The sequence below is a fragment of the Penicillium daleae genome (genome assembly GCF_028827525.1).
Source record: "Penicillium daleae strain IBT 16125 chromosome Unknown utg000002l_segment0_segment0, whole genome shotgun sequence".
In the NCBI taxonomy this organism is placed as follows: Eukaryota; Fungi; Ascomycota; class Eurotiomycetes; order Eurotiales; family Aspergillaceae; genus Penicillium; species Penicillium daleae.
Window position 1 is genome coordinate 824,246 of NW_026623150.1, and position 1,069,756 is coordinate 1,894,001.

Consider the following 1,069,756-nt stretch of genomic DNA (forward strand, 5'->3'; position numbering starts at 1 on the left):
CACTTTCATTGGCGTGTCCAGATACGCTGTGGCTAGGTTGATCCGGTTCCGACTCTTTGACGCCATCTTTCCTTCTGACATTCCTAATGCGGCGGATCCAACGGGGGTTGTAGGCGTTTGGAGCCTGCATTTCAGCCTGGTTGGACCAACCAGACCACACGACCGTGAGATCACCGGTACTTTGGGAAGAGCAGTGCGACCACGGGATTGGGGACTTATTAAGTTCTCTGATAAGAGTGTTAAAAGAATCTTTATCTCTTTATGAGAACTACCACGACGGATCTGCTTCGGAAATTCTCGAGATATCGCTTTTGCCACTGTATCCTGTGATGGGATTGCTTGATCCAGAGATCTGATGGTACATATGGTCGTCTACTCTCAGCCAAGTGGATTGGATTGTCATACTCGTTCACTCGTTTATTCGGTTGGCGTCGCTTGGATCACGAAGGGATGGTGAATACGCCTACTTCTTCACCCGCCCGACTAACCCGACTTGACTCTCATGCATGCCTCTCAAAAGCATTTCGACTTGAACGTTCGGTATATTCTTCGATGGACTCGGTAACTTCGCAGATAAATCGCTCTGAATATGCGGGTTCTCCCAATTACCACCATCTTCACGATTTTGGCCACCTTGTTCGTGACGGTCCGTCTGTGGACGAGGTTCAGGATCGTGAAGAGCCCAGGATATGATGACTTGCTCATCTTTTTTGCATTGGTATGTCTGCATGTTCTCTCAGCAAGAGAGACACCGTCACTATCTTCCCTGTTCTGTTGTAGATATGGTGCTAAGTGTTTGATCTAGATATGCTCCATCGCCCTCTATGCCTTTATACTTCTCGGTAAGCCAACCCCAGCTCCCTGATTGATCAGCAACAAGCTAACAAGGTACAATGTAGAGCGTCATTATGGTCTCGGGAAACACAAGAAATATCTCTCTGACGAGGTCATCCAGGGTCAATTGCATGTATGTTCATCTTTATCCACGCTCAAGCAACTACCAAGTCCTGACCTTCCACCTCTCCATAGTACCTCTGGCTCTCCATCCCATTCTACAACCTCTCCCTCGTCCTCGCCAAACTATCCATCCTAGTCCTCTTCATACGCATCTTCCGATCCAGAAAGTTCTTGATATACACCTACACCACGATGGCCTTCCTCATCATTGCGGGACTGTGGATGGTCTTCAGTGGATTTCTCTTTTGCATTCCCGTCTCCGACTTTTGGAAACTGGACCGGGTCTCGAGACATTGTCTGCCCGAAGGACCGGTATGGTATGCCAATGCGGCTATGCAGATCATTACAGACGTGGTTATTTTGGTATTACCTATGCCTTTGCTGTCGAAGTTGCATTTGCCCCGGCGGCAGAAGGTGGGGACTATGCTGGTTTTTGGTGTCGGTATCTTGTAAGCCTTTCATTCTCACGGTAGAGATTTGTTTCATATACTGACCTGTGCTAGTGTGATTGCAACTAGTTCAGCACGACTCTATGAGCTGACCGAAATGATTGAAAGCCGCGACTTTACCAGTGAGTTACACATCCATCTATCAATTCCATTCCCTAAGTACTATCCACTAACAGAATCTGTTCAGAAAGAAACTCCGCAGCAGCAGTCTGGTCCTGCCTCGAAGCCAACGTCTCCATAATCTGCGCCTGCCTGGCCCCCCTCCACCCCCTTATATCCCGCATCTTCTCCTTCTGCTTCCGCCCACAACGTCTCAACTCCTCCCCAGCAACAAAAACCCACTCCACAATCGCCACCAATTTCACCTCCTCCCGCAAACACTCCATTTACGACCCTACCTCGCCCGACGGAGGAATCTTCTACAACGACTTCTTCGTCTCCGGCCCCGGCCTGTACACGACTAGTATATCCAGGACGAACACTAACGAGGACGAGACGCATCGCGAGGGCGAGGGTGAAGATGGGATTCGCGTTGTGAGGGAGCTGAGGATGGTTTCTGATACGGTCGAGCCGGGGGGTTTGGGGGGTGGATTTGATGGGTCTAGGCCGCTAGATCGCGATTTTGAGATGGAGATGGGTGTTAGGAGGGGGTCTGTTGCTACCAAGGGGTCTGGGGTGAATGGGGTCGGGAATACGAGTACTGAGTGGGATTTGGGGGATTGGGAGTTTCCGGATTATAAGGAACGGATGAATGCTCCTATTTGAAAGGGGGATATGGGGTTTTACTGATATAATTTGTATATATTAGCTGTGCATTGGGTGAGATGGGGATGCATGTACATGGAATTCACGAACACGAAGCCATGGTTGAACACTTGGACTGGAGTCATAATCTATGTAAGCCAGGCACCATGGATGCAGTAAATAGGAGTCGCCATGTTCAGGATGAAACGTCATGAGATGACTCTCAAAGATTCGACCGAGCAGCATCCCTCCACCGCACAGCCTGCTCAATCGCCTTCGCTACAGAAACGCATTTCTCCTCTCCAAAACGCCCACCCACAACCTGTAATCCCACAGGCATGCCATCAACAAGATCGAGATCATCTATTACCGTACCAAATTAACATACGTATCTCAACAAGTGTCCGCTGGGAGACTCACACTGCTCTTTATTAAACCTATCACCCGCATTACGCGGGACATGATCCAACCACTCCTGATCAGGCAGATCCTTCTCCCTGGATACACTTGTAGCAGGAACTGCCAAAGCGGCATACCCCAACAGGTTCCAGATACTAGTATATCCCACATAAGCGCTGGATCTTACCCATGTCCATGGCTTGTATCCGACCCAGGGAGTGTTGGGCATGATAAGGGCGTCTACGCCGGATGTATTCCAGCGGTCGAGATATTCACTCTCATAGAGATATTTGTCGGCGTTGAGCTGGTGGTAGTTAGCACGCGCGCACATCTCGAGAGCTGGGTATGATGAGGAGGTGACTGTACTTGATGAGTCTCGGATGTAGTCAGAATATTCTTCTCAGTTCCGACTAGCATACCCTCAATCAAAGGTTCCCCGGTCATCTCAATCTTCTTGCGACAGCCCTCGCCGCCGTCGGAGAGGATGGCCTTTTCCCAAAGTTGGTACGCATACCCATGTGATGAGGCATCCCATTCGAACACTGCATCCCCCCGTCAGATAATACTATAATGAAAATGATGCGATGGACATACCTTCATGACCAGCTGCCTTTAGTGCAGCAACAGCTTCACGAACTGCCCTTGCGATCGGGGGTTGAACCTTGACCACGCCGTCATCAACCAAGAATCCTATCCTTAGCCTCTTCGCTTTAAGCGAAGCCATGCTTCGCCGCCACGGCACTGGAGCGGTATGTTGATCAAGTTCCCAAGGCGCTGCACAGGGCAAAGCCTCCATATACCGCTCAATCGTCGCCAGACTACAACTCATCGGACCTGCGACCGAGCGGACAATGTCTTGACTGGGACTGTACCAAATTAGCATCTTTCAAGATGTGATTACTTTGTTGAGGTAGCTACTAACCTCCCGCGCTCATACGGATGCCGTCCCGGCGTAGGCGACAGTCCATAAAGTCCACACAAACTCGCCGGGATACGAATCGAACCACCTATATCGGTCCCAATACCAAGCGCACTTCCTCTCGCTGCAACAAGCGAGGACTCGCCGCCGGAACTACCGCCAGAAATCAAATTTCGATTCAATGGGTTGACGCATTGCCCGAAGACGTGGTTGTACGAGTCGGACATCATCATTGACTGGGGGAGATTGGTCTTTACATATAGCACCGCTCCGAGACGGCGCAGTGTTCGGGCCACGGATTTATCTGCAGGCGCAGGATTGTTGGTTAATCCGACCCATCCTGTAGACAAATATTAGTATAGTGACACTGCATGAGAGGGGCGAATTGAAGAATAGTATCCTACCAATCGACGTATCAACACCCTTCACCGAAAACAAATCCTTAATGGAGACAGGCAACCCATGCAAAGGCCCAATAATCGTCCCCGTCTTCGCAAGATACTCATCCATCTGTCTCGCCGTCGCAAAAGCCTCTTCAAAGAAAATCTCCGTACAACATATCGTCAGCTGGTGAGCCAGTGCAGCGCGCTTCGCAAACGCCCTCGTCAACTCTAGCGATGACAGTTCTGCGGAAGACAATTTTCGCAGAAGAACTGTGATATCCGTTTCTTCCGTGAGTGTGAGCTCTGCTGGTGTGAGTGTGCGCCGAACATATGCTAGAGCGTCGGGGTGCGATTCTACGGAGGGAACTGGGGAGAGTCGCCACTCGGGTGGGATGAGGGCGAGTTGGTTGGCGCGCTTTTCGGCGGCGCGTTCTTGGTAGGATGGGGTTGTGATTGTGGTTGTCATGATGCATGCAAAATCGCTATGAATGATATGAAAAGTAGGATAGAATCAAGCCGGGGTAATGGGATATTTATGTTGGGAGTTGGTCCTGTATAGATAAGCGATGCGGAGAAGTGGTAGATTACCTTCCGCATTGGGCAAGGAATCAAATGCACGCTAACACAGCCCAACATGCGGAGATGCCATCAACCTAGTGATTATTGAGTCGAACGCCATTTCTAAATACAACAACTGAACTAAGTGATAAGTCATTATCAGTTGCTAGATAATCCCTTTATCCCTCCATCTCCGCTCGCACTGTTCCTGACCATCCGGATATCTCGGAAAGTCGCACAACTGGCAATTCCGCCAATAACCCCGCACCACATCGCACTGATCACCGGTACTGGCGTGCATCCCCGTCAGATACGCAGACGTGGCCAGGTGCACGTAGAATCGGGATGAAGTAGGCATTCTGGATATCGCATCGCAGACTTTGTCCACCAGGGACGATATTACGTCTGCATGTATCGCGGCGCTCGGTGATAAGCTGCTTTCTGCTGCGCGAGCGAAAGAAACCATTGCGGCCGAACCTCGGTACGCGACGTCTGCGAGACTCGGATCTGTGGAGGCATTTGCATTCATACGTAGAACCTGTTGCATCGCGCGGGCGCTGAGGTCGAGGGGATCGACGTCGTGCTCGCCTTTGGCTAGGTATACGAATAGCTCGAATGTATCGGGTGGACAGCCCACCCAATCCAGAAAGTCCAGAGTCAAGATCTCGCGATGCCAGTTGTCAAAGATCAATTCGTTGTCGCCTCGATTCAAGGTGCCTGTAACATCGAACCAAACCAGGTAGGCGAGCACGTCTGCTAGTCCTGGTATTCGCCCCGTCAGGCTATCCAGCTCGGCCCTATTCGAACAATGAAGGTCGAGCAGTGAGCGTGCGCCATGTAGATGGCGCTGCCAGTTACCAAAGGACCCACAGCACACTTCAAACATGGCGAATGTGCCGATCCCGAACAATGCGATGGGATGAGCGGAGTCAATGACCCTGCTGAGATTGGTCAAAGCAACTAGATGCGATTGAATAGCATCATCGTCATTCGCACCTTGGAGGCGCAGGCGTGCATAACTCAAAGTCTGCGATATAAGTTGAATAGTTTCGTCTGGAAGCTCTTGCTTGCTGGACTGGATCTCTTGGTAGAAGTCAGAGAGAAGATCGATGAAGCCGTTGAGGTTAATGGGTATGTGCTTGTTGGATTGTACTCGAAGTTGTTGAGGTTCCTGTGGCGAAAGGTCTTGATCCTGCGACACAGGGGAACTCGATGATGGGGATTTCTTTGCGGTTGTTTGCTTCTTTTCTCTGCTTCCCATCCAGATGACTCTCTGCGGGTATTGGCACGCCGCTCCACTTTGTGCACATGGTTGACAGCGAGGGCGATTCAGATCACACTTGATACCATTAGCCCGACATTGCTCACAGTGTCGATCATGGCGAATGCCTCGGGGCTTCTTGACGCCCGCCATGAGGCTGCGGATTGTATGATGGAGTCTTACCTTCGTCGGTCAAATTGCCGAGAGATAAGAGTGCGGGGGAAGCGGCAGGTTCCCCTTTTGGCATTGGCCGGGAAATACTCGTCCTGGGATGACATCCAAAGTTGAGGACTCATACTTGCAAAATTGGGATCTTGATTTCACAAGAGACTGATGTGCTGATTGAAGGAGGGTAAAATTGGCAAATGCCACTTGGTGCAGCCGAGACTAATCTACCTAAACTACCTAATGGGAAAGCAGCGACATCACTATATACAGGGCAAAACGTGAACGCCGCAACAAAGCAATGCCTGCCAGGCAGCGCAGGGAAGGGCTGGTGCGCAGAGACTGAAAAAAATCAACAGCAGTGACAACACCCAAGAAGTGTAACAAACGCGAGAGCAGCGAAGAACATCTGAAGGAATGACAGGGTTACGATTAACCCCAACAAATGCAAGGTATATGTACAGCGATCATTGTATGACTGAGCAAGGCAACGCACGACTCGCGAGTCAACAAAAAAAAGGCGACAGAAATATATGCAATGATAAACACAAGACCAAGCACAAGGATGCTGAGACTTGCAACATAGACCAAAATGAGCGACGCGCTGCACAAAGTGACAAAGCCAAGAAAAAAGACATCCAACAAGGCATTGAAGCTGTCAATGACAAACCAAAGGAGGGCAAATGAGCTTCGCAAAACATGTTCCAATCTTTTCTCATCAACACAAAAGTCCGTTCCATGTCGCACCTCAGCGATGTGGGGCCTCATGCCCATTCTGCATGGCTGTCATGTGGGCAAAGCGACTTGGACTACCCGTATCCTTCTTGCCTCGATTCAATTTCTCACGACGTTCCCGTCTCTTGGTGGCAGAGTTTGGCTGTTCAGGCTTGGGCTCCTCGTTTGTCTTAGGTGCAGGCTTAGACTTGGCAGCCTTGTCAGCACGACGACGGCGATGACGAACCCGAACACGCTTTGAGGGAGCATGCACACTTGGTGCCCGTGGACGCGTTTTGGAATCTGACTTGAAGCCAGTGCGATGGAGCTGTCCAGGATCAAAGTTGGATGGTCGACGAATTTTGCCTTCAGCCATCAGCTGCCCGAGTCGCAGAACAGCCGCGGTGAGTGATCTGGTGGAAGCGATGCTCTCGTTGAGCACGGTCATTGCATCCTGAGAACCCTCCATTGGTGAAGGTTCCTGAATACGCGATTCCATCTCAGCGGCAGCATCAAAGCCGATCCGAGAGTTGGGGCTGGAGACATGGTCCACTCGGGGATCGGGGCTATCAACCCTTTTGGCCGGCGCTGGGATGGTCGTTTTCTCAGATGGTGGAACTGATCTCTCCGAATCTGCATCTGATCCAGATGATTGATGTTCTCCTTGAGGGAAACTCTTCTCGAACAGATCAGACCCGATGTGGGAACAGGTGCTTGCAATGTCTCGGGCCTTTTCCATGGCCGCGGGTGTTCGCATGACTGACGGCATCACATTGGAGGAGATGGCGGGCATCTGAAGCATATACATCCCAAGAAATGGACTTTGAACTGCTGCTTGGACAGGAAGTTGGCCCATGATGTTGATCGGCTGGACCACAGCTTGAACATCACAGTCTGCAGCCGGAGCAAAGAAAGCGCCAGGGCAGCTTCTGGTCTGGCTTGCGGCTGACTGTGGAGACTGCGAGTCCGAGTTCCGCTCGGAGGTGCTTTGATGCAAGGAATCCACGCTGCTGGAACAATGATGGCAGATCACATCGTACTCGCCCTCGCGTGGGATGAAGCTGAGAGAGACCGGTTGTAGAGCCGCGGTTGAGTCACGGCCAAAGTTGCCAATATGCAACCACGAGGGCAATTCATCGATGGGAATCAATGGAGCAGGGATACCACCAGGCCGAAAGATACAGAACCGAGGACGCGGCTGAATGTGGGAGTATGAAAGAGAAAAAGGTGCTTGGAACATAGTGATAGCCAAAACACGATAGTACAGGAGATGAAAGAGAGTGGAGGAGTGTGGAAAAAGGCTGCTGTGATAAAGAGCGTACTTTTGCTTTCAGAATGAACGATAATCGAGCTTTGAAGCTGGGAAGATGAAAGCAGATGGGGATGGAGAGAGGAAGAGAAGAGAAGAGAGGAAAAGGAGAAGAAGAGGGTTGTTGATTGTTGATTGTTTACATGGTCTATTGCTCCTGCCATCTGCAGTACTTGCTCTTCGTAACATAACGCCCGTAATGAGGGAAATAACAACAGAAAACACCCAGCAATTGGAAGGAACCCACTGCATCATTTTCATCCATCAAATCATGAAGGAACGAAGGTGCCATTCTTGCAGTCAAATCCGAGATGCGGGTTCAGCGCGGCAGTGGCCTCGATGCAGATCACCGTCGGCTCAACCATACTCTGTGGGATGACTTGAATGTTGCTCAATTCGAAGTTCTTGCAGGAAGTGTTGGTATTGCACTCAATGATGACTGCCTCGGTATGCTTCAGGTTGGGAAGTCCAACATTATACCAGCAAGGATCCGACGCACAAGATCCATCACCAGGTCGATAGGTATTGACCGAGCCCGTAAAGTCCGACCAGGTGAAGTTTTCCATTTCAACAGATGCATTGTTGACTCGTCCTGTGGTCACACCGTTGCCGAGCTGAGTCTGCGACGAGCCCTGGTTGAAGTAGCTCTGCGTCACGAAGATGGGGAAAGTAACATTATAGACGCGAATGTTCTTCCAGCTAACATTCTTGACGAGTCCCTGGCCACCGATCCAAGACTTGAATCGGGCAGCATAGACAGCATCAATTACTGTGACATCTTCGAAGCGGATGTTGGAAACATTGGCAAAAGCCGATTGATCCTGGCCCAAGGACCCAATGCTCATACCGTGACTCTGGTAGCCAATGGTGTTGTGCTCGAAGACCACATTGTGAGAGCCATCTTGCACAGCAATGGCATCATCACCATTATAAATCACACTGTCGGTAATTCGAATGTTTGTGCCAGTTACATCAAATCCGTCAGTGTTGAAGGGGAACGACCCGGTAGACTCGGCATCAATGAAAGCGTGGCTAACATCGATGTGGTCACCCTTCAGTTGCACATTCCAGGCGATGGGCTTCCGCGACTTGAAATACTTCAAAGTTCCATCGGTTGTTTTGAAACTCATCAGATGAGGCCGCGAGGCAATTCCAGTGCCATTGACGGGATTAGCATCCCACCAGGCTTGGCCATAGGAATTGATCCATCCATTGTTGACGTTGGATGAGCCGACGTAGTCAATATGAGGACCAGAAAAGGTGAACCAATACTGGCCATTTGAGTAAAGAGTCCCGCTCGTACCGTTGACAATGCGCTGGATCTCGGTGATACTCTGCGGCAAATGGAGATTTCCTTTCATTTGGATTTCAACGTTGCTGAGATTTGTTGCACTGATGGGTTTGAAGATGTTGTAGTCAACGCCTTCCTGGAAGACAATCACAGAGTCCGTAGCGCACTTGGCGAAGACTCCATTGACGGTTGCAGAGTCATCAGAGGTGGTGTTTGAAGCCGGAATAACGCATCGGCGAGGTCTACTGGAAGATCCCAGTGCGAGACCGGATAATAGAGCAAAGGCAACTGTGCTGGGAAGCAACATTTTGAACTGAACTTCAATGGCTGAATGAGCTTTTCCTGTGACCCTCCGACAAGGATTGAGCTTTATATGTAGTAATTTCTGGGGGTCCTTCCTGCATCATTGAAAATGCGATCTCCAAATTGCCGGACCAAATGAGGCAAGCCTTCTCCACATTGCGGGGACAATTCCTGGGGAAGAGCTTCGTGTGGATGGACTTTCATTTCGGCGGTTGCGGGGTTGCAAAACGATTGGTGGAATTATGTACTCCAGGGTCTACGAGATTCTCTAAGGATGCAATAATTTGAGCCAGGATACAGAGACAACAAAACATAAGCAATGAAAGGACCCTAGCGCGCTCGGCAGGTAACTATCAGCCGATATGTATCGCCCGTCACGCTATAGTGCGCTTGGATCCTCGCCGGCCAGCCAGACCTGCCATCAGCCTAAATGCTCCATCACTCGCTGTAACTTAGTCCGAGTTACACAATTCGCACAAGGAGCCTGCCTGGTCCTGCTCAATTATGTGTTCCAGTATGTCTCTAGGAAGGTCATTTTTTGAACAATCATGACAGGTGACAGGCTAGAGAGCTCTATTGCTCTCTGCCGAAACGGTCTCATCCGGCGCAGATTGGCCTCTACGCCTGCGAAGGCGTCGGCTACCTCCACCTGGATTACCACGGACCCTACGCAGAGCGAGCTCCCGTGTTGGAGCATCAATATCCCACTCCAGACCAAGTTCTCTGATACTCTGACAATCACTTTCCAGAGTCAACTTAGCAAGGGACTTGCGTCGCAGACGTACGTGAATATCAGCATTATGAGCCAGTAGGAGCCGGAACTCTGCAGCTTTTTTAAGTGTGACCGCTTCGAACAAAGCCAAACTAGACTGTCTGGCATCTGCTCCCGACTTCAACAAGACCTTGGTTAGGTCTAAACTCTCCTCGCGGAGCATAGCGAGCCGAAGTGGTGTATTTGGAGGCAGTTTCCATGCCGGTCGTTTCTCTTGATGAGGTGCGGAAATGTTTGGATCTGCGCCTCGAGCTAGTAAAAACTTAACAATTCTCAATGGCCTGGGCGCCGAGAACAGTGCGCCACACAGCGGTGTACATCGTTCTCCCTTTGGTCTGAAGTTGATATCAGCGCCCTTTGACAGAAAAGCGCGGACGCGTTTTTCGTTTCCTTCTTTTGCCGCATACAGAAGCATCCACTGAATGTCAACTTTGATGGTATGATCCAGCTTCATTGGAGAATAGTTGGCCAGCTCCTGGAGAAGATAATCGGCGATAATATGACCTTGAGAAGCAGCGCTTGAAACTGGTCGTTGATGAAATCTATCATAAGCAAGTTGGTTTGCGCCGAGAGAAATAAGCATTTGCACCAGGGCGAAATGGCCATGACGGGCTGCCAGGGCGAGAGGGCTTCGTCCGTCAGCATCTTTAAAGTTGATATCAACATCCTTTTCAATGAGCTTCCGCACGAACTCTCCGTGTCCATTAGCAGCTGCATAGCAGATAGGGTGGTCACGCTTTGTGTCTACCAACATCGATCTAATCCGGTACTGTCTGCTTCTCGGAAGAACTCTACTCATACGAGCTCGATACCATGATTTCCAGTGAAGGTCCACTCCTGCACCCAGAAACCGTTCGAGTGTGCCGATAGAGCCGACTTTTGCCGCCCACGCTACTGCGGAGGGTCCGTGGTCTGTCACGTTTCCCTGATAGAGGCAGCCAACAAGCACATGATAGAGTGATGAATGTGTCTGAAGAAGCGCATTCATGTCTCTGCGTTCAAGATGAGATGCGATGAGCAGGAGAAGCTCATTGGGAAGAAACAGAATTGACATGAGTGCGGAAACGGTTGGTGTTCATGTGGAATTGGGAGGAATCCTTGCCAAATGAATGAGGGTCGCTAGCTTGGCCTAGTGGTCTTATTGCCCCCCATTGCTTTCTTAATCATCATCTTAGGGGGGTGGGGCTTGGAGAAGCACGCGGAACGAATGACTGCAGCCTTGAAGCATACCCAGAGCGGACCTTGATGTGCAAGGGGGTTATTAGGGGAGATATTAGAGACAAAATGATAAATTGAAATTTGACCAAGGAGAGTGGGGGTAGCGTACAGTACGTCCCGAAGCTGGTGCAACCACCCACACTCTTCAATTGTTTTTCTAAACTTATTACAAATTCGAACTAGTACAGTGGTGGTTCAAAAGTCTGAAACCAGGGACCAAGAAAACAGGCCGTCAAAATATACCTTGATTTTAAGTTTTTAACAGATCTTTCTGAATGTCTTTTGAACCCTCTTTCTAGATATTCCCGGCATCTGTGTTTTAACTTGTCTTTCAAAGTATAGCTGATGAGGTGGGTTTGAACTTTTTCGGGTGTTGCAAACTTATGGAACACCACTGTACGTATTAGGGGGTTTTCCGTAGCATCCTTGGCCTTTGAGTACGGAGGAGGTGCCATATGAACCTAGAGGTAGAACTGAAATTATCACATTATGTCTTCCTATTCTACCTAGAGTGTAATCATTTTTGTTATGAGACGGTAAGTAAGCCTGGGCCTTCATGCAACAGTGTTCATCGAGGAAGGCTTGAGCGGCAACATTGCGGTGATGGCGCAAATCCGGCCAACGGTGTAGCTTTTTGGATTAGACGTTCAAAATGGCGGCCGTGGACCACGGTTCGATAGTCTTTGGAAAAGATCGTTGGTTTCATTGGCAGCGTGATGGACGATGTGGTGTAGAGCCACCAGCGAAGTTGTGCCGTAATGTAAAAGAGTCTTATAATACGCGGGAGAGAAGATGTGACGAAATACTAATCGTATTATCCTAGAGCACGACTAAGACGCTTAGAAGAAGTACTAGACACAATTTAAGCTAGATATACTATTAGCTACGCCTCGGTCGGCCCTCGACGAAAAGATATTCTATAGTAATTAGACGCTTAGATAAGGGTAGACTCGCTATAAAGGCAAAGACTTCGTCGGGAATAAGTCCTGGATTTTCACAAGCTTAGAGAACCCGGACCTCGTTTTTGACGAGATACAGCTAAAGGATTATCGAAGAATTTTATATGACCCTATATTCGCGAATAGCAGAGTAAGCCGGTAGTACAAAGAAGACCCTCCGCTTTCTTATATCATGCACAAAGATTGCTTAGAAATAATAGCACCTAGGTATATGGTACCTTCGCGTCCTTGAACGTGGCCGCAGTGTGACGACATGGACGCATAGGGGAGAACCGATTTGATGATAGGAACAAATAACGCCGAATTGGGATGATAAGAGAAGGAGTTTCTTATCGGGGGACATAATAAGCACATTCCACTAGATAGCCCACCAATGGCAGTGCAAGCAGCCAAGATGTATGATGGCATTATAGCACGGGAGAAGAACAGTAGATGCTAATTCCAAAGAAGGCGAGGCATAAGCCAAAGTATGATAGGGCGGACGCTGTAGTGGAATTGCTTCTTACCTGTTATATCGTATTCGCCTTTTTCTGAGAAATTCACTCGAGCTGCAATTTTCAGATCCCATTTGATTATGGGATAGAAATATGTGAGTTTTATTGATTCTCTCCGAATCCGAGGTAAGGGTGTGAAAATAGGGCGGTGGAAATGACAGTGGTTGCATTGAGCAACTCTAGCCTAGGTGTCATGACGCGCTTGGAAATAAGAACATAAGATGACGTCTTCATTCCCACAGAGTGTCCAGAACATATGCAAAACAAACAGATAATACTTGTATCATTTCGATACCCCTCTAGCATCCACCACCACCGGCACCCGCACATCCGCTGGCGGCAGCACCACCAAGGGAGCAGACGGGATTAGTATAAGTAGTGCCTCGGCCGGAAGGACTTTTTTCACGCTTCGTGTATGATGAATGGCATTCCTGGGACATTTGAAAGTCGCGAATATAACTGTTATAATCTTGGCGTTTCTTTGGGCGGCACGGAGGATATCTCTCTTGTACAAAAGAAGACGAGCGGAAGCACATTATGGATAAGGTTGGAGCATCTGCATTGGTTTGAAAGGGCCACCAGTTTTATAAGAGAATCAAAATATTATAGATCTAATGCATAATGTCGCGTGTGGTTCCTCAAAGAAAAGATCCATTTTATCAGACTGGGGCGCGATCAGACCTTTCTAAATAGCATAGCCACCGCCTGCGCAAGTTGAGTTGGCGTTCCGTCGTGAATGCTGGCGTCATAATGTTAGTTCAGAATTACAACCTGGGGGCCGTTCATTACTAAAATTAGAAATAGGACGGAGGTATCAAGAACTAAATCCTATATTTGGCTCGCGATCTAGCAATTAGCCGAGCACATATATTATACTAGTCAGACTTCGACAAGGCCCACATTAAAAGGGCCGGCCGCCCCTCCTGCATAGCCCAAATACAAGGAATGTACTGTATGAAGCTGGATGGCATAACTATTTCTCTGAAATATGTCCGCTATTCTCGGAGCACATTTCCATATTATGTCCAAGGCGCGGAATTATATGATCAAGGTTTACCACTGGCAAGAATCCAGTGTCCGCATTTCACTACACGTTAGAGGACCCAACGAACCAGAGATTCTTCGACGACAGGGACTCTAAGCATATCTACAAACTCACCGCTAACGAACAAGTTGTGTTTTCTTGTCAGGCTTTCGCTACGGTGGGTGCATCATCCTCAACATCATCACCATCAATATCTGCACCATCTGCAACATCCACTGCGTGCCAGTATAGAGATCGGATCAAATTGTGCATTTCAACGAAATCATCAAGACGAGGGAAAAAGAAAGAGGAACCTATCTAGTCAGGGGTTTCAGGGTAAATATTCAGGGTAAACCTCTTCCTATCCAAATTTGGTTATATTGTGTTTCCCTTCGGGCCCATGCATGTAGTGTCAACCATTTCGGGTCCTGATGGCTTAATCGTCACAGCATCTGCATTATCTGCATTATCTATATCACTTGATATCCATTTGGCCACCGACGAGTCTATACCAAAAGCTGGCGATCTGCCACAGATCCCGCACGTGCTTGGTCGTGTGAACCTGCGCTCATACACATATCCGAATTTGGGATATCTTTATCCCACAGCGAAAGAGGGGGTGCGGTGCGTATTGTAGGAGACAGGTAACTGACTGGGAAGAGGAGAAAGAGAAAGAGAACCAAGGGACACCGTCGATGTCTATTATATGGTATTGTTCCCTGACTTTCTGCCTGCTCTATGTTTCGCCGCGCCCGTCCCGCGTTCGTCTTTCTGCAAGCCTCGGAGTGCGTTCTTTCGCCTGCTCCTGATTGTTGCTTGTAAAGATCAAGGATATACGCGATGTCATTGCAGACAATATGCCACAGACGTACAGCGCCTGGCGCGCACCGATAATAGGAAATATATATGTGAAACGCCAAGATGTATCAAGTCGAATCTCGCACCAATTTACAGTCAGAGAGGCAGTAGAAATTCGGGGTAAAGTACATTAATGGTGTCTTGATCAACTTCATTTGGATCTCGGAGAACGTGGATGTCTACGGCAGAGCGGATGCGGGATAAGCTATTGTAGAGTTGGCCATAGGCGAAGACAGGGATGGTGAGATCTAAAACAACGTGGTCAAGGGTGAGCCCTTGGTAGCTGTTGAAGGTGGTGGCAGAAGCTAGGCGCAGGGGAAATTGTCGCCGTTGCACCGTCCAATACGCACAGTGAGGCCAGAACTCGAATGTGATCCGAGGCTGGTAGAACGTCGGCGACTAGGTGTTTGGCGTGCCTGCTAGTTGTAGTAACTGCATCTGCACCAGATTCTGTAGCTGAAGGTTTTGTAGTGTGAAGCTTCGAGTCTGGGTTATCATACGGAGCGAGGCAGGGATCCGCCGTCCCGTGACTAGAGTCTCTCGATGTTATGCTTTGCTGATGGAGTGGTAGGCTGCGATCAATGTTTCCGGATTAAAATTGTCATCCTGTGAGTGAAGAATTCATCGTCTTTTTCTTCATCAGAACCGAGACTTGCGGAATCAAAGCCATCAACATCAGGGCCAAATGACTCAGCGGAACCGTTTACGGACCGAGACATTTTTGCATCAGCCTGGCGGTCTTCCTTGGATTGCCGTAGGAGCTCGATGTTTCTTGCAAATTCTCAGTTGTGAAATGCGAGGGCTGGCTCAACGGCTGCCCATACTTGAATGAAGGAATCCCGTTTTGTCACGTAGCGTCTGAACAGGTTAGCTAAGTGATGCCGGGGAATGAAGAGTCCTAATAATCTTCGCCATGACATTCCTGACCACGGGCGTTTTCGGATGGCCTCCTGGAATCGCGTCTCCCGTGGCCTGAAATTCAGAGCTGTCCGTTGAAAGTCACCGTGGCCAATTGAGGTGCAGAAGTCCCTCACCAGCAACTCCCTGTATAAAAGTACATGCTATCCTACTCACCGCGCTACGAAGCAACGGCCTGCCAACGCGACTCGTAACCTTCTAAGAATATTACGCAGATACAGTATAAGTCGTAACTAGGCCAATAGTAGGTAGGCAGTCTCATTTACCCTGACTCCTCACCAAAGCGACATGCAGAATAAAGAAAGCTATATATTCGTATATATACTTGTAACTTAGGAAATATAGTGAGAGACTAGATAAAAAATAGAAAATAGAATCAAAATAACCAGTGATAATGCTTGTCTGCATCTGCCAAACGTTCCTTAGTCGGCTATGTATTAAGCATCAAGAACCTATTAAAGATATAGGCGTCAGTCAACTGGTATTAAACATAGTCTCACTTTATTTTTTTTTTCAATGCCAGAAGGCTACTTGGGAAAATATTATGGCTCACTCTAAATGATTTGAATGGCAGCATGCCATCTTGGGGGTAGTCATCCTTGACAGAATAACAGCCGTGGCCATCGAAAACTACTGGGTCTTGACAGTCATTGTTGAAGGATAGCTCGACTTTAAAAGGCCCAAAAATGGGAGACCCACGAACCGAACCCATGACAGAAGGGAGCTTGTGGCATTCTGGCTCAGCTTTGGAGTTGTAATACGTAGCTGTCTGATGGGACGCCTCGCAAGAATCGTTGGAATCAAATGTGAGGTTCCACCATTGCTTAGTGGTAGCAGCCGAGGCGACACAAAGTGGAAAAAGCAGAGTATTCAAGACATGCATATTGAATGATGGTAATGGAATTCTTCGTCTGGAAACACCCCAGGAGATATTATGAGAAGAGTTGAGAGAATATGTATGAAAAAAGGCCAAATCTGGTAAGGATATTTATATTTAAGAAAATTATTGAAAAAGGTGTACCTAAGGCTACACTTCGGAGGCTTTGGGATTGCTCGTTTTATGCATACTCAGCCCGGAGGCGATCATGGAAAGACTCTATTTGCCTTGCCAATTTGGGAAAGATGATGTAGGAAAGATGACATCCTAACATTTCCAGGGGCGTTGAAGGTGGGTTTCTAGTCCCAGAGCACTATAGGAGCAACCCGGCCCCCCGCATTCGAGAAGATCCCTGCCTAAAGACGAAATTTTACTGTCCCGTTATGCTTTGATCCTTGGGCTAAAATGCTTATTCTCAATGGCTGGATCTTGGCCTAGCGAATGCGCCTTGTCGCAGACACCCCCTGGATTTCGCCTTGCCAATCGCCTACCTGTTATGACTCCGCTTACCTGAGAGGCTGACCGGTTATAAGGGATTTTTAAGGATGGGAGCCTAAGAGTAACCAATGTCTTGGGCTGAGCTGGCGGGGCCTGACCTTGCACCGCCTGAAGTCCTAAAATAGTTTGAGTCTAGTTTCTTGCCGCAAACAAGGCACTCATAGCGCATGCTATTAGAGAATGGATGGCTTCACATGTTTATTAATGGAGTGTAGCAGCCCCCCCCCCCCGCCCCCCACCCAACAGCAAAGGCCAGTCTTGCAACACTCAGCATGGCAGCCACCCAGTCACAAACACTCCTATTCATCCTTACTGCCAATAGCTGGTTTTATGATGGTGGAACAGCATTTCTTCGTTTCTTTCAAAATGGTGAAGGGGAAGTAAGTATATCGATTGGCTGTGGGTATTCAAGACATGGTGCTGAAAACATGGCTACCACTAACACAACTCTAGATCTTTGATGGTGGAGAGCTGCACTATAAATTCGCGAAGCAGTTTGAATGGAAAACTCTCAATCTCGACGCTCTCGAGAAAACAGTCCGCATTCGTCAAGACATGAGCCCGCAAACTATAGCATATCTGAGTCTCGAAATCACCCTCACAGAACGCCTCCCAGATCAAGAATGCTGGCGAAAAGCGCTAAAAGAATTCAAAAACGAGAAATATCCTTTTACGGAAGACGCTTATCGGCCGCAGACATATACCGTGCGTCTTGAAAGCGGGCGCTTCGCGTTACCTTTTATGGTTGAACACTATCACCAAACCAGGTTCCCAGGCCACGCTGAATACGCTCTTCGGCTGGGGTTTGATAAGTCTCCGTATCATCAAAAAGTTCAGGATAATTGTCCGCGGGGCCGGAAAAATTCCACGGAAGAGACTCCCTATTATCATGCGGATTACAAAGAGTTTGTAGGGCATGAAATTGAAGGTAGTGACGGTAGTAATTGGCGGATTAGCAGGTGTATTGTTAATTAGGTTGCCAAGTAGAAATTGACGAGCAGAGAGCACGAGCCATAGGGAAAGATAAACGAATACTAGAGCCTACAAGTTCCATTAACTTTAGCTCCAAGAAAAGACCCCAATGAAACCGCGGAGCCAAAACCAGGTCTTGCTCTGTATTTTTCCGAATAGTCTTTTTGTTAAAGGTTACCTTCCACACTATCGAATAGTAGAGACAAGTGTGTGAAAGCTCATAATACAACATTTCCTGCCACCAAGTCTCAATAATATGTAGAAATAAAAACAGGTTTAGAAGGCTGGCAGATCCAAGCTCTCTATTCATACTAAAATGGTTTGCATCCGGGTATTTTGGTGTTGTGGTTACGGAGTGTCCACAGCGAGTGAGGATGAAGATGTGTAGTCGACGAGGCACTCAATGAATTTGATTCGAAATTCGCGATCTCGGACTAATAGCTACCAAGGCTTAGCGACACCCCGGGGGGCGCTTACGGTGATCTTCGAGAGTGGTAAATCTTCTGCTGAAGTTAAGAAGGGACGCGCAACGACCGTAGTCCGAACTGGATCTAAAACAGAGCATAAGTTCAAGGAGCGCTATGCTAATTGATTTACAATCTATTACCTATCATCTGTTACCAAAAACGCTTGCCGCAGCCAAGGCGGCAGGCAACGCGAGCCTGGTCAAGCAAATCGTGGATGCTTGTGCAAAACAGGGGGGTCGTCGCTTTGTCGAAATAATTGTCGATAGGGGTTCAATGGATCTGTTTCAAGAAATCCTATCTTGGGGAGTCACTCTCGATCCACTTGACCCCTTTTGTTGTAAGGCCTTGTTACAAGCTACATCGAGAGGACTTACCGAAATTGTTTCATATTTCCTTCAGCATGGCTTTGACGTCAATCGCAGCTATCGCACTGAAGCTCTTGGTTGTGAATTTGATAGCGATGATGATTATGATCCTTTCGACGATTTTAATCTGTAGCATAATACTATATTGCTCATCCATTGTGCAACTCCTTGGAATCGAGACGAGCCAGGATTCGAGATGTCAAAAACTATGGAGCTCCTTCTTGATCAAGGCGCCAAGGTGGATGCAGTTGGATTAAATGCCGAACCGCCTTGGCTGAGGTTGCTAAACGAGGGGGTGATATCTCATTAGCCACACTACTTATTGGGGTGCGGATCCTTTAAAGGGAGCAAGCGGATCCCAAAGTGCTTTGGAATGGGCCATCTTGGGAAACCATCCTCGTCTGGTCGAACTCTTTTTGGAAACCATAACGACTCGAGGGCTACAGTCCAAGGGTCTGATCCCTATCGTTCTCGATTTTCTGTCTGATCCCTATAGAGAAGAGATAGACCATACGATGGAGTGGCGTTGGTTCTTCGTTGTGAAAGCGTTGAGGCAATTTTACTGACGAACAAGGGATCCTGTCCCAGATTCATAGACGTTGTATTCAGACTTGCGCAATGGAAATGAGCGACCTTGGATGGATGATTTCTATGTAGACCGTGCATTCGAAATTGCAATTTAGTTTCTATCACGAGCTTCTTTTCATTATTTGCCTTTGCAAATGCGTGGTTCCTCATATACTTCATTGTCTCCACCAGAACTACCCCGATAAGACCAAGATAAACTATGGCCCCACCGATAAGGCCAGCTTTATCGGCTCGGATGCTACCAGCCTCCGAAAGTACGTAACCCAGCTAACCTCATCTTCCTGTTGCAATTGTCTCCACATGCTGACCTCCATCTCTTCTAGAAACCACATTGAATCAATATCCAGATCATTCTAGTCACAGTCACAGTCACGTCACAATGACCACCCTCGAAGACCCCACAAACTCCACGCGCCCAACCCCAGGCATCGCCGTCGCAGATGCAGTCTTCCAAATAGGCAGCTCCATCTTCATCGCTGCACCATCCACACGGGTTTGGGAAGTCCTGACCGACACATCAACATGGCCAGAATGGAATACGTTTATCCCGCGCGCGACTATCCGCGAACAAGCAGACAGCCAGAGCTCTGATCCAGCTACACTCTCCCCACTGCTGCGCAAGGGCACCAGAGTTACTTTCCACGTCCGCATGGATTCTACCGCGACGAAGCCCCAGGCTGCGCAGGATGTGTACCTCCTCATCACTGAATATACTGCGCCAAATCCAGAGACGAAGACGCCTGGGCGAATCGTGTGGGTTGTGGATCGGGAGGCGCCGGGCGCGATGCCCCCTTCTCTGTTGAATGCGGAGCGGGTACACGAGATTACTGATGTGGAGATTGGGGAGGGCGATAATTTGATCAAGGGTACGGAGGTGCGGAATTGGGAGTTGCAGGCTGGGTGGCTGGTTTATGCTGTCAAGTGGATGTATGGAGCGAAGTTGCGACAGAACTTTGAGTTGTGGGTTAGTGATTTGAAGAAGTTTGTTGAAGGGAAGGAGAGTGGGTCGAACTAGCTTGAGCATAGGGGAGAGAGATACAATTTGAAGATATGAATGTATTCAGCGAACAACTTATGGTCTTTTATGCACTCAAGAATATTGAATCTGAATCTGAGGGGTCGTAGATAAGAAGGACTTGAAGGTCTACCCAAGTCCCGGAGAATCTAAATATATGTCAAACATTCGGCTGCCAGCTATCAGAACAGCAAACATCGAGGCAATGCTGTGAAACTTTTATCGACCGGAGATCGGCAACCCCAGAGAAAGCTGCTCCAGAATATGGCTTTCTTGGCCAAGTCTTTTGGCCGACTCCAGACCCAGTAGGAAATTCCATATCCCGATTCCCCTTTCTCATCTTCGACATATGGGCAGGGTCACTCCTCGAGAGCCTCAGACTTGGGATTCCCTTATTCAACACGCAATCACAAAGTGCATTAACAAGGACGCTGCATTGAAATGAAACAGTCAGCGGGCATTAGAACATGACTACAATCCGGAGCGATGAAGGCGCAAAAGACATACCGCGAATCTTAGACACACCAAATTCCAGGCTATTGCCACGGCAAGGTTTTGCTACTTGGATGCCTAAAGAATTCCATCATGCCGAAAGCTTTGTATTCGTAATGACTAGCTCCATGCGCAACTCGTTATACTGCGACTCAATACCACTTGTCCGGGAGAGATGTAGTGACCCCTTTCGATATGCTCCTCCCCTTCTTTGTACCACTGGCACTAGTCCCTCCAAACAAACCATAGCGAACAGTAAAGCTGTTCTATCTTGCCCTTATGTAGTGCTGCACACTAACATTTCGTGCCGTCAGGTATTCCAACCCCATGGTGAGTAGAAGGATTGCAAGCTGGCTGCAGCCAGCCACTCTTCCATCTTTCTTTGTCTCTCTGCTCCTCCAATATCCTGCGAGATTGACGCGTTCATTGACGAAATTCCCCAAGGACCATGCGTACATGATGGCATGGTAGTATGCGGGCGGATCGTGGCTAGCTGTTTTGGCGCCTCTGTGTATCGTCCATCCGATTGATGACAACTTGAAACATCTCTGATCTCTAGCACTCTCTCAGGGCCCACGTCACGATAATGGAAATCTTTTACTTGCCTGATTCGGCTCGGCCGTTCCTCACACTCTTCGAGGATGATGCAGGAGGGGGAAGGTGTCTTGGGCTTGCGGGTGTACGTTGGGTTCTGATCTTGTCTAGTACACGTAGAGACAGTTGATGACGGAGAGGACAGGAGTGGAGATTTATATAAGGGTGAGGAGTGGAGAAAGAAGCAGAGAGAGTGTAATGTAACGGGAAACGGGTGCCTTTTATAGTGGATTTTAGGCAAAGGGGGCAATCTTGATTCATTGGTTAGGAGACAAATTGGTATTACTAGCACGGTGATTGCCATTGTATACCTTACAAACATGGAGACAGGATAAGTACTCCATGGAAACAAGCATGTTTGCGGGTAGGCAGTCCGCTAAATTTACAGTACTTGAGAGACCCATCCAGGCATAATCTACTTCTACTCAAAACCAAAAAAGCGAATTTGATTTCCAAATTTGATATATGTCAATTCATGAGAAAATGCATATTTGCAAGATGATCTATATCCAAAGTTGCAATCACGAGATATTTTCTCGACAACTCCATCTAGATTTCCGGGTATCTTATATATGCCAAGCGAGAGAATGGCCAAAACAAAACAAATGCTCCCAAAATGCAACTGTATCATGCCAAAGAAAGTGCAAGAAAAGGAAAGAAAAGAAAAGAGAAAATGTAAAAAGAAAAAGATGCCAAAAGAGAATGCAGTAAAAGGAACAATCAACGAATGTATGTTGTACAACATCGCAACATATCACACTAGAAACGGGTGAAATAAAGCAATGAATAGAAAGGTAAATACGGAAATGACCTCACAAAGAAGCCAAACCCATCCAGTCCCGAGTCAAAATGCGCTGCGCCGGATCCTTGACAACGGCCGGCTGAACGAGTTTCTCGACAAAGCCATTCCGCGGCACGCGACAGCCATTCGAACCAGCACGAGTAAACTCTAGAATTCGATGACCGTCCCGCGCCATGGCGAGACGTTGCATGTTGTTTGAGCCCGGGTAGAGAAGGAGATCCCCCGTTGCAGCGGCTATCAGGGTAGCCGCGAGGGAAAACACGTCGGACGATGGCGTTGGTGCAACGTCGCCGGATTTAATTGATGCGAGTGACAACAGTTCTGGTGCTGTGAAAGGGGGCGTGAATGCTGACATGGCGGCTTGATTCGTTTCCAGTCCTGGTGGACCGTCTTTTGGGATCTCAAAGGCGGAAGAGAAATCTGCCAGGAGTGGTTCATAGGGGAAAGCGCTGGCCTCGGCGGCAGGCTTGTCGGTGGGAATTTGACGGAGCAGGATATTGTGGGGCTTGATATCTCCATGGATAATCCCTGCCGTATCGTGCAGCCAGGTTAGACTGGTTATCAATTTGCGGGCCATGTCGCGCCAGGACTCGGGTCCTTGGACGGGATCAAACATTGTCGCCGTTGAAGGCTGTCTCTTGCGCAGATCGGCCTGGTCTTCGATGTAGGTAGATAATGATAATGGCACGGCGGACATGACCAGCGCAATGGAGTCGGACATAAACCCGTGGAAGGGGACGATGTGTCGTTCAAAGCCCGGAGTGAGATTGAGTCGGGTTAAGGTTAGAGCTTCGCTTTGTAGAACCTTGCGCGCATCACGGCGCAATGGCGCTTTCACAGCTAACACGCGAGTAATCGTGACCGGCGAACTGGGCGGAGTGTGGAGGGAACAGGTTGCAGCGTTGGTGCTTGAGCGCGCCTTGTATACTATACTCCAAGCGCCGCGACCAAACTCGACAGGGCGATCCTCGTCATCGCGACAGATTTCGAGCTCGTCCGTGAAGCCCAGTGGAGTGCTGATATTTCTCTTCACTTGCGCGGCTGTTTGCTCGGGGCTTCTCTCGTCTCGAGGACTTGGAATCGCGCGTTCGGCGTCGGCGGCTTCCTTCGCTATTGGGGTAACCGGGGGCGTCAGAGCCGAGGCCGATGTTGGAGTCTGCAGTGTGATGCCCTTTCCATCCTGCGCCGTACTAACCGACAAACGCAATGGCAAAGTCGTGGGAGTCATCACCGCGATGGGTGTAAAATGATTGCAGTCGCAGTTGCGATCGCAGTGGCAAGGCTGGCGGCTGCTTATTCCGACGGGCGTAAGCCGACGTAGTAATCGACAGATCCGATGTAGATATGACTCCGTAGATAAGTGATGGCCGAGTCACCCGAAAAAGCAAGTTAATTGCACTGGACCCTGCGATTCGCACGAGATAACACGTAGCGCGCAGAAGATAATGAAAAGAATAGATGTGACACACACTGCGCAACTGGACGCAGGTGTACTTAATTCAAGCCGATAGCAACGCCACCGGAGAAGCAAAAAAACGGAACCCGGCGCGTGTCTATTGCCTTCTCACCATCCACGGATTAGGGCTCGGGTATGACGTGGGGCAAAGCAGCGAGTTCGAACTGGGGAAAAACTCGGGGAACTCGGGATTCTTCGAAGACGAATTGGGGATTATATGAGCATCATGAAGAGGGGCAGCGTTCAAGAGGAAACAAAGAGGATCAAAAAGAGGAGGGAGAGGTCAAAGTGATGAAAGGTCGTGGCGGCGCGTCGCATTCAATGCTGGGTGTGATGGGGAGCAGAGGACTCAGGACTCAAGATGAGTGGGCGCAAGGACCGCCTGGGATTATCAAAGAGAAATACGAGAAAGAAATGGGAGACAAGTTCATGATTATTTCTATCAGGAGTAGGGTAAAACGGGCAAAGAGCAGAACCGCGTCTGGGGTCCGAGAAAGAAAAGAAACCCCGAAAAACAGTCGATCAAATCATGAATGATTCGAAACCCACTGGGATGGGGCGATTGCCCGGTCTGGACCAGCTGGGAAATGACAGCGTGACGAGCCAAACCGAAGAATCGGGACGATCGCTGTCAAACGAACGGTGATAGTCGAGGTTAACCGGGTTACTCCAGTGGTTAACAACAGTGGTTAACTACAGTAGTTACCTAGTGATAACTACTACTGTACTATGTCAAGGGGATGGTTACCACGCCTTGATACGACGGTAGTAACCGTGGGTTGTGGAAAAGGGAAATGAGGAAATGAGGAAATTACCGGACCAGCTGGGTGGTTCGTGTTGATCGATTGGCTTTGGGTTGGAAAACTGAACTTTACAGCCCTTTTTTTTTCTGGTTCTGGTTCTGGTTCTGGTTCGCCGGGTAAAATGAGTCAGTGAGAGGTTTGATTAGTTCTTGTTTTTGACCGTTTTTATCGTTTGTTTGTTCTTTTCATTATTCTTGCCGAGTCTGGATATTGGGTCTATATTTTCCCTGCTGTTCATGGCTTCCATCCATGTACTCCTTCCATTTACATTGTTCTCGAATCATGTACCCCAAAACGAGGCGTTGATCTAATGAATGGGAGGGTTGCGCCATGCGGCTCCACCGCATGCGTCTCTAACGGCTATTCTGGGGAATTCCAGCCACACTAAACAGAAGTTGAACGACAGACGGAAAAGATAATCCGACGGGACTGTAGTCGAAACTTACACTCGAAACGTACCGTACGGACAATCCCAAAGTATAATTGTGAACCACGCGGGTTCTTGCAGGATGTGCCGGGCCCGCCCTTGTCCCTGGGACCAATCGTTCGGCCTCGTGCAGCCCCGGCTCTGGTTGATAAGGGAAAAGGGTTGGTCCATGCTTTTTCGGGCGACAACGGGAGTCTGCAGTCTCTGGACAACTTTCTTGATTTCTCTGCAGGATCAATACCGGAAGTTAGGGGGACTTTGGGAGAATAGGATGGATGAAAAATGGTCGCGGTAGACGCTGACCAGTGACGTAGTATACACTGGAAAAACAGAACGGGCTAATCGTACAAGAGTCTAGTGACTAGTCTACAGTATAAAAGTACATGGTGGCGGAGATGGATGGAGACACGCGCGAGAGGACGAGCCTATGTGCAGGCTGGAAACCCAGAAACCCAGAAATCCGGGGTTTTAGTGCATGCGTTTCGGCACCACCATCAGATTGCGTCCGGCTCGGAACGAGGTCAGCGTGCCTCCGATCATGCGGCTGAATTGGATGGCAGTGATGCCCGGCGCGTGCTTCTGGTACTCCAGCAGGATATCCCACATCACTCCGCTGGGGATGCACCGGAGACGGATATCGCTGACATCGTAGTCGAGGTTCTCCTGGAAACAGGTATTCGAGTCCACAGTCGGATCGGCCAGTGGCACGGGCCCGTGGCCGGACTTGAGACGCTTCCTCACAAAGGGCGCGAGCGCAGGGACGGCCTTGATAATGTCATTCGTGGGACGGTCCAGGAACAAAATCTTAAACAGTTCGCCGACCGTGATGTGATTGCGGGGGCCAAACACGGACGACAAAGCCTCGAAAAGGCCCTCAATATGTTGCCGCTGCTCTCTCGATAAATGGCGGATCTTTTGAAGAAACTCGGGATTGGCGTCGGGTTCGAAGTACACGATGGTGCGTGGCTCGCGGGGGAATAGTTCGAATTTATCAATGAGCATTGGCTCCGATGGTCGTCGATCAAACAGCAGGACCGAGTCGTCAAAGTTGTCCGACGCATTCATCGTGCGGAAGTCATCCACAAGGCGATCCCAGCTTTTATACAGACGATGATGCAGGCTTGCGATTTCTTCGGCCAATGCATCCATTCGGGCGCCAACGTTGGCATCAAGCTGCTCAAGTTCCTCCGCCGTCTTATTCGGGTCTGCGGCTGCTCGGGACAGAATCTGTGACGCCTGGTCGATCCCAACCGCAGAACGGGCCAGCTCGTGTCGACTGTGCGCAATCGCATTCTCCTTGTGGAGAGCAGTTTGCGCTCTTTGTCGCGCGGTCTTCGCTTTCGATTTCCCGATAGGAATTTCAGGATCCTCTCGATCCCCGGCATCCATCTCGTCCAGGAGGGTTTGGTGTCGCACGGTGAAGATCCGAGGGCAATGAGGCACGTCGGATCTTTCGCGCTTAAGGGACACTGGAGCGACTTTCACGGGTGGAGGCTCGCGGCCAGCTGGAATGATAACATTCTGCGCAGCAGCTCTTTCGGCGACTCGCTCCCGGCCTTTCAGCGTCACTTCCAATGGTTTGATGGTCACCCAGGAGTCCTCTTCCTCGTAGCAGCCGGCTACTTCAAAGGCATGCGCCGCGATGGTCTCTGTCAAAAGGGCAGGCCGTCTGCGTTCGGCCACTGTCCGGGGAGGATACCTTCCACCTCTCCCGGTGGAAGGGATGCCAGGATTCGGACACTGCCGTATTTATGTACACCTCTCTGCTGCATACAGCTTTCCATCATTGCGCTCCACCACCGCTGCGGCGTATAGTGGTCTGCTTTCTGAGCCGGGACGGGCGGACTGGCCAGGATAAGGAGGGTATCATTCCTGGGGAGCGATTGACCGTCGACTTGTTTCTGATAAGAGCTCGGTTGCTCTGGGAGGTGTTCTTCAAACACATCCGACCAGTCTCGACGAGTGTAGATTTCCTCGGATATCAATTTATAACTGGGATCGCTGTCCACGAGTCGCTGTAGCCAAGGTTCAAAGGAAGGCAGTTCGGGCTCGACAAGAAGATGGCGACGAGGGCGGAGGTAATTGTGTATCGTTGAGGAAAGAACACCAGCATTGGGCCAAAGGTCAAGGATGTCGATGGGTGAGGTTTTACTCAGGTAAGGAGATACTCGTTGGAGGACATCAGCTGCGCGACAGACACGAGTCAGTGTATAAACTTTGGTCGCTAGTGAATGGCTCACAGTGAAGCTTCATACACACCACAGAGTTTGTCGCTCACAACGCTGGCCTGGAGAATGGTCCGTCGTTTAAGTTTCTTCAACACATGCGAGTTGAGAGCTTTTGTGATCGGGTATTGCTCTACTGGCAGCCACCGCTGCGCAAGTAGCTTCTTGGGTATAGACATGGTCCCAAATATAGACAGCTAGCGTAGCCGTCATGAAATGCACGTCGGAAAGTAAGTTTCACAAGCGTCAGCCATGGTTGGCTGTGGGGGTTGGAGTTGCGAAAGATTGAGACTTGCGCCGCGATTTTTTTTTGAGTCTGAGATTCTTGGGGAAGCGGAGAGACCTTGCGGGTTCCGCAGTCATCCCACCTCCACCTCCCTCGCCATCAACCCACCAAGCTTTCGCGTCTGCCTGCTACATATTCAAAACTGTGCCGCCTGTATGCGACATCTTTCTAAGCAATAGCAGCCTGGTGTATGTACCAGGTGTTGGAGCTATCCTCACTTTGTCCACGTCAACCATGCCCATTCGGACTCGTCATGCGTGAAGAGGGGTCGCGATCTTGAACATTCACTTCCTCTACCATCAACTCCGACTTCTTCAACCCCGGATCCTCGCTCATGGCGTCCCAAGTAAAGCCCCCCACCACTGGGGGGAGTCCTCCGCAGAGCGTGGAGAAGATCACTCGAATTGCCCAAGACTATCCATACAACCCTGCCATCGCACTACGATACTGGCTGCGGACTGCTTCCACCCTGATGCGAGAGGTTCGAAGCTCCTATGCAGATCACGCTTTACACGTTGAAGCAATGCTCTAACCTCCCCTCAAACTTATAGGCTCAAATCTACGAACGCGAGGGACACGACGAGCAAGCCTACCTCCTCCTCTTCCGACATGCCCAGTTGGTCCTGGTACACCTATCAAAGCATCCCGATGCCCAGAAAGATGACAAAGATCGACAGGCCTTGGTTAAAGCTGAGAAAGAAGTCGAGAAAAATCTCACCAAGTTGGAAGCCCTCAAACCGCGGATAAACAAGCGCTACGAACGGTACACGCAGCTCCTGCGAGAACGTCAGTCCAGGAAGCTGTCCTCAGAGTCGAGCGTACTGCCTGAGCCGAGCGAGCGAGTCACTGATCCCGCCTTGACTGGAGTTGCCGAACCGTTGGAAGCAGGCGAAAATCGCGATCTTGCGGTTCGGCTGGCGCACTCGGAGCTCAACCGAAGAGCGACCATTCGGAGTCGTCGTGCGGCTGGGGATTGGGGCGACTGGGAGAATGCCTATAAAACGGAGCCCCGGTCTGCTGATCAGGACTTGAGCCAGCGGATTCAAAACATCAGAAATAACCTAGATAATAAGGGTTCCATCAGCCAGTCGCACCGTCGACAGCAATCGACTCCGCGTGACTTATCCACTAGTTCGGAGTCGACATACAACTACCCCAGCGTACCGCGGCAGAAGGCGTTGGAGCCCATCATTTCCACTCCACAGATTGCTATTCGAGATAACAATGCCGAACGCCGTGCGCCTCCAATATTGCCGCCAAAACAACGTATTGAGCCAAGTCAGGCTTTGCTTGTTGACGGTGCGATAGCATCAAAGCTTCCGCCCATCCCATCAAAAGTTTCCCAGGGGCCTCAGTTGCCTGAGAAAGTTCGATCCTCTGAGGATACGATATCTGCGAAACCAGATCTGGACCCCGCCAGTTACACATTCAAGCCATCTGCCTACTTGGAAAATGGCACTCCTTTGCGCTCAGTATTCCTTCCCGCCAGTTTGCGTGCCCGGTTCCTTTCCCTGGCAGCATCGAACACTAAGAACAATCTTGAAACCTGTGGTATTCTGTGTGGTACTCTAGTTTCCAATGCACTGTTCATCTCGCGACTCGTCATCCCAGAACAGATCGCGACGTCTGACACTTGCGAGACCACAAACGAGTCCGCCTTGTTCGACTACTGCGACTCGGAAGATTTGATCATGCTAGGCTGGATCCATACCCATCCCACCCAGACATGCTTCATGAGCTCGCGCGATCTCCACACTCACTCTGGCTACCAGGTTATGCTCCCCGAAAGCATTGCCATTGTCTGCGCGCCTAGCAAGAACCCAGATTGGGGCGTTTTTCGTCTGACCGATCCTCCGGGTCTAAAGACGGTTCTGAACTGTACTCAGAAGGGCCTCTTCCACCCTCATGCAGAGGAGAATATCTACACGGGAGCTTTGCGACCAGGCCACGTCTTCGAAGTCAATGGACTGGAGTATGAAACTGTGGATTTACGTCCGAAGGGGCAACGGAATTGATTTACTTATGAATAGTCTATGTTATTCAATTGCATATGATACCCAATTTCGATCCTGCTATTTTCTGACCTGGTGATGTATCCATGTCGATATTCATTCTGTGTCGTCGGGTCTGCTACTCCTGGGGTTGATGCGAGTGTGCGTTCTTGACCGCGGTTCGTCTCTTCGACGCAGACCCTGAACTATCCTGCGCCTTGTTGGACGTAGTCGGCGAACGGCGTCTTTCCTGCTTATTACGGGTTGTCCGCGGATTCGTCTGCGTAATCATGTCTCAGTCACCTGTGATGGTACATCGGGATAGATAGAATATCACATACCATAGATTCATCAAAATCGGCGCCATCGTACTTGTGGCCATGCGAACGTCCTTTGCGCCCGACTTGGGTGATTTCCTCGACTGAATAGTCGCTGGCGATGCTGGTATTAACCATGATTTGTAGTTAATATGCAAATTCGATCGCAATCGTGATATGAGGTAAGTGACAGTCGAATTGAAGATCCAACTGCGATACAGCCCAGTGGTCGTGCAGATGTCTCGTGCGTTTTATACTACTCCCGTCCTCGATCCGCCACAGTTTCGTCATCCGCTTCCAAGAGGCAAAGGCGGGGCGAGAGTCCGTGTCAATTGAAAAAGAGATCCTCTTCGGCTTTGGGATTGAAACACAATAGCACAATAATTGACGTGGAAATAGAAATATGGCTGGTGTTGACCTAGAATGGCCAGATCAGCGTCGACTACGTGGCTTCCGAGCTCCCATCGTGGAGTTGTGGAATTCTCCTAGCGTTGTGCGACATGATCTCGCTAACCACTTCCATTTATTGTTTTCTAGGTATGATGCATCTGAACAGTCTACAAATAAGCAGTACAATGGCAGAAATCAAGCTTCGTAATCGCATCTGGCGCTGGCAGACCCCCCACATGATAAGTGACAAGTTGGCTTCGGTCTCATTTTTGACTTCGGCCCCATAGTTACCTCCGCTATCTACCTTCAACCTTCAACATTCCAGCTCCATCGCGTGCCTCAACACCCTCCGACCTTCTTCCGTCCGCAATCCTCATACAGTGTGTCCTCCAGCCATTCATTCCAATTGCCTGCATGTCGTCCTCATCACAAGGAGACCTCCCCTCCAATCCCCCCTCCACCACCACTACAACGTCCAGCTCCAGCTCCACCTCAAGGTCCGGCTCTCACACACCCAAGCAAAGCTCAGACGCCTCTTCCTACAGCCAATACTTCTCCTACCCAGTCAGCCACGTCGTCTCAGGTCTCTACCGGCGCCTGACAGACCCCAACATCCCTACTACCGCCATGCCCTCCGCCCTCCCCTGGTCGACCTCATCCTCCTCGTCCGAAGTATTCACGCCGCGCCGAACAGCCTCGCCTTTCCAACCTCCACCCCTCACACCCCTCACTCTCACAATCCCCCGAGGCGCAGACCTCCTTCAACAACAGCTCCTGACACGCGCACTCGGCGAGGAAATCCGCCTCCTGGTACCAGCCCGCCTCCAACTCGTCGACACCTGGCGTCTCGCCTACAGCCTCGATCGCGACGGCGCCTCCCTCTCCACCCTCTACGACCACTGCCAGCAATTCTCTCACCGCAGCCCGCGGGCGGGCTACGTCCTCGCCGTCCGCGACTCGTCTCCCTCCGGCGCCGTATTCGGCGCTTACATGACAGACGCGCCGCACCCAAACTCACAATTCTTCGGCACAGGCGAGTGCTTCCTCTGGCGCGCGAGCGTGCTACCACCTCCCGCAAGCCTGGGCCTTGCATTCTCAGGTGATGGTCCGCAGTCTGAGGAAGCGCTTGAGCGCGCGGGCCTGCCGCCCCCGCCTTCGGCGGATACTACCCACGCTGGACGTTGGAGTACTTTCCGCAGTGACTCGCGGTCCAAGGTGAAGAGGGAGGCTTCGCCGGCCCTTAATTTGAATATGAATATCAAGTCTAGTCTGGCTGCGGCTAGTGGCGGTGCGCTGGCGCCTCCGTCGCCTCCGTCGATTGATACCCCTTCACGCAGTGGGGCTAGTACGCCGGAGCGCATTCGTTTCAAGGCATTCCCGTATAGTGGGGTGAATGATTATATGATGTTTTGTGAGACTGGATTCTTGAGTCTTGGTGGCGGGTAAGCATTTTCTTGTATTGGGGGTTTGGATTGGCTCCTAAGCTGACCACTATTCCAGGGATGGACATTACGGTCTTTGGGTGGATTCTGGCCTTGAGAAGGGAGTTAGCGCGCATTGTCAGACATTCGGCAATGAACCTCTCTCCGATGAAGGGGAGAAGTTTGACGTCCTCGGTGTCGAGGTTTGGTATGTCGGATCTTAATCGAATCCACATGCTGCCCGGGAAATCAGCTATTCTCGATTACACTTGTGCGGGAATTTTGAAAGTATAAAATGAGTATATAAGCTGTGAACTGGGGATCCCAAGGAAAATAAAAGCGAAGGATGCCCGGTACACGAATCATCGTGGCCTGTTCGAGGGGAATCTCGTTTCTTTCCTGTTTTGTGGGCACTTCTTGTTAAGATTGCATTTCTTGTCAAATACCCGCTTAGCGATGCAACGACGAATAGTCAAGTTGTTTGACTCGACCCATCCCCCATGTTCTTCAATGCCGGGCCATCATTCGATTGACAATGTCGTGTTTACGCCCTACATTTCCTGGATGCCTAATATGATGCTCCAGTACTTAAGGCAAACCTGAATTATATACTGGACAATGCCCTCACTAGGCCTTCTAAAAACCAGAACCGTGGCTGCAGCGGTGTTTTAGTCGAGATACTATCCTAGCTTATCATTTGAAGCTCAAGCTACTATTTCCTAGGATTTGCATACATTCATTCTGCGAATTCATCCCTCTTCTAAAGTCTGGACTTGGTTGGAGAACCTCCACTGAAAGCATCCAAGAAACGATCCACTTCCTGAAGGAGCCGATCAATCGAGGCCTCGGTATGCATGAGATTCAAAGACAAAAAGCCACGCCTTCCAATAGCAATTCCATGATGGAGTAACGTGAAGTAGAGGCAATCAAGCAATGCACTAGCCTCACTACCAGTAAAATGAATGCCAATCGCACTACCGTATCCAGTAAAAGACATGCAATCGAACCGAGCATTCTGAATCAGAATATTAGCTTGTTCACGGAACCTATCACCAAGCCGATTCAACCGCTCTAGTTCCATGGGGGTAATCAACTTCGCTGCAGCGACAGCAGCAGTCATAGTGAAGATATTGTTGTTAAAAGTTCCGGAATGATGAATAGAGACAGTCTGGTCGGGTGAATCAAACCGATCCATGATCTTGGAGGATCCCCCAAACGCCCCGAAGGGAAATCCTCCTCCGATGTACTTTCCCACTGTGGTCATATCAGGCTTGATATTCATTGCTCCCTGGATACCGTGGTAGTGTAACCGGGACGTGACAACTTCGTCGAAGATTAAAACTGCTCCTATGGATGTTGCTGCTTCTCGGAGGAACCGTAGAAACTCGGGGTTTGCGAGGCGCATTCCACCTGCGGCTTGTAGTGGTTCAACTAAGATAGCGGCAATCTCGGTTGTCAGGAGAGGTCGAGATTCTTCAATGTTGTTGTACGTTGCAATGACGAATTCGTGGGGCAGATTCATTGCGTTTCCTGCTGGCCCAAAATTGATTGTTCCCCCATGATATCCGTTGTCAAAGACAACGATCTATACCAGGTGACAGGATTAGCGATTCTTCTATAAAGTTTTAACAGAGAGGATTTTCTCCAACCTTCTTCCGTTGCGTATACGCCACCGCCGTAGCAAGCGCAAATGTATTCGCTTCCGTGCCAGAATTACAGAAACGGACTTTCTCAAACGAGGGAAACCTCGTCGTCAAGATCTCAGCCAACTCGGTTTCTTTCTGCGTAATTCCTCCAAGGCTGAAGCCCGTCGCCAGGGCTTCCTGAACGGCGTGATGGACCACCGGGTGGGAATGTCCGTATATGCCAGCCGAGAAGTCGGAGACAAAGTCTTCAAATGTTGTGCCATCGATCGTGGTGAAATGGGCGCCTTGAGCAGATTTGATTACCAGTGGGAATGGCTCAGAGACAAGCACAGATCGAGTGCTCCCCGCTGGTAAGACATTCTTAGCTTTGTTGTAGGCCGCCTTGGAGCGGGGATGGGTACGCTCGTATTCATTCACGAGGGCGTTGAGCTTTTGGTTGACTGTCATCTTGTGCGGCGATGGGTTGGCTATGTTGAGGAGAGTGCTTCTGGTAGTTGAGTGATGAGAGGGGCCGTCGCCTTTGATGATATTGAGGTAAAGTTTCAAGAAGTTTGCCGAGAAAAGAGTTGACTTATGAACGCTGTAAAAAGAGGGGGTCTTATCGTATGTTGGTGGAACAGTACTTTTGGGAGTGGAGAAGCGCAACTATCCGTCGGCGCTTTTCGATGTTGTTGGATCCCACCCATAAAGTTTAGACCATCTAGTTGGCAATCTCGCAACCTGCAGGGTGTTGTGGAAGGATATATGCCACTTCGTGCTGTAAAAGCTAATTCCACAATTCTGGGGCTCGGGTAAAAGACGTAAACTAGAAATTCCCAAGTGATTCTAGCGCCATACAAAAATAATCTTCCATATCGGTGCTACAGTATGGATTACAGCTTCGCCTGGGGAATGACAACCTTTTCCACCTCCGCAAATTGATAATAAAAGTCAAGGCTTTCCGGGTTAAGAAGGGTACCAGACGGTTTGATCTTCTTACCAGACACTATCTGCTTCACAGGAAGCTCGACCCTTTTCAAGTTTACCGTAACCTAGGGGGAGGTTGTTAGTTCCACAAAACTTACCAAGGCTCAGTATTGTGAATAATACGTACCGGGATATCAGGGGTTTCAAAGATGTACTTGGGGACATGGCGTGCACTAAGAGACTTGCGGATGGCATCTTTGACTCGGACTATGAGTTGCTGATTAACCTTGAAGCCTGGTCGCATGAGAAGGAACAAGATGACTGATTCATCTGAATCTTTGGGCCGACGTTGTCCAACACAGACCGAATCAACAATCTCTTTGGTGAATTGGGTTTCGATAACGTTGTAGATCTCTGCAGATCCAAACCGAACACCAGAAGGATTCAAGACACCATCAGATCGCCCTAGGAAAAGAATTTGGCGTGAATTGGGATTGATTGCGATGAAGTCACCCTGCGTCCAGACATCTACGAAGACCTCGAGTCAGTCACAGCACATAGCAGAGGTGCCGATAGAGAAATTAAGATATCGCTTACTGTCATAACGTGCAAAGTACGCATTGAAGTACTTCTTGCCTCCTTCATCGCTCCAGAACTTGACAGGCATGTTTGGGAATGGAGCAGTCACAACAATTTCGCCCGGTTCGCCTGGTGCGGCTTCTGAACCCTTTGCTTGGCTCGTGTCTTCGTCAATCTGCTCATAGGCTGCGATGGGCATGCCTAGACTTGGGCCTTGGCATCCACCCACATATAGTGGCGAGATGGGATTCTCCAAGCCCAAGCATGAAGCCAAATCTGTTCCTCCTGATATATTGGCAAGGAGAGTGTGAGGTTCAAACCCTTCGTCGTAGAACCACTCGAAGAGTGACTCAGAGAGGACCATGCCGGTGCTAGTGACCCCCTTTATTCTATGAAGGTCTGCAATATTTCGGGGGCTGAGTTTGTTCTTTCTCATTTCGTGCATCCAGCGAGGGGATGTACCAAAGTGTGTGACCCTGTACCGCTTTATTAGAATAATTGCAATCAAGATAGGAGCTAGGGTAATAAAATAAAGGCAGAAATTGCTCGGATATACTCACTTATGTTTTTCAAGGAGCTTCACCAAGATTGTCGGGTCTGGCTGGAATGGACTTCCGTCGTATAGTATGGGCCTCGCACCAAAGAGGAGAGCCAAGACACAAGAGTTATACATGATCCATCCGGTAGTAGTATATTGTAGGATAATAGCATCCGCATTCATACTTCTGTTAAGACGACCCTCTTTGTTGCTGTTCATCAACACTCCTCCGACACAGTGAACAATGCATTTAGGCTCTCCAGTAGTACCGGACGAGAAAGCAATCAGGAACGGGTCCCTGAATCGAACGCGAACAAATTCTAACTCGTCGGATGAAGCTCCAGAAAGGAAGTTTGCCAGAGTACGGGTCCGTGGAATGTGTGAGATGTCCGCTGGTCGATCTCTGAACCGGGGAACAGAAATGACGCCCTGGAATTCCGGAATGATAGCCATACCCTCGACGACTTGTGCGATCTTAGGGCGAAGATCGACAGTTTTGCCGTTGTATACTGCAAAATCATCCATGAACACCCATCGAGGCTGGATTTGTCGGATGCGATCTAGTATACCCTTGACACCGGTATCCGTGGATGCAGACGAGAATATGGCCCCAAGTGCAGCTGTTGCTAGCACCACCGTGAGTGTATCAATGCTGTTACTAGCAACCACTGCGACTCGATCCCCTCGCTGGACACCGGCCGCTTTCATAGCTTGCGACCATCGGCCAGTACGTTGACGTAGCTCTCGCCAGGTCAAATTCACGTTTGGCTCTTGATCACCCTCTCGGACCTCGGTCACAGCGATCTTATTATCTTCTTTCCCAACTGTCGTCACAGTTGACGGTGTTTCGCCAGGAGCAGCCACAGTAAACAACAGGTTCTCGGCGTAATTGAGGCGGACTCCAGGGAACCAGTCAGGAATACTGTCGATTCGAGCGCTTTCATCCGTAACTCGATCGTATGTTCCCTCGTGGATGATGGGGAAGTACTTCCAGCAGAAATCCCAGAATTCGATACGGTTTTTAATGGACCATTGATACATCGAGTGATAGTCTGGCAGGGCCACACCTTTGTCTTTCTCGAGACTTCTCTTAAATGCTGCCATCTGGGTTGATTCGGGATCAGGGTGTTCCCAGAGCTTTCGTGGAAGCATTGAATGAGTAGACATTATGGCGGCCACTAGGGTTGGATCTCAAAGATCTATATGGTGTGAGGATATCTAGGCAGGAATTTGAGCAAGTCTCTGACCATTGGACTTTCCAAATTAAAAAGAGGAACAGCACGAATTATCGTTTCGTGCCTCATACTTAATGAGCTTGGTGTTTCGACCGCGGTCTAAGCTCGGGTAAACAGCTGGTAGGTAAATGCGGGGTTTGAATGCGAACCAGCCTACTGCTGTTCCGGACAGACCTCGGCGATCTAACAAAAGTACGTGATCCAATCCTATAGAACCGGTTCTCTGAGAGGCTGTGTACACGTTTCACTTGGCCAATCCTCAATAAGGAAGCAAAATTATCCAAGATGGGCGGTGTAGATCTTTCTACCTTTGATCCATCGTCACCTCTTTCAAGACAATATCCTTTCAGAGAGGTTAGGTATACTAGTCCCGAATTAATAGCCGCAGAAGAAATAATTCATCAATTCACTGTTTCACTATCTTACACAACTGCTGTTTCTTGCACGGTGGTGTTGCCAAACGCCCCTCGAGATAGTACACAAGGTCCTGAACTTTAATGCCAGTAATTTGGCACAGTACCTCTCACCAATGACCAGGCCTCCACCACGGCCTCAACAACTTCTTCAGGAAGCGGTCCCTTCTCCAGATCTTCCAGGTTAGAATCAAGATGGCTGACTCGACTTGCACCCACAATGATCGCATCGCCCAAATCTTGGCTCAGCTTCGAGTGATACTTCAGCCATCTCAGTGCAATCTCGGCATCGGTCAAAGCATGCTTCGTTGCAGTTGAGTGAATAGTTTCAAGTGCGTCAAAGTAGGCGTCATTCCAATAACGACCTCGAGCAACAGTTCCAGATAGGAGTTTCGGGTCAAAGCGAGAACCTTCTTCAAATTCCGTCTGATCTCTCTTATAACGTCCAGTGAGGAGTCCTCCCGCAAGAGGTTGGAAAGCGTAGAGTGAAATTCCGTATTTGCGAAGACAGGGAATGAGTTCGCCCTCAATGCTGCGCTGGAGGACATGATAGACTCCCTGGTAGACGGTCGGCATGACCCATTCGTTCTTTATGCAGATCTCGCATATTTGGGCTACCTCCCAGGCCATATAGTTGCTCAATCCCAGGCGAGAGAAATGACCCTGTTGGTATAGTTTGTTGACTTCGCGCAAGGTATCCTCAAAAGGTGTATTGCGGTCAGGTGCATGAAGGTAGAAGATATCGACTTTTTCTGTTTGTAGCGCTTTCAAGCTATTCATCAATCCGCGTCGAATGTCTTCGGGCTTGTGGGTATATCCATCCTCAAAGGCAGCGAAGCCTCCGGCGTTTGGGTACAGTTTTGTGTCCACGACGAGACCACGATCTTTCCATGCGAGGTTAGCGATCATCTCCTCGGAGGATCCGCCGCCATAGATCCGGGCTGTATCTATCTCGTTGTGACCATGGCGTTGGAATAGATCTAGGATCTCGGTGGCTGTAGCTATATCATGGACGCGAGAGCCGAGGGTGTCTTCACGGAGTTAGTCATTGTTATAATCTAGGCAGAATAATGTGATTGTACGAGACATACTCGGCTTTCCAAATGACATTGCCCCGAAAACAATCTTCATTTTCTCGTTGCTCGCCATTGTGATGGTATTGAATGCCAAAATCGGACTTCGAATTTGATGTTTCTACTGTGGTGATGGAGATTCGTATTTATACTTGCAAGTTTAGCGCAGCTGAAGTCGCCTGGAAAGTCCCATGCATGCTGCGCTCCGGGAGAGTTATTTCCGAGCCTAAACGCCGATCCATGGCTGACGGGTCTCCGCCTAACATCCCGCGAATGAGGATAAAGTCCGTGCTAACCGCCGAATCATGCTGGTGTAAAAGCACCAGGGCTGAGGAAGAGGCAACAAATTTTCATGTTATGCATTGCAGGTCGGGGCAGTTTAGACTAACTCCGCTGAGTGAGCAGAATAGGCTTCGCGCCGTTGATGACAGCATTTTATAAATCAGATCCAGCCACAAGGAATGATCTCGTAAACAGTGTTAAAATCGCCAAGACGTATTGTGAATATTAACTTATCCTGTGACATTTTTAAGGGTGAGAACAATATTCTATTTAACTATTCCATTTAGAGAGTGTAGAAGTACCTAGCTACCTACCTACGTATGAAATACAAGCCTGCAAGAAGGAGCAAAAGAGTATAACTGCGTAATGAAAGACTGAAGGCACTGCCAGCACAATCCTTCCTCGATCTGAAGAGATATCACAGAGGAAGTAGATAGAGAAGTAAGTAAAAAAAAGAAAGCAACAACAACAGGGGGTATGGGTAATGGTACAAAATCAAGAAAATCAAAAGAAATGAGATCCAAGGAAGGAGAAGAAAAAATCAGAGTCAACGAAACAGGCTAATACGGCGAGTTGACGATGTCGTTCTTTCCGAGGCGGTTGCTCCATCTGCCGCTTCTCGCACGGCTAGGGGTAACAGGCCCTGCGATGCTCTCGCGAGTGGGCTTCTGGAAGCTGCGCTTGGCGACCATGTTGACCTCGTTGGGGAGGGCGACGATCACGTTCTTGTCGGAACCAAAGCGGAAGTTGTCTGCCATGACATCCTCGGCGTAGCGCTTGATTGTGTAGGGGTCCTTGCGACCAGCGATAATCTTCTTGAGGCTCCAGGTAACGATGAAAGGACCCGTGGCAGTGATGATCGATGTCTCCGTGGAATCGACACCAGTGTTGAAACGAGCGGGCGTGAATGCCAATGGCTGCTTCGTCTCGTGCTGGAACTGGGCGACGTGCGCAGGCTGCAGACCGAGACGACGAGGCTGGGGTTTGGCATCCTTGGCGAATGACTTCTCAAATCCGAGCTTGCCCTCGTTCTTCCCTTCCTTCTGGAGCGAATCGATCAGGAGAAGATAAGTTCGGCAGGTAGCCAGAACCCAGCGGCCGTCGGCGGACACATCCAGACCGATGATCGGCTCACCAAGAGCAGGAATATGAGTCTTCGCGTTGATACCAAGACGATCGAACATGCGAATATCGCCCTTGTTGGAAGCCACAGCCAAATAGCCCTTCTCAGTTGTGGCCACCGCAGAGAAGTCGTTCTTGCTGGCGTACTGCTTAAGATCGGAATCGACAAGTTTGTTTCCAGCGAGACGGGGATCAACGCGGAACAACGCATTCTTAGATGCGCCAACAAATGTCTGGGCGGCGGTCATTTGAGCAAATTTCTGTCAACGGGATTAGTAACTTTCGCTAAGAATAAACCATATATTGAAAATCTGGAATGGAAACTCACGTTCTCTGGAGCAAAGGTATCCACAGGGATATCGTCGTGCACCTTCCACTCATCGACAACCTTTCCGTACTCCAAGTCCATCCGGAACAGGGAGTTGGGATCATCGCCGTTTTGGAGAATCAGGTTGCGATCCTCAGCGTGGAGCATGACCTTCTTGGGGCTGAAGAGCTTACCCCCCGGGGTCTCCACTTTGGAAATAGTCGTGGAAAACTCCAGGTTGTTGTTTGGGGTATGCTTGAACACGCCAATCTTCGATCCGCGGACCACAAAAGAGCGATCGTGCTTGTAGCCAACAGCCAATTGGGAATTCTTGTTGCCATCTTCATCGCGGACGTTGACGTCGTCTTCCTCTTCGTCACTGTCGTAGTGTTCACTGCGCTGGCCATCATCCTGCTCACTCTCATCCTCTTCTTCCTCGGGTTCGTCTTCTTCAGGCTTGTCATCAGCATCCTCCATGGTGAGATCTTGGAATGCGTCAAGAACATATTCTCTGTCATTTTCCTTGACCTTCTCCCACTTCATCTCGTTAAGCTGTTCCCACAAAGCCTGCATCAAGCCCTCCTGGAAACGCTCCTCAGAGGCCTGGTCTTTGAATCGCAACAGCCACGAGTAGGCAGAACCATCTTCAGCATAGTGATTGAAGATGAACGACAGGTACTCAAAATTGAAAACGGGGTTGATGTCGCCAACAACTGCCTGGCCCAGCCAATCCTTATCCTTGCCACTGATCTGCAGCCAATACTGCCAGTTGCCAATTTCCGAAACGGTCGCGACGATCTCAGGATCTTGAAGGACAAAAGTTCCAGAGGGAAAGTCAAACATGTGAAGTTCGGCTTTCTCCTTTGCGAGGATCTCCTTAGACTCGGGCTGAGCAGCAGAAGGCGGGGCAGTAGTCGGCTCCTCATCGGGTGCAGCTGACTTGACCTTCCCCTTCGACTGCGCGTACTTCACATCTCGTGCCATAGCGGCTGCGGAGTCACCTGACGTGACGACGCGCTCGGGTGACTTGGTGGTAGGAGAGGATATGGGGCTCGCAGATGGGATAGGCTTCTCCTCTTGATAAGCGAATTCTTGCAACTCGTCCTCAGTAGCCTTCTGGGCGCTGTGACGGAACTTGCGCTCGTATTGGCACTGCAGAGCGGCAAGCTCGAACGTGGCAACTTTGTCAGATGGGACGGAAGGGTCACAGATGAACTCGAAAAGATCACCCTCGTCGCCGCTGAGATCGTCCCAAGCGAGGATCTTGCCGCCCTCACGAACCTCGGAGCGGAAGTGCAGAGTCTGGTCGAGCAAGAACACTTTCTCGTCCTTATCCAAACTATCCGCCACACCCTGTTCGTCTTCGTCGTCCGCAAGCTCCTCCTCGCCCTCTTCGTAGGCTCGTTGGATCACGAGTTGGTACTGGAACTCTTGGCCAGTGCGTCGGATCGTCGCCGCGGCGTCCTTGAAAATAAGCTCCGAATAGCCCTTGGGAGACAGGGGTCGGACCAGATAGAGCTGGCCCTGGGGGATTTCGATAATAGACTCTTTGGAAGTATCACCGAAGAGAAACTTGCCCACTAAATGTTGTTAAATGCAATCTATTAGCTTGATTTGTTCGGCTGCGGCAAAAAATGAAGCTTGGTATGGAGGGGTTCGTGGCGGGGCAGGAGCGTGTTTGCGTACCGTTGCGGAGCATAAACATGGTTGCGAGGGGTAGCGACCAACGCAACAGGGGTGTAGAAAAGGTCAGAAGATGAAGGAGAGAGAGAAAAGGAAAAGGAATGTGATATAAGAACGACGGGAATACTTTATGACAAATGGAAAAGAAGCTATCTCTGCCACCGTCAGGAAGCAAAGAAATCAAAGAGAAGCTTGGAAAAAAAGAAAGAAAGATAACTGCATCATCAAAAATATCGCCTCCGTCATTGAGTGTGGCGTCAGTCCATGTGTGGCTAGTGGCTTATGTAATCAGACGGATGCCTCAGTTGTGTCATGTGATCGACTATAACTCAGAAAGTGCACAAAGGACGGTCTTCCAGATAGCGCGCTGTGGTCTTTGGTCACATTTGATTTAATCCAGAGCTGGATTAGAAAGTGTCAAAGCAAGCTCTCACTACCCGACATCTAAGAGTCGCATCTAATCTTTGTGAGGGCTAAGCTATTGCATATTCAATGTCTTGGAAGTTGCCGGACAGGCGCTGGGTTTGGGCCACTTCCACGATACATATCCAGTCAGAACCTATACTTCATCTCTCCCAGCTCCTTCACGGCACAGGTCACGTGTAGATTCTATTGAATTAAAAGAATGTTATGTCGCGGATTACCTATTTCACTGGAGTGGATAGAATTGGTACTTCAATGCCTTGCGTCATTGAGATAATGCTACATTACCTAGTCAATGGAATACGAGAGCACGACTAAATCTACTCTTAGAGGACCTTCGAACTGTGACGTGTTCCGGCCTCAGGGAGGCCAGGCCACACGTTGGTATGAATTGAGATATGTACTACTTCTCATGCTTCTCCTCCTTCATCATAATCACCCCCTTGTTCAGCTTCCATTTCATTTGCAATATCCTCAAGAGTTTGCTCTTGCTCTTGCTCGTCATCTGTAGCCTCTTCCGTGGCCTCATTGCCCTGCTGGTCCCTCAACTTGCCGCCCTTTCTCGGCGGAAGGACTTTCATGAAGGCCTCTCCCCAATCACCCAGCTCCAGCCACTTTAACATAATATCAACAACATGGTTGGTGGTCAGCACCTGACGAGAGGTCATCTGGATGTAGTCGCCAATGGGCAGCTTTGCGGTCTTAATTCCCTTCGCAACGGCTGACTTGTAACAGACGGCCTTGTGTCGATTCTTGTCCACAAGACCTCCAATGATATATGTGCTGTAAGGCTTCAGCTCTGTCAGAATATTCTCACTGTCGCTGCTGAGGTAGATGACCTCGCCATCTTCCGGCTTAGCATCGCTCTTTTCGGCGAAAGGTCCAACCAGCTTGCCGCCTTTAGGAGACGCCATTTGTTCCTGGGCCAGCTCGGAGGCATGCGCAAAATCCTCTTGAATGATCCGGATTCCCTTCCAATTGCGATGGGGCGCGAGCACCGTGTCGAATCGTTCCTTGAGTTGCTTATTGAACGAGCTGAACATCAGGTTCGAGCGCCAGATAGCGCGGGTGTTCTCCGAGTATGAGCGTGTGAGTTGACCAGCAAGCGAAATGCGCTCGTGGGGATTCATCAACTCGTCGTAGCCGCAATCAATCACAATCGATATGGGCAGCAGAGTCGACCGCCGAGACTTGGAACGGGTCGTCTCCCATTGCTTGCGCAGAGCCTTGACAGCTTCCTCGCCACCAGTTTCTCTTGCCTCATCGACCATATGTTGCCGGCGCTCCTTTTTCTTTGCCATTTGTTCCCGCCGCTTCTCTTTGCGCTGCTCGCGTCCCGCCTCCCATTGCTCTTTCTTTCTAAGTTTCCTGAGTTGGTTCTTTGAGAGCTTTGGAGGGGCATTTTCGGCGTCGGTGGTCTCAGGCAGTGCAGAGTCGCTGAATGGAATCGCATTGTCGGCATTCGGGAGCTCTGATTGCTCTGATTGTGCATTATCGATCGCTGGCGCAACGGTTTGCGGCGGCTCGTCGGCAGCTGCCACAGCGCCAGTCATTGCAGGGCCGAGTTCGTCGTGGATAGCTTGATCGTCATGTTCAAGCTTCGCAAGCTTCCTCGGTCTCTCTTCTTCGTCCATTGTGCCGGCCAGCAGTTTGTCTTCGCCTGCAGATAATCGAGTGGGCTGTCACGCAGTCATGTAGATCGCTGGGAAAAAAGCCCACTCACCGCCACCAGCCAATAGTAACTTCCGCAGCCCTCATTACTGTACACATCACGTGACATTCATCACCGACTTCTCCATCCAGCGACTCCTCGTTACATTCACGGAGCCTCCAAACCCCCCAAATACCGCCACCATGCCTCAGGATATGCCCCCAACGGGGGGATATGCCCAAGTCCAGTACAAGGTACGCAATTGATGAGGGCTGCCGGTGATCCAGACCCTCTCCGGCAATCGCACAGCGACAACAGCTAATCCTCGTTCGCTCGATCTCCAGCGGAACATCCCTGCCCGCGGCTTCAAGCCCTTCTACTACATGGTCGGCATGCACATGATCATGGCCTACGGTTTCTACAAGTACTTCCACGGTGTCCGCGAGCAACGGTACGTTTTGCGCAATGACGGAGGATCCCAGCTCCGATGATCCCGAGGCGATGGTCCCGAGGCGTCGGAATTGCAACTCGACAACGCGACCTACGGACTCAATCTCGACCAGAAACTGACGTTTACCCTCTTATAGTGAGCTTGCCCGTGAGAAGATGTGGGGTCGTCTCTACCTCACCCCTCTCCTCCAGGCTGAGGAGGACCGCGACCAGGTCCGCCGCTACTACGCCGAAAAGGCCCGTGAGAAGGAGTTGCTGGGCTCCGAGCAAAAGGTCTACCACTCTGACCGGTACGTATCGCTGACAAGACTCGACTGCAGATGCCCATGGGTTCGTCAGTGACACTAATACGTTTTCTATGCACAGCTTCGTCCGCCCTACCTTCGGCTACACTCCCTCCAAGGTTACCCAATAGACAAATCTATCAACGCATTCATCGATACCGTGCCGCAATTTGTTTCCGCTCCATTGTTGGCCACGGCATTGTTGTTTTATGGAAGCCCTCCTAGGGAAGAGGGTCGGAGTTCGATTCGGTAGACGATGCGGAGCGAGTGGAAAGATCATGGAGGCAAGAATTGTTTGCCTCAAGGAGCCAGGGGCTCATGGAAAACATTGTAGATATACCGTTACTACGAAGGGCCTAGTTTTGTTTTACAACAAGTCATTTTTCTTCTGTTAAACATCACGGTCGAATCATCCAGCCAAAAACCAGTAGACTAGCAGCGGATGATTGATCTACACCGGATTTCATCTTTGTGAAGTGCCTGAGCACGGTGATATTGGATTTTTAGCCATCTATAGATGTACAGAGGCTTGTCTATTCTGTTGGTCTCAAAGCGCCGCCGCCAGGGGTAGTCCGTAGGTCGCAAGCGAAGAAAAGAAACCCATGCCACAAGAAGTATGAAAAGAAAATGAACATCAAGAACGTACGCTCAGGATGCAGTTGAAAAAAACAGGCCACCAAACATATAGGTCATGTGAGATCAAGAAGATCTCACCCGAGCATCAACATCAGAATCGAGAATGTACTGATGTGTAGCTACAAACCAGCACACCAACAACAGGTTGTTGGAAAACAAACCATGCAAATCAGATCGCAAATGAAGTCCATGGATGAGAACAGTCAGGTTGAGGAAAGCGTCCCTCTAACCAAACATATCGGCAACACCAGAGAGGTCCGGACCATCATTGATGTCCACACGATTGCTCTCTTGCTGTGTCTCCATCTCGTTTGTCATGTACCGGTTTTGGATCGCTGTTCTCGCCTTGCGGCGCTCCTCCCTTGAGCCAAGGATTTTGCCTTGCTCAGCGATGCTCACACCTCGGAGGGGTTCAAGAAGCTCGAGAACTAGTGCTCGTTGCTGGCGGGGGGAAGTGCATCGCTGGAGCGCAGCTTCTGTCTGGGCAACCTTCTCTGGGTGAATACCCGGCAGGGAGACGAATACGGCTCGCGGCGTCTCGCTGCAAAAGCCGTAAAGAACCCAGATGGACGCAATGAGCTGCGCCAGATCCTTCTGCATATCGACGAAATAAGACTCATGAACGGAGGTAATACAAGCCTGCAAAACGTCTGTGCAGATAAATTCGCGGATGGTCACGATTGTTTGGCTGTTGTTTGGAGGTGCGAAGTCAGCCAAGATGGATCGAACCACGCGGGTAATAATGCTACAGCAACGCGTATCGCGCATCCGAAGAGCATGAGTGCAGAAAAGCATGACAGGTTCGAAGATTTCGGGCGAGGATAGAACAAAGTGACGGATTGAGTCGGAGAGCTCAGGGGTCGGCTGCGGCGCACCAGGGTCTGCCTCTGCTCGATCAGGATCTGGTGAAAGAACACTTGTTAGTAACTTATGTGAAGACAGTTGCGCTCACAAGGGCTTGCTCCAATATATACACCATTGTAAAGCGGGTGTGCGACAGTGATAGTGTTATGGAACTTACCTCCTCTCTGTGGGTCGAACAGGCTGGCAACCATAATGACCGCAGCGTACGTCAGTTGACGGAGAACACTTTCCGACTTCATCTCGTCAGTGAGGTCGCCATCCAATCCTCCACTCTTCCGCTGCTCAATCAGTTCCCACTCGGTTGTGATCTTGCGGTCGATGCTGCGGAAAAGAGTAGCAAGCATTGGGGGCAAGAATTGTGGTCGGTACTGAACAGGACAATCGTCAATCAGGCAGCGCGAGATATTGAGCAAGACCGAGAATTGGTGGGAGGATAGATGCTCCGCATCCTTGAAAAGCGCCTCGGACAACGGCCCTGGCAGCTCAGCGAATCCGTAGAACTGATGGCGCATTCGGCTCATACTGAAAAGCATCGAATAACCTGATTCACGAACGGCGCGAATTTTGCCACGAACAGAGGACGCGAACCCCTCGAGAGTCGATTTGGATGCTGTGATCTTGGCGTAGAAGTCATCGCGACTACCGCTGGAAATACCGGCTTGCCAGAATCGATCGGTCAAAATGCGTTCAACCACTGCTCGCATGTCGTCGCTCACAGCCCAATTGACAGGGTTATGGAAGGCATGAGCATGAGTGAGGAGCTGGACCAAGGTTGGAAGAATCTGCGGGGTTAGATCTTGCCACATATCACAGGCAACTTGATATGCAGGCGATGTTCTCTTCAGCTTGTCCGTTGAGACAGCAAGCATGGTTTTGGTGCCACGCAACGGTAGCATCTGGAATTTGCGAGTCATCTCTTCCTGGACAAGCTTTCCTTCATTGTCCAAGACGACAGAGGACCAGTCTTCGAGTTTGTGTGCCTGCTTGGCTTGCATGTATGATCCCACATTCTCTAGTCCAAGCATGGCGCAAAAGCCTTCGAAGGATGAACTCATACGGCGGAACTCCTCGTCCTGCCATGACTCTCGAATAGGGGCGAGGAACCCGGCCAGCCGGCTATGGCGGACATTGGGATCAAGGTTGCTGGCGCGTTGCATGATGATCAGCAGAATGGACGTTAGCTCCATCTGGAGTTTATCGTCCACACGGTTGGCTAATGTGATTTCGCGGATCTTCGGCTCGAGAAGATCGTAGAAAGTGGAGAAGTAGTCGGCATAGCGGATTGCGAGGCGACGGAGTTCGTGACTGGCCAGTCCATGGAGCTCCTTAACAGCTTCAGCGTAAACTGGGTACTCGGGCTGGTCCGGGAGGCGTGTCATGAGAATGTGCTCAAGGACCTTGAGTGCATATGCAGGATGGTTATCCAGTGCTTTGGAAGAGATGTCAACCACTAATTTGATGACTTTCTGCTTTATCATTGGATCCTGAAAGGTATGTTAGTTAGCTCGGGGTTCATTATTGTCCTGACAGGCTCACAAACCTCGAAGTTCCTTTGCATCAGCTTGGACGCCCAGCTCTCCACTGCAAACTCCAACTCTTTTCTCTCTTGCTCCTGTCATCAGTGTAAGCGACGAATCTTAAAATTTGATAAAAAACTTACATCTTGCTGAGGTGCCTTCCCATGAGCTTCAATCCACTTATTAAAGCCTTTGATGACTGCTTCAACAACAGCAAATTGAGCATCCGCGCGCATAAGCGGGATCGATGATTTGCTGTAATTATGCACTGTTTCTTCCGGTCAGCGCGCAAATTGGCCAGAAATTACATCGAGACATACTTTGGAATGGCTCAGCACCACTGTACAGATTGTCCAAGTTCTCATCAACTCGTCCAAGAATCTCGCGCACCGCCTCTTGAGCACGCTTTTGGGTAATGGTCTCAATAATTGACGAGCAGTATCGACGATAATTACCAAGGAATGCGTGACGTTCTGGAACTGTGTCGATATCCTCCACGAGGAACTGGATCGTTGGATCCTCTGATTCTGTTGAAAGGGACTCCCAGCGTATTAAACGCTGGGTACAGATGGTGAGAAAAGTCGGGGTCTGGTTCACTACGAATTCTGAAGTGCCAATTTTTTGAACACCCAGGAGCCTGGACCACAGGTGAAGACAAGGGATAGATACAGTCAGACTTTGGTGCTGCATGATGTTCAACATAAAGTTGAAGAATGGCGGGAGATCCAGCCGGTGCATGGTGTCTCGGAGGAACCTTTCGTCTTCCAGGCAACCAGCGATATAGGAGATCATCTATGGAAAGTTAGCTTTGTTATTTCCCTTAATAATCAGAGACTTTTGATACATACCTCTGAGAGCTTCTTAGAAATCAAGTACTTCGGCTCATCGGCATCCTCAGGACCGACAATGGACCACTGGTAAAGATTCTGAAGAGTGCCGAGATACTCGCTTTCAAAGATCAGACAGACTAGGCCGTGCGACTCATCATTTCCCATGTTATTCCGCCCGTAGAGTGAATGCAATGCCTCAACCGCGGCCTAGAAGAACATCATTCAGAATCAATTCGGCGGTACCTACAAATTTCACAACGCTCTCTTACCAGCAAAACTTGGTCATCTTGGCAGGTCAAGGCCCTGAAAACACTAGCGACGACCTGTCCGGCGATCACAGCTTTGTAAACTGACCAAGAGAGTGCAGATCTCAATGTCGTTAGAGCCTTGACGGCTGCATCGCGTGCTTCACTCGACGTAGAGGCGTTTTGAACGCAGTTGTCCAAAAACTCGCAGATCCGGACTAGCCAGCCCTCCTGCCCACACCGCAGCACAGCATTGGTGTTCTTATCGGGATTGATCTGCTCGACAATCGCGGCAGGTGTAAAGATCTCGACGAGCGCACGATTGAGCTCAGAGCCGCGCAACGAGGACACTGTATCCTCGCGGAAGAAGACATCTTCCGACAAGGTCTCCAGCACGGAAAGCACCAGCTCGTTATGTACTAGAGACACGCCCCAGAACTTGACAAGCGCTTCGTCCATATCCACCCAATCCAAACCCCAGCTCTTTTTAGCAGCTTCCGACCACAGCTGGGGGATCTTGTTTCGGAAATAGCTCGGGTCCTCGGGTCGAATATTCTCGGCGAGCTGAAGGATCATCGATCGGAGGTTTGTGGATTCCTCGGGATTGGTGAAGGACAAATGGCGCAAGACGTGGTCTAGCAGGGTCAGACCAAAGTACCGCACCACAGCAGCATGATCCGCGCGCGATGCCAATAGAAAGCCATTGCGGGCTGCCGCCTCATTGTCTTTCAACGCCTCGACAAAGGACAAAGCCTCTTTGCGGAGCTCATTGGTAGACGTCGGGCTGTGGATGACCTCCAAGGCACGAATGATGTCGGCCATTCCAGCCTCCGACAGCTCCTCGGCAGCCATATTGTCAGCGCAACACGTGCAGCTGGTTGTGAAACAGACGTGAGCGTATCTGAAAGGCGATCGACGCGGGGTGCTGTTTTAATTTCTGCGAGACAAGAACGTGAGCGGCGAGGCGCGGCCGAAAAGAGTCGTGCTTCTGCAATATAACACGGCAGACGCAGACGTCGTTTTCTCGAGGGCCTTAGTTGCCGAACTTAAGAGGATCTGTGCCCTGATTGATATGGCCGTTGACCCTGTCCGTGAGATGTTTAGCAGTCGGACACAGCAGCAACGGCCATTCAAAACCGAAAATCTCTCTGCGCGTGGTCAAGCAATGTATATCCGATATGCAGTTCGCGCGGGATTAGCGACAGGAGGAGTATCGAGGTGGCGGTTGAGGTTGAGAGGGAGGCTGGATTACGCGGGTTGGTCTTGCGGAGGAAGAGTTGCGGAAGGCAGGCGATTGGGGCAGTTTGGGAATTGCCGTGCCGGGCTGAGAATTTTCCATGGGCTGGTCCTTTTAGAGGTACACCGCTCCCTTTTCCTCGTAGGAGAAGGATAACAGATACAACGCCCTTTGTTCGATAATGCTCTGAAAGCTTTTGTAGTCAATGCCTCGACTTGGTTTCTCTCGACATATTATCTCTTCCAAGGGCTGACCGTCATCATAGCTGTGCCCCTCTTCGTCACCGGTTGTTTATCTTATCTCCCAGCACACGATCCATGGGTCCTTACTAGGCGGCTTAGCGCGCGCCTTTTACGCGATGAAGAAGCAACTTAGTATTGATTGATATGCAATAAGAAAAAGCCCTAGAATTCTGTAGAACATGAAAAAGGAAAAAAAGAAAAGAAAGCAATAGTCAATAGCGTCACATGACATTGCAATCACCCCTCTGGCACTGTTCCAGGTATGTCACGTCGTCTTCAGATGGGCTGGCAAACTCTCCTGCTTTGCGCTTGACTCCCTCGATCTTGATACTCTGCTCTCCTTCGGCGTGCCACCACCGTAATCGCTGGATCTTGATCGTCTTGATATCCTGGTAGTCAATTTCCCACTTGCCCCCGCTGACTGCGATAACAGTCCCGTTCTCCGGGAAGTGGAACTCGGGCAGGTAGATTTCTGTTGGAGCCTCGCACGGTGTAGCGACTTTCGCCGTCAAAGTCATGGTGAACGTACAGTTTCGAAGGTCAAAGACATAACTGTCCAAGGCCCCGTTGACATAGACTGGACTTGGGCGGAGAAAAGCCTCGGCAGCTCGGTGGCCCTTGGGAGTTTGAGAGCTGACACTGGAAATTGATGGATTCGTGAGGGCGCGCTTGAGGTTCCGGGGATCGACTTCCGGCTCGTCTCCACTGCTATGGCTTTCAGAGTACGCTGGAGACTGTGGATTGAGTGATGTGTACGTTGGTTTGGTCGGAAGTTCCAAGTCATCCTGGGAGTAGATCGACAGATCCTCCCCATTCCAAAGATCGCCCCATTCATGATTGTTCTGGATCAAAATTAGTACCAAAGAGCACTGCCTCGTATCAAGGCAAGGAAACTATGGAAAGACTCACCTCTGTCTGGTACAGCCACAGGGTAAATCCATTCGAGGTGCTGCCTTCCAGTGCAAAGTGATTGGCATCCATCGCGCTGGTTTGACTACTATAGTCTCCAGTCTCGTAGGCGTTCTTGTTGTCCATATCATAAGGAATGCCAATCTCTGTAAAGAGCAGTGGGTGATTTCCCATGTACTTCAAGCTCTCGTCCCGGAGGAATTTAAGTTGATCACGGAGGCAATTGCGGATGGCCGATTCCCCGACCTTCACAGCGAACGCCGGAGCCCAGTACTTGCCTCGAAGGACTCCGATAACATCCACATTGTAGAGGCGGTTCCAATGTTTAGTCAAAAGGGTGAGACCGTCATAGTAATGAACAGCATGAACCATATTCGGGTCATCGTCGTCAGTTCCCTTCAAGTCAGGAGGCACTTCCATCACAGGTGGCTGGCACAACAGTATGGCCGCAGGCCAGATGACCCGAATCGCATCTCTGTATTTTCGGTAGTGTTCCAAAAAGTAAGTGTTGGTGAAGACCTCGTAGTTCAGTGGTTCTCCAGTGCTAGGCACCTTTGAGAAATAGTCTTTCTGCAGAAGAGTATCCGTGTCCTGGTCCCAGACTCCATGTTGGGCCCAAATACACTCCCCGAGCTTCCAGCCGGAGTCTCGTTGCCAGCCGTATTTGCTATCATCATAGTCGACAGAGAGCCAGGCCGACTCTCCCTCTGGGTCCACAAGTTGTCTCCCAGTCTGGTAGGGCCCAAAGCTGCCGAAGGCCCAGGTAGTCTCCTCGCAAGCTCGCCCGGCGCCAGTTAGCATCGCTTGAAACGCCGTGGGTGACGTCCCAAGCTGAAGTTGCTGCTCTGGGGGAACGATAGAGATGTCCTGCACTCCAACGAGACCACGATGGGGCTCATTCATACTCTCCCAACCAATCACTACCTCATGTTCAATATCACCAGCGTCGTGGATTCGCTGCGCCAAGTGCTTGCATGCTGCAATAAAGTGAGTTTGTAGGTAGTCCTGAATATTCATGCCATCGATGATAGCTTTAGGTGCGAAGTCTCGACCCGCCCAAAACAGGGTGAACATGGTCTGGCACACAAGGCGGGTATAGTTCGTGCTCCATATCATTTTTGGAAACTCAGCGGGGTTATCATAGGTATTTTGAACTAGCGCAGCTTCCGTATTCTTGAACCCCCTGGGGTCCAGCCCTGCTGCATAGAGTGTCCACATCGGTGCGCCAGATCCTCCAGAAAGTCGAGACCACTATCAGGGTCAGTACAGTGGTATGAAAATGGAAGTCCAAAGAGTAACTGACCACGTCCTGATGAGGGTCCATGAAGACATAAAACTCATATTGCTTCGCTATTCTTAGAACTTCGATGGTAAATGTGATCCACTCCTCGTCGTAGACACCGGGACCGGCATGCTCGATTGCCTCCCATGTGAAGATATATCGGATCGCGTTATAGCCCCACTTGCGTAGTCTTCTGAAGTGGGTATGTGAGTCCTCCAACGAGAACGGGCGTCCTACAAACGAAACATCGTCTGCGTCGAAGAACTTCTCCGAAACAAACGAGGGAAGGTCGGGCTTTTTGGGACATTTGGCATCCCCCGCGACATTTATACCCCTCAACACAATCTCTCGATTCTGGGGATCTCGGAAGACCTTTCCATCGATGTGAAGACGTAGGAGACCCATCCTGGATTATGCGACGAGGGGATGGTGGTGTCAGACGCTTGGTCCGTCGCGCGACGGCGCTGGCAAAATAAGGGGACCTATGAATCACAATTTAAGGTGTACAAAGCACCAGAGACAGGAGAGCTGCAGCCAGAAGCAGGATGTTTCAGGACCCTAGCTCAACCACTTTGAAGCTCGAGCAATCTGCGCCAGGATAGTCAACTGCCGGGAAATCCGCGATCAGGCGGACATACGTATCTCGACTTCTTGCCCAGAGAAGCTCAGCGAGAACGATAACAATGTATGCAAACCCACTAAGCAGATTTGAAGGTGTGACCACAGACAAGGGTGTAGTTGCAAAGAGAGGAAGTGGTGATGTGATTCCCTGCAGCTGACCAAAGCTGGGGTCCCCGATAACCGATAAGGCCGTGACGTATCGGCGCTAACCGATCAAACCGCCTCTTCTCCACCACACCGAGAACCTCCCCGCTCCTCTATGCTGAGCGCGTACGGGGATCATGTCGAGCAAGGCCGCATTGAAAGCTGTCCGGACAGCTTTGGACGCCAAAGATTTTGGTGCTGCTGCTGAAAAGGCTAAGGCCGTGGTACAGAATGATCCCAAGAACTACCATGCGTGCGTGCCTCTGTCTATGCCCAATAATTTGACCCTAGCTAATCGTGCCTTTCCCTTTGCGCTAGCAACGTTTTCCTCGGACTTGCGAATGACAAATTGAATCAAAATGAGGCGGCGGAGGAAGCTTATTCTGCTGCGACGCGGATCAAAGATAATGATCGCACCGCTTGGCAGGGACTGATTGGCTTGTACGAGAAGCAAGGCGGGTCGAAGCTGGATGCATATCATGAAGCTGTTCTCAAGCTCGGGAAAATCTTCGCCGATAGGTATGAGATCACGAACTTCTACATCTTTCTGGAGACCAGAGACCGATACTGATCTGATTTTTCTCCCCAGTGACGAGAAGGAACGATGCCAGGATGTTGTCGACAAATACACAAAGCTCGCTCGAAAGAGCAACGACAAAGCCAAGTACAAGAAGGCCCTCGAATTACAACTTCCCAGCTCCCCTCTCTATGGCTTCCTTGAAGGTCGGCTACCACATCCATCCCTGACCTACCTCCGCATGATTGAGATCACCGAGGCCGAGGAGAAAGAATACATCAACCGAGAGATTGGCGAACGAAGAACTCGTCTTGGTGCAAGAAAAGAGAATGTCACCCTCGAGGTGAAACGTGACGCGTTCAGACAGAGCAAGCTGGAAGATCTGTACCGAGGCCTTATCGATTGGACGAATGATGATGCCGTTCGTCGTCAGTACGAGGAGAAGCTGCTCGAGCGTGCATGCGAGGAGCTCGAGTTTCTTGGCCAGGGCAAAAAGCCTGCGAAAAGAAAGGAGATTCTTCGCTCGGCGCAGGACATGGTCATTATCAAGCACCCGTTTGAACTTGCGTGGAACATCGTGCTCGAGTGGCAGGATATCGAAGAGTACTCCCAATGGGATGTGGGTGTCTTACGCGAGTACATCGAATTTTTTCCCGATACTGGATTAGCAAAGGTCCTCAAGGGATTTCTTACCAGCGAGTTGTCCCCATTCCCACAGGAGGACTTGGACTCTGAAGGCGACGCGGAGACGACGATCATCCGCAAAGACACCGAGACGTCCGAAACAACTGAGGCTACAGATTCTATCGAGCTCAATGATGTAGGTGCTGCAGATAGGTTGATTCTGATGACTGAAGGTCTGGATATGGCTCCGTCATCAATTATTGCGCATCGTATCATGGGAGACCTCTACCTTCTCCTCGAAGAGTACGAGAGCACTGTTGATGTGGCTCGGAAAGGACTCCGAAATGTGGCAGAATTTGTCAGGTACACTGGATGGAAATCCCAAAATACAACCGACGCGATAAACATTACCCTCGCCAATGCCTTGATTCCCTACCAGTCGCCTCGGTACCACCCGGAAGCAAAGACGATCTTTGAGAATATTCTCCAACAAAAACCCACATCTACTGTCTGTCTCCTGGGTATTGGTTTGGTCCTGAAAGTCGATCAAGATTATGACAATGCCGTCGAGTTTTTGGAACGTGCGCTAGAGCGCGACCCTACCAACATCAAGATTCGTGGTGAGCTTTACTGGTGCAAGGCGCTGAATGGCGACCTTCAGGCTGGGCTCGACGGCCTCCAGGATGCCCTCGAAGCTCTAAAAGCCGAACAGCCTCAAAACAAGTCGTTCAAGTCCGAGCTACTCTATCGGATTGGATACTGCCAATGGGAACTAGATCCATCCACAGCGGCTCGCAAAGACCGCAATGGGGCCTATGCAAGCTTCTTAGCTTCCATCAAGGCCAATATGAATTATGCGCCTGCGTATACAAGCCTTGGTTTCTACTATGCGGACTATAAGAAAGATAAGGCTAGAGCCCGCAGATGTTTCCATAAGGCCTTCGAATTATCATCATCGGAGACCGAGGCGGCGGAGCGCCTTGCCCGAGGGTTTGCAAACCAGAAAGAGTGGGATCTGGTTGAGGCTGTCGCACAGCGGGTTGTGGATTCCGGATATGCCAAACCTGCTCCCGGCTCCAAGCGTAAAGGGCACAGTTGGCCATATGCAGCTCTTGGAACGGTCCAGATCAACAAGCAACAATACTCAAAGAGTATCGTCTCGTTCCAGGCCTCGCTGCGGATAAGTCCCGGTGACTATCATTCCTGGGTTGGTCTAGCGGAAAGCTATCACCACTCTGGTCGATTCATTGCTGCAACCAAAGCATTTGAGCATGCACGGGAACTGGAGTGCAATCTTTTAGGCGAAGAAAAAGATCATATCTGGTTTGCGCGATACATGATGGCCAACGTGAAGCGGGAACTTGGCGTCTACGACGATGCGATTGCTAGTTACGAGGATGTTTTGGCCACTCGCCCCAATGATGTCGGCGTCACAATTGCGCTTCTCCAGACGTTGGCCGAAAGCTCCTGGAAGAGCATTGATTCGGGTCTGTTCAATGATGCCGCGGAACTTGCCTGCAAGGTCATCCAAGTAGCGGGATCGCTTGTGACTGTCCGAAATGACATCTTCAACCTATGGAAGTCGGTTGGAGACGCCTGCTCGAATCTCACCTACATTAAACAGAAGATCGGAAAAATTGCAGTCGCAGACTGCAAAGCTTTGCTGCTCTCTGGCGTCGACCCCATCGCCCTCGATCTCATGACCGAGGTAGATGGCGTGGGTCAAGCTTGGCTAGACGCAAGTGGTAGTGAAGAAAGCGTCTCTCCCGAGTTTTGCATTTTCATGTCCATTCTGGCGTATAAGCGTGCCATTCATGTTTCCACTCAAGATACCCACGCTCAAGCCGTTGCATGGTACAACCTTGGCTGGGCCGAATACAGGGCATACCGGAGTGTGCAACTTGGCTCCGGTACTAAGAGCAAGAGGCCCCGCAAGTTCCTGAAGGCTTCGATGCGATGCTTCAAGCGGGCCATTGAGCTTGAAGCGGGCAACTCAGAGTTCTGGAACTCGTTGGCCGTGGTGACTACGAGCATGAGTCCTAAGGTGGCGCAGCATGCTTTCGTGCGAAGCCTGCATCTGAATGATCGCAGTGCTCAAGTGTGGACGAATCTGGGTGCGCTGTATCTCTTGCACAATGACATTCACCTTGCCAACGAAGCGTTTACGCGAGCTCAATCAACGGATCCTGACTATGCTCAGGCCTGGGTTGGCCAGGGCTTCCTAGCGCTTCTCTATGGAGATTCTAATGAGGCGCGGGGTCTTTTCGAACATGCATTTGATATTTCCAACTCATCCGCGATGCTTCCGAAGCGACAATACACCCTCACCCTGTTTGACCACCTGCTAGGCGACTCCTCCACCTCGAATGAAGTTTCGCAACTGATCCAGCCATTCTTCGCTCTACACCAGCTCTGTGCTCAAGATCCATCCGATCTTCCATTTATGCATCTTTCTGCCTTGCTGGCCGAGAGAATGGGCGAAGTTGCTGATGCTGAGTCTAGCTTGGAGGTTGTTTGTTCAGGCGTGGAGGCGGAGTTCGAAGAAACCGAGTCTCCTGCATCGCTCTCGCGATTTGCCCAGGCCAATGCAGACATGGCTCGAGTGCTGCTCGCCAACCATCGCTATGAGGAAGCTGCAGAGAAGGCTGAAACTGCTATCACTCTGTCTGGGGAGGAAGATGCTGAGAAATTCGACCCCGAAGCATGTAGCAAGCTCCGTTTGTCGGCGCATCTCACAGCGGGTCTTGCCTACTACTTCACAAAGTCCATGGATCAGGCGATTGACATGTTCCGTGACGCCCTTCAGGAAGCCAACAACGCGCCTGATGTCGTGTGCCTCCTGGCCCAGGTCCTCTGGGCCAAGGGTGGCGATGAGGAACGCTCTGTTGCTCGCCAGCAGCTGTTTGACTGCGTGGAGAACCACCCCGATCACGTCGGAGCTGTGACGCTCCTCGGAGCCATAGCACTTCTTGACCAAGACCGAGATGCGATTGAAGCTGTGGAGGCTGATCTCCACAATATGATTACACGGGATGATATCGACATTCACGACCGCGGCAAGGTTCTGAAACTACTGGCTGCCATCTCGGCAATGGGATTCACCGACAAGGCCGATCTGCCCGAGGATCTCCGTCAGATTGGTGAAGCCACCGCTGCTGTCATGCTGTCTCCTGGACAGCCACAGGGCTGGATGGAGTTGTCCGCGGTGTCTGACAGCTCGTACCCAGCGGAAATGGCCATTCAACGGGCCCTCCGCAGCGTGCCCCCTCACAGCAATCTAGATGCCTCGGATCTTAGCCAAGCCTATGCACAAGCTGGCACAGCTACTGATGCCTTCAGGGCTATCATGGTGGCGCCGTGGAAGAAGGAGGGCTGGGAGGAGTTGAACCATGGTATCTCGGGCCTGGTTGCATAGTTAGTCAACAGGTGCATGAAATGGGATGTGGTCGAGTCATCTGCACGAGATCACCACAACTTGTTACGAGTACATATACACAAAATCTGCATACCTGTTACCTCGATTCTCTTCACTGTAGAGATCTTGTTTTGATCTTCAAGCCCCTCGTCGAGGTCTCCACAGGTAGCAAAACAAGCCTAACTTGCCACACTCATGACTGATCTTGAATCTGACAGACATTATGATTCAATCAGTCTGATTCGCCCCAGCCCCCATAGAATCAATCCTCTGTAAAAGCCTGGCCTTTCTTCCCTCCTTCCAAGGCTTATCCAAAACCTCAATCTTCCCGCCGAGCAACGTAGAACAAGTAGGATTCAATAGCACCATACCACGAGCCACAGTCGCATTGCGCAAGAGAATTTTCGCACCGATAGGCAGCTTCTCTAGCGAGATACCCTCAATACGCTGCATCTCAATCGCAACCGCCTTTGTGCCTTTGGCATCCTGTAGAATCAACCTGTGTGGTCCAGATCCACTGCTTCCAGATGCACTAGGAGCTCCAGCGGGGCCGGAATTATTCGAGCTGCCATTGTCTGTTCCTTCATTGTCATCACCAACGTTCACTGTGCGTACAATTTCCCGGCCTCGTATAGCTTCGCCGCGCTCGATGCGCTCAATTGCTTCGACCTGGCTCCAGAGACTCGTGCCGATGTCTTCGATGTCGAGGACTTGGACGGGGATTGGGCCAGGAATACGTCTTTCTTGTACAGCAGGATCGGAGATATCGTCTGGGAAGAGGGAAGTGGGGTTTGTTGCTAGAGACTCGCGAATGTCCGAGGCGAGAACGCGAAAAAGAGCTGTTTTGGTGAGTGCGGAGGCAGGGACGTTCCGTTGCGATGAGGCCAGGAACGCGTTGAGCCACGCGGACGAGACACAGAGGGATTTGGTGCTCAGTAGTTGAGCGGCGATCTGCTCTGCGTTGGCCATTGTTGAATCATGTCTCTGTGAACTGAGCGATCTAAGAATCGAGAATCATACGCTGAAGTTGGAGGTGGAACAGGTGCGAAGCTCCAAAGCTCCAAAAACATGCCAGCTCGGACCACCGCTTAACGCCGATGATCTGACAGTCTCCCGTGCCGTCAGTTGGCCTTCTCCTCCATCAACCACCACAATGTCCACGCTGTCTTCTCCACCTCCCTCCATTGCCTCTTCGCGTGCTCAATCTCCAACTCCGGCATCTTCTCGGCCATCCCTCGATGCGTTGAACACCAACATCCCCGGCGGGCTCAGTGCCTCGTCAACCCCATCCACCGCACGAGCGATCTCCCCCAACCCACGCCGTAATCGCTCCGCCCTACGAGACTACTACAATCTCAAGCCTCCCGGTGCAGACTCTGGCAGTCCCGGTGGGAATTTTCGGTCCCATAGCGTTCCCCGAAACACCGACGCAGGCGATATATCCAACCCATCTATCCTGGCCTCTGGCACCGAGCTAGACAATGCGGACTTCGACCCACAGCGCTACGTCGACCATCTCCTATCTACATCCTCTCTTGCTACAATTCTCAAAGCCGAGAACACTCTGGTTGGGGACATCCGCACCCTCGATGGCGAACGGAAGGCTTTGGTCTACGATAATTACTCCAAGTTAATCCGCGCCGTCGAGACAATTGGCAAGATGCGAAAGAGTATGGATGAGCGGGGTGCTCCTTTGACCATGACCAAGACACTGGGTCCGGCGATTGCGTTCGTTGCTGAGACTGCGGGTGGGTTGATCAAGGAGGGTGAGGAGCAAAGACGGCGGATCAAAGAGGAAAGGGAGGCGAAACCACCCCAGCCTAACAAGGCTGAGAAGGAGACCGTGAGGTGGGTACTAGCTGCACCTGAGCGTTTGGAGAAGCTTCTTGCAGAAGAGAAGCAGACGGAAGCAGAGAAGGACTGGGAGGAGGCTCGGCGCTTGCTCGACGCTTGGGGTGAGGTCAAGGGTGTTGCGGAGGTGCGGGCGGCTTGTGAGAAGGTCATGGAAAAGCCTAGCAACGACGACTGAGCTAGGTGTCGAAGAAGAAGAGGACCTTTATCTTTGGCAATCTCGCATACTGCGACCAAAACCCGACTTCCTGTCGGGCTCGAGCTGCCCTGCATCGCGAATTGCCAGAGACGGACATCGGCGAACCACCCATACTCCTGCGAAACGAGGCCGTTCTCGAGGGTTCGCTTACTCGGCTTGCCATGTTTATTCAGGACATGGGTGATGCAAACAGAATGCTCTTATTGAGCGCGTACATCTCCGCCGAGGGCAGCTCGGCGTCTGCATGCTCGGGCTACACATCAACTTGTACATATAAATAGATACCCCACACGTTATAGTATCCGATTCTCATTCAGCATTTCCTCATCATTACATAGCTCCAACTCAAACTTTCCCGGTCAAGATATCCTTGCTAGAGAACAAGCTCGCCTTCAGTCCATAGACATTGTTAGACTTGATGTCCAGATGGGTATAAGCATCACACTTGTAGTAAATCGGCCTCGCCTCTTCATCGACAAGCCCTTTCTCAACCAGAGTCGTCAACACCCGCTTCACATCCTCCATGTCACTAAAATCCTCCGTATAGACGCAAATCAGCCGCGCCTGGCCCGACCCATCCTCCGTCGCAACCTTGGCCGTATTCCCAAGTTCGCCCTTGTCAAGGGCCGTCACGACAGTCTTCCAAACGGAATCGACATAGTCCACCGACGGGAAAAACATCCACTTGCCAGATGTCACGCCAGTCTCTTTGGCCAAAGCAAAGATATTTTGCTCCAGCGTTCGGCGCAGCGGATTCAGTTTACGTGTTAGGGCCGCGGTGGTTTTTGCGCCAGACTTGTCGTGTGCGGCGCGGAGAGTAGAGGCTTCTTCGTCGTAGGTTTGGAGCAGCTCGTTGCCTCTCTTCAGTAGGGTCGCGATGTCGCCTTCTTGAACTTGGCATTTAGGTTTCCACATCCAAATCCATGGACCGACGTCGGAAATGGACGTTCTTGAAGGAGGGAGACGTGATGTGAATGCAGTGATGGACTCCCCAGGCCCGCGCTGGTCCCTTGGTCGGTATGTCGTCGGGAGTCCATCGTCCTCTTCCTGCTTGGCAAAGATACCGGGCTCTGCTTTAAGGGTCGGAGGCGGGGCGCTCAATTCATATTGAATTGTTGAGAGAAGTCCTGGATGTATTTCTGCCCAGAACGGTTCAGGGTCGTATGTGGCTGCTTGTTCCTCGAGCCGCGCTTGCTCATTCTCATCGCCTAGGATAGGTTAGTAGAACGTTCTGAGATGTTGGATGTGTAGAGGGTGTTACCGTAGAAACTAGAGTCATCTGAAAAGATCTCTTCGAGAGATGTATTGTTAGACGGCATGATCTCGTCTCTGAAATTTTGGTGTCTTGATGTAAGAAGAACAGTGGTGATGAGGTTGAAAGAAGCCCATAAGCGCGTGGGGAGCTCCTTAAAGCTACTTACAGTTGGTGTGGGGAAGGAACCTACAAGGACATCATGCATTACGCCCGACCGACACTTGCTTTAATAAATGCATTGCAACTTATGAGACATAATGTTTAAGCCGTATTCGTGGTATTCTATGCAGCTATCCGATACAGAGATTGGGGCAGTATTTTCTAAGTAGCTTGCTGAAAATGATCCAGCCCGGATTTCCCTCTCATATATTTGTTTTCTTTATTCTGAGCCGTCATCCACCCCAAATCAAAAGCTATCCATCTCGCTGGCAAAGACCTTAAGCAGACTCAAGAGATTCCTGGCCAGGCCTGTTCCACAAAAGTGGTCAAATCAGTCTTCAGAGCTTCGGGCTGCTCAAGCGCCGCAAAATGTCCACCCTAAGGTATAGCAGTTAGCCTTCGTCCTTCCAACTACTTTCCTATGAGAGATGTATCAAGATACCTTCTTATGGTGCCCCCAGAAAACTAGATTTCCTGTAGTCTCAACCCAAGAGCGAGGTAAAGGTGCCAGCTCTCTAGGGAAAAACGAGAAACCGAATGGCTTATGAATGTACCAGCGAGGGTCGTTGGTTGCTGGAACAGGCGGAGGGGGTAGTTCTGTAAACTTCAGTTAGAGTTGTTCAACATCAAATAACATGTTTGGCAGAGATGCTGACCTGGCGATAAGTGTAGATCGAGCGAGGGAATGTCTCTGTAAGCCAGTAGAGAGTGATTGACTCAAGGATATGCTCCGATGACAAGGCCTCATCGACCCATTCCAGCCATTTCTCTCCGATCCTGCTATGATGAGCGAAACGTTCGTTTCCAATCAGGTGTTCTACTTACCAAGCCAAAAGAGCGACCGGATTTGTTGCAAGAACGTGGCCAATGGTGCTTGGTCTAGTACCATGCTCAACAGCATACCCGGCGCCCATCATTCTGAACACTTCCATTCTCTGGATTCCTTCTCTCTCAGACACATCCAGATGTTCATCCGAGATGCCTTCAGGGCGGCCCATGAAGCAAACATTGAGATGGACAGCTTGAAAGCAGTCAGATATGACAGGGTACATACACGAGAGGGATGGCGAGCACTTACCTTTGCAGCTTTCATGGTCTACAGCTAGGCTTCGAGCAATTCGACTGCCAATATCGCCACCTTGGGCAACGTAGCCATTTTCAAATCCAAGATCCTTCATGAGCTGGTCCAGCACTCGGGCAATATCCGTGGTAGTAAAGTTGCGATCCAAAGGGGGACCGGATGAGAATGTATAGCCGGGCAAAGACGGTACAATTAAGTGATAAGGCAGTGTACTTGGTGTGTATTCCTTTCGGAAAATGTCAAGTATAGGAAGGAATTCCAAAAAGCTTCCTATTTCGGGCATTAGTACCAAACTTCCACATTATGTTTTGGATTATTACCAGGCCAGCCATGAATCAGTATAATTGGGATGGCATCTGGCTTCTCTGAGAAGAGGCCCACAAAATGAATGTCCAAGCCTTCCACCTCAGCCTTCCACTGGGGGAAGCTGTTGATTCGGTCTTCGGTGTTTTTCCTTTTACTGTCAATCATACATCCGTCGTTTGGGAGAAGGATTGATTACTTACCAATTGTATGATTTGAGCCACTGATCTTTCATGGTGACCAGCCAGTCTGTGGTGACACCATATCGCATATCTGGCTGCGAGTTCTCATAAGTTTGCGGCGCAAGCTTCGACAGCCTGATCAGGGTCTCCATATCAGTTAGATTCTCCTTTGGGATTGCGACCGTGAAAGGCTTGGGTGAAATCCTGGCCGCAGCCGGTAGTGTACTAAATGGCTGCACCATGCTGGGTATGTTGTTGACCGTAACTAATGGCGACACCAGCGTGAATTTCCAATGCAGGAGCGCTGTTGAAGAAAGGCAAACAGTATGAGAAGAGTCGTGAAATGCTAGGTAAGGCACAGGTTAGAAGTAGATTTAGTGCGGGGTCTGGGCACGTCATCGACCATTATTAATGCTTCTAGCTAGGCACCGATGCGACGCGTGAGTTTGCAGAGCCTTGTACCCTTAGTTGTGGCGCCTCGGCTGTACAGGGTCCATACTGTAGAAGGTAATAGTTGAGTTCATCTTCGAACCGGGCTAGGCATTGATCGCGAATACCAGAATGCCTGAGAGGTAGGCACCTAAAAGGTGCGTCATCTATACTAGAGATTATCGAGGGATATTTTCTAACAAATTGCAATAACGAGCCAAAGTATAGAAATCGTTCAAACCAGCATACCTTGTATGTATTTTACTCCGTGGAACCCGACTCGACAACTTCCAACACTGAGCAACCCAGTGGAATCTCATTTCACCGCCCCACTTACCAGCTTGGGGATTTTTCAGGTCCGCTGGATTCTATCTATCATCCATTGAATAGTCATGATCAATGCTCAACCCCGTTGCCCCGAAGGAGTTTCATAAGCGAGAAAGCTTTGTGAATGAATAGCACGAAGAGCCGACTCGACTATCTCCGTGATATCAACAGAAAATACCATTCGAGCCTAAACAACCACCCCTCCAACCCCACGGTGAATTGGGGGATTTTCCTAAACACCATGACAGAAATCCAGAAACCAAAGTCTGCAACGACAATCTTCTTAGACCAGCCACCCAGCTGTCTAGAATTTTGTCCCGAAATACCTGATCACTTTGTTGTGGGCACATACCTCCTCTCGGAAATCAAGAATGAAGAGGATGAGATTGAGCAAACAAAAACCGGCAGCGTGCAGCTGTGGAAATTAGATCCTAAAACAAACAACCTGTAAGTCAACAGCGTATCCATTCTTCTTAAATGGAGATAGCCTGCTAATAAACTCGCCACAGATCATTAGTACAAAAAATGTCCCTTCCATATGCAGTCTTCGATCTGCACTTTCACCCAAGAGATAAAAGCAAGTTCGCCATCGCAAGCAGTACAGGATGCATATCTCTTTTCAATGTCTCTGTCGCACAACCAGCCATTCAACAATTATGGACGAAACAGGTCCATGACGATTCTTCAATCCCAGCTCTCTTCTTTGCTTGGTCTCCGGAGAACTGGTTCTCTCAAAAGGACGCCGATGGATTCGCAGTGACGTTCTCGGATAGTCGGACGGCTGTCTTCGGGACAACCAAAGATATTACCGATGACAACGCCATTACTGAATGGGGTTCTTTCGATGCGCGGCAAATGATTGAAGTTTGGTTCGTTGCACTGGCTGCGATGCAGGTACCTGGGAATGATGAATCGAAGCCGGATACGATTCCACTCATGTTTACTGGAAATGATTTTGGGTCTCTACACACACGTCGATTCGAGTCTCATAATACAAAAGAGGAGGACGGTGATGAGCCACTCGCAAATTTACTACTTGAACACGATGATCGAGCCCGCCACCATACTGCTGGAGTCACTTCGATTCTTCCCTTGCCGGTGCCGTTTGTGGACGATGCTCCGATTCTGTTGACTGGTAGCTACGATGAAGGACTCCGCGTGTATCATGCTACTCGACGGGGCGAAGTACTTGCTGAGCAGGGTCTTGGCGGTGGTGTCTGGCGGTTGCAGCTGCTCAACACGAAGGAATCCGGCTCCGAGCGACAGTTCTTGGTGCTGGCAAGTTGTATGCATGCTGGCACGAGGATTGTGAGGATCACTCAGCAAGAGCAGGATCAGACTGCGGAATGGGAAATCGACGTGCTGGCCGAGTTTACAGAGCACGAGAGTATGAACTACGCGAGCGATGTGTGGAAGGGCTCGACAACATCTGACTTGCTTTGTGTTTCGAGTAGCTTCTACGATCGTCGGGTTTGCGTGTGGAGGGTAGTTGTATAATTTCTGGGAGTAGTCTACATGAATCTGATATCCCGAATCTCTCGGTACCATTGTTTTCGTTAACACGCTAGATCAAACCACAATGCAACCGGAAGGTATACAAGTACATCCGCACCACAGGAACAGGGACCGAGAGAAATTGTAAAGGTAATAGGGTGTAACCATTCATATCCAGTGGTGAAATAATAGCCACCATCTCCAGCACATCGTATTAAACAATCGTCTCCAGCTCCCGAGCATAGCCTAGTGTGTTCTCGATCACAGTGCCGCTGGCCACCAGGATATCCTTCTCCGATCTTGTGGCCGCCTCCGGCTCAACAGGGAAGTGTATCCGTCCATCTCGAAGAATCCAGCCGCGCTGCTGAGCAAACTCGATAACTGCGCCCTCAGACTCCAGGAAGAGGAGGTTCTTGGCGTTGGAAATAGGGAGAGGAGGGATAAGCCTTCTCGGAGCAGTCTGCGATCTCACTACGGATGGTGCCGATGAGAACCTGCAAGACGGTGATAAGTTAGTAATGCTAGAATTCACCATCGATACTTAAGCGGTTGTATCACTCACGTTGGAGAACAATCCAAAGTCCTCTGAAGGCACACGCTCCGACTTCGTTTCCCGCCACACCTTATCGTAGCTACCTTCCATCAGATTCCGCTCCAGCTCAACAGGATACTTGATATAAGCATCGTCCTCGATACGACCGCCCTTCAAACTAGCCTCCTCGACCAATCCCTCCAGCACGGTGTGGAAGTTTGCACTATCGCCCATGCTTAGCAGAAGGAGCAGGTAGAGTCCTGTGATCTTGCTACGCTGGCTAGTGCTAAAATCAACCTCAGATGAGCTCTGGCCGGGGACACCGGCGTGTCGCTCCAGATCGTAGAATGGCTGGAGCTGCTGATAGTATCTTGTGAAGGTCTGCGCGTCGGTTTGGCGAATGGAGGCAAGGGCGCCGAGTTCGAGGACTTGTCGGGCAAGGGCAACGAGCTGTGGCGGTGTGGAAGGGGTTGGGATCAGGGCGTTCTGAATGAGAAGAGCACGCTTGGCTTTGCTGAGCAGGTTGTTGGCGGCATCGAGCTGTTTGCGCTCAAGAGCGTTCTGAAGCTCCGAGACAAGGGACTTGAGGTCCGACATGGCGTGTTGCGTTGTAAGATGATGGTTTCCGGAGTTATGGTTTGAGAGGAGCCACACAGTCAGATTCAACAGACAACTTCAATCGCAGAAATGAAAGTACTAGACGGTGCTTGCTTGGATGATGAGTTGGCGAACGTCCGCCATGACGGAGCTACCGCGGCGGGCGGTCAGCTCATGTAATCACGTGAGAGTATGGCAAGCTGATACAGTCGAACAAGTCAAGCACCTTAGTTCTTCTCCCTTGCTGTTTGAGAGTCATACATACGCCTCCCGTGGACTTTTATTTCTTTAGTTTTACTAGGGTGTTAATATGATTTTCCTTTGTTAAATACAACATATTTCGTCCACGCCACCTGGTCACTCGTCAAGGCCAACTCGGCCAACGTCGGGAACCAAGGCGTCCCTAACCCAGTCACTGGGTCCCAGCCTTCCGTGGCATTCCAACTTGCATATGGGACAAAAGCACCTTTGGCACCGGAATCAGTCGTTCCAGTACAACCCCGGGAACCACCATGGACTATATCGGTGAATCCTGCTTGCTGGAGGCTGTATAGCCAGGGGTTCAAGAAGCCCATCCGAGGCTTGTCATTTGCGAGTCGAATCGCATTCAACTGAGAAACTATGCTAGCAAATACCGGCCCTGAAGCACTGTTAAATCTTAGCCTACGGCTTCTATCAATTGAGTGGATCAACAAACCTGGTACCGCTAATCTTCAAATAAGTTTCGTGGTCTCGAATGATGAAGCTCTTCGCTTGGGCGGCGACGTCAGGGATAGCCCTCCCATGACGGTTGTATAGACCGCTCCATTGATCACCTAGGCGATCAAAGTATCCGTTCACTGCCTGATCCTGGTATTCTGGGCGGCTGAAAATGTCGGAGAATCCGCCAGTAGAGAAATCAAGCGCGATTTCGGGATTAATTCCTTCCACCCCTCCAACTGCAGTGACAAATGGGCAAGAGGCTGGAAAAATTGGCTGGAACTTAGTTCGCCCTTTCCCATCGTTGCTGAGACATGTCTCGCCAACACCAGAGTCTCCGCTACTATATATGACTGACACACCCCGTGCACCCAGTTGCGCAAACAAGTTGCAGACTGATCTTGCATAGGACGGTGGCACACTCTGTTCGATCTCCCCGTATGATGTGGCGAGAACCGAGGGCAGCTCACTGTCCGGAAGATTGATGAGATAGTGAAGTTGATCCAGGAATGGCTCATTTTCTGAGTTGTCTAAATCCAGTTGCCCTGCGTCGGTGATCGAGGATGCTCGACCGCCAGTGGAATAGAACGTGACTGAGGCATTGTATGCCAATGCAGCTGCATACTGTATGTCCAGACTTGCTTCCGTGCTACTGGCAGGAGAATCCTCCAGGTTCATGTCTCCATCAATAGCCACCACGTCAAAGTTGGCGTCCGATGCGTCCGGAGAGAAGCGTTGCATGAAGTGATGAAAATCACTGTGACGGGCATACTGATCTAGGAATCCAGACACCCCTAGTCGATTCCGTGGATCAGGCTTTGCCCTTGCGTCGTGTAAACCATATAACTCTCGAAGACAAGCCGGCCTCATCACGGTGCCACATTCTGCAGTCAGATCTTCCGGCGTGGCGACGATTGGCTGGTCAACCGGTAAACCATGACGTGCACCCAGCCTCCGTTTTCCATACGTATCGAGCCTTCCGAATCTGGTGGTTGGTTGAATCACGTGGATATGTGGGTATATCTCACGAGGTAAGGAGTATCGAAGAGTTCTTATGAGGGTTGTTGGGCTATCATCGTGGTGATAGTAAAAGAACTCAGTCTTCAACATCTGCTCAGCCTGGGATACCGTTGCCCTAAAGCTGATCCAGTTGCCATACGATTCGACAGAGTCGTTGGTGACACCCTTCGACTTTAGCCAGGCCAGCAACTGATCAGAGACGGCGGTGGCTGGCCGCATGAGGTCTTCCACCTCTTCGCGCTTCATATGTTTTCCATATTGTGGATGGGCCGGAGTCGAGAGGTCAATGGTCAGTCTCTCCAGGTCGATACCACCTGGCGCGCGTAGTTCCAGCCGAAATCGGATAGGCGTTGTTGGTTGGGGCTTGATCCCTTTTGACCAGCCAGATGGTATGTCCTGTAGTTGCTCAACTATATCGTAGCAGCGGCCCAATACCGTAAACAGCTGCATGACCCATGCTGCGACAAGCAGAGCTCTTGAGAGCGTCAAATTTGTTCCCATGCTTGAGCCATCAGTCCCATCTCTATACGGCGTAGACGTTATTGTGAATGACTCGAGACTCGAAAGTATAACGAATTAAATGTTGTCAGCCTCGACCAAGTGTTTTCTCAAGTTGAATTATGTCAATTAATCAAGTCAAGAGCGAACAAGAATTGCAGACCTTCAGTCATAAGAAAATGGTCGAAATAAGTCTACTAAGCTAACCGGAAGTAGGGTTGAATAAAGCGCCAATGAGAATCGAAGCCTCACAGTGCCGCCGCTCGGAATTGTTCATGAGCCAGAATTTCTTTGTCTGCTGCGTCGAGATCCTCGACTAGACTACACAATGTCCGAAATTGCTCTCTGTAATTCTTCTCCGCTCAGGCTCACCACTTTTTGATTCCTAAATTGCTCATCTTTGATTGGGTATTCACCCCTTCGTTCGCAGCCAACGCTTCGAGCTCATTTCTACCACTACGGAAGATCGCGATTCGTGGCTATGAAGCATTTCTTCCTCTTTACTTGTTCCGTTCTTAACTAGGTTTCTGTCTGGCCTGTACATATCTACGAGACAAAAATATCACATCTGAATCTGGAGCAGAAATTGCATTGACTTGAGTGTAGCACCGTTGTTGTGGTATGGAATTAGTTTGGTGTTTGTGCAACTCCCCCGTCCACGTCGAGATTATTTTGGAATAAAAATGATATTTATACTAGAAACTCGATCGCTCGTCTGCAAGGGAAGAAAAACAAAGTACTCCAAGTTTTGAGTCTTTGATACGTAGTCCGAGTATATACGTTCATTGCCTTGTTGCCTGAGGAATGTTGGCGGATAATCTCCTGTTCCGAATTCCGAGAATGCGGGATGATCGACGTCACCGCGAATGAAGTGGAGGAATTGTCCGCGAACCCCATTGTATTGTGCCTCTTGTTCTCCACATTATTCAAAAGCAGTCTTGCTTGTTCTTCAGCAGTTACCGAAGATTCCCGCTGAACATTTTGTCGCTCTCACTCCCCTCCTCTACCATCAGCTCCGGACCATTGAAATTTCCGCTGTGGAAAGCTCTCCTCTTTAAGCTCTCGCGCTCGGAGCTTTTCCACAGTAGACCCCGCCTGTGCGTGGACATCATCCATTAGCTGAAAGCCTCTTGGCTGGAAGCCCCTCTGTTCTGCAACTTTTTCGCCCTGCCTTGACTCGGCAATCGACTGGAATCTGCCACTTCGACAGCAAATACAGCTCGCTACGGCTATTCTGTGAGGGTGGTATGATCCGCTTGAGATCGTACCGACGTCATTCCTACATTCCGTCAACCGCGTGATATACCCTCTGTGTTCTGGCCTCTCCAGGCTGACATTTTCATCTATCCCACACAATCACGACTGATATCACGACTGATTCATTATGGCCGAGCTGGAGCACCAGCAAGCTCGCCGATTTTCGGCTGATAACCAAATCATTTCGAAGGCCGAAATTCCATTGAAGGAACGATTCTTCCGCTACTTCCAGCATGAAATCACCGGTAAGGCTATATCGATGCTGGGCAAGCCTGTTGACTATCTTGGGCAAAAGGAGATATCATTGGCTAACTGTCAATGTTCTAGCTCTGCAGCAGCAGATGGATCGGCTTGCCGATACATCGCTCGTGGGTGGTGAGCGAGCTGATGCTACTGATCACTGCCTTGCCGGAATTGTGCGGCTATCCAATGAAGTCAAAGATGCAGCCAGCTACATCCCGACCTATGATCAGAGAGTCTATGCTGAGGTATGACAATACAAGATGCTCTTGGCTTCCCAATGCTAATACACGTGTAACAGGCGATCAAGGCCTTACAGGAGAAATTGAACGAAACCAGAGCGGCATTCGAGCCCCGAGCCAAGTTCAGTTTCAAGACCAAGAAGAACGCTTCAGCAATCTCTCTATCTGACGCTGCGGCACTCGCTGCGGAAGGCCGTCGCAGTATCCCTGGCTACCGCTCGCCTGGTGCTTCATCAGTCAGTTCTTCGGCCAACAATACTCCGAACTATCCATCAACCCCGTTGAATGAGCCGGATAAGCAGCATCAAGAGCGGCCGGAGATTGCACCAACTTCTTTCCCCACCACTTCTGATAGAGACATGGAGTCGAAGGCCCCAGCTCAGGGAAAGGCATCTCACGCTTTCGCGGCCCAGGGAATTTCCAACGTTTCCGTCGACGATCACTATGGTCTTCACATTATGCTGCCCGCCTCCGGCTCTACTTCCACAGTCCCTGCCTCAATCACCTCTCTACGACACTGTGTTGTGGACATGTCCATTCCGACCGCGGATGGCAAGCCCTATGCTAGCTTGACGGTGAAGAATATCGAGGAAAGCTTGTTGATCTGTGGACAAGTCAATGGACCAGCACATATTACTGGACTGGATCACAGTGTTATTGTCGTCTCGTGCCGACAATTCCGTATGCACAGCTGCAAAGATGTCGACGTCTACCTGAGCTGCTCGAGTAATCCCATCATTGAGGATTGCTCCAATATCCGGTTCACCCGGATACCTAAGGCTTATGTATGCTGTACCCCAACCTCTGCACTGCCAACACTCTATACTAACCGCATATCTAGGCCTTGGACCATGATCGCCTTGACCACGAAGATCGATGGAGTCAGGTGGAGGATTTCAAATGGATCAAACCAGAACCTAGCCCAAATTGGAGTCTCTTGGATGCAAGCGACGCGGTTCCCGAGGAAGTCTGGGCGGAAATTGTTCCCGGCGGGCCGGGCTGGTCTCTCGATGATATTTTGCATGCCATCAAGCTGGTGAAAGGATGAACAAGTATCTTGTTCTTGATTTACTTGCCCTGATATGGCGCGGCGTTTTATGTATTCGTAAGCAAAATACGGATGTGGCTTACTATGTTCCAAAATACTTTTTGTCTGCCTGCCTGTTGCCCATGATTTTTTTCTACAATATGTTCGGATATGTCACGTCTATCATGTTCAATTTATCTCCAGTGAAGCTGAGTTTAGGCAAATAAAACCAAATTGAAAGCTATGGGCTTATCTATCGCGTCACGAAAGCTATATACAAGAGAAAGTAATATGTCCAGCAAATGACCTCCTCTTTATCTCACATGCCGTCTCATCACACTCATAAAGCAACCTCATATACCGCAGCAACCCCACTTTTACGCAAGCTTCGAATCACGAGGAGCACTGTCCCTAGAGAACAAGAAGACCGTTTAGTCAATGATTTTTCAATTTCCAAAATGTGTGACAAGTCCAACTTGTCAGGGAGTCCATGGATATACACGAAAATGAAATGTACAAATGAACAGAAGTGTATAAAAACAAGAAAACAAAACTCCGATATCATAACCCATGCAAAGGAAGAGAAAATTTAAACGCTTACAGTTGCTTGAAGTACTCCTCAAAGTTCTCCTCCGCCACCTTGGTACAGTCGAAACCATAAATCTCACGCTGAACATCAGCATCAGCCCATTTATCCGGAACGGGACCCTTGCCCGCACGCAGAGCAGCGAACTGGCGATCACGCTCCTCCTTAGCGGCGCCATCGCCCAAGTGCAAAGCACGACCAGAGGCAGCGGCCATGTCGACCAGAGCCTCGGCGCGGCCCTTGCGGACCTTCTCGTAGATGCGGAGGGCCTTGTTGATGGACTCGGGAGTGGTATCGGGGAGACGGGAGAGGACGACGGCGATGACAGCGCCATCTTCAATCGCTTGGGCGGCACCCTGTGCCAAGTGAGGCAGAGTAGGGTGGCAAGCATCGCCGATCAGGGCGACGGTATCATAAATCCAGGTGGGCAGGGGTTCGTGGACGCGCAGCTTCCACTCGCAGACTTCACCCTCGGGCACGTAGTCCAGCATACGCTTAACCATAGGGCAGAAATCGTCGAAGACGTCCAACATGGCCTTCTTAGAGCCCTTGGTCGTGTATGTGGCGTTCGTCGCGGCGGCAAAGTTAGTGTCGGGCTGGGTAGTGGAGATGTTATAGATGGTGTTGTTGGAGACGGCGTAGGCGATAATGTGGCGCTTCGAGCCAATCCAGCGGGTGACGCGCGTGCTGTTGATGAGAGCCAGCAGCTCCGGGTCATCCTTGATCTGGTCCTTATGGATCATAATCCTGTAGGCGGCCTGGTTGGTATCCTGGACGCCGACATTGACATTCAACCGCTTGAGCATCTCCTGACGAGCCAGGGACTTGATTCCGTCAGCGGCGAGAATGATATCGCATTCAACACGGTAGGAAGGCTTGCCCTCATCGCGGGGCACGGCTGTGAAAGATGGGCGAGAGCCGAAATCGACATTATCGGCGTTGATGGCAAAGTGGAACTTGATAGCGGACTCTTTCTTACATCCCTCGTAGAGACCGCTGGCTAGAGAGGCACGGTGGCCAACCATGTGCTTGTAGCCGTAGGTCTTCTCGATATATCCCAACTCGACGTGTGCGAGCTCCTTGTCGGTGGCGCCCTCTGTTACAATGCCATGGTTAGCCATAAGCGTCTTCGAGAGGACCAACATCTCCTGTTTGGTTATATTTGCATACCTCGCACTGAAGTGTCGGAAATGTCAACAGCCTCGGCCTCGATGCCTCGCCACACGCCCAGACCATCGAGCACGCGAGCCATGTTCGGCGCGAGCTGGATACCAGCGCCCACGAAGCCGAGGTCGTGCGCATTCTCATATACATCAATGTTCTTGAATCCACGCTTCGCCAAGGCAAGAGCAGTGGTCAAACCGCCCATACCAGCGCCAATAATGGCAATTTGCAAATCCTGGGGAGCCTTTGCCATTGTGTCGGATATAAACGGAAATAAAGTATGGGGGGGGAGTTGGTTGTAGGGGTGGGAGGGGGGAGAAGGGGGGATAGTGATAGTCTCAAGGGCGCCAGGAAAAGAAGATACACGATCGATCAGAAAATCCGAAACGACGAGACGCGGCGATTCGTGATTCTTTAAATCTCTCCAATTCCTCACCGAGCGCGCGTGCCGTCGCAGTTTGGCCTGCTTCGATAGGACCGGAGCGGGTGAGATTTTTGCCGCGTTTCCCACAGCTCCCCACACGTCCGCGTTGAGAGTGGCATGTTGGAGAATTGGAGGGCATCCACCACTGGGGCTCGTTGACTGGTTCTTGTACCAAACGCTTTGTAAGCCGGTTGCAAAATTATCCGCTTGAGGATAGCGAGATTCTGATATTATGACATTCGCAGTGACGAAAGGATTAGCATTTAGCAACGAGGCCCTTTGTCGTACTGCAGCGGCTCTCCAGATCCAGCCAATCAGCGGCGTGGATTTCCAACTATACAAAAGATCTCGAACAGAAAGTGTCCTAACTATGGAGATTCAACCGTGCTATACAGGACTATGAGTTAAAAGGACTATCCCACACAATGTACCTCAAGGTATCATCCTTTATGGCAACAAAAAGACCAAACTGACTTCGTAGCCCTCTTTGGCCCAGTGCCCCCGCTCCCCAGACGCTTCCCCACATTCTGCTTCTCCCCGAACTGATTTCGAGTCTTTCGCCCGAAACACTCGGAGTAAATCTGTTTCCCGCGACCAGCCCAAACTGCCGAGTCGCCTTCCTTTTCGCCACTGCTGCTGCTCACCAGCCTAGTATCTATACGTACTCCACTTGCGCTATCAAATCATGGTGCAAACAAATAGGATCTCGGAGATTTAGGTGCCTACTATAAGGCATACTATATTGACAACTCATTACAATCCGGAGAAAGCTATCCATAACTCATCAGACAGATGTCCAGCCTATCAATATGAGCCCCATCCAGCCCCACTAGGACAGTCTGCAGGCAACGAAGTACCATATCACAGCCGTCCTGCGCCATCGCACAACAAGTACGTTGAATCTGCATCATAAACCATTTTCTCGCAGACCCTGGCTGGGATAGTCGACCACCGATGACCAAACACCAAATCAATGCGCCGGGAAGTGGGCCCCAGAATCCATCTACATCTGTCTGGTGCAGGAGATGTTTCAAGTGGGCAACGGCTTGAGCCAGACAAGGTTCGGCTTCGGATACCAGAGTTGACAAGTTGAGCAGCTGTCGCGCTTGATTGAGGGCAGGGATTCTTGAGTCGTTTGGATCTGGCTCCTGGTCGTGATCCGATGGCTCTATCGGCATGTGGGCTCTGATGGATCTTGTAAGGTGTTGATTATCTTGGGTTGCTTTTGCTGATGAAGCACGGGTCGCAAATTGCATAACCGATTGGTATAGATCTGTGAGTGGCTGACAGACTGTCTGAAGAACATCATCCTCATGCGTTCCGAGTGTGAAAACACTCATATCGATTTGGGCATATGGAAGGACAGCAAAGTCCCCAGGTGGGAAGGTCTCCCAACTATCGAGTGGACTCTTCACGATCCTCTGAAATTGTTCAATTCTAGAATAGTCAGCAGAAGAATTTGAGATGAAAGCGCGATTTCGAGGGTTTCTCATACAAAAGCAAGCTTTCACCCAATCGCCCTTCAAATCCTAGGTTTTGGACGCCCCCACGAGCGCTGATGATGCATTCAATGCCTGCTCTATCATTCTCAAATGCGCCAATATCAAAATTGATCAACTAGATTGAAGGCTCGTCAGTACTGATTGAGAGAAGGTTCCAGGGTCGTGGCTCGTACATCAAAAAGGAGAACCGCAATCAAAGCTGCTGTCGTCACGTCACTGAAACACTGTTCTCTGTTTGCTAGAGATTCATTCAATAACTGCCTGGTTATATGAGATTGCTGGAGCGTGATAGCACTAATATTCTCGGTCGCACTGAGATCATCCCAAGCTGATGCATTCAGAATCTTCGCACTCATAAGAGCCGGATGGGTAATCGCAGCGTATATAACTGTCGAGAAAAATCTGTGAAGGCCAGTGCCAGAATGCACATACTCAAACATAACTGATTCTGAGGGTTAATTCTGAGCTGATTTATTTTGCATAGACGCTCAAAATCAGGACTTACATCTTTGCATCCGGCTATAGCCAGGTATTGAGGGCGGCATCGGCGGTGCTTCTAGTATGAGACGAACGTCTTGCGGAACGGCGCTAAGTGCACGATGTAGCGCTAGAACTTGCTGCAATTGTCGAGAATTCGTATTTTGTAATCTCTTTTGCCCATGGTATCGCTTTGCCAGATGCGATCGTGCCTGGCTAAGCCGCGCACCTTGTCCTTGTCGGGGATCCCCGGTGATCACCACAAAGGCCTGATCTCGTTTGCCCCCAGCCATTATACCCTGAGATACATATGATCTGTTCCCAAAGAAGGAAGTACACTAGGGACTAGGGCGCTTTTGAAGAGAAACTATCTGGCAAACTCGAAAGATCAAGCAGATCTTCGCTGACGCAGTTGATTAAGGCTCAGCTTGCCCCACTCTAAGCCTCACGAGTCTAGTGTAGTTTCCATATTTGGTTTAGGTCTCTCTTGTATGGCTTCTGATTGGTTGCACAAAGCAGGGCAATTTGTATTCTATTTCAGAGATTGCCACCGTTGATGCCTTCAGTTAACATATAAAAGGAGGAGAGGATGTCGACTCTAAGTTCAGATTTGCTCTGCATTCGTACACTGCTCTTTTCAACGGTCGCTGCTTCTATCTACACTCAATCCTCATTTGCAAACTTCGACTGTTGAATAACAGTACAGCCACATCATGGCATCATCACTGCAAAAATTGGATACCAATGCTGTGTGGTTCGGTAAGAAATCTTTTACAACAAATTATCAATTGTCCATTCGCTCACTATATCTAGTGACTGGATGCTCGTCCGGTATTGGCAAATCCCTCGCAAAAACAATTTACAACGCTGGTCACTGCATCGTCGCTACCGCACGCGATGTGACATCTCTCTCCTATCTCCCCGATGGCCCAACAGTTCTCAAACTACATCTAGACGTAACACGTCAGGAGACAATTACTAAAGCAGTTGCCGAAGCTGTTGATAAATTCCACGGAATCGACGTCTTCATTAACAATGCCGGCTACAGTCTGATGGGCGATACGGAAGGAATCGTCGAAGCTGATGCACGACACCAGCTAGAGACGAACTTCTGGGGTCCAGTTCACGTTACTCGTGAGGCACTCCGAGTTTTTCGAGAAGTTAATAGTCCCGGTCGGGGTGGGACTGTTGTTCAAGTTTCTTCCATGGGAGGGTGGATTACTGCTCCGGGTCATTCGTTCTATCACGCCAGGTAAGAACGATATCTAAATCCTCGATGTCATATCGTACGGACTAACAACATTTCATCAGTAAATTTGCTCTGGAAGGCTTCACAGAATCAGTGGCCAAGGAAGTCGATCCCACCTGGAACATCAAATTCCTGATCGTCTCTCCCGGTGGTGTCCGGACAAATTTTGCGGGGTCCAGTCTCAAGCAAGCACCACGACATCCGGCATACGATGATCCAAACAGTTCATTCAGTCAATTGATCAAGTATGTCACAAACCCCGAGTCACAGTCGACCTGGAGTGATCCAGATATATGTTCTCGGGTTCTCTTCGAGGCGGTGGTTGGACAGAATGAGCGCCCGTTACCCACGCGTTTACTTATGGGGGTGGAGTCGATTCCTTTAATTAAGGATGATATCCAACGGACCTTGAAGGATATTGACACGTGGGAGAAGGAGACGGTGCGATGTTCACCAAATGGTGGTGCTGTACTCAGCATCTGAGGCTGGAATGCGGAGGTTTCCAAGTCTGGAACCCCTGACCAAACCTCAAACTGATCTCGTTAGACATGATTTGAAAGATAAGTTAGAAGATAATCACCTATATAGAAAGCGAAATGACCCAAACAAAACCCCACTTAAAACGATCTTTGCAAACGGAGTTGAAGCGTATGTAGTTGGATCTTTCCCTCATCTCGTGTGAGACAAGACAAGTTTAAAAACCAAGACGTTAGATAAGATTCGTTCATTTGTACTGACTATAGCAGATCCATGAAAGGATAGCAATCCCTGGTTCTTCATGGTGAGACATTAAAATCGATGCTTTCATGATCATGCTCGAAAAACTGCAGCCTCGAGAGTCGATGGATCCACTGTGGCCCTCCTTTTGGCGGCCATATGAGTTGAGGGTTTTTCCCCCTTTTCTTTAATACTAAACGTTAAATTGAGCCTTTCTCCAATGGTTAGACATGAAAATTTGTAGATCCACTTAGACAGTGGTGGTTTCCTTGTGCAAGAATGAAAAGAGTCAATTTCACAATATCACATGTCTCGGCATACACTCTCAGTCTCTTTATAGTTTGTGGGCGAACTATTGAACTATCATCCTACACGAGTCTCTTTAATAACTCTGCGCCTACTAGTTAAACCTTATCTACGGCGACCCATCCCATGCTTCGAGTACAAACTACTCGATAACTAGTATCTACCATCGTGAACAAAACAGCACTCACACAAACTAGACATTACGTAGTCATTCTTTCCAAACCATGTCAAAATTCTCAAAACTTCACGCTTTCACGTATAATAGGTACAGGGCGAATAGGTGACAAATAATAAAAAAGGGGAACTCCTCATGTTCAGTCGTTTTTGCATGCAGGAGCTCGATAGCCAAGCTATAGCAGCAGAACTCTCAATACACTTCAACAGAGAACCCATAGAAGCGAACGTTGAACTCCCTTCAAGGGTAACCAGAAGATTTAGCTCATTTACAGGAGACCGGCGGGGACGACGCTGCCGACGGTGCTGGTCAGGCTGGACAGGCCGAGCATGGACAGCAGACCGTTGGACAGCAAACCGGTGGCAGTGCCCTCAATCTTGACGAGGAGACCAGAGGTGCCGTCCTGGCCGAGGACACCGAAGAGCTGGGTTGGGTCGGCAGCGATGCCTGTGGCAGCAGAGGCGAGACCAGAGACAGCAGGGACCTCAGCGACGACGGTGCCGACGGAGCCCTGGATGGTGGACAGGTCGAGGCCACCGAGGAGGGAGAGGATGGTAGGCTCAACCTGGACAAGGAGGGGGTTACCAGCGAGGTCGGTGATGGTCATGACGTTGGAGAGGGGGTCACGCTTCAAGTTGCCAGTAGCGCCGGAGGCGACACCCTCAATGGTGCCAACCAGGGAGCCAACGAGCGAGCCAACATCGGGGAGGCCAAGGCCGGACAGGAGACCCTCAATAGTGGAGGTGAGCTTGATGAGAGCGACGGAGCCCTCGCTGGTGGCAACGGTCAGGAGACCACCGGTGGCACCGTTCAGGTTCAGGGCGCCAACGGTAGGGGCAACCTGGATGATCTGGCCAACGGACTGGGTGACGCTGCCCAGGTTAAGGCCGGACAGGAGACCAGCGAAAGTAGGCTCAAGCTCGACGAGGACGAGCTTGGAAGCCTGGTCAGTCACGGTCAGGACGTTGTGGACCTGGTTGGTGGCCTGGCCAGTGGAGAGCTGGGAGTCGGCAGCAGAAGAGGGAAGGCAGGTCGGGATGCCCGAGGGGATGGGGATGCCCGAGGGGATGATGCCAGAGGGCAGGCAGGAGGGAATGGCGCCTGGGAGGACACCAGAAGCAGCACCAGGGATGATGTTGGTGGGGAGAGCGGCGACGGTGGATGCCAGGATGGCAGCGATGGCGAAAGACTTCATCTTGATTGTTGGAGAGAGTGACTGGTGCTTGAAAAAGCTGTAAAGAGTGGACGGTATAGAACCGGAAAAGGAATGACTGGAGGTAGGAAACGAGGAAAACGCGAAGAGCTTCTTGATGAATAGAAAAGAATCTTGAAAGTCAAATGGTACCGGCTGCTCTTTATACACCGTTCATCATTGCTCAGGGGGGAGGGCAACGAGTCCCTTGGTTCAAGGCGTCCGCCAGACCTCCCCGTCTGCTTGACGTCGCGGAGGACAGTATACTCCACATCTGTCCAGGCAAGGTAACAGGGATGCTGGAGACCTGCCGACAGATGGGGAAGTGGCAGTCCAATAGAGAAGGAGCCAAGAGTCGAGCGTCCTGTCAAAATCTTCCAAATCCAGCGGAGATGACATCCACTCCTTTCAAGGAAGGTCCCAGAGACGGGAGCAGGGGAATTGGAGCCCGCGGATGTCTCTTAGTGCCCTCATAAGCTTCGTCGGAGGTTCATCTTCATTAGCCACTCCGCAGATCTTGACCAACTCTGCTGTTGGGCCTGAAAATTGCGGGCACTGCCCACGGCTTCCCCACGAGAAACGGCTGTTGGTGGAATTTTCCGGTCTTTGTCAGACACAAATCAATTTCCAGGAGCGTAATAATGCTTGTTTTCATGGGACTCTTTTTTTTTCACTGAAGCTGCCGTCAACATCAGGAACGCGGTTGTTGATGAGACTCGTGTGGGAGAGCCGCCAGGAACAAGATTTTGCCACATGGTTCGAGCTAAACATCACTGCCGAGGCGGTGTTCAGGGTCCTCGAGTCCAAGCACGCGTTGATACTGCAAGAGAACCCTTTCAGAACCTGCGTTCAGACCCTGACGATCGGCATAAGCACCGCTCGACTCCACCGGTGGTCACCAATGGGTGGAGACTGGAGAGGTGAGGAAAGGGGAAAGCGCTGAAGGCGTTCCAGGGATCTGCAGTGGTGTCCCGCTCCAAACACGTTTTGGGCACTGGACGACTGACTTGACGGACTACTTGACTCCCACTTTCAGCGGGAGCGTTGGACCCCACACACAAGGCAGGACTCATTTTGGCCCTTGGCCGTTTATCGCTAGGACGAGTAGCTAATGTCAAATAGTCGGACGGGTGGGCCTACACCCGTTTTGTTGCTGCGTGCAACGGGGCACTGTCAAATACTGAAGCCAATCCCCATTCCGACGTCCAGGAAGGAGCTCAGAGGTCATTATCATCATGATCAACGGCATTTGAGAGACTTGAAACAATAGAGGTGGTCAGCTCTCCACCGCTGAATTTCTTGAAAGGGGGCAAAAAGAGGACCCCTGACGATCCCAAAGAACCCATCGCCAGCGTCGAATCTTATTCGGGAAATGTCAAGTTCCCTCGAAACAAAGTTCGACGGGATAACCTTGTACGCGCGGGGAACCCTCCGCTAAGCACGCTTAGTCTTGCATCTTTGACCGTGGAAGACAATAGTCGTTGATAAGACAAGCCAAGGGCAAAGTACAGAATACGAACAGCCCTACCTACAGTGCACTAGCAGCATGCTTTGCTCGGAGGATATCTCGAAACAGTTAGAGTGCTTATTTCAACGTTTTCCACTCTCGACCCAAAAGAGTATCAAACGCTGACTGTCATTCTTCAATAGTGCCAAATAATGACAGCTCGTAGGAAATTACACAGGCTCGATACTACCTACTTCGGTATCCCGCGATAAATTAGTTAACTATACGAACTAAATACTCCCAAATTGCAAAAAACAAGGGTGGATTCCACCCCAATAGCTGTCCCCATCCTCGTCGTACGGGCGCGAGGCTTCTCTGCACGTTGGCTTCTCATAGTCCGCCACCGAGCCCATGGGCCAGATCGGGACCACGCAGATCTCATGGTTCTCGCAGCCACGGCACTCTTTCCAGCTCGTCCAGTCCAAATAGTCAATTAAAGCTTGAACGTTCTGCACTGCAGACTCGAGGTCTTCCTCGGTCCAGGCGGCCAGCAAAGTCGAGCAGACACGGTGTGCGACGCCGTGCACAGCTCGCGCTGCGAGCACATGCGAGTCCTGGGTTTCCAGGGGCAGGAACTGCGTGGCACATCTGTTGGCCTCGGATGTGGTGTCACGCTCGCTGTAGTCGATGAATGGGGACAGGAGGGTTTCGATGTGGTCGTGCAGACTCTTGATATCCGCGAAATCGCCTGATGCCAGGTAGGACAGTTCGTCGCTGTACCGCTTCACAATCATGTCTGTGATAGCTTGCCAGTTGCGTGAGGTCTCGGAGGCGTCGTGGGCCAGGATCAGTGCAGTCAGTTCCTTGCGAACAACGTCCAGTTCTGCATCGGGGACTTGTCCCAGGCGCGGTAGAGACGAGTTTTCCGCGAAGAGGTCCAGGTCGTACGCGTATGCAGTCACGAAATGCTCATAGTTGAGAGATACTCTGTCTCCTCCGATGCCTCCATACCGCGCAGTCACTGCACGCATCCACCGAGCCGAGCCCATACCGGGTGGTCCTCTTCTTGGTCCCTTGGGAGGACGACCCCTTCTCTTCCCGTCATCCTCGTCTTCTCTTGGGCTAGCATGTCCATCATGCATCTGACCCTTGCGAGGGCCATCCGCCCTCTCGTCTGACTTGACCTGAATAATCCGCACGGGGGTCAAGTCACGCTCGAATGCACACAAGATAACCTCAAAGCCAGCCTCCATACGGATCACACCATCGATACCACCAGCCCACTCATTCTCCGCCATCTCGCATGCCTTGGTTGCACGCTCGAATTCGCCCATGCGGCCCCGTTGGCCTTCCTTTGGCGAGTCATCCAGTGTATTGTTGAACAAAAGAATATCCTGCGAGTCGAGTGTGCCCTTGTTCGTTTTGGCTGCAGACATGCCATCAATGTACAACAGACGAAGATCCTTTGCGGCGGCATAGGTGTGAAGATACCCAGCCTCGTTCTCCGAAAAGGTCTCAAATGGCGGTGGGGGCCCGGGAGGATGATGCGGTGGTTCTCCAGGTGGTGAATGCGGTGGTGGTCCAGGAGGTTTATCACCTGGAGGATGATGCTGGCGGCGACGAAGCTCTTCATGGTGTCCACGCTCTTTCTCGTTATCATCACCGTCCTCGGGACGCTCACCATTCTCCGGGCGCCGAGGCCGCGGGCCCATATGAGGCCGCGCGAATACCATTGCATGCTCAGGCTCAAAAGCAAGCCATTCGGTACCGTTTACCGGAGTCGACTTCGAAGTACCGTGATATAGCTGTGTCCCCGCTGGAACATTGGCAAGGAAGAACGAAACGCCATTATGATGAAGCGACGAGCCCCATTGGCGCATGGAGTCGTGAATAACGTTGAAAATGTGGTTGGCATTTTCAATCACCGCTTCAGAGTCTGAAGATGCTGCAGTTCCACCCGATAAGCTCAGCAAAGAGCATATCGCGACTAGAGACTGCGACGAGCGCATGTTGGTTCAAAGATCGCTGTCGTTCGGGAGGTGATCACAATGGAAGATCAAACTTTGATATGAACAATTCATAAAATACTCTCTTCGCAGAAGAAAGGCTTCTGCCTTGATCAAGGTCGTTAGCGCCAGTCGTTATCTGATGGGCTTTGAGATTTTGGACTCGGATGCTGGAGACGCGTCATCACGCCAGACGCTAGCCACCTTTCGCTTTTCAGTAGTTTTCTCCGAGGGTGAATGGTAGATTCGACAATCGTGTGGCTTGTGTATGGCCAATTTCAGACACAATAATTGACGTGGCCATCGTCTGTGGCCCAAGTATGGGCCACTTGTGTGGGCCACTTCGTAGATGACGCAGGGAGGGAGAGGTCCGCGCTGCTATCAAAAGGGATTTAGTTTACGACTGGCTGTGGCTTAATTTGTCCGAGGCCAAGTGACCAAATCTTATTCAGGCTGCCTTCAGAAATAGCCGCGATACCCACATTATTCGATGTGTTTACTGCGCGTAGAGATCCCCTGGGTGTTTTGCTGGAATTGGATCTAATCAACGTTAGGTCCTGCTTCTCAGTATGTAGATTCATTGTGGGATGTCCGTCCGTCCGTCCGTCTATTTATTCAGGTTCTCGAAGTTCTCAACTATTTAACAACAAACCAGAAAGAAATATTTCAGAGAAATTTAGATCACTCAGATCTACTTCCCAGGGCCAGTTCTCCGAATGCTTTATAAATCTCTCCATTTAACTACACAAGCAGTCACTACGCCAGTGTATCATTCCCCGCAATGATGAGCCCAAGGGTGCGCCTTTCGGGAAAGCACCGAGCGAGATAAGATCGCGACCGCGTCCACTCCATAAAGTCAATCAACCTCCCTCCCCACCAAACAATAGTAATGCCCCCCGGCCCGCTATACACGAGTGCCCGCTCTATGATACAACGCTCCCCCCGCCGTCATCGAAGCCTCCTCATCACATTCGACGCCTTCGAGACCCTCTTCTACCCGCACCCGCCAGTGCCAGACCAATATGCGGCGATCGGCCACGACTTTGGGCTCTCCCGAACGACAGTGACACCAGACAAGCTCAAAGCCGCGTTCAAGGATGTGTACCGCGTCCAAACGAAACGATACCCCAACTACGGTCGTGCAGACGTGCTCAAGGGTCAATATGGAGGGCCCAAACAATGGTGGGAGGAGGTTATCCGGTGTAGTTTTGGACAAGTGCTAGCCGCAGAGAAGAATGGGGATTCTTCGCGGACAGAACCCCAGGAACACGGAGATGTCGATCTCCCCCGCGGTATGATCGAGACTCTGCTAAATCGGTTTGCGGGAGATGGAGGCTACACGTTATACGACGATGTGGCTCCGTTTTTCGCCCGCATGCGTGAGCTGAGGGCTTCCTCAGACACTACCCCCTTTGATCGGATCGTGCTGGGCGTGATCTCAAACTCTGATGACCGGGTTCCTGAAGTGCTCAAGGCGCTGGGTCTCCGTGTTGGAGATACACGAGCAGACGAGGATCGGTCAAGTATGGAGCTACCAGGTTTCGAAGAGCGAGGATCTAAACAAAGGCCCCAGCCACAGGGCCCGAATATTACGAACCAAAAGGACCAACTAGATGCAGACCTGGACCTGGTAATTACCAGTTACGAGGCTGGCGAGGAGAAACCGAATAAGCTGATCTTCGATGTTGCGAAGCGGCAGGCTCGATTACTAGTACGACAGGATGCGCATACACATGGTTCGGCTCCAGCTGGTCTGGATGACGCTGGTGAGTGGACTTGTATACATGTTGGGGACGATTATCAGAAAGACTATGTTGGTGCTATCGATGCAGGCTGGCAGAGCTATTTCCTTGAACGGGATGGTAGTGCAGAACGCCCTGCGCACACTATTCGGTCGCTGATGGACTTGTTCACCGAGATGAAGATTGGCTCGTAAGATTCAATGACACAGTCAATATTCAATACATCAATGCCTACGAACTGCAGCGAGACTTAATACCGAGATCACAAGCCATCATATCCTACGCAAGGCAGTACGTGGCCAGGCCAGCGGCGTGATGTCTTTCCAAACATGCCTGCCAATTTTATAATATATATGCAGATAGAAAGTATCATGGAAAGCTTCCCGGGTTGTACCCTTGATTCAATTGAATACATCTCGCAGTAGTTTAACAAAAATATAGACCCGAATCATATCCGTTGACCCGAACGCCGAGACATTAGAACGCTACCAGAATCGCAAGTGAAGAACGCCCAAAGATTTTCATGCTAACACAGTCTGTCCCAGGCGGGCCAGTCACTTAATCCCATTGTCCCTTGCCAGCGAGAGCACCCAGTCCATTGCCAGCATGCTTGCCCAGCAGCTTAGCAATATTAGCACCGCCATTGCGTTGCTTCATGCGGAGCTGCTTCTCGCGCTCCTTCTCACGGGCGGCAGTGTAGGAGTTGATGGCACCGCCCTTCTTGGGACCAGACGGGGCAGGCTGAGAAACACGGTTGGCGTTGGATGAAGTCGTGCTAGAGCTGGATGAAGAGGAGGAGCCCGTGTTCACGCGGCGCAGAAGCTGAGGTGGACGGAACCCGATGGGGTTATCCGACTTGCCACCGTTGTGGAAAGCAAACTTGGTATTGGCAGAGGGTCCAGTGGCGGAAGAAGCTGAGTTAGATGAGGCCTGGCGGAGGAGAGCAAGGCGATCAACGACAACGCCACGAGTACGTCGTGGATGGCTAGGCACAGCGAAGCCGTCTTTGGACTGAGATCCTGCATCTTCAGAGTACGCTTCGTCATTGCCAGTGCTCGAGTCATCGTTACCTTCGGCTGGCTCTTCCTCGTCAATGGAAGCGTCTTCGTGGAAGGAATCATATTCGGGGGTCTCGGTCAAGAATGAAAGTGTCTCCCGGATTTCGGCAAGAGTAGCTGGCTTCTTAGACATCGCACTGGCGGGTGTACGGCGAAGATGAGGTGGTGGGCGGTTGGTGACATCTTCAGCGGATGCCTCGAGGGGACGCCTGCGCTTCTTGCTGTCTTGTGCCGAGTCGTTCTGCTCCTGTGCAGCATCTTGGGAGGCCTCGTTCTGAGAGTCGCCCATCTTGTCTTCAAGGAACTCCAACTCAAAGTCATCCTCATTATCTCGGTCTTCAATGGCTTTGAAGAACGCAGCCTTCTTAGGGTCTTCAGCGAGTTGGCCGATCTTGTCATCCGCAAGAAGGGCACGGCGCATCTTTGCAAACTCGCGTTGCTTTTCACGCCGACGGGCTAGGCGTTCATCGTCCGAGTCTTCAAGATCAAAGTCATCATCACCACCACGGCGGCGACGCAAGGCTCCAGTCGTAATGTCTTTGTACAGCTTGGCAACATCTTTCTCGTCACGGTCTCGTTGGTGCATTCTGAGGTTGATATCGTTAGCAAGGCATCTAACTAATGGTAGCATCGAGGTCGACTTACGCGTTCATCGCGGCAAGCTGCTTCTCATCAACAACTTCTCCACTCTGATCGTTGATCATCTGCTGGTCGTAGGCATCCTCTTCACCTTCGCTGTCATCACTGGCACCTCCAAGACCAGCATATTCGTCTTCGGATTCCTCCGCAGCTTCATCCACAATATTCTTGGCATTGCTGTGCTTCTTGTCAAATGGAAGTGGTACTTTCTTCGCTGCCTTCTTCATGACGTTGAAGGCATTAGCATTGACCTCGAAGTCGCCCTCATTTTCATCTTCTTCGACCATGGATAAGTGTGCTGCGCGGCCCCGTCGGAGTTGTCGGCTCTTCCGTTCCGCAATGGGCGACTGACTCTGGCCGAGGAGAACTGTATCAACAGTTGAAACCGGCGGGGTTCCTCGGAAACGCTTAGACGGATCAAAGGGTGAATAAACAAAGCCTTGATCTTGGGTAGGGTCTGGTGGCTGCGAGTACTGAGAGAATTTGTGCGCAGCTGGCGATTCTGATACCCTGGTAACATTCTGGTTGTAACCGGTCATGAAGTCGGGCTCGAGAGATTGTTCCTGACTATCGCGGACGAGAATCTCCGAGTCCTCGGCACGAAGTCTGGGGACGGGGCGACCAGGATCCGGAAGGGAGAAAGGCATTGTAGAAGAGGCGGGCTGGCTAGCCCCATCATGGTCATCGGCTAACGTGCCAGCAAATGCTTGAGTAAGCCCCATAGACATGTCACCAGGTGTGTCCATACCAGGAAATACAGGTCGCTCCACTGACTGCGGGTCGTGGGAGGGTGGCCTAACTGGGGTGGAAGGCACTTGAGGTTCATCGTCATCGTCGTCATTGACCACACGAGCTCGTCGCTTTCGTCGGATACTAGGAGCTTCGACCAATGCGTCTACATCTGACAGTTCATCCTCAGCCTGTTCATCGGCAGACTCATCGTCGTCGTCTGCTTCATCGTCGAGGAATCCGGGGTTCTCGTTAACGATTTCCTCATCTTCATCATCTCCCTGCGATCCATCTTCGTCTGAGCCGGACAGGGCATAGTCGTCATCGTCTTCATCGTCATCCTCATCGAGACCTTGGGTCTTTTTCTTTTCGGCTTTTTCCTGTCGTGCAATCTCATCGGCTTCTTGGCGCGCCTTCTCCATCATATTTTCAATATCGTCTTCGAAGGCGGCACGCTCTTCAGCTGATTCAATCACGATACCCTTTGCACGGAGCTCTTCGATGCGCTCCCGTCGTTCTTTGGCAGCTTGCTGACGGGCTCTGTATAACAAGTTCGCAGAGAGTTCTGCCGAGTTCATTCCGGTGTGCTTGCGGCTTGGTGATGTCAAATGGGCCAATGCTTTCAGCGTGGTCATCGAGGAGGATTCTTGCAATTTCTTGGTAGGCAGATTTTCGAAAGCAGCAATGCGGCGAGCCTTGGGGGGGATGTAACAACCTCCAAATCATCATCGCTATCATGATCTTCTTTCTGGTGCCGAGCAACTTCTTGTCGGGAAAGGAGAACACGGACTGGGGGCTGGGTTGGCTTGCGGGGTGCTTTCTTTGCACCCGGAATGGTGAGGTCCTTCGGTATCTCGGAGGCGGGAACATTGACTTTCTCGAGTGTCGGTGTGCTGTTACCATTTACGTCGTGCTTGTCCAGGCCAGCCGGGACTTCAGCGACATCAATGGAAATGGGTTTGTCTGCATCAGAGGGACCGAGTACGGGTGATGTGTGCGGCGTCTCCTTGACATCCTTTGGACTTTCACCGTCAGAAGAATGTTGGGAGCCGGCAGTCGAAGACGAATTTGGAGCAGCAGATTCTGCGGTAGAAGGCGCCGGCTGCATGAAGTTGAACCTGGCGAAGAGGCTCTCCTTTGTGATCTTCTTCTTGGTCTGAGCCTGATGAGCCAGTTGCATGTTTCGGCTTAGGCGCTGCGTCTCCTGTCTCATCTCCTCGAGAGCCTTCTTGCTTGCCTTTCGAGGCTGGCGGGCTTTCTGGCTCAATGTCCGTGCAGATGTAGCCTCCTCTCTCCTCGCTTTCCTCTCCAGACATGATCTCGGAGCTAAAATGCTCCAATTGAGCGCGCCGGGCTGCCCTTTGTTCATCCTCGATGCGTTCACGCTCCTCACGCTCCTTGCGCTTTTGGGCGACGAGGGCGAGGAATCTCGCATTAGACTTGGGGTTGACATCGGAAAGGTCGTCTGTGGTGAGGTCTGAAGCGGTAGCATCGTTCTGCGGGGCTGCTGGAGAAGAGACAAACAAGGGCGAGAAAGAGCGTGCGCGAGAGGGTGACTTTGATGAATCATGACCCGCAGGAACAGGAGACTGGGCTGACTGAGCATTGGCCCTCCTCCGAGGGGCAGCTGTGGGCAGTTCGTCGTCGCTGGATTCGTCGACTGGCGAGGGGCTGCGACGTGTTGGCTTTTGTGTTTCTTCTTTTTCGGTACGCAAAGCCTTGGATAATCGAGAAAATGCAGAGTCTTCTTGGGGCTCCGAGGTATTTGTTGAAGTATTGGCATCGCCCTGCATGCGAGCAGCCATCCTGCCCTTGGGCCTCACGATCTCATCCGCATCCTCGGAGTCTTCTTCGGAGTTGTTTAGCTGTTCAGTTACGCGCATCGCAGTAGAAGTGTTCTTGCTTCCGAAGTCCAGCTTCGGTAGGGACAATTTGGAATTAGTAGGCCGTGAATCAGACTCAGAATCGCTGTCAAATTGAGCCATCATGGCTTTGATTTTCTGGCCTGGGGTCAGAATGCTTGGAGAATTATCGGCGGGCGACATGGAACGCGCTGAGCGCGTTGAACGCGGCGTAGAAGGTGTAGACATTGTGGGTTGGGGGGTATCAATCATGCAACATATAAGTTGGGAAGTCAAACCCAGATGTTTGTCATGACATGAAGTAGTCAATTGAGAATCAAGACGGGGTTGAAAGGGCTGGGTAGGTGGGTGTGCGGATTTCTCAAGGGCGCATAGTCAAGACGCGATACGCGTGCCTCGCGTTGCCCAGTCGCGCCCACGTGATGCTTATCTTATCGCCAACTCCACATTATTGAGAAGCTGGATTGATAGTGACCTCGACAGCTTTCATGGCTCTCACCTCAGGTTTTTCAAATGTTAGACTCTGTACCCAGGGACTATCTTTGGGACATTTCAATATCCGTGGGAAACACATTCTAAGGCATATCACTGAACACTGAAACAGATAACCCTCTATATCATACGGTGTCTTTAACTGTAACCCTGTAACCCAACACTCGGACATTTAATGATATAGACTATTTTCTAAATTTCTAAAATAGGTGGCGCTTGCACTACCCAAATAATTTCTTACTTGATCACAAGTACGGTTATATTAATTGATAATGACAGTCGTCTCCGCAGAATAACTTGATCGCCAGGCTGTCTTCGACGTAAGGTCCTCTTGTCCATCCTGCCTGGATCGCCCAGGCCCAGCGTTCCCAATCGGCCTTGCATAGAGCCGCCCCAAAAATATGGTTCATTTTCAATAAAAGTTTTCGGCATAACAGCATAGTGATCAGTGTCCCCTCTACCGCAAAGATTGCAACAACTCTTCTTCTTTTGCGCAGACTAGAGGCCCGAGGGACGAGGGGGTTCAAGTGGCCGAGTATCACCGTCGCATAAGCCATACCTTCCAAGCATTCAGCTAGGCAATTCAAGCACTTAATGGAAAAGTGCTGCTGTTGTTTTTATAGTCAACATGTACGTATGAAATTCTGACCAGTTAGGACCAACGCCGCAAAAGCTCAACCAGCTCGCAGATATAGATGATCACCTGGTCGTGAGACTTAGCGAACTTCAGCAGAGGGCGTTCGTATAAGTCTCCTCCTGAGAATATGCTTGCTTCCTCTTCATTTTGGGTCAACATATCACAGTGGTGTGAGAAGAACAGAAAGACTCATCGGCGCAGGGAAGTATATTCGCCGGTATAATCCGAATGACATTGCCAGCGTCGTAAATCTTGTGGTATCTTGCTATGACGAGATTGGGAAGTTTTGAATGGTGTAGATGAGTGATAACCTCCACCTCATCCATCCTCCAAAGAGCGATGAGAATGAGGCCCTCGCCATTGCCGAAAGACGATCGACGTGTTGGCTCATGGCCGTTCTATTGTAGCGAGCATGAGCTTCACGTGTGCATGGTCTCATGTAGACGGAGGAAGGACATGACAGATTGCTATCTTCGCTTGTCCCGTTGATACTCCTTGACAAAAACCGTAGAATCCATTAGTGGAAGCACACTGCAACGTCTTCTTTGAGACTAACCGAGTACACCGTGGGCAAGAACATGTGTTTGCAGATTAGGGCGAGGTGGCCGTGAAGTTCATGAGGAAAGATGATCTTTTCAGGGTTTGGTATACCGGGTCATATCTATTGAGCTGGGCTTTGAGCATCCAGCTTTGGGACACGAGCGAGTGAGTGTATATAGCCGTTTGAGGTATAGCAGCAAGTGCGGAGTTCAACACGCCCATAGAGGATATTTATACTCACGACCAGATACGAGAGAGGGGAAGAAGGAAATTGGTAGAAAGTAAAGCCAACGCAAGGTGTTATACAGCTCAGTCTCTCGGAAAAACCCAAGCCAGGCCTGTATTGCAGGGCTGGCTAGCAGGATTTGGCAATCTCCATGTTTATGAGGTTAGATCCAAAAGCAACAAGCATTTCGTGAAATTGAAAGTCTCGGTTAACTTCTTACAAGGTATTTCCTTTTGGACTTCTTCCTAACAATCGTCTATGTCCAGGTATAGTGAACTAAGCAGACCTGGAAACGCCGAAGCTGGGCCATCAACCGCAGACTCCGTATTTCTACGTTGTAATGCAACTAGAATACAATTACAGACTCGGGATCAGGCGTTCTTTGCGAAAGTTGTTTCACTGCACCTAGGTGCTGCTTATGCTCCATCTCCAGTGTGCTCATAATACAGATTGTTTGTCCCGTGGAAGTCTTGGGGGGAAACGCCGCAAAGATCCTGCGCCATACCGCGATAGAAGAAAACAGAAATGAAAGGGCAAAAAACAAAGACCATAGCGCATCATCTGCAGCCGCTGAGAGCTAGATTTTCTTATGTGTACATGATCGGTAAATCCCCGAGTCAGTGATTTCCGATCGGGTAGCATATCGTCCAACTGGACGAAATGCAGCAAGGAGAACAGATCATCTAGATCTCGATATCGATATCCAAATCCAGGGCAGCAATGTTCTCGTCATCTGTGTTGCGGTAGCTGATCATGAAACCGCTCTTGGGCTTCTTAGGCGTGACACCAGAGGTTACAGCTCGGGCGGGGCCATCAGTAGCAACCTTGGGTGACTCCTTGGGGGTGTCGGTAGGGGTGCCCTCTGTAGGGCTGGCATCCTTGGGCTTATCGGAGAGATCGTGATGCGTCTTGGCAACGGTGCGAACACGCATGAAGGGATCCGGGGCGGCCTCTCCGCGAGCGACGGCGGCGGCACTCTTGCGAGCAGCCTTCCGCTCTTCAAGCTGAGCACGGCGGACGTTCTCGTAGTTCAGTTTTTGGTTCCGGAGGTTGATCTGGTGGACACGTTCGGCTTCGGAGAGCTTCTTCTCGGAGCCTGCTTGTGTCTTGATAAGGGATGTGCCCCAGGATAGCTTGGGGTTCACGATATCATTCAGCTCCTTTTGCAGCGTCTCGGCTTTCTCCTCGTCGCCGCTGGCGCGGGCGAGCTTGATATCGCGCTCAAGATCAGCACGTCGGAGGATGTTCGTGTCCTCGTCCAGGACACCTTGTCTGCGCAACTTCCGGGTCATCTCCTCGGGGGTGAAGACGTGGTTGATGAGACGGTTGATGTCTGCAACCTTAGATGCCAGCTTGCTCTGTGTGGCCATCTTGCAGTCCTCAACTGCCAGGGTCTTACGGTAACGGTTGTATTCGGCCTGAATGAGCTGTTAGTCTCTGAAACTCGTGCGCCTCGAGAGTTTGAAGGGCGACATACCTCAGTGAATGGAGAGTCGGAGCAAGCAATGAAGGGGAAATCTCGCACAGCCTTGCCGTGGGCCAGCTTGGCATACTGGTCAGTGATGAAGGGACGGCCATTCTTGGCCTCCATGGCGTAGGGCTTTCCGGTGTTAAAGCCCTGGATCAAACAAAGGCGGTACTCGTTCACGCCAGTCTCGTGGTTGGGGCCGATGTTGACACGAGCATAGCAGCCGGTGATGGCTTCCTCAAATCCAGGGTAGAAGCAAACCTGAGCAAAGTTGCTGCGGCCGACGCGAGCGCGCTGAACGTCACGCAGCTCGGCGGGGGGTCGTCCTTGGGAATGGAAGGCGAACGGCGGTCTTCCAGCTCAAGGTCACTCTCAAGCTCAGCGTCTTCGTCTGAGATATCAGAGCCGCGAGAGCGAGAGCGACGGCGCGACTGTGTAGTATCTCGGCGACGTTGTTCATCACGCTTGCCCTTCTGCTCACGCTGGCGTTTGTAGGCTTCGATGGCGTCTGAGGCTTCTCCCACTTTGCGGCCGCCCAGGGTGGTCTTCTGTCGAGAACTCTTGCGCTGGGTATCATCGAGGCCGGCGGCTCCCGCTTTACGCTTGGCCTGCTTGGCGGCAGCACGCGCTTCTTCGCGCTCGCGAGAGGCTAGAAGACGGCGCAGAGCCAGATCTTGGTTGTGGCGATCGACCTGCTGAGCACGCTCCGAGAGCAACTCTTCACGTTGAATTTCAGGCATGGCCATAATCTCTTGCTTTTCCTTTGCAGAATAGTAAAGCTTGTCGTAAGGGAAGATGGGACGGTCCTCGTCGTCGGTGGCTTCTCCAGCTTCAGAGTCGGACTCGGACATGGGTGCAGATTGGAGGGAGTCATGGGACTCGGCTTCGGATCTGGCAAGTGAGGCAACATCAGTGAGAGGCTCCCACTCGCCGGTGCCTGGTGAGAGCAATAGGCAACTTACACTTCACCGTCCTCTTCGTCCCTCACAGGCTTCTTTCCTCGGCGTGAAGCCTTCGCAGTTCCTTTGCGCCCCATTGTTTCAGGTGATTGATCACGGTCTGGTGAGCGAGGAGAAGGAGAAGGCTCTGGAGAGTCATCTTTCTGGAGGGGAGGCGAATGTTCCTCCTCAGAGTCACCGGCCAGGGCCAGGAGCTCTGCATCCAAATCGTCCGCCATTGTGCCTGCCTAACGTGCCTTTGTGCCTGCTTCACCAATCCAGCAGTATATAATAGGCACCCAATGCCCTAAGAAGGGTCCTTCCCAATAGAACCTATCTTGGTGCCTCTGGAGGCTCCAGACGAAATTCCTCCTGACAAGGAGTCGCAAGTAACTCAGGACCCTCGAGTCGCGGAGTCAAATCACTCAGTTGACACCTTTCTATCAGTCAAGACAGAATTTGCGACCCCAGAAGGCAAACTGTACAAATGGCGACAAATGAGGGAGGCGAAGGGATGGACTGAAAAGCGCAAAGGTTCGTCGCAAGTTGGCCTTAGCCGTCGGTTCATGACGTCCGGGCGCCAAGACCGCAAGCGCGCGGCTGGCGCCAAGACCATTTTGCCTGGTGTCATGGGACTTGGATTCCAACAGCTACGAGCAATACCGTTTGGCTACAGACAATGGAGGCTCTACCTACATTACGAAGAAGTGCTCTGGCACAATTCCGACGCCCAGCGAGACTTTCCTCCCCAATTTATCTTGATTTCCTCGCTCCGACCACCGTCCAGTCCCAGCGCCGACCAGCTTCCGCTAGCGGATCTACCGGGACGTCTAAACCACGATATGTCCTCAGCAAGAAGCAGCGCGAGTACCTGGACAGTGCGCTCCGCGTCAACCAAGCCGGCGAACTCGCTGCGACCTTGATCTACAAAGCACAAACGCCGCAAGTCGTCCGATCTCACCCACACCTACGACCATTGATGAAACACATGTACGACCAAGAAGCCGGCCACCTGAAAGTGTTCAACAATCTTGTTGCCAAACACGAGATCCGTCCGACTGCAATGTATCCGATATGGGAAGTTGCGGCCACGTTTTTGGGGTGGTCAACTGCGGCCCTGGGTCGCGATGCGGCAATGGCATGCACTGAGGCAGTGGAAACCGAGATTGGAACACATTACAATGACCAAGTGAGGGAGATCTTATCATGGGAGGCAGAAGCGGAGCGGCGAGGGGAGGAACTTGATGATGAGCTCAAGGAGATGGTCGCAGTCTTCCGAAGAATTCGCGACGAGGAGCTGGAGCATCTGGATCACGCTGTAGCCAACGACTCCAAGGAGGCCAAGCCGTATGACCCACTGGTGGACGCTATTCGTTTAGGCTGCAGGACCGCCATTAAGATCAGCGAGAAGATCTAAGAGGCAAGAGTGTTCAGCCCACGAGGTGCCAGAGCGTCTTCTGGACTTCAAATCGAAACTTATAATGGATATGTACCATATCATGTGTAAATTATTCTCAAATACATTGGCTTTCATCCCTGATATGTCCTCAGATGCAATGTAATCTAACTTCCATTTTTATCCCAAAGGTGTCATTAAGTTCATCAAGCGTCGCGTCTCACCAAGAGCAGGGTATCAATGCAAGAACACTTCCCACCTTTTGGTCCAAGTCAAATATGTCCACACGGCCATTTATGGGACAGCAAATCTGTCGCATAGTCCATGGTTTACTCCTGGTTCTCCAGATAGTCAATAAATCCCTTGGAGAATCTGACGACCTGCTGGTAAACCTCCTCAAACCCGTTCGCGCCGCCGTAGTAAGGGTCTTCAACGACTTCGCCGCCGCCAACACGATCGTGCAGCTTCCCACCTTTGCCAAAGTCACCAAAGAGCCGCACCTCGGCGACTCGAGTGTCCTCGCTGTGCATGCCAATGGCCGCCTCAGAAGCTGCACGAGTGTTCTTCGCGGCGGACTTGGGATCAGCCTTGCGGCGCAGCGACGTGATAACCGACTCGCGCACATCCAGCAAATCACGCAGATTATACTTGTCCATGGCGAGTAAGTAGTCAAACTTTAGGAAATCGTCCTTGGTGACCTTGCGAGCGGCGTGAGCGTAGTTGGTAATTCCGTGGCGGCGCAGCGTGGACATGGTCCGACTATCGGGGCCTTGGCCGCTGTGATAAGCACCCGTGCCGGCGGAGTCGATTTCGCCAATGGTGGGATGGGCATCGGCGACATTCCGGAAGACACCCTCGGCCATGGTCGACCGGCCTGGAAGAGGTGAGCGTCAGCATGGAAGAGAAACTTGACTGGGACTGCCTTGGCGGCCGCAGCAGGGTTAGGTACAGATGTTGCCCAGGCAGACAAATAGAACGCTGACGGGGCGTTGTTTGGTTGAATTGGAGGACATGATTGGAGGGTGCTCGAGGGCGTGGAGGAAGAGAGTGACTGGTGTAGCCGAGAACTACAGGACAAACGGTACAATCTTCGGAGTTGGTCAAGATGCGGCGGGGCTGTTATCGATAGCTTATCGTCTTCACTGCCCTGGCCCGCGCCGTTGGAGTACAGGAGTGGGCAATGATTCATGGGTGACTATTGGGGAAGTAAAGCTGGGATTGGAAGGTCCATTTGCTCTCTTGATTTCAGGATAGAATAATTTTTTCAATATTTGAACCTAGTGATGGGACCACAGTGGTGTACCTAAAACCTTTGATTTTCAGTATTGTCCCTGGCTATAGGTCTGTGCAAATATATCCATCCCGTGGATCCATAAAGTCAGAGCATGCTGTCGAGGCACATCCTGGAAGACGATTATATATTCACTTCAATAAGTAGAGCATCAATTACCACCTAGTTAGTCGTCGTGAAATTGCCCCCAGGGTGACCTATGGTCCCTTTTGATCGTGGAAGAATCCGGGGTAGACTCTATTCATAGCCATGTGAGACAGTGACGTGCTGTCAAAAATAGGCAGCGATGTTCTTCCTGTACTTTACTCCGACCCTTTGACAAACCCCAAGTCCAGTAACGTTACGTTGCCTGTGGATAGTTCACTAGATTAGGTCTACTGTACTGCTGACTGTAGGTCGAGGCACCATCTCTGTGGCCCAACTAAAAAAAGAACAAGGACCGTAATAAGAATTTGCACTGCCAACCAGCCCTGCTCCTGCTGGTCCGACCCCGCCACAGTCAGGGGCGCAGTTGATGAACCGTGGCGGAAGTGTGGCGTCCGTGCCTCCCGTTGGCCCAGTGATGGCAGTGGACTCCATCCGGCCTGTGATGAGTTCAGGCCCACTACTCTCATCTCTGGCAACCCGTGGATCGTGCGTTTCAGTTGCGTTCAACGAGAGCCCACTGGGGCCTGTCTAACGGCTATCCAGAGCCCTCTCAATTGCTTCTGGTCTTTACCCTTCTTTTTCCAGTGTGGTGGGCTTTGAACTTACTCGTGTACGAACTACGAAGGGCCCTGCAACTCGGCGATTATCCACAGGGCAGTGCGGGTCTGCGCATGAAAGCCTATTCGCCTGCCTCACACTCCACCCATCATCGTTGTCATCAGCCTTGAAAGCGTCGTAAACACCAAATAAGAGAGGGAATCTTTTTCGTCTCGGCATTTCACCTTGTCCTCTTCATCTATTCAATCCGCCATACAGTACCTCCTCCAGCCCTATCGTGCGGCAAGGATTCAGCGTCGCCTTCGGATCTGTTTGGTCGTCTCATCAATTTCGCTTGGGGCTAATCGTCCATTCTGAAACGCCGCCGAGAGTTTGGGTCCGTCGGTCGGGCTAGGGACCCCCTTCACCACTCGACACAGAGCATTCCACTTGGACCTCCTGGCGCAATCTCCAGTTGACGAAAGCCCCCCTGCTAGCAGCCTTCGGGGCGGGATCTTTCTCTAAACGCAAAACCGAGGCTTAGGTGTTTGGCGCTATGGCATACAACCACGTTGGTAGGTCTCTTTCTGCTTCCTTCTCAATCTCTCAGTTGCGACGTGTTGCGCTTTGCACCAAAGAGAGAAACTGTACTGTGGTGCGGGCCATTGATAGTACATGGTTGCCGTGCGCAACTCGAACGGACCACGACCTGGCAATTGATTTTGTGCCTGAGAGCAACGTGGGAATAGACTCAAACTGACATGCCACCCCCAGACCCCTTTGGGGACGAGAACCGCTCGCCCATGATGGATCCTCACCACATGAACAGCTACAACAATCGCACACCATCCCCAGGGCGACCACTAGACAGCTATCAACTCCAAGACAATCCTTATGGACACCAGGGCCACCTGCCCATGCCGTCTAGTGATCGCCTCGCAGAGCAACCTACTGTGAGTTCCGTTGTCGTCATGCGCGCAAACGTCGAACACAATACTAACGAATGTGTTTAACCTTCTTAGTACTCTGTCGAGAATGTCCACAACTCCTACGGCCACCATGAAGCCTACGAAGGTCACGCTGCTCAACGGTCCTACGGGTTTCACCAAGATTATACGGTCGACCCCGAAGCCCACCATGACGCATACTATACACAACCCTACGAGCCGACGCATACACCTCATGATGATTACGACCTAGGCCAATACCCTGAGGGTAGCCGCACTCCTTTCGATGACAATGCGCCCATGTTACAGAACGACAATCCCTTCGGGCCGGACCCGTATGACGGACAGTACCGGGATGAGCCACGGCCTACTCCCAGCCCAGCTCCCCTCAAGCGGTGGAAGACGGTCAAGGAAGTCCAGCTGTTCAACGGTAACCTCGTTCTCGATTGTCCTATTGCGCCGAAACTGCTCAGCCAGGTGCCTCATGCGGAACCCCCTGGTCGTGACGAATTCACCCACATGCGCTATTCGGCTGCGACTTGCGACCCAGCGGACTTTTTCGAGGAGCGATTTACCCTGCGCCAGAAGCTTTTCGCAAAGCCTCGTCACACGGAGCTTTTCATCGTGGTGACCATGTACAACGAGGACGAGTTCTTGTTCGCGCGCACAATGTCTGGTGTGTTCAAGAACATCGATCACATGTGCTCGCGTACGAGCAGCAAGACCTGGGGCAAGGATGCATGGAAAAAGATTGTGGTTTGCGTCATCAGTGACGGTCGTGCGAAGATCAACCCTCGAACGCGTGCCGTGCTGGCTGGTCTGGGTGTGTATCAGGATGGAATCGCCAAACAGCAGGTTAACGGAAAGGACGTGACAGCGCATATTTACGAATACACCACCCAGGTTGGTTTGGAGGTTAAGGGTACCCAGGTCAATCTCAAGCCACGCACCGGCCCTCCTGTCCAGATGATTTTCTGTCTGAAGGAGAAGAACCAGAAGAAGATCAACTCGCATCGATGGTTCTTCCAGGCCTTTGGTCGCGTGCTGGACCCGAACATTTGCGTGCTGCTCGATGCCGGTACCAAACCCGGCAGAGACTCAATCTATCATCTGTGGAAGGCGTTCGACGTGGAGCCTATGTGTGGTGGTGCCTGTGGCGAGATCAAGGTTATGTTGTCACACGGCAAGAAGCTTCTCAATCCGCTGGTGGCTGGCCAGAACTTCGAGTACAAGCTGAGCAATATCCTTGACAAGCCCTTGGAATCGGCCTTTGGTTTCATCAGTGTGTTGCCTGGTGCTTTCTCTGCCTACCGTTTTGTTGCCCTGCAGAACGACAAGAACGGACAGGGTCCCCTTGAGCGGTATTTCCTGGGAGAGAAGATGCATGGCGCCAACGCTGGTATCTTCACTGCCAACATGTACTTGGCAGAGGATCGTATTCTCTGTTTCGAGATTGTGTCCAAACGCAAGTGTCGCTGGCTGCTACAGTACGTCAAATCATCTACCGGCGAGACTGATGTGCCCGACCGTATGGCCGAGTTCATTCTGCAGCGTCGTCGTTGGCTGAACGGTAGTTTCTTCGCTGCCGTCTACGCCATCACCCACTTCTACCAAATCTTCCGCAGCGACCACAGCTTCCTCCGCAAGTTCATGTTGATGATCGAGTTCATCTATCAAACGATTGCGATGATTTTCGCTTGGTTCGGAATTGGTAACTTCTTCCTGGTCTTCCACATTCTTACTACATACCTGGGCAGTGATGAACTCTTGGGTACTCCTGGTAAGGTTCTCGGTATCGTCTTCGAATGGCTCTATCTCGCTACGCTGGTCACCTGTTTCGTGCTTGCTCTGGGTAATCGCCCTGGTGGTTCGAATAAGTTCTACATGACCATGGTGTACTTTTGGATTTTCATCATGTTGTACCTGTCCTTTGCGGCAGTGTTCGTCACAGTGAAGTCCATTCAGACGGAGGTGCAACAGAATAGCTTCAGTGTTAGTGACCTCTTTACCAACAAGACATTCTTCTCGATCATTGTGTCACTTGGTTCGACCTATGTCATGTGGTTTGTCGCTTCGTTTATCTTCATGGACCCATGGCACATGTTCACCTCGGTATGCTTCCCTCTCCGCATGTCATTTCAAGACACTCGTGCTAATGCCAAAGTCTAGTTCATCCAATACATCCTCCTCACTCCGACCTACATCAACGTGCTCAACATTTACGCCTTCTGTAACACCCACGATATCACATGGGGTACCAAGGGTGACGACAAGGCCGAGAAGCTGCCTTCCGCAACTCTGAAGCCTGGTGGCAAGGTCGACGTCAACATCCCCCAGGATGATGGTGATCTGAACGCTCAGTACGAGGCCGAGTTGGCAAAATTCGCTACCAAAGCTCCCAAGGAAGTTCAGAATATTTCGGAAGAGGACCGCCAAGCAGACTATTACAAGGGATTCCGAAGTGCTGTCGTGTTAGCCTGGGTATTCTGCAATTTTGCCCTTGGCGCAGTCGTTCTGAGTGCCGCTGGTCTGGAGACCTTCGACAATACGTCGTCCACCAGCAGCAGCAACCAAGACTTTACTCAGACTGAGCGGTCCCTGATCTACATGGAGGTTGTTCTGTGGTCCGTGGCTGGACTTTCGATGTTCAAGTTTTTGGGTGCGATGTGGTTTTTGGTCGTTCGGATGGTGAGTCTTGTTAGCCACTATTCCTAAGGGTTCCACTTACTGACTGGCTATAGTTCCGCGGTGTTTAATTTTCGGCATTTGCCAAGTATGACGATTGTGCTTCGTTCAGCCTTGCTTCCATCTTGTCGTTTTCAATATATTCCCCCACCTTGAGTTGAAATGGAGCGTTGCGTTGCCTTGATACCACGGCGGGTCCGGTCTGGTATGGAAGATGAAGAATGGGAAATGGAGATGGAAATGGAAATGGACATGTAATATGTGTGTGATGAACTTCTTTACCCATGGGCAGTTTGTATCTTGGCCTGGTGGTTATGTATTTGGTATGATGTTTTGTTTTGTTTTTTTTTTTTTTTTTGGTTTGGCGTGTCCATGCATGGATGCATGAAGTACTGGAATGATCGCAGATCAATGTTTGTCTCTGTAGATATGAGTTGTTTGCGATTGGATTCGCTTGTCTTGTTCGTTCTTGTCTACTATGGGAGGTTGTTTCAATGGTCTTGGTATAGATGAATGAAAATGTTCGATGATCTTGCATTTAATTGTATTCAACTGCAGGAATTGGGAATCTCCGAGTCTATTATGTCCAGATGCTGCCTTTACCAATTAGACTGTCTGGTTCTTGGAATGCACACACAGTGCAATACCACCAAGGACCAGGACCAGGCCCAGCCAGGTCTCTTTGGCAACGACCTTGCGCTCGACATACCATTCTCCAAGTACCGTGAACAAAAAGGCACTCGAGTTGGCCAGAGGCACAGTAAGGGAGAGTTCTAACCAGGAAGGAGCAGTTAGCAAATAGCACTGATTAACAGCTAGCAGACAAAGCTATCGCTCAAGCAATGACATACCATGCTTCCCAACAAGCAAAAAGAACCAAATACTCCCCGTCAGATTTATCACCAACGGAATCGAGTACGCCGGCGTCCGAAGAAGATTCACAACAGTCCAAAAGATGGAGACAATCTTCGTCCGCACCCAAGACTGCTGCTGAGACGCAGATTGCAACCACACAGGCGCAGGCGTAGTATCCACATTCCCCTCCTGCCCCTCGCCAGCTGACCCTGGAGCTTCCTGGCGCTGTCGACTCCCACTCCTCCTCCGGACACCCTCACCCTCCTGCTCATACTGAGGAAGTAACACCTGCTCTTCCTCTCCACTATCCAGTGCGAAGTCAGCCTGTGGTTGTGGCTGCGACCGCCCGCGGTCGGAGGTTGCGCTGCCAGATGCTTTCTCCTGTCGCGCGTTGAAATCGGCGGCCGCGCGGCGGATAAAGGGGGTGGTGAAGCCCCATGCGACGCCGACGAGCAGGAAGGAGAGGACGTAGTTGAAGGGGGAGGGGGCGGGGTCCCCGGGGACACTGGCGTCTGGATCCATTGCGGCTGTGATTTGTGGAAAGGAGCTACTGACGGTCAGAGCTGTCTATCTGTTCTGCACGAAGTCCGTTCCTGAACAGCGCCAGGAGCACTGCCGTTGGCCCGAGCGTCCCGATAAGGTGATAAGGGCCGGAGATCGATCGGAGAACGGAGAGATTAGATGCCTTGACGGAGTTGGCTTTCTTGGGGCTTTACTACGAACCACACTATTACGCGTCTGCGCACTAATTACCATTATTGATCACACGGAGACTTTGCGAGCCTTATGGCGATATTCCCGTGCATTTGTCCGAGGCCGGGCTTACGCTCGTTGACCAGACACTTTAATTATTAATGCCGCGGTTGCTGACCAACGGCGTTGTGAACTAACTAACTAGTTGTCCGCACTGGCTTGTTTTGGTGTACAAGGCTTTGGGGGCCGAATCGGTTAAATTGACTGATACTCCGACTACATAAAGGACAGATACAACAGCAGGAAAGAACCAACAGATCTCAATCCATTCATCGCGAGAATCATAGAATCATCTCGATAATTTCGATACTCAACAACCCTCCTTCGCAATGGCAGCTCCCTCGGATCTGAAGTTGAATGGCTTCGATATCATTCAAACCAATTATAAGCACGTTGGCGACCATGGCATTCGTGCAGATATCTTGATCCCTCAAACTGAATATGCTGGCTCAAGGCCACTTATTGTTCGTGTCCATGGAGGTGGCCTCGTAAGTGAATTTCTCTCTATCCAATCCCCCCTCACTAAAGAAGCTACTTCTAATCAATCTCTAGATTATGGGTGACTCTCTATACATGGACTGGTGGCCACAATGGGTATCCGACCTCGCTCTGCAGAAAAATGCTATTATCATCAGCCCCAATTACCGCCTCCTGCCCGAGGCGACCAGCGCCGATATCTACGCCGACCTGGACGACTTCTGGACGTGGCTGCGCTCTCCAGCTCTCGACAGTCTCCTGGCCAACCACACAAAACCCACCAAGCTGGATCTCGACCGTATCTTTGTGACCGGTGAATCTGCTGGTGGTCTGATAAGCTTATACTTGACTCTTGCGCACCCGGAGGAGATCCGGGCTGCCTCGGCTGCATACCCCGGCTTGGCTCTTGATGCCGATGCGTTCACCAAGGAGCGCGAAAGCCCTCCTTTTGGAGCTCACGTTCCGATATCTGTTGTTGAGGAAAACTTCAAGTCGGCGGTCCTGGGGACTTCCAAGTCATCTATCACTTCGCTCGAGAGTTTGACGTTCATGCTTGGTGCTATCCAGCATGGATATCTCGCCAAGTTCTATCAGCGTGATGCCGAGGGAGTTGCACCAGAGGTCTTATATCCCATGGCTCGATTGGAGCAACCTGACTTTAAGATTCCTCGAGGCGGTATTGTGGTGCTTCATGGGCGTCAAGATAGTGTGGTGCCGCTGGGTGATGTTGAGAAGTTTGTTGAGCGGGCGAATGAGGTTCTCAAGGCTCGATCTGGGGAGGAGGGAGGTGTTACTCTGACGGTGAGAGAAGGCGAGCATGGCTTTGATGGGCCAGCTCGGCTGGAGGAGGAGTGGCTTCAGGACGCTATGGGCAAGGCGATTAGTGTCTGGTTAGAATAATTAATCGGCCTAATAAAGAATGAACAAGAAATAATATAAAAGCTTACGCTTCCCAGACCTTTTCCGAATGACATTAGGAAGTCGTAGATTTGTGGTTTAACTCGAGGTTTAGTTTTGCAAACTGTATTGTTTTAACAACTTGTGTCTATTGGCTAGCCTTCAAAGTTTCTCGAGAGAGCCCTTGAAGATTGTCAGGAATACCAAACTCCCAAAGCAAGGCCACCACGAACAGTAGCAAGTAAGAACCACCCTGCAGGTAGTTGCAAAATGACAGATCCTTCACACCTCAAACTCAAATTCCACCTCCACCTCATCCGCCTCATAAACGGGGTGGAACTCAACCTCCAAAGCCATCTTAGTATACTTTCCAGCTCTTGAAGGATGAGTCTTCTGAGCCTTAGCCAATTGGTTTGACTGAAGGCATGAATGGCCACGACAACTGTGGGAACGGCTAGTCCATACTGACGAGTCATGTAAGGGTACAAGGCCACCCGCGTGTTCGGTATGAATACTTGAAGAAACCCGAAGATGTCGATAGCCGCCAGCTCAATTGCCAGCTGCACCTTGATTATGTCGATAGTTTCCTCATCGGTGATTCTGAAATTGGCGAGATTTGAGCCGTAGATGAGGTCAACGTGAACGTCTTGGAGCCCGAGGCGTTGGAGCATATTGTTCAGAGCATCTCTCGCTGCATCAAGCTGGGGAGGGAGATAGTGGTGGTTATCTAGGTGGATACGGAGAAGCTTTTGAGGAGTGCGCTCAACCTGATTAGGGTAGCAAGGGTCGACTGTCTGGGTTATGAGATGTGTTGTCTTCTCGAGTATGTCAGGGAGTCCATGGGATCTCAGAGTGGAACGAATTTCGGGATTGAAACGAGTGATCTCCGTTGCAAGCTCTGGACATGGGCTCTCTACTGGGTGATGTGGCCAGTGAATCAGGGTGGTAGACGATAGAGGATCAGTTCTGACGATATATTCCGTTAGAGTCATATATCTGTCAAGGCTCAAAGACTCGCGGAATTGGCGACGTCTTTCGTAAAGACTAAATGAAACGCTTGGAGTTAGAACCTCATGTTCGATGAGCTCCATTGTGTAGATGGAACTGATGATGATGTGAAGGTTGGAAGACCCCGAACTGAATCTCGTGTAACGTGGGAGGTAGAAACAGAGATGTAGCTGCAGGAGGCACTTAAATATGCTAGGCAGTGTGCATGATATGACTCTGAAGAGCAAACAATATCTTTGTTCTTGAATTTCTAAGATGCATATTCTTCCAGTATCTAGACCCTTGCTGTGCATTCCAGAGCTCCATAGCGAATCCATTGTGTGCAAGTAAACAAGGCTTGAGGGTGATTTCCTATATGCTTTACAACAAGACGAGGACAGCAAATCCCACGAACTTTACCCAGTTACCTAAGTCTTTAGGAAGGAATGATGACTCTCGATAGACATGACATCAACTGGCGTAAGTAGGAGATTCATCGGCCCAGATCTACGAACCACATTATCGCCCCCAATGGCAGTCAATAACTCTGCACACACGCATTCTGGTCTATTGAATTCCTACCGTTCAGGGTTGGCTGTAGTAAGAATCAAATAATGTTGCGCAAACTTTACTTCTTTCTAGCCTCTTTTGGGGAAACCTAGTTTCTGGGAACACAACGTGTGATAGAGATGAGGGAGCCTTTTTCTACCGGTCGATGATGTTTTCACGTCGAATGTGGTAGCTGATAAAATACCCCATAAGCAATCAGTTCAGAAGGTCTCGAATATGTGAAGGGATAAAGCCCTTCTCGCAATGGGTTTTGAGCAATTCTATCGTTGGAGAGAGTTGGCTCTCAAAGTTTTGTGTGGACAGCGCCGCGGGAAACTGGCCCCTGATACTTAGGGCTAGCTCGTAATATTTCATGATTTCAACCCATCCTTTCATGCCTGTTGGCTGTCATGCTTCATTAAAATTAAATTACGGGTCCTTGACGCCGAGTTCGTGTTGATGGGGGCTGGCCATGCTGATCGATGATCTATCGGACTAGTGACCTCGTATTTTGCGTCTTCCCTTTTTAGCGCACAACTCTTACGAGCCTCAAAGAGTATTTAGGGGTCTCCTCCATCTTTTCGCAGATTTTGATCTTTCAAGAGTCTCTTCTTTGAACTTTCTCCCCATTATCTCTCCAACTACTACATTCCTTTACTGCTTCAGTTGAACCAGACGCCCATTATGGAATACAGCGCGCCCTACAGCTCACCCCGCAAGACCATCTCCAAGTGGTGGAGCATTGGTTTCTTCATTGCTGCTGTTATCTTCTTCATTATTGGCGGTGCCCTCGTCGGCTCCTACCTTTCTGCAGGATACAAGACCTGCACTTCTGCTCTATACTATGGCGACTATACCTATGACTACTCCTGCTTTGCGGGGAATATCGGCATGTACAATGGCGGCATCGCCATGCTTGTCCTCGGTGGTCTTTCCAAATTTATCGGTTGGGTCCTCCTAATCGTCTATTGCGTGCAGCGCCGCCGTTGAACTGGCTGTCACTGGGCTCCACCAATTATGACCTGCATGACACTGCAACGTCTATCTACTTCTACTTCTGCCTTCGGGCGACACCGGCGAACAAGCTGCCACAACAAAATCGCTTCTGCTGGAAAGGAACACACATGGAGATTCGATACCTGACAATGTTGGAATTATTTTTACTGTATCCTTTACTATCTTTGGAGAAAAGTGCGATATGATCAGCCTCTCCAGGCTATTCTGGGAGATGAGTCAAGATCTGGGTGTTGGAAGCACAATCATTTATGTAACTATCTTTTCGTTCCGTCAATTAATACTTAGATCTTTAACCTCGCTTGAAAGAATAGCCTATTCAATGCAAGGGACAATGTCCCTTTTTTGGACTGATTTGCAAAACACCATATCAAGACAACACATGGAACTGAGGAGTTTACCCACACGTACCAAAGGAATCACCGTCTTTATCTCATGTTCAGGCGGCTGAAAAATTAAAAAGGCGTAAGGGTCGTCTAGGCCATTGATTATTTTCTTATAATAGATATGGCCACTTTGCACCATATTCAGGCCAATTAACCTTTCCGGCACCAGTTCTTCGGAACTGACCCAAGGGAAACACGAGTCTGGCTGGTGGGTTTTCACGATACAAAAATCCACAATCTCGCACCATTATGCCAGTTCTAGCTAGTCCAAAACATTTATCCGGGGTATGCATGATTCGCACCTTTCCAATCATGACCTGAGGCGTCCATACCCCGTCACCCACTCATCATGAGGATGGCCCTCAATTCAGTCAGTACATGTATAAATAAACTGGTTTTTTAACCCTGTTTCTTCAAAATAAGATATGCAAAATCTTTTATTAAATTTCTAAAATGTCTAATCACTCATTGTGCAAAAACGAATGCTGCGCCAATCAATGCCGAGAAAGTGCAGATAAGAGTGTTGGCTAGAATACTAGAGCCAACAGCAGAGGTGGACGGGGCAGCACCCTTTGATGCTTTTGGTGATTGAGCACTCGCAGCCGATCCAGAGACGGTAGGGATATGGAAACCAGTACCCGTATGTGTGTAAGAAAGATGCCCTGTCAAAGTCACCGACGCGATTAGACCTGGTTCTTCTGGTCGACCTGTGGCCGTCTGCACAACACTGACCGAGGTCGCAACGCGCCAGGTTGGAGTAGCCGATGATCCGGAACCACCAATTTCCACGATATTTGTGACGTCGCTGTTGAAGGCAGTTGGGGCAATGGCGATCTCCTGACGGTCGAGATCATACACCACATATGCTGAGCGAAGGAAAGTGTCACCAAACAGGATTTGAGTATTGTCCTGGGTTGGCGCAAGTCCAAAATAGCATGCCGTGTTCCCGTTGTCAAACGACATTTGATTCCCACTATCATCCGTGTAGGGGTAGGATAACTCCGAGAAGGGAACTGAGATGACTGGTCCCCCGGAGCCAACAAAACCAAAGTCTAAAGTGCCCTTGTAGGCCTGCATTGCTTCACACTCAACAAGACCAGTGTCCATGCCATCAAAAGCCATGACATTGGCAAACGAGGCAACTTCATTGTACAGGTCAGCCGGAACATATGTGAGTGTCGTTCCCGAGTCGAGCACGGCTGGCAGCGCAAAGCTCTTTGAGGTGAGAGTCTGGATGCCTTGGGTAGGATCCGTAATCGATAAAGATGTCCAAGCAACAGTCATTGAAGTGATCTGACCAGATTGCGAATCTGGTTGAATGGGCATTGCAATCAGATCGCCCTTGAATTTACCCTTGTCATAACCGCCAAACAAGATACTTCCAGTTTCAGCCCCTAGAGTTAACAGGTTAGCTGTATTTGGGCCAGTCATTATTTTGCATGTGATTGTCGTCGAACATACCAACATCATTGAGCCACAGACTGTATGAACGAGAGTTGATGAGACCTTGTTCGACCATCATATCGACAAGGTTTTTGTAGGGTCTGCCACCGTTCCCCACTATCGACTCGCCTGAATCGAAGCCGATGCCCATAACGCCTGTAGTCGCATCCTGTACTTCTGTAGCAACCGCAAGCGTCATATCCTTGATGGTAATATCGCCGATCGCAAAGGTATCCGAGACATAGTCCCCAATCACACCGGAGTTATCGACATAGGAAATACTGAATCCACCACGGTCAATGACCTGGCCAGTTTTTGATTGTGAACCGTCGTCTTCAAAAAGCTATGAATCAGCCATCATTCTTGAAAGCCAAAACGGACAAGATCAGAGGTGAAAAGGCCAAAGCCTGTGGAACTCACAAAAGCCGCCAAGGCATCCTGAGTCAGTCTCGACGCATGAGCGTGCACCAAAAACCCAGATATCACTGCTTCCAGTGTCGATTTGGAGCTGGACCAGCTGCCCAGGCGTTCCCACGGTCGCATTTATCCAGAATAATCCATCGATATAGTCGTTCTCCAACGAGGCACTTCCATAATTACGCTTAATGATCGAGCGACGAGGGCTTCTGTGAAGAGGTAATGAGACGACGTTAGGCCCCGCATTTACAGATGCGAAAAGCGCGCAGTTGGCAATAATGAGCAGTTTCGTGAGGCTGCCTGGGGCAGTCAAGTTCCACCATGCCATCGTTCCCGAAATAGTTCCAGCACTCACCTGCTGCGAACGTGAGAAGTCAAAGGTTTAAAACTTTGGGAGCACGATCTGGCCCTTATGTCAGTGAACACGAAGATGAGGCTAAAAAGATCTACGAGGCAACAGAATTAAAAACATTAGGGGTTGTCCAGCTCAGATGGAGATCAACGACAGCCCCGGTCGGAAATACGAGAACTAGACAAGGTATGTGTTTGGGGCGTCCAATGAGAGCCATCGTTCACCGGAGGCTTGTCTCTCTTGGCGACTTTCTTTGATAATCAAGCCATTCAACCTCGTGTCCCTGGATATAAGTGGGTAAGGAGGGTCCAATATCGGTGGGTCGCATGAGACCCTAAGCTAGCGTGGAGCGTTGTGCCAACTGCGGTTCGGATTTCAATGAATCCCATTCAAAGGTAGTACAGCGAAATTTTACTGGTCACGTATTCCCCTCAATCGCACCGTGCACACCGCTATCATTCTCGACCCTGGTATTTTCCCCAGTAGATTATACTTACGATGGCCCATTTCTCACACATAGTAAACCAGCTTGATTGATAAAGGTCTTCTTCTGCCGGAGGACCATAGCTTGCAGAAGATAGAGGCAGCCCTTAGTGTGACAAGGCATCCTTGCGATTGAAGAAAAGGACGATGTACTGCACTGCAGGATATGGATAACGAAGAAGCCAAGGTATAGAAGGTGTCGCAAACAAAGATAAAGAAATTCCACACAGTGGATTCTAGAACACCCTGAGAAACTCCACGGTAAAATCATTATTATGAAATGAGTAATTGAGAATATAATATACATGGAGATTCTATGTATACGAAGTATAGTAGTAGTCGCAAATCCGGGAGACCCCTTTGCTCTTGGATCATATCATAGAATCACCATGCTGGCTAGGGGTATCTTACAAGAAGATTCCCAGAACAATGGCGCCGAGAATTCCACCAATGGAGATGCTGCCAGACGAAGAGGCACCGTTGAACACAGGAGAAGCCGAAGGAGAAGAACCAGACCCTGAGCCAGAAGAGCCAGAAGAGCCGGAACCAGAGCCGGAAGAGCCAGAACTGGAGCCAGAGGCCGTGCAGGAAGGCTTAGGATAAGGAGTCGAGCTCTTGACGGGGTTGGTGCTGCTAGGACGAACAGAAACGGGAGGAGTGACGCTCTTCACGGTAGAGATGGTCGAGCCGCTGGTAGTGGTGGTCTGCTGAGTAGGCTCGCTGTTGATAGTGGGCGGCGGGCTAACAGGAGGAACGGTAGGAGTCACGGTGGGAATAGTGATGGTGGGCATAGTATGGTACACGCCATCTCCGGCCTTCTGGCCAGGGCAGTTGTGGAAGAGAGGGCAACAGGCGGGAGAGTTGTCCGGGTTGATCCAGCAGTTGTCAGTGCCACTGCAGCCGATGATCTCGCCGTTGGGGGCAGCAGGGCAGCAAATATCCAGGGGACCGATGCAAGTCGAGCCACAGGCGGACAAAGGAGCCTCGCAGGTGGTTTCACGCTCCTGGAGAGGAGTGACCAGGCCGGCAAGAGCGGCGGGAGCGAGGAGGAGAAGGTGAGCAAGCTTATACATCTTGATAGATTGGAAACGAGTGGATAAGACTAGATATAGTCAGAACGAACGGATGGTTTTCTCGGATCGAGATTGAAAGGAATGAATGGTGTGAAGAGAATTAGGTCTGACGGGGAGCATCGTCTGCCATCCCTATATACTTATTGATCGAACGACCTTATGGGCCCGTTCCTGAATCTTCAAGGGCTTATTCCCGAAAGTGCTTAAAGTTAAATTTGTGTCTTAAGTTCTTCGTGTTTCCATCATCGTGAATGGTTCCTGGGGACCTCGAGCGGCTCTATCTCGTATTTCGCGGGGTGAACCATAGGTCAACAAAAGCCACCAAATGTACGCGAGAAGAGGCTTAATCTTTGGGAGCCCAATAGCAACGATTGCTTCAAGCTAAGCTATTCTCGAATAACATCCCACGTTTCTTACTGGACGAGCCCAAAGCTTATGCAAGTACCAGTCGCCCCGATCCGGTCGTATTCTGCGATGGGGTTTACGGGGCCTGAAGCGCAAGTTCTGTCATTTTACTCCATTTAGATCCTTGTCACCGGTCGACTATGTGACATCCCCAAAACCCTGGGCATTTTCCGACGGAAAAAGATCCGGAAGCTTACTGGAATTACCTGAAAGGAGGGTGTACCTGAATGACCAAACTTGACGTTGATATATGGCTTGGCTACAAGGTCAATTAACTTTACGAGGCTGAATGGAAGTCTGACAGTATACAAGAAGAACCTGGGCTTCATGTGCACGTCTGACTCACTTAATTGGGCAACGTCCAATTTCCCGATCACACAAGTATAGGTTTGTTTCTCGTATCTACTGTCTCCTGCCACCACTGCATCATTCAATTGAGAGTCTGGAAGATCTCTGCCCTCACCATGCCAGGGAGTATTGTGACTTTAATACCAAACCATTGGAAGATGAAGTTTGCAAAAGCAGGCATGCTCGGAAGGGACCCAGATCAAAGTTCCCCTCCGCTCGATCTCTGACCTGATTGAGAGACCATAGGGAAGATGAATAATGCTGGTGCAGCGATATTATTATATTTCACAGAAAAGTGCAACCTGGGACAGTTGTACCATTCTGGCCATCTTGACGACTGAACGTCTACTGAAACAGGGCAATTGATCGTTCCAGCTTTCCACAAAACTCTTCAAAACAACCCAAACAGCTCCTCCCAGACAATGAAGACGCAGGGTTCAATGAGCGGCAAGCATCCGCAAGATCGAACTGGGAATTGCCCTAATGATCTGCCACCCGAAGAAAGCCGAGTCGCGGGTTGCGGTCGTCTGGTAGTGAAGGGAACGTGGGGCAAGATCCGCCGCACCGAGAACTGTGTTGACAAGGGGAGCTGGATAATTCTCTCGGAGATACTCGGCCACCAAGTCATGGCCATTGGTGATACCGCCTCATTCAGGAGTCAGCGAGGATGAAAAAACAGAGCAAGTCAATCCTTACCGCTCATCCAAAGGTTTCCATCATGGGTAACCCGCATGGTATCATCCCAAAGTTTGGTGTCCGGGAAATGCTTCTTCAAGTATGGAATCAAAAATCGGGGCGAGGTGCTGACCTTGCCCTTGGTGATGCCTGCGTGTGCAGCAACCAATGCTCCGGTGCAGATAGTCATGATCGTCGTTCCCGCCGCATTGTGCTTCCGAACGAAGTCTAGGTACTCTTCCGCCGGCGGCATGACCCGGGGAGAGGGACCTGGCAGGAAAAGGATGTCCAACTTGCCTGGTGCAACGGCCAAGTCCTTCACTGAATTGGTGATGCGGATGGATAGTTCTGATGTGACGGAGGCCATCTTGTCAGGGCCATCACGAGCGATGTAGTGAATCTCGCACGGACGACCGAGATCAGCGAGGTGTTTTGGCATTCCAATATCTTCGAGCCATTCGGGACTGGCCATGTAAAGCAAGTCTAAGGCCGCGAGGTCCAGCAGTTGAACGCAATTGACAAGGAGAACGCCGATACGGAGAGGTTCAGATACCATTGTGTTGGTACTTTTTGCAGTCGAAGAATCCGAGGATTGAATTGAGGGAATAACAATAGGACTTGAATTGTAGTCTGAGGCGTCTGGGAGTACTAAACGAGGTAATTGAGCTGGAAATGGCCAGAAGGTACAGTTGCGTACGAGATTGTTTGCCCTGGAAGTTGCCGGAAGGTAGGAACGCGGAATCGAGAGTATGGCAGTCACTATGCAGGCCATTTTCTCTGTTGACCTGTTTCTTTGCTGGCTTTCATCAGACACAATTATTGGGAAATCCATGATAACCTTATATCCATTCAGGGACCACAAGCGAATCGTCAAGTAATTCGCGCAATTGAGCGCGCGGTACAAGCAATGAATTGTCGTACCATCGTAGCGGTGTAATCATGGACAACCCGGTACACAGAGACGTAATGTATGGGCTCAGTGGGCGGCGTGATACTGGAAAAAAGACAATAAAAGTCATACAGAATCAAGTGTTTTGCTCTAGTCAGCCCACATGTCTGCATGTTGATTATGACCGCCATCTTTCCGTCCTCCTCAATCCATCCACCCCTCTTGAACTTTCCTGCATAACGCACTTGCAGAGAGCCGCTCAAGTCGACATCTACGCTGTGACAGGTTTTAAAATTCAGTCTGATATCTACTACCTGCTGACCTCTCAAACAGGCAACTGGTTTAGAGAGTATCCAAAGATCGGAAGATCCCCGACCAAAGGAGAGGCAAGTGCCCAACTCGTGGGGGCTTCCCCATCTTCGGCCTTCCAGAGCCCCCCACAATATTGAAGGAGTACCCGCTCCACATCTCGGTGGCGTCCCGAGTCTATCGGGCCCTGGGCCGGGAGGTTCTGTTGTTGAGTTTGAAGGCCATCGCGGTCCTCTCTTCCATCACACCGATCTGGAAGGGAAATGGGGGTAGGTGGCGCCCCGGCATACGGTTACCGGCCGCCATGTACGACACCCGTGCAACAACCCGTGGCACGCTCGTCGTCTTCCTTGTTTAGGGGGATGTCCGGCGAGAAGATCAGCGGGCACGAGCCTTGCCACAAGAACCTTCCCCGCATCGGCTTCACCTTAAAATCAACTCGGCCCATTCAGCGAATGATCGTGTCACGATCATTCCTTCCCCAGTTTTTGTGCCGTCATGGTTGGCCGGAGCAGACACTTCCGCCACATACTTGCTCCGAGTCATGTTGATGGCCTTGAAACCTCGAAGCTGCGAAGTAAGATACGACAAAACGGAGTACTGTAGTCCTGTCGGCAACGCGGCCGACTCCAACTTTCTCTATCTTGTGATTTTTAAGGATAAGTATATAAAGGTCTTGGATACCCAAGATTGTAGTATCCGAAGGATCTGAGGTTCCAAGCGATCAACGAATTGATATCAGTATTGTCGATCATGGGTTCAGACCTGGGCAGTACGCCCAAAAGCGGCTTTGGCTTGATGATGCAGAATCCCTATCTCTGTGGAGTAGCTTCTGTAAGTCTTATATGCGACTGAGCTTGATCTCCTTACTCACACGAGAGACAGTTCTCGACTCTGGGTGGTCTATTGTTCGGCTATGACCAGGGGGTGATTAGTGGTGTGATCACCATGGAATCTTTTGGGGCTCGTTTCCCAGATGTCTTCTCTGACAGTGGATTCAAGGGATGGTTCGTGTCCACACTGCTACTAGGTGTGTTCCATTGCTATCAGACTTTTCTTACGAGGTTAGTGAAGCTAACTTGTTTACAGCTGCGTGGGCTGGGTCTTTGATAAACGGGCCTGTTGCTGATCGCATTGGACGGAAGCTATCGATCAATGTGGCCGTGGTGATCTTTGTCGTTGGATCTGCTATCCAGTGCGGTGCGGTCAATATTCCGATGCTTTTCACTGGTATGCACATTGTACATCTCGGAGGACAAGAGCCCGTCTGATATTCTCAAACTACAGGCCGAGCAATTGCTGGATTGGCCGTGGGCATGCTCACCATGGTTGTACCCTTGTATATCTCTGAGGTGAGTGTTCAATTGGACTCCACTAAGCTAAGGTGATAGCTGACCTAGACATAGGTCTCCATTCCAGAAATTCGTGGCGGCCTTGTTGTCGTGCAACAATGTCAGTTTCAATATCTAGGCGTTATGCTCGGAAACATTCTAACTTTCTGCATAGTATCTGTCACGATTGGCATTCTAGTCAGTTACTGGATTGACTACGGTACCAACTATATCGGCGGATCTCGATGCGCACCAAATGTCCCATATACTGGTGGCACGGCCTCCAAGCCCACCTTCGACCCATACCAGGATGTACCAGCTGGAGGCTGCACTGGCCAGTCTGAAGCATCGTGGCGACTCCCACTAGCCATTCAAATTGTTCCTGCGATCGTTCTAGGGATTGGCATGCTGTTCTTCCCAGATTCTCCAAGATGGCTTATGATGAAGGAACGTGACGATGACTCGCTGACTGCGCTCTCAAGACTTCGTCGGCAAGATCGCAGTAGCCGAGCACTTCAGAACGAATACCTCGAGATTCGCGCGTCGATCATGCTCGAGAACACATTCGCACGACAGCACTTCCCGGGCCTGTCGGGCCTCAAATTGCATGCTGCTCAGGTCTGTACCTGTTCTTAAGGCTTTCATTGATCTACACACTGACATGTGTGACAGTATATGTCGTTCCTGACTACCTGGGCCCGCTTCAAACGCTTGGCTATTGGGTGCTGTGTCATGTTCTTCCAGCAGTTCATGGGTTGCAATGGTTTGTCTTCCTTTTCTTTTCAAAGCATCGACCGTCATATTCTAATTCTTGGTAGCTATGATCTACTATGCTCCGACTATCTTTGGACAGCTTGGTCTCGATGGCAATACTACCTCCCTCCTTGCAACCGGCGTGTATGGCATCGTCAATTGCCTGAGCACCCTCCCGGCGCTGCTCTTCATCGACAAGGTCGGCCGTCGTGTATTGCTCATGGCTGGTGCCACCGGTACTTGTATCTCGCTGGTCATCGTGGGTGGCATCCTTGGAGGCTATGGGTCTCACCTGATGGACCACAAGTCGGCTGGTTGGGCTGGTATTGCCTTTATCTACATCTACGATATCAACTTTTCGTACTCGTTTGGTGAGTTACCCGATTCTATTGCTCAAGGCTCTAATTCTGACCACAATTTCTTCTCAAGCCCCCATCGGCTGGGTTCTTCCATCGGAGATCTTCAACCTCTCGATCCGTTCCAAGGCTATCTCAATCACTACATCAGCTACCTGGATGTGTAACTTGTAAGTATCCGTCCCCGTTATCCATCGCTGCAGTAATTTAACTTGAGTTCACCAGCATCATTGGCCTTGTCACCCCGGACATGCTCAACTCAATTACGTATGGGACTTACATCTTTTTCGCGGCGTTCTGTTTATTGGCCCTGGCGTTCACATTCTTCTGCATTCCCGAAACACGCGGAAAGGTACGTGGGACTCCAAGCTTGCAACTGTACAACCGACGAAATATGCTGATAAATTGACCTTTCACAGACTCTCGAGGATATGGACCTTATCTTCGGAGACACGGCCGCACACGAAGAGAAGGAGCGCATTAAGCATATAGAGGCCGAGTTGCGCGGAACGCAGCTTGGTGACCATGATGATCTGAAGCCGGCGGACCAGCATACGGAGCATGTCGACGCTGTTTGAAGTCAACGGCTTTTTGTCATTATTTCCAAAATGCTAATCATATTCTCTGCATGCGTCTGAGATCGTATTTCCTACATTTCTTGAAACTGGCAGTTGACCAGAACTGCGACCTTTGCCTAATTTCCACTTCCACTTTCGCATTCCAATATCTGTCCCGTACGATAGGAACTTACAATTAGATACCCCAGGTGTTTCTAGACAAAATTCGGCGATGCTAACTCGTCATGAAGCCTCTGAGACCAACCTGCTCTATGTTATTCTGCTCATTGATCAGATATCATAGCTGTTCAATGTATTTAAGAACAATACCGTTGATTAAGACCTTCTCGACCGGTATCCGCCCTAAATTTGAGCTCCATCCCTCTTGAGGGCAGTCATGGGCTGTTTCTTGGAACGATTACATTGCCAGCCATATTTTCAGCCAGGTTTCAAAATTATTCTCGTCCTTCTAATAAAGTGATGGTACGGTCAAATGAGCACCCTGTTTGCCATAGATGGAGATGGAGATTCCCCTATCTGCCTGATGATTGAGGCTCCAACGCCGACGGGTCTTTCCATTAGGAGCTTCATGATTGCTCTGGCGCTTCCTATAGACCGGCCTTTCCTTTCCCTTCTTCTATTGCTTCTTCTTTCTCTCTTTCTCACCGCACAATCTCTCTCCTCTTTATATTTTACTCACTTTGTTTCCAAATGGAGTGATGCTGGTGAGACTGGAGGATTTGCAGGTCTAGCAAAGTCGGGTCAGTTCAAGTATATCCAGAATGTTTGGCAATGCCTTTGGATTATAGCACGTGAAATTGAATGTCTTCAAAGAAATAAATTTCGTAGTCGAAAGTTGAATGGAGAGGATGATGAGGCTCAAGCCGACGAAAGTCGCCAGATCGTCGGGCTGTGGAGCGAGCCGCCTTATCAGCCCCCGATAACTCCACCTCAGCAACTTCCATCATTTCCACCTCCTCTCCACCATCACTGCAGTCCGCCATCACACTGCCGCCATGTCGTCGCAGAGAAAGTCCCCACCGGCGTACGTTTCCAACGGACAGGCTCTTTCAAGGTGCGTATTCCTGACTTGAGTTCATATCCTCATCGTGAGGCCCTTACTAACCCACGGCGACTCGCACAGCCCCCCGTTGTCCGTTCGCCTCAACCGCTTCACTGAGAACGTATACCTCTTCTTGGGCCTCTATTTCGTGAGCCTCTTCGCGGTACGTGTCCCATCCGAGTGATATATATCATCTTGTCGCATTCATGGCACCTATACCCTCTGTTCTCCAATGTACCAATATGCTGACGCCCCAGTCCACCCGCAGTTTGACTCCTACGCCTCCGCCCAGGGCTCACAGTACAACATCCACAACCGAAATACCGCATCTAGCTCTTCATCTGGCTGGGGTGCGCGTACCAGCTCCTCCAGTTCAAATATTCGTCGTGGAGGCAATGGGGGCGGAGGCCCACGCGTCGGCCGGGTAGACGATGTCCGAGGGCCCGAGTGCAAGAGCTGCAGCTGATGTACGGGATAGACGGCGACAGAATTGGACAATAAGCAGCTTAGGAGGACTTGGCGGAGCGAAGGCGCCATGATGGTCCCGATATATGATTCGACCTCATGCATTGATGGCCTGCACGATTGAATAGTGGGCGAGTACAGCCATTGCGATTCCATTTCATTACCTTTGGGTATATCTTTGCTATACCTCAGGCAAATTTCTGTCATTTGAATATATCTTGGGTCATATCTTTCACCTGAAGCGCTTCTCACGCGCGCAGATGCCCTCGTGCTTTCCGTATTCTATGCATTTGTTGATTGAAGTAAATTTTTAACTCCAGCATGCAATTGCCACTTTCTACCCACACTTCTAGTCCACTGCGCCACATACCATGGCAACCTTAGGTATCTGCAATGCATCGGTGAATTCACAATTCGTCACGATCATGAGGCTCAACATCTCACGTGACATGGACCCCTCATCCTAAATTGCGGATGCAACCTTCTCATCTTCACTGCGTGGAGGACTTGAAAGCAAAATATTCAAAGAGAAGGCCAGCATGTCGTCCATCCCATCCAACGACGCCGAGTGGGCCGCGGCAATTTCATTGTTGAAGGACCGCGGACCTGAAAGGCCATTGTCGCCGCCCGCATGCCCTTTGGGAATGCCGGCCATGATCGACCACACCTTGTTGAAAGAGCCAACCGAGCCGGAACAAATTGATGCGCTTTGCGAGGAAGCTCGAGAATACAAATTTGCGACTGTCTGCGTCCGACTGGGCTATGTGGCCCAAGCTGCTGCCAACCTCAAGGACACATCTGTCGGGGTGGCCTGTGTGGTGGGGTTCCCCGAGGGCACCCACGATACGCAAGACAAAGTGAAAGAAGCACGCGAGGCAGTCGAGCAAGGCGCCCGGGAATTGGATATGGTCATCAATTACCCGAAACTGAAAAACGGCGAATACACAGCCGTCTACGATGATATCCTGGCGGTGCGCACAGTCGCACCAGCGCCCGTTCTCCTCAAAACGATTATCGAAGCATCGGAACTCGACAAGGACGAGATCATTGCTGCTACCATTATAGCCTGCATGGCTGGAGTCGATTTTGTGAAGACTAGTACTGGGTATAAAGGTCCCGCAACTCTTGATTATATCATGACTATGCGGATTGCCCTTCGGGCGGCCGGCTACCCGAGTGTTGGAATCAAGGCGAGTGGTGGAATTAGGAATGCCACTGACAGTCTACGGATGGTGAAGGCTGGTGCAACGCGGATCGGAACCAGTGCGGGAGTCAACATCGTGCGCGAGTTTGAAAATGGAGAAATCTTGGAGCAAGAAGCTAGCCATGCTGCGTACTAGGTTTCCCTTCACGATAGCTATGTAAAGAGGAAATATATGGGACGGTATCAGTGATGCTACAGATGCAGACAGTTGTTGGCTGTCAAAGAAGTAAATGATGGCGTGGACCTGGAATGTGGCTTGAAGAGCATCTAGTCTGGTGGTCACTCCGCATAGGAGGTGGTCTGCTTATTAGCGACTTCGCAATACCATCAAGCATCGAACCTAACGAAAATCAAATAATATATCAAATGGAGTAGATTTGTATGTCTGCGGATTACAGGCCTACCTATATCCTCACTGGAATCAAATCGACCATCCAAGAACCTGTCAAGTCCATATGCCGCAATTCAAAGAGTTCATTCTCTCTGGGTTCGACATGGGTATTCAATATCAAACATACCAGTACTTTCAGTCCGTCACTCTTTTCCTACCATTTTCCAACTCGCGCTCCCGCCACCGCCATAACGCAGCTAACACAGCACCAGGTCCAACAACAACGCAAGTAATGAAGCTGTAAAACAGCATCACAAGTGGAGATTTCGTTGTCAAATTCACTCGGCGCATATCCCAAACCATGAAACAGCACCATGTGACCACCGAAATTGTCAGTGAGGCGAGCTGCACCACATCTAAGGATGGTGCCGTCACGGCCATGAACGCAGTAGACCCAGAATACAACACCAGTCTGGTGAAAAACACCAAATGTGAAATACTTGTCAAAGCCAGAATCATGCTAAAGAACTGAGAGAGGTATTTCATATCTCTTGTCGAGTATAGTAATTGTACGACAGTCAGTTTCGTAGCACCTGTTTGAAAGAATAGCTTTCCGAGATGGAGTATGATCGGCAGAGCTAAATGCCACAAAGAGAGACTCCATCGAGAATCTTTGACGATTTCTTGGGCACTTCTACTAGAAGACACCAACAATCGGAGTATGATGGGCGCGCAAGTGACCAATAAAGCTACCGGAAGTGCCTTTGCTGCCAGTGGATTGATGGTTCGAGGAGATGGGTGATAGAATGATCGACTGCCACTGAAGTAAATGTGGAAGGCGAAGTAGATCGGTAAAACTGCCTGCCACCCAAATTTAGTAGCAGCGAGGATGAATGGGATTGCACTGATTTTGTTAGTTAATTACTAAAGACCAACTCGAGGATATTTTTACCTCAACAAAGGTGACATCAGGAGACTTGAACGATACGACTCAACTGTCCAGATTCCATTAATTGAAATCGCAGTGATGAACAAATAAATTTGCAGCACTGTAGACGCTGTGGAATCTGGATTCGGCACAAGACTGAAATTTTGAGAAAGAAGTGGACCACACCATGCGATAGATAGCATTAAGCCCACCCACAGAGCAGTGGCTATAGCCGGTCGGTCATGGGGGTTCGCCTTCACTTCTTCGTCCAGAGATACTGCCCCACGTCTGAACTTCTTCGGTAGGTATTTCAAAGTGTGAGCTGAATTCGAAGCAGCTGCTAACATAGGACCCAGATGCTCTCCGCCAAGCTGAGTGGTAACTTTGAGCTGTAGAAACTCCAGTATAGGGTTCTCAAGGATTTCCATCTGTTGGACCTTTTTGGTTGCTTCCATAAGGCCAGTGGTCCTAGGGCATCTTTCCTCCTGAAATTCCAAGAAGATTCGTTGAAGTGTGTCATCATCTGGATGCGGGGTTTTGTCGAGTACGCCTTTTAAGAGATCGGCTAAGAAGCCAGCTGATTCAATCGCCGAGTTTCCTCCCTGGCCCAGAAGAGGATTCATCTGATGGGATGTTAGCTACGTCTAACAAAACAAATTTAGAGGGTCTTACCTTGTGGAATGAGTCGCCAATCAAAATTGCGCGCTTATAAAAGCATCGTTTTAACACAAACTCCTCAAGCGGCACAAGAACAGAGCCCATTCTACTATTGTATAAATCCTTGAAGGTGATATCAAGGAAGAGGGGGTCATCAGCAATTTCAGCCGCCAGATCTTCTTCATCCTGAGTTGTGTAGCGAGGAATGGAAGTATGGATGGTGAGGTCGGGGTTTTTGACAAAAGCAAACCAATAGAATTTCCCGTCCTTCCCACTGGAGGTTAAATAAGAGCGACCCCTGTGGTAGCATTTGAACGATTTGTTATCCGGAACACCCTCTGGGCGCTTCGATATGCCAAACATACATTTGTACTGGCATTGAATTGCTGTCTTGCCATTAGCGGTCCCACTCGAGGGTTGAGGAGTCCCGGTATAGATACTCACATCGACTCAGCTCCGAGACGGGGTAATCTGCTCTCTCAGACTCAGCGATTCTCCAGATCTCATTTCTCATCCGACTATGGACCCCATCTGCCCCGACTAAAATGTCTCCTTGTATGATAGATCCATCTTTGAGGGTGACTCGCACACCTTCATCTAGTTCTTCGATCTTGACGCATTCACTGTTGGTATGGATCTTGGATTTGTCTTTAAGACCGCCATACAAAGCTTGAAGTAACTGCTGACGGTCTAAAAACCGCATCCTATAGCCAAGTCTGTTCAAGTCTTGTCAGTTCCGTATTCTTTGCCAGTATGCTGGGGGTGACAACTAACAGATCTTCCATCAAATCCCCGAATGGCTCAGTTTTACCCAATACTACCGCATCCGGACCCAAAGCCTCAGATTCGTCCACAGGCATTGATATCTCATCCACCCGAGAGAATATCCCAAGCTGGTCGAGTATTCTGGCGCCGTGGGGAAGCGTCCCAACGCTCGCGCCAAGCTGGGGTGCTATTGTAGGATGTTTCTCCAGGACGACATAGTTTATACTGTACCGCTCAAGGATGTTTGCAAGAGTTAGACCAGCAATACTTCCTCCGACAACAACGACTTTGAATGTAGACATAATTGTCGAAGTACCAATGTAATGGATCTAGATGGTTAATGCACCCTGTCGGAGGGCGGGGTGGGAGAGCTTCATTAAATACACCCCAGTTCAGGTGGTGCTCATTCTGTGCCTCTCCGCTGCCATTCTGGCAAAATGGAGAGACGCTGACGTCTACCCCTTCATCATCCGTTTCGCGCCAATATGCTCATGGTGCGACGAAGGACCGACTGACCAACTATGCGAAGAAGCCTGCCGAGTAGTTAGTTAGGTTAACCAACTTACAGTTAGGTTCCGCTTATTAAGCGCAAGTGGCGTCCATATTTTCCCATCATTGGGGCTCAGCGCACACGGTATGCGTAAATGCCTTAATGTTGGTAACTTGGTACAGTGGCGTTCCATAAGTTTGCAACACTCGAAACAGTTCCAAACCATCATCAGCTATACTTTACGAGGCAAGTTGAACAAAGATGCCGGGGATATCTAGAAAGAGTGTTCAAAAAACATTCAGAAAGATCTGTTAAAAACATAAAATCGAGGCATATTTCGATAGCGTTTTTCTTGGTCCCTGGTTTCAGACTTTTTGAACTGCCACTGTACCTGACGCCTAGCTTTTGCACATTTCTTGCATATCGGTGATCGGGATCTCAACCCCGACTTGAGGTTATTTTTGTCTCGAGTCGGAGTCGGACCGTTGGATGCCGCCCCGGGCTGGGATCTCCCGGACGAAATCTCGGCGAAATCTGCTGAGCCGGGCTGGGCTATGTCAGCTTCGCTAGTTTGACTAGCAAGCTATTTATCATTCTGGAGAGAGAGTTGATCCCAACGTTGTTCTGACTAATATCGGAGATCGGAAAATTCTCTTCTTATCTCTAGTCCAATTGGGCAATAGAAAATTAAGGAGGCATTTGTTTATTTCCGATCTAAACAAAAGTTGATCTTGAACGGGGCTCTCACTGAAGGTTCTCAATCCCGCTGAGTCAGCGGGTGATTAGGTCCAACACCCGTCTTTGGAGCTCATCTTAATCCGGACGAAAATCTACGATGATCGACACACCAGTGCCTCGACCAGTCGGCTTCGGGGGACCCGAAGCCAATAAAGAGCCACCATTCAGGGCGCCCATGAGGTTCCACTGGCTTTTAATGGGGCTGCGGATGACCTAGTTTCCGGCTAAGATCTCTTTCCGGCCCCGAGATCTCCACCGTTTCAATAAACATGGCTGAAAACACTGGAACCCTACCCGAGTTGACGTAGTCGCGCAGATAGTCGCATCTCCATCCGGGAGCACGTTGTGTTCATTGAATTTAAAGTTTTTATTTGGTTCATAGGCCAAGGGGGCAATGGTACCTTACTATTTATTAGAGACCGCGACCCCCTAATTCTCCTCAGCGTACCACCCGAACTGTATACTCCTAGTTCAATCTCGCTTCTCGGTACCTGGCTTGGTATCTAGTGCCCTCCCTCTTTTCATTATGTCTTCGGACACAGTTAGCGAAGACAAGTCTGTGTATGAAGATGATCAGCCAACATATGAGCCTATCAATCACATTGATCAGAATGAGGTTGAAAATCTTACTCGCATTGCCACCCAACAATCTCGTCGACAATCAATCATCGCTCATCGACTAGCCTCCATCGCCGAACACGATGAATCCCTAAACCCCCAATCGCCAAAATTCGATCTTGCGAAATGGCTGAGGGCAGCCATGAACGATGTCGCTCGTGACGATCCTCGGGGCCAGAACATGGGTATTGTCTTCAAGAACATGAATATCTACGGATCAGGGGCAGCTCTACAATACCAAGGGACTGTCTCGGACCTCCTGGCTGGACCACTTCGACTGCCTCAGGCGATTCGCGAATCTCATTCCCCTCGCAGACGTATCCTCAAGGACTTCAACGGTCTTCTTAAAAAGTCTGAACTACTGTTGGTTCTGGGGCGACCTGGTGCTGGCTGCAGCACTTTCCTCAAGTCGCTATGTGGAGAGCTTCACGGCCTGGATCTTGATAATGAAAGCGTCATTCATTACAATGGTGAGTTCCAGTAATCAGGAAAACGTAACAAGCTCTCTCTCACTAACGTATGACCGTCACAGGTATCACCCAAGAGCGAATGACAAAGGAATTTAAAGGTGAATTGGTATACAATCAAGAGGTATGCCATTAGGACCACCCCATTGCTCATGTTGCGACGTTGCTAACTATTTCCTGTTCAGGTTGACCGTCACTTTCCTCATCTCACGGTTGGCCAAACGTTGGAATTTGCTGCCGCTACTCGTACTCCGTCCCATCGATTCCAGGGCATGTCGCGCTCGGAGTTTGCCAAATATATGGCCCAAGTCGTGATGGCAATCTTCGGGTTGAGCCATACCTACAATACCCGGGTCGGTGACGACTTCATCCGTGGAGTCTCTGGTGGTGAGAGAAAGCGTGTCAGTATCGCCGAGATGGCTCTCGCGGCTTCACCTATTGCTGCTTGGGACAATTCTACTCGAGGTTTGGACTCGGCCACCGCGTTGAAATTCGTGGAGAGTCTCCGCTTGTCGTCAGATCTCACTGGCTCTGCTCATGCCGTTGCTGCCTATCAAGCCAGTCAAAGCATCTATGATATTTTTGATAAGGTTGTTGTTCTGTACGAGGGACGGCAGGTCTTCTACGGGCCTGCTTCCAAGGCCAAGGCATACTTCGAGGAGCAAGGCTGGGAATGTCCACCACGCCAAACTACTGGAGATTTCTTGACATCTGTGACAAACCCCCAGGAACGTCAAGCTAAGCCGGGCATGCAGGGTCGTGTTCCACGTACACCTGAAGATTTCGAGAATGCGTGGCTTCAATCTGCCGAGTATCAACGGCTACAGCGCGAAATTGCCGCCTATGAGGAGCAATACCCGATGGGCAACGACCAGGCCGCGATTGAGTTCCAGGAGAGGAAGCGGGATAGACAAGCAAATCACACTCGACCAAAGTCTCCCTATATCATCAGCGTCCCGATGCAGATTAAGCTCAATACGGTCCGTGCCTACCAACGTCTGTGGAACGATGCTGCATCAACGGTATCCACTATTGTCAGCAACATCATCATGGCTCTAATCATTGGCTCGGTATTCTATGACTCGCCCAACACCACCTCGGGATTTACGTCCAAAGGTGCTACCCTGTTCTTCGCGGTCTTACTCAACGCGCTTACAGCAATGAGTGAGATCAACAGCCTCTATGCCCAACGCCCGATTATTGAAAAGCACAACTCCTATGCATTCTATCACCCGTCGACGGAAGCGATAGCGGGTGTGGTTGCCGACATACCCGTCAAGTTTGCTCTGGCAGTTGTGTTCAACATCATTCTTTACTTCATGGCTGGCCTCCGACGGGAACCAGGAAACTTCTTCCTCTACTTCTTGGTTACTTTCCTTATCACATTCGTGATGAGTGCTGTTTTCCGTACGTTGGCCGCCGTGACGAAGACTGTGTCCCAGGCTATGGGTCTGGCAGGTGTTATGATTCTAGCACTTATCGTTTATACAGGTAATTTTAACTCCTTCATCCGAACACACGTTATCTAGGAGAATTTGAGCTAACCTTCCATTAGGATTCGTGTTGCCCGTTCCGTCCATGCATCCCTGGTTCGAGTGGATTCATTATATAAACCCTATATACTATGCTTTCGAGATTTTGATCGCCAACGAGTTCCATGGAAGAGATTTCGCTTGCTCGCAATTTGTTCCTAGCTACGCTGATCTGTCAGGCCAATCATTTTCCTGCTCCGCTTCTGGTTCTGTCGCAGGCGAAACGACTGTCAACGGCGATCGATATATCATGCTCAACTACAGGTATAGCTACAGCCACGTGTGGCGAAATGTCGGCATCCTCTTCGCATTCCTCATTGGCTTCATGGTGATTTACTTCATCGCGTGTGAGGTGAATTCCTCAACAACCAGCATGGCAGAGGCTTTGGTTTTCCGTCGCGGTCATGAACCGGCACACGTGCGCCGTGGCCTCAAAAAGACAGAATCAGATGTGGAAAGCGCTGATACAGTGGCCGTGAGAGAATCCTCCGCCGACGAAGAAAATGGGAAAGGAATGGCTGCTATCCAACCTCAGACGGACATCTTCACCTGGCGTGATGTGTGCTACGATATCAAAATCAAGGGAGAACCCCGGCGACTTTTAGATCACGTTTCTGGATGGGTTAAACCCGGTACCCTTACAGCTCTTATGGGTGTTAGTGGAGCCGGAAAAACCACCCTGCTTGACGTACTGGCACACAGAACTTCTGTCGGTGTGGTGACCGGTGATATGTTTGTCAATGGTAAGGTGCTCGATGCTAGCTTCCAGCGGAAGACAGGGTATGTGCAGCAGCAAGACTTGCATCTCGAGACTGCTACTGTGCGCGAGTCCTTGCGATTCAGTGCCCTTCTGCGTCAGCCTGCAAGTGTTTCGATCAAGGAGAAATACGACTACGTTGAGGATGTGATTGGCATGCTTAATATGGAGTCCTTCGCTGAGGCCATTGTCGGTGTCCCCGGTGAAGGTCTGAATGTCGAGCAAAGAAAGTTGCTCACGATCGGCGTTGAACTTGCGGCAAAGCCTAAACTTCTCTTGTTCTTGGACGAACCGACCAGGTATGAGAAATTGACTGACTCAAAAGCAATTTATAAAGCTAACCAGTTTTTTTAGTGGTCTTGACTCGCAGAGTTCCTGGGCTATCTGCTCTTTCCTCCGCAAGCTCGCTGAGCACGGACAGGCTGTCCTTTGTACAGTTCACCAGCCGAGTGCTATCCTTTTCCAACAGTTCGACCAGCTCTTGTTCCTGGCCAGAGGCGGTAAGACTGTTTACTTCGGGCCGATTGGCGAACAGTCGCGAACTCTCTTGGACTACTTCGAATCCCACGGTGCACGCAAGTGTGGTGACAGTGAGAATCCTGCCGAATACATGCTAGATGTTGTGAATGCCCGCACCAACCCACAGGGAGAAGATTGGTTTGATGTGTGGAAACAGAGTAGGGAAAGCGGAATGATCCAGACTGAGATTGACCGGATTCATAAGGAGAAGGGAGGCGAGAGTTCTGGATCTGATGAGGATCTTTCTGTCACCCGTTCCGAGTTCGCTATGCCTTTCTGGTTCCAGCTCTATCAGGTCACCTATCGAGTGTTCCAGCAGTACTGGCGCATGCCTTCATACATTATCTCCAAGTGGGGACTTGGTATCGCCGCAGGTCTATTTATCGGTTTCTCTTTTTACCAGGCCAAGCCGTCACTTCAGGGAATGCAGACCATTATCTACTCGGTCTTCATGCTTTGCACAATTTTCACTTCTCTTGTTCAACAGGTTTGTCTCTTTGTCCTTCTCTATATTATTGCCATGACTAACTCCCGTAGTTGATGCCTCTCTTCGTGACACAACGCTCTCTGTACGAAGTTCGTGAACGTCCCTCAAAGGCTTACAGCTGGAAGGCTTTCTTGATCGCCAACGTCATTGTTGAGATCCCCTACATGATCGTGACCGGTATTCTCATCTACGCCTGTTACTTCTACGCAGTTGTCGGTATACCCAGCTCCGTCAGCCAGGTGACCGTTCTTCTGCTTTGCATCCAATTCTTCATCTACGCCGGTACATTCGCTCAGATGGTCATTGCCGCTCTCCCCGACGCCGAAACTGCCAGTGCAGTTGTCGTCCTTCTCTTCGCCATGTCCCTCACTTTCTGCGGTGTGATGCAACCTCCATCCGCTCTTCCTGGATTTTGGATTTTCATGTACCGCGTCTCTCCCTTCACGTACTGGACGGGCGCCATGGTCTCGACCCAAGTCCATAATCGTGATGTTGTTTGCTCTTCAGCCGAACTTTCTGTTTTCGATCCTCCTTCTGGCCAGACATGTGGACAGTATCTTGGAGAATACGTCAAGCTCGCAGGGGGTCAGTTGCTTGACTGGAATGCCACTTCAGACTGCAGCTACTGTGCTGTTCAAAAGGCGGATCAATACATTGCGCAGTCTGAGATCTACTTTTCACAAAGATGGCGGAACTTTGGCATTGTTTGGGCTTTTATTATATTCAACATCTTCGTTGCCACTGTGACTTACTACCTGTTCCGTGTGAAGCGCTGGGATCTCGAGAGCCTCAAGCAAAAGCTTCTTCCTTCGAGATTTACTAAGTCGAAGGAATAGAGGCTGTTGGAATCTCGGCCCCCTCCTTGTCTTTTGCCTTATTTCTTTTTGCCTTTTCTGCTGTTTTTTATTTGTTCGTCTGCACATACTGCAGTGACCACTTTGCACACTATTTTCCTTCTAATATGTTATATTATTTAACCTCCGATAGAGCGCAATACTTGTCAATATAGAGCTAGTTATTCATCAACGAGTACATTCGGGTAAATTCAAAGTATAAAGCTAAGGCCCTGCAGGGCTATGCAGAGGACGCCTGGGTTTGAGTACTGAGAATTCAAACAGTTCCCACCTCGAGATTCTTTTGGCCTAAGATGTAACGATTTGGCCGTGGTCTACTTATGGCAGTAGACTTCATTAAGTAAGAACAATTTCAAGGCCGCGCAACATCTCATCTCCGAAAGCGATCAGTCCAGAGATAGCGATATCCAAATGTTTGCCGTATCAGTGAAACTATTTCAAACCAGCTGCAGAGGTTGGTATGCAAGTCCTCCGAAGCCAGCAGGCAAGACTGGGGACAATAAATACAAGGCTTGATACGGGGAATTATAATGCCGACCCTGATGCAAGTCACGCCAACTTTTATGAAGATGGACAAACTGAGCAAGCTGAGGCTGAATAATCATAGCACCCAGCTCATTTTGACTTGAATCTAGCCCATCCGGATTTTTATACTTGGCCTAAATACCCTTGAAGATCTGTTGACCTTGGATCGTGGATCTCTTGAATGTTCAGAGCGACATCTTTAATCCTGAGAACGCTTTCTGTCTGTCTTCATAGCTAGATGCGAGAATGTGACGGTGGAATTGAATATTTCGAGAATGTCTACTGCAAATTTGGAGAGAGGGAATGGCCTACTCCTGCCTAGCTAACCAATTTGAAGGAGGAGGAGGAGAAGAAGAAGAAGAAGAAGGAGGAGGAGGAGGAGGAGGAGGAGGAGGAGGAGGAGGAATAACAATGAGATTAGCGAATATCCAGTGATGCAAATCCCTGGGTAACGAGTACATGTACCTAAGTCTCTTTATCAGGGCCACGGCAAGAGTGCCAGTAACCTGGAGAATCTTATAAACCATACCCTTCATATTGGAATCCTAAACGCGCCAAGTCTCGAGCTCCTCAAGTCTAATGTTTCCACAACAGCATCCCACCATAATCAGATCCTTCGGGAAGGGCAGGGAAACATTATTCGTCACAATCACGACCTAGCGAACTCTTCCCCTCCATTCAAGACATTACCACAGTGAAAGCCACAGCAAATCCTCGTCTTAATCAGATAACAGCCTCCATATATAGTACAACCATCAAACACTCTCTAGAGGACCCCTCTCAGTATCCTCCCGACCAATCCCACCCACACCCTCCAATCCAGAGCCACAACCACAGCCCTACCACACCGACGTCATCCACAGGTTCCCCCAATTCACAGAGGAAGCCAAATTAAACGTCGACGAACTTCTCCCAAAGAAACACCACACACACCCAATCCCCAGGGACGGAAGATCACCTCATTTCCTCTGTATACATTCCAGCCAGGGAGGCAGGGGCATTCTACATGCCGAGCAAGCTCTCGATCCTAGTGTTTGTCGCCTCGCCACTGGATTTTGCGCGATACAGACACGCAGCGCTGTACTTTGAGTTTGAAAAGACACACTCAAACGTTCAAATCGAGAAAACGGTTAGATTCAATGAGTCGGTTGCGGAAAGGGAAGATGATATCAAGTCCTCGGTGATGGAGGTGGTCGGGTCACCGGGGTTTTTAAGTTTTTATGAGCGGGTTAATACTGATTTGCCTGCTGCAGCGACTGGTAAGTAAATTCGACAGGCTGGATGAGGGTGTTTGAATTTTCCACTTTTTTTTTTACTTTCTCATGGCTTGATTTGTTTCTTTGGTCTTTCTGATGGGTGTCACAGGTCTTGCGAAGGCTGTCTTTGTATCTTCTATACCGGACACGGTACCTGTATCATCATTGCGGGCGATAGTATCAGAGACACCGGTCGATGATCTGGAAGGAGACTGGAATAGTCAGAACTGGGTTGGTGATGCGCTGGGGCGATTGGTTACCGCGGGCTATTTGGATGCCGCGGACAAGGAACGTGCGGTAGATGATATGGTGGATGTTATATTAGAAGCGAAGGACGAGGAGACTGCATAGGGCTTGCTGTACATCGAGCTGGTTCTGAATACTTCCTACTATATGTGTGTATATAATCATGGAGGCCACGGGGATGTAGGTCTTGGATATTTGTGTTGAATAATTTCTCCACTAAACATGCAGCTTCGCTTTGTAGCTCGAGGGAGAACATGAACTGCAAGTACCTTGGATGAACCATCCATAGATAACAATTTGGGACTTTAGAATTATGGAAAGATCAGAGAAAGCGAAAGATGAACGCTCGGACCATCCATGCAACGCGCTGCACACCACGCTAAGAAAACAGTCATCAAGGAAGGCCGGTCAGGAAGGAAGAAAGAAGGATAAGCTAGAGTTCAGAGTCGAAAGTCCAAGGACGGGTGTGGGAGATACACATCCGGGGACCAACTTGGTTTGAAAGAAGACGAGGGCTAAATGGAGAATAGAAAACGAAAGACCATGGAGCAAGAAAAATAAAAACGCCAAGTTCAGGTTTCATGCACACCACATGCGAGAAAGACATGCGAAAGGGAATTGCAACAACAAATTTCCCGGATAGTCATCGCGTTTCCTTTTTGAAGGGAGTTCGTAGCTTCGTAATCATCATCTGCGATTTTCGTTCGGTTCCCAATGGATCGGTTCGAAATCTTGATTTCGGAAATGTGCCTGGTTGTACGGCGAACTTTGATAGTAGAGTCAACGATTATATTCATAGCATCCCACTTCAACCCGGTTACTTACTTTTTAAACGGAGCCGTCACTGGCAGGTGGTTTAGATTCGGTTTCATCACCAATGGATTCAAGCGGATTTGTGGTCCATCCGACGACCGGCTCGGCAGAGAGGTCATCGGCGGGGGTGCCGCAGATGGGATAGCAGGCGTAGGCGAAGACACTGGTATGGACGGTACAGGTGCATGGGTCTGCATGGGTGACTGGTACATATCCTGGGTTGGAGATAGGCGGTACGGGCTTGTTGGGGTTGGCGAGACCGAGGCTATTGGCGACATGGGGGCACCGCCCATACCGAATGCAGGGTCGGCCATCAAGTTGGGAATGGACATCAAGTGGGAGTTGACGTCGAAGGAGAGAGCACCTTGGTCCCAGGGAGAATAGTTAGAAGTCATTGCGTATTGATAGTTGACCACGGGTGCCATATTCACAGTCTGTTCGGCGCGGTAGATGATATCATAGTGACCCCTATAAAAATTAGTCACGCGGATCTTCACAGGGAGGGTCGATAGTGATGAAGCGAGTTGTCTTACGGTCGGTACAGCAGACGAATCGTTGCATCGCTGGGACAGGTTGGCGATAGCTGATGCGGCGTCACGGCATCGCCCTCGCTTCGGTCGAGATACAGAATTTCGACTCCAAACCCAGCACCCTGAATTATACCGTCCACCAAGGCCTGCAGGCCGACTTCATCAATTTCGGTTCTCACTGTGTCAATCTCCGAGGCGCAGTATTGTTCCAACGGGACAGGCAGGAATGCTTGATAGCGTACTGGATTGAGCTTCATCCAAGCGCTGGTCAAAAGCTGCTGGTCTGTCAGCCATCAAATAGTCAGAATCATGCAAAGGTCGGCGTACTCTGAAGTGCATCAGGATGGAATTTGACTTGTATTCGTCGTTGAAGGCGTTAATCAGGAAAGACTCGTCTTGATCGCCATTCTGGATAGCCTCTGAAGTCTGCGCAAAGACCTCTTCCGTGGCATCGATGAACATCTCATACAGATGCTCTGCGTAGCCAACGCGATCCAGAGTGTAAGTGAGGGACTTGAGGCGAGCAAGTTCCTGCTCTACGCGCAGGATATCTCTAAGGGAAAAGAGGGTCTCAAAATAGCCAAAAGCCACGGCTGAAACAAGGGTTAGTAGTGTCATTTGTATGCTCGGGTGGTAAGGGCGTTTTGCTTTCGTACCTCGCCATCCACAGTTTCCATCACCCTTCATGACGCGAGTCATTGGGTGTGTGACGGCAAGTGCCTATAAAACATGAGAATTGAAAGTGCGACCGAAGCCGGAGGTATACTTACGGATGTTTTTGTAGCGAACGTGGGATCTGCATTGGCATAGTCCAAGGCAATGTGGTGACTTGATTGTTTCGGCGAGACCAATAGCCCCTGTGGCCATACTTAGCCTCACCTTTCCCCACGCAATCTCCAACAGGATCACCTACCGGTACATCTGGCTGAAATTCATTGGAGAGCTTCTGAAACCGCTGCATCTCGTCTGGGGAGAGCGCGTTCATGTTGCTGGAGTTGCTCATGGCGGGAGGTCCTGGGGCAAAAGCTGCCGATATTGACAAGCCTAGTGGGCGGAGAAAAGCTGACGGGTCAAGAGCGTCCTGGTAACAGCCGTGGAATTTCTGTTTTTCCGGGAATGGATGGTGAGGACCGATATGACTCCAGGAAAGTTTTGACAAGGACATCGCATACAACCGGGGGAGAATAACACGCGGGATGCTATGTGGGGCTTAGAAGCGTGGACTTGATATCCACACGGAAGATTCAATGTTCTTCGATGATCTGGATCTCTGGGTTAGGATGGAATACAACCGAACTCCACCTGAGAAGGAGGATATAGGATGAGATAATAAGACTCACCGGAAGTAAATTAACATCTCCCTATAGAACCCTTTCCTTCTGGAGCGGAACACGGAAGTGTACCCTGCGGTCGTTGTACAACCGCTGCAAGGGGACGACACTCTGGAACTAAAACATGTCAGTCGAAGCACGACGATGTCGAACACATGAAAAACGAAGAGAAAAAAAAAAGAGAATGCAGGCAATGTGATCATCCAGGGTAAATTCAACGAGAGCTTGTTGGAAATGGCGGTCTACCAATGAGAGTGGTATGTGGGGAAGCTAGATTTGAAGCCGCTGAGCCACGAAAATGAAGATGGTGGGCAGCCTTTTGCTCCTCCCAGGCCAACGAAGCACCCTCTGCACGGTGATTGGACCGAGCGCACTCAAATAATATTTTGTGATGAAGGGCCCAAGGCCCTCGTTCACGACACAGAGAAACGTGAAGTGGGGACGGGCTTGAAGAAATGAGGGGGATAAGATAGTCGGGATTGGGGACGGGGGATCAACAATCAGGGAATAATGGCAAGGAATATCAGATCGATTTTTCTTGATGATAGCGTGGCTCTAGGCCAGCTCCAGCCCGTGATAGTAACGATCATGAAATGATGTCAGCGTGGTCGAGCTGACGACTTCCAACGGCTACCGTGTGGTTGGTAGCGGCCGCGAGATCATCGCCCTCGGAAGGGTGCACGAACCACTCAACGATCATCTGCCCCTCAGTTTTAGGAGTGTGGACCGGGCATCCCAGGCAAAGCCGACAGAGGGCCAAAAGGGTAAGACCACGGAGAAGATTTCCGGGATCAAGAAGCCAGCAGCGGAGAGGGTGGGAGGCTGGGAAAGTGGACAGACAACAGACCATCAAATGGTGTCGACACCGGGTCGATGGGGGCGTCTTGGACGATGGAGAAGCCAAGAGCCGGTCGGAATAGAGCAGGGGGAATTGGATTACGCCAACAAAGAAAAGAAAACAGCGATCGGGGAGGAGAAAAAAAAACAGGGATCAGACCTTGGGGAATAGGATGTTTGGGCTTCCACGATCACTGGCCACACGTGGATGATCTAATCATGGAGGGGGCGGAGAAAGAGAGACAGAGAGACCTGGTAGTGGGAGGGAGGGTGGGGAAGATTGCAGAAGAAAGTAATAATCCAAGTAGTAGTCGTCGTAGTAGTAGTAGTATGGGACGGATTTGATGATGATTGAAGTATTCAAGGCGGGAGAGAAGAAGAGAGGAGGTAAAGTAGAAGAAAGAAAATATTGGCGGAGTTCGTGGGAGAGAAGAGGGGGAGGGCAGTTGTCAAGAGACTCCAGACCCAGCAGGTTGGTACTCCGTCCACAGCTTTGAGGGTCAAGCTGGGAGGTAAATGGATTGAGTTGTGACTAATATTTTTTTGGACTTTTTTTTGTGTTTTTAACTGGACGAGAGAATGATCCAAGTTGACGAAACACGAGGCGAAGCAGGAGAGTCACTGACAAGCGTCTCTGGGAGAGCCGGGAAGGACGGAAGGAGGAGTCCTGTACTCACGATGCCTCTGTCGGGCAATCTCAAGGCACGGAGATCTCCCGAGGGAATCGAAATGGGAGGGAGAAATGACAAGGACCAGGATTAGGCAAAAGAGAGAAGGAAAACAACACGGAGCAACGCAGTCGACGAGAGGGTTAACAAACCTATAAGAGGAGCAGGAAATATCAGGCCCTCCGTCAGGAACTAAGTAGTTCGGTAGCTGGTTCCGTACCCAACCCCAACTGCTCGAGGATAATGCTCAGGAAGTAGAGAGTGATGGACCAGCTAACGCGCAAGATAAAAAAAACGAAGCGGACCTTTCTCTCCCGTCTCAACTGCCCTCAAACGATGAAGTAACAATGCACCGTGCCCTCCGTGGCCTGACCATTCACATCAGTCCGATCGGAGACAGGAGGCCCCTCTCCCGGATCCCATTCAGCAGCATCAGATCCACGCCTGAAGATGCGGATCGAAAAGTGCCAGCACAACCCTACAGCACGCCCCTCTTTCGCAAACAAACTGCAGGGGGAGATTTGCGAGACCCTCCACATTGCCACGCCCGAGGTTATACTACAGTTCACCGTCTGTATCGACTGTACAATATGTACAGTAGTAACCAGACTAGATCTCTCTTTTCTCTATGCTATTTGACACTCTTCCCATACCCAGAGACTCTAGGTTCTATTAAACTATTTACCACCCCCAATTGTGGACCACAATCTACAGTAGTCACTGCCTAGCTACTACCCACTCTGTAAGCGTGGCTTCAGCGCGTATCCCATCCCAAAAATACAATACACAAAGTACACAGTATACAAAAAAAAGGACTCCAAAAACTGCCCGCCCCGCCAGCAGCCGGACCCCGATCGTTCCACTCTTGACTCTTGGCCTTAACCAAGTTAGCCAGCTAATGCCATCGAGAGAAACCCGCCAATCTATGGGATATCTCAATGCACCGGTCATAATCTCTGTGCCTTGTGATGATGAACCTTGACCTACTCAATTGTTTGCCATCCCGATCATCCTATATATCACAATCCCACAATATCAGAATCGGTCACTTTCTGGATCCCGCTCCAATACCTCCCATAATTATCCCATCCTATATCCCAAACCCATTATTACACTTTCTCCAGAAGTAGAGGGTCTAAATTCTACCTTCGGCTAGATCTTGGCCAGCCCCTCCAGGCATCCAGCCCCTTCCCTTCCCATTTACCCGTTCCAAAAAGCGGGGGTTTCGAATCTTCCAGCGTCTTAACCTGCACAATACTGCACCCTACAGTGCAAACCAAAAGACTCCACGATGAGGTGACAGCATGCCCGCTAGCCCCTCGTCTCGCCGCACCGAGTCGGTGCTAGCTCCCTAGGTGGGAAGGGAAAAAGCATGTTTGATCGGTTTCCAACGGGCGAGAGGCCCCGCTGCGATTCACGAATGATCGAGGGTCCCCATGCACCGGCAGAGTGGTCCCCGATGCGCCGTGAAAGGGTTTCGTTCGAATCAGGACCGGACTCCTCATCGAGATCGAGATCAAACTACTGGGGAAACTAGTGATAGCAAATAAACCAGCAGGAGCATGGGCGTGGCCAAGGGCATGAGCCCTCGATGATGATGCATCTTGCTCGGCTGGCCTCGCTAGGCTCGTTGCTAACAGGCTGTTGGTGTGGGTATGCCGATCTACAGTATTGTAACTACAGTAGCAAACCCCGAGATATCCGCATTGCTCCTCGTCGGCGTACTCTATCGTGATTCATTACTTTTTGCTAGGCGAGAGATACGTCCCAAAAGGACTTCAGATGATAATCGAATAAATCGCCCCCATGGCTATCATAGCCTATGACAGCCCGAATGCCAAATCCCAGATTCGAGGACTTGGGAAGCCCAGGATCGGGCCCACTCTGCATCACATCAGCTGTGGCATGAATTTAACTTCCTTCTTTGCTTGAAACTTAGTTCTTGACAGCACGGTTCTTGCGTCCCTTTCTTTTTCCCCCCTCACCTCTTCTTCTTTTCTTTTTCCCTATCCGCGTTCCAGGATCACCTGGCGCGGCGCTAGGACTTGATTGATAGGTGGAGAGTGTCTGATGTGATCGTAATCCGAGCCGGGGACGTGCGCCTGGGCAAGCCTACGAGTTTACAGTTGCTTTTTGCTATCGCCAACGGTTAGGGGTTTGAGAGGGTAAGCACCTCAGGTGGAGCTGATCGTGGTATAGATCGTGGTGGATGATATGAGTGTTCAGGCCTTATTCCTTCTCTTCAGCCTGGCTGTGAGCCTTCTTCAAGGTAGACTACAGTGTCTGGGATCAACCCTCCTTCCCCGGCTGCCCACCCTTGCCCCTATCTACCGTGAGGTGGGAGGCCTCTCTGATCACGCCGTGTTAAGAACATGGGTGCGGCTGCTCGTGCGGTGATCAGTGTGGTGCAATCAACGCAGTTGACAGGTCGCCTTTCCTTGTGTGTGTGGTGCTGAGCTGAAAAAACCACACACACCACACACCTTGGAACACTGAAGAAAACCCCGTGTCTAGGTTTTCAAAAACATCAAATTCCGGAAATAACTGCTGCTTTCCTACTTCTACTATCAAGTCAGTTAGCACAACGAATCGACTCTCCAGACTACTGTACGTGCTAAGCGATTGACTGTAAAGAAAAGACCATCTCCTTTCGTACCTGCTGCACTAGAGCAGCCCTCGACGGTGGATCACCGGACCTCGCAAACTCAGATAAGGTCCTTGTCAGCCCGATAATAGCATCATAGCCCCCCAATGAGATATCCAGACTCATGATTCAGGATCACCAGCCAGGAGGGGGACTATACTTTTTCTATATTTTCTAATTCTCTTGGCTACGCAGCCCCATCTCTTCTAAACTACGTTGTAATGATACATCATTTTACTCCGCACTACTACTCCATACATACTTTGCTTCTCCTATTGCTACAGTATTTCCAAGTTTTAACAACTTCACGTGCATTTCTCCCACACACGCACTAGCAACCAGCACCTAAAAGCGAATACGCCTCCGTTTTCCGCCCCCCGAGCCGAACGGGCCTAACAGGAACTAGCATCCTTCCCTAACGGACAACCAACTAGCAACTCGCAACTAATCAAACCCCCCCCCCTCCTTCCAACCTTGACCCCCCAGCCCTAGACCAAAACCCGAAACCCGCAAGACCCAGGTAACCCGCAGGTAGCCAGCATATCACGACATTATGAATCCGGCCGACGCACGATGAAACCGAGGTGCGTGTGCTGCACTGCGCTTCGTCATTTGTCGAAATGCCGTGCGGACTAGACTAGCGAGAGGGGGAAAAAGTCCCGGACATAGGTTGCATCGCTTCTAAGTGCCTAGCTCTGTACAATACATACATCCCGCTGCCTGTACGTACTTCGTAGGGAGAGGCATGGAGGTACGATACGATGTAGGGGTTATTTTTAGGGGGACTTTTTGCTTTTTGCCATGCGTCTAGACAAAGATACCGCTGTGGATATGCTAGATATATCACTTTGCACTATGCATATGTACTCGGAAGTCCGGCATGTGGAACCTCCTGTACCGGAGACATTTGCTTTTTTGAATAGGGATGGCATCATGGCAAGCAGTAGTACATAGACCCGGCAAAAAGAGCCGGCAATTGAAATGTGTTCACGAACTACGGTTTAGTAGTGCGGGATGAGAGCCCATGCACTGAGAGGAATTCGAGGATTTGCTTAGTTTTCTGGGCCAGACTTCTGAGCCGAGAAAGTCAATGTTCATCTTATCATAAGGATTTAGCGCCTATGTCACAGCAACTCTAAATTGCGGGGTCTGGTTCGGGTTATGGAACGACAAAAAGGGCTCTAGACGACGATAGCTTCAGCACAGACTCCCAGTCCTCGCTTTGTTTTGCTGCTCTTTGGCCGCTCCTAGTGTCAAGGTAGGACCCGGGGCTGTTGGTTTTCACAAGGCTGCGGGTAGCATAACAAAGAAAGAGAGAAAAGCGTGGTGTGAGATGTGACGACGCGCTCCGTCCAGACCATTTTCCACGTGGACAGTCCTCCAACTCGGCTCCTCGGATAGAAGCGATGGTGATCTGGTCAAATCAAGGATGTGCACCTCTGTCTACCCGGCCATTCACAGGATGCAAAGTGGTGAGGAGATGAGAAAATCGCGCGGCTCAACCGCGAGAGCGACATGAGAATCCCGCAGGTACCAGACACGTGCGGTTAGGGGGCAACGAAATTAGGAGGATATGCCGACGCTAGCGTGGGATGTGGCCCGGCTAAGGCCAGCTTACACCATGCCAGCCATCTTACCGAAGGCCCGGCCTCGGATTTCCCTTCGGCGCGCGTTCATCGCCCTGAGGGAACCAGGAGTATTGTCGCCAAAGGGTGGGGCAAACACGGCGCCGCTCTGGCCATGGCCACCCTCATCGGGACGGAAGCCTTCGCCATTGAGAGCGGTTTGCCAAAGGCTCTTCAGGGATGAGCTCCATTCGTCTAGGGCACCCAGTCGTTCCACATCGCTCGCGCTCTCGACAACGACCGTGCCGTTCTCCTGGTCGATCTTCGCGTTGAGCTTCTTGTCAAGAATTAGGAAGCTGAGGATCTCCAGAACCTCGTGCACGGATATCTTAATGTGCTTGGAGATAAACTGGAGCGAGAAGCGGGTGTACGGCGCGATCAGCTTCAAAATGGCCTTGGTGCGCATGTTGCGGCTGACCTCGTCGATGTTCTCCGCGATGAAAGGGTCGGCCAGCACGTCCGGGTGCTTGCTCAGGACAGCTTCGTAGGCGTGGATGTCGTCGCGCTGGAAAGCATCGACTAGGTCAGTCATGGCGGAGATCCGGGGATCATTCTTGTACGGCTTGGTCTCTTGCGAATCAAACGGGTTGATGTCGGACTTCATCAGCATGGTAGTCAGGACCAGATACTTGAGGACCTGGATCCGTTGCATAGAGCCAGCCTCGTCGTAGTTGCGGAACGACTCAAAAAAGTCACTCTGGGCCTCCTCCCAATTCTCCTCGCTCATATGCATCTTGCCGCCGCACTCGCGAATGATGCCCATGATCTTGGGGTGAGGGACGGCCGACCGAACACGCAATGCTCGCTGATAGAGTGCCTTGAGGCGCTTGTTGTTCTTCATCTCGGCGTACATCTGGATCTCTAGAGCGTACAGCTCAAGCAGATAAGTGCCCTTGCTGCTATCATCCGTCCCGTCCTCCCGCTGGCAAGCCCGGTGCAGTTCCTTCACCTTCTTAGCCAGCTGCGTATATTCTTTGCGATCTAGCCATAGCCGGGAGAGTTTGATGTTTGTCTTGAGCCACAGGCGTTCGTTATTCGTATTCTGGAAGGAGTCGAGGGTGAGGGAGTAGAACTGTTCCATGCATTGATAAGCTTGGGCGTCGTCCGAGCCCTTTTCGATGTAGTCGAGCATGTTATTGATAGACTTTTCAGAGTAGTTGCGAGTGACGGCAGATTTGACATATGTGAGGAGCTCTCGATAATGTTCAACGGCCTAAAAAGAATGGATAAGTGGGCAGCTCCGTCGGGGGACTTAGACCGAGATGCCTACATCACTGTATCGTCCAAGCTTGAACTCCAGCTTGATCGCTTGTTTCAACCCTTTAAATCCCCTGCAGTAGTGCACCCAGTCAGTAACTTGACACAATGGTTCCGCTGCTGCGACCGTCGTACCATTCGCTTTTATCCTGTTCCATCGGAGGCAGGCCGAGGAATTCATCCACGGCCTCCTCCGGATTGTCCACCTTCATCTGCTTCGCATTGTAGTATTTGTTTTCGATTCCAATATCGGCGGACTCGTCATCTTCATCGTCTTCGTATTCAAAGTCATAGCTGTGTCAGACAGTGTCAGCTCAGTCTCAGGGCCTTATGAGCGGAGACGGGGCGGGGGACTCCTACTCCTCGTCTGCCGAATCTTGCATGAAATCATCGTCGTCAGACATCTTGTCGAAGTATTTTTGGTGAGAGAAATTCTTAGAGAATGTAAGGAGAGAAAGTGGTCAGGAGGAAGAGAGAAGGAAGGCGGGTTGTCGCGGGGTGTTTGTGAGAGAGCTCTGGGGACGGGGAAAGATAAACTGAGGTCACTCCAGAGAGCTACGAGAGCCTCCGCCTTTGGATAACACTACTCCCCGCCTGAGGCCACCAATTGAGCCTCTCCCTTGTTGTTCGTGTTTGATTAGTTGGATCCTTTGCCTACAAAGAAAGTACTTCATTTCTATCTCAATCATATCGGTCGCCTGAATTGCGCAAGTTATTGCGTGCCTAGCAAGCTTCGAATGAAGTAACAACATTGGACAACTATCATGCCTCTACTATATACTGAACTCCGAGCGTGAAACTAGATTGTACCCAATCCAGAGGGCCAGCAGTTTCAATCTGTACTTGATTCTAATCTACTCCTCCGAAGACAATCAATGACACTCGAGGGGCAGCAAGTTGTCAATCAAACTAGCGATAAGCAAGCACTGTAGAATCATAAGATCGACTGATGGGTGACCCCTGTCCCCAACCCACCAAGACCCCGTCATAGAGACAACCGCATCAGACACAGAAATGCAAAGTCATCCAGGTGGTTTCGCCCCTGGAAAGTCCTGGAGAACAGTCCTCGGCAGGCGCGCAGAGTGGACCAGAAGGGGCTCGTGTGTGTGGAAGCAAAGTGGTGGGAGCTTATTCGCCGATCCCTTTCAGGGCGCGATGTCATCGACTCGGGCAGTGCTGGTGTAGGAATCCTCCTCCTCCTCCCCTCTTCCCCATTCCTCCGTGACCACGCGCTCGAGTTTACTCCTGTTATACGTATCCGACTCTTATATTCGACCTACAATTACAACGACCTTGACGATTTCCCCCCTCAACCACGCCAGTCGCAATGGAGCTGTGCGGACGTCAGAAGGTCGTCCAGCGCAAGATGGTGCTGCTGTCAGTTGGAACCTGGATCCTTTGCGCAGTAAACGCTGGTACTGACCGATATCTCCAACAGCGGCGACGGTGCCTGTGGCAAGACTTCTGCTCTGAATGTGTTTACAAGAGGGTGCGCAATCTCTAGACCCCCCTTCTCTCGTCTCTGTCGAACTTACTCCCATGTTGTCAAACAAGCGAGCTGACGTGTGTATAGATTTTTCCCAACGGTGTAGTAAGATCGTCCAATCCAGACTCACCAGCCACATACACCCTCGACCAGCTAGACTAACCGCTCTTTACTGTCGCGCAGCGAGCCCACGGTCTTTGGTATGCGCTTAATCCCCCAAGTTGCAGAGGTACAACTCAGTCGCTGACTACTATGTCTACAGAGAATTATGTCCACGGTACGGCCCTCGCCTAGTAACCCCTTCCAAAATACCCCCACACTCATGCGCGCAGATATCTTTGTCGATAATGTACATATGGAGTTATCGCTATGGGACACGGCCGGACAGGAGGAGTTCGATCGGTTACGTGCGTTGTCCTATGAGGATACGCACGTCCTGATGTTGTGTTTTAGTGTAAGGCACACGATACCAGAACACCGCCAGTGAATTGGGTGCAAAAACAGTGCTGATATCTGGATACAGGTCGACAGCCGCGACTCCTTCGAGAACGTCGGTTCCAAGTGGATCGCCGAAATCAATGAGAATTGCCCTGGTGTGCGAGTCGTGCTCACCGCGCTCAAGTGCGACTTGAGGAAAGACGATGAAATGAATGATAACCCGAATGCGATCACGTTCGAACAGGGTCTGGCCAAGGCCAAGGAGATTGGCGCTGTGAAGTACCTGGGTATGTGGGCCGCATTCTACGGAGTGTATTGCGCGGATTAGAGCTGACAGGTGGACAGAATGCTCGGCTGTTCAAAATCGTGGCATCAGAGAAAGCTTCTACGAGGCGGCCAAGGTTGCTCTGGAGGTCAAACCTGCTGGAGGCAAGGGCTCTGGCTCCTCGTGCGTCATCCTGTAAGGTGCTGTGCGCAGGATTTATCTCTCTCTCTTTTTTGGCTCGGGTCGTGTCTGAATCACCTATGCGTCTCCTACTGCCCAGCACACGCTGGGCAAGCTTTCGTTTCTTGTCCTCCTGCAACTGCTTCTTGCTATTGAGCTCGTTGATTCCCCTTTGCATTTCATACCGTCGATTATAGGGTTGTGACAACCATGACCACTTTCTTTTCAGGGTCCGGACACTCGGCTGTGTATCTGAGTGTCCAGTGTTTCCCCTTTTCCTTTGCATGGCTCCATCCTCTGGGTTGTCGAAGCATTTCAGCGAGGTTGGCTCTTTTCTTTCCCCTACTTTACTATCTTACCCTCCAGATACACCCATATAATACTATTTAATTGATTATCTTCGATCACATTATCGAGTAATCCTCGATGGCGCCGCCAACCGAGTTTCACACAGCAAACCCATCTAATTCTGAAATACAATTACAACTGTCATCACACCAAGCCCATCTCATCATCCATGGATCTCATAGCAGTAAATCCTCCTCCCTAACAGGGTACACCTCCTCAATCTTCTCCCCCCCCCCCCTTCTTACACGCAAAATCCTCATTCACCCTCTCAACAAACCTCTGCACAAAACCCGCCGCGACTTCATCAATCTCAAGCCCCCTCACACCCACCCCCTCCAAACTCGTCATCTCCTTCCCTTCAAGCCCACACGCCACAATCTGCCGAAAATACCACATCGGCTCCTCAGTAACATTCAACCCAATCCCAAAACTGCTAATATTCCGCCGTAAATGCACCCCCACCGCGGTTATCTTTTTCGGCGCCCCTGAACTAGAGTTGGCGTTTGCGTTCGCTTTGTCGAATACCCATACACCAGGGTCTTCTGTGGTGAACCCGTTAACCCCGTATTGCTTTAGCAGGTCGATGACGCTATTCTCTAGGACGCGGATGTGGCAGCGCGGGGTGAGATTGAGTCGTTTCAGGTCTAGGATTGTGTATGCGACCATCTGGCCCGGGCCGTGGAAGGTGGTTTGGCCGCCGCGCAGTGTGGGGTGGTACTCCGCTTTAGCAGGGGTTGACCCTGACGGTGTGAGTAGCGAGCGGATTGGTTCGAGGGGTGGTGGCAGTGAGAGATTTAATGGGTCTGGCGAGCACGTGTTGGATGGGGGGAGGTCGCGGCGGCCGGTGGTGTAGACGGGGTTTGGGGTGAAGGTGATGATTGTTGGGTCTGGGGGTGGTGAGGGTGTTTGGTGTGTCGTGTGTGATGTGCCATTGGGGTTCTGGGAGGATATGGAAGCTGGTGAGGCGAGCTTTTTGTGCGTGAGGAAGCGGGTTGTGAGGGCTTGTTGGAGCGCGGAGACTCGGGCGAAGGATGTGGTGTTTGGGAGGTGGAGGTGGGCGAGTCTCATTTTGTGGGAGTATTTTGGGAGGATATTGAGATGGCAGCGTTTGTAGTGAGTGGTTAATGGTGGTTTAGTAGGTGTCGTGGTTCATTGCTGAGTTGGAGATTGAGATTGAATAGTTTTCCTCGGAGATGTAAGGTCAGTGGACTTTTGGATTTGCGGAGAAGCTGGGAGCTCCGGGCTGATAAGGTTTGATAAGCACAATGCCCACCTTCTCTGTACAGTGCAATTGAACAGCTCATATTGCAATTGAGAGGACTTGGATTTACTGGATTTTTTTTTTTTTGTGTTACTTCATTGCTCATTACATATTCTTAATCGTTTAGTTCTGGCAATCGAATATTTGCAACACGAAAAGGCCACGAAACAGTTGACTTTTGCATTGAATCCTGCCAATTGACCCGAGTTCGTTTTTAAAATCGTACATGAATAGTTTGATTCCTTGGAAAGAAGATAGACAAGAAGGGCCGCTCATATCATATGAGACAAAAGGACCGATATTACTCAAGCATGCCATGGCGAGTCATCACATCTTGGAAATGTCCCGACTATACGCCATTGACTAGACCAGCCTGCTCATTCTCAGGCGGCAGCAAGACCCAGTCACGAACTCCACCCTTCCAGTCCGCAATACGGCCCTCGTGCACCCGCACCGTAACCACTCGTACATCGCCGTCGATGGACATACTCGGGCGGCGGACACTAGGATCATGCCGCTGCTGCTGCCCGAACAGGTTGATCTCCTCTTCCTCAAAGGTGTTGTTCTCCAGGTGGCGCTCCTTACACCAAGCCTCCTCTTCCGAACCCGGCTCAAGGAAGCGCGCCTGGCCGGTGATCGTGGTGGAGATGCTGGACAGCGCACTGGTGTTCAGGTTGAGCAGGAGGCTAGCGAGCGAGGAGCGGGTAGCCGCGGGAGGAGGAGATCCTTCCCGGTCTCCTTGGGCATTGGGTGCCCGGGTAGGTGGACGGTGAGATACCCAGTCGTGGACCAGGAGCGAAACGCGCGGGTTAGATAGGAGGTGGTTGGTCTTGCGGGATGCGGGGTTGGTAGTCATGATGATCGTTGGGTAGGGGTCGTAGGGAGTCGACGGGAGGTAGGTATAGGCCATGAGGGAGATGTGCGGGGTGAGGTTATCACATGTTGCCAGATGCAGCTGGGATTGTACCTCGAGTTAGCTTTTTGAGAATAAATAGATTTGGTCTTACGTCTTCAGCAACGGCGGGTCACATACGAAGCGGGAGTTCTTCAAGCAGGCCACCACCTCGGTGGGCAGGGAGGTTGCCTGGTGAGGATGAGTGGTGGTCGCTGAAGCCTCGTAGGAGAGGGGGGGATTGATAGAATCCGCCATGGTTGTGGAAGGAAGCATCAACAGGAGTCGCGAGACCAAATAACGGACATGAGGCCCCTCAGGTCGGGGCTCTGGACGTGGGATGATTAATTTGCCGGGCGGTGAGCACCGGGTACCGACGTCATGGATTGGTTCGTCAATGGCCTTAGGACGGAGCAGAGAACGTTTAGTTAGTACTCCGTACGGAGTAGTAGCTACTGTATAGTAGCTTACATGCCTTAACTGGTAAGAACAGCCATTACAGTAATTGCACGTCCGCAAGTAGCCGAGTCGAAGGTCTACTGTAGCTACTACTATATCGGTGTCCTTCACCTTGGACGGTTTCAATTGCCAGCCTGGGAATGTGGAGTCTGGCTGGATCCCATTCGTCATGATGGCGAAAAAGCGAGCGATACCAGGGACGATCATCCGTCCATCGGGGGGTCAGTTTAAGGACTCAGGGTGCGATCGATCCAGAGGATTAAATCGCCGATGTTCGCAGGTTTTCTTGTTTCCACGGCGGTACTGTACAAATACATAGAGTGGCTTGACAGGATGACTATCTGAATGGGCACTTGGGACAAGTCGGAAAGCTCAGCCACATGGATAGTTAGTTAGTTAGATACCGTCTTTCGATGTCATCATGACTGTGGCCCTTCCGTGCTCAGCAATGCTGGAGATCAACAAGCCTCTCATTCTTGCTACTTGGACAGAAAGCAGACCACTCCACCACTAACCCATCAACCTACCCAAGCGATAAAGCATACAGCTACAGTAGTCGAGTTAGTCAACCACTCTGGACCCCGAGTACTCCTCCAAATACCCGCAAGCTCCTTTCCCCGCACCAACTCCAGCTTTCTCCTCCTTCGGTCTTGCAGACCGACGATCAAATCAGTCCACTGCTCATAGTCAGCAATTCCAGCACCCAAGACGGAGATCTGCCCTCCGTGGCTGATTGTTCTTGATCGTTTTCCGCCGATACTTGTTTCCTGCCCCGGATTTCCCTCGGGGCACGCACTCTAGGCCCCGTCGCGTGCTGTGGGCCTGGAGCTTGTACTGTAGCTAGTTCCCCCCAGTCCAGTCACCCCTGCTCCTCTCGCGACACTAGCAATCACTGCCTCCTCTTTTCCATCCTCTTGCCCCTCTTTCCAATTCAACTTGTCCTCTGCTCTTCCTCTCTCCCTCTCTCCCTCTCTCCTTCAGTCCTTCAGTCCTTGAGTCATTTGGTTTCCACCTCCACAACAACCCCCCCGTCCTTGCCACCACTCGTCGACCTCCTCTCCCTTCCGTTTTCAACCCTAATCTTCTCCTTCTCCTTCTTCTCTCTCCTGTGTCTACCCTCCATCCTCTAAACTATCACCGTTCCCCTCCTTTCAATCCGAAATCCATCTCACCCTTCTCGTCGAGCACACCTCCACCATGCTGAGCCCGCGCTTGATCCGCCCGGCAACCAGCTCCCTGGTGCGGCCGTTCAGCTCCTCTGTCGCGGCCTACCGCGCCCCTTCCATCAGAGACCTCACAGCCGACTCGGCCGAGGACTTCAATCGTCGACAGAAAGAGTTTCGCGAGAACCTCGAGGAGGCTCGCAAGAGAAAGGAACTGCAAGAGAGTCAGTCTTTCGCTGCTTCTGCTTCTGCCCCCTCATCCTCCTCCTCTTCCATTTCCCGTGAGTCTGCTCCCACTGCTCCGCATGTGAGCAATGCGAGCACTTATGAACGAGTTCGCCCTGCCTATGATGCAGCTGAGACTCTTGACCATACGGCATTGGGCTCACTTGCGATGCACCGTTATCTAGGAGAAGAACAAACCGCGGAGTCTGGATCGAAACGAGGCCCTTTGTCCTCGCTGATTTACGGCACCAAGGAAGGTCAACATTTCGACAAGGACATCGAGCGCTCTTTCTCGCAGGTGCTTGCTCGCGGCAAGTACGTCCACTCCATCGTGTTCCATGAAGTCAAGCCCGACAAGGTCGACGAGTATGTGGAGCTGGTGGGCCAGTGGTACCCCCGCATGGCGGGCACCGAGGAAAACCGGGTCAACCTGGTGGGCAGTTGGCGCACGCAAGTGGGCGACAACGACACCTTTGGTAACTTTCTTTCCCCGTATACTCCTCCAGATGATTCTCGAATGGGTGACTAACATGGTCACTTCTGCTCTACTACAGTTCACATCTGGGAATACCAGCGGTACGAAGGCTATCATGCGTCCCTGCACAACATTGCCAGTCACCCCGAGTTCCCCGCGTTCGACCGCAAGCTCAAGAGCTTGATCAAGAGCAAGAAGACTTCCCTGATGCAAGAGTTCTCGTTCTGGCCTACGACTCCACCCCGCAAGCTGGGTGGCTTGTTTGAGCTTCGATCGTACACTCTGCACCCAGGTAATCTTCTGGAATGGGAGACGCACTGGCGTCGCGGTCTGCACGCCCGTCGCGAGGTTATGGAAGGAGTGGGCGCCTGGTTCGTGCAGATTGGCGACTTGAACACAGTCCACCACCTGTGGCAGTTTGCAAACCTGGAAGAGCGCAAGATTCGCCGGGAGCAGTCATGGGGAGTGGAAGGGTGGGCCGAGACGGTGCACAAGACGGTTCCTCTCATTCAAAGCATGCAGAGTCGAATCCTAGTTCCAATGCCCTGGAGCCCCGTTGGTTAAATGCGGGCAACATCCTAGGAACCACCGAAGAAGAGCCGGCGGAAGTTTTTCCGTGACCTTTTTTCTCCCCACATCCATATTGTTTCTCTGCGGTCGGTCCTCTCTCTGGATCTTTCTATTAGGATCTCCGAGGTTCTGCAGACCCCGGATTCTTGCGCGATGGCGGTGGCCCTCCCGCGCAAACGTGCAAAGTCTGTCGAGGATGTTGAGAAGTCTGGCGAAGCTATTCCCGCTGTAGGTCTATAGTTCTGTATCGTGTAACTAAGCATGGCGCATCAATCCAAGCATACACTACATCTCTCCAGTCCTCCGTCTTGGATCTCCTCCTCTTGCCATGTTGCCATCTTTCTCGCAACGGACCGTGGGAGTCTAACCGAAAGAGCAAAGGCCTCGGGTAACCCCACCTCTTGGACCTCTTGGACGGCCGATCAACGTCCCTGCGATGCCTCTCATTGGCACTGCGGCTGAGTACCACCACAGCGTGTCTCGTTGCTGCACGTGGGCTGCCGAGCGGTGGTGAAGGTATAATCCGGGGTTCCTCAGGGGTAAGCATGTAGAGACTAAATCTGATCTATATATAACTATCGGTGTAAGCCAGGGCAACAGTATGCAAGATCTTACCGGGTGAGAGACCACCGAAAAAAAAAAATCGAAACAGTTCAAACGTGAATGTCGTGGTGGCCTCTCCAAGCACGGAGAGAAAAGGCCTCCGCCGATCTCGACGTCGCCAGGGCCCCATCTTTTCCGGCCTGCGCTCCGCTCCCCGACAGCGGGGCCCTTTAATTTAGTTTGGCCGTCTCCTGCTTAGTCTTTTTTTTCTCTTTCCCTACCAGGGCCTTCACCTGCCTGACGCCGTCACGACTCGTCCTCCCTCCTGCGCCTTCCAAACAACCTTCCTCGTCCGCTTCGCTTCCCTTCGAACCACGCGTCCGCCGCTACGCCTTAGCTTGGCCCGCCGCCGAAGCTTGTTTGGCCCAAGACCCACGCCAGCGCTAGGGATACATGCGTTGAGGGAAAGGAAAACCGTTGGGTTACGGACGCGAGTTTCTTTTTATCCTTTTGAGGTACCTGGACTTGCAGTGGAATACACAGGACGACAAAGGACAGTCTTGGAGAGACCATCCGCGCTTCGCGAAAATGGTGTACATTCGGCAACATTTGTTGCAAAACTTGCGCAACTACAAGTATGCCGGTATCGACCACTCGTTGATCAGTCGCTACGTGTTGAAGCCGTTTTATAGCAAATGTGTTATCAATTTGTTCCCCATGAACATGGCGTGAGTGCTCCTGTTGTCCCTGTGCGAGGTCCATCTGGCGGAAGAGCTCGCTCCAAGCGTCAGGACAGCTGTCACCGGCTTCTGGCTTGGAGCTATCTGTTCCTGCGGCAGTCGTAATTCTTGGGACATGTCTGGCTAACGAGCTTTTTCCTCGATTTCTCGCGTGCAATAGACCCAATCTTGTAAGTGTCCTTCTCCACGCCTTGGTTTTTGCAATGGTCTTCCTCTTTACTTTTTTTTGGCAAGCCACTCTGCATACCATGAGAACCTTAATTAATGGCCGCTGTCTAGATTACCTTGACTGGATTCCTCTTCGTGGTACTTAATTTCCTAACCGTGATGTGGTACAACCCCGGCATGGACACCGACTGCCCGCCCTGGGTGTATGCGAGCTGCGCGATTGGCATGTTTTTGTATCAGACCTTTGATGCTGTGGACGGCATGCAGGCGTACGTTTCATCCGGTTTGACGGGAGTCGAAGTACTCATTGCTGATCTGATATAGGCGGAGGACGAGGCAGAGTGGGCCGCTGGGCGAGCTGTTCGATCACAGTATGTTGGCTGTTGGACTGCTTGCATGCAAGCGGTATAGACCAGGTGGATGAGGTCTGAGCTGACATGCTTTATGTAGGCGTTGACGCGTGTAACACTGCCTTGGGAGTGCTCATCTTCGCGGCCTCGATGAACCTTGGAAACTCTTGGATGACCATCTTGAGTCTTTTTGGGTGTAAGCTACGAGCCCCCGTTGGATACTCTGCGCTTTTCATCTAACACGCTTTGTTCAGCAACCATGACCTTCTACGTCCAGACCTGGGATGAATTCTACACCCAGGTGCTGACTCTAGGTATCATTTCGGGCCCCGTCGAGGGCGTCCTCACTCTCTGCCTGGTCTACGCTATCACCGCGTACATGGGTGGCGGTAGCTTCTGGCACCAGCCCATGCTCGAGACCCTCGGCGTCGCCAAGCCGAGCTTCATCTCAGATCAAATGTATGAGATGCCTTTCACGCAGTGGTACCTGATCTACGGCGCGTTCGTGCTCTTCTTCGCTACGGGCTCAAGCATCTGGCACGTTATGCAGGTCCGTCGCCAGCGCGGCCTCGACCCTATCACACCGCTCTATGGTCTGCTGCCCATGGTCGCCATCTGGACCCTGGTCCCGGCGTATTTGTACCTGCACCCCACGATCCTAGAGAACCATACCATTGCCTTTGGACTGTATGTCGGCTTGGTCAATGCGTACGCAGTTGGTCGCATGATTGTCGGTCACTTGGTGCAGTCTGGGTTCCCGTACCACAACATCCTGCTATACCCTCTGGCTCTCGGTGTGCTGGACAGCGCCGGAGCCGCGGTGGGTCTTTGGGCAAACCCCGTGCTTGGGCATGGGGCCAACCAAGTGATGTTTGTGTTTGGATGCCTAGGGTTGGCGATTGGCATCTATGGTAGCTTCGTGGTAAGTCTCGCTCCCTTTTACTGATCTCTGTGATTGGTTCTTTCTGATGTATTTGCTTAGTTTGATGTGATCACTACCATTTGCGACCACCTTGACATCTGGTGCTTGACCATCAAGCACCCGTACGTCGAGGAGACCGAGCGTAAGGACGGCGCGGCCATTAAGGCTTCCGTCGAGGGCACGGAGAAGAAGACCCTATAAGCAGTCATTACCAGACTGCGGTACAGTGCATTGATGGGAGCACAAATAATTGAGCTCGTGTGTGAAGAACAGTTCAACCTCGTTCACCACGAGACACAACAACAAAAACAAGCGTCTCGCCATAGAGGGCGAATTGCGGGGAAGACATCGAGACCAAGATCGAGGCGTTGAACTCGGGTCGGAACATTATTCGAGGAAGCGGCAAGACCAGTGGGGGTGGTTGTCCTAATGATTTGTTTTCAGCCAGTATATAAGCTTTTCAGCATCGGGTTGCTCCGTGTTATAGAATTTTTAAGTGTAATGTGAGACGTTTCAGACGAGTGCATGCGATGTGTTTGTATAGCAAGCATCCAGGTATAGAAAGCTTCGACCATACTTTGATTGTTGATAAGCACTTGACTGATTGCCCGATTGTCCAGGCAGACCCTTGGGACTGGCCGGCAAAACCAAGGCGGTGTGATATTGGCAGTATTATTGGCGGAAGCCCATCCACCACGCCTACCCGAAACGAGCAGTCAAGCGAGGGCACAAACCCTACCCCATCAAATCCTCTCAAACTTCTGCTACCCTCCATTCCGTGTTCACACAAGGCCATCGCCATCAGCGCCATTCATCAACTCCCTCGCTGATCAATAACCGTCAAGATGGTGAGTTCTGCACCTGCTCTATCTCGATACCTACTCGTCCGGCTCGATCACGATTTTCTCCCAACCCCTGGGGACAGTCCGAACGGCTGCATCGAGATTTTCCCCCCTTAGCCGTCAAACTCTTCATTTGCTAACGTGACCTCCTTGTTGATAGGTTCTCGCGGTCGACCTCCTCAACCCCACGCCTCAGGCTGAGGCTCGCAAGCACAAGCTGAAGGTACGATGAATCCGGATTCTGATGGAAATGGGAAATGAAGATTGGAGATGAATTCGGCAAATGATGGGGCGGACGCGGATGTGGAATCAGAGGGCCTCGGATGGGATTTACAACTCGACCTCCGAAGCATCGATTATCGACTCTCCTCCGACCACATGCCCGCCCATCATTTGCTGGAAAGAGATGGAAATTTGACGAACTGATGATGATGGAATACGGACAAACATTATGGAACGGAACAGTCTTGACTGACGGAACCACCTTCTCTCTACAGACCCTTGTGCCCCAGCCCCGCTCCTTCTTCATGGACGTCAAGTGCCCCGGCTGCTTCACCATCACCACCGTCTTCTCGCACGCCCAGACCGTCGTTATCTGCGCCGGCTGCTCGACCGTCCTCTGCCAGCCGACCGGTGGCAAGGCCCGTCTGACCGAGGGCTGCTCGTTCCGCCGGAAGTAAACGAGACGCGCAAATGAAATCTCTTTTTCTTTTTATGTCTTGTTGAAACGCACAGAGGATAGCATGGAGCAATTAGGATGAAAATACCAGTCCCGGGTTTTTGACCTCCGCTTCGGTTCGGTACTTACGGAGACCGCCCGTCAAAATGTCACATACCAAATCAACCTTTTCTCTTTACTCACACCTTTTGCCGATTTTCTTTTTCTTATTCACGGGATAACGATGGAGGAAGGGGGGAGAGAGGGGGAAAGCCACCTTGGAACGCCGATGAAGACAAAAACAAAAACCACCTTCGGTTTTCGATTCGAAAGATATCTGATTGAAGGGAGGTCTTTCTTTTTTGTTCCTTTCTCGAGGGTCCAAGGACTGGCTATGATATGTTATGATTCATACCACCTTTCCTTCTTTCTTTTCTGTTTCCCATGAAACACACCCCAAAAAATTTGATATGTGACACTTTTGACCAATTCCGCGCTCTCTCCCACTTCCTAATTGCTTTTTCTTGCCTTGCTTGATGGTGCTGTTTTTTACAGCGTTCGTTTTTTTATTATCTTTTATTCCTGGTTTTTCTCGGTTTCTTCTGTTGCGACTGGATGACAGATAGAAGATGGAATGACTCGCCCCCTGTCTCGCACCACCCCCCAAAAAGCATTCGACGGCATTTTGCTGAGGGAGTTCCGGATATCTGGCACAGAGGCACCTTGCTTGACTTGGTGCTGTGCTTTTGTTACTCTGTTTTGTGTTTTTATGTATTTGCATGTCTTTGTAAATGGCGTCATACTCGAATAGAGGTGTCCCCGATACTTGAGCTGCTTGCGTAGAAGACTAGAGTATGGAGTAGAGACTCTGCACTTGGGTAATAGTTGTAGACACTCCTATCTATTGTCGATTATAGATTCTTGGCTGTGATCGGTAGTCATCGCCTCTATTCTATACACTTGGGGCTAACTAGTTATGCCCTTGTGCCTAGGCCACACAAGTACAATACTAAATCTATCCTACTTACACAATCAGGACTCCGTAGTTCCAATAAGCAGGAAACAGTCCAGACAATGCACAGTATGTCCTTGTCTCTATTTCCCAAATACTCAACGTCATTCTACCCAAATACCCGGACGCCCTTCACCCCCTCAGGCTCCAACCCCCACAGCCGAGGACGTGCATTCCCCACCCGAACGACGTAAAACCGCGCACGGGTGAGAATCTTGGCCAGGCACAGCGTGTAGTGCCTTCGATGCATGACATCATGTTTAAGGGTACTCAATCGAAAACAATGGTTTATTCTGGTATATTCCAATGATGCAGTGCGAAATAGAATGGCGCAGAGGATGAAATTGGCGTTTCTAACAGAGTACGCGTCGCGCTGCTTTGCTCTCGTCCGGCCCGGTGATATTGCAGCACTGAAGTGAGTGTTGAAGGCTGTTAGGTACCGGGTAATATTTTCCAGTCTCTTGCTATCCGGGTGATATCATACGATGTAGAGGTACTACAGGGCTGGAAATATACTTTAGATCCACACGATGCAACAATCAACAACTTTTACTGTAATTACGCATGTGGATATACAGTGTTTGAGGTATGACGTTTTATATATTTGTTGGTCCATTTGAACGAAAGACATTGTCATCATGAAATAAAGATCGTGAAAGAACGGATGGAAAATCGAAATCGTCCTCAATCCCAGCGGAAATGACTGGTACTTTGCGCTTTCGACTTCGTAAGAAACCAAATTGTAGTGTACGAAATGGGAATCAAAGGGCTCCAAACGCTACCATGACAAAGGTTTATAGAACGCATGAGGTCGTCCTATCTTAAACTTCAGTCACCGCAGCGGCCTTGGCTTTGATGGTTGGTCCAAAGTCAATCGGGTTCGACGGGTCGCTGCCCGTCATCATGGCCAGTTTGCCCGAGGAATCGGTGAGCAGGACGCTGGCGAACTGGTTGCGGCCGACGACTTCTTGAACGGCCTCGCGGGCCTGGCGGTCACCTGAGGCGTACTTTGAGGCGTCGACTCTCTTCAGGGCGTTGTGGGTGTTTTTGATGAAGTCGAAGAGGAAAAAGGCCGTGGGGTGAGGGGTGGGAGGCTGAAGTTGCGGATGGGCTTCGAATGCTCTGTTTGGAAGAGTTGGTTATCATTAAGTCGTAGTTCTGGGGGTCTCTTGAGTAAGGGAATTGTGCCTTAAGAGTCTGGTGAATGCACAGCAATGTTTGGAGGGAATATCGTATGGCTGCTCGGGCTATGGGGAATGCGATGGTAGTTTTCAAGACTGGAGTGCGAGATGAACATACTCGATGAGCTCATTCATCTTGGCATCAAGGGCCTCAAGGTTGACATTGTTTTGCTGAGTCGACATGATGGATTTTGTATGTCAATGTGAAGTTGGATATACTTGGAAGAGAGAGGTTTGTTGATGTGACGAAATGGGACTGCAGGGACCAGCTTGAAAAGTGGGCGGGGACCAAACTCCGCCCAGTCTTATCACAACCTTATCTTATCGCTCCTTATCGAGTCTCCCCAATTCCTTCGCTGACTTTCCACGCCCATTCCCTTCTCTCTCCTTTCTATACTCCCCCTCCTTTTCTATGTCGAGAGTTGCTTCTCGCAGACTGTCGCTTTTATTGAACCATTCAAATCCATCTAGTCACTCCCTCACCACCATGGCTCCCAGTCCGTCAGCCTCGGCGCGCCAACCGCTGAAAATCCTCATGCTCCATGGCTACACCCAGTCTGGATCCCTGTTCCACGCAAAGAGCCGCGCCCTAGTCAAACACATCCAAAAGGCCTTTCCTCTGCACGAAGTCTCCGCAATCTACCCAACCGGGCCCCTCCGCCTAAAACCCAGCGATATCCCCGGCTACGAGCCGTCCGAGGGAGGCGGAGAACCAGAAGACGAAATTGAAGCATACGGGTGGTTCCGCCGATCCAATACAGCCACACCCCCTCTATACCAGGGCTTAGAAGACGGTCTCGCCGCCGTGGCCAAGGTTCTCTCAGAAGAGGGCCCCTTCGACGGCGTGATTGGATTCTCGCAAGGCGCCGCCATGGTGGGCATGATCGCGGGGTTGTTGGAGACTGGGCGGCAAGAGGCCTTTGCGAAGTTTGAGAAAGATGAGTCTGAGGGTGCGCCGGGGATACCCTTCCCAGCGTCCTTTGCTGCGCTCCAGCATCCGCCGTTCAAGTTTGCGATTGCGTATAGTGGGTTCCGGTCTCCGGGGGCGCGGTATCGTGGGTTCTACGAGAGTCCTCCTGTTCAGACGCCAGTGTTACATGTGCTGGGATCTTTGGATGCGGTTGTGGAGGAGTCAAGGAGTCGTGCGTTGATTGAGGCTTGTGCCGGTGAGCCGGAGAAGGATGGTTTGGTGGTTTGGCATCCCGGTGGTCATTTTTTGCCGAGTCAGCGGCCATACTTAGATGCTGCTGTGCGGTTCATTCGAGAACAATTGGAGAAGAGCGGTGGGGGGAAGAAGGCAGATGAGGAGGATGTTAACGACATGGATGTTCCTTTCTAGCGTGGAACGAGCATTGGTGTTCTGATCCATGGGTATATATATACACGTTGGGCGGGTGGCCCGCAGATCACATACACATATAGACAGCCTTTTACTACGCGCAATTATTACTCTTCCAGTTTTCCTTTTCAAATGTCATGATATAACTGTGTCAATAAAACCACATATCCAGTGGCTGGTTTCTTCATAGCAGGTCTACCGGCGATATTTTACACACGGAGCAGCATTCCCACGTCAACCAAAACCCTCTCGACTCAACGAGCCTTGGCCTTCTCGCCACGAGATGGCAGAATACGGGCCATCATCTCCTCCTTGGTGATCAGATGATCAATCCGCTCCAACAGACCCAACAGGCTCTTCATATCACTGCTCCACTCGTTGAGCACATCATCCGCATCCCGAGGCTTAGCAAAGTTGACTAGTCGGGCGGGTCGGTCAATCTTGGCATAGATGGTCTTCGACGTGACCAGCTCACTAATGTACTTCTCAGTCTCCTCCTCGGTCAGATCCAGCAGCTGGGTCAAGCGGGGCATCTGAATGCGTGTGTAGTACTTGGCCACGACACGCACGTTGTGTTCGATAACCCGCTTCCGCAGATCTTGCCATCTGCGGTGAGCCTGGTTATCAGCCGACTGCTGGGCCTGGGAGTCGAACACATCGGTCTCGCACAGATGAGGGCCAAACTGCTCGGCGACCATGGGCCAGCGCATCAACTCCGGGATGGTGAACAGCTTGACCAGGCGGGCCTCCACGGCCACTTGGGACAACCGGGGGTCTGATTGGATGCGGTGCAAAAGGTCTGACTGTTCGTTGTCATAGGGAGAGAGGACAATATAATAGACAATGCGCGCAAGGGACTGGAAAACGGAGAAATCATTAGCATATTCATAGAAGCACGCTCAACCAGGGCTAGACTCACCGCACGCAGCTGTGCGGGGCTCTTCTCGACCGCCTCAGTGTCCAAAACTTCTCGGTAGTGCTTGCAGACATCAAGGTACTTGTAATCGTGGTTGGCCAGAGTAATCTGCTGGTCATAGTAACGCAGCTTAAGATCGGTCACATCGTCATCCACCTCCATAGGAGCCTCATCCGGTCCACGGGTCTTCTCTCGCTCCTCCGCCTGCTTCTTGAGCTTCTCAATCTCTTCGGCACTCTTCTTTGGTTTCCGGGCAAAGTACCGCTTGTTAATCTTGCGGATGAGGATCGAGGCCTGTGTCCAGTCTCCACGCTCAATACACAGCCCAACCTGCTCCAGGATGAATTCGGTCTTTTCCCTTCGGGTCATAGATCCAAATGTCTCCACCTGCAACTCGCACAGGATGTCGGCCGCGGCATTGAGGTCGCCTTGTGACTTCTTGATATTCGACAGGATACGGGTGACGCGAGCTCGCTCAACTTCGACGAAAATCTTTGAAAGGCTGATGTCAGTGTCTGGCCTAGGCGAGGGTTCTCCAAACGAAATTGTTGGTATCTTACCTTGCCTTCAGTGACCGTTCGGAGAGTCTCGATTACCGAGAGCTTGACGTCGAGGTTTGGCGTATCATCCAAAAACTTCATCACCTCCTGCACCATCCGCGTCGTCGCCTGCTTAAGCTGAGCATGTTTCTTGGAGAGGACGAGCACTTGGTCGTTGAGAAGGCTCCAGTCACCGGAGTTCTTGCTAATGGTGACGATGGCAATCAGGAGGCGGGAGGTCGTGGCGAGATCAGAAGCCTATTGTTTAACACGACCGCGGTCAGCTTGGGATGAATTGGGGGGATGGGCGATGACGGGACAGCGTACCTGTCGGGCTTGCTTCTCCAACACCAACAACTTGTCGATCGCGCCTTGGACATCGGTCTGATTTTGGGCGAAGTTAGTATTTATAGTACAGCCATTGATGAGATCGGTGAGTCGCACCTTGGCAAGGGCCTCAGCTTCCGGGATCAGCTTGTCGGCGTCCTTGGTGAAGTCCTTCTCGGGCTTCAGCACGCCAGCGGACATGATGACGAATGTGAATGGGAGTCTCGTGGATCGGTTTACGGGCGAAGGAGGAAGGGAAAACGAGAGGAATTAGATAATGGTACTGCGAAGTACCAGCACGGCGATGGGAAGTACACGTAGAACAGGTGATGACGGATGACGGTGATGCTGGAGCTCTGGGGGGTCCGCCCTTGAGGCTTGGGCTTGGAAGCTGCAAGCTCCGCCTCACGTGATCCTATCAACACCCGCCCGTGGCCAACTGACATAAACTGCAACAAAATAACTAAGTTAACAGAGGATTGATTCATTATTTTGGACTTTCAAAGTATGATGCTTCCATGCTCCCTATCAAAGACATGGGGATTCAGAATATAAGTCATCTCAGAGAGTAATCAGCCAAGTGAGAACTCTAGTCCTCGTCGTTCGGACACTATCATCAATTAGGGGACTGCTAGGATGAATGGATTCGAGACCAACACTCATTCCTAAAGACTTCTAGAGCTTATACTAGAGTCTTTAGCGACTATTAAAGCCTGAAGATCGGTCTAGAGAGCCTCTTGTGCTTAGTGCAGACTGCCAACTGGAGGCCCCAGGAATGGGGATTAGGTAAGCGCATCGCAATCACGCAATTTGGCCCTAGGCCATTTCGGGATTTGCAGATGTATAGAAAAATTTCGGCCACAAAATTGACTAACAGTCTGTGAGAGGCACCTCGAGTCGATATTCGTATCTTCTTCTGAACTGGCGATCTTGCCGCCGTTTTCTTCCTTTTTGTCAAGTCGCCAGCTTGCATACTTTGCGCGGTGGCGTTGCGATTGCTCATCCGATAAAGTGACAGGGTCCTTATCAGCGGCTTATCACCAATCGTGACTGGCCATTTACTCAGTCCGGAGTAATTTCTCGATCTCCGCGGAAGTTGCAGCAGCCTGCATATACGGTTCCGGGCCTTTATCGGACTCCATTCCATATATCTGAGTATTCAGAGCCCATTCATATCATTCTGAGGTCTCTCTTTGCTCCCTCTGCCTTTACAGCAGCATCTATACCTTGTGTCTTGAAGCGCCACTATCTGGAGGGGTATCCCGCACTTTGCGGCACGGCACGACACCATGAAGGACACCTCCAACGGGGTTAACCCGGTGCCGTTAATGACAGCATGGAATGTTGAATCGCAAGTTCATTTGATTGTCGGAGCCAATCCTTTGGCTGCCGCTCGATGCGCCAAAAGTCTTGAAGCTGGCGCGAGGCCCATTATCATTGCGCCGGAGACGGCCGGCCTTCATTTTACTCTTGCAGACCAGATCTCCAATGGCTCGGCACAATGGGTGCGTCGCGAATTTCAAGATGATGACTTGACTAGTCTGGGTCGAGAGGAGGTGGATCGTGTGGTGGACACAGTCTTCGTCACCTTGGGTGGCAGTGATCCATTGAGTAAGTTTTTCGGTCGGTCAATGGCCTGAGATGGGAATATTGCTGACCATGGCTTGCTTAGGCGCAAATATCTCGAAGCTCTGCCGGCGCTTGCGAATCCCCGTCAACGTGTCTGATGCCCCGGAGTTGTGTTCGTTCACGCTACTTTCGACCTATTCCGATGGTCCACTGCATATTGGAATCACAACCTCTGGTCGTGGCTGCAAGCTTGCATCTCGTCTGCGCAGAGAGATTGCTGCTTTCCTTCCGGCCGACCTTGGATTGGCCATCGATCGACTTGGTAGTGTGCGCCGCAGGCTCTGGGAAGAAGATAATGACACCGGACTCGGCGAGTCGAATATGGACGGCGATGACGATGATGCTTCGGGCCAGAAACATACATTCAATACTCTCATAACGGAAGACGATGCATCTGCAGCAAAGACCCGTCGCATGCGTTGGTTGTCACAAATTTGCGAATACTGGCCTCTTCGAAAACTTGTTTCGATCACTGATGCGGATATCGATACTATTCTCAAAGCGTACTCATCTAGCAAAGACGCCGAGTCAGAGACCAACGGGGCCAATGGCGTGGCAAAGAAGGGCAAGATTGTGTTGGCTGGCTCTGGGCCGGGACACCCAGACATGCTTACTCGGGCCACATACAATGCCATTCAGACTGCCGACATCATTCTGGCCGATAAGCTCGTTCCGGCACCAGTGCTGGAACTCATCCCTCGCAGGACGGAAGTTCACATTGCACGCAAGTTTCCTGGCAATGCCGACCAAGCTCAAGAAGAGTTCTTGCAGATGGGTCTTGCATCCCTGCGGAAGGGACAGCAAGTCCTCCGCCTGAAACAAGGAGACCCATATCTTTATGGTCGCGGCGCCGAGGAATTCGAGTTCTTCCGGGATCAAGGCTACACTCCTGTTGTGCTTCCCGGTATTACTAGCGCTATGAGTGCGTCTCTGTTCGCCGATATTCCCGCTACCCACCGCGGCGTATCTGACCAGGTTCTGGTCTGCACGGGAACTGGCCGGAAGGGTGCTGCTCCAGAGCCTCCAGCATATGTGCCTACTCAGACTGTCGTATTCCTGATGGCTCTCCATCGACTGACCGCACTTGTTGAGTCTCTTACGACGCACTCTGCAGAAGACTCGACCCGGTCACGCACTCTCTGGCCGAAAGACACGCCCTGTGCGATCGTGGAGCGTGCTTCGTGTCCCGACCAGCGTGTTGTTCGTTCAACACTTGAGCATATCTGCCGTGCATTTGAAGAAGCAGGCTCTCGTCCCCCAGGCTTGCTCGTTGTCGGCGCCAGCTGCCATGTACTGCACAGGCCCGCGCAGGGTCAGAAGTGGGTTATCGAGGAGGGCTTCCACGGCCTGGATGGATTGAACAGTGATCTCGATGCGCCAATGTCCCTGGCTGAAGAGAAATAATTGGAAATGTTGCATAAAGAAGGCGAGCACGGCGATGGAGTTATGAAGGATTGTACATAGACAGGATTCAGATACCCACTTGAGCATTTTGAAGGCTAGAATAGGATGGGAATCATTTTGGTTATAGAATATTCCATGCATTTTTATTTTCAGTCATCCTATGTGTAAATAATTAATCTTAACTTGATAATAGGAATAACAATGTTCACTGTTGTTAACCCCCGCCATCTGGTTTGCCAACAGCGATGACGCCATACTGTGTAGCAACGACACCGCCTCCACTCTATATCCATCTCCACCACATCTTCTCAAGGCATTCAGAAAGTAAAGCATTGCAAAATGGCACCGGTATCCCATCTTCCTCTCTTTGGTGGAGCTCGGTATGTCGATTGTGATTCTTCATTCTCGAAGTCGTTATGGTCGTTATGAATGCTAACCAATTCCACTTACACGCAGAGCCTGGTCTCAAAACGACTGGACCGCCTCCGATGACCGTGTCCGCGGCGGCTCCTCTCAATCCGAACTGACCGGCTCTGCATCCTCATTGATCGCCAAGTTCCACGGAACCCTTGATATCAAGACCCTTGGTGGAGCCGGATTCGCATCGCAACGCACTCGAGGCGAAGACCGAACATGGAATCTCTCCGCGTACGACGGAATCGAATTGGTTATCGACAGCGCAGATGGCAAGCTCTACACGCTTACGTTGAAGGATGAGATTCTCCCCAAGCGCCCGGATGGCCGGGAGCAAAGCACCATAAGCTGGGAATTTGATTTCCGGGCGGAGGGGCGTCGGACGATCTGTATCAAGTGGAGCGATTTTAGGCCGACGTATCGTGGGAAGGATAAGTATGATGCCGAGCCGTTGGATTTGAAGAATATCAAGAGATTCGGAATTATGATTAGGAGGTGTGTGGTACTTTCCCTCTTTGGCTGCGTTGTGCAGGTATTGACTTTCGTATAGTTTCTTTGGAGAGCAGGAAGGCGCGTTCTCGCTGAATCTCGTATCTATTGCGGCGCTTCGGACGGAAAGATACCTCGATGAACCGGATGACGAGTACATTGATGAATTTCTGTATGAGAAGTCGGCTGCTGAGGCCAATTCTTCAGCGCAGATCAGTAGACGTGGAGGGTGGCTGAGCTGGTTGACTTCGTGCCTTCTCTAATGCCTATTCACTACGGGAAAAAAAAGACAAATCGCATCAGAACTGGAGTAAGCGCGGATATTGGTAGATATTTCGGTTTAAGTACAAACTTGACTACGTGCGGGAGAAAAGTCATATGTTCAATACAAATTCTCATGTACATTTCCCGTCCTGAACCCTCCAAGTCACTGAAAATCACTCGACACCTGGGTAATTAACCCATTCTGAAAAGTCCATGCCGCCTGGGCTAGGCATATGCTGTTCCACTGGGAATAGACTGCCTCCAAACCCGGGGTCACCAAACAACTGTTCTGGGAACGGCATGAAACCTTGCTGCGGCGGCTGTTGATGGAAGGGCTGTTGGGTGTTTTGTTGATGAGGTGGAAGGTTAGACATGATGCTTGGCGATGGGCCCAGAAGTCGGTTGATGACCTCATAGCATCGGAGAGCGAGTTGATTATTGCCAAGGGACGGGTGTGTCAGAAGGGCTTTTGTGGTCTCAATAACTTGCAGCCAGGTCGGAGCATCTGGATTTGAGGGATCGGTCATCAGAAGGACGATGGGGATAAGACCAGCTTGGAAAAGGAAGTAGCTGGTGGAGAATGGAAGTTAGCAAAGTATAGACGAGTGGCTGGCAGAAGGGAAGATGAGTGCTCGAAACTTACAGCATATACCACGCTCCAATTCTGGTGCACATGTAGTTTTCCATGTACTCGGAGATCGAGGAGATAGTGAGCCGTGCATTTTGGAAACAGCGTAAGCGGCATTCTGTCTCACAAGGATCTTCATGGCCACCTTCGGACGATGTAACGGATGATACATCAGAGACACCGCTGTGAGGACCCCAGCGACGAGCGGCCCACCGAAGCAGGATTGGGCGGTAGATGAGAATAGTCAGATTCCAGTTTCGCCATAAAATTCGGTTCCGAACGAGGGCAAGGTTGTCTGGATCTGGTTGTGTTGGATGCACGGCAAGAGGTTGTAGTGGATAGTGCATATATGATGGTAAATTGCTATACCACTCTTCCATGGGCTTCTGTAGGTTCAACGTTTCTTCGGGGGTGATGCTAGGGCTGGAGATCAAGCGCTGATACACGCTGTTGGTCAGGAGATGAAACTGGGCTTGTGCGATCAAGCCGGAATAGAGGGTGGGTCCAGCTGATTCGGGAGGCAGTGTAATTGTTTCCGGAGTTAAAGCCTAGGAGTTTCGATGTTAGCTTGAAGAACGTCTTGCATCTCGGAGCGGTAGTACTCACATCGTCATGAATATTCAAGACTTGTTTGCAGTCCATGACACACTCCTCTGGAAGAAGAATAGGGCGACCAAAGGTCTTTGCAGCACCACTGTCAAATATGAACACGCCCCACCATAGTCGGCGGCGGATCTCTCGCTGGAGAAGACTGATCTTCCATCCCGGGAACTCCTTATGTAAACCCAGACTCATAGCCATACGGACAGCCAGGCCCAGATAATTCCAACCAGTGTTAGGCTTGTTCCGTTTTTGAGCATAGTTACTCAGGAGTAACAATGCCTGGACCAACGTCAAGTTTCCAGTTTCGAAGACAGATGATTGCTGTAGACAGGCTCGGGCTTCCTGGTAGAAGGTTACATCGAGGTCTGAGCTGTCATCTCCAATACTCCATGCACCAAGTGCTAAAATGGTATTGAGTAGAATCTGCCAAGCAGTACCGTGAGGTCGAAGAGAGGGTTCATTGAACTGCGCTCGGAAGGTTGGTTCGTGAACAAACGGATAGCTCGTATGATAATTCAGGAAATATGCGTCGATGAACGCTTGTTCAATCAAGCCAGACGGAGCACTTTCAAGAAGTTGTGCTTTGAGTGGTACGCCACCAGATCTTGATGCGCGGACCGGTATGTTCAGGTCAAACCCATGGTCAAAAAGCGCTCTCAGCGGGACAACACTAGACGAAGCTCCTATTCAAACAATGAGACCTTTGCCGTAGAAATCACAAGGGCATAAACAAACCGAAATAGCCGGCTCCCTCCGGCTTAATGGACAATGCGGCCATTCCATCAGCCAGGTCCCCTAAGACAAGCTCCTTCTCGGCCCAGTCAAAGCCATCAGCTTGCTGAGGCAGGGCCTCGGGTGCAGGTTCAGTCCGCTCTGCCTCGGGCTTTGCTGGAGTCGAATGTCTCGAAGACGATTTTGAAGAGGGTGCCTTGGGAGCCTCTGGGTTCTGCAAAAGAGATCGAAGGGTGGCATCCAGGTCACCTCCAGGAAACAACCTGCCTAAAGCTGTTTCAAAAGCATGCAAGCGGTCTTCAACATAGGTCAAGTGCCTTCAGCGAATCGTTAGCCTTCTCTGTTTATCCTCTTGGAATGAGAGAAAGATGCTTACTGCCGCGTCAATGGACTCCGGGTGACCTTCGGACTGTACTTGCATTCCTTGTTCAATTGCTGACATTGCAAACAAACAGGCCTCTCTTTCGAACACTAAAGCCAGCATGAGCGCCATATTTACAGAGGGGGTCATACTTCGAATTGAATCTTACCCTCGACTTTCGGAGCCGGCACTCATCGCACTATTTTCACGTTAGTAATTTGCAATTTCCAGGAAGGAGATGCATCTTCGCCTCCTCAGCGAGTCAGGCACATACAGCGAACGAATGGGAATCACGAGTGCTTGCCATCTTTATCGAGACAAGTCGGATCGTTTGACTCGGTTGTTTAATGCGCTCTGATCATGACACAGCTCGGGAGTCATCTTCTCGGGGCTGTTAGCAAAGTAAGCTCCGAATATCGTGCATCAAAGTAGCTCCTGCAGGCAAGGTGGAGGGGCAGATGTATAGCGTAGCATGCTGACTTGGATGGAGTCACAAGATTTATAGATGCATACGGGTCCGAAACCACGCAAGCGGTATTTGAGCAACGGGATGTGGGTAACTCACGATCGGCGCTAGAGCAATCATTGATCAGCTAAGACCAGCCAGACTCACGATGCGATGGATGAGACATAAGACGCCGCATTCAACGGTCCCCTCGATAGTGGGGAAATACTGATCATGTGATGTGCTGAAAAAATCGCAGTGCTGCCTCAGGCATGAAAGCGCCTTGGGCATCGTTCTCCGCGGAAGGTTAATTTGACAAAGAGGCCTTATCAACGGTCAGATAATGATGATTAAAATAAGCAAAAACAAGCTAACTTGGATCCAGAGATTGTGGCTTACCCTCAAGTCAATACTAGCTATGTTTTGGGGGATTTTGTGTTGAGTGCAGAATTTTATGCCAGATAGGTCCCAGAAGTATATTTTGGAGACTGAATCTTGTCCATTGTACCCCGCATTCTTGTATGAAGTTTCTCATGAGGTCGGTATTGGATTAAAAATTAAGCAATAGGAAGCACCCATCCAGCATTTTAGTGCTATTTCAATCCTAATCGTATAGTAATGGAACCCAAAGTCCACTATAGAGTCGGCGCATTCAACACAGCAACACTTTGATACTCTTGGCACGGATGCCAAACCTAGCGGGCCAATCACATCACCACTTCATTTTTTTCCACTTCACCATCACCAGCATCACCACCTCAAGGAAGTGCTAGAAGAGTATCTCTATTGGAAATTCCAAGATATTTGGACAGATCAGATCTTGATTCAAGCAGCTAGACCACTGGAGCTTGGGCAAGCCGAGGCGCAATCATGCCCTCTCAACCCCCACTGCCACCCCTCCTCACAACCTATCTATCAAAGCAGCCCGAGTCTTCGCTCACGCTGATATCATCGATTCTGGGTGCAACATCCAACTGGCTCGTGCTTAGGTATCTGTATGCAGCTCTTGGTACATCTTCAAGCCCGAATGTCACCATTGGAAGTGATGAACTAGCCAACGGTGTGAAGAGGAAAGTGGTCCTCGTGAGCTTCCTACGGAGCTGGGAATTCTGGCGGGCAGAGGCAAAGCGATTGGTAAGTTTAGAACAATGAGATATATCCAGCGTAGTGCTCATCATAATCATTGTATTCGGATGGGCCCAACGAGCTTGGACGCCATCTCAAAACTCGTGTAATGCTGACAGCTCACTAGGGTCTGGATCTTGCACGCTTGGCAGATAAGCAACAGTTTGCGTTTGTGGACGGTCTATCAGAGCTATTCAACACTCCTAGCACTGCCTCTGGGGCACCGACAAACACAGGAAGCGCGGTGCGCACAACCCTTCCTCTCCGATCTCAGCCTGGCACAGTGCCGGGGCGGGGACCGCCCTCAACGGTAACGGCCGAGCGGCTTGGAAATGAAGGTCTTCGCCAGAGAGAACCTGGCACCGCTAAAAAATTGCATTTTACTGGGCACGGGGTTGCCGCCCTGGATGTGATGGAGAAGGACATTATCGCCGAGATCAATCGACAGAAGAGTTCCATGGCTGAAGGCGATGAGATGTTGTTGATCATAGATCAGCCTGATTTCCTTCTTGCTGCTACTGGTGCAAGCATGGGTATCGGAGCTACGGAGATGGCAGAGTGGGTAACAGGTCTACAGCAGGTATGGCATTAAAACTGATGCGGCCAGCTTTCATACGAGTACGAACTAACTTGCCGTGTAGCATGCGCATGCGACTGTCTTGACTCTGGCTGCTGACTCCCCATTGATACATAATGCGTCTACTAGTGGGATCCAGCAATCTTCGCCCATTGAGACAGAACATGCGGCCTTTGCCATCGGTATGGCCCACAGGGCCCGATCCGTGATGCAACTCCGTACGCTCGAAACCGGTGCCGCGAGGGATGTAAGTGGGGTGCTCAGGATCAGTCGGGGTGGCGGCTGGACTGGTGAGGCAGAAGACAACTTGGAAGAAAGAGAGTTGCTGTACTATATCCAACGAGATGGCGGAGTTCGAGTATTTGGGCGTGGCGAGTCATGAGTCCTTTCGGTTGCGGGATGTCCTAGAATAGTTATATGGCCTTGGTAGAATCTAAAAATTGAAGACCTGTGTTGAAGATTTGGTTCTTTCCCACAGAACGCGACTGCGCATCCAAGATAGAGACCCAGAGATAGAAGAGAGATATCTTCGCATTGTTATCTGTCACGACATGGGGATATTCGCCAGTCATAAACGAGGAAGAAATAAAGGAAATTCATGCATGCTTCCAAGACCGTAGTCTTGACTTTTATGCCACTTCGCCCTCCTCGTACAACTTTTCATCCCCTCGACCATTTGCTGTCCCCGAGACTATGTCCAAGTGACGCAACAAAGGACGAGATTGACGATCATAACCACACCAACTCCACGTGAAAAAGCGATATTTTTTTATTTCGGAATTGCCATTTGCATTTCGAGTAAATCTATCTCGCAATGCTAGGCCATGTCATGCCAGGATGTCCGACCCGTCCCTCATTTCTTTTCCAGCCTCTCCGAGCAACGAAAACGCGACGCCGAATGGGAGAATATTGTTGATTTACGAGCTCTGGGGGCCACGGGCACCCTTGGGGGTACCAGTCTGGAAGCCGTTCGTGAAGCGGCGGTGGACGTCGCGGAGGGAGCGCATGCGGCCGGAGCCAGTGGTCTTGCGGCGCTTGGCCTTCTCGCTCCAGTTGTCTGTTGTATCAAGAAATGCGGGTAAGCCGATGATCTGGGAGCCACGGTCGTATCCTCCACACTGCTATTCTGGCATCCAATCGAAGTTTTCATCTGAGAGAAGGGGGAGTATGCGTACACTTGCGGGTCTTAGCAGCAGGGTAGCCGCAGTTGGCGCAGGTCGACTTCTGGATGTGGAAGGACCGCTTGCCTGTCAAGTCGCAACAAAAGTCCGTCAGTAATTTGGCCCTAGATCATTGCATAGCGTCCACCCATCGTAGTCCGTTGTAGTCCATCACCGATTCCAAATCATATCACTCCTTGGAAAGAAAATTGCACACTTCGGACCGGATGGGTGGATCGAAAAGAATCGTGGGATCATGGGAAATACTGACCACAACGACGGCACAGAGTGTGAGTCTTGTTGTGGCGCTTGCCGAAGCTCGAAGTACCCTTGGCTGTTGGAGGTTGTCAGTTATTGAACGGATTCGATGTTGCCGACGATTGCGCGGAGCGAGATCTCGATATTCGACGTACTCATTTTGAATTAGGGGAACTGCCGGAGACAATATGATGTTAGTAAGTTGAAGGAGGAACAATATTCGTTGCAAGTCAAAGGGACAGCATGCAAGCGTACCTGGCAATTCCGTTGAAGGGCTGTTGTCGGGGTCGTCGTCGCTAGGCGTATCGAAACTTCCCTCGAGTGGTGATGGTGTCGGCTAAGCGAAACCTGTGGGCACGGCATGTCACGGGATCCAGGGCACAAGCCCTGACGATGGTAACGTGATATCAATCACATGATTTGAAGATGGCCCGTGCTGAATTATTAACATCACGTGACATTATACTTGCTGCCTGAGGAGCAACATCTGGATCTAAATGATCCGAGGCCCATAGAGGACTTTTACTCCACGATCTCTTTATATACGGCCCGCTTGAAGGCTGCAGACTACCCGAACGAAGCAAAAGTGTGGCAACCCTTAAAAATTTTTACACAAGGATTCATGTGAAGATCTTTTGTAATCGTAGGGAACATTGTAATGTACAAATTGTTCATCCAAACCATGGAGGGGTATTAGAAACCGAAACGCTCGGAAATGAGAAGCAAGAACAAGATCTCCTTCTGAATACGCTAATCAATGTCTTTCCCAATAAATTTTGCCATGGGATCTTCGGCAGCCAGGCGACTCCGCTTGTATGACTCCAGTTCTTCCTCTGTGATGCCGGCCTTGATCTCCTCCAACGTCCGCTTCTTCCTGTTATTTGCTGTTGATTCTTGGACCTCCTCCCTCTCGGACTCGCGAGTACCATTCGAGGATTCTAGAGCATCGCCATCGGCCTCACCATCTGCCTCTGGTAGCAACAACATCTTGCCTTCTTGCTGGAAGGCTTCTTTGCCATCTTCGCCCGTGCAGTAGCTGTTCTTCACAGTCGAGTAACAGCAAGCGTAGCCCCATTTGAATTCATACCACCAACTGCCCCAGACCGAAGTATGGTTATTGACCATGATGTCTTCAGGGTACTTCGACTTTGTAGCTTTCTTGGGAGCGCCCTTGATGGCACCGGACTCGTCGTATTCCACGAACCGCTCGTTCTCGACAACCATCGTGTCTCGCAAGGGAGTGGCGCCGAGATGCTCGTTGCCTCCATATTTCTCCATGAGGGCTTTGCGCTGGGCTTGGCGTTTGGCCTCCGTTTCCTCTTTCTCCTTCTTCCGCAGGAATTCCCCAGATGTTGGGTTGGCTTGCAAGTGGATCTGAGCCCTACCTGCTTCTTGTGCATCCCATGCGTATCGCTGAGCCTTCTCGAATTCGGCTGCATCGCCGGAAGCGCGAACAAAGTTTTCCTCTGCAACCAACGCAGAAGCCAGATCTTCTTGTGCACCCATATCCACCATTCGACGGGTCTTCGGATCATATTTGGCGGAGTCAAGGTCCAAGTTCAGAAGATATTTAGCGGTGTCTTCTCGGATGCGGAGGTTGCGCGTGGCGGTACTCTGTTGTCGGCCCATGTCGGACTCTTCGGTGTATCGGATGTCCTCGTCTTGTGCGTCTTCTCCTTCTTCTCCATCTTGTAGTTTTCGAAGATCGGCGCCCTCCTTCGCCGCTCGCTTCATCGACTCAAGCTCTTCATATTCATCAACGACCTGACGATATTCACTAGCATCGTAGCCGTTCCAGCGATCTCTCTTTGCATCCCATCCCATATCAACCTTCTGAATGGCCTCATCCGCCTGAATATCCTTGCCGGTCCACTTAGCACCTTGTTTCCTCGGTCGGCTAAGACATTCCTTGGTCTTGTGTGTCATTGCGCCGCAGTTCTCACATGCACCTTTGCGATATTTGGTAGCAGCTGGTCCGGTGCGCTTTCCTCGGTCGTACCATTTTGACTGATCTTGAGCTTTCTTTTGTAGACGCTGATGTTCAAGGTAGTCATCGTTGGATTCGTCGTCGACGTAGAAGGGCTTTTTCGAGATGAATGCCGGAATGTACTCGTTGCGCTCCTTCGACGCCACATCGGCTGGTTTTCGGGACGTCATGATGGCGAGACAAAGGCGCAGTATGTTACTGCAGTATTATGAATAACGGTCCCAAATGTAAACTGTGAGATGTACCCAAGCTGTCTGAAGAGAAGATGAGGCGAGGTTCAACAGAAGACCTGCCCCGATGTAGTGATCGACGGAGCTGGGATTTACCCGCACTCACGTGATCTGGCGTCCCTCTCGCGGTCCGTTTGCGCGTTTGTCATACATACTGCGGCATATCTCACGTCTCGCATTATTTATCGGCGAGTCGCGAATCATCCAACGAAGGGGTTGAATTCACATGGGAAGATAACTGTTCAGCGCTCCTTCGCACGATGTCGCTGACACCTCCTGGTGAAGCTATCTGAAATCGATGGAGCCCTTTCGCGTCCGCCTAAACTGCATCGATCACTACCAGGCGACCGCGTCAGAACTGGATCCCCCGTTACCATTTCGGGATGGAGTTTCAGAGAAGGATTACAGGGCTCGAGTGCCTGTGATCCGAGTGTTTGGAGCGACCGAAACTGGACAACGAATATGCGTCCATGTACATGGTGCATTCCCGTATCTGTACATCGAATACAATGGATCGTTGTCGCCCGAAGCTGGTGTGTTTAATAATAGACCGAACCCGATGTGCGATCGATCGTTCTTTGAGACTAATTATGTAGTGAGCTCGGCGATCCGTACTCTTCACCTTTCAATCGATCACGCCCTGGCAGTGAGCTATCGCCGCAATGCCTATGATAGGAAGACCGCATATGTCGCGCACATTACTCTTGTCAAAGGGATTCCATTTTATGGATATCATGTCGGCTATCGGACTTTCTTCAAGATCTATTTGCTCAATCCATTCTATATCACTCGCCTAGCGGACCTGCTACATCAGGGAGCAGTGATGAAACGACCACTCCAGCCGTACGAGAGCCACCTACAGTATGTACCACAATGGATGTGTGATTACAATTTATACGGTTGTGGGTACATGAATTGCAGCAAAGTCAAGTTTCGAGCACCGGTACCCGAGTACTTGGAACTCAGCAATCTGAACCATCGCTGGCATGACCGCTCCATCAGCCCAGAAAGCATCCTTGATGACCCTGCTCTACAGAAACAGAGCCACTGCCCTTTGGAAGTAGACGTTTGCGTGCAAGACATACTCAACCGATTTGACATCAAAGAACGTCCCTTGCATCACGACTTCACAGAGTTCTTGAGGCCGGCTGCGGTCAACGAGCGCCTTGTCCCCAGCGTGGCTGGGCTTTGGCAAGATGAGACGAGGAGACGCAAGAAACGACTGGGACTCACAGATCCAGACAGTACCCCATTTGGCCCCGAGGATTTGGTCTCCATGTCTGCCGACCCACGCAATCAAGCTAAGGGAGGCTGGGTCCACGAAGAGGAATTTCGCGAATTGGCACATCAAATCGCCGCGGATGAAGAGTCTGAACATAATGGGAGAGGTACATCCTTTGAAACATTTCTGGGTTCTGACACCGAGAAGACGAATATCAAAACAGCTTTGACTAGCGTTCAAGATTTCTATCCGGACAGATTGAATGACTCGACTTTGGACAATCACAATCGTGCCTCGCAGGCTTTTGACGAAACAAAGCCTGAGATATCTGTTGATGAAGACCTGGTTTTGTCCTCCCAGGCCGACCAAAACTATGCTTCTGAACCAGAATTCGACCGGTCAAGGACGGATGAGGACGGAGAGGAGGAGCTTCAGGATCAGCCGAATCTTCACGAGAATCCAGCCCTTGAAGAAAGCTTCTATGATGGCATTTTCGATGATATCCCCGAACCCAATGAAGCCCAATCAGGACCTGCGCACGAGTCCAACGTCTTCGGCTTGCATTCGACTGACAGCTTCCTCACGGCGCCCCCTGCTTTTGAATTGGGCCTCAAAGCCGATATACAAGCCCAGCGCGAGCTTAATGAGAGATCAAAGAATTCGAAACGACCACATACCGAACCCACCTGTGATGAAGTGCCATTAGTCAAGAAGCCGAGGTTCTGGAGCCTCACAGACGAGGAAGGTGCGCAGGAAAATTGCACCGAAGAAGCCCATTATGTAGAAACCACAAAGAGGGCAAATCGCTCTAGCCAGCATTTCGAAATATCGCAGTCATCGGAGTCTCGCTCGTCCTCATCCCAGAAGACAATTCGTCCATCCAAGACGACGGCGCAAGTACACAATAAAAGACTAAATTTCCCCGTCGTCAAGGACCCGAATGACCCTATGACCATCCTACGTTTCAGCCAAGATGATGGAAATCCATCATCGAAGAAAGATCGAGGAGCTCAGACTTTGCCGGGCTCGTTTCCGTCCGGATCAGCCACGAGCGCTCCGTCAGGCGATGCTAGTGGATCGTCTTCGCTCCTCCGCTCATCTTCCACAGTGCCAAAATCCTCCCTTGCACTCGATCCGCACATTGCCCGTCTCAAGTCAACAATTCATGATTCGTTTGACTTTCAGAAAGACGCGACTTTGGGTCTTTTCAAATTCGCTAGTCCCAGCACCAGGGAAGTAATATCAACCATGAATGACTTTGGCCGGCCTTCTGTCGTCTATCAAAAAGCGTTTTACAGCGACGATGTTGATGTTCCCGAAAGACCTCGGCTGTACGCTGGCCGGGAGTTTCGATTGGAAAGCGATACCATACACTTTCTTCCTGACTTCGATCCCTCGGGGAATATACCCGGAATTTTTGGCGAGCATCAACCCTCAACTCTCATTGATAGAGAGAAACAAGAGAGGATTGATCAGCAAATGCGCGAATCGTGTACTGCCAGGGTATGGGAGTTTGCACCAGCGCCCCCCAGTCGGTCTGAAGTGGTCGACTGGTTCGAGCACATCGAGGCATCGTCACACAAACCTAGTATTAATACAACCACACCAGTTAAACACAAACCCCGCAGCGTTAAGAATGTGGAAGCTCTATCACAGATTGAAGGCCCGACACAACAGAACCCTTACGGCTTCAAGTACTCTCAAAAAGCGAAGAGCACTAGCGTGGAACATCAAACCCAGTACATGAGCACGATGAGTTTGGAAGTCCATGTAAACACGCGTGGATCGCTTTTGGCTCATCCGGATGAGGATGAGATATCGTGCCTCTTCTGGTGTCTGCAATCCGACGACGAGGACATCGAGGTCAACGGTTATCTGCCAAACGTGCATGTTGGCATGGTCTACCAAGGTGAGGGGGATAGACCAGAAGCCAAGATCTCAAAAGCGCTCAGGATAGAGGTTGAGCATGAACCAACTGAACTTGACCTGATCAACCGATTGATTGACATCGTTCGCTACCACGACCCGGACATAATCACGGGTTATGAAGTCCATAATGGCTCATGGGGATACGTGATCGAGCGAGCGCGGAAGAAGTATGATTTTGATTTATGCGCGGAGTTGTCCAGAGTCAAGTCGCAAGCGAAATCGAAATTTGGCAAAGAGGATGACCGTTGGGGGTTTGAGCATGCCTCATCCATTCAAATGACAGGCCGGCACATGATTAATATCTGGCGTGCAATGAGAGGCGAGTTGAATCTCTTGCAGTATACCATGGAAAATGTTGTTTTTCATCTCCTGCAGCGCCGAATCCCGCACTACTCGGCCAAAGACCTTACGCAATGGCATCAAAGTGGGAAGCCTCGCAATATGTTGAAGGTTGTGGAGTATTTCACATCGCGAGTGCAAATGAATCTGGAAATCATCGAGGCCAATGAGTTGATTCCTCGAACCAGCGAGCAAGCGAGATTGTTGGGAATCGACTTTTACTCTGTCATTGCTCGCGGATCCCAATTCAAGGTTGAGTCTTTGATGTTCAGAATTGCCAAGCCAGAGAACTTCTTGCTTGTCTCCCCAAGTAGGAAACAAGTCGGACAGCAAAATGCCCTGGAATGCTTGCCTCTGGTCATGGAGCCGCAGAGCGACTTCTATACAAGTCCTCTTCTGGTTCTTGACTTCCAGTCTCTCTACCCAAGCGTGATGATTGCTTACAACTACTGTTACTCGACCTTTCTTGGCCGTGCTGTCCAGTGGCGTGGCAGAGATAAAATGGGGTTCATGGACTACAAGCGGGTACCGCGACTCTTGGAGCTTCTGAAGGACAAAATCAACATTGCACCTAATGGCATGATGTATGCAAATCAAGAGGTCCGCCAGTCACTGCTTGCCAAGATGCTTACGGAAATTCTTGAAACTCGAGTCATGGTCAAGACAGGAATGAAGGCCGACAAAGATGACAGGATTTTACAACGGCTGCTCAATAATCGACAGTTGGCCCTCAAGTTAATTGCCAACGTGACATACGGATACACCTCTGCCTCATTTTCTGGTCGGATGCCCTGCTCCGAGATCGCAGACAGCATCGTTCAATCTGGGCGGGAGACCTTGGAAAAAGCCATTGCCTTTATTCATTCTGTCGACAGATGGGGGGCCGAGGTTGTCTATGGAGACACCGACAGTCTGTTTGTCTATCTCAAGGGTCGCTCCCGAGACCAGGCCTTTGACATCGGCGAAGAAATCGCACAAGCAGTGACAGACATGAATCCCCGCCCCATCAAACTCAAATTCGAGAAAGTCTACCACCCCTGCGTCCTCTTAGCTAAGAAGCGTTATGTCGGATTCAAATACGAGCATCGCAAACAAACCGAGCCCGAGTTCGACGCCAAAGGTATTGAAACGGTGCGACGTGATGGAACCCCCGCAGAGCAGAAAATCGAAGAAAAGGCTCTAAAGCTTCTCTTCCGGACTGCAGACATTAGTCAAGTGAAATCTTACTTCCAAAGACAATGCAGCAAGATTATGCAGGGCCGTGTCTCGATTCAAGATTTCTGTTTTGCTCGGGAGGTTCGTTTGGGTACCTACAGTGAACGTGGCACCCTCCCCGCTGGGGCGATGATCAGTACCAAGCGCCTGCTGGAGGACCCTCGGTCGGAGCCGCAGTACGGCGAACGTGTCCCATATGTCGTCATTACTGGAGCACCTGGATCGAGACTCATCGACCGATGCGTGGCACCGGAGACACTTCTCCACGACGCACAACTTGACCTTGATGCCGAATACTACATCACCAAGAACCTCATCCCGCCCCTCGAGCGGATTTTCAATCTTGTTGGGGCAAACGTGCGGCAATGGTATGACGAAATGCCCAAGGTGCAACGAATTCGCCGAGTCGACGCATCAACTTCAGCCCTGTCTCGTTCGAACCGGGAGTTTGGTATTTCAAAGAAGACTCTGGAGTCTTATATGCGATCCTCGTCTTGCATCATCTGTCGAGCCAAGTTATCCGATGCTGCTGTACCTGTATGCTGTGAGTGTTTGCAGCAGCCGCACCACTCGCTCTTCTGGATGTTATTTCTCAGCTACAGCGGGCTGAGAAGCGCGTTCTCGACCTGGAGGCTGTGTGTCGTTCATGCATGGCCGTTCCGCCAGGCGACAGCGTTGTGTGCGATAGCATGGATTGTCCTGTCTTCTACTCCAGGACTAGAGGCGCAGCTGGTTTGCAACATACAAAGGCTGTGTTAGATCCTGTTGTAGAACTGCTAGAGAAGAAAGGGGATGAAGGCCTGGATTGGTAATCCTAAAGCCTTCTACACTGATCAAATCCATCCATTCTGGAGGTCTGAAGCTGGTTTGGTTTCATTGCTACTTCGATATGAATGACTGGTCATTGCGGAGGCGTTGGGTGCTGTTCAAATTCCTAAGGTGCATTTGGTTCGTCGGGCAAGAACATGGATATCAATTTCTTTCTTCTACAATAATGAAAACAAGATGAAGATTCGAATCTGATGGCAAGCGGCAGACAAGTAAACGCCGGTGCGAATAGCATCGCTTCAAATGTTTCCTCCTTGCCCCAAACGCCATAATTTGAGACCATTGTCATGAAGTCCTCGTTGGCGAAGCACACCATGCGCTCACCAGTCATCATCATCAGCATCGTAGTCGTCCCCTACCAATGTGATCAACTCGTCGATTGCGGAAGGCTTCACATCGCCTTCCCTCTCAATGATGTGAACGTCTCCGTCATCCTCATCGTCATCCTCACCCAGTGGTCCCTCAATAGCCCTCTCAACCTTCTCCTTGATACCCTCCCTATGTTCATTGGTCAGCAAGACCAACTCCGTTGCGGAGGCTCTTCCATCATTAGCAGTCACAACGACATCTCGGTCCTTTCCATCATCCTGTTTCATCTCTTCTTTTGGAACCGAAGAGAAACCACCGCCTCCTGTCTCTTGGTAGAGATCGTTCTCATAGAGGTCGCGATCTAACCCATGGTGTCCAAATTCTGCATCTGTCTCTGCAGGTGCCCTGGCCCCAGCTTCATCTCGAACGGTGAAATCAGTCTGGCCAACGATCTTCATGACCTCGGCATGAGTGAAGAATTTGGACGGGGCCTTTCTGGCATCGATGGCTTGCGCTTCAGCCAGTGCATTCTGCAACTCATCAACGGCGCTCCTGGCCACTGTGCACAGGACACTATAGAAGACCCAAGGATAGCTGATGAGAGGCAGTCTGGTGATCTCGATTTCCTGCTCGTCGGGTAAGTCGGGGACATCATCGTGGTCATCGTAGGCAACTTCGCCTCGCAGAGTTGCAAGGGCATCTTGGACCTCTTGATGAGTGACGCGATACATGGCGACTGCCAGCGGTGCAACGTGTCCAAAATCTCGCTTTCCTCCAAGATGTTTGTAGCATTGCTCTTGGATGCTCGATCGGAGGCCACTCGCAACCTTTCCCAGGTCTTCGTGCAGTTTGTAGTCCCTGGACATGGAATTGTGCTCAAGAACGAATGTTGTCCAGACCTCGAACTCGGTCTGGATTCCATACTGTGCCATAATCCGCCGCATTGATGTGTCATAGTTTACCTTTAGCTCACTAGCAAACTGCTCGAATTTCTTGCTTGCCTCCACCAGGCTGCATTCGAGGATCCGGGAGTCGAATGGGTTGCTCAACTTTGGCGAGAAATCCTCCGTCTTGACAGCATCATAAAGTTGGCCTAGGATTCTCTTGGAATGGTAAGACCTTTTGTTCTTTTTATCCATGAAGTGCGGCCAGACCCGTGGTTCAAGGCCTCTTTCCATGACAGCAGGGATCCCTGTCTTGTTGTAATCCACAGCATCCGAATGCAATTCGGCAAGGCGGACGCACTTCGGTTCGTATACACCATTTAAAAGATGGTCCCCATGTGCCATGTGAGCATGCGCAATTCGCGGCAGGCTGTCATTCTTCATGTACGTGACATAAAACGAGGTGATATCATTGATAGTCACTTGGCGGTCCAGATCTGGAGCCCTATTGCTGGAATAGATCAAGGGCTTTGCGAACCACTGTTTTGGAACAAGGTCCTGATCCCAGATGACCATATAGTCATCACCGTCGAGATCACCCCCAGAGCACATACTCGCGACATCCCGGTCACCGGTCTGCGGGAACACGATCACGTCGACCAAGTGCCTGAGCGCCTCACAATCCACAGCACGCACAACACGAATGTCACCTGGATGAAGCGACGGATTTCGAGCGACAATACATACTCCCTGGATGACTCTGGGACGGACACCTTTTTCCATGCTGCTGACTTGAATAAAGATCTCCGGGAGGGCTGCCAGCTTCTCTTCCTTGGTCATCCTTTTTTCGACACCGCGCGATTAAAGTAACCCCTGAGGGTGCCAGTTTCATCGAGAACTCCAAGAAGTGAAGCACCCTCTTCAACCAAGATTTTGGCTTTCTCTTTGAGGTATTTTTGATGCCAGGACTTCCATAGAGCCAACATGGAACTGACGAAAGGCTCATTCGTCCTTCGGAACCCGGCAGACACCATTTCCGCCAGCGCCAACGTCGTCCGGTTCGGGTCGATGAACTTTTCAAGCAATTCAATAGCCTGTTTGTCACTATCCATGGCATATCTGATGCTCTCTAACATGGTATTGAGCCTGTCATGAAAGACTTGTCCTTTGATGCCGAGAGCGGATAGAACTAAGATCAGCTGGCGATTGAGCGTAGCGGCGGAGAGTTGTGACCATCGAATGATCTCCAAGCGTTTATGTTCGGCCTCAAACTTGATTTGACTTGGGCGAATATGCACATCGTTTACGATCGGGTCAGACGAAACAGTTAACATGCCCTTGCACCCACCCAGCCGGAACTGGTAAGCTGATGGAGGCTCGCCATAGGGATTCAAGATACCCATTTCCACCGAGATTACTCTAGTCGTGAATCTCGAGATCTTTCCGATACCGTCAGAAAAATAGTACCCATTGCGGATGATATCGGGTATCTGTTTGACAGTGACGTTGCAGCCAGCAAGAGCTCGCGTCGTTGAGAAGCATTGCCCCAACCGTGCAGCATAACGAGCGACATTTCGGATATGATTGAATTGACCCATCCAAGCCCGAATGTGAGCAGCTGTCAGATTGGGAGTCGGAGCGAAGAAATATGCGCCATGTTCACGGAACTGAGAGTTACCAAAGGCCAAAAACTCATAGTGGCGATCCCCAATGGTGATACCATTTGTTAAGGTTCTCTTGATCCGAACGAAGATCTCGTCATTTGACTTGAAAGGCGATGAATAGATCCGACCTTGAGTCTTTTCGTCCGTGAATCGAACGCGAAGAAAGCGATCGAGGAACTCTTGGTAGTTGCGGGTCACCCGATTCGAGGTGTCGATCGTCGGAGTGTTGTAGTGAACAGTGGTTGGTGTCACACGTGCAGTACGCATGAAGCAGCAGTAGCTAGGAATGGCTGAATCAGAGATGCCCTTTGGGTATCTGATCTTGAAGATCTTCATTGGGTCAAGATACTGTTCTTTGTTCGTGGCAACGTGCTCCAGGAGTCTTACGGCCGAAGCAGCTCCCAGTTCCATGAGACGCACAATAAATTCACGCGACATCGTGAATTCAGAGAGATGCCTTTGAGAGAGACAAACCTCCAATTGGTACCGAATTTCGAATGGAAGATAGACATAATCATTATGAGCCATCTCTTCGAGCGTTGAACGAAACCGTGCTTTAGAGTCGGATATATCAATCCAGCGCCACACAGGCTCTGGGCGCTCCAAAACAGTTCTGAAATGCTTCCCATCGTCGATAGAGATATTGTGGTCCCTTAACATCCCTATGAAGAACTTGTAATCTTGCTCCAGGAGGTCTCTAGTGGAGAATGTAAACTTGAAAACATTCCATCTGCCTGTGAGGAGTATGGGATGTCAATAATTAGAGAACTAGATAACGTAGTCTTGAAGATGTAACATACCAAGATCAACAATCTGACCTGACCTGCGCAGACTGATTTTGGCCTGGTCCTGAGCCCCGAGATTGTGGGCAATGCATGTTTGACGCAGCCACAGATCCGTGTCTCGCCAACTACTTTGCGTATTGAAAGTGGCCAGAATATCTGTGGACTGTCTATGATACACAGGTGGAGAGTCCAGGATGACGATAAGAGACATTTCGTGGGATTCTGGGTCATGAACCTCCCACAGCTGTGCGAGCTGGAGGAAGGGTATCTTCACCCTGAAAGTGGACGGGTTGACCTCTGGTCCGCCAGGCGTAAATGGCCGAGTTTCATGTATGGTGACGCCGAAGTAGGCAAACAATGCCTTTGACGGGACATCCACCGCAATCATGGGTTTGGGTTCCTGCTGGAAAATGCGCATGGCACAAGTGGTGGATTCGTCCATGAGAATCCCAACATCAATCCTCTTGCACGGCAGGTTTTGCTGGGTTTTTGGGGACCATTAGTACTCCTATATCAATATATTAAACCCAATCTGGTATGGATTAACTTACACATTCCCTGGGATACAGTACATCCTCGCGGCTGGGGCTTCTTAGGAAGGGACTCGGCGGGGTCAGATCAAGCGAGACGACGAGTCTCGCAATGCGCCCGCTGGGTAGAAGGATATCATAATTCCCATTTTTCCAAAACGGATTTGATGGAGGTGGCCTAATTGAGCACCAAATTGATTAGCATCTAACAGCAACACAGCATGCAAGGATAGTGAATAACAAGGACTAAATGATATGGAGCCGCTTGAAAAATGTGCACATACTTGAAACGGATGCGGCCCTTTGAGCCTCGGTTTCCATGGCGGTCATCAAAGATATCGATGGAACAGACTTCGCCCTCCTTGGAGAAGGCTTCCCATAGGACCTGGGTAGTTGCCTCTGTTGGCACCTGAGATATATTGACACCAACAGTCTCCCACTTGTTCCAGGGTAGCCAAAGGGCCGGGCCCGAGGAGGTGAGTGTGATGCTGGTCGATCCAGACGAGGTCGACATTTTGGGCAATGTGAGGAGTGAAGAGCCGGAAGATAGAATAGGAAGATGGATGAGGAGTTATGTCGAGAGGAGAAGACGGAGATAGAAGCGTGTGATAGATACGTTGTAAATTGGAAACAACGAAAACCAGAGGAAACTGCCATTAGAGTGACAGGTTCGCGATGATTGCCTTCCGTAAGTGGGAATGGGCAAGTTGTATGATCTTGCGGAGGAACTTGTTTGGTATATATCTTGTTGAAGGCGTACGAAGCAGAGAGCCTGGACTTATGGTGGAAAGCTAGTTAACCCAGGCTAGGATCGCGAATCGTTGTGCTGCTTGAGAAGTTGAAAAGATACTGTATCCTTTTCTGAGGTCAACGTGATGAGGAAAGTAAGAGAGAATGGAAGTTTCCAAGACTGAGAACGACTTTGCTCAAAGGTAAATTCCTTGCACAGACGGCATAGCAGTTGCAGAGGCTGAGATGCTAGTTAGATGAAAAGATGCCTTTGAGTACGCATATAATGCTGACTGAAGGCTTTGGAATAACTGGGATGTAAGAATATTAGTATGTAGTGACTACTGGCCTAGTGTACAACTAATCAATTTAAGGTTAGAATAGCAGCGAAGCAGCAACGGAAGTGACGTGATATCAATAAGAAAAGTACAAGAGCCAGGGAAATTCATCGCTGTATGTGCATGAAACGGGTTATCAACTAGTGATTAGAAGCAGAGAATGCCGTGCTTGTGCAAAAGGAGTCCTTTGAGAACTCCAGATCCATGTCCAAGTCCAGATCCTGCAGTCGATTCTCGCCTATGTTGCCAGCCGAAGCCGCCTCGTATTGGCTCCCCTTAGACCCCAGACTGACTTGTGATTTGACAGGACTATTAGTACCCACTTCAATCAAAGGCTTTCTGGTACCTATTTTGGCGAGATTTGAATTGACCACCGAGCTGCCAGCTGCGGGGGTCTTGGGAGGGGGTGCTTGCAAAGGGTGGGTCGAGCACCCATTGCCTTTGGGCCGTTTTGGAGTAGGACCTTGTAAGTTGGATGCCAGAGATTCGAAAGATTCTGCGAGTTGTATATCGTCATCGTCGTCGTCATCGTCGTCGTATTTGGCTGATTGTTGCCGACTAGGAGTCGGGACAATATCAGCGTCTCTGCTCCGTTGCGATTTGGTTGAGCTTTTGTCATTTGGCTTTGCGGAGAAGCCCATAACATTCATAAGGCGGCCAATATGTTGCTGCGCCTCTGAAAACTCTCTAGCTTTGGTCGCTCTCTCATCGCGAAGAGATTGGATCTAGGAGATGTATATTAGAAAGGGAGCAGAAGGAGCAATAAAGCTTTCAAGAACGACTGCCTACCTTTTTCTCCAACTGATGAATGCGCTTTTCTTTGGACTGTATTTCCTTGGAAACTTCACTTCCAGCTGTCTGCATGGCTTTCTGCAGAAGACCGTTTTCTTCCTTTTGCTTGGTTATCTGTAGGTCTTTGTCAGCATAATTTGTCGCTTTCAAACCAATAAGATTTCCAAAAATGGCATACTTCAGAGGTAAGATTGGCAAGCTCTGCTTCCTTGTTGCGAGTAAGAGCTAGTATCTCATATTTTGCTTTTTCTTCTGCTTCTCGTAACGACGAGTAGAGTCGTTCAGTTTCTTGAGCTTGAACTTCCATCTGTAATTCTGGTGAGCAACTATCAAAAACTATGTGTGCTAAGGAGAGAGGACGACCTACCCTTGCTTGAACAGAGCCAAGCTCCGTCTGGAGACCATTATTCTCCGCCATAAGGCGTTTGAATTCATCTTCTTTTTGGCAATAGAGCGCCTTGCTTGCTTGTAATAGAGCCTGAACTTCAGTAATTTCGTGCCTCAATTCTGCGGTCGTCTCGGCGGAGGTGGCCCTCTCATGGGAGGATGCCTGAACTACCTGCTCAAGGTGTTTCTTCTGGGACTCCAGCTGACGGAGTGATTCTTGTAGCTCCTCTAGCTGATCATCCTTCTCGGTAGACGTTGCAATCAACTCTAGTTCTCTGCCTCGAGCTCTTTCTTGCTCCGCTCGGACTGCATCGTCTGAATGGAGCTGTTGGTCACGTAGTTCTTGTCGAGCCAACTCAAGCGCCTCCGACAGCTCCTCGGCACGACTAGTGGCAATCCCAGCATGCTCTTCAAGCCTGGCAAGATCCTGCTGAAGTGTGGAAATTGTTTGTGTTGAAAGGTCCAACTGCCGGGCCAAGTCCTCGTTTTGCTGTTTCAATTGCAGAGCCTCACACTTTTGTCTGTCCCGCTCTTCCTCAGCGGACCGCACAGGGCCTTCGATATCGTAACAACGACGTTCAAGATCAAAGCAAATGTCATCAACCTTCTTCATAATGGCATTGTGAGATGTCTCCGCATTTTGCACATGCAGTTCGGTGATCGCCGCGCGCCAATCTCGAGTCGGCTGGCGTTTCGAAGTGAACTCCTGCCTGTTACGTAGATACAGCGAACTGCGGTAAGCACTGTAGTCAGTTTGCGTGAAAGTACAATTGAAATGGCTAAGTGACTTTTCGGCCCGTTCCACGAAGGACTTCATGATAAGAATGTCAGTGGTATCACCACTAAGTGACAGAGCTGCAGTGAAGTAAACATTGAACAGGTTGAGCAAGATCCTGTTCTGCAAGGAGCTGTACGCACAGTGGCAGATCTGCGAACCGTGACATTGTAATTGAGCAGGCGCCGCTGGAAACTTTCCGAAAAGACCAGCGATGGTCTGTTTGGTAGAAGTTGACTTCAACAAAGATGTAATTATATGTTGGGACAGATTGGCCTGAAATCCTGAGATAAGGAGATCTGACACATGGAGATTGAACATAGAATCTCGTCCAGCACTGTCTTCTCTTAAGGCATCAACGGTGAACTGCATAAGCTCGTATACGACAGATTCATCATAGCCCTGCTTAGGAATGAGTCAAACTGTTTTGCACTAATAGAAAGAATACTAACCCCCAACGACTGTGTCATATGCGAAACAAGCTCTGGAGACATGGTTCCCAAGATTGCCCTACTGTCCTTGGAGACAAGGAGGCGGAGGCCAAGATCACCGATATGAGTAGGCAAAGACCCCAAATTTTGGAGAGAAAGCAGAAAGACGACGCCCTAAACAGGAGAAAGTGTGGACACGGTGGGTCAGCTAACGGATAGAGAAAAGGCTGGAAGAAATGTGCTTACCATAACCTGTATTTCCCTATCTAGATTCTCCCTAGAAACCTTCTCAGACAGCTTGGCAATCTTGGACGAGTTGCTCAAAATCCAGGATTGTTTCTGATCTGGCTCAACAGCCTTGGCAATGCCTATCGCAAGACGAATGCTTTCAGCAGCTTGGGCTGGTGTAAGATTGTTACAGTTCGAGGAGCAGGCCAGGATGACTCGCAAGACAACCAGATCCAATGTCTTCATGCCTCGCTTCGGGCCAAAGAAGTGCTGTATGTTGAGGAGCCAAGATGGGGTGCCTGTTCCAGGATGCTGGTCGAGCTGCTTTCGCTGGGTCATTGAGATCTGTGCAAAAGTTGCCAAGCCCAAGAGGTTACCCATATGGTCGTCGAGGTTGCGCAGCGTTTTAGTAAACTCCAGCTGCAGATTCGACATGACTTCTGTGGGTACGTCGTTGAGGAAGTTCGGCGATCCTTGAAGCCCGGTCATTAGGGTAAATAAGGGTGCTATTGTCTCAGCTCCGGGATTAGCCGCCATCGATGACACCAGCTTCGTGATGAAACCGGCGAGACGAGCTGGGGGTGCGAAGCCTTGCGGAAGTGGTGAAGAGAGCAATGCAATGCATGCTGGATCATACTGTGTTCCCTTTCAGTACATCTACGTAGGGAACATCACCACATAACGCACCTACCTCAGATTCTCCGGCAACGAGGGCTTGCTCGAGGAAAGCATCCAGGAGAATTGGCTGACGATCCAGCAACACATCTCTAAAACTTGTGATACGTGCTAATGCATTGTTACTACCAGTTAACATCCAGGTGGAGCGGCATCGGGTTACTTACCAAAAGCTGTGAGCAGTGGGAGCGCGACCCGCGATCGAGACAGACTCTCCACCAACATCTCGGCCAACAGGCCCACCTGGCAGGGCTTATGAAGAGCCCATAATTGGATTGTTGAAGGAGAGCTGGCCTGGATGAAGCTATACAGATCCTATGCACAGGTGTCAACTCTCGCTGCTTTCTATCCCCGGAATGTCACGTGTTACCTGGAGGGAGGGCACGTATGGGGCTGTCACGACGCGTTCCACCTCATGCATGAGGCGATTGAGTTCCTCGGTCATTATGGCAATCATACATCCAGGAAGGGCGAGATTTGACGCAATCGTTGTCTTCGTTCACGATTGTGGTGGCCGAGAATTGTGTTTGTCGTGGTTGCCCCCTCAACGGGCGGTGATATACTTCGACCAATTAGCATCGTCGCTCGAGTTTGTCCCATCGGAAATTCTACAATATCTCGTTCATCCAAGTCATGAAGAGGCTTTACAATTGAAAATAGATCCCTAACACCAAATATCATGAAATCACTCTGATTGCATTCTACGCTGTGATAGACTCCCCCACGCCCCCACGCGGAAATCACCCGCACGTCTCGGCCGAAGTCCGAAGCGGGGGAATCACCTCGCGCTGCTTTTTCCCGGGGCACACCATCCAAGCTCGTCATGTCGTGAACGCTTACGTTGCCGGGATCTGATTTTCCTTTCGTAAATAATTTCAAAGTTGATAGTCATGCAATAGCGCTTCTCGAGCCGCCTCCAAGTCCTCCTCCGATCTTTACATATAGCTCCCTCAGCATCATGCGAGTGCTGTTCTCAATCCCTCGTGGATTCCTCCCCACTCCCCGCTTGCCCCATTGCCGCCCCCGGATCTCGTCGTCTCGGAATTTTGTGGCCAGCAGGGCAATTCGGGTAAATTCCACGACCACTACGAATGGCAACCAGCGTCAGGATAGCTCCTCCAGCTCTAGCTCGACCAACTCCTCATCTTGGACCGCTACTCGCACCTTGCTCGTCTCCGCATTAGCTGCAGGTTTAGGCTATGGCTATGCCTCGTATGGACAGAAATCACCACGAGTGGCGAAGAAGCCACAGTATGGATCTACAAAGGATTTTGAGAAGGTACGGCAATCGCCTCCCCCAATCTCCCTAGGATCGTGAACTCACAATTCTAGGCCATTTCTGAACTAAGAGTGAAATTGGGCGAAGATGCCATTAGCACCGACGAGGATGATCTGCAGCAGCACGGTTACTCGGAATGGTCGAGCCTGAATGCCGACCGACTCCCCGTTGCGATCGCCTATCCTACCAACACCGAAGAAGTCGCCGAGATTGCCAAGGTCTGCCACAAGTACCGGATGCCCATGGTCCCCTACTCGGGTGGCTCGAGCTTGGAAGCCAATTTCTCCGCACCTTATGGCGGAATGACTATTGACTTTGCCTATATGAACAAAATCTTGGATATTCATCAGGATGATATGGACGTTGTTGTACAGCCTTCTATTCAGTGGATGGATCTGAATGAAAAGATCAAGCACACTGGTCTTTTCTTCCCCGTGGACCCCGGTCCATCCGCAATGATCGGTGGTATGGTCGGTACAAATTGCAGTGGAACGAATGCTGTACGGTATGGCACAATGAAAGACTCGGTTATCAACTTAACGGTCGTCTTGGCCAATGGCGATATCATTAAGACTCGCAGACGTCCTCGTAAGACCTCGGCTGGTTACAACCTCACAGGATTATTTGTGGGCTCGGAGGGAACTCTGGGAATGGTGACAGAAGCTACCTTGAAGCTAGTTCCCATTCCAGAGCTTACTCGGGTTGGAGTTGTTGCTTTCCCGACCGTCCGTGACTGTGCATCTACTGCTATGCAATTGATCAGGAAGGGTATCCAGGTTCAATGCATGGAGATCATGGACGAAGTTCAAATGGACGTTATCAATAAGGCAGGTGGGACCGGCAGAACTTGGGGCGTATCTCCCACGCTGTTTTTCAAGTTCAGTGGAACGACAGCAGGTGTTGCTGATAGCATTAACTTGACGAGACAACTTGCTAAGAATAATGTACGTCGCACGTGGGAAAAGGTTGAAACTGCCAAGATTACTGATTCAAATCGCAGAATGCCTTGGAATTCACATTTGCAAAGGATGATAAAGAAGCACATGACCTGTGGTCTGCGCGCAAACAGTCTCTGTGGAGTATGATGGCACTACGCAAGGAAGGTTCCGAAGTATGGTCAACGGACGTTGCAGTGCCGCTCTCCAGGTTGCCCGATATCATCGAGGTCTCGAAGAAGGAGCTGGACTCTCTGGGTCTATTTGCCAGTATCCTCGGGCATATCGGTGACGGCAACTTCCATGCGAGCATTATGTACGATCGTCAAGATCCAGCGGAGCGAGCCCGAGTTGAGAAAGTCGTCTATGATATGGTCGATCGTGCTCTTGAAATGGAGGGCTCTTGCACGGTATGACCAGGCATTCGGTGTCAACTTATAAGCGAGCATTACTAACAGTAATTTACAGGGCGAACACGGCGTCGGTCTGGGTAAGAAAGGATCTCTGCAGAAAGAGCTTGGCCCGGCTACAATTGACGTTATGCGGAGTCTTAAGCGCTCCCTTGACCCCCATTGGCTTTTGAATCCAGGAAAGATCTTCGACCTTGAAGAAGATCCATGAGCCAGCCAATTCCTTCCTTACTATAGGGACATATAGGTATGATGTGTACATAGCCCAAGGACATTTAACTATCCGTGATCAGGCGCTGTCAAATTTTGTTCGAATGCATCTCGGTGGTTGGCATATCTAAAGCCACGAGTTTTGCAAGTCATGCTCGGAATCTAATACTTGAAAGTATCTCTCAAATATTCCTGCACTCCATTGGCAGCCTGTTCCAGCGCTCGGAATATCCAAGCTCTGAGTAACATCTTCACCGTGCAAGACCTGCGAAACGACTTCCGGTTTACTGATCGATGTGCCCTGTACCGGAGTGTCTATATCCACGGTATCAAGGCGATTTGATTCACCATGATCAGAGTTAAAGCTGTCCACTCGTAGCGTCGCAAAGACACTAGGCTCTCTCTGCACCAGATCTCTGGCGTGTAAAGCCCGCGACCTCAGGTCCTCGATATTTCTCCAGCGGCGATCAAGACAGACATCGCTATGGGTCTTCCAATAGTCGTAGATTTCGCTAGCAGCGGCCCATGCCAAATGAACATCATCATCTACCGGAACCAGTGACAGATTGATGAACAGATAAGACAGGGCATCCCATTCAAGGTATGTCTGGAAAAGCCAAGTCCACTGCTTTCCCTTTTCATACTGGCGCAGCAAGCGCGCACGTTCCAAAGTCTCGACACAAGTCCTTCGGAAACTATGTTGCATGATAAGATGTTGATTTTGTCTCGTTCGGGGCTTTTTCACTGTAAGTTTGAGTTTGACGAGTATGAGGCGAATTGACGCTGCTGTAATGAAATCCAAAGGAATACTCTTGTCTAAATGAGACAAGTATTTTCGCTCTATCTGCTCCCTGAACTTGTTGATGGCCAAGCATTTCTCGGGAGCTGACAAAATTTCGTATGAATTCTCTTGACAAAACTTATCGGAGAAGACTAATCGGCGTGCGAAATTGCTCCCTTCAAATCTGACAAGAGTGAAGGACATCTCTGTTCTCCCAGGATTATCTTCAGGCATCTCGCTCATATCAGGGTGAAGGCTCGCGTCGTTGATATTGGAAGGATATCGCGTGGTGAAAGATGTCGAGAGGATATGTGGATCCGAGCCGTTGTCTTCGGCCGTTCGTACGTCCAAGATACAGATCTGCCACCACAAACGACGTCTGATTTCAACTTCAAAGGGAGAGATATTGAGCTCCAGGCCATCCCGATGTAAGTTATTCTGGAAAGCGATTTTGATCGCAACCTCCGTTAAGCGCCTAGTATCTGGACCTTGCTTGTCGCATCTCCCACAAACCTATTACAGGAATAGTTAGGTTCTCTTCATGTGTTGTACGGGAAAGCCGACTTACAATGTAGAGCACAAAAGCTTGGAGAACGGTCAGGTCAGATGTGTTAAGCAAGTCAGACCGTTCGAGGGACCTCTCCAGCTCGACTCGAAATCTTTCGCAGTAAGTAGGATACTTGGTACAATAGGCGCCGGAGAACTTACCTTTTCAAAGTTTCTCTTCTGGACTCCTGAAACTCCTCCCGACATTCTTCCCCTGACATTGTGATTACGGAGGTGTAGTATATGGAGAGTAGTAGAGTATGATGGGGGAAATCTAAATCGAAGCGGGATTTGTCTCGTGTAATGTTCAAAATATTCCGTTGCACAGTCGGCGCATGGGTTATTTTCAAAACTGGATCAACCCTCTCGAGATATCTTTGCCACATGAAAAACACAGCAGTGGGAGGTGGGTGAAGAGAGGCTAGAGATGCCGTGGAAGATAGTCTGAATGGTGGTTCTGTTCCATCATGGCTCGGTGGGAACCCCAATCCTGGATCAATTTGGAGATCATGAGCCGTGCTTGAGTTGTGTAAGTCGAAACCCGCCAATCCCTAACACCCAATCAGAATCAAAGAGCGAAGGAAGTCAGAATGGTCAAACATGCATGATCAGTGGTTCGCTCCGCTGGTAAGGATTGCCCGCCCACAAGTCGACACTCGAGACCCTGGTTGTCGTTCCCGCCAGAGCTTGAGGCTGCGTGACTCCGTCGCAACAATTCCCAGATTTGGGAAATACTATGGTCAAAGGATTGCAATGAGCTCTCGATTCCATCAATGCGAGCACTTAGAACTTCATTGCTTAAATTCGAGTTTCCACTTTTGTTTGGCGTCTTTGGCGCTGGGTAGCGGCATTTGATTTTGACCTTCACACAATACGAGCAAGGGATCGACTTGTCACACTTGATTTTGCGCCGACGACATTCAAGACATGATTTTGGTGCAGCGGCGTTTGTGGAATCATGACTCATTTTCTGTCACAAGCGAATCCTTGTCGCAAATGAAGTAAGCAATTTGATTGATAATGGAGCGATAGCGCGATGGATGAAATGTTGATTATTGGAAGCAGCTGTGCGCCTGGTTGGTAGGAGCGGACAAACGGAGAGGGATGACCGGATTTACAATGGCAAAGTTGCACCAGCGTTGTAAAGTGAGTGGGGCTCAATCAGGACTGAGCCAATATTATTGGACTATTGGGACAGGAAGCTGCACATCAGGCAAGAATGGCTTGCACTGATTGGTTATGGCGGGAAAGCGGCTTCGAAAGTCCGCATTGCTAATCACGTCCATCAGCACGTCCTCCCCCTGGATTTATTACATGTTCGTGGTAATTTCATGAAATTTCGTATCTGTTTTTTTCCTTCTGGAGGGTCAGCGCTTGCTGCTTTTGCGAGCCTCGTAAATTTAGGGCAAGCTTCGCGAAGTAGAGAAAGCTAATAGTCATCAGACACCCCAATAAAACGAAAGAGTCTAGAACTTGGTGAAAAGCGGGTACGGCTACCCGTATGTGTGATGAATCAATGTAGTTAGATAGTCCACATAGGAATTGGTCAACGAACTCGTGTATCCAAAGTAAGATTGACCTTCATTTTGTAAAGTTGCTTCAGTTGACTTGCAATTCTATTGATTTCCTCGAAGCTCATCCTCCGTAGAGAAAGGTCTTCATTAAATTCGTGTTCTCAATCCATCATGCCAACAGGTAGATACCGTAATGAGAATTTCATTATCATTGGTAAACTTCTGTCTAGGGAATTTCGTTCCATTACCTAAGATGATAGCCAAAAGCCGTCAGTCACATCATTAGTGGCCTCGATATTAAGACAGATAAAAGTGGTTGCTACCTCCATCAAGCTATTGCTATAGACTGCTAGAAGATGAATATTCATCCCTTCACAATTTGCTGCAACAGGTCACCCAACTGGTTTGGCATACTCAAGAACGGCGAATGGGAGCTTGGCAGCCGGTAAGTGTTCTCTGGTCCACCCATCTTAGAAGCAAACAACTCCTGGAATGGAGGAGGAAGAGCACGGTCTTGCTCGCACACGATATAAGAACATGGGATCTCTGTCCACGGCTCATATGTAGACTCTCCGGAAAATACCGCACGCGAAGTGTGGAGCGCCAGGGCGTTCCATTTTTCCTGGCTTTCAAGGGAAATATCCTGCCAACCAACGTCTCCAGCTCCGTCCGCGAGAACATAATCACCCTATCTCAAAATTAGCATCGAAATCGAAATGATATGACGTTACTTGCACCAATTCAATATGGTATGCTGATGGGCTCTCTTTAGCGCCTGATGGGCAGACGCTTGGTAAACTTACTTCAACCTTCATCCAGGGTAGATAGTTGCCTCCAAGCATGCCTAGCAGACTTTGTCCCTTATCCAAAGCAAAGGCAGCTAGGTACACGATCTTCACAATACCACCAGGCTTACCTGCCTGCATGCGAGCGGTTTTGCTCAATCCCTCTACGGCAGAAGAAGCGACGACACCACCATACGAGTGAGCCACAACGACCAAGTCTCGTCCCTCGTTGGCCAAAGCATTCAAGACACCACGCAGAGAAGAGATATCGTCAGCCAGCGTCTTGGTGGGTGGTTCAGCCCCAATTGAAGGATGCGCGGGGCATTCAGAAGGGAAGCCGAGGGTCTCCAGCCGGGAACGAGTAGCATCGAACACGGCTGGAACTACCCAGGCGCCGAGAGAGAAGACGAATGTCGGAGAGCTCATCTCAATAGACGAATTTGGTTCAAAATGGTAATGGATGTGCCTATATGAGCTCGGTTGTCTCCAGGATTTGTGACGATGAAGAAGTTCAGGGGAACGGAAGACTCGGCATCTAAGCCTTCCCTTCCTCGTGGAGCGATTCGAATAACCACCATAGTATTAACCACCAGTGTACCATTCAAAACAACTACCTCTCAATTTGGTATGAACTAGGACCCATAGCTTCCTCCCCGGGAGAAGCTAAACGGCCCGGAGTGGGTCATGGGGGCGGAATTATGCTCGGTAAGACACATCAGTCAATGAACACCGATCTAGTGAGCCACACCACTGCGCTAGAATTTAGTCTGTTCTTTGTACCTATCAGAACCTTGTTATGAAGCGTATGGTAGACTGTCGGGATTCGTCGTAGTTACCCTTGGAATCCTGCGCCATTGGGTCAACCGACCATGGAGGTTACACAATCTCGCTTGCGGTTCTTCAGCGGCGTGAACAACTGCTTTATCTCCCTGAAGAACCTCTAGCGATTGATTTCCCACCCCTGTCATATTTCAAATATGCTGTGAGAATGACATCTACCAGATCTGAGGAGTCTACTCAATCCAAGCAGCGTATCACGACGATCGTGCTGGCTATCTTGGCCATTATATTCTTGTTGCTTAGGCTCGTCGCCCGGCGCATGAAACGCATTGGCCTTGGAGTGGATGACTGGACCCTCATCGTGGGCTTGGTGGGTTTGGTGTTGATTCGGGAACCATCATGTCGAATGAAATTCTAACAACACCACCAGGTATTTGTTTTGGTTATTGCGGGTGTCAATCTTGCTTGTGAGACTCCAGATAGACACAATCGCTTGCATTGGATCGTCTGACAATATTTTAAGGCATTCAATATGGCATGGGGCGGCATACTGACACGATCCCTCTGGATGAATTGCCCACCTTTTTCAAGGTACGAGATTCCGTACACCTTCAACCGTATGAGCTGCAGAACGGCCGAAAATCTGACTAGACATGTCAATGAAGCTAAGCTACGCATTCGAGCCTCTCTATATTACGACCGTGGGCATCATCAAGCTATCTGTGCTACTAATGTACCATCGCATCTTTCCCGTCCGTCTTATCAAAATCGGTGGCTACATACTCGGCGGAATCACAATAGCTTGGGTTATCTCGGTTGATCTTGTGGCCATATTTCAGTGCACTCCTGTGGCCAAAGCATATGAACCGACGCTTCCCGGTCATTGCATACAATTGAAAGCGGCGCTGATTGGGAACGGAGTGCCCAATTTTGTGACCGATATTTTGATTCTAGCTTTACCAGCTAGACTCATCTGGCGCTTACAGGCAACCTTGTGGCAACGAGTATCAATCATTGGTGTTTTCTTGACAGGCAGCTTGTGCGTTATTCCCAATAAACTCCCAGCAGAGATAACCGCTGCATTGAATCCGGCTAAACTTTTTTCGAATACAGTGTCGTCTTTGCGAGCATCTATCGCTTCAGCCTTATTTTCATATTCAGCGAAAAAGACGTTGCATGGACTCTTGCCGATGCACAGACATGGTGTGTAGTCGAGACCGCAGCGGGAATTATTTCCGCATGTCTGCCTACGACTGCCCCCCTCGTTAAGACTTGTACCAAAGGATTCATCTCGACCGCACGCTCACTTTCCAAATCTAATTTCACACAGTCGGGAACGGGGACTTTCTCGAAAGACGATGGCGCCACGGCTTCAAACAGTGCAGGAAAGCAGATGACTGGACTCCGAGCCGAAGGTGCACATCGCAGCAACGGAAGTTATGGGCTATCAGAGCTAGGACCAGCAAGTCGGGAGAGTCCTCATTTGAAGGGGAAAGGGTGGACAATTATCAGCGCCGATGCAGAAAGTGACTAACCCATTATTCGTCGCGTTCTGCGCCGCAGCCTGGATCCAACCCAAAAAATAACTATACGAATATAAATGTGCACAAATCATTATTAAATTTTCCACGACTTTCTCGGACTTTCCATCTACTCAACATGGTTGACGACAAGTAGTTTTATTGTCGGCGAAGTCTGCCGGAATAGACATGTTGTATAGGCATTGCAGTAGGCACCAACTTGGCCCACCGAGAAGCCGATCATAACCAGACACAAAAAGGACAGCCTTGATCCTCATGGCGGGATGATTTGAGATTAAGGGTTATGTGATCTAAAACCTCTCTTTTGTCGCTGGAAATTCATTGGTAGAGCCAACTGGCTTATCAATCTAGCCTGTCCTTCTCGACCAAAGCCACTGAATGCCTTGCCTTGAACTCATGTTTGAGACCATGATATCGAAGGCCCTCGGGGCCGATTTATCTCATAGATGAAACAAATCGCCGATACAATAAGTCGTGTCGCAAATTCCTTATAAGGTCGATCAATTCTTACTGAGTATCTCAATCTAGCTCACCTCTTTTTCAAAGACCACTTGAAGAAATTCGATGACATCCTTTAACATGTAGTACAAATTTTTACTCTCTTTATTCTCTCTTGAAGGAACAATGGCTGGCCCGGACTCTGCAGCCGCTTTAGCGAAAAGATCTTGCACATCGTCTGATAGACAGTTTTGTTGTTCCGTGAAGGGCACCGCTGACAAGGAAATCCTCCCCAACCTCTCACGTAGTTGGAAATATCGGGGGAAGGGGACGATCGCAATATTGTAGCTCTGTTAGAGAACTGGAGCAGTCGAAAGATTCGAATTCCGGGGGCCTGGAGCCGTTTGTCAGCAGCGCCATCATTGAATAACTAACTAGCTGTAGTCTGTCACCAGCGCTAAAATGACAGAATATATGACAAGAACGCGATAACGCCGAGGTTCTAGTCCGTGGGAATTAAAGCAGCGATAGTAAGGGTGCCTGTTTGGAAAGTTACATTACGGTTTCAATACGAACGACTGTAAAATATCATTCCTTGTTGGTAATCCAAGGACTACTCGAGAATGAACGGTATAAATAAAGCCTTCCTGCTCTCATGGGGATTTGTTCAAACAGAAGACTAACACGACAAACAATTATAGAAGGCTCACAGATTCGATCATCTCAGATCACAATGGCACCCTTGAAGAATATCGCACTTGTTGGTGTATGTGACTCAGGTCCATTTGGCTTCTGATAAGTATTTTGCTAACCATTGACATATTTCTAGGCAAGCGGCGACATTGGCAAAATCATCCTTGGTGGCCTGGTTACCTCATCCAGTTTTGACATCACGGCAATTTCGCGCAAGGAAAGCAAAGCCGTCTTTCCCTCGGGCGTTGTTGTCCACAAGAGCGACTTCTCAGATGCGGATCTGGAGGCTGCCTTCAAGGGCAAAGATGCCGTGATTTCAGCACTAGGTGCAACTGGATTCGGCGAGCAAAAGAAACTTGTCGATGCAGCCATTCGTGCTGGGGTCAAGAGATTCATCCCATCTGAGTTCTCGGCGAATAGCCAGAATGATACGGTGATTCAGCTTCTGCCACTGTTTGGCCAGAAGAAAGAACTCATCGAATATCTGAAGAGCAAGGAAGTTGACGGATTGACCTGGACCGGCATTGCAACTTCTGGCTTGCTTGATTGGGTAAGTATGTTTTGAATACTGTATTGATCAGTGACTAATGCAAAGGGTACACTTCAACAGGGCCTGGAGAGAGGTTTTTGCAATTCCAGCTTGCCAGTCGCACGGCTACCATCTGGGATGGTGGCCACAAAAAATTCACCCTCATCAATGAGAAGCCCCTTGGTCAATCGGTTGTATCTGTTCTACAGAATCCCGAGCAAACTAAGAACAAGTATCTTCATGTCGCGTCTGTCGAGACCACTCAGCTAGATATCCTTGCGGCCCTCGAAAAGGCGACTGGAACCAAGTGGACGATCGAGGAAACCACAACGGAGGCCCAGCTCAGTGAGGCGGCAAAGAGACTCACTGCCGACGATTTCGAAGGCGCCTTCATTTTAGTTCGAGCGACAGTGTTCGGCAACAGCCCGGGGCTCAACGCGAACTATGTCAAGGAGACCGAACTGGCAAATGACGTTCTGGGACTGAAGCTGGAGAGTGTGGAGGAGACCGTCAATCGCGTTGTGAACAATTAGACCATCTCATGTACCGCAGACATAATATAGTTTCTAAATCCATATCGTCGGGTCCGATCCCCAGGAGAGACAGCCAACTTTCTCAATTATGGCAAAGTTAAAGTTCGGAGACAATCAGTCCAACTCCGGCGTCGACGGGTCTCCGAAATATGGGAATCAGCCAATCATATGGGAGCAAATTTTTTGCCTGGTCCAGGGGCGCTGAGTCAGCGCGGGGCAACGATAATTGGTTGCGATATCGCAGGTCAATCGGAGGTTGCCACGAGCAATTCATCTTCATCAACGCTTCAAAAAGGTGAGTTCGAAGTGTTTTTCTCTTTTTTGTATGCGATATTCCTACGTATGTGACTGCTACGAGATCAATGATGCAATTGAGCTTGCAGTGCGCTGTTATCCACTCGGCGGGGCAGTGGTCGGGGCCTTGACTCATAAGTTCTTCGTGGGAGGTGCTTCTCGATTCAATGCATCGAGAGACGCATTATACAGTATATCGCTGAGTTTAAGGGGTTTTTTTACAGATTAACTTAATTGACAGAAGCTGACTGCGACTCAAATAGTCACATCCTTGGCTTCCAGACACCCTGTACAAGATGGCAGCCTCATATCCCAAGAAGAAGTGCGGTAAGGCTTGAGCATCACCCCAGCTAATACTTCAGTATGTGCTGACGGACAGCTTTAGGTGTTCTGGGTGCCACCGGATCCGTGGGCCAGCGCTTCATCCTTCTTCTGGCCGATCACCCATTCCTAGAGCTTCAGGCCGTGGGTGCCTCCGAGCGCTCCGCCGACAAGAAGTACAAGGATGCCGTTCGGTGGAAGCAGTCTGCTCCCATGTCGGAGAAGCTTAGCAACCTCGTCCTTCGTGAGTGCAAGGCAGAACTATTCACAGACTGTGACCTGGTCTTCTCTGGACTGAACAGTGATATCGCTGGCGAGACTGGTAAGGGCCTTCAACCTGGCGTTTCTCCGTCACGATCAGAAGATGGAATGTTAACGTTCAAAACAGAGATGGCTTTCATCAAGGCAGAGATCCCGGTCTTCTCTAACGCGAAGAACTACCGCAAGGACCCCATCGTGCCTTTGGTAGTTCCCACTGTCAACCCTTCCCACATGGACCTGATTCCCCACCAGCGCAAGCACTTCGGTCTGAAGAAGGGCTTCTTGGTCTGTAACTCCAACTGTGCTGTCATCGGTGTTGTGATCCCCTTCGCCGCGCTACAAGCGAAGTTCGGTCCCGTTGAGGAGGTTGAGGTGTTCACTGAGCAGGCCATCTCGGGTGCTGGCTACCCTGGAGTTCCCAGCTTGGACATCGTCGACAACGTGATTCCGTTCATCAGCGGTGAGGAGGATAAGATGGAGAATGAGGCCCAGAAGATTCTCGGATCTTTGAATGCCGATGCCACTGCCTTCAATGAGCAGGCTGGTCTGCGCATCGGTGCTACTTGCACCCGTGTTGGTGTCACTGATGGCCACATGGCTTTCGTTTCGCTCCGCTTCAAGAACCGCCCGGCTCCCAAGGCTGAGGAGGTGGTTCAAGCCATGCGTGAGTATCAGTCCGAGGCCCAGAAGCTTGGCGCGCCCTCTGCGCCGGAGTTCGCCATCAAGGTGTTCGACGAGCCCGATCGCCCTCAACCTCGCCTTGACCGCGATATTTCCAAGGGGTACACTGTGAGCGTGGGTCGTGTTCGTGATGGTGCTGAGGGAGGCTACTTTGACATTCGTTTCGCTGCTCTGTCTCACAACACCGTCATCGGCGCCGCTGGGTCGTCTATCCTCAACGCTGAGGTCGCCGTCATTAAGGGCTACATCTAAGTGTAAACACGAAAGGAAAAGTGGACTTTTGAGCGATGTTAAATATTTTCATACCACTAAAAAAAATTAGAAATAGCACAACTATGATGAAAGATGTACGTCTTCTGAGGACCATGTATACCGCATGCACTTCTCGTCAACTACGCGACGAGTCAATAATTAGTTTCTGAACGGGGAGGCGATAAGCATCGATAACAGACGATAGCACGATAAGATAAGCGGGTCGCTGACTATCCCGTTTCGGACTAGTGCGGCTTAGGGCACAAACCCACAATCACCGAGCTAAGCGAATCGCCCTTGTTAATCTACGCTATCCGTTTCCTCACTCATCGCGACTCTTCGACAACTCACCTCCGGTCGACAAATCCATCATAATGGCTCGCGGACCGTAAGTTCCTTGCACACGAATCCTCTCGATCACTCGCATGCGCCGACACTGGCTTTCTTTTCTCGCATTGGGTCTCCAAATCGTCGCCTCTGCTGAGAGATCGAGAAAAAAATTTCTGATGTCGAAACAATACTGACTTCAATGCCCTCTACAGCAAGAAGCACCAGAAGCGCCTTAGCGCGCCCTCGCACTGGCTGCTGGACAAAATGTCCGGCACCTACGCGCCCAAGGCCTCCCCCGGTCCCCACAAGCTCCGTGACTGCCTGCCCCTGATTGTCTTCATCCGCAACCGGTACGATTCGAACACTCCTACGATGCACAGTCGATTTGTGTGAATTTTCGGAACAATGGACTAATCCTCTCTCGAACAGTCTGAAGTACGCCCTCAACGGTCGCGAGGTCAAGGCCATCATGATGCAGCGCCTGGTCAAGGTCGACGGCAAGGTCCGCACCGACACCACCTTCCCCGCTGGTTTCATGGACGTCATCTCTCTCGAGAAGACCGGCGAGCACTTCCGTCTCATCTACGACACCAAGGGCCGCTTCACCGTCCACCGCATCCAGGCCGAGGAGGCTGAGTTCAAGCTCTGCAAGGTCAAGCGTGTCCAGCTTGGCAAGGGCGGGATCCCATTCTTGGTTACGCACGATGCGCGAACGTGAGTGCAAACTCTCCATGAAGTTCCGTGTCATTCAGTCGTTGGACCAAGCTTTGGTTGATCAACGGAGGATGAATCGAACTTCTGTAAGATTGCAAACTGCGCAGGACAAAGGTTTGCTAATTCGAGCTTCTCTACAGCATCCGCTACCCCGACCCCGCCATCAAGGTCAACGACACCGTCAAGGTTGACATTGCCACTGGAAAGATCAGTGACTTCGTCCGCTTCGACACCGGTGTCGTCGCCATGGCCATCGGTGGTCGTAACATGGGTCGTGTCGGTGTCATCACCCACCGTGAGCGCCACGACGGAGGTTTCAACATCCTGCACATCAAGGATGCTATTGACAACACCTTCGCCACCCGTGAGTCCAACGTCTTCGTCATTGGCCAGGAGAAGCCCTGGATTTCTCTGCCCAAGGGCAAGGGTGTCAAGGTATGTTCTACTATATTGCTCTTGCTATTTCCACTTTAACATGTCACTAACCGTTCTCATAGCTCTCCATCTCTGAGGAGCGTGACCGCCGCCGTGCCCAGGCTCTCGCCAACTAAATGTCTAATGACATTGGCGAATAGCATGCTAGCTATTGTCAGTTTCTAACCTTCGGGCTGATGCTGAGGGTAACTAAGCAACCCCCCAAAAAATTAACCACAAAACAGCTGCTGGGAAACGGCGTCCTGTCTTGCTTTATGGGCTTGGATGGTGCTTCTTTCCGTAGATTCGAACCATAGCAAACAAATAAGGGACGGGGTCACCGTCCTGTTTCCAAGTGATATGATACCTATTTAACGTTGTGTTTTCTTGAATGATTCAATGACCGTACTTGATTCCCTGGGCCTGCTACCTCTGCCTCGATTGTCGAACCCTCCTCTACCTTGTGTTACTGCTTCCATGCCTCTTGGCTATCATTCTACCAAAGGATGCACTAAATTTGCTCAATTCCTCTCGCGTGTACGATTGTACCAGTCTCATAGGGCCCAGGGATTCATAGATCACTTTAACGGCTCTGAAGCAGCCGTTCATTTAAGTTATACGGCCTTCCATATGACATTGCTCCTCTTGTTAAGGCACGTATGAGGTTCCTCCCTCCACTCGGCCCTTGCGCCATGTCATGAGGCTGGTCCACAGCAGGTGGTCTTTATTCAGCATATCTTAGAGTCTACCGTTTTGAGAAGCGACCGCTTTCTCACATTCGACAAGGCCCACGAACGACCGCGGTCAAGATCAATCGTAGCACCCACTGAGCTGTCAAGGCACTCGAACTGGAAGGACGTATGGTTGCCCGTTGGATTCTCGATTATATATCTTGGCCCTCAACACAACCGGCGTCAACTGCACGTGATGACCCGAGTCTCAACGCCGCCAGGGAGTGTTGTTTACCCTTAACGCATTTCTCAAAAGTGTGTGATCGAGATGATAAAAACTACAGATTACACCATTGCCGAAGACTGATTTAATCAATATAGTGGCATTGGATCCAATCGAGTCTAGCTTTTGATAGCCCGTCACACAACATCTATACACCTACGTAGGTCTTCCAATCAGGTTTGGTACATATTTTACTATCATAGCCCCTGGATAGGTATGACAGGCGCAATTACCAAAGGGCGCCTCCCAATACCGCTTTGCTGTCTTTCACGGCATTAAGTAGAATCTCTAGGGCAAAATCTATGATATTTCAAATCAGTACACCCAGTATGCTGACCACTATCTCAATAGATAACGTTGGGCTACTCAGGCACCGAGGAGATGCATACAGAGAGGTCCAACCGCCATATTGCTGACCATGACTGGCTGTCATTAAGACAACATGCCTTGGGTAACCATCGCGCGTCTGAAGAGGGGAAAACGAATCGTGATAGACAGAGAAATGGGCCCATAGAACAGAATGAGCGGTGATGCCTGCGAGTAGAGGAAGTATACGAAGAGAAAGTGATGGGGACTTATAGAGAGTTTGAATAATCTTTCTGAGATCTCGTATTGGTATTTGCCTGACTGTCCTCGATCTACAACATAATCGATTCACCGACATTTGCTCAAGCCTGGGGTCCTTGTCTTAGGTCGCAGAAATGGTCTGCAAAAGAGGGTTACGGTGTCGATTAACGTCTATAACCATCAACCCCAATTGTAGGTGCTTACCATTGATATCTTAAAGCGTGAAACTCGCTGAATATGGTGAAGTAGCACGCCTAAATGGAATTCCAAATAATGAGGTCCCAAGGCACTGGTTCCTGGAGATAGAGTTTTCAGAAGCCCCTTGCATTGAAGTTACCGTTGAAGCGGTTCTTGGGGCAATCTGGGGCGCATGTTTATCTATAAATCATGGGGGCAGGATAGGGGCTACTCTAAGTGTTCTTTCTTCCTGCGTTATGAGAAATGTGCAAAACGCAAGAATTTGTTATGTACATGAATGCATATATCTAGTACACTGGTGACGCTCGGGCCGCACCAAGCTACTGTACCAATTATGTGTTTATCTTAGCTACTGACATTTCATGGCTGCCATCCTGTTGCAGTTGTTGCCAGAGCTATTAAAAGCAAATCTGTGGTAAAGGGGAACACTTCAGCCAAGCCTGTCAAACCCCAGGTCTTGGTAATTCAACCGTCCGAGAACGCTGACCTAGGACGCGCCTCATGGTCTAGAACATGGGCATCTCTCTATAAGCAACTCTATTTGATTTATATTTGATGAGGTATTTCTGTCATGATGAGCGATTAAGGAGACCATCTAAAAGGCCCCTTAGTTGTGGGGAACCGGAAAGTAGCTTGCTTGTTTTGAGGTTCATGGGGCAGATGTGTAACGGGATACGTGGGGATAGAGATCCCTCAGTGCGCCACTCGCAGCATACTAAAAAAAGAAAAAGAAAATAGTCCATTTGGAAGCTTTGATTGTAAAGGGAGGGAGAGGTTATTGCAAAGCTAATATTTACCCACTGGAAATTGAAATGGTCGTGCAAGGGAAGCAGTTCAGCTGCAGTCCTCTTAGGTACTTGGACACTCACCTTTGATAATCGTACAATGTCCTACAAAATCGGCATATGGCCATTTGGTTGGCTTTCCCCAAGAAATATTAGGGTTAGTCAGACCCACACTACGGAATACATCAGCGCAAGCCTCCGCTGCGGAGATGGCAAGTTGCCAACAGCGTCATCCGTCCCGTAACTATGTAGGGCCACAAAAACAAGCCAGCTGGGAGTAGGCAAGGACTAATGATACAAAAGGAAATGAAACCCGTCGCGCGCAAGATAAATTGTTCCCACCAGTCCCCTGGGCGGAGTCGTTGGTGCTAAAACGTCAAGGAAGACCCCCTTTACGTGGTCTTCCGTGCGAACTTCCACGCGAGGGCGGCCATCCTCGATCGTCCGATCGACGTATGGGAGGAGACGAAGGACAGCACTCTTGCCAAGACATCATCAGAGGCCTGACCAGTAACTAGTAACCAGTAATTTTCTTCAACTGATACTCCTGAAAATTCAACGATTCCTGCCAGCCACGCAGGTTCCTGGGGGACTATGTCGCCCTTGTGGAGTTGTGGATGCAATCTAGGGTCGGCCCTCTCCATAGCGAGACCCAGCAGTGTGCACCAATGCCAAATCACGAGGCGATTATCGATTATTCTACGCCATTGTTTTGTTTTTCTCCGATGGCGTATGATCGCGCTCGATCATTGGCTGTGCGCTAGAGAATCTGATGTATCAGTTCTTGGCCGGACCGACGCGCTCACTCGTCTCCACCAGGAAAATGTATCCAGATTCCGTGCCACCGTACCAGAATATGCACGACAACATCGCACTGGTGAAAATTCCACGGGATTTGGCCCATGTAACGTAGTCACTTGGCGTTGTAGCGGGGTTTCATGAGATTGATGGTCCTCTAGATAGGGACTAGACCCATATTTTTTTTGGCTATTTTGATGGTGTCAGGTTCTCTCGTTATGCATTCTGAGTGGCGGAATGCTTCTGCTGATTCCCTGGAACTGAAAATTCGTCCTAGTCTGCATTTCCTTCCTCTCTTCCATTAGATCCTTGGTTCAGCGGCGTAGGCGCAGCGCTTTAAATGCACCAGGGGGAACCGATCGACCACTGATAGAAGCAAATCTATAGGCCGAGATCAACGGAAAATATCTCAGGGTTCTTTTGTAAACCATCAGAGGTCTGAGGGAGGCCGCTTGCACCGTGGAAGGAGATCGTTGTTCTCATAGAAGCCACTTCGTCCTGGGGTCGGGCTGGCTAGCAGGATCAGAACATTCTCGCCTCGTAAGTATGACGAGGAGGAGCAGTAACTTTCCGAGTCACCTCCCCAGCTGCTTTGCTCGCTGCATATTCACATTTATCAATCCAATCGACTGAGAAATCGACCAGAAACGTTGATATAGAAATTGTATATCAAGCAACTGCCATGTTCTCTCAAGATCCACCCCAAGCTTTGGGACATGTGGATCAACCAAGATCCGGTTCCCAATGCCTTGGATCTGGGTTCCTGTAACCGCTCCCAGAGAATTCCTGAGATTCTAACGACATTCACGTGGCGGCAGAGTTTGAATGACGTTTTCTGCGCATCATGCGCCTGTGCAGAATGTATAGATGAGATTTCTCAATCACCAAGACATCTCCTTGTGGTACAGTATGTAAGGTGGCTCCATCAGTGGCGGGGCGAATCATCATGCAAGAATAGGACTTGGGATGGCATAATCTAAGCCAGCTTGTTCGATTCACGTCCTATTGACTGCGGGTCTTATCTATGATTAATTTATGAATTCCACTTCTGGCTTTATTGTCTCCATTTTTGATTTTGGATTAATCTTTGACCTCGAGTCAGATTGCTTAAGCAACTGCGGATTTCGGCGGTGTAGGAGTGCCGACTTGATGAGACGCAAACAATCTAGCGTGTAACTAGACAATCCACAGGCTTCTACAGAGTTTGGCGGAGCTGAAGCAAATTAGAAAAGCAGAAGCAGCAATAGAAATCTTCGAATTTGCGAATTTGCCACAATATTCCTTTGTACTTGTATATATTTGTCTAGTATCGGAAAAATACCCCATAGTACATACCCATGTAAGAATCTCTTAGTGATCAGCGTCCAGGGCCGAAGTCTAAGGGCCCGACTGCTCATATTTTTCAAAGCAAGTTGCATTTTCGGGGTCAACCTTACCCTCCCTCTTCCAGCAGTGGATCAGATCCTTGACCAGTACCCGCCTATCTCGTCCACACTTTCTGGCCCTCCAGACCGCAACAATCATCGCAGACGATCAAGCTTGGGTTGACGCAAAACTGCTGGGGTGCCGTTGGGCTGATGCGGATTGACTGGGGGAAACGACCAATGGCTATCTCCCTTGAAATCATCAGAAAAAAACAGCGATAGAAATATGAATTTCATACCCTTGCAACCACCTCACTCTTGACGACAGGTTCTCTACGTTGCTCCCGATTTGGATTCCATCATGATCGCCAGTTCCCGCCCCTCATAACGGCTTAGTGTTATGGGTCTAGTGCCCGCTCGGCTTCTATGAAATACTGTAATAATAATAATACTTCCAATCGACCGTCCCCAACCCGATTAGGATGGTGTGATTTAAATGGAAAACCTGTAATAAAGATTGTCGGTGGTCACAAAAAGGATTGGTTTACTTGAGACAAGCAGCGAGGAGAACGGAAATAACGCACATCTGTGGGGCATGCCTGAGCTACACAGACTGTACAACAGCATTTTAGTTACTTGATCCCAAGGAGGGGGGAAATAATTCGATTACTTTCATTTCATGAATAGCCTTCATAGGAAATAAATGCCCCGAGCTTCTCAAAATACTTCTAGAAAGTCAAACAATGGAATGGATCTGACCGCTTCCCAACCGATTTCTCCTTCGACCAAGGAATCTTCTGCAGCAGAGATGACGTTGAGTATAAACAATTCAAGAAACCAGTCATCATATTGTCAACTTGACTGCTTTACAGGCCCAACGGGTGCGCGGCATAGAAAAGCGGGAATGTGATTCGGACCAAGCGAGTCAGAACCTATGAACGCAACCATCGCGCCCAAGTAAATAAGTAGTTCGCCGGCAGGGGACCATTCTTTGCGGTGGAGACACGCAAGACCTCCCCGGCCGATCTGGAGCCACTCGAGGGAAGCATACCTGTTTTGAGACGGTCAATCATTTGCCCCTTTTCCCCTAGACTTTCCTGCCCATCGGGGTTTCCAGCAGGCTGGAACTAGGATTCGCGCCCCTCTCCGTTTTGAATGTGCCCAGTCCTCTTTTTTATGTCAGTGTTCCCATTATCTTCACCCTCGTGATATGTCTAACGTGGCAGCGCGGTGACCAGCAGGGATAAAAAGGGAATTGTCCTGCCCTTTGTTAAAATCCAATTACCTCGCCCCTTCCGAATGTTCCGATCTTAGGCCTTGTTAGATCTCTATTCGTCTCCAGAGACTCCGGAGTATTGCTACGGTCCCCCCATTTTCTACTTGACTCTCTTCCCCCCACCCATCTACATTGCTTGACTCTTTTTCTGAGCCCGCTCTATAGTCCCTTTTACTCTAGAGACTCTTAGCATCCTATTTTCCACCAGTGGATCTCGCCGGTCTTCAATTTCGTTTCTCAACTACACGCGCCGCGTCACATGCAGCACTACCTCTTGTCTTGACCCATGCGTTGGTCTTTAAGATCGAGCCTCGGAGGTGTGGTGAACGTATGAATGCAATCAATTTGTACTGAGGAATCCTGGCTTGACCAGCTTTCCAAGTTGCGTTCATCAAATTCCACAAACACTTCACCGTCGCAGCTGAGAACGCTCGAAATGTCACACGCTACACCACCTTGGACTGTGGCACCGGATTCCACCCAGCCCTCCTATCCGTCTCTGTTCCAGATCGGTGCAGAATTCCCACGATTTGTGGTCACCTATCGCTGGTGGGAGGATGAGGCTACTACTGTCCTGTGGGCGTTTAACATCCCCGAGATCCGTCAAGTGATCCGCTATGGACTGTTTCGAGATGAGAACTTTCCACGGAATTCACTTTTGAGTCGGAACGCAGATACAATCGACGCGTTTCTCGTGGCGCTGTCGGACCCACGTGAGCATCAACTTTTGGGCAGTCTTTCTCATGTGCAAAGAGTTGAAGAGATACTGCGCCGTTCGAGGATTGAGCCATTCCAGCCAGTGCCTTGGATGTGGTTCCCACCGCAGCCAGGCCATGGTCTAAAGTCTAGAGAAATTGCCGATGCAATCGAGGCAGAAAGCCATCACCAATTTCGCAAAATCTCATTCGAAGAGATTGTTCGTGCCTCTCTTGGGTATAATGCGGTCTCGGTCGAATGGTTTCTGCTACAACATACCGTGCTATACATTTATCTTTTTAACCATCTTCAAATTTATCCAGAGGAAATCTCTATCTATATAGAAGCGGAGAAGGTGAGTCTATATCCACCGTTAAATAGTCGAGATTCTCACTCTAATCCACTATCAAAGCATCTAAGGACTCAAAGTCCCTTCGCCCATCGAGCATTAATGCACTGCATTCGTGCCATACAGCCTGATGCAGCCCACGATAGGCCCCAGACATTTAGTTCAGGCTTTGAATTCATAGCAGGCCCCGTGCAAATGCTATTCAGAGACCAACCACCAAGCCTGACGACCATCCTCAAGATCTTTAGTGTCCTAGCGTTTCGATTTCGACGTCAATATATTCATACCGGCAAAATGGAGTGGCATGTGCCGTTAGATACCTCCATTCTATTCTTGGAGGACTGTTTGAATTCGACATCACCCAAGGACTTGGCTCGTACGATGACAGGAACCGATGAACTCGACTTCTCCGAATTATCCCAACAGAGCATTCTTGCAAACGACACTTTCGTGCAAGGGCTTTTGACCAATTGGCATGGTCTTAGTATTGCGGTGTGGGAATGCTGCGCGGCATTACCAGATATTGTCCCATTCCTACGAGAGTGCGCACAAGTGAGTATGTCCCCGTGCGATAGCTATAGCTCGAGGATTTTAACGGGAATCCATACAGGCTCTCCTTGATGCTAAAAATTATCATTCGCTGACGGCTCTCGCCCTGGGTCTACATCGATACAACACTGCTACGGCACGATCCCGGGGCTTGAATAGCACCGTTGGTGGAATGGTCGTGTTGGATCCTCTTCTCCCACCTGAAGTGGTCATCATAACCAATCCTGCTGAAAATTACGCGTCCTATCGGCAACAATACTGTGAACATCCCGGAATTCCATTTCTCATACCCCATCTTCGTGGTTACCAGCAACATGGGGAATCCGCCATCCAACCCTTGCTCCAATATCTGCAACATCAAATGTCGGCCAAGACATGAATGATTAGATCGACGCTAATTCATACCTTTCCTTGGCGTTCGGTGAGAGAAATGAAAACGACCTGCTTCTGATCTGTGTGTGGTTTAAGGTGGCTGCAGATGGTCATGCTCACTGGACCATGACATGGGGCTGTTTCAAAGTTTTTGTTTGTCTCTCAACCACGCTGTCCTGTTATGGCGCAGGGAGTATTACGGATGAAACTTGTTTGGGTGACTTGGCTTTGCTATTTTAGAATGCTTCAGATTTGAGGGAGCTGTGTACTTCTACGCTATACCCATGCTGACATCTGCAGCGCTGGGCGTCTGGCGTTGATGTATCTAGTCTATAAGACCGGTCTTCGTTTTTTCCCCTATCCTATTTCTTCCGTCATTTTGTTGATTTGCTCCACAGTAGAGGGGAGGGGGAGGGGGTATAACAAGCCTTGTTAAGACCAGGCAGTACGTAGTCTAGCCTGGCTGATTGGAGCAAATCGGGGCTGCATCTGCCATCAGGCAGCTCAGGCAACTATGAACTACTGAGACCCAGAATCAAAATGAAAAATGGGATAACGACCACTATGCCATGCTCGAGAAACCTACAAATCATGTCAAGTCCATCGCGCCCGAAGCGCCAAAATAAGCAGCTCCTTGAAGAAACGTCATTTCATTTACATACAATCTGTGAGCGAATAATAACACCCAATTATTGCAGGACTGGATGCCCAAAACTCGACCTTACAGTTCCAGCGCAGGTACTCAACAGAACAGCATCAATAATTTTATTCTCGTTTCCCTGCCACCTTAGGCGCTTTTGCAGTCCCGAATATGCCCAAGAAATATGCCAAACGATTGATAAAGAGAAATGCGGTCGCGCCGATGTTTCCCCAAGTCAGAGCATTCCAGGCGCCAACATCCGCAAATGCAGCCCAGCCCATCCCCATGTACGTGGCGTAGACATGACCGACGTCGGCAATGGCCAGGGCAATCATGTAATTACGCACTACCTTGGGCTCCGTGCTCGTATGCAACACGGCTACCCCGACGAGGAAAAGGAGGGAATATAGGTTGCCGAGTTGGTAGGCCAACGAGAGGCTGCTGGGATGGGCGGAGGGAGGGTCTGCCTGGGGGGTTTGGCCTGCGATGAAGCCGTTCAGGTCATACAGCGGGGCGAGGCTTCCGAGAACCCTGCAATGGAACGAGAATGAGCGACTGCCTTCATTGGATGAACGGAAGAGGACGGGTAGGAGTATAATTACAAAGAAAGAGGCTCAAGGACGCCGAATAGAAGGTGTGGCCAGGGTGGGAGGATGGTAGGCATCTTGTGTGTGAGATCTGTCAATGGTCAGTCCGGTTTAGCTGCGGTAGACCCCAAGGTCTGCTGGAGTAGTAGGTTGATTGAAGCTTTAGGGAAGCGTGGAACCTCCGCATGAAACCTCCGCGGAGAGGAGCGGGGAGGGCACTCACTAGGTGCCTCGCAACAACAAAGATGAGGGAAACGGGATGGAGTTGGATGAGTGACCTAGAATCCGCACACAGTTCCCTCACAACGGAGCAATAAGAGAATGAAAACAATTCAAAAGAATAAGAAGTCGGTGGATCTCGAGAGCCATCGCTGGCTGACGTATGCTCTGCGCCGATGGCCTTCCTCACCGCCCGTACAAAACCGTTATCTGGATGCGTTATCGAGATTCAACTTCGTCTCAGTTTCACGAAATGCAGTGGCCGCCTGGCACCCACATTATGGATGATCAAATCAAGAATCTATCCTTCGGGATACTCGCAGCATCCTAGCGGGGCTCTACCGTTGAATAAGCTGTGAAGATGGATCCTGCTGGGACTCTTCGCCCCCTCGACGAATCTTTACTCCGCGAGCTCCCTCAACTGCCCTTGCGTATCGCTCCTTTGCGAGAGCCTGTCTCTTCACGAACTCTCAGCATCCCCTCTCCCTTAGAACCAAATGCCAGTGGTACGAGGGACTCAAGTACTATCTCCAAGACTGCCCCAAGTGGTGGAACCCTGCCAAACACCAAAGCAGGTCTTCCAACAGTGAAGGAGTTCCTTAACGCAGCTCGAACTAAAAAGACCGAGCCCGCCACGACAGATCCCCAGTCGAACGTGGAACCGCCCCCGAAACCCATCCTCCCGGCATTTGTAAACCTTCGTGCTCTAGAACGCTTCCCTTTCTCGTCTTCTTTCGACGACGATGCCCTCCACGGACCGCGCAAGCGTCGGCGCTTAGACCTGCAGGCCGAGTCTTTCAGCGAACACTTGCAGTTGCCCATTCCTCAAGCCCAGAAAGAACAACGCCCGCCGCCATTTGGCCCTTTTGCTATTCTAAATGGACTGAATGAGCCGCCGCCAAATGCTGCTCTCCTGCCCCCAATTGAGGCGGGCTCCTCGATCTCCCAGCTTCTTACCAAGCCTTCTCAGCGGACTGGTGCGGCTATTGATGCTGGAAACTCGATAGCCAAGAATGGTACTATTGGCACCACTGTTGAAGGCCAGGCTGTAGAAAGAAGAGAGGCTAGAATTGAAGAGCTCCTTGATGCAACCCTTGATGATAAAACCAATGACGACGACCATGATCATGACAACGTGCAACAAGTCAATCAATATGATAATCCAGATGCTTCCAGACCAGAGCAGGAAACCGACCCCCTCCAGGAGAATGAGGCGCCCATGTCTCCCAAAACCCGTGGTCGATCTCGCAAAAACCTCAGGAAATGGACCGATGAAGAAACGACAGCTTTGCTCCGAGGTGTGGTCAAGTGTGGCATTGGCAACTGGACAGCAATTCTCGCCCAACCAGAACTCAAGTTTAACAAGAGGACGGCCTCGAATTTGAAAGACAGGTATATTCCACATGGTTGTTGCTGTTTCGATCCGCTGATTGACTTGGTCATAGATTCCGAGTATGTTGCCCCTGGGCATATCGGTAAGTTGGCAGCAATAGGTAGCCATACATCGCGCGGACTAACGAAGAACAAGAGCATCTGATCCCAACGAAGCGACAAAACAGTTGCGAGACCAACTTGCGAATGCCCTCCTCAAAGCCGAAGCAGACGGCTCTGTCATTAGGCCTGGAAAGATCCAGCTGCCGGACCAGAACCTTGTCACTACCGGCCCTGAACCGAGCTCAAGTCACGGAAGTACACCCGGTAGCTCGCACACTTCCTCCACATCTAGCATGTCCGCTGGCACGCCAGACACAGAGCAAGGAGGTCTCATAACCCCCCAGCAGGCATCTCCGTCAGAGAAGACTCCGCCAATAGCTTCTGATCAGTCCAAATCGACCATAGCATCCCTGGGCCTCCCAGAAGCACACGTCGCAACGAAAATCAAAAGACGCTCCCGCCGCCCATTCACAGCGGCCGAGGACGAGGCACTCCTCAAGGGCTATGCCGTCCACGGCTTTCAGTGGACTTTGATCCAACAAGACAAGCGATTGAATCTCAGTCATCGCAGAGCAACCGACCTGCGTGATCGCTTCCGTACAAAATTTCCGCATGCATATCGCCATGGAGGCTCGGTCAGTGGCAAGACTATCACCCCGCAAACTCAACCCCCAGTTCCAGCGGCGAGTACACCCGGGCCGTCATCGCAGACTCAGAATCTGAGTAACGAGTCAACCCCGACAAATGCCCAGCTTACAACCCATCGTCCACCGAAGTCACATAGCCGGCAACCATCCAGCATTTCAAATACCAATGTTGGACCATTGGATTCCGCATTCTTGCCCCCGCCACAGGGTTACTTGGAGCAATCTTCCAATATGGTGCCTGGCGCTCTTTCGTTCCCGTCTGATGACACTGCTGCAGGAGGACCCCCGTCACCTTGGGAAGATAATACGCTTGCCCCCATGGTTTGGGATGATCTCGGCTGACAAATCATTCCACAAAAGTAGTGTCCTTTCGGTTCCAATGTGTATTTCACGATTGATGATTCTGTTTCGCATGTCGGGTGTTGTTTGGTTCTTCTTCTTTATTCGCTTGATATCCCGCAGTATACGATGGCTCTCCTACGTTTGAAAAAGTTTATATCAAGACATAGATTCAATGTTTCAATCTGTTTCCATCTTTTGGCCGCAGCGTAGCTTTTTAGTTGCTGCTAGACAATGATTTCACATCATATCCATGTGCGGATGCGAGTCCTAATAATGATGCGGATAGTGGAGTAATGGAAAAAGCAATATGCAAAAGAGAAACCCTGCAGAAGACATAGACTACACTGGGCAAGGATAATAGATGCATAGGAAGGGATCAACTGTACCCGCCTGAAAGCCCGAGCTTATCCATCCTGGACAGAATAAAGGCTGAAGCCCATGTTATCTTTGATTGCTTCCAGTGACACCAGTATGATGAAACAGTAGACAAGTGCAGAACAAGATCGGATATCAAACTATGGAACAAAAGGCAAGGATGAGTGACCAAATAGCGTACACCTGTCAGTTCCTTTTGCGGAGACAACATTCCTGTTATTGGAACAGGAGAAACGACCTTACAAGAGAAAAACAAAACCTGAAAATGGCAGAAACGGCACCTCGCTCAAGTTGCTGAGTAGATGGAAAAGACAACATAATCACAAAGGAAAGTATGGAACCTAATGTACTGCACATCTACCATGCATTGCGGTCCCAGTTCGGATCTACAAAACACAAATATTAGCAATTTCCCACACCAGACTCGGAGCTTAAACATGCAGGGGGAAAAAGCATATGCACGCACCCTGTATGAAACTCGCCAACACCTTACTTCCCGTCTGCAGCAGCGGATGACCCGCAACAATCTGCAGGAACCGCTGAAGTCCCTCACGTCTGTGCTCAATGACATCGTCACTGAATCGGTTGGTAAAAACCTTGCCCGGCAGAGGGGGGATAGTCACGCGTGTGCTCTCACGCTCCAGAATATCACGGAAGTACTCGAAATCGGAGTAGCGGCGGCGCACGACGGAGTGCTTCAGCTTGAAGGCGGGTATGTTGGTTCGGCAGACGATCTCGTAGGAGGTGTACATGTTGCGGGATGTGCCATGGGTTTGAGGGTTGCGCACCTAAAGGAATCAGTTAGAGCAGGGGTATTGGAGTGGTGCTGTGTGTGTGGGTCTTGGAGATATAGCTTGAGCTTGGGTCGCGGGGTATACGGGAGGGGGTAAGCATGAAACAGCCCTGAAAGCTTGTTCTTTTGTGATATCAGATATCTAGTAGAGGTATGCGACGTACCTCAACCTCGAGGAAATTCTCTGGGGGGCCATAGATCTCCTCGAAGGTCTGCTGGCGTGACTCTGGGACGGACTGCATTGTGGGCGGGGTACTTCGGGGATGCTGCGAAGTTGGGTTGGACGGCTATCGAAGATGCGAGCACAGGTCGTGTTTGTCAGGCAGATAGCGAAACCAGACGTCCTCAATAGCAATTTGGCTAAACGTGAGCCAGTCTCCGCACCGCAGCGTCAAAGGAGCGGAGGAGCGGGGATCGAGCTCGGATCTTCCAGCGATGATGACGAGGCGGGAAAATGGTTGATCCGCTTGACGTGGTTATCAACGGGCCCAGCCGACATAATGATATTCGCACCTTTCACTCTACACAGAACTCTCGGGATCTCTTTGATTGAAGCTTTTTTTCTTTCTTATTCAGTATTAATATTAACTAGCTTTGTGTTCATACTGACCACCTACTAGGGTCTATCTAATTGCTGCTTGATTCAGTCCAGACAAATCGTTACGAAAGACATGATCACATCACTATCATCAAACACCTTCACATGACCCGACAAGAGGATGCCGATGGGCTTTCCTTGCTGGCATCCATCTGCGGAATTTGTGGTACTTCTTCTGAATAAGGTGGAGGTGGTGTAGCAGGGCGTCGCGTCGGCAGCAAGTCCTCCTCCCTGCTTTTGCGGATCGCCCGCCACAGCAAAAGGGCCAAGAGGATTACTGCGCCCACACATCCAAGAGGGATCCCGATGGTCATCCCCGTGGAGGTTTCGTAGCGAGTGTTGTTATCGTACACAGTTTGTGCAATTGAGGAGGTCAATGAGCTTCCAGAGCTTGAAGTTGATGACGTGCCGGTCTCATATGGATAAGAGCAATTTGTGGAATTGGCGGTAGGCCCCGGGACAGACGCAGCAGCGCACCACTTGTCGAGGGTATTCCTCACATCTATGGTGCAGGATCAGACGTTAGTCAAGGTATGGCGCACCGCGAAAGGGATGACTAACTCACAGCTGATATCCTCATCGCACATGTAAGCAATACAACAGCCGGTGTCAGAGAGGAAGTCCGGGGACTTGCACCAGCATGCGACGCTATCATCAGCGCATTCGTCGGTTATAACAGCAGTGCTGGTGCAGAATATCTAGATAAAACCATTTCGTTAGCCAGATGTTCACTCGACTATCGATGTCGATATACAATGTGGGTGAATCATTGAACTTACGGCGCAGTCATCTGAGAATGCAGAAGTGAGGTTGTATAGAGTATCTGCGTTAGCGACGGACACTAGTGTCGCTGCAAGCCATGCCAGAGCGAGCTTCATGGTGCTTGGCTGTGCGATGGGTAAGCGAAAGGGAAGATAGGCGGTGTGATGGAGATGTTGAAGTATTGATGAAGCTGGAATTATTGCTTGGGAAATAGCGAGGTTATGTTGTGGTTCTGCTCTCACAAGGCCGACTTCGTGGTGGCCATGAAAAGCCTCAAGCGCCCGAAGGCTTGCACGGCCCCGTCGGGCGACGCGCATTGAGAGGGCTGGATATCTGTGAAACGGGCACTACGCTGCCGAGACACGAGCAAAGAGCCGTGGACAACAGTTAAATGCCTCAGTTTCGCCGAGAAGATCTAAAAAATAATGCCGAGTAAACCGACTCCGATAGTGCGCGGCTTGTTCGTGGACTCTTTCATCATCCACTGCCCAACTAGACCCTGCGGATTGTTTGTTTGGAGCATAGGGCCCAATTATTTTTGGCACGCGGCGGCGGCAACCAAAGCATATGCTGGTTTCTCCAAAGCTTAATTGGACTGGTCAATACATCAGTCACCACGGCCCCTCCACACCACGCTGGCGAAAACGCCTCGAGGGGGCCAACATCTCCAATACGGCGGCTGTGTAGGCACGTGTGCATGAGTCAAAGATCTATGTTATTAGATCAAAAGATTTCTATGTTCATGGCAAGGAATAGATTCAAATTGATTATGAGGCTTTAAAGCATCCGATACGATGTGATGAACTAAAAAGAAACCCTAATTCGCGCCCCCAGCCTCTTCACAGAAAGTGCTTCCTGTTCGAGAGCATCGGAGGCTTGGAAAGCTTGATCCGATGGAATATGAGCGCAAAACCTTGAAATTATCTATCTTATCTCGAATATAGGTGAGTTGGATGAATCACTGGTCATGTAGCATAATCCCGACTTGCCCCCGAAGCTATTCAACATAGTATGAGGCCCTCCATTGATGAGCTTTCTGGGCCCTTCTGTCAGGTAGTGATCACCTTCATCAGAGCAGTTCTTGTATTTATCCCCGCAAATGCTTCTGTTCCCCGCGTTCCATTCATAGCTCGCGTGCGGGGATTATTGTACTCGGCAAATCGACCACTCTAACTGCAATCCGATGTGGCCCCGGATGGAAGTACAAAAGAAAATTAGCAGAGAACGCAGACACGCCAGTCTATCGCCAATGATACCGTCGGACATTGAAGTTTATCATGTCGGCTCTCGTTAGCTTTGGCGAGAGAATCTCCCCATACGCCTTTTTAGCGGTCGTTGCTGTATTGGTGCGTTGCTCTGAGATGGGATGGAGCCTCAGGGCCCCAGCAATTCCGTTAACATCATCTAGGTCATACTCCGTACCCTTTATAGAGCTTTGTTTAGTCCTTTATCCCGGATTCCCGGCCCATTCGCTGCAAAATTCTCTTCGTTATGGATCGTACATCAATGCCGAAATGCGAGGCGCTCCATGACACTTCTCCAGCAGCATGAAAAATATGGCTCGTTCGTCCGCATCGCCCCCAACCACGTCTCGATTTCTGATCGTTCGGCTTTGGAAACAATATATGGTCATCAGTCGGGTTTTATCAAGGGTCCCTTTTACGAAGATATGTCCCGTTTCTCTGTCGGACTTTGATGATCACGTCTGATTGGGCTGAGCCAGTTTACCCTTTCATCAGGTGGAGCCCGTCTTGTTCAATACTCGAGATACACGAGTTCACCAAAGGAAGAAAAAATACCTCAGTCCAGCATTCTCGGCGAAGAACTTGAGTGACTATGAGCCGCACATGTCTGCACAAATTGAGAAATTTATGACTTGCATGCATCGCCATACTCAAAATGATGGCGAATTTCAGCTCGACTTCAATGAGTACTGTAAGATTGCATACGTTTCTAAAGAGATTGGATGTATCAACTAAGTGTCCCAGCCAACTATCTTGCCTTTGATGTCATAGGTCTGTCCAACTTTCATTGACTATCCTCACTTTTCATCTAAATGACATTGCATACAGGCGATTATGCGTTTGGAAAGTCGTTCGGATTCCTCGACAAAGAAGAAGACCACCTCAATTTGATCACCACTATTGATGGACGAGGGGAGGTGCTCAATGCTCTAGGCCATCTCCCCAGTTCCCTAAGACCACTGATGAAGTATTTTTATCTAGACCCGTTCTGGCCGAAAGGTCTAAAGGCCACATCTGACCTGGCATCGATTGGCACAAACGCCTACTACCAACGCAAGGATCAGCAAGACAGCCGGAAAGACCTCTTGAGCTTTCTGTTTAAGGCCAAGGACCCCGATACCGGATCTCCCTTATCTGAAATGGAAATCATCGCCGAATCAATCTCATTCATTGTCGGCGGCAGTGATACCACGAGTTCGACTATGACCAATGTGGTCGATATCGTCTCGCGCTCGCCAGAAATTCAAGAGCCTCTCACCATGGAATTAGACAATGCGTTTCCTGGACGCATGTCTGCTGGTTGGGTCGCGGATTTTCAAACCGTCAATCAATTGCCTGTTTTGAATGCCGTCGTACGAGAAACAATGCGTTTTAAGCCGACTAGCTCCACGGGCTTAGAGCGTGTCACACCTGCAGGAGGCACGTTAATTGCAGGAAAATTCATTCCAGGAGGGGTGAGTATCTATTTTAACTCAAATGGTTCGCCAACTCCAGCCTCCATGCTCACGATTGGATAGACTTTGGTCAGCGTTCCAACGTTGAGTATCCATCATGACGAGACTGCCTTTACAGTACGTATGCCAAAGGATACCATCATAACAGATCTAATTGATCTACTCAGAATCCGGAAAATTTCGATATATCGCGTTGGTTGGATGGGAGTCCATCTGACCATCTCAATTCGTTCTTCCCTTTTTCTCTTGGACCACGGGCATGCATTGGGCGAAAGTAAGTTGTCCGGGTTGAAAGCTTAATGTTAGTTGTACTGACCTTCCCAAGTTTTGCCTGGATGGAAATGCTGAAAACATTGGGCACTATTTTCAAACTGTTTAGCATTGAAAGGGCAACCACGCTGGACACTGAAGTGCGCGAAGGATTCTTTATGAAGAATAGCGAGTGTAGAGTCAAGATCAAGAAGAGAGTACCGAACATGGGGAGTTGATGAGAAGAATTGAATGGATATCAGTAATGCTTGACCGTATCCGCTCCCTCTATTGACAAGCATGTCAAAGGTTATTCTTGTATTATTTGGCGCCACGCATCTTAATTAAAGAATTCGAGGCCCCACCTCGTTGCGGAGTTAAAAGGAGATAAGTAAGCCGATAGTCAGCGGGGCATGATCTCACAATCTCACTGGATCGGCGGAAGCAGCGGTGACTTTGGTATCACGCTATCGATAAGCCCCGACTCCTCATCTCACCTACAAACAACTCCCGCGCCTCATCATGGCCTCCCCAGGATTACCTTCCCAAGAGACAAGGGAACCCGCAGAGGACCAGTCTGTCTGGCATCCAGCGCAGGAGTGGCCCGACGAGGCCGATACTACGACTGAGCCTGATTACCAACCTAGCCTCTCAAGGTCCGAAGACGACGAATGGGAGGACGAGATGGATGACGACGACGAGGACATGGCTCTTGGTGGCTCTGAGGGTCATCAAAGTGATGGCAGTGAAACACCTACCCAAGACACGAATCCGCATCTCGACCTCGGCAGCATCCAAATCGAATTCGCAGACGATGGCGACGAGGATATCGATGTGGACGGAGATGATACCATCGTGATTGGTGAAAGCAATCATCCCAGACGTAAGTCCATGCAGATCTCTCCTTAGCTCTCGTTTCTGAAACCTCTTGTTCAATGAGTGCTCACCACTTGTTTACAGTCGCCACATCTCGGCTCTTCCAGTTACTAGCAACCACTGGTCTTCGAGAGATTCTCCGTGCCAATGGTTGGCCACCGGGCCCAGAGCCAGACGAAGACGAACTCGATGACTATGACGATGAGATCCTTTTCAACATGAGAACTAGAAGGGGAGGAAGATGCCGCCGACCGAACTTTGTGTGGCCCAAGGTCCCTAGCGAAGCGGGCACCAAGTTGATGGCTTCTGGTCACTTTGGAACCAACCCGTATTACGTCGATCGAATCAAGAAGCGCAAGCAGGCCTTTGCAACTAATCTCATGTGGCGGGAGCTCGGAGTCGACTCTCACGGAGTGCGGATGAGAGCTGATCAATCCATTTTCCAGGTAAGGACGGATAGCCGCACATGCCAACCCCGAAGACCCAACGTTATATGCAGTGTGGATACTAATTTTGGCATATTCTATGATGCAGAGCATGATTCCAGGATCTCAAGCAGACAAGATCATCCACTACGATTCCAGAAGTTATTCCGGTCAATTCTCCGATGACGGGAACTTCTTCTTCTGCTGCGAACAGGACTTCAAGGTTCGGATGTATGATACATCGAACCCGTACGAGTGGAAGTACTACAAGACGGTTGAGTATCCGTATGGTCAGTGGACTATTACAGATGCTTCGCTTAGCCCAGACAACCGATTCCTTGTCTACAGTTCGATCCGGAGCGCGGCTTACCTAGCGCCGACTGACCCGGAAGATGACTCGGACCCGAATGAGCTGGACTTCTCTCTTCTGCCGGGTCAGGCGCACCGACACAGTTGGGATTCATCTCGGTCACGGTTTGGCGTAAGTTTGGGCATCAATGCCTGTCCGTTCTAAAATTGACTGCAAGCTAACTCTGTGCTGACAGATCTGGTCACTTCGATTTTCTGGAGATGGGCGAGAGGTTGTCGCTGGTACATCAGAGGACTCCGTCATAGTCCTTGATCTCGAGACACGAACACCGGTTCTTAGTCTACGAGATCGTCACCAGCACCATGTGAATGCAGTCTGTTTCGGAGATACATCATCACCGCACATTCTGTACTCTGGATCTGATGACACCACTCTGCGTGTCTGGGACCGACGTTCAATGGCTGACGGACGTGAAGCGGGTGTGTTCATGGGCCATACCGAGGGATTGACATACATTGACAGCAAGGGTGATGGTCGCTATGTCCTGTCCAACAGCAAGGATCAAACGATGAAGCTTTGGGATTTGCGGAAGATGATGTCAGCTTCCAAAGCTGACGAAATTGATACCAGCGCCTACTCTACCGAGTTTGACTATCGTTTCGAAGATTATCCCGAAACTCATCGCGAGCCCCATCCCTGTGACCACTCTATTGTCACATTCCGTGGCCACAGCGTTCTTAAGACTCTCATCCGTTGCCATTTCTCCCCACCAGGCAGCACAAACTCACGCTATGTCTACACTGGTAGCGAGGATGGTCAGGTCTATGTTTACAATATGGATGCCACGTTGGCTGGTACAATTGATGTCAAATCGGCGACGATGAATTCCCGCCCCCGTGGGCCAGATACCCTGTCCAACGTGTGGGAGATGGGTGGAGACATGATGTGGAGGACCTGCGTTCGCGATGCAAGCTGGCATCCCAATGTTCCAATGGTAGCAGGTAAGCCAGACTGATAAGTCCTTCCAGTACACTGTACTTTTACTTGATCGCGTGAGCTAACACTCTCATCTTCTCAAGCAACCTCCTGGAATGGCTGGGGTCTGTCTAGTGGCACCTGCACTGTTCATTCATGGAACGATGGCGCCGATAATGATGAGGGTGATCCGCCAATTGGTCGAAGCTATGATCACAAATTGAGACCGCTGCCCGAATTCAACCACTACCACGACAATCCTCCACCCAGCCGCACGCATAGACGGACACGACGCCCACTTCGCAGCCAGCCTGTCCCTCGGATGGACGGAAATGACGAGGACGAGAGCGGATGGTGATCTGGGCCAGGGTTGGCTCCACCCGGGTCTGACTTGATATGCGAGAAAAGTGATTCTCTGGGATTGGTCTTCTGAGCGGGCATTTGATTCATAAAGGGCTCCCGCATGGGTTGTACTTAGTGACGACTTGACGAAGCTACAAATACGACCACGATTTGATTTAGTGAATTACCAGTAGATCATGGCATCACATATCTGACATGTGAAAAGATGAAGTTGGGTATGGAGGGTCGTTGATTGTTCAGAAATAGAAAAAAGTCCCCTATTGGTGGTACAATGTAAATGGTATGTGGTATCTCAAGGGTGGCGATGATGCACTCCCATCGCATCCCAAATTAAAAAAAAAGGTCGCCAATGATTGTAAACTCCGGACGACAGGGCAAAATAAACATAATCGAGCGTCTGGATGTGCTCCTCGACAGAGGGGTTTAATTCGCCACCTTTCCGTCCAACGCGCACGCGAGCATGAACATCTGCGCGATCCATCCAATCCGCTCGACAAATGCCCATCTCAGATGCACCGTGCGTTCCTCTTCCATCGCTCCGTTTCTCCTGAATTAAGTCGGTTCTCGGTTCGCCGAATTGTAAGGGTGCCTGTCATTTATGCGCCACCGACCAGGACCTGGTTGACGGGAATGTGGACTGGAAAAGAGAATTGAATGTCAGCGATATATCCAATACATTTGATGTCTCATCGTCGTAGCTATGTCTGCAGCGAGCACTCACTCAACTTGACGAAGTATCCAATGGCACCCTGGATGTCCATGTTAGCCAGAGTTCAACACAATGGTTCGTACCCCTCGAGGAGGACCCAGAACGATGGCAACAACATACCATAACCAAAAATCCCATGCCAACAGCTTGGCTGATCTTGATGAACTCGCGCTTGTCGGCTGAAAACAGTGTCAGCAATCTCTCCAGTCAGTCACGGGGGGATCGACAGTACGCTTGGTGCAGCGGCGAATGAAGAGGCTTCCCTCCCGGACAAAGTCCTTGGGGATATCAGCAAGCTCTTGGAAAGTGTCGGACATTGTGGATGGGTCTGGCGAAAGGCGAGTGAATTGGGAGAAGGAGAGTCTGGGGGAATTGGAACGGGGGAATTACCACTTAGCGGAAGCTGTTGGCGTGGCCTTTCTGGGGAGGCGGATCGGAACCGGAATAACTATATATCCGAGTGGAGCTTAGCAGCTCGTCGCGCCCTCGCTCTAACGCCCTCTCATCAATTATCTCGCATCTCGCGCTGCTCCAGTCAACCCGACGACATCGGGTCTTGTCTTATATTATAAACTGGGAGGGATTGACTGATTTCCTTTCTTTGGGGTTTTCAAGGCATAGTCCGGGGTCTCGTCGCCGCTATTTGCCGCTGCCTGTCTGTGGCCGGCGCGCGCTACTCTTTCTACCTGTATACGGAATCGTGATCTCAAGAGGGAATACACCTGTACGTGCCTCAGCCGCTGGTACTGCTCTTATTACTGCGAGGGGAAGAATTGTCCGCTTCGGATTGTACGTATCATTGAGTCTTTCTCCTGGTTGCTGTCACTTGAAAGTGCTATGCATTTATTATCCGGTTCTATTCCAGGTCAACTGGCCGCTTATGAGCATCAGCCCTGTTTTTCACATTACTCCTTCAATTCTCTTGTGGCTGAATGCTGGGAAAATCATTCTCCATGCTAATTGATCCTGTATCTACAGACATGTGCTCTTCTTGAATCCAAAAGCACTCAAACAGAGAGAGATTCAAAAAGACCTGTGTGTAATCCAACATCACATTAACCAAAGCGAACCATTGCCTCTCAAACCTGCGGTCCGTCGGCAAGAAGCAAGCATTCCAATTGTACAATGGCAACCGAAGACGATAATTTCGATATTGATATCTACGGGGATGGTGGAGGCTTCAATGCAACCGATCAGGGGGATTCGAAACAGGAAGGTGATGACATCGACCTAGATATTCCTGAGCCTGTAGCACAGGCAACGACAAACGACACGTCAACGCTCCAAACTTCTTCCTCTTCAAAATCTCAGACCGAACCTACCCATCTCACACATCCCCCTCTTCATCTACCCATCCTACCCACTCTACACACTCTACGAACGGTGACCAAAAAATGTCGCAAGATCAGCCCCCTACTCAAGATGCACCTCACGGTGTCAAGCGCAAGGAATACGAGGATCATCCCTCCGACCCTAATGCAACCACCGCGCTGGTCGTCTCAGACCTTTTCTGGTGGACCACCGACGACGACATCCGCGGCTGGGTGAACAAGGCCCAAGCTGAACTCGACCTCAAGGATGTGACTTTCAACGAGCACAAGGTGAATGGCAAGAGCAAAGGGTAAGTCTTATTATCTCTTAACAAGATGCGTCCTCTCAAAGTCAACAGCTAATCATGGGCGTTATCTTCACCTGACAGTCAAGCCTTTGTAGAGTTCACCACTACTCAGGCCGCAACGGCCACTAAGCACTACCTTGAGAGCACCACTGGCCGTAAGCAGACTGTCCAGTATGTCAGTGCGCACTTGAACCCGTTCAAGACCCACCCCAAGGACGGCCAGCAGCGCCGGGATGGCTCCCGCGGCTCGTCCTCCGGCTTCAGCTCCCCCGCCAGTCAGAACATGAACTTTGGCGGCGCCGGCGCCGGCACCGGCGGCAATATGAACATGGGCGGTTACCGTGGCGGCCGCGGTGGCTACAACAACAGCAACCGCGGAATGAACAACATGGGCGGTTACAACAACCGCAACAACTTCAACATGGGCGGCTTCCAGAATGGCGCTGGAGCCGCCGGCGGCAACATGATGGGCGGCTTCCAGGCCGGTCCTATGAACGGCATGCCGAACTACGGCTTCAACAACCGTGGCGGCATGATGAACAACATGCGCGGTGGCCCCAGTGGCATGCGTGGTGGCCGAGGCGGCAACATGGCCGGTGCCGGAATGATGATGTCCGGTATGAACCCGATGAACAGCGGCATGGGCATGAACCCCATGGCCGGCGGAATGAACTCCATGATGGGCAACATGGGTGGCAACATGGGAATGCAGGGTGAGTGATTCTATTTGAGTGATACTCTCGTTCTTCTGCTTCTTATGTTTAAAAGAACGGATTTACGCTAACTCGTAAATGCCAGGATTCCAAGGCCCTAACCCGGCATTCAACCAGAACTTCTTCGGGGCCAACCAGGGTGGCGACGGCACCTGGAATCCCCACGGCGCCAAGCGCAGCCGCCAGGAGTGAAGGACCGCGCCAAGGGCGTTTGTTTGAGTTATTTTGTTTTTCGTCTTTTCGCGGGTGCACGGTGCATGGTGCACAGGAACTGGTCACGGCGTCTACCAGTCTTTCCCCCTTCCCTTCCTTCATTTGATCCCTTCATTTTCTGAACTCTCCTCATCTGGTCCCTCAGTTTGACTCGACTAACCGTTGCTTCTGAACGGGGACCGAGGAGTGAAGAAAGAGAAGGGATCTAATTTCTTAGGGTATGTTTAGGCTCGAATGGGATTCGAGAATTCTCCTCTCTTTTCTCTGGTGTACTAGATGTAATTCCAAGGTGCTCATCCGCTTTTATGACATGTATTATATTCGACTTTGGAGTTTGGGGCTATTTGCTTGGGCGTTGTCATGTTACACACTGGGCATTTGGGCTTTAGGGTTTTTACTGGACTGTCGAGATTGTGTATTATATGCTCAATGGTGAACTGGGAGATCTTCCAACACTATCGACTATCGGAAACTATCTGTCGAATGCGAGTGCCTCTAGTGATGATGGAGATGCTCATGGCCCCCATGGGTTATTCTCATCCAGCGCTTTGTACACAACATCATCTTGGGATAGTCTTCAAAAGCCAAGTCCTGGAAACATAACGACCAATATTGAGACACAGCTCGATTCTTTGATGGCTCTCCCTCAAAGTCTGTCAGGCAAAGAGCGTCGCCATCAACTCAAGCAAAAACGTGGTGCATGCTTGCGTAATTTTGGAGTGAATCGCATAGATGGGTCACTTGGCGAAACTAGGACGCGGTTTGGAGATGTGGATTCTCGGTGATACTGGGAAGCTGGCAGGTTTGAAAGAGAGTAAGGACGGGACCCTATATCTCTGGAACGAAGAGGAATATCGAAGCTGTAAACGTCGTACCTGTGGATTGTCTGACCGAGTTGGTGCTTCATTCGTCCGTCGTCATTTTACTTTTTTACAGCAGGTTTACCGCAGCATGGCAAATTCAAAGGTGATACAATAAGAATGTGGTTTGATTTGATTTTGTAATACGTGGCGTTAACAAGCAAACTATATGGGCTTTAATCAGTCCGATCAAAATGTATTTCGTGATGCAATAGAACAGCACTCACTCCAAAGTTGGATGGCGCTAATGAACAGATCTCGTCTTATTTCTCAGGGACAGACTTGAACGTAACGGCCACCGAGCTCGTCACGTGAATATCCGGAGGACTAAGATCAAGTGTCTCGGACAGCTCTGGTGGATTAGGAGGAGCACCACTACCAAATCCACCACCAAATAGGCCTCCCCCTTCGCACTTCCAAACGCAACGGGAGCACCAGAGGGAGCACCAAAGGGAGCACCAAAAAGAGATCTTCCTGCTGGCGCATGCTGCGCGATAGTACTCTGCCCGCCGTCCATGATTTCCACCGGATAAACTTCCCTCCCAACCTCTCCAGCATAGTCATTGGCTTTATTGACAGCGTCTCGAATAGCCTCCTTGCGCATCTGCGAGCGCAGGGCTTTCTTGGTAGCGTCGCTCAAACTCCAGTCGATGGCGCTGATTTCGACATTAGAGTACGTCACAAGCTGGCCAATTACCTGGCTTAGCTTGGTGATATCGCGGAATACCACGCTCAAGGACATGGAGGCCTGATAAACCTTGGGCAAAGGCTTGTTATCTTTGTCGTAGGGTATATAGTTCCTTGTGCGGAGGAATGTAGAGGCGAATTTGGTTACCGCTGCGTCTGCGGTGGCAGTGCCGTCATTGGTTTTGGGAGAGAGTGTCTTGAAGAGCTCGCTGAGTTCGTTCGACCTCGAAATGACATTCTTGGATACGGTCTCGAGATCTGAACCCTCTGATTCCACCGTGAGTCGGAGAACACCTTGTTCAGCAAGACGGGTGATTCTCGACTCCCCGTTGACTTGGATTTTGAGCGGCTCCATGGTGTCGTGTAGATCGTCGAGGTTGATAGAATTGACTGCTTTCCTTGGCTTCGAGAACCCTTAAATAGTCGCTCGAAGGCGCCAGGCACCAAACACTTCCGGCAGGGCATCGCTCCGACGGTAACCTTGCCTAGGACTGAGTAAGGTTGGGTCCCATTGGCCAGTATGATGACTCATCAATCGTTGTTTGATGAACTAAGCTAAACCAGGATTAGCGCATCAAAGGCATTTTCTGGGAACCAAGTCAGAAACCAAGTCTCTTTTAAGCCCTTCAGAGTAAATTTTGGTACCAAAATAAGACTGCACAAGGACACGGAAGTATATGGACGAAGAAGCATATTATAAGAGCTCTATCAGGCTGTATGAAAGGAGAAGGCCTCGATTTAGCTATCGAAGGGAACCATTTTCGGGCTGTCTGTCTGTCTGTCTGTCCTAGAGATCATCAAAGCCGAAATCAAAAGTCGAGTTGCTGGGAGATGTACTCTACCAGTCTCATGTCGTGACTTTACACATGGTGATTCATCTCTATAGGGCCTTTGTAGCTTGTAACCTTAAGAAAAGGGTGTACTAAGCTAATCCAAATGCCTGTCAATTGCCTATATCCATGTGCATTGACGAACTTGATTGTTTAGTTCACTTGAAACTGCAGGATTGAACGAGAGACTGTTAGTCTTCTTTGTTTTTGATTGATGTTGCTGAACGAATGCTACACAGCATAAACGATGTCATTTTCACAAGTCACTCGATAGTCTCCATGCTCCTGTCAATCTGGAGCGTACGCAGTGCTTTGCCTCGCAGAATATCTCCAGAGAGTTACGCCAAGAGAGTTAAACATAATTCGAATAGATAAGTCAATTGGAGAACAATCTATTGAGCTTGCCTATATACATGGTAATTCTAATATCCAAGTATCTCCAAGTACACATTCTGGTCGGGCCGCACGGGCATCAGACCATCATCGCGGCTGCCCCACCACAATCACCCCCACTCATTTCGTCATCGAAGCCTTTCTCCAGATAACTAATCACCTTATTATCTCCAACCACGAGCCCCTTCCTTCTTTCTCCTTTCACAATCTCCCAACCACCAACTCTAACAACCCTTCTCTCCTCCAAACAAACTCCAACCAAGACCACCCACCAAAATGCCCGTCGAAGCCATCACCAGGTAACCTACTCACCCCCGCACCCCTCCCCAGCAAATCCACTCCTTACTCACACTCACACCATCCAGCCAACAAGAATTCCTCGACAAGATCCTCAACGCCGATGAGCCCGTCGTCCTCGACGCCTGGGCCGAATGGTGCGGCCCCTGCAAAGCGATCGCCCCCAAAGTCGAACAGTTCAGCACCCAATACCCACAAGCCAAGTTCTACAAAGTCGACGTAGACAAGGTGCCCGACGTTGCACAGGAGCTTGGCATTCGTGCCATGCCGACGATTCTGTTCTTCAATAAGGGGGAGAAGATTACGGAGGTTGTTGGGGCGAATCCGCATGCGATTGAGGAGGGGATTAAGGCTCTTGTTGCTTGAAGGGGGGGTGGGTTACTAGGAATGGGGATGGCATGTGTGATGCGGCTTGGTACGGTCAGTCGAGCGATAGTATCTTGATGAGCGGTGAATCATGAATTGAATGGATGATATTATCTTTTCTTATTTTTTTTATTCTGTCTGAGTCTAGATTTTCGTAATGTAATCCGTTGATCGACAATTAGCGGTGGCCCAGCTATGAGCCTACACCAACCCACGGTCAACGGGCGCCCATGCAGCTTGTTACACTTGATCCAGACTCTAAGCCCCAGCGAGACCCCCTCACAAGCTGCGCCCAAACTTAATATGGCGCTTCGTCACAAGAGAGGGTTACAGTCCTTGCTCTTTGACCCTTACGCTCACCTAAAGTTCGAGGCGGTGTCGAAAGATGGGTCGGTGGCTGAGGCTCGGCCCGGGTGGAGAGCTTGGATGCACTAAGAATCGGGGGATTTCTGTACGTGCTGTACTCTTTATACTGTACGTACGTGATAGCTCTAGTGGATCGCCCTTTGCACTGCCTCGATTCTAACCATTATCATTGTGTACATGACTCGCGCACCCAGAAGCCTTGCTGCGGAATGTATACACAGAGTTGCGCCGGGTTTACCCGGTCCCATGCGCTACACCGACTCTTTGGACGGAGGCTGTGCAGAGAGAGACGGATTGAGGCTCTATGGTTCTAAGGTCTGAGATTCCAATGGCGATCATTACTTTCTGGCGTGAAAATTTGGGATAATAGCTTTAATATTTTTTTAAAAAATTATCAACGCTATCTATCCGATCTTTTGCTCCAATGCCATCATAACCATGAGGCCGTAGCAACGTAGCGCGTAATGAATAAAGCCATAACTTCATAAACAGTGCAGCCTCCCTGTGATAAGTAACAGACAAAATCGAAGAATTGGGCAGAGAAGGGAAAGAAAGCGATAACAGGAAGAAAAGAACCTGCAAAGCCCACCAGGTCTACTAGATCTTGGTGATATACATACTGAAACATGCATGTACAGAATGTACAGAATGTACAGATCCCCCGAGGTAGTCAAAAACGTATAAGAGATAGATAAGGATGTAGTGTCTAGGTAAGACACCTGCCCACGGGTGGAGCGGGGACATGACTGGTGAGCCGCATCGAGAAGGTATTTTTTTGGGGGGCCCGAGTTTCGCCAGATGAAAAAGGGTAAAGGACGCGCAAGAAGACACAAGACGAAGTGAATCAGAAAGCCGCCCAAGATGACACTGAACAATACTTCATATCAGGGAAATCTGAAATGAGAGATTGCAGGGTAAATAGAAGGAGTGGAGAAGGAGTAGATCCAAAGAGAAAAGATAAAACACAGACAAGAAAAAGGAAGAGAGAGAAAAAAAAAAAAAAAAAATCACCAGGGAGTTGCGGGGTATCATAGTAACAATAACCAGCAAGTAATCCCCTCAAGATCGAGGAGACGGTTTTTTGCGCAAGCAAGGGTTGGGCTCGTAGTCTCTCGCGCGCGCCAGCGAGAACAAGACCCAGAGCAAGTATTTCATGAGGTACTCGAACACACGATCGGGGTCCAAGGTCGATCGCTCGGAGCAAAGAGTATCAGTCGACACTCCAGTCCACTCCGATAGCTTTTTGAGGGAGCCCTCCAGATCAAGATCAAACCGGAACTCCAACTCGTTCTCTTCTTCTTCGTAGAGCTCCACGTCCTGAATCGGCTCATCCTCACGGCAGGATGTCTCCTCTTCCCAGTCCCATTGGGAGGGCGAGCTGGGCCGTGATGAGGAAAACACGGTAAGGTCCGAGTAGGAGGAACTCCGCGAGCATGCAGGAGAAGAGAAGGTAGAGTTCGCGATGGATTCAACATCCGAGTCATCGGCCGAATCATCCAGGTCCACAATCTTGCCCTCCTCCTGGGTAGTAGTCTCGGAGGCCTCGAGAGTAGATTCCACGGCATCCTTGAGAGCAGCGTGAGCCTCCCTCTTGCCAGTCGCGGACTTTGCGGCGGAAGTCCTGAGTCTTAACATCTTGACGACGACTTGGATGCGGGTCCGGAGAGGATGGCCAGCATTCCTCTGTGCTGGCATCATCTTGAAGTTCATCTCGACTTTTCTTCCGGGGGCAATATCCACGCGACCGCGTCCAAAGTACGTTGTTTGGGATCTGCTGCGACAGGAGCATTGGCATCCGGAAGATGGCTTGATTGGACTCAGGAAAGGTGGGCCAAATGCCCGTCGAGTGACTAGTTCCATGCCTGTAACAATTAGCCAGTCTGTAATGAGATATCACAACGAAGTGATTGTTTCAGGGGTGAATGGGAAAGGAATAATATGCTTACCACCGGAAGGTATCGTTGCCACGCCAGTGAGGGGTCTCCGAAGACGTGGCAACGGGATTCTGAAGGGGAGGGCGACGACGACAGGATCGGCCTTCTGAGCATTCTTGATTTGCGATCGCGCCTTGAGGTCCAAGACAGAGGTCTCCATCTCAGACTCGGGTATGCCGCGCACAAGAACGTCAGTTACGGCACGAGCATGATAGGAGCGGTTACCCGGGCGGAAATTCGTGCGCGGCTCATAGTCTTCTTGCTGCCCATAATGCATATCACCCCGAGCATCCACGTTACCAGAAGGGCCCATAGGTATGCTTCCAGTGAGATCCGGGTAAGCTTGGGCATTGAGAATAGCCGGGTCGATATAACGGATAGTCTGTCTGGTCGGAGAGGTTTGAAAGAACGAGCCAACCATACGGGGATTATCCGCTTGTCCTGTGGCAGTATTTGGTGAGCGGCGGCAACGATGGCATCCCTCGTTGGATGGTGGATCGTTCTGGCACTGTTGACAGTCACTTCGACGAATCCGGCAATGCCCGCACAACCTTCGGCGAGAATCGTGCGCCGGCCGTTCTGGCCGGGGCCCAGAGGGCCTTCCTGACCGACTGACCCGTCCACCTACAGTGCGACGTGAAGTATTACGCACCGAGACGGGAGAAGTCGAGGGACGCAGAGTGATCTGGCGAGGCTGCGGCGGCATGGTGTTCAGTGTTGTAGCGACAGTGTCAAGCATGGATTGTGTACGTGCTAAAGATGCCACTGGATGATGGCTCGTCTCCGCGGCATGCGCCCCAGGGAACGACTGCCAGGGTGGATGTCCCATAGCATTGCCAAACACATTAGGCCCATGTCTATGCGATGATGGGCGTTCGCCACCACGATCATCCATGTACGACCCAACGCCGTTGCAACCAGCTTGACGAGATTCATCTCCAGGATCATCGTCAGGCTCATCGTCGGAATCATTACCATAATCATCTCCAGGGTCATCACCAAAGTCATGGCCAAAGTCATCACCGGGATAATCGCCAGGATCATCGCCAGGGTCGTTGCCAGGGTCGTTGCCACCTGTTCCTGAGCACGCGCCCAACGACTTGGGGTCGACGCATCGGTGTTTGGTATAGCAAGCCCACATTTGGCGCCAGCTTCCGATTGGTTTCTCACAGCCTGGGCATTTTTCAGGGTGAGGATAGGTTGTCTTCAACGGCTTGTTCTCGCCAGACTTCTTATTGTCTTCCCGATGCACGTTGTTCCAGTGCGTCTTTACTTTATCCTCTCTGAGGCTTTCGTAATCGCAGGGCTGGGACGGGCAGAAGTATTGCACTTCAAGGAAATGCCAAGTTCTGTTATGACGTTCGAAGGAGCTTTTGTAATTGTTCTTAAAGCCACAGTGCTCGCAATCCCAGTAGACCTTGCTGGGGTCGAAAGTCTTTTGGAAGTCGAGGGCGGCTGGGGCTGGGGCTGGGGTTGGGGCTGGGGGTCATTCCTGGCTCGACCGGAGAGACTTTGGAGGCATTGTTCAATGGAACGATGTTCCTCGCGGTCTGGATGCCTAGCGTACACTCCGCTCACCACCTGGCGTAGTAGTTCGAGATCCGTCTTCAGATCTGGGGGTGTGGGAGGTGCTGTCGACTGGGAGATTGCATTCCCGGGATTCTGGGTAGGCTGTTGCAAGTCCTCCGAGAGGATGTGCGTCGGTATCCCTGCAGGGACGGCGTGGTGCGCCAAGTCGGTTGGGATGTAAGAACAATCGATTTGGGGCCGAGGACCACCTCCTGGGTGGGAGTGGGAGGGAACTTGGGAGCCGGTAGAATGTCCCTCCGTTGAGGGCAAGCTTGGAGGCGAGTTGCCGGAGATGCCTGTATACAAGCTGGGAGGGTGGGAAGCCTCCGGGGTATTCTATCGCAGCGCCGCCATTAGCCATGATCCCTCACAGAGTTTTGGTTACCCTAGAAGTAAACTCTTGGCAGCACGGCCAATGAACCCATGCAAGCAGCAAATGGGCAGCGGCGAGGATGAAGTCGCTACTTACGGTGTGGGTCCCTAAGTATGGGACGGCAGCTGGGGCTGGGACCGACAGTCTTCCATGTCCTTGGCCATGTCCAACCACCGGCTGAGTCTTGTCTGTCGAGATCGAACTGATCGACGCGGAGAGCATATCATAGCTCTGGCTAGCATGGTGTGCTTGGTGATACTGGAGCTGTTCCTCTAGAGGCGGCTCCGGTCCAATCCAGAAGCTTGACGCGCCCCCATCAGAGTGGGAATGCATGATGAAAGAAGAATCAAAGGAAGGTGGTCAAGTCCGATCGGATCGGAATGACCGCCAAAGAGACAGGAAGGGAGGGGGAAGAGGAGAAGGAGCAGCGAGAAGCAAAACACGCAGGCAACGAGGCCGACTTTATACCCAAAGAGGTGGTTGCAGGAGAGGAATAGTAATAGATTTGGGAGAGGGAAAGGCCCAACGGAACCCGGGTTGAGAAGACAGAGGCCGAGGGTGCAAAAGGGTAATAAGAATAATATGAATATGAATAATACAAGCCGTTTAGGTAAGAGAGCAGACTGAGAAACTAACTTTTGGCACAACAACGTCCCAAAGAGGAGGGGGAACTGGGATTTGCGGAGGAGGAGGAGATGGGAGGTGATCGCAGAAAAGGTAGAAGAGCAAAGGGAAATCAAGAGCTTGGAACACACAATCGGGTGCCTGAAGAATAGACGCCCGCAGGACTATGGCATTCTCATGTTCTTATTCTTTGATGGGAGGCAAAATAAGGAAATAAAAGAAACAACAGAGGGAGGGCGTTGGCGGTGTTTTAGCTGGTTTAGCTGTCCTCGCCGGGATTCGCTGGACTCGTTGACTCGCTGAACAGCCTGAACAGCCTCACGGGAGATATTTCAGAAAATGGCCTGGCCCAATCGGGAGTGAGAAGAAACGGCCAAGAGGGATCCACGCAGGAAAGCAACGAGAGTGGTCGAGTCGAAGCCCCAGCTGGGGAGCTAGGGAGATGCAGTGAATAATAGGAACCCCGCGAATGGTAACTAAACCTGGCCGGGGGTTAAAAAAGGGTTGTCGAATGATTGCACGACCAGATCCGAAAAGCAGGCGAATGGGTCACAATACGAACGACCGACTGATTGGACCGTCCCCTAACTCTGTGTAGGTCATCACTCTCTCTCTCTCTCCCTCAGGCCTCCAAACTGGGCCGCAGTTTGGCGGAGGGGGCTTAGCCAGCGAGTCGAAACAGGAACAGTTCCTAATGCAGTAAACTCCAGACTAGTATACTACACACTAGTATACTACACACTAGTATACTACACACTAGTATACTACACACTAGTATACTACACACTAGTATACTACACACTAGTATACTACACACTAGTATACTACACACTAGTATACTACACACTAGTATACTACACACTAGTATACTACACACTAGTATACTACAGTATGTGCCAACTACTATCGTCCCTGTCGGACTGCAAATGATACAGCCGATTTTCACGGCGCCTGCGCCTCGTCCCCTCGTTGTCGCTACCTGATGGAGAGCCGCAATTATCACTCTCAGAGGATCGACGCCCAAAGGGGAGTCGTCGGAGCAGCCCAAAGATCCGAGGAATGTTACGGACTGTCTGGATCGTTTCCATTTCTCCCCTTGACTCCTCCTTACTCCCAGTTCTCTCGTCACCACTCACGTTTCCCACGCGTCCAAAATCTCGATCGGCACTGGACCCTTTCATCGACTCCCGGGGGGGGAGTGTATACGCAATGCACCGCATTACGTAGAGCGCCCGTGTCACGGTCTCGGAGACAGGGTCCAGAAAGAGAGCGAAAGTGGGAGAGAGAGTCGTTTGATTGTCCTCTTCTGCTCCCGGACCGACGGGCGGATGAACTGTACCGGAGACGACTCCCATCGGGTCCTCTCTTCCGACAGGGATTGAGAGAATCAATGCACCAGGAACCATGTCACGGCATTGACGTGATTCGTGAATTGCGACCGGCCAGACAGTGAAGCTCGCCCTCCCTCTCTGCTAGCGAGTCAGACGCACTTGCGCTGTGTCTTGATCGTCATTCACCCCCAATTTGCTCGCCTCGCGGGTGAACGGCAGAGCCACAAGCGAACGTTCAAGTCTGGTGACGGACAACGCATGCAATCGCTAATTCAACAAGGAGATAGCTCGTGGGGACCAGGACCAGCCACCCGCCCTAACCAGTATCAACGAGCCTGCCAACGGTCGATCTTTCTTCGGACGTGGCGTGAGGAGGTCTGAGCGAAGAGTCGAGCGCTACTGTCACTAGCGAATGCCATCCAACGGTGGGACAACTAAACTTCAAACCCCCAGTCACGAAGAAAATCAATGCGTGGATTATCCATCTCTCTGGAACCTACCGAACCGGTCTGACAGCGGACTTCGGCTGCGACCTGCGTTGGGAGACAGCGCCGCGTCAAAGGGGGAGGAACCTGCCCGTCGTGACTCTCGTCTCCGATGCAATGCGATTGCCAGCCAACCACTCCAAGCACCAATCAGTGACGGGGGGGGCATCCATGACATCAGGGAACTGATGGCGTGCGGCTACGTCGCTCCGATTGCCTCTCCCATGAAAATAATAGTCCAGGGTCTGACAAGATCGGGGCAGACGGAGGCTGGAATCGGCTCGATCGCAATCCCTGTGCCACTCCAGATCTCCTTCCCCCCTCATCTCAATCTCACTCTCATCTGAACTACTGCAAGCGCCGGGTGGAAATCCCCGTACCTGCACCATTCTATCGATCTAGGTTCCACAAGAGGTACGTTATCTATTATGCGCGTGCCCGGTCGGGTGCCCGACTACAGGACCACTATCTATGGAATAATCTTCGATGATTCCATGCCATGCAGCTTTCAATTCCCCGTATCGGCCAAGGCGCAACGCATGGCCCGGGGAATAAGGAAACCCTATCAACGGGGCATCCCTTGCGCCCAGTTTCATGGGCAGGATCTTAATCGGGCAAATCATCAGGTGGGGCGTCATGATGGGACGGATAGCTCTCCCCGGGGCGAGATAGCGTAGTGCAGGCCAGCGCAGGGTAGAGCAGGGCCGATCCGAGCAGAACAGTATGTTTTCCACCAAAAAAGGTGAGGCGAGCGTCCGAATGATCAAGGCGGGAGTTCGTGGAGGAGGAGAGAAGAGAGAGAAAGAAGCGGGGGAACCGAGTGAAGCCGACACTAATCGCCTCCCCCGATCTTCCACCTTCCCCAAATCTACTCCGTACGACTGATCCCCCAGATTTGCGCACAGAGTTACGCACACCGGACGTCCGAAAACGGGTTGCGCCAGAGTATCCAGACCGTCAGACAACGACGACAGACCCTCCCAAAAGCCTTAGACGCCCCCGAAAGCTTCCGCACTCCTCACGCGGGCGTGCACAATTGCGGGAGGGTACCGTAGACGATTGCAGAAAGCATCCCCCTCCCCGCACCGCAGGCGATAGGCAAAAAGTGGCGGCCCACCACGAATCAATCAGGGAAAAGGAAACTAAACCAGATCCAAGATACCTTGCTCCACCTGCTTGTGAGGTGTGGCAGGGCGTCCCCTTGCACAGAAACCCAATCAGCCGGTGACTCGGTGGAGATTCGGCGTTGGCAATCATAACTGCGTTTGCGTCCGGGCTCCTCTTGGCTGACACGAAGCGGGCCTCTTGGTGAGACGATCGACAATCCCACCATCCCACGGGCCCCTCTGAGGAGGCTTAAAATGGGCTTGGCGGGAGCGAGGGAGACGCGGCGGCCGGTGGGTGAAGTGCGTAGAGTACGAATCACGAAACCGAACCGCTGTACGGAGTCCACGGAAGGGTTTTGTTCTTTTTTTCTCTATCCTGCACGACCGGCTTTGACCTGCTCGATCGTCATCCAAGTTGGTTCTCGCGTGCAGACGACTGACGCGGAAAACAAGGGGCCGTACGCTCGACTCGTGGCCGGGAGGGATCTTGGTTACGGGAGGACGCAGAAAATGTGTGGAATTCTCCGTAGCAGGACCACCGAATAGCTGATTATCACTTACAAGTAAATACATCGCTAGGGTAGATAATAAAATTAATCTTTATGGTTTTGCCTCCTTCTTTTCTTCTGTTCCGGCTTTCCGGGGTCAACTAGCTCGAGCTGCTGCGTGGGGGGAGAAAAACAAAAAAAAAAAAAGTAAATCCACACAAACGCAGAAGCCTTCGAGGAGAAAAGGCTAATAAAACTAGGTATAATAAAAAAAAAGTTCGAACAAAACCCATTTTTTGCGCTGCTTTATCCCACCATTTTCGACCATTTCCCATTATCCACCACTTTGTACCCACTACACAGGAAGTAAAAAGTAAACAAAGTATACAAGCAGAGTTCCGTAGTACCGTGGGTCACCCACGATCTCAAGTCCGGTTCCCGTAACCTTGGGCCAACGTTGGCCATTTGGGCCCTGCAAATGCAGCAGGAATGGAAATCGGTCCACAGGCCATGCTAGTCTTGTAGTATCCATTGTCTCGGAGAAGGGGAGAGTATGACTACTGTAGAGCGAGGACGAAGAATAGTCCTGGCTCAGGGAAGATAGATACAGTACTAAGTAATTAGGAATTGGGATCAAACCGAAATGGCCGATCGGCATCAGCTGGCCTGATCAGAGAACGTACCATGATTACTACTGTAGAGTAACTAACGAGGGACATGTAGAATAATAGATAACCGTCCCTGGATGACTGACTACGGCTCCTCCTCTCTGATACTGCGTCAGAATCCCAAAAACCCCCTCCAAAAAAGGAAATCAGTTCGAGTTCACCGCCTACAAGGGCCTACTCCTTACGGAGAGTGTCATCCCATCCAAGTACCTAATTGGCCGTATCCACTGGTCTATCCGGGAGCCCTGACAGGTACGTATGTACAGGCCACGTTTAAGCCCCACGCAAGCAGCCCCTCCCCCGAAACACGACACACTGACAAAAAAGAATCCACAAATATGACAATATGAAATTGGAAGTCTTGAAAAATTTGCACGTCAGCTGGGAGGGGGGGCCAAAACGGTGCTAGCCAGGGTCCCAGGAGGGGATGGAGATCCCAATCAACCAAAGAGATGCGGCGGTGGTTCTTGATCTTCTGATTTGGCTGGGAGTTGGGTGGAGTGGGGAATCGTTTTTTTCCTTGGCTGGGCTAATTTGGCTAACGGTGCAGTGCTGCAGTGCTGCAGTGCTGCAGTGCTGCAGTGCTGCTTGTTCTGTAATTAGTTGTGGCTGCAGTATGGGATAATTGGATTATGTATGGGAGTATGGGAGTGTGGGTTGGGTTTTGCGGCAAGGACGGAGAATGGAGGATGGAGGAAGGTAGTGTAGTGTAGTGGCTGGGTCGCTTTCCTGCCCTGCTCATACCCAGGCATGATTTTTCCTATGGACTGTACTGCTTGTGCTTTGTTTAGTTTGTGGCTGCAGAATTGGATTATGGGATTGTTCTGGTCCCAATTGTGTTGGGCCTTTGCGTCCTGTCATTGTCATGGCTGGTGTCTTTCCCTGCTACTATCCGAGGATGATTTTTCCCTGTACTGCAAGTAGGCAGTGGTTGGAGATTTACTAAAAAATATTATGCACAATGACAAGGAGATATTGACGTCTGTCCGTCTCACGGCTGTCCTGGCTCTCTCTCGGGAGTTGCGTTGGGCTCAGCGAACGCTTTTTTTCTTGAATTTATTTTTCTTTTTTTTCCGGCTGACGAAAAAATTTTCTTCCTGCCGATTTCTTTGATTGAATTTCCTCGGTTGTTTCATAGGATACTGTTGTGCCTTGTCTTGACAGAGATTTCACAGCTGATGCCATTCCTGACTCGCGGAGGTCTGAGCACAGGAAATAGGCAATCTCTGCTGTTACTAGTGGAGTCAGTCATGGTCGGGCGAGGACTGTCAGGTGGTGGTTTAGCCTCATGGGAAGATGATCAAATTTTCATGTCTCATTTTATTTTCGATAGTAAGAATCAGAAAACTCAACGAAATTGCACAATTTTAATCAAGCTCTGAACTGATGATGGTAATTTCAAATGCATGAGCCGCGGTGTATGTTGTATGTCTATGTAAATTTTTTGAAAAAAAAAATACAACAAACTAGGAATGTAAAGACACACAAAAATCACTAAGAAAAACCACAAGCAACAAAACAGAAACATAAGAAATATAGCACAATCCCAAAGCAAAGTGGGTCCCCAATATCTTCAACTCCAGCTTATCGGCGGGACAGACTGACAGCGGGCCCCACCGATAGCCTAGCACATTTGGTGTGCCATATACGCCTGTAGATGAAGATCCCCCATTCCCAAGAACACCAATCCCAATCCTAGTCCCCATCCAAGAAAGACAATCCAAAGTGTAACTCCCAAGAGCCCTAGTCCGACAGTTCCGAAACCCCTCAAGCGCCCATATTGTCACATCACATCACAGTCATTCCTGGGGAACATGAAGCTCGCTCTGCCAGAAACGATTGAGCACCTGCAGGATAGGTGCTCGATGTGTACCGTAGCCGAAGCTACGATCATTTCTTGGGTTTGGAGATACCGAGGGGCGTCCACGGCTGGGATGCCTTTGGTGCGTCCAACCAGGCGGCGAGGGAGGGGGAGCCATTGGCAGGTCGATGGTTGGGAAAGAGATCCTCGTACTTGGGGTGGTCATTGATGGAGAGGAGATCGTAGTCCCGCCCGGTAATCTTGGGATCTTTGAATTGCGCACCAATGTGCATGAAGTCCTGTCTGCTAAAGAAAAAGAGAAGGGTCAGCGGGGTTGTAAGGAAGAAATATGCGTGAAGAGGGACGTTGAAGTATGGAATTCATGAGTTTCTGGGGTTTGGAACGGGAGTGAGGTGATATGGGTGGAGGTGGAGGTAGAAGTAGATATGAGGTGGACGACAGTGGTATTCCATAGCAACATGGAGGACGGTAGAGGTGGGAACAGTGGACTCGCCACCGCGGGGAGCTCGAGGTAGCTTACTTGGGAGAGCTCATCTTGGCGAACGGCAGAAAGCTGGTGATGTCTAGATGCAAGTGGAGAGCAGCGGTCTATATAAGGAGCATTAGCCAAGTAAAACCAGAGGGCAGGTGGAGATAGTCATCAACGACTTCCACGCGGGAGGGACAAGGCATACAGCAGGCTTCAGATGGTGAAAAGATGGCGCGGTGGTAAAGCGTCTTCTTCTTGCCTGCCCTGGTCGGGTCGACGACTTATATCCTCTCAGGTACATGATGGGCAAGTCAATCGTAGGCAGACAGACCAGAGTCCCACCCGGGTTTTGTTCTCATAAGAATAAATGAGAGTGGGCATGAAACAGGCAGGACTCGAGGGTCTGGGGGATTCCAGATGGAGGCCAACCCCCCAGAGACCATCGCAGTCGGGTTCGTGCGCCTGGGTCCCATGGCGGTGGATTTCTAGAAGATCGTCAGAACCCAGGTAAAGCAGGGTGCGATTGGCTGGAGGTATCGACGAAAAAAAAAATCAGAAAAAAAGGGTAATAATTAGGGCACAATATGAAGGTTAACGAGACAAAAGAGAGGTAATTCGGTGGGTTGAAGGAGGGAGAAAGGAAACCAAGATTCCAGAGGGAAACCAGCGTCTGTCTTTCCTTTCCTTCCCCTCTTCACCACTGCAGGGGTACATGCCGCTAGTACGGACTCGGTCTTTAGTATGGCTACGGCTGTACACTCAATACAGGAAATACCGGAGATTGTTCGCCCAGGGAACAGGAAACTGAATGATCTCATGTTCTTCTCGCCTCTGCCGTTGTAGACTCCATAGTTCGAGACTCTATTTCGTGACCCACTTTTTCCGACTGTCAAGTTCAACAGTCTCGACGTTCAATTTGAAAAGAACATGCAATGCAGCACTCTGCAGTGTGGTTGCCTGGATCGACCGGACATAATATGTTCTGCTTGACAGAGGGCTTATCATCCGCCAAATGTCGGTGAATCGTTGATCAGGTACGGTTCATGGGATCTAGATGCGGTGGCAAGGATCGTAGTCACTACAACCGGAAAATAGTTCAGACTAGACCTTGCTTCTAGCTTCCGATCCAACTTCATACCATCCGATACCATTCCATACTATCCACTCCTATCTTGTCTTATTCCGTCACATCTCATCCTATCACGTCACATCCCGTCCCATCCCGTCACATCTCGTCCCATACCCGCTCGGTACTTCATAATAATAGTCAAGGCACGACGAACCCGTGACCACGTCCGAACAAAACAGTCATTACAAGAATTAACGATCGTGACGAAAGCAATCAGACTCCAAATGACCCCTTCCACTGAGTGATTTCCAGATGGTTGCCTAATTATGCCTGGGTGCCACAGTGGCGCGGTGGATGGGATCTATAGACTGCATCTCCCAACGATGAGATCATGGTAAGTCCTTAGTACACAGGTATGATCGCCCGGGGAACACGCCCACGAACCCACTAGCCACCCCTCTGTACCCTGTAGTCGATCCATCATCGTCATAGGTGAATGGTCAATCCAGGACCCGATCCAACCTGGTCACAATTCCCCAGTCAGACTAACGTCTTGACCCACGAAACCCGCGCACCGAATTCGGGGTTGAGGTCGAACCCGAGCCCGAGTCCAAAATATGAGAAATCCTCTGTTTTTCGCATCGGTTACGTGGATACCCAAAATGGTAACTGCCCCAACCATTCCAAGCTACATCCTATACTTCGTAGTCCGTACTCCGTACGCCGTACGCCCAGTATCCCGACCAACCACCTTCCTTTCCACCACCCGATCCTGAAACACCAACACCTCGGCTCCGGGCAGGGGTTTCAATGCCGAGAGCTCGAGTCACCTTCCGTACAAGCAATCATCGCTGTCCACGTCGGCGCCGGGATCCACGACCCAGTGCTCGGGGATGTTTTCTCATGGATTCGCGCTTGTGGTCGTCCGCGCTAGTTGCAGCTTCCAGGGGAAATGAATGGAAAGGGGGGAACTGGTCAATCAGCTGATCAAAGATATTATTCGATCCAGATACCGAATACAGCTGCTTGCATTTGCTGCATGATTATGTGTTGAGGGACCAGCTGGGGATGAATGGATCGGTGCCTGGAGGCCCTGGAACCAGAGCACGGACGTGCCAGACAAGTGTACGGCAAAGGCCCTGGTCAGCTGATTGAGCAGTACCCATAATAACCCGGGAATATTAGATGCAGTCTCCGCTGGGTTTGTCTGTACGGTACCTGGGGCTAGGAGCTTGGAATCCGTGCTCCCGAGGTCAGAATGGTCTTTGATTTTTTTGCTTTTTGATTTTGCCCGGAGCAAGCTCAATAATAATAATCGAGTAATAATAACTCGACCGGTCGTCAGAGGCTGGTCTCCATTTTGGTTAGGGAGAGGCCAAAGCGTTGACTTCACGGAGGAGACCTGCCAGTGTCAGCACTGTAAGGCCCGCTCGTGGGTTTGTGTAACACTATTCCCTCGTGGGGCCTAGACAGAAAGAGAAAAAAGGGCGATTCAGATGACTTCATCGGCCAGAAAGAATATTTTAATTCCGAAATTGAGTTCAATCGCTGAGAATGAAGGCCAGACTGGTCAAGTCATGTACATAGTTATACCCCCGATTCTGCCCTAGGCCCCCCAAGTTCCAACTCCGAAGTGCTTAGTCGCCCAAGGCATTGCGACTCCACCAGCGTGGCGGTGAATGTGGCGCGGGCAGTCTTGTGGCTGGGCAATGTCCTCAGTCCTTGGAAAATTGGACAAACTACTGCTGCACCACGCCCCGTATTCGTTAATCCTCAACAATCTTGGCCAGCGTCCTAATCTCAGACCTCGCCGTCATCCCAACTATAGACATTCCAAACGGTGCTGCAACGCCAATCAGCGACACGAGCGTAAAATAGCGCACTTGCAGCCTGCCCAACCACCTCCGAAATATATTTGCTTTGTTCGCTTCGCCAAAGTTACCCCCCCAAGACCAACCCACGTAAACCCGCCTCTGACTTTGTCTTGTCTGAGTACATCCCTGAATATTCTGGAAAGAAGCCTTGACCATGATGTATACCGCGTACTGCTTCTCCCTGAGAAACTCAATAAAGCGCCGCAAACTTAATGCACAGGGACCCGCTGGAGTCAGCCTTACGAGCCCATCGCCCATCCTTGGATGCTTGCCATGTAACCAATACATAGTCACTCTTCAGAGTACGACCTCCACCATAACTGGCCCTGCGTATGTGTAACATCGTGAGGTCAGCACCCACCTCAGCAGGGAGATGGATGCTAATCCACATGGCCGAACCATCCGGTCTCATTTCTGGTATTCTGGTATTCTGGCACAGGCCGATCGCATGAAATTTCCGTTACGATAGCCCAAGGCGCCGGGTGATCCGAATCCGAGATATCCTGATGCCCGCCTCGGCGATTTTCTCTGAGCAAAGTATCACCATCTCACTGTATCACTCGATCCATTGCAGTACAGAGGACACGGACGCAGATTGCATCCCCCAAGCGGGCAGCTCGGGAGTCGCGTTGTCGCAGATTCGTAGTGCCGAAAACTAGCAAGTAAGTACTCCATGTCTGATTGGCTGCTGACCTTACCTGGAGCCTGGTGGAGTGCATATTCGGCTCTTGTCAAAACTCGCCTTTTCTACGCGATACCAGGTAGGTACATGGGGGATGGACGATTTGGAATCGTTAAAAGACTGTGAGACAATCTGCGGCACGGTCAGACGGATTTTGCTATTTTGCTTTGCTGCCCATCGACGCTGATCCTCGATTAGGACCTAGGAATTGAGGATTATTCTGTGTGTAAATTTGAATAATTAAATCCGATCATTATTATCGATCGTAATATATCCAGTCAGATTCGTCTGGGATATCGTGCCCTAAGTATAACATCCTTGCTAGTTGCCTTCCCCAACGATAATACCCGTTTTAGGATCAATGTGACAAGGGAACCCGAGTTCTTGTTCACGTCTTCTCGCATGGCTTTCCATCCTGGTTGAAGGAAATCAGCCTAGCCGCTTAGCGTCGCCGTACTTGTACTCGTAAACTGCTCTCCACTGTGATGCGTTGCTGATCGCCCACTACCTTGGTAGGTAGGTAGTCGCCTCAACACTCCAGCCCATGGCTAACCAATCCATACGAACCGAAAACAATTTACCCATTTGTGATTACCCTCATTCCGACACTCCCGTCGATTCCCAAGCATATTGCAGAATATTGTACAAAAGGGAGCCGTCGCACCCCGGGGGAAATTCCCAACGAGCGATGCTCAGACCCCGTCCATTAACCCCCGCCTGGTTATATCTTCGGGTTGCGAGGAGCCCAACCTGCCAGGGTAAGTAGGTCATACTTCGTAGGTGATACTCCGTAGTCTGCGGCGGCCTCAAGATGGGTTTTTGTCGTGGCGCAATTGCCGATCCCACCTGTTGCTGGGCCCTAGCAAGACTCTCGAGGGCCAAGGCACAAAGCAATTCTCTAGGATGTCATATTCTTATTCAGCAGGCCAGTACTACAGTAATACTCCGCAGCTGCAAGATGTAATGCGAACAGGATGCGGGGGTTGCCTGTGGCTGTGCTTGCGTACAATAGGTAAGTACGGAGTATGTGGAAGCAATACAATTCAGCCCAAGACGACTTTCTGGGCCCTTTCTGGATGGATGGGCGATGGCCAGCAGGATTGTCGTTCTAGACCATCGTCTTCATTGCTACCGTTCCTTCTTCCTGTCATGCTGGATCAGCCACTGCTGCGCTGGCTGGTGATCTACCTGTGGCGGTCTGGAGAGGCCCCTGTGCCCTTTCGGGCGTAATTCGAGTCTAGACCTTCTGATCTCCAATACAAGTTGGGGTGCATAGACGTGGGATTGTTTAAGCAACCGGATAAAGTCATGCGGATCGGTCGCATGAGGCTATCGGGCGGCATGTGAGCATGTAAGCATGTCAGGGCAATGGGCTTGGGCGATCATGTTCCCGACGAGGGCCAGAACGATCTAGACGTCTGTCAGGAAGCGATCCAAGTCTAGATTCTCAGCACTACAAACTACAACTTCAAACACAATGACTAGCCAGGGTCCAGGCCCAGTCCAAAGAGACGAGACGCAGTCCTGGCGCAGTTCATCGCTCGCCGACGAGCCTAGACTCGAGACCCATGGAAGAGACCAAAGCCATCCATACTAAGAAAATTCATGAACTCGGGAAATTTTTGATTTTGTTTCATTCAGGGGAATCTATGCAGAGGCTCGAGATTGTGCCAGGGCAATCGGAAACCCTTCACGCGTCGTCTCATGCAGCCAGAACGGTCCGACCTTTTCCATCCCACAAACTCGCGAGAGATGTGAAAAAGGCCAGCCAGAGTAAAAACCCAGTTTTGTAAAAAGAACAACACCAAAACAACCTCGCGCACCGAAACCCAGTCAAACCCCCAACAACGACCCGGGAAGAGCCGCTTAGATGTGGGTGTCGTAGGCGATGGGGACAACGGTCTCGGGGGCGTTGCCGGCGGCGGAGACGAGGTGGCCGTCACGGGGACCAACGGCCTGGCGCTTCAGGTGGACGTGGACACCCTTCTCCTTGGCCTCGCGCTTCTTGATGGCGTTCTCCTTGACGCGGTTGATGAACTCCTCACGGGAGCGGGAGTGCTGGACGTGCTCGATGCGGACGTTGATGCGCTTCTCGAGGTAGCGGTTGTTGACGCGCTTGTACAGGAGGACACCGACGGAGGACTTGGTCACGTTGTAGACGACACCGGTCTTACCGTGGTAGACCTTGTGAGGCATACTAATGAAGAGAAAGGCGTTTCAGTCAATATTCCTGTGCTGATTTCATAGGCATGTCGCAAAATTGGGTGGAAGCGGTTGGAAAGGGAAGATTCGTGCGAGGATTGCAAGGCAAAAAAATTTCTCGGATTGTACTGACCCCTTCTGGACGGCACCGTTAACCTTCAGGTCGACAATGTCACCGACACTGTAAAGAAAAATTCGTCAGAGTTCCATTATCCTTATAAATTCGAGTTTCGATATTCCGTCAAGGTTGTCGATCGTACCGGTAGGTCTTCATGTAAGTGGACAGGCGGATCATGCCATGTTCCTTGAAGCTGCGGCTGAAGGCATACTATTATTCCCATCTCGTCAGTATGCTTGTCTCTTTTCTCTCCGTTGTGCGGTTCTCCATGTACACCACCACCAAAGATAACGAGGTGAGGGGTCGTGAGACGGGGGAAATCGAAGAGCGAGGGATCGTAGACGTACCCGAGTGCCGGCGCGCAGACCGTACGAGTGAGGCATGACGGCGGTGTTGTGGTTTGGGCGTGTTGAAAAGTGTCGACAACGGGCTACCTCTAAAGCCGTAGAAGTTGAGGTGGCAGCGATTGTGGATGGGCTGCGGTGCTTACATAATAGCCCTAACCCTTCTTTCCACCAAGCTAGCCATTTCCGGACTAGTGCAATTCACGAAGCGAGTGTATCCTGCCAACCACTTCGGACGGCTTGTGCGATCTTTTTCCAGCTCGCTTTCGACAATCCCGCCAACCCAGGACACCCAGCAGCCATGGCTCCCGCTCCGTGAGTGAACAACGACCTCAATTCATGATATCGCATTATTCTAACCTGTTTCCCTGTACAGCCGTGTCTACACCAAGACCTACAAGGTCCCCCGTCGCCCTTTCGAGTCGGCCCGTCTGTTAGTACTCTCCGGCCACTGATTAGAAGCGTGCTTCTACTCATGTCGTGTGTTCCATATTAATTCACTGTTCATAGTGACTCGGAGCTGAAGATCGTCGGCGAGTACGGCCTGAGAAATAAGCGTGAGGTGTGGCGTGTCCAGCTCACCCTGTCCAAGATTCGTCGTGCTGCTCGGTAGGTTTATCCAAAAATTCCATGTTCGAAGGCTGTGAACTCCGCGCATCGAGACACAGTCATCCAGACGTGAAGAACCAAATCTAACTTGCTTTTCTCCCGTCAACAGTGAGCTCCTCACTCTCGACGAGAAGGACCCCAAGCGTCTGTTCGAGGGCAATGCTCTGATTCGCCGTCTCGTGCGCATCGGTGTGCTCGATGAGTCCCGCATGAAGCTCGATTACGTCCTGGCCCTCAAGGTCGAGGATTTCCTGGAGCGCCGTCTCCAGACCTGCGTGTACAAGCTCGGCCTCGCCAAGTCCATCCACCACGCCCGTGTCCTCATCAAGCAGCGCCACATCCGCGTCGGCAAGCAGATCGTCAACGTCCCCTCTTTCATGGTCCGCCTCGACTCCCAGAAGCACATCGACTTCGCCCTGACCTCGCCCTTCGGTGGCGGCCGCCCCGGCCGTGTTCGCCGCAAGAAGGCCGCTGCCGCCGCCGGTGGTGACGGTGACGCCGAGGAGGAGGATGAGGAGTAAATTACTCGCAACCACAAAAAGTAACTTGGGGAGTACGGTCGGGTTTCGCTTTGGGCAGCTCAAACACTCTGGGAGGTTCATGGTGACTGCAGCATAAAGCGTTTTTTCATGTTGTATGATCAAATCAAAATCAAGGAATCGAACAGCCATAATGGCTTCAATTCGGAACCCGAATCTCTCGGTTCATTTCGTACTACTTCTCGTAGGCTGGTCTGATGCCGCAACATAATCATATACACAGTAGTAATGTCAATCCATAACGCCATTCCCCCCCCCCCCCCCCACCAACAGCCCATTTGTCGCATAAATCATTGCCAAACGCCAGAACAGTAGCACTAGCACACAGCTAGCGCCTTCAGCCCTCCACACCTACTATCTCTTTCAACGTCTTCTCTGCACCTCTGTACCAGCGACCCATTTCCTCGAGTCCATCACTCTCTCCCTGCTGCTTCTTACGCTGGGCCTCGCGTGCTTGTGTAATCGCCTCGACTCTGCGCCGTTCTAGGACCGAGCACTCCCGTTCAACGGCCTCGGCTTCCCGAGTCTTCCGTGGTAGGGTGTTCTGCACAGCAGCGATTTGTCGGTTCAATGCGGCCAGCTCTACTTCTCGTTCTGATAGCAGTGCCAAGGTGGCAGGAAGTGGCAAGTTCTGGGAGGATCGAGGGTCGGAAGATGTCATACCGGCGACTTGTTTCGCACGCAGGCCTGCAATGGTAGACTCGAGGTTCTCGATCGAGTCGGGGAGGGTGGAGAGCTGCGTCATTTGGACTTCGACATTCTTGTAGCCTGTCACGGATAGAATTGACATTAGCCAGTGGAGCAGCAATCATAGCTCGGAGGGATGGACTCACGTCGCGCTAATTCTCGACCCATGGTCTCCATTTCCTCGATCATGAGACGGGCTTCTTCCTTTCGCGACTTGAGCTCGGCTTTGACTTCTGCCAGCTGCGTCTCCAGTTCGACGTTTTCATTGTGACCGACCACGAGTGGTGGTTCGCCTACGATTGCGCGCAGGAACTTCTCCTTAGTCACTTGTTCGAGGTAGGAGAATCGTAGTTTGGAGAAGAGTTCCTAGAAAATTGGCAGAGTCAGTCATTGTAAACACGCCATGCGATACTTGACATGGTTCCTCTCGTACCTTGTAGTGGGTAAGGTCGGCCTCGAGCGAGGCAGGCGTTGGATCATTCAAATTGGATATGGAGACATCGGAGCCACGCTTCGAGGGAGAGGGATTTGAGCCGCCGACATCAGAAATGGGCTCGCTGATTCGAATGATCGCAAGCTGCTTCTTCAGGTCGCCTTGCTCTTGCTCGAGTTGCTGGAGCACAGCATGTGGGTCATTTGTTCCAGCCATTGTAGGCAACCAACATAGGTCCGGGGCAGATGTTTGGAGAATTGATTGTGTTCGTGAAGAGAATCTAGTCGAAACAGCACGCGCTTTAATCAGGCGCGGGTACACAACTATCGCGACTGATAACAGCGGGGGGAAAGGCGGTCAAGGAAGATAGCCGCAATTTTGAAGGAGCAGTCTCGCCTTCCTTTTTCTACTACATTCGACTGGGAGAACCACTTTTTTGAATTGTCTTCAGGATACTCTAGCCTTGTCGGGATTTTTCTTCTCTCATCTTTCACACAGCCACAAGATACCCTTAAATTTGTCCCGGCATGTGAAGATTGCACTTCATCATGGACGACGACTACGTTGTGGAGGTGCTTGCCCGCGAGGCCCGCGACAGCTCTCAGAGATATCGGACGGATGGGCTCAGCGCATATATGCCGCAAAGGTTTGTTTATACCCTCAATCATATTTTTCTTCCCTACTCGTCACAAACTGACCTGACCTCCCCGTCAGACCTACTGGCAACGCACCCAAACCAAATACCCGATTCCTGCGACATCTGATCAAAGAGACAGACAGTCATAATACCTCCCTGAAGCGCAAGGAGGAGAGGGAGGCAAGAGATCGTCTACGCCATCTGAGGTCTCATCCTCAAGACCTGTCGACATCAAAGTCTACTCCGTCCACCCGCAGACCTGACCCTCGATCTAGTACGTCGGAGCTGGCAAGAAGCCATGGCGAGGAGCAGCGAGTCCGCTCGAGTCGAGATCAGCATGAGAGTCGTTCACGACGGAGACACCACGCACGTGATTTGTGTGCCGAGAGAGATCGGTCCATACGTCCCGACCTCCGAGATGAGTCGCGTGGCCGATCCTCGAGAGATCACCGTGCCCGTCGAGAACGCAGCCAAGACCGTCATGCGTCTCCTCAAAACCCCCGCTCCGGCCGAGGGAGACCTCGTTCACGCTCACGCAGCCGATCCCCTCGGCGGGACAGGAGTTCGGGGCATCGTAGCCATCCCAATACCCGCCGATCAAAGTCTCCATCGAACAAGCAGTCCCATTCACGACGGTCAAGGACAGAACGCCGATCAGAGGGTACCGAACGTCACAGAGATCGGCTACCTCTCAAATCACATTCCTCTTCGACTCGAACCTCAACCAATCCTCGCAAACAGACACAAGAGTCGCCGTCGATCTCCACCACCCCTTCAACTCTACGGCGTGACTATCCCGAAGACGATTCGGACCCTCTGGAAGATCTCGTTGGTCCGTTGCCTCCACATATTCATGGCGAGGGCGCTGCCCCTATTATTTCGCGTGGCCGGGGTGCATACAAGCCCAGCGCCAGCGCCATTGATGCCCACTTTGCTCCGGACTACGATCCTACAGACGATCTTCCATCTGATGATGACCGGGTTACGTCTCTAAACAAGAGTTCCCGCCGACCCGTTGCAGGTCTCATGACTGCAGATGACGATTGGGATATGGCGCTCGAGGCACTGCGCGACCGACAGCGCTGGAAACAAAAGGGGGAAGAGAGGCTACGTGCTGCGGGGATGAACGAGGTGACGATCGATCGGTGGAAGAACAATGCCGCGTTCACGGGGGCGGCCAGCAACGAGGACAATCCCGAGAATGTGCGTTGGGCAAAGAAGGGTGAAGGTCGAGAGTGGGATCGGGGGAAGGTGATGGATGAAGATGGGCATATTGATGTCCGAGCTGCATGGTGATCCTCAATATGCATATCTGATTACTGAGCGTGGCGTTGCATGGTCCTTGGCATTCTATTTTCTTGACTTTCTTCTTTTTCTTCGATACCATAGGTTCGGGGGTCATTTTGCGCTTGTGGCTTTGGGATACAGATACCAGTGATCAGGATGGACATATGACATATGTGTTATCAGACATCAATGCTTCGAAGCATCCAATTCAATATCCTGGACAGGCAGTATGGTTCCTTCTAACTTTAAAAGAGCTAAGTGTTAGAGGAGATCAGAATCTCTTTGGAGAGTGGGGATTTGAGTGCGGAATGACCCCGCACTGGAGGATGGCGATTCTTCAGCCAAACTGACGATATCAGTCATCACCCTACGTTGCTTAGAGATCAAATGGCGTTACCTCCATTTACCGTCAAAAGCCGCCCTGTGCCAACTGATTGATAAGGTTGATGGTCCTCCTCCTTTAAATCTCCAACATACCCTTGTCCTACCGTAAACCCATCCCCTCAACCCCGCACAGCTTCAATCAATCCCATTCCGAATCTACATCCCGAAAACCGCAACCCTCCACAGCAGTTACACAACAATGACAGACCAATTTGCCTTTTCCTATCCCTCTCCACTAGAGGGTTACGAAAACCTCGAGCCGCTCTCCGAGTGAGTGTCACGCGAGCCATCGCCACGATACGCAGCACAACCACAACCTACTGTATGACTACCAGACTAACTAACTATCCGGAAAACCCAGTGAGCGCGACGACGATGGCAAGTCCTTCAAGAATCCCCAACACGGCATCCTCAGCAAATCTTACGAGGAATTCCCCGATCCACTATGCAAAGGTCGCCGCGGTGGCTTCGACATTCACATCTACCATTACCAGGTCAAGCCTCCTCTTCTCTTCGACATACCTTGATCCTTGATCCATCCAAGTCCCGACTAACACCCCAACCAGACAAACCCCGATCAAGTCGCATACGCAAAAGCCCTATGGGAGCGTATCCGGCGCGAATGTAAGTGATCCCCCTCCCCATTCTCTTCAACAAATCCAATCCCAACCCAACTAACAACGCAACCAGTCCCCGAACTCCGCATCTACGCCTTCTTCGACAAACCGATCGGCCCACATCCAGTCGCCATGTTCGAAGTGAATCTATTCACGCCCGCGCAATTCGGCGCCTTTATCCCCTGGCTGGTGATTAATCGGGGACCGCTGAGTGCGCTGGTGCACCCGAATACGACGGAGGATGAGGAGGAGCGGAATCATACGCAGCGGGCGACGTGGTTGGGGGATCGTATTCCGTTGGATTTGAGGGTTTTTAAGTTGATGAAGGAGAAGGCGAAGAGGGAGGAGGAGGAGAAGGTGGAGGGGGGGGGGTTGTAGGTGGCTGTTGGTTAGTGTGGGTTGTGGAGGGGATGGGGGATTAGGTTGGGTTGTTATTTAGCGATAAAAGGTTCGAGTGTTAATTTATCCGCGTTGTGATCTTTAGTGAAGAGATTTGGAGAGGCGAAGTCTTGTCGAGGTGAACCTGTTCAGGCTGGTTATCCGGGCGGGCTGTTATTGGCCAGTTGTAAACTGCGAGAATCAGCTCGGACAGCCACAGGGACATGGAATCCCCAGCAGTCCCTGACAGGATCAGATGTAAATGACTAGAGCTGAGTTAACTGAGTTGATTGTAAATAATAAACACAATAAACCTTGAATCATACTCAACCCTCCATGTTAGCCCACAGTCTCTCTCCTTCTCTCGAATGACCCCGTCAGGAGCACCACCCCATCACCATATCACCAGATCCCAAGCACCACCCTCCTCCAAACTAAATCCAAACCCGCTAATCAACTCACACCCAATCAACCCAACCAGCCGCTAACCGTGTTCTATGCACATGCAGTCCAAAGAAATCAGATCTTCCCCCCGTCGAATCACCAGCTCCATCCCCCACCCCCCGCCCTGGCTCCTGCTCCTGTTCCTCAGCGATCATGTACATTCCAGCCCATCCCTTCGTTCCCCCACGTCCCCCATGAACATGGATATACACCGGAGGGTCGGGGCCGATGTTACCCTCTCAGGTTTATCCTCCTGCAGGTTCGAATGCGCCGTGTTCCCGCAGAGTGATTAGACTCGCTGCTATTGATTTAGCTTGGCTCCTCGGCTTGAATATCGCAGTCTTGCTGTTGGGTTAGGGTGTGATGTGACTTGTAGTCACCCCGAGAGCGAGTCCTTAAAGGGATGGAGTCCGGCTGAAGAGAACTGTGTCTTTTCTAAGTGTTCAATTAATCCTGAGGTAGTACTCTTTCCAAGTCACTCTCCGTAACCTGCAGTCCAGGTTCTCCTGGTGAACAGGCACCACGATCCCCCATCTTGTGACTATACCATGCTAATCCGCGTATAGATAAAGAGTCAACCAGGATAGCCCTCGCAGCTGGGAATTTCTGAACTATCATCCACAAATCAAGCTTTGTAAACTTACTGTACAACCTCTCCACATATCCATCGTTCAACCATGCGGCGCTTGATATCATACATGGCGGCGCTAGCCCCGCTACCAAGCCCTATAGCGCAAGCCACGGCAACCATTCCGTCCTATGTCTACGACTACGGTACGTATCAAAACGCTATCTCTTCCAACCCACGTAAATTCTGACCTTTCTAGCCCCTCTAGTCTGGCTACACAGCCAAGACGCATATCGACCCGGCGATTTACAGGCACTACTTGATCATACCACGCCAGAGGTTAATTGGACCGCCATTCAGGGTGCACCGTCACCCTTGACACTGGATAATCTCGATCAGCTGAATCAGCTGGGAAACACGAGTGTGTATTTGACATCCCATGAGGGTATCGCTGCTAGTCCGGAGCCAGCTTGGTTCCGGGGTATCGCGCCAGATGCAGAGGGACGGATTGGCGATGCCACTGGGTGTGCGGTTATCGTTGTGGACCATGGGAAAGGGAGTGTTGATGCGTTTTACTTTTATTTTTACCCGTGAGTTGAAGCGTTTAACTGATCTCATTGCGAGGGTATCTGTTGGTACTCGTCTAGATTGACTAACCGACCTCAGGTATAACAAGGGTGACATGGTACTAGGTATGGAATTTGGCGATCACGTCGGTGACTGGTACATCTATCCTGGAATCTTTATACTGTGTTATGTTAGCCATAGAGTTAAACTCACCATCCTCCTTAGGGAACACAACATGATCCGCTTCGCCAACGGCACCCCGCAAGCGATATGGTTCAGCCAACACGCCAGCGGCCAAGCCTTTACCTACAACGCCCTCGAAAAGAAAGGCAAACGACCCATCGCCTACTCCGGCAACGGGACACACGCCAACTACGCCGTAAAAGGGTTCGTCCGCACATATCCCTCCCTCCCTCCCACACTAGACTACCACACCCATACCATTATACCATCTCCAATCTAAACCCCCTTTCTCCTTTTTAGCCAACACGACCACACAATCCCAGGCCTAAATCTCCCCACGGGCTTCCTCCTCGACTACACAGACCGCGGCATCCTCTGGGATCCCACTCTCAACGCCTACGCCTACACGTACAACCCCGAAACGGGCGAGTTCACCCCGTCGGACCCGGACGTCCCCGTCGCCTGGTTGCAATTTAATGGCCGCTGGGGTGATGACCAGCCACCCGGGGAGCCGACGATTTTCGGGGAGGCTAAGTATGTTGCTGGACCGGATGGGCCGAGGTTCAAGGGGTTGGATCGGAAGTTGGTGTGTCCGTCGAAGCCGTGTGTTGTGTTGCCGTTTAGGATTTTTGCGGAGTAGAGGGGGAGGGAAAAGGGGGAGGGGATGAGGGGGGGGATTACAGTCCTCACTGGGTATGGATTTAGAGTGGTTGATGGGATCAGTGTGGCTTTTTGTGTTTTGGGTACAGTAAGGAGATTTGTATCTAGGTATAGGAAGAGATTTGGATGGCGAGGTTGTAGGTATACTACCTGTCTGGACATCAACACGGATATATATCACGGCGTTTTCCATCAAGTATAGCTTTAACCAGTCAAGTCACGATTAGACATCTTATCTATCCATAACTTGGGCACCTACTACGTACAGTACTCAATAAATATATATATTTATCTCGAGGATCTCCACCCTCGGTCTATCGCATTCATATAATTACTCCGTATACATTTCACTAAAGCATATGACTCCATCTACCAGTCACATCTTGACATCCCACAAACGCGACTAAACTCGAGCCAAGTAATTATACATACTCCTGTACAGTAACTCGGCAATTCCCATCCTTTCTCATCGCGCGAACTTAAGTCTAGCACTGCTGTGGCACGCGATGAAGTTCTGGACCCACCCGAAGCTCCATAAAAGCCGTGCACGGATTTTGCGAGAGCAGATTGCGATATGTATTATTCTTGGAGGTTCTGTTTATCTGAGGTTGGACTTGAGGTGAATGTCTTGTAGGAGCTCTTCTTGACTGTAAGATGGATATCGAGTTAGTGGTGTTGGTGTTGGTGTTGGTGCGTACGTGAGATGGTGGGTTTATACGTAGTTTTGGTTTTATGGAAGCTAGCCTACAGTAGTTCGCGGTGCTAGACGCGCCCCAAACGCGAAAGTTCCGTGGGTTGTGGGAAGGGTAAGCTTGCGCCACGGGGTTTCCTTTTCTTTTTCGTGTCATGGTTCTACAACAGGGTATTTGATTTAAGACTGTGGATGGTGGTGCTTGAGTTTTGTTAGATGAGTGGCAGAGCTAGCATCGATGTCTCCTAGGGTGGATGGATATATATTCTTGGGAATAATGAGGAGGAATACCTTAGTAACCTCATTCTGCGAGACGAGATATCTCCCCCTCTTGACATTGTAGAAAAATAGGAATGTTACATGCGACCATACCAAGTTAAATCTACCAGGTATATCGAATAGTATATCAATGGAATCCTTTGGCTAAGCAACGTGGTGTTCATGCAGGTTGGAGATCGTGGACATCCCACTTCCCTTCCACGTGCCGAATTTCTCGGGTGCCTCTAGATGCCCCTAGCTTGTTTGATGAGGCTCGTGGGGACCCAGTCTTTCTAGCGCCGAGAAATGGGCAAATTGGCAATCTTATTGGGCTCTTAGCTTCGGAGTTTGGGTACCGGTGAGTGCTAGCAGTTCCTGGCTATGAAAAAGTGTACCGAATGGTACTCCGTCCTTGACTTGGGCAAAGTGGGTTTGGGTTCTTAACTTATCTGACAGTCCTATCTGATCTGCCGGCTGCGACCGGGTTGGAATCCACCGAACGGTCAACACTGAACTGTTTTGGTGGTTCTTGGAGCTGGAGAGGGTGAGAACTAAGGACCTGTTCTTGATAGTCCACTCCCCTCTTTCCTAAATTAGAATTAGGATAATCTTGACCAAGGAAGGAAAGGAAGAAAAAGAAGAAAACCAAGACCAGAGGGCTGATCGCGCGGTGGAGACGTGCAAACGGTCCCGATGTGCACGTGCCAGCTGCCCTTCAGGGGGAACAAGTACAGAGGAAGGATGGTGAGAAAGTAGAAGTCTCCAAGGAGTGATAGTTATACAGGATGGAGTAGAGTCAGCTCCTCATCTCTGTATTCTGTATTCTGTATTCTGTACTCCGTACTCCGTACGAGGTGCAACAGCGTTTGGATGTATCCAGGCCGAACTCCGTCCTCTCGTGTAGATGCCAGCTGAGGATTACGGTATTCTTATTATTCTGACTGTCAGCTCTGGGATCTGGGATTCATCGACAAGCATGTTACCCCGTTCGGGTGTTAGCTGCCCGCCCGCGTGGAACGAACCGTCGTGCTGTCCATCCACACAGCAAGCTCCAAGTGGGGTTGGTCCTCGGGGCGGGGGGCTCTGGACCGCGCTGGGCAATGTTTTTTTTTCCCTCTGGTTTACCCCTGAATCTGAATCTGAATCTTGGGACCGAAACCTGAGACGAAGCCCCAGAAACGAGGCCGAAGAGAGCAATAATAGTAAAGGAGCTTTGGCAAGGAGAACGAGCGTTGGGCAATAATCATGCCCATGCAGTTTGACCCTCTGGAATCTGGATATATGGACTTGGAACCTATCACATTATGCGGTTGCAGTGCGGATGCCGATACCGTGAACATCCCATAATTAAACTTCAATGCGCCCTTGTCCTTCCGTAGTCCGCATCATAAACCTCGCAAGAGTCCACGGCCAATTTGAACTCTCGATTGGTCCGTTGGTGGGCGTCTTTTCTGGCCTGTTCCTCGTTCTCTGCTCGCCCTCATCTCTCCCTCCCTCTCCTTCTCTCTCTTTCTCCTCTATCCTACCCTCTCTCTCTCTTTTTTTTCTTCCATTCTTCCAATTTCTCTCCAAGCGCCGCGAGAATCGGACGCTGTGAGCAGGCCATTTCATCAATTCCCCCAGAAAATACAATACCGACCAAACAAAAAAAGAATACCGGGAAAGGGACAACGTTTGAATACGGAATTTCCCTCTTCAAAGCTCGCCCCTCTCTCCTTAATTTTCTCCCACTCGCCTCTCGTCCTCCAGTAGCGACGTGCCGCGGAACCGACAACCTCACACTGGCTGGGAGCAATTGTCACCTTTGGATCTCACTCTCGCTTTTGTTTTGATTTTTCCCCTGCTGCCGCAGTTGGGATCCCTCTTTTTTTTTTTTTTTTTTTTTTCGTTCGAGTCCGAACTCGAATTGCGACTTTGCGAACCTCTCCGACCTGTTGAAATCCCGCAATCGCATTTCGATCTTCGCCCTCCGCGACCACCAACTACCGGCGCGAGGTTCTTCTGCCCAGTTCGAATTGCGATAGCTTGTACATTTCGGACTATCCGCTCGTTTCCTTTACGTGTATCCTCGGACCCTAGGACATCGATATTGATATAGCGCTGGTATTGTCGCAATTGGCCGCCTAAGCTGGTGCATTCCACGTGAGTTGCCCCCTTACCTGGCGGGATCGGACTCAAGTCTCGGTCCGCACGCGGGGAAAGGTCCAAGATGCTGAATTCAAGTCGAACTGGCAGACTGGACATTTTATAGAGTGCGAGAGACTAACACGAATGGCCTGGGAAATTACAGTGTATCAGATATACAGCATCCCTGTCCCCACCCCCTGTATCAGTCCACGATTATACATTACTCGCCCATTCATTACAAGCAAACCAGCCTGAAACATCAAACGGTCGCACCTTCCCAAGAATGGCCACGCCCACGTCCAGCCGCGCGCCTTCCGATGCCCTGCCTGCCGAAAATGGCCAGGCCTCGCTCGCGGCGCGTCGCACCTCGCTCGGTTTCCTTCGTCGTTCTAAATCCACCGAGCCGCTCGGTGAACGCAAGCCATCCGGCAGCCGCAAGAAGATGTCCAAGACCCAAGCCATGGAAGAGGAACTCCGCCGTCAGCGTGAATCCTACGCCCCCAAGAACGCCCCTCGTTTGCCTGATCTCTCACCCACCCCCCAACTCGAGACCTTTGGAGGTGAAGAACGTGATACCCTCGCTCCCCCCGAGCCCCCTCTGCCTCGTCCCCAATCGGGAATTGTGCCCCCCACCGCGTCTATGAACTCGCCCACTGATGCCGTTGACCCGTACGCTCGCACCGAGAGCATGACCCATCGTGGCCGTTACAGCTATGCCAGCAGTGCGATCAGCACTGTCAACAGCCCCCGTCGGATTCGTCGTCGGAAGGATCCGACTCCCTACAAGTAAGTGGAGACATTTCACATCTTACAATTACCCCAGCAGATCGCTTGACGAGACCCCCATCACCCTAAAATGCAAAGCAAGGACTGATCAAAGTCCACGATAGTGTGCTGGTGGTTGGCGCCCGTAACTCCGGCAAGACCTCTTTCCTCAACTTCCTGCGCAAGGCCCTGACCATGCCCCCGCACAAACACCCCTCACGTAGCCCGGAAGAGCTGGAAGAGTTGGAGCGTCAAACCTCTGCCTATGAAGGATTCACCTCGCAATACTTGGAGACCGAGATTGATGGAGAGCGCGTTGGCCTCACCCTGTGGGATTCCACCGGTCTCGAGCGCAACATTGTGGACCTCCAGATGCGTGCGGTGACTGGCTTCCTGGAGAGCAAGTTTGAGGAGACCCTCGCGGAGGAGATGAAAGTGGTGCGCTCTCCCGGTGCTCGCGACACCCATATCCACTGTACCTTCCTGCTGCTGGATCCCGTTCACCTGGATGAGAACATTGCCGCTGCCGAGCGCATCGCCAATGGAACTCCCAAAGCTACCGATGTCCCCGTGGTCGGTGTCCTGGACCAGAACCTCGACCTGCAGGTGCTGCGCACCATCCTGGGCAAGACCACCATTGTCCCCGTCATCAGCAAGGCGGATACTATTACCTCTGCGCACATGGGATACCTTCGCAAGGCTGTGTGGAACAGCTTGAAGCAGGCCAACATCGACCCTCTGGAGATTCTGACATTGGAGGATCAGGAGGAGTACACTTCGTCGGAGAGTGCAGATGAGGAGGAATCCGTGCAAGGAGAGACCGCCGAGACCCCCGCCGAGCCTACCGAAAAAGCCAGCGAGTCCAAGGAAGACCAAACCGATGGCCCGACCGAGTCAAAGAGTTCAGAGCATCCACAGGAGTCCATCCCCCAGTCGCCCTCGCACCGCAGTCAGCATTCTGTTAGTGCTTCGCCCGCCAACCCGCACGTTCCCTTCTCCATCCTTTCCCCAGACCCGCACTCCTTGGCCTCTGGAGAAGAGCCGGTCGGACGTCGATTCCCCTGGGGTTTCGCCGACCCTTACGATCCCGAGCACTGCGACTTTGTGCGCCTGAAGGATTCAGTATTCAGTGAGTGGCGGGCTGAGCTGCGTGAAGCCAGCCGTGTGATCTGGTATGAGCGCTGGAGAACCAACCGCCTCAACCGTAATGGCCACCCCACGCCGCTGCCATCGAAAAAGTCATATGGAGGTCGCATGGGAGCTAATCACGACGGTCGCCGCACGCGATAAATCAATGAACTCGGCTGTCTTGACCCGGATTACTGACTCTGTTCTGACTCGGTCCACCCTGTGTATCTGATTTGCTTTTTTTTTGGTTTGATTCCTGACCCTCCTGCCTGTTCGCATAGCTTGCAGTTTTCCGCACATACCCCCCCCAATTCTTCTTTTTTATTCGTCTCCGTGGTCGTGTCTCTTCGACTGTGGACTTTCTTTCCATTCCCTTCGTGTCTTCATCTTTTTCTTTTCCCTCCATGTTGTCTACAACTACCACTACAACCACTTCCTGACCTTCCTTTCTGCCTCTTTACCTCTGTCCACTTGTATCTTCCTTTCTGGCAAAATGTGTCACCCTAATTCGGAGTGAACGAATTGTGTACTCAACGCCTTTGTTAAATGTTGCTTCTGTGCTTTGCTTGCGGTTGTCGGCTGTCTAGCTGGTGACTGGGTCTTTGTATTTGTATTCTGTATGTTGCTTGCGTATGATGGAGCCTTGGTGTAGATTGTTAGAGCGTAGTGGGGTTATTTTGTAGTGTTGATCCCGTTCTTGTCCTGTAGCTGGATTGATAACTTGATCTTTTGCGTATTGACTGGGTTGGCAGTCTCTTGTATTGATGAAAAAGATTGTATGTCAACCCTAACACCATTTTATGATCGTATCTTGGTTACGTCCAACAGCTGAACAGCGCCATGTCCCTCGACAGGACGATCGCAAGCCCATCATTTGCATCCAGCCAATCAAAAGACCAGACACGCGGCTATCTTTGGGGGCCATTCACAGCGTGCAGGCCCGTCTCATCGGGCTGGCCGAGCGCCTCGCTGCATGAGATTCCCCGCAGGTAGGGCAATACGAGCAGGCTCACCCAGTCAACTGGCTCCGCCCCTGCACTTACACTGGGGACCTTTCCTGTTTGTCTTTCTCTTTCCCTTTTTCTTACTCTTCCTTCCACAGAGCCTCGTCTCCAGTACCTTTCTCCCGGAGCAGCTTCATGTCTGCGCGATAGCTAAAACCAGCTCTATCGCGACGCAGGTGGGCCACTCCCCCAATTCCCGCGGGTTCCTTATCTTCCCCACCTCTCGCACAGATCGACAAGCGCCAGCCTTGGTCGCAATTTCCAATCAAGGAGGGAGAGAGAGAGCACGTTCTTTGTGTGCCGTAGTGAGGCTGACCCTCGGAGTTGGAGTCTCCAAGACCCTTTTCTACAGAATTCTATACACCCCCCCAAGAGAACCAAGAAGACTGCTATACTTCAGCACAACCCTGGTAAACACATCTCCAATTCCGGCGCGGCAACCACCCCCACTACAAGAGTCAAGAACCCTGGATCGGATCGGATCAGATCACAATGTCCCTCCAAGTCAACGATCCACGGTCGCGCACCCGCTCCAAATCCCCGGGCCGCAGCCGCGAACGGTCCCGATCTCGCGACTCGCGCGCTCCAGATCTGGACGCGAGCCTTGAACCACCACGCTCAAGAGCGCGCTCGCGCTCTCCAGCCGTGGAAATCGCCCCCAAGTCTTCGTTCTCGTCCTCGTCTAACGCCAGGGACTATAATGATGCCCCGCGCACGCGCTCGCCGGTTGAAATCGCGCCTCGCTCGTCGAGATCTGCTGTGGCGAGCCGGGGGTATGACGAGGATGACGAGGATGAGATTGATCGGAAGTATAAGCTGCTGAAGGAGGGGCGGGCGAGGGAGGAGAGGGATAGGGAGAACAATGGGAGGGATGTAATTGCTCGTGTGCCGAGGAGTTCGGGGAGATATGATGTTGAGAGGGAGGATGGCGGGGATGAGGAGTGGAGGCGCCGGAGAAGGAGGGAGGATGCGAGGTTTGAGCATTCGGATGAGGAGGAGGAGGATTTGAGATTGGTGAGGGTGAGGGATTCGCGGGATCCGCGGGATCCGAGGAGTTCGAAGGACTCGCTGAGAGACTCGCGGGATCTGAGGGGTTCAAAGGACTCTTTGAGGGATTCGCGCGATCCGAGGAGTTCGAAGGACTCGTTGAGAGAGTCGCGGGATCCAAGGGAATTGAGGGATTCTTTGAGAGACTCACGCGAGTATACGGGTCGATCGCATCAACGCCGGCCGTCGTCCCCTCCTGGCCGTGACAGTCGATTGGATGATTCGGACGGTGATTCGGACGATGATTCAGACGATGGGCTGGCATATGGCGATAGCCTGGGTAGTCACCCCAGCTATGCCCGTCCGAGTAAGTATCAATATACGCAGCCCACGCAGTTCCATCCATCTCAGTCCGGTGCGCCGCGCCAATCTGCCCATCCAGACCCCAAGTCGTCGGACTGGGCTCCAATTCCCGAGTGTGAGCGGCCGGGCTTTGTGCCGCCAGCTTCGCACCCTTCCTCGCAAGCTGGAGTGCCTTCTACTATGCCGGGTGGCTTCCCAACGGCCTCGACGTATGCGGACATCCCCGCGACGACGGCGCCCTCATTCCCGATGCCGCAATACGCAGGTTTCCCTTCCCAGCAGCAGATTCCATACTCACAAGCTTCGTCTGGTCCATACACCCCGTCGCATTACCGGACTGCTTCCGCTACAGATGCCAGTCATCCAATTCCAGGACAGTATGCGCAGCCGGTCCAGTATCAATATGCGAATGTCGATCCCAATATTCGATACACTTCGAAAGCAACCCCGGTACAACCTTATACTGCGTCACCGGAAGAACAGTTTGCGAAGCCGCATGAGCAGTTCACCAAGTCGCGCGAGTCCCAGCCTGTGTACCCGTACAGGTATAGCAATGAACCGCAGTTTGTAGACAAGCCGCCCCCGCAATCACAGCAGCAGCAACCCCAGCACCAGCAACTTCAGCCTCAGTATGGGCATGGGCATAGTCACCAACAACAGCCGCAGCAACTGGTGGAGATCACGCCTGGTAGAGGACGCGGCCGGCCGCATAGCCTGTCTGTCTCATCGGCGAACAATCTCGCGGTTGCAGGCACTCATAGTCTACACGCTGGCCATCCCCCGGCTAGTCCGCTGTTGGAGGCTTATCACGGCACCTACCAGTCGATCTCGCCCATGCCGTCTCCGATTGTCATGCCTGCACACGATGATGACATCTCTGACTTGGAGCCACTGGACGGAGGTACTTCCAACTCCGAATCAGGACGCCGTAAGAAACACACCCGGTCCAAATCCTCGATCAGCGAGAAGGAAACACGCCACCGCAGCAGCAAAGAGAAGATCAAGGAAAAAGAAAAGGACCGCGACGACCGCAGCAAGGATGACAAGCATCGTATCCGTCACGACCGCCACGACTCTACCACATCGATCGACCGTGACCGTGAGCGCGAAAACATAGTCGTCATCTCGCCCACGTCCGGCCGTAAGCGCGTCTCCTTCTACGACGCTGGCGCCGATGCCACCGACATGCAAAACGCACTTAACCACCGCACCATCGACAACAAGACGATCATCCAAATCCTCCCCCGCCTAACAAGCGACGAGGTCCTCCTCCTACGCGCCGAATACAAGAACCGCGTTAAAATGCACGGCAAGGGCATCAACCTGGCCAAACACCTCCGTCTGAAACTCGGCACCTCCTCATTCGGCAAAGTCGCCTACGCCACCGCCCTCGGCCGCTGGGAATCAGAAGCCTACTGGGCAAACTGCTACTACCAAGCTGGCACATCGCGCCGCGAGCTCCTCATCGAGTCCCTCATCGGCCGGTCTAACGCCGCCATCCGGGAAATCAAGTCCTGCTTCCGGGATACCCGGTACAATGACAGTCTGGAGCGGTGCATGCGATCTGAGCTCAAGGCTGATAAATTCCGGACGGCGGTGTTGTTGGCGCTCGAGGAGCGGAGACAAGATGAGAGGGAGCCCGTGGATGCGAGGTTGATTAAGCAGGATGTGGGGGATTTGCATCGGGCGCTTGTTTCGAAGGAAGGTGGGGAGACGGCTATGATTAATATCATTGTTTTGAGGAGTGATGCGCATCTGAGGGAGATGTTGCGCGAGTACGAGGCGGTTTATCGGGTGAATTTTGCCAGGGCGATGATTGCCAAGTCGAGGAATTTGGTGGTACGTTTTTCTTCTTTGCTACGCGGGGGGGTCTTTTTTCTCATTCCCTTCTCTTGTTCTTTGTCCTTTGTTCTCCTGGTTACTAATTCTCCTATTTTGTTGTTTCCTTGCAGGGCGAAACACTAGCCCACATCCTAAACGGCGCTATCAACCGCCCTATGCGCGACGCCCTCCTCCTCCACCAAGCCGTTCGCGAATCGCGGACTGGTCGCGAGCGCTCCGAGTTGCTGATTTCCCGGCTGGTGCGGTTGCATTGGGAGCCGCGGCATCTGGAGCAGGTTAAGGCTGAGTATCGGAGACGGTATGATGAGCGTCTGGAGGAGGCGATTGCTGAGGAGGTTATGAGTTCGACTGGGAGTAGTGAGTGGGGGGAGTTTTGTATTGAGTTGGCCAGGAGTTCGGCATGAGCTGGGGTGGAGAGTTGTTATAGTTGGGATGTGATATTGGGGGGTGTGGTATGGTTTCAGGGTCGGTGGGTTTATGGTTGTGGGTTAGAGATATGTCTAGTAGATCTGAAAGACTAGTCTGGCTGGGTGGGGTTGACACAGGATAGTTTGTATGTTGTATGTTCTTCATTGTATGTGATATTGATATGATGGTTATTGAATAGTATGGAGTGGAAGATGTAGACTATCTCAGAACCGCAGTACTCAATTGCATTAATCGGGGCAGTAAGTGTGAGTTCGATGAACGGCCTACTTTAGAGTAGAGGACCTCTGGCTAAAGTGATTACTGAGGGGGAAGATCAGTGGTTTGATATCGTAGCTAATTATCTTGGCTCACTGGCTAGTAGCTTGAAAAATAAATCTACGCGGTTTGTCGTAGGATGTCTTATGTACAGCTCTGCGGCTCTATACATGTCACTCTGGGCTGTGGTCTCTTCTATTTACATATCAACGAAGCCTTGCATATCGACCCTTTTCACTCATACTTCAGAGAGGACGCATAAAAGACGGTAAAGAGAGAAATAGAGTTGAGCAGAGCAAATCATCACCCTGATAGGAGCGGTGAGCATGAACTGTTGTTCTCCATAACTCCCAGACATGATCTACTCTTTCCGCTTTCTGCTTTTGCTCTGATACTTGAGGGCTTATTTCCTTGCAGCCGAAGATATGACAGAGAATCAATCCGTGGGTTCGAGTTAGTCGATAAAAAAGAAAAATTTTCTATCGTTTGCTCTCCAAAAAACTTAGGCATATGAGTATATAGCGAGTACTTTGCTTCTTGTCGTGCGCCACTTGGTGTTTAAACTCCCATGGGTCCTGGGTTCAGGCCTCCGGGGTATGCACGACGACCTATGACCTTCATGCACGAGGTCGGTGATCAACGAAGCCAAGACGAAGAGATCGACAGACGACATGGACAGTCTCGTGCCTTATGCTCGTGGGAAGAGAATGACAGAATGCAGATGAAGTGCATATGCTGTACAGTATTCCTTACACTGTGCTGATCGACCTCGCTGGCACACGGGCACGAGAATATCCACGTTCTGGGTACGCTCTCAACATGGCAAGCTGCAGTGGGCAAGGGGGAGGTCATTCGTTCAAACTTCACACTTCAAACTTCAGTGCTACCTCAGAAAAAGACAAATGGGATATGTGGAACTGCGGGGTTTGTGGGCATGCTGAGCGAGCTATGTGGGATTCATACTCCAGGACTCGGCAAGAACGGGGAATGGCTGGGCTAGCTTGGCTGGGGGGTTTGGTTTTGGGAGTAATATATTAGATTGCCGAGGGTGCTTTTTACTAAATTATTCCTGGTCAGTAGGAGAATAGATGTTTAGTAGCGAGTGCTACTGTGATATTGTATCACGGTTTAATATCGGTGCAAACACTTGATCCAGGGCTAGGAGGTCGATGTACGCCGGTGACCTGCAGATAGACTAGAGGCATATACTCTCGCATGGAGTTTTTGGTTGGCTAGTTGAATGCTCTAGAGACTCAAACTGATTACATCGCTTAATTAAAAGAACAAGCATCTAAAAACCACGGTGCAAAGCTACCGTATATACTCCGTACTCCGTTCCAAGACAGTCCCAGTGCCGCCCCCACCACACCGTACATGTTTAGGTGTTACATCGGTAGTCAGCCACATTTGCCGGTGCCGCCTCTTATTTAAACTCTGTACCAATGAAAAGTCTCAAGTTAACTCTCAAGGAACGCAATCTACGGAGTACCTGAAAGTAAACGGGATTGTTAATGAGGGGGAAAGGAGAGAGTCCACTACAACACTACTGGACTTGTCCCTGATTTCCCCTGAGCTGAGAAATTTGACCTATCATAAGTGATGCCAGTAAGGAGGTCTCAATAGTCTGATGGATCGGCGGTTAAGCACAGTACCGGATACTTGGGTAAGCGACGCAAGCTGGAGTGTAAGCTGAGGGGGACTGGCAAGTACCGAGTACTTGGGCTGCGGTTCTCCGATCGGCCTTCTCCCGAAGTGACGTTTGGCTGTGAAGTTCATCAGCTCATCCCTGCAAGGGGAGGCTTTGTGATTTGAACACTCGTGAGAGACCGTGCCACCGCTTATCTACACTGCTGGAGGTCCCCACGATCCCTGGTTTTGTGTCGCGATACGCGATTCATGTATACTTTGGCAGGCATGAATTCGGTGTGCAAGTCAAAGGCATTTCAAGCCCTCCGTAGCTGGGATATTAGTGGAGGAGGTTTATTGAACCTGATGGGATCATTCGGGCGCCTCTGCTGATCATTATTTCCCCGCAGACTCGGGCACTCAATATTGGACCCGATGGATTTGGGAAAGGAAATTAAGAAATGACCATGCTGAGTCCTTCAAGCCGACAGCCGAGGAGGACAGTAGAGTATGTCCAGTACCAATGTAGTAAATCTAATAGAGGGGGTCTATACAGTATGATAGGTGGAATGATCGTTGACTCTTGTTCTTCTTGTAGTTTGTTAAATTTCCGATGTTCTTATTGCCTAATAACCATGAGAGGGGGGTGTGCATGTGTATGGCGGCCGATTGCGACCACCAACCAAAAAACCCACTTTCGAGGCAGAAAACTGGCATGAATAACTACTGACTGATATTGACTAACTACTCCAACAGGATCTTAATTAACCATCTAATTTCGGTAAGTCAAATAACGACTAGGGCATCCATTTCTGCCTACATAAGCTTACACTTAAGATGGTTGAGAAGATGACTGAGATCACTGAGATGACTGAGAGGACTGAAAGGGGCGATATTCGTTGATACCTACGGTCGTTGGAGATCACACTGAATTACCTAACTAGGAAGTAGGATGCGTCTAGGCCTGAGGCATAGGTAAGGATGATCAATAGGGCAGTCAAATAATGTAGATGTCTAATAAGGGGCTTCTGGCCAGTGGCCGCAAAGTAAACGCCGTACCGGTGTCCGCCTGATGCTATCACGGAAGCCTCCCCAACGTGCTTTCCCTCGGATCGATATACAAAACCACAATACTCTCGCGAGCCAGAATGGAAACTATCAACATGGGATGGAAAGCGTATTGGGGGAGCGTGACTCTCCTCTTCTACCTCTCTTCTTCTTTTCCTTCCCTCCATCTTCAACTCCCTCCGCTTTTCCTCCCATCGCAATCGATCTGACTCACGCTCGTTCCTCCACAGGCTTATTTCTTTATTTCTTATTTGCGCCATCCCGTGGGCTTGCTCGCTCAGTCACCTGCAAGATTGCAGCCAAAGGCTAACCCTTCTCCAGTTCGTTGAGCGCCACTGGGTCGATCCCGCATGGGCCGCTGCTTGTTCCATGCGACCTGATGCCTCTTGCCCTGATTCAGTCTCCTCCTTGACCGCGATTCTAGTTCGGAGTTGACACTCGACTGGATTTGGATCTCTAGTTGGATGTGTCGGCCTTGTGAACGGTAATTCCCCGGGCATATTTCCCTTTCTGGTTGCTTCTTCTGTCCTGTGTTCTCTGACCTGCCTTGATCCTCCTCCCCCTTGTCATCCTGAGCCCTAACTGGCTGTCCTCCCTGTCCACATCCATGAGAAAAAAAAAGTGATATCCTCTCCACCTCCCTATTTCACCACCCCTCACATCTACCCTTTCCCTCCCTGGCCATATGGCCAAATTATCCGCAGGGTTCTCCATCTCGGTCTTCGGAGTGCTGGCGATGATCAGCCGACGTGCTCGCTCGGAACTTTCGCTGAACACATGCAGGTCTGCTGCTCGATGCAATCCCCATCTTCCACACGCTAAAACCCAATCTCGATTCTGGCTGTGGAGGGAGCATTCTGGCATGTGGGCCCGGATTGGTTTTGCTGGGCGCGACCCCCTCTCCTCCTGGTCTCGTTGATTTAAGGGCTCGACTATAAAAATGTCCCTGACATTCCAGTAAACACAACGTCGATCTTTTCCTCGCGACCCCCTCCGTCAAAGCCAGTCCACAGTCTAGCTTATCTTGGTAGCTCTCTTGTCTCTCCTTCCTCTGGACTCTCGACTTTCCTTTTTTTGCTGCTTCTTCTATCCTTCAGTTCAAGATTTTAGTTGACAATTGTATTCTTGCATCGAGCAGATGCTCCTGGGTTGATCGTTTCGATCCCGTCCAATCCTTTGTTTTGTTTTATTTTATTTTATTTTTTTCGTTTTCCTTGAACTACCGGCATGATGCAGCTGTGGCATCTGAGTGTGTTGGTATCGTCTTTCGTCGTCGCTATTGGGGCCCAGTCGACCTTTACACCGGCTCGACCTCCAGCCCTACCGTTGGCTGTCAAGTCACCATACCTGAGCACCTGGTTGAACGCTGGCAGTGATGGTGGAAATGGCGGATATCTGGCGGGCGAATGGCCCGTTTTCTGGCAGTATGTTCTATTGTATTGAAATCGCGGTTGTGGAGAAGTACTAACAATTGACAGGAACCAAATCACTGGATGGTGTGGTTTGATTCGCGTTGACGGCTCTACCTATACCTGGATGGGTCTGCCCGGCACGACCACTGTCACACAGACTGCTTTCGAGTATACATCAACAAAGAGTATCTTCACCATGGACGTCGGCGGCAAGGTTGAGATGAACATCACTTTCATGTCCCCGATTACTCCCGACGACTTCATGCGCCAATCTCTTGTGTTCTCCTACTTGAATGTTGAAGTGTCGTCATTGGATGGCAATGAACATGATGTGCAGGTCTATGCGGATATCTCTGCGGGTGAGTTTGCAAACAAGAAATCAAAAGAGACTGCAGCAGTGAAATGTTGAAAAGGTTTCTAACTTGATCTAGAATGGGTTTCCGGAGACCGCAGTACCACTGCGCAGTGGGACTATGGTACAGCCGACGGCGTTGCATACCACAGAGTGTACCGACAGACCCAGCTTGCGTTTTCCGAAATCAATCAGCAAGCTGAATGGGGTTACTGGTACTGGTCCACTGATGCCGCCGACGACATGACCCACCAGTCCGGTCAAGATACCGTTGTGCGGGGGCAGTTCTCGTCCAAAGGTGCTCTGACCAACGGAGCCGACACCAAATACCGTGCCATCAACAATGCCTGGCCCGTGTTTGGATTCTCATCCAACCTTGGCACTGTTGATTCGAACCCCGTCGGTACGCTGTTCTCCCTGGGATTAACTCAGGATGAGGCTATTCAATATGAAGGCTCCTCCGGCTATGCCCCTGTACCATCCCTCTGGAAGAGCTACTTCGACACCGATGTGGATGCAGTTACATTTTTCCATAATGATTTCAGCGAGTCCAGTTCTCTGGCAAGCTCATTCGATAGCAAGGTTGCGACGGACTCTCTGGCTGTCGCTGGCGAGGATTATCTCACGCTTACTTCCCTTTCAGCCCGACAAGCTTTCGGTGCGACCCAGCTTTGCGGTACAGAGAGCAAGACCTATCTGTTCCTGAAGGAGATCTCCTCTGATGGAAACATGAACACTGTCGACGTTGTCTTCCCTGCGTACCCCATCTTTTTGTACTCGAACCCAGAATTGTTGAAGCTAGTTCTTGACCCCCTGTTTGAGAACCAGGAAGCTGGTCATTATCCCCAAAGCTACGCCATGCACGATCTTGGCTCGAGCTACCCCAACGCGACGGGTCATAACGATGGTAATGATGAGGCCATGCCCCTAGAGGAGTGCGGAAACATGATCATTATGACCTTGGCGTACGCCCAGAAGGCCGGAGACACTGACTTCTTGGACACCCATTACACTCTTCTCAAGAAGTGGGTGAACTACCTGATTGATGAGGCGCTGTACCCGGCGAACCAAATCTCTACCGATGACTTTGCTGGATCTCTTGCGTGAGTACTCAAAGGCCCTCTTTTCTGTGATGATTTCGGCAACTGACCGACTGGATTAGCAACCAAACCAACCTGGCCCTGAAGGGAATGATCGGTATCCAGGCCATGTCCGTCATTGCTAAGGAGACTGGTCACGCGGCCGATGCTGCCAACTACTCTAGTATTGCCCATAATTACATCAACAAATGGCAGAGCCTGGCCATTAACAAGAACGTGACCCCGGCCCACACTACTCTGTCGTACGGAGATGAGAACAGTCACGGTAAGCTGCAGGCCCACGAGACACTCCCCGTGTTAGTCGGCTAAACATTTCACAGGTCTGCTTTACAACCTGTTCGCCGATGCCCAGCTTGGCCTGAACTTGGTACCCCAATATGTCTACCAGATGCAGAGCGATTTCTACCCGACTGTCGCTAACAAGTATGGTGTTCCTCTGGACACACGCCATACCTACACCAAGGGTGAGTCTAAACCCGGAATATCTACCCATGAACCAAGATGATATTAATGCGGAACTAGGTGACTGGGAGTGCTTTACAGCGGCTATTGCCTCGGCTGATACCCGGGACATGTTCATCAAGACCCTGGCCACATGGGTTAACGAGACCCCGACCAACCGGCCCCTGACTGATCTTTATGACACGGAAAGTGGAAAGTACGTCATATCGAAATACTTCCTCTTGAACTTCCATTGACAAATTTTTAGTTACCCGCCAACCACCTTCGTTGACCGCCCTGTGGTGGGTGGTACCTTCGCACCTCTTCTCGTCACCCAGTAAAACGGCCTTGCTTTCGCTTCTTGTGAATTCATTCTTATATAATATTCTTTTTAAACCGTCTCCGTGTTGGAACCTCCTGGAGAGCAGCACTCGTTTGTCTAGCTGGCTTGTTTCATTTTCAAGCTTCCCTGAGACTATGAGCCCAAGGAGGTTGAACTATGACGCGTTGGGCGTCATCCACTCGCTGTGCTGTGGTGTTACAAGCGTGTGATTCTGTTGCTTCGCGCCCTGATACCCATCTATAGTGCTGTTGTGCGTGTGTTGATGGTCCTGAGTTGCATTTTTTCTGTGTCGATGCCTTGCATGGTGAAGGTGGGTTGGAGATAAGGTTGTGAGGGTTTGTGTATACCCAACGTACCTACCTACCTTTCGCTTCGTTCCAATCAAGCCCTTTTCATTGTTATGACTCTGTAACAATAATGTAACTGGTACCATCGCGATGAAGACATGTGATTCGTCCGATATTGGGATGCGTGGGAAAGCTCGAGATGAAAGCTATGAGAAATGATAAATCTATGATATGATTCATGGGCTTGTTCATTTCCTATGGTGTTGTTATGTAGTTCATTCTGGTTGCATGATAGTCCAAAATAGCTTTATCAAATTCCCTGAACCGACCATGGCTTCTTGGGGTTCTAGCTTGTCACGATAGGGACATGGAACCTATCACCAAGTAGGCCAAATTTGACCAGCGTCGATTCCGCAAGTCTTTCTATATTGCAATGAAATGATCATGACATATATACGGTGACCAATATTCACAAGATGACTCAATAGTCAAGTGAATACACCGAAAATGGTCACTTTTTACGCAGACTCCTCGTCCCAATTATCAAAGGAGCGGATGAGATCTAGCCACGAAACATTGTTAACGAAAAAGCCTGCCTAGAATCGAGACTGATGAGAGAAATAAGCTTACCATAGTACAGCATCATACCCTCCAGATGCACATCCAAACGGATCCGCTCATCCACAGTGTGGATGTTCAGGGTCCCACCCTGGCGCGACGGGCTCCACCGGTAGATATTCTCCGAGAGAGACCAGTAGAAGCGCGTATCGGTGTTACCAGTCATAATATCACCCGTGACGACGACTGTCGGTGTAGATTCAGACTCAGAGCCAGTCTTGGAACTCAACGGGTTAGAGTGCGACTCGAAGACGCTGCGCGCCACGCCGGAGAATCGCGCCCAGGTCTTGGATGTCAGCGGGTCGGTTGGGGAGATGGGCGCGGGGCTCAGGGCCTCCATGAGCGGGGATAGAGTGAGGGTGCGGTCGCCGGATCCGCCGAATTCGTCGGCTGTGTTGGCGACGCCGGGGAAGTCGATGTGTAGGGTGATGTTGTGAGCGGCGGCGATGGGGCGGATGATACGGACGGCGCGCTCGCGGAGTTGGTCGGGTGTCATGTGCAGTGCCACGCGGTAGTTTACGACAGCGGAGATTTTCTCTGGCAGAGCGTTTGTCTTGACGCCGCCGTTGATGAGGTCGGCGGCTTGGGAGGTTTGCAGGGTGTAGCGGACGGCGGGACCGCGAGATGAGGCTACTGCTTCACCGAGGGATTCGGCGTCGCCCTCGGCCAGTTTGTCGGAGAGCCAGGACTCGACGAAGTTGGGCGAGTATCGGGCCTGGCACTCGAGCATACCGTACGAAGGGTGCGATGGGTCCAGACGAGGTGAGAAGAGCTCCTGTCGCTCCAGCTCGTAGATGATCTCGGCCATCATGCCAATGCCCGTGTGTGCGGGTGGAACAGAGCTGTGGCCTCCGGGGACGGCGAGTTCCAGGACGAGATCGAGACTGCCCTTCTCACCGACACCGGGCAGGGCATACAGAATCTCATTGTCATCACCGAGGTTCTGCAGACCCATACCACCCTCATCTAGGATGAACTCGAAACTATCCTTGCCGTATCGCTCCTCGAGAGCTGCAGCAATTGAACCAGCACCCAAGAAACCGTGCGACTCCTCGTCAAAGCCAAAGGCTAACAAGACAGTGCGCTGGGGCTTCCATTTTTGCGAGAGGAGATCCTCGACGATGGACAGCAGTCCGATCAGGACATTCTTGCAATCGCTCGAGCCACGGCCCCAGATCCACTCGCCGTCGAAAACGCCCGCGAAGGGCGGGTGCGTCCAGTCGGAGGGATCGTCAATGGGGACGACGTCTTGGTGTGCCATGAACAGAATGGGCTTGCGGGTGGTATCGGCACCCTGAAGCGTGAAGACCAGGCCGAGTCGGTTGATATGCTCGACCTTTGCCTTGGCGTGACTGGTTGGGGTATTGGATTAGTCTCGCTGCTCTTATGGGATAGTTTAGTCTGATTTGGTGGGCTGATTGCTTACACCAGAGGGAAGAGTTCTTCCAATAGTGCTTGGAATTCTACGATGGGCTCAAAGGACTCGTCGTATGGGTCCGTTGCGAAGTCGCCAACGGTGGTGGGCACCTGCACCGCCCGTGATAACCGCTTGGCCTGGCGGGCACGAAAGGCCTCATCTTTCAAGAAGGTCAAGGATGAATGGAGTCCGTCATTGGGAGAGGCTACTTTGGGTGCCTGTGGACAAGTCTCGCGAGCAGAGGGCACGAGGGCTTCGAGTCCGTGGGCGATGCTGCCAGGAAGCAGCACTTGTTGGGCGGGGATGCCCAATGCCAGTGCAGATGGCACCGAGGCCAGTCCGAGGAGAGCCAGTCCTTTCATGATTGTCAATTAAGCACTGAATTTATCTGTTGGAGTGTTCACCAGACTCGGCCAACTCTTGGAGAGTAGTTGAAGATCCAGGCGAGCAGAGTCGAGCGATGGCGTTATGTTAGCTTGCATATCGTTTTTATCGTCCTCTTTCTCCTCTTCGTCTTATCTTTCCCCCTCACGCTTTTCCCTCGGCCGAGCGGGCTCAGCCGCGTTTTTACCGCAACAGGAAGCGATCTCGTTGGAGGTTTGCCGACGTGGTCGGCAAGAGGATACGAAGATATGTGAGATCATCGTGGAAGTTCGCCTCGTTTTGCAGTCTTCTAACTTCCAGTTCAGATTGTGTCGCAAAGAACATCTTTGGCTGACCTTTCAGGCAGGGCACAGCATGGGCTGACTCGGCACAGCCCGAAATGGAGAAGCAACGGCCAAGCCGTGCCCAACCAGTGGAACCAAGCGGAAGAAGCGAAGAAAACAACGTGGATCCTCAGGAACCAGGGCTTGTCCCAGGGTTTGAACCGAGGCTGGTTCCAACGAATCATCATTCAAATCTCTCTTGAGAGCGCCATTGACTCATGATAGCCCTACTGAACACCCATGGGTTTGGTAACAAGCGTCAAGGGGCTTTTTTTCCTGCGCTACTAGTCATCTAATAATGAACCCCTTCGGAGCTCCTTGACTGGCCGATCATCAACAGGGCTGCCAATACAGGAGGAGGCCAGGAGGTGAAGCTCAAAAATGCAACACCTCGAAATCCCCACACTGCGCCACCCTCCCCGAACCAAACGAACGCACAAACAGCTTCCAGTGGTAAAGGGACCCTCTCCGGAGGTTGGGAGCTTCTGACGGGGTTTCAGGTTGAACCAATGATGATGACTTGTCAGGGGAACCCGTCAAGTCCCTGCCAAGATGCTACTCGAAACCAACGACATCCCCATCCACTCGTCCACTCTGGGGATGTCGATCGGAGCGATCAACGCCACCACGGCCAATGAGCCGTCGGCGCAGAGTTCAATAGAGCACCCGGTTAGTGTTTCAGAGTTGATTGCGCGGGTTCGCAATGACATCGTTCTCTGGTTATCATGCTGGTCTCCATAAAAATAATGGACCCTTGGAGGGTTCCCCGGGGGCCAAATGAACGAATCTGTCAGCGCCGGATTGCAGTCTCTTAAGTGAAACAATTCGGACCCTTTTCTGTCTCTCGTGTGTTTATTTCGGATTACCAACTCTCGCTCGTTGTTGGTTTCGCACTTTCACTGCGTCCTTCATTATTAACTTGCTCTCCATCTATCCTCGACATTCCTCTGTATGCGACTCTCTCAAAGACCAACCTCCAAGCTCGTCACTAGTCTATCCGAGCATTGATCCCCACACCTTCACCGAGAAGGAAAATACACACGCGACGTTGATTCCAATTTTTTCTCACTCAAACTTGTCCCTTCAATCGCCACTATGCGCACACAGCACATCCTCGCTACTCTCGCCCTTGCGCTGCCAGCCTTCGTGAGCGCATCCTCCGCCTACACCAAGCTTGGCTGCTATTCCGATGTCCCCGATCTAAAGGGCGACTCCACCAACAGCTACCAGGCCTATGGCGCATGCCTGAACTCGTGCTCCAAGGGTGGATACAAGATTGCCGTCCTGAGCAAGGGCAACCACTGCGCCTGCAGTAATGCCGTGCCACCAGACTCGGCCAAGGTCAGCGATGATAAGTGCAACACGGCCTGTCCCGGATATCCCACGGACTATTGTAAGTTTCTCCATGACATTGCGTGTGGCAGATCCACATACGTACAAGTATTTTTACCACAAGGCTAATCACTTCCTCGTAATAGGTGGCGGCGACGACGTCTACATGGTCCTCAGTACCGGCCAATATGTCGTCTCCGAGTCTGATGGCGGCGCAGCGACGACACCAACCGCTGCCACCGCTGCGGGTGGTATCATTGTTGCTGCGACAAACGTTAACCCCACCACCGTCCCGACGAGTATCCTGACGGCACCGGGTGCCATGATCACGAAGGCTGGTGTCAGCGGCGAAGCATCTAGCTCTGCAGCTGCCACGGCCGCTAGCTCCAGCGCCTCGGCCTCACCTACTAGCAACGCTGCTGTCTCTCTGCGCGGCGGGTCATCGATGGCTGGATTGCTAGTTGCTGGTCTGGGTCTGCTCCTGTAAAGGGCGGAGATTTGGATTTTCATTTGTACCGTTTCCAACCCCTTGTACTGAATACTCAATGATTCCCTTGTATGTCTTTTCGGTGATGGAAATATCGCTTATTAGGCACTGACGGCTCAGTGCAACCCGCGGGCGGGCCTCCAGATGGTTGTGGGATGGCTGCTTTGGTGATTAATTGGGCTTATACCTCCGTTTCTAACCCCAGTCGAATAATAGACTGCCTCGAATGGACTTCGATATCCTTCGGCATCAGATACTTAATTCAAAATCAATTCTCGAATATGAAAATTCTCGGAAACCGGAATACACGATAAACCAGTCTGGATCAAATTCATACCGGAGAAAGCCTCACATCTACTTATAACCCCGTCAAGATCACCTTCCTTATCAGTAGCCAGCATATCGGCATCATTGTGTAGATCCGAGGCGGACTGATATTCATCGATATTTTTTTAGAATTTCCCTCCCACGCCCCCTTTGTAAGCTCAGATCTGTCACCTCAAATCTGATATGAGATATTAGAATAAGCCTCGAAGAGATTGCCTTGAAGCTTGCGAAAGCACCTTTTTGACAGGGTTCACGAGGACTTGAGCCTTTCCACAACCCGCGCTTGGGCAGCATCGATCACAGTCGATGAAACGAGTTGACCATTCTTGGAAACAGCACGCAATAATCTTCTTGCATGCTTGAACTCGCCTTCGATATCGTTTCCTGTTGCTATATTGAATCAGGAAAAATCAATGGGAGAAGATAAGTGGGGATCATACCACCAGATTGATCTGGGATTTGTATACGCAAGTTGTTACAATACTTCAAGGAAATTGGTTCGGATCGCAGGTCTCGGCTTGATTGATTATGTGGTGATTAAGCCTGAACTCAGCGGGTAATGAAAATGTTATATATGTGCAATAGGAAACTCAAAGTATCAACATTGAAAGCGAAAAAAAAAATATGTGCATAAGCCGCTGGGAACGTTGAAAGGGTATACGAGCGAAAAATAGAGGAAAGAACAAAATGATCGACAGCAACATCATTACTCCGACACATCAAAAACGTGAACTCGGCAGAGGCCAAATTGAAGCGATCCGGAATTAAACCAAATCAGCCCGTGACGCGGTCGAAATTGAGTGGTAATGGTTGACCGCTCCTATTGGTGACTATGTTAGCTAGAATCATGGCAAGTGAGCAATCTGGGTAATAGTACCTAAGGTATTTTTGCTTGATATTCCGTGCGCGGTCCTTCATATTAACTTGGGTTCGACCAGTGAGCTGAGGCCCCCCATCAGAGGCAGGACAAATTGAATCCTGTCGCTGGATGGCCGCCCATTGAGTGCCGTGCCGCGCAACAAGCATGATAAGGCGTTCATCTTCTTCTGGGCTCCACCTTCTCCGACTGGCGTGGCCAGTAATCGAGATGATAGGTGGCTGAGGTGAAGGACGGGAGACAGAATTCTCCGCATGCCAACGAGACTCGCGGCGAGCCGTGGTGGGACTTGGAGCCTCTGGTCTTGCCTCCTGGAGCTGTTGTTGGCTGGCGGCCAAATCATCAAGTAGCTGTTCTGCCGGGCTAGAGTCCTCATTGGTGACGCGCTGCCGCTTTTCAGTTGGACGTGCTCGTTCGGGAATCTGGGCTCTGCGTTGGGAGATGTTATGGCTGCGGGTATCCCGATCAAAGTCATCGTCATCATCACTCGCCTCGTCGTCTGAGTCGCCACGGCCGCGCTTGCGAGATGGTCCCTGACTCGTAGGAGGTGGTGGCATGGTCGTTTGCTTGGCTGGCTCACGTGGTCTCTCTGCACTTTGAGACTCCTCAGAAACCCCGGGTGAGAAAACGACCCTCGAGGCATTCGCCTGCCGATCAAAGATAGAACGACGCGGGGATGAAGGCTTCGCCCGAGCCGCCGATGGACTATCAAAGAATCGACCCGGGTAGTGGCTGACTCTGTTAATTCGCTCAGAGCCGCGGGGGCTGGCAGACATGACCGCTTCACCTGGTTGATCAAATACCAGATCGTCATCAATCGGATTAAAGGCAGGTTCATCATCCCGTGTAGCTGAACCTATGTGTTGGGGGGACGTCGGCCGATGAGGGGAAGACTCGGGCTCGGGAGTTCCTGCGATTTCGTCGCGATCTGCAGTTACGCTCATGCCCCGAGGGGAATCTGGGAGGACAGCCGCTTTTCCTTTTCCAGCAGTGATGGGCTGTGATTCCAATGAAGCCAAGTCTGTCTGACGCCCGATGTTAAGGGTCTTCGCAAGGAAGTCCATGGCATCAGCGGTACGCCAAATACTAGGAAAAAAGGTCAGCAATGGCAGAGACAAGGATTCGAATCGTAAACATACCCTTTGGCGGATTTCCGCCTACTTGGAACTCGCTGGGGTGACGGCTTCGGTGCTGGCTCTTCAGGAGCTGGCCTTGCAGACTCTGCTTCTTGAGGGGCTGGTTCTTCATTATTGCCTTCTGGATAAGCTGGCCCTTCACCGGGGCTTTCGTCGTGTTCGGCTCTCCTGTCTTCCAACTCCTCGCCTGACCCTTCATTCAATGTGGCGGAAGGTTCTTCATGATCAGATTCTACAGGCATTGAACGGTCTGGTGATCCGGCAGCATTTGAGTCCGCCCGACGATTGATCGCTTTTATTACCAAGACTTGCACATCCTCGATCTTGGGCTGAGAGGCGATCGTGGCCTTGAACTCCTGCTCTCGTAGCTGGACGAAGCGTGCAACACGCAGACAGAACCGGCGCCAGCTAAAGATTGTCTTCAGACCCTTCAGATTGAAATTGTCGTCGTCATCGAAGAGAGAAGTCTCCAGCTCATCGATCCGTACACTAACCTCGTCATGCATACTATCGGGAAGACAGCCATTCTCATCTTCAAAGGTCCCGGGAAGGTTGAACCCCCGAAGAGAGCCAGGGTCAGGGGATGGGTCGTTTGAATCATCCAGCGCAAGGTCGTGGTAAAAAACAATTTTCAGGATGGTTTGAGGATTGAACCCTTTCTCGCTTTGACGTTTCTCAAGTTCTGCGATGAAGAACTGCGTTCGAATCTCAAGAGCCAGATCAACAGTGGCCCTCAGTGCGCAGCTTGCGCCACCAGTCAGTTTTTGTTTAGGCCGGAGCATTTGCCTCATGAAAGGAGCCGGGAATTGTCTATCGAGATTCTCGATTGCTTGCACCTGTGTTTGGGAGCCGATCGCGGCGGAAAGTGTGGTCAGTGCCAACCAAGCACAATTTGCTCGGTAAAGGTACGGCCGTGGATCCCATGGCTCGGGAGAGTCCTCGGTTCTGACAGATGGAATCAAGCCAGACACACTGGCTGCGTCTATGTAGCTTTCGCTGGTGAAAACCTTCATGCTATCCGCGAGCTTCTTGTAGACACGCTTGAATCGCTTATTGTCGGCATGAGCAGGGTTTGAAATACGCTTTGCAACCTCACAGATGCCCTTAGCATCAGACGAGCTTGTGCCCACTAGCTCTAGCAGGCGTGTGGACGCTTGTTGGAGATCTGGCAGTTCATCGGCCATGTCGATAGCATCGACACCGCCATCCTCAGAGTCCGAGGCATGGTCCGAGTCATGAGCCAAAAAGGTCGTGCCGGAGATGTTGGTACTCCCTTCCTCGTGGGCTGGTGTATCTGGCACTGCCGAGGAGCTCAACCGTGACGTTGGAGTTTGATGGGAGCTGATGGGAGATTGTTCAATCACCGGGGGTAGATCTGCACAAGTTAGAACGTTGTACCTTCTTGAAATGAAATTGAAACGGGCGAGTGCAAAGACGAATTAAGAGTAGCAAGTCATGGGCTGAACGAGCTCAAGGTACAGAGCTGGTTGTCATTGCAGTGTATCAAACTGGGGATACGGCGGCCCGCAAAACACGAGGGCCAATCATAACAAGGTCGACCATATACATGGTTGACTTGTCTGGGCTCCGATGTCAGGAAGGAGTAAACCATATAGCACTCACGTTTCACTTGGGCCCTACCCTGAACCCCATGTCGCTGGGCTGTCTTAGAAGATTGTTTTCCATAGTTCGGATCATCGAGTTCCCGACTCTGACTCCGAGTCACTCGCCGCTGGGGGGTGGCCATGCGGGCGGTGTGTACTCAGCTGCGTGTACCTAGGCGCAGGCGGTGAAGTCGCTGTCACGCGTTTGTTGATATTGGGACTCACACGCGTCACTGAGGTGCTCAGAACAATCAAGTCGTTCTCAGCAGTTACTGGATGCTTTTTACCATGTGTGGGAAGGCGAAAAGTGATTCTGACGCGAGGATGGTGTCGGGGGAAGATTGTTTGGCGTGGGCACTAGGGTTGTTGGGCTTATTGACGCGACGGATTCGGAGGATAGATGTTCCGTATAAGCTAATCCATTTTCGGATGGCAGTGACACCTTGGCACCTCAGCACTCAGGCAACAAGGCCCCACAAACCCTAAACCTGTCAGGCATTCATTACTTTCGATCGACATTTCGAGTCAAAATCCATGCTTATTATTACTCAAAATCTAAAATAATGACCCATCTTCATTATCTGACCCTTTATGGTTAATTCCTAGCTGTTTCATCAAGCTTTAACGTGTTGGTAGCGGTTTGAAATTTCAGGCACAAACCCTAACCCCCCCAAACCTTACGAAATATCTTCAGGCAGACATACGGCTTATGTAATTCCACGGGTACGTTGACTTGGAAAGCCATTCGATAAGCTCCAAGTTCAGCGGTCTTTCGACATCCTGGTGGGATGTTTATCATATCAGTCAGTAAGACCTGGATAGGCCAGCAACCTTAGACCTGTATCAGCTCGAATGGACCCGGGCTTGCAAGAGAGTCAAATAGCTGCAAACCCATTTCCTGCGCGATTGCTTGTTCTACTCTCTATTGGCTCCTATTTCAAGCGCCTGCAGATACGGTATTTGTAATCTACGACTCTTAATACTGTAGAACAATGCCCGACAATCTGATGGATTTATCGACAATCTACAACGGCGGAAATTCGCGCCACGTCTCTGCATAGAACCAGGCTCAAGATAACCTCGCTTACCGTTGTACACTACAAGTTTTCTGTTCTTGGTCTGTCAAGCCATGCTGGCCTTTCTAGACCAGACATGATTCAATTTATATCTGCAGCTCCTCTGTAGTATATTCAACAGGTCATTCGACACAAAATTGCTTCAGCGAGGCTAGGTTGTAGCAAACAGACGCGTTTTCTGGGGCCATAGGGCTCTTCGTGATGAACTGTGTCTTTTATGCCCATCTTCGTTGGGAAACGACTCATGAGAACTACAAATGTACATGACAAACTTTAGATGATTTACAAGGACAGACCTCTGGCAAACCATGCTATATTATATCATTAGTATTGAAATATTCTCACAAGACATGTCCGACTTTACACCGATGTAAAACGCCCAAACTCGAGAAAAACAAGGGACGTAGAAAATTCAACCGCCCAAATGCTGTGGCTTTAGTACATAGCCTCTATGAAGTAAATAATGCCGAAGATGAGGAAAGCCGTGGCACCGCCAAGAGTCACTGTGTTATAAGGGTTAGAATTTCGGAGAAACAAAACAGGACACTCATTTGAGAACTTACCGACACGCATGCTGACACGGCCGGCGATAGCTCGGCCACCGATGACAGCCGCGGCCGTGCAAATGGCATGGCCGGTAATCGCGCCAACGGTCACCCACCAGTAGTCTTGGCCAGCAGCCATGGCGATAGTGGCGATCTGGCTACGGTCACCCCATTCGCCGAGGAAGGTCATGACAAATGTCTGTACCCATGCTGGGCTGAGGAGAAGAGAGAAGAGATTGCTAACACCAACCATCATGTTGTTCAAACGCTGGCGAGGGTGGGGCGACGAGCCACGCGAGGAAGACGAGGAGATACTTTCCGGAGGGGAAGGCAGGCGGTTAGTAGAGCCGCGCGACTTGGGGCGGCCGCCAGCACGGCCGGCCTCGAGGGAGTGCGGAGTAATCGAGGAGCGACGACGGCCCATACGTCGCTGCTCCTGCTCCTTCTCCTCTAGCTCCATCTCGACCTCGCGCATTTCCTCTCCAACACCCTCATCCGGGGACATCTCACGACCTTCCTTCAACATCTTCACGCCGAAAACCAGGAAAAGGACAGCCGCCATCAGTTTCGTGAGCGACTTCGGGATCAGAGTAGGAACGGCGTGGCCGAGAACAGCGGACAGAACAGTCATGACAAACAAAGCACAGAAGGCAGAGGAGAACACAACCAATCGGGGGTGTCTCATCGCCATGAGTGCCGCGACAAGGAAGGTCTTGTCGCCAATCTCGGAGACGATGATCATGGTGAACGCAAAGATCAGAGAGTGCAAACCATCGCCGTCATCCGAGGGGACTTGAGTCGATGTTTTGTCGTAGGTAGATGAGCCGGAGTATGACCCCGAGCCAGCAGAGTCATGCTCTATAGCTAGAGGATCATCCTTAGCTTGAGAGGGGGACTTGGGGTGGGGGATATCGTGGGGCTTGGAAGGGAGATCGGCCGGTTTCTAGAGGAGAAAAAATTAGCTATGGCTGCCACAGAGCCCGTGAATAGGTAGCGCAATAGATCTTACCTCCAGCATTCCAAGTGTTCCAGCATCATCGGCGGTGCGACCGCCACTTCCCACGATCGCATCACTATCAGGCTGTTTCTGCTTCTCGCTATGCGGCAAAGGAGGAGCCTCCTTGGGACTTCCAGGCACTTTCTCGGCATTGAAGTGGCTGTCCTTCCCCTTCTCCGATACACCTCCCTCGGTGCCTCTAGTGCCTGCTTTGGGGCCAGCCCGATCTGGATCATCCATCACACCACCGTTGGAGTGCGGGATGATTTGCCCCTCTCCAGTGCCGAGGTGCTCCGACGAAGTTATTTTGAGGTCGTACTTCGTTGAGACCAGATCTATATCGTCACTGCCTTTGTTGCTCTTGCGATCCCGCTCCGCATTGGTTTCCACCCACGGGCCGGCATGTGGCCTGCCATCCTTGCCGTCTACCGGGGCGTCCAGCGACCCTTTGACAGTATTGGTGGACGCGATCGACTCGGGTTCAACATAGCGGGAGTTCAAATCGGATGACGCGCTGGAGAGGGCACTTGGTTTGAGGTCTGCCACCGCAGTTGCCAGAGCGGGAAGGAGAAGAAAGATCAAGGATGGGGAGAGTTGTATCTTCATTGTGAGGATTAGCGGTCACTACCGCGAAAAGGAATGACTCAGAAATAGTCGTCAGTCAATTATTGCAGAAAAGATGGGGAATTGGCGACCGTTCGGTCGAGAGAAGGTATAAGTTGGAATTGTAGGTGAGAAATGGAAGGACACGAGTGTCTAAAAACGGCTGCGGACGTGGTAAGGAATCGGCAATGGCCTCGAATGAAGCACTCTAGGCGCAAGTCCGGTGGCCAAATGTAAGGGGAATGTAATCAAGAAGTATATTAGAATCGTTAATGCAGAAAAAAAGAAGGCAGAACGAGGAAAGACACGACCTGGATGGCGGCGAGAAAAAACGACGTGTTTGTTGCTTCGGTCTGCAAAGGGGGCGATCCACGTGACCCCCCACCGCAAGCGGCCTCCAATGCCAATCGGCCAGCGTTGATTGATCGACTGATCGACTGATTAACGGACCCGTAAACAGCCAAGGCATTATGTAGGTATATTGAACTTATTCATGCCACTTGTATAGAATATCTGTTTTCTGGCTGTTTTTCTCTCTCGGGTTCTTCGCTTCAGCCATGGACTACCGTAAGGTAAGGGATACCGCGAGGGAATACCGCGAGGAGGACAACCGTAGTAGTTTTACATTAGCCATTCTGGACTTGGGGAAACTGGATATACATTATCTGATCCGAGAGATAGTTACGCTGATGTTGGGGACAATGAGATATGGTGTAGTGTACTCTTAAACCGTTTACGCATTCATTCCATCGATCAATTCGGCTGCTCACGATAATCTCGAGCAGAAAGTCGCTATCGGTGCAACGTGTAGTATGGTCAAGCGGCAGCAAAGATATGAAGGACTTTGGCTTGGACATATGCTTTTAGCCCTGCTCTCATACGCAGCTGGCTAACCTACCGGCCGAAGCGAGCTGGAGGATTGTTACAAATCATGGACTGCCTTAAAGATGGACGCACAGCAGTATAAAAACAGTAGATACCTTAATACAATGACCGTAGAACTATATACTCCAGAGGGTGCTGCACGGATAGAACTACGAAGAAACGTCTTGGAACTTGCTTGCACGTCAAATTAGTAAAAACGGTACTGTGGTGACACAACAAATGCCTCCAAGAAGGAAACATCGCTCCAGTCATGAGAGGCTCATTGACCAAAGTATTCCGAAATAGAATTGACCAACTAAATCTCCTCGTGTATCCCACATAGCCATTCAGAAGATAGGTCTTGATGTAACTCATTTCCTGTCTGGCCTGAGGAGTAGGATTGTGTTGACCATGGGGGCCAGGGGTCAGAGGCCAAAGGGGGCGATGAAAGGAGCATCGCGACCCCGAGGCCTACCTACACAAAGAAAATCTGCATCTGCGCTCAGCTTTCTGGGGCCGCCCGAAATCAACGCCACCAGGCACACCAGGCACAGGCTGGCCCCCGTCAGACCCTTCACTTCTTGGAATAGAGAATTGCAGTTATACGAGACATCTCGACAAAATAAATGCATATCTCAAGAGAAAGCGAGTAGTAAATATTCAACTAAAATAAGAATCTCTCCATTCTTCATGCAAGCAATGGTCTTCGTAACGGGACTCCACCAGGTGCAAAAAATAGCATCATGTCAGGAACGACCTGCCGCAGGTGGGGGCCACCTATTGGCCCCCGAGTCAGCGCCTCGGATTTGAGCCCCCCCGTTCGTACATCCCATCAAAGCCTCCGTTCCCGTGTTCGTGTTTTCCCACACCCTCGCGGTTTGCTTGCAAAGATGGTAGTAATCCGCCCCCAGGAACGACAATTTCCAGGGCTAAAATGAACTTCTTTGATCCACAAATAGAATCGTATCCGGATACAACTCTACTGCTTGACTCTGCAGCTTCGTAGCGATGATACTTGCGGGGCCAAATTGAACATAAAGCCCCATATGGGGGTATATAGAGCAGGTACTTGTCCTTTCGGCATTGTTGGATTGTTAGTTCTGTCTTTGTCTTCCTGTCCAAGCGTGCGGGTTCCTCTGCTGGTCATTCTCGAGCGGTTTTATAGAGTATCTGATAAGCGTGTCGTTGACAATACATCATGGGTCTGAAAAGCTTTGTGCTCTCCGCTGCGTTTGTTGCTTCGCTGCAAGGCGTTCGCGCGTCTATTTTTGCAGAGTCAACTCCAAAAGTCGCCGCCTACCTGAGTAAGAGGCTCTCACATCTCTTCTTGCAACTGGAGGTTCTAACATGGCGTAGATGGTGGTGGCCAGGGTCTCGCAACATTCTGTCAGAGTAAGTTTACTTCGCTGAGAACTGCTTCGGACTTGCATGACTGACATGAATCTCCAGATCCTAACGTTGATGTATGAAGCAGTCAGCTACCCGAGAACATAATATGGAAATCTAATACTCGTCTCTAGATCATTCAACTAGCATTCGTGGACCAACTCGATACCGAGCCTCTGTCTGCGTCTCTCTCAGGCATTCAAGGGTATGTATTCTACCGTCCCTCAGGCCACGGTCTATTCCCTTCCTAACACATCAGCAGTTGGGAGATTACACAATGTCAAAACCAAGGGAAAACCATCCTTGTCTCGCTCGGAGGAGCGACCTATCATCAATCCGATCGACAAGGAGGCTGGAGCACTCCCGAGCTAGCCTCGCAAATGGCCGATAAACTGTGGAATAAATATGGCCCCGGCGCTAACGGCCAAGGTCCCTTCGGCACCGCAGTAATCGACGGATTCGACTTCGATTTCGAAGTGCCCATGTCCAACCTACCCGCCTTCACAAACAGGCTGATCACGCTGAAAAACAGCCCGGGGTTGAAGAAGCCATTTTATCTCACTGCCGCCCCTCAGTGCCAATGGCCAGACAAGAACCTCCAAACCGTTCTGGACTCCAACATGGGCGCATTTGATGCTATCTTTGTTCAGTTCTACAACAACCCGGAGTGCGGAATTGGTGCTGGCTACCAGCGTCGCTCTCAAGGACTTTCTGCCCGTCGCTCTGGGCTGCTTGGCAACTTCAACCTGGCTAATTGGTTGACGCTGGCCTCGCAAAGCAATGGCGAGACGAACAATAACTGGAGAGTCGATGTTGCAACTGCTCCTGGTTCAGGTGCCAAGGCAAATAAGCCAAAGATCTTTGTCGGAGTTCCCGGTGGCACTGCGGGAACTGAGACTCCTAACAGTGGATATGTCGACGTTAATACGCTGAAGCAAGCCATTGAGTCGGTAACTGCAAACGGGCATGCGAACTTTGGCGGTGTCTCGATTTGGAGTCTTCAGGTTGCTATTAGCAATGGGAACTTCCTAGCCAATGTCAAGAATGTGTTGAAGAGTTGGACGTGATGAGTTTGATCAGGCTGGTTTTGACGATGGCGTTCCGGGAGTGAGTTATTATATCAATGGATAGATGATAAATGGCGTTCTTGAGTTTCTGTCATTATGTTTCATTGTCCTGTGTATGATGGATATTGATGACCGGGTTGCGTGAGGCTCCATTTGGAAACTGCCGGTAAAGAAATTTGTCCACGAAAGCGAAATGCAATAGAATGGATTTAGCTGTAGGCTCATGTCTTCGCAATGATAACATCTCTATCGCAAGAATGAGCAAAAAGATCATACTTCATCTTTGGCAGATAGCAAGAAATCATACCTACATCTTCTTTGCCTACGACCTCTCACTGTTGGTTTCTGACACATGCTGGCTTTTCCTAGCGTTTGAATGGTGACTTCTGTACTGTACAGCAAGATTATCGGGGCATGGACTCTACCTCGGCAGCTACAACATCACCTGTCTATACCGCACGATCTCCCACTATGTTTTGAACACAGCGCACACTTCATTCCTGTTTGATAATAGCACTACTCTCACTTCTGAAAACCGCCTCGTCTGCATATGGCTTCCTGGCCTAGATTCTCTTCGCACGCTGGTATGCGTGAAATCGAGGATTCTTTAACGCTTTACGCATTTCTGCAATATAAACCATGACTTCCTCTCTGGTCCAAGGCACCGGATCTCTATAGTTGGTAAGCAAGTACATGGAATAGCCCTCTATGCCCGCGAGCCAGTGCTGAATATTGACTAACCCAGCCTCCTTCAATGCTTTGTCTCTCGGCTATGCTCCGATGGGCCACTTCGCAGTCTTCTCGTGAAGCTCGACGAACCGAGCTTTCTCAATAGACGAGCGCATTTGATTGGTGATATCAAGGGTCTTTCCCATTTTTTTCCCGGCGGCAAAAAATCGGGGACCCTAAGTAAATAAAATACTATCCGCCGGTATACTGCCGTCGTTATATTCATAGCGAATATCCATCTCGATTTGCTCAAACTAGCCGCCAGGTTCAAGGTTGTCATAATATTGTTTGTAGAGGTAACCCTATTCGTCTGAAGTAAATACGCTAATACCGTGGCGGAGATGTATTAGGTCGAACTTTTCGCGCTAGGTCCATAGTTGCAATACATCGTCTACTTCAAAGATGCAATTTGGTGGAGTCTAGCTGACTAGTGGAGGAAACAGATCGACGCCTCGGACAACAGCCTTGGGAAACCTATCGGCTATATCAATAGCCTATGAGCCCTGCCCCGTCCCAATATCAAGCACATGCTTTGGCGCTGGGACTGGTGCTAGGTAAAGTGGGTTTAGTTTATCGATGTTTATGAGAAGGCATGCGAGATGTCCCACTTTATAAGTCTCAAACTGTTGTTCGTCTGATAGGCTGAAATATTTAGAAGGTCTTAGGGTTTGATATCGTCTCCCGTTTTGCATAACTCCTTTATAAAAGGAGGAGGCGATAGAGGTAGTCTCGGATTTCTAGTCTTTAGGGTCACATTCGTTCGATTTCGGTAAGTGCAGGCTTGGATCTGGTGTAATTACGGAGTCGGCTATAATAGGGATAACAATAGTGAAAGAACCGTTAATAGGGTGCACGCGCCCTCTCGGGCAAGTTGAGAATATTTTCGAACCCGCGTTTTATGTGACCTATAATAGACTAAGGTAGAAGACGTAGGCTGGCTTTTTCGAAGGGCAAGAAAGCAAGGGGAAGAGGATATGAGCTAAAAGTCAACACACGAGATACGTCCTGTGCGGCTCTGACCTAGTTATGATTTGTTGTCTGTTTTTGAGATTGTAAGCAATAGAAACTATGAGATGTACACCTTGTGTTCCTTGCTCAACGAATCATGAAGTGGAAAGGGGAAGGTGACTGACAGTAGAAACTTCAAGTTATGATTCCCCGGAAGCGCTGTGGTGGTGCTCCGTAAGTAGTGCCGTTTGTTAACCAATGACTCGCGAGGCACGGAGGGTATAATATGCGGGCGGTCGGTTTTGGCAGCTGTGGTCGTAAATATAGCAAAATGTCCTTTCCACCATCAGGTAACTGAAAATCTGCCGGCCATAACTGCCTCGAAATGGGCCCTCGAAACAGACATGCTATCCCTCAAGAGTAGTTTCTTGGAAGAAAGCCCGATTAATATTAGAACCCGGCGAAGATATTCTAGTCTGTTGGATATCGTCTGCAGTCATGGCGATTGATGGGTCTCGTTCCTGATTGTACACCGTACTGTAAATAGCGAACCTAGTCCAACCAGAAGTATCTTAGTAAGCAGAGCTCGTGTTCTTTGGTGCGACATCCGTGTGTGCGCTCCGCCTTTTGTCCTCTAATGAATAGTCGCAGTCAGCTAAGGAAGTCTCCGTGACCTGCTAAGATACAATCTCGTAGCCAGTTCCGAAATACCTTTCACTAACTCTTCCCTGTCGTTAGAAACGGCTCGGTGCAGCACCGTAGCTGGTAGTTTGTACATACTCGACTTCTCTTACAGTATACGCCTCATGGTGTTTGTTAGTTGGGGTGCCTGGGCATTTACGCTCATCAGCTCCGTTGTTGCCCGCGCGATATTGAGACGATATTGGACCTCGATCCGGGATATCCCTGGCCTACTGTTAGCTTCATTCTCGACTCTTTGGCAGGTTTTACAGATCTTGAAGGGCTATACGGAAGTAGAAACGATCAGATTACACAAAGAACATGGTAAGCTTTTCTGATCGATCCGACCGAGCTATAGCTCGGAAATTACGTATCTTACTTGACGTGTAATGTAAAGGATACTTTGTTCGCATCGCGCCGAATGAAGTTAGCGTTTCTCATCCGGATGCCGTCCGATAACTGCTGCAGGCCTAAATTGCAAAGGTATTGTGAGCTCCTTCCTTTGGGTATCGGAGCATCGTGCTAACTATGTCATAGGGTCCATGGTATGCAATCCTCAGCCTACCGGACTATCGATATGTCAACTAAATGTCGGAATTGGACCCCCAAGAGCATATCAGAAAACAGAGAAATATCTCGTCTAGCTATGCTCTCTCCAATATTATTCAGCATGAGCCGCATTTTGACGCAGTACTCCAGCTACTATCTACCCGCTTAGAAGACTTTTGCAACTCTGACTGTCCAGTTAAGTTAGACCAATGGTTTACTTTTTTCGCCTTTGACGCCGTAGGCGAGGTCATTTTCTCTAAGTCTTTTAGCTTTCTCGAACACGGTAAGGATATCAGAGACGCTATTGCTAATCAGAGACTACTAGCGCCTTATGCCGCGGTGATGGGCTATTATATATAGTTCTATAACCTTACTCTAGGGAATCCGCTTCTTAGCCGGTTAGGGATCCAGCCTTCTTCCCACATTTTTGAGACCTGTATTGAGGCTATTAATACCCGAAAGCAAAACCCCGCAACGCGAAATGATATAATATAGAAATGGCTGGATACTCGTGCTAAGTACCCGGATCGTATAGAGGAAATTGAGGTCTTTTCTATAGCTGTCGGGACGCTTGGCGCGGGTGGAGATACTATTAGCGCAACGATACAGGCGCTTTTCTACTTATTAATTCGTTATCCTTAATATATAGTTAGGCTGTAGGATAAGCTCGATGCAGCCGAGGCCCGCGGGTAGCTCTCGCGGATTATTTAGTATGCTGAAGCACAAAATCTACCTTTCCTCCAAGCTTATGTATGCTATATATCTCAACCCCTTAGACACAATTGGATGTTTACGCCGTCAAATAGATAAAGGAGATATATCGGTTCTATACAGTAGTTAGCCTCGGTCTTCCACGACTCGCCCTGCCCGGTAGAATAACTATTGCCGGCAGATTATTCACGGAAGGGGTAAAAGTCCCTAGGACAACTTTCTTTTATGTCGTTCGAGGTTGACTTGAAATACAGACTATCCTTAGTGTTAATCCCTGGGTCATTCACCGTAACCCTGACCTGTTCGGTGAGGACTGTGAGAGTTTCAACCCAGACCGTTGGTTCTAGAAGAAATCCAGAGATATGAACGCATTTTTAATTTACGTATATATACTCCTCAAGACTGATCATTATACGTCCCTTTTTTCCTTACTATCCTTTTTGGTATTGACCGGTTTGTTCTAATAGTGGGGGGTAGGGTATAACGCGTGCCCGGGCCGAAATTTCGCTTAATTTGAAATATTAAAGCTTGCCGCTACGCTGCTCCGGGACTTTGAATTCGACTAAGTAGACCCCGAGCAAGAGTGGATATGGCAAAATCATTTTATCTGCGTGCCTTATAAGTGGCTCTGCAAAATCCGACGCCGTTTGAACACCTGATTAAGGATTATCCCTTGTATAGCGGCACAAACGGACGATGCTTGCCATGTTTTGCCTAATGAGAGAAGGATAACATAAGTGGCACTATAGTAAGAGAAATGCATATTGAACTGGAATATAGATTATAAGATATCGTACCTACCTCTTCTTCGCCTATGTCCTATCACTGTTGGCTTACGGTAAATGCTAGATCTTTCTAGACTTTGAATGGTAACTGCTTTATCATGAAGATTTTAGAGGAAACAGATAGGAGGTCGTAATGGAAATCCGGGAGGCTACGCGGTCTAACCGCGACGTCATTACGCCCTGAAGAGTCTCGGGAGAATACTAGGCGGGCCGGTGCCTCGATACTCGACACCTTCGTAAAAATGGCTGAAGCTTCAAACCTATATCAGACACACGGATGATGATCAGTGTATATGGTTATATTAGTCGAGATCTAATACTCTACAGTATCCTTGACAACTCTTGCGATTTTGTAACAGAACTAACTGAAGATCTGCCCTTATTAGTGTCACAATTGAGCGATAGTCATTGCTATGAGCTTCTGTGTTGCTGTGTTTCCTTTCTTTTCATCTCGTCCAAAAAAGCTTCCTTTAGTAGACATAGTCTACATTGATAGATTATAAAACATATACCAGATAACATCATGAAAGCACTAGTGACTGACGCTGTAACGATTTGAATTATTGACCATGATAGGTTTCTTTTTATGTAAACGTTTATAAATGTATTAATAAAACCCGTGGCGGAATTTATGAGAACTAGTCTGTTCAAGATCAGTACACTGCGAACAATATTAATTTGATTTCTTAACCCCGACTTATAGAAATATTCTAGCTTGAACCTAAACAAAATTAGAGTTTTGCCTCCAAAGCTATATATAGCCACAACTACCGATTAGGCAAAAAGTAGCCGCAAAGGCTAAAAGAGGAATATTAAGAACAAGGTTATATGTAAATTCGCTAATCTTATTTTAAGCCACTGTAGACTGAATAGCCTTAGAAGTGCGAAGTGAATTAAATATGTTAGGAAAAACTAGGTATCCTGCAAGAAGAATCTATAAGAAAATACTAGCGAGGATATTATCTTTTAGCTTCGCATTCTGGTTTTCAAGAACCATCCGGGGATACTCCGCGGGAGAAGGAGAAACCCTTCCTTCTAGGAAAAGAATTTTGAGATCTTGCTATATCTTGCTTAGTATAACTTTAGTCTCGTAGAGGAGACTATTTTGATACGCGCTGATATTCATTTTGTTTCCGAGCTTTTAGTCTTTGCGCAGCTAGCTTCTGTTCTGCGAGAGAGTATTTAGAGTCTGGGAACTATTTAAGGGCGTTGTATATCTACTTATTACAGCTGCAAAGGTATGAGCTGCAGTTAGAGCCTACATAACCCTCTTATCGTTTATTTATAGTAATAACGCGGCGCTTATTGAAGGGCGGAATCGCAACTTTCGGTTGTGAAGGGTACAAATAATCACTATAACGTTTTGGTCTGTAAAGAGCTATTTTTGCCTGCGGTATATATACTAAAAGGCTAGGATAAATTTCCCTAACTCCGCAACTTTTTGACTTGTGCGGACCTGACGCCAATCCTAGTCCCTTTAAAGCGCGAGTTTAATACATACAACCACAGGCGCCCTCACTTATCTCGCTTCTGGATCCAAACTACCTTCATCGTCAAAAATAATATTCTGACCGCCCATAGGACCGCCAATGTGTCAGCTAACTAACTGGGGGTCTGCACGTCGATAAATCTAAATTTCTTATGTGATCATTTTCACAACCGAGTAGGAAGAAAATTGCGGGACATACGTCCCCGAGTTATCTGAGAAAGTCACACGACTGCATTCATTGGTGGTCCTTCGCTCACCAAGTTCGGTAGACCACGGTCAGTTGGGGGAGTTGAGTTGTGGATGTCAAATATTGCTTGAGGAAATGAATCTGAGTCCAGTCACTGTCTTACAGTACGTTGCGAAACCGGTGCAACCGCCTCCACTCTTCGAGTGACTCTCCAGGCTCACCGCCAGGAGACACTAGAATACTTTAGGAATAGCCCCGGAGTATCAATATTCCTGTACCAGTCTCGATACTATCATTTACTTTCATTAAATACAGCGCCGTGTTTCGTAACAGTATTGGCGATCCAACGGAACTAGAATTTTCCATGGAAATGCAAACATGCCAAACACTGGATCTGCGGATGCCTCGAGAACCTAGCAACCTGACACTTCCCTCCTGTGGCTAAGTGACGGGCTGGGGGCTTACTCGGCACCAGACCTTGCAAAATAGTGGCTTACATTACTTGCGTACTGTACCTCCAGAGTACTTATGAACCTGCTTATCATAATAATCAGCCTGTCAGCCACTGTCCTCTCTTCTTGACGCCCTGTAACACACTTGGTCGAAGCTAACACACAACCATGTTTAGAGACTCCTTAGTGGCATCTTCTGCCTCGGGGGGATGACTTACACTCCTTTCAACGATGATGATGATGATGCTGCTTACCGACCTGAACTGCCTAATCAATGGGAACGGACCCCCTCGTATGCCCACACCTGCTTACCCAAACCGCGAATAGACGCTATGAGTAATCTGCCTTTCACCTAATCCCGAGGACATCGTTGGTTAATGTACACCTTCCTTGCATTAACATCCGTCCGACCAGCAGGGTTTTGATTCCGTGGTTGAACGTGCAGATAGAAGTGCATAGGATGAACAATCTCCGGACCGTATCCACTACTAGATCGAGTGGAGGGTTAAATTGAACAATCGAGTTGTGGTCAAGGATACAAAATAGGACCTAACTCAACCGCCTAGATCCTACTGGGAACAGATAAAAGAGGACGCCTGTAATATTCTACGACGGAAGGCAGCCCGTAGCCGACGGGTGAGGCTAGATGATACTGACATAGTGTTATCGGTGAACTCCTAACGGAACATTGACAAACACTTTGAAGGTACTAGTGTTGATTCGACGGTGGTGGAGAAACAGCTACTAGCGTGGGCCTATCTATTCCGTCGTGGGAAGAAGATCCGGCTTTAGATATCGATCAACTACATAGAGGACAGTGGACCTCTTCCTTCTAGAACGGACAAGAGAGGAAAGGCATCGGTGACCACACGGATGCTCGCTGACCGAGACGCTCAGATTGACGCCGAGCAGGTCTCCGGCTAACATTCCGTCTGGCGTGATGTGTATCGTGTCATGCGATGTCCCGGGCCTCCATGTCGTCACGAAGGACAATATTGCTGGCAAGATCCGGAGGGAAAAAGGCACCATAGATTGCAAACACACCATCTGAGTCGTAGTGAATGATGAGTTGATCCCTTCGATGCATACATACCTTGGTATATAGTGCCGTATACTGGGTATAGATTCAGTTAGGGATCTGGAGATGTGGAAGAATTAGGGCTCAGTGCAGAGACAGTATCTGCAGGTAAGGGATCCAAGAAAGTCCCCAGGAAGACAGGGAGTTGAGTCGGTTGTGATTTAGCAGGCCCTAATCTCGAGGAAAGACAGAGCCACCATGGGGCGTCATGATTAGCCCCGGGTTGACAGATTTCAGGTCGACCCGAGACATAGGATATTCTCTTTTGCGGGATCCGATTGAACCCTTTTTCAGGCCGGGCCCTCGTCTACATACAGCTAAATTCGAAATCGGCTTCCATCTTTTTCACAGAGAAACTATCGCGGCCCTTGCCACTAGTCCAATTATGGATCCAATTCTACTACTTTTAGATCTGATGTGGGGCTCAAGGGCAATTTCTGCAGTTTCAATTGGATTAGCTTGCGTTGACCCCACCTTCTAGATCAAACATATCTGTGCAAACGATGGAAGCCGAATTTGAATATTGCTGTAGCTGAGACAAGTCGACTGTCATCTATATAGCACAGGAAGACCAAACGCTGTGTCTTGATTTCCTCGCTGATTGTCACTCTGACAGGGTCGATAGTTATAGCCACGCCTAGCTATGACACCGTAGTTTCGTCACTGGAACAACCCCATAGAGTACTATAATTCGTCTTTTTTCCATAATAGCCGCTGTCTCTGGTCCCATGCCTGCTGGTATAATAAACCAACTTGAGCAGCGCCCTCGGCCGCCAGATAGCAGTCTCGTAGCCGTCCTCCTATGATCTCAACATCACCAAGAGCATGTTCAAGGCTCTGCTTGATTAATGATCCGTCAAACCCACTCGTCAAAATAAACGCTTTATCAATTTTGGTAGGGATCATGTCATCCCGAATATCTCCGGTAGGATTGTCTACGCAAATGTCAGCCAACAATTTTACTCAGACCGCCCACTGGCAACGTACTCGCAGCAACGAGATAGTTATGAACATTCTGCGCAATGCTTTGAATGTATTTCATCTCTCCTGCTTCGACATCAACCCATGACAGCACAGCGGTGGCGTCGGGGTCCTTCAGATGCAGAGGGTATTCGTTATGGTGATGGTCCTGGTGGTCCTCGGCCCCCAGCACTTCGCGATCAATGTTATCTCGTATCAGCACACGCGCCTTCCGGACTTCTTCCTGCAAGGCGGCCTTGGATCCACCGAGCGAAAGCCAAGTCTGTAGGATTTCCGATCGTTCAATGGCTGAGCGGGTTATATCCCGATCGAGACCGGCACTTCCCCAGGGGTCCATGGGGAGGCGCCCATTTCGGGCCATTGGCCGAGGACTCGCATTGAGACTTTGCAGGTCCAGATAGTATTGTCCTAGGTCCATAATGAGATATTTCCCGTCCGCCTTTCGTGGAGTCCCATTGCTGCTATATGTTGATACGGCCATCCGGCTTATGGGCTCCACCAAAGGCGTGATGCCAACCTTCCGGCTCGCCTCGAGGAACAAATCCACCAGGGTTTGGTTGAAAAAGTCCGGGAGGGCGATGACCGCCGATTGCATATCAATGTTGTGCTTGGTGCGTGCCTCTTCCTGCAACCGCGTGAGGATATCGACAAACGCATCCTTCACATCATTCAGCGTGAACTCCCCTAGTTCTGACCTCTTGGCGCTGCGAAGCCGAGCCGTGATGCCGTGCCAAGCACTGCAGACGCACTGCCGTACCCAAGACAGGTTCGCTGTGTCATGGCTACAACAGGTCAAGGACGATACGAGCCTTGCAAACAGCTTTACCACAGCATTAGAAATGCCGGAGGTCCCTTCGTTCTTCCCGCCATATAGCGCGTCGAGCGTGCCGTCGCTCCATGATTCTAGTCGCAGCAGGAATAGATAGATGCTGAAGGGATTGCCTAGCTCAGGATTGATACAGGCTGGCAACGTCACATTATCACTGCTATACGCATGTGCGACAGTTCTAGGATTCTGGTCAATAGTCACCACAAGAGGGGAGGGGGGGGGGGGGGGGGGGTGGCGGCTTCATCAAAGCGATTTTCGACACGCACATCATCTCGGGCCCGAAATCAATGCCGATGGCCTGAGGGCGGGCTGCAAATATTGCGTCTACAAGGGATAAAACGAATCCTCCGCAGAGAACCCATCGCAGCAAACACACCATGTCGGATTGATTGGTATACCACACAGGTCAAGCAAGGGTTTCAGGCAAGGCGGAGGGAGTCATGATTTCCGTGTGAGTCTAAAAAATGCCAAGGGACATTCGGCGCTACTTCACATCCAGTGACACACCACCAATGAAGTGATGAGTTGCCAGTAAAAGTGAAATGAAGCCCCACCTCAGCTTCGCCTCTGGGTATCAGATATACTGATTTACAAGTGAATACATGACTGAAATTACTGTGTAACCTACGTACGAAAGAATACATACGCAACTCCCGGAAGAACTCTAAATACAGACTAGTGTGTTTCGGCCCAAGCCGCAGAAAAGTTAATCGGAGAGTGGATCAGTTGCACCGGTTTTGCGACGTACTGTAGCTCTCTTTTGACTTTCTCCTTCAAGATAGCTTTCGAGCCATCAATAAGCATCCGGTCTACCAGTGAGTGCATCAAAATGTGAAATGAAGAGGGATCGAAGGAAGTTACTGTACTGTATCAACCTTCGGCTACCTCCCTTGGTTTATTTGTTGTATTCGGACCCACCTCACTCTCTGAATGTTGGGAAGAACGATCCCCAACCTTAGTCGTGTTGGGCACCTACGGTAACTGACGTCTCATCAATTTTATCGGCGGATTCTGGATTACTGCCCGGTTTTCCCTGATGATCCAGGGAGCAGAATTACTCAAACATTTGTTCAACTAGCGCGGGTTCTTACAATACAGTACGTTGCGACACTGGTGCAACTGCCTCCACTCTTCGAGTGACTCTCTGGCCCCACCACCAAGAGATACTAGTCTGCATTAGGAATAAAACCGGATTATTAATATTCCTTTATCGGTTTCATTACTATGGCTTACAGTACTACTGTAGGTCTCATTAAAATTTGACCTACGTATGCTCTGCCTCGTCACTGCACTGGTGATCCCTAGGAACTACAATTTTCCATGAAAATGTAAACAAAGTCAAACACCAGTGCTGACGAGAGCCTTGAGAATCAGGCAAGTTGTCCCTTCCCTCTTGCCACTCCTGTGTCCCAAGTGACAAATCTGGGAGGCTTGGCTACTGGACGTCAGGCATTGTAAATAGAGGCTTGCATTACTCGCTTACCTGCAGACTAGGTACTCATGGACCCGCTTATTGTAGTCCATAGCTCATTAGCCACAGCTCTCTGTACTTGACGCTCTGTAACGCCCTCTGTGGAAGCTACAACAATTCACGACCATCTTGATAGACTCCTTAGTAGCATCTCCTGCCTTGAGGGGATGAGCGCCTTCAACGATGATGATACTATCTGACCTGTGCTTGATCTATGGGAACCAACTCCCTCGTATGCGCCCACCACCGAATATATAGACCGCGAATGGACGCCATCGGTAATCTGCCTTTCACCCGATCCCGAGGAAATAATCGGTGGATGATCAGCTTCCTTACGTCAACATCCGTCAGATCAGCCGATTTCTTAACCCGCGGTTAAACGTACAGATAGAAGTGTTTGGGATGAACAAACTCCAAAGTCCAGGTCATGTCCACTACCAGTCTACCAGATCGAGTAGAGGGTAAAATTGAACAATCAAGTTGTGATTAAGAATACAACACAAGACTGACTCAACCGCCTAGATCCTACTGGGAACAGATTAAAGAGAACGCTAATGATATTCTACGACTGGAGATAGCCCGTGGCTGACGGGTGAGTAACTGACATGGTGCTGTGGGTGAGCTCCCAGCGCACACTGATAAAACATTTTGAATGTAGTACTGTTGATGGGACAGCGGTGGGGAACCAGCTGCTTGTGACTCCATCTATTCCGTCGTTGCAAGAAGATCCGTCCTCAGATATCGATCAAGTATAGTAGAAATGATAACGAAAAAAGCTTGTTTTGCTGCCAAATAAACAAGACCCTCAATTGGCATGTAACTGTTATGTTATGCTTACAGTAACTCTTAACTGAGAACACCCCAGAAAAAGGCAGGTAGGATGGGATTAGAGGAGCACGCATTTGAAAAACTATGAATACTATTCGTCCGCTAGCCGAGACTCTAGGGATGGTCGGTGGATATGAGAGTACTCAAAATTAGAGAAAGGCTCCAACCCTACAGCAACCCGGTTCGTATTGACTTGGCGCTGCAGGTTTCCGAGTGCATAATTGTCCAGGTAGTTGTAGGTCTCAATGTCTGCAGGATCGTCTATTGGCGGAAGGAGCCGGAGAGCTAGACGTGAGCTTGACCCTTCGAAAGAATAGCCGCTGGACTTGATGACAAAATCGAGGAGACGAGGCAGGCGGCATAGTTTCCATAGTACATGTTGCCACGTTCCAGAGTCCAATTTAACTTGCCAGAGCTCGATATACCTGATTGAGTCCTGAGACTGGTAAATAATGGCAAGGAGGCTGTTGGATGAGATAGATATGCTATTCAGATAGAGACACCTGAGACGATTCTGGGATAAAGGCCGAGGGTCGAATGTCAAATGATCTGTGCTGCCTATTGCGAGTGATTCAAGATTGGTGGCAAGCTCGACCATTTTGAAAAGATGAAAGGCATTGGAGTTGTTTGGAAGAGCAGTATTTTCTGGCAAGACTGGCTGCCTAAAGTAGCGCTGGTCTTGAGTTCCTGTGTAATCACGCACATACAGTCCTAAATGCCGAAGCCGCCTAAGGATAGTCTCGATGGGTGCGCGTAGCGGACCAGCTTCGGCAGGAAAGAATTGTCGAAAATTGTCGGTAATAGGGAAGAAGAGTTCAAGTTCGACCAAATTTGGAAGCGGCACATATTGCAGTGCCCTGGTGGCTGTATTTATGTAGATCTGTCGGTGTTCTTGAGGAAGAGATAATGGAGGTTCGCCGAACACAATGGCCCTTAGATTCGGGAATCTGTGGAGGCAAGACAATAAAATCCCAGCTAGGTCTTCCACATATACTTTTACCTCCGCGGTGGATATCCCAATCTCGGAACACCCAAGATCGACCTGGCGTACATGGACGGCATTTGGGCCGTTGGAAATCTCACGAAGACGTACGAGTGGTGAAAGATTTCTTTTGAAACCAGCTCTAGCGGTTATATGTCGAAATAGGCGCACCGAGGCGCTATAACAAAAGCTCTTGTTGACTAGACGAAGAGTAGCCAGTCTTCCTCGTGCTTGATAATCCAAGATCCTGTAGCGCTGGGAATCGTGGGTCCAATTTTGGTATGCGACGTCACCGACACTCTCCAGGTGGGCCGTGATCTGCAAGAAGCATTTTAGTCTCTGGGTTTAGGCGAGATGTAATTACACCTTACACAATCATAAATCTCTGTGGGAAACCTCATTCTGGAACGATGCGTAGATTTTGTGCAATTTTCTTCCTGAGGAAATGGCGACGGACCCTTGGAACTAAGCCGTTCGACAAATTTTAGTGGAATGGAGTGCAGCCGCACGAGTTGGGAAGGCTGAGTGTTATGGAAAGAGGGGTCGCTTGTGTACTGTACGAAATTCACAAGCGAATACATGCCTGAGGCTATAACGTATTCTGTATACAAAGAAATACAGACCCAACTTAGGCTACTCCCGAAAGGACTCACAAGATCAGGTTGCTAGGTTCTCGAGGCTATCCATTGATCAACTGTTTGACATGTTTGCGTATCCACGGAAAATTCTGGTCCCCTTGGGTCGCTAATACAGTTACGACACAAGGCACCGTATTCTATGAAAATAAATGATAGTAACGAGACTGATCCAGAAATACTGATATTCCGGAACCATTCCTAATGTGTTCTAGCGTCTCTTAGCGGTGGGCCTGGAGAATCACTCGAAGAGTGTGAGGCGGTTGCACCGGTTTCGCAACGTACTGTATACCTAGTCTACACTCATCGCGGTTTTGTGGTGAGCCTGTTACAGTACGAATCATCTCGTCTCCTAATGTCAAGCTTAACGAGCCTGAGATTGCGACCATCGGTTGGGCCGTTTTGCGCGGCCTTGAATATTTGCACACTCAACTCAAGTTGGGCCATGGGAGCATCAATAGATCTCACGTCGTTTTGCTCTCTGACGGCACCGTTAAAATAGGTGAGTATTCAAGTCTCTCATTCTATAGACGAAAGCTAACGCCATCAGCCAACATCGGAGACGCAATGTTAGAAGCTTCCCAGACAAACTTTATTGACGATGGTGAAAGCCTTGCCTCTTTACTGCTTGGGCTTGCCTCATCAAATCCTCTCGCGTTGGGGGAAGAACAAACCCCCAAAGTCAATTTATCGAGATACAGTGCGTCCCGAAACTGGTGCAACCACCTGCACTCTCAGAGAGACTCTCTAGCCCCACTGCAAATAGACCTTAGTCTACATTGAGAATAGCTCCGGAATATCAATATTCCTGCAGAATTATCAATAAGTGATTTACCCTAATTAAAATACGATTGTTGTCTCATAGATGTATTAGCGACCCAAGGAATCTAGAATTTTCCATAGTTGTTCTCGAGCTTGCCTTGACCACTACACACTGAGACTCTCTCGGCCCCACTGCCAGGATCTTCGCGCAGATCATCAATCGGACTGCCCACAGTAATTTGAGGACCCTTAGGTAATAGATTCTTGTATGGTATCTCTCCCTGCAAGACAATAAATATATCGCACGCTGTGCATGTGGGATACACGTTGAGGGTCACTGTACCATTACAGCGGGCCGCAACTTTTTGTTGCCAGTCCAATGAATGATCTGCGCTAAGGTCTTGGCAGTGGGTCCCAGAAAGAGAGTCTCAGTGTGTATTGGTCAAGGCAATTTCGAGAATCACTGTTTGAACGCGCAGTAAGAGAAGTTTTAATTAAGAGGAATCAAGCGCTTGGCAGGGAAACTTGGTAGTTTCCGCGAATCAAACGTGAAGAACAGTACCTGTCCCGAAGCACAACCAATACATACGACCGATGGTGAGACCGCGGAAGTAAACCAGCCACGTGGCCGGTACTCAGGTGGTAACCAGAGCTGATTCTCAGAATTCCAAGTGATCCATGTACCATCGGAACTTATACAGAAACCCTCATATCGCGCGGCTCCCGGATCCATGCTGTTAGTCGGTCCCATATCTCCAAGTAAAGATAAAAGAAGGGTGCCATTACTAGTTTCAAGGTATGAGTTCGTAATGTCGAATAATCTCACAGAGCTGGTTATTCCAACGTTAAGAGTCTGTAGGCACTGGCCGTTGACAACATCCCAGACCTTGATGGTGCGATCCTGGGAAGATGACGCGAGGAACTTGGATTCACGTGAGAAAACGGTCGAGCGGACTAGGTCACTGTGACCTTTGAGGGTTTGTAGGCACAACCCGCTGTTGGCATCCCACACCTTCACGGTGCGGTCTCTTGAAGCTGAGGCGAGGAGCTTGGAATTATGAGAGAAAATTGCTGAGTTGACGACGTCGCTATGGCCCTGGAAGGTCTGTATGCATTGACCGCTGCTAATATCCCACACGTTGATGGTGCGATCGTCTGAGGCTAAGGCGAACAGCTTGGAATCATGTGAGTAGAGAGCCGAACTGGCTATATAGTTATGGCCCTTAAAGGTCTGTAAGCAATAGCCGCTGCCAGTATCCCATAGCTTGATGGTGCTATCCCATGAAGAGGAGGCGAGGATTTTGGAATTGCGAGAGAAGGCGACTGATTTGACTCCTTCCCTATGGCCCTCTAGGGTCTGTAGGCACTGACCGCTGCTGGTATCCCACACCTTGATAGTGCGATCGTCTGAGGCCGAGACGAGGTGCTTGGAATCATGTGAGAAGATAGCCGAGCTGACCATGTCGCTATGGCCCTCGAGGGTCTGTAGACAAACCCCGTTGCTGACATCCCATATCTTTGTAGTGCGATCCCATGAAGACGAGGCAAGGAGCTTGGAATCGTGGGAGAAGACGATTGAGTTGATAAGATCACTATGACAGTCGAGAGTCCCTCGGCACCCGCTGCTACAGACGTCCCACACCTTGATAGTGCGATCCCAGGAAGCTGAGGCGAGAAGCTTGGATTCATGGGAGAAGACGACCGATTTGACTCCTTCCCTATGGCCCTCGAGAGTCTGTATGCACTGGCCTCTGGCCGTATCCCACACCTTAATCGTGCGATCCCACGAGGACGACGCGAGGAGCTGAGAGTCATGGGAGAAAGCTGTCGAGCTGACCATGTCGTTATGGCCGTCTAAGGTCTGTAGACACTGCCCGCTATCGGCATCCCATACCTTGACGGTGCGATCGTATGAGGCTGAGGCGAGGAGCGTGGAATTATGAGAGAAGATGGCCCAGTGGACTAAGTTGCTATGACCGTCGAGAGTCTGTAGGCATTTACCGCTGCTCCTATCCCACACCTTGACAGTGCGATCTAGAGAAGCCGAGACGAGGAGCTTGGAATCATTGGAGAAAAAGGTAGAGCTGACCGTGTCGCTATGACCGTCGAGGGTCTGTAGGCATTGGCTGCTGTTGGTATCCCATATCTTGATAGTGCGATCGCTTGAAGCTGAGGCGAGGAGCTTGGAATCGTGGGAGAAGGCGGCTGACTCGACTATGTCGTTATGGCCCTGGAAGGTCTGTAGGCATTGCCCACTGCTGACATCCCATACCTTAACGGTGCGATCCCATGAAGCCGAGGCAACGAGCCGAGAATCATGGGAGAAGGTAGCCGTGTTGACCATTTCGCTATGGCCCTGGAATGTCTGTAGGCATCGGCCGTTACTGGTATCCCACAGCTTGATAGTGCGATCAGCTGAAGCGGAGGCGAGGAGATGGGAATCATGGGAAAAGACAACCGAGTTGACCCTGTCCTTATGACCCTCAAGGGTCTGTAGACATGCGCTCCAACCCTCTTCCATCGTGTTTTTTCGACTTATCCACGCTGGTCCTTGTTCTTGAAACTGCATCCTCGTTATGCTGCTAACCGGACAAAATACTAGTCCCGAAGCGTATGCTTGAAGTGGATAGCGCTCGATTGCCATTTTATGGTATAAGATAAACCGGCATGCATCTCGAACTCTATCAATAAGTTGTGAATTCATCTGTGTCATGTAAGGGAATATTATCAGAGTGGTGCTTTGAACTATACGAGTAGAAACAGACCTGGAGCAAATTTTCGAGCTTTAGTATCGAAGCTACTCCCCCTGATAAGTTCCGTGACAGGCTAAGAGCCTCGAGCCAATGAAGGTAGTGATTGCGGAAGAAAATGCCAACTGGGCCACTGTCCTGTAGGTCTCCTATCGTATTCTTATTTGGAGAGCATCTACAAAGGTGATCAACCCAGTAAATACACGCGTAATCTATTGCGGCTAGTGGATCTGGATCTGGCTGGTTGACCTGCTCGATTGGACAGCCTGGGTGGACGAGGCTATAGATGTCGCGTCGTAGTGTCCTCGCCATAGCGCGTAAAGACCTTGAAAAAATAGAATAGTGTACAATGTCTTCTCCGCCGGGAAAAATCTCTGCTTCTTGAAGGAGAAAGTCCTTGGCTGACTCGTGAACTAGAGAGATCGTGCGTCCTCGGATTGTTAGGAAAGAGCCACAAAGCCCTATGATTTCTTCTAGAGACTCATAGTCTTCTGCATAATCGTGTGCAACGTCTTCCGGTAAATCGATACAAGACATTAATTCGTCAAACGTGATAGGGCGGTAAACGGTCGTCATGACTCCAAGAAGAGACTTGCAGAGTTCAGCATCATCCAGTCCGCGGATTTGGTTCAACATTCGCTTGTAAAGCTCGTCAAGACCAGAAGGGAAATCTTGTAATTTCTTTCGAACGTGTCTCTTCGAGACATGAGTAAGCTCCTTGCAAACCAAGGCCACCCAGAGGAAGGTACCATGTGCGTTGGACGACAAATGTTGGAACACAGCATCACGATTTTCATTGTTATATTTCTTCTTTTCAGCCAACTTCTGAACCTTGTAATTAATGAAGATAGCGACAGCCTTAGCGACGGATGTCTCGTTCAATTCCAAACATAGCTTTGTCTTCTGTGAAAGCGTATCAAGTGTCTCTTCGATAGTTGGCCAATTGCGGCTCGAGACAATCCATTTGATATGTGGGTATGCCGATGATTTCTGGGCGACAAATTCAAGAAGTCGATATAAACCCATAGTGCATTCGTCGAGAGCGTCGATGATTAAATAGGTTGTCCGTAATAGTGGATCCTCGAGGATACTAGCAAGGATTTCCGACAAAGCTTCCCACGCATTAACATCTTCAAAGACCTGCTTCCCAGCCTTGTCATACTGTTTCCGTACATGGGAGATGAGGATTGGCTGCTGGTCGACCATCATAGATATAAGGCCTCGAAGGACCGAAGTCGCGTGGTTGATCCGCACGTCGGTGGCCTGACAGAAAAAGAAGGAGACAGCGTGCGTGTCAGGAGCGGACTTCGTGAGCTCGTCGATGATTCCACACAAGAGCATTGTTTTACCCTTCCCAGGGTCCCCTTTAATCCACAGCAGTTGACTGTGTTTCTGATAGCGCCATCGTATGAAATCAGCATGGTCGAGGATCCAAGTATATGCATCTTTGAGTAGTCCACCTTTGTCCGTCTCGATACGATACTTGTCATGACGAGGATTAGTCGTCTGCAAATCCCGTAGGCAGGCTAGGTTTGCTGATTTTTCAAGTTGCTCTGGGACAGAGATATCCAATTAGTGCGTATATCCCTAGCATGGCTTCGGGAAAACCTACCAGTTGGGGGGTGAAACTGTGCAGTGATATGGCCACTATTTTGTCCGATTTGAACTCCAGAGTTCGTTCCACTGATAGAGATAGACGCCATAGCCGTAGCGAGATAGGCGGGATAGCAGTGAGATGGATGTGGTAAAACAGACGGTGAAGCGCAAGCCAACAGTCTAGCCCCTCTAACAGGTAGCCCTTCATGCGAAGAAATCGGAAGTGGGAAAAAGAAATATTGTTGGCCGCGTCTCTCTGGTCAAGATCCGAGGAAAGAAGCTGCCTCCAAGAGAAGGGTTAATGAATGATTCAACTCAGCCCCGTGGAAGGTGGGGGTAGCCCATGGAAGGTGGGGTTAGGCAGTCCGCCAAATTGGGAGTCTACGAGACTACTCCTGATACGGCACGTGATTTCCATTCATAGAAAATGAAAGACCAGGTGTGAAGTATTTAGGTCAACTAACGAGATCTGTTTCAAACTTAGCTCAAGTAGCTGTACTACATTACCTCAATAGTCCGGCCTGCGTGCCGGAAGTAGCCCTCTGCACTCTTCTCCCTTGCACCGATGACATCAACACACTATTCGAGGAAGGTATCAAATCCTTAGTCGGGACTTTCTGAGTAGGAATACCAATTTCGCCGAATGAAGGCTTTCAACTCGGCAAAGAGCTCCTTAATAGGGTTCAAGTCAGGAGAGTATAGAGGTAAGTACACTAGCTTTACCCCGGCTTTCGAACACATCCTTTCTATTTAGTCAGAGTGATAAAAGGATGCATTGTCTATGACTAACACGGATTTTGGCTCTGGCCACCTCCTATAGTACTAGAGAAGCTGCTCTATAAAATCCTCAAAGATAGATTCATCGGTTGAGCCTTGGAATACTCGAGACAGAACAACACCATCTTAGGCATAGGCAGGTAGTATCTAATATCGCTGATCACGATGGAATTTAGATACTTGAACTAGCGCTATACCTAGTAGAGACCAACCAGTCCGCCTGAAGCCTATCCTCTTATCACATCTAGACTTATCCACAAAGACAAGGTGGTAAGACTTGAAGTCTGAGGTATAGTAAGAGTATTCGTCACGAAGCTCTAGGTTGCGCTCTTGAGCCTTAATACGGGCAGTCTTTTTTGACTAGCTTTTGGACGCAAGGGCACGGCTGATGCTCGATTTCGTTGCTTGAAGAGCGAATTCGTCCTATAGAAAGATCGTTATCTCGTCTAGGTATAAGGTAGGTTTTTCAAGCAGGTGATCGCATAAAGCCTCTAGCATGACTGGAGTGATGCTACGTGGCCGCCCGCCTTTATTAGGCGGTGCTTTGACGCTGCCAAACAGCTGTATATTGGAAGAGATTCTCAGGATGGTACTCCTGTGGCAACCAGCAGCCTCAGCCATCTCCGATACAGATAGTTCCCCACTGTGGATCATGTCATAGATAAGCTCATGCGTTGAAGGGGCTAGGTTTGGCGCCATCTTGGTTCGGCCGCTTGTGATTGAAGGTTAAAGATAGCCTCTCTTGGGAGGTTGTTTTCGTGGTGGGGTATGGATTATTTATAAGCGAATACATGCTTGAAAGTACCGTGTAATATACGTAAGTAGAAATACATGTCGGACTAACAGGGATACTCCGGAAAATACTAAATATAGATTAGTGTCTCTCAGCGGTGGGGCTCTAGAATCACTCGAAGAGTGTAGGTTGTTGCACCAGTTTCGGGACGTCCTGTACAATATGTTGGTGAAAAACTCCCGAAATCAATGAGCAAAAGCTTTGTGCTCTGCTACTGTATCAGCTATCAAGATAAATGCCTCCAAATTAACATCACAAGCTTTACTTAAGATGTTTGACTGTGTGCAAATTATGCAGTTGTGCAAAGCATATTCATCGCGGCCGCACACAATGGTCAAGTCGCTATATTTACAATCAAGTCAAATGCTGTATATTGTCAGGACTGATTAGGCCGAATAAAGACTTTGCTCACCTTGCTAAAGCATTGAGGAGTTCTACGCCTGGAATCTTGTTTTTAAGTCCCTGGACAGATCCTAGGAGCAATTCTGCGACAAGCCTTAAACAGGCTCTGAGTTTGTCTAAGAAGTGGTACACCATCCATGTAAATCCATGAAATTATGTATTTATGATAGCCTGCACATTAATTGCATAATTGTACAGTATTATGAGCCACAGACCGCTAGGCTAGATATGATTTCGTATTTCGGTGTAGTTGGTAGACCAACTTCGACAAGGGGTCAGGGTAAATGAACTACACACACACACACTGTATAGCAGAATTCTCAGTGAATTTTCCGAGCCTACTTCACTCTGATCTGCTATAGTATGTCCCCTGTCTTTCTTCTTTCATTTTCTAACTGGATTTCTATCTTTTTAAATTCCTTCTCTAGCTCCCGATTTTCTTGCTTTAGGGCCTCAATCTTGCTCATCAAGTCCTTAATATGCTGATAACACTTATGTTTGTGATTTTCGTACGATCTCAGTTTGAGTTCTTTTTGATAACTTTCGTTTTGCACTGCGGCATATTCTTCATGGATTTTTGATATGATCTCATTGATGTTTCTGGCGGGAATGTAACGACCTGAAGCATGTCAGTACTTAGCTATCATGATCAGAATTTCTATTCGCGACGGACACTAACAGTGAATATACGGTAGAATGGATTGATTGATATGGTTTTGGTTTCGGTTTCGGGTTGTTTTTTGTGGAGGCATCACGAGTACAATTCTTGGTTGTAGGTTGAGAAAAACGTCGATCCGTAGTTTGGTTGAAAATTGAGCAAAGTGCGGATTTGTTGGTTATTCAATCATTGAGTGAGGCAGAGGATTTGTCGTAGTCTTAGCATATATACTGCCGAAGTTTTGATAGCTACGTGGATTGGCCAATCAATTAATAAGTACATCAGAAGGCTAACGATCCCAGGAGCAGATATGATTGTGAATAATAGTGGTGAAACTGGCCATAAAATCCATATGTCTCATTCGAGGGTCGATTGAAGTGCTGTCGATGGTGAATTGAAAGCTTAAACGATCAAATCAAATCATACCTAACTCTGGAAGACACTACAGTAGTTTTCGAATTCAGTTAAACCTCAAAACTCTTGCAACTTCACTCCCGGAAAATAAATCCGCCATATGTGAGCTCTGATTAGATTAGGTCCTCCATTGTTCGTTTCAGACCGCTTTCTATAGTAGTCTCTGTATTTTACAATACCATTATCGTAATTCGTATCACGAATTGCCGCGGAATATCAATATTCCTTTGAAAGTATTCATTCATTATTCGTGCAATATCTGACAGGTGTCCTCATTACTGATACTGTAACCGTACGGGCTGTCCCTAACCTGCAAACTGTTCAAACAACAAGAGCGGGGTTAAAGGCTAGGCAAACCGTCATTCATTTTCTCAAACCATCCTGCAATAATTCCTTGATTTCCCAACCATATTAGCGTAAGCATCTTGGAACATCGCGAAGGATCCACTTGCCTGCTGGCCAGATCTATTGGCCCCATCCTCTCCGTTATGGCTCAGCCGTCAGCCGTAAAATTGTTCGATTTACCAACCGAAATACACCTACAGATTTTCAGTTATCTCGGCTATCCTTCATGTCTGACTTTGTCGCAAACCAATTCATTCTTCAGATCCATGCTTACGGTTGAAAAGCCTACAACACCAGAGCAAAAGTTAATGTTTTTATCTGCTGCGGAGAACTGGACTAGGTACGTACTATCCTTCGTAAGGCCTGCCTATCACCATGATCTACATACCCATTTAACTGAGTTCTAGATACAAGGGCTACTTTGCATGCAGTCTTTGTCTGAAACTCCGCTTACGGGGCGCCTTTGCTGATAAACAAGTAAAGGCAAAACGTAGAAAAGGGCATGCTGAGAGTGATCGTCGATTCTGCGTCGACTGTGGGATCAGAAAAAGAATGTATCAGCCGGGGCAGATTATCGACATTAACGGAATCACTCACTTTCTTTGCGGCTTGTGCCGGCAAATGTGTGGTTCAGGCCTCTATTGTACTCTTTGCGGGAGCTGTCAGCGCTGCCTTGAGAGACGAAGTACAATACGAAACTCTCACCTTAGGATCACCACGGAACCAGACCACGTGGAGCGCAAGTGTACACGTTGTTCGCGGCCTTACACAGACCTAGGGCAAGAATGCAATGACGCAAAACTAATGACCGTGCTGCAGAATCTACCTTTGACTTTGAAAATGGCCGAGTTCCAGGAAGACTTTGGGATGATGGCTAGTCCTGAGTGGTATGAAGAGGATATTGCGAAAGGAAATTTCTAGCTTTATAGGCCGAAATATACAGGGCTATCGAAAATTGTTATTGTAATCAGAATACTGTACTCCAGGACCACTCTTACCGCTCTGCTCAATAGTACCAGTGCTCTTTCTCAAGCGATGCTCCTTGGCACATATTTATTGCGATTCAACACACTATTCGAAGCATGAAAAATCCCAAATATCGGATCAAGTGCGATGGACGATGACTAATCTCTTGATGCCATTACTATTACGGTTCTGCCGAAATTATAGAGCGGTGAACTAAAATGGGTTAGCGCGATCAGGATTTATTTTCCGGGAATGAAGTCGCAAGAGTGTCAAGGTATAACTGATTTCGAAAACTACTGTAACGTCTTTTGGTTTCTGGAGATATCCACAGCATTATTTATGTCTGACTTCTTTCTGCATACGGGGCATGTTACGCAGCGATCAAGCCATGGAACAGCAAGAAAGATTATACAGTGACGTCGTCATTATCGGGGCAGGCTTATCAGGTATTGGTATGGCGTGCCAGCTCCAACGGAAATTAAATTTCACCGACTACGTTATCTACGACCGAGCAGCTGAGCTAGGAGGAGCAGACCAAGTTCATACTAACATAAAAACCGCGTACTCAGATATTAGCAACGGGCTTTCAATTTACACAATGGCAAGCGAATACGGTGATCGGTCGGCGAGGAAAGATATTGCAGCAACAATGGAATAACGCAGGAGGAGTTGGGGCATATAAGACCGTGGCAGTGAACGAGTTCCCTAACATATTCTATCTGTTAGGCCCTAATTCAGGCAGTGGCCACATATCCGTGCTCTTTCCGATAGAGTAGTGAGTCTTGTCTGGTTCGGCTGGATAAAATATTACTAAAGCTAATAGAAATATAGTGCAATCAATCTAATCATTAAAGTCGCTCGACCCGTTATTCAGAAACAGGCAGTTACTGTTGAGCCTTGCGAAGAAGCGGAGGTTAATTAGTGCGACTCCATACAGTCTGTTTTACGCAGAACAGTTTTGACTCAAAACTGCTCCAATATACGTCTTTATCTGATCGGATCGGTAAACAGAATGGTTTTTACTGATTTTGACTCCAGCAATATACAAATCCAAGAAGTGGATAGAATTTCTTTTCTTATCCCACAGCTCGCTCTAGTTTTGGGCAGATACACACTTTCCTAAGCTGAAGGATTGGGCAAACAAATAGCTACCGCTCTGATAAACCGTGGGTGCCTTCAACATTAACGTAGTTTCAGACACAGCGAGAAATGCAAGCTCCGCTCTACCGTCCAGTCGTTCTCTTGTTGATGCTTGCCTGGATACCAGGTCACGTTCATCTCTTCTTGCGTTGGCTTGCCCTTTGCTGTCCTGCCTAATCATCTACTTGGCACGCTTCGCAAGGTTCATTGTATATTGTGCTGTACTCCTCTTTGCCCGCTATTGCAGAAATCAACCTATGCCGGTGCTATCTCCTCGCCATAATGCTGTCATCCTGCCACACCATATTCTGCCTCTCCTATGTACCCTTATTTTGCATTCAAATTTTCGCATAGCTCTATATTTCTATTCAATTTCTACGCTTTTCTTCTACTGTAAAATTTGATGTCTTCTACACCGACTAGGTGCCTATTGAGACTTCGTGTATCTCAATGTGTTTCTCGTCTTTAATCCCTGTTTTGCACGTATTGATGTATCCTTTATCCTTTGTACGTCGCTGTGTCTTTTTCATGTCTACTTGTCTTCATATTTATAACCCCCAGCGCCCTGCCTGTTATACACGGTCTTTCCTTTAGAGATCTTTCAATTTCTCTTTTCATTACAGACTTGCGAGCAGACAGTGCCCCTTGTTGTGTTGACTACGATCTTGCTATTAGAACCACAAGCTTCGACGCCAGCTTGGGGAAGAAAGACAGTGCGGGCAGAAGAGAGAAAGGCGCGAGATGAGGCAGAAGAGCGACTGCTTAGACTTATATCCACTATGTGAGTTGAAGACCACTTGAAACTGTCGTCGTGTACTACAGTAATATTCGAAAACACTTTTACCCCAACACTCTTTTGACTTAATTCCCGAACCCTAAACTCTAGCCAACTAGTCTAAATATAGAATAGTCGCAGATCTCTGCCCCACCCTCTCCTAGCGGGCGGGGCCGCCGAATTTTACATAACACACCCGGGACATTACACATATGTATTTTACATGTATTGTTTTATACACACACCTGTGTGCCCCTCCATCAATCTTCTCATCTTCAACCACTTCACCACTTGAGCTTGTACTGGCAAGATGGCACCGAGACTTCCTGCGTCAAAGCTACAACTTATCTGTGATATGATAGGCAGCCAGTCACTAACAACGTCTCAAATGGCTGAAGAAGCTGAATGCAGCAAGGCTACGATCATCAATGTTCGCCGAAACTTGCGGCAGTTTGGCAGTGCCCACGCGCCGCCAACTCGAATAGGCCGAAGACGGACAGTGACACCACTCATGATCGAGGCCCTCTGCGACCATCTATCCGAAAAGCCGGGTCTCTACCTCGACGAGATGGCTGTCTTCCTCTGGGATGAGTTTCACACCATGATTACAACATCCAGCATCAGAAGAGCCCTCGTCGCTAAAGGTTGGTCTAAAAAGACTGCTCGGCAGCAAGCTAGGGAGCGAAATGCCGATTTGCGGGAATTTTATCTGCATAATTTAACGGATTTCTAGTCATATCACCTAGTTTACGTTGATGAATCTGGGTGTGATAAAAGGGTTAGGTTCCGGCGGACAGGCTGGTCACCACTTGGTGTAGCCCCATTGCAAGTATCGCAGTTCCACCGCGACCAGCGTTATCAGACACTGCCTGCGTACTCCCAGGATGGGATAGTTCTCTCGCGAATCTTCCGCGGTTCAACGGACGCTACTATGTTCGAGGACTTTATTGCTCAGCTTCTGCAGCACTGTGGACGGTGGCCGGAGCCTAAATCTGTCTTGGTCATGGATAATGCGTCCTTTCATCATTCAGAGCGGATTTCGCAGATGTGCACGGACGCGGGTGTGAAATTGGTTTATCTGCCGCCCTACTCGCCGGACTTGAATCCGATCGAGGAGTTTTTTGCTGAGCTGAAAAGCTTTATTAGGCGCAACTGGGGTCACTACGAAGCAGACCCTGACTAAGGATTTGATGCCTTCCTCACATGGTGTATTGATGTCGTTGGTGCAAAATCAGGTAGTGCTAGAGGCCATTTTCGGCACGCAGGCTTGGACATCGAAGAAGTCCCGGGAAGGTGCTAGGTACAGTATAGCTCGCTTGGTGTCAGGTTACGACCTCTCACTACGTAATGTCTCCTCGTTGTTAATAATTACTCATTAAGCACGAGGTCATTTAGAGCATGTCTAGCTGGTGCTCTTCTTAGATGGCTCAAAACACGATGACCTCCCGGTGATTTGGCCCTGACTAATCCTTCCAGCCCATTCGCTTGGCCAATAATTTCACAGCGTAAACTAGCCCCAGTAGCACAGGCACCTCTATCAAAGGCCCCACCGTAGCTGCAAGAGCCTGGTTGCTGTTTGCGCCGAATGCGGCGACGGCAACAACAATGGCCAGTTCAAAGTTGTTGTTGGCTGTAGTGAAGCTCTGGGTTGCCGCGAGCTTATAGCCAAAGCCCAATCTGTATGCGATGAAGAGCGTGGTGAAAAAGATAACGATAAAATAGACAATGAGAGCTGCTGCAACCCGGATGACGAAGATAATTTGGTGGACCACCTGATGGCCCTGTGAAGCCAGGGCAACCGCCTCCTCTGGATTAAAGGGGATCCTGGAAAGGGCAAGACGAAGCTCTCTCTTAAAATCAAGGAACCTAATATCTTCGTCATGCTCGTCTATCCACTCAACCCGTTCTGCTGCCTTAGCCAACTAGGCCGCGTAGATAGATCCCTTCGCCTCTAGAGAACTTAGCCTCATTATCCCTCTCTCTTCTCTCCTTCGTCCTCTAGATTCTAACAATAGCCTTCAGCAAAGATCCATTGATTTCGGCTGGCGTACATATAGCTAATGTTAAGGAAAACTGTTCCGATCGATATGTTAGGCTAACGGCACAATACTCGAAGTTTGCAAGGTATACAAACATACCAAACAGTAGCGTGGATCGGAAATCCCGGATTATAGTGTGCATTCAATAAGAGGCGAAATTTTGATCTATTACAAACCATACAAACACAGGGGCTAAACTCGGGAGTTCCGAGTCACCGCGCGCTTATTGGTTGAACCTCCTAATGAAAAGGCAAATCTTGCCTAATTCGTACGGTGCAAACTTACCAAACGGAAAAACCTTGATCGCCTTTAGTTTGCAGATTGTATGGATCATACTTTTAACACAAGAGTTCAAGGTATAAATACGCCTCGATTCCCAGATGAGAAGATCTATCGGACACAACAAAAATTTCTACCTAAACGTCAAAAACTTGGTAATCAAAGGTAAACTTCCATCCCTATCTACGCATTTAAATCTCCTTAGAGGGGTCTTTAAATGAGCATATTGCAGTCCACACTCCTTGTATTCCGATCAAACCATCTGTCCAAGATCAAGTCATCGAGTGGTGTCCTTTTTCCGGAGTTCGTCAGGCGTTTACTAATTCTCGGTCTCCAGAAGCTTGACGAAGGAAAGAGTCTTCCACACCCTACCATTTTATCAGAACGGAATCACTACATGTAAGTCAAAATTGGAGTCAGTTTTCTGTGAAAAAAAAGAAAAATAAAAAAAACTCACGTATCCTTCAAGCAACATAATGGCTCGCCCTCTCCTACAAAGGATGGATCGATTCGTTGAGTTCATCAATTCAGGCGATGAAATCATAGGACAAGAGGTAGTTTCCGAAGCAGCCGTGTTCCACGTTCCGTTTTCGGATACCCCACTGAAAGGGTTGCCTGGATACATGCAAATTCTCGGCATGATGCGCTCCGCCTACCCAGATATCCAGTGGACACTTGACGATACAATTATCGAGGGCGATAGAGTTGTAGCGCAGTTTACTCTGCGTGGAACTCACGAAGGCGAATTCTTTGGTGTTCCGGCTTCTGGAAAGAAAATCGAGGCACGAGCTATGAACATCTATCGATTCACAGATGGAATGATTGTGGAGGAGACTGGCTTGCCTGATCTGTTCGGGATAATGCTGCAAATTGGGGCTGTGAACCCCCCGGGTGCTCAGTAGGGAATTTCCACGGTGCCTTCAGAACGTCACCCCGAGATTCCAACAATTATCGTCGATCTTTTTAATGCATACCCTGTAGGTAGGCTGGATATAAATGACATTGGGAGATATATGGCTAGCATAAACAGAAATCCATTTTCAGGCCTATAATATAGGGGGCTGAGGGTAGATTGCGTGGCGAAGGGGATGTAAGAGTATCTGGGAGTTAAGGCATATAGTGAGTCAAGTTCTAATGTTTCAGATTCTTGTAGCTACAGTAAGAGGTGAGTGAGCGTGTGAGAAAAGTCATTCCGTATGGTCCCTCAAAAACCCCTATCAGTCAAGCCCTTCAGGGGTTCCAGCACTAAAATCTGGAACCTTACACCCCATTCCTCCACAACATGGTGCCAAGGCTTCCTCCGTTAAAGCTCGAGATGATACGTGATATTATCTTGGTTTATCCACAGTGTTCAGTTCCGTGCAATAAAGTATCCGGATTTGCGGATTTCTACGTGTTGCTCACAGGCACCTTCTCATTGGTCGCAATTCATCAGATGTTCACCCAATCATCATTCTAGGGTGACATAAGCTCTGGGCTCCTTAGATACGTCATTCAAAGCGGCTACAGTACGTTTAAGTCAATACTCTGTTTATGATGGATTGCATTGCTGCCGTCTTATTTTGGCTTTTGAACACGACACTGGCCTCTCTCAACGCAGAATTTGACTTTGAATACCACCCAGTTGCGCCTGCTATCCACTTGTCACCACACGTGCTATTCAAACTGTAAGCTACTCAGTCTTTCTGATGGCCATTCCATTGAGTTTAATCCGCCTTAGTTCATATATATGTGAACATCCAGTCCAAGTCCGTCGATAAGAACGTTTTAGTGATACCTGCGAATATTGAGTCCAGTCTTAAGAAGCGCCTCTTTTGTCGGGCTTCCACAAGCATTTGGCCAGTAAACAGAACCCCGGATACACAAACCAACGTTTGGAAAAAACTACTCGTTTCACTTACAACCCCGGTCAACGGCACTAGCATTGCTCAGATAATGCGATAAATCTCCCGAACGCCCATACGGTCCAATTCCAAACCCAGGTTGCTGCTAGATTATTTCATGAATCGGGATTGCTTTCTTCACGTCCTTGACCCATCGCTGAATGTCTTCCACGAACCGCCGAGCGATGCCCATCTTTATGCCCTTGCCTATGAAGAACTCCGGGTCTTGATCCTTGTAGACCTGCTCAAGATCGAGACCATTTTCGAGCATCACATCGCATACTTGTCGGAATGCAGTCTTAAGAGTGTCATCAGTGACCTGCGACACCTGCCACTCGCCATATTCCTTGACTGCTTCGTCCCTAGGCCCGGGGATATCAAGCGGGCCTAGACCCTTCGCGGCAGCAGTAGCTGGGGCCCCAGAAACATCCAATCTAGTGCCGGAAGGCTGCGAGGGCAGGACATTGATGTTGATGGGAGGATACGGTAATCCGTTTTCATGTCCGCCTTTGCGATTTTTCTTTGCCAGCCTCTCTTGCTCCTCCATATATAATTCTTCGCGTACCGTTTCTGGCACATCCCTATGGCCTTCCAGAATCCCGCCTTTTTCGACATGGGTGACTAGATGCCTCAGATGATGAGTCTTGAGCTGGAAGTGCTTCTTTCCCATTGGATCCACCCAACAGTAAGGGCCTAAATCAGTGATTAGTTTAATTTTTGAGAGTTTCATTGAGGGACCTGACATTATTGAGCTCCTGGGACTTGTGTACCACCGTGACAAGTGAAAGGGTAAGGTTTAGAGATATGGTTATATCCGCACCCTGGACAATTCATCTTGGCAAATAAGATAGCTTTCTGTGGGTTTATGATCTAATCATGATTGCTAGATTGTGATCCTGACGAACTAAGAGAAAAATTCGAATGTGGATGATGCATAAACTGATGTATACTATGTAGAGTCAACCGCTGTTCGCAAGGCGAAATGCCGTAGGCCCCCGAGAGTGGGAGAGGTATCTGACGCTACTATAGTTTCGTGGCGGTTAGTCTCTTGAAATATGAGCGAGGGGCTCTCCGCTTAAAGAAATTTTTTTTTTTTCACTTTCTTCCAATTCTCAGTCAGATCATCGCTTGTAAGAAATTGACCGCCTACAACCACCTACAATAGGTGAACTGCTTGAGAAAAGTTGTGTCGTATGCGGGTGGACACTTGACAAAGAAAAGCGGTGCTATTATACAAGCCACCTTAAACTCTTCTACGGCGCATCTACACGGGGTGTGTGGTCTATCGGATCAGATATAATTCTGAAAGACCGGCCTGACGAGGATCCAAAAGCAAAAGTTGAAGTCAAAACATTGAACTATTTAGCGACCTATACCGACATTCCTGTCCCGAAGGTTTTACGTGACTAGGTCGATCGAGATAGGAGGTACTTCGTTTTGAACGAACGTATCGGTGGTCAGACGCTCGAGGAGGCATAGACTTCTCTATCAGAGCCCCAAAAAATAGATGTCGCGGACCAAGTCGTGAAAGTGAGAAAGCAGCTTCGATCTGTCACGTCAACCTCTATTCAGTATATCGATCAAAGCCTATATTATCTAGGCTTATTATTTTTCGATCTTGAAGCCCGTGGACCGTTTCACTCTAACTAAGAGCTCTAGGATGCTCTGGCCCTTAACCTTCGCTACCTCCCTCGACAAGTTTTGGAGAACTTGAAGAAGCGCCTGCCGAAGTGCGAACCCTACGTGCTTACTCATTGCGATCTCAATTTGGGCAATATCATGGTCCAAGACGGAAAGGTTGTCGGTATACTTAACTGGGAATACGCTGCCTTCTTCCCTATTTGGTATAAGTATATTTCGGCCTCTTTTGGATTTACAGACATAGATGTGGAATAGAAAAAGTTATTCCGGAAGCGATTAGAGGTACATGGCGAGGCGCACGAAAATGCAAAGGTATTCTGGACAGATATATATAATCTACGACAGTACCCAAATCTAGACGAGAAAGGTCAAGAAACCTTTAAGAGACTATCCTAGACAATCTTGAACCAGTGAAAACTCGCGCTCTCCAGAATTTGTTATATTAGATCGCTTCTTTTTTGTGTTTGCGTTCTTTGCTGCCTTCTTCCTCATTTTCTTCTCCGCCCGAGCTTCCTTCTCGGCGATTTTTCATTAGTTTAGCTCTAGTCTTCGTTTCTATCTTGGATTTCATCTTTGCATCTTTCGCTGGTCTATTATGCGCCTTCTTCTTGCCCTTGGCCTTCTTCACGGACTGTGCTTCTGCCTCAACTTGAGCCTCTGTTTCTGCCTCTGGAAAATATGTTTTCAACACTAATGAATGATAATTGTTTACTACTGTAACGTAATTACCGACCGTCTCCTGAAGGATCATAGTAGATACTGGTCTTCAAGTCATTTTACATCAACGATAAGAGGACATTCCTACTAGACCGCGATTTATCGTTAACGCAATAGAACTGCTGATCTGGAATTTAGATTATGAGATTACTTACTTGCAATGACCAATATTACGTCTGTCCGGTGATATAGATATAAATTAATATCTTATCCACGTTGGTTACTCACTGTTCCGGGTATGTCATTTAAGGTCGCCATACGGACTAAGATACGAATATCCAAGACTACAATTAATCAGAACAAGCGACCCGCAGACAAACAGTGAACTTTTCATTATAGTTAACCACTATTGCTCTTTTCTAGTACTGCTAAGACATATCTCAATTTTACAATACTAAGGTACTGTCAATTTAAAATTAACTAGCCTGGATAAATACGATGATATATCTTTAAGTCAAATAGTTCTTTCCCTTATATAGGGATACCGACGTGACTACTCTATTACGACTTCTAATGTTTCCGTACGGATTTATGATTTGGCTAGCGAGGAAAAGAAAGTGTTACTTTATCGTAATAGTAGATAGAGGCTAACATTAGTCTCTATTAATCCTATATTAGGATATTTACCAACTATAGCCTTAAGAACCAAGGTTAGAGATAGGTTAAGTACCTTAATACTATATATCTAACAACTTATTATTTGATCTATAAATTCTAGGTCTAGGAGGCGGAGTTATCCTATTTTGTTCACGATATCTCTTAACGCCTGTCCCTTAGAGATTATTTTGCTTATTACGAGCTACTTTATATCGATTAAAGACTTGTTTTCTCTCCTACGCACAAACTATAAGCTATATAGTGTTCTCGTTACTATACTCTATAAGAAGAACATCAGATCGGATAGAGGGTCTGCAATTGTATAGTACGTAAAGCACGGGAACGAAGTTAGGGTACGAAAGATGCTAGCGGCGGGCGCGAACGTCTAGTTATAACTAACAGCACTTCTTGATACTATCGAGCACAAGAATATTTATATAGTACGAATCCTGCTTGAATATAGAGCTTTACCGGACGTATCAGACCTCTACTCTAAGAGGCCCTTAATATTAGCGACTAAAGGTCGTAGTAATATAGCTATTACTAAGTTGCTCTTAGACTATAGTACCAGCGTCAATTCTATTCTATTTGACAAACACTCTCTACTTCTTAAGGCTATCCGGTCGAACTAGGAATCTAAAGTTATACTACTACTACGATATAGTGCAGATCCACATACCTTAGACCGCCGAAACTTAACTAATCTTTTACACGTTGCAGCTATAAGCAATGCTGCTCCCAAAATCTTAAAGCTACTTATAGATACGGGCGTTGATATAAATTCCTAAGACAACCAGGGAAGGACCCCTCTTTAACTAGCAGCATCTTACTTATACACGCGCGCTGTACGTATATTACTCTCTTATAGGGCTAATATAGACTCGATAAATACGAACCAGAACTAGAACGGATAGATAGCTGTGAGATATAGGGCAGGATGTTATCAAGCCAGACCGCCATGCAGCATATACAAGCAAGATTCAATACAATCAACCAAGCTTCAGTCCTACTTTACTTTTCTCTCATCTTTATGATTCTAAGCCGAATTGAACTTATCCTTCCTATTCAATCAAGAGGAAGAAAGATCAATCGATCTTATTTAATCATCTTTAATTTATCTTCCTCTTTACCCAACCTGCGCAGCATCGCTTGCTCACAGGTTATGAGCCCGAATTGATCCTACTTCAATTCGGCTTATACCACTTCTTCAATCTTCTATCTTCAACGAAGAATCCTTTACTTTTAAGAGAAACTTCTCTCTCTTAAAGAGAAACAAAAAGCTCCTCCGACTTCTTATTTTCAAAAATTTATACTCGATTTTTACCGGTCGCGTCTACTTCTCTATACGAAAACTAAGAAATCTCAACTTTCTTGACAAAAACAATCATTTTTCAAATATTCAATCAAGTTTTTTGAACTCAAAATGATCAACAAACACAATATCGATCCTCTCAAAGGAGAAGGAAATTATGTTGCCTGGTCTATCCGAATCAAGGCAATTCTTGATCAAGAGAGACTGATCGATGCGATTCTACATGATTACACAAAGCTTCCTGCTATTCAGCAAGGCCAGATTCCTAATCAACACTGGTCTTATGAAAAAGCAATTGCTCTACCACCTGATCAACGATCACCTGATTGCAGAAATACTGCGATTTGGTCAGGAAGAAGATCTGGTAGACCTACAAGATCTACTAGCCCTGCTGAGATAGGCCAAAATGAGCTAGTTATTCCATCTGATAAATTCAAAACTATTGATCAGATGAATCGAGACGCTCTATCATCAATCAAGCTATCATGCAAAGATGGCCCACTCTTTTGGTTAGGAGATACCACATCGGCCTACCAAGCATGGGTTACCTTGGCTACCCAATATCGACCTAAAGGCTTTACTACCGAATTCCTTGTGTTGAAAAGCCTATTCAATAGTCAATTAGGCGATTTCGATAGCATGCATGATTATCTCACTGAGATAAGACGCCTGCTAATCGAACTGGCAAGCCTAGGAATCGATTTCCCAAAGCAAATCGTATTCGCATGGGTTCTCAACAATCTTGACCAATCATACGCACCGATTATTCAAAATATTATTCAATCTCTTCGCAGAGACTCTGATTCTTATACGATTGAATCGTTATTCGCCAATCTGATTGACGAATCGCGTGGTCATATTCAATCAAGCGAACAAATCTTCATAGCTGATAGCCATCAGCCTAATCGACAGAACAAATATCAGGCTCATCGCAAGCCTAATCATCAGGTAAAGCACTATTCAAAAAATCGTCAGGCTAATCAAAATCGTCGAATTAGCAAAAAACCATGGAAAAAATTGTCAAATTCTGGCAAATACTGTACGCATTGTAATATGCGAAGCCATACAGTAGCAGATTGCTGGTATCTGCATCCTTCTGGCAGACCAGCTAATTGGATACCTAGGGCAAATTGGCCTAGATCCAATCAAAATAATCAAAGATTTAATCAACAAAAGAAGATGATCACAGCAATGCTCAATGAGCAATCTGACGAGGAAGAAATCCACGTCACTAGTCATGTGACAGATTACCCCGCAGAAGCTGAACATCAAGAAACCTCGGCTAGCAACCTACTGCCTACTAGCCTATTGGCTAATGATCCAATTGATCTTGACGGTGATATCTGTTATACACCGATTAGTCCAATTGACTATCGATCAGATTATCAGATAGAATCTGATATACCCATGACAGAGGCACAGCCAATCAGGCATGGCCTACCAATCTTTGATGATCAAAACCTGATAAGAGACTACTCAAATCTGAGTAATGAATCTATGGTGAATACACCAAGAAGTCTCTCACTCTGCGATGAGTTCTCGCATGAAACCGATCAGGTAATTTATCTACCTATCAAAACAAACCAAGAAACCAATTCTGATATCACTATAGAAAGTGCATATAATCTGATAAATTCAGATCTTTCTACTACAAAAGTGATTTTCATTATTGATACAGCTGCCACTATATGTGCAGTATCTAAATTGGATTTGTTTGATAGTGTATATAAAACTAATAAAACTGTCATGTGGGGAAATGCACAAAGATTATCTATCGATCTTGCTGGAGATATTATCTTCCAGACAAATACCAATCTAGTCTATAAATTGACTAATGTGCTCTATGTCCCACAATTGGGAATCAATATATTAAGCACACATGCACTGAAAAATTCAGTATCTCTATTTAATAGAGAAAAGGCCACTATTTTCGATCAATATCGAAATATTATGCTGATTGGGCATAAGCAAGATAATCTATATCGAACTACCCTATATGTGATGCATACAAAGCCACATAAGGTAGATTCTGATCAAAAAATCGATCAAGATCAATCTATCCAAAGTACTAGCAATATTACTAGTTTAAAACTTTGGCATGATAGATTAGGCCATATAGGCCTAATACCACTACAAAGGCTACTAAGCCAGGCCGATATATCTCTATCTGATACTGAGATAAGAGATTATATGCAAGATATATGCGAAATATGCATACAGTCAAAATATGACAGGAAGATCAATAAATCTTCTACTTCTGCTGCCGAATACGGCATAGGCGAAAGAATACATAGCGATATTGGAGGGCCTATTAGCCCTAAGACCTATAATGGCTATCGCTACTACATCACGTTTCTTGATAAAACATCAAGATATCTACATATATCTCTACTTCGATCAAAAGACGAAGCTATTAAGAAATTTACCTTATATAAGCAATTGGTTGAAAACCAGCTTAATAAGAAGATCAAAGAGATATTTACCGATAACGGTACTGAATACGTGAATGATAACTTCCATATATTATTAGGAAGATACGGTATTATACACCGAACTACGCCTATCTATACAAAAGAGCCAAATGGCCTAATTGAGCGCATAAACCTGACACTTATGAACAAGGTCAGATGTTTATTAATCCAATCAGGATTAAAAGAAGATATGTGGGGAGAAGCCTTATTGGCTGCTACCTATCTATATAATATAACCCCACACAGTGCTCTAGGGTTCAAATCACCCTATGAGATATATCACAAGCGCTTACCTGCTATCAGGCATATAAAGACCTGGGGATCTATTGCCTACTATCATACAAACAAAAACCTGCCTAGCAAGCTATCGCCAAGAAAATCTATAGCTATTGTTATTGGCTATAGTGAGCAGAAGCACTATAAGCTATATGATCTGAAGCAGAAGAAGACAGTTTGGTCAAGAGACCCTACTATCTTAGAAGGTAGATTCCTGAAGAATCAATCTGATCTAGCCAATCAGGAACCAGGAATCAAGAAAAGATCTGCTAAACAAGCAGCAAACCCTATCAAAAAGAAGATTGCTAGATATACTAGCAAATCTACTAGCCTATCTACTAGCAAATCAGCTAGTAAAGAAACTAGCAAATCAGCTAGTAAGCCTACTAAGCAAACTGCTAGTAAGGAAGCTGCTATAGCAGCGGATCCGTCTCATAAGATAGAGATCCAAATCCCATCATTAAAATCTACCAAAGATAGCGAAGATATATATACTATATCAGATACGCTACTAGGAGATTTTATAAAGACTATTATCAACGATCAGCCTACCGATTATATATTATCGGCAGGAACTGATCAAGAACCCTCTACCTTTGATCAAGCTATGCAATCAGCTGAAAGGAATGAGTGGTATAGGGCCTGTCAGGACGAAAATCAAAGCCTGATAGATCAGGCAACCTATGAAATCGTTGATATACCCCCTGGTGTAACACCTATTAGGGGCAGATGGGTATTCAAAAAGAAGCCTATAAAGAATGCCACAGGCATCCAGGCTAATTATATTACTAATGCGAACAAAACGATTCGCTATAAGGCTAGATGGGTTATACAAGGATTTAATCAACGATTAGGTGTTGATTTCCTAGAAACCTTCTCTACTACTGCCAGAACAGAAACCTGGCATATATTGCTGATAATCGCGATGAATAAAAAATGGCATATCAGGCAATACGACGTTAAAAACGCATTCGTACATGCTGATATCGATAGTGATATATATACTATCTTGCCAACTGGCCTATATAGGCCAAAAGATCATCAAAATAAGTGCTGCTATCTAAAGAAGGCCCTATATGGCCTAAAGCAAGCACCAAGGCTTTGGTCTGAATTCTTTACAAAGGCTATCGCGAACCTCGGATTCGATAGAGTTCCTATCGACGAGGGAATATATATAAATGGCAAAACCCAGGCCATTATCATCACACATGTTGATGATATAATCATTATACACAAAGATCTAGCTTATATAAATAAGCTAGCTACTGCGGCTAGGCAGTATATCCAATTGGAAGAGATAGGCGAATTAGCCACCTTCCTAGGCAATAATATCAGCCTGAATTATCAAGATCAATCGATAACTATCGATCAAAATGATTATATATCAAAGATCTTGTCAAAATTTGCTACTACTAGCAAACGGCCAAAGAAAACGCCGGGTGAAGCAGGGATCCACCTAAGAAAAAATCAATCAAAAGCTTCAGAGCAAACTATTAATCTCTATCAAAAAGAGATTGGCTCATTACTTTATACCAGCCTAAAGACTAGGCCTGATATAGCCTATCCAGTTGCCTATTGCTCAAGATATATGAGCAATCCTGACCAATCACATATCTCTGAATTAAAGAAGATATGGCAATATCTACAATATCGGCCAAATCTAGGCCTACACTACGATTGCACAGGGAATGACCTATATATAAAAGGCTACTCTGATGCTGATTGGTCAGGCGATATCGATGGTAGAAAATCCACTACTGGCTATATATTTAGCCTATCTGGAGATCTAGCCACTAATAATATAGTGAGCTGGAATTCGATGCTACAAAAATCAGTAGCTCTATCTACCTGCGAGGCCGAATATATGGCTATGAAAGAAGCTATACGAGAAGCTATTTATCTAGCTAATCTCTTCAACTATCTAAACGATAGATTAGGCCTAGGCTATACGCCTAGCAAGCCTACTATATTAGTGGATAATAAGGCAGCTATTAAGCTAGCCGAAAACCCTGAATTTCACAAAAGGACGAAGCATATTGATATACAATATCACTATATCAGAGATCAGGTCAAACAAGAAAGGGTCGATGTTCAATACGTCCCCACTAAACTGCAATTAGCAGATTTCCTGACTAAAAATGTCAGAAGAGAAATATTTGAAGACCTGAAGAATCTAGCTAATCTCTATGAGATCTAGCTATATATATATCCAATTTGATATATAATATCATGGATACCTTCGAGTATGGTTTTCACCTAAATAGGTTTTTCCATACTCTATACGCGAATGCGGAAGGAACCACTTAACCCTGTGAGATTGAGATTTAGGAAGATATATATCTAGCTATCTTATAGCAGTATATATATATATCGATCCTATCTACTCTATACTAATCTCTATACTCTACTGCTATCTGCACTATAGTATAAAGATTACGGGGGGTGTGAGATATAGGGCAGGATGTTATCAAGCCAGACCGCCATGCAGCATATACAAGCAAGATTCAATACAATCAACCAAGCTTCAGTCCTACTTTACTTTTCTCTCATCTTTATGATTCTAAGCCGAATTGAACTTATCCTTCCTATTCAATCAAGAGGAAGAAAGATCAATCGATCTTATTTAATCATCTTTAATTTATCTTCCTCTTTACCCAACCTGCGCAGCATCGCTTGCTCACAATAGCCCTATTTTTCGCCGCAAAAAAGCCGCGAAATACTAAAGCCGACAACAAAACAATTATTAGAACCTTAGTACTATACGGTGCTAACGTAGAATCTAAAAATGCTGTGCAGCAGACACCTCTACTCTTCGCAATCTCCCAAGGAGCCGTTAAACCAGCGAAAGCCCTTCTAGAGAGCGGTGCTAATATCATAGCAAGAAATTCAAATAATGAATCTGTGCTTTATTTAGCTTTTTCATCAGGAAGACTAAGTCCTGATATAACAGGGTGGCTTGTAGATAGTGGAGCCAAAATTAACTAGGTCGGTAGCAAGAGAAACGAGATACCGATATTCTATACTATCAGGTCTCGCTATAGAGACGGTATTCGGTCCTTACTAGATCTTGGAGCCGATTTAAACTTCCGAAATATCGATGGGATAACGCTTCTTTCTATTGCTATGTGCATAGGCTATATAGGACTAACGAAGATGCTACTCGACTACAGAGCTCTTGTAAATATGAAAGACCTACAAGGAAGGGACCCTCTTCACTATACCTCTAGAATTAAATATTGGTCTATATTAATAGTTCCCCCGAAGGTCCATGAAATTGTCGCTCTTCTTATTCAACACGGAGCTAACGTGAATTCTCGAGATCATTTAGGATATACGCCACTGCACGAAGTAGTTACTAATAAAGGTGCTTAGGATGCGGCTCTAGAGCTTCTAAGGGCTAGAGCGGATCGATTAGCGATGTCCAACGATAGAAGGGTTCCTCATGATATAATCCCTGATAGACCATAGGCGGAAACAAAACGTCTTTTTATCCGCTCTTACCAATCTAGGAAACATAGTAGCTAGATCAACAGTCCGTAGCAACGATCATATATTTTAGGATCTTCTATGATAACAGAATTTGACAAGTTAGTTACTAATTGCGTTTCCGACGTAATATACTTAATACGACGCTATGCTTAGGATGCTATTCTCTGTCTTGTTGACGTAGCTTCGGATATCCTCCAAAGAATCTACGGGCATGACTATGAATCGTCATTATACCGCGCCGACACGCACTGTATATTACGAGTAAGGGAACCTAGTATCCTAGCAGGAAGAAGCAAGACTGTGGATACCTATTACCGACCGCTAGCGTCTAGAACATGTCCTAAGATCCATAATATCCTCACTCGACTCGCTCCTATGTCCTTACTGCCGTTACCCTCACAACAGTATCTGCTATAGCTCTAAAGCAATATCCTTTCCCTAAATCTGAGATGATAACGAATAAATTAAGGTTATATAGTAAAGGGTTTCCCTAACTCAAGTATAACAAATCATAAGTTTACCTTACTTAGCAATCTCGTTAGCAAAGAGCAAGCAAGATTTTAAAGCAGAGGATATAAATTAAAAAAGGATGTAAGCAAAAGGACTTATATAAAGGACTAGTAAGTAGGGGAGCTAGAATAATAGACGACTCGTAACAAGGTAGACTATAGCAGACAGACAACATAATAAGAAAGCAGCACTAGGATTATAGTAATAGCTAACAGGAAGGGTACCTAGCACAAAATTCGAGGATAAACCTTGCAAAGTATATATGCTGGTAGTAGGGCAGGCGAGGGAATAGACTAATAGACTAATAGAGACAACCAAACACGAGAAGGAACGTGACCTAAGATCCAACCAAGCACTAATAAGAGAGATGCTTAGCGGGAGAGTAGGGTGTATGTTTCTCGCTATGTTTTTAGCCGTGTCAATGTCGGCATCAGGCAGCCGTGGGGTTGGTAATCCTTCTACTCTGTTCCTTCGTTTCAGGGTAAATAAAATCATTATCACCGTCTGTAACAAGATAGTTACAGTATCCCTTAACACTTCGTTCTGCTAACTCAACCTAACTCACTATGAATTAATCACGTATTAGCCATTCCTAGTGTTGTATTGTAGATCTATTACGCAGGGCCTCTTGACAGTTTCAAATTTCCTTCCTTCCGAAGTCCGAAAATGTTGCTAAACTATGGGTTCCCTTGTATATGCTATTTGCCTGCCCGTTTTCGTACTCTCAAATTAATAACCTATACGCCCATGATTAGAGGCCGGAATTCATCTATGCCTCGGAATGCAAAAAGTCTATAACTTTCAACGGCAAAAAGAAAAGCTAGATACTCAAAGTCAGATTTAGAAATAGGCGATGTAAATAGTGTTCGGCTATAACGAATTTATGCTCTTGCGCACTATTTCTAGAAGACCTATTCACAAAGCATCTATAATCTTCCCGTGACCTTCTTATAATTGTCGGAGCTAACTAGGAAGTAATATAGCTCCTCGTGGTTTCCGGCTAGTCGAATCTGGCTTTCTCGGTGACCTAGTAGATTAAGTACCGCTGAACGAAACGGGGTGATCTATTAATTAAAATAAGTTAATCTCTTAAACTTAAGCTAATGAATCCAAGCAATTTGTGTAGTAATGAAAATCGGATCTCTTACCTTATCCTTTACCGTAGAAGGAGATAAATTTGAAGTCCTCGAGTTGTTCACGAAAAAGACCGTCAAGTTCCTTCAGAACTTATAGATTTTTAACTAGTATTTTCAAGCAACTACTCTGCGTTATATTAGCCGCAGAGTGGGGGGTACCGAAAAAGGTAATCCCTATCCTATATAGTTAGTAGTAGAAAACATTTATATATTAAGAAACCACTTACGTCGTATCCTTCACTTAAGAATAAACTCTGCTTGAAGAAGCGTTCACTAAAGCCTATCAATTTGATTAATTGCGAGACCGACGGGATATAGGCCACCCCTTGCTTACCTGTTTGATAAGCACGCCTCCCAAGCCCTGGCCTAGAAAAACAATTGGATTGTCTTTACTCTGTTGCTATAAGTCCTCGTTCTTAAATCGCTAATTAAAGGGTACGCACCTTAGGAGACCTATGCTGGCAGATTTGTTGCAAAAGGTTATCTGCTTGTCTTGAAACACCGTCGGTGCTCGTACAGAAAGTCCGGATTAAGTCAAAATTATAAACAAACAGCCGCACTTTAAGGAGGTTAGATTTTGTAGAAATCTCTCGAGCAGAAGCCTCTAGCTATCCTGCATTCTCTTGGTTGCTTAGGGGGCTATACCAAGAAGAACCCTCGTAACTACCTCTTGCATCGAAGAAGTCAAGTCCGTGCATAGCGATTATACTAGTAATATTTTTAGCGTATGCTGTTATGAAAACGAAATCAAACTTACTCTATAGTTCCCTTTCCCGAAGCCTTAACAATTATCTCGTTGTAGATCTGATAGAGAGACTAGTAGACTCCTGTTAGCTAGTGATTTTGCAAAATAGCCATAATATTAAGGCTTTAGAAATTCCCTTGCTATAATTATAGTGATATTCAATAGTATATCGTATATTTGAATCAATATGAAGAAGCATCGATAATAAATATGTTCTAGTAGAATTCGCTAGTTTTAAAGGCTGGGCTTGATTCCCAGAAATTCCCAGGTTCAATTAATGACTCATCTATACCAGACTCCTCCCAGGAACAACCGGACTATAGCTAAGTAGCCACCTAAAGGGCTTTCTCCTGGGAGCCTGCTAAATAACTAATTAGTTAATTGATATTATATAGGCTGTCATAGCCGAGGAAATTGCCTGATATTCCCGGGAAACTATTAGACTGCACATCATTTTGTGGACATTTGTAAGCTACCTTCACTAATTAGCTCTTAATTATACTTAATTAGGTTGCTAGGAACAATTTAGTTAACCAAAATTAACGGCCTGGGTTCTATCATAATCGACAAGCTGAAATCACTATAATTAGCGAGCAAAGATTGCCCTACCGATTTTCCCAAAATGCATATCTACAGACTATCCGACTTCACGCAAATTCATAATACTAATAGGCTACTTGAATTTAGGTAATCAAATCCGGGAGATCAATTCAACCGGTTATTCTAGGTCGCTAATTTCGACTAATGCCGATAGATTGGGCGGTTAATTTATGTAGCGATTAGTAGCTACTTGAAGTGGATTTGGTTGGACTAATTGAGATAAAATAGATTCACGACCGGATTCGATTTTAGTACGTCCCGAAACTAGTGCAACCTCCTACACTCTCCGAGAGATTTTCTAGCCCTACTCTAGATAAACACTAGTCTGTTTTACTATAGGAGTTATCCGAGGTACCCTATCAATTTGACGTGTGTTACGCCTGATATAGATTACAGATTACACATTAATTACAGGTATGTACTTATTTGTAAATCTAATATATCTGCACGTCTTTCCTTCCCTAAAGAGCCCTTCTCGGGAGGCATATAATAATAATCAGCCACAAGTGATCGAATCAAAGATAGTTCTATACTTATGGTAGGTTAGTTAGTCGATGTCATTTACGCTAACCCCTCGTAATGAAGCGATATACAGCATCTACTACTATATATATCTGCGTATATATAGTTGGAGTATTCTACTTCCTGAAAACGAACTTAGAGCCTCGTCGAGGCCTGCCGTAGCCTAATTGCCGTTCCTAATGTTAGGCTGCCCTCGTGGCGTGCGACTGCGGAATTGCTGTGACGCCTCTGCGAAGTCTAAGACGGTATTGACCGTCTTGCTCCGTGAGACGGTATCTGGTTTACCTTTCCTACCTTTAGTTAAGCCTCCTAGTAGACTCGATATACAATTAAACGTATCCCCAACTTCTCTCCTTAGTTCTCTTCGTAAGTCCCTTAACATCGGGCAGTCTACTAGAACGTAGGTAACTGTTTCTTGCGCACCGTATACGTAGTAGTCGTTATCGCGGAATCCGTAGGCTTTAGCGTAGGTAGAAAACTAATTATAGCCTATACGTAGCTATATAAGCAGGTACGCCCGTTTTCTCGGCAGACTACTATACAGCCTCCTTATATAGGTAGCCGGTAGTATATCGTTAACTCTTCGTAGATAACTACCTTTAGCGGTAGACTTCTATTCTTGTTCCTATTAAGCGAGGACGTTGCTTCGGATTAATGCCTTCTTCCTCGTGCGTAGGGGGCTAAAGGGGTGTATTTTACCTAGGCGTGCGGCGTCCTTAGCTAGTGGCTTAGCGGTAGGCCTAGAAAGAATGAGTGAGTGTAAATTAGTGAAGTTAGATTTGCACTTCTCTATAATGAGTAAACCCAGGAAACTAGATTATGCTATTCCCGGGGCCTACCGCCCGATCTTGCTAGTTAACACACTCGGTAAACTTCTCGAGGCGGTTATAGCGCGAAGACTGTCGTATCTTGTAGAGAAACATGGTCTGCTACCGGATACCTAATATAGTAGGAGACTAGGCAGGACTACCGAACAGGCCCTACTAGTTCTCTCTAACGCGATCGACCGGGCGTAGTACAAACAGAAGGTAGTAACCCTCGTAGCATTCGACCTGAAAGGAGCGTTCAACGGAGTTAACCAAGTAAGCCTCGATACCCGCCTCCGGGCTAAGAGAATCCCAACTATAGTCAGAAAATAAATCGCGAGCTTCATAAGCGACCGTTACGTAAGTATAGGATTTAACGACTTCCGCACCGAGACTATACTACTAGCGAATGTAGGCCTTGCGCAAGATTTACCTCTTTCTCCTATTCTATTTGCGTTCTTCAACTCCGATCTAGTTGATCAACCCGTTATATTCTACGGTAGTGTATTAGCCTTTATCGACGACTACTTCTGTTAGAGAGTAGGCCGCTTAGCCGAGAAGAACCTAGCAAATATTCAATTAGAGGATATCCCTCGTATCGAAGCCTAGGCCCGACGTACCGGGTTTTGCTTCGTAGCCGAGAAAACCGAGCTTATTCACCTTACTAGGAAGAAAAGTGAACAACTCTAGGGCTAAGTACTTATAACCGGGAACACGGTCGAGCTATCGCCTACGGCTAAGTTACTAGGCGTAGTCTTCGACTAAGCGCTACGGTAGAAGAAATATATACAACAAGCAATCAAACGCGTAACTAAGGTCGGTATTGCCTTAGGAGGACTATAGTATCTCCGCCCGGAGCAGATATAATAGCTCTACCAGGTATATATCACGCCGGTAGTAGACGATACGTCAACGGTCTAGCACGACCTATTACGAGATAAGATATACCTACGATACCTGAACATAGTCTAGAGGACGTCGCTGATCCGGATCTTGTCGGCGTTCAAGATAGTAGCTACTATAACCCTAGAAGTAGAAGTATATATCCTCCCTACCTACCTCCGTCTCTGCTAACGAGCCTAAAATACTATCGTAAGTCTCTACACTCTACCTCGAGAATACCCTATTTAGAGCGCTCTATCGCGAGCCTAGAAACGCAGGAACAATATCGGGTTATACTCTCGCTTCCTACTAGCGGAAGCGTTAAAGACTATAAACCTAGAGAGATTAAACGACCTAGAGATAATCGACCCGCGACTGCTACTACCGTGGCGAACCGAAGCTTTTACTAAGATTGAGATCGAGCTAGACTAAGAAACAGCAAAGGATCGGGCCGAGCCTATACGGTCTACGTCCGATATTGTCCTCTACTCGGATACCTCGGGACGCGAGGGTCACCTAGGTGCCGCCGTCGTAGCGATTAACGACAGCCTAGAGATTACCGAATCACAATAGGTCTAGATAGGACCGATAGACCGCTGGTCCGTCTACGTAGCAGAACTTATCAGTATCTTCTACGCGATTAGTATAGTATTCAAGATCGCCTACTAACACTCGAGAATAGCAGATAGGCAACCGACCGCGACGATCATGTACGATAGCCGGTCCGCCCTATAGGCGGTCCAAAGTGCGAGAAACAGATCAAGATAAAATATCGTTCACGCGATCCTCTAGGCTGCCACCGAGGTTCTAGCGGTGGGAATTATACTCCGCCTCTAATAGATCCTAGGCTATTATAACGACCCTGGAAACGACGCTACCGACTAACTAGCCAAGAATGCTGCTAGCCCGGGTAAAACCCACCCTTTCCGCCCGCTTCTCACGAGAGAGGGCGCTTATTCGCCAGAATATCTACGCTTAGTAGGAGCAAGAATAGAAATCGTCCACTAAGGGTGGCCCCCTATAGAAGGTCGATAATACACTACTAGCAACCTACACGAGAAGGCTATACGGAAATCTACCAAGGAACTACGCCTACCTCTTAACGTAGCTACGTACGGGCCACAATTAGCTATCCAGCTACCGCAAGAAGGTTAGCTACAGTAACGATAATAAGTGCGTATACAGCGCGTAATAAACAGTCACCTACGTACTAGTAGACTACCCGAATTTGAAGGAACCTTAAAGGGAGTTACTAAGAGAAGATAGAGACGCATTCAGTAGTATGCCGAGTCTGCTAGGAGGCTTAAAATAAGGTAAGAGAGGTAAACCAGACACCGTCTCGTGAGCCAGGACGGTCAATACCGTGTTAGACTTCGCTAAGGCGTCACAAAGGTTTCGCGGTCGCGCGCTAGGAGGGTAGCCTAATAATAGGACCGGCAATTAGGCCACGATAGGCCTTGACGAGGCTCTAGTTCGTTTTTAGGAAGTAGATCACTCTACATATACATACACGGATATATAGTTGTTGTATCCTGCATATCGTTCGCGAAGTTAAAACCCTGGATTGAGATACAAGTGTGATGATCATTCTCTAACTAGGTGAGTATGTACAGCTATTTGTAGTCACAGTAGCGGCCTTCTGCCTAGAGTAGTGGTGTCAGCCTAATAGGCTGCCACAATATTTATATATTACCTAATCTAGGATCTAACTCGCGAGGGGATAGGGTAAATGATTTCACACACACACACACACACACACACACACTGTAATGAGTAGTAGATCGTATATTTGGGCGTAAATTTTTGATAACGATCGACTTATCTTATTAATGCCTTGTTACTGGTTATTCGTGACTCGCTACTGGAGGATAAGGAGTGTCACTGAAAATAGTGATGCATTCAGACGACGTCTGAACTGTGACTGCCGTAATGATATAATTCGAATATTGGGATTTTCCGTCAAAAATTCATGGGACTAAAGTGATGGCTATCTTAATAGACGAAAAGAAATCTGTGGCTATCTACGAGGACGGCAATGATAGGAATTTAGCCTTTATTAGTAACAGGTAATAAGAGGGATCTCGCGAGAATTATTTCAAAATATGCTCCTACATTTCCGTCGCTCCTAGGAACTAAGACGATTCGCTATCTACAGCGAACGCGAAGTTTGTCCGTTCCAATATATAAATTCCTAGTATAGTCATCTGCTACTTCCTTAAAATCCAATTGAAAAAGCAGACTCTATTTAATACTCTACTAAATCTGCATTATGAAATACCGAACATCTTCTTTGGCACAGGCACTTACGGAAAAGCTTTAATATGCTTTAAACGATTCTTCTCTATCCTAAATACTAGTTAGGCTAAGTAAGGCGATATATTCGAACATCCTTAGAGCAGTATTCAACTATCAATTAACTAGAAAAACAGTCTGTACAAAATCCGGAAAACCCACGAAGGATCCTTGAAAAACAATGCCGTCGAGCCACCGTGAGTATATTCTATATTTACTAATTCTTTATTTCTAACTTGCCTAGTAATAAGTTATACTAACACGCCACTGCTTAACCTGAAATAGTCGTACTTACTAGGTTCTCCGACCGTCACGTAGTAACCTATATAGAAGGAACATCGTTGTTTAGCTTGGAATAAACTATACTAAGAAAGATGTATATATTGGCAGGATATTAGCTTTAAACAGGGAGATAGTATCTGAGAAATAAATATAGTACTTCTAAATAAGGCGTTACGTAAGGGTCGTGTCAACTTATGTGGGGTCTTCCCGCAGATGACTAAGCCGCCACCATCTTTTCCCCGGAAGATCACCTTCATGACCACTACATTGATTTATATTGATCCTCAACGATCTCGCATTGAACTGCCTATATTGGCCGGAGACTACTCAACACTCCAAGATAACCTCGGATATTCTTGATTTCTTCATGTGATATTTACTATGTACCTCGTGTTATAAATTCTGCCTGCTTTCCTAGCTAAATTGAACAAGTTTGACATCTCTTTTAACTCATGAGTAGATTTCTTTGGCATACCTGATCATACTCCTCTTTTGGTCAAATAAGCCGACCTCTATTTCTCTCATGATAGTCTTTCTTCACCTATTTATGACACACATACTCTTTTGTGTGCAATCGGATTTTATGACCACTATTTAAAATCTATCAGGTCGTAAGTATTTACGTGTAAAAAACAATATATAAGACTTGCGGTTATTGCAACAGAAAAGAAATTTTCTATAAGTATAGTCATTTCCCTATAAACACAGACGGTTTCTGATTTGCAAATACGGATTGATAATGGAATTCACGACCTTCTATACTATTGCGGCGGGGTTCCTACTAGGAACGCTCTTTCTTATTCGTATTCGCCCTTTCTTTGCGAACCTGCTTAAAGTCTTTTTATTTCTTGCAACAAAACACTTAACATATCTATACTTATAGGGTCGATATAGGCTGATTGCTCCTTGTACTCGAGCCGACGCCTTGTTATATATCGCTTACGCTATAATAAACGTCTTCTTTATTGCCTTCGATAATCCGTTAATAGTAACGGCAAGAAACCGTACTAGAACCCTGTCAGTGATTAATATGATTTTCCTGTTCTTGGTACACTATATAGGATTTCTCGCAAATGCTATAGGTGTTTCTTTGAAGACATATAAACGAATTCACCGGGTAGCGGGATGGATAACCGGTATTCTACTATCTTTATATATCATCATAACTATAATACTTGAGCAGAATCGCTAGAGTCTTCGTGAGACATCCAACCTGTCAGCCTATATATGTGTGTGTATGGCTATGTGAGGTTGGTTGACCAGCGGCCCGCCAGCCAACGGCCCGGACCGGACCATCGTTTTTCCCGCAGAAGGACCCCTCTGCATATACCTCTTCAACAGAGAGTTTTACCATGGCTAATTAGCTACCAATCGACCACGGATTCTAACATCCAGCTCCTTCCTAATCTGTCAATTGGTCAGATCATCGATATATGATCGAATCATCGATTAGATCATTGATTTGGCCTATTTCCTGCTGCCTAAACTGTCCCAACCGTGTACTTAAACACCCGTTCGCTCGCTAGTTTAGCAGTTCAGATTCAATGCACTTTTCAGTCTATCCTATTGATCTCGTTTGACCGTCATACCTAGAGAAGATCTTATGAACTCAAGGACCATCCGTCTTATCTTGGTCCTATTCGCTAGAAGAACTTCTATCTTGACTGGCCATCCTAACGTCCTATGTGGATCCTTTTTCATCGGATACACTAGGATCTGTTACAACCTCTCTGCGTTAATTGTTTGTCCTACTTCTTACTTATTTAAATCATGATTTTGTAGCACTAATCGTCCTTAGGCTATAGTAATTATCGCTGCACTTCTGTTCTTCTCCTCCCCTATTTTTCGGTATTTCTATAAGCTATTCCTTCGTTTACACTAAGCCCTCGCTATAGCTTGCATATATTTTGCATAGCGGTATCTACCATCGGATACTCTGCTGCCTCGTCTGTACGTTTATGTTCTGCTTGGAATAATGCTATTTGTACTTGTGGTCGAACTTTGTCTTTTTGTTTTTAGAAACGGTATCTGCCCCTCACGTGCCTATTCCCGTGCCTCTATCAGATGTGACTAAGTATAACAAGTATTAACGCAGGGTAAAGAAAAATCACCGCTCAAAATTAGGGTTGCACTTGCAAGGCCTCTATATGTCTAAGTAGGCTAGTATATTAATCTCTGGATACCTGCGGCAAGCCTCTCTTCCTAGGCCTAGGCACACCTATTTATAGTAACATCTTAGTCGCTAGAGAAGTAAGATGTCCTGGAGCTTTTTGTTCAACCTTAGAACGGGCTCACTAAGACCATTTATTATCGTACAGCCTTAGATAGCTATACGTCCTTAACAGCATTTGTGAGCGGGCCTTATAGAGTTAGTAAATCCGTGGACGACTACGAATGTGTCCTGGTAATTGCGACGAATTTCGGTATAGCAGGAGTTATCTCTTACCTAAAGAAGCTGCTCTACGGATATAACACTTATACCTTAAAGGTGCGCTAGGTGTATTTCGTGTGGGAAGTTTAAACATTAGGTAAGTTTAGCCTGTATACTTATAGTGCAAACGACAATGATACTTAATTTACTAGATATTACGGTTGCGGCCTAACTACTTCTGAATAGTCTGTTAAGCGACGATGTCTTAGACGACGGCTATGTGGGTTACCTTTTCTTCTGCGAATTTTCTCTCCGCTGATCACGTAAAGCAGATACTCGAAATGTCCTTTTATGTAGTATCGAACTAGATGATAGAACATAGCAAGCTATTTGGTCAACATCGCCGTGCTACCGTTTTCAATAGAAAGCCTCGATATAATTAGATGTTGGAAATGCGTCTGGTGCATAAAACCGTAGAAGAGATCGTTCGTGCACACTAATCTTAGTGCCACGATTATGGAAGAGAGACGAATCAAGATAGAACACGATCGGCTGGTCAGACAGAAGAATCAAGCAGTGGAAGGTTGATTCAGATGGTCTACTATGCCCGGTGATTCTACTTGAGATAGAAAAGATGTCAAACTTGTTTATTCTAACTAGGAATCAGGGTGCAATTTATAACATGGGGTACATGGCAAATATCACATGAGGAAATCAAGAACATTCGAGGTCATTTTGGGGTGTTACGTAGTCTCCTGCCTGGATAGGCAATGTTGATGCGATCGTTGAGGATCAATCTGATATATCAGGCGGGGTAAACATGATGATGTTTCACAGCAGTAAAGGTGCAGAAAAGGTGTATTGAAAGGAGGATGCAAGATAGTGTTTCTCCGCGGTAAAACAGGAGAGGTTGCTTAGTAAGCAGGCAGAATTCAAAATGGCAATCTGGGCCTAAGGCCCCATGTATGCCGACATTGGATTATATCAGAAGAGGCTTCCGGACAAAACATCAAACGCCTGGTAAATACACATAAAGCCCACGGTCAGGTTTTAGTGATAGGTAAGTCATATCTATGCCTTAACTAAATAATAGCGGCTTACTTCCTAGTATCCGTATCCTATAAGGTACGAGATCTCACGAGAGAACTAGTCCGAAAACATCTTGAATAGAGAGTTAGGTTGTATAAGACCGAGTTTCAACCTTTATAACAAGAATAGCTAATAATCTAATAATTGTGGAGACGGATAGGCGATCCAGCAAGAAACTAATTAACCACAGGAATAGATCTGATTCACTAATTCACTAATTTACCGCACTTCCGGTTCTCGCCATTTAACAGTTGTAGCTAACTAACCGTTCTTTGGCCCTAATTATACATACCTTCCAATTCATTATACTATTCTATAATAAACATAATACCCTATAAGAGGTATAGTTAGCTAGTTTATTCCCATTGCCAGCCTACTAACAGCCTTCAAGAGTGTACCGCTTACCTGTATTCACCTTATATACTTTATAGCACGATTCGAAAAGAGTAAGCTTCGTAAAGAGCACGGCTTGGAGGGAGCACGGTTTAGAAAGTGTATATCTTGTTCCGCCTACGGCGATGCTGTTGGCCTTACTATTTTATACGATTTTCTGTGGGCTAGGAAATCTTTGGCTATGTAGGGAAAACAGTAGCTAAATAGTGCGCGATTGTCCTCTTTTAGTCACTTACGACTCGGACGGGCTTTTTCTTTCCTAATTATATGTTCTGCCTATTTAGTATTTAATTAAATCCAGCAATCTCGAATTCATTATTTACTCCTTGTCACTCTTATTTTATTCTAATATAATCGCTAGAATTCTGTCCTTCCTTACCTAATTCATCTACGAAGACTAAGGGAAAGATTGTGCTCTGCTAGGATTCATAATAAGACTTTCATATTATAGTTATGCTTATAGTAGCTACTCTATGTCGTTTATCCGTAGTCGGGACTACTATACGTGAGCCTTATATATCCTAGGCGGGATTCTGCCTTATACTTATCTATCTATTATACATACCTGATATTTATTAGTTTTGTATCCTAATATACTTAATGACTAGCATTTGTCCGCCTATAAAAAGCCTAGCGGAAAAATAGAAGGATTGTTAGGTCCTAACACTCTTTAGTACTCGATATTAAGGTTCTATTTAGATGGCACGCCACCTTATATGCTTAGATTCTATTTCAACCTATATCATATTTAGCTGCGTAGGCTCTAAACGATAACCATTCGACATAATTCGGGCCACGGGCGTATAATAGCAACCTATAATATTCTTAATAAAGCGAACACCTACAGTTATAGGGAGATTGTTTTCTCTTATTTCTCGTAAGAATAGAACATTCTTACCGAGACTAAAACAGCCCGAGCGAGAAGCACTAACTCTCCTACCGATCGACTTTTCTTGCGAAAAAGCGGTTGCTTATAAAGGTTAGTAATATAATACCCCACGAGAGTCATAGCTACTCATTACCTCTTTCAAAGATTCAATAGACTTTATTGTCAAGATAGCGAGAAGAAACCCAAACGAATCAGAATCAATAGGCTAGCGTATCACATTATCTATTCTCACCATTCTATTATCTTTCACATATTTTTGCATAATTTCTATTGTAATAGACCCAAGTTTTTTAATATATATATTTTGTGCCTTATACGGTGGATATTCTACGTATATCTCTAAGTTAGCTTAAAGGGGTTAGAAAAACCTTGAAAAAGTAGGTAATGACAACCTACTAATTTTAATAACGCTATCTAGACTAAGAAGAATATTCTAGTACGTTAAAGCCTGATGTCTTAATCCTATATCTTTGAGATAGCATAGACCACACAAAATCTACATTGTTATGAGGCTATAGACTTAGATAGCTAAAGTATCAAAAGTCATATACCTGCTAAATCATCGAAGCAAGTTCCGTCTCGGTAGGATAGAGAGACCGGCACCCTATAAATTGTTCTAATATCAGTAGGAGGTTATCAATAAGTACATATATATATTCCTCGTGAATAAAGCATTCTCGGGCTGTTAGTATGTTATCGTGGTTAAGAATATTATATAGTCTTCGCATTTTAGCCACGTCTTCTTTAGCATACTCCCGAATAGCTACCGCTTGGAATAGACAGGAACGTCGAGCTGCAATATACACATTGCCTGCCAGGGTATATCTGAGTCTCCGACGATAAGTATCCCAAGAGGATTTATGCCTCACGATTAATCGGGAAGATATACTCTCCTCGTATATCTAAGGTAAGCTAAGGCTCTTGGTGCTTCCCCTCACAACTTTTCGTATACTTTCTCTATAGGGAGGTATATCTCTTTCTTCCGAGTTTGAATTACTGTTCAATTGTAGGGGTATATAAAGTACCGTCTATATACTCGAGGCTGCCTCTCGTGATAGACTATTCGTTAGCAGTTCTTAGCAGCCCGTGAAGTCAATCCTTGTATAGTGTTTATCTTGTTTCGATATATTCGTAGATATTTTAGAGGTTTAGAAAGGAAAAAAAAAGGGTAGAATGATAGGTATTTAGAGACGAAGAGGGCACTTTATATTGCTATTGTATTAACAAAATGATTTCTGTTTAAATAAATTGGTTACTAGGACGCTCGAGTTAGCAGAAAATAAGTAGGTCCTTACTTCCGTGAGCTACGACCTGTTGGATATACATAAACCTCGCATTTTCCGAGAAATCCTAATTATGCTTTATACTCTTGTTACTATTAATAGCAACCGGAGAAGCTGCAGATTACTAACTTACTAGTATACCGATAGCTTAGTACGTGGAGAGAAGTAGCTGGCTATACACTCATCACTAGCGAACCATCGTGAGGCTTATAGTAAGATTGAATTAATTATAGCATGAAGACACAGCTGTAGATTCTAGGAATTAAGAGAGAATAATTTGCGAAGAAAATAATAGTACGTGCCTCTGCTAACACGTGCATAGCACAGCTATAGAAGAATTTATGTATATAGATCCCGAGCTGCGAACCCTAAACGAAAGGTATCGGAAATACCAAGGAACAGCCAAGATAAATATTAGTTAGATCACTATCCCTCTATCTATCTCACAATATATAAATAAGAAGAATATAGAAAGGCTCTGTGGAATTTTTGAAAAAGAGGGTTGTCGGAGACTCGATAGCGATAACTATATAAGCGCTATTATGTCAATTCAGCATCTCTATAAGGCTCTTCAAGTAGCAGGAGCAACTACCGCTGACCTGCTGACCGATTAACCAAGTTGCTTTCCTTATCTCTATTTCCCTACTAGTTCTATAGAATGCCTTTATAGCTAACATCGATTAAAGGCCGGAGAACAGTTTTTACCATCGATCGACTAGTGGTAGGCCGTTGACCTGTATTTAGATAGTAAGCCAGAGATCTGTCGCATCCTCTTCTATACCCGACTCCTATTGACAGCCCAAAGATATTAGTCCAGATCTTCAAGCTAGCCTCGTTGACGAATATTACAATAAGAGGGTTCTAAGAGATGGTGAAATTTACGTTAAAGTCCGCCAGTATCGAAATCAAGTAAATGCACACTTCGAGAATCGATGGTTGTCGCGGCTGTCAGACAACAAAGCAAGACGGCTTCGCGGACTAGAGTCTTATCCGACCGTTCGAGCTGCTTTTGATTCGTTACTCCCCTTGCCCTCGTTGCTGATACACGGAATACAAATTGGGTTACTTCCTAAGCTCTTGCAATCGGCTGCGACGAGGTAGGATCATCCGACTCTCAAGACAAATGAGATGCTGATTCTAGCTATAGGAGATAGTTTATGTACTAACTCGGCTGCTACAATTCTGGTCTTCACTTGTGGGGCATGATCGTGCTAAAATGCTTAGAATTGACACGCATACCGTTGAAACACTTCAACTTCTAGCACCTGGAGTCTCCTCGAAGGATAGAACCGCTGTGAAAGGCTTCGTACATAGCGGCGAAGTCTTTTCAAATTTCACAGAATCAGAAAGATCATCAATTTGGAAACGATTGAAGAGGACAGATGGCATTATTCCCATCTCTTCGTACTTTCTTTAAAGATCTCCGGTACCTAGAATCATGCGCGAACTGCATCAAACGACTCGTCACACCTTCTAGATCTTTCCCAACGATCAGAAGTGCTATGAGCTCATCAAGGATATCAACATCAGTAGCCTGATCATTATCTCAGGGGTCAATGAAAGGGGGTAGTAACCTACTTTTACTGAAACATAGAAAGTTCAGGTTCTACCATGGTCAGTCGTTCATTAAAACTCATTTGAACGACTATACATAATTTGACTTTCCTTTATTTTCACCTTTCTCCCCGCCATTTCCATCGCAAACGATTTCTTACTTGGGCAAACCCCGGCTGGGCAGTCCCTCGATCTCGCCGGACGCGGAACGTCTAAGCTAGAGATTTATCTTCCGGGAGGTCGCATTTAGGAGGTCAATATACCAAGCACCGTGCTTTGCGTCTACTTCCTCATGGTCTCCTGTGGTGTTTGTTATTTCCGATAAATATTCTCCGCATGGTTTAAGTTCCAGCGGAAACTGGTCCTGTTTCAAATTAAAGCTTAATGCATGAGGTATATATCTGGAGCCGGCAGTTTGCCGATCGAAATCCTTGCCTCCCGGCGGCAACAGCGGCTCCTTTTCGACCCCTGTGCGACTCTGCAGCTCGTTCTGACTGTGATTGTCATGCTTGAATTAGCAGTTGCACTGCGGGGAAAAGGGTGTCATGTGACGAGGAAGTATGCATCAAGCCCATTCACAGCCATCGAAACTGTATTCCCAGCCCGCTTGAACTTAAATTGGCCGGTAGTCGGTATCGCGCATATCTAGTGCGGGCAGATCTACGTAGAACTTGGGACTACAGGTGACGCCATCAACTGGCTTTGAGCACATGGCGCGGAACAATTGCCAACAACCAGTGGATCTTGAGTTTCGAATACGACCGCTTCCCGGCATGCATGATGACCTCAGACTGCACCGGACGAGTCAGCTGAAAGACTCAAAGGGTAAATCATCTGAACAGCATAAGACAGCTCAAAGCCCGACAGTCTAGCCCGGTGAGACCATACAACAAAGACATCGCATGGCCGTGGCGTCGCGAAGCAGCTCCCAGATTCGAGTGCGTGCCAACGGGAATCCGGGGATGGCATACTCTGGTTTGGCCTCGTTTCAGGAATGGGCCGAATGCAGGCAACATGCGCCCCGCTTGAGCTCCTCGTGCGGGCAGTGCTGGAGGGAGTTTTAGTAGCTGAGTCGTAGCCGAGTAGATCCTGGGGCATTGGGAATGTGCGATCGGCTCTTATCTTGCGCCTGTTTGTGCCAGCAACAGCGATCGCCGCGTGAACGCCTTCTCGTGACTGGGCCAGTAAGACACCCACCGACGCCATTGTGCTTGGAGGAGGCAGGGCCGACCGAAAACGGGCACTCCTCGGACTCCGAGAGTGTGGATCGGTGGAGATAACGCCCAGTCACAACCATGTATGGGAGTACTTGAGGAGCCATGGCTTGATGGAGAGAGGTGAGGAAATAGGAGGGAGTCAACTCCTCCCCATTGCGAGGACAAGCATGATATGGGAAGATAGTGAAAAAAAGGAACTTGCATAGAAATCACAAAACTGCAGAACGGCAGGGATCCTCGCGACCGTTGGAGAAATGGAGAATTGGAGAGGAGAAAAGGAGTGGACTGAGTGGGTTGCGACGCTCACCGCTTATTGGATCCCCGCAGCCACATGGGGCGATCCCGTTGACTTTCCTTTTCGGACTCGACGTAACGACGTGCGGTCCTAAACGTCCTCCCGTCCTTATTTGCTTGACGCCCCTCCTTTCGAACTCATATATATGAAGGCCTTGTGGCTGTCTCCCCCTTTCTTTCCCTGAACTCTTCATCTACGATCAAGGTATGCCTGGGACAGGTGTCAGTCAGTTGCCGTTGCTCGGGTTCTACCGCAAGCGCTGATTTGCCCCCCCCCCCGGACATAACCCTGCCCCTTATCTGATCAGCTTATTGAAGAATCCGAGATCCCCGAGATCACGGGCCTGGATTCGAATCTGGGCGACATTGCTTTTTATCCTGTCCCTTTCGGAGCTTATCGAGGCTGTACCTGTGTCGGTTTGGATCCTTGCATTAGCTGGCGTTGACTGGGGATAGATGTGAGTTGCTTCCTTATATGAGCTTCTGGCTCTTCATGTCACAGCTTGGTTCAGCATGCTGGAATCGAGGACGAGCCGAGACTAATCATGTTCTTTTCACAGTTACGCACGTACTTTCATCGCTCCATACATCGCATACACTGGTTCTGGGGTTCGGCGGAAATGGAATCCTCGGAGGAATCGACGCCTTCTACAATGGCCGAACACAAAGAGAGGAAGCCGACCCCTCAGCAAAGCGTCCCCCGATGGAGACAGCTTTTTGGCAGAAGGTCGAAGGAGGATGATGAGACCGAGGAAGAGACCTACCGAGCCAGATCGACTCTGGGAATCCTGAGTGATAAACAGACAGATGAAGTACCTGGTGAGACTCGACATTTATTGATGGGGAAACAAATTCTATTGCAAAGGGTCCCTGCTGAACCTCAACCTTTCACTGTGCTACAGGAACGATCCTTCTGCTGTCCTCCAATCGCAATGAGCCTCTCGGAATGAGGCACCAGCCCCGCCGAACATCAACCTCATCAATCCATTCCTCCGCTCCTCCTTCCCGATCTTCCTCTCGATCTGCTGCTCCTCAGAAGAAACGAACTGCGGATGGGCAGATCGTTCTCGAACCACAACCGGACGACTCCGTGAACGACCCCCTCAATTGGCCAGTTTGGCAGCGAGACGCGGCACTGTTCTCCTTAGGATTCTACTGTTTGATGGGAGGAGGAATGACTACAATCCTGGCCGCTGGGTTTGATGATGTTGCTAAATCCTACGATGTGACAAAGCAGAAGGTGGCCTACACCACTGGATTGTACATGATGGGTCTTGGACTTGGATCCGTTATCATGTCTCCCACGGCCATTCTGTTCGGAAAGCGTCCCGTCTACCTTCTGGGTGCGGTGCTTTTCATTGTGTCTGGCGTCTGGTGTGCCCTTTCGCCGAACTATCCAAGTTTGGTCGTCGCTCGTATTTTCCAGGGAATCGCCGTGAGCCCGGTCGAGTGTCTTCCGTCTGCCACGATTGCAGAGATCTATTTCCTGCACGAGCGCGCGTACCGCGTCGGTATCTACACCCTCTTGCTACTCGGAGGGAAGAACTTGGTCCCACTGGCTAGCGCTGCTGTGATCGGCAGTTTAGGTTGGCGCTGGGTGTTTTGGATCGTCTCGACGATTGTCGGTGCTTGCTTCTTCTTGCTGTTTTTCTTCGTTCCAGAGACGTTCTGGGATCGCAACCCTCGGCCACGCAAGCACCACAAGCGCCCTCACATGGGCAGAACTGTGTCTGACCTTGTCTCTCATGGTTTCCGCGGTCGTCGCCCACATCTTGACCTCCCCCATGAGTCTACCGAGGCCAAAGGGGAAGCTGCAACGGATATGCCGGCGACCCCAAGAAAGGAGAAGCATGCGCATTTCACTTTTCCGGACGAAGGGGGTAACGAGACGCAGGCTCCTGAGATAGCAGAAGACCCTCAAACACCCGGCAACGCCGCGAGTCCCGTTGCCGATGACCAGATTGTCACGGATCCGTCTACCCCGGCCGTCGAGCGTAGCAATGGTTTTCTGCAGCCACCTGCCCCGGCTGTAGTGTCACCCCAGTCTCCAAGCGAGTTGGAGGCTGCATGGAGACCGGCGCCATCGCCTTCACGCAGCGAATCGCACTCGCCGGGAATGCACCTTCCCGCCACCCTGCAGTATACGAACAGACTTCGCGATCGCCCTAAGATTCCTTATTCTCAATTGCTGCAAGTGTGGAATGGTCGCATTGCCCACGACAAATGGACCAAAGTTGCTATGCGACCTTTCATCCTATTCGCTTATCCGGCCGTCCTCTGGTCGGCCGTGGTCTATGCCCTGTCGGTCGGCTGGTTGATTGTGCTTTCCGAATCCGTTGCAGTGATCTACGAAAGCTCCGACCACTACGGCTTTACCCCACTTCAGACCGGTTTGATCTATATTTCGCCATTTTTGGGTGGCCTGCTCGGCACGGCTGTCGCGGGAAAGGTATCTGATATCATTGTGCGCTTTATGACGCGCCGCAACGGTGGTATCTATGAGCCCGAGTTCCGTCTGGTCATGACAATTCCTATTGCGCTCTCTACGACCATCGGATTGATGGGCTTTGGCTGGAGCGCCCAGGCAATGGATGCATGGATCGTGCCTACGATCTTCTTTGGTCTCATTTCGTTTGGATGCTGTCTTGGCAGTACCACTGCCATCACATTCTGTGTCGACAGCTACCGCCAGTATGCTGGAGAGGCTCTCGTTACCCTGAACTTTAGTAAGAGTATGTCTTATCCCCCATTCTGCTGCTCAGTACAAATCCTAACATACAATTTAGATGTCCTCCACGGCCTTATCTTCTCTCTCTTCATTGTCAGTTGGCTCCAGTCTGATGGCTCCCGGACCGTATACCTAGCCATTGGTGGCATCCAGCTATTCTGTCTCCTGATGACGATTCCAATGTACATCTACGGCAAGCGGGCGCGCATGTGGACTGTGCGCAAGCGATTAATGGAGCGATTCTGATTTACATTGCTGATTTACTCAAGAGTTTGGCAAGAATTGCATTAATACAACGCATGTAGTATGACAAATGATTGAGATTTTTTTCACCAACTTGAGCACCCGTAATCCTGCCTGTAAGGAAATAAAGTGGATGCACTTTTGGAAAGGTTCAAAATCCCTCGGTGCTGTTTCATTTGACTCACATCCTCGTCGCTATCAGATCGGATGCTCATCATACCGAGCACCTTGTTCTCTCTGCGGAGCCGGCATTGCCATGTGGCACTACGCAACCAAATCCACTGGCTGGTCAATTTTCGGACCTCGTTACCATTCTAGGAATCAGCCGAGCCCAAGATAATTCCATAATATTCGATCAAGCCCGCCATCTTACTGGGATAAAGTTCTTGGCACGGATTCCAGAATTCTCCGACATTGCGCCGGCCTCCAAAAACTAAACCCAAACCTGCCATTCTACCACAGATTAGGTTAATGCGCCGGCCCAACCATCTAATCAGATCAAAACTCAGCCACGCCAAGACCCTGTGAGATGTGTGCGTTGGAGGTCTTACGTTTCTCATTGGAGGTGGTGAGTCTCTTCTCCAATTAAGGTTGTCGGACGATGGCCGTTATCTGATCTTACGATCCACTTGAGCAATTTTCTTCCCTTCTGGAGTTTTGCTCAGCGTGCGTTGGGTTCTGAATTTCCGTCGGCCAATCTCCCGTATAAGTAGCCATGACAGGCCGATTACTTCCGTACCCGAACCCTCTTTGCTCCCCCTTTTCCTTCCCCGTCCTGGAATAATCCATTCACAGCTTGACGTGATGGCAGGTAAAGAGACGGTTTCAAAGTCCATGCTGGATGTGGTGTCGACTCCTGCAGAGGAGGACCAGGACCGCAATGCACCGGTCGCCTTGGACTCAGAGTCAGCCAGTGAGTCCGATGACGGCAAGAAAGCACCGCCGCTACTGGCGAAGCTGTTCGCTGTACTGTTGATTTCCTGCATCAGCTTTGGGTCGCATTGGAGCTCGGGCGTGACGGGTGCTATGAAGAGCACGATTAAGAAGGAGATGCATATTAACAATGTGCAGTTCTCGCTCTTGGAAGCGAGCGAGGATTTTATGGCGACAGTTCTGCTTATTCCCAGTGGTTTGGTGACTGATAGGGTTGGAGGCGCTGGTGAGCTTCACCTGCATAACTTGTTTGCCGAAGAGGTTATCAGGGCTAACGCTGTGAGATTGAAGAAATGATCGTGTACGGAAACATTGTTTATACCATCGGGTCGATCCTGGTTGCTGCTGCTACCACTGTACGTTCCTTTAACTTCATGATCGGCGGAAGAGTCATCCTGGCGCTGGGGGATATCGCCACGCAGATCGCGCAATATAAGATGTTTTCTTCCTGGTTCGCTCCCAGTAATGGGTTTGCGTCGACGCTTGGGTTTGAATTGGCAATTGGGAAGGTATGGAGGAGCTTTGGTGACCTTGAATGAAGTACTTCTCGGCTGATATTTAGCTAGATTGGCGGGTTTGTTGGTACATCCACGGCCAACGTAATTGCAAAGGTCGGTTGATAGGCTTGCATTTGCAAACAGGCCCTCTCAAAGGTCGAGGCTAATGTTTGATAGAAAACTGGCAACTTCGCCTGGGTCTTCTGGACAGCCGTGTTCATGAATATTTTCACCAATGCAGCCACAGCCGTGTTCTGGTTGTTCAGTCGGTATTGCAGCCAGAATTACAACGGACGTCGCGATACTGCGACCAACGAAGAATTAACCGAGCGAAACAAGAAATTCGAGCTCCAGAAGGTCTTCCAGCTGCCGTGGATGTTCTGGGCTGTGTTGGCCTTCTCGTTGTTCCAGACGAGCACGGCTATAACTTTCACCCAGAATGCGACGGAGCTGGCGGAGCAGCGATTTGATGTCGACTCGATCAAGGCTGGATGGTACAGTTCCTTGTCGCAATATGCAGGTATGACAATGTGAAAAAAATGATTGTATTCTTGGCTACGGTTAATTGGAGTTTCAGGTTTCTTCCTCGTTCCTTGCATAGGTGTCTTCATTGATGTTCTCGGCCAACGTGCCTCTGTCTGTAAGTCGAAGATACAATCTCTCCGCCTTCTATTATGACCAGCAAAACTGACCGCTGTTAGTATTCACCTGCGGGTTGGGTATGTTGTTGAGTATGGTGCTTCTCAATTTCACACCGTCCCGAGCAGGCACCGGAGCATCCTTTGGCATATATGCGATCGCCCTGTCGATGGGCCCAGCGTCCATTATCGACAGTATCCGTACCACTCTCTGGCACCAATCTGTCTTTGGTTCTGCCTACTCGCTCAAAGTCACCATGAACAATGCGCAAGTCGCGTCCTGACGCCTGGCACAGTGAGAGATATCATCACTGACATGTCGCATAGCATGAACATCATCATTCGGATCATCACCGGTGCGCTGCAAGATGCAGATGATAACTCATACCGACGGGTGGTCCAGGTCTATCTCTTCCTCGCCGCTGCCTCCCTTGTTGTCGGCTCTGCAATCTTGCTGGGTTCTTTCTTGACGGACTATCTCGGCCTCTTACAATGGACGCGACACAAACGCCTAAGGTCGGGTGCTGTGATCATCAAGGGTCTCAAAGAGCACAGCCTTGTGGTGCATGCCCAGCGCACTCGGCGCGTGTCCATCGGATGCTTCACAGCCCTGCTGCTCCTGATAGTTGGAGGATGGGTGGCGTATATCTGGGGTGCCGTGACCGGCCACAACTCGTAGTTCACTGTGTGACAAGTGAGCGATGATTGTCTCTGTATACCACAGTCATCTGCCGGCCCTACCGTCATTTGAGTTATTTCGATGACGAACCACCATGGGAAATCGGAATATTACATGTCCTTATGAGTCCTTTGCACGTACCGTTACCCACAAGTAGGGAGGATGTTCCCCGTAGCTTCGGTACCAGTTCCGATGTATCGGTGTACTCCTCAAGTCCAGTAATTAGACGGACAGATCTTGCCACCGCCACCGCGTCACGGCTGGCATGCGCCACAGGCGCAGCCCTGCGAATGAAGATGGGCGTTGGAGCTGTAGGATGAAGCATCCTAACCTCTCAATGACGCCGATGGCTTGCGAAGTGGACGGTGGAATCAGACATGAACCGACTTGATCAATTTCGAGGCAGGTAAAAGTACATAGAGGGGTCCCCAAAAAAATCAACATATACACAAGCCCCCCTTTTTTCTGCCAGATTTTATATTACTAATAGACCACCTGATTAACTAACTAACTAACTACAGTAGGCGATCGATTTCCCCCATCTTCTCTATTATTCTATGACGTCTTTGTTTATATGACGTCATCTAAATCGTGTAGGGTAGGCGGAAGGGCAGATGGCAAGATTTGGCTGACCGCCCGATGTACAGGGTAGGCTTCAAGCCTTCATCAAGGGCAGATGTCAGCCACTGCGCCCACGTCGTTCAAGACTGGATGCACCATTTGAAGTGGAGTCCATCGTGCTCCACTTCCACTGGCAAAGTGGAAAAAGGAGCCTGAGGCCATTATCTCCAATCTGATTCGCATGGATCTCGTCGCCACTCCACGCCATCATGCCTCCCCTGCTCACCCTCCCACAGCATCCCATCCACTAACCAGCCCACTATCCATAATCCACTGCCATTCCACTACTGCCCCTTCACAGCTTCCACGCTCGGACTGTTGATCGCATCCTTCCCCTCCAATGGCGCCGCGCGGCCAGGGTCCAACTCTGTTGCTTCCACAATGCCCTATCGGGATAAGAGAGGCCCCGCTTCCAGGGCAGGGAGCCTCTAACTGATGGGAGCGGTGGGGAAAGGATGCACAACCGATCGAGTCACATTATTGCAAAGAGGTCCCTCATAAATCATCTTCTCTGGACTCATTCTCCCCTGGCTGGTCGCTGCCATGGTCAGTCCTGTCCCCACCTCACACTTGAGATCCCGTCGCCGCGTGCTTCAGCCCGAAACAACTCCCTTCTCTGGAATTTCCTTGGTTCCAGTCCCAGCGCTGCCCGCTGCTATTTTCTGATTCTCATGTTAGTCGGTGGGGTATACTTCGTCTGGGTTTGCCCACAAAATTCTTTTCCCACTTACACGATACACTGTCTTCTAAGCAGCCGATCTTCATTGCCCATCGCTCAAGGACTAGCCCACTCGTGTTGGCGCAAGTTGTCGGCTAACAACCTTTTTACAGTAGCCCACGACTTGCCTCTCTTTCCCTCTTGCCTTCAACTCAACTCCTTGTTGTCGTTGCAATTTTCGATCTCGGGCGCATACGAACGCCAATAATCGGGATCGTGATAGCCCCGCTCCTGTCTGATACCCAGGGACCCCGGGTCCAAGGATGTACAATCGTATCCTGACTTCTCCGGGGTTAGCGGTACACCATGGAGCCCTCTAGGACACATCGGAGTGTTGAGCACAAAGCGGATCGCAGGGTGAGAGAACTTTACCGCTACTACCAGCCTGCTGGCCCCTCTGGCCTGATTGCTTCTTGGCTGTCTAAAGGTGAAGATTTACCGTCCTCTGGCTCTGCAGGGACCCCAGGCACCCCAGCTGCTAGCGATGGCTCGACACACGGCAGCAGTAGTGCCACCACGCGTCCATCCACTGCGATAGGCCCAGAAGCACTCGTGCTGGGTTCGACAAACAATACATTGACCTCGTTTGCGCAACTTGCCGCGCTGCGCTTAAATGCGGAGCGTGCTTTCATTTGCGTCCTCGATCGAGATCGACAGTTTATTCTTGCGGAAGCTACCAAATCGGTCAATTTAAACGATAAATCTGTTCATGACCACAAGGATGACCTTTGGATTGGATCGACTGGCAGTTGTAGAGCATGGAGCTTGTGCCAGGTGAGTATCTGAGATTTGGTGATGCGCTGATATTTCTAGAGCGCTCTCTTTCCTTCAGAACCCCGTCTATACCAACCAGCAGTATTTTAACAACACGATATTATAGGAAACTGTCGCTTTACCTCCGTCCGATCGCGAGACGCCCCATTACGAATATATTGTAGTCAACGACTTGACTGAAAACGAGCGGTATAGCCAGCTACCATTCGTGGCGAATGAACCCAATTTTTGTTTTTACGCTGGGACGCCCTTGACGACGGACAATAATATCAACTTGGGATGCTTTTTTGTATTGGACAAATCTCCACGAAATGGCTTGACATCGTTGGAGAAGGATACCCTCGGATCGTTGTCCACATTGGTGATGGATTATATGAAAGTCTGTCGACAAGCGTCGGAGGGTCAACGAGCCGCACGCCTGTCAAAGGGGCTGAGCTTCTTTGTCGAAGGAAGCTCAAGCTTCATCGACAGTGTTGATCCGTCCCGCACAGACAGTTGTCCTCCGCACTCCGTAACGCCAGCGTCCACAAATAATCGTATTAGCATGTCCGGGGGTTCTCGTGGGAGTCACCACTCCGATCCTGCGTCCCATGAGGTATCGCACAGCCCACTAAACGACCGATCGCTGAGCAGCGATACTCGGTCCACGAGCTCCGGTGTTTCGGGTGCCTCATTCTCGAAAGAAAACACGGGCACCTCGGGCGCGGCTAGCTCACTCCCGGAATGGCTCACCAGCAGTAGCCGCAATCGACTCCCGCCTGACGATTCGCATGGTAACTCATGGTGTTTCCGTCGCGCAGCAAATCTGCTTCGCGAAAGTCTTGCTTTGGACAACGATGGTGGCGTTGTCTTCTACGAGGCAACCAATAACACGTTTATGGATGCCGATGGTGGAAGCGACTGTTCTGGTAGCGATACCGGTGGTCCTGCAACGATTTTGTCCATGTCAACCAACGAAGATCCGTTTTCCCCTCGAGCCGGATCTGTCGTCACATCTCCAGCAGCCAATCTGGATCGCTCGTTCCTGAGCCTGCTACTCCGGCGATACCCAAGAGGCAAATTGTGGTCTTTCCATCGTGATGGGATAATCTCCACCTCTGACGACGATGATCAAATGCCTCGCGACGGGGGAACGCCATCCATCAATCGCTCGCCTCGTGGGGCTCCGGCCATCGATATCACAAATCCAATTGGCAAAAAGAAGAAAGCTGTCGAGAATTCTTGGCTCAACCAGTACTTCCCCGGCGCAACACAGATCCTCTTTGTGCCATTGTGGAACGCAGTAAGCTCTCAGTGGTTTGGGGGTTGTTTCTGCTACACGACTATCGAAACTCAAGTGTTCTCATCTTCTGTTGAGCTGAGCTCCGTCCTTGGGTTCGGCTCGTCTGTTATGGCCGAGTATAGTCGTGTGGAATCTCTGATTGCCGATCGACAAAAGGGTGACTTTATCGGCAGTATATCGTACGTTGACTTCTTTGTAGCATCTCTGTTGTTGAACCTTGACTGACTTTGTGATTTAGTCACGAGCTTCGAAGTCCGCTTCACGGTATCCTGGCGGCAGCGGAATTTTTGAACGGCACCCATCTCAACGAATTCCAGGATTCCTTGCTTGAGACAGTCAATGCTTGTGGCCGAACACTGCTTGATACGATGAACCAAGTTCTGGATTTCAGCAAGGTAGTTTCTTTGGAACGAACCTGGCGCTCCCTGAAACGGAGGAAGGAATCGCCGCTGGATTTTAAGGGGAACGATAAGCTCGCATCTCATCTGGACTCATATGTCGACACAGATCTTGCCATCCTTGCCGAAGAAGTTGTGGAAGGGATCTGTCTCGGCCATGCTTATGGCCAGAGTTCAACCGCTTCTGCCGACCTTCCGGTTCTACAGTCTCACAACAACGCAAAGTATGCGGGTGCTCGCAATAATGTTGATGTATCAATTGATGTTCAACATCAGGACTGGGTTTACCGAACTCAACCGGGTGCTTTGCGTCGAATCATCATGAACATCTTCGGAAACGCAATGAAGTATACCGAAGAAGGCCGAGTCTCTCTGAGCCTGGAGGCTGTCAGCCATTCCGAGGGTCGCTCCCGCCGGCAGGGTCTGGAAGACATTGTTACCTTAACAGTGTCGGATACCGGAAGAGGTATCTCTGAGGAGTTCCTCCGAGGCAAGTTGTATACGCCATTTGCCCAGGAAGATTCTCTTGCGGTCGGCACGGGGTTGGGTCTTTCCATCGTACGTAGCCTTGTGAAAGCGCTGAATGGTCATATTCGTGTTCGCAGTCGCATCGGTGAAGGTACAATTGTTCGTGTGATTTTACCTTTGGCGAGACCTGTTGGCGAAGAAAGTCCACCGGTTGAGCCGCATACATACAACGTCCAGCAGCGTGAAATCTTGACCCAAACACTTATGCTGCGCGAAGGCTATCCTGGGAAACGGGCTGCCATTTGGGGAACTGACCCTAAGAGCATGGCCCAGAATGAAACCTGGGGTGGGATTGCCAAGTATCTTACCGATTGGTTTGGCATTGAAGTTGTTGCATGGCCTTGCGCGCTGCCTTTGGATATCTTGCTCATTAGAGAGGTTGATCTGCAAGATTTACGAAAGGTTGAGCTTTCAGCGACCCTTCCTTCCCTTTTGATCCTCTGCTCCAAACCGGTGGACTATAGCTTGGCGCAGTCTGAGTGGTTACCTCTTGCTTCGTCTGTGGACATCATCAGACGACCATGCGGCCCACACAAGCTGGCTCGGAGTGTGCTGAAGGGCTTGCAAAACTCTGGATCAGCCGTAGTCACGCCTGCGTCTGTGGTGAAAGATCCCATGGAATCTACGGATCTCGTTATTCGGGCTCCGCCGATGTCGTCTGCTCTCCCCTCTCCCACCACTCCCTGCCCGATTGACGAAACTCTTCCGAATTTCGACTCTGAAAAGACTGTCGGTACTGGCCCAACATCTCTGGGTGAGCTCCCTCCCGACGCTTCCTCTGTCATTTCCGCCCCACCAGAATCCATTGCTGCAGCTCCCCTTCCCCGACCATTGGTCCAAGGGGCCATCGAGGCCACGCGGCCCACACAGGTCCTTGTGGTCGATGACAATCGTATAAATCTCAACCTCATGATGACCTTCATGAAGAAGCGTCGTCTATCAGAATTGGTCTCGGCAGAGAATGGCAAGCTGGCCGTTGAGGCCGTTGAGCGGATGTCGACTGGCTTTGACATCATCTTCATGGATATTTCGATGCCCGTGATGAACGGTTTCGAAGCGACCCGAGCTATTCGCGCACTGGAGCGAGAGAGCGATGGCCGTAGACCGGCTATTATTATCGCGCTGACTGGACTGAGCAGCTCGCGGGATGAGTCCGAAGCTTTGGCTTCTGGTGTGGATTTCTTCCTGACCAAACCAGTATCTTTCCGGGAAGTGTCTCGCCTTCTGGATGAATGGGAAAGGGATGGGTTGCAAAAGGAACGGAAGAATGAAACATGAGACATTCGTTGCTTGATGGGCTGGGCTTGTTTACTCGTTCCGAGGCTAGTGTGTCTCTCTCATCGTCTCTCGCTTACTAGCACGTGGTTTCAATTTCTGGACGTCACGCCCGGGTATCTCTTCCTTCTTATCTACCTTGGGATCAGTTCCATGGGTTCACCCCTTCTCTCATTTCGGAGCCTCTTTTCTACGAGATTCTGCACCGGCATTGCTCTTCTTCGGCGATCAGCTTTGATCATGTTACCATAACGTTGTCAAATAGTCGCCGCAGACAATGCTACGGACTGTCTTATCTTTGACTCTCCCATCGCCTGATATATTGTCTCACATTTTCATGTCATATTTGATGTTTTGAAGCGTACGATACACGACTGGGCACATTGCATTGAGGTCGTCAGCTGGGTATACGGAAAGCTACGATCGGCGTTATCTTTGATTTCACAATTTCTCTTTCCGCTGGGTTATCGGTTGCGATATGGCGCTTGTACGTTACGGTCTTGTTGCCCCCTAAGGCTGTCCAGATGGACGTTCTCTCTTTTCTTTGGGGGCCTGACGTGATTCGGACTACACTCTGCTGAGTCTTCCATGTGTATACGATGAAATGGAATCAATGTGAATGGCTTATCCATGACGATTAACTGGTTAAAATATATACATAATGCACATATTGCTTTTGATGATTGTGAAATTGCTAAGGATAGTTTGGTAAAGACATTGACACGCAGAAAGATCCAACAGCAAAGAAGTTGAAACACATCTAGATCCGTTTTCGGTTCCTATCAGACTATCTCTCTCTTTACTGTGCTCTGTAGTATCTCCTCGACCACGTTAGAGTTTCTTTGGGTGGTCAGGCAACTAATCATGCAGTAGAACCACTGAGGCCGTCCACAGATCGCCAAATACAAAGGCACGACCCATCAGCTCAGCTCTTGCACTCAAAAGTCGCCTCCACGTCCACCTTGTCTTCCGCCCCCCTCTCTTTTTATATCGATCTTTTGTTTTCGAACGCGTCTTGATCTATTACAGCTCACTCATCATCCTCATCAATATCGACCCTCTTCACCCCATACCGGCCTTGTTCAGGCTGTGAATACCCTCTTACTACTACTACCTGGTAACAGCTCCAGTCGCTCATTCACGCAGCAAAATCTCTACGATGGCTTCACCAGAAACTGTGTCCACAATCCTTGCGCGAGCCTTGCCTGATCTGAAAGCCGACGGTGATCCCACTGACAGCAGCACGCTGCCTAGTGTCGATTTTGTTGCTGGCCTGAAGCCGTGGTCTGCCTTCAAATCCGACATTATCTCCGATTTTCAACTGCAGCAATGGAGTCAGACCGTACTGGGTTACTATAGCCAGGGGCCATTTTCTCTTGAAACAGAATCAGTGTTTGTTGCGACCGAGCGTGGGGTACGTGGACGCTCCAACCAAAGGATCGGTCATATGCTGGGCAGCGTCTTCAAAGAGCAGCAGATCGACCTTAGATTTGCGGATTTTAAGTACCAGCCACATGTGATGCCAGATGTCCGGGCACCAAACTCGATCATTATAACTCGCTCCGCCGAATTAGGAGTTGTGGGAGAAGTGAGAATGCCCTGGGTTGCGCAGTATGACCTAAAGGTCATGGTGGATCTTATGGATGCGGGAGATGACACGAAATTTCGGCATGGAATTGGTGAGTCTATCTCTTGCTCTTTCAAAAATGTTTCAAATTGGCTAAAGTTTCCATTCCAGGGCAGCTTGCACATTCCATGAAGGAACTGGACATCAAGTACGGCTTTCTTACCAACTACAATCAGACGGTATTTGTACGCCAAGTATTGTTGTCGGATGGGATGGGCCTCGAATAATCACCCGTCATTTATCACAATGAGACATATGATGCCTCCGGGGGCAAGATCAGCATAAGACAGGCATTCTTTTATGTTGCCACGTTAGTCGCGAATGACTGGCGTTTTGCTCTAGCATCCAAGCTGCCACCTCGCCAAGAGCAGCAGGCTTGGACCGAAATCAGGCGTGATGTTGATTAGGGATGGATGTGGGTTCAGTCCGTTGCCACTTCAGCTTCCATGATGCCTATCTACTAAAATAACTTTATCATGCCTAGAGAACTCTTCCTTTCAGCGATTCATTTACTTAAAAACGCTATCGAGTACTATTAGAAGTCCTGATTGTGTGTATGATGGAATGAAGTCAAAATGAACGACTGCTTCATGACGATACATTACTGAAAGTGTATACATAAGACATGCATTGCTTCCTGTCGGCCATTGGAGAGATTAGTGGGGATATTCCTGCATGAGAGTAGTACCAGTCATCGGCTCAGCAAAATCAAGGTGAGAGAAAATAGTACTCCAAGTGTGATCAAGGTCCACATTATTGCAATCCCCGAAGATGCTTTGAATTATTAGTATATCTATAGTGTCCAATGTTTATAGAAACTTCCTAGCACTCACCGATCATGAAAACCATTGACAGCCTCAGCGGTTAGCAAAGACGCATCGAAGTCTTGCAGGGAGTCCAAAGGATCAGCACAATCTGGGAATAAACCCCACTCGGTAAGCTCAAATAGCACCTCAGAGATCATTGTCTCCCCAAAACCCGTGGTAGAGAGGGATTGGAGGATCTTCAAACATTTGCATATATTATCAAATTGCTGCTGAGATTTTGTGAGCGCGAAAACGCAGATGAAAATCTGTAAGATATCCAACGCGTAATAAAAGTCCAGCGCAATTATGCTGGATTGAAGGTCATTGGCGACCATTATATGCATAATCTCCAGCATTTTCTCCGCAGAGTCGGTGCAGATATCTGTGAAATGGCTCACAGATAGGTGAAAATCAGTCTCTCGTTGCTTCTTCCAGCACAAGAGCTTGTATAGTAGGAACGGTCTGCCGACTAGAAGCCGCATGCTATGATATCTTAGATGGAGGACCGAGATCGCCCGCTGGAGGAGGAGTGCGTTTGGAGTCGAGATGTTCAGATGCAAGGGAAGTGAGCCGAGCCAGTCCTGCAGGGAATTGAGTATCCCTTTCATTACTCTCATCTTCGGACGATGATCTGGTAACAGAGGCTCTCTGTACATCTGTGCCCGGATGCCTTTTCCCAGTTGTCCGAGAGTGCTGCATGCGGCGAGATAACCAGGCGGACTATATGAACCAGAAGGTAGTATCTAGATGACCTGGTTAAGAGGATGCGAGGATCAATGTAGAACAAGAAAACATGAACGTACGGTTTCGGATGGCAGAGGAGGAGACTGCCAAGCGGATTCTGTTGCAGATGGCTTGCCGATTCTTAGTGATAAGTCTTGATCGAATACTACGAGGGACCACCAAACTCGTCGAGAGTGTTCTCTCTCGACGTTACCATGCGTGGAGGAATATTTATCGCAGTGTATCCCAAGTGAGCATGCGATCTGAATAGCGATACTGCTGTAGATATATGCAGGGTTCGAGAAGCCCTGAGATTGCATAGCTGTTGCCTGTTCGCGGCCACTCAGAGAGCTGATTGTGAATGTTTGGGCGAATAGCTTGAACTCACCAATAGAACCATCGATCGAACGCTCTCAAGACTACCTTCATCGCAAGCCTCAGGCACAAAAGATTTCGCATTCTTAAGATAGTCCTTTGCAGTTACGCTATCCTCGGGACTGGCCAATCCGAATTTTGCGATTGCCAGAATGGAGCAAAGAGAGCATCGCCATGAGGCGGTTAGCATCTCTTGCGAGACATGATATGTCTCCTCTAGTTGAGCGTGAAACCTTTCCGACGAATAGAGCCAGTAGAGACAGTGGACGTCTTCAAAGTATTTTGTGACAAGTTTCAGACAAGTCTCCCATGGTGGAAGGACCATGGGCTTTACCAGTGGGCGTGATATCGGTAGCGGCATTGTCACCGTCACCATTGCAGGAATTACATCAGGGCTCAACGGTGTTTGAAGACCGTTTCTCTTGAAGCAACGAATGGCCGTGTTAAACGGTAGACCTGATTCAGCCCCCATATAGCCTATGAATAATTAAGTAAAGCACATATCGACTAATAGCAGGAAGCTCACGGTATTCTCCCTGAGAATCTTCAAGAAGACATCCTAATTTGTGGTATAGCGAGAGCACCTGTTGCAGTAGATGGTCTTCTGCCTCCTCCTCGCTGCTCGGCGTAGCAATGATACTATCAAAGCACCCGTCCTGCAGCTCCGTTTCCCCTTCTTCATTAAGAATGGCGGTCATTGCAGGCGATAATGCGTTAGTCGCGTTTGGCTGGTCGGCAAATGTTCCCTTGGCTGTTTGGCAACTCCGAGCCAGGGATCGAAGGTTGTCCGGAGTCAGTTCGGTATCGGGTACGTAGTGCTTGAGAATGATCTGCATATTCCTGAACTCTTCTTCGGATACAAAATAATAGGGTCTCTGGCGTCGCTTGTCCGGGTCAATACGGCACTCGGCATTAATACTGCGACAGTAGTCACAGGGACCAGGAACTATGAAAATCAAATTAAATTAGTTGTTCTGGTTGAATACTCCCCACTCCTAAAACTCGAATTGTATAGGGAAGAGAAGTACCTGGATTCTTGCACTGTAGTCCTCGCCAATTGGTTAGAATGAAACGTGGTGGAGAATTGGGTCACGTACTTTCGTCTTTCGACCCCTGCAACGCTCGCAGCTCATCGCAGTCCGGCTTAGTCGAGTGTCTTTACGGTGACGGGCCATGATGAATGGTAGTAATGCGTTCAGGAGAACTAACTGGAGATCAACTTAAGCAGGGTTGTGGGGCTACTCGTCGAAATCTGGGAAAGGATGCGGGGTTTGCGGGGAACCAGGCTCTAGTGTTGTTGCTCGGATTGTGGGCAATGATACTCTGGCATTATGACGTGGCCTGTGACGCATACTTGTTGAGAGGCTTTCTTTGTTGAATAGCTTCTCCCCAACATTGGGACTACTGTACTTGAACATAAGAGGCTAGCTACATATAGAAACATGGGTTGGAATGAAAATCTTTATGTGTAGAACTAGCGGGATACGAGCTATGGTCTCACAAAGGACTACCACAATCTTTCATTTGTTCGAAATTAGTATGCCTGCCCAGAGGATGCACACGTCTCAAACTCCCCAGTCAGTAATAGTTCGCGCAGGTGGGGCACTGCTGGCTCCCTCGAGCCATTTTGGTGCTTGCATATCCTCTTCGGCTACTTCTTGTTCCGTGACAGGGTGCCTATAATGGAATGGAACCACACGAGTGTCAGGCCACAACGAGAAATCCTCAAGGAGCTCATCGGGGCCAAGTGGGTCTGCCGGGAACTGTTCCTTGAACAGGGGAACGAAGTTCTTTGCTTGTTTCCAACCCAATTCAAAAGATCCATGCCAGAAAGGATAATAACGAAGTCTGAGAATCTTCCACACACCATCCTGCAGAATGTATTCATTTTCATATACTCCACCTTCCCACCATTGGCGATATCCACCCGGGAAATCAGCTGAAATGGACTCGTGAGTACCTGCACTCATGAGGGCGCGAATCCGAGCCTTTGCCCTCCCGACCTTTGGATCAAAGTCAATTATATCTTGCGCCATGAGATGGTCAAGGAGCCATCCGTCGATTGGACCATTTCGACCACCGACGAATCTCTTCGCGAATCTCTCGATGTACAAGCGGTCGACGCCTTTCTTTCCGTTGAAGCGTCCGTTCAAGAATTGGACATATGTATCGGGATGGTCAGCGAAAAGCTGAGAAACCTGGGTTATATTACTCGTCAGTTTGAAATAATTCACAGTAAAATCCTCAGGACTGACCTCCTTGTATAAACACTTGTCAAGGTAGTAGCCATACTTGTGATGAAGTTTGCGTACGTCCGACTCCCCTAGTCGAGTTAGTACAGCGCGCAAACGAGGAGTATCTAATAGATATTACCAGTAAGTTTGACTAGCGCATTTGACAGCTTCTCAACCTGAGCTGCTAGTGTTGAGACATCGGACGCTTGGCAGTCGCTTGACATTGTAAATGTTGTATATCAGAGAATGGAAGATGTTCCGGAAACAAAACTCAATTGATGATAATGAAACAGCTAAGGGATGCCGAAATTGATTTATAGACAATTAATGCCTGGTTCAGAGATCCAGTAAAAGATACTGGCCATCGTCGATGGTTCCGATGCACCACTTCCGTCGGATGATTGGAGCCGATGTTATTCCCTCGCTATGTAGCCACAAAGCCACATGCAATGAGGATTACGAGTCTCCACGACATTCGGGGCTTCTCCTATCTGACCAGATACTATTTCTATCAGTAACAGCGCCCTTCTTGTGGGGCACCCACACTACCCTTCGCAAGCCTCGGCAAACTATGAGTTCATTGTCAATGTCGCGACCCACAAGCCCCGATGATGTTGGAGACATCTTTTCTCTGATCAGAGGCGAAAGAAGGATTATACTAATATCCATTTTTGTTGCTTTGGCTCAATTTCAGTATGGTTACGATTCTGCTGCGGTTTCTGGATTCCAAAGTATGGCTGGTTTTCTCGCCGTGTTTGGATATGTGGACGTAAGTACTACACCGTGACAAGAGTCAGAGCTCAACTAAGCATGTCTGAAGCCTACGAACGCTCTAGGATATGGTATTCGCACATCTGTACAAACTCTTATTCAGAGCCTTCTCCAGCTAGGCGGGCTCATCGCCTCCGTTTTCATTTTCAAATTTGGAACTCGCATCAGCAATAGAAGAGGACTGTGGATTGGGTGTGGTTTCTCCATTATTGCGATTATACTCCAAATGAGTAGCGTTCAATTCGCTACCCTGTATGCGGGAAGACTTCTTCTTGGAATATCAAATGGTTTCTATCTGACGTATTCGGCTACATATCTGGGAGAGATCGCGCCTACCCATCTACGTGGCTCTGCCGTGGGACTTGTTACATTTCAAACCTCATTCGGTGCCTTGATAGGTGTCCTGGTCGACAACTATACGACGAAGTATCAATCCCGTACTTCATATTTGATTCCATTAGGAGTCATGTTCTTCGTTCCGGTATTTTTATCGATCGGCCTGATATTTCTCCCAGAGAGTCCACGACACTATATACGCCTTGGATCAGATGTGAAGGCTGAACATGCACTACGAACCCTTCGAGGGATCAAAGATCATAGTCAGCTCATGGCTGAAGTTGCTGCCATACGTGAAGCGTGGATGTTGGAGAATGCGCACAGTGAGAACATTCGGCTTGTGGACGCATTCAGAGGGACCAACCTCAAGAGAACATTGCTTAGTCTCTGTTGCAGCATCGGCCAAACAGCAAGCGGTGTCATATTCTTTTCCTCCTTTTCTATCTACTTCTACGCTGAAGCAGGTGTCAAAAACGAGTTTGTATGGGTCATGATGAGTTTAGCAATCGCTCTGACGGGCAACATGGGCGCCTTTTTTGTCATGAGACTCATTGAGCGGCGTGTCCTCTTGAGTATATGCTCCATCGTTAACGCCTTAATCATGTTCGCTATTGCTGGCGTATATACGCGGCTGAGCACCGGATCCTACACAGCTGCGCAGGTCCTCGTCGCAATGGGAACATTGTTCACATGGGTCTATGGAATAGGGCAGGGTCCTGTGCTTTGGGCACTGACGGTAGAGTTGCCATCCCAGCGATTACGATCAAAAACCGTTGGTCTTGCAACAGGCTGCAACTACATATTTGCGTGGGTTGCAACATACTGCTCACCCTATTTCATCAACCCAACCGCGATGAATTGGGGGCCAAAATATTGCTATATCTGGGGGGCGAGCAATCTGGTCTTAGGAATGTGGGCCCTCCGAGTGATACCAGATGTCAAGGGCAAAAGTCTGGAGCAAATAACAGGCTCGATGATAGGTCAGCCTGAGAAGAATGCTGATGACACAGTGGCGGCCTCAGGATAGCGTCAAACATCTGGCATATGCCAGAGCCTTAGTCCGGTCTGTATGTAGCTTTTAATAGCCTCAGTGCAGCCACCGAGAGGTGATTAAAGCTCGAAAGTGGACACGTGAAGTTTGGCAACATGCTCAAAGACAGGAAATCAAGAGAAACAAATCACCGAACACTGGAATTCCTACACAGTAGAACTGGGCTGTTTTCCCCCATTTTGAACTTTCCAATCTCGCGCGAGTCTACAATTTGAAATAAGCCTGATTTGGTGCATAGAATATATGGAACACTAAAGCTAATTATGGCAACTCCGCCAGCTGGAAGTACTTTCTTCATACCTCCAATGGAAGTTGGAACAGCTTGATAGCGTTCTCTCTACCTATCATCTCTTTTGTCCCGGGCTCTATGTCGACACTTCTCCACCATGTCTGGGCCTCTTCAATTCTGTCATAGGGCGTATCTACTTAAAGGTCAACAAATTTCCCCATTGCCAAGAAGCGCTGAAGAGTCCTACCGATTGAATATAGGCACCGGTCTGCTCCGATCTCTTCAATGCAGAATTTCAGACCAGGAGTAGAAAAGTTTCCGGAAGTTGTGATGAAAACATTGTGCTGGAAATAGTATTTATAGTCATGCTGTGATGGGCGAGCTATCTTCTTGGTAGGCTTGTTGTACCAATGGGATGCTCTCCACAGATTGAATGGAATACTGTCAATGGGTCAGTAATTTGTCAATTTTTCTTTTGGTTATTCATAGGTCTGACTTCTCTCCCAGGTGGCCCACTACGATCTTGAGTCCAGGGAACCGATCGAAAACGCCTTTGCAGAATTGTTAGCGAAAATCCTTCGTAGGTACGGGCTAGCAGGAAGCGATACCAGATGAGCACATTGCATAGATATGAAAAGAAAGATCCAAGTGAAACTGAACCCCGGCTCCCAGTAAATGCATGCGAGAACTGTAAACAGAGCTCTTGCTTTGAAGCTCCTTCTCGGACGGGTAGCGAGGATGAAAATATACAGGCACATCAAGCTCCTGAACCTTTGTCCAGAATGGATCGTAGAAAGGGGTGTCATAATATCTTCTTTCCCTGCCATCTGTCCCAGTGAGTTGGTAATCATTCACGATCCCACCATAGAAACCCAACTCCTTCACTGCCCTTTCCAACTCAGATGCCGCTTGGTATGGGTCGTGCATGGAAATTGCCGCGAGTCCTCCGAAGCGGCTACGATTTTTTGACACCTCGCTTGCCAGCCAGTCATTGAATTCGGTGGCTGTTTTCTCAGCCAGTTTCTGACCAGGGATGCCTTGACATCCTGGTGATGTAAGGGATAGTAACATGTACTCGACCCCCTCGGCGTTCATCGAATCGAGTCGTGACCCATGAATATCCATTAGTCGCGCTTTATGGGTCTCGATGGCCTGTTTTCCTGTATCACCGGGTGTCAAAATTTGTTGAGACTCCTGGAGCAGCCATGCGGTATCAGGACTGATGACAGCTTCCTCAACTGCAATGGTTCCTTTGAAAGTCATCGTGCTCTTGGAGGTTAAACGGACAAATATTCACGATGGAAGTATGCGTATGATCACTATGGAACCTAGATTAAGCCTCCATGTACATAAATATTTAAGATGGGGAACAAGCTATTAAATTTCGGCATTTACATGGCTTGACGTTCCCGATTCTTGGTCGAATCTCGGGAACATTACGCCGACAGCCCAGTGAGGAGCAATCACGAAGCGTGGCTAACATCGGCGTCAAAAACCCGAGGAATCGTCAAATTTCTCGGATAAAAGGAAAATCTGTTAGATTTCAGAACCATCTAGTATGGAAGGGTAATTTGTGCTACTGTTCACAAGATGGCTCACATCTACGAGGTTGCTAACTTGGTTGAATACCCCTATGTCGACGGTCGGAAGAAGGGAGACCAAGTCAAGTTTCCCGACACTCCAGTTTTCCAAACTTTCAATGCACCCTCCCGACTTGAGGGCGACATCTTTGATCTTGAGATTGACGGAACTATTCCACCAGAAATCAATGGCACCTTCTATCGGATCCAGCCTGATCACAGATTTCCTCCCTTGTTTGAAGAAGATATTCATTTCAGTGGGGATGGCAGCATTACGGCAATTCGAATCCAAAACGGCCATGCGGACTTCAAACAGCGCTATGTAAAGACCGATAGATTTAGAGCAGAGACCGCTGCCAGAAAGAGTCTATTTGGCAAATACCGCAACCCGTACACTGATTCTGAGTCTGTGAAAGGTGTTATCCGAACAGTCGCCAATACCAACATTACTTTTTGGCGAGGGATGCTTTTAGCATCGAAGGAAGATGGCCCTCCATATGCGATGGACCCGACCACTTTGGAAACTATTGGTAGATACGATTTTGAGGGCCAAGTGCAGTCTCCTACCTTTACCGCCCATCCCAAATTTGACCCAGATACGGGTGAAATGATTTGCTTTGCCTATGAAGCGGGTGGGAATGGAAATGATGGGTCTTGCGATATTGTGGTCTACACCATTGACGCCAACGGAAAGAAGACAGAGGAGGCCTGGTACAAGTCTCCATTTTGTGGAATGATCCATGACTGTGGAATCTCGAAGAACTATGTAGTTCTTCCGTTGACACCTCTGAAATGTTCTATTGATCGACTGAAAAAAGGAGGCAATCACTGGGCATGGGACCCCAATGAAAGCCAATGGTATGGGATCGTGCCTAGAAGAGGAGGAAAACCGGAGGACATAGTCTGGCTACAATCCGATAACGGTGAGGATTTTTCCTCTGGGATGTGAAAAACTGGAGCTAATAATCTATGCAGGATTTCATGGACATGTCGCTGGCTGCTACGAAAACGAGGAAGGACAGGTGGTCTTCGACTTGACGGTTGCGGATGGGAACGTTTTCTTCTTCTTCCCGCCTGATGGACAAGATGCGAGTACATTGAACGCAAGAAACCGTCTACAGAGCATTACCCATCGTTGGGTGTTTGATCCCAAAGGCAAAACGGGATCTCATGTCAAGCCTGAAATCCGCTGGGACACCAGTGGTGAATTCTCCCGTATTGATGATCGATTCGTTACCAAAAAGTACAATCATTTTTGGCAGGCCAGGATTGATCCAACTCGAGAATATGACGCGGCTAAGTGTGGCTCGCCAGCTGGAGGCCTCTTCAATTGCCTGGGCCACTACACGTGGGATGAGAAGAGTGAAGATGTACTCTGGGCCGGGCCACGAGCGACATTTCAGGAACCAACATTTATTCCTAAAGATGGCGGCGGAGAGGGCGAAGGATGGATCATCGCCCTTGTTAACCGCTTAGACATTCTTCGAAATGATATAGTGATAGTGGATGCCAAGAACTTGAAAGGAGGACCGCTGGCAATTATACATCTTCCTCTGAAGTTACGGCTCGGTCTACACGGCAACTTTGTTGACCAGCGAGAGATTGAAGGCTGGCAGCGTCGTCGAGAACCCAATGGTGAGGTTGGCCCGGCTTGTCCAGCCCAGAAACCTCTTGCGTGGCAGTTGAATGATTTTGCCTAAACTGGATGGAGTGTTTTCATAAAGATGTCATTGATATAGATGATTAACGAGGGAGTGCGCGATGGCAGTCTGGGCGGAACAGACAGGTCGAGACACGAAAGAAGTGGGCGATTAGGAGGAGATTCGGGTGGTGAAAAGCCCCCTCGGCATGGCCGAAGAAGATGCACAGAAGGCCAAATCAAATAAGAGGTCAGGTTTTTGTGAAAGGGTCAATCGGATATCAAGAAATCAGTGTTCGAAGATGATGAGAAAGATTGAATAGAATTGATTCTCCAATGATGCGTATAAAGGAATGTGTATCAATCTATATATCCAAAGCGTATCCTCCTAAAGGGTTCTTCTTCCCATCTCATATGAGGCCATTCGCCGAAGTCCTCTGCATCAACAAGTCAAAGCAATCAAACGATGTAAACAAATCAAACAAGAGAACGACGCGATCAAATCACCAAAGCAAGTTCCGCCTAAGAAATCGGGCTACCAAGCACCCGTCATCAGTTCCCCCACTACAATAAGTACCTAAGCGTTGCTGTGGTATATCCTTTCCCTAGCCTAATTTGGAATAATGTTACGTACCATCTTAGAAGTAATATGATTCACTTCGCTATTTCGTTATGATCATTTGTTGGAAATATTTTCCTCTCGTTGGGGGCTATGGGATTGGCCAGAGTAGTTCAACTATTAGCGAGCGGGGTTCTGCTGTACTTTGGCTCCAATTTAGGTGGGGTCGGACTCATCGAACCGATGGAACGGGAGACCCCGAAGTTGGAATTGCCGTGTCTGGTGTGAAGATCCCTCGAAGTCACTTAGCACTCTCTTTTAAACCCCTCATCTTCGCGCTTGCCTTTGCTCCTACCAAGTGACTACATTCCCAGGGAGCAAGCACCACCCATGGGGACAAAGCAGGACCCGAGAGTCAAGTCTTTCGAGACACGACTATTCATTAATGGAAAGGTTTGTTTACAGCACTGTATTCGTCGGTCCTTTGATAGCAGCATCGATCCTAACCCTTGTCAAAGTTTGTAGAGTCTTCCGATGGGGGCAAGTTTGACCTGATATCCCCAACTACAAATGAGAAATTCACGGAGGGTGAGTTTGGTCTTGAACACACCCTTCCATGCATGACAGTGATATTTAATATGATTCATTACAGTCTCCGAAGCAACCGTGGAAGACGCGAATGCGGCTGTGGCCGCAGCGAAGGCAGCTTTCCCTGCCTGGTCCGCTCTCTCACCCACCGAACGCGGCGTCTACTTTAAGAAGCTTGCTGCTTTGATCATTGAATCTCACGATGAATTAGCTGAGCTTGAAGCTCTGTCCATGGGTCGCCCAGTCTCTCTTTATTTCGAGTCCCATGCAGCAGCGCAGTCACTAAATCATTACGCCGAATCTGGTTACCAGGCTCTCGGAACATCAAGCTTAAATACGCCTGGTTTTTTGAACATGACTTTGCGCCAGCCATATGGTGTCGTGGGTGCCATAATTCCTTGGAACGTACCGGTGCTTTTCTTGATAAACAAGTCTGCCCCTGCATTATTGGCAGGAAACACGGTAGTGGTGAAGAGCAGTGAGAAAGCCCCGCTTACAGTGAGTCTTGTGATGGTTTGAGAATAATGAGCGACTGCAGAAATGCTAAATACGTTTTCAGTCTGCCAAGATTGCGACTCTCGTGGAGAAGGCTGGCTTCCCCCCGGGCGTTTTCAACATCATTTCAGGCCATGGCCACATCTCAGGCAACGTACTATCGCATCATATGGATATACGCGTTATCAGCTTTACCGGTTCGGGTAGAACTGGCCGTCTCATTCAACAAGCAGCCGCTAAGTCTAACTTGAAGAACGTGATTTTGGAACTGGGAGGAAAGTCTCCAGCGATCATATTTCCAGATGCCAACCTTGAAAGAGCTGTGAGGGAAACCAAACACAGTATTCAGTGGAATTCTGGTCAGGTCTGCATGGCTAACTCACGCATTTATGTTCACGAGTCAATCGCTCCCAAGTTCATTGAGCTATTCCAGGAAAGCTTTGCCAGGATCAAAAGTGGGAACCCACTGCTACCAGAAACAGATCACGGCCCACAGGCCGATGGCATCCAGTACAAGCAGGTGCAGTCTTATATCGATGAAGGTAAGAAAGTCGGCAAGATGATATTGGGGTCAGAGCCGTCCGAGAACCAGGTTGGATTCTTCGTTCAGCCTACTATCTTCCTCGAGACACCGGAAGACTCAAAGATCATGAGAGAAGAAATCTTTGGACCAGTCGTGAACATCAATACATTCAAGGATGAAGACGAGGTTGTGGCCAAGGCGAATGACACTGAATACGGTCTCTATGCTGCGGTGTACACGAATGACGTCAACCGCGCTCTCCGCATGGCAAGAAAGCTTGATTCTGGCAGTGTTGGCGTGAATTGCACAAGTCCTACCGGTGCTCGTGACATGCCTTTTGGAGGCTACAAAGCGAGTGGCGTTGGCCGCGAGGGATGGACTGTCAGCATTGACAACTATTTGGAGGTCAAAAGTGTGCTTATCAGAGTTGATGAGGAATGAGCTTCTCGGATTGGAAGTGCAGCATTGTTACCTTAGCACCGTTATGTTACCTCTCAAATTTGCCCATCTTGGCGAGTCATCACCAGTTTGGGGGCCAGAAGAAAGTCTCGCCTTTTGTAACAATTCCGCTTCTCTCTACATTCACTCAAATGAATATTTCGGGCTCTCATACCTATACTTCTACCAGAATTCAATAGCCTCCATAATACGTCGCATTCTCTAGCTAAACTTTCGTTTTCGATCTGATCGATCAGACCTATATTATATCCTCCATATATATCTTCGTACAAACAAATAATTAAAGCTCGCCCGCGACCTGCGTCAAGATTGTTCACGTATTCTCAACAAATTCCCACTCGATAGGTTTCCCACTCGATAGGTACGTGCAGGATGGATTTGTTACAGCCTAGGCCGTCAAGATGATGACTTCACAACTGGTATCTCATATCCAGATGGATAGAGGTTGGAGAAATCATAGTACAGCTCGTAGACACCGGTCACATTGGTTTCCTTGGCGCGGAAAGAGTCCGACAACGAGCCATCATCATACTCCCACATCAAGTATGTGCCGTAGAAGATGAAATTCGTGGACACAGCATCGGAAGGCGTAACGACACCATTTCCAGTGAAACCAACCGGTAGGACCTCATCCGCGGTGGGACGAATGTAAAACAGTGTGTCGGAGTCCAGAGTCACACCGGAAGTAGTTGCAGTTGTGATCATTTCTGCGTCCTGAATGACGACTGAGGACCGAGTTAGCAAGTTATTATTGCGAATTGTGTGATAAAATTACTCATTGCGAGGAGGCGTAGAACAACTTACAGGTGACATCAGTGGTAACAGATCCATAGGTCCACTTCGATGAATCGCCAGCATAAGCGATCCCTAGAAAATCGTGATTAGATAACGGAGCTCATCCCAGACGTAAAATACACACCGTCCGAATAGAAAATATCAATCGCACTAGACTCGAGGCTATATGCCACGAGGCTGAAGGAACCACTTGGGTTGCGCTTCAGAAGCGGCTTGACGGTGCCTGGGGCAGCTAGCGTACAAGAGGCAAGAGCCAAAACTGAAGAGAAGGTGCCGAGCTTCATGATCGTGCAATACTATATTGTGATCTTGTTGTTGAAAATTGCTGGATAGTTCCCTTTGTTGAGTACTTATATACTCTTTCTTCAAGCTGATAACCTTATGTTCGGCAATACCCTAGTTTATGGACCCACCGAAGGATGACGTGGCCACAGGATTGTAAAATTGGCAGGAAGCTGGCATTGGTGCCGCTTGAGGTAGTAAGCACCCTGAAAACAATGATTATTGTTTTACAGAGCGAATAAACTCAAACTTCGTGCCTTTTCATTGATTGAATCGAGCCTCGATTGTTGCATCGCTACGAGACGATCGTCGGTATGTTTATATATGAGCTCACAGGAGATGCAGTTCTGATCTACCATAGATAAGATCTGAAAATACTGGAATTAAGTATAAGCTGCAACGCAAGAGGCCACAGGGACCGCACGTATGTTCGCAGGTTATCCGACCACGGGATCATCGTACCTACACTCGACGATCCAAGGATGAGTATTTCCAAGCGATTGGCCATGAACCAATTTTGTGTCAATTTGAAGCTCAAGGCGAGCTGGGTTGCAATGCTAAAACACTTGGCGAGCGGCTATAACCCGAATTGTGGACCACATCGGAAGTACCAACTACAACTAACGGACAGGGTATAGTGGCAGTTGTGAATGGGTAGACTGACCCTACGGTGCTGGTCGAAGTGGACAAGCTAGCTATATGAAGAAAAGAGGGAATTAGTCAATGATTACGGAGCTCCCAATACCCTTGGGCATCTCCAAATTTCGCTTCCTAGCCAAAAGGGAGCCTCCTTGACAATCAGTCGCAAGTGAGGGGGTTTCCGGCTTCCAGTGACTACCTGGATAGTGAGATCGAAATTGTCTTCTCGATGAGTATGAAACCAGCCTTTCTGGAGATTATGTATGTTATTGAGGCTTAAAGCATGGGAGAACGAGGGAGGAGATAAATTGTGGCCACTATGTCCGAAATTTAATAGCGTTCCAGCAGCCATAACCGACGCTCCTCGTCAACCATGCCCTGTATGCGCTTCGATTCCGCACGTTTGACACTAAGGTAATTCTGCACGAGTTCCTTGCCCAAAACGCTTTGCAGCTTTTCGTTCTCAGAAAGAGCAGTCATACTCTGGGCCAGAGACTGAGGAAGTGGGGTCGTAATCCCAAGCCTAGATCGCTGAGCAGAAGTTAAGTCCGAAGCATCCACTGTGAAGAATATTATTAACCAATCGTAAAAGATGCCTTCGAAGGTGGCTTGTGTGGTGCAAATCTTACCGGTACATTCCTTCATAGCCAGGGACAAATTCTCTTCCAGGCCAATCAACCCACCAGCAAGTAACGCAGCCACAGCAAGGTAGGGATTAGCAACGCCGTCAACAGACTTGAACTCCCAGTGACCGGGGCCAATTTTACGCACGGGCGCCTCGCGGTTCTGGAATCCCCATGCAACCCACTCGGATCCAGACCAGATACCCGAGCGCACGCGCTCGTAACTTGCGTCCTGGGACAATGTGAAGGCAACGATGGAAGGATAGTGTTTCAAAACACCGGCTAGGAATGCATCTTCGCGTGCGGCCGGAGTTATGGAAACGTGAGCGTGCGCAGCACTCCCTGCTCCGTTCGGGAAGGGACGTGGGTGCAGAGTCGCGCGAAGGCCGTGCCGCTCGGCCACGGCCGTGATGACTTGCCGGGTGGCGATGAGTGTATCGATAGCAGCGAGGGGGTTTACGGGTGGGAGAATGAATTCGAATTGTCCGGGCGCGGACTCAGCGTGGAATTGTTGTAAGTGAATATCCACGGACGCCAGCACCCGGTTAATTTCATCCAAAATTGGGATCATTTTCCGTATGTCAGCGGTCATTTGAGACCAGGAATGGTTTTTCGTTGCGGGCGCATAGCCTGTTACTTTGCCAGTTTGTTGGCTTATGATTGGCTTGAGGAACACGACCTCAATCTCGAAGCCGCAGAGAATGTCGATACTGTGCTGTCTGTGTAGTGTCCCAACAATCTTTTGAAGACTAGTCCGAGGACAGCCATCGAGGGGCTTACCCTCTTCTGATTGCCAGAAGCTCATAACAGTCGCGCTAGGAGCGGCTGAAGCTGCCAGGCTTCCATTACGGTAGAGGCTGGAAAGATCTGGCTCCATGTAGAATTGCCCAGTTGTAGTTCCTTCGGGAGTAAGAGTGTCATCTTGCAGCATCCACTGTACTGCTAGCGTGATGCCAATGCGCCGGTCCTTTCTGGCAATGCGAATAAATTCCCGAAGCGGGAGTATACGGACCCGGGTCGTGGCTGTATAGTCGATCCACTGCATCCAGATATACTCAATGTCGGGGTTGGTCTGAAGAAACGCATCTAGTGGATCTGACACCCGGGAAACTTGGGTGGCGCTGAGTTGGGATAACACCTGAACAGTCCCAGGGGTATACTGTGCTGTCTGTTTTAAGCCATACAACTTGTTCGAATTTTGAAAGAGAATGTCGGCAGCGACCGTCTTGGCCTGTGTAATGTTATAGTCGCCGTTTTGGACATAGTCAACAAGAACCTGTGCGGGGATCTGGTCAGCATAACTTGGAATAATTCACCACGCATTCATCACATACAATCTCCAAGGCCTGCCGAAACTGCTTATTGGCCAACCAAAATGTCTCTGGGAAGAAATGCCCATCCGTACTCCAAAGTAGACGGTTGGTCGGCGTGATCTCCAAGCTCTCACGCAATATCTTCTCTTCGGCCTCACGGCTCACCATCGGAAATACCTCACCGAGATCAAGATAGACATTAGGATAGACACAGGCGAGATATCCTGCATCTCTTGTATACGGATAGGCAGAGTGCAGCAGCACAATCGGCGCATCGGGGTATTGAATGATGAGCGGCTGCAGGTAAGCCGGGTTGGCTTTGACAAGATTGATATCATTATCACCCAACCCAGTATGAAATTGGAGCGGCTTCACCACGCCGGCTCGCTTCCGAAACGTGATGAGCTTAAGAGTCTGCTGAACAAGCCAGTCATTCAGCGGCTTTTCCTCGACTCGGTACCCCGACTTTCTCGTCCCTGAATCAAGGGTACGGTGAAGCGAGGCTGTCAGCAGATCTTCATCCGGCGAATACGGATCAACGTCTAGCCCGGTGCGGTAGCAGATCACGGATTTGAATCCAACGACGGCTGGATCCTCCATAGCGTGGTCAAGCGCGTCAAGGAACTTGGCGCGGAATGTGCTCCACACGCTCTCGCCAGGTTTGCGCTCGGCACTCATGATTTCGCGCAACAGGGAGGCGGCGACGGCCTCGATGCGAACGATGCGCTTTGTCGGCGAGGATGTGAACTGATCGTGCCATTCGTATGACTCGACATCCTCATCTGACAATAGATCGTCTAGTAGGAGGGTGTGCGTGCCTTGGAGACTGCGACGGATCAGCCCGTCGTAGTCCTCCTGGACCCAGCGCGTATGCGCCGCGAGCACGTCATCCCAGTTGGCGCAGGAAGTACCATAGAGCTCACCAAGCTGGTTCACAGCACGCAGTAATGGCAGGGCGGTACGAGCATTCTCCAGGGCGCGACCGTGGGCCTCGGAGGTGATCGACTCGAGCGGGTAGTTATCGTAGTCAGCTGCCACGTCGCACCTCAACAGATTGTGTGCGTGGTTGTCGATCAGCGGGTGATTTTGTATCAGATGGCGGAGGGAGTCGAGGGATTCCATGGTGGCACAGTGTAGAGGAGTGGAGTGGAAGAGATTCTATCTCATCGCAACCCTGAGAGGAGAGATAAGACGTGATCGGTCAGCCCGACGCGGCCTGGAAGACCCTAGTAGGCAGCGTGCGGCCAGCTGGGATTCCCCTGCACAGTCCAAGTCTTTCCCCACGGCCCGTTACTGTCTGGTCTTGCTCCCTTTTGTTGTTTATTGAATTTCTCGTCCCATTCTTTCATTCCTATTTCAGTCCCTGTTGTGTCTAACAAATCCGCGAATCTTGTAGCTGAATTAGCAGCCCGCCCAGATCACGCGTATAGTAGGCTCCACTCACTTTCATCGCCTCCTTCAAATAGGCGGGAATATACCTAACTCCACGATGTTTTTTTTACAAAATAGGGACTAGAAGAAGTAACTGAAAAATAAGTATTCTTGAACTGACCGTGTTTAATTTCGACATGTCTGGGCCAATACCCCCGATGCGTGATATTCATGCGTAACACTGCTCATTCCATTAAAGAACGTTCAATCCAACTGCCAGATATCATTACTTCAAACTCATCGTGCATACACCTATGAGTAACCGGAATTTGGTGGAGATTTGCCCTTTTCGGTATGCAGTGGACAGTGGACAAGTCCCGAGCGACCCCGCGGGGGAATTGCCCCTTCCCCACACTTAAGCTCTTCCCACTTGGCGTGATCAGACCATTTGGTCATAGAACAGGAGTAGATTAGATTAGATTGCTTCCTTTCTCTCATTTCTGCTAAAGGTCATTCCAATTCTTGGAAAACAGCAAGCCACCTCGTTGTAGGAGGACGTGATCATGGTCAAAATCCACACCGAGCTTCCTCTTTGATCCAGGTCGGCTAAACTAACAAATCCCTTACGCGGTCGCTAAGAACGAATCTGATTATAGCTCCCTCCTTGAGCCAGCGGAGCCGGAAGGCAAGTATCAGTACTTCCCTCAGTCGGACTGGACTGAGGGTGTTTATACCGATTACCGGGCTTTCGATAAGGAAGGAATTGAGCCTCAGTATGCATTCGGATACGGTCTTTCCTACACCATGTTCGACTTCTCCAACTTGAATGTCTCAAAGAAGTCCGCCTCGCCTTCTACCTACCCAGCCAAGGCAGCGATTCTTCCAGGTGGTAACCCTCGTCTCTTCGATGAGCTCGTTACGGTGACTGCTACCGTCAAGCACACTGGAAGCGTTGAGGGCAAGGAAGTGGCCCAACTTTATGTTGGCATTCCCAACGGTACCGGTTCGCCAGCTTCGTGGCTTTAACAAGGTTTTAATCAAATCTGGAAAGTCGACCACTGTTACCTTCAGCTTGACTCGTCGTGACTTGAGTACTTGGGATGTTGAGGCGCAGGAGTGGCTTCTCCAGCGGGGAACTTACAAGATCTATGTTGGGCGTAATAGCAGGGACTTGCCGCTTGAGGCCACGTTAACCTTCTAAATTGAGGGATATGGACTGGTTGTTTGGGAGTTGTATCCAATGTATTAGACTGAGCCACTGAATTTAATTCATTCAATCTCGATCACTTTCCATTGCTTTGGGCATAATTGATGTAGCGTTCGCGGACTTTTCAGAGACAGAACTACCAATATACAGTAGGGATTCATAAGTTTGAATCCCACAGAAAAAAAGTTCAAACTCATCTCATCAGTCATACGTAAAAGGTAAATTTAAGAATTATCTAGAAGACCATTCAATGGAAAGGCATTCGGAAAGACCTTTAAAGAAAGTTGGAGCGTATTTAGATGGATCTTTTTCTTTGTCTCTAGATTCAGACTTTTGAGCTACCAGATGCCTCCAGCTAGACCATTATTCGAGGTTCGGTCTAGACCCTTCCAGACAGTTGATCAATTTGAGAGCGTATTTAATAATGGAATGAACCAACCCCAGCGAGCGCCGACTGTGTCCCTGTCGCTACGAGCAGTAGTAGTGTAGAAGTCTGAACTAGGAGATTATTTTGAACCTTGTCTTTAAACAAGGCTTTGTCAATGTACGTTGATCGTCCTCTCTTACTAGTTTAGTATGTTCTCAGGGTTTATCCGTCAACTCATGCCAAAGCTACGTTCGAGGTTTTATTTAACTTCCAAACATATGGGACCCCACTGGGCTACTTCACGACCACTTATGTTTTATGACATACCATGTTGGATATGTAAATACCCTTCTTGCACCTATCCGTGTAAAAGAAATAGCCATACAGCAAGAAAATCCCCAGAAGCCTCCCTGAATGGCTGATTAAACACTTTGCCGATAATTGCTTAACTCGAGGGCTCACCAGGTTTGTCGGGCAATCTAGATTCACGAAGAAAATTAATGATCATACAAAACAATCACAGCGCACCATGGCTCGCCATGGCTCGCCAAGAATAATGACTTTGGAAACCCCCTGATGTTTGGTTTGAGAAGGGACTTGCCAAATCAGGCAATAAATCAACCCGCTTATGTCAGTGAGGAAGTGGATCCGAAAGGTCAGAAGCCGAAAAACTTTACCAGCTGGGCCCGAAGATAGATATTCCGAAACCTTATTCGACTGTTAGCCCGAATCGATCCCGGTTCGAATTCAACTTGTTTTCCGCGCCTTGACCCCTATGTAGGACACAAGTTATCTGCCTCGTGCGCCAATTTGAGACAAATATCAGAGAAAATCTCCGCGGGACACTAATTAAAGCTCGTGAACTGCGGGATCGATATCCAGTTTGACCGTGTGTAATGAAGTAAAGCTAAGTAATACGAAACAATGCGACCAGCGTAAAAGGAAGAGGTCACACAGACGTAGACGTAAAGCACATCTCTAGGAAACAAGCCAATGAAGTTCTCATGCTCGAGATTACTCAATGAGTGCATATACTATAATAATGTCAGTCGGAGGAGACCTGACAAATTTGTAGTCCCCCTGAATCCCAAAGGCTGGTCTGTACTACAAATCATAACAGAAAGAATTGTGCGAGAACGCTAAGCAGCGATCTAGCATTGACTAAACGAACAAAGCTGGTGCCTACAAGTGCAAGCCAGTCACAGAGCTAGACAGAAATACACAGTTCCAATTTATTAGTCCAGTGCGAGCTTATTTGAACTATACCACGGACTATATACCCGGTCGGGTCTAGTTAATCAACGGCAATGAGACCACGAGTCAGCATAGTTTGACCTCGGTAGTACTCAATATTGGCCCTCAATAGTCAAGGTTCCCGTTTTAGTCACCAGATACTCGTTCACGGCGACATCCTTTCCACTCTCCTTACCATAACCTGACTCCTTGATACCACCGAAGGGTGACTCGGCGGCAGATTGGTTTCCTAAATTTTTGTTAGCCGAGATCAAAGCATTTCCCCATGGACCTCGCAAGAATAGTAGAGTGAGTCATTTACCTGTGTTCATTCCAATCATACCAGCCTCCAAGTTCTCTAGCAAACGCCACATACGATCAATGTTCTTGGTGAATGCATAGCTAGCCAGGCCCATGCTAGTCGCGTTAGCCAACTTGACCGCCTCCTCCTCGCTCTCAAAGCGGTACAGTGCGGCGATGGGTGCGAATGACTCCTCGTGTGAGATTTGCATATCCTGCGTCATGCCGGACAAGATGGTTGGCTCGAAGAAGTAGCCCTTCTGCGAGGTCACCGGCTTACCGCCCAGAATGACCTGCGCGCCATGCTTGCGAGCATCCTCAACCTGGCTGATGGCCTTGTCGATGCTACGGGGCGTAGTCAATGGTCCCATAGTAGTATCAGCCGCAGCACCGTGGCCCACCTTCAGAGCACTCGTACGCTCCTTCAGCAACGAGGCAAAGCGATCGTAGATACCAGCTTGCACGTAGATGCGGTTAGCCGTAATGCAAGCCTGACCAGCATGGCGCCACTTAAGAGCCATAAGCTGGTCAAGGGCCTGGTCAAGATTGGCATCATCGAAAACGATGAAGGGGCAGTTACCACCCAGCTCGAGAGTGACCTTCTTCAAGCCCTGGGCACAATGTCCAGCGACCAGCTTGCCCACTCGAGTCGAGCCAGTGAAGGTCACCTTCTTGACGAGCGGGTGCTTGCATAGAGCCTCGCTCAGCGGCGGGGTATTCTCCAGATCCGTAGTCAACACGTTGAAGACACCAGCCGGGATACCAGCGCGCTGTGCCAGCTCCGCGAGCACCAACGCAGAAATCGGGGTCTCAGGACTAGGTTTCACTACCATTGTACATCCAGCTGCCATCGCAGCACCGACCTTTCGTAGCACCATAGCCACGGGGAAGTTCCACGGCACCAGCGCAGCGGCCACACCGATCGGCTGTTTAATCGTAAACAGACGGCGGTTAGGTGCCGCGGGGACCGACACGGTACCCTGAATACGCTCCGCCTCGCCTGCAAACCACCACAGGAACCCGAGGGAGTAATCGAGCTCGCCATATGCTTCTGCCAGCGGCTTTCCGGTCTCATGGGTGACAATTTGAGCCAGATCGTCCCGTGCCTGGGTGGTCAAGTCATACCACTTGAGTAGCCACTTGGCGCGCTGGCGCGGGCTCACTTTGCGAAACTCCTCAAAGGCAGCGTGGGAATTCTGGACCGCTGCGTCGACATCTTCGGCGCTGTTGTTGGGGCAGCTTGCCCATGCCTGATCGGTGCCGGGGTCTACAATCAGGCGAGTGTGTTAGTCAGGTATAGGCGCCGATATATATCTCAGGGAGGCGTGTACGATACCGAGTACTTCAAATCGCTTTCCACTTTTCGCAGTCACCCACTTGTTGCCGACAAACGAGTCGAATTGCAACAGACTTGGGTCATTGAGCTATATCGCATCAAAAACTCGTTAGCCCAGCTGTGATAATGTTCCTTCGCTATATCAAAGTTTCCTGTGCCACTCTGCCAAAACACCTCGGACATCTAGCCGAAAGCCCCACCACGTCCCGCCATTCCAGAAAAAGGCAGCGCAGAGAACAGGGTCTTGGAAGGCGAAGAGAAGGAAGTCATACCTTGAATGGTAGTTGATATTGCTGTGCCATGGTGGGCGATATACTCAGAAACAATTGAAGAAGAGAGAGGAAAGAAAGAGTAATGTTCGGCGGGCAAGTTCTTATGAGGGGAAGCTCAACACCGAGGTAGGACCCCTCATCGCGCGGCAACACTCCGTGGACCCAAACTCTACCGCGTCCTCACCGATTTATAAGGTTCAGGATTCGGCTGCATGGAGTGGAATCCCAGTGAAGTCCGAAGAAGGCATTATGCGTCATCTACCCATTACTAATTAATTTTGTACAGTGTTCAACCCTCCAATTCCCAGACCCCAAACCCGGAGGTGGAAACACCCTCGCACTACACAGCAGGCACGTCTACACCAGACTGTCCATGCTGGCATGCTTTCCATCTCGTGACCGTCCATCATCCGGCGTCACCTCACCCACGGTATACTTGACCGAGACATCGGTCGTCTTGACAATACCCGCAACCCCATCTTCACTGCCGGAGCTGATACTCGGACTATCCCCGCCACGGCGGTACTTGCGCATATCGAAGCGGCCAGTCCTGTCGTGGCCGATATCGACAGTATGCCCACCATTGGGATCAGCCATCTCGTATCCATCGTCTGCATTGGAGTGTAGCTGCGACTTGTTGGTCGCGAACAGCTTCGATCCGGGGAATCGTCCACGCGAGCCGCTGGTGCTGGCGCCGTAGCCATATTTTTCGCCGCGGGAGGTACCGAGGAGACGGGGGAGGTATCGGCTGGCAATGGCTTTCATAGAGGGGCCACAGGCGGTGACTACAGCGACGTTTACTTCGATGGCGGAACTGCAGAAGCCGATAGAGTAGGTTGGGTCCGGGTTGTAGGTGTGGGTGAGGAAAGCCTGGGCGAGGATGACGATACGCCAGACACCGATGGCGGTTGCACTGTGGTGAGAGGGTTAGAATTTGCGATTGATGGTGAGATGGACTAGGTCTCGAGGTGTGAGACACGTAGAGAACTTACATTCCACCGAGGCAGAGGATGAAGCACACGGCGATCTTTCGTCGTAGGGGCATCTGCAGGCTCCAAGTGATGATGATAGGGATTGACAGCACCACCATGTCCGTGAACAGATTGAGCGCGGCAGTCGACACGTAGAAGCCACCTTGGTCAATGCACTTGCCCCCTGGGATCGACATGTCGTAGACATAGGCGACGGGTCGACATTGGAAGATATCAACAAACAGCACGGCGACAAAGAGTCCGATGACGAAGGCCATGGCGCCCCAGATGAGGCCATTGACGATGCGCGACTGGGACTCCAGTCTACGCAGGAATACCAAGATAGATAGCTTGATGACGGTCAAGGTGGGATTGTAGAGAAGCTGGTTGGCATAGTTCCACTGGTCATAGTTGTTTGAGTCAGTTGGAGCATGGATGGGACACAGTCGCAAGAATACTGACGATTAACCCCTTCTTGACATCATAGTCTTTTGGAATATCCGCGTAATGAAAACCGACATAGTTGGTTTTGATATCTGATAGCGGTGGCCATTCATGTTAGTGAAATTCTGCGAGTCTCCTTTTCTTTTGCCTCTCTTTTCTGTCGGGGATACCCACAATACCAAGAGGTGACGGATTGGCCGATGGCAAGAACCTATGCCAGCAACGTTAGTATCCCCCATTCAACCCATCAAAGAAAGGAACGGCCCCATACATATCCTGCTATGATCAAGTAGTCATCTAAGTAGACTCGTCAGTAGTCTGTCGATCACTGGGGGTGCAGGATCCATACATACCACTGGAGAGTGCCGATCGCGATAACTGACGACTCCAGAGCCTCAAGAGGACCGCAATTCCACCCAGAATGGGGAACGCGATCACAATCCCCAGCGCAATATTCTGTTGGTGAGTATCAACCATCTTCCAGCATTTCCCAAAGGCCAACACAAGAAGAGGGGGGAAAGGGAGCGAGAGAGAAAAGGGTTCAGGCCAGCGTCTCGGGATTATAACTTTTGATGCACGAAAAACCACCCGCCGCAGGCAAAAGATTTCCAGTTACAGAACTACTTCCATTATCGTGTAGGAGAGTCCTTTTTTTTTTTTTTTCCCCCTCGTGCTTACCAGAATTTACCGGGGAATTGCCCAACTCGCACCAGAAGGCGCCAGTAGTCCGGGCCCCAATTGGCTGTCCATGGGCCTGGAAATTCCGACGACTAAACTGTGGATAGCGACGAGGCTACGAGAGTCTCCACGAAGGGCCATTGATGATTTGATATGAAAGAGGACGAAGAGCCCGTTCAGGGCTTGGAGGTCGTACTCCGGAAGAACTACGGGAGGTAGTCCTTGTGCACGGAGAAACCCCCAAACTCTATCGCTTACCAACCCAAGAAGAGGGGGGTCAAATTGCCCCAAAAAGCAGTTTCGAGTCTCGATCCATAAAATCCAGGTATCTGCATTGTAAGAAATGTCCCACCTTGGAACAAACTTCAGGTCTTTTTGCTGAATAAACACTCTTGTTTCTTCAGCGCAAGCCTTGCAGGAATTGAGCAGAAGAGGCGTACCTGGGGCCAAAGAAGAAGAAAGAAAAAAAAAAACATTTCCGGCTTCTTCTACGCCATCGCGTGAGATTAGTTAGTTAGTTAGTTGATACTTGGCACTAAGTAAGTGCCTTTCGCAGGCTAACCACAGCCGTACTGGCGTCGCTACATCTGAGACGGTCAATCTCGCTTTTTGGTGCTCACGACCGAATACGGCCACCCCACCTCCCCAGACCCAAAACTGCATAGCCATGCATGCGTCCTTGTACAATTTCAGACGCAGGCTATCTATGTTACTCTGTTAGCCTGTTAGCGAGGGGAGTGCATTTTCCCCTCGTCATATGTACCAATCAGAGACCTGCAAAATAAGATTTCGCCTTTCAAAGGATTCGTCTAGTACTCAACAACAAAGGCAATTGCTGGTGGAAAAGAAGGGACAGCCAAATATGGGGCATACCGTTGATTCTAGAATTTTTGGTAAGTTAACTACGGCCGAGTGGAGAAGATTCTGACATGGATCCGATGGAAAAAAGATGAGAGTAGACAATAGACCAGGATGGTGTCGGCCTAGGACTCGATTAGTATGTTTTGTTTTCTGAACGGTATGCACAAAATAATGAGAACAAATAGTCAAGCAAGTCTTCCAAAGTGCACGATCTGTCCAAGCGTCCTCTGATCTTTGTCAATCCGGCCGATTCGGAGAATTCCCCTTGTGGAGCAGGAATGTTTTTGGAAAGTGGGGGCCATTCAGAGCCGAAGGAGAAAGGGCACAGTACGGGGGTACTGTAACGGTAGTGACGTACAAGTCCCGGGGGCCAATCTTATGCGTACAACTCTGTCGTTATGTCAGTATGTCGTATTTTGTTGTGTTGGCTTTAGGCATTGTTCCATTCTCTCTTTAGCCGGGATACTGCGGAGTAGGTACGGAGTATGTACACATTCTCCGGAACTAATTTTACCAGCAGTATAATCGCTCAACGGTGCGTTCTCGAGGAAGCCTGGCCACGTTGCCAGTAACTCCTAAAAGGTGTAATAATATGAATGCCTTTCGGCAAAAATAAGTTCCAAAGTCCCAAGCGTGAGGATAGTGCCCATTTGTGGCGGTTTCGTTTCATTTCAATCGTTCCTCCAGGTTCCGAAGTCACCTCGCTGGTCTAACCTAACACCATACGTAGTGAGTTGGCCGTCCTCTGTAAGCGAGGACCGTATCTCCGCCCGAAATCATTGCACATTAGAAAACAATGATGCCGGACCCCCGCAGGGACCAAGTCGATGGACTCCATTTATGACTATAGTGTATACAGTAACACCGTTGGGAGTGGGGCTCCCTATCGGAAGATAAACAGAAGCGCGCCTCCACCGTTGCGGTAACAAGTCCGGGCCCAGCAGACGGTTGGACACTGGCCTAGAGCACTTGTCTGCACGTTGTGGCGTGTTCTGCTCATCTTGTTTGCGCGTAAGCGTCTGGATAGCGCTGCACTACGAGGGATTAGTCAATTCTGCAATGAGGGGGCAGCTCATAAAGGAGAGCCATTTTCGGTGTCTTGGACAAAGCAGTGGTTGGCGTGGGCAGCCCGACCTATGGAGATTGGTCGAATAGCCAGCTCCAGTGGAGCTTCATGAGGGCTTCGTAGAGGAGACTCCGAGTGGGCGGACAGTCTCCATTGGATTGTTCTTTTCCCCTTGCAGTGTCTTGCCCGATAAGGCATAGCCAACGCTCGCAAGCTCGCAAGCTCGCAAGCTCGCAGCCCACCTCGTGGCTCGTTGAGCTTGGCCACGTCCGGTATCTCCAAGTGCCGACCCGTTTGGCTGGGCTCCTTTCGCATCTTCGAACCGCTTTAAAGCACTTCGTTCCCACCCCTGGTTCGTTTTGGAAAACCTCCATCTCGTCGATCGTGAGAAGGATTGAACGATTGGAAGTGTTGGTCCTTGGTCTCTGGTCGACTCCATTGACACTCTATCTACCTTTGTTAATACCTTCGCCATGGCGCCCCGTTCCATGATTGCGGGTGCCTTCCTGGGTGCCCTCGCCCTCACAGCCCCGGTCACAGCTCAAGTGGTGGAACAGGTCTCGTCGGATTCACAAGCTGGTGTACCACTCTTCACGAGTGAGACCCTTCAATTGACCGCAGATGCTCTGGCGACCTTGAGCCAGAACCAGTCCACTCTGTTCCAGTTTGGAAACTCCTCCACCTTGTCTGCCCGCACTGTCGGCGGATGCAAGGTCTTCCCCGGTGACTTCTGGTGGCCCTCTTCATTGGTGTGGACGCTCTTTGACAAGGTCCTTGGTGGTGCGCTCATCAAGACTGTCCCTCTGGCGGCCTCTTGCTATTCCTCCTGGCCCGAGTATGATGCCGATACTTGCGCAACCATCACCGATGACTGGACCAACTCCAACCTCCAGTGAGTTTCAGAACGCAAACCCCTTTAAACTATCTTCAATGCACAGTTATCTAATTCATTTTTAACAGTGCCGCCGATTCTGCCTCGGTGATGTGGCCCCTCTTCGAGGGCAGAACTTGTCTGCCCACGACTAATGCCTCTGCAGCCTGCACGGTCGGTGGCTACAGCAGCTATGCTGTCAATGTCACCAATGTGGCTCAGATCCAGCTGGCTGTCAACTTTGCTCGTAATGCTGGTCTCCGTCTGGTCGTCAAGAACACCGGCCACGACTTCAGTGGCAAGTCCACCGGTGCTGGTGCTCTGGGTATCTGGACCCACCACCTTAAGGAGATTGACTACATTGCGAACTACAAGACTTCCAGCTACCAGGGCCCTGCTGTCAAGATGGGTGCTGGTGTGCAGGCTTTCGAGATCTACGAGAAGGCCAACGAGCTTGGCTTCAGTGTTGTTGGTGGCGAGGGCAAGGTAAGTCATGAATATTCAAATTTTTATTGCCATTCAGTCAGCTAATTGGCTTGTGTTTAGACTGTCGGTGTTGCTGGTGGTTACGTCCTCGGCGGTGGTCACTCGCCCCTGTCCAGTATCTATGGTCTGGCCGCTGATCAGGTCCTCGCCATGGAGGTTGTCCTTGCCAACGGTCGCTTCGTGACTGTGACTGAGGAGAGCGATCCCGATCTCTTCTGGGCCATCCGTGGTGGCGGTGGTGGTAAGTTTGATTCCTCATCAGATAAATTGGTCACTCCTGATCTAACAATTCACCTCAGGTACCTTCGGTATTGTCACCTCTGTCATTTCCCGCGTCCACCCCAAGGTTGGCGTGACTGTCTCTACCTTCAGCTTCTCCACTGGCGCCGACGTCTCTGCCGATACCTTCTGGGCCGGTGTCCGCGCCTACATGGAGCGCTTCCCCGCCCATGCCGACGCCGGTACCTACGCCTACTTCTGGATCCTGAACACCGGCACTGACTCGTTCGTGTTCCTGATGAACCCCTTCTTCGCCGTTAACCACACTCTGGCCGAGTACAACGCCCTCGTTCAGCCCTGGTATGACGAGCTCTCCGACCTGGGCATCTCCATCACTCCCAACTCGAACTACTACGACAACTTCTACGATGGCTGGAGCGCCGGTTTCCCCCTCGAGACCGTCGCCGCCTCCGTCATGCTGACCGGCTCGCGTCTCTTCCCCCGCGAGAACTTCGTCAACGAGACCCTATTCAACACTACCTTCGACACCCTCCGCTCCACCATCTCCGACGGCTACGCCATCCTCGCCTTCAACCTGAAGGCCGAGCTGGTCGACGGATACCCGGACAACGCCGCTAACCCGGCCTTCCGCAACACCCTCATGCACGCCATCACCTCCACCAGCTGGGACTCCGATGCCACCAACGCCGAGATCCTGGATACGATGGATTACTTCACCAACACCATCCTGGGCAAGTGGCGTGCTACCTGCCCCGACTCTGGCGCGTACATGTCCGAGTCGGATATCCAGGAGCCCAACTTCCAGCAGGCCTTCTACGGATCCAACTATGCTCGTCTGTATAAGTTGAAGCAGCTGTATGATCCTTCTTCGCTGTTCTATGCCCCTACCGCTGTTGGCAGTGAGAACTGGGTCGTGAACAGCCAGGATGGTCTTCCTGACCAGAATGGTCGTCTGTGCCGTGCTTAAGTGTCTGGTTGGTGGGGAGTTTGCATATTGACATCTTGAAAATGGGTGTATATATTGTACAGTAGTGGTGCTGGGATTTGCATTACGTTCATTACTTATAGACTTAATTGGACATTTCATTTTTCTTTTCTCGAGTTGACTTTCTAGAGTTGAACTGCTCTCTACGGCGGTTTCAGATGGACTAGATTTCTTATTCCGTCGGAGTTATTTCCCGCACGAGGTGACACTCTCAGTTACCAAACCTTCCTGAAACGAGCCTGCGTGTCCATGAGCCGTAATTGCCTCGTTCATATAGATGCAGCCTACCTACCAGCTTGGGATGAAATGGACCGAAGGATGAATCAAATTCGACGAAGATTTACTGCGGGGAGCGCAGCATAGATGGAGTTGGATTCTGTAAATGCCATACCCCGAATCATTAGCTTGCCTATATACCCCCTAGAGTGAAATCATTCCTCCTTGGGTTATTGATCCCAGACAGTTGTGATCTCTCCCGTCATAGGAATACAGATATAGCTTACAATTAAAGTTCTTGCAGCATTTGGGCGGTTCCTACACTCTGAAGGTGAAATAGACATCTATCCTTTATCTCTAGATCCATGATGCCGAAATGGCTAACAAACTAATACCATTCAGTGGTGCGTATACCACATGAATATCGGATATTCTAACCATTGTGTCTACGCATGATGAGTTCGGTAGTAGTAGGCTATTCCCACCAATCCTAATCCGGACGGAACATTTCAGCATGACTGTGATTGCGGTAATTCCATGGGCCTATGGAGGACTGGGCTTTTGAAAGGCTTACTTCATTAAGTATGCCGACCACTGAGGGAATAAAGAGTTGGCCACTGATCGGGCAATCACGGAGGGTCAGGTAGGGTTGGTCACTCATAATATGACTCTTCTTACGAGGTACTGAGCGCCCTCGTAAAAGCGGCGGCAGCCGAGACCCTCCCAGCTGGTACTAGCATGTCTATGTAGTACAGTAGGTGCTTACCTACGGCAGTCAGCCTTTCCGTGCATGTGAATATGTAGAAATGAGTGGCTGTAGAAAATAGGTAACTGAGGATAAATGCCGCAGCGTCTTGAGGAATCCCGAAAGAATCAAACAAGGTTTGGGTTGAAAGGAGACGTCTGTCAAATCGGAGGACTTTTACAAGAGCGACTGCTTTGTCCGTTAATACATTCATGGACCAATGGGACAACACTTGAATACATTGTAAAAGTTTGTCAGTCGTCAACCAATACCGGACAAGAATTCTCCTTGTCGGAAAAGTGTAATCTGCATTTGCCTTCCATCTATTCCACACTTCTCGTTCTCGCTCACTAATGAAATGGATTTGTACTCGCAGCAGGCGTGGCGTCTAACCAATAATTCCCTCGGATCTTCATTCTCCTTCCCCTTGGGGCTTTGCCTAGGGACCCTGGCCGTTCAACGGCGCCAGCATCGGCAGTTGTATCCGCTACGCCACATCGCATCCACGTGGTGATGGCCAATAAAAGAGCATACAGGGACAATGGACTTAAGCAGTGGCGTGGCTCCCCCTCTCTTCCCCAAACCTTCCAGAAGATTTTTATTAGCGAACCGTGGGACTGTCTTGTTTGAAGGTTTGGTTCACCAATACCGACTTTCGGGTGTTCGGAACGCCGGAATTGGCAATAAGTGGGGATTTTTTGCCATCCTCAGGGACAATGATACTAAAGTTTTCGCTACGACCAGGAACCAGGCACGAAACTATCGCCCCTGGCTTTAACCGTGTTTCTTGTGCTTCGGAGTTCGGAAAATGATGTAGCCACCAGGGGTTCAGGGGTTGAGAATGGATGTCATATGTAGGGAGTGCGCTTGAGGGTACAGTAGAGTAGAGTATCCACGACGAACACAAAAGAGTTTACTTCATTATTTAATTCACGAATTGAGAGCAGCCAGCATATACAAAATACAGTTGAGCTAGCTAGGCACCGCTCGAAACTGTCAACCGACGGTCTAGACCTACTCCCTCGAGGCAAGATGTCGATCCGAAGAACTGTAAAGACCGAAGAACTGTAAAGACGGTGGGGACTGAATGAAAGGCTTAGAAAATTGAACTTCGGAACACCAGACATGATAGGACCACAGTATGGGGAGGAGGTGGAAATGGTGGTGGGGAAGAGGAAATCTTCTACACCTACGTAGCGATTTCCCATTTTCGAAGTTTTTGTGGCCACGTTCAAACCACGGAACTCATCTCTTTGCTTAAGTCAGGAAGATAGCAATGTTGGGTATAAGTATCGATCACAGTTCCCCTCAAGTTCCTTTCTTCAGTCTCTATCCAAAGTCCACATTCCTTTCTTGGGCCATTCTATTCAGTCGTTCTCTTGACCAGTCATTCTTTCTGGCCTTTTTGACACTCATTGACATCAAGTCACTTTCTCTTCTCTACTATCTTTAAACATCATGATGTTCCAATCCACTGTCGCAGCGGGTCTGCTCTTCGCCCTCGGCGCCTCTGCCCAGTCCGTCATTTCCAGCGGCGAAGGCTTCGGCACATACTACTACGACATCGAGCAGGTCGATGCCTGCGGTACCACCTTCGAGTACCAGAACATGGGTGGAGTCATGTGCAGCTCCGAGACCCTGCTCTCTCTTAACCAGATGAACACCAACAACATCGTCGCCATGAACAACACCCAGCTGGGCGCCAACCCATCCCAGTACTGCGGCAAGAAGGTTGTCGTCTCTGTCAACGGACAGCAGTCAGACCTGGAGCTCTTCATCGGCGACGGCTGCCAGCGCTGCGGCACCGGCTCCTCATCCAGTGATACCTGGAACTCAGAGGGTGCTCCGGGCCTGGACTTCAGCTACTCAGTCCTGGACCAGCTGTCCGGAGGCAGCGCCTGTAACGACGGCCACATCGCCATCTCATGGGAGATCCTTGACGAGTCTGTTTACGATTTCGATGGCAGCTCTTCCGGCTTTGTCTCCGGTGCTCAGTCTGCGACTCCAACCACGATGGTGACTAGTGCATCCAACGCCCAATCTACTTCTTCGTAGATGCCTGGACCCCCCGTGTTACCTGCTCTCCTGGTGCGAGCTGCCAGGGCGGTTCCAACCCGTGCTGCCACTGAAGAACATGGTTTATTTTCTGGACCCTTGATGGGACACCAATCTGGATTGGTGGGAGTTTTTTGTTCATATCTTTTTTAGGAGAAGCTTCTTAGTTGCTTGAGGCGACTGGAGCGAGTCCCTGTCACTATTGGTCGTTTTCTTTTTCAGATTCTATCCCCGTTGTGGTGATAAAATTGAAATATAGATAGTTTGTGCTCAATCGTCTATTCTTCGTTCTTCCAAAAATATTCAAGATAAGATCTTTCGTAAGCATATCTCAGTATCTATGGGGACGTCGCATCGTTGAAAATGAGATATTCAACTGTGATTTTATGATGATCAGACTCCAGTAGCGCAAAGCCTGCTTTACTGCGTCGTGCTGAACTCGAGTATCTAACTGTAGAAGTCCGAAGTACAGCTCGCTGATTGGACAATTCTGGTGAGTAAGCAATCAGGTGACTGAGTGCGCATCACGGAGCGATACTGAGCAATCACATGACTCCAGTCTACACCGATCGGAGTATGAGCCCGTCTGTATACTATACTACTGTACGTGGACTTGGGGACCTCAATCTGAATAATCCGATCGCCCTTCATATCGAGATACATAGAATAAGAATAGCAGGAGGGTGCACATGGCACGAGCATCCCCACCGGGTGCTGCTTGGAAGATCATTGATTCGTTGGCTTAGAACGCACAGTGTGGTCATGAATCAAGCTTACAAGCCAAGCTATTGATGCCAATGCCGATCGCGGACTTGTCTTTTGAATTGAACTCTAATGGCCGAGTCGGATTAAGTTGCTTTGGATGAGGATACGAGCAGGCAACTGCCAATCCAAAGTGGTTGACTCGCGCCATCCACCAATCAGGGCCCGCCGATGACCACATGCCCGCGCTGCTGGCAACCAGCCCATCGAAAGGGCTTCGCAGGATCCAAAAGAGCCAAAGAAGTCCTGAACATGGCCAACTTTCTTCGACGCCTTGGCCTTTTAAACCTCAAGGGTCCTTCTCGCATGGCCTCAAATTCTCTGCGCTGACTCAGTCCTGTCAGGGGGAACACCTCCGATCACGATGAAGGTTGCTCGTCATGCGCTCCTGGCCGGACTGCTCTACGCTGCTCTGAGCGTCGCATTACCCTTCCAGCTCGTCTTGACCAGCGATACCCCGACAATTCGCTTCAAGGATAACGGGCTCCCCCGGAAGCGTCTTCCCGAGCCAATCCACGAGAATAAACCATCGTTCAAGCAGTACATCGACCAGGCTCGCGAAGACTCACAGCTACTTGCTGCTGCTGCTGCTACCCCGGACACCGAGTCCAGTGTATCCGAGAACAAACCAGAGCCCGTGGAGTCCCAGTCAGAGTCCGAGAACGATCGCGACCGCGCATTCCGAGACCACTACGGCACCGTCCTCGGTAAATTGGGCAAATTCATCTCCAACGAGGACATTGCGGACGCGCAGCCAGCCAAGCAGACGGAAAAGCAGCAACCCAAACATATCACCTCCACCTCTCGGATCATCACATACCTCAAACCCATCGATCTACTCGACATCATCGACCGACATGGCCCCGAGTGCGTCGCACTAGCCATCTTCGTCCTAGTCCCCATCGCCTACTTCCTCCTCGAACTGCTCGAACTCGCCATCGGATATTGTGTCCACGAGCGATATCCGCGTCGCGGACGGGATCGCGTGCGCCTCTTGGGCCCGGAGAGGCAATTGCGGGCGTGGAGTAATAAGCAGCGTGAACAATTCCTGGAGAGTGAGAAGCATTGGTGGCAGGTGCAGAGGACGCGCTATTAAAGTGGTTCTACGGAGCTTGGTGGATACTATCATCTCTCTTCTTTTTCTTTCTTTCTCTTTGATATCCTTTTTGGCTTACGATCATTCCTTTATTGATACCCATTATTCTAGCCCATCTTTCCAATGACATTTGATTTTCGTCATCGTAGTTCAGATTCCCAGATCAAGCATCTCATTCGCCCGGAGTAATCCCCGCCAAGACTGTCGGACAACCTTCAGGCGGCTAAACACAATGGTCTCAGCGCCGTAGCCTGAACCGTTCACCTCCCGTCGCCTTTTCCTGCTATCAAACAACAAAAACATACTCGATGACAGATAATACCACCCACGATGCGTAACGTATTCGCCAAGCTACCAAATGAGATTCTAAACCTCATACTCAACCACCTCGACCAAAAACATGATTGGCTGATGCTGACACTGTCCTGCCGCCTCCTCTATACCCGAATTAACCCCAAACTCTACGAATTTATCGAAACGCCCTGCTACTGCGTCGGCATCCACAAAACCCTAGTCTACACTTTCCTCGGTCACCCAGAACTATCAAGCTCAGTCCGCGGCCTGAAAATCGGACGACTGCCTTACGGAGCAAACCCAAAAGCGTACTCCAATCATCAACACGATCACCATGATAGACTAAACTCCAAACAAGGACTCTTTCAAGTCTTCGGAATCCACGGTCCAAAGACCTGGAAGCGCAGGCTTAACGACGTCATTGAGATCCTAGCAGACAGGAACTGGGAACGAACGCAATGGATGGAAGACCTCCAAAGCGGTACCCATCGCGACCCCTGGCTCGCCATATTGCTCTACCTCCTACCCAACCTCGAAACTATCGAACTCTTCTGGGGCGGCACCGGCACACGATATTCCTCATGGGTACTCTCCCGAATACCCCAGCGATACGCACCATTCGACCACCGCGCCCACTGGGCAAATCTCCATGCGGCAATAATCAAAATCCCCGAAGACGAAGGCGCAGACACCAATATCCACCGTATAATGCCGTTCTTTGTCATCCCCAGTATGCGCACCTTCAGGGGCCAATTATTAACAGACAAGTACCTGGAACCAACCCTCAACATCAAAACGTCACCAATCACCCACCTCGAATTCATCCAGTGTAGCAGTGTCCTAGGATTTAGCTACTTGATCAAACTGTGTCCCAACCTACAATCATTCAAATACACACAACAAGAAGACGATTGTATCCACCGATCACCGGGGTACAACAACATCTACTTCGACACGCTCCGCCCAACCGCCTTCAAAGACATCCTCTCCACAAAAAGACACACTCTGCAATCCGTCACCATAGACGTTTCCCGCCGCTGCTCGGATTACGGCGGTTTCTACTCTGACGATTGGATCGGGTGTATGGCTGATTTTAGCGAGTTGGGGTATTTGCAGATTCGCGCGAGCAATTTTATTGGGAGGGGGGAGGGGGGCGAGGTTGGATGTTGATCCTGAGCCCAGGGTTGCGTTGGTGGAGTTTCTTCCGGCGTCGATTGAGGAGCTTTGGATTTCGGGGATTGGGAAACGGGCTATGGGGACTGTGATGCGGGAGTTGGTGGGGCTGGTCTCCGTATCGAGGGAGCGATTTGTGGGGTTGAGGAAGATTGATGTTGAGGGGAGGAAATGGTTGGAGGAGAAGATGGAGGGGGAGGAGCAGACATGGAGGAAAATGTATCCGGATTATGGGGTGTTGCTGCAGGAGGATGTTTTGGTGGCGACGGAGGAGGTGAGGCGGGTCTGTTTGGAGACAGGGGTTGAGTTTCATGTTAGAGATACGAGTGTTGAGGCGACGTTTGAGGAGTATGATGATGTTTTTTTGTTTGCGAGGGATGAGGAGGAGGATGATTAGATCTTGATACTGGGGCTGCTATGGTGATGAATGACTCTATGAGTTCGATAGAACTCGTCATTCTGATATTTATCCAGGGAAATTCTCTGTGATTAGATGAATGATGATTTTGGAAGTAGATAAATCGGAATTATAGATATGGGGGTCAAAATGGAAAAGAAAAATCCACAACCAAATACATTCCCCTACAACAGTCTCACAACCCTCCCGAGAATAAAATTCACTCATCAGCGCTCTGTTGAGTAGTCTGCTGGACGCCATTCTGCATAGCATCCAGGTGAGCAAACTGGTAGGTATCCTCGCCCAGTGACCAGGCCATAACACCACCCAAATTCTTAGCCTGCATGATATCCGAGAATTTGCGAGCGATGAGGTCGGGTGTATCCCAAGTCCAGAAGAGGTTGGTCTCCTCGTCCCAGTAGTACTGACCGCCCTGCTGATCATCGGTCTGACCGTCCTGGGAAGCGCGGCGCCAAGAGTCGGTGATGGAGATGCCCTTGCAAGTACCGTAGTCGGATTGGCAGCCCGCCATGCAGAAGTCGTCGCCAGATCCGCTAGGAGAAGTTAGTACGTAGATTAAAGTGACATATCGTCGATGATAGTTCAAGGACTTACCAGTTACCGTAGGCGCTGCAGCATGACCCGCTTGGGCACTTGGTACCCTCGGAGTAGCCACACCTGCCGTTGTACGAAGTGGTCAAGTTGGCAGGAGGAGGATCCATATTGCCCTTCTCAAAGGTGAAAGCCCCAGACTTGCCATTATCACTACCATCATCGTTCTCGAGCTTGACCACCTGGCAACCAATCGGCTGCTCCTTGCAGTCAGAGTTAGGATCAGTGGTGAACCACTTCGCATAGTAAGCAAAGCCAAGGTTGACTTTCTCGGGCTCGAGACCCAAATCAAGATAAGCCTGGACAGTATCCAGAGATCCCTCGACACTAGTGTGGTGAGCGGTAACGTTGTCGCGGCGGTTCATCAGATCGTAGGTCATCACGTTGACCATGTCGACCGACTTGAAGATCTCAGGGCTTTGCTCTTCGGTAAAAGCAATCATGTCCTGTTTGCGGCCGGGGACGGCGATGGAAAGGGTCTTGTTGCCGATAGCCTCGCGGACAGCTGCGAGGAACTTGGGGTAGGTCTGGATCTCGTCGACCTTGTCCGAGTTGGGGACTTGCTTGTAGTCCTGGCCGTTACCGCCGGGGTACTCCCAGTCAATATCTATAAAACGGGTTAGAATCAAGAATTATTCAGGTACAAAATTTGGTACTCTGATTCTATCTTACCGACTCCATCGAAGTTGTTAGCGTCAAGCATGGCAGCGACGTTCTTCGCGAAGCGCTTGCGGCTGGTGTCATCCTTGGCTCCATCAGAGAAGCCTGCAGTGTCACCCCAGCCACCAATGGCAATCATAACCTTGGTGTCAGGGCCGAAGCGCTTGCGCATAGTGTCCACAGGCTCGAATGGCGTGAACGAAGGAGTGGAGTCAGAGTTGAACAGCTTTGTTGGCGCAAATGCCATGATCGCGTGATCAATTTGGCCGGTTTGGTCGCTTCCAGGGAGATCGACGGTGTGATATCTGGACCAAGTTAGACTCGGGTTGTAGTTCATCGCTCTTTGTAGAGTACATACTCATCAATGTACATAGCGAACCGCGCCGCAGCGGCGCTCTGGGCAGCCAGCAGGCCGAGAGCAATATTTTTCAACATGGTGAGTCCGTGTCACGCGACTGCTGATAGTAGGTAATATAAAATGGAATAAGAAACAGAGGTTAAATAAAAAAAAAAAACCCGGAGGAGTTACCCAGCTCACGGAAGGAAGAACGGACAGCACGAAGCTGCAAAAGCAAACACAGCAGACAGGATAAAAGAGAAGAAATGCAGGATACACTGGAATTAAGGCCTAATAAACTCCAGCAACCAGCATAACATACTGTAGCAAAATATGCCCAGAATGATCATCGGGTCCCAGAGTTTGGTCCACATCACGGCCGAAGAGGACAATGCCCTCAATATCCAGAAACGCACTCCACCAGCCAGTAAAATGTTGTACATGGGGTCATTTCACAACGAACATGTATTCCATCCCCGCGGCAACGTGGATCTCTACTGCTGCAGGCAACGGATCATCATCCCCAACAGTATGGGGAACGAGAGCTGAAGCTACCGCAAGAAAGACAGGGCGCTGGAATGTCCGGCACACCGGGTGGCGCCAGGCCTGATTACCTGGAAATCAGGTTGACTGGCCAGCAGGTCGCTTGGATTCATCTGCATGGCAAGTTAGTGAGATCTTAAAAAGTATAATTTGCTGAAGTGTAGCGCGGGAATCGAGGTCGTTGTGCTGCGGGAGGCTTGTCATAGATCGCGGTTTGGTGATGGCATGCCAGACCGGGAGTGCATTCATTCCCCTTCCAGTCGCATTCCGTTGGCGTCACGAAGTATTTAACACTGGGGGTAGACACGGATCATTTGTAGGGGCGGTAATTTGAGAGATTAAGCTACTGCAATAACTTTCAAGGCATTGGTCTGGCCAATTCCTTATGCTAGTACTCCTGGCATTGAATTGCTGCACTACATTGTCTTACTTCTCACGGCAGCATCATATAAAGGAAGATGAGAACACGGTGGTGAAGTCACTTTGAAGTACAATAATCTAGGGGTATAAGATGAAGGCTTTGAAACGCCCGGTCTATATGACAGTAGCGAAAATTATCGGCGGAGAAAGAAGAAAATGACAAAAAAGCTGATTAGCTTCAGTTCCAATGTCGTCGAATGATAGGACGTGCCGGATCCCAAGGACCAATGACCACATTCTTGTACTTCTGCAGACTGATCAACCACCAGCTGCACCCACCCATCGAAAGGGCAGTCAGAAGGCTCCCAAGGAAAGACCCGATAACGGCAGAAGCCCAGCCCCCACCGAGTGTCGTGCCAACAGCTCCTCCTGCAATGATAACCAGAGCAAGTGTCAGCAAGATATGGCCCGTCCAGGATTTCTGTCGGAGCTGGCGACGGAAAATCGGGAACAGGCCGAATACTTCCATAGAGAACAGCATTAGGCTGAACACGTGTGTAGTCGAAGGCAACCGGGAAGCAAGCACTGTAGATGCCATCACCGCGGCATTAGTGGAAAGAGAAGCCGGAAACTTGGTCGTGGCGCCAGCGCCCTCTCCGCTTCCGTAGTCGAAGGAGAATATGTTCATGATTAGAAGCCAGCAACTCATCGCCCAAATTGAGTCACTGGCGGTAGATTTGGTGAGCGATTTCAAGATGGGACTCAGCCCGAGCAAGGAAAAGTAGATCAGAAATGCCGACTTGACGGTCGATAAGCGCTGGCGATTCCGTGATGAAAATAGGGATGCCCGCTCATTATCTTGTACATCCGTACTGCCGAGGGCAACACTGGGCGTCGAAGAGGGAGCGCCAAGGCGCAACGCCGGATCTCCAAAGCCTTCAAGACTGCCATTTAACTCCGCAGTCAATTGTGACATTTGCTCTTTTGACCCATTCACAGACATTGTCAGGCCGAGACCGTGAATTGGACTTCCTTTCGTGCCATTCGGCCGCTGGTCATTGCCGGATGGATTCACCGCGCTGGCCAAGGAGCTTGAACTGGACCCGTCATATCCACCACTCGCAGCATTGAGGCTTTGCGCAAGCTCCGCTTGCTCTCGCCAAATCCAATTGTCCCATAGAAACCAGCCCATCGCGGTGCCGACACTGCCCCAGCAGACAATAGAAACGGGACTCACCCGGTCCTGAACGATGCCGACGAAACAGCAAACGAAGATGACGACAGAACAGACATGTTGAACAATGACAGTAGAGTCAGATACAAGAGGCCAGAAGTCGTAAGGTCGTACTCGAGGGTTTCGTTGTAGATGGTCTAGGAAGGTTTCGGTATCGGTATAGTTGTCCGGATCTATCATAACCCCGTTAGTCGCTTTGTCAAATTCGCTCACAAAAGCCGAGTTCCAAAGACATACAAGACTGTTTCACCCATAGCAGCTTCTTCCAGGCACCCTTCCGCCTCCGACGTGGCCCAGCAGCACCCAATTTCCTCCCGTCTTTGCGGGTCAAATCGGCGCCAAGCGTCCCCTGAGGCGGCCGCAACGTCGCAACACCCGAGGCATCACCAGTCAATGAGCGCAAGCTTTCCTCATAGTTCGCGGGGGCCGAGCGCACTCGGGACAGAGATGGCGCAAAATAAGCGTCCTCCGGCGCCAGGCGATCGGGGTCAGGGATGTGGTCTTGCTCAAGATGTTTGGGTCCTGAGGCCCGGTTTGGGTGCGTGTCGACAGGAATGGGCGGCGGAATTGGCGACAGCGATGAGGATGGTGGAGTCATCGAGCTGGGGTGGCTAGCATGGATACATGGCTGTTTGTGAAAGAAGAGTGACGGGGGTAGTGTCAAATGGCCGACGTCGTAGCTCGAAGAACGCGCAATCCCACGTGTCTGCGGCCTATGGTCATGTGACCACACCGAGCCCTGAGCTCGTTCTATATCATACTCTACAATTTACACATGAAAGGAGACATCATTGAGCTGTCGGACTTGGGATTTCGTTTGTGGTAAATAAAGATATATCAAATTTCTTTTTTGTCTTTGAGGACTAACGGCTGGAGTATTCACTCTTCAATCATGACTCAGGACCAGCATCGTATCCTTTCTCTCCTAAAGTGAACCAACTCGGGTCACTTCAATCACCAAATTTCGCCGATCACGAAGATCTAACTTCTCAATCTCTTCACAGATGAGTTCAAACTCTTTATTGCGCCCCTCTCTTATGCATCTCTCCTGTGGAATGCCTGGGATCTTCAGGAGAAGCACCACTCCACCAGCCGCTTCTGCTATATGATAAAATTCCCTTGCCTTCTAGACGAGGGTCTTCCCATTGCATCTAGCAATTAGAAAAACTCTTGTGACGCCAGTATTGCAGGTAAGCAGCTTGAACCGAGCTTTGGTCTCCATAGACAGCAGAGCATGGCCACCCGAAGAGGCAACGGGCGCGTGAGAGAAGTTGTCTTGCGTTTTGGTGTCTTTGCCACTGGGTTCTCCGTCCCGTGCAGATATGGCCCTGATGGGTTCAGCGAGTGCGTTACAAACGGGGGAGGACAATAAATATTCTTCTCGTGGAGAGCAGTCTCTACAAATGCCGGATCAAATTTCAAGCTCGGTGGTGCTCTGAATTGTACGGCACAGACTCCAGACTCAGAGTTATCCACTCCGAGCCAAGTGACGAAGTAATAGAAGTCCGAAACCGTCGACTCGTTTAATTTTGAATAAAAAGGCTTATGTACAAGTCGAATGCGCTAAGCCAACCGTGGCGGTACTTTCTCGGAGAAAGGAACGGCCACGTAACATACCTGGTTCATTGCATACGCGTCACACCCTCTGTAATTATCCACGACGGCATAGAATGAAACTTGCAATTCTCTCTCCATCCTTGCTAAAGATATGGTCCATCAGCGTCGTCGAAGATACCCAGCAAGGCGCAGTATCAAGAAACGTGATGTTAAAGAAAGGAGGAAGGAGACCTCGATGGATCTGCTCCCATTCCTGAATCATCCTCGCAAGATGATCCGGAAACGGGCGAATGGGGCCATGAATGAGTGAGAAAGACCAAGATGGTCCACGAGCGGAAGAAATTTCAAACAGCGCTTTCTGCGGGTCATTTTCAGCAAGCTGCACCTCTGTTAGGTAGCTAGATTCAACTGGAGAATTTGCAGCCGCATACGTGGGTGTCGATTTTTGAGCTACCCCTACTTGAGATGGGGGGAATGCATCCTCATCTTCGGTGTCAATATTGATCGCTTCAGGTATGGCTTTAGGTGGCTTGGGCTGTCTCGTAGGAGCCTTGGACTTCCGCCTAGGGGCCTTCGGCTGACGCGTATCAACTCCGCGTCTTGAATTTTGGCCCTTGCTAAGTCCCTTGGCCCGGGGAACAGTAGATTCACGCTTCCTCCTTAATCCTGCTGATGTGGGTTTGTGTTGCGGCAAAGTGGACTCGACATCGCACTGTTTCAGTAGCTAATGGAGAACGTCCTTGCTCCTTGACAGATTCAGAGCGTGGAAAAGACTCCTCTTTAACCTCTTCATCAGCCTCTTGACCCGGTGGCGATGTTTCTGTACAAGACCGTTCAAGTGAATCTATCTTAGTCTCGGACTTGATTGTCTTGAAACCATTTGACAGAGATTCCTCAGGTGATATTTGGTCGATGGAAAGTTCTTCGATGGGCTCAAGCTTCACAATCGCAGGCCTAGCAGAGGGCGATGGATAGTGAACGGACTCGGCATGTGGAGACTCGACCGTAGGTCTTGGTCTGGGGTTGTCATGAAGCCGAGTTGGTGTGAGAGACTCGTCTACAGACCGGGTGACTCCAGGTTTGGTGGAAAAGGTGGGTCGGCCATTTCGCCCTCATTCTGCATGTCTATGATACGTATGTAGCCATGTGCTAAGTTTCTGATGTCAATTGAAATGGAATGGGTGCAGAGACGATGGGGTATTATGCACAAACCTAGAAATCGATGATCAGAGAGGATTGTGAAGAAGAGTTGTGGTGTAGCGATGGGCTAACTCTGTACAAAGAAACGACCACCGCAGGTATTCCAGCTAGGTAACTCCATATTGAAGGAATAGCAAAGCACTGGTCAACCAAACACTCATACAGGATTGCTGTGGACAGGAAAGTAGAAGTGGTTTTAAAAAACGGTTTGAAAGAAAGTCCGTGTGGCAATTGCATGTGCAAGATTTCCCAAAAGAGTACTAATTAATACACTAACAGGCTGCCGGGATAAACCTCGCGTCCTGTTATCATTCTATCTGATGAATAGCTCCTCTAAAATGACATGTCGGGGCATGTCGGAGATCTCCAAAGGGTATATGATTGGAGGAAGACTTTTTTCCTGTGGTTCAATATGCGGTGTGTCCTTCTGTAAACTGGAGCAGAAGGGACATGTGATTATCGTGGATGGAAGAGCAGAGCTAGTCGAAGCTTATACTGCCAAGCCAAATTGCCATAGGAAGGTGTAGAACAGTCCCAGATTAGGCTTCAGGCAGTGGTTGCAGCAAGCTCGACTAGTCAAGTGAAGTGTACATTCCACGGGGTATCGGTTGTTCCTCCAGATTTGGAGGTGATGATTGAGAAGATGGTACTCTGACCATTTCTTATGACGACGTGGGAGAACCATTCTGTTCAGCATTCACAGAATTCTTGACGATATTTCGGACCGCCTGCGGTGCCACCACCTCGTCAATGCTGTTCCTGCGCCCCCAGTTCTGCGGCTGACGTCGGATGAAAGCACCGACAGCACCCAGGTAGCCCTCGTGGCGCAGGAAGTAGGCCTGTTTCTCGCCCTTTGACCAGAAGCGAATGGCGTAGGAGAGAGTGTTCATAGTCTGACGGTGGCCCCGTATGAACGATCCTCCAAAGTAAATATGTTTGACTTGATGCTTTTCTGACTGCAGGTAGGCAATTTGGCCGATATTGTTGCTGATTGGGAGATGAGTAGATATTTTTGCAAGACACGAATAACCAAGACATACCTGATAGCATATAGAAGACTCCGACTCATATCTTCATGTCGGAAGTTGACGCCTCCGTTGCTGCGCTCGAATTCCTCATCGTGGATTAAACCCTCGCCGTCCTCGGCACCGCGCTCAGCAGCATTCTTCAGCCGGAATACCTTGCCAAAGGTACTCGCGATGGCCGTGCTTTTGAGTCCAATCTTGGTGTAATCCATGCCGTATATATCCCCCACCAACATATCCACCCCGGCATTGTCCCCACGGTCCGCCATGGCCAGCATGTCGTCAAAGGTGCGGGCGCCGGTGAGCAGGGACATGATCCCCCAGAATGTACCTCCTCCAAGATGGGTTCCCCCTACACGTTCAAACTGTCTGGGGCCGGAGACCTTGATCATGGACACACCGGACCCTATATTGACCAGGAGGTAGGGGTAAACGTCCGGTCGGGCCTCGGCAAATTGCATCGGTTCGGAATCGGCATCGCTGTAAGTGAATACCTCGTTGGGAATTTCTGTGATAAAGAAATCGAGACCTGGTTGCAGGAAGAGAAAATGCGATTAGTGTGAATTCCCTCGAATTTTTGTCCATTTCCGGTCGTCCGAGCCACCTACCGATGATCAGGCATTCCATCTCCTCCTCTCGCAGAATATTGACGTCCAGCGCCTCCTTCAGCTTATCGTAGAACTTGAATGCACCGCCTCCAGTAGCTACGACGCACAAGTCATCAGGTACGGAGCCATTGCGCTTTTCGTGTTCCTCCTTGAGTTGCCGGATAAAGTTGATGCAGATGTCGATCCGGTGGGTTTCAAAGTTGATGAAATTGAGGCGACCGCCATTGTCAGCAGCGTCCAGTTCGCGTGTAAAGTAGACGAGTTTCGCCAATGAACCTCCGATCTAAAATCTCATCCATTTCGCAGTCAGTCTCATGTTATTCAGGGGACTGCTCGTGCTCAGTTGCCTCCCCGTCGGCGGGATTGCGGGGGACGGTCGCGGGTGCGGGGCAATAAGCAGCGACGAGCAAAAAAAAAAAAGAAAAGAAAAGCACTCCAGGAATGAAGACAACTCACATCGACGGCGACATGGCTCACGACCCCAGTGTGATGTGGCAGACGAATATCCTTGGTCTCGTAGTGAACGCCCTCGGCCTCGACGGGGCTGCGCGACCGAGGCTCGTCGTCGACGATAAAAGCGCCCTTGACGTTGATCTTAACGGCGCCGGGATTGGAAATGGCCTCCTCGATCCGTGGACCCTTGCGACGGACATCCGTCGTGGTATCTGAGGGAGCCATGGCGATTGCGGAGGGCAGCGGCAGGGGCAGTAGTGGGAGGGTGCAGGAGGTGAAGCACTTGAAGCTCTCTCGGTGGTTGATCCCGTGCCCACGGTTACGGCGTATATTTCCTTCTACCCGCACTGGGAAGTTGGAACACACTGGAACGGGGTTCCACTCGTCGCTTTTCCATGCTCCCAGTGGACCGCGTTGCATTTAAACCGATTTCCGGAGTATAGACGGGGGTACTACAGTACTACTGTAACTTATTTTTTTTACAAGACTTACAGTGGGTTGGCGTGGAAAGGGCCGAGGATCATTGCTTCCGAGGTTCAATGAGGATGGGAATCTTCCCGACCGATTGTCCGTTAAAAGCCGAGGACCTAACCAGGCCCGAACTGGGGACATTTGCATCAATTGAGGAATCAGGTGGACGTCGGTAGATACAGTAATAGTAGCTTTCCAATTCTCACAATTTCCACCTTAACCGTGCTCAATTAGACCCTCGTTCGGCTAGTGTCGGTGGAATGGAAGAGATATATATCTCAAGTGGACACTGCATCCTCCGTAGGAGGCACCCACTACCTCGACATCAATACATTCAAATTTCCAAATAAGGGCCATTGGAATCTTTTTAATAAGTTTATCTGTTCAACAAAATCATGTACGGGAGTACTCGGCCAATCTTGGATTATATGTGAGCCGTGGTCATATTTTGTCTGGTAGATATAGCTACCAGGCACCTCACAACTAGATGATAGGCATACCGGCTTGAATCCAGTTCAACTAACTGCCTCATGGCAAATAGGCAGTTCCAATAAAGACACTATGCTGAGGATTCTTGCTCAAGTTGTCCGAGTAGGTAGGTATTATTTGATTTTCCATACTAGATACCTACAATTGACGGTGGACCTTTGCCCCGGACTGCCTGGGAGCTTTCACTCGATGCCTCTTCCACGAACCCCCAGCAAACACCCAAATGCTGGAAAGCCCCTTTAGCGACATTTCCCAGTACTTGTCTTTGGGATCAACCAAACTCCGCCAGAGGAAACTGCCAAAAATGCAGCCCGCAAAGGAAGGCACGACTGCACCAGGCCTCTTTGTTTACCTTTCTCCTCTTCTCCCCTCCAGATCGCTTTTCTTTCCCTTCTCCTCTTCACCTCCAATCGTCTACCATCTTCGAGAATCCATCGAATCATCGATTCTGAGCATCATCCTCGTCTTGCATTCAATCATCATGGACTCTTACGACGAGATCCATGATGCCCTCCAGGATGTCACCAACAACCCTGATGAGATCGTCGCCGACGACGATGACGCCCAGTTTCCTGCCCAGGACAAGAAGCCAGCGTTTTTGAACCCCCAGGAGGCTGGCTGGTCGGAACCCGTTCCATTTACTTATGACCGCTTCGCTATCAAGGACTTCACTGACTGGGCTGGAATCGCGCCTCGGTACGAATGGAAGGAAGAATACGGTGAAGTAGGCCCTCGCAACGTGGAGCTGGAAAGGCAACTGTTCAACGCCGAGTTCGTTCCTAGAGCAGGCGAACGTTTCAATGAGTGGGTCTTGCAGGTTTCATTAACTATATTCCTTTGACATGGTGACTAATTTTGTACCCAAACCAGGCTGCAGCAAGCTGGCGAGCAGGCCCCGTACTCGGTCAATGTCGAGAGTGAATTAACTCTCGAGCCCATCACCACCGTAAGCCCTAACAAATCCTCCATTCCCAGCTGACTACTGACCATTCCTAGTTCGAAGAAGCTGGAATCCACCCGGCTATGATCGAAAATCTCCAACTTTGCAATTACGAATGGCCTACTGCCATTCAATGCTACACGATCCCTGCAATTCGGGAGGGCCGGGACGTGATTGGAATCGCTCAAACTGGTAAGCAATTCTCATTGGAGACTGTGCAGATCTCGATTTACTCACATACTTAGGTTCCGGAAAAACTGGTGCCTTCTTGATCCCCATCCTCTCCAAGCTCATGGGAAAGGCCAAGAAATTGGCAGCACCTCGACCCATCATTACGGAGGACTGGGATTCGAAGCGGCATGGAGTCCTTGCAGAGCCCCTGGTCTTGATCGTTTGTCCTACTCGAGAACTTGCCAACCAAATCTTTGATGAGGCACGCAGACTTTGCTATCGATCTATGCTTCGTCCCTGTGTGGCCTACGGTGGTGCTCCGCATAAATCCCAGCGCGAGGAGCTTCAAAAAGGTTGTGATATCCTCGTCGGTACTCCCGGACGTATCCTTGATTTCATGCGTCAGCCCAACACCTTGACGACCAAACGTGTTCGGTACGTGTACATCTTTAATATTCTAACATTTCTTATTCAGACTAACCATTCTCAAGATACACGGTGATTGATGAGGCCGACGAGCTCCTGCAAGCTGACTGGGAGATGGATTTCAAATACTTGATGTCTGGTGGAGGTACGCGGTGGCTTGGGCCCAATTCCCAATAGCAAAAATATATTGTTTATGATACTGATTCATATCCTCCAGACCAGAACGAAGATGCTGATCATCGTTATCTCATGTTTTCGGCTTCTTTCAATAAAGAGTGCCGAAAGCTGGCAGAGAATTATCTGAGCAAGGATCACGTTCGAATCCGAATCTCTCGCCCAGGGAGTGTTGTAAAGCATATCCGGCAAAACGTAATTGAAATGACTCTATTGCTTGATGCTTGATTCAAATTACTGACGTTTTGCTTACCACCTAGATTCACTGGATTCACAAGTCCGATAAGAAACAGGCTCTGTACGATCTTGTCCTGAGCTTGGCACCCACCCGCACCCTGATCTTCGTAAACAGCAAGTTGGAAGTGGACTATGTCGACGACTACCTGTATAACCACGGGCTTCCCACGACTTCCCTGCATGGAGATCGCACTCAGCCGGAGCGAGAGGATGCAATGTAAGGCCGCCCCCCTCCTCACTTCTATTATGACTTGTGTCGATCACGAACTAATATTTCTAGCCGTTCGTTCCGCACTGCCAAATGCCCAATAATGGTGACCACTGGGGTGTCCGCTCGTGGCCTGGACATCGTTAACGTCATGCATGTGATCAACTACGACCTTCCCCGTGCTTCTCAGGGTGGCATCACCGAGTATATGCACCGTATCGGTGGGTTTGATAGTTCTTGGTTGACAATTATTTTGTTTCTTGATGAAGCTTCCAGCTGATGAATTTGCACTGATCTTAGGTCGAACTGCTCGTATTGGTAACGTGGGACTGGCAACCTCGTTCTACAACGACAATGATGAAGACTTGGCCGCAGACCTCGTTAAACTGCTTATGGAGAATGATCAGGAGATCCCACCCTTTCTGGAACCCTACAAACCATCTGATGCGAATTTAACCTTTGGGGATGACTCCACCGATAGTGAGGCTGAGAAGGGACGAGGCGAAACTGGTGCCTGGGCGGCCGGTAGCGACGACGCCGAGGAGGAGAACGAGGGAGATGACAAGGGAGAAGACGGAGATTCTGCATGGGGCCAGGATGCTGAGGCTGCCGAGTCGACTCATGAGGAGCCTGTTGATGAGCAGCCAGCTGCGAAGCACACGAAGGGGAGAATGCCTGCCCCCGCTCGCCAGAACATAAACAAGGACGATGTTCTGTGGTGAGGAGAAGGTCTCAACGCTGACCACTTTTCAGCCCCTTTCGACTGTTGACGACTGTCCACAGTGTCGCATGGGGCGATGAGAGATTTCCTGTGCGATGAAAATGACTTGGTAACCCTTTGACAGTTCTTTGCTTCAAATCAACTCCAGCGTCTCCCATCATTCAAGGACTGACGGAATGTCTTGACGGCAATTTCTATCCGACCTGGAACTCATGGTGTCTGCTTCCTGGGCTTCTTGTTTTTGCAATTTCTTTGCGAAGATCTCGAGGTCCTATGGGCATGCTGTGAGGTGGGTCAAGAAAAAGCTATTGGATGTTCGCTGTCTTCTCTACGAATGGTGGTTGATTTTTGGATCGAAAATGCTGAATGCTTTTTAATTCGCCAGTTCGTTCAATTTGTAAAACGTAGGAAGTCTGTAAAGAACAGCAGCAGTGTGGAAAAGAAGCACTCACTGCATCGCACTTTCCAAGTCGGACTCCACTCCCATAACCCAACCCGACCTAAGTACGGCCATTTCAAATTCACAGGCAACATCACATTCTCTAATCATTTCTGCATACCGACCCATTATTCACTCTTTGATGCAGGTACACCATGCGATACTCCCTCCCTTTGATCACGCCAGCATTGGCCTTGACCTCAATTCTCCCGACGGCGACAAGTCTAGTCATTGGGCCCTTCGAGCAGCGTCCCTACGAGCAGCAACACTGGTTTGAAACTCGACAACAGAAGAGTCAACGTCCAGATACTTCAAGATTAGCAGCCTCGCTCGTTATCGACACCTTTCAAACTCCTCTACACAATGATCTTGGGTTCTGGCATGGCACCGGCGAGAACTTGACTTTCCAGCACGAGCCTGGGTCCATGCGCTTGTTTCCTACAGACCCGGACCAGAATTTCCACACGCAGTTCAACTCACATACGTGCTTCAGCTTGTCTCCCTGGAGGGACCAGTATCTGCATGTGGTGTTCGAGGGCAACGAGGACTTTACGGTGTCGTTGAATGAACACAATGCGGAGTGCAATCCGGCTCGAGCGCCTTTTCCTGGTGTGCCGGACAGCGTTCAGGCCTCGCGATACGTTATGAGAACTCGGTCGTGGGACCCGGATGATGGAAGTAACGACTGGGATGATGATTGGAAGCTGGGGAAGCAAAGACGGCCTCTCAAGCATCGACTCAAGAATGACACTAGGAATGGTGGCCGCCAGCGTCCTGCATGGTCGAAGAGGAGCGAGCTGTTCATTCCGTTGTCCCATTTCCGCGTCAACCACGAGCGGCTTGTCTCTGTCTCTTTCACTGGATTCTACACTGATGAGCCCCTTACTCTTTATCGGGTCGAGATCGTGCCGGATGTTCCTGGCCCATCCTCGTGGAATAATTACTTCCACGTTCCGAAGAAGCTTCCAACAGGACAATTGATCCTGCGGTGCAGTCGACCCAATTCATTCGCCTTTGGTATTGACGATGGTCAACCTGAATATGCGCAGGAGGTCATGCGAATTCTGGATGAGGAGAATGTGCGGGTGACGTTTTTTGCTGTTGCTACCGGACTCAGAGATAGAACGACCAATTTTACCAGGTTTTATCGGGAGATGCTGAGGAAGGGTCACCAGGTTGCTCTGCATTCGAACACTCATCCTAAGTGAGTCCTGTCAGACTGTGGTCTAATCACTCAAGGATCCATGACTGACAGTTTTCAAGGATGGAAGCACTGCCGACCTTGCGCGAAATTGATGAAGAGATCATCCAGTCCATACGAACCTTGCAGGATCAACTTGACATTCACTGTACTCATACCCCTTCAGTTCCTACGCTGAGAAACACACTAACATATCTTTGACAGCGAGATACTTCCGCCCACCCTTCGGTACCGTCGGAGTACGCCTGCGTCAGCAGCTGGCTCAGTACATCGACGACCCATACGTCGTGAACTGGAGTGTCGATGTCGAGGACTGGCTCTGGGAGAATTCCACCACGCCAGAACGACAGCTCGACGCATTCTACCGCGATGTCGCTAGAGGGGGTAACCTTGCGGTGATGCACTACCTGAATCCGATAACGGTTGGATACCTTCGGCATTTCATTCGGCATGTGAAAAGTCTTGGGCTCAACATTATGCGAGTCGATCAGTGTCTGGAGGATCCAAACAGCCCGGCGTTGTGAGAAGCTGAGGTCGATGCATTTTGTATAGACTTTGTGGCGCAACGTATTCTTCCTGTGTACTATATTCTTAGTGTGTAACTAGTTTATACTTTTTTTTTTGTTTTGCTCTTCAAGAGACGTGATAATCTTTTGATGTGAATTATTTTGATCTGTAGGACTCGGTAGGAAGCTTTCGCGTAGCATTTGATCTGTGCGGTTCTCAACGCCCCCACGCCCGGACGCCAGAATCGTACAGAAAAATCAATTGAGAAACAAGGCCAGTGACGTTCACTTGAACACAGTGTCGAACATTTCAGGCAGTAAGCAAGAGACACCAAGTAAACGTGATAAAACCAGGAGAAAGGAGAAACCCCGATGCTGATGCCATGCAGACAGACAGACAGACGCCCCTGCCAAGACCAACCCATTGCAAATGCACCAAAATAGTAAAAGAGCTTCATAACAAGGCCGTAGTCTAAAACCAGCAAGAATAAATAAACCAGACCTACAGCAAAAGGAGCACACAACACATTCGGTGTTTTTAACTCTATCCCTCCCCAAACTCGGGCGCCTTGCATATTCCACTCTTATCCATCTTCTTGCGGATACGATCCACCAGCCAACCCGACGAGGCATTAGCACTCGCCGAACCCAGCCGTGGATTCGAGCTTGTGAAGCAGGTATCATCGCGGAAGGAGAATTGTACACATTCTTTTTGTGATTCGCAGATATCGCGGCAGTCGTCGACAGACGACGCGTTAGGCTGGTCCTCGGCAGCCGCGTTGTCCCAATCCGTCCTTGAGGGCTGTGACGCGATTTCGGGGTAGAGGTATTCACGGAAGACGTCGCTGTGGAGGAGGATGCGCTTATTTTTCTGTTTGGGGGCGAGGGGCGTCAGTAATGGGGATCGTATTCGACTAGTCCATGAGGAGGCCCGAAGGCAGACAGGAGAGGGGGTAACTCACATCGCGCCAGCGCTTTTGCTCGAATTTCCAGAGGTCTTCGATATGGCGTGCGCTCAGGTGGTGGAATGCCACGGCAATAAAGCACCATGGCTGTCGGTACAATTCTGTCGTAAATTGGTCTAGCTCGCCCATGTTGGAGTTTTGTAGGATCGGCCAGGAGAAGTGTAGGTCGACGCCGGCGTCAGCCAAGACCTTGCCCAAGACACAGTCACCTGCCCAGTGTTCATTCGTATAATGGTGAAGCTCGGTGCGACGAGCGGCGTATTCGGCCGAGGCGAGTTGCAGGGCTGGGTTGGAGAGGATAAAGCCCGAACCGCCGTGCGCGAAGATGACGTCTGCGATTTGGGTCTCCGTGCCCAGATACCACGGCTTCTTGGCGTCGAAGTGTTTGAGCCAGGCCAGGAGAGTCGGCCAGGATACGTAAGTGTCGGCCTCCATGAAGACGAACCACTTGGCGTTGGGCTTGTGGCGCAATGCCTCTTGCACCATGGGCAAGAACTTCCATTTATCCAGTTTCCAGCCAGGGTTGTTTGGCTTGCCAATGGCGGAATTCGCCTCGTCCGCAAAGTCATCCTGCTCCAGACCCTTGCGCCCGAGCTTCTTAAGGCGACTGTAGATGTCAAAGTCGGGGATTTGCTCGATCACCTCAGAGTCCATACTGCGGAGCACATCATGGATCTTAACCCCGTCGATCTCCTCCTCGAAATCGGAGTAGATGACATAGTCCGGGATACAGCGCAACGTGCTCTGGAAATGAACCGGGACCTTCTCCTTGGCTTCGGTCACGCCCGTCTTCATCACAACCAGGACATCTTGGATCCCGGGGAGCGGGGGACACACTGGGGCGGGCTCGCTGGTATTCTCGGGGTCGGCGCGACCAGCGCTGCTCGGGATGGTTTGATGTCGGAGTTGGAAATCGGAGTGGAGGGTGAAGATGTGGTACAGGAACAGGAGGGCGAGGATGGAAGCCAGCGCAGCGAACCGGCGGCTGAAGCGGCGGCGGGGGGCCATCCTGGGGTCACAAGTGGAAAGCTGTCAATCGCCCGATGCGAGTGTTGAGAGCATCGTAGAGAAAGACAGGTCGCCTGCAGCTGGCAGCGGGCAGCGGGCAGCGGACAGCGGACAGCGAGGGAGGGCACGGGAGGGCACTAAAGGTCCCGATCGACGGCAGGCCCACGTTTTCCTGGTTTCCTGGCGGCTGACACAGCAGGACGCGTAGGCCTGTGCGCAGCCAGACTTGGCTGAGTTACAAGGGGCTGGGCTGGGCTCCAGGGCTTTATGGACTGAATATAACAATACTTGGCTGAGGAAATCTATATTGATATTAGGTCGTCCGAAATTCAGGCGAGAGAATTCGTGTTTATTGGACCAAGGCCAATACATGCGCCTGTCCAATAGTCAAAGAGTACAGTAAAGGAAGGGGTTCGAAAGATGTTGGAATAGTCATCAAGGGAGTTCTGTATAGTAGGCTAAGCGTTATGATGATGCTAATTGATCCAATTTACTTTGCCTAGTATGTAGGTTAGTACTAGTATGAAGAGGTAAATGTGAAGCTCGCCAGGTTACCAGGAGAAGAATCATTCGAATGGTATGAAAAGAGGAATTTAGAGATAAACTCTACCCCCCTACGGGAGCTAAGTGTTAGTCTTGCGACCCTAACATTACTGTCTGTGCGATACATAGTACTATCCCCTAGGGGATTCAGGCGTCTCGAAACTAGTGCACCCTCCTACATACTTCGAGAGATTCTCTAGCCCCACCGCCAAGATACACCAGTCTGGGTTAGGAATAGCCCCGTAATATCATTATTCCAGTATCAATCTCAATACCATACTGTAATCTGGTAAGTGGGTCATACTGGTGGACCAATAGTATATCAATGGGTCTGAATTGCTATCATGCCCCTAGCTTGCAATTGATCTCTCCGCTGTACGTGTGGGAAGAGGGAAAAGCCTGTGATGAGAACCCGCCAACCTGTACTGTATCCAATGCCTTATTGAGTGGCGTGTTAAACTCAACAACCAGGTTTATAGTGGATTCTGATTGCCTCCAACCATTAGCCAGCCAAGCCCACTACTAACCTTCACCTCAAACCGCTAACAATAGACCAAAAGAGAAATTCTACCCGAAGACATGCTAATTTTACAATATTTGATGAGAAATAGCTAAGCCGAGTGTAAAGAAGACCGGTATGTCAATTTTGCTGATGCTTCGCTGGGTTTTAGAGCACGTCCCCATTACAACTGCTTGCCAGGATTTGGGATATTCCCCAGTACTTTAATCAACACCCGAAGTATAGGATTCGCCTCCCCCAAGACAGCCTCTAGGCGACCTATTTCCTCCTCAACTTTATTCTTCAATTGAATGATCAAACTCCATGTCTCATGTATTGCTCCGGCCTTTTTCATGACCTCTAATATCAGTAGTTTGCTCTCGACCGACAGATTCGTGACTTCTGGTGTGTCTCTTCGGTGCAAGAGCCCGATCACGATGTCTTTGCGTACTGGATCTGTGCAGCATCGGACAATCGGATACGAAAACTTCCCCTCATCGAGGTCTTCACAGAAGCCTTTCCTCTTGGTATAACTTGCTTCCTGGAGGTTCAAATAATCGTCGCGTACTTGATACCATCGACCCAGAAGCTGCGCCAGGACGGCAAACTCCGTGTTTTGACTCAGGCATCCATCATCCTGCACAAGACTGAGCATCAGCCGAAGAAGCATGTGGAACATAGCGCCAGTTTTGTGGTCGACCATCTCCAAATATTCTTCTTCAGTGGGACACTGAACGGTGAACCTCCACTTTAGCTCCCAGCTTTGACCTAGGAAAAGTCTTTCCAGCTCCTCGAGCAGAACTGTCAACAGGGCAGGATTGGAAAGTGCATGGACCTTTCTTGCTACTCGGACAAACATGTATGTAGCACTATTGATGGACTGGGCTTCGCCAAAAATAGTATGCGTGGCTGCACTTCCGCGACGGAGCGATGATCCATCCTGGATATCATCGAGGATGAGGGACGAATTATGAAGATCATTCACAATCTCCTTGATTGTATTCAGCGCTAGATTTGGGAGGCCCAGCCATAGGTTGAATGCATCGATCAGTTGCAACCGCACGTTCTTTGAATCCAACGATTGAATATAGCGGATAGGGCCCTCCAACGCATTTCGGCCTAGCTTTGGTGCTGCAATGCTTGATAGGTTTCCGCTGTTCGTTTCGCTCGAACGCAGTTGCTCAGCTATGTGTAGCGTTGATGAATGTGTCAAAGTTGAACTTTTATCACACCCGCTTTCTAGACTTGTATTGTTGGATTTTGCATATGCAGACGGGTCCTGTAAACAATTATACCGGGGGCATAGGCAGCACCAGTAGTGGTAGCCACCGATTAAAGGTGAGAGGATATTCACCATCAGTTTCAGATGGGAGGAAGCTCGGGATGTGCCTGGCAGAAGCTTTCACGCATTTTCAAAAAAATGGATTCCTTCTCTAGGATATCCTGCTTCAATTGTACCACTGCTTCTTGTTCCGCCATCCCGGTATTCATGTAGAACAAGACAGCATTTGTAACCCTGGCATGAGGCTGGGCGCTCTCCTTTCTCCAGCTGTAAAAGTCATTTGTCAGTAAGGTTGGCCTAACGGTTGCTTTGAAGAGAGTCTCCATCATGTTGTAGTCGCTCTCGCTTAGGCGGATGCCCGCGCCGAAGGCAATCTGCCAGAAGGCCACACTATGACTAGTCAGTTAGTGTTTTCTGGTCAAAGATAGAACGTCTCTTACAGGGTGCCTGAATCTTTAATTCGATGTTCGAGATATTCGTCGAGGGTGGTAAATTGCGGTATCGGATGTGCGTCAACAACCTTTAGCCATTGATCTGAGAAGCTTTTCATCATATCTAGGCCAGATTGTAGATCAATATCAAGGCACTCGAGGATGACAGCCGAGTAGATCTTCTTCATAAGAAGAGACTTTATTGAACCATCCGGAGACCCGGTTCTAGAAGGATCCACGGCGTAATCAAGGCGCTCATGCACAGGAGCCAATGATGTGATATTTTCCGGCTCTGTGTAATCTTTAAATCGTTAGACAGGGCAAATACTTCTTGAAGATATTCTCTCTTACCATCATGTACAAATCCTAGCTCCGTTGTATAGGCGGTCAACTCCATCCGCTCGGGGAGAACTTCGGGGTACGCCAAGCTGGCCATGTGGCCGCCAGGGGAAACGAGGCAGGGGGCATAATTATGTCTCTGAAGATCAAACGCTCTCGAATAGTCATTAACCGCTCGTTTACTTCCAGCATTTGCAAATTCATCCCCAATATTGAGCCGTGCTTGAAAGGTCGTAAAGCAACCAGCTTCTCTCATAGCTTTCTGGCTCACGGCCAGCGAAGAAGTAAACGGCACCTCTGTGAATGGAATGTCTTGGTCATCCATCATTAAAAATGGGATTCAAAGGGAGAATAACGACGGCTTGAAAGTAATAGGCAAGTAAGTTCTTTTCGGGGATATGTCAGACTAGTTTATAAGTGACAGTTATCGTAAATATACTCCCTCCCTCTTTAAAGAGAAATCCTCCACTTTTCGAATCGTCATCTTACTGTTAGTTTTAGCATAAGGTGCAATCCGAAAGGCCGCATCGGTGTGATTCATGCATCTTGGACAAAATTTCTAAACGATCTAACCTTACGCAGTCGGGCTGAAAGAGCTAAAGAACTTAAACACGTAAAATTATAAAACTAAATATAATATCCAATCAGAACTCGCACACAGGATGTATTTTCCAGGAATCAAGTCCAAACAGCGTGAGGTCAAACTGAGTTCGAAAACTACGGTATTTTGCATAAAAGATTTGAGAGACTTCTAAAAGCGCGCCTCATTCCTACGACATTAACTAACATAGCTAGCCCTAACACACATTCGTAACGCCTGAAGGAAGGCCTCAAAATGTTACAGCCTATGTCTACTTTGCCCGCCTGAGCTATCAGGCTATTTCCCGCTGGAGATCACCGCTCCTACTAGTTATTTATCTGGTCATATGACCATTCCATCATCCGATCGGCCATCATCGCACTATGCCACCCTATATCGCATATACGAGGCTCTGTGTAACCCTCATTCATGATGATTATCCGAATCGCAACATTCAGGTACCCCTCTGTTATGGCTTTCCCTGCATGAAGCTATCCCCATGTTGCCTCAGGCTCATTGGCCTAAGGCCTCGGCGTCCCTTTTGGGATCGGCGGGCTTCCGGCGGTGAACCACCGCCCTTTCTGGCGCCTAACCCAGAGGAAGCCTTCTGCATATTCTTGTTACACCATCTCGTGTTGCCTTCTGATCTTCCTCGTCAAAGTATCCTCTACCTCTTCCTGTTTTACGAGAGAGATCAGTTATAAATATAGCTAGCGGAAGCAGCTTAGGAAGGGCAAGAAACAGTCTCTGTTCCCATCAGACTTAGTGCTTCATTCTCCTACCTAGTTGACAGGCTTACTACCCTGCAAGTAGTTAACATCATAACACGTAGGTAGTGTTTTTTGACTAGCCTTTAGACGTAAGGGCTCGGCTAATACTCGATTTCGTGGCGAGAAGAGCGAATTCGTCCTATAGAAAAACCGCTATCTACTTAAGGTATAAGGTAGGTTTCCAAGTAGGTAATCGTATAAAGCCTCGAGTATAACTAGAGTAATACTACGGGGTCGTCTACCTTTATTAGGCGGTGCTGTGATGCTGCTAAATATCCTTATATTAGAAGAGATTCTTTAGATAGTACTCCTGTTATAGCTAGTAGCCTCTACTATCTCCGATATAGATAGTTCTCTACTGAGGATTATATTATAGATAAGCTTATGCTTAGAAGGAGCTAGGTTTGGAGCTATCTTTAATTCGACTACTTATAATTAATTGTTAAGATGCGCCTCCCGAGGAAGGCTATTTTAGAGGAGGGGCACGGAGGTAGCAGATGAATTGAATTGAATAGCGAATATATGCTTGTAATTATGTGTAATCTATATAAGCAGCAATATACGTACACGTTGACAGGGGTACTCCGGAAAACTCCTAAAATAGATTAGTGTATCTTGGCGGTGGGTCTAGAGTATCTCTCGAAGAGTGTAGAAGGGTGCACCAGTTTCGAGACGCACTGTATCGGTCCTGGTCGTGCCAAAAAATAGCGTTCTGACATACTTGGTCTTTTGGTTTCAATTAGTGGGTCTGGGCGTATGTCGTAACACTGAGTGGGGTCGGAAATTAGGGAGCTACTGGTCCCTTCTAAGTTTAGGGTTGTCCCCCCTGAGCCGTAACTCGGACTGGTTGGAATGTAAGTATGCTATGTTTCGTTTAGAAAAGGACAGGCAAAACCTTCTAGAAAGAGTGTTATTCGAAGCGATTCATATATTATGTGCTTAAGCTGCCATTCCTCTGCATGGCTATAGATAGAGTAGACAGGGATTTCAGCAGAATATCTACTTCATGCAAACCTGTCTTTTCGGCCCCTTGAGCATAGCTGCCGATCCCACGGTCAATACCTTTCGAACCCCTGAAAACCTGGATGCGCACTTCAAAAAGCATGGAACTATGTGGGCGACGAGATAATTGTGGCTTTACCTGACTACCCAACCTTGAACCGTGCAATGCACCAAATGGAAGAAACGAGCTTCTTTATTTAGTTCACCTAAGAACGTGTCGAGTCTGGACAATACTTCCATATTATAAGTAGACACGTTCTGTACCTTGCAGGATTATTCTCCAGGCCATGCACCTGGAATCGACCGACTGGGCCCTTCCACCAGATCCCAAAACTCAGTAAAAGACTGATTCCATTCGTATATCCATACCAACCAGTCCTCGGGAGATGGACCATATGGAACCCGACCAATGTCCAATTCCGGCCATCCCAATCTCGCGACCATCCCCTCTGCATCAATAGCCATTCAATTCGGTCACTATCCCAAGCCTCTCTTTCTTTTCGGCCTAATTCGAGCAAGTCTATTCCTAGATCTTTGAGATCTCTCATCCATGACTGAATAACTGGGTTCCAATCTCTCGTCTCACTCCTATTAACCCACCAATGGATATACCCAATAAGAAATCAAACAAATGGTGTTGGATCGTCAAGGTTGATATCGGTGTTCACATCAGTGTCCAGCAGATCGTATAATAGCCGGTTCCAGTATTTATCAATTTCTAGTAATTCCAGAAGTGACTGCTCAATTGTGGAATTTCCTCAATCAAGAAATTATGTCGTTGGATCGCAGCCCGGCAGTTGCTTATTCGGGTCGCGACAGAATTCAATAAAGAGGTTCGAGCATCTGAACCCTTTAAGTCGGGAGTCGTTATTTCTCTAATATCCCCACCGAGCACGGTACGAATTGTCTGGGGTACGTAGATAGCATTATCACCTGCAACAATGGCGATATTCGCAGCCACTTCCATTCGAACCCAAGTGGGCAAGTCAAAGAACGAGGGACAAAACTGCTGTTGCAAAAGTAGAAAATCTTCTGATGTTCCACCGAAAAGTCTGAAAACACCCCCAGTCGCCACCCCCTCGGGGTCGTATAGTGAGTCGTCGGCCCTTGGCAGTAAGGCTCTCAATAATGGTTGCTCAAATAGACTCAAACTCACATCTAAAAGGCCACCGTATTGGAGGGCAGTCATTGTGAGGGCGGTTCCTACGATCAAGGGTCCCAACGTGGGATCACATCCTTGCTCTATGAGAATTCGATGACCTCCTGGCCAGACGACCTTGCAGAAGCATACTGAAAATGTTCCAACGTCAGCTACATTCAAAAGGCAAAGGAACCGATGAAACCTACGTGGAGTAATGTCATTTCACCCTGCAGATATCTGTCGTAGTGCAAATCACCAAGAAAGTTACTGACAGGTATACGATCCAATGGCGAGGCTTGTTTCGATGCGAAAATTTCTCGCAGCCCTACAATTTCATTTTTGATCACTATATCAACCACCTTTGATTGTCTTGGAATCAAGTTGTAGACTCGAATGTACCAGTTCCAGCCAGCAGGGACTCTTATCCCTGCTAAATCTAATGCTTTGGACGACATCCAAGAAGGAAGGGTCAAGCGCCATAGGTAACCTTTTTGCCGACGTTGAGGCTGCGTAGTGTTTTTTGAAACTGGGGTGTCATCGTATTGACATTTTGGTGAGTTTCTATTGATGGTCAGCGTGTTCAGTCTGAATTATTGAACAGACAGGTTGGTGTGGGTACCGCATGCTGGTTTCACAGGATGTGTTGGTGTTAATCGTGCAGCAATTAAATCAGGCTGAATCTGCAGTACTGCTCTGAAACACACGAGTCAAAATAACGTCTGAGACCAACGGATTGGAAAGCAACCTGGTATAACACTGTTGAGATAATTGTAGTAGTTGACCTGCGGTCTGGAGTCTCTGCTTGAGTCTTTCAATTTTGCCTCTCTGCAGAACAATTTTCACAGATGCATAAGACCTCTTCATACGACCAGGTGACGAGAATTCTGGAGCTAATTCCATTGTAATAGACTCTTAATCTTCAGCGGCCTGTTTGCAAAACCCGAGGCTCTTCGTGACATGTTTGTTTTTCGCCAAAGCGCATGCGACTTCTTCTTTGGCAAGGTCCTCCTCGATATCAGTAAGTATGAACCCGAACAATTCAAGTTCGTTCAAAAGGATTCGGAGATCGTGCGGTGCATCTTTTATTTGGCTGCAATAACTGTTGATGGTGATGATAGACTTGGTGAATTGAGCTACCACTATTGCGAAGGTGATAGCCCCCGATGCTATCCCGATGACTTCAGCCATGATGTTTTAAGTATCTTCCGGATTGTTCTTCAGTCAGACAGTGCAAAGCGAGCGGAGAAGAGGACCGGATATCGATGCTAAGAAGTAGGGACTTCATCTCCGTCTCCATGCGGCTGAGGCTTAGCGCCCTCTTCTGAGCCCCCCGCGGCTGTACGAATGCCATCATCTTATTGGAACAAAATCAATAAAATCAGAGTTAGCACTCGAAGCTGAGTGGCTCAAGGCGCGGGCCCAGATGTTAGATCCCCCTGTTCGTCCTCCGCACCCACTGTGTGTCCCGATGCCGTTGGCTGCCCAAGGTCGACTGATAGTCTGGCCGCTTACGCTGGGCGATAGGAAGAAAGATGCCCAACTTACAGCCACAGAGCGAGATTTGTCTGAATTCTTTCCGGTAAAATACAATTCTTAATCACGCATCAATTGAATGAAACTTCGCTTTTATTAAATTTTCATAGCTGAAACATGCACCTCGCCGGCAGACCATCCAGCACTGCTTCCATATAACGCATGTCCTTATGACGCATTTGTCTTCTTCTTGATCATATTTTCATGCAACTTGACCAATTCTGGGATGATGATAGTCTCAATTTCAATTTTATTGCCAGAGTGTTCTGACGGTGGCTGTTCTGCCTCCGCACTTGTCGCAGAACCACCCTTCTTGATCTCGGCAAGTCCAACTTGATCCTCCACGCCAGAAATACTCTTGCTGCGCCGAGCTTTGGGGACGCGAATCCATCGCTCATATGGCGGGTCTGGCGTAATGAAAACAACCTCCCACTTCCTCGTTGACAGCAGATTACCGATGACCAGGTGATGTGAGTACCGCTGGAGTGCGGTCTTGGCCTTATACACAAGCAGCGAAGGGTCTGTCTCCAGCTTGAATGATACGACCATGCTTCCCTCGGGGGCCCAGCCGTCGACAAGGCGGTGCAAGAACTTGGGGACAGGGTCGAGGTTGACGACCAGCTTCTTGCCGCTCTTGGGTGGTTCAGGTTCGTTCTCGCCGGTGTAGATATCGTCCGACGCAACGGCCTCGTCCGACGCAACGGCACTTTCATCTGAGAAGTTGGCTGGAATCTCAGAAGATTGGATTTTGTGCTCGGCCATGCGATGACGCGGAATGAAGAAATCACTAACTGCCGCCGCGAGGTAGAAGAGTGCATTGGGGCCAAGCGGCCGCATCAGCTTTGCTAATGACCGCAGCTCAAACATATATTCCGAAACGGTGGTGAAAGGCAACAAGAGGAGCAAGTTATTCTGCTTCGCATAACGATACTTGCGGAGCACATCGCGCATCTCATCCTGGTATTCGCTGCGGACAACGATACGGCCATGGTCGGGGTTTTCAGATTCGGAGGTAGGAGGAGCCTCGTCCATGAAATCCAAGAAACAATTCGTGGAGTGGCTGTAATGCCGCGAGTACGGCAGGAGACTGTACTGGCGGTGCAGGAAGATGACCGCATATCCTTGCTCGAGGAAGTACTCTGCGGAGGTAGCACCACGGGTACCGGCGGAGAAGTTGTCGATAAATCGCACTGTTTGCGCCTCCAGAGGTACCGTTGTTCCACCAGATGTCACCAGGACCACTCGCCGGTTAGCTTCGACATGGCGCTCGATAAAGGCGCGGGCCAGTGCTTCCAGATTGGGGAGGGTCTTGGGAGGTGGGTATTCATTGAAGTACGCGGACTCTGCCTCCGCGGGCTCCATGTCGCCGATTGAAGAGGTCATGCTGGATGTGTAGGTGACACAGAATGTCGCAGGTTTGAGATTGGGAGCTCGGTCACAAAGCACCGGCGTCGCAAGTTAGAAGCCGAGGGTGCCGCCGCAAATGGAGGGGTATAGGAAGGATGCGACCGCCGACCGGTGATGTCGTCGAGGAGAGCAGCGTCGCGCGATAGCCAATTAATCGTTCACATGTGACGCACGAGTCTGCGACTGTCACGAAGTTGTCACAACGCTGGTATTGATAGCTTTATAGCACCGCGTACCGCCTTGGGAATTTGTTGAAGCTTCCAGCAATCACGTTGAAGACCCCGCCAACAATTTGAAGGCGGCGAAGATCGGAGGTGCTATTTTGGTGCTAGCGTTGCCGCTGGTCCGATCCAAGACGGCGGGAGGATTTGGAGACCAGTTGAGAAGTCGGTTGAATCAACAGGCAAGCATAGCTGGTCGACTGGTGCGGTGACTGGTGGGCGGCGCCGATGCCGAGGCTCCTGCATCCGGCGGGGTCACGTGGGCTTCACCGTGGGAGGTCAAATACCGAGTACATCGCAGCACTCTTTCGGGCCTACGGATGTGAATGATACGAAAGGCAAGGTGTAAATTTTCAACTGTATTGATCCAAGGTGGGCATAGTGACAATTTATGTGTGTTGATGAAAATGCCGGAAAGGGTGCTGGTCAAATATGGCATTTTAGACTGGGATGAGGAGATATATTACCGCATTCGGAAATGCAAGTCGGAACTTTCATGATGCCAGCAACCAAGCCATTTAATTATCCTCGGAGGCGAGCTACCGCGGGGACACACGGAACGTAGATAAGATGAACTTGAGGGACTTATATACAAGAAAAGTGACCCTCATGATATTTCATTGCAAGTAGCGACTACGCAAAGCTTGGCTGATCGTACTCATACGACTAGCCATACCCCCATGCTGCATATTGCTCAGCAGGGCCTCTTCCAACGCAGACTGTGTAACGCTGGCGTCTAATGATGCTTCAATCAGCAACGAGAGCGCAAAAATTGTCAAGAATAGAAAACTCACCGTCCAGGTCGCTGAAGCTACTCCCCATGCTGGGGGTGCCATCGCTTGCGTCTCTTCCGGATGTAGTAGACTTGCGAGGGCTTTGGCGGGGAGCTTCCCCGGCGCGATGGGGACTTAGTGCAGAAGCAGGTTGACCGAGGCGTCGACTATCGCTGTTTGTCAAGCTCACTGGGGCACCGGAGCTCATGGAGCTGGTGGATGATTCAGTAGCTACGGGATGTCTATGGCCAGCTCTGTCGGCCATACGTCGCCGGGCTGCTGCAGCGCGCTCTGCGTCTAGGCGGAGAGTTGCGCTGAGCTCTTCACCGGGTCGATCTCGCGGCGTCTGGTCATTCTCTCGAGACAGAGGGAGGAACGCGGGAGTATCGTCTTCATCATCGTCTGCGTCGTCTTGCAGGCCAATGCGTTGGGTGGAAAATTTGCCGAACTTTCTGAACCGTGGCACTCTCCGTGTCTCTTCTACCTCGGAGTCGGACTCTGTGGAGCTGGAGCTGAGGTCCTCTTCTTCGAGGGTCGGCGACCGCATGAAAGAGGTAGTCTGTGGTTGCTCTCGTCTGGTTACCGATGGTCGTCGGACAAAGTTCTCCCATCGTTGTTCCTTGCCTTCTGTCGGGGTCTCGTTGCGAGAAGAGTCTCGAGAGTGGCGAGCTTGGTTGATGGTAGTCGTGGACGTAGAGCTCGTGCGACGGCCGCTGGGTGCTAAAGAGACTGTTAGCTTGCCTGGATAGCATTTTATGATGAGCCAAGATTTACCTCGCTGAGGAACATCCTTCTGTTGAGATACTGGCCGGGAAGGACCCCGGGGTCCTACGTATACACGATGAGCCAAGCAACAGACTAAGGATGGTGGGATGACATACCGGTTGGGGCAAGACCTTTTGGTGCATTCGCACTTAAAGCTGTACTCCCAGAGACCGATCCGGGTGCTGGCGAGGGCGAGCTCGACTGGACTGGAGGTACCCGGCGCATCTGCGCGCGTACCTGGGACAGCTGTCTGTCATATAGCCATGCCGCTTGCTGGAGCAAGAACTGTAGAGTGACATCAAAATGGTCTGCCCTATAGAAGACGTATTAGCCCCATCTGTTATGTGGACGCGGATTGTCAGGCCAAGGTATAGATACAGGGCTTTCCCTATTACGCTGTTAGCTATCAGGAACGTAGAAAGAACAAAGAGTATCGCCTCTTTAGGATGTTCGGGGGATACGTCGACATACAGTCTATACCATCTCCCTTCGACGGGCGGGAAAGAATGTCCCATAATGCCTGGTCTTTCGCCGCATTCCATTCCACCTGACGAGGTCAGTACATGAGGCAAGAGGTCGATGGTTTGCGCGGGTTTGGCCACATACGGGCGGAGGGTCAACAAAGTCTCCCCTAGGAAATGGCAGACGAATGAATACTGTGAAGTTGGTGTGGCTCGGATCCGTCTTGGTCGCCATGGCGGCTGCGGGTGCTGGTCGCCTGTGAAGCGGAGTCAATCCACGGACAGCTGGTGAGATTATGGAACTGCTGTCACTAAGTCAAGAACAGCTCCCAAAAGTATTCCCCTCCGAGACCGAGATATCGCTTTCTTCGGGTTACCGTTGAAGTCGTCCTTAATTTGAGATCTAGGGAAGAGCGACCATGAAAGGATGAGGTGCGAGCAGGTGATGAGGGAGAGTGACGACAGAGACTGCGGAGTCTGATTGGTGGGTGAGGTGCGTGTCTGCATCGTGGCTTTAAAGATAAGCTTTCCTTGAGGCCCGGGATATTAGACAGCAGGACTAATTCCACGACATCTGCATAATATTGACGCACCACTGGGAACACGACATGAAAGTAGATGATGTTGAAGTAGAAAGTAGGGACTGCAAAAGAAAGGCGAAAAGGGAACTTCCATTATTTTATCTATTTGAAGGAAAGAGGAATTCTCATGTGTCTGGCAGCCGAAAGAAAGACAAGCTGGGTAATTCCATTATCAGGCATCTCTAACACATACATTCTTATATCTTTTAGGTGGTACAGAGTTGGAGCTCATGTTCGTATACGATCAAGTGGGCCGCCGTTTCTTCCCTAGTATGCAAAGGAGCAATAGTCATATCTATGAAGTATAGCTAACCATACTGACAATGTATAGAGAGAATAGCTAGTTCTTCCACAAACATCCCCCCTTGGCAGGATCTGACCAGCTTCCAAGGATCCCACAACTATTATTGAATGTCCTTCTTCTTACTACACGCTCAACAATAGCCTCTTTGATTCAAGTTCTAGACAACATAATGCATTACGTGTTGCACGGGTGGGCTATCGTCGGTCAGGTTAGGCTTAATACCCCAGCGGCACTGGCCGCTGCAGAAGATCGGCATCCCGCACCCGGTCCTATTCTCAATGGGTCTGCCTCGGCTCAGTCCATTTGGTTAGAGGCAGCCATTCTTGGGTCCTTCGAGGCTCGAGCAGACCCCCTCTCTCCTCTTCACTCTCCAGTATCAACATGTTTTCTATCCTAACATATTGCTACCTCAAAACTCTCGCCATCCTACTACGGTCCATCACAGCACTGGGCAGCCGCATCGCAGGCCGTCCTGTACCCCGACCAGATGAAGTTCGGCGCATTGGATCGCGCGACCCATGGAGGACGATCACGATCCATGTGTATCGCGCGGCCAAACCCACCAAAGGGCCAAAGCCGGTACTGGTGAACTTCCACGGTAGCGGGTTCCTACTCCTTTGCACGGTAGCGATGTGGAATTCTGTCAAACGATCAGCCAAAACACCGAATACACTGTCTTGGATGTGCCGTATCGGCTGGCACCAGAGAACCCGTTCCCAGCAGCGCTAAATGATGTCGAAGATGCCATCAAATACGCCATGAGTCGGACTGAAGAGTTCGACTTGTCGCGAATCTCTCTCTCCGGATTCAGCGCCGGGGCAAACCTCGTGCTGGCAGCGTCAGCCACGCTCTTCCCTCCCAACACCTTCCGCTCGCTGATCGCGTTCTATCCTCCGGTAGATCTGGCCCCTGACGCGGCGACCAAGGTCGCTCCAGACCCTAGTGGACGCGTGATTCCCATCCCTGTCGCGCGTCTGTTCACACGCTGTTACGTACCTCCCGGCATGGACAAGCGGGACCCCCGGATCTCGCCCAAGTACGCTGATCTGCATCGATTCCCGCACCGATTGCTGGTGATTACCTGCGACGGTGACTCGCTGGCCCTTGAGGGAGAAGAGCTGGCGCAGAAACTCGAGAAACTGCCAGGGCGACATGTGGTCAGCGAGCGCATGGCTGGGTGCAACCACGCGTGGGACAAGCGCACGCGGGCGGGAACCCCGCAGCGAGAGGCTCGGGATCGGGCATATGCTCTGGCAGTGGACATGTTGAACGAGGCTTAACTGGGAATTTGCCTTTTTGTTGTTTCTTTTTTTTGACTCTGTGGCGGTGTATATTTTCCGATCCTGATGGTATATATCGGTTCTTATGCTTTGTACGGTAGTTCACATATGTCCATCCTTGCATCTTTATCTCTCCATGATTCAATTCCTGTCCCTGTCCCTGATCCGTTAGGCTCCTTCCATGGCTCTGGCTGGGGACCACTTGGAGCCTTGGAACTGGGAACTGGAGACCGCGGCTCCAGCCTCTGCAACCCTAAGTCCTGTCCATGTATTTTTTACGCACGGCATGTAGAAGGATGGCCCTATGCAATCTTATCTGAGTTGATCAGTGCAATTGCATGTATCTAGGGTCTTATTGTCAGTTGTATACTGCTTATGAATATTCATCTTATCCTGTAGAAAGCGCATCTCATGGGCTTTGTCTGTCACCGCGCTTATAGCGGCCCGGTGTCTCAACCCATTCGGCCCTGCCAACCCGCATCCAGTCGGCTTAGTAGTGGGGAGGTCAGCCCGCTGATGGCTAATATTTTGAGGATCCACCTGAAGCATGAGACATGGCAGGAAATCTTCAGGATTGCCCCGTGGGTCCGGTTTCATTAAACCGTAAAAACCACATGGCAGCGGAAAAAAAAAAAAAAAAAAAGGAGGAACCGAACGGTGGATCGGCGGCATCATGAGGACAGCTTGTTTCCTTGCTTTTTTATTTTCCCTCTTTCTCTCTCTTCTCCTAGATTCCTTGTTCATCGATCTTCTGTCCTTACCGTTGTCGACCGATCCACTGGCTGGAAATTTCAAGGTATTGACCACCCGTCGCCAGCCGGAGTTATCGTCCCCGTCATCCCACCTTTTACACTTACTCTTACCCTTTACGTTTTGCTGTCCCCCCACCCCCGTCATAACCACCAACCCCCCTGCATTGCGCTCGCTCCCTACAGCAAGAACCTTCTTCATCTTAATCGCATATATCCCCCCTTCCCCCCAAATCAGCTCGACAGTGGATGCTGTCATTGTGCGCCTCCTCGTCCACCGTTCCTGTGGTGCTGTGGACGAGTCCATTCGTTTCGCCCTCTGGTGAATCCCGTACCCACTTATTCTGTCCCTCTCCGCCGTCCGATCCAGTCCATGCGCGCCCGCTGGCCCGGCGCTCATCGCCAATATCGGTCCGGTATATAGAATCATGGACTCAACGACGACCGGGAGTCCTGTCCTCCTTGACCAAGACAAATACCGCGAAGAGGTCCTCGGCCTCTCTACAGAAGCTGAAAATGCGCGGGCGCAACAGCTTTTGGATGATGCGCGGGCGTTGGGTCTGAAGGTTCCGGAGATCGAAGCCTCGGCACCACTGGCCGCCTCGATCACCTCTGGAATGCTGGATCTCTCTTCGCCCGTGCTTTCATCCGGATCGTCAACCGATCGGAATTCCATCTGCGACGGGTCGATCACCCCATCTCACGAGCCCCTGTCTCCCTCCGGGCTCGACGAGGTCGTCTCGTCTTTATCGGAGATCACAATTGCCTCGGAGCGCATCAAGCTGGGAAGTACGAGATCGCTGGCGTCTCTATCCACACGGCCGACATCATACTGCTCTAGCGAGAGTCGAGCTGCGTTGGGCAGCTATGGAAACAATTATGGAGCGCTTTCGCCCACGCACCGAAACTCTGTATTAAGCGTTGCCTCGGCGGACAAGAAAGAGAAGCGCCGCCACAGTTTGAAAAATGCCATTGGACGGATATACTTTCGCAAGAAGCGCACACCGTCAAGCGTCGTGTTGCCTCCCAATGCGCAGATCACGGTCTCCAAGGGTGAGGGAGGAGTGGTGGATCATGTCTATTTGGAATCTCGGCGAGACCGGCCGCCAACCAGCCACGATGGAGATACAGTCTCGAGCACCACGGCAGAGTCTCTTCCGAGATTGGAAATTCCCATCTTTGATAAAGAAGCCGTTCAGCGGAGCTTGGATGATCCCGAATTGACCGAACTGCTGGAGCGGCATCGAATGGAGAGGAATAGGCACGTTGCGTTCCAAGAGGCGGCACTGAGCATCCTCCGGCAGCGACACCAGACGGCTGTTTTCGGGCAGCACTCTGATAATGAGCGCTTGGAGGATGAGAAGCGCGAGAAGGTATGTCTAAGCCGTTTCGCATCAGTACTGGTCGTGTTTCTCTAACATGACGATACAACAGAACATCGAGGACGCCATTCGTATGGAAGAGCGCCAGCTCGCCGTGGAAATGGAACAGCAGCGTGAATTCGACCGCGCAAAGCAGAACTCGCGCACGCGCATCAAGCATATGGAGGGATACTTCCGCAACGCCAGTCCCCCGCCTTCACCTGCACCAGCAGCGCAGCGCTCCTCTGATTCCTTCTCCGGGTCCGAGTCTACCACTCCGCCTGTGCGCCGTTTCACGCGACAGCAAAAGGAGCAGCTTGAACAACAGTACCACGACCACGAAACGATGGATGCCCTCCACAAGTCCCGGATCAAGGTCCTTCGGGATCGCCAGGAGCTCAGGCTGCAGGAAGCCATTGCACGCATGGAGCGCGAGCTGAACGATATGTGCGCTCAGCATAGCAAGAACGTCACTTCGTTGCAGGCTGAGCACCGCCTCGAGGAGACCTCTTTGATCCAAGCTTTGGACAATAAGAAACTTGAGCTGCGGCATCGCTGGGACCTGGAAGAAGCTATCTTGCGCAAACAACTTGAGGACCGCCATGGCCATCCGTACGGTCCATTGCCGCCTATTTCTTTCAGCGGCGTTAATAATGAGACTGTCGATTCGGCCGCCAGTCTGCCTGAACCTGCCTCGCTCTCTCCCCTTGAACCCCAGACCCCGCAGTGAAACCATACCAGCCGCATGGGTGTGGCTGGTTACCTGCATAATGTCTTATATACACGACTTTAATACTTGCATTGCGAGTCTCGCTTCCGACGATCGACCGATATCTGCCTAGTCCGAACATTCAAAGCGACTCTCGTCTTCTTTTACACCACCTGATGCCCACTACCCTTCTTGTAATCACCATTTTTTGCGCGTGGATATTTAAATGTTCATCATTGTCATTTTTTACCCTGTCTATACATTACGCATGGCGGCTTTTTGGTTTCCACCTGTGCATAGCATTCGATCTTGGGATACTACGACTCTGCGAAATAGATACCTTAAATTACTGCATTTATACTGAGATTCATTCCTCGGGTTATTAACTTGATCATTTCATTGAATTCATTGAGCAGGGGGGTATCACATATATCATCCTGCCATCCTAGCAAATATTAATCCAAAACACTCCATGACGATGCTCTGTCTATGCTGCGACGGCACCGCGCTCTTTCAATCGCTCGAGAAGAGTCTCCACCCTCCCTCCGCCGCCAGTCATCTCATCCTCAATCTGCTTATCTCGTCCATCGTCACCGATAACCACGGCTCTCTCCACGATACCTGCATTCGACAACTTGAACCGTCCAACCCGCCCATCCTCCCATTCCAACCGCACATACCGCGCCTCCACCGCAGTAGGCGCCAACGCCACAATCCCCCCTCTAGCCTCAGGCGACAACCGCTCCGAAGGATCAATCTGACCCTCCTCACTCAACCCCAGTTTCTCACGCAAAAGCTCCACAGCATCACCACGTAAATGCCACGCCATCAACTCACGACGCAATTCACGCACAAATCCACGTAGATCTTGTTTCCTCCCTTTCCTCCCACCTTTCCGCGCCTCACCCCCTCTTCCCCCTCCACATCAGAATCACCATCCAGATCACCACCCTTCCCAGCCCCAGGAAACGGCAGATAAACCCCCTCCACCCTCGCCATATCAATAAACGCCGGAACTGTATGCCGATGAACCCTCAGCCTCAGCTCCTTCTCCCCACGCATCCGCACCCGCCTCAGCAGTACATAATACGGCTTCGCAAATCGCCCACCCCGCACGCAGACGTCGATCCGCACGCCGAGGAGACTCTCGGCTGGCGCGGTGGGCGAGGGATCTTTGAATGGGAAGGCGGTTGTGCCGAAGGCGATGCGGTGGTGGTTTGAGTCGGAGTGTTTGCCTGCTGCGCGGACGAGGGGGGAGACTTCGTCGGTGATGGAAGAGAGCGTTGGCGTGGGCTTGCGGATGAGTTTTTGGATGGAGTCGGAGGAGAGGAGGCTGGAGGCGAGGAAGCGTTTGCGGCGTTGGAGGGTGCGGACTTGAAAATGTTAGTTTTCTTTTTGGGTTGCTTGATGATGTTGTGAGGGTGGGGAGGACGTACTCTCTGCGCGGATGGATTGGATGTCTGTGTCTAGTTGTTGCTCGTGCGGGTCTGGGGATGCGGAGGCACCGCGTGTGGGGAAGACCATTCTTGGGGGCAAAATGTGGATTGGCAATTGGGATCGTGGGGTTTGTGTATTTAATTTGGTGTCTGTGATAGTTTGGGGCTCGTGATTCCAATTGTCTTGTGGTTATTCGCAGTTGTGGCGATGCGCGGGGATTTGCTGTGTTTTTGTTTACATTGTCTGGCACGTGACCCTACATCACCGAGGGAGGATTCTTCCTATAGTTCCTTCACTTTCACGAGCCGAATATCATATTCTGATTGGATTCACTTAGTCCTGACTTTGCAATGCTCATTTTCAGACTCTAAACTAGCCTTCGAATCAGATAATGCTTCAGCGAGTTTAGTCACTTACTAACTAACCAAGGGCAAGATGTTAACCAAGACCCTTTACAACCCGAGTCGTATAGCTATCCTTGTCCATCAGCAGCCTGGTTGACAAGTTCTAAGACTGGCTTGGATATTTTAGTTGAATCACGAGACAATATCAGAATAAAGGAGTGACTTTTTAATACGAACTGATAAGAGAAATAGAGGTATAGGGACTTGCGACAACAGGAGAGACAATAAGAGAGCAAAAGACGTTTAAACCCTCGGTAAATTGAGAATCGCTGTCGTATAGGCGAGCATAAAAGGAACCCCCCACATGATGGAACCGATACATCGCGTCAATCAAGATCAGCAAACAGTTGGGTTTAGACACGCGGTATTCTCTGCCCAGCGTCAACCGTCCTTTACTATCATCATGGCCTGACTTAGTCCAGCGGTCACTAGGTACCACGGAAGCTTATAGCCATGGCCTATCAGGTAATCAACGTTTTGAGATGCATAACGGTCTATCTAAATACTCACCAAACTTTCTCTTGATTAATACGGTCTTTCTGGATATCTTTTTGAATTATCTTTTTAGATAGCCTGGACAATATCCAGTAATTTATCTTTCAAGTATGACTGATGAGATGGCGCTTGTCTGGGGGTCTTCAACTTCTTTAACCCTACTATTTCTATATACACAATATGGCCTTCCAAGTCATTCCAGAGCAGACATGCCCTACTGAAGACAGTTGCAAGTGGCCGTATACAGGACTCACAGACTCACAGACTAACGGTAGTTCGTCAGGACCCCACAGTCGGAGAAGTACCCGCAAAGGCCAGCTTGCCTCTCCGCGCCTGATCCGATCCGCGGGCGCGTCCCCAAATCTGGCCCAATCCCAAACTTTTTGGATTCTTCCATGCCTCTCGCGTCTGAAGGACCTGTCTCCCCCCCTCCTTCCCAGCCAATCTCCAGGCCTCCATGCATCGGTCACTCGTTTATATCTTCCCACGTATCACCGAAGTTGCCGTGGTAATTTCAAGCTACCCAAGCCACCTCTACCCAGTCTTCGTATCCTGATCTGGACACCTTCCCTTTGATCCCCTCCAGCACCTTACTTTCTCTCCTTCCGACTCTGTGACTTGGCCCAATTCCTCTTACGACACACCTCTGGCGGATTCTTTTCTACAATACACAACTACATCTCCCATCTACTGCGACTACACCTCCAGCACACACCTTCCCTCGCCATCTCCGCCACCCTGGCTCCCCTCTGTGACCGACTTCAATGACACGCAAGAACGCCACCCTCTCCAAACGCCGCTCAAAACCGAGCCTCAAAGTAGCAACCGGCCAAAACGGCTATGCGAATGGAAACGGGACCGGCAAAATGAACACCAATATCGAAATGCGCAAGCGCGACACCTCGACCGAGTCTTCCGCCGAGCGTACCTCACGCGTCCTTCAAAACCCCCACTTCTCCCTCGACAATGAACCTGCCGTCGTGCCTCAAACCCCCGTCCTCGCGACGACCAGCTTTCACAATCTCCCGCGCAATGATAAGCGGAACTTCCTCCTGCTATGCGTGTTATACTTTTTGCAAGGTGTGCCGATGGGTTTAGCGACAGGCTCCGTGCCCTTCCTGCTGAAGCCCTATCTGTCCTATGGGCAGATTGGCGTGTTCTCGCTAGCCTCGTACCCATACTCGCTCAAGTTGTTCTGGAGTCCCATCGTGGACGCTGTGTGGAGCCCGCGGTTCGGCCGCCGCAAGAGTTGGATCACCCCCCGTGCAGGTGATTGCGGGCCTGGCGATGATTTACTTGGGTAGTCATATTGGTGAGATGATGGAGCAGGCTGGTGCCAATGGCGGTGCGGGCGTCTGGAACTTTACCTATTGGTGGTTCCTGCTGGTGTTTTTCTGTGCCACGCAAGACATTGCTGTGGACGGGTGGGCGATTACACTCATGTCGCCGCCAAACATCTCCTACGCTTCCACCGCTCAGACAGTCGGTCTGACAGCTGGCCATTTCCTTTCGTATACCGTGTTCTTGGCATTCAATTCCAAGGACTTTGCCAATCGGTGGTTCCGCGCGGTTCCCGCTGAAGGTGGCTTGATGTCCCTGGGCGGGTACTTGACCTTCTGGGGGTGGACATATCTCATTGTAACATTGTGCTTGGCACTGCTCAAGAAGGAAGACCGCACCAAGGAGCGTGACAGCATCTTGGATGTGTACAAGAGCATGTGGAGTGTTCTCAAATTGAAGAACATCCAAACTATCATCTTGATTCACCTGATCGCCAAGATCGGCTTCCAGGCCAATGACGGCGTGACCAGCTTGAAATTGCTGGACAAGGGCTTTGGCCAAGATAACATGGCATTGGTCGTGTTGATCGATTTTCCCTTTGAGATCATGCTCGGCTATTACGCGGGCAAATGGTCCACCGAGTATACTCCGATGCGGCTTTGGGGCTGGGCCTTTGTCGGCCGCTTGGCAGCCGCGGTCTTGGCCCAATTCACCGTGATGATCTATCCCAGCGGCACAGATGTACCGTTCTGGTATCTGTTGACCGTTATTGTCGAGCATGTGGTCTCGACTTTTATGAACACAGTGATGTTCGTGGCCATCTCAGCGTTCCACGCTCGCATTGCCGATCCTGCCATTGGCGGCACTTACATGACTCTTCTCGCAACGTGAGTAACCCTCCTCCTATCTATATCAGATTCTAGCCTCTATTCCTCGAATACGAGCTAACTTTTTGTATTTAGCGTCTCTAACCTAGGCGGCACCTTCCCACGCTACTTCATCCTTAAGCTGGTCGACCTCTTCACCGAGGCCACCTGCATTCCACCCACCGTCGCCCCACCTGCCGACACTCTCAAAGATGCTCTCGTCACCACAGCCTTCTCCTGCGCCCTCGAGCCGGAGAAGAATCGCTGCATTAACGGTGGCGGCGTGTGCGAGGTCGGCCGCGACGGCTATTATATCACCAACATGCTGTGTGTGCTCATCGGCACAGTCACTTTCTTCATGTTCATCAAGCCTGCTGCCAAGAAGCTGCAGAGTCTGCCGCTACGAGCGTGGCGGCTGGGCAATGGCTCGGGTGGCCGCGAGTAATGGGTCCGAGGGCACCGTTGCTTGTGATGATCATTAACTCATGCTGGTTGCCTTGGACTTAGGTACTGTATTTGGCAAATGTATACTTGGTTGGGACAGCAATAGAGTGGTATTGAATAGAATAAAGATAATTGCATTGTTCAGTATGGTTCTTCGTTCATCTCTCCACCTTAATCCTCTCTCAGTCCTTCTATTTTTTTTATCGTTTTGCTATCGGCGAGCCGCTTTGCGTGTTTGTAACCACTAGCAGGAACTTGAAGCCCAATAGCGAATTTTCGCCTTCTTTGCTTCCATTATTGGTTTGGGCTGACTACGATAGAGGTTCTATTGCTTAAATGGTTCAGGTAGACCTACAGAATTCAGCAGAAGTTCGATATTGCAGAGGATGAAATCTTGAAGGCTTTAGAAGACACCATCCTGAGCCCTACTTGAGGATCACAAATCTATCTCTTGGAGGGGTGGTACGCTTTATAAACTTGAAGGGCGCCTTCCACCGATTGGATCGTACCAAAGAAGACAGTGAGTATCAATACTAAAGCAGCAATCCAGAATGTTGCCCACTGGACACGCCGCCTTCTGTCTGACCACCACTGAGTAACTGTTTTAGGCTCCGAGGCATCATATACGTTTTTCAATATTGCTAACCTTTCCCCCCAGTAGCGGAAGTGGGTAGTTGACCGCTGTGATAATTCCAAGGGCTTACAATTGGCTGCCTGGGGATCCACGGAATAGTCCATCAGTTGCAACTGGACCTTGAACCACGTCGCAGTCGCCGGATCATATTTGGGCAACAGCAGGGCGAGGGTTTGTAGAGTCTCTTCCACTAAACCATCAGGAAAATCTCGGACTTTCGATGATACTCCAGGAGCCTCACGTGGTGGAAAATTAGGAGCTGGTATGGGTGGTTGTCATCCGACGGGTCGTACAATCGCAGATGGTCGGGCAGATTGGAAGTCCAGATCACTCGGATCCCTCCAAAGCGCTCTAAATTACGAGCCTTGAAGGATTTCTCCAACTGTATCTGTTCTTCATGTGTATCCGTAGTGCTTCTGTGAAAATGGCTTTCCAATGCATGGGAAAGAGTCGAGTTGTCAGGCCAAGGGACAGAAATCTGTCCCTGCCGTGGCTCGCCCGGGAAATCACCAATTCGACACATCAGCCACACGCGAACGATGAATGTAAGAAGCGTGTTCACAGCCTCCTCCTTGCGTTCACTTCCATCAGGAACGCTGTAGAGGAGATCGGCAGTAATCTCACATCGGGTCTTTGTTTGGATTTGCCGAATAAGATCACTGATAATGTATGGGGTCAACTGGCTTCGAATATATGCACTGAACTCGGTGTTCTCGGCAAGACTCCTCGCAAGAAGGTAGTTGAAATAGAGGTGCCGAGAAGACTGGCATGTTGGATTACCAGTATCATTGAAGGTGCCGAAGAATGCATTGATGATGCTATACCCGACAGAAATGTCTGGCTCCATCGCGGTTAAACTTTAAAATTGTATAGGAGCCACTTTTGGATAAGCATCTATAAAGTTCCCCTTTGATCCACGATTTCGGCGACTTCATTTCCATTTGCCTGCGGGGTAGTTTCCCCACGTAACGACCATAGATTCGTATAAGAAGGGAACTTCGCTGGATTGTTGATTGCTCGTTCAGCAGTGACATCAACACTGGCATTATGTCCGACTACCCTTATCCTGGTCAGGACACCTCTTACCCTGGGTATTATGCTAGTCTTTACCCCATGAGGCAGCCAGCCTCGACCTTCCAACAGCCCCCTTATATTCCCCCTGTTAGACAACCAGGATATCCTATTCGGCCCCATCCCGCCTCACCACCCAGCCGAGTTCACCCATTCTCGCCAGATGTATCCCATGCTACATACCCCGAGACTCCTGATCTTCCATTTCCACTGCGCTGGTAGGAATGTCTGTCGTTGCCATTTGTCCAAAACTAAGATGCAATGATAGGCAAGCATTAAATCCCTCCAATGACGCGGCTGTTCAATTATACCACTCCGATGCCTCACCGGAGAACGAGAACAGGAGGTTTCGTCCTCGCATAAGAAATCTATTGCCCTGGAATCAGAAGGATGGCAACTTTACCAATGGCTACAAGCTATCCGCAGGAGAACGGTGTCCCAACAAAGTGGATGGCCGCTCATGCTGGGAGCCTTATTGGCAGCAACGTGGAAGCAACATTGAGAAAGACCTTTGCGCGCGCCTGTCAGACTTGCTTGAGCATTCGCGAGAAAGGTTGTTGAAAAAGCGCCAGTGTCTTCCAATCATGAGCTGTGGCATCTTTATGATCGGTTTCGATGAAGAGCAAGCACAAGCGCGATTTGTGATCAGCTGTAATGATCGTGAGATTTGCAAAGAGCTAAAAAAGATTTTCAAGACGCAGTCACTGGAAGTGGACTACATGGGCTTCAAGCCACTCATCAGCACAAATTTTCCTCGGAGCCAGATTCCCCTGCAGAGGTTGTCCGAACGGAGCTCCTCCTTTGCTGAGTCAAGCTCAAGCTCTGGTGTTGATGAATCATTTCCCTTTGTTGAACTGTCATCATTGGGCAAGTACAAGGTGTTCCTAAGGGAGCCTCTCCTACCGAATCAGGCGTTGGTCCTACCGGCATCGATTTCCATTGGATCTGTGGCTTCCTCGCATCAAGCGGTAATAAGTGGCTTGGTCACACTGCAGTCTCAGAATCGGACATTTGCCTTAACTATAGCTCATGCTATTACTCCTTCGGAAACAACCACTGTGGCAAAAACGGGAAGCTTTGATCTATCCACTTCAGATGGATCGAAAATAGGCTCAGTCATAAGATCATCTCAAGGCATGAGAGCTGGCCTAGACTGGGCATTGATTGAATTGGAGCACGACCTGGAGGTCTACACCCTAGCGCCATATCCAACTAGACTTGCCGACCCCACTGTCTCGGATAATATTGATGAGTATCGAGAAGTATATGTCAAAACCCCCAGGTCTTTGCTATCTGGTGTTCTACTTCCCAGTCTATACTACATACGACCAGAAGGTGAAGATAGGTTTATGGAAGTCTGGACGTTAGAGCTTAATGATCATATACGTAAGTTGATCCTTGCCCATATTTGGCCTATGTCTGGTACTGTTGTTGCTGATCAGTTCAAAGGGAATGGGGACTGTGGAGCCTGGGTAGTTGGAGCTGAAAACCAGGAGCTCTATGGCTATGTTGCCTTCGGTCATCCCGGCGACAAATATGCATACGTTATATCAGCGCGCTCGATCTTCCGACAAATCAGTGCTGAAGTCTCAGATTATGTCGCCATCTGCGCATCCGGACCGACTTTCAAGTTTCCTTTTGCTGCCAGGAATCACAGACAAAATCAGACACACCAAGGCCGCTGGAGCAGACAAAGGGATCCTCAGGAAAACTTTCACCACGGCTATGCTTCACCGCAAATGCCACCTTACGGTAATCCCTGGGGCTACCCAGGAGTCTATCCTCAAACATTCCAGCCATATACCGAACCCCCTACCGCGAGGGACAATCCTGGAGAACGCATATCTACATCGCCATCACCGGCACCAAATGCGGGAACAACCGCGGAAGAAGCAATTGCGCGTCTAGAGAAATTAATTTTAGACGATCGGCTTGAACGAGAAGCCAAAGAAGCTGCAAGAAATGCCGCCATTGAAAGTGAGGCCGCCGAAAAAGCAGCACGCGAAGTGCAGTTAGCACATGATCGGAAAATCGCCCAAGAAGCAGCGGCGATCGCTCGGGCTGATGCGGAAGTTCGAGCGGCTCAAGATGCAGCACTTGCCAAGGAGAAGGCAGAAGCAGCGGCCCAAGCCGCAGCAGCCGAGTCACAAGCTCGGATAGCTCGCTTAGAAGCAGTGAAGGAGGCTGAATTAAGATCAGCTTCGGGCAGGCTAAAGAAGAGATCCAATTGTGTTCTGCAGTGAGCTGAACATAGTATTGAGGGCCCTTATATGGTATTCCATGGCCATTCAGGGGTTCCCCTGTTTAAATGTATCATTCTGGGTTTCCAAGGAGGTGGGAAATTATTAATCTGTCGGGGGACCAGCTGTACTATGAGACGGCCAGTTACCGACCCTCACAAGTCATGTTAGAGCTATCAAGTTAAAACGCAGGTCGTCCATTCCAGGCTGGTTCACAACCGTTACGATCACACCGAGACATTTGTGGCTGGTGCCTTGGTGATATACTGTGTTTGAGTCAAATTGTTATAGAAATCGTGCACTGTAGCTCTCAACAATATAGGGACATGGCTGCCTGTTAAAGTAAGCTTCATTCGACTTTGCATTTTAATAAGATACGAAGCCGTTTCTAAGCATTCGATGTTTTCTAATATAGAATAAAACGCAGCTCGGCCTTATGTCATAATCAGACTAAAGCTCCCAGGCCTAATACAATATGTTATGGAAACAAAAAACTGTATTTGACGGATCTCACGACCCTATCTACATTGGATGGCACCTTAGGGATTCATGGGAATGCACTGATTCTCTCAGGTACTATTGCTTGGGCCTATATGGACAGCAAGTCCAACGTTCTCGTTTGCATTCACTTAATTTGGCAGATTGGCATGAGGTCGATCGAAACTTTTCAAATGCATCAATCGCACCACTCCACCCCAATCCCGTCTGAAGTTTCAACTCGTCTCAACTCGTGTCTGCAGAACCAATCCCCACACCAAGCACCCAACTCGAACTCCCATTCGCCAAGTTCCTGGCCGAAAGCAAATCGCATCCAATCGACCCCCTGGTCCCGGCCCATCTGACTCGTCGCCACGAAAAAGGGTCTCGCAACGAAGCCACACATCAGGGGCCCGGTCTCGAAGGGCCAATCGCGGGACTTGCTGTGGTGTTTGGATGGGGAAAGCCAAGAGCGTTTTATGCAGAACCCCCTCTTGTGGAAGAAGCATCTGGATGGAGAGTTGCATTGTCTGTTCTTGTTCATGGCTTAGGACTGGTCTGGAACGTTTTCTTGTGGTGGGCTGGGTTCGATTTCACGATCGGAGTGGACTCGATCGCGGCGGAGCCGCCGAGTGTGCCCAATTTCCTGCATTTACAGATGCATGGGCGTGTCAGAGCTGAGCTGAACAGGTGCAGATTTGGGCTATAAAGAGGGCTTGCCCTGGCATTGTAGTTTATTGTTTTCTGTTTCGTTTTGTCGGGCGTGCCATTCGTTTTTATTACTCTGTACATAGCCAGCCCGTCGTAATATTCTCTTTCAACCTCATATTCCAACTCGATCTACATCCAAAATGAGATTCCTCAGTGCCCCACTTGTCGGCGCCTTCGCGATGGCTGTGGCCGCCGTGCCGCATGTTCCCCGCGAGGTCCTCGCGTATAGGAGTGTAAGTTTACTCTATACAAGCTTCACCCTTTTAACTATATCCCAAAGACAATAGAAATCTAATTGACAACTGCCTGTGTATAGTGGGACTTGCGCCTCCTCAACACCGCTATCCCAACCTGCAACCCGAAGGACTCCAACCTCGACGCAAGCATTTACCATCGCTATGGCCGATATGATTCGACCTGCGAAACACTGGAGGCTGACTATAATGCCACAAATGTGAAGAGTGTGTCGTGGAAGAGTCCCAGTGAGGATGATTGGCACGACCTATGTATGTTTAGTACGGCGGATTGCTCTGGTGGCGAGAGTACGTTCTTGGGATCCATTACGGATGGTTGGGAGGTGTGCTATCCGTATAATGGGTTCCGGGGGTGGTCTGTTGTGTCGCATGGAACGGCTTGCGTTTAAGTTGTAATGGGGGGGAGGCTGTGATATTGGCAGTTCATTATGGGGAGTGGATGTGGGATGGTATACCGAGTAGTGATAGGGAAATGTAATAGGTATGGAGTTGGGATTGAGGTATACGATACATATGTATAAACTGGCATGGAACAGATGATCATGGGAAACTTCCAAACATCTTCAAGACAATCCTCGGTTCCCCTTCTCGTACTCATCCACCACTTCCCGAACTGCTAAATCAAGCAGCAACCGCGCATAACCCGCATGCAACCGCATCACCCAAGCGGGAATAATCTTCTGTCTCACGCCCTCCTCCTCGACAATCTCATAGTCATGTGCCCCCGCAAACCTCACATCCACGAACACACCCAGACCAGGGACATCATACGGCTTCGAGACACTCATCTCATGTCGACCCCCAGTCATTAAACGCCACGGATACCCCCAACGAGCAATCTTCTCGAAGAATAGCCGTGGTTCGTCAGCCATGTACCAAGCAATCAATAACCCTTGGCTATCAGCATCGGCTCCAGGGGTACGTTGTGTATAAAGTACCCCGTTAAGTAATTCCTGTGGCTTGCCGTCGTCGCTGGTCTTAAAGCCATGCTCGCCTATATCCCCGGGACTAAATGTCCGTCGAGTGAAGAGACCAACAATAGACCCTTCCGCTCGAAGCAACCAACTTCCAAGCATAGATCGAGCCCATGCTTCTTCGAGGGCGATGTGGTCTCGTTTGCTGGAGGGTTGAGTGCGCGTCTCGAGCGCTGATAGGGGGTACCCGCGCCGCGAAGATGTCAGTATACGCGCAACGCTGAGTCTGAGGGGTTGCAGGTATCAAGAGCGCTTTGCTTGCATTTCCTGAAGCTTGAAGGTTGGGGTATTTTTGTTCTAGGTGGGAGAGGCCGCGGTGGATACCGTACGATGTTGCGCCGATGGGGGCGGCGATGTAGAGCAGGCGGGTGATGGAGCGTTTCATGATTGGTGTCAGCAGTAGTGCGAAGAAGATATTGTGCTTTGATGGCTTTTGTCCAGTCTACCGACTGCCTATGAGACGGTTTGGATTTGATCTTGAGGAAGCTGTATGACAGGAGAGTGAGATTCCCGGCGGTCCAGTTTGGATTCTACCGTTCGAAGATGGGGGCCAAAATTAGCAGGTCCGAATATACGTGGGAAACCATGGAGGGTTGGACTCCGTCTAGAGCTGGAGTCAGCATAAGCGTAACCGCAAAGCTAAAGTGCCTCCTTTGTTTTCTGTCGTGATGTCCTTCAATTGTTGGGTTCTCAAGTCAAATGCACTCATAATAGCGGTGAGCGAGGAATCATAGGCTGATTCTGGTGCAGGCCCATAGCGTCCTTCGGGTAAAAAAAAACTCCTCTATTTTCCTACGATTAAAAACACTCGAATTGCGATAGATAGAGCGACGAAATGCCGTCCATGACCAAACAGGAATGTCTACAATAAGGTTTCCCTTTTTGCCGCATTCTCCAACATTTTGCGGGGCTGGCAATCGGCCCAACTCCGAAGGATATTCAAAAAGCCTGGCAGCGGGTAAGTTGACTCCAATCAATCCCTTTAGGACAGTGGAGAAGCGGCAGGGCACATCATCTTCATTGGAAGCAGGACAAGTTCCGACATCATCATCGGCGTGGGCAAGCTACCGTGAAGGTTTGTGGTTCCCCCACGCCTCCTCCACGCCTCCCCCGCTCGTGGAAGCACCTTAAATACCAAGCTTTTTTCCTGAAATTCGAGGTCGTCTCTCTAGAGGTCCATACAATATTACCCCTGATTCTACGCGTCCATTGCCTGAGCATTGGAACAAACCTGCAGTCTGTCCTACTTGCTAGAAACAAGACATCACTTGCTCGGAATGACCGCTGCATCCGTTCTAGTGGCTGCTCTAGCCCTTCTAGGGCCATCGCTCCTGTCTCAGGCCGATGGTAGCAGCCTCCCTGCACAAGCTCAAGTGATTGACCAAAAGTCATTCAATGTCCTCAATACAACTCAACCGCCAAGTGAATTCAACGCGGACAATGTGCGCGATCAAACATTCAAACATTCCTGGTTCCTGGATATGACTGACGCTCTCAACAGATTTTCGTGTCTCCGGGACACACGGAAGAAAGCCTTACCAAGCGTCCATTCCATGTGTACGACAAGGAGTTCCTGAACATCATCGGGAAAAATCCCACTCTGACGCGAATTGCGCACTCGCCAAAGGACCCTCTGTACCACGAGGCAGTTGTCTGGTACGCGATCCAAGCTTGATTATAGAAGGTATCTGAGTACTGACCTCCGACGCCTTTATTAGGTCCAAAGAGACGGAGGAAGTCTTCTTCGTCCAGAATGCAGGTGCTAAAAATTCCAGCACGGGGCTGCACAAGTCGGCCATCATTGAGAAGATCTCTCTGGCAGACGCAGCGGCCGTCTCCAACAAGAGTGATGCGGCCGGCCTCGTCAAGGTCACCGCAGTTCCCTCGTCGCCGATGGTGGTTAACCCGAATGGTGTGTCACAGCCCTCCCCTAGAGCATGCCCATAGTTCAATACTTACTCCCAACAACCAATAGGCGCAACCAATTATCGAGGACAGATCATCCTGACTGGTGAAGGTCAAGGCAACAACACCCCTCCTGCCTTGTGGGTCATGAATCCGCAAAAGCCATATAACACGACAGGTGCGTAGCCAAAAGGTTATGAGCACTATGAAGCACAGATTGCTGACGAGGTCTATCTAGTTCTCTTGAACAACTACTTCGGTCGTCAATTCAACTCTTTGAATGATGTATCCATTCACCCTAAGAACAAAGATGTCTACTTCACAGACACTATCTATGGCTACGTGCAAGATTTCCGCCCTGCTCCAGGTCTACAGGACCAAGTCTACCGGCTTAACCCGGACACCGGCGCTGTGACCGTCGTCGCGGATAGATTTGATCATCCCAACGGTATGTCCTTCAAGGAAGACTGCTGGGTTGTTAGCACGATGTTGACTTTCATTGCAAGGTTTTACATTCTCACCCGATGGAAAATACGCATATGTCACCGATACTGGCATCAATTATGGATTCTACGGAATGAACTTTACTCGCGCCGCTTCCATGTACGTTGATACAACAGATCTCTTTCTTAATGTAGCCCCGTGAAGAACAGACAATGCTAATGATGGTCTGGCAGCTATCGGTTCGACGTCAAGGAGGATGGTACCCTTGATAACCGCAAGGTTTTCGCCTTTGTTAGCCCCGGCGCGCCTGATGGTAAGCCAAGCCTTTCCCACTACTAAACATGCACCTAATTGAATTTGATATGCTAATCAATCCTGACGGCGAACAGGCATTCACTGTGATTCCGAGGGCAACGTGTACGCCGGATGTGGCGATGGTATCCAGGTATGGAATCCCTCTGGCAAGCTCCTTGGCAAGATTTACGTGGGATCTACCTCGGCAAATTTCAACTTTGCTGGGAAAGGGCGGATGGTTATTTGTGCAGAGACGGATCTTTACTATGTTACTGTGGCTGCCGAGGGGAACTTTGTTGAAAGTGAGATGTAGGATGTCTACCTTTTGTAACGGACTACCCCGGCTGGGAAAGTATCTAGCTGGTTGACTGGACACTATATAACTGGTTGTCATAACCCTGTCAAAGCTATGCAAATTCATAGTTCTGTTGGATGGATTTCATCTTCTCTAGCCTCCCGCTGGGGGCCAACAAGTACCTAAGTAGTTCTGGCAGATATATATTGACCTCAGAAATGTTCTTTACGTATTTCCAACGATATGTAATTATAGAATCCAAATCTTTCCTGATATCTAGACTATTAGAAAACTATTCTCAATTCAAACCCCCTGGTATGTAATCCCCTGATTACGATTCACTCCCTAAAAAATGTAGGGTCGGATGAGTGTTGGAGTGTCCGTAACAGGTCGGGCCATTTTATATCAGACTATGGCCTATCCATGTGAAGCTAGAACATATGCCAATCGTTGTCGAGTAAGAGATCCTAGAAGAAATTTACTAGAGATTAATAACTCCTGTAATTGAAGGCTCCTGAGATTTGCCTTTGGTCGTAGACTTCGATCCGATTCAGGGCCCGATTGTGGAGCCGCGATTCGCCTCTCGACTTTTTTTCTTGTCGCACCTCCCACCCATCAGCGTCATTCCAACATCACCTCTGGGTCGACCAAACTCCCCGGTAAAGGCGTTACCTTGATCAACCACTCAGGCGATGTCAAACTCACCCAAAACTGATTCCAGCTCTGCCCTTTCTGCTACACCATCACCCGCCACAACCATGAGCTCTACACACAGTGCTGCATACCCCGCAGTCGACAATTCGCTAGACGACATCTTTGGCTCTTCACCACCACCAGAGACCCAAGAGATGCCGTCCGATCTGCAAAATGACCGTACTTCTACGACTGAACCTTCCGATCTGCCTTCTCTACGTCGCCAACACGTTACCGCGGGGTACCGCGACGGAGTCTCGACATCGAAAGGCGAACACGTCCAACGCGGCTTCGATGCGGGATTCCCCGTCGGAGCGCAATTGGGTATGAGGGCTGGAACTATACTGGGTATTCTGGAGGGAATTACGAGAGGACTTGAGGACCGATCTGTTTCGGGCGTGGTTAAGAAACCCGTCGTGCGGGGAGTGTCCGGGCCATCGGCGCAGCGGTCGGACGAGGCGCGTTCGGCAGAGGCGGCAGAGTCGCGACGCCTGCTAAGAGAGAAGACTCTTAAGATATATTTGGAGGCCTCCAAAGCACTGGATGTGCAGGCAGTCTTCGCTGGCTCCAACGTAGAGGCTGGCTCGGGGTCCTCGGCGCAAAATGCAACGGATCGGCACGCAGGGGAACCTGCGGAAGCTCAACTTGGACGAAAGGGCGAGGCAGTGATCTCGAAGTGGGAGGATAAGGTGGCAGTACCGCAATGGGAGAAGAACATGGAGGCTCTTGAGATGAAAGAGAGCCAGGGAGACAACGAAGGGGACAAAGCTGCAATGGCCGAGCAGAGAAGGTTGAACTAACAGGACCAGTCAACCTGAATCTTCTACCCAGCCACAATGGGTGGACTTTTCCCCTCTGCACAAGCTATTTACCCAAAGAGGAGCTTTGCTTGCTGCATTCCTCGGGATGGACCTTCGCTGCTGCACACTGCAACCAGGCGGGGTACGCTGTACTGTATGTATGCGTCAGGCCCGCTGTCCGTCCCGAGACACTACACGATCGCCCTTCATCGACTTGAGTCCCAAGAGGGTTTCCTGCAGAAGCTGCAAGGAGGATATACTATATGTACTATAGCCTTGCGCAAGGCCGTTCCGGCGGGTGTTGTGTCTTAGAAAACGGCGTTTCATTCTCCGAGACACATGGTGGGGCACACGACTCCTTTCTTGTGCAGGGGAGACGTCGCTGTTGGCTTCAAAAAAGTATTTCAAACCATCAGAGTGGTTATAGAAAGGCAATCGAGTTATGTGGGATGGTGGATGGGCTCTGAATTGATGTATCATTTCGATCTCGACACGCGGGTCCACTCTCTGAGCTACGGTGTTTGCCCACTCTTCAAACCCGTGAAGGCAAACACACAACCCTGCTACTCGGATAACCGCGGCATTTTAACCGCCATGCGGGAATTGGGATACCTGCAGGGAACTTGGGTCCAGCAAACGCCGATAGATCTGAAACTACCCGCTCTTTGGGCCTACGGGAAGTTGTCCTGCAGCCGGGTTCATGGCGCCTTGCGTTTGCGGGCCGACAAGTCCGGCAAAGGGAGTTGGAACTTTTGGACTGCCGATTTGGCTCTGACACATGAAGATCAAAGGTTGGAGTTTAGTCATCGATTTGTCAGTTGAGGCATTTAAGTTAACTACAAAAAGGCACTTAACAACGAGGAATTGAAACTTGGAAATCTGATATCAAATCTATCTAATCGTCGTACATCACTAGGCTTATGAAAAATACATACCGTCTGCCACCCCCATTAAAAGCTGTTTCAAGGCTTTAATGCCCCTGGTCCCTGAAAGGCTGAACTGATGTAATCCATACATTCAAAAGTACAGCATGGCACAGGTCTCGAAGTCGAGGATGATGCAAGGGGCTTCTTAGCCTAAACTCATATTTGTCCAAGAATGGCAAACTAAAAACACGAGATGACAATCAGCTTCTCACGCGTCGCGAACCAAAATTTGGCACATAACTAGGCTAGGCATCATCATTCAAACAGTCTATCCAAGGTTCTTGAGAAAGAGATTCTTAGGGAAAGAAACCTTCAACCTATAGGCTACTAGTGATGTGACTCAAGTCTTCAAGGTTGAGCTTACTCGCCAACATCTCGAATCTACAACGAGAAGAGATATCAAGCACCGTTTTCAAACCCTAGAGTATTTCAGCCGAAAAGGGGAACTCATATCTTGTCCTCTCTTCTTCCATCCACAGTTTCAATCATCTTAATTCTCTCTCACAGTTAGGAGCACTAGGGAATCAATTTATGTGTCGTTTACGCTAGCCATATTCCACAGTCATTTGAGGAGACATTGTGATTATCTAACCTCGATGCGAGTTTTCAATCTTAATATTCGTAGGTCCCTCGTCAAATAGATGGCAGCTTAGCTTGCTACATCCATTAGGCAGAGATGTCTATAAGTTCATCAGTTTCTCAGTGGCTGGCTTTATGAGAGCGATAACTAACATAATACTAATGATTAGTGTCACTTACTCTTTCTCCTAATGGTGCGAGCCAAGGTAATCCTTGAAAAGAGAAGACCATGATCAAAACTCAAAGACACAATCTGTCAATATCTCTCACCCCCGTCCAACCCACAAACTCAAATCAAGCACTAGACGCACAGGAACCAGGCCCTGTAAACACAAGTACGAACTATTTGTCCTCACCCACACCCACACCCACACCCACACCCACACCCACGAGATTTTGCTCCTCCTCCTCTCTCTCACCAGGTCTAGAACCCTCCTCCCTTTTACCTATGCAGCAATATGCCAGATCCGACACATCCGCCGTACTTCTTCACAAAACCCAGTACCAAGGGTCATACCCCTGCATCTACAGGGGATGCGACGATCCCGGACTAAACACCACTCTACGCATCACACGACAAAAGGACCACCCGGGTGAAGATGCAGCGTACTTTTTCCCGCCCGGCCGCGGGATGTAAGATGTCCGCTTCTGCAGAATCTTAGACATGCGCCTAATTAATGGGAACTTGTTGAATAGGTTCATGTAGAACAGTTCCACTGTGGACTCGGGCTTGGATAGTATTAAATGATATCGAACCCCGTGCATACCGAGGACTGGGAGAGGGATCCCGAGTGAAACAATAATAACAATCCACCCATACAATGTGAAATAATGGTCAAAGAAGATTCTTGGTGTATTGGTACTTCTGCGTCGCATCGATGAATACCTCTGAAGTAGTAGTGTGGCTGGCCGTCAGGTTTCCCCGTAGGGCGGGAGTCTGGCATTCCAGGATCATCAAGACAATCCCCCAGACGACTAGGTAGCGGGGTATGGAAGAGAAAAAATAGATGGAAGTCATGTTTCATTGTCTGCATTTTTGAGCAGTGATAGTATTCGTCATTGTAATGTGTGAAAGCGTATGCTTTTGATGCGCCAAACTGAAAACCATGGAAGAATGAGATGCAATCTTGAGTAGCCGTACACCGTGTCCGTTTTCTACCATTATTTTGATGTCAGACAGATAGGAAAGAGGTAGAAACCTGAGAAGGTTGGTAAGGAGACAAATAGAAAGGACGTAAGACAAGAAAACCGCCAGGTTCAGGAAAGGCCGTTCAACACATTGTGACAAGACTGAGGCATAGCGATAGAATACAGCACAGACAACTGCGCAGGGAGATAAAAAGGTAAGAGACAATACATGTGGATAAACCAGATCAAATAAAACGAGCCCAAAGAGCAAACAATAAGGAAATCATAGCCAGGAGAGTTTGCTGGCAGAGTGGATCGTCCGTGACATTCGTTTTTGTATAGTCGCCGAGAACATTGGTAACATTGCCATCCGAGGAAAAGCAGCCTCGGGCAATCATTAAGATCGTTTTTCAGTCGGGTTAATCAAGCAACCCGGAAGCATCAAAGCGTAAAGCGAGTGTGGGACGTGTTCATCATCATTGAACACATGAGAATCAAAGAAAAAAAAAAAAAAAAAGGAAAACTCGTTATGAAAATCGTCGAATGCAAAGGCCGTGGTGATAGTTCTTGAAAGCAAAACGCCGGGTCCCCCATGTCCACCGGAACGCCCCGTAGCCAGCCGTAAGGGTATCAATCAGATTGTAGTCGTCGTCTTTGAAGCTGTCTTGTGGCAGCTCAATGACCGAAGAGAATCGAGAACCCGCTTGAAGAAGGGCCGTTGGTCGATTGCGTCCTCGAACGATGCGGGGGAATGTTGCTCGTAGCACATGGAGGTGAGCTTCTCCGTTTCCTCTTTGATGTACTCTGGTGAGTCGGAGTATTGACGACGCCGTGAGCGAGCTCGGACGGCGGCTGCAGTTGAGCGGTCAATGTGGGAATCACGCCGGTTGCCGTTGCTGTTGTTACGAGACCGGGGTTTGAGAAGGGAGGTAGTAGAAGGCGCGACGAGGCGGAGGGTTTGGAGAGGATGGTTCAACCGCATACCGTCTCGGCTGTTGCTGGGTCGGTCAAGGCTGACACCACGGTATGATTCAGGGACGGGTTGGCCAACTACATCGTCTGGCATGCACGGGAATTTCTCCGGGGCTTCATCGTCAAGCATCGCCTGGTGAAGCCGAGGTTGGGACTTGGCAGCACGAAGTTTGGCACGGCTGCGAACCTTGCGCAAGGTATCGATGGGCTTGCGAGATAAGGACTTGTGGCCAATGGACTCATTGTCAGAGTCGGATTCCCAGACGGAATGCTCGCAGTAGGCATCCATAGTGGACGTTGATGGCCGCTCCATGGATGTTGCTGTCCATTGGCGAGAGATGGGTGGGGAGCTAGCTGATGGACTAGGGATAGGACTAGGGCAGTCATTGGCAGGGATGAACAGAGCCTGTTCAAAATGTGTGGCATGTGGTTCCATGGTCACCGGGTTGATCAAGCTCGGGGGCGAGATCATGGATGGATCCAATGGAGGCCTTGTCCCGGGGCTGGATTGTTTCCTGCGGGAGATATGGGAGCTGGGCCGACGCGAGAGGTTGGGCAAGGTAGGGTGAGGTTTCCTTCGGCGCGATGACGAAGACATACTGGATGTCTCGTACTTCATTGTGCCGGTTGTAGTGGTGTTGTAGCTATCTGCAACAGGAGTAGTGGGTCGAGTGTGTGCCTTGGGGAGCGCAGGCACGGGAGGAGGTGGAGGTAGTTGCTTTGGAGGAGTAGAGGCAGGAAGGTAAAAAGCGCGCCGAGGTTCAGATTGAGCGCGCTTTGCGTGGTGGTACAGTTTCTCAGTCGCCTTGATGACGGCGTCTGGGCATGCAGCAGCCGAATACGTCGATGAGAAGGAGCTGCTGGGGGTGAGATTGGGGGTACTGCTATCGGTGTGTACCGAGCTAAAAGACTCGTGGCTGCTGTGAAGAGGCCTAGACTCTTCCTCGGTCGATGATGTATAACGATGGAATCTCAAATTGTTCTCCAGTTCCAATTGTGCGATGGTAGACCGATCTGGACCAATTTGGCGAGACGACTTGCGAAGATCTGATGAACTCCTCTCGTGTGTCAAAGACAATGTATAGTATTCCCTATTGTCGGTACTAAATCTCTCATCGCGCATTGCCGGAGTAAACGAGTCCCAAGTTGATGGTGTGGCAGCTAGTGACTGCTCGAGGTAGAATGGATCGGTGTTGGACTCTTCCAGCACCTTGGGCCCTGCTTTTGGGAGATATGTCGATGCTCGCTTTAGCGGGGATGGTGATGGCAAGCAGATCGTAGTTTCTGATCTATTCCAATCTGCGTGTAACGCGTCCAACTCGCTTGGACAGTGCTTTTCTCCGCGATCCATGGACTATGATGCCAACGCAGGGTATAGGATGGCGAAGGGAACTCGGACGCGGGGGCCTCAGAGACAATCGATCATGGAACACGAGAAAGATGGAGAGAAAGAGGGGAGGGTTGAACCGAGTCAGGGGATGGTTGCTAGATAGGAGGAAGAATGGAAGCAGGGTGAAGGGGATATGTTTATAGACAATCCCAAAAATAGGGCTTGGCAGATCCGAGCAGAGGCCAGTGGCTTGTCCGTAGTCGCCATCCCAGTGGCCGGGAATAACAGAGGCATGCCAATGCAGGTAAACAAAAGCACTGGACTCTCCGAGGAGCACAGACGATCATGACCTATCCGACCTTACATGACGTCCCCTTTCCGCTGTGTAGGGATGGGGTTGCAGCAAGGACCAGCTGCTGGGCGGTCCCAGCAAGGGCGGCGGAACGGGGATCCGGAGGGACAAAAGGACACAGTCAAAGAGTTTGGTGCTTTTGGAGGAGACAGTTATTGATGGCTTTGTTGTTGTGGCCGTTAAGCCAGAGTTTTGGAATTACGGAACTATGTCCAGAAGGTTCCTTCGTGGTTGTGTGGGAGATCAGGTGGTGAACACTTGACAGCACCTGACAACACCTGACTCGGCGGACTTGACTGCGAGGTTTTTTATTTCTTACGCCTCGCCAGGCACGTCATACCTTTTTTGTCCTCGTACAACATCTCATCTCAGCACGCGTTCACGTACGACCCGGTTAGCAGCCTCGCATTGGATGTACAATGCATCCCCGGGGATCGAAAACAGACCTCCCAAAAGTACCCATCGAGCCCATTTCCAATCCCACGCAGCTTACCAGCGTCACCAAAAACCCATGCAGAGGCTGGGCTCACGGGAGAATGTGAGATATCAGCCTTGCCCGTCTACTGGGACCGACCAGTCTCGCGGAGGCCCTTCCGGATCAGCCACTATGCTCATCGCGCCCCACCGATCGCCCTGGTCTGTGTGTTTGCTCGGCTTGGCCGGAGCCGTACGACTGGCCAGTTTGTGGCCAAGGCGCTGCTCCTCCGGACAGCAACAGGTACTCCTGGGCCACCAAAGGGTCCCCCCCCTTTGGTGTCAACTGCCATTCCTTCATCCCATTCCTGGGAACCGCGCAACGGCGTTGGACTCGGAGCTTCAGATGGCGCTTGACATGGCTTTGCAACGTTTCATCTCTGGAATCGTTGGGCTTTCCCCGCACTAGGATCAAATCCTACTGTCGTCATCGCAATGCCAAACGCGATTTCTCATCCTCATTTCCATCCTTCGCGATTGCTCCCGTCTGCTTGCTTTTTGCCCAGTGGCTAGCTCAACTCCCACGTTTACTTTTTCCATAATCCTTCGCCCCCTCGCCCGTCCTACAGTAAATAACACCAGCCAATTTCGCCCCTAGACCTGTCCCACTGTCCCACTTTGCGTGGGATGGGGTTTCAGCTGTTATGTGCCTATCTGTTCTGGACCCCTTTACTGGTTGAGCTTGAACTCGAGACCCCGTCTGTGCAGAACTCCCCTCCGGACCCTCTGCCCTAAGTGATCTCTGCCCACAAGTCGCCGGATCGGAGTTCCTAACTTTCGTAGTGCATCAAGGGCCTTGAGTTTGCCGCCTAGGCTGGTCTCTGTCCTCTTTGTTAGGACAGTGCTCTATACCTATTCGGGCGACTCGTACAGTCGTGACAGTCGACAAATCACATTTTACCAGCCGCGGATAGGGAAAGCCGCGCTGGGCGCTCTTGTTGGTTCTTTTTTGGAGCTTGTGACCGACTGGACCAATCGCATGTGGCGACTTAGGAACAAAAGCGAGCTTTAGAATTCTAAGCTGTCATCAACTCTAAGATTGTAGTGTCGTTGGCTGGATCGCAGCGTAGAGATCGTAGCCGATGGGCAAACATGTATATATGATATCACTCTGCCTTTCACGATGGCCATTGCCCCCGTCAATCTGAAAGTTGATCCCGATCTCGCATACGAGATTGACTCGGACGATTCGTAGACTGTCAGGCGGCGTTCAACAGGCACAGAATCCTCTGTATGCACTGGACTAGCTTATGGTGCCCGTCCGACTTCTCTTCCTTACTCTGTTTACTCAGAGGACACTTCTTCACCCCCATAAAGCCTCGCCCCACATTCCAATGAAAAGTTTGACGCGCATCGCATCCCGTTATACAGCAGCCGGAGCAGCCCGTCGCCCAGCACCGCCCGCATCGATGCATCCTGACTCGCTGCAGACCAGACGCGCCAGTCAAATGGAACTACTGTTTATATGTATATACATCTCTGGCCAGCGACTAAACCCCTGATCGGCAAATACTACGGCTTTCTATAAGCTTAACATCCTCAATTGATGCACTGGGCTGGCGGTTTGCCGAGCCAACGCTTTACTGCATCACCCTCGCTTTATTTCGATCACATTCTTGTTCATGCTGGATATATAATTGGGGTCGTAGTGCAGTGGACTATTCCTGATTATTCACACCCTCTGCCATGTTTGGCGGGATTTGAGACTGGGATCCTAAATTGTTCACCGTGGATAATTGTTATTTTCCTCCGCGATGGATCCTCGCTGCGTAGCCCTCGACTAAAAGGATGGATCCCAGATCCCTCCTGAAATAAATGATTCTCAAGGCGTAGGCGAGTGCCTTAGGCTATACTCTGCTATATGATCAGAGTCTTGAATTCAATGAGGTTACGAGTTACAATGAAGTATCATTACAAACTCCACACTAATTAACTAACCCGAGCGGCTATATTGAAAATGAAATTCAGAAATCCTCTCTGTCTACTCTCTCCCTTCATGCACCTATTAGTTTTTCGACGGCGACTAGGTCTGCGGGGTATGCCTAAATACCTATATAGGCTTAGAATCTCGTGGTTCTAATCGACATGGTAGTCAAGTCCTTAGAGGTGAAATTGTCGGGTTTGAATTCTATATAGTTTGGCGAGGCGGCGGAATATATACAAAGCAATCAGAAGACTCCACCATTTCCATTCAAAACCCCCTTTAGCTACGCCACCAAATGAATGATGACTCAGTCCGTACCGGAAGAATCTTCTGACCCCGTAGGGGCCTTAAGGCATTGGTATTGAAATAGGCCTATGGCGAAGATATCATGGCAAAAATCATCATCATCATCAGAAAGTATAGGTACGGAAACCCGCTTTTAGCTGGAGAGTAGCGAGGACAGCAATTGATTCTGTTAAGAAAAAGTAAGGTACCAGTTATGTATTCCTTCGCAATCACCTTGCTACATCAGAATCTGCTGTAATAAGATGGGCGGAATCACAATATTCAGAAGCTTGAAATGGTGGATTGCATCACAATGAGACTTGACGACACTAGCATCCAGCAAATCTTCGACAATATTAGATCCGTGGCTATTACGCTCCAGTGCCACAGCTTCACTACCGGGCAATTCAAAATATGAGAATACATGGCACGGAAGAAGATTTTGAGATCGTTGATTGTTAATGAAGCTAAGTGTTGAGATTAGACTCTCTCGAAGACCCCTGCACTTGTACTAACTATCGCTTCCCAGCTGAATGACTAGTTAGTTAGTGGGGTCCTCGGCGATGAGTAAACCCCCTCGTCCACTCGTCCAAGACCACATACAGTCCTCCGACGTATGGTTAGTTAGCTATATACTGTAGTGGTAATGGATAAAGTACGGAGTACTATTTATCTCTTTGCTCTTCTACGAGATAACTAAGATAGTTAGAATTTAACTCCTCTCTCCCCTTCGATTTCCTAGTGTTACCCCGACCATCCATCTCCTCTACAGCCCGTAGAAGAGCAGCACCGTAGAGACAACCAAGAGAAAGCAAACTAATTATCCATTTCCTGTTCTAAACCATGTCTTAATATCTACACTCCCCTTCTTCTCCCTCATTGGCGCGGACTAGATCCTGCACCCCCGACCCGACCCAGCGGCCAGACACAACGCAAAACACCTGAAACACCCCCGGAGCCCCCGACGGATATCGTTCCGCCCCGATCTCGCGATGCCCTGCATCATTCTGCAAGGCATGCGTGAAACCTACCTAGACATTGGTACGAACGGGTCCGATTCACGCCGACTTGCACATCTATATCTGCTAGTACTCGCACCTATGCCCATGCGCCTGCGTCTCCTTCTGCACCGCACTGTAAGAAAACCCAGCTCAGATCAGATCACCCTTTGCGGGAAGGGGGTCGTTGAATCCGTTCCTTTGCGTCCGCGATGCATCGGGTGCGACTTCCCCGCGTCCGGTCCCCTAGCTCGAGGCTCCTGGGTGGTGGGTGTATCTCCCACAAATGTTCCGATGATTCCTTGCAGGGGCTTGGTCGGGAGAGGGTCTAGACTGGGGGGCGCTTGGAGTAGGGGAGGATTTAGTATGTAGTATATAGATTGAGAGGTAGGACGTGGTTTGTCGCGTGTTGTTTGTTTTTAGGGAGGTGCTGCATGGGGTGGAGGGGGGCAACGGGTTTCTGGAGAGGAAGAGGATGGTTGTTGCTGGCGTGAAGTGGTACTTGCCTTGCCCCTTGAGCGAGGTCAATTGATGGTATTACTATTCAAAGAGAGTCTTCGGAGGACCAGAGTTGGCTTGATTTGAGTTCATTGACGCTGGAGTTACCCCCCTGATCCAAGTGAGACGTCGATCCAGGGTTTGCGTTGTGGGGTGCGGAGAAGTAGTGGTTCATCATTATCCAAGATAGCTTTACGTTGGATTTCCAGTGAGGTATTATCTCACAGGGACTGCTTCATATATCATGAATTATAGATGCAGGCGTGGATCTCTTCTCTTATAGCTTCCATTAGAGCATCGGCAGTTTCCTCATCGTCCGTGTCCTCCTGCAGTGGGGGTGGTTAATCTCCAAAGTGGGGAAGAGCCGAGCAGTTCGTCCCATCGTTCGATCGTTCCTGAAAGGCAGACCCAATGGAACGACTGGGCCCGATCCCAGTGGTTTTCGTGTTTGGGGGAAGTAATTCTTGAGTCCGACTGTGTTCTCTCCGTTCGCACAGCCTGGATAATTCTGAAAACCGAAAGTTAGGATGACTTGCCACGGAATGATTCGAGTCTTAGAGAGACTAGAATAGACTAAGCGGCTAAGACTGTGGCTACGTCGTTAGTGCCGGATTGCCAGCGCATCAGTTGATGATGTATCCTCCGAACAGGCTGTCAGGGTCAACTAGCCGAAGGCATTGCTGGATCCGAGGCCCTACGTACCAGAGAGAGGTACCGCGTGTAAAGTATACCATCTGTATACTCTGTATCTCCAGTGGCACATCTCATCAGTCATATTGTAAGATAACTAACAGGACCTATATCTCCTGAGCCGTCTAGAAAGACCTTTTAAAAAGACATCTAGGGAGATCTCGAAAGAAAGCACCTTGATGCCGTTAGCTGGACCTCGATCTTGTTCGTTAGATTCCGATTTCGAAATGCCACTTGTACCATCGCAACTAGCTGTATCCTTCGTGGACGCCCAACCGTGGCACTGGCAATGGAGTCCGAGATCTGCACTTTTCAATGGCTTAAACAGGCTCTGTAAAAAATCGGTTGGGGGGAAGTGAGATCACTAAAGTATTCTCATATATTGTCCTCCTTCGATGGAGCTAGTGATCATTAGTTGGTCAGTCGGCGCGTTGAGATCGGCCTGAGGATGTCGGCCTGAGGATGCTGTTCCAACTGTCGCTTCACTCTTCAGTACCCTTCAACTTGACTACCTTTTACCAAGATACTAGACCGTATACTTGACGACCTTGGAATTCTCCTTCCTATGAACTCCGACCTGATTATTTCCTCTTCCCCTATGACGACTCTTCCTGCGCCCGTTCTTCCATTTCCCGACCGTCCGCTGTACGACCGAGTCAGTTCCGGTGCAGGCAATTCTTGAGCTCGTGCTTTGCTTGCCCAACTGATTGCGCGACAGAATTACTGTCACTCAAGCTTTGCGTACTGACTGACGGTCGCTAACCCTCATTTTCTCTCTGATTTCTGTGCTGGGGCTGTCCGGGCGAAAGTGACACTCCTCCGAGGACAAGAGGGCCGCAGCATTCCAGCTGCAATCATCGCGGGATCTCCCCCGGACTTCAATTCCAATCATTCCACAGCCTCAGTCTATCACCCGATTCCTCCTCATCTGATTCTCATCTCTTTTCCATTCACTCGATTGCATCTCGGACTGGCTGGTTCTGCACTGCAGCGTGGGCGCTGGATGGTCCGCGCGACACGTTTGGTGCGCTGCAGCTCGGCGACCCCCAGCCATCTCAATTAAATCCAGCCACCACGACCTCGCACCGAACCACCACCTCCCTCCCCCCATTCCCTCTCCCTCCAGTCTCTAGTTCTTTAGGAGAAAGATCAAGCACAGCTTTCTGTTCCCCATCCTTGTTGTCTCTCAATTGCGCCAGGGTTGACACCACCGTTGTCGACAGCCTCACAGGCTACTTCCCAACCTTGCCTGGAATTGATTGACACCGTCATTGCGATTCACCTCCGGAGCTTAGAAACCTCCAACTCCCAAATTCCAGTCGACTCTCACATTGTCGTCAATTCACCCATTCCTCCAACCCGCACCAGAGGTGTCTCACCACACTCGCCGAGCATCTCACGAAGTCTACGACCGTCACGACCCATCTACACTTACGACCTTTGCGCAACAGCGCCAGCAGCCATCTTCCCCCCGTCCATCTTCCTCCCATTCAGTCGATTACCGCCCACCCTCGGCGACAGATTCGCACCGTCCCCTACGTCGAGTGCGCCGCTCACCCGACGTTCGCCAATTGCCACACCGTCGCACCGTCTCGCACGACGTATCGAGCAGACAGCCGCCTCAACCCCAGCCACCACAGCCGATCCCAGTCGCCGTCTATCCTAGTCTAGACAGCGGCGTTGCAGGAGTACCACCGGCACTCTCCGAAGCACAGACTGACGAGCACGGGTCGACTATCGACGATCCGTACGAGCTTCTCAACTCCTCATATTGGCCCCGGAGAACCACTGGCGTCTCGTCCCGAACCGCCTCGGCCATTCTCTTTGCTCTCGAAGAGGCCATTCGTCGCCCGTTCACCTTGACCACAGACTGGGAAGAAGCGAATGCTTCTATGTCCGATATGGTAGGCGTTGCTGGTCCCGCCGTGCCTGTGGGCAATGGCCGTTCTTCAAATGCTGGCTCGCGGGTGCCTCCAGGTGCCCCGGCTTCACAACCGCCGAGTGGTGTTCGCACCCCGACAGACATCATGAGACAACGTCGAGATCGGGAGGCTCGCCGCAAAGCAGAGCAGGAGGCCCGTGAGAGAGAACAGGAAGAGCTAGAAAGACAACAATTGGAGCAGGAGCAACAGGAGCAAGCTCAGGCCCAAAAGTATGCTGCTGGCGCTGGCGCTGATCCGGCTTCCCAGCGTCGCGCGCAGCCTCAACGAGCTCCGAGAGGCGCTCAAGCTCAAGTACCCCCGGAAATGGTAGCTGTGACCTCTCCAGGATCTGCTCCTGGCTATCGTCCGACCACCAGTGCCGGGCCGACAGCTCCCAGACAGGACTACCAGGCTCCAGCTCCAGCTCCAGCCCCCGCTGCAGCTGGTCATGATTTGTCTGGACAACCGCAACAAGCACCTTCATCGAGCCAGCAGCGTCTGGGGCCATCTACCCGGCATGCTCGCTCACAGAGCGCAGCCGCGGCAACGGGACCTCAAACAGGGCCAACTGCTTTCTCCAAGTCTGCACCAGCTCCCGCGAGCAGCCAACCTGGCGGTGCTCCTCAGACACTCCAACAGCCACGAAAAGCCGGCTTTCCACATGCCTTTGAACGGTGGGAGACTCTTTCTTCTCATTGGGAGGGTCTCACCAGCTACTGGATCCGCAAACTCGAGCAGCATAATGAGGACTTGGAACGTGATCCCCTCAGCCAGCAACTTGCTCGCCAGATCACCGATTTGTCCGCCGCAGGCGCGAACCTGTTCCATGCCGTCGTCGAATTGCAGCGACTGCGTGCTTCTTCAGAGCGCAAGTTCCAGCGCTGGTTCTTTGACACCCGCGCTGAGCAAGAACGCTCCAAGGAGGTTCAAGGAGAATTGGAACGTCAATTGAAAGCCGAACGGCAAGGCCGCACCGATGCCTTCGCCGCTGCTCAAACGGCCGAGCAGGATAAGACCCGTGCGGAAGATCTTCTCCGCGAGATGCGGCGCGAACTGCAGATCTCCAAAGAGGAAGCACGGCGCGCATGGGAAGAACTGGGCCGCCGCGAACAAGAAGAGCGCGACAGAACCAACTCTCTCCGCAACGGCGAGCCCACCCTCGTCGGCGGAGTCCAAGTCGTGCCCATGGTCCAGGGCGTCCCCAGCCGTCACGCAACCCGCCCACCAACCCGCGAGGGTCCTTACCCCGGCGGCCCGACGGCAACATCAATGGGCAAACCGACAGATCGCACATACTACGATGAAAACACGCCCATGTCCCCAACCGGGTCCGACCCCTTCATCGAGCCCAGGAAGACCGACCCCCCTGCCTCTAAAGCACCCTACCCACCCACCAGCCAACTATACCCGCACGAGCCCACCGCCGCACCATACCCGGCCCCAACCTCCGAGCCCGACGCCCACTCGTACGTCGGCAGCAGCGAGGTCGAGGAGGAATACACCGGCTACGCGCGCGACGACACCCACCCATTCAGCTACCCGGCCGCACCCCCCTCTGAGGGCAGCGACGAGTACGACCACCACCCAGACGAGCGCCACTACACCACGGACGGCGCCTACACGGGCGCCAGTAGCTCAGCACCCATCCACGCACCTTACCCGCCGACCACCGCCGACTACAGCGGAACAGGCTGGGGCGCCGGCACAGGGTGGGAATCCGTCACGCCGCGGCACCGTCACCCGACGCGACTGAGCGACGTACTCGAGGAGGATGAGCCGAGTCGCACGAGTCCCAGTCGTGCTAGCCAGGCTAGTCGGAGTGTGCAGTAAAGGCTACCTGGGTTTGACTTCTGAATGGAGTTAGTCAGTCGGACTTGGCTGAGGAGGAAGGGGTCGTGTTACTTCATCAGTTCCTTGCTTTCTTTGCGTCTGCATCTGCGTCTGTGTTTTCGAAACCTGCATGCATGCATCAGATTGGATCTGGATCGGGATTGGGATTGTGTTGTGTTGCCTTGAGTTGCGTACATAGAAAATGGCGAGATGGCGGCGAGTCTGGCTGCGTTTTCTTTTTCTTTTCATTTTCTTTTCTTCCTCTTTTGTCTCTATCTCTTGAAGTTTTCATTTCTCCTAGGCTTCCTATATCACGAACGAGCGTTTCTTTTTCTCTTTGCTTTTTCAAATTTGCGATTTCTTAGAAACGTTCAGCGAAATTAACTGGTTTCTATTTTGTTCCGTGGTGTTTTGAATTGATTTGTTTATGGCAGTTTCTTTCTTTTGTTTCTTCTGGTGATTTGCCTGGTTCGTTTCAATGATTATAATACATAATTTCCAATCCTTGGGGCTTTACGTACAAAATGAGTTCGCGACACGATTGTCAAGTGAGCTGTGGCTTCGAGTGGACAGTTAGTTTCATTCTATTTTGTGTGACTCTTAGCTTGACTGCATAGGTGTCTTCGTACCCTATCTATATCTACCTAATCTTAACTGCGTCTGAGTAATTCATTGACCCAGATTAGGAATATATACACTCACCGACCCTATACCTAACATGATCTTTTGAGACATACACCTGTAGCGAGTCATCGAAGTGCGCCATCCCATAAGTAGGTCACTCCTCCCTGGCACTTCCAGACTCAAGACCCTCACCACCTTCATCCCCGGGAACAACAGCACTGCTATCCCCTTCATCCCCCTCCTCCGGCGAATGATAATCCCGACTAGCAGTCCTCAACTCCCTCTCCAAAACCTCCGTTAACGCATTCAACAACCACTCAACCTCACTCTTCTCCCCCAACAACGGATTCTTCTTATCAATCCAACTCCAATCCAGGAATTGCTTCTGCCGTTTCACATCTTCCTTAGCCTGCGCTGTACTAGACTCAAATGCAGGCTTGTGCTGTCCCGAGATAAGACCCAGATAGTATTCCCACTCAAGATAGTCGAACTCCTTCGACAGGTTTTTGGAAGCGAGTTCCATCATTTTGCGAATCTCTTGGAAAAGTAGATAGTGGTAGTGGTGCACGTTTTCGGCCGCGATGTCGCCGCGGCGCCGGGCGGATTCTTCTTTCTTGTGTTCCTCGGCTTCGACGGCGTGGCGGTGCGCGTGGAAATTATTTCGATCAGTGTGGTCGCCCGTGTCGCTAACGTCATCTTGAGAGGCGTTCTTCTCGCCCACGGTTTCTTGGACCCATTTTTCTCTCCAAGAAATATGGAACAAAGCTTTGATCCGATCGTGGAAGGGTTCATCGCCAGGTAGAATCGTGATTTCACCGATGAATAGAGTAATATCCTTGACAAAGCGGATGAGGGTGTCGCTGATGTTGGAGATGAGAATTGTGATGGTTGGGACCGCAAGCAGAGACCAAAAGACGAAGAATGCTTTGCCTAGACTGCTGACTGGGTAGAAGTCGCCGAAACCGATGGTAAGCAGTGTCGTGTAGGCGAAATAGAGAGCTTCAAAGTAAGTCCAATGACGATGATCCTCGGAACGCCAAAAAATGGCTGCACCAATAAGCCATAATGCCATCCACACCACCAGAGACGTGATCAGCGAGATCCACTTGTGCTGCACTGTTGCTAGTTGTCGAACGCGCCGCATGGTAATGAACTCGCGCTTCTGTCTCTCGCGATCACTAAGCTCGTTGGTCTCATGTCCGTCAACGCGTAGATTCGGCACAAGGCGATTGCTGTGTTTGGAAAACGCCTGCTTAACCAAGAATTTGTGGGTGTGTGCGGTCAAAAGGTCGGCGATCCTTTGTCGTCCATGCTCCAACATGAGCGTTCGGATGGAGGAGATGATGAGACCAAGAATCACAATGCCCCCAACTGCATAAGGAAAGAGCAGCCCACGTCCTAGATGGGTAATTGGAACAAAGTTCCCGACACCAATTGTGAGGAGAGTGTAATCAGCCCAATACACCGCGTCCATGAACTTCCAGCCTTCGATTCTGGCGTAGACTGCTGAACCTCCTAGAAGGTAGATGAACAGGATGATGGTTTGTAGCATCAAAGTTCGTTGGCTGGTGGTCAACTTGTACTCCCGACTGTAATGGCCCTTGTGAGCACCCCACGCAGTGACCACCAGCAAGGATGCGATAATGAAGTAGAGCCCAGCAGCAAATGTCCCGTAGAAGTACGCTTGCGTATACACGTGTCCAGCATTTTCCGGTAGGTACATGAGCACTCCCAAGCCAATCAAGATGCCCAGTAGCAGAAAGGATGATATGTACCATCCGATAATAATAATCGGCTGGGCGACGCCGAATCGGATGCGTCGTGCCATGTTCAACGAAAGAGCCAGGTTTGCAATGAGCGCAAACACTAGAGAGACTGCATTGAGGGCGGTCACCCTAAAGACTCGACATTAGTATTTGTGCAAGACACATTTTATAGCGTTGCCGTACCATTTTGGATCAGTAATATCTCGCTCTCCACCACCGGGAAGTATTTCCATGCGCCATGTTTGTGATAGCGAGCAGATACTGAAGGCGCTGGACATTGGCCCGAATGTTCCCTGAAGACACGTCAGAACCGGGCACTCATTTTTACAAGGGGCCACTATAGCATACGGCGGCCAATGGGTATGCTGTACTCGCAAGCCACCATCGCGCTGCGTGCGGATGATGAGCGTCCACCTCCCGAGTATCATTCTCTTCATCATAGGATGTAGTATGATCGAGGGCGTTGGCCTCATCAGCGATGGCATCGTCGAGGCCGGGGTCATTCATGCTGTGTAGTAGTCCCGGATGAGATGTCCATAGAGACGGCTCGTTGCGCCACTAGAGAGAGAACATCACGAAGCAAGATCTGGGATCAAGGGAGAATGCATTGTTTAATGAGTAGCCCTCCTACCGGAAGTGGGGCGACCGTGCCTATATGAGAAGTAGTGGCGCTTGCCAGAATCACAGAATCAAGCTTTTTGTCCGGGCAAGCGTGGCCGTCATGATCGGCGCCGAGCGAGGAAATCGCGATGGGCCAGACTAGGCGGGAGTACAATTGGGACTGACGTCATGTCACGTGGAGAGCAGAGCTACAGTAGGAACAGTGTTCCATGGGCCGATGAAGGGTCAAGCAAGGAAATCCGCCGAGATTATCATACGGTTGAATGGTGAATGGATGCAGGAAAATTTGAAGACGAAAAGGAAGGGTATATATGTAGACTCGGGCATGGTAGATGACATATTACCCAGTGAAGTAAGTTGGACCAGGGAAAGGGAATTTGAATGCAGAAATCGCACGAAGCGCTTTTCGTGTTGGAAGAAATAAAGAAACAAGAGTAATGTAGCCAGTATGATATCGGTCTCTGTACATCATGTAAACCAACGTCTGTATATGTCGAGTATCGCAACAAGGGCAGAGAACCACTAGTACCTGCCGTGCCAAAACTCGATCCCAAAGCGACATTTGTGTAGGGCCCAGGATTGGCGAGAGGCCCGAGGTTGCAATGGAAGAAGCAAAGCAAAGGGAAAGAAATGAAAAAGAAACAAGACGGGGCCCATCAAGTAGTAACCTTAGACACCAAAAACTCCGCTCTCCAAAATGACCCGCATAGCCATAATGTCAAGGAGAAAATCACTGAAAATCACCAGTCGTTCCAAGAGAAAAGGGGGGGGGGGGGGGGGTGTTGGGAGAGCATTAAAAGGGGTATCGCAGAAAAGGTATGTCAAGGTCGGTGAGATCATCGAGAGAGCCAGGTGAAATGACTCGAATCATCAGACTAATTAGATGTTAGCGAGGGAATATGACTGGTTGCCTGCTATCGAGACTTACAGTGACCGCCCCCGGGGGTGAGAGCAGAAGGAACCGACGAGTTAGGTTGTGGTGAAGGGCGACGGGCAAAGCGTGGCTCCACGTCTTCATAGTAGTTGGTGGAAGCTTGGCCGGCACCAGCGTGAACGGGTGATGGAGAAGGGCGCGGCGCGAGGTTACGGTCGGGTTCCTGGTTACCCCATCCAGCACGGGCAGGGACGTAGGAGCTACGACTGAATATGTTAGCTGGGTTATAGCAAGGAGAACTAAGTACATGGGAGGTACTTACTCGGTATGGCTGTAGAGACTCGTCGGGCTCTCGAGAGGTGCAAGGGCCCCGTCCACGGATAGCGCATGGGGGTGAGACACATTGCTCATCGACGGATCCGACTCATGTGTGTCATGTCGGCGCATCTGAGGCTGCATCTCAATCGCTTGGCCTACATTGTCTGCAGACACAGCCATGCCAATTGGTCCCGGGGAGGGCTCATGCATTGGACCGCCCATCGCCATTCCAGGTTGATCATACGCATCATCCATGGGGCGGCCATATGAGTCGAAACTGCGATTCGGACCCGCCGAATAACCGGGAGCACCGCGAGCTCCGCCACGACCCGGCATCATCCCCCCACGACCACGCGGTGGCATCGGACCTCCCACATAACCACCGCGGCCACCAGGAGGACCTCGAGGTGGTCCCATATAAGGGCCGCCTCGTCCGTAGCCACCGCGAGGAGGATACCCTCGGCCGCGTGGGCCAAATCCAGGCGGACCTCCACCGCGTCGAGAACCCATGCTACCATCGGAATACTGGGGACGTAGTCTAGGATCGGAGGGGTTGCGCATCATCTGGGGATTACCATACGGACCCGCAGGAGGCATACCAGCTTCTTCCTGAGAGCGATAAGGTGACCCGTGGCGATTGGGAAAATCGGCACTTGGCACTGGAGGAACATCGTGCATTCCATTGGGATTGCGAGAGTTGAGGGGGTCCGGTCATCATCGCTAGTACGTGTCTCGGTGCGGAACGTAGCGAACGTCGGGCCTGATTCCGAAGTAGGAGAACCAGAAACCATGGCTTCCTTGGTTTCCGTTATAACCGGCTCAGCAGCGATAGCAGCTGCCGCCGCATTCTGTCGGTTGTAGTAATTCTCGCCGCTCATTTCCGCGTTCTCAGCAATGCGACGCTTTCGTGCCTTGCGACTGACCAGGGTGCGGCGCATGGCGCAAGTCAACACCCCGCATGAGACGAGGATAATGGTAGACGCCAGCACGATCCATCCACCCCATCGCAAGTGTGGCACGAAGAGCAGGATATCAACCAGGAATGCGAGAAGAGTCACCAGAAGGGTGGGCAGGAGTAGAATGAGGAGTGCGAGCAGGAAACGCGGCGAATGCGATGGGCCATGGAAGTGCGCGGCGGCGGCCAGGCAGAGGCAGACGAGAGTGAGGAAGGCTGCGACCGGGTGGACGATCAAGATTGACGAAAGGGATTTCCGAGTGCTGGAGGGAAGATTGAAGTCGCCGCCGGTGCTATCTATATTGTCTACAATGGTTGTTAGCCACGAAATAGCAGGCAGAAGCGATATCGCGCCAACAACTTACTGCCGGTGTATCCCACATGGATGTTGGTACACTGATCGCCTTGGCAGTAGCCAAATACACCGTAGTCGACATTCTTGAATGTTGCGAGTGGGATGCCCTTGATGATAGGGGTGGAGAGGCACGACAATAAGAGAAGGGCGAATGCGACGAACAGCAAGATGGTGAGAGGTGTCGCGGGTTTGAGCAACATGATGAGGGGATAGCGGCAGCTTGGCCTCGGAGACCTCGTCTCTCTCAAGCTGGACTAAAAAACGAGCGAGTTCCAGACTTGCAAGCGCGCACTGTCGATTAAGCGGGAGGCGATTTAGCGTAGCATGAGGCTCATTTGGGGTCTCCTGAGACCGCACTGAGGGGGAGATGATTGATTGGGGGGCGGGAATAGGAGGAGGAGGATCGCAGAGAGAGGATGAAAGGAGTGGAAAGGCACGGCGGATGGGAAAAGTGAGGGGAAGCGAAGCAGGGTAAAGGTTCTGGGCTAAGGCCAGCCAAGGCTTAAGGCTAAAAAGAGGGCAATTAAAAGAAGGACAAGAAGCGATAAGCCGGCGCCATCGCGGAGGCGAAGGAGAAGGAAACCGTGGGAGACACGGACTTGTGGAGGGACTGGACATGGAGGCCTGAGGCAGACTTTGACCTGGTGATGGTCATTGGATCACCCAACCTGAGATTCATCCTCGACGCCAATACATACTTCAACATTTTGACGCCTTCGCCGATGACTACGCTTGATCCCTACACTACCTGAAATCGATTGCTTCTTTTCTTCTAGAATCTCACCCTCCGGCCGATCGCCATGGCTCTCTTCGCTACAGAGACTGCAGCAGCACTGATCCCCTCTCCCACAGCGGGCGCATCCAGGACCGGAGCTCTCATTCGCTGTACCCCCAGACACGTCCTCTCGGGGCAATGGGGCCATTCCCATGGACCAGCCGAGCCAAGCCTCGCAGACAGCCGTTGGAGGGTTGAACCCATTTCTCCCAAAGGATGGCGCGACCGCACGGACGGAGTCCCCGACAAATTTCCTGGCAGCCATCACCGAGTTCAAATCAACCCCCACATTCTTTCTTCTCTGTTCAATGGAACGGCGGGCTTCCGTCGGAAGGACTTCTGACCAAGCCAGCCATACGCATCATCGATCAAAAGGATTGAAAAGACTTCTCTCTGCTGGTTGAACCCCTCTGTCGTCCCAGGAGAAGATCTGTCACGAAAGACAATGTCTCGGCTCTGACACTACTGCTCCAAATTACCACATATAATTTACCAGTGACAGATTCATCATTGGTGAAACAAGATCTGCGCAGTGGAAATGTATCTAAATGGTGTTGAGGGTAGTTGTGAATCAGGGATTCGAAAGCTCAAAAGCAAGTTTTAGCTGCGCTTCCTGGGTGGCTTCAAGCCTCAATTGACTAGTGAATGTAGCGCGCTCAATTCTTGATGAATGGATGATCTTTGCTAGCTCTGCGATATCGAGCATAAGTCTGGACCGGGTTGCGGTCTATCACCATGTCGGGTCCGCTGCTACAAGTCTACGTTTAAGATGAAACAAGCCGCGCTCCACTTTCCAAAGCTAGGCTTATTGACCTTAGTGCCCCTTAACTACCCTTCCGGCTGGGCTAGATAAGGGTTATCGTGATGGAGAAGCAGTTGAGCAAAAGGCCAGGGTAGCTGTTGCAGGCATCTGAGATCATTGAGTCCTTTCATTCCCTCAAAAGCACACGACCTTATCTTCATGAGTTCGGTGGTCGAGCCTAATTAAGCTTATGTGGGGAGCCTACCCGCTGAACAATACTCCGTGCAGGTAAGATAGCCAGAGTTGGTGTTGCTCTTTGTGTCGCCAAGCCAGAGTTTAAATGCCTCTATCTGGTTGAAATCAAGGATAGCAAACTCTAGTGGCACACAGACCCGAGAGTCTGTGGGTTACACGAACATTGGGACCGTTGCAATCTCGATGGAGGAGTTGGCAGAAGATTGAATTGCATTAGGGACACCTACCTACCCACCCTAGGGGATAGTCTAAGGGCTGAATGCTTTGAAGAGGAGGATATTGTCACCACAGTCCGGGGGTGCAGAGCCACCCACCTAAGATGGAATGATCGTAGATGCATCCTATGATTACTGCGTAACCCAATGGGAACGGTCCTTAGGACTTAAGTATAGATTTATTCCCCTTGCACGCACGTAGTCGCCATCAAACTCAATAGGAACAGCAAATGCCGCCGATCCATTTAGAGCGGCTGGAATAAGGATTGATCGTCACCATTCTACAATAGAACCATCCTTAGAGCTACCACGGGCTATTAATATGCGTTGCTTGTACCGACTCTGGCCCTGGGCTAAGCGGAAGAAGCCTACCGATGAAGAGAATTATTCACTACTACAAGGAAGGACCACCCTCATACAGCCCTGGGAAATGACCAGCAGAAGCGAAGAATTGCGCCAAAGGCCACCGTCAAAAACACAAGAAAGATATGTGAGGTTTGGTATTGGCGGAGCGGGGAACATGCGCAAGTCCTGCTCCCTTCTCATAAGGTCTAATGGCGTTGAAATGAAATTATCTTCCAGAAGGCATTCTGACTGAGTGTTTGCGGCAGAGTTGTTTCGCACAACGGCAATGTTATTCAAACGACCACACGATGATATCCGAGGACTTGGGTACTGCTATGAGTTTGGGGAACAGCCGTCAGACTGGTAGTTATTGCAAAACTGAAGCAACACGCCTTTCATTGATGTTGGTTGTAACGGAACGGCTCATGGTTCTCAAATATCCATCTCGCTCAGAGCTTTCCCAATACACCATCACTCCCTACCCTTCTTCTTTGACCTACTTCGAATGTAGCTGCACAAATTTCGATCGATGCGGCTCTTCTTTTTCGTGTGTCTGCTCAACTGCGTATACCCAATGAGCCTAAAATGCAATGCTTATTGAGGGTACTACTAGAGGAAGGAGTCTGATCCTGATTACGAGTATACGGACATTCGATAAGGGGCCTGGCCAGGTAGCAATGATGGCAACCACTAAAGTCCTAGCACAACGATGCATTTTAGTATCCTTAATATGGATAGATGACTTCTTGAATCTCATTCCATATATCTTTTTCAATACATAAACTCTTTAGCTATAGAGAAAAGGGCCTCCGCTTCGCTCAACCGTATCTAAGGCCCTTTCCATACGTGTTTCATTCCCATGTTCCGTTTGAGTCTATAGCTAAGTGACCACATTGAGAATTATCAGGACCAACTTCCCAACGATGAGTCAAGGGAAACCCAAAGCTGGCTTCTCAGAATACGGGTTTGTAACTTTGATGCCCGACAAACCTCAAATCATCTTATCAATAACTGATTGTATGATAAAGTTAGCGATGATGCCTAAGCCATGCAATTAAGAGAGAATAAGTTGCGGGTCACTCATTGAACTCTTTCACTATGCCACTGTAACAATAGCGTCTGAGGACTGCAAGTCGGTCTGAAATTCAAGCAATTTGCAACTGAGATTTTCTATAAGATTTGAACACTTCGAATCAGATCAGCCGGCTCCAGCTATGGCCTCGACGGACTGGATGGAATACCACTTCTAGTTCTAAAAGCTCCCTCATCCTACTTGATCATATAAGTAGGCGACACACTTCCCAACTTCGGATGAGTCCTACAAATTCAGATGAATTCCGTGGAATTACGATGTAATATTACGGTATGAGTCCGCTTCTAACCCCACGGGGGAGGCCCGTGTGCCGTAATACTACACTGTCGTTCGATCATAAGTTCACGTGGTCGGTCGACCGAAGGTTTGCGACTTTGTGCCAAGACGCGCTGACTAGAATCACTGATAGCCAGCCCCCTCCGCCGTGAGCTACCTTCCAATCTCCCTGATCATGAAATATGATCTCACACTCCCAGATCCCTGGCGCAGGTAGTCACCGACGGCCACAGTACCGCCGGTCGCGCAACGGATGCCTGACTTGTAAGAGGCGCAAAGTAAGGTGCAACGAGGAGAGGCCACGATGCTATCACTGTGATCGGTTGAGTCTTGAGTGTGTGTGGAAAGGTTCCGGGCTCCAGCACCTCCCTCCTGCAGGGGCAAGAGCAGAGGAGCCTCATGAAGCCGATCAGGCCTCTTTGTCAGCCGACATCTTCGACTTTGCACAGTCCATTGTGGACGGCACTGCCGATCTGTCAACATTCCAGGACATGTATTTCCCGCCATTGAACGATCTTCCAGTCCCAGTGGATGTCTTTCAGGATCGGGGGTTGTCTCCCAACTCAGAGAGTATGGGGTCAACGCCTGCGCCGTCGGGTTCCCCGGTTTCCAACGTCCATGTAGATGACTCGCTAAAACCAAATCTACCCCCAATCCTAGATCCGATTGAGAGCGGACCTAGAAGCACCTCGGCTAAGGAGTTGTTCCATAGCCTAGCAACCTCGTCCCCGATGGTTCGGTATGCGATTGCCGCGTTCACAATGATCCAGTCCTCGTCTACAGAGGGAATGGTCGACTATAAGCTATACTACGACAAAGCAGCACGCGAATTATCGGAATCAATTCAGAACCCCAATGGGCAACGAATGTCCAGTGGTCAAAAGCTTCAACCTATTCTGGCTACCATATTCTTCCTTACATATATCGATGTTTGTCTGCCCTCTAGAGAGACTCGATCTCGGTGTTTACTAACGTTTATCAAGCTGTTGACGGGTCACCTAAATTTGGCATATTTAAATCTGGAGAAGGCTCACAATGTACTCAGAGCGGCAGGTATCGGCGGTTTGGGTCCTATAGGTTCGATAAACGCGCGTTTCCCCAGAATCACGGTAATTCATGCTGAAACTTAGCTTCTTAGAACAGAGAATTGTCTCTTGGATTCGACTGCTCGACGCCCGAGCGGCGTCGGCTGGTGGGGATGGTCTTCTGGTCGATGACACATCTGATATTATCTACCAGTTGACCCCAAGGTCCCCTGGGTCCTCGTCCCAGAGCACTGACCCCCCAACCAACTCCGGTCCACACGAGGTTATTTACGAAATGCTTTGCCAGCCAGGGATTGCTTTCTACCAAGAAGTTCAAACCATCACGGTCCGTATCACCAGGATCGCGCACGCCCATCGCAGCCGGGGAAGCGTCGAGGACGAAACGGAGGTAATGGCCATCGCGGCAGATATTCTTAAGGACCTAAAGTCCCTACATGATCGCCGGCCCGCTTTGATGGAATACGCCGTCTCCGGGAGTATTGGAGAGGATACGCTCGCAAAACCCCTTGCGTCGGCTATTGTACGGTCGTTCCAGACGTACTTGGTGAACTTCTACGCCTGCTACGTCCACCTTCATCGAGTTGCACACCGCCATCTCGCTCGTTCAAAGTCTGTGACGATGGCAATACAAAGAATCAGAGAGATACTACATCTCATGGCCAGCACGAATGAACACATCCCGGTCAACGTGCTGTGGCCGTTGTTCCTGTGGGGTACTGAAGAAGATGACCAGGAGGAATGTCAATGGATACTGGCAACTATTCGCAGCCTCCATGATATTGCCTCGAATGCAAACATGGCCGCAAATGTTGTACAGGAGATCCAAATGAGACAACGAGAAGCTGGGTCGCGGGTCGACATTCGTTCTGTATGCTTGGAATTGTTTAACACTACGTTTGCAATTGTTTGAATTCCTTGCCTATATTTAACATTGGAAGCAACAATCAAATTTAATTCATTTGAATTGCCTAAATTGAGACTAATTCCCCCGCCTCACTGTCTGGCTATCGTGAAGACCACGACCGGCGGCTCGAATTTACCTAACAGCACGTCATGGGGCTGGTTTATCAGCATGAAACCTCTAGCCAGTCAGCGTCAACTTGAAGGAATATCAATTGATTGTCAAGGCCTTCATAGAAGATTGCGAACTTATCGTCACCGAGAGCGGTGATGGTAGAATAGCTCGTTGCTCCCGGGCTAAACACCTTGCCAGAAGACCAGGTATTTCCGTCATCACACGAATAACGTGCGGTGCCGTTCACCCGGGAGGTTTGGCTGTTCGCGTTGGTGAAAAGCAAGATCTTGGCCAATTTTGACCCTTGTTCGGCATCAGGGTACATTCGTGTGATCGCTCCATTGCATGCCGGGTCCGGTAGCTGAGTCTCCGTTCTTGGAGCCGAATAGGTAACACCTCCATCGTTGGACAGTGCGATTTTGCGATGTCCACTGCCATCACTCGGTCGTGAATTGAGCATGACCGTGCCATTGGACAACTCGACCACTTTGTTCTCATCCATACCCGTGCCCACGGGTATGCCCATCTGCCACGTGCTGCCGCTGTCATCGCTGTAGACAGTGTATGCTTGATAGGCGGTCGATCCATCAGACTGGATGATTCGTCCGAGGAACTGTTGAAGGAGGCGTCCAGCATATTGTCCGTACTGGAGCTGTATACCTTCACCAGAAGCAGAGAATGTTCCCATCACCCCACCTACGTTATTTATCCCATTGATTGTATTACCGATTGGCTTGGTGGAGGTTGTAATCAGGGGCAGCGCTCCCTTTTCACTTGATGCCACAGGCGGCAGGTAAGGTTGGTTGACCGGGTCAGTCGTCCAGCTAAGTCCTCCATCGGTAGACACAGACACTTCGTTGCTCAAAACGGCCAAGTTCGTGTCATTATTCCCCAGCACGCTGCCAGCAAAACCTTGGTTCTTCGAGAACACATGGAAATTGAACAGTTTTCCTGCCGTGCGGTCGATTACATAGCTTGGGTCACTGAATCCGTACTTTTGAACTCCTGTAGAGCCAGGACGTCCTTGCGCGATATAGGTCAGGTTACCCCAGGTCAGGCCATTGTCTGTACTGCGGCGTTGGAGGATTGAATTTGGCGACGGAGCGTCCCCTCCATCTGGGCGCCCATCAAAAGAGGCCAACAAAACACCATTGCCGAGGCTTGCTAAAGCCACGATCCGGTAGAATGGGTATGGCCTGTTGCCATTCTCTGCGAGTGTCTGATTGATAATTGCTGCACGCGAATGGGTGATGATAGAGAGGATTAAACAAATGCTAAGAGACTGGAGGAATGGGACCTGGCGTGCGCCCTGGATTATGAATTGGAACATTCTGTTGAATAACTACCGAGCTGGTAGTTATATATTGTAAAGGGCCGTTGATAAGCAGATATTCTTCCAGAAACATGGGCGGTATTGACGCAGATATATCTCCTTGACTGTGCGATCGGACGCTATTGTCTGAGTTGCCTAAATAAGTAATCGTGCAGCAGTTCTGCTACACTGCAAAGCAAGATTTAACATTTCAAGTAAAAGCCACATACCATGTGCATCAGTTGTGAAGGCAATGATGGGCAAGTCAGCATATGGATGGAGCGTTGGGCCGCGGGCTCCATCGGGAAGGACCCTGCGAGGACATTGTGGGGAGTCGGGGACACAAGATCGGATGCCGAAGATAGAGACACAGTGGGAGCCGACCCAAGCGACGAGAGTAGATCTGGCAATTCATCGCTCATACAACTAGTCACCACGCTTGGAGCCCTCTAATCTCCAGGACGGAATGGACGCTCATTCGCGAGCATTCTCATTGGACGCTTTCCAAGGAACAAGCGCGGACCCGACGAAGTGAGCTAAAGTTCCGCCACCAGGTCGGAAAACGCCGCGAGCGAATCGCTGAACGTCGGTTAGTTCCCGAAGGCGGAACTTATCAGAGACACGACTCCAGATGAGCGGGGGAATGACTGGATGGACTGGATGGCGGGGTCGTCGTACCCATGAAGGTCGCTGAGATACCGCGTATTTCCGTACAACCGTATGTACCTTTACAGAGTGCCATTACTCGTTGAGGCAAGAGAGAGATACTCGATCTTCTTCCCCGGATTCCTGCTGACCACACATGCACAGTACCCACTTGTATTGAGGATAAGCCGAAGACGATTCGGGGCACCCACCTGCGCTATTTGCCGTTTTGGGATTCTCCAAGCACAAGGTCGTGTGTGTTGTGTGTTCTATGCCCAGCACTCCGTGCCAGCCAGTGGATAGACTACTGGAGTCGTGATAGCGGATATATAAACATTCGATCGCCCCGCCCCGCAAGCTTCTCGCTCAATCATTACGCCCCAGAGATATCCCACCAATTCGTGTGCACGAAAGTATCGACTGATCATGGGTACTTCTGACATTGAGGCGGCCAGTGAAGCGAAACCCGTTGGATCCCCAGAGACCCACCCCCACAGTCAGGAGACGGGAGTAATGATGGAGATTACATCGAGTCTCACCGACGAACAGGTATGTTACTCCTACCTGTGTTAGGTAGGTCTGCGTGAATACAACAGCCGTTGACCTCTGCATACAGAATGCTCGGATTCGAAGAAAGACCGATCGGACGATCCTTGTTATCCTGACCTGGATCTACTTCTTGCAGGTAAAGTGATATAGTGATAGGCTCAGCTCCTGGTGTCAAATACTGACTCAATTGCGGGTTAGGTATTCGACAAAGCAGTGCTTAGCACCAGTGCACTCTTCGGCCTCCAAGAGGACACTCACCTCACGGGAAACCAGTATTCCCTCGTCGGCTCAATCTCCGCCATAGCCCAGCTCGCATGGCAGCCCTTCTCGGCCTGGCTGATCGTTAAGGTCCCTCCCCGCATCTTGATGCCCGCAATGATCCTGGGGTGGGGCATCGCCGAGGCCAGCATTGCGGGCTGTCATAGCTTTCCAACTCTGCTCACGGCGCGCTTCTTCTTGGGTCTTTTTGAAGCAGGTTGCCTCCCATTGTTTACTTATCTTACTGGAATTTGGTATCGGCGTTCCGAGCAGCCTCTCCGCATTGCTATCTGGAACGGCATGAACGGTATCTCGACCATAGCAGCCGCTGCGATTTCTTATGGTCTGGGTCATATCGAGTCCGAACTCCTGAGGCCCTGGCAAATGTCAGCAGTCCCCCAATCTACGAACATGAGATGGATATCTGACTCTTATTTTGTAGCATCTTTCTTTTCGCCGGTTTACTCACTATAGTCAGTGCGCCGATCGTGTACTGGAAATTGGACAACGACATCTCAGTCGCCCGCTTCTTGACTGAAGAGGAGCAGCTTCTGGGCATCGAGCGCCTTCGTGTTAACCAGACTGGCGAGATCAGCCACGAATTCAAGTGGTCTCATGTGATCGAAGTTGCACTGGAGCCCAAGTCCTGGCTTTGGGTGGGAATGGTGATCCTGCCGAACATGGGCTCTGGCATGACGGGCGTCTTCGGCACATTGATCATAAAAGGGTTTGGGTTCGACAAGTTCCAGACATCGTTGTTGAACATTCCATTTGGCGCCATGCAGACCATTGTTATCCTCCTGAGCTGCTGGGCTGCCACGAAGGCGAAATTGAAGTCAGTGGTGTTGATCGCCTTCACTATTCCGGCTATTGTGGGCACGGCAATGCTATACGGACTCAACCGTAGTGCGGCTGACCGTCCGGCGCTCCTCGTCGCGTACTACCTGTGTGCCTGTCTGTTTGCAGGGAACCCTCTCATTCTCGCGTGGGCAATCGGTAACACGGCCGGGGCAACAAAAAAGTCCACAATGCTCTCTTTCATCCAGGCCGGAGTGTCGGCTGGGGCGTTGTCAGGGCCATTGCTTTTCACTAGCGAGCAGGCACCAAAGTATCTCCCAGGTATCCGGGCTGTGCTCGGAATCTTTATTGCATTGATTGGTGCGGCTGTCATTCAGCTGTTGAATCTGATGTTCCTGAATAAGCAGCAAAGGAAGAAGCGGATTGCCAATGGAAAGAGCGGGGACGTTGTTGACGAGTCCATGCAAACCTCGGTCAATACGACAAGCAAAGGACAAATGCAAGCTTTAGAAGAGGTGGTTGCCCTGGACTTGACAGATCGTGAGAACGACCAATTTGTCTATCTCTACTGAAGGAGGGGGTTTTTGCAGTCTTTCTAGTTGACATGCGTATCGACGGGAATGTTCATTTTTACGGGATGGAGAATTTCTTCATGGTCTGGTTATCCGTATAAATACGAAAATGAAATTCAATTCTATGCAAAATGCTCCTTCGCTCATCGGATTTGTCCATTTACGGCATGCACTAGGAAAATATCAAGTGAAGGTAATTGGTGCTTTCTTTGTAGAAGTGGTATTGTTGATTTTCTTTTTCTTTATTCGCGTTCATTCTATCATCTAGGACAAACGAAATTATGAATCTTAGAGTTCTCTTAACCAGACGGCAACTAACGCGGAATATCAAACCTTGCTTAACATTTTATTGGAGAGGGGCGAGGAGCGCTAGCGTAGGCCCCATCTAAGGTGTTTATGTCAGAACAATAAAATGACCGTATAGACTAGGAATGTTGCCTATAGTGCATTGATGGTCTTGCGGCATTTCGGCTCATATTTCTTTGACATTCTCGAACTGTATATACGACATGAGATTAGGCAGACATTTCATATGAACACATTGCCAGAGAACAAAATTCAAATAAAAACTATGATCTGCCTAGGTTCACACTTCAAAATAAAGCTACAACTAGAAATGACCTTCGACTTCAACGGGCCTGTACGCTTCCTCGATGTACCTCTCTTCTTCCGAAGTCAGCTCCTTTCCGCGAGCAGACAGCGCCTCGTCGATCCGTCTAACGCTGCTGAAGCCAATAATAGGGCTAGCCACGCGCTTCTGCATCCACGCTAAGGTAACCTGGGACATAGTCCACCCTTTGCGCCTCGAAATTTCCTCAACTCGGTTGATGATCTCCGTCGTCTCGGGCCGGAGGGACGAAGCAGTCTCGCCGCCAGAGCGCGCCGTAGTTCCATGCGCCGTCAAAGGACGTGCAAGCCGCCCTTCTGCAAGAGGTCCCCACTAAAGAATGATTATTAGTAAAATTAAGCGACTGAACGGAGGTTCAGATTAACTAACCGGGATAACAGCAACGCCTGTTACATTGCAGAACCTGATCATTTCACGTTCTTCTTCACGGTATAGGAGATTATAGCGATTCTGTCGAAGGGGTTAGCAACACCAGCAATTAAGGACAGGCCGAATACCTACCTGCATAGCAATGAACTTTGTCCATCCGTTCTTTTCCGCACAGAATTGCATCATGGCAAACTCGTATGTCCACATTGAGGAGGCACCGATATAACGAATCTTGCCTGACGTCACCAGGTCGTGAAGAGCCCGCATGGTCTCTTCAATTGGTGTATATGGATCAAAACGATGAATCCAGAAAAGATCGATATAGTCCGTTTCAAGTCGCTGAAGAGAGTCCTCCACGGCCTTGAATAAAGCTTTCCGCGAGAGGCCTGTTCGCCCTGTTTAGCGTTCTGTATATATCTTCTTTTGGCATGCTACTTACCGAACTGGTTGACGTAGTCTTTGCTTCGGCGTAGTTCATCTAAAATAGAGTATGCATTGAACTGCTGCTCGCCAACGCAGCTATAGGCCTTGGTCATGAGAACCAGTTTGTGTCGCGGAATGTCATATTCCTTGATTGCCTGTGCAATCACTCTCTCGGAGTCTCCATTGGAATAAATATTGGCTGTATCCCACTATACCATGAACTACCGTCAATATCCAATGTGATGAGATTTCAGAATATCTGGGGTCGGAACGCGTACCGTATTGACTCCACGATCGTATGCGGCCTTGAGGAGTGGAAGAGCCTTGTCAGGCCCGACGACCCAATCCGCCCACTCTGGATTCCCAATGCTCATGCAGCCAATGATTGGAACTGACACCCTGAGGCCACTATTTCCGACTCGCACATAGTCGACTCCTGTTTCATCTAAAGACTTTTTGACACCGACTGGAAGGGCGACCATTGTTAGTGATTGGAAAAAGTTCTGGGACCTTGGAGAGGAGACTGCAGGTTTCTGGAGCCTGTCTTAAATGCTTAACAAGACTTCATATAATTTCTTTGTTGATTATTTGAATTACTAAACTCATCCAACTGTCCTGAATGAATTGTGGTTTCTATCGCCATCGCCTAGCTTGCCGATAATCCGACCGGATTTGGTTGATACGCGAATCGAGGTTCCCCGCTCACCCTAGGTCGAGCCGACTCGGCAAACAATCGCAAGTTTGCTCCATCTACCAGGGTCAGCGATCGGCTTGAGAATAAAAGATTAGATACTATTGGCTACACAATTTATATGATGTAATGCCAACTCTAATGCGTGTTGTAAGGTCGAAAGTCACCGAGGCTCCTGTATGCGATTCTGTCTTTGGTGACAACGTTCCAGCTTTCCTAAATAGGAAATTGGAGATTGCCGAATGAGGAAACCGAAAAACGAGGCGGTTGATCGGAATGCAGATTTCCTTTCAGAGTAAGAAAATAAGGGACAAGTCATAGAAATATTTAATAAATGCTCAGCATTCTCGCACAGTACCGCATGCACCCAACTCAAAATCGTTATTTTGGATTGAACCAACGCTCTGCATCATGGCTACTATGCAAAAGGTCTTTGCTGCCTACCAGGCTAGGCAACTCAGCCTTGCAACCAGCACCCATCCTTTTGCTCAGGGTGTAGCCTGGGTTGATGGGGAGCTTTTCCCACTCCACGAAGCCCGCATTCCCATACTCGACCAAGGTTTTATGCATAGCGATCTCACATATGATGTCCCCTCCGTTTGGGATGGCCGGTTCTTCCGCCTGGATGACCACATTGCGCGATTAGAAGCGAGTTGTACGAAGCTTCGCCTCGTGCTACCTCTTCCCCGTGAAGAGGTAAAACGTATTCTTGTCGATATGGTCGCCCAGTCGGGTATTCGTGATGCCTTTGTCGAGATTATTGTCACTCGGGGCCTTAAGGGTGTCCGCGGCAGCGACCCAAGAGATATCGTTAACCGTCTCTACATGTTTATTCAGCCCTACGTATGGGTTATGGAGCCAGAGATCCAACCTGTCGGTGGGAGTGCTATCATCGCCCGATCAGTACGTCGCACCCCACCAGGCTCAATGGACCCCACCGTGAAGAATTTGCAATGGGGCGACCTGGTCCGGGGATTGTTCGAGGCATCCGATCGCGGTGCCACTTATCCATTTCTGACCGACGGCGACACGAATCTGACAGAAGGATCTGGCTTTAACGTTGTTTTGGTGAAGGACGGTACCCTCTACACTCCTTCGCGCGGAGTCCTCGAAGGTATCACACGAAAGAGTGTTATCGATGCTGCTAAGATCAACGGGTTCGAAATAAACGTGCAGATTGTCCCAGTTCAAATGACTTACGACGCGGACGAGATTTTCATGTGCACAACGGCTGGTGGGATTATGCCAATCACTAGTCTGGATGGCCAGTTGGTGAATGGGGGAAAACTCGGACCTATCACAAAGAAGATTTGGGATACCTACTGGGCGATGCACTATGAACCTGCTTATAGCTTCCAAATTGCCTATCCAGAGGATTCCGGGAAACTGACGAACGGATGCGATCATTAGAGTCTGGGACTGTGTTTAGCCAGTTACAATTCGAGTAATGGACGCTTCATAGGTCGTACTTGAATCGAAACCATAAACATGCAAAGATTTTATCTAAGTGTATTTTGAATCATTCTGTAGACGTCAATCAATAGTTTGGAATTAATTTCGTAAGATGCAGTACCTCAGAAGCATAGCTGAAAATGACGTAAATTTGGCTCAAAGGAAAGGCTTCTATCATGCTTAGAGAACTTCGTTCTCATCGGCCATATGTTCGAATACTTTTGGATAAAGTGTAAAAGAAAACGGTTTCTAGAGAACTTGGACGGAATTTTATAGATAGAGGTCATTTATACATAGCGTTGACAAGGACGAAAAACCAGAAGTTTGATCACCCAACACAGCCTCGTCCTCTCTTCACGAACTCTCTCAGCACGTTCTCCGTCATTTTAGCTACATTGTTTTTGTAATCGTCCCAAGCGAGGCTGGAATACCAGTTGATACTACCTACCGAGAACACCGCACCCCCTGCTGCGGTGTCATAGTAGACAAGGTCGCTTCTAACTAGATCACAGGTTGAGCCTAAGGTGTTCACCATGGGAAACATTGAGTCCTCATTGAACAGCCCAAAGCTGTCATCATGCTGCAGACTTCTTGCCAGCAAGATCGCATTCATTGGGGTCCCAAGCGCAAAATCAAGCCGGTCGATCTCGTCGCCGCTAGCTCCTCCGCCGAACCCATGTTCACCAATCAGTTCAGTTGGGTCTATCCCCTCGAACATCCAGGAAAACCGAGGATCGAGGGCATACTTTGCATTGGCCTTGTAGGGCTTCCCTGGTCCGGTACCGAAGGCAGATGCGCCAATTCCCCAAAGGTAGTTTGGAGCACGACCGCGACTCCGCCAGAGCCCTCCCTGTGCTCCGGTAAGACTGTGCATTCGCTCGCCCGCGGAAAATGTCACAGAGCGGCAGCCCTGATCCCCCTTGCGAACCTCGAGACGGTGAGGCCGTGTGATGTCCACATCGGCGACCCAATAGAACCCGTTGCCGCCAAGATACATCATATTCCCTCCCGATCGAGAAAAGGCGTTGAACGCATTCAGGCTCTGGAGAGAGTGATATTCAGGATGGCAGCCCGTAATAAGAGTAGTGTATCGAGAGGAGACTTTTTGATTTGGGTCGTTCAGACAGTGGTCTGTGATAACATCATAGGGAAGCCCAGAACGTTCCAGGAAGTTTATCATAAGCAGATCAGCGCTGAATTCTCGAGGCCGACCGAGTGCCCAGTGCACGTATCCGGGTCTGAGGTTAAGAATCGGTCGAAGAGCACTAGAAAACGCACAAGGGGAGCCGTCTCGATGAACATCATAGGCCGACAAGCCTAAGTCCGGTCTTCGATCTAAGTTCTTGAAATACTCGTTGTTGCTCCCAACGTTGACACCGTCCGGGGTTGTCATTGCGGACGATCTGCTCTGGTCAAACATCCGCTCATTGGCATATGCAAGGTATGTGAAAGTAGTCATCACTAACGCGATCCGAGACTCTGAGCTGGGATGAGGGCGGACGAAGAACGTGATCATATCGGTTGTGCTGTCTGAACATTTGACTTCAACGGCATATGCACCTGACCTGGCGGTGGAGGGAATTGTGACAGAGAAATTTGTTGCCCATTTAGCATCATCTAGGTCATCCTCATGAAAATGGATTGCTCCATAGCCGTATTATGCTTTAGTCCAGTCTGGCTGAGAGCCATCCCAGTTGTATCCCTTGACAGCTCGTGTTGGTGCGTTGATCAATATTCCATTTCGGGCATTGCCAGAAACGTCTTCAATGGTATCAGAAGATATGTTTTTAGAGAAGTCGTATTTTGCGACAACTCGTCGTGGGGATTGTGACATTGCAAAGCACAGGGAGTCCAGTCGACCATTATAGAAACACGAGGGTTCGGAGCTCTTTTGGCCGACAGTGTCGAACATGCCAGCACCGAAAAGTAACTCATTCGACCCAAGAACCATAGGTGCGGACAGATATTTGGTCATCACTTGTCCCTTCGGGGCTTGCTCCGAGAGACGGATGAGCTGGTGGATGCTCACGGTAACCATCTTGTTGATGATGCTCAAGGAAATTTGAAGCCATCGCCAGCGGTTTACGAGAAGATGACTCTGAATCACTTCTACGTTATGTCCGGTACCAATCAGAATTCTGAAAGTCGAGTCCTTCAAAATGACTGCGAACCCAGTTCGAGAATCCGTATCCAGACACGAGAGCAGGGTTTGGCAACCAGAGTCATTTTCCAGCAAGTAGGGCTGGGCATAGAATTCTATATTGATGCCTTCTTCATCCTTGTATTCCACGCTGGCCCAGGATGGAACGACTGCATAAGACCCTGGGCAAGCGCTTTGAAAGCAACCATCGTCACGGTGGCCTGCGGGGACCTCAGTGATCTCCTCCATCGCCACGGGTGGGCCATGAGGACCACGATAGCCCTGGAGAAGACGTACTAGACGATGCCGGTATTCTTTTTCGGTGCTCGAGATCTAAAAAGTCAGGCTTTGCCAGTGTATTCAATTGAAAAAACAACGTACTTTGATGTCCACCGACTGTCCAGGGGAAACAATCCATGGTTGAGCATAACCGATAATTTGTGTGTCGTTCGAGGCCATGGCAAGAGCATTAAAATGTTCAAAAAGGAGTCAAAAGGCTGAAGAGAAAAAAACGCTGCCCGTCCTCTGAGCTTTTATAAAACGTCTGATATACCTTTCAGCTTCAGTGAATATCTTGGTATAGGCATTTCCTTCTATTGATACCTCTGGCATATCAGGAGACATGTTTCTTTACCTCTTATGTCTGTACTCTATGTGTTACATGCCACCCAAATACAATCTACTGGATCACTCCCAAATGTAATTTGTGTCCACGATATTTTCCTTGACTGATGCCCATCCGATATCCGATCGGGTATCTGGCCTTCCAATTGGTTGGTCCTTAGTTACCGACCGCCTCGGGTTACCAGCTTCGGAAGGTGAGCCTAGGACATTTTCCAAAGAACACCTGTAGCATGAGCGAATGTTAGAACTCATCAGCTATATGTATTCAATCCGGTAGTTTTTCCAGCTCTATAGGGCCTAGAAGCAGAGAAGATGCACCTAAAGGCGCTTTGACCTCTTGAGGACACTGCGGTTTACGTTACACTGTCTGACACAATCTGGGCCTGTAATTATGTTCCACGGCTCAATTCCATGCCTGTGTAAGCTAGATCAGTTCAACATTCCCCAGAAATTGACTGGCAAGCAATTCTCCGATTTTTCATCTGGTCTTGTTGGGAAACTAGTGAATGAGACAAGAATCGCCGTTTACTACTAGAAAATAGTTCATAGGTTATCATCTAAATCGAATTGTATTTTCACACGAATAGACTCAACGGATTTACTCACAATCCTAGATATCGCCAAGTCGTGATTAGGAAAGTATCTATTTTTCATTCCCCCGACAGCCCTATGTTTGCTAAACTCACTTGCAAAAATAAAGCCGGCATAACCTATCATCTTGCCGTTATTTGTTCAATGTCTCCCAATCCCTAATCATGCTATGAATACCTAAAGATAGGCTTTCACTAGGTCTAAACTCACGCGTACGGCAAGTTCTTCTCTAATTTATCGCTATTGATTGTGGAACTTTAGAAGAATATGGTTGTTGTATTTGACATGAGCTGAGACGCGTTTCTACGTCCCCTTTCATTTCTATTTACACATTTGAACAACCTAGTTGCTCCTCGGTCACAAGGAGAGGTGTAACTAAGCGCATCGCACGGTCCCGCTTCTCCTGATCTTCGAACCTGGGGATAGGTCGCCGACAATGCACACTTGTCTCCGGATACCCACGCGTCTTTGCAGTGATCCATTTCATGCCGCTAACGTCCGACGTGGCGATTCCTAGTTCCGGCTGAACTAGCTTTTTCTGCAACTGAGTGGCTTCTGCAATCTTTCCAGATTTGAAAAGATTGTAAATTTCAACCATAACCTTTGAAGTATGTAAGCTATTGTGTCCCAATTTACAAAACGTAATAGGCACTTACTTTCGGGAATACATTTGCCACGCCAGAAATACAGCCAGCACTTCCTGCTGCAAGGGCAGCGACAAGCCAGTCACTCATTCCTGAGAGAGAGGTAAATTGGGTGGGATCAAACTGTGCCGCTACTCTGGTCGCCTTTCCAACACCCCCACAAGTCAATTTGACGGCGTAGATGTTGGGGTGAGCGCCGAGTTCTTCCAACATAAAGGCATCGACGTCAATGCCGGACACAACGTTAGGGAAGTTGTAAATAACAATAGGAAGCGGGGAGCGGTCTCCAACTTCCTTAAAAAAATTGACAACAGCTTTGGAAGTCATGGACCAGTGGAAGACAGCAGGCACCAGAACCAGCGCAAAATCAGCGCCGTTCTTATGGCCCTCTTGAATTTGCGCGAGTACGTCTCTGGTGCAGCCAGCCAGGATTCCCAGTGTAATAGGGAAATCAGGCTTTCCCAATGAGACTGCAATTTCCCGAGTCCTTTTGACGAGCTGTCCTTTCTCGGCTACGGAAAGAGTGGCTGATTCGCCACTAGAGCCGGCCAAGACAACTGCGATTGAATCAGCGTAATTCATACAATTGATGATTCTGCTCAAGGCACGTACTTCCATGCAAATTCGAGATCATGAATTCTAGATGTTTGTCTTGGGTTGGCCAGTCAATGGCCTGTTCTTCACTATCCTCAAAGAAGGTGACAGAAGGCCCATGAATGCCTGGGGGATAAAACTCGAAGCGGCTGGTGGAAGGCATAGCTGGGGATCAGGTATCTGAGATTCGCAAATGGTAGATAGAAAGAGCAGGCTTTTCCTTGAGCGATATCATACACCATTAAGTACGAATTACATCGTATATTCAAATGGAATCATACGCGCGGATGCTTAGTGATATCAGGCTGGAACCGATTTCATTGGATTGTTATCCGCGTCGCGATCGGCTCGGCAAATTATCCATGCGATCGCTAGCCTCCCATGTGGGAAGCACCTTTGAAATCGGATATCTCTCGAACCCTTAGTTTGCATAGTGCATAGTAACCATTCTCATCCCTCAATTAAGGTACTCATCGGAGTAAGCCCCGATCAGCCGTTCCACATTATTATGCGCAAAGCGCCTAGGTTGTCCGGATATCATCGGTCCACAATATACTCTACAGTTTGATCGCATTAAGCAAAGTAACGCGTTTGGTTAAGGTTATGTGCTTGAAGTATCTGCTCTCTGATATGGGGTAAAGTTGAAAGGCCGCATATTTGACGTCTATCCCGTAGCTTAGCCTAATTACCAAATAAGATACAATAGCTTTTATTCACCGCAGTAGCTGTCTCAAATAAAGGTGGAAACTGGCAAATACACGTAAGGCTTTTCATTCCTTGCTCTATCCAAGTAGTAACTGTGTGCGTTCGTGTTCCTGGTTGGAGCTAGGAGGGGTCTGACTATCAATCACGGCTCCCCACCATTCTCCGGAGGCCCATATTTCATCAAGGAGTATAGGAACAGAATTGAACATGTTATAGTGACTCCTCTCACCCCAGTACACACAGTATTCTATCGCAAATTCACGAGTCTCTTTATCCGAGGCCCCGCTTCCAGCCAGAAAGACTGGAATCAGGAGCTGTTTTTGTATCAGAGACTTGCGTCGACAACATCGAATATTATCGATGGTCTTGCGCACTAACTGATGAATGCGGATTGGGCGGGGGTTCCGAGTCCTCTTGAACACAGTTTCAATGTAGAGAAGTAATGCCTGTCGCCATGTCTCAGCGCAGTGGTAACGATCTTGCCGCTCATGCATATCCTTTATTGCTGCCTCCTTTGTTGAGTAAGAGTCTTCATTGAGTATTGGAGTGATAATGTCATTGGTCCATTGAATTAGTTCATGCTCTATTTTTGTGACTGGTGCCATGTTGAAAGTCAGCCATTTCATCCTGGATGCGAGTTCACTCTGATAAGCGAGTTCTGCAAGTTGTGATAGGTAGACTAGCAAGTCTCTTGGACATCCAGTGAGATCAAAGAAGGACCATTCATCTTCGCTCTCCCATTTAATTAGAAAGTCTAAGTAGGCTTTGTCCATGAGTGGACTTTGCCGGGAGATCAATGCGAGTGTCGCGTCCCACCTAACCCTCGTCAGCTCAACATTGGTCATGACAAGGCACAATGTATTACCATATTAGCATGCCAACTTGTGCCCGCATTCGCGGAGTTATCAACGACTTCGATCCTCCAAGGGTCTGAAGCATTTCATATGCTCGCATTATCATAGTTGACCAAGCTCCGGTAGCAGAGAGGGTACACTAGACCATACTTTAGAATGAAAGGGCGCTGCCTGGATTGGCATATCACTTACATCTAGAGTAAAAAGAATTAATATAGGATCCAAGAGATTGAGAACAGGTCTGCTTTTTAATGCGTGTTCGAGCAATTGGAAAGCTTTTCTGCGATGCTCAGCAGCTTCACCAGAGCTTCTTTCTACAGAGCTCCTCCTATGTTGACAGCATAGCGCCAAAATAGCATGTACAAGAAGGCCCGATAGTGGAGATGATTGGCGATCGCAGCGAAATGGATTCACGGCCCCGGGGATATCTCCCGTGAGCGGAAGCACGCAGTATTCTGAATCATCTGTGCAGACAGTGTGAGCACCCAAGATAGGTATAGGGAATAGGATTAAGGAGAACACTTACAGATATGAAGAAGCTGTTCTTCGTCCAAATATGTGGCATAGGACGTTCTGGAATCTGTCCGACGGTGGGATGAGAATGCTTCTTGGAAGTTTTGTGGATCCGAATCACCTGGAATTGCACTTTGAGGCATGGGGTCCATATTTGGGATCTCTTCAACGGCCGGATCCGTATAGCTGTCCGTTGTAGTGAGTGGTGTCATTTTGAGCATGTCGATGAACCCTGGCGTCAACGTAATTGGGGTCCCGGTATCATGTGCTGGTGCAGTGACAACATTGGGAAATAGAGACGCAAATAAAGCGAGATTATCGGATAAAAATGCCTCTTGGGAATCTTTAAATCAACGAGTGAGTATAGTCCCAGACAGGGGTTGGTGAGCTTACCAAAATCAGCGAAGTCATCGCAATTCTGATGATGCCCGGGGTTTTCCAGTTCTTGTCCTGTCGCCCTCAACGAAATGTCTCTCGTGGCCGCTGACGGGTCTTCCTGGTCAGTCGACCGAGTTTTGGCCTCCTTTCGACGCCTCTTCTGGCTAGTGGCACCCTTTACAAATCGGAATTGCTTTGACGAACTTGAACATGCAGCAGATGCTACAGGACCAGATGTGGAGGAGAGAGAATTGACCATACGCCTAGCATCCCAGGAGAGAGCGGTTGCAAAGCCACCACAACATCGTGATTGATCAAGACATGTTGAGCATTGTGGTCTACGCCGGTCGCACTTATCGCCGAGGGAGGAACAAGTATGACAATCCGACCGGGCAAATCCAAGGGAATTGGTTCTCTTTCCCTGATCAGAAGTCATTGTGGCAGGTCATTCTAGACAGTATCCCCTTTCGGTACGGGAATGAGAACTAATGGTAGGGACTTTCTCAACATTTGAATACTACTACACAAGGAAGCCGAGACCCCATATCGGCTATAGCCGACCCGATCGTATATGTACGGCGTCCCAGGTTTGCTGGCGCGACTACAGCATGAGGTAACTAATGCCTCATACGGTTAGCGCAAGGTGTTGCAGCTGGCCCACATAAGAGCCTTACCTAACACACCCCCGTAGAGGCTCCGACGACTTTATTTTCCAGAGTAGAAAGTGCAGACCTCAGTCCTCATAAAAGGAAGTATATGAAGGGTACTGGAAGACTTGGCTGAAAGCCGTCAAGTTTGTGTTAATTTTGATGTAGATCCTCCAAATAAGAGCGATAGATGAGGCGTAAGAGGCAAGTCCCATAATTTTTCATAAAGGAGAATTATAGGCATAGCAATCTTGATGAATAATTCTATTATCATCACGTTATTTCTCACTTTCGAAGGCTGAGCCTGAATTTCCTAGGTTTCCTTCACTTGGCAGTGTTGCTGGATGCACCAGCATTGTGTGCAAGCGGATTGTCGCACTAGACATCATTCCGGTTACATTGCGAACTAGCTTAGGTATCTACGGCTGGCGGAGCTGGAGTCGCATATATAAATGCTGTATAATACGAAATGAAGGTAAAATGTCCTGCACAGTAAGCAAATTTGAACAGAGGAAAGTTATGTTGATGCTGTTGCCCACAGGGGAAACCAGCGGACTATCTACAGGAATAAACTTCATTTATTCGCCAACTGAGAACAATGTATCTTCTCGGATCCTGAGCCACTAGTACCCGTTGATCTTTCGTGGCAGTCCGAAAGGTGTCTGTGTACACAGATTTATCTCTTCACAATGTGACATTCGACACCTCGAACGTCTGCACTGCTCCGGTAGGGAAGTATGACCAGAACTTCGTCCCGTTCATATAAGTGTCGCTATAACTGGCGTATTGGGAACCAGATCCGACTTGAGTAATCCACCGAGGGACCAGGGCCCCACTGACCCCAGGCTTGCTGAAGCTGGAGAGATCAAAGTTGAGATACTGGGCAGCACCCCAGTTTGCAGCAACAACGACCAGTTTCTGTGCCGAGGAGTCGTATGCGGCAACAGTGTAGTTGCTCCCGCCATCTAGGATGCGCATACCAGGCCGAATGTGACGAGCGAACTGCGCCAGCGCAAAGTATTTCTGGCTAACAGCTCCGAGAGACAAGTTATCGTTGTCCCCATCAATCAGGCCCCATCCGCCACCATCAATCGCCTGCCAGTATACCCAGGCCGTCGGGTGGAGCCAGCGGAAGTCGAGAAGCAGGTTGGTGACGAGGCTTTGGCCTGTCGCGTCGCTCTCGCCGTACTCACTGTTCCAGAGCCTCTTGCCGGCGCCGGAGGCCAAACTGTATAGCGTGTCTCGCCTTCCTCCGGTATATTGATACCCGTGGACATTAATGCGGCCAACGTTGCTTGTCGCCGTACTGCCGAGGCTGTTCCACGTGGAAACTGCCAAGTCATAGGTATTTTCATCCGAGGCTGCGATCAGGGTCGAGCTGAGGCCCCGGTTGTTTAATTCTGTGCGGAGGTTCCCAATCACCGTCGCCTGGGTGCTGACGTCGAAGTGGCAGCCTTCTTGAGTTCCAGTCTGGCCGTTCCACCAGTCCGAGACCGGCTCATTGAAGGCTTCCACGGACTGGAAGGAGACACCCCAGTTACTCGCGGCGTATTCAGCGATGGTGGCGAGATAAACTGCATGTTGGTCATAGTTCCACGACTGCAAGTTGTCGCTGGAGCCGTCATTGGACCCGGAAGGATTATGGTTGAGACACATCCACCACGTGGGGGAGTTAGAAAATAGCTCGAAGGTGGTGGCGCCACGTGCTTTGGCCATCGACAGCATGTTGCGCTGGTTGGCGTCGACACTCCAGCTCCAGCTCGACGACGACGGGGAAGAGCTGGCCCAATCAAGCCAGTAGCTATCCACCTGCCGTGAGGCGATCATGTCGGGAGACACAACCATCGTGGTACCATTGATCGAGTTCGTGCTGCTGGCACCTGCGTTGTACCGTGCAATGGTGAGGCCAATTCCGGGAACACTCTGCCCATTGTATGTTGTCGACTTGGTGGAGAAGAAAATATCCGCCAAGTCACTCCGCGTGCCAAACGCCTTGGCCCACCATGCAAGAGACACACCAAACCCTTCCCATGTGCCCCAATTAGTTGTGGGACTGATTGTTGTCGTCAAGTCCGCGGCGGCAGTTTGTATTGTGGCGGCAGTCAACACAAGCCCGAGGAGCCATTCTCCATTAATCGTTTGCTTCATTGTGATATGATTAAGAGCAGGAGTCTCAGAAAGAAGTCGGATCACAAGGAGACCACATTCATTGGGCTGTGGGAGTCACAACCACGATGGGCTTCAGGAGCTTTATCTCCTCGCGCATGGTCCCTGCACTATGATACCTGATTCGGGTAAGCCTTCTCGGGGGTGTCGGGACCGGGGTAAATGCGGAGATTCTGCAGGCTTCTGCAGAGTTGCTCGCTAGCATTTGGCCCGTTGCCAAGTTGTTCTAGTTTAAGGTACCTGTATTTCATGTCGCATTCGCGGGGCCCCGCGACCCCGCCGGAGGAGATGATTGATGGAAACGAGTGCGACGCGGGATTATAGACAACCTTGACGTGACTCCATGTGACTCTTCCCCGCGAATTTCTGTATTCACCATCCGATATCCCCGGATGGAACCTTCCACGGGCGAAATTTTCCGAGAACAGCTTGGAGCACTCTTTTGACATGCCCCTGTAGGAGGAGCGGGGATACAGATGAAAATTGAAACAGTTTCTGGGAGCGTGCATCTTTAGCTCACCGAATTTTTTACCTACAACTGAACTCGATATTACAAGCTCTCAAGTACGCGAAAAAAAGGCGTATCATCGATTTTTTTTGCGGTGAAGAAAGAGGAGACTCATTGAGCGGTTTGTAGGGGATTTTTACTCTCAACTTCCGTATTGATAAACATATCAACTACCCTAGCTATTCTTCGAGCCCACTCTCGTTCCAGGTTATCTTCAACAACGTCGAGGCATTCTCAATCAAACTGATACTTTCCATGACACTGGGCGACGTCCCACCTCCAGGGATATGCGCCCATTGAGCCAACAGGTCATTGAGATGCGGCCCGATATCCACAACGGTAGACGACATGAGTCGTCGCAAGACACGAACACGAGATGCCGCTAATGTGATGAGTATCACCGATGCCATACTATGGATGATCCGTAAATATAGTGCCCAGATTGCATCTGAGTAGCGGAGAAACTTACGAAAGGGAGCAAATCCACGTATCCACCATGATGGTGTGAGGCAAACTGCGCAAGTTCTGCGCATGCATCCAACACGCCTCAAGACACAGCTTGGACCCCTCATAGACAATTGGAGGACACCTTTCCACAGCATCACCGTTGGACAAGGCCCAAGTGAGATATGGGCGATAAATGACGCTTTTGCAAGTCAAATATCGCTGGCGAAGAAATGCACCTTCCTCTGTGCGTGTAGGGTCCAAATTCACAGAGAATTGGAAGGACAAGGGTAAGAGGTCTTTCCACTCGTCTAATTGATAGGCCAGCTCCGAAACGACAGATGGGAATTGGTGGTTGTCAAAACCGACACCGGCATCACGAGCGTAGAGAAGATCATGAACGCGGTTGAGAAGTCGTCGCATAGATATACAGGCGAGGAAATAAAGTGACGATTGCTCTTGATCTTTTTCAGACTCTTGCGTGCAGTAATCGCCTGGTAAAGGAATTGATGATTCGATTTCTGCGATTCCTGTTTGAGGAAGGCCGGCTAGTTCGGCAAGAAAATCGCTAAACCATGAGTGTCAGTATTTTCTGGAAGATTCACACGAGAAGGGGAGGGCAGGGGGAGCCGAGCTCGTACCTCTCAAGAATATAGCACGACCAAAAGATTCGACGAAGACATTCCAACTGTTGGGGGCTCTGGTCCGGGACGTCATAGGATAAAAGAAGTCGGCATTTGGTTGCAGCTGCATTTATGAATGACCAGGCTTGCAGTGGCCTTTGCAAAAATGAAAAATACAATCTATTGTTTCAAGTTAGGAAACGCATCCATTGTGGGCTGGGAGGTTACTTACCCGGTAAAAAATAAACATTGCACTGCATCCGCGGTGAATCCTGCCTGGGCCAAGTAAATCTTCTTGAAGGCACTGTCAAAGTATAACTCTCCCATCAGCCGTCCCTGCCGTTGGCTATCAACATCGCTTGCATTGGATGTTTCCCGATGCGCGAAAGACCCAACCAGCTGACAGGAACAGCCCAGAGCCATCATCAACAAGGAGAGACATGAAGATGTGGTCTCTTCAAAAGTACCCGACAGTATATGTGCTGTCAACTCCTCCGTCCTAGCTCTCGCCATAGTCGGATACCAGAAATTGATACCACGCTCAAAGCTCCGGACCGTGCTCTCCACTTCTTGCTTGGGCATATAAGGCTGTACCGTGGAATGCCGAGGAGCAAGAGGCACGCGCATACTTTCAAGCCGGAAAACTGAGAAGCCGCGCTCTTTGATCAAGTTTCCAAATTCGGCGAATTGCGGCCATGACAGGATTGACTCGGTAGTGGATGCATGAAAAGGAGATAGTGTAGCATTGGATATATGGTCAGGGCGGCCTTCGCCGCGATAAGCATTGCTCACCGTGCTTGGTGAAATCACTCCATGGGGTGATATCGCCGCGGGAATCTGACTTGGACTGCGGCGGGCAGCCTATGTAGAGGTAACAATGTTATTTAAGGAATCGAATCATGGCATTGACCTGGTTCCATGCGATAGTGACGAACCAGTTGTGTAAACAATTCTTGCAGTAAATTTTCGGACCGAATGGCAACATCGAGGATTAAGTCGCTCTTGCTCTTGCTGCATGCGTCGGGTTAGCATTAATAGGCGAATGAAAGAGCCGGACTCGATGAGACGAACTTGATAGTCTCGGACCCATAAACACAGTCCGTCCCTATTTGCGCACATGTTGTGCAGGGTCGACGACCGTCACATCTAGCTCATGTCAACTTGCAGGTCTCAATTGGAGAGGGAGCAACTGGTGGAGACTAACTTCACTTTTCGATTCCGACAAGGATCACACTGTGGATCAAGTGTTAGCACGATGCCGGGTGATTAGTGTGCTGAATACCTGTTGGATACCGCTAAAGAAGTTCGTTTCCGCTTATGGGTCTCGTGGTGGTGCCCTGGGGACATCATTGTGGTCGATCGTGAAGCAGGCCAAGGAGGGTGAAAGGCGAGTCGGATAATTCATTTCGGGACTTCGCGTGGGGCCCCGCATGCAGGACGGGGATAGTTTACCCGAAGCCCATCCCAAGCCAATCATAGTTCTAGTGAAGGGACCGAAACTTAAGATTCAAGGCTCCCCTAAATGCACAACGATTTCAATTCTTTCAAGTTGATTGTTCAAAAGAGGAAAAATGCGGGGTATAGATGCCGGTTGTTTCAAAAAGAAGTTGGTCATTATCTAGCTTACTATGGATATATATCTAGACCTACTAGAGGAGGCTACCTAGGACGCGCCGTGGATGGTGGATTGCTAGCCCTGTTAGGCACTGCCCGCCCAGGCACCGCGTCATCCATTCTCAACCCGGCCTTAGATACATACATACAGGACTCTCAACCCAACATACACAATTAGACGTCCGCACGGGTGGTCTCAACCTCCGTAACCTCCAGTGTCCTCAGCACGGTGGAAATATCGCGAGGCTCCAGACTCTTGGCCACCGGATTCGGGGCCGAAAAGACCTCTTCCAGCTCCTCGAGCGTCCGCTCTTTGGTCTCCGGGAACCAGAAGTAGATCACAACTATTTCAATCAGGTCCCACACAATGAACACAGCATAGAAGTAGTACTTCAGCTTCTCAAAAGCGGGCCCAGAGCTGTAAGAAATTACCGCACTGCTGATATTGGACAGCAAGTTGCCCAGGGCAGTGCCTTTGGCGCGGGTATTGGTCGATAGCGTTTCGGCAATGTACATGCTTTGCAGAGGCGTCCAGCCAAAGGAGAAGACGATGCCAAATAGGTAGATAAACGCAACGGAGGTATTGGCAGCGCTAGAGTTGCTGGGATCATCAACGGATAATTTGGAAGTTCCCAGGATGATGGCAAAGGCAACAGAGCAGAAGAGAAGCGAGTAGATCATGAGAGGTCGGCGGCCAATACGGTCTGTGAGTCCAGCGCCAGAGACGGATGTGATCAAACAAAGAACAGGGTAGATGGCGTTAAGCATCAATTGGGTCTTGGTAGATCCAATACCGGCATTCTGGACCATGACGGGGAGATAGTAGCTAGTAAGACTGTTGCCAGAGAGTTGACCAAAACAAGCCATGCCGGCCACACAAATGAAACGGCGACGGGCAGAGTGAGTGTTGAAAAGCTCACGGTAGTCCCACCAGTTCTTGCTGGAGTTGGCAACACTGACAGTGATCTGATGCTGCATCTCCTTGATCTGAAGTGTGACCATTGGGTGCGAGGCATCACCTTCTCCGTGATAACGTGCCAGGACTTCGATGGCCTCATCCGTGCGGTCCTGCGCCATGAGCCACCGAGGGGATTCAGGCAAGAACCAGGTTCCAATTGCAACAATCACGGACGAGAGAAGCTGGCACCAAATAGGGATTCGGAAGCCATACGAGTGAGTAATGTTTTCGCAGCCATAGACGATCCAACTGGCGACAATGGACCCGATGTACCAGGTGCAGTTATACAAACCGGTTAAGGTTCCACGCCACACGGGATGGGCCATTTCCGAGACATAACATGGCGCACTGACACAGCAAAAGCTGACTCCAAATCCGAGAATGAACCGACCAGCGAGGAACATTCCATGGCTTGTAGCGGGTGCCTGAATGCAGGTGCCAATAATGATGATGGCAGCTCCAGTGAACATGCCCTTGCGGCGCCCAAAAATATCGTTGACGGGACCAGAGAGAATCACTGCTGGGATAGAGCCGATGTTATAGATGGCAAATACCAAGCCGGTGCCTGAAGATGCGGTTTTCCTAGAAGTGGCCCTCCGGGTTAGAGAACGCAGCTTCTCTCGTTTGGGGTAGACTCACATATGGAAGAAATTCTTATAACTCGTCATATCATTCAGTCCTCCCATCAGCGAACCGTCATAACCATTGAGACATCCACACAGATATGCGATGGTCAGACAGCCGTATAGGCGAAACATGCTGGCGGTCCATGGGCTGCACTTTATGGATTCAACTGCCTCGGCCAGCTGAATGGCGTCGCTAGTTTCCTGAAGGTCTTTCTCTTTGCCCTCCACCCCATCCTTGCCCACCTCGAGCTGCTCGAGGGTCGGCTTGGACTCGGTCGTCATCTTGGAGGAGGAATCTTAAGAAGGCAAAATTGGGCTCAATTAAAAAAGTTGATCCCAGGCCGTAGGTTGGAATGCAGAGCTCGAACGGGGCAGCGATGATCAGCGGTGCATGCTGGTATTTATGATCCTCTGGCGACTGACTAGTTGGCCAACATCTCCACTGCACAATTTAGAGAACGTTCAGAATCCGGGGTCGCATGGAGTTTAGCTCTGGCGTCGGCTCCAAATTGAAGTATTTCCCGGTGGCACGGCCGTACGCGTGTTCGGATTGGGCCGCCGAGTAAGGCGAGTTGAATTTAGGTTAGCACTTTGGTGCCAAGTTCGGGCTAGATGCTGCTTTCCCGCTTTTCCAATGCCTTCCTTCGTGGCCTCGAAAAAATTAAGTAAGGTTACGGGAGCTTCTAGCTTTCCGCTGTGAGCTTGGACGTGGCCGTCTCGGTTCCGATACCCCCGAAGCGTGAAATTCGAGACAACCGACTGTAGCCCGAGGATGGTCTCACGCGATTTCGGCTGCTCTTACCTGATCGGGGCAGGAGAATTTATCCGGGCCGGCAATAATTCCGGGATGAGTTGCAAGGAACCCTAAAAGTGGTCTCAATCATGGTCCCTCGCTTCCAACAACTGCCGTCTCAGACATCTGGAGTTTTGACATTTGCTCCGGTAAGCCTTCGGCCATCGTGCGTGGTGTTCGTATTCTCAACTTTGAAAATCCAAAGATCACCTCGTCAATCGTGACTCCACCACACCAACCGAGCGCTCAGACCAGGCTCCCTCAGCGCTCGGCTCCGTTACCCCCGGACCCACACTCCTCCAGGGTTGCGTCTGTGGAGGTGCATCTGTGAAGCAGATCCGAGCAAACACGGATCAAGCCAAGAAGGGTAGCTGTATCGGGTTCTTGGACCTATGACCTCCAGCGGTTTGTGATCGTTTACTGGGTGGATAGAATTCTCGCCCAACCAGGTTCTTCATCTCGTGCCACGTCCATGACTCCACGCAAGTGGGCCGATTTGAGATCCGTGGCTGTCCTCGGGGATACCGGGCCCGAAAACTGGGGATTCGGGATCAGCACTAAGCGGGGAAGGCACATTTGGACGTCCAGAGCTGGTGTATGCTCGGTACGGCGGGTCTGCATCTGCCTATACGCAGTAGGCTTGATCAGTCGCCTCCACAACGCGTATATTTCCTATATTCGCATTGGCAAGTCGCGCATTGAGCATCTCGGCGCACTCCACCGTACAACGGAGGTCGAAGTTCCATGACGCAAAAGAATTTGTTGGAGAGGGGCAGGTACAAGGGGCGTCGCGATCCCCGCTTCGAGAATGATTTTCTTTTCATCCCGTTGAACAGTCCTGTGTGATTCTCGTGGAAGAAACTGATTTTCTGTGACTCTACCAGCATGGGTGACCACAGGGAGACGATCACTCTGCCCACCCTCGAAACCGGCGTCAATGACTGGGAAAATCCGGGTGTCGTTCACCGGAACAAGCTCGCTCCTCGTGCATTCTTTCTCCCAGACACATCGCTGTCCCTGAATGGCCGTTGGGACTTTCATTATGCTCTGTCTCCTCTTCTAGCTCCAACAATCACCGCTGAAGGGAGCAGCGATCCCACTACTGGTCCCAATGAGTGGACAAGCATCACTGTTCCGGGACATTGGCAACTCCAAGGTCACGGAGAGCCGAATTACACCAATACCATTTTCCCTTTCCCCTGCGACCCGCCGCGCGTGCCCAGCCAGAATCCTACCGGTACATATCGCAGATCCTTTACAGTTCCATCAGACTGGGATCGCTCTTCCCAACTCCGTCTCCGATTCGATGGTGTTGACAGTGCGTATCATGTCTGGGTGAATGGAAGAGAAGTGGGATACGCACAAGGCAGTCGTAATCCAGCGGAGTTCGATATCACCAAGTTCATTCACCATGGTATCAAGAACGATTTGGTCGTGCGCGTGTATCAATGGTCGGATGGGTCATATATTGAGGACCAGGACCAGTGGTGGTTGTCAGGTAAGAATGACTACCCACGCTACTATTTTCTGATCGTTACTAATCGTGGCCCCTTTAGGTATTTTCCGGGACGTCACACTGCTTGCCTTTCCATCGGTAGCTCGGATCGAAGACTTCTTTGCACAGACCGAGTTTGACCAAGCCTACACGGATGCTATCCTGAAAGCTACAGTGAACGTGGTTGCCACAGAGTCTGTACTATTGGAAGTGGCATTACGCGATATACGGAGCTCGCAAGACACACTCGGATACGATAAGGTATCTGTCGCCGAGAATGGAACAGTCACCTTGACTATTCCGGTGAAGAGTCCCAAGAAATGGACCGCGGAGACACCGAATCTTTATGATCTCCAGATCACCTTGAGTTCTTCATCTGCTGGTGGCAAAGTACTGCAAAAAATCCACCATCGAATTGGTTTCCGCCAGGTTGAGATAAAAAACGGAAACATCACAGTCAATGGGTCTCCGGTGCAATTCCGTGGTGTCAACCGCCATGATCACCATCCGCTATTCGGTCGGGCCGTACCTCTGTCCTTTCTCCGAGAAGATCTGCTCCTCATGAAACGTTACAATATCAATTCTGTACGATGTTGCCACTATCCATCGCACTCAAAGCTCTATGAACTCTGTGACGAGCTTGGTTTATGGGTTATGGATGAAGCAGACCTAGAATGCCACGGATTCTATGACGCAGTGGCGCGCCCTCTCGATATCCCAGAGTCGATGGACTATGAAAAACGTAAGAAATTCACCTTTGAAAAGGCTGCTCAGTTTACCAGCAACAACCCAGAGTGGAAGGATGCATACGTTGATCGTGCGATTCAAATGGTCCAGCGGGACAAGAATCATGCTTGCGTTGTGATTTGGTCCCTTGGTAACGAAGCATTCTATGGCCAGAACCACCAGGCTATGTATGACTACATCAAGGCCACCGATCTCAGCAGACCGGTTCACTACGAGGGAGATCCGGAAGCCAAGTCGGCTGACATGTTCTCCTACATGTACCCCTCGGTGGACAGGATCAATAAGTTGGCTGTTGCAGAAGGTGACAACTTTGAGAAGCCTATCGTGCTCTGTGAATATGCTCATGCAATGGGCAATGCCCCTGGTGGCCTAGAAGAGTACATGGAGGCATTCCGAAAACATCGACGCCTACAAGGCGGGTGGATTTGGGAGTGGGCAAACCATGGTCTGTGGGATGAGGAGCGCAAGCTTTACGCTTATGGTGGAGACTTTGGTGACTATCCCAACGACGGCACGTTTGTCATGGATGGTCTTTGCTTCAGCAACCATACACCAACTCCTGGGCTGGTTGAACTGCGCAAGATCTATTCACCTGTTCATGCGTGGTACGCTGATGATACGATCTTCATCGAGAACCGGTATGACTTCACCGGTATAGAGCATTTGCACGCAATCTACCGCGTAGAAGTACTGGGCTCTGAGTAAGTGATACGATTACCGGTATTATATGCACATACTAACAACATCAGGTCCACTATCATTGCCAGTGGCAGTCTTCAACTCCCTCCCATTGAGGCTGGCAAGACCGGCCAGTTGCAATTTAAGCAAGATCTCCCTGCCATTGCGGACGGGGAGATCTGGCTGACCGTCAGCTTCCGGAATAATCAGGATACTGCTTGGGCTACTGGCGGACACGAAGTCGCTTGGTTCCAACACCCGCTTAAGGCTCTCTCCGCGGGACTCTGTCGTTCTCCTAGTCTCCCCGTTCGGGTCGAGTCTAGCAAAGCTGTGCATACAATCACTGGCTCGGATTTCAGTCTTACATTCTCACGTTCCACTGGCGGCTTGACCGGCTGGGTGGTGAAAGGTCATCAACTTCTTGACCCGGATTCTAAAAAGGACATGGCCCTAGTTCCAGGCTTCTGGCGTCCTCCAACTGATAATGACATGTCCTGGGCCCTTGGTGAGCGCCGCCGGTACGGATTGGAAGACATGCGAGTCCAGCTGCGAAGCATGAACGTTGCGCACGTCAACGATAGTTGCCTCCAGATTACCACAGTGTCCTGGCTGGGCCCACCAGTTCTCGCATGGGGCTTCGTGGCTACCACGACCTACACTATCAGCGGGGACGGCCATCTAGTTGTCTCAGTGCACCTCAACCCCCAAGGCCCAATTCCTGCAGACCTTCCTCGTATTGGCCTGGATTTGCGCCTGGCTGACGCATTCGACAATGCCAAATGGCTGGGCCTTGGTCCTGGAGAGTCCTACCCAGACAAGAAGCGTTCCCAAAAGATGGGTATCTACAAGGCTACCACAGCTCAGCTCCACACTCCCTATGAAGTGCCTCAAGAAGGTGGAAACCGATCTGACACCCGCTGGCTACAACTCAGCGACAACCGTGGTTGGGGTATCAAAATCTCCCGGAAATCGGTGAAGACGGATAAAGACACTGGTACTCATTTGCAATGGGTCGCAAGCCGGTACAGTGCACAGCAAATTGAGAGCGCTAAACACCCCTGTGACCTTATTCCTGGCAAGACGGTCCTTGTCCGGATGGATGTTGAGTCCAGCGGGGTGGGAACCGGTGCTTGTGGGCCCACGACTTTAGAAAAGTACCTGGTGGCTTGTGAGGAACGGGAATTCCAGTTTGAATTTACTCCTACTTTCGAGGAGGGGTATTAGTGTTGGGGAGTCTTAATCTCATGAGGGTTGATGGAATGCGGCAAGGTTATCACAGGAGTCTTGCTCCGTGCACGATGATAGGCTGTTAGCGCGAGATGGGGCTGACGTACGCGCTGCAAACGAGAAGAATAGCCAGAATCCTACGAAATAGAACTGACAGCTATCACATGATGAAGTATTATTGCTCGATGAGAACATAGATTTTTCATTCTTTTCTGTGATCTAACAACCCAGTATCATCCACGGGTGTGTGGTTGTCAGAAGAAAAAGCAGGACAACCGTTAAGAGCACGACAAAAATGTGATTGTCTTCGCGCTAGGGTCCCCATATGCTGCCAGAACTACATAGGAGGATACTCCAGCTGCAGACTACGAAGCCATTCTGTTTCTTTCTAGGTAAAGATAACCCCTGGTTTTGACAAGCCTCCAATGATTCTCTAATTATTTGTTTTGATTAACTACTACTGGTAGCCCCGTGTTTTCATAATGGATCTAGGTGTCCTCCCTACAGAGATCACCCAGCCACGTTAGATACTAGCAAGGGGATGTTAGCAATACGAATTTTCTAACCCAGTTAATGATGAACGAGCGAGCTAGCAAGGCGATAAGCAAGAACCCCTTTATATATTAAATATCTAGGATCATAGTCATCGACCTTGTTCGTGGACCTAGTCCCCTCCCTCTAATGAGGGCCATTGTTTGCATGGTTACACCTACACCGCAGGTTGGAGGTCCGGTCGGGAATATGGGCCATGATGGCTACACCGCTAGCTTAGTATTCAACTCGAATCAAAAGCAATTTTTAAACAAACACCAATCATTGAGGATCTGCGATTTCTGTAAATTGTAAGAAAAGAAACAAACCGAAGCTTCGGCATATCCATGGAATGGTAGGGGATCGGGCCGCGACACGCTTCACCCAACTCAATCAGCTCCACCACGACGACGTCAGGCCGATCGTATACCCGCCCTCTCTGATTCGCCGTGACGAGTGTGATTTATCGACATAAAGCAAAAATAAAACTGTCTGACTCGACAACCTCTCTTGTCTCAATTCTCCCTATTGGCCTGATGGTTGGGAGCTGCGGCGTGGGAGGCTGGGGGAGGCTGGGAGGAGTCCACCAGCACGACGCCATCCAAACAAAAGCCTGCTGGGCTGCAACTCTCGTCCATTCCATATTCTTATTGACTAGCCAAGCTCCAGTGCCTCCGTGAGGAATGCTTCCAGAGTAAAACTCTTCGAGACAGTCGAAGATTTACCCACATTCCGCGGCCGTCATGTCTGACTCTCCCACACCTCGCAATTTTAGTCTACGAAACGTGAACAGTATGTACAATCAACCCTGCCTTTAAGTATAGCGTGCTGGTCCGGTTTGAAAACAGTCAAAGAGCTTCAGTGTGACTATTCACTGACTCTCCCTCAGCAAGCACACCCCAAGTCCACCGGACAGAGTCGCGGCAATCTGTCGCTGCATCAGACGACTATTATTCATTCTCGGACCGAGCAGCGTCATCCAGTCCAGAAAGTCGTGTTACAGCAATGCGTTTTGATACGCCGGACTCACACCAATCCTCTCACGCATCATCTCCTACATTGCCTAGGACACAACAACCCCAACACCACGCAATGTCCGATTCAAATCAACACTACCAACAACAGCAACCATCTGCGCCAGAAGACCTCGGCTCACCTCGCCCAGGTACTGCAAGTACTGTGCGATTCGGTGACGATAGGGTGGCCCGCATCAGTCCCAGATCAGACGACACCGTCAGACGACTTGCAAGTGACTATGCTGGACCAGCACCGACTCCGGGCCTAGACGACTCGCCCTATGTTCGCTTCGCTATAGACCAGCTTACCCGCGATGAAGAAGTCGGAGGTCCTCGAAGACAGGATTCGGTCTCCACCAACCAAGACTATCCGACAGATCGCCTAGTTTGGGATCAGAGTCTGGGCTATTTTACTCGTGCTCGCACGCCTGCTCGCACGCCCATTCAACACACAGAGACACCACAACGACCAAACTTCAAATCGCCATCCCCTCAAGCACTGCCTCAAAGGCCGGATTCGATCGATCCCGAATCGTTTGTTGCAGTAGATCCTCCAGAGCAGAGTCTTCTATACCCACCCTTGGACTATCTTCCCATGGTCTTGCGACCCTTGGCTCTGCTTGGTCTGATCTTCAGCTGCCTCCTCATGATCGCTGGCGTGGTATTCTGCACCATCTGGTCCCACCGCCATGAGGGTCTCTGGGATTATAAAGGCCAAAGAGGCTCTCGGTACTTTGTCATGCAATTTCTTCCTCAGATCCTGGCAGCTCCCGTTATGATCTGGAGCTTTGTTGTCCAAGCTGCTGTTTATCGAATCTCTCCATTTGCGATGATGGCAGCAGAGCGAAAACGGGGATCCATCTTGCAAGGCCTGCCCATCCTCCCCAAGAACTTTGTCTTCCCAGATTTTTCCCATTTCCGTTACGGCGAACCTTTGTTTGGATTTTCGCTTTTCACGATCTGGCTGTCCAATTTCTTTGCTATGCCCCTTCTCAGTTGCATCTTCCAAGCGAAGTACTACGTCATTGATGGGCAAGGTGTGTGGAGATGGACTTCCGTGCAAGCTGTGGGTTGGACTCTGGTGGCATCTTATGGCCTCATGACCATTGGTTTACTGCTGCTTGTGATCAGATTTATCAAGGGTTGCACTGGTCTAATGTGGGACCCAATTTGTCTGGCTGACTTGATCTCTCTCATCCAAAGATCGAACATCCTTCATGATTATGAGCACTCGGAGACTGTTCCCTCAGTGAAACAGTCCCTGGATCCTCGAGTTCTCAGGCTGGGATACTGGAAGCTATCCATGAAGCCTGAGATCTTTTACGGCATCGGCGAAGTGGATGCCCCCATTCGTACGCCCTCCCTGCACCAGACTGAGAAGAATCGCGAGAGGCAGCCCCATGGAATGGCCAAAGTACGATTTGATCTCGAGCACAATGGTGCTTTTGCCAACGACCCCTTCGATCACCACCTATACTCACCCTTTACCCGATATCGCTGGACGCCCTGGTTCATCCGTAAACCGTCTGTCGTCGTATGGACAATCATCGTTTTCGCCTTGTTCATTGCATTTGTTACGGTCAGCTTCGTAAACCATGCGATCGAGGGCGGATTCCCACCAAAGCTACCAACTCTACCATCTATCAGTGCATTCTCGTCCTCCAACTTCCTCTATAGCTTCATACCGGCGTTGATTGGGAATGTGCTGTTCCTCGTCTGGCAGCCGATTGACATGTACTTCCGCGCCCTCCAACCCTTCGTCGAACTCTCTGCCCCTACCGGTGCATCCGCAGATAAGAGCCTTCTCCTCGACTATCCATCGTCCCTCCCCATTCAAGTGACCATCCAGGCCATCATCAATGGACACTTCAAGGTAGTCTGGATCTCATTGATGAGCCTCATCTCCCTCGCACTTCCCATCTTGGCTGGTGGTGTATTCATCGCCCTCTGGTATCCAGATCACGACGACGTCCGCATTTCCTCCCTAATGCCCGCGTTCTATGCCCTGATCGCATTCTGTGGCCTTTATGCCGTCTCCTTCCTGGCAATTTGGCCTGGTCGCCGTCGCTACCTTCCACATGATATTGCCACTCTCGCCGATCTTATGAGCTACCTCTACCAGTCCCCCTCCTTGCGGACAAGCTTCTCCGCGAACCTCGCAGCAAAACTGATCTTGTCACCCGTCTGATTATTGCGCCTCCTTCTGAGCGTATGCTGCCCGTGTATGGGTTCGGAATTTATGTCGGTCGTGATGGAAAGGAACATCTTGGTATTGATCGTTTCCATCGACCTGGCCGCACTGATATGTTGATTACGACTGGAACGATGAAAACGTGAGCTCGCTGCATTTTGCATTTTGCATTGTGCGTTACGCGTTCTCCTTCTGACATGATATATATGATCCCTATTACTTCGTTATGAGCGCTACGTTGATTGCATTTGTCCTGCTTTGGTTTGTATCTGGCAGTTGATGATTTGTACGGCCAGAATATGTTGATGATATGTTTGTCGTGATTTTGTTTCCGGTTTTGCTTGACTCGTGGCATTTCCGGCGTTATTTTTCTGTTCCAGTTTGAGATTATGTTGTCTCCATTTCCTAGCGACCTATACACCAGTGATAGAATAATGACCAAGAGAGCGAAAGAATTGTTTTTACGATTAACTACTTTCAAATTGCACGTGTAACATAGACAGATGTCTTCGCACGGGTATCTTGCGTTGTAATTTAACCGCAGTGTCTAACGAGAAAAGTCATTCTAAACGAGCGTCTCGTTGATTGGAGACATGGATAGGGAAAAGTCCATAAAACGTCAGACAATCAAAGATGCATAGAGAGATATGCACTGACTGCAGCATGATGCAATCAAGTAAATGTAGCAATCATGAACATTGAGAGACTCGAAAGAATGTATGCTAGATAGATAGAAGTTCGCGGAGTAAGCTGTGTTACCAGATTCCGCGGACGATTGAAGGTCTCGATTCCAGTAAAGACCACGAAGACTTGTGTGGGCTTGGAAGCAATTTCTTTATCACAGTACACGATCCCAAGAAAACGAATTGCATCAAAGGTTTGCTTTGGGCTTTTTGCTATCCTGAAGCTGTTCCCGAAGGTACCTCCTCAGAATCTTCCCACTAGGACTCTTCGGAATCTCCTTAACAAAACGAATTCCTCCACGAAGTCGTTTGTAATTAGCAACTCGGGGGTTGATCCAGGAGTGCATCTCAGTCACGGTTCTCGAACTAGATTCCTGGCTCGCCAAATCTGGATTCTTCAGAACGACAAATGCAACTGGGAGTTCAGTCGCTCGATCATCTGCCCATTGACCAACAACAGCCGCGTCCGCAATATCGGGGTGCTCGAGTAACAGTGCCTCCAGTTCACTTGGGATAACCTGCTGACCGTTATACTTGATCATCTCCTTTATACGATCGAATAGAGTGATGAAGCCCTCATCGTCGATGGTCCCAATATCTCCCGTTCGGAACCAAATCGTACCATCGGCATCCCTGTAGAATGCGGCTTTTGTTGCCTCGGGATTTTTGAAATACCCTGGAGTGATGTTAGGTCCACGAAGCAGAATCTCTCCCATCTGTGGCGAGTCTACATCCTCCATTGTCTCGTGGTTGACGATACGCAACTGCATGTTGGGGGCGAGGCGGCCAACATGGAGCTTCCTTTTATCTCTGCGATCGTTTGGAGTCCCTGAAGCTAGTGGAGACGTCTCCGTGAGACCCCATGCTTGGTAGCAAAACACTTTAGTTCCGAAGAGCTTTTTGAACTTTACTTCCAGTGCAGAAGCCAGTTCTCCACCGAGTGGTGCCGCCGCAGACAAAATTAATCTCACGCTGCGAAGATTGTAGTCTGCGAGCCGATCATCCTTGACCATCATTAATGCCACTGGTGGGACTATTGCTAATTCATCGGGCCGGTACTTTTCCACGCAGCTCAGAAACAAGTCAAGCTCGAATTTCGGCATGACTATGGTCGTAGTTCCCCATTGGATGCTCTGACAGAGATAAAGGCTCAGTCCGTAAGCATGGCTGAAAGGAAGGAAGGCGAGGGCGACTTGTCGTTTCGGCCGTTGAGAGGGAAGGCCAGTGTCCACCAGTAAAGATCGCATTTGCTGGAGGTTTGCAACCATATTGCGATGGGTGATCGTCACTCCTTTGGCTGGTCCAGATGTGCCTGAAGAGAAGCAGATAAATGCAATTTTTGAGGCTAGTTCGCTAGCAGGAACGTTGACCAAGTCGTTTGGTGGGAACGAAGCAGCCATAGACTCGCATGTCGGCTGGCCATCACTCCCAGTAGGACCATCCAGGACAATAATCTTGATAGTAGTATTTTGAACTGCCTTTTGTGCAATTGAGAGCAGTGACGAGTGAACAATAATGAAACGGGCGCGGCCTGTCAACAGTTGAGCGTGTAGCTCAGCGTCCGTCAAGGATGCGCTGATTGGCGCGACGGTCGCTCCGGAGCCAATAATGGCATGGCAGACAATGGCATAGTCTATCGTGTTGGGGCTGAATAAGGCAACTATCTCACCACTTTGCAGCTGAAACTTTTGTTGCAGACCATTTGCAAGAGACTTTGTTCGTTGGGATACGTCCTTGTAGGTGTATTGTTTTCCCGAGATTGCATCTATATACAACGGATGATTGGGGGCCGTGGCGGCAGGGTTGGAAAAGATATGAGTCAACAAATCCACTGATTTGATATCCAAGTCTGGATAGAAGGATGAGTAGATCTTGGTACTAGACATAGTGGATTTCCGAGCGGGTTGCTTGGCAAGATGTAGCTTTGGTGTCCTGGGAGAACAAAATAATGAACCACGATGGAGGAGTGGACGGGTCATAGATATAGTTTTTTAAGCAAGCCAATCACGAGACTCTGGCAACTCACTCTGGCAACTCACAGTGTGGGAGCTTGTCAGCCGCGCGGTCTCAGCTGTTAAGCTTTACCGGAGTTACGCTTACCTATTCTTGTGGGGCAACTTGTAACGTAATTCACAAGCGAGTGGCCCACACAAGCGAGTGGCCCACCCTTCCCATTACAATATTTTGAAGGCGAATATATCAACAGAAATGCATTAATTAATATTAAACTAGCGATTTTTACATTGATTAATCTTATGCCCAATCGTTCCACATCCACTACACCTTGGCGGAGCCCTCCTGCGTGGCTGATCCTGCTGAGTAGGTAAATCGCCCTGCTCATGCGATACTACCTCATCAGCTTCTACTGGCTGAATTGGCTGCTGAGCCAGCTGTAGGCCCTCTTCGATCGATAGGCCCCCTTCGTGAGCGATCTGCCTAGTCGATCGAGTGCGCTTTTGACGTTTCTTTTCATTCGCTGCGCGTAGATCGGCGTTCTCCTTCACTACTAGTGAAGTGTTATGCAGCGCAATTTCATAGCCCTTAAGAATCTGATCAACCACTAATTTCAACGGGCTTGGTGGGCTTTTTGACCGCTGATCTATTAGATCTCTCATCATTTTAGCCTGCTTTTGTAGCTGAACTACCGTTCTAGGCGTTTTCGGTGTGAATTAGCTAGATCTGCTGCTTGGTCGGCTTGATGGTGGTGAAGGCGTTCGAAGGGATATATTAAGCTTAGAAAGCACTCTTTCGGCACATACTGGTACGATACCAGTAGCTGCGAAGCTGCTTTGAACGATATTCGGCTGGAAAGCTTCTAGTCTTGCGCGAGGATAGTCTGCAAGAAAATCAAGCTTATCGATATAATTATAGCTAGTCCGCGCTAGATCGCTTACGAAGCGACCGTACGCGCGTTTAAGCACAGCAAAACACCCAACATCAAGCGGTTGTAGTAGATGCGACGAATGCGAAGGTATATAGAGTGGTATAATATCGTTTTCAGCGCAGATTCGATCGAATTGAGGTGTTAGGTGGCTACTATGCCCGTTAAGGATCAATAGCCGAAATCGCCCTCGTACGCGCGAATTAGTGCATGGAATAAAGAGATTTTGTAGCCAGCGTAGGCCAATTTCATCAGTAGTCCAGCCGTTATTCGATACCTCAATGCGCGAATTCGTAGGAAGATTTAACGATTCAAACCAACCAGCGATATAGACCTGGCCTTTGAATATAATACACGGCGGCAGCGAATAGCTATTAGCACATATCGTTTCGATCGTAGTAACCTATTCGCGATTTCCTGGCTGTAGGATTGATCGCCGACCGTAGTATTCTGCTCGCGTAATAACCTTCTGCGCTGATATAAGGCCTATTGCGAATCCAGTTTCATCGAAGTTATAGATATCCTCTGGTTGAATCCCGTTCTCCTCGATTACGTGTTGCACCGTCAAAAACCACTCTTTTATAGCCTTTGGATCCTCGTTAAGAGCGCGCTGATAATCATATCGTCTAGAGAAACGTGTTCGAAGCTCATCACGTCGTTTAACAAAGTTTGATACCCAATTAACACCAACGGTCGGAGGAGGGGTTGTTCCACGCGCTGCAAGGAGGATATTGGCCATTTCTCGTACAGTAGCAGGCCTAGGCGCTGCTCCACGCGCATCCATAGAGAAGATCCACTGAATAAGCGAGTCCTCTTCTAGTTGGGTCAATTTATGCGAATTTGCGCGTGTATCGACGCGTGAGATTGTTCCATTCGCCCGCCGCGATAGCGTTCTGGGGGGGATATCGTATAGCTTCGCGGCTGCACGAATAGATGCGATACGGCCATTTTTAATATCATTAAGGGCTAACAAGATCTTGCCCTCCTGATTGGCCGGTTTTTGCGAAGATTCAGTGCGAATTGGTGGCATAGTAGGTGGTTGAATTAGGTAGGTAGGTAGGAATGAGCGATTTCAGGTGGGGTGGGCCACTCGCTTGTGAATTACGTTAACGGACTTCCCGGCCGAGCGAGACATCCCAAAACACATAGTAAATACGATAAATTAATACTTCCAGTAATCTTCCTATGCTTTGCCAATAGGTTAAAAATACTATCTAGATCATGTACCTTTAATATCTTATCATAAACGGATATGGTTGTTGAGATATGAAGTGGTAATTTATCGCATTTACTATGTTATGTGTTTTGGGATGTCTCGCTCGACCGGGTGTCTCGCTCGGCCGGGAAGTACGTTATCGCTCCAGACTATGTCACCAGCCGGTTCAAGTTCAGCCGCGAGGGATCAACGAGCAAGACTTGGCGAGGCTCTTGTCAAACGACCGTTCTCTATTGTTAGGCGTTAGGCCCCAACATCAGCCGCCCGCTCTCTTTTTCGAAAAGTGGCTGGATAGCTGAATGGTCCTTTCAGCCCGACAAGGATTACGAATACAGAATCTACACAATGGTCTAGCTATTTTTCGGTTACAAGCGAGCAATGGTCCTCGATGTCGCCTCGCTGGGTATCATAGTAGGTCGTAATTCCGGGACATTTCAACTACGAAGTTCTGGTTGCATTGAGCCCGTTTCTACTTTGAGAGCATTTTGTGAATGCATAACGGAGCACAAATGCTCCATTGACTTTTCAAAGGGTTTGAAATCGACGACTTTGCCTAGAGACCGCTATCTTTCCACGAGAACAGTAGGAAAAGCGCCACGAGGCACAAGACACGCCTACTAGGGGGATTCAAGCAAGCCAAGTACTAGCAATGAACAAACTAGACGACAAAGAAGGATGTGCTTGCAACGCGTAATGGGAACTGGCGTGGGGGTAGCTCCTTTGTGAGTGCTGATCAGACTGGCCGCGAGAGCAAGAATATTATTCTCGGTTGCTGATCAACTTCAGTCAAAATCTTGCTGAAAATCTGTCAGTGTTGAAACTTGCCGACAATCCAGGAGAAGGCGTTCGGCTAGGTCCAGATCCTCGTGCCTCGCATCACCCCAGTCCCATGTGCGCTTGAACCGAAGTCCCTCTTGCAGTCTCCTTTGGAAGCCTTCTTCAGTCTCGGGCTCGTCAGGGGGACCTCGAAGAATGTGACAACCCCGGAAACCTAAAAGGTCCTTTTCAACTCGAATTCGGCTGCCGTCACCGATCTGGCAGTGGATCCCGGCCATCATCCTTATGATCTATGGTCCCTTCTTCTGTGTTCTGAGAGACGTCGGTATTAACCTGGCTTGATAAAGCTGCTGCGATTTCCTCCAGGGCTAATGGGCAGGTAGGAGTAGGAGCGCGCCGACGCTCACAGACATCGTTCTCATCGTGTATGGTGAAAGGTTGCAGAACAAGTGGAGTGGAAACTTGGAAAGATTTGGAAACTTGAAGGAAGATAGTAGGCTGAGGGAACAATCAAGAGCAAGTCTCCTTCGGCACTGCCTGGTCAAACTTGCTTCATCTGCATTCCTCTTCTCGCCCCTTCTTTTTCCTCAAACCACAATCGTCCACAGTCCTTCTCCTATCCACTTCCTTCTCTCCTTCCCTTTTCTTCATCACCCATCTCTCTATTCTCCTAGATCCCTATATTTATTTTCTATTACTTGTCTCTTCTCTATCACTACTCTCTACTCTATGACTATTCTCTACTCTATCACCACACACTCTCTCTCTTCTTTCTATCCAAGCCCTTCGATTTCCTCGGGAATCGCTCCCATATCCTCGACATTACGATTCGGTCAAGATGGCGCCACCGTATCGAGTTGAATACCAGCATCTTGACATCACAACAAGCCGCATGGCAGAAATTCTTCGTGAGAATGGTTTTAAACACGTTTTCTGTGGCGGTTTCGCCGCCGGCCTCATCGGTGCCCAACGTGTCACTACTGTACTGCGTTCCGATAGACTCACCAGACGTCATATACATACTACCATACGTCCAGGGAGTCGATGTGGTCACCGAAAAGAAACCCCGAGTTCGCTTTAGTGTCAATTCCGGAGTTCATTAAGATCGGAGTCAACGGTTACCATTACAGCTCCTGCGGCTTGGGTGTACAGGTCTACAGTGGCAGTTCAAGAGTCTGAAACCAGGGACCAAGAAAACAGGCCATCAGAATATGCCTCGATTTTATGTTTTTAACGGATCTCTCTGAATGTCTTTTGAACACTCTTTCTAGATATTCCCGGCATCTGTGTTTCAACTTGTCTTTCAAAGTATAGCTGATGAGATGGGTTTGAACTTTTTCGGGTGTTGCAAACTTATGGAACACCACTGTATTTCATTGAACATTCATCTGGTTGGGCCCCTCCATCGCCAGCCCAGACTGCTTTAACGTTCACTGCTATCCCCAAAGACCTCCCCGATCGTTCCGGCCAGGTTCCTAGTAAGTTCTGAATGACTCTCAACCAGACTATTGCTTACGAGATTCCGTAGTAAAACTCATGTGCCTTGCTATTCTGGTCCTGAACAAGCTGGGCCCCTGGTATAATGCCATTCTGGCCGGCAAACCAGGAAGCAAAATACGGGCGCAGTCCCACCTCATCGACATCATGGCAGCCCTCCAATAGCTTCGGGCAAAACGACATCGTCAAGCGCGCTCCCAAGAGGCTAGCAGATAAAAGCTTCCCTTACCTAGCTAAGCTTTACCAGGAACATGAGGCGGCAAGACCTCTTTTGGCTGAGGTTCTCTCCCCTGCCGAGCTGAGACGAGTTTTGAGCTGGTGATGTTGCTGTGCTTCGGAGGAACCACAGCAAATTTGGGGCTCTTGATGAATTTGGGGTCGTGAGAATTCGTTTAAAGACAATCTCCCACCGGCATCTTTGATTTGGAATTTTGGATTTTTATCTTGCAGTTTCAAATTGCTTTTCACTCGGTATTTGCCATGGACTTCGATTTTCAATAAGGACAACGGCTTGCCATCCCTAGGCTATTCAGTATCTAAGAGAACTGTGCATGAAAAAGTTTAGGTGTAAAGCAAAGTCAAAAACGCCCATGTGGGGCGATTTGTTAATTCATGTAGTGGTAATTTAACGAAATGAATCTATTTTTGGAAGTAAATGACCAATATTCTCTCCATCTGCTCTTTGAGCCAGACCTGCTGGGCTCCAGGCAGATTAAGATCAGCGCTCTGAAGGTTTCTCAAATAACCGAACATGTGCCAAGCACCGATCAGAGGTGCCGACTGCTTGTGCGTGAGAGTGACCGGCCTTGTTTCAGCGTATGGGTACTCGACAAGACCATATTTCATGCGAATAGATTCGCTTTGACTACCGAGGAAGAATGGTACGGTTGCACATATGTCATCCGCAATACCGCGGATTGTATCCTGAATTGCAGTGACCCGTCTGCAGCCGGGATCTTGCAAGTAGAGTATGCGCAGGCAACTGAGCATGATGGTTTGTAGAACAAGGCGACAGTCACGGAATGTATTCCATGTCGCTGCAATACACATACTCGAGTAGCAGTCACATCGGTTGTGCCAGATTCCCGCATTTCGAACACACTGGGGAATTATGGTTGCAGCGACTGGCATCCAGTGCGGTGGGACCTGGTATGACCACGAAATGAGCTTTATATCAAGTTCATTGGCTTTGCCAAGGATTGTAGTGGCTTCTTCTTCCATAGCTGGCTGGCTCATCATCCGCTCCCATGCGGATCGTAGATTGACGAGTTCCGATGCGGCAGAGGAAAGTAGAGCACGCGGCGAGGGAGGCATGCTAGCAGTCTGAGACAATGGCCAGACCTGTGGTGTTGGAACCATTGGGTTATCCAGACCTCGAGTGGTCTTGATCTATAGCTTGTTTGATTAGAGTTCGATATATGGTTTCGAGTATAGCAGGAAGACTTACGATTTGTGATTCCACGGCATCGTAGATTGTTGAAGATTGAGAATCCATTCTTTTAGTCCTTTTCTCGTTTATTAGAGCTATTGCGCCCCTCAGGTGAGCTTTAAGAGGCATTTCCCAGTCTTTGATGGCCACGAATTCCTATCATAGTCAATCAACCTTTCCGTTCCAAACGACATGTAAGTTACGAAAGAGTCTTACCTCATATGTGGATAGTAAAAGAATAGATACCAGAATATTATCAAACTCCGAGTCGTCGTTCGTGCGCAGAGCATCTCGAATTTTCGGCAAGGCCTTGGTGAAGTACCGCTCTGAAGCGCGCAGTAACGGGGCTTGCCCGGTCCATGCAGCCACCGTAAAGAACGCAACAGCCAAAGTGCTGGTATGAAGATATGATCCGGGCTGGGTATTTGAAAACATTCCGGGCAGAATTTCCATGAACCCATCGCGAATGTGAGGGTCTTTCGGCAAGTACAGATAGGAATTGAATAACAAGGGAACAATCGTGTCTTCCATAGGCTGATAGAGGTCTACCGGTCCCAATGGGGGCGGCCAGGAAGACACTGCTTTTATCGGCCTCGCAGGGGAATGATGCCTTGAAAGAGAAAGCGCCATGGTCTCTTCTGACGTTGATTCGTCAGACTCATTGCTTGGTTTAGGCGATTTGTCACTAGAGGTAGGCGAGGATCTCGCAGTTTTTATGAACGACGATGTCTGGTCTCGCAGGATTACATCGAATGGATGCAAATATCCAGGACATGTACGCCCTGTCCGGGTACATGCCCGACAATGTGGACGGGTCTCATCGCACTTGAACTCGTTAGCCTCAGCCTTGCCGGTTCATGCCGGGTTAGTTCGATGTGTACCTTAATATGCCGCTGCCGACAATTCCGACATCCTGTACTTGGCTTTCCACTATAGACCATAGCGGGAGGCGCAAAATGGGTTGAGCTAGCTCACAGTTCTCGCACTGCTCGGGTTGCTTCCTGTCCAGCCTCCGATGCGCCTACTATACATTCGGGCATGTCCAATATCGTCCGCGGGCTTGAACTTTGCCAAGAGTGAACATCGGTATAAGTGTGAGAATTCCCGCTCATATACCTACTGGATCATTTGTTCAGTCGCCAAGGGAAATGAGAATATGTAAATGTCGGTTGTCCACTCGGTTTCGCAGCCTAGATGTTCACGTGACCTGGATGGATGGCTCCGCCTCCGCAGATCTGCCGCGCCGTCGACATCTCTGGTTGAGGAAGCAAAGTCACTCCTTGCATTGTCCAACCTGACAAACACATTCTCTTGGGTGCTTCAACTTTACAGTTCCGGAGTCACTCGATTGCCTCACGATCCCTCTCGCGCACCAAGTCAATCCTCCCACTTCTGAGGAATCTCATCTCCGCAAACTCAGACATCTGTCCTGCCATTGCCTGTCACAATGCTTTCCTACTTCGGCTGGGGCTCCAGCTCCAAATCCAACACCGATGCATCAAACAATCAATCAAAAGAAACACCAAGCCCTGATCAACAGGCCCCAACGCCGCCCTCACCCGCAAATCCACCCTCCCCACCACAACAAATAGTCCAACAATCCACACCCTCCGATCGAACCAACCTCAAACTCTTCTGCGGCGGCATGGCCTTCTTCGCCCTCTCCGTTTACATCACACGTCGTGCCAACATCAGGAAACGCCTCGCCTGCATCCCTCCCTACTACTCCAGCTCGATATACTTCCAACCAAATGTCAACGGGGGGATGGAGGCGTTCGAGGCGCTCAACCTGGCTACACTCAATGTGATTTCATTCAGTATGATGGCTACAGGTGGTGTGATGTGCGCTCTGAATGTCAATGGGCTTGAGGATATGCGGAGGCTCATGCGGGGTTCTTTGGAGGGAGTGGCGGCTGGAAAGTCTGATGAACAGCTTGAGAAAGACGTCGCCGAGTGGGTGTCCAGTGTCCTTGGTGACCGATTTGATAAACAGCTGGAGAAGGAGAAGGCGAAGAAACGGGCGGCGGGTCAAAGCGAGGAGACTAATTGAGTCAATTGGGGGGACTGGTTTGTTTGGATACACTCTGCTCATGGATTTTATACGATACTACCCTGTACATCAATTTGCATTCTGATATACTGGAGCATGACCATCAGGCGTTGGCTGCTATACTGCAATACCATCATGACTGACAAGAGGGACTTTTCGTCTGTAGTGCTTTCCTGTTTGAGCTCATATCTTCATCGATTTGAGGATATCGTTATAGTACAAAGTTTTCGATCGGAGGCCGGGCTACGCCGGTTGAAGATCACTGATTCATCTGATCATAGCGTTGGCGGGCTGTCTCCTTGGTCTTCTCCAAGAATTCATCATATCGTCCTCTAGTATTTCGGCCCGCCTCTTCCACGGCATCGCCCAGTTTGCCTCCTTGTGCGCCTAAACCAACACCCTGTGCATAAACTTCCGTGGCGATAGGAGCCGTCACGCCGGTGCCCTGTGCACCTAGACCGGAGCCTGCTGACCAGCCCATCTTGCTCAGGAGAGAAGCACCCTTCGAGGCTGTCTGCAGTGGCGGTGCCTCCTCTTCCTTGGGTGCTGCTGGCTTTTGTCGAGTTCCGGTCTTGGTACGACCAAATGCTTGGCGGCGTTCTTTTGCACGGTCACGATATTCGGAAGACTGCTGAACGATTCCATGCTTGACAAGCTTAGCCATTCCTCGCGCTTTCGCCTCCTCGCTCTGTAGATTATCTTGGTGGAGCTGGCTAAGTCGTTCGTGACGATTAACATTGGCAGAACTCTTGAATTGCCGCATGCAAAGATAGCAGCAATTCCGGTTGAGATCGGCATATGACTGTGTAGGCGGTGCGTTTGCGTCAGTGGACAACCCCCCTTTCTCTGATTCACCCTCCGCAGGATTTTCATCACCGTCTTTTGCAATGCCGTGAAGCTCGGCATGGCGGTTACTCCAAAATTGCAGGTGCGACGGCATGGCAAGCTTCTTTGCACTCGCGCTTGCGGCTGCATCAGCCTTCCTTTTCTTGGCTTTTTCGGCATCTCTGGTGCTCTTGGTTTCATTCTGTTCTCGCTGGCTCGAAGGTTTCGCACCCTTCGCTTGATCTTGGCCCATATCGTCTTCGGCTGATGTTAGCATCAGCTCAGTGACATATCCTTCGTCATCCCAGTACATGAGTTTCACAGAAGGATTAGATAGCGGGCTGAATGTGAAGTGAGCCGTGCTGGGCTTCGGATCCATAACTGGCACGAAAACGCCTGCATGGATATAGCTGACCATGACAGGCCTGGACGAGATCGTGAATTTGTCAAATGAGTTCAACCGTGTCATTGCCGCTTGCGCATCCTGTATGGGGTCAGGTCAGCGAATGCCAAAAAGTATGTGAACTGATATCTGCATACCAATACATTGGCGAACTCAGCGAACCCAAAGCGCCAGCTTTCGTTCGTCTTCCGGTCGCGAACTAGAAGTACACGCCGGATGGAGCCTTCTCGGGCTCCAAGGTTGGCGTCTCCAGTCGTCGACGCAACTTTAGCCCCTTTCTTTTGAGTACTTGATGGAGTGCCATCATTGTTTCCGCCGGCGGGTCGATACAGCTTGGCAACACCTTTAGCTAGAAGCTCCTCTGTCACTGAAGACTCCAGACCTCGGAAAAGAAGGAATTGAGACGGTTGGTTTTCCGGGGCAGCATCGTTGTCACCATTGTTCACGACCTTCGGGGCTGGAACACCAGGTGGGCCAGGGGCACAACCTCTGCCGCTGTTTTTGTTAGATTAGGAATTGCACTACTGGGAAAGATAGAACATACCTGGACGAGGAGCATTACAGCGGAAACACTTTGGTCGAGTCGCGAAGTTGACGACAGCACACTGAATCCCGTTGTCAGCTCTCAATCCAGGTGCTGTGCTCAAGACGTGGCAATCTTACCATGCGACAGGTCCAATCGCCTTCGGCTTTTCCTCGATTCCTGTCTTCTCTCTCACGACTGTATGCTATGCGAACTTTTGTGCTCCGATCGTTATCTCCCGCGGACGGCCCATACAGATAAATGAAGGGGTGATTCTGTTCTAGGAAAGCCCTGGAGTCGTTGACAGAGTGAAATCGCAGGAATCCCAGCTGCCGTGACACCTCTACACATAACTTTTGATCAACAAAATGGACTTTAATGCCAAATATTGCAATCTCTTCACTCACTCGTTTGTCGATCTCGAATCACTCGAATTTCTTCCAAGCCACTAATTTGGTACGCGTTCTGAAGCTCGTCTCCGATCTAATTTACCAACGATGGTCAGCACATACTCGAGGCTCCATTTGTTCAGTAGCCTGCTATGGATTGGACTCACATCGTCTTCTGTCATATCCACAGGGAAGCCTTCCATCATAATCTCCCGGCTCTCCAGCCCTAATCCAGACTGTCCTCGACGCGGGCTGCGACTGCGACTGTAACTCCCACCGTGGGTATAATCCGGCGATAGATATCCCTCGCGATCTCGATCTCGATACCCTTGTCTTCCTCGCCGCGGAGGCGATCGCTGACGATAGTCAGCCCGATCCCGGTCGTCATAGTGGGATCCAGCATCTCTGTCCCTGGAGTACTCGTGCCTGCGATCTGCTGTTCGTTGGGGAGGCGAGCGAGAATGGTCTTCATTCCCCAAGACCGATGGAAGAATATTAGCGACAACTCTAAAGATTCAAAGGGAGGACTCGGGCTTTCTCCGAGTCCACTGGCCATGGCTCAAGCACCATTTCCATGCGGGGAGGAGCGAATACCGCCAGGCGAGCGTGAGCGAGAGCGATCATCGTACATGCGGCCGTCCCGATCGTCTCGAGGGGGGTAGCCTCGGCGGGACGGGCCTGAGTATGGTCGGCTATCGTCTGGGTAAGGAGGCGCCATCCTTAACGGCCATCAAAGGTGTTTGTTCATTGAAGAGAGCTCAAGCTTGGCCGATGCACGATAGCTCCCGGCAGAATGCTGACCGCCTCCATATCATTTGTTTGGTGCAGCTTCTACCTATCCGAGACTTTTGGTCTCACAAATCGATGAGTCTGGTCAAAACAGAGCTTTTTGCCTCAAACTGCAATGCTTCTTGAAAATATAGACTTATTGGAGTATCTTCACACTTCGAGCCGTACGATGATCGGCGGAAATGTATAGGGACCTCCATTGATCCAATCGCGTGTCTTTCAACACAACTCACTCCAGCGGGAATATACATTTACATTTCTAGAGTGGCTACCCGGTACAGACCCGCCAGTAAATTTGTTCAAGCTGTATAAAAAGATAGATAATGAATGCTAAATCAAGTCGGGGTTCACTCCTTCAAAAATTGAAAAGCCCTGCTCGGATCATTGATCCGTATCTGAGGCCGCTCTTCCTTGGGTGTTGCATCATCTCCGAGGATGACGGGCCCCGGTGGTGGGGACGATCCACCACATTCCTGAGCTCAGGACATATCATTAGTTCAAGCCCACAGCTCATGTTGCAGTCAAAATGACGGATGTACCTGATAGGCACAACCAGACCCAACTGATCAGCGCCAGATATCATCTATTTAGAGGCGATTCTCCACAAAGCCCCGCGGTGGGATGCAATGTGTGAGCTCTGATATGGGCGATTGGCTGCTGCCCTCCAGTCCCTGATACCACGGCCCTCGATTTACCCAGAGAGCTAACAACTAACCCCTCAGTTCAAATTTCAATCTTTCAAACCACTCCCGTCGGCTTTGAGACTCATTGACCCGCTACCATTCCTTTAGCAACATACCCTGATGTCGCCATCTGCGAACCGAAACCACCGTGCGTGGTGGAAAGAGTGCTCGGTGTATCAGATCTGGCCGGCATCATTCAAGGACTCGAACGATGATGGAATCGGGGACATTCCTGGAATTATCTCTCAGCTCGACTACATCAAGGACATTGGGGTCGACATTGTCTGGCTGTGCCCTTCATACAAGTCCCCGCAGGTCGATATGGGCTATGACATTGCCGATTACTACAGCATTGCCGACGAGTACGGCACGGTCGCAGATGTTGAGAAGCTGATCCAAGGATGTCATCAGCGTGGAATGAAGCTTCTCATGGATCTGGTGGTTAACCACACTAGCGACCAGCATGAGTGGTTCAAACAGTCCCGAAGCTCGCGAGATAGCGAATACCGTCAATGGTACATTTGGAAGCCTGCAAAGTACGATGAGCAAGGCAACCGCCATCCTCCAAATAACTGGGTTTCTCATTTCCAAGGTATGGAACGCTAGTTAATACCATGGATGACCGAAATAGGTGCTGACTACGGCCTTTTAGGTAGTGCTTGGCAGTATGATGAACTCACGGACGAGTATTACCTTCATCTGTATGCCACCGAGCAGCCAGATCTTAACTGGGAGCACCCCCCAGTGCGCAAGGCGGTCCACGATATTATCCGTTTCTGGCTGGACAAGGGATGCGATGGCTTCCGAATGGACGTCATCAACTTCATCAGTAAAGATCAACGATTCCCTGATGCACCCGTGAAAGACCCACGAACCCCTTGGCAATGGGGAGACAAATACTATGCCAACGGGCCTCGTCTGCACGAGTATTTGCAAGAAATTGGCAAGATTCTCAAAGAATACGATGCTTTCAGCGTCGGTGAAATGCCTTTTGTCAAAGATGAGACAGAAGTGCTTCGAGCTGTGCAGTTCGATCGCAACGAGATCAACATGATCTTCAACTTCGAGCATGTGGACATTGACCACGGAGAGTTCGATAAATTCGAACCTGGTAGTTGGAAGTTGACTGATCTGAAGGACTTTTTCCAGCGATGGCAGACCTTCATGTATGAGAATGATGGTTGGAATGCTCTCTATTGGGAGAATCATGATCAGCCACGGTCGATTGATCGATACACCAATGCCGATGAGAAGCACCGTGTTATCGCGGGCAAGATGTTAGCAGTTGCATTGGCCCTGCAGTCTGGCACACCGTTTATCTACCAAGGTCAAGAGCTAGGAATGCGGAACGTCCCTGCTAGATGGAGCATCGAAGAGTACAAGGACATTGACTGTCTCAACCATTGGAATAGGTGAGTTTTTCGAGGACTTTCACTTCTGCTAATGGTAGCTAAGAAATACTCCATAGATTGATCAAGAACAAGCACTTCGACACGAACGCCCAGCAAATTGCCCTTCAAGAGTATCGGAAAAAGTCCCGCGACAATGCACGCACTCCTGTTCAGTGGACTGATGCACCCAATGGTGGCTTCACAAGTCCCAAAGTTAGGCCTTGGATGTCCGTGAACGATGACTACGTTCGAGTCAATGCCGCAGCAGCAGTCAAAGATCCCAACTCCATCTACCACTTCTGGGCATCTGTGCTGAACCTGCGCAAGAAGCACCTGGACCTTTTTGTTTACGGAGACTGGAAGATCGTGGACGCCCCAAGTCAGGAGGTCTTTGCATATACTCGCCAGTACGAGGACCAGAAGGCTCTGATTCTGTGCAACTGGACTGAGAACAATGCCACTTGGGATGCGCTGAGCAATGGAATTTGTGCCGTCAAGAGCGTTCTGTTGAATAACTACGAGCGATCGGCTGAGGCATCGAAGCGTTTCTCTGGAGGGAAATATGCCCTCCGACCTTATGAGACGTTTGTGCTCCTTGTGTAGATACGATGGGTCATCAGTGGTACCATAGCGATATTTGAGAATGAAGCAAGGCTATATACACTGTAGAATGTTTTCCTAGAATTTCTAACAGAATCCCGTTCCGCCCTTCGGTGGACTCCGTCATGGCCGCGGCCGCACTTATCCACCAGTTCCCCGCAATCGATAAGAGACACTACGAAAGTGGGCAACAAACCGGTGAACTCGACTTGAACCTTGATCTACACACTTTCCCCCTCCATACACATGCACACACAATGACAACCGAAGGAGCCTCTCTCCCAGCACACCTGGACCCGTCCACCTACCCACGCACCCAGCACGATGCCACGCAAAACATCCACCTCACACTAACCTACTCCCCACTCGATGCCAACACCTACCTCGCGCAAACATCCTCCCCCCGCCGCAGGAGCAAATACCCTCTTCCTCGGCACCACACGCGATACCTTCGAAGGCCGCTCCGTCTCCCAGCTGAGCTATACCACATACCCACCCCTCGTGCTGAAGACGTTAACGGCGATCGCGGAGGCCGCCGTCACCAAGCACCAACTCAAGGGTGTGAGTATTGCGCACCGTCTGGGGGTTGTGCCTATCGGAGAGGCTTCTATTGCGATTGCCGTGAGTGCGGGACATCGTGCTGCGGCTTGGAGGGCGGGTGAGGAGATTTTGGAGGCTTGTAAGGAGAGGGCGGAGATTTGGAAGAGGGAGGAGTTTGTTGATGGGGGCATGGAGTGGAGGGCTAATGCGGATCGGGATGCGGAGGGGAATTTGATTAGGAAAGATGGCTCTTAAGGGGGATAAAGATGGTTGACTGGGCGGAGGGCTTGGCGAACTGGGGTGTTTTGCTTTTCCATTTGGGGACCTTACCGTGGTGAGGAGGGCGCTGATTTACATTGCATACCTACATGGACTTGGTATACGTGGGTTTGGCGAAAGAACTTTATACCATGAAGCATTGGGTAACTGTCGGACGGAGTCTAGTGAGCAGGGTATTGGTATTGGAGAGTGATATAATACAGTTTTCATACACAGCTCGAGGACAATTACTCAAGCTTCAAGGGCTTGCCTTCTCTCTTCCAGTCGCTGATGTGCTCAAGGATGACCTTGGAGGCAGACTCGGGGGTATCCTGTCGGCCGATGCACTCGACAAAATCGTTATCGGGATCTAGAGCGAACGGTCAGCAAATGTCAAATACGAGTCCAAGGCGAGGTCTTACCCATCAGGTAGAAGTAGATGCTGTGGTCCACAAGGTAATCCTCGCCAGGCTTCGCATCTTTAGGCGTGCTGAAGTACACGCGGTACTGCTTGCAAACGTTCTTGACCTGCTCATAGGTACCAGTCAAGCCCACAATGCCCGGATGGAACTCCTTCAGGTACTCGCGCAAGACCTCGGGTGTGTCACGGGCTGGATCACAGGTAATGAAGACCGGGAGGAAAAGTTTGTCGTCCTTGGTGGCCTCCCTGACCTTGTCAAAGATCTCAGCCATCTTGTCCAGCTCGTCAGGGCAGATATCGGGGCAGTGGGTGAAGCCAAAGTAGACCTAGTTTCGCGAGAAGAGCTATATTAGCACCAATCATTCCAACAATAATGCATGATTCGATACGAAACTCACAAAGCTGTATTTGCCCTTCAGATCCTCCTCGGTGAACTCCTTTCCATCCAGGTCCTTCAGGACGAACGGACCGCCAACCTTCGGTCTCCCGACACCCTTGCTCATCTCTGCAATACGCTTCCGCTCCAGACGTGCCTTCTCAACACGGAAGTAGATCATCATACCCGCGCCTGTGAGCACGAACAAGAGTGCAGCCTTCCACGAGAAAGGGCCAGTCGAGTTGCGCTGGCGCAGCTGACCCATTGTCTTCGCGCGAGCTCGGAATGCACTCGTAGAGAAGTTATTGCGTGCAGCGAATGCGCATTGGACATTCTGGTTGTACCGGGGTCGATGTGGTTGTGTATAGGCGCGGCATTGTGGTTGACAGGTGTTGCGGAGGGCAGGGAGGATGCGATGGGACGGGGCAGATTCAATGGTGACCAGGCTGCGGGTTGCTCGGCCGAGGATTCCGGTGGCCATTCGCAGTGAGGATGGCATCTTGATTGACGCTGGGGTGTCTGGGTCGGCGGAGGGAGACGTTGATGCTGGATGATGGCACGAGAATCTCCAGATCGATACCTGATCGGGACTAGCGCTTTCAAGCCTCAGGCATTTAACTGCCCCAGTGACGAACTATAAATGGAAGTTGAGATCCCGATTTCAGGAGAGAGTCAGTCGCAATGGTTGTTAAATTTAGGAAACTTGTATTTGAAAATATGGCAAGGCGCTTATTAGTGGTAAATCTAGTTATATGAAGATCAAAAACTCGCACAAGTTACATCGCAAGAACAAAGACAGCATTCACAATATTCCAAACCAGACTCATCCTCCGCCAAGAGAAACGAGAACAGCGATCAGGTAGTAATCATGAGAATCTTGTTCTCATACTCTTTTGTCTTCTTCAGAATGAGATTCTCTGAGATCCATCGTCCCGAATCCTCCCTTGAGATGAAATATCCAATCTCGGTAGACTCCCGACCAGTCTTGGGATCTTCGATACCCACACGGACGGTCTTTCTCGTCTCGCCATCATTCAGAATACTGCCACGAAGAATGGTGAATGTCTCTCCACTAGCAATGAATCGATCTTCCATGATCTTCTTGTCCTCATGGGCAGCCTTGAGCAGCCAAACATAGATCGGGAACATGGCCAAGGGATAATCGCGGCCAAATCGGGACATTCCAGTGGTGCTGAATGGCACAATGTAGGGACGGCCGATCGCTCCTTGGCTTCGAAGTTGGGCAATTGCTTCCAGGAGGACAGACGCGCCTTTGCGGCAGCACTCGGGGTCTTCGATGGTCATCTTGTACCAGATTGGTCGACTGCCGATGGTGGTGATGATCATGTCGACGAGGTTGCCATCCTCTGTGCGGATGCATTCAGTGACCGTGGTAATATCATGGGCGTCGCCTTTAATGATCTTGAGATTGTGCGTGGACCCCGCTGGGAAAATGGCCTCGAGCTTTGATGGAGTCCGGCAGAGCGCGGTGCATTGCAGGCCTGCTGCCACGCTATGCTTGAGAGCTGCAAGACCTACGCCAGTGCTAGCACCGAAGAAGGCTACTGTCTTGGTGTTGGAAGTCATGTTGTAAAGGTTGTTTTGGTGGGTAATCGAGAAGATCCGAGGATGAAAGGCTGGTCTGTGAAGATAATCTTTGAATTGTGTCTGGTATGCTCTTGAAATTGGGCGGGCGTCTCATGCCCTTTTATCTACATCGTGGCCGCCGAGTCAATCTTCGATACGAGCCGAACGTTGGCCGAGTATGCGGCCTGTGCCCAGGGAACTATTGTGGCTTGCTTCAGAGTACGAGGAGGCACAAAGTTAAGCTCGCGTCTTTCTCGCTCTTTGACTATTGCTTATCTAATATCCACGCTTTGGGACCGCCTTTGGCTCTTTTTTTGGCTTCCGGCTAGCCTCGCGTATTTCTCGGAGTGCGAGAAGCGCAATATTCCCACCCGCGAGGCTCGCACTGCCTGCCTCCTTGCCCGGACGAGTTAACTAATTGTTCTTTGGCCAGGCTTTGGCTTGAATTACCTAGATCACGCAAGCAAAGAAACCTCAGTCTGTATCATTTCTCTTTCCAGCGTGTTCATATCAATCTAAGTTTGTAGCTACCGCTTTGCGGGAAATACCTATAGCCCTGCCCAAGATAGAGACTTCTCTGGGTGATGCTGTCTATTCGGTCTATTTAGATTCACGAGTACGCTTCCCTAGATAACGAGGACGTATCAGTCCAAAGTGTGGTAATCTAGCGACATGGCCGAAATCCTGATCAAGGGAACTGGCAAAAGGTGTCAATGGATAACCACTGAACCAGTGTATTGGTGATTGCCACTAACCCAAAGGGGACCAAGCCGCCTTTGGGGAGCAGCGATGACCCGATGCCAACAAGCAGTAGCGCAATCACAACAGCAGCCTTGTCAGGATGAGCGACTGGCTAGCCTGAGCGATAATTTCAAAGCCAGCAGTAGTTCCAGCAGCGAGGACCTCCCAGGGGCGCATGGAGACGACGTTTTCGTCGTCGAGCGCAACGGTCGCGGGCGCCTTGGCCTCAAGTGCCGAGAAAAACGCGAGGTCGCCCGCAGTAAAGAGCGAACCGCCAGCATCCACACCGGGGGCCGGGCGCACCTCTAAACCACGGAGTTGTGTCGTATGTCGAAGCCGAAAGGTCCGCTGCGACAAGCAGTCACCTTGCTCCAACTGTCGCCGGGCAAATATTGCCTGTGTTGTCCCCTCTAAAGATCGTCCTCCAAGATGGGCCCGTCGCATCACGCAGCCGGCCCCGGAAGATGTCATGGAGCGATTAAGAACGCTTGAGAATCTCGTGAGAGACTTGAGTGGTCAACTGGAAGAAGCGAATGCTAGGGCGAATTCTGCTGGCGTTTCCTCTGCAGCTCAGTCGCCTGGAAGCTCTACCCGCGACCCGACGGGCACATCCTCGACACATTCCGACAATGTACAGAAGCAATTTGGGAGGTTGGTCCTTCGAGATGCTAACCAAAGTCGCTATATTGGGAGCGGCTTTTGGTCCCGTGTCACGGATGAGGTACACCCGATCCGCTGCTATACAAGGTTCGCTTGCTGACCTGTACAATAGTTGGATGAACTGAAGATGAACGCCGAAGGATTGGCTCAAGATGATTTCGATACCTCCGATGAGGACGAATGGTCCTCTGGGAAAACTCCATCGACACAAGAACTCGGTCGTACGCCTGAAGATCGAAATGCATTCATATTCCGCCATAACTTGATGCCTTCCACCCCAGACCTACGAGACTTTCACCCACTTCCCTCCCAGATCCCCTTTCTGTTAGATGTCTTCTCAGAGAACGTCAACGCATTTCTCCAGAGTGTTCATGTGCCAAGTGTCACAAAAATGATTCGAGATTTGCGCGGCGATATGACTAATCTGACACCAGCGAACGAGGCCCTCATGTTCTCGATCTACTATGCAGCAGTGACGTCCATGGAGGAGGAAGACGTGATGACGAACTTCGGTTCTACTAAGGCAGAACTGAATTTGAAGTATCGTCTAGGTCTTGAGCACGCTCTCGCCAAGGCCGATTTTCTCAATGTACCTGATCTTGTTCTCATCCAAGCTCTTGTTAACTTCTTGGCTCTTGCCCGCCGCCATGATAGCCCCAGATTTGTGTGGATGATGGTTGGCATCGCAATCAGAATGGCGATCTCGCTGGGGCTTCATCGGGATGGCTCTAACTTTGCAAATCTCCCTCCCTTTGAGATTGAGATGCGACGGCGCGTCTGGTGGGCCTTGTGCCTGTTTGATGTCAGGGCGTCAGAGGATCAAGGGACCGAGTTCACTATTGCCGTGGACAGCTTCGACACAAAGTTGCCGCTGAATATAAACAATAGCGACATACAACCCGATTCAAAACAAATGCCATCCGAACGTGAGGGGTTGACTGACTTGTCCATCTCACGTGTGTCGATCAAAACGTGCGAACTCTCAAAGCGAATGATGGTCCGTGGACCGAATGCACCTAGTTTGGAAGAGCAAGACCATATGCTGCAGAAGATATACCAAGAATTGGACGACGGCTTCCTCCGCTACTCGACAGAGCCTAATATATCTTATTGGGTTATTGTCACTGTCTCTCGTCTCCTGGTCGCCAAGATGACGTTGTTCATCTACTTACCAGTGCTGTTCTCTTCTCCAAGTGAACAACTGTCCGAGCAACTCAGAACGAAACTGCTTGTCGCCGCAATTGAAGTCGCTGAATATAACCACGCTCTTAACGCTGAGCAGGCCTGCCGACAATGGCGCTGGATCTTCCAGACTTATACGCATTGGCATGCCATTATCTATATTTTGATCGAGATTCATCGCCGACCCTGGTCTCCCCTTGTCGAAAGAGCCTGGACCGCTCTCCACAGTGTTTGGCTTATTCCAAACCAGTCCAAAATGCGCAAAGACTTGCGAGTGTGGTTCCCGTTGCGGAAGTTGATAGCCAAAGGCACAAAACATCGAGAGACCGAACTGGACAGACTCAGAAATGATACGTCAGATGCGGAGAAATTACTGAATGAATATTCGAACGCACCGCTACCTTCGAGTACTGGACATTTTCTGGCCGGATCTAATGCCGCCGGAATTTTCCTCGAACAATGGAAACAATTGGTTGATTTTCCGACCCAAGATATTTCGTCACGAACACAAGGGGTTAGTTCATGTGTTGCAGAGCCGTCGACAACCAGCATTTCTGGTGCATCACTTGGAGAGCTTCCCGGTATGGGTTTGAGTTCCAACAGCACGTCGATACCAAGTACTCAGGCATGGAATTACACGGTTGGAGCTGCTCATAATCCAGAGGCATCATTTTCTACGAATCTTGGCTTGTCTCTAAACGCGAGTGGCTACGAAGCAGAGCCATTTGAGTCACCTATGCCACCAGCTCTCGAGCACACAACCCCCGCATTTCTAGATAATATGCTCTCTACTCAGCCTGTTGGAGATGGAGTTATGTCTTCGCTGTGGAACGATGACTTTTTCGAACATGTGGAATTGGGCACACGTGATAACAATATGGATTTGGACAGTGAGATAGATTGGTATAACTGGGTTGAGTCTGCCAAGGGAATGGAATGGGACGCGGATCCCAAGGGTGCCACACAATGATGCCACACAATGACAATGTGCGGTTCTTGAACCTTCTGCAAAGCCCCCATAACTTCGATAGTTGTTTGCTTATGACCAAGTGGATGGCCCGAAGATCTTTCCTTCCGCGACTGTCTTTCGAATCGCAGTATAGAGGGAGTCCTTGTGAAATGACATTAGCATGATGAGCTCACTATAGGAGGTATTTTCCAGGGCAGGATATTTACCATAGTCTCGAAGGGAGCAGTATTTCCCCACCAGTTTGGCGCAGAAACACCGGGGAATGTGATGGCGAAGAAGATGACGATTGTTGATAAGATCAAACCTGTGTCAAGTCCTGCGGCTGTAAGGTAGTTATAATTTCTCCACCAACCTCCCCAGCGACGGTGGATCCAGTAATTGAAGATGAGCCCGAACATAACCCAAGATGAATAGCTCAAAGGTGTGGCACTGCTCCTGTTAGTATGTCATGTCGTGTAGAATATTGGTAAAGGGCACCTACGGAGGTAGCCAGGACATAGCACCGAGCATCCTAGCAAAGAAATCAGCGAGTTTCTGCCAAGTAGTCTTCTCTACTCACACTGGCGCATTGAGGAATCGGGCCTTGGAGCGTGGGAAAAGCCGCATCAAGATGTAAAATGCCACAGGTAGGAGAGCTCCGAGCAACCAGAAATACTGGATTGGTTTATAAATGCCGTCGGGTCCGAACATGCGATTGGGGCCGATTACACCTTTCAACATATGTTAACGGCATATTGATAAGTCTTTGGGCCTGCATTCACTTACCCCACACAATGCTGGAAGAGAAGAATGCCTTTCCGTTGGGGCAAGTAAAGTGAGCAGTTTGGGTGCTGTATGCAATCAGCCAAAGATCTTGCACAAGAGTATGATTTGATTTACGCACGTCGTGCAAACATTCTCGATGTTGCCCAATGTCCAGTTCATAACTGCAATCTGGACGAAACAAGCCCAAACTATCGCAACAATTTGGCACATAAAGGTAACACGGGGTGGGATCTTCATATAATGGCCAATCTGAAAAGGGAAATGGATTAGTGATAGGATTACATGGCCGGATTACCCTAAGGCTGACCTTTAGATCCTGGCAGAAGTATTGACTAGTATTTCGGTTAGATCCAGTGGCTTTTGGAGGATAGGGTAACTGACGCTTGTCCCAATGTGATAGTACTAAAAACTTTGAAGACCATGACTCCAATTGGCTTTCCGGGGATCATGAAGCCAGCCAAGAAAGGTGACAGGACATTAAGGGCTATATCCGTAAGTAAGCTCTGACCAATACATAGGGCATGTAGCAAGACATACACAATTGGATGTTGGTAATTCCGAGAATCATGCAGGTAGGGATCTTTCGACAGAAGTCAGCGAGCTCGTTCAAAATCCGAGGGCCGCACCGCACTTACAATGAATACTGCAGCAACAATGACTGACACGAAGAATCCCCACCCTGCTTCATTGTCAGTGATGCCTTTGTGAGAATTTCGCACCAAGTCCATCACGTACATGGAAGTTGTGAATCATATGCGAGAATGCCAGCCAAGCCCAAGGCGACGGAAGCCAGGAAGAGGAGAGCGTACCACCACTCCGGCACCTCCTTATATTTCTTCATCAAAGTCAAGTGAATGTCCGGCTCTTGATTTTGAGCAGCTCTGAATCGATGCCAGATCTCCTTCCGATGAAACAGAATGATGTGGACAAGGGCGGCTGTCAAAGCCGCAAACGATAGTCCGTAATTTATGGCAAAGGTCGGAGCAAGAAACATAGGCGAGTAGGCCTTGTACGCTTCCTCATCAAATGTGAAGCCCGGGCCGAGTATCTTGCTCACATTATACGGATTCTGTGTGTTGTCATAGGTCGACGAAGTATTGATAGGGAGATACTCTGAGTAACTGGAACATGGTCAGCCCTGAGACAGTGTTATCAGCATGGAACTTACAAGGCTCCAGTATATGCAATGCCAATTGTTGTAATCAATACAAAAACGACCAGCCCAATGAATGTATTCATGATTGCATGCACAGGCGAGAGTAGAGGATCAAGCAGATAGGCGGAAACGTAGCTGGGTGTGATCAGTTTTTTGGTCCCGATTTATGGATGAGAATAGCACCTACGTCCAATCGAATGTGATAGGAATCAACGACAATCCGGTGAACCCTCCAAAGAGCTGGTTAAGGACGACATTGTTTGGTTTGATCCCTGCATAGAGGTCAGCTATATCAAGCAGACGCTCATCATTCTGAACTTACAGGTGATAAATGCGAAAACAGAAAGTCCTTGCCAGATGACACCAGGTATCCTATTATGTCGTTAGTCAACTCGGAGGACAATTGCGTTGACGAATTAGACTCTTACCAGTACCAAATAAACGCCCCAATCATGACATACATAAAGTATCGGTACCGGGAGATCGTCCAGCCATCCGTCGTCGAGGGATCAGATCCACTCTTATCGTGGAGAGCGTAGAAGAGTGTCGTGTTTGCGAATTGTCCGGGCCATATCATAGCAGCGGGCCTATTCCAATGTCAGCAGGTGCCGAAATCAGGTAATGGGACATGAATAAGTTTGGTGCTGAGAACTAACCACACGAGGAATCGACGGAAAATTCCAGCAAGGGAAACCCCGATAACCTGACTGCTTATAGCAAACAGAAGCTGAAAGCCCCAGCCAATGTCGAGATTATACAACGCTATAAACTATTGTTAAGCCAAGAGCGCCCGCTAATTTGCAACGTACGTACGTTTTGCCTTCAATGCAAGAAGTGCATCTGTGCAATATGCATAGCCAATTGACACACTGTTCACGTCTTAGCAATTCGAACAAACGCCGACTAGAATGGACATACTTTGCCATAATCTATACAGAGTTAGTCAGGCTATTAAGTGACACGCACGATTCTCAAGTCTTACTGTAACAACTGTGTGCTCCTTGATGTTGAAAGGGCCCGTATTCAAAGTCCACTCCACTCCAAAGGTGTTGAATGTTCTGGTAGGCATATACTTGGCCCATAAACAGCCTATCGGATAGACGAGCAATTGCACTACTATGGCAGGAAACGAGATCGCAGGGCTCCTGTGTTATCGTTAGATGATCCGGATATACGAGGACTGCAAAGATAGAGGGACATACCTCATACTCAAGAACATGTTCAATCCACTTCCAACAGTCGTGAAGAACATTCCAAGTATCCATGCGCGCACCGTATTGGCGGGCTCTTCACCATCAGTATTTCGAACCGCTGCTCGCACTGATTCATATTGAGAGTCTTGCACAAATGACTTGTCTATCTCGGCAGCTTTTTCGTGATCACCTGTCTTCACGGCCTCGTGGATTTCATCGAGCTTCTCCTGGGGTAAGTTCGGATCCCATTGGTGAGAAAGTTCAATATTATGTAGATCCTGTATTTCATCAATAGGGCGCTTATCACTGTTCGAGGACATATCTTCTAGATTGTGAGTCCTGAAAGTTTTGTTGGGAAGGTATTTTGCAGTAAAAGGGTCTCGGTTCTAGTGGAGCTATCCTAACCTGGCCACACAACTCGATATATACTCTCCGAGGGCCACCCCCTCCACCTGTGGTAGTTTGCCCCACACGAGCTAAAAGATAAGCCATGGTCAAAAGCGATGTAACCTTTTACTCTCCCGGCCCGGTTCATTATCTCTGCCACGAAGCGGCACGAGGAGTTGGCCACTAGGTTTGATCGGCGTTGGTGTAGTCGCCCGCATTCCGATAGCAATCCCCGTTTTGGGTTAGAATGCGGAGTAACGCGCTACGCTATTTTGTAAGCTCCAGCCGGGCCGCAGCTGTGGAAGTCTCACCGACATAGTTGTACCCATTCGGATGACTTTGCGACAACTTGCTTATTGTCGGTTGAGTGTCCCGACATAATATCCTACCATGGCGTTCTTCGCCTATCGCTACGGGCCTAGCTCATAGTATTTAGCCTGCCAAAGTCCTATCTTGACTACTTGACTATCAATGACGACGCGTGTTTTCGGCACTTCCGATCAAGTTTCAAGGCCACCAAAAAGATACTCTCAGCCGAGGACGAAAAGAAGCCCATTCATCCGCCTATCATGGTTCTCTACACGTCTCCTCGGGGTGTTGCTATTCGACGTGCCCAGGCAGAATCCATTCGCGACAGGATTGAGCGTCTTACGGCAGATCTGAAGGAACTGAAGGCGTTTCTTCCCATCGAATTTTCACCAGGACGAAAACAGAGACTCCGAGAATTCCTTACCTCAGAGCTCAATTCTTTGCATGACCTGCCGTTTGAGCTCTATGAACAAGACGCAAAGGTTGACTATCTGCTTGTCAAAAATTACCTCGAAAGAGAACTTCGCGGATTGGAGCTCGAAGCCCAGCAAGATGAAAAGTCGACTCCGCTGTTACCATTCGCTACGACATTGGTGGATCTTTGCGAGGCTCGCGCATTGGTGATACCGATGCATCCAAAGGAGACTGCACAGAAATTATTCGAGTCTCAAGCGGCAATGGTTTCGGTGATAGAGAAAGTGAAGGCAAAGTCCGACGATGTCGCTGTCTCAAAAACCGCCGCCTTTCGAGCAGCAAACCATATATCTTCCCTACGAGTCCACTTGAAGGAGTGGTTCAGATTCTACACTGGCTATGATCCAACATTCGACTGGTGGGTGGCGCATCCGTATGGAGTGATTGACCAGAGCCTGCAAGACCTCGCGGCTATAATCAAAGAAATTCTGGTCGAAATAAAACCGGGGAATGACGATGCCATAGTTGGGCAGCCCATAGGACGCCAAGGCCTGCTCTTGGAACTGAGAGCCGAGATGATCCCATACACGCCAGAGGAGATTATTTCTATTGGTGAAAGACAGTTTGTCTGGTGCATTAATGAGATGAAAAAGGCTTCGCGGAGCATGGGATACAAGGACGACTGGAAGAAGGCCTTGGAAGAAGTCAAGAATGATTTTGTTGAGCCTGGCCAACAAACGCGACTTGTTCGGGATCTCGTATATGAAGCCGTGTCATTTGTTGAAGATCACGACCTCGTCACGGTCCCTGATATTGCCAAGGACAGTTGGCAAATGTTCATGATGTCCCCCGAGAGACAAAAAGTAAACCCATTCTTCCTGGGCGGCGACTGCATCATTGTATCCTACCCCACTGATGCGATGGACCACGAGGCCAAGATGATGAGCCTGCGTGGGAACAATATTCATTTCTCGCGAGCGACGGTCTTCCACGAAATGATTCCTGGTCATCACCTACAAATGTATATGAACGCAAGGCACAAGCCATACCGTCGCGTTTTCGACACGCCATTCTGGATTGAAGGGTGGTCCCTATACTGGGAATTCCTTCTCTGGAATGACGAGCGATGGATCAAGACGCCTCAGAACCGCATCGGAATGCTGTGGTGGCGTCTGCATCGATGCGCCCGGATAATTTTCTCTGTCAATTTTCATCTCGGTCGAATGTCGCCCAAAGAGTGTATCGATCTTCTGGTGGAAGATGTTGGACACGAACGTGCCACCGCCGAAGGCGAGGTAAGGCGGTCATTGAACGGGGATTATTCGCCACTTTACCAGGCTGGCTACATGTTGGGCGCATTGCAGATATTTGCATTGCGTGGGGAGATGGTTGACGCGCAAGGTATGCCAGAAAAAGAGTTCCATGACCGATTTCTGAAGGGGAACCGAATGCCGATCGAGATGGTTCGGGCGCTCATGCAAGACCAGCCCCTGTCTCCGAAATTTGAGTCGTCCTGGAGATTCTATCCCCTTTGAATTCAATTCGGATGATGAGTACCGCAATCTGCCATGTACTGTTCAGATAATAGTTAGTTCAAATGAAGCAAGAACCACTTCTGCAGCTGTGCGATGAGATAAATCAATAGAATATTGAGATTTGGGGTTCTCGCTGACCACAATCTTTCTTATGCACAGCTCATGATTGCAAAATAAGAATCTTGTCAGCAATGCATCATCATAAAAGTGGAGCCGCTAAACCATTTGCGGACTCCAGCTACTCGTGGTGATGACTGGCGATCCCTAATGCTTCCATAATCCAACACGGACCTTCTACAGCCCTCTAGAGAACCTAATGCATGCTTAAATACTTCGCTCCCACCCACTCGAGACCAAAAATCCCAATTTTTATCTACAACCATCAACAGGAAGACCTAGAAACGCCCACTTTCCTATCACAGCCCACTCAATCAGCCATGTCCGGTACTCTCGCCCACGCCAAGATTGCTCTCCGTCGCTCTGGCGAGCGCGGATATGCCGAACACGGCGGCTGGTTGAAATCCTTCCACACATTCAGCTTCGCTAGCTACTACGACCACAAATTCCAAAATTTTGGAAGTTTGCGAGTCTTGAATGAAGACCGTGTCGCACCCAGAAATGGATTCGGAACGCATCCCCACCGCGATGCAGAGATCTTCAGCTATATTCTCAGCGGAGAGCTCACACACCGCGACAGCATGATTAAAAAGGGAGCAGAGGGCGAGCAAGGGAAGGACTTCTATCGCATGAAGCGAGGAGACGTGCAGTTTACTACTGGTGGAACTGGTGAGCCTTTTTGAACCCGTTGATTGATTGAGCTGCGAACTGACAAACATATAGGCATCGCTCATTCTGAACAAAACGAATCAAACAAGCCAGTGCATTTCCTCCAGATCTGGGCACTGCCATGGAAACACGGTCTGAAGCCACAATATCATACTATGACCTTCGGCGAAGATGCTAAGCGCAAGGACTTCGTCCCCATTCTATCGCCACTCGCCGCCGGTCCCGAGGCCAAGCCAGCGGATGAAGACGCCGCTATCCCCAAGATCCCGGGGACCATTCCCATTCACGCCGATTTCGTGATGGGTGCCGGAATCATTGCCCCTTCCTCCACCTTCACGTGGAACGTGGGTGCTGGCGAGGTTGTCAGTTCCAAGAAGAAGCGCAATGTTTACATCCATCTTCCCATGACGAAGCAGGGCAAGATGAAGATCAAGCTCAACGGAAACGAAGATGCCGTTCTTGAGGAGGGAGATGGCGCTTTCATCACACAAGTCAATGCCGGCGACTCGCTGCGCGTGGAGAGTATTGGTGATGTTGAAGCAGAGGTCATTGTACTGGACAGCAACTGAGAATGATTGAAACGACTGATTGAATTGACATGTATATAATTAAACGGAGTTAGTGTGGATACCGCTCGCAATGGGAGTTAGATTATTGAGAATGTTCCGTCTTCACCAAGTTCCGCACCTTAAACTCCCATAATAACGTCGAAAATAGGATATATTTTGATTTTAGTATGTCAAACTTAACCTAGGCGACGGTAAAACTGCCGCCTCAAGAAGTGATCGGCTTCTGGGGCACAGGGTAAGTTAGTAACGTCTCCGCCCTGAGCGAGAGGACCCCTACTCGGGACGGTGTTCCAGTGGGCAATTCTGGAGCTTCACACCTCTCATGAGCCACAAATCAAGCCCAAAGGATGATACCAAAATAGGTCTTCAGCAGAACTCAATTAGGATGAAGGACGTATGTTCTGATTAGAATTCGTGAGATAAAGTTGACATATGCATAAATGGTCGACTATGTGGGAAAAGAACATGCGCTCAGCATTGGAGAATTATCGGAAATTGGTTTACTAGATGTGACAATAATGCCCGGCTGCATAGAGAAGTGGATGTTCTGTACGAAGATTAGGGGAAACCGAAGGGGGCAGAGGGAATGTATTAGCAGGCACTGCCAGGCTATAAGTATCAAATATTTAAAACATCGCCGCTACAAATCATCGTGGCATATCCCTCATCCGACTCGAGAGAAGGACCTTGTGATTGACATCAACTCTGTGTATGGATTCACTGCTGTGCTTTATGTGGCAACAGCATGCGCCAGTGCATAGCAAGCCAAAGTGAGGAGCCTGACTTCTGCTCACTTGTCGAATCAACTGGAAGCCTTATATGCTGTATTGGGTTAAAAAGGGTTTCCCGTGATCGACTATTTTCTCCTACTGTAGGGATTCCGCGTGGCTGGAGCGTGGGTCTTAGGCTTGAGCCTCCGCAAATGTTCAAATGTGCTGGATCAGCCGAGCACTTGAGAGGGTATTTGCTACACTAAGAGAACCTATTGATTATTACGAGAGGACACCTGTGCTCTTATCAGTTAAAGTTACCCACTTACTGACCAAAAATAAGAAAAGTTCGCCGATGCCCTTGGCCTTGATTCTTGAATCGGCTCACCTATGTCGATCGGCCTGGCCAGTTGGATTTGTGTAGAGCCGAGAGACATCCTGAAATAGCAAGGTCAGTCGCTTCGAGGCGACATTCAGCAATAAGCCAGTCCACATTCGATAAGATGGGGATTATATAGCCTTGCCCCTTCTTGTTCTTTTCCTTTCTCGGTTTGCATGGAAACTCTCGTGTTTACCTTTTTTTCTCTCGCAGTACCACTGATTCGGTATGATCTTCTGGTACTTGGCATGCTTGCTACACGCCGCCGCTGCTGACCAAAGGTTTCAATTTCGCAACGACGACTACATTCAATATCGAACGGTGAGCTTCAAGTCTCTTAGTGCGATTCATAGTAATACATATAGACTAATTATGCTCCAGTTACCAAATCGTCGCATCATAAAATTGAACATCACTTACTACGACCGTGCGGCAGTAGCACCGGGATAATGCTTCACTGCCCCTTATTGGCCACATGACGATGACCGATGGACAGACCAACGGGTGCCTTACCAAATTGGACCTCATATCTTCGACCAAAACGAAGTGTGTGACAGAGACTTCGCTACAGACTTTCCAGGTATGCTGATCGCAGCGTTCAGATTCTCGTGTGGGCTGGATCTGCCGAAAGCGATAACAGAAATGTCTTTGACTTCCGAAAAGTAGACATCGAGGTCCCTGGGGACCTAGGAGAATCAGCACAAATAAGACTATATATGGTTTAGATGCTCTGGCATGAGCCCTACGCCACGGGGACTAATGGCTCCGTCGTCATATACGATGATCACTACATTTCTACAAGCATTATCTCCATTCCGCACTACGAGATAGACACTCATGAGTTCAACGTGAAAGGTTCCAAAGTTTTGATCGTTCGGCTGTGGCACACTGTCGTGAACATGGCCTAATATGGGCGACCTGACTTGTCACATCCCGTGGATTTTAGTGGTTTTGCCGAATTAGACCTCATCACCGGGAACCAGACGTTTGAGTGAATGAGTGACGGCAAAGTGGCCTTAGACGAGACCTTCACCATGGACCCGAGGGCCGAAAATCCGAACCCAGATTTCTTGCATGCTAACTCGGTTGATAAGAATGAGTTTGGCGATTACCTGGTATCAGCCCGCCATACTAATACAATTTATCTCATCTCGGTCAAGATGGGCATATCTTATGGCGCTTGGGAAGCAAGAGGAACAGCTTTACTAAGGATTTCGAATTTTCCGGCCAGCATGACGCCAAATTCATCTCGGTCAACGAGACACATTATGTGATCTCCTTCCTGGACAACGGGGCAATTGACTCAATTGTGAACGAGCCAGTCTCCTCAGCTCTCTATGTATCCCTTGACGTGGTGGCTATGAAAGCCAGTCTTCCGTCGTTATATGCGGCCCGATGGGGATAGCACGAACTCCGAGGGAATATGCACACACTCTCTAATCAGAATGTCCTTGTCACTTGGTCTTGGGACGGTTATATGAGCGAGTTCTCACACGACGGTCGGCTCCTTTTGGAAGCAAAGTTCGCCTCTGACAGACTTGATACGTACAGAGCATAAAAATTCCCCTGGGTCGGCCGCCCGTTATACCCGCCGACCCTTGTGTGCGAATGCTATGGTTTCAATGGGTCGGAGCTGACAACGGTCTTCCCCGTTAGTTGGATGGAGTCACTGATATTGCATATTGGCGCTTCTATGCACGGGCTAATTCAAAGAGCGTCAGAACCGAAATTGGACTTGTCTCCAAGAATGACCTTGAGACGCTGTTTATCGCTCGAGGCTACATGGACTGGGTCTCTGTTGAAGCACTTAGCTCCGAAATGAGTGCTCTCGGAACATCCCCCGAACCCAGAACTCCTCCTCCTGCATACTGGGCTCTTGGTGAGGCTTTGCCTGAGCCAGATGACCCAGAGGCCTTCTCAGCGGATATTGACTCCGCGAGTCCAACTAACGATATCTCACATGCGTTGTTGTTCATTGCGGCCATTCTCTCGGGTGTTCTGATATGCGCATTATTATGATAAACGAAAATACTGAAGCAATTTCTATTTCTGTGTTATATGACAGTCACCTCAATGAACTGTTCAAAGCTTTCATCAGGTGACTCGAGTTGGTTAGATCACTCGGAAGACGAGATTGCGGAGCTGATTACCGAAAGTCGAATGACTGGCCACCAGTAAATTCATGTTCCTATGTTCTGTTACAATTTAACGTTTAATATTGGATATTTCCATGCGATCGATGACTATGCCAGATGTATGCAGACAAAGCATTTTGTAATATCGGTGACGGTAAGGCTACCAGGTCGGGAATCGATCGGCTCTCGGAGCACACGACGGGTTAGTCATCCGGCCGCCCTTGGCCTCTGAGCAATCCGGAGCTGCTCCCTGACAGATCCTGAGCGACCTGGGACGATCCGGATTGCTCCCTGAGCAAACCCGTTGTTCTACCGCACTGCTCTATTATTATCATCCGACAATAACCACACTGTTGCCTCTCGGCGTTCCTAGGAGCAACATTGGAGATAAACCTAGCCCTACTTCTTCCTAGCTCTTCTCTCTGTGTATGTTTACTCCAATGACTAATTTTCTACGAATCCCGCATTGGTCAATTTGACCCTTTCCTAGAACCTCACATTGTTCTGTCTCTTCCACCTATTCATAGCCGCTTGTTTCGACCTTCCTTTGGTGATGCTTAACCAAACCAAACTCCCGAAAATCTGCTGCTCTCGCACACGTTACTCATTTTTTTCCCCCAAAAACCCTTTAATCCTAGGATCGATATATACGTTAGTAAAGCCTTTTATTGCCTACAAAGGCCGCGAACGTATCACTGCGTCACCTATCAAGTGAGACTGGTCTAAGTTACCAGATCTGGAAAACTTTTGCATCACCTATCCGCCATGCTCTAGGTGGATCAAAAGCACTCCTAGGAGCTTAGTCCATTCATGACCAACTAGTAATTGTGGTGTCTTGATTTGCTGGAGCGAGGAATAGAAGTGCTTAACTATAAGGTAATTCCGTAGCATTACTTGTTGTTCTTATCGACCAGCCTAGATTCCACGCCGATTATTTATCAGTGCTGCGCTCTTCTATCCGAGGAGAGAATTAGTAAATAGTCAACGAAACTTAAATACCTCGAATTCCTCTCTACTTCACCGTCACTTGAACTATTTCGATACTCGTGGATTCATTATAGCAACACTCAATCATTAGAGATTTTGGTAACTGGTGCTAGAAATTTCGGAGAAATATTATTTAGCTAGTGTGTTACAGCCAGTCAGCAAGAGAAGGATCAATCCGGTGCATTCAACGAAGCAACTAAATCTAGAGGGAAGAGAAGGAGAAGTTCTATCTATCAAGCAGAAGGCCCTTTTGTTTACCACTAGAAGGAACCTTCCGGTCAATTGGCAAACCTGCTCAGCAAACTGCTGGGATCTCCCCTTTCCTCGACCTCGAGCATCAGTCTTCGATTGTCACAGTGTGTTGGTCATTGGAGGCCAGATGGGCTTCTGTGACAGTACTCAATACTTCCATCCAATTCCAAATGAAATAAATACATAGCATTATGTATGGCTCGAGATGTAGATTTCCAATGAAATGTATCTCTCACCGAGGCGAAAACCCGGGTTCTTTCTTGCCAGACTGTCTTAGATCCGTCCAAAATGCAATTTCAATTGTTATACCCACAGATATTTTGTTATTGATACAAGCCTCCAACTCCAATGCGCACCTCAAACCGCACATCAACACTTTGGGCAGCCAATTATAAAAGAATGTTGTGATTTCCAAGGGCTAGGTAACATCGTACTGCTCTCCATCCTCCAGTTCCTGGTGAATCGACACGGATGGAGGTATTGTCGAGCAATCCAACAGCCCTGCAATTTTCTTTGATAAGTTATCTCTCAGATCAGAGCTCATAGTTTGTGTCTCAAAAATACGATCTATTAGTCCCTTTAAAACCGCCTTGGCGCCGATATCCCTACAGTACTTGTCTGCCGATGCATCACTAGCAGGGCTGCAGAGTATCGAGTCCGCCAGTGCAGCTGCAATCTCACACATTTTGGCCTCCATTCCCGGCCCGTGAGCCTCGAATGCCTGCTTGGGGAATTTTTGGATGCCACGGAGCGTGTCGACTGCAATTTCCAGTGGGTAAGTGATTGAAAGAGCGCCAGACGAGGTCGAATTGGGTGACACATAGCCACACAGAACCGACAGTTTCCATGCAAGTGACCTGAACCAATGCTGGCTGACCACAATGTCCACAAGCTGGATATGATTTTTCGGTAACGAAGCTCGGATGTTGGCATCCTTATTGCCGCCCAAACCACTGATAGGTTGAGAATCTATATGGCCAGCTGCAAGTGGAAGAGATGCTTGAATGGCGTGCTGGATGAGCAGAAGCTGGTCTCTGCTGATGCTCCGACCACCACTATTGTTCGTCCACATACCGAAGAACGATTTGCCGGGTGTGCAAAAGAGAGTCACCAGATTGAAGAATCCCTGGACCACTTCTGGATATTGTTCCTCTCCTTCGAGCACGTTGGGCAGGCTTATGCTGTCTAGGACGGTCGGTAGCCCTTGTTGTATGCATAGATATCGTTCTGTCATGAATAGTAAGAAGTAAAGTCGTCGCATAACAGCCTGCTCGCGAGTCGTCCGGGATGGGTAGGTGTAGGTAGATTCATTGTGCAATCCAAGGAGCTGGGCAAAGGTAATGGCTTCCCGGATGTAGAAGGCAGCCATTTGTGTCCGCAAGGCTTGTCGGCCGTAATGCATATGGAGGAAATAGCTGGTTAGAATAGTGTTGAGCCCGACTGGGTCCATGTAATCAAATGTGGCCCGCACCCTGCGACTCTCAGCGACGAACGTCTCAGCAACCAAGGACTCTGGAGCCATGTCGTAGATGTCATAGTCACCATTCAGGTAACTTAACGTAGCCCCACAGAGCGCGGTGGCTAAGGCATATAATTCGGGGTCACTACTCTCGGTCTCGAGGCGAAACAGCAGGTCATCGACTCGTACCAATGGCCATATACCGTAGAGTTTCTCGCTGTACAAAAACAATACAGCCCTAAGTACTGGAAGCTCAATGCGATGTATATCCCACGGAAGAGGAAGTGCGAGATTGGTGTAATATGACTGCCCATCAACAGGTAAGTCAAATGAGGTTGTTGGGGAACTGGACGATTGAGATTCTGTTGGCCAAATACTGCTGTCCCAGGAGTCAAGTGGAGAAAGTTGCGTAAGTCGATGTTGTGGCTGTTGTTGCTGCTGCTTCAAGATCTTCGCCTTAGACTGGCGCAAGCTGCGTGGTCCGGATTTCTTGTGCTGTCGCACCGCTGTACAAGTGAAGCCAGCACCGACACACCGAGCGCACGGGTTCCTTCGATCGCATTTTATTTTGCGGATGTTGCATAAGTCGCACGCACGCACGCCTTCGGAAGGCATGTTGGCGACTTCGATAAGCCCAAAAGATATCTTATTGGAAGGTGAGAACTATGGTGGGTTGAGGAATAATCGCTGGAGAGGGTAGTCTGTAGAGTAGGTCGTAGCCTGTCAGATGGTACTGGGGTTTTAGGGGTCATGAAAAGGTGGGGTTTTGCGGGGAAGCCAAATTGGCAAACGGGGGGACTACACTAAGCCTGGTGTACAAGACCAGATCTAATACAAGGCAAAACGTCGATGATAAAAAAGTATCGCTATGGCCATTTAAGAGATAGTTCAACTTAACACGCTGAACTTCACATATCTCAACAGATCTCAGCAATATTTATTTGATCTACTACCAACCATTCCTACCTACGGCTTCTTCCAAACACCTCGGCTGGTTGCAAATTAGCCTTTTAGCCTATTTCCCTCCAATCTCTTGACAAAGATTTTTGTATCCTCGAAAGTCACCAGATATAAAGAGTGCGCAGCGCTGGTTTGGTACTCAATCTATCTTGCACCCGTGAGGTCAAAAAGGGAGTTTTAACGTTCTTCCATAGCGATTTTTAGCGGATTAATTTGATCTCCTGCCACAATGAGGCTGGCAAATTGCTTCGATCAACATCAAATATGTGGGGTAACACCATGCAAAGTCTTCCCGATTCCAATTCTGGAAACTCTTTGCTGATAATCTGCAACAACTCGTCGTACCATATTCTATATCCCTTGCCGGTGAAGTGTACTCCATCCGTCAACAAAGGCGATAATGCACTGCAGATCGTACTGCCTTCGCCTGGGAGAGGAGCCCCCTTCGTCCAGCCGGCTGTGCTCATAAAGCTATGCCGTAGATCAAGAAAAGGCACTCTACATTTCTCAGCAACATCCCTGGCGGCCAAGGTGTATTCTAAATTTCTCGCCGCGGTTTTGTCCTTGGGATCTTCGAGCCGAGCCTCGTCGACTGGTCCAAGCCCGACAATAATCACACGTTCGACATCTGTGTTTCTGGATGTCTCTACCATCCATGTGAGGTTTTGCCTATATCGGCTGGCCGGGACATGCTGCATCTCGTTCATGGCGGCGTCATTGGTTCCCACTTCAATTACAAGGAGCTTGATGCTCTCACCAGCAGCAGTCTCGGCGCGGATGGTAGGTATCAGGACATGTCGCAAGTGATCGGAGCTATAGCCGCCATATCCTCGAGCTATGACAGCAAGTTTCCGAAAATAATGATGTTGTAGTGCAGGCGTGAGAGAAACGTGAGCGTGAGGATGTCGCTGCTAAGCTCCTCAGAGAGTCCCCAAACAAGAGAATCTTGTCGTATATCACACGGCGAATATCTAGAGGCGATGGTTCCGCAGTCCTGTTGGTGGCCATGGCCTTGATAGTAATCTTGAGCAGCCGGTTGCTACAGTGAGCCACAATGCGGCTAGATGTCCTAAAGGCGTGCGAATTGGAGCAATCAGATGGCCGTCTGTCAAGTTTGCGCCAAGGTTAAATATTTGTGTTTAAGTGGAGGAATATTATTATCACATTACGAATACGGAGTACCATAGCTCGGAAAGATTTTCGGCAAGATTCGTGGCCAGGTTGCGGGGGTCGCGGGGCGCAGAGCTATGATTATTCACCCGACCATGTGGCTGGAACATTAGAAGAGACGGGAGAAGAAGATTGATCATTTCTGCCGTCGGATAATTACGCCTGCGGGTAATTACTATGCTGCTGTTCCTACTCGACCACTTTGCAGCGCAGCGTAGAGAGATGATTGGGATGCCCATGTCATTCTCCATAGCTCAACTCTGTGCTTGGCCGATCTTACCGATCTCCACGGCGATCACATCATCTGAGATTCGGTACGCGACGAAAAGAGTGTGAGTGTCCCCGGAGCAAGTCAGCTTCGACTTCACCATTGACTTTAGAGGCGGGGATGGAGAAGAGGTCCGAAATACAATTTTGCTTAAAGTCAAAAAATCTATTCTAGCCTTGCTGAATTGACGTCCAACAGCCATACTATCTAGATCTAGAATCTCACCTGGACCGTGTAGAAGTCCTTTCCATCGACTGAATTTATCTCTGTCAAATCCACCGTCAATAAACTTGGGTCATCGCCATTACTCTCGAGCCCAACTCTTCTTTCAATGACAGAAACCAGTTCCCCGTCTACCATAACCCTGGGCCTTGAGTCTGTGCTGCTTGCATGCAAAAGAATTCCCAGCTCACCGGCCAAGCGCACTTCAGTAACCACGCCATCTTCTTCAGTCCAGGTATTCTTGATGGCACTCAATCCTGCATACTTATCAACAAGACCGAGAACCGCGATTTTCATATTTCCAATGCGCCATAGCGGGGCTACCGTAACAATCTCCATCGTAGCTGGCGGTAGGGATACCGATAGGACAGCATTCATTCTCTCCGTGTCAAGGGCCAACGTCTCTTTGATGCCTTGTTCCATTTGAAACGAGGCAGCCCGATTGGCATTGCTCAACCATAGCGCGTATTCATTGTTGGAGACATTTCCTGGGCCCTTCACTACCTCGCCTAGCGTATCGATGATATCTCCCTTGAAAAGAATATCGGCCGTGTTATCACGAGCCCCTGTCCTCGCATTCCACAGAATAATTGCAGCTCCGTGTTTGCCAAATGGAGATGCAGCCTTAATACTGGGGCCAGGGCCATGATCCAGTGTCTTTTCCCAGATGTTCCGTGGCAATGGCCTGGCTGTCCGGATTCCCCGAACGACGGTGCATTCGCCCTTGGTATCCGGTGCAATCAGCTTCTTCACAACCTCGACGTCCCACGTTCCAGGCAAATCGGCCAAGAGCACGGGACCATGAGAGAAGAATGCGCGGAGAACGGCATGGTATTGAGGCCATTGAGCGCTCGTCATGAACATGTCCGCATCTGGGATACAAGACAGTTGATCCAGAAGCAGGGCGTTGTACAAGTTATAGTGTATGTGGTCTCTGTGCACATCTGGGCGATCGAGGCCAAAATCATCTGAGTTGCGAATGACGATCTTCTGGTTGTTAGTCGCAGCCCCGAGACCAATATCGCCGCTGAATATGCGCTCATAGTGTGCCATGCAGTGAATCACTCGGTGATGTCCAAAGGTCTGGTTGGCAGCCGTAAACATAGCATCCCAAAGCGCAACAAACTCTTGCCCGCCTTGAACACCCTCAAGGAACGAGCCATAGGCCTGGTTATCTACCTTGACAAAGTCGACCCCTGCAGCAGCGCAGGTACCAAAATAGTCGCTCCAGAACTCGGCCGCCCGCTCTGGTGGAGGAAGCAAGTAGTAGCGACCTTCAGCATCGTTGATAGTTCCTGATTGTTGGTTGTCAAAGTCCGGGAGCGTCCAATCCTGCCCAGGGACATTGGACCGTGCAATATTGTATCGAACCATGCCGTATTTCGTCTCTAGAGGCGACCCCGGTGCCACGCTGTTCCAGTAGCCTGTCAATGTCATCCAGACACCAACCTCTTTGACCGAGGTCAGTTCAGTCTTGATCATAGCAACTAGGTCGGCGAGGCTGCATCCCATACCATCCCAGGTATCAAAGCTCCAGAGTCCTCTTGCATTGGGATGACCATTGAGACCATGTCGAATGTCCTGCCAGCCATCATCAATAATGAAACTGCCCACAGGCACGTATTTGGCATCCTTCTTCAATAGCTGGGTCAGCTCGGTCATGTTGGTCTTGTTAAGTGGCACATTTTCACCGATGCTGCTCCAAGTGCAGAAGCCCAGCCTGTCGAACGGGCTCTTTCCAGCTGTCACTTCAAATCGTGTTGGGGTAAGACCATAAAGACGCCGCGCGAGCTGTACGGCATCATGAATCGCAGTCTCTTCGCCCTTTCTGGCTTTCAAGCTCCCAGTGACGTGAACAGCAATATCTTTGCCAACTGCACCGACTCTTCGGACACGCGCATACACACCTGGAGCCTCGTTGTCTCGAGGACCAGTCAGAGTAACAAACGCGTCGTTGGAGCTCGCTGGAAACACAGCCAAGACTGTCTCAGGCGCCAACTGCTCACCCTGTTTCGTATCGGATGGTCGCAGCAACAGGCAGTGTGTAAGTTTGTCCGGCGCTAGGGTAGAGAGACAAGTCACAAATTGGGCTTCAATCCACGTCGGTCGCATACGCTGCCAAGCCCATCCTTGCCAGGCCATGTCGTTCAGCCAGTCCAAGACCATGCTTGTGGTATCTTCAGATGCCGAAAGAGTGATGCTGGTGCTGAATTCGCGGTCGCTAGAAATCGTTGGGACGTCAATTAACGTTAAAATGTCCTGGCCGGAGCCCAAGTCTGAGATTGATTTGCCGTCGGCATGGCGCAGTCTAATGCATGCAGGAACCCTGTTAGGCTTGGGGATCGTGACTTTGTATGTGAGCAATCCCCCTACAGCTGGGGTATCGGTTTGCTCCAGAGGTATTGTTGTTCCATCCCCGAACTCGGCAACAAGGTTGACAGATTTCGGGCTCGTAGCAAAGAGTGACAATGTTGCTCCACTCAATCTAGAGACTCGTAAGGTTGTCCCAAGAGGTGGTGTGAAAATGATGCCAGCCGGTGAAGTCATGGTGGAAGAAGAAGAAGAGGGATGACAGGAGATATGTAGATGCGAGGGAAAGCAGAAATGAATAGACTTCGCAACAACCAAAGAAAGAGATTTGTTGCTATATTTATTGTAGTTTTAGGTGGTTTTATGGGGTAAATAGATCCTGTTATGCCAGTGGGTCTCATTGACTTTTTCATGTGTACCTACTTCCAAGGACGGAAACGCCGACTTGGGTGTATAGCGCCGATAATCTTGCCGATGTGAAGCAATGGCTTTCAAATTTCGGCATTAATATATCTCGGCATCAAAATATTAATGTCCAGGTGCCCGGCGCCATGACTAACACTGATGGTATGATACTAGTAGGTACCTGGAAGGTTGATGTTTCTAATACTAAATAATTGGTATACTTATTTCATCAAGTGCAGATAATTTCTATCTGTAGGCGGGTGTACAGGGGTTAAAACAATTCATCATACAGGCCCTCACTGTCTTTTCAAAGTGGTTCTATTCAAGCGATTCTTGTATAGGCAATACTGACAGAATACATTTCACCAATCGAAGAACTTATATTCATATAGCAAGACGGGTCGAAAGCTAACATATCCTTCTGGAGAAACTATTTCTTCGCTCCAACCACTGATATCGAATTACGGTAAGACGGTCAAATTTCAGCATCATCAACTATTTCATCGTCCAACTTGTAGGTCTTGAATTTCCGTGCAGGAACACCTCGCTCAAACATTATGTCTAGTTCCTCATAGGTCCTGCCCTTTGTTTCTGGCTGTAGTAGGTGTTAGCTGGATTTTCTCAAATGGGGTTGCTGAGATTTTGGCTGGGGCCTACCATTCTGAAGAAGCACCATATGAAGGAGCAGACGGAAATACCGCCGTACAAAAGTTCTATTTTGGCTCCAACTCCAGCCGCACCAGGGTTGAGTAGATATGGCCCAATGACAGAGGTCACCAACCCCGTGAGAGCGTCGATCATTGTCGCGATAGCAATCGTCTTGGACCTCAACTTGGTCGAGGGGGGTCTCGCACACCACAACGTAAGTTAGCGGGCCAAGTGTCATCTGCCAGATGAATTGCAACACAATAAGTAGCGTGGCCTGAGCCCATCGGTAGCTATTATTAGTCTTGTAGTCATGTGCAAAGCTGAGCAGGGCCACCGTGAAGAGTGTAGCGACCATAAAGCCAAGGGCGCACAGGTAGGCAGTACGGCGACCAAAATATATCAGCGGAATCGCGGAGAGGAGGGTGCCCACAAAGCCAACCCCGTTTAGCCCGACGCCCATATCAAATGCTTGCACACTGTTGAGCCCAATCTGCTCAAAAAAGTACGTTGCAAAGCCAACGGGATTACCACTCCAGTTCTGAACAACGAAGAGCAGGATGCAAATCTCCATTCGTCGTCGGTTCGACCCCTTCCAGCAGTCGGAATACTTGGTCCCAACTTCCATATCACGCTCTAGCAGGTCTGTCTTTACCATCATGGCAAGTGTCTCCTTGGTGTTGATGCCGGACGTCCTTTGCACAAGCTTTTGCAAGGACTGCTCTGCCTGATCCATCTTGTTTTGTCGGATCAACCACCACGGCGACTCGGGCGCAAAGGGGAGTCCAATGAGAAGAATGACAGGCCAGAACCATTGCAGTGCAAAAGGGATTCGGTAGGCCCACTGGTCTAGCCGAGTGATGAAGCCGCGCGTCACGCCGGTCTGGATAAACTGCCCCATCACGTAGCAGAGATTGATGTAGCCCGTTAGGAAGCCACGGAGACTCAAGGGCAGGACCTCAGAGGCGTACGTTGTCGCAATGACACAATAGCTGCCCCAGACGATACCGCTCAGATACATGCTTGCCACCAATACGCCTAGTGAGCTTGCGAAGACTTGCATAAAGGTCAAGACGCCCGTCATGGCGAGTGAAGCAGCAAGCGTCTTCTTGCGACCGAACCTTTCCATGGGAAACGTCACCAAGTACGCCCCGATAATCTGACCGACCAAGCTGCCCATGCTCATGGCCACCTGCCACTTGGCGGGAATCTGATAGCCGCCGTGGTCTTTGCCGTAGTCAACGCCATAGGCTCTCTGGAAGGCGGGCAAGGCATAGAAATTGCCACTGATTTCAATGTCGTACGCACGCATGATGATGCTAAGAGAGATGAACATAGACCAGAAGACGCCCTTCCGGTACAGCTTGAAGGCCTCCCAGTATCCCAGGCGATGTTCTGTCGCAGTGCCGCGGCTGGCCATGGCGGCGCTGATTTGGGCCTGTTTGTCGGGATAGCCTTCTGCATTGCTTGGGGCATGCTCCAGCGTCATGCCGATATCCTTTTCTTGTTCCATTTTCAAGGGATCTGGCGATTTTCCAGTCTGCTGTGCCATTGAATGATCTCTTCCGGGATCCATTCTCTAAACAGCGCTGGGACCGCTGTACTTATCCTGTGGGCTTCAGCCAGCATCGCGGGCCAGGGCCAGAATCACGGGGCCCCGTGGGGAAACATGCTAGCATGTTAATAGATACACTCCCCATTCACCATTCGGGGTAATTCGCGGGGGGTTGTGTTCGGATGAATCCGACCCACCTCACAGCCAATCCAGGCTGGTCGGCGGGACTTTAGACTTTCTTATGAAGCCACCGGCCCCGAAAGCACCCCCGCCGGGAAGTTGGAGAGTTGGAGACTGCCCGAGAATCTTGCCGCTTCATCCAATGATCACGTTTTGTTGGCGCCGAAGAAGTTTGACGTGACAGGAAAATAAAAAAGATGTCCTTTTAATGCGAAGCAGCTATGCGCGACTTGAAGCCTCGCAGACTGTCAACAGCTTGCAACGGAGTCGCCTCCTCGGTTCCAGTGTAACCGGCTGTCATCATCATGGCTTCAGACCGCGGTCTGTACTACAAAACTCCCTCCACCAATTTTTCAACCAGTCTTCCCCTCGGCAATGGCCGCCTTGCTGCTTCTGTCATGTCTTCCCCCGACCGTGAGTCACTACTTTTGAACGAGGTGACTTTTTGGTCTGGGGCACCGCATACCGCTGGCTCGGGCCTCATCTCACGACCGGCCGACCCCAAAGCAGAACTACGAACAACGCAGCGCTGCTTGCTAGATGGGAATTTCAACCAGGCAAAAGCACGAGTACAAAAATATCTCGAGAGCAAGAAGAGAAACTTTGGAACTAATCTGGGTGTGGGTCGTCTCGATATTGTGGTCCACGGTCGCGAAGATGTCAGCGAGTTTGAGAGAGAGTTGAACCTAAATGAAGCTCTCACGGAAACACGGTATAAGAAAGGGGGTCATGATTTTCGGAGACGATGTTTTGTGAGCCATCCGCATCAAGTGCTGGTGGTGAATTTCGTGACTTCTGATCCGGATGGACTGGAACTTGCCGTTTGTATGCAAGGAGAGGGGGACGCCTTCACATCCTGGGTCCAAGACGGAAGGCTTCACTTCGTTACCCAAGCACTTGAGAATGTCCACAGCGATGGAACATGCGGCGTTAAAGGCCACGGTATTATCGCTGCGGTTGTAGAGGATGGGAAGATTGAAGAACGCGACGGCAAACTGATAATCTCGGGCCAAGGCGGCATCACAATCCTGCTGGCCTTCAACACCAACTACCACGAGAGTGAGAGCGAATGGAAGAACAAGACATCCATACATATTGATCATGCTTCAAAACTATCTATGTCTAATCTGCTTGCTGCACATCTGGCAGATTATCAACTACTCTACCAAAAAGCTAGCCTCACACTGGGGAGCGGTTCAGAGGAAACTGCGAGTCTGCCTACAGACGAACGTCGGAGGAACCTGCAGGCTTCTAAATATACCGGAGATCCGGGCATGTTTGCACTGTACTTCCACTTCGCACGCTATCTCACCATTGCTGGTACACGCGCTGACTCCCCTTTGCCGTTGCACCTCCAAGGCCTATGGAATGATGGCGAGGCGTGTCGGATGGGCTGGAGCTGTGACTATCATCTTGATATCAATACACAGATGAACTATTTCCATGTCCTACCCATGGGTATCACTGAAGCCATGCAGCCCATGGTCGCTTACCTGACCTCCTCGCCACGGCGGGCCAAGGTGCTGCACGTGCATGTTACGGGTGCAATGGCTGGGTTGCTCATGTCTTTAGCAACGCATGGGGATTTGCAGATCCCGGCTGGGAGATGACGTACGGATTGAATGTGACAGGTGGACTGTGGATGGCAAGCCATCTGATTGAGATATACGAATACACATTGGACGACCAGTTTTTGCGAGACACGGCGTACCCCCTCTTAAAAGGCGCCGCAGAATTCTTCCTTGACTATATGATTGAGGATCTTACGACAGGATGGCTTTTGACTGCACCATCTATCAGTCCAGAAAACAGCTTTTTGGTGGACATACCAGGAAAACACAGAGAGGAGCACTGTATCCACCTCTCACCCACTCTCGATATTGTTTTGTTGCGTGATCTCTTCAACTTTTGTTTGTATGCTTCAAAAGTCCTCGAAACAGACACCACCTTTGCAGAAAAGATCAAAGCTACTACAGTCAAACTACCAACGTTTCAAGTTGGAAAACATGGACAGCTTCAAGAATGGCTCCAAGACTTTGATGAGGCACAGCCATATCACCGCCACCTTTCTCATACCATGGCTCTCTGCCGGTCCGCACAGGTCTCTGTGAGACACACTCCAGATCTCGCTCAAGCTATAAAAGTCTCACTGGAAAGAAGACAGGATTGTAGTGACTTGGAAGATATCGAGTTCACAGCTGCATTGTTTGGTCTGAACTATGCGCGCCTGGATGATGGAGAGAAAGCGCTGAGTGAGATTGGCCACTTGGTTAGCGACCTGAGCTTTGACAATCTTCTCAGCTATAGTAAGCCAGGGGTAGCTGGAGCTGAAGAAAACATTTTCGTCGTGGACGGCAACTTTGGAGGTGCTGCAGCCATCATGGAGATGCTGGTCCGTTCCTCGATGCCAATTCTTGAGGGCCCAGTTGAAGTGGACCTGCTTCCAGCCTTGCCAAAGACATGGACACAAGGTAGAGCAAGGGGCTTCCGACTCAGGGGTGGCTTGGAGATAGATTTAGAATGGTCACAAGGGGTATTGACAAAAGCATCGTTCAGGGCAATGTCATCTGGGACTATTGCAGTGTACTACGGTGGTCACTGCTTCAAGTCAGGGTATCAAGTAAGCGATATCATCGAGTTGGGGTCAGAGCTAGTGGTTTGTAGATAGACTGATTCGACTTTAATTCAAATATCAACATTTATAAGCAGTTATCAGTAACTACAATTGCATTCACAAGATCCTGCCTGTCCCAAATCACAAACATGGCATTATTGGTTCTTCGTTTCTTAAGCTTTGCTCAAATGCAATAACTGAGAAGCACCTTCTGTCAGCCAAGCTGAGTACGACGTGGAGACCGTGGTGGAGTTGCCCGCCCAGATGTCTGTAAACTTCCACGCTGAGCTCGCAATACCCAAGTCCTCTAGCGATACGGTAACTTTTTGGCTGCCATACAACTGAGTTCCAAAGCCTCCCTGTCCTTGGTCAGGTCCGTAGTTGACAACGAGAACATATGCTTCATCATTGCTATCTGAGGGTCCGCCGATCCAAGCCTGCAGCTGCTCGGCGAGGTTGTTTCCAGTGCCGGGATTGCGTGGTTGCATGGGATATTTGGCAAAGAAGTCAGCCGCAGCAATTGACTGGCTACTTGTGATCAACTTGTGACCCAATTCGTCGATTTGTGTCAGATCTGACCCGAGGACAAGATTCGCTGCAGCACCCAGCCAGTGGTTCATGACGGTAGTTCGAATGCTGTCATTCACACCGGTCAGGTTCTCTGAATTTCCCGTGAACAGGTTATCCATGTCTGGATAAATGGTAACTTCAACATTGCGCTGGACCTGTAGACCAATGTACTGGCGATAGTTGTTGATGGCTCGCTGCCCAACCTGCCAGGCCATGAACGTGTTGGTGCCGTAATTATCCAGATCTTGGTCCGTCCTCATGGAGTCGGCCAGTCCGCTCCATACGGGCAGCCAGGTTTCATTCCGACACAGTTTCCACGAGATATCCAGTCTCATCTGTTTCCCGGTCTTTTCAATGGCATTTTGGTAGGCTCTCACGGCGTCAGAGCTGTCACAAGCAAGGTTTGCTCCATTGGACGGGCTCCCCGGAGTTACAAAGTCCAGCTTAATCATGTCCACTCCCCATGAAGCCCATAGCTTAACGACTGAGTCATGCCACGTTTGTACGGCAGCCTTGCTGAAATCCCAATCGCAGAAGATCTGGTTATTGTTGCCGTCCAAAACATCTCCGATTTTAGTATTCGTTCCCAGGATGGTCTTGTTAGCGGCGCTGCACGGAACGCCGGGAGTTACATAGACACCGAACTTCAAGCCGCGCTCATGGAGCCACGATCCTAGCTCTGGGAAGTTAAATCGAGTGTCATTATAAAGAATTCGTCCATACTCATCCACGGCGGAGGCCTGCCAGCCCGAATCCAGGCTGCACAGGTCATACCCGGCGGCTGTGAAGGCCGCTTGACTGAGAACTGCACATTGAGTCTGGACGAACTTTTGGTTGAAGTTGAGCCCAGCTTGTCCAGCAAACGATGGGATCACTTCCGAGCCATTCTTTAGGGCCTGGATTCCGTACGTGTTCCAGCCCCGGCCCGAGGACGTAAAGCCATTCCTGGTCTTGGCCGTCTTGACAACTTTGAGAGGCCCTGCCACGGCCGGCGCCGGCTCTGGGTAGCATTCTGGAAGACCTGAATCGCGATTTTGGATGCAGAATGGCGCTGGATGGGTTGGGACGACGTCCGTACGGGTAGCATCGTTGGTATAGCACCCATTACCTGCGGCAATCCAGTACCACTGGTTGTCGCTATAGCCCCAGGTGCCGGTCGTCTGCCCACTCAGAATGCACAGATCTCGAATATCCTGGAATGCAATGTCGGCATCGTTGTTCTGGCTGGACCCGGTCGCTTGGAGATTGGCCTTCTGCTGCATATACACGTTTCCCGTGCCATCGTTGCAGTCTACCTGGCTCGGGTTGGCCTCGAATTGTCCAGCGCAATTGGCGATGGCCTCGTAACAGGCGAGGGTAAAATTGACGGTGCCGGGGGTGTAGAGGCTGCCTCCACAGTTGGTTTGGGCGACTGCCTGGTGGAGCCAGACGGTGAGCACGACGAACGGGGAACTGATTCCCCGTAAAATCAACATCGGGAATGCGGATAGAACAAGGGATGATCTAGTGATATGTTGTCTTGGATTGATGACCCTTTGACTGGACCATAGCCTCACTTTTATTCTTCCATGGAGCTGTCCTTCTCATCGGAGCACCGACAACCTCTAAACCTCTTACAAGCCCCTGCGCCGGATGACGGCCAGATTCACGGTCAAATGAGTCGGCAATACCAACACCCCTTTCCACTCAGCCATCATTTTCATCAGAGTTCCACTCCGACCACCTTCCAGGGTTGGAAAATGGTTTCCGCTGAGGTTCCCCCGCATTGCGCCGGGCCGCGTTCGGGCGAAATCTCGCATGAATTCATTTTGGCTGACAGCTTGGCCGTTTCGCCGGCTTATCGTGGGACCTTGTCGCAGATAGTAGGTTCGAGGAAGCTCGTGGGTGTCCTCCAATAATTATCATTCCTCAGGTACGCCAGGCCAGGAGTCCGATGCTAGGTCTCGGCTTTCCACTTCTGGTTTATTACTCACTGAGCACCGCTGTTACCCTCTGATCCACTCCGTGAGACTGACATGAGCGCTCTAATTTGCTCCCTGGGCTCTGCTTATGTGCGTACCTAGCCGTCTGACTTCATAAGGCATCTTAATAGTCTAATGAAGAGATGGATTGGACTTCTTCAGTCTCGGTAAACCGTACCGAGCCGCGCACGAAACCCCCACGATCTAGGAGCGAATCCCCTAAGCAAGCGCGATGGGCTAGTCAGGACGAATTAGACAAACGACGGACCGAAGGAATGTGCTTACGATGTGGAAGATCCGAACACTTCATTGCGAAGTGCGCACTCCTACCAGCTCAGCCACCGGATGGTACCCGTATTCGTATTACTACTGGCTCGGGCAAGAAAGGCCGCGAGCGTACTACCAACGTGAAGCAGGCAAGGCCTATGAGTGATAGGGAATCAGTCGCTACGGTCTCTGATGACGAAGATGTGACTACAGAGGACGATTCGGGAAAAGAGTAGCCCCTGTTCTAAGCCACGAGCAGGAGCAAAAGGGGGTCGAAAAGCTACTGGAACATGAGACATTACCGTTTATAGTCGATGCTAGAGTGAATGGAATTCAATTTGCACAAGCTCTCGTCGATAGCGGTTGCCGCTGCTATGCAACGGTAAACGAATCTCTAGTTCATTGGCTCGATCGACCGCGCATTTCCATACGCCCACGAATCCTTGATGGAGTAGTGCCGAATCAATACCGAATCACCCACGTTACGCATTTTGATCTTGATATTCACGGCCACCAACAGAGCCGCGTATTCGCGTATATTATCGGACCACAAGACGATAGTATAATACTCGGGGACCCCTGGCTACGCGAAGTGAACGGACGATACTCAGCTAGGAAAGGATACCTAGACATCTTCACGAGGTCTGGGGAGCGGATGAGATGTTGGAACCGTGAAGATCGCACGATTAGGCCTATAGGAGTGAAAGCACTACGCGTCGTGCAGGCCGAGATTTCATCAATCCGGCAACTTATACGTAGCGTATCGAGCCGAGATCGCTTGCGAACGTTAGCCTATTTGGATTAACGGGCGCCCCGGCGACGTTCCAAAGGAATATCAATCAGACTCTACGAGAATTCTTAGACGACTTCGTGTCAGGTGGACGATATAATTATCTACTCTAATGGGTCGCTATCGGATCACCGGCGAAAGGTCGGCGAAGTGCTACAAAAACTAGTGGACGCGAGGCTACAATGCGATATTGCGGTCGGAGTTCGAACAGGATTCTGTGAAGTACCTCGGTTTTATTATCCAAGCCGGAAAGGGTATCCAAATCGATCCAAAGAAGGTAGAAGATATCAGAGTATGGGAGACGCCCAAATCTATACGGGAAGTGAAAGTTTGAATAATAGACATCGTTCTCAGCCAGGACAGTAATCGAAGTAAGAGATACAAGACCCCAAAATTTTAAAGAAAGGTGGTAGTAATGAATGAAAGGAAAGAGGATTGGAAGAATAATTAATGCACTCGGAATATTTGTCTTAGTCCTCAGTGGTATAGACAGACATAGACAGCACGACTAAAGCGGAGAGAGACTCTTTATATACGTTTTTTTCAGGGATATGGATATCTGGCGATCGTTGAAGGGCCTTCCATTTTTATAGTGAGCGGCTACAAACGGAAAAAAAAAGAAGATCACATTGTACGCCACACATCACTACCTCTCCTGAGCACCCTGAGTGCTCGTGGAGCGCTCTTGGAGCGCACCGGTCGTAGTCCAAGAGTACTCTGGGAGTGCTCTTGGGGCTTTTCCCGGAGTACTCCGGGAGCACGTTGAACCACCTGGGTAGATAAAATCACATGGACGGTTTATGACTAAGGCTCTGGTAAAAAAGACGCCTAAAATGGCGACAAAGCTAGACATTTTCGGCCTCGATTTTACTGTCACTTAGCGTTGGGGTGTAATCTGAACTACAGGTTTGTGCGAGTTCGATACAGACGGATCCTGATTACAGCTCCTAACGGAGTGATCGGTTCAGGAACCATATTGAAGCCACTGAGAGAGACTGAGAATGGTTTTAATGAAGTATAAGAAACTCCATTTATACATAGATTCGACATTCAATCAATTAAAGAAGAATACTCATTCCCCTTGGGAGGTGAGAAAATGATGCAGCTTGTTGCCTGCATGGAAAGTGAACGAAAGTAAGTGAAAGAGAATGAAAGTAAGTGAAAGCGAATCAAACTGAGTGTTATAGAGAAGCAGAGTTAACCCATGGCTCAGGGACTTGAATCTACCTCCGTCCCACAAAAGCCTTGGTGATTCTAAGTTGAAGGAATGGCACCCCTGATCCGCCTTAAACGGTTATCCATTTACCCATCCAGGTTCTTGTGATTTGCTTGGCTTCGTCGACAAGACCCATCTCTGTCATAAAGTTAGAAGCGAGCAATAGCAAGATGACGATGGAAGGTTACTGTACCTAGTAGAAGTTGAACAGTTCCACGAACGGCAGACTCAAGACCGGAAGCGACTATATCGTGTTAATTTCTAAGTATGAAAGACACCTTCGACGGATCAACTTACTCCATGAATGGGTGTATGAAGTATGCTCGCCGATGAAAATTGTCTGTCAGGCGTTAGTAAGTATATCATAAGGGTGAATTGAATTCGCGGGGAAAACCTACGTTCTTCTCGGTGTTGAAGTAGGAGGGAATGTATAACTTGTGCTGGTCAACACTGGGGAAAGCCCAAGAGCCTCCCGCATTAGATTCATCCTCCAACCAACACTGACGGTTGAACCTTCCGGTGTATTGCTCGTAGACAATGTCGCCGTGAAGTTTAGCGAAAGCGTCCAGCACATATTGCGCATGTTCTTTCTCTGGTGTAGATATCCAGCGGTAGCCATAATCATCTTGGTTGTAACTGCCAAGAATAACCGCAGGACCTGTACCGTTAACATTAAAGCCGGGATAGCAAACACTTCCGATTCCAGGAACGTCTGTCTTGGTGTTGCAACTGCCAAAGATAGGGCGTTCCAGGTGCTCCCAGAATCTTGTCTTGAATTCCAATGCGACCTAACACACTGAGTCAGCACTGTCTCATTCAAGAAGAGTAAGTTGGCAACTCACCTTGCAGGCCGACTGGTAGCCTAGGTCGGCAATGGCGTGCGAAAGTGTTGTAGATTAGTCTGTTCCTCGTGATCAGCACTGTATTCATACGCCTAATCGGGGAAAGTACCTGGAAGTTGCCATTTCCGGGTAACTGTGAATGCGACAGCGACGAGGGCGTAGTCGTAAGTGACGCTTTCGAATTCACGGTCGGTGAACTTGTTCTTCCAAGAGACTCGAACCTTCTTGTCACATTCATCATACTCAAGCTTCTCAATCTTCCGGTTATACTTGAGGTCATCTTTGACCAGTGGCTTGAAAGCATTGGGAAGTCGACTCATTCCTAGTAGCAGGGTTAGTTACGCCGGGCGATCAATATTTTAGTGCAATCTAACCTTTGTCAATCGTCCTCCACACTGCGGATGAGAAAAAGAGATTGTCGTATCTAGGAATATTTAGTATAAGTTGCCAGATCATTATGTAAACGGAGACTGTATACTTACAGGCTGACCCAGAAAGGAGTAGCAGCTGTTATACTTTTGTCTATTTTTTATATGTTTATGTGATTGATATCTTTAACTTGTTGCAGGCTTTTGCTAATTTTCGAAGATTTTTTTGGGTTTTAAGTTCAAGCGATTGGAAGCATAAGTCGGCAACCGGGGGCATTCGGAAGTCACACATATCAAGGTCGCCGTCGCTCCAGCAGTTGACGAAGTAAAGCATGGCCGTACACAGAACCCAAAACGCAAAGGCAAAATATTTCGACCGGAAGTAGCCGAGATTAGGCTTTGGTGTCTGAAGGTATCACAAACAGGATCACATAAGGGAACTTAAAGGCGAAGGATTCTGTACAGCAGGTTGTCCCACTAGGGTGGAAGCCCCTACACGGTAGTGATACCCAATTCCGCGAGTGACCACCGACCTCCATCGCCAGAATGAGAGCTTTTATCCGTAACAGGACTCGCAAACTCCACCAAGAATCGTACCATCCATTGATCCATGCAGAAACTTGTACCTGCCGACTCTCTGCACGCTTTGTGAAATGCCATAAGTCGATCCATGCAGACGTCCATGGTTGCCCATAGGGCGCAGAGTTCCGTCAGTATACAAAAGTTCTTCTCCAGCCTCGCTTTTGCAAGAGCGAGATTTGTATCATTTGATTCAAATAAAAGGCTGTGAATCTGGATTGTTGACGCGATGACGAGCACATGACCTACCATATTATATTTCACATCACAGTTAGGTACTGTCTCCGATGAGTAGACAATATCGCATAATCTACCAGCGTGGTCCTTGCACTTATTGGCATAGTGCCGGCTGCGCGGAGTGGTCGACTGTGAGTCTTCGTGAAGAAAGCGGTAGAAAAGCATTTGTCCGAAGTGATAGTATCCCAGGTAGATTGCCAAAAACACACGACCGAGCCCCAGGGCAGCAAACCGTTCCAAGTTCTCGCGAGTATCACGTATATGGTCCGGTAGCTCATCAAGCCATCGGTCAAGCTGGGAGGAAAGATATTCCAAGTCGGTGAAGATAGCAACGGAATTGAGCTGGGACTCAGCGACTCGAATGTTGAAATCGTTGATTTGTTGCAAAATATGATTCAGGCGGACCATCTCAGCAAGGAGGGACGACTTTCTAGCCGTTTGAATGGTATTGTTGAAGCCGTTCTCGCGGCTCATGCCTAGAAAGACAACTTCGTCCATAGGTAACGGGACACCATCCCTTGGGGCGAGTAGCCTGGGTACTCGCACGCCAGCTGACGACCAAACATCTATCATGCACAAACTCCACCACGCTACCCAATGTAGAAAGTTAGTACCCGGGAGAAACCAAAAAAAAAAAAAATACTCAGTGCTGACAGGAAACACACTTCGAATATTAACCTCTTGCTCGACTCGACTCTCAGTCTTGCAGTTTGGAAGGTCTAACAGCTGGGCCATTCGGCCGGCAAGGGCGTAGTATACATTTTCAGTGGCCGAATTCCCCTCCGTGATTGCAATTGCACCGAGCAAGACACATGCTTGAATTGTTGTCAAGGAGATTTGATTCCAATCGAGTAGGCTCGTGCACTCCTTTGCGTAGGCCTTCCCCCTTAGACGAGGATCCGTGTTGCGAAAAGCTGTGTTTTTGGAGAATCTAAGATAGACGGATCTCATGAGCACGATCGAGATGAGGAAATGGCTGCATTGTTCACCTTGCGGAAAGGGCCATCATGCCATATAGCAAAATTCGGGGTGCCTTCCCTCGAGCCATGTCTTTTTCGAAACTTGGCTGATGGAAGAGCGTGTGAAATTGATCATGCACATAGTTAAAGTAGAGCCGTACCAATTCTGCACACAGAGATTGGTCTGGGGACTGGATGCTCTGTATTCCTTCTTTGTGAGAAATGGATAGCCCGCTCGTGGGCCCATCAGAAGAGGGCGATAGTCCATGCTCCACATCATGGGCATTTCCCACGGAAGGTGCGATTGAACACCGAAGCCGTCGAGCAATGCAGAACGTGCAGGGAGACCCTGATGCACGGATCTCGCATCTCCTCCGGCGTTCACTAAGGGTCTACCGGTTAAAAGGCCGTGCTAAACAAGGTGGGCAATGCCGAGAAAGGGGAACGGCATCGTATGACTTACCGGCAAGCTGCGCATGCCTTGGCCTTCCTCATCCTGGCGTAGTTTCTGGAGGAAGGTCTCTGTACATGGCCCAGAAATGCGGCGGGGGTTGCTACTTCCCCGAGGTTCTTGGCAAAATCGACGTCGTGGCGGGATCGGCGAGACTCCGGCCAATCGCACCCCGGAAAACCCGCCGCTAACCAGCTCCGCTCAGTCAACGCGATGCTTTGTCCTTCGAACTTTCTCCGCAACGTCGAACTGCACCTGCAGACCCCGCCTCAGAGGAAATCCGAAATTATGACCTACACTCGAGCTGTGCAAAGTGCCAACATTTTGCCGATTTTGCCGGCATCGGGTTGGCACGACTCCACCGCATTCTCCGAGGGGGCAAACATAAAAGAGCATGGAGAGTCTTCACGAGTCCCTTCTTTGCTTTTTCTACAAACATCACACATTGCCCCTGTCTCCGGTCGTGGCGAGAATGAGTCACATCATGCAAAAAACGATCGCGACCGCGAGCTTGATAGCCCTGTTCGGCTCAACGTCGACAGTGGCAGCTCAAGGCTCTTCTTCAAATGGTCAGTTTGCTATCCTGAGTATTCTTGCCAAGAACCTCTACTCATATCCCTTCTCCAGCGGTTGTCGTGGATGGCACCACCTTTGCCCTCAATGGTGACAACTTTTCGTACCGTTTTCATGTTCATAACGAGACCGGTGATCTTTGGTCAGACCACTTCGGTGCCAGCGTGACAGGAGACATTCCCTTTGAGAATGTACCCGCGGTGAACGGCTGGGTTGGGATGCCTGGTCGAGTCCGTCGGGAGTTTCCTGACCAAGGTCGAGGCGACTTCCGTATTCCTGCCATTCGCATCCGGCAGTCTAAAGGCTATACGGTCTCTGACCTACAGTACCAATCGTACGATGTGATTCAGGGCAAGCCGGAACTGCCAGGACTACCTGCCACCTTCGGTACAGACAAAGATGTGACCACCTTGGTCGTTCATCTTTATGATAACTATAGTGCTGTGGCAGCGGATTTGTCGTATTCCGTATTCCCCAAGTACGACGCAATCGTCCGCAGTGTGAACGTCACAAATAAAGGCGAAGGAAATATTACGATCGAAGCGCTGGCCAGCATGAGTGTCGATTTCCCTTATCAAGATTTGGACATGATCAGCTTGAGGGGCGACTGGGCCTGGGAAGCCCACCGTGAACGGCGGAGAGTGGAGTACGGAATGCAAGGGTAAGTCCAGAATTCATCCGATATCCCTACCAGGAGGTATTCAGGGTTAACACACTCTTTGTACTGGTTTTAGCTTCGGTAGCTCTACAGGATACTCGTCGCACCTTCACAACCCTTTCCTTGCGCTCGTGGATCCAACTGCCACTGAATCCAGTGGCGAGGCCTGGGGGTTCTCGCTAGTGTATACCGGTTCGTTCTCAGTTGATGTGGAAAAAGGCTCCCAGGGATTCACCCGTGCTCTCCTTGGACTCAATCCGAATCAACTCTCATGGAACCTCGGGCCAGGCGAAACACTGACGACGCCAGAATGTGCCTCTGTCTATTCCAAGAATGGCGTGGGTGGCATGTCTCGTTTGTTCCACGGACTGTATCGAAACCATCTTATCAAGAGCAAATTCGCTATGAAAGATCGCCCCGTACTTCTCAACAGCTGGGAAGGTCTTGGTTTCAACTACAACGAAAGCACTATCTATAATCTTGCTCAAGAATCGGCGGACTTAGGGATCAAACTCTTTGTGCTGGATGATGGATGGTTCGGTGACAAGTATCCTCGTCTGTCTGATAATGCCGGTCTAGGAGACTGGGTACCTAATCCTGACCGGTTTCCCGACGGCCTGGATCAGGCAGTCACCAGCATCACGGCTTTGAAAGCTGCAAACGCCTCGACAAACTTGCGCTTTGGTCTTTGGTTTGAGCCCGAGATGGTCAATCCTAATTCCAGCCTCTATCGCGAGCACCCTGACTGGGCCCTTCATGCGGGAGCCTACCCTCGCACGGAACGACGCAATCAGCTAGTTTTGAATGTAGCCCTTCCCCAGGTGCAAGACTTTATCATCAAGTCAGTGTCGAACATTCTCAGCAGCGCTGATATAACCTATGTCAAGTGGGACAACAATCGAGGTATGCACGAAATGCCCTCGCCGTCCACCGACCACGAGTATATGCTGGGAGTGTATCGAGTATTCAACAACTTGACTACTCAATTCCCCGATGTCCTATGGGAAGGCTGCGCTTCTGGAGGTGGTCGCTTTGATCCTGGTGTACTTCAGTACTTCCCCCAGATTTGGACCTCTGATGATACCGATGCTGTTGAGCGCATCACCATTCAGATGGGAACATCACTCGTATATCCCCCAAGCGCGATGGGTGCTCACTTGTCTGCTGTCCCGAACCAACAGACTGGTAGGTCCTTACCTGTTGCGTTCCGCGGGCACGTCGCTATGATGGGAGGTTCATTCGGCTTGGAACTGGACCCTGCGGAAATCCCCGAAGACGACAAGGCTGCTCTCCCTGATCTCATCGTACTCGCTGAGAAGGTCAACCCTATCATCTTGACCGGAGATATGTACCGATTGAGTCTGCCGGAAGACTCAAACTGGCCCGCCGTTCAGTTCATCTCTCAGGATGCGTCACAGGCCGTGCTTTTCTACTTCCAGATTAATCCCAACATCAACCATGCGCTTCCCTGGATCAAGCTGCAAGGACTGGATGCCACTGCTATGTACAGCATCGACGGTAACGCTACCTATTCGGGGTCGGCTTTGATGAATGTTGGTTTGCAGTTTGTGTTTGACACAGATTATGGTAGTCAAGTGGTCTTCCTTGAGAAGCAGTGAAGTCAAGGTTGCATGGATTTACATTATTGTCGTGCTACATAGATCTGCTGAGGCAGCCAGGCTCATGAATTATAGATGATGTCAGTCAACCCTTATCTTGAAGAGAGTTCAAACATACAATTGGTACCAGTAGATATGGCTAGAATGATCAAGAGGATCTGTGAGCCCTTGTGCAATTCCCCTGACATGATTGCTAGCCTCTATCGAGATGATGGCCATCTGACCACTACCAGAAATTTCCATAGCAGACCTACGTTTTTCTCGTCGTTTGCTTGCTCTTTGTCCTGTGTCTACATAAAACCATCCTGCTTCTCCGCCGGATTTGTTTGTTTCTTCTCGCTCCCTATATCCAAGATGGCGTCGCTAACGCCTATACCCTCGAGACTTTTCCTTCTATTATATACTCCCTTACTCATTATTGCCCTCGGGCATCATTGATTGCAAACATATTCACAGGTCGGAGAATGGACTTGCTGCACAACTTGTGCCCAGTCTGCCAGAGCCCGCGGCCCGAATACAATAAGACTGAATCGCTGAAGTCAGAGATCCTGGCAGTCTCGAACCATATGGCATGTCCCTCAAACTAGATCAGGATTATAAGCCAGTCGTACCAGACCAAATACAAGACTGAATGATTGGAGAGAGTACCAAGAACCTTTTATCAGCGCTGACACAAGTGGACAACTAACGAACGGCGAGAGTCAACCCTCTTCTGAGTTTGCTTTTCTGACTCACGTGTGTCCGTCATTTTCTCACTCTTCTTCACATCCTGTGAGCTGAATATGCATGAAAGCCCAGTCCATCAACCCGCTTACCTGGCGGGGCTTATAGACACGGGATTGGAACATGAGGCACGCTTGGCTCAAAGTGATGAGGTACTGCTTCGCCGGGGTTTTGTTGGCGACGCCAAAGTCCACCCCACAGGTGAGCAACGAGAGAGAGATGATCATATGCCAAGGCAGCCTTGCGCCGATTACCAGATTCCTGTGGAAGAGTCCGCAGCAAACGACGGTCACCTCCTATCTTACCAACCCCCGATCTAAAGCTTGGAATGGAATGGCAACTCCCATGGTGACACACCATCTCACCACAAAGCCACCGAAGCCTCTTAAGGGATCATCCGACACTTTGGATAGCTGACCTTCTTCACATGTTGTATTTGAAGACACAGCCGGGAATAGAGGAACGCTTTGCTGCTTCTAGCCGTATTATATGCGAGAAAAGAACTTGAAGCAGATATTCCAGCCATTAGGCTGTCCCTTCTAGTACGTGGTGCGCCCGAATTCAAAAGGAAACCTCTTTCCAGAATCGGCGTGGGAAACAAGCAATCTAGCTACGGTTATACGTATAAAGAGGGCGATTCACATAAGGTCCGAAATTGGCCAAAAAGGATCCCAGTCTCACGGCACAGGCCCGCGCTCCTTACCTCACCTATTCGGAAAGTCAGGTTCCCATGGTTCAGAATTTGTGTGACGCAGCGACGGCTTTTGACCACACGAACTAGCTACAATAGGCCCGAGAACGAGCTGAAATTCACTATTTGGGACTTACCATACACATAGGGTACGGCTGCAGGAGAGGACAAGTAGATGGTAGTCCTTCTGCAGCACAACTGTGGCTTCTGGTGCAAGAAATCGCTGTTACCATTGGCTCACAAAGCCTTGGAGGCCTAGGCTTTATAGTGGATGTGGATCCGTGGTATTTTCCTGGTTGGGTGGCCTGCCAGAAACAGACACGTTCACATAGAATTTACGATAGGTTTCTCAAAGACAAGTGCTTGCCTAACTCTACGGATTCTCTCAGTTCCCCATTGAATCCTAATATGGCAGACACAGACAGGTCAAACGGAAAAGAAAGTACAACCAGACTGAATTTAAAGTAGTTTATGTATAATCAGACCTGGATTCCAGCCCTCAAAAACGAGTCGTGTCTAGCAGTGCGTAAATGTAACTCCTTGTAAGTCATTTCCTAAGTCAAAGAACACACCGCTTAGCCCAAGCCTCCTTTTGCTAAGGTCATAAGCAGCTCAGCTGCATAGCTCACAATATCTGGCTTGTTTCTCTAACTTAAGAATCTCCAGCCGCAGAGGACGGAGTAGGGAATGCTGATGAAGAGCTTCCACTGGTGATAGTGGAAAATCTGACTCCTCCCTGCCCACCAGGGAAGCGCATTCCAGAAGATGGTGTTGGCTGTCCAGAAGGAGTCGACCAAGCTGATGCACTAGGATTTCCACCGGGGACATAGATTGATGATTGTGTTGCGAGCCAAGATGAATAGACTACCAATTCTGCTGACCAGATATTATCTACGTCATCCTGAAGCTGTTCTTGAGATGCTCCATTCGCCATGTCATCGTAGAGCTTCTGCTGGGCTTGTCTGATGGAATCTGGCACATCGGAAGGTGCACCAGACCCAGAGTCGCCAATGGCACTAGGTGTTGGGATTGGTCGACGGCTAGGTTGGGGAGTCCAGACTGGAGTAAAGCTTGGTGTAAGGCTGGGTGCTGTGCCTGGTTCGGTGAGATCGATGGTCATTGTTGGAAGGTCTCTTTGCCGTTGACGGTTGGGAGCATTGTGTCGGCCTGGCAAGGCGAGTGCGCAACCCACAAGTCCCAAGGCAGCCAGAGCAGTGAATCGCATATTGGATAGATATTTTGAGGAACCAATAGCTAAAGAGTGTCCTCCTTTGATGTTGATTGAACAGCTTGTTCCGAGAGTTGCAAGTATTTCAGGCCGCGAAGGATGTTGATAAAAGGTTATGGTTCACACAGTTGACTTACAATACGTGCAGACCACTGGACATTATTATACTCAGAGAGTACAAAGGGGCCAATTGTTCAGGAATCATGGTGGTGGAGCCTATGATCTCAAGCCTTTAGCCAAGAAGGTATACAGCGCCGATCCCTCGGGCGGGCCGTCGTATAGTTGCAAGGATGCTGCTGGGGCGATAGCCCGGTCAAGCGTTAATCGAGCAAGTATCAACATCCAAGCTGAAATATTGGGGCCAATCTCTGTAAGCAGATAATTCAAGTCAGCAATTTGCGCTTCTTATTCGTCTTGCAGATACGTTGGGTGTACGCGTACAGGGTCGCAGTCAATCTTCGAGGCCCCCGGAGGGGCTGGCCCCCAACTAGCCGAGCCACGAATCGATGCAGCTATTTTTGTTATACGGGAATGCAATCGTACTCCCCCACGTTGAGGCTGTCTATGTGGAGTTTCTCAACCGAATTCGCAGGACAGGGAGTTATACGATTCAGAAGACAGATTTTTGTCTCTTTTCGTAAGCTCTCAGCGCTGCAGATATCATCGCATTCAGGATCAAGACCCTTGGACCCCCGCCACGGAAGTCTTGTTTTTGCTACTCGGCGCAATCCTGCACGGGGGCCAGCATCAGATAGAGCTACGTCAAATGGGTCCATTAATGCGAAGTTGTGACGTGCACATGTCATGCAGGATCTTCACCCTTTTGTGATTCTTACCATCGCCCAATCAACTTTGTAACTGCCCCAGAGGCTGTTAATCCAGATTTCTTGAGAATCATCTCATAGCACGACATGGAGAAATGATGCCTCCAGCATTGAGCTGGTCTAGCAAAAATATCGTAGGAAGACGTGGTCATGCTCGGTGGAGGCTTGCATGGAAGTATGCCCTCTACTGGCAACGATTTCCGTAATTCTATATTTACATATCCCTTGAAACCAAACAGAATGTGCCGGTTGGCTTGGTTGACGGCCGACTCGCGGTTTCCGAAGTTTAGGCTTTAATATCATTGGCTAAGCTCATTTTCAACCTCTACTCGTATTTGTGCGATTCGTATTTAAGAATAGTCCGTATTCAAGTGTGGGCTTCGTAATCTTCAGATTATGCAAGGGCAAGACGCATACGCTCGCATTTAACAATTAATAGAACGTTTCAGTTGACTCAGTCGATCTTCTTTCAACGATCCAATAGCAGTATTATATTATTCATGACTGACTTTGAAGCAATGGCAATACTGGATCCCCGAGACCTGAAAAGGATGATCCGCAGTAAGTGTCGGTTTGCACGCCAAATCGCACGCACTCAATGACCATCATCGGATGTTGCGTCCACAACGAAAATTGCGTAAGTCGAAAAGTGATCACAATACGAAGAAAGCCCAATAGACAATTGAAATCATTACGAGACGAGCAGCGGGCAGCATCCAGGCCTGCCTAATATACCAGCAATCAAGAAATTGTCGGGATCAGGATCCCAATTTATACGGCCGTTGCGCAATCGAATCATTATATAAGTGAAAGAGATGTAATTACATTGTACGGCCGAGTTTAGGCATAATGAGCTGGTGTCTGAGTGTCGCTCGATGGCTGAGAATTGACATCCTTTTGGCCGTGGTACGCCGGATTCGGATATGTAGGAGCAGTGGCATAAGGAGGAGCCTGAGAGGAATAATGAGGCGAGTACTGAGTCGAGTATTGATTTCCAGGCGGGGGAGCGTAGTATGCGCCGTACGGTTGTTGGTTGAGATCCATCGGAGGAATAGTGTGATAGGTGGAAGCAAACTGTTGCTGGTTGTACCGGCGGCGCTGGATGCAGTGCAGGATGAGAAGAGTCCAGGCAATGAGCTTGAAGATAACGGCGACAACAAAGCATGCAAGAGCGGCGTAGTAAGTGCTATTTTTTTTGAGGCGCAATCGTTATAGTCGCTCCAGCTCTCGTCCAGGTTGGAGAAATAACTGTTGGCGCAGTTCGAGGCGTGGGAGTACCATGATCCAAAGAGCGCGCCGCCAGTGATGAACAATGCAATTGCGCCAACAAAGAAGATCAGGTACCACCAACGGGGTATGACCGTGGGTTGTTTGCTTTGACTCATTCTCCGGACTGGTGATGTCGCTATTTTAGAAAGGAGTGAAAATGAAGGAAAGAGAAGAACTCGTCCGCGAAATAGGCGAGAGTCTCGATTTTGTAAAATCTAAGACCCCCGAACCAACGCCAAACGCTTTGTGGCAAGGGCCCATGTCAGAGAGTAGGCTAAATATTACTTCCGGCCTATCACGATGTAGCGAACCAGCCGCTATCCGGGAGACGTGGCTACACTTGACTCATGGGATGGGTTTTTTCGCCCCAAATGCTTCAAAAGAGACTAGTAAGGGGTGGGCTAGGCCGTAAAGGGGTTTAGCCAGGGCCCTCTTTGAGATGAGGCTCAATCTCCACAATGAGGGACCAGTGTCAAATGAGGAGACACAGCAGGTGTATCTCACAAATGGAGGAAAGTCGGTCTTCGGCTGTCAGGCAGGCATCCAAGTAGAGTGGCAGTTCAAAAGTCTGAAACCAGGGACCAAGAAAACAGGCCGTCAAAATATGCCTCGATTTTATGTTTTTAACAGATCTTTCTGAATGTCTTTTGAATTCTTTTTCTAGATATTCCCGGCATCTGTGTTTCAACTTGTCTTTCAAAGTATAGCTGATGAGATGGGTTTGAACTTTTTCGGGTGTTGCAAACTTATGGAACACCACTGTAGAAGTGCAGCAAAGCGATCGTTAGGACTTGTCGCAATCATGGGGAGTGGTCGGTAAGTCTTCTCTCGAGGGCGAACAGCAAAATCCGCGTTCTTACCTTATCGACTCAGTCTAGTGGCTCTTCAGGAACGCAATTGTTTCCTCTGTCTCGACATTTTTTCTCCCATTTCGCATTTTACAGGATTCTCAATGCTTGAGTTACTCCCCAACACAAAACTAGCTGGGGAACGAAACCCCAATCGGCATGCATGTCCCAATTCGATCCACCACTACCATTCTTGGCCAATAAGAGCAACGGCAACGCTCCCCGATCGGCAAATTTGGGGTCAAGGGAAAGGAATTTTCTGGAGCAAAGCCGGCGGCATCTACAACCTTGAAGGATTCGGAGCTCATATTGCAAAGTGATTAGATTGGCCGGTAAGCCTGCAATCTCGTGGACGAGCTTCCAAGACCGTGCTCATAATCAAGTGTCTTTCCATTGGCTCATTGTGGTTCTTCTTGCGACAAACAAGTCCCGATGGCGTGACAAGAAACTAACTTTACCTCTCTAGATAAACTGGACAACCTGGATAATCACAGTCCTACAGAGCTCGGCCGAAAAACACAGGTCCCAGTGAAAAGGAGCTAGGCTTCAACTTTAACTCGGCGTTCTACCTGCACATTTAGATCCCATCTACAGTCTATCGCAGCTATGCAGTTGATCAAGAGCGTGGCTGTCATCGGGGCTGGCCCGGCTGGCGCCATTGCAGTGGATGCGCTGATGCAAGAAAAGGCATTTGAGGTAATTCGTGTTTTCGAACGCCAGGAAAAAGCAGGAGGCTGCTGGTATGTTCAATCCAATCCTGTACCCATGACTGTGTAGTCATGCTTACTTCCACCAGGGTTTCGAGGGATGATGATCCACCACGGAAGTTTGACTTGGACGCTCTAGCCGCGCGCACAGCGGATGCACCTTTGGAGATTCCGGAGCAGCTGCCCTGTAGGACACCAGTCGTGACTCAGGATCGTTTCACAGATTCTCCCGTTTACCCAGGCCTGGAAACCAATGTGGGTGTAAGCGCGATGTGCTATTCTCAAGAGCCCATACCTACGGTCCGTTCGAAATGGTCTATCGAACGTCATGGAGAAGATACTCCTTTCCGCCATCATTCGGTCATCAGGCAATACATAGAGGATCTCTTTACTCGAAAGGGGCACGACCGCATCGTTGAGTACAACACCACTGTTGAAAGAGCCGTGAAGGATTCCACCAGTCAAAAGTGGACCGTTACTCTCCGTCGCACGGAAATTTACAACGGGAACCCATCGGACTACTGGTGGACTGAGCTGTTCGATGCCGTTGTCGTAGCCTCGGGTCACTATGCTGTTCCTTACATTCCTACAATCCCTGGCTTGAAGGAGTTTGCCGCGCGATATCCCGGAAGCGTGGAGCATACAAAGCATTATCGGGGTCCGGAAAAGTATCAAGATAAGGTATTTGTTTTCCCCTTTGATGCTCATACCTGTTTGGCTAACAGTATAGTAGAAAGTCCTAACAGTTGGGGCCTCGGTTTCGGCAGCAGATACCGCGGTCAACCTTATTGACAGTGCCCAAACCCCCATTCACGCCGTCGTTCGTGGTCGGTATAATGTTTACTTTGGCGATGATGCGTTCAAGCACCCAAAGATTTTGCGACGTGCGCCCATCTCTCATATTACGAGTGATGACCGAACTGTTCATTTTGAAGACGGCACTTCGGAGACCGGGGTGGATAACATTATTTTTGGAACCGGTTTCACTTGGACGTTACCATTCTTGCCTCAAGTTCAGACTCGAAATAATCGTGTTCCTGATTTGTATCAACATGTGTTCTATCGATATGACCCAACACTGACTTTTGTCGGAGCTGTAAGTTCTCTGAAAGCCCATGAACAACTATCAAGACGATACTAATTCAACATGCCCATGTAGGTTGGTGCTGGTCTCACCTTCAAGGTCTTCGAGTGGCAAGCTGTTGCCGCTGCACGCGTGCTCGCAGGTCGGACAACTCTTCCTTCCATCCAAGAGCAGGAGGCGTGGGAGACCGATCGGATTGCATTGAGAGGCGACGGTCCTGCATTCACTGTCATCAACCCCGAATTCAAGGCTTACTTTGAAGAGCTTCGGCAACTTGCAGGAAAACCTGAACATGGCACACCGGGACGGCCACTACCGCCATTTGACCAGAAGTGGGTGGATGACTTTAATGCCGGACACGAACGACGTAAACGGATGTGGAGACGGGCGAACAGCGCCGCTGCCGCTAAATTATAGAGATTCGTTCCAGCGTGCATATATAGACACTTTCAAACTTTAGATATCAACGGCTGAAGAGTATCTTCTATTGTGACTTAGGATATCCTTCCTTGCTACAAGTATCTTGCGCCTGAGACTAAATTTCCGCCGCGTATGAGAGCGATATTCCGATTCCCCTGGTCGTGGCTCACTCAAAATCCCATGGTCCATTTTGAACAAGAAAATCCTCCCATGTTGTCAATGTATCCGCCGGCTCCAGCTGTGAGATGGTCCAATCCAGGTCTTGGGGGCCACTGGGGCCAAAATACCCGTACTTGACGAACAGAGGACCAGGGCGTAATACCTCCCGTTGCATAGGGTGAGTAATGAACTGTTCGGCTTCATTGCCGGTGGCCAGTCGCATGTTCTTGCCGCTCGCTCTGGACCAGGTATCCACGATCTCCTGGGCAGAGTAATGGGCAGTCGCTGAGACGAGCCTGGCACCATCGTATTTTGCAGGGTCTCGCAGGGCAGGTGCGAGATACTTCCCCGTATCGCTGACGTCGATCAAAGGTAGTCGCAGGTCCGGTGGCCAGGCAAATGGAAACAACACTGTGTCCACAGAGATCTGGGTTGAGTTAGTAATTACACGAGGCAGATCGCAAGGTCGAGGCGTCCTTACCATCTTCGGCTTGGGAACAAACCCGTGCCACACGTTCTGCATAAACCAGCCCGGCAGGTAGAACACGCTGCTGGGAAAATTGAGGCTTCGAATGTAATCTTCTACCTCGGCCTTGCTATCGAAATGGTGGACTGTGGTGAGTTCACCATTCGACATCTGCGTGACATTCGGCAGAGAAGACCATATAATCAGTGAGACGCCAGCCGCTCGTGATGCATCTGCAATAGCTTTGCCTTGAGTGATCTCGGCTTCAGCACTTGCTTTGTCCCAATCTATACCGGAGGTCAGCTATATTCTGCTGCTGTTTCAGCTTCTGGACATACAGTTCGTCATAGCAAATACAGCATAAGCTCCATCGACAGCTGGCCTTAGTGATGGAGGATCATTCATATCGGCCTGCGAAATTACTAGTCAGATATTTCAGATACGAAAGTTCTCATCTTGATAGCGTACTTCTATTAACTGGACCCCACGCTCCTTGAGCTTCACTGCTTCGGCCTTTGAAGCGTCTCGGGTTACTCCTCGTAGACGGAATTCCTTTGAGAAGGTCTCATGTTGAAGAATGAAATTGATCAAAGCGCCGCCCTGCTGGCCGGTGGCTCCAAATACAGTGAATATCTTGCTCATTTCGTTATTCTTTTCTGATGAGGTCCACGGTTTCCAAGGTTGGTATTCGAATTGAGCTGGTCGTTTTAGACATGTAGTATGTCCATGATTGGATTGAGCATCGAATTTGTCTAGATATTTATACTTCACGATTGCATCTCCGAATTCAAATACCGGACATTTATTGAAGATTATCATAGACACAACCTGCTTGTGTTTAGTAATGCTGAGACGGAATACATATTCCTAGGGGATTAAAAGAGACCCTAAACCCAATCGCCGACGGGATTCGGGGCGATATCGCGGTGAAAAGCAGGTTGCTACCGGTGTTGCTTTTTCGAACCCACCCTATTCATCCTCATATCGTGGATGAAACAGATCCATCGCCTTGGAGACCGATCGACATGTCAGTCGAGTACATGGGATAATGGTGCCGAGGTATCTCAGGTCCTTGAACAATATTTTTCATGTCACCTCGCCGGAACCGCCGACTATTGACAATGCCCAAGACCGAAAACTCATTCTCGCTACCTATGAAGCAAACACCTCTTCTCATGATTAATCCCGGGGATCGGATGTCCGTGTTTGCGGGTAGCCATGGGCCATAGAGTAACTTACCCTCCCCGCATATGCCACTGGAACAGCTAACTGGTCCTGTGCGCAGTGTCACTACTCGATCGCAATGTAACCCTTCCCCTCGCAAAATTACCCGCTCATAATAAGGATAACTTTCAAAGATGGCAAATACCCGATTACTCTTCATACCTCAACACCATGGAACGACCTTGACGTGTGACAGACTCAGCAATGACTCGACACAACGTCGGTCTCACCCCGCAGATGGGTAGATCTTAACTGTTATAAAATACCAGTCAGCCCGCAGCAGAAACATAATTCCAGTATCTCTCTTTTTCCCTCCGTCTCCAGTACTACATTTATATACTAAATATCCCCATATCAACGCGCATCAATGGATACCTTCCAAAACAAAGTCTACGCAGTAACAGGCCTAGCCGGCATCGGCCTCGCAGTTGCAAAACAATTACACGCCCAAGGCGCACGCCTCTCCCTCGCCGACATATCCCCTTCAACACTCGAATCCGCCATCCACAGCATTACTGCCTCGACCTCAACCCCCTCCACAATCCTAACAACAGTCCTCGACATCAGCTCCTCCACAGCCGTCAACGACTGGATCACCGCCACAGTGAAACACTTCGGCCGCCTCGATGGCGCAGCCAACATGGCCGGGACGATCGGGTCTCAGCACGGGGTGGGCAAGTTCGTGGATCTGGCAGATGAGGAGTGGGATATGCTCGTGCGGGTGAATTTGTCAGGGATGATGTATTGTCTGAGGGCAGAGGTACGGGCGATTATGGAGAGTGCGCCCGGTGGCAAGGGGAGTATTGTGAATGCGAGTAGTATACAGGGACTTCGGGGATTTGCGTTGCATGCGGCTTATTCAACGACGAAGCATGGGGTTGTGGGGTTGACAAGGTCTATTGCGAAGGAGGTTGGGCCTGAGATCAGGGTTAATGCTGTTGCGCCGTGAGTTGAGACTCTCATGTTTCTATTGGGAGGACCGATTGCTCTGCAGTCTAAAGTTGATTCACACTAATGAGTTTGTGAGTGAATAGGGGATCGATTCAAACGCCGCTTCTGGAAAAGGCGACTGCTATTCAGGGGGTGTTCCTCCTGCCCCTACAGTGATTCCTCGGATTGGGACGCCCGAGGAGGTGGCACACACAGTGGTGTTTTTGCTGAGTGATGCTGCATCGTATACTACCGGACAGGTGTACAGTGTTGACGGGGGGTGGGACCCTTGATCGTAGGGAGGGAACTGTAGTGTAGCACAATGGGGGTAAGCGGATTGGAGATGTTATAATACTTGCGAAGTGAACGGAAACAATTGATCTTGAGAATCTCGAATTGAAACGCTCGGAGGCTATCGCTCAAGTTGGAATATTTGCGGCAGAAAGGACAAAATTGCCATGCAAGAGGTATAACATCATCGTCGACGCAATGCCATGATCATCAAAGTGCTCGCTGAAATAACGAAAAAAAAGAATGGTACGAAACGCCGCCATGAGGTCTATAAATGTAATCGCTTGCAAAAAAAAACAGACGGGGAATCATCAAATCCACAATGAGTTGGACGGAGTCCTCGAGGGCTAAGCAACTATAACAACATGTATAGCCATAAACCTGTGAAAATATCGAATCAGCAAGGAAGGTCCCCGATTACAATGAAACCGGGACAGCGGTTAGGGTCCACCTACCGGACAGAATCATTAGAGACCACCAACCAGGCGAGCGGGAGATGATCGCAGCGCTGCTCTTAATATCGATCCCGTCCAAGACCACAGGCCACCCATTATCATATTTCAAATAATTGTAGCCCAGTTGCGCTTGCTGCAAGAGACAGTCAATACTCCGAATCGAAAATCCATCACCATCCAACAAAAAGAAAAGTCATGCACGTACCTCGTCCGCAAAGCCGATCGAAGTGTTCAGATAATGATAATAAAGTATATCCGGCGTGGACGAATTCCCGGGCATCACGCCAAGCCCGCCAGGGGCATAGACCGCCCCGTGGTTGGAGGCATAAACGATTGTCCCACCTCCATCGAGCAGTAACTTTCCATCGCGATCCACAAACGGACCTCGCACGGCCCGCGACCGACCAACGCGAATATTATACTCGTCGCCGCGCGCTGGGAACCCCCGCACATCAAAGCTGCAGCACTTGCCATGGCTGAACCACACGTAGTAATACCCATCGTGGTAACTCATCCACGAACCCTCCTCGGGACGGAACGTCTCGTGCGGAATAAAGCTCAATTGCACCGCGTCGGGTTTCGCAGGAGTCTCGATCGATAACCAGTCATCTGACAGTGGTACTTGCCAGATGTCCTGCCAGTAACTGCCATAGTTGAGGTATGCCTTGCCGGTGGCATTGTCGCGAATGAACGAGGCATCGATCGCATTGCTTATCGTGAAGGGCCACACGTCCGAGCCATTGCCTTGCCCCGTGCGAATCAGCGCGCCGTGATCGGTCCAAGGCGACCCGTCGAGTTTGGAACTTGTGGCGACGCCGATAGCGCTGTTGCGCGAGCCGTGCGTGCTCAGCGTGTAGAAGCAATAAAACGTCCCATTGCGCTCGATCGTCGTAGGCGCCCACGGCCGCGACCGATTACCCTGGTGGATAACACTTTCAACATCGAAAACTGTACCGACTTGCGTCCAGGGCCCGCTCATATTCGAGGCCTTGTAATACGGAATATGCCACCCGCCTTTGAAGAGGTAGTAATGGTCATCCCAGTAGACCACGTTCGGGTCGTGCACTTGCAAGTTGCCGACATTGGGCAGCGGTATCTTGTCGGTTGTCTCATATACTTGCGGGGGCGTGGGGGTTAATGATTGCGAGGCTGGCCGGGCTCCTACTAGGGCGACCAGCGCGGTTATCAACAGGAGGAGTAGGCTGCTGCGATGCATGGCGAGGTATATACTCGGTCGTGAGGTTGGCACAATGGCTGCCAATGTACAATGCAATAAGCCCCGCGCGGCAGGATTTACCAGTGCCCAATAAGAGGGTGAAGAGCGGGTGAGAAGGAGGTGTGGCCTATACGGCCATCAGAGGGGTGAATTGAGAATCGTTGGCTATCATGTCGCGCAGCACATGTCTGTAGTGAGGATGGAGATTGTCAAGGACGGAGAGGCTAATAAAACAATGCAATAGAAAGAAAAAGATCCAGGAGATGATCAAATGGTTAAGTAGCGTAAGGATTGGACAGGAAATAGAAAAAGAAAGAACAATTGCAAAATAAGCTAAAAAGAAAAAAAAATTTTAAGCACAGCCGAGGAGCCTTGTGCAGGGTCCGTCGATCGACTCTAAAACCAAAGCCAAGTGTTTTAGGCGGCCATATTATTTGCAGAGGATTTGGAGGGGGCCGAAACACTGCAACGAAGGTGCTGACCAAAGAAACAGACACACATCTACTCAGTCTCGTACCCGAACGATACCGGGGTTATTGGCAGTGAATCCACTGTTTAATTCCCCCATAGTCAATGATAGCTGTGCAAATTGGGGGACAGCCAGATCCAAAACAATTCTAATTTCTGTACGGAGGATGTACTTCCCCTCTCTCCCGTCTCGCATCTCCAATATCCCGCCAAGCTATATCCACCAGCCTGTCAGAAGACGAGATGCGCTCACGCAGGGGCGGCAAGTCCGACCGGTGATTGGGTCCAACAGGGTCCGAACGGGGTGACAGTCGAGAAAGTGCAAACGAGCGATTGGGTTGGAGCTCGTCTGGTCGTTATCTGTCCTCTCACGGAAGTCTGGTTCTTTTTATTTTGCTCCGTTGGTCTCCACCAATTACATTGTAGCTTCACTTATACTTGTCGTGTGTGGGCGGATATTCTTTTCCCTATTTAAACTTTTGAACTTCGAGTTCGCTTGCAGTAAAGTATATCGGAAGACCTTTGAGCGCCCTCAACACCCCGCAAATTGTAAATCCATCTGGTCTTTACATAGGCACTTCAGTACTCCATGCATTATCGTCTGAGCACATACTACTCTGACCGCAGCAGCCCCATTGCTGGCAGGGGCTGAACCTTCAGCAACTACCAACAAAAAAAAATGACCACAATCAGCCCCATATTTAGCGCCCCCACACCCTCTTTCTCATGTTCTGTAACCAACTAGTCCCACTTTCCAAGGCTTGGTTCTCGCGACCCCAACGCTAGACGAGAAGAGACGAGAATGCTCGCGCTAATATACCCATTTCCAACCATCAATCGCCAGGCTCTGCCCAAAATAGTGCATGAAGATCAAACTAACGCCCATAGTTCGGCGAATCGGTGGGCTCTGATTTGAAAGTGGCTCAGCGTATCCTGGGCCCTGAAGCGCCTGATCTACATGGCCCTTGCAGGGAATGACGGGATCTTCGCTGGGGCCGTGATATCATTGTGCCATGCGCTGTGTGATCAGAAGATATCCCCTACTTAAAGTGATTACATCATGTAATAATTATTGATGCTAGATGTGGATCTTGAATTCACGCTTGGGAGTGGAATGGGAATATGGTGATGTCGCTTTATTTCAGAAGCTGCAGGTAGTTCAAACAGGTATCACAGTAGGAAGTGACTGCTTTCTTGGTGGCTCGATAGCTTCCTGCTAGGTCCAGAGCGATCACCATATACCCTTAATATATGTACAATATGCGCAATTCCCCACTGCTCGCTGCTCCGACCAAGCTGGTGTACACGTATCAAATGCAGGATCATCTCCTGATCTATCTAGTTGCCGAGGGCAATCCCCGTCAAATCTTCCCAGTCGAACACATCCAAGAAAGGATCAAAATCGCCAGGCGGCTATAACAGAGAGGAAAAGCATCAGTCATTGCACGGGTTCAGGGATCTCCACCGGGAAATGTTTGAGCTTGGCTTACCGTAACACCGAGATTTGGAGGTGGAAGCATTCCGTCAAAGTCCGAGGTAAGTGCCGGCGCCATACCAGGAGTTGCGATAAACGAAGCAACCTAGAAGAGCACAAGACCATATAAGTATCCATCCATATAGTAAATCAGTTCAGACAAACCTGATTATTTTGGAAACTGCCCATCCCCGGCTTTCCCAGGTGCTCGCAGTTCGCATGCCGAGAGAAAAGCGTCTGCGCGAATGACAGGATTCGCTCGACTACTTGCTGTTTGTACATAACTGCCTGAGTAGGCCAGAGCTTGGCCTTGACCAGGGCCACGATGGTGGATAGAAAGAAGTAATCTTTTGCTCCCTTCACCACTAGCAGGAAGCGGCCTTCGAGGCAGATCAGTGCTGTCTCGACGAGAGAGAGAAGTGAGTCTGGAAGGCCGGGTAGAGTGTGCAGGAGGAATATGGAGGATGAAGGGTGTGAGGAAGGAGCTGTGAATAGTCAATTAGCCCATGTCAATTAATTTCCTGGCGAGGAGACAGCGTACAATTTTGATGATCTGAGGTATGGAGCACTTGACAGATTGATACGTAAGCCTGCAGTGTCCATTCGCCGAGCATGCATAATGATAATGGCTTTGAGGTATCATGAAGCCGCTTCTGGGTCGAGAGGATCATGGCCGCGGCATCTAGACGAGACCGTGCCGAGGGTGAGAAGAGCGGCTCTCGTCGTGATTCAATGGCAAATGGGGTGTGGATAGAGAGAAGACTTTGCGCCAACTTCGTCTCAATAGCGGCTTTCCACAGCGTGGTCTTATGCTGGGTAACGATATCATTTGGATCCGTGGAACTCCACTGAGGGATCCGAGAAAGCTGCCGATTTAATTCCCAATCTAAGCGCTGAATCTCTTCATATCGACAACTGATCCGAGGCGAGTGCATCAAGTGGCAGGCTTTGAGTCTGAGAGCAAGAGATCGACCCAGTGCACTCTGAAAAGATGAATCTGTGATGTCGCTCAGTGGTCGGTCGGCTGGAGTCTCAGCGGATCCTTCATGAATCTCGTCGTCGTCAATGTTCAGAGGAGGCAATGTATCGTAATCTAAAGTCTGCACCGAAGGCGGCATGCCTCGGTCAATGGCCACTTGCAAATCCAATTCCACAATAGTCATCCAGATGCGCCGGCGCATCTCCTTATTAAAGATCGATATCCGGGCATACTTGTCAGGATCCCTGTGGTAGCCGGAGAGCATTGCTTGCTTGACCAAGATGCTTGTGGAAAGCCACGCCTTACTGCGTTTCATGCCGAAGCAATTTTGTGCCATGATCAGTAGGATATAGAGCCGCAGAGAAGTAACATCGAGCCGCTTGATATGCGCATTGTCGATCCACTTTTCTGCATGCAACACCCATTCCACTGCAGTATAGCATTTGAGCGGCGTAGCGCTCTTTTCTTGTAGACTAGCCACATCGGCCAGATTCCAAGCACACGCAAGCACCAAGAGCAGTTGCACGACAAATCCGGCCGAGATGGCGCTGAGATTGTCCTTCAAATTCCAGAACTCGTCCACTTCTTGGAGGAATGTCGGGACATGAAAGATGCGATATGTGGACTCGATGTACGTCAAGTAGAACCCGATCAGCTCATCGGCTACTGGGCGTGCTGGCAGGAGCGAGACAAGAGAAGCAATCGTGGGTTCAGGAAAGGGCTCATTGAGCGGCTTGCGCTTCCACAGTCCCCGTTTTACCCTCTCCAGATCGGGTCGCACCCGTGAGAGGATTGGATTGGCCAAGCGAATTTCTTCGGCAAAGGCTCTGATGTCAGGAAACTGGAGTCATGGTGAGCAGAGCGGTACGAGAGCCATCCAAAAGTCGAACTACATACCTGAGCAACCACATTAGCATAAATGCCCGACCCACTGAAGCGAGTCTTGGTCTCACGACCTCTCATCATCATGCGGGGTGAAAGGTCCAACTGGTGCGACGGAGACAGAACATCTTCGACTTCTCCATCACCACCATCTCCACGGTCCATCGGCGTTGAGTAAGGCAGGGACTCTTCCGGTGCGGGACGTTTCGGCCGCTGCAAGAGGCCGGTATTCACGTACGGCTCCTGATTGACAGCTGCCTTGGGAGCGCCCAGAACCGTCTCGAGAAACCCCCTCTCCTTCCCCGAATGCCGTCCCCTGTGGTGTGGACCACCTTCTGGACGAGCAGTTGGGCCCGAATCGGGGGCAATGGTCGAAACGAGAGCTTCCGACCGAGTCGACGCTGCTCCGAGCCCCGAATCTGGGGGAGTCTCAATATTAATAAACTCCGTCTGCTCGGTCCGGGGAGGCATGGAGATGATAGAATTCCCATTTCCTCGATCCGAAGCGAATGCCGCTGCGGTCACGGTGGTGGGCTGCTGCCACAAGAAGCCATCTTCGTAGGTGCATTTAGTCGGGGTTCGGCTCTTCAAGCAACGGGTGCATGTTGGAAACTCGCGATCACAGCGCAGTTTGCGACTGCGACATTGCGTGCAGGCCATCGTGCGACGGCGCCTTTTGCGCGGCCGATCGGGCTGCGGCGCATTGGTTGCACTCTCTACATCGGCCATGTCAGTGTGAAGGGAAAGACCTGACATGAATATACAATGAAGAGTATACTTTGATGATGATCTTGTTACCCCCGAGCTGACCTGCTTAGGGAGTGTTCGAGCTTACGTGGTGGTGGTCCACGTTGCCTGGGATGAATTGCCAAATGCGGCAACTCTGTCCGAGGGATCCGTCCAACCGGAGATGCGTCCTCACGGTGGTGTCTAGCGAATGTTTTCTCTAGTTCTTTCGTGCTCTCTATCACAACCTACAAGGTCACTTTCACGCCTGGCCAAAGCCTGCAGTATATTATCCTTGCTGCTTGGGTTCATATACCTGATCAGACGGGAGTAAAAATAAATTCACACTGCTAAGCCTCGGTGCCTCCGGAGACACGGCCCACTCCCAAAACTGGTCAGCTACGGCGTGTTGTGCCCTTTTAGGGACTCCTCGTTTCCGAGTGTGTCAAGTCAATCTGCATTTGGAGTTTTCCGTTATACATGCCAAGAGAAGTTTGCATTGCTGGCGCTTGGACTCTCTAGCTGTGGCCTGGTCATGATGTACTGCACACATTTGGAAGATTACTGACGGGCCGGTGGACAACAGCTAGCCAAGACATGGTGTTGACCTGGATGCTGCACAGCATTTTCAATGACCCTTCAAGATTGTACCATTATTGACAGTCTAAAATCTACGGCTCGCATTCATCTCATTGCAAGATTTACGTGGTCTGTTTGTCTCACAGGGCTGGCTAACTGCTAATTTATCTCAATACTGTAATGCGGAAACATGCAACACCATGATCCCTGCTAATCAACCAGAGCCCGCAGAGTCGAAGGGCCGGTGATCCTTGTACATGTGGAGCAATTGCACTAACCTAAGTTATTGACATGGTTTGCACATCGCCAGCCTGACAAGCATTCAGCCCCCAATACTCACCTCCTATTCCCCTCCCCGTCCACTACACGACTCACAAGCTGAAAGGCACAGAAATCAAAGCCATCGGGGTTGCTGCCCATCGATACATGTTCATTATTATTACTTGCCCGTAAGTGGTTGCAATTGCCTTGGCATTGACCCATGAACGCGGTCCTCAGGCATCTCGAGGCCCTCTTCATTGGCCAGCGTATCGTCTGCCATTTTCTGTAGTCACAGCCCGAATCTGACAACCACCTGATGAGTGCACAAAAGCAGAGAAAATACTGCTCTCATTCGTCACACCCAGAAGTAATAAATCAGACGATGTAGATTTTGGCATCCCCGCAAGATTCTCGGTCGGGGGAAAGAGTCCACACATCGCCCAGGGAGGCTGTGTTCAGCCCTAGCGCATGCTAAATGCTAAAAATACACTCTCTTTGTGCAGGGTCTTGCAATCTTCATAGCCATCAAGGCTGGCTGCGTCGGCTCCATCCGTTTCGGATCCAGCCTTACCGTTCCTCATCCACCTAATGGCAGCTGGTCTGCCCCTTCGGCAATGACGACAGGCGGAGTCGGCCTCGGCAGTTAGATTGGTTTCGAACTGACTGATTTCATGTTCGTGCTGAACAACGATGCAGCCGTCAAGAAGTTCACTCAATCTAGCTTCATCGTGTTGGGCCATAACATCTGCATTGCACTGGGTCCCTTTGGGCGTAGTGCAGAGGTAATCGGTGCCGTGGGATCGAAGCGTATGATGGCTATTTTTACATACTCAAGACTAGAGATGGCTTTGGTGGGAGGCCTTTTGAACTCGAAGCAGTCCAGGTCTCCATATTACAACCTTTGCTAGAGCATCAGACAGAGTCTACACAATTGCCGACCGTATGGACAGTATCTATGAATTCCAAAAATAAGAATGAACAAAGATTTTCATTTATTGCCAGCCCAATGTCTCATGTTTTGAAGGGTATTGTCCTAGATTTCTCAAGAATTGACCCTTCGATGCAGTCCGTTGGTCATCTAGATGATTCTTTTCATTTATAGATTCGAGAAACCTTCGTAGTGTAGAGCAAATGAACAGTTTGCCTATGCCCCCAATAGCGGCCAAGGTTGACGTCAACCATATCACCTCTAGATGGGCATTTGCAGATGGCAAGATTAACTAGGCACTGCGTTCAATACATCTCGTTAAGTTAAGAAAACATTCAGGGGGGCATTTTGACATTTACTATGAAAGATAGTCGTAGGTGATCAATCCTCAAGGGTAAAGGTTGAGCTGAAGTCAGTGAATCCTTGACTATTTTCTACCAGGCGTGCGTCATAGATATAGCCATATAGAGAGATAAAGATATCCCGACGTATTGGTCACTGCGGAGCTAGCAGATATATATGGCGTGGTGTTATGCAGCGGTAAACAGTGGCCAACATCAACTTAATGGATGCATCTCAGACTGTCGCGGGAATGCCAAGCGCAGTCAGTTACAATGACTGCAGATATTATCACTTTGATAGGAGCGGGGCAAATCTTAGTCTGATGCCAAATGGCAACTGTGCCTGACAGCGCTAATGCTGGCGGACCCTTTCCTACCAAATCCGCCAGGATCGGGGCCTGGTCGGCTTTAACAGCTCGGGGAAAAGCATCTCGGAGATATTTCACTCAACGCGACTATATCAACCCAGGCAGCCACAAAGTTAACCCTGATCAGCATTGAGATTATCAACAAGCAACCAACTTGAGTTCTGAGCATCTTGAGGTTGGGTTACGCCAGGAAAATACACCACTTCGCGGTTGTCAGCGACCATGTTGCGGTCGTTACTGTCCCTCGCTCGCGGCTCCGAGCCCGACTATGTTTTCCCCAAAGTGAATCAAGACGAGGACGGGCCAGACTGTCTGAAGGATTGCGCGGATTGCACGATACAGTTCCCAGCGAAGGTGAAAGTGGAAAGTTCCATGCCGCTATATGGTCACATCAAGGAATTTCACTCGCACGTCCTGGTCGCGACGGGTCGGTCTGACTGGAAGGAGAAGGTCGGACAAGAGAGGGGCAGTCTAATGGAGGCCTTTGAGGATTCTTCAGCCAAGTCAAAACGAGGTGTATGTTCATGTTTTATCTCCCAAAATCGGGTCTTATTCTTTGGCTAACTGTATTTTCCAGCGCTATATGGTGTCCGCATCAAATATTCAACCACCAGACAACCACGGCAAGGAAATTGACGCGAACCAACCAACGACCGTTCTCATCTTGCCCTCATTCATGTTTGTGGACTCCGTCTCCCAGGCAGACGTCCCCAATTTGGTTCATCAATTTATCGATAGCCCTGGCGATGAAAAGAGCGGTCCTAGCCAACGTTGCAAAGAAACAGGCATGGCTGCACGGCCATGTGAGCTTGATTACGTGATTCTCCTCTGCTCGCATAAGCGACGGGACGCGCGCTGCGGCATCACAGCTCCTCTGATCAAGCGCGAGCTCGAGCGACATCTCCGTCCATTAGGACTAGATCGCGATGCTGATGACTCGCGCCCCGGTGGTACCGGTATCTTCTTCGTCTCCCATGTTGGCGGGCACAAGTTCTCTGCCAATGTGCTCATTTATCGGAAGAAGGATCAGCAGATGATATGGTTGGCACGTGTGAGACCCGAGCATTGCGAGGGTATTATAAAGTACACGATACTACAAGGGAAGGTGGTGCATCCCGAAACGCAACTGCGTGGTGGATTTGACCTTGCACGGGGGTTGACGAGCTGGTGATAGAGATCCTAAAATACATATTATGGTGTTGTATCAGCGAAGCAAAGATGGTAATTCAGAACTTGGCTTCTAGGTAAATGCCCAATAAACAATAAGAGATTCCATGCATCAAGATTCGCTCCTTTCAAACCAGATCTTCTCCCCTTCCAAGGCAGGTTCCAGGGCCAACCCGATCTTCTTGACGACCCCCGAGGAATCGATATAGAACTCCACAGCCACGGGTTCCATCACGGCAAGATTACTAGACTTCATCTTTGCGACGAAGAATTCACCACTAGCATGCGTAAGAGTCAAGTAGCCGGAAATTGCTCCTTGAGCTGCATCAATGCCCAAATTCCCATCATCCCCTAGAACAACAGGAACCCAATTGCCAGTAGAATGCCTATACGTTCCGACATACTTCTCCAGTGGGAAAGTATGAGGAACAGGAGGGTCGGCCAACGAGGGGAATATCTTTCGCTTGATTTCATCCATATCCTCAGGATGGTACTTGAGAGTCCTCTTCTTGATCTTATCATGCAGAGCATAGAACTCTTTCATCTTCTCTTCATGCAGTGGGTCATCAATTGGACCAAGTAGCTTATCCATGAGATGCACTGCCAGCCTGACGAGGAGGTATCGGGCAGAATTGGAGCTACCCATCAGCACAAAGCCGAACTTCTTCTCTGGCAAGAATCCCACATACGTCGAATATCCGGGCCAACCACCCGAATGCGAATAAAGGTGCTGGCCGCGGTAGTGATCGACGAACCAACCCAACGCATATCCGCGATATGGCGCGGGAAGATTGATATCGCCGTCCTCGAAAAGAAGGGTCCGCGGTTTGGTCAAGGAGTCGTGGCCCTTTAATGGCCCCGTACGATGAATCAATTCGCGGACCCAGCGTGAATAATCCAAAACATTGCTGACGTTGGCCCCACCGCCGGTATTCGGTCTCCAATTTGCCTCGGGTTCTTCGAACCAGTGTCCGCCAGTTTCTTCGGGGATCCATGTATACCCCTTGACAATCTTGGCAGCGCTGGACGGAAGTTTCTTGGCTTCTTCGGTAGAGAAGTAGGTCTCGTTCATACCGAGAGGACCCCATATCTTCTCTTTCAAATAGGATCCGAGTGGTTTCCCTGTATGCTGCTCTAGCAGGTGTGTCATCACAACAAACATGTGATTGGTATACTGAAATTTAGTACGCGGAGGGGCCGATAGTGGCATGTGTCTGAGCGAGCGAACACTTTCGCGCACTGTCGCATCTTTGTCTCCATAATTCACTGGCCATAGATGACCCGGGAAGCCAGATCGATGCGAGAGGGCGTCTTCGAGCGTAGTGTGCTTGGTAGCATAGTCATCCGATAGAACAAAGTCTTCTGGAATGATGGATGAGATCGGAGTATCCCAGTCAATTGGTGATGCGGTTCCTTTGCTGTCTTCAATGGCTATCGACGTAGCCGCTGCAGTGAATGCCTTGGTTGTGCTAGCAGCTAAGAATAGCGCGTCCGTGGTCATCTTCTTGTCGGGGAACTCGGCGAACCCGTAGGCCTGCAATGTGGTCAGTAAATCAATGGCAACAGGGATCTTTCAAGTCTCATTACCTTCGAGAATGTATCTTCATTGTCTACTACTGCGACAGATAGACCAGGAATCTTCCATTCTTCTAGGCCACCTTCAACTAGGGCGTCGAACGCGGCATCCAATGGAGACTGTGCGGTAGACATGGCCTTTCAATGCAGATATGCGATTGTGACTTATTCGGTTCATTCCCTGGCACCACCAAGGCACCAGCCGGGTATTTATAATTCTCCCTTGAGGTCGAGAGTCATGGAACGGCATATTGTTCCCCGCGTCAAGCCAACGCCACGAGGCTAGTAGTACGAAACCTCATTGGCGTTCCAGTTAGGCCACCAACAATCGGGGTCTAAATCTGTCAGCCTAGTTAACACATCAAGTGTCAGTTAATAAAAGACCACAGAAATGTATTAGTTTAGGCTGAAGTCATTGGTTCAATCCCAATGTCAGCAAGAGTAACTGGTAGGCTTCTCCGAAGTCCGAGATCCGTCCCTTGGGTCTTGGGTCTTGGGTAGAGTTGCGGGCCGAGCACGCGACGTCACCGCGTTAATTGATTTTCGCGTTTCGCGTCCATCCTTCCTCCCTTCATATGCGCCCGGCCGCATCTCCTGCAGCAATGGCCGACCACGTCCTCAATTCAAGCGCCGATGTTGCGTCGAGGGCTCTTGATCTTCGTGCAGACTTAAAAGCCTGGGAGAAAGAGTTTGCGTCCACACATGACGGTCGCAAAGCCGGTCGCGAGGATATCAAGAAACATCCTCTCATCGGTAGGTGATGGGTCGTTTCCCTAGGACCCTCAGCATATCGGATGAATATGAAGTCGCTAATATCTATGGACTATGGTTTCAGCCGCAAAATATAAGGAATATGGACGACTCAAGGCACTAGAGTCCTCTTTGAACCGGCGCGAGAACCGACAGGAATCCGCCGACGCCCAGTCCAAAAAACGAAAACATGGTTCTCCCACTGGACCAGACGCTGCGCAACCGCTTACGACGCCACGGAAGTCGGCCAAGGGCATCTTTGCGACACCATCTAACAATCGCAGCAAGCAGGCTCACCATGTCGACGAATTCGTTTCCCCTTCGACATTCCGCAAGTTATTCAGCCCTAGCGCGCATCGACAGAGTGCTCCAGCCCCATCGCCTCTCAAGGCTGCAATTGGACCGACACCGCAGCGTGATGGGAAAGCCCTGGGCCTATTCGACATGCTCTCGGAGTCGGGAGGAAGCAGCGCGACACCGTCAGCAAAGAAACAAAGAGACTTCTTAGCGGCAGGGTTCCAAACACCTTCCAAAGCAAAGACATTCGAACCTATAGCAGAAGTTCCAGAAGAGGAAGAAGAGAGTACACGACTTTCTCGCACGCCTGCATCCTCGACTAAGCAATTCTACCTGGCCAATCTGTTCGCAACACCCACTACCATGCGCTACGCTGCTATGGTCGAGAATGACGACAAGAAAATAGGACAAGAAAATGCCCCTCCGATAATGGAGGCTGCATCGCCAGAACCTAATACCTCTGAGACACCATCTTTCCTACGGCGATCGAACTTTACTAGACTTCCACCTCCCACTTCCAATGATCAGGGCGTAGGACTCAGTCCTATCGCCTCCCGCAAACCACTGCAATTCGCAGGAAAGGGACTCTCGCATTTGGTACAAGGCCTACGAGCGATGGAGGAAGAGCGTGATGATGACGAGTGGGACATGCTTCGGGAAATCGAAGCAGAGCATGAGGCAGCAAACCTCCAGGTCCCCCAGAGTCAAGCTGTACCGGAGAATCACCGGCTATATAAAAAGAAAGGACAGAAGCGAACCACGCGAAGAGTCATTATGCGGCCAGTTGCGCCTCGGCCGAAACCTCGATCGAATCCCACGCTGGCGCCTGTCGAGGAAGGCGCAGAGAGTGATGACGAGCTTGTTGCGGTTCCTGAAACTCAGCTCCCAGCGGGCTCCGAAGTGATTGACGACACGTATGAGAAGGAGGGAGACGCCGCCGACGATGTGGCCTCTTTACATACCATCTCTGATCCCGAATCTGATCCAGAACCCGATGTTGAGTCAGACGATGACCCGGAGTATGGCGAGACATCCAAGCCTTTGGCTCGGGCGAAGAGCTTCTCCGAGCGCATCAAGGAGGCTGTTTCCATGACCAAGCCTCAACCAAAGGAAGAGCCGGTGAAGGCACCGCCAGCTCCGGAGAAAGAAGAGAAGGCGCCCAAACCGCGGATGATCAAGGCCAACTCCCAGACTCATACGAACTACCGGAGTCTGAAGATCCATCACCGAGGCGGGGGCCGTGGACGGTTCCGCAGGAGATAGAGGCATCTTTGGGGTTGCTATAATGTTCACGAAGAAACGATTGCATTCATAATTAGCATCAACAGGTACTGGTCGGTCACAGCAATTAGATTATGCGTTCAAAAATATTGCGAAGTGGTCATTTGATGTCGTCTGGTTACTATGAAAATTCCCGTATAGTGTACACGGCCAGCTAGTCTTATACTATACTCTACTGTAACCTTTGTTAGTCGGGAATGTATCGATCTAGAAGATGCCGATTTCGCTCCGGCCACGGGGCACGTCGACCTGAGCCCCGACTCCTAGATACTGCCCCTCGTCCTGGGCTTGACTGAGAACTCTGGGGCCTTGAGACCCGGTCAAACAAGCTTCGATCGCGCTCATTAGCCGGCGATGCACTACGGGCACGAGCTGAGTCCCGACGGGTGGAGCCACGGCGATGATAGCTCGCATCTCGACTCTCCCTATCGCGGGACGGAGGCCTCGAAGTCGGGTATTGCACATGACGATCCCAGTCTTCTAACGAAATATAAGGGCTTCGTAGCCACGCCAGCAATTCATGAAGGAACAAACGAGCATTTTCCCTCCCCAGAAAATCGCGAAGCAACTCTTCTGCTTGCCCAGCACTACCTTTGATATCCACCGTCCGTAGAATGGCAACAACGTACTCGAGCAAGAACTCGGCATTGTTTGCCCTCCGTTGCTCCAATCGCTGCTGTCCAGAGCGAGGAACGGGGTCCCGCCTTTCTTCCGGTGCGTCCTCTGCCTCTGGATGCAAAAGCTAAACACCTGCAGTTCACGGCGGATCCATTTCCGAGCGCGCGAAACCAGTGCTTCGTCTCGGTTGAAATGCTCCGGTGTCACCTCGGTGTATTGGGAGAGTCGGTTCGACCCGACCCGGAGGGAGTATAGCTGATTGCGATAGACATTGCGACGGACAGAGAGCGGGTCGCTGGGTGCAGGCTGTGGTTGGTGCAGACGAGTTCTTTGACGACGGCGTTGTTGTCCTCTTAACCGGGTTTCATGCGGTAAAGGCGCGCGGACTGTAGTTCCGCGGGCGTTGACGGGAGGGACAGTGTATGTCTTTGGGCCTCGAGGTCCCTTCACGTCATACTGTACTGCTGTGAGATTGGCCTTGCCTGTATCGTATTCACAATCAGTCTCTTTCCCTCAAGCACGATCAAAGCGCACGTACATAAAGGACAATTTGGCTGCTGCTCTAGCCAACTAAGCAGGCATAGATAATCGAAGTTGGCATGGTGGCAGGGTACTCCGACACATGGCTCTGTGATGGTATCCAGACAAATGACGCAGGGATCAGCACCCTCGGCCTCCTCGTCCGCTACCTCCTGTAGGGTCTTCTGGAGGATTCGTTGCTGCAAATCTCCATTCTCTGCCATGAAGGCCGGGAGTGGAGAAGCGGAGGACAGGAAGGAGCTGTTGGGGAACATCTCTTATCGTACTTTCTTATCGCCAAGTCACGTTAGAGGAGGGACCGCCCGCGGCAAAAACCCTCGATCGAAGCTTCCCAAGCTGTCCTGGGCCGAGTCACTTGCAAGCTTCTCCAGACAGGGCAGATCATTTCAATCGATCGCAATCTCGAGGTCTGCGCGATCTTCGTGATATGAACTAACCTGGTAGCGAAAGGACTGTTTCCGCCACGTCAAGACGAAGACGCGCAATTGAGTCAGAGACATCTTGAGATAACGACGTGAAAACTCTCGATGCGATCAGCCAAGGCAGTTATCTCGGAGAAACTTGTGCGCTTGGGTACTTCAACTGCAGCGATGTCTTACGGCACCGCGACCTCCCAGCGGGGTCCCTCACATACCCTGACCTCGCTTAAGCGCTGGTCAGTCGCGACCAAAGACCTCCCAGGTGAGAGGGCTGGATGTGCCAGCGAGACTGTGGCCTCTTCTGTGAACTTGGAACTAACAGTTGCCTGTGGCTTAGCTGTCTCACAAATCAAGACCATCCATGTCTACGACTTTGACAATACTCGTGAGAATCATCGATCGTCTCGTCATCCAAGACCGCAGATCTGACTGAACCTGCTTCCTAGTGTTCCTGAGCCCCCTCCCCAACCCACAACTATGGAATGGTTCGACCATTGGATTCCTGCAGGCCTGGGAAAGTTTCGCAAATGGCGGGTGGTGGCACGACCCCAACATTTTGTCTTCTACTGGCAAGGGTATGGAGATTGAGGAGCCAAGAGCATGGAATGGATGGTGGAACGAACAAATTGTGGGACCCCCGGTGTTTTCCTCTGACTTGCCAGGTTGATCATAAGCTGACACTGTTAAAGCTGCGCTTGGTGAGATTGAGCATGGATCAAAAGGATGCGCTGACCGTGCTCCTCACGGGTCGAGGTGAAGCCAACTTCGCACCGATCATAAAGCGCATGGCAGCAAGCCAGCAATTGGACTTTGACCTCATCGGGCTAAAGCCAGAAGTCGGACCAAACGGTCAGCAATTTGCATCAACAATGATGTTTAAGCAAAAATTCCTCGAGGACCTTGTTTATACATACGACCAGGCTGACGAGATTCGCATCTATGAAGACCGTGTGAAGCAGTACGTTTTCTTTCCTCTGGGGAGTTTGGTGTCATAATACTTACATCAGTCTGCAGTGTCAAGGGCTTCCGAGACTTCTTTGGCACATTGAACCGGAGTTTGCAAGCTGGACATGGCCCAGTGCCTCGAAAATCCCTCAATGCTGAAGTTATCCAGGTAACCGAGGGGTGTACATATCTCGACCCCGTCATTGAAACTGCGGAAGTACAGCGAATGATAAATTCTCACAACCTTGCCCGCCGCAACCCATCTCTGGAAAAGGTCAAGTCCCGAAACACTCGGCTACGTATCAAACGAACGGTGTACTACACGGGATACCTTGTCTCGCAACAGGATTCACAACGCATAATTGACGAGATTTTGAGTCCAATGTTCCAACAGCAAGGACTTGCTGAGTCGACTGAGGTGAAGTACATGGCTAACAGCATTCTGATCACACCACGTCCTGCCACTGCATCCATTCTGAGTAAGGTTGGAGGCATGGGAAAGAAAATGAGCTGGCAAGTGACTGGACTGGGAGTGTTCGAGAACAAGGTTTGGGCCGCTCAAGTGGTGCCTATTCCCTCCATTGAACCCGTGCACACGGAGAACCCCTCACCACTCATCGTTCTGGCTTGTCGCAGAGGATCTCGTCCAGCCGATGCAGGCAAGATTCACAACTGGCAGCCCATTCCAGCCGGGATGGCCATGAAGATTGACACTGTCGTTGGCGAGAAAGTTGTCTTGCGAGTTGAGGAAGACAACCCGTACGAGGGCGAGTGGGATAGCCAATTTGCCAACCGAAGCCACAAGAGGCGCCATCAACAGGAACGCGATGAAGACATTCTTTATCCTCACGGGAGCCATGGCAGTGGAGGCTATGAGGCTATGAACCAAGCACAGTCACAGGGTTATCACCCATACCATCGTCCCGGTGGCGACCGGCACTCGAATGATGAAGCCTCCCGGCGAGGTTCTCACCGAGGTCGCGGTCGTGGAACTGGCCGTGGTCGAGGCTCTGCCCGTGGGGGTCGTGGTCGTGGTCGTGGGGGTCGCGAAGCTGGGTCAAACCCGTACTACAAGTCCCTTGATGACCAGGGGGTTGGTGGATATGACGGACCTCACGACAAAGGTGGCAATGGAAGTGGAGGATTTCCAATGGACTACTAAGGTCCAGAGTGCCTGTATGTTTAGTTTATTTATCGATTGGGGTGGTGTTGCTCTTTCCTATCACGTTTTTACGGCTTCTGTTGCATCGGTTATGGCGCACATCGGCTATGGAGCTGGCAAATCCGCAGACATTGTTACATTGTTGTCACTTAGGGAGTCCGTCTATCTTTATGAACATACTATTATAGATAGTCCATAGCAAAACAGAACCATCAAGTTTTCCATTACCCCGCATTCCTTCAGCTCTTAGTCCTCGACCATATCTGCCCATTTCACAATGGGAAGCTCAGTGACCATCTCCGGGCCGAGTTTTGAAATATTGTTTAACCAAGACACCCTATGACTGAAGAACTTTGACTTGAAGCTGAAAGAGCGTATTGATTGGTTTAGGTTATTTGATTTCCATTCACTGAGATTTAACTATCTAATACGGCATTCGACCAAACGTTGTAGACCAAATTTTATGCAGTAAACAAAACTGATAGATCAACCAGCCGAGGCTAGATCAATTCGATAATTCAGCACGGAGAAACATTGGTTTATACATGGGTAAAAATGAAACGCCTCAAACCCACAAGCAAAATTGAAAGGCGATAAAAAATACGGCAACCAGAACACCGGCCGCAAGGCTGTACAAGAAACTTTCACATCTGACGGTTCATGATATTCAATCAAAATCAGCTCGGCATATCCTGACGGTGGAAAAAGATAGCCCGTAAAGACCCATTGCATGCAAATGTCATGTAATGGGAGGATCCCTGATCCTCTGATATGTTCGTAGATACCCAGATTGTCCAAGTCCAACCATTTCCTGTTCCCAGATGGGAGTTGTCCTCCCAGATTTCATGTTCCATAGATTCCATTCCGTGTGTTGCAAGCCATGGTCGTTGGCTCGTAGATTCGGTATTATTCGTGTCCCGTGCGTGTCATTCGGTTATAAGGCGTTGAGGTATGTGTAGCGTGTCGAGAGGTAACATGTGCAAAACGTAACAAATAAATGAACAAATGATAAAAGCAAAAATCAACAGTCAACAACCATCTAGTCATCGTCTGTCAATTTCCTGAGCATGCTTATGCTGAGGATCATTATGAGGAGGCCGATGGTGACGATGACCAACAACACAAAACCGAACCAACCCAACACCATGGCAGAGGTACCAACGCCGCTCTTGACGACGCTGTTACCCATATCTTGGGCTATCGTACTGGCGGCAACGGACGCTGTGTGTTGCCATAATACTGATACCAGCACAAAGACGGAGGACACGAAGATCAAGGCAAGAGCAGTCTGGGACACGGGTCTTGAGGGGAAAGGCTTGACTTCCACGGCAGAGCCGGACTCATCAGGTTCCTCGTGCCAGCCAGGGAAGGTTGCGAGGAGGATGAAGCAGAAGAAGGCGAGGATGACAGCGACGATACTGGATGGAATTAGCTTGACTCACTGACATGGTAACAAAGTAACAACTTACAGAAGGTATGGGAACACAACTGCGTCCTTGAATGTTGACGCAACCCAGATCAAGTTGAGTGGATCGGCGTCGACATTAACAATCTCGGCGAGGGCAGTGGCATTGGCGTTACAGATGAACGAGCCTCCATCGGGCTGAACACAGATGCCAAAGTATCCCACGCGGACTTCCAACTCGGCACTACGCACAATGTTGGACATGGCCGTTACCACACCAGGGTCGACTTGCGCGAGGTCTAGAACCGGCTTGTACTTCTCATAGTACATAGAGATAAGGAAGATATTGGGGATCTGCGGGGAGGATGAGGAGCATCCGGCCAATAACAGTGCTGTAGATGGTTAGTACACATTCCAGTCGGGGAAAACGTGGGATAATGTGAAAGCAATGCCAACCATGACGTACATAATAAGATAATCGCAACTGCGATGAGAATCATCAACACATGGTGGTATCCCACCATGGGAATGAATCCTGCAGATTAGCATTAGCAAGTTTGTCTAGTAAAGTAATGATAGGAATCTGGGGGTTTGACGTACGGGTAACGCCCTGTGCAAACGGAATTGCCATTGTGACGGGTTATGGCGCACAAGCAGCTACCTCTTTCTAGATCGTCAAATAGACTCACTTCTCGGGGCTCCGAGAAGGAGTTTGAGAAGCTGAGTGTAGAGTCAGAACCTCCACTCAAACGCCCGCGGCGCTGCTATGAAGCTCGACGAGGATAGACGGCCGTCACTTGGCTTCGAAGATAAGATCGTTGGTATGGAATGTGGAGGAGAACGAGGAGGAATGTGGGAGATAAGATGCGAGATAGGTCGAAGATCGAATTGATTTCTGGCCGTCGAACTCGAAGTCGAATGCACACCAGATGACAATTGAGTAGAATAAGGCGTGTCTTCGGATCTGGGTCGCACCTAGATAACAGACTTGATACTGGTCAGAAGCTTCGAAGCCTTTCACAAAGCAGGAGTAAATCGATTTGTGTTAAAGGATAGGAATGTGTAGAAGGAATGGAAAGGGGGAGGGAAGGAGAGAGAGCGTAGCTGCAGTCCAGGAAAACCACTTCAGACTCAAAATTGTCACGATGCAGCCCTTTGGAGGCTGGGGATGGAGACGGATGTATGGGAATCTGGGAGGCTGGGCCAACCGTCATTGTTTACCTTCCCGCTTCCCGGGAAACCAGGCCTGACCGCTTTCTGTTTCAGATGTTCTGTCAGGGACAACCGGGCGCCAGCTGGATCACGCTAGTCCCGAATGGGGCTAGCGCTGGTCATCTTAAAGTTGGCCCCACCGCGGGTCGCCCCCCAGCCTCCAGTTTATTTGCCCAACCAACACAGCAATACTTGGATGGACATTACGCTGGAGCCTACGGAGTACAGAGACTAGAGCATCAAGTTTCAATCATGGGAAGTGCGACACAACCAAATTATGTTATTAGGATAGTAGAAATGCTTCGCCTAATCAACACAACAAATAAAACATAAAACACCATCAACTCCATGCCCGAATTGCCAGAGAGGGATCCCGCGGCCAGGAAAATGCACGCCAACAAAGACTCCAATCCAGTCCAGTACTCCATATCCCGAATTCAAATGCATGATGCCTAGTTCACCGCAAACGAGAAACGCTTCAGATCCAATGGGGTGGTCTGTGCAGAAATGCTATGATCCTCTTCGTCTTCTTCATCGCTGTCAGGAATAATCAGGTCTTCACTACCCTGCATGCCAGTGCTGGAGGCTCTGGGTGCAAGCAGGGACTCTCCATCGCTTCGTGAGTCCATGGAGTCGGCCTGGCGAAGCTTAGTTGGAAAGTTGATAGATTGAGACCGAGTTAGTGCTGCCTGCCCCATGCGCTGCAACGGGGTTAATCGCTGACGCTGTTGGGCACGGTTCTGAGCAGCCACTGAGGGCGTCCGGGGCGACGCAAGTGGTGTGGGTTTGTTGCCGGATTGAAAGACAGGGATCCTGGTCATTGGGGATCGATTAGACGAAGCCTTTGATCCCGCGTCAAAGGTGTATTTCGAAAGAGTTGCCGAGTTCTGTCGCTGAACGTGATAGTCTAGGGCTTGATCAAACTCGCAACTTTCAGATGGTTCATCCGCAGTTCGGGTTTCATCTTTCGGCAGTGCATCGCTGTCTTCAGATTGTGGAATAGATGGACTACCTTTCTCGCTCTCGACATCTGCCTCCAGTGCACTTTGGATTTTAACTGGTGTTTCCATGGCATCTTGCACATCTTGCACATCTTGCACATCTTGCTTAAAGTCAGGGTCGAGAATCCCAGAGAAAATATCTTCAGCCACCTCATCGGAGAAAACGTCCAGGTTCGACTTGCGTTGTTTCTTGGTTCGAGAGACTTTCTGACCACTAGGGCTTGCTTTGTCGGCATTGGGGGTAAAGAAGCGGCTCCGAAGGTCTGGACACGCCGGGAGCTGATCATCATCGGTTTCAGAGCATAGTCTCTGTCGCTTGACAGGCTGGAGAGTAGATGCCTTCGCGGTTTGTGCGAGGAATGAATTGCGCTCAACACTCCGAACCATAGGGCTGCGGCCCTGATCAGGCATGGCCCGGAAAGAGGATGATCTATTCAGAGCCGAGCGATAGGGAGAAAAGTTTGCTTGCCAGGAGTTGTTCGCATTCCGTTCCAGAATCAGTTGCTGGCTCGGGGACGGGGTGAGACTGTTCGGATCCAGCTCGCCCAGCGGCATCCGCTTTGGGGTCCAGGTCGAACTGATCGGCTTGCTTGGTTTCAGCTCGGAAGATGACCCCAGAGTCTGACGGCGCATAATCCCCGGGTGGAATTTACCTCTAGCCAACGGTTTCAACTCAATCAGCTCCTTGGTGGTCGGGTCCAAGTCACCGCAGGCCACGCCAGCCGCAACCTCTGCTGCCACGTCCGCGCCAATAAATGGCAGCTCATCAAGATTGATCCCATCTTCTGGCGCTGTGAGAGTCACCAGCTTCTTGGCATGCGGGCAAAACACCCGCTGGTAGAGGAAAGTAAGCTCCGCCTGCTGGAATTTCGCGTGGTAGTCAGCTGGGACTTGGATATGGTTCTCGAACTGCAACATGCGCAAGGTCTTCTCCACTGTTCGATGCTTGCGAATACTGCGATAGGCAGTCTTCAATCCCATCTTGGGAATATTGGCCAGATAGTCACACCCACTTAGAATGCACATCCGACGGAAATCTGCATCACTCCAGCCAACTAGGCTAACCTCACGACAAGCGGTGAAGTCTGCCCGATTAATTTCGATGCAATCTCCATGTTGGTCCATTTTGGACAATAGTCTCTTCGCACCGAAAACCAACAAATCCGAGTCCTCGGAAATGATCCCATGAATGAGACCATGCTGCTCCAAATACACAAGCTGAGCATCTGCTTCATATGGTGCCACAACATATTGAACATTCATCTTCTTCAATTCTTCAATCAACTGGCGGGCCATGTATGGCGTTACATCAACGGCCTTCTGGAACTCCTGGTAGGCTTCTGCCATACGACCCTTGCGTTGGAGGTCCAGTCCTAGTGCCTTGCTCTCCTGACGTCGTCGATATCGCTCTTGCTCCGTGCCGGCTTTACTGGGGAGGTTATCGCCGTCGAAGACAAGGTATGGGGTGACGCCGAAGAAGAGGAGCATGCGGACACGATTGAGGACGAAATCGAGATGTCTGTGATCCGCATGTTAGACCGATGGTGCATACGGCTCAAACTGGCCATGTAGGGTTCTTACTTTCTGGTAGGCCTATCCAGGACCAATTCCACGGAGCAGGCCACTGTACCACGGTGGAGCCATCCATAGGCATCGACGCCCAGGGTCTGCCCGGTAAACTTCTTCACATGACAGGGATTTTGTATGGACTTGAGAAGCCCATGAAGTCCTGTGTCCTGTCAGCTTATCCAAGGTCTGCCTTGACCCGACCGAGGCGACATGACATACCCTTGATACCCATGGTGGGCACCGTTTAAAGGGCAAGCGGGTCCTCGTATGTACTGACGAAAGCAGACCATGTATGTTCAGAAACAACCGATGTTCAAAGGGTTGAAGAACAAAAAAGTATGAACAAGACCAGACGGATGCAGAATCACCGAAGAAATCACCCCATGGCTGGTTGCTGGAATGTTTGTTTCCTGGTTTGTTCCCCTCGACGCGCAGACGCGATGCCTCGCGCATTTGGGAAGGCGGTGATGTCGTCGCGACTTCCATTGACCGCCTAATTCTGCAAGCCGCTCGAAAATAATTATCGCTGCCCGCTCCACTAGTTAGTTCAATAGTTCAAGCAATTCAAGCAATTTTACAAGCAAACAGCCACCATGCCAAGTGTCTCCCTTTCCAAGGTGCATAAGCACATTTCCAAGAAGCGCGGCGCTATGAACTCGATGCACGAGAATAGCCGTGACGCCAAACGTCTGCGCCGTGCGGGCTCCCGAGAGGAACGAGTGTCCCACCATGCGGGAATGACCCTCAAAGCTCGCCAGCCATACAGTGAGTACAATGGCTGAAAACTTGAATGCCATTGTGCGATCTAACCTTCAACTAGTGGAGCGCATTAAGTATTTCCACGATGTCGTTCAAACTGTCGAGGAACCCTTGTCCGATGCCCAGCTCGCCGAGATGATCCAGAAGTATGTGCACTATCACGGATTCTCTCTTCGAGACTCGAGACTAACGTGCTACAGGTGCATCCACCGAGACCAAGAAGAAATCGTACAGCTCAAGTCCGAGCGCCGAAAAGGTCGGCCACCCACCAGACGAGAGGAGCTTTTGAGCCAACGGACAGAAACGGAGGAGAAGGAATTCAAGACTGGGTTCTGGCTGCCCGACATGGGAGATGCAGATGTACTGCACGCTTTGAAGCACTGGAACGGCATTTGGGCCGGACTCAGCTCAGTGAAGTTCATTCGAATCACACAAGAAGGAGCCAAGCAGGCCTCAACCTTCCCACCCAAAGGCATGTCATGATTTCGGGATGTTTTCTTGTTAAGTGGGACAATTGGCGCATACGGAGTACATGGCCCTATTTCTCTCGTCGTATATAAAATTCTTGCATCTGCATTCAATATTGCACTGTTCATAATCATATTCTATATTGTTCCGAATCGCAAATAATTGATCAATCCCTTGATGCTGTCAAAAAGAAAAGTATTCGGCAGATCTGCAGGCCAAACTTGGGCGGTCCCAAAAAAAAAAGCGTGGGTCTTGGCGCTAGCATCATCGGTTGAGCTCGGCCGCGTCTTTTTCTCCTTCGAAGCTCTCTCCGTCCAACACATCCCCGGATTCGATTCATATCATCCACCGCCACAATGCTGTCGCTCCGTGCCTTGACTCGATCTGTCCCGCGCTTCTCGCGCTCCATCGCCCGCACTTCTCTGCGCCCGACCACCCTGGCCAAGCCCGCCATCGCGCAGCCCTGGAAGCAGACCATCAAGCCCGCCTATGCTGCTTTCTCGACTGCCAGTGTCTTCCGGGAGCCCGCTGGTGAAGGTAAGTGGACAAATTCAGTCCTTATCCAGCATCTAGCTCAGGGATACAAATCCGATGCGGGCGTGCGCTTTTTTCTGTAAACTAACGTCCTTTATGGGTTTTTCAGGTGACATTGAGCTCATCGCCAAGCTTGAGGAGGAGCTGAAGCACGAGAAGGCTTCTGGCCAGGAGGATGCCAAGGAGCAGCAGGCCAGCATTGACTACACTCTGGAGGCTGGTCAGTGGCAGGCTAAGGATGTCGAGGGTGAGCAGGAAGTCGTCCTGACCAAGACCTTCGGTAACGAGACGTGAGTTTTTCACAATCTCAGCACTCGGCCCATCCATGACTGACCGGTATTCATTCCCTAGCATCCGTGTCACCTTCACCGTCGCCGACATCAACAACCTCGCCGAGGACCCGATGGATGATCTCGCCGACGATGCTCTCGCCGACGAGGGCGACTACCAGAACAAGCCCGCCGAGAGCGAGGACGAGATCCTCCCCCCGACCTTCCCCGCCCGCATCAACGTCACCATTGAGAAGCCCGACAGCGGTGCTCTCCTGGTTCAGGCCGTCATCCAGGACGGTGACCTCCAGATCGAGGAGATCTCCCACTTCAAGAACGCTGAGATCGCCAACGCCCAGACTGCTGAGAAGGACTGGTCCCGCCAGAGCTTCTATGCTGGACCCCCTGCTGAAAACCTTGACCCTGAGCTCCTTGCTTTCTGGGGCCGCTACCTTGAGGAGCGTGGCCTGAACCTCGAGTTCCAGAACATGGTCACCGATTACATTGCCTTCAAGGAGCAGAAGGAGTACGTTCGCTGGCTGGAAAGTGAGTTTACATGCGCTACTACTATAAGCGAAACATTTACTAACACTATTTCATAGACGTCCGCAAGTTCGTTGCTGCTTAAATGATTCTTGGAATCTCAACCTTTCCCTTACCACCTCACCTCATGGAATTGTCGTCAACTACGTGAATTTGCGTGGAGGAACGTTCCAATCTGCCCACCCCGTGTTACTCTCCCCTTTCTCTGTGATAGCTCGCCTAGTGAATCGGTCTTCCTTGGCGCTACCAGCTCATACAGTCCGAACATGTACCAATAATTTCTTATCATATATGCACAATCGACCCTTTGAAGTTATCTTTCGTGTCTCTTATTCCAGGACAGTGTTCCACCCTATATTGACAACGTTAGCTTCAAAAATCCATCATGATCTGATCGATACTCGGCTCAAGAACACCGGATTAAACCTGTTTGTTTGCTCTAGACAGGTCAAGAGTTAATTCCAGTCAAACCCCGTCAAGAAGGCCCCGCGGTAACCTCGTAGTAGCATCTCGCCACTAGTCCGTACATCTCTGGCGAGTGGAAGATGTTCTAAACCGCTTAGTTTCAATGCACTCGTCTACTTAATGAATGCCGCTCCCGTCTCCCTACCTATTGATGATCGAGTTTAATTACCAGGTGGCCAGTAGGGCGGAGTTACTGGCCCTGAAACCTGTCTAGGCGGTGCGGTTCTCGAGAGGTCTTCTTTTTTTCTAATTTTTCCATCCGAGACGTTAGAGACACTCTTTATTATTAGAATACTTTTTAGATTTCATGTTGGCTTAAGTTGTGTGGCCAAAGTGGTACGGTGCCATCAAGTTGAACCTCAACCTTCCACAAACCTGTAGCCAATAATCGCGTCGCTAGGTATATATTTCATCATAATTGATTTGTAATAAAACACAGCCGTTTACAAAGGGTGATTTAAATTATTTGCCCCAATTCTTGGAGCTCGTCGAGCTGTATGTTTTGCACGTCGTAGTCGGAGGTAAAGGCTTAAGGTTCCTGCGTGAAATATATATCGCATAACGCGAACGGAAATTATCCTCCGTTAAGGTCATCCAGCGACAACCGAAATTGAAAAAGAAGTGGATATATAGACTTGGAACAATCTCCACCTTTATGTCTAAACAACAGATCAAGGAAGGAGTCTATGAAGCCCCGACCGAGGCAAAATTATCTTGATAGCTCCTAGAATTGGCCATGGATACACTCACCATTCAACCAATCGCGCATCGGATACGACACACACTCGGTGCCTTGGGCATCGAGTCCCAGAGAGCTAAGCCTCTCCACTGCACCCTGCTCTGGGACGGCGGATTCAACCTTTATAATACATTCGAGTTGACTTTCTAACAGCATTGCTCGGCGCTGGGCCCACCAGCAACGGTCTGCTGGTAGGAGACGACGGACCGCGCGGAAGAAGTGCAACAGGAGGAACAGGGCTCGTCGGGCGTGGGTGGCTACAAGTGATCGGAACGTGTGGCAGAAGTGAATAGGATAGGAAAAGAGGTATCGAATGATATCCGAGATTCGGACAGCAGGCCCACGGTCATGATTAGTGCCATTAGAAATGACTGGCTCGTCCTGGATGGCGACGGAAGAGAACATCAGGGCCAATATAGGCGCCAGTCGACCGGCCGACTCTGAATACGCCGCGAGGGCAATCGGGTCGTCAACAACACGATCTGGAGTCACTTGTGGTTCGGAGCTATCCGTGCTCTCCACAATTGATGAGCCATGAGAGTCGTATCCTCCCAGAAGATATGATTCCATACGACCTAAAGAGTTGTGCGGCTGTTGCTGTCGTTGCACGGCCTCGACAATGCGGACCCGGGGCCTCTCAAGTGCATAGGTATGGAAAGGGCTCTCACTATCTGTAGCAAGAGCACCCGTCTTCCAAAACAAATAGCGTAGGCCGACGGACAGATTCATCAGTGGATCAGATGAGAGATCTAATTCGCTTGCGAGCTCGCGAGAAATGGCTGGCGACTCTGATAAGGTGAGGGGAACGGCCGCTTGATCTATGCTAGACCACGCATAGTGGTACAGCAACAGCGATACGGCAATGAGCGCATCTCCAGGAGTACTTGAGATGGGATTGGACAAGGCATCTTGATAACCATGCAACGTCTTGGCCAGATAGTTACGCGCTGCATTGTGATACTGGCCCCGTTGCCGGTCTGTGGATGTCGCGAGGACAGACCGATGCGTTGCAGCAATCAGAAGAATGGCATTGTGGAGGTAGTCAACCTAAAAACAAAAACGCTGTGAGCATAGACCAGCATTACTTTGAAAGAGATGATGTAACTGCCCTATACATACCTGAAGGGATAAACGCAGCAACGGCCCTCGCCAGAGCTCTGGAGTAAAGACCAAGGTAGTGGCCGTATGTGTGACGAAATGATGCATCAATTCTCTCTGGAAGTCACACTCCTCCACCAGACATAATGCCTCTAAGCTGGGCCTTGTCGGAGGTGAGATCTCTCTCCGCCGAGGGTGCTTTCCTTGCGTCACTGGTGGAGATGATGGAGACGCACTTGAGGCTCGAGATGATTCTGGGTTTGACCGAACGCAATTTCCTTCTCTCTTCATGCAGTTACCACACTTTGGGACTGCTTCGTCGCACTATATATAACAAGGATCAGCGTTCCACTCATCAATTTCAAAGCGAGAGAGCCGAACGAACACTCACCTTGATTCGGCGCTGCTTGCAGGCTATACAACCATTGCGAGACTTGGTATGTCGACGTCGCAGCCGTGGACCTTCACGCAAGTTATGCACAAGATCTACCCGCTTCTGGTGGAGAGTACTGTGGGAAATGTTCACGAATCGCTCATCAGAAGAGCGATTAGTGGTCTTCCAGAATGCTGTAGATGACATTGAGACGGTGGGATATCCTTGCAGGAGATAATTCAATCTCGCTGTCAGTTTGGGGTAGCATACCCGAGTAAAATCAAGTCAAGGGTACGATCATTAGGCATCCGCAAATCTTTTGAAGGTGTCCGTGAGATATATGCGCCTATAAACACAGGATTTTGCCCACCGGGTGGGGCTATCCTGTCTGGGCTGCCGCCGCTTTAATGAGGGCGCTCAGGCTCAGCCTCACTGAGTAGATATCAGCAGGGGCTCATGCTCAGTGATCTGGTCAGTGCAGTCATGGGATCGCTCAATGATCGCTCAGCCACTGCTTACTCACCAGCACTCATTGTCCAGTCAGCGAGCCGTACTTCTTTTCTTCTAGCCCAAGCAGACTACACCTAAAATGGACATGTGCCGCAGGGTCATCTATTCTGTGAAGACTAGTGCGTAATGGTGCGTAGGAGGTCCCCCCTAATCTAGAGGTCTCCGGCTAGTCAAAAACCTGCGCTGTTAACCCTAAACAAAAATAAAATTAAGGCGGCCTGTCCTGTTCAAGATTATGTTTAAAGTGGCCTTTGCACAATATCACATTATATAATCTAAAATATAAAAGGAGACTGGAATGGAAGTTTGGAGGCTGCCTTGTCTAACGGTGAGGACGAGGAGATTCCTTTGGCCCTAGCAGAATCCTAGGCTTCAGAACCGTCTTGGACCTTTATTCCCGCTGTCTTGGGGTGGAATCCTAGATGGCTACGGTCTGAGGACGGTGGCCCGCGATCAGGCCGGAATCGGGAAGTAGGATTTAAGGCCCCTCCTTTGAGCCCTTTGTCTGAATCTCTTCAAGATTCAAGTTTGTGTTATCTATACAATCAGAATTGACTCATACTGTTCTACCTCCGGTACGCTATCTTTGTGTTACCAAACTCCCTACCTGATCAACTAGTATTATTCTACTAGAGAGCCTTTACCCTTACAATTTCTGAATCTTCTTCTTCAGTCACTTAAGGAAGATGGTTAATACAAGGGCTATACGTTCTACTAAGCCTACTTCTGCTTTTGCGGAACGAGAGAATATCCTCTCTTCTCTATCCTCTGAGCGAATAGGCAGCGTGTCTCCTACTATTCAGCCCTGACCCAAGGCCTTCTACCCTGCAAGTACATAACCCCTTTAAACCTCCTATCAGTACCTTACTGTGAAGGAAAATATAGGGAGTCTCCTGACAAGATTACTTTCTCTTCGAAAGTATCTTTTAATAAGGCCCCGTGGGGGACTGCTGGGTATATGGGCACCACGGGCGATGAAGCTGGCCAGGTATGAGCTCATCTCGAAGGCCTTTATCAAGGATGTCATGCGAACCTTTCACCAAACCATTAGAGGGCTTTTCAGAAAGCTTCTGCTTGCCGATTGATCCAGTCAACTACGTCATGCATTTAGAGGATCTTGAGACGATCCTCAAAATTCAGTTGAAGTTTGAATGCACACTCTAGTTACCACCTTTTCACTATCTAAATAACCCCTTTTCTATACTCGTGACTCTGTAGCCATTTCCCTCTACCTGACCCTCAGGTCTCTTCTTAATTTCGATTTGATTGAGAAAGTCCTACCCCTTACATTTATTCCATTAGTCGGATTAGCGAAGGTCTTATCTGGAGGAAGTATAGCTAAATTAATAGCAACTAGATCACTTGACAAGACAATTAAACTCTAGTATATCTGTAGGACTTGCCTTATAACACTAGTTACGCATGTCAACCAGGTACGAGTAATTATGTTCTATCCTAGAAGCAAATACCTTCTTTCTATGTCAGACGACAAGATATTGCGTTACTAGAACTTAAGCCAAGAAGAAAAATGCGTTAAGACGCGTAGTGATGCATATAAATTGGGTTCATCCCTTGTGTAAAATGGGCTCCTGGAGTAGTTATAGACATATCCACGGAGGCTACTCGTGCCTCCAGGGGACATACATCAGAAGGCACTGAGATTTTGAAGGATAAGGTAGCAGAGAAATATGTCATGTCTGATGTGCAGATCCGGCGCATTATCGCTATAAGTGACCTGGACTAGAAATTACAAATATTCGCGGGCTAATGATGAGTTGATGATTGTCCATGAGGACTTGATCTCTGCTCTTCTCATCGAGAAGGAAAATAATAGTAAAATATTCTACTCTCCCGACCTAGTTGGCTCCATTGTCCGTCGCACACGCCGGCAACCACCAAAAAGCCTCTAAATCGTACCATAAAATCTAACTAGAAGTTGCAAAATCTCTCTCTCAAACCAGAAAAAGCTGATGCGCAACTACCTTGACCTCTTTTCAGATCCCTGGTTTCAGACCTTTGAACTGCCACTGTATAATATACAAAATGCGAAGATAGACCCTATGTCCTACGCGTCGAATGTAGTGGTTTAGAGTGCACATTCGGCCTTGATAACCTGTCTGACTTTCACCAACCCGAATCAGAATAGGCCTCATGCCCGCAAAATGTGTCACATTTTCTCAACCTGGATGCTGGTGGGTACAGTAACCGTGCTGGTCATAACGCCAAGCTTCTCTACGGAGAGTCTTGTGACAATACTACCTGCGATGGAATCGTTTATCCCAACGTTAAACATTTATAAATTCTAGCTTTGTCAGTGTAAGAGAGCTCTTAACTTGGACTCGGCCTTGGACTCACTATTCAGGAGCGCAAAGTATGTGTGCGAGCTGCGTTAACATGGTCTGTGTCGTAATAAACAGCTCTTGTGAGACTCTACATCATGTTCTCAATCCGGTCCCTCCGATTGACCATCGATACGTCCGAGTGATATGCTGGCAAAGCGTCACGTCGGCCGAGCTAGGCACCTTTCCCCACTTGACCCGGGCCAACGCAATATGCAGCAGTCGACGCATTTTACGCTAAAGCAATGAATTAGTCTTCAAGTTGCATTGTGTTAAGGGCCGGGCTTTTTGCAGATAGACACACCTGATGTTCCGCAGGGGTGACGGAGATGACAGACTCTAATGCGCGGACAAACGTCTCTCCAGCGGCGCCGAGGCTGGAGTCAAGGTCTTGGCTGGAGGGTGACAAGGTCATGTATGCAATCGCGGAGCCCAGAAATAGAAACACGTCACAATATAGAGGGCTGAAGCTGAACTCAGACTCTAGTAAAAAGACGTCGCGAAGTGCCTCTGACGCTTGCACGACAGACATTGAGATATTCCGGTGAGTGGCCGTGTTCAAAAGAGCATCCCTGTCGACTCCTTCGACTGCGTCAGTCATATCCCATGTCGCTGAATTCAGCAAAAATAAGATGCGGACCAAGAGCCGCGCGTACGCTGGAAAGATCTCGGTCTTATAGGAGCAAGCAGTGAACGAGAATCCCCCATCGGAATTGTTTTGAGCGTTCCCGCTTGGTGGAGTGTCGAAACCCTGCGCGAGACGTTCAAGTTGCACACGAAAGTCGTCACCTGCAGTAATGTCCGAGTTCAATGGCTGGTAACCCGTCCTCCCTGCAAGCCTCCGTCGCATGAGGGATTGACGGTGATCAAGTAACGTCTCGAGTGCAAGACTAAACGGCACGAAGAAGCCGAAAATATCAGAAGGGGTGTTTGAATCCAGTGACGACGGCGGGCGACCACCAAACTGCGGCTCGTTACTATGGTCGGTCGTCGGAACGCCTTGCCAGGCCAACTCGCATATTGGCATCGACACCTCCTGGCATTCGAGGTTGGTGATGGATACTGGGACGTTGTGAGACAACGCCAGCTGTTTGTCCCATATATACAGGCTCCACCAAACTCGGCGACTTTCCTCCAACTCTTCCCTGGTTGCAAAGACAAAGCGATAATCGGACCCATCAATGACCTTGTTATCTCTCACCCCAATAGAAGACTCTTCGGTATCATTAGGGTCGGGAGATTTGAACGGGGAGTCGGCATAAACGATGCTTCCTGTCGATGGGACTGAGGACGGTTCCCCGTTGGGCGACGGCCGCTCCTGCACCCGCTGCGATGGTCCATGGCCCATGACATCTGCGTTTAGTCTGTATTCCTTGGCCAACTGAAAGGCAGTGTACCACCACCTCGTCGCAAAAGAACCGACCTCTGTCGTCATGGAGACTAGTGCAAGATGCATATAGGTGACGACCTCATCTACAAAGCGGTGTCTGCCGCTTGACATGGCAACAGATGAATGAGGTTCATACCGATCGCCCGAGTCAGTATTTTTGGTTGCCATGTGATCGGAATAACCCTCTGTAGTTCGGGAAACCAGGTGTCGAGGGTCGTGCAGGAAGTGGAGTGTCAGTTTAAAAAGACTGCGCAAGAGTCGGGCACGAGCAGTAGGAGAAGCGCCGAAGAAGGGCGATTCTGTCGTGGCAGCCGCGACCAGAAGCATACTTGATAACAGCGCGAGGGAACTTGGTCTCCCTTGGGTGGGAGATGTGAAGGAGGAACGCCGAAAGATATGGCACAACAGTAGAGGGGAGGCTGGAATGCATAGCCCTTCAGATTTATCGGCAAAATAAGAGTCCAGGAGATCACAAGCTAACTCAGACGAGATATCTTGGTCGAGGTAAGGGTACAGCGGTTCCAATACGGCGTATCTCCGCTTGATGGGCAAGCTCGATGGTGGTCGTTCCGCACAGTGCCTCTGTTCACCTGGGCGCGCACCCGGTGAGAGAATAGACAACTGTGGAGGCGGCCGGTGAGCGAGGTCATCATGGTCTGGGGGTTCCTCGGGGATGGCGTGGGGCAGGCGAGGGTTACCAGGCTGGTCGAGTTGGCTGTCGACGATAATCCGACTTCCATTCCAAACATCCACTAGCTCGTCAGGAAAAAGAGAGCGCTGACCGGCTGTTGTGTCGTTGGCAAGCTCGGCTCCCAGGAGATGGGCATGCCGTTCCCCTGGTCTTCGTTGCTGATGTCCGCTTCGGGTTGAGCTTGATCCGAGTCAACATTGTGCGCATGGCCAAGGTGGGCAACATCCGGAGGGAGCAGATCTAGGTCCCCCTGCAATACCTCTGCACCGCTCACAGTCCGGTCGAGAAAGCTGTTGTTGGTCAATATGTTTGGCCTTGGGGATAGCATGTCAGCTGAGAACAAGCTCTTCCTTGGGAGGCGACCGCGACGGCGGCTGGCCCGGTTATAGGTGCAGAATGTGGACGCATTCGCGCATCGGCCACAGGGCTGGCCAGTGTCACACTTTACGCGGGAAACATGGCAGCGATCACAGGCCTTGCTTGCGCGCACTCGCCACCGCTGTGTTCCTCCGTCAGGATCTGGGATTGCGTTGGCTTGGTGAGCCAATCCTTCGCCTCCGTTGTAACACAGTGTTGATTGTGGGAGGGAGCGAGTCGTTTGCATGTTATGGAGAGGCGCGGGATATATCCGCCTGTGGAAGGTACACGAAGACGTAAGAAACGAGGCAATTGCGAGATGGAAGGATGGTTGACAGAATCAGAGACGGCGAGAGACCACAGCCATTGAAAGAATGGTGTGCTCTTCCTGGTATAGGGTGTCTTCCCGCCCCCCGACCACACCGGTAAGGATGTAGCAGGGTTAGCAGAACCGGGAAAGTTGTAGGTATGGCCCTTGGAGAGGAAGTACCATAGAGTTAACGGCCGAGGAAGGTCTGTGGTCTGTGGTTTGGCGCTTTCATCTGGGGAACCATGCGGATGCGGGGAATGTGGGGAAGCTGAAGTTGATCGAGAATAATCCTTTGGCCACTTCACCACGTGGCCTCTGGCCACATGACACTGTAAATCCCTTGTTCAGATCAGGGCACACAAATCTTAGGTCCATGTCTTAGTGTTGGAGCACCAGAAAGTTAAGCATATGCTTAGCACATTGTAGTCGCTGGGTACAATATTGTACGGAATCATTTGAGTGCATATGCCTAACACGTGCCAAGTATATGCTAACTTTCTATAGCTTATGGCTAGGCAGTTGAATCAGAAGCCTTGACCGGGTCAGTAAGACTCGTAGCTACCAGATGCTGCTTTAAAATTTCACACTATTTATATAGAGATATCTCTTTGGCATTTGCGCATGCATAACTGCCTGCCTAATCCAGTGAAACTTGGGCTCCAGTCTCACCTCACCTAAGTTTCCCCATCCGCTGGGCCTAGCGAAGCACCGGTCGCATCGCACCAAGTTCCCCCTAACATCGACTCACTGCCACAATTCTAGGATTTAGTGCGCCTATGCCGTCACCTGCAGAGAGTGCTCTTTGTGCTGAAACACAGCCTGGTCGAGCTTCTCCTCAGCAACATGTTCGTCGATGTGCACTGTGACAAAAGAGTCTCCGAACACCTCATTGATCTCCTCAAGCGACTTTCCTTTTGTTTCGGGTACAAAGAACCAGACACAGGCTGCGGTGACGACGTTCATGACGATGAAAAAGATGTAGTATCTCCATCCAACATTCGTCAGGGCTGTTGGTGACGCCTGGGCCAAGATGACCTGGATGATAAAGGACCAGAAGGTTGCGATAGCTCCACCTGTTGTTCGGATCTGTGTGGGGAAGATCTCAGTGCAGTAGACAGGGCAACCTGAGTTCCAGCTGATGGAGAAGATGATGTCGAAGAGGAGGAGGAAGAGGATGCCAAACCCGTTGGCCACCTTGTTGGGCCCGCCGCTGAAGACAGCCACGATGATCATGACGATGGCAATATCTATTCCCATTCCAATAGAGCCCCAGAAAAGAATGGTGCGGCGCTTCACTCGGTCGATAATGAACGCGAGGCACAGCAGATTAGAAAGCGGCCCGAGGATGCCCCAGACGCCCGCGAGCGCCAGCACCGTGGGACCCTTGATCCCGAGTGACTTGTACATGATGGTCTGATAGTAGTTGATGGCCGATATACCGCAGATCTGCTGACCTATCTGAATTCCGCAACCCAGGATCAGCCGCCTTCGGTATGAAGGCTTGCGCAGGATGCCAATGAGGGACGATTCCTCGTTCTCCTGTTCCCAAACAATCTGGTCTCGTATTTGGACAAATTCCTTTTTGGTCAGTGCCAAATGTTCCGGCTTGCGAAGCTTCTGCAGCAATTTATACGCCTCCTCGTACTTCCCTTTCTCGATAAGGTACCGAGGTGATTCCGGTAAGAAAAATGTGCCGATGAAGAGGACGAGCGCCCAGAAGACCTGTAGACCAACAGGGAAACGATACTACACCTGGTGTCAGCAGCCAGTGATGTCATTAGCGCGAGCAACATACGGTAAATTGGCCATTTGCATAGTAGACGGCAAAACCAATCCAATTCGACAGGGCGTAGCCAAGGCCGATGAATTGTGCATGGAGGCCCACAATGCTCCCGCTGCAGATGAACCCGGTTAGTGACGCTGTAGCAAAACAGTGATCGGAGCGAGGTCGCAACTTTACTCACCGGTGCTCTGGAGGTGCAAGTTCAGATTGGTACTGAGGAATGGCGAAGTAGATGATTCCAATAGCGAGACCTGCGATCAGACGTCCAGCGATGAGCATCCCCACATCTTGCGCAGCAGTCTGCAATACAGTTCCGATGATTGCGACCACGGAGCCGATCCTAAGTGTACCGCAGCGACCGCTCCTTCTGCCAATTGGCCAGGATAGAAGACAGCCTATGGCACCGCCGGCGGTATACTAGAGTCCCCAGGTTTCGAGATCAGCCTTCTGATGGAGTGGGCAGAAACAGGTCTAACTCCGCATCTTACAGTCGAGATGATGGCACCAAGGATGGCCGTCGAGGGGTGGAAGAAGGTCGAAAAGTATTCTTGCGCCTGTGCCGTGCCGAAAATGCCTTGAGGTGGGCTGGTCAGTATCATGGCCCCAGGCTGGAGGAAGGCATGAGAAGAAGACTTGACCAACCAGAGTCGTATCCCCAAAGGAGTGAACCTATGCTCACAAAAATTGCTGGAACAGGAGTTAATAGCTGCTGTAGTTTCAATTCCGATCCATGTGCACCAATGCTTACTACAGAAGTAACTATACCCAGTTGCATAGTCTGAGATGATGCGATGAGACGACATGATGCTGGAAGATGAAACGGAATGTCGACGTGCTCAACATGGATCTGGTTGTGCCAGCTTAGAGGAGGCACAAAGATATATACTTTGTCCACAAAAGAAACAGGAGCGGACGACTGCATATCGAGCATAGCCTCTTTTATCCCGCTGTACGGCTGCCTGGTATCAGCTTAACGTCCAAACTTAGATTCTAGAGTAGATGGAGGATCTCTTGTTAAGGTTGATCCAATCATCCTGGGGCGGAAGTGGCGCGCCCTCAGCTGGCCAATGGACAGGAAGTTTTGATAGGCGATCGGGCCGATCCGGCAAAGATCACGAGGATAATATGGGGAAATAGCCGACGCCAATCATTGCTCCCGCCCACGGAGATCGATCGTGGAACTTGTGGGGAGCCGATGCCCGCACATCTCCTGATCTCCTGGCCGAGCATGGGAAAGGGCCGATTTCATAGCCGACGCTACTGTAATTTCCAATTCTATCGATCATAAAGCAGAGACTGGATACAGCACAAGTCATCATGCACTTCAATCCCCTTCATCCAGAGCCATTACCAACAACCTGGTGCTTCCATTCCATTGCTGACACTCCTTGACGTTGCTCACATCCACAACCATGGGCTCCGTTTCCCACAGCCCTGGCGATATAGTTATCCAGTGGCAGCCTCCAGGTCTCAGCCTTCAGATCTCGCTCGACGACCAACTGGCACCATGTATCGATCATGTACTGCCGGCTGGCCACGAGCCGCCAATCAATGTGTCCCCCCACTTTGCGTCGTCGAAGCTCCCATTGAACGGTGTCCGTGTGGCCGGGCAGGGCCACACCACGAATAAAACCGCCAAAGCCATGGTAGGAGGTGTTCTCTCCAGTCGTCTTCGCTATCAGCATCATGTGGAACGACAGGACGGCACCACCTTCACCCTCGCCATTGTCTCCTGTGATAACATCCTCGGCATCGAGGTGACACATACCTTCGTGGTCTTTGCCGGCATCCCTGTCCTTCGAAGCTGGTCTACACTGCGGAACCTATCCTCTGCCTTCATGACCATCATGCAGGCCTTGTCCCTATCCATTGGTGGATTGACCAGCGGCACAAGGAGCTGGTCGGAGAGCTATTCGGTCTGGACAGCCCACAACACCTGGTTTCGGGAGGCACAGTGGCAGGAGAGTAGCCTTCCTGATGTGGGCATTGATGATGTAGGCCTGTTGGAGCTGAATGATGGCCATCGAGCGACCATGGCTCGTTTCTCTGTTTCGAACCAGGGATCTCTGTCTACCGAGACTCATCTCCCCATGGGAGCTGTGGCACGGAAGGACGGGCTAGACACGTGGCTCTGGCAAATCGAGCACAATGGCTCCTGGCGTTGGGAGATTGGTGACTGGCAAGATGGGTTGTACGTGGCTGCTGGCGGACCGACCCAAGCGGATCACGCCTGGGAGGCGGTACTTCGCCCGGGTGAAACCTTCATGTCCGTGCCGGTTGCCCTTTGTCGTGTGGCGGACTCCTTGGAGGAAGCCTTCGCCACATTGACCGACTATCGCCGATGTCTCCTCCGTCCTCACGTGGATTATGAGCGCTTGCCAATCGTATTCAACGACTACATGAATTGCCTGATGGGTGATCCGACAGAGGAGAAGATCCACGCTCTTCTAGAGCCCGTGAGGGGATGTGGAGCGGAATACTTCGTCATCGATGCTGGCTGGTATGCGGATGACAGCAAGTGGTGGGACGATGTTGGAGCATGGGAGCCGTCCCAGAAGCGCTTCCCATCTGGATTCAAGGCCTTGTTGGACGGCATCAGAGCCAAGGGCTTGATACCCGGTCTGTGGCTCGAGCCAGAGGTGGTTGGGACACGGAGCGTCGTTGCGAAGCAGCTACCAAACTCTGCATTCTTCCAGCAACGCGGACAACGTCTCGAGGAACGAGGAAGATATCAACTCGATTTCAGCCAACGCGTTGTGTGCGAGCATTTGGACAGAGTCGTGGACCGCCTGGTCCGCGATTTCGGCGTTGGATATTTCAAGTTCGACTACAACATCGACGTCATGACCGGCACTGATGCCGACGTAACAAGGGGTGTTAGCACCGGCGCGGCACATCTCGCGCATCATCGTGCGTACCTGCAATGGGTCAAGGACCTGATGAGTCGCCATGATGGCCTGGTGATTGAGAACTGTTCTAGTGGCGCACAACGTATGGATTACGCCATGCTATCGGTTCACACCCTACAATCTACCAGTGATCAGCAGAACCCGTTGTTCTACGCGGCAATTGCTGCGGCGTGCCCGACTGCCGTGGTGCCAGAGCAAGGCGCGTCGTGGGCATACCCGCAGCGCCGGTGGAGCGACGAGATCAACGTCGTGACCATGATTAACTCCCTCTTAGGCCGAGTTCATCTGAGTGGAAGACCTGACGACTTGGAGCCCGCGCAGTATGAGCTAGTGAGGCAAGCCATGCAAGTATATCGCGACGTGATTCGCAAGAAGCTGCGCACTGCTCGGCCGTTTTGGCCACTGGGAATCCCGCGTTGGCACGACGAGTGGATCGCGCTCGGCTTGGCTTCTGCAGAAGGAACTCTGCTGCTCGCCGTTTGGCGAAGGTCCGGGTCCACCAAGTGTTCTCTCCCTCTGCCTCAGCAGTATAGAAACTTGCGTACAGTCTCCTTACTGTACCCTGCCAAATTCGAGGCCCAGATCGAATTAGAAGAGGGCGGATTAAGCATCGAGTTACCAGCAGTTCCATGTGCTCGCCTCCTCCAGATTTCGCCACAGCTCAATCAAGCAGCTGTATACGAGGAGGTATAGCGAGGTTGAGAAACTGATGGAACCCAGTAGCCTGGGTGCGATAGGGCTACACCTCGTAGAATCACATTTAAACCGCTTAACCAATAGAATTGTGTGGATCATTGGTGCTTCTAAAGGAGCCTCTCTTACAGCCGACCACTTCTCCCTAGGTGGTGTTCAGACATAGTAACCCAGAAAGGCGTGTTCCAAAGCATTTTAAAGCCCTAGGGGCCTCGGTTAAGACTGACAGCGGCCCATCTGGGTCATTTTACCCCTTTTAACAAGAGAAACCATGTGGAAATTTGTAAAGACCCATCCAACGTTGTCATATGATTGAAGACTGGATCCACAGAGTTGATGCGCGCCAAATACAGCACACTCCAACGGTACCCTGCTTTAGTACAGTATCCCAAGAGGTACGCCAGAGAGAACCCTTAAGATGACTCGGACCTTACAATATCAGGAATAAGTAGATTGGAAACTGGCTAAGTGCCCTCACCTTTCACTTTCCCATAGTAAAGACTGGCTCTCGGTATATCAGGGGGTGTGCGGTACGGCAACAATGTGGCATAACGAGGAAGCGGTAGATAATCGTATTCTAACGTAGAAGTCCTCAGTGAATCTTTTTAGAACCCTAGACCCATTTGTTTGCAAGACTGTAAATGAGTCGGAATTTCTTTTGCTTCAAAATGATCTATTGGTGGCTATCTCGACCTATCGAACATGAATGGTACTCTTGAGTGCATATGCGTCCCACCAAGCCACGTTGTGCTACTCGCATCATTGGCTGCATCATTCAGAATAATTTTTATTTCTTTTGTTTAGAAAGGTCCCTGATCAATCGAGTACGGCCTCCGATTGCGTTGATCTGGTGGAATGCCCGCCAAATACACAACGCTCTTCTGCGTGGGCGACATGGTCCGGTACGAGGTCCATTCGGCAGAATTGACAACGGTATCGTTGTACTCGTTATGAGAGTCACTTGGGGCGAAATTCGAAGCACAGTTGGCTATGGTATTGTTGCCTGTCGTGTAAGTTGGTTGCTCATTTCGATTGAGCCAGTTCCAAGATGTATCCAGAACCGAGTTGTTTACATAGTAAAAGCTGGAGCCTTCGTCAAGGTAATACCCTATTTATAGAGTTAGATATACGCATCCGTTCCTCGGGGATTTCATGTGTATGTACCATATGCCTGGGGGGACTTGACCCAGTTGTCGCTGAGGGTCGTATTGGGACTCGCCGACAGCGTGTATATACCACCGTCGTCTGAATGGAGCGTCCCAACGCTGTAAAGGAGATTTGCACTAATTCTCCCACCTTGCATTGTGGTCGGTGTATTGTAGACGGGCTGGTAGTTGTAGAGGCCGCGTAGTTGGTACTGCGGACTGCCCCCCGCATCGTTAGAACCCCATCCATAACCGTAGCAAATGCCGCTATATGGGACGTTGACAATATCATTGTGCACAATGTACGTGTCTTTGGCATAGCTGGCAAAGATGGGAACAGCCGAGTCAATTGTGTAGCCCAGGTCCGTAAAGATATTCTCAAGGATTCTTGTGTTCTGGTTGAGCATACGCGGGTCTGATGGGTGGTGTGCGTTTGCTTGAATACCTCCGAGGGTAATAGCATTGGCTCCCGTCTGGTGGAGAAGCATGCCACTAATCTCGACATCGGATGCCCCGAGGCCGACGCCGGTTGTATGTGCATTTGGATCATTTCCTATCCCAAATCCACCCATCAGGGCAACGATGCTGCCATTTTGAAACAAGATGTTCTGAGCCGCGCTCACTTGAATTGAACCAGGCACTTGCCACCAGAACGGTCGAGATGCTTCAAAATTAGTATAAGACTTGTTTGTACCAATATAACCACCTGTCTGCTGGTCGACATAGCCTACGTCTGTTGACATGTAGTCTACCTCCGTCAGCTTGGCGTTTATATGAGAGGTAATTTGGGGACTTACTCCAGGTAGTGTGCATGTAGTTGAAGCCTCTGAAGGTGAGATCATGGACAGGCTGGTCATATGTGCCACCTATCAAGAGCAAAGTCTCCAACTTGGCCAGAACGAGATACATGTTACTGGGGTCCTGGCCAGAAGGTGGCATGTAGTAGATGATATGACTCTCTGGATCCAAGTACCATTCGTTTGGATCCGTAAGGAGAGACAATGCGTTCTCCACGTACAGACCATGGTCGACATCTGGTTTATTAAAAGAGTCATACCCAATGATATTATTATTCCAAGCCGGTTGCGCCATGAAAATGGTGTCATTCGATGCCCCTGTAACAGGGTTGTAGCGAGACGTGAAGGAGTTATGAGCATGGAATTCGGCATGTTCCAATCCGGGCATGGTCAATATGTACTTGGCTGAGTCATTTACGACTTTCAAGCCAGTGGCAGTCTGGTTGACCCATGAGCGTTGTACTTGTGCCCGAGCTCGCTGCGCGTGAGCCTGGTTCGCGTAGAAGTGACGCGTGGTGAAGGCTGGAGCTTGAGCTTCATAGATGCCTTTACCGGCACTGGAGGCCTTCCACTTGGTGATGCGCACCCTGCGGCCAGCTATTAGCAACGCCCAATTCTTATAACATTGGGTGAGGATTGTTCCTTACCCGCCAGAGATGTTCACCCCTTTGATCATGTCTTGGGCCTGCCAGATGACGCGATGGCCGTGCTGACCCGAGTCCTCGCTAGTGAACTTCAACGGCTCATTGAGATAGTAGGTACCTGGACCCACGTAAACGTAAATATCAGACCTCATGCCCTTTGTTGACCTCTGGACAGCCGCCTGAGCCCTTTCCAATGTACGAAAAGGGGCCGTGGCCGAGCCAGGTCCAAAGTCATTGCCATTTACGGCCACGTAGTAATGACTCCAAACAGGCACGAGCAGCAAGGCCTGAAGGAGTAAAGTAGTTAAAAACATGACTTTTCCAAGTATTTTGCCCAGAAATCTGAGTGCTCTAAGCTACCGCACGCGCTGGATTGGAGTGCAGCAAGATGTTTATCTCAGGTCTTTCCCCAGTATTTTATGCCTAGCATACCCAAGGGACATATTGTCATTTCCCCAGACTTGTTAGCCTAAAAGGCACATATTCGGTTATCAGACATCTCTAACCATTTATGTCAATTCTGCCTAAACGTAGCTGCCGCTCAGGTTTGGGGTAGTAAGTGATTGCCATGGACGATTGCAGCATCATGTGTTACAATGGCGATGTTCAGCAATAGGCAAGATGTGTCTTAGCACGCACTCTCAGAAGTGTCTGTAAGTCGCGCAGAATGATTATCTACTATCTATCTACGTAGTTCTAAGAAAATTAATGAATCAATAGACGGATAACCTGGTAAGTCAACTAGTTACGGTACAGTCCGCAACGAAGCTATTCCAGATACTCACATGATAAAGTCGGCACATATAATGGCAAATCCTGTACCTAGAGAGAAATGATAACAAAGGAATCATACAAGAACAGATCCAGTACTTTCACATTTGTGACTCACTACAGCACGATGACTTACAATATTGACAAGCTACGTAACGGATCCAACACCCAGCACGAATATGGCAACACGGGACCTAGAATTCCACTATACAACATAATAGGCAATCAAAAACTTAGTATTATTCGCCAGCGTGTGATTACCTCTATCAATGAGCGCCTGAAAGCGGCTGGAGGAGCTCCTGTAGTCACGCTATCGTGCCACCAAACCGAAGATCACCGCCGTGAACCGGGGAATGTGCAGGCACGAAGTTCGGTTAAATCCTGTTCGCGGGGAAGCGGGGAGAGCTGTCGAACAATAAATACCCGTACCAACTACTGAAGAAATGTAACCCATGGAGCATTTTTGGTCAAGCGGGTAAATTGCTGAAATTTTCGTTAAAGGGCTATCTGTAGAGTCGAATATTATTGAGAGATTCAAGGAGTAATTGAACACTGTAAAGTACGGATTTAGAGACTTAAACGGTAAGTTCATAGGTATTAAACTGCTCAAAATTTTCTATCTGAAGTACGATTAGTGATAGAAAGACAGATTTATTCATTGTGCACTTACTTGCGCTCGATTAAAAACGTCCCCTTATGCAGTATATTTAGTCAAGTTCTAAAGGGTATCGGTGTAGGCCGCTATTGTTTAGATATATATCTGCATCAGAGTAGGCAGCAATAGTATCATGCTATACTTAGATGTAAGTTCCCGGGAACCTAGCAGAATATTTTAGCTGGAAGGATTATTTTTATTAGCTTAACTACCCCGCACAGAAAATACCGCCCTAGGGTATTCCTAGGAGTACCTTGACGGTCTTAGGAATAGTTGATTAGGCATATACGGCTTGTAGATCTATGGTTCCTTTTTGTATCCGCTAAATACAGCGAATATACCATGACGTCGGAACCCAAGAAGATCCTTGGCTATAGTGACCGTAAAAGGGTATGAAAAATTTCGCAGAGAGACCTGCAAAGTAGCAAGTAGAAATGCTCAGAACTAGTAGTCCATCTAGGAAATACACACCGTCATCTTTGCTTCCGCCAATGAATCAGGGGAAACGAATAATGCTCCTAGGAGCGTCTAATCTAAGATAAGGCACATTGTCGAATTCATGATTACCACGCTAACTTTTGTTGTTATGGTGGAAAATGATGATTGAAAGGAAAAAATTATGTAGGGGTTGGGCTAGCGTGTCATATTTTGTTGACCTTGCTCGGGTTCCAGCTCACACGTACCCAAAAAAAGTTCACACGGACCCAAAAAATTTCTGACTAATTTTGGGTACCCATGAGGTACCCGACCTCACACGTACCCAAACTATTTTGGGTCCTGATGAGCTCTTATACTTACTTTTATGCATATGATTAATAATTATGTAGGGGTTCAACTTTAGTTGAACCCCTACCTCACTAAAATATACTATCACTCTATACATCTCTTTACAACTCTATATAGAAGATTATACTATACTCTTAAAGACTCTATCTATTTTTTATTCATAATAATATAAAAGAGGTAGTCTTTCTTCTAGTAAATTACACGTGTTGAAAGAAAAATATAGTTTGTTTGGGGTCATGAATCAAAAGTGTCAACAAAGAAATGAGAGATATATCTTCAACACAAACACAACACCATTTTCTTCTTCTTCTTCCCTCACCACCCACTTTGTTTACCAAAGGTCAGAACACCTGTTTACTCTACTCCCTGACGCGTTTCTCCATATGTTTTGCATATGCTGAACACTTCCAGCTCATCAACATGTCGAATCTTGGACTCTTCCCTGGCCTGGGTCCAACCCGGGCTGAATTTGACAACACCACAGTCTTAAACGCGACCAACCCCGACCCTCTCCTGGGATATGCACATGGTATGTTTCCCAGATGCATATGCTGTTGATATGTTGACCATATGTAGGGCCCATTCCAGACAACAATCGTGGCTGGAAGCCAGCTGCGTATACGGCAGCTCTAGCTGCAGGCGCACGCCACTACGACATCAAGGCAGCTGATATCGCGGCGACCCCGCCTCCAAATCCGGCCGAGGTTCTCAACAAAGAGAACATAGGAGTGTACGTGGTGTCTGAATATACTGAGGGCATGGTTATCGTATGCTGACACTGAGAGGAACAGCTGTGATATTGTCGTCAACCCTCCGTCCCAAATGTGCGGTCTAGTCTTCTCAGAGGGACCTGCTCTGCGTCGACACATCCGCAATGAACATTCCGGAGCTGGCAAGTGTCTATTCGTTGGATATGTTGAACATATGCTAACAATATGACTACGATATAGTCGTCAACCCCAGCCGGCGAGCAAAGACCCAGCTGGAGATTATTGCGGGCCAAAACGCCATCAAGCGTTGGGTCCTGCAGGGTGGCTGGCGGGATGCTAGCTACCTCCATGAGCCTGGACGCGGCCCTGACAATGGATGGATTGGACACTGGGCCTCCGCTCTGGAGCGAATTGCGTAAGTACTCTGGGTACTCTACGTTTTGCACAAGATTGATATACTTGTTACATATGACTCTCATATGTTTAGCGTATGCTAACAATCCGTATAGAGCTACCGATGCACAGTTTGCCGCACAATACGGCACTCGTTTCCACCGCTGGCAGGCCCCAGCAACCCCGAGTTCTGGTCATCGCAGCCGCCGGGTAAGTCCCCTTTTTTTAAGAAATGATATGTTAAGCATATGCTAATAGTATGTAGCGTGGACCTGGCGTCCCTGGGAATCCTATTCCCTTCGCGGGTTTTGGCCCCACTGCCGGTAATGGAGACAATAGTGATGGAGGAGGTGGCCCACCTGCTCCCCATATGCAAGACTCGGAGGAGGAGGAGGAGGTAGAGGAGGAGGAGGTAGAGGAGGAGGAGGTAGAGGAGGAGGAGGTAGAGGAGGAGGAGGTAGAGGAGGAGGAGGAGGAGGAGGAGGAGGAGGAGGAGGAGGAGGAGGAGGAGGAGGAGGAGGAGGAGGTAGAGGTAGAGGTAGAGGTAGAGGACTCATCCTCTGATGCTTTTGAGTCCCTTTAGTTAGGCGTAGGTCTCTTTGTATGAATTTTCTGTTATTTGTCTATACGGAACATATGTTAAACTTATGCTCAAAGTAAATTCAAGATATTCTTAACTTATACCAAAGATTCGCCTGACTCTATACTCCGTAATAATTCCTCCTTCTTCCTTCGAAGGGCTAAGATCCTTTGCTTTCTCTCAAGTTCCGCAACTTCTTGCTGTAGCCGTGCCTCTTCATCATCGAATCCCTGAGTATAGCCTAACTGCTGAGAAATACTATCATGCGGCGCTATTCTAGACGATCCGTCAAGAACTGAACTACCCTGAGGGGTAGATAGCGGTGCAGATATAGATTGACCATATACTGAGCTTATGTCAGTTATCTCTGAAGTAGATATCGAAACTATGTCCGAAATATCTGGAAGCCCAGGTGGTTGCATCGTCGGGTTAAGGTCATCGTAAGGATTGATCACGTTCCAGGGCTGGTATGGTTTATTGATACGACGGTTGGCAGATTTTTTGTAGCGCTTGTCTGATATAAGGTTAGTATATGTGTAACATATGTTGAACATATGGAACAAACCCTTCTTGCGAACTTGTTTGGCAATACGATACACAGGGTTTTGAGATCGCCAAGTTGGGAAGAGACCTAGCTCTTCTGCAAGTTTATTCTTTTGGATCATCTCTTGTACATGTTTTTTGCATCTGTAATAAAGAGATTAGTAATATGCTCTATACATGATAAATCGGGTAATATACCGGAGAATTGCTGTTAACAAAGCTTGCTTTCGGCCTACTGCCTCGTTATCGTGAAAGTGACTACTTTCACTAATTCCAGTATGATGTGATGCATTCGTCCACCATTCAATAGGAATCTTAGATGCCTCTGGGGTTATTCCAGCAAGAATCCAATCAACCTTCTTATTCTGAAACCATTTTTCGGTCTCTGGCCACTTTTCTGCAACTTCATCCATAATTCGAATAACCTCTGCCTTTGAATTTGCATTCCAGATCATATCAATAGACGTAGTAGCTTCGTGACCAGGAAACCTTTTCCGAAAGGCTCGCTTAACGTGCGTTTGGCATAGGATCAATATATTTTGCAGATGTTCTGACCATGTCCAACGAGGATCTAGGCCAGCAAGATAATCTCCAAGCCCTAAATGAAAATAGAAAGTGAGTATAATTCAGGCATATGTTAAGCATATGGGAAGCGTACCAGGTGCTTGCTTCTTACACATGTCAACAGTAACCGTCCGAATTCCCTCACAAGAATCATCCCTTCCAAGCTGATACGCCCATCTAATTGGTTTTCGTCCAACATCCCCAAGAATCTTGAAGATTTTCTCAAAAAGAACCCGATAAGCTACTCGAGTTTCGAGATTCATGAAAGCATAGACATAGGTATTTAACCCTGAGAGTCAGCATATGGTTAGCATATGTTTAGCATATATAGAACACCAGAAAATCTTACTCTTTACCTGTTCATTCCACCCTGAAATTGTGAAAAGCTTGGTTGCTCCCTGAACCATCTTGAAAGCAAGATCCATTTCCAGATGTCGTACACTCTGAAAAAGCTTAGCTTGTTCGTATGTGCAGCATATGATCAGATAATGCTCCCGATTCTCGTCAAAGAAATAGACTTCACGAATCCATTGATCATCCACGTGTTTAGTTAGATCAAACTGGTATTCACGCCATACCCCAGCAAGATTCGTCCCTTCTGGATAATATAGTAGTCTCTGCTTATGAATCAAAGCAGTTACTCTATCCTCAATGTGTAAGCTCTTGTGGATATATCGAAGCGCAGAATCACCATGTTGACGTATAATCTTCGCAAAAGTAGGTGAGACCATCAATTTACGTGCAGTTAATCCTAGGATATCCTGCGTGTTGATTGCGTCAATGATTTCTTGACCAATATCATGTGGTAGCTTTGTAGGCGGTGGCGGCGCATGTGAATGAGATCCTCGACAAACGAGAAGGAAAAAAGGAAAACGATCCCATACGCAGGGGATATAAAGGTCAATCTTCACAGAGCAAACACTATATATCAGCTGACCAACACCATCTGCATGAATTGAGTCTAGGACAGGGTTAGCATATGTTCAGCATATCCAGAGCATATCTAGTGTAAAACATACCACAGTGGCGACGTCTAGCTGAACGATGCTCCACGAAGTAACAGTTCTTGGTTCCATATCCAGTATCTCGTAAGCCATCCTTATCGCAAAGAAGCTTTAGAAACGCGGTGTCTATCCTTGCAGCACTTCGTGGAACGTGCTGACAGTAGTGCCAACGCTGGGATCCGACCTGCGCGTTCGGACACCCAATAAAGGTGAACTACTTATAGTTAACAAATATTTAGTACATGATAATAATATGCACTTACTCCATCTCGAAGCCACACTGTTGGCTTTTGACCTCTGCATGTCCGCTCACTAGGTGCATAAATACATGGCCCTTCTATATCCCACGTCTTGAGAAATCCGAAGTAAAATCTATCTTAAGCGTAAGCTTAATAGAGGTTAAAGCTAGGGAGGGATATATCTTACTCTCTAGTTCGCTCCTGGATTTCCTGCGCAATAGTGTGATACACAGGCTTTGCAGCAAGAGCCTGAAGTTCGCGGAAAAGTGTTGGTTTAACACGGTTATAGCTTTCAGACGGGGTAATAAGATCAGGATGAGCTTGGTGGCAATGTTGAATCCCTGTACATTGAAAGGATCGATGCCATGATCTTGATTCTTTGTCTTTAGAGTCTTTCTGGAGGAGTTTCGTGAAGATTTTCTTGGCCGATTTGAGTTGTTTAATCGAGAATTGAACCTAGGATAATTAGTTATCATATATGCTAAGCATATGCTAGACATATGCTAGGATTATATCGAACATACCGACGACATAAGCTGTGAAGTAGCTTGGTTGACAGCAGTAACGGTGTCTTCCACATTTTCAAGTGGATTTTTGGAGGCATGAATGATATGTAAAATACCATTCTTGTCTGTATCAGGATACTCTGGGAGGATAAGGTGCTCCTGAACTTCGTAGGCGATCACAGCATCTCTAGAGCTAATGCTTACTTGGGTCCCGTCTGTTTCTATACCTGTTTGGTTTCGTTCCGTAAAAGGTGTAGAACATAGAGAGCTAGTATTTTCCTCATTATCCTCACAAGAATCGACATCAGATAACTCATATGTATTAGTGCAATCTTGGTACACTGAAGTTTCAGAGGCCGATCGTTGTCGCTGATATAAAATATAAGATTTATGTATGCTCTTATTTATAAAACGATCACTCACAGATGGAAGATTATAAAGAATTTGATTAATCTCTAATGCAGTACTAGTAGTAGATTGCGTAGAGATAAATATGTCAGAATCGGAATCCTCGAATAGCGATGGCGAGAGTAAAGACGCCGACATCTTGTGGAATTCGATACTTGGTAACAATCTTGAAAAGGGGTAAAATAAGGTGTTTAAAAAATTTTCTGCATTAAAAAATATTATATAATCTAGAGGTTTGGGTACGTGCGAGGTCGGGTACCTCATGGGTACCCAAAATTAGTCAGAATTTTTTGGGTCCGTGTGAACTTTTTTTGGGTACGCGTGAGCTGGGTGCCCGACCTTGCTTACTCAGGTCACTCCTCTCTGGGCGGACTTAGTAAGCAAATGGGGATATTTCCATAAGTTAGTTAACTAGATCAGGCTCAGTGAGTAATCAGGTCGATTACATGACGATCACTGACGAGCCCTGGCCGATCAGGGGCGTGCCAGTTCTAATCAGTGAGCAAAAGTCGCGAGTGGGCGAGCACTTGAACGGAAAGGGACCGCCAAGCGTTGTCGGACAAAATTCGGTCTATATGCCTTTGGTATGGGCTGGGGCTGTCAGCTAGCAGAAGTCGAACGGCGATTTGCTCACGAAGGCCTAGATCTAAGAACGCGCCAATCAAACTGTAATATTTTCGCCAACGCTAAGCCTGTTAGGGAATACGAAAAGGCAGAGCACAGAGAGTTTCAAAAGTACGGACACTCCTCACCTTTTGGGAATACGAATGCTGGGGACGAGGAACTCAACTGTCATCCAATTTTTGTGCTTCCAAAATAAGAATAGTACTAATCAGAAGATGGAACCTGGGCCCGTGATAGCATATCCAAGACTCAGTCGTTTTCCCAAAGGGGAGTACGAAATGGCGATAGCTACCTTGCCTAGGAGACACTATATAAACGTTAACTGAAAGGGCATCAGAACACCAGCACGAAGCAAATACCCTCTTTCCAATCCTCTCTTCAACGATACATATATGCAAAGTCCTATTTTGAATAGGCGCAAGTGAAAAACGTATTCTGGACAGATTATGGCTGAAACAGAGATTGATAAAGCTGCGGAGTGGAAGGCATGCTCTGATGAGGAGCGACAACGCATCCAATGCCAGACCCGCATGGCCAGGGAGGCCAAGTACGGATACTGGTCCCTCTATCGGTATGCGAGCGCACTCGAGGTCGCTGCCATGGTTCTTTGCACATCTTGTGCAGTAGGCGCCGGCGTGGTGACGCCTCTCATGACGGTAGCTATGCCCGCCTTGCCCATTCAAAGATGCAGTATTCAATTGGATCCAATTACAGTGGCGCTGAACAAAAGCAGATTGTGTTCGGCAATCTCTCAAGTTCCTTTGTTGGAATCGAGACCCAGTCGGTTGAGACCATCGAATATCAACATCTCCTCCGTCGCTATACACTCTATTTTGTATACCTCGGTAAGTTGCAACCCACCTTTGGGCGCCCGCGGATATGGATCAAAATGACGAAACTTACACCCTGACTTTCTCACTCCACACTAGGCATTGGCTCTCTGGCAGCAGTCACAGGCAGTACCTTCGGATTTGGCTATATTGGCTTCCGACTGACCTGTAAAATCCGTCAGGCCTACTTCGCCAGTGTCCTGCGCCAGAACATCGCGTTTTATGATCACACAGGCGCTGGTGAAATCGCCGCACGCATGACTGTCAACATCAACGCTATCCAAGAAGGCTTATCCGAGAAAGTTGGACTCACCATAACGGGACTGGCCACATTCGTTACTGCGCTGATCATTGCCTTTGCGCGGTCCTGGCGACTCGCACTGATCTTGCTTTCCGTCGTTGCCGCCATCATTCTCACCATGGGTGGTGTTGGTAAAGTTATGAAACGCTTCCAAGCCCAGGCGCTGGAAACATCCTCAGCCGGCAGCACGATTGCGCAGGAAGCCATGTCTTCAATGCGTGTCATTAGCGCGCTGAGTGCCCAGTCCCATTTTGAGGAAAAGTTCACGGCCAGCATGGCTACCAGCGATGGGTATGAGCTGAAGTGGCGGGCAGCGCTGGGAGTATTGGTCGCCATGATGATGTTTATCATGGTAACTCAGTATGCGCTCGCATTCTGGAAGGGCTATCAGTTCCTGCAGAACGGTGAAATCACTATCTCCAGGCTTCTCACTACCATCATGGCTTCTATGATTGCTGGTATCTCGTTTGGGCATATTGCGCCACACTTGGGTAGTTTTGGTGCCGCTGCAGAGGCCAGTGACAAGGTCTTCGGCCTCATTGACCGTGAATCGCCTATTGACCCGGGATCGATGCAGGGTCGGCGGTTGTCCCACGTCAATGGGAGCATCACCTTCCAGGATGTCACGCACTGGTACCCTGCTAGCCAAGAGGGACACCCCGTATTGAACCGCTTCTCATTGCACATCCCGGCGGGCAAGACCACCGCGGTGGTTGGCCCATCTGGATCAGGCAAGTCCACATTGGTTGCACTCCTGATGCGATTCTACCTACCTGCCAAAGGGGATATTCTGATAGATGGACATGACATTGAGAAGTTGAATGTCCGATGGTGGCGGCAACAGGTTGCTCTAGTTAGCCAAGAGCCAGTGCTATTCAGCACCACTATCTTCGACAATATCGCGTATGGACTGAAGGGTGATGAACATGACAAGGTGCGCACAAAGCCCCGTTGTTCGCGAAATGGAGAATCGAATGCTAACATGCCATCTAGCTGGACCATGAGTCACGACAGCAACAGGTGACCGATGCAGCCATCGCAGCCAACGCCCACGAGTTTATCTGCAGTCTCCCCAAAGGGTACGACACGTTAGTGGGAGAGGGCGGCATGCTACTCTCTGGTGGACAGAAGCAGCGAATTGCAATTGCGCGCGCTCTCGTCTCCAACCCTCGGATTCTGCTCCTGGACGAGGCCACTGCAGCACTGGACAGTATTTCGGAGCTGTCAGTGCAGTCTGCACTGGATACCATGGTCCGTGGCCGGACGACTATCGTCATTGCGCATCGTCTGTCAACTATCCAGAAGGCGGACCATATCGTCGTGATGGCTGATGGGCAGATCGTAGAGCAAGGAACGCACGAGGAACTTTCCATCCAGCGTGGCATGTACTTCAGCATGATCCAGGCCCAGCAATTACAGGAAGCCCAGAGTCAAGAGCTGGCCGAATCTGATCGACTGTCCGTGTCGCTATCTGGCAAAGAGGAGAGCAAGAAGGCTGATGAATTCCGTTCGTCCTTTCTGGAGACGCGCCTCAGCAGTAGCGACGAGAAAGCTGTTCACGAGGCGGAGAAGAAGCAGCCGAAGACGTCTCGGGGCCTGCTGTCTTTCATTTGGAGCATGAGCATGCCAGAGCTCTACATCACCCTGGGTGGCTTCGTGAGCGCGGCGTTCGCAGGATGCGTCTATCCAATCCTCGGCATCCTTTTTGGAAACGTGGTTTTTGCACTGACCCCAAGCAGTCACGGCAGTAGTTCCCACACCGTAACCTTCTGGTCGGGCATGCTTTTCATGCTAGGCATGATGGCGCTCGTCTTCTACACCCTACAAGGTGTAGCGTTTGCCATCACAGCCGCACGACTGATTAGTCGCAGTCGCAGTCGCGCCTTCTCTGCGGTGCTGCGACAAGATATCTCGTTCTTTGACAGCAATGCAGAGACTTCGGGTGCATTAGTGTCATTCGTGACAACGGACATCCAGGCCATCGCAGGAATAAGCGGCGCGACGCAGGGCGCCGTGGTCAACTTTGTCTGGACGCTAATTGCGTCGATCGTCATTGCCTGCTCGTTCGGCGGGAAACTAGCTGTTGTCTGCATATCAACCATGCCGTTACTTCTCTTCTGTGGCTTTCTCCGAACGTGGATTCTGACCCGGCTGGAGCGTCGCACGCGTCAGGGGACCACCGCCTCAGCACTAGCCTGTGAGGCCATCAACGCGATTCGGACAGTAGCCGCACTAGCACGAGAACCGGCCTTGTCGCAGTCATATCGTGAAACACTCTTGACGCAGGAACCGAAATATCTCCGGGACATGATCCAGTCGGCTTTCCTGTATGCGCTCTCCCAGTCGCTTTCGCTGTTCGCTATGGGTCTGGCTTTCTGGTACGGCGGAACTTTGATCGCGCACGGGGTGTACACGGTGAAGCAATTCTTCATTTGTTTTGTATCCGTCATTTGGGGCTCGCAGGCAGCGGCCGGGATATTCTCATTCGCCAATGAAATTGGAAGTGCGCGGCAGGCTGCAGAGCGGCTGCAAGAGCTGCTGTCTGGAACGCCCGCTATTGACTCCTGGTCGCCGGTTGGGCTGCAGGACGAGATACAGGGCGATATTGAGCTGCGCGAGGTTCACTTCAGATACCCAGGACGCCCAGAACAGCCAGTCCTGCGTGGAGTGAGCTTGAAGGCGAAGCTCGGTGAGTTGGTGGCCGTGGTGGGTGCCAGCGGCAGTGGGAAGAGTTCGATATTTGCTCTTTTGGAGCGATTTTACGACTCAGACTCGGGAACTGTGGCAGTTGACGGTCGCCCGGTATCGCAGTACCATCTTCAGCACTATCGTCGCCAAATTGGTCTAGTTAGCCAGGAAACAGTGCTCTTTTCAGGGACCATTTGGGATAACATCGTGGCTGGGTTGGACCAGGTCAATCGAGACGAGGTGATTCAAGTTTGCAAGGATGCGAATATACATGATTTCATTGTCAGTCATTGATGAGTTTGTGCGTTGTCGCTGGACCTGGCCTGCTAACGATATCCGTAAATAGATTTCGCTCCCAGAAGACTTCTCGACATTCGTCGGCGCCAAGGGCTGTCTGCTTTCCGGGGGTCAAAGACAAAGACTCGCCATTGCTCGCGCATTGCTGCGACGACCGAAAATCCTGTATGACCCGCTATAAAATACAATGTTATGTTGCATTCTTGACTTACACAATTCGGGGCCAATAGACTGCTAGACGAAGCAACTTCCGCGTTAGACTCGGAAACGGAGCTTGCAGTGCAACAAGCGATCGACCGCGCCGCTCATGGACGTACGACGATTGCCATTGCACATCGTCTCAGTACGATCCAACATGCGAACTGGATCTACGTCTTGGACCGTGGACGAGTGGTTGAAGAAGGTACCCACACGGAACTCATGCGGGCTCGAGGGAGATATTGGAACTTAGCTCAGGCAACAGCCACGTCTTCGTAAGATAATAATCGAATTAGAATCAATTCAGGCTCATGCAGAGACACCAAACGCCCAGAAAGCTACCTATCCACCTAAAAAGTACACGTATGAGATGAGTCTCATTTGTTGACAGGGCATAAGTTCATTAATCTCGATGATCTATTATGCGAGAAGAGACACTCTTCAGAACTCCATCGGATCAGCCTTGACCGGCGGAGCGGTCTCTTCGCGCTCTCGTTTGACCGCACGCTCTTCTTTGAGCAAATTTGCGATAAATGACCGGAAGAACTCAATGTACGGCTTCAGGCTGGTCTTCTCATAGTCTTGAAGTTTGCGAGAGCCCTTGATATCTGAGCCATTCACTGCGCTGCCCTCAACGTCAGGCATTTCCGCATCTTGAGTGGCAGCAGGATGCTTTGCATCGTATGCGTCGATTTCCCCTAACAATTCCATCACAGTAGGAACCGAGAGGGGGTCGAATTCATCTGCTTTGCGGGGGTCGATGGGCACACAAATGCGCCCTGTCCCGGGGTGGATGACAAAAGGACTCTTCAACAGGTGAATCATCTTCTTACTGACTTCAGCATCAAGGCGTGGATAGGTATATTCTAGAACGATATCTTGCTTGGCATCTCGCAGAGTGGTCGTGTTCAAAGTACTGCTCTTGCCAGTCTTGGCGAGGGCATCGATATCGGCCCATTTGCTAGTGCTGGGCCGATCTGGCGACGAGTCCCACTTTCTCTTCAAAGACTCATTTAATGACTTGTCTGGGAGCAAGGCCAAGAGTTTTTCCGCTTGCTCAGAGCTGGCGAATGTGTCTTGGTCAACGAGCGTAGTCTGGGCGAAGTAGTTCTTCAGAATATCCAGACTACGGGTAACGTGGGGGTGAAGGGGTCGCTTGATATTCACTCGCTTGCCGCTTTGCGACCCACCACGCAGAATCTCGAGATACCCAGCAATCGCCCTTCTTCGGTCATCTGGCAAGTTGCGCGCACGCGGATCGCAGACCCACGCGTGGGCACCACGACGACCAGAGTAGACCCACAGAATATGCTCAAAGCCAAAGTCTTCCCGAAGGGCGCTATCGATGACCTTGATAGCCATTGTCACGAATGTCCAGCACTTGTGGCAGATGTTGGCTTTCTGACAGCAAGTTCGAATATCGTCGTAATCTGTCATATCAATATCGAAGACCAGCTCTTTCGAGACTGGTTTCATCTGGCCGCCTCGAAGCGTTTTGCGATCGCGGGGGTTGGTGCTATACACGGGCCCAATTTCGAATCGGGAGGGGTTCATCTTCAGGATGTCTTTTCGGAACCTGTAATGGTACACATTAGTCGAGATCAACTTTACTGCACGCAGCTGAGCCGGGGATCGACTCACAAGTCTGCGGTCGGGTAGGACTGGTATCGAAGATATGCGTCATTCTGCAGGGTCAACGCAAACTCCCGATTGCCAAAATCTTTCGTGGGTACGACTCCGTGATTGAGCCATTGGAACAAGTATCGGAATGGGAACAGGCGTTGATAGAAGGCGAGCATGACATCGGTGTCGACTCCGGAAGGACCTGGTGCAGGGGCGCTATCGTGCCGCACTTGATTAGCATCACGAAGATCCTACGTTCTTGCAGAGATTCTGTGAAGCATACGCCGCAGGCTCTGGGGCCGGAGAAGACTCCATCTTCACATCTTGGGCGCTGGGCGCTGGGAACTCCTCGTCGTCATCATCGTTGAACATATCCTCCAGCTTGACCCCGCCATTCTCGGTCGTACTCTCCACAGGAGCATCTGGGAGCTCTTCATCGTCGCGACTAAGCGAAGCAGCAGGCGACACTGAGTGCGGCATGGCGGGCGATGGATCTTTGGAAATCGCAATAATGCAATGAAGGAGGGCCCGAACGGGAAGGAAGGAACGCGTCTTCACGCGTCGCGCCCTAACCCTACAGTCGACGTCACGTGATCGATATCATCTTCCCCGATTCGGACGAGTCTCTCGCTGCCAACTAACTACCTTGAGGTTTACCGCAAAGGACCCTCCGAAGAGTTACGAACTTTGAATCACGAAAGCAGGGCATGAAAATTGTGCTTGAGGCTTCTCATCTGTCCAGCACCAAACCGTCTCCATGTTCCTGGGCTCACAGAGTTTTCCCTCGCCGTTCGCGGCCAGCCTCAGTCGCAGAGGTTCCTGTGCCCTGCTGGGATCCTTGGATGACAGCATGACTTACCACTCGAAGAAAAAGCTAACAGTCCAGGAACAATCCTACCCACCACTTTCTCTTGGAATGTCTTGATGTCCACCAACCCTGGTTGGTAACGGAGGACAGGCCTCCTGGAATCCTGACAACTCCACCTCGTCTTGCGTGGAGACGTTGTCTGATCCGGCAATTAAAGCTCAATCTTGCTGTCATGGATATCCAGCCAATAACTCCATGAACTGCATCAAGCACGGTCTCAACCAAGTGGAACAAACCCGGTCACTGTTCGATGAGCGGTGTTCATCGCTGGGGAAGCTACCGATCCATCCCGCCCACATTCCTTTCGTCGGCAGCTACCAATAGCGGCATTATCCGCACTCAACCGTTATGATCTACATTCCTCAGTGTTGGGAGAAGCGCTCTGATTAGCAGTTCGAGCTTCTGACTGTCCTTGATCGCCCGGTCGTACTTCTTGTCGCATGGCTTCTCAGCCTTGGGAACATATCCCCGAAGCTCCTCTCGCCATGATTGGCAGGCAATCCATGTTCACTTTCGCCTGCAGATGATCGTCTTCATCTGTGCGGGGCTTTGTGTCTAAAATATCTCAAGGTGACCGTTCTGACAGCTTTGAATCCGACTTCCGGATTCGTCACCGTGCCTTTTTTTGCCGGTGTTCCGTGAAGATGTGTTCAATCAGTCAAGAGCATTCGGCTAATTTGCCCAGTGGCTTCACAGCCATTCCTTCCTATCTCTGGAAGACTAATCTTCGCTTGCAAGAATATCTCCATTCGATCTGCTTGGTTTGACACTGATCTGCGAACTCAAGCAGTCTCGTGTGCAACGTGTCTTGCAAATCGCAGATCGGATGCCTGTCATCGTATCTCCTGAAGCTCATCGCCGCATTAGGACTCTGAAGTGGACCCCCTAATGGACATTTCGCAGCAATGGTACTACAAGATGTCACGTTTGCATCGTATACCACCTCATAGATTTATGATGTCCCATAATTTCCCTCGTCTGTGGGCCCACTGATTCTCTTCACACCCGAGGTTTCACTGTCGTAGTCCCTGCATTCAGGTAAAGACAGCGAGTGGTGGAGCCAGGTCAACCTTTGCATCTCCTGGACACTACCATGGCAGCGCCATGTCCGTCATCAGTTACATGATCTCGCTTCTTTTCGAAACAGCATATAAACTTCGATCTCGCTCTCTGCCTTCGCAATTCTTTTTTCATCTCTCTTCAGTATCTTCACTCGTTTGAATTTCCCAAGTTTCTTGTTATCCAGCACCAAAAAAAACTTTCAATTCCTCAAAATGGTCAACGCTCTGACTCTTCTGGCTCTTGCCAGCCCTGCCTTCGCCGGTGTCATGCAGGCTCGTGGTGCTGATTTCATCCGCCCTTACTCTTCCAGCGTTGGCGAATGGGACCACGATGGTCAGGGCCACTCTTCCAGCGTTGGCGAATGGGACTACGATGGTCAGGGCCACTCTTCGTGGTCTACCCCGTGCACCACTTCGACTACCACTCACTCGACTACCACTCGCTCGACTAGCACTCGCTCGACTAGCACCACGCCCACCACCACCCCGTCGACTACCACTCGCTCGACTACCACTCGCTCGACTACCACTCGCTCGACTACCACTCGCTCGACTAGCACCACTCCCACCACCACCCCGTCGACTACCACTCGCTCGACCAGCACCAGGACCACTCACACTCCCGTGAACCCTGGTACTACCAAGACTATCACCATTGTGACCACGACCTGCCCTGGTAAGCTTATGGAAAGTCCTATCTGTCAATTGATCATTCTTACTGACCTTACCCAGTCACCTCGTCGGTTGTCACTGAGGGAACCACCACCTTCACCATCCCGATTACCCAGACCAGCACCATCACTCTGACCCAGACCACTGTCGAGGAGAAGGCTGTTACCTTCCAAAACTCCACTGTTCCTATCACCCCGGCTACCACTCCTGCCGTTGTGCCTCCTGCTCAGTCCAGCGTCCCCGCGTCCCAGGCTGCCGCGTCCCAGGCTGCTGCGTCCCAGGCTGCTGCGTCCCAGGCTGCTGCGTCCCAGCCTGCCGCGTCCCAGGCTGCTGCGTCCCAGGCTGCTGCGTCCCAGGCTGCTGCGTCCCAGGCTGCCGCGTCCCAGCCTGCTGCGTCCCAGGCTGCTGCGTCCCAGGCTGCTGCGTCCCAGGCTGCTGCGTCCCAGGCTGCTGCGTCCCAGCCTGCCGAGTCCCAGGCTGCTGCGTCCCAGGCTGCTGCGTCCCATGCTGCCGAGTCCCAGGCTGCTGCGTCCCAGGCTGCTGCGTCGTCCCAGGCTGCTGCGTCCCAGGCCCCCAAGGCCAGCTCTTCCAGCGTGCCCTTCACTGGTGCTGCCTCCAGCGTCAAGCCCGCTGCTGGCCTCCTGGCTGGTATCGTCGGTTTGATGGCTCTTCTGTAAACCAACAGTTGGCCATTTATGGATGCTGCAATCACCATGAACTTTTCTGGTGAATAGCCCATCCGAACGATCCGTTTCTGAGTTCCTCCTTGATCTTCGTGGTGCGGATCAGGGGAACCACAGTCTCGGCAAATGGTTTTTTTTTTTTGGGCTTTTCTGGCCACGAGTGCAGTCGATTCTAGACCCACTTGCCTATCTCCTCGCTGGACAGGGCAGGGGTGATAAAAGAGTTGCTTGGTCATTTCGAGATTTTGTTCGTTTTTCACTTGTATTAGGCCTCTATCTATAGTTAATAATAGTAATACATAGCTTTTGCTTGGGATCTTTCTTCTTGTCATATCCTCTTAACCTTAGTGTATATGGAGTACTATCAGTCAATGTGCAGCTTTGGTGACTTAAGTGTATTTCTGTTGAAGATCTTTGAAACAAATCTCATTTCCATGAGTATGAAGACCACCAACAAGACAACTCGGTACGAGGCTTATCTTCAACACTGCAAATTAGCGACTTTTCTACCGTGAGAAATCTTCGAACGCTTTTCCATTTCCTATGCCCGACGGAAAAGCCATACAATCGGAATCCAGACGGACAGTCGACCAGTCATCATTCAATGAAGTTTTGATTGGGAGTACCAAACCGAACCAGACTTCCATTTTTACTGGTCATTCCCAGAATTCAAAAGCATGGAAGAAGATTTCTTTGTTCAATGGGGCGGTGGGTATACTAGGTCTGTCGATATTTTCTGCGGCGACGGGGCTTTCTTTGATGATATTCTTTGACTGCCCAATCCGGAAAGGGGCGTCCAATTTTTAACACGAAGCTGAGTTCAAAGAATCGTAAAGCACTGCTCGCAATACCAGATATTTCCTTGGGTTGGGAAATAAAAGAGCTACATTTTTCGTTCTTGATTCTCATCATCTTCATCATCATCTTCTTCTTCTTCTTCCTACGAGGACACTCCAAACACCCCCTTCCGTGGGCGTTTCCTTTCCAGCAGCAGCTTATCAGCATCGACCATGCCTCGTCGCAAAGCAAAACAGGCAGATGATGATTCTGTCACCGATTCCGTACTAGAGTCTCCTCCAAAGAAAGCCAAAGCGGCACCGGCCTTGCCGCCAAGGATGAGCCGGGGTCCTTATCAAGCAGCGCAGGAGGCAAATAAAAAGGCCGAGAAGAAGAAAGGCAAAGAGAAGAAGAAAGAAGAAGAGCAGGAACAGGAACAAGATGCACTCGTACCCAAAGCCGATCCTCCCACCACCACAACCTCAGTATCGACAGTACGGTCGTCCCCACTCCCATCTCTCGAAGACATCAATCGCGAATACGAAGAAAGGTACAGTCCCTCCTCACCCCCTCTATAGAAAAACTACAAAACAAACCAAATCTGACCACATCACTATACAGAAGAAAACAAAACCAACCCAAACCACCCCAAGCCCCCATCGACCCAACAATCCGCATGCCCTCCCTCATCGAAATAGACATCGACGCATACAACAACCTCGACAAAGACCGCCATATAACCAACGACTCCGGCACACGATTCTCCCCGACCCAACACCGCCAGAGCTGTCTGCGAGGCCTGTACTACACACTCGGCCGCACTAGCGACCCGTATGACGATCTGCCGAATATAGTTGCCTTGCTGCATGCATACAGGTGTAGAAGGATGGTGTACCAGGAGGGCAGAGTGACGTATTGGTATAAAGGGGTGTGTATCGGTGGGCCGGGGGAGTATGATGCGGAGGAACATAAGAGACTGGCGCAGGCGCAGGAGGAGCCGAGGAAGGTTTGGGTTGAGGGGTTGAGTGTTTCGTTTTATTTGTGTTTGCGGATGTAGATTTGCGAAGAGTGTTTGTGAGGACTAGATCGCTGATGCATGATTAAGTTGAGTTGAAATGGTATTGTTTCCTTTTTATATTGGAATGGCCTATTCACTCGTTATCAAACCATGAACATCATGAATATTGTCATTCGCATCTCCTCCACCGAGAGATAAACATGACTACCTATGTGAAAAAAGACGTTTTTCCTTTCGTCCACAATCATATAAAAGGCCAAAATGAGTCTATATCAACACGAGACCAAGTAAATAATGAATTAATCTAACGCAGACCCTCCAGCTCCTGCTCAACCTCAGCCTTAACAATCTCACGCACACCCTCCCAGCCGGCACCACGAGGAACAGCCGTGACACGGCGCTCGCGCTGCTCAAGACCAACAAACTCCTCCGGGAGCACCTCGCTGAAGCTGTAACCATCCTCATTGCTCAGAGCCAGGTCAACTGCGCTAGCAAACTTGGCAGGGTGGGCAGTGGACAGCGAGATGTGGCTAACGCCGGGGTTACGCTGGATAGAGCGGCGCGAGGCAGCGACACCAACAGCAGTGTGGGGGTCGAGAATGTAGCCGCCGGTCTTGGAGCTCTTGGGGCTGCCAGCGGGGAGATCGGTAGGGAAGCAGGTCTTGTAGGTTTCGCGGATAGTGGTGATGGTCTCTTCGTTGCTGACGCGCTCGCTCTCGAACTCCGCCTTGGCGGCCTCAATGACGGCGGCGGGCACCTGGAAGCCGCCCTCGGTCTTGAGCTTGTTCAACCAGCCGGTGACGCTCTCGCAGGCGTGTTTGCGGCGCTCCTCGGCCGTGCTGGCCTTGTCGGTCTGGAAGGCGAAGAACCAGAGGAGGCGCTCGAAGTTGCTACTGACTAGAATGTCCATAGCAGGGCTGTGGGTCTCCTTGACGCCCTTGTCCGTCTCTGTACCTAGAGGCTTCTTGGTGTAGTGACCGTCAGTGCGGAAGAAGCGATCAAGAATGCTGTTTGAACGGGTCAGTGAGTATTCAAAAACAATACGTGCGGGGTTAACTTACTCGTTCTCATTCGTGGCCACAACGAGCTTAGCAACCGGGAGACCCATCTGCTTGGCAAACCATCCGGCGAGGATATCTCCAAAGTTTCCGGAGGGTACGACCATGCGTACCTGAGAGCCCTTAACATAGTTAGGAGACTTGGTGAGGGAGAGATATGAGTAGAAGTAGTAGGTGATCTAGAACCATAAACAATCAGTATATTTAGGGTCAAACCGTGGGGGCTGCGATAAATCGCATTTCAAGACTTACCTGCGCCAAAATTCTAGCCCAGTTAATCGAGTTAATGGCGCCAATGTTGTGAGTCTTATTGATATCAGGATCGGCAAACAAAGCCTTGACAATATCCTGGCAGTCGTCAAAGGATCCTTCGACAGTGAGATTGTGCACATTGGCATCAAGCACACTAGTCATCTGCGCCTCCTGAATAGGGCTAACCTTGCCCTTGGGGAAAAGGATGAACACAGAGACATCCTTCTTGCCACGGAGACCATAGATAGCAGCCGAACCAGTATCACCGGAGGTTGCGCCGACGATGGTCAAGTGGTGACGGTCCTTGCCAGTCTTTCCCTGGTTCTTGCGCACGAGGAAGTATTCGAAGAAGTTACCCAGACTTTGGAGGGCGACGTCCTTGAAAGCGAACGTTGGGCCGTGGAAGAGCTCCAACAGGTACAGGTTCTCCTTGGGGTCCAATGCGGCGATGGGGGTGCGCTCGGGGTGACGGAATGTAGAGTAGGACTTGTCGATGATGGTCTTGAGGTCCTCGGAGGGGATTTCGGAGGGGGAGATATACCTGTAATAGTAATTTTATTAGGAATGGCTCTGATGGCTATGATAAGACGTGCTTGGTCAACTTACAGCGACATAATACGGTGCGCCAATTCGGCGAAGGACAAGTCCCGCCATTCGGACTCCCACGAAGAAGGCAGAGACGGGATCTCCTCAGGAATGAACAGGCCACCATCGGAGGCAAGGCCCTTCATCACAACATCCTCAAAAGAACGCTAGACACTCCAGTGTTAGCCATGTACATAAGTGGCGGAAAGTGTATGTAGTGAGACGGGTAGGATACATACTCCAGACTCGCTACCGCGAGTGCTGATATAACGCTGGGACATGATGGCGTCTGTGACCGAGTCAATTGACTGAATCAATTGCGGGAAAAGAGTTGGATGCGACGGGGAGCGGGAGAAAGAGATCGGTCGATGAATCACGGCGGGGCCCGTGAATCATTTCAACTTTTGATTATATTCGCCGCGGGGGGACGTGCGCTAGTCCTGATCAGGCATAGTACCTCCGAAAGCGGCCTCACGTGGGCGGCATCGATTGGCCCTTGAACTTGCATGCTTCAAGGTAGATCATCCTATCGCAGGAAGGAATATTGGCTGAACTTTTCGATTCTATTTCTATCTCTATTCCCGTGGTACTATTCTATACATGTATTTCATCAATCATCAACTCATCCTGGCCTCTGGGCTTTACTCGTTGACCAGCACGTAGCGGGAGCGCGCCTTGCCCTCCTCCATATTCACAATGGTCTTGTTAGGATCCTTCATGGGGATCTCCTCGATCCATGGTTGGATGTTCTTCTCAGCGACCAGCTGGAAGATCTCACGGCTCTCGTTGGGGCTGCCAACCAGCGAGCTCTCAATCTTCAGGCGACGCATGAGGGTACGAACGGGAGTGTAGAGAGTGCCGTCCTCGGGTAGGCCGACCTGGACCAGACTGCCATCTGTGCGCAAAAGGCCCAAGTAATCGTTCATGGGCATCTAGTAGCCAGATGTCAGTGAAGCCCTCCCTATAAACGTCTCTTCTTACCTTGGTAGAAGAAACAGTGCACACAATCAAATCCAAAGACCGGGCATGCTTAGTCGCCCAATCCGGCTCATCCTTGGTAGCAATGTACAGATCCGCGCCCATCTTGATCGCATCCTCGCTCTTAGCAGTCTTGCGAGAAATTGCAACAACCTTGTCAGCGCCCATAGACTTGGCAAACATCACGCCAAAGTGACCAAGGCCGCCAACACCAATGATACCAACACGCTTGCCAGGACCACACCCATTATGCTTCAACGGGCTGTACAGCGTCACACCACTGCACAGCATAGGCACAGCTGCAGCCGAGGAAATCCCATCAGGAATCTTGATGGCGAAATGTGCGAGGACACGGTTATACAACGCATAACCACCGTAGGACTTGTCGCCATTCTGGTGAGTGCTGTTGTAGGTACCAGTCAACTTCTTGGAGCAATACTTCTCCAAGCCCATGGCACATTCCTCACAATCACCCTAGCGCCCCTGTCAGGAATCACCCTGGGCGCCGACACCAACCCGATCACCGATTTTGATGCCGTTGGTCACCTTGGATCCCACACGAACTGCTGTGCCGACAACCTCGTGACCAACACAGCATGGGTAGAGAGTGGGTCTCTATGGTTGAAAAGGTTAGAAACGCCATGCAGAAAAAAAGCAAATAGAATCTGATTATGCATGCTCACCCAGCCACTGCGCAGCGTGTGCAGGTCCGAACCACAGATACCACAGTGACTGATCTTGATATCGATATCGGTTTCCTCCCAGGTTTTTGGGCTCGAATTCCTGCCAGACCATGTTGCCCTGGCTAGGCGCTGGTGTCCAGGCCCATCCAGCCCTCGAACTTGTAGTAGGTCTCGGCCATTGCGATGTGTATAGAAGAGGGATCTAGGTATTTCGGAAGGGGAGTACGGCGAAAGCACTCCTCCCCGTCGGGGCCACCCTCCATTTATATCATTTCTTTAGGGGATCCAGGAACGAGCAGCGGGAACAGGAACAGAGTTCGGCTCGTTTTGATTGTTCTGGTTGGAGACTCTGGAAAATGCGGCACGTTATAGAGAAAAATTGGTAACCAGTGCCGGGTTTCCAGTGTGGATCGGGAAGTTGTGCCAGTCATTCGGAAGCTTAAAAGTGATCGGCCTGCCTTGGATTGTAGTTTCTATTACGAACTGTTTAATCTCAATCCTATATCCGAGGCTTGATCCCTTTTGCATGGATGACAAGTATAGTACTATCCTTTCAAACAGTGGGTGACTGCTACAATTCAGAGATCCAGTTACCATCGGAATTTCTTCGGTTGTTCAATTTCTTGATTATCGTGCTGGCCCTCATGAGGTTATCTCCCGAAGGACACACACACTGCTGGAGTGCTGACACGCCTAACGCCGAAAAGCTCACGGCGGACCCACTGTCAGACGCTTGATAGCACTTCGCACCATTCGGACTGACCCCACAATGGAAACCTCTCTTTTTGGGGGGGGGGGGGGGGGGGCAAATCTACATGGTGAATGACAGATTGTAGTCGGGAATCAATGGTTGTTTAAAAACGGGGAAAAAGGATGTACATGCAAAGGCCTTTTGGAAATCCGGCAAGACGAGAAATGGAAGGCCAGGAAAGAGAAATTAAACACGTAAAAGAAAAAAAAATGAAGAATAAGGAAAACCTTTCTATCTCGTTCTGTTCAGATCCTCGCTAGCGAAACACCTGGTTATAATAAACAGCCAGCCTGGAGCAAGTGGCCGGGAACGTTATACCGTAACACAATGCTCAGCTTTAAAGGAGATCCATGATATCTTGGCTGGATTTCTGGGGCTGAGAGTGTGCAGCGTTTCCAGAAAGATCGAGACCGGAGAAGCCATTCATCAAATCAGCTGCACCACCACCATTGGCGCCGCTGGATGAGGGCTGCGAAGGCCCAGAGTCGCCAAAGACCCCCAACAGATCGTCGAGATTGTTGCTAGCCTGTGGTGCGGGGGCGCCAGCTGCCGGAGATTGAACGCGGACGGGAGTACCTGCCAGACCTTCCAAGCCGGACATCTCGCCAGAGGGCTCCGTGTGGGCGGAAGCCGGGGCACCACCGTCGAAATCGATGTCCAGCAGATTCTCGACGTTGCTTTGCGCCTGCGCAGATGCGGTGCCGCTGACAGCGGCCGCGGCCGCCAAGGGGTTCTCACGAGCGTTTTGGAGTTGTTCCCTGTAATATTCTCATTAGTTTCGGTGATCGTGATATTAATTGAAAGAGCGTGACGTACTCAATAGCGGCCCGTTGAACAGCATCAGCACCAAAGCGACCTTGTCCAACGAATTGCTCTGGGGGCTTGTGGTATACGGAAGAAAGGGTAGAAAGTTCCTGGAGGAGTTGCTCCAAGAGAGCAGGCGGTAATGAGCTGATGGTGGTGACGATAGGAGGCTTCTCCGAAAGGACAATGTTCTTTGTGGCGTTCTGGTCGCTTGTGTTGGAGAGCAAACGCCAGTAGATATAGGCTCGGTCGCGGACATCAGGGTTATCGTTCTCGGCGGTGGCGGCCTGAAGCACCCGCTGGACGAGACCCTGAGCCTTATCAGGCCGCTTGAGGAACAGCTTGACAACTGCAGTGAGAATCTGCAATTGAGTTTGCGAGAACTCCTCATTGAAGCCATCAACGAAGCTACCCAGAATGTCACCAGCATTGCTGATCTTCTCGGCATATTCACCCACGATCCAGATCAGAGCAGCACGGGCATTGGGCTCGTCCAACTCGTCAATGCACTGGCACAGAGTGGGAATGATACCTTCGTAACCAGGATATTTCCGGAAAATATCCTTGATCACAACGATGGCTTCCTGGACAACATAGTTCACTTTGGTGTTGATCAAATCCAACAAGGTGTTGACGCATTTCTCGCTAGCAGTCTCAATCTTAATGGCAACCTGGCCAATCGCTTTGACGGCGCGACGGACAAAGTCCATGTCAACCTCGAGAGCATACTCCTTCAGCTCGGCCAGGAGCTGATCCACGTTGCGATCATTTGCTATCCGAACCATAATTTCCAATTTCTGGAACTTGACGTAGGGCGGGTCGTTGTACTTGCAGAAGAACACACGGAGTTCTTTGTTCAGAATGTCAGGTTGCTTCTGCAGCAAAAGGTCGATGTTTCGCAAGGCCACATATTGCACTTCAGGTGCCGAAGATACCAAGGTCACTAATATTCTGTTTAGCAACTTGGGCCAGCTTTGACAGAGAAAAGAAGGTATGACTTACCTAGCGGCGGAGCCATCTTCTTGAGATAATTCTTGGCCAGCTCTGGGCCAACATACTTCATGTGCAAAAAGACGACCTTGACAGCCGCAAGAACCACACCGGCGTTGACATGCTGGAATTGAGGCGCGACACGTTCGCAAATATGCTCCGACTCCTTCACATCGACTGCCCGGTATTCTGCCAAGGTCGAAAGGATGGTTACCCGACCCCACTCTGTGCACTCGTTCAAAGCCATGAGCATCTTCCGTAGCGTGTTGGCAGTCACTTGCAAGGCCTGTGTCTCGGGAGCCGTGTGGTGAATTTCCGATAACGCAGTCACGGAGTTGGCCACCACCATCGGGTTGGGGTCACCAATCATCTCCTGCAGCATCTCCAAGAATCCGTTTTCGAGGCACATTGCCGGGTTCAGATCGAACAACTTGGCAACACAGATAGCAGCCGTCTTGCGCACGTAGGGTGATTCGTCGTGAAGGGTCTTGCGCAGGGGTTCCTCCATGTAATCCACCATTTTGTCCACACGAATGCAGCCCATGGTGCGAATGGCCAGAGCTCGGATTAGCGGGTTCGGGTCTTCCGAGTCTTGGACGAAGGTATTGACGGCGAGAATGCAGAGATCCGGGTGTGATTTGGCGTAGTTCCTAGACAGAATCCACACGATTAACCAATGCGCCTCTCACCTTAACTCCCCGGAATACTCACATAAGGTACAAGTAGACGAGTTTCTTCTGCTCCAGGTCCGAGGTAGCAATATTCTTCAGGACATCGGGGAAAAGAGCCGAAACATCCTTGCCAAGGGTCATGGCCATGATCGTCTTCTGAATTGACTCTTTCCTATTCCAATCGTCAGCATCGCCACGTTGCTCCTTACTCTCATCGCCTGCATTGATTATGAGCTCCGCGAGCACCGACGTACCTTTCGTAGGCATACTGAGACCTATTCTCACAGTCAGCATCGTCAATCCTTCGTCGTGGCAGAATGGCCATTTGTTTCCAAGTGCGGAGGGGGGACATACACCAGGCCAGCTCGCAGTTCAAACGTCTCTCCTTTTCGGGGCACCGCAAAGGCACCGCGGATCTTGTTCATCGCCATGCCCGGGAATTATGAGCTTCAGCAACGACCTAGTCGTGCCTCCGCCAATGACAGTCGGAGAAGGGAGTGGACGTAAGTCGACTCAGTCGGGAGACTGCGGGGGAATCGAGAGCTGTCACGGTCGCGCGAACGGGGTTTAGGAGTTGAGGCAATGATCGGAGTCGAGAGTTAGACCATTCCCTTTCTCTCTCGGCGAGTTAAACAGCAAGAACAGGGGACCGTTGGTCAGTGGAAGTCGAGAGGGTGCGGAGGATGGGGTGGTCGAGAAGGAAAAGGGTGTTAGGGCGATTCAAAAGTTGTCCACAAATGGCGGGCTCTGGACCCTCCTCCCGGTCCGCTTTATGCTTTGGACCAACGACGTGATCTCACTTCCACCCCCTAAACTTGTCTTCCTACGCAACGTACCTGCTCCGCGCGCATTTACAATGGTTTGTATACAATCTCCGAAACTAGCAAGAAATGCACGAGAATGCCAAGACTGACAGCATCTGCAGGCCAATCTCCCCAACTTGCGCCGCCTCTTTGTCGAGGCCCGAACGGAGGTCGAGGAGAATGAGTACTCCCGAACAGCGGTATGGTGCCCATCCGTGATATCACTGCTCAACGCGATGCCTGACCAGTGGCAGTTCTACAACCTCGTCCTTTTCATCTCATCAGTCGCTGTCTTCAGCCTTGCTGCTCAGCGCATGAGCGGTCACAAGGCCGCCCGATGAGCGGAGGACTTTCTACTTTCTACGCTCTAAGCTTGAGATCGACAAAGGGCATGGATAGGGATATATTGCCATTATAAGAGGATGGCGATACCGAAACTGCTACGGAGACCCTGCAGACCATCGACTAAAGCTCAATCGGCGCATCCAGACATCAATCAGTCTCTTCTCCATCGCTTTCCAAAAACGCCAGCGCTCGACCTCCCCGCGCGGCGCGACGTGAAGGAGCAGCCTCGTCACTATCTTCGTCTCCACTGCCTGTCCCCCATTTCTTCGCACCTTGCTGGATCTGCTCAAGATCTGCCTTGAGTTCCCGCTCATCACGGATCTGCCGAGCTTTGTCCACGGAATATCGTCCCTTCATGCCCGCGTCTTCCAGCATCTGTTTGAGATGCCTAATCTTCGCCTTGGAAGTCTCATATGGCTGTAACTCCCGCCACCACATCTTGCGAATTCCACACTTGACAAGCCACCCTTGCAGCCGCTTGATCTCTGCTTGATCCGGGTCCAGTTCCTCATCTTTGCCTTTAGCGGCGACCTTCCTTTCTTTCTTCGGGGCTGCTTTCTTCGGAGCTGCTTTCTTCGAGGGGCCCTCGCTGCTTTTACGCTTTCTCTTAGGCTTAGGCTCTTCATCCAGCACGACGGACATTTCGCTCTCAGAATCATCCTTGGTCGCTTCCGTGGTATTGTTGGCGGTGGCCGCTTCCTCCTCTTCATTGTCGGAAATCTCCATGGCCTCGGGAGCAGGCTCTTTGGGTTTCTTAGACTTTGTCACTTGTGTTGCGCGCTTCTTGGGTCTTGTGACTTCCTCTTCAAGCCCGTCATCAGATGCCTTCGCTAGCTCATCCTCTTCATCCGAAACTGGGCTTTGTGTCTTTTGTCGCTTTCTGGGTTTCTGTGTGCTTGTGGCCTTGTACCGCTTATTCGTCGGGTTCTGACTCGGTTCAGTATGGGGTAATGGGGATGATGCGACTGGCTCAGGCTCAGCCTCTATCTCCGGCACAGTCGTTCGTAGAATCTCCTTAGAATCGCATTCTCGAGTCAGTTGTCAATGTTCCAAGTCACCCATAATGAATGGCATGTAAAGCCTCACAAATTGATCCTTGATCACATCCTCGCTTTTGGCCTTCCAGCCGCCCGTATTTTTGAAGAATCCCTGCTCCAGACCCAGCTTCTCCTCGACGGCGTGGCGCACGCGCTTCACGGTGAGTTCCTCGAAATTTTTCGCCTTGTACTTCGCCGTAACTTCCTTGCGCAATGCCTTTTCCAATGCTTCATAAGAGGGACTACCCGCTTCCACTTCCGATTCAGAGTCCGACAGTCTATATTTGGGCGCCATGGTTATACTGTGGCGTCAGTCGGGCGGGTGGGTCGTGTTCTTTGAGCGCGTGAGTAGCTTGGTATGGGGGGCTTGGTGAACGGTAAACAATAGCAGGAACGCGTAAATAAGACGCAGGTCTTTGATAGAGACGATTTACGGAAAGGAAACGCTTCGGGTGTGTCATAAACGCGCTCTCTGGAGTTGGGGTTGAAGTTGGCGAAGCTCCAGGCATCTCAAGATGGATGCCCGAGGCAAAAGGCTGACAAAGCTTAAGTGACTGGGGATGGGCGTGCGACCAAATCCACCAAATCCACCAAACATCAGATCTGCAAGTTGCCCTTGCAGCCACTTTCAGCACTCTGATATGACTATATCATGCAGTTTAAATACCATGGCTTAGACTACATAGTGAACTTTTTAGCTTTAGCCAATATTGAAGCAATAAAATGGTATTTACACAACCAACTGATGGTACGATTGTCTATCTATGGTCAACAGTGTGTAATGCTAGGGCCGTATATCATAGAGTTCCAGTTCATTTGGATATGGGATTTTTTATTCTCAACAGAAGGGCTTAGCATCACCTCACTGGCATTGTTCAAGTATTTAATTAGTCAATTTTGTCCCTGACAGCCAGCACTATACCAGTCTCAGGTAGACAACCATCTGAAAAAATGTTAAGCAGGTAGATCTATACGAATGTGGGTACCAAAAGGCTTCTCCCCCAACTACCCCGCCCTATGGCATGGTTTCAGCCTTTCAGGTTGAGGACGATAGACACTCTCTCTTTCCCTTGGGCTTACATCCTTTTTACCACTGTGCTCGCCTGAGTTTCTCATCTGGGTGTGTCAGGCTGACTTTCAGCCGCCAAGTTCACCACCATGGATCCAATTTCTATAACAGGGTTGATCATAGAAGTCAGCAACGTGCTGTCCAGTGTGATCAATTATGCCAAGGCCGTTCAAGGCGCCAAATCCGACATGCGAAAGTTAAGTGAGGAGCTATTTGCACTCAAGGGCATTCTGGAGCATATTTCCAATGGCATAGGCGACAATACGCCTAAATCCGAAAGGGATTCCGAGTCCGACTCGGAGCCATCGGGCGTATTCGACCGAGATGTAATGGCAAGAGTGCTATTCACGGCGAACGAATTCCTCCAAACTCTCCTTCAAGAGCTAGAAGAGCCCGCGACGAAATTCAAAAAGTTGAAGCAGAAGCTGGAATGGCCATTCACTCAAGATCAAGTCAATGCTCATCTTGTTCGACTCGAAAGGGTCAAATCATGGTTGATCTTGGTTATCACAGCGGACACGGCTGCGGCGGAGAAAGATCTACATCAGGAGATTACTAGCCTGACGAGAAATCTGAAAGAAGACCTGCGCATCCGAGAGCAGGAAAGAGTCCAACGGGACAATGAGGCGCTGTTCAAGTGGATCGCACCGGTCAGTCCTGCCGATTCTCACATTCGAGCATCGAATGGACGACGCATTGGAACAGGGCGATGGTTCACCAAGTCGCATTTAAAATTATGGCTACGCGATCCATCGGATAATAAAAGGATTCTCTTCATTGTGGGTAAATGTATGATTTCTCTCGCTCGTTTGCTCGGAAATGGTTACTAGAACTAACATGATGGATATCAATAGCTGGAACTGGAAAGACGACGCTTTTGTCAGTTCATAGAGAACGTTTTCTATTTTTGTCTTGACTAATACTGGTCTAGTGCTCAAACCGTTGATGAGCTCACTGTTATGGCTTCCCACGATCCACGCTTATGCTTTGCCTATTTCTACTGCACAATTAGCAATACAGCCTCTCAGGTTGCTGCCAACATCTTAGGCTCCTTGGTGGCACAACTTGCAAGATCAAACCCGGCTATATTGGACAATATTCGATCGCTTTACGATAAAATCCCCAAGACTCAAACGCACAAACTGCCTATTGATACCTCGGCCCTCGAAGATGCTATCATCAAACACTCTACTGCAAAGTCCCAAATTGTTATTCTCGTCGACGCTCTGAATGAAAGCTCCGAAACGCAAAATATCGAGGGCTCTTTATTGAAACTGGCGAGCCTGTCGCCAAATATCCGCATCCTTGTTACAACAACATCCACGAGAGCTTCCTCTAAAGAAGCAACCTTTTTGAACGTCAATACTGGCGCTATGCGAGAGGATATAAAGACCTTTATTCGGTATCGCTTAGAGCACGATAACACCCTCCGGAACTTGACGACAAATCTGCAGGGTGAGATTGCAGAGACCCTGCTTAAGAATGCAGATGGATCGTCAGTGCAACAACCCCCAGTGCTCCAGTCTTCTTTCTGACATACTTCTAGCTTCCGATGGGTCCAACTTTCATTAGACAATCTTTGCGCCCAGCGAACCGCGAGGGCAATGCGAGCATCCCTGTCCAATCTTCCGGGAACCCTCAGGGAAATGTACGCAAACACACTGGAACACGTCGCCCCAGAAGATCAACCATTCGTTTACGAGGCTCTCTTCTGGGTTAGCTTTGCAAAACAGCCCTTAACGCTGAGGAGTCTGAACGAAATCGTGGTTCTCGACGAGACTTGTACGGTCTTAGATGATGACATGATGCTTGTTCCTCGGGACATTCTGCTCCAACTCTGCCAAGGGCTCATCTCCGTGGACCAGGCTGGACACGTCAATCTCGCACATTCATCCGTCAAAGACTTTTTAACTTCCGATTGGATTCAGACTTCTCGAGTCAGCCATTTCGCTTTGGACACTAGCACCGCCGACACGACGATCATGCGTAAGTGTCTGACATATCTGTGTCTCGAAAATTTCAAAGATGGGTATGGCGAGTTCAGGAAACGCACCAGAATCCGGGCATTCCTATACTACGCAGCGTACTTCTGGCCCACTCACGGCTCTTATGGTGAATTTGGGGAATCTGAGCGACAATTGGTCAATCGGTTCTTTGCTACAAGGAAGTTTCCGCGTCGAGGAAACTACGGCGTCTGGATGGAAGCGCTGATACCGGGCGTGAATCCTTCCATCATTGAAAATACGGAACCGCTTTACTATGCCGCCTCGTTTGGCATGACCTCCGTTGTTAAGGCTATCCTAGTATCTGATCCTGGGTTAGACATCAATGCTCCGGGCGGACGTGTTGGAGCTACACCTTTGTTTGCTGCGTGCTGGCGCCATAACTATGATGTGGCTGAGACTCTTCTCAAGGCTGGTGCTGACCCGAAGATTGCTGATCCCGGCACGGGTGTTAGTGTACTTGGGTTAGCCAGGATGAGTAATTTCTTGCCCGTTCGAGACCTTCTGCTTCGTTGCAATGTGGAGTTGAGCTCTTAAGAAGATTTTGTTGGAGACAAATGTACGTTTTTGGCTTCCAGCAATACTCTTGGAGTATTAATCTGAAGATTGTCATACTTTCATGTGTGCCCTTAGCTATCTCTATCATTCACTCTCCTCTCTATGCTGTGCTCAAGCCTTTTTTCCGAATTGTTTGACGTGGATTTTCCATGATTCAGGGATCCTGAATCTAGACCCTTGGAGTGCTTACTTTAGATCTCTCTGGTACTCAGGCTTGTCAGCTTGAGCGTTGTATATATTTTAGTTAAAATAATCACTTCCGGGTGGGCTTTCCGGGCCGAAAGGAGGTTTAGAAATAGATCTAAGATTGGAAACTTTCAGTCTAGACAGCGGTTGAGTCTCGGGAATGTTGGTAGCGACCAGCCTTATATATTGTCTGCGCCACCAGGCAGCCAGCTAGAGGAATGTCCACTCTGTACATCTATTCAGGTAGATAGCCCAATATCTAAGATGAGATATCGTGACTATGGCTTTATTCACATCGATAGGTGAAAATTGACATATCACTGCCTGAGTCCTCGAAAGATTTAAGCTCAGACTCCCGCGATTGATAGATCCAGGGCTTCGGGTTCCAGTTTAAGCCGCAGATCAGCGACCTCCGAAAGCTCCGCGTCCGCCGATAAAGTCTCCGCATTAGAAATCAACACCAAGAAACTCGGCGAACTTCTTCCACAGCCCTCTCTCCCAACTCTACCCTCCACCTCCCACCTTCGCCAGTTTAACTCTCTAGGTCATATTCTCTGAAATAATGGCCGAGGTTCCACCGAAGCAGCTGGATGCGCAATTCCACACGCAGCCGTACGCCTTCAACCAAGCGCCTCCAAAACCCGCCAAAGAATCGCAAGATGCCGACTCCAAGGCCCCATTGCCCAAGGGCGTAGTCCTCGACAAAGATGGCAAGCCGTAAGTATCCTCCCTATCCCACACAATAAAAACAAGCTACTCAGCACTAATAACTAACTCGTCCTTCTCAGCTGCCGCACCTGCACATCAATCGCCTCATGGCGCGCCCTAACAAAGCAACAATCGCAAACCTCCCTTTCCTCCTCTACCGCCTCTACTTCATCATCATCACCCTCAACAATCCCCACACCAGCAACAACCTCCCACTCCACGCCCCAACCGACCGAAATCCCCCCAGACTGCCCGCCCGACGTCGAAGAACTCGGCCGCTCAACCTGGACCCTCCTGCACAGCATGGCCGCCACATACCCCGAAAAGGCCACCACACAACACCAAGAAGACATGCAGGGCTTCCTGAGGTTCTTTTCCAAGCTGTACCCGTGCTGGGTGTGCGCGGACGATTTCAGGACGTGGATGGCGCACCCGAGTGGGCGAAATCAGCCGAAGTTGGGTGGGCGGAAGGAGTTTGGGTGGTGGATGTGTGAGGCGCATAATGAGGTTAACCGGAAGTTGGGGAAGAAGGAGTTTGATTGTCGGCTTTGGGAGGAGAGGTGGAGGACTGGGTGGAAGGATGGTCGGTGTGATTGAGGTGAAGGCGAAGGCGAAGGCGAAGGAAGGTGTATACATGCTGAGCTTTTGTTTCGTGTTGTACGATTATGGTTGATATAGAGCTTGGTTGGGATCGTTCCTTCTCCGCTCCCGATGTTATAGATTTCTCCCTTCTTGTAATACTACTGAACGATGGCATTCTTGATGAAGAACTGATAGGAAATACACTGATTTTGAACTAAGTCGAGGGGGGATGCAAACTATGTCTAAGTTTCTATAATTGGGACACTCCATTTTTGAACAAATTCACATACAAACTAAGACCGCTAAGCAATTAGAATCTCGGGTGCAAAAACATCTAGACATGGTGAAGAAGAGCCGGGAGTTTCCTTTCTCCCGAAAGAACAAGCGCCGCCAAACACACACGACTTCATCTCGTTGCAGGAGAAGACAGGAATGGAAGAGGGGAATGGAAAGAAAATGCCCCATTTTATAACTTCATGTCAAAAGGAAGGAAAAAAATGGATGGGAAGGAACCGTCAAACTTCGTCAGGGAGCAAAATTACCAACTCTAATGTTGAGCCGGAACGAAGAGGCGCAGGCCGCTGGCCGGGGCGCCGATTTCGGTCACCTCGGATATCCGGCAGACGCTGCCCTTGTATTGCTCGTGATACTTAGCACCAGTGAAGGGGTCGGTCACGCAAGGAGAGCCACTGAAGATCGGGGTGAAGGAGGCGGCGCAGATGTCGAACTCGGCGAATTGGTCAAACTCGATATCGATGGCATCCTGAGGGTTGCGCTCGCATTGAGCCTTGATCTTCTTAGCCTATAATATAATTTGTTAGCTAAAAGTTGATCAACGGGATGGGAAGGCGTGAGAAATATCTTACCTGATCCAAAAGCTTGGCAGAGCCTCCGTTGGCCAGCATCCGGTTGGCAAAGCCCAGGGCGGAGTTGTAGTTCTTGTTGGCAAAGGCAAGCTTCATGGCTGCCATCAAGGCCAATTGTCGGTGAGCGACCTCCAGCTTGGGGATGGTAAAGTATGCGGACAACTCCAGGCTGCGCTTGAGGCCCTCCGGAGTGTCGGTAGAGAGAGAGCGGCGTTCCAGCTCGATCGTCATGGCCAGAATGTACTCCCGAGCAGTCGTGATGATCGTCTTCGCTTGCTCGACCTCGCTCTCAGAAGAGACAGTGTTGACAAGCAGCGTGTGCAGGATGCGCTTGAAGACATTCACACCATCCTCTAGCTTGTTCGAGCGCATGGCAGCATAGCCTTCTTGGAGGTCGACGCTGGCGACAGTCTCGAGGTCACGCGGGATGATAGGGAGAACCTTGCGGCTGTCGGTCTCCTCGGTGGTTCTCCGCACATAGTTGACCAGAGGTGGCAGGCCAGTGGAGGCAGGGAGGTACGTCTTGGAGCCCTTGTAGATCTCAAGGAAACGCTCCTTGAGAGGAGCGAACTGGACAGCACCGACCTGGCGGTTCAGGAGCTGCATAGCAGTGTCGAAGGAGCCGGCAGCGACGTGATCAGCCGCCAACGGGGAGTTGCGAGCCCACAAGTCAGCCTCGGAGCTGCCTGCGCCAGCCTCGGTACTCTCGACGTTGACAAATTCAACATCCTCTTCCAGATTGAGGTCATCTCCCATGTCCCACCCAGCGGCATCTACCTCGTCATCCTCCAGGGTGTCCTTGGCGAGAACTGCCTCCGTCTCGTCTTCCTCAACCTCAAAGCCATCAGCAACCTCTTCGTCGCCAGCACCCACCTCACCGAGAAGGGCCTTCTCGAACGAAGAGTGACCTGCAGCCTTGGTGGGCCAGTTGGACTTGAAGGTAGGAACAATTGCGTGCGGGACTTTGAGGGATTCCTCAAGCGAGGGCAGGGCAATTTGGTCTTCGGTGAGACCACAAGCCTCCAAGATAGACTCGGCCTCCTCAGTCAAGCCGTGCGACTTGGCGGTCAGATAAGCCAGGGGATCTGTAAAGTATTAGTATGTCAGATAGGCAAAGTGCAAACAAAATAATCTAGAAACACATACACAAGTCGACCTCCTTGAACATCTGGATGCGATCCTCAACGTCGCCACGGTAGATGGCGTTCTGGAAACGAGAGGTAAAGTCTCCTCGGTGCTCAGCGATCTTGGCCATGCGAGACAGCTTCTCTTGATCACCGGTGGCGAGGTAGAGGAAAGAGAGCTTTTCAAAGTTCCGCTGCTTCTGGTAGGTCATCTCGACAGTCTGGTGGTTACCATGAGCCAATGCCTCGGCGCCTAGTCGGTTCCAGAAGTTGGGACGATCCAGCTCGCGAGCCATCTCGATAGCAACCTCGAGGTTACCGCACTCCAGGGCCAAGTCGAAACGGGTCTGGGGGTCTTGCACGAACTGCAGAGCAATCTCGGGATAGCCCTTCTTCTGGAGGTATGAAATGATGCTCTGACCCACCAAGCTCGAGGTCTTGATAATCTGAAGCATCTCATCGTAGTTCCGCTTGACAAGTGCCAACTTAAATCGGTACTCGGTGGGATCGATAGGAAGGATTTGAGGCTGGGCGTTGCGGTCGAGGCAATACACGTTGCGGCCCTTGACGCGGACGAGGTAGACGGTTTGGTCAAGGGTGCGAATAATGCCATTGTCACTGTAGAAACGAATAACAATGTCAGCATAGATGTCGGCGGAAGCTTATAAATGGAATAACGTACCCATTGAGCAGCGAATACTTGACGTGGTTAAGGGTAGAGTAGATAAGAACACCAGAATCATCCCAGGTCGCGCTCTTGATACGGATTGTCTCGTGCAAGGTGCTGACTTGCTCGAGGGTCTTGGTAACAATGGTTACATTGTGCTTGCTGAGAAGAGCACAGTAAAGACCATCGTTGGACCAGACCACATACTTCACGCCGCTGACCGCAAGCTCCGCCAACTGCTTCTTTTGTTGGATATCGAAGAGAGTTACGGTGGTGGGTGTGATGAAGAGCAGGCAACCGGTGCCACCAAAGTAGATATCCGTGGTACCGACTGGCGGCTTGATGGTCTTGGTTGTGGAGTTGCTGAGATCTTTGATATCGACCTGCTGGCTGGAGGGGTTGAAGACTGCGAAACGGTTACGGGCAACGAAGACCGCGGAGGTGGCTTGGCCGCGCTTGACATCAGTGGGTTCAACGGCACCCGTGGCGTCGCGAGGAAGGTGAATTAACTCGTAGGTTCCACTATCGGTGGGGGAGGTGACCAGGATGGCGCGCTCGGCGGGGTTGTAGGAAAGGGTTCGAGGAGGAACCCAGGGAGAGCCGAGCTTGCGCAGCGACAGCATGGGAGGAGACTCGACATTCTTGCCAAAGTCATATGACTTGACGTGCTTCTCCTTGGTGATGTAGAAGAGCTGGTTCTGGTAAACAGCAGAGGCGGGGCGCTCACGCTCTAGCTTGAAGACCATCACGCCAGTATCGTGACCAGCGGCGAACAGGTTCATCTCGGGGTGGGCAGCAATGACCCAGAAGCGGTCGAGATCACGCTTGAAGGACTGGACCGAGGTACGCTTGTTAAGATCCCACACACGGATTGTCTTATCTTCGCCGACGGAGAGGATGAGGTCTTGGTGGGGATGGAAAAGACAGGCGGAGGCATTCTGGAAGTGGCCGCGGCAGGTATCGACTTCCCATGCCTTGGTATCTATATATTCAAAGAGATTAGTATGATCGAGAACCAAGAGGTTAGAACGAGACCAACCACTCATGCGCCAGAGCTTGATCAGTCGGTCGTCACCAGCGGACACGATCAGTGGCAATGTTGGGTGGAACGACACCCAATTGACACCGCGGTCATGACCCTCCAGCACGAACTTGACAATGGCATCGGTGTTACCAAACATGTCGGCTTGGTTCGGGTTAGCGCGAGCCATCTGATCCTCGAATGACACCGAGGTTGGGGCGGAGTGCTTCTTCCGCAGGCCGGAGATATCCCAGATGCGGACGGACTGGTCCAAGGAGGCGGAGGCGATGAGATCCTCGGTAGGATGGAATTGAGCGCACATCACATAGTGATTGTGGCCGGTCATAGTACAGACTAGAGGCGCACCAGGCATTAGCAATTGCCAAGACCATTCATCTGGTTACCAGCACGAGGGCTCGACTTACTCAATGAGCGATTCTGCCAGTTCCAAATCCGAATGGTCTGGTCGTCGGACGCAGACAGAATCCATGGGAGCTCAGGGTGGAAGAATACTGTGCGCACGTAGTCCAAATGGCCATTCAATGTGAACAGACACCTCCGAGTCTGGTAGTTCCAGACCTTAATCTTGTAGTCGTCACCACCAGACACGAACAGGGGCTGAGTCGGGTGGAAATCGATTCCTCGAACGGGGCCATCGTGTTCTTCAAAGCGATCAATGAGAGTCCCCATGCGGTAATCCCAGAGCTGGATTGTGGAGGAGTGGAGGGAGACGAGAATCCATGGTCTGGTTATACTGAGGTCAGTGCCGATGCTCCAACGTGTTGTTATGTCCCCGCGGGACCGACGTACCGCTTCGGGTGGAATGCGATTCCCTTGGCTCTGGAGGATTTTGACTCAAACTATGTAATGGATGATTATTAGCAAGTCCAATTGAGGCAATGGTGTGCGATGCCAGCCTGGCCGAGATGGGAGCTACATGGCGGCGGTGATCGAGGGGCGTACCTTGGTGAGCATGTTTGGAGAGGACTGCATCTTGACAGAGTTGGCCGGAGCCGCACCAAACAGTAGCAAGCTCCGCACGCGAAAGAAGAGTAGTAGACAGAGGCAACCACTGCATCCACCAGGGATAAGAAAGGGTAGAGAAGAGCAAGGCGCAGTGGTCGTGGATGCCTGTGCTTGGAGAGCAGAGGAGGTAAACTAAACGTGGACTCAATTGTGGAAGCGAAAGGCGGTGGCCAATCAACCCGCGGGCGGTGAACAGGTCAGGGGTCTGCTACAAAGTACTGCTACTAACATTAGAACATCCATACAGAACTGCATTCTGTATAACCTGGCAGATCCTGAAAGATTAACTATGAAAGTCAATATGATAACCAGAGTGTGGAAGATTCAGATGTACAGCTCTAGGTTCTGTTAGTGGGGGTCTACAGTGGTGGTGGTTCGCCATAGTTCATTGGTGATCTGGGGAGCTTCTCTTTCCCCCGCTAGAAGCGTCTGGAATACTCCCATTATGTGATGCGCCAGCAACTCTTTTATTCTGTTCTTGATGATTATGGCCCCTTTTCTTCATAGATATGTTTTCTCGGCCTAATCTTTCTTCATGTTTACATTTTTCCATTTGCAGCATTTCCACAGTTCACATTTCCTTGTTGCATCTGGTGACGTGATGGACCCGACATCGAACACCCGAAGACTACATTGACTTGCTCTACTTGATACGCCAGGGGACAAGAGCTACACATGGAAGGAACAGCCTCCTCTGATCAGCCGAAGCCAGCAGACCCTCATTCATGTTCACCCTGCTCGCCAACCAATAATAAGGCAGACGTCGCCACAGATAGCAGCAGTCACAGTGTGAACGATTCAGGACCATCCACACCAACCCTTGAGAACCTACCAGAAACCATGTCTGGCACGGCCGGGGTCGAGGTCCTACGACCATACGAGATCGAGGAACCGGATGATGACCCGGCACCCCCAGTGCAGCGGAGACTTGGGTTGCCGTGTCTTCCAGACTATTTTGAGATATGGCAGCGCGAGCTGGCCGATCGCATCGATGATCTGGACAACCAGGTAGAGACAAGCCCAAGGGCTAAGCTTTCATCAATCCCGAAAGGAGGTCGGAAGCGAAAGCCAATTGGTGCAGCTGGCGCTGGTGACTATTCCCCAACGGATTCTCACAGATCCAAGTCCAAGGCCAAGCTAGACGACCCTGCATTGCCTGGCTGTGGCCTCAATCCGAAGAGACGCCGTAGACGCAGTAAGCTCACGGAGGAGATGGACAAAGGTCCTCATACTGTCTCTCTCCATGATTTCCGTGAGGCGGGAGCCAACGAGAGCTCGAGCTCGGACTTGCAGTCCAGTAGTAGTGTTGACGCTACTGACGACACTGCTCTGGCCGATGAGATGGACATTGACTGAAATTGGTCCTTGCAAACTCATTCATTGCCATTCCAAAATACTCTACAAACCCACGGAGCCGTATGTGGTGCTGGTAGCTAATGGCATGACGTCATATGTATCTCATGGCCACCTGGGAGCTTCCACTGGCTCCTCAACTTCGTCAAGCCGGCTACTTTCATTTCTACACATTCATGCCATTCTATGTCGTTGATTATCGACGTTGATTAACTTTCAGTTTCTCTGGGAACGCAACTGGGCCGATATCATGGCTCGCACTTCCACCCGCCAGGCCGCTCAGAAGGCCAAGGAGGCCATTTCCTCAACGAGTGAAACAGGTGGCAAAGCTGGCGCAGGTGAAAAACGCAAAGCTCTGGAGCACAAGGCACCTGCGCCTAAGAAGGAGAAGAAGGAAGAGAAGCCACAAGAACCAAAAGAGGTGACCAGAGAAGAACCGCCAGAGGAGCCGGAGGAGAAGAAAGAGGAGCAACCACCTGAGCCAGAGGCGGCAAGAGGGCCAGATACAGAAGCGGACGGTGTGCCTGTAAAAGCTCCCAAGGAGGAAGAGGCAGCGGAAGCTCCAACCACTCAGCAAGACACCAAACCCGAGACAAATGTCGAGTCTGGCATCCGCAAGTCCGAGGAGCGGGAAGACAAGGTCGCCTCCAATGTCCTAGAGAAAGGCATTATCTACTTCTTCTTCCGGCCGCGCGTCAACATCGAGGATCCCCAGGGAATGGAAGACGTCTCTCGCAGTTTCTTCGTGCTGCGTCCAACTCCACTAGGCGCTGAGCTCGACTCAGGACAAGGGCCAGTGGACAAAGATGCCCGATGTCGCCTGTTAATGCTCCCGAAGAAAAAGTTTCCCACCTCGGGTAGGGAACGAGATATGGGATTCGTGGAGAAGGCCAATCAGTCGATGAAAGATCTACAGGAGAAGTTCTTTGCTGGCTCCACATATCAGACCTCTACCCGTGGCGAGCGCCATATTGAAGAGGCTCGTCCGTATGCGGAGGGAGTCTATGCACTCACATCCACCCGCCGGGCAACTCATCTCGCCTACGTGTTGACTATTCCCTCCGAGGTTGGCGAGATCCAGGACAACTTTGGTCTGGATCAGCGTGGCAGCTTCATCGTCCAGTCTAAAAATCCAAAGTTCCCTGGTCCATCGTTTGCTAGGTTGCCCAAGGAGCCTGAATACCCTCAATCGTGAGTCTGGTTCTAGACAAGACGGGGGATTGATGTCCATAATTACTAACTTCGCACTGGCAGCGTTTTGGAAAGGTTTGATGACCTCCGATGGGTGCCTCTGCAACCCGAGTTCATCGAGTATCCGAATGCTCAATTTTTGATGATTGGCGAGGCACAAGATTCCTTAGGCAAAGCCGCCACAGCCGAGGGCAGAAAGCAGTCACACGAGACGGAGCCCGGCGAGGAGTTGGAGAAGATGGAGCATGAAAATGAGGATCGAATACACGCACTCGAGGGTAAGAACATGGATACCCCCAACACAAGCACATTACATCCATTGACTAAGAACTGCTGCTAGGCGATTCGACCATCTTCCGGGATCTTGGCTTGGATGCGAAGAAATATGCTGGTGTACCGACGACTTGGGGCGCTGAGGAGAGTGGCGCTTGAATCATAAAAGCCAGAGACATGCCGAGTTTCACCTCGGACGGGACGGTTCCAAGGATTTCTATCAGTCTTTCTCTTTTCTTCCGGGATATTTTCCTAACATAGGACTGCGAATATGAATGCGAACACTAATTGAGGACTAGGAAGGGGCCTAACCCGTTTCCAAAGCGACATTAGGGCACCCGACTTCGTGAAAATATTTCCGAACGTCTCTTCTTTGTTGATTGAATTCTGACGTTGTATTTAATTGATCAAGAGTAACACGAGCAACAAAACTTGAATTCAAATCGCTTATTACTTGAAGTCGGCTGGGAGTATAGTTCTTCGCGCAGGCAGGCTACACAGGCCGATGAAGGTAGGGATTGGCACTTTCCCCTGTAGACGTATCCTCGTCCTCTCCTCATCCACTGACCACCCGCACTAACCAAAAGCAGTACTTCCTTCTGCGGTTAACCATCTTGGAAGATTGATAACCGACGCTCCACGATACTTCTTGGCACGGCATGTAGCGATCGGCGAATGACGATCGTCACTCCTTGCACGTTGAGTGACCCATTCTCTAGTCCTGGCCTAGCGTCTGGCACGCCAAGCAGTACGCTGGGCATGCGACTTCGGAGTCGCATGGTGCTAGCAACTAGATAAAGGTGCGTCTTGCCTCCTTGATTGCAACAGTTTGAAGGAGAATAGCAGAGTAATTTGTTTAGACAATATGAAGTCAACTCTCGTCGTTGCCCTGCTGGCTGCGGTCGCAACGGCTGCGAATCATGTTGTTAACCAGACTACTTGTGCCGGCACTACCTACAAGTATACTGGGTTAGCCGGATACGGCTTTATTCCGTCCAATGCGCGGGACAAGTATGGTGATACCATTGGTGGCATTGGTAGTTCAATTGCTATCGATCAATCGTCGTGGCGCAAGTCGGACGATGATGTTTACTTAGGCACAATCTATACAATCCCGGATCGTGGATGGTGAGACTACTCTGTCTAGAATTCGAAAACGATAATTGAGGATAACTAACAATCGGCCCAGGAATACCAATGGAACCCTCAACTTCCAATCGCGTATTCACAAGTTTGCCTTGACCTTCAAGTTGGCTCCCCATGCTTCGGCCAAGAATCCCTCTGGCCCCAATCTTCACCTGAAGTATCTCGATACTGTCCTCTTGACCGGGCCTGATGGTAACCCTACCACTGGTCTGGATGCCGATGCTACTGGAAATGCTTCGTACCCCGGCTTCCCGCCCTTGCCAGCGGCGACCTATATTGGCGATGGCTTCGGCGGTCCTGGCAAGGGTGGCAAGAGGATCTCCATAGACGCAGAAGGTCTGGTTCTCGCACGGGACGGCGGCTACTGGGTCTCTGACGAGTATGGCCCTTATGTCTACAAGTTCAGTGCTTCCGGTCGCATGGAGCTTGCAATCCAGCCTCCGCAGGCCTACCTGCCTCGCCGGAACAACACTCTCAGCTTCAGTGCCGCCTCTCCGCCACTGTACGACCCGGCTGAGGTGCCTATCCCCGAAGGCACCGACTCCGGACGTGACAACAACCAAGGCTTTGAGGGTTTGACCGTCTCTCCCGATGGCAAGACCCTCTATACACTGATTCAGAGCTCGCTTGATCAGGAGGGTGGTCCGAAGAAGCAAAATCGGACACCGGCTCGCCTGCTGGCGTACGATATCTCTGGTAAGACCCCACGGTATATTCACGAGTGGGTTGTCATACTGCCAAAATACTTTGATTATACCTCGGACGACACGGACAAAGCGATCAAGGTCGCATCCCAGTCGGAGATCCACCAGCTTCCGACAGGTGACTTCCTAGTTCTGTCCCGAGACTCGGGCTTTGGCCATGGGCTAGACCAGTCGCTGTCCGTGTATAGACAAGCTGATATATTCTCCGTTTTGAAAAACCACTCTGTGACCGATTTCAAGGGACAAAGTGACTATGATACCGCAACTGGTGCTATTGCTTCGTCTAAGGGTGTACTCAAGGACGGCATTACTCCGGCTGAATACTGTTCATTTTTGGACTTCAATGTCAACTCGGAGTTGGCTAAGTTCCGTCTACACAATGGCGGGGCTCAGGATCAATACTTGCTAAACGAGAAGTGGGAAAGTCTGGCTCTTGTCCCTGTGAATCCCTCTAAAGATGGCCACCATCACAAGCGGGGTGAGCAGGAGTATTTCCTGTTCAGTCTTAGCGATAATGACTTTATCACTCAGGATGGTAAGTCATGTCATTCAATATTAGGTGTCTGTATGTTACTAACGCTTCCATAGGGCACATGAACTTTGGCAAGTTCTCATACAAAGACGCGTCAGGGTACAATCTAGATACACAGGCCCTGGTGTTCAAGGTTAAGTTCTAGATTACAATGAAGTGCACATATAGGCTTTATATTTCGTATAACAATGAAGACTGTACCAATTTGCTACTTGTACGTAGCCATTATTCAACAAGGAATCGTTCCGACAATATTCACAAATCATTAATCATTCCATGAAATCAGGACAGTCGTGAACCTTTACATGCCTAACGCCACTGCTCCAAGTACAACTCCAATAATGCTCATTAGACTTGGTACTCGGGCAGAAAATCCGTTACTTCCACTGACGCCTCGACTCTCACAATAATATCCCGTTGTGCTGGAATAAGATGCCTCTTCTTGTGGTAGTCGCCCAATCTTCTGCAAGTTGTCGAATGTCGAACAATCTAGATGTGATCTAGTTGTAGGAGTGATGCTGAAATAACTCAAACTGGAAGGAGTCTTTGTAGTATTCATCGAACCATTTTGCTGAGCCACGAATGTGTCACTGTATACCAGTTAGCAATGTTCAAGCTTTCTTTCCACACATGAGGCCAACAGGGACCCCGGTATGGACTAGACGTACAAGAATTCATTGGCAACGATAGCCTCGTAGATATCAATTGACGAGACATTGGTAGGCCAGTACCAAGTTTGAATCTGATTTCCCTGGTCATCCAACCCGTACATTGACGAAAGGTTGAGGCCGGGGCTCATATAGACACTAAGCGCAAATCCACCCGTCCAATTGGCGGCCTTGGCTGGAAGACGAAGCGTCACCACGTCAGAGTACATGCCTTCTCTAACTGAGAGTTGTCGAAGATCATCAAAGGGAATATCCATCTGCGACATGCTACTGGTAGGCACAGTATCAACACTATCCGCTGTGAGGACTTTCAAATTCGAGTTGCGCTGTAGTCCTGTCAATTTGTAAAACGTGACATTGCCCAGTGACATTTCTGTGCTTGATGAGCCACCCAAAATCACCGACAGATCGGAGATATCCAGCGAATTGGCCGAATGAAACCCAATTGTCACGTTCTTCACATTCGGTAGAGTGTCGATTTCTGCCCCGGTTGTAATATTCAGTGGATTGTTGAAGATACTGTCCACCGAGTCTAGGAGATTATCATAGATCCATAATCCTGTCGCATTGCTCAGTTTCGTATGGTGTAGCGTAGTGAGGCTTTTGCCTGCGATCTGGAGGTTCTGGACAAACTCTAGACTGGTGATGTCGAGATATGTCAAGTTGCTACACCAGAAACTCATGGTAAAGTCGCCAGAAACGGTTGTTAAACTTGGCATGGAGAAATTGAGCATGTTGCAAACGTCATCTCCAAAAAGCACAGTGCCTCCAACTTTTGTCAAGGTTGAACTGGAGACTGTGAACGGGGTCTCCTGGTAGGTGAAATCGTGACTGCCCAGGTCATGGTTGATGTTCCCTTTGACAGTCTCGATACCATCAAGGTTGATGTGTACTGTACTTGTATTCTGAACGAATGGGCCAATCGTCAAATCGCCAGTGATGACTTGACAACTCTGCCGTAGGGTTTTGGCGTCACTTTCCGATGTGACTGAGACTGTGCTGCAGTTCGTGGCCAGGGCGCCTATTGAATTGTTAGCATGGGATCAAGGTTATACTGGTCAACAATGTAAAGAGTCAAGGACTAGCTCACGCGATGTAAATAGCACAACCCCCAGTAGGAGCGTTTGATCAACCCTCCAGATCATATTTGTAGGTTTTTTTGGGCAGAGTTCTTGCCCACGAGCACTGCAAACACGGCTTCCTACCGGATTCATTCGCGACTTATAACAATCCACCAAACCACGGCCCCTGAGAAGTAAATTACCATTCTCGGCAATTCATCCCTGTTCAGCTGTTGAGCTGACGACGCACGAAGCGATAACTAGAGCGCTAAACTCGAATCGATTAGCCGTCACATCGTCTAGTGCTAAGCCTCCCACGCTGTTGGCTGATGGCCCCCGTTGTCGTATCCGCCCGATCGCCTAGGGGCCAGGGTAGGGCTGGGCGGGTCTTGTTGGTAGTCTTTGACCAGACATCATGACCAGATCTCTTCAAGAGATGGCCAGTCTTGCCGTTGCTCTTTTTTGAGAATACTCAGACGAATTGACTTTTGTGGAGGTCTACATGGTATACGTCCACCCTTTAAATATTTCCACTCCTCTATTACTGAGACCCTGTGACACAACTACTGTAAGAGCAAAAATGCTTCTGTGGGTCCCGGCCTATCGACTGTTGCTTGATTCGGTGGGGCAGGGTAGGTTGGAATCTATTGAGCCCCATATGGATCATGAGAGAGTATGAACTTTAGAGCCTCAACATGTACAGCCACAGTGCACTGTGGCACAGATAGCACGTCATTGTTATCTTCTCCTATAGCGCAGATTTCAGCATCAACCCGATGCCATCGAATCTGGCGGTTGCATATATGCTTCTGAAATTATGGGTTTGTAGAGAGATAACTAACCTCAACATTGCGATGTTCCGAAACGAGCCCCGGAGGCTATCTCTCGATAGGTAATTTCAAGGACCGTGGGGGAAAAAAAAAGGAGATATAGGCATGAATCTGCTAAAAATGGAGAGGATTAGAAAATACACCCAGAAAGAGACAGAGATTCGAGGCATAGAGCGTCAGGCTCCAGTCAAGAACCCTAACGGGTAAAGTGATTGATGTGCTAAAACTCGAACCATTTATTGCGTCTCATCATTTCAAAAACAAAATCACCCCAGAAACTCGATTTCCTCGGACTTATCGAATCCAATTAGGCCAGGGACTGGCAGAATGGCCAACCCCCAGCTCTCTTGGCATACGGCAAGTGGTCCCGAGTGGGGAAGGGATCGAGGTGTTAATGCGTGCCAATAACTATTTTAGAAGTCTCTTTGAAAACTTAACGGAAAAAGAGAAAAATTCATATTGTTCTAGTCAGCGATACTATGGCAGATACTTCAGACTCCGCAGCCGAAGAAAAGGGGACGTCAAATGATGTTGAACGGCTCGATACCCAGGCTTCCTTCGAGCCCCCTCCGATGCGGCCCTGGCAGCGACGATTGATCGTCCTATCACTCTGCTTGTCCTTATTCTTGGGTGCACTTGACATCACCATCATTTCGACTGCCCTCCCGAGCATCGCAGCACATCTTCATGTGACGTCTCGGGAATACGCTTGGATTGGAAGTGGTTATACCCTGGCAACAACCGCGTCCACTCCAGTCTGGGTCAAGCTTTCCGACATCTTTGGGAGGAAGCCAACTATCATGGCTGCAGTTACCATCTTCATGGTAGGCAGTCTTGTTAGCGCGTTGGCAAGTTCTAGCACTTCACTGCTCGCGGGGAGAGTAGTGCAAGGGCTAGGTGGTGGAGGATCGATAGTCCTTGTGACTGTTATCATTGGTGATATTTTTGCTCTCGCCGATCGTGCCAAATACTACGGTATTACTGGAATTGCTTTTGCGGTAGCGAGTGCTATCGGGCCGGTGTTGGGTGGTGCATTTACTGATGGAATTGGATGGAGATGGTGCTGTGAGTTCTTTCCCAGTTTGCGTGAAAGTTAATCGTCATGCTGATAATCCAGCAGTCTATATCAATCTCCCTTTTGATGGGATAGTTCTAGTGCTCCTCTACTTCAATCTCAATCTCAACATTGAGAAAGAGTCACTGACTGATGGATTATACAGTATAGACTGGATGGGGTTCCTTCTGATCATCGGAGGGACAATTTGCTTCCTTTACGGGCTCGAGGTTGGTTCGAGTGGGCTCATGGCATGGCGTTCTGCCACAGTCATTGTCCTAATCATTTTTGGTGTTCTTATAATGGCTTTATTCATGATCTGGGAGGCCAAATTCGCCAAAAGCCCACTGATTCCGGTTCGGAATTTCCAGAAACGAACATCTCTCGCCTCATTTACCGTCGCATGTCTTCATTCTTTCGTGTTCATCTCGTTTGACTTCTTTTTACCCTTGTACTACCAAGTGGTTCTTGGGTTCAGGCCACTCATATCCGGAGTCACCCTTTTTGCCCTGATCATCCCCATGTCATGCGCAACGTTCTGCGGTGGTTTCTTCGTCAGAAAGACAGGGAACTATCTGGCTATGATATTCACAGGAACAAGCCTGTTGACCCTTGGCACGGGCCTTTTCATCAACTTCGGCACCAGGATCTCGTGGCCTAGGATCATCGTCTTTGAAGTCGTTGCTGGTATAGGAGCCGGCCTGCTTTTCCAAAGCCCTATGATTGCATTACAGAGTCATCTACGACAGGGGGATATCGCTGCAGCAATGTCGGCGTTTGCCTTTCTTCGAAATTTGAGTACTTCAATTTCGATCGTAATAGGGACAGTACTGATCCAACAGACTATTGGAAGTGGCAGTTTGACTACTGTGATAGACCACGGGAGTTCAGGCGCTGCGAGTAGAAAACAGTATGTCTTGGGATTGCGAAATATGTGGATCTTTTACACTTGTACGGCCTCTGTCACCATTTTTGCCACTTTTTTCATCAAGTCGAAAATAGTGAAGGCATAAAATGAGCAAGAACAACTTCCAGAGAAGAGTGTATAAAAGAAGATAGCAATGGAAATTCAATTCAGCTATAAAGCAAATCAAGAGACCCTCATTCCAGTCGTCTATCAAACCCGAGATCAAAGCTTCAAGATTCTCTTCCAAAAGCTCCTGGGTGGTTTTGCAGCAGCAGCATCTGTTACCTTGGAGATTTTTGCCGGCTTAGGGAATGGGATATTTTCGCTGAGTTTTTCATTAAGTTTATCCACCTTTGCCGAGAGGTCGAAGAACCGGTCACAAGAGCACGGAGAGTTGGACGTACACTCGCTGAATTGTTCTCTATGCTTCATGGTCGAAAAGTGATGGGAATTGTGTCTGGAATCTCTGTCTTGGCATTCACCACCGCGCTCATGCTCCTTAGGCAGCACCTCATGTTGCATCTGCCGGCTTGGGTCCCGCTTTGCAGAAGCATAGGCCCGGTCAAGCTCACTGTCAGAGAGTTTTGATATGGCGGCATCGATATCGGTGTCTTGGAAGGTACGCTCTTTGTAAGCATTTGCTAGCTCAAAATAGAGATGCGAAGCCTCTGCACAGACTCGGCCCATCTTTAGATGAAACTCCTCCATCTGAATGTAATCCTTTCCAGCCTCTATTTTTTTGATCTCGTTCTCTATAATATCCAGAATTCCTGTCCTTATGTCATCTATCCGTCGGATTAATGACCGGCAGGTATGCTCGTTCTCAATGACAGAGGTGAGTACATCATGGCTAAGCTGGGATAAGTCGTATTGTGGAGGGCTGTCGTCGTAACAGGGCACTGTCTTCGATGCTTGACCTTCCATCACTAGTTCGGGGATTATCAGGGATGATTCAACAATTATTGGAAAGAAAGCTTTCGTATCAGCGGGAGAGGAGATAGCGATTAGAGAGGAATTTGAGATTGTGGTTTAAAATAGCAGAAGAGAATTTACAAATCTTGGCTTTCCTTTCTTCAGCCGCTGCCCGATATAGATCCGAGAACTACATAGTGGCCCGCGCGACCAAACTAATTTCTGCTCTACTAAGCTAGAAAGACTCCGCATATGTGTCGCATGCAGTAGAACGCGATCACACACTAGAGTTGAGCCTGGTCAGAAGCCGTTATTAAGCACCGTTTGTACGCCGTTTCTCACCACGTTGGGGTTCGTGAGCTCAACGTGGTCGGAGATTTGTGCATTTAATTATGGAGCCTATACTATACTAACTTTTGGACATGCTGCTTCTACCGGTATCTATGTAAATTATTAGTTAGTCTTCTAATACGTCTTTTCACATGTCTTTCCAAGCGTCCTTTGACACGTCCTTTAACACCTTATTTTGTACCTTTTTCGTTAATATGAACAAAGATCTTCAAATTTATGACCGCTAAGACCAATACGTGCAGGTGAAGGCTCATCGTGGTCAGAAATAGTAGGGTGGATTTCTGACCACGCTCAACTCAACCCGCGGATGGCCATACTCTCCCCGCAATCATCTCCAATTCTCGAACGCGAACCCCACCCACTCAACTACCTCAATATGAATATGACCAAGACGCGCAACGTCGCGCACTTGCATGGCCTCCGAATCTAAATGCCTCCACCCGTGGTAAGCTAAGTAATCAACCTGAAAGATTAATCTATACTCATCAACCCAACCACAGACTCCATCTCCCTTTCGCCTATCACGCCGCCAACCCCCGACGCGTCGCACCGCCGGGCCACAGTTTGCCAACTCGCCTCGGTTTCTCTTATCACAATCGACCCCACAGAAGAGCAAGAGTGATCTTGAAATAGTCGATGACGACGCGCCGCCGTCGACTACTCCTGTCACCCGCACCCCAGCTCAACCACAACATACTGGTACTCAACCGCGTCGGCAGCGAGACGTGATCGAAGACTCGGATGATGGCGAGTGGTTGGGTAATGCAGATACCCATGAGAACGGGGTCAATGAGCTAGCCGAGGACTCCATTGATAGCTCTCCACCTCTTGGCCAAGAAATACCCGGGCCCCTGGATGCCGAGTTTGACGCGCTCTTTGCGCCAACCAGAGCCGGTAACAAACGACAGCGGCTTTCTGCAGGAGGGTCTCGGATTAAGAGCCTACACCCACACCGAAACCCAGAAGAGAGACGTTCACCCTCTCCTGAGTCACAAGCTCTACCATTTGATCCTCCTCAGACACCAGGTCCCCGGTTGTTGCAGCGTCCCACGCTGCAAGACGTGAGCGCCCAAGCAACTCCCGGCCCATCCTTGAAACACCGGGTACCATTATCAGGAATAACCAGCAGCACACAAACGCCATTCCGCAGTCGCCCACGATTCGTGCTCTCAACACAAAAGCCGCGGAGCAGTCAGCCCGCGTTCCGAGCAGAGACACCAGCAGCAACTCAGCCAACCTCGCCACAAGAGAGACGTAAACCTGCCTTTGTACTTCCTCGTTCGCCATCACCCAATGCAGCTTTGGAAGATATACCGGCACCTTTCTCACCGTCGTCGAGGACACTCCATCGGCGTGGAAAGAACCGCTCTGGTGTAGCTGGCTATGCGCCCGGCGGGATGGCCGCTGAGGTACGCACCTGGATCCTTGAGATCGGATCTCAGCGGGATCATATTGCCATAAACCAGACAAGTGGAACTATGGGAGACAGTTCATCGGATCTGACTGGGTATCTCGTGGCTGCTCGCGTGCTCCAGGCTAGGCGGGCTGTGCTGAGTAGCTCTGGCGCGTTCTCGTTTGTTAGAGCGGAGAAGGTGGCCATGCCACTGAATGAAGGTCATGAGAAGCGAGAGCTTCTTAATATAATGGTTATGGGGCCTCCACGATCGAAGCCTCCCTCTCAGGGGACGTCATCGCAGGCTAATGGGCCGCGAGCAGGCTTTGTCAAGGAAGGAGATTTATTGGCCATCCATCGTGGCCTGGCATGGCACGTCGCGTTTGACGAGTATCAGGCCTTGGTACCTGTCAAAGAACTACAAACAGGACCACGTCAAGATGGTGACGTCGAGCAATGGTTAATTGCTATGGAATGGGACCTCATCGAGGAAGCTATGTAACAGTTATGCACACCTACAACTTTATGGCCGATATGAGTTATGTTCAACGAAACAGCCGATCGAAATGGATTCAATGCGGCTACGACATTCATGTCTATTCTCTATAACAGGGGGTATATTTTCGATGAAAAATCAAATCACAATGTCTTCACACCCGCATTCATTACTCTTGAATAGCCTTGAGGGCATCCACGGCCACATTGCAACCCCAGCGCACCAGCTTTAGCTCTTTCTCAGCGACAAGGTCGGTCTTTGCGACGACCTTGCGGATGAAATAGATCAAGCCCTTGGCAGCTTGAGGTGCTTCTTGGACACGCAGGAAAATCTGCATGAGAGGCGCCTCGTCCTTGGCATCATCGGAGCTAGACTTGCTTGATTTTTTCTTCTTCTGTGCCTTCTTGGTCTTTTGCGACTGCTGGATGATACTGATGATCAAGAGCTCGACGAATGTTTTGGTCTTGGGCTGGAGATAGGCGAAGTTGAGGTTCTTCAGGACAGCTAACGATAGAGTTCCATCGGCGATGAGCATGCCGTACATCTTGGCCAGATTGACCACAGCCTTCATGCTAACGCTGGTTTCTTCATCATCGGCGTCGAACTCGGTTTCTTCCTCATCGTCACCTCGTTCACCCATCCGCTTGAAGATGTTCCAGAGAGCGAACATGAAGGACATCTTCAGACGGCGGCCTGACTCTCCGCAAAGACGTCGTGCAATCAGAGTGTAGTAGGGATTGTGGGCTTCTTCCTCCATTGCGCAGTGCAACAGAACACGAGGAATCTCAAATTCCTGCGCACGCTTCAGTCGAAGCTTGAGAAGACGAAGTTGGGCATCTTGGAAGTCTGTCGCAGACATTATAGCAACAAAGATCGAGCGACGCACATCCGTGTTCATACGGTGGGCTCTGGCCAGGTCTGCCAAATCCGGCTCGGCTTCACTGTCATCCTCCATGATAGCATCGGCATTCTTCGTCTGCATACCAGACAATTCTTCGCGGGCAGAGACTAGAGGGTCTTCCCTCCAGCTAGCACCTACGAGCCACCACTTGCCCTTCTTGGAAGAGTCGTGGATATCCGAGCGAGTGATGTTAATAGGTTCCGATGCACGGATCACACGAGAGTTATTCAAAGAGCCCAAAATCTTGCGCATTTTGGTAATGTGCTCCGAAGTCACACTGGCACCAATTCCAGACCTGACCCGGTTGTTCTTGAGATCGGTGATAGTTTCAATCATGAACTTGGTACGGACAGAGAGGTTTCCATCGCCGACCTTGGCGATGGCGGGTTGAATCAGCAGGACAATGTCCTTGAGCGCAGATGGATCATCCTGGCGCAGTTGAGGACCAGCGTCTGTTCAAATGTTAGATAAGTCATGGATCAATACAATACAGGATATCACATACTCCGAATGATCTTGAGCAGGAGCTCCGTGTTGGTCTCGGTGATCTCTTGCAAGAAAAGGCGGATGTAGTCAAACATCAGAGGGTGTCCAATGACATGGAAATTGTACAGCTGACACAAGAGCGAGACGAGATTGATGTACTCCTTGCCCTCAAACTTTCCACGTTCATCACCTCCTGCATCCATGGCCTCCACAATCTTCTGAACAATCTCAGCGCCAAAGTCCATACCCATGATCTTGTACACTGCAGCAATAAAGCCAGCGTGCAAGACGATAAAAGTATCGTTAAGAGCGGATCTCTCGGCAATGAGACCCATCAGTAGACTTATGAGCATGGAGGTGACATTTTGTCGTGGATGCTCTCGGTAGAGCTTCTCAAACTCTGCAAGAATAGATACCAAATTTGCCTCGGACAGCTTGTTCAGGTGTCCTTGGGCCCGGCGACGTAGTCGAGTAAGGGCTTCACTCTCGGGATCACCACGAGCTCGTAATGATGGCGGAATGTATTTCTGAGGTGCTGCTGTCTCAGTCTTGGCCACGGGTGCCACATATGGGTTTTCACGTTTCTTAGGCGCTGCTTCCTCTTCCTTATCGAAGCCGTCGAATTCGCTGTCTTCGGCATCCTCATCTTCACTCTCCGAACCAAAGATTTCCTCGTCCAGATTATCCATGCCATCGTCACTTTCAAAGTCCTCCTCGTCTTCGTCGTCTTCGTCTTCCTCTTCTGAAACTTGGGCCTGGCGCTGTAACGCCTTCTGTCTCTTGCTTTGAAGCCACTCATCGGCTTCCCGCTTGCGCTTCTTGCTATCATCTTCAGACGCCTCGCCCAAATCTCCCATCAAATCCTCTAACCCGTCCTCGGCGAATGCCTTGGGAAGCTTCTTTCCTTTTTTGAGTCCGAGTTTCTTCTCCAGAGCGGCAATTTCGGCGTCATCCTGAGCGAGCTTGGATTTGACCGTTTCGGAAATATGGGCGCCTCGTGGGATACTATCAGCACCGCTGTCCTCGTCGCTCTCCTCCTCTTCGGTTTGCCCTTCATACTCGGCACTTTCATTGTCGGTCTCCTCGCTCACTTCGAGCGGCCGTTCCGATTTTTTCGTTATGGCTGACTTAGAGATTGACGGTAGCTTTTGGGCTGAAACTCGCTTGCTGTTCGTCACAGCCGGTGTATCGTCGCTTGACGATTCCTCGTCCAAATCCACATCAAAGTTGTCATCATTCTCTTCCTCTTCCTCATCATACCGTTTCTCCACAGGTCTTCGTTGGAAACTCTTCTTCACTGGCACTGCGGCGGGTTTCCCGGACTTCTTATTGCTTCGCTCAGCCTGGCGGCGTTCTTTCCGGTTTGCAGGTCCATTGCGCTGGCGCTTCTTGTCGCCATAGGTATCCCTGATCCCCAGTTCCGCGCGCAAATCACGCGGCAGGGAGGTCGTATTGTGATGGGGACGTGGCATGGTGGCTATTTCCTGGAATTGATCGCGCCGTTCAGTCGAAGAAGAGGCCGATAGCCTGGCGGTGAGCGAACTTTTTTCAAAGTGCCACACGTTTTGCCCGCCAAACCGCAGGGCGGTGACCCCCACACAGCGGCGTTTCCTCTTCCCCCACGAGACTCCCGGGCATTGCTGGCCGATTGGCATCGCGACTACTTCAGCTTGCACGATCGGTCAATTCTTGCGCGCCGGGCTATTTCACGCAATTCCAAGATGGCCCCGCACTTGAGCAACGAGCAGGTGAGTTTTTGAATACTTGGCAGCTAAACTGTGTGTCCCGCACGTTCGGCCACGAGACCACCTCCCGGCAGTAGCGCCATTGCTAATATTGCTACTGTTACCAGTTCTTCTCATCCCTTACCGATCTCCTTGCCAAAACTTCCCAGAAGGCCCGTGGTTCAGTCTTCCTCTCACAGAAGCCTCTCATCGACGGCGTCTCTAACGCTCCACCATCCATCCTCATCCGTGCTACAGACGGCAACACCAATGCTCCAAACCCTAAGTCCGAAACCAAGGATGGCAAGATCACCAAGAAGTCATCATCGAAGGATAAGATCAAGTTCTCCACAGTTGTGAATGCGAATGACTTGGAGGCATTCTACACTCGTTATGCGGATATTTGCAAGGCTGGCATGACTGGCTTGAAGAAGCGGGACCGCAGCAAGCGCAAGGCGAAGGGCAAGGGTGGAGCTGCAAAGGCTGCAAAGGCATAGATGTGATGACTCTCTTTGTTTTATTCACGATGATGCTTAAAGGCCTGCGTGGGGTGTGATATCCGCCGATATGGCTCCATTCATCTTGCATTTCCTGGCGTTTACTGGTGGCCACTTGTTCTCATAACCTTTGTGTTGATGATCCTGTTACGAGCTTCTCAGGTGTACATACGGCACTCTTTCTTTACAACTTCAAAGATTTATCTTGATCACACAATATCTCACTGGAATGATCATTTTCCAGGTCATAATATATCCATTTCACTACAGTAGCTGGACTGGACTATTGCCTATCCTATAATAAGTGGGAACTGTCCTTTACCCTCTTCCACGTGGAACCCCCACTTAACTCCTGCGTATTCCTTCCTGGGGCTTGCATTGACCGGGAACTTGCCCTTGACAGGACCCATGATCGAGACCATACTCGTCGTATCCTTGGTCGGCTCCTTCCAGACTCCGCCAACGGGCACGATATCGTACCGAAGAATAACCATGGCCACCAAAAGCAATATTTCAGAGCTAGCAAAGTGCCTGCCAGGGCAAATGGTTGGTGAAAGACCAAATGTCAGAAATCCGCCCGCCCGCCGAGAATAATCCTTCTCGCCAGAGTTCATAAACCGACGCTCATCGAAAGCCTTGGAGGTATCACCCCAGACCTCTTTGCGCTGTGCCATTGGAATCGACGGCATGCTGACTGTATTGCCGGCCTTGAGGAGGTACTTATCCGCAAGAAGAGTGTCTTTAGTAACGACACGTGTGGGGGAGGAATTCGAGCGGGTGCGAAGAATCTCCTGGAATGTGGAAAGCAAGAGAGGGCAGTGCTCCCGAATGGCAGTCAAGTCAATGCTGTGCATGCCATCGACAGTCACCGAAATAGCATTCGCCTCAATTTCCTTTCTTAACTCGTCGAGAAGCTCTGGTCGGTAGTACAGGTCGAAGAGGCACCAGAACATGGCAGGGACGGTGTTCGATACGAATGCAATCAGCATACCGACTTCAAGCTGCGAGTACTCCTCGAGTGTGAGCCCACCTTCCATGGCAAACTGTAACCGCACAGCTGTGAGCTTAGATCCCTCCTTTTGGCCACCTTCTTGTGAGTACTTCAGAATGGCATCGGCAACCTTCTGGCGACCTTTCCACGGCTTTCGTGCTGTTAACCACGGTAGCGTGTTGGCTATGAGTGCGCCGAGGCCAGTTTCAAAATCCCTGAAGGATGCTTAGTATAAAGGATCCTGTCTAAAAGGACAAAGATCCACTTACCACCACGCATCTTGGACTGCCTTGTCTTTGTAAGGGTTCATGGGGCCGTATGTAGCTTCCGTACTTGCGGCCGTGGTGGCATCTTTACACCACTCGTACAAGTCGAAAGTGGATGAATCGCCCAACTTCTCAATGAAGGGCTGAATCAATCGGATCATATGGATATTCATCAGATCCAAAGGCTTTCCAACGAGTGTCGGGGTCATGGCATGCATAATCTTGGGGCCAAGGCCCTGGCCACCAGCGTCTGTCTCCTTGAGGAGATCCAGAGTCTTTGGGTTCGAGATGCCGGAGATGTTTTTAGCACTGAATAACAGCAGTGGCTCAAAGCTGAGGGTCTTGGAATTGCGCTGCACTGCCTGCATCAAATCTGGCGAAGTGATAACATAAAACTTGGTGAAGAGCATATCCAGGCTTATGATGGGTTGCTCAGGGTGCTTCTTGCTGTTGGTTCCGTTAAATATCATCGTAACTCCATCGGTTCGGATGATTTGATGAGAAAACCTACGCCTGATTACCCCAGTGTCCGACTCCATGCCACAACATGCCGAACATATGTCCCAGGATCGGGATCCCGCTGGTCACGAACGGTGGTTCGCGAGGATCATGCCGCGAGCCATTGAACATGAAGTATCCCAGCGCCACGACGGCCCCGAGGATCAGAAGCTGTGTTGTATCGATCATGGCGATATCTTGAATCTGGATGCCCCTGATATTCGACAAACTACAGAGAAAGGGATGATGAACCTTTAAACTCCCGATGCGGTCGATATTGCGATCTGGTAAGGTTGTCCCGCTTCTGAAGCTCCACTTTCCTTCTGTGTTGAGAGAACCGAGATTGGTGGCTTGATCAGTCGGCCAATCAGTCTACAGTTTGAGGTCAAAGGGATGTCTCCGCCCGCAAACGTGGGTGCGCTATCCGAAATAGGAAATTTGGGGGTGGCAGGGTAAACACACGCTTCCAAGTTCGCATCCATTGGGATAGCAGTCTATTTTAAGATCAAAAAATCCATTGGCCCTTTAGCTCATAAGTGGGATCTTTCTTGGGTGGGCAACCTTCCTAGTCGGTGGGTTCGTTGGGTGGTTTTCCTGGGCAATAATCGTGTCTGAACGCGGTTGTATATCCCAACCTACCACTTGGCCCAAGCCTATTTTCTGGAGATGGGAGCTCTGGACGCCTAGGTTGGTATCCAGGTACTTGGCCATAAACCCCGCTGTTGCGTGGTTTTATTCGGCCATAGGGCACAAAATGGATATGAAGACATATAAGGCTGTTGACACTGTTGACACAAGATATCTAATGTATAGGAATACGTGCTGTAGAGATTCGTATGTATATTGATAAAAGAAGAATCTTTAGGTAGTTTCTTCCAAGATTAAATTATCGACTAGGTAATGGCTGTCGTAGTGTGTGTAGTGCAAGAGCACTCTTCAAGATGATACATGCAACGCTATGATACAAAAGAAACCCGCAGAAACAAAACCCATGCCCAATGTATCCTCCATGTAGAAACCATGCAAGTCAGCTCGGGACAGTCATCAAAAAAGTACGGAAACAGGAGGTAATCGTGGTGTCATATGCAATGAAAGGGTACACATTAATCAGGAGTAATGCCAAAAGAATCACAGAGAACGTAAAAAAAAGGAGTCAGGGGGCAAGGATCTCAGGTAACCTAAGTTGATCAAGTTAGTCAAGATCCCAGGGATCCAACTTCCTGGACATCTCGGCGTCTTCATATTCAGAAGAAGAATCGCGCTCCAACGGGAAACTGAAATCATCTTCAGTTTCAGTGACGGGCTCTTTATTAAAGGATTGGGATCCTGAGCTGGAATCTCTACGAGTAGAGTTGAGAGCAGGACTGATGACAATGCGAGCCGCAACGTGGAGCAGGATGATGAAAAGGTGGATTGGCGGTACCAACACAAGCGACAAAGCTTTTGTCAGAAGAGAAGAAGCATGGTCGTTCGGAGGAGGTTGGTAAATGGTGGAAGATGGCGGCATAGGGGAGACAGCACGTCGTCTGGTTGCCTGTGCCCGACGACGGAATTCAGTGCTCATATGGTGGAAATCTGTGACTGGTGACGGAGCACTAGCAACGGCCACTTTGTTGCTGGAAGGAACGCCCAGTGACGGCTTCTTTGGCGTATCTTCTCGAACTATGTACTTTGGCATCCTGAGTTCCGGCTGCGAAGAATCGTTGACGAGCCCCTTCGGCGAGCGACGAGTATTCTGTATGTCCATTCCTGAAGGAAGGCTACTTCCAGATGACTCAGCCACAGGACCTTCTTTTGTAGAGAGCTCAGCCACAGAGGCAGCAACAGAAGTTCCTGGCCTGGATGTAGCATCAGGATACTTCATAGAAGCTGAATAGGAAGAGTGGGAGTCCTGAAACGAGGGAAGATCGACAGAATGGAATGATTCCGGTGAAGATGCAAAAGAGCTGTCATGGTTTGGTTCTGAGCCAGATTCGTCGGTTGAAATAGGGACAGGTTCTGAGATGATATCTTGTGATATAAGAACTGGCTCAGGAGTTACATCTGCCGCCGAGGCTGAAATTTCAGTTTGTATAGAAGCATCTTCGGAACTCGGAATGGCTTCGGGATGAGGCTCGTTTTTAATCTCCTCCAGAACCTGTACCTGGGCAGCATTTGAGGTTGCTTTGGGTCGGCTAGCACTAGGAGTATCTTCCGGGACAGTAGCCTTTGTAGCTTCTGGAAGTGCCGACTGGCCCTGCAAGTCACCTGCAGAGGGATTTTGTTCTCGCATAGTCACTGGTGGCACCGCGGTCATTTCAGCAAACGAAGTATCCTGAGACTTGGGAGTATCTGGTGGTACTGAAGCGTCTTCAGGTTCATTAGCGTCCTTGGAAATGGGAGATTCGTTCATTTCATTAGCACCCTCAACCACTGGCTCATCGGTGGCAGGCGCAGATTCATCAAATGCCCGAGCCTCTTCCTTAGTTTCCGGTTCTTCGGAGGCAGGAGATTCATCCAGAACAGGGGTAGCGTCGAATTTCGCCCGAAGACTAGTGAACGTCTGCGGCGTCTCCGTGACGGAGCGTCTGGTTGGCTCTGGGTTGGAAGAATTGCCGGAATCACTGGCTAAGGTTGGAGACTCATCACCAACAGGTATAGCTTCCGATGTCGTGCTGCTTGTCCTTTGGGGAGTTAAGATACTATCGTCCGTGGCAGCTTCATCTGTGTCGTAACCAGTACTAGCGGAATCCAGCCAATCCAACTTGCTTTCAAGATGAGAACTTTGGTTGCTTCCCGAGAGTAATGGAACGCCCTCTGTGCGTTCCTTTGGTTTCCACGCCTTCTTGCGCCGTGGTGCCATGGCTTGCTCAGGCAAGTCGACGGTAAACGCGCGCTTGAAAGGACATGGTGTGACCTCATATCGGAGTACAGTCGGCAATGCAGCCTTGAGATCCTCCACCAGCGCCTTATCCTCTGCAGTCTCATGTGGTAACTCGATGCGATAATAGGTGAGAGGGCGAATGCGCAATACGAACTTGGACACGCCGTCCACGCACCAGCATTGGGAGTTCTTCAAGATCGCACGAACGACATTTCCGCATTTCAAAAACACGGTCAAGCCTCTTTCTAGCCTGAGGGGTGCAGTTGCGACAGTTCGTTCGGTGGCCGAGCGCCAGGGGAGGGTCTCGATCGTATCAACGGGGTAGTCAAAGTCGGACGGCGCGGAGCTCGACGGGATCGGTACCAGTGCTCTGGGCGCGAAATGGACAATCTTTGCGGATGGATGATAGAAGATGACGTTTTCCGAGACATTTGGCGCAACCGAATCGCGTTGCGCCTGCGGGTTTAACTTCGTGGGAAGAGTAACCGCGCGGCGAATCGACTGTACCGGGCCCGAGGACTCACACAGAGGCTCGGGCATTGTCAAGGCAGTATTCAGGACCGCAGTAGATGACCAAAAGGTGGTAGCATCGGGAACCGATCACCAGGAGGGCATGGTGGAGGACAAGGCGCCCAGAGTTGAAGATCATGGCTTATCTCCCCCATCATTCGCGCGGCTTTGCGCCTGCGGGGACATGTGAAGCCTGCCTCAGGCACTAGTTGTCAGGTGATCGTCCATGACTATGGCGGCCGATTCCAGCGACCAGAGACCACAGACCAGAAACCCTGTTTTAAGGCAGGCACTCTGGTAGAATCATGAAGTAGACCAACTACGTACTCTGGCAAAATGTCACCTGCCCTGATTTTCGGTGAGTCAAATCTACATAAGCCTATCTTACAAAAAGATGACTGGAAAGGTGCCTGAAAGATGACTAAAACGCGGGACGGCTGAAATGATGACTGGAAAGATAGTTGAAGGATGATTGACAAATTGGCCGTAAAAAGATGGCCAGGACCGAGAAAGGCCTAGTAGTGGTGAGATTCGTTGATTATTATTTCTACGGTAATTAGGATTAGGCCTGTAGTGCCTGATTAGGAACTTTGTCTAATGAGGAAATTGCTTAATTAAAGGCATCATGCCTCGGCCTCAGGCATGAGAACAATGCCAGGGCGGTCGATAGGGCGGTCAAGTAGGTGTCCAATAATCAAGGGGGTTCTGGTGGTAGCCGCAATCCGGGTTACAGTCAGCATAAATAAATAGGTGCCTGCGTGGTTGATAACTTGAGCTTTCTTACCCTTCGGGTTCGCCAGAAGAACCAACAAATGAATACCCCGAGAGGTATACCCAGCATGGAGAAGATCTTGACTGGGTCCAACTTTGGACTCAATGCGGTAATCCGCGGCTTTCAGCTCACTGTCGTAGGAAGTATGTCCCCACGTGCCATTTCTCTTCAAGCTTGAATCTCATCAAGGAGAGCTGTTTCTCTCTGGAGGTTTGAAGTAGGATTGCGATTTTCTCCTTCCTCGCAATCCCATGACGAATTCTTGCTCAGATGCCCTCCTCACAGCCCAAAGAGTAGTCAATTGGCGCTTAATCTATTTGATGAACGAATTGTTGCATAATGCTCAATGCTAACGTGATGCAATAGCTGTCCGGGCTCTGCAAAACCCTGATCTCTTCAAGTCTGCGCATTTCCGTCGAGCTGCCCGTGCTGTTGCCGTGGGAGTAGCCATTGAGCTTATCGTTCAGCTCAATGTAAGTCCTAAAAGCTGCAGTCTTTTAATCGTCATAGGTGGCTAATAGGATTTCCAAAGATAATCGCCCTTAAGTTTGGTTTGTATATCCTCTCATGGATAATAAACTTGGACCAAGCAACGTGGGATGACAAACTCCTGGACGGCATGAAATTCATGTCCAACTCTGTGCTCCAAGTGCCAATCCTCTTGATGACCCTAATGGGATATGTAACTCCCACCCTAGATGAAATGTTGGTCATCATTGGCTTCAGAATTTCACTACTACCATTTCTAATTGAATGTCCAGTTTCATGCAATCCATCGAGTGGGTTGACACGACCTACGTCCACAAGCACAAATCTGAAAGCCCAGCTACTCTGCGTGCTATGTACTACCCTAGCTTGGTCATGTACCCAACCAAAGGCGATGCCCCCTCACGACCAAAGTCAGAGGCTATCATGATGTTTGTCCATCGGTATGCCAAGAAAATGGGGATGCTTTTTGGACTCTACCTGCTTTCTTATTTCCCTGTCATTGGTCGATTCGTGATGCCCGCAACAAGTTTCTTCACTTTTCGGAAGCGTGTTGGCACAGCTCCTGCTGCTGTCATATTCGGCGCGGGACTGATCCTGCCCAAGGCATATCTTGTCAAATTTCTTCACACCTACTTTGCATCGACAAGTCTGATGCGCGAGCTGGTGAGTTCGAACGATATCCCTTGAGAAGACTCAAGGTTCAATCTAACAATTCTCAGCTTGCGCCGTATTTCAGTCGCATCAAATTCACGCCCGAACAAAAGCGCCGCTGGGTTCGTGATAGGGAGGGCGTTCTTTTCGGATTTGCCTTTGCATTTACGGTCATACTCAAGATTCCATTCATCGGTGTGCTCATGTATGGAGTTGCCGAGGCATCTACGGCCTATCTTGTCACCAAAATCACTGACCCACCACCAACTCCTGCAGAGAGTGAAGGCTTTGCGGAGAGTCAAGTGACCTGGAAAAATAAGCATGACTTTCTCCGTCTACCTCTTAACAACATCGATAAGCTCAATATTGTTACAGACGAGGATGAGGCCAAGAGTAGCTCCTCGACTCCTGGAAAGAAGTTCTCGAACTACTCTGCGACTCTATGAGAGACTACACTCGAAGCTCAAGACCCGCATTTGCGTAGGATGACTTCTACGCGGAGGTCAGGATTATTATCATAGCTGCGGCTATCAATCTCAGTCCCCCAGACGATCGCATTGTGAAGATTTACCATATTCCAAGTTCTAGTCATGCATTTGATCAGTGCCTCCAGAGATTTTGTTGAGGGAGGACATCAAATCTAAAATAGGTGTATGGACAGAATGCATCTGCGATCTAGTTGGATGAGTTGTCTAGGATAACAGACTACGACAATATAACATGAAGTAAACAGGACACTGCTTCAAATATCTCGAGTTGCCTCGTAAAAAGGAGGGTAGGCACTACTTATACAAGAGAGACCTCCAAATGCTCAGGATCTGTTCAGGGACTTTTGAGTCGGTTGGAAAGGAGCACAGCTGCATACAGAGAAGAGAGAAGAACAGGCCGCGTCATTCAGCATGTTGAGAAATCGAGAGTGGAGCCACGCTGCATGATGAGCCAAATCGTATGCAAACTTAACTCTACGCAACTTTTGACAGATCTCGGCGGACTCCCGTACGTCGATCTGGTCCCCTTTAGCAGATTCATGGAGACTTCCTGTACTTCAATTCATACGATAACCGCCGAGTTATTGCGGAGCCCAGCAGCGCAACTCGACCCTGCACATGCAACCAGTCCTCTGGGCCTTCACCTGCTCTGCTTTGAGATGAATTTGAACGACTATATTCCCGGCTCTGTGTTCGAAGTGACCCGCAATCCTGTCAAGATTGAAGGAAAAGAATACATCCTTCTAATCTTGGGGGTTATCTGATGCTCAGCTGCTGCCGAGGAAGGTTCACCAAAGTATGGGACTTCTATCAAGATCATGAAGAAAGTCCACCAAAGCTCAGATCAAGCACCAGCTGGGCATATGGGAATTTTCCAAGCGGTCCATGGCCACGAGTCCTCCCAGGTGGTAGAATCTTGGTATTGTTCTGACTGACCAGATTCAATCTGACCAGAATACAAACTTGCCAACCAGAGCACTTTTGTTGGTGATCTTGACGGGCCCCGGGATAAGATGTTATCCGAGCAAGCCATATCCGCCGTTGCCTTTTGTAAGGCTGGTATAGATCATCCAGAGATCCGCTGTGTTAATTGGACAGGAGTCAGCGCCAAGACATTCAACACTGGAGCGGAACGTGTTCTCGGACATATGCATATCTATGGATAGCGTTGTATCTAACACAGACTAATGCTTGAAGAGGGAGCTTGATAAATCAGGGTCCCGCATTAAGGCAGAGCCGCCATCAAGCTCCTGGCCACGTCAGCTCTATCTCTATGTCAGTCGTGTTGAGCATCGAGAGGAGAATGGAATTGGACTCTTGAATCCTCCCAAGGCTTCCAAATGTCTGATCGAGTGCACGAAGACGTACTTTGATGAAAGGACTAGGATGCTCAGTCAAACATGATAATGTCTGCTCCATGCACTTGCATAGTCTGGGAGAAGAAAATTGAATCATGTAGTTGAAATTCAGAAAACTGCTGTCTCCAAAAGAAAATTGCATGGTCCCACTCGTTATGGATATCCCTAGTTACGCATGCTTTTCGTAGCGCGTTTCATCACTCCTCATAATTCACTACGAGGGTTATTCGGAACAATCTGGCTACGTGACGCTTGAGCAAAAAGCTGAACCAGGGGCTTGGGTCTCTTCTTGGATCTCCTATCACTTAGGCGCCCTCGGAATAGGCAGAGTAATCTTATAAAGCCTCAAAATATCCTTGTGCGACTTTTGTTTGAAGAAAGAATATTTTTCAGTTGCAGCAAACCCCTTGGAATTATCTCCAATTTCTCTTCCTTTATCATGAAGCTTTCTATCTTCAGCACCGCGTTTAGCGTGATAGCTTGCGCGGTTGCTACAACGCCATCTCACTCTCAAGCCAGAGCCCACGTCCGCCGTGGTGGGGATCATGAGACGCAAATCCCCGGTTTCTTCACTGGAAGTTGCACCCAGGAGAAGATGACCATTCGTAAAGAATGGCGGCATTTGTCCAAATCGGAGCAGAACAAGTTCCTCGACGCTATTCAGTGCTTGATGAACAGTCCGGCCAAGTCAGGGCTCACGGCCACAACCAGCCGCTTCAATGATCTCCAAGCTCTTCATCGTGGCATGACAAATACCGCCTATGCGGATATCATTCACCATTTCGTATGTCTGCCTTAATAGTCTTGGTATATCCTCTGCTAACAACCCAGTAAAGGGCCAATTCTTGCCGTGGCATCGCTACTACATTCATTTTTACGAGACTTTTCTCCGTGATGAGTGTGGCTACACTGGCTCTATCCCGTATGTCAAACCCATACTTATTTAGAAGAATATGCGCATGATCTCGTATTTCTAATTCTTCAATTTACCAGGTGGTGGAGCGAACAAAAGGACGCAGACGGTGGCAACATGTGGCAGTCTTCTATGTGGGGAGAAGATGCCTTTGGAGGCAATGGAACTGGCTCTGAAAACTGTGTCACTGATGGTCGCTTCGCGAACTACACGCTCCACATCGGTCCAGGCGATGAAGACACCGACTACTGCCTACGTCGCGCATGGGACACCGAACATGCAGTTGCTAATGCCAACAGCACCGCTCTCGATATGTGCAATTCATACAATACGTACTCTCCTTGGTGGGATTGCATTTCGAACATCCCTCACAAGGGCGTACACACCTATATTGGTGGAGTGGTATGACTTCCTATTTCAATCTACTGAATATTCAATTATCTGGCTAATCACCATCTTGCTTTAGATGTCCGATATCAAGTCGTCCCCTGGTGACCCTATTTTCTTCATGCATCATATGTACATCGATCGGGTCTGGTGGCTGTGGCAGAAGCAAGATCCTGTCAATCGGCTGTACGACATCAGCGGCCCTACCTTGAACCAAACGGCAAATGTTGAGCCAGCTGGCGGTTGGCAAAACGCCACTCTTCATTACGAGCTTTCATCTTTCAACATCAAGCCAAACACGACAATTGGTCATGTGATGAACACCGAGGGTGGCTACTTGTGCTACAGATACGACTAGTCAGTCAAGTCTATGCAGAATTATGGGAGGAGCTCTGAACCGCGCCTATCATTGCAGTTGAGTGTAAATGCTGGGTTGATCTTTAGGCTGCTCATTTGCTTCCATCAAGAGCTCGGATGGTCGGAGAAAACTATGAACCGCGAGCAAAAAGTACCCGGAGGCAGTTCTTAGAGCTGGACAGGATCGGGGGTATACTATGTGTCAACAAATCTCTGATGTAACTTTGATAGACTAATAACACCAAATATAATTGGATGAAACTGCAAAGGCCGAATCATGTCGAGGACTGTGCGTCTGGAGAGATAAAGCTATCGGGGTGGTAACCACGTCTGACGCTTTACCCCTCTGCGGAGAAGCCCAAGTCCTGGTCCTTATCTCTGGACAATCCCCAACTACCCCAATCCACGTTTCTTGTCTTACCAACCCCTCAATTATTCCTAATAATCCGAGCTTTCTTGTTCTTGTCAGAATAAATCAATATTATTCTCTCAAATCAAAGACACAATTCGCTTCAAGATGGGTATTAAGGAAATTCGCACCGCTCTGAAAGTTGATCTCAACAAACATGCTCGCGAGCAACCCGGTTTACATGTAAGTTTAAACTTGACCCCAATCTCGATACTAGTTTCCGGTAGCTGACTGTTGGTAGAACCGATGGCATCCTGATAGTATGTGAAGCTTGAAAGACACTATCACTCTCAAATTTAGAATTCCTAATGAATATTCCCTCTGCTAGTTCCGGCGTGTGGCAAAATTGCCAACAATGAAGTCGTCAAGATCGAGTGTCTGGACTGGACTGGTGGACAAATCAAAAACAACGACTCTGCCGATGATGTTCGAGATGTTGATCTGACTGAGATTCATTACTTGTCTGGCCCTTTCGACGTCGAGACCGCCGAGCCGGGAGACGTCCTTCTTGTTGAGATCCAAGATGTCCAGCCGTTCCAGGACCAGCCCTGGGGATTTACTGGTATATTTGCCAAAGAAAACGGAGGAGGCTTCTTGGATGAGCTCTACCCCAAACCGTTCGTTGGCTCTATCCCTTGGAAGTCAAGCTTCTAATGATAAATGGTGCAGTGCAAAGGCAATCTGGGACTTTGAAGGCATCTTCTGTTCCAGTCGTCATATTCCGGGAGTCCGTTTTGCTGGGTTGATTCATCCCGGAATTCTCGGATGTGCCCCGTCGGCAGAAGTGCTAGCTGAATGGAATAAACGCGAAGGGGAGCTCATCGCGGCTAATACCATTGATGGTCGAATCGTTGCACAGCCACCTCAGCCTATCAATACTCATGCAGGAAGCGCGGCAGAAGATATCAAGGATAAGGTGGCAAAGGAAGGAGCCAGAACAATCCCAGTAAGCAATGATCAACCTGCCTCCAGACGGATGCCTATGACTGAGAATATTATTAGGGTCGCCCTGAACACGGCGGTAACTGTGACATCAAGAACCTCTCCCGCGGGTCGAAGGTGTATCTCCCGGTCCACGTCCCAGGCGCCAAATTCTCAGTTGGAGACTTGCATTTCTCCCAAGGGGATGGCGAAATCTCATTCTGTGGTGCCATCGAAATGGCCGGTGTGATTACACTCAAATTCTCCGTCATTAAGAAGGGCATGGCGAAGATGGATATGAAATCGCCCATCTTCCTACCGGGCCCAGTTGAGCCACAATTTGGACCGGGACGTTTCCTTACCTTTGAAGGTTTCTCGGTTGATGAACACGGTAAACAACACTTCTTGGATGCCACGGTCGCGTACAGACAAACTTGTCTACGAGTGATCGAGTATCTCAGACGTTATGGGTACTCGGACTATCAGATTTACCTTCTTCTCTCATGTGCTCCAGTGCAGGGACACATTGCCGGGATTGTGGATATCCCGAATGCTTGCACCACCCTTGGCGTGCCGATGGATATTTTTGACTTTGACATCAGACCCGAAGCTGATGCGGTGAAGAGAGATATGGGAAGCTGTGCCTTTGCAAGCAAGTAATATTATGCCAGGTAGCTAGCTGTCTGTGTAAATGAGGTTTATTTTGAGCTTTAAAGCTTGGATCCCTCGGTTCTAATGCAAGTCCACTCATTGTCCTTGACATCTTGAAAGTCCATGACCCTATCCGGACCACCAAACCGACCTTGTGTAGACTTCCAATCTCGTGCAATGGCGATTTCCGGTCGCCATAGGACCACCTTTTTCAACTCCTCCTGCAAGTTCCCTTCCAACGCATCGGCAATAAAACCACCGATCGACGGCATCTGCATAGCTCCATTACCAGAGCCCCCAACAGCCACTAACAGAGAAGGAAATTCTGGATGTCGATCGATCAAGAATGCTCGATCAACCGTGTCCGCATCCCAGCAGATTCTAGCGAAAGACAAAGGTCTATCTGCAAGATGAGGCATTGTATCCTGCAAAAAGCTCCTCGCACGAGCTTCTGCTTCCAACGGAATCTGTTCTTTGGCAAATGGTACACTTCTCTTTTCCCCAAGAATTTTCGGGGTTTCGATAAAGTTGCAGTATCCAGGATGCTCATCGCATATCTTGAGTTCATGCTTATCCTCATCAGGCTCCATGAAGAACCCCTTCGCGACATTGAAGAGGACAGGCAAATTCCGGTATCCTTGAGCCTCCTCGGCAGTCATAGAGATATGACATAGCGTCCAAGCCGTGGGCCGTAGCTGCTTTTTGAAGTCAAGCAGCTGGTCGGACCCGGCACCGGCCGCCAGAATAACATGATCGGCATGGTGGATAGTACCGTCTGCAGTTTGGGCACCGGTTACATCCCCATTATGATAGGCCAGAGCCACGACTTTGCCGTGAGGAGTGCCCGTCGTAAATTTGACTCCAAGTCTTTTCGCCTCGGTGTATGCAGATATCATGGCCTTGCGAGCATGTATCCATCCTGCATCTTTGGGGCTGAACCATCCCTTCCAACCAGGGAATTTACCGGTCAACACACCAGGCGGCATTGTTCTGCGAAAGTCTTCCGCAGTTTTGAGCGTGACAAAATCGCCTTTTGCCGAGTCAATCTCTCCCTCTAGAATGTGCTGGATAATTTCGGGTGTGCTCCCCGAGACTATGACGCCTGTCTCATGGAAGTAGGGAGAGAAGACTGGGTCTGTTTTCCAACCCTTTAATGCAGCTCTAGTGAAGGTAGCAAAGGCGATGCTTCTAGCATCCTTATGCGAGTCTATCTGATTGTCAGTATTGTGTCCAGTACGGTGTTGTTATGTACTGACCTTTCACCTCCTTATGCTCCATAATCTTATTGACATCGTTGCCTGCAGCAATAGGTGATGGCACCTCGAATGGATCGAGGACCTGAACATTCTCATACCCTCTCCGGGCCAGGTGGAGGGCAGTCGAGCAACCCCACGTCCCAGCGCCGATAATCAGAATTGAGGACTTCGCAGTCAACATTGGTGGCGTCATTTTCGCTGTAGGGCGCGCGGGGAAAAGAAACAAGTTGCGAACTTAATTGAAGGCAATACTAGAATCCGAGCCGAGCAGGATCAAACAGACGATTCTAAGAGTAGTCAGTTCTTATAGATGCACTAACTGCCTCGGATAAACCGACCGGGTCCAAGCTTATTGATGGCTGGGGACATTTTCATCGCGTGGACCTTCCTACCCTCAAACCTGGGGTAAGCTTCCCGCACTGACCGCTTGGAATCCTTGCGCCCTTATCACCGATACACTTGACATGATCGCCTAACTACGAGGTCATTCAATGGCGGCATCCGGTAAAAGCCGTCGCTTGGAGCTTCCATCACTCGTTTACTTTCGATTTTGGCGTTATCATTACCAATAGCAAAGCAGCGATCGCTAGCCAGTCGGCACAGCCCGACCAATTGGTAAAATTATGAGCGTGTTTCTGGATATCTACTAGATGACTGTACTACCTGTGAGTCAATCTATAAAATGCCCCTAAAACCCCATACATTCTCTGTAATCACAGACCCTAAAACATATCAATCAGTTCAATTTAAGCCATGGCCTCTGGAGATGACTTCTATACCGATGTCCCTGGGACGGTCTATCTAGTTGACGGTGAGATCCTATATGTATTCAAGTCAACTTGAACCAAAATGGGTCTGACTTGATTGGATTTATAGCGTCGCGTACACTCAACGATGCCGCACATGCTGGAAACCAAGACATCCTACTTATACCACAACCATCTGCCTCTCTTGCAGATCCACTCGTAAGTAAAGATACTCCGTTGCCATTGGATACATCAAGACTTGACAACGCTAATCATGTACCAGAACTGGCCTCGTTTCAAGAAGTTGTGGTCCCTCTTCTTGATATCAGCTTATGCCTGCGTATTCTCCTTTGGCGAGAACAATTGGGGCGCATCATGGACCCTAATCTCAGAAGATACAGGTGTTAGCTTGACCAATATGAATGGTGGCAGCGCACTGAACTATCTCCTCCTGGGATTTTTCAACATCATTTGGATTCCAACGGCAATGAAGGTGGGGCGCAAGATTGTCTACATCTTGAGTCTGGTCATCCTTCTGGGTGGCAGTGTATGGGGCGGATTCTACCACGGGACGGCTCAATACTACATCATGCTGGCAATTCAGGGTATTGGCACGGCGGCTTATCAGGCTTTGATTCAATTGACAGTAGGTCCTTAAATGATTGTATGAGATTGTGCGAGTGAAGAAATGCAAGCTAACCGTGTCTAGATTTTCGATATGTTCTTTACCCATGAGCGTGGCCGTATGGTTGCAATCTACATCTTCTTCCAACAGCTGGGCTCCATCCTGGGACTGATTCTGGGAGGATACATCAGTGATGGTATTGGCTGGCGGTGGTCCTCGCCAATTGTCGCAATCGCATGTGTATGCATTAGGTTTCACACTTCTCATTTCCAAGTTACCTTGATCCTAACTGTTCTAGGGTGTTCTAATTTTATTATTCATCTTCACATTCGACGATACCATGTTCCCAAGATATCGGTTCAACCAAACCTCAAACCTCTTGCACTCGAACAATAATACCGAACCAAAAGAGCAGCTTGCAAAGGAGACTCAAAATGAGCCTCCAATTTCCGAAATCGACAGTCACAGTATTGGAGATGATATTCCACCTCGTTCATACAGGCAAAAGATTGCTTTAGTCCATTACTTTTCTGATGACAAGACAACTTGGTTCCAATACTTCCGTCGTCCATTCTATCTTTTTGCCTTCCCCAATATCGTGCTTGCCGGTATCCAATTTGCTTTTGGATGCACGGCGGGTATTGTCTCTTTCAACACTATTTCGGAGATCATGACAGATGCGCCTTACAATTGGAGTGCAGGTTCTACTGGACTTATTTTCCTGGCTGCACTTGTTGGTAATTTCCTAGGGTAAGCACCCCTCCTTCATATGGCACTTCATTCTTGACTAACCTGGATTATTATTAGAATGGGTGTCGGTTCACTGTCAGATTGGGTCGTCCTCGTCCTGGCCCGCCGGAATAAAGGTTACAAGGAGCCTGAGATGCGTCTCTGGGTCTATATTTTCCCATTCTGCTTTGCCGCGGTCGGATATTTGACCTATGGCTGGGCTGCCACCAATGGAGATCACTGGATGGCCATTGCTGTCGGCTTGTGTTGTCTCATCGCGCAACAAGTCTCGATTACCAGTTTGGCAACAGCATATGCCATGGAATGCTTCGACGGGGTATGTTCATTCTTTCTCTTCATCTCTGAGCCCCGTCCCTTGCTAAAATTGTATTTGTATCTAGATTTCTGGTGAACTCGTTGTCGTACTCGCCATCTGCTCGTCCTTGATCAACTTCGCCATCTCGTATTCCGTGCAGCCATTCATCGACAGCACATCCTATGGATGGACATTTACCTGCTACGGTATCCTCGTGACTTTATCTGTCTTGATGGGCGTTCCCATGATTATTTGGGGGAAGACATGGCGCCGGAAGTGCAAGGCACGATACGAACTCTTCCTGGCGGAGACTCGCTCCAGTACACGCTAAGGAGCAGAAAGCTTTACAGGAGAGCAGACATGATATTGCGTTTCCCCGTTATGCGCTCAGGTATACCTTATGCTCCCCTTGTTCCAGTGTCACTTCGTTCTTTATCACGGTCTCATGCACTCGATATTTATTTATGGATTATCCTACTGCCTTTCACCCATCCATCTCAAGCGATTTAGCTATATCTGCGGAGAATGATCCAGCTTCTCGGGAATCCTGTCAGGCTATACGTTCGTGTGCTGGATTTTTCCATCGCATCTACCATCGGAAAATGAAAGGGTGAATATTTCTGAAGTCTTGAGTTGTATCAATGATGTTTTATCATACATCAAAAAGTAGAAAGAGTCACGTCGTGAATCGTTAAAAAAGTTCTTCACGAGAAGAACTTGCGAGCAGCAGCCTTGTCCTTGGCATCGCGGTCCTTGATAGCATTCTTAACCTTGGCAATCTCGTTGGTGATACCAGCATCGGTAGGAGCCAGCTTGGTAGCCTCCTGGAGATCCTTGAGGGCCTGCTCTTCCTCCTTCAGACCCTCGCGGGCAAGAGCGCGGCGGAAGTAGACCTTGGCGAGATCAGCATCCTTGGCCTTGGCGGCCTCAGCGACTTGGAGAGCGTAAGAGGCCCAGTTCTGAGCCTGCTGGTACTGCTGGAGCTTGTTCGCGAGGAGGGACGAGTTAGAGTGCAGGGTAAACCGAAGGGCCTTCATCTGCTCGCCCAGCTCTTTAGGGTCGCTGTCGGCGGGCTCGGGGAACTCGTTCAGGTATCGCAAACCCTTCTGGTACTTCTCCAGACCAAGGTTAAGCTCGCCCTTCTTGAAAGCGGTGTTACCGAAGCCCTTGAGGTCAGAGGCGATCTTCAAGGCTAGCGGGGCCGTCAGCTCCTCACCCTGGTGGTCTTCGGGGAAGTCCTCGTATGGGTCACCCGTGGCATCCTGAACGCGCTTGTCGGCATTGGCCCAGTCGTCACCGGTGAGCTCACCACAATCAACCACGGTCACGTCGGTCTTGGGCTTGTCGGACTGGGTTGGCATGTTCTCGATCTTGCGAATGATGCTTTTGCCGTTGAGCACCTCGCCGAAGACGACGTGCTTGTTATCCAGGTGGGGAGTAGGGACGGTCGTCACGAAGAACTGGCTGCCGTTGGTACCGGGGCCGGAGTTGGCCATGGACAAGAGGAAGGGGCGGTCGTGCTTGAGGTCGAAATTCTCATCGGGGAACTTCTCGCCGTAGATGGACTCGCCGCCAGTGCCGTTGAACGCGGTGAAATCACCACCCTGGATCATGAACTGCTTGATGACGCGGTGGAAGATAGAGCCTGTACAAAGGGCAAGTTAGCGTGGGGAATTGTCGCGCGATCACTGGGTGAAGGGGAGCGCTGCTTGCGACGTACCCTTGTATGTCAATGGCTTGCCCTGAGTGCCAATGCCCTTCTCGCCAGTGCAGAGGGCTCGGAAGTTGTCTGCCGTCTTCGGAACAACTGATCAAAGCAACTAAGTGTCAGTAAGGATTTCGATTTCTGTTTCATCTGTCGCGGCGAAGCTCGTACCATCGTTGAACTGCGCAAAGAGAAAGTTAACTTGACAGGCCTTCTCGAGCCACCACTGAGAACACTTACCAGCTCAAAAGTCACACGGCCGGCCTTCTGGTCGCCGATCTGGATGTCAAAGAAGACGCGAGGACGCTCTATACGGCGCAGTCAGCAGCTGTCAATTCTCACTTGCAACTCGCAGAGCGCGCAGGCGGGTCGATCGGTGGACCCCGCACTGTGAAAGGAGGGGATCTTACGGGATTCCGCCATGTTGAGAGGGTAGTGGGATGAGGGTGTAGAGTCGTGGAAGTTGGAAGAGAGAGGTAGAAGAGTAGAGAGAGAATTGAACGATACGATGAACGGACGCGGAGGTGGAAGAGAGAAGTCGCTGTGGGGTTGGATTTTTGGGCGGCTCCCTCCTGCGGGCGGTTTTTCTTCAAGAAGCTTCCATGCTCGGCCCCAAAAATATACTCAACTTCAACCTTTCAGTGCAGCCTCCAATCAAGGAACATGTACAATGCCGTAGGATTCTGATGTTTGAATTGATGCCACCTCTGGGTATATGCTAATATGCTAATACGCTAATATCTATGTACACGAACGCCAATGGACCGGTCTATGCCGCTCTCATCTATGCCAACAGTTCCGCGGGCAACTTAAACTCGAAGACGTGCCTGGTCTCCGAGTCGTCCCCGTTCTCTTTGTCTTTGCCCTTGTCGCCCCCTTCCTTCTTCGGTTCCTTGGGTTCTTTTTTAGGGAGATTGGTATCGATCTCAATTGTAACCTGTAAAGGGAGCAATGATTGTCAGTATAACTTCGGTCGCGGCGCAAAGGTTGGAAGCCAGATAGGCACATGTACCGCCGCATCTTCACTGCGGTAGTCAACACCCACCGGCCCGTCATTCTTGAGCTCCACGTCCATCATGGCTTGGAACACGCCGTTCTTGACCCGATCCGCCACGTAATTCTCGCGCATCTTGTTGTAGAAGTGGTCGTAGAGCTTCCGCGCGGTTATGGGGTCGGCCGCGTCGTGGAAGTCAGGCTTGTTGCCCTTCTTCATTTTGCCGTACAGGGTGAATTGGGAGACTGGTCGAAGATCAGCAAGAGGTCAGGAGAACTCTCCTCAAGTGTCCGATCAACATACCACAGAGCACTTCTCCTTCGATATCCTGTACGTTCTTCTTCCACTGGGCAAAGAGTCAGCACGAAATGCGCCGAGCAGATAGATGCGAAGCGCCAAACGTGGGAGTCCCTACTTGTGCGCCGTTCTCGTCTGGCCAGAATTTCGCCTTCAACACTTTGTTCACCAGATTCTCCGCTTCCTTCTCGGTATCATCTTTGCCGACGCCCGCGAATACTAGCAATCCCTTGCCGATGGACGAGATCAACTCTGAATCGACCGTGACCGATGCCGATTTCACTCTTTGAATGACAACTAAAACGAAATCAGCTCCAAGTCATTTGTCATCGAACTGCAGTCATATTGATGCGCACTTTTCATCTTGTCTTCGGTCTTTTCGGAGGATGTCTGGAGTTTAAAAGGAAAGTTAGCCACCGAAAGAGAACCCCACAGGATGACATCCCTCGGAGAACCGCCCGCGCACTTACCCTCCTCCGCACTTGGATGGAGGAGCCGATCTCAGCCAACGATCATCGACTGGACAATTGGAGATTCCAGCAAGTTCCTGATAAGACACCCAGTTTAGCTCATAGCTAAGGATTCAAGGAAACCAGAATATTGTCAAAGTGCAAGTCCACAGCTCCTCGCCCTCACGCCGCAACCTTGCTTCCGCGAGTTTGGGGCCTACCGCCTTCCTTATCGGGCAACCTCGAAGCTTTCCACTCGAAAGGACGACGAGAAAGCCGATACCACTTGGTTTCCGCCATTCTGAGCTGTCGTTCTCAGTGTGACACCCCGCAAAACACAACCTCCACTCTCACCTCGATCGATTGTGCTACGCCCTCCCCCCTGGTAGCACGCGCACTCCAAGTCCGCCCCCACCGCATCGACTCAACTCTCATCGCTCGTGGACGGGAAACCCACCCAGTCCACGCCCACCACGGGATCACCATGACGTCCCGAAAAACGCAGCAAGAAATCGATAAGACCTTCAAGAAGGTGACCGAAGGAATCCAGACTTTTGAAAGCATCTACGAGAAAGTCAAGGCCGCCACAAACCCCACGCAGCGCGATAAGCTGGAAGAGAACCTCAAGCGCGAGATCAAGAAGCTACAAAGGTTCCGTGACCAGATCAAATCATGGGCGGCTGGCAACGAGGTCAAGGACAAGGCTCCGCTACTCGAGCAGCGGAAGGCCATTGAGACGGTAGGTCTTGGACCTCTCTGCGGGGGGAGTGAGGAAACTGGGGTAGAGTCAACGACTAATGAGTTCCGAAATAGTGCATGGAGCAATTCAAGGCCGTCGAGAAGGAGATGAAGACGAAAGCTTACTCCAAAGAGGGTCTCTCCGCCGCGTCACGACTTGATCCGAAGGAAAAAGAAAAGGTGGAAGCTTGCGACTTCCTGTCGTCCATGGTCGATGAGCTCCAGCAACGTATCGAGGCCATGGAGGCCGAGGAGGAGACATTGCAGGCGCAAATGAAAAAGGGCAAAAAGGACTCGAACAAGGCCAACCGGATGGCCGATATCTCGAGGGTAACGGAACGTCATAAGTGGCACGTCAACAAGCTCGAGTTCCTCAATCGATCGTTACAAAATGGCAACTTGGAGGTCAATCAGGTGCTGGATCTCAAAGAGAGTATCAAGTACTATGTTGACGAAGGGCATAACATTGACTACTCCGGAGAGGATGAAACGCTGTACGATGACTTGGATATCGGAGAGGAGATCGAGGCCCAGTTTGGCATGGGAGCAGAGAACGATCGCGTGTCGTCTCACGATGCCCAATCCATTCAGGATGACGAACCAGAACCGAAACCTAAGCCCTCGAAAGCGGATCCTACATCAAATCGCCGGCCATCTACACAGATGAAGTCGCCTCTCCCTGTTCTTGCTACTCTGCACCCGTCTGCCTCGTCTAGTGCCACCCCAAGCATGAAGCCAGCCCCATTACCGACTCGTCTACCTGGAGAAACGCTCAAGTATGCTTCTGCTGCGGCCGCTGCGGCGGCCAGCGACAAGAGTGGAGTGGGGATTTTGCCCCTGCCCCCACCACCAGCTGCCAGTCCTGCTTTTTCGCACGTCCTCCCCGCCTCCAAGGCATCGTCTACAGCTTCGCCCGTCGTTGCGTCCGTACAACCTGTCGCTAAGCCAGCAACAACGGCTGGGCCATCCGCACCACCCGCGGTTTCGGCATCCTCATCAGAAGAGGCTGTGCCATTGGCAGTGCGGACTAAGACAGTGGCTGGCGCAGCAGCCTCTGGTGCATCTTCACCTGCGCCCACACCTGCGCCCAAGGCAGAGTCCATGAAAGAGAAGCCGACGACGAATGGCAAGATGACACCCAGGGAAGCAGTTGAAGGCGATGAGTCGCTATTCCACTTGCCTCCCGGTCTGCAAGAACTGATCCAATCCTTTGAGGTGACCAAGGAGCGCGCCACGGCGAATCCCACACCCGCAGTACAACGCCTTCTTGCAACTTCTCTCACGACGTGTCCCGAACCCGGGGATGCGGAGAAGCCTCGGCATTACAAGCCACAAAATCCCTACAACACTCCTCTTTACTACCCTCAAGAACCTCTCTCGATCTTCGATGACCCCCGATTGTACGATACTGGCCGGATTGATACGGATACATTGTTCTATCTCTTCTACTACCGACAAGGGTCTTATCAGCAATACCTCGCCGCCAAGGCGCTGAAGAATCAAAGTTGGCGCTTCCACAAGCAATATCAGACATGGTTCCAGCGTCACGAGGAGCCAAAGAACATTACGGAGGAATTCGAGCAAGGCACCTACCGGTTCTTTGACTACGAGAGTACATGGTTAGTCCCGTCTTATCCTAGCTTCCCCATCTCCCCACACCATCAGGCACGTGCTCACCATTTTTTGCCCGACAGGATGAACCGGCGCAAGGCTGATTTCAAATTTGTGTACAAATATCTCGAGGACGAGTTATAATCCGTCCTTTGAACATGCGTGCCTGTACTCAAATTGCCCCCGTCTTTTCTGTGGCGTAGGCGTAGCAGCCTAAATCGAATTCCCGAGCAACGGCAAGCCGCCAGACTTCTTCTGCTTCTTCCCCCTCCTTTTCATCCACTCTCTTATTTTCTCTCTCTCTCTCTCTCTCCAATCTCTCCTATTGGCGCTCTGACCAGACGGGGGCCCCTAGGATGGGTCCGAAGACTTGGGCGCGAATCCAAAGTGGACATGTCATTGTCATAGAGGGACGATCTCGATCTACCGGGGAACCCGCGCCGTGGGAGTTTTTTTTCATCCTTGGATCATGGATTATCCGGGGTATCTTTTGTTTGCGTGTCATTGTTGGTTTTTTCCTCTCTTTTCGTCTACTCGACTATTGTTTCACAGGACCGGCATCGGGGCAATGAGTACAATGAATTCGGGGTGTGGCCTCGGGGAGAGACCATGGGAGTTTTTTGTGTGTGTTTTTGAGTCTATTACAGTATTCACCCCCCTTTCTGGGGGGTGTTTTGCGTGAACCAATCATACCACTATTTGTGTGATACATTATCACTTCCACTGCGGCTGGTTAAGTGCCTCTCGTACTTTTGGAAGATACGTCTTCTGGAAACTAAGCTTGCCCCCCCCCTGTGATCGGCATTGTACTTCGCTGTCTATAATCGGCGATTATGACTACCTGGGGTAGGTAGGTAGTCACCGTATCGGGGACACCCCCTCGGTCCCCTCTGCAGGCATGCGCCCCAGATGAAGAGCCGCAGGAGGTAAGCACAGTATGCACTAGCCGTATCGCTGCGGGTAATTACTACGATAATGTACGGAGTATAGTGTCCTACTGTATGGAGTAGGTATCCACTGTAGATAGGAACCGGGCACCACTGTCCCGATTCGGACAAGCTCTTGTTGATTTGTAGCTCGGTATATACGTGGTTCCTACAGGAGCACAGTAGTACTGCTGCAGCGAATCCCGTTGTAGCAAAGCAAGACCCACGGAAGTCTTCGATGTGTGGCCAACTCGCTTGAGATGTACAAAGTAGTCTGAGGCAGTCACGTCCTATCCTGCAAGACCCAAAGCAAGCACGCTCCTCATGATCACCAGCAACGGCACAACAACTCAGTGGGTCGGGTCCAAAGTACCATACAAACTATGGAAGGAAACACTACAGTATAGTCAGAGTACTCCGTAGTTATTGTAGGCACAAATAATAAGAGCGGCCCGAGACCCCTCGAGGGGGGAGGCTGTGACGAAAAGCCTCACTGGAAAGTACCTTTCTATAGGAACGGATCATGGTGTTCCCTGTTCCCCGGGGGCTTGCGCTTGTGCTTGTACGTTGCGTCTGCCCTCTCTGGTGCTTTGATCTGATCTGCTCTGCTCTGATCTGACGTCCTGTCAGTATCGGCTCTCGCACCTTGCTAGCGTGGGCGTGCACAGCCAACAAGAACGAGCATCCTGGGCCGTGACGGGGACGCTAGCGTTGCGGGATTTTTTCTAGAAGGGTGCAGGGATTAGAGAATACGAAAAAGCAACCAAAGACAAGACGGGGAACTTGACACTTGGAAGGGGGAGACTTAGACTGGGAAAGGAAAGGAATCTACGGAGTACTTGAGCTGGGCTGGGCTGGGCTGGGTAAGCCAGGGGAGTGCCGGGAAGGAGGGGCGCTAGACTGGATGGGGACTGCGGAGGCTGATGTTGTATTGGTTACTGTCCGAGGCCATGTTACGTACTAGGGTGAAAGTTATCATTGGTAGACTTCCAAGAGAACCAGTTTGTTCTTTGTCCTCGGGGGCAGAAGTACGGTATTCTACTACTCGAGACGAGTCGAGATTGGGAGTGGTACACACCCGTTTTTGTATGCTTTTTATTCGCATGGTAGAGTATTATTATTTTGCTCGAGGCATTTTCCGTGTATTTTTGTTTTTCTTGTTTGTTGTTATTATCTCATCGGTGGGCGATCCTTCACCCCGGTTGTCAGGTTCGGGGGGACCTTGATTGTGGCTCTTGGCGATCCTCCCAGATGGGCGATCGTGGATCTTGTGCTGTGGGCTGGTTGGGTGACGGTGAGAAACGGGTGGTGGTTCGGTCGGCACCGAGTTTCCGATAGAAGGGACGGAGGAGGATGTCCTCGTGAATGATGATGAACCAGAACCACAGAACCAGACAATCCTCGGATGCGTCATTATCGTAGGGCTGTGGTGGTAGTCTCAGTCTGAGATCCTGGAGATGGTTAGCATATCGTTAGCACATAGGTAGCTAGCTGCTGGTGCCCTCCCAAGGCAGACAGGCAGTGCGCTGAAAAGGACCACACTGCAGCCATGCCAACGCCATGCAGGAAATCTGAAACGAAGGGCCTTTCCAGCCCTCTCTTGGCCCTCTCTCTCTGGCCCTCTCTCTCTGACCCTCTCTCTATGACCCTCTCTCTGACCTCCTCTGAATTTGGTCTCTTTTGGCTGATCACGCCAAAAAGAAAAAAGGAAAGACACGGGCTGGGGGAGAAGGGCCAGATCATCAGTTGGCCGAAGCAGGATCTCCCCATCAGCCTTCTTTTTTCGGATGATTTCGTCGACCCACGCTAGAAGGTTTCCAGAAGTTTTTTCAACCGCGCTAACCACCGCATCGATGATCGGTTGCCAAGCGTGGTGAATGGTGAATGGATGAGTGGTCCGTGGTGGGGTTCACGGGAGGGAGGGGGGAGGATCGAGCGCAACCTTGCAAGTATGTCTGACCGCAACTGGGAAGGATGCAGCTTATCGGAGACGAGGATTGGCTGATGCCGGCTCGGTCGAGGGACTGCGGTCATGAATCGGGATCGTGAGTGGTCGAATCTTGCAGGAATGGCCTGCGTTTTCCTTCTTTGGTGGCTTGTTCGCCAGTTTTTCCCCGGCCCCCTCCCCCCCTTTTCCTTGTCCGAGTGGTGATGACGCCAATCACACGAGGGCTACGAATGGGCAGTGGAGTTCGGGCCTGCCGTGAAGACGCTAAAGACGCTAGAAGGATTCCAGAAGGCGCAGGGAAGTCAGCGCTGGGATGAGAAGAGCCGCTAATGCACGACCGAGGATCCGTTTGGTGTTTGCAGAAGAAATCCCGCAGGTGATGATCCTGTTGTGAATGACGCTCGAGGGCGGGGCTGTGTAGAGGGAGATGGCCAGTGATGATGCATGGAAAAGCCAAATCACAACCGATTTCACCGTCCCTTCGTAGTAACTGGGGTGGTGAGCCGTGCTGAGACCAGGTGATGATGGACTTCGTGTTGTGTGGGTTGGGATGGCGACTGGACGAGGGGAGACCAAGCCTGCATCTGCTAGTGTTTCTCGAGCCGCAGCATGGAATGTTATGGTTCTGATCAATATTCTCTTTGAACCCAAATACCAGCCTGTCCACAAGATCTCATATTAACTCCGGAACGCCTCTTGTTTTTTGTTTTTTTTTTTTCCTCTTCTCCCTATACTCCATACGACCAGCCCAGACTCCGAGTAAGCCCTCAGCGCTAAAGATTGGCTTCACGAAGGATTCGCACCAGCGTCTCACGATGGTAGGTCAATCCTCCTCCACTAGTGCTCACTAGCGGCCATCTCCCGTTCTTCGAGAAACTCGTCTGATTATCCTCCGATTTAAAACTAGACTCCTTCCTCTACCTTGGCCTCGCCTTCTGTAACCTCAACTACTACTGCCACGACCACCCACCCCATCCTCATCAACAACTCCAGAAACCACAACATGCAATCCCCCTTCAGTTACTCAGACTCTTCCTCCTCCTCCTACTCCTCTTCCCCAGGCGGCATGGACTTTTTCTTCTACGGGGCCCCACAACCCATCTATGAACCCGCCCTGTGTGATCTTGATACCACGGCCAGTCCCTTTGCCGTCTCCGAAGTCACCCCCGACGCCGCATACTCTTTTACCTCCTCACCGTACATGTACTCCCCCCATGCACGATTTCCCGCACATCTATGAGAACCCAGTCTCCACCAGCGTGCCCAGTTCCGCAAGCAGTACCTGTGGTAGTACCTGCGGTAGCTCCAGATGGACCAATACCATGGCCGAGGAGGTGTCCATGCCCAACTATCCACTCACCTCGGACGACTCGGGCCCAGACTCGCCCTCTACTCAATCCAAGTAAGTCAGAACACCTCCCTCGCTGTCCTAGACATTGATCATCCCCTTGTATGCATTCCCGACTAACATATCTCCCCCACCTCCGTCAGACCAGCAAAGCCCTTTGGCTGTGACCACTGCGGCAAGTCCTTCACCCGCTTCGCAGACCTCAAGCGCCACCAGACCAGCGTGCACTACCCCGTCTTCCGCAATTGCCCCGTCGAGCACTGCTCCCGCAAGGGCAACAATGGTTTCCCCCGCCAGGACCATCTGGTCGAGCACCTGCGCTCGTATCACCACCTCGATGTGCCGAAGCGACGAGCCCTGAAGCGTTCTGCCAAGGATGCTGCGCTCTAAGGGCATTGCACTTGAACCTCGTGGGGCCATTGACATTCCCGCGAGGGTTACGATTTTACGATTTTGCATTTGTCGTGCTTTGTGCGATTACCCTTCTGTTTTCGCCTGGATGGCGTTACCTCGTATTTGCTTTTGTTTTGTTGGCTGGTGGTATCGTCCATTGCCTCTCTGCCTTGATGTTTACACTTGTATGTATAGACTACAGTCTACATCTGCTCTGTCCTGTCCTGTATAGAAGATTCTTGGCCGTTTCTTTTTTACTTCTGTGTATGTTTCTATGTTTTTGAACGATTTGAATGGAGGAATGCTTTGCAATGCTATAGACGGGATTTTATGGGGGTTTCCTTTTGTGTTAGACGGAGTTTTGTCTTTTTGGGTACTCCTCCACACGATGGAAATGATGATCAATGAACGCAATCCATGAACTCAATTCAATTCTTACCCTTGCCAACTGTAGCGTAGTCCTATCTTGGTTTAGTTAGGCTAGCCTGCGTTGTGGTTGGATACAACTAATTCTCATTTGTAATTGAAATCTTACTGTCGGGCTCGGTTGTAGCATAAGTGGAGCTGGACATGTTTACTTTTCTCGCGAAATGAGGAGAATTTTGCATCGCGCGGGATTGAACTTAGTCTAGAACCCCTCTTCAGATTCTAGAATCTATGGCATTGAGCCACCCGTATAAAGCATCCAGGGTTGGTGTTCCTGCTTCAGCAGTCAGACAAGTCTAACCGAACACTACTACAAGCATAATTCACCCGGCATACTACAGAGATCACACTAGCTAGAGATAACAATATGGATTTGGGACAGAAATGCAGTATCAAAAGCTAGAGTCTAGCAAGAACCGAGTAACTTTCTCGTTCCTGTCCCCAACTACCCCAGGTCCCCAGCTACGCGTCCTCGGTCTCGCCCGAGCCAAGCATGCAACCAACCCTGCTCCGAAAAATTCAATCTACCCCGGTTCGGAGGTCACATCCAATAGTACGCCACGCCATGCTACCCCTCTACTGTACCTTTAACCCTATTTACGTCATTCCCTATGCCAGCCCCTGGCCCAGGCTTTCTCTTTCCATCTTAGTGCGTATACCTTGGCTGGCTTTGCTCACTGAGTAGATCTGAGTACGTCTCCGGGTGCCCTGATTCACGGGGGTCACTGGGCAGTTGTCATCCGTTTGGTCTTCATACGTTCTCAAATGCAGTCAGGATCCGGGATTTGCGACCTCTCAAAACATGTATTCACAATTTTGAATACTTTGATGACACCAGTCTTATCTCGGCGGTCCCTGCTTTGTATTCTCCGTGTTGCCCTTGACATAGACTCCATTCGGCTTCTTCTACGAGGTACAGAACAACATCACAAACATCCTGATAACTATCTCTCAGCCAGTGGCCATATCTATGTAGCTGTAACAATCTTGTGATCCTGTCGTCATACTGGGGTGGTGCACTGTACGTGCTAGTCTCGCTACAGCAACAAGTCAATGAAGCAATACATAAACTGACCTCCAATTACTCCTAACATCCCACGGCGGCATTAAGTAGGACAACATCTTACGTCGAAAATTTGCTGGCTCCTGCTCGCTCCATAGCCTAGCCCTGCCGTCACAATGCGATCAAGACCAGATATACTCCCGACTATCATGATCAGGCTACGGAGTACTCCTCTCGTCATCAGCGATTCCGGCGCTTTCCCGCCTCCGAGGTTTTCCCGAAGGAATATCCAACCCCCTCCTAGCCCCGCCGATTGTTTCCTGCATCCAGAAGTTTCAAGCAAGTAGCCAAGACTGCAATGACGGCGCTTGCATTGCATTGGCTGCAAAAAGTTAGGTTGTCGACTCTCCGGGATCGGAGAGCGAGATCTTCTGTAGTGTCCTCTGTTGTTTCCGCGTCTTTAGGATTCTTATGCGTCGGCGTAGTTGATCAAGATCTCAATAAAATCAGTCTCGACTCCTTTCTTCGCCGCAGCGGGAGAAATAGAGAAAGAGTTAGTGATATCAGTAGTGGGTGGGTATAGCCGCGCCGCCAATTGCTCGAGGAGTTTCCTGGGGTTGAGATAGGCGGCAACCGGGGATAAACACTGGCCGCTCTGGCTTGGCAAAGAAAGTGGTAAGAGGGGTATACCACTGTCTTCGCCTGTAACGACGACAACGAGGTCATCCCCAGAGACGAGGTTATTGCGATTCAAAGCGGCAGAGGGATTAATAACCACTGGGTTAACAGTGAGTATTGTTTCAACAAGCAGGAGTGCGGAGTATTTATCTCATGTACAAGGCGCGTTAACGAGGGTTTGAAGAGATCAAATAGCCGCCTACCTATAGGTGGTTAGATTACCCGAATACGAGACAATGAAGACTGTCAAATATGTGGCGCGTTAATACGAGGCCGTATCTCGTCCATGATTGTGAGAGTTAAGCTTCTTTTGGATTAACGGGTCCTTACATTCTGTCACAACAATAGGGGGTTAATAAACGCTAAGCCTGATCAGCTCGTTCCTTGCCCCACTTCGATATTTGTTTTTAGCACAGATTTCGCAGATCAATGTCGAGCTTGTCCGTTGCCTGACTGTCTGGCTAATCAGGGGCCGTCTCTCCTGACACTATGTGCCAAAGACACAGCCTAGGGAAGCTTAGCTAGAGCTTGATACACGAGCTCTCGATCTAGCGAAAGAATTCATCCCGTCAATGTTGAATGCCTAATCGTTTGAACCGAAGTGAATAATGACATAGAGGTATAAATATCTGTACAAGTTTCATTCTCCTTTTTTTTTTTTTTTTTTTTCCTTTTTTTACACAGTCTCATTCTCAAATTCGTTAATCCCTCCTCAGTACAGCATCAGCTTTCCTGTCAAACATGCATGTTATTTCTGCTCTCGTTACACTCGCCACCTGCACGGCAACAGTGGTCGCGAGTAGTCGATCACCTCTTGTCCAGAGAGGACTAGAGTACTGCGCAATCGTCAACGCCCCTAGTGGCGTGCACTGTCGGCGGACACCAAGTCTTAGTGCCGAAATTGTTTATACCATGCAGAACGGCGCAACTGACGCATACACCTGTTATGAACGCGGAGATTGTTATGAAGGCAATTGGTATGTGCATTCGCAACGCTCCTTTGCAAGTCACTCCTGTCGGGGGGAAATCTAATATCCGTAGCACCTGGGATTATGCGTCCGACTTCCACTGTTATGTGAATGGCTATTTCACGGATGGTAAATGTACTATGGGTAAGTATGTTTCATATACATTAGCTTTTCTCAATGCTCACGTATTATCTATAGCATCTCTCGGCTCATGTTCTGCATGTTATCCCAACTGCTAGATTTGATGTCACCTGTGGTTCGGAACTTTTCGCAAACCTATTTCCGCCGTTTTGTCAGGGGTTGGATAAATGGAGGCCTAGCAACCGATGAACAAAAGATCTGCAACAAATGATGATTAGACTAGATTGCCAGGGAGGAAGCATCGGTTCGGAGACAATATGGTTGGTCACGAAAGGAGGCGAAGGTGCTCAAATTTTGGAAGAGAAATCAAAGGTCATTCTGTTAAAGCGACATTTTGGTCGTTTCTCTTAGAAATCACCGAAGCTCCAGAAGGCCCAGACACGTTAGCTCGACCATGTGAAATCTGTGATCGGCCTCTTTGAGTCGGTTCTATGCGACTCAAAAACTAGTACGTGATCCTGATGGCACAAAGTCCTCACTTACAATCGGCCAAGTCAGAAGTGCATGGAGGCTGAAGTTTTCATCAAGCGAGAATAGGGCGATCAACTGAAAAGACTCAGGCGAAGCTCCGGTCGGTTTCAAATAAGCATGTTATTAGTCTGGGAATATCGCACAGGCCTTTATACAGTAACCCATCTAATAGAATATTGTATTTGACATCACTGTTTCCCCCGGAATTCGATCGCCAAGAGGTGATACAGGCGTCATGCTAAACATCAAGTTTCCGGGCGCAAGTGTAACCCCTCAATATTGGTGACTATAATTTTGAGCCTCGCGGTCCTTTAACTCCTCGTGGCGCGAATCCATGTTTGCTCCCTTCAGCCCAAGGCTGCCCAATGCTCGCGAGGCTTGCTAGTAAGTTCTTTCCTTATGCAGGTAAATGGGGACGCACTGGCTGTCATAAGCCACGTAGTTCAGGGTGTTCGTTCGACTCTTAGTACGGTGATCATCCAGTAGGGCATCATTTTATTGGCTTATTCTCACCAGCTGGAGAATTGAAACATCCCCTGCAGTCATTCCGAGGTTTTTCACTTTCTGCTCTAGACTATTCGGACTGTTCAGCTAGCCACAATATGAATTTTATTTCTTCATAGGAACCCGACCTGGGAAAGACAGAACGTTGTTGCTTTTACAAAAGGGCGCGTTAAGCCTCACCCCTTTACCCAATTAGTTTTCCCTACTTTTTGCAAGAGGTTTTCACGAATATAGGCACAAAATTTCGATTAAGAACATGATGAGATAGTGCGGGTAACAGTAGTACTCCGATTGAGCAGTGTGATATAAACCTCAAGAGTGAGTTCCTAATGGGCATACAATGAAAGTAGGCACATGAGAAATTTAGTGGAGTTCCCGTAGCGACGGGGTATGTAGTAAACCATTCGTCGGTGCTAAGCTAATTTAAGATAAAGGACGAATAATTGGGAACTTGGGGCGGGCTAGTGCCTAATGCAGGTGCGTGAGTTCCAAAGTACATAGTTGCAGAGCATCGTCTATTACCTGTCACAGGGTCTTTAGTCACGCATCGTGGAGGAAGGAACTATCGTATCAAGGTTAGCTACCATTTTCTGAGCAATCTAATTGTTATTAAAGACTAGCCCTTACTAACACGGCTAATATTGAAACTTAAAAGTCTAGTCGTTTATAAGAGAATATCTCGTATTAAGTGCTCCTTAGACCAGTGCTACGTTAAGACAGGTCGCAAATAGCTTGACTCCTGGCTAGCATAGTCATTATCTTTACTTCTCGGTCCTTTGAGCCTGATCGCCTGATTCTAGAACCATTGAACAAACAATTCATTGCAGGGATCTTCGGCAGAAATTACCTCCCTAATTTCGCTCAACCCCGGTTGCATGCGACCATGTCACAAGAATATCTCATCACAACACGACTATTTACTCGACCGTCGAATCTATTCCCTAGACTGATATTTCACTCATACATAGTTTGTGTATTCGAGCGACGCTAATGAAGCTTATTCACATATACAGCTAACAAAAATCAAGCCACTGAGTGGACCGAAAACTCGGGCTGAAGATGGCGGGGACGACGAGCTTGAAAAACTATTTAAGCTTCGTCTATCTAATTTCACGAGCACCTGCTAAAACACAAACCATTCTCTTCTCTCGACAATATCATTCATACAGATACTGAGCAGACATGGTCAGATACGCGCATCTATTTATTCTTGTAGCTGCCGCAGCAGTCGCTATCGCTTTTCCCCTCTCCGATGCGCTCACTGCAAGAGCACAAACCTCGTCCTCTATCGACCAACTCCTGAACCTCGTTCCATGGTATCGTGCCTATAACCCATCCATTCAAGACCATTTCTACACTCCCGATCTCAATGAATGGAATAACGCCATCCACAACCTCGGGTACCAAGCTGAAGGCATAGCATGTCGTATCCACTCTACTCAGGAGTATGATACGGTTCCATTTTACAGGACGTACAACCCGACCGTTTACGATCATTTCTACACCACCTCGAAGCCAGAGCGGGACAATGCTATTGAGAATCTGGGATATCACGACGAAGGTATCACAGGCTACATCTATCCAGAGCCTTTCCCTTTTGCGGTCCCACTCTACCGCCTGTATAGCCAGTCAGGCACAGATCACTTCTACACTATATCCGCGGCAGAGAGAGATAACGCTGCTGCAAACTTGGGGTACAATGAAGAGGGTATTGCAGGTTACGTGTTGCCTCCACAGTAGCCCAGGCCATGGTTATTACTTGAAGGAAGTGGACGACCTAGCTATATTGATCCGGTGGTAATAATGTCTCAGGGAATAACTTTTGAGTTTTCTAAGTTGCTTGATTTTTGTTTAATGAATCGTCTGCATTTTCAGAAATTGTTTTCTCTGACCGAACTCAGACCTTTAATTCGTTGATTTATTCAGCCAGTTTGGTCATGTTCAGCCATCTGCTTGAGGTGTGCCACTGAATATTGTAGGCAGAAAACACCTTCCTTTGGCACGTAATGCGTCGAACTTCTTACTGATAACCTTCTTAACTCGCTAGCTACTGCCATGAATTTCTAGGCTTTTATCTCATACACCCTCGTAGCTCCTGGGTCTCGTGGAGCAGTTGTGATCAAGTCTTGCGAATGGCTTGGTATTGCTCCACCGAGGACGGATTTCCGCAAACTGAAAAGTCATCTTGGAAATAGAGCTAGATCTTGGACTTCCTAATTATCCAACATCCAGATCCTGGCCTCCTCATACCACCGAAAATCAAGTTGCTCGTAGCTTCCTCCGTGGCGCAAATGAATGCGTCTTTGCAATAGCGTCAAGCAAGCGACTTGACCGGGCTACTCATACCGATAATTCATGAGACGATCGGCCTCCTAAGCAGGCAGACATTTTGATATTAAGACAACTCCAAGAGCAGGAAGGATCTACAGTTGGTCTCCGCTTCGTTAGGATTGGTGTATTAACAAGAAATGGGAAAACACTGTTGATGTTCATGTGCCCTATATATGTAGCGTGTACTACGCACCACGAGCCTTTTACCCTGTACGGATGGAACGCCTGAGCAAGCAGACCTGGGCTGCGCCAAGTGCGCGCCACAATCCTTTAGTCCATGCTAGCATGTAAATCCCTCAGATCCACAACGAGAAAATCACACTTCACAATGCATGATCGAGGAGCCAGACCTGACTATCCTACATCCCTGTCAAACTCTATTCCCAGGCTACATACGACTACGATAGTGTTTGTCTTAGACCACAAAAGCAAAGATCAATACCAGAAGTACACACCGAGAGTACACCCCAACTCCAGAATCTAGAAGCTAGAATCCTTCCATATTCAAAGTTTGTCATAAACTTCAGCATCAGCTTAAACCCCGCAATTCGAATATCCTCCACGGCTCCACCATCTCAAAAGGAAGAGAAACAAACAAATAGACAAAGAAAAAGGAAAATGAACTTTCCCAATAAACCTATCGTTTTGTATTTCCCATCCTTACCCTTCAAACCGCAGACCCATCCTCCACTCCCTGTAACCCTCCCTTCAATCCCTCCCAAACAAGACAGTTCCCCTCCAGGTCCTCCGCCCACTCCTTCCACGCCCCACCCTCACCACTAGGACCGCCATTTAACAGCCGACAAATTTCCTCTCCCTGCTCAATAATTTGCACCGCAAACCCCTGCTCCAGGTGCCATCCAACATGGCAATGTAATAGCCACACACCCGGGTTATCAGTGTGGAACGCTAGGACTAGGTGTCCACCCGCTGGGAGTAGGGCTGTATCGCGTTTTGGTATAGTGCTGGCAGTAGCGTAGGGTAGAGATGCAGATGTTGGGACAGTGTAAAGGCCAGTTCCTTGGGCTAAGAGGATGAAATCGTGGCCGTGTAGGTGGATTGGGTGTGGGATCGGGAGGGTGCTTTCGATTATTATCAGGACCCATGTTTCTGGTTGGGGGACGGGAATGCTATTCGCTGGTAGGGGGATAGCGGACAAGCAGGAATTGAAGCTTGGGAGTAGGTTTGGTCTGTGACTTGGGGCCAAGGTGTGCAAGGACCGCAGGGTTGGCTGTGTCCAGTTCATGGAGAAAGAGTTGCCATTGAGTTGCCAGCAGTAGAATGAGTTGGTCTTGGATACTGTGACAGGGAGAGTCTCGCTGTAGAAAAACTCTGACGGGGTGAGGCCGAAGGGTTGGGAAACCATTGGGATAAGATTTGAGGGATCTTCGTCACGGCAGCTGTCGGTAAAATTGTGCGCTGTAGAGTTGGGGATTATAGTAGAATTGATATTTTCCTCGTCATAGTATATAATTCCGCGAACATTGTCGGCGTTGAGACTCTTCGAACAGGAGAGCTGGGGGATGGCTCGGAGCCAAAAGGCATTGCTTAGAGCAGACTGATTGGAGTGGACAATAACATCGTAACGTTGACCTAGGCCAAGAGTCAGATAGGTAGAAGTTAGATGGTGCTTCAACAACGACGTATTGTGCTACTTACCAATTGCAATATCCAAAACAGTCGTTGTATATGGTTGAATCGGAACCAAATCCACCGCAATCACGATCAAAGAATGATGATCGATACTAAACTTGAAATGCGTATCACAAGCCGCATTTCCCAGCCTTAATCGATAGGATTTCCCTTTCGTAAACTTCATTTTAAATCGCCGTCCAGCCTGATCCATGCCATCATCCCCAAATACATTGGTCCCATTGATAAGCCCATTATCCACCGTCGGCGGACCAGACACTTGCACCGTATCCCACAGCTCATCCACCGTCCTCACGTCCCAGTCAGTCAATAGGATTGTTCCCTTATCCTCGTCGTAGTTTGCACTAGCCGGCCCGTTAATGATAATCCCGCCAAAGACACCTTCCCACGTCTGGAGTCCCATATGAGAATGGTACCATGTCGTCCCGTACTGCGTAGCTCGCCAGCGGTATGTCATGCTCTGACCCGGGGCAATGGGACACTGCGTAAGGGAAACTGCCCCGTCCATGGGGTTTGTGTTGAGTTGGCGAATTCCATGAAAATGAAGGCTGGTGCCATTGTGGATGGAGACTGGGAGATTGTTTCGCAAGTGGACGATGACCGTATCTCCCCAGTCAACTATGATGGTTGGCCCCGGAATTGTGCCGTTGATAGTGAGGGTCCATCGTGAGCGGCCGTCTGGTGCAAGGTTGGCTTGTGTTACGTCAAACCAGAATTCTCGGACTACGCCTGTATCGGGGACTGTGGTTGTGTAGTCAGTGTAGATGTCGTTATCGCACCATTGTTGTCGATTATCTGGCGTATTTCCGGTGCATGCGTTTGTATTGTTTATCTCGAGATTGGTTGGTAGTAGAGATGAACTCTCTTGGTACGCCGAGCTGGCAATAGTGGGCGGTCCAATTGGGGGTATGCATGTACTGCTTGCTTTCAAGAAGTTTAACAAAAAAAGATATACTACCCTCATGTTAGCAGCGGAGTAGTGTGTAAACAACACATAGGTCTTTACAGTATTCAAATACTTGCGCACATTTCCTACAACTGCCGAATAATGGCCAGACTAATCAGGCACCCACTCAGTACAGCACACCCTCGATCAAAGCAGGTCCTGCTGACGCTGCAATAAGCCTGAGGACCTTTGATTTCGATGCAATGTGGGCCGAAATGCCATGAACAGGAGCTATGCAGGTCCCCGGCGATGCGTTCACTCCGAGCAAAGGAAAATGGGCCACGAACAGAGCATCTGCACACGGACGACTGCCTGCTCTCGTGGAAATCTCGTAATATCCAGGAATGGGCCAGGCACACATCTGCCTCCGATGCTGTGAAATGTAATCCCCGATATCGTGTTTCACTGGTGGGTTGACTAGGTCAATTGGAAATGTAGCTCCTAGGTGACAAAAAGCAGACATGCACAGAGAAGTCAATTATAGGAAGTATGACTTCCATTCGACCATTTTCTAGACATAACAACAAAAATAAGCATATTTCATAGCTCCCACAAATCCAACCAAAACGCCCATCATCCCAAAATCCATAAACACCATAAAAATAGTACAACAACAGTACATTCAACTCAACCCTCTTTGACAGCTCCCAAATCCCTAAACTCCCTAAAACAGACTCCCACCGCTTTCCCTGCCTCATCAAACCCAACCCCCTCCTCCAACAACCTCACCTTCTTCTCCTCTCGAAACCCGCCCCCAGCAACATGCTTGCTGACCCTCCACTCCCCCTTATACCCACCCAACGAGCCATCCGCTGCCAGCACGCGGTGACACGGGACCTCGGGCGCGAACGGGTTCGTGCGCATCGCGTTGCCGACGGCCCGCGCGCTGGAGTTGAGATAGGTTGCTAGTGCGGAGTAGGTGGTCCAGCGGCCCGGGGAACGGAGAGGAGGGCGCGGTAGACGCGGCGGCGGTAGGGGGTTAAGGTTGGGTGGAGGGAGATGCGGTGGAGGTGTTTTTGGAGAGTTGGTGTGTTGGAGATGGAGGTGGAGGTGGATTTGGAACTGGGCTTGGGTTTTGGTTGTGTCTTTTGGGGGAGTGAGCGTGTGCTTTGCGGGGAGAACAGGTGAGGATGCCATTTTGGGGTCCACTATGGTAGAGCTGAGCACTATGTGGTTTGTAGCTTGAAGTTGGGTCGGATGCGGTCTGGTCCCTGGGAGTGGTTAGCTTATCGCCGATACGAATCTTCGTGGGGTAGACGCGTCTCGACGCGTCGGGCACGATGGCACTTACCAGACAAGATGGGGAGAGTTTGGAGTAGATAGTTGAGTATTTGAGAATGTAGCAGGAATGGAGCAAGCTAGAGGTTCAAGACAACTTTTTATGTAGAAGTCAAGGCCAGAGCGAGGAAAGTAAGTTGTTGTCAATGTGGCCAATCAGCGTTCCCGACGGGCGCCTCTTACCAGGTTCCGAAGCAGATCAGATCTTAAGGAGGTTTAAGTATGACTCTTCATTTGTAATCCACTTCCTGACTTCGTAGATGAGATTAAATTAGCCTATAGAAATCATGTCTGATAGTTTTATGCGATCGTCGTTCCTGGCATAACTCGTAATAACTCCAACCCCCTCCAGCTACGGAGTAATTATTCTTCTTACATACTTTGACCGTCCCCTACTCCACGGAGAGTGTCAAACTTCCACCTCACCCTCCTCTCGCTCAAAGGCGATCCACATGCTCAGCAGCAGCATTATCAAGCTTAGCCGCCGTCACCGCATCCACAGGAATTACGTTACCAGTCTCAGGGTCCAAGACACTGTTCTTGCGGCTAGCAATGTCCATCATACCAGGGTTCTCCTCCTTGAGACGAGCAAAAGTCTTCTCCGCGTCCCAGGCCCAAGGCGTCTTGGCGGCGAAGAGTAGATCCATGTCCTCCAGGGTGCGCTGGTTGCTCTCGGGGTACAGAGCCCACACCATGGGGATGGTAATCACGTTGCTGGCCGCGAAGATATACAGGGTCTTTTCGCCGATGGAGCTGAACATGACCGGGCACAGAAGAGTCTATAGGAATTTAGTTAGTATCATAGACATTCTCCATGAGGATCAGGGCTCCAGATTAATCACTTACCAGCCATCCGTTTCCGATACTCCAGCCGACAACTCCCCAGGCATTGCCTCGCGCACGCACCGCCAGCGGGAAAATCTCGGCCGGGTACAGCCATGGCACAGTCAACCAAGTAGCACCAAAGGTCGATGTAAAGATAAAGATCATCGACGCAGCCGCCGCACCATACGACGAAGCCGAACCCACGTTACCATCAGCCTTGGCATTGATGGCAAGGCGAGAGAATCCACCAGCAAGGAACATGGCGATACCCTGCACGACAGAGCCCCAGTACAAAGTCCAGCGTCGTCCAATACGATCCAACGTAAACACGCAGACAAGCGTGGCGAACTAAAAAAAGTCAAGTTAGTTTGGCCGAATCAGGGATGCAAAAGTGCCAGCATACCATGTAGAAAATATTATTCAACCCGCTGATCCACTGACTCTTCGTAGAGTCAAATCCAGCAATACTAAAGATCGTCGGTGCATAGACAGTCACGCCAGCAATACCAACCCATTCCTGCATAATCTGCAGCCAGATAACCAACTGCACTCTCCGACCAATGTGCAGGTCACCAGACTTCCAGCCAAACAGCATGGACAGGTAAGAGTTGCCGTGGACAAGCGTCTTCTCCATCTCAGCAATGCTCTGGATATCCCGGAACTCAGCCTCGGCGCGAATCTGGTCTTCCGGACCGCTGCCACGCAGACGCTGCAGGACGTATCGTGCTTCCTGTTCGCGGCCAACCTTGACTAGCCAGCGAGGGGACTCGGGGAAGAACCAGACAGCGGCAAGCAGGATTAGAAGGAAGATAATCTGGAAGGCGATGGGGAAGCGCCAGCGGAAGGCGGATTTACCGCCGTCGATGAAGGAGAGGCCGCTAGAATGAAATGGATGTTAGACCTGTATTCCCTTCGATGCGAGGTAATTGGAGAATCGGGTGACATACAACTCGAGCCAGTAGGCCAGCACAACACCGAAGATATTCAAAGTAAACTCGATGGCAATGAATTGTCCACGCGAAGTATGCTCGGCAGTTTCAGTCGCCCAGACAGGCACAATTGCATTCAAAATACCAGTGCCGATACCGTTGATGAAGCGTGCTATAATCATGATCAGCCACTGAGATCTCATCTTTTTCTCTTCATCCCTTGCAGGTCCCTTCTACTTACCGCAAATCATCCAATTATGGTTCTGCGCCGAGCACTGCAGACTCGCACCCACTATGGCCCAAACTGCACCTGCAGCAATTGACTTGATTCTCCCCATTCGATCACCCAACCAACCACCCAACAGAGCCCCGAACAACGTCCCCAGATAATACACCGAGACAATACCGCCCTGTAGCAGGGAGTTGGTCACCACTGGTGTCAGCTCGCCGTCCACGTCTTTCGTATACCCGAATTTCATCAGGTCGATGTAGTCCTTGGCGTTGTTGACGCCGGACATCATACCCTGGTCATATCCGAAGAAGAGGATGGATAGTGCAGCGACGCAGTTGATTGCAATGAGAAGCTGGCGCTTCTCCAGTTTGTGGACAATGTTCCACGAGGGGATTTTGTCGCTCATTGTGATGATATGGTGTGTGTTGGATTATAAATGGGCATAACCTGTGCGAGGACGGGAGTTGGGTCTGCTGGTGAAAGTAGGAGTTGGAGAGTAAAAGGATAAAGCGGATTCCAGATCTATAGAGTCAACTCCAGACAACCCCACGGGGTAATGAAATAGAATGAGGAGAGCAGCACGTCTTGCGACATCCTGGCGGGTCCCATCGCACTATTTAAACAAAGCTCGACTCCTCCCCACGGCGCGAGTCCGAGTCCAAGTCCGCTGGGAAACTTCCCCAGGAGGATCGGCCAAGAGTCACCTCAAGAACAGCAAGGAGTCGCATGTGGTCAGATCTGGTTACATTATTGCGGGACAAAGCGACTTGGAGTCGGCGATAGGCTGGGCCTTTCCCCATCTTCCCCACCCGTGCAGGGAACAGTACTGGTGTTTACTCGGCACTCGGGAGAGGAGGTTCTCGGGCTTTTAACCGGGGAGTATCAGGACTCGGCGATACGAGCCTGGGCTGTGTAAGGATTTCTCTCCCTTCTTGGCCGGCGCACCCTGGCCGGATAAGTAGATCTGCACCAGTTGCATCCATCACTCTGTCCGAAGCGCGACCGCCCACCTTTCACAACAGTCCCTTCCCCAGACGACGCTCGAAGCGCCCTGCATAGAATTACCCGGCGAGAGATAATCAATGCCTCTTCCAATGCCGTCATTGAGCCCCGTCGACTAACCCAATCGGGTCTTTTTCGACGCCAACCGGGAGGGCGTACGGGATGAAATCAGTCATCCACGCCTACCGCCGAAGAACCAATAACCACCAACCGGTCCGACGCCACTGCCTCCACCCGAGAAAACACGGAGCACAAAGTGTCCCCGTGGAGAACCTCCAGATTTTCTGTCTGACGCGGACTTCCCCTCTCGGCAAGCCGCCCATCTCGGAGTCAATCGAATCGCTCTGAAACATGGCGAATCAACGGACGGGACAGACTGGAAACAACTGACTCAACTTTAGTAGTCTTATGCTTCGCATTTTAGACCTTCTTTTGCATGTCACATGGTCTGCATCTACATCTCCAATGAGTATGGTGTGCTGATGTACTCCAATGATTGACTTTTTAGAGAGTGGGACATCCGAATATCTCCAAATCGGAGATTCGCCGAACATCCCCTGATCGTACTTCTCTTTCCCTGGAAAGTCGTTGCATTAATTAACCGAAGGCCAGACTCAGACACTTACCTCTTAAGATACCAATTTCTTCCGAGAGAGAGATCGCGTTCGAACGGCTCGACTACCGGTCTACTGGTTTCTCATTCAAAATTCCCACAGACGGCTCGTTGATAGTCACACCAAGCAAGGACTTGCCGAGTGCCGACAGGGTCTAGCCATGGCTGATGACAAAGGTGTTGATTTGACGGGGCAAACTGACAGAATTGTTATACAAGCTTGATTGTGTTTATTTGTATTACTCACATAACCCGTCATCGACTATCTACAATTAAGCTTGTTTGCCTAGCCTTGCAGGGTGCATGTAGCTGAGAGCACCCTATTCCTTGGAGGTCAGCAATTAGCCCACTTTTCCCGATCCTTCTCAGCTAATAGACTCGGAATCAGAAATCCGAAACTAAGTAATCAAAATCTTGGTCTAAAGACATCTTTATTAAACGTCTTACTAGTCTACTAAGACTAATAAACATGGCATTCATCCTCAATAGAGTTTGACCAAAACAGTCGGGAGATCGTTCGTAACGACACACCAATCATATGACCGAGTAAATTTTCCTAATTTTACAGATTATGAAAGAAAGAGATGTAGAAAGACCCATTAAAAGAAGTGTTTTATGACTATAAATCCAGGCCAAGCCTAGGTCACGTGATGAATGTGGATTGCACCAGATCTCTCCTCTTCCTCCTGACGGAAAGAAAAGATCATGATGTCATCCAATCTTAACAAGCCTTGGACCCAACAAGTTACTATCCCATCATACGATTCTAGAATCACTTTTCCAGCTCGCTGTTGGAATTGACAATTTATCAAAGGACGGTGCCTGTCTGCCTTTTCAATGAGATGGTACAGTCAGCCAATGAGTGCTGCCTAAAAACCCTCAAACCTTAGATGAAGGCTAATCCCATGCACAAAGGGAGCAGGACTTGTGGTGTTTATGGGTCCCCTTGCCACCAATAGTCTTCCTCATTTCATCTCTCATCTTCTTCCATCTTCTTGGCAACTCCCTTTCCATGCCTTCTCCACCGTCAGACACCTCGTTCCTGATTCTTCCATGGGCGGTCATCGCCTATCTACGCTCGAAGAATCGCCAGTACCAAAAATGGACATACCGTCAAGCCTTGATGAATACGATTCTCAAGGTAGGCCTGCACAAGTACATCTCTCTGAAACGAACACCCTCCATCTCCCTCAAACCCGGATTTGAGAGGAAACGATTTATCCTCATTGAGCCTGCAGGACCTGAGTTGTATTCGGGCCTCGCATTAGACGGAAAGACCAAACCTGAGGCTGTCGGGGCAACCTGGTACCCCAAACTTCCTACCCCGGATCTCAGGCTCCCCGAAGGCCAGCATGTCGTGCTCCAGCTGCATGGTGGGTCCTACATAACAGGAGACGGCCGCACAGGGTCCTGTCAATTCATCGCCAAGAACTTTCTCTCATACACCCCGAGTCGATACGTGCTATGTCTCCAGTACCGGCTAGCGGGCACCCCAAATGGACGTTTCCCCGCTCAGCTGCAAGATGTCATCACTGCATACTTCTATCTCCTCGGCACTCTACATATTCCAGCCTCGCAGATTATTCTGAGTGGTGATAGCGCCGGGGCTAATCTTGCTTTGGGGCTTTTGCGGTACATCACACAATTCAACGATTCGTCTCTTCTTCCCGCGCCAAAATGCACATGGCTCTTCTCTCCCTGGACCAATATTCCCGGAGCAACAGACTTAGATGCTTGGAACGATAGCCCCAACTACAAGACTGACTGTATACCAGCATCTTTTCCAGGCTGGGGTGCAACACTCTTCTTGCAGGATCTGGAAATCATCAAGTCAGTTGAGGAGCATCTCGCTCCGATAAAGCATCCGTTTGCGTTGCCGTCACCTATGCTGGTCGTGACTGGAGGGAAGGAAGTGCTGCACCAAGAGCATCTGGAATTCGCTGCAGTCTTCAAAGAGCTGCCAGAAAATGAGTCTCTAGTGGATTGCTTTGTGTCAGAAACAACACCACACGATCTCTTCATGATTGCGTGGATCATGGGTTTCAAAAAAGAAGCTCGAGAGTGTGCTGAGAAAGCTGGGGAATTTGTCACAAAATTTACGTCTGTCGCCAATGCATGAAGTCTGTATAATAGATTATTCACATTCACAAACACGGCTAACAAAAACTGTATCTAATATCCGCTATGCGACATGTATCAATCTCATCTTTACAACATCACTTCAAATTTGGTTGAACCCATCGCAATCTCTCCCTCTATTTGCCGTGAATGAATACTCGCTTCGCGAGTGGCTCGAATGTCTTTTCACGGGGAGGTCCCGCCGGTTTGCCGAACACAAGCTGGGCCTTCAAACTCCACTCGAGAGAAATATTCCATGTCTCGGAGACTCGTGCGTCAATCATTGGGTTGTAATGCTGCAGGTTGCACCCCAGACCCTCGGCTTCTAATAGTGTCCAAACTATCCCATGGCGGAGTTAGCGTCAATGTCCAGTCAACACCAGGCGAAGGCGACTTACGAGCAAACTGATGCATGCCACTCGAATGGTTGGACCCTGTAATTGAGTGTCAGCTAATGTTAGCTCCATGATCAATACAATATTTTTTGTAACAATTTGAAATGGCGCACATTCAGGGAGTTTGTCAATCAGCATAGGCCGCAGCTCCCCATGACGCTTCAGTGAAGCAGGGTCCTCGTAGAACAATACCTAAACCAAAAATATCAGCACATGATCACACAAGTCTAGTTGACTTATTCACAAACTCACCGTTCCGTAGCCTGCTCGGAAAAGAGCAATCCGAGGCTTATACAACGTCTCCAGTTGTTCAGGAGGAACAGTCGCAGTAGCAATCTCCAGCGCAAGGTCCCACAATTTCTCATGCTGCTCTTTAAGAAGAACCAACATCCGAGCACTTTGGCAGTTGAATGGACTGGGTGTGTGCATAATGACTTCAGAAATAATCTCTTCGATGCGTTCGTCTGAAATTACGGATTCGTTGGTGAGGGCGTAGATGGACCGTCGGCCCTTCATCCCTTCGATGGAAAATGCAGTGATAGTAGACATGTCGAGCAGTATGTTGGGCAATATTCTATTTGAGAAACTTTCTTCGTTATTGAGTTAATTCAGACTTGATTGTCAATGGAAATATGAATGCTATCTAGACTAGAGAATTGACTGTTTATATAGTAGCTAACTTGCCAACTGTATTGTCGTGATCGGAGACACGGAGCACCGACACGGAGTCCCGATCCACAGACACGGGAACGGACTCGGGCCCCAACGATGACAGCCCCCAAAGCTTGGGGGGTATATTTTGATAAGCCATTAGAGTCGGTCAATCAAATGATGAGTTCAAGGGCAATTTTGGGTTTCGGGTTCGGTCAACGGGAGAGAAACGGACCGCGTCTGTAGGCTAAGGCATGACTTGGTTAGCTATCCCATGCTCCAGCCTGTGAAGGCGCGGAGCCGGACGATTCCCGCTCGTCGGAGTTAGTGAGGAAAGCCAGGGTCGCAAGGTTCGTTGATGATTGGGCTTTGGTTGTATCAGTCGCTAGAGCTCTTTTATAGAGAGCGACTTGATCGCAGTAATGCTCCGGTCATTCCGTTCAAATAAGCTTGTGCTTGAGCTTGCGCCATGGGCGCTAACCCATCAGGAAGGTTGGCGATGAAGCGGCTGAAACGTGGCAGGGCACATTAATCCTTAATATCCATCCCCTGGACCAATTCAAGACCGCTTGATGGATCTTTTCAGTTTATGGCCATGTCTTTCGGTCACAGTTGCAGTACACTTGAATTGGCAAGGCCTTCAGCGTGATGTAATAACGCCGAGAAACGTTCACTGAGTGATCATAATTAGTCTCAGTGTCAGGGTTTATAGGTAGAGACATGCCAATGCTGGAACTTGACATGGACATCCTCTGTACGGAGTATGTTTAAAGGGGATGTTGCTTCACAAGGTGGCCGAGTGTAGCCGAGAGGGGGTCAAGCGGAGGCCCCGGTAAACCAGAGCCCGCCGATCTCAAGCCCGCGGGCATTGGGGATCAGTCTGGGGCATCATCTTTGACGAACTAACTCGAAATAGCGACGGGAGTCCAAAAAAGCTGCCTTTCCCCGGAGTAGCAAAAGGTCTGGCCGGGTGGGTGGAGGGCGGAAAAGTTCTTTGGGATTTTCCCGAGCGACCTTCTGGCAGGTTTAACTATTTAGAGAAGTATATGTGGCGGAAAATATTCTTGTGATTTCAGCGATACATTTGCATGTAGAAACATAAAACCACCAAGGCCTAAGCTGACTGTTCTTGTATCTCCCCAATCAAAATCCCAACAATTGCCCAGTTGAATCGGCATCACCAACCGGTAAACGCGGTGCCTTACCGAGTCGACCCGAGCGCGGCTTACATAACCGCAAATCGAACGGCGAATCTCAAAATACCGCAAAGCTCAGTCCTCACCTTTCCCGTACCTTTAAGCCACCTCTTCTCTCCCCTTGTCCTCCACCCCCTTACCTCCAGGCCGTTGATCTTGGAGGATTGAACGGTTTCTGCGATTTCATCCTCTTTTTTACGTTCTTCAATCGCCATGTTCCGCACCGTCCTGCCCCGGGCTACGCCGCGGGCTGCGCTCCGCGCTGCCGGCCCGAAGGCTGTCCCTTCGACCTTCATCACTCCCCCTATGGTCTTCATTGGCCGCTCAAAACGCGGTTACGCCTCTGATGCTGGTGAGTTCGAGATCTGGATGTTGTTGAGCAATGATCGCAGCGAAATATCCGCGCTCCCTGGGTTTTGCGATAGACTAACTTTGCCGGCCTCGCCGGGTTTGCAACAGCTGAGCACGATCTGGTCATCATTGGTGGCGGTGTCGCTGGTTACGTCGCTGCTATCAAGGCCGGCCAAGAGGGTCTGAAGGTACGTCGTCAAATTACCTCCAATGAAGGGACTCTGGAATTTCTCCGGTGGTCTTTCCGACAACAGCCAGGCTGGGACACGTCCGTTGCTAACCTCTGATCACATTGAATTAGACTGCCTGTATCGAGAAGCGTGGAACCCTCGGTGGTACCTGCTTGAACGTCGGCTGCATTCCCTCCAAGTCCCTCCTCAACAACTCCCACCTCTACCACCAGATTCTCCACGATACCAAGAAGCGCGGTATCGAGGTCGGTGATGTCAAGCTCAACCTCGCCCAGATGCTCAAGGCCAAGGACCAGTCCGTCGAGGGCCTGACCAAGGGTGTCGAGTTCCTCCTGAAGAAGAACGGTGTCGACTATATCAAGGGTGCCGGTTCCTTCGTCGATGCCAACACTGTCAAGGTTGACCTCCTTGACGGTGGTGAACAGACCGTCCGCGGCAAGAACATTCTGATTGCCACTGGCTCTGAGGCCACCCCCTTCCCCGGCCTCAACATCGATGAGAAGCGCATCATTACCAGCACTGGCGCCCTTGCCATGGAGGAGGTTCCCAAGAAGATGATTGTGATCGGTGGTGGTATCATCGGTCTGGAGATGGTATGTCATATTATCTTTACTCGGTCGCTCGGAGAACATGATCACTGACTTTTTGCTTTTCTTCCACTCTCTCCAGGCCTCCGTCTGGTCTCGTCTCGGTGCTGAGGTTACCGTCGTTGAGTTCCTCGGCCAGATCGGCGGTCCTGGTATGGACGCCGAGATCGCCAAGCAGGCCCAGAAGATCCTGGCCAAGCAGGGCATCAAGTTCAAGACTGGTACCAAGGTCACCAAGGGTGATGACAGCGGTGCTCTCGTTTCCCTGAGCGTCGAATCCGCCAAGGGTGGTAAGGAGGAGACCCTGGATGCTGATGTCGTCCTGGTCGCCATTGGCCGTCGCCCCTACACCGAGGGTCTCGGTCTCGAGAACATCGGCATCGACAAGGATGATCGTGGCCGCCTGGTCATTGACCAGGAGTACCGCACCAAGGTCCCTCACATCCGTGTGGTCGGTGACGTTACCTTCGGCCCCATGCTGGCCCACAAGGCCGAGGAGGAGGCCGTCGCTGCCATCGAGTACATCAAGAAGGGCCACGGCCACGTCAACTACGCTGCCATCCCCAGCGTCATGTACACCCACCCCGAGGTCGCCTGGGTTGGCCAGAACGAGGCCGAGATCAAGGCCTCCGGCGTCAAGTACAACGTCGGCACTTTCCCCTTCAGCGCCAACTCCCGCGCCAAGACCAACCTCGACACTGAGGGTGTCGTCAAGTTCATCGCCGATGCCGAGACTGACCGCATTCTCGGTGTCCACATCATCGGCCCCGGTGCCGGTGAGATGATCGCCGAGGCCACCCTTGCCGTTGAGTACGGTGCCTCCAGCGAGGACGTTGCCCGGACGTGCCACGCTCACCCTACCCTCTCTGAGGCCTTCAAGGAGGCTGCCATGGCCACCTACTCCAAGCCCATCCACTTCTAGACTTATATTTCGTGATGCTGTGTTGTGATTCGATATCCTCCAAACCCCCTCCATGTACTACTTTTTGGACTTTTAGCCTAGCTCGGCTAGCAAACTACATGTAGAATTTCATGTAATCATCTTCCTTTGTTGTTATTCTCTTGTTTCGGAAAAATAGACACTCTTAAACACTCTTTAAACATCCGTTCTATAGACACAGTAGCTCAATGGACGCGGTTTGCCTGCGCCATATATTTGTTGCGTGAGGATGATTTCTGCATGCCTGGCTGGAGGCCTAAGGTACCCAACTGACGCCGTTTGCCGTGCCAATATCTCGCTGCTACTACCAAGTCGAGATCACAGCAAAAACTGCAAAAAATATAAAAGAAATATCTCCGAATAGGGGAATCGAACCCCTGGCTGCCGTGTGAGAGACGGCGATGTTAGCCACTACACCAATTCGGATGTGCTTGTTGAAGGGCCTGCAAATTTTGGATATATGGAGCTGCAGAAATTTTCATCCGCCAAGGATCCACAAGGCAAAGGCGGCTGCCCGCGCTAGTCTCGATTGGCAGACTGAACAAGCATCACCTCCTTGAATTTATGTTGAATTGAGATGTGCTAGGAAATACAGGAGGAATACTGATACTTAAAGGCAGGAAGAGGAATATATTCAGAAGTCTTAACTCCATTCCCTAGGCCTAGGTGGTTGAAAAGACATATTGGGATGGGTAGTTTTCCTAGGCGCGTCGATATATAATGTTCTATACGCCACAGGTGCCTCTGCCTGGCTGCTAACACTAGAGCAAGGTGCTTATTTGCAATCCTGCAACATTTAAACGCAAGCGCCGACTCGGTGATCTATCTGGATGATCGGGATCATATACCTGAATACCCTTTATGGAATTATCCGGATGGAAAGTCATGCTGGCAGGTTAACCCACCCGACGAAAGAACACCCTCACTCAGTACCAAAAACGAGTGGAAATTATCACAGGCCAATAAAATCATCATTGTCGTATGAGCCAGTGGTAAATGATGCCTAAATCTACCAGCAATGAACGGTCGCTACAATAGAATGGATGACCCATCATTCTTTATTATCTCTTGTATGCATACTGCGCAGACTTGATTAGGTTCTCCTAAGCGGGCTCACCCGACGCGATATACCTAACTCGGATACCTCTGCGAGACTTGTGAAGAACCCTAGGCAGAAGTTCTTGGTCTGTCTCTCTGTCCTATCGTATAGCTATAGGTAATATGCATCCTGATATAAATCTCGCGATGCGCACCGCGTTGAGTTCAAACGTCCTTAATGGTCCGCAAGTATTGTAGTCGCATAGCATTGTCTCAAAGAAGAAGACCGGACTAGCCCAGTTCGGCAAGCTCTGCGAAGAAGCTTTGGTGGGCGCTTCGCCTTAATGTGTGGTACGCTAGCCTTCTTTGGGTCAGATTTCACGAAAGCCCCACTCTGTGCCTAGTCTAAGGCTCAACGCTATGCTCGATATGGGCTTCTCGTATTAGAGTGTGACCAGATTTCTCAGCCCTGCGCACAGCACGATATAAAGGTGGGAGGAGCCTGCTATTTTTTTGTTTTTGGTAATCTTGCAGGTGCAGAATCCGCTATCACTATCCGCGTGTTGTGCTATAGCTACATTGGCGTTGCCCGGCTGGCACCATGATTCTGATATACAAGAAGATCAAGAAGCACAACCAAAGGAAAAGGCTTGAAGCACAAGATGCGGTGACAGCTGATACTAATATTGACGGGACTGCAGTCCCTGAAAGCCATGCCGTTGGCAAATCCAAGGAGAAGAATAGTATTTCACCAGAGGAAGTCGCCGAAAAGAAGCGACGACGTACCTATCGATGGAAAATCATTCTAGGCCTTTTTGCCCCATTCTGTCTCCAGTCGTTGGACACAACAATTATCGCATCTGCGCTTCCTTACATCGCGGAAGACTTTGGTAGGCGATCACACGGTCAAAGAGACACATAGGAAACCATCAGCGCTGACTTTCTCATCACACACAGATCAAATAAGCCAGCTAAACTGGATTATTTCATCCTTCAACTTAACTTCTGCCGCCTTCCTATTTTTCTGGGCCCAGCTCGCCGACTTGTTCGGCAGACACAAGACACTTCAAGCGGCGATTTTTGTCATGGTGATTGGCTCAGCAATCTGCACGGGCGCCCCGACATCCAACTTCAGCGTTCTCCTTCTCGGCCGTGCGTTGCAAGGTATTGGAGCAGCAGGTGTCAATATCTCCATTCGCACAATTCTGGCCGATCGAGTTTCGCTTTCGGAATATGCGCTCAACTGGACTATTTTCGCCCTTGTATCCGGTATTGGATTCAGCATTGGCCCTGTCATCGGCGGCTTCTTGACTACTGCTTCGTGGCGATGGTGCTTTGCCATCAATCTGCCCATCGGTGTTGTTGCGATGATCGTGGTCGTTTTCGTCCTTCGAAAAGAGCTTCAGGGACCCCAAGAGCTTCCACAACTCGAAGGCCGTGACATGTCGACGGGCCCCCGTCGCTTCGTCGCTCGTCTGATGACCATTGACTATGGTGGACAGATGCTTTTCCTCTGGGGATTTGGGCTGCTAATTCTAGCCCTGACTTGGGCTGGGGGCAACTACTCGTGGAAATCAGCAGCTGTGTTGGCTCCGATTATCATCGGTGGGATTCTGGCTATTGTCTGGGTCATATATGAGCGCTGTATGGTGCCGGGCTCTGTGATGGCTCGAGCCTTGCCGAGCCAAAAGGCTATGGTCCCGTGGGAATTGCTTTCGCAGCGGGACGTCGGCTTATTATTCCTCGTCAATGTCTCTATTGGCGTTTCCATGTTTGCGGTCATGTATTTCATGGACCTATACTTCGCTCTTGTTGAGAAGCGGAGCTCAAGCAACGCAGGAATCTCCCTGCTCTACTTTTTACCCGGCTTGGGTGGTGAGTTGTGCTGTTTCAAAACTACTGAAGACAAGCTGTACTGATTTCATATGATACAGTGGGCGCCTATATGGCCATGTTCTCATCTAACGTCTGGCCCCGCCAGACCCTTCCAGCTCTCCTCCTAGGCAGTATCACCTCGTCAGTTGGCATAACTGTTTTAGCCTGGGCCGTTCACGCTGCAAAGACCAATGTCATCTATGGCATGATGGCACTAGTCGGCCACGGCGTCGGAATACGAATGAACCCAGCGTCGCTGCACGGACTAGCTTATTTCCCCACCATGACTGCTCAGATTTCGTGTTTGGTGTCATTCGCTGTTCCATTTGGAGGTCTTGTCGGACTGACTATAATGTCGACGGTCTTCACCAACAAGAGTGGGGAGAGTCAATTGGATCCCCAGCGCGGCATCATGTGGGCATTCATTGCGATGATGCCTGTCATGTGGCTTTCAGTATTGTTGACTACTCTCCTTGGAAATGTGTGGATTCGAAAGGAGGGGGGCCATGAGGTTGTCAACGGGGCTTATCTTTGGAGTTTCGTTACAAGGAAAAAGTTGGATCGGGAGAGACGAGATCGGGAACAGGAGCATGATCTAGCAGGTTTCGGTGATGAACGGAAGGAGGATGGACATATTGAGCAAGGGTTGAGGAAGACTGATGCGACTTCTCCAATGGAATAATGATGCAGTCTGGATTTGAAGGACAAGCTAGACAATGACATGTCATTATATCTCAAGATTCTGAAGTTCTCCTAGTGAATGCTTTGCAATAGAGCCCATGACATAAGATTCCCATGCGCCCTCACGCCATGGCTTTTCAAGAAGAAGATGGATAGCTCTTTGGCGTAGTGTTAAACTTGGAGCGTGTTGCGCGACGTAAAATAGCGGTTGTATAAAGCTGTGCCGAAACGAGAAGAGAGGCAGCAGGCCAGCAGCCTCAAGCGACTCTTCTCCAGCGTTGCCATCATACCGACTAAAAGAGTGACCTGCTTTGAGAACCGCTTCTGTTAACTCGATGATCTCGCAGAAATCCTTGTCTAGCGGTACTTCACCACTGAGATCGGAATCATGTCGGCTAAGCTGGGCTGATAACTGTCGCTGGTGAACTGCATCAACGGCGAGGCTGATGCCGAGGTAATTCACTCGGAGCAGAGCGCAGCGGGCTGTGATTTTATCTTCTCTGTTTGTGGGTATTGTAATAAATCTTTGATACCATGTGTCCAATTGGGACTTTATGGTCTGCCGTGTTACCGCAGGCAAGCTATTCAGGCTCACTGCATGCGCCCTTGTGTCCGTTCGAGCGGATGTCACGCCATGACGCCATACCATAACATCGTTCTTGATATTGACAAGGTCATGATAAAGTGTGTCCAAGTCATAATGAGAGGCTGAAGATCCCTGACATGTCTTCAATCTCTGGAGCCGTGATGAAGCGTTCGAGTGCGACCAGTCTAAGTCGAGCCACATCGCTGCGACCATCTCTATAAAAGCCAGCAGCTGTGTAAAAGACTGTGCTTGTCGACTCATACCGAAAATAGTCTTCAAACTGGCCGTATTTCTGAGATGCATAATCAGGCCGGCCGCGTTGCCTTGCATAAACTCGAACATTATCAGAAGCAAGAAACATGCAGGGATAGTTTCCAGCGATCCCAGATTGCCTTCCGGGACTGCTTCAAGTCGCGACCTGAAACAAGCAACGGCTTTGCCGTACTGCTGAAGCGCCACCTGATATAAAATGTTTGTTTCTGGATCCATGGAAGCCGAAAGCTCACTCGCTTGATATCGCCTACTCATGATGCCATTAGCAATGACAGCGTGGCGGATAGCAGGATCTTGGTGGCTGAGTTGAAGAAACGGCGGAGTCCAGCAATGCTTTTGAAGCGCCGCCGCAAGCTGGGTCTCGGTAGCATTATTGAAAAATTTGAAGCCCTGAGCTTCAATTTCGTTGGCAAACAGAGAGCGAGGGGCAAGAGTGAGGAAGGGGGAGTTGCGATCAGCATGGCCACCCAACCGCTGGCCAGATGAGGGGTCGAGGTATCCATCGCATATACGCCCTGTTCTGCGGCAGGTATCGCAAATGGGCTTTGTTTCATCACATCGCTTGTGACGAATCCTATTACCGGAGGTTAGTTGATGTTAGACGAAAGTTGAATGGGAAAGACGTACTTGCACGTGCCACATCCAGTCCGGTTTTTTGGGAGCACTGGCTCGGCGTCTCTTGCTTATGTGCTCCTTGGTGTCTGACATTGATTCATAGGTGTAATATAAACTAGCTGATGCCCTTGAAGCTCATGTAGTTCTACGATGTTCCATTCATAATCAGCTATCCAACAAACTTGGCGTGGAGTCAGTTGACGTGTCTTCCGTAGGCGCGCCAATCACCGAAACGGAATCCTTTGGCCCCCACGGCACAGTCTCAACTCGCTACGCTGTGTATATAGTCTGTGGTTTTGTATAGCCGTGGATTCATTACCAGGGCTTCTTTACCCTTCTACTAAAGGAGGAAAATCTCACTGGAAAATAGTGGGGTACAAGGAGTGTTCATTGTCAGCTTAAGCTTTTGCCATAGCGTGTAATCTATTTTGTAGTTATTTGTAGCTATTTGAGCAATGATTACACAGTTCACATTCCTCGATGTTATCATATAACGATCTCGTGAATGCCACACATGAAGAATTAGATTAACGAACTTCGTGGCTAAGCCCCGAATGCTAGGGGTACAAATTCAACTCTGGGAGACCAATTACTGAGGATATGCTGCCAATTACGTGGACCTTAAGTGTCATAAAACCGTGGCTTCCGACAATTATTACCAAGTTTAGCCACAGATGACCGGATCTAGACGATCTCGCCAAAGGAGGTACTTGATTTGGCAGCTGGAATAAGGGTTGACTGGGGCTGTGGCGTTACATCTAACAACTCTCCATTATTCTTCATCTCTAAACGAAAGTATTTAGCATTTTGCCAAGATAGCGGACAAAACTGCGCTAATATGCCATAGGCAGCAGCATGAGTCTACAGAGACCCTGAGATGTATAAGAACTGAAGACAAGCGGGTTTATATTCTCATCATATGCCCTGGGGAACCAGGATTTTTTCCAACCGCTTCTATGGGCTCAAAACTCCTCTTCCTTGCTACTCTTCAGCTTCAGGCTTTTTTGACATTCGCAATGTACCGCCCTGCGGAGTGGGATCGCCATGATGAGATCATTATGGCCTGGCCATCGATTGAGAACGACGCCTACGCGGACAAATGTGGCAGTCGTGATCTAGCAGATGTCACGCGTGATATTTCAACCATTGCTGAGGCAGTCGCTGAATTCGAGCAAGTCACTCTGTTGGTCACCCCGGACCGCCTCCAGGAGGCAAAGAAACGGTTCAAGCATGATGCAGATGGCATCTTCATCCAGCCCGTACATGATTACCCCAAACTTGATCTTTGGATGCGTGACCTGGCGCCGACTTTCGTTTTTGATGGATGTCACCTGGCTGGAGTTGATTACAATTTCAATGGCTGGGGTAACAAGTTCCCCGTCAATGCCTCCCAATCCCTTGCGTCCCAGATCGACGACAACATGAATCTCACTCGAATTTCTACCTGGCTGGTGACGGAGGGCGGCTCACTTGAGACCGATGGAGAAGGTACTCTTCTGATCACCGACAGCTCAATCATCAACGAGAATCGCAACCCAGGAAAGACCCGGCAACAAATTGAGGGTGAGATACATCGAACACTTGGTGTCACTAAGATTATCTGGCTTCCGGGTGTCAAGGGTGGTGATATCACAGATGGCCATGTTGATGGACTTGCGCGTTTCGTTGCACCAGGAAAGGTTGTCATCAGCAGACCGAACACTCTTGATGACAGCAATTTCTCCAAAGTCTTTTCGGACGCCCGTTCCATTCTCGCTAATGTGACGGACGCTCGTGGCCGCCGGCTCGAGGTTATCGAAATGATCGAGGCCGACTTGTATTCGCTTGGATTGGACCGAGGAACTCTTAAGGACATCGAAAATGAAAAGGAGGATTATCCTTCATTGAGTTATGTCAACTGGCTACTTGTGAATGGTGGAGTTATCTTCCCCCAGTTTGGAGACAAGAAAGCCGACGCCGCAGCGCTTAACACGATCTGTGGGTTGTACAAGGATCGTCGGGTGAAGACTGTGCGCCTTGATGAGCTACCATTCTTGGGTGGAGGTATACACTGTTCCGCCCAGGAGGTTCCAGCATAAAGGGTCACAGCTTGACTAAACCGAGTGGTCATCCCACTTAACCAAGACCTAGATCCAAGCTGGTATAGAGAGGCATCGTTTTGCCAGCTCAATTGACTGTATAGTATTTTCACGGCGGAGACGTCTCTATGTATTTATTTTCTAGATATCTCGTGGGAAATTCCTGCTTATTGTCATTCAACATGATGGATGGTTTTGATTGCAACGACCACATTCTCATTGCTTATACTATCTTAGTAGAATTACGATATTCTGGTTTTGAGTAATTCCCCTCGTGTAGCTTAAAGGCTACACTAGTATGAAAACAACAGCGTGGGTGGCTAGCTGGCTGAGGGACGGGCGGACGGCTAGCTGCTGTGCCGAAGGAGTGTCTGTATCAGTTTTAACTATAATGATACCCTCTGAGACTTTAGAGAGGAGAAAACAGAGACTGGTATATACTAAAACATAGGGCATCATGTTCCAAATCGGGCCAAAATTATCGTGCTGAATGGTGTTGTGATACAAGGCAGGCGGTTATCAGGAATGAAGCCACAATATCGGAAATAATTCCTGTATTGTATGTATGAGAATCGAACTGATTTCCAATCAATTTGGACTTCATGCTGTACACATATCGCCTCTGATATCTCACCAGAAAGGGCAATAAAAAAACCTTCTAAATTACAACAAATAGCTAAATCTCACACGAGGGGGACGATCAAGGGCGAGTACAGACAAAATCAGATATGTACCTGAATGGTATTGAGAAGTTGAAATGAGGGTCTCCAAGCTCTCCCTCTCTTTCTTTTCCCAGGTGGAGAGGGTGTGAAACTAGCTATAAGAGTCCATTTCCTTGAGCATAGGGAGATACACATTATTATACCTCCCTAAGGCCCATGAAGTGAAATAAAACTTGTAGTTCGGATATCCGATCATGCTTATTGCAGGAATATATTTAGTCACCAATACCTGATTATTCCGAAGGATAATGTCAAACTCACCATGTGTTATTAAAAACCCCCTCCACATCCTCCTGGTACCACTCTCCATTTGCCTGCTGCCGACTCATAATCAACTACAACACAACAGTCAGTATATATACCAATTCATGAAGAGAGATCTTGTACCTTGAGTCCCTTCTCAATGGCTTCCTTACACGGATACCGTGCATGCATCAATGCCAAGCACGCCCAGGCTGTATTCACCACCTGGCTCTGCTCATGCTGGATATACTCTTCCACCTCACAAGAGGTGTAATCCTCACCCCAGCCTCCATCCTCTTTCTGTGTGTGGAGTAGGAACTTGCAGCACTTGCGGACGGGGTCGCTAGTCTGCCATGTCTGACCAACCAGTTCGAGGCTCTGCATTGCAAAGAGCGAGGCATAGGTGAAGCACACTCCCCAAGACCCATACCAGCTCCCATCGGGCCGTTGTGCACTGATGATATACTTTATAGCGCGGCGGACGACCCTATCGATTTCGGCAGACCGGTAGGTGGGAAAGTGGCGGCGAAATAGCGCCAGGGCCGTCACGACCGCCGTCGTGCATTCGGGATACGAGTACTCAACCATGATACGGTCAAAGACCTCCGATGCGTTAAGATATTCAAGCAGACTGCTAGCGCGGGTGCGTTCATAACTGCTAAATCCACCGCCAGGGTTTTGCATGAGCAACAGGGTGTCGACGCAATCCTGGAGACGTTCATCAGAGATAAGTTTGGCAAAGTGGCTGCGATGAATTAGCAATCAATTTTATCAAAAATAATACAATATGAATCCTACCACTGCTCCTGAAGCATCAGGACGGCCTTGAGGCCCTCCGCCGCGCAATCGGACACAACATAGCCATTGTCTCTGGTGCTGAATGGCCAGCCACCCTTCCGCGGCTGGCGATAGGGATCAGCCAAGTCTTCCCTCAGTTGAGATATATCCAGGTATTTAAGGGCGTTTTCCAATGATGAACGGAACTCCAGCTCAGTGCCTAGACCAGCCTCCACAATCGCCTGGATGCTGAACGCTGTGTCCCAGGCCTGGACACCATTAGTGCCACTGCAGGTCATCCCATTTTCTCCCTTCCACATATAAGGGGATATCTTCTCGCGGTGACGAGTCATACGAGCGCTATTAGCACCATCAGAGTGCCACACAGCCACCATGTGAAAGGCTTTGTTGACTGGAGCCAAACAGTTATAGGAGGTATTCTCATCCTCACGTTGGATCAACGCGCAAACTCGCTTATTAGCCCATTGAACAATCCAATCTGGCCGAATATATTGCTCCCAGAAACGTAGGAATACATTGGCGACACGAAGTAGCGCGGTTGTTGGCTTTTTGAGGTCAACGGGGGCCACAAAGTTCCGATATCGCTCGAAGGCGATCTCGTCATACGATTGCGTATAGATCTCACGGCGGAGGCTAGTGAGGAATGGATTCAGAGGTTTTGTGGCTTTATTTGCATAAAGATACGAGACGGGAAGATAAACCACGCGGCATTGAACCCACCAACGCCATGGATGGAACGGAACCCAGTCAGGAAGCAACCTAGATTGAGAGCCAATGTCATGAATTGTTCAAAAGAGATAGATAAGGATAAACCCGGAAGAAAAGCATACCAGAATTCAGGGGGGAATCGGGTTCACTCCGCTCCAACTGTAAAGGTTCAATAATGCCAGCCAGACTTTACCCCACTGAGGGATACCAACTGCGCCTCCTATACATTTGATGAGTCCAGCCCTGGTATAATATATAAGCAAGCAAAGGCTTACCTAGGGCATGGAGGCGAGCGCGAGCCTTGGTGACCAAAGGGTGCGTCGGCTCGAGACCCAGGATTCGCAATGTGATGTAGTAGAGGGTTGTTGCAAAAACTGTCGAAGCCCCGGCAGAATGCAAGCCCCAACCACCATCTTTGTTTACCGTGCTCATCAGATAGCATATAATCTCGGTCTTCCACTCTGGGGGAATCTCCGTCTCGGTAATATACATAGCGATCACTATGCCAGCCAGCAAGAAGCTAGGACCACCATACGCACAGCCCCAATGACCATCATCCAGCTGGAGACTCTGATAGAACCGGAATCCATTGCGAGCGGATTCTTGGAAATTGCGTGGTGTGGGAAGCCGCGGTAATCCCTAGACAAGTGAGCAAGCAAAACATTACACTGCATGAAGCACTACACACCGTGGGCAGTCCAAGAAAATATTTCTCAGCCGCGGACTGCGGTCGCCGCGTGGACGCGACCTCATCGAGATATCGCCATTGGTGAACACCTGCGTCGACGTCGAGTCGCCATCGCCCGGGATCCGTCGGTGCAACCGTCGACATAGTGAGGTTAGGATTGTAATTAGATTCAGAGGATTAGGGCCTGAGGATAATTACGCCTATTTATTTGTCACAAAAACATGTCTCTTGACAACATCTGGCGTCTATGGCGTATGTCCGGTTCGCCCATGAGGTTAAAGAAGTTTAAGGGGAAAGGGACACGGTTAAACTACAGTAGCGCTAGCGCCACTAAAGCCTGTGACCCCCAACGGCGGCCAATGGCGGACACCGACCATTTTCTAAGGCTTACAGCGACCGCTTTATTACTGACCGCCGGGGACCCTGTCACCTGATTTCTTAGGCCTATACTTATCCCAATTAGGCAACGTAGGCTGATTTGAAACGATCGATGATGCGACGTCATTGAGATATGCCACCTTCTGAAGGAAAAGCGTATACGGCTAGGTCAGCCTGCAAATGGAATTAGCCGAGCGGTGCAGCTACTGTTGGAGATTATCTAGAACCCAGAACCCGGACAGACATCCTCTCAAAGATCGTATCCATGAAACCATTCATTTTGCTTCGAATGCTGCTCAAGTCAGGGATGGTCAGATTGTTCCAGATTTATACAGATTACCAACCTCGGACGAATCTACAAAGAAAGTATCAAATCGTATGCCTTGCATTGACGAATGCTTTTCGAGCTCTCATGATCAAGATATCAAACCGATTTTTGACGAGCTAAGGGGCTCAAGTGATTTGTCTTGGGAAGGATTCTTTAACTGGGAAGACCTCTATTAATTAATCTTGTCGCTCCAGTTATCAGAGGCCTTGAAGTACTAGTATGTTAAGATAGAATCTATGTGCAGGATAGAAGGTCTATTAGTTAGTCAAGTCAAGAACGAAGTGACAAATCGAATTGGTGGCAATACTGTTTCTTGAGGCGCTCGAATGGTTCCTCTTAAATTATACGATTCTTAGCAGGGACCCTTGGGACCCTCTAATTTGGACCTCATAATTTTAAATTGAAATACAGAAGATATACTGGGTGGTACACTGAACGTGAGCCTAAATAGAGGGAACTAGGATATGTAAGATAAAAGAAGACGAGTATACTAAGGACCCGCTTTCGATCTAGAGGCATCAACCTTGATATTGATAGCCTGGACTAACGCGAAAACAGGAGGATAGATGACCTAGACAACCCAAGGTCTGGAAAAGTACTTGGGTGAACTTCATCACTATAGATGCGCGGCTAACTCGAGAGGTAAGATGAGGCGGCAATGCATTGGCCAAACAAGTGATTACAATACTTTAGTAAAATTATAAACTACTCCCTCATTTCGAAGACAAGGTTGATTTCTGATCTGCGTCCAACCCGCCACATGTCGTACACATGGACGTGCATATTTGTTCGAATTTTGATTCATAGAAAAAGACTTCCAGTATGGCTGCTAAGCTCTGTGGTTTGGGCAGCCAAGTAGCTGAAACCGTGGCTAGCAATTCACCGTCTAAATTAGGTATTTGCATATCCTGGTAGGCGTGGCTTACGTAGGCATTGAGTTGCGGGCTAGCGGGCGGCATAACTGGCGACTCTCAGCCGTGGAATGTCCGACCAACCACAACCCCTGCAGGCTTGAAATGTGCAGTTTCTACTACTATTATGCCATCACACTTTCTCAAATAAGCACTAGCGCTAGACGCTCTTTTGAGGCTGAAAGGAGTGCAGGCTTATGAATTATCACCACAGTTTATGTGCTGAAGAACCTTGTAGTCTGTCGACTGGAAAAGTATAAATTCAGGCTATCCAGTACAGGCAACGGGCGCAAATACCAGACGCTTTTCATCTGGTAAGCTCGTTTACAATGCGAACAATTTTAACAGCTGGAGGTAATATCCTCCTGGCTTTGTCTGTTTTCTCACTTACAACAACCGCCGCAACCAAGTCTATAACGGCAACGGGAACGAGTATCTCTTTGCCAACTCTCAGTCCTGTCCATTATGCTCAGACGCCCAGACTGTCCATCGAGTACTATGATTCTGCACCTAAAAACGCCACTGCTCCCGTCGCCATACTTGTCCATGGATTTCCCTATTCGATAGATACCTTCGTCGATGTTGTTCCGAAACTCGAGAATGAAGGCTATCGTGTCATTGTCCCTTCTCTTCGAGGATTTGGCAATACAACATTCTTATCAACGAGTACACCACGCAGCGCAGAGCAAGCTGCCTTGGGTAAAGACATTATCGACTTGATGGATGCTCTTAAAATCGAAAAGGCTATATTTGCGGGCTATGATTGGGGAACAGTCGTTGTCAACGTTGCAGCGGCGCTCTGGCCAGACAGATGCTCGGGAATGGTCGCAGCAAACTCCTATCTCATTCAAAATCGAGAGACAGCCTGGAATGTTGCCGCGGCGAGCACGTACCCAGTCAAATGGTACTACTATGTGTTTCTAACACCCCCGGGGTACAGCTCACTGGCCAGTGATACGAAAGGCTGGGCTGAAGTACTCTGGTCGAAAAATAGCCCCAACTGGACCTATACCGAAGAGCAATTAGAGGCTGCATCACTGGCCTTCCATAATCCAGATTATGTAGATATTGCAACTAACTTCTATCGCAATCGTCTACTTTATGCCCCCGGAGATCCTAGCTATGCAGAGCTAGCGAATGCGCTCGATAAGCAGCCTCTTATCACTGTACCGTCTGTCACACTCGATCCGGATCAAGCTGTCGTTTTTCCTGCTACGAATGGCAGCACTACAGCGAAATACTTCGCGGGGCCAAGGGTGCATCACATTGTGAAAGGCTGTGGCGAGAACATACCACTGCAAAAGCCCGAGGTTTTTGCAAACGCAATTCTGGAAGTGGCACAGCTTGGCAGTGCGCGTTCATAACATCTATCGTGTCTAAATTTGGAACTGAGGAATCAAAATGAAATTTATCCTTAAGCGTCCATCTCTTTGGATATACTACCTACCAGATGAGCTTTATACAAAATCATGGCATCTATAAACCAAGAACATTTGACAGAAGTTCTCTAGGCCTGATTCGAGGGTCGTCTGGGAGAGTCGAACCTCTCTCCTGCTCTAAATTCCATATGATCAAACTAAAGAGAATTCATGCTGTACGAGATGTAGATAAAATCTCGGCAGCTGATTGGTTAGCTTCAGAAATTGATGCATTGAAACCACACAATAGCCAAAATTCGCATGTGTCATCCGCTGAACTACTAGTTAACTAGTTAACTAGGCGGTGCATGGCTTATGTGCGGACAATAAGGAGTACTTATAGTCGGGTAGTTCCCTCCAGGATAAGAAGTTGACAGGCGCTGCTTTACCTAGAGTCGCGCTACGCAGGGTACATAATTGCACAGTAGACAACATAAGAACCTAGGTAGCACCAGATGATTCTTATCGTCCACAGCGCTATTAGCTTGCCTCTCTTAACTAAAGAGAATCCTCTTAAGGCACCTGGTCCCCTTCGTATCTATATAGCCCCTAGGTAAGGTACAATACTGACGGCGAAAATCGCTACGCAGAGGAAGCCAGGAAAGCAGGGGAGGGACGATCATCAATCTCTATCTAGAAAAACCTCTAAGGGACAGGAAGAAGAAGAAGAAGAAGACAGGAGATGGCCTATATAGGCCATCGAACAAAGCAATCTAGAAGAAACAGAAGGAAGAAACCAGAAGACCCTCTGCATCCTGCAATCACCAACATCCTGCAAGTACCAACATCCTGCAAGCAAGAGCAATCGCTGGTCCTGCACCCAAACGCTGGCCCAGGCCAAGGGAGGGAGGAATCTCCATCAAATACCAAATAGGAGATTGTTATCTTACTACGATAAATGGACCAACTGCAGATTGTGGCTTTAATCCTTCCACCCGCTCGATTATTCTTATCGCATCCTATCCTCATCCCATCTCTAGGTAGACAGACGAACTTAGCAGGAGATGGCATAACTCATCCCAAACTACCTGAGAATGTGCGTCCCTAGAATCCTATTCTTCCAAGACAAGAGACTGACTCCTATGTAGAATCCTCATTCTGCTCGGCGAGGCTTCCTACATGCCCCAGCTACACCGTATCTGGGTGCATGGGAACTGCCAGGGCCTCTCACTCGGCTACCTGTTGCTCAACCTCATCGTTGCGACTGATCAATTCACGCTCGGGTCCTTCCAACTGGTGAACAGCACGACGACTTCGGATTTCTTCATCGAAACCCCGCCAACAAGCGACGACTGGCTAAACTTGGCCCAGTTCACCATTTTTTGGGTCCTGTATCTCCTCCTGTCAGTTTCTCCAGACCCCGTCCACTGCTGTACGAAAATCTCGTATATAAAATCCCTGACAAAAGCAGCTTTATCTTGTGCCTCTAGTTCCCATCCGATAATCACATCGGATACAAAATTGGGCTACTAACTGTTTATATTCTCTCCGCCTTTGTTTCCATCATACCCCTCTTCGTTGACACCATCAATCATGACATCTTGGGTCCCCGGGGCAGCTCATACCGCAACTGGGCGGAAGCCCTGTTCAGCGGCTGGCACATCCTTTTCATGAACCCGATCGTCACGATCTTGGCTGCCTTGGTGGCATTCCCCTGCCAAGCGCGCACAATCCGTGCCCTGCCCGTAGAAAAACTGCAAGCACTCAGACTGCTAGGGCTTCTGACTCAGGGTGTCGTGTTTATCTTGGTGGCAATCCCGTGGATGATGCGTGTAAAGTTCTTGGGATTTTCGGTTAGAGAGGTAGTTCACGAGGCATTCTGGAGCTGATACCAGATGGTCAGGTGGGCGGCAGTGGATAATGCGATATTTGCCCTGGTACAGATATCGTTGTTCGTTTTGGCGAGAAATAAGATGGTATTGAAGGCGCCTGATATGGAGATGGAACCACTGTTGAGAGCTGCGCTCGAGCAGTACTCCTGTTTACTGCTATCCTATGAACTACTGGGAAGATCATGATGTAATCTCATCCAGAACCAACCAAGGTGAACTCTACGATATTCGACGCCGGAACGACCAACCGCGGTCTCTCTCCATTATCTGCCGGGTCCACCACTCGTCCAGATATTGAACAGGACAAGGTCACTTTCGTGCTGGCATGGCCCTCCTGCCCACCCCAATTCCACCAGTCGACGGTCCCCCCGTTGTACTGCACGTAGGAGGTCTCCCCAACATGTGCATCACGGGGAATATCCGTCCAGCTCCGTCCCTGGATATACTGTGGAAAATTCCACGATTCCCCCGGTCGGAGAGTGGTGAAATCATCGTGGGCGGTGACCTTGACGAGCACGTCCGGGTCATCGTAGATAGCGTATGCGTCGTTGAGGCTGTCGGTTTCGACTCGCTCGAGGCGTGTTACATTGCGTCGATAGAGTTGAAAGCAGTCTCTTGTTGCAATGGATCGGGAAGCTATCAGGGTGTGGAATGTAATTGCTTTTGCCTCCTGCGATTCCGAAGGGTGATAGTGGAGCTCTCTGATGACCTGGAAGAGACCCTGGCGATGGATCGTGGGAGGACATTGCAGTTCCACGCTGAGGATGGGGGCTCCAAGCCTACAATGCACCTCTGGTTAGATCTGATAACATGAGAATAGAAACATAGGGAGATAGAAAACATACACACGATTTTCATCCTGAACAGGCCCTGGCGATACCCTGGGTACTGGAGGAGAGCGCACACTCCCTACCGAGAGGAGAGTATGCGCTCCCCCTGGTAATACTAAGAGATCTCTCCCCGTCTCAGAACAAAGCCTCAGTTCCTTCCCAAGACATTCCTTCGTCGTCTCCCAGTCACACAGTGCGATCATGCCTCCCAGCCAGAGAAGTTCATACGTCTCCCCCGGCCGTAGCTGCCGTTCCCAGTGCTCTGGCAAGTTAGACCGAAAGGACACCGACTCTCCCGTCTTCAACTCCCAGAGACGTGGAGTGTACTTGATAATGCGGAGAGAAGTAGATTGGACCAGTGACGGGTCGTAATTTGGATCTGGTGCAATCTCGACCTGCTGCATCGTGATACGCTCATTGGCAGACTGGACGTGCCAGAGGAGGACAAACCCGCCAAGCACGAAGCCATTGCCAACGGGGCTCCACTTGAACAGACACGGTCTGCTATCGGATTTCCTGTGAGTCGGAAGTCTCCGGATAGTAAAGAGCAAGTAAGGGGTGCTTTGGATGTCCAATTGCAGGTGGGGGGTATCTAGCCTAGCGATAGATAAGTCTGACTGGTCCTGCTCTCATTCGGGGTTGCTCGACCGAGACAAATAAGAGGTGAGGACTCACAATCGATCGGCCTCGGTGAATGTGATATAGGGACGGATTTGATCTTTCATTATCCTGTACTTGAAGAATTGTCCGTCTGTGAGCGTGGGAGCTAAAGTAGGGTCGTGTCTAGCCAATGTACCTATCTCCCTGGTAGGGTGGTGCGAAGGTTAAGGCGGCGTTCGCGTGTCAGGAACGAACCTAGTTGAGTCATTTTAGTACAGTACATACATTATATCTTAGCCAAGCTAGAACAGGGAAGGTCATGGATATTAGCCTTCCTGAGATCTGGCTAAGAAGGAGTTAGAGGAATGTCAACCCCCATACATTAACAGTTCATCCTCTTCAGTCGATAATAATCCATAGGGAGGAGATCGTGGTATATGCGGTAGTGTATGATAGATAATATGAGGCATGCACGTAGGTCCTGAACGTAGTCAAATATCAAAGTACTCCTATTTTTGCTTACTTATCTCGCAACCCTCTACAGGGCTGTCGGAGGACCGAATTGATCTATTTGGAACCCCCAGCAGGCGTACAATAGTTGTACCTCTATAATGTCCGGAATGGCAAAGACATTAATGCATGGTAGCTTTTCTAGAGCGTCTAGAATGGCGTTGACCGGTAAGATAGAGTTCGCGACCGAGGACGTCATCGCTAACTTGAACGGAGAGGTGTTTGTCGATGGCAGCCGAAATTGCACACAGATTCCACAACCTTGTGGTAAGGACGCAGGTTTAATTTCAGGAACTGTGTTCACGATCACCTCATCAATAAGGTCCACGAAGGTTCCGAATTTTTCCATAAGGACACTGCGGAAATCTGATGGCTGGCGGATGAGAACAACTCCCCCTGACTCTATATGAGGGGCCCTTTTCACGTGTTTTCCCCCAGTAGATGAACGACCCGGAGATGGCGATACAACAAACATTGCTTTATCTGTTAAAAGTGACTGAGTCGGTAAAGGCCAAGGCGAAGACCAGCTTAAATGAAAGGACATGCTGCCAGTGGACATGCTGAATGCAGTACCGGATATCGCAGCTGTGAAGAACTTTTTAGACTGAGGCACTGTCATGAAAACTGTATTTGCTATCAATATCACACCATGTAGGGGAAAGGATTGCTCGACTTAGATAACTACCTTTAATTTGGTTAGGTAGTTATCCAGTACTTACCTAAACAACCATCCTCCACTGGCGTAATCGCAGGCGTGGACTGGTTTGGACAAATATTGAGAAAGTTCATTGCAGTCAGTTGGCTGGCCAGAGGTCCGGCACATAGCCGCCGCGTTGGATAATCATTTGGCTTATCCCAATAGTAGACACTGTCACATGCCTCATGCATTTCAGACTCAATGCGCAGCGGAATCTGACCAACAGTGCTTCTAAATGGGATTGAGGCTTTGAAGTCTTCGGCCTGACCAGGTGGCACAAGCAGGTAAATGTCCGTCCCTTCCTGAAGCACATTGAGCCCTTTTATTGCCAACTGATTTGAAGATGTGCGTAATGACGAACTTCCCTTCATATTGGACAGGCTGCTGCCCGACTTTCTATCCCGATCCACGAATTCTGGACAGGGAAAGAATGGGGGTGAGTCCAGGCGAACGATAAATGCGCGCATCATGCCGTGTTTATCGGCAACATCAGCCTCTTCATCCGTTAAAAGAAGGACATGAAAATATGGTTTAGTGACCTTTTCGGCCTCCAGAATCTCCATTCCCACAAGTGCCGTATTTTGAAAGCCCAGAATGACTGTGTGAAAGTCTTCGCGATCAAACAGGGGTTCTTCAAGTTCTAATACCTGCCAACGACGAAGCTGTTTGCAATGTCGCTGAGCTTCTCCGTAGAATCGGTCGCAGATGCGCAAAAAATCTAAAGGATATGCAGTAGGGCCTTCAGACTCTCGCCTTAGAAGGGTCATAACAAGTTCACCTCCTGCAACATTGGCTAGACCATATGAAATGAAGGTCCAGCAGCTCAGGTCTCGCTGCGGTAACCCCGAAGTTCTAGATCTTAGCTGGCCCAAGTTGACGCAGTAGATGAGTACCTTGAGATGGAACCGTGGTGTTTCTAACTCCACCGGCCATGATTGTGAACGTCTCGAGACAAGATTTGACGGTGAACTTTTGGGGTTACTTGAAGTATTTGGCTCGGTGCTGGGTTGAGGGGCAGCTGTGGGATTGAAGGGTTTTGGCTCAACAACACCATGGGTGATCGGCGTGCGGTTTTTGTCTAATCTTGTACGCAGTCGGTTGAGAGCCTCCATCTTGCAAGGAGCGATGACAATGAAACAACCACTGTCAAAATTTGGAACCAAAACATGCTGAAATGAACATAGCGGACTAGCGTGGTCATGCCTCTGACGAGGCCCTTGCTACTGCCAAGTGTACTAAAATTGAGAAGAGCAAATCATTTCGTGCCACGACGAGGATCCCTCGTATTATTGAGAAGCTCGTCCGCGCACATCACTCACATTGAGTCGTTAGGCTTGGTAATCACCATAAAATCATACAGATTCTGCGAGGTCTTCCAGTTTCTCGAGTACCTCGGATATTAATCTAACGCTCCCAGTATCTTCAACGTGCTCTTGATTCAAACACCATTCAACGGTCTGGCGGTACCGCCGCCCCATCATTAACTCCGTCTCACGAGCCACTTTTCGTAGTGCCTGACTGATTTCCGTGGGATTCATGTCTGGGTGAAGCTGTGGCAGTTTCTCCAAACTGGACCATATACCCACCTCCAGTAGAATGACACCAAGGCTGTAGATATCATGACACATGCTGTGCCGTACATGAGCGGAGGGCTGCTGCAGGTCAGGGTGTACATAAACCCCTATCTCTAGCGGCATACGCCTACGGCGGCCAGGATCAGTGTCACCCTCGCTTGTACGGGCTATCTCAAATCCTACTAGGGCAGGAGATCCCAGGGTGTATTTCATCGGGCCTCGCCCATCATCTTGTTGCTCCCTTGGAGGGTACTTTCCCAAAAGAACAATATTCTGAGACCGAATTGCCTTGTGAACCCAACCTAGAGTGTGAACGAAGAAGATGGCAGTGGCTAATTTTCGCGCGAATTCCAACCGTTCATTGAGGGAATACTTGAGCTTCATCCGCCGCCCATGTGGGTCACGGAGATCCAGAAGCGCTTTGAAGGATATGAAGTTCTCATCACGGTCGATAGGCAATTGGTAGATAAGACCAAAATGTGGCGAGGGTATCGAGTTATAATAGAACCCCAGGCACCGCAAGAGGCCGGTGGTTGTCGAGTCCAGATAATTGAGCGCTGCCACGAATTCACCCAGCTCGGCCTTTTGATGTTCCAAGGAAATGGCCTCTAGATGTTCCATTTGCGACCGGAATTCCAGTAGGATGTTTCGCCCGTGGAGAACCCCTAAAGAGAAACGCGACTCTTGCCGGCGGCTCATAGTCTGGACATGATCAGGTGTCACTAGAAGGGGACCCCAAACGGCCTTCTTTGCAGAAGCAGCTTTCGCTGCAAACCGCTCGATCCGCGTCCTGGTGGCCACGTTTGGGGTCATTGTCTCCTGTGACTCCCCCACAAGCATTACAGCTCGCGCCCGTTCAGGTAGCGCAATTAACCGGAGGTCGAGTCTCCTCGCCCATTCATAAAGCTCCTTTTCAAGTTCTTGCACTTCATTTCGCCGCAGAGACCAAGTAAGCCTGTTGAATTCCCTGGACCAGCGACTCTGAGCCTCAAGCTTGGTCTTGCACAATTCCGCGCTCTTCAACAGCGGCCCGAGGTAAGAAATGCTGTCCTCTAGGATCTGTTCATCCTCTGGGCTTAATCCGAGGCCCGTGGCTCGTTGTTGTGCGAAGTAGTCGTGAAAGTGCTGAAGAATGCGGGCATCGTACTTGAAACGAGCGACCAGTGATTGAGACTCCCTCCCGAACGCGGCGGCGGCTTCCACAGTCTTCCAGATGACTTCGCAACATAAGGCAGCTGTATTGAACGCATCCATCCGTCCGATATGGTTTATCTTCGATAGGAAAGTTGCGGGAAATGGGTAGTGAATTATCCTATGAGACGAAAGCTGAAATAACGGGGAAACCGACGATGAGATCTACTTGAAATGGTTCTCGGAGATTTGGAAAAACAAAACAAAACAAAAGACCAGGCAAATACCCTGCGGCTCATGCAGGGAAACCCCATTGGGTCTATGCGACGCTAAGAGTTTCTTGCTCAGCCTCCTCTTAGCCTCCACACCAGGATGCAGATACGTACCCACTACAACTGCTCACCTTTCCGCGTCACCCTCACGCCCTTCGGCTAACACTCTTCACGTCGCATACTATACGAATTCAGTGGGGATAAACCTCGAAATATGGACAGAAATATGATAGACTCTGAGGCTTTCGAGCCTCTTGACTTGACATCCTTTGAACAGGGGTCTCTTGACTCCAGCTACTCCTTTGCGGGGCTGACTATGAGCACGCGAGTTAGTAAAGATCCCGAACCCTCAGAAAGAACCAATCAAACTGTCGTGGGAATTGGAGTCGAGCAATTCTTTGAATTTTGTTTCGATTCCGGAGTCAGGGTCTATCCAGAAAACAAGTTCGCAAAGGGTCGGTTTCTCGGTTCCGGTGCTACGATGGCCGTATATGAAGGCACCTGGAAGGAGACGGGAAGCCCAGTAGCCCTCAAGTAAGTTTCTATGCTATGGAGGAAGCAGATAGCCCTTTATGATAGCTTACAATTTTTCCATCATCTAGATACTTCAAAAATGCACTGTGGGCTAGTGAGAACATGAAGCAGTCCTCCACGCATGAGCATCGACGTTTGTTAGAAGCCTGTATGCTTGAACTGCGGGTTTTATCAGATACCCGTGCGAGAAATCATGAAAATATTCTCACCCTCCAGGCCGTTTCGTGGACTATGCAAGACGGTGTAATCTACCCGATCCTCATCACAGAATTGGCATGCAAGAAACATCCTACTCTAGCAAGCCTAATCAAAGATCTGTCGCCTTCACTTGATGTTCGGTACGAACTAATTCGGGATATTGTTGAGGGGCTGCTACTCATTCACGACCTGGGAGTGGTATACGGAGACATCAAGCCAGAAAATATTCTGATCTTTTCGTCACAATCGCCTACATCACGTCCAATTGCGAAGCTATCCGACTTCGGATTTTGTCAGGCGACCAATACTTCTCAGCTTGAGGCTGGGGGGACGCCGTATTGGAATGCCCCTGAATGCTTGTATGATGCACCAGCGGACCTTAAAAAGTTTGCATTCACAACTAGCCGGGATGTTTATACACTGGGGCTGTTGATGGCTTATATATTAACGGGGGAAAAGCCATTTGGCGCACTCAGCAAGGAGGGTATCATGGAAATGAAGCTGAGAAATCAAGTGTTCAGAATGATATCCTCAAAAATCAAGAACATAAGGCGCACTCCGGGACCAAAGACCACTTCGTTGGCCCAGGATCTGCTGGACATCGTTCCACAGACAACTGTGGTAAGTCCAGAGAACAGACCTTCCCTGCGGGCAATCCTTGGGTCTTTACTGTAAGTGTACATCATTCGGATCCACTCGAGCAACGTTCTTATGTGAGACAGCCCGCACACCGAGGAGAGGGACTCGCTCCGAGAAGTCGACAGTAAATGGCGCATCAAGGGATCCATTCTCACATTTCGATTTTCGAGGCTGGCATCGAATAAAGGCAGCTGGGATCTCGAATCACAGCTTGATGTGTCGACGCCACCCGAGTTGCGACAGCAGCTTTATGAGCATGCGTTGAATGTGGCCAACCATGGGGGTCCGGTGGACCGAGTCAAAGCCATGGATCGCCTGGGGATGTTCTTCCTCAACGCCTTTGGAACCCCTAAAAGTCTTCAGAATGCCTTCACATGGTTCTGCCGAGCCGCAAATGATGGGTCCGTAAGAGGAATGGAGATGGTTTTCAGGATCGAGAAAGCGACAAAGCACACCCCTTTGTCATTGGCTGCAAGCATAACGACGGACACCCGGGTGAAGTGGGTGATGGCCTGTCTGCTGGGCTCTTTTACGTCTTCTTATAATCCTCGACTCTGTCCAGAGTGTGTAGATATCAATGATATCGACTCGCGTGTGACTGAAGTCCTGAAATCCGCTGACCCAACTATGCTCTTGGATGCATTGCAGGACGACATCGAAACAAATATCATAGCTTTGCGCACCATTCACAACAAGAAGTCAATTGTTGCGGACAAAACGCTACAACATGCTCAAAAGCTCTCGCAAGGCTCTCCCCACATCCAGTCTATCCTAGATGCCGTCTGTGACGATAACGAAAAGGCCCTGGATCGTCTACTCCTGCAGAAGAGACCTCTGCCGTTAGGCTTTCTCGACCTTTTAGTGACAGTCTCGGCGGATAGAGATCGCCGGAGTGTTTTGAGAAGTCTGATTTTGAACCACGGAGCGAATCCCGACACGATCGAAAAATTGAGTGGACGACAAACCACCAGTCTAGAGGATGCCATAATGCGTGATGACTATTGCATGGCTGTAACATTGATAGACTGTGGTGCAGATACAAGCCATTTGTTGGGACAATGGATTATGGACTTCGTCCTCCAAAGGGGTACTCCTACTATGATGCGACTTGTTCTGGGACTCTTCCTCTCTGTCGATATCAAATCTGAAAATGGGAGTTCTTGGCGCACCTCCAGTATCTGCCACCAATTCCTCGACGGGATCTCCGCTGCACTGCCTGTGATGTATAATCAACTGGCTGTGATGTACGATCAGACAGAAACTCCTCCAGATTCTAATCAACTACCAGCGTTGTTCCACGCAATCGCCTTTAACTTCTTGGACCAGCTGCAGGTGCTGCTTATAAACGGAGCTGACCCTAATATTCGGTTGCAAGGAATCACTCCCATTCACCTTGCCGTACGGCTGCTACGCCCCACAGCCGTACTTCTTTTGTTAGAGTTTGGAGCCAATCCAAATTCTCGCAACTCGCGAGAGGGATATATTACGCCTTTGCACGCTCTTTCGCAAGACTCCATGTTCGCTCCACCAGGGATACTCGAAAGAACAAACCAAAGCGCCGATTTCCTTGGCAGACGATGGCACAAGGACGAAGACGACCGGACAGAGCTCATGCAACGGAGATCTTTGATAATACATCTCCTCTTGAAATACGACGCGGATCCGGCAGCTTGTTGTATTGATGGATTCACACCATTAATGATGTCTATGATCAGTCCAGTTCCGGATTCGGACTCGGTTTTTGCATTGCTAGTCCAGGGCGGAATATCGCTCAATGATCGCACAACACGCGGCGAGACTATTTTGCATGTTGCAGCGCGGATGAAAGATGTCTCTTGGCTTCGACGGATTTTATCTATTGCAGGGCCGAAGCTGATCAATTGCCGGGACAATACACTCTCAACTCCATTATTCCTCGCAGCGCAGGATGGAGATGCCCCGGAGGCGGTTGATGTTCTCCTTTCCAATGGCTCTCACGTCGGTATTCGGGGAATACTGAACCTCTCCACCCTTGACATTGCGCTCTTGGAAGGGAACAAGCGCAGTCTCAATGTTCTTTTAGACCATGTAGCAAAGCTTCCAACCGCCGAGCGGCGCCGGTTACTCACTACCAGAGATACTTGGGGAAGGACCGGGATTCACATCTGTCTAGCCTCGGATGACTATGAACTGGCATGCACTTACCTTCGCCGAGTTCTCAGACTGGAACGGTACTTCTCATATCGTTTACTCACGTCTCGCGATTACTCCAACGCCACACCCATCGATTATGCCCGCAAAGTTGGAAATGAAGCAGCCTTAAGGACAATTATAGATCATTTTATCCCGAGCAGGCTTGGCCCTGTCAGATTGTCAATTCTGTCTCCATGGCTGAATCCAGAATTTGCCCCAGACCAAGATCTGATGTTGTCTTCATTAAAGGTATATCAATCGTTGCAAAAGATCTTGAATGAACCAAGTCACGAAGAAATTGCCAGCTGCTATGATGCACCTGAGTTCAGTCACCCAGAAATGAAATTGACAGTTGTAGAGGAAGAATGGGAAAATTTCCTCGAAGAGTGTCAGCGAGAGGATGGAATCAAAAGCAAAAAGGTCATCCAATGCATGAACTACCTCGGCACAGCAACAGAAAGGCATGGGCGATTGAAAAAAGCCCAAGATCTTTATTTTAGAGGATGGACAATTGCGCGTGCGCTGTTGGGCGACCAGAGCGTTTACACTCAAGATTTTGCGTGCAAATTCCTTCGTGTCGCCAAGGACAGGGGAGTTGAAGAATCTGTCAGCGCAGACATAGCAAAGTGGCATAAGCTTCACGGACGCAATACTTTGAAACCAAGTCATTTCGAGTTCTGCCATAGCGCCGAGGACGCGGAAGAAATAGCTTCTAACCTCAAGGTTGATGACATCCTGAATAAGTTTTCACGACAATGCGACCGGCGGAAATGTGGCAAGAGGGCCAAATTTACGTGTCCAGGTAAGTGCATGTCAGCCGTCGTGATGTGCGAAGTACTAACTGCACGACTTTTAGGTTGCAGGCACATTCATTATTGCTCCGAGACATGTCGTGTCGCTGATATGACTGACCCAAAAGTTCAACACCACTTAGCTTGCATACTTGCTGAGCCCATTGCATCTTCTCTGGCACTTAAATTCATTCCTCAAAGCCCTGTGCATAGTTCGATCCGCTCCTTTTCGCAGCAAATATGGGACAGGTTTCGGGAAAGCTGTCCACATGCCCCGGGTGTTTTACCGCCACTGAAAAAGTTCTTCATCATCGCCCTGGACGCTGAGGAGCAACTTGCAACCCCTGTCCACGCCCCGTTAGAGCAGAATACCCTCCTGTACTGGAGAGAGTCGGCGCACGAGGTTCGGTATTCAATGCACCAAATCAGCCCTTGGTTTCCTTGTACGGAGGGAAGAATATATACCTCATATTTGGCTGGACCGTTATGCATACGACGTGTCAATGACAAGACAGGGTGCTCCTCGGATAAAAGAAAGGATCTTACCTTGGGTTGGGGCATAGTGTTAGATTATAATCTTGAGGAACTCGAACCGTTATTTTTCGATGGTTTGAAGGCTAGCAAGCCAACAAGACCAGAATTTTAAGGGAAGCGAAGAAGAGAAAACAAGGGGAAAAAATTCAATAATGAAGAAGGAAGGAGAGAAAGCAGGCAGCAGAAGATCTCATAATTCGGGAATACGTACCAGTTCTAATTTTTCTGGCCTTTTAGCTTCGGTTTCGCCTCTTTTATTCCTACACTTCTTTCACCTCTCTCCGAGCTTTTTGTCAATTTTCTTGTACCTCTCTCTCCTATTATACCGCCTATCAAGTCTTCTAATACACCATTTAAGGATCGTGTATTTCCACTGCTAAGAGACTAAATCCAGTAAGCAAACTAATGCTATTCGAATTTTACTGTAGAAATCGCCGAATCTCCCTCTAATCTAGGTAAATGATCTCTATTATATCCGTCGGGATCCCTGCGGGATCATCTATCTATCTTCTCCTACTTTTATCTTTACCCTCGCTGGCTATCATTCTATTGATTTGGCGGTTGATTTTGCAGGTAGAAGATTATGTAATCCAGGAACAGGAACCTTAATGTGGGGCTGAGTTTAAAAAACTTATGGAACCTGACTGCATGTGCGCCTAAGCGCACAGGAAAAAAATACACTCAAAACTTTCAAAAAGAGCAAAAGAAATGACTCCGAATAGGGGAATCGAACCCCTGGCTGCCGTGTGAGAGACGGCGATGTTAGCCACTACACCAATTCGGATATGCTTGTTGAATGGGCTTCGAATTGTGGATCTATGGAGCTGCAAAAATTTTCATCGCCCAATCTGGAATACAAACGCCACTTCTGGCCTCGTCGAACCCTGGTGTTCACTCGGTAGACTTGAATCATGAAATTAAATCGAAAAGTCTTAGAATGGAAATGGAACTTTTAAAAGGCCCAAATTTCTTCCCAGTGTCCCATAGGAGTCTTAGACAAGGAGCGCAGGAGCTCACTTGGCCTTGCCTTGCTGTCCACAATGGTGGAAATCGCAACAGACAGAATGACGACCATTTTTGAAAAATCTTTGCGTATGATGAATTGAAGAGCATTTGTTCAGGCAAACTGGGCATTGACAACAAATCGAGCAGCAGATGCGAGACGTCCGGGTTTCTTCGCCACAACAATGGCAGCAAATATTACAATCACAGCAATGCGTATATCTTGGGACGTACCCGTACTCGCATCCAAGCACAGAAGGAGGCAGATGAAGTTCTTTTCTCTGTGAATGACAAGGCGATTGAGGCTGTGAGAGGTGACAATGGTCCCACTTCCTGTCTTTGCATATTGGTATCGGTGAAGAATAGTCAGAACAGCATCGGCTCGAGCTCTTAAATCGTATGCATTCGGCTCGCGGGCTATGGCAGCAATGTGTGATATATCTGGGGGGTACACTCCAGTTGCCATTCTGAGTACACTGGGGATGCCTGTGAAAATTGGTTGGGGCCTCGCTCATCCTGGTCGTACTGCTTGCGGCGTGTCAGAATCCCAGCCGTGAAGGAGGAGAAATATAGACGGGAAGACGTACCACTTTCCAGAGCAAGAGGCACATCTAATACAACCATCCGTGTGTGGGCAGCAATAATAGGTGCCTGCCTTTACTTTCTGCTCATGCTGGATTGGTTGTACTCGGCAGTGCATATTATGACAAGGGTCAACATTCTGGTTAGGGTAGGTGGTATGAGCTGAATGATACATGTTTGAGATATATGACAAACGGGTAAAACCTGGGCAAGACGCGCTGATCGAGAGATTTGGTCAGCTTTGGAGGTGCGTAAGTGAAAGTTTTACCGAGCAGCTGGGCTTGCTACTCTTATAAATCCAACGGCAGAGGGTCTCGAACGCCCATGGATCATAAAATGAGGCTCAAAAAGGTACGTTCGATGGATCTGAGTACAAGTGCAACCTTAGACAAAATGCAGTTTGTTCATTTGCTTTGCAGGGACTCATCTTCCCAATCGCTGAAGGTAAGTAAGAAAGAAGTGATCTCGACGGAGGCCTGCAGACTCAAGTTACACTCGGGCAACACTGCCGACCGACGCCCTGACTTTGTCTTATGGACCTAGTCGGTATTCCAAGTGATGAGCAAACATTGCTCAAGCATCAGGTGCAGCATTGTATACCTATTGAAGAGCCATGGGATTTTTAAACATGTATGATTGACCTTGCCTTATCATAAGCCCTATTTATGTACCATCTCAGATGAACAGCGATTCTTTGTCCACCGACAGAACAGAGCCCGAGGAAGTAGAAAGCTCATTATTGTAGGTCATGGAAGGGGTGTATCGCTGAACCCATTCCTTCAAGATCGCGAAGAATGCATCGCAGACAGACTTGACGGCATCTTCACGAGAGTCACCGCAGCATTCGATATAGACTGGCATTTGTTAGAAAGCGTTTCCAAATGGTCATTAGAATATATAGGGAGAGTTGAGAATCTTACACTTCACCTTTGGCTCGGTACCTGAGCCGCGGAACGTGAAGCGCACTCCGCTTTCCAACCATAGAGTAATCATCTGACTGGTTGGGTCCTCCGGCAAATCAGGCTTATGATCAGTCGATGCAGTGTCATATCCTTCGGTCAAATCTCTCCATCGCAAAATTTTGAACTTGCCAAGCTGCATGTCGGGAAGGAAGGAGCCACTCCGGATCCCACGGAATAGCTCAAGCGTAAGCTGGGGGCTGGGAGATCGGAAGTAGTTGTTGAGAGTCTCATGATGGCCAAACTCTGTGAAAAGTTGTTGGAGCTTGCCGAGTACGGTCAATCCCTGTGCTTTCCACTTTGCAGCTGCCATAGAGAAGACCGAAAGAGCGGTGATGCCATCTTTGTCGTAGCTGACCGCGGGGAACATGTAGCCGAGGGCTTCCTCGTAGGAAAATGGCACAGTCTGTCCGGTCTTTTCGAGGTCCTGCGCCACATTTCCCATCCACTTGAAGCCTGTGAGAGTCTCTTTGAATTGAATACCCTTGGATTCGGCCATCTTCTGGAGCATCCCACTCGACACGGTCGTCGTCAGGACGGTGATTTTCGACGTGTCTGCATCGGAGCTAATGTTATCGAATAGATGGGATGCCAAAAGGACCCCCACATGGTTTCCCGTAAGAAGGAACCATTTACCACTAGCATACTATCAGTCTTTCACTGGTTCAATTAGAGCGTGCTCGGAACTTCTTACTCGACTTTCTCGGCCACTGCAAAGCGGTCTGCATCTGGGTCGTTGGCGAAGATCAGAGTCTTGTTTTGTTGGTCCGCCACCTGGATCGCGAGATCCAGAGCCCCGGCCTCTTCGGGGTTGGGGAATTTCACAGTTGAGAAATTAGGGTCTGGCTGGGCTTGTTGGGGTACAATTATGTACTCTTTGCCTTCGTCCATGCCCATTTCTTTCAATAGGGAGCCAATGCGAATAGCCCCTACGCCATGCATGGGTGTATAGACAAACGGCCGAGGTGGATATGCCTCCGAATCCGTCGATGTCTGGGTCATATTAGTTAGTGGCAATTCAATAGAAATTCAGATTTGACCACCTACCGCATATTCTTTGACACGGCGTTGGAAGGGAACGAGAATCTCTTGAAGAGCTTCTCCATTAAAGTACTCCCCAGAGCGCCGGCCTTCCTCCCATGCATTGGGCCAGGGTTCCAGGTTTTCAAGGATTGACTGCGCGATCTCGCCATCCTCAGGCCGGTTGATCTGGGCACCATTGCTGGAGTAGCTGAAAAATGAAGTTTCCAGTCAGTCTTCTGTAATACCTCCCGGGGAATCATCGAGGTCCTACACTTTATAGCCTGGAAATAAGTTCAGCAACCAACTTTTCTCTCAATTGACGGCGCATGTTCCTTACCGTTGTCTTGAGGCGGGTTCTGTTCGATTTTGCAAGGTCTTCGTTAGCGGAACAGATCAATCAGTCTACGTGGTGGGTGATCCATCAGGGCGTACATGGCTTGCAGTTACTACTACGCCTGCAGCAGCCTTGAAGTATTGCACTCCAAAGGCAACTAGGGGAGTTGGGGCCGATTCGTCAACGAATTTAACGGGAATTTGCAGCGCAACAAAAGCATTGGCAGCGAGTTGTGCAAACTTGTGGGAGTAATGGCGCGCATCGTGTCCAATAATGACACCCTTTGAGGCGATTTCCGGCCCTTTGCTTTGGATATGTTTGGCGAGGCCCTGCGAAGCTTGGATCACCGTCAAACAGTTCATGTAGGAGAAGCCAGCAGCCATACGGCCCCGCAAGCCCGCGGTTCCAAATTCAATTCCTAGAGATGGTTAACGGATTTACGCTAAAACAGCCACCGAGGTCGACATACGACTTCGGAGGCGCAGCTCCAGTTCTTTGGTGTTGTTCGCATCCCGGAGTTGTTCTATTTCCGCGCGCGTCTTGGGGTCCTATATCCGAGTCGAGGCGAGTCGGTGAGATCAGGCAACAAGAAATAACAGGAACAAGAAAGGCATAATATTATATACCTGGTCCCACTGAAGCCATATTTCGACCAACGATGAGAGCGATTCCTGTCTAGGTTAGACCTGACCATCAGAGAAAGGACCGAATGGAAATTACCTGAGCCATGCTGATCATGCCATACGTTGGTTGTAGAAGTACTGTTAGTTGGCGGGCGGGCGCACGTTGTCTCTTTGTTTTTGACTCGACAGTCACGGGCGACCGCGGCCGATCAGTCCCCGCTTGTTGACTCCACCTTCCTCCGCCCCTGCGACGTTTCTGATCATCTTCCACTTGGCTTCTTTCTATTATTTTCTCTGTTCTCTGCAAGTCCTGCGCACAACTGAACTGCCTGTCCTCATTCAGAGCCATGTTTCCCTGAATTTGCTTTTTTGGACTTTTGAGACCAACTCCAACTCCGCCGCTCCCAGCCCGCATCCGCCCTCAACGATGGACAAGACTGATTCCCGACCGTCCCGGAAGGACACCATCCTGAGTCGCCGGTATATTGAGGGCCAGATTGCGGACGGAAAGCATGTCGTGATTTTCGAGGGCCGCGTGCTCAAAGTAGACGCCTACATGAAGTTCCACCCTGGTGGTGAGAAACCGATGAAGCATATGGTGGGCAGGGATGCGACAGACGAGATCAATGCGTATGTTTCTCCCCTAGTAGACCCGGTCCTGCGCTTTCCACTAATGGAGTAATGTTTCCTTTGCTGTAGCCTTCACTCCAAAGAGGCTCGCGAGATTATGCTTTCATATCAGATTGGACGAATCGAAGGCACCTGGACCAACTTCCTCCCTCCCATTCAAGGCGGCAAGTTCCGTCCTGACACCGAAGACGCCTGCTCGACCGAGGAGGACCTGTCTATTCGAGACAACTCCAGCTCGGAAGGATCCATACCCCCATCGCCAATCTTCGATGCGGTTGACTCAAATCCCACAATTCGCCGAAAGAATCCTTCGCCGAGCACAGACAGTTCTGCCGTGTCGACCCCTCCAAACGAAGATGACCAGCCGAGGCCACATTTCCTGGATGCTCGTACACGCGAAGAGATCGTGTTCGACACGACCAAATACCCATCACTAGACACCGCGAGCCAAGAGAGTATCAAGCGCAAGTATCGAGACCTGAACGAGCGCATGCTTGCCGAAGGGTTGTTCGACTGCAATTACATGTCCTATTTCGTCGAATGCTGTCGGTACACACTGTTTGCGTCTCTGTCGTATCTCTTCTTGCGCCTCGGCTGGTGGGCAACGTCTGGATTTTGGCTCGGTTGCCTGTGGCACCAACTTGTGTTCACTGCCCATGATGCTGGCCATATGGGTATCACGCACAACTTCCATGTGGATACCGTCATTGGCATCATAATCGCTGACTACATTGGCGGATTGAGTCTTGGATGGTGGAAGCGAAGCCATAACGTGCACCACATCGTGACCAACGAGCCTGAGCACGACCCTGATATTGAGCATATACCCTTCTTTGCCATCTCCCATCGGTTCTTCGACAGTCTCCAGAGTACCTATTATGACCGCAATATGACCTTTGACGCTTTTTCCAAGGTTATGCTGAAGATTCAGCACTACTCCTATTATCCCATCATGATGCTGGCGCGGTTCAACCTCTACCGTCTTAGCTGGGAGTACCTTCTCAAACGCCAAGCTCCAAAGAAGGGTCCCGCTAGGTGGCATGTATGGTTGGAATATGGTGGTCAACTATTCTTCTGGTACTGGTACTGCTATCTCGTGGTATACAAGACCATCCCAGACTGGAGCAGTCGACTGTCATTCATTATGGTATCTCATATTGTGTCTTCGCCGCTCCATGTCCAGATCACCCTATCTCATTTCGCGATGTCCACAGCCGACCTAGGAATCCACGAATCTTTCGCCCAAAAGATGCTGCGCACTACTATGGATGTTGACTGCCCTACCTGGTTGGACTTCTTCCATGGTGGTCTGCAGTTCCAGGCCATTCACCACCTCTACCCTCGCATGCCGCGTCACAATCTCCGCCGTGCCCAGAAGTACGTTGCCGAATTCTGTCGCGACACAGGCATTCCCTACGCCATTTTTACTTTCTATGATGGCAACAAGCAGGTCATCGGCCGGCTCGGTGATGTGGCAAAGCAGCTCCGTATTCTCGAGGAGTGCCGCAAGTCAATTGCGAAAGAGGGTGTCTTTTCGCATACCCATTAAAGCGTTTCACTTGTACTTTTGTACAAGCTGCATATGATAACCCACTTTTTCTTGGCTTCTTAGATCACAATGTCATGTTACAGGGGCTTTGGATTGTGTCGGTATAACGATAAATCAACGTTTTTCTTCATGTCTAGCAATGGCCTCTCGATTGTACACCTGGATATCACCGCCGCTCTATAATGTATGTGCAAAACATGGTAGATAGAAGGAAGAGCTCATTTGTATTCCATGCAAACCATGCATGCCTCTACTACCATGAAAGCCCCCTCAAATGATCAGCCTGGTAACCCTCCTCCTCGAGCGATCTTCTTAGCTCGCTGTTGGCGGCGATTATGATTCGCCCGGCTAGCCTTATTCTGTTCCTTCCGTTGATGCGCCACAGCGCTATTCTGCTGTCCTTGCTCGCCCGATTGAAGCGGCCGACCACCACCACGTCCACCTCTTCCTCTTCCTCGCCCCCCTCCACCACGCCCAATGCCACCTCTTCCTCCACGACCCCCAGCGTAACCAGAAGACTCCCCGCCCTCATCAGAATCATCTGCCGTGGGATGCGGTCTCCTATACGATGTCGGAGCCAGTTCCGGTTGGTTTAAGGCACCACTGCTCGCTCCGCCCATATCATCAGCAAGCTTGTTCTCGAGTTTTGTGAGTCGCTTGGGATCCCGTGATAACATGACCGCCCAGCCTTCGATGGCCTCGTCTGTCATGTTGGTCTCCTGTTTGAGCAAGGTGCGGGGCTGGGAGCGACGGGTTGCAGAGTCTCGTGCGAATAGGGCTGGATTGGACTTGTAGGCGCGGAACAGAGTTAGATCAATCTGCTCGGCTGCTGCGCGTTGACTCCGCGCGATGGCATCGGCCTCGGCGTCTGTGCCTGTCGTGGCGCTGTCCACAGTACCGCCTACATCTGCGACATCGTAGGTATCATCTCGTTCGTCGTCGTCCGAGTCAAAGGTTGCTAGCGCGGAGAGAATTGCAGCCTTGTTGACAGCGTGCTTGCTGCGGTCTGCGAGGACTTCGTCTGCGGTAAGCTCGGGATTGGCACGGCCGAATCGCAGTTTTCCTTCCGCGGCTCCTGACAGACTGAGCTCTGCAATATCGATATCATCGTCGAATACATTCCTGCGCGAAGGAATTGGCTCTGTGCGCGGCGAGGGGATGGAGGGTGGTGTTGGTCGAGGTTCCAGATGGCCGTGGCTGGGTTCGGCGGCTGGGGGAAGTCGTTCAGATCGATCCAGTGATTGGATTTCGGGTGGAAGTGAATCATCTAAGAGGTGTGCGATGACTGTCTCCGGGTTGTCGCCGTAAGTATCCAGTAGTCTCACGACAAAAGCAGACCCCAGGTCCGGGAAGAGATCCTGGACTTGTGACACGAGTGACATCTTGTGTGCATGAAGCTCGTCTGGGATGACAGGGCCTGTTGAGGGACCTTTGCCTTTGTCCACCCTTTTCCGCCGTTGATACCGGTGGTGGAAGGAACTGGTTTCCATTTGGTATAGACGTAGGCCGGAGAGTAGGTCCTCGCCTCGTTTCTGGGGATGGCTCGCGAGATACTTCTCCAATCGCTGTAGCAGATCTGAGCTACACACAAGGTCGGATAACAGAGTTGCCTCCTTCTTCATTCCTGGATTGCCTACTCCCGCACTGGCCTTGAGGCTGAATAGCTGGTCCAGCAACAGAGACAAATTGATGGTTGTCTCCTTCAGTAAAGATACCAACCCTACATAGACATTGGCAACCAAGATCTTGCGTAGTTCTTCTCGGGTGGCCTTTGCTTGATAGGCTTCATACAAGGTATCGAGGTAATCTGACCCAGCCATAAGAATCTGGCCGCAATTCGGCAAAACTGAAGTCAGAATTGTCAAGCGTCGAATGTCTGAGATAACACCAGGGGAAGGTGCTGTGCTAGTCATGGACAATTGCTTGATCACGAGTGATTTTGCCTTCTCTATACTAGAAGATATCTTCTCATGATGCAAGTCCCAGGCGGCTGATAATGACGTCTTCAACGCGGTGCTGGAAGGATAGCAACAACATAGATTGCTCAACAGCTGCCAGCTCAAAATGCCTTCCGGTGGATTTGACAGGCTCAATAAATATCTTTTTGTCGTGAGAAAACAGAGCTTCCGTAATTGTGGAGCTTTAGGTCCAGATTGTAGACTAGAGTCTCCGGCCGCAACAAGTTGATAGAATGAGTCGAGGAAAGGGACCACGGAGAGGTCTTCAGGAGCCGCATCTTTAAATCTTTGATCCGTGACACTCAGTCGAATGCCGAGCAACGCCATCCATGCATCTAGGCAGGCATCCCAGTCGTTAGATGGGACGGTCCTCCGCACTGCGGGGAAGGCACTGGAGCCAGCGGCGGGAACTCCGCCATTGACAAGTTCAAGATGTGGGATGAGAGAGATAGATCTGAAGTGATAAATGTGAAGGAAGAAATCAAATATCAAGGACTCGAAAATAATCAACAAGAAGAGAGCACAACACACATCCCACACGAGGCTTGCCGCAGCGCTTGACCTAACTGGTTACTGCATTTGGTCCCCGAGCGAACGCTGACTCAGCGTCTGCTGAGTCATTCGCATCTTCCCAAACAGGATTAGCGTGCGATAACCGAAGCGCCAAGATTTCCCGCACTGAATCTTTTCGCTTCGCTCCACACACAATCTTCATCGGCCATCATCACCTTACCGAACCCAGCAGTTCAGGTCTTGACCGGCATACCGTCTTAACACCAACAATCAACTCAAGATGTCTTTCCAGAAGCCTGAGAAGGAGTTCGGCGAGGGCCCTGTACGTTGCACCCATACAATAACCGCCCGCCATATCGCATAGCACATACTTCGTCGCCGGCGCATTCTAGCGCGCGAGCATGTCGCTGTCGCCAATTACACATGAATTGCCACTTTCAAGATCGCTAATGCCCTCTATAGAAGGTCCACAAGATCCGCATCACCCTCACCTCCCGCAAGGTCGCCTCCCTCGAGAAGGTCTGCCAGGAGCTGATCGACCGCGCTCGCTCCAAGTCCCTGCAGGTCAAGGGCCCCGTTCGTCTGCCCACCAAGACCCTGAAGATCTCCACCCGTAAGACCCCCAACGGTGAGGGTTCCAAGACCTGGGACAAGTACGAGATGCGCATCCACAAGCGTCTCATCGAGTAAGTTTCCCTTGATTCTTCGATATGGACATGGCGGGGCATGAAAACCGTCATGTGCTGCCTTCATGGTCATGAATAGCGTGGCTAATAGATCTACTCTTTCCTATAGCCTGCTCGCCCCCACCGAGACCGTCAAGCAGATCATCATCAACATCGAGGCTGGTGTTGAGGTTGAGGTCACCATTGCTGCTTAAATGCACTAGTTCCGCAATGGACTCAGGGAGGGTCTCGGGATCGATTGTTTGTAGTGTCGAGCGAATTACCGGCACTCAAAAGCGGTTGGCCGTTTACTACGAGCCCGTGTTGGAGTATTGTGGTAGATACCCGCTACAACCTGAAAGACAAAAAAATGGAAACATCTTGAGAAAATAATGCCTTGAGCCATTGTAGAGGCTTTTAGCCGTCGTAAATTTGTATTGTCATAATAATAGCTAACGAGTTTGGACTTGGTTGCGTGATGTGATGCTCTTTGCAATCTGCCTGACTCCGAAAACGCCCTCATCGCATCTGATTCACTGGAGAAGTCTCCCAACCCTTTCTCAGCAGAAAAAAGAACCCCAATTTTGAACACGAGAAAATTAAGGCCAAATCACGCCTTGGTTGGGTGAAATTCGTGGCAACCTCCATTCGTCAGAACATATGACCTAGAAATCAAAACTGATGAAGTCCTTCCTCGGAGGAACGGACGGGATGACACCGTCCTTGAAATAGCCATTTTCAAGGAAGAACTTGTACATTTCCTCAACTTCGGGCGTGTATTCCTCAGGCTTCCCCTGGGAATCTTGCAGAGTGGTGTCGTCTGGGGGACCGTCCGGGAAATTGATGCGGACGTAGGTCTTGTTGTCCTGAGGGTGGAGGTAGCAGGGGGCATCATTGATGTAATTTACTGGACGACCCTTCCACATGGTGATGCGGTTGGTGTTAGGATCACGTCGAGTCTCACCCTGTAGTTGAGGGAGAGGATTCAAGTCATTGGCGTCGTCGATTTTTATGAATGCCCGAGGGCCAGCATTGACATTTTGAACAGGAACGCCCTGTGGGCCGGCAGGTTGACCAAAGGCTGAGGGCCCGGGCTGCTGCTGAGTAGAAGGGGCGTTAAACGGATTGACTGGGGCAGACGGTTGCCCAAAGGGACCAGCTGCCGGCGGTTGCTGCTGCTGTGGGGCTTGGCCAAACGGTGATGCGGTTTGGGCAGGCTGTCCGAATGGCGCAGTCGGTTGACTGAACCCGCCTGTTGCCGCAGGTTGTTGTTGCGCGGGTCGCTGGCCGAATGGGGAGGGTCCGGCAGATGCACCGAAGCCAGTAGCAGGTTGGGTTTGAGAGACCTGCGTGAATGGAGATGCACCCGAGGGCGCTCCAAATGCACCAGTTACTGGAGGGGTGGGCTGACCAAAGGCAGGTTGGCCGAACGCAGACGTAGTACTTCCAGCTTGCGCGAATCCCGACTGGCCAAATGCTGGCTTTCCAAACGCGGTAGGTCCGCCGCCAAGAGCTGAAGGTTGGCCAAAGGCAGAACCCTGGCCCAAGGTAGATGGCTGCCCGAAGCCTGAAGGCTGGCCGACAGTTGATGGTTGTCCGAAAGCAGACCCCTGTTGTCCAACTGCAGATCCCTGACCAAAGGCCGAAGGTAGCCCGAAGCCCGCGGGCTTTCCCCATCCTGTAGCAGGGGCATTAGCAGTTCCAAAAGCCCCAGCAGCTGGGCCAGCCGGTTGTCCGAATGCTGATGGCTGTGCTGCACCGGAGCCTTGAGCTCCCGAGGTGATATCATTGCGGTTGGGGTGGTCATTTTCACCATCAATAATGTATTTGACAGCTCCGTTGAGGTCATTCAAAGCAGAGTCCATTTGATTTACGGACTCTTGCCACAGGGCCTGAGCCTCCTGAATGGCTTGGTTCATGTTCCCCGCAGCGGCCAGTTCATAATGACGGAGGCGCATTTCTTCCATGCTCTGCTCTCGCTGAGGGCCTCCGAACAGCTGACGAGGAACATTGCGAGTCGGCGCGTATGAAGAGAAGACCCATTCTGGTCGACCCTTGCCAGGGGTGAGATCGAGTTTGATATCGTTGGCTGTCACACCGTAGCTGTGCCTCTTTATCAGTACGGGTTGGATATTAATATATGATAAGGTATACTCACTCGGAGGTTTTTTGGGCCGGTACAGTTGGTTGGCCTAAGGGAAGAAGTGGGTTAGATGGCGGAACAAGCCACAGAGACGGCATCGTGGCAACAAGTGTGACAAGATTCAAAGGGAAATGTAGGAAATTACAAGCCCGAGTGGATGCAGGAGAGAAAGAGGAGTTGGGCAAGTGTAGTAAATGAACAAGAGCAGGTATTTCAGACTGATGTTTAGACTGTTGGGCGGGGGGCAAGACAAACGTCTTCACCATAGTCCTGCACCGGTCCTTCCACGACTGTTCACAGATGGCACCTTGAAGACAGAAAGAAGCTTACCTCCAAATCCACCACCAGAGAGTGCACCCAAAGCGGTTGCCAGATGCTCCGGCGGTGGCTCGACCAGGGTGTTCATACTTGCAGCGATCTGACTAACGATCAGCGACCTTCTTCTCGGGCAATATACATTCTGAGGAACAACTCACCACCAAACTTGCAGCGACCCTGCTGAAAGAACGAGCAGACCACCATCTTGTCGCCGTCACCGCATCAATACGCGCGGATGTTGCGATGGAGTCGAGTCGATATAAGGCCTCGGTGAGGTAACGCGGAATCCCAATCACCAGAAAGCGTTAATCTCAGAGTGTATGAGCTCACAAGTTAATGAATGTCGGATGAGAGAGTGATAGGATGAAGATGTGGTTTTAGGGTGAGACGAGGTGTTGATAAAAGAACAAAGCTGTTTTTTGGAGTTGTCGCGAATCTTATCGGGGGCTTGTTATCGGTATCGTTATCGGTATCGTTATCGTTATCTTGGGCAACTCGATTTCGGTTAAGTAGTCTTCACCACGAATCTAGAAATTGACGTCTGGCATTATTCCTCTTTATGTTCTTCCAGATCTCTCTAAGGGTACCAGTCTTCGTTTTTAAGCGAGAATAGATAGAGAAGACCGAATATCTTGTCGATTTGGTGTCGTTGATTCTGGTCCATGGCTGGCTGGTGAAGAAATATATCCGAATACTGCTCTCACTCATGATCAAGACGGATCATAACCCACGACCACCTGCGCATCTACTAGGGCTCAGGATCAATGTTGGAAGCTATCCAATTACGATCCAATAAGTCTTACGTTTTGTTACTAAAGCTATCTAGGAGCTTCTGACAAGTAGAAGATGGTCCGCCATGGTCAAAACAACAGAGCACAGAACTCCGATCGCTTATTCAATTCTTATGGTCATTAAAAGATTGTTCATCCTGAGAATCATAGAGCACTAGGAAGGGTATACATTTTGTGTTTGGCGCATGCTCTCGCGCAGTGTATCCCAATTCAGCCCGTCCACCTTCTTGCCACCTAAGGATTCCAGTTCAGTCCCAAGATCACTCATCTTCCCTGTGGCCAAGCGTCGCATCATGACCGTATCCTTAGCTCCAGGGAAGGATCTGGCACTTCCATGCAGCAAGGCTTCCTCGAACCAGTCTTCCTCATCCTCTCCCAACGGAAGACCAACAAGCTCCATCGCACGTTTGCTTCGTGTCTGGCCTGCAGGTGACTTGTGCACAAATTGGACTAGCTGCTCGAAGTAATTGCGGCGCTGCAGTTCATCGTATCTCCTCGTGAAGTAGAAAGCCTCCGTCACATTCGATCGGCAAAGGGTCTCAAAGAAAGCTCGCTGGACGTTCTCGGTGGCCAGAGGGGGAGCGTTGGTGAGGTAGTAGGCGATGGCAAGACTATCGTCATGCTTCGGAAGCTGCGGTAGAGTCAAGACATAGAGAATCTCGTCGGGGAAGGTTGGAATAAGGGAGGGTTCAGCGAGAAATTCGATCGCTCGCTGAGCTAGTTAGAATTATCATTGCGCTTCAATGGTGGAGAGGTCAACGAACTCTGAACTCAAGGCGATCCAAATTCCAAAGTCCTTCGATGAAGAGGCGATACTTCTCCGGCAGGTGACAGTCTTGCGCAAAGCGAGAAGCAGCATCTGGCGCGCTGCGACAGTCTTTGAGAATGTAGTAAATCAAGGCCTGCTTGTGGTGGATATCTAGTTCCGAGGAGACAATGTGTTCGATGAGCGATCGGAGGTCGGCATTAGTCTTCGGCGGATAGACCTTGGTCACTATAGTAGAGAGGAAACGGAGGAAGTCAGTCAATGTTATTTAACCATCTATCTGTGAGGCTTTCAATGCCCTTACCTCCTTTGATGCCAGCCAGGCTCAATAGTCGATCGGCAAAGAGCTGGTTCTCGAGTGCCTTGCGATTGGAGACGATCTGGTCAACCACTTTCGCATCGTATGAATATTTCTTGTTAAAGCTGAAAATGTGACTGAAATTCTCCCACTGCGCCATTGTGAGCTGTGATTCTGGAGAAGTTTGGGGAAGCTCGCAGGAGGAGTTGCAGAGCTCTCCCCAAAGGCCTCCTCCGCGGAAGGGTAATATTACGGCGGTAATATTACCAGGCGGTGAGGGCTTTGTTGTGAGCATAAGACAGCACCTTGCCTGTTTGGGCGGAACGTAAACAACCCACTTTCCCGGCTGCACCTCTGTCCATCTTTTCCCCCTCATCTCATCACCATCGCCCCCCTCTTTCCGCCCTACCCCTCGCGCCCATGAATCTGGCGCCGAATTAATCGATCTTTGCGACAAAACATGTCTTCGATCGCAAAGGGTCGGCCCTCGCGCCGCACAGCCGCGCGCCGAAGCTATGTGGTCGAAGAGACCTCCGAATCAGAGGACCCCGGCAACGTCACGCCAACGGCCTCGATGCAAGATGATGATGAAGATGACGACGACGATGAGAGCGAGGAAGAGCAAGATTATACCCCTGTCCCCAATAAGGCGAAGCGCGCATCTGGGAAGCGGTTGACTCTAGAACCCGTCACACCTGCCACCGTGAAACCGGCGCAAAAGTCACAACGATCAAGAGCATCCATTGCACCCGCCGCAGAAGACTCGGATACCTCCCAGGCTGAGGAAACGGACGAGAATGATGAGAATGATGAGGGAGTCAGTATGGCCTCTGTGGTGGCTGACCCAGACTCGCCCTCAAACCAAGCGGCGCTGAAGCGGAAGAGCATCGAGCCTGCAGAGGCTGATCCTGATTCGCCTTTGAATAAGGCATCATTGAAAAGACAAAGTATGACTCAACCCCTCAAGAGTCGTGGCTCGATCACGCCCAAGTCGACAAAGGGCTCACTTCCCACTCCAGAGCCGTCCGCGTCGCCAGAGCCCACTCCAGCGCGTGCGCATCGGGAGAGTGTGCCACCTCTGTCCGACATCACCGAATCCGCTGTGAACAACCCATCTCCATCGAAGCAATCCGAAGAGCCCAAGTCCCAAATCTCGATTATCAACCCGAACTCGACTATTCTCGAGAAGCCCATGGACATTGTGATGAAGTCGAGGAACATGGCGCTGCCGGCGTCAGCGGAGGAACCTGCAGAGCCAAAGCCCCGGATGATCATCCAAAATTTGATTCTGACAAACTTCAAGAGTTACGCCGGCAGACAGGTTGTTGGCCCGTTCCATGCCTCTTTCTCCTCCGTGGTTGGTCCCAACGGTTCGGGCAAGTCGAATGTTATTGACTCGCTCCTCTTCGTGTTCGGATTCCGTGCTAGTAAAATGCGCCAAGGCAAGATCTCTGCCTTGATCCATAATTCAGCACAGCACCCCGACCTCTCGTTCTGTGAAGTGGAGGTCCACTTCGAACAAGTTCTCGACCTTCCTGACGGAGGCAATGAAGTCATTCCAGATTCGCATCTGGTCATTTCTCGACGAGCTTTCAAGAACAACAGCAGCAAGTATTATATGAACAAGAAGGAAACCAGTTTCACTGCTGTGACAACTTTCCTCAAGGACCGCGGCATCGATCTCGACCACAAGCGATTCCTGATCTTGCAAGGTGAGGTCGAATCAATTGCACAGATGAAGGCAAAGGCCGCAAACGAGCACGATGAGGGCCTTCTTGAATACCTGGAGGATATCATTGGAACTTCCAAGTACAAGACCCCTATTGACGAAGCTGCCACGGAACTGGAATCCTTGAACGATGTGTGTATTGAGAAGAACAATCGTGTTCAACATGTTGAAAAGGAGAAGACTGCGCTTGTGGATAAGAAGGACAAGGCTCTGGCATACATCCGCGATGAGAACGAACTTGCCGAGAAGCAATCAGCCCTCTATCAAATCTACATTAATGAGTGTGCTGATAATGTGCGCGTCACCGAGGAGGCCATCCTCCAGATGCAGGAGCTTTTGAACATGGAGCTCGAGAAGCACGAAGGCAATGAGTCGGGTATCAAGGAACTCGAAAAGGCCTACAAGCGTGGCGTTCGTGAATACGAAAGCATGGAGAAAGAGTCGCAGGCTTTGGCTAAGGAGATGGCCAAGTACGACAAGGAAAACGTCAAGTTTGAAGAGAAACGGAAATTCCTCCTGGGCAAGCACAAGAAGCTGGAGAAGACAATGCAGACCAGCCGACTTGCTGCTTCTGAGTGTCAAAGCTTGGTCGAGAAGTTCACCGACGACATCGAGAAAAAGACCAAAGAAACGGTTCAGCTCGAGAATGAGATGAAGGCTGAAGAGGAAGAGCTAGACTCTATTCGCGAAAGTCTCAAGGGCAAAACGCAGGGCCTCTCCGAACAAATTGCTGTGAAGCAGAAGTCTCTCGAGCCCTGGAACGAGAAAATCAACCAGAAACAGTCCGCCATGGCTGTTGCGCAGAGCGAGCTCGATATCCTGCATGAGCGAAGTAATGCTGGTGCTGTTTTGTTAGAGGAGGCCCAAAGCAAGATTGCCACCATCGAGGAAACCATCCAGACCAAGCAAAACGACCTTGAGGAGCGACAGGCCCAGAAAGAGACTTTGGAGGCCGAACTCGCCAAGCTGCAGAGCGACTTGAAGAAGTACGCCGCTCGCGAGCCGGAAGTCCGAGCCCACGTCTCTAGCGCCCGACAAAAGGCCGACGAGGCTCGAGTCAGCCTGGCCAGCACACAGAACCGTGGTAGTGTCTTGACCGGTCTCATGCGACTCAAGGAGTCTGGTCGTATCGATGGATTCCACGGCCGTCTCGGGAACCTGGGAACTATCGATGAACAGTACGACGTTGCTATTTCTACCGCCTGTCCTGCGCTCGACAACATGGTGGTGGAGACCGTAGAAGTTGGTCAGCAATGTATCGACTACTTGCGCAAGAACAACCTTGGACGTGCCAACTTCATTCTCCTTGACCGTTTGCCTCGCCGTGACATGTCGACTATCTACACCCCCGAGAGTGTCCCCCGCCTTTTCGATCTCGTCAAACCCAAAGATCCCAAGTTTGCGCCTGCTTTCTACAGCGTAATGCAGAACACTCTCGTGGCTAAGGACCTCGAGCAGGCGAATCGCATTGCCTACGGTGCACGACGATGGCGCGTGGTGACCCTGGATGGTCAGTTGATCGATGTTTCTGGTACGATGAGTGGTGGCGGTAACCGTGTTGCACGGGGTGGCATGTCCTCAAAACAGGTCGCAGACACCACCAAGGAACAAGTGGGACGCCTGGAAGCGGATCTTGAGGAATTGGAGCGGAAGTTCCAGATCTTCCAAGAGAAGCAACGCAATGTCGAAGCCAACATGCGAGAGAAGACGGAAGAGATCCCCGGGTTGACACCAAAATCCAGAAGATCATGATCGAGATCGACAGTGCCAAGCGCAGCCTCGCAGACGCTCAGCGACGAGTCAAGGAACTGCAAGCGGCGCACAAGCCCTCCAAGTCCGACGAAGCTCAGGTCGCCGCCCTTGAGAAGCAAATCGAGGCTATGAGCGACGAAATCGATGAGCTCAACAGCGAGAAGAGCGGCATTGAAGAGGAGATCCAAGAGTTGCAGAGCAAGATCATGGAAGTTGGCGGTGTCCGTCTCCGTGGACAAAAAGCAAAGGTCGACGGCCTGAAGGAGCAGATCAACATGCTCAACGATGAGATCTCTAATGCGGAGGTCCAGAAATCCAAGAATGAGAAGTTAATCACCAAGCACTCTAAAGCTCGCGATAGTTCCGAGAAGGAGATCAGCCAGATCACGGACGACTTGGAGAAACTTGAAGAGGATGTCGAAAACCAAGCTAGCGATGCTTCCGACTGGCGTCAAAAGGCCGATGAAGCCCAGGAGGCGCTTGAGACTAAAAAGGGTGAACTGAAGTCTGTCAAGGAAGAGCTTGACGAGAAGGTGGCCGAACTCAATGAGACGCGTGCCACTGAGATCGAAATGCGCAACAAGCTGGAGGAGAACCAGAAAGCCCTTGGGGAGAACCAAAAGCGGAGCCGCTACTGGGAGGAGAAGCTTTCCCGACTTTCCTTGCAAAATATCAGTGATCTGGGCGAGGAGCAAGAATCAACGGAACTTCAAACATACACCAAGGACGAGCTGGACGCGATGAATAAGGAGTCTCTCAAAGCAGTCATTGCCGCTCTGGAGGAGAAGGTTCAGAACGCATCTGTGGATCTCTCGGTCATTGAAGAGTACCGCCGGCGTGCTGCTGAGCACGAGTCTCGATCTGCCGACTTGGCCGAGGCTCTCTCATTGCGCGATGCCGCCAAAGCCCGCCTTGATGGTCTTCGCTCAGCCCGTTTGAACGGCTTCATGGAAGGATTTGGCATCATCTCTCTTCGCTTGAAGGAGATGTACCAGATGATCACCATGGGTGGTAACGCCGAGCTAGAACTGGTCGACTCTTTGGATCCCTTCTCTGAGGGCATCTTATTCTCAGTCATGCCTCCGAAGAAGAGCTGGAAGAACATTGGCAACTTGTCTGGTGGTGAGAAGACACTTTCCAGCTTGGCTCTGGTCTTTGCTCTGCATCACTACAAGCCGACCCCGCTCTATGTCATGGACGAGATTGATGCTGCTCTGGATTTCCGTAACGTGAGTTACCTCTTGCTTTACCCTTGTCTATTTCATGTGGACACTAACGAGACATACAGGTTTCAATTGTGGCCTCTTACATCAAGGAGCGGACCAAGAATGCTCAATTCATTGTTATCTCGCTGAGAAACAACATGGTAAGTTCTCTTGTGAATCTACAAGGCTATTGGACATTGACTAATTTCTCGCAGTTCGAACTTGCTTCCCGCCTCGTTGGTGTGTATAAGGTCAACCACATGACCAAGAGTGTAACGATTGAGAACAGAGACTATATCGAGGGCCGGTAACGACTAGAGAGATGAATTTGCATGTTCTTGGTTTTTTCTGCATTCATGGATATAGGTTTCCTGGCTGGATACGGTTACCTCTTGCCTGGTTGTTTCTGATGATATCATGGGTTAGGCGTCTTTGAATCTTTCAATGAATATCTATTCAATCTTCATATTTCTCACCTGTATGCCTGGACTGGAGTACCATTTTTAGACAAACAGACCCCACAATGATTCTCCGCACTGAGCATCAAGTAAAGCTCCTACCAAGCCCACTTTCGGTTCTCTCAACCTCCAACCATGCTCATCGACGGGGTGTGTTCTTTCGGGTGTTACATTGTCTTTTACTCCGCCAGTAAGCCTGCCGATCAATATGTCATGGCGCTCACCCAAACCCCACGGAGCACTGCTTGCCGCCACTCCCGGTCATCCCTGATGCCGTGTGCATTGATGCGGGGTAGCTCTGCAGCAACAATTGGACCAGTATATCCGAGCAATTGCCCTTTTGCCGATCTGCCAGGTTGTATTCTCGGCCAAATCTTCAGCTTCAGGGTTACACTAATCGAAAGGTCGGAGAAAAGGTCGGCGTTTGATGCGCGCTGGAATGTAAGTGCTATAAGGAGGCTGGGAGACGCGATGGACATATCTCACCCACTCAAATTTTCTTCTCTTCTTGCGTGTGCGTGGATATTGAACTGTAGAGAGAGTTGGCTTTTCAAGAAACTTGTTCCCCACATCTAAGATGCGCCTAACCCCGAGACTAGCTCCTATTATAGGGGTAACATTGCTTACAGGTACTACGTTAGCCGCCAAGGTAGACCTATCGCAGTATGTGAACCCACTCATAGGCTCTGAAGGCCCTGTTCCGGGCTCGGGCTTTGGTGGAGGTGATATCTTTGTGGGTGGTGCGCGTCCATTTGGTGTCGCCAAGGTTGGAATTGATTCGACGGCCGCGAATTGGAGCACCGCTGTGCTTAATGGAGGCTGGACACCCGATGGCAATGTTACGGGTATCAGTATGATGCATGAGAGTGGAACTGGTGGTTCTCCTAAATATGGGTTGATATCGCAGATGCCTTTGACGTCTGTTGATAGTCCTGTCAATATCCTTGACAATACAACTTACAGCCAGCCGAGGGTGCGTCGCCAAAACCTTGTCTATGCCAAGAAAATGCTGAGAGACTGATAAGTGTGATGATATCAGATTGGTGACGATATAGCTCGTGTCGGATATTATAAGACCCAGTTGAAGAGTGGTGTCACTGTTGAGTTGTCTGCGTCGCGACATGCGGGCATCATGGAATATTCTTTCCCGGAGGGCGAGAAGCATGTGCTTATTGACGTTTCTCATGTACGCTGCTTTGAGAAGTGCTGATATGCTCGAGTATAAGCTGATGCTAGTTTTGCAGTATCTTCCCGGATCTCCTGGTGATGCGAACGGCCAGTTTTACACTGGAGGAGAGATTCAGATCGAAAACGATGGGAAGACATACAGTGGTTATGGCACGTATGTCGGAGGATGGAACAATGGTGAGTTCTTGCAACTATGCATGGTAATGAGACTAATAGCCATATCCAAGGCGCTCCATTTACTGTTTACTTCTGGGGAGAATTTGCCGAGAAATCGGACAGCACGCGAACATTCTCTGGCGTCAACACGGATCATATGCCTCGGTACCACAACCTTGCAGATGGTGGTGTCAGTGAGCCGGTATATGGGAACAGCACGAGGAAGGTAGTCTCTGGGCCAATGAATAATCGCATTGGTGCACTTTTCAGCTGGAAGAATGGACCTGCCTCGTCCGTCATCTCCCGTGTTGGCATTTCCTCCATTTCCACCGACAAGGCTCGCTCGTACATTCAGAAGGAAATTTCATCATGGAAATTGAATGACACCGTAACTGATTCGGTTAATGAGTGGAATGATGATGTCTTCCAAAAAGTCCAGGTACCATTGGATGATTCCGCTAACATGACTCATGTTCGTTTGTTGTACAGCTCTTTGTACTTCATGCATTTGATGCCATCGGATCGGACGGGAGAGAATCCTCTGTGGGACTCAGGAGAGCCATTCTGGGATGATTTCTATACAATGTGTGAGTATTCGTGTTCTTGAAATGTGCAGCAGCTTTCTGACGAAACCAAGGGGATATTTTCCGTTGCACTGTCAGCTTCTACCATATATTCCAGCCCGAATACTACGAGTCTATGATTCGAAGCTTGATTGATATCTGGAAGTATGGAAATTATTGCATTGGTTTTAAGTTCGAAGCGCTGACATTACACCAGACATGACGGCTATATGCCAGACGGCAGATCCGGCAATTGGAATGGTCTTGTTCAAGGTGGATCAGACGCAGACAATGTCCTCGCTGATGCCTATGTCAAAGGCCTCCGTGGCGCCATAAATTGGACTGAGGGATATCTAGCAATGAAGAAAGACGCCGAGGTGACCCCCTACAACACATTTGACCCAACAGACCTCACTGCCAGCACAAAAGAAGGCCGTGGTGCACTCGACGACTGGAAGGAGTTGGGCTACGTGTCTCAGGACCACAATACCCGGTGCATCTCCCGTACTGTCGAATATAGTCTGAATGATTTTGCGGTCAGCCAGGTAGCTGCTGGAGAGATGCCTGAGGACCGAGAGAAGTATCTCAACCGATCTGCTGGGTGGCAGAACATTTGGGACGCAAGCGTGAAGAGCCTGAACTTCACGGGCTTCTTGGCACCAAAGTTCTCGAATGGAAAGTTTAACAGCAGTGGCTATGACCCGCTCTACTGCTATGACTGCGAGTGGTCATCATACACGTATGAGGGCATTCCATGGGGTAAGACAAAAATCTTTAACGAAAGTGAAACCGAAAGAGCAAGCCATGCTAATCGCCTCTAGAATACTCATTCGTCATTCCACACGACTGTGAAACACTAATTGAATTGATGGGTGGACCTGAGACTTTTGAGTCTCGTCTAGACTTGATGGTAAGTACCGTCAAGCCAGGATCGATTCTAACGACTGATAATGGTGGCTAGTTCCAACCGAACACGTCCGTCCAGAATCTTGGGGCAAATGGCGCAGGTATTACCACGCTGATCAATATCGGGTAATTATTCCTGGATATCACTGGATCTTACAAAAAAAAGAAACCTCTGCTTACCACATAATCACAGGAACGAGCCTGATTTTGCAACACCATACCTCTACAACTACATCAACAAGCAGGCCAAGAGTGTCGAGCGATCTCGCAGCCTTGCGAACCAATAGTATGCAACAGAACTAAAAGTTCTCTATATCTAACACCGCTAATGATTTGTAATAGCTTCAAAGACGCCGCATATGGAGTCCCAGGCAACAGTGATGCTGGTGCAATGAACTCCTGGCTATTGTGGCAGATGCTTGGCATCTATCCCATTGTCACACAGCCCGTGTACCTGATCTCCTCTCCTTGGTTCCCCGATCTGAACATGACAGTTAGTGGAAACAAGACGCTGCGCATCTCTGCGGCAGGTTTGGATACTGGATACCACGTTCAGAGTGTGAAGATCAATGGGAGACAATGGACCAAGAATTGGTTCGGGCATGACGACGTCATGACTAACGGCGGCCACATTGAGTTTGAACTTGGCCAGGATGCGAAGCCGTGGGAGTCTGGAGAAGTGCCACCTTCACCAGGACATGTCCAGCTGAAGTAGCGGTGCATTTGACTAGTCGTGTAGAAAGGATAGATTGGGATTGCACTGATCAATTGAATCCTTCGGTGAACATCCTCGTCTTCGATGTAAGTCTGGAAGCAATGCGATATTTAGCCTCAATTTCCAGCCAACGCAAAGGCAATACCCCATATGGGCCCATGACCTGCATGAGTCTTGCATGAAGGCTTGTCCAGTCGTCCATTCAATTGCCCCGCTCTTTAAAGTCTCAACCCCCTCAGCCGTAGTCTTCCGAGTTGTCAGCCAGCAAAGAGCGCCATTGGAGTAGTGCTGAGAGGTAATATCTACCGTAACAACGGGTGTCGATATGTCCCTTCAACCAATAGTTGCGTGTCCTGATGCCAGTTTCCCGGTTTGTGTTACTAGAGGGCCGATCGCTGCTTTTCAGGGCGCCAAGACCGACGTTCTTTTGACGTCAGCGCGGGACAGGAAGAAGAAGTTGGAAATGCGCTTTATGCCGCGGCGGGTTTTGTTTGCGAGTTATAAGTTATGAGACTTTGTGCCCCGTTTCGAGATGATTCTTCCTCGTCCATTTTGCAACCACTCTCGCAGGACTGTGGTTCAATTGTTTGCTTCGCCATTGTCGCAAGGAGTCAATACTCGGCGTTGATCCAGTCCTCAGGCGTATATTGGACCTGGTCTGATCCACGGGAATAGACATTCGTTTCTAAATCCCTTCAAGATCATTAAACTACCAGAAGTGGTCTTACTGGACCCAATGGTAAGTTCCTGGCAAGCATTCCATGGCCCAATCACCCCAAGCTTGGGCGGGCCCCTGGGCCTCAGAACCATGGCTCCAAATCCAACACTGGAGCTTCAAATTGATCATATACTGAATCGTGTCTCTTGCATCCTAGGCTCCCATTGACTCTCATCTCGCCCCGCGTGACTCGAATGGCTGCCCGAGTACACTCTCCGGCGGCTCGATCGCCGGAATCGTGATCGGCTCCATCTTCGGTACGCTTTTTCTTATCTGGCTCTGGCGCTTCTTGAAACTACCTTGGGGCGGTGACGACGGGTCGGATGTCGGATATCGACCTCCTATTACTCGGACCGCAGCTGGGGACGAGAGAAGGCGAAGAAGACGACGGCCATCCAATGTGGATTACTATGTGGAGAAGCCGCGGAGTAGTAGTTCACGACGATACCGTGACGAGGTACGGCGACCGGCTAAGGTATACTTATCATGAGGCGATAATTGAGGAAATTGCGCTGGGAGGGTGTGGGTATGGTAATGGAGTAAGGATGGATGGATATCGAAAGGCGTTTTAAGGTGAGTTCAAGTCGACTAGTTTTGAGTATTTCTGGAGATTGACGAACAGATCCTTCTATGAACGAGGCACGAATTTTCCAACGAATGATGACGAGATATGGATTGACTGCTATAATTTCTTGAACGGGAGTTTGTTTTCTAAAATTATTACTTCTGGACCCTTGCTATAGGTTCCTACTTATCCTCTTGCCTTCATACACGACTGCCTAGGACCATGATTTTATGTATTGACTCGTGCAGCATGCACTGTATTCCAATATTCGACCAGACATCGATCCTGCAATGCATGTCTAGAGTTCCTAAAGTGAATTTATCTTGGACAGCGACTGTAGGAAGTACAAAAAACTGCGTAACGCGACCGATTAAAATGCAATAGAAGGGTTCAGTTCTAATCGGCTCAGCAGTTGAAGATGAAATTGCAATCTGCATCAACAGTCTTGGCCCAGGTGCGCCGCCGCCCAGCTTCACCGCTGGCATTTCTTCTTAGACGAATGAACGTAGTCAGTGGCGGTGCTTTAGAGTGATTCGTTCAAATTGTTTGCTTAGACTGGATGAACAGGCTCCATAGGGACAAGTAAACGAGCAAGAACGAGCACCAACAAAAACCCAAACACCAAACACCAAACTGCTGGGGACTGGGAAATTCCCTGGAACTTGACCCGTGGGTCTCCGCAGGGTAAGACTTGGTTCTGTACGCGCGGTGATTGGGGTTGGACTTGAAGTGGAGAAAACCCAAACAAGTGGGAGACTCGCTTCAATTGGAGAAGAGTGGTCTCTGCAGAAAACTGTCCTACGTAAGTACAGTAATGCTGTCTCAAAATAGAGGCTCTGGATGTACATACTATTCGTGAGAAAGGGGCAACTGATTACCGACGTGTACACAATGTGCCAGTACTATCGCTTCTTGAATAGTGTACCGGATAATATCGATGTAATTTTACTTTACAATGTTCCGCCCAGAGATTCAGTTATGGTAAAACAACGGGGTAACCACATAGTACTGCTAGATAAACCAAACCATTGTCATTTGTGCAAGACCCTACAAAAGATATGAGAACAGCAGAGTCCAGTCTCTGTGTACTCGTGCAATACTGTAATTATCATATCTGCCCAGGTACTATTTTCCGTTCTCAGTAGGATATCCGGATGAGGCGTATTCTTTTGCTTTTACACGCTCCTTGGTCTTTCTTGGGGGAACGTCTAGACCGGGTTAATAACGGGGCTCGCCACTGGGCCTTTTTTCGACCCCTGAAAGCCGTTTATCGACTGCCGATAGACTAAAATACACCCATATTTGTACCCCACGAGACATGGAAGACAGTATGTAGCGAGTATAATGAATAGCATTCTACCGCCTATGGCAAAATCGCTCGGGGGTGTTCCCTCAGGGTCTATCTCCTGATCAGTCTTTCCCTTTTTCCCAGGGTGTGGTCCACTTTCCACCCCATCCCCTCTTCATCTCCGCCTGTATCCAGCTGTGGATCCTTCTAGTCTTATCGGAGTCCTACGATCAGCCAATAAGCACCCCTACACTTGTGCAGACTTGGCGGTCGCGCCCGCTTAAGCCCAAACGAAGGTGTGTGATTAGACCAAAATTAACACTAGCGGACCCCTGAAGGACCGCCAGGCACAGGACCGCTAGCTACTTGCTTGATGCAGTTTAGGGGCTAAGGTTAGCGTCCGACTTGCTTCACCCTGACTAACGACAATTGGTTAGAAAGGAAGAAATCATCATAATCTGCGTGTAGTTTTCCCCTTGCTGGCCACACAAAATACGTCAAAATACGTACACTCGCCGTGCACCAGGGAAACGCTAGTCCATAATGCCGCACATCCACTTGCTCGTCTAGCGTGGCGTTCCCTTTTCCCCCGAACTTCTCTGCTGAAGCACCCTCTTCTCCATCATCTCCTTTCTCTTGATCTCTAGAGATACCCTGCTGTTGGTGGCCTTTCCGCCTTTCCGATCCTTTTGCCGTGTGATTCCATTCGCACATTCATTCGCTCTTTGATTTCTATATCTCGAGGGTTCAGTATATGCACTCCCCCTTGTCCATTCATTATCGCTTTTTGGTTGGAATTGCCCATTCAGCAGCAGTATCTCAGTATCTGAGGGGGAAACTATAGCCTTGGTGTCTTTTCTATATATTTGAATATCGCTTTGTCTTCCATGATGAAAAACTTCTTGACTGTCGCTGCTCTTGCAGCCCTGGCTGGCTCTGCCGTCGCCCAAACCTCTACCGACTGCAATCCCATGAACCAGACCTGTCCCGCTGACACGGCCCTCGGAACCGAACATACCTGGTGGTTCAACTCGACGCTCGACTCGAAGATTTGGGACATGAAAACTGGTTCGATATCCTACACTAGCGATGCTGCAGAGTTTACCATCTCGAAGGTCAACGAGTCCACCCTTCTCCAGTCCAACTTCTACATATTCTTCGGCGTGGTAGAATCCTGGGTCAAGATGGCTAAGGGTGCGGGTATTGTGAGCAGTGTGGTTTTGGAGTCGGATGATCTGGATGAGATTGATTGGGAATGGGTTGGATATAACACCAGTGCGGTGCAAACCAACTTCTTCGGCAAGGGCAACACGACTACCTACGACCGTGGCAAGACAATCTATATCGCCAATGCAGACACTGAGTGGCACAACTACACAACCTGGTGGGACTCTGACAAGCTTGAATGGTGGATTGATGGCAATCTCGTGCGAACTCTGCTCTACACTGATGCGACTGCCCTGGGTGGCAGGAATTACCCGCAAACACCATGCCAGGTCAAGATCAGTAACTGGCCTGCTGGTTTGAAAAGTGCTGCCAACGGTACTATTGAGTGGGCAGGTGGTTTGGTGAACTATGATGAAGGCCCATTCACTATGAGCGTTCAGCGTATGCGTGTCCAGGATTTCCACACTGGCAAGGAGTACAGCTACGGGGACAAGTCTGGTGACTGGACCAGTATCAAGGTGGCAGGGTGAGTGTCATCACCGAAATATCTTCTGTTACGGATCAACCAACTGACCACCATCTTCTTCCAGCGGAAACTCGACCGTCCTGGATGAGCTCAACAAGCCCCCTGCGAAGACACTGGCCGAGAAATGGGCCGACCTTGGCAACGGTGCGCACATTGGAGTTTACGCTGGTGCTGCGGCTGCTGGTGTCCTGGCAATTGTTGCTTTGGCACTCGTCTGCTTGCGTCAGCGCCGGAAGGGTCGCCTTGAGAATGCTCTAGACGACTCGCGGTACGCTACCGAGCGCACAGAGATGGAGAACTACCAGAACGACTGGAAGCAGAGCGAGTGGAAGCACTCCGGCTACAGCAAGGTTATCAGCTAGTTCCGCTAACACTTTATGTGTTTCTCACTCGTCATGTTTCTGTTTTCATTTCCTTGTTCTGTCTATCATCACGAACGGTTCAACGAACCTTGCTCCCTCTCTGTGTGCGGTGTCCCGGTTTTCTCAGGCACCATCATGACTTCCCGATATGGATGAGTTAGCGTAACTCGTTCTGAGTGCCTTCCTCTTTATGAAGTCTGCCATTGCCGGGGGAGAGTAACTACCTAATGACCTTTTCCATCTTGTCCCAGCGTGTTGCCGCTGTTTCCCACCTGCGCTCGTTTTATGGTGGCCCTTTCCTGTTGATATCCATCCTTCGGTTCTTCGTCTTTTCTCAATCCATCGGCCAAAATCCGTGGGCGTTGTACAGTGTTGCCATCGTCTCCAGCCTTTCCTCATCCTCGGTTTCCTCTATAGGTCTCCTTTTTTTCATACACGCACGATTTGTACATATCTCACCAAGACATTGGGTTTCTTCTTTTGATCTTGTTTTGTTTATACGTAAACATTGCTAGTTTGTTCAACAGGTACTCATTAAGACAATGTCAAGGGATAAGTACCCTTACATCGATAAATCAAATTCCCAGGCCTAGACTGCTAAAATTAGTCCCTGTACGGCGTCCCTGGGCCTCGGCGATCCATCGACCTGTAAGATGACCTCATCATTCAAACAATTAGTTAGACTAACCACGATGGACACAAGCCTGTAAGATTAGCATACTACAGTAGCTATGTATCGATTATCCGTAGACGAAGCTGTTGCTTCAGTCGGCCCGATCGGTGTCCACTCTCCGTCTCCGACCGCTGACTCTGCTCTCGGGCACCGTCAGAGACGGCAGAGGCATCTTGGCCAGCTGAATGTTCCAATTTCCCACACACGACTTGGCAGCGGATCGCCCGATCGTGAAATGATTGGTTCTGCAGCAAGCCGAGGCTCAAGGGTGGATCCAGGCATCGACGAAAAGTTTGGCTTGCCCCGTCCAACCCCCTGTGGCGAGGCAACTCGGTGTCTATGAATAGGATTTGAGCATAATGTTCGATGCTATATGAAATATGAAGATTAGGGCGATTAGTTGAAGGCTGAACAGGAATTGAAAAGCGTCGTGGTTCGTCGTTCATTCCACTCTCCCAAGAATCCAGCTTCAGTTCCAAAAAGGCATCAGCCAACCATATATCTGGTTACATCTCTCTCAACGAATCACTAGTCTGGACGGGCGATCGGAATTGATGGCACCCAACCCCGCCATCTCACTAATTTAGCACACAGATCATCCCTCCTTCTTTCTTCTTGACTTCCATCCTCCTTCTTCTCACACTACCGTCCCATTAGAATCGATATCTCCAGTTGAAAGCCTCTGCGATGAGTGCATCCAAGGAGATTCCCATTCCGGGGCCAAGGGGTGTCCCTATTTTGGGAAATATCTATGACATTGAACCCGAAGTCCCGCTGAACAGCATTGACTTGCTGGCTGATAATTATGGTGAGTCTTCAAGGCCCTCAGTGAAGATAGAATAATAACTTCAACTGCTAACTATTGCACAGGAGAGATCTTCCGTCTCACAGCCCTTGGCAATCAACGTGTCTTCATCAGTTCACATGAGCTGATCGATGAGGTCTGCAATGAAGAGCGATTCGGCAAAATTGTCACTCAAGGTCTGAAGGAAATTCGAAATGGCACACACGACGGCCTTTTCACAGCCAATTATCCCGGCGAAGAGAATTGGGCGATCGCCCATCGCATTCTTGTGCCTGCATTTGGACCGTTGATGATCCGGGGCATGTTTGATGGTAAGGACGGACCATGATCCCTCTGCACAGCTAGCCCTTAACTAATACGCGTCAGATATGTACGACATTGCAACTCAATTGGTGATGAAATGGGCGCGACAAGGGCCCCACACGCCAATTACAGTGACTGATGACTTTACACGCCTAACTCTTGACACCATTGCTTTGTGTTCAATGGGTACCCGCTTCAACTCCTTCTATCATGACGACATGCACCCTTTTGTCGAGGCGATGGTGGGTTTGCTCGGAGGCTCAGCCAACCGAGCCCGACGACCCGCTCTTTGGAACAACTTGCCTACAAGTGAAAACAGCAAGTACTGGAGTGACGTGGCTTATCTGCGGAATTTGTCCCAGGAGCTAGTTGACGCCCGAAAGAACAACCCAGAAGATAAGAAGGATCTTCTCAATGCATTGATCCTGGGCCGTGACCCTCAGACGGGCAAGGGTATGACGGACGAGTCGATCGTGGATAACATGATCACTTTCTTGATTGCCGGTATGATTATGTCGCATGCTGCTGTTGATTTGGATAAACACTGATGATGACTTAAGGCCATGAAACAACCTCCGGCATGCTTTCGTTCCTCTTCTACTACTTACTCAAGACGCCTCATGCTTACAAGAAAGCCCAAGAAGAGGTCGACCGTGTCATCGGTAGACGTAAGATTACAGTGGAAGATATGTCGAAATTACCGTATATCACAGCCGTTATGCGTGAGACACTACGCCTCAAGCCAACAGCCCCTATGATTGCCGTTCATGCCCACCCTGAGAAGAACAAGGAAGACCCTGTCACTCTCGGGGGTGGCAAGTATGTTTTGTATAAAGATGAACCCATCGTCCTTTTGCTGGGCAAGATGCAACGCGATCCGAAGGTATACGGCCCGGACGCGGACGAGTTTCGACCAGAGAGGATGCTAGACGGAAACTTTGAGAAGCTGCCGAAGAACGCATGGAAGCCATTTGGTAACGGCATGCGTGGATGTATTGGTCGTCCATTCGCTTGGCAAGAAGCACTCCTCGTTGTTGCAATCCTGCTCCAAAACTTCAATTTCCAGATGGACAACCCCAGCTACGATCTTCGTCTCAAACAAACACTCACAATCAAGCCCAAGGACTTCCAGATCAGGGCCTCTCTCCGTGAGGGCCTGGACCCCACTAAACTCAGCTTGGCCCTGAGTGACACTGCCGGTGTGCACAAGGATGTGGGTGTCACGGAACGGGAGAGGAAGCCCAAAGTTGCTCCAACCAACGGAAAGATGAGACCCATGCACATCTTCTACGGAAGTAACACCGGTACCTGTGAGGCCTTTGCCCGGAGACTGGCGGATGATGCTGTTGGGTATGGATTTGCTGCGCAGATCAGCTGTCTGGATTCGGCATTGCAGAACATTACCAAGGAAGACCCAGTCGTCTTTATCAGCGCATCTTACGAGGGTCAGCCGCCTGACAACGCGGCTCATTTCTTTGAGTGGCTCAGTGAGCTCAAGGGTGACAGCCTGAAAGGGGTCAATTATGCAGTATTTGGGTGTGGTCACCGTGAGTAATGCTCGTGCAATCGATTCTTGCTCTACAGTCCAACTAACTTTCTTAACCTGCTTTAGATGACTGGGCATCTACATTCCACCGCATTCCCAAGGCAGTCAATGAACTTGTTTGCGAGAACGGCGGAAATCGCTTATGTGACCTTGGTCTGGCAGATGCAGCAAATTCAGACATGTTCACTGACTTCGATGGCTGGGGCGAGACCGCCTTCTGGCCAGCTATCGTGGCTAAGTTCGGCGGTGGCCCCGAACAGATCGTCAAGTCCAAGTCCTCACTGCAAGTTGAAGTGAGCTCAGGTGTACGCGCATCTACTCTCGGCCTCCAGCTGGAAGAAGGATTCGTGGTAGAGAACACAGTTTTGACTAAGCCCGGAGTGCCTACCAAGCGACTTCTCCGATTCAAGTTGCCATCTGATATGACCTACCAGTGTGGTGATTATCTTGCAGTTCTGCCTGTGAACCCAAGTACTGTCGTTCGCCGCGCAATTCGTCGTTTCGACTTACCCTGGGACGCTATTTTGCGTGTCAAAAAGCCCTCGTCTGGTTTGGCACCGCCATCGATTCCTCTGGACACGCCTATCTCGGCCTTTGAGCTCCTGTCAACATACGTCGAACTCTCTCAGCCAGCATCAAAGCGCGACGTCAAACTTTTGGCCGATGCAGCTATCGAAGACGCCGAGGTCCAGGCGGAGTTGCAATACATTGCTTCTAGCCCGAGTCGATTCACAGCCGAGATTGTGCAAAATCGTATCAGCCCTCTGGATCTACTGATGCGTTACCCGTCAATCAAGCTATCGATTGGTGATTTCCTGGCGATGCTTCCACCAATGCGTGTTCGCCAGTATTCAATCTCTTCATCTCCCTTGTCAGACCCATCAGAATGCTCAATCACTTTCTCCGTTCTGAACGCGCCGGCTCTTTCAGGCATATCTGAGCCAGGTAGCGAAAGCCCTGAAGAGTATCTTGGAGTTGCCTCGAACTACCTTTCCGAGCTGCAACCCGGCGAGCGTGCTCATATCTCCGTTCGCCCTTCAAACTCTGGGTTTAAGCCTCCAGTCGATCTCCAGACGCCAATGATCATGGCGTGTGCTGGCAGTGGCCTCGCTCCATTCCGAGGATTCGTGATGGACCGTGCAGAAAGAATCCGTGGACGTCGCAATTCCATCGATGCCGCTGATGTTCCCGAAAACAACAAGCCGGCTAAGGCTGTGCTTTATATAGGCTGTCGCACGGAGGGCAAGGATGATATCCACTCGGATGAGCTGGCCGAGTGGGCTTCACAGGGCGCTGTCGATGTTCGTTGGGCATTGAGCCGCCCTGCAAATGGATCACCTGGAAAGCATGTGCAAGATCTAATGCTTGAGGACCGGGTAGAGCTGGTCGATTTGTTTGAGAAGGGGGCGAATATCTACGTCTGTGGCAGCACTGGTGTTGGTAGTGCTGTACGGGACGTTTGCAAGACTATGTACTTGGATCATCGCCGTGAGAAGATTCGTGAGGCAAAGGAGACTGGGGAGCAATTGGGTCCGGAGGCTGAATTAGGTGAGGATACCGCTGCGGAGCGATTCTTTGATCAGTTGAGGACGAAAGCGCGGTATGCTACTGATGTGTTCACTTGATTAGAAGACTGCCTGTTTCCTTGTCATTGTCCTTTTTCTGCCTGGCCCTGTTTTATGACGGGCCTTTCTTCCAATAATAGCTTGTTGCAATATTCTAAATTCAAGAAAGCTATCCATTTCTCCCATGGCAAATCATATCCCTGTAGTATGAAGTGATGATTCACCAATTGTATTCCAAGCTATACGAATCCTTTCTACCCTGTCCCTTCTATTTCTAATGCTGTCATATTCTACTGAGAAACAGCCCCAGTTTTGTCGTGTGGGGCCTGCCCCATCATCAACCTCAGCAAGTACCGACAGCTTCTCGTGTTGCCCACACATTGGACAGAATCCGGGGGAATGTGGAGGCAATGCGGGGAAGACAGGGAATGGTCGATCCCTGCCCCATCTCTGGAAAAACTAGTTGGGTTGCAGAACAGGGAGAGCTCTTAAGGGGGCGAAAATCGCCCAAATGTTCTCGAAATCTAGGATAATTGATTGCTCTTGAAATATCAAACGCCTTACGCTTTCTGCTTTCAGCCCGACGAAAATCGTGATTTCCCCTCGAGTGAAACCATTAAGCTCCATTATGCCGAAGGAGGAAATACCGGCTGCAAGGCCGTATCTTGTCCACAGGTACCTCGCTGTGCACAATAATTGCGTGTCGTATTCACCTAACCCCTTGATTATAGCCATGCCCACGAGGGCGAGATTCCTGGAACTGTCGATCTTAGTGCTGCCGAGGGCGACGACACGGCATATGGACAAGCTCTGTATCCCGTTCCAGCCGAGGATCCTAACGACCCACTGCAGGTACGTATGAGATTGGTGACCATATTGAACATGGTCAATGATCATATACTGATTCTCGTCTACTCCTCTAGTGGCCTATCTGGAAGAAAAATGTCATCCTAATCATCGTTGCCGTCTATTCGTTTCTCGGCAATAGCTCCCTTACTGGTCCATCGGTCTACATTGGACTCTATAGCAAGGAGTTTGGGATATCACAAGCGGAAGCTTCTGGGTTGATCTCTTATCCTAATCTTGCTTTTGGATTTGGTAGGATATACTCTTTTCTTGCGGCTAATTCGCACGTTTCTGACATGCGTTCTCTAGGGTCATTGATCCTGGTTCCTCTGTATCTGAAGATCGGTCGACGCCCGGTGACGCTGTTGTCAATGTTGACAGTAGGTATAACAGTATATTATTTTCTTTCCATATGCTAATGACCTGGCAGTTTTTGGCCGGCTTAATCGGAGCCTCTCGATCAACATCTTATACGGGATTGATGATTGCGCGAGTATTCCACGGCTTTGGCAGGTAAGTTCGAGATATTCTAAGAATAGAAGATTTCCACTAAGCTCCACCAGCGGGGTTTGTGAAAGTTTGCCCGTACAGCTTGTGAACGACATTTTCTTTCTTCATGAAAGAGGAAAGAAAATTGGCTACTATACCAGTAAGTGGTCCAGTTGATGTCATAGCAGTATAGGAGCTGACGAGAGACAGTATGTCTCTGCCTCGGGTCAACAGGTCCTCTCTATGCAGGCTACATGCTTGCGGGCGGCTATTCGTGGCGACTCTTCTTCTACGTCGAAGCAGCCTTTGCGGGTGCCCTCTTGATCATGGCTTTTTTCTTTGTTGAGGAGTCAACCTATCACCGCAAAGAACAACTAACGACGCCAATTTCTTTGAACCATTCCCCAACAGCACTTGACACAGATGAGAAATTGGAGGATAATTTCCAGTTAGAGAATGTATCATCTATATCGGTACCGCCGCGAAAGAGCTTCTTGGTGACACTCAAACCGTGGGGCGCCATTGATCCAGATGCAGAGTTTATCATGACTATTCTCCGCTCTTTTACTTACTTCCTAGTGCCGGCCGTATTTTGGGTAATTGCAAGCTACGGTATGAGCTCATGGAACATAGGTCGAGAATGGGCATATTTTTGGCTAATTGAATTCTGTAGGACTCTACATTGGCCTGGGTGCTTTGGCATTCAACTACACTTTCCCTCTGAAGATCACTGAGCCACCCTACAACTGGAGTGAGGTAATGTCAATTGACTTTAACCCATTTCCAGCAGATCTGACTAGTCCTAGACGAACTCCGGTCTCATCGCGGTCGCCAGCTTCGTCGGTTATTTGCTTGCTCTTCCATTCTCTTCGACCTCTGACCGACTAGCTGCATACCGAACAAAGCGTAACAATGGAATCCGAGAATCCGAAATGCGTCTACCCGCGTTGTTCCCAGCCCTTCTTCTAGCCCCAGCCGGCTTGATTGTATATGGGTTCACTGCCCAGCGCAATCTTCACTGGATGGGATTCTTTGCTGGAGTGGCCATGGATCAATTTGCGTCGTACTTTTACTTTACTTTTACATTAGCTTATGCGGTCGACTCTTACTATGCGAACACCTCGGAAATGCTTATCGCCATGAATCTAGGAAAGCAAGCAATCTCGTTTGGAATGGGTTCGTATTTGCTAGATTGGATTCTGTCTAGAGGGTATGCGGTTGTGATCTCGGGAATTTTTGGAGCAGTTCTTCTTGTCAACAACCTGATGGTGATTGTTTTCATACTCTTTGGAAAGAGAATAAGGAGATGGACTGCGCAGTCATGGCTGGGCAAGCTACATCAGCGAACTGCGACGAGGGATATGACGCAGTGAGCATAGGCCAATAGGCAATTGGATTTGTTAGCTTTCGCCAACAATCTGATAAAGCAATTTCAACCTGGGAAGTGTCACAGTAGAAGCTTCGGTTCTTGATGAAGCGAATATTCAAAGTGCCTAGTTTCATCGAGTGAGTTCTTCAGCTTTAACACGGGGAGTTGATATAATTATGACCATCGTACTTGGTCATAAGTTAGCGACTAACCTTGGACATCGCAATCTAGTGCGAACTTTTGTCAACCCCGCCATCAAGCCTATCTCCATGCAAATATTTGGGAGTTCTTTCTCCTGCTCTCCACTTATACTTGCTCCCTGTATGATCCTCTGGCAATCGTTTAGACCCAATAAAAACTTCTCGTGCAGTCGCGCCCTCGTGCTCCACCTCTGACCGGAAGCGGCCTCGTCGTCGCAATTCAGGGAGCAGAAAATCGATGATGTCTTCAAATGTTCCAGGATTCGCAATATGGGCGAGATTGAACCCATCAACACCAGACAATTCGACCCATCGCTCTAACTCGTCTGCGACTGTGGTGGGACTACCGATCACCTTAGCCTGGAGCCCACCAACACTGATGTACTCCACGATACGTTTCTTCGTCCATGGCAGGTTATCTGTACCCGGAACAGTTGCCGACCATCTGCGCACGATGGATTGAACCCGAGGCGACTCTGCGAAGCGGAAGTCTTCGTCATCAGAATAACTTGACAAGTCGATCCCAGTCCACCCACCGAACAGAGCCAGTGCACCCTCGGCATCTGCATACTGCAAGTACTCCTCTCTTTTCGCTTCGGCTTCCCCGTCAGTCGCGGCGACAATCACATTGATTCCAACAATAATCTTCAAGTGATTTGGATTGCGACCTTCCTGCTGAGCGATCTTTCGAATATTTTCCACGGTTGCTCGAGTGGCCTCTGGAGTCTGGCCACCTATGAAAATCGCCTCTCCATGCTTGCCCCCAAATCCATTGCCTGCTTCGGATACTCCGGCTTGAAACAAGAACGGAGTTCTTTGGGGTGATGGCTCGCAAAAGTGCGGGCCAGGAACTTCGAAATATTTTCCCTTATGATTTATCGGGAGCACGGCGTCACTTGCGATGTATGTACCAAGTTGACGGTCGGCCAGAACGGCATCATCTCGAAAGCTTCCTTCCCAGAGCTTGTAGAGCACTTCCATATACTCATGAGCAATTGCATATCGTTCGTCGTGGGGGATCTGGTCCTTCAGTCCATGATTTCGTGCAGCACTGTCCAGGTAAGACGTGACAATATTCCACGCTAACCGGCCTTCGCTGAGATGGTCGACCGTGGAGAGTCGGCGAGCGAGCGCATAGGGCTTCTCGTACGTCAAGCTGGCGGTGACCCCGAATATCAGATTCTTTGTCACGGCTGCCATTGCCGGGACGAGATACAGTGGATCATTAACCGGAAACTGCGCACCTGATGCCAACGCAGGGACCACGTTGGCAGGGCCCTTGTACACATCGTAAGGGCCCAGTGTATCTGCAATAAACATGGCATGGAAGCCTGCTTTATCAAGCAACTGTGCGATGTCTGTCCAAAAAGAGAGCTTCTTGTACTGATCGGTCTTGTTCCTCGGGTGCTTCCAGAGCCCAGGTGCTAAGTGTCCAGGAGTGTTCATAACAAAAGCATTCAGAATGATCTGTTTCTTAGTCCCAGGGAATTTTTCCCTATCACTGGTGCTTTCAAGATTATAACCCATATTGTGTCAATAGTTGTATTTCTTATGGACGGTTGAAAGAAAATCACCCAGGTTTCAGGTCCTTGAGTTCCGGCATCGGGATCGGGGCATGGCTGGTATAACACTCCTTCCAACGTTACCAAGACAATCTCGACATCGCTATTGTGCGAAGGCGTTATCATCTCGTTATCCCCAACGATGATTTCAAATTAGTTTACACAGCCCTATCGGCCGACAAGACATTCTTGTTCTCAAAGCTGTGGGGTAAATCTGTGGCGTGATTTGGTTGTGATTCGACAGTTGTTTTCTCGCCATCGCGTCGTGATTGCACGCAATCCTGACAGAATTACTTCCAACACAGGCATGTTATTGGAAAGATGAATTTTTTTTTACTACTACTGTTGTTTCTTATCATCTCATTGCCTTGTCTCTTGACCAATTGGTCCTATCGCTCTCTTTCATCATCGAACATAACGCAATTGGGTATACGTACGACGTGATAGGCATTAAACACATGGCAGTCCGTCTAGCTGCACGGTTCATTCCGCAGGATTTTGGCTGGACCCTGAACAGCATATAAGAGTTTGCGATATAATGGGGACTGCAACTGATAATCAATTCTGCCAAAATAGCAGACTGGTCTGGAATCAGTGAGCCAGGATGTCCAACACGATTGACACGGCCAAATTGGCCTTGATCTCCCAGGGATCGGCATATGGCCTTCTCATCGGCCTCAGTGTCGTCTTCTGCGGAGTAATTTTAATTGCGCTGAAGGTTCAGAAAGCATATCTATCTGAGGATTCTGGCAAGTCAGAAATGTTCATGGTGGCTAATCGATCAGTTGGCACCGGCTTAACAGCTTCCGCTGTATTCTCATCATGGATGTGGATCAATGAGACAGTACTAGCAGCAGCAATGTGCTATCGCTACGGTCTAGCTCTTCCACTGGTATGTGCTTCTCGAGGTGACAATACGTTTCATGAAGCTAACATGTGTATAGTGGTGGGCCTCTGGTCTTTGTTTTCAAGTTGCATTGATGGCAGCTCTGGGCGTGATGGCAAAATTCGAGTTCCATATGCGCATACGTCTCTGGAGGTTGTCCGCATGAGATATGGAAAGATTGGACATATTATTTTCATTGTGCTGAATCTTGTGAACAACGTCTTTGGATGTGCCTCGATGATCATGACTGGGTCACAGCTGATTTACGGTGTCTCTGGGATGCATTTTGTTGCAGCTACCATTCTTATCCCGCTTGGAGGTACGGCTCAAAATATACCCTGATCTTATAGATCGGCCTCTAACAAGAAACAGTGGTGCTCTATACCGCAGTGGGAGGCTTGAAAGCTACTTTCCTCACAGACTTCCTTCACACGGCCATTGCGCTAATTCTTATCATCTACTTCACAATTGCGGTCCTCACCAACTCTGCCGTCGGTGGCTTGGGTGGCCTGTATGACAAGGTTGTGACTACTGCAAGCGAAAATTATATTTCGGGAAACTATGAGGGATCACTCCTTACATTCAAGTCAAAAGGCGCAATTATCTGGAGCCTGATTCTGAAATTTGGAAACTTAGCCCTAGTTGTTATGGTAAGATGAGATCACTGATCACCGATTTTACAAGCAGCTTACAATCAAAAATTCAGGATACCGCGTTCTGGCAAAAGTCTTTCGCAACCGAGGTCCGGGCCACTGTACCGGGCTATAACATCGCAGCAATCTCAGTTTTTGGAATCCCATGGGGACTTGGAACTGTCATTGGATTGACGGCTCGAGCGATTCAGAATACACCCATCTTTCCAACATATCCCGGCCCACTAACTTCCACAGAAGTCAATATGGGCATGGTGATGCCTTATGTCCTCAAGGCTCTTCTTGGGGACAAGGCTATCATTGGATTCTTCTTCTTACTTTTCATGGCTCTTACTAGCACTATCTCATCATCGATGATTGCTGTCAGCAGCATTCTGTCATATGATCTCTACAAGACCTACCTCAACCCCAAGGTGACTGACAAGCAACTTGTGCGGGTGAGCCACCTAACTGTGGTCATTCATGGAGTCTTCATCACCGGAATTTCAATTGCTTTGAATTATGGAGGCGCCAACATGACCTGGATTGGTTATCTGCGACCCATCATTTCGTGTCCCGGTATCATCCCGCTGATCCTCACATTGTTCTGGTCACGCCAAACTCGCTTAGCAGCGATTGCGTCACCTATCCTCGGATTCCTCACTGGGCTTGCTGTTTGGCTGGCAACCGCACAGTCCATGTATGGAGCCATCAACATCAACACCACCTCGAATATTTATCCGGCATTGTATGCAGCGATTGCATCTTTCTTCACACCCGGTCTCTACTCTGTCATATTGTCCCTGTACAAGCCTTACAAATTTGACTGGCGCGAGTTCCTGCGCATCGAGCTAGCAGACGAGGCTCATCTTCACGCTGCCTCTGACGTTTGTACACTCAACGAGACCAGTGACGACGAAAATTCTAGAAGTCACAAAGATGTTTCTACATCTATCAATGCAGTGCCAAACGGCCCTGACTCCGCACTAACCAGAAAAAGCGATCTCAAACCACCTGGAGACGAAAAGACTTCAACAGAAACCTGGACATCACCCAGAGCTACTCCCAATCTTGACGATGTCCAACATCCCTTCGATGAGCAAACTTTGAAGGAGCTATACCGCTGGCTAAAGATCGCATGTATCATGTTTGTGGCCATTGTTTTGGTAACATTCGTTGCTTGGCCACTTCCGCTGTATCGTGATTATATCTTCACAAAGTCTTTTTTCTCTGGATGGACTACAGTGGCCATCATTTGGCAATTTGGTGCGTTCGGCGCAGTAGTCATATTCCCTCTCTACGATGGGAGGCACGCAATCGCGACTGGTGCGCGCGGTATTTGGAGATCTACCAAGGAGTTTTTAGACACGAAACAGAGGCCGTGATTTGTGGAATCCAGAAGTTGTCCACCGATGATTCAAAAGTGGGCCATATTTCGCAATGATAGATTATTTCTCTGATTCAACTCTTCCGACTCCATTATTGTTGTTCGTAGATCACGACAGACTCAGCTGTTCTTTGAACGCATCTCACACAACTACACTAAGAAACGAGACTTACATGATCAACCGAACTAATCCAAGACTGGCAATAAAAATTCCATGCCAAAATGGGAGTCGAGGAATGAATCAAGAATCGATGTCTTTGAATCTAATGCAGCGCGCCTTTATCGTTGTGGAAGATCTAACAACAATCCAGCAAAATACAAAAATCCAATACATACAACAGCCAAAAGTATGGCCGGGCTCACCTAGCGCCCATCGTTCGGTCGTGGGCGCCTCGCCGCTTTACCTAGGCGGGCTTCAGGCAGCTTCAGGCGGCTTCAGGCGGCAGTTCACCCACCTGAATATTCTTCACCCGAAGACCGCCCAGGGTGCAGGGCAGGCCGTCAAAAGGCGTATTTGCATACCTTGACACAGGGAAAGATTTCGCGAGCCGCTGGTATAGAGAGCGACGATAGATGAATTATAAGTACGCGCTAGGAGCGTCTAGCAGCAGTCTCCCACTATTCAGCCTCCCCTCTTACCTCGTCCCGCTAGCCTAAGGGTCACTATTCACCCTCACAATAACTAAGAGCAAGGATCAAACCGCTAACTTTACCTTCGTCGTGAATTTCGATAACTATAACAACTCAGAAATCTTACGTGCCGTTCTCCCGAGAACCAAAGAAGACTACCGGCGTGCACTTCGTATCTATAACAAGTGAGTGCCTCTTAACAATGCTTTATCTTCGGGCGGCCACTTTTCCAGGTCTCTAATTGCTTCCGTCAGATTCCTCTCACTATACCCGAAGGCGGTAAATCCGCCCGATATTTAAATCTTTAAGTCGTTTATAGAGTTTATAGCACGTGGAATAAAAGGTCGAATCACGGCAAAGCCGACTGTTACGCTCAGGTACGAGAGGAAGAAGATCAACCAGTGTAGTAGCATTTCACGAAACAACTAAGCATAAGGAAGGAAAGAAGGAAGGAGAGATGGCGAGAGAGCTATCTAAATACTCTGTGGATGCCTTAGGCACTAGGCATCAACACCAAACATATGTGAACCGTAACACCGACTGTCGTAACTATCGACGGATTTCGGGGAAACTTCGAGGCAGGTATAGCTTTTTATCGCGGGCACAAATTCCCTAAAGAGATATCTACAACGATTAGAGAGGTATAATAGCTATCCGTGCCTTACTGCCCACCCAAACCGCTTCCCGGTTTAGGTGCGCCCACAATCCTGACCTTTCCACAATCCTGACCATTTAGTATAGAAATCGTCAAATTTACCACCCAACTAGCTAATTATCAACAAAAAAAATCTCTCCGGCCTGCCTAGCCGCTTCCTCATTAGCAATTGCCCGTTAAATAGATTCCTCCGACCGCTGTGTAGGTTCGTAGCCATACAACTTCTTGAACTGTTTGGCTAGCTTCCTCTCCTCCTTCGCCCTATCTTCTTCTCTCCTGACTACAATTGACCGATTTGCATCACGTGTCGTCAATATCCCAGTTGAATTAAGCAATTTGACCTGCCGCTTAGTGTATTTGCGTTTTATTAGCGCTTGCGCGGCCCTGATTCGCCGAATTGTATCCTAGGTCATCGAAAGCTCCTCCGCCATCTCCCGCTAGTGCGCCATTAACCTCGATAGATTTCGCTGCATCTTATCTAATAGATCCTCGAGGTGTTTAGTAACCTTCGCCTGGTTCTTATATAGTGCTTCAATAGATTTCGGAGGGCTATTTTCAACACTAGAAGACGAGAGATTGGGTGGTGGTGGTGACGGTGTATACGAGCCCCATAAGCGAAGATCTGGTGCGTATAGATTAGGAATCACCAAATCCTTAGCAAGATTATCAACAACCTTACTACCATCAACTGGATAGATTCCACGATCTCTAAAGGATTCGCGGATAATTCGCTGTGTAAACGCCTTCTTGCGAATTGGCCCGATAATCGCGAGGAAATCTGATTTCCCATACGGCTGGCCACCCCAGAAAGCCAGCTCATTATTTATCAACCGAAATTGCTGCTTATAATTCAGGAAGGGCTTTCCATCAAGTGGCTGGCAAATATGCGTTGAATGCGGTATAAATGCAAAGGGGATAATCGCATTATCCTCGCAGCGTTAAAGAAATTCGAGTGTAAGATGCGCGCCATAGCCGTCGAATATAAGAACGCGCTTTTCACCCCGATACACACGATGAGCAGTCAATTGAATAAAATAGCCTAGCCAGGCTAGGGCTAATTTATTAGAAATCCAGCTATTAGGAGATATAGCCGTCATCGTGTCTGGTGAGAGGTTTTCGATACCGTAGAACCAGGCCTCTATAAGATTTCGGCTAGTTCCTTTAAATATAAAGAGAGGATCCATCTGCTACCCATCCGCAGCAATATACTCTAATACAGTGATATTTTCGCCACTCTCGGTCTCAGCAAGGTTAGGGCAAGATGATTTAGCCCCAATAACGTTTCTTGCTTGCCCTTGACCAGGTTGAAACCCGCATTCATCGAAGTTGTATACTAACCGAGCAGGAACGTTATGTAGAACAGTTTCTAGCTAGTCGTACCAGTGCTAAAGAAGGCCTGCATCCTCTGCTTGGATTCGCCTTAGTTCCTTAGTCTTTTGCTTCACAGAGCCTAGCCCAAGGTTTTTTGGTAGACGCTTTATAAAGCCGTACGCCCAATTTTTGCTAACCTGCCTATCCGGCTGGCCCGATCGCGCCAGTGTGCGATTTGCCTATGCGCCTACTACCGCTGCGGTAGGTGGTAGGTTCCAGCCGTACATTTGCACTATCCAGTTAACCAACGCTTTCTCCTGATGGGGCTCCAGGATATTTTTAAGCGATTTGGTAGGTGTAATAGGCGATTTAGCCATTTCGACGCGTCTAGTCAACGTCTTGCGATCAATGCCAAATTCACGCGCAATCTTGGAGATATTCGGCCTTTTTTGGGATAAAACCAATTTACAGGCCTCGGATATGCGAGATTCATCAAAAGTAGTAGATTTAGGCATCGTTGGTGGTTGAATTGGCTAGTAGAAGACTACTGGTAGAAAAATGGTCAGGATTGTGGAAAGGTCAGGATTGTGGGCGCACCCAAAGCGGGAAGCGCTTTGGGTAGGCAGAAAGGCACGCATATAGCTCTTCGTAGAATAAATTCTAATCTCTCTCTAGTAGATTCTACAAGAGCTAAAGCCGATACTAAGACTACCGTCCGCCGAGATAGACAAGGACGGACTATCGCTAAATAACCTTATAGTACTTATAACCTAACTCTAGTATAGGGACTTCCACGAATATCGAGGTCAGCCTATAGATCGAACGCGTATATAGATTAGCGCAGTAATACTACTTTACTGCTTCACCTCTACCAGGACAGGAGAAGTCTATAAGTCAACCGCGCGACGAGCTAGGGCTCGAGAGAGCCAGGGATATAAGTCCGATAAGGAATTAGAAGCCCGTGTAATAGCAGCTTGTTATAAGGTATATATAAAAATTTCCGTATATAGAGAGAAAAAATATTCTAACGTTAACTCTAGTATTTTGTCCTTACTATCAAACGTATAGAAGGAGTACCTATACTTGTACTAACCTACTAGCGGGAGTTTATAAAGGGTTACTAGAGAAAAAAAGAATAGGAACTTCCGATCTGATATACAAAGATAACGTAGCCCTCTTGTTGGATTTTGGTGTATAGCATAAATCTATTGTGCGCACAAAAGACAGAATGTGCCACAATGGTGCGGGTATTAATTATGCGTACTAGTAAAAGCACCACAATCGTGTAGGGTCGATCGTGCGTACTAATCTTAGTACCACGATTATGCAGGTGAAGAGAGACGAATCAGGATAGATCACAATCGACTGATCAGACAGAAGAATCAAACAGTGGAAGGTTGATTCAGATAGTCTACTGTGTCCGGTGATTCTTCCTGAGATCAAAAAGATGTCAAACTTGTTTATTCTAACTAGGAAACAGAGTGCAATTTATAACATGAGGAACATAGCAAATATCATATAAGGAAATCAAGAACATTCGAGGTCATTTTGGAGTATTGAACATTCCTTTGCCTAGTCGGGCAATGTTGACACGATCGTTGAAGATCAGAATCTAGGATCAGAATCTAGGGGTAAACAAGATTAGGTTTTCCTAGCGGTAAGCAAGATAGGAATGCTTAGTAAGCAGGCAGGATTCAAGATGTATATCTGGCCTATAGGCTATACATGCCGACACACCCCCTTAGCTTTTGAAGCAGGTTCAGATAAGGAAGCTAATACGAAAGCTAACGCGTAAGAAGATAGGCAAAATAGCGTATCTTTACTAATATAGCCTAATAGTTGGTTCTGTTAATCGATTTTTAGCTGTTTCGTCTGATTTCTGGTTAGTTTGATCTGTTTCGCCTGATTTCTGGTGTTTCTTGATAGCTTTATTATAGGCAAATTTGAATGTAGGTGATGATTTAGTTGCTCTCTTGAATCGACCTTCTGTATTGATATCTAATTGCCAACCCTCTAGTCTGACTAGCGGATTGATATAAGGGCATTTGTCAAAATCATGTTCGCCGTAGCTAGGAGGTCCTTTGCAAGGGCAAATCCCCTTTCGGCCAGGTTTGATTAGTCGATCTTCGTCAGGTTCTCGTCCCTGATAGGTTAGGTAGGCAATTAGTCGTCTGCTAGGCAAGACGATTGGTCGGTATTAGTCAATAAACTGATTGACCAGTTCGGTTAGGGTAGGTCTCCTTAGGCCCTGAAGGATCGTGTTGTACCAGAAGGTGTAGAAGCCTTGATTGCTATGTTGAATCGTCTCTAGGAAATCGTATACTGGAGATAGTAGGTCTTGGAAGTAGGCAATTCCGGCTTTCTCTCCTGCTGATTAGCTGATAATCCACTTATAGCCCTACGTGGCTAGTTCAGATGATTCAATTAGTAGATTATTTTAACGTTTCATCGTATCCTAGTCGCGTAGGATTTGGCGGTTCTTTGATTGATCGGATAGAGCGAACGTGGCACGTAGCTTAGTAATCGCTTCGTGTACTATTAGCCTATTGATAATCTGTCTCCCTTCTGGCGTAAGGGAGGATCGAATTCCTTGCTTAAGGATCTCGATAGATCGTATATATCGTAGATAGTTAGATCTAGCTGACTTATATTCGCTAAGCAAGATTCGATAGATAGCTAATTAGTTGGAGGTAAGATTAATAAGTCTGATTTGCTTATTAGGAAGATCAGATGTAAACGTGTTCGTAGGTTTCTTGATTGTATTAGATAGATGCGGCTTGGTTGGTTCCTGTATCGGTATAGCAGGAATAGGCAGGTCTGGATTAACATATTTCTATACACTATTCGCTAGTGTATAATCTTTGACAGCTGTAATCCACGGGATCTAATGCGCGTGGTATTTTAGAGGATAATTGAGCCAGGTGGCTCGTAGATCGGATGAATCTATCACTAAGGCGAAAGTGATAGAGAGATAAGACGAAAGTAAAAGATAGAGGCCTTAGCAGAGGCTCGGGCTTATAACTGTTGGATTTTGGTGTATAGCATAAATCTATTGTGCGCACAAAAGACAGAATATACCATAATGGTGCGGGTATTGATTATGCGTACTAGTAAAAGCACTACAATCGTGTAGGGTCGATCGTGCGTACTAATCTTAGTACCACGATTATACAGGTGAAGAGAGACGAATCAGGATAGATCACAATCGACTGATCAGACAGAAGAATCAAACAGTGGAAGGTTGATTCAGATAGTCTACTGTGTCCGGTGATTCTTCCTGAGATCAAAAAGATGTCAAACTTGTTTATTCTAACTAGGAAACAGAGTGCAATTTATAACATGAGGAACATAGCAAATATCATATAAGGAAATCAAGAACATTCGAGGTCATTTTGGAGTATTGAACATTCCTTTGCCTAGTCGGGCAATGTTGACACGATCGTTGAAGATCAGAATCTAGGATCAGAATCTAGGGGTAAACAAGATTAGGTTTTCCTAGCGGTAAGCAAGATAGGAACGCTTAATAAGCAGGCAGGATTCAAGATGCATATCTGGCCCATAGGCCATACATGCCGACAGCTAACGTTCTTTTTTATCTAGGCTCGTGGCTTATAGAAGGTAGCTTTACCTCTACCGATATTATAAAGCCCGTCAACAACTCGTCGATAAGATTAGATTTACCGAAATGTGCTTCGAGTATAATCGATGGTTTGCTAAGTCTTGGGAATAGGAGGATCATTGCAGAGAGCATCTTAGTCATCCAGAAGCACTTCTTCGATATAACCCGTTAATATTCCGTAATATCCCTATCAAGGCCGGGTTTTGTCCGTTCTGCTTAGGAAATAAGAAACTATGTCTATCGAAAAGAATAGTTTAGTTTTTTATAAGCCCACCAGAGTAGCATAATCACGTTGAAGCCTATTTAAGCTAATTGAATAGTAACTTCAAGTATAAGCATCCTGCTTGCTTAGTAGATTTTGGAAGCACGGAGGGATTAATATATCACCTTATTAATACCTACTGCTAGCGGCCTCGACGTGAATCGCCTAAAAAGAGGAAGTATGAACTTGAAGAAACTTCTTGATTAGGTTTTAATAGGAAAGTTTCGGTCGTATACGGTGCTAGGATTGCTTCTTTGTCTTGGTTTGCTGTACCTGTCTTTTTTATGAATGACTTTTGGGTATTGTGACACAAGGCTAGTTAGTACTTAGGGCTTCTGGCGGACTAGAAGACGCGATATAATAATGCCGTTGCCCTATTATTTTGAATTTGACTATAGCTCTACCGCTATATGTACCTGTCGGCATATGTGGGGCCTTAGGCCCAGATTGCTATTTTGAATTCTGCCTGCTTACTAAGCAACCTCCCCTGTTTTACCGCGGAGGAACACTATCTTGTATCCTCCTTTCAATACATCTTTTCTGCACCTTTACTGCTGTGAAACATCATCATGTTTACCCCGCCTGATATATCAGATTGATCCTCAACGATCGCATCAACATTGCCTATCCAGGCAAGAGACTACGTAACACTCCAAAATGACCTCGAATGTTCTTGATTTCCTCATGTGATATTTGCCATGTACCCCATGTTATAGATTGCACCCTGATTCCTAGTTAGAATGAACAAGTTTGACATCTCTTTTATCTCAGGAAGAATTACCTGGCATAGTAGACCATCTGAATCAACCTTCCACTGCTTGATTCTTCTGTCTGACCAGCCGATCGTGTTCTATCTTGATTCGTCTCTCTTCCATAATCGTGGCACTAAGATTAGTGTGCACGAACGATTTCTTCTACGGTTTTATGCACCAGACGCATTTCCAACAACTACTCTTCCTATTATTTAGTCTACAGTATATTAACTATACATCCAAGCATTATCATTCTCACTTGCTTCGCGGGCGCTACGATTGCTACCGAAATAGTCAATCTACTACTGCCGGGTTTCCAAGGCCATAATTTGCAAGCAAACGTCTTAGATAAAGTAAGGCACCCCTTAAGCTTTAGGCTTTGAGGTAAGTTAAAATATATAGTCCAGCGAAGCTACCACATATCTAGTAAGCTGTCCGTAAACGGTAGATGCCTCTGATTGTAGCATTCTTAGTGATAGATTGACTGCAATTCTAGCCCTAACTTCTATCTAACTCATTGATATCGATAGCGAGGCAAAGTATGCGTCGCTAATATATACGAAAAATTGTAATTACTAGCTGATAGTCTATCTTAGCACGGCTCTCGTATCCTGCGATATTTCAGGGACCTCGTATACCTTCTGCTATGCTAAGGAAACCATTTCTGTACAGGGGACTCTAGATGCGAAAGACCTTAACTAGATGAATATTCCTGTAACTGATATACCGCCGCTTTCAACCTCAACCCCATTACCTTCTAATGCGGAAGGTATACTAGCCGATGTTCCGGAGCTGCCTCCACACGAATCAAAGAACGCTGTATTAGCAACTAGATAGACTTGGATTGCCTATAGCTCTTTGGTTTTGCTAGGCTACTTGATTAAGTCATATCATATCTGTTTGGTTAATGGTCGCTCCAATATCTATCTTGCAGTTTAAAGGGGCATGTGTTACGATCCATATGTGTTTGGTTTTTGATGCTAGTATTCATGCCTGGTGCCTACGGCATCCACATACTAGTTAACTAACTATTACATGGCTCTCTAGCCATTTTCCTTCTTCTCTCTCTCTCTCTCTCTCGTGCTTAGTTGATTCGTGGAATGCTACCTTCTTGATTTGATATCCTTGTGCCTGGGCGTAACAGCATGTAGGCATGATTTGTGCTGAGATAGCCGTAGAATATAAATGGAGCTGACTCAAAAGGTGTAGTAAGCGTATTACGACTATCACCAGTCCTCGCCAAAGAGTTCTATAGGTACAGTGGAGACCGTTATTGCCTTCCATGTAGGAAACATTGAGATGCTATTCCAAACCCTAATCACATGATGCGCTAATCCCGATATGGCTATTCTTGTTTTTAAAGATCTGTTCCAAGATTACAGGGTATGCTAAACACGTAAAAAATCGAGTTAGCCGTATGTTCACGTATTGGTACGTCCCTAAATACAGTGACAACGCAAACGTTTGGACACCCTGGGACCCACATTGATTATATAACATTCTGCCGGTCGTAAACCTTCCTCCAGCACTTCATGATATCGATAACTCTCTCAGAAACCTAACTCATGCAGCCCAGTAGGCTCTGGTAAGCACAAAAGTGGGTGGATTATCAAAAACTCATGATAATACCGCGCTGTATACATCTCTCCGTGTTTCTAGCTCCGAGATTTGGAAAGCGGTATGTCACTGTCCTAGACGGTCTGGGGTTGGAGGGTGTCCAAACTTTTGCGTAGTCACTGTACAGACCACTCCCACCGTAACATCGTCACAACTCAAGCGTCCACACGTGGGCTCCAACAGCATCCTAACCGCTGCAAAATGGCACGAAACCTGGCTTGCTGGCAGCGTAAAAGTGCATATGATAGAATACATCAACAAATTGTAATATAATTCCAGCAAAAGTTAGCCATATCACACTAGCCAATTTTGAATAGCAGTTTTGCCTTCGGGCTAAATGCTTGTAGTACATTAGAGCGAGGGATCTGCAACACATCCAACATTGACAATTCCTCCCTATCAAACGTCGTCAGCTCTCTGAAACAGACCACAAGAAATAGGTTAACCCTACAAAATGGCTTTCATGACAGCAGGCGGGTTGCTTCTCACAATTTGACCCAACAGCAGAGGCGAGAATAGGAGTACCTGTAACAATGAAAATTCGTCTTTAGCTGCGAGTTGGAGATAACAAATAAGTAAACCTGAAATTTGCCAGCCTACATTGTATGCCGGTAAGCAATTTCCCAGCTACTTCAAGGCCAAGTGAGCTGAAAATTTTTGCCACCTCGGGTGAATCGCTGCGTTGCAAAGACTCGCAGCACAACTGTTGCCCGACGTCACATTTTGATGGTTTTGGCGTTCCAGTCAACGGAAAGGGATAGGGCGACGCGGTAACCGAAGAGCCCGCTATCAGGCTAAGAGCAAGCAAGACAGAGAACATTTTGGAAAATATAATCTTTTCTAGATCAGTGTCCTTAAGAAAACTGATAAGCTGGGTTTTATGGTGCTTAGACCTTGAAATGCCCTTTTCGTGAACTAGATATAGAGGGGAATGAACTGGATTATTATGCTTAAAAATTTCGAGCATATTATTGGTATTGTAGGAGTCTGAAATATGTGACCTTGCTAGCTTTTTTCTTGGAATGTGTGACCATACCGGCCAAAAATTAGATTGTCTAATATTTTGCTAGATTGCCCCTTACAGGCTGAATTTAAGCTTTAATGTTCCTTTATCTCCCCTCTGGTGGTAACCAGGATGTTTTGTTCTTTACATACTTACCCCTTGTTAAAATGCTCAACGGTGTCACCGCTTGCAATGCCCTAGTAATACTGTAACGTTAGCTAGTAGAACATGTATGTATCTGAAAAACATTCTATCATTCTTTCGAAAGGAACCCAAAGTACCGCCGGCTATAAAAGGTAGCTAGTACGAATTAATATTCTAGCCACAAGCAATATCTTCACTATTTCTCATTTTCACACCATATTCTGCAAAGATGATTTATTGCCGCCTTCTTCTCACGGTAGCAATGGTTTATACAACCGCATACTGCTCGCCTACGCAGCGACATGCGTCGCCAGCTACGCAAACGCACTCAGCCCCACCAGTGTCAGAGTGTAATACCGGGAATCAACTTTGCTGTAATTCTTTACAACATCCCAATTCCCCCGAGGTGTTTTCTCTTGCTCAGTCTCTTGGATTGAGCCTTCTCGATAAGGCAATGGTCGGAATTGACTGTACGTGTTTATTTTCTATCTTAACATGAAGGCACGTAGTGATACAGCGAGCTAACCTGCTCTAGGTTCTCCTCTCGCAGCTGTGGTTGCCGGAGGGTCAAGTTGCAGCCAGCAACCCGTATGCTGTGATAAAACCGACTTTGTGAGTTTATGATATCCTTTACCTCTAGGTTTTCCCGGAAATAGCTAATATTGATTGAAATGAAGAACGGCCTTGTAAATGTAGGATGCGTTCCATTGAATATCGTCTTGTAAAATGAATATCTCTTCATCTGACCTTCAAGGGTGCATAAGGGTGACGAACATGTCTTAGATCAAGATTTTACAAGACTATAACATGATAAGTATTGATGACCATAATATATACAGTACACCTGCGAATGCTCAGTAAAACGGAATCGTTCGTATAGTATAAGTGTTTGAATCCGTTAATATATTCATCCGAATTTAGGTAATTCCGATACCCGCATCCGTTGCAGTAGTGCTAGACGGGCTCAAAGTTCCGTTCACAGGAAGCCAGACAACGTTCAAGTATAAATTCTTAGCCACAATAAAAATCAATCAAAGCGGGTATTGGAATATAGCACAGCAAGACCCTTGAATCAGGCAAGGCGATTAGAGAACGCTAGACATAAGGAAGTACTTTGCTTATTTTTTGTCAAAACTAGAAGCTTAACGATTACACAGGGTAGAATATTGTATAGGACTACCGCGCCCATATAATCCGACGGCAGTAGGTATATCAAGACTGACGTTCAAGAAACCATTTTATTGTGTTGCATCATAGGCCTATTTATTCTAAGTCTATAGATCTTCCTTGAAGCTCGTTCTTGGCGCAACACAAATCGAGAAGCGCTCGTCAAGTCTAAAGGATATATAGAACCAACGCCCACATTTGAGTAGTACTGTAGTACTATGCTACATTAGTTGGACTATTTCTCTAGTCCAAGATCTAGCGGCAAAATTAGCAGTGGTAGCAGTGGTCGCGCGACGGAGGGTGATTCTCAACCGCTCTCACCCGGATTCTCACCCTGTTGATTGCGTGGTCACCGCACTCACCCCTAGTCGCGCGACCATAAAGCAGCGATCATCCGTTTCCCCACCAAGCTAAACTACCTTATTTGCTAGGATTGGCAAATGGTGCGTGGCTTAAGTACGGCTGAGCGGACGGGAAGCCCTGTTCTCCACACCCTATGGTCGTATGTACTAGAAACCAACTCAAACCAAAATATATCCTCTAAAGCCTTTTAATCTAATATATAGAACACTGCTTTTACGTCACGCGACCACGGGGCGAGAAGGTTGAGTACGCAATACACAAGAACAAATCAAAGCCCTCACATTCCCGTAGCCGCCTACCACACGCACGATCTCGACGCTCTATTGTTGAAGCTGCTCCCAGTATAACTCCCAGTATAACTGGTTTGTAAACTTTCGTTCTATGTTCTGTATCCTACAGATCTTTTGCATGATCTCACTCTACAATAAACCGAGGGTTCCAGCCTGTATCATTCATTGAGAGGAACTGAAGGTTTCTAAGGCCGGATAGGGAAAGGATCTTCGAGTTAGGCACAAGATGAATGCGTTTCGCGAGACAAGGACGACAAGGCAGTCACCGGATTCGGCAAAAGATCTTTTAGGAGACATGCCAACTTCTCTTCCTTTTCCACATCACGATAAGAAATTCTGATTTGTTAGATAATCTCAACAAGCCGCCCCAAGTCGTGTCATACTCTTCAGAATCTGGACCAGTTCAATCGGAGAATGAGACTCGTCCTTCTTAGTTTAGCACTTGCATTTGGCGCAACCATTGCCGCCCCAACGATGGAAATGGAAATACTTGCTCAAAAATCAGTGCAGTATCAGGTGAGATCTTCGTATCAATACTAGACTTTCACCGAACGTGGTGGGACTAATGAAGTTGTCATCATAGGATGCGCTTGTTTGCAGACTGATGAGTGCTTGTGCGCGTCGAGAGAGAGGGAAAGATCGATACCATGTGCAGTCATCAGCTTTCAGAAACCTGTGATTAGCAACTAACAGAGTAGAAAGCAGCCAGACTCAGAAAAGTCCTCATGCATCTATGACGATGCTTATCTGGGCTTTGAAACGGCAAAATAAATGCATTGACCAAGCATTTCTCCTTTGCTCGAAGGAAGAGTCAAAGCTCAGTTAATGTATCGTTTCCCTAAGGGATATTGAATATCATGAAAATACATGTCTCCATTAGGTCTTCAAAATGCCCTTCAGCGCCTCTTCTTTTGTCAAACCAGAACCATCGAGCTCTCCGAAGGCTTTCTTTGAGAGCCAAGAAACGGCCCTTCCACATGCGGGGTCCACATAAATAGTCCACAGATAGGAGGTATATATGAGTATTCCGTAGAACAAGGGTATGGCAATGACAAATGCCATGGCACTTCCTCGCTCGAGGTATTTTGGCTTTCCTTGCATATCCACTGGATGCAGTCCTTCTTTCACCGCCGAGTCTCGGTAAATCATCCAAGAGAGAATTGTGCGAATGAGTGTGTTGTGGATCAAATAAATGGGGAATGATATCCGTCCCAAGAAGTTCATCACCGGAAGAGATAGGATATGGCGGGCATCGCGAGAGAAGAACGCTCCAAAAGCGATAAATGCAGTTCCAACAGATATCACATAGCGGTTTATTTCGCCGCCACTGGGGACAAGCAAGCCTGCAACGGAGTTGACGAAGTTGCTCCATGGCATCCAATCTGCATGTTCCTCAGGGAAAGATGCAAGGAACAGCCCGACTAGAATCATGAGCGCCGAGATTGGCCTTGAGAGCATAGACGTTGCTCGTGGGCCGTAGTCTGCATTCAACTCAGCCAAGAGCATTCCCGCATACACGTTTAACTCCATGAGAGCTATTGTATTACCGAGTATTAGCTATGTTTTGAGATTGCTCGGCTGTGTATTTTGTACTTACCTTGGCCACCTGACCAGGCAAACAGGTAGAGGAAAATGATGATCAGTTTAGTATATCGCGGGTGAGTCAGAGTGGTACCCAAAAGGGTAATATAAACCAGCATAGACCCTTTCAAAAAGAATGGGATAGTCCAGTAAGTGTGGTCATATATTCCCACGCCTCCGTGCCAGAATAATGTCAGGTTTTGAAGAAGGCCACGTACTGCTCCCCCAAAGGTAGGCCCCGGTGGCACTGCACCCACTCTGATCCAAAATGAGTCTGTTTGAGCTGCCAATTTATATCCATGTAGTTGACAAACAACCCAACCCACGAATAGGGCAGCATTTGTAGGAGCAACAAGCCTGCCAGTTCGAATAAAGGTACTCTTAGACAAGTTCAGTAGCGCAAAACTGGCATCTCCATTACGGATATGTTTCCTCGTGCTGAAAGAGTTCACGTATCCAGTAATTAGGAAGAAAAGTGCCACAGCCATGCGACCACCGACGATGATTCGAATAAATGGGTATTGGAAAATGGAGACCGGGCCATTTTTCTCGACTGCGGGTGAATTGAGCCAATTTGCAAAGCACGAGCAAAGGTGATATGTTACGACGGTCAAGGCGGCGATGCCTCGAAGACCCTGGAAGTCACATTAGCTCAAGTCATTTGCAGAAACTTCTACTTAGACAATACTCACGTCCACCCAGTTATCAGCTCGTTTCATATCCGACATATCTCAGACTTGCCTGAGGTTGAAGAGCCAGGTGATTGACTGATAGAAACATTTTCTTTCGGTCTTGGACAAGCGAAAATAGTCATATTAGAGATCACAAGCTAATTTCCGAACGCAACACGGTCTCAGTAGCCTTCTCCGTATTTTCTGTCCTGCTTGTATGATTCCGAAAGAGGAAACACAAATTCTTGGCCCGAAATCAGGTTACATGTTGTATTTCAAGAACAGTAATGCCAAAAAAAAGGTCCAAGAGAACACAAGTAATCCTATTGTCGCAAACAGGGTTAAGTATTAAACCATTGTCCCGAAGATTTTCCATGCCTGACAATGTCGGACATAAATTGTGTCGTTGTGTGATAGAACCTCGATAATTTTAAACCTGTGAACTCTCTTCAATCTAAGAGGTCTAATATTTGCCCTTTATGTTTTTATGACGTTTGCAATGTCGTCCACCGAGAGGCCAGGAATGCTTTGTCTGGCGCACACCTCGGAGCTCTCTAAAGTCGACCCCACATTCCTGACGGTGGCCAGCATTCCAACGGACCCTGCCGCACATGGAACCCTTCGAACTCTCTCTTCTGGGCTGAATTGGATATTATGGTGAATCAAACCAGAATTACTGTATAATTTATGTTCAGTACACTTCAAGAGAAGGGCGAGGGTCCGCAATGCTATAATCATGAGACAGAGCTCACCCACACATAGTTACAATACTGGGATCAGATGCTCCTATAAGCTTATAATACGTAGGTCGTTCTGTGTTTCTGTGTTCCTCAGATGGAACTTGAAATTGAAAAAATAGGATGCCATTAGGAATGTCTGACAGTCATGATCTTTCACCACCCTGAAAAGCCTCAATCTCGGCAGTGCCATCGTCCAACTTCATCTTCACAGACTGCGGGACACCGACCTCTTCTCGCATCTTCCAGTACTTGGCCCAAGAACTTTCACATATCGGATCACCACCACAGCCAGCAAAATGAACGATGTGATCTCCAGGTTGCCAGTGTTGCCCAAGCGCATTGTAATCCGGGTATGAATTCATCGAGTGCTGGGACATGCAGGCTGTATGATTCCGAACGATCTCATGGTACTGCCACATGTGTGTCCAGCCGTCATTTTCGGGGAACACCCAATTCTGGGATATGTAGAGTGGTTCGATCCACAGGTCTAGCAGCCATTCGCTCCATTCGCCTCTTCGCATGAGGAAATTACCCACATTCATACCCCAGTAGTCCATTGAAATGACAAAGTTGATATCGTCAGGCTGATATGTTGCCGGGCTGCGGTAGCCAGTCTCGCCACCACCGGCTCCAGTCATTGGGTGATCAAGGAGAATGTTGCGAGCTATTCCTTCTGGTGATAAGACATGATCATGAATGCTGAGCGACATATTCATGATAATGATATCGATGTCCATCCACCAGACCCATTCAGCATCGGGGAAGCGAGCGAAGGCGTCTTGCAAGATGGGAATTTTGTTCCAGTAGATTGGGGCGCCACTGGGTAGGTTGTAGCTGGTCATGTTTGCCCACATGAACTCCAGTCCGTGTTTCTCGGCATAGGTCATGCGATTCTCGTATACCATTTCTTTGATATGTGGCATGCCCAGCATTCGATTATTGCCTGTGCTTCCTGTCACCATGACAATCTTCTTCTTCGAGGCTGAGCCAAATTCCGACGAATGAGTAGGACTCTTAGCTGAAGTGGCCTCTTTGTTGTAACCAACACTCCCCACAGAAGTTCCCGTGTAGAGACTTCCAACGCCATTCGTAACTTTGTCGTAGAAGTTCGAAGACGGGCGCCAGGCTGGCCATTGAAAGGTGAATATATTCCAAAGGAGCTGGGCAGTGGTGGTCAGCGAATCATAACAAGGTAGATTATAATCAGATACTCACCACACAGCTGAGGATGAGAGTGATGGCCACGAAAGGCCGTGTCAAGGCTTTGAATCCCATGTTAAAAGCCCAAAATAATGTCCTGATCGGCGTTAGCTTTGGGATTCAGTAAAATTTCTAATTTACGCACTTTTTGAATGTGATCAACAATCAGTCGTGAGTTAGGTTCGCGCGCTGCAAAGCTTCGACCAACCGAAGGCCTGCAGAATCGGTCGAAGCTTAGCAATAATCAGGCGGTGATGGGAACCGGAGAGTAAGCTTTTATTCAAGATATGATTTTCACTGATTATTGTTTTGATAGGCGTGATCTGATGCATTGAGCTTGTAGTTTATCCCTTTCACCTTCCGTTTCCGGTTCCGGTGCTAACTCAGGGGCACGTTAAGAGAGAGCGCACTGCATCGCAAATCTCCTGCATGAAGAGGGACAGAAATAATAAATGTACCTAGAAATGAATCTCATTCTAGATTGAGGCTTCAATCAATTATAGTCTCTCTTCTTCCAAGTTTTTTCAACGACTTTGTTTTGAAATTTGTGAGTATTTGGCTGTGCTTTGCTGGACAAACCGCGGTTGGTAGGAGTCAAGGGGTGAGCCGTGGTGGGCCGCTTCCGGGCGATTGGACTGGACTGTCCTTGACAATTCAACAACCAGAGTTAATGCAGCAAAACACAAATGCGAAAACAAACTGAAGTCCAAATGCATCCGTTTATCTTGTGCTTACAATAATCCATGGCACATTTTGGTACATTAGAGTCACTATGACTCTCCTGACTCCACAACTCTCCTCCCATTTCCATCTCCATTTATCCACATTGTCCTGTCTCTTCTGCAGTCCCATATTTTCTTGTCGATGTTTTTGCAATCACTACGATGAGCTTCACACGAGTGACGCGCCGAGGTCGTATCCTCTTCGTGCTGTCTCTTGTTGTGCTCTCTATCTGGTATTTGGCAACCCGGACCGGGCTTAAGCAGAGAGCACCCTCAGTCAATGACGTACAAGTTGCATACTCGCACCGCACCAACGAGCATGTCAATTTCTGGCGAGAATTCCAGCCGCTATTACTGGCATATGAGCCGCAATGCATGCCTCCTCGTCGTCTCGGAAATGCGCCTGCAGCTGGCTTCAAGCCAACCGACCCGATCGCTCGACCGGAGCTGTTAAAGATGTCTTCCAAGGAGGTGCTAAGAATGAAGAATGCACACAGCGACTTCGTGAGAGCCATCAATACGGATACACCTGAGTTATCCTATATACCAAAGAGTAAGGGCTTGGTGACAACAGCAGGAGGCTCATACCTACCGGTTCTGGTAGTCTCACTGCGCATGTTACGTCGCACGGGCTCAAAGCTCCCTGTGGAGGTTTTTCTGGCTACACATGATGAGTACGAGGAAAATATTTGCGATAATGTCTTGCCATCACTGAATGCCAAATGCATTGTCATGACAGACATTATCAACGCTGTCCCGGGAGCGGTCAAGATTGAAAAGTATCAGTTGAAGCCATTCGCGATGATATTCTCCTCATTTGAGGAGATTTTATTCCTTGATGCCGATGCCTTCCCAATTTCCAGACCCGAGTCCTTGTTTGAGAACGAGCCCTTCAAAAGTACCAAGATGGTCACTTGGCCAGACTTCTGGGCCTCATCTGCCTCTCCATTTTACTACGAGATTGCATCTCAGGAGGTAGTGTCGATGAATTCACGGCAGTCAACAGAGTCTGGTGAACTTCTCATTTCTAAGAAGACTCATTTAAAGACTCTTTTGCTTTGCACCTACTACAATTTCTGGGGACCTACGCACTATTACCGTCTTCTTTCGCAAGGTGCAGCAGGAGAGGGCGATAAGGAAACATTCATCACTGCTGCAGCAGCACTGGGTGAACCATTCTACCAAGTCAGCGAGCCTATCTGCGCGATGGGACATCGCACAGAAGGCGGGCTTGCAGGATCAGCAATGGTTCAGTTCAATCCCATCGAGGACTACAAGCTCATCCAAAAGGGAGAGTGGCGCGTAAATGGGTCAAAGGCGTTGGCTCCTCATCCCTTCTTTATACACGCAAATTTCCCCAAGTTCAATCCAGCAACTGTTTTCTCCAAGGAACATGCTGTCAAGCCTGCTTTCAATGACGACTGGTCATATACGCGGGCTTGGACAATCCCAGAAGAGACCATCAAAGCCTTTGGTCGTGACGTCGAGAAACAGTTCTGGGCGGATATACTCTGGACTGGATGTGAGCTGGAGACACAGTTTGAAAGCTGGGCAAACAGCACTGGCATTTGCAGCGGTGTGAAGAAATACTGGGACGCTCAGTTTGGATCAGAAGATCCAGCCAGTGTATAATAAGGGTGTCTTTCTCAAAGTGTGAAGCAATGATGAGCATGGGGATTAATCTAATCAGCGATAGAACAAATAGGTCTCCGAGAAGGAGAGACAAAAATTCATATATCATGTCTTCATGTTGATCAGTCGTTGGAGTGCCTTTTCTTGTTTTTGTTATTGTTGCTCGTAATGAAGCAATGTTATGAACACAATCATGCGTCATAAGGCGTCGTTTTCCGCATAATGTAGATCTGGCCGACGAGGACTGTACATCCAACGGCCATGGCAATGGCAATAATAGGGAGATTGACTCGTGCAAACTCGATGCTCCCAACGCGAATATGTTTTCTCCCTAGGATATCACGCCACAGAAGACCAGCAAGCGATGCGCTAAACGCGGTGCTGAAGGCGCCGTAATTAACACCGATGGCCATGCTGTACACAGACGCCCAGAAAGTGCGGTCGCTAATTGGAATTCCGCTGTCGCGATGAATCTGTTGCCATGATTGAATGACCCGGGAAAGGAGGATAGTCGTGCCAATGTTTGTTCCGGCGAACTGATGGTCAGAAAACAGGCGGTTAGTACGTAACACATTCATGGAAATTCCATCGCAGCAGTACTTACGTTGCAAAGAATCACGGACAAAAAGCCCATTCCCCCAATTGCTCCTACTGTCCCTGTTCTGGTGACCCAGTGATCCCATCCATAGGCAAATACAGGCACCCATCCCTTGGTGACGAGTGCCTGGACAAGAACGAACATGGATAGCGCGAACGGAACAAGTGGAAATGGCATATGCGAGACCACCACAGTGACGGTTGGGAAAGTCTCCTGCAGCCACCGGTGGAGGTCTTTTGCAAGAGATACCAGTGTTTGAGGTGAACTTTCTTTTAAATCCGCAGTGTCCCTCTTTTCCTCATCTACCGCAAAAGTGGGTGTCACTTCCAAAGGCTCAGGCGAAGTGTTGAGGGTGGGCTGATAAGAGCTATCCATTACCGCGACGGACACCGGCATTTTTGGGAAGGGTTCATCTCCCGTGTAGTCCAGGTCTGATAGGCGTTTCTCCGAGTCATCATGGAAGGCTCGCGTGCCGCTGCTGCTTTCTGGGTCCCCATTAGAGACTCTGCCGCCATCCATCGAACTGCGAGATGAACCTTGTAGTGAACGCCCCTGAGTATCCGATCGAACACTAGCAGTTTCATGCTGCTCTTGCAGATTCCGAAGTGATTCTTGACGTTCTCTCTCCGCCCTCGCGAGTTCCACTTCTCGTCGTCCCTTAGCGGCAATCTCGCGCGTCTCGTGCCGATGGATCCAGCCAGACGCAAGATCCCAACAGAACATGATAAAGGCAGCTGGCAGGGTGACCCAAAATACGGGATGCTCCGAGCCAGACTGACTTGCGGCGTTTATCGCAAGAAGGGTAATGAGAGTCACGGCCATAATAACCGCGCCAAATGCAGCACCTCCTTTGTCCAAGAATGGATTCATGATTTCTTCGAGGGAAAGCAATTTTCCATGCTCGTTGTTCATCTCTTCCTCTTCTTCAGCGTTGCCTCGTGCGTGGGGGATATTGGGGTTGACTGGCTTCCTATTTTTTGCTTCATCGGAGAGCTCGTGCATTTGAATGGAGTAAGGAATGAGAGACTCATCAGCGAAGATGATGTACAACAGGAAAGGGAATATAACGATGGCCGTGGCTATCACTGGGACGATCATGTTGGCGGTATACACGATAAACTTGATCTCGAAAGCGCCTGCGAGCACCAAATTTGTCGGGTTTGACGAGACCAGGATCGCCGATGCGATATTAGCCACCGCAAACTGGCTGTGAATCCAGGCCCTCGGGTGCACAATATTGCTCGATACTCGGGTCATGTAGGCAAGGAAGGCTGTACCGGACAAGATGATAGGATCATTACCGATAAAGCTGCCTAGTCCGAAGAAGAAAGCGTAGAGGTAGAAAAACAGCCGGTGGCCGACTCCACCTCCTCTTTGGAGCACCTTGAATGCCAGCCATCGAATAAGACCAGACGCGTCAATGGAGATGGCAATGTAGGCAAGCGTTAGGAAGAACGCCATAATATCGATCGGAGAAATGTTGTCGGCACCAATTGTTCCATCATGTACCTCTTGTCGTCCAATGGCAAGAATAGCCAACAAGAAAAGATCGGCTGCCAGGGGAGCAGTGACGAAATTGAGAGGCACATTGATTCGGACGAAGATGCTTCGCTCAACTTGGTATTGTGGATACAGTTTGCGAGAGGGGATTATGCGCAAAGCACTGAGGGTATCTAGCGTCGCGTTGTAGAGCCATCGTGGGATGTAGATTGGTATGGTGAATGGAAAAAGCACGATGATATCTATGCGACGGAGAACACGCGATGAGTACCAACTTCAAAAAAGACTTCTCGGGCTCTACTCGCACTTACTAGTTATCACAAAGACAATAAGAGTTATTATTGATCGCCAGTCTTTGATCTTGCTCGTATCCAGATCTTCGGCCATTGTAAGCCGATTCCCTCCGTTGGGCGTGGAGTGAGATTTGAGATGTTCGATCGGCTTCTGGGAAATTTTCAATCGCGACCGCGAACCAAAGCGCGTCCACAGGCCCTACCCATCACGATCGAAGGATCATAGTCAGACTCTTATTGCACTTGAGCTACTGTGTCGAGGTGTTTAAATACCAAAAAGTCAAGGAATCAAAAGCCTCGTACGTCAGAACGATCGCTCAAATCAGTTCCGCATTTTCTCGCCCACGATATTTCAGAATAGAAGCGTCGCGTGGGCCTAGGTGCTTCACTATTCGGTTGAAGACTCGCCCTAGCTTTGTCGAAGTTGATCTTGGTATGGTGTATCGATGATTTCCCGACCAGCAAAAATGGATCAACGTAGAAAGAGGAATGTGAGGGGCTCGTGTGCTGGATTTCCCATCCTAGACACTCTTGAGAACGATGTAGAGAGATGTTGTCGGCGTGGGGTGGCTAGCGCATTCGAAGGGCTTTATTAAAACTTCCACAGTGAAGTTGTTGGTAGGCTGAGCCTACGAAATTTGTGTAGCCCTGTCGGTGGGACAACTTGGCGCTCCAAGGGCACTGACTGTATCTAAGCCCCCAGTCCCCCCTCCAGAATCGGAGGCAATCAGGATTCTCCGAAAGACACGGGATGGGTTTGCTCCATTTGATTAGCCTAAGGTCGGACTGGAGCAAACTTCGCCCCGTGGAAAAGACGGTCAATAAGCCTCCGAGCAAAGGGCCCAAGAAAAAAGCCAAGACATTTAGCTTCCTCGAGCATCAAAAACCCCGCACATATCAGGCCAGCCTCCACGCATTTCTCGGTGAAGATCCATAGATGTTACACTACTAATGTACTGCGTTGTACTCCGAGCAGCTGGTAAACAGTCAAAGAAAGACGGCAGGATGGGCGGCCTTGATTGACAGATCTGTGGGATATCTCTTGGTATTACTCTCCCCAACCTGAATTTTCTTCAAGATCAACGGCTAACTAACCAACCTCTCTCTCGATAGCCCAAAGCGAAAGCAGCGCCATGCAGACACAGCCACGATGCGGGATGTACAGCCATACCAATCAGGAGGGCCGCAAGGTGCCCGGACTCGTATCGAACGCCCGACCGGCGAGAGTTGGCCAGACGACCATCACGGGAGCACTTCCCATTTCGAGGGACATGTTGGACTGCCAATCGATCGCCGGGTCGCATTCCAATCCAGTCTACCGAGGCTTCTGAAGCAAGGAAAATGAGGCTCATGGCTGCCACTGACCAACCACTACGCAGGGAGGGACGTGCCGAACGGGCGCTACGGGCCAAGTTCAACCCAGGTAGAACGACGCATCACAGCGATAAATCTCGCCCCAGAGCTTCTTTGCTCTTCAAAACCCCCATTCATTAAGCTATTGCAGAATGAGGAGGGCAAAATAGTGTCGTCGGGATTTAGCTTATGACCTTTATATTACTTCCTCTACCTTTGATCCACTTCTAGGGGGGCAAATGACAAGCAGCTAGCAATGCCAGCAGTCCCCTCCGCCATCGAGCTGCTAGGAAACTCCCTTGTACATCGCAGCACCAACATAACCTCGCCCAATGCCACGGTTCAAGTTCTAGAGGTTGTCTGCGCTTGGCCAGTTTCTGGGCAATATGGACCGGGAACTCGAGTTCTGTATGCTCCCTTACATGATGATCATACCCATTCTGCTCAGTGAATAGTTTCTGATACAAGGGACAGCTACTATGCCTCGATGGCAGCCTGTATTTTTGCGCGCAAATTGGAATGGATTCGCAGCGCTTGTTTGGCTGCAGCGCTGCTGTTCCCAGCCGTTGCAGCTCTCCATGGAATCGTTCTAGCGACTCTTCATCGAAATGGTAAGTCGCTATTGGTTGTGGTAGCGGTGAGATTGGAAGAGCGAACCTCTCTAGCGGTTTTATGTCAGTATCTAACTATCTGGCAGGCGCTGTCGATATGGATGTCTATGGCGCTTTCCAATTATGCGCCATTGGGATCCTTACAGCACCAGTGACGGTGCGACTCTCTAAGACTTATTTCAACAACCCTGGTCGCGACATCATATTCCTCTGGACTGGCCTCCTTCTGGCTGGGCTCCTAAGTTTGACTGTGGAGTTTATTCGTTTAGATGCCACAACTTGCCCGCCCGATGACCCAGCCTCAATTGCGTGGACCCTAACGGGTAAATTCTTTTATAACAGCACATGCGGCATGACTTGTGGCGCTGATGGCCCCTTTTCACCATTGAGACAGGACTCAGCGGACAACATCTACGTGATTCCGGTGCCCCACGAGCTCACCTTCAATACAGCGACTCTCCTCGCAGCAGCATGCTGCATTCCTGCTATCCTGTCCCTTGTATCAACCTGGATTAAAATCCTCGAGAAGAATTGGGAGAAAATATCTCCTAAAGATCGACCATATGAGAAATCTGATGAACAGCCTATTGAAGGCACCAATGGAGCAACGCCCAAGCAAATGACTGGAATTGCCAACAGAATACGAGGCTGGCTGACACTGATTGAGATCCCGGTGTTTATTGCAGCCGTACTGGCAATATTGATCAAGGGCGAGATGAATTTCTTCAGTCCTCCTGTCAAGTATCAAACAGAGCCCATACAAAGTATTGGTAATTCCCCCTTCAACTATCTGTCCAATCCAAGGCTGCCAATATTTGGGAGTAACATTTAAGCTAACAAAAACTCAAAATCATAGGCCAATGGGCACCGATTGTTGGTACAGGACTTGCTGTGATCGGCTCGCTGTACCTTTTACTCGCAGCTGACATGGAGGCCGAGGAGAACGAAAGCCAGGAACTAGAGACTCAAGCCCCTCAGTCAGATGGACGAGTTCCTACACAATGCCAAGCATGTGCAAGATGTCATCATCATACAATCTCAAATGAGATCACCGACAGGGACTCGGATTCTCCACGAAGCTCTCAAAGTGAGAGGGACCAACTTAGCACGGAAATTGGGAGAATAGCAACTGAGCCTTCAGTCTCCTCCACAAAGATACGCCGCGCTACTACAAATCAATCCATGAAGTCCATAGACACAGGTGGCAGACGACAAGTAGCTCGGCTTCTCAACCTGGCGAGCAAACAACTCGCTGCTAAAGCACACAATCACATGGAAGATTCCGGATTCAATGCTCAAGAAAAAATGAAATTTCCCGAAATCCCGGGCGAATTCCTTCGGAATGAGAAGTTACCCGATATTCAAAAGGCTTACAGCAACACGCCGCTGCCGCGATCAAGAGCTACCAGCTTTGTTGGTAGCGTTAGGTCTAACTCGTCTAATGGCGAGGGGAGCTCAAGGATACTACAGGGTCCGTTCCGACAATTATCGTTGCAAGTTCCACCTCCAGCACGCATGACTGGTCATCGGCCACACTCGAATACTCTTCCATCAAGAAGAAACTCCTTCGAATACACTATCCAGCAGAAAGGCACAATTACGCCCAGCTGGACTGAAGAACCAGGTAGCTTGGACGGGATGCCATATTTTGAACGACATCCTGCAAGCCCTTCGCCGAACACTGCGCCTACCGATTTTCAGGTTAGCCTGAGTACACCTCCATGTCCTCAAGATACAGCACCCCAAATTGTGGTTTCTTCAAGTAAAGAAGAGCAAGAAGAGCAAAAGGGGCAAAAGGGGCAAAAAGATTTGGACTGAGTTATCTGATGGTGAACCTGGCTGTGTCTATCACGAGAAGAAGAACGGGCTCGACAGGACACGATCCCGAGTAGTTGTCCTAGAAGCTTGTTAAGATGCAACTACGAGCAGTATACATGACACGTGAAGGAATTCGGGATAGAGATACCGGGAGATTCACGAATCGTTGCTGTAAAAATATACATTTTGGTAATATTAGCGTTAAATACGCATGGAACGGAAATTACCAATTTATCAGGAGTTTCAATTCACCATCATTCTAAACTCAAAAACGCAAAACGCAAATAAAAACATAGAATCAAACGATGCCAACTCCCGCGAGCCAACTCTCCGCCATCTCATCAAAGTTGGGACTGTACAACCACGCCAGGTCAAACGACTTAGTGTCCAAGTCTGAAGGGGTAGCCTGAGGATTCTTTGGCATTCTCCGCGCATCAATCTGTGCATTGAGGTCGAGAACTCGGTCAACTCTCTCTTGTCGACCCTTCTGCCAGACTTTCAACCCCTGCTCCAAGTTGTGCTGCTGGCACTTCGAAAGTATCAAGGCATAAATATAGACATCCTCAAAAGCCTGATTGATACCCTGTCCAGCTGTCGGGGGAATAGCATGTGCCGCATCACCAAGTATCACCACTCGAGAGTGCTTAGAGGCCCAGGTGTCAAGCTTAGGTACCATATGGAACGGCCAAAGATTGATCTTGTTCAATGGAATGTTGGAGACGGACGATTGAACGATCTCTGGGAAAGATTCTGCTCCCTCTCGCAGGAATTCAATGCACCATTGCTTGTCGTTCAACAGCTTGTTCCATCCTTCACGGTCCAGCTCAGCTGCGCGCTTCTGTTTCCCAATCAGGACTTCAGATCCATCAGGGAGTTGCTTCGCAATCACAAAGGCGCCATGTTCGGGGTTCATAATCGTCACGGGCATTCCATATGCCTCCGTACCCGTGAGTTGACTTGTCGGAACGGCAGCGGTGACGCCCACCGCATTGGTGAATCGTGGCTCCAGATCCGGATACAAATACTTTCGGACGCGCGAATGGATCCCGTCCGCTCCAACAAGGCAGGCTGCTTGAGCAGTCTGTCCATCTTCGAATTCCCATGTGACTTCGGTCTCCGACTCGGTCAGAATCCGGGTAAACTTCTTGCCATACTCGATTGGAATGCCCTTCTCTTTGACCGCAGTAAGAAGCACATCGATCAACTCGTACCGGTGGATTCGCAGTGCGTCGTACTGGTATTTCTCTCGGTCTCCGAACTCATAAGTGTCGAGTGGTTTGTCGGTGTAGAAGTATAGATTGGTAAATTCAAAGCCACGAGGCTTGATCTTATCATAGATGTCGAGTGCGTCGAGGATGCGCAAGGCATTGGGGGAGAGCATTATGGCACCACCGATATCGAGGGAGGCTGAGCGGGCTTCGTAGATGGTGCATGGGATGGACTGCTTGTGCAGAGCGAGTGCCAGTGCAAGGCCTGAAAGACCAGCTCCGATGATTGCAACGTTGTTTGCGGCCATTGTGCAGTGAGAATGACAAACTGGACCTTTTGTATTTAATTGTTTTGTCTTGCTGGTTGATGAGGGTTTGTTTGTAGAAGTGTGTTGATTTCTATGGCAGAATTGGTGAAATACTGAATGTCTTTATAAAAGCTTCTGTGTTCTCCATGTGCCTTTTCTCATCGGACATCCTGATATTGTCTGATATTGCATCCTGCGGCTATCTCCGAAGATGTATGCTTGTCCGGCTGATATTGATTCGGATCCGGGGATCCGGATCCGAAATTCGGGCCCGGAAGGTACATCCATCTCCCAAGCGGACGAGCACAAACCACAGGAACTTGATAGGTAAACTACAAAGTGTATGAAAACCTATAGTATTATTTCTTTAGATTTCTTTAGATTGAACTGAATATTGAGCCGGTGTCTTAAACAGTGACACTACAATTCCTTTTTCGAATTTATTACAGACAGGAGAGGTATCAGTGAGCATTATCAAACATGAAACATACACAGAGAGAACAACCAGGCACCGGTTGTTTAGCATAACAACCCTCGAGTCGAGAAGTACTCGTCCAACTTGGACTTTAGGTCGTCGCCCTCGAATATCCCCGCAATATATTGATCCGGTCGCAACAAATATGCAGAACCTTCCTTGAGTCCAACTTTGCCATGCTTCTCATCCCAGTCAAAGATGGTTAACTGAACGTGTTTTGTCTTGCACCATTCTTCCAGCCCTACCAGAGAATCACCATAGACATGGACCTGCCAACAGATGTCGCGCAGAGTTGAAAAATTATCTTGTTGCTCAGTTTTGACCCATGGCAGCCGGTCACCCGGTTGTACTGCCTCCGAGCCTTGTGTTGTTTGGTTGAGCATGCGGTTACCTCTGTAGGAGCAGACAAGCTGGGATCCACGTCTGAAAATCTCCATGCGGACGGTCTCTAATCGGGTGACTAGTGGGATAAGATAGGGAATTACCCATGCACGCAGAATATGCGGAAGGAATCCCGAACTTGTGAGAACCGTGAAGCCATGATCCGTTGCGCCGACAACATCTAACGCAAATGAACGCCGTTCCGGTTCGTAGGTATCCAGAAGGGCATTTTTGGCCTCTTCTGTCATTGAGGGGTGTTTGATCACAGTTGCCAGTTTCCATGCCAAGTTGATGGCATCCATGATGCCTGTGTTCATGCCCTGGCCGCCCACTGGGCTATGAATGTGAGCAGCGTCTCCGACAAGGAAAGCTCTGTTGCTGCGGAATTTATCTGCCACACGGTGGTGGCTGCGGTATGTGGAGAACCAATTGACTTTTTGAATCTCGATCTTGGATGTTTTCTTGATTTCTGGGAGCACATCCTCAAAAGTGACTTCGTGTTGAGACTCCGAGATATCGGTCTCCTGGGTTCCATTGGTCTTTGGAATTGTCGTTCCAATCAATCGGACATGGCGTTCTTCGACGTAAGGGAGAATCAAATTGAAAGTCTCGTCGACAAAGGTCAAATGAGCTTCGCCGTTGAACAGCGGACTATCTTGCTCTTCGGCTACAATATCTGCAATATAGAAGAGCGGCACATAAGTGCCACCCTCGTATTTTGCACCAATACCATGTCGAACCGCCGAATGGGCGCCGTCGCACCCAACAATATAGGCCGCTTCGCAGGTAGACTCATGTCCGTTCGCAGATGCCAACGTCGCAGTGATACTTGAGCCATTATCCACGAACTTCTGTAGCTTCGTTTTCCTCTCAACGAAGATACCAAAGGAGTTCAGCCTCTTCTCAAGCAAGCGTTCATGCTCGTCTTGCGGGAGGGTAAGCAGGTAGGGATATGGGGTCAGCCCTGTACCGAATTGTCGCAGGTTGATATGGGCTCTGTGAGAACCATTAACCCATACATTGGTAGCAGGTAGCTGATAGCCATGCTCTATGAGCTCATCAGCCAGGTCAAGTTGATGATATAGCTCTAGAATGCGGGCGTGCACGGCGAGCGCGCGCGAGTTGGGGGCGGGGCCTTCTCCCTGGTCAACAATGCGGATTTTGACGCCCTGGACGTGAAGCCAAAGAGCAAGAACAAGGCCAGTTGGCCCTGCTCCAGCAATCAGAACATCCGTCTCGGGCATTTTTTGGAACCAGGATGCCAAGCCAAGAGGAAGAAAAGATGTGGTCGATCTCGATCAGATAAGATCTATAGGGAGGGAATATACAGTAAGAAGTCGCAGAGGATATCATCAAGATATTTATGGGAAGTGAGGAGACACTACTGTATTGCGGCAACCTGCTAGAATTTCATTGCAATAAGGCTACAGTGTCTGCGTGTTCAACTCGTGTTCGAACTTCGGGCCGCCTAACCACCGACCCCGAGCATTCGAACAGAGTAAAAGATCAGAAAAGTGCCCGCCGATCGGCGCGAGGCTCCATCAAGCCGAGCCTGTGGTCCGCCTTAAGAATAGAATAGTTGTCAGTCGTCGCGGTGCAACGCTTATCCTGGTTGTGCGACAGCAAGTTTATCGTCAAAGGATTCATCGCTTCGCCCTAGACCACCCGATATTACCCGTCAGTCATATGACCGACGTTTGGCCGCCTTATCCCAGATCACACAGACCCCGGCATCAACGTCATGTCGTCAACCAGTGACTCCTGGAACTGATTCAAGAGGTTATCCCATTCGCTCCAGTCCATTGGACTATCACCCAGGAGAAAGTCCATATTTTCAGTTCCGGTCTCGGCCGGGACATTGGATGCATATTGGCCTTGCGGCTCTTGAATCGGAGCTCTATTCGCGTCCACCCGGGCATTTTCATCGGCAATTTGCGCTTCTGTAGAACCGTTGGAAGTATTTAACGCGCTTTGCACCACCGTCGGACAAGGCCTTGGTGTGCGGCCGTGCTGGTTACACTCATCAACGTAGGCTCTCCATGCCTTGACAAACAAGTTTTGGAGAGCCTTATGAAGAGGCATCTGAGATTTCTTTCCCATCTGTCGGACATGACGGCCATAGATACTGCCAACAAGTTCCCAAACTCTATCCTTTTCCTGTGGGTCGGTTCTGTTTCGCATCTCAGACAGCATAAAGATCATAGCATCCCATGGCATGTGATTGACCATGTGCCATGAGAAGCGCTGGACATCGGGATTCGTCTGAGCATAGTCGGCATACTCTGCCATCTTTAGGCAATGCCCAAAGATGACATCCTTCTCAGACTGGGGTATACGAGCACCCGAGTCATGATAATGGCGAGGATGATGCGCCATCAGCCTAGTATAACGACTGGCCGAGCGTACCATCATTGAGGTAGCCAGATGGAGAGGAATCGACTGATCACAATACCTCAGGAACTTCTGCTCCATGATATCTTCCAACTCATCGATACACTTATCCTTTTCGCTCAACGACAACTTTGAGGAGGTCAGGAAATCCCAGGTAGAACCAGAGCCGCCGGCAACAGTGTTCCAGCGATGGAGCCACTTTCCAAACTCATTGCGAGCAAGACAGAAAATCATCTCAGACGGACCTTCCTTCTCGCATGCGGGCTCTGTCATGCGCGGATCAAGGTCACTATCGTTCGCGTTCATTGGCGGTTTGGCGTCAGCTGTGTGCACGAACGGGCCCGCAGCGACTCCACAGAATTGGGCTGACGTCGCGTCTAGAATCATGAGTTGGAACCAGATGCGGCGTCGCATTTCAGTCTCGAAAATTGAGAGCCCATAACCAGAGCCGTCGCGGTGGATGCCAATCCTCTGTGCCATTCGTAATGCAATGCCACTCAAAGACCAAATCGTATATGGATCGGAGAATGCTCGCATCGACAACTAGTAGAACAAAAATTAGTAGATACAAGGCGTTTATGTAGAGAAATATAACCAACCAAGTAGAGTATGAATGCTTGAAGAACCACTGTACTTGATGTGCGAAGGAAGGAGGCATTTCTCAATGCCTGCTGTGCTCCTCGTCGGCATCTTGAGAGAAGCTTCTTTTTGCTCTCGCCGAATGCCTTCTCGACGTCTCCAGCCTGAAGGGATGTCAAGGCGATGCAATAGATAGAAAACATCAACGCTTCAAACTCCTTGCGGACTTTTTTCAAGTCACCCATGGCTTCAAGAATCTGCTGCTGAACAGTTGGGGCATGCACGATCTTCGTCAATGGGTTAACCCTTTCCAGAAACGTCTGCCATAGCTTGAATATGTGTAGCGGGTTGGGATGCAATTCAGCCATGCCTTCTCGCGTCTCATGGCTCAGAAGAAGAGATGAAATATCGTCTTCATCCTGATATGCGTTGTCGCTGTTATCATCTGCTGCATCATCATCTAGGACTTCTGCGGCATCTGGGAGCTAGAAGCCAGCGTTAGAAGAGAAGAGAACACCCCAAGAATGAGTGATTAACAAACCTCATGGCTTACACTCGTCCAGAGAGTACTGTATATGTTCGTATTAGCCAGGAAATTCTAGTGAATTGGCCACGAGATCACTAACTCATCAAGGTACACTGAGTTGCCTTCTTTCATTATCATCCTCCCGGACCCGCTTCGGCTTTGTTCGGCACCATTTGACAAATTCCTGGCGGGGGAAGTATTCTGAACTGCACTTCCTCCAAAAGAAGCTTCTCTGCTGTTCCGACGAAACGACTTTTCGCGTTCTCGAGACGCGCCGCTACTCGCATCGCGCTCCCTCTTGCGACGCCGCGGGGGCGGTGGAGGACGGTAAATACACTCAACACTGGCCTTGGCACAGTTTGAGCATGGCTCTTCGCGATTACATTTGACTTTCCTCCTGTGGCAGACCACGCAAGAGTAAGGTTTCAAGGAAATCGACGGCAAGTCCAGAGGCGTCCGGGAAGTGGCCGCGGAACCATCACGAGATTGAGCCATCTCTACCCCAGAATCCCAGAGGGAGATATGTATCGCATGTAGAAGGGACCAAGCATGCGTGTGAAACTGAAATGCTTCCCACCTCTTCTGTCGATGACACGCGATGTCTCAGCGTGCGCGACGTCAAGAGGATCTGGGGCCTGAGGCTGCATAGGTGGATGCCTAGTGCCTCGCGAATCAGGCCACGAACCCAAGGACCGCCAACAAAGCTCAGATCGCATGTTCTGACATCAACCTCTTAATACAATAATTTGTTCTCAATTTACCCTGAAAGTTTACGAAGTTGCACGTCTGGTCATCATGATTCTTGTACCACACATAGATGCTAATCCCCATTTAAATCGAGTATCTACAGCTGCGTCATCACATTCCACAACTCCGAATCCGCCCATCCCAGAGAGGGCTGATTATCGAACAGCTCCCAAATCAGACTATCATCCCACCCCTCCACAGAGGGAGGTACACCGAAAGTCTCAGTGCTAGGCTGTGGGCTTGGAAGTGCGTTGGAAACCTGGCCAGCATCGTGCTGCAGCACATCTGGATATGAAGATCTCAGCTGGTTGGGCAGTCGTCGCTCAATACTTGGATCTCCAAGCTGGGAGGCGTTGGTTTGCTCAGATACGCCGGCATGGGGATTTAACTTGACCAACGGCGCGCATAGATCGAGAAACTTTGCGAATAAGGCGCATAATTTGCCGATGGATGCATTTGCTTGGGCGAATTGTCGGAGGTCATCTGTGATTTTCCTTATCATTTCGTAATCTCTATGGTCTGATGTCGCAACGACGTTACAAAACAGGACAAAAAAGGGCGAGAGTGGCACAAGTAGCATTGTCCTAGAGACAAGTCAGCTCAGTTTTCGGAGAAAGAGTCTGATAATCGGCGGTCGCTGACCAAGTGAGGAAGTATGGATATGAATCCACCGACGTGGTGTGGCCGGAGGAGAATGCCTCTTGCAAAGCACGAAGCGTAGTTAATGCCTTACGCGCAGCGTAGAGGCACTCTTCGCACACCAAGCGCGATTTGAGCACTGATGACCGTGCGCGAATGATAGTGGTCAAGATTGAGTAGTAGTTAAAGTCCATGGAGAGCCACTCGCGTCGCAAAATTCTCCATGAGCCAGGAAACTCTAATTCCTGACGGCTTCGATGCTGTAGAAAAGAATGTAAGCGGACTCCAGTTTATGGCTAAAGAGACCGACCGACCATTTGGAGATTAGAGTGAATTGCCTGGGCGCGGACCACAAGATCAGACAAAGCATTGGCCTTATCTACATCAGCCATCCCTTTGGTGTCCAGCAGGATGTTCGGCAGGGTGTTTTTAAGATGTGCGAGTTCAACAATGCCAGTTATCATTGGTGTGGTAGGTAAGTCGGGATCCAAATGAATCAACTGCGCTGGCTCGACCTTCAGCTCAGGTAACGATGGGGGCCGCAGGAGAAGCAGACTGAGTGTCTTGTCGAAATAGTAACATGTGTAAACACAGGCGTGTATCTCTTCTTCTACTTCGTTTCGCGGTACGGTGTCTGTTATATTATGATAATTCAAGGCAATGATGACTTTGGATGCCAGAGCTGTGAACATCCAACAGCGTGACATGTTGCCGAGATACTGCATCAATCGTTTCTGTCATGTGTTAGTATTGAATCGGAAAGCTCTGAGAGTATTGGATCTTGACTCACGCCAGACAGGAGTGCTTGTAGCAGTGGTAGACTTGGAGAAGCCGTTAGTGGAATCGAATTTAGCTCCTCGATAGCTCCGGCCTCATATTGTTTCTTCAAGTTCCTGAAATGAGCCTTCAAAGGCTCACTTGATATTAAAGGAGCCAATTTTGATATGCAGGAGAAGGCTTTGATCCACACGCTAATCCGGTAGAACTGAAGTACTTGTTCACTCTCACTGCGGTCCATGATAGCTAACCCCATTCTTTCTAGAGTCTTATCGGAGATATGGTCTGGCCAGACGATGGTTCCCTGAGAATTAGTTTTCTTGTCAGGCCCTACTACAATAAGTATTTGAATTCCCAAGTCATTGAAAGGGAACACACCAGGTAACATCATATACAACAACTCTGGCGTGAGGTCTGGGCGTGTCAGATTGTCTTCAACGCCCAGCTCTTCATAGGTGACATTTTCCTGGCGATGCAAGCCCGGGTTGGATAGTTGACTGACAAACCTGCGCGCCATTTCGAGGGCAGTACGCCTGTCTTGAGAAAGAGCTGGGTTACATTGAAGCTCATTTTCGATGTACTCTCTCGCCTCACTGGCATGTCGCGTGGACTCTGGAGAGTGGCGTTCAGCGTGGGCTTGCGCATGGATACTCTGTGATACCCGACGCTTTCTGTCTTGCTGTTCAGACGGACTTTTCTCGTTGAATGCAGGAACAGCGTAAAACTTTCTCTTGGTAGATGGTCTAGGTGCATCTGAATAAGTTGCTCGTGGAGATGACGGCGCGGTTGAGGTGCCATCGTGATTCGCATTACTTGATGGAGGTGATGCAGATGTTTCCGTTGTGTTTGACCTCTCCAGCTTCGCGAGCCTCTCGGCCAATGCATCGAGGCTAGTCAATGTTAGTTGGTCGACGAGTAAAGATGCTTTCATGGGGGTATGTACCGAGAAACTCGTGGACGATGGACCCTGGCATGACGCGTGCGAAGACATTCAGCCCTTGCATCCACACAATTCATGCACGGATCCTGACGATCGCATTTGACCTGAGCGATGATACAAATCTCTTTAGCATGAGTTTATTAGTGAGATTTGAAGCTAAGTCTAACCTTTCTCGTATGGCATAGGTCGCACTACTTATCCATTAGCTGGGCTTGGTGGACTAGGAAGCTTGAAGGAGGGCCGGTGGAACTTACAGCGGGCATTGTAGAGGCCATTGTTCCGCGATCGACCCTTGGACCTGCACTCGACCCACAATGAATTGTCTCTTGATGTGAAGGCCAAATACCCTAAGCTCGTTGTCTTGCTTGCGATTATTGTGCTTGGGCTTGTGGAATTCATGTTGGGAATGAGACTATCTGGTGAACGCCAGCCTCCTGATCGATCTCGGATTCCGAAAAGCCGGCGGCCGAGCGAGTGGGGTTCAGTGCTCGGAGGTTGCCGATGCCTAACTACAGAGTACAGAGAGCAATACTACGGAGACGATGGACGTTAATATCAGTTGAAATAAACATCGTCAAATTGGGATATCTCTGGGGGAATCCCTTCATAATATCTTAGTATCTCAGAAGAACTGTATAGACCTCACGTCATCTGCGGGTCTTCGGGGAAATTTTTGTGTCAATGGAGCTGATCGACAATAAGGCCGAGAACAGTTACAACTTGCAAGGTTCACAACTTCAGATCTATCAACTGATGCAAAGTTCGGATCGGTCTCAGACATATTCGATCACGAACTTGCTCTGTCAACACCTTGAAGGCATCTTAAAAGTATACCGATTTGGGAAACTGTCATGTCAATCTTGCGCATATTTTCTGGTGGCCTTTAAGCGTCCAAAATGTTTTGTTTGTAATGATGGAATTGTTTATTCGTGGTGATTCAATTAGTACACAGTGCTTATTTACTTGAGGTGCTCTTCATAGGGACACAGTCCCAGAATAGAGAGATAAGGAAAGGGAAGAGAAGAACGAGTGTATCAGACATCCCGAGTCTAGCAAGGACAAAGAAAAGAAAACGCGCCCTGTGGGCATGGAGCATGCAGAGGAGCTGTTGTGTGTGTAGGGGACCACATTCAGCGAGGTATTATAATACAATATCGAAAGGGAAGGGTTGACGAGTCGAGCTTATCACGAGATCAAAACCCAAAGAAGGAAGAAAATCTGGACGAATGTTAATAACCGGCATCACGTAACTAGGAATATGGATGTACTCACCATCAGGATACCAAACATCTTGGCAATGAGCCAGCGATTACCAGACACGCGGGTCCAATATTTCATAAGTTCTCGCTGGGCGCCTTGGACGTTGTCCACAACGTCCTCCGTGTTCGCATCGATGCGTTGAATCATTTCGGACTGTTCACTGACCATTTGTGCCAACTGGCCGAAGATGCCACCCAGTTCGCTAATAGTCCGCTCAATGGCTTCGATGGCCTCTCCACGAGCCTGGACGTAGGAATTGCTAGATTGGGCCTCCTCCATAACTAGGAGTTGCTGATCTGACTGCATTGATGATTGTCCCAAAGGTGAAGGATTTGAAGGGTCCAAGGTCAAAAGGTCGGAGGAGTTTCCTTGATAGCCTGGTTGAGGGGTTCGGCGGCCCGAGGTGTTGTATAGCGGTGAATCAGAGCGTTGCGAGTCGAGAGCGGACTGTGATTTGGATGAGACAGAGGAGACAAAGTTCTCGGTCCTTGTCCGAGAGGCCTGGATGTTCTTTGTCCGGACTTCAAGAACGTCCTTGAAGGAAGATCCGACGTCCGCAAGTTTTCCCTGCAACATAACGACGACCTGATGCGTAGTCAGTTAGCATTTAGTCCGCGCGCTCTTTCTACCAGATAGCATACTCACATTGTCATTGTGTTCTCCTTCTTGGTCTGTCTTCGACCGGCTCGACTTGGGATGTTGCGCTTGGGTCAACGCAGACAAGGAGGCGATCTGTTGGTTCAGCGAGGCTAGGTCTTGCTTGATCACGTATGTCAATTCGGAAATCTCGACGGGTCGGTCGTCGAAGAGCGTTTTTCGCTTCGCCACTAGATCCTCAGTATTAGACTAGATTCAACGACAGATCTGGCCGCATTGTTTCGGCGGTTCGTCTTCTCAAGACCAAGCAACTCACACTCTGCCAAACGCTGCAATTTCGCGGTCGTTCCAGTGATGCCCTTTCCAATATCCCGGGCCGTCCGCGCAAACTCCGATCGGCCTCCCCTGCGATCTTGCGCACCAGAGGGCGACCCATTAGCCTGTCGCCTTTGGGCGTCCGTGAGGAGCGCCTGTCGCTGGGTCCCAACTTTAGAAGCGCCGAGTCGTTTCTGGGCATGGCCGATGATGGCGCTGAACTCGCTCGTGCGATCTTGAATGGACGGTCCGGTCATTCTGAGAGGGCGATGTAGGAGATATAACCGAGTGAATCAAAGGGCCGTTGCCTTTCGGAGATCAGAGGAGGCGTGGGTCGGTGTGGACTTGGCCGATGTTTGGCAACCGGGGGGGGGGGCCAAATGGATCTCTTAATCGATAAGGGGGAGGCGTAGACGTGTCCGGTTGCAGCAGTGAAGTGGAAGATAGGCATTCAAGGAATGGCGTGGGGTCAAGCAAGCAGAAGCCAGGGCAATTTTCGCATGAGTCAAAACCTCAGAAGAAGGACATCACGATCATTTGATCCTTGCTTGCGAGCCACCGAAATCGAAACACGTCGTGAATCGCGGCGAATTCGATGGTTATCACGTGACCGCGGTCGGTCCCTCGTTACGTCAGCAGCACCGCCGCAACCAAAATTAGATCCAACGGACTGTCGGACGAAGTACTGTAACCCCAGACTTAAAATCAGGGGAAGATTCCTTGGAACACCAAATTTCCAGAGCTTCAAGGGGTATCAATATAATTGGCATTGCTTCTTCTTTCAGCTTGCTTCTCAACCTCCGGTCATCTGTGTCCATATTGTCCCATTCTGGGTGGATACACGTCATCTCCAGTTTTGTACATTAATCTTGTTTCCCGCCTGATTCCAGGTAACCGATCTCATCTGATCGGCGTCCGCATTGGCACTCGCAACGTTGCTCGCGCCACGCCGTCCTCCCTCAAATACCCGACGGTCCCCGTCTGCCTGCACGAGCTTAGGAAAGCATCAGGGGGTCGTCGACCTTGCGTAATAACGACCGCGACGCGGAATCTCCACGAGTGGCCCAGTCAGGCAGCAACCGATGCAAGAGTCTTAGATCTGCTTGACCACAATACTCGACGCTTTTATACTAAATGGCGGACCATAATCCTCCATGGCATGGCCGGGGGGTCCAGAATACGTGAGTAACGGCCCCGATGTTCCATCACTTGTCCTTCATCACACAAGCTCTAAGACAAACATCTTCTATTCAGTCCCTCCGCCACGAATAGTCCCCTCTCACCAACAAACCCGGGCAGAGTTCCCCCCTCCTTCGAACGGAACGTCAATCGCCAAAAGACCCAGCGCTGGGTTCAAGCGAAGCAGTATTCATACGATGGTGGCGACTGGGGTGACGATGACGACGAAGAAGAGGAGGAAGAGCCACCCGTGGCACCTGCGCCTCCATACGCCACGCACAAGACGGGCAGCACCTCCGAGTTGAGCTCCAGGCGCTTGTCTGGACTTGGATTTGGAACTGAGGAGTCTCGCGCCAGTCCCACCACCGAAGTCAGGCCACTTCCCAGTGCTAGCGATCAGAAGTCACTGCCTTTCATTCGACCGGCCGATATCTACAAGCGAATGCGCGAAGAGCGAACACCACAAGGTGAAGCTGCGAGTTCAGGACGTCCATCAGAGCCTCAGAGCTCTATGCCATCCGGTCCTGCCTCGACTCAGCCTGTGGTGACTGGTGGCAATGGCACCATGCCTGGGAATTCAAACACCTCACAAACCACTCAAAATGTGCCCTCCATGGCACTGCCAGAGTTGAAAAGAATGTCAGGATTTGGTGCCGACTTCCTCGGTTCCACTGACCCAAGCTCCCAACAAAGTGCAAGCTCCGAGTCCCCGGAGGCTTCGCTACATCACAATCCATCGCAGGCCTCCCAAGACTCCCAGGCCTCTCAGGGCTTCACATCGGTGGTTCACCAGGCCTTCGACGTTCCAGAGACTCCCAACTCCACTGCCGGCAGTGTGGTGCGGTCAAACAGTGACGGAAGTTCTGTCATTAGTCCAGTAATCAGTCACCGTGCCGTTCAGGACGACAAAACGCCCACGATTCCTGAGGAACCCGCGGAGTCTAGTACCCCCACCGACGCGCCCAAGGAAAGTGCGGACCAGGCTCCATCCTTCAAGCCCGGTCATCGACGTGACATAAGCCTTCCCGAGAGTGACAATAGCCCTTCAAGAAGACCTGTGGTTACGGACAGTCAGGTCCCCTCCGCAGGGCAGGCCGAGATGTCATCGGTCTCGCCGGGTCAATCTGGCTCACCGGAGAGACCGGCCGACGTCCCAGGCTCCCTGGGCACATCAATCCCCTCGAGTACGACAGCCGATACTTTCGTCGCACCTCTCAAATTTGGAAGCAATGGTACAATCGCATCTGAAGGCTATCGAGGCGAGATTCCTACAATCATTCCTGCAAGTGCAGGCAACTCGCCGCAGGACACTGACAACGATCGATTGCGTGAAGAGATCATGCGTTCGCTAAGCCGGGAGAACTCACAGGAGCCTGAGCCTGAGCCTCAGCCACAGGCACCCCAGGATGGGTCTATCCCGCAAAATTATGAGAAGTACTGGGATGATTCGGTCGGACCGGGTATAAATGAAGTCCCGAGACCATTGGTCTCAGAAACCCACCCCGACTGGACTAACACACACCCTCTGGCTGCCCAGGACCCATATGCAGCTACGCAAACGCCTGTTGAGACAGTTCCATCAGCCAACGCTGAGCCAAAGAGGCCCCGATTGGGACGGCGTTTCTCGTGGGAGTCGGCCACGTCCGATGAAGAACCTGCGGCACAGTCTCCCGAGACAGATCACATGGTTCCTTCTTTGAGCACAGCTCTGGCTGCCCAGCCACCCGAGCCTATCGTTGAAAACCCAGAGCCCATAGCGGAGAACCTGCCCAGGGATCAGCCATTGACTGCGGGCGAAATTCTCGACGACACTCAGCGCGTTGAGAAGCCCAGGCTTTCAATCGTACCCCCAATCCCACAGACAAACTCTCCACCGGAGGAAATCGCGATCCCCACCGGTGGTCAATTAGCTGAAAGGGAAGTGTCTTTGCCAGTCGGAACATCAAAGGTCGATGAAAACAAGCTGCAAGGTTTCCGCGATATACTCAACAAGACATCTCCTGCGGAGCGCATCCGAGCCTTTGACCAAACTCGAGAGCAATTCGCAACTCTAGATACGGGTATCAAGGCTTGGCTTGAATTTACCGTGCATGCTCATCCAGAGCATGCCGATCTTGTTCATTCCACTCAGACTCTATCGTCTGGCTTCACACGGACCTCGCCCACGACTAGAAAGTTCCCCAAACTCACATCTCTCGGCAATCTTACCTCCAAGGAGGAGGGGGCTCCAGCTGGTGCCGGTCATGCCAGGCGCCCATCTGGTCACATTGGAACCATTGTGACTCGGCAAAATGTCGAGCAGCGTGGCAAGGACCTTCTTCACACGGCTGGCACTTTCAGTGGCAAGGCAGGCGAAGCTGCCAAGGGCTTGTTCGCTAAGGGCAGGAGCAAGTTCCGACCCAGCGGAGACAAGGTAGATACGTGACCTCATTTCCTTTTTGTCATTCTTACTTCCCCTTTTGGCGCGGGTCTTATTCTTTCATTTTGTGTGGACAGCGGGCAGTCTGGCCTTTCTATACTTGATGTTTCCTTATCATTGTTGCATACCACGATGTAATTCCTATCGCTCTGGCATTGGATTCTAGAATGTGACACGAATGATGCATTTGGTTTTTTTTCTCTTCTTTCGGCTCTTCTCTCCTCATTCCCATTTTTATGATTCTTTTTTTCGAGCCGTTCTGATGTTGGTAATGTCTGTAGGTTGACCAATCGGCTCCTTCTGCTTCACGCAGAAGTTTGCAATTACAATTCTCTTCACTCTCAGAGTCAGGTAATTCGGATTCCTCCCATGGTAAATCCTCCTTGCGCAACTCTGTTGTGTTTGGGAGTCTTCCCATCTTCAAGTCCAATCGGAATGACAATCTCTTTGCTGGCCCTGCAACTACAATGGACCCTGCCTCGTCTCTGGAGGGCTCTGCCGATGATGAGCGTGCGGGCAAACGACTCAAAGCCAATGGGTCAGTGGAATATGGACCGTCTGCAGAGACAGACAAAGGAGACTTTCTTGGACAAACTAGCAAGACGCATTCCTCGTCTGCGGATGTCGACCGTCGTAAAAGCGGAGGCTTCCCTGGACAGTCGCAGTTTGCATCCGACCTCGAGCAGGAAATGATCGCGGCACTTGGCCTGTCACCCGCCGAACCCCGTCCTCAACAGGCTTCGACCTTCGAGCCGCGCTTGAGCCCAAGTGCAACTGTCGCTTTGCACTCTGATGGCCCGCGCAGCCAGCCCAAAGACGAATTGAAGAATGACACCGGCAGTTGCTTGACTTGTGCCCCAGCTAGCGAAGAACCAAGCGAGAAGAACTTGCCAGCTCTTCCTATCCGGCCCCCTACACCTCCCACTGTGTCGAACATGAAAGATTCATCACTGCCGAGTATTCCAGTATCCGAGACTATGCTCCCGTCAATCCGCCCAGTGTCTGAAGAGAATGCCAAACCTACTTTACCCAAAATAGAACACTTCTCGATCGACCTCTCGACCCAGGACGTCCCTGTGGAAGGAATCTCACCAGAGGTGCTGCCAAAGGATATCTCGTCTCCAAAGGAAGAGGAACACCCGCCAAGTCTTCCTCCAAAAGATATGCAACCCAGAGGCGTTCCCTCACAGGGCGTTGTGTCTCCGAAGCCAAGATTTGCCGCACGGCAACTGTCCGTCTCCACACTCGGAGTGGATGAGCAGAGAGTTGGCCATCCTCCTGAGGGAGAAGTAGACACACCTCCTTCACCACTGCAGCAACCTGGGAAAATGGCCCAGGATGATATGCCAGACCACCACGCATACGACCAATCTAGCTCCAGAGCTCTGGTATCCGATTTCACTCTGCCCTCACTTGACGACGTCGCGCCAGGATTTGGCTCAACTTACCCACACCGACCTCCGACCTCTGCAGAAATCCTGGAATCAAAGCGCAAGTCAATCAGCGGTCTGCCTCCCTCCACGCCAGCCGTACACAGCCCGCTCCGGAATGAAGTGAGGTACTCTCCAGGAACTCGAAGCAGCATCTTGAGCTTTGGTAGCTTCGGTCGCCAGAGCAATAACAGCAAGGGCACGCGTCCAAATACTCCCGCCAATGAGATGTCAGAGCACGCGGCATCTGGTGATTCGAGGATGGACAAGTTGAAGAATTTTGGAAGAAGACGCCGTGCGTCGGTGGGTAATGCGCTCTCTGGGCTTCAGGATGGATTTTCGAAAGAACTTCAAGGTCTTCAAGCGCGAGGGGCTGAGAGTGAGTCGCAACCGAAGGAGGGTGGCCAGAAGAAGCGGGCCTTTAACAGGATCAGCGTATGTGATATCATCGAGACAAAAGCTTCATACTATCTTATTAACCATTTACAGGGCTTTTTTGGTCGCCAACAAGAACCCCAGCCTGCACAGAGCAAGGCCTTCGATTTTGGTGCTGATAGACCTGCTCCGATGAAAGCCCTGCCAACGGCTCCTCAGAGCTCTCAACCACAAGACTCATTCAGGCACAACGGCAACCTTACTATTGACCCCGTCGACAAAGACCTTCCACCCCCGCCAGTTTCCAAATCTTCATTCTCCTCAGTCGAATCGTCCAATCACGCTCGTGACCCTCGCCAGTGGGCCAGCCTGCCCCTTCCACCAGTCACTGCGACCAATCCTATGCTAACTAGCCGATTCTACTCATCGTTCCAGTCTGAAGAACCTCCCACTGCTACTCAGCATACTCGCACAAAGAGTCAGCCCATGCTGTCCCCGCCGCCATTGTCACCCATCGGAGGATCCGATTCCGACAAAAGCAATCAGTCAATTCCACTATCCGATGTGAGCCAAGTAGAGGAGCGCACTATACCCCAAGAACACGAGCACGAAGATGCTCAACCCCCTGTACCACCAAAGTCACCCGAGATCCAACCTCAGCCCGAGCAAGACCCCAATCTACCAAAAGACGTCTCTGACGTCTCCATCTTCTCAACATATCCCCACCGAGGCGATGCCCGGTTGGTCAATGAGACTCATGAACCCGTCGAGCTCGCAGTCACGCACGATGACTCTAGCGAGGAAATCATCATGTCCCCGACGTCTTACCCAGGACAAGAATGGACGCCGACGGATTACTACTAGCGAAAAGTGATCTGCCGTTTGTTCAGCGACCATACGATACCCACTTTTTTTCTATTTCTGCTGTCTTTACTGATACCCATCTTGTGCCATACTGGAAAGCAGTCTATGGTTTCATTGACTGTAGTTGCGCTGCATGTAGCGTATAGTGAAACTTCATGCTTCTTGTGTATTATCATTCGTTTGATGTAACTAAATCTACGCCATTGCTAGTATTCGAGCTAGCGCTGTACACATGTTTACTCCCAAAGAAATCAGTACTTGCTGCTTGGAAAGATCCTCCTCAGTAGGAAAGGAACTAGAACGAGTACAAGAAAGAGACGCGCTACAGCGTGTTTCAGGCGAGGTAGACGAGCTAATAGAAAGCTTGCAGTATCATTCAACCTCAGTATGACTACTTCCAGTATCTCCATTGTATCGTAGATTTAGGCTAAACCTCTGCTCGTATTGGTACTTGTTCATAGTTAGTTAAATAGGCGGTCATTCCTTCTCCATATCTTCCAATTCCTCGCAAAGTCTCAATCCCTGCAACTTAAACCACCCGCTAGCTTCCCTTTCCCCGCACTCTCACAGGTGGAAGCCCAATTCTCCGTTCCCCAATCTCACTCCTCCACTCTTTCCCAGCAAGATTTTCCACCATGCGGGGAAAGTCAAGCTTCGGGGTGACCCCAGCTTCATGCAGACTTTTGCGGAGATCCTGAAGGACAATACCAATCTATGCGCGGACATCTCTGCCATCTCGGGTATAGCCTCGTCAGGAACAATATGAGCCAGGAGATTTTCCGTCCATCTCGTTGACGGCGTTTCCCAAGCCATTGGCGAGGAGCAATGCCTTGCAGCAGTATAAAAGGACCATACTCGGTCGCCCTGGGGATCCTTCTTCTGCTAGTGGATCCCACCGCATAGCAGGAAGTTGGCCCGCCATGCTCCGCTTGTACATTGCAGCTCTATTCGCGCTCCTGTGGCACGCTGCCTGCGTCCACAGTGTAGCCATCAACCACGTCTCTCGCCAGGAATGCCAGGCCTCGGGCAATCACTGTCCCCAGGGCACTATCAAGGTCTCGGCCTCGGACAAGCACGCAGACTTTACCACCATCCAAGCTGCCATTGAGTCTCTGCCAGATGACAATTCCTCCCAGACCATCCTCATTCTGGCTGGCTCCTACAAGGAGCAAGTGAACGTCACCCGTGCGGGTCCCATCACCCTTCTCGGCCAGACTGATGCTTCTACGGACGCTACCAAGAACAAGGTGACCATCACCTGGGCTGCCGCGAACCAGGACAACACCGGCCAGAGCGTGGACAACGTCTACTCCAGTGTCCTGATCGTCTCTCCTACTCTCGATGCCAGTCTGACTGGCTCGGGCACGACAGGCTACCCAGTGCCAGACGACACCCCCTTTGGCAACAAGAACTTCCGCGCATACAACATCGACTTCACCAACACCTGGGCTGACTACAGTGATGGGCCCGCCCACGCATTGAGCTTCAGCCGTGCCAACGGCGGCTTCTACTACTGTAGTTTTTACTCCTACCAGGACACAGTACGTACAAAACCACCCACCAAGCCATCCTTCCATCAATCCATCATCCATCTATCTATTAGATGATAACACCACCCCTTCTACAGGTCTACGTCGGCAAACTCGGCAACGCGTATTTCTACAAATCGATTCTCGCCGGCCAAACCGACTTCCTCTACGGCTTCGGCACAGCCTGGATCCAATCCTCCGACGTACTCCTCCGCGGGTGCGGCGGCGGCATCACCGCCTGGAAAGGCACCAACACAACCTTCACCAACAAATACGGCATCTACATCGTGGACAGCAACGTGCGGGCCGCAAACGCCTCCGTCGCCCCAAGCATCGTAGGCGCCTGCGCGCTCGGCCGGCCCTGGAACTCGCAGCACCGGTCCATTTTTGCCCGGTCATACGAGGACGCCAGTATCAGGGCTAGTGGGTACATTGACTGGATTGTCTCTGGGGTGGGGCGGAATGAGAAGGGGATTACTCTTATGGCGGAGTATGAGGCGTATGGGCCCGGGTTTAATGCGACGGGGCGTGCGGCGGGGAATGTTACTACTGTGTTGGGGAGGAGTGGGTTTGAGCCGTATAGTGAACCGAGTAAGGTGTTCCAGAATCAGGCGGGTGTGTTCGGCGATGTGCAGTGGATTGATTGGGAGACTGTTTATGCGAAATAGAGATGGGTATGGTCACTATGATGATGATGGTTCTATTACGTGGTCTAGGTTGCAGTTTACCTAGAGTATAAAGAGAGTTCTTGCAACATGGTGCTTGCTTAGATATTAGCTAGGGTGACTAGTAACAAAGACTAAGGCAGTGTTGGGTGTCTTCAGCATGGAGCAACCTTTGTGAAATCAAATCTGGTTTGCAGAGAACTTGGGGGCAAGAAAGAGAGAAACGACTTTAGAACAGAGCCGTCCAACACAGTTGAGAGCCAGTTGAATAGCCAAGTTACTACTACAGTAGAAATACTACAATGAAAAGCGATTACAATGCACAACAATCATTAAAATCCCTCCATGACTTGACTAAGTACCACTATTAACGACATACATACACGTAGAGAAAGAAAACTTGAGATCTATCAACTCGAAAGCAAACAGATGTCAAGGGGTAAAAACACACAAAAGTCTATGATACGGGGGGGAAAAACAGAGGGCAAAAAAAAAAAGACAAGAGACCGAGCCTTTTTTTCGTCCCAAACGGTATGCATGTCCACAGACTGGTCGAGACAAGAAGAAACACACAGGATCCGCGTGGTAGGATAGAACAAGAGGCACGACGAGGGAGAAAAATGGATGGGGAAATAAGGGATAAAGGAAAAAAGAAATTATTGACCTCGGACCAGGAGCGAGTCAGGAAAGATTAACCGTTTGGCGAAAAGGAGAGAAACGGGTTAATAAGGTATTTGTGCAGAGAGCGCACATCCTTTACTCCTCCTCCTCGACCTCCTCGGTGCGGGCACCAAGGGTGTAGCGGACCTTGCCTTCACGGTCGGTCTCGAGCTCGATGGCCAGCTTGGACATGTGAGCGATCATGTTCTCGATCTTGGTGTCAGCCTTGGAGCGGGTCTTGCGGCCAAGGTTGTCCAGAGCGGGAATGATGGTGAGGATGTAGTAGACGACGGCAATGATGACGGTGACACCAATGGAGTAGGCCCAGATGACAACGACGGTGACAATGTCGACATCGTTGTTGGTGGAGAAGGTGGCGGAGTCGTGGGGGGAGGTCTGGTGGAAGTCACCAGAGAGCCAGCCGAAGACACAGAACAGGGTAGCGAGGACATCGACAACGAAGATGGCGATGACCAACTGCCACGAGGGCCAGGTCTTGCCACCACGGGTAACGAAGATGAGCCAGTTCTCAGTCAGGGCAATCTCAAGGAAGAGAATCTCCTGGGGAGAGCCGAAGTTCTGGATGATACCACCGTCGCTGAGGAAGAGAGTAGCGCGAACGATCCAGGTGGCGGCGGCCAGAAGGATTCCGAGAACGACGGAGATAACCCAGATCTTAGGCAGCTGCCACTCGACAGGACGGGCCTCGAAGTGAGCGTTATCGTAAGCGACGGCAATTGTGGCAAGATCGGCAAACAGGGCGATGAAGACAATCAGGTCAGAGCGGACAGTCTCATTAATGATGATCATAGAGGTAACCAGGTAAATCTCAAGGTGCAGGCAAAGAGCGATACGGTACTGGATGTAGGCCTTCATGCGCTGGAAGATCTGACGGGCCAGCTTGATAGCATCGACAATGGTGGACAGACCGGGGGCAAGGAAGACAATATCGGCGGCAGCCTGGGCAGCCTCGGTGGAACCCTCGACGGCAATACCACAGTCGGCCTTCTTGAGAGAGGGAGCGTCGTTGACACCGTCACCAGTCATGGCAGTCAAGTGACCACGCTGCTGGAGCATCTCGACGACCTGGTACTTGTGCTCGGGGAAGACCTCAGCGAAACCATCAGCCTTCTCAACGAGGTCGTGCTGGGCAGAGCCGGCGAGACCACCGTGGATCAGACGCTCAGAGTCGTAAACCTTGGTACCGAGAGCAAGCATCTTGCAGGTCTCCTTGGCGATAGCGATAGCGTCACCAGTCAACATCTTAACGGACAGACCAAGAACCTGGGCCTCAGCGATGGTGTGGGCAGTGTCCTCACGAGGGGGGTCGAACATGGGGTACATGCCCAGAAGCTGCCAAGGCTCACCCTCCTTCTGGACGGCGACACCGAGGGAACGGAAACCACGGCGAGCGAACTCGGCGGCCTTGTCACGGTAGAGCTTGGCCTCCTCCTCGGAGCACTCAGACATGTTGAGGATAGCCTTGGGGGCACCCTTGGCACAAATGTAGCGGACACCATCACAAGTGCAGACAGTGGTAATACGCTTGGAGACGGGGTCGAAAGGAGAGTACTTCTCGGTAATCCAGTTACGAGCGAGAATTTCACGGGCCTTGGGGTAGCGGCGGAGAGTAAGGATAGTGACCTTGTCAATGGGATCAAGGTTCTTGACGTTGTGAGACGAGGCGATAGCGGCGACAGCCATCATCCAGTTGACATCAACACCCTCGGCGACGTAGGGCTCACGGATAGACAGCTGGTTAGCAGTGAGAGTACCAGTCTTGTCAGAGCACAGGATGTCGACACCAGCGAGGGACTCAATGGCAGTGAGCTTCTGGACGATAGCCTTCTGCTCAGCGAGGTAGGCGGCACCGACGGCGAGAGTAGTGGTGGTAACGACGGGCAGACCGACGGGGACACCGATAACGAGCAGAATAAGGGTGTAGCGGAGCAGGGTGTTCTCAGAGTCCTCAGGGGTAGCGATCTTCAGGTGACGGAAGAAACCACCAATCCAGGCAGCGAGAATCCAGAACATGACGAGAACGAGCAGAGAGGTACCGATGTTGTCCATGACAGCCTTGAAGTGACCAGAGTCCTTGGCACCCTGAACCAGAGCAGCGGTCTTACCGACGAAGGACTGGCGGGCAGTAGCAGTGACGATACCGTAGGCCTTGCCGCGCTTGCAACCAGTGGTGTAGTAGCAAGTGTCGGCCATGTACTTGTCAACAGCGAGGGACTCACCAGTGATGGCAGACTGATCGCAAGCAATCAGAGAGACACCCTGGTGGATCTCACGCTCGTCCTCATCCTCATCCTCAGCCTTCTCCTTGAGGGTGTCGTCCTGGGAGGTAACAAGGTACTCCTTGTAGGTCTCAAAGTTCTCGGGCTTGGAGTAGTCACAGATCAGACGGACATCGGCGGGGATAACGTGGCCCTCCTCGACGATAACGATATCACCAGTAACCAGCTCGCGAGCCAGGATCTCTTCCTCCTGACCGTTGCGAACAACCACAGCGCGCATAGCAATGTCACCCTTGAGAGAGGCAACGACATCGGCAGCCTGCTTCTCTTGGTACCAACCAACGAGAGCGTTGAGGAGCAGAATACCACAGATGACACCCAGATCGATCCAGTCACGCAGACCAGCAGCGAGGACGACAGCAAGTTCCATAACTGTAGAAATATACGCGTTAGCAATTGGGCCCTCCAATTGACGCGTTCCAATGACCCAGGGAAATCAACTCACCATACAGAATAGGACCACGGAAGTAACCAATGAACTGAATGAAGATGTTGGTCTTCTCAGTGACCAGCTCGTTCCAGCCGCACTTCTTACGGCGAGGCTCGATGTCGCTGGAGCTCAGACCGGAGCGCAGCTCGGTGTCGAGCCACTCATCGGGGCATTGCCAGCCCTCCTCAACACCGTCACCCTTCTTGGCCCAGAACTTCCAGAAGGGCGCCTTCTTGTCGTGAGTGCTGAGGGCGCCAGCACTGGAGGTGGAACCACGGCGGCCATCGCGGGCAGTCGAGATGTAGCGGTTGAGAGCCGAGTACTCATCGAGGTTGCCGTCGTTCACATCGGCGTCGCGGTGACGGTCACCGTTTTCGACATCGGGAGCATAGGAGATCCTCCGCTCCGCCATTGTTGCTGCTGCTTCGGCTCACAAAGCCTTCGGAACCCAACGATATGAGCAGATGGCAAAACACCAACACACAATGGCAGGTATGGCGTGAGACGGAATAGTCCTATGGGGAAGGAAGAAAAGAAGGGAAAGAATCGGAGGGGGGGGAGGATGCTGAGGAAGTGGACTACTTTATAATACCTTTGGGATTGGGGGTGGGCGGGTGGAAAGAGACGCGCGAGAGAGCGAGAGTCGTTGGAGGGAACGGGAGTGAGTGTGGATAATGGACCAGCTTGTGTGAGGGAAATAAAAAAAAATAATTCAAGAAAAAAAAAATTCTGAAAGTGTAAAAAATGGCACGAAAAATAAAAAATAGGAAAAAAAAAATAAAGAAAAAAAAAAAATACGAAGGGAAATATTCCAGGAAGAAAAATACCCAAACGGGGGCAAACTGGGATACGACTGGTTACTATGGAGCGAGGGTCTGGTTGCTAGGCCAAAGCATGTAACCCAATACAAGACAGTACATCATTACATACAACATCAACACAGCACCAAGTTATAGTGCCGAGGACTCCTCGGACTACTTTCTTGTCTGTGATCTTCCTCTCTTGCCATTCAGCCAAGACTGGCCTCCAAACTTTGTAAATTCAAACTAGTAGCAACTAGCTATCCTCCATCTCCGATAGAGGATCTCCCTCTCTCGGATTCAATCTTCGTCCACGGCCAGTCCAACGGGGTCAGCACGCGTCGCGCAGACTCCGGCAGGCCTGGCCGAGAGCAGCCACTGACGGTACCAGTCGCGTCTCATTGGGTTGATCGGGTGGAGCAACTTCCCCCATCGAGTATAGTCAATACATGCATAACACATTCAATTACCCATCGCATACACGAAAAAGACCCGCGACGAGCACCAAAGAAAAAACTCTTCGCACTCGCTTTGCGACCGGCACTGTTCTGCCGAGTGGCACCCCACACTGGCACAGATGGTCTTGGTACACTCGGTACACGGCCAACTCGCAACATCGCCCTGTAGTCCTGTACCCTAACTGTATGCGACTGTATCCCCACGATACGATCTGTACCGAATGTACAACGATTTCCTAGCCTTACCAAGTGCGGTGCCCCAGCTGCTCCCAGCTTGACTATGCGCGATTTTCTCTGGGGGACGTGGGAGAAGGATGAGGGGAGGGTAATTTCCATCCCATACTTCCGAGACTTTTTCCCTCCCAAGACAAATGACAAGAACAAACTAGAGGATTTGGCACGGTGCGATTCCAATGGAAAAAACCGCTCTACCCGAGTCTACCGTATACCAAATGTACAGTATGTACTACAGTACGTATGTCGGATAGTTTGGGTTATGATGTGCCCAGGGATGCGAGCCGGAGAATTGGCAAAGAATTCAATCCCGCCCGACCATACCCATACTAGTAGTTATTGTATGTATACATCGTGAACTTGCAACTCAGATATGACCATCGTAGTAGTCTACTAGTCTAGTCCTGGAGTTAAGGATCATCTTACAGGAGCATCTTGCTCTTTTCAGCGAGATGGCCCGAACCTTGCCCATTTTCTGATTTCCTATGCTGCCGCTTCAGTCGCCCTGATACTGGACTTCCGTATACTGCATTTTGCCCCTGGTACCAATCTGCATCTGGTCTTGGAACAAGGTCAATTCAAGCAACAACACCAAAAAAAATTTCTCTAATGACGGCATCGATCATAATTTTTTTTTCTTTGCTACTCTGGGCCACCGTGACAATAGATTGATCACGAAATCACACCCCAAAGCATCATCGGTTAGTAAGGGGCTCCGAAAGCAGCCAAGACTATTCAGAAATGTATGCCAATGCTGGAGGTATTCAGAGTGGACGTCCTCTCTCCTCTCTCTCCCCCAAAGGCTCTCGGGGTTCAACACACTCTGAACCGTCCGTACCGTACAACCCCGTATCTTATTTACGTAGCATCTGTAATATCCAGAAACACACACAGAGACCACCGACAACCGATCAGTCCCCTCTCTTTGGCTCGTTAGATTACCATTATGTCACTGGGCTGACTAACTATTCTCTTCAGCGTTAACTCGGATAAACCACAAGTTAAACCCTCTTCGAAGTCTTCGCCCTTTTCTTATCGACACATCCCCGCGGAGCTTAGCACCACCCACCCTCGCCCCAACTGCCTCCTTCGTATCTCACCAACCATGGACGATCGCTACTCTCCACGAGCCAGCGAGGCCCCAAGGCCGGGTCCCAGAAGCGTCATTTAAATTCGGCGTCCGTGACTGGCCGACGCGACCGGCCAGGTCCCCGCCCGCTAAAGCCCGGCTAGTCAAGAAAGACCGCGCATGTATCGAATCAGAACATCCCGGTGTGTCCGCGATGATTTCATCGCCTGTGCGGATCGGCGCCCTGCGACTCTCAGTCGATACATGCCTTTCTTGTTGTGTGCTGGTCTCTTCTCTTTTTGGGGGGTTTCCCCTAACCTTCAGTGGAGTGATGTCTTTTTCGTTGTCTATGGAGGGAGCTAGCTCGCTGGCGAAAGGCGCATGGCTCGGTTGGCCGTCGCCGTGACAGCATAGATTGTGACACACTGGATTAGCCCTCGCACGGGAGGTCGTTCCTATTTGAGATGGTCTACGGAGACTCGAGGGGTGATGGAAGTTGACCGAGGTGTTGCCCATAGACCAACTCCGTCATAGCGTGATGATAATATCACCAAATAGAGAAGGCTGGGGAAATGCCAAAACCAGAGCCATGATGCTGTCATCCTGTATCCCGTACATCATGGACGGAGTACGAAGTACAGTTATCTGTATATTGTCCAGTCTAGGTGGTCATCCGCGCTTCACACCCAACGCCAACAGGGAATAATCCCGGTTCGCATAAGCCCATTCCATACACCACGACGACAACAACCTATCGCAGGTTCGCAACTGTAGGAAATGATGCCAATAGTCGATCATTCCGGGGATCCTCTCAAGGACGTAAGCACAACGTTCGATCTCACCTCAAGCTTCCTGCATCCTGCATGCGCGACGATTGGCCCATCCACCCAATCCCGCAGGGCCAGCTTAACTCAAAACTACACCACCCAGCATCCCATCCAACAGGAAACTTCCAATCCCAACACACATGCACCCCGGGTTTACGGTTGACAACTGTACTGGACTTATCTCGTCAGAACTGCCCACTAGCAAGGCCAGGCCAGCCCTGTTCTGTTCCATTATCCATAGCTCTGTCTGGAAGGAGCGGGATAGTGCAGACGCGCCGAGTTTAGACTCGAGATTGGCATCGTGCACGAGCCGTCTGGAGGAGGGAAGGCTCTTTGACAAAGTACGTACTCCGTCACTACGGAGTTATCGTGACATATCATATTGAGCTTGTTCGCCACCGACCAATTGGTGAACGAGCTCCTTCTCAGACACACGAGTCTGAAGTATTGCATGCCTGATAAATGAGGCTATCCACGGCCGCATGTCACCACCCAGCAGGTCACCATCCTCAACACGCCCTCTCGCTTTCGTATACGGCCGTACTACTGTACTCCGTCCTTCTTACTAGCATCCTCCATCCACGACATAACTCCTCCGTAGTTACCTTCATATCACCACGGAGGATTAACGATGGGCGCCGCCCTGTAGCTCGGGCTACCCGAGTAGGTATCCCCCCCCGGCGCTTTCCGCGGCTGACGTGCCGTGCCAGGCAGGACCAGCCAATTGCGGGTTATGTAGAAGGATCATTGAAACCGCGAAAGGGGGCCGAAGCTCGACAAGAGAGCCGTCAGAGACTACAGAAGCAGTCCAGACCATGGACTTTTATCTGCATCACGCCGAACAGGGTTGTGTATACTACTTATTGTTCAAAACGTACTTTGCAATAATGTCTCACGATACCCCCTGGCTTGTTCCTGGAACATCTAGATAACAATACCAGCTAATGACTACTCTAACTTCTATAGATTCATGGACTCATCGCAAGCAAGAAGAGCAGTCCAGGGGGGCCAGTCTATCTTCAACAACCCGCTATTTTCCCAGTCTAAATGGTTCGAGCTTAGCTCGCAGAACCTAATAAGATTGCGCAGGGTGTCCTCCACACCATCCCCCAAGCTGATAGTTCAAACCCGCCTCCTAATAATAACCGCCCCCATCACCTCCGTCCAGTGAGAGATGCGAGACGAAAGGTGTCGAGCTCCCTTAGCTCCTGGCCAGAATAAACGAATGTGGGCCAATTCCTCCTGAATCCGGCGGATAGAGAAATTGTGCCAACGTGGGAAAGTGCGTATCGCTAGGCACTGCTGCTGCTGGCCCTCCCCTTGACTTAGAGGAGAAGATTACTGGTTAGTTACTGTAGTAGAGCGTGCAATTTTGCAGTACAATACTCATTAATGGCCAACGCTTCGTCCCTTACGACCCCGTGCGAGACCATTCGCGAATTGAGTTATGATCCTTTCCGGGGGATTCTCGCTGGTTGGCGCGAGCTAGGGACGGTACCCACGTCAGCCAAGCCTTTTGTCTCGCGCGATTCTGGGGGGGGAACACAGTAGACATAGTTGGATGTTCTTCATCCTGCAGGCGTGGATATTTCAATTTCTCAGTATAAGGGAAAGGGGGGTACGATAGGTGGTCGCGATAGTATGGACTACGGAGTATGCTCTCCTCTCCGTGCTGCAAATAAGAAATTTTCCCGGCGATAGTGTAAAGCGGGCCCCCTCATCGCGAGGCTCGTACATGCTACATGCAGCGTCAGCGCGAAAGTGGGGAGCTCCATGGAGCTGCCAGACTGATTACAGTAGTAGGACTAGGTTGGACTTGTCCATGGGCCAGCACAGGAAGATGAAATAGGATCAAGACAGGGTGTCATCGATGTGGTGAATATATTGGTTCTAAGCCCTGGAACCAGTAAATGCATGGGTAGCCCGGTTGCGGCACCAATTGGAAGACGTTGATTCAAAAGGACTGGGCGGTGGATATATCGAAGCGTTGAGAAAACATATCGCGAAAGGTGTACCCCACGCGCGAGCCGTGGAACGGGGGAGTGGGCAATGTTCCACAAGGCAGGATATTGTGTTGGAGGTAGATTATAAGGTTGAACATGGAATTTTATTGTGTGGGAAGTGTTGCGACCGTTGAGAGTCGAGACATGGATAGGGAGTCCTTCCTCGTCTACAGATACAACCACATCATCGGCAAAAAGGTGGTCGTGCGACCGTGAGAGATACCGTCATCATCGAGATCAGCATACAGAACCCCTGTACACCCCGTCGATCGGCACAAAACCCGTGATTTGCCTTACGGAAGGGGACGGTGGATCAGACTCTGTCAAGGTTATTTAGGACATTTCTCGGCCTCATGTTTTTTGCCTCAAAGGCGACGAGTACTTCCTCACGTGGGAAAACCTTACCTCCCTGGTCTCCAGGAAGTATCCGGGTGCTCCGACCAGGATGAGCAGCCAATTTAGGGCGCCAGAATCGGATAGTGTATTCAGCCTTGGGGCGATCGCGCCGCTGATGTCGTGGACGTAATTATGCACTCAGTTGTCGTTGACAAAACGCACGGAGGTACAGTATGTATGTACTTCGTACTTTCTGCCTTAGATCTGTACAGCATACGAAGACGAAGTACATCCCGGGCCGGGAGAGGAAGAAATCGGCTCCAGCACGGGGCGCCAATATGCAGCAGATTGAAAATGCCTCAATTCTAACCTCCTCCAGACATCCAAGACCGGCGGCGAGGGTCGTGACGGGGCCCCGAACTAGGTCTTGGGGGTACAGTATGAGTGGTGTGGGTTTGCCACGGCGACTCGGCCATGTTTGACACCACGAAACTCCCACGCTCCATTCAGGGCCAGGGTCAAGGCCCTTTTCGTGACCCTACAGAGGTACTGGCAGTCTGCTCATCCGTTGCCACCCGTTGCACCCGCACAGAAAGAGAAGGTCAAGACAAGAGACTCGCGAGCCGGGGGGGGGGGCAACCAAAGGTACGGTGAAGACTGAGAACCCCCAACATTTAGCCTCAAATGGGCGATTTGATGATTATCACAATTGCTCAAAGCCAGAGTAATCTGGAGGCCGCTGTTCCCCAGTGGGGACTCCAGGACTCCAGGACTCCATACTTCTCGGGGTGGACTCTTCCTTGCCAGTCCATTGTTCGTTTCTCCATCTCCCATCTCGACTTCAGTGTTCACCGGCACCGAATCTGCCTTGGACTGGGTGTGCTGCTGGGCCTCGAGTGGAGCCAAGCTAGCAGTGCGTGCGCGCAAGCAAAACCTCCAATGGAGTCGGTTGTTCTCGATGTCTTCTAGAAGCCTTCTGTCTCCGGATCCATGGATGAGCTGCATGGAGGCTGACTTTTTTTTCTCGCGCTCTTTGCTGGTTCCTTCTCTGTGCTTTGCGGTCGTATGTCCATTATGCACGCCATGGTTTGGCGCTGATAGGCTCGGCGTACTCGGAAATCGGCATTCCCACTTTTGGGGGGGGAATTGCCTCTCGGGCAGGGCCCATCAGGTCTCCAAATTGGCAATTTGGGGGGACGTGCTCGAGATAAGAGTGAAACTCTCACGTCATGGGCTTATCGATGCCGTTTTCGCGAAAGCGCTACGAGTTCGCCAGCCTGCGAGTCGCGTCTGATGGCCGTCATCGCCAGGACTATGCCTGAGCTGGTTGGATTCTCCTAGCCCAGTTAGTCTACCGTAGTGAGTGCTCAAAAGCTTCCCAAACAGGGAGGATAAAATACGGCAGTTACCACCAGCACGACTGCTTATGTAATGTTGTATGGGGTCAGAAACGGTCATTTATCGGCGTATGGGGTTTGGTCACGACAATACGGCCGGAAAGGAACGAAATGCCCAATCAGGAAAAGTGTGAAAATAACAGCCATTGACCAATGAAATATCGTCAATCTGGCTGAGTCAGCCTTGCCCGCTGCCGTTTTTCCCGCTCGCGCCCAGGGGAAACGGGCACAGAAGACTAGACTAGACTACTGCTTGCACCTACGCAGCTTGGACATGCCCTATCCACCAGCGAGCTAGGAAATTTGACAGAAACCCTTTTCAGTTGATCCCATCCGTCAAAAAAAAAAGTCAATTGACCCTTCAATTCTCCGTGGAAAACACCCCCATCACATTCTGCACGTCCGACAAGCAGAAAAAAAAAAAGTCCATAGAAATCAAAGAACCCATGAGCAAATCATCTCATCAACAGCTCGCGAGAGCTCTCTCTCCCCCGTGTTCGGCCACCAGGGCTCCTTCCAATAATCAATGGAGACCGCGCATCACTACGATCCTCCACTCTCACCCCCCAAAGCAATTCTAGGACTAGGGCCAACACCATCGCTCTTGGCTCGCACCACGCAGCCGTGTACCTACCTTAGCGGCAAGAAAAGAGGAGCTCCGATTCCACCAATTCCAGCAATCAGACGCCCCAGTTGCGGTCAGAAATGGGTCCCGGGCCATCTGAATCAAACCCTCACCGGTGGGCCAGAGGAGCATCGTGAAGGGGGGCGCCCCACTGGACGATCGCCCGCCTGCCAAATCGTTGCTTGGCTGACGCGAGCCCCGTTCTTGTCGGCCTCCAGTCTGAGGTCTGCTTGCCGACCCTGCCCGTTTGGGAATAATCATCGTGAGGCATTTTTGACTGGGGCGTTATCGTGCAGAGAGGACGAGGTGGCATTGCGCTACGACGACGGGATTAATTGGATCTTCATCGTTGTTTGAACTGACAACTGACATGCGGAGGAAGAAATTCGGGGATGAGAACGAATTACAGAATGCGGAGGAGATGCGATGCTTTGCTTTTCTTTGGCTTGCTTTTGCGCATCGTCGGCTAAATACTTGCTATGGCGCGGAACGGGCGCGAGTTTTTGATTGAAAGGTTGTCAACAATTGACGCTTTAAACGTCGGTATTATTAGTGGTAGTTCGAGAGAAACGACACATCCTTACGGATGCACAAGGCTGAGGCATCCCTGGTCCTGCCTCGACCTGGTCTGTATACACTGTGCACTATGCAAAGCGCATAAACCTCCTCGTTGTCAGTATACACTGTGCACTATGCAAAGCGCATAAACCTCCTCGTTGTCAATAGCTATACATAGCACTCCGTCTAATTATCTCTCTAGCTAGGCACTAGATCCCAATCTACAATAGTAACCAGCACTAAAACAAGCCTATCACTAAACCAGCTGGAAACAAGCACTTACCCCCCTTTTCACCCCCTCAACATCGGGTTCGCCAAGCGATCCCAGCGTCTCCATCCCAGGTTTTCCCCAGGGTTCACCATCAGCAGCCCATGGAGAAAAGAAAAACAAAAGCAATAACTACACTAAAGACCGGTGAAGAGGGCTGACAGCGTCTCGACTCAAGCCTCCCGGCGTCTCGAACTCATTACTCCAGCGAGACACCGAGAAGAATCGAAACAATGCTCCAATGATAATTGCTTGACTGCTTGTTACTAAGAATGCACTCCGTAGTAAAGTTTCCATTGCGGTTCCCGCGCCTGCAGGGAAGCTTTAAGGTTTGAGGGTTCGGACCATCCAGCGTTGCTGATGTGCTCGTGGCTAGACTGGCTGTACAGGATGTATACAAACTCCACGTAAAGTGTAAAACTGTACAGAGCATGCATGTCCTCCCTGCGAAAGAACTGGGCAATTACGGACCACGGACTCCCTGCACGATGCAAGGAGATGAACGTGGTTAGCGGGTAGCGGTTGGTCGGCGGATCGGTGCTACGGTGTAGTGCGAGGCCCGAGGCCGAGATGGCCATGTTCATACAATAACTACAATACAGGATAGGGTATGGATTCGGGATCATCTGGATGAGAGATTAAATTGATGGTTTAGCGGTGTTGTGGCGGTAAAGATTCGGCGGCTTATTCGTATCTGCATCACTGCAGAGATTGTTGCGTGACTTTTTTCCGTAATCATCCATTTATTCCGTCCTAATCATGACATGACTCGATAGATAGTTAGTATGATGGACAAATTGGTGAGTCAAATAGCTGACTCCATAGTTAGTTAGTGTACTCCGTACATAGTGAATCATCTAGAACGGACTAATTGGAGCGTTCTGGCAAGAGGGGCCAAGGAATGGAGAACGGGGCAAAGATGGACATATCCTGTCCCAATCAGTGCGTACACAGTTCGCTCACCAGCTCACCGCGACAATTTTCCTTCTTCGAGCTCATCAACATGGCTCCTGCATAAGCCGCCATCGTCATCGATCCAACATAAGGCCATCACAATACTAATTTCATTCATACAAAGTTCGAAATACTTCATACCCTGGTCGGCAACGACTCCGGATATCGGCCGTCCGTGCTTCTGCGCCTTTTTTCCTACTAGTCCACGCAGTGATTTTCGATTATTCAAGCCCTTCCCTTACGTCCATTACCTATCTAGCTTGGCCTTGCCACTATTGCCCCAGAAGATCCCCATTGGCGCCCCGACGCCGTCGTGCTTTCGGCAACTTTGCCTCGGCCCAACGTCAAATCCAGTGAAAAAGACGTGAGGGAAAAAGAAGGACTTCGGCCTTAATCGGTCGGAATGCCGAATCTCGAAAGGCCGACGCGGCAACGCGGCAGCGCGGGAGTCGGCACCGGGTGATAGATATGGCTAACTCTTTACGACACGTTGCAGAAGGGTTTTTCTACGTGTTTCTTCTTGTGTGAATGGAACCGTGGTTGTTAGTCCTTTTTGTGTCTGATTAGTGGTATGTCGCGGATTCGCTAGGAACACAATGCACCTCTGACGTTAGCGCTTTCGGAGTTATTTTGGCTTGGGGTTCGGCTAAATTGTCGAGTCCACTGAAAAATTTTATGGTTATCAGTGTGCTCGCGTGAGACGGACACCCGCAAATTGTGGTCAGCCCTATTGTGGCGTGTGTCCTTTTTGGGAAACGTAGAAAATGCGATTCTCGCTTTCGTACTCGGACTCCTGGGGGTGGTCAACTGTCCAGTTCTAGGGTTCTTGGGGTTTGGCAGCTTTGTTTTGAAGGCTCCGAATAGGGTCACAGTGCTGACAGTGATGTGTTCGCGTTGTGCTTGGCTGCGTCAAATCCCTGCGCCGATCAACAATAATCAGAGTCATCAATGGAGTAGATTGATTTACGAATAATAGTGCACAAAGAAATTGCTCTATTGGTCCTTCTATCCGGGTCACTGCGGATAATTTTCAATGACTGAGTTTGTCGACCGGCGTTTCTGACTTGCCGATAGTCACGCTTGAATGTCTTCAAAGTACACTCCAAATCCCGAATCCTCCGCGCCAACAGCTGCTTCATAGTTCATCCAGCCGCAAGGTCCAGACTACTGCAGGTACGGTAGATGCCATAAAGCAAGCCAAATCTCAAAAATGTGGGCAGGCCCGTCCCGCAGGGATCGTGAAGTCGAATGTCAACTAAAGAACACGTACGATGAAGGCACACTACAGTACAGTATATTGTAATTGACGAGTCAGGATTACCTACCATAGCGAACATCTATGATGAATTCAATTCGCCAAAGTTAGAACTCAGGAGCAAATCCAGGAACAGGGTCATGATCAGAAGCATGGCTATGATGACATCCAGGAATGGCCAAAACAAAACAATTCGACGCGTTGGGGGATAAATGAGCCCTCCAATCGCATCGCGAGTAGTGACATTCCACAGTGAGGCCACATGCTACAACATACTGTACAAAGTTGGCTTGACCCCTTTTTTCGGCCCTGGATCGACAGGAGAACAAGCAGAGTGTACATGTTTTACCGCGGGCCAACAGTTGCGCTGCTTCGAGCTCTCGAGGGGCCATAGCTTGCTAGGACCCCCACACGGACCCGACGGGATGCTCGCAACGGGCAAGGAGTGAACTCTTTTTTCGGTGTGGGCGCTGTAATAGCGCGCATCACTATTAAATCTGGGCGGATTGGCTTGGTCCGGGAATTGAAAACTGGTATTTTGGCTGGGGCTGGGCTAGGCGCTCTTTGGGAGGTTTCGTGTGTCGCGCTATTTGTTTCCTGTTTATTACTTGCGGATTACTGAGTGACTCGCTGCAGGCGAATTATTCCGTGGTCATGGTATATGCGAAGAAGCATGATCAAAGGTGCATGTACAGTGGCTCAATTATGCTTATGCAGGTACAACTGTAAAGCGTCCCGTGTATCCATGGTAGAAAATAGAGCCGCCATGATCGGCGGGTCTTTCTCACTGTGCTGGTCTCTAAGGTAGGTAGGCCGACTCTGTCTTGCGTACGTGGAGGTAAATCTGGAGTGTTTATTGACGTCAATGTGGTAGACCTAGTGTGTCGTGCTTGACGAAAGCTTTGTTTTAATTGAAACTACATTCGTCGTTATCAGTACAGTGAACATAACATGTACAAACTGTATACCGGCGTACGTCTAGTTCGGATCCCGACTACCTAAAACTCTCCGTGATGTGATGATCGGTGTTTCGTGAACGACCTACCGATCCCACACCCTAGCCCTTGGCTTGGGCCAGGACGGGGGACGGGGTTATGACGAAATGATGCCGAAGGGATATGTCTGTCCTGCTATTGTTGGACACGTGAATGATTAGTCTTCTTTGCGGTGAGTACTTAATCAGCTGCCTAGAAGACTGTGATTTGCCGCTATAACAGAAGGAGGCTGTGCCGCTGTGCAGCAGGATCTGTTCTTGTGATTGCTCGATGCAGATCGGGACTTACGAACAGAGGCATCAGAGCTTCGTACTCTCTGATTTGTTCACTGGTATCCGTATAATATAGCAATTGCACTATGTGTCTTGGGACTTGGCACCCTGCCTGTATGCTAAGTAAGACAGGGATATATTTGTTGAGATCGTCAATACTGCCTAGAAAATTGCACACTGAGGGCTCTATAGATAGAGTTCGCCGTGAATACAGAATCTTGTTAGATTCTTTTCTCCAAGATACAGGGAGACAGACATGCTAAAGATACACTAGTCCATCCTATATCTGGATTTACAGTCAGCGTGAGCCAAGTATTGAGTTCCTGTTCCACCCTAGCTCTTGGCTCAATAAATAAGTATCACTTGATCTCAATTGGGATTGCATCAAAAAGGGTCATCGTCTGATCGACGAGCCTGTCTTGGTCTACCCCGGATCTTCCAAATACAGACTTTAGTGCCTCTGAACTGTTCCTTAATATTGCCTTGGCAGTAAATATATACGCCCAAAACATACCTTGCACCAAGCAAAGACAACAAGCATCCAATTACACTTGTCCGACTTATCGCCATTGTGGCAATGAGACGCCCAGTTTCAAAATCCGACGCTGCAACATCCCTACGCCCCAATCCCTCCGGGCAATCACTCTTGGCGCCAATACTGCCCCGAAAGAAGATCATAGTCGGCGATCGACTTTGCATCCTCTTGGCTGTACTGTACTCCATGCTCCGGATACATGGCTGTCGTATTTGAGATCACGTATGTACATCTCGTCTTGTAATACTGTACTTCCGGATTCCGCTACAACTACCCCTTGATTGCCTGTCAACTTCATGCACAGGCATATCAAAGGTGGTACCGTACAGGAATGTATTGCATATACTCATGCACTACAGTATCCTGGTATCATTCCACCCCTCCCCCCCTGAGTATAACGCCAATAACACACCGTGCATCCCTCCCGCATTATTGTCTTGGCGGGCATTTACTTCTCGGCGCTCTGACACAATGCGCCTCGCTCCTCCCCTTTCCCCAGAGATGATCAATGTTGCATAAACACGGAGTCCGGATGCCGTACGGTACTGTCACTATTGTTTTCCCCCTGATCACCGTGGGGCGGGATGGAGGGAGCAGTATAGCGAGATAGATGTCAGCAAGGGACGTCTAGATAACTAAGTAACATCAATTAGGCTTATCTTTACGAGAATTCTATACGTACTGATGTTTCTTTCTTCCCGTGTCGGATCTTGGCGGGGGCTGTACACTGTGCCTAGCATGCAGTATATACATACTGGAGTTTACTAGGGCTTGGACGTGGCCGGTAGGTATGGTGTATCTCGTTGCCTCTTCGGCGTCGGGTATGGACCCAAAGGATGTGCTATGGTAGCTAGATGACTTTGTTTGTACAGCATTGATGTACGTCGCTCAGAGGATGGCAGGTTGTTTCATCGAGCTTCTGTACAGTAGTCGTAGATTTTGTTTAACTGCCGGTGCTGTTAGGGGTCTTGGATGATTACTATTCTCGTATACAAGGATTGGATCTTGCTAGGTCATTCGCTGGAATTGGGAGTATCACCATTTTTGCTTGATGACCTAGTGCCAACGTGGCTATTATTGAGGAAATGAAGCGTATAGTCATCGATTTTGGAGGTCCCCGGCTGCGGTTTCCAACGTCTGCCCTTTTGGGGTATGTTGCTTGGGACATATCATTTTGAACCAAAGAGTGAATATCTAGAATAGAGATGATGGGTGATTTACTTCTACAACTTATCTGTCTTGTCATTGGCCGAGCAGGTACGACTATACCTTGGGTGCCATTTAGTCTTTGGTGTCGGGAAGTAACCTCACCAATGTTACAGTTGTGATCTTATGATTTAATGTCACTTCTTTAATTGGAGACCAGAAGCATTTATCTTGAAAGTGATTGACGAAATTCTCGGCTCGGGGCATTGACTGTGCCTTGAAATATTGATGGGTATTGCCCGGGACGTTGTTGGGTAGAACTGTATAGGTCATCGCGCACAAGAAACGCCGATATATATCTCGACTGACGCTGCGATCGAATTTTTAAACAGCAAACCTGCATCCTCCAGCTACAAGCATTACTCAACTTTGATACGAAGATAATGCTAGTACCCAAAACTAGTATTTCAATTCTCCAATCTAGACTATCGCTGTCAACACTGCACACACAATCCGGGTTTCTCATGGAACCGCGTCCGTACCAAAACGGCAATATTCACATCCATCGAGCTCCCAGATAACCTTCCAACCAAACCACTTCCCACATACTCCCGATTGTGTGGTAGAGTACTGTAATGCAGCAAGGGATAAACAGTGAAATCATAAGATGGAGCTCTCATCAAAAACAGCAAAGTAAGCGAGCACCCCCCAAGCCCCGTGACATGATCCATCCCTTGCAAGAATGACAAAGTTGCCAGGAGCAACACCCGACATGCCAGCTTAATACGGATATGTACACTGTCTTACAGTACATAGACCCTGACTTGAACTCCCCACGTGGAGATACTGTTCCGCCAGAGAATGCAAGGAACAGCCCACCGTGCATGCTGCATCTCTAATCTTAAAGTCAGATCCGATCTGAGCAGAATCCATCCAATAGCTGGACGATCCGTTCGGAGGACAGATGAACGAGATACATAAAAAAGGACGAGTGCAGTGTTTCACGAATCTCAAAGATCTAAAAGGTGATCTTGATGCCCACAGTACACGGAACAAGAGTACCGGGCATGTGTTTCTCAATGGCGAACTTGGCCCGCCAACCTGAGCAGTGACCTGGCATGAGTACGGCGGGATCAAGACGTTTCAGGTCTGCTACTGTACTCTGGACCTGTGCGTCTTCGCTCATAGCGAGATGGAAGCCGCCAACTACGGCGTGAAGGGGTACATCGTTGCCGATGAGGTCGAGTGCGTTTTTTGTGGTGTTGACGACGCCGGCATGGCTGCAGCCAGTGAAGACGACTATTCCTTTTCCTGTGGGAATGAGTCTCGAATTCGTATCATGGGTAGGGAAGAATGCCTACCTTTAATGTTACAGGCGAGGAAGCGTTCGTCGGCGATGAGTTCATCTGAAAACCAATCGTTTTCCTCTGGATCGTATCGCACTGCGTTTTTCAGGCCCGTCTCGTATGGCGTGAGTCGTGGAATTTCCCCAGAGATCAAGAACATGTCGTCTAGGACTGTGTGTGCCTGGTTTGACTTGCTCACGACAGCGCCGGCATCAGTTAGCTCGTCAAAGGTAGGATCTGCCTCGAGAGATATGATGTTTTCAGGCAGAGCGATACCCCGGTAGACCGGTCGATCTGGGTGTAGGTCCACGATCAGGTCATCCGAGCGGCCATGACTCTGTTTAGCGTCTTTGATCATTCGAATAGCCCGGCAAAGACCACCTGGTTCAAGTCAATATCAAAGAAAATGACCCATGTTCTCGCCACAGCAGCACGGCCAACAGTCTCGAGCAGAACCGACCTGAGTGATCCCGATGCCAATGCGATAATTGAATCACCTCGACCGAAGCAATATCCGGCCGCAATCGCTTCACATTCCTTTCCCACGCCTCTTCTTCCGGGCCCGCATCGAACAGCACAGCATGCTTTTGGTCTCCTTTGGTCGCGGTCTATATCGTCACACCACCACCCTCATATCATCGGGCTATGTATAAGCCAGTCGTCCCGTCGCAAGAGGCAAGAGCGCATGATTCATCTTACCACTAGAATCGACAATCCATGTGCCGAGCAGCAAATATCCTCCATGCGCATTTCTTTGCAAGCACCCCCACGATCGGTGAGCTTATGCTTTGAGTTCATCCCGATTGTACCGAGATTCCCAGCTATCTGGACGGTATTGGGGGCCGGCGGGGATAAGGGGTCGAGTTCATTATCGATGATGATGGTGGCCTCGAGAGAGTCTATTTCTTGGAGATTGAGGGTGTTCATTGTGAGGGTTGTGAAGATGGGAGGATGAGAGAGAGGGAGGTGTTTGGTTGTTACTGTAGATGCTGGGCTTTAACCCTTTGGATATAAATACGTCAGCCTGAACGAGTGCCGCGTGTTCCGATGTGTTTGTTCCGCTGGCGAGGGATTCGAAATTGGTATTGACTACGAGGCTGAACTGTTTTCCAATGCTGATTACCAGCTGGGCTGTGGTTGGTGACTTCTTCAGGACCAGCTGAAAATGATGGACACTGTCCAGCGTAGTGGGGCTGATGATGACCCCCGCGATGCCCGATGGTGTGAGGTCTAACTTTGTATAGACCAAAGTAAACAGACCACGGAGGAATTAAGATGAGCGATGTGCACCAGCTCGATCGGGATCCACGATCTCTGATCTGATCTGATGTGATCTGGAAGATGCATAAAAGCATTAAAATCCGGAGGCTCGGCCATCCGGTGGAGCCCCCCGAAAAGTAAAACGCCCGCGATAATCAATTGACTGGACTGTACAGTCTTCTCTTCAACTCCGCAACTCCACACTTTTTGCAATCGCGGGGGGATTCGAGCTGGAGACCATTTCTCTGTGACTTGGTCTGATTGCCGGTCAAGAGGCGACCGCTCATATTGTCGATTCACGATCCCATCCCTGTCCTCTCACCCTCCCTATCCTGATTCCTCCTCGCCCTGCCTCGGCCAGTCCCGCCACCATGCGCTTGTCTCTCGATCGCCTCGTCCTCCTCCTTCTCCTCGCCCTCACACCCGCCAACGCCATCGGCTTCTCATGTATCAAAGTGGCCTCCGCCCTGGTCGGCCGACCGAGCCACCTATTCAACCTCTTCCAGACCGAAATCTGTGAACGGGGCTGCCAACCGACCATCCCCCACTGGGACCTGTGGACACGCAACAACAGCTTCGTCCCCGCCGTGCGCAGCCTCATGAAACGCATGAACGTGTCCCACAAAGAAGAAGCCCTCCTAAAGATGGGCGACGATGTCGCGACCATCATCAAAGATCAATGCGGGCCGATGCTCGGGGGGCGACATATTTGCTCGGACCCGGTCACGCTGGCGGACTTTGGCAACTGCTTCAAGCGGTACTTTTTCAAGGCGTCGATCAAGCATATCCCGATTTTGTTACCGATGGCGTCGGATGCGGCGTGTAAGGAGCAGTATCAGTATTTACAGGGCAATGAGTTGTGGGATGTGACTATTCCGAATAACATGCGCGAGTATGCGAGTGTGTGCAATGAATTGGAGGCGAAAGCGAAGGAGGAGGAGGAGTCTACAGAGGAGGCTACGACCAAGGAAGCAGTGAAGCATGAGGAATTGTAATTTACTTTCTATATTATACAATCTGATAGATATTTTTCTCAATTTCTTAGTTCTGATCGGGTTCTTCCCCCGTCAGCCTCGTTCCATGCGGATTCCTCGTTGGGCCGAGTCCGACTCCGAGAAACCGCGCAAACTCCGCGAATGACGACAGACCAGATCCATCGCTGATCGAAACTCCGCACCGCTGACTCTCTCACACACACACACACTCTCTCTCCTCCTCATCTTCTCCTGGACTCGGAAGGAATCTTCCAACTCTCTTCCTTCTCTTCTTCTCTCATCGACCCATTTCTCATTCGCACCATGCGCTAATCGCATGCATCTTACCAAAATCCGATGGCGCACACGACGCTCCTCCGCTCTCTGCGGCTACCATTTCCCCCGGATCTCATGCCCGCAGCCTCTGGCGCCCTCTACCCCGTCGCTTAATCCACGCCGGCGAATTCCAGCCCTTCGTCCCTCCCTCACCAAGCTCATTAGGCAAACCCATCCCCGCAAAGACCTACACCCGGACCCGCAAATGGCTGCGGCGACTAGTCTACGCCTCCATCGCCACGGGAGTCGTCTACGGGGTGGACTCGCAATTCTACGCCTCCTCCCTGACGAGAACGGTCCGGACGTTCGCCGTCGGTTCACTCGTCGCACTCGACTACAAGATTAATTTTCGCCCGCACCCGCCGCTGGCGAGTTCCATTGCGGCGGTGCATGCGCGCAATGCGGAGCGGTTGTCGGACCTGCTACGTCACAATGGAGGTCTGTATTTGAAGATGGGTCAGGCCATTGCGATGCAGTCTGCAATTCTGCCACCGGAGTTCCAGGCCATGTTTGCGCGCATGTTTGATGATGCGCCGCAGAATGAGTGGAAGGAGGTGGAGAAAGTGATTCGCGAGGACTTTGGCAAGTCGCCCGAGGAGGTGTTTGGAGTTTCCTTTGATGGGGAGCCGGGGAAGGGTGTTATGGAACGGAGGGCTCGGGCGAGTGCTAGTGTCGCGCAGGTGCACTGGGCTCGACTGGCGGATGGCCGTGAGGTGGCGATTAAGATCCAGAAGCATGAGATTGTGCAGCAGTTGGCTTGGGATCTATGGGCATTCAAGTAAGTCTTGCACTCTTGCTCAATTAGCAACCGGTGGAAAATCCAAGACTAACAACCCTCATAGAGCCGTCACTTTCATCTACAGCAAGCTCTTCGACATCCCCTTTTACAGTCTGGTCCCGTATATCAGCGAGCGTCTCTCGCTGGAGACGGATTTTGAAAACGAGGCGACTAACTCGGAGACCATGGCCCGGCTGATTGCTGCCGAGTCTCGCCTGCGTGATCGCGTGTATATCCCCAAGGTGTTCCGGGAGCTGAGCTCCAAGCGAGTGATGACAGCCGAGTGGATAGAAGGTGTGCGACTCTGGGACAAAGACTCCATCACTCGTACATGGCGTGGTGGCTGGCGACAGGGTAGTCCTGGATGCCACGGAACTCCGCTGGATCCTCCAAAGAGCAAAGCAGGATCCCAGAGTGGCGGAAAGCCCGAGCGCAACCACTGGAAGGGCCCGAACAATCGTGGCGGACTTGGCGTCTCTCTTAAAGACGTGATGACCACCATGGTTGACCTCTTCTCGGCACAAATGTTCCTCTTCGGCTGGGTACACTGCGACCCGCATCCAGGCAACATCTTCATCCGACGCAAGCCCTCTGGCAAGCCAGAGCTGGTCCTGATCGACCATGGCCTGTACATCCACATGGACCCAGCCTTCCGGCACCAATACGCACGCTTCTGGAAAGCCCTGCTGACCTTTGACAATCGCACACTCGGCGAGATCACCAAGAGCTGGGGTGTCAACAATGCCGACATCTTCGCATCCGCTACACTCCTACGCCCCTACCGCGGCGGTGACATGTCCACGCAGCGCGGCATCGAGGGACTCAGTAAACACGAGCGCGCCGAGCGCCACTACGAGATGCAACAAGCAGCCCGCAAGGCCATCCGTGAGATTCTCGGCGACGAGAACAAGTGGCCCCGCGAGCTGATTTTCATCGGCCGTAACCTCCGCATTGTCCAGGGTAACAACCAGTTCCTGGGCTCACCGGTTAACCGGGTGAAGATTACAGGGATGTGGGCGTCTCGCGCGTTAGTCGACGCACCTGATCTACCGTTATCCGAGAAGATACGCAATTTGGGCAGACATGTCATCTTCCGGATCGTCCTGTTCTCGAGCGATATATTCTTCTGGTTCACCAAGATCCGGCAGTTCTTGCGGTTGGGCGGTGGGATGGAAGATGACATTGAGGCGCAGTTGCAGCATATGGCGCAGGATATGGGGGTGGAGCTGAATCACAGTGTGTTTGAGGGATAGGATCCCTCGCGCTGGTCGTGTTTCGCGGAGATGGTTCGCCGGAGCTGGATTGTTTATGTATGTGGAAAGAAGGTTGGAAGGCCGGAAATGGATCTGGCATCTGCATCTGCATCTGCATCTGCATCGAGTGATGCCTGCGTCAGTGATAGAATGGATAAAGAACTCCTCTCATAGAAGAACGGAAAGAACATTGATAGAGATAATGCATGGATGTCTTGACTATGCAATTTTGAATATCAGATATGGATTGAGTATCCAACCATACTATACACACAGCCATATCAACATCAACATCAATATCAAAATCACCCACAACTCCCATAAACACTCAGCCCAGACCCCAGCACATCCTGATGCCCACTCCTCTTCCGACTCAACGACCCCCTCGTCTCCCTCCCTTCCATCTTCCTCTCTTCGGCCTGCTCATCCCCACCTCCATCCGCAAAGTAAATCCCCTCCACACCCCCCCTCTCCCCCATCAAATCAACCAACCGGCCATACCGCGCTAAATACGCTGCCCCGGTATCCGCCCAAACCCGATACTCGACGACCTTCAACACCCCCTTCCCACCAGCCCGGCTAATCCCCGTCCGGGCCATATCAACGCCCTCCCCATCACCAGAACCAAAATCACCACTACCAGAACCACCACCACTAGAACCGCTACTAGCGCCGGCAGTATCACTCACCTCTTCCGCAACAGCAACCCGATAGATAAACGTCTCATCCCACCCCTGCCCCGTAGCCTTCCACGTAAACCTTCCCCGGCCCCTCAACACCACCGCCATACACGCATCATCCACCAGCCAAGCCTCCTCAGGCTCAAAGGTCATCCCGCTGATGGTGAGGTACTCGCACAGCAGCTCGAAGTAGCGGGCTACACCGTCTGTGCCGGTGAAGGAGCGGCCGAGGAAGGGGGCTAGTTGGGGCAGACCGTGTTCGTGGATTGTGGGGAGGGGGTCGACGGTGAATGTTGAGAGGAGGGTGGATATGTAGGTAGGTGAGGTTGGTGGGGATGTTAGGGCTGAGAGGAGGGTGTGGATTGGGGCGAGGAGGGTTGTCCGGGGGGTCATTTTGGATATTTGGATGTTGGATTTGATGTTTGGATATTGGATGATGAGGGTGTGGGGTATGAGGAGAGTAGAGATTTGTCTAGAGGGTAGGATTATGTTTATATGTTGTAGAGGAGGTATGAAGTATGAAGTATATTGGTGGTGGATGGAATGGTGGAACTTACATAACAATGACGTTCGGATAGTACCTACAAATTATACGAAGAACTATCATTCGCAATTTTAAATGTCTTGTACAAGACAAGGGGAAAGGTATTACTTTCAAAGTAGATATCTCAATCTATGGCTAAGCCAAATCGAGAGATATTCTCTCTCTCGAGGTTGATTGCCTCGCGGGCAAAAAGCCATGGACCGCAGCAAATAGACACATCAAAATCACGTCCCCCCAAAAGAGCCCGCATCAAAACTCCAGTGCCGGCCTGCGTAGAGAAAGCAAGGGTTCACGAAAACGCATCGAATAGGGAAACTCCATGATTCAAGAGAAAAGAGATAGTAGAAAGATGTAGAGAGAGAAGGGAAGACCTCAGTACTAGGTCCGAGGAAAAGGGACATTTCCTGGTTCTTTTCCACAGAAGCATGAGCTCTCCCTTGAGGCCTGTTTTTAGCAGCAAAACTCGTAGATATGGTTGAAGTCATATCTCCCGCCTCGCGGTTCAATCACTGGCGCCAGGACTTGCCGCAGTTCACACAAGTACAGAACAGAGTCATCGGTTCATCAGCACTGCGAGTCTGCGCCTCAGTGTAGGTCACCTTGCGTTGGCCACACTTGCCGCACTGCAAACTAGTACTGATACTGCGCTCCGGCTGGCCCACCATAGCCTTATCCATGTTCAACTTCTTGATCTTGGCATCAGCCTCGCGTTGCTCTGCAGACCGCAACTCGTCCGAGCTCATCCGCACAAACTCATCCGGCGTAATCTGGCCCGCGAGCACGCGGGTGCGCAGGTTCGGGTTCGACTTGTTCTTCAGGTTCTGGAATAGACTGCGCATCTTGGTCCGGTATTCTTCCTTGGTCTCGGGGCCTAGTAGTTTGTATGCGGCATTCTCAACGGCACATGCCTTGGCGAGGACGGTCTTGGGCGACTCCGTCGAGCCTAGACACAGCCCGTCGTACATCAGCCCCGTGCAGCTATCGCGGACTTTGTTCCCCGTGACAGCCGTGTCCACTTTGTCGGCCTTCCATGTGCGCTTGTCGGGCGGCACGGACAATTGGGACGCCTTATCGGACGGGGGTCGCTGCCGCGGGTGTGGATGCGCCGGTGCCATTCTGCGCTGGCCGTGGTGAACTCGAGCCCCGGCTCGCTGCTGATGCGCCGCCTTGCTTTTGCTTGCTGACTTCCACCCGCCACTTGGAAACGATCTCGCTCGATAGCCGTGCTACCTCGGGGGACTTGTGTTGTTTGAATTTGTTGACAATGATACCGATTCGGGTCTGTCGTAGCAGGTCCTCGGTCGCCTTGACGCCTTGTTGGATCTCCTTGAGCATGTTGAGAATCGTGGGCGCGGGCTCGTTCTGCGTTGCGGCCTTGGTCAAGGCTTTCGCCTTGGCCTCAATCTCTTTGGCATCCATGGCCGCGGCGTGGGGAGGTGGAAGAAAGGCTCGCGGTCGACTCTAATCGAGCAGATAGGGTGTACCCTTGTGAGGGAGGAAGGTGAAGCCGGTCGCAGCCTGCATAGAGAGTCCGGTTAGCGAGGCATCCATATCCTTCACAGAGTAAAATCATTGTCGCGGAGTCCACGGAAGTCCAGCCTCAGTCGCAGCCAGGCAATGTTGCATGCGCATTTCTGTCGAGAAGTGCAATCCATTGAAAAAGCTCCCATGAACAAATTTCTTGCTCGCCGCTAGCCGAGAAACTGTCCAGACTGAAGTAGCTCGCAATCTCCAAGTGGCACGTGTCCACCTTCCCAGTTCGCTCATTAAGATCGCGGAGACTGATAAAAGTCTAACAAACGGGATTCGATATGCCGCGCTTCTTCAGAACGTTTGCGATCGCGGGGGAGTGGTGTGTAGGGCGTGGGCAGGGTGAAGAGGGGCATTTTTGCGCGGGCACTTACCCCAAGAGCACACTCGAGAATGGTGTGAGGATGTAGCGAGATGAGTGATTCAAGGCAGACAAAGAATTGAAGTGTCAAGAGGAGAGTCTACGTCGCGAGGGAGGAGTTGAGAGATTCTTGAGAGGCTCGAGGCGTGGGAAGCTCCGAGGTTGAATGCCAAGACGTGGATTCCTGATTTGGTAATTGTTTCACTTCATCAACAAAATACTACTATTCCGTGTACAAAAGAGCTAGCTAAAGTGGATAGAAACTTTACAAATGATCCAGGATAGCAATATTGAGAAAGACAGAGATGTCTAAGGAAGAATTGGTCGCCAAGCGAGGCCTGGGGGTGTATTCACATCTATATGGAGAACCTCCTGTTCCCGTACCCTCCCTAGACAACGGAGCTCAAAAGGGCTATGCAAATGACAAGGGTGAAATCAATGAGGTTTATGTGCAGTCGTCATCATCAACAGGGTATATGAAGTAAGGGGAAAGTTTTGGGAAAGAGGGCATCGGGGTCGTCAATCAAAGCTCCCGGCACTGAGGGTGAAGATGAAGTTGCGAATCCGAGCAAACCGTCTCAAATGAGACAGGACGCAACGGTGCAGGACGCTGGGGCGCGCACCTTGAGGCGCAGTGAAGGATGACACCAGGATCCGTCTTTCGTGGATAAAAAGGAAATCAAGAAACCTGCAATCAGTAGTCCACGCGGGATCTACAGACCGGTCTTGCCCAGAGCTTTGGCCAGCTCATCAACGTCCTTGTCGGCCTTCTGAGCCACCTTCTCCTGCTCGGCGCGATCAGCTTCCTCCAACTCCTTCTCGGCCTTGGCCTGAATTTCCTCCTCTTCCTCCTCTTCCTCCTCTTCCTCCTCTTCCTCCTCTTCAGAGCCCTCCTCCTCGAGCTCATCCAGCTCATCCACACCCCAGCTGTCCTCAGCGTCTTTATCGGTACCATGCTCCTCCTGACGGGCCTCCAAAAGCTCGCACAGGTCGGCAATGTTAGGGTCCTCGTCCGAGAAGATGTTGCCGTTCAGCTCCACACGGCGCAGGCTAGGGAGTGCGGTCTTGGCAGCGTGGGTGAGAGCCTTCACACCCTCGGCCTTAATCTCGTTGTACTGCATGCGCAGGGTCTGGAGCTTCGGGTTCTTGTTGGCGGCCAGAGCCTGGGCAACCTTGACACCACCACGGGCAGAGAGCAGGCAGTCACCAACACCCAGCTCAACCAGAGCGGGCCAGCCCTCCAGAACGCTAGCCAGCGCAGCAGATCCTATAACGGTGAAAGTGTTGTCCTGCAGATCCAAAACCTCCAGGGCGCTGCAGTGGCGAAGACCATTCTTGAGCAGGTAAGAGATACCCTCCTGGCGGATACCGTTCTGGGTCATCTTGACAGACTTCATGCCCGCAGCGTGCTTCTCATAAGCACGAGCCCATGCCGCCATACTACCATTCTCCAAACGGTTACGTCCGCAGACAATGCTTTCCAACTTGGCAACCTCCTTGCCCTCCTTGCGAGCCTCTTCCTTACGCTCAGCAAGCTTGCTCAGAGCATCGGCAATCAGAGTACCAGCGGCGGGACCGAGACCATTGTTGTTCAGGATAAGGTGGCGCAGAGGAACGTGACGCGACAAGAAATCGACGAGGGGAGCCTGCGTGTTGAGACCGAAAGCATTGTCGGACAAGTTGACAGTGTGGACGGAAGGGATCTCGAGAAGGGCATCCAAGAGGGACTTCAAGGCAGGAGGAATTTCGGACAGGAGACGCGAGGTGAAGATATCGGCGAGCTCGGCGACTTCGAGGCTCTTCTGGGTCGCGATGACGGTGGCGAGGCGCTCCGAGGCACCAACACCCAGGGTGTTACCGCCAAATCGGATCTCGGTGTAGTCGGTCGACTCAACAAGAGGCTTGATGTGGGCATCGATGTCCTCCGCGTTGTCGAGCTTGAGACCCTTGCCCTCGAGGGAGAAGACCTTTGGAGGGGCCATGGCGGGGTAGCGTGTAGTTCAGGGGAAACAAAGAAATCGGATTGGAGAAGTGGGGATGGGACTAGGACGGATATGGACCGTGAGAAGAAAAGCAGGAGCGATGAAGATCAGGCTCAAAGAGTGACAAAAGTCCAAGATGTCCAGGGAAGGGCAGAAGAGGGAGGCTAAAAAGGAAGACAATTGGGGATGTTTTTGTCGATAACAAAAAAAATCAGTACGGCCGGCGGAAAGGACCACTTGCGCTGGATTAATAATATTGCGATGGTCTCATCACCGTTGCTCCGACATCTTTCGTCCTTGCCAGCCGATCCTTCTTACACTCATTTACTTGCTCGTTGCTGTCCTATTGCACATACTCAACCAACAAAATGTCGTGGCTCTTCGGTTCCTCCAGTGGTAAGTTTGAATCGCTTCGTACCTGCACACCCGCGGATCCGCTATTTAATGAACACTGGCGCAATGCGCAAGGGCGAATTGCGCCAATGAACCAAGCAACCTGTTCCGCTAACATTCGCCCCTGAAAGACAAAGCTGCCGCTCCTACTGAGCCCAAGGCGCAGCCTGCCCAAACCGAGAAACCTAAGGTGCGTTTCTCCCAGAGATATTGTCGCATCGAGGAAAGAGCCCAAGCATTGACTGACTCTACCCTTGCTATATAGCCCTGCTGCGTCTGCAAAGATGAGAAGACCGCCCGCGACGACTGCATGCTTTTCTCCAAGTCCGACGATCCCGCCAAGGAGTGCAAGTCAATGATCGAGCAGTACAAGGCCTGCATGCTGGGCTATGGCTTCAAGGTCTAGACCATGGCGGCGTCGATCATCGTCGGATTGTATAATACTGCAACTGTATCATAGCATTTGGCATCTACTGGCTGGAGTTTCTTTCTTTTCATTGGCGGATATCATGGGACTCTTCGTGCCGCAAGCAGTACCATGAGAACCCCTTGGGCTTATACTGTACTTTTTTCATGTTGGATAGAGACCAGAATTAGAACTACAAATACGCCATCTCATCTCTAGAACAAAACAACTGGATATCAGGATATCAACGGGGTAATGTGACAGGATTAGTCTAGCAACACAAATTTTCCATGGTAATACATTGATGAATGGGGTATCACTGAAGGCCCATGACCTTCCAAGAACTACCTTAATGCTTCTTCTTCCGGTTCTCCTCTTCAGCTGCCCGAAGGTCAATTTCACGACATTGGACCACCAAATTCCACATACACCAAAGGTAGGCAAGTCCAAACCCGGCCGCACCGATCAAGGCGTTGAGGACCACCCACAGATCCGGTTTGCCGGCAGGTGGAGGCACAAACGCTTCCAGAATGTGCCAACCAATCATGGCCAGGTAGAATGCTAGATGTAAGAGCTTGCTAAAGATATGCGGTTCCAGCGGAGCATCTTCAGGAGAAGCCCTGCTTCGGAAGATCTCAAATGAAGTTGGAGGAAGACCCATCAGATAGGCCCAAAGCAGAGTCATGACAATGTAAGGCAACCGCAGCTCTTCACGACTCAGAAGCGGATACATGGTCCATGAGCCAAGGATATTAGCCCAGCCAACCCACGCGCGGTTTTGTTTGCTGAGGCCGCCGTCACCAGCCAAGGTCAGAGTCATGGGGAGTAGAGGAAGAAGCACGCTCTTCTCATGCACTTGGAAGGAGAAGAGGAAAAAGCCCCATGAGACACAAGACAAAGAAGGGAGGAGGAGGGAAGCCCGAGGATGGCGGAATATGATGGCACATGGGACAAGGATCGAAGCTAGTGTAGCGCCGAGAGACGCACGTTGGAGCAGAGAAGCCTCGAAGCGGTGCAGCTTGTAGAAAGTGTGAATAGCGCACCAGGCATTGGCCACCTTATCCTCGAACAAACCACGGGCGAATGGGAACACGCGGTGGATAATTTGCGTCGTCTGGAAAAGTAGAGCATAAGCCACGGAGTTCTTATCGAGAGCAATCGGAAGGCCTTGCAGCAGCGGAGGCTGTGGCGAAGACGCAAAGAGCTCTCGAGCCTCCGCCTTTGTAGCGCCATACAGAAGCGGGGCAAACAGTAGGGCGAACGCGGCGAGTGTAATGAGAGCAATGTTAAGAAGCCGAAGGATACGAATGCGCGGGAAGACACAGACGCCAAGGAGATAAGCGAACATGACGGGCGCGTAGTATAATGCCATCTGCTTGAATCCCAATGCGCCGACAAAGAAGATACAGGCCCACAGCATCCGTCCAGCTAGTATAGCATCCAGACTTGCAACCATGAGGCCCAGCATCACAGTATTGTATTGGAAGTGGCCATGATCGATCAAAATGGTCGCCGGTTGGAGGAGGATGGCAACGAGGGCGATTGAGGCGGACCACGCGTGCACCCCGTGCATGCGGGAATAACGGCGAAGGAAGGTGACGATGGCTGGGACGTAAACGAAATATTCGGAGATGAACACGGTGGCGCGCATGTAGACCTTCAAGTCCGATCCCTCGATTCCCCGGGATTCGTCCAAGGCAAACCATGCAGGGTCAAAGGCCGAACCACTGCGTCGGTTAGCAGGCGCGCCATTGTTAAAGCTCAGCAGCCAATGTAGGAGAAGGAAAAACTTACATCTTACCGCATAGCCAGCTGTGGTATGCGGTCAATGGGGGATAATCCAGGCCCCAATACTGCAAATCATAGAGATACCATTTGGCCATTGGCAGATGGGTAGTGATCTCCATCCAGTGCCTTTGAGCCTCGAAATCACCGTGCATTGGAGGAACATTGAACCCTATGCTTCGTTAGACGCGAGAAGAACCATATCACAAGACCGATTATCATACCAGAGTAACCCCACAGACTGACAGCCCAACGGAAGAGGCCCACGGCCATGAGCGTCAGAGGCAGGATCAGCCATTGCGAGACGCCAGCCCGTGCCGCCCACAGAAATGAGACCAGTGGAAATGCAGGTGATTGTTTCCCGTCTCCCACATCCACGATCAGGCTGTTGTTCGAGCCCGGTGCCGTCGGGTTCTTTCTCTTCTTGCGGGGGCGATGCGAGGAGGGAGTAGGAGGGGCCATCACGATCGTGGCCAGGTGGCTTCAACACGGCCCATTGACTTCGAGAGTCGAAAGGATGGAAGCACGCGGCACGGAGGAAGTCCGGAGGCGCGAGAAGCTTGGGTTCAACAGACGTTCAAAGTATAGAGACCCGCGGGACCAGTCGACGCAGGAGGATCAGTACGGGGGACCAGAAGTACTCCTGGGTGACATGTCAAGTGCCGCTCACAGGGCAACACGCGAGTGGCAGAGAAGTTGCCCCGAGGTACCCGCCAAGTCTCCACTTCGTGTCCACCGCATTTGCTGGGCAGTGCCTGATTCTAACCTGTTTAGGCAGGCGGAGAGTGTTTCTGCCAGCCTCTGATTTTTTTTTCTGCAGATTTTTTTGCTTATCAGGAGCTTCCCCCAGCCACGCATCAACTTTTTTTTTCCTTCCTTCTTCATCCCTCTCTCATCTACCTTTTCTGCTATCACTTGCCTGTGTTAGCACTCTCTCTTCGAAGCATCGTAATCCCGCTTCTATCTCAATAAGTACATATCTCCCTTCCCCCTCCCCCCAACTAACTGACGCAGCTGCGTGGGTTCCGTACTTTCAAAGTACTTCAACAGACATTTTAAGTGGGCTTTTCACATCGAGGGCTGTGGGCTTCAAAATACTGCACATCTTGTGGGCTCTGTGGGACATTTATATTCCTCGTGGGTTTCATATCAGATCAGTTGCGTATCTGTGCCGGTCTCTGTGGGCTTGAACTCTGTCGGTTGCGGGTTACTTGTTGGGCATCTACCAGCTGTGATCAGATCACTCCTGGCTGTTTCTATCTCCTGAGGGTTTATCACTTTTTCCTTTTCACATGCAAAAAACTTACACGGGTGGCTATTGAGGGATTTGTTGGCTCTGCCGCACACAAGAAAAAAAAAAAAACACAAAACCACAAACCACTTGATATTCTACCACTGTATGTGGGATGTGAACAGACCCTAGGGCCTCTTTACACAGTTGCTAACGTGATTTGCTCTCTCTCCTCTAGATCACAATGTCGAAGACCAAGGTTTCCACCAAGGTTGACAAGAAGGCCTCCAAGGCTCTGTCCAAGGTCAAGGACGCTGGTGTCACCAAGGCTGCTGCCTCACCCGCTTCCAAGTCCAAGGACGTTGCCCGCAAGGTTGCCGCTAAGGAGGCCAAGGGTTCCAAGAAGAACAAGAAGAAGGAGCCCACTCCCAGCTCCTCCGAGTCCGAGTCCGACAGCGATGAGGACATGAAGGATGCTTCCTCCTCTTCCGAGAGCGAGAGCGAGGACGAGAAGCCCGTCAAGAAGGAGACCAAGAAGGTCGAGAAGAAGGAGGAATCCTCTTCCGAGGAGTCTGACTCTTCCGACTCCGAGTCCGAGTCCGAGGCCGAGAAGCCCGCTGCCAAGAAGGCTGCTAAGAAGGAGGAGTCTTCTTCCGAGTCCGAGTCCGACTCTGAGTCCGAGGATGAGAAGCCCGCCCCCAAGAAGGCCGAGAAGGTTGCCAAGAAGGAGGAGAGCTCCGACTCTTCTGACTCTTCCGACTCCGAGTCTGAGTCCGAGAAAGAGGCCCCTGCTAAGGCTGAGAAGGCCGAGAAGGTATGTTTACATATTGCTACCTGGGGGTTCCCCCTTCGTGATCATATTACTGACCTGTATTCTCACGTTAGGAGTCCTCTGACGATTCCGAGTCCGAGTCTGAGTCCGGCTCTGACAGCTCCGACAGCTCTGACTCCGAGTCCGAGGCTGAGGAGAAGCCCTCCAAGAAGCGCAAGGCCGAGGAGGAGCCTGTTGCCGTTGTTAAGAAGTCCAAGTCCGAGGCTGCCCCCGAGGGTGCTTCCTCCAACCTGTTCGTTGGTAACCTCTCCTGGAACGTTGATGAGGATTGGCTCCAGCGCGAGTTTGCCGAGTTCGGTGAGCTCACTGGCTGCCGTATCGTGACTGACCGTGAGTCTGGTCGCTCTCGTGGGTAAGTTATTATACACTGTCGTCTCCCCTTCTGATTATAACCAGATTCTAATTCTTGCCTCCCCTATAGCTTCGGTTACGTGGAGTACGCCAGCGCTGCCGATGCTGCCAAGGCCTTCGAGGCCAAGAAGGGTGCCGAGCTCGATGGCCGTACCATCAACCTGGACTACGCCACTGGTCGCCAGAACAACCAGCAGCAGGGTGACCGTGCCCAGAGCCGTGCCAAGAGCTTCGGTGACTCCACCAGCCCCGAGAGCGACACTCTCTTCGTTGGCAACCTGCCCTTCAGTGCCTCCGAGGACGCTCTCCGTGATGTCTTCGGCGAGCAGGGTACCATCCTGGGTATCCGCCTGCCCACCAACCCCGACGACGGCCGCCCCAAGGGCTTCGGCTACGTCCAGTTCTCGTCCGTCGAGGAGGCTCGTGCCGCTCACACCAACCTCCAGGGTGCCGACGTTGAGGGCCGTTCCCTCCGCCTGGACTTCAGCACTCCCCGTCCTCCTCGTGAGGGTGGTGGTGGTGGTTTCGGTGGCCGTGGCGGCGGTCGCGGTGGATTTGGCGGCCGCGGTGGTGGCCGTGGAGGCGGCGGTGGCTTCGGTGGTGGCCGTGGAGGCCGTGGTGGCTTCGGTGGCCGTGGCGGAGGCCAGGGTGGTTACAACAAGGCCAGTGGCGGCATCCCTGAGTTCAAGGGAAAGAAGGTCACCTTCTAAGCTAGGAGCCTTGCCTTTGCTTTGTTTTTGCGACTGACATGATCATCGTTTGCACTTTTTCTGCGTGTAATGTGGGCCGGGGGTTCAAAAGTTATCTGTATGCTTGGATAGTCTGCGCATTAGGCTAAATTGTAATTTCATACATCTCTTTTATTCAACTCACCTTCCATATAAACCGTAGCCTATCCTCTAGGTCTATATAGGTGGTGCCTGTACTGGATGGTCTGTCCCACAGGAGCCTCCGTCATCAAGTGAATACTGCCGCCTTCCACCGCCCAGCTTCCCCGCAATCTGCCTTTGTTATCGGCCTCGTCATATACTTTCGACGGATTCGTCCTGTACGGAGTATTGCGATCGCGAATGCATCCCAGTAGGTTTTTCACTTTGCCTTGTCCGATTCAAATTAGGTTTCCCTTTTCCCACTCTTACTTTTCTTCCTTGCTTACTTCGACATCATTTCTTTAACCTTGATCGTCTATTATATCATCACCTCTCCTGCTTGCTCTCCTAAGCTTTTTCCCTCCCCCCTCGCATCCCCATCGGTGGTTTCCGTCACGGGCCACTAATCACCTGTCCCGTCTGCTGATCACCTCATCATCCACTCTTCAGCCCACTCTTTCTCTCCCCCCCCCTTTTCTTCTCTTCCTCGCTGTCCAAGTTTCTCGCCTCTATACATTTATTTCCATATCGCAACTCCCCGTCTCCTGCTTCCTCTTCTTTACTGCTCTCCTCTGCCAAGGCAACCCAAGGCGGGCTGCGATCCTCGGCAGCCAAAGGTCCAGGGTTGGGCATCAGCGATGGGGGTGGATCGCCGTACAGATCTCCACTTTGATAAGATAACCTCGTTGATTGTCCTCGTTCCCCACGCTTGACCGCTCTTGTTCCTCGCACCGAGTGGGCTGACTCCATCATCCTCTCCCTTTTATCATCTCCTCTTCTTATATTCTCACTTACCCCCCTACTCTACCCTTCTCCTCCCTCCTCCGGCTCTACTTTTCCATCCGAGGCCATGCAACCAAATCACTGCGACCTTCTTGGTCAGGTGCGCGAGCCTAGAGCCGCAAGTCAAATGATGCGCGATGGCCAGCCGCGCGACCAACATGGCCACGGTGGTCAGCCCCGGTCGTCTGGTGCAAGACCCATGAGATCAGAGGGTATGTTATAGCCCCTTTTATATCCAGTTCATGCGTGGTTTTATCTTTTATTTCTCTCTCTCTGCCGATCTGATTTCGTCATGTATAAACTGTTTCGCTTCACCCCCTGTACTTCGCAATGTACTCACTACGATATTACATAGACTCTTGGATCGAAGTATCATCCCAGCCCTCCTCCTCATCTCTGTCCTCAGCCGCGACAAACGACGATATTATCACGACGGGACTCCGGGTGGAACATCGCGAGGCAGGCATGTATCAGCACCGCAGTCGTCGACGGCGCATGCAGCATCTGGCGGCCGTGGCCACCGCGCAAGTGGATTATTCGTCGCAGGAGGCTAGTCTGGCGAGTAGTAGCCAGGAGGAATATGAAGAGAGTGAAAGCGAGTCAGACCCGCCGATGAGCAGCTCGAACGAAGATATCAACCGACCCGCCCGGTCTTCATTGCTGCCGATGCCCCCTTCGCCCCACTCCGACGAAGCCGATAGTGACGATGAAGACGATACCTCTACTGCCTTGGGAATGGGCATCAGTCCATCACCGTTTGTCCCACAACCGAACGTTTTCTCCCATCCACCTCCCAGGTCCGACCCATCATGGACTCGTCCCACCGAATCTGGACGCTCCCAGCCCAGCGTCTTATCAAACTCCAGCCGGCGCACTACGATCCGTCGAGAATCCTACCCAAGCACACGAGGATCTCGTCGATCCCAACAGTCCCAGCACAGCCCTTACAACATGATCTCGCCTTCTCATCACGCGGACCACGATGCCGCTCTCCGCGCCAGTCTCTCCACTCTGTTATCTTGTGCAGCCGCCGCCCGCGGACTCCCAAAGACCGAATCTCCGCGCCTGCAAACCGGTCCTCCCTCATCTGCAGCCCCGCCAGCATCGTTCCGGCTGGTCGGCGAATCTGTCGCAATGGGCGATGAAGACAGCGGCGAAGAAGGCCCATCCTCGCCCCAATATATGGAGACCAGCCCCTCAGTGGGTCCGCCCCGCCGCAGACACCCCACGACTCCAACCGGCCCATCTGTCTCCAAAGCAAAACGTCGATCCGCTTCTCCCAAAGACCGCAGTGTAGCGAAAAAGAGTCGTCGCGCCAGCCTGTCCGAGTCAACGGCTCCCGTCAGTCCCACTGTCATGACGTGGGTCATCAGTGCGGGCGTCGTCGTGCTGTTCTCTGCCATCAGCTTTTCGGCCGGATACATGCTTGGCCGGGAAGTTGGACGGGCTGAGATGGGCATGATGGGAGATGGCAGCGTCCCCGCAGCACGATCGTCAGCTGCCTGTGGACAGGAAGCGGTGCGAGGCGGTCTCAAGAGACTCCGTTGGGGCACTGCTGCCGCTGGATCAGCTAGCTTGGCTTGAACAATCCAATTAGGTCAACCTCTGCCTAGCCATGAAATATAATGGCCTGATAATGAGTTGTTACGACAATGACGGGAGATGATGGCATACAACCCTGCTCTTCCCTTTTCTTATCTCATGATATCCTCTCTTTCTTGTTGAATTTCGCGGGAGAACAACACCCGTTCCTACCTCCCCTTCACCTATCCTCTCATTTTTCTCTTCACTTTTCCCCATCACTGATGACCCTATGTTGATTCGACAATCCTGTTTTCCTGCAGCCAGTGCGTGTCCCAGGTAATTGAGTATCTGATGAGTCACGGCCTGCCAAAACTTGGGTGAATATTTTCCATGCTATCCCTGGTGTTGTGGCGTTCTGCTTTTCTTAATTTGCATTTTGTTTGGGGCTGGTTAGTGACGGTGCTTGAGTTGGTTCTGGTGGTGATGTTATATCGTTGAGTTCGGAATTTATACCCTTTTTGAAGTGACTTTTTATTGAGCCGGTTGTATTTTGTTGTAAAGGCAAGGTAGATATAGATACGGGGCGTTACAATGTTCATGGAAAGGAGGTAAGCGTAAGGTGATCAGGGCTCATCAGCCACTCTTCTGGGATAATCTATCTTGAACCAGTTTGTTGATCAACTTGGAAGAATGTCTGACTGAAGGATAAACGATTGAAACCTTGGCTCATCCGAGTTCACGTGCTCAATATCAAACTCTATTGATGGAAATTCCTTTATCCTTATCGCTCAAATCACTACCAGCCCAAACAAGATCAACCCATCTTCATCAGCAGGGATTCTAACTTTACACCCACAGCTCCCTGACTCGCGCGACTACAGCACTGACCTTAGGTGAGAATATAAGCACTAAAACGGCTGGAAAATAAACTGATCCGTAGGAATCTCTCTTGGCCTAAATCTAGTATCTTGACTGGCTGTACATAAGTACAGAGGGGCGGGGTAAACAGGGGCAATACGACATGGACATGGGTAATAGCATCGCCTCATAATTGGTGGAGACAATAGGTTTTTGTCATCTGAGCGCTAATAGTCACCTTTAGGCCCTGAGGAATTATCCATTTAGCCCTTCAAACGGCTTCATGTCGAGGAATCATTCATCTACACTGTACTGACTTCGAACATGTTGTGTTAAGCTGTTCTCCGGAAAGCTTATGTGGTGGATCACTCCCGTATAATGCACGCGCGCTATGATAGGCCCCGTCAGTCTAGCTTAGAGACAACAATAATTACAAGCCCTTCTGGCTGTTTATGTTAAGGCTCGGGGCGGAAGGCCCCGTCTCGGCTGGACCCTTGGGCGCTAATATGTCATGTGGGCGCTGCTTTGAATGGTTCATGAAGACCTGTGAATCATTATGATAAGAGTCATGAACTAAATATTGCGATAGAGAAGCATCAAGCGCAATGGCAAGAAGCTGCGACAAAGAAAGGGCTTGAATGGAGTGATGTGAGTGGTCCCGTTGCCTCGCATAACTTCGCTAATAATATCACAGTGGAACTGGGGTATGTTAACGTCCATAACCGATCATTAGAGGCACTTATGGGAAGACATTATAGGGAGAGGAATTTTGAGAGCTAACATCATCCATTTCAAGCGAGATACCGACCCTGTTGCCATAATACTGGCAAGCATCTTCCTTCCCTCGGGAAGCACATTGACTGGAACACCGAGTTGATTTCGAAGATGCGGGCAGATTTCTGCTTTCAGTGTGATGGACTTGAGTAGGAGTTCAAAAGGATATTCCGAGATCTGTCTGATTCTGCCCGGTACCAATTTGCGACTTTGAAGTTTCATTTGGGTGGTAAGAGTCCTTATTTAGAACAAAGCTGAAGTCCGCTAACGCATTTTGCAGCAAATGGGTTTCCCTCTAAGATGAATCAAAGCCTGGACTATTAATTGCAAGACATCATTTTTCAGTATGAAAACTCGCAAAGAAATTTATCAACAGAAATCCGGTATGACTAGGTTCAAACACGAAATGTTTTGCACTAACAACTATCAGAAGCATTCGTGCTAAGACTTTAGAGTCTAGCGAGGCATCATATGTTGTGCAAGACATGATTCCTGATTACCGAGCCGCTCTTAAAAGTCAAGGCAAGTCAACAATGCGTTTAGAATGAGGGGATTGAAAATAGAGGATCGAAACTAATGGACCAAAGGCCCCAACAAGGCGAAAGCTCAGTACGACATAGTTCAAGGCCAGATTGAGAATGGGACACTCTTCCCCAAAGTCATCCGTGCAATGTCAAACAGCATGACAGATGTATTTCGGAATTCTTTCGACGAAATGGCGATTATCACTGGAGAGGTGTCCGAGCGCATTGAGAACGATGCGGATGCAGCCATATATCAACAGGAGAAAGAGAAACAGAGCCACGATGGACAAGAGCCACGAGCAGATGCCTATCGTATGATGTAACCTCAAGCTTTGTGGTTGGTCACTGAGAGAAAACACATAAGCAAGCACAGGAGGGTCGCACTGCATGCTTGCATTGAGTCCCGAGCGGTTCCTGCAGGTACGTAGATCAGCGAAGTCATCGAGTTACTTATTAGGCAGTAGACAGAGTGGACATGATAGCCAAAAGAAAGAGAACCGATGGACGAATAATCAGGCGTAAAAATGATTTAGCATGGCTGTCACTATAGAATCGAGAACGGTAGCATTCGGATATCAGGGGTAAAGTTATCTCAAATACCCTGCCTTGTTTGAGACCAACTTAATATACTAACTATAATATAATAGATTGGATCCGCCCTGATGGGGCTGCACCATTGGATCTGCACGGGTCGGCCCTCGCCAGGCGCACGGAGTCGGGGTTATGCGAGTTTGACGAGATATGGGTTGCACGGATTCCGATTCCAGTTGCTATATCTCTTCCCATTAACTTTTCTTTTTTAAATGCTAATATTGATGTAATATGACCTCAGGTATAACGGCAGCGCTATAGTCTATTTAGTATAGGTGCTACCAGCTGCAATCCCGACGTTGTGGGATGTGCTGCACTCCATACTGGGCTGTATGTAGGTGGCCTTATCCTGTCGCCCGTAATTCCAGATCACCTTCACCAATAGAACACTCGCCTATTGCAGATCCCACACCCCTGCCAAACCCGGGACCAATTCAAGAGTTGCGCTTCCGTTGAGATTGAGGCTGGGTAAATGAGATTAGTGAATTAGCTATTATCGACCACGAATTCCAATTCCTACTGCGCGAAATATCAATGATCGCCTCCTCTCAGGATGGTGATTTAACCAGGTAATGGGTAGTACTAGATCCTACTGATGCAACTGCGCTGCAGTCTCTCCCCTTCCTCTCCTCGCCCCTTCCCGTCCACGCAGGGACCACCACGAGTCATTGCGCTCGCGCGATATTCCTTTTCCTGGGTGTTATGCATGTCGATCATATTGCTAACCCCTGGGGGTTCCCGGTTCCCGGGTTAGCAAGGGCCCTGTTACTGTAGCACTTGCGTGGGGATGGAGCGAGCTAAGTTGCTCTGGGCTAGTCGGGGCTGGGGTAGGATCCGCTTGGGAGGATCCGTGTGGATCTGGGATTCAGGGTTGAGGATTGAGGGGTAGTACCTGGATGTAGTGCGACAATAGTGATGCAGGGGTGAGCGTTTTAAATTGGCGAGACTGGCTAAATTAGGGAGGAGGCTCTAAGACGTCTCGAATCGATTCACTGGTACTTGGTTGGTCGTGTCAAGAATGATAGTGAGGAGAGGAAGAGTGATATTTGGGGATAGTGCTAGAATTAATACTGGAGATAATGCAGATGAGGTCGTATTGAAGGGAATTTGTGTATGTCTTCGTCAGGGTGAACGATTTTGATCTGTTACCTCACTATATACAGTTCATCTCGAGTACCCTAATTTCCTAATCTTCCACATCCCATTAATGTGAATCCCAATCCGCAGTACTTACTCATGTCCCTATTACAATAATGAAAATCCCAAATGACGTAGACCCATCAAACTCCTCGCTAATCCCATCGCTGTGGTACCAAAATGACAAATCAACTCGAAAAGAGTCAAAGACAAAGAAAAAGCAAGACTACCTTGGTAGTCGAGTGACTTGCTGCCACTGATCAAACATTACATATGAAAAAAAGCAAAAAGTCAAGTCAGGAGATCCCCCGCTCGATGGGGCTCGTGATGTGGTCGTGCAGTAGTGTCCATCATTGCGAGGACGGTCGTAGATCGACAAAGATTTGTAATTTGAGCAGAAGAAGAGAATGAAGTCAAAGGATCGCGGGTCGTGTATGTATCCGATGATGGTCAATGATAGAGTCGAGATTGAAAAAAAAAAGGGAAATGAAAGAGAATGTAATCGGATCAGGTCCGATGTTAGGTAGTCGCCTCCGACCGTCGACGATTCCTCAAATCCTCACCGCTAAGAAAGCGACGCAATTTTGAGAGTTTGGAGACAAAGCGACAAGGTAGTTCTGCAGCGGCACCGTTAGTATAAGAGGTGGAAAATGAATCCGACAAAATCAAACAAATGAAAACGTACCACTGCCTCTCCGTGGAGAGAATGGCGGCTGCTCGATCGGCTGTGTTGTATAGGCCGAAGCCCAATAGCCCGTGTGACGGTAGCCCGTGAAGGTACAGCTATCAGGGTTGTACTGCGGCTGCAGGGCTGTGACATGCGGGTAGAGCGTTGCAAGCGGGGAGAGTAGCTCGTCTGGGGGTGGCGAGCGCCGGCTATCGATGCTTTCCCGGGTAGTCTGTGAAATATAGAAGCAAAATTGATTAGGTCAGGTACTCCTGGGAGGGGAAGGTGGGAGGTTTCGGTGTTGTCCGAACGTACATAGAGTTCGTAGTTTGTCTTGTAGATCATGGTGGGCGTGGAGAGTGAAAGGTATGTATCCCCGGGATGTATGTATGAGGAATGCAGAGGGCGACGGAGACCGCCGAGACAATAAGAACAGCTCGCGTGGGTAGAGGAAGGTGTAATTGATGCACCGAAGGACGAGTTTGGAACAGGGCCAATGCAGGCTATGTTGCAGCTTTTCGAATGACCAGGTACTAGGATTCTAAGACCTTAGCAGTTCGGAATTCGCGATGCAGGTTGAGATATTCAGATGCAAGATGCAAGCGCGATGGGGGCTACATTTAAAGAAACGAGATTCAGGACGGACATGGGGGCTGTGACTAGCGATCCTCAGCCGCAGGTTCGCATTTCTGGACGGGGCTAGTCAATATCCATAATAATCATAAAAGGTTCTGGTGGTGAACTGTAAAAAGCGACCAGGTAGCCGGGTAGAGACAAGCGAGATGCGAGCATCGAGACCGAGACCAAGGCCGATGATTGGATATGCGGAAGGGGCTTGGGCGTAAGCGTCGATGGCAGCCGATCTGTCGGAGAGCCCGAGAATGGGACGGGGATCAGGGAAGGTTGATTGTCTTTTATTGGAATGATTTTGAATTATTTTGAGCTGTTCCTATTGGTTGGTGATCCTGGTTCCTGGCGGTGCGAAGTGGGGGTTAATATAATGTAATCCGACGTCGTATATGGAAAGGGCTATTATTGGGTGTTTGGCCGGCTATACGAGATCTGATCGCAGAGTCATGGAATCATCAGTCACTCGAGATGTTGGAGTCAGATTAGCCTCGCTGGTAGGGTCTTGGTAGGGCATGCGACAGTAAGGAATGGCTACTATAGGATGTGCTGTACGGAGTAGAAATTAGGAAGTAGGCACATCCCTGCCGGGGCCGATTGTACGAATTGGCAACAGCAGCCCCAACACATCTCGTTTTCCCCTTCCCCCTTGCAGCATTTTGCAGCTGGCCACGTTATGGAGGGTGTTATCGTGGCGCGCAAGTATGTTCCTCCCACGGGTCCCACGTCACGATACCGGGATTTGGATTTTGGGTTGGCTACTGTATCATCTGATGATGATGATGATGGGAAGAATTAGATTTGGGCTAAGAATTAGGCCTACCATGGTCACGATAGGGTTATGGTCGCACCAGGCACCATCATAACTAATGATTCATTGTGATTATTAACCTCATTATCGTACAATATTTACTATTATTATGATCTGATTTCATTGTGATTTCACCTTTTATCGTTTTCCCCTCGCGACGGTTCCTGAATTAGGCATGTCATCGTTATAGCCGTCGATCCCAGCCCTCTAACTTTGATAAAGAATTACAGATCACTCTAAACCCCTTTCCGAGCGCCGAGATGAGGTGAGATATGCGCCCGAACACATCCGGGGGCAGATTCTTGCCTAGTCCAAGAGTCAGAACTATGCCAGCTAGTTCTTCCTGAGTAAGGTGGGGCGGTGTCAGGAATGTTGCACAGGTCAATCGTCGCGAGGCGCCCCAGAGCAAAGAGTTTATTCTCGACGCATGCCCCAATTCTAAATCTCCAATTCTAAATCCCCAATTCTAAATCCCCAGTCCCCAGCACGCATGGCTCCAAGTGTGTTGCAGCGACCGAGACCAAGATCTAGACTTGAGGTCTGGCCTACCTGACAGGACCAGGTGCCTAACACCGGAAGATGGCAAGACGAAAGGATCTAGCGATGCGAGAATGCCAGTGTGTAAGATCTGTACAGTATGATTTGCTCCTACTCCGCTTTTTCGGCATACACCAGCCACGCGAGGCATGACAAGACTGGACGGATGGAGAAGCCACTTTTTGCAAGAGACGGAGATCCTCGATCTCCACCCTCTCTCAAAGTCTTCCAAATCTTTCCGGTTCCAACTTGCAGGCCCTGGCCATTGCTCACATCCTTTTCACTTTATGATTGCCATAGTTAGTAACTTAGTGGACGTCCGACCCCGACTATTGGGGCGCTAATCGGCACTGATCTGATGCACGCGGCTGATTGGCGAGAATCAGGGGCATCGGTGCTGCTAGTGCACAATCTCATTGTCGAGGTTCCACTAGGGCAGGTGGAAGTCTAACTTGGTCGAGGAAAGCGTTGGTAAAGAGGGGAGAATTGACCAGACCCAGCCAGGACAAAGCGGGTCCAGAGACTCGCGACTGACGGAAAAGGCAGAGATAGGCACAGACAGACAACAAACAAACAAGCTGACATCATCAGGCACGCACTTCGCACGGACCAGGCACCGCCTCAGCCACACCCCCTTGCTATTTAGGGATAAGCGCACGAGCCACACGCTCGGCCACACCGTGGCTAGTGCACTCCTTTTGGGCCGGGCCAACCGAGGCAAAAAAACGTGAGTTTCCTAAACAAACCCAAAAACAGAGTTGATCGACCAAATTCTCTGGGGGGAAAAATTTAAATAAAATTCAAAAAACCTTAGGCGGCAAAAATCAAGTGTGGCTCAAGCTGCTCCTGTGGCTTGACCATTTGTCGCCCTACTCGATAGTTTCCTCATACTCAGATCCACACGCCGTCAAACCCCGAACTAGTCCGCCCTTGATCTTCAGATGTGATCGTGTTTGGCATCACACACCCACACCTACCCTGATGGATCCCTCCCTGCCCGGCCTGGCCGCCTCCATGTCTCCGAAGAGCTATAAGGTGTCTTCGGCCGCCACCCTGACTTGATGTTTTTGGCATAGCAGAGCTTCCCTCCTACTACTCTAATCATTATCGATCAGTCGATTTTGTTGTTGAAAACGATTGTCATAGCTCAAGCTATAGCTAGCTAGCTTCACCCCAATTCTGCTACGAGCAACTCATTATTTTTCTCCCAACACATGTCGAGTGCCGACCATGTCACTGAGCATGCAGGGTTCCGGAAGAGAGTACTGGGAAAACTCTCCACGTATGGACCTACGCGATCATTGCTCGCGAGAGCAGCATCCTGCTACAAGTATGTTCTTCCGATCTCCCTTCAAGCATTTCTTATTCTTCTTGTGTTTCGTTATTGCCTTGCCCGCCCCGCCTACAATCCCAATATCATCATACCGCACTAAATCTATAGACAACATACTCTATATCCATGTCTATATCACACTACCCAACCCTCCATATCCACATCCCACACCCATAACATGCATTCTGAGACCACTCTCCCACCCAGGATCAATCGCGCTCGACGCTGAACGCTCCTACGATAGGCGCGAGTCGTGTCCCCCAACCCAAGACGAGGGCATGGTCGATTTAGAATCAACTCCCCTCCCAGACACCGAATTCGGCCGCCTCGACACTACAGGCTGGTACCCGCACTACAAGCAATGCGTCCACTACTTCCTCGAAGCCGGCCAACACAATCCAACCGTCCAATCTATCGCCGCATTCATAAACATCCGTCTTCCCTTCCAACGAACCGAAGATCTAGCCCAAGAACAAGAATTTCACTCTCAATCTACCCCCTTTATCTCGCTACGACCATACGTCCGCCGCCTAATCATCACCGCGCAAGACTCCCCACCCATCATGACAGCCTTCTTCGGACCAGACTGGCCCGCCGGCGTCGGGGTCCTTTACAAGCAGGAGCGCACGAATTACCTCTTCACGGCGAAGAGTAGTGGTTGGGCGCAGACAAAGGCTGCGTATGATATCCTTCCGGACGAACAGGCGCCGTTTTTGCGGCCGCTGCGTGATCCGGAGGAGGAGGAGATTCGGGCTGCGGAGGCCAGGTGGAGTGAGTGGCTTGCTATGGAGGACTGGATGGTTGGTGCCAGGAGTCCGTGGTAAGCCAGGTATTCCCACCTTTCTTCCTGAGGAGGTTGGCTGGTGGTGATCGCCCACGCGGCACAAGGGTTGAATTCCCGGGGGGGGGGGAAAGGGAACTATGTCTTTCCCTGGTTCACCCTGGAATCCGGGATTGATGATGGCACCAGGGACTTGGTTCCTGGGGCTGGTTATGAGACATGACTTTTGATTTTTTTTTTATATTTATTATTGGTATTTTTCCTATGTGGCTCTTTTCATTTGTTGATGATTCTTTTTTTTCTTTCCTATGTCCTTTTCCTTTGTTTTTGCTTTTGTTCTTCCGTTCTCGTGACGAATGATCGTGATGTGACGGCTCCAAAAGGGATTCGGCCTCGTGCCGTCTGGCGTATTGTCCGGCGTTGCAGATAGTTACTTTTATTTATTTTGTTGTTACTGGCGGTGGATGTTAGTCCCTCGTGGAAATTACCAGTCCTTTGATGATTTCGGAAAATTGCCCATAAGCATAGCCCTGTTGACAGGTCTTTATTGTAAATCTCCTAGCCTGTATCTCGACAACTTGTCTAATATACTCTATATCCGACCATATCTCCCTGTACATCCGGCTTGACGTGATCGCCAGAATGACAACTGATCGTCGGCGGATCGCCTGTCAAAATCAATAATTGCACGCCGTCACAGGCACAGACCAGCCATGACAAATACCTGTAATAGGTATAGCGTCAAGGAGTAGATCATATACATGATTGAGATACAGGTATTAATAATCCTATACTCCGTACTCAGAAGTTAATCTAACTAGTTAATCTAGTGAGTGCGAATCTCGTTCAATCATCCCATGATCCCCTTGAATAGGGGCTCTTCTCGCCTGTCCTTGATTATTCGATACTAGTTAATCCTTCGCACTCCAGTCCTATTCTATCCCCTTGTGAATTGTGACCGAAGCTAGTGCCTTTTATCAATAATAACTTGGTTGAGAGTCGTATCATCATGCAATAATGAAAAGTGCTATCTTACCTATCGCGGTTTAGCCCCGGTCGATGATCGTATCCTCCAACTCCACTTTCTCCGTTTCTGACTCAGTCATCTCAGCCAAGACGTGTCAACCTGTCACTGTGGATTTTTGCTTTTATTCACACTACTGTGCTTTCAGCCTTTCATCACTAAGATTGCCCGCGATTTGTTTTTTTCTCCCTGCACATCCCATCTCCACTTCGTCGCTCGACTCGTCCTTACCAATAGTTTCATTCTGGAAGCCCCCGATCGCCCGGGTTCTTGCGTCGTGACACATCCCACGTCCAGGGAGTCGGGTTCAGCGCTGCCAGAATCAGAATCAGAATCAGAATCAGAATCAGAATCAGAATCAGAATCAGAGCCAGAAGCAAAAGCACAAACAGAATTCGAACTGCCGTGCAGAAATAAACGAAATAAGCCGACGTCGGAAATAAACAACCACTAAACATCCAAAATGACCCAGTCCATGCCTCCATCCCCAGCCGAAGCGCCGTGTTTCTATGAGCACACCGCGCACTCAATCATTCCTCATCTAGCGCCTCAAATGCCCTACTCAAGCTCACTTCTCCGACGTATCCAACACGCTCTCGCGTATCCCTCATCCACTGCCAAGATCCTAGCGACTTTCCCGCCAGGATCAACCCCTGGATCATCAGCCCCTGGATCATCACCACCCCCTTGCCCCTCCACGCCGTGGCTGGCTGCGTCGGTGGATCTGTTCCGCGGCCGCGAGACCCAGATCATCATCTACTCCAGCCTCGAAGCGGAGCGCACTTCCCTCCGGCTGATCGACCCTGTCACTGTCTCCCCGAGCGACGTGTCCAGGTACTCGGGTTCATCTTCAGCTGCAGCCCCTGCTACCGCTGACGCTAACGCAAGGTCGCATCCTCATGCGAGCACTAGTAGCCATGCATCCGCTTCTGAAGAAAAACTTCCCAGCCCGAGCTACACCGTGTCTAGCCTCACGGCCACCCCGGCTGAACTGAACACGGCCCGGGCCCAATTATTGGCGTTCTTCGCGTATGTTAAGGCCCATTTGCTGCCCGAGTACCTGGCATCCCTGTCAGATACGAAGTCTGGGCCTGGAAATCTAGCTTTAGCCTCTGCAGGTGTCGCTATAATCCCAGCACCAGACCCACGCACCTTCCTCATCGGCTCTTTCCACACAGGTCTCTTCGAGCTACTGCTGCAATCCGGAAAATTCCCCCGCATGGATGGGGGTGTGAAGGGACCCGTGGATGCTGATCCGCTACCTAGCCTGCGGGTTTGTCGCTTTGATAACCCGCCGTATTACAAGTATTTCTTCACGCGGGCTATGTTTAGTCCCGGTGCGACAGAAACCGAGAACCCGCTGCCAGCTGGGTATAGGTTTAATGATCGGTGCGGTCGGGTCGGCGTTCTACCATCGCAGTTGGATCTTGTACAGAGCCGGACACATATTCCCCGGCCGCGGCGGCAGTTGGAGACACTGCCTAGCGTCGCGATTTACTCTGATACCCAGCCTTCTTCCGATGTGGATGTGACGCCTGAAGACCCTGGCTCAGTTCCGGTCAAGGAGGCGGGCGAGGATGAGATGCCTATTGCATGGGCATTTTTGGGCGTAGACGGTGCTGTCGCGACACTACATGTTGAACCTGAGCATCGCGGACGGGGACTGGCGCTTTCCTTGTCAAAAGAAGTGATGCGACGGGGGATGGCTGCAGAAGGAGTCTTTGGAGCGAAGAAGCTTGGTATTGTGGATGAAGAGACGAGGGCTTTTGTGGAGGATTGGGTACACGCCGAGGTTGCGGGGTATAACAAGGCGAGTAACAGGGTTATGGAGAAGATTGGGGGCACGATTTTGACGACTGTTTTGTGGACGGTTATTGAGCTTCTTGATTGATTTTGATAAAGGTGGATTTGAATAGATATAGGGAGCACGCGGTGGCTCATAGAATATAGACAATGATGACTGAGATCGGGCTTTGATCTAAGGATGAGTGCATATGACTGGCAAAGATTTCTTTTAATGACTGACTGATCGTGTTTTCAGCCGAGTACCAGGAGGTCCTCCCTAGGTTGGTCTGTGATTACTGTTCAAGCATTATCATCAGCTCCGTCTCGCATGTTGCGCAAGTCCGCAGAAGCGACAAGATGACGAGACCTACATGTATTGGAATCAAGAAATTGACCAATAGTCACAAATTCATTGATCTGACAAAGCAGACTCAAACTCAAGCATCAACGATGACGTTGGGCGGTCTCCGTGGGTTCTCTTGTCAGTCTAGTTGATATAATAATCAAAAATTGGTCATGTTCTCAGCTAAACGCCCAGCCTTGGCTTCTACGCAGCCCGCCCGTGATTTCGCCGCGTCGACTTGAATCAACTAGAGATGTGTTCTCGTAATCAATTTCCAAAAAAAAATGAAAGGAATAAATCACCTCCATGGCTTATCAAGCACCGCAGATGATATACTTCGGGTACACCTTTCACTTCATTTGAATCTGCAAGAGATAACTATAAATCATTTGACACCCCAGCTGGCTCTATGAACGGCCAATCTCACTAACCTCCGGTTTGGAATTATTCCAGCTACTCTTGAATTAATCTCTCACGCATACTTAAGATGTCTCAATCCGTCTTGGTCATTGGTGGCTCTGGAGCCCAAGGAATGCCAGTTGTGAAAGGTGAGACGCATTTATCACAAAATTCTCCATTTTCACTGGCTAACGATTTGTAGAACTATCGCGACAGTCACAGTACTCCGAAATTAGAGTACTAACGCGTGATTCGACCTCTGAAAACTCCCAGAATCTAGCAACCCTTCCTAAAGTTTCGCTTTATATTGGCCAGCCCGACAACGAAGATGACCTCAAGAGGGCATTTACCGGAATCGATCTCGTCCACGTCAACTTGAACAGTTTCGCTCTGGGAATCAAGAACGAACTCTACTGGGGAATTCGCATCTACGAAATTGCCGTTCAATCCGGTGTGAAACACTTAATTTGGTCTTCATTGGACCGGTACATGGTAGACACAAATTTTAACGACGAATTACGAGCCGGCCACTACTACGGGAAAGCCTACGTTGAACAGTGGCTCTCTGCCATTCCACAGCGGAAGGAGTCGACACGATGGTCCATCATGACCACGGGGCCTTACATCCAAATGCTCTCTGAGCTACTACGACCGCGCATTAGCGATGATGGAACGTATATCTTTGAGGCGCCCCTCGGAAATGGCCTTGTCCCATTTGTTCATCTCGATGATTTGGGTCACTACGTGCACTGGATATTCTCCAACCCGGATGAGTCTGCTGGTATGAATGTCAAAGTTGCTATTGAGCATGTCTCGTACGAGTATCTTGCAGCAACGTTTACAAAGGTTACTGGGAATGCCGCCGTCTATCGCGATGTCACAATCGATGAGTGGTTCACTGCTGGACCTCTCAGCGACGTTGCAGACGTTAAGCTTGGGGCAGATAAGGGTCAAGGCGACCCAACTCTGTTGTCCTACCGGCAGAACTTCACGGCTTGGTGGAAGCTTTATCAGCGTGCGGGGGAAGACCGGAATATACTCAAGCGAGACTATGACTTTTTAGATCGGATCTTCCCGGGAAGAGTAAGGACTGTTGAAGAGTGGATGCGAAAGGTTGGGTATACTGGAGCTGCGAGTTCCGTGCTCAAGACTCGTTGAGTATCTCAGTCAACGTTAGAACTGGGGGTTGCTGCTTAGCTTGCGCTTTAATACACACTCGAGTTTTTAGAACTCTTAGAAAGTTTGGTTAATTGAATTGAAGTTCCTTGCAACGTCTAGACATTACCACATTTTTATGAACCCCAAACGAAACAAATGAAGCTGTGGGTGACAACACATCTTCCATCCAACCACAATAAATCAAGCTCATAAAAGTTGTTTAAGTCTTATGATTCCACCACAACGCTAGGTAACGGTAAATTTGGCGACGAAAACGGCTACACTTGAAGCTATTTTAAGCGTCCTTTTTACCAGAATCCTAGTCATCGAGATCGCACGTGATGTACAGAAATCTACGCGACGACGCGCTGGCTTTCCTCCTTCGGCTTAGGCCGGCAGGCCCTGGAGAACCTGATTCTAGGTGTCGCTGCCCGAGACGTTGCCTTCTAGCATGTCCCAAAGAGCAGAACTATTCGACAGTTCCAGTAATGTAGTGGTGATGCCCGTGGGATATGGATGCTTTCAAACGGTCGCAAGTTCCTGCGGATCTCGTCGATCGTATTCACCCGCGTTGGCTATTTGAGACATGGTTAGTGACCGGCTTGAATTATCTCATGAACAATGAGTTACGTCTTTGAATTAGCAGCACCTGCCTCTCCACGTGTACGTCCAAGGCTCTGGGAGGTATCCATCATAGTGTGTCGCATGTGCAGTACGAAATCGTAATGGAGGCTCTGGTCCAAGGCTATTCCTGAAATTAGGAGAATCAGAAATCTACTAAACTGCATCAGCAAGAAAAACCACTTAAAGAATTACAAATGACTGAGTACCTGAGACCCACCAGATTGCAAGACCAGTGTACGTTTGTTCCTCTTTAAGTTTGCTGTCCATGTCGGCCTCGCATTACCCCGTCGTCCGAAGAGAGACAACTCGCCCACTGTCGAAGTTCCCGGGGTGGAGCTTTCCGACGTTCCGTTGCAGTGCAGTATTAATGGTAAAGATACTCTGAAGAAAATCGAGGCCGTGAAAATATTTCCATTCTTTGGATACATCGCCCGGCCTTTTCACTTTGCTCTCGATATTTTCGATGCTATGATATCCGAGCGTTGGCCAAGATGAAGGACAAAATGTACTCTCATACCTCACACGCCCTGGACTCTTCCCTGCTCACCGAGAGCTTGACAGAGCCAACTACTCAGCCAGGGACCTCTAGTAAAGTGTCGAACGGAACCCGAATAGGCCTCACCTTCGGGGGCTTGTACACAGAAAACTGTCTTGCCAAGATCTGGGACGTCGCATCACGATATATTACAGTATGTCTTCCCTAAAAGGCCATTCTCATGAACCTACTTTAAGACTCATGTTTCTCACCATGTTACAGAAACTTCCCGGTGAGTACCCGGAAACCGTTCCTAGTGACGGAGAACAGAAAGGTCAATACAGCACGCGAGAAGCTCGCTTTTGGACCTGCGGATTCTTCCCGGGGTCTCTATATTCGCTCCTCGAGCGATCTTCCCGGTTTCCAAAGGCCTTGTCGCTACCTGCACATGTGGATACGTTCCAACTTCACGATCAGCTACTGATGCTCTGCCGGGAGTGGTCGGCGCCGCTACATTTCATGGCCACTCGACGGGATACACATGATCTGGGCTTCATTGTTCTTCCGAGTCTCCGGATGGACTGGGAGTTGACGGGGAATAGGAAGAGTCTTGAGGCAGTTGTTACGGCTGCAAATAGCCTAGCTTCTCGGTTTGATGAACGCGTCGGCGCTGTGCGGAGCTGGGATAAGATGCACAGTAAACGGTATGATATCGATGACAGAGAAAATAACTTTCTGGTCATCATAGACAGCATGTGCAGTATGAACGCCCGGCCCCGTGTTGTGTTTATCGCCCATGCAAGATGCAAACCACTCACTAATTCTTGACCAGATATGGATTTGCTCTTTTATGCCGGCTACCATTCGCGGAATCAAAAACTCATTGACATTGCCACGGCGCACGCTCACACTGTGCTCCGGACCATCGTTCGAGAAGATTTTTCGACTTTCCATGTGTGCAATTTTAACCCAAGAAATGGGGAAGTGCAGTATCAGCAGACCCACCAGGGTTATTCGGACAATTCAACATGGAGCAGGTAAGTGGCTGTTCTGATCATGAGCGTTTGCACTGCTTTTCTTTCTTTTCATTACAATACGATAATTCTGACCAGAGTGTGGGATTTGTGAATTTAGAGGTCAAGCGTGGGCCATCCTAGGATTCGCACAGACATACGCCTGGACGAAAGACCCCATTTTCTTGCACGCAGCAACCAAGCTATCGGATTACTTCCTGAAGCGCCTCTCGGAGTCTTCACACTGCCATCCCTATGTGCCGCTCTGGGACTTCGACGCACCGGTTGAAGGCGGCCAGGTTCCTCCGCGTGACACGTCAGCAGCCATGATTGCAGCGAACGGGTTTCTCATTATGCACCAAATGCTGCATGGAAGAGATGGGACTGCATACCTAGATGCAGCAATTCGCATTGCGGAAGATGTTGTGGCTCATTCACTGGCGCCTGAGCAGGCGACCATCCACATAGAAGGGGACGGTAGGATCGTTGCACATAGGACAGGATTCGACTCTATCCTTATGAATGCAACTGCTAATAAGAACAAGTATGCCCTCATGCCTTACTGGGATCACGGGCTTGTGTATGCAGATTATTATTTCCTGGAGTTCGGAAATAGACTGTTGCGGATGGGGCTTGTTTAGATTCGAATTTATTATACATATCGCGCGACCAGTAGTGATATTGCTGTGCAAACAGAAAACTACATTTACAGAAAACTACATTTACAGAAAACTACATTTTCTTTGAAAATAAGCGACTTAGGATCTTAGGCTACTTTTCGACAATAGATAACCTCCAATGATGGAAAATTCGACGGATTTTGATCTTTGAACTTACTCTCATTCATGAATCACGCGGTCACCACGTCATCAGCCATGTCTAGTTTCTCCTGGAGGAGTTCAAGGGTTGGAAATCAATAAAATGCCGAGTTGCACCTAAAATATGTGCATTAAGTCTGATTTCGTGTCGACGAACCAAAATATCGGTTTGACAAGGCCCACAAAATTCCCACCGTTTGGCTTTAGGCAGAACGTGTAAGCCAGAAGCTCCTCCTCTAAGCTCCGATGCAACAATATTGGCTAGAAATCGGGTCGGCATTTACCCCACCCGTAGAGAAGCTCCCGCTTTTGCATCAATAGATCATCCCCGGCTGGCACTTAGTCCGCTGCCCGTTACACTAGTTAGGGGTTCAACCCATATGGTCCTCGATCCTGCTGAATGGTGAATATGAAACTCTCGGCCAATAATTGCGATAGGGATATATGAGATAAAACGGTGATTATTCCCCGTCAATACCTTTTGGGCTCGAATTATTTTGGATACCCTGCCAGTAACCGTGAATATGGCGACTGTGTCCTCTTGCATGCCACAAGGGAGATTCAACCCGCTGGCTAGCAATCCCTTCCGCACCAGGGAGGAAGTAATTGCAGCATGTCATGGCCTCTTTGAACCCTTGCTACCTTTCTTCTCCCCGGGAAAAGCACGAGTACAACTGGACGCCTCAGGATCCACCTGGGACCGTGCGGCCTGCGACCTAGAAGGCTTCTCCCGACCTTTATTTGGCATTGCACCTATGGCCGCTGGGGGGGTGTCATTTTCCTACTGGGATCTGTATCGAACTGGGCTACAGAACGGGACGGATCCGTCCCATCCCGAGTATTGGGGCAAGGTTATAGACATGGATCAGCGCCATGTAGAGGCAGCAGCCCTCGGATACGGCTTGATACTCGCCCCAGAGCATTTGTGGGACCCGTTGGAATCAAAGTCGAAGGACCGAGTAGCAGCATGGCTGCAAGAAAGTCGAAACACGAAACATGCCAACAACAATCACAAGTTCTTTCGCGTTCTCGTCGACATGGGCCTTGAACGAGTGGGAGTCAGCGTCAATTGGAGCCAGACGGAGGAGTATCTGCAGGATCTGGAAAAGTTGTATATAGGGGATGGCTGGTATCGGGATGGAGGTGACGCCGGAGACATGAGGCGGATTGACTATTACAACGCCTTTGCCATGCACTTCTACGGTCTTGTTTATGCTATCCACAGGCCGCAAGACACTGCCCGTGCACAACGCTTCCGTGAAAGGGCGCGACAGTTCGCACTGCATTTCCTCCATTGGTTTGCCGACGACGGGGCTTGCGTTCCATACGGCCGCAGCCTTATCTACCGTCATGCCGTTGGAGCCTTTTGGGGAATCCTGGCTGTGGCTGGCGAAGAGGTTCTGCCATGGGGCGTACTAAAAGGCCTGTACCTACGCAACCTACGATGGTGGGGATCCCAGCCCATCTGTCGCCTGGATGATGGGCTTCTAACATTGGGATATGCGTACCCCAACCAAATGATCACTGAGCGATACAGCTCCACCGGCTCTTCATGGTGGGCTATGAAGGTATTCGCGCCACTTAGTCTGCCTGCGGACCACCCGTTCTGGGCGGCCGATGAGCTTCCAATGCCCACTAGAAAGGCCGTTGTTCCATTATCCATTCCCGGTATGGTGTTTTTGCACCACCCGGGACATACAGTTATGCTCGTTTCAGGGCCTGGTACCTCCCTCACTATGAGAGGATGTCCAGAGAAGTACAGCAAATTTGCCTACTCGTCGCGATACGGCTTCAGTGTTGAGAGTGATTCACGAGGATTTCCTGTGGGGGCATTCGATAATATGATAGCCTTCAGTGACGACAGAAAACATTTTCGCGTACGGGAAACATGCGACGACGTCCAGTTAGCTGGTGATATTCTCTTCTCCCGGTGGCAGCCATGGCCGGATGTTTCGGTTGAGACATGGCTTATTCCACATGAGCGCTGGCATTTCAGGGTCCACCACGTTACTAGCCCCCGGCTTCTATGGACGACCGAAGGAGGATTCGCGTCACCGAAAACTGATTTTCATGCTGATCAACTATTCGAGCATGAGGAATCTGCCTGGGTTGTGGGCGCTTCGGGGAACTTCAGTGGGATCCTTGATGCTTCCAACCCGCCTCGGAGAGGCCGAGTGACCTCACCACATGGGAACACTAATGTCATGTTTCCAAGAACAGTTATCCCTCAGCTACTCGGAGAGGTTACTCCCCATTGCCCGAGGGTATTTGCGTCTGCAATTCTGGCGGGACCAGATGCTTCGAACCTGAGCAACATCTGGATACAACCACCTCAGCTCCCGACGGTTGAGGTATTGAGGGAGAAAGTGGCCAGGGACGGAATACCTGTGGAGATCGTCTCGGACGTTCTTCGGTCTCTAGTATAAATTTGTCTGACTCTTTCCCAATTCAGTTGACGGATGGTTCAAGTAGAACCAGCTGTCCTAGCGCACGTTCAATGCTTTTACTCGGCCTTTCGGTTTTAGTGTGATATTCCATATAAGGTAGTGTAATTCACCATGTTCTTCTCCAGACAGGATTGATTTCCACAGAAAAAAGGGCTGAACAAGGGATATCGGATCTAAAGTATCGAATTATAGACAAAAATAAAATCAAAAACCAATGGCTCCCTGATAGTAATATCACTTGGTCTTGAGATATGTGCACTCTGTGTATATCCGTAAAGATGAACGATAGTATTCTGTCCTTCTTGACCCTTTCAAGGCCTCTTCATTAAATCTCGTTACATCCTCCAGTGATTCCTGCAGCCTCGTCAGGGCATGTGGCTGGTGCCTGCTTATCGAATGTTAAAGCAGAAAGATTATCACTCTTGAGCTTCTACAGTACCTCTCAGGAGAGACCTTTGTAGGGATCTATTCACTTGATCGCCGCCCTTGCACATTTGATAGACCTTCAAGGAAATTCCCCCCTCTCTCCTTCTTCATGCATACACACTCTTATGATTGTGTTGCTTCTTCCTTTCAACCTTGAGCGATTTAAATCATAGCAGAATTGCTGCCCAACGCACCACACCACACAATTTATGTTGGCTACATAAACATCTCATGATAGTGCATAACGTTTCCCAGCCCGACGCTGTTCGTATTAGTCACCAGATACCCCGGATCTCCAGAGTATCTGGCCGGAGCCCCACAACGATCGCTCCCGGTATTGGGCCTCGCCAAGCACGAGCCCCTTATTCAGTACACTGATCCCCGGCGGGCCAAAAGCCCGAAATTCCGCTAACACGTTGGAGAATGGACCGCTACCTACCGCGCATTCCGGGGCCAGCAAAGGGACCTTGAATCTTCTGTGCACGCGAGCAGCTGGACACTAAGGCCGCGACACCCTCACGAGCCGTTCTGATGTATTTCCCCCCTCGTGCTTTATAGTCCCTAGCCAACCTGGGCTTTATCTTATATGGAAGGGATTTGGCTTCACCTACCCCCGTTCCCTCTTCCATCTATACCAGTTAGTTTCGATCAATCAATTGCACCCTAGACACAGCGGTTAATATCTATATCCAGGACTTCCTACTATCTATTGGGCATCCAATCATCTCATGATGATGTTCCGTGTCCACAAATCCGACGTCCGCGGCATCGAGGGTGTGACCCTGCGGGAAACCGACCAGCGAACGCGGCTCTGGTGGCACTACCCCGGCTTGCGTTCCCTGAATCTCCTGTTGCTGGGTTGTATCGTTTGCGACATGACCAACGGCTACGATGGCTCCATGCTTGGTGGCCTCCAAATTATCGACCGGTGGCAGGAGGCGCTGGGCCACCCGAAAGGCACGCGACTGGGCACCATTAGTAACGGTACTCGCTATGGACAGCTCGGAGCGCTCCTCGTCGCGGCGCCCATGATCCAGCGGTTAGGCCGACGAATGCCCATTATTATCGGGTCGTGCATCCTGCTGGTCGGGGTGGCACTGCAGGCCGCATCGATCAACTATGACATGTTCGTCGTGGCTCGAGTACTGATCGGCTTCGGAAACACCATACAGAATATGGCCTGTCCCATTCTGGCCTCTGAGCTTGCCCACCCCTTCCAGCGCACCCAAATTATCGGTATCCAGAACTCGACAGGATCGCTCGGCCAGATCATGGCCGCTTGGATCACCTATGGCACCTCCTTTATTGCTTCCTCGTGGTCCTGGCGTCTGCCCTCGCTGCTGCAAGCCGTATCCTCTGTCTTCCAGCTGGTCATGATGTTCTTCACGCCAGAGAGTCCGCGCTGGCTGGTGCATCGTGGCCGGCGTGAGGACGCATACCGGATCCTCGCTAAGTACCACGCGGAGGGGGATGAGACGTCCCGGCTGCTACAGTTTGAGATGGCCGAGATCGAAGCAGCCATCGAGGCCGAGCGGGTGCAGGCATTGACCTCGTGGATGGAGTGGTTCCGCACGTCGGCCAACCGATACCGGCTATTCATCATTATGACGTCCGGATTCATTATCCAGTGGTGTGGCAATGCGCTCATCACGTACTACATCCACCTCGTCCTGCAATCGATCGGCATCACCAGCTCCAAAGAGCAGCTCCTTATCAACGGCGGCATCACCATCAGTGGCTGGGTATGGGGTAACACGTGGTCGCTTCTGGTCGACAAGATGGGACGGCGGCCGTTATGGCTGATCGGCATGGCGGGCATGTTCGTCTCCTTTTTGATGATCACCGTCTTCACGGGGGTCAACACGGGCATTGACTACACCAACACGGGTCTGGGCAAAGCCACCATCTTCGCCATCTTCCTCTTCGGATTTTTCTACAAGATGCCTGGTTGCATGGTGCCCTCGTACGTCGCCGAAATCGCGCCCTTCGACCTCCGTGCCAAGGCGTTCGTTCTCAATGGCTTCGGCGATGCGGCGGCTAATATCTTCAGCGGGTATACGAATCCTGTCGGCCTTGCGGCCATTGGGTGGAAGTACTACATTGTTTGGTGCTGCGTGTTGATCAGCAACTTTACCATTATCTACTTTTTCTACCCGGAGACCAAGAATCTCAGTCTCGAGGAGGTCGGCCAGCTTTTCGATGGGCCGTCAGAGGGCCCCGGGGCAACTAAGCTGGCGGCTCAGGAGGATGACGAGAAAGAGACCCGTGTGACAATGATCGAGTGAAGGATGCCGGTCATATGGATTGGGGACTGTTCTCCCCAGATGCCTGTGTAGCCAATCCATGTTTGTTTTCTACGTACGAAGGGCTACAACGGTTGCTTACTAGCAGTTTGAAATTACTGGGAGCCCCAAATGGGAATGGAATCAATTGAAATTGCCTCTGCCCTCCGCACTCCCTATCAAGTAGTCAACGTACTGTACTCCGTACGTAGTCCTAGTCCCAATCCCTGTCGGAACGGAATTGGTAACCGTCAGGATCCCGCCGTATTGTGGGTCCCGACGGCACAATATACGAGTACCCCTGAATCCTGATCGTCGCTCCTTGTCAGCTGACATGTACAACGCGGGGAAATTGCGGGGGCGCTGCACTGGCGCTCCTCGAGAATTCCCCGATCTCCGGGCCGCGTTCCCTTCAGTCGCAGCCTCGCCTGCGCTGGCGGAGGACTTAAGCCCGATGCCCGGTTTGCCTCGTAGACCAAACTACTTCCCCACACCTCGCTGACCAGATCAAAAGATCAAAGGAGAGAACGGGAATGGGGCAAGTGTCCCGGCCGCCTGAAGCAACAATTGTCATCGGCGTGGAAGAGGAGGGGGTCTCGGCCGCTGACGATCTTCCTGCCTGTCAGTCGTGTCGACGGAGGAAGCTCAAGTGCTCGAGACAGACGCCGTCATGCTCGCAATGTCAGAGACTTGGTGGGTCCAGACCTCAGATATCACGATGGACTGTCGGGACCAAAGCTAACCCGTATTCCGAGCCCAGCATGCGAGTGCATCTACGTGACCAAACAGAAGCCTGGCATCAAGACCGGCGCTATTGACAGCCTCAGCCAGCGACTGAGTAAGAGAACCTCCCGTAGCCCCTTCTTCTTCTGCCTACAGATGCGCTGACTGAGAGACGCACGATATTTTTTTTAGGTGTGCTGGAAAGAATCCTGCTCGACGAATCTGGCAGATGCAGACAATCTCTCGCTTTCCTAGACACTGACCCGGACCATCTCCCACCATTACAGGTCCAGACTCCTAATCTAGACTCCATCCAGGACGTTCACCAACAGCACCGGGTCTCTGAGGACGCAGTCACGGTGTCCGACTCGACGGGCTCTCCGCCCCAGGTCAGCAACAGCAGCAGCACCAGCCGGAAGAGGCGACGAACTAATGATACACATGCCGATCACTGGGATGAGGAAGACGGACCACCTTTACCGTCTCCACCACACCTCCTGGACGCCATCATCGATGTCCATTTCCGTACAGTACATCACTGGGTCCCTATCCTTCACGAGACTCGGTTCCGGGCCCGGCTACGAGATGCCAACGAGAGACGCCAGTTGGCAGTGCTTCTCCACTCGCTTGTCGCGGTTGCGATCAAGTATATTGAGTTGGATAAGGCGGGCCTTGACCGGGAGGGTGCCGAGAGGCAGATTAGGGAGTCCAGGAAGATTGTGATGCTCCAGGCCATGCAGTCCCTGTCAATCGAGAACATGCAGGCAATGGTCTTTCTCGCCTTTGACTTTGTGAGCTGTCTTCTTCTATAGCCTCCCACCGCGTGAGATTCTCTATGCGGAGCCTTCTGCTGACCCCTTTCTGCTGCAGATGGGATGTGGGCATCCCTCTAAGGCGTGGCCCATCATCGGTTCCCTGACAAGAACGGTCGAGTATCTGCAGTTGACTGTTGAGCCTCCAGACCTACTCTCGCGAAAGCAGCCACTGCTGCGCCCTCTCACGCTGCTGTCATGGCCGCGTGACTCGACGGAGGAAGAGGGGCGGAGGAGGCTTTTCTGGAGTGTGTTTCTCCTCGATAGGTAATACAACCCCGTGAGACCTTTGACTGCGAGCATTCTGATTGACAGGACAATTGCAGGGTTTGCTCGGTCACTTCTGGGTACGCATTTCGGATTTCCTATTGGTTCAACAGGTCGTGCTCTAACACATAGCCCAGGTGGCGCACAAGCCTGACCTTGGACCGCATCCAACGACGACTGCCTTGTAGTGGAGCACCATGGGCGCGCGAGGAAGCAGTCTCGACGCCCTTCTTCGGGATATGGAACAAGTCCATGGCTGAGATCGGCAAGTCGATACCCGACGTCCCGACGCTTTATGAGTCGTCCTCCAAGGTCCATGAATACAGCCCTGGCAGTGGCCCTGGCGGTGAAGGCAGTGATCAATTGGACACAACAAATCTTGGAGCGTTTGCGTATTGCATAGAGGCCACCGAGAACCTCAATCAGGTTACGTCCTTCTTCCTGCAGCATAGCATTGATTTTGGGAACAGAGCGCAGGTCAAGAACTGGCTGACAAGGTTCAAAGAACTCGATCTACGGCTTGTCCAGTACGTATCGGTCCTCCACCCTCTCTACGTATTCTTCGAGATCTATATTAACGCCCGAATACATTAGTTGGAAGACATTTCTCCCCCACCAATGGAATGACTCGGATGTCTCCCGCGACGTGTCGGTTGTCAAGATGGATCCGAACCTGACCCTGGCACACCTGACGCATAATGCCGCTATGATTCTGCTGCACCAGCACATCGCCTACCCGCCTGCCACCTGGTGTGACGTGGTCAAGCTGCCTAGTGCCTGCAGCGCGGAGACGTGCCAGCTCGCCGCCGTCGAGATCGCCTCCATCTCCTCCAAGTACCTGTGCTATATGGGAGGCATTGTCAACAGTCAGTTCGCCTTTTGTGCCTTCGTCGCCGCCCGCGCTCTCCTGGTACAGTGGCTCTCTGTTTCGCGTGGGACGGGAGTCTCTCTGGCGCCTGAGTTCTTTATTCTTGTGGACAGCTTGAAGGATATGTCACGCCGGTGGAGGGGCGCCTACGGGAGAGATGGGGCCGAAGTCAAGGGTCTCGACGACGACTATAACATGGAGCGGCCGGGTGGACCGGATCTGATGACCAAGTATGCCAGACAGCTTCTGTTGATGCACTCCCAATATACGACGGGCCTAGATGTGGGCGTCTCAGTCGGTAATTTGCTACTGGATGCCAGTCTAGATGGCCTTCTGAATCGGCAGCAGCAATTGCCCAGGACGGGTGGTGCTTATCCCCCCCGCGAGACGGTGTTTCCGCGGACGCCCGGTATGGGGCCAGGAGGCCCAATACCCGCGCGTTTTACTCCTCTCATTCACTCGAACGGCTCTCTACCGCGGCCATCAGCCCGGCCACATCCACCGATCGTGTATGATCCCCGCGGTACGCCCGTTCGTCCCGATGTCGCGAGCCCGCGGCGGCAGCAGCCGCAGCAGCATGATGCTACACAGCCGCAGATGCATTGCGCCTCCAACATGGCCAGGGCAGGCGCATCGAATATGATGGGGGCGAGTCCCTCTTCGTTGGCAGCAGCGGCGGGGCTCTTGAGCTGGGGAATCGAGAATAGCGGTAATGTTGCCGGTGGTGGCGAGGATGAGGATGAGCTGACGGCCATGTCGCATATGCTGTTGGGTCAGCAGTTTCTCGAGATGGACCGTGTGATCACGCTAAATGGGACCGACTTTTTTGGAACCGGGTTGTGTCTGGATGAATGATTTGAGACAGCGTAGTGAGATTATGCCACCAGACCATCTGAGGCCAATACTCGGAGGTATCGCTTTTGTTTGAACCTGTGCGCCTGTTGTACATGCCCTACCCTACCTGTGCTGCCAGCGGATACCTTATTTTTTGATTTGGTGCGCATCCAGAGCGAAAAGTCTCGGTTTAGCATGCAATCAGACTCCTTGTGGTAAACTTCACTCTGATATACCTATCCTCCGGCCTGCTGGGGACGCTTCTCTCTGGCCAAGAGCTCCATGAATGATCGGGCGGAACCCCCACGATGGATGCTGCTATCCTGCTTCTGACAATATCTGAAGTATTTCGTGACCAAAATGGCAGAGGAGTGAAATATTTGAAAAAAGAATTGTTTGCGTAGATTAGAGAAGTAACTAACGGTGCTAAAATAAATGCAGAACTACCCCTTGCGAATCCGGGATGTCTACACTGATTGTCTTCGCACTGCTGTCCACCAAGACCGTTTCCCGACTCGCTGCTTCATCCACAACAGTCGGCTGGCCCTGCGCGAGATCATAGTCGTAGCTTGTGCCTGCATACGTGATCCCTGTTGTAACGTTCGCCCCCGCAGCAGCCAGGCGCTCTACCCGGGCGCCATTCGCACCCGCCGGCACAGCCAGAGTCACGTTCAACGCGGGTCGTGTACCGACAGCGGTAGAAATCCACTCACGCATATTGAGGATGACTACACGTGGCAGTGTCTTTCCACCGTGGTCGTACAAGACATAGGCTGAGACACGGTCGTCATTGATGGTCTGCAGTTCGAGCGGGGCAATGACGGTGCCAGGCGCAGATCCGATGGCTGCATTGACCATGATGTTGCCGTAATATGGTGGATTAGTCGTGAGAGTTCCGTTGGGCGTCCATGCAGCATACGGGGACGTGACGGACTGATGGAAATGGGCCCGAAGGATGCCCTGAGAGGCTGCGTATAGGGAGTAGTCCACGACCCAGAGGGCCGATCCGAAGACGTTACTGAGCCCGGTAGCGCCGCCGCCGCTCAGACTGTTGGTCTCGCCAAGGACATATGGGACGGTGGTAAAGTTGCGCAACTCCGCTGCGAGAGTGACATGAGCTGCGAGGCTCCGCATGATGGAGCTGTGATTCATCAGCGTCCCCTGCAGACTGATACCGGGATTGGTGGCCGATCCCATGTAGCTGCCGGAAAGAATAATGTCAGGGTCGAAATGTTGGAAAAACTACGTTTGAATAGGCCAACTCACTTGTGTACCGAGATCTGTCTGATATCATGGCGCGAGTCCTGGCCACCTTCGAATGCCGTCTGAGCTGAAAAAGGTTTCCCAAGGTCAGTTCCGCCAAAGCTCGGGGCAAAGAAGCCACTCGATTGCTTCACTAGGTGTGGGCAGGCACTGGCCATCACATCTGCGACGAGTTGGCTGCCTGTCAGCCATTCCTCCACATATTCGTCCACAGTCCAGTTCGAGGGTCTCCGGAAATAGTTCATGTAATGATCCGGCTCGTTCCCGACCTCGAACATGAACAGACTGCTGCCGAGAGCCTTGCAGGTCAGTTCTGTCTCGATTTTGCGTGTGGCCGTCCCGGCGGAGCCGTTCATGGCGAGATTTATACCAGGAATGTACAGAGTGTTGGGGAAGGTGCCGAAAGAGGAGAAGAACGAAGGGCCCACGTAGATGGGCGGCCGATGGTCATCAATTACTGCACCGGGGATATACTCGGGGACGGTGAGGGACGCATTGTAGTGGATATCATCTCTGGGCGGGTGTGAGAATTCCAAGCAAGTCCATACAGCGTTACGAGGGCAGCGCATACTGGGTATTTCCACCCACACGAATCACGGGCATCAACCCTGTCATACGACCCAGGTTCAACAAGAGATTTATCGAGAATTGGTTGGGCTGAGATCGATTCCCTTATTTCAGTCGCATCAGACGCGGCAATCCTGGGATGGTTCAATGGGAGACAAACCTGCGAACCATGGAAAATGACTGTATTCAATTGAAAACGACGTAAAGTCCTTTCCAATTGGAACTGCTCCCGGGGGCGCACCAGGTGTCAGCTGTGCGTGAATGGTCGAGAAGCATTCAGAAATGTCGGCGAATGCTAGAGAGACGAGTAATGGGAGCATATTGGTCTTCATGGTGTCCTTGATGTGCGTAGATCAAAGCCCGTCGGGCCAACATATAGTACAACTCTCTAGGCTCCACGTTCTCTCCCCCCATGTCTGCCGACGGAGGGATGGGGAAAGGAATGGCCGAGGACCACATTTGACAACACCAAGAGGAAGCAAGGTTAGGACCGGCACCAGATAGCATCTCCGTCTCTCGCATGTGGGATAGGAATTGTAACTTCCAATGGGAGGTCATGGTTGGGGTAACGGGCTGCGGGTGATTGTGTCTCCGAGCATGGTATCCCCGCATAATTCAACTCACTGTTCTATACTGTATAGCTGTCAAGCAAAATACCCGTCAGGAACTAGGAGCCAGGGCCGATTCAATGCTGGGTGGGATTGTATAAAAGTCGTTGCGCATATCCTGAGTGGGAGCGGCCAAACCTCTCTGTAGCTGGTAGAGTTGGCTTCATTCATCCGTTGGCACTTCCATGACGATGTTCACAATGCACATCCTCAGAGCCCCCCTGCCGGGATTTTCCCATTTATAGAGGTTTGGCTGTAGTTCTTAAATCTCATTCCCAGGATGGAAATTTTCTTTTTGTCCAGTCTTTTACATTATGACAATGGGATATGTCCGACGTTATGCCTAAATGGCAGGGACAAATAGGTTACACACATCTTGAACTAGATACATGGCCAGTAGTAAGGCCTCCATCGCTGCCGTCAACAAACGGTCGACATTAATAGTCACGTCGCCTTGCATCAGAACAATGCACATAGCTGCGCAAGCCGGGCTAAGAATGACCCGGCATCGTTGTTCACGGAGATCCGGGAAAGCTGCAACCCGCTGATCTGAGATCCACGAGGCCAAGAAGGTAGAAAACTGGCGGAGGCATCATATTGTCGGATGCTCCTGATCGCTGCGTGTTCCAGTTTCACGTTTGGTTTCACGCTGCGACCTGCCAAGTTGACCCATCATGACGAAACATCCCCAGACAGTCGTGCTCGATGGCTGCAAGCTCGAAGAAGCCCGGCGGCGTCTACAAGACGGCACTGATCGAGCCCTTCAGGCTACACTGGAGGTTCTCACGAGAGAAGCCGACACGTGGCTTACACAGGGCCCCTGGTCCGTTACCATGAAGAGAACACTCGGGCCAAGTGGCGATGTACACGATTATGTTAGCCAGGCACCCTACTGGTGGCCCTCGGACTCACCAGACGGTAAGCCCTACGTCCAGTACGACGGAAAGAAAAATCCGGAGGTCCTCAACTACACGGACCGTGTCTACTGGGAAAAGGTGTTCAACTCGTCCACCATTCTGACCCTAGCTTGGCTCTACACGGGAAATGAAGCGTACGCAATACATGCCGGCAATATCTTGCGCGTCTGGTTTATTGCGCCCGAGACCCGTATGAACCCGAATCTCAACCACGCCCAGCTCATTCCACACGCCAATACAGGCCGTTGCATCGGTATCATCGACTTCTCCCAGGCCTACACCAGCGTCCTCGATGCTGCAGCTATATTGGCCAGCGGCGGTGTCGGATCGAGCGGCCACTTGAGGGCTCCTGGCTGGTCTTTCGCGGACGTCGAGGGGTTCCGGGCGTGGAATGTCGAATTTCTCGAGTGGCTGACCAACAGCCCATTCGGTCAAGAGGAGCGTTCCCAGCGCAACAATCACGGCAACTTCGCGGCCATGCAGATGACCGCGATTGCGTTCTTTCTTGGCGATGCGGCCCGCGCTCGCGCCGAAGTCCTTCGCGTGCGGGCATCTCTTAGCGAGACCATCGCCTCAGACGGATCGCAGCCGGAGGAGCTTCGCCGGACTCGCAGCTGGCACTATTCAACCTTTAACCTTCTCGCCCTGACGCGTCTCGCCTGCCTGGGGCGCAAGGTCGGGGTCGACTTGTGGGCGTTTGTAGGGCCGGGAGAAAAGGGGAGCATAGCGCGTGCGGTGGACTTTTTGATACCTGCGGCAACGGGCAGCCAAGCATGGGCATTTCCCGAGCTGTGTTTCAAGGCATACGCTGCGGCTGATATCATCCGGGCGGCAGCGGATGCAGGCCACGAGGGTGCGAGGGAGGTTGTGGGCAGGATACAGTTGCCTACGCGTGACTTATGGGTCCTGAGACCAGCTCCAGAGCAACTTGATGCTGTCCAACCTTGATGAGCCCTCGAAGTGAGAATGCTCTGCCATTGTTGCACAACAGTTGCTTATTATCAAGCTCGGGGATGTCTGTCAACTAACATATGCGGCACGCTACAGATGACTCTTTCGAGAATCATTCTTGCAAAACGAGTTCACTTCCAGAGCTCTTCGGATTGTAAGGTTTTCTTGTCGAAGTACAAGTCTACGCGACGACTTGAGAAAGTTATAATCTCTCAAGACGGGTCAACTCCCATTTTGACAAGCTAAAGTGGGATCATGAGAGACATCGTACCATAGCAATCAATATTAATGGCTAAGATTAACCATGGAGGATGTACTGTACTGATCAAGAATAATGTATTCCTCGCCACTTCTGATAAACGCTGCACCCTGATTATTATATTTCAAGCATATCCAAACATAAGAAGCATCTAAAAGTCTAAGAGCAGAAACTATTTCAAGGCTGAATCACACCCAGAGATAACTGGATGCTAGGCGGACAGTGTCTTCATAGCTCGCTGCATAATCTCATTTTGAGACTTTCCTAACCCTGACATCTTCTTCATTAAGGAATCCTGCATTCAAACGAATTAGCCTCGTTCTGACACCATTTTGTGAGGGAGATGACCTACAAACGCAGTCTTAGGAGCGAATGTTGACACAAACCAAGTTACTGTCGAATTAGTTCCTTTCCAGAACCAAGGCTTCGTTGAGCTGGCTGTGACATGGTTCACTACTGCATTTGCGTAGGAGTCTGCGTCCATACCCTTTTCTGTATTTCTTGGTAAGTTCCCAGACAAAGTGAGGAGTTCCGGTACAAAATGCAGACAAAAGATAGAACCTACCTATATGAGCTTTAGCTCTTTCCTGTAAAGTCGGCTCCAGTGGTTTGTAGATTGATTTTTCCTCAAGCGTTGGCAACGCAACAATGTTGGTACTGACTTGGCCAGTCACAACTGTCACCACTTTGATTCCGATGGGCTCAAGCTCAAGACGCAGCGTTTCCGAGTATTGGGCGAGTGCGGCCTTTGAAGCGTTATATGCGGACATAAAAGGATATGGCATAATGCCGAGAATGCCTTCATAGCAAGAAGTGGTTAAGACTAAAGACTGGATAGATTGCAGGCAAAGAGTGAGGGCGACTTACTTCCAATATTCACGATAGTACCCTTCACAGGGAGCAGTAACGGGGTGAATTGTCGAACCATTTCCATTGGGCCAAACACATTCACATCATACATGCTCTTTATATCAGAGATATCGGTATCTAAGGCGGCCGACTCGATCACTGTAATGGTCAGAAAATTGTGCGAGTTTCAAGGGCCAGTTTTCTATGAGGCAACACATACACGCTCCCCTAAAGGCACGATGAGTATTTATCCAACAAATTATGTAGGTTTGTGGCCAATCTTAGAAACTCACGCATTATTGACAAGTACATTCAGCTTTCCACCAGTACGCTCTTTAATAATATCCTTTGCTGCTGCGATAGACGCTGACTGGGTGACATCAAGCTCGAGGACATCTATACCCTTGGCAGACAGATTTTCCAGCTTCTGTGCGGATCTAGCGGTCGCAAAGACTCGGTATCCTAGAGAATCTTAGTATGAGGTGTCGTGTCATCCCTATAAAGCAGAAAGTCTAGATATACCTTTTGATAAGAACTGGAGACTAAGTGAATAGCCAATTCCCCGGGGGAGCACCTGTGTTTTGTTAGTCCCCTGCAAGAAAGCCCGCTTTTTCAGATAGGCTTAATCACTCACCCCGTGATTAGGACACTTTGGCTTTCTGTAACCATGACTTATGAACGTATGAACGAAGATGGGTTTGAATATAACGAAGAATTAAAAGGACGTTGTTGGTGCGAGATATCTGTCGGGTTGAGTGCTTGGATTTAGAACGTGGATGTGAACTTAGCAAATATCAGCATGTATTGACCATATATAGTCCTTCGAGTTGTATTTACAATATATCTCAATTTCAGATCAAATACTCGATTAATAAACTTACCCTATCTCAATTAAGGTTAGTGGCAACCCCCTGGTAATGAAAGCGGCGCTAGTTTACTCTGGGCTGCCGAGGCATTATTCATCATCCCGTTCATTCATCAAGCTGGGGTCTTTTCAGATGACTGATCGAAAATTCGGTACTCCTTGACTAATTCTCGTAGGATTTTGTTCGCGTAAACAAATTCACAGGGACCTCAGTATTTTGAATCGTCTCAATGTGCTATACCAAGGCTTATGCTATACCAGGGCTTACAAATGGGAGATGCAGTTGCAATCTATAGCCAGAGCGTCTCGGGGTGATTATCTTCTAAAATCCAGGCATAGCATTATGCAGCATCATACCCGAGGACATGTATCAAGCAGGGCTATTATTCCGCATGGGCCGTGGTGGTCTCCTTTCCTCCAGATCTTGAAAATAGGGCAAGGCCTCAGCGGCCGTCATTCGGGAACCTGGATTCACCTGCAACATGCCCAAGGCACAAATATTCAGTGACGATTCTGAAAAACACAATAAGCCCCGATAGCGAGCAAGATGGCGTTCGGTTTCAATTCTCGAGCCAATTACTTTGCCGAGGACAAGCTCCAAGCCAACCACGCCACAGGCCCAGTAATCAACGGCTCGGCCGTGTGTCTGCCCCTCGACTTGCTCTGGGGCAAGATATGATATAGTACTTGGACGGTCATATGGAATCCGGGTTCTATCCGATGCACAGCCAAAATCTGTCAACATGGCTTCGGGCGGGTCATAGCTTTTCACCAGGATATTGTCTGGTTTTACGTCCCTGTGGCATATGCCATGCTCATGGAGAAATGAAATCCCTTCTAAAAGCTGACTGAAGAATATAGATCGACCCACGTGAGACACGTTTGATGTGTAAAGCGAGCGGAAAGTTGCGTTCAACAGAGGAGAAATAATGATATATTCGTCTGTGATATCGTTGACAGTCGGCTTCCACCTGTCATCAAGGAAATTTCGAATTCGTTCCTAGATACGGTTAGAATCGCATCAGAATTGGATGAACATAACGTGGATTGTCATACCAGCTCGACCGATGTTCTTGCTTGTCGGTGGCAGATCTCGACCGCGTTTGCAATGCGACGCTGGTATTCACTATCAGAGGCAGCCCTCAGACACGACGCGACAACGAGATATGCCACTCACATGAGTCAACTTGGAAATACGAGAGGTCATCTTAATCTCTCGATCCACAGCGTACGAGTTAATAGACGACTTCAAAATTCGTTTTGCGGCTGCTGGTAGACCGGTCCTAGCATTGACTACCATATACACAACACCATACGATCCTCGCGAGATCGGGTTCTGGAATATCCAGTCCCCAAATCGCATTTCGTGATCGCCAGGCAAAGAGAGTACCAGCGGATTCGCATCGTTGTGGAATATGCGGAAGAGTTCGGCCAGTTCCACCTGAAACTGTTCCTCTTCCTCCGGTGTCCGGGGAAAGTAACGCAAAGTGAAAACGCATTCTCCGATCATGATACTGTTCTTGAGTTGGATGCTGCGTTGATCATTTCGGTATATATCTCCGTCCATCATCACAGCCTCTCCTCTCTTATTGTCGGCGATGAGAAAAAAGCCGCCGGCTCCCTTGACCCAATTCAGTCGCGCATGAATACCAGCAATATGATCTTCCTCTGAGTCTTGATCAACCCAACGATCCTCAATAGTCAGGAGGAGATCTACGCCTCTATTTTTCAGTGAGTCGCGGCCCCTGCCAATTCTCCACCCAATCTGGGCAAATTCGGGCAAGGTACCCAGCGAGAGGGTGAAACACTTTGTAATCCTCTCGCTAACAACAGTCTCGCCGATGAATTGTTGATGGTAGGCAGATCCCGACCGGGCGGTTGCTTCTATAGCAGATCGTGCCACTGCATTCATTGGTATGAGCATTGCAAACCGGCCCAAGTGATCGAGATTGTCATCTGGGGCAGATTCCAGATTGTCGAGCTCCATCTGTGCCCCATAAGGGCCTTCGAGAAGTTGGGCCGGCTGAGTTGACATTGCTGTGACTGTGGTCCTGTTCTATTTGGGAGTGTCAGTCAATAAATAGGGATCTGAAATTAATTATAGAATTCACATAGCCGCTACGAATCCATATGAAACCTGGAGCTGGAGAGGCACAAGCGCTTTTCGACACTTATCAGCAAATGGGTTCTGCCTGTTTACCGCGCGCGATAGAACTGGTTACGAGACCCACTCCCAACTTGAGGCATGAAGACGAATGAGTGAGGCTCAAGACTACCTTAATTATGACCAATGAAGTTCTGTAGTTATTAGCTATGTCTAACTCTAACGAAGTTCTTATTGAGTGAGATTTTATTTCAAATCAGGTAAGCACAATGTATTGGCTATCCGAAATAAGAAGATCAATCGTATGAATCGATTTTCATAATCAGCTATTCATCATCCTTCCAGTCATCTCGCTCGTCCTCGAACTCTTCAATCTCCTTTTCACAGAAGGTTGATAAAGATCTCAGTTGCATAAAGACATGGTCAATTCGAGACCCACAGGCATTATAGAAAACCCCTCGATTCCCAACCTGACTGTCTTCAATAAGGCGATTCAAAGTAACAAGTAGCTGGGACAGCTCCCCTATTATTATGTTCCTCTCTTGCTTGTCGAAGTTGGGCGGTGATACATGCAAGTCCTCTAATAGATGCTCAAGTTTGGACATCCAGGCGACGATGTCAGTCTGTAAGTCATCATTTGTTGTCATCCTATCAATTTCCGGCACATTCAAAGTCTTGAAGATATTCTCAAGCTGGCGGCTCATTTTGTCAACTGCGGGAGCACCCCTACTTGGCGGAGAAGCATGCGGCACAGGTAGCCGGTGGTCCATCTGCACGGAGGCGAGCTGACGTTGACGCTCTTCAAATTCCGTCTTGCCCACTATCCTCCGAGACTCATTGATGGCTTGAATGCTCTCTGGTAGTTTGAAGTATTGCCCACTTTGCCATATTGTGTGTTCCAACACTGGGGGTTTCGCTTTCTGATATCCCGCTCCTGGCCGTAAAGGCAGTGCAATGAGACCTTGGGGCGTAGGATCAGGTATTTCTTTGGACCCAGGAATGATGCCTCCAGATTCAGATTCAATCGCTGGACCTTGACCCGAATCTGGTGGAGCTATTGGTCCATATGTCTGCGGTCTAACAGAATGCATCAAACCATGCGAGCCGAAGGCGGGGGGAGGCTGTGATATGGTAATGCTGGCATATAGTGCTTGCACTAGTTGAAACACATTATTATTGAACTGAGATGCTTCTTGCAGAATTTCATCTAGCCTTTGAGATTGACGGATGTTGTCTTGTTCTATGCGGTCGGTAGCGGACCTGAGCAGGCTGAGTTAGCCCTCACATTTATAGGGTACTAATATAAAACTTACCAGATAGAGGTACTCAGGAGCAGGTTGATAGCATCGGTGTGTGACTGCAGCTTAGTCCGATATTTACTCAAGGATTCGCCGCGTAGATCCCATAGCACTCTCTTCCACTGAACCTTCAACGGCTTCTTGGCCGGTTTGGACGATGATTGTCCCATGATACCGAACTGATTTCCGATCTCAGGACGTGCAAACTTCGTTGCTGCTTCACGGTACTCTCTTGTGGCATTATCGAGTTCTTCTAATGTTTCAAGACAGGACTTGATCATGTAGCCCAGCTGCACATGCACCTGCCCTGTATTATCCCCGGGTTTCGTGGAGGCCTTTGCCAAAATGAGTTCATGATCTCGTTTGAGGTGATTGAGAGCACAGTAAAGGCCGAATAGAGTATCTTCAAGCTCTTTCAAGTCGCGAGACGCCTTTTTACGCCCATCCGTGACGGACGAGAACAAGCGATAGGCGATTTGAGAGCAGAGAATGATATCGCCGACTGAAAAGCCGAATGACATGGTGGTTTAACTCAATCGATATCCATATGAACGTTGTGAAGTTGAGCCTTGGATCTTACCCCTCTACAATGTGGGGTCTGAAATCTGGCTTTTTGCATCTGTCCAACTGCATGAAAAGGATGAAGGTGGAAAGCCTTCGTGGGTGCGGTCCAACACTAGCGCCCCGGGCAACGCAGTGACCCGTGCTTGAAAGACTTAGTGTCAGCAGCTTCAAGATAGGGGATTATTGACAAGGCTTATCTTTATCGAGATGTTTGCCCGCTGGCAAGCCGTGAAACCAAGGCAGAATGGCTGACAGCGCCTGGATCAAAACAGGCAAAGAGCACAGAGCACCGTGGACTCAGCCAATCCTATGTTTCAACCCTCGTGTTCGGGGAGGGTGCTTGGGCGTGTCAATTGAGCCTCCAATTTAACCCCTCATGTTGACAAGTTCTCAATAATAAACCCCAACCCATTCATGAACCACGGCTAGAGTCGAAGCCATAACAACATGACTGCCGCAGTAGAAAGCGAAGACCAGTTTATCAAAGTCGTCGTGGGAAAGTTGAAGTCAGAGAAAGACGACGACAGTCAGAAAGAACATACATTTGAGATTAATGTCACTGGCGAGCATACACTTGAAGAACTTTGGTTTACACTTGAAGGTCATTTTTTTGCACGTCGAGAATGTTATGTAGACTGACTGACCTCTGTTCCTAGAAAATGGATATTCTCCACCCGATCGCCTGAAACAGATCGGCGATGGTCGATTGCGAGACAGACACGATATCAAATCAGCTTTTTACCCACACACAGAGTTTGAGATTGTCAGTGACAAGTCCGCGGCAGATGAAACCCACATATACATTAACGAGTCGCTCCACGCTGCAACAAGTCGGGATCAGGATGTCAAGTTTGATGTCCAGTACGACGGCCAAGGTCAAACTTTTCTGAAGATTGATGATGGTCTTGAACTTGTATTTCACCGAACAGTGCGCATGCCAGATGATGATCGCCTTCATTCTCTTCCCGCGTCTGTAGGGACTTTCCCTCTCTACAACACCGAGGACTATGCGGACAGACTACCCGAGAATATTCTCGAGAAAGGTGGACTATTTTTGCCGATGTGGCAGCGGGAGGCTCTATGGATTGGGCTCGTCCGACCAGCGAAGTTTCGTTACAAAGAATCCATGAATCGGATTTACGCCATCCGGGTCTACGTGGGCCAGATCAATGCCTTAACGGGTAAGAACATGATGGAGGAAAGGGGAAGTCAGCGGGACCAGGATTACCTTATTTTTCCGGGGCAGTCGTGGATCGACGGCATTTGCGTAGCACCTGGGGTCGTGAGGCAGTTTGTCGCCATGCCGTGTAAGTGATTGACAGATAAGCTCTAGATGCAGCTCATGGATCACTGATGCATGTACCAGTGGGCTCTGGCCACACTGTCGAAGGCCAAAAGACCGGAGAGGAAAAACACGGCGGCCTCCAGATTGAAATCATCCCAGAATACCAACGGAAAGCACAAAAGTGGCTCGTTGCAACAGAAGAGGAAGCTCTCAAGAATTACGGACTATACCTCGATGAATCAAAGACTCCAGCTGAGCTTGGCCTGAAACCTGGTGCCAAGGTTCGAGTCTATCCTTCACCACCTACTTATGGGACACCGGTAGAGGTTGGGGACTTGTTCAGGAAGAAAGGGAAAGATACCCTTGGTGTTGCATATCTTGAGGTCAGACTCCCTATTCAATCAAGCACCGGGAAAATCTAACTAAGCCATCGACAGGCGTTCTACTATGACTCTTTGGACCTTTCGGACTGGGGCGGCGCTCTTAGAGGCGGCGAGGTATCAGATGATTGGGGGTTTCTTGGAATAGACAAAAAGGCTCGTCGAGAGGTAAATGGCGGTATGCCTCACCCGACTACCGATTTTTTAACCACCCCTACGAATTATCACGATGAGGATTATGACATTCCGGTGGACTTTTGTGTCCGTTCGGCAGCTGACCACAGTTCTCCGAGAAGGCCTGGGCAAGCAGTGACGGATATTCCAAGACCATCTAAAAAAATGCCTCCAACGTCAACAAAAAAGGGTGGTCCCGGTAGGGGACGTCGTAAAAAGATACTCCCAAGCTCGAAATTTGGAAAACCCCAACCTAAGGTATTGAATGTCAAGGCAATGGGGTTGGCGGCTGGAGGAAAATTGGGTACATTACTCCTTTTGTTTTCTTGAAAGCGCATCACTTTATTTCCTTTGGACTAGCCTTTGGCTAACATGATACACAGTTCAAGACATTGTTGCTGACCACAACCCTCCGCAAACGTGGAATATCAACGCTGCACGTCTGATCAATATTCACATCTTGGATCCTGTCAGCTGTGAGTCAGTGACACATATTGTGCCACCGCCTATTCCAATGAGTGCCTATGAGGCTATCCTTGCCAAATTGCCTTTTTTTGTCGTCTCAGAACAAATTGATAACCGCCTCGAGGGTGGTGATTTCGACAACGTCAAGTCTGTCAGTAAGATGGATGAAACAAAGGGGATTGCTTCCGAGCCCTCGTTGGATCCCAATCAGCCCATTATGTGTAGTAGCTGTGAGAAGAGACTGTGTGATTGTGTGTATGTGACAGTTTCCTAAGTATTCCCTCAATCGTTCTAGAAAGTGATATACTAATATGGAGTATTTTTTCATAGGGTCCGACCGTGCGACCATCAATTTTGCAACATGTGCATCCGAGTAGTAGAGTCGGCTATGGAAAGCTCCGGTTCGAGTGGCGCACGTTGCCCTCAATGTCAAGAAGAGATATCTCGAGTGGCAGGCTTTTCTGCACCTATGAATTTGCCTGGAGAAGAAGCGATTCGTACCAAGATGCCAGTGCGGGTTCTCAAGATTGAGGACGGTCGGGTCAAGTTTCAATCTATCAGACAGACCAGAGTCTGACAGATTTCCCATTGTTGCAATTGGTGATTGCTACTTTGTATCAGTGTTGTGGACGTTCTTTTTGAGCGCGATAAGAGCCCCGTATAGTTCCGATCTCCAGAAAGCCAATTATCGCAGTCATAAATTGCAATTCATGAGCCAATCCATGCCTTCAAATTGGATTTTACCATTCACGCAATGCTTTATAGCTCAACAATTTCATATCTGTACCATGCTTCCCATGATTCACGCCAAAACTTGCAAACTGTAAATTTATCATTGTCGATCCGGCCCAAAAGGGCTTAGCGCTCCGATAATCGGTTGAGCCACAGATAGCAGTCATTCGAGTCATTCCCAATTATTGTGGTCCTCCTTCTTTCTACACCCAACTTACCCTTAATCCCTCGCCAATTGACCATACTTGAAGCTGCCAAAATGAGCAATACCAAGGGAGTCGCCGAGAACATGCTCTGGGGAGGCCGTTTCACCCGTGAGTGACTCCCCTTCACACCTGATTAACTCCCACCGCTCCATTCAAATGATTGACTCACGATCAATTGAATCACAGAGGGCCTCGACCCCCTCATGGTGCAGTACAACCAGTCCCTGCCATATGACCGCATTATGTGGAAGCAGGATATCGCCGGCTCGATTGCCTTCGCCCGCGCCAACATGAAGACCGGTATCCTGACCGCGCAAGAATTCGCCGAGATCGAGCGCGGCTTCAAGCAGATCGCCGAGGAGTGGCGCACCAACACCTTCGAGGCCAAGGAGAACGACGAGGATATTCACACTGCCAACGAGCGCCGCCTTAGCGAGATCATTGGCAAGGAAATCGGTGGAAAGCTGCACACTGGTCGCTCGCGCAATGAGCAGGTCGCTACTGATATGCGCCTGTGGCTGCGCGACGAGCTGCGCACCCTGGACGCTCAGCTCTCCGACCTGGTCAAGGTCTCGATTGCCCGTGCCGAGAAGGAGATTGATATCATCATGCCTGGCTACACCCACCTTCAGAAGGCCCAGCCCGTCCGCTGGTCTCACTGGATGCTGTCGCACGCGACCGCCTTTGCCAGCGAGCTGCAGCGCCTGCGGGAGGTGATCCGCCGTGTCAACCGCAGCCCGCTCGGCTGCGGTGCGCTGGCTGGTAACCCCTTCCAGATTGACCGCGAGGCCATGGCCAAGGAGCTCGGCTTCGACGACCTGCTTTACAACTCGATGAACACCGTCGGTGACCGTGACTTTGCTATGGAGACCATGCAGTGGGGTAGCTCTTTCATGCTCAAGATTTCTCGCTGGGCTGAGGACTTGATCATCTACAGTAGTCTGGAGTTCGGCTTCGTCCGTCTTTCTGATGCTTACTCGACTGGCTCGTCGCTCATGCCCCAGAAGAAGAACGCGGACAGCCTGGAGCTGCTCCGTGGAAAGTCTGGCCGTGCTTTCGGCCAGATGGCTGGCCTGATGATGACCATCAAGGGCCTGCCTACTACCTACAACAAGGATCTGCAGGAGAGTATCGAGCCCCTGCTCGACCACATCAAGACTGTCAGCGACAGCATCCTGATCGCCACCGGCGTGCTGTCCACCCTGACCACCATCCCCGAGAAGATGACCGCCGCTTTGGCCCCTGAGATGCTGGCCACCGAGATTGCCGACTACCTCGTCCGCAAGGGTGTTCCTTTCCGTGAGGGCCACCACATCTCCGGTCGTGTTGTCCAGCTCGCCGAGCAGACCAACATCCCAATGGACACACTGTCTCTGGAGCAGTTGAAGACTGTCGATGCTCGCTTTGATGCGGATGTCCAGGCCTGCCTTGACTATGAGCGTGCCGTTGAGCTTAAGGATGCCATTGGTGGTACCAGCAAGCGGGCTGTTCTGGAGCAGACTGCCGTGCTGAAGAAGCTGCTGTAAATATACAAAAAAAGGTCTATGAGATATGAGAGACATGGAGGTGTTCACAGTTGGACGGATATTATGAAGAAAATATGAGCGTTTTCGGGTGTATGTTTTGGCTAGACAAAAAATGACATTATTTCCTTTCTCTTTACTACAAGACTTGTATCTCCGTGAGTATCTTCTAACAAAGAAATCAAGAAAGCATATGAGAAGAAAAGAAGAGATAAAACAAATCGCCGTGCAGCATTGGAAAGCATCCAGCATCATCCAAGAAAAAGCACTCAACACCAACCATAACCCTCACCCCCTCCTAGTATTACCCAATCCCATAGTCCCAGCTGGAGATTTATCATTATCGTCTCCCTTCAGCGATACACCCCCAGCTTCATAAGCAGGCAGAGCCTCACCAACCGGCGAAGCACCCACCATCTCAAGAACAATCTCAGTCTCAGGCTTCAATCGCGTCGCACTCCCACTTTCTCCCCCATTACTTACAGACCCATTCACCCGCCCAGGACTAGACCCGCTCCTCTGCCCGATCTCATGCGTACTCCCACCAAACGTCATAAAACTCATAACATGTTCCCGTCCCGGGTCACCAACACTCCTCTTCCCCTTCCCCCCACGCTCCGGATCCCGCACCGTCGAATACCGGTCCAGATTCGCGACTAAGACGACGCCATCCCTAGTAATCACTCTCCGCGCGGTAGCACGACTCATGAGCGTTGAACTACAGTTCTTATCAACAGCGGATCGCGGGCTGGAGTCACCGCTGTTACCACCGCTCGACGAGGACGGGGAAGAATCCCATGAATGTCCCGGATTAAGTGAACTTTTGTTACGTCGTCTTCTCTCGGGAGGGATGTTTATCAGTTCTCTTTGTGAATGGGCTGCTAGTTCTGCACGTTGTCTGTAGAAGCCCGTATCTGAGAGTTCGGCGGCGTGGGATTCGGTTTGCGGGATGGAGCCTAGCATTTCGTTGGGTGATAGTGCGATGGAAGGTGCTGGAACTGGAATTGGCGGGGGCATTCGGAGGGGTGGGAGTCGAACGAATCCGCCTGATGAGGTGCTAAGGATTCCCGAGCTGAGTGTTGAGAATTCCGATGGATCGGGTGAGAGAGTTGGGGCATTTAGGCTTAGGGCTGTTGTTGAACCGGGGGTTGAGAGATTGGATTTGCTTGGTGGTGAAGTCGGTTGGATGCCATGGTGGGATTCTGTCGAGCTGTTAGTTTAACTGCTACTTCGGAGTTGAAGAGGTTATTGGAATGCTCACCATTAAGCGGTTTAGTCGAATTGGTGTCCAAAAGAGACAGTTCTGTCTTGGAGACTGAAGTCATTTCCTGAGTATGCGAGGACTTGCTAGATGGAGAGCGCCGCAGATGGACTGTATACGATTTGCCATGTCTCTTTCTTCGTCGTCTGCAAAACCAGAAGAGTAGGATGATGATTATCAGGGCGGCAATTCCTCCGATTACTCCACCGATGATGGGCGCTTTGCTGGAGGACTGAGTACTGTTCGACGCAACCGCAGCTACTGACGATGTAGCCGTAAGAGCCGTGCTTGAACTCGAGGGTTCCGTGCCAGTAGCCCCCGTGGTTGTAGGGATATCTCCCGAAGACACTGACGCCGTTGTCGAAAAAGACGTATACGAGACAGTAGTATCAGTAGTATCAGTAGTAGAAGACACGGGCGAGATGGTGCTTGTGCTTAGACTCGAGGTTTTCGACGTCGTCGAGCTTGTTGGACCCGATATACCCAACGAGTCCAAGGTATCGTCGGGACAGACTCCCGAAGTGCAAGGATCACTCGCACAGCAGCCACGGAAATTCCCAACTGAGCAGACATAGTACTGTTTTGATCCCTGGCAACTCGTATCATCACGACGAGCTAATGCCTCCATCTTGGAAGTAGGTCCATCCAGCAGACGGTATATAGCTGGGAACACGATCGACGTGCAGAGTATTATGATAGTAAGCGATTCCCCAGATTAACGGCGCAGAAATGACTGACAAGGAAGGAGTCCTCGACGATGGAAGGAAAGCAACCACGTAAAGCAATAGTACTAGATAGGAATGTGTCTGCCAAAGTCCGCAGACATTGTTACTGACAGGGGCAGACTCGATACAGTCATGGCACATCTTCAAAGACGATCGGTTTCTTTGTCCTTCAAGTCCTAGGCCCCGGGGTTGTGGTGGCGGAGGCTCCAATAATAGAATTCCATGGATGCAGAACGGATCAGGGCAGTGGGTTCTTTGTGAGGCTGGACCCTGTCAGCACCTCTGCTATTGGCTCGAGGATAACTATACTTACTTTGGCCGTCAGCTCAAACACCTCCCTCATTGAGAGGCACAAAATAGTACTTCGTGTAGTGTTTGAAAAATGTAAGAGAAGTGCAGGATAGATAGTCCTGGAGGTCGAGGAGTCTGAAGGTGAGGCGAAAGGCCTTTGTTACTCGAAAGGGCCAATCGTACACCTGGGAACAGGAACCAGTGTTGAAAGATAGTGCTCAGGAGTGATGGACAACAGGAGTACCGAATTATTGGCTTGGCGGGCCTTTTTGGGGCTCTTCTGTATGGTCATATTTTTGTCGTTGAAGTTCCGGTTCGAAAGTAATACTTATCGAGTGGCGGCTGGCAGGCCAGTCAACGATTTCCAAAATAGAACTCCAACGCAGGACAGAGGCAGTAGAAAGGTGACTACAAAGTTTTTATGAAGGCACTGGAGTGGAAACAAAAAGAAAATTTAAAGGATATGAGAGAAAACTGAGAGATAAAAACTCAGTACACCGACTCTTCGCCTGTAAAATAAAGGAAATCAAGGAATATGGCTATACAGGATGGTAAATAACACACAGTCAAATAAGAAACATGCTCTTTTCATGGACTCCTTCCTAGACGCCACGACAAGTCACCTAGCCTCATTCCGATAACCAGGGCATGGGGCCAGGAAGTTCTTTGTCGATCGTCTAAAAAAATTCCGCGGTATTCTCGCCTCTTCTCAGAAAGATACCTGTTCGGTGACAGGCTTAGTAGACACGCTTGAAGGGAGGAACGGGCTTGCACTCGTTCTCATCCAGGGTCTTGGCCTCAACGGCACGGTAGCCGAGCTCAACGTTGCCGTGGGACTTCTTCTGCCAGGTGAGGGTGTGCTTCATCCAGTTCTCGTCGTCACGCTCGGGGAAGTCCTCACGGGCGTGAGCACCACGAGACTCCTTACGGTTGGAGGCAGCGAGGGCGGTTTGGGTACTGTTGAAGAAAGAAGTTAGCTAGGCTTGTCCACTTATCAGGATGTCAGGATTGTACGTACGCGCAAGTCAGCAGGTTGCGAAGCTCAAGGGTCTCAACAAGATCGGAGTTCCAGATCATGCTGCGGTCCTTGGTGCCAACCTGGCCGTACCACTGGTCAATCTCGTTCACACGCTTGACACCCTCGTCCAAGCTCTCCTGGGTACGGAACACGGAGACATCAGTCTGCATGGCCTTCTGCATGGCGCTGCGGATCTCGTGAGTAGACTTGGGGCCCTCGGCGGTACGAGCGAAGTCAAGGTCCTTGATGGACTGAGCACCCGCGTCGGAAGAGAGCTCCTTGTGGGGCTTGCCGGGGGAGGCGATGTCACGGACACGGTGGGACACGGCACGACCGAAGACAATCAGATCGAGCAGGGAGTTGGCACCCAGACGGTTGGCGCCGTGGACGGACACACAGGCGGCCTCACCACAGGCGTACAGACCGGGGACAACCTTGTCATTACCGTTCTCGTCGACGTTGACGACCTCACCAGTGTACTTGGTAGGGATACCACCCATGTTGTAGTGGACGGTGGGCAGGACGGGGATGGGCTGCTTGGTAACATCGACACCGGCGAAAATGGAGGCGGTCTCGGAGATACCGGGCAGACGCTCGTGGAGCAGCTCAGCGGGCAGGTGGCTCAGCTGGAGGTAGATGTGGTCCTTCTCGGGACCAACACCGCGGCCCTCACGGATCTCAAGGGTCATGGAACGGGACACAACGTCACGAGAAGCCAGATCCTTGGCGGTAGGAGCGTAACGCTCCATGAAACGCTCACCCTCAGAGTTGAGCAGGTAACCACCCTCACCACGAGAACCCTCGGTGATCAGGCAGCCGGCACCGTAGATACCAGTGGGGTGGAACTGGACGAACTCCAGATCCTGGTTGGGGAGACCAGCACGGGCAACCATGGCCGTACCGTCGCCAGTGCAGGTGTGGGCGGAGGTGCAGCTGAAGTAGGCACGTCCGTATCCACCGGTGGCCAGGACAGTGTGATGGGCCTTGAAACGGTGCAGAGTACCGTCCTCTTGGTTGTAAGCAATAATACCACGGCACTCACCGTCCTCCATTAGGAGATCGAGGGCGAAGTACTCGATGAAGTAGTTGGTGTTGTGGCGCAGAGACTGGCCGTAGAGAGTGTGCAGAAGGGCGTGGCCGGTACGGTCAGCGGCAGCGCAGCAACGGTAGGCCTGGCCACCCTTGCCGTACTCCTTGGACTGACCACCGAAAGCACGCTGGTAGATACGGCCATCCTCGGTACGAGAGAAGGGGCAACCGTAGCCCTCAAGCTCGCGGACGGAGGCGGGAGCCTCACGGGTCATGTAGTGAATGGCATCCTGGTCACCCAGCCAATCCGAACCCTTCACGGTATCGTACATGTGCCATCTCCAGTCATCCTCGTGCATGCTATTTCTCTGGTCAGTTGTATGCACTTTGTGGGGGGAGCACGTGCCAAAAGCCAATTGGGGAGCAACCTACTTTCCAAGAGCAGCATTGATACCACCCTGGGCAGCGACGGTGTGAGAACGAGTAGGGAAGAGCTTGGAGACACAAGCAGTGTTGAAGCCAGCCTCGGCCAGACCGAAGGCAGCACGCAGACCAGCACCACCGGCACCAACGACAACGGCATCGTACTCGTGATCCTACGCCAGTCAGAATTCCACTCCAATTCACTTTTATCCAATTATAGCGGTCCTTTCAGCTTACAATGACGGGGTACTTCTCGGAAATCAAGCCTTCGGCGGCCTTTGCGCGCAGAGGGCCGGGGGTCCAGAGCCGAGCTACCGAGAGGGTGGATGGTTAGTTCCAGGATTGAGGAAGCAATCAATCGGTCGGGCGACGTCTATGCATACCAGCGGGCCGTGAAGAAGAGAAGAGACGTCTCTGATCCCTCAAAATGCGGGAAACCTGAGACCAAAAAAGATACTCGTCAGTGATCCATCGCGCCGGGCCGAAAATCGTTCCTTCGTCGGCTAACTCACCTTGTTGGCGGGAGCCAAGCTCCGCGAGCCCAGGAAGCTCATGATGACGGGTCAGAAGAAGGATAATTCGTCTAACCCAAAGACAAGAGTATAACACCGGTCGTCGGTGGGAGGTAGGGAGGAAGGGACAGGTGGAATGGGGGAATAGTGCTGCTTCCAGGACGATTGCTCTGTGATCGGGTTGCGGTTGGCAGTTTGCGCTGACATAATCATCTTCTCACTTGCCGACGGGGAGGACCGGGGCCGAGACAGCCAATCAGATTGTGCGCAATGGAAAGCAGCACCCCAAAGCCTCGGGCAGCCGGTCGCCCGTGATTGGCTCCGTGCACGTGACTCGCGATTCGTTTTGCCGGCCGTCGTAGTGGAGGATCGGGATGGAACGGCAAGGTGGGCGATGTGCCGAGACGACCAGCAGAGGACTGGCACTGATAAACAAGACGCCAAGCTCTTGAATCTTCTGTGTCGATCCTTTTACTCGGTCTGTAAAGGTCCCCAAGGGCCCAATCCCATTTTACATTGTGTGACGGTCAATCAAGACGTCGTTCACATTCAATATTACGTGTAGTCACATGACACCACGGATACTACTCCGGCTTGTCGAACTAGGCGATGGAAGCTAGCAACGTAGAGTTTCAACCATCTTTACAACCTTAGTACTGATGTTTCTGTAATTTGCGCTCAATGAGCCTGGGGATTATAGATTCGTCCACATTGAGAGCTTAACCTGCAAATGACAAAATAAGAGTGATCGTACAGCCCATCTGCCACGCCGATGCAAGAAAAAAACAGCTTCCCTCCCTAGTTCTAGTTGTACTGCATGTACGTCGCCGTCGAGTTGAACTTGAGGTTGCCCTTGATGACCTTCTCCACCGATGCCAAAAAGTCCTTCTCCGTAGCCACCTTTCTCCGCGCCCGGATGGCAAACATACCGGCCTCAGTCGCAACACTGCGCAGCTCCGCACCAGTTGCGTTGGGGCACAGGCGAGAGATCAATTCCCATCGAATATCCCGCTCAACAGACATGCTCTTGGCGTGAATGCGTAGAATGTTGGCACGTCCCTCGACATCTGGCAAAGAGAATTCGATCTTACGATCGATACGACCGGGACGCATCAGTGCCGGGTCGAGAGTAGAGGGACGGTTAGTGGCGAACATCACCTTGATGTTACCACGGGAATCGAAGCCGTCGAGCTGGGTGATCAGCTCCAGCATAGTACGCTGAACTTCGTTGTCGCCGCCAGCACCGTCATCGAAACGAGCACCACCGACAGCATCAATTTCGTCGAAGAAAATGATGCAAGCCTTCTTGGTACGGGCCATTTCAAACAGCTCACGGACCATCCGAGCACCCTCGCCGACGTACTTCTGCACCAACTCGCTACCAATCACACGGATGAAAGTCGCGTCGGTTCGGTTGGCAACAGCACGAGCACAGAGCGTCTTACCAGTACCCGGAGGACCGTAGAGCAGAGCACCCTTAGGCGGATCAATACCAAGGTTCACAAATCGCTCTGGTGATAGCAATGGCATCTCAACAACTTCTCGTAACTTCTCGATCTGCTCTTTGCATCCACCAACATCACCATACGTAACATCTGGCTTATCTTCAACCGTCATCATCGTCACACTAGGGTCGATCTTAGGCGGCAGCGGTAGCATAATCTGGTATTTATTCCGGTCGACACTATGACACTCCTATGTCAGTATGTCTATTTCACAAAGAAACCGGTACTTGAGGTGTGAGATTTGCGACTTACCCGACTCGCATGCCTTCCTCGATATCTGTCGGACTGACACGCTCTCCTAGGTTGACAACGAACTTGGCAATCTGTTTGACGTTGATGACATATTTGCTCTTGTCCGAGTCCTTCTCATCTTGAATAATCTTTGTGCAACGAGCAACCTGGAGTGGTTGCTCTTCGGCCATCCGTTGTCGGTCGGCGGCGACATCCCAAAGGTGTGGAGGTGCGAGTCCGGTGTCGGATTCCTAGGCGCGTGTGAGCTTCGGGGAACTTCAAAGGGGGGTCAAACAGCTGGTTCTAGTAATCACCTTCACACCGATCTTCTCGTTGACGCTTGCTTGCTTGTCCTTGATGTCCTTCTCGAGCTTCTTGAGGGCGTTTGCGTAAGGGGCGGCACCGTAGGTCTTGAGTACTGCGATGTCACTGGGGAAGACGTCAGCCACAACCCATCGTCGCCAACCGAATTCTGTGTTCATTCGGATCGGGTATATCCAAGGACACAAACCTCTCTGTGAGGGGGGTAATCTTCTTCTCCGGCTCTTCGTCATCCGCGAAGTTCTTCTGGTACTTCTCCCAGTTCGAGCCCGTGGCGCTAGGCATGATGCAGGTGTTGACAGCCCAGGGCTGGGGAGCTAGGGAAAGGACAAGGGCAAGATACTCAAAGAAGAGAAGATGTATAGATAGAAAAGAAGACTGAGCACGGTTGGATCTTCAAGAAATTGAAGAGGGACGGGCAGACAGGTAAAACGCGGATGGATGGGTTGGTGATGTAGCAGAGAGCTGCGGTGGTCGAAGCTCAACTCACTAATCAGCGCCAAGCTTCATCACCGCCCCAGAACCTCGCAGAATTTCCCTGTGTGTCCCTCCACCAACGCTACCCCGATCTCCTCTCTTGAATTAATCTACAGGTTCCATTTGGATTTTCGACAATCAAAATGGCAACCACAATGGCTCAGGGAGCCGTTGGCAACACCACCTTCAAGGTACGGCTCGCAAAATCCTCATGTGTGTGGACCAGTTGCTGAACAGCGCACAGGACAAGGAGAAGCCCATGGCAGTGCGGCAATCCAACATTCTCGCAGCTCGGGGTATGTCGACGAACTCCAGATGTAGAAGAAGCTTCTTGCTAACGATTCATAGCCGTCGCCGATGCCATCCGAACGGTATGCAGATCCGCGATATTCGAAAGCACACAGATGAGGGGCTAACGGGGGAAATAGTCTTTGGGACCCAGGGGCATGGACAAGATGGTAGGTTGACCACCTCCTTTACTCCCCACGATTGAAGACGACTTTTAACAAGTGGCATAGATCCAAACTCCGAAGGGAAACACCATTATCGTATGAAGCCTGCCTCCCTCGTGATGTCCGCTCCGACTAACACCCCCCGCCCCAGACTAACGATGGAAACACTATGCTGCGGGACATGAGCGTGATGCACCCGGCTGCCCGCATGCTGGTCGATCTCAGTGCTGCACAGGATGTCGAGGCCGGTGATGGAACTACATCGGTTGTCGTCATTGCCGGGAGTCTGCTCGGTGCTGCTGAGAAGCTGCTCTCCAAGGGCATTCACCCCACCGTCATCTCCGAGTCCTTCCAGCGCGCCGCCGGTGCCGCCGTCGAGATCCTCCACAACATGTCCCGCCCTATCAACCTCAACGACCGTGCTACCCTCCTTCAAGCCGCCTCGACCTCCCTCTCCTCGAAGATTGTCTCCCAACACTCCAGTCTCCTGGGCCCCATGGCTGTCGACTCCGTACTGAAGATCGTGGACCCCAAGACTGCTGATAACGTTGATCTGCGCAACATCCGAATTGTGAAGAAGGTCGGCGGTACCATTGAGGACAGTGAGATGATCGATGGCTTGGTGTTGAACCAGCCCGTGATCAAGAGCAGCGGTGGTCCCACGAGAATTGAGAAGGCCCGGATAGGTCTTATTCAGTTCCAACTGAGCCCGCCCAAGCCAGATGTATGTGTTCAGAAGTTGAATTGGCATATTGAACAGTAGACTGACCCCTTATGTAGATGGAGAACCAGATTGTGGTGAACGACTACCGCCAGATGGATAAGATCCTGAAGGAGGAGCGCCAGTACCTGTTGAACATGGTCAAGAAGATTCAAAAGACCAAGTGTAACGTGCTGCTGATTCAGAAGTCCATCCTTCGTGACGCTGTCAATGACCTGTCCCTGCACTTCCTCTCCCGTCTGAAGATCCTGGCCATCAAAGATATCGAGCGTGATGAAGTGGAGTTCCTGTGCAAGACTCTTGGTTGCAAGCCCGTTGCCAACGTCGACTCTTTCACCGAGGACAAGCTCGGTACCGCTGACCTCATTGAGGAAGTTCAGGCCTCCGGTGCCCGCTACGTCAAGGTGACCGGCATCAAGCAGCAGCCCAGTGCTGTCAACAACCAGACCGTCTCGATTGTTGCCCGTGGTGCCAATAGCCTCATTCTGGACGAGGCTGAGCGTTCGCTCCACGATGCTCTCTGCGTCATCCGCTGCCTGGTCAAGAAGCGTGCTCTGATTGCTGGTGGCGGTGCCCCAGAGGTTGAGGTTTCTCACACGCTCGCAATGCGGGCTCGTGAGCTGACTGGTACCGAGGCTATCTGCTGGAAGGCGTTCGCTGATGCCATGGAGGTTATCCCCACTACCCTTGCAGAGAATGCCGGTCTCAACTCCATCAAGGTTGTGACCGACCTGCGTCACCGCCACGCACAGGGCCAGCACAACGCCGGTGTCAGCATCCGCAGCGGTGGTGTCAAGGATGACATTACCGAGGAGAACATTCTGCAGCCTCTGCTGGTTAGCACCAGCGCCATTGAGCTGGCTGCTGAGACGGTGAAGATGATCATGAGAATTGACGACATTGCTCTGTCGCGGTAAATAGGTTTAAGGGCCGCTGCTCTGAGCTGTATGATGAAACGCGAGGTGTTCGCGACGAGTAATTTACTACCAAAAAAATGGATCCAATTTTGCATAGACCATCACAGATTGTGCAAGGTTCTGACGTGTAGTAGTATCTATTGAGTCGCAAGTGTCAAGTAATCAATCATCGGTAACTATTCTACGATTTGGTGGTCGCTAATATCGGTGATAATAATATCTAAGCCTTGCAAAGATCTTCAATAGTAGATAGTATGTCCCTCTATAAGATTCCTGAGACTGTCTCGCCCTTCAATCCGTGGCATCGCTGCCTAGCTGAGTCAGCTTCAGGGGGCCTGACGGGACCAGAAACCCGATTTGAGGCTCGAAGGTTGTGTTGATAGCTTCCACATATTCCCCACCTCTGCATAATGGGGGCATCTCATGATTCTCATCAGGTCGTCTATCCACAATGCCCCGTCGCTGTCACACTAAATCTCGAAAAGGATGCATCCAGTGTAAAGAAAGACACGTCAAGGTCAGCATACTAATGACCGCCACACCAAGCTCTCAGACCTCGGCCGAAAATGCCAAACCAATCCACCGTAGCAAACTATATCCACGATCGCTAACAAAATCAACAGTGTGATGAGCAACGACCAACTTGCAGCCTTTGCATAAAGCGGGAGCTAACGTGCATCTATGTAACTCCTCCGCCCAGGCGAAAACATCCTGTAGATCTCCCCGAAGACGGAAAAGCAAAGTCTACATCTGGCACGTCGAGTCCTCCCCCCGTCTCGCGGCTACCTAGGCTCGAGGAAATGAGGTTATTCCACCATGTGTTTATGGTGACCAGTCTCAGTTTCGTCAAGGACGAAGTTGACCGCGAGTTTTGGCAGTCGGTGGTTCCTCGGATTGCGACGGGTCATGACTATGTCATGGACGGATCGTTAGCGGTTGCTGCGCTGCATTTGGCGTCTTTGGAGCCTGATCATTCATCTCACTGGCTTGAGACGGCTTTGACTTACCAGAACTCCGCGATAACCGGGTTGAGTCAGCACTTAGCGACTAGCAAGCAGAATTATGAGGCGTTGTTCAGCTGCTCCATATTCAATCTGATTTTTGTGACCGCATATCCAGGCATCTATGGCGATGGGAATCCTGTTGACCCGCTGAGTGAGATTTTGACGATGCGGTCATTCTTGAGCGGTACTGCCTTTCTGTTCTTGCAGATATATCACGGCGAGGAGAGGACTGCTATTGATCCTTGGGTCCGTCGCGATAAGACCAAATCGCCGATATCGAGAGACAGGCATGCGAATTCATATCACATCCTCCTTCTCATAAGCCGATACTAATATCTACCTTCTAGTGAGGATCCAAAGATGATTGAGCTGCATAAGTGGGTGATCAATTGACGTGTTCTCAGTTGTACGAAGACTGACACTATTGCTCGGAACAGGACAACCTTGGAGAAACTCCATTCATTACGCATTACTATCGACACACTGCAAAATCCCCACCAAGAGATCTACCGAAGTACTCATGATCTACTCCTGAAGGCCATTGAAGGCTGGCCCACCGAGGATAGCATATCGTGGCCTATCGAGATTGGCGATCCCTTTTTGGACCTGGTCAAACAAGGCCACTGGATGGCTCGTATCATGCTTCTGTTTCACGGGTTGGGCATGCATCTCATGTCACGGAAGTGGTTTGCAAGGGGCTCGGGACGGAGGCTGGTCTTGGGTATTCTGCAACCGCTTGAGGGCAAAATCCCCCCTGAATGGGTGGACATGACTCGGTGGATCAGGGAAGCAGTGGATATTTGAGACGAAAACTTTATGTATTTCTAGGAAATAGATTTATGATATGGGACGGTTGCTGTTACCTGCCATGGCCTAAATTAAATGGGCGGTTTAATCTCATAACCTGCAGTGGGGTTGGTCGTCCATCAGCAAACATATATATTCCTTCACCCAGGCCTCATCGAAGGACCTCGAACTTCGACCAGCTACCTGTAGGTAAACCCACTGGAATGGAAGCCAAAAAAGTCTCAATATTTCCATGGTCTCATTTGGGAGATGGAGAAAGCCCATCCTAGGATCATGAATTCTGCTTCGGGGCGTAGGTTTACTTTCGTCCCTGTTGTAGCTCTGGATGCACAGCGACGGACCTGTCGGAATCATCAAAAACCATCCCTCAATTATAGCAGAGGGTCTTTCGGGTGTCTTGGCTTGAGCCGATCATAGATGAAAGGAATGTGCCACTGCTAGGCCGCAATTGGGACTGAATAAACGCATACCAAACCCGTTCGGGTTCTCAATAGCGGCTTTGTTTGTTCGCCTCAAGCTGGACTTCCCGCCCGCCGAGGCAGAGACCCTCAGGTCATGTAGTGCGATGAGAAGAAGGATCATTCTGTAACACCCGCAAGAGTGTTAGTATACTTTGCTCAAACTTGATCATTCCATCATATATTCACAAATTCGTCTGTATGCTCTTCTTGTCAATCGCTTTTTGACAGAATCTGCCCCATTGGCCAGTCGAGTGGACTATTCGTGACTCGGCTCCACAGTTCCGCCGATAAGATCGTCCCCCGATCGGGTGGTACTCTGAGCCAGCTTACCAGTGATACCCGAAAACACTCACGATCATGGGGAAGCTCGATGATGAAGGGGTCCCCGAGGCTGTGCCGCTAACTCGACAGCGGTCGGCCTCCATGGCATCAGACACATCCTCCGATTCGGGTCTCTCGGTCGCCTCCGCGGCCTTCCTCGATGCTCACAAGAGCGAATTCGCGGCTGGGGTAGATGGAAATGGGGAGGAACAACGATACCGGGACTTGGAAGATGGGGAAGAACCCGGGCTAGACGAGCCATTCCTCCCGTCTAGGAAGACCAAGTCGTCATCCGGCCGTCGCTGGTGGCTGTTTGGACTGCTCCTATGTGTGGTTATGGCCAGCGGCTGGATCGTTGCATTCGTCTTCTTCCTCGTACAGGGGCGGCCCGATGTTGCGACGATTTCCTCCCCCTCTGCGGTTGAGGTGCATGAGCCGGACTCTGCGACCGGTGGTACCAGCTATGGAAAGCCGGTGACACTGGAGCAGGTGCTGACGGGGCATTGGTTGCCGCAGTCTCATGCGATCGCGTGGACTGCGGGTGCCAATGGCGAAGATGGGCTTTTGATCGAGCAGGGCGAGCACGGAGACGGATACCTGCGCATTGAAGATATCCGCAACCGCAAGGCCGGTTCTAGTGGCTCTGCGGCCAAAGTCTTGATGCAAGAGTCGCATTTCTGGGTTGGAACCACATTTGTCATGGCGTCCAAGATCTGGGTGAGTCCCAACCACGAGAAGGTTCTCGTCTTGTCTGATTACGCATCGAATTGGCGGCATTCGTATTATGGGAATTATTGGATCTTTGATGTCGCAACTCAAACAGCCGAGGCCTTGGATCCAGATAATCACACCGGTCGCATTCAGTTGGCTTGGTGGTCGCCCGAGTCTGATGCGGTTGTGTTTGTCTGGGAGAATAATGTGTATCTGCGCAAACTTTCTTCGGCCAAGGCGATACCTGTCACGACGGATGGCGGTAAGGACGTGTTCAACGGTGTTCCGGATTGGGTGTATGAGGAGGAGGTTCTGTCTGGCAATGGGGCCACCTGGTGGTCGTTGGACGGCAAGTTTCTCGCGATGTTGCGGACCAACGAGACCGACGTCCCCGAGTATCCTGTTCAGTACTTCCTCCACCGACCCTCGGGCACGGAAGCTCCAGCTGGGCTGGAGAACTATCCTGAGGTGCGGCAGATCAAGTATCCCAAGGCTGGCACTCCCAACCCCATCGTCAGCCTTCGCTTTTATGACGTGGATAAGCACGAGCTCTTCTCTATCGAGATGCCGGAAGACTTCGAGGATGACGATCGGATCATCATTGAGGTCGTCTGGGCACCTGAGCAGAAGGTTCTGATCCGCGAGACGAATCGTGAAAGCGACGTCGTCAAGATATTCCTGGTGGATGCCAAATCCCGAACTGCCAAACTGGTTCGCTCGACTGACGTTGCTGCTTTGGACGGTGGCTGGGTCGAACCCTCTCAGTCAACGTGGATCATTCCGGCCGATCCCAGTAATGGCCGACCGGAGGCCGGCTACATCGATACTGTGATTCATGAAGGGTACGATCATCTCGCGTACTTCTCTCCATTGGACAGCTCCGAGCCGGTGATGCTCACCTCAGGCAAATGGGAAGTGGTCCAGGCTCCCACCTCAGTTGACTTGAAGAAGAACTTGGTCTACTTCGTTGCAACCAAGGAGGGCCCCACACAGCGACATTTGTACCAAGTCAAACTTGATGGCTCCGATCTTCACGCATTAACCGACACTTCGAAGCCAGGCTACTACGGCGTCTCCTTCTCGGACGGTGCTGGGTACGCGCTCCTGAGCTATAAGGGTCCCGCAGTTCCCTGGCAAGCCGTGGTCAGCACACAAGACAGCACCATGAAAAAGGAGATTGTCATCGAAGAGAATAAACAGCTCGCGGAGAAGGTCGAAGACTTCGCGCTTCCCGCGGAGGTATACAGCACAGTGACCATTGATGGGTTCGAACTCCAAGTGGTTGAACGGCGGCCACCGCACTTCAACCCGAAGAAGAAGTATCCTGTACTCTTCCATTTGTATGGTGGACCCGGCTCCCAAACCGTCGACCGCAAGTTCCTTGTCGACTTCCAATCCTATGTCGCCTCCAGTTTGGGGTATATTGTTGTTACCGTAGACGGTCGCGGAACAGGCTTCATCGGTCGCGAGGCTCGGTGCATCGTTCGCGACAACCTGGGCTATTATGAAGCGCGCGACCAAATTGAGACCGGCAAGATATGGGCCAAGAAACCTTATGTTGATGAGTCCCGGCTGGCTATTTGGGGCTGGAGCTTTGGCGGTTTCATGACCTTAAAGGTCCTTGAACAGGACGCAGGCGAGACCTTCCAGTATGGCATGGCCGTAGCACCGGTGACGGACTGGAGATTTTACGGTAAGTCGCTCTCCATGAAGTTCTTTCCTCGCACATTAACCATAGTGGATTGACTAACCGCTTTAATCTCCGGAAGACTCCATCTATACCGAGCGTTATATGCACCGCCCCCAGAATAACCCTAGCGGTTACGACAATTCAACAATTAGTGACGTCGCTGCTATGGGAGAGAATACTCGATTCCTGATAATGCATGGCGTGGCAGACGACAACGTCCACTACCAGAATACGCTCACGCTGCTGGACAAGCTGAACTTGCAAAACATTGACAACTGGGACATGGTCATGTACCCAGACTCAGATCACAGCATATATTTCCACAACGCGCACACTATCGTCTATGAACGTAAGTTTGAATGGAGTTTGTTCAATGGCAAGGGTTATGGGCTAACATTCCATCGCAGGCTTGTCGAGCTGGCTCATCAACGCGTTCAATGGCGAGTGGCACCGCATTGCCAACCCCAAGCCCGTGGAGTCATCCTGGAGGCGGACCAAGCGCTTTGTAGCCAGTCGACTATCATTTGCACTGTGATTTTTATTCATTCATCCACCCTAGTGTTGGGGAGGCGTCATTCCGGAGTAGCATACATTCTATACAATCCAATATTATACTCATACGATGGAATCACGAGCTCAAAAATGATGCATATATTCATTCAGTTATAAGTAGAGACGCTAATGCTAGTATTTTCAATTATGACTAGAGACACAAATGTGCGACTGATTGTGATATGCCAATGCAGAGCAAACTGGTATATGAACAGGGGCAAATGGACAACGCTTTTTCGCAACAAAATAACACGCTATGAACAAGAGAGACAAGGAGAAATATGTGCACTGCCATTAATGGCTGAAAACCTGGCCAGACCGCAGGAAGTCCTCTCGCATGATCGTACTGACATCCGAGTTGCGATACTGCATGAGATCTTCACGATGCAGACCACGCACCTGTTCTCGACCGGCAGTCGAGATGGAGCGTGCGAAAGATTGTGGCCGACGCTGACCTCCGAAGGAGACCCGGAAGTTTTGCGGGGCAACGAGGCCCGGGGAGCGACTGCCATGCGAGCCTCCGTTGGAAAGCACCGAGTGGCGCGGTGCAAAGACGGGCAGACGGGCATGGGATTCTGTGTCTGTGGAGAGATTGCTGAGGCTGAGGGCGGAAATGCTGGAGACACCGCGAGTGCGATTGTCTCGGAGGGGGAAGTTGGAGACGGAGCTGTAGACGGTGGACATGTTTGACATAGCCGATGAGCGCCAGGAGTAGACGGCGCTTGGTGGGATGGTGATGATTTCCTCTTCTACGGCTGCCCTGTGTTCGACGGCCGTTGCGATGTCTGTGGGCTCGACTGGGTCGCCAGCGGCTCGGCTGGCCATCATCTTGGCTGACTTGCCGATCCAGAGCATCTGTTCGTGCTCGCGGAGGTACCGGTCACCACTGAAGGATTTCTGCACGATCTTGCGAGTCATCATGCCCAGTTTGCGTCGTTGCTCGCTCTTGGCGTACATGCGGCGAGTGATGATTTCGACTTCCTCTGGGGTGGGCGATGAGGTGAGGACAGGTGCGGGCTCGTTGTCGTCACTGTATTGGCTCCATTCTCCGAGCATGGCTAACATGGATATCTGAGCCTTTGCGAGGGCTTGTGCATCATTGGGTGCGACCACGGCACTGAAGCGTGAGAAGTCATCCGGGTCACTCAGCACACGAAGCGAGGCACCAACGTCTGTGCAGACAACGGGGGCTCCGGTGAGAGCTGCTTCGCCCAAAGCCAGAGGGAGACCTTCGGACAGAGAGGAGTTCAGGAAGAGCCAGGTGTTTTCGAGCACCTTCATGGGATCAGCCGTTCCGCGCAATGTGACTCTACCACGAAGACCCTTGGAAGCGATGATCTCCTGGCACTCGGTGGAGTATGTGGGAGCTTTGTCAATGGCACCGTAGATGTCAAGATGGTAGTCATCAAACTTCCACTGGTTGATAATGATGTCGGCCGCCAGGAGTGCAGTCTTGATGTCCTTGGCATACCACACGTGCGACAGCATGGTCACTGTCGGGCGTTCAGACTTGATCTCCTTCACAGGAGCAAACTTTTGCATGTCAGTGATACCATTGACAACCGGGTCAACCTTGCGACGGAACGTATTGCGATGCTCAATAGTTCCCTGGCAAGTGCCGATCTCAACTTCCCAGCCGGGGTTGAAGAAGTCAGCACAAGGAAGAATGATATCCGCATGGTGGAGGGTCAGAACGGAAGTGATTCGCATCAGACCAAGAAGGGCATTCCGGACGAAAGGCGAGAGTTTGCAGAGAGCAGACGAGAGGCAGAGATTGGTCTCTCGCCAGCTGATGGCATGATCCCAGATCTGCAAGGTGCAATTGCGCTTGATCTTACACACAACACCGTAAGAGGCACTGACACTGTGATGAGACGCTTGGAAGACATTCGGAATCTTGTCTGGAACAGGGATGGAGAAGATGAAGAGGTAGCGGTACCACAGCTCCAAAGCAACATCAAGAGTTGACAAGGTTGGAAGCTCGGTGTCAAACCATTGAGATGATGGGATGGTGTTTGGCATTTCTTGCGTGAGCCAGAGATCCCGCCAGCTCTGCTTGACCATATCACTGTTCCAGACTTGCGACCAGTGACGAGATTCCTGGAAGTATGTGTTGAGGTTTACCAGAGCCCGAGTTGCCTGGTGAATATCTGCCTTGGAGAGATCAACAGCTCGCGCGCCCTTGACAAGCGCCGTGAGAATGGGAATGAAGTTCATCTTGATATCGAACTCGCTAGCGGAAGTGACATTGTCAACCTCGGAATCTAGCTTGTTGCTGAACAGCCCGTGGGTAGGTGTCAAGAAGTCCAAGCCCCACAGGGGAATCACCTTCAGTGACTGGATGTTCCTCTCCGTCTGATGCTTAGGAATGCCAAAGTCATTCGCGGACTCGCAAATCATATGCCACTTGATGGTACGTAGGGAATTGATCATGTCTCGTCGACAGGCAGAGACACCACCACCCTCATTAGGCCAAGTACCGTTGTCTGCAGCCATAACATGGAGAGTCTTGTCGGTATCAGAGCTGACTTCCTTGGACCGCGTGGTGACAATGGCGTCACCTCCGGGACCAAAGTTGAAGAAATCGCTGAGCTTGACGGCAAGGGGTGTCCAGCTGGAGATATTATTGTCCAAGTCTGCACTGGCCATGACTGCATCGGCACGAAGCTCCATATACTTTCTTGCGGCTCTGAGGTTTCCCCAATCGCGACTGCGCCAGTAAGGGGAAAGAACCTCGTCTTTGCGAAGAATACGATCATCCATCCAGCGAACAATGATTCCGTCAAGGTCATTTCGATCCTTCCAAGCTTTCCACATCAAGGAGCGAGATCGGGACGTCGAGACAGTAAAGCGCTTTTTGTTCAACCCAAGTAGGCGGGTGAAGACATTTGAGCGGAGGCTGTCAACGAAGAAGAAGGGATTGTCATGCACGAAACTGGTATAGTTTGGCTTAGCAAGTACTCCCAGGTAATCGTGCTCAATCATAGGCGGCGTTTGGACTTTCGTTCCATTGATGGTAGTGAAGATGGTCGGGTGGAACTTGTGATCATAGAGCCAGCGACTCTCGTACACATCACCAGTGGCCTGTTGGACGAAGGTAGCTTCGGTGACCTTGGTATGCGGAATCCAGCGATGTTCCTTGTCGCGATGACGGCGGGGAGGTGCACACCAAGAGACATTGCAAGTGATGTGGGACAATGAGAACTCAGCTCGAAGCAGTTCATCTCCAAAGCGTGGGTTCTTGCGATAATGGTACTGGAACCGAATGAGATTACCATCTTTCATGTATGAGCCCTTATCAACAAGACCCTTGGAGTTGTACTGAATGCTTTGCAGATGGTTCTCGCCCTGGACACAACGACGTCCCAATGGCATGCGCGCAAGCGATGCCTTGCCGAGCTTGAGACCCTTCTTTGCTGGTGCTTGATAGTCGTAGTGGTACTCATTGAGCAGTTTTCCGTCTTTGAACTCTTGCTTGATCAGGAGCAGCATCTCGCTCGAATAGCTGCTGACATATTTGAGTGTTCTGGCTTCTTTGTCCTTGGGCTCGGTCTTGTGCTCGCCGGCGTATTGGTAGACTTTGAAGCCTCCATCAGTTTCCTGGTGCCTGAACGCTGTGAAGGTTCCGTCAAGTCCTTGAATGATAACTCTGCTCTTCTTGATGTGGATGGTCATTCCCTTGGTCTCTTCCCAAAGTTGCTTGACGTTCTTGCGACCGTGGAACAAGAAGAAAGACAACCCAAAGTCTTGCACAAACTTGGCGTAGATCCAGATCATGTTGAGCAGGAACACGCTCGGGACGCGAATCACTGTGGGCAGAGTCTTGGAGACGTGGTCAAACTCTCTTTGAAATTCGGGATCGGCGACCAGAGCGATGAACACAAACTTGACGATAGATCCCAGCTTGTGGTAAACGTAGCTGAACGGTGATCTGAGCAGAGTCAAGGGCAATGGCAACTTCCGAGGAACGTAAGAGATGAACTCAGCGGTCTCGGGCTCCTTGGGGATAGCGGCCTCGCCAGTTCCGTAGTGAGAGTAATCGAGGATACTAATCGCCGTAGCCGCTCCAAGGTTGCATCTCGCAACGTGAGTGTCAAGATCGTTGGTGTCAAACTGGCAAAGACTCTGCTGGAGCCATTGGCGTTGGGTCTCTGGTAGCTCACAGGACTGTCCGACGCAGCGATCCAGAAGAATCTTTCGTACTTCTACAGGTAACTTGTCCCAGTGAATGTCTGCTTCAAACCCAAGACACAACTGTCGGAGAAGTTCCTTCTTGGCCCACTGCACGACAACAGAAGTATTGGCCTCTTCTCGCAGTAGCCGAGCCATGGTGTGGGTAACTCCGCCCGAGACGATAGCTTCAGCCAGAGCTGCATACTCGTGAGGAACGCCCATAACCATCTCGGCGACAGAGTGGACCAGTGTCTCCGCAATGATATGGCAGTTGGCGCTAATGTCAAGTCGCTCATCATGTAAGCCTCTCACGCTGATTGCTACCTTCAATTGATTCCCGGTACTGCAGCTCAAGGCCCGAATACCAGGTCCCATAGAACCGTGCGGCACAAGCTCCAGACATATTTCTCCAGTCTCCCATAATGAAAGAGCTTGATCAATGATCTCCTTGGAGTTGGGAAAAGCCTCTTCGATTCGAAGTTCATGCCTGCGAGATCGCATAACATTTTTGATTTCAATGCCTGGGTGGACAGCCGGATCAACTTTGAAACGGGAATCGGCTGGCAGAAGCGAGATATTCTCGAAGTAGCTCTGAAGCTCCTGCTGGGACCATTCGGGGTCTGCCCAAGGCGTAGTGAAAGCATGGAAAGTCCTGCCCAGTTCAACGGGAGAGTCAACCTCGTGAGGCATTCCCATCTTCGCATTGAAAAGGGACAGAATGGCAACAATCCAGGTGGCAACTCCAAGGCCAATGATCTGGGAGTACAGAAACTTAGGGAAGCAGACCTTGAGGGCAATTCCAACAGGCAACCCGACGGTAATGCCAATCAGAAGCGGTTTTAGGGCATGTGGACCAGTGAAGATCTTGGTATATTGGTACCAGATGAGACCACTGTAGGCAAGGACGTAGGAGAAGAAGACGGTCATGGCTTCTACTGATGACTGGAATGTCCAGATGAGAGCTGTCGAGAGGGCAAGACTCCACACATGCCACAAGAAAAACCTGAACAGGGTTCGCCAGTAGACTTTTCGACGGAATTGAATGTTTTTCTTCTGCGAAATACGAATGTCCTTGGCTGACTTGACGGCGGCGGGGGCATTTTCACCGATCGCGTCGTGGAGCTCTTGGGCCTTAGTGTCGATAAGCACGGCGCCAATAAGATAGTATGCCAATGCAAACCCGACGGCCATGCGATTGGCATCGTTCACAGAGGCTGTCAGTCCAAGAAGACGGTCACCACTCAGCAGTTGCACCCACTTGTCGAGCAGAGCAATGATAAAGTACAGGATACCGCAGCCAATCTCCTTACTTGATTGACGCCAGTGGACGAAAGCATTGTGTAGACGCAGGCCTTTCTGCGAGCTGCGCAGAACATCGAGAGCAACCTTAGTCTGGATGTTCCAGCCAGAGCTGAATGGAATCGGTCGTGGAACGTCTGCATGACGACAGTACCAATCCAAAAGGAAGTTGGTAGAATCCCAGTCCCGAGTAAGTTCCTTGACCATCTGATCAGTGGTTGGCCGGGAGAAAATTCTACGGGACTTTTCAGCCATGATATCGTTCAAAAGAGCCTCTCGCGCTAATTTGAGAGCAGCAGGGTCACTCATGGTGCCGAAGACCTTTTCATTGTTGTTTCCATGAACGGAGATGTACCACTTGCGGATCTCAGTATCGTCGGTGCGTCTGATAGACTGATACCAGGTCACCCATTTGGCAGCCGTGGATCGCAGGCTGAGTAAGAGGACACCAATGAAGAGGTAGATGACGGCCAAGTAAATTGCCGAATCGTTTCCTGCGAAAGTAGTGATGATGGGCGACAAAGAGAGGATCGGAATACAGAGAATAATTGCCTTGCGGCCCGACAGGAATGTGGAACCGGGGTAGCTGAAACTTGCGAGGGAAGCAAAAGTCGAAAAGTAGATCGTCAAGGCAATCAGATAAAGGTAGAAAATTATACCCGCTCGAGGACCTCTGACGCTGGAAATAGCGACAAAGCCGATCAAGCCTCCAGCGACTGTGAATGCAATGCCCGCAATGAGCCGAATCAAGACGAACATGTTGGCTGCAGCAAAAGCCATTGAGATTAGGTAGTATGGTCCGCCGCATGCGATCCATGTGCCAATAGCACCAGAAAGCAGCAGGGAAATCATCAAGGCCATTGTCGCACTATCTTGTTCTTGATGCGTCATGTAGGCAGAAAGATACAGTCCTCGCCCAATGATAGTGAGCAAGATGATGTCAATAAGGGCTGGGATAGCAAAGACACTCAAGAACGTGAATCTCTGATATGGTCGCATGGCCTTCGCTTTGTCGTCTGGATTCACGTCTATCTGAGCACCGGCGTAGGCTGTTGCCAGTTGTGGAGCGCCATTGATCCAGTTTGGTGGTTGATGTTTGGAATAGTAGGCTCGGAATCGATCAGATAGAAGTTTTCCGAACACGCTGGGATTCACACCGAAGTAGACTTCACATCGTGAGCCCAGAGCAAAGGACTCTGCAAATGCGGCGGCCTGGTCCGAGTGTAGGTTGAACAACGGGTTTCTGTCGGTTACCTCGGCATAGATTTCATCGAAAGCATCTTTCCTCGCGGCACAGAAAAGCGAGAGGGCCAACATATCAATATAAGCATCGACTTGACCTTCCTGTAAGAGATCGCAAATTCCCGCTGTGATAGTTGCCAGATCTTCCTCGCGATGTTGCTTCAATACTTGCATGAAGACTCGATCAACCTGGTGGAATAGATCAAGAGACGCCGAGAGCGAAGGATACGAACAGCCTTGCTCTCCATACCAATTGATTCGAGATCGAATCAGCTCCTCGGGGCTTGTAGAGCCTTCGAGATAACCAACTGTGTTGAATTCTTTGAGCTGGGCAAAGGAGGGCGCGTCTACAAGCTGCCGTCGAATGTAGGCGCAGATATTCTCAGACAACTCGCTATTGGAATCCGTAAGTGACAAATGCTGCAGAAGCAGTAGTCTCTCCTCTGGACTGAGGACGTCGATATCTTGAACAAATCGACGTGGAAGTCTGGCATTCGGAGCCAAATCCTCAGACCATCTTGCCAAGGCCACTTCCATTTCACAGCAAACATGGCGGGAAAATCCCTTCGCAGAGAGAAAAGTATGCAAGACTGTTCCGGCCAAACCTTGGGCATTTTTGGAGACGAAAATCTCAAACTTCTCCTCGTCTTGTTCGTAGACTGCCCAGAAACGAGAGTCCGAAGTCTTTCTGAGCCCAGAGTCTAGTGCAAGGCTGACCGTCAAAAAACCATCCGACGCTAAATCAGACAGATTTTGAATAGCAGACAAAAGTTGCGCATCGTCGTTAAACAGCCCCAGATTCTCGTGGAAGTTGCGGAAAAGAAGACTAAGACTTTGAAGTTTGGTTGCTGGCAAGGGGTGGAGAAGTTCCAGCGACTTCAGGCGTTGCTGGGACTGGAGAATCTCTGCGAAAGCCATTGGAGTAGGGTCAGAGCCCAGAGGAAAGCATCCCATGCTGGTATACTCTTGCCCTGACATCGAGACAGACAACGGGCTGCCTTGTGACTTGACCTGTGCCACCCATTCTGGAGGATCTCTGAGGCGTAGAACAGGGCTCTCTGGTGACTTTGTCTCGCTCTCCTCCGAATCAAGCAAGTTGTCAATCGTAGGAAGAAGTGGCCGAAGCGTATCCCACCCGCTTTGAATGCCGGAATTTGTTGAAATCTCACGATTGGAGCGCCATTTGTCATGAACTTTCATGATCTCGGCTTCCTTCAGCCAGCCGAAAGCCGGAAGAGGCTCCGTCGTTGGTGTGTTTAGGTCGGAATCTTTTAGAGAGGCCTGGGAGCCTATCCAAGAAATTGCACTGTAAAAGCTGCACCACTGGATCGATCTTCGGACAATGGCGTTCGACACACCAACGTCGTTGTTGATAGTCTCCCAGGCCAATACCACAAAGTCTCTCATACACGCCTCGGAGACAAACGCCTTGATGGTCGATTGCAGAGGTTCCATTTGAAAATAGTCGCGCTTTTCACCATTTGGCATGATGCTAGCATTGCGAATAACCAGTCCAGAGACAGATCCATTTTGCAAGGCCTTCCTGTTTTTCAAAAAGTTCGGTGGTTGCACTTCCAGATAGACCGCCAGCCCGAGTGCGCTGATTGACTCAAACAACTTGGCGTGGAGAGACGGGGTGAAAATGTCCTCCCAGTTGGCGAACAAGATACCGGAGAAGGCACTGTCGTTAAAGTTGTTGGCAAGAATGGCTTCGATCTTTTCAATTGCGCTCATGACAGTCTCCTTTGAGGAATGGATCTGCGCAAGATCAACCCTGCCTAGTATCTGGCTGCGATCGCATTTAAGAATTGCCTCTGCAACGCCATCCTGGAATGGATCCACGATCAAAATATCCCACTGGGCCAGCAACTTTTCCTGGGATACAGTTGGTGGCTCATTGAAGCTTCCCAGGTATACTCCAAATGACGAGGGCTTTGGCGAATGTGTTGAAGCGTGAATCAAATTGAGTTCTCGGTTCGCCAGTTGTCGAAGACGTTGGGAGACATTTGAAGGAATCTTGTCGGGCAATGTTCGTGACTATGCAGCGGATACGCGGGATTAGCAAAATCAGAACGATACGCCATCATGCTCAATCTCCGGAGTCAAACTAACCTTATAGTATCTGATGATCCTCGCAGTAACAGACCACAAAATGTTTGCGACTCCAATAGTAGTGCAAGCCAATAAAACTCCAATCATGAACTGCACTTGATCAGCATTCTGGTCGCTTCTGTGTATGGCTTGAAATTGCAACATCACTTCCACATGAGTGGAAAAGTAAAGGCAAACTTACAAACTGCCACCAGTGGTTTTTCATCCCATCCCATTTCACGGGATGAACGGAGAGGATTTCAGCCATTGTGAAAGGTCTGCGAAAAGCAGAAACCCTCAAGGAAAATGGCCTAAATGTAAAGACAAAACGAATGAATATGGCCAAGTTAGACAAAACCCATCAGTGATCGATTTCGCACTCCAGTATGCTTTTACAACATCGTCCGGCTTTGATCCTGATGGAGTTTTCCAAGAGAATGACAAGAGCCAGAATAGGTCTGCTAGATCAAAAGTAATGGGTATGATTTGAGGGAAGAGCAGAACAGTCAAAGGCAAAAGAATCGAGTGTCCAAGTTCAACTTTAGTTGACGGCCAAGACCGGCACACGACTCCTGCGACTTGCCTCCACCGAGGAGACAGCAAAGACAGCCCGTATCAGCCGCTCGCTTTTTCTTGACGCTTTGAGACTCGTAGAGAAAGAAAGATGGTCCGTGTCACCCTTGGTGCTTGTGGTGAATTGCAAGGCAAAGGATCCAGGCTCAAAGAGCAAAAATAGCAAGCCACACAAAAGTCCCGTTTGATGCACGCCTAAGAACACACTAAGTTATGCACCCAGGATGAACGATGAGACACGCAGTGGAGACCATCCGTGGAGCTGCAGCTAGCAGGTCCCCGGTGCCATGTGTACGGAGTGTGTGTGGCAATGGGTCCCTAGTCTTCCATGCGATCAGTGCCGTGGTAGCATTGCAGGCTCGGTGTCCGTGCAGATAGATCGATGGACGCTGGGCCATGTCTAATCATGCGGTGAACCAAGATTCGCTATGTCGCCCAAGTTTTCAGACTCATCTGAATCTTCTGAAGGCATTGGTCTGCATATCCTCTCGGGTATTCTGCACATCATTTCTCATTCGCGAAATTGACGCATGGCGAGAGACACGGGCCAGGAGTACAGTATCTCCATGGTGCGTTGGCTTGACCGATCCACTTAGCTGAGCGACATGGTATTGTATGTAGAATATTGGTCGCTACGGGGCATGTCTTTTTTTCTTTTCTTGTTTCTCTTTCTCTTTTTGCTGTGTATTATTTTCCACGCGAATTGATTTTATTTTGTGATAATTATATCAATACACACAAAGTGATGTTATCTTTTGATTATTATATCATTCGCACGTAATATTATAATATTCTTAGCGCTGTGCTGCCAAGCTGACCATGGTGATTTGCCGAACTTAGCGGGTCAGTTTTCAAATGGTATTTTTGCAATATGAAAAATACGATGAGTATAATTACCCGAACAGTGCGTACGGTACCATACCAGGCACAATTTGGCTTCATCCACCTCATCATGACTTTTCCCCTGTTGACTGTCTCCACGCGAAGTTCTGGACCTGTTAGAATCCTGGTCGATGCATCGAAAACCCCGCGCCAGCTGGACCCATGGCCCCTTCTCGTCTGATGAGCCCCAAAGTGGGAAGGGGCTTAGGCGGGCCCCTAAGCCCTTTTCATCTAACAACTCGGTGCCGAGCATTAGGAAGACTGTGGACCGTAGGAAGTCCGAGGCGAGGGGTGCTATTCTCGGGGGTTTTTACCTGATAGACTACGGCTTTTGCGATGTCTCAGCTGAAAAACTTCATTTTCGTTTCTCTTCATCATCAGTTCCTATTTCAGACATTTTTTTCGCTTAGAATTATTGTTTTTCTGTTTCCACATGGTTCAGATGCACCTGGGTGCGAGAATATCACAGAACTTTGCAGCTCCATCCCCACCACGAATGCCTTAGCCCTTTGTAAAATAGCCAATCGAATGACTAGGAAAAATTGCCATCCTCATATCGCCATCTCTAGACCCCAACATGTACTATGGTCAGCTTGACCTTACCGACATCCCACGCCCTTGGGGGGATCTCGATCTGCCCTATCACCCTCGCCGTCAACTTCATTAGCACGCCACCTACAATCCTGATAGAAAGTGCCGAGTAGGATGAAGCCTATGTGGAGATTATCCTTCGTAAAAGCCTGTAGCCTCAGCCAGGAAAGCCGATAGGTCTCGACAAGTCTGAGTCGGCCTATCTCCAGTCTATAAAGAGACTGGTGAATCATACTTTTCCTGGAAGTAAGATACAAGTTAAGTTACTTCGTCCTGCATCCCGCCCCAGTTTTACTGTCAGTCGTTTCTCGTGCATGGTGCGTTCTGTTCTCTCGTTTTCAGACCTGTACCCCTGGTTTCTATCAGCATGGTGCAAATTCCCGCGTGGGCCGTGAAGATCGGCTGCTTCTACGGACTTATAACATGCGACACTCGTCCCGGTGTCTGGCCTGATCATAAGCCTCAAGTCATTTCTTGGGAGCCTCCTCGTCCATCTCACACGCCTACTACTACCCATACTACTACCACGAGCATTGTTGGTGGCTCTACTACTACCACTCTGCCCGAGGCCACTACATCTATTCCCTCGTTGACCACTTCTTCATCTTTGTCTGTTTCTGTTACTGTATCTTCTTCCTCTTCCCCCGTTTCTTTAACCTCGGGAACTAGTGGCATTGTTTCTTCTGTTGAGACTGTTTCGCCTACTAGTACCGCCACTCCATCGACCTTTGCCACCTCCCCATCCGTGTTTAGCTCTTCGAGCTCTGTAGACTCGAGTTCTTCGACACAGGGTTCTCCTTCGAGCTCACCGGTCAGCTCATTTAGCTCCACTCCTGGAAGCACGTCAGTGAGCCCAGCTACTTCTCCGAGTGCCACTGCAAGTGGAAGCCCTTCCTCGAGTCCAATTGCTTCATCGAGCCCTCTTGGTTCTTCCACTGTAGCCTCCTCTTCCTCCCCTGGAAGTTCGGCATCTGCTAGTTCCTCTGCTCCAGCAAGCTCTTCTGCCCCAGCAAGCTCTTCTGCCCCAGCAAGCTCTTCTGCCCCAGCAAGCTCTTCTGCCCCAGCAAGCTCTTCTGCCCCAGCAAGCTCTTCTGCTCCAGCAAGCTCTTCTGCTCCGTTGAGCTCGTCAACTCCTGCAAGCTCCACCGCAAAGCCCACTTCCACCCCCGTCAGCTCCTTAACCCCTATTGGGTCTTCATCAACCCCTGCATCAATTCCCGCTACAAGCAAGCCCAGCTCCAGCCCTGCAGCCTCGTCTTCTCCTGTATCTTCGAGTACCCCTGTCACATCGCCAACTATGTCTTCCACCGCAGTCTCCATCTCGGCGTCTGCCTCCGCTACTCCTGTTAGCCATGCCTCCGTCGCTGCTAATATCCTGGTGATTGCCAGGGACACTGCGTCCGCCGGTGTTGCCTCTTCTGGCTTGAATTCCTATGGTATTCCTTTCACAACTCTGATTGTTCCTCAAGCAGGTGTTGCTCTTCCCGCCTTGAACACCAGTACCGGAGGAAACTTCGGTGGAATTGTTGTTGCATCCGAAGTCAGCTATGATTATGGTGCGACTGGCTACCAGAGTGCTTTGACAACCGATCAGTGGAACCAACTGTACGCTTACCAACTTGCGTATGGTGTTCGTATGGTTCAGTATGATGTTTACCCCGGCCCCAACTACGGTGCCACCGCTGTTGGCGGTGGATGCTGTAACACCGGTGTTGAACAAGATATCTCTTTCACCGATATTAGCGACTTCCCTACCTCCGGACTGCGAACTGGAGCTGGTGTGAGCACTGAGGGCCTGTGGCATTACCCGGCTACTATCAGCAACACCACCTCCACTAAGCAGATTGCTGCCTTTGCTGCCAACTCCGTTACCTCGACCGACACCACTGCCGCAGTCATCAATAACTTCGACGGCCGTGAGCAGATGGCCTTCTTCATTGGCTTTGACACCACCTGGAGTGCGACTTCCAACTATCTTCAACACGCTTGGATTACTTGGATCACTCGCGGTCTTTACGCCGGATACCGTCGTGTGAACCTGAACACCCAAATTGATGATATGTTCCTGGAGTCCGACATCTACTATCCCAACGGTACTACTTTCCGCATTCGAAATGAGGATATGGATAACATCCGTGACTGGATCCAGACCATCAACGCCAAGATGAACGCCGGCAGTACCTACTTCCCCGAAGTTGGTCACAACGGAAACGGCAACATCGAGAACTCTTCAAACACCGATGCTGGCTACACTATCTGCAACAAGGGTGGAATTGAGTATGACTCTCCTCCTGACACCCCTCTTGAGTTTGAGAAGCCCCTGGGTACTGGTACCAACCTGTGGCCCAAGTCGCCTACAACTTATGACTGGACCACCGCCTGCACTCAGCTGGACCCTCTCTTGCTCTGGTGGACTACTCCCGCCAACCTCAATAGCTTCGGCTCTATTTCTCACACCTTCACTCATGAGGAGCAGGACAATGCCACCTACTCAGATATATTCAAGGAGATCAGCTTCAACCAGGCTTGGCTCAAGCAGAATGGCATTGATCAGTCCACCCACTTTACCGCCAACGGTATCATCCCCCCTGCCATCACTGGTCTGCACAACGGTGATGCCCTTCAGGCCTGGTGGGACAACGGTATTAAGAACTGCGTTGGTGACAACACCCGTCCCGCTCTTCTGAACACCGAGAATGAGATGTGGCCCTACTTCACTGTTGTCTCCACTGATGGCTTTGCCGGTATGCAGGTCAACCCTCGCTGGGCAACCCGTATCTACTACAACTGTGATACCCCCATCTGTACTCTGAACGAGTGGATTGCTACCTCTGCCGGTAGCGGTACTTTCGATGACCTGCTCGCTACCGAGAAGGCCGATACTATGCGTCACCTGTTGGGTCTCCACCATGACCCTTACATGTTCCACCAAGCCAACTTGCGCAATGCCGATGCTGATCCTATCACCATCAACGGCGTCTCTGCCAAGTACTCCATCTTCCAGGCTTGGGTTGAGGTTCAGGTCCAGGAGTTTGTCCGCCTTGTTGAGTGGCCTCTTGTCACTCTCAAGCACGCTGATATGTCCGCCCAGTTCCTGGCTCGCTACAACCGTGATGCTTGTGGCTATGCTCTGAGCTACACCACCAATAGCGGAAAGATTACCGCTGTTACTGTTACCGCCAACGGTAACACCTGCAGTGAGCCCATTCCCGTGACCTTCCCCAGTGCCCCATCCAACACCCAAGGCTTCACCACCGAGCAGTTGGGCAGCGACCCCACCACTGTCTGGGTGCAGCTCTCCGGTTCGCCCGTTACCTTCACTCTCTCCACCCCTATAACTCTGTAGTAGGCAGGGTCGAGTTTTATCCTGGACATCTGCTATTCAAAATGTTTCGTATTGATTTATCTTGTTTCGAAGCTTTGCTATTATTTGTGAATGAATCTTCTCTAGACCTGTTATGAGGACTCTGAGTTGTGATGGAAATTAATATAATTCAAGCATGCTTTTGATCCAATCAATTCTTCTCCAACATGAAAAGTTCAGTCCCTTAGTTTTACATTATGGTGCCTTTGGAATGACCTGCGAATACGAGGTGCCTCGTATACTTGCCGTAGCTTCGTCCTAAGACCGAGACCTGATTGAATTGGCGGTCTGACCCGCAGTTGTCAGCAGGAACAAAAGTATTACTCTGCAGGTCCAACACATGTTATGTATGATGCACGAATTGTGTCATTTGATGGCTTGCTTACCCCGCCCGAGTAGAATTCAATTCCTCCTCTGATGTTTTTTTAACTTTTGTAAAAAAAAAGTGGTTGCAAACTTTTACTGAGTCCATTAGAGAGTTCTGGATTCCCAGAATGTCAATAGGGCTGAATTCTCTACTGAATTGGGCAGAATCCATATGAAAGCCTCCTTCTTGGCTATCAACTAAGCTAACATCCTCAAGGCAGAATTGACTTGCTTATTTTGGGTTGACACGATGTCCTAGCATAGCATCTAGTTGAGCCATTTTCCATCACCCACTAACGGCGACGCCGAAGTGTTGCCCCTCTCTTCTTGTCAGGTTCGTTGTCCAGCCGCAAATTATGGAATGACTTGGACACCTCGTGCCTTAAGGCGTGGCTTCACGAGGTTGTACAACGAATAGTAAGCAATGGTTAGAGGTAAAATGTCGGCTCCGGAGGGCATCAACACGAACGCAGTTGATGCACCCTGGCCTCGAGCGGCTCAACTAGGCAGGCTAGCAAGATGGTCATCGTAGTCCAGTGTCCTAAATTGGGCTAGCAGCTATTGCATCTGGAGGATTAGACCATCCCGTGCGAGTTTCATTGGCGCTCGGAGATATTCGCAGCCACCAGAGTATGACTTAGGACTGGGCGTTAAAAGTCTCCGGCCACGATCAGTCGATGAATCATCACAGTACATGCGTGGAAGCGGGGGAGACGATGCTAGGTACTCCGAGGGAGAATTTTGGCGAGCTGGTTAGAGATTGCGACATGGCGACATGGCGACATGGGCTTGGGAATAAATTTCATCCAGCTTTGAATGAAATGGGCATAGCGTGAGTGACTTGTCCTCAAGGGGCGGCTATAGTCGATCTTGGCACGCCATTGATGTCCATTTCCCGGGTCGTTCCAAGATGCCATCTTTTCGTATTGAAGGAGCGCTATTATTTGTAGATGCCGCCCTAAGGAGCGGGTGTGGCGTTCGGGGATAACGGATAGGGAAAATCATGCGATTGGGTTCTCTAGGACGAGATCAGAATTGTGCAGGGGTTTTTTGCTGGAGAGTTTGCTTTTTGCCTTGTTACATTCTAGCTCCTAATCCCGGAGTTTACCACTATTCCGTGGTTGTATGTTACTCTTCTTGCAGCCGAAAGGCTAAGGCGTGCATACTAGAAAGACGTGGATGTGGGGAGCAGGGCGGGAGGTGCATCTCGCACGAGGCAAAGGCAAGCGAGTAAGTAAAGGTCATCATTCCAGCCTCACAACTTACACAAACCATCAAGAACCAACAATCTAATCCACCCGTCTTTCGAAGCTGGGTGCAGCACTCACAGCACTAATGTACGAAGTATGGAGTAGAGTAATTGCTCTTTACTGGGTACATACATCAGATGATGTGGATCCCTGTCCGGGCCTCTCGTCCGGCAACTCAGGGCCGAAGTCGATCGGTTGCCAAGTCCTAAGATATAGATTTCCTAAGCAAACTTGTTAACGCGAAAGCCATTCCGGGCATTAGCGTGCTTTAAGTTCCGAAAGACAGCTAGTTAGTGGAGCCTCAGGGCGGTATTTCTGGGTATATTTGAAACCGTTCTATACGGAAATGTAATATTACAACTGTCTAGTGAGTGTTTTGCAAAACGGACGAGCTTCTCCAAGAAATGCGTCGTCATCGCTTTTAGTTCTTACTAGTCAACCGACTAAAGCAGACAGCGGTCCCACCAGATCAAGAACCTGCCTTGCTAATTTGGGCGCTTGCCAGCGCATGCATCGCCTGGGATCGGATCATTGGCCGGGTTCCAGATCCCCAGCCAGAGAATAATATGGGCCATGTTAATCATTCTGATTCTTCAGCACTTCGCGCGGGTTGCAGATTGAACCCTCCAGGGACCAGGGACGGCCCAATGCTGCCCTGTCAAATTTAAGGTGGGCGCTCGGGGAGTACCGTTTGTCCCTGAAAAGGCTGGCTGAAAAGGTGACTGCTCAACTGCTTAACCTCAGTGTAACCCATAAGGCCCCTTTGACTCACGCCTCAATTTCAACCTCGTCGGCTAGGAAGACCCATTTGATGCATTTCGACTGGCATCGGTGGCACTGGGTGCTAAGGTCTTGGCAAACAGGGGTGGATGCTGGACGGTGCGTCTATTCTTGTTTTAGTGGTTATGGCAATTATGGCAAGACTCTGCGCCCGTCGCTCGTTTTTTTTTTTTTTTTTTTTTTTCCCTTTTTCTTCCCCGCTCCTTCTTCTGCTTTTTTCTTTGCTTTGTTTCCAACTTCTCATATGATTGCCCAGGAAGTGTCCAAATTTTGGATCACTCTTAGCCTCTCGTACTCCGTCCATGCAGGGGAACTATACCGTAGCCTTGACCTCCCAGGTGATACTACTCTACGTGCTTGGGATCTCCAGATAGTTACAGTAGATTTGATACCCTGTTTAAGCACTTCATATACGTTGACATGGTCGTTGCCTGATTCAACCACCCAATTTATGGCCAGTTACGATCGGTTCACACACCTCGGTAGATCAACATTGGTTCCACCACCTTAATTCCTGCCCTACCCGGTCCCCGAATGGCCGAGATTTTGTTTTTCTCTGGCAGGAAGCACCGATAATTGCTTGCTATTCTCGGTCGCAATTCCTGACTGGCTCTAACAGAAACAGCTGCAGATGTGGCTCAGTTAGCTTGGCGCTGATCCCTAGGCTCCCGAGTTTCCCTTTCACATTTTCCCTTTCTTTTGCCATTCCTCAAGCACGCTTCGCGCCTGTTCCGGGAGTCTTTTGACGTACCTGAAGCGGTATTGCAGGCAGCTAAGGTATCAGATCAATCCTTCACATGGTAATATCTAGGGCTCTGCAATTGATATTATTGTTGTAGCTGTGCCTGCCTTGAACGATCGCCACAACCTCAGCCCCAGAACCCTGCGGTCTGGGCCCGCTTCCCTGGGGACACTCCTCTTTTGCTCTCTGAGCTTAAAGATGCCTATCACCCACAAGCTTGCTTGATTTACTTGATATATGTACATCACCTTTCTCCGGTGATCTACCTCTTGTCTCGCGGTTGGCCCCTCCTTGACTGTGCTAATCGGCTGCTGACTCTGGCCGCGGAATTGCGTTAACCTCCGAAAAACACCATCTTTTCGATTCCACCTTTACTGTTCGTTGCAGGACCGCAAAAATGGACAAGACGACAACAAAGTCTGGCTGGGCGGCTTGGACCGCCAAAAAGAAGGTTTTTGTCGCCTCTATCGTTGCCCTTATTATCGTCGCACTTGGTGTCGGACTCGGTGTTGGTCTGGGTGTCGGTTTGAATAACGGAGGCAGCGGAGAAGGTGAAGGTAGTGGCAGTGGAAGCGGCGGCACTGGCACCGGTGGAAATGGAACTACCAGCGGCAACGCGACAGTGAAATGGCAACCAGAAGTGGGTGTCAAATGGCAGATTGAGCTCCTCTATGCTCTCAACGACACTTCGGTGGACGCTGAAGTCTACGATATCGACCTCTTCGACAACGATAAGTCGATGATCTCGAAGCTTCAGGGCCTCGACCGCAAGGTCATCTGCTACTTCTCTGCCGGGACGTACGAGCAGTGGCGCTCTGATGCCAATCAGTTTCAATCCTCCGACCTGGGTAGCGATCTTGCTGACTGGCCGGGTGAAAAATGGCTCGACACAAACTCCAATAGTGTGCGCAAGATCATGCAAACCCGTCTTGACCTAGCAGTGACCAAGGGTTGTGATGGTGTTGACCCCGACAACATTGACGCCTATGACAACTCAAACGGGCTCAAGTTGACAAAAGATGACGCAATTAACTACGTGAATTGGCTCGCTGGTCAGGCGCACGGTCGCAATCTGTCCATGGGTCTTAAGAACGGTGGCGCCATTATCGATGCAGTCATCGACAATATGCAGTGGTCTGTCAACGAGCAATGCGCTCAGTATTCAGAATGCGATACCTATGCCGCATTCACGGACGCCAACAAGCCTGTCTTCCACATCGAATATCCCAAAGGAGATAATACCAATAACAATCAAGCCGTCACCACTTCGCAAAAATCCTCGGCTTGCAATGCTGCCAGTGCTGGCAACTTCTCCACTGTCATTAAAAATATGGATCTGGACAATTGGGTGGAATACTGTTGACGATGATGTACATGACACGCGACTCCTTTTTATGTGCCTGCCTTTTCGAACCTTGACCACCTGTATTGCATATAACAATAGGATAGTTCCTGCTCGCCTAATTAACCGAAAGGGTTCGGTTCTATGACGCTTCTAGCGAAGTACACGAAAATCCACTAAGGAATTCATTCTCCCATAGTTACTCCGTGGCGCTAGACGCTTTGTCAGATTCATCTTGGTATATGTTACTCTGCTTCAATTGCCGTTTCGGCTTTCAATAGCGTCCTGGATCTTAAGCCTCACGATTTCCCGTTCTTCGTCGCTTAGTGCTTAACGAAGGGGAATTGACTAGTTAGTTACGAGGCGCCGACCATGTTGGTCAGCATCACGGCCGTAAATTGGGGTTTAGCGTCTCGTTTTCGCGAGTTGTCACCAGCCGTGGCTGATGCGGTCCAATGGACGAGGGTCTCCCTTTGGCGTGCCTAGACTCCTGGCGTGACGGGTTTGGGGGCTAGTGATACGTCCTGTAAGCCGGGTGAAAGACGACAGGACTATCGCCCAACCAAAAACAACAATTTACGGATGCCTCCGGAGACCAAGCGAAGCGATAATACCTACTTCTTTCTCCTTCCGATTCTGTAGAGTTCGGTATTCGGCCGGGAATTAGTATCAATAGTGTCTTCATAGAGTGAGGTATGTGCACCCGGCTACTCTCCGAATGTTCTAGACAATGGATACGGCTAAACATCCGATGATGTTTGTCATTCTTGGCATTTCTTGGCATCTGCAAGGCTCGAGGCGAGTCTCGCGAGCCTCATTGGTTATGTTTTGCGGAGATGGTCGCAAGAAGCGCCTCAAGCCAGTGTCACTTACAAATAGATGCTGCATTACTTCGTACCTTGGAAATTACAAGTGACGGTGTAAATACGCCCGAAACTTTCAAAATTTTGCAGAATTCCAGTGCGATGTAATATATGTAAAAATAACTCCGATGGAGTAATCTTTTCAAAGCCGCTTATACTATGAGCGCTCACCGACCAATGGTGTTGGACATATCAGAAATTTTGTTTTTGAAGATCGGAATATTAACTTTGATCGCTCGCCCTTGCATGTCGAGGTTGTGACACCAAATTGACTCAACGAGAAGCATCCATGAAAGCTTCAGCTTGCACACGAGCTGCAGGGGCCGAAAATACCCCAACCACTTGGAGCTTTTCAAGTGGCGAACCACTAGTCACCAAGCCATCACGGGGACTGTCATGCCCTTAGCTCAACACTGCGATCGGACTTTTTTCGTTACTCGAACTAAACTTCTAACGAGTTTTGAGGGCCCAGAGATGGAAGGAGTCTATTATCCACTTTGGCGATCTTGTGCTCCAAACACGGGGGCACTGTTGCACGATTTGGGGTCGGTTAGGAAAGTCGAACACTCTAAAAGCCCTAGCCGCTTCATATGTGACCCATCACTATTCCACTCTACTGATCTGCTCCGAGGCTGGGTGGGTATGAAGAAAAAGTCAATCGCCCCAGCCAGTGATCGCGAGCGCTAAGACCAGGCCCCTCGAGTGGCTCCCGAGTGGCTCCCGAGCGGATCTGCCCGGTTCCTGACAACGATCCATGGCTGTCGGTGTTTATTGGTCCACGGTGATCAGCTGGGGTTATCCATCGGTGAGTCTTCTTCACACAACTCCACTGCTCCCGTCGTTGCTGCATCAAGGGGCCGATTCCTACCTGAAGAGTGCTGGATCGATGCTCGTGAAACGACCAAGTAAATTTCCTCGGCAGAAGCAAGTCGCATGATTGGCTATTTCGTTGTTCCGAATTTTCTCTTTTGCCAAGCCGTTCCAGATGAATTGGCCCCACGGCGAGATCGATCTCGATCGGCTCGGGTATAATGTACTCCCAAGAACATGTCGCCATTCGTAAGGTTTCGATTGTAAGTACTTCTGGCGCAAATTCTGGCTGTTTACTTTAGGTGGTGGTGAATATAGTTGGAACGGTCTCTGCCAACCACGTTTTCGTGTATCGTTGGCACCCTTTACCATGGTTGGAGGCGATTGGCAAAACCTTCTGAAAATCCGGTGACAGGCTGATTCCATGGTACCCTATTACTCAAATATACACTGTATGCTCGGTGATCCTCCAGGTGAACCAGTTCGCGCCATGCAGGCCATATGCTTCTTCCTGCACCAGCCTCTCTATCGACCCAGAAAGAAGCCCCATGCGTTACAGAATTCTGGGTCCTCGTAGAAATTTTCAAGGATCGGCAGAACAGATGACTCGAACAGGTTCGACCGGGAATGCACAATCAAAGGATTGACAGTGAGCTTCTCCTGCCTTTCCCTAGCCCTGCTCCGCATCGCGGCTGGCTCTGTGGGGTTTTTTCGAGACAAGAGATGGATCGAAAATCATCGAGGATTTTCAGCAGGGTTACCGCTCCTGTCTGACGTATCTGAAGTACGCCACGAGGTGGTGGCTTCCGCTCCTGTGGATCGGATCAGCAGGGGTTGGGGATGAACTGGGTTACAGATTCAAAATGCTCTCAATCTACTGGATCAGAAACTCAGAATTGAGTGTTGCAAAGGAGAAATTCATCTTGCAAATACGCATGGTCACGTTAAAGGCCGAGCCGCTCAAAAATCCATGCTATACTTGGAACTAAGACAAGGGCCGGCTTGCCAGCCGTACTTTCGAAACCAGCAAGTGGAAACCCAGTGTAACTTTTTGACACCCTCTTTGGCACATCATGATCCCTTGACTTGGACCCTTTCTCCTCGTATGCAGGTGGTCTGTTTCCAATTTGCCCAGGATATCGAGCAACTCGGTTCCATCGCAGCGTGGTGCCGACCCATTATTCTGGTCCCCACTGCAAGACACTCAGAGCGGAATCTTTGTCATGTACCACCGTGTTGTCTCAGACCTTTCAAAATCAGTTGGGGTTGTCCGACCTTTGCCGAGGAAAGCGCGCCCGGAGCTTCTAATTGCAGGAGTGTCTGTTGATATCATATTATGTATGTCTTAACAAAGTCCTTTATTAAGGCACTCTGTGTGCAGCTCAACTTGATACATGATGTTGCAATCCCTCTGTATACCCAGCGCAAAGGAAGTTGCTATTTTGGGATCGCCCAAGCGGAATCTCAAAGCATTGGATGCTGTCGTACAGCACATCCTGCATGTTAGTGTCTGGCCCCATACATAACAAATCAGAGTCGCTCTCTTGAAAGAAAATTTGCCAGGACTAGTTCTAGGAAGGAAGGTGAATTTTCCTTCTGCCCGAATTCGAAAAACGTCTGGGCCTATACAGCCTTGCATCATTATGACCTGATTACCTGTACCCAACCAGATGCTTACCAAATTCTGAGACCAATACGACCAGATTGATATCGAATTGATGCCGTGGTTAGAGTGGAACCCACCCCAGTCTAAAACGCCACGGGTATACTCTTCTCTAGGTAAGTCATGATCCGGTTGTTCCAGCTCGGACTATACTTGTAACCGTCGTTGTATCAGGTACGGCGCAGGAATGAAAATTACAACAATACTTACACGACTCCACTTTACGAAACGAGGTAGACTACATCCGTCCTTATTTTTCCTTTGTCGCAATTTTTCGAGCTACAGATTTCAATCATTTGGATCTCATATCGTGCTTTGGCCTCTTCTTTTCGGGTTTTAGCCGCTGATAGTCTCGGTTCTCTGGGATTCGGATGTAAGGAAAGGGGCGGTGAAATTTTTGACCGTGGCGGGCATTAGCTTGCAGGGCTTGTAGAAGGCAGTTCTCTCGAACCAAATTCTAAGGTGCATAAAAGTAAAGGGAAAAATGCGGCTGAGCTAGAACACGAATGCACAATATTCGATACCTCGTAACGCAAAGTCATGACGATGACATGTCACCACAAAGCGAGCCTCATGCCGCCATCAAATCAACAAACTCGGTCCACTTTGACCCAAAGCTAGCATAGTAGTCCGTGCTAAGATGGGTGATGTAAAGCTCATCAACCACCTTACGGGCTTCTTTCACCAGACTGCGCAGCTTAGACCCCTCCTCGGTATCTGGGACTGAGTGGATTACCGCACAGAGCTGGGTACGGTTGCTTTCCGGGATAGCCGTGAATAGCTTAGCTCCCTGGCGTTCTTGGAAGCTGCTATATGTCCCTTCAAAGACCACGGTTGAGTCGGCAGATGCCAAGTAGCGAGAGTCTGGGACAGCTCCAGGGTTGTGCACCACCTGACAATGGTAGTTAGCATCATCAAACTCGCTTGAAATTCCCAGACAGAGCACTTCGGTTGTCAATAAGGTAGCAAGCTAGAGTAAGGACCAAACTTTTCAACCCGAGAAAAATAAAAAAAAATAAGAAATGCATAAGAAATGCAGGGACTGATGAGATCATGAGAGAGCCACGCGAAGAAATGACTGGGGAATGCAAGGGGGCCATCAAAAAAAGGCGGAACAGGAGTCATGAAAATATCAAACGTTAGGAGATATTTGCAACTTACAAAGCCATTGGAACCAAACCCGTTTAGTTCCTTGACCAAGTCCGTCAGATTTTGCAAATAAGCGAGCGATTGGGCACTGTATTGCTGGGGTGCTTCATCGATGAATATTCCCCGAACGGCCAAGTCCGGGTTCGACGATTCAGTCGGCCACGCGGCGTATGTTCCGATATCCTTGCGCACTAAGGATATGTTGCGCTGTGCATACGAAGTGTGGACATAACCCAAGAGGCGGACATTTGCGTAAGATGTGAGAACAGGTATTTCACGAGTATAATTGGCATCAGGCAATGAGTTCGGCCCTGGGCCGTTTCCCGGGTTGATTACGACGGTAAAATTGACATCGGGATGAGCAGAGATCCTGGTGGCGTTTTAGCAAAACGACATTTTCCTTCTGCAAAAATTTATTCGATTTGATTTAGAGCAAGGCAAGAAGGGACCGCCATGCGGGGGGGCAGGTTGGTATCAGCGCGGCACGACATCAACCATGCCCATGGATGTGGCGGGCTAACCGGCTGCTTGGGATCGAATATTACCTTGAGGATCGGGGCAGTGATCGTAAGAAGGGGCTGGGCTGGATGGGAAGGAGAACCTACTCTTTCTCCAACGGGGACCATGCTCCGGGGGTAGGGTAAACGTAGAGTGGCACGAAGACTTTGGATTTTGGACCCATACTGTTTTTCTTGTTGAGAGTGGTGACCACGACAGCCGGTATGATCGCAGCACAAAGGACAATGAAAACAATTACGGCCAAGAGAATTCGAGCTCGTTTGGACCTAAGGCACCCTCGCCTGCTCACGTGCTTCTCGTCCGTAGCCATGGTAGACATCGTCAAAATAATAATGGGCTGTGGGAACGGTTTACGGAGAATCAATTCGAAGGGGAAAGGTGGTTTGAAATAACGAGAAGTGGATTCTCCGAGATCATATTGCTATGAATCCTATGGTACCATATATTCCGACTAACATAAGGCCAAAAAGCCTACATCTGGTAACGTTTTATTGTACTAGCAGGGAAAAGTAAAACAGAAAATAAAAATAAAAGTCACTCAGGTCTAGCCCTTTAGTGTCGTTGCGCCGCCCCAAAATAGTCCAGGGCGGGTCTCGACCATATGAGGTGCAGTGGGATATGACAGTAGATGAGATGTAGCGAGGAATACAGTTGTAGTATGATGCGGTCACTAGCCCGAGCTGAGGGTCCTGGACGTGCCTTCACGGTGGAGGCGTTTAGGGCATTTGGCCTTTGGAGGATGATATCCCAAGGCCCGGCCGCATGGCTGGCCCACTATCCACGGGGATCCTGCCTGCCTGTTCTTTGGTCTATCGCGAATTCTTCCACAGTTCGTCTCCTCTGGATTCTAAGCGCAGACTTCTTGGACCCTGGCTTATGCGAGACTCTTTCAGCTTCACTTCTTCCATTTTTGCCGGTGGTAAGGCGTCTCTGATTCCCCATTCGTTAACCAGGGTATGACACAATAGTTGGAGATAAACGAGCACATTCTGAGGCAACAGGGCAACGCAGGGTCTTTTCCCCGGTATATAAATCTTGCTTTGTGCACTGCTGAGGATCCACGGCAGACCTCAGTCATTGTTTCAAAGGTTTATAAAAAGCCTAGACCTTGGCTTTTCTGCCTTTCTTTGCTCGGGTGGCAAGACGTTGACTTAGTGTTGTGCTTTTGATCCCCTCGTCCGGACGTTCACTGATCGCATCCAACTTCACAATGGATAGTCGTCGGCGATCAGATGCAAGCACTCCCGTGGAGAGTGATTCCCCATTCTCGGTGGACACTCCTGCCACAGAATCTTCTGTTCTGTTCGACAATCTTGATGAGCTGCTACGAAGACTCCCCCAGGAAAACCAGTATATCCTCGTCACTGGTGGCCTGGGATTCATCGGAAGTCACACCACATTGGAGCTTCTCAAGGCTGGCTATAATGTGATTGTTATCGACAATCTCAGCAACTCTTTCGAAGTCGTGTTTGATCGCATCAATCTTTTGGCTCGCAAGTTCCACGACAAGCATGGATCACCGATGCCATCACTGCGGTTGCATGCGCACGATTATCGTGACACATCATCCCTTCGGGATCTTCTCCAAGAGTATCGACTCTCATCGAGGTGGGGAACTCCGAAGTCAAAAATTGCCGGTGTCATTCACTTTGCAGCATACAAGGCTGTAGAGGAGAGTATCAGGCACCCGCTTAAGTACTATGCAAACAATGTGAGCGGTTTGATCGACTTCGCATCAACACTTGGTGAATTTGGCATCAAGACATTCATCTTCTCCTCTTCAGCCACTGTATATGGTACCCTCGCAACTTCGGGTCTGCCTTTGAAAGAGGAACTCTGCGTACACAGAGAGGAGGTCTATACAGACCACAAAGGAGAAGCGCAAACGGTCCAGCCAGGGTGCACAGGAATCACCAACCCATATGGACGCACTAAATGGATCTGTGAGACTATCCTTGCCGATCTTGCTGCATCAGATCCCGAGTGGACTATTGTCGCCCTCCGCTATTTCAACCCTGTGGGTTGTGATTCGTCTGGACTCTTGGGAGAAGACCCTCGACAAGCGCCCACCAATCTGCTCCCTGTAGTCGTCAAGGTGATGACGGGTCAATATGCGGAACTTCAAATGTTCGGAACCGACTGGGACACAGCAGATGGCACGGCCATTCGGGATTTCATCCATGTCACCGACCTGGCTCGGGGACACATTGCTGCCCTCAGCACTGCAAACGAAGGGAAGCTGGCCGAGAACTTCCGCACATTCAACCTCGGTACAGGATCCGGCAACTCTGTTCTGGATGTAGTCACCACCATGGAGACAGTCATCTCCAAGCCAATTCCTCGGAAGGCCGCAGGTCGCCGCGAAGGTGACGTCGGTTCTTGTGTTGCGGTCGTTGACCGTTCTCAGAAAGAGCTGCAGTGGAAGACTCAGAAGTCACTGAAGGATGCTTGTGAGGATATATGCAACTTCCTGGATGTTAGTGGATTGTCTTCATGACTGCAGTAAGCTTTTTTTGTTTGATTATTTTCTTCCCTCTTTTACTTTTGTTCCTTTTGTCCCTGCGCCGGTTCTTAATATTCCACTCGCAGAACTGGCGGTGACTTGGCAGTGTTGTTTCGGCTACATAATGTTTGTGTCCTGATATTAGCATGCTGACTAGAGATGCATTGTATGAGCAATCTTTGAGTTTGTACTTATCATCTTTCCACTTGGCGGTCTTGCTTGTATGTTGCCGAAAATGAGCGTATCTGCATATTCCCCAACTATTCCATCCAAATTTCATGGGCAAACTTTATTATCCAAGAGTCCATTGTAAGAAAAATTGCGTAAATGTTTGGCTTTCCCATATATTGGATTCAGCCCTGGAGAAGGACCAGCAACACGATGCTGAAGTTGCAAGATCGGACAATTGCACTTAAATGCCTAAGGCATGAATACATCACGTGATGCAAGCAAACATAAACCGATGTTGGCTTGGAGGAGATCCGAGTCGAGATAGACAGTATTGGTAGAGAGTCACTCGCTGATCCTGAAAAATTCTGATCTTCGTTAAAGTCTATTCAAACAAGGTTGGGTGATCTCTCGTGACAGAAACAATCTAACTATGCGCGACTGGACTGAAGGTCACGTGAACATTCCGGCTTGGCATCAAATCCGCGCCGCAGTTTTCTGCCATTTCGCGACAGCATAATCAACATCTTCAACTCCGCGCAACCGGCCCTACAGAAAGTCAAGGTGTGCATCGGAGTGTCCAGTGAGGTATTAAAACATAACCCCTGGCTTTACACCCGGTCAAATCCCCACAATGATCTGCAGAAGTTGCCGGACCACCATGCTCTCTCGGCTACCACAGACGCATGCCGTGTCATGGACCGTATCAACAGCTGCTCGCCAATTGCCTGCTGTGCGCAATCAATGTCGATTCTACAGTGACAAGGCTCCAAATCCTCCTGTTGCAGCCACTCCTCCTTCCTCTGCTCCCCGCCAGACCACGGTCGGCGACAACACCGCTCCCTCCGCCATCTCCTCCGCTACCCCCGGTGTCTCCCAACCTTTGAGTACCCCAGAGGGCGTTCACACCGATGCGAAAGCCAACACTCCTACCAAGTCTGTTATTGAGCGCCCACCGAGTAGCTGCCCGGCCGGCACAAAGATGAACGGCCTGAACTATTTCAAGAACAAGCCGGACATTGTTGCCAAGGAGGATTCGGAGTACCCAGACTGGCTCTGGGACCTTCTTGGGGACGCAAGCAAGCAGTCGAAGACCGATAAGGGTGGTGTTGACCCGAGTAGTATGTATCCCGCGCCAATAGAAGAGAGAGTGCTTTCATCTAACCTGCCTACCCTATCACAGCTCTGAACAAGAAGCAACGAAAGCGTTACGAGAAGAAACTTGCTGCTCGCACTGGTCCCCTTGCTCCGAAGATCCCCGCCCACCACCACTCTTACGATATCACACCCGCATCCTACAACCGTGATGCACCCTCGGAGGATGCTTTCTCTGACGCCACTGCCGGCCTCGACAAGCGCCAGGAGGTTACCCAGAGCGCCCGAGACGCGCGACGGAAGGCTATCAAGGAATCAAACTTCCTGCGTGGCTTGTAAACTACAATGACCTGGCGTTGACTTTCTAGATGTGCGGCATTGCCTCCCTCGCCATTCTAAATGGCCGAGCGCTTTTGCACAAGCGGCCATCTATGAGACTGTGGATATCGGAGCGAGCAGCCCGTGAGGCTTCCGACATGTATTATTACATTTTTCATTTCTCGAATGTGCTATATATATTCAAATGATATTTATCTATTTTATGGATGTACACACACGTATAGACTCATCTCTAAGCGACAGTCTGAGGGACTGTCCACTCCTTCTCCTCGCCCTGACCGTTCAGCCAGGGCTCACAAGCCTCCCACAGGGCTTTGAATTCGCCATCACCAATCGCCATCAGCCGCTCAAAGGATTCCTGGTCAATGCGCTCGAAGAAGGCAAAGTTGCAGGCCAAGAACAGGTCTGCATAACCCGGAGTCTCGCCCTCAAAGAACGGCCCCTTCTTGCCTTCCTGGCCTTTCAGCATATTGACGAGCACCGCTGCCTCAGTCTCCAACTGCTTCCACAACTCATCGATGGTCTCTTGATCGGTCGGTCTGACCTCGGAGAGTGGTTTTCCAAAGAACTTTGACCGGGTCTCAATGAAATACTCCTTGCCTCGCGGATCCATCAAGTCTGCCACTCTTGGAACGATCAGAGAGCGAATGGCCGGACCCATGCAGCTCGCGATCTTGCCCACGGCAATGTACAGTGCATAACTAGCGTCACCACTGGGAAAGAGCGGTCGCGAAGGGAAGGTCTTGTCCAGGTGCATGATAATTGGCTGCGAATCCATCATCGCACCGTGGGGGTTCGACCTCACTGACGACGTGTGGATGATCATGGGCAAGGTATACGGAATACCCGTCTCATTGGGACCGAGCGCGAGGCCCTTGGTCAACGGGGCAATATCGGGATACGAGATCCAACTTTGCGTGTATGGGATACCCTTGAAGTTTAAGACCGCGCGGACCTTGAGGGTATTAGGTGACCACGACTTCTGTGCTCCTGATAGATTCGTCCTCTCTTAGCATGTTTACCATAGTAGCTGAAAGGGGCGGGGCATAGTCAGCGTACCGGGAAGTGTGGAGATGATGTCAAAGAACTGAACGGGCTCTGAGTCTGCCATTTTTGGAGATGTTTTCTTAGCAGGATGTATGTCGATAGAGTATTTGATTGAGCTTGTATGATGCTAGAGGATTATCTTCAAAGCTCGCCTTCAGTCGAGGACCTCAGCGGTTCTTATAACAAGCTCAACCAAGTGGGGGCGATGTGTCCCGCTCGGATTTCTGATTTCTCAGCAAGTCTTTGTCACCGAAGATAGTTAGCCAAATGTGCGCAAGTTGAACATTCGAATGCATTGTTTCGTCCCCTAGCCCCGAGGTGAAACCTTTTCCCGTTGTCCGAACCCTGTCAAACTCTTCGCCTGGACAGGGCTCCTCGACGCCATGACGCGTTCGAACCAATAGTTCGCCCCGATTTAATACGGAAGCTGGAGTGCAAGAGATAATTAGTGCTATAGGCGTGGTAGAAGGGGGCCTAGCAGTGAAAAGAGTCAAGAAGTTGCAAACGTTTAGGTGGGCCTCCAGCTATAAACGGAATGAGGAGCGAAAACTGTCCAGCCTAGCCAAAGCTACGATCTCACCGATGGAGCCGGGGTCGATCATGGCAGGACACCGCACGTGTCTCACTCCCTTAATTTCGCACCTGACACTTTTGTGTGTTTATTCTCAAATCTTCCTCTTGACTCGCGCCGCCTCTTTGCTCATACAAGTCGACGACGGTAACGAGGTCGCATTGCGTACGTCGAGCCGTGAAGCGGGGCTGCATTATCCAATCGGCGCAACTCGAGTCTACAACATCCTTGCGACGGGGCATAGCAACTGGTGAGGACGCCTTACCCCCGATTTTAAGTCGATCATTCCGATAGGCGGCGATTACGAGGTTACGAGATGGAGAATATTGACAGCCTCGTCGAGCGAGCGCGGGACCTCACGGTGCAGTTAATGGACGAGCATTATGTGGACAAACTCCACGAGACGGTAGATTCCCACCTTCAAAAGATCTATCAGGCTATCTGTGCATCGGAAGCGTCAAAGAATGATTTCCTCAAAACCGTTCAGAACGAGTCGGGCCCTGATAGCCCGCCAATTGCGGAGACACTGGCCTCGATAGACGCCTTCCGAGACTATATGCAAGATGCCACTTCTTCCGCTCAAGCACCTGTCAAGGAGTTGGATGAATCTGCTCCCATCTCGAATTATTTTGTGTCTTCGAGCCATAACACGTACTTGACGGGTAATCAGCTATATAGTGATGCCGCTGCCAGTGCGTACACATCTGTAAGTGGTTAATTCCACATGCAAACCTATCATCAACTTGGAGAATTCCTAGTTTCAAAGTGGCAAAATCGCTTGACAAGAAAAGCTCATCCCTGGTGATATAGGTCCTTCTTCGCGGATGCCGCTCTGTTGAGATTGACGTCTGGGACGGAGAACTGAAGGAGCCAGACTCGAGCGACAGTGAAACAAGCAGCGATAGCAGCAGTGCCTCAGATGATGAAAAGAGCGGATCGTCGGATACCAAGACCAAAGAAAAGACCAAGTCTAGGAGCGAAACCATACAGCAGAAATCCAAGGGCCTAACGCACGCAGTTTCGACAAGATTGAGCGATGCCCTGCGCCGCAAAACAACAAAGAAGCCCGATTCGACTTCCACGGTCTCCAAGAAAGATGTGAAAGCAACCAGCGATCAAATCTTTGGGGAACCTAGAGTTCTCCATGGACATACGCTGACCAAGGGGACGTCATTCCGCAAGATATGCTATGCCATCCGTGACAGCGCCTTTGTCAAGAGTGATTTGCCCGTGATTGTCAGCTTCGAAGTGCACTGTTGTTTGGAGCAACAGCAAATCATGGTTGACATTATGCGAGATGCTTGGAAAGGGCTTTTGGTGGAAGTTTCGCCCAACTTAGCGGCTGACAAGCTGCCCAAGTTAGTGGATCTGAAGCGGAAGATCCTGGTTAAAACCAAATCCATGCCTTTGACCACTGAACCCAAACTTGAAACACCACCCGAGGCGACAACTCCCGAGGAATCTGTCCCGCAAGCTGCGGGAGCTCAACAGCAGAAACCGGCCAAGCCGATCAAGGTTCTTGAAGCTCTAGCCAAGATGGCCATCTACACTAGAGCATTTACTTTCAGTCACTTCGACCAGCCAGGTAAGATATTTGAAGACATCTGAAGAAGGGTGTAGGGAAATCTAACGCTTCCGATAGAGGCCAAGGTCCCCGGCCATATCTTTTCTCTCTCCGAGAAGGCATGTCGCGATGCTCACGTCGATCATCGCGACCGGCTATTTGAACACAACCGCTCATCTTTCATGCGAATTTACCCTTTCGCCTTCCGCATAAACTCATCAAACCTTGATCCAGCTTTCTGCTGGCGACGAGGAGCTCAGGTCGTAGCTCTCAACTGGCAAAACCTGGACAAAGGAATGATGCTTAACCACGGCATGTTCACAGGCACAGCTGGCTGGGTATTGAAGCCAGACGGATATCGAAGCGCTGAACCTACTTCAGACCTCATCCATCGCCGCACGCTGACTCTGGAGCTGGAGGTCTTTGCGGCTCAGGATTTATCATTGCCGCCTGGCGAACATAAGGAGAAAGGGTTCAAACCCTATGTGAACTGTCAACTGCATGTCGAGGAGTCGGATGGTCCTGTCCCTGCTGGTCGTGATGATGCTAGCTCCGACTCTGAGAAAAGCAGCTTCCGCCGGTGTACTAAGAGCTCATCTGGCATCAATCCCGATTTCAAGGGGCAGAAGCTAGTCTTCCCAACCGTGACGGGCGTGGTGGAGGAGTTAAGTTTCGTTCGGTTCGTCTCTCTTTTCTTTTCTTTTCTTTTCTTTTTTTGGGCTCGTTGGCCTCCCACGCTCGCTGTTCTCCCTTATCTTCCAAACTTCTTTTCAATTATTCTTCCCTTCGCTTCGAGGTTCTCCCTTGATCCAATGTTTGCATCCGTATGCCATTGCCCTATCTCTACAATATGCAAGAGGCGGATGCGTATATCACGCAGACTTCTCTCTGCAATATTTTGCTTTTTCCTCAGCCCACCAGAAAACCCCACGCCAACCTTTTATCCCAACGGTCTGAGCTCGCAGAACCTGTCTCCTCGGCATGTCCTTTTCAAGCCACAGCTGCATCGTTACCGTGGAAATAGACGCACAGCACCGTTCCCTTTCTCCACACTCGTGAATCTCGAAGAATGTTGCCAAATTGCAGATGCCCATGCTAACTCACGTCACTTTGCATCTAGGTTCAAAATCAAGGACGACGAGATCGGTCGTGACTCCTTGGCTGCTTGGGCTTGCATCCGGCTCGATCGACTGCGTGAAGGATATCGATTTGTTCATCTCTACGATTGTGCCGGCGGAAAGAAGGGGGCAGTTCTGTTGGTCCGTGTTACGAAGCGGGCTTCGTGATGCGCGGTAATAGTATGATAGATCATCTTGTTAAATTTCCGAATGCATCGTGCTCGCGTCTGAGCTCGGGGTTTGATAGTGTACTTGCTTTGAGTTTTCAGGCATCCATGCTGCTTGTTGCACAACGTCGATGGAAACGCTAGTGAGTATCACGGGCCTTGTATCTTCAAACGATGTATGCGCCTTCACCATGATTGTACTTTCATCATATGATCTTTGGACTTCGATCTTGGGCATGTTTTTTGAATACCAAGGATAGGGCAAATTTCATGTAGTGGCAGCCCCGTGTGCCGGAAGAGAGGTTCTGGATTTTCCCTTAGCTACCAGAGAAGGGCGCCTTCTCGCAACCTCGGATGGAGACCAAGTATACTCAAGACATTGTCTCTTTATTATAACAATAGAATGCTACAGACGGCCGAGCCATTCTATACAATACTAAACCTGACAGAAAAAACCTAATTCAGTGCATGCTGAATATCATGTGCGGACTATGTGTTGCAAAAAATGCCGCTTGTTTTCCCAGGAGATCTTCTATCATGAAGATGGGACAAGTATGTGGCGAAGTATGCTAAAGTCGATGAAATTGTCTTGAATCAGTGAGCTCTTACAAAGACCCCGCCTGATGGAAAGATGCTTCATTCATGCATTAAACCTCTTTGAGACCGTATCAAATTGGGATACATTCCTTTGTGGGCCATACCGCTGGTACGCCCGCGGACTGATCCAAGAACTACAAGTTGTTGAATACGTCACGTTGGGAAACGATTTCGAAGTGTCAGCAGTAAGAACAAACTGCTCATAGAGTATCGACCGAGTCTTATGCCTCGCTACTACCATTCGCCAGGGGCGCTCTTGTTTTCGGGGGAGCCGAAAAGTGCTTCAATCAGATGACATCAACGGAAACGTTCAGAACTCCCTATTAAGTGGTCATTCGAGGAGAGAGCTCCGATTCTTGAAGAATCATGTCGCACATGTTCAGTGCATCATGTAATGCGAAAATGGTCCGTTGATATGATATCACGGCATTTACATTCCAGCGATATCAATGTGCAGGGCAATTTTCTCGCATCATACATACTGCGTGAGATCGACCTTTGCTAATCGCACTATCCGCAACAGATTGTAGTGTAGCATGGGAAGAATATGAGTGGTGGGTATGCGTGTCATGCGTCCTAAGCATGAGTCCAGGAGCTGTTTTGCCGACAGGACATGGTGCTGTGGTGCGAAAAGGATATCGAGTGTCGCTATGAGACAGAATAAGACCGCTGGTCTACTTAGGACTCGGGTTTTGATTTTATCCTGGTAAAGCATTTTGCAGTGCAATTATGTATGAGGCTCATGTCTAATTAGATGTACATCCAGGCTTGGGGCTGAATACCCTGATGCTGAGGCTTGGGGTCATCTGACATCAGCTCAAGTTTTCTATTAATGTAAGTTTTCCTGTTCATCATTCCGTAGAAGTAAGGGGCTGCTTATCCGGATGGACCCGTAAGAGTACGTAGTGCCACAATCTTCCAACGTAGGTCATTAGGCTGGTGGCCACCTATGCAATTCGTCGGACAAACGGAGAAAGAAGTACATGATATCCCTGGATGCAACCTTGAGCATATGCGGTTATGTGCATTGAGTGTGCGGTAGAGGGCCCTGGCCGTCGTGCGTCCTACGTAGCTGTGTCTGTGTTTCTTTCGCTATGCGCCGGAGGTTTTGCCGGGCCAGCATCCTCGTGTGCACTTTAAAACACATTTTCCATAGAAGAGGGAAAGATATATGCAGACCTTTGGAATAATTTAGTCGCCGACCTGGCACCTATAGCGGATACGAAGCGCGAAAGAGGCAAGAACGTGGATAATCAAGCGCTTACTGCGACCTGGAGTGAGCGATGCAGCCTTGCAGCAGGCCCAATTCATGGTACAAAAGGCAAACAAGAAAGTTATCCTGCATCATGCGCGCCATCAAGCCTCAACTGCGGCACCATTTCCCACTGGAGCGTGGCCATGCAGCAGCTTTCAAAATCCGCTTGTTGCCCCAACTCCCTGGCCGCGGGTGACATGTGGGCCCCATTAGCCACTTTCCAAACCTTGGAATTTGGGTGTAAGAGCTGGGAAGATAAACTGTCGAGCTACTCGAGTCTACCGTGCGCTGCTGTGTTACGAACGACTATTGCGGAGAGCCCTGCCAAAATAGAGATTAAGCCAGTTGAGAGGGGCAATGAACATGCCAAGTAGAAATGCATCAGATTGATCGACATTGGCAGTGGAGCAGCAGAGTCAAGTGCATATCCCATAAAGGTGATCGGTAAATGCTCCGATGACTGAAGCGTGATAAGCATGGTGCGAGCGCGGAACGCAACGCGACAGGCCTGGAGCCTGAGACTGAAGGATACATCCACCAGCCTAAAGGATCGACGTCAGCCATCGGATGTAAGATGCTAGGCTGAGTCGATAAAGATGTTGAGCTCGCGGTCAAGGCGCCGGAACAAGCAATGCCTCAATATCCTGGTTGCTCATCTGTAGTCTGAAGATCATAATCAAGTTTCCTTTATCTGGGGAGGAGGGGTTCACGGTTCACGCAACAGAACAGCACTTGCTGTTGACAGTTGGAATTGGCATGCATCGCCAGCGACTATTGGCCGATGGCGGGGCAATTAGCCAGAGGTGGGCGAACCAGCACAGGCAGACTTGGTCGATAAACCAATAATCGGCCGTCATCGAGTCCTCCATCGAGTGTTTGTGAGCTATCGCAAGTGATTGGGCCCCTGTCAGACCCCCACGGGCAAATCATTGACAGGCGCGAAGGCGCTACTCCAGACTGGGGCCCACTGGGCGCACCGAAGTCGACCGAGCGTGACCCATTTTGGCGATCTGCCATGGGGTTGCAGGAACGATACGTCAACTTTCTCAAAGGGCCAAAGACCGGTTCAGATTCACCCAACCTATCACCGCGCAGGTTTAACTCGTTTTAGGATTCGGAATCCTGCGAAAAGACACGATTCTGCCATCCGATGTCGCAAGCACCAAGCTCTTCTGGCTTCGACGGCCGCGATGAGGAAGATCATGCCCCGCGGGAGAGGCATATCCATCACGTCGATACTTGCAGGACAAACAATCGAAGAGCGAACAACCTAAACCCGGACTACTCGGGAGGAGCCGATAGTACAGCTGATTGGCTACTAGCGAGGAGTGGCGTGAAACCAGGGCCGATAGCCCTGTGTGCATCGGCCCTGAATCCCTGCGCAAGGTCAAGCCATCGGCCACAAGAATGGGAGTCATCAAATGCCTTTGATTGCTTTGACTGGTCGATCGTTGAGAAACGAGAAAGCTTTCTAAATCGGAAGACTTGGTCTACCCATCAACGGGAACTTCCGAATCCACATCGCTCGATGTGCACCTACCAGAGCTGAGCTGAGTTTTATTTTCTTTGGGTTTTGCCCAATCCAATTACCCGATAAGATTTTTTTGGTTGCGATCGCGGGGGCATGGCCATGAACCGGCTGTTTGTCTTCCCCTTTCTGTTGCCGTGCCTTCGTGCCTTATAAGGGCTTGTGTGTCCGGCTTGTGAAGGTGGAAACGCTGAATGCACACCAGCACATCCTTGAAGTCAAACTCGAGTTGCCTTGACGCATTCCACTACAACAAAATTTCAATCCCGACGTCCTCTTTCCATCTCCCTTGGGATAGGTGCCGACAAAGAGAAACTCTATTGACTCTTCATCACTCCTCTCTCCAACAAGATGACTGAGTCCTCCTCGTGTGGTGCCTCGGGGTGCTCGAGCTCCTCCGTCAACAAGGTTTGTCTATTGCAACCAAATCATTTCGTTGCTATCTGTATATTACCTTTGGCACTTTATGATATCTAACATGTGCACTAGATGCCTGGAGTACGGTGTCCAAATTGCGCAGCAAAGGGCCAGGAAGTTTGGGTCATTCCCGGCAAAAGCTGCCATGTCTGCCACACTCCCTGCGCATGAAGTGACCCTGCTTCTTTCCTGTGCAATTTCGAACTCAAGAAGCTTTAACACGGCAAAGACCGCTTCTTTAAGCAATTTAGCGGTTTGGCATGGCGTTCATACGGCGTTTCAGGTCCCGTTTCTCAGACCTCTCATGCAGGCGAATGAAGCTTCTTACTGAAGAGGCATATGGCGGATTGACCATATACTTGATGGCCGCTGGGCATCAATCATGATTTATTCTGGGCTATCTGCAGTTGGTCGGCCAATAACTCTCTAATTACGCTACTTTCAACTGTAATGATGAACTTCGGCATGTATTCGAACGACTAATGACTTGACTCACGGCTGTTGCTTTTGATGTACTTTAAATGACATATCATTTAATAAGATACTTTTATCCCTCTTTTTAGCAAATATCTCTACAAATAGAATTTAACTCGATCTAACGCGGACTCTGCCCATCATTGCTTCTAGAACCACCTGTTCGTACTTTTTTGTGTACTTTTGTCAAAATGTATACCATGCCACGTGATGAGGGGTTGTCATGGCCCAGTGACATCACTCCTCCCCCCACGACTTATGCATTACCACGCCAGACCAAGATAACCAAGGGTGATCAAAACTGCCAGTACTACTACCACTGCCTCCTTGAGTTCTTCTTACACGATGACAGAAAATTACCCGATCGGCACCCGTGCCGAAAGTGAGCGTCTCGTGAGAGACTGGGGTTTCCAACACGTCTATACCTGGTCAGACGGGAGGTTTGTCTCACTGCCAGGTCCCTTCAACAAGCTTACTTACCATATTAGAAATGGATACTACTCGCCTCATAGTCACGGAGGTCTCACGACACATTTGATCCGTCGAGGCACCTTTACCGTTACATATCCTGAAGACAATGCAAAGTTGCATAATGGCGAAGTCAAGAAAGAGACATTCGGGCCTGGTGCGCGAATTGACGTTCCAGCCGGGAAGGTCCATGAAGTCTGGATTGGAGATGAAGGGTGTGAATATGTGATTGGTGAATAGATACGAAACTCCCAAGGAGTCTACAGCATTTACATTGAAACGAGGACTTAAGCTCTGTATTGTCATCTACTGGCTCGAAGGGGTATTTTTCATTGTTGCGGTATTTTGATGGGTATTCATCTCAAGCTATCATGTTGTTTTGGTCCTTTCTGAACCATAAATACCGAACTGTATCATGACTCTCTAATGTAAGAAGCGGAAGTCGACTCTATAGAAAAAGGGTCAGTAACCGTGCTCTCAGTTTATGTTGAAAGGGAGAGAGTTCATCAACTTACCTCTTGTTTCCGAGATGCTTGTTCTCGACGACATAACGCTCTCTCTCTTCGCTGGTCATGTTGTCCCAGATAGCAGCGTTTTTCCTAATTGATGATAGTAAGAATCTGGAACAATGAAAGAGCACACGAAGAGGCAAGAACATACTTATTTCGCCACACATAGTAGTACTTCGCGACGATAAACATCACCAAGCTCCACGCAGCAATGGCCATGAGCACCTTGTTGCCGGTGCGGTAGTATGGCTTGTCATTCTCCCGGTAGATCTATAACTTGCGATTAGACGATCTCCCAAGTTTCTCCTATTCAACAAGGGAAAGACTCACATTGTTACCAATGATGTTGCTCACTTGCACCATCATATTGTACAGTGCAGTAGCAACGGTCCGTGTCCGAACGGTACCAGCATTACGAGACGTAATCGCCACGAGGATTGCATGTACATATGGCATTCCAAGCAACAGAGTCAATACAGCCCATCGTGCCCAAGCACTGGCACCCTTGGGGAGAACTTCCAGAGCAATGAGTAAGGCAATGGCCCAGATTTCGGCGCCGACGCCAAGAAGTAGCCGTTGATTGAAACGTTCCGAAATCCACGTCCACAGCAGCAAGTTGAGAATGAAGATTACCGACGCAGGAATGGTGAGCAGGTTAGTATGGAAGGTACTGAAACCCAGCGACTTAAGCTGCAGACTGATGTAGCTGGTGGCCGGAACATTTGCGATCATCCAGGTCAAGCCGAGGATATAAATGACCCACATGTCGTAGTCCTTGAGGGCATGCCACAGCATGCGAGGCGTGACGGCCTGGCGGTTGTGCATACCTCCTTTGCTGGGGTCGTCTCGAAGGATACGGTTCACCATGATCTTCTCCTCACGCTCATTGAACCAACCCTCCTTGCCACGGAACCTTCCAGCGGTTTGGGTTGGGGAGGGAGGCATCCAGAACGCTGCGATAATGCCGATGACACCGGTGATCAGACCCTCGAAGGCGAATAGATATCGCCAACCTCCAGTGCCGTCCGATTGCCTGATGTGAAGGAATCCGAAAGCTAAGAAGGCGCTTACAATTGAGGTTCCTTGGTAGGCGACCCAGAAGTAGCTGAGACGGATGGGGAGCTCCTTGGATTTGTACCAGAAGGAGAGGAAGAGGATTGTATCAGGAATGCTGTGATAGTTTAAATAATTAGCACGCGGTCTCGGCATGCGATAACTCTGGGTAAATAAAACATACAATCCGCCTTCCAGCAGACCTAGCAAGGCTCGAGTAACGAAATAGGTGGAGCGGTTCTTTACAAATGCCTGACAAGCGGCAACCAAACTCCATGCGACCATCTGAACGGGAATCCAACGGTCTGGTCCAAACCACTTGGACAGTAGCTGCGAAGGCAGCTCCGCGAATAGGAACGTAAGCAAGAAGATAGTCTGACCGGTGTTGTAATCATTTGTATTCATGCCAAGGTCACCCAGCATGTTATCAGATGTGGCTTGAACAACATTGCCGCGGTCCAGTTGTAGGGCAAAAAAGGTCACACAGGCGAATGTGCAGATACGCCAGTCAATCTGGAAAAATTAATGTCAAATCTTTCATATTTCAAAAGAAATCACCTATAAAGGCTAATGAACGGCATACCTTCTTCACAACAGCCTTTTCTTCCTCTTCTGTCCATTCAAAGTCTGGATCCCAGCGATGAATACCTTCATACTCCGGGATAGGTTTGTAGTACCTCGGGTCCTCTGTTGTGTCAAAAGCGCAGTCAATAGACTTGATGTATCCTTGACGACCGCTAAATGATGAGGAAGATTTTGAATCGCTTGTCGAGGAGACCTGAGGCACAACCTTCGTGTCATAGTCCTCGGGGCTAGCCCCGAGGTTCTTTGCCTCCTCGATTGTCATCCTGAAGAAGACTTTGGATCAGGGATAAGATCTGCGTTCACTAGTAATCCCAATCATTGCGGACGTGGAGCTTTAAAGGTGAACATTTTGACGAAGCAGCCATCCCAGCCCATTAGCACGCCATTCTGTGGCAGACGTAAATCGTATCTATCTCTGCGATGACCCACTGAGGGGGACATGCCATGAGTCGGTTAGATTTGCTGCAGGATGTCGTAGTTCTCAGCGAGAATAGGAAGGTGTCCAATAACTGGGCTCGGTCGGAAGATTCAGCAACCTGCGGTACCTGTGGCGCCGCAGGTCCACAGCACAGGGCAAGGCGAATAGTTGACCTAGTGGACATTGATGGTCGAATTGCCTCGGACTGATGCCGTGACGCGAGGCCTACGGGGCGAATAGCGCTGGGTCCGAGTTCCTCCAAACAAGCAGCATGATCGGAGAACAGCAGAGCCATTGAAAAAGTCCAGACTCGAGGAGCTAACAACAATTATTCTAGCGATCGTCGATCTTGGGAGAATCACGCAAGACGTGATAAAGTGACGTTAGGTGGGACGAGTCGTGGGAGGGCTAAAGAACCCACAACGGCAATGTTTTAGCTCGACCCCACTGAGCATCCACCGTGTGAGCTACGTGCAACTAAAGGACGATTGACTCCGACTTCGCTTGAATAATGGATATGTTGGTGTATAATAGATTGAGGTTGAGAGCGCAACCCTCTTTGATAGTGAGGAACAGGGGTCGCCCTGGTATTTGGGACTGCCATGCTGATGTTCATTGGCCGGTACAGCACTATAGGAACTCCTGGGCAACTACATTAGGCCTCATTTTGGTCTATCAAGCAATAATGCGTTGAGCTGAAATTGTCAATCTACGAATTAGGTTCATGTTTAATCAGAAGTAATATGTCTTGCCTAAAACATCCCCATCGAGTGGTTGAATGCGAATGCGATTGTTGTTCAAGTTGCGCGAAGACAGTTGTGTATCACGCCATCTGAGGGGTAGCGAACGTTGAAACCAACAAACCAACAACATCGCCAGATCGGACTCTGTACCAGATTAGTTACAGTAGCATCCCCCTTTCCCACGTGCCTGTAACATAGTTATGCTTTTGCATTTCCTTGTTCCGCATCCTCGAACGTTTCCTTGGTGGTTGTACATAATCAGATAAGCGACATCCACCTATCATCACGCCATTCACAACTCTCATAACGACGCTATACACCACACAGACCACACGTCAACAGCCAATGTCAGCAAGTTCTTGCCGACAACCCGACAGCCGACAACCCGGGAGTGATACTCCTGGTAGACACTGATTGCGACAGGGCCCTTTTGATGATCAAGCATCTATCGGGCGAAAAAATCAACCCCGCAGTCATGGCGCAATTCGTAAATCCGGAGTCACGGTGCCGAGACTATGTATATAGGCACGATGCGGTCGCTTATTGTAGGACTCCTAGAGAAGCAACACTAGAATACTACACTTAGAAGCACAGGTGCTCTAGTTCAGGTCTGTCGAACTATAGAAAAACGAAAACAAGCCCTACTTCGCTCTTTATACAATGGCCCCGTCAATCACAGAGACAGTGGCCCTGCGTGCTCCAACATTCTCCGTGCCTTTCAAGACTGACGCCGGGCACAACAAGGAGAATTTGATTGGATACAAGTACGAGAAGGAGGCCGAGCTGAAGGGTACAGACAAGCTGCCGCCAGCGTCATTCCCAAACTACTTGCCTGTCTGGGACAATGAGACTGAGAGGTAGTTCAGACCATATCGCCCCAGTCAATGATGGACAATAACTGACTGCATTTTGATAGATATCCTCCTTTGGAACCATTCGAGCACTATGATCATGGCAAGGACGCCGATGCCACGTTCCCAGATCTGCTCCCCAAGGGCCAGGCCGAGGTAGACGAAATCACCCCGTTCATCGGCTCCGAGATTCATGGAGTGCAATTGAGCAAGCTCTCCAAGGCTGGCAAGGACCAGCTGGCCTTGTACGTCGCCCAGCGACGGGTCGTTGGTATGTGATTTCACACGATCCTCAAAAATCACATCAACCCAACCGATTGACCACTAACCACATCCACGCCATATCCAGCCTTCCGTGACCAAGACTTCGCTTCTCTCCCCATCCAAGAGGCCGTCGAATACGCCGGCTACTTCGGCCGCCACCACGTACACCAAACTTCCGGTGCACCCAAGGGCTTCCCAGAAATTCACCTCGTCTTCCGCGGTGCCGATGACCGCACCGGCGCCAAATTCCTCGAGCAGCGCACAAATACCATCACCTGGCACTCCGACGTAACCTTCGAGAAGCAGCCCCCCGGCACGACATTCCTGTACGTACTGGATGGGCCTTCTACCGGCGGCGATACGCTCTTTGCCGACATGGCCCAGGCGTACAAGCGGCTCTCACCTGAGTTCCAGAAGAGACTGCACGGCCTGAAGGCGGTGCATTCGGGGGTTGAACAGGTCAATGCCAGTCTGAATGGGGGTGGTATTGCCCGTCGCGATCCTATCACCTCTGAGCATCCTATTGTCAGGACGCACCCAGTTACGGGGGAGAAGGCACTTTATGTGAATCCGCAGTGTGAGTGATACTGATCCATAGTAATGTGGGTGAGGATGATGGGCTGACAAACGTCGCAGTTACCCGCTATATTGTTGGGTATAAGAGGGAGGAGTCCGATTACCTCCTGAAGTTCTTGTACGACCATATTGCTCTGTCGCAAGACCTGCAGGCTCGTATCCGTTGGAAGGCTGGCACAGTTGTTGTGTGGGATGTGAGTGCATTAACCCATTCCTTTGGTTTTATGATTGCAATAGCTGACTTGTCTAGAACCGTGTGGCTTGCCACTCGGCTGTCTTTGATTGGGAGGATGGTCAGAGACGTCACATCGCCCGTCTCACCCCGCAGGCAGAGCCGCCATTTGAGACGCCATTTGAGGGCTAGGCAGGAGTTTGCAAGAAATCTGGAATGCGTTGATGTCATGACACTGTTTTTATAATCATGATGCTTGAGTCCATAATACACAGACTTGTTTCCCGGGATACAGAAGAGCAAGTCCATGTAGAGAAAGCCCTTGTGAATGGTGTCGAAAAATGTCGTAATCTCATTCGGAGTTAATAATTGCAGGGACGTGTTCAATCGATGACTTTCTGTTTTTAAGTTGCTTGAAGTCGACTGAATCGACTGAGCAGCCCAACTTGCCATTCATTGAACTTCCTTGCCGTCGGAGGTAGCATCTGATTGCTTTCCTGAAGGGTCTCGGACAAGGCTTCATACACCATTGAAGGTAATTCCAGCTCTTCCACAGACAAAGGCGATGGATTCCCAACCTCAGGAGCAAGCAACTTGTCAACTTCTCGCGTCTCCTGGAAAAATACCTTCATGGCTTGCTGGGGGTTGGCGCTATGGCCTGCACTAGAGTTGGAGTATCGGAGATCTGGGTTGAAGACCCAAAGCTAAAGACTTTGGGTTAGTCTCTGGCCGCTTCATTCAAACGGCAGATAATTTGCGTACCAATAATCCGCTATTCTGTCCGCAGTGTACAACGAAGCGCCGGGCACTTTCTCTCTCGATAAGCTCGAGCAGTTGTGCAGCAACGATAATTTGCGTATGATGGCTTTGCCATTGTTCCCCGTCTGATTCGGGCCTCGGGATGTTGGTGTTCAAAGAGACGTTCGCTTTAAGGAGTCGCCAACCTCTCGCCGATGGATCTTCCATGCCGATAATTGCGTTGCACTCTGTGCATTCCAAAGTTCTTCCATAGGAACCTAGCAGAGTCGTCGTTTTCGCCTCTTCTTCATTACCCTGCAAGACGTGTATCGTTAGCATTTATGACTTTGGAGTGCAAGCAAAAAGTAGACATTTAAGTGAATGATCTAAGTCTGGTCGCATTGAAGTTTCAGGTTCGAATTTCAATCCACTTAAGTATGAACATGAAGACGAGTGCAAACGCGGTATGTACCTCTTCATAATCATGAGAGCTCCACTGCTCAGGAGAAACATGAAGAGTCAATCTGTCATAGAAAACGAAGAGGGTGCATCAAGAGCCCATCGGCAAAAGCAGCAGTTAGAACAAGACATGACAGGCAGCGACCGAGAGCGAAATCCATCTCGCGAGAGAGAATAACTGCTTTCAATCACCCTGTGACATGAACTGAACCACTTACCACCCTCGTCGACAAGCGATCATGCACAGTCATTGATCTAGGGCAATAGTATCGGAGGCCACAACATGGTCACGAAATGGTCTCCTTCTGGTTGCCCACGTTGGGGAGAAGGGGAAAGAGGCTTTTACAGTCGAAATAGAGAGGGTATTCACAGTGAAAAATCAAAAGGGGCATCCTGGCTGAATCGCAATCAAACATACGGAAAGCTTACCTTTTTCAGATTCATGCAATCTGCTTCTGCGAGCAAAAATGTGGCCACGTCGATAAGAACAGTCCCTGGAATTGCTTCTACGTGGCTAGAAGCTCCATACCCCTTAATCTGAGCATTCTGATCCTCCAACTTAAGAGCTGCGGCGGCTTCGGTCTTGGGATTGTCTTCATGGGGGTCAGGCTTATGGCAATGCCAAAAGTCCATCATCTCTGCCCAATTTCCACTCGGAAGGTCCTTCCAGAGCCATCCAGGTAGAACAGACTGGCCACTCATTTCAGCAGACTCTTTCAAGAAAGGAGTGTCGCATTCACGACATCGAATGCGTGTCAAAGATGACATATCTACTGCTGTCCAAGGGACGTGGTCATCAATAAGCTCATCCCGGGGTGCTAATACCGGGTCACTGGGGTCAATATGCATCCTGACTGAATAATCATAGCTGGAGCTGGCAGGCTTTTGGGGGGCTAGAGGCAGCTGTGTTGATATTCAAGGTCCGCCTCGTCGTGTCGGTGACGCGTGCCGGCAGCTTGATGGTCTCTGCCACATGATCAAATGGCTCAGGGAGTGAGACTGTGACAGATTTGCATGATTCTGACAACTGGATCTCCGGTCGGGTCCCTTCTAAGGTTGGGGTTTGAGGGAGCGAGACATAGAGGGTGATTTGGCGGATGTTGGGTAGAAGCTCGGCGTGCAGGTAGAGGGACACGTCTGCATCTTGCGGGGCCGATGCCGTGGACATGTCCACACCGATTCAGCTTCTAAGTAAGGAGGATGCTCTCAATCCTCGACACTCGAAGGTGCTAGCCTTTTACAAGCGAGGGTGCGTGTTGACAATTGGTTGAGATAATCGCAAACGGTGCAAACAAAACGGTTGGTCACGTGGACAGCACGTAGCCTGTTTGTTGCCAAGACCCGCCCCTTGTCGATCATGGACTCGTGGCTCATGGAGAGCATCTCCTTGAGAATCTGTGAAATTTCCTTGGTCATGCATCTCTGGGGAAAGTCTTCTCAGGAGGTCTTGACGGTTTAGGCTTTCCGATTCCTCGAAGGCCGTAAAGGAACAATAATCATCCTGTTACGTCGGCTTTGGCTCTCTCACGGGTCCGAGGCTCTTTCCAGCTTCGAACTCCGGGAAGCTTTAGCTCCATACAGCACCCTTCTGACATATCACCGGAAACAGACGGTTCCAAGTTTTATGGGTGCTTCGCAGATCCCGACCCAGCTTGCGCAGGGTGTCGGAGCCAGGTTGATACATTAGCGTAAGTTTCGGATATCGGCCATATCCCGGACCCGGGAGAGTTCTTTCTATGCCAAATGCGGCAAATTTGGTAGACGACACGGATGTCCATCCTATGCAATAGTCACTCTTTGCGTAACCAACCACCCGGAGTCACAATATGATCTCGCACACTCCGATCTGATAAATACACAAGTGCCGCCCAAGCCTTCTACCGTATTCATAACCAGTTCTCTGCTTCCAGTATACACAAGTCCCGATTGTAAATATTCCTTTGACTTCGATCTCCCCTATACTACGATATGGGATCACTGCAACAGAGTTCTTCATCCTTGGAGGTACCGAGATCATCTGTTTTTCTGGTCGCGCCCAAAACTAACTTGGTATGATTAGGAGGCAAGCCAGCAAGGCAACCCTGACCACCTGGGTATACGCAACAGTTTCGAGGGGCTGGTTGAGGAAATCCAGAAGTTGGGCGAAAATCAACCCGAATCCAGAGCACAGGTGACAAGAGCGATACAACAATGTCGCTCATTAGAGGCGGATATTTCCAGACTTCTGTGTGAAAAGCAGCATCTAGAGGAAGTGAACCGACAGATGCAAATAGTGCTATCTCGGGAGCGGGGGGATTACGATCGACTGCTACAGCGGGTTGTTGAGCAAGAGGTCACGCTATCATGTTTTCAAACAACGTTTCCAACATTGCAAGAAGGGATGCGTGATCTCCTCGGCGCTTGGGAAAGCATTGGGACATCAGGCATTTATAATAACGTATAATGTGGTTTTATTTGGCGAGTTTTCTGCTTTGCTAATGCGATCCTCTGGGTTCCAAGCAACACTTTCATGCCCATAAGAAGTGGTAGCGTATTCAACTATCGTAATTAGATAGACTGATGGCGCACCGAGTACTCCATCCATGGCCTTTAGGATACTGACAAAGGACATCTTCATTTTCATGAACGATGATCCATGAGGTGTCATGGAAACATGCGAAGCCCGCGTCAACCCAAGTCCGTCCTCAATGTAGAATAGACTCGTACAATGAAAAATTTACAAGGTAGTGCTGAGCGAAATGAAGTTAGTATGTGACGGACGAATAGACCAGCAGAACAACATCACTACAAAGCAATGCAAGGTCTCGAATTTAATCTTTGATTTCCAGGCACTCTAGGTTACTCTGTTTGATCCATGGAAGTAATTGAGAGTGCGGAATGTGACATTCCAGCCCATATAATTCAATCCTAAGAAAAAGCCCATGCTAGGATTGAATGTAAAAACATGGCATATGAAGATTCTGATCTTTACATTCATCAAAGCCAGATTCTTTTAGCTGATTGTCGTGCGCAGTGACAAGCGGGCAAGTTTCAGCAAGGTATAGTCTATTTCCAGTCTATCGCACCGCCATGTATATTTCAGCGAGAAACAGCTTGCAAAATACTTGTAACAGCGTGCTAGGAGCCTTCAAGGTCCATTCCTTATTCCAATTTGCGGTAGAAGTTTCCCAAGTGTTCCCTGATCCCTTGTAGTTCTTTCACCCGGATCTCTTCATTCTCCTTGATCAGACGAAGGTGTTCGCTTTTGAGCTCTTTGAATTCATCCTCGAGCTTATGATGCCAGGGGTATAAGACGCAGACTTGGAAACAGAGGGCTGAGCTAGCGATGACGAAGTTTGTCAGTGAGAACCCGCGTGTGATGATCATGATGGCCGCTATGGTATACAATTAGCTATGTGATGCCGTATCCAGCGAGCCATTCGTACGATACCTTTGACTCAATGTCTCCCAGTAATTTTTCTTCGAGATATTTGGATCAAAAGTCCGTGTTTTCGTTTTTCTGCAATATTGGTCGCAACTCCAAGGTGATTGAAATCGAAGTGTATCAAAGACAGTTGACTCGCGTTGAGCTTGGATAGGAGTTCAAGGAATGTTTGCCCAACGACTCCGTAGTAGCACAATAGAATATTAACTACAGGAAATATCACATCGACTTCTTATGGCTATTATTCAACCGGCGTCTGGTTCAAGTGAATTGGTATGCTCGTTCCTGACCTCGGCGTCGGCAAGCTTACGGGTGGCACGCCCCACAACCAGTTCTCGGATCCGAAGATGAGACCTGATTCGCCATTGCAGAGCGTACGGAAATCTCTCGGCCTTCAGCATCTACCACAGTCATTCTTATCCAGTAAATGACTTCAAGGCGGGTCAAGAAACGGCCAACTAGACCCCACGTAGAAGGTTTGCCCAATCTGAGCCGCCGTTCGGATTGGAACATGGAATCAACTCTTCCAATGAGACTTGTCAGCATCGCATCCGGAAGCACATCCGCAATCAACCCCACAATGATCGTTCTTGAAGTCTGGGTGAGCCCCCTTTCATCGATTACCATTAAATACGCTCCCTCACGATGAAACTCGCGCCCCGGCATTTGCCGCACTGAACTTGCGCTCAAGGCCGAAACAACATCCTCCCCGGCCGTATATACTCAGACGCACCCCAAGATTTCCGTTATAAATGTTTTACCGTCAAGTTTACAACACAGGCCGGCGCTTCGTTTGTGCTGCAAGCCCCAGAATCAAGATGCCGATCCGAATGTTTAATGACGCTGCTCCCAACCCCTTCCTTCTCAACCGCTAGAAACCCCACGAAGCTCGAATTATGCGACGCGGACGATTGGTGCGAATTTCATACCACGCCCGCACCAGGCAGAGAAACAGATCCTCTGGATAGGTTGTTCGGATAGCGACTGCAAAGAAACAACGACTCTGGACTTTCTGCCCGACGAGATGCTCGAGCATCGCAATCTCGGCAACATGATTATTGACGGCGATCTATCCTGCGAGACCTCGGTAAAACACGCAGTCGTTGATCTTCGGGTCAAACATATCGTCGTGTGTGGTCATTACGGGTGTGGTATTGTGAGAGCGACATCGAGGAATGGTTTGCCAGGCCCATGGTTGAGGTGCGTCTAGTTTTGGGCCATACAATGCCGGATTTGGACTGAATATTTGACAGAGAGCTTGATTCCCTCCATGCGAAACACCGGCACGACATCGACCGACTACCCGTTACCCAACGCGATAGATCCTTCGTCGAACTGAATATATTGGAACAATTGCGTTCTTTACGCAACATCTCGGAAGTGGCCGATGCGATGAGGAGGGGACAATTGGATTTACACGGAATCGTTTATGACCCAACAGTTGGGAGGGCACTTTCATTGAACGAGGCTGTAGAGGAACCATGATCAGGGTGTTGCTCTATTTCGCTTTTATGTCTGTCTCATTTCCATGTACCGTTCAAACCATTCAATATACCACATTTTTTTGTTTTCCTGAAACTTGAAGTGTTCTTGCGTGCCGCAAACTCCTGCATGTGCTTTTCATTTGGCATTCGCACTAGGCCGATAGTGCCTTATTCACCACATCAAGCTCCACCAGACGTCTCCATGTGAGCAGAGTCCGCGGACAGGCGGTAAATTTTCATCACGTCCTCTAGCATCTTCTCGAAATCAATGTGCAGGTCTCTGAGTAGGCCGTCACGTAGATCAAATACCCAGCCATGAACGATTGGGTACTTGTTATCGCGATAGCTTTGTTGAACAGCGGCAGTCTTGATGACATTCCTGCACGACTCAATCACATTGAGTTCGACCAGGCGGTTATATCTCTGGTTCTCATCTTCGATTTTGTCAAGTTCTTTCTCGTGGAGGCGGTAGACGTCTCGGATGTTTCGCAGCCAAGGATTGAGCAGGCCCAGGTCGGTCGGTGTTAGCGCGGCTTTGACGCCACCGCAATTGTAGTGACCGCAGACAATGATATGCTTTACGCCCAGGTGTCGCACCCCATAATTGACTACCGACATAACATTGAGATCGATGTTGGGCACGAGGTTGGCAATGTTGCGGTGAACGAAGACCTCGCCAGCCTCAAGGCCCATAATCTCGTTGGCGGGGACGCGACTGTCGCTGCAGCCGATATATCTGGAGGGTGTGAGCAATTGGACAAGCAGAGGTGATGTATAACTTGAAACTGGTCCTAATGTAAGCCGGACGCTGAGCTGACCTACAGGTAGTCTGGTGTTTGCCCCGCTGCAAGCTTATCGAAGAAGGCCGGGTCCTCGTCCTTTTTTGATGACACCCATTTCTTATTGTTCTCGAATATAGATTCGATTGACGGTTGGATATGCTGACTCATGTCGATCTCTGGTGAGTTAGTTAGTTAGAGTGAATTGGAAGAATCAGAGACGTGTGGGTGATCGAAGAGAGGAAAGTTCCCACTAGCAACTCGTGGGGCACTGTGACGTACTCGAATGGCCTGACGGTCACAGATTGGTTACAGCGGGATGCGTATCGGCGAGCTTCTCAAAGAGTCGTTGGGAAAGTTTGAATTGGATTACGATGCTGTAACGTATTTTACAGCGGATCAAGAAGCACCAAAGCACTTCACCTCCCGAAATCGGGCGGGTCACTGACAGAATGACCGAAACTGCCTAGAAAAACCATCATTACGTGCACATGCACTAGAACATACTTAATTCGCAAAGAAATTAATAGAAGTAAGACTAAACGATAAATATACTTTTGCGGACTTACTGATCGAATAGGTACTCCCTTGAACTAAGCATGGAGGTTGGGATGCTCAATTCCATCCGCGAAACTATCTCGAGTCCTTCGTCCCAGACATATTCTGAAAGAAGAGTGGGGACAATGCCGGAAGATATTCATTTATGGTGTCCTAGAACAGGCAAAGCTAAGCAGTGCATTTCCAGAGTTGTCCTTGTGTTTTTGGATTCATCGATTTCGGTTCTCACTAGAAGCACCAAGACTCAGTGACCAGGGCACGTAAGAACTTCAGGGTATGCTCATAGTCGTCGTGCATAATGTCCTCTACGAAACCAATATATCACTCGTCATTTGAAGCATTCCAAACATACTATCTAGTTTTTGATTTTGTGATTGGCTGCGGAGAATAGGATCAAGGCGGGGTACTTCAAGACGAGCACGATTGCCAGAGGTTAGAATGTCTTCATCGGCCAAGGTATGACCTTGAAGCCTCTCCATGCAAGCCAATAGTTCTCATGAGATCTCTTGACTGCCAAAAATCCACCTTTAGCGCAGCTATTACTGATCCCGCCTTCATCCATCCTCGGATTGTCAAATCAAGGGAAGTTCCGTATATCGGAGATCGGCTCTCCAAGGGTCTAATACGAGCCAAGAAGAGAACGAGACAACCGATCATCGGCTGAAGTTAACAGTTCTAAAGCTAACGAGTCCAGCCTCAAGAGTTACTTTCCAAAGATCGAATCTCCAAAAGCTAAGCCACGTTCACAAAATGGCCCAATCATCCGTCTTCCTATTTCCCATACGCGAAGTCTTCAACGATCGCGTCAAACTCGTGCCATTCAACCCAGATCATCACAGCCGTACATTCTTCCACCTCTCATCCTCCCATCCAGAACTATACACACACATGCCCATGGGTCCATGGACCTCAGAAGAACAATTCAAAGCCGAATTCCACTCACACTCCCAAACATCGCTTCTATCATTTTCAAATCCCACCTCATTTGCATTCGCTATCATCGACAAGACTCGCCCTCCATCTGCAGATGACCCAGAAGGAGAGCTTGCCGGCACCATCAGCCTAGTGCGAACATCAGATATCCATCTCTGCACGGAAATCGGCTTCATTATCATTTTGCCACCTTACCAGCGTACGCAGGTCGCAAGGAATGCGGTCGGGCTAGCGTTGCAGTACAGTCTAGAGGGCTCTGAAAAAGGAGGTCTTGGCTTGCGCAGAGTTCATTGGCGAACTAGTACGATGAATATTGCGAGCGCTAGACTTGCGGAGAAGATGGGGTTTGAAAGGGTTGGTGTTGTGCCTTGGCATATGCGATTTGTGAAGGGGAGGCTTAGAGCGAAAACAGGAAATGGCAAGAATTTGCCTCCTAGGAGTGATCCTGATGATTTGTGGAGGGATACTATTGATTATAGTATTTCGTGGGAACGGTGGGAGAGCTCTGCGAGGGAAGAGACACAGAAACAGATAGAATTATGAGAGACTTTCCCCTGTCGTTGTTGAGGATATTTCACCTAGAGGAGTATCCATAGCAAAATTTTCGATTTTGATGCAATTTCTGGATATAGGGTAGTTGAATTTTGTTTAAAATCAAACGCGGATAAACTTGACAATGCCAACCAGTGTCATACAAACCCACCCCACCCACTGAACTCGTCGGCAAACTTCACAGCTGCCTTCAAGTAAAAGCTGTCATGATCAGTCCAGGTGGATGCACATTCCTGCAGTGCCCGAAGAGCCTTGACATAATGGGAATCAGTCGACTGTTCCCCCTTAACAGCTTGCTTCGCAGTCCAGGCCCAATCCCTTCCCTTGAGATCATAGCCACGAATCTTGTCCATAGTGATCTTCGGGCGCATCTGCGCGATGAAAATCGCCAACGTGATAAGCCACCATTGGCGAACGAGGGGAATTTGGAATTTGGCGGGGATGTAGGGCAAGAGAACACGCACAGCGTGGCTGGTTGTCAGTACGTGGACGAAGAAGAAGTCGTATGTTTCAGTTGAGTCAGTGTGCGTGGCGACAAACAGTGCGGCGGCAAGCTCCTGGCTCTCACGGAACTGCTCGATTGGATTTTCGATGTTCCATGCGTTCCAGTGGTTAAGAAGGATATCTTCATGGCTTTCAAAGAGCTTTTCAAGATTGTGGTCGCCTGGAGTGGCGAAAAGCCCATCGAGCTTCTTGTCAGATCGGACTTTCTCGATGATCTCGAATGGTGACGTCGAATGGTAGGATGCCTCGACTTGTGATAGCACGGGGTTGTCAAGATACTTGTGCATCGTGTTGTAGCAGACCGAAACCAGTCCAAGGGCTTCCATTGCAACTTCGCGGCTGGACATTTCGTACGCGTAGGCAAGATGGATCAACGGATGGCCGACTACTTATTGTGAGTATTCCGGTGCATCTTCCCAGAATGAAAAGGTGAACATACGGTCAGTCATAAGAGAATTGAAAAGGGGCTCTTCACCAGAAAAAAGATACTCCGCTACAACCTGTTTCCAGTCGTAGCCAAGCCGGACCATTTCATCTTCGAAGAAGTCCACAAAAGCCTTTTGATATCTGTTCATTCAGTCTTAGCAAATGCGTGACGCACAAAGCTTGAAGACATACTCTCGTCGCCCCAAGTGGTCTTTCCAATCCTCATTGGTGACTTCCGCTGGTGAGTCATCCCATGCGACCAGCAATTTGGACTCTGATTCATAGACCCGAGTCAGATCATCAGCATCCGCGCCCAGTAAATACGCGGCACTGAGAAACTACAAGATGATTGGGTCAGCATGATCAGTCAAGGCGAGAACGTAAGAAAAGAAACAAGAGGAATCTCACATGAGGAGCATGATTATGGAATTTTCGGTTATTAAACAAAATGGCATGATTTGCATGATTGAGCTTGAGCAGGTGCTTCAATGCCCTCGCATTCTTCTCCTGGGCGTTCTCGAGGTCATGGCTCTTGACTGGGGGCACATTGATAGCTTGCTTTTCGCCCCAGGAGAAGAGCTTGAGAGATTTGAAGGACGGAACTTGGAACATCGTTGCGTTGGTTTAATGGTGTTGCTGTGCTCAGTTATTTGGTAATGGGGAAGTTTGAATTGGCCCGACGCGTGGAACCCCGCGTTGTGTTACGCACTGATTGAGCCTTGGTAAGAAGAGGATAACACAGCTCCCATAAGCAAAGGCACAAATCAATACGAGTTCGTTTATGATTGTGTCAAAATCAGCCTATCGTGAGTTCAGCGGAGTTGGAGATCTGCTGTGGATTGTTGGGAAATTAAGGCCTTAGGCAAGAACTATCAATGACGTAATACTAAATTCGGCTCTATCACGTGTCATGCTCGAAGTATATACGGCTTGGCATATATCCAGAAGGGCTATTCTGTCTCAGTGCTACTAAACAACCAGCTAGTGAATATCTCATTCGCTAATATTATTGCTACAAGAAGTATTGAAGGTATTTACGCCTTCTGTTCGACCATAGGAATTGGTGGGTGATCCGCATGTTCACCGGCCTGTCCAGCAAGCACTTCCACCTCAATTCGGGGTCCAACGTAATTCTTGCGACCGTCGACAATCCAAGTGATCGTGGAAATGACAAAGACAATGCCAAAGGCGGCAACACAGTAGTCTGTTTCTCGGTTAGCAGAGAAATGTGAAAATTGTGAATTAAAATGGACCACATACTCATGTTGCTGCCCGTAGCAGGAAGGTCGGGAGGGAAGAGGAACAGAATGGTCGTCAAGGTGACGTAAACCAGCGAGATCTAACACTTGTTAGAATATGTTCGCCAAAAGGTAACCATGATATGCTTACGATGTTCAGGATCCAGCCAAGCCAGTTGGGGAGGGCAAAGGCCCGCTCGGGAAGGGTGTTGCGTCCACGGAGACAGTTGATGGCAATGGGAATACCATAGGCCAAGTCGAGCATGACGACTGATGAAGACACAATGGCATTGAATGCACTGTTCCATGTTAGCTGCATTCTGCATCGCGATGGAGGAGAAAGTCCAATTCTTACCTGCTGGAGCCCAGGAAAATGAGGCCGAAAACGATGACGAGAGCCAGGTTAAGAATCAGCGAGTTCAAAGGCACCTTCAGCTTCGGGTGGACCTTTGAGAAGAAACCTGAGAATGGAAGGCCGCCGTCTCGTGCGAAAGCGTAGCACATGCGACTACTAGTCGTCATGATGGCAGTTGTGGCAAACAGCATGCAGACGAGGGGGAAGCTAAGGCAATGGTTAGGATAGGGATCGGAGTACTTCGAAACCAGGTCACTTACATCAACAGGCAAATGGCGCCAGCGTTGTTTTGGGTGGCGTGCTTCAGGATAGCCAGGAGAGGGCCGGCGGAGGACTCGATGATGTCGTTGATGTTACCAGCGACGAACAGCAGAACGATGAGGAAGATGGTTCCAGTGACGGTACCGATACCGACGCAGGCAATCATAATCTTGGGGCCCTCCACAGAGGGGTTGGGGATTTCCTCAATCATGTGGGCGACGCCATCCTAGACCCATGTCAGGTTTGCTGTCAATTGGCGTATCGTGGGAGGAGAAACTTACGAATCCAGTCACACCAAGACCACCTTGCAGTAGCTGTATGATTTGTTAGCATTGAAAATACGTTTGGTTTCAGCAGAAGTTACTCACTCCGAGCAGCCAGGCGATACCATCAGGCCATCCAGTCTCGTTAAGGAACTCGCGGAAAACGAAGCTAATTTGGTCAGCTTTCATTTCCACCTGTACTCATCGTGTGTCAAGACTTACTCTCCAGAGTTAAAGTTCGGCGAGGCGCATGCGAGAACAGTAATACAGATGACGGCAAATCCAGTAAGCGACCAGATGACTGCCGGGTGATTAGTTGAGAGCTAGATATGCAACACTAGAGCACCCAGGAACTCACAGGCAGCCTTGTTGAAGTGAGGGAGGATTCTGTTCATAAGAGCGTTGATCGCGAATCCAACGAGGTTGTAGGCAACGTAAATCAAGAACTGGTGCCAGCGCTGGGCTTCGTAATCCTAGTAGTAGACGGTAATTAGCGATTGTTCAACCGAGTGAGTATGCAAGGTACCTACCGGGTTCATGAGAGAGATGACTCCCAAAACCAGCTGGCTACCGAGCAAACCGCCAGTCGCCACCAGGGCAACCCAGCCGGAGCAGTTGATCCAGCCCGTGATCCAAGACAAAATTGGCATCCATCGCTCCCAAGAAACTGCATGCTGGTTAGTTTCCACTGATTTCATGGTCGGCTCCAAGTTGAATACTTACTAACTGTGATGACAAACTCGGTGTAAGTCAAATGCATCAGCTTATCATATAAAAAAGGGCTGTCTTGACTTACCAGCAACCCAATGGTATTGACCTCCAGCACTATTCTCGGGGTTAGTCATGCCAAGGAAATTGTGAACCAACACAGAGTGAATTCAGACACTCACGTAGGATAAGCTGAAAGGAACTCGGCAAGAGAGGCTGCCATGCACAGATTGCAGATACCAGCAGTGACCAGGCCTGAATACGAGAAGGTCAATATGGTTGCTGGGTTTCACTCGGCGTCAGGAGTAACTTACCCCAAACAACACTCACGCTACCTCCAGAAGGCAAACTGAGGGATAGACTAGCTGACAGTGCGGTCCAAGACTGTCAAACGAGATTGTCAGTTGTCAATTCTTCACGCTCAGAGATGAACGTCGACCCGATACATACATTGAGAATCGCAAAAGCAAGACCCAGCATCGACCTAGAAAAGACATCCAGATGGTCAGCCCTGCGATGCGGCTCCGGCACATCCGAACCCGATATACATACAGCAAAGAGAATTGCCGCTTCAGCTCAGCCTTGTGGCCCATCTGAGCCAACTGGGTATCATCGTCAAGGTATTTTTCGTCCATGGTGGGCAGGGGTGTGCTCTGCAGACGTGATTGCAGTGCAGGTTGAGAAGGAAAAAAGGACGATCTGAGATCTTCAAAAATAAAAGAGAGAGGACAGACGTGGAAACAAATACGCCGATTCCGGTATGACAACCGGGCCACATTCGAATCTCACCTTCCGCCCGAGTCTGCCCTCCATTCTCCACGCCCCCGAACAACGCGGGGAGTCCAGCAATCAAGCGGCTGTTAGGTAATGGATTTGGGGTAATGGGCCACCGCATATCCAGACCCTGTTCAAGCCAAATCCTGAAATGGGTCCAACAAGGCCCTGGCGGAGGCGATAACATGCCGGGCCCATCATTGGCTCTCAGCACCGAATCGGCCCTTTCGGCCACTCATCGCGCAGGCTTGATGCATCGGGTCGATCAGGGCGTTGGCCCAGCGCGGTCCGACAAAACACGGAAACATGGCAGGTATCGTAAGCCCCAGAGCTTAACCTGATTGACCAAGCCTTATTGGGCCTTGATTTTCCATTACCCACCGGGGAGGGGGGGGGAACTCACACATTATGTTCGGGGTACATCGTCCGGTTTTTCCACGCAACAACATGGGGAAAAGATGCTGACAATTGGCTGAAGAATTATGACTACTGCGATGCTACTCTGGGGAAGAGGACTTGCGACGGGCAGCAATGACGATGGATCTCGAAATTATCTCGCCACATGAACACTGACTTGCGCGAATAGGATGTTGCCCCTTGTACCTCCGTATCTTCCTCCAGATACGACTGGGTCACTGGTGGAGCCGTGGGCCACGCCCAGAAAGAAGGATTGCTATCTCTTCTCAAATAATAATCTGACCAAATCTGCCTATGTAACAGATAAGGGGGGCATTCTCAAATTCTCACCGGGTTACGCAGGACGCACGACAAAGGGGCTTTCCAGACCGGAAGCCGAAATTTGCCCAGGGACAGGCCCTCTCGGGCAACAGGATCTGTGATACTCGGGAGCTAGACCTCTTTCCGTCCAGCGCCGTGTGACTAGATTCTCGGCAACCATGGACGAACTTGTGCCAGACCTGCAGGACCGCAATGATCGGCTTCTTCTGGAGGTTTGCCTCTGGATCTGGCCTCCGGGATCTCCGAATAAGCCACAAGCCACACAAGCCGCCAGCGCTGGTCGGAATAATTAAAGTTGATCGCGGGTGCCACGTTTGCCACGACCTTCCTGCCGCGGTAAGGCGAAGCTTACAAAGCTGATTATTTTGCGAAGCTTATATCCAGCAAGCCTTTGAAAGGCTTGAATATCCGGCTCGATCCAATTGGTCTACGACCTCCCTATCCGCCGCCGCTGATAGATCCAAATCGCTTTGTCAAAATTTTCAAGCATACATTTCTTTGGGCCACATGCTCGTATCAAGCAATCTTCTGGAATTCTTCATGGCCTGATGTCGAATGGCGCATTCTGTGGGGTAAAGTAGCGAGCTGGAAGGATCTTTGTAGCCAAACTTGTACCACCAAATATAGTAGTACTAGGGGAAGAGAAGACGACTATTTAACTAACATTAAGGAGGGTTCCATTCATCCGACGTGACTCCATTCCCCAGCCCGAGATCCCCAACCAAATGGGGCTCTAATATTTGTTGATGCACAATAGTCACGCCAACTAAGCCACAAACCCACAACGAGAATACCATTTGCGACCGTGGACTGTGATACGATCACTATGTAAAAGCAACCCTCTTCATCCCGAATATCCAATAGTCTCGGCATTTACCCGAACCTTCCGAGCTCCAACCAAGCTCATCATGATTCCCCGGCGAATACTCAGGCTCTAACCCACACCCCGGAAAAAACCGACCCACCCCCATGGAGTAACAACTAGAGCTCGTTGGGGTCGGCGATACCTAGCCAATTGAGGTCCATTTTCATCGCCGAGGCTCCATCTCAAGAGACCTGCGGTGCGATAATCGTGTGGCTTCTGCCTGATGCGGATGTCTGGAGCAGATATCTGGAGTAATGCGAGGGGGAACTGACTTGGCATTACTTGATTCTCGATGTTTTTATTTGTGTTCGAATGTAAATTGTTTCTCATATTTGGGTTCTCTTTGTAACCGCTAATTTTGGTACAAAGGGGATATCTGCGAGGGCTAGTTTCACTAATAATACAGACAAGAAAGGAAATACTAAGCCTCGATCACTTGAGTGAGACCAATTACTTAGAAAAGAGCGATAATAGCTGCGAAGATAGCTGCGGTGATGCCAACAGAGCTGCTGGCGAGCACATTTGCAGCATTGCTACCAGTTTTGGTAGCACCTGCAGCACCGGAACTCGTGGTGGTCCCGTTTCCACTGGTCGTAACCGTGCTGTTTGACGCAGTAGACTGTGTGGCGGGGGCATGCGAGTTGAATGCGATCAGGTTGGACGTGAAGAGGCTGAGGGCAGCGACTTGGTTCTCGATGCTACCGTTATCATCGTATGTCTTCTCGTACCAGTGGGCTCCACAAAGATTCGAGGAGCCTCCGGTGCAGGTCTTCGCGGCAGCGGTCGCGGAGCCTTGCAGCAGTGGTAGGATCTTCGATGAGGTGTAAGGGGCAACTACAGTAATCTGGGCAAGACCCTGAACAAAGGTGCCTTTCAGGATTTCCATGTTCCTATCGCAAGTTTTGGCGGGCTCGCAGGTGATCTCGACCATGATGGTGCCATCGTCACTGTTATAGCCATGGGTAGGGAAGAACTTGGAGGTTGCGTTCAGAAGACCATCGAGGCCAGACTTCCACTTAGACTTTCCTTCTGTCTACGTGATTGTTAGCAGGGGATCTTGCAATCTCAATCTCTGTCTTCCATATCCTCCAGAGAGTGTCACAGCTTCCCAACTCACCAGGTTGTACATGTATGCAGCGCCGGTCGTGTAGACACCATAATTGTAGGACCATTGGTAGTCGTTGTGGTCGGTACAGTTCGTCTGACAAGTGGTCGAGTCCGCAATTGTCCAGGTAGCATTTTTCAGCAAAGGGGTGGTGGCACTCCAGTCCCAAATCTTCTCTGCCCAGTCGGAGTAGGTTTGATTGTTGGTGAAGTGTGCTAGACGAGCAGCGAGTTCAAACAGACCGCCATTGGTGATAGCGTTCTTGGTGGCATAACCAGCCTCATAAGCCCAAATCTGCCAGCGCATGCCACCGTCACAGCTATCCTCGTCCCAGCGACGAATCTGTTCGTTGAACACGTTCTCCGCCATGTTGATCCAAGACGGCATCGAGGATTGCTGAGGATAGTCCAGCTCGGCTGCGGTCATGGCAGCGAGGGCCCAGACCATTTGGTCATCGTTTCCGAGATACTGGCTATAATTCGAGGGGAAGAAGTCGTTGTCTCCGCGTTGCCAGTACAGCCCCTCGCTCACGGCATCGTTATTGGAAGCGTCGCCGGTGTAGTACCAGTATCTGATCAAAGCATCAAAAATGACACCACCCTCGAACCAGCCGCCATCCAATTTGCCGGGGATGTTCTTCGAGTCTCGGTCATCGTAGAGCGACATGGTGTTTTTCGCGGCCACGCCAGCGGCATTTTTGACGGATGCTTTCTAACGTCAGTTTTGATCTCAGACGAAGAAATTAGGAGATAGTCCGCGGAAGACTCACTCTCATCGTTGACATTGAGATCAATGGCAGTCGCGCTCCCAGTTACCAGCGCGACCGCAAGGGTCACCTTCCAGTTAACCCCACGCATGTTCGAGGCTTCGTTTGCAGGATCTGGGGGAGGCAATGCTTACGAGCCTCCGAGACCGATAGGGGCGAGAGCCATGTTTTTATGTGCCGGGTCATAGCGCGTCTCGTGCTAAATTTAACGACTCGGAGGGTTTTCCGGTCTGGAGGTGGGGGAAATTGCAATGTCCTAAGCCAGACAATGTCTCGTTTGGTACGGTCGGAAACCCTGAAATCGCGACTGAGGCTCTGCTAGTCGGTTTTTCCCCTGTCAACAAGGCGAAGATGCAGTTGTGATTGGCTGTAACATGGGCCTCCAGTTCGGCTATTCCCATTGAGTACTAGCAATTATGTCCACAACCGCTGCTTATTGGATGAACGATGACCCCTGTTTGGCCGGGACGCTACTGCGATAGCCCTCAGTCATCCTTGGGGTTCGTGGAACTGACCAAGTACATGACGGTGTCTAGGGTTTCATGAACAGGCGCCCTGAAGACTCCCTGCATTTATGGCATAACCATGAATGTTTCTGGATGTCTTTCAGTGCCAGACTTCGAATTCATGAATATCGGGAGCACTATATATCTCGTCAGTTCAAACCGGGGGTTGCAGGGCAGTATTGGGACGGTGAGCCGGTCATGCATTGAAGGCACACAGCTCTTGGTCTTCCATCGTCTCATGGTAGTACTCATTCGCTGTGGCTTGAAGCAATCCAAACAACTCGATGTGTGTGGAGACTGGAGAGTCAAAAGAAGAAAATAGATTGAATTGCAGGAGATGACGGAATATGACAATGTTGGACGCCTGAGTATGACAATGTTGGACGCCTGAGGCAGCTCATGGCCAATTCATCTACAGGCGAAGCGACATCATACTATCGACATCCACGATAGTTTGGCAGCTAGTAGAGCTACTGTAGTTCCATAGGTATCACCACAGCCGAGAATCAGGCTCAAAATAACACTGTGGAACCTTCTATTGTTTGCCGTCGACAGAGGGCACAACCCCATCTCGGGGGCCAACCAGCCTCGTGGGGGCCATATTGGACGAAAAATACACCCACAGCACCAATGCAGATATCAGTGAAGACAGCACTGGTGATAAATTTTGAGCAATCAAAGAGCGGTACTTTTTCAGCGCCGACAGGGTAGAAGAAGTAGCCCTCGTCGCTTTTTCGATTTGAGAGGAGTCGGATCATTCAGATCTGGCTGCAATGGTCTCCACCTCACTGCACATCACTCTTTCTGGCCCGTCAGACTAGGGATACGATACTTCTCTATTGGGGGCAGATCATCCATAGCAAATTCGCCTTTAAATGGGAATATTTCCCTTTTCATCAGCAATAAGCTCTTGATTTTCCGTAAGCTTGGGCAGCCTGCCATACCCCATTTTACAGGTCGCCAAACATGGGATCAACAACTTTTCAACTGCGATCCATACGATGGATTATTCCGCTCATGGCTCTTGTCACATTTGTCTTGACATGCCTAAGGTTTTATTATCAGCAAGCCCATGGGATCAAGGAAAGCTTGGATAGCCAAATGGTTTCTGATGAACAGAGGATACAAGAAGAACAGGAGATCTTGAAGGAGCATCAGTTCCAAGAAAGCATTCAAGACATCATGAATGCTACATTAGGGGTACATAATACAAAAACAGATCCCTTGTTCGCCGTGCCGTTTTCGCTAATATGGACATAGTTCAACAAAATCTTGGCTATCAACATGCCGAGTCGGACAGACAAGCGCGACCAGTTAGTCCTGGGCTCTTCAATTACTGGGTTCGTGATTGACTTTATGGATGGAGTGGATCCGAACGACTTGAATTCCAAAACTTATACATATGTTCGTTACTGAATCCTGTGGCCGAGGTTGATCTTGTTGTTAACACCATTCTAGAACTGGAACTATGAGCATTCCGCCACTGAGTTTGCCTGTCTTCGGGCGCATCTCAATGCAGCCCAACGGTATGCGCAGAATCCATAACATTACTCTCTTTCATACCGGCTAATACTCTGCTAGAATTGTCCAACAGGGCCTGCGCACTGCTCTCGTACTAGAAGACGATGTTGATTGGGACATATCCATCAAACCTCAACTCCAAACATTTGCACACGCTGTCCGATCCCTTCAAGGCACAACTCAGACTCTCGCAGAGTCCCCGTATGGAGACGAATGGGATCTCCTCTGGCTAGGACATTGCGGTGCCTCATGCAAGACCGAACTACCCTTCTACATGATTCCAAACGACCCAACTATACCTCAACCGAGCCACCTCCCAAATTATTATCATGGTCCGCCGGAGAATGTGAGACCAGATACTACACGACTGGTATGCACTCAACAAGACGCCGCCTGCACACCTGCCTACGCCATGAGCTACCGTGGTGCCCAGCATATCCTCGCCGCGCTATCAGTCAACCCATCCGGTTTCGCTGATCAACTGCAGACAGGCGACCAGATCGACATAGAGCTTGGTCGCATGTGCAAGAGTGGTTTGCTCAAATGTTTTGCGCCGTATCCATCTTTGTTTGGAACGTACCGATCTGCAGGGTTACCTTCGAAGGGGACCGATCAAAGTGGGCACGACAGTGAAGCGCAAATGGAGCCTGCTACTAGCTGGGGTCTGGTGTATAGTACTATGCTTAATATTAAGCATGTTCTACAAGGCGAGCATGTCGTTCATGCAACATGGCCTGATGTTGAGAAACCCGTCATTAACCCAGAGGATATACATTTCGAAAGTGGGTATATGTACACATACCGACCGGAAGACTATCCAGGCCCGGCTCTTATACCTGAAGAGGAACCCTTCGATGAAACTGTCTTCTCAGACGAAACGATATCCACGGATGAAGCATACTCGATCAGTCGACCACACGCAACGAGAGGGCCGCATCTAACGAACGAGCCAGTATCTCAAGATCCATCATAAATGACTTGTTACACACAAAGATTAAACAGATTCAAGTATAATATCATTCTATTCAGATTCCATCAACCTATAAAGATCGGGTCTACCTTCAATAAAACTGAAGGAGTTTTCTGGGTGTCACTGAACATAATTTAGCCCCCACATCTACTAGGTTTGAAGTCTCTCTGTTGCCACATAAGTTCTTGGGATCGCCATGTTTCCACAATCCGATGTTCAACTCTTCCAACGAGAAGCACATTCATTCACGGTTTTTCATGAACAGTTTGCTTTCCCTGCTCTTGTCATCAACTCTGGTTTTGTTTGGTCATGTTTCCCGGCTGTTTAACTAGTCAGTGGGTTACTACTTTATGCCGGTTCAGCCGGCATGACCCGCGCTAAGAATAGACTAGCCCAGATGATAAAAGTTTTAGCGAGACAGTCTCCGATATTTGGAGTTTCATCCTTCACTTCCAGCTCCGAAACTCAGGCTCAATGTTCTACGCTTCATATAGCAATCTGAGCAGTCTTTATATCTGTCATAGAGATGTCAAAGGCTGTTCTTCGACTCTATGAGTCAGTAATTTTAGCGAACTCCGAACATACGGAGATAATACCCACTTTAGGATTCTTAGGGGTCAAGGGGTCCTCAGGATCAATTCGTCGCGCTCTATCCCATTCTGGGGGAGTTTTTCCGGCCAAGTTACAGGCTTATATCCAATAAAACCATCCCAGCGGGCCTATTGGGTTGGTGAACATGGTAAGCTCACTTTTTAGTGGTTCTGATGCATGCGCAATAGGGGTCTGAGGGTCATACGCGAGGCTGCACGAGAAAACTTTTTGGATGCGGCTTAAAAGACGTGCCTTATTTATTATTAGTCAGTCGCCAGCACATCTTCCTCAAGTTCTCATCGAGATTATATCAGTTCCCTACCTACACAAATCCCTCCACTCGTACTTCTCTCATCTCGCCAGAAATCGACAACCACATCATGCGTCTCTCCCTATTTCTGGCGTCGGCACTTACAGCCCTAGTCGCCGCCGACAGCAGCAGCACAACCAAGGGCATCGTATACCCCGACTGGAGCATCACCATCCCCCGCTACGAAAGCACCGCTGCCAGCGTCGCAGGCATCAACGCGCTTGCCACAACATACGAAGTCAAATGTCTCGACGGCGCAAACACACTCAGCTGCGACATCAAGACTCCCTGGACCATCATCCAGGGCCCCGCGACCGCGAGCTTCACGGGTGTCTACACCGCCGATGTTACCGGGAAGAATGGTGTTACCGTGACTCGGGAGTGGAAGTGCGAGTTGAAGTCTTACACCGAGTCTGCTTCGTGCAGTATGAGTTATCGGGCTAGTGGTACGGTTGATGGCACTGGGTATTCGACTTCCACTTCTTCTTCGAATAAGAATATGCCCACGAATCAGTTGACGAGTGCGGGAATTCTGGTTACTGGCGGTATTGCCTCGTTTACTGCTTCGCAGGCGACTCAGACTCCGTCTGGTGCTGCAGCTGCCCCAGTTAAGGCGATGGTTACTGCTGCGCCTTTTGGAGTTGCCGCGGTTATTGCTATTGCTGGTATGCTTTAGTTGGGTGAAGGGTAGCTTGGGTTGAACATGGAATTGAATACATGGATATTGAATAACAAAATAGTCATCTTGGGAATTATAATCTATTTTGTGGTTGATTCAATGCACAACAACTCAGAGAGAGAGAGAGAGTAATATAGTTCTACGAAGCACTGTCGGTATTTCCTTTTCCTGGATATCAGTTATGAGGCTTGGCCCTTCCGAAGAAGTAATTGGAATTGATATATTGGAACACTATTCGAAGTACTTCGAGGCAATGTTTGGATACTTTGCATTCTCGTTGATCTCCACTGGGCCCTTAGAAACATAGCTAGCCCGATGATCATTAGACTCACGTCATGCGTCAGGAAAGTCAACATCTATGGTCCATTCGTCTGGTAACACTACATTAGGCTTCGTTGAATGCCGATCTCTTGCGCGTAACGTTTCTGCAGCTTTAGCTGTCATATTCGGTTTACTTATTCCAAGTCCACTTACACTTCCTGACGGAAAGATGTACTTAATTCTGCAAGCCCTCGAGGTTGCCGTACAGTAAAAACATTACCTGCCTTTCCTTCTAAATAGGGGGGTTTCGGATAAACCATACATGACTCAGGAAGATTAATCAATGCTGTTAATGTTCATATCTCTTGTCATTGGAAACTTTACTTTCAAACCTTCCGTCGGGATCCCCCCGCCGGTGAATTATTGCGGCGCCCGATTGACATGTTCCACATGCAATACTTGGCAGTAGAAGAGTAGCATTTTCATCTGAATGTGCTCAGAAGAAAATACAAAGCTAATCTACATTTCTACCCAACTCCTTCTTGACAATATTCCATACCTATAGCATAGAGAACTCACACTGACTTACTTGTCTTGGGCAGAGCATCCAAAGTGGGTCCCATCTCTAATCTAAGAAACTTTCCCAAAAGGTAATAGCCGAGGCACAACTCCGTTTCGCGATTTGCCAACGCGTCCATCTTCTTCCCAACGACCCACCCCCCGTAAAGGCATTGGCTCAGAAAATATCTACCGAGCACGAAGATCGCCCCAACGAGCTGACAGCAGACTGTCCGGACTGTCCAAATGGAGACTTTTTTTCTTCGTATCCGGGCTTCAGCGGAACAGCATCATTCTTATAAAGAGGGAGAAAGAGGAAGGCTAGATCATCGGTGATCACGATTAGCACCACCTCTTCCTGAAGAGAGAACAAAGGCATCTCCACGCGCCAACATCACAAACCCCCCTCGAGACATCATCACTCGCGCAAACCATCAGGAGAAAAGAGCCAACATCTCACAAAACCTACACCCTCCTCCATCCACAATGCCACCCAAACCAGCGCCCTTCCCAGGCTTCACCCCACTATCAGACCGAATCTACCTCCGCAATGGCAACGCAACCACCAAACCACCACCCGCCTCGCACCCAACAACAATCATAATCTTCGGCTGGGGCGACGGCATGCCCAAACACGTCTCCAAATACGCCGAAGGCTTCCACGCCCTCTACCCCTCCTCGCGCATCCTAGTCGCCATCTCCAAAACCCTGCACGCCTCCAACCAACCCCTACACGACCGCATCGCGGCCATGATGCCCATCATCGACACCGTCTTCCCAACGCCAACGGGCGACGGCGGCGCCGCCGAACCCGAACGCGTCCTGCTCCACGCCATGTCCAACACGGGTGGGATCTTCGTTGCCGCCGCGATGGTGGCGTACCAAGAGCGGCACGGCAAGGACAAAACCATGCCGCACGAGCTGCTGGTGTGCGACTCGACGCCGGGCGGGCTAGTGTTCTCCGCGCAGGTGGGCCGGTGGTCGCGGGCGATGGCGGTGGGGACGGCGAAGATGTTTCCGTGGCCGTTTATCGTTACGCAGGCGCTGTGGTGGGCATTTTTGTGGGGGAGTTATCTGCTCGAGGTGATGAAGGGGTCGGAGGCGTCCGGGGTGTGGGCGAATCGGGTTATGAATGAGGCCGAGGTGACGAGGCGGGAGAGTAGTCGGTTGTATTTGTATTCGAGGGAGGATGAGATTATTGGGTTTGAGGATTTGGAGGAGAATGTTGCGGGCGTGAGGATGTTGGGGTATCGGGCTATTGAGACGGAGTTGTTTGAGGGGTCGCCGCATGTTGGGCATATGAGGATGCATCCGGAGCAGTATTGGAATAGGATTGCTGGGTGTTGGAAGGCTGCGGTGGGTGTGGAGTGAGTTTAGAGAGTGTGCGGATATATATGGCTGTAGAGTGTAGAAGAAGGATTGATCTGTATTTAATCATAATGAATAGATTGGCATGGTATTTTAGAAAGATACATCTCCTGGTGCATAAGTATCTAAAAACCGTAGAACGAGATCTCAATTTCCAAAGCAAACGCTGCTTGGAATATCACTGCGAAAAGAGAAAGATGAATCAATAGCAATATGTAGCATGATCATATCTAGCTACCGCTTAGACTCCCATCACGCCCACGAAATGGCCTCCATATCCTTCGGTATCGCCCATCCATGCGCTCGGCAAGCGCGAATGTAAGCAGCAACCGCCTCCCCAACCGAGTAATCAAACTGTCGACCATGTGCCAGTCGTGCTGGTTGATCACGGGTGCAGATCGCGAGGCGCACCTGCAGCAAAAGACTTTCAATCGAAGTAACCGCCGACCAGCCCGAGTTGGTGAGTAGTTCCATGCATATGGCCCCTCCAGCCGTGACGTGGCCGCCACCACCAAAGGCAAGCTCGAGGAATCGCGGGCGAATGACGCGGACGAATGGAGGATCCATGGGGAATTGCGCGGGGAAGCGAACTTCCAGAACGACGCTGGTGAGCTTGGCAGTCTTGAGATCTTGAGCAAGAGGAAGGGTTGGGTCGAAGGTGTGCAGCTCGACGATCCACTGATAGACTGTTCGAATCAGAGAAGGATCCACGTACCATCCCAGCTCGTGGAGTGGTTCGGTTTCTTGAATCTTCAAGGTTGCCTGGAGATGCCGCTGGAGAAGGGTTGTAGCCGAGCTAGTCGCGTAGGCGGGAGGTGAAATCAGAGGCAAAGAGTCTTCCTTCAAGGTGCCTGGGATGAAGTCGGTTTTGGGGACAGTGCTGACTTTCTTCTTCTTGAAAGATACGCCGTCCGGTTCATGCTCCGGATCAGACAGGAGAATCGTGAGATCCTCCACGTCAGTTCCGATGCTCGCTGCATCATCGAAATAGCAAACATCCATTGGCGTGCCCTGGGAATTTCTCTTCTTCTTTTTGCTTTTTTTGCCGGGTGAGATGGTCAGACCTTGTCGACGCTTACTGCTGAACGCAGAGATGGGGATCTGCACAGGTTTTCCATGCGGACCTTGTACTATATACGCGGAGTCCTGTTCATAGACAGCAGACGGCACAGTCCCCTCCCACAATCCGGGCAAGGTAGAAGTGTTTCCCACTTGCACAAAAAGGTATCGGGGCTGAATCCAGTCAAGCTGGGTCACCACGTAATGTGGGGAGGCTGACACAAATTTCCCCGGGTTGTTGACGATTTCATTCAAGGATACCATGGACTGGATCTTCAACTTGCTTTGAGGCCAGCTGCAACCTCCTATGCTACCATAGCCGGCCGATGTATTGTAAAGGTTCGACAAGTATACACCGTTGCCAAAAGCACGCCCATGTACAATCTCCCTGAAGTGCAAGCCTTCTCGGAGAATGCTATGCCAGTTATACAAGGGGCTGCCATGCCAGGCAAAGATTGTGGGATATGCAGATTTGGTGCGTGCGGCCTGTTCGCTGACGGCTTCCAAGAAACGTTGCTCTTTGTCAGGCGCTCCTTGGATCAACCGGAATTGCAGGAATCCGCTCATATCGGATACCAAGTGATCCGCGTCCATGCCATCCTGCAGAATGCACGATCGATTGGAGGCTACAATCCATCGAAGTAGGTCCAGAGCGCCCGGGCTTATCGTGTCCTGCCATGAAGAAAGCAACCTGCCAGACTCACTAGGACCCAGGAACGTTGACATGGCATCAATACAAGGAAGAGCGTCGAGGAGCATGATCATACTGCTCCGTTTGTTTTCCACTGGGATGTCGTCAAAGTTCGTGTCATAATGGACATACTTTACCGGTGTCGACACCGGATAGTTCCCAAGGACGTCAGCTTCATTTAGCTGCACGCCTCGAGAGATGGGGCGCGAGAGTGTGACATGTGCAGAGGTCTCTCCAACATGCTGCACCCTACAATGCCATGCGACGTTTCCGTTCACAGGTTCATCCGTGTTGGAGATGAATATCCAGTTGCCAACTCTCACCTGGGGGACAAAGTCGTGGGAGATTTCCATTTTTGTCGTCGATAGTGTAGCCTGATAATATTTGGTAGGCCTCGGGTCGCTTTCTTTGATACTCGTTGGTTCAGGGTTCTGTGGAGCAAATCGATTCCCGGGTTGAGAAAACTGTGTGCCGGGCAGCAAAATGTCCGGAACAATGAGCCCGAGCCCAGTTGGAAAATCTTCCAGACGACCAGACTTGGCCCTTGCATAGGCTATGGAGACCAGCATATCAACAACATATGGCTGAGTGCGAATCTCGTATTCCAGACTTGGTCCCATGCCCAGGGTAATATACTGAAACAGGCAAAGCCCGTTTGAGCACACATAGGGCTTCAGCGCCTCGAAGGTGTCATTGGTTTTGCAATGACACACGAGACAAAACTCGGTGCATTTGACGAAGTGGCGTAGAAGGAATAGCTGGGCGAGAAGAGGGAATGAGATATTTGGTGGAGACCGCTTCATCTCGGCCATATAATCTGCCTGTAGGAAATTAGGGGCCGGTGTCATCCAGGTATCCTCCAGGGCAAACTCTGGCGAGTTGGCATCATCGGGACCGATAAACTTCCCTTGGCTGACTTGAAAGAATTTTTCTGCGCCGGTCCATGACAACCCGTATTTCAACCGAACCCTCACAATATGAAGGAATCGTTCATTGAGCAGCTTGTCCAGTGCCGTCCCGATGAATAACCCTCGTAAGAATGGGCCTGTGTCATGGTCCCCATCCATTGACGGTAGGTTATTTGTCTTACCCATTCCTTGGAAAGCTCTGATGGTGCTCGCGCGCGAGGGTTTGTAGGAATCGCATAGCCCAACTCGCATCTGAATCATTGAATCGCCGCCGACGTTGAGGTCCTCCATGGTCTGATATCGACTGTAGCGGGTCAAGAGAATTAAATACTCGGTAGGGCGCAGATTCCACGCGCTCATGGCTTCTTCTGAGATTCCCATTTTGGAGATACGCATGGCCGCCGACACGATGATGGAGCCTGCTGTATCGCCATGATATCCCACCTTGAACCCCGCGAGCTTCACAGCACGGAGATCCTGGCGGATCTTCTCTCGTACATTGGCAGGGCTTGGAGCCGTAGCAAATAAGATATCCTCATCCTCTGTCCAGTCGGAGGGTTCCAAGTCGTCGCCAAACTCTTGGTCGCTCGACATTACTAGGTCATCCACATCGTCGGAAGACTTTGGGGTAGGACCCTGAATTGCGTCCGAGACGACGCGGTCCAAGGTCGACAACACATCATCAATGGACAACCCCTCAAACTGGGTGGCAACCTCATCGACGGCCTTGGTTATCTCTGCGGGCACATTCTCTGATGTGGAGTAGACAAAAAAGGCGTGGGATGAGGGGTAATCGTGGGGATCTGCGTGCTGGTTAGTCCTGTACAGTAGATGGAGACCCACCGATCCCGAGCTTGGTGGAACATCGAACATACCAGCGACGATCGCTTCGAAGCGAAAGGTCTCTCCTGATTCAGGACTGGTGTAGGTGAAGGAAATTGACCCATCGCCTTCACCAGCCCTGACGCGAGTGAGGTGTGTGAATCGGCCTGGGGTAGTGGCTTGATTGAGATCCCTCTGGAAGTCTTTGGTCGGCATGGCGATCAAGTGGTCTTGGAGGGACCCAAGGGAAAAGATTAAGTCTTTGAGAAGGACATGGACTTCATGGGTGGAGGGTCAAATGAGGAAGATCCAGGAGGTGGAAAGAGTGAAAGGAAGAAAGAGTGGTTTGAAAGGAAGTGAGAGAGTGAAAAGGGAAATTTAGAAGTCGAGGTGGAAATGTCAAGTGAGCCTTGTTCAGAAGGCGCTGAGGCTGTGGGCGCAACAGTGACGAACATTCAGCCAAGCTCCACACCCACGGGGATTGGGGCCTGGCTTTTAACCCCTTGAATAAATTAAAACCCAATCGGATCGGGGCAGGGAAGGAGAACATGGACAGGGAGAAAGAAGCAGGGCTTATGATTTAGTATGATTGCATCCACTGTCCCCACATCCAGGCTGGGCCAGGCAACCGAGGAGGCTCTGAGGGCTCTGACTCAGGCCGCTACTGAGAAGGTTACCTATAGTTGTACTTCGGGTGGTCATAGCGCTGGACTTGTCTCATCGGTACAGCAGCCAGGATCCCGTCAACTGTCCGATTCCTTTTGAGTAGTTGATTTGGTTCAATCCAGTTTTTTAAGGTTGGGCCCGCGAGAAATGCTCAGGACGACCCGTGGATCTGTCCAGCCTCCATCACGTGCACACGTTATAGATGGGCATTCTCTGAGTAAAGAACCCGGGTTGTGGGTGAAAAAACGCAGGATATACCAAGTTATTCAAACCATCCATCAGAATCTGGCTTCCATTGAGCTAATATAGCTTCGTCGCCTAGTCGTCATCGGTGATGTATACACAAGTATCATAAACATTGTAATCGATCGGTGCAACAACAACATATACCTTCACATCAATCCCTCCAGGAATTGAATTTTATGTATTTAAAAGACAGCAATGATCAACTCTGTACGCCACAAAGCCAAATTACCGTCACTTCACGAAGCAAGGGCAAAGCCCTGCAGCAAAACATACCTGCCCCCACGAGCCTAATCAAACGCACCGTGACGAGTAGTAGAATGACAAGCTACACATTTCAAACACCTTCCAACTTGGCATAACTTAAGGTCTACATGTATCAATGTCTAAATTGGTAGCGGATCACACAAGAACGCGCCAGACAAGAGCTAATCAATGACGAGCGCGCCATCTACTTTGCAGCCATATTTCTCTACAGTCTACAGTCTACATACTGTGGTACCATAGTAGATCGATCATCCCATAAATCAAAGTCAAAGGCATTCTACCAAGCTTGGCTGTATCCACCCTCGTGGCCGATTTCATCCATCTCCGTGGTCAGGGAATCTCGCATTCCCGGGACAGGAGCTCTTTGGAAATATACGTCAGCCTGGAATGATGGGTGGTCGACTCTCTCCTACGGGTGAGGAGGAGGATTTGAAGGTTTAGGGTTGTATAGATAGAGGTAGGGGTGGGATGGTAGTATAAGAATGCACCCTGGGCTAGGATCTAGGTTAATGCATGCTTTACTTACACATCATGAGATCACAATCTGATATTGTATACTCGTAATGCTTTTAATATCCAGACACTTCATCATCTTATATTCAAAAGGCAGGGAGACCTTGTTCGAAGAATCGAGGCATAGGGCATACAAAACCCAACTCATCCAGGCAAAGTCTAGCCTTAAACCAAGCAAGTAAGAAAATCATCATCTACAAGTCGCAACGAGATTCTACAAATGTGTACAAACATACTAATAGAGATGTCATGTGTACTCAATTCATACATATATCCCAGTATTGATACAAGCGCAATATACAACACCAAATATACAGACCAACCAAAACTCCCAGCCAGAATGAAAACGCCCACATCCAAAATCCCAATACCATTTCATATGCAAATGCAAAGTCCCCACAAGCTCACACAAACAACGAACTATTCGGCGACAGAGTATCCAGCCCCGACTCCCCCACCAAAACAGGGAAAAGCCGACGAATCCGGTCCTCCAACAGCGCCTCCTCCGCCTCCCAGCGCTTCACCTCTTCAGCCTTGCTCTGTGAGCTACGGCCACCGAACCAGGATCTTGATTGGCCAGCGGTCTTACCCTCGGCTTGCTCTTTACGCGCCTGGGCGACTCGCGTGGAGACCATGGTCTTCCAATTTTCGAGACCGACCTTGAGACATTGCGCGCAGCGTGTGCGGGCGGGCTTGTCTTCGGGACTGGTGAGTTCGAGCATGGTTGACTCGGCGATCTCGACGGCGTCGCGGGTCCATGCGAGACCGTGTTCTTGCGATGATGACGCATAAAGGATCTCGCCGATGTATGTCATCACGCCGGCCTCGTCGCAGGCGGAAGCTGCTGTGCGGAGGGGAGGTGTGTCACCGGATGGAAGGGCGGGTGGATACTCGGGTGGATTGAAGATTTTCTTGAGAGAGGTAACGAACCCAGTGATGGGGTCATTGGAGGCTTGCGGTGATAAGGGTAGGGAGAATGGAGAAGTAGAGACAGAGGGAGCAGTGGTGGGGAGACTGCGCCGCGCCTTCAGGACGGATGTGAACAGGGAGAGAGCGGTGGGCAAGTTACCCTGGCGGGCATTGTGGACCGCCAGCGCAGTCGAGACACGAAGGATGTTTTCAGATGGCAGATCAGTACCGTTGTTCTTCAAAACGCCAGTCTGAAGGTCCACAACCTTACTGGCGTCGTTGTCGAGGCCACCCGCAGCAATGTCTAACGCCCACGTGTACATATCACCCGCGGTACGGCCGAGACCCTTGAAATCAAGCCAATCCGCATACGCAAGCGCGGCATCAAGTTTCTGCCGCGTACCAAAGCCCTTGGTCGTCAGGACCTTTATGTAGAAGGTCTCTGGTGGCGGGGACGCAGCCTCGCAGTCTTCCTCCTGGGGGACCTTCTTCTGGCCCGCAGGCATCGGCTTGGGCCGTGTGTTCGACGGACCCACGACATACTCCGCCGGCGCGGAGATCTTCTGCTTGCGATCCGTCATCCACCCGTCCAAGTTCTCCGCAGCCTTGGCCGCACCCATGAGAGCTTGGAAATAGCCACGGCGCCAGTGCTCGCTCTTGGCAGAGACATCGAAGCCCGTTTTCCCCACTCCCTCAACAAGGAGTCCACCTTCGTCTTGTTCGACGATACCCTGTCCTTCACCGTCGGTGTTTTCCAAGCGCTCCAGCAGCTCGCGCAGGTACCCTGCGACCATGGGCCAATTGGTCATCAACTTGCCAATGTGCTCGGGGTGCATCATAGCCTCAGCAGAGCGCAGACACCAACGGCTTTTCCAGGTCCATTCCGACGGCGTAGGCCATTCATGCTCAATGTCCTCTTGGTACAAACCGAGCTTGATGACCTGGAAGAGAACCAGGATGGCGTAGAACGACAAACCAATCTTCAAGCCACGGGAAAGACGCTTTTTAAAGTGCGCACGGCTTTCGGTAGAAATCAAGCGCCCAAAGTGCTGGCGCAGGTGGATGGAGAGCGGGGGAGAGAGCGAGTCGGTGTCAACTGTGATAGGAAGGGTAGTTGCGGGCGGCCTGGCGGTGGGGAGAGAAGCAGTCGGCTGCGATGGGTGAATGGTTGGAGCCGAACCTTTGGACCGGGTGTCCGAGGAGGAAGCACCGGTCGGAGGTGGCCTGGTATTCGACCGATGGCGGATCGAGGAGGCAGCATTGTTGGTTGTTTGAATGGAGATGGTCATTGACGAAGTTCCTCGAGGACCTTTACCTTTCCCGTTTGCACTGTTTGCAGGGTTTGCTGCCAAGAAAATGTGGAAGAACATACACGATAACGCGTACTAACTGGCCAATTGCGGTCACAATTCGGAGTACAGCAAGGTAATTAATTGGGCCTCATTCAAACTACTTATTTCCATGGAATTCATCCCAACACTGCCCTTTCAGACATAATGTCACACTGCCACATTCTAAGCAACCAGATCCCGATCGATTAGCCCGTTGGCCCTTTTTGCCCTTGTCCCTCTTATACTGGCACCAAATACAAGCCTTTCTCTGATCGAAATAAATCCGCCGGTGGTTTAACCCAGGTACTGCAGGTACTGGTATCGGTACTGGCGAAGGTGCAAATGAAAAGAGCTTCTGGTAGAGCTTCCTCCGAAAATCTAGTTGGCTAAGTCGCTCCTTAGCCGAGGCCCCCTGCTGCTTCTTGTAGGTAATTTGAATGCGAAAGGCATCAACGATTGCAGCATCGAAAAAGAAGAAGAGAAGCGGGAACCAATTACGCTCACTCTTCCGATGACTCTCATAAGAAGCCCTATACCGATTTGCAATATCTTCACCACCCATGTGGTGGATGCAGTCATTGATAGCAGTAGGAATCTCCAGCTCCTTGACTATCGCCTTAATCTGCTCAAAGCGCTTGAGGGCCATATAAAGCCGTGGAGTATGTAGTGGCCCCGCTCTCTCATCCTGCTGCCAGTAGAGATCCATGCGTGGCGATATGTGAATAGCCATATAGATAAGAATGCCAAAGAAGACCTTAATCTCTGCGGTAGTGGTGTCCTTCCACGTACGTCCAGTAGTAGTTGAATCATTCGCCTCCGCTCGCTTTCGCTGCGCATATGCGTTGGCAGACTGGCTGATGATTTCGAAGATCTCTTCGCTAACAACGTGGGTGAAGACCGCGTATGGGCTTTCTAGGTCTAAACCACTAGGTAGGTGTAGCTGTGGAGGTTCGGAGGAAGGTATTAAGGGCCCAGGCCCCTGGGAGAGGTCTTCTTGGGTAGGCAATTCGGCGGCAATCTCATCATGCTTGCGCTTGTGTATAGTCGTAGTAGAGTTGTTTGTAGCCATGGCAGAGTGTATGGCAGGCTATTAGGGGATTGCGCGTGTAGAAATGGAAACACGCGTTGATGACTGAGCAGACAGTCGAGCCCCATTACTAACCTATCCAATTTGGAGACATCGGATATTTTAGTTAGCTAATCTATTGGCCAATAGTTAGTTAACTAGTTAGTTAACTATAACACGCTAACTAATCCAAATGCGCTCATTGTCATTCCCAGACGGATGAGCCTTCATATGAGGGGATACAGTACACCAACTCGTCAAGAAATCCAGCATTGTAGTCGAGTGTGAAAATATGGCGAGGCAAGGGAGACAGGAGAAGGCGAATCGAAAGATTAGAGACGGGGAACGAGACCTACATTACGCTGCACAAGAATCAGAACGCACAAAGTTGCAGTAAAAAAAATGCGAATTTGAACATCTAATTTAGGGGAATCCAATTGCAAATAAAAAGCAAATAGACATCTCTATGGGAAATGTAGCTCCAAAAAAGAAAAAATAAACAAGATCCATCAATCAAATCATCCAGCAAGGCCAGTCACCCATTTACTGGGACTTCTCGAAGAAGCCCTCGCTCTCGAGCACAAGAATGATCTCGTGAACGATGCTGCGAACAGACTGCTTGGAGCAGTCAACAACGAGGTCAGCCTTCTCAGGAGCCTCATAGGGGTCATCGACACCAGTGAAGCCCTTGATCTCGCCGCGACGGGCACTGGTGTAGATACCACGCTTGTCGGTCTTCTCGCAGTACTCGAGAGGGGTGGCGACGTGGACGAGGAAGAAGTTGCCAGCCTGGGAGACGGTGTCGCGGGCGTACTTCCGCGAGTGCTCGTAGGGGGCGATGGGGGCAGCGATGACGGCGGCACCGGCGCGGGTCAGCTCGGAGGCGACGAAGGCGATGCGCTGAATGTTGGTGTGGCGGTCCTCGCGGGTGAAGCCCAGCTCGGAGGAGAGCTCGTGGCGGACGGTGTCACCCAGCAGCAGGGAGACGGAGCGGCCACCCTGCTGGTTCAGGGTAACCTGCAGAGCACGGGCAATGGCATCCTTGCCGGAGTTCATGTAACCGGTCAGGAAGATGGTGAAACCCTGGGCGTTGCGAGGGGGGTTGGACTCGCGCAGGATCTTGACAACCTCGGGGTAGGAGAACCACTCGGGAATGTGGGCGCCGGTGCGCAGGCGGCGGCGCAGCTCAGTACCGGAGATGTTCAGGGTCTTGACACCCTCGGGAACCTGGTCGACGGGGCGGTACTCGTCGGTGTCGGGCAGGTAAGTGACCATCTGGAACTCGACGACCTCAATGCCGAGCTCATCCTTGTACTTCTCGACGGCGTGCTGGGCATCGTAGGGGCCGTAGAAGTCGACACCCTTGGAGTTCTTACCGGGACCGGCGTGGTCACGGCCAACAATGAAGTGAGTGGCACCGTGGTTCTTACGGATAATAGCGTGCCAGATGGCCTCACGAGGACCACCCATACGCATAGCCAGACCGAGCAGACCCAGAACGGCCATGCCGTTGGGGTAGCGGGGGAGGAGGGCCTCATAGGCGCGGACACGGGTGAAGTGGTCAATGTCACCGGGCTTGGTCAGACCGACGACGGGGTGGATCAGGACATTGGCCTGGCGAGAGCGAGCCGCGCGGACGGTCAACTCACGGTGAGCACGGTGCATGGGGTTGCGGGTCTGGAAAGCGACGACGCGGGACCAGCCCAGCTTGTCGAAGTGGACGCGCAGCTCGGCGGGGGTGTCTATCGAGCGATTAGATTAGTATTCCGCTGTCTTGATGGTCCGCGCTTGGCAGGCCCGGTCCTTAAATTGCACTTTTCAGTCCCAATTCGGGCGGGAGAAAACATACAGCGCAGACCGACATAGTCGTAGTGGTTCAGCTTGTTGACAGCCTCGATCTTGCCACCAATGTACAGCTCCTTGATAGTCTGGTTGAGGTAAACGATAGCAGGGTGCTCGGGGTCACCGCCAAAGACGAGTTCACCCTCCTTCTTCCTAGAATCAGGGGGAAAACGAATACGTCAGCAACCAGATCCACTAAGAAGCACGAGCCGCCCGTGGGCACCCTCATTGCGTAAGGAAATCAAGACGTGCGACCACGGACGCCGTTCAATGCCAATGCCAATGCCAATGCCAATTCCAGTCGGTCACCGGTCACCAATGTAGAATCGGAGACAGAGCGGCGGCAGCCTCGTCCCTTTCTAACCCGAAGGTTCCGTCTAGCGGTCTCTGCACGCCGGGCGTTGCAGTTGTGCCAGGGCATCTGCGGGGATCGGCAGCGGACCTCCGAACCAGCCAAGACAAAGCAAGCAACCGCCACCCCTCAAGGAAAACCAGAACATTGGCGAGAACGGGGAGACCGGGTAGGGGTTTCAAACTCACTTGTCGGGGCGGTAGATATCGTCAATGGTCAGGATGGCCAGGTTGCGGTCATCACGGAAATCGCGCAGAGTAATGCGGGCGCCGGCATTGAGCTTGTGCTCATCAACGATCTGCTGGGTCACGTCGAGGGTGATGGGCATCGAGAAGACATTGCCATCGGCAAGACGGCAGTCCTGGCAGACACTGGACCATGTGTTAGCGAGGTTATTCGTGGCCGAGCAAAAAGGAATGGCTCGAATGCCATTCCAAGCGCCTCATCGCATCATCTTTATGGCAGGAGGGGCGGAACAGGAACGTACCGGTCATAGTCGGCCTGGTTCATGAAACCTGCGCGAGATCGGCGTCAGCAATTTACATTTTACCCCTCTATTCATCTCCGCCCGCACCCCCCAAAAAAGTAAATTCCACGCCGCAGGAAGCAAAGAAACCACCGAATCAAGGAATTGACGGCGCGTAATGGATGACAAATCATTCAATTGACACTGGGAGAACTTACCCTCCAGAGGAGAGAAACCACCGTTCATGATCAGCTCGAGATCGCAGAGCTGGCGCTCGGTGAGGACGACGGCGGGGAGGGACTCGGCCTCGGCGGCGAGCAGGTCGTGGCGGGGAGCATCGCGAGCGAGCAGGTCCTTCAGGACACCACCGTGAGGAGAGTTGGCCATGATGTTATATGGAAGAGGGTTGGAGAATGGAGGAGGAGGAGGAGGATGATAAGAATTGGACAGGTAGAATGGTCCAAAAGAAACGAGAAAGGACTTTTGAGATGTTCCCCGGTAGAATAATATACAACCCAGAGAGGCAAACACGGGGAGGAAGAGGGATGAAAGGGAGAAAAAGAGAAGAGAAGAGAAGAACAGGAACAAGGAACAAGAATGAGAAAGTGCAAGAACCCGGGTCCCAAGGGCCTTAAAGTGGTTGACTGAGCACGACAGCGCAGAGAAGCTTCCACGCATTCCACCCCACCTTCCAGGACTTCGTACGGAGGACAGGATACTGAGTACCGTAGGTACTCAGTATCCGACAATACACATACGTACTGGTCCCCTCTCCTGCCCGAAGATCAGATCCCATCCAGGCCCTGGCCACCACAGGACTCGTCAACGGTGGAGCCCCTCGAGGTCTTGGCTGGGTCCATTTCATCCCAGTTCATCCAGCCAGGAGGCCCGCTGCCGGGGAACCCAGGGCACGGCGAGTCTGCGACGACTATCAATTTCTTGACCAGGGCCTACTGTTTCCAATTGACCTCGTGGCAGCCGTTACTATCTTGCGTGGTCGAGGTTTCAGACTACGGTATCTTGACGAGGATGATAAATTCGGCCCCGACATTAACGTATATGTACTATATAGACTCCATATACTCCTAACACATATACCACCCTAAAACATCTAACTAACTACAGTATGAAACTATGACATAGTCACCATCTTCCAATAATCCAGGCCCGTACTCGTTTATGGCGGGGATTTTCAGGGGGCGGCATTTCCTCCGGGCGGAGTCCGTCATAGATCCCTGAACATTGAACAGGAGAATTATTCAGGGGGAAATAGTCAATTGCACTGAAGTCTTTCTGATCGAAATCACCGTTGATACTACACTTCAAATATACAGCCAGATCTACTCCGTACAGTATTAATACTCCCGCACCGATCTATACCGATCATCAGCCTTGAATGCCGAAATAACGTGATCAAAGCCACCCAAGAAAATTTGGCAACCTGCCGGCTTTCTGCTCTCACGTGACCATCACGCAACCTCCGCGCGGAATGTCGTGATTGACATCGCCCAATGGGGACTAGTGGGCTTGGCCTTGACATTTGGGGTCAAATGCATTTGGGGATGACGAGTGGAAAAGCTTGTTGTGGATTGGTAAGACGGTAAAATTGGAGACGATTGGGGATGGGTTTTGTAAAGGGTATAGTACATACTATGTACTAGTTATAATGGATACTGGATATTGTATGTCCGTACATCTCCACGGAGATGTATCTGCTCTTCCGTATAAAGATGGACTGCGGACTACGGACTCTGCCACATATACACTCAGACATTCGCCAGACATTCCAGTCCTTCGTGCACGGAGTATGTATAGATGTGCTACAGTGACAGCCTTAGATAGTTTCATGCCTTAGGATTGGTCTCCGTCTATAGTTTTGTATACACTCAGACATTATACCCTACAACTCTTGCAATAATACGGAGGATACCTCCCAAATCCAATAGATATTCTTCTGGAATCCCAGATCGGCCCTGACTCCCTGACTCCCTCGCATTAAAAACCGTATGTACATCGAGGATGGATCCATTAACGATATCGATATCTCCAAGTCCAAGTCCGAGTCCTAGCCCTACACTACTAAAACTGTATATACATGTTGCCCAGTAGGTATAGCGTTTATTCCTTCATATTCCCATTCTTCCAAGCCCTAACACCTCTCATCAGTCCTCACAAGTAGGTCTGTACTAGAATAGTTAAGTACCGCACTGCTAATAACTCCCCCAACTCAGCTAACCACCGTCCCATTGCGCAGCGTGATAGTCTTCTTCGCAAAGTCCAGGTTATACGATCCCATCAACTCGAGCGAGGGATGGGTCGCGTTCGCGTACGAGTCAGCTAGATACGTGTCGATCTGCCCTTCGGACCAAATCGCGGATGTAAGAGAGCCCGTCTTCTGCAGGATGTACAGCACTGCTACCTGAGAGAACTCGATGACCTCGCTTGGCACGCTCTTGCCGGTACTGTTGCTAGAGCTGGTGCTGGCATCCGTCTTGGCTGGTATGGACGTCGCCGTCGCCGTGGGCACAGTGCTAGTCGCACTGTGGGTGGCGGTGTTGCTGTTGTCGTAGATGATTCCGTTCGAGGTAGCCACCGACCGCGGGGCTAGGACTGGAGTGGGCTCGGTCGAGTCGAGCTCAGACGACAGGGCAGTACCCTGGTCGTCTGGAGACTCGGGGAGATCTACGGGGAGAGAAACAGCGCGGCGGGATTTGCTGCTGCTAGTCTGGACATCGAACGAGACGAGGGCATTCTCCGTCTTGCAGGAGACGTTGTTCATGCTGAAAAGCGCCATGAGGGTCACCGAGTCCAGGGCGATGTTGAATTTACTCGACGACGCACTGAACACATCCGGCAGGGCACTGCCCATCGTAGCGTTCTTGCTGATCATGCCATTGTTCACCACCGACGTGACGCAGCTGCTGTCTCCGGATACCGTGCACTGAGAGCCCGTGTACCCGTTTGAGCACACGCATGAGCACTCCGAGCCACCGGACACGCTCACGCCGCCGTTTTGGCAGGGATTCGTGCTCGCGCAGGAGTTGGAACTGTTGTGGTTCTGCTTGGGAACCGCGACGAGGAAAACTGGGAGTAGGATGGCTAGCACCACGATGATGAAGAGTAGGACGGATAGCAGGATGAACCATTTGCGAGGCATGCCGCAGCATTTCCGGGCGGGTCGTGTGGCATTCGGGTCCTCGTCGTGAGAGTGGAGAGGCTCCACGTTGCGCAGACCTGATCGACTGAAGAAGACCGGCCACGAGCTGCGGCCTTCTGGCGTTTGGAAGCCTGGGCGGGGGAAGGAGGTAAGGATATCGGATATAGAACCAGACCCACGCCGGCGGCCTGGTTCACCTGGAGAGAGAAAGAGAGTCAGCATTTCACTTGTAATGGAGCCGTGTATTCGATGCCCGTTTCTTGATATACTTACCCAATGCAGCTTTAAAGTCGGCATCTGCGCCCAACATATCACATCGACTGGCGGTCTTGCCCCGGTCGAGATTGGAGGCTAGCTTGGTAGCGCGTCGAATCAGATCAGACAGGCTGGACAAACTGCCGCGTGCCTCGGCATCGCGGACAGCGTTCATGTTCAAACGCGGAGGCTTCTTGCCACCGGGTCGCTTGTCACTCATGGTAGGTGCAGCCCTTGGCAGGACCTCGATCTCCTTCTCCAAAGCTGAATCGTATGCCGGGCGATCCTGCTGCTGCGCGAACCGTGGTTTCTCAGGGTCCACGCAGGACTCATCCGATCCCGTCGCAACAGATGTCCGGAGGCCTGTGCTTGGAGCATGCAAAACTTGACTGACCGCAGTGCCGATGGTAAGCCCACCAGCGGTCTCAGCGGCTGTATGCTGCCAGTTATACTCCTGCGGTTTCGAGGATGGCACGTCGGGGACGGGGTTGACCTCAGAGTTGGGATTTGACTTCATGATTGTGCGCATGGTGGGCTTGCCACGCTTGCCGAGACTAGCATTTCGGACGAGAGTGACGTTCTCTTCTTGATGGCCATGCTTATTGTTCTCATCGTCCGACTCATTATCCAGGTATGCGCCGAAAATCTCGGACTCGGGTGGACCAGAACCCCAGCTGGATGGAATCGCGCGGCTAGACGCCAGCGAACCTAACGTCTGGCGGGGGTTGGAGAGTTCCTCTGGGATCGGAGACACCGCAGATTTGCGATTATTTGGTGGGGGTGCAAGACCTGTACCACGGTGTCGAGAGTTCTCTTGCGGGTAAGGCGGTTCAGGAAGTGGAATTGGCGGCATATCCGGGGCATCAGATGAGCCGGAAGCTGTCGATTGACGGTGGAATAGCTCGTCCGTGGCGATGGAGATGCGAGGGGTCAAGTCGACGGTACTGGTTGGACTCGCAGGGCCGTCATGCGTAGATGACCGTGGTCGCTGCTGGTGTTGCACGTAGAGTGGTTTGGGGTGCGAGAAAGAGCGAGCTGGTAGGATGGGATAGACCGAACCCACCTCGGACTCTACGCCACTGCGTACAGAGTAAATTGAAGGAGAAGGAATTTGCGAGGGAACCTCGCTGGGACGTGGTGGCCGGAACGGGGGAGGGCCACGGGGAACCAGATATCTAGAATACTGAGGATTCAGAGGCTGAGGCTGTAGCGGCCGTGGTGGAAGACCCGAATCAGGAAGAGGCCATTGCGTCTGATGGGCAAGATTCCTAGCAGCGGGAGATGGGCGAGATCCTGAAGGAGGAGGAGGCCTGGGCATGGGAACCGGCACTGGCACTGGCGGCGAGGCTCGAGTTGGACGAACACCCGCTTCTAGCAACTCTCTGGCTCTCTTTACGGATCCTTTGCGATCAGGTCCTGTTGAGGGATTTGGGTTGGACCCACCGCTTCCAGGAGGATTCGAACTCATTGATTCTGGCGTCTTGGGGTCTAGTCGGTAATGCGAATGGAAATTATGCTCGGAAATGTCGTAGTGACGAGTTCAGATGCGAAACTGGGGCTTTCCGTGGCATGAAGTAACACGCAAAGGGTCTTTTGAGGTCGGACGGGAAGAAAGCGAAGACAGTTCTCCTGATGATGCACGATAGTGAATGCAGTGAGAAATTCGAAAGACTCGATACCCTGATCGAGGAAGAAACGAATGTAGATGCGAGAACGCGAAACGAATGGAAAGAGCTCCAATATACTGCAGTTCTGCAGCGAATGCCTTGTCGAACGATACTCGAATGCGAATTCGCAGAAGCTAGAATTGAGGAGACGAGCTTGGAATCCACGGGTCCAGGCTGGCAATCAAAGTCACAAAAGAATGGAAGGGCATTCAATGCCTCTGGTATCTCAGTCAGAATCTTGCTTCAGACAGTCCACCAAGGCATTGTTTTGGTTTCAACCAGGCTTGACATGAAAGGCTTACCACAAAGTCAACAATGGAAGACTGTGTCACGATGGAAGGAGAGGAACAAAACGGAGTCGCCAGTATCAAACCGGCGATGTGTCAAGCAGGAGCCTGGAGAAGGGTGTTATTCATTGTGTTCTGCCTGGCATAACCGGTACTTTCGGTCTGTTCGACGCGGGCCATGGGAGATGTCGTGTGCCCGACTATAAAGAGGATTTCTAGGGTTTTCTTGAGGGAAGTCGATATCACAACTTACAGCAAAGTACCGAACTAGGAAAGGGAAGAGCCTCAAGCTCCTCGAAGGAAAAGAGAGCGACACGGAGGGCGAGGGAAAAGAGGAGAGAGAAAGAGGCGTGGAACCTCTCGACCCGTCGACCAGAGTCACACACTCCTCTCTGGAGTGCAGTAGAGCCATCAACCATTAGCCACAGAGGCTAAACACTACGAAAAAAAGCCTAAGAAAAGCAACCAGAATGGCCCCGCCTGACACCAAAGTCATCTAGCTCAACCCTCAATTAGATTAATTCCTTCAATTTCCCACGAGGCGCCGCCGCAACTCCAGTGGGGGGAGAGTGGCCCTCGCACCCAGAGCGACTCCGGGACTCCGTATTACTCCCAGTGTCGTACTATCATCCCGCCGTCGTGTTGGTTCGGACCCATTTAATATCTCGCGATATTAATTCTGCTGGTCCGAGTCCCGTCGTCTTCTCGTATCTCTTGGAATGAACAAAGAACAACCAGAGATTGACCTCCAGGCTCCCGCAACCAGGACATCATGCATCCTGACTGAACATAGTCACATACCAGAATCCTTCAAACCAATCCCTCCATCACCCAGCCCCCTCTTTCTTGCATACTGATGGGTGCATTGTGAATATCCCGTGTCTCCCAGGGATTGGTTTCAGGTCGCTTCACCCAAGACGATAGCTGTCAGACTTCGGCAGGGGCTTAGTAGCCAGACCGGATGGGTCCGACTCCGACTGGATCAGAAACCAAACGAGAAACCTTGCGCCGAATCAGAGGTGCGCAATGGCATTCTGGGGGATGTCGTTTGGGGCCGAGCACAGCTATTACAGCGAATCGAGTCCCGAGCGATGTTGAGGGCGTTGCACCAGTGGGGTGCGTTCCAGGAGTTAGTCTCCGACGCTACGTCTCAGGTTGAGGGGCCTCGCTTAAAGTTAGCTCCTCCTCCTCCTCCTCCTGCCGTTGATGACTTTGATTGGGACTGTTTACTGTCCTTTGGATGGGATCATTTATATACCTAATCTCACGTTTGCTTACTATTTTATGATTCATGGGCATAGTAATCCGGTCGGGAGGCAATAATATTCCAATCATTGCAGGTCAACAAGCATCCGACTAAGAGATCATTCAGTACTTCTGCTTCGGCACTTTAGTCTTGACACAAGCGATGTCTCCAACTTCAACGCCACGCCTTAAACTCTTGTCTGGCTGGCGTCGGAGCTGGTCGCTTCGGGAAAGAGTCGGGACTGAAAACATGGAAACTTGCTAACGGCCGGCTAGGATTACCCGACTACAGTACGGTTCTCGTTGACATTTATAATTTCATCCACTTGGGGAGCAATTCTCAATCTATACTCGATGGAGTAGAAAAAGGGGGAGAGCCATGTCTAGAACGGTCCGTATCCTTTTTATAGAACCAGTTCCTACTATGACTTCAATATAACCTCGTGCTCCGGCGCCAGTCGGGACTATTACTATGTACTAGCCTACTAGGTACGGAGAAAACTGAATTCAGTATGGAGTGCTCCGTATATTCCTGTTCGCTGACACCCACCGTTCGTGACGACGTGGAGCCCTTGAGCTTGACAGGATTTCTTCAGCCCCAAGCGGGTCACACTGCATGATTTTGAACCTCCCCGAAATTGAGACTGTATTTATTATTGTGAGGGGGGCTGGGAGCAGCGGAGTACAGTTGACATTACCACCGAGTACTCCATCCAGATCGAGGGGATCCAGAATGGTCCCCATATCGCAACCGCCGCAGGGTTGAACTCGTGCATTCAATCCCAAATTTGACCCACTCTATGTATCAGTCGATGCTCCCTTGGAATTGTCGATCCCCAAATTGGTGCGGACCTGGGTAATCCTCTCTTCCAATGCGCGCATTTCCACGATCGTGCCCGCCAGATCGGGCACTTGGGTCTGTATAGCATCTGTAAAGGACTTTTGGGCGGTGCGCAGCGACGGCGGCACTAGGATGCCGTACCAGTAGATAGGATCGTCGGAGCGGAACTTCTTGCGAACTTTCTTGGTCTCTTGAGGTGCTGGAGGCTCCCCATCCTTGTTAGCATCTTGAGATGCTGGTGTGTTGGGCTCGCTTGCGGGCGCGACAGTGTCGTTGATTGATACTTTGGTCTCCGGAGGCTCTGTCGATGAATTGTCCTTTGTGTCGGTCTCGTCGGAGTCCTCCTCAGCCGGGCGGTTATCAACCTTCTCTAGGTTAAATTTATACTCGAATTCGTCCGGGCGACAGCTGTCGGCGCCATCCTGCTCCTCCGTACTGTCTTTAGAAACGGCCGCTTCGGATGAGGCATGAATAGATCTGTTAAATCACAACGCATTAACAATTATCCAATAGCTTGAGTATCCAAGCTCATGCTCACATCTTTCGAGTAGCCTTCATCCGCTCATCGTAATAGTCTGCACCATATCGCCGACCGGGAGGACAAGTGTAGTTTGCATGGGCCAGGGAAAGAAAGCCCTACCCGTGCCTTTAGCATCATGCCATATTGGGGCCAAGCCCTCCGGAACGAAAAAAAAAGGGTCATACCGAAGACAACTGCTTCGCCAGTCCTGACTGCAAATTCTGCTGTCGATCCAGCAGGTGCAAATACCGTTCAAGCAGCACATCCAACGACTGCATCAACTCCGAGGAAGCTTCCGCAGGCTTAGGCACAGGGTCGGGGGCCTCCGAGTCTGGACGCGACGGCGGTGGTGTAGGAAACTGGGCCATGATATGATGGGGAAAGAGGTAGGTAAACACCTAATCCCCTCTGTTCAACTGTACAGGCTAATGTGTTGATGCAGTTGTTGTGGGGGACGCGATTGAAGCAGAAGAACCGTGGAGCGCAGAAGCTCGGCCCCGGTAACTCCGTCATTGGCACCTCCGAACGCAAAAGAATTTCCCGCCCTGCGCTTCGTCCGGGGAACATAACTCTCGGTGCTCTTCGCCACTTCGTTTCTGCCGAACCTGAACTCGGTCTGCTGTTTATCCATCGTTGATTTGGTCATTATCGGCGTGGTCTAAACCCTCTCGTTTGGCCCAGAGCGCTTCGTGACTGTGACTGCGTGGGAATCCTGAACCGCCACCTCCGTTGACACGGTTTATACCCGTCGCTGTGCGCTTCACCTCGTAACCTACGAGTTCTCTATCGGTGCTTCTCGATCCTACCCGTCAAGTCTCCCGCCTATCTACCTTACTTCGTCATCCATCATGTCCGTGGCCACCTTGCAGCGTGACACCGCGTTCCAGGTGCGGTCTTTGGTACGTCTTGTCGGGATGAGATATCAGACTCTCCAAGGCCATATCTTCCCATCAGCCTCAAGGGTCTACGGTTATGATCGTCCCAGGAAGCTAACAAGGTGTCTGATACCATACAGTTCCGCTCTCTCCTGCGCCAATCGTCCCAGTTCTCCAATTTCAACTTCCGCGACTACGCCCGCCGCAAGACGCGAGACTCATTCCGCGAACATAAGAACGAGACAGAGGAGCGTCGGATACAGGAGTTGATCCAGGATGGCTTGCAGAACCTGCGTATGCTGAAGGTTAGTGGTTGAGTTTCTTGTTGGGGTCGCATTGAGGGGTTTCTTCGGTGGATAGGTGATGGCGCTCAAGGCGTGCGCCACACCTGGCACCGAAGCATTCCGTCTCGTTAAAGCCTCAGCATATCCTTGGTGATGCTTCACGTCAGAGACGCTAATACTTTTTTACAGAGGCAAACGGTCATCAGCCAGTTCTACCAGTTGGATAAGTTGGTGGTTGAGGGCCAGAAGACTGTAAGAACTTTTAGATCGTCCTAAACCGCCTGTTTACTCAACTGACGCCATTCTTCAGGGAAAGGAGACGGGAGATAAAGGAGGCATTGTCCGGCAGAAGGATACTGGGTATGTACAATCATCCCCACCAGAGACATCGCGCTCCTTCCGGCCGTGCAAATGCTGACGTCGAAACAGCTGGGACTAATTCTTCGATTGATGATCAATTTGGAGGACCTGATTGGAAGCGACTGGAGGAACTGCAATTATCTCATCTCGTTGGACGAGTAGTCGACTTACCTTGGCCAGCAAAGTTGAACCAGATTCGTTTTTCTCTGTATTTATAGTGCGAGCGCAGCCACTGTGGGCAAATCCATTTCTCCCGAGTACCCAAATAGAAATTCTCCCAGTCTTTGTTTTGCTCTGCTCGTAAATCCCAGCGTTAATCTGGCAGCTCGTCGTACGAGTCTTCCTCATGCGATATCATCACGTGACCATTCTGACGGGGCGGACAGCGCCATCCGCAAAGCAACGCGACGGGATCAACGCTACGCTCCGCTCCGCTCATCTACTCTCCAGCTCCCCACCCTATCGCGCCATTGTGCTGGTAGTACTTCGCTCTACGAGCGCAATCTCTTCGGCTCTGGAAGTGCGCTAGGAATTGCAGGGTCGCTCATCATGCCATCTAACGTATGTCCATCGCCCTACATGGCCACCCCGGTCCCTATCCATCCTGTCCATGACAAGCTACTTCAACCCGGTGGATACTTGAGGGATGCAAGCTAGTCCAATTGACATGATGAATCTTACTAAATCTCGATACAGTTCAGAGCCTCGCGCTCAGGGCGTCACCTCGACAACGCTAATCGTTCCCGAACCGGCCAAATCGACCACGATGTCTTTGAGGGCCTGCCTGTCCGCCGCTGGTCGCGCCAGCCACACACCATCTCCCAGGCACCAAAAAGCGAAGACCCCGAGCTAGGTGATGGTCCTGGCGGAAATACCGCGCTGCCAGAGCTGCCCATGCCACGAGACAGTCAGCTTCTACCGGCCATGAGTCGGGCACTTTTGCGCGCTGCGCGCGCAGGCTGCATCTACATTCGCCCAACTGGTCGGGCAGTTGAAAAGGAGAAGGAGGAAGGGACAGATGGGGAGGATCAGGGTGCAACCGTCCACATGGCGGATCGCAGCTTCACGAACCGCAAGTGGACGACCCTGCCTAAGCATTTGGAGCCTGCGGAGGTGGAATTTCTGGCGAAGAGACGGCCTGGGTTGTCCTCGCTGTATGGCAATGGTGCGGAGGGCGGCGCGATACCGGGCCCCATGAGGAAGACCAAAATCAAGAGAACTGATCCTGCGACTGGTAGCATCTCTATTTACGAGGTTTGGGTGCCGGAGGGACATCGCATTGAGGGCGAGATCACCGGTGACGTCCAGACTATCGCTGAGCAAAGTCAAGTTCCCGTGACGGCGGAGACGCCCGCTCCTGGAACAGTTGTGGAGGGCGTCGGCGTCGTCAATGCGGAGGGTGTAGTTGTTGCCGAGGCTGGCTCGGCTGCTGTCATGACACCTCCCAAGCGCCGACCGCCTCCTCCGAAGCGCAAGGGTAAGGGCATCGGCAAAGGCCGGAAGAAGAAGGTCATGTTCGCACCTGGTGAAGGGGCCGATGCTGCAACAGTACACGGCGTTGCTCCTGCTGACGGGGCTGTTGCCGGCGCCAGGGAGGGTGAGGATGCCTCGCGAATGTCAGTGGACCAGTCTGGTCAAGATGAGGATGAGGATGACGGTGAAGAAGGTGACGAGAGTGACGAGGGTGATGAGTCCATGATGGACGCAAAGACCCCAGAGACGCCCCAGGCTGCACCGAGCAATGAGCTCGTCGAGCAACCTGCCGCCGAGACTCCTGCCGCCGAGACTCCTGCAGAGCAATCAAACGATGTTGAAATGGCTGATGTTCTTCCCGCTACACAACCTCCAGCTTCAGAGCCGGCTGTTGCTGCCGAAGAACCACCTCTCCAGCCACCGACGGCATCTACAGTCCAAGCTGAGACCCCTCCATCAGATGCTGAGGTTTCTGCTTCTATCTCTGCATCTGCAACACCCGCCGTCTTTGCTGAAGATGTTAAAGTACCAAGTGAGCCACTTTCACAGAGTGCATCATTAGAGCCGCCCGCTCCTACAGAATCTCTTGCGGCTGAGGTCCAATCAACAACCGAGCCAACTCCAAAGGAAGAATCGCAAGCCCCAGAGTCTGCTGAGGAGGAGAAGCCCGCTCAGGCGACCACCGACATCACGCCAGTCGAGATCAAGCCAGAATCAACACCGAAACCTGATGAAAGCAGTATCCCGGCTCCCGTATCTGCAAGCCCTGAGAAGCCCGAAGAAACACCATCAGAACCTCCTAAGCAGCCAGAAGTGGAGCAACGAGTGGAGGAGGTGTCTACACCACAGCCCGAACCAGTAGTTGAAGAATCGGCACAGCCCTCAATTGAAGAGTCCAAACCTGCTGTCGAACCGCTTTCGGCTCCCGAGGCCACGGAATCCCAACAGGCTCCAAGTGCGTCCGAGCCTGTTCCCGAGGCAACAGATATCAAGGAGGACATTGAAATGGGAGATGCGCCTCCCGCAGCGGAAACTATCCCAACTCAGTCCCCTGTCAAAGAACCATCTCCATTGCCAGCTGCACCAGTGGAGACCGAGCCTGAAACTAAGTCTGAGCCCGAGCCCGAGCCCGAGCCCGAGGCCCGCCACAGCTCAGACGGCGGAACCTTCTGTGCAGGACCCAGTCGTACCTGAGGTCTCAGAGCCCACAGTCCTGGAAGCGACACCCGCATCAGAATCTCAACCAGAAGAGCCGCTGGCACCACTGTCAACCCCGAATCCTGAAGCCGCTCCTGCAACCGAGCCCGAGGCAGTTCCTGTCCCCGAGCCCACAACAGAAGAGCACAAGCCTCAGGTTGAGGGCGCGGCTGAGGAGACGAAGGAAGAACCAGAGGCTGCTCCCGCACCAGTGTCTGAGACTTCATAGCTCCCTTATTCCCTATAGACAGATGATCTATATTGTTTCTACCTGTGTACAATGAAAGCATGGATGTCAGTTCTGCCTGTTTGGATTATTTCTTACCTGTTGATCAGTAATGTACTTATTTGGATTCTTTTGCGGGCTGGGTGGCGTATGGCTCGGCGTTTACAATTGATCATGGTTTCATTATGTGTACTATTCCTCGGTGTATACTCAAATTGGTTACCAGTCTACTTAGCATGAGCGCAGAGCGTTGACGCAATCTGTAATGAAGGCGGCGATTGTGGGCTTGGTCCAAATGGAATTTCCTCTAGACCTGACAAACAGTGGACACAAACATCAAAGAAGTTGCTTGAGTTTAAAAGGACTCCCGCCCTCTGCTTTTCTCCTTCAGTTTTCACTTCCACTGGGCTTCTTATTAAGATATTCTCTCCCCAGTCTTTCCAGCCGCTTCAATATATATACCGAGATCTCAACCACCGGGCTTGACTACACCAAATACCATCCATGGACACATCAACGCTGCAGTCTGGTCAACAGACCCCTGCCAGAGCGGCTTCAACTCAACAACATCCTTTCCCCGAACACAGAGGCTGGAGGCTTATCGAAAACCTCCACATGCAACCAATGCACATCCAGGCAGTCAGCGAATGGCTCGAAAGCAAATGATAGCTGCTAAACCCTCGGCCTATCAGGAACGAAACAGTCTCAAAATCATCTGGGGACTGGGCGGGATCATTGCATCGAACCCGCGGGTACACTGAGATATCCCGTGTGACTGGTACTGAATTTTCATCTTTTCTTGCCCGCAAGGAATGACGGCTGATTATTTCAAGTCCTAGGGAAGCCTGATCCGTTAAGGAATGGAGTTTACTATACTCTCTGGCGATAGAAACTTTTGAGTGTTTGAAATTCCACGCTATGCATCCCCAGAAAGAAAGTGATCATCATAGCATTGGTTCTGAGAGCAAGCGGAATGAACGATATAGTATTCACTTCACAATCACCTGGGTAGCTCGCTGGCTAAACACTTCCAGCGAAGGTTTGGAAGGCCCTGGTGACTCGATACGCGAGAGACTATCTGAGATGGCAGCTTGGTAAGACAGTCCTCCGGTTGTTGAAAGACGCCCATGCCAATGGTTGTCGGTTTCTAACATTTTCTTTAAGATGTAGAATGGTACCAGATTCCTCGCCCCGGACAATGACTGAGAACGGATGGTCGGTCAACGTCACAAGTACTTATCAATCGATATATATCACGGGTTAGCACCGACTCCGGACGATATGGGGCCAACCAGGAGGCTAACGAGTCTCTTTCTTTTCCGAAGGACACACCTCAACAACCAGGTTCACGCTTCCGGGAAGAATTTGACCAATTTGGAAACCATTTTTATATCACAAATCCCTCTGGTACCGGTCATCGTTTGGCCTGTGGTGACCCATATTCCAGTCTCCAAGGCCTTCTACGTTCTAATAAATTGACCCGTCTCGCCGGCCAAGCGCACTGTACGGAGAAAGTTGAATCTTGCGTCGGCTATCTATACATTCTCTTCTCGAGAAAGCCGTTCTTCTCACCAAAGACTGAACAGGCGCGTCAAAGTAAAATCCGGCATGATCTGCACGAGGCATACTGGCAGCTTGCGTGCCAAAGCCAAATACCTCACAGCATTTTGTATGGAACAGATCCCAGAAATGTCATTACTTGCATGCTTCACGATGTATATCCTGACGGATAGATGAAGACCCAGGCGGGTCAAAGGATGTTATGAATCTTGCAGCCGGAATTCCCTCGCGGCAAGTCTTCGCAGCCACGCTGAATACACATGGTTCTATCAACACTGAATGAGATGGTGCAGAAGAACTCATGTCCACAGAGGAGATCATCTCTGCTGTCTAACGAGCTTGCTTACGCTCCTCTGGAGACAACTTATCTCTAAGGACCGTGCTCTATATTCGTAACCAGGCGGGACACACAAGTCTCTCTCCATCTCAGATACGAACGAGAAAGTGCCGAAAAGCTCGTCCTCTCAAAAGACGAGAAGATATTTGCTGTTCGACAACCTTGTTTATTTATACTCCTCTGGGGAAAGCATACTTTGAAAGAACGCCTGCAAAAATTGGGGGACAGAGGATCTTACGGACCCGTCTCCCAAACGTCGTCTTCCTCCTTTCGTACTTGTCTTCTTCAGGCTCGGGTCTTTATTGAGCAGTACACTGTACTGTTCTTTCTCTTGGCTCCTTCCATCGTGGTGAGACCGATCTCATGAGCACCTTCTACATTCAATCTGCTAATCTGCCCGAAGTTCCAGACATGGTCGCTCATATATGAGAAGCAGGCAGTCATTTCCATGACTCTCGTGCGCCTCTCCGCCCACAAACATGCTGCCAGCTGCTGATTTGTCCTCCATTGTATCGTCTACGAACAGACCGTCCTGGACTGAGACTTCCGGGATAAAAATACGACAACTCGCGACCTTATCGACGAATATATTGCGTTCCAATCGACCAACTACGGCTAGGTTGAACCAGAGAAGGGTGAGATACGCAGTAAGGAGGCCGGTGCAAAGCCCAAGCTAGACGTGATCCTATGATCTTCTGGCATATTATGACTGGGAGAAATTGCTTGCAGCCGCCAAGAAGTCAGAGAGACTGGACATTAAGAGCCTTAATTTCCTAACAAATGAGCGTGCTAGTGTTTTCACTCTCTGGTATGTTGATCAATTGATGAAACTCCAGCCTGCTATGATTCTCTTCGCATCTACTCGGGCTATGAAGAAGGACGACTTCCACAGAAAAGGAACACCCAAACCGGCAAACAGAGATTCCTATGGCCGGTATTTTTGGCCTTGGGAGCTCGGATTCCGCTACTGCTAGCGGTCCCTCGGGCAATCTTCACTCTACATTTAGCAAGTACACCCTCATGGTCTCTGGTGCGACAGACCTGGACTGCAGACAGGTGTTTGCCGACTTTATGCCGGTATCAACGATGCCATCGAAACGTGACAATAATGCAACAATGCTTCCATGGTTCCTATTCCAGGATCACTTCACACAACTGGCAAACCAGAAGTCTCCCCCTATCTCAGACATGATCTTTATGAGACATGGGGACAAAGAGAAATATTTGTTTACATTTCCTTGGCAAAATCAAATATTTCTCCTCTTCAAGGGGTTTCCATTCTTCATAACAGAAGATGATAATATCTCGCAATGGTATACATGTTTGTACCTGAGAACCAGAAACCCAAGAGAACCGAAGAAAAGCAAGCTAAGTTTCCTGAATGGAAGTGCCTTCTACGTGGACCTTCCTGCTGTAGGGGAAAAATGAATGTAGACCCGGTTTCACCAGTCCAAAGATGTTGAATTTTCCAAGGTAATCTGTCTCAATTAGGTATTACCTACACACAAGCTGAGCTTAGCCAACGCCCAACTCAGTCAGCATCGCACATCCTCAATCGCTCAAGGCAGTACAGAACCCAGCAATCGTCAACCATCTCACCGTCGCACCCGGAGCAAAGTAAACGTATCATCCTCGTAGGCATGAGTGCATAGAAGGACATGAAAACGGCAAAATATTGTGGAAAAGAGAAAGAGAGAAAGAGAAGAGAAAACATAAAATCAATTCAACTGGAACATTGAAGACGAAAGCCACGACGCAAGCAAATAAAACAGCATTTCAGGCGCCGAGAAACAAGAATGCCAAAAGGGGAATTAGCTAAAAGTCAAGAGAAAGGGGGTGAAAGAAGAAAACGGGGGACACACTACCAAAAGGCAGTGATTGTGAACATTATGGTGTACAAAGCGTAAAAGGCGAGTTTGATCTGATGACCATGGTCGAACCTGACATGACGCTATCTTGATATCCATCATTGAGGGCCTCGGAAGGAGGCCAGGAAGAATCAAATCAAGACACCAAAACAATCGAGCTCGAGGTGAAGGAGGTTGCGATCTGCGCTGAGACGTCAAGAATGCGAGCATAGTTGCACGGACGGATCAAAACCGAGGTCAAGATTCTGAATATCATCATAAAGCCGTTGCAGGACGTGACCAAAAGTACTCAAGAAAGGCTTTAGTTATTCTCCCCCCTCACAGTACGCACAACGCTTTTCGCGGCCTTCTTCACGCTGCCCTTCAAGCTTCTCTTCGCCTTAAGACCGGAGACCGTGCTCGACTTTTTGGCTTTAGAAATGGGCATTCGAGCTTTGACTGGGCTCTTTGTTGGTGCCTTTCTTCCGGCAGGTTTGCGAGGAGACTTCGCCTCAGTCTTCTTAGCCTTGGCAGGTGACTTCTTGGGAGACGAACGACCAGTGCCCTTAGCATGCGCCAAAATCTTCTTCTTGGTCTCGGGAGACGGCCGCTTAAGCGGTGATGATCCATTTCCTGATGAGGCAGCTGTTGCCTTTGCAGGTTTCGCTTTTGAACGGGGTCCATTGCGAACCGCAGCCTTGACTCTTGATGCGGCCTTGACTTTGGGCAGTTTAACGTTCTTGGCAGCCTTACCTCGGCCGGTGGCCGCCACGGCTTTGGTCGTCTTTTTGGTTGCTGCTCCCTTTCCTCGTGCGGTGGCTTTAGCCACGACCTTCTTGACACCTGCTTTGATCGACTTAGGGGTCAGCAGCTTGCGCTTCTTTCCTTTCTGCGAGGTCGTGCCCTGTGCATCGGCCATCTTTCGCTTCTTGCCAATAACCTTCTTGGTTTTCTTCTCGGCACCCTGAGATTTCTCCTCTAATTTAGCTCGCTGATCTTTATCCTTTGGTCGTGGACCAAGGATTCCTCGGCAATTATCCGATCCACAGCGACACTGCTGGACATTCTTGTTCGAGTAAGGACTGATACAATTGTAAGTCACGGTCCCGATCTAAGCGTCGAATAATAAAGAAGAGACTTACTCAAAGTTGTAATCGTAACTCAGCTCCTCCCCAGTCATGATACCTCGATCGCCAGCGAAGAGAGCCATGCGTGGTTTGCCAGCGACAGTCCACTTTTCCATGCGGCAATTAGGCTCGCAAGAGTGGTTGACAAAGCGAGCAATGGAACCTCGAGTAGCGTCAATGATCATGTTTTGATCAAAGTACATCAAGTAGTAGCACTAAAGCCCCCATGTCAGCGTCTAGCTAGACAATTGCTGTAGGGGAAATACTTACCTCATTGTTCTTGTACACTGATCGCATCCTCCTTTCACACTCAAACTGTGTGATAATCTCTCCAGTGTATTCGACGATAATCTGGTTTGGTTCGAAGGTACGATTGCTCCGGACACCGTACCCACGATCGGCTGTCTTGATCACCTCGACACCGATGTTGTACTTGCCCCCAGCCTTCGTCCTGTGCTTGAGCTCGTTGAAATTCCGATTTCCGCACTCTGGGCCGAGTCTACAGTTGCCACTGTCACACTCATAGAACATGTAGCGGTTCTGGCAGTTCTCGTCGCAGCCAGTCTCCTCCTCGCACATGCATGTAGACAACTCCAGCTTCTTGTTGGCTTTCCATTCGCTAGCAGCGTCCCCAACAAAAACATCTAATGCACGGTTAATTTCATTCTTATCGAAATCGATATTAGGCACGGCAAGAACTCACTCTTGTTTGTCTTGCGCCATTCGTCCGGCTTTGGTTGACCTTGTGGAAGCGGCGAGAAAATGTCGAATGGTACAACGTAATCTCTGCCAATGTTGACTATGCGGGCCCCAGTGAACATGGGCATGGGAAGCAGACGTCGCTGTGCGGGGACATTGCTGGCCTTCGCAGAAGTTTTGCTGCGACGCTGCTTGGGAGGCGAGTCGGAGGGTTCTTGCCCCGTGTATAACCCGTGCGATAACCAACGCTTGGGCTTGTACCGAGGCGGGGGAGCTGGGGCAGTCGGCTCTTCTGAATGAGTCTTTGTTTCTTCTTCGCGCAACTTGGATAAGTCACTTTCAGAGACACGGCGCTTCTTCGCGGCAGGTTCAGGTGCGGGGGCAGGTGCATCGTCCTTGACTGGCGCAACGTTTCGAGGCCGAAGGCTGGCACGTCGACCGACTTCCTTGCCCTTGCCATTCGAGTCTCGCGAGCGCTTGCCCAGAACACTGTTGGCACGGTCTAACAGATCTGACGCTCTATCGACAAGGCTCAAGCGGGTTGAGCGGCGCACCGAATTGCGAGAATCGCTCTTTGGCGTTGCTTTGGCCTTGGGTGTCTGTGCATCTTCGGCCAAAGCCTTTTCCACGCGCTTTCGCAGAGTTCGCTGTTGGAGCGAAGTGGCCATATCTCCAGCTTGTGGTTCCTGTGAAGACTTCGAAACTGGTGTGTCGGGAGCCATTGGGTGACCGTCGGTCATAATTGTATCGTCGTCGGGGAGAGCGGTGCCGTTGAACAAGGATGATTCCATCACGGCGATGCTGTGTCGCAGCGAGGAACGAGTTCGCTTTGCCTGGACAAGGCTGTCGACATAAGCCTGGCTAGTCGAGGCAGCAGCATCATCATCCTCGACGGGTGTAGCCTCCAGAGTCTCAGCCGCCTGTAATGATGCGCGTGCCACACGTGTTGACCTCCGGCGGGGTGCGGGTTTCTCCTCAGATAACGCGTTTTCATTATTGCTGGAGGTCTCAGAGCGGCTATTCTCTGGTGTCAGAAGCTGTTCTGGTACGTCGAGGCTCATTGTGTCTTCCGGGTGGTCGTGCGTGGGAAGGTCGGTGATTGCGGGAGTCGCGGACGTGGAGATGAGGGAGGATAAGCGCGCCATGTTGGGAAAGAGGTGCCGATATCCGGCAAAATACAGTTCCACAAGAGGAGAGGACTGCCTTTCCTTAAGATGGGCGTCGTGGGCGAGGAGATCGTGGAGGCTTTTGGTTGTATCAGGGGTGGGTGAAGGTAGGAGGATCAGCAGCCGCGCGCTTCTTATCAATTTAGGGCGATGCGGATGTCTGACGCGTGCAACATCAACACTCGACTTCGGTTTTCAAACCAGCACGAGTACAGTGGATAAGTGGTATTGATTCAGTTCTTAGAGAGGTATTGTATGACAATGGGAGAAAGGGGCTGTATATAACAGGACAATCCAAAGGGCCTGGATGTGGAATGCGAAAACTCCCTCATAACTTTCATCCCCGCAGAACGCATTCGACGCGTGATTTATTGCACTTGAACTATGCACAATTGAATTCTATTCAGCCAGGTCACTTTGGGTATTTTTGCCCATTCTAAAGATTTCAGGGACGCAGATGATATAGGACGAAACAGGAAAAATAGGAAAAAGGCCGGAGAAAAGGACTGAATTGTAATTCTTCAGTGGTACTCCAAAACGCTTTCAACCAGCGTGGAACGAGCACTCTGAGGGTGCGCAGAAGTTTATCTTGAACAAGAGACCCGAGCAAAAGAGAAACAAGGAGTATGTTGAAAGAGACAGGTGGATGAGAGAGAATGGCTAGGATTAGCCAGTGTGAAACGGTCATAATGACACGAAGGACTGAATAGAACATGACCAAAAGAAAAGGAAAATCCAGAGAATGTCAAGGGCAGGAGAGTAGTTCAGTCCGCCAAAATGTAGTCAACATAAAAAAGAAACATGGCACGAAGGGTATGAAAGGTAAAGTTTAACAGTGAACAATTAAAAATCCGTATATGGGAACTCTCCCAAGATTAATAGAAAGATGGACTTAGGTGCCGAGAAATGCAAGATCATATCGTCGTCTTCACGGGTCGTTAGCACGGAAATTGAGGCAAAAATGCGGTAAACACTTTTCTTTTCGGTTCAGCGAAGGTTGTGGTGCATGGATTAGTCCTGCCGATGAGGGCCAACATTTTGCATCTCAATTCCCGCCTGAGACTCGACATCGCGGGGGAGGAATTTTCGCTTTTGCATGGCATAGCGCTGGTCTCCTTCTTGGTAGGGACGCTTGAATTGCATGTAGGTGGGCGGGCGAGGCCGCCCCAGAACGGCGATCCAGTTCTTGAGGACGTTGCCTTGAGTGAATGGCCGATGACGGTCCTGCTTCTGGAACTTGTGGGAGTTGAGATACTCTCTTGTGGTCTCACCACGGCCAACCAAGAACAGGTGGTATATCCATAAGGAGGTCGGGTAGGGCACCGCAATGATACCGAAAATAACCATTGCCCACGGTACGCGCCACTTGGAAATGGCTGCCCCAAAGGAGATTCCTTCGCGGTTCATATAAAGCAGAATGTGCGCAAGACTGGCTCCGATCAAGAAAAGGGAGAGAATCGTACACGAGCTGACAAAGGCAAAGAAGTAGCGGTAGTTGCGCCGGCCAACGCAATTGTTCAGCCAGACGCAGTGGTGGTCGAGTGTCTCCACACAATTGTCACAGACTCGACAGTGATAGCAACGAGGAGGTCGCCAGATCGCACAGGTCTTGCAGTACTTGACAGGTACGTCCATGGCAGCAACATCAGACGTGGCCAGTTTGACCATGACCCAGTCATTTGTGGGCGGGCCAACAGCAAGTGGATCGTCGGATGTACCTGAATGAGGCATCGGGTGAACGTTCCGAGGCATAATTCCAGGATCGACCACGGAGGCGTGCACGAACGAAGAAAAGCAAATATAGAACACATATGCAAATAAGATGGGGATTGCGGGAGAAACATTGTGCCACAACCAAGGGGCGGAGAACCCAAAGAACAGAGCTGAGGGAACTACAACCAAGAACCCTGTTGCGATATTGATCGGCTTGTCTCTTGAGTTGAGGAACCGGCCACCGAAACAGAAGAGGGTATTGCCAACAAAGTACTCCCAGTTCTTGCCCAGATTACCCCGTGGCAATTGCTTCTTAACATCCATTGGTCCCGGAGATGAGCCAGCAGAAGACAGTCGCTCATGGCCTCTGGTATCATGACTGGAATGATGATGGTTATGTGCGGGGCCCTTATTCTGCAATGACAGGAAAGACAATGGTGACTTGGGCGGCACCTCTTGGGCATGGTGTCCAACATAGTTCGCGCTGAGGTTTAGGTGGCCGGGACGAGGTTTGTCTCTTTGATCTCGATCACGAAGGAGCTGGACGCTTTCACCTAGACTTCGAACCGTCGTATTGCCTGTTGGGCTGGCATTGGAGGTGTTTCGGTCGGGAATAATGGGATCTGTGAACTCTGTTCCCCGTGATGGAGGCACTTCCATATCCACCTGTGGAAGCGATCCTTGTTGCATAGTGCTGTTCGAAATCAAACTCCGGCGATTTTGACTTGTTTGGTCGTTCCAATCATCGGTCGAGGATACCGTCCCCTTGGTCATTGGCCGTCCTCCTCGGTGTGCCTGCAGTCGCTGCGAGCTCATCGGCCGAAAGAAGGCCTGGGCCGTAAGAGATGGAATGTGCGTTCTGCTCAGTCGGCTTCCCGAGCTACCAGGTCTCTGACTGGACGCAGCCATCGAGCTCCGACTAGGCGGCGGAGCACGTCTGGAGAGAGAGGTACGCGGTTGGACCGAAGGTGGCGGCGATGTATAGGACGGAGCGTTCTCCCCATCTTCTGACGCAACATCTGTGACTCGGGACGAGATTCCTCCAACAGATGGTGGTCGAGGGATTCCTAACACATGCTGGTTCGTGTCGCGGGTATCGGGGCGGTCTACGGAGTTCGCCATGATTAGATAGCAAAGGTATTCGGTTGGGCTAGCAGGCAGTGCGCGCTATCATATTTCGTCTCAGGAAGCTGTACTGAAGAGGGGTAGCAGTGCGGCGTAATCGAGCTGAGTTGTGAGCTTCAAGGCAGATCGGCGGCGATTTCAAGGAGTGGGATAGCGAGGATAGAAAGGAGCGACGAGCGAGTGTGGTACTGATTTTGAAAAGCGACTGGATAAATTATCCAAGGTTCTAAAGCATAAATCAGCAAGGAGCTCCAGTAAATCCCTCCTTGAGGGGACAGTCAATTCCACGCGTAGCGAGCTCGAAATCTGGGGTTCCAGGTCGAGCCCCTGATCGGGAAAACGCAATATGGACTGCACACCCACCTCTAGCATTGACGGAGATCCCCAAGGTAAATCCGTGAATCCAAAACAAGTGGACGGAGGCCAATTACATCAAGACCACAGAAACAGCCGTAGCAGACGTCTGCCCGAGTGAGAGGAAACCAGAAGTCAGAACCGCAGAACGCAAGGCCCATCGTGCATCCGCAAATTGCTCGAACCGGCGGCTCGATGAGTCAGCCACTGAGCGGACGGATAGTCACATGACCTGGCAACATCATTCGATGCTCACGATTCTCTCCCACCAACCCCGTCTCCAGCTCTCCGCGAATTCCAACCTCCACGCACGACCTGCTGCAACCATGTCTTCGATCGCTGCTATGGCTTCCCGCCGGGCTCTGGCTCGCCAGCCCATCTTCCGCGCTCCCCCGCGCCGCTTCATGTCCTCCAAGGTTGAGGAGGCCAGCCTCGACAAGGCCCCCAAGCGGGACCCTGAGCTCTACGTACGGCTTTCGAACTGCCATTGATCTCTATTCGACCTCTCATTCTAATATTTATGTGTTCAGGTTCTGCTCGGTGTCATGTCCGGTGCTTTCCTGCTCGCTGGCTGGTGAATAACCCCTCTCCCACATCAATTACCCGACAGTCGTGCTCCTTGTGACGTTATTACCGCTTTTTGTGAAGCTACACGGAGCGATAACCTGCATTTATAAAAGCTGAAGCTTGTCAATTGTTGAAATTGCAATTAGCTAATTATCGGTGTCTTTGCGATATCAGGTACTTCGGCAGCAAGCCCACGTCCGTCAACTCCGAGAGCAACGTTCGCATTGGCGAGTCCGCCATGCCCTGGCACGGCGACGCTGCCGATGGCAAGGTCTACAAGTACCAGTACCACCCCCACGGTGACAAGAACCAGCCCCTCCGCGCTGCCCCCAGCGCCATGAACACCGTCATTGTTCCCAACGTCACCCTCCCCGAGGTATGCGACTCCAATTCCCTCGCGAGCCAAGTCGCGATCTCTACAGTGTTTGCACCCGTACCGTGTGGGCACTTGCTTTCGAATCTCGGCGAATTGGCCCAAGGATACTTTTCATCGCTGACCAATTTGTGCTTTCTTATAGGACCTCCACGAGAAGTTCAACAAGTACGGCAAGGAGGAGTGGGACTACTAAACGGCTTCCGCGAGGCCCTTTAAAAGATGGTGCGAGAGCGAATGGTCACTTATACGCGAGTGGCCGGCTGCTGTATACTAGGACTGTGATGACGGAAGAGGAGAGTTGTGGGTGGACTTGCGATTGCGATTACCGAAGATTTGTGCATAGTATCCGTTGTTCAGATAAAGAGTCAATTGGGAACCGGTCTCTTCATTTCATTTGTCACAAGTTGTCTCATTCCGTATATCGTCCGTTTGATTCATATGTGTTCTGATAATGGCCTGACCAGGACGGTCCAGCTTTTCGGGAACTCTCGGGATCCACTTTGTCCCGAAGCCACAGTACAAGAGCTAAGCTACAATACTAACAAGACGATTGGACCACTTGATCAATAGAAACGCTCATATCACAATTGATGTTGTGCAGCACTCGGAATCAACTAATCACGATGAAACGAAGAAAATAGCTATAAGTTTTCATGATACATGGTGTGGAGTTTTCTCGTCCCCTCTCCATTTTAGCATCCCCGCCTCAAACAAAGTGCTTATTTAGTGGCTTCATACCCTTCACTAGCAGGCTTCGCCTCGGGGGAGCCAGAGCTCTCCACGGAACGAACGTTGCCCTCTGCCACTGAGGCAGGGCTCTCGGGTGGGATCGAGTCCTCTGGCTTTCCGGAGCCAGTCTCAGGGTTCTGTCCCTGGACATCGGGGTGAGGAGGCGCAAGTTGACCATCAATGATGGGGATCTCCTGTGCGTGTTCAAGCTTGGACTGAGACTCGTACCGGGTCTCGAACTTGACCTTGCCCTCGGCGCGAAGCGAAGCGACTACGTCTTCGGGGAGAACATTGCCGTGCTGGTCACGGTATTCAACGCGGGCCATGGAGCCGGAGAGCTTGGGCTCGGTGACCGCAGCCTGATCTTCTTGTTGATGTTGCGGGGGGATCTCGGCCGCAGGTGCTTGTTCCTGCTGCTGGTGCTCTCCGGGCTTATGGATCTGGGCTTGCTCAGTCGGAACGGTGTTCAAGAAGTTGTTCACATCAGTAACGTATTGACTCAGCTGTTGGTGAAAGTTCGTGTCAGCCAAGGTGATCGTCGATAAATTTCTAATATCCTCGGCGTGGAGGCCTCCACTCCGGTACACTTACGTCGGTGTGAAAGGTGTTGCAGTCGAAATCCCAGCCATCCAGAAGCTTGACCTTCTGGCAAGCACTCTGGGTCCAGGGGTTACCGTAAATTAAAGGAGAGTAAAGAGTGAAAACTGCAATGCTGAGGATCAGGAATCCGGTCATCAAGACTTTGCCAATGGCAGGCTTCGATGCGAGTCCGAGGCTCTTGATGCGGTTGGTGATAAAGTCAAATTCTTGGCAGAGCACCATGATGGCGAAGTAGAGAGCGGGTAGGTAGTGATGTAGGAAAAGCTGGCGAGCCATGAGGTAGAATGGGAAATAGTGGAAGAACCATCCAAGAACGCTGGTGCCGACCTCGTAGTCAAAGCGCTTGAACGAGACATGACGGTAGTCATTGCAGCTGCGCTGCCAACGAATAACCGCGATGGCCTTGAAAAGGAAGTAAATGCCAATGGCAGCGGTCGATGACCACCAGATAAGTGGGTTACCCAGGAGATAGATCTGGCGGTTGTCCTTGCCCCAGAAGTTAATACCACGGAGGAGAGTGGGCCACGAAGGAGGCCGAGAGTCCCAGGCGTGAGACTCAACCAAGCCGGCGTTGGTGGTCCACATAACCTTCTGCAGCTCCCAGAACTTGCCCAAGAAGCCAGGGTTACGGTAGTTGACCTTCTCAGCATCCGCAGGCATCATGGGGTGAGTGTTGGACTCGATATACCAGATGCTGTTTGGCAGAGTGCCGCCACGTGCGCAGGTAACCTCTTGCTGCTCGAAGCCCCAGTCGGGAAGCTTGACCTTGTGAGAGAACAGAACACAGCCAGTCATGACGTGCACAAGCCTGAACTTGGTCTGGATAGTGCGCAGGCGCTTCTTGGCTTCGGCACCCTCGGACATTGACTTCACAATCTCAATCTTGAACAGATCATTGGCATCACCGGGGAATCCTTCGTATCCGTAGGCGGAGACCTCGAACTGCCAGTCGGCCTCAGTCACGGGCGGGCGTTCATCGTGAGAGTGGACGCGTCGGTGGGTAATTTCATGGTAGAGACGGACAACAGCTCCGTCCTCGATGAAGCTCACGCTGGAGTTGTCCCAGGCAAACGGCCCCTCAATCTCACCATAAGGACCCAGAGGCTGGGTCTGGTTCTCCATGACGAACACGTTATTCTCATCCTTGTGGGGATAGAGAGTAATCTGCTGCTGCTTGCTACCGGTGGGGTACATATGATTGTGGGAGTGCAGGTAGCCACCCTGGGTGTTGTGGTGACGAATACTGACGCGGGAGCCAAAGGAAACGTCCGCCGGTACGTCCTGCATGGACTTGGAGTTCAAGGTAGCCTGGAATTCTGACGACATGAAACCATCGCCTTCTCCGGGGTTGACCAGGCAAAGGAAGTGGATACCAAACATGGCCATATAGAAACCAAGAGGAATGACAATAAGACAGAAGACGCGGGAGAAGAAGTGCTTGAACCATAGTCGCTAGATCCATCAATGTTAGCACCCCAATCATAACGAACAGTATACGTTATGTCAAGAACATACCGGAGTGACTGTCTTCGCATCGCCGAGCACGACCCAGAGCTGGAGGACCGTGAGGGACCCAACCCAGGCCATGGTGAAGAGACCAACCCACTTGATGCTAAGAGTGGCGCCGAGCGAAACACCAGTTGCCGCCAGCCAGAACCACCATGGGCCCTTGAAAGCAGCAGCGGGACCCAATTCCTGCTGGTTTGTAAAGCAGCCGAAAGTCAACGCAGTCAGAGCAGTGAAGAACACGAGAGGCGAGTCCAACAGGATCAGGCGGGATTGAGTGGTCAGCGCGTTGTCTAGAGTTCCAGTTAGAGATGTTTGAAGAGTAAATATGGTGACACTTCGGGAACCTACCGAAGATCACAAGGCCAGCGCCCATGACAGCGGTTGAGGTCCGGCAGCCGGTCGCCTTGAGGGTCAGGAACATGAGGGAGACTGTGAGGACACCGAGAATCGCAGGCAGCATTCGCATTGCCACGTATGGCACGCCGGGCTCCAGATAGTCCTTGCCGATATCCTTGAAGTCGAATTCTCCATCGAATCCAGCCAGCCAACCAGCCAGCGTGATCAACAACTTGGCAAGTGGCGGGTGGACATCCATGAAGAACTTTCCTTTGATGTACTTGCTAGCGAAACCACCGAAACTGGGGACACAATGCGTTAGCCTCAATCTCTTGCCAATGGACATGACTCGGCAGCGGTTTAACATACTGGACTTCATCAAACACAACACTGCTGGGCTGATAGATGCGGAACAAGCGGACAGCGGCCGCAATCAACGTCACCAGCACGAGCAGTTTGTAGTCGGAGGCGGGGAGGTTGAGAATGTCATTGTCTCGCACACCGTCTGAGGCGTAGTTGGCAACCTTGGCCGGCTTTCCACCCTTGGGGTTTGGCGAGCGACTGCGAGAGCGCCGACCGCGACTCTGCGGCCGCACAGCCAGTGTATCCTTCGATTTCTGGCCCATTATGGTTGGAAGTTGTCCGCGGATGCGCAAGGGAGGAGGATCGTAGGGGATGGGCGGAACAGTCGAGGATCGAACGGCAGAGACTAGACGAAAAGAAAAAAAAATATAAGACTAGTGAGATCGTGAATGAGTCGCCAAATTAAAGGAATTGAATCCAAAGGGCGCAATAGCTATTGAAAGCTGCTATGACGGAGCTCTCAACAGCGCGCAGCGCTTCACCACAACGGTAATGGTGGGATTGAGATTAATGATCGTAGACAGTGAGAAGAAAAGTCCCCATTACAGGGTAAGTAAAAAAAGAAAAGAAAAAGAGGATGAAGAGAGTGTCGAGAAGAATGGACGGAAACGTGCAGAGGTCCGTCTTGAGGCCAGATCGACGAGCGGAGCGGGCAAAGAGAGACACGCCAACACAACGTGAGAGCGCTAAACGGGCCCCTTAGAATTTCAGCCCCAAGACCCGAGGCTGACATCGGCCCATGTATTTTACGAGGCCATCTGATGGAATAGAGCTTACATTATATGTTTATCGATCTATATGAAGCGTGTACAATGTGACTTATTCAATTTTTCACCACCTTAAACTGTACCTCAATCCCTCAAAGTTTACGGAGCATAGAAGACCGATTGAAAGCGGAGAAGCAAAGCGCAGCGTACACAAACCTCGCCGCACGCGGGAGAGTTGCACAGCCACATCACTGGCCAGAACTGTGGCTGGTGTGTAACAGCTGGTGTGGCTAGTGAGATGGCGTAGTCAGCACCTCATGAGGCCCGGCCAAAGGTCGTCGCGAAAAGGTGGTACTCTCTCTAATCGCAACTCCGTCAACCAGTCATGGAGTCGTCAAATGGAAACACTCCCCTTCCGGAGGACATGAACAAGGCTCCAGAAGGTCTGGTCCTTCCTCCCAAGGATATTCGAGGTTCGTCTCCCTCTCTTTCCCTCGCGAGAGAATGCTGCTAACCGTGTTTTCCAGCGATTGTTGAAAAGACCGCGGGCTATGTTGCTCGTAATGGATTCGTCTTTGAAGGTGACAATACCCTTTCTGATCCATCAGATAAATCCTAGGCTAATTGTGAAACCTTTTTCATCCAGATCGTGTCCGTGAGAAGGAAAAGAATAACCCTAAATTCTCCTTCCTGAACGCCGGCGATGCCTACGAGCGTTTCTATCAATGGCGCCTCACCGAGATCAAGGAGGGACGTGGGACCGCTGTCTCGGCAGGACGTCCTGGCGAAGCTGTTGCTACTGCCGAGCCCGAGAAGCCCAAGGGACCTCCAGAACCTCCCGCGTTTCATTTCTCCGCGCGCATGCCTATCATCAATGCGCAAGACCTAGAGGTGGTCAAACTAACGGCGCTGTATGTCGCCAAACGAGGAAAGTCCTTCATGACCGCACTGTCGCAACGTGAGGCTCGGAATTTCCAATTCGACTTCCTCCGGCCTCAGCACAGTCTCTACCAATTCTTCACTCGTCTAGTTGACCAGTACACCATCTTGCTGCGACCCGAAGGGATCGACGACGCCACCACCCAGCAAAAGCGCATCGCTGAACTTGAACATAACGTGAAGAATAAATATCATATCTTGGAGCGCGCAAATCAACGGGCGGAGTGGGTGAAATACCAAGAGCAGCAGAAGCATCAGAAGGAGGAACAAGTAGAACAAGAACGCATCGACTATGCTCAGATCGATTGGCACGACTTCGTGGTGGTCGAGACAGTCTTGTTCACGGAAAGCGACGACCAAGCGGACCTTCCACCGCCAACCTCTCTCACGGACTTACAATCCGCCTCCTTGGAGCAAAAAGCTGCCATGTCCCTAAACCCGCTCCGCATCGAGGAGGCCATGCCCACCGACCTCGACAACCCAACCTACTATAATGCCTATCCTGCCCAACCCGAACCTTCCTTCCCCGTCCCACCACCTTCTGTCTCCCCTTACCCAGCCCAAGCAGCGGCCCCATATCCGCCACCCGCGGTGGACTATGGCAGGCAATATCCACCACAACCAGAGGCACAGCAAGCCCGCACGGAGTCGCCCGTGCCGGCACCGGGTCAACCTCCCATGCGCATTCGCTCGGACTACGTGCCTCGGGCCCAGGCCCGCCGCCAACAAGCTGCGGGTGCCACTGCACTTTGCCCGAACTGCCACCAACAGATTCCCGTCGCCGAGTTGGAGCATCACATGCGCGTCGAGCTGCTCGACCCGCGATGGAAAGAACAGCGCGCCAAGGCCGAATCCCGCAGTGCCACAACCAACCTGTCCACTGTGGACGTCGTCAACAACCTCAAACGGCTCGCAAGCCAGCGTAGCGATGTGTTTGACGCCTCGCTTGCGCCCGATCCTGAGGAGGAAGCGCGCCGCAAGCGCATGGCTATGGGTGCTGCTCCAGATGGCACCCTTCCTCCTGGAGTGTCTGCGCAACCGGGTCCGGCTGTTGGCCCTTCAGGTGTGCCCAGACCCCAGAATACAAACATTGAGGACCAGATTCGGCATTTCCACCAACTTGCCAAGCAATGATCTCGAAGCTTAGATCGAGTAATCTGATGATAATTGGTATTTAGCTCATCTGCGAAAAGAGTTGCTGTGGCACAGTGTTTTCGAGGCCTTTTTTTTTCATTTCGCGTCTTGATTCGCGTCTGGAGTTTTGGGGCGTGCTTTCTCTATACGTCTTTACCAGTATTCGGGTGGGAGAATGGATATGCGCCTTTGTACCATAGCTTTACCACTTTTAACGCTACCAAGATTTTGTCTCTGGTGAGCTTCATCTATCAAGTCCTAAGGATTCCGTTGCGATGTCTCCCTCATGATTTTCCTCAGTGCCTAAGTAGTAGTTCAAAAGGGCCGGTTCAGTGTAGGAATTTTGTGATACTAAGTCGACGTCGAAAGCCAGCTATGGAGGAAGGTTCGCTAACGCAACTATGCACGGATCCAGCGAAACCTTACGTAGACGAGCCCATCTGGACGCTTGGCCGTGCTGCGCGACTAAACAGTCGGCGGCATATGACTTCGATTGGTTTTGTAATTCCATGTTGATTGGGTATCTATGAACATCGTGATATGCAAATTCTTGTAGAGTAGGCTGGTCTCCCTCGGAACGAAGTGCAGTGAACGGACACTGAACATGTAGCATGAGACATGTACCATAAGCCTGTAAGTAACTATTCGGCCACCCTGGCCTTGCGGAATCCTTCCTTCTTCCGCCGTCTTTCTTTCTTTTCCTGTCTGCGCTCCGCCTTGGTAGCCTTGCGACCAAGCTTCTTGCCACTCTCGCTTCGGGTAAAAGTCTTGTCTTTCTTTGACTTATTCTTCCTTTTCTCTGTTTCGAATTGAATGAACTCTTCGCCATTTTTGAACTCTTCAGCCGCTTCATCGGCTTCCATCTCTTCGTCGGAATCGTCAGCTTCGGCACTGGACTGGGCAGTAGACGGAGCTGCGCTGGGGACACCCTCGGGTTGAGCGGGTGGATCCTGTACTGGCGTGGAAGCAGCCTTTTTGGCGAGCATTGCGGCTTTGATTTGAGCCCGCGCGCGCTCTCTGGCTTCGCGTTCTGCTCGCTCCAAATCGATCTTGTCATTCCCAGCCTGTTCAAGCTTGTCAGTGGTCTATCAGATCTGTAGCTTAGAGGACACTAGTTCTCACCAGTCCATGCTTGATGAAACGCCCTGCGGCAGCCTTGTCGAGGACCATGGTACGCTGCTCAGGTTCGGTTTCCAGCGCCTTCATCTTATCGAAGTATTGTCTCACACGCGTGATTTCCCGGAAAACGGGGTGCTGCTTTGCGTCCACTCCCCGAAGTTTTAGATAAGCTATGAAGAGGTCAGTGATGCCTTCCGAGAAGATTTCGAAAGTCAAGCTCACAGAAGATTAATGATTCGAGGGCATAGGTTGTCAGGACGTGGACTTTGGCCTTGTCCAAGATGGGCATGTTCTTCGACATTTTGTTCAGAGAACTGCCCAGCAACGGCTGCAAGGCATCCTCCAGATCATCCACGTTGTCATCCAGCTGCTCTAGCAGCGGTAGCAAATCTGCCGTATCCATGGTGATGTAGTTGTTGGTGTCGACGAAAAGTGCAGCAGGAAAAATTAAGACCGGTATAAATGAGGCGGTGGGGCAGGCGGTGGAGATCAGCGAGTTCCATCATTCGCGCATGGCGCTGCCGCGTTTCAATATTTCCTCGGCGCGCAACGAACAGAGCTACCAAGTGCATGTGAGGGCTTTGGGGTTCATTCGACCATTACGAAACGCAAAATGCCAATCTGAACACTCCATAACTCTCTTAACCCACTTCCGACTGGTCTTCCCGGACAGAGCCTCCGCCCATCATTATCCGACTTATCGCTCGGGGAGACGTTTTCCCCGAAACACCTTCAAAGTGGTGCTACAAATATTCGGGCGCCGCCCGCTATGGCGCAGCGGTGTGATAGACATTTGCCTTCAATGCCAAGTACGATCAAGTGGAGGATCTACGACAAGATACCTATCAACATGGGTGCAGGACGTCGAGGATATCTCTCGGGAGACCGAAACTCCTGGTCTGTCAGGGCGAGTGCACATTATGGGTCTTGGAAACGCAGGAACATTCATTGCTCACTCGCTTGCGGCACGACAATCTCCTCCTCCGATCACTCTCCTTATGCACCAGGCCTCGTTCTACCATGCATTCCGGCGGAAGAAGCGGAGCCTCGCTGTTAACTACAACGGCCTCGATGATAACAGAACAGGCTTCGATGTCGAAGTTTTGCACGATAATGTTTGGCACAGGGTACCTTCGAAAGAAGAGTATCTCGAGGCCAAGGAAAATCCAGATATTATTGAGGATGAAGAAGCTGTGCCCGAGGGGGAAGAACATATCGAATGCTTGGTTGTCTGTTGCAAGGCTTATATGACTGAGAAGGTGATTAGAGGAGTTCGTCACCGACTGAGCCCGGATTCGACGATTCTTTTTATTCAAAACGGCTTGGGCATCATCGAGAAGCTTAACAAAGAAGTCTTCCCGGATGAAAAGAGCCGGCCGCACTATATGCAAGGCGTACTCACTCATGGTTTGAAGAAGCAAGACTCTTACAAGATCGGCCACGTGAACGTTGGGTCATTGACTCTCAGTCCGGTGGCCACTGGCAAAACACCGCTCATTGAGGCCGAGAACGACACACATTGGGCTCCTACAACAAAGTACCTGCTACGCCTTTTGACTCTCACCCCTTCTCTTGTCGCCACTGCCGATACCCCAGCCGGCCTTTTGCAATATCAGCTAGAGAGACTGGCCGTTGGTTGTGTTCTCAGCTCGCTCGGCGCAATCCACGATTGCAAGAATCGCGAGCTCTTGTACAACTTCCCCGTCTCCCGCACTATGCGACTACTTCTCCTGGAGATCTCCAGTGTGATCTGTGCTCTTCCGGAGCTGCGTGGCATCCCAGGGATTGAAGATCGGTTTTCACCAGAGCGTTTGCGCCGACTGGTCCTCAACGTTGCCTCAAATCGCCCCGAAGACACTAGCTCGATACGGAACGATTTACATTACCAACGGAACACCGAAATTGATTTCCTGAATGGGTGGATTGTGAAGCGTGGTGAGGAACTAGGCATGAAATGCGTGCTGAACTACATGATTCAACAATTGGTGCAGAGCAGGATGTACATCATCAATCATAGGGAAGCCAGCGCGGTCCCGATCGACTTTGACAATGTTATCCTAGCTGGTGACAAGGGAAAGGATGATTAAGGCATTAGAAGTGCTTTGATTCTTCGTGCCTTAGCGGCATCATGTTTATCTTATTCGTGAACATACTTTTTCAGTTCGACCTGAAGGGTTATGGATTCTCTTCATCACAGGTCAATGGCCTTCAAGGCGTTTTCACAGATCTCTTTGATCTGGGCCCATCGCCGCAACAGCATCTCCGCCTTTTGGCGATCAGCTTGCACCATGGCATTCGATTGCACTGCGGTCTGCAAGGAGTTCATGGTTGCATCCGCCTCGGCAGCATAAGTCCGAATCCATCCCTTGATGATGGCTTCCGACTTCTTCTCATCTACTCCCTCAGTCGAGCCTTCGAGAACATGGGTCCTCCAATCCTCCTCATTCATGTACACTAGAGCCGCCGCAACTTCGGTGCGGTAGCACACCCCTTGGGAAATCAATTGGTAGTTACTGGCGAAATAATTAGCGTGTACCATACTTGAATATACCAAATCGGAAGTATTTTGGATAAATCTGGTCACTTACCCGTAGTATTGGTTCAGCCACAGCTCCTCTTGCTTCTCGGCGCTGTTCAGATCGCGGAAGATGATGTCGTCGAGGTAAATGCAGTCAGAGTCGTTCTTGTGCAAGAAGAACCCATCTGGAAATGCTCATGGTCGTTAGCTCGATCTCTAAAAAGGGTGCAATAGCAAGAAAACAGTGCTGCCTCACATTCTGCCAAAAGGAAATCATTCGGATGTGAACCATAGCTCATGTAAACCTCATCACCCTTCTTATAGTCTTCGGTCGCTCGCAAGGTGTACCCATCTTCATCGAATTTGACATCACACTGGTTCCAAAGTCAGTTGACCCTCCTTCTGAAGAACTCCCCAAAGGAGACGAGGTAAAATCAAGGCGTACCTCAACATCCGAATGATTGAAGTAATCGGCGAAAGGCAACATGGCCATAGCATCATTGCGGTCTTCGGGCGGTTCCTGGCCCGCGCCAACCCAGTAGAAACTCCTCGTATTAAGAATGAGCCAATGATACGAGAAAGACCGCCAATCAGTATCAGGCAGTGCAGCGGTGACATCTGCCCACGCCTTGCGCAGCCGGAGCTCCTGGCCCAGGAGAAGATTCCGATGCTCACTCTCATACTTCTTGAAGGGACTTCCCTTATCAATCGAGTTCCAAGTCCCAGAAATACAAGGGGGAAGAAAGTTGGGCTGGTTCGTAGACCCGTTCTCTTGATCACTGGCCTCGCTGTCAGGCCAGGGAAGGCCACCCAGTACTTTAGGCCACAGTATTGGCAGGCTATCTTCAAAATCTTGACGGGTAGGCCAGGCCTTGCGCCATAGGTCGTATTCTGCCAACTCTTCGTCACTCCCGTGGGTAAAGTATGCTGCCAGGATAGTCTGCACGGCAGTTCCTTCGGGGAATTGGTTCTTGAAGGATGAGGGGATTTTGTCCATTGTCAGGATCACGCTGGTTGGAACTTGGACAACAGCTTCTCCTTTCTTCATGGGGTGATGTCTATCAGCTTTTGTCTTCATATGGTGCCTTGGTTGGCGAGGATTGAGGGTTCCTACCTTGATTTTTCGAGTGGCTATCATTCCCAGACCTCGACCTGGAAAACGGGCTGGAGCGACGCCAAGGGCCTCAACTCCACGTTCCATGGCCCATTCTGTGAAGGCCTCGTGGTCCTCGCCGGGCCACCACTCTGGTCGTGGCATCTTGATCAGGCAATCGTGGTTTTGTCAAGGGACGGGCTTAACTGTGGGCAGTTTAGTATATGGAGCAAGGGCAAGGTTGTATTGGAACCAACAGAAGGCAAGGATAAGTTGATCGGATGTACTATTATTATTCAGGGATCCCTATCCTTGGAAGATAGTGGCCATCATGCAGGAATGAAGTTGATTCCGAGTTCTTCACTCTTCACACTAGTAAGTTGGTGATGGTCAACAAGTGAGGGCTGCCGATGTGGAGCAATTATCTGTTATCGATAAGCACTGGCTATCGCCGATTACGGGAGCCCACAGCGTCCACTAACGCTACCATCTCGGATATCAGACCACTCCATCACTCTGCGACTAGATAATCTTCGGTGTTTTACTGGACTTGGGGATACATGATGTCGGTTCTGGGGAGGCGAGGAGCTTGCGAGCTTCGATCTTTGGCTACTTCCCGCTCACCATATTCCGCGAACGCTTTGCGGCCCTTCTCCATTCTCAACCGTCCGCAGCCAAATTATCCTGGCCATGTCCCATTGACTACTATTGAGCGTGGTGCTTTGGCTATCGGTTCAGCAGTCGGGTCTCTGATCAACCCACGGAGAGCAGGTATGGCAATACCATCTGAGCTGACAATTAGAAGCTCCATCGTCCCATTCGTGCCATTGGCAGCTTCCTAGTCTACCCGAACTACAAGCCCATCCATCAAACTAATTCCCCGCTTCAGACCTAATTGCAGCCCTCGGCGAGGCCACCGCTACTCCATACTTTATTTACCGTCTTCGAGATGCAATGCTCTCCGATCCCACCGGCCGACGTATCCTCCGCGATCGACCCCGCATCACCTCCGAGACTCTCAACATGTCCTACCTTCGCACACTCCCCGAGAACTCCGTCGGCCGCACATACGCTACCTGGCTCGACCGGGAGGGCGTGTCTCCAGATACTCGGGACAACGTGCAGTACATCGATGATGAAGAGTGCGCCTACGTTATGCAGCGGTACCGCGAGTGCCATGACTTCTACCACGCGGTGACGGGGCTGCCGATCTTCGTAGAGGGCGAGCTCGCCCTGAAGGCGCTAGAGTTCCTGAATACACTTCTGCCCATGACGGGTCTAAGTCTGTTTGCGTTTATACGAATGAAGCCTGCTGAGAAGGAGCGCTTTTTGACGCTGCATTTGCCGTGGGCTGTGCGCAGTGGGCTGGGAAGTAAAGAGTTGATTAATGTGTACTGGGAAGAGGTGTTGGAGAAGGATGTGGACGAGCTTCGGGCTGAACTGAACATCGAGCGACCACCAGATCTGAGGGAAATCCGGAAAATGATTCGGAAGCAGCAGAAGCAGGAGAAGGAGAGACAGCAAATGTCGAGTTGAGAGCTTTATGCTCGCGAGATGCTTGTGAGGATCGTCTGTTCCTGGGAGAAAGTGTACGATTATAGTTGTTTGTCTGTCAAGAATATCCCCCAATGCAAAAAAAGGAACAATAGTAACGTCAACAAAATATATCCCGTCCAAGACGAGGTACCAGACCGTAAACGCCTGAAGTAAATTTTGAAGACCCCGAACAGGGTATCCAAAATGCGATAGGAAAATCAGGGAATGATCCAAAATTTTGGAAACACAAAACATTGGCCAGGGCTAAGCGCGAATCATGAACTGCCACTCGTCTCTTTTACAGATCGAGCAGATCATCATCGTCATCCCAGCCGCCTTTGCGCCGGCTGATCACAATCTTGTGTTCCTCCTCCTCTTTGCGCTGGTTCTCAGCCACGGCGTTCAGAAGCTCTTTCAACTGTTCCTCGGTCACCTTCTGGCGGATCTGGCCGGTCTGGGCAAGCATCATGAGCCGTTGCTCGATATCGACGGCACGCGACTCCTTGACGAGGCGGATGCGGCCGAGGCGATCGGCAGCAGCGGGGTCGAGGATCTGGTTCATAATGGCGGCACGGCGGTCGGCTGTGATCACGGTGGGTGTTAGTTCGTTGTTTGGGTCATAATGAAGTCGTAAATTATATTGAGGGAGACCGCAGCAAAGCGACGAGTCTCAATGACCTTGTGTCGCCCAGGTCTCGCGGGATGTGGACAGTCGGTGAGGGGAGGTTATGGTCACCTACATTCAGCTTGCCTGCGTTATAACCGTTTATTAGTCTCACTCAGGCCTTCCTATACCGTGGGATTGGCAACTCACCTCCTCTGGTCTTCCTGGCCAGCTTCTTGGCTAGGACCTCCGCGCTGGCCACCCTGCTGCTGCTGGAGCTGCGCAAGGCGAGCTCGCCTGATCTATGTGATTGTCAGAGGATGGATTCTGCCGGTCATGGGGAGAAGATGCGAACCTCTTCGAGTTCTGCGTCCGCCATTGTATATGTTGGTGCACGTGAATTGGAGCTTTCACGGTTTATCGGAGGGGAACTGTGCTTAAGCCCTGGGCGTGGGAGAAGATTGGATTTGGTAACCCCACCTTGTCCGCCTGAGGCTGCCACGCGGGGGGATCATCCATTCGATGTAACTGTACAGTATCTGGTTATCTATTCTGTGAACACTAGCGCATAATGGTATTGTCAAAAACCCGAGTGGTAATTTGTATGTTTCCGTTTGTACAATATGATACAAGCCCCCGTTTTAAAGAGTGTAACTTTAGGGAACGCAGGCTTCATTGATGCAATACACGCACAATATATGATCATCCAATTTAATGAATGACATGCATCATTGTCGGGGCAATAGGTAGCGTTCCTCAGCTTAGCACAGGAATATACAAGCAACAACTTTAGTGTTGTGACCGCCGAGGGTTGGCGTATAGGATCTAAGGCCCTCGTTGCGCGGAGAGGGGGCGAACAATGAATCAAGCACGTTTTACTTAACTCTAAGTCCACTGTTCACTTAACTGCGTATATAGTGCTAAGTTAGTGATGCCAACAATTGTATTTCTCTGTCTATATTACACGGGAACAAATTCGGCCGAAACAAATTAGACAGCCCCAGAACTTACTCTGAACTATATCATTTTTAATGTTTCGAACAAAAGTCACCACAAGAGTAGCGCCATTATTCATACAGGTCAAACTAATTTCGCTTCTAGGTGCTGTTTCCCGAATGGATAGGGCAATCTTGAGGCGTTAGATTGAAGGTCTCCGCGGCCAATATAGAAGTGCATAGTATAAAGCGTACAGTAGGGAATAAGGTTAAGCGCAGCAAACTTCGATAACAACGACTAGCCTCGGCAATTCGGGAATAAATATAACATAAAGGCAATACTCTGTCTTCTGTTTCGGCTTTAAAGGGATTGAACGATTCTAGCAAATCTTAACCATCGGCTTTAGTGACAGTAACTTCCAGCATAACTAAGCCATCAAATTATATTATATTTTTGATCGAGGTAGCGTTCGTTCAAAAGGGCGTCCGTTTAGGATCATTTTCGTTCAAGATACTATTAGTTCAGCATACTGTTCTTTATGACAATCTTCATTCGAAATAATGTTTGCTTACGACCACGTTTCATTCAAGATATTTTTCATTCAGCATGATCTTCGTTTAAGACAATCTAAGTTCGTCAGATTACAAAGTTCGTCAGATTACAAAGTTCGTTTGGCATCTCTATATTCTCAATGTTTACCTTCTTTTTGCCAGATCATCAGCCGAAGTGAACAAATTCAGGTAATCATGTAAAAAGTCAATATTCACAGACTGTTTATTCCACGCTTTTGTGCTTCTACATTTGCTTCCTGCCTACAATAAACTACCTATGGCTAAAGTATCATCCCATACATACACAGACAGCGCGGTTGTTTTTATGATGACCAACTCAACGTAGTCAATAGATACAGTTAGAAGTGAGTAATCTATTTTATTGAGAATTAGCAGACTGTCCATATTCCCACTTGGATTGGGCATGAGCGGCCAAGTAAAAGATACATCAACTTTGATGAAGTTAGACTCGATGATGTCACTCTACTATTCATCAAATAGCTATTCAATCATATACCTGGGAGTTTTTGAACGTGGCTAATCATTTAGTCTTCTTGGATGTTAGGGCCATCTATAATAAATATCCTCCTGCCACCATCTTGTCATCGTAGTACATTTTTCCTGTGATCAAGTCATTTTACAACCACTTTCTTTGCAAAATGCCAAATTCTCCCTTCAATGCTTATCGGTGAAACTTGGAGCTACTCGCTCCGGGGATGCTGTGACCCCCGAATACTTGTAAGCATCCACTAATGAGAACGTGATCTTAAGAATAACATTCAAAATAGGCTGTTGTGCTTATCTATTTCTATGCTGTATCTTTGGAAAGACGACTTCGCGGTTTAAAAGAGAGAAGGAAAGCCATTTTAGCGTTGATGTAATACGACGAATTTCCTTCTTGCCAATAATGACACCGATCATACGATTCTAGTGTTGTTTATTTTCATTACTTACCGCTTGTGGGCTATACTGGTTACCAGCCATGATGCAAAGAACTAAAATTAGGAAGCGCTTCCACATCAAAAGCTCGCCCTTCGGAGATTTCGTGGAGTCTGTCTGCTGCACTTGCTGTATTTTGGTGCAACAGTCTCAAGTCCAGACTAATAATCAAGAGGGATATAATTCGGTCACTCCAATGAATTACTCGGCGAATTAAAGGACTTGAACTACATTATCTAGCGAGCCTTATGGCTGACTATTCCGAACTGAGAATATGATCGATTTTTTCTTCACGGACAAACAATATTGAAATAATTTTAGCCAGTCTCATCGGCTTGTGATTTCAAGGCCTAGATGTACTGCTTACTCAGGGACCATCTATCACCACATACCGAACGCATGTGAACCACAGCGCGTGGAGAGGATACCAACCGACGTAGCAGATCCGATTCCGAAGCATGATTTATGTCAATTAGAAACTCCCAACATTCTCTCACCGACAAGTGCCGTGTAACCACCCAGATCTAACGGGTGTAATTTACTCGTGCTGAGCTGAACATAAAGCTTGGGTTTTGCAATCTTACACCATGGTCAGATTCAATATCAGACGGGATGACTACAAGCGAACTGCATACCGTGGAATTTCCATGATTTTTAATGACTTTCTTTTATCCATACTGTCGGGACATATCCTTCTGTTAGAACAAACTAGCGGCGACTCATTGCTATCGACTGATGGATAATCTACCTTCCTCGGTGTACGTATTATTGCGCTAGGCTGAGGCTCTGGCGTTGTGACCGCTGAGTGCCAGCGTACGAGATATGTGATGTTACAATTGTCAAAGAGGTTGTTCAGTCATTGGATATTTTGACAGCTTGTTAGGGACAGCTTAAACCCTTTCTTACATAGCTGAAATCAAACGGCGGGCTGCAAGCCCTAGATACTGAGGGGACGACTTCGTACAAATTGAAGGATACCTAGTCCCGATTTCAATCGTTATCAAAGATCGGGAACCAGAACAACAATTTCCATAACAATTTCAGTGTTTCAACATGAAGTGATCCTCTTGTTGTCTCAGTACTTCGGGACTGGGAAAGAGACAGTCAGTCCAGCTAGGCGCATATTATACAGGAAGAACTGCCCCCTAGATAGGCGAAGGACTAGAGGTTACCATCAGTGCTGATCAGTAAGCTAGATGAGAAAAACGATATAGAATAATGTCGCATGCCAGTGCTTCAATCCATAAATATCTCCCGTTTCCTTCGGAGGCGCTAAGTAGGAAGCGAGTAGAAATGTATCAAATCTTCATAAATAAATTTAAAATCCAGTTAGAACAATTAGGTTATATCAAGTATATCGACCTCGAAGAAGAACATCCTAGCAAAACGCATACAGGTTTGGTGTTCCATAAATATATTGTAGAAGTATTGAGTGAAATCGAAGACTGTAAATTGTAATTCCACTTTCTAAGCGTTAGATAATCTCCCTCTACACCAACACCACCCACTCTATATCCTTGCAGGCGACGTAAGTGATTCAAAATACATAGACTCAAGTGGAAACAGCTACAATAGGAGACAACCTAAGTGTAGCCCCCAGCGTGCTTATCCGACAACCTCAAAGGCTTGCGACACGGTAACCTTTTTACTGATTCCCTCAAATCTAGTTGTTGGTTGTTCGGAGCGTATACTAGAAATAGAATGCTCATGGTGTTCGTCGGGACCAGCGGCAGTAGAAATAAGATACGCTCGATCTTTCTAGCTAGACAAGAACAGGCTTTCGGAACTTTTATTGGCGACAGAGCGACTGGAATGCGTTTGCCAGCTTTCAAGCTCATTGTTTTTTAAATAGACCCTTTCCGTCGTGTTGCTTCTCATATTTTTCATTGTGGTGAAGAAATAGTTCATCGCAGGCAGGCAGGCACAGATAAGGCTAATTGCCGCTTCGGCGTTGCTATAGAGGCCTAGTGATCAGCAATAAATTCGCAAACTTATCTTCAGAAAAAAGCAAATAAACACAATGAATCCAGAACCACGTGGTATCAATCAATCAATCAATCAACACTCTATTAACCTGATGCAGCTTAACTAGTGGCGTAATGGCTATGCAGGCGTTTCCTGTAGCGGAAGCGAGAGTGATCCGAACGCTAGACCCGCACATGAAACAGTGGATACATACAGTAGGAAAACGGCGTATTACCACGTGGTATTTGTCGTGTTGCTCTGTGTTACCATGATCACCAGTCACCAAATACTAAACCCTGTAGCAAGTCCTCCAGCACCAAGAATCCCGACGACTCGCATTTTCTTGGCTAAGGTCATCTGACGTGACCAGATCATTAGGACGGGCAAGTCTAATATCCATAAGTCACCAGCGATGCTAATGACGGAGTTGGCAATAATAACCTTCCGCTAGTCAAGGCACTTACCGCTACTGGAGGTACCCAGCTAGTATGCCGAGATGGGGTCGCAGAAGAATATCTTGATGAAAAGCTCTGGAACATAATAACACAGCATGACGCCAACGCTGATGTATATAATTTTGACCTTACGGCGGTGGGGAGCAAAAACCCTCCCCATAACTGATAGAAGGGCGATCTTGATAATAAAAACCATAGGAACATAAATAAGCGTGGTCGTATAGAAGGCCTGGTTTCGATTTACTTATTAGCGTGCTGAAAGAGGTGCCAGTATATCTCATTCACACTTTTTGGAACTTAATAAACTCGGTTTCAGGGACATCCCAGGCATTGTATCCGCCACCATAGGAATTGACTATATCGTAGTTAGCAATATCTAGACCAATTTTTAGGATAGTGGGTGCGCACGTATAAGCATGCATGCGCAGAAGGCCATGAACAACGCCCTTGAAGAAGTTAACAGTAGAATTAACCGACCGAAAAGTTAAGAAAGCCAAAAGGCATCTAGCAACTGCGAAATCTGTTGAATATGGCAGTCAGTATCCTAGCATAGTGAAATGGGGATAGTTTCTGCTTATAGTCTTCTGCATTAAGGCTCTGATGATACTGAGCTTTGATCCATATCTATATAACGACAAATATCGTGACGACTATGATGCACAACATTTGCGTCACCAGGTTCACTGTGTGTAAGATATCTGTAGGATGTTGCGGCGGCACTGCAAGCTATGCCATTCCCGTAGTTCCAAATCCCGGAAGTCGAGGTTCTAGGTCGGCTATTTAATGTAAAAGCAGGGAACCGATATAATACTCTGAAGCAGCACCGATAGTTTCACGCAAAATGAGCAATTGAGATGGTCTAAAGAAATTAACCTAAAGCTACAGAAAGATACTTCATTACATGGTATATCGTGAAATAATTTGTATTAAGGAATGGGTCTGTCGCCTTGTACAGACAATGCTTATTTCTGAGATTGTCGTGAGCTCGCCTATCTTGATTGTGGTTCGTCCAGCGAAAAGCACGATAGGAATGAATTTACGGGTAGACTAATTACCTAAGTACGGAGTTACCTGATAGCTAGAAAGAATTCCGAAGGAAGAACTAAGTTCAACGAAGGATTAAGTCTAGTGGGTACAGTGCGGGTACAGCGCCGGAGTGCAGGCTTATTATGTCGAAGATCGTCTAGACTACGCTATAGAGCGGAGCGAAGCCGAGCAAATCTTACCGTAAGACTTTATACTAGATTAATCACAAGAGACCTATAACCAGCGGGCTAGAAAGTTTATCGTTGAGTACGAAGGATATCTAAACGAGATTGGATTCTGCCGAAGGCTTTTATACAAGATTCGTAATTCGGGGTCCCTGTATAGATAGAGAGAACAATGAGAGAATGAACTAAAATAATATATTCAGAAACCATTCACACCTAGAACGGAATTTATCCTTTGGCCCAGGTATACGGAACGAAGATGATCATGTCCTAGTCTGTCGTATCGGCAATACCTGTAGCGATGACAACTAATAAATCAAGTAACTAACTACTACTTCGTCGCCCACATCTTCTTCGTCATGTATCTTTATATAGCATCGCCATATAAAAGGTACCTACTTCCTAATTCTAGTCTTCCGTATTTATCTTAGTATTTTTACCAAGTATGACTAGATTTTCTATAGTAATATAATAATTCTATAATAAATAGTATTATATCCAAGAGTAATTTAGGAGTTTAAGGTTAGAATTAGAGAATTAAAATACATTTTAAACTTCCTCGTTGTGAATGTTTTCTTAGAGAAAAAAAAAGAGGAAATTATTTCACCCTTCTAAGTCTAAATTCCTTTTTAAATACTAGAGGTAATTAAGGGAGATAGATAACGATCTATTAGTAAGAAAGAAGACAAGAAAATTTAATTCTAATATATATTTATATTCAATAATCGAATATACATTACTATGTACCTTTCATCTGGTGATACTATATAAAAGGTACATGACGAAGAAGATGTGGGCGACGACGAAGTAGTGGCGGACCCACAAAGCGAACTGATGGGAGGACGCAGAATGTAAAACTGGAAGGGACGGATATGGTTCAGGATCGTTCGGGGCGGCGCGAAGCCTAGCGAGACCAGAGACCCACAGCGGGCTGGAAAGATTATTGTTTGAAATAGGATCCCAAGTGGCTTTTATTCAAAGCTTCGCTAGTCGGGTTAAAATGCCCAGGAGTAGCTTCAATATATTCTAATAATGCCAAAGGGAAGACTAGCACTAAAAGGAGGAATTATTCCCTTTACTAAGTGTTCCTTTTCGCTGCCTCTGTCTGAGTGATACTAAGGATTGTCCCCGATTTTCTGTAGAATTTCCTAGCCGAAGTTGCATTATTGTCCTAAGTGGAGCAGTAGAGAGTTGGAATTTATGATTTTAGCAATTCCCATATGCGATGAGAATACCTTCCGTACTGTATTGAGCTACGAGGTAAAGGACGACGGTCGAGGTCGTCCAAAGTAGCCTAGGCTTCCCAAGCTATGAAATTTTGCATATCGTCGAACAGTCACCCAACGGCTCGATCGTACCAGGAATTCTCATTTGACATATCATTCTTGGCTGTAGAGAAAAAGCCTACATTGCCTCGACTTGGTAAGGGCAAGGGAAACAGTACGGACAATCATGTATTTACGGTAGAAAGGATCGACTGAGACCAATTTATCAACTGGAATGAATTGATATAAGCGAGATCCCGTGTGGCTCGGTGCAGGCCAAGACCCCCTCCGAATGTGTGAGGAAAGGTTTGAAATAGCCACACTCGGGGCCTTCTACAAACATTTCATCTCTGCTCTCCCCCTTTCCCACGGTGCACTTTGTGTAATTCTCACTATGCCTTTTCTGCTTTTATTCGCAACATCTCTAAAACGTAAGATGACGTGAGTTTAGTAGGCAATCGTTCCAAGGACACCTCTCATCTGTTTTATGAGGAATTTGAGTTGTCGGCACAGGTGAATGTAGAGCCTATAGAGATATTAGTTGATGATTGGCGCAGAACTATGAAGGTAACACATATACCAATAGTTCCATCTGCGTAGGCAGCTTTGATTTGAATGATGACGCCGTAGGTTGCACCGACAAGGATGAATATACCGAGAAGAACAATTCCAATGTGGAGGAAGAACTTGACCTTCTGCATAAGAGATCCCTTCAAATAATGGCCATGGTCGTATAGCCACAGGAGCCCGGGGAGCGATATAGCGAGAGGAGCAAAACAAAAAGATCCAACCAATGCAATCAGGTAGTTGAAAATAGGAATAGCTTCTGCGAGAATGAAAGAAATGGCGCCTAGAACAACCGTACAGGCAAGCCAAGTCCCCCAATGAATCACCGAGTTTGCCTGCAAGTGACGAGTCTTGCCTAGGATTCTGACGAAGAGGTATTTTGCTCCAATCTAAAAACCATATTCAGTTGAGATCACATAGAGAGGAGACGGAAATTTCCTAACATGAAGATAGAGCGTGGCGCTCACAATTAAGCCCAATAAAGCGACGCCGTAGGACACCATCTTGATCGTTTGGCCCGCGCTCTGGACAAGAGCCTTGTTAGTTCACACTGATGGAAGTAGATTAGGACTGGGGTAGATGACAATCACACACCCCCAATGATGGGCTGGCAACCCATTGCCCACACCAACGGTAAACAACCAAGCTAAAAGCAAGATACGACGCCGTAACCAGCCCCATGCATGGATAAAGCGCTTTTTTGTAGTCTTTCGGGTTACGCATCTCCGAGATGACGGGGAGAAATGCGCTCGTACCGGCGGAGGAGACGAATATCGTGCTTGACGCGACCATACCGGCGGCGAAACCTGGATTGTTGATAGCCACATAACCAAGATCGTAGGGGCCTGTCTGGGGAGCAGCAGCGGGCCGGTCCCGCGTGGTGACACCAATGACCACAATCAGCACAGCAACATAGATGGAGATAAAGCCTGCATACGACAGCCAGCCAACGTGAGTGAGTTTGCGAATTGAAGCGGTCGCGATCACTCCTACCATAGCGATGAAGGACCACCAGACTGTACATGCGGCATGGTGGGAGAGGGCATTCAGGGCGGTAGACACGCCGACTATTCCACTGCCAGTGACAAGAACATAGCCGATAATGAACAGAAGGCCGGTGATTTCTTTTCCGACGACACCCCCAACCACCTCCGCCATATCTGCAACAGAGTGGCAGTGAGGGCGACGCAGGCGAAAGTTTCCAAGGATCACGAAGGCATATGTATTGAACGCGCCCCAGGCAATGATGCTGATTGCACCACCAACAGCACCAAGGGAGAGCAGGGCCGAAGGGATTGAAAGCACACCTGTCGCGAAGAGAACTTTCACGAACAGAATACACGCTTTGAACCAGCCTACATCGCGAAAACTTACACCATCTGCGGTTTTCTTAAAGACTTCAAGCTCTTCAGCTGAGTCTGAAAGGCTGGCGTGCTCCGCATCCGTGGACGCATGCGCTTTTTGCTCTTTCTCTGTCATTGTAGGAGGTTGGAGGCTTCTGGAAACCTCGCCTGAATAATTCTGAACCTGAAGCAGAGTGGAAGGCAAGATCGAAGCTTCTGTTTGTGATGTGGACCGACCGGGGTGCAGGTCTGCACTCAAGAGCACCAATTGGAACCCCTGACCCTCGTTTATAAATCGACAGAGGAAGGGAAATTTCTCCGATTTCGCTGTCTTTTTCTTTACTTTATTGATTGTTTTCTCCATTCTCTTGGGTGGTTGACGGGATTCCCGGGTGGGACCAGGAGACGCAGCCCACGGAGCTAGCGTATGCACTTGTACGGAGTAGGGCTCCTGATATGCTCGAAGCTACTATTCTCCACATCCCAGGTTGTCCGTTCTCCACTCAATATGGACCCAAGATGGGTCCTCTGGGTCCTATGGGTCCTCTCGTTCTCTCGAATCAGCTCCTCTTGAAGTATCAGTACATCTTTTCCAATTGTTCTTCTTACCCCTCATCCCTCCTGAACCTTGCCGTCTTTGGATTTGTTTATGGCATCATTCTCTTATCCCCATCAATTAAAGAACCTCTCATGGATCAAGGATATCAACTTGGAGTTGACGTCGGTGGTACCTTCACCGACATATATGTTCTCTGTCCTCACGGCCAAACCGTTCGAGCCAAGGTCCCAACCACAATCCCAGACCAAAGTATTGGTATTCAAAATGGCATCAAGAAAGCGCGAGATATCCTCAAAGCTCAATGTAACTGGTCTGGGAAGTTCCAATTCATCCACCACGGCACCACAACTGGCACCAATGCTGTTCTGGAGGGCAAAGGCGCGCGTACCGCTCTTGTAGTCACAGCGGGACACAAAGATATTCTGGCACTGCGTCGCTCTCAAATCCCAGGTGGCTTAGGTGCCTGGTTGCACTTCACTCCGCCAGAGCCCATCGTTCCATTAGAACGGGTAGTGCAGTGCAAAGAGAGAATGTCGGTCTATGGAGAGCGTGTCAAGGCCGTCGATGTCGAAGATCTTCGACGGAGCCTACGCATTTTGAAAGGACAGGATCCCGAAGCTGTTGCCGTTTCCCTCCTCAACTCTCACAGCAATGATTGTCATGAGCGAGTGGTAGAAAAGGTCATCCGAGAGGAGCTCGGCCCCGGCGTAGCCGTTATCTGTTCTGCCGATGTGTTGCCCGAGCCAGGAGAGTACGAACGCACAGTCACGACCTGTACAAATGCGCTAGTCAAACCGGTGGTCCAGACATATTTGCGAAATCTTGCTGATAAGCTTGCGGTCGAAAGTGATATGATTCGAGTACTCAAGAGCGACGGTGGATTGACCAGCTTGGATCTGGCGGGAGAATTACCGGTCACTATTCTCATGTCAGGTCCAGCCGGAGGTGTCACAGGAGTAGCAGACGTCGTGGCTCGAGGTACCCCTTACAAGAACCTTATTACTCTGGATATGGGTGGGACGTCGACAGACTGCGCTCTAATATATAACGGCCAACCTCGGCTTCGACGCGAGACCACTATTGACACCCTGTCTGTTCGCTCTCCTGCTGTCGATGTTCATACTGTTGGGGCTGGTGGAGGCTCTATTGCGACATATATGGAGCTCACCGAGACGTTGCGGGTAGGCCCCGAAAGCGCAGGCGCATCACCAGGACCTGCATGCTATGGAAATAAAGGAGATCAAGCGACGGTAACGGACGCGAATCTAGTTCTGGGTTATCTACCCAAGACCTTGCTGGGAGGAGACTTTGTGCTGGATATGAAAGCAGCTATTCCCGCTGTCGAGAATATCGCCTCACAAATGAACCTACCCGTCTCCCAGATTGCTGAAGATATCATTGCTCTCACCAACGAAACCATTTACGGGGCATTACGTCTTGTGTCCGTAGAGCAAGGATATGACCCTCGAGAATTTGCTCTTGTGGCTTTTGGTGGTGCTGGACCTCTACATGCGAACGCCGTCGGTCAACTACTCGGGGCATGGCCAGTGATTATCCCTCCATCACCGGGCATCCTGTGCGCCCAGGGCGACGTGACTACAAAAATGACCCTTGAAAAATCTGCCACATTTATTCGGCTGGTGTCCGATACGACCTCGGCCGCTGTTCGGGACCAGTACGGTGCCTTAGAGAAACAGGGCCGGGAAACCCTTGAGAGGTCTACAAGTGCATCATGGACCATGACATGGAAGACACAGTACCAGGCCGATCTCAGGTACAAGGGCCAGGCGTTGACGATCACGGTTGATCTGGACGCAGATGAGCTAGCTCTCAGCACTGATGAGTGGCATAATGTGCTCCGAGAGAAGTTTGACCGCCAACACCAGCAGCTTTTCACTTACTGTCTACCTGACTTTGAGCTGGAGTTGATACGACTAGGAGTGATACTGATCGATGACTCCCCTGTTGTTGATATTCCGCAGATTAAAAAGGCCCCATCAACTAAACCCTCCCCATCGGCAAAGATAGGGGAGCAGACCATCATCGTAGAAGGCGAGCAACAAAAGGCTATACTGTGGGATCGCTCAAAGATCTCTCAGCAGGGTGTGCAGCTAGCCGGGCCATGCATCATTACAGAGATGGATAGTAACACATTGATTCTCCCCGGATATTATGGAGAGATAGACAGTGTGGGTAACATTCTGATCCACCCATCTGGCAAGTCCAAGGATGCTACCAGTCATACAGTCCAGTCTGCCAGTGATCTCGTCAAAAGTACTCCCCTTATTCCCACCTTGATCTCTGCAGCACTTGCCTCTATCCGAGGTGAAATGGACAAGATGATGTTACGGTGCAGCATGTCACCAGCTATTCGCGAACAACAAGATGAGTTCAATGTCATCACAAACAGCAAAGGTCAGATGCTGGTGGGTCAGTTTGGGAGTTTTATCACCCAGTTCCTTGATGTTTGGAAAGGCACCATCGAGGAAGGCGATGTGTTCATCACCAACGATACCTACCAGGTGCAGGGGGCTATCAGCCATCTGAATGATATAATTGTTCTGTTGCCCATCTTTTACGACCATCAAATCATTGGCTGGGCTTCGCAGTTCGGTCATCTAACAGACGTTGGTGGTATGGTCCCTGGGAGCATGTCTATTAACGCGACCTCAGTGTTCGATGATGGTGTTCAAATTCCCTGCCTCAAGCTCTACAGCGGTGGAGTCATGAACTCTGATCTGGTGGAGCTTTTGTGCAGAAACTCTCGTCAACCTGATTGGTACCGATCCGACCTAACAGCCATTGTGGCGGCATGTACTATGGCCGCGAGACGAGTTTGCGAGCTGGCTACCCGTTTTGGCTGTGAGGTTTTCCTGGCTGCCTCTGACGAGCTATTGCAACGGAATCGTGCTGGAATGGCAAAGATCATCGAACGACAATTAGACGACAAAGAGAGCAAGTTTACTGACTTTGTGGACGATGACGGCCACGGAGTCGGGCCTTGGGCTCTCTGCTGCTCTATGAAAAAGATTGACGGTAACCGTCTGCGGTTCGACTGGGATGGCACTTCACCACAGAGCCGACACAGTATCAACTTTTATCTCTCAGAGACCATGTTCAAGATGTTTATCGGGTATTATCTCATCGCGGCTGCTGCGCCAGGTACCGTCATCAATGATGGATTCCACGACCTGATCGACGTACATATTCCCGAAGGCACGGTGCTCAAGCCTGTCCGGCCTGCACCAATCTCTTGTCGCACTCATCTCATGGGCCGTACGCTCGATATCATTCAAGCCCTGATCGGTCAAAAGAACGATGCATACCAGGCCGCAGCTGGATTTAGTGACTCGCCCCACTTCTTTTATTCTGGCTTCAAGCCTGATGGCGAATGGTTCCAGCTTTATCAGATCGGATTCGGGGGGGTTCCTGCACGTCAGGCCGGCGACGGTCCCGACTGCCACTGTCTTTTCCCCGCGATTAAGTCCATCCCCACAGAAAGCATTGAGCTCAATTATCCACTGCGTATTGAAGTCAATGAAAGTGTCGCTGATAGCGGTGGTCCTGGGTTCTACCGTGGCGGAAATGCTCAACGCACGGAGTATCGATTCTTGTGTCGTGGTGAATTTAGTTTGCACGATGATCGGTGGTTCACCAAGCCATGGGGTCTGAAGGGTGGCAAACCAGGTCAAAGATCACGAAAGACCCTATACAGGTACTCTAGGTCGGCCGAAAATCCCCCTATTGAAATCTTGCCCTCCAAATGTGACCATATCCGCGTTGACGTCGGCGATCTTCTCGAGTGGGTGACATGGGGTGGAGGTGGCCTGGGCGATCCTCTGACGCGACCTGCTGAAAAAGTGGCCCTCGAAGTCCATCGCAAGCTAGTTACAGTGGACGGAGCCCGCAACGGATATGGTGTTGTTGTGAACAGCGACTTTACGGTAGACCATGCGTCAACTGAACGGCTGCGGGCCAAGCTGCATCTGGAGCGTGCCCAGTGGGGGAACTTCCGATCTACGATCGCGGTGGAAGTATCGAAGAGCTGCGGGAAACATGTCTTGAAGAGACGGGGCTTGCCCCCCTTCGCCTCAATGGGAAGTCGAATTGTATGGGCCTCATGTAGGGAGGGAGTATGTCAAGACATGGTACGCCGACATGAAACTTCAGAACCAGTGGAAGATTGATTAGAAAACGCATGCTCGAAGAATGGATTGTGATGGGACGATCATCAAAGCCGCTTCTAAAGGGACTATTACAAAAACGATGGGAAAGTAGTAGAGTAGAGCAGCATAGAAAGACTTGGTGCAATTCTACTATCTGAAGGAAAATTCTGTATTTGTCATAAACCAAGCTCCAGTACCCATCCTGCTTTGGAGGTCTTAGTAAGAGGGATTGTTAGAGTAATATACCACAACAGACTGGTACTATATGCAGACGGCGAAAGATGGTTATTCTTATAGACTGATTTATGATATACCGGTGCAAGTTGGTATAATACTGAGATTGCGAAGGGAGAAAATAAGCATGAGCTGACGGGGTAGTCCGAAAGCTGTGCATTCAAAATCCATTGAGGCAGGTCTGAGTACTTGCACAAAGATAAGACCGCAAACAACTGCAGTTTCCACCCTCCTCGGGTTTACGATCCCTCAATTCCTTAGGGGAGGGTTGTTAGTCCATCAACGAGCGTCACACCAAGGCTAGCCTTGATGAATTGTTCTCCGTTCCTCGTCTAGGTGGGACTTTCTTTCTGCCGTGACAGGCCTGTACTCTCATCTCTATCGCTGCTAGAGGCAATGAGACGAGAACCGAGACGAGGGCTTGCATCGGCGTTGTATTCGGCGAGGGGCTGAACGTAGATGGCAAGCTGTTCTTCGAGTTCGTAAAACATTTGATCCACTTTTATAAGATTTTCGTACATAGCGTCCCTTGCACCCTGTTACACTCTGGAACTGTGTGAGGACTTGTCCATTGGCGGTTAGCGGACAGGATAGTATTTCCTTCCTAATTTGCCTAATTAACGCATTTTCTCGCGAAGAACTACATTCATTCCTTGTCGGAGCTTCTTCAGGAATGCCTTTCTCGATAAGGAGGCTTTTTTGCTCCGCAAGAGCCGTCTCTAGTGTATATACTCTGCACATAAGATAGTCACATGGAAGATCTAGGGCGAGCTTCCCCAAATACCCACCTCATTCGGTCCCAAACGCTCCGGAATTCAGAACTATAGATGCTTGTCAGAATTCTTGTCTCGCAGAGAATGGAACTTGCGGTGAGCGTGCAGACATACCTTGTATAGACTGACTCCAAGTCCAAAGAACGTAAGCTCGAGCTGATACAGTAGAATCCGAAACAGTTTTCGGAGTACCCCTTAGACACTCAGACTTCCTTTCCCAATCACCCAACCTCAATAGCGCTAAACTAAATTCGGTCAGGAAAAGACCCACCATCTCTTCTTGATGGCTCTCAGGTAGATCGCCAAAGGTACCGTAATGATAGGTCCTGGCATTGAGCAAATCATACGGAGTACATGCCGAAGCGCCCCATGGGTACAATCCGGAAGTCAAAAGAGAGCCCCTCTCGACACACGTAATGTTTCATTCACCGCCCAATGAGTCAACATTGAATACGGTGAAGTCTCCACAGGCTGATCAGTAACGCTCCCTGGGGACAATTCCAAGCCGCTTCAAACACCATCAGCTATCCCCAACAATGGCTGGCTTCTTGGCTTTTGTGCGATACTCATATCTGAAAGTTCTCGTTACCTTTTCAAGATTCCTCATCAAATGTTTCACATCGTCGCCAAGTCCGAGACCTGACTTGTTGTTACAAATTCCGTCTCGTGACCAGAACCGCACTATCAAAGTCCATGTCTACAAGCCATACGTGGAAGACGCTGGAAGCTCAAAGCCCGCTCCCGTTCTAATCAATTTATATGGGTCGGGCCTCGCGATCCCTCTTCATGGTCTTGATGACGATTTTTGCCGATATATGGCCAAAGCCACCGGCTACGTGGTGCTTGATGTCAATTATTGTCTAGCTCCTGAGTACCCATTCCCCGCGGCTCTCAACGACGTTGAAGATACTGTAAAATATATTCTTGATCACCCAGACGAGTACCAGGCCTCGCAGCTCTCTGTGTCCGGATTCTCATCAGGCGGCACTCTCGCGCTTGCTGCCTCCACAACACTCCCCCGTGGAACATTTCAATCACTTATAGCGTTCTATCCTGCGACAAACCTTTTGCAGGATCCAAGTTTGAGGAAAGCCCCAGCGCCAGGCGGGAAAGACCGCTCGACCTTCTGGACAAGGGTCTTCCGAGAATCTTATATCAGGGGAATGGATCCTCGTGACCCAAGAATCTCGCCCGCATTTGCCGATACATCCCATTTCCCAGCCAACATGCTTTTTTTTACGGGGGAATTGGACGCTTCGGCGGTAGAAGCTGAAGAATTAGCTGGGAGAGCGATGAATGAAGAACATTCTGACAGAGAGGTCATAATTCGGAGGATGAAAGGCTGCGGGCATGCGTTTGATAAGAAACTCACCGGTGAAATGCTTGTGTCGGCCAGAAATGAGGCATATGAACTCGCTGCCAAAACCTTGAAGAAGGGTCAGGAGATCAGTTTTTCAATTTGATTTTGTACGTAGCTGCGAGGGCGACGGAGAAGTATATGTGGATGACTTTATTCGATTTACCCAAATTTTATTTGATGTTATGCAGATTGCAATGGTTCTAGATTTGAACCGCGTCTGTTCTCTATGAACGATGGTATTTACGGTTATTCGCTGGGACCTGTAATTTATAACATACCTGTAATGCCAAAACGTCCCTTTTTGACCATGAAATTGTCCATGAAATTCTGTATTAGATTTTCAGCAGGTTCCTTATATACTTTGGGCGCCATATACCGTGACTCAGTGACTAGTTTGATAGCGGTAGAGAATTGGTACGGGCGATGTGGTAGGAGGGCCTCGAGGGGTGTTAGGACTTTTGCGTAACGTAATTCCCGCTTGACCGGGACACCCGGTTGAGCGGGACACCCCATCCAAAATCGCGTCTTCCTACTTACATACTAACTTCAACCACCTACAATACCACCAATTCGCACTGAATCCTCGCAGAAACTAGTCAATCAAGAGGGCAAGATTCTATTAGCCCTTAATAATCTTAAAAATGGCCGTGTCAAATCTATTCGCGCAGTAGCTAGCCTTTATGCAATACCGAAGTCAACACTGTATGCGCGCGCTGAGGGCCGAATTGCACGCGTCGATAAGCGCCTAAGTCGCTATAAATTGACTTAATTAGAAGAGGATACGCTTATAAATAGATTCTCTCTATGGATTCGCGTAGAGTAGCGCCTAGGCCCGCTACTATTGGAGAGATAGCGAATATCCTACTAGCTGCACGCGGTAGTCAACCTCCGCTTACTGTTGGTAAGAACTGGCTAACAAAATTTGTTGAACGTCGCGATGAGCTTCGAACACGCTACTTAGTACGATACGACTACCAGCACGTATTAAACGAAGACCCAAAAGCTCTACGAGCCTGGTTTGCGACTGTACAACGCGTAATTGACGAGAACGGGATATAACTAGAGGATATCTATAACTTTGATGAGACAGGCTTTGTAATGGGCCTTATATCCTCGTAGAAGGTAGTTACGCGAGCTGAATTCTATAGTCGGAGACGTCTTTTATAGCCAGGAAATCGCGAATAGGTTACTACGATCGAAGTAATTTGCGCAGACGGCTATTCGCTACCGCTATGTGTGATTTTCAAAGGCAAAGTTGCTATTGCTAGTTAGTTCGATAACCTACCGAAAGACTAGCGATTTGAAGTCTTAGCTAATAGCTGGACTACTAATAAGATTGGCCTACGCTAGTTATAAAAGCTCTTTATCCCGTTAACGAATTCGCGCGTACGTGGCCGGTTTCGCTTATTGATCCTCGACGGGCATAGTAGCTATCTTACGCCTTAATTCGACCGAATCTACGTAGAGAACAACATAATACCTCTTTGTATGCCTGTATATTCTTCACATCTACTATAACTACTAGATGTTAGCTGCTTTGTAGTAATTAAGAGAGCGTATAGCCGTTTCGTGAGCGATCTTACGCGCACAGGATATAACTATATCGACAAGTACGATTTCTTAGAGAATTATCAACACGCGCGGCTAGAAGCCTTCCAAAAGCCATCTATTATTCAGAATAGCTTCGCAGCTAGTGGTCTAGTACTAGTCGATACAGAAAGAGTACTTTCAAAGCTTAATATCTCTATCCGAACGCCTTCACCACCGTTAAGCCGGCCAAGCAGCAGATCTAGCTAATTCACACCAAAAACGCCTAGAATAGTGATTCAGCTACAGAAGCAAGCTTCATTGCTAAAGGATCTACTACACCGGCGGTTAAATACCCCTCCGAGCCCAGTCAACACTATAGTGAATCAGATAATTAAGGGCGCCTATCTATCCTTACATACCGCTGCATTACTCACGAAGGATAATACGAATCTACGCGCAGCTAATGAGAAGGTAGTCAATAAGCGCAATCGGTCGCATAAGCAGATACCCTGCGAAGAGGGTTTGACCGTCGAAGAGGGCCTACAGCTAGCTCAGCAGCTAATTCAGCCAGTAGAAGCTGATAAGGTAGTATCGCATGAACAGCTCGATCTGCCTAATCAGCCGATTCAACCGGTCAGGAGGGCTCCGCCTACCTGTAGTGGATGTGGACAAATTAGGCACAGGATTACTTCATGTAAAAATCGTGTTATCTAGTTAAATTAATAGGTGTTGGTTGGGATAATCGATTTTGAAATTTTCTAATGGGGGTAGGTGTCCCGCTCAACCGGGTGTCCCGGTCAAGCGGGAATTACGTTAGTCACTGTATATAAGCTGTAATGACGTTTAAGACCTAATTTCTAGCCCCTAGGTAGTCAATTCAGAGACAGCTTAATTCTATTCCGAACAACTCCTGATATAATAGTCGATGACCTTCGTATATGAAGGTTAGAATATATCGTACTACGCAGAAGTTCTGTTAGGATTGAAAATATCTACCTTCTTGCTAATTTCTTTACGACAGTGAACCACCAACCATTCGCTCATGCAACTAAATAGGACCTCTACATACGAAGATTATATTTGCTTATTACACAACCTCGTATTGCTTTATGATCTCTCGCATCCTGACGTTTCACTCTCTTTCCTGTTTGAGAGAAGAGACTCTATATAAATTGGGCCATAAGGAGGAGGCTTCATGCTCCTCAAGAAACAGTCTCTGTTGCAATCTGACTTAGTGCTTTTCTCTCCTACCTAGTTGACAGGCTTACTACCCTACAAGTAGTTAACCCCAATAACACCAACGTTCCGTTTGTATCCACTCAATATGGCGAAAATGGTATGACGTCGGAACCCTAGAAGATCTTTGGCTATGGTGACCTTAAAAGAGTATGAAATTTTTCACAGAGAGACCCGCAAAGTGGCTAATAGAAATGCATAAAACTCGTAGTCCACGTAGGAAATATACACCATCACCTTTGCTTTCGTAGATCTGCCAAACCTGGCCAATAACTTCAGAAAAACGGAGAATGCTCCTAGGAGCGTCTAATTTAAGATATGGCAAATTATCAAATTAAGCAGTGTCCACTACGTACATCGCCCGTAAAGGGTAAGATCGCTAAGTCAGTAGCAAAATCATGACGCCAACGCTGTATTGTTAGGATGGAAAATGAAAATCTGTAAAGGAAGCAATCATACAGGGATCGAGCTAGCGTGGCGCGTTTTATTGAGCTTGCTTACTCAAGTCCTCTCTGGGTGGGCTTAGTAAGCAAATCGGGATGTTAACTTAACGTAACGTAACTTAAGTTAGTTCACGGTTGAGCGAGCCACCCGGTTGAGCGGGCCACCCTAAAAAAACACTATACTAAACGCGATTTTTCAAGTCACAATATATCAATAACCAGAACATGTTTTTATTAAATTTTCAATCTACTATAACTCTCTAGTATTAGAAATAGTTTAGTATAACTGATATATTTAGAAAATAATTATTTACTTATATTACCAAAAATACGCCTCGATCGAACGACGAGGATATATATATCTACATTACTACACCCCGAAATATTTCTAGAGCCTATAAAAATATCCAGTATAATATATTTAATATTAAGATACCTTAAGACTATATAATTCGCCTTCGACGTTGAAGTATGAAGTTGTGAAATATTGCATTTAGTATAGTGTTTTGGGGTAGCCCGCTCAATCGGGTGGCTCGCTCGACTGGGAATTACGTTAGGCCACAGCTAATTGCTTAGTAAAGCTAGAGAGATACACAAAATATCACATTCTCCATAGTATTGTTATCCAGAGTGTAAAATACCACGTAGTATTGCCTCCGAAACAGGAGCCAATTGTAATCTGGACTTCGTACAGTTTGAGTACTCCATCGAGTGGTTGGCGATGGTTCCCAGCCACACGATCTATGGTGAAACACTCTGGCGTCAACATTTGACACCGAGTGGGGGTGTGGGGGTCCCTGACACAAGTCGCGTCCGAGGTAAGCATTTCACTCGAAATGGTTTGCCGAGCAATAATGAACTGAGAATTAGATACTGGAAAGGATATGTACGGAGTACAGCATGTACTGCGCTCCGTTACGGGGGTGGGGGCAAAAGTTCAGATACAGTACTCCGTACGTACGTCCGTACGGAGTTGTTGTAAAGGAGTGTACCCAAGAGACTAGGATGACGCCTCGCCACGTACGACCCTCAGAGACAGATCGTACGAATTACCCGACCAACGAAGGATTGATGAACAGTACGCGAGATCGGCTGCCAGATTTCGGCTTAGTCGCGATGGAATACCGAGATGGTCTGGTCTACTGTACTAGGGTTGATTAGGCAGAGCCTTAGCGGCTTGCGGGTGGCCAAAAATGCCGATTGGCGTCTACTTGACCCTGGCAGATTGGAAGAATATCGTAGGATATCCTGAACAAAGAAGAAGTGAGATGTAATAGTCTTGAAGATATCTCACTCAACTATCATACTGTATGATTTCGATCATTCGATATGCTCTGTCCATCCAAACAAACTGGATTCGTCACTCTGCACGTTCGCGCGGGCCGATCACCTGCTTCCGGTGTGATCGCATGACTAAGCGCCCTGGTTCGCCTCACTCTCCAACAAACCCCCCGATCTCTTCGCCTCTTGCTCGCCATCGGTGGAGATAACACCCACCGGAGTCTTGGACCCGTCTATTCTCTCCTTCTACAATTCCTTCTGTCGGTCCTTTTAGTCGTCCTCTGCCTCTCCCTCCTCGACCGCCACTGTCCGCTTCCCTCCAATCCGAAACCTCCCCGACCCGAACGCTTGCGGGGGTTGCCTCTATCCTTCAATCCCGTTGCTTGCTTTTGGTGAATGGCTTCGGAGATTTGCTATATTCCAGAGTGCTTCTGGGCTTGATCGATTGTGGTGACAATTGAAGATACAGACCCTGGCCATCGCAACTGACATTCCTTCAACGCCGTTTACGTCACTCAACATGGCCGAGTAAGTCCGCTGCAGGAAAAGGAGATCCGATGCGATGAGATTGCTGATATTCAATGCCAGTTTAATTGCCTTTCAAACATACCATCATAGTAATCTTCTTCCACCGTCCTCGACCATGATTCCGCGCCACGCCCATAAGCGGTCTCTGTCCTCCGAGCATCGGGCCCTCTCCCCCGATAGGACTGTGATCAAAGCCAAGTCCACGACTAATCTTTCCGACGTCGCCAAACAGCAGCACTCCAAGTTGGAAGAAAACAACTTTAATACTCTGCAGGATCCACGACTGGTCGTTCCCTCGGGAGTTTCATCTTCATCGTCATCCTCTCATCATCCCGACTTGAGCAATGAAGTGGCCGCCCTCAGTGTGAAGCTGATCCAAGCGATCAACAACCAGACTACGTTGGACGATAACCTAGTTGCCACGCGACAAGAGCTAGAGGCAGCACTGGGCAAAATTCAGGCTCTGGAGTTTCAGAATGAGAAATACCGACGAGACATTGCTGAGAAAGTTTACGTCAAGAAAGCCGATGCAGACATCGAGCTTATGCGGTTGAGGGGCCTTCTTGCAGAGGAGTGTGCCCAGCGTTCGACTGCCGAAAAGGCGAAGAAGTCGATTGAACAGGAGCTGGAGACTCTCACTGCTGATCTTTTTCAGGAAGCCAACAAGGTATGTCTTTTGGTTTGCGAGTCTTTGCACTTGCCCGGAGGAGCCGGAACTGACTGTATTCTTTAGATGGTTGCCGCAGCTAAGATTGAGCGTGAAGCGGTTGAGAAGAAGAATGAGCAATTACGCTCGCAGATCAAGGACACAGAGTCGCTTCTTGCATCGCAACAGGATCAATTAACAGAACTCAAGTTGGTTATGCAAGGGATGCACCTCTCCAGAGATGACTTGGATATTCGCACGAATGCCTCCACAGCGCCTCCATCCCCGGCTGGCCCACCACAATTGTCAGGCTCTTCCAAGCAAGAACTTGAGTTTGACAGCGCTGCTGCGCCCACTTGTAGCCGTGAAGAACTGACTCCCGGGCCAACTTGCAACTTCCCTGACGTGCTCCGTCTGATTTGCCGAACTGATCTGCAGGCCTACGACGATTTCAGAGAGTTGATGACGCTTCCACGGAGCTCGAAACCACCAAGTCGTGCGGGCAGCGGATCTTATGCAGGTCTGAATGTCATGAGCTTGGCGGGCTTTGCGACCGGCGGATCCGCCTCGACCACTTCCTCGCCTACCAAGGGTGTCACCCATTCCCCGAATGGGAGCCTCTCTTCGCAGACTGGCTCGCATATTCCCCTCAAGGAGACACGTTTCTACAAACGGGTGCTCATGGAAGATATCGAACCGACCTTGCGACTCGATCTTGCTCCCGGCATTTCTTGGCTTACCCGTCGTACTGTCTTGAGCAGTATCTGTGAAGGCACCCTTCTTGTGGAGCCTGTTCCTTCAGCGAGCAAGAAGTATGAATTCCCTTGCTCTGTCTGTGGCGAACGCAGACCTGGTGCCGAGAACGAGCGAACTCACCGTTTCCGAACCTCGGATAGCGAAACCGCCCAACGCTACTCACTGTGCATCCAGTGTCTGGAACGAGTTCGCTCATGCTGTGAGTTTACTGGCTACTTGCGCCTGATCCTTGACGGACACCTTCGCGCTGGAGATACCGATGAGGAGAAGGAGATATGGGACGAGACCGTCCGTTTACGAGAACGCATGTTCTGGTCTCGCATCGCAGGTGGCATTGTTCCATTGGTCACTTCGCCCGTTGAGTCTCATGGCGTCTCTCCTGAGAATGGGAATGACCAATACCTCCATCCAGCAGATAATGCCGTCGTGGAGTCGGAAGTCGTGGATGTGTCCCAAAGGACGGAGGTCCCTTCTGCAACCCTCGTCCGGGATCATGACGTGGCCAAGCCCATGACACCTGACCTTCCACGCCTCGATCAGCAGGGTATCGATGACTCTGCAGATGAAGCGCTCCAAAGGCGCAGCTCTGTTGCCTCTGACATCAGTATATATGAAGAGGCTAATGCGGACGTCGCAGACGGAAGCGAAGAAGTCGTCACTGAGCACCTACCGGCTACTCATGAAAAAGAAGACACCGATGCTAGCTCTGACAGTGGAACTACTGTCATCGACCCGCACACGCCTACTCATGAGCACAACGACTCTGAAGTAAAGGCCGGCATCACTGAACCTGTTGTGCAGCTGCCGACGTCCACTCGTGGACATGAGAGCACTGAGGTCGATGTCAACACCGTGGAGACTGTCGCTGAGCAGGTTCTGTCTACGCACGAACCAGAGAAGAGTGGCGTCAGCGAAAGCAGCTCGTAAGCTGCGCTGATCCCGTTTGAGAATCAATGAGTACGACGATCACCCGGCTAGCCCGGTGTTTCATGACCTATCTGACGCATTGCCTGCATACCTCATCAAAGACGCCGATAGACACACATATCTTCTTCTTCCGGCGACGCTGCATACCCCTTTAATTATTCATGTTTCCCAAATTCCCTCGGATGCATTCGCATCTATCTTCTTTTTCATTCTCGTCGATATCCCCCTTGATATGATATTCAGCAGCGCGCTTTTCCTCCATACCTGTATTATTAACCTTTTACCTTCGCATTCACATCCTTATTCTTATTATGTATACATACTAATGTTGTTCCCCTTGACCCTCGATGCTTTCCTGTCTTGATCCGGCTTCAGAGGCTTGCTTCTCGTTTCACATTGCTTTGTGTGATGTGACTTTTGGCTTGGGCGTCTTCGAAATGATAAACTAGTTGAGCTAGAATGAAGCTGACTGTGGATATATTCGCACCAACCATACTATCCTATCCTATCCTCACCTTGGTTCTAATGTACAGTCGATCTTGTAATCTGAAGGTCACCTGCCCTTCCCTCAGTCCCCAAACCCGATCCACGTGACTATCTGCACCGCCACAGCCAGGGGCCAACCAATCAGCTCCCTGCAAATTCCATCGGAGTTTGCCTGTTGGCCCCGACTGACTCAGCCAATTTCATTCCGAGTCTCCACCCCATACTTTTAATCTACTCAATTCCTCCTCCTTCCTCCAGCAGATTCCCACGTACACCGTCACACTCCCTCTCTCACACAAATCCCACGCCAAAATGCCTCGCCAACAACGCCGTGCCGCTCCCACTCCTGCGCGTAGCGCTCCCACCCGCCCTACCGCGGCCCCTGCCCGGCCCGCGCCTGCTCCCCAGCAGTCGCAGCCTCACTCGACCGCTGCTTATCCCCACCAGGCCGCTCCTCCCATGCAGCAGGCGGCTCCTGTGCAGCAGAGCTCTGGCGGCGGCTTCCTGAGCCAGGTCGCTTCGACCGCTGCGTAAGTTCTTCCTCTGCATTCTGATATCTTCAAACCCGAACTCGAAGCCCGAACCTCGGGAATACCGATCGCCTCTGCCTCCCCATCCGAGAAAATCCGGGGTCAGACCGATGTTTGGAAAATTCGCCGCTAACCTCTGTCTTTTGCCTGCGCTGTAGTGGTGTCGCTGCCGGTCACGTCGCTGCTACCGGTATCAGCAACGCCCTGGGTTGGGGCTCTAGCTCCCACGCCGCCCCCGCCGAGCAGGCTGCTCCCGCTCAGAACCAGGCCATGGACAACAGTCTGTGGCAGAGCAACGCTACCCAGCAGTCCTGGGAGAACCCTGCCTGCGAGACTGACATCCGCAACTTCCGTCGGTGCATGGATGAGAACAAGGGTGATATGTCTATCTGTGGTTGGTACATGGATCAGCTAGTACGTGTTGAGACTTCCTTCCTCCCCCCAGTAAATATTGGGCAAGGTACTTGTTTCAGAGAATGAATTGCTAATAACTGCTACAGAAGGCTTGCCAGGCTGCTGCCAAGCCCTACTAAGCGTATTTCCTGGCCTAGGCTGGAAGTTTGTCGAAGAGGGTTCTTGAATACGGCTGCGCTATCTTCATTTCTTTTTCTTTATCTTTTGAAAATACACGAGCAGTGGTTCCGCATGGAATGGCTCTGTGGATGTAATCATCTTGCATTGCGACTTTGATATCGCACTCTTGTACTCTATACCATCTCTCCTCGTTATTGAAATCAAATCATTATCTGTGGTCTGCGTTCCCCTGAGCTGATGGCATGAATTGTCCACTCGGGGGTAGACCATGGGACAAACGAAGAACTTCAAGACGGTTTTTTGATAGTATTGTTTCTACGTAGATCCGGAAGAGGATATTTCCAAGGAATGCCTCTAAGTCGAGCATGGTCGCCTGTTCTTCTACTTTGGATTTGGGAACCGGGGCATGATTCAATGTTCAGTAACGCTATTCAAATTGTAGTTCGCCACGACGCCTGTGCAAAGAGGGAAGACACCAAATCACGAGTAAGAAGATCGCTTGCTGAGTCCAACATTCACTGCTGAGCCTCTTGCAAAATGGTCAATCTCAAGGTTAATCGTCCTTGCGATTCTGATCCCGCGGCTCAAAATTCAGCTAGATGAATATCAATCAGCACAAGCTCAGCATATGACTCGAACGCAGTGAAAGACTTACCTGATTTCCATTGTAAAACTGGCTGTCATCACGTTCATTCTGCTGATCATGCAGCGTGCGGATATTCAATCCGCCCGTTCGTGGCCGTCGAGTACCCTCAGAAGACGGAGGAGTAGACGACGATGCTTGCGTCTCACTTTCCGGCGCACTTGAGCCATACCCAATGAACGAGCCCACTAGGCTAGTCGCCGAGCTTGCAACGGACGAAACCACATTATAGACGGCAGAGATACCACGTGCGGGTAAACCGGCTGCCGCGGATGCATAAGCCTCCGTGTAAGATGCGACAGGGACCATAACCAAGTTTGCAGTTGAGCCGAGGCCTAGATCTTGGAGAGCCTGGGATTCTTCGGACATGGAGAGCGTGCGGCTGGGTAGGGGAGTGAGGACGTGTTTGAGGTTGTAGGGCCGTTTGTCCTCGGTCATTTGCTCGTCCAGCCATGGACGTACGTCATTGCGAATTGTCTGCGTGGGTGTGAAGCTTGATCGGATGGAACGGCCATCGAATAGGCGTACTTGCAGTCGATACTGGCTGGGAGGGCCTCGGGGAGCTCGCGGCTGAGGATGTGGCTCCTCATCTTCAACGGTAGGCGCAGGGGGCCTACTAGTGGCTGGTTTGGCTGGTTTTTGAGACGTTGCCGCTTTCTTCTCTGGTGCCTGTGCTGGTTTCTTGCCTTGGTCTTGTTTCCCTGGCTGGGGCTTCGGGGGCGTGGGCTTAGGTGGTGCCTGCTTGACTGATTGGCTCTTGGACTGTGTGCTTTCTCGTGACTTATTTGGTGTAACGCTTGAAGCGGAGTTTGTGCTTTGCGGTTGCTGTCTCTGCGCCGAGATCATAGTGGCAGCGGATGGGTAAGTAGTCCGGTTTGAAGGCGACGTATTATTTACGGCAGTTGCGTTGGCTTGTGGTTGCTGAACAGGAGTCGGAGAAGGGGCATTGTTTCCATCTAGTACTGCGAGAATTCGGCTCTTAAACTCGTCCTTCGATACACCGGGCAGCAGATACTCCTCTGGCTTGCCATTCCTATGAAGAACGCGATTAGCTCTGGGCATTGTACAGACACATGCTTCATGCGCCACAAAAACACATACTTGATCACAATAAGAGCGGGGAACTCGGCGATCGGACAGAATGAGCTCAGGAACCCAGCTTCCTGCGTTCCAGCAGTGAGGCGCAACGAGACCGATTTGTCGCCGAGAGCTTGCGCAACCTTAGGAGTAGTCAGCACTGACAGGTTGCGACTCTGAGAGTTGACGTAAGCCATGAGCATACCTCATTATCTGTGAAATACTCTTCTTCCCAAGTCGAGCTCAACTGGGCATCATCTGCACGCCAAACACGATTAGCTGTGGCTGGAACCTCTGGATGCGGGGAGATACCGACCTCGGACAAAGCAAACCACTGCCTTGGCCTCCTTCACAGCGAGAGCAATGCCCTCCTGCAGTGTTCCCTCATAGAATACAGTCATGATCGCATGCCGTTGAATAATAGTAGGTTTGTCGTGGTGTTGTTGAAGCTCCAAGCTTGATTGTAGTGTAGCCAGATAGACTGCGGAGAGCAGCTCGGGGAAGCCGGACAGGCGTGACCGCCTCCGCCTGCCGAGACCCAAATTCGCGGCTGCTGCTCACTTTCTCTTTTTCTCGACTACGCCGATTCCCAATTACGCCCGGGACCTTTTTCGACTTGACCATGCGGTCGTTATTTTCAGTCCTTCAACGGACTGCTCCGGCAGCCTGGACTCTTCCAGTGCGTAGTGTGCGGACTAGCGCCCCTGCATGGAAGGTGGACTCAATCTGCACGAGATGCCGGCTACAGCAGAAGCGCCAGTTCTCGAAGTCGCGGCAGCTCACTGAGAGTCTGCTGAATGTCGACCACCCAGCAAAGCTTGTGCGGGTTAATCAGAAGCATGGCCCAGGCTTGATCATTCTTGGTTGGTTATATTCAACTTGCCGCATTGAAGCGACGCTAACTTACGACCTCTTTTATACAGCTCTGATCCCTATCATTGCCTTTGGCCTGGGCACCTGGCAAGTTCAGCGTTTGGACCGGAAGACAAAGATGATTGCCAAGTTTGAGGACCGCCTAATCAGGCCTCCGCTTCCGCTGCCGCCACGAATTGACCCCGATGCGATCGCCGAGTTTGATTACCGCCGTGTCTACGCTACTGGTCACTACCGTCACGACAAGGAGATGCTGGTTGGACCTCGCATGTACGAGGGCGAAGATGGATTCCTGGTTGTGACGCCTCTTGAACGTGGCGATGGCCAAAGCACGGTGCTGGTTAACCGGGGCTGGATCTCTCGAAAGTTGATGGCCCAGAAGGACCGGCCGGACGGGCTGCCACAGGAAGAAATCACCGTGGAAGGACTGCTACGAGAGCCGTGGAAGAAGAACATGTTCACGCCGGAGAACAAGCCCGAGGAGGGCAAGTTCTACTTCCCAGATATTAAGCAGATGGCTGAGCTGGCCGGCAGTCAGCCCGTGTGGATTGAAGAAACTATGGGTAAGATATATGGTCCTTAGAGTACTGTGACAAGATGCTAATCTCTTCTCAGTGCCCGACCTGATCGAGTCGTATGATCGTATCGCAAAGGGACGGCCTCTTGGCCGTGCCGCGGAAGTCAACTTGAGAAACAATCACGCCCAATACATCTTCACCTGGTGAGTCGAGCCCATCCAGATCCAGACGAATAATCGTCACCCGTTGCAGCATTCGCTTATATCGTTTGCAGGTACGGCTTGTCCCTAGCCACGTCCATCATGCTGTGGATGGTGGTGCGCAAGAAGCCCAATGATGCCCTGCGTCGAGTGCGCCAGAACCGCAACTGGTCATAGATTTCACCCTGTCAGCTTTTCTTGCATATTGCATTGGCGTTTCCGGATGTATGAGTATCCTTTTGCGTTGGTTTTAAGGCATTCATGGAGGCATGGCCAGTCTCATATCCTGCTGAAGCTCCTTGGGTAGATGCTTCTGAGCTAAGGAAAATACAGTTGTCGAGCTATTAATATGACGTTGTCTGAGAAAGTCAGTAGAATTCAAAATGCTGGAGTTGATGCGGCGATTGCTTACCTCCTCATCAAGGTGGTCACATCGCTCTCATCGATGGTTTTACGCCCAGCATGCTTGGAATACGCAGCCAAATCCTGGCTGACTTGTTCAAAATACCATGAAGACGCCTGTTCTATCGCCGCCAGCGCGGCTTTGTTGATTTTCGCCTTGGAACCAGCTCCCGTGCGGGCAAATTGACTGGCCAACTTCTTGACCACTCCGGCAGGTAAATTCGGGACGGGGATTCCGTGACGAGAAAGCTTCTTCTGCTTTCCATGCATGGGAAGTCCTTCGTCCCGCAAGCCACCCCCAATAATCCCAGGACTCTGGCTCGGAGATGCTCCTGGTGCGAAGTGAAGTCCAAACCCAAAGCCGCCAGCCGCGAGATTGTCATCATCCGGTGGCGTGGCAGGGCCTGGCTGTATGTCGCCTGGAGATATTTGAAACCCGGTCATGTCACCAATGTCCTCTTCCAAGGGCCCTTCACCCACAGGGTTTGCGTTTGGCGATGGAAAGTTCATGTCGAAATGAAACCCACGCAAGTCCTCGGTCTCTCCCCTATTTGTGAAATATTAGTCCCTATATGTAACATAGAAACATGGAATGCCCTCTCTCTCGCATAAACTTACCCTCGATCGAAATCTACCCCGCTGATCATCGTATCATCCCCAAAACCGTCATCACCTAGGATGCCGGTCTCGTCTCCAGCATCAAAATCGCTCTCTAGTCGGGTCTCTCCGAAGTCATCGCTCATCCATTGTCGTTCTTGATCTCGAATGGCAAGATCTCTCCGAGGGAACTCGACAGACTGATAGGTGATATCATCGTCGTCAAGGGCGATCGATAAGCGGGGCGGGGGTATATCCGGACTGCCTTCTTCGCTGCCTTCCACACTTTCTTGCATAGGAAGAGAGAGCCGTGGTCGCTCCAGTTCGGGCTCATTGTCCAGTTCCTCGATCTCATCTATCGGCTCCTCCACGGGCTTCACTTCCTCCCGAGGCGATGATTGAATCGGTCTGGACACGGGTGCGAGTGCTGGTATCACCAAGCTTGTCAGCTAAATAACACGAAAACAAAACGATCACTCGTGGAATGCGCATACTTCTTCCAAGATTCCTCAGGACGTCGAATGTGGTCTCGCGCTGGACTCGTCCGCTCCGTCGACGATCGCGACCAGGTGTGTTCGCGGCACGTTGCTGTCGAGCGCGGAGCCCATATGGAGTCGATGGTGCCATGGAAGCCCTTGGTCGAGGCGTGTACCGGGAAGCAGATCTTTGTGCGGACGGTGTGGATGTCGTAATAAGGCGACTGGGTGTGAGCGGGTAGCGCGTATGACTCGGGAGGCGCTGGAGCTGTGAAAATCAGTTAGCAAGGTCGTCCATCTTCTCCAAAGAGTATAAACTTGCTCCAGTCAATGTGGTCTCGCCAGAGGGTGTATTGGTCCCAGCTGCCGAGTTGCCCACTGATCGGCGGCTGCGCGGGTTAGGAGTCGACATCTCCGAGATTGAAAAAGGACAGCAACTAGAGAATACAACTCCCAGGTCTCTGGTATTTCTCAAACCTGCGGTAGATCTGCAATGGAGACGGAACTTAGAGGCAGGCCTCGCTGGTTGAAGAACTGCGGAGTTGGCGGAGCGCGTGTTGCAATAACATTGCGGGCCCGAATATGATTGGCCACGGCTTATCGATAAGGCCTGCTTAATCAGCCGCATTGATTCGGGACTTTTTTTTGCGACGCTCGATTTGAACTTCTTGAACAGCGCCAATCGAGCTTCAAGGTCTCTTGATCACGAAGAAGCAAAGCTATTACACATTATGACCGAAGCAGAAGCCCCAAAAGGGCTTTCAGCCAAGCTCGACAAGAAGCGTAAGCGCCAGGCCGAGGAATCAAACAAGCAAGGCAAGCCCGAAGCTGCGCCTGCGGCCGCTGGCGGAGACGAATCGAACAAGAAGAAGCGCAAGAAGAACAACAAGAAGGGCAAAAAGCAGCCTGAGCAGGATGTGAAAACGCAAGAGCGCAAAGGTGGCGTTGACGAGTCCATTGGGAAGATGGATGGGCGGTTGTTGGCCGATTACTTTGCTCAACGGGCGCAGAAGCTCGATAAAGAGCTTTCCGCGGTGGAATTGAGTGATCTTTCAGTGCCCGGTGTGTATTTTCTTTTTGTAAATTATTCATTAATGACTATTTCGGGTCACTGACTGTTTTCAGATTCTGCTTTCCTTGACACCACCTCGTTTTCCGATTCCAGGACTTTGGACAAGCTTCCCGATTTCCTCAAGGTATTCAGCCCGAAGGGTGTCGACCTTTCAAAGGCGTCAGAGAAGAAGGGTACTCCTCATACATTGGTTATTTCTGCTGCTGCACTCAGAGCTGCAGATGTTGTTAGGTATTTGCGATCATCTCGTGGACTCTCAGTCGGTCCGTATATTGGTGCTGATAATTGGACCATTTAGGGCACTTCGAGCATTCCAAACCAAGGAGGCCATTGTCGGGAAATTGTTTGCCAAGCATATCAAGCTGGAGGAAGCGAAGCAGTTCCTCGAACGTGCACGGTACGATACTTCGGTCGTTTCGACCACACAGCAAAGCTTGTTCTAACTGGGCTTATAGGACTGGAATTGGGGCTGGCACACCGACTAGGATATCTGATTTGATTGAGTGTGGTACGTATGCTACAACGGATGTTTATAATGTTGTATTTACTAACCTCGGTTCATGTTCAGGTTCTCTCAAGGTGGACGAGTTAGAGCGTATCGTCATTGACGGGTCCCATATCGATCAGAAGCAGCGCGGTATCTTCGATATGAAGGAGACTCATCTACCGCTGTTGCAGCTACTGACTCGGCCGGAGCTGCGCGACCGATATGGCGCTTCCAAAAAGAAAGTGCAAATCTTGATGTTCTGATTTCTTCGCATGATTTTCTCTATAAAATATTCCATAGGGCGGGGCGTTAGTGTATTTTTTGAATTGACAATGTACACCAAATTTCATCACATCACTGGACAGCAGTTGCTTTGTTCACGAAATGCCTATCGCCGCCAAAAAGGGGACCCTACAGATGGCATATGAATGTAGTATCCGGAGGCTGACGTTCATAGAACATCTGAATGCCAACCAGTATGATTGCGGTTGGCATTCAGTATGATTGCTGTCCCATTGAGACGTCATCGAGTCGTACATCTCTTTTGGGCCATGAAATGCAGCGGAATTTATAGCATACGGTTTCAAGGCTCACCATTCGGCAAGGACCCGATTTAGAGCCAAGAACCTGCCAAAGTCAATCAAGTCGTAAGGTACAAGGATGGCCAGGTTTTGGTCCCAGAAGACTACAATGCGTAGCATAACTATTTCCAAACTAGAGCTTAGCAAATTGAAGAGATATTATCTTGAGTCTACCTTGTAAATATACTACGGTAGCTTTCAAGCATTGTGTCTTCCCTTTATCCTAGTCCTCGGCCCTTGCTATGGCTATCTCCCCATTGAACAGCATTACACTAAATCGCCAAGCGCTGCCAGCACACTACCTCAACTTTTGCTATGTCCCTTTGAAGCTTGCCCAGATCAATAATCAAGCATGGTGATAGGGCTGGGTCTAGTGGTTTTATCTCCTCACAATATGTTTTCTATATACTGTACTTTCTAAGCCCCGCCCTTCTCCCGCCTCTGGTCCATTTTCGAGACCTCTCATACTAAAGCCCATGAGATCAGAGTAAATACAGTTTCATATGCATGCATACATTAGAGTAACTATATAGAGAAGGCACATATGTAGTGATACTGCAGCAAGGACACATCAAGAGTGGAGAACCTGCAGATCTCTTCCCCAGAAAACAGATTACCCGATCAGGTAAGAGGGTGATAACCCCTCACCGCCTCAGGCGCAGCCGGCAGAATCTAAATTTCTGACGAGTCTCCGCCCAATTTTTTTTCGGAGTGGAGCTTTCATTATTTTGCGATTTTCTAATTTTCATTTATCCAATTTACCTGCCGAAGATTGTTTTGGCGGAGGACAAGGCTTATCGTCTCACAAATTGCATCTATCCTTACTGTCTCACTAATTTCACAATGGGCGACAAGAAGCGCAAGCTCGCCGAGGATGCCCCGGCCGATGAGGTCGCTCCGGAGGGCAAGAAGATGAAGAAGGAGAAGAAGGACAAGAAGGAGAAGCGCAAGGCCGAGAAGGAGGTAGAGGTCGATGCCGTCCCTGAGATCTCTGTGCAGGAGAAGAAGGAGAAGAAGGAGAAGAAGGACAAGAAGGACAAGAAGGAGACGAAGGAGAAGAAGGAGAAGAAGGAGAAGAAGGAGAAGAAGGAGAAGAAGGAGACGAAGGAGACGAAGGAGAAGAAGGAGACAAAGGAGAAGCGCAGTGCTGATAAAGCCAACCTGGACGAGGAGGCTAGAGCCGCGAAGAAAGCTGCCAAGAGAGCCAAGTACGACAAGAAGACTTCTAAAGAAGACTCTGCGACGAACGGAGACAAGAATGAGAACGAGGCCGACGCTCCAGCTACTGCTGATGCTGATGCTGATGCAAGCGCTGAGACCGCCGACGCCGACAACAACGTCTCACAGAAAAACTCCCGTTTCATCTGTTTCGTCGGTACGTCCAAGCCACCCGGGCTCAATCGCGACAACCAACAAAGATATGCTAACAATAACTGCTTGGCTAGGAAACTTGCCCTACTCCGCAACCCATGAGTCCCTCAGCAAGCACTTTGAGAAGAACCCCCCGGCCGAAATCCGCGTCGCAACTAAGAAAGAAGCCCCCTCCAAATGCCGCGGTTTCGCCTTCATCGAATTCGACAATTACGATCGCATGAAGACCTGCCTCAAGCTGTACCACCATTCCATGTTCGACGATGGCAAGTACCCGCCTCGCCGGATGAATGTTGAGTTGACGTGAGTCGATCCCGTTTCCTTTTCTTTTCCCTCATCCTCCTTCCTTCTCTGTGTGTGTCCCACTAACAAAAATCTACCAGTGCCGGCGGCGGTGGCGCCAACTCAGAGCACCGCAAGGCCAAAATCCAAGCCAAGAACGAGAAACTCAATGAGGAGCGCCAGCGCAACGCAAAGGAGACTAAGAAGGATAAGAATAAGCATGATAAGGTTAAGCCCGCGCGTTCCGGCGCTGCGGCTTCCGGCGCGAATGCCGTTGCTGTCGATGCTGCTGCTGAAGATGACCGGTTCGCTGGTATGCATCCCAGTCGTCGGGGCCGGATCTAGATGGTATCGTTCTAGGGGTGTTGGGTGATGTGGTGGTCATGGCTGGCCTATTGGACTTTGTGGGACTGGGCCTTGGTTCCTGCAGTCTGTGGTCGGTCGCTTCTTTACTTTTTGTCTGTTGTTTTCGTCTGTATATGCTGGGATGGGGACTGGAAAAGTCTGTTGTGCTTTTTATGATTTTGATAGAAGATACCATTTGCTTGTCTTCTGTGCATGGTGAATGCGATATTACGAGCATATAAGCATGAAGGATGCTCGTTTCGAGTTTCGAGTTTGGATATTTCCAGTCTTCAAGTTGGCATGTGTGTCCTTGTAAATTCCACTAGATCATGGTATGAGCTCTAGCGATATAATGCGAAGATCAAGTGAGCGCAGAGAATAGACAAGATTGTTACAGACTACCTAACCTAGCTCTATAAGAATATGAATAAGCCCATACCCAAAAGGGAGGATGTGTCATACTATCCGAGGCATAGTTAACACTTTCTCCCCCAGCCAATGACCGCAAAGAAAACAAGGAAAAACACAATGAGATGAGAGAAACAGAAGGGAACAAAACGAGTCAATGGATTCATCAAGCAAGGCCCAAAGAAAAGCCTCTGGCTACCGGACGCCGTATTAACTATAGTATTATTTCATTATAGCATACGCAAAAAGAGGGTGATGGCCCCATGCACACAGCACCTCTACAAGATCATGCATCTGTTCTTCCTCCCGGACTTTGTGAGGGGACGGGGGTTGAGAACGGCCCTGTAATGGAGAATTCAGTTAGCACTGTGTTCGTACAAGTCCGTTCTTCGCGGACGATCAATGTTTTCGATAGACGAGTCGTGGAGCTGTGAGGTGCAAGGGCTGGTTGCTTACCGGATAGCCTCGTCGAAGACGCTCTTCAGGTTGCGTTGGGTCAGGGCCGAGCATTCGAGGTACTTATGTGCGCGGATCTCCTTGGCCACGGCCAAGGCTTGCTCGTACGAGACGGGTTCCATCTTTCGGGAGCGCAGGGCCTCGGTTGTTGCGCGGTCATCGCGCAGGTCAAGCTTGGTGCCGACCAGAATAATGGGGACGTTAGGAGCGTGGTGTTCGATTTCCGGGAACCACTGTAGATAACAAGAGTTAGTCGTATGATTTTCCAAGTTAGAGCATGAGCATGAGCATGAGCATCAGCGTCTGCAGGTGTTGGGTTCCCAGTGCCGATGTGCGATGGGCCAGGTTGGCTTGGTCGTACCTTGGCTTTCACGTTATCGAAGGATGGCGGGCTGACAATCGAGAAACAGATCAGGAAGACGTCGGTTTGCGGGTAGGATAGCGGTCTGAGGCGGTCGTAATCTTCTTGTCCGGCGGTATCCCAGAGTCCCAAGCTGATCGGCCGGCCATCGACCATCACACTGGCCGTGTAGTTGTCAAAGCTGTAGGGTGGGGCATCAGTAAGGTGGACTTCCCAGGGTAACTCCCCATTGATGGATGAGGAGACGGGGGGGCTGAAGAGAGACGGACACGGTCGGGATGTACTCTCCCGGGAAAGCATTCGTTGTGTACGAGATGAGAAGACATGTCTGTAGATCATCGAGAATCGCGAGTCAATTAAGGCGTTCTTCCATTTGAATTTGCTGCATTTATGTGTTTCGATCGGAGGCGCGACGATAGCAGTTTGGAAGTTCGGGGCTGAACATGTCCCGGGGGAGTGGGAATGCTTCAATACTGACTTTGCCGACAGCACCATCACCAGTCACGACGCACTGTTCCAAATTGCCGGGTTAGCTGGGCGCAATTCATCCGACTGCATGGAGCAATTGCTCACCTTGAGCGATTGAGTAGCCGGACCCGTCGCCATGGTTGTGTGAAGTTATGTACGAGAAACAAAAAAGGGGGCGATAAGGGGCGGGCGGTCCGAATGACAAGCGATAACGGGAAGGGGAACCCCCAAAGCGCCAGAAGAAAAGGAGAGATGTTGGGTCGAAGGTTCAAATGTCCTGGGATGAGTGTGAGCTTCAGGAGGCTTTGGGGAACGCAGCTGTAAGTTGGAGTTGGAGTTGGAGCTAGGGGCAAAAGAAAAGAGGGGAGGAGGGAGGGTGTGGAGACGAATGGGAAGATCTGAATCCTTCAAGGAGGGGCTGAACTCACCCGAGAGAGAGATGGGAAGAGTTGGCGAGAAGAATGGTGAGGGTGTCTGGAGGTTGGCGGAGGACAGAAGAGTAGGAGGAGGAGGAGGAGGAGAAGAAGAAGGAGAGGAGAGGTAGTAAGTGTAGGTACGACTCTAGTCTGGAGGAGACTAAGGACAAGGCCAGTGTTAATGAAAGCTGATCGTTTGGATCGTTTGGATCGTTTGGATGGAGTCCGTCCCCACTTCCATATTGATCTCTTGCTCAAGGCCATTCATGGCCATTCGCTCGGACAACACAAACTGGAGTAATCTATAGTGGGCTCTTTGTTAGCCAACCAAAACCACCTGGAGAGGGATATACTACCGTCTCCTCCGTACAAGAAGTATCAATCTACGAATCCAACCTTCCGATTGCTTCCCAGCCCCCGAGATCATCCCAACCACCCTTATACTCCTCCTATACTACTACCATACGTTCCTCCCGTGCACTCTGTATCTGATCCTCCAGACTAGCGCGGTGCGCGGTGCGCTGTGCTGAGCCCTGCTAAGACGAATATCCGTTGGCTACCATGGCTCCCGTCCCGATCCCCCCTGCACCAATCGCATAGCCATTCAATCACGGGCAATGCCAGGGCGCCTGCACCGCGCCGGTTTGGAGCGCAACGAGGGCATGATAGGATGATCCGTCGTAGGCCTTTGCGCTCCACGCGTGAATTGACTGTCAAGCCTATTTTTATATCTCGCACGGGCTATTATTCCATCCATGGAGGACCATAATATTACTGAGGGCTAGAATTCTTTAGACAGGACAGAGTAGAAAGTATAGACCATTGCGAAGTATAAGGCGCCGTGCGGTATTCAGGACAAGTCCGTTATTGGTGGATTGAGTATATACTCCGACAAACCCACTCTCTACTCTACTCCTGCATAGACAGAGATCTCATGTATCCACATCAACACAAGAAACGGCAAAGTACAGACTCGTCAAGACCCGTCAATAAGCAGTCCCCCGATCCTGTCACAGCCGCGACACGCCCCGCTCGCCATTCAAGAATGCCCCCGCCCGCATCTCTGCAGGCTTCGTCAGCAAGCTGGGTAGTTTGGAGGCGAATTCGCGGAAGTAGGCGCTCTTCACATGCGTCGCGATAGCAGCTTGGTCCTTGTATCTGAAGTAGGCGCGTTCGTTAGGAATTTCTGGGTTGGTTGTACAGTACTCCGTCGTGCGGGTAAATATGCCGAGGCACGACGGGATGAGGGGAGGGAAAGGGATTTAGGATGGCAAGGCGCGGTGGCAACGAGAAGGTGAACTGATTGAATATCAAAGAGGCCACCACCTGTAGCGAAACTCACCTCTCGACAATGACAATCTCGTTCTTGTCTTGGACTTTGACCGCGTAGTAGACCAGGGTGTCCGGCTCGTGTTCTTGAACTTTCTTGACGACACCGGTGACGAGCGCGGCAACCTATGGAAAGAGACATTGCACGGTTAGATTTTAGCACCCGTCATCAAATAATCAACGTGTCGAACCTCTTCGAATTTCTCTGGCTTGGGGTAAAGAATGGCGACGTTGTTAATCCCGGACATGGTGGCGCTGATAGTTGATGAGCACGTTAGTGAATAATGCTATTTGGAGTCCATCCATTGACGGAGACTAACGGGGAGATAGATATTCGTAGACTGGATTGTAATTGAGCACCTGGAATAGAATGGAGGGAAAAGATGCGAAGTGATTTCTCTCGAGTCTGTGAAATAGGCAAGATGTGTCAGATTCCTTAACCGGCAACCTCGGCCAGAGTCCCAGAGTCGGTGGGTCCCTCACGGAGTGATGAGGCGATCAGATCGGGGTCTCCAGATTGTCTCCTCTCTCTTTTTTCAGCTGCATGTCGGGGATTTTCGAGGATATGACAGATGTGGCTCTTGGAGAAGCCATGCAATAGAGTATGATAGGACTTGAAGAATATCTCAATCTCGTATAGATTTGCGTACCGTTATGAGCCATGCGTCAGGCTAGAAATAACGGCATTGCTCTCTACTGTTCAGAAGGGAGCTAAGTTGTGAAACTCGGACGATGCGCCCGCCATAACCTTAATCATGGTTTCATCCATGGACGCTGTCCTGCAAGCAAGCGGATTACAAAAGATACATACAGTAAAGATTTGAATGCTAGCTCCATATAACATCTAGCAAGGTAGAACAGTGGTTGTAATTGATCAAATAGATTGGTATAGCCGAATAGATTTTGCTCGATGATCCCCCATTCATAGGACAGGATCGCCTTTTGTCTCCAAAGTATTGAATGAGGGCATTGCACTGTAAACCCGGTTGAGGGATTCAGTTCTGAACAGAGCCCTATTTCGGATGGATATAGCCAACACTTATAGCACAGGGAATACGGGTCAATACCAAGGATAGCTGGTCTACCATGAATCACTACAAACAACGGTCTGATGTGGATACTCAGATGCTCACCAGATACTAGATTCTGACTAAATAGCAGAATCGGACCGACAGCTCCCCACACAACGGGCTGACGTATCTTCAAGGGGTTAACGCTGAATAGTCATCACAAGTCCCCGGTATTTAACTAGCATCTCTAACCCTAATTAAGGTGCAGGACTGCTTGGCCATTGTGGAGAATCTACCAAGTATGTCTACTATATAGAGCTTGTTTCATCTTCCACCACTCTGTATCAATACAGTACTTTATTCTCAAGCCAGGCACATTGGACCATCCCAGGATTTGCCGGATTGTGGCTGGGGCTCCAATTACGTCTTCCGTCTCCGGCCAGGAACAGGGTGGACCGGACCACTGGACACGCGGGCGGTCGCTACCCAACGTCCCTGAAGGATCTCTTGACCACATCCCCCTCCCCAAAAACTTATATAGACCTGGTTGGTCCCCACGACTTCTGGTTCTATCAGCACAGAGGATCTTCAGTTCATCACAGTATCCAACAAAGCCACACAGACACAGACCCTCCCAAAAAAGCAGGCTCCAGCATTCTATTCCGGACCCGCCGCGCTGTGACGACTGACCTCGTTGATCGCCCCCAACTTCCACTCCCCACTGCCAAGCAATCGGTTTCTGGGTGTCATTTGATAATAATAGCTCCAGCCTGTAGTGGCTTGGTGGCTTGTGAATTTCCCTCCCCTCCTGCTAATATCCTACAACCCTTCCTCGTGAAGACCTCTCCGTGTCTACAATGTCCGACACGGCCCTTTCTGAACCAACGGCGCTCCCTGCGCTCTCCGATGCGCCTCCATCCAGTGCCGGTCGCTCCTCCGGCACGGCGGCACCACTCGACCAGCCGCCGCCACAGGCCGCCATTTCCGATGAGCTCAAGGCTCGTCTGGACAAAGTGTTATACTCCGAGGTGAGTACCAATGGCAGCCAGAGACACGCGACACCAGTCGCGCAGCAACCAAGAGCCTTGCCCCTTTGTGCTAACACTGTCGTTTCCGCATTGTAGATCGGAATCACCACTCTCCTGGCTCGATTGAAGCAGAGCGTGGCCTCTGCTAGGGTACGTCATTGTTGATAAACCACGCGTCTCCTCTTCGACCGAAAAACCGAATGCGCTAATGCACCGACGCACAGGATTTCTCAACCTTTTTGAAGAAACGAGGTGCCCTGGAGGAGGAGCATGCTCAGGGGCTGCGGAAGCTGTCTCGTGCCGTTAACGATGCTGCGCAACGCACCGAGAACCGACAGGGCACCTACAGCTCCAGCTATAAAGATATACACCGCCTGCAAGAGCGCATGGCCGATCATGGCTTGCAATTCTCCGTCTCCCTCCAGCAAATGGCCGATGATCTGCACGAGCTGTCGACCAATATTGAACGGGGTCGCAAGCAGTGGAAACAGACTGGATTGGCGGCAGAGAAAAAGGTCATTGATGCTGAAGCTCAGTCTGAAAAGGCAAAGGCCAAATACGAGTCATTGGCGGAGCAGTATGATCGCGTTCGAACGGGTGACAAGGCCGGTGGAAAGTTTGGCTTGAAGGGTCACAAGTCGGCGGCTCAGCATGAAGAGGATCTTTTGCGTAAGGTCCAGCATGCTGATAGTGACTATGCTTCCAAGGTCCAGGCAGCCCAGGCGGCGCGCCAGGAATTGGTGTCTACCCATCGGCCACAGGCAGTGCAAAACCTCCAGCAGTTGATTGCAGAGTGTGACTCGGGGTTGACCCTACAACAGCAAAAGTTTGGTAAGTTGGGAGGTTCTCATCGCGTGCTTACCTATGGTTGTTTCCCGCCAATTAGGTAGATAATGGGCTAATACATTGCAGCTACCTTCAGCGAGAAGCTGCTCCTTGGCCAAGGTCTTTGTGTCAGCCCTATGAAGGCGGAGAATGGAGCCCTTGTCCCGAAGAGTCTGGCCGAGGTGGTCCACCAGGTTGACAACCAGAAGGACTTCCATGACTTTATCCTCAGCCACGAGGGGAATCCAGGTGCCGTCAGCGGACCAGAGGTCAAGTATGAGCGGCATCCAACCCTAGGAGGCGGCCCAGCCGTAGCACCAGCCGCAGGCCCGCCGTCTCAGACGAGCACCCAAGCCAAACAACAATCTACCTTGCCCGGAACTTTCTCTCAGCCCACCATCGCTTCTCCAGCTAGTCAACCACCCCAGAGTAGCACAGATCGTTTCCAACCACTTCCCTACCCAACACAGGGGGAGCCTCTCTCGGCACCTCCGTCACAAGCACCGTACCCCGTCTCCGGTCCCCCTGCTCACGAACCTGCACCAGCTCCAGTTCACCCTCCAGCGCCAATGATGGGTGGTTCAGCTCCCCTGATGCCAGGTCCCCCACCAATGGACCGGGCTGCTCTGCAGTCCAGCCTGCCACCGCTGAAGCCAGTGTTTGGCGTATCTTTGAATGACCTGTATGCTCGAGATGGAACCGCGGTGCCCTTCATCGTCTACCAGTGCTTCCAGGCCGTGGAGCTCTTTGGTCTTGAGAACGAGGGTATCTACCGTCTCTCCGGCAGTGCCAATCATATCAACCATATGAAGGCAGTCTTCGACAACGGTCAGTTCAACTTGGTTGAGTTTTTTTCTTTCTGTGACCTCTATACTAAATGATTACATGTCCAGATGCCTCTAAGGTCGATTTTACCAGCCCGGAGAACTTCTACCATGATGTCAACAGCGTGGCAGGCCTTGTCAAGCAGTTCTTCCGGGACCTGCCTGAGCCGCTGTTCACTTCGCAGTTCTACTCCCAGTTCATCGATGCTGCTCGTAAGTTTCGAATCATGCGCTGCTTCTACATGTAAGACTGACAAGATGACTTTTCAGGTATCGAGGATGATACCCAGCGCCGCGACTCGTGCCACGCGCTCATCAACAGCCTTCCCGATGCCCACTATGCCACTCTGCGGGCTGTCATCCTGGTAAGTTACTAGTCATTGCTCATGTCAAGAACGAGCCATACTGATCGCATCGCAGCACCTGAACAAGGTCCAGGAGCACTACACCTCGAACCGCATGAACGCCGGCAACCTGGCCATCTGCTTCGGGTATGTTACTAGCTTTCGTCTCGGTTTTATATTGTAGCTAACATTACGATAGACCGACCCTGATGGGCGCCAACTCCGGCGGCAACATCGCCGATGCAGGCTGGCAAGTCCGCGTGATCGAGACAATCCTCAACAACACCTTCCAGATCTTCGATGACGACTAAATCATTCGCCCAAGTCTCATCAGACGATCACAAGTATCTTTTCTTCGGGTCTCATCGTCTCTCTTCGCGCCGTGATAACCCCGAGAGCAGTCTCGGGTTCGGTATCACCATCTAGTCTCTTGTTCCAGGATCCCCCTATGTCTTTTTCCCTTGACATTCCCGAATGTTGTTTTCCCCCGTCCGATTCCCAATCACGTTTTGATCCCACCGCATGTCCCGTCCCCGTCGTTGTGCTTCCAGATCTCCCTGAATGGCATGTGTCTGCTTCACTCTGCTCATCTGTCTCCTGCGCATGCCGGGTCGAGCGTAACTGTGTAATACACGCTAATGCCCCCTTGCTTTTTTTGATTATTCTTGTACATAAACACCCACTCTGTTTCTCCGTATTCGGCGTCCGCGCCTGTGTGGGACTTGCTTAGTTTCTTCCCATCACGTTAAATCTACGATGACCCATTCTAAATGGCATTTCTTGATAATTGCAAAAAAGTAGCGAGTGGATAGGTTTTGTACGCGTCGCCGGTTTGTCAGTCGCCTTGTTCTTTGGTCTATCCATACTCCAACCCTAGAACAATGATGGTCAACTCTACAAGCAATAGAGGTAAAAATGGACTGAGCCACGGCACTCAATATGGACTATAATACATGAGTTGGTAGATGCTCTATATGACTGGCTAGATATGACAAATTTATAAGTGGACAAGATAAACGCCCCAGGCAAACATCAGACCGCGACTAATGTTGCCAATCCCGCTCTCCAACAAGGATACGACGTGTACCCGGGAGATGAGACAATTGATAACCGTTAACACAGGGTGGAGAAAAAGAGAAAGAAGAAAAGGGGGGGGGGGTTCAGGAGACAGGGGGCTGCCCGGTCTAAAGACTACCGCCACCAGGTCCCATGTTCTTTATAGCCTCGAGACGCTCCAGGGCAGTGAGACCCGGGGCAAAGGCTGGGTCGGTGTTCAGGGTCTTCATATCAGTTGCCTGGGTAGTACCCCAGATCTGCCAGTCGGCGTGCTTGCCGTGCCAGATAAGTTGCTGGATAACGACGTACTCGACGCAATCCTGTTCCTTGGCGGGGGCGACCTCTCGTCCGCCGACGAGAGTGGTCATGGACTGTCTGGAAGCTAGACGGACGACCATCTGGCGGATACCGGAGTTGGACATGTCGGGGATTTTGACGGCGCGGTCTGCCATGACGCGTACGCCGCTGAATTTTCTGCCGACTAGTTTCCAGACGATCCTCTCGTTTGCGCGGCGGTTCTGGATTTGGTTGGTGAGTTTTTGGGCGAGCTTTTCGCAGCAGATGCGTTTGATTTCAGGGATGTTTCCACTGGGGTTTCTTATGTTAGAGGAGGTGGATTGGAGTGTGCGGGTGCTGTTGAGGGTTGAAGGCTTACTCGGCAAGGTTGGAGTACATCCGGGTGTACAAGGTCTTGGCGATCATTTTTCGGGGGATGCGATGGAAGATCTTGAAGAAGGGAATGGTGATGGGTCCAATACGGGGCTTTTGCAATTGGTCTGCGATGAAGGGGACATTAATTAGGTCCCTCTTGCAGTACATCAGAACACTGGAGTCAGAATTAGCCAACGGGTACATCCTATTTTCTTGTCCTGGTCCTCGTGTCTGATTGTCCAAGCGAACAAAGCACAATTACGACAAAATTCCACAACTCACCTGGCGTAACCCTGGAAGACACTCTTCAACCAAGTCCATTCCATCCGGAGCCGGTCCCGCGGTTCCTGGAAAATCGAGGGCATGTCCTTCCACATCGGCCGCACAAAGGTACCCGGCAGCAGACCAATATCATTCGGCAGCTGGTGCATCATCACATCCTTTGCACGGGACTTCATCGACGGTTGCGCAGGGGAGCTGGGCTTGAAGTTTTGCGATCGGTAGGCCCATCGTTGCGCCGCCGCCGAGAAGGAACGGCATTGCTGGTACTGCGAGCCGGAGGCGAAGGACTGGGCGATCAGGGAGATAGGTCGGGCGCTGGGGAATATGGTGCCCACCGGAAGACGCATGGAAGACGCCATTGCGAGCTGCGACTCGGGGCCGGAGGAGGGTTTCTTGATCGCATCGAGGCGGAGAAGGAGAATCTTGGAAAATCCGCGGATGGTCACGTGCTGTCTCCGCGATTTCGCAGGCCCCAATTATTGATGGGAAGCTTGTCGACAGCGAAGGGGTCCTCGCTGAAACACGATACACACACCTCTCCACTCCTCCTTTTTGAAGTTTTGCAAAATTTGCGCTACTACTTCCTTGAACCTCTCATATCTTGCGGTCCGATATCACTGGTTCTCCTCAACCGGGTGCTCCATACTCGGTCCCTACGTGAAATCATCCACCGATTAGGGGACTCGGCCTACTCGACACGTCGCGTGCTTGAATCAAACCACCTTCACTCCTTTTTACAACAACACAACACCACCAATATACCTCTCCAAACGGATCCTGCGCGGCGGCCGCATATGCTGCGACCAAGTCTAAAGGCTGGCTCCTCTCCGTAATGCCTCACCACCACCATACTCACCCCCCGCCCAAGCAACCAGCCCGCCAGACCTGAACCGAGCGCGAGCGCCAGCGCTCATCCCCCCCGAGCTCCTCCAGACAAACCATCTGCCCTCGCTGCAGGGCCATTTTCTCAAAGAAGTGGCGTCTCTAACAACCCCGGCCGTCGTCCCGCCGTCCCCGAGCTCCGACACATCCCACACCCCGCTCGGCAGTGATGCGGGCCAGACTACGTCTTCACCGCTGCATCCGCGAGTAGCGGTGATACTGGGCGTTGACCGCAGATGGCACATTCCTCTGCTGGTATGCCGGGCATTGAGTACCCTGCCTGCGGCGTGGTGGGGGCTGCGGTGTGCGTTCACCTTCTTGGCTGAGCTGCTGCATATCAGGCCGGGGATGGGAAGGGAGGGCTGGGCGGCGGCCATTGTCGGGAGTGTGGGACAGGAGTGGGATGTCGAGAGGAGGTTTCGGGTTACGGAGGTTGCGCTGGCAATTATGTGGGTATGTAGAGCTGTTTTTTATGCTTTGCGCAATTGGAGATCGTGTGGCTAATCTTTTTTGATCGGCAGTGCTGTGCATCCGCATATCTTTCTTATTTCTTTGCTGATTGTATGATGTCTCGATGGTGGGTGATCCCTTCTATCAACTCGAGCTGTCTATATGCCTCGGTGCTGGATCTCAATCGCTTACTGACCTCTCTCTCTCTGCTACAGGCTTTTGAATTACACCCCGCCTGCCGTTGTAATCCGGCTTTTGACAACGAACGGGTTAATTGCATATATCACTTCATGGGTTCTCTATCTTTCCGGCGCATCTTCTGATCCACGACTTCTTCTACCCGCCTGGATCTCCATTACAACCGTACGTCGTGACCCCAACCATGAGACACTCACACTCAAGCTTGAGGTACCTAGTGACCATGACTACTAACCCTTGACCATCATCAAAACCCAGACCCTAACATTCGTCTACCACGCAACACAAAACCACGCCACAATCAAACGCGAAACAGCCGCCTCCTTACTCGTTGTCTCCGTCGCCAGTTTCCTCAGCATGTCCTCGCTCCTCCTCCAGCTCCATCTAACCCGCGAGAATGAACCCGAAGTCCCCGTCTTCGTCATCACCCGCAAACTATGGGACTGGGCCGTCGCCATCTTCCTGCGCATGCGAGTCGCGGATGGTCGAGCCGTCGGTGAACTATAACTTTGTTTTCATCTAGTGTCCTGCCTTCTCTTCACCTTCTCACCTTTTCCCCCGGACCACACCCGGACTCGCTTCCCCTCTCCGTGGGGCTTACCTTCTTCTTCTACCACTTTTCGGAGTTATATTGCTATTATCCCTTTGATCCCCCCACCCGCTTTTGACTTGCTCTCCATTAAATCCATTTTAAGAGACGGAATTCCCAGCCAGATATATTGGTCGTGTCTGTCAATGAAAACTGCCACGGAGAAAAGGGGGCGTGAAATTGGGCTGGATTTGTATATTCTCGGGCGGCTTCGATGGTTATTTTGCGGATTTGATGGATTCCCCGTTTACCTACCTCAGCACCTCATCCTACCCTACCCCGTACTCCCTTCCGTGTCCAGCTGGACTAGCTTTTTTTCTTTTTGTACTTCATCGATCTTTGATAGATCTAATTCTACTATTTTGATTCAACGTGACCTCCTATCCTTGTAATATAACTCCGTAGTTCTTGAGGGGAAAGACTACTAGATCTGGTAGCCAGTCCAAGTCATTATACTCACTTTACGAATTGTGCTACAGGTTCTAGGTGGTTCGGCAAATTCAAAGAGCAGTTCATGTTTCATCGTTTCCAAGATAATACTGCTCGACATGCAAGAGGCATGAAAGGAGCGAGAACAGTAGGAAGAATAGGGAAGACGGTAGAGACCGACAAGGCCGAGCGCAACCAGCAACAGAGCACACCCCGTATTCAAAGGACTGGATCTCCTCGAACAGCAACCCAGACAACTCAGTCCAAGTCCAGGGTCCAGCTAAGTACCCGGACCGAACCAGTGACAGGGAACTGTCGCTCCAGAACAGCAGAAGGAAAGGAAGAAGAAAATATGGCAAACACACAGGGCAAAGTGGTGAATGAAAGATAAAAATTCAATAGAATGAGAAAAAGCATCGTCTGTCGATGCAGATATGGGTATCTACCAACGCCTCGTTCCGTCATGATCCCGTTCTTGGATAAGAATAAAAGTCGAAAGGAGATGAACACGCTTAACCCTGTCGATCATGCTGAATCGACATCGCCGAGGACATCATGGGGGTGGAAAGCGGGGTAAAAGCGTGTCATAGCTTCTTGACAAGGCCCACGTCTAATACGCCAGGCACAAAGTGGTGGGGGACAGAAAGCAAGAGATTTGACCGATGGATTGGGCCGGCTTGGAGCACGGCCGGCGGTTTAAGGGGACACATGGCGTGCTTCCTATTCCTACCGCTCACAGGGCAACATAGACTGGGAAGAAGGGACCGGAACAAGGCATGGTGACGGGATTAGAACCCATGGACCTGGAGGGTGGTGAGTCAGATATGGATTGCATATAGCAACGGAATAAAAGGAGACGTACCTTGATGGTCTTGGCATCCAGCTCGAGGCCTTCCTTCTTGTCGGTCAAGAACTCCTGGACATCCTTACGCTGATCTCCTTGAAGCTGAATCACCTCACCCATCTCAGTGTCAGCGACGATGGTGCCATTGCAAGCTGGACGATCATTAGTATTTGATCTGAGTAACCCGCTAGTGGCAGCGACGATGGAAGAAGAGATGGAACATACCGAACTTCTTCTTGATGACCTTCAAAATCTTCTTCTGGTCAAACTTCTTGGGAAGACCCTGAACAGTAGTCAGAGTCTTACGACCATTGCGCTCTGTACAGGATTAGCATGTGGCTCAAAGTGATGTGCTCCGTCTTGGCGCCAGACGCGGCGACCGTGACGATCAGCGACCGCGGGGTAGGATTGTGCGACATACGCTGAATCCGTATATGGATGTAATTCTGCGACTGTTTAGTCTCGCCGGTGTCTTCGTCGGCTTCGGCGAAGGGGTCTGTGAGACAAGATAACATGTCAGCCTTGGTCCAATACTAAATCTCTACCCCGCCGCAACACCGCTGGACGGTGAGGCTGAGCCACGAGACCCTTTGACCAGGCAGTCCAACACCACAGACAACATTCAAAGACTCCGTCTCTGGTGACAGAATGTAGACTTTGGTGGAGGCCCAGCCTGGTGTGTCTGTCTGGGGAGTGTGTTTGAGGCATGCTCACGCGCCCACAGGAGTAGGGGGGAGGTGGCGACTCACCAAAGGTCTTGAGGTTTTCGATGGACATAAACTCGGCGTATGTCCTGGACGGATTTAAAGTGGGTTTTTGTAAAGAGCGCGAAGGGGGGAGATTTAGTATCTCTTAAAAAGATGAGTGATCGGAGCGTGTGGAGAGTGAAGAGTCGGAGTGAACTGGTTGAAGGTCGGAGAAGAATCAGAAGGAAGAGAGCGGCAAAGCCTTTTGAGGCCTGTGGGGGGAAGGCGGTGTGTGACTAAGCGACCCCTCCAGGTTTCTTTGACTCCAGACAACGCATCTCGTAATTTACGATTGGCAGGGATTAATACCTCTAATTATAAATGAATGAACAAGAGCTATAGAAGATGGAACCCAAAGACCCAAAGATTTACAATATGTGTCATTCAAAATAGAGGGAGAACGGCGTAGAATGTTGGCGGTTGTAGAGACTGACAGCCTCTCCAACGGCTGAAGCACAGCCACGGGTGTTATCGCAGGGTATAGACAGTGCTGCCAAAGAAGGAACGATGGCCATCGCACAAGAATTGTCCTAGAATAGTATTACACGAAGAGAATCCACTCGAATATCGGTACAAAACGAGCCAACGAGTGTGGACGGCCACCACGACTAGGTATGCCGAGTCAACCAGGGCCATTACCCGTTCCTCTAGTCGACAAGACACGACTGCATACAGAACAAGATACAGACGTATTAGGCTCGTTGTATTGGTAACAAAAGGTATCACAAGAGAGTAGGAGGCTTAAGGGGAAGGCGAAGGAGCCGGGGGAGCGGCAGCGGAGCCCTTGGCGACCTGCGGAGGCAGGAACAGGGGGAAGTAGGTCTGCAAGGAACGGTCAGAAGACTGGTGAGAGGGTAATGGTGGGGTATAATAGTGGATGCACGTACAACGGCCAGCGCCATCACTACAGGAAGACCACGAGATTAGTTTGGGGTTTCGACAAGATGACTCGACGGGGGAAAAAGAAGACATGGGCCGGACACGTACAGGACATGAAGACAGACATGTAGGCTGGGGTGGCAGCGTTCTTCTTCTGCTCGGGGGACTCGGCGAGCCAGGTCTGAAGCGAAAAGACGAAGGAGACCCTGAGAGGGGGAGAGTATGGTTAGTGGGAGTTATGGACCATTTTCACTTGGAGCATGGTACGTACCAGCCGATCATTCTGTATCGCAGTGATCGTTAATGAGGGATTTCTATACTGGTCAATTGGCCGGTTGAGGCTCACCTGTTCCGCATGAACATCTAAATATAATCGCGAGTCAGCTAAAAAGGGTTCTCGATGAGCACGGGATCATGATCCACCTACCGCTGCCATTGGCATCGTGCTCGACATGGTACCTGTCGCAGATCTTTGTCAGAACATTATAACCCTCTTGTATGTGCGCAGACCCCTGGACTCCGCCTAGGGTGATTGGTGAGGTCTCGCGTACTGGACATGTCGGCATCATTGGTGCTCTTGGGCGGGTCGACGTAGGGGATCGCTGCGGCGTGGTTCAAGGTTAGCCAGACGGAATTCAAAAAGGAAACGTAGCAATTCGTAGATTAACTCACCGAGATCCGCGCGCCGCATATCCTTGGTTGACGCCATGATTGGAGCTGTGGGATTGATGGTGGTGAAGGGGAAGGAGAAGTCGTGAAGCGGCAACCCCCAAATGCCAAGACCAGTGGCCCAGTTGGGCTAGACTCGACGCATGGGGAACTCCGAAGAGCGGAATCGTGGGGGGAAAGAGATAGGAATGGAGAGAGATAGGGAATTAGATCGCGTTGAGTGTACAATTGTGAGATTTTTCGAGACGATCTCGTGTTATGGATATCTATGGTATACATCTCTGTAGCAAGGTATACAGCCCGCGTTACGAAATCGAATCTACAAGTCCTGGGCATCGAACTATCCGACAGCGATCCGCTCGAATCTGGGGACGATCTCCCATTACACGGGGGAGTCGGTGAGCGCGGAACTCGATTTCCCTGGGCTTGTTTGAGCCAGCCATGTCCTGTAGATCGCAGATCGATGCATGATCTGTCGCTTGTCTATTCGCACTAGAGCAGGAGGGACAGACGTGGACAAACGTCCAGCACAGCGAAAGCGATAGGCAACCCAGATCCACTGATCCATCATCCAGCATATCAGACTGTGATCGGATCCTCCCTCCTTGCATTCGGCATGGCCAAGGCGACACGGCACACTGCATGCGACCACATCACCAACCGACCCGGCATCTCCGACGGTATTCTCCCCGTTAGGAATTTCCGATGGAGGGCTGGATGGTGCCACAGGAGAGGGAGGAGAGCAACGGGTAAAAATATATTCGCCGTATGACTCTACTGGAGTCGCGCATCACGTGTGGTGGCCACGGATGGTGGGCCGATACGGAATGTGGACGCGCATGGGGCAATGTTATTGAATAATAATATTGAAATAAGGGAAGGATGTAGTCGCTACGAGGACACAAGCTGACAGCAAGATCCAGCCCAGCGATAAGCCGAACCCCCTCGGGTAACTGGAGGGATTCGCTGTAGCTGCGCCGGGGGCGTAAGCGGAGGAGATTTGTCCTGGTCCAAACCCCGACTAGGACTGTGCCTCAAAGACCGAGCGACCGGGAGCCATCCCTAATGGCCGTGAGCTGGAACCTGTTCATATGTAATTTGAATGGGCGGTTCGTGCTTTAGACACGGGCGTGACCGGAGTTAGATCCGGATTACTTAATGACAAGATAGGTGGAACTATCAGGATCTAGCAGAGAAATGGCGAAATGTTAAAAGAAAATGATGGCGAGACTCTCGCTCGTGAGTTTATTCGCTTAAAGTATGGAGTAGGTTGCTCCGAGGAAGACGTGGAAGGCTATTCCCGAATCTGATTTGTTTCTTTGATGCACTTGACTACCGGAGCATAGCCGGCCTTAGAAAGTCTTGTCTTAGGAGTTCAAAGCCAGTTTCCAGTTTCGGAAGGGAGATGCGACGGGGGTTGGGCCATACCTGCTTGGAAAGGATTTTATCAATCCTAATGCGGTTTTCCTATCTACTTTTTGGGGCTTACTTAGTAAGTGTATATAAGCAACTAGTTAAATAACTAACTTAATTAGTTAAGTTAACTAGAAATGGATACAAGTACGGAGTCCAGGAGTATTATTATTATTGTTATTATTATTATCTTGTTATTATTCTTGTGCTACTCTCTCCGGTGAATATAATATCATAGGCCCCGTCGGGCGTCGGGTAAAACCGAGGGCAATTTAGGCTGTGCCACCTAGACGACTACGACTTGCTACTACTTGCCTACCTAGGTATGTATGTCCAGTGGGACTCCATAAGTTAGAGCCCCCAAAGAGAATTTGCATTTAAGATCTTAGAAAAAGGAGAAAGTTGAGTTTGGAGCTGGATCTCCTACTTGGTCTTTAGATTCAGACTTGTTGGACTGCCGCTGTGCTGTACCTACTGTATCCGTCTATCCGCCCAGTATGAAGCCAAGGGGAAAAAAAGCAAACAGGGCCGACAATTAGGGAATCTTCGATTCAGTCAATTCGACAAAGTTACCATTCAAAGAAAGGCTACTGTACTCCGTACATGGGGCGATCATGCCGGGATAATACTCGGTTCTTTAGTTGCCGCGCCGATCTAGCCGCGAAGCCCCGATCTGACTGTATTTCCGAAGAGAGAAGAATGGAGTACCATACAGAATGGAGTACCATACAGAATGGAGTACTGTACTGTACTCCATAGTAGTTCCGTCAAAGCATCCCCTAAATTGATACTGTGCACTTTACTCTGGATAGTCTGTATCATTAAGTATTATTACACAATCCAATCCACTCACTAGCTCACTACTTAACTGGGGGGTCACCCCAAGCGCGGTAGTTCGGTAATGACTCGGCCCAAAAGGGGGAAAGGGGGTTGGAGCTGATATCGTAGTTAGTGGACTTGTTGGAGGATTGATGGGTGTAACTTCCTCGATCCCATCAATCATGAAATGTAAGTGTATATAGCCGAGGAAAAGGAAGGGTGGCGGGGGAGAGAGACTGGAATCGAGGAGTCCCCGGATCCAACATGCAATCCAAATTGGATCCCATCTGCAGCGTGCTATTGTCTGATGCAGAGGCCGTCTGATTGAAAGAAACAGGGTCTCCATCAGACCATATCTTAGACATGTGGACAATACTCTTTACGATAGTCCCCGTGTAAAATACTATACTCGTCAAGCGCAGTCGATTCCGCCCGTCGATCCCGAGGTGGATCCCGCGGTGGACGTGGACAAGTGGACGGAGGCTGACGGACTCTTGTGACTTACGTTATCGCAGCCCATCTCATCCCATAAACACCCTCGCCCCGATAACGCCGTTCCCTTTCCTCCGATTCCTTGGATCCCTTCTCCACAACTCAACTTCTCTCCAAACTCTCCATTAAATCCACTTGTATACTATACCATTGAACCTCTGCTACCCATTCGGTCATCCTCCAGTCCATTCAAGACCTTTTCCTTCAAGCCGTCTTCCTGCCAACATCACGCCTGGTTCGCCCCGTTGCCCGAAGCATCCTGATCTATTCACTATCGATCAATCTCGTGAAGAAGATCCAGTCCGAACCCGCCGTCATTGAACATTCGAACCCTTCTCATCGAGTATAATTCACCGATCTCACATCTCTCCGCCCCGGTGGCCCCCTTCCGAACCATTCAAATGATACCTTTCGGCCGATTCTGTACACCATGAGCCTAAGATGATCCCCCATTCTTCTGCCGGCCAACCCTGGGGCCACCCGATGCGCACCCTCAATGGAGGCCCCGGACGGGTTGACCTGGCTCAAATGGCCGGCCAGTACGATCCGCCATCGGTCTCCTCGCAACATTCCGTATCGCAGTCGCAGATGCAGTCACAACCGCCGCAGCCGCCGATCCGCCAAACACCCGTGGTCGACTTGACAGCCAGCGGATTTGAATCGCACGACCGAGAACCCCCGCCCAAACGACCGAGGCTGGATGTATCAGGTGGATCGAATCTGGGAGATGCCGGCTCGACGGTGAATAGTGCCGAACCGCGGAGCACGCCCGGGAGTAGCGCTGGACCGCGGCCGCAGCTCTCGTGGCGCGGTCGACCGCTATGGTCATTTCAGGCTGTCATGTCGGAGGTCCCTGGTAGCGAGAATCGAGGGGATGGTGCGACCGCATCTAAGCCATCGTCGCCACCTCCGTTTCCTGCTCAGCCGTGGACAAATATCCCGCCAGAGCGTCAGATTAATACGGACTCGAGTTCTCGCGATGCATCCCCGGTCAAGAAAGTGTCTACAACGCCGTATCGGATCGAGACGCCTTCTGCGGCTCCGATTCTCAAAGGAGACAGTAAGCTGACCGATTCATCTGATTTTCTTATTCCTTGGATGCTGTTTACGACGGATTGCTGACAACCATATCTAGAAGTCGCCGGGTTTGCCCCGTGGACTGGAAACCACCCGGAAGATATCTTGAACGAGCAGACCGCTAAACAAGGCTATTATGACCGTACCCAAGTTTCCCAGAATGAGTCCAACACCGCTCGCCCGGCTTTGTATGCGCAGCTCAAGCACCGCACGGGGCTGCAAATGCTTTCGTCGGTCTTTACCGCCGCCCTTGAGAAACGACAGGACCACAATGCCGTCCATGCTCCGTCGACTTTCAAACCACCGCCACGAGTTACGCTGACCGATAATAAGCGAGAAGCGTGGCTTCGCGACCTTGCCAACTCGGCCGTACCACTGCGCCGACTGAGCCGAACCATTCCTCATGGTATCCGCGGTAAGGTACTGCTGGATCAGTGCCTGGGTAAATGGATCCCAGTGGCCCGAGCCGTTTGGCTTGCAAAGTGTGTAGGTGCCAACGAAATCCGTGCCTTCAAACGCAAAGGCACTAGCGGTGCTTTGGCGGTAGGCTTAGAGGCAAAGTGGGTTCGTGAATGGACGACCAACGTTCAACAATTTGTCGAGGGAGTCTTTAGTGCGCCAAAGTCGAATGACTGGAAAGCAAAGATGACCTACGCCGTGGGACTCACTGCTCGTCTCTTCTTCGAAAACCTCCTTGACCACGATCACTTCCTGGAATGGTTTTTGTCATCCTTTGAAGCGGCGTCGCTGGCAACTGTGCCTGTCTGGCTGCTGATGCTTGGTATATACTGGAACAATCTCATGCGGTATCGTCGACGCGGTCGACGATTAGCAGAACTTCTGCTTGAAAAGCTGCGACAGACTACCGCTGCCAAACTCGATCCCCTGCAACCTCTCGTTGATCGCCTATCTCGTTTCATCAACAAGCTGGTTCATGAGCATACCTCATCGATGATTCTGCCGAATTCATGGGACACATATAAAGATCAAATCTCGTCATGCCTCAACCTTTCTAATAAAGTCGACCGAGCTCTGTTCCAGAGTATTTCGGAACGCAACGTCCGCGTACAGCGACCTCGACACCCCAAACAATCCGCTCATCGCTCTCCCCATCAACGCATCATTCGCCTCTTCGACTCGATCCGCTCCGCCCACGATATCGTCGCAATTTCGTCAGCTTGCCTGGACGCCGTTGACGATCGGGCCGTTCTCGTTTCAAAACTGCTAGAGTGGCTTGCGACGCCGTTCCGTCATGGCATTTGCCGAGTTTACGTCGGCGTTCGCCTGCTGCGCAAGTGGAAGGCCTCGGGAGTTGATGTCGACGAGCATATTCTTTCCTTCCTTTCGCATACTGGGGTTAA

At 49.9% G+C, this 1,069,756-nt stretch overlaps 380 protein-coding genes across 380 annotated transcripts in view; 182 read left to right on the forward strand and 198 right to left on the reverse strand.

The window, feature by feature from the left end:
- Positions 1 to 589: 589 nt before the first annotated feature.
- On the forward strand, positions 590 to 2,171 carry N7458_001324 (uncharacterized protein; the record flags this gene model as incomplete). Its single annotated transcript, XM_056904707.1, has 6 exons — positions 590 to 718; positions 806 to 842; positions 900 to 967; positions 1,030 to 1,406; positions 1,461 to 1,528; positions 1,594 to 2,171. 6 exons carry the CDS (start codon positions 590 to 592, stop codon positions 2,169 to 2,171), a joined length of 1,257 nt encoding a protein of 418 aa, XP_056768814.1.
- Positions 2,172 to 2,373: 202 nt separating this feature from the next.
- N7458_001325 (uncharacterized protein) lies at positions 2,374 to 4,317 on the reverse strand (the record flags this gene model as incomplete). The annotated part of the gene is made up of 6 exons (XM_056904708.1): positions 2,374 to 2,513; positions 2,571 to 2,853; positions 2,916 to 3,091; positions 3,144 to 3,415; positions 3,472 to 3,808; positions 3,873 to 4,317. 6 exons carry the CDS (start codon positions 4,315 to 4,317, stop codon positions 2,374 to 2,376), a joined length of 1,653 nt encoding a protein of 550 aa, XP_056768815.1.
- Positions 4,318 to 4,575: 258 nt separating this feature from the next.
- Positions 4,576 to 5,823, reverse strand: N7458_001326 (Zn(II)2Cys6 transcription factor; the record flags this gene model as incomplete). Its single annotated transcript, XM_056904709.1, has 1 exon — positions 4,576 to 5,823. One exon carries the CDS (start codon positions 5,821 to 5,823, stop codon positions 4,576 to 4,578), a length of 1,248 nt encoding a protein of 415 aa, XP_056768816.1.
- Positions 5,824 to 6,583: 760 nt separating this feature from the next.
- On the reverse strand, positions 6,584 to 7,789 carry N7458_001327 (uncharacterized protein; the record flags this gene model as incomplete). The annotated part of the gene is made up of 1 exon (XM_056904710.1): positions 6,584 to 7,789. The coding sequence occupies one exon, from the start codon at positions 7,787 to 7,789 to the stop codon at positions 6,584 to 6,586; it is 1,206 nt and encodes a 401-aa protein (XP_056768817.1).
- A 338-nt stretch (positions 7,790 to 8,127) lies between these two features.
- pgxC (putative extracellular exo-polygalacturonase) lies at positions 8,128 to 9,456 on the reverse strand (the record flags this gene model as incomplete). Its single annotated transcript, XM_056904711.1, has 1 exon — positions 8,128 to 9,456. The coding sequence occupies one exon, from the start codon at positions 9,454 to 9,456 to the stop codon at positions 8,128 to 8,130; it is 1,329 nt and encodes a 442-aa protein (XP_056768818.1).
- Positions 9,457 to 10,015: 559 nt separating this feature from the next.
- N7458_001329 (ankyrin repeat domain-containing protein) lies at positions 10,016 to 11,278 on the reverse strand (the record flags this gene model as incomplete). Its single annotated transcript, XM_056904712.1, has 1 exon — positions 10,016 to 11,278. One exon carries the CDS (start codon positions 11,276 to 11,278, stop codon positions 10,016 to 10,018), a length of 1,263 nt encoding a protein of 420 aa, XP_056768819.1.
- Positions 11,279 to 17,342: 6,064 nt separating this feature from the next.
- On the forward strand, positions 17,343 to 17,855 carry N7458_001330 (uncharacterized protein; the record flags this gene model as incomplete). Its single annotated transcript, XM_056904713.1, has 3 exons — positions 17,343 to 17,450; positions 17,524 to 17,775; positions 17,838 to 17,855. 3 exons carry the CDS (start codon positions 17,343 to 17,345, stop codon positions 17,853 to 17,855), a joined length of 378 nt encoding a protein of 125 aa, XP_056768820.1.
- A 1,986-nt stretch (positions 17,856 to 19,841) lies between these two features.
- N7458_001331 (SRPBCC domain-containing protein) lies at positions 19,842 to 20,477 on the forward strand (the record flags this gene model as incomplete). Its single annotated transcript, XM_056904714.1, has 1 exon — positions 19,842 to 20,477. The coding sequence occupies one exon, from the start codon at positions 19,842 to 19,844 to the stop codon at positions 20,475 to 20,477; it is 636 nt and encodes a 211-aa protein (XP_056768821.1).
- A 1,898-nt stretch (positions 20,478 to 22,375) lies between these two features.
- On the reverse strand, positions 22,376 to 23,593 carry N7458_001332 (protein kinase domain-containing protein; the record flags this gene model as incomplete). The annotated part of the gene is made up of 1 exon (XM_056904715.1): positions 22,376 to 23,593. One exon carries the CDS (start codon positions 23,591 to 23,593, stop codon positions 22,376 to 22,378), a length of 1,218 nt encoding a protein of 405 aa, XP_056768822.1.
- Positions 23,594 to 25,519: 1,926 nt separating this feature from the next.
- On the reverse strand, positions 25,520 to 27,455 carry N7458_001333 (uncharacterized protein; the record flags this gene model as incomplete). Its single annotated transcript, XM_056904716.1, is given in 3 exon segments — positions 25,520 to 26,733; positions 26,751 to 27,275; positions 27,311 to 27,455. 3 exon segments carry the CDS (start codon positions 27,453 to 27,455, stop codon positions 25,520 to 25,522), a joined length of 1,884 nt encoding a protein of 627 aa, XP_056768823.1.
- Positions 27,456 to 27,896: 441 nt separating this feature from the next.
- Positions 27,897 to 29,577, forward strand: N7458_001334 (putative endosome-associated ubiquitin isopeptidase (AmsH); the record flags this gene model as incomplete). Its single annotated transcript, XM_056904717.1, has 2 exons — positions 27,897 to 28,043; positions 28,114 to 29,577. 2 exons carry the CDS (start codon positions 27,897 to 27,899, stop codon positions 29,575 to 29,577), a joined length of 1,611 nt encoding a protein of 536 aa, XP_056768824.1.
- A 115-nt stretch (positions 29,578 to 29,692) lies between these two features.
- On the reverse strand, positions 29,693 to 30,008 carry N7458_001335 (uncharacterized protein; the record flags this gene model as incomplete). The annotated part of the gene is made up of 2 exons (XM_056904718.1): positions 29,693 to 29,833; positions 29,895 to 30,008. 2 exons carry the CDS (start codon positions 30,006 to 30,008, stop codon positions 29,693 to 29,695), a joined length of 255 nt encoding a protein of 84 aa, XP_056768825.1.
- Positions 30,009 to 30,674: 666 nt separating this feature from the next.
- N7458_001336 (putative oxidative stress response protein Oxr1) lies at positions 30,675 to 31,905 on the forward strand (the record flags this gene model as incomplete). Its single annotated transcript, XM_056904719.1, has 2 exons — positions 30,675 to 31,702; positions 31,761 to 31,905. The coding sequence occupies 2 exons, from the start codon at positions 30,675 to 30,677 to the stop codon at positions 31,903 to 31,905; spliced, it is 1,173 nt and encodes a 390-aa protein (XP_056768826.1).
- Positions 31,906 to 32,441: 536 nt separating this feature from the next.
- Positions 32,442 to 33,774, reverse strand: N7458_001337 (acetylornithine aminotransferase; the record flags this gene model as incomplete). The annotated part of the gene is made up of 2 exons (XM_056904720.1): positions 32,442 to 33,266; positions 33,331 to 33,774. The coding sequence occupies 2 exons, from the start codon at positions 33,772 to 33,774 to the stop codon at positions 32,442 to 32,444; spliced, it is 1,269 nt and encodes a 422-aa protein (XP_056768827.1).
- Positions 33,775 to 34,199: 425 nt separating this feature from the next.
- On the reverse strand, positions 34,200 to 36,517 carry N7458_001338 (acetoacetyl-CoA synthase; the record flags this gene model as incomplete). The annotated part of the gene is made up of 4 exons (XM_056904721.1): positions 34,200 to 34,358; positions 34,421 to 34,761; positions 34,831 to 35,288; positions 35,373 to 36,517. 4 exons carry the CDS (start codon positions 36,515 to 36,517, stop codon positions 34,200 to 34,202), a joined length of 2,103 nt encoding a protein of 700 aa, XP_056768828.1.
- Positions 36,518 to 37,079: 562 nt separating this feature from the next.
- Positions 37,080 to 38,147, reverse strand: N7458_001339 (aldo/keto reductase family protein; the record flags this gene model as incomplete). The annotated part of the gene is made up of 2 exons (XM_056904722.1): positions 37,080 to 38,029; positions 38,090 to 38,147. 2 exons carry the CDS (start codon positions 38,145 to 38,147, stop codon positions 37,080 to 37,082), a joined length of 1,008 nt encoding a protein of 335 aa, XP_056768829.1.
- A 766-nt stretch (positions 38,148 to 38,913) lies between these two features.
- Positions 38,914 to 41,487, reverse strand: N7458_001340 (uncharacterized protein; the record flags this gene model as incomplete). The annotated part of the gene is made up of 3 exons (XM_056904723.1): positions 38,914 to 39,735; positions 39,804 to 41,362; positions 41,469 to 41,487. 3 exons carry the CDS (start codon positions 41,485 to 41,487, stop codon positions 38,914 to 38,916), a joined length of 2,400 nt encoding a protein of 799 aa, XP_056768830.1.
- Positions 41,488 to 42,298: 811 nt separating this feature from the next.
- On the reverse strand, positions 42,299 to 43,522 carry trm10 (tRNA (guanine(9)-N(1))-methyltransferase; the record flags this gene model as incomplete). The annotated part of the gene is made up of 1 exon (XM_056904724.1): positions 42,299 to 43,522. One exon carries the CDS (start codon positions 43,520 to 43,522, stop codon positions 42,299 to 42,301), a length of 1,224 nt encoding a protein of 407 aa, XP_056768831.1.
- Positions 43,523 to 43,742: 220 nt separating this feature from the next.
- Positions 43,743 to 44,404, forward strand: N7458_001342 (putative NADH-ubiquinone oxidoreductase subunit GRIM-19; the record flags this gene model as incomplete). The annotated part of the gene is made up of 4 exons (XM_056904725.1): positions 43,743 to 43,793; positions 43,884 to 43,990; positions 44,127 to 44,279; positions 44,356 to 44,404. 4 exons carry the CDS (start codon positions 43,743 to 43,745, stop codon positions 44,402 to 44,404), a joined length of 360 nt encoding a protein of 119 aa, XP_056768832.1.
- Positions 44,405 to 45,134: 730 nt separating this feature from the next.
- On the reverse strand, positions 45,135 to 49,217 carry N7458_001343 (karyopherin MSN5; the record flags this gene model as incomplete). The annotated part of the gene is made up of 7 exons (XM_056904726.1): positions 45,135 to 45,811; positions 45,862 to 47,257; positions 47,314 to 47,385; positions 47,434 to 47,558; positions 47,611 to 48,082; positions 48,139 to 48,327; positions 48,390 to 49,217. The coding sequence occupies 7 exons, from the start codon at positions 49,215 to 49,217 to the stop codon at positions 45,135 to 45,137; spliced, it is 3,759 nt and encodes a 1,252-aa protein (XP_056768833.1).
- An 848-nt stretch (positions 49,218 to 50,065) lies between these two features.
- N7458_001344 (sterylglucosidase 1) lies at positions 50,066 to 52,440 on the reverse strand (the record flags this gene model as incomplete). Its single annotated transcript, XM_056904727.1, has 3 exons — positions 50,066 to 50,686; positions 50,754 to 52,004; positions 52,057 to 52,440. 3 exons carry the CDS (start codon positions 52,438 to 52,440, stop codon positions 50,066 to 50,068), a joined length of 2,256 nt encoding a protein of 751 aa, XP_056768834.1.
- Positions 52,441 to 52,937: 497 nt separating this feature from the next.
- Positions 52,938 to 57,356, forward strand: N7458_001345 (SKI complex subunit tetratricopeptide repeat protein SKI3; the record flags this gene model as incomplete). The annotated part of the gene is made up of 3 exons (XM_056904728.1): positions 52,938 to 53,053; positions 53,119 to 53,319; positions 53,390 to 57,356. 3 exons carry the CDS (start codon positions 52,938 to 52,940, stop codon positions 57,354 to 57,356), a joined length of 4,284 nt encoding a protein of 1,427 aa, XP_056768835.1.
- Positions 57,357 to 57,584: 228 nt separating this feature from the next.
- N7458_001346 (OB fold domain-containing protein) lies at positions 57,585 to 58,325 on the reverse strand (the record flags this gene model as incomplete). The annotated part of the gene is made up of 1 exon (XM_056904729.1): positions 57,585 to 58,325. One exon carries the CDS (start codon positions 58,323 to 58,325, stop codon positions 57,585 to 57,587), a length of 741 nt encoding a protein of 246 aa, XP_056768836.1.
- Positions 58,326 to 58,509: 184 nt separating this feature from the next.
- Positions 58,510 to 59,385, forward strand: N7458_001347 (uncharacterized protein; the record flags this gene model as incomplete). Its single annotated transcript, XM_056904730.1, has 1 exon — positions 58,510 to 59,385. One exon carries the CDS (start codon positions 58,510 to 58,512, stop codon positions 59,383 to 59,385), a length of 876 nt encoding a protein of 291 aa, XP_056768837.1.
- Positions 59,386 to 59,751: 366 nt separating this feature from the next.
- Positions 59,752 to 62,628, reverse strand: N7458_001348 (Isopenicillin N synthase; the record flags this gene model as incomplete). The annotated part of the gene is made up of 8 exons (XM_056904731.1): positions 59,752 to 60,614; positions 60,668 to 60,847; positions 61,375 to 61,417; positions 61,477 to 61,597; positions 61,646 to 61,841; positions 61,899 to 62,171; positions 62,222 to 62,355; positions 62,408 to 62,628. 8 exons carry the CDS (start codon positions 62,626 to 62,628, stop codon positions 59,752 to 59,754), a joined length of 2,031 nt encoding a protein of 676 aa, XP_056768838.1.
- Positions 62,629 to 63,383: 755 nt separating this feature from the next.
- N7458_001349 (uncharacterized protein) lies at positions 63,384 to 64,639 on the forward strand (the record flags this gene model as incomplete). Its single annotated transcript, XM_056904732.1, has 2 exons — positions 63,384 to 63,589; positions 63,652 to 64,639. The coding sequence occupies 2 exons, from the start codon at positions 63,384 to 63,386 to the stop codon at positions 64,637 to 64,639; spliced, it is 1,194 nt and encodes a 397-aa protein (XP_056768839.1).
- Positions 64,640 to 64,850: 211 nt separating this feature from the next.
- On the reverse strand, positions 64,851 to 65,765 carry rpnL (proteasome regulatory particle lid subunit rpnL; the record flags this gene model as incomplete). The annotated part of the gene is made up of 2 exons (XM_056904733.1): positions 64,851 to 65,107; positions 65,195 to 65,765. The coding sequence occupies 2 exons, from the start codon at positions 65,763 to 65,765 to the stop codon at positions 64,851 to 64,853; spliced, it is 828 nt and encodes a 275-aa protein (XP_056768840.1).
- A 675-nt stretch (positions 65,766 to 66,440) lies between these two features.
- N7458_001351 (S53 family peptidase) lies at positions 66,441 to 67,985 on the reverse strand (the record flags this gene model as incomplete). Its single annotated transcript, XM_056904734.1, has 1 exon — positions 66,441 to 67,985. The coding sequence occupies one exon, from the start codon at positions 67,983 to 67,985 to the stop codon at positions 66,441 to 66,443; it is 1,545 nt and encodes a 514-aa protein (XP_056768841.1).
- A 1,381-nt stretch (positions 67,986 to 69,366) lies between these two features.
- N7458_001352 (putative tubulin-specific chaperone c) lies at positions 69,367 to 70,769 on the forward strand (the record flags this gene model as incomplete). The annotated part of the gene is made up of 4 exons (XM_056904735.1): positions 69,367 to 69,484; positions 69,567 to 69,727; positions 69,781 to 70,506; positions 70,563 to 70,769. 4 exons carry the CDS (start codon positions 69,367 to 69,369, stop codon positions 70,767 to 70,769), a joined length of 1,212 nt encoding a protein of 403 aa, XP_056768842.1.
- Positions 70,770 to 71,345: 576 nt separating this feature from the next.
- N7458_001353 (putative monooxygenase) lies at positions 71,346 to 72,751 on the reverse strand (the record flags this gene model as incomplete). Its single annotated transcript, XM_056904736.1, has 2 exons — positions 71,346 to 72,430; positions 72,505 to 72,751. The coding sequence occupies 2 exons, from the start codon at positions 72,749 to 72,751 to the stop codon at positions 71,346 to 71,348; spliced, it is 1,332 nt and encodes a 443-aa protein (XP_056768843.1).
- Positions 72,752 to 75,614: 2,863 nt separating this feature from the next.
- N7458_001354 (SDR family oxidoreductase) lies at positions 75,615 to 76,633 on the forward strand (the record flags this gene model as incomplete). The annotated part of the gene is made up of 3 exons (XM_056904737.1): positions 75,615 to 75,660; positions 75,715 to 76,153; positions 76,213 to 76,633. 3 exons carry the CDS (start codon positions 75,615 to 75,617, stop codon positions 76,631 to 76,633), a joined length of 906 nt encoding a protein of 301 aa, XP_056768844.1.
- Positions 76,634 to 77,616: 983 nt separating this feature from the next.
- On the reverse strand, positions 77,617 to 78,543 carry N7458_001355 (uncharacterized protein; the record flags this gene model as incomplete). The annotated part of the gene is made up of 1 exon (XM_056904738.1): positions 77,617 to 78,543. The coding sequence occupies one exon, from the start codon at positions 78,541 to 78,543 to the stop codon at positions 77,617 to 77,619; it is 927 nt and encodes a 308-aa protein (XP_056768845.1).
- Positions 78,544 to 80,277: 1,734 nt separating this feature from the next.
- On the reverse strand, positions 80,278 to 81,996 carry N7458_001356 (uncharacterized protein; the record flags this gene model as incomplete). The annotated part of the gene is made up of 1 exon (XM_056904739.1): positions 80,278 to 81,996. One exon carries the CDS (start codon positions 81,994 to 81,996, stop codon positions 80,278 to 80,280), a length of 1,719 nt encoding a protein of 572 aa, XP_056768846.1.
- An 886-nt stretch (positions 81,997 to 82,882) lies between these two features.
- N7458_001357 (uncharacterized protein) lies at positions 82,883 to 83,929 on the forward strand (the record flags this gene model as incomplete). The annotated part of the gene is made up of 1 exon (XM_056904740.1): positions 82,883 to 83,929. One exon carries the CDS (start codon positions 82,883 to 82,885, stop codon positions 83,927 to 83,929), a length of 1,047 nt encoding a protein of 348 aa, XP_056768847.1.
- Positions 83,930 to 84,293: 364 nt separating this feature from the next.
- Positions 84,294 to 88,251, reverse strand: N7458_001358 (uncharacterized protein; the record flags this gene model as incomplete). The annotated part of the gene is given in 4 exon segments (XM_056904741.1): positions 84,294 to 85,380; positions 85,439 to 86,856; positions 86,877 to 87,465; positions 87,476 to 88,251. 4 exon segments carry the CDS (start codon positions 88,249 to 88,251, stop codon positions 84,294 to 84,296), a joined length of 3,870 nt encoding a protein of 1,289 aa, XP_056768848.1.
- Positions 88,252 to 90,601: 2,350 nt separating this feature from the next.
- On the reverse strand, positions 90,602 to 92,563 carry N7458_001359 (RNA polymerase-associated protein; the record flags this gene model as incomplete). The annotated part of the gene is made up of 4 exons (XM_056904742.1): positions 90,602 to 91,336; positions 91,396 to 91,712; positions 91,733 to 92,277; positions 92,349 to 92,563. 4 exons carry the CDS (start codon positions 92,561 to 92,563, stop codon positions 90,602 to 90,604), a joined length of 1,812 nt encoding a protein of 603 aa, XP_056768849.1.
- A 440-nt stretch (positions 92,564 to 93,003) lies between these two features.
- Positions 93,004 to 93,741, forward strand: N7458_001360 (demethoxyubiquinone hydroxylase family protein; the record flags this gene model as incomplete). The annotated part of the gene is made up of 1 exon (XM_056904743.1): positions 93,004 to 93,741. The coding sequence occupies one exon, from the start codon at positions 93,004 to 93,006 to the stop codon at positions 93,739 to 93,741; it is 738 nt and encodes a 245-aa protein (XP_056768850.1).
- A 308-nt stretch (positions 93,742 to 94,049) lies between these two features.
- On the reverse strand, positions 94,050 to 94,733 carry ltpA (tyrosine protein phosphatase LTP1; the record flags this gene model as incomplete). The annotated part of the gene is made up of 2 exons (XM_056904744.1): positions 94,050 to 94,594; positions 94,670 to 94,733. The coding sequence occupies 2 exons, from the start codon at positions 94,731 to 94,733 to the stop codon at positions 94,050 to 94,052; spliced, it is 609 nt and encodes a 202-aa protein (XP_056768851.1).
- A 1,723-nt stretch (positions 94,734 to 96,456) lies between these two features.
- Positions 96,457 to 99,398, forward strand: chsA (chitin synthase I; the record flags this gene model as incomplete). Its single annotated transcript, XM_056904745.1, has 4 exons — positions 96,457 to 96,648; positions 96,718 to 98,754; positions 98,812 to 99,330; positions 99,384 to 99,398. The coding sequence occupies 4 exons, from the start codon at positions 96,457 to 96,459 to the stop codon at positions 99,396 to 99,398; spliced, it is 2,763 nt and encodes a 920-aa protein (XP_056768852.1).
- Positions 99,399 to 99,933: 535 nt separating this feature from the next.
- Positions 99,934 to 100,704, reverse strand: N7458_001363 (uncharacterized protein; the record flags this gene model as incomplete). Its single annotated transcript, XM_056904746.1, has 2 exons — positions 99,934 to 100,100; positions 100,179 to 100,704. The coding sequence occupies 2 exons, from the start codon at positions 100,702 to 100,704 to the stop codon at positions 99,934 to 99,936; spliced, it is 693 nt and encodes a 230-aa protein (XP_056768853.1).
- Positions 100,705 to 101,264: 560 nt separating this feature from the next.
- N7458_001364 (uncharacterized protein) lies at positions 101,265 to 102,312 on the forward strand (the record flags this gene model as incomplete). Its single annotated transcript, XM_056904747.1, has 2 exons — positions 101,265 to 101,423; positions 101,488 to 102,312. 2 exons carry the CDS (start codon positions 101,265 to 101,267, stop codon positions 102,310 to 102,312), a joined length of 984 nt encoding a protein of 327 aa, XP_056768854.1.
- Positions 102,313 to 102,591: 279 nt separating this feature from the next.
- Positions 102,592 to 103,400, reverse strand: N7458_001365 (uncharacterized protein; the record flags this gene model as incomplete). The annotated part of the gene is made up of 2 exons (XM_056904748.1): positions 102,592 to 102,685; positions 102,775 to 103,400. 2 exons carry the CDS (start codon positions 103,398 to 103,400, stop codon positions 102,592 to 102,594), a joined length of 720 nt encoding a protein of 239 aa, XP_056768855.1.
- A 1,129-nt stretch (positions 103,401 to 104,529) lies between these two features.
- Positions 104,530 to 104,835, forward strand: N7458_001366 (uncharacterized protein; the record flags this gene model as incomplete). Its single annotated transcript, XM_056904749.1, has 1 exon — positions 104,530 to 104,835. The coding sequence occupies one exon, from the start codon at positions 104,530 to 104,532 to the stop codon at positions 104,833 to 104,835; it is 306 nt and encodes a 101-aa protein (XP_056768856.1).
- Positions 104,836 to 105,710: 875 nt separating this feature from the next.
- On the reverse strand, positions 105,711 to 107,433 carry N7458_001367 (pepsin-like aspartic protease; the record flags this gene model as incomplete). Its single annotated transcript, XM_056904750.1, has 3 exons — positions 105,711 to 106,639; positions 106,707 to 107,021; positions 107,109 to 107,433. The coding sequence occupies 3 exons, from the start codon at positions 107,431 to 107,433 to the stop codon at positions 105,711 to 105,713; spliced, it is 1,569 nt and encodes a 522-aa protein (XP_056768857.1).
- Positions 107,434 to 108,347: 914 nt separating this feature from the next.
- Positions 108,348 to 109,013, reverse strand: N7458_001368 (uncharacterized protein; the record flags this gene model as incomplete). Its single annotated transcript, XM_056904751.1, has 1 exon — positions 108,348 to 109,013. One exon carries the CDS (start codon positions 109,011 to 109,013, stop codon positions 108,348 to 108,350), a length of 666 nt encoding a protein of 221 aa, XP_056768858.1.
- Positions 109,014 to 110,203: 1,190 nt separating this feature from the next.
- Positions 110,204 to 110,997, reverse strand: N7458_001369 (uncharacterized protein; the record flags this gene model as incomplete). Its single annotated transcript, XM_056904752.1, has 2 exons — positions 110,204 to 110,412; positions 110,463 to 110,997. The coding sequence occupies 2 exons, from the start codon at positions 110,995 to 110,997 to the stop codon at positions 110,204 to 110,206; spliced, it is 744 nt and encodes a 247-aa protein (XP_056768859.1).
- A 1,395-nt stretch (positions 110,998 to 112,392) lies between these two features.
- N7458_001370 (sugar porter family MFS transporter) lies at positions 112,393 to 114,657 on the forward strand (the record flags this gene model as incomplete). Its single annotated transcript, XM_056904753.1, has 11 exons — positions 112,393 to 112,473; positions 112,525 to 112,669; positions 112,729 to 112,869; positions 112,927 to 112,991; positions 113,046 to 113,091; positions 113,146 to 113,588; positions 113,643 to 113,733; positions 113,789 to 114,094; positions 114,153 to 114,249; positions 114,305 to 114,431; positions 114,499 to 114,657. 11 exons carry the CDS (start codon positions 112,393 to 112,395, stop codon positions 114,655 to 114,657), a joined length of 1,701 nt encoding a protein of 566 aa, XP_056768860.1.
- Positions 114,658 to 115,652: 995 nt separating this feature from the next.
- Positions 115,653 to 116,165, forward strand: N7458_001371 (uncharacterized protein; the record flags this gene model as incomplete). Its single annotated transcript, XM_056904754.1, has 3 exons — positions 115,653 to 115,711; positions 115,781 to 115,862; positions 115,968 to 116,165. The coding sequence occupies 3 exons, from the start codon at positions 115,653 to 115,655 to the stop codon at positions 116,163 to 116,165; spliced, it is 339 nt and encodes a 112-aa protein (XP_056768861.1).
- A 538-nt stretch (positions 116,166 to 116,703) lies between these two features.
- Positions 116,704 to 117,504, forward strand: N7458_001372 (2-deoxyribose-5-phosphate aldolase; the record flags this gene model as incomplete). The annotated part of the gene is made up of 1 exon (XM_056904755.1): positions 116,704 to 117,504. One exon carries the CDS (start codon positions 116,704 to 116,706, stop codon positions 117,502 to 117,504), a length of 801 nt encoding a protein of 266 aa, XP_056768862.1.
- Positions 117,505 to 118,393: 889 nt separating this feature from the next.
- On the reverse strand, positions 118,394 to 120,351 carry N7458_001373 (FAD-dependent oxidoreductase; the record flags this gene model as incomplete). Its single annotated transcript, XM_056904756.1, has 6 exons — positions 118,394 to 118,396; positions 118,453 to 118,603; positions 118,844 to 119,250; positions 119,300 to 119,670; positions 119,729 to 120,000; positions 120,059 to 120,351. The coding sequence occupies 6 exons, from the start codon at positions 120,349 to 120,351 to the stop codon at positions 118,394 to 118,396; spliced, it is 1,497 nt and encodes a 498-aa protein (XP_056768863.1).
- A 1,452-nt stretch (positions 120,352 to 121,803) lies between these two features.
- On the forward strand, positions 121,804 to 126,493 carry N7458_001374 (putative ABC multidrug transporter; the record flags this gene model as incomplete). The annotated part of the gene is made up of 6 exons (XM_056904757.1): positions 121,804 to 122,365; positions 122,428 to 122,486; positions 122,548 to 123,853; positions 123,918 to 124,950; positions 125,006 to 125,657; positions 125,708 to 126,493. The coding sequence occupies 6 exons, from the start codon at positions 121,804 to 121,806 to the stop codon at positions 126,491 to 126,493; spliced, it is 4,398 nt and encodes a 1,465-aa protein (XP_056768864.1).
- Positions 126,494 to 128,042: 1,549 nt separating this feature from the next.
- Positions 128,043 to 128,643, forward strand: N7458_001375 (uncharacterized protein; the record flags this gene model as incomplete). Its single annotated transcript, XM_056904758.1, has 2 exons — positions 128,043 to 128,295; positions 128,402 to 128,643. The coding sequence occupies 2 exons, from the start codon at positions 128,043 to 128,045 to the stop codon at positions 128,641 to 128,643; spliced, it is 495 nt and encodes a 164-aa protein (XP_056768865.1).
- A 582-nt stretch (positions 128,644 to 129,225) lies between these two features.
- N7458_001376 (OTU family ubiquitin thioesterase) lies at positions 129,226 to 131,046 on the reverse strand (the record flags this gene model as incomplete). The annotated part of the gene is made up of 7 exons (XM_056904759.1): positions 129,226 to 129,304; positions 129,364 to 129,819; positions 129,885 to 130,156; positions 130,209 to 130,474; positions 130,538 to 130,601; positions 130,652 to 130,738; positions 130,795 to 131,046. 7 exons carry the CDS (start codon positions 131,044 to 131,046, stop codon positions 129,226 to 129,228), a joined length of 1,476 nt encoding a protein of 491 aa, XP_056768866.1.
- Positions 131,047 to 136,975: 5,929 nt separating this feature from the next.
- On the reverse strand, positions 136,976 to 138,647 carry N7458_001377 (uncharacterized protein; the record flags this gene model as incomplete). Its single annotated transcript, XM_056904760.1, has 4 exons — positions 136,976 to 138,199; positions 138,257 to 138,317; positions 138,379 to 138,537; positions 138,604 to 138,647. 4 exons carry the CDS (start codon positions 138,645 to 138,647, stop codon positions 136,976 to 136,978), a joined length of 1,488 nt encoding a protein of 495 aa, XP_056768867.1.
- A 923-nt stretch (positions 138,648 to 139,570) lies between these two features.
- Positions 139,571 to 140,631, forward strand: rho3 (Rho family GTPase RHO3; the record flags this gene model as incomplete). The annotated part of the gene is made up of 7 exons (XM_056904761.1): positions 139,571 to 139,620; positions 139,682 to 139,732; positions 139,913 to 139,929; positions 139,992 to 140,006; positions 140,062 to 140,183; positions 140,253 to 140,454; positions 140,513 to 140,631. 7 exons carry the CDS (start codon positions 139,571 to 139,573, stop codon positions 140,629 to 140,631), a joined length of 576 nt encoding a protein of 191 aa, XP_056768868.1.
- Positions 140,632 to 141,176: 545 nt separating this feature from the next.
- On the reverse strand, positions 141,177 to 142,028 carry N7458_001379 (lipoyl(octanoyl) transferase LIP2; the record flags this gene model as incomplete). The annotated part of the gene is made up of 1 exon (XM_056904762.1): positions 141,177 to 142,028. The coding sequence occupies one exon, from the start codon at positions 142,026 to 142,028 to the stop codon at positions 141,177 to 141,179; it is 852 nt and encodes a 283-aa protein (XP_056768869.1).
- Positions 142,029 to 142,570: 542 nt separating this feature from the next.
- On the reverse strand, positions 142,571 to 143,371 carry N7458_001380 (pyridoxamine 5'-phosphate oxidase family protein; the record flags this gene model as incomplete). The annotated part of the gene is made up of 2 exons (XM_056904763.1): positions 142,571 to 143,176; positions 143,255 to 143,371. The coding sequence occupies 2 exons, from the start codon at positions 143,369 to 143,371 to the stop codon at positions 142,571 to 142,573; spliced, it is 723 nt and encodes a 240-aa protein (XP_056768870.1).
- Positions 143,372 to 144,769: 1,398 nt separating this feature from the next.
- N7458_001381 (NIPSNAP family protein) lies at positions 144,770 to 145,999 on the forward strand (the record flags this gene model as incomplete). The annotated part of the gene is made up of 2 exons (XM_056904764.1): positions 144,770 to 145,436; positions 145,515 to 145,999. The coding sequence occupies 2 exons, from the start codon at positions 144,770 to 144,772 to the stop codon at positions 145,997 to 145,999; spliced, it is 1,152 nt and encodes a 383-aa protein (XP_056768871.1).
- A 1,137-nt stretch (positions 146,000 to 147,136) lies between these two features.
- On the forward strand, positions 147,137 to 148,929 carry N7458_001382 (aminoalcoholphosphotransferase; the record flags this gene model as incomplete). Its single annotated transcript, XM_056904765.1, has 7 exons — positions 147,137 to 147,276; positions 147,449 to 147,458; positions 147,568 to 147,725; positions 147,781 to 147,827; positions 147,907 to 148,002; positions 148,061 to 148,728; positions 148,789 to 148,929. The coding sequence occupies 7 exons, from the start codon at positions 147,137 to 147,139 to the stop codon at positions 148,927 to 148,929; spliced, it is 1,260 nt and encodes a 419-aa protein (XP_056768872.1).
- Positions 148,930 to 149,573: 644 nt separating this feature from the next.
- Positions 149,574 to 150,250, forward strand: N7458_001383 (40S ribosomal protein eS27; the record flags this gene model as incomplete). Its single annotated transcript, XM_056904766.1, has 3 exons — positions 149,574 to 149,576; positions 149,731 to 149,793; positions 150,068 to 150,250. 3 exons carry the CDS (start codon positions 149,574 to 149,576, stop codon positions 150,248 to 150,250), a joined length of 249 nt encoding a protein of 82 aa, XP_056768873.1.
- Positions 150,251 to 152,061: 1,811 nt separating this feature from the next.
- On the reverse strand, positions 152,062 to 152,604 carry N7458_001384 (uncharacterized protein; the record flags this gene model as incomplete). The annotated part of the gene is made up of 2 exons (XM_056904767.1): positions 152,062 to 152,362; positions 152,540 to 152,604. 2 exons carry the CDS (start codon positions 152,602 to 152,604, stop codon positions 152,062 to 152,064), a joined length of 366 nt encoding a protein of 121 aa, XP_056768874.1.
- A 304-nt stretch (positions 152,605 to 152,908) lies between these two features.
- Positions 152,909 to 153,760, forward strand: N7458_001385 (alpha/beta hydrolase; the record flags this gene model as incomplete). Its single annotated transcript, XM_056904768.1, has 1 exon — positions 152,909 to 153,760. One exon carries the CDS (start codon positions 152,909 to 152,911, stop codon positions 153,758 to 153,760), a length of 852 nt encoding a protein of 283 aa, XP_056768875.1.
- A 254-nt stretch (positions 153,761 to 154,014) lies between these two features.
- Positions 154,015 to 155,743, reverse strand: N7458_001386 (proteasome regulatory particle lid subunit RPN5; the record flags this gene model as incomplete). Its single annotated transcript, XM_056904769.1, has 4 exons — positions 154,015 to 154,617; positions 154,680 to 155,168; positions 155,237 to 155,473; positions 155,543 to 155,743. 4 exons carry the CDS (start codon positions 155,741 to 155,743, stop codon positions 154,015 to 154,017), a joined length of 1,530 nt encoding a protein of 509 aa, XP_056768876.1.
- A 1,088-nt stretch (positions 155,744 to 156,831) lies between these two features.
- Positions 156,832 to 158,575, forward strand: N7458_001387 (putative siroheme synthase; the record flags this gene model as incomplete). The annotated part of the gene is made up of 2 exons (XM_056904770.1): positions 156,832 to 157,153; positions 157,215 to 158,575. 2 exons carry the CDS (start codon positions 156,832 to 156,834, stop codon positions 158,573 to 158,575), a joined length of 1,683 nt encoding a protein of 560 aa, XP_056768877.1.
- Positions 158,576 to 158,914: 339 nt separating this feature from the next.
- N7458_001388 (CIA30 family protein) lies at positions 158,915 to 159,741 on the forward strand (the record flags this gene model as incomplete). The annotated part of the gene is made up of 3 exons (XM_056904771.1): positions 158,915 to 158,955; positions 159,032 to 159,484; positions 159,540 to 159,741. The coding sequence occupies 3 exons, from the start codon at positions 158,915 to 158,917 to the stop codon at positions 159,739 to 159,741; spliced, it is 696 nt and encodes a 231-aa protein (XP_056768878.1).
- A 174-nt stretch (positions 159,742 to 159,915) lies between these two features.
- Positions 159,916 to 162,373, reverse strand: N7458_001389 (putative C6 transcription factor (Gal4); the record flags this gene model as incomplete). The annotated part of the gene is made up of 7 exons (XM_056904772.1): positions 159,916 to 160,312; positions 160,386 to 160,918; positions 160,977 to 161,656; positions 161,709 to 162,022; positions 162,082 to 162,176; positions 162,236 to 162,265; positions 162,341 to 162,373. 7 exons carry the CDS (start codon positions 162,371 to 162,373, stop codon positions 159,916 to 159,918), a joined length of 2,082 nt encoding a protein of 693 aa, XP_056768879.1.
- A 1,008-nt stretch (positions 162,374 to 163,381) lies between these two features.
- Positions 163,382 to 164,595, forward strand: N7458_001390 (uncharacterized protein; the record flags this gene model as incomplete). Its single annotated transcript, XM_056904773.1, has 3 exons — positions 163,382 to 163,645; positions 163,764 to 164,216; positions 164,278 to 164,595. 3 exons carry the CDS (start codon positions 163,382 to 163,384, stop codon positions 164,593 to 164,595), a joined length of 1,035 nt encoding a protein of 344 aa, XP_056768880.1.
- Positions 164,596 to 165,130: 535 nt separating this feature from the next.
- N7458_001391 (60S ribosomal protein eL37) lies at positions 165,131 to 165,790 on the reverse strand (the record flags this gene model as incomplete). Its single annotated transcript, XM_056904774.1, has 4 exons — positions 165,131 to 165,270; positions 165,389 to 165,460; positions 165,645 to 165,707; positions 165,787 to 165,790. The coding sequence occupies 4 exons, from the start codon at positions 165,788 to 165,790 to the stop codon at positions 165,131 to 165,133; spliced, it is 279 nt and encodes a 92-aa protein (XP_056768881.1).
- A 591-nt stretch (positions 165,791 to 166,381) lies between these two features.
- On the reverse strand, positions 166,382 to 167,788 carry slu7 (mRNA splicing protein SLU7; the record flags this gene model as incomplete). Its single annotated transcript, XM_056904775.1, has 1 exon — positions 166,382 to 167,788. The coding sequence occupies one exon, from the start codon at positions 167,786 to 167,788 to the stop codon at positions 166,382 to 166,384; it is 1,407 nt and encodes a 468-aa protein (XP_056768882.1).
- Positions 167,789 to 168,146: 358 nt separating this feature from the next.
- On the forward strand, positions 168,147 to 173,365 carry N7458_001393 (DNA-directed DNA polymerase zeta catalytic subunit REV3; the record flags this gene model as incomplete). Its single annotated transcript, XM_056904776.1, has 4 exons — positions 168,147 to 168,381; positions 168,445 to 168,709; positions 168,770 to 173,090; positions 173,150 to 173,365. The coding sequence occupies 4 exons, from the start codon at positions 168,147 to 168,149 to the stop codon at positions 173,363 to 173,365; spliced, it is 5,037 nt and encodes a 1,678-aa protein (XP_056768883.1).
- A 336-nt stretch (positions 173,366 to 173,701) lies between these two features.
- N7458_001394 (uncharacterized protein) lies at positions 173,702 to 178,067 on the reverse strand (the record flags this gene model as incomplete). Its single annotated transcript, XM_056904777.1, has 5 exons — positions 173,702 to 175,405; positions 175,429 to 176,972; positions 177,039 to 177,504; positions 177,575 to 177,731; positions 177,838 to 178,067. 5 exons carry the CDS (start codon positions 178,065 to 178,067, stop codon positions 173,702 to 173,704), a joined length of 4,101 nt encoding a protein of 1,366 aa, XP_056768884.1.
- Positions 178,068 to 178,760: 693 nt separating this feature from the next.
- Positions 178,761 to 182,353, reverse strand: N7458_001395 (uncharacterized protein; the record flags this gene model as incomplete). The annotated part of the gene is made up of 9 exons (XM_056904778.1): positions 178,761 to 179,345; positions 179,410 to 179,526; positions 179,591 to 179,719; positions 179,780 to 180,976; positions 181,027 to 181,179; positions 181,252 to 181,869; positions 181,925 to 182,019; positions 182,076 to 182,223; positions 182,279 to 182,353. 9 exons carry the CDS (start codon positions 182,351 to 182,353, stop codon positions 178,761 to 178,763), a joined length of 3,117 nt encoding a protein of 1,038 aa, XP_056768885.1.
- Positions 182,354 to 182,866: 513 nt separating this feature from the next.
- Positions 182,867 to 184,743, forward strand: N7458_001396 (D-lactate dehydrogenase; the record flags this gene model as incomplete). Its single annotated transcript, XM_056904779.1, has 4 exons — positions 182,867 to 183,187; positions 183,241 to 184,131; positions 184,188 to 184,532; positions 184,591 to 184,743. 4 exons carry the CDS (start codon positions 182,867 to 182,869, stop codon positions 184,741 to 184,743), a joined length of 1,710 nt encoding a protein of 569 aa, XP_056768886.1.
- Positions 184,744 to 184,869: 126 nt separating this feature from the next.
- Positions 184,870 to 186,290, reverse strand: N7458_001397 (transcription factor domain-containing protein; the record flags this gene model as incomplete). The annotated part of the gene is made up of 3 exons (XM_056904780.1): positions 184,870 to 186,036; positions 186,092 to 186,182; positions 186,232 to 186,290. The coding sequence occupies 3 exons, from the start codon at positions 186,288 to 186,290 to the stop codon at positions 184,870 to 184,872; spliced, it is 1,317 nt and encodes a 438-aa protein (XP_056768887.1).
- A 1,657-nt stretch (positions 186,291 to 187,947) lies between these two features.
- Positions 187,948 to 188,794, reverse strand: N7458_001398 (alpha/beta hydrolase; the record flags this gene model as incomplete). The annotated part of the gene is made up of 2 exons (XM_056904781.1): positions 187,948 to 188,271; positions 188,387 to 188,794. The coding sequence occupies 2 exons, from the start codon at positions 188,792 to 188,794 to the stop codon at positions 187,948 to 187,950; spliced, it is 732 nt and encodes a 243-aa protein (XP_056768888.1).
- Positions 188,795 to 189,356: 562 nt separating this feature from the next.
- N7458_001399 (uncharacterized protein) lies at positions 189,357 to 190,682 on the forward strand (the record flags this gene model as incomplete). Its single annotated transcript, XM_056904782.1, has 5 exons — positions 189,357 to 189,518; positions 189,579 to 189,615; positions 189,672 to 189,739; positions 189,814 to 190,187; positions 190,262 to 190,682. 5 exons carry the CDS (start codon positions 189,357 to 189,359, stop codon positions 190,680 to 190,682), a joined length of 1,062 nt encoding a protein of 353 aa, XP_056768889.1.
- A 1,178-nt stretch (positions 190,683 to 191,860) lies between these two features.
- On the forward strand, positions 191,861 to 192,882 carry N7458_001400 (aromatic alcohol reductase; the record flags this gene model as incomplete). Its single annotated transcript, XM_056904783.1, has 3 exons — positions 191,861 to 191,893; positions 191,957 to 192,374; positions 192,431 to 192,882. The coding sequence occupies 3 exons, from the start codon at positions 191,861 to 191,863 to the stop codon at positions 192,880 to 192,882; spliced, it is 903 nt and encodes a 300-aa protein (XP_056768890.1).
- A 590-nt stretch (positions 192,883 to 193,472) lies between these two features.
- N7458_001401 (aspartate-semialdehyde dehydrogenase family protein) lies at positions 193,473 to 194,691 on the forward strand (the record flags this gene model as incomplete). Its single annotated transcript, XM_056904784.1, has 2 exons — positions 193,473 to 193,503; positions 193,562 to 194,691. The coding sequence occupies 2 exons, from the start codon at positions 193,473 to 193,475 to the stop codon at positions 194,689 to 194,691; spliced, it is 1,161 nt and encodes a 386-aa protein (XP_056768891.1).
- Positions 194,692 to 195,037: 346 nt separating this feature from the next.
- N7458_001402 (40S ribosomal protein eS4) lies at positions 195,038 to 196,286 on the forward strand (the record flags this gene model as incomplete). The annotated part of the gene is made up of 5 exons (XM_056904785.1): positions 195,038 to 195,079; positions 195,234 to 195,371; positions 195,451 to 195,735; positions 195,876 to 196,170; positions 196,233 to 196,286. Exons 1-5 carry the CDS (start codon positions 195,066 to 195,068, stop codon positions 196,284 to 196,286), a joined length of 786 nt encoding a protein of 261 aa, XP_056768892.1. The 5' UTR covers positions 195,038 to 195,065.
- A 6,241-nt stretch (positions 196,287 to 202,527) lies between these two features.
- On the forward strand, positions 202,528 to 204,064 carry N7458_001403 (uncharacterized protein; the record flags this gene model as incomplete). The annotated part of the gene is made up of 3 exons (XM_056904786.1): positions 202,528 to 203,142; positions 203,200 to 203,688; positions 203,747 to 204,064. The coding sequence occupies 3 exons, from the start codon at positions 202,528 to 202,530 to the stop codon at positions 204,062 to 204,064; spliced, it is 1,422 nt and encodes a 473-aa protein (XP_056768893.1).
- Positions 204,065 to 204,822: 758 nt separating this feature from the next.
- Positions 204,823 to 205,361, reverse strand: N7458_001404 (uncharacterized protein; the record flags this gene model as incomplete). The annotated part of the gene is made up of 2 exons (XM_056904787.1): positions 204,823 to 205,228; positions 205,300 to 205,361. 2 exons carry the CDS (start codon positions 205,359 to 205,361, stop codon positions 204,823 to 204,825), a joined length of 468 nt encoding a protein of 155 aa, XP_056768894.1.
- A 503-nt stretch (positions 205,362 to 205,864) lies between these two features.
- On the forward strand, positions 205,865 to 207,926 carry N7458_001405 (telomere repeat binding factor family protein; the record flags this gene model as incomplete). The annotated part of the gene is made up of 3 exons (XM_056904788.1): positions 205,865 to 206,895; positions 206,949 to 206,978; positions 207,032 to 207,926. 3 exons carry the CDS (start codon positions 205,865 to 205,867, stop codon positions 207,924 to 207,926), a joined length of 1,956 nt encoding a protein of 651 aa, XP_056768895.1.
- A 732-nt stretch (positions 207,927 to 208,658) lies between these two features.
- On the reverse strand, positions 208,659 to 209,336 carry N7458_001406 (sorting nexin-3; the record flags this gene model as incomplete). Its single annotated transcript, XM_056904789.1, has 3 exons — positions 208,659 to 208,687; positions 208,768 to 209,089; positions 209,259 to 209,336. 3 exons carry the CDS (start codon positions 209,334 to 209,336, stop codon positions 208,659 to 208,661), a joined length of 429 nt encoding a protein of 142 aa, XP_056768896.1.
- Positions 209,337 to 209,793: 457 nt separating this feature from the next.
- On the reverse strand, positions 209,794 to 210,570 carry N7458_001407 (uncharacterized protein; the record flags this gene model as incomplete). Its single annotated transcript, XM_056904790.1, has 3 exons — positions 209,794 to 210,194; positions 210,258 to 210,390; positions 210,472 to 210,570. The coding sequence occupies 3 exons, from the start codon at positions 210,568 to 210,570 to the stop codon at positions 209,794 to 209,796; spliced, it is 633 nt and encodes a 210-aa protein (XP_056768897.1).
- Positions 210,571 to 211,731: 1,161 nt separating this feature from the next.
- N7458_001408 (cytochrome P450) lies at positions 211,732 to 213,640 on the forward strand (the record flags this gene model as incomplete). Its single annotated transcript, XM_056904791.1, has 7 exons — positions 211,732 to 211,800; positions 211,863 to 212,138; positions 212,194 to 212,389; positions 212,527 to 213,152; positions 213,216 to 213,269; positions 213,320 to 213,426; positions 213,478 to 213,640. 7 exons carry the CDS (start codon positions 211,732 to 211,734, stop codon positions 213,638 to 213,640), a joined length of 1,491 nt encoding a protein of 496 aa, XP_056768898.1.
- Positions 213,641 to 213,923: 283 nt separating this feature from the next.
- Positions 213,924 to 216,345, forward strand: N7458_001409 (WD40 repeat domain-containing protein; the record flags this gene model as incomplete). The annotated part of the gene is made up of 5 exons (XM_056904792.1): positions 213,924 to 214,284; positions 214,362 to 214,723; positions 214,812 to 215,183; positions 215,248 to 216,013; positions 216,092 to 216,345. The coding sequence occupies 5 exons, from the start codon at positions 213,924 to 213,926 to the stop codon at positions 216,343 to 216,345; spliced, it is 2,115 nt and encodes a 704-aa protein (XP_056768899.1).
- Positions 216,346 to 216,946: 601 nt separating this feature from the next.
- N7458_001410 (translocon subunit SSS1) lies at positions 216,947 to 217,376 on the reverse strand (the record flags this gene model as incomplete). The annotated part of the gene is made up of 4 exons (XM_056904793.1): positions 216,947 to 216,987; positions 217,072 to 217,099; positions 217,180 to 217,238; positions 217,292 to 217,376. The coding sequence occupies 4 exons, from the start codon at positions 217,374 to 217,376 to the stop codon at positions 216,947 to 216,949; spliced, it is 213 nt and encodes a 70-aa protein (XP_056768900.1).
- An 808-nt stretch (positions 217,377 to 218,184) lies between these two features.
- N7458_001411 (uncharacterized protein) lies at positions 218,185 to 219,582 on the forward strand (the record flags this gene model as incomplete). Its single annotated transcript, XM_056904794.1, has 4 exons — positions 218,185 to 218,275; positions 218,317 to 218,680; positions 218,759 to 219,390; positions 219,476 to 219,582. 4 exons carry the CDS (start codon positions 218,185 to 218,187, stop codon positions 219,580 to 219,582), a joined length of 1,194 nt encoding a protein of 397 aa, XP_056768901.1.
- A 1,188-nt stretch (positions 219,583 to 220,770) lies between these two features.
- On the reverse strand, positions 220,771 to 221,505 carry N7458_001412 (SIMPL domain-containing protein; the record flags this gene model as incomplete). Its single annotated transcript, XM_056904795.1, has 1 exon — positions 220,771 to 221,505. The coding sequence occupies one exon, from the start codon at positions 221,503 to 221,505 to the stop codon at positions 220,771 to 220,773; it is 735 nt and encodes a 244-aa protein (XP_056768902.1).
- Positions 221,506 to 222,649: 1,144 nt separating this feature from the next.
- N7458_001413 (thioredoxin family protein) lies at positions 222,650 to 223,036 on the forward strand (the record flags this gene model as incomplete). Its single annotated transcript, XM_056904796.1, has 2 exons — positions 222,650 to 222,672; positions 222,739 to 223,036. 2 exons carry the CDS (start codon positions 222,650 to 222,652, stop codon positions 223,034 to 223,036), a joined length of 321 nt encoding a protein of 106 aa, XP_056768903.1.
- A 1,425-nt stretch (positions 223,037 to 224,461) lies between these two features.
- Positions 224,462 to 227,611, reverse strand: N7458_001414 (putative C2H2 zinc finger domain protein; the record flags this gene model as incomplete). The annotated part of the gene is made up of 4 exons (XM_056904797.1): positions 224,462 to 225,264; positions 225,349 to 226,685; positions 226,904 to 227,241; positions 227,375 to 227,611. 4 exons carry the CDS (start codon positions 227,609 to 227,611, stop codon positions 224,462 to 224,464), a joined length of 2,715 nt encoding a protein of 904 aa, XP_056768904.1.
- A 2,034-nt stretch (positions 227,612 to 229,645) lies between these two features.
- N7458_001415 (uncharacterized protein) lies at positions 229,646 to 230,065 on the forward strand (the record flags this gene model as incomplete). The annotated part of the gene is made up of 1 exon (XM_056904798.1): positions 229,646 to 230,065. One exon carries the CDS (start codon positions 229,646 to 229,648, stop codon positions 230,063 to 230,065), a length of 420 nt encoding a protein of 139 aa, XP_056768905.1.
- Positions 230,066 to 233,870: 3,805 nt separating this feature from the next.
- On the reverse strand, positions 233,871 to 234,074 carry N7458_001416 (uncharacterized protein; the record flags this gene model as incomplete). Its single annotated transcript, XM_056904799.1, has 1 exon — positions 233,871 to 234,074. The coding sequence occupies one exon, from the start codon at positions 234,072 to 234,074 to the stop codon at positions 233,871 to 233,873; it is 204 nt and encodes a 67-aa protein (XP_056768906.1).
- Positions 234,075 to 239,762: 5,688 nt separating this feature from the next.
- On the reverse strand, positions 239,763 to 240,599 carry N7458_001417 (60S ribosomal protein eL21; the record flags this gene model as incomplete). The annotated part of the gene is made up of 4 exons (XM_056904800.1): positions 239,763 to 240,093; positions 240,232 to 240,279; positions 240,359 to 240,426; positions 240,564 to 240,599. The coding sequence occupies 4 exons, from the start codon at positions 240,597 to 240,599 to the stop codon at positions 239,763 to 239,765; spliced, it is 483 nt and encodes a 160-aa protein (XP_056768907.1).
- A 262-nt stretch (positions 240,600 to 240,861) lies between these two features.
- Positions 240,862 to 241,690, forward strand: N7458_001418 (40S ribosomal protein uS4; the record flags this gene model as incomplete). The annotated part of the gene is made up of 4 exons (XM_056904801.1): positions 240,862 to 240,875; positions 240,937 to 240,993; positions 241,071 to 241,169; positions 241,279 to 241,690. 4 exons carry the CDS (start codon positions 240,862 to 240,864, stop codon positions 241,688 to 241,690), a joined length of 582 nt encoding a protein of 193 aa, XP_056768908.1.
- Positions 241,691 to 242,045: 355 nt separating this feature from the next.
- N7458_001419 (uncharacterized protein) lies at positions 242,046 to 243,044 on the reverse strand (the record flags this gene model as incomplete). Its single annotated transcript, XM_056904802.1, has 3 exons — positions 242,046 to 242,476; positions 242,542 to 242,761; positions 242,829 to 243,044. 3 exons carry the CDS (start codon positions 243,042 to 243,044, stop codon positions 242,046 to 242,048), a joined length of 867 nt encoding a protein of 288 aa, XP_056768909.1.
- A 332-nt stretch (positions 243,045 to 243,376) lies between these two features.
- Positions 243,377 to 244,761, forward strand: N7458_001420 (uncharacterized protein; the record flags this gene model as incomplete). Its single annotated transcript, XM_056904803.1, has 2 exons — positions 243,377 to 243,474; positions 243,543 to 244,761. 2 exons carry the CDS (start codon positions 243,377 to 243,379, stop codon positions 244,759 to 244,761), a joined length of 1,317 nt encoding a protein of 438 aa, XP_056768910.1.
- Positions 244,762 to 245,335: 574 nt separating this feature from the next.
- Positions 245,336 to 246,131, forward strand: N7458_001421 (DOPA 4,5-dioxygenase family protein; the record flags this gene model as incomplete). Its single annotated transcript, XM_056904804.1, has 4 exons — positions 245,336 to 245,406; positions 245,498 to 245,630; positions 245,703 to 245,760; positions 245,827 to 246,131. The coding sequence occupies 4 exons, from the start codon at positions 245,336 to 245,338 to the stop codon at positions 246,129 to 246,131; spliced, it is 567 nt and encodes a 188-aa protein (XP_056768911.1).
- A 1,121-nt stretch (positions 246,132 to 247,252) lies between these two features.
- N7458_001422 (uncharacterized protein) lies at positions 247,253 to 248,533 on the forward strand (the record flags this gene model as incomplete). Its single annotated transcript, XM_056904805.1, has 5 exons — positions 247,253 to 247,349; positions 247,403 to 247,733; positions 247,810 to 247,866; positions 247,936 to 248,097; positions 248,194 to 248,533. The coding sequence occupies 5 exons, from the start codon at positions 247,253 to 247,255 to the stop codon at positions 248,531 to 248,533; spliced, it is 987 nt and encodes a 328-aa protein (XP_056768912.1).
- A 3,379-nt stretch (positions 248,534 to 251,912) lies between these two features.
- aspE (septin) lies at positions 251,913 to 253,684 on the forward strand (the record flags this gene model as incomplete). Its single annotated transcript, XM_056904806.1, has 2 exons — positions 251,913 to 252,415; positions 252,520 to 253,684. The coding sequence occupies 2 exons, from the start codon at positions 251,913 to 251,915 to the stop codon at positions 253,682 to 253,684; spliced, it is 1,668 nt and encodes a 555-aa protein (XP_056768913.1).
- Positions 253,685 to 255,018: 1,334 nt separating this feature from the next.
- anxc4 (annexin ANXC4) lies at positions 255,019 to 258,122 on the forward strand (the record flags this gene model as incomplete). Its single annotated transcript, XM_056904807.1, has 2 exons — positions 255,019 to 257,715; positions 257,829 to 258,122. 2 exons carry the CDS (start codon positions 255,019 to 255,021, stop codon positions 258,120 to 258,122), a joined length of 2,991 nt encoding a protein of 996 aa, XP_056768914.1.
- Positions 258,123 to 262,326: 4,204 nt separating this feature from the next.
- Positions 262,327 to 264,742, forward strand: gta1 (glutaminase GtaA; the record flags this gene model as incomplete). The annotated part of the gene is made up of 7 exons (XM_056904808.1): positions 262,327 to 262,520; positions 262,575 to 262,867; positions 262,940 to 263,963; positions 264,023 to 264,225; positions 264,281 to 264,424; positions 264,483 to 264,618; positions 264,670 to 264,742. The coding sequence occupies 7 exons, from the start codon at positions 262,327 to 262,329 to the stop codon at positions 264,740 to 264,742; spliced, it is 2,067 nt and encodes a 688-aa protein (XP_056768915.1).
- Positions 264,743 to 265,549: 807 nt separating this feature from the next.
- On the reverse strand, positions 265,550 to 267,428 carry cps1 (Gly-Xaa carboxypeptidase; the record flags this gene model as incomplete). The annotated part of the gene is made up of 3 exons (XM_056904809.1): positions 265,550 to 265,593; positions 265,662 to 267,001; positions 267,076 to 267,428. The coding sequence occupies 3 exons, from the start codon at positions 267,426 to 267,428 to the stop codon at positions 265,550 to 265,552; spliced, it is 1,737 nt and encodes a 578-aa protein (XP_056768916.1).
- A 1,440-nt stretch (positions 267,429 to 268,868) lies between these two features.
- On the forward strand, positions 268,869 to 269,592 carry N7458_001427 (WSC domain-containing protein; the record flags this gene model as incomplete). The annotated part of the gene is made up of 2 exons (XM_056904810.1): positions 268,869 to 269,166; positions 269,252 to 269,592. The coding sequence occupies 2 exons, from the start codon at positions 268,869 to 268,871 to the stop codon at positions 269,590 to 269,592; spliced, it is 639 nt and encodes a 212-aa protein (XP_056768917.1).
- Positions 269,593 to 270,693: 1,101 nt separating this feature from the next.
- On the reverse strand, positions 270,694 to 273,679 carry N7458_001428 (telomere repeat binding factor family protein; the record flags this gene model as incomplete). The annotated part of the gene is made up of 4 exons (XM_056904811.1): positions 270,694 to 270,739; positions 270,797 to 271,882; positions 271,936 to 273,307; positions 273,556 to 273,679. The coding sequence occupies 4 exons, from the start codon at positions 273,677 to 273,679 to the stop codon at positions 270,694 to 270,696; spliced, it is 2,628 nt and encodes an 875-aa protein (XP_056768918.1).
- Positions 273,680 to 275,047: 1,368 nt separating this feature from the next.
- On the reverse strand, positions 275,048 to 276,760 carry N7458_001429 (TMEM165/GDT1 family protein; the record flags this gene model as incomplete). The annotated part of the gene is made up of 2 exons (XM_056904812.1): positions 275,048 to 276,100; positions 276,167 to 276,760. 2 exons carry the CDS (start codon positions 276,758 to 276,760, stop codon positions 275,048 to 275,050), a joined length of 1,647 nt encoding a protein of 548 aa, XP_056768919.1.
- A 2,059-nt stretch (positions 276,761 to 278,819) lies between these two features.
- On the forward strand, positions 278,820 to 280,074 carry N7458_001430 (glycosyl hydrolasefamily 18; the record flags this gene model as incomplete). The annotated part of the gene is made up of 5 exons (XM_056904813.1): positions 278,820 to 278,925; positions 278,978 to 279,013; positions 279,071 to 279,084; positions 279,142 to 279,212; positions 279,270 to 280,074. 5 exons carry the CDS (start codon positions 278,820 to 278,822, stop codon positions 280,072 to 280,074), a joined length of 1,032 nt encoding a protein of 343 aa, XP_056768920.1.
- A 2,483-nt stretch (positions 280,075 to 282,557) lies between these two features.
- On the forward strand, positions 282,558 to 282,891 carry N7458_001431 (uncharacterized protein; the record flags this gene model as incomplete). The annotated part of the gene is made up of 2 exons (XM_056904814.1): positions 282,558 to 282,756; positions 282,830 to 282,891. 2 exons carry the CDS (start codon positions 282,558 to 282,560, stop codon positions 282,889 to 282,891), a joined length of 261 nt encoding a protein of 86 aa, XP_056768921.1.
- A 129-nt stretch (positions 282,892 to 283,020) lies between these two features.
- Positions 283,021 to 283,476, forward strand: N7458_001432 (benzoate 4-monooxygenase cytochrome P450; the record flags this gene model as incomplete). Its single annotated transcript, XM_056904815.1, has 2 exons — positions 283,021 to 283,320; positions 283,342 to 283,476. 2 exons carry the CDS (start codon positions 283,021 to 283,023, stop codon positions 283,474 to 283,476), a joined length of 435 nt encoding a protein of 144 aa, XP_056768922.1.
- A 4,891-nt stretch (positions 283,477 to 288,367) lies between these two features.
- On the reverse strand, positions 288,368 to 289,872 carry N7458_001433 (uncharacterized protein; the record flags this gene model as incomplete). The annotated part of the gene is made up of 3 exons (XM_056904816.1): positions 288,368 to 288,618; positions 288,671 to 289,671; positions 289,760 to 289,872. 3 exons carry the CDS (start codon positions 289,870 to 289,872, stop codon positions 288,368 to 288,370), a joined length of 1,365 nt encoding a protein of 454 aa, XP_056768923.1.
- Positions 289,873 to 294,864: 4,992 nt separating this feature from the next.
- Positions 294,865 to 298,624, reverse strand: N7458_001434 (uncharacterized protein; the record flags this gene model as incomplete). The annotated part of the gene is made up of 4 exons (XM_056904817.1): positions 294,865 to 294,905; positions 294,958 to 296,662; positions 297,270 to 298,474; positions 298,534 to 298,624. 4 exons carry the CDS (start codon positions 298,622 to 298,624, stop codon positions 294,865 to 294,867), a joined length of 3,042 nt encoding a protein of 1,013 aa, XP_056768924.1.
- Positions 298,625 to 306,250: 7,626 nt separating this feature from the next.
- On the reverse strand, positions 306,251 to 307,480 carry N7458_001435 (arsenite efflux transporter; the record flags this gene model as incomplete). Its single annotated transcript, XM_056904818.1, has 2 exons — positions 306,251 to 306,568; positions 307,478 to 307,480. The coding sequence occupies 2 exons, from the start codon at positions 307,478 to 307,480 to the stop codon at positions 306,251 to 306,253; spliced, it is 321 nt and encodes a 106-aa protein (XP_056768925.1).
- Positions 307,481 to 307,581: 101 nt separating this feature from the next.
- Positions 307,582 to 308,007, forward strand: N7458_001436 (ester cyclase; the record flags this gene model as incomplete). Its single annotated transcript, XM_056904819.1, has 1 exon — positions 307,582 to 308,007. The coding sequence occupies one exon, from the start codon at positions 307,582 to 307,584 to the stop codon at positions 308,005 to 308,007; it is 426 nt and encodes a 141-aa protein (XP_056768926.1).
- A 1,087-nt stretch (positions 308,008 to 309,094) lies between these two features.
- On the reverse strand, positions 309,095 to 309,658 carry N7458_001437 (uncharacterized protein; the record flags this gene model as incomplete). Its single annotated transcript, XM_056904820.1, has 1 exon — positions 309,095 to 309,658. One exon carries the CDS (start codon positions 309,656 to 309,658, stop codon positions 309,095 to 309,097), a length of 564 nt encoding a protein of 187 aa, XP_056768927.1.
- Positions 309,659 to 336,976: 27,318 nt separating this feature from the next.
- On the forward strand, positions 336,977 to 339,330 carry N7458_001438 (putative MFS transporter; the record flags this gene model as incomplete). Its single annotated transcript, XM_056904821.1, has 3 exons — positions 336,977 to 337,175; positions 337,259 to 339,088; positions 339,143 to 339,330. The coding sequence occupies 3 exons, from the start codon at positions 336,977 to 336,979 to the stop codon at positions 339,328 to 339,330; spliced, it is 2,217 nt and encodes a 738-aa protein (XP_056768928.1).
- Positions 339,331 to 340,131: 801 nt separating this feature from the next.
- N7458_001439 (putative MFS transporter) lies at positions 340,132 to 342,074 on the forward strand (the record flags this gene model as incomplete). Its single annotated transcript, XM_056904822.1, has 7 exons — positions 340,132 to 340,486; positions 340,552 to 340,769; positions 340,827 to 340,871; positions 340,935 to 341,277; positions 341,335 to 341,397; positions 341,459 to 341,672; positions 341,723 to 342,074. 7 exons carry the CDS (start codon positions 340,132 to 340,134, stop codon positions 342,072 to 342,074), a joined length of 1,590 nt encoding a protein of 529 aa, XP_056768929.1.
- A 1,645-nt stretch (positions 342,075 to 343,719) lies between these two features.
- Positions 343,720 to 347,673, forward strand: N7458_001440 (uncharacterized protein; the record flags this gene model as incomplete). The annotated part of the gene is made up of 3 exons (XM_056904823.1): positions 343,720 to 344,187; positions 344,294 to 345,648; positions 345,708 to 347,673. The coding sequence occupies 3 exons, from the start codon at positions 343,720 to 343,722 to the stop codon at positions 347,671 to 347,673; spliced, it is 3,789 nt and encodes a 1,262-aa protein (XP_056768930.1).
- Positions 347,674 to 348,829: 1,156 nt separating this feature from the next.
- N7458_001441 (uncharacterized protein) lies at positions 348,830 to 349,524 on the forward strand (the record flags this gene model as incomplete). The annotated part of the gene is made up of 2 exons (XM_056904824.1): positions 348,830 to 349,349; positions 349,409 to 349,524. 2 exons carry the CDS (start codon positions 348,830 to 348,832, stop codon positions 349,522 to 349,524), a joined length of 636 nt encoding a protein of 211 aa, XP_056768931.1.
- A 429-nt stretch (positions 349,525 to 349,953) lies between these two features.
- N7458_001442 (uncharacterized protein) lies at positions 349,954 to 353,659 on the reverse strand (the record flags this gene model as incomplete). The annotated part of the gene is made up of 8 exons (XM_056904825.1): positions 349,954 to 350,071; positions 350,131 to 350,684; positions 350,907 to 351,155; positions 351,215 to 351,678; positions 351,728 to 352,147; positions 352,299 to 352,314; positions 352,773 to 353,524; positions 353,575 to 353,659. The coding sequence occupies 8 exons, from the start codon at positions 353,657 to 353,659 to the stop codon at positions 349,954 to 349,956; spliced, it is 2,658 nt and encodes an 885-aa protein (XP_056768932.1).
- A 773-nt stretch (positions 353,660 to 354,432) lies between these two features.
- Positions 354,433 to 355,569, forward strand: N7458_001443 (uncharacterized protein; the record flags this gene model as incomplete). Its single annotated transcript, XM_056904826.1, has 1 exon — positions 354,433 to 355,569. The coding sequence occupies one exon, from the start codon at positions 354,433 to 354,435 to the stop codon at positions 355,567 to 355,569; it is 1,137 nt and encodes a 378-aa protein (XP_056768933.1).
- Positions 355,570 to 356,413: 844 nt separating this feature from the next.
- Positions 356,414 to 357,085, reverse strand: N7458_001444 (amidohydrolase family protein; the record flags this gene model as incomplete). The annotated part of the gene is made up of 1 exon (XM_056904827.1): positions 356,414 to 357,085. One exon carries the CDS (start codon positions 357,083 to 357,085, stop codon positions 356,414 to 356,416), a length of 672 nt encoding a protein of 223 aa, XP_056768934.1.
- A 327-nt stretch (positions 357,086 to 357,412) lies between these two features.
- On the forward strand, positions 357,413 to 359,102 carry N7458_001445 (carotenoid oxygenase family protein; the record flags this gene model as incomplete). The annotated part of the gene is made up of 2 exons (XM_056904828.1): positions 357,413 to 358,325; positions 358,378 to 359,102. The coding sequence occupies 2 exons, from the start codon at positions 357,413 to 357,415 to the stop codon at positions 359,100 to 359,102; spliced, it is 1,638 nt and encodes a 545-aa protein (XP_056768935.1).
- An 888-nt stretch (positions 359,103 to 359,990) lies between these two features.
- Positions 359,991 to 361,647, forward strand: N7458_001446 (aldehyde dehydrogenase family protein; the record flags this gene model as incomplete). The annotated part of the gene is made up of 4 exons (XM_056904829.1): positions 359,991 to 360,053; positions 360,119 to 360,188; positions 360,253 to 360,686; positions 360,748 to 361,647. 4 exons carry the CDS (start codon positions 359,991 to 359,993, stop codon positions 361,645 to 361,647), a joined length of 1,467 nt encoding a protein of 488 aa, XP_056768936.1.
- A 414-nt stretch (positions 361,648 to 362,061) lies between these two features.
- On the reverse strand, positions 362,062 to 362,744 carry N7458_001447 (uncharacterized protein; the record flags this gene model as incomplete). Its single annotated transcript, XM_056904830.1, has 3 exons — positions 362,062 to 362,390; positions 362,470 to 362,532; positions 362,585 to 362,744. 3 exons carry the CDS (start codon positions 362,742 to 362,744, stop codon positions 362,062 to 362,064), a joined length of 552 nt encoding a protein of 183 aa, XP_056768937.1.
- A 967-nt stretch (positions 362,745 to 363,711) lies between these two features.
- fluG (uncharacterized protein) lies at positions 363,712 to 366,439 on the reverse strand (the record flags this gene model as incomplete). Its single annotated transcript, XM_056904831.1, has 2 exons — positions 363,712 to 365,280; positions 365,339 to 366,439. 2 exons carry the CDS (start codon positions 366,437 to 366,439, stop codon positions 363,712 to 363,714), a joined length of 2,670 nt encoding a protein of 889 aa, XP_056768938.1.
- A 563-nt stretch (positions 366,440 to 367,002) lies between these two features.
- On the forward strand, positions 367,003 to 367,714 carry N7458_001449 (Glycoside hydrolasesuperfamily; the record flags this gene model as incomplete). The annotated part of the gene is made up of 2 exons (XM_056904832.1): positions 367,003 to 367,040; positions 367,345 to 367,714. 2 exons carry the CDS (start codon positions 367,003 to 367,005, stop codon positions 367,712 to 367,714), a joined length of 408 nt encoding a protein of 135 aa, XP_056768939.1.
- A 1,894-nt stretch (positions 367,715 to 369,608) lies between these two features.
- Positions 369,609 to 371,433, reverse strand: N7458_001450 (NAD-dependent succinate-semialdehyde dehydrogenase; the record flags this gene model as incomplete). The annotated part of the gene is made up of 4 exons (XM_056904833.1): positions 369,609 to 369,745; positions 369,818 to 371,062; positions 371,132 to 371,219; positions 371,404 to 371,433. 4 exons carry the CDS (start codon positions 371,431 to 371,433, stop codon positions 369,609 to 369,611), a joined length of 1,500 nt encoding a protein of 499 aa, XP_056768940.1.
- Positions 371,434 to 371,760: 327 nt separating this feature from the next.
- N7458_001451 (uncharacterized protein) lies at positions 371,761 to 373,295 on the reverse strand (the record flags this gene model as incomplete). Its single annotated transcript, XM_056904834.1, has 6 exons — positions 371,761 to 372,316; positions 372,396 to 372,775; positions 372,837 to 372,910; positions 372,993 to 373,029; positions 373,090 to 373,115; positions 373,172 to 373,295. The coding sequence occupies 6 exons, from the start codon at positions 373,293 to 373,295 to the stop codon at positions 371,761 to 371,763; spliced, it is 1,197 nt and encodes a 398-aa protein (XP_056768941.1).
- Positions 373,296 to 375,896: 2,601 nt separating this feature from the next.
- Positions 375,897 to 377,987, forward strand: N7458_001452 (FAD-dependent oxidoreductase; the record flags this gene model as incomplete). The annotated part of the gene is made up of 4 exons (XM_056904835.1): positions 375,897 to 376,315; positions 376,384 to 376,780; positions 376,841 to 377,021; positions 377,080 to 377,987. 4 exons carry the CDS (start codon positions 375,897 to 375,899, stop codon positions 377,985 to 377,987), a joined length of 1,905 nt encoding a protein of 634 aa, XP_056768942.1.
- Positions 377,988 to 380,415: 2,428 nt separating this feature from the next.
- On the reverse strand, positions 380,416 to 381,102 carry N7458_001453 (uncharacterized protein; the record flags this gene model as incomplete). The annotated part of the gene is made up of 2 exons (XM_056904836.1): positions 380,416 to 380,707; positions 381,044 to 381,102. The coding sequence occupies 2 exons, from the start codon at positions 381,100 to 381,102 to the stop codon at positions 380,416 to 380,418; spliced, it is 351 nt and encodes a 116-aa protein (XP_056768943.1).
- A 1,045-nt stretch (positions 381,103 to 382,147) lies between these two features.
- N7458_001454 (uncharacterized protein) lies at positions 382,148 to 382,879 on the forward strand (the record flags this gene model as incomplete). The annotated part of the gene is made up of 1 exon (XM_056904837.1): positions 382,148 to 382,879. One exon carries the CDS (start codon positions 382,148 to 382,150, stop codon positions 382,877 to 382,879), a length of 732 nt encoding a protein of 243 aa, XP_056768944.1.
- Positions 382,880 to 383,209: 330 nt separating this feature from the next.
- N7458_001455 (uncharacterized protein) lies at positions 383,210 to 384,743 on the forward strand (the record flags this gene model as incomplete). Its single annotated transcript, XM_056904838.1, has 2 exons — positions 383,210 to 384,279; positions 384,356 to 384,743. 2 exons carry the CDS (start codon positions 383,210 to 383,212, stop codon positions 384,741 to 384,743), a joined length of 1,458 nt encoding a protein of 485 aa, XP_056768945.1.
- Positions 384,744 to 384,963: 220 nt separating this feature from the next.
- N7458_001456 (uncharacterized protein) lies at positions 384,964 to 386,450 on the reverse strand (the record flags this gene model as incomplete). The annotated part of the gene is made up of 4 exons (XM_056904839.1): positions 384,964 to 385,297; positions 385,359 to 385,962; positions 386,028 to 386,320; positions 386,374 to 386,450. The coding sequence occupies 4 exons, from the start codon at positions 386,448 to 386,450 to the stop codon at positions 384,964 to 384,966; spliced, it is 1,308 nt and encodes a 435-aa protein (XP_056768946.1).
- A 1,043-nt stretch (positions 386,451 to 387,493) lies between these two features.
- pigc (phosphatidylinositol N-acetylglucosaminyltransferase) lies at positions 387,494 to 389,087 on the reverse strand (the record flags this gene model as incomplete). Its single annotated transcript, XM_056904840.1, has 2 exons — positions 387,494 to 388,662; positions 388,727 to 389,087. 2 exons carry the CDS (start codon positions 389,085 to 389,087, stop codon positions 387,494 to 387,496), a joined length of 1,530 nt encoding a protein of 509 aa, XP_056768947.1.
- Positions 389,088 to 391,908: 2,821 nt separating this feature from the next.
- Positions 391,909 to 393,557, reverse strand: N7458_001458 (pantothenate kinase; the record flags this gene model as incomplete). The annotated part of the gene is made up of 4 exons (XM_056904841.1): positions 391,909 to 392,233; positions 392,287 to 392,800; positions 392,880 to 393,162; positions 393,336 to 393,557. 4 exons carry the CDS (start codon positions 393,555 to 393,557, stop codon positions 391,909 to 391,911), a joined length of 1,344 nt encoding a protein of 447 aa, XP_056768948.1.
- Positions 393,558 to 394,773: 1,216 nt separating this feature from the next.
- N7458_001459 (DEAD/DEAH box helicase) lies at positions 394,774 to 397,170 on the forward strand (the record flags this gene model as incomplete). The annotated part of the gene is made up of 9 exons (XM_056904842.1): positions 394,774 to 395,096; positions 395,163 to 395,238; positions 395,289 to 395,424; positions 395,478 to 395,838; positions 395,895 to 395,974; positions 396,047 to 396,198; positions 396,264 to 396,457; positions 396,521 to 396,669; positions 396,749 to 397,170. The coding sequence occupies 9 exons, from the start codon at positions 394,774 to 394,776 to the stop codon at positions 397,168 to 397,170; spliced, it is 1,893 nt and encodes a 630-aa protein (XP_056768949.1).
- A 593-nt stretch (positions 397,171 to 397,763) lies between these two features.
- On the forward strand, positions 397,764 to 399,333 carry N7458_001460 (polysaccharide deacetylase family protein; the record flags this gene model as incomplete). The annotated part of the gene is made up of 3 exons (XM_056904843.1): positions 397,764 to 398,812; positions 398,872 to 398,957; positions 399,014 to 399,333. The coding sequence occupies 3 exons, from the start codon at positions 397,764 to 397,766 to the stop codon at positions 399,331 to 399,333; spliced, it is 1,455 nt and encodes a 484-aa protein (XP_056768950.1).
- Positions 399,334 to 399,859: 526 nt separating this feature from the next.
- Positions 399,860 to 401,288, reverse strand: N7458_001461 (glycosyltransferase family 31 protein; the record flags this gene model as incomplete). The annotated part of the gene is made up of 2 exons (XM_056904844.1): positions 399,860 to 400,186; positions 400,278 to 401,288. 2 exons carry the CDS (start codon positions 401,286 to 401,288, stop codon positions 399,860 to 399,862), a joined length of 1,338 nt encoding a protein of 445 aa, XP_056768951.1.
- Positions 401,289 to 402,514: 1,226 nt separating this feature from the next.
- Positions 402,515 to 403,687, reverse strand: N7458_001462 (FPP/GGPP synthase family protein; the record flags this gene model as incomplete). Its single annotated transcript, XM_056904845.1, has 1 exon — positions 402,515 to 403,687. One exon carries the CDS (start codon positions 403,685 to 403,687, stop codon positions 402,515 to 402,517), a length of 1,173 nt encoding a protein of 390 aa, XP_056768952.1.
- Positions 403,688 to 407,000: 3,313 nt separating this feature from the next.
- N7458_001463 (uncharacterized protein) lies at positions 407,001 to 408,775 on the reverse strand (the record flags this gene model as incomplete). Its single annotated transcript, XM_056904846.1, is given in 6 exon segments — positions 407,001 to 407,288; positions 407,364 to 407,452; positions 407,473 to 408,010; positions 408,082 to 408,460; positions 408,479 to 408,563; positions 408,580 to 408,775. Coding segments are annotated over 6 exon segments (1,575 nt in total), but the record flags the coding sequence as incomplete, so codon positions are not given.
- Positions 408,776 to 408,787: 12 nt separating this feature from the next.
- Positions 408,788 to 409,063, reverse strand: N7458_001464 (uncharacterized protein; the record flags this gene model as incomplete). The annotated part of the gene is made up of 1 exon (XM_056904847.1): positions 408,788 to 409,063. The coding sequence occupies one exon, from the start codon at positions 409,061 to 409,063 to the stop codon at positions 408,788 to 408,790; it is 276 nt and encodes a 91-aa protein (XP_056768954.1).
- Positions 409,064 to 409,576: 513 nt separating this feature from the next.
- N7458_001465 (phosphopantothenate--cysteine ligase CAB2) lies at positions 409,577 to 410,791 on the reverse strand (the record flags this gene model as incomplete). The annotated part of the gene is made up of 1 exon (XM_056904848.1): positions 409,577 to 410,791. The coding sequence occupies one exon, from the start codon at positions 410,789 to 410,791 to the stop codon at positions 409,577 to 409,579; it is 1,215 nt and encodes a 404-aa protein (XP_056768955.1).
- Positions 410,792 to 411,653: 862 nt separating this feature from the next.
- N7458_001466 (uncharacterized protein) lies at positions 411,654 to 413,270 on the reverse strand (the record flags this gene model as incomplete). The annotated part of the gene is made up of 7 exons (XM_056904849.1): positions 411,654 to 411,772; positions 411,831 to 412,529; positions 412,584 to 412,637; positions 412,691 to 412,887; positions 412,953 to 412,962; positions 413,046 to 413,121; positions 413,181 to 413,270. The coding sequence occupies 7 exons, from the start codon at positions 413,268 to 413,270 to the stop codon at positions 411,654 to 411,656; spliced, it is 1,245 nt and encodes a 414-aa protein (XP_056768956.1).
- Positions 413,271 to 414,301: 1,031 nt separating this feature from the next.
- Positions 414,302 to 415,200, forward strand: N7458_001467 (putative esterase/lipase; the record flags this gene model as incomplete). The annotated part of the gene is made up of 2 exons (XM_056904850.1): positions 414,302 to 414,499; positions 414,523 to 415,200. The coding sequence occupies 2 exons, from the start codon at positions 414,302 to 414,304 to the stop codon at positions 415,198 to 415,200; spliced, it is 876 nt and encodes a 291-aa protein (XP_056768957.1).
- A 1,177-nt stretch (positions 415,201 to 416,377) lies between these two features.
- On the forward strand, positions 416,378 to 418,040 carry N7458_001468 (uncharacterized protein; the record flags this gene model as incomplete). The annotated part of the gene is made up of 2 exons (XM_056904851.1): positions 416,378 to 417,322; positions 417,384 to 418,040. 2 exons carry the CDS (start codon positions 416,378 to 416,380, stop codon positions 418,038 to 418,040), a joined length of 1,602 nt encoding a protein of 533 aa, XP_056768958.1.
- A 466-nt stretch (positions 418,041 to 418,506) lies between these two features.
- Positions 418,507 to 419,543, reverse strand: N7458_001469 (uncharacterized protein; the record flags this gene model as incomplete). The annotated part of the gene is made up of 3 exons (XM_056904852.1): positions 418,507 to 418,803; positions 418,857 to 419,392; positions 419,456 to 419,543. The coding sequence occupies 3 exons, from the start codon at positions 419,541 to 419,543 to the stop codon at positions 418,507 to 418,509; spliced, it is 921 nt and encodes a 306-aa protein (XP_056768959.1).
- Positions 419,544 to 421,119: 1,576 nt separating this feature from the next.
- Positions 421,120 to 422,947, forward strand: N7458_001470 (SD08430p; the record flags this gene model as incomplete). The annotated part of the gene is made up of 3 exons (XM_056904853.1): positions 421,120 to 421,572; positions 421,625 to 422,523; positions 422,599 to 422,947. The coding sequence occupies 3 exons, from the start codon at positions 421,120 to 421,122 to the stop codon at positions 422,945 to 422,947; spliced, it is 1,701 nt and encodes a 566-aa protein (XP_056768960.1).
- An 823-nt stretch (positions 422,948 to 423,770) lies between these two features.
- On the reverse strand, positions 423,771 to 424,427 carry N7458_001471 (uncharacterized protein; the record flags this gene model as incomplete). Its single annotated transcript, XM_056904854.1, has 1 exon — positions 423,771 to 424,427. The coding sequence occupies one exon, from the start codon at positions 424,425 to 424,427 to the stop codon at positions 423,771 to 423,773; it is 657 nt and encodes a 218-aa protein (XP_056768961.1).
- An 808-nt stretch (positions 424,428 to 425,235) lies between these two features.
- N7458_001472 (uncharacterized protein) lies at positions 425,236 to 426,894 on the forward strand (the record flags this gene model as incomplete). Its single annotated transcript, XM_056904855.1, has 1 exon — positions 425,236 to 426,894. One exon carries the CDS (start codon positions 425,236 to 425,238, stop codon positions 426,892 to 426,894), a length of 1,659 nt encoding a protein of 552 aa, XP_056768962.1.
- A 1,325-nt stretch (positions 426,895 to 428,219) lies between these two features.
- N7458_001473 (uncharacterized protein) lies at positions 428,220 to 428,722 on the forward strand (the record flags this gene model as incomplete). Its single annotated transcript, XM_056904856.1, has 2 exons — positions 428,220 to 428,312; positions 428,396 to 428,722. 2 exons carry the CDS (start codon positions 428,220 to 428,222, stop codon positions 428,720 to 428,722), a joined length of 420 nt encoding a protein of 139 aa, XP_056768963.1.
- A 174-nt stretch (positions 428,723 to 428,896) lies between these two features.
- Positions 428,897 to 429,692, reverse strand: N7458_001474 (uncharacterized protein; the record flags this gene model as incomplete). Its single annotated transcript, XM_056904857.1, has 2 exons — positions 428,897 to 429,533; positions 429,637 to 429,692. The coding sequence occupies 2 exons, from the start codon at positions 429,690 to 429,692 to the stop codon at positions 428,897 to 428,899; spliced, it is 693 nt and encodes a 230-aa protein (XP_056768964.1).
- An 892-nt stretch (positions 429,693 to 430,584) lies between these two features.
- On the forward strand, positions 430,585 to 432,263 carry N7458_001475 (SMP-30/gluconolactonase/LRE family protein; the record flags this gene model as incomplete). Its single annotated transcript, XM_056904858.1, has 8 exons — positions 430,585 to 430,749; positions 430,809 to 430,963; positions 431,026 to 431,219; positions 431,283 to 431,390; positions 431,451 to 431,660; positions 431,719 to 431,815; positions 431,890 to 431,969; positions 432,046 to 432,263. 8 exons carry the CDS (start codon positions 430,585 to 430,587, stop codon positions 432,261 to 432,263), a joined length of 1,227 nt encoding a protein of 408 aa, XP_056768965.1.
- Positions 432,264 to 433,003: 740 nt separating this feature from the next.
- N7458_001476 (Yae1 family protein) lies at positions 433,004 to 433,738 on the forward strand (the record flags this gene model as incomplete). The annotated part of the gene is made up of 1 exon (XM_056904859.1): positions 433,004 to 433,738. The coding sequence occupies one exon, from the start codon at positions 433,004 to 433,006 to the stop codon at positions 433,736 to 433,738; it is 735 nt and encodes a 244-aa protein (XP_056768966.1).
- Positions 433,739 to 437,005: 3,267 nt separating this feature from the next.
- On the reverse strand, positions 437,006 to 438,694 carry N7458_001477 (uncharacterized protein; the record flags this gene model as incomplete). Its single annotated transcript, XM_056904860.1, has 1 exon — positions 437,006 to 438,694. One exon carries the CDS (start codon positions 438,692 to 438,694, stop codon positions 437,006 to 437,008), a length of 1,689 nt encoding a protein of 562 aa, XP_056768967.1.
- Positions 438,695 to 444,897: 6,203 nt separating this feature from the next.
- On the forward strand, positions 444,898 to 447,646 carry N7458_001478 (uncharacterized protein; the record flags this gene model as incomplete). The annotated part of the gene is made up of 2 exons (XM_056904861.1): positions 444,898 to 444,918; positions 445,214 to 447,646. The coding sequence occupies 2 exons, from the start codon at positions 444,898 to 444,900 to the stop codon at positions 447,644 to 447,646; spliced, it is 2,454 nt and encodes an 817-aa protein (XP_056768968.1).
- Positions 447,647 to 448,424: 778 nt separating this feature from the next.
- On the reverse strand, positions 448,425 to 450,543 carry N7458_001479 (potassium channel family protein; the record flags this gene model as incomplete). Its single annotated transcript, XM_056904862.1, has 3 exons — positions 448,425 to 450,165; positions 450,220 to 450,329; positions 450,385 to 450,543. 3 exons carry the CDS (start codon positions 450,541 to 450,543, stop codon positions 448,425 to 448,427), a joined length of 2,010 nt encoding a protein of 669 aa, XP_056768969.1.
- A 984-nt stretch (positions 450,544 to 451,527) lies between these two features.
- On the reverse strand, positions 451,528 to 453,359 carry N7458_001480 (putative pH signal transduction protein PalI; the record flags this gene model as incomplete). Its single annotated transcript, XM_056904863.1, has 5 exons — positions 451,528 to 451,532; positions 451,586 to 451,797; positions 451,854 to 452,374; positions 452,449 to 453,110; positions 453,170 to 453,359. The coding sequence occupies 5 exons, from the start codon at positions 453,357 to 453,359 to the stop codon at positions 451,528 to 451,530; spliced, it is 1,590 nt and encodes a 529-aa protein (XP_056768970.1).
- Positions 453,360 to 457,042: 3,683 nt separating this feature from the next.
- On the forward strand, positions 457,043 to 458,816 carry N7458_001481 (Zn(II)2Cys6 transcription factor; the record flags this gene model as incomplete). The annotated part of the gene is made up of 3 exons (XM_056904864.1): positions 457,043 to 457,789; positions 457,844 to 457,937; positions 457,999 to 458,816. 3 exons carry the CDS (start codon positions 457,043 to 457,045, stop codon positions 458,814 to 458,816), a joined length of 1,659 nt encoding a protein of 552 aa, XP_056768971.1.
- Positions 458,817 to 458,973: 157 nt separating this feature from the next.
- N7458_001482 (sialidase family protein) lies at positions 458,974 to 460,251 on the reverse strand (the record flags this gene model as incomplete). Its single annotated transcript, XM_056904865.1, has 1 exon — positions 458,974 to 460,251. One exon carries the CDS (start codon positions 460,249 to 460,251, stop codon positions 458,974 to 458,976), a length of 1,278 nt encoding a protein of 425 aa, XP_056768972.1.
- Positions 460,252 to 461,304: 1,053 nt separating this feature from the next.
- Positions 461,305 to 463,055, forward strand: N7458_001483 (uncharacterized protein; the record flags this gene model as incomplete). The annotated part of the gene is made up of 3 exons (XM_056904866.1): positions 461,305 to 461,427; positions 461,626 to 462,071; positions 462,128 to 463,055. 3 exons carry the CDS (start codon positions 461,305 to 461,307, stop codon positions 463,053 to 463,055), a joined length of 1,497 nt encoding a protein of 498 aa, XP_056768973.1.
- A 610-nt stretch (positions 463,056 to 463,665) lies between these two features.
- On the reverse strand, positions 463,666 to 464,957 carry N7458_001484 (aldo/keto reductase; the record flags this gene model as incomplete). Its single annotated transcript, XM_056904867.1, has 5 exons — positions 463,666 to 463,995; positions 464,053 to 464,133; positions 464,185 to 464,438; positions 464,492 to 464,684; positions 464,754 to 464,957. The coding sequence occupies 5 exons, from the start codon at positions 464,955 to 464,957 to the stop codon at positions 463,666 to 463,668; spliced, it is 1,062 nt and encodes a 353-aa protein (XP_056768974.1).
- A 620-nt stretch (positions 464,958 to 465,577) lies between these two features.
- Positions 465,578 to 466,576, forward strand: N7458_001485 (aminotransferase class IV; the record flags this gene model as incomplete). Its single annotated transcript, XM_056904868.1, has 1 exon — positions 465,578 to 466,576. The coding sequence occupies one exon, from the start codon at positions 465,578 to 465,580 to the stop codon at positions 466,574 to 466,576; it is 999 nt and encodes a 332-aa protein (XP_056768975.1).
- Positions 466,577 to 466,946: 370 nt separating this feature from the next.
- On the reverse strand, positions 466,947 to 468,134 carry N7458_001486 (N,N-dimethylformamidase beta subunit family domain-containing protein; the record flags this gene model as incomplete). The annotated part of the gene is made up of 1 exon (XM_056904869.1): positions 466,947 to 468,134. One exon carries the CDS (start codon positions 468,132 to 468,134, stop codon positions 466,947 to 466,949), a length of 1,188 nt encoding a protein of 395 aa, XP_056768976.1.
- Positions 468,135 to 468,275: 141 nt separating this feature from the next.
- On the reverse strand, positions 468,276 to 469,217 carry N7458_001487 (uncharacterized protein; the record flags this gene model as incomplete). Its single annotated transcript, XM_056904870.1, has 2 exons — positions 468,276 to 469,091; positions 469,140 to 469,217. 2 exons carry the CDS (start codon positions 469,215 to 469,217, stop codon positions 468,276 to 468,278), a joined length of 894 nt encoding a protein of 297 aa, XP_056768977.1.
- A 1,081-nt stretch (positions 469,218 to 470,298) lies between these two features.
- On the reverse strand, positions 470,299 to 471,374 carry N7458_001488 (dihydrodipicolinate synthase family protein; the record flags this gene model as incomplete). Its single annotated transcript, XM_056904871.1, has 3 exons — positions 470,299 to 470,574; positions 470,630 to 471,174; positions 471,230 to 471,374. 3 exons carry the CDS (start codon positions 471,372 to 471,374, stop codon positions 470,299 to 470,301), a joined length of 966 nt encoding a protein of 321 aa, XP_056768978.1.
- Positions 471,375 to 473,068: 1,694 nt separating this feature from the next.
- Positions 473,069 to 473,920, reverse strand: N7458_001489 (uncharacterized protein; the record flags this gene model as incomplete). Its single annotated transcript, XM_056904872.1, has 4 exons — positions 473,069 to 473,098; positions 473,185 to 473,234; positions 473,297 to 473,626; positions 473,677 to 473,920. 4 exons carry the CDS (start codon positions 473,918 to 473,920, stop codon positions 473,069 to 473,071), a joined length of 654 nt encoding a protein of 217 aa, XP_056768979.1.
- A 1,072-nt stretch (positions 473,921 to 474,992) lies between these two features.
- On the reverse strand, positions 474,993 to 476,456 carry N7458_001490 (uncharacterized protein; the record flags this gene model as incomplete). Its single annotated transcript, XM_056904873.1, has 1 exon — positions 474,993 to 476,456. One exon carries the CDS (start codon positions 476,454 to 476,456, stop codon positions 474,993 to 474,995), a length of 1,464 nt encoding a protein of 487 aa, XP_056768980.1.
- Positions 476,457 to 477,161: 705 nt separating this feature from the next.
- On the reverse strand, positions 477,162 to 479,396 carry N7458_001491 (Zn(II)2Cys6 transcription factor; the record flags this gene model as incomplete). Its single annotated transcript, XM_056904874.1, has 7 exons — positions 477,162 to 477,393; positions 477,452 to 477,994; positions 478,068 to 478,205; positions 478,282 to 478,910; positions 478,985 to 479,060; positions 479,121 to 479,195; positions 479,332 to 479,396. 7 exons carry the CDS (start codon positions 479,394 to 479,396, stop codon positions 477,162 to 477,164), a joined length of 1,758 nt encoding a protein of 585 aa, XP_056768981.1.
- A 441-nt stretch (positions 479,397 to 479,837) lies between these two features.
- On the reverse strand, positions 479,838 to 481,529 carry N7458_001492 (sugar porter family MFS transporter; the record flags this gene model as incomplete). Its single annotated transcript, XM_056904875.1, has 2 exons — positions 479,838 to 481,203; positions 481,261 to 481,529. The coding sequence occupies 2 exons, from the start codon at positions 481,527 to 481,529 to the stop codon at positions 479,838 to 479,840; spliced, it is 1,635 nt and encodes a 544-aa protein (XP_056768982.1).
- A 1,396-nt stretch (positions 481,530 to 482,925) lies between these two features.
- N7458_001493 (putative beta-galactosidase) lies at positions 482,926 to 486,184 on the forward strand (the record flags this gene model as incomplete). Its single annotated transcript, XM_056904876.1, has 3 exons — positions 482,926 to 483,538; positions 483,597 to 484,983; positions 485,032 to 486,184. The coding sequence occupies 3 exons, from the start codon at positions 482,926 to 482,928 to the stop codon at positions 486,182 to 486,184; spliced, it is 3,153 nt and encodes a 1,050-aa protein (XP_056768983.1).
- Positions 486,185 to 487,810: 1,626 nt separating this feature from the next.
- N7458_001494 (DUF3433 domain-containing protein) lies at positions 487,811 to 489,922 on the forward strand (the record flags this gene model as incomplete). The annotated part of the gene is made up of 1 exon (XM_056904877.1): positions 487,811 to 489,922. The coding sequence occupies one exon, from the start codon at positions 487,811 to 487,813 to the stop codon at positions 489,920 to 489,922; it is 2,112 nt and encodes a 703-aa protein (XP_056768984.1).
- An 874-nt stretch (positions 489,923 to 490,796) lies between these two features.
- On the reverse strand, positions 490,797 to 492,494 carry N7458_001495 (acyl--CoA ligase; the record flags this gene model as incomplete). Its single annotated transcript, XM_056904878.1, has 1 exon — positions 490,797 to 492,494. The coding sequence occupies one exon, from the start codon at positions 492,492 to 492,494 to the stop codon at positions 490,797 to 490,799; it is 1,698 nt and encodes a 565-aa protein (XP_056768985.1).
- Positions 492,495 to 497,618: 5,124 nt separating this feature from the next.
- Positions 497,619 to 498,939, reverse strand: N7458_001496 (uncharacterized protein; the record flags this gene model as incomplete). The annotated part of the gene is made up of 3 exons (XM_056904879.1): positions 497,619 to 498,368; positions 498,427 to 498,564; positions 498,625 to 498,939. 3 exons carry the CDS (start codon positions 498,937 to 498,939, stop codon positions 497,619 to 497,621), a joined length of 1,203 nt encoding a protein of 400 aa, XP_056768986.1.
- Positions 498,940 to 499,855: 916 nt separating this feature from the next.
- N7458_001497 (uncharacterized protein) lies at positions 499,856 to 500,458 on the forward strand (the record flags this gene model as incomplete). Its single annotated transcript, XM_056904880.1, has 1 exon — positions 499,856 to 500,458. The coding sequence occupies one exon, from the start codon at positions 499,856 to 499,858 to the stop codon at positions 500,456 to 500,458; it is 603 nt and encodes a 200-aa protein (XP_056768987.1).
- A 259-nt stretch (positions 500,459 to 500,717) lies between these two features.
- On the reverse strand, positions 500,718 to 503,316 carry N7458_001498 (putative G-patch domain protein; the record flags this gene model as incomplete). The annotated part of the gene is made up of 7 exons (XM_056904881.1): positions 500,718 to 501,767; positions 501,824 to 502,173; positions 502,231 to 502,291; positions 502,350 to 502,552; positions 502,617 to 502,692; positions 502,766 to 503,064; positions 503,193 to 503,316. The coding sequence occupies 7 exons, from the start codon at positions 503,314 to 503,316 to the stop codon at positions 500,718 to 500,720; spliced, it is 2,163 nt and encodes a 720-aa protein (XP_056768988.1).
- An 874-nt stretch (positions 503,317 to 504,190) lies between these two features.
- On the forward strand, positions 504,191 to 506,064 carry N7458_001499 (glycoside hydrolase family 13 protein; the record flags this gene model as incomplete). Its single annotated transcript, XM_056904882.1, has 3 exons — positions 504,191 to 504,662; positions 504,723 to 505,482; positions 505,539 to 506,064. 3 exons carry the CDS (start codon positions 504,191 to 504,193, stop codon positions 506,062 to 506,064), a joined length of 1,758 nt encoding a protein of 585 aa, XP_056768989.1.
- Positions 506,065 to 506,430: 366 nt separating this feature from the next.
- On the forward strand, positions 506,431 to 506,856 carry N7458_001500 (molybdopterin synthase catalytic subunit; the record flags this gene model as incomplete). Its single annotated transcript, XM_056904883.1, has 1 exon — positions 506,431 to 506,856. The coding sequence occupies one exon, from the start codon at positions 506,431 to 506,433 to the stop codon at positions 506,854 to 506,856; it is 426 nt and encodes a 141-aa protein (XP_056768990.1).
- A 251-nt stretch (positions 506,857 to 507,107) lies between these two features.
- On the reverse strand, positions 507,108 to 508,155 carry N7458_001501 (SCO family protein; the record flags this gene model as incomplete). Its single annotated transcript, XM_056904884.1, has 3 exons — positions 507,108 to 507,229; positions 507,282 to 507,606; positions 507,679 to 508,155. 3 exons carry the CDS (start codon positions 508,153 to 508,155, stop codon positions 507,108 to 507,110), a joined length of 924 nt encoding a protein of 307 aa, XP_056768991.1.
- A 356-nt stretch (positions 508,156 to 508,511) lies between these two features.
- N7458_001502 (NAD(P)-dependent oxidoreductase) lies at positions 508,512 to 509,243 on the reverse strand (the record flags this gene model as incomplete). Its single annotated transcript, XM_056904885.1, has 1 exon — positions 508,512 to 509,243. The coding sequence occupies one exon, from the start codon at positions 509,241 to 509,243 to the stop codon at positions 508,512 to 508,514; it is 732 nt and encodes a 243-aa protein (XP_056768992.1).
- A 916-nt stretch (positions 509,244 to 510,159) lies between these two features.
- N7458_001503 (uncharacterized protein) lies at positions 510,160 to 512,796 on the forward strand (the record flags this gene model as incomplete). Its single annotated transcript, XM_056904886.1, has 2 exons — positions 510,160 to 510,705; positions 510,757 to 512,796. The coding sequence occupies 2 exons, from the start codon at positions 510,160 to 510,162 to the stop codon at positions 512,794 to 512,796; spliced, it is 2,586 nt and encodes an 861-aa protein (XP_056768993.1).
- Positions 512,797 to 512,865: 69 nt separating this feature from the next.
- N7458_001504 (uncharacterized protein) lies at positions 512,866 to 516,230 on the reverse strand (the record flags this gene model as incomplete). The annotated part of the gene is made up of 20 exons (XM_056904887.1): positions 512,866 to 512,937; positions 513,003 to 513,231; positions 513,278 to 513,307; positions 513,356 to 513,506; positions 513,562 to 513,626; positions 513,680 to 513,810; positions 513,857 to 513,893; positions 513,943 to 514,045; positions 514,099 to 514,141; positions 514,197 to 514,240; positions 514,297 to 514,682; positions 514,730 to 514,852; positions 514,905 to 514,989; positions 515,040 to 515,089; positions 515,146 to 515,304; positions 515,374 to 515,479; positions 515,531 to 515,586; positions 515,636 to 515,646; positions 515,700 to 515,862; positions 515,920 to 516,230. The coding sequence occupies 20 exons, from the start codon at positions 516,228 to 516,230 to the stop codon at positions 512,866 to 512,868; spliced, it is 2,355 nt and encodes a 784-aa protein (XP_056768994.1).
- Positions 516,231 to 516,866: 636 nt separating this feature from the next.
- Positions 516,867 to 518,555, forward strand: N7458_001505 (uncharacterized protein; the record flags this gene model as incomplete). Its single annotated transcript, XM_056904888.1, has 1 exon — positions 516,867 to 518,555. The coding sequence occupies one exon, from the start codon at positions 516,867 to 516,869 to the stop codon at positions 518,553 to 518,555; it is 1,689 nt and encodes a 562-aa protein (XP_056768995.1).
- A 437-nt stretch (positions 518,556 to 518,992) lies between these two features.
- Positions 518,993 to 519,910, forward strand: N7458_001506 (pirin family protein; the record flags this gene model as incomplete). Its single annotated transcript, XM_056904889.1, has 2 exons — positions 518,993 to 519,341; positions 519,396 to 519,910. The coding sequence occupies 2 exons, from the start codon at positions 518,993 to 518,995 to the stop codon at positions 519,908 to 519,910; spliced, it is 864 nt and encodes a 287-aa protein (XP_056768996.1).
- A 2,123-nt stretch (positions 519,911 to 522,033) lies between these two features.
- On the forward strand, positions 522,034 to 523,018 carry N7458_001507 (uncharacterized protein; the record flags this gene model as incomplete). Its single annotated transcript, XM_056904890.1, has 2 exons — positions 522,034 to 522,114; positions 522,656 to 523,018. The coding sequence occupies 2 exons, from the start codon at positions 522,034 to 522,036 to the stop codon at positions 523,016 to 523,018; spliced, it is 444 nt and encodes a 147-aa protein (XP_056768997.1).
- Positions 523,019 to 524,791: 1,773 nt separating this feature from the next.
- N7458_001508 (Zn(II)2Cys6 transcription factor) lies at positions 524,792 to 526,447 on the reverse strand (the record flags this gene model as incomplete). Its single annotated transcript, XM_056904891.1, has 1 exon — positions 524,792 to 526,447. One exon carries the CDS (start codon positions 526,445 to 526,447, stop codon positions 524,792 to 524,794), a length of 1,656 nt encoding a protein of 551 aa, XP_056768998.1.
- A 1,996-nt stretch (positions 526,448 to 528,443) lies between these two features.
- On the reverse strand, positions 528,444 to 530,999 carry N7458_001509 (uncharacterized protein; the record flags this gene model as incomplete). The annotated part of the gene is made up of 1 exon (XM_056904892.1): positions 528,444 to 530,999. One exon carries the CDS (start codon positions 530,997 to 530,999, stop codon positions 528,444 to 528,446), a length of 2,556 nt encoding a protein of 851 aa, XP_056768999.1.
- A 643-nt stretch (positions 531,000 to 531,642) lies between these two features.
- On the reverse strand, positions 531,643 to 533,364 carry N7458_001510 (uncharacterized protein; the record flags this gene model as incomplete). The annotated part of the gene is made up of 2 exons (XM_056904893.1): positions 531,643 to 531,762; positions 531,949 to 533,364. 2 exons carry the CDS (start codon positions 533,362 to 533,364, stop codon positions 531,643 to 531,645), a joined length of 1,536 nt encoding a protein of 511 aa, XP_056769000.1.
- Positions 533,365 to 533,852: 488 nt separating this feature from the next.
- Positions 533,853 to 536,215, forward strand: N7458_001511 (glycoside hydrolase family 95 protein; the record flags this gene model as incomplete). Its single annotated transcript, XM_056904894.1, has 2 exons — positions 533,853 to 535,089; positions 535,140 to 536,215. 2 exons carry the CDS (start codon positions 533,853 to 533,855, stop codon positions 536,213 to 536,215), a joined length of 2,313 nt encoding a protein of 770 aa, XP_056769001.1.
- Positions 536,216 to 536,334: 119 nt separating this feature from the next.
- Positions 536,335 to 538,206, reverse strand: N7458_001512 (uncharacterized protein; the record flags this gene model as incomplete). The annotated part of the gene is made up of 1 exon (XM_056904895.1): positions 536,335 to 538,206. One exon carries the CDS (start codon positions 538,204 to 538,206, stop codon positions 536,335 to 536,337), a length of 1,872 nt encoding a protein of 623 aa, XP_056769002.1.
- Positions 538,207 to 541,899: 3,693 nt separating this feature from the next.
- On the reverse strand, positions 541,900 to 542,127 carry N7458_001513 (uncharacterized protein; the record flags this gene model as incomplete). The annotated part of the gene is made up of 1 exon (XM_056904896.1): positions 541,900 to 542,127. One exon carries the CDS (start codon positions 542,125 to 542,127, stop codon positions 541,900 to 541,902), a length of 228 nt encoding a protein of 75 aa, XP_056769003.1.
- A 540-nt stretch (positions 542,128 to 542,667) lies between these two features.
- Positions 542,668 to 543,489, reverse strand: N7458_001514 (fungal specific transcription factor domain-containing protein; the record flags this gene model as incomplete). The annotated part of the gene is made up of 1 exon (XM_056904897.1): positions 542,668 to 543,489. The coding sequence occupies one exon, from the start codon at positions 543,487 to 543,489 to the stop codon at positions 542,668 to 542,670; it is 822 nt and encodes a 273-aa protein (XP_056769004.1).
- Positions 543,490 to 544,885: 1,396 nt separating this feature from the next.
- On the forward strand, positions 544,886 to 547,251 carry N7458_001515 (alpha-galactosidase; the record flags this gene model as incomplete). Its single annotated transcript, XM_056904898.1, has 3 exons — positions 544,886 to 544,970; positions 545,029 to 545,635; positions 545,709 to 547,251. The coding sequence occupies 3 exons, from the start codon at positions 544,886 to 544,888 to the stop codon at positions 547,249 to 547,251; spliced, it is 2,235 nt and encodes a 744-aa protein (XP_056769005.1).
- A 2,066-nt stretch (positions 547,252 to 549,317) lies between these two features.
- On the reverse strand, positions 549,318 to 549,890 carry N7458_001516 (extracellular proline-rich protein; the record flags this gene model as incomplete). The annotated part of the gene is made up of 1 exon (XM_056904899.1): positions 549,318 to 549,890. One exon carries the CDS (start codon positions 549,888 to 549,890, stop codon positions 549,318 to 549,320), a length of 573 nt encoding a protein of 190 aa, XP_056769006.1.
- Positions 549,891 to 551,557: 1,667 nt separating this feature from the next.
- N7458_001517 (uncharacterized protein) lies at positions 551,558 to 552,102 on the reverse strand (the record flags this gene model as incomplete). Its single annotated transcript, XM_056904900.1, has 2 exons — positions 551,558 to 551,903; positions 551,996 to 552,102. The coding sequence occupies 2 exons, from the start codon at positions 552,100 to 552,102 to the stop codon at positions 551,558 to 551,560; spliced, it is 453 nt and encodes a 150-aa protein (XP_056769007.1).
- Positions 552,103 to 553,440: 1,338 nt separating this feature from the next.
- Positions 553,441 to 555,042, forward strand: N7458_001518 (uncharacterized protein; the record flags this gene model as incomplete). Its single annotated transcript, XM_056904901.1, has 4 exons — positions 553,441 to 553,574; positions 553,631 to 554,222; positions 554,275 to 554,637; positions 554,701 to 555,042. The coding sequence occupies 4 exons, from the start codon at positions 553,441 to 553,443 to the stop codon at positions 555,040 to 555,042; spliced, it is 1,431 nt and encodes a 476-aa protein (XP_056769008.1).
- A 169-nt stretch (positions 555,043 to 555,211) lies between these two features.
- Positions 555,212 to 556,312, reverse strand: N7458_001519 (NmrA/HSCARG family protein; the record flags this gene model as incomplete). Its single annotated transcript, XM_056904902.1, has 4 exons — positions 555,212 to 555,631; positions 555,686 to 555,957; positions 556,009 to 556,081; positions 556,139 to 556,312. The coding sequence occupies 4 exons, from the start codon at positions 556,310 to 556,312 to the stop codon at positions 555,212 to 555,214; spliced, it is 939 nt and encodes a 312-aa protein (XP_056769009.1).
- A 949-nt stretch (positions 556,313 to 557,261) lies between these two features.
- Positions 557,262 to 558,117, forward strand: N7458_001520 (SDR family NAD(P)-dependent oxidoreductase; the record flags this gene model as incomplete). The annotated part of the gene is made up of 2 exons (XM_056904903.1): positions 557,262 to 557,822; positions 557,929 to 558,117. The coding sequence occupies 2 exons, from the start codon at positions 557,262 to 557,264 to the stop codon at positions 558,115 to 558,117; spliced, it is 750 nt and encodes a 249-aa protein (XP_056769010.1).
- Positions 558,118 to 558,462: 345 nt separating this feature from the next.
- Positions 558,463 to 559,786, reverse strand: N7458_001521 (uncharacterized protein; the record flags this gene model as incomplete). The annotated part of the gene is made up of 3 exons (XM_056904904.1): positions 558,463 to 558,470; positions 558,571 to 558,703; positions 558,776 to 559,786. The coding sequence occupies 3 exons, from the start codon at positions 559,784 to 559,786 to the stop codon at positions 558,463 to 558,465; spliced, it is 1,152 nt and encodes a 383-aa protein (XP_056769011.1).
- Positions 559,787 to 561,592: 1,806 nt separating this feature from the next.
- On the reverse strand, positions 561,593 to 564,318 carry N7458_001522 (putative C6 transcription factor; the record flags this gene model as incomplete). Its single annotated transcript, XM_056904905.1, has 5 exons — positions 561,593 to 561,667; positions 561,745 to 561,834; positions 561,894 to 562,213; positions 562,270 to 563,548; positions 563,605 to 564,318. The coding sequence occupies 5 exons, from the start codon at positions 564,316 to 564,318 to the stop codon at positions 561,593 to 561,595; spliced, it is 2,478 nt and encodes an 825-aa protein (XP_056769012.1).
- A 2,696-nt stretch (positions 564,319 to 567,014) lies between these two features.
- On the forward strand, positions 567,015 to 567,963 carry N7458_001523 (sucrase/ferredoxin-like domain-containing protein; the record flags this gene model as incomplete). The annotated part of the gene is made up of 2 exons (XM_056904906.1): positions 567,015 to 567,308; positions 567,370 to 567,963. 2 exons carry the CDS (start codon positions 567,015 to 567,017, stop codon positions 567,961 to 567,963), a joined length of 888 nt encoding a protein of 295 aa, XP_056769013.1.
- Positions 567,964 to 568,071: 108 nt separating this feature from the next.
- On the reverse strand, positions 568,072 to 569,669 carry N7458_001524 (uncharacterized protein; the record flags this gene model as incomplete). Its single annotated transcript, XM_056904907.1, has 2 exons — positions 568,072 to 569,493; positions 569,547 to 569,669. 2 exons carry the CDS (start codon positions 569,667 to 569,669, stop codon positions 568,072 to 568,074), a joined length of 1,545 nt encoding a protein of 514 aa, XP_056769014.1.
- A 467-nt stretch (positions 569,670 to 570,136) lies between these two features.
- Positions 570,137 to 571,844, forward strand: sld2 (the record flags this gene model as incomplete). Its single annotated transcript, XM_056904908.1, has 2 exons — positions 570,137 to 570,287; positions 570,370 to 571,844. 2 exons carry the CDS (start codon positions 570,137 to 570,139, stop codon positions 571,842 to 571,844), a joined length of 1,626 nt encoding a protein of 541 aa, XP_056769015.1.
- Positions 571,845 to 572,069: 225 nt separating this feature from the next.
- N7458_001526 (RING finger domain protein) lies at positions 572,070 to 573,274 on the reverse strand (the record flags this gene model as incomplete). The annotated part of the gene is made up of 3 exons (XM_056904909.1): positions 572,070 to 572,342; positions 572,397 to 572,962; positions 573,019 to 573,274. 3 exons carry the CDS (start codon positions 573,272 to 573,274, stop codon positions 572,070 to 572,072), a joined length of 1,095 nt encoding a protein of 364 aa, XP_056769016.1.
- A 273-nt stretch (positions 573,275 to 573,547) lies between these two features.
- Positions 573,548 to 575,546, forward strand: N7458_001527 (rRNA 2'-O-methyltransferase fibrillarin-like protein; the record flags this gene model as incomplete). Its single annotated transcript, XM_056904910.1, has 4 exons — positions 573,548 to 573,824; positions 573,886 to 574,067; positions 574,129 to 574,397; positions 574,454 to 575,546. The coding sequence occupies 4 exons, from the start codon at positions 573,548 to 573,550 to the stop codon at positions 575,544 to 575,546; spliced, it is 1,821 nt and encodes a 606-aa protein (XP_056769017.1).
- A 1,039-nt stretch (positions 575,547 to 576,585) lies between these two features.
- N7458_001528 (Fig1 domain-containing protein) lies at positions 576,586 to 577,582 on the reverse strand (the record flags this gene model as incomplete). Its single annotated transcript, XM_056904911.1, has 4 exons — positions 576,586 to 576,964; positions 577,016 to 577,343; positions 577,418 to 577,486; positions 577,552 to 577,582. 4 exons carry the CDS (start codon positions 577,580 to 577,582, stop codon positions 576,586 to 576,588), a joined length of 807 nt encoding a protein of 268 aa, XP_056769018.1.
- Positions 577,583 to 578,615: 1,033 nt separating this feature from the next.
- N7458_001529 (putative exonuclease) lies at positions 578,616 to 580,965 on the reverse strand (the record flags this gene model as incomplete). Its single annotated transcript, XM_056904912.1, has 3 exons — positions 578,616 to 580,683; positions 580,746 to 580,893; positions 580,953 to 580,965. The coding sequence occupies 3 exons, from the start codon at positions 580,963 to 580,965 to the stop codon at positions 578,616 to 578,618; spliced, it is 2,229 nt and encodes a 742-aa protein (XP_056769019.1).
- Positions 580,966 to 581,326: 361 nt separating this feature from the next.
- Positions 581,327 to 581,975, forward strand: N7458_001530 (translation machinery-associated protein 16; the record flags this gene model as incomplete). The annotated part of the gene is made up of 3 exons (XM_056904913.1): positions 581,327 to 581,498; positions 581,554 to 581,638; positions 581,693 to 581,975. 3 exons carry the CDS (start codon positions 581,327 to 581,329, stop codon positions 581,973 to 581,975), a joined length of 540 nt encoding a protein of 179 aa, XP_056769020.1.
- Positions 581,976 to 582,316: 341 nt separating this feature from the next.
- N7458_001531 (MAM33 family protein) lies at positions 582,317 to 583,391 on the forward strand (the record flags this gene model as incomplete). The annotated part of the gene is made up of 4 exons (XM_056904914.1): positions 582,317 to 582,497; positions 582,604 to 582,784; positions 582,846 to 583,309; positions 583,366 to 583,391. 4 exons carry the CDS (start codon positions 582,317 to 582,319, stop codon positions 583,389 to 583,391), a joined length of 852 nt encoding a protein of 283 aa, XP_056769021.1.
- A 1,104-nt stretch (positions 583,392 to 584,495) lies between these two features.
- N7458_001532 (Zn(II)2Cys6 transcription factor) lies at positions 584,496 to 586,188 on the reverse strand (the record flags this gene model as incomplete). Its single annotated transcript, XM_056904915.1, has 3 exons — positions 584,496 to 585,557; positions 585,630 to 585,932; positions 586,000 to 586,188. 3 exons carry the CDS (start codon positions 586,186 to 586,188, stop codon positions 584,496 to 584,498), a joined length of 1,554 nt encoding a protein of 517 aa, XP_056769022.1.
- A 2,738-nt stretch (positions 586,189 to 588,926) lies between these two features.
- Positions 588,927 to 591,515, reverse strand: N7458_001533 (uncharacterized protein; the record flags this gene model as incomplete). The annotated part of the gene is made up of 3 exons (XM_056904916.1): positions 588,927 to 589,067; positions 589,135 to 590,976; positions 591,003 to 591,515. The coding sequence occupies 3 exons, from the start codon at positions 591,513 to 591,515 to the stop codon at positions 588,927 to 588,929; spliced, it is 2,496 nt and encodes an 831-aa protein (XP_056769023.1).
- An 837-nt stretch (positions 591,516 to 592,352) lies between these two features.
- Positions 592,353 to 594,164, reverse strand: N7458_001534 (sugar porter family MFS transporter; the record flags this gene model as incomplete). The annotated part of the gene is made up of 5 exons (XM_056904917.1): positions 592,353 to 593,324; positions 593,374 to 593,473; positions 593,543 to 593,778; positions 593,850 to 594,048; positions 594,127 to 594,164. 5 exons carry the CDS (start codon positions 594,162 to 594,164, stop codon positions 592,353 to 592,355), a joined length of 1,545 nt encoding a protein of 514 aa, XP_056769024.1.
- A 609-nt stretch (positions 594,165 to 594,773) lies between these two features.
- Positions 594,774 to 596,963, forward strand: N7458_001535 (glycoside hydrolase family 36 protein; the record flags this gene model as incomplete). Its single annotated transcript, XM_056904918.1, has 1 exon — positions 594,774 to 596,963. One exon carries the CDS (start codon positions 594,774 to 594,776, stop codon positions 596,961 to 596,963), a length of 2,190 nt encoding a protein of 729 aa, XP_056769025.1.
- A 1,150-nt stretch (positions 596,964 to 598,113) lies between these two features.
- N7458_001536 (uncharacterized protein) lies at positions 598,114 to 599,863 on the reverse strand (the record flags this gene model as incomplete). The annotated part of the gene is made up of 3 exons (XM_056904919.1): positions 598,114 to 598,841; positions 598,906 to 599,492; positions 599,553 to 599,863. 3 exons carry the CDS (start codon positions 599,861 to 599,863, stop codon positions 598,114 to 598,116), a joined length of 1,626 nt encoding a protein of 541 aa, XP_056769026.1.
- Positions 599,864 to 607,793: 7,930 nt separating this feature from the next.
- Positions 607,794 to 611,925, forward strand: N7458_001537 (ABC transporter ATP-binding protein; the record flags this gene model as incomplete). The annotated part of the gene is made up of 6 exons (XM_056904920.1): positions 607,794 to 607,903; positions 607,957 to 608,177; positions 608,262 to 609,397; positions 609,457 to 611,433; positions 611,498 to 611,613; positions 611,679 to 611,925. Coding segments are annotated over 6 exons (3,807 nt in total), but the record flags the coding sequence as incomplete, so codon positions are not given.
- A 162-nt stretch (positions 611,926 to 612,087) lies between these two features.
- Positions 612,088 to 613,749, reverse strand: N7458_001538 (DNA primase subunit PRI1; the record flags this gene model as incomplete). Its single annotated transcript, XM_056904921.1, has 3 exons — positions 612,088 to 613,222; positions 613,288 to 613,485; positions 613,553 to 613,749. The coding sequence occupies 3 exons, from the start codon at positions 613,747 to 613,749 to the stop codon at positions 612,088 to 612,090; spliced, it is 1,530 nt and encodes a 509-aa protein (XP_056769028.1).
- Positions 613,750 to 615,411: 1,662 nt separating this feature from the next.
- On the forward strand, positions 615,412 to 616,547 carry cspA (putative cell surface protein; the record flags this gene model as incomplete). Its single annotated transcript, XM_056904922.1, has 2 exons — positions 615,412 to 615,874; positions 615,931 to 616,547. 2 exons carry the CDS (start codon positions 615,412 to 615,414, stop codon positions 616,545 to 616,547), a joined length of 1,080 nt encoding a protein of 359 aa, XP_056769029.1.
- Positions 616,548 to 617,563: 1,016 nt separating this feature from the next.
- N7458_001540 (uncharacterized protein) lies at positions 617,564 to 618,387 on the forward strand (the record flags this gene model as incomplete). Its single annotated transcript, XM_056904923.1, has 2 exons — positions 617,564 to 617,880; positions 617,952 to 618,387. 2 exons carry the CDS (start codon positions 617,564 to 617,566, stop codon positions 618,385 to 618,387), a joined length of 753 nt encoding a protein of 250 aa, XP_056769030.1.
- A 265-nt stretch (positions 618,388 to 618,652) lies between these two features.
- On the reverse strand, positions 618,653 to 620,524 carry N7458_001541 (threonine synthase THR4; the record flags this gene model as incomplete). The annotated part of the gene is made up of 5 exons (XM_056904924.1): positions 618,653 to 619,355; positions 619,410 to 619,585; positions 619,659 to 620,199; positions 620,265 to 620,410; positions 620,483 to 620,524. The coding sequence occupies 5 exons, from the start codon at positions 620,522 to 620,524 to the stop codon at positions 618,653 to 618,655; spliced, it is 1,608 nt and encodes a 535-aa protein (XP_056769031.1).
- Positions 620,525 to 620,884: 360 nt separating this feature from the next.
- N7458_001542 (NAD(P)-dependent alcohol dehydrogenase) lies at positions 620,885 to 622,083 on the reverse strand (the record flags this gene model as incomplete). Its single annotated transcript, XM_056904925.1, has 5 exons — positions 620,885 to 621,175; positions 621,225 to 621,695; positions 621,738 to 621,836; positions 621,905 to 622,004; positions 622,064 to 622,083. The coding sequence occupies 5 exons, from the start codon at positions 622,081 to 622,083 to the stop codon at positions 620,885 to 620,887; spliced, it is 981 nt and encodes a 326-aa protein (XP_056769032.1).
- Positions 622,084 to 622,992: 909 nt separating this feature from the next.
- Positions 622,993 to 625,551, reverse strand: N7458_001543 (putative AP-1 adaptor complex subunit beta; the record flags this gene model as incomplete). Its single annotated transcript, XM_056904926.1, has 6 exons — positions 622,993 to 623,413; positions 623,472 to 624,402; positions 624,462 to 625,099; positions 625,161 to 625,292; positions 625,375 to 625,395; positions 625,475 to 625,551. The coding sequence occupies 6 exons, from the start codon at positions 625,549 to 625,551 to the stop codon at positions 622,993 to 622,995; spliced, it is 2,220 nt and encodes a 739-aa protein (XP_056769033.1).
- Positions 625,550 to 626,264, forward strand: N7458_001544 (DUF5310 domain-containing protein; the record flags this gene model as incomplete). Its single annotated transcript, XM_056904927.1, has 4 exons — positions 625,550 to 625,623; positions 625,766 to 625,979; positions 626,046 to 626,123; positions 626,178 to 626,264. 4 exons carry the CDS (start codon positions 625,550 to 625,552, stop codon positions 626,262 to 626,264), a joined length of 453 nt encoding a protein of 150 aa, XP_056769034.1.
- A 151-nt stretch (positions 626,265 to 626,415) lies between these two features.
- N7458_001545 (putative transcriptional regulator) lies at positions 626,416 to 627,600 on the reverse strand (the record flags this gene model as incomplete). Its single annotated transcript, XM_056904928.1, has 2 exons — positions 626,416 to 627,282; positions 627,355 to 627,600. 2 exons carry the CDS (start codon positions 627,598 to 627,600, stop codon positions 626,416 to 626,418), a joined length of 1,113 nt encoding a protein of 370 aa, XP_056769035.1.
- An 863-nt stretch (positions 627,601 to 628,463) lies between these two features.
- Positions 628,464 to 630,914, forward strand: N7458_001546 (ankyrin repeat domain-containing protein; the record flags this gene model as incomplete). Its single annotated transcript, XM_056904929.1, has 4 exons — positions 628,464 to 629,163; positions 629,229 to 629,253; positions 629,306 to 629,869; positions 629,921 to 630,914. The coding sequence occupies 4 exons, from the start codon at positions 628,464 to 628,466 to the stop codon at positions 630,912 to 630,914; spliced, it is 2,283 nt and encodes a 760-aa protein (XP_056769036.1).
- Positions 630,915 to 631,683: 769 nt separating this feature from the next.
- N7458_001547 (flavin-linked sulfhydryl oxidase) lies at positions 631,684 to 632,426 on the forward strand (the record flags this gene model as incomplete). The annotated part of the gene is made up of 2 exons (XM_056904930.1): positions 631,684 to 631,838; positions 631,910 to 632,426. 2 exons carry the CDS (start codon positions 631,684 to 631,686, stop codon positions 632,424 to 632,426), a joined length of 672 nt encoding a protein of 223 aa, XP_056769037.1.
- A 532-nt stretch (positions 632,427 to 632,958) lies between these two features.
- N7458_001548 (coatomer subunit alpha) lies at positions 632,959 to 637,163 on the reverse strand (the record flags this gene model as incomplete). The annotated part of the gene is made up of 8 exons (XM_056904931.1): positions 637,053 to 637,163; positions 636,900 to 636,949; positions 636,515 to 636,834; positions 636,108 to 636,443; positions 635,084 to 636,050; positions 634,424 to 635,019; positions 633,278 to 634,362; positions 632,959 to 633,213 (listed from the first exon to the last, which is right to left on the reverse strand). Exons 1-8 carry the CDS (start codon positions 637,080 to 637,082, stop codon positions 632,959 to 632,961), a joined length of 3,639 nt encoding a protein of 1,212 aa, XP_056769038.1. The 5' UTR covers positions 637,083 to 637,163.
- A 792-nt stretch (positions 637,164 to 637,955) lies between these two features.
- N7458_001549 (uncharacterized protein) lies at positions 637,956 to 638,471 on the forward strand (the record flags this gene model as incomplete). The annotated part of the gene is made up of 1 exon (XM_056904932.1): positions 637,956 to 638,471. The coding sequence occupies one exon, from the start codon at positions 637,956 to 637,958 to the stop codon at positions 638,469 to 638,471; it is 516 nt and encodes a 171-aa protein (XP_056769039.1).
- Positions 638,472 to 638,718: 247 nt separating this feature from the next.
- On the forward strand, positions 638,719 to 640,091 carry N7458_001550 (uncharacterized protein; the record flags this gene model as incomplete). Its single annotated transcript, XM_056904933.1, has 3 exons — positions 638,719 to 639,659; positions 639,723 to 639,937; positions 640,000 to 640,091. The coding sequence occupies 3 exons, from the start codon at positions 638,719 to 638,721 to the stop codon at positions 640,089 to 640,091; spliced, it is 1,248 nt and encodes a 415-aa protein (XP_056769040.1).
- Positions 640,092 to 640,797: 706 nt separating this feature from the next.
- Positions 640,798 to 642,459, forward strand: N7458_001551 (esterase-like/phytase family protein; the record flags this gene model as incomplete). The annotated part of the gene is made up of 3 exons (XM_056904934.1): positions 640,798 to 641,060; positions 641,122 to 642,317; positions 642,371 to 642,459. The coding sequence occupies 3 exons, from the start codon at positions 640,798 to 640,800 to the stop codon at positions 642,457 to 642,459; spliced, it is 1,548 nt and encodes a 515-aa protein (XP_056769041.1).
- Positions 642,460 to 642,972: 513 nt separating this feature from the next.
- Positions 642,973 to 644,127, reverse strand: N7458_001552 (uncharacterized protein; the record flags this gene model as incomplete). The annotated part of the gene is made up of 2 exons (XM_056904935.1): positions 642,973 to 644,003; positions 644,073 to 644,127. 2 exons carry the CDS (start codon positions 644,125 to 644,127, stop codon positions 642,973 to 642,975), a joined length of 1,086 nt encoding a protein of 361 aa, XP_056769042.1.
- A 1,225-nt stretch (positions 644,128 to 645,352) lies between these two features.
- Positions 645,353 to 646,940, forward strand: N7458_001553 (Efflux pump dotC; the record flags this gene model as incomplete). The annotated part of the gene is made up of 2 exons (XM_056904936.1): positions 645,353 to 645,938; positions 645,994 to 646,940. 2 exons carry the CDS (start codon positions 645,353 to 645,355, stop codon positions 646,938 to 646,940), a joined length of 1,533 nt encoding a protein of 510 aa, XP_056769043.1.
- A 116-nt stretch (positions 646,941 to 647,056) lies between these two features.
- On the reverse strand, positions 647,057 to 647,758 carry N7458_001554 (uncharacterized protein; the record flags this gene model as incomplete). The annotated part of the gene is made up of 1 exon (XM_056904937.1): positions 647,057 to 647,758. The coding sequence occupies one exon, from the start codon at positions 647,756 to 647,758 to the stop codon at positions 647,057 to 647,059; it is 702 nt and encodes a 233-aa protein (XP_056769044.1).
- Positions 647,759 to 648,527: 769 nt separating this feature from the next.
- Positions 648,528 to 649,992, forward strand: N7458_001555 (uncharacterized protein; the record flags this gene model as incomplete). The annotated part of the gene is made up of 2 exons (XM_056904938.1): positions 648,528 to 648,542; positions 648,598 to 649,992. 2 exons carry the CDS (start codon positions 648,528 to 648,530, stop codon positions 649,990 to 649,992), a joined length of 1,410 nt encoding a protein of 469 aa, XP_056769045.1.
- A 163-nt stretch (positions 649,993 to 650,155) lies between these two features.
- On the reverse strand, positions 650,156 to 653,028 carry N7458_001556 (MIF4G domain-containing protein; the record flags this gene model as incomplete). The annotated part of the gene is made up of 2 exons (XM_056904939.1): positions 650,156 to 651,339; positions 651,393 to 653,028. The coding sequence occupies 2 exons, from the start codon at positions 653,026 to 653,028 to the stop codon at positions 650,156 to 650,158; spliced, it is 2,820 nt and encodes a 939-aa protein (XP_056769046.1).
- A 66-nt stretch (positions 653,029 to 653,094) lies between these two features.
- N7458_001557 (signal recognition particle 14 kDa protein) lies at positions 653,095 to 653,594 on the forward strand (the record flags this gene model as incomplete). Its single annotated transcript, XM_056904940.1, has 2 exons — positions 653,095 to 653,121; positions 653,226 to 653,594. 2 exons carry the CDS (start codon positions 653,095 to 653,097, stop codon positions 653,592 to 653,594), a joined length of 396 nt encoding a protein of 131 aa, XP_056769047.1.
- A 290-nt stretch (positions 653,595 to 653,884) lies between these two features.
- Positions 653,885 to 655,538, reverse strand: N7458_001558 (cytochrome P450; the record flags this gene model as incomplete). Its single annotated transcript, XM_056904941.1, has 3 exons — positions 653,885 to 654,800; positions 654,855 to 655,298; positions 655,363 to 655,538. 3 exons carry the CDS (start codon positions 655,536 to 655,538, stop codon positions 653,885 to 653,887), a joined length of 1,536 nt encoding a protein of 511 aa, XP_056769048.1.
- A 1,003-nt stretch (positions 655,539 to 656,541) lies between these two features.
- Positions 656,542 to 658,752, reverse strand: N7458_001559 (uncharacterized protein; the record flags this gene model as incomplete). The annotated part of the gene is made up of 1 exon (XM_056904942.1): positions 656,542 to 658,752. One exon carries the CDS (start codon positions 658,750 to 658,752, stop codon positions 656,542 to 656,544), a length of 2,211 nt encoding a protein of 736 aa, XP_056769049.1.
- Positions 658,753 to 659,561: 809 nt separating this feature from the next.
- usgS (transmembrane protein UsgS) lies at positions 659,562 to 661,080 on the forward strand (the record flags this gene model as incomplete). Its single annotated transcript, XM_056904943.1, has 5 exons — positions 659,562 to 659,637; positions 659,861 to 659,967; positions 660,027 to 660,199; positions 660,256 to 660,646; positions 660,703 to 661,080. The coding sequence occupies 5 exons, from the start codon at positions 659,562 to 659,564 to the stop codon at positions 661,078 to 661,080; spliced, it is 1,125 nt and encodes a 374-aa protein (XP_056769050.1).
- Positions 661,081 to 662,919: 1,839 nt separating this feature from the next.
- N7458_001561 (tyrosinase family protein) lies at positions 662,920 to 664,138 on the forward strand (the record flags this gene model as incomplete). The annotated part of the gene is made up of 4 exons (XM_056904944.1): positions 662,920 to 663,264; positions 663,317 to 663,402; positions 663,474 to 663,795; positions 663,860 to 664,138. The coding sequence occupies 4 exons, from the start codon at positions 662,920 to 662,922 to the stop codon at positions 664,136 to 664,138; spliced, it is 1,032 nt and encodes a 343-aa protein (XP_056769051.1).
- A 516-nt stretch (positions 664,139 to 664,654) lies between these two features.
- On the forward strand, positions 664,655 to 666,127 carry N7458_001562 (acetamidase/formamidase family protein; the record flags this gene model as incomplete). The annotated part of the gene is made up of 5 exons (XM_056904945.1): positions 664,655 to 664,729; positions 664,788 to 664,806; positions 664,875 to 665,163; positions 665,216 to 665,492; positions 665,549 to 666,127. The coding sequence occupies 5 exons, from the start codon at positions 664,655 to 664,657 to the stop codon at positions 666,125 to 666,127; spliced, it is 1,239 nt and encodes a 412-aa protein (XP_056769052.1).
- A 50-nt stretch (positions 666,128 to 666,177) lies between these two features.
- On the reverse strand, positions 666,178 to 667,555 carry N7458_001563 (NAD(P)/FAD-dependent oxidoreductase; the record flags this gene model as incomplete). Its single annotated transcript, XM_056904946.1, has 2 exons — positions 666,178 to 667,325; positions 667,375 to 667,555. 2 exons carry the CDS (start codon positions 667,553 to 667,555, stop codon positions 666,178 to 666,180), a joined length of 1,329 nt encoding a protein of 442 aa, XP_056769053.1.
- A 572-nt stretch (positions 667,556 to 668,127) lies between these two features.
- Positions 668,128 to 670,121, forward strand: N7458_001564 (putative MFS transporter; the record flags this gene model as incomplete). Its single annotated transcript, XM_056904947.1, has 7 exons — positions 668,128 to 668,185; positions 668,251 to 668,339; positions 668,404 to 668,766; positions 668,830 to 668,985; positions 669,044 to 669,495; positions 669,553 to 669,811; positions 669,876 to 670,121. The coding sequence occupies 7 exons, from the start codon at positions 668,128 to 668,130 to the stop codon at positions 670,119 to 670,121; spliced, it is 1,623 nt and encodes a 540-aa protein (XP_056769054.1).
- A 373-nt stretch (positions 670,122 to 670,494) lies between these two features.
- Positions 670,495 to 671,918, reverse strand: N7458_001565 (peptidylprolyl isomerase; the record flags this gene model as incomplete). The annotated part of the gene is made up of 5 exons (XM_056904948.1): positions 670,495 to 671,435; positions 671,511 to 671,597; positions 671,667 to 671,676; positions 671,736 to 671,803; positions 671,906 to 671,918. 5 exons carry the CDS (start codon positions 671,916 to 671,918, stop codon positions 670,495 to 670,497), a joined length of 1,119 nt encoding a protein of 372 aa, XP_056769055.1.
- Positions 671,919 to 672,279: 361 nt separating this feature from the next.
- N7458_001566 (D-aminoacyl-tRNA deacylase) lies at positions 672,280 to 673,149 on the reverse strand (the record flags this gene model as incomplete). The annotated part of the gene is made up of 5 exons (XM_056904949.1): positions 672,280 to 672,432; positions 672,508 to 672,734; positions 672,793 to 672,835; positions 672,905 to 673,083; positions 673,143 to 673,149. 5 exons carry the CDS (start codon positions 673,147 to 673,149, stop codon positions 672,280 to 672,282), a joined length of 609 nt encoding a protein of 202 aa, XP_056769056.1.
- Positions 673,150 to 673,719: 570 nt separating this feature from the next.
- N7458_001567 (CNOT2/3/5 family protein) lies at positions 673,720 to 675,728 on the forward strand (the record flags this gene model as incomplete). The annotated part of the gene is made up of 2 exons (XM_056904950.1): positions 673,720 to 673,974; positions 674,049 to 675,728. The coding sequence occupies 2 exons, from the start codon at positions 673,720 to 673,722 to the stop codon at positions 675,726 to 675,728; spliced, it is 1,935 nt and encodes a 644-aa protein (XP_056769057.1).
- A 3,733-nt stretch (positions 675,729 to 679,461) lies between these two features.
- On the forward strand, positions 679,462 to 680,196 carry N7458_001568 (uncharacterized protein; the record flags this gene model as incomplete). Its single annotated transcript, XM_056904951.1, has 3 exons — positions 679,462 to 679,661; positions 679,717 to 679,860; positions 679,950 to 680,196. 3 exons carry the CDS (start codon positions 679,462 to 679,464, stop codon positions 680,194 to 680,196), a joined length of 591 nt encoding a protein of 196 aa, XP_056769058.1.
- Positions 680,197 to 685,572: 5,376 nt separating this feature from the next.
- N7458_001569 (uncharacterized protein) lies at positions 685,573 to 686,130 on the forward strand (the record flags this gene model as incomplete). Its single annotated transcript, XM_056904952.1, has 1 exon — positions 685,573 to 686,130. One exon carries the CDS (start codon positions 685,573 to 685,575, stop codon positions 686,128 to 686,130), a length of 558 nt encoding a protein of 185 aa, XP_056769059.1.
- A 1,258-nt stretch (positions 686,131 to 687,388) lies between these two features.
- Positions 687,389 to 689,338, reverse strand: N7458_001570 (laccase; the record flags this gene model as incomplete). Its single annotated transcript, XM_056904953.1, has 2 exons — positions 687,389 to 688,314; positions 688,381 to 689,338. The coding sequence occupies 2 exons, from the start codon at positions 689,336 to 689,338 to the stop codon at positions 687,389 to 687,391; spliced, it is 1,884 nt and encodes a 627-aa protein (XP_056769060.1).
- Positions 689,339 to 689,947: 609 nt separating this feature from the next.
- Positions 689,948 to 692,990, reverse strand: N7458_001571 (uncharacterized protein; the record flags this gene model as incomplete). Its single annotated transcript, XM_056904954.1, has 6 exons — positions 689,948 to 690,427; positions 691,051 to 691,377; positions 691,445 to 691,771; positions 691,827 to 692,301; positions 692,371 to 692,524; positions 692,594 to 692,990. 6 exons carry the CDS (start codon positions 692,988 to 692,990, stop codon positions 689,948 to 689,950), a joined length of 2,160 nt encoding a protein of 719 aa, XP_056769061.1.
- Positions 692,991 to 695,211: 2,221 nt separating this feature from the next.
- N7458_001572 (alpha/beta hydrolase) lies at positions 695,212 to 696,318 on the forward strand (the record flags this gene model as incomplete). The annotated part of the gene is made up of 1 exon (XM_056904955.1): positions 695,212 to 696,318. The coding sequence occupies one exon, from the start codon at positions 695,212 to 695,214 to the stop codon at positions 696,316 to 696,318; it is 1,107 nt and encodes a 368-aa protein (XP_056769062.1).
- Positions 696,319 to 696,454: 136 nt separating this feature from the next.
- N7458_001573 (uncharacterized protein) lies at positions 696,455 to 697,261 on the reverse strand (the record flags this gene model as incomplete). The annotated part of the gene is made up of 4 exons (XM_056904956.1): positions 696,455 to 696,657; positions 696,716 to 696,751; positions 696,826 to 696,904; positions 696,965 to 697,261. 4 exons carry the CDS (start codon positions 697,259 to 697,261, stop codon positions 696,455 to 696,457), a joined length of 615 nt encoding a protein of 204 aa, XP_056769063.1.
- Positions 697,262 to 698,745: 1,484 nt separating this feature from the next.
- N7458_001574 (dihydrolipoyl dehydrogenase) lies at positions 698,746 to 700,610 on the forward strand (the record flags this gene model as incomplete). Its single annotated transcript, XM_056904957.1, has 4 exons — positions 698,746 to 698,911; positions 699,019 to 699,098; positions 699,212 to 699,694; positions 699,771 to 700,610. The coding sequence occupies exons 1-4, from the start codon at positions 698,773 to 698,775 to the stop codon at positions 700,608 to 700,610; spliced, it is 1,542 nt and encodes a 513-aa protein (XP_056769064.1). The 5' UTR covers positions 698,746 to 698,772.
- Positions 700,611 to 702,267: 1,657 nt separating this feature from the next.
- On the forward strand, positions 702,268 to 704,223 carry mfs56 (uncharacterized protein; the record flags this gene model as incomplete). The annotated part of the gene is made up of 3 exons (XM_056904958.1): positions 702,268 to 702,556; positions 702,624 to 703,541; positions 703,601 to 704,223. 3 exons carry the CDS (start codon positions 702,268 to 702,270, stop codon positions 704,221 to 704,223), a joined length of 1,830 nt encoding a protein of 609 aa, XP_056769065.1.
- A 45-nt stretch (positions 704,224 to 704,268) lies between these two features.
- On the reverse strand, positions 704,269 to 705,859 carry N7458_001576 (Zn(II)2Cys6 transcription factor domain-containing protein; the record flags this gene model as incomplete). The annotated part of the gene is made up of 2 exons (XM_056904959.1): positions 704,269 to 705,655; positions 705,846 to 705,859. 2 exons carry the CDS (start codon positions 705,857 to 705,859, stop codon positions 704,269 to 704,271), a joined length of 1,401 nt encoding a protein of 466 aa, XP_056769066.1.
- An 853-nt stretch (positions 705,860 to 706,712) lies between these two features.
- On the forward strand, positions 706,713 to 707,774 carry N7458_001577 (agmatine deiminase family protein; the record flags this gene model as incomplete). The annotated part of the gene is made up of 1 exon (XM_056904960.1): positions 706,713 to 707,774. One exon carries the CDS (start codon positions 706,713 to 706,715, stop codon positions 707,772 to 707,774), a length of 1,062 nt encoding a protein of 353 aa, XP_056769067.1.
- An 813-nt stretch (positions 707,775 to 708,587) lies between these two features.
- N7458_001578 (terpene cyclase/mutase family protein) lies at positions 708,588 to 711,077 on the reverse strand (the record flags this gene model as incomplete). The annotated part of the gene is made up of 6 exons (XM_056904961.1): positions 708,588 to 708,693; positions 708,758 to 708,831; positions 708,884 to 709,484; positions 709,538 to 710,201; positions 710,521 to 710,884; positions 710,934 to 711,077. The coding sequence occupies 6 exons, from the start codon at positions 711,075 to 711,077 to the stop codon at positions 708,588 to 708,590; spliced, it is 1,953 nt and encodes a 650-aa protein (XP_056769068.1).
- Positions 711,078 to 712,879: 1,802 nt separating this feature from the next.
- On the forward strand, positions 712,880 to 713,914 carry N7458_001579 (alpha/beta fold hydrolase; the record flags this gene model as incomplete). Its single annotated transcript, XM_056904962.1, has 1 exon — positions 712,880 to 713,914. The coding sequence occupies one exon, from the start codon at positions 712,880 to 712,882 to the stop codon at positions 713,912 to 713,914; it is 1,035 nt and encodes a 344-aa protein (XP_056769069.1).
- A 1,142-nt stretch (positions 713,915 to 715,056) lies between these two features.
- On the forward strand, positions 715,057 to 715,797 carry N7458_001580 (uncharacterized protein; the record flags this gene model as incomplete). Its single annotated transcript, XM_056904963.1, has 2 exons — positions 715,057 to 715,315; positions 715,399 to 715,797. The coding sequence occupies exons 1-2, from the start codon at positions 715,088 to 715,090 to the stop codon at positions 715,795 to 715,797; spliced, it is 627 nt and encodes a 208-aa protein (XP_056769070.1). The 5' UTR covers positions 715,057 to 715,087.
- A 196-nt stretch (positions 715,798 to 715,993) lies between these two features.
- Positions 715,994 to 717,034, reverse strand: N7458_001581 (uncharacterized protein; the record flags this gene model as incomplete). The annotated part of the gene is made up of 2 exons (XM_056904964.1): positions 715,994 to 716,579; positions 716,646 to 717,034. The coding sequence occupies 2 exons, from the start codon at positions 717,032 to 717,034 to the stop codon at positions 715,994 to 715,996; spliced, it is 975 nt and encodes a 324-aa protein (XP_056769071.1).
- Positions 717,035 to 718,436: 1,402 nt separating this feature from the next.
- N7458_001582 (uncharacterized protein) lies at positions 718,437 to 719,549 on the reverse strand (the record flags this gene model as incomplete). Its single annotated transcript, XM_056904965.1, has 1 exon — positions 718,437 to 719,549. The coding sequence occupies one exon, from the start codon at positions 719,547 to 719,549 to the stop codon at positions 718,437 to 718,439; it is 1,113 nt and encodes a 370-aa protein (XP_056769072.1).
- A 240-nt stretch (positions 719,550 to 719,789) lies between these two features.
- Positions 719,790 to 721,265, reverse strand: N7458_001583 (uncharacterized protein; the record flags this gene model as incomplete). The annotated part of the gene is made up of 1 exon (XM_056904966.1): positions 719,790 to 721,265. The coding sequence occupies one exon, from the start codon at positions 721,263 to 721,265 to the stop codon at positions 719,790 to 719,792; it is 1,476 nt and encodes a 491-aa protein (XP_056769073.1).
- Positions 721,266 to 721,628: 363 nt separating this feature from the next.
- On the forward strand, positions 721,629 to 726,279 carry N7458_001584 (serine/threonine protein kinase; the record flags this gene model as incomplete). Its single annotated transcript, XM_056904967.1, has 5 exons — positions 721,629 to 721,948; positions 722,017 to 722,817; positions 722,869 to 725,759; positions 725,877 to 726,156; positions 726,264 to 726,279. 5 exons carry the CDS (start codon positions 721,629 to 721,631, stop codon positions 726,277 to 726,279), a joined length of 4,308 nt encoding a protein of 1,435 aa, XP_056769074.1.
- A 1,120-nt stretch (positions 726,280 to 727,399) lies between these two features.
- Positions 727,400 to 727,750, reverse strand: N7458_001585 (uncharacterized protein; the record flags this gene model as incomplete). Its single annotated transcript, XM_056904968.1, has 1 exon — positions 727,400 to 727,750. One exon carries the CDS (start codon positions 727,748 to 727,750, stop codon positions 727,400 to 727,402), a length of 351 nt encoding a protein of 116 aa, XP_056769075.1.
- A 791-nt stretch (positions 727,751 to 728,541) lies between these two features.
- On the reverse strand, positions 728,542 to 730,920 carry N7458_001586 (phosphoribomutase PRM15; the record flags this gene model as incomplete). Its single annotated transcript, XM_056904969.1, has 10 exons — positions 728,542 to 728,720; positions 728,787 to 729,463; positions 729,520 to 729,818; positions 729,873 to 730,056; positions 730,120 to 730,129; positions 730,186 to 730,204; positions 730,281 to 730,600; positions 730,652 to 730,730; positions 730,809 to 730,853; positions 730,903 to 730,920. The coding sequence occupies 10 exons, from the start codon at positions 730,918 to 730,920 to the stop codon at positions 728,542 to 728,544; spliced, it is 1,830 nt and encodes a 609-aa protein (XP_056769076.1).
- Positions 730,921 to 731,232: 312 nt separating this feature from the next.
- N7458_001587 (fatty acid desaturase) lies at positions 731,233 to 732,984 on the forward strand (the record flags this gene model as incomplete). Its single annotated transcript, XM_056904970.1, has 2 exons — positions 731,233 to 731,435; positions 731,505 to 732,984. The coding sequence occupies 2 exons, from the start codon at positions 731,233 to 731,235 to the stop codon at positions 732,982 to 732,984; spliced, it is 1,683 nt and encodes a 560-aa protein (XP_056769077.1).
- A 278-nt stretch (positions 732,985 to 733,262) lies between these two features.
- On the reverse strand, positions 733,263 to 734,897 carry N7458_001588 (ASCC2 family CUE domain-containing protein; the record flags this gene model as incomplete). The annotated part of the gene is made up of 1 exon (XM_056904971.1): positions 733,263 to 734,897. The coding sequence occupies one exon, from the start codon at positions 734,895 to 734,897 to the stop codon at positions 733,263 to 733,265; it is 1,635 nt and encodes a 544-aa protein (XP_056769078.1).
- Positions 734,898 to 735,649: 752 nt separating this feature from the next.
- Positions 735,650 to 736,396, forward strand: S10a (40S ribosomal protein uS10). The gene is made up of 3 exons (XM_056904972.1): positions 735,650 to 735,777; positions 735,918 to 736,141; positions 736,251 to 736,396. The coding sequence occupies exons 1-3, from the start codon at positions 735,736 to 735,738 to the stop codon at positions 736,333 to 736,335; spliced, it is 351 nt and encodes a 116-aa protein (XP_056769079.1). The 5' UTR covers positions 735,650 to 735,735; the 3' UTR covers positions 736,336 to 736,396.
- A 389-nt stretch (positions 736,397 to 736,785) lies between these two features.
- N7458_001590 (FG-nucleoporin nup42) lies at positions 736,786 to 738,669 on the reverse strand (the record flags this gene model as incomplete). The annotated part of the gene is made up of 3 exons (XM_056904973.1): positions 736,786 to 738,223; positions 738,279 to 738,312; positions 738,594 to 738,669. 3 exons carry the CDS (start codon positions 738,667 to 738,669, stop codon positions 736,786 to 736,788), a joined length of 1,548 nt encoding a protein of 515 aa, XP_056769080.1.
- Positions 738,670 to 739,526: 857 nt separating this feature from the next.
- Positions 739,527 to 740,731, reverse strand: N7458_001591 (ELYS family protein; the record flags this gene model as incomplete). The annotated part of the gene is made up of 3 exons (XM_056904974.1): positions 739,527 to 740,084; positions 740,137 to 740,366; positions 740,443 to 740,731. 3 exons carry the CDS (start codon positions 740,729 to 740,731, stop codon positions 739,527 to 739,529), a joined length of 1,077 nt encoding a protein of 358 aa, XP_056769081.1.
- A 165-nt stretch (positions 740,732 to 740,896) lies between these two features.
- On the forward strand, positions 740,897 to 745,433 carry smc4 (condensin subunit SMC4; the record flags this gene model as incomplete). The annotated part of the gene is made up of 4 exons (XM_056904975.1): positions 740,897 to 743,889; positions 743,931 to 745,146; positions 745,206 to 745,283; positions 745,338 to 745,433. 4 exons carry the CDS (start codon positions 740,897 to 740,899, stop codon positions 745,431 to 745,433), a joined length of 4,383 nt encoding a protein of 1,460 aa, XP_056769082.1.
- Positions 745,434 to 746,157: 724 nt separating this feature from the next.
- Positions 746,158 to 749,108, forward strand: N7458_001593 (GH92 family glycosyl hydrolase; the record flags this gene model as incomplete). Its single annotated transcript, XM_056904976.1, has 10 exons — positions 746,158 to 746,553; positions 746,620 to 746,766; positions 746,825 to 746,922; positions 746,985 to 747,511; positions 747,562 to 747,652; positions 747,705 to 748,246; positions 748,309 to 748,397; positions 748,449 to 748,519; positions 748,587 to 748,679; positions 748,736 to 749,108. The coding sequence occupies 10 exons, from the start codon at positions 746,158 to 746,160 to the stop codon at positions 749,106 to 749,108; spliced, it is 2,427 nt and encodes an 808-aa protein (XP_056769083.1).
- A 736-nt stretch (positions 749,109 to 749,844) lies between these two features.
- N7458_001594 (uncharacterized protein) lies at positions 749,845 to 750,316 on the forward strand (the record flags this gene model as incomplete). Its single annotated transcript, XM_056904977.1, has 2 exons — positions 749,845 to 749,847; positions 749,984 to 750,316. The coding sequence occupies 2 exons, from the start codon at positions 749,845 to 749,847 to the stop codon at positions 750,314 to 750,316; spliced, it is 336 nt and encodes a 111-aa protein (XP_056769084.1).
- A 2,253-nt stretch (positions 750,317 to 752,569) lies between these two features.
- On the forward strand, positions 752,570 to 753,734 carry N7458_001595 (glycoside hydrolase family 16 protein; the record flags this gene model as incomplete). The annotated part of the gene is made up of 2 exons (XM_056904978.1): positions 752,570 to 753,372; positions 753,437 to 753,734. 2 exons carry the CDS (start codon positions 752,570 to 752,572, stop codon positions 753,732 to 753,734), a joined length of 1,101 nt encoding a protein of 366 aa, XP_056769085.1.
- Positions 753,735 to 755,094: 1,360 nt separating this feature from the next.
- Positions 755,095 to 761,334, forward strand: N7458_001596 (Bifunctional cytochrome NADPH reductase; the record flags this gene model as incomplete). Its single annotated transcript, XM_056904979.1, has 14 exons — positions 755,095 to 755,215; positions 755,278 to 755,523; positions 755,579 to 756,019; positions 756,076 to 757,062; positions 757,128 to 758,661; positions 759,206 to 759,301; positions 759,358 to 759,478; positions 759,550 to 759,724; positions 759,782 to 759,852; positions 759,903 to 759,985; positions 760,036 to 760,121; positions 760,172 to 760,573; positions 760,635 to 760,717; positions 760,768 to 761,334. 14 exons carry the CDS (start codon positions 755,095 to 755,097, stop codon positions 761,332 to 761,334), a joined length of 5,013 nt encoding a protein of 1,670 aa, XP_056769086.1.
- A 223-nt stretch (positions 761,335 to 761,557) lies between these two features.
- On the reverse strand, positions 761,558 to 763,057 carry N7458_001597 (LLM class flavin-dependent oxidoreductase; the record flags this gene model as incomplete). The annotated part of the gene is made up of 1 exon (XM_056904980.1): positions 761,558 to 763,057. The coding sequence occupies one exon, from the start codon at positions 763,055 to 763,057 to the stop codon at positions 761,558 to 761,560; it is 1,500 nt and encodes a 499-aa protein (XP_056769087.1).
- Positions 763,058 to 763,696: 639 nt separating this feature from the next.
- N7458_001598 (sodium:solute symporter family protein) lies at positions 763,697 to 765,995 on the forward strand (the record flags this gene model as incomplete). The annotated part of the gene is made up of 4 exons (XM_056904981.1): positions 763,697 to 763,988; positions 764,037 to 764,297; positions 764,351 to 764,628; positions 764,685 to 765,995. The coding sequence occupies 4 exons, from the start codon at positions 763,697 to 763,699 to the stop codon at positions 765,993 to 765,995; spliced, it is 2,142 nt and encodes a 713-aa protein (XP_056769088.1).
- Positions 765,996 to 769,427: 3,432 nt separating this feature from the next.
- On the forward strand, positions 769,428 to 769,693 carry N7458_001599 (Zinc fingerC2H2; the record flags this gene model as incomplete). Its single annotated transcript, XM_056904982.1, has 2 exons — positions 769,428 to 769,577; positions 769,634 to 769,693. Coding segments are annotated over 2 exons (210 nt in total), but the record flags the coding sequence as incomplete, so codon positions are not given.
- An 8,993-nt stretch (positions 769,694 to 778,686) lies between these two features.
- Positions 778,687 to 780,119, reverse strand: N7458_001600 (acyltransferase family protein; the record flags this gene model as incomplete). The annotated part of the gene is made up of 3 exons (XM_056904983.1): positions 778,687 to 779,345; positions 779,408 to 780,026; positions 780,084 to 780,119. The coding sequence occupies 3 exons, from the start codon at positions 780,117 to 780,119 to the stop codon at positions 778,687 to 778,689; spliced, it is 1,314 nt and encodes a 437-aa protein (XP_056769090.1).
- An 826-nt stretch (positions 780,120 to 780,945) lies between these two features.
- Positions 780,946 to 782,077, reverse strand: N7458_001601 (uncharacterized protein; the record flags this gene model as incomplete). The annotated part of the gene is made up of 2 exons (XM_056904984.1): positions 780,946 to 781,962; positions 782,018 to 782,077. The coding sequence occupies 2 exons, from the start codon at positions 782,075 to 782,077 to the stop codon at positions 780,946 to 780,948; spliced, it is 1,077 nt and encodes a 358-aa protein (XP_056769091.1).
- Positions 782,078 to 782,886: 809 nt separating this feature from the next.
- Positions 782,887 to 784,356, forward strand: N7458_001602 (alpha-mannosyltransferase; the record flags this gene model as incomplete). Its single annotated transcript, XM_056904985.1, has 1 exon — positions 782,887 to 784,356. The coding sequence occupies one exon, from the start codon at positions 782,887 to 782,889 to the stop codon at positions 784,354 to 784,356; it is 1,470 nt and encodes a 489-aa protein (XP_056769092.1).
- Positions 784,357 to 784,547: 191 nt separating this feature from the next.
- Positions 784,548 to 786,841, reverse strand: N7458_001603 (putative arsenite efflux transporter ArsB-like; the record flags this gene model as incomplete). Its single annotated transcript, XM_056904986.1, has 3 exons — positions 784,548 to 784,892; positions 784,961 to 786,696; positions 786,766 to 786,841. The coding sequence occupies 3 exons, from the start codon at positions 786,839 to 786,841 to the stop codon at positions 784,548 to 784,550; spliced, it is 2,157 nt and encodes a 718-aa protein (XP_056769093.1).
- A 1,515-nt stretch (positions 786,842 to 788,356) lies between these two features.
- Positions 788,357 to 790,529, forward strand: N7458_001604 (uncharacterized protein; the record flags this gene model as incomplete). Its single annotated transcript, XM_056904987.1, has 4 exons — positions 788,357 to 788,508; positions 788,575 to 788,711; positions 788,798 to 789,481; positions 789,568 to 790,529. 4 exons carry the CDS (start codon positions 788,357 to 788,359, stop codon positions 790,527 to 790,529), a joined length of 1,935 nt encoding a protein of 644 aa, XP_056769094.1.
- Positions 790,530 to 790,827: 298 nt separating this feature from the next.
- Positions 790,828 to 792,045, reverse strand: N7458_001605 (FAD-dependent oxidoreductase; the record flags this gene model as incomplete). Its single annotated transcript, XM_056904988.1, has 1 exon — positions 790,828 to 792,045. One exon carries the CDS (start codon positions 792,043 to 792,045, stop codon positions 790,828 to 790,830), a length of 1,218 nt encoding a protein of 405 aa, XP_056769095.1.
- Positions 792,046 to 792,564: 519 nt separating this feature from the next.
- N7458_001606 (putative FAD binding monooxygenase) lies at positions 792,565 to 794,145 on the reverse strand (the record flags this gene model as incomplete). Its single annotated transcript, XM_056904989.1, has 1 exon — positions 792,565 to 794,145. One exon carries the CDS (start codon positions 794,143 to 794,145, stop codon positions 792,565 to 792,567), a length of 1,581 nt encoding a protein of 526 aa, XP_056769096.1.
- Positions 794,146 to 794,617: 472 nt separating this feature from the next.
- Positions 794,618 to 796,892, reverse strand: N7458_001607 (Zn(II)2Cys6 transcription factor; the record flags this gene model as incomplete). The annotated part of the gene is made up of 4 exons (XM_056904990.1): positions 794,618 to 795,835; positions 795,892 to 796,356; positions 796,413 to 796,440; positions 796,498 to 796,892. 4 exons carry the CDS (start codon positions 796,890 to 796,892, stop codon positions 794,618 to 794,620), a joined length of 2,106 nt encoding a protein of 701 aa, XP_056769097.1.
- Positions 796,893 to 797,241: 349 nt separating this feature from the next.
- Positions 797,242 to 799,763, reverse strand: N7458_001608 (fungal specific transcription factor domain-containing protein; the record flags this gene model as incomplete). The annotated part of the gene is made up of 6 exons (XM_056904991.1): positions 797,242 to 797,728; positions 797,787 to 798,043; positions 798,098 to 798,517; positions 798,574 to 799,450; positions 799,504 to 799,622; positions 799,755 to 799,763. 6 exons carry the CDS (start codon positions 799,761 to 799,763, stop codon positions 797,242 to 797,244), a joined length of 2,169 nt encoding a protein of 722 aa, XP_056769098.1.
- A 922-nt stretch (positions 799,764 to 800,685) lies between these two features.
- Positions 800,686 to 801,929, reverse strand: N7458_001609 (t-SNARE syntaxin; the record flags this gene model as incomplete). Its single annotated transcript, XM_056904992.1, has 4 exons — positions 800,686 to 800,718; positions 800,773 to 801,345; positions 801,406 to 801,587; positions 801,674 to 801,929. The coding sequence occupies 4 exons, from the start codon at positions 801,927 to 801,929 to the stop codon at positions 800,686 to 800,688; spliced, it is 1,044 nt and encodes a 347-aa protein (XP_056769099.1).
- Positions 801,930 to 802,806: 877 nt separating this feature from the next.
- On the forward strand, positions 802,807 to 805,276 carry N7458_001610 (uncharacterized protein; the record flags this gene model as incomplete). The annotated part of the gene is made up of 2 exons (XM_056904993.1): positions 802,807 to 802,853; positions 802,927 to 805,276. 2 exons carry the CDS (start codon positions 802,807 to 802,809, stop codon positions 805,274 to 805,276), a joined length of 2,397 nt encoding a protein of 798 aa, XP_056769100.1.
- Positions 805,277 to 805,737: 461 nt separating this feature from the next.
- N7458_001611 (uncharacterized protein) lies at positions 805,738 to 807,939 on the forward strand (the record flags this gene model as incomplete). The annotated part of the gene is made up of 1 exon (XM_056904994.1): positions 805,738 to 807,939. The coding sequence occupies one exon, from the start codon at positions 805,738 to 805,740 to the stop codon at positions 807,937 to 807,939; it is 2,202 nt and encodes a 733-aa protein (XP_056769101.1).
- Positions 807,940 to 808,859: 920 nt separating this feature from the next.
- Positions 808,860 to 810,136, forward strand: N7458_001612 (putative pectin methylesterase; the record flags this gene model as incomplete). The annotated part of the gene is made up of 2 exons (XM_056904995.1): positions 808,860 to 809,480; positions 809,567 to 810,136. The coding sequence occupies 2 exons, from the start codon at positions 808,860 to 808,862 to the stop codon at positions 810,134 to 810,136; spliced, it is 1,191 nt and encodes a 396-aa protein (XP_056769102.1).
- A 753-nt stretch (positions 810,137 to 810,889) lies between these two features.
- N7458_001613 (Plasma membrane ATPase) lies at positions 810,890 to 813,935 on the reverse strand (the record flags this gene model as incomplete). The annotated part of the gene is made up of 2 exons (XM_056904996.1): positions 810,890 to 813,465; positions 813,539 to 813,935. The coding sequence occupies 2 exons, from the start codon at positions 813,933 to 813,935 to the stop codon at positions 810,890 to 810,892; spliced, it is 2,973 nt and encodes a 990-aa protein (XP_056769103.1).
- A 5,876-nt stretch (positions 813,936 to 819,811) lies between these two features.
- Positions 819,812 to 820,255, reverse strand: N7458_001614 (uncharacterized protein; the record flags this gene model as incomplete). The annotated part of the gene is made up of 1 exon (XM_056904997.1): positions 819,812 to 820,255. One exon carries the CDS (start codon positions 820,253 to 820,255, stop codon positions 819,812 to 819,814), a length of 444 nt encoding a protein of 147 aa, XP_056769104.1.
- Positions 820,256 to 828,273: 8,018 nt separating this feature from the next.
- On the reverse strand, positions 828,274 to 829,528 carry N7458_001615 (MBL fold metallo-hydrolase; the record flags this gene model as incomplete). The annotated part of the gene is made up of 4 exons (XM_056904998.1): positions 828,274 to 828,566; positions 828,617 to 828,982; positions 829,062 to 829,209; positions 829,301 to 829,528. The coding sequence occupies 4 exons, from the start codon at positions 829,526 to 829,528 to the stop codon at positions 828,274 to 828,276; spliced, it is 1,035 nt and encodes a 344-aa protein (XP_056769105.1).
- A 704-nt stretch (positions 829,529 to 830,232) lies between these two features.
- Positions 830,233 to 833,202, forward strand: N7458_001616 (ABC1 kinase family protein; the record flags this gene model as incomplete). The annotated part of the gene is made up of 3 exons (XM_056904999.1): positions 830,233 to 830,852; positions 831,257 to 831,949; positions 832,014 to 833,202. The coding sequence occupies 3 exons, from the start codon at positions 830,233 to 830,235 to the stop codon at positions 833,200 to 833,202; spliced, it is 2,502 nt and encodes an 833-aa protein (XP_056769106.1).
- Positions 833,203 to 833,507: 305 nt separating this feature from the next.
- Positions 833,508 to 834,275, reverse strand: N7458_001617 (uncharacterized protein; the record flags this gene model as incomplete). The annotated part of the gene is made up of 1 exon (XM_056905000.1): positions 833,508 to 834,275. The coding sequence occupies one exon, from the start codon at positions 834,273 to 834,275 to the stop codon at positions 833,508 to 833,510; it is 768 nt and encodes a 255-aa protein (XP_056769107.1).
- Positions 834,276 to 834,932: 657 nt separating this feature from the next.
- On the reverse strand, positions 834,933 to 835,845 carry N7458_001618 (transcription elongation factor DST1; the record flags this gene model as incomplete). Its single annotated transcript, XM_056905001.1, is given in 2 exon segments — positions 834,933 to 835,493; positions 835,504 to 835,845. 2 exon segments carry the CDS (start codon positions 835,843 to 835,845, stop codon positions 834,933 to 834,935), a joined length of 903 nt encoding a protein of 300 aa, XP_056769108.1.
- A 1,185-nt stretch (positions 835,846 to 837,030) lies between these two features.
- N7458_001619 (GTPase-activating protein RNA1) lies at positions 837,031 to 838,299 on the reverse strand (the record flags this gene model as incomplete). The annotated part of the gene is made up of 1 exon (XM_056905002.1): positions 837,031 to 838,299. The coding sequence occupies one exon, from the start codon at positions 838,297 to 838,299 to the stop codon at positions 837,031 to 837,033; it is 1,269 nt and encodes a 422-aa protein (XP_056769109.1).
- Positions 838,300 to 838,667: 368 nt separating this feature from the next.
- Positions 838,668 to 839,098, forward strand: N7458_001620 (copper metallochaperone COX17; the record flags this gene model as incomplete). The annotated part of the gene is made up of 3 exons (XM_056905003.1): positions 838,668 to 838,695; positions 838,824 to 838,882; positions 838,958 to 839,098. 3 exons carry the CDS (start codon positions 838,668 to 838,670, stop codon positions 839,096 to 839,098), a joined length of 228 nt encoding a protein of 75 aa, XP_056769110.1.
- A 349-nt stretch (positions 839,099 to 839,447) lies between these two features.
- On the reverse strand, positions 839,448 to 841,345 carry N7458_001621 (dolichyl-P-Glc:Man(9)GlcNAc(2)-PP-dolichol alpha-1,3-glucosyltransferase ALG6; the record flags this gene model as incomplete). The annotated part of the gene is made up of 3 exons (XM_056905004.1): positions 839,448 to 840,825; positions 840,893 to 841,055; positions 841,108 to 841,345. 3 exons carry the CDS (start codon positions 841,343 to 841,345, stop codon positions 839,448 to 839,450), a joined length of 1,779 nt encoding a protein of 592 aa, XP_056769111.1.
- Positions 841,346 to 842,358: 1,013 nt separating this feature from the next.
- Positions 842,359 to 844,007, forward strand: N7458_001622 (putative nucleolin protein Nsr1; the record flags this gene model as incomplete). The annotated part of the gene is made up of 3 exons (XM_056905005.1): positions 842,359 to 842,928; positions 843,000 to 843,298; positions 843,368 to 844,007. The coding sequence occupies 3 exons, from the start codon at positions 842,359 to 842,361 to the stop codon at positions 844,005 to 844,007; spliced, it is 1,509 nt and encodes a 502-aa protein (XP_056769112.1).
- A 1,009-nt stretch (positions 844,008 to 845,016) lies between these two features.
- Positions 845,017 to 846,533, forward strand: N7458_001623 (uncharacterized protein; the record flags this gene model as incomplete). The annotated part of the gene is made up of 2 exons (XM_056905006.1): positions 845,017 to 845,161; positions 845,305 to 846,533. The coding sequence occupies 2 exons, from the start codon at positions 845,017 to 845,019 to the stop codon at positions 846,531 to 846,533; spliced, it is 1,374 nt and encodes a 457-aa protein (XP_056769113.1).
- A 4,343-nt stretch (positions 846,534 to 850,876) lies between these two features.
- Positions 850,877 to 851,369, reverse strand: N7458_001624 (uncharacterized protein; the record flags this gene model as incomplete). Its single annotated transcript, XM_056905007.1, has 3 exons — positions 850,877 to 850,974; positions 851,043 to 851,256; positions 851,340 to 851,369. The coding sequence occupies 3 exons, from the start codon at positions 851,367 to 851,369 to the stop codon at positions 850,877 to 850,879; spliced, it is 342 nt and encodes a 113-aa protein (XP_056769114.1).
- Positions 851,370 to 854,229: 2,860 nt separating this feature from the next.
- Positions 854,230 to 855,156, forward strand: N7458_001625 (uncharacterized protein; the record flags this gene model as incomplete). The annotated part of the gene is made up of 2 exons (XM_056905008.1): positions 854,230 to 854,329; positions 854,540 to 855,156. 2 exons carry the CDS (start codon positions 854,230 to 854,232, stop codon positions 855,154 to 855,156), a joined length of 717 nt encoding a protein of 238 aa, XP_056769115.1.
- Positions 855,157 to 856,600: 1,444 nt separating this feature from the next.
- N7458_001626 (uncharacterized protein) lies at positions 856,601 to 858,028 on the forward strand (the record flags this gene model as incomplete). The annotated part of the gene is made up of 1 exon (XM_056905009.1): positions 856,601 to 858,028. One exon carries the CDS (start codon positions 856,601 to 856,603, stop codon positions 858,026 to 858,028), a length of 1,428 nt encoding a protein of 475 aa, XP_056769116.1.
- A 724-nt stretch (positions 858,029 to 858,752) lies between these two features.
- On the forward strand, positions 858,753 to 859,822 carry N7458_001627 (uncharacterized protein; the record flags this gene model as incomplete). The annotated part of the gene is made up of 2 exons (XM_056905010.1): positions 858,753 to 858,813; positions 858,867 to 859,822. The coding sequence occupies 2 exons, from the start codon at positions 858,753 to 858,755 to the stop codon at positions 859,820 to 859,822; spliced, it is 1,017 nt and encodes a 338-aa protein (XP_056769117.1).
- A 1,127-nt stretch (positions 859,823 to 860,949) lies between these two features.
- N7458_001628 (Glycoside hydrolase family 88 protein) lies at positions 860,950 to 862,575 on the forward strand (the record flags this gene model as incomplete). The annotated part of the gene is made up of 4 exons (XM_056905011.1): positions 860,950 to 861,135; positions 861,204 to 861,681; positions 861,754 to 861,958; positions 862,056 to 862,575. The coding sequence occupies 4 exons, from the start codon at positions 860,950 to 860,952 to the stop codon at positions 862,573 to 862,575; spliced, it is 1,389 nt and encodes a 462-aa protein (XP_056769118.1).
- A 701-nt stretch (positions 862,576 to 863,276) lies between these two features.
- On the forward strand, positions 863,277 to 865,178 carry N7458_001629 (DUF2264 domain-containing protein; the record flags this gene model as incomplete). The annotated part of the gene is made up of 1 exon (XM_056905012.1): positions 863,277 to 865,178. One exon carries the CDS (start codon positions 863,277 to 863,279, stop codon positions 865,176 to 865,178), a length of 1,902 nt encoding a protein of 633 aa, XP_056769119.1.
- A 1,178-nt stretch (positions 865,179 to 866,356) lies between these two features.
- On the forward strand, positions 866,357 to 867,910 carry N7458_001630 (uncharacterized protein; the record flags this gene model as incomplete). The annotated part of the gene is made up of 1 exon (XM_056905013.1): positions 866,357 to 867,910. The coding sequence occupies one exon, from the start codon at positions 866,357 to 866,359 to the stop codon at positions 867,908 to 867,910; it is 1,554 nt and encodes a 517-aa protein (XP_056769120.1).
- A 676-nt stretch (positions 867,911 to 868,586) lies between these two features.
- On the forward strand, positions 868,587 to 871,432 carry N7458_001631 (fungal specific transcription factor domain-containing protein; the record flags this gene model as incomplete). The annotated part of the gene is made up of 7 exons (XM_056905014.1): positions 868,587 to 868,600; positions 868,663 to 868,745; positions 868,823 to 869,421; positions 869,501 to 869,709; positions 869,769 to 869,789; positions 869,847 to 870,236; positions 870,304 to 871,432. The coding sequence occupies 7 exons, from the start codon at positions 868,587 to 868,589 to the stop codon at positions 871,430 to 871,432; spliced, it is 2,445 nt and encodes an 814-aa protein (XP_056769121.1).
- A 405-nt stretch (positions 871,433 to 871,837) lies between these two features.
- On the reverse strand, positions 871,838 to 873,573 carry N7458_001632 (glycosyl hydrolase family 79 C-terminal domain-containing protein; the record flags this gene model as incomplete). The annotated part of the gene is made up of 4 exons (XM_056905015.1): positions 871,838 to 872,612; positions 872,678 to 873,187; positions 873,246 to 873,345; positions 873,402 to 873,573. The coding sequence occupies 4 exons, from the start codon at positions 873,571 to 873,573 to the stop codon at positions 871,838 to 871,840; spliced, it is 1,557 nt and encodes a 518-aa protein (XP_056769122.1).
- Positions 873,574 to 874,523: 950 nt separating this feature from the next.
- Positions 874,524 to 875,714, forward strand: N7458_001633 (alginate lyase family protein; the record flags this gene model as incomplete). The annotated part of the gene is made up of 1 exon (XM_056905016.1): positions 874,524 to 875,714. One exon carries the CDS (start codon positions 874,524 to 874,526, stop codon positions 875,712 to 875,714), a length of 1,191 nt encoding a protein of 396 aa, XP_056769123.1.
- Positions 875,715 to 876,187: 473 nt separating this feature from the next.
- N7458_001634 (uncharacterized protein) lies at positions 876,188 to 877,494 on the reverse strand (the record flags this gene model as incomplete). The annotated part of the gene is made up of 7 exons (XM_056905017.1): positions 876,188 to 876,271; positions 876,329 to 876,468; positions 876,542 to 876,775; positions 876,844 to 876,984; positions 877,046 to 877,053; positions 877,119 to 877,262; positions 877,460 to 877,494. The coding sequence occupies 7 exons, from the start codon at positions 877,492 to 877,494 to the stop codon at positions 876,188 to 876,190; spliced, it is 786 nt and encodes a 261-aa protein (XP_056769124.1).
- A 1,325-nt stretch (positions 877,495 to 878,819) lies between these two features.
- N7458_001635 (kinase-like domain-containing protein) lies at positions 878,820 to 879,725 on the reverse strand (the record flags this gene model as incomplete). Its single annotated transcript, XM_056905018.1, has 1 exon — positions 878,820 to 879,725. The coding sequence occupies one exon, from the start codon at positions 879,723 to 879,725 to the stop codon at positions 878,820 to 878,822; it is 906 nt and encodes a 301-aa protein (XP_056769125.1).
- A 395-nt stretch (positions 879,726 to 880,120) lies between these two features.
- On the reverse strand, positions 880,121 to 881,613 carry N7458_001636 (uncharacterized protein; the record flags this gene model as incomplete). The annotated part of the gene is made up of 2 exons (XM_056905019.1): positions 880,121 to 881,006; positions 881,108 to 881,613. 2 exons carry the CDS (start codon positions 881,611 to 881,613, stop codon positions 880,121 to 880,123), a joined length of 1,392 nt encoding a protein of 463 aa, XP_056769126.1.
- Positions 881,614 to 882,103: 490 nt separating this feature from the next.
- On the forward strand, positions 882,104 to 884,234 carry N7458_001637 (uncharacterized protein; the record flags this gene model as incomplete). The annotated part of the gene is made up of 3 exons (XM_056905020.1): positions 882,104 to 882,257; positions 882,313 to 882,963; positions 883,879 to 884,234. 3 exons carry the CDS (start codon positions 882,104 to 882,106, stop codon positions 884,232 to 884,234), a joined length of 1,161 nt encoding a protein of 386 aa, XP_056769127.1.
- A 717-nt stretch (positions 884,235 to 884,951) lies between these two features.
- N7458_001638 (argininosuccinate lyase ARG4) lies at positions 884,952 to 886,424 on the forward strand (the record flags this gene model as incomplete). Its single annotated transcript, XM_056905021.1, has 2 exons — positions 884,952 to 885,006; positions 885,085 to 886,424. 2 exons carry the CDS (start codon positions 884,952 to 884,954, stop codon positions 886,422 to 886,424), a joined length of 1,395 nt encoding a protein of 464 aa, XP_056769128.1.
- Positions 886,425 to 886,730: 306 nt separating this feature from the next.
- Positions 886,731 to 888,310, reverse strand: N7458_001639 (uncharacterized protein; the record flags this gene model as incomplete). Its single annotated transcript, XM_056905022.1, has 2 exons — positions 886,731 to 887,623; positions 887,683 to 888,310. Coding segments are annotated over 2 exons (1,521 nt in total), but the record flags the coding sequence as incomplete, so codon positions are not given.
- A 1,125-nt stretch (positions 888,311 to 889,435) lies between these two features.
- On the reverse strand, positions 889,436 to 891,722 carry N7458_001640 (succinate dehydrogenase [ubiquinone] flavoprotein subunit; the record flags this gene model as incomplete). The annotated part of the gene is made up of 6 exons (XM_056905023.1): positions 889,436 to 889,655; positions 889,717 to 891,105; positions 891,178 to 891,341; positions 891,406 to 891,479; positions 891,552 to 891,606; positions 891,681 to 891,722. The coding sequence occupies 6 exons, from the start codon at positions 891,720 to 891,722 to the stop codon at positions 889,436 to 889,438; spliced, it is 1,944 nt and encodes a 647-aa protein (XP_056769130.1).
- A 762-nt stretch (positions 891,723 to 892,484) lies between these two features.
- rpt1 (proteasome regulatory particle base subunit RPT1) lies at positions 892,485 to 894,022 on the reverse strand (the record flags this gene model as incomplete). The annotated part of the gene is made up of 4 exons (XM_056905024.1): positions 892,485 to 893,364; positions 893,438 to 893,667; positions 893,731 to 893,845; positions 893,928 to 894,022. The coding sequence occupies 4 exons, from the start codon at positions 894,020 to 894,022 to the stop codon at positions 892,485 to 892,487; spliced, it is 1,320 nt and encodes a 439-aa protein (XP_056769131.1).
- A 331-nt stretch (positions 894,023 to 894,353) lies between these two features.
- N7458_001642 (chaperonin-containing T-complex subunit CCT4) lies at positions 894,354 to 896,304 on the forward strand (the record flags this gene model as incomplete). The annotated part of the gene is made up of 7 exons (XM_056905025.1): positions 894,354 to 894,405; positions 894,459 to 894,510; positions 894,563 to 894,585; positions 894,643 to 894,672; positions 894,733 to 894,762; positions 894,818 to 895,390; positions 895,447 to 896,304. The coding sequence occupies exons 1-7, from the start codon at positions 894,358 to 894,360 to the stop codon at positions 896,302 to 896,304; spliced, it is 1,614 nt and encodes a 537-aa protein (XP_056769132.1). The 5' UTR covers positions 894,354 to 894,357.
- Positions 896,305 to 896,755: 451 nt separating this feature from the next.
- Positions 896,756 to 898,112, forward strand: N7458_001643 (Zn(II)2Cys6 transcription factor domain-containing protein; the record flags this gene model as incomplete). Its single annotated transcript, XM_056905026.1, has 4 exons — positions 896,756 to 896,821; positions 896,928 to 897,554; positions 897,660 to 897,685; positions 897,746 to 898,112. 4 exons carry the CDS (start codon positions 896,756 to 896,758, stop codon positions 898,110 to 898,112), a joined length of 1,086 nt encoding a protein of 361 aa, XP_056769133.1.
- An 821-nt stretch (positions 898,113 to 898,933) lies between these two features.
- Positions 898,934 to 901,833, forward strand: dapB (dipeptidyl aminopeptidase dapB; the record flags this gene model as incomplete). Its single annotated transcript, XM_056905027.1, has 3 exons — positions 898,934 to 901,301; positions 901,378 to 901,647; positions 901,706 to 901,833. The coding sequence occupies 3 exons, from the start codon at positions 898,934 to 898,936 to the stop codon at positions 901,831 to 901,833; spliced, it is 2,766 nt and encodes a 921-aa protein (XP_056769134.1).
- A 311-nt stretch (positions 901,834 to 902,144) lies between these two features.
- gtb3 (glycosyltransferase family 4 protein) lies at positions 902,145 to 910,923 on the reverse strand (the record flags this gene model as incomplete). The annotated part of the gene is made up of 3 exons (XM_056905028.1): positions 902,145 to 910,601; positions 910,677 to 910,766; positions 910,858 to 910,923. The coding sequence occupies 3 exons, from the start codon at positions 910,921 to 910,923 to the stop codon at positions 902,145 to 902,147; spliced, it is 8,613 nt and encodes a 2,870-aa protein (XP_056769135.1).
- A 2,145-nt stretch (positions 910,924 to 913,068) lies between these two features.
- Positions 913,069 to 916,047, forward strand: agd3 (putative extracellular serine-rich protein; the record flags this gene model as incomplete). The annotated part of the gene is made up of 2 exons (XM_056905029.1): positions 913,069 to 913,310; positions 913,371 to 916,047. 2 exons carry the CDS (start codon positions 913,069 to 913,071, stop codon positions 916,045 to 916,047), a joined length of 2,919 nt encoding a protein of 972 aa, XP_056769136.1.
- A 3,553-nt stretch (positions 916,048 to 919,600) lies between these two features.
- Positions 919,601 to 920,566, forward strand: N7458_001647 (endo alpha-1,4 polygalactosaminidase; the record flags this gene model as incomplete). The annotated part of the gene is made up of 1 exon (XM_056905030.1): positions 919,601 to 920,566. One exon carries the CDS (start codon positions 919,601 to 919,603, stop codon positions 920,564 to 920,566), a length of 966 nt encoding a protein of 321 aa, XP_056769137.1.
- A 3,886-nt stretch (positions 920,567 to 924,452) lies between these two features.
- N7458_001648 (spherulation-specific family 4 protein) lies at positions 924,453 to 925,868 on the reverse strand (the record flags this gene model as incomplete). Its single annotated transcript, XM_056905031.1, has 3 exons — positions 924,453 to 924,773; positions 925,043 to 925,400; positions 925,636 to 925,868. The coding sequence occupies 3 exons, from the start codon at positions 925,866 to 925,868 to the stop codon at positions 924,453 to 924,455; spliced, it is 912 nt and encodes a 303-aa protein (XP_056769138.1).
- Positions 925,869 to 926,759: 891 nt separating this feature from the next.
- Positions 926,760 to 928,046, forward strand: N7458_001649 (NAD-dependent epimerase/dehydratase family protein; the record flags this gene model as incomplete). Its single annotated transcript, XM_056905032.1, has 1 exon — positions 926,760 to 928,046. The coding sequence occupies one exon, from the start codon at positions 926,760 to 926,762 to the stop codon at positions 928,044 to 928,046; it is 1,287 nt and encodes a 428-aa protein (XP_056769139.1).
- An 808-nt stretch (positions 928,047 to 928,854) lies between these two features.
- On the forward strand, positions 928,855 to 929,654 carry N7458_001650 (mitochondrial 54S ribosomal protein mL54; the record flags this gene model as incomplete). The annotated part of the gene is made up of 2 exons (XM_056905033.1): positions 928,855 to 929,341; positions 929,404 to 929,654. 2 exons carry the CDS (start codon positions 928,855 to 928,857, stop codon positions 929,652 to 929,654), a joined length of 738 nt encoding a protein of 245 aa, XP_056769140.1.
- Positions 929,655 to 929,886: 232 nt separating this feature from the next.
- On the reverse strand, positions 929,887 to 930,765 carry N7458_001651 (glutathione S-transferase family protein; the record flags this gene model as incomplete). Its single annotated transcript, XM_056905034.1, has 2 exons — positions 929,887 to 930,644; positions 930,714 to 930,765. 2 exons carry the CDS (start codon positions 930,763 to 930,765, stop codon positions 929,887 to 929,889), a joined length of 810 nt encoding a protein of 269 aa, XP_056769141.1.
- An 823-nt stretch (positions 930,766 to 931,588) lies between these two features.
- N7458_001652 (putative phosphoinositide-specific phospholipase C) lies at positions 931,589 to 934,122 on the forward strand (the record flags this gene model as incomplete). Its single annotated transcript, XM_056905035.1, has 4 exons — positions 931,589 to 931,978; positions 932,083 to 932,857; positions 932,915 to 933,515; positions 933,957 to 934,122. The coding sequence occupies 4 exons, from the start codon at positions 931,589 to 931,591 to the stop codon at positions 934,120 to 934,122; spliced, it is 1,932 nt and encodes a 643-aa protein (XP_056769142.1).
- Positions 934,123 to 938,737: 4,615 nt separating this feature from the next.
- On the forward strand, positions 938,738 to 939,100 carry N7458_001653 (uncharacterized protein; the record flags this gene model as incomplete). Its single annotated transcript, XM_056905036.1, has 1 exon — positions 938,738 to 939,100. The coding sequence occupies one exon, from the start codon at positions 938,738 to 938,740 to the stop codon at positions 939,098 to 939,100; it is 363 nt and encodes a 120-aa protein (XP_056769143.1).
- A 183-nt stretch (positions 939,101 to 939,283) lies between these two features.
- N7458_001654 (putative transporter) lies at positions 939,284 to 941,269 on the reverse strand (the record flags this gene model as incomplete). Its single annotated transcript, XM_056905037.1, has 6 exons — positions 939,284 to 939,308; positions 939,376 to 939,459; positions 939,521 to 939,639; positions 939,700 to 940,540; positions 940,607 to 940,935; positions 941,006 to 941,269. 6 exons carry the CDS (start codon positions 941,267 to 941,269, stop codon positions 939,284 to 939,286), a joined length of 1,662 nt encoding a protein of 553 aa, XP_056769144.1.
- A 1,559-nt stretch (positions 941,270 to 942,828) lies between these two features.
- N7458_001655 (TauD/TfdA dioxygenase family protein) lies at positions 942,829 to 944,223 on the forward strand (the record flags this gene model as incomplete). The annotated part of the gene is made up of 5 exons (XM_056905038.1): positions 942,829 to 943,025; positions 943,085 to 943,290; positions 943,369 to 943,860; positions 943,920 to 944,053; positions 944,110 to 944,223. 5 exons carry the CDS (start codon positions 942,829 to 942,831, stop codon positions 944,221 to 944,223), a joined length of 1,143 nt encoding a protein of 380 aa, XP_056769145.1.
- Positions 944,224 to 944,435: 212 nt separating this feature from the next.
- On the reverse strand, positions 944,436 to 946,077 carry N7458_001656 (HECT-type E3 ubiquitin transferase; the record flags this gene model as incomplete). The annotated part of the gene is made up of 3 exons (XM_056905039.1): positions 944,436 to 944,735; positions 944,794 to 945,084; positions 945,658 to 946,077. 3 exons carry the CDS (start codon positions 946,075 to 946,077, stop codon positions 944,436 to 944,438), a joined length of 1,011 nt encoding a protein of 336 aa, XP_056769146.1.
- A 13-nt stretch (positions 946,078 to 946,090) lies between these two features.
- N7458_001657 (uncharacterized protein) lies at positions 946,091 to 946,396 on the reverse strand (the record flags this gene model as incomplete). The annotated part of the gene is made up of 1 exon (XM_056905040.1): positions 946,091 to 946,396. One exon carries the CDS (start codon positions 946,394 to 946,396, stop codon positions 946,091 to 946,093), a length of 306 nt encoding a protein of 101 aa, XP_056769147.1.
- A 1,973-nt stretch (positions 946,397 to 948,369) lies between these two features.
- N7458_001658 (uncharacterized protein) lies at positions 948,370 to 948,594 on the reverse strand (the record flags this gene model as incomplete). The annotated part of the gene is made up of 1 exon (XM_056905041.1): positions 948,370 to 948,594. One exon carries the CDS (start codon positions 948,592 to 948,594, stop codon positions 948,370 to 948,372), a length of 225 nt encoding a protein of 74 aa, XP_056769148.1.
- A 1,722-nt stretch (positions 948,595 to 950,316) lies between these two features.
- N7458_001659 (carbonic anhydrase) lies at positions 950,317 to 951,086 on the reverse strand (the record flags this gene model as incomplete). The annotated part of the gene is made up of 2 exons (XM_056905042.1): positions 950,317 to 950,872; positions 950,959 to 951,086. The coding sequence occupies 2 exons, from the start codon at positions 951,084 to 951,086 to the stop codon at positions 950,317 to 950,319; spliced, it is 684 nt and encodes a 227-aa protein (XP_056769149.1).
- A 1,137-nt stretch (positions 951,087 to 952,223) lies between these two features.
- Positions 952,224 to 952,949, forward strand: N7458_001660 (GNAT family N-acetyltransferase; the record flags this gene model as incomplete). Its single annotated transcript, XM_056905043.1, has 1 exon — positions 952,224 to 952,949. The coding sequence occupies one exon, from the start codon at positions 952,224 to 952,226 to the stop codon at positions 952,947 to 952,949; it is 726 nt and encodes a 241-aa protein (XP_056769150.1).
- A 146-nt stretch (positions 952,950 to 953,095) lies between these two features.
- N7458_001661 (questin oxidase family protein) lies at positions 953,096 to 954,500 on the reverse strand (the record flags this gene model as incomplete). The annotated part of the gene is made up of 4 exons (XM_056905044.1): positions 953,096 to 953,847; positions 953,902 to 954,029; positions 954,081 to 954,226; positions 954,297 to 954,500. The coding sequence occupies 4 exons, from the start codon at positions 954,498 to 954,500 to the stop codon at positions 953,096 to 953,098; spliced, it is 1,230 nt and encodes a 409-aa protein (XP_056769151.1).
- A 422-nt stretch (positions 954,501 to 954,922) lies between these two features.
- N7458_001662 (GABA permease GabA) lies at positions 954,923 to 957,348 on the reverse strand (the record flags this gene model as incomplete). Its single annotated transcript, XM_056905045.1, has 16 exons — positions 954,923 to 955,092; positions 955,149 to 955,227; positions 955,278 to 955,425; positions 955,482 to 955,688; positions 955,742 to 955,968; positions 956,024 to 956,056; positions 956,111 to 956,174; positions 956,228 to 956,306; positions 956,364 to 956,478; positions 956,536 to 956,672; positions 956,729 to 956,731; positions 956,802 to 956,830; positions 956,896 to 956,968; positions 957,028 to 957,097; positions 957,164 to 957,197; positions 957,266 to 957,348. 16 exons carry the CDS (start codon positions 957,346 to 957,348, stop codon positions 954,923 to 954,925), a joined length of 1,551 nt encoding a protein of 516 aa, XP_056769152.1.
- Positions 957,349 to 959,544: 2,196 nt separating this feature from the next.
- N7458_001663 (glycoside hydrolase family 76 protein) lies at positions 959,545 to 961,052 on the reverse strand (the record flags this gene model as incomplete). Its single annotated transcript, XM_056905046.1, has 3 exons — positions 959,545 to 960,123; positions 960,208 to 960,902; positions 960,965 to 961,052. The coding sequence occupies 3 exons, from the start codon at positions 961,050 to 961,052 to the stop codon at positions 959,545 to 959,547; spliced, it is 1,362 nt and encodes a 453-aa protein (XP_056769153.1).
- A 1,381-nt stretch (positions 961,053 to 962,433) lies between these two features.
- On the forward strand, positions 962,434 to 963,961 carry N7458_001664 (CAZyme family GT25; the record flags this gene model as incomplete). The annotated part of the gene is made up of 4 exons (XM_056905047.1): positions 962,434 to 962,667; positions 962,728 to 962,871; positions 962,926 to 962,993; positions 963,049 to 963,961. The coding sequence occupies 4 exons, from the start codon at positions 962,434 to 962,436 to the stop codon at positions 963,959 to 963,961; spliced, it is 1,359 nt and encodes a 452-aa protein (XP_056769154.1).
- Positions 963,962 to 964,929: 968 nt separating this feature from the next.
- Positions 964,930 to 965,535, forward strand: N7458_001665 (uncharacterized protein; the record flags this gene model as incomplete). Its single annotated transcript, XM_056905048.1, has 1 exon — positions 964,930 to 965,535. One exon carries the CDS (start codon positions 964,930 to 964,932, stop codon positions 965,533 to 965,535), a length of 606 nt encoding a protein of 201 aa, XP_056769155.1.
- A 1,308-nt stretch (positions 965,536 to 966,843) lies between these two features.
- Positions 966,844 to 967,728, forward strand: N7458_001666 (uncharacterized protein; the record flags this gene model as incomplete). Its single annotated transcript, XM_056905049.1, has 1 exon — positions 966,844 to 967,728. One exon carries the CDS (start codon positions 966,844 to 966,846, stop codon positions 967,726 to 967,728), a length of 885 nt encoding a protein of 294 aa, XP_056769156.1.
- A 249-nt stretch (positions 967,729 to 967,977) lies between these two features.
- N7458_001667 (putative ubiquitin conjugating enzyme) lies at positions 967,978 to 971,421 on the reverse strand (the record flags this gene model as incomplete). Its single annotated transcript, XM_056905050.1, has 2 exons — positions 967,978 to 971,186; positions 971,259 to 971,421. The coding sequence occupies 2 exons, from the start codon at positions 971,419 to 971,421 to the stop codon at positions 967,978 to 967,980; spliced, it is 3,372 nt and encodes a 1,123-aa protein (XP_056769157.1).
- Positions 971,422 to 973,298: 1,877 nt separating this feature from the next.
- On the reverse strand, positions 973,299 to 975,092 carry N7458_001668 (uncharacterized protein; the record flags this gene model as incomplete). Its single annotated transcript, XM_056905051.1, has 1 exon — positions 973,299 to 975,092. The coding sequence occupies one exon, from the start codon at positions 975,090 to 975,092 to the stop codon at positions 973,299 to 973,301; it is 1,794 nt and encodes a 597-aa protein (XP_056769158.1).
- Positions 975,093 to 976,743: 1,651 nt separating this feature from the next.
- Positions 976,744 to 979,247, reverse strand: sC (sulfate adenylyltransferase; the record flags this gene model as incomplete). The annotated part of the gene is made up of 5 exons (XM_056905052.1): positions 976,744 to 977,942; positions 978,050 to 978,195; positions 978,583 to 978,765; positions 978,882 to 978,909; positions 979,079 to 979,247. 5 exons carry the CDS (start codon positions 979,245 to 979,247, stop codon positions 976,744 to 976,746), a joined length of 1,725 nt encoding a protein of 574 aa, XP_056769159.1.
- A 1,840-nt stretch (positions 979,248 to 981,087) lies between these two features.
- Positions 981,088 to 983,590, reverse strand: N7458_001670 (uncharacterized protein; the record flags this gene model as incomplete). The annotated part of the gene is made up of 2 exons (XM_056905053.1): positions 981,088 to 982,214; positions 982,291 to 983,590. The coding sequence occupies 2 exons, from the start codon at positions 983,588 to 983,590 to the stop codon at positions 981,088 to 981,090; spliced, it is 2,427 nt and encodes an 808-aa protein (XP_056769160.1).
- A 2,679-nt stretch (positions 983,591 to 986,269) lies between these two features.
- Positions 986,270 to 987,200, reverse strand: N7458_001671 (uncharacterized protein; the record flags this gene model as incomplete). The annotated part of the gene is made up of 3 exons (XM_056905054.1): positions 986,270 to 986,789; positions 986,851 to 986,948; positions 987,018 to 987,200. The coding sequence occupies 3 exons, from the start codon at positions 987,198 to 987,200 to the stop codon at positions 986,270 to 986,272; spliced, it is 801 nt and encodes a 266-aa protein (XP_056769161.1).
- A 6-nt stretch (positions 987,201 to 987,206) lies between these two features.
- N7458_001672 (uncharacterized protein) lies at positions 987,207 to 987,469 on the forward strand (the record flags this gene model as incomplete). Its single annotated transcript, XM_056905055.1, has 2 exons — positions 987,207 to 987,218; positions 987,257 to 987,469. The coding sequence occupies 2 exons, from the start codon at positions 987,207 to 987,209 to the stop codon at positions 987,467 to 987,469; spliced, it is 225 nt and encodes a 74-aa protein (XP_056769162.1).
- Positions 987,470 to 987,680: 211 nt separating this feature from the next.
- On the forward strand, positions 987,681 to 988,024 carry N7458_001673 (LYR motif-containing protein; the record flags this gene model as incomplete). Its single annotated transcript, XM_056905056.1, has 2 exons — positions 987,681 to 987,731; positions 987,848 to 988,024. 2 exons carry the CDS (start codon positions 987,681 to 987,683, stop codon positions 988,022 to 988,024), a joined length of 228 nt encoding a protein of 75 aa, XP_056769163.1.
- An 876-nt stretch (positions 988,025 to 988,900) lies between these two features.
- Positions 988,901 to 991,018, forward strand: N7458_001674 (uncharacterized protein; the record flags this gene model as incomplete). The annotated part of the gene is made up of 2 exons (XM_056905057.1): positions 988,901 to 988,912; positions 989,048 to 991,018. The coding sequence occupies 2 exons, from the start codon at positions 988,901 to 988,903 to the stop codon at positions 991,016 to 991,018; spliced, it is 1,983 nt and encodes a 660-aa protein (XP_056769164.1).
- A 4,295-nt stretch (positions 991,019 to 995,313) lies between these two features.
- Positions 995,314 to 997,962, reverse strand: N7458_001675 (putative histone-lysine N-methyltransferase (Ash1); the record flags this gene model as incomplete). Its single annotated transcript, XM_056905058.1, has 4 exons — positions 995,314 to 996,073; positions 996,134 to 996,333; positions 996,389 to 996,762; positions 996,822 to 997,962. 4 exons carry the CDS (start codon positions 997,960 to 997,962, stop codon positions 995,314 to 995,316), a joined length of 2,475 nt encoding a protein of 824 aa, XP_056769165.1.
- Positions 997,963 to 998,994: 1,032 nt separating this feature from the next.
- Positions 998,995 to 1,000,818, reverse strand: erf2 (palmitoyltransferase ERF2; the record flags this gene model as incomplete). Its single annotated transcript, XM_056905059.1, has 1 exon — positions 998,995 to 1,000,818. The coding sequence occupies one exon, from the start codon at positions 1,000,816 to 1,000,818 to the stop codon at positions 998,995 to 998,997; it is 1,824 nt and encodes a 607-aa protein (XP_056769166.1).
- A 683-nt stretch (positions 1,000,819 to 1,001,501) lies between these two features.
- Positions 1,001,502 to 1,002,311, forward strand: N7458_001677 (uncharacterized protein; the record flags this gene model as incomplete). Its single annotated transcript, XM_056905060.1, has 4 exons — positions 1,001,502 to 1,001,642; positions 1,001,706 to 1,001,749; positions 1,001,917 to 1,002,118; positions 1,002,261 to 1,002,311. 4 exons carry the CDS (start codon positions 1,001,502 to 1,001,504, stop codon positions 1,002,309 to 1,002,311), a joined length of 438 nt encoding a protein of 145 aa, XP_056769167.1.
- A 526-nt stretch (positions 1,002,312 to 1,002,837) lies between these two features.
- On the reverse strand, positions 1,002,838 to 1,005,918 carry pmt1 (protein mannosyltransferase 1; the record flags this gene model as incomplete). Its single annotated transcript, XM_056905061.1, has 5 exons — positions 1,002,838 to 1,003,350; positions 1,003,439 to 1,004,899; positions 1,004,963 to 1,005,246; positions 1,005,305 to 1,005,594; positions 1,005,662 to 1,005,918. 5 exons carry the CDS (start codon positions 1,005,916 to 1,005,918, stop codon positions 1,002,838 to 1,002,840), a joined length of 2,805 nt encoding a protein of 934 aa, XP_056769168.1.
- An 829-nt stretch (positions 1,005,919 to 1,006,747) lies between these two features.
- On the forward strand, positions 1,006,748 to 1,008,435 carry N7458_001679 (SURP domain-containing protein; the record flags this gene model as incomplete). Its single annotated transcript, XM_056905062.1, has 3 exons — positions 1,006,748 to 1,006,835; positions 1,006,890 to 1,006,943; positions 1,007,009 to 1,008,435. 3 exons carry the CDS (start codon positions 1,006,748 to 1,006,750, stop codon positions 1,008,433 to 1,008,435), a joined length of 1,569 nt encoding a protein of 522 aa, XP_056769169.1.
- A 641-nt stretch (positions 1,008,436 to 1,009,076) lies between these two features.
- N7458_001680 (Sas10/Utp3/C1D family protein) lies at positions 1,009,077 to 1,009,957 on the reverse strand (the record flags this gene model as incomplete). The annotated part of the gene is made up of 3 exons (XM_056905063.1): positions 1,009,077 to 1,009,499; positions 1,009,558 to 1,009,724; positions 1,009,777 to 1,009,957. 3 exons carry the CDS (start codon positions 1,009,955 to 1,009,957, stop codon positions 1,009,077 to 1,009,079), a joined length of 771 nt encoding a protein of 256 aa, XP_056769170.1.
- A 366-nt stretch (positions 1,009,958 to 1,010,323) lies between these two features.
- N7458_001681 (ketopantoate reductase family protein) lies at positions 1,010,324 to 1,011,641 on the forward strand (the record flags this gene model as incomplete). Its single annotated transcript, XM_056905064.1, has 2 exons — positions 1,010,324 to 1,010,334; positions 1,010,375 to 1,011,641. 2 exons carry the CDS (start codon positions 1,010,324 to 1,010,326, stop codon positions 1,011,639 to 1,011,641), a joined length of 1,278 nt encoding a protein of 425 aa, XP_056769171.1.
- A 104-nt stretch (positions 1,011,642 to 1,011,745) lies between these two features.
- N7458_001682 (uncharacterized protein) lies at positions 1,011,746 to 1,013,330 on the reverse strand (the record flags this gene model as incomplete). Its single annotated transcript, XM_056905065.1, has 4 exons — positions 1,011,746 to 1,012,067; positions 1,012,143 to 1,012,257; positions 1,012,329 to 1,012,446; positions 1,012,518 to 1,013,330. The coding sequence occupies 4 exons, from the start codon at positions 1,013,328 to 1,013,330 to the stop codon at positions 1,011,746 to 1,011,748; spliced, it is 1,368 nt and encodes a 455-aa protein (XP_056769172.1).
- A 398-nt stretch (positions 1,013,331 to 1,013,728) lies between these two features.
- coq4 (ubiquinone biosynthesis protein COQ4) lies at positions 1,013,729 to 1,014,701 on the forward strand (the record flags this gene model as incomplete). The annotated part of the gene is made up of 2 exons (XM_056905066.1): positions 1,013,729 to 1,013,936; positions 1,014,055 to 1,014,701. The coding sequence occupies 2 exons, from the start codon at positions 1,013,729 to 1,013,731 to the stop codon at positions 1,014,699 to 1,014,701; spliced, it is 855 nt and encodes a 284-aa protein (XP_056769173.1).
- A 298-nt stretch (positions 1,014,702 to 1,014,999) lies between these two features.
- N7458_001684 (DNA-binding protein) lies at positions 1,015,000 to 1,015,684 on the reverse strand (the record flags this gene model as incomplete). Its single annotated transcript, XM_056905067.1, has 4 exons — positions 1,015,000 to 1,015,370; positions 1,015,442 to 1,015,452; positions 1,015,516 to 1,015,607; positions 1,015,661 to 1,015,684. 4 exons carry the CDS (start codon positions 1,015,682 to 1,015,684, stop codon positions 1,015,000 to 1,015,002), a joined length of 498 nt encoding a protein of 165 aa, XP_056769174.1.
- Positions 1,015,685 to 1,019,489: 3,805 nt separating this feature from the next.
- On the reverse strand, positions 1,019,490 to 1,020,587 carry N7458_001685 (uncharacterized protein; the record flags this gene model as incomplete). The annotated part of the gene is given in 6 exon segments (XM_056905068.1): positions 1,019,490 to 1,019,685; positions 1,019,992 to 1,020,143; positions 1,020,161 to 1,020,258; positions 1,020,284 to 1,020,380; positions 1,020,439 to 1,020,506; positions 1,020,560 to 1,020,587. The coding sequence occupies 6 exon segments, from the start codon at positions 1,020,585 to 1,020,587 to the stop codon at positions 1,019,490 to 1,019,492; spliced, it is 639 nt and encodes a 212-aa protein (XP_056769175.1).
- A 2,525-nt stretch (positions 1,020,588 to 1,023,112) lies between these two features.
- Positions 1,023,113 to 1,024,673, reverse strand: N7458_001686 (uncharacterized protein; the record flags this gene model as incomplete). Its single annotated transcript, XM_056905069.1, has 4 exons — positions 1,023,113 to 1,023,153; positions 1,023,208 to 1,023,583; positions 1,023,638 to 1,023,718; positions 1,023,789 to 1,024,673. The coding sequence occupies 4 exons, from the start codon at positions 1,024,671 to 1,024,673 to the stop codon at positions 1,023,113 to 1,023,115; spliced, it is 1,383 nt and encodes a 460-aa protein (XP_056769176.1).
- A 383-nt stretch (positions 1,024,674 to 1,025,056) lies between these two features.
- N7458_001687 (uncharacterized protein) lies at positions 1,025,057 to 1,029,283 on the forward strand (the record flags this gene model as incomplete). Its single annotated transcript, XM_056905070.1, has 1 exon — positions 1,025,057 to 1,029,283. One exon carries the CDS (start codon positions 1,025,057 to 1,025,059, stop codon positions 1,029,281 to 1,029,283), a length of 4,227 nt encoding a protein of 1,408 aa, XP_056769177.1.
- Positions 1,029,284 to 1,030,805: 1,522 nt separating this feature from the next.
- N7458_001688 (putative carboxylesterase) lies at positions 1,030,806 to 1,031,732 on the forward strand (the record flags this gene model as incomplete). The annotated part of the gene is made up of 1 exon (XM_056905071.1): positions 1,030,806 to 1,031,732. One exon carries the CDS (start codon positions 1,030,806 to 1,030,808, stop codon positions 1,031,730 to 1,031,732), a length of 927 nt encoding a protein of 308 aa, XP_056769178.1.
- A 4,907-nt stretch (positions 1,031,733 to 1,036,639) lies between these two features.
- On the forward strand, positions 1,036,640 to 1,038,976 carry N7458_001689 (guanine nucleotide exchange factor SEC2; the record flags this gene model as incomplete). Its single annotated transcript, XM_056905072.1, has 3 exons — positions 1,036,640 to 1,036,647; positions 1,036,708 to 1,037,314; positions 1,037,381 to 1,038,976. The coding sequence occupies 3 exons, from the start codon at positions 1,036,640 to 1,036,642 to the stop codon at positions 1,038,974 to 1,038,976; spliced, it is 2,211 nt and encodes a 736-aa protein (XP_056769179.1).
- A 798-nt stretch (positions 1,038,977 to 1,039,774) lies between these two features.
- Positions 1,039,775 to 1,040,525, forward strand: N7458_001690 (coiled-coil-helix-coiled-coil-helix domain-containing protein; the record flags this gene model as incomplete). Its single annotated transcript, XM_056905073.1, has 3 exons — positions 1,039,775 to 1,039,992; positions 1,040,151 to 1,040,406; positions 1,040,493 to 1,040,525. The coding sequence occupies 3 exons, from the start codon at positions 1,039,775 to 1,039,777 to the stop codon at positions 1,040,523 to 1,040,525; spliced, it is 507 nt and encodes a 168-aa protein (XP_056769180.1).
- A 554-nt stretch (positions 1,040,526 to 1,041,079) lies between these two features.
- N7458_001691 (UBX domain-containing protein) lies at positions 1,041,080 to 1,042,647 on the reverse strand (the record flags this gene model as incomplete). The annotated part of the gene is made up of 5 exons (XM_056905074.1): positions 1,041,080 to 1,041,121; positions 1,041,182 to 1,042,202; positions 1,042,271 to 1,042,422; positions 1,042,452 to 1,042,540; positions 1,042,563 to 1,042,647. The coding sequence occupies 5 exons, from the start codon at positions 1,042,645 to 1,042,647 to the stop codon at positions 1,041,080 to 1,041,082; spliced, it is 1,389 nt and encodes a 462-aa protein (XP_056769181.1).
- A 221-nt stretch (positions 1,042,648 to 1,042,868) lies between these two features.
- On the forward strand, positions 1,042,869 to 1,044,014 carry N7458_001692 (cytochrome oxidase assembly protein SHY1; the record flags this gene model as incomplete). The annotated part of the gene is made up of 4 exons (XM_056905075.1): positions 1,042,869 to 1,043,109; positions 1,043,170 to 1,043,682; positions 1,043,735 to 1,043,840; positions 1,043,912 to 1,044,014. 4 exons carry the CDS (start codon positions 1,042,869 to 1,042,871, stop codon positions 1,044,012 to 1,044,014), a joined length of 963 nt encoding a protein of 320 aa, XP_056769182.1.
- An 82-nt stretch (positions 1,044,015 to 1,044,096) lies between these two features.
- Positions 1,044,097 to 1,045,724, reverse strand: N7458_001693 (uncharacterized protein; the record flags this gene model as incomplete). Its single annotated transcript, XM_056905076.1, has 5 exons — positions 1,044,097 to 1,044,196; positions 1,044,250 to 1,044,786; positions 1,044,858 to 1,045,263; positions 1,045,314 to 1,045,580; positions 1,045,631 to 1,045,724. 5 exons carry the CDS (start codon positions 1,045,722 to 1,045,724, stop codon positions 1,044,097 to 1,044,099), a joined length of 1,404 nt encoding a protein of 467 aa, XP_056769183.1.
- A 319-nt stretch (positions 1,045,725 to 1,046,043) lies between these two features.
- N7458_001694 (uncharacterized protein) lies at positions 1,046,044 to 1,047,134 on the forward strand (the record flags this gene model as incomplete). Its single annotated transcript, XM_056905077.1, has 5 exons — positions 1,046,044 to 1,046,374; positions 1,046,438 to 1,046,615; positions 1,046,683 to 1,046,781; positions 1,046,840 to 1,046,892; positions 1,046,953 to 1,047,134. 5 exons carry the CDS (start codon positions 1,046,044 to 1,046,046, stop codon positions 1,047,132 to 1,047,134), a joined length of 843 nt encoding a protein of 280 aa, XP_056769184.1.
- Positions 1,047,135 to 1,048,295: 1,161 nt separating this feature from the next.
- N7458_001695 (uncharacterized protein) lies at positions 1,048,296 to 1,049,450 on the forward strand (the record flags this gene model as incomplete). The annotated part of the gene is made up of 3 exons (XM_056905078.1): positions 1,048,296 to 1,048,827; positions 1,048,898 to 1,049,126; positions 1,049,207 to 1,049,450. The coding sequence occupies 3 exons, from the start codon at positions 1,048,296 to 1,048,298 to the stop codon at positions 1,049,448 to 1,049,450; spliced, it is 1,005 nt and encodes a 334-aa protein (XP_056769185.1).
- A 686-nt stretch (positions 1,049,451 to 1,050,136) lies between these two features.
- racA (putative Rho GTPase Rac) lies at positions 1,050,137 to 1,051,281 on the reverse strand (the record flags this gene model as incomplete). Its single annotated transcript, XM_056905079.1, has 6 exons — positions 1,050,137 to 1,050,200; positions 1,050,315 to 1,050,547; positions 1,050,676 to 1,050,856; positions 1,050,945 to 1,051,003; positions 1,051,154 to 1,051,186; positions 1,051,249 to 1,051,281. The coding sequence occupies 6 exons, from the start codon at positions 1,051,279 to 1,051,281 to the stop codon at positions 1,050,137 to 1,050,139; spliced, it is 603 nt and encodes a 200-aa protein (XP_056769186.1).
- A 1,288-nt stretch (positions 1,051,282 to 1,052,569) lies between these two features.
- On the reverse strand, positions 1,052,570 to 1,053,136 carry N7458_001697 (putative quinol monooxygenase; the record flags this gene model as incomplete). The annotated part of the gene is made up of 3 exons (XM_056905080.1): positions 1,052,570 to 1,052,717; positions 1,052,902 to 1,053,014; positions 1,053,080 to 1,053,136. The coding sequence occupies 3 exons, from the start codon at positions 1,053,134 to 1,053,136 to the stop codon at positions 1,052,570 to 1,052,572; spliced, it is 318 nt and encodes a 105-aa protein (XP_056769187.1).
- Positions 1,053,137 to 1,054,755: 1,619 nt separating this feature from the next.
- rgd1 (putative Rho GTPase activator (Rgd1)) lies at positions 1,054,756 to 1,057,230 on the forward strand (the record flags this gene model as incomplete). Its single annotated transcript, XM_056905081.1, has 8 exons — positions 1,054,756 to 1,054,926; positions 1,055,023 to 1,055,076; positions 1,055,151 to 1,055,757; positions 1,055,839 to 1,056,579; positions 1,056,645 to 1,056,788; positions 1,056,846 to 1,056,940; positions 1,056,996 to 1,057,066; positions 1,057,119 to 1,057,230. The coding sequence occupies 8 exons, from the start codon at positions 1,054,756 to 1,054,758 to the stop codon at positions 1,057,228 to 1,057,230; spliced, it is 1,995 nt and encodes a 664-aa protein (XP_056769188.1).
- Positions 1,057,231 to 1,058,103: 873 nt separating this feature from the next.
- Positions 1,058,104 to 1,059,267, reverse strand: N7458_001699 (uncharacterized protein; the record flags this gene model as incomplete). The annotated part of the gene is made up of 3 exons (XM_056905082.1): positions 1,058,104 to 1,058,563; positions 1,058,631 to 1,058,801; positions 1,058,909 to 1,059,267. The coding sequence occupies 3 exons, from the start codon at positions 1,059,265 to 1,059,267 to the stop codon at positions 1,058,104 to 1,058,106; spliced, it is 990 nt and encodes a 329-aa protein (XP_056769189.1).
- An 871-nt stretch (positions 1,059,268 to 1,060,138) lies between these two features.
- N7458_001700 (uncharacterized protein) lies at positions 1,060,139 to 1,060,945 on the forward strand (the record flags this gene model as incomplete). The annotated part of the gene is made up of 4 exons (XM_056905083.1): positions 1,060,139 to 1,060,243; positions 1,060,312 to 1,060,367; positions 1,060,456 to 1,060,603; positions 1,060,697 to 1,060,945. 4 exons carry the CDS (start codon positions 1,060,139 to 1,060,141, stop codon positions 1,060,943 to 1,060,945), a joined length of 558 nt encoding a protein of 185 aa, XP_056769190.1.
- Positions 1,060,946 to 1,062,244: 1,299 nt separating this feature from the next.
- Positions 1,062,245 to 1,063,077, reverse strand: N7458_001701 (translation initiation factor eIF1; the record flags this gene model as incomplete). The annotated part of the gene is made up of 5 exons (XM_056905084.1): positions 1,062,245 to 1,062,259; positions 1,062,319 to 1,062,452; positions 1,062,526 to 1,062,618; positions 1,062,722 to 1,062,796; positions 1,063,050 to 1,063,077. 5 exons carry the CDS (start codon positions 1,063,075 to 1,063,077, stop codon positions 1,062,245 to 1,062,247), a joined length of 345 nt encoding a protein of 114 aa, XP_056769191.1.
- A 710-nt stretch (positions 1,063,078 to 1,063,787) lies between these two features.
- On the reverse strand, positions 1,063,788 to 1,064,634 carry N7458_001702 (uncharacterized protein; the record flags this gene model as incomplete). The annotated part of the gene is made up of 8 exons (XM_056905085.1): positions 1,063,788 to 1,063,868; positions 1,063,934 to 1,063,950; positions 1,064,034 to 1,064,131; positions 1,064,197 to 1,064,208; positions 1,064,272 to 1,064,288; positions 1,064,353 to 1,064,384; positions 1,064,477 to 1,064,527; positions 1,064,598 to 1,064,634. The coding sequence occupies 8 exons, from the start codon at positions 1,064,632 to 1,064,634 to the stop codon at positions 1,063,788 to 1,063,790; spliced, it is 345 nt and encodes a 114-aa protein (XP_056769192.1).
- A 3,125-nt stretch (positions 1,064,635 to 1,067,759) lies between these two features.
- Positions 1,067,760 to 1,069,756, forward strand: part of N7458_001703 (mediator of RNA polymerase II transcription subunit 12) — a gene marked incomplete at both ends in the record, with an annotated part of 4,830 nt that continues 2,833 nt past the window's right edge. Inside the window, 2 exons of the mRNA XM_056905086.1 lie at positions 1,067,760 to 1,068,378; positions 1,068,454 to 1,069,756. The exon at positions 1,068,454 to 1,069,756 is cut by the window's right edge and continues 2,833 nt beyond it. Coding sequence (XP_056769193.1) covers positions 1,067,760 to 1,068,378; positions 1,068,454 to 1,069,756 — 1,922 coding nt within the window. The remainder of the gene's footprint in view (positions 1,068,379 to 1,068,453) is intronic.

What these genes read in the sequence shown, in the direction of transcription:
- S10a (XM_056904972.1), top strand. Translation starts at nt 735,736, where the DNA reads ATGTCTTTCCAGAAGCCTGAGAAGGAGTTCGGCGAGGGCCCT. An exon ending in AGGAGTTCGGCGAGGGCCCT is followed by an intron (nt 735,778 to 735,917) that starts GTACGTTGCACC and finishes TGCCCTCTATAG; the next exon opens with AAGGTCCACAAGATCCGCAT. An exon ending in ATCCACAAGCGTCTCATCGA is followed by an intron (nt 736,142 to 736,250) that starts GTAAGTTTCCCT and finishes TCTTTCCTATAG; the next exon opens with CCTGCTCGCCCCCACCGAGA.